Source organism: Sebastes umbrosus, chromosome 16 (genome assembly GCF_015220745.1).
Source record: "Sebastes umbrosus isolate fSebUmb1 chromosome 16, fSebUmb1.pri, whole genome shotgun sequence".
Classification (NCBI taxonomy): domain Eukaryota; kingdom Metazoa; phylum Chordata; class Actinopteri; order Perciformes; family Sebastidae; genus Sebastes; species Sebastes umbrosus.
This window is the reverse complement of record NC_051284.1, coordinates 24,426,644-25,574,194: the sequence shown is the minus strand read 5'-3', so window position 1 is coordinate 25,574,194 and position 1,147,551 is coordinate 24,426,644. Positions and strand designations below refer to the sequence as shown.

Genomic DNA, 1,147,551 nt, shown 5'->3' with positions numbered 1-1,147,551 from the left:
GCATCATCATATAGAGGAGCATCATCATATAGAGCATCATCATATAGAGCATCGTCATACAGAGCATCATCATATAGCGGAGCAGTGTAAAATCACTTCAGTGGAAGTGGTCAGCAACAAAATAAAACTCACCTAAAGCGTCGTTGTCACTGTTTGCAACAGTCACCAAGTGTGCCTTGGTCGAAGTTAACTGTAATGTCACCTGTTTGATGAGGAAAGCTGGCAGAAGGAGAGAACTGGGTGACGCGTCATCAGTTACACTGAGCATGTCTTAAAGCCTGTGGCGGCACAGGCTGAGCAGAGTTATTAAAAGAAATTCCTGAATCCGGATCATGATCCGGATCGCCACCAAAATCTAATGGATCATTCATTGTGCCACACCCCACCCCTCCAAAACATTTCATTCAAATTCATCGTGGACTTTTGGAGTTGTCCTCCAAACGGACAAACCAACAAACAAACCAACAAATCAACAAACCAACAAACAAACAAACAAACCAACAAACCAACAAACCAACAAACAAACCAACAAACCAACAAACAAACCAACAAACCAACAAACAAACCAACAAACAAACCAACAAACCAACAAACAAACCAACAAACAAACCAACAAACCAACAAACCAACAAACAAACCAACAAACCAACAAACAAACCAACAAACCAACGCCGGTGAAAACATAACCTCCTTCCTAGGCCTTCGGCCTTGGCGGAGGTAACTATCTCACTGTATATCACACACTATTCTCATTATGAGAATTTAGATGTGTAAAGATTCAATACAAGACCCATAAACCTACAAAGATTCACAGTTTTGATTTTATATATTAGACAATGTCATGTCACAAATATATTTATATTTCATATATAGTAAAATAATAAGTATAGAGAGAGGACACACCTCTTTCCACTCCTCAGCTATAAATACAACAATCCAGTGTTCAAACAGGTTTTCCGGGCGAGAACGTTTTTGTACTGAAAAACATCCACCATGCAGATGCAAAGTACTTTCTGATGACTGTGTGATGAAGACTTGTTCTACCCAGATCTGACCTGATTCTACCCAGTTTGGGTCTGATTCTACCTAGATCCAGTCTGATTCTACCTAGATCTGGTCTTATTCTATCCAGATCTGGTCTTATTCTACCTAAATCTGGTTTTATTCTACCCAGATTTGGTCTTATTCTACCCAGATCTGGTTTTATTCTACCTAAATCTGGTCTTATTCTACCCAGATCTGGTCTTATTCTAGCTAAATCTGGTCTTATTCTACCCAGATCTGGTCTTATTCTACCCAGATGTGGTCTTATTCTACCTAAATCTGGTCTTATTCTACCCAGATCTGGTCTTATTCTACCCAGATCTGGTCTTATTCTACCCAGATGTGGTCTTATTCTACCTAAATCTGGTCTTATTCTACCCAGATCTGGTCTTATTCTACCCAGATGTGGTCTTATTCTACCTAAATCTGGTCTTATACTACCCAGATCTGGTCTTATTCTACCTAAATCTGGTCTTATTCTACCCAGATCTGGTCTTATTCTACCCAGATCTGGTCTTATTCTACCTAAAACTGGTCTTATTCTACCCAGATCTGGTGTTATTCTACCCAGATCTGGTCTTATTCTACCTAAATCTGGTTTTATTCTACCCAGATCTGGTCTTATTCTACCTAAATCTGGTTTTATTCTACCCAGATCTGGTTTTATTCTACCTAAATCTGGTCTTATTCTATCTAAATCTGGTTTTACCCATATCTGGTCTTATTCTACCTAAATGTGATTTTATTCTACCTACAGCTGGTCTTATTCTACCTAGATCTGGTTTTATACATCTGGTCTTATTCTACCTAAATCTGGTCTTATTCTACCTATATCTGGTCTTATTCTACCTAAATCTGGTTTTATTCTACCTAAATCTGGTCTTATTCTACCCAGATCTGGTCTTATTCTACCTACATCTGGTCTTATCTACTATTATTCATATGAATTGTATTGCACTTATGTGACCTGTCAGCTGAGTATGTCCTGTTTTGTTCTTTGTAGCTTTGAACCGGTTTGACACTGTATGAAATGTTAGTTTCAGTTGAACATTCACAACACCGGTGAGGAGAGCTCTGCTGGATTCGCCCTCTGTTCCAGACTAAAATCAAGGAAAAGGGATAATTTTGTTGCTGCAGAGAGGAACTACTTTCACCCGTAGCAGAAATGAAGTTGATTGGGTTAATTCTGTACTCTGTCTACGCCTCAGTGCCTACCTTTATCTACCTGTTCCCCGGGATAATGAAATTAATCGTATTTTCTCACATCGGTAAGTAATGTGTGTTTCCACTCATTATAAAACAATACTTCCATATATGTATAATGTCATAAAAAATAGCTGTTTGCGAGGACAACATAATGCTTCAGCAACCAGGTGGGTTATACACAGTGTTGGGATTACTTTGTGAAAGAGATATGATGTTCTTATTCTAATATCTAGGCACAAACACACAGTGTGTTAAACTGAAATAGCACTGCAGATCTGGTCTTATTCTACCTAAATCTGGTCTTATTACCTCCGCCAAGGCCAAAGGCCTAGGAAGGAGGTTATGTTTTCACCGGCGTTGGTTTGTTGGTTTGTCCGTTTGGAGGATAACTCCGAAAATCTGCAATGGATTTGAATTTTTGGAGGCAATCCATTAGATTTTGGTGGCGATCCAGATCATGATCCATCTTCGGGAATTTTTTTTAATAACTCTGCATAGCCTGTACATTAACACCACAGGCTTTAAGACATGCACAGTGTAACTGATGACACGTTCATGATTCATCACCCTGCTCTCTCCTTCTGCCAACTTTCCTCATCAATCACGGTGACATTACTGGGCAGAGACGTACATAAAACCTGCCTTGACGGAGGTCTGTGCTCTCCGAGTGCACTTCTAGTTAAACCTAAATCTGGTCTTATTCTACCTAAATCTGGTCTTATTCTACCTAAATCTGGTGTTATTCTACCCAGATCTGGTCTTATTCTACCTAAATCTGGTCTTATTCTACCTAAATCTGGTCTTATTCTACCCAGATCTGGTCTTATTACCTCCGCCAAGGCCGAAGGCCTAGGAAGGAGGTTATGTTTTCACCGGCGTTGGTTTGTTGATTTGTTGATTGGTTGGTTTATTGGTTTGTTTGTTTGTCCGTTTGGAGGATAACTCCAAAAGTCTGCAACGGATTTGAATGACATTTTTTGGAGGCAATCCATTAGATTTTGGTGGCGATTCGGATCATGATCTGGCTTTGGGAATTTTTTTTAAGAACTCCGCTCAGCCTGTGCATTAACACCACAGGCTTTAAGACATGCGCAGTATAACTGATGACGCGATCATGATTCATCACCCTGCTCTCTCCTTCTGCCAGCTTTCCTCAACAATCACGGTGACATTACAGGGTAGCGACGTACATAAAACCTGCCTTGGCGGAGGCCTGCGCTCTCCGACTTCACTTCTAGTTATACCTAAATCTGGTCTTATTCTACCAGATCTGGTCTTATTCTACCTAAATCTGGTCTTATCCAACCTAAATTTGGTCTTATTCTACCCAGATCTGGTCTTATTCTATTATTCTTCTATTTTATGCATTGTAGTGCACGTATGTGACTTGTCAGCTGGTTGTGTTCTGTTACGTTGTTTGTAGTTTTTGAACCGGTTTGACACTGTATGAAATGTGGATCAGCAGCAGCAGATGACATAATAAATTGGCGCCAGCGGCCATCTTGGATTTGGCCCATTGGTAAAAAATCCAGGAATTTCTGGGAGGGACCTGGGGGCTATATTTTTTAATAAAGCTCCATAGAAGTCAAATCAATCAAAATATCTTATCCAGAAAATGAAATTGAGGTTCCAGACCCGACTATATTCAATACGAAACAATCTGATGTGATACGATATAAATGTGATATGTTACAATAAAATAATACAAAGCAATCTGATGTGATACGATATGATATGACAAAATACGACTTGAACTCAAACTGACCTTCTGCGCTCTCTCCTTCTGCAGAGTTGGCTCCATCCAATGTGGATCTTAGCAAACCTCAAAACTTGCTGAACTACACATCCAACTTCTACTTCAACGTAGAGGAGGGCGTCTCAGTGGGTGTCTGGTAGGTCATTTGTGGCTTCCTGTTTTGTCCTTTGAAGTGCATCAGTACTTGAAAATACCCCGTGCATATCCGGTACAGGTGGCTCTTGAGTGAATAGGACCATAATCTACTCATTTATCTGCACAAGTAAAACAAGAAAAACGTCAGTATGTCTGAAAACACAAGCGTATTTGTTTGTCTCTCTCCTCCCTCGCTCTCTAATATCTTTGTGTCTCTTAGGCATACACTCCCTGCCAGCCAATGGGAGGACGCCAAGGGGAAAAGCCCTGAGTGGTACCGGAGCACTCTGGGAGACGGCAGTCCTGTTATTCTCTATCTCCACGGCCAAAGAGAGACCAGGTGGGACGAGAGCAGCGGGATAGAGACCCTTGAGTGATGGAGTCTAGTGGGTATCACGTGACAGCTCGGGCCCCTGGGTTTATCCACAGTGAACACAATGCAGTAAATGAGCCACTGGTTTGTTTGTATTCATTGCTCTCATATCTTTTCTGCAGGGCCTTAGACTACAGAGTGGACCTGGTGAAGGTACGCTTTCTGTTTTAAAGCATTTTCAGTTTTGACTTCCAGCTTTAGATCAAATTTCCATTTTTGTGTGTTGCAGGTTTTAAGCGCTGCAGGGTACCATGTCATATCTTTTGACTACAGAGGTAAGATGCTTATTGTTGCTCCTCAGGTGTTTCCATTGATATTTCTGCTAAATAATATGTTGTTTTTGGGGGGGACAATGACCGGCTCCCTGTACAGTATCCCTTACTTTTCAAATAGTTCATTCAGATCTAAAACAGAGCACATATCATGTTATTGCTGTATTGTCCTGTCAGTCTATCTACAGTCATGATTTTGAAGCTTTGTGTGTCTATGTTCTAATGAGGTTTTGGAGACTCCACTGGGAGCCCCACTGAAGCCGGACTGACCAGGGACTCCGTCTCCCTGTACCACTGGGTCAAGAATCACAGCAGAGGTCTCGTCTGTGTGTGGGGACACTCACTCGGCGCCGCGTCAGTAGCTCTTCAGTAACATCCACTGTCCATGACACCAACAGACACAACAGGAAAGATCAGAAACGTGTTAACACATACCTGTTTTTGTTCTCTTGTAGGGTGGCAACCAACACTGTAGTGAAGTTACAGGAACAAGGTGGGTTACTGCATTAACATATAAACCCACACAGGTGAGTTTAATCAGTCTGGCTGATTAGATCTCAGGTGTGTGTGGACGTTCTGCAGCCAGAATAACTCAAAAACCTGCGTTGGTGACTAAATATATATATATTTTTTTATTGAACTCTTTCAACAATACAATTTACATAGAGCAAGAAAATGGAGATTTTACATCATAGCTTAAAAATGATCAATATATGACATGGACAACATGAGACAGAAAAGAGAAAAAATAAAATAAAATAACAAAATAAAATAAAAACATAGAATAAGTAAGAATAAGCGACATGATGACATTTGGTACAAAGGGAGTTGACTAGATATTTTTAATTTATACAGTTCTTGTTAAAGCTGAAGTAGGCGAGATTGGAGCAAATATGATTAAGAAAAGCTATTTTTATAAAACGGTCGCTATATCGTGACAGTAGTACATGAAACAGGTAGCCTGAAAAAAATCATGTGCCTCTGTTTCCTCGAGTGCTCCTAACGGCATCTGCAAGATTCCACATACCGGAGAAAAACAAGCAGTAAGAGCTGATCTGAGGTTCGTGTCCATGAGAGCAGGCTGTCAATCTCTCGCAAACTCTGATCAAACGGTCAAACTAGGCAGCGCTGATCAAATATGAATCAATATTATGTTACGTTAATGTCTATTTCTCTCCTCAAATGTTTTCAGAATCATCTTCTAGTGTACTGTTTAGCTGTAAAATGAGAAAGTTTGTGTCGCGGTAGCCATTGTGAATTCTCTTGAAGGAACGCCAAACTACCGGTCACATGACCCGAGCACAGCCAATAGGAACGCTTTCTCTCTGAAATGACCTGTGACTGATTGGTAGATTTTCTAAAGCCTGAAAACAGAGCCATGAGGAGATGCAGAAATCGAGTTATCTCTCAGAACACTTGAATTACAATAAGCTGAAAGGTTATTATGGACTTTTTGCCCAATGATGCCAAAAATATACTGCCTACTGCCACTTTAATATTTTCTTTACATAATAATTTTTCGTATATTTGCGATGTCAAAATAGCTTTTTTTGTTTGTTATGACCTTGGAGACAGAGTTTGTCACAACAAGGCTCTCAAGGCCATGACAAATAGGGAGAGACACCGTGGTAACGATTAAATCAATTAATTTATTTAACAAAAGTAAAGTAAATTATGCAGAACAAAAAGGATCAAAAGGTATGGAGTGTGAATATCAGTAGTATCAGTAGTGTGAGATGTGCATGGAGAGTGTAAATGGTGTGTTGTAAAATGTATAAAACAAGCAAAGAATAACCAAGGAGAACCTAAGGCCGCCACATGCCCAGGGACGGTGTCTGCGGGGAAAGAGAGAAAGAGAGAGAGAAAGAGAGAGAGAGAGAGAGAGAGAGAGAGAGAGAGAGAGAATGAGTCATGAGCCTCATGACTCTACAGGGGTTCCCACAGAGTCAAACAGATGTTGCAATTCAACACAAAATAAGTGGAAATTTGCGGTTGTTTGAAGCACTTTAGCTTTATGTAGAGTATATGGTATTTACCGACAAGACACAAAAGCTTAATATAATAATAATAATCATTATTATTATTATAAACTGAACATCTTGAACTGTACACTGCATTTCATGTGCATGTACATTATTCTACAATACAGTATATTACACCTAGAAATTTTGACTTTACAAGCCTTTGAATTCAAATTGAATACCTCATCTATCCATCTATGTTTTGTTTATTTTATAATCTGTTTATAATAATTTTTTGTTATTGTCTTTAATCCACCAGGGTCTGCTGTTGATGCTTTAGTCCTTCATGCTCCATTCACATCTTTCAAAGAAGTCATATTCACTAGTTCCTTCGCTAAGGTGAGTTGTCTGTCTGCAGCCCCTCAGCGTGTTTACCAACCCATGAAAACTCAGTTGTCACAAAAGAATGTGCAAATACTAAGACGTGGTTGTTGTTTCTTTTACTGCTAGAGGAGGAAATGTTTGTGGGGAAAATAATTTACCGATACCAGTATCGTGTATCGGGTATCGGGTATCGGGTCCGATACTGTGCTCATGTACACATACTCGAACTCGCAAAACGGCTCCGATACCACTTTACGACAGCGTAACGTTAACCTCTTGTCAGCGTCTTTCGCGCTCACGCTCCGGGCTGGTGGTGCGCCCGACCCCGCGAGGGCCGGGATCCCATCTCAGGCGGCGCGCGCCGTGCTTCACTTTCACTGCGCCACGGGATTTTGCTTGCGCCCTCTGACTTGCGCGTGCGTTAGACTCTTTGATCCATGTTTCAAGACGAGTCGAGTGGGTTGCAGACATCGCCGCAGACCCCTAGCGCCTTTTACGTGGGCCGAGCTTGCCCGTGCCAGACTCCCCAGCCTGCCGCATGACGCTCACACCCTCCAGCTGGCTGTTAACGAGGGTCTTTTGGCACAGAGAGGTACTGGTATCGGTACTCGGTATCGATACTCGGCATCAGTACTCGGTATCGGCGAGTACCCAAATGTAAGTACTTGTACTCGGTCTGAAAAAAAGTGGTATCGGTGCATCCTTAGTTTCTACAGTAGTCCAGAACGGACAAACCAAACACTGACTCTAGAGTGCAACCCGGCCTCACGGGAAGGCATTTAAATACCACGACATTCCGCGTGTCATGAGGACGCATTTTAGCCTTTTTGTGTGTCATTTGTACGCCACGCAAACGTCCGCAGTTAGGTTTAGGCAAGAAAACCACTTAGTTAGGGTAAGGTAAAATGTCATGGTTGGGCTTAAAATAAGTACGCAAACAAAGTAAAACGCGTACGAACACAACTACAGAAAACACGTCACAAATGTCGTAAAACACAAAACCAGTCAACAGCGGTCTCGAACATGGGTCTCTCTTACCGCAGCATTTATACACAAATGCGTTAACATTGCAGTCAGTACAGGATACATGGCGTAAAAATGACACGCGGAAATCAAGAAAAACATTTATTGAACGCTAAAATGCCCTACGCATTAATGTAGTATTCATACACTTTTTTCTGCAAACGGGCTGCAACCTTTTTTACGTTACCTGAAGGCCACCGTAGTTCTGCGACACACTTGTGAAACTGTGGTAACGTGAGCCGCAGAGTGTGAGAGATTATGGTATGGATGTCTTCTGAGCGAGGCGTTACCACGGTTTTGCACTCTGCGGCTCACGTTACCGCAAAAAAGGAGGAGTGAGCGGAGGGGTACTCAGTTGGTTGCAGTCTGCAACTGCACTACTAGATACTGCCAAATCCTACACACTGTCCCTTTAAACCAAATTACTATTTCTATTCTGCAAATATCTGTATGTTATTATAGTACACAGGAAATTGCAAAAATTGTTTCTACTCACTTTTAACCCTGTGTTCTTCCAGTTTTACCAATACCTTCCAGGATTTGAGAAGTTGGTTTGTAGCATCTTGGATAAGATCAACGTTTCGTTCTCTAACGATAAAAAGTAAGTACACTTAAAAAAGAAGAAGCTGTGTGCACAATAATATAATTGTAATATCTTATTCAGCTAATGAAATGCATCCATATCTGACTGTGAATATGTATTTTATCCCAACAGTGTGAAGATCTTGACCTGCCCGACTCTTTTCATCCATTCAAAGGATGACGATACGGTCCCTTTTGAGATGGGTGTCAGGGTACGGTTGGTCTTTATGTGTGCTTCCTTTGACTGTTTAGATCATTTCCTCGTGGATAAAGCTGCTGCCATGTTGAAAATACTTTGCATTTTTGTCTCCAGCTGTTCAAGATAGCCCTCCAGGCTAAAAAAGACAATAACAGAAATGTTACGGTTGAAATGATCACCTACAGCGCCGATCTTGGATACCTACACAACCACATCTACAGAGATCCCAATCTGCCAAATGTGATCGGGTAAGTTTAGTCAAACCTGAAAGGAATTTGGGCAATTTGTAAACAACAACTGATGCTGACACAGGTGAATAGGGTAAAAAGTGTAACCAATAGATATCGCCATGAAAGTTGATTACTTACATGAAGGCAATTATTTTTTGTATTATGAGTTTTTGTTTAAATATGCAAAAGAGGCATTATCTAATGCTAACTGTTGGTGAATTTAGTAGAAATCTACAGATGCAAACAGACAAAGTAATAAAATAAGCACCTAAATGTGTATTTTGGACGTTTTCTTTCCACTAGTCTGAAAGAAAACATATTATGGAAGCAAAATAGCCCAAAATCTCAAAGTTGATCAGTGTATGAAAAACCATGTTTTTGACTGGTAGTGTCTCCCCTTAAGTAAAGTACAAGTACCTCAATATTGTACTTGAGTAAATGTACGTATTGCACCACTGGTTGCATTAACAGAGCTGTTATGATTTGCTTCATCATGTTCCCGTACATTTTGAACACACATGTTGTTTGAGGGAAGGTTACATTTCAACCACCTAGAGTGATACACTTCATAACGGCTATTAGAAGGATTTAACAAACATATTTTAACCCTTAAAGCCCTCTGGAGTTACACATAAGCACAACCTTTTCCAGCAAATCTCTGAATATCTTTATGCTTTGAAGTAGAAACATTACGTAGAAAAAGCCGTTCCCATGTAAGAATGCCTAAATGTGTATTTTGGATGTTTTCTTTCCACTAGTCTGAAAGAAGACATGTCATGGAAGCAAAATAGACCCAAAATCTTAAAATTGACCAGTGTATGAAAAACAATTTTTGCCTGGGGTGTTTCCCCTAAATGTGCCTTTCATTAAGTGTTTTTCCTGTAAACCTTGTCCATAAAAATCAGCAAACAGGAAATAAATGTAATATTCGATCTGTTTTGGTTGCAGGAAATTTCTACAAAACCTGACTACATCAGCTCTCCCTCCTCCACAGTAGTAAATAAGGCCCAGGTCGTGGAGGGCAGCAATGTCAAATATGTATGCTTATATGATTGGATCTCGCTCTCCACACTGACTCTTGGTTTACTGTGTTGGTGCTAAAAGATTGTAACAGACATTTTTTTTTTAAATGCCAGTGCTTTGACTCAAGTGCTTTGACAATAAAAAAAAGTGTTCAGAACATAAAAACGTGTGCAGATGTGATTTCTGAAACACCCACAGTTCTTGTTCAGTTCAGTGACTTGAAGGTTAAAGGAACATTAAATGATTTGTAAACATAAAGGCCGCCCTCGGTGGTGAAACAGCCTCACATTTTCTTCAATTTCCTCTATGATCAACAAATAAATGATGCATTGTTACAGATCAGATTGCTCAGAAGTAGGCCTATATGATGTACTTAAAAAGAGCTCCACGTCAGCTGTAACGTTAAAATCTTGCTTATATATTGCTAATATAATGCACCAATAATTATAATCCAGTAATACATGTAATATACATTATTACACAGCTTTGTTGAATACTCGATTCTGATTGATCAATCACTGCGTTCTACAGTCTGTTATTTCTTTATAACAGACCGTTGCTGTGTATAACAGACCGTTGCTATGTATAACAGACCGTTGCTATGGGCGCAGTTCGGATGTCGGACGCGGAATATTTTTGTGTCAAAATATTGATTTCTTAAGTAAGTCTGTGTCGCGTTGGGGTGCCGCATCGCCTAGTCTGGGTTTATTCCTCAATAATGACCGGCTCATGTACATTATCCCTTATATAATATAGCCTAAAACCATTAAAGGAACAGTGTGTAACATTTTGGGGGATCTATTAGCAGAAATGGAATATACATTTTTCATAACTAGGCTATGTTTTCATTAGCATATAATCACCTGAAACTAAGAATCAGCGGGTCCTCTTCATGGAGTCCGCCATGAGTGCAAAACCGTGGTACCGCCAGCCGCCGTCTGACTTCCGTTGCTCCTAAAGTAGTGTTATTATGGTAAGGATGAACGAGGCGAATGGCGTTACCACGGTTTTTGCACTTGGCTGCTCACGTTACCACAGTCTTGGAAAGGGAGGAGTGAGCGGAGCGGTACTCAGTTGGTTGCAATCTACAACCACACCACTAGATGCCGCCAAATCCTACACACTGTACCTTTAAGGGCCATTCTGGATTATGGAGTACTTTCATTTTTGATACTTAAAGTACATTTTTGATAATACTTCTATGCTTTTACTTAAGTAAACTTTTGAATGCATGACTTTTAATCGTAACATGTGGCATCACCAGAACTAGACTTTAATACCCACGATGCCTTGTAGTGCACTGTTGTTACTTGTAAGCTGGGCTTGTTCTGTTTAATTGCTTTTGAACCGGTTTGACACTGTATTAAATGTGAACCAATAGCAGCAGAGTAAATAGTTGGATTCAGTTGAATGATAACCTATCTATTTCCTGTATTTCACAACACTCTGCTGGATTCAAATCAAGGAAAAGGGAACATTTTGTTGCTGCAGAGAGGAAATACTTTCACAAGGAGCAGCAATGAAGATTGTTGTGTTAATTCTGATCGCTGTCTACGCCTCAGTGCCTGCCCTTCTCTACCTGTTCCCACCGATAATGATCTATATTGTATTTTCACACTACAGTAAGTAATGTGTGTTTCCACTCACTATAAGTCAATACTTCCATATATGTATAATGTCATAGAGAATAGCTGTTTGCTCGAACGACATAATGCTTCAGTAACCAGGTGTTGTGGTTACTTTGTGAAAGAGATGTGATGTTCTTATTCTTGGCAGAAACACACAGTGTGTGTTATGTTGTCAAGGTATGTGTTGTGGTTGCAGTGAAAATGATCTCATTGTATATTATTACGCACTATTCTCATTATAAAAATTGTACTAACTTAGATGTGTAAGGATTCAATACAAGACCCATAAACCTACAAAGATTCACAGTTTGATTTTATATAAACTCGGAAAAAAAAGTTTGGAAACTTGTGTTTGGTTGATTATTTCTCTGTTGTTACAATGCTAATTGGCATTGTATTTTACATCGTTGGAAAGCCTGTTTATTTACCTTCACAATGATATCCAACTTGTAAGGATCATGCATTTGTGGGATAAACAGCACAGCTGATTATGTGGGTAGCGCCCAAGTAAAATTTGCCAAAATTCTCTGCCGATTCTAAACGGTGTATTCTCCTGTTGGTGTTGACTCTTGTTTTGAGTTGTTTGGTGGATTGGATGATTGAACTCTCTATCAGTAACAAGGAACAAACAAGACATATTGGCAATTTTACACTTTATTCATTTAATACACCGTCAGGAGCCTCAGTAGCAGGTGGAAGATCCATACGCAACAATAACAGCCTGGCACCTCCTCTTCCTCATGCTGGTCACCAACCCGATCACATGTTGCTGTGGGATGGCGTTCCATTCCTCAACCATGATGCAACTTGGTTTTGCAAAACACCAGTTTCAACTTGCCCCACGAGCATTATCCACATTAGACAAACTTGGCATGCCGATGCTTGGAGCAGACACCAAATGATCACTTTAGTAAGGCGCAGCACCCAGAAGCCCCCGGCACGTCAGGCACCTGATTGTCAGCGCCTGGAGCTCAAAACAAGCGTCAATACCAACAGGAGAATACAGAGAATTTTGGCAGATTTTACTTTTACTACGCCCGTGCGATAGGACAAGTTGAAGGTGGTGTTTTTTCGCAAAACCAAGTTGCATTCTGGTTGAGGAATGGAACGCCATCCCACAGCAACGTGTGACCAGGTTGGTGTCGGTGACCAGCATTGGATTTGACCCTTTGATAAAAAAAAATCCAGGGATTTTGGGAGGGACCTGGGGGCTACATTTTTTATAAGGCTCCAGAGAATGAAATTGAGGTTCCAGACCCCGACTATATACGATACGAAACAATCTGATGTGATACAATATGATAGGATATGATAAAATACGACTTAAATGCAAAAGTCTAACTGACCTTGTGTGCTCTCTCCTGCTGCAGTGTTGTTTCCATTGGTTGTGGATCTTAGCAAACCTAAAGACGTGCTGAACTACACATCCAACTTCTACTTCGACGTAGAGGAGGGCATCAAATTGGGTGTCTGGTAGGTCACTTGTGGGTTTCTGTTTTGTCCTTTGAAGTGCATCAGTACTTGAGAATACCTCGAGCAGGTGCATATTTGGTACAGGTGGCTCTTGAGTGAATAGGACCACAAAGAAACGTCAGTATGTCTGAAAACACAAGCGTATCTTCCCTCGCTCTCTAATATCTTTGTGTCTCTCAGGCATACACTCCCTGCCAGCCAATGGGAGGAGGCTGAGGGGAAAAGCCGTCAGTGGTACCGGGACGCTCTGGGAGACGGCAGTCCTGTTATTCTCTATCTCCACGGCCAAAAACAGACCAGGTGGGGTGAAAGCGGCGGGATAGGGACCCTTGAACTGCTCCTGATGGAGTCTAGTGGGTATCACGTGACTGCTCGGGCCCCTGGGTTTATCCACAGTGAACACAATGCAGTAAATGAGTCTGAAAGCCACCTGTTTGTTTGTATTCATTGCTCTCATTTCAATTCTGCAGGGCCTTAGACTACAGAGTGGAGCTGGTGAAGGTACGCTTTCTGTTTTAAAGCATTTTCAGTTTTGACTTCCAGCTTTAAATTTAAATTTTTTGTGTGTTGCAGGTTTTAAGTGCTGCAGGGTACCATGTCATATCTTTTGACTACAGAGGTAAGATGCTTATTGTTGCTCCTCAGGTGTTTCCCTTCATGTTTCTACTAAATAATATGTTGTTTTTGCGGTCCTGGATTTGTCCTAATTTAATAAGGATTACTCATAAACATGACTGACATGATTCAGCAGTCCTCTGTAGAAAACAACACATTACTTTTGTGACATCAGCTGGTTAAATGCAATCATTTTTTCATATTCTCTATATCTGTGATTGGTGCTGACAGTGTTTTGTTTTTTTGTTTTTTTTTCAACTTTAGTCAACTTTTGTTGTTTTAAAATGTGCTTTATAAATAAATTTGGATTGGATCTTTTCCTTTCCTAACATTTTATTTGTCGTATAATTTATTTTATTTAAATAAAATAAATTACACAATATCCCATTTTTATTAATTTTGTATTAGTTTTTTATATATTATATATTTTTTATTTTTATACTGTAAAATATACTTACCGAAAATCTGAACATGTTTATGAATCTACTGTATTGAACTTTTTAAATTAAGTATATATATAAAAACCCTAGTTTAATCTCTATAATCTAAATCTAAATATTATATACATAAAATGATGATGAATTAAAATAATACCCCCCTTTTACATTTTTAAAGATACTGATTTTAAAAATATTTGACTATGATTGAAAAATTAAAACTCAAAAATTCTAAATTGGCAAAAACTATTAGATTGTTTAGAAATTTCAAATGTATTGTAATTGTTCAACAGACCGATTGTTTTTTGTTTGTTTGGGTATTTTTGTTGTTGTTTTTATTAATCTTTTCCTTTCTTTACATTATATTTTTTTGTATAATTTATTATATTTAAATAAAATAAATTATATTTAATTTTATTTATTTCATTTTATTTGTAATTTAATTTATTTTATTTTATTTTATTTAAATAACATTTATTTTTTTAATTATTTTTATACTTATCATTATTACTATTAAACATTCAGCAGTGAGGGAGTAAAGCTAATATGAACAACACAAAAGAGTTAAAGTTGAATAGTTTCTTCAGGTCTAAAACAGAGCACATATCATGTTATTGCTGTATTGTCCTGTCAGTCTATCTACAGTCATGATTTTGAAGCTTTGTGTGTCTATGTTCTAATGAGGTTTTGGAGACTCCACTGGGAGCCCCACTGAAGCTGGACTGACCAGGGACTCCGTCTCCCTGTACCACTGGGTCAAGAATCACAGCAGAGGTCTCGTCTGTGTGTGGGGACACTCGCTCGGCACCGCGTCAGTAGCTCTTCAGTAACATCCACTGTCCATGACACCAACAGACACAACAGGAAAGATCAGATATGTGTTAACACATACCTGTTTTTGTTCTCTTGTAGGGTGGCAACCAACACTGTAGTGAAGTTACAGGAACAAGGTGAGATACTGCATTAACATATAAACCCACACAGGTGAGTTTAATCAGTCTAGCTGATTAGATCTCAGGTGTGTGTGGGCGTGTGCGTACTAGAGACGGTTTGATTGACATCTCTCTTCTTCTGTTAGTTTGATGCCAGAATAACTCAAAACACCTGAAAATGACTTACTGCCAGAGATGAAAAATCAAACCTCACCACGTTTCGTCTTTATATTACTATTTAATGGTGCCTTTTTTAAACTTTTTTGTCATAACATATTTAAATTGTACTTGTTTTAATATTTTTTATATGAGTTTCTATATATTTTGCACATCTGGTTACTTACATAAAATTCATCCGCTTTATATGATCTTATTTCTCTCATCCACGTCTTAATTACCTATATGAACGATTTCTGTGTATGTATGGGCTCAGTGCTGCTTGATATACAGTATGTGCTCTCATTTTTGTATGTCATACAAATTTGTTTATTGTTTTTTTGTGGTTTCTGACTTTTTATTTTTATCCTGTCAACTAATTAATTAATCTGGAAAGCACTTTGTGCTTAAACTGGAAAAGTGCTATATAAATAAAATTATGTTCATGATTATTGTGATTAGGATTATAATTATAATTGTTTTATTCACAATAATAGTAATAATCATAATTACTGTTATTATTATTATAAACTGAAAATCTTGACCTGTACACTGCATTTCATGTGTACATTATTCTACAATACAGTATATTACACCTAGAAGTCAATAAATATTGACTTTACAAGCCTTGAAATTCAAATTGAATACCTCATCCATCCATCTATATGTTTTGTTTATTATATAATCTGTTTATAATAATTGTTGTTACTGTCTTTAATCCACCAGGGTCTGCTGTTGATGCTTTAGTCCTTCATGCTCCGTTCACATCTATGAAAGAAATCATAAGTTACTCCACGTTCACTAAGGTGAGTTGTCTGTCTGCTGCCTCTCAGGGTGTTTACCAACCCATGAAAACACAAAATGTGCAAATACTAAGATTATTGTTGTTTCTTTGTGTGTGTGCGACCCGGTCTCACGGGAAGGCATTTAAATACCACAACATTACATGAACATTCTGCGTGTCATGAGGATGCATTTTAGCCTTTTTGTGTGTCATTTGTACGCCATGCAAACGTCTGCAGTTAGGTTTAGGCAAGAAAACCTATTGGTTAGGTTAAGGGAAAACGTCACTTTTAGGCTTTAAAAATAAGTACATAAACTAAGCAAAACACATACGGAAACAAGTGCAGAAAACACGTCACAAATGTCACAAAACACCAGTCAACAACGGTCTCGAAAAATGCGCCTCTCTTACCGTTAACATTGCAGACAGTACAGGATATGGAGGACCACAAGAGTCACGTAAATAGTAATAAAGCAGTTAATTGATAAATAACTAATTGTACAATAAAAATAGGCATTAATAAATGTTATTAAATGATGTACTTATTGACTGGTTTATGGTGTTTTTGTAAATCCCTTTTTAATTTGAACTATTTATTGATGGATTAATATTTCATTTGTAAATTCTTTTCATAATTCTTCTTTTTATTGCCCATTAAAATGTCAAATAATGAAATACTTTGTAATTTTGTCCATATATTCATAGATTAATAAATGAATGAAACACATTTATTAATGCCTATTTTTATTGTACAATTAGTAATTAATCAATGAAATGCTCTATTACTGTTTACGTGACTCTTGTGGTTCTCCATAACAGGATAAATGGTGTACAAATGACACACATAAATCAAGAAAGGCATATTTATTGCACGCTGAAGGCCTTGCGCATTATTGTAGCATTTATACATCTTGCAGAGTGAAAAACCGTGGTACCGCAAGCCGCCGTCTGACTTCCGTTGCTCCTAAAGTAGTGTTATTATGGTAAGGATGGCCTCTGAGCGAGGTGAACGGCGCTACCACGGTTTTGCACTCGGCGACTCACATTACCAGTCTTGGGAAGGGAGGAGTGAGCGGAGGGGTACTCAGTTGGTTGCATTCTGCAACCACACCACTAGATGCCACCAAATCCTACACACTGTACCTTTAAACCAAATGACTATTTCAATTCTGCAAGTATCTGTATGTTATTACAGTACACAGGAAATTACAAAATACTATTTCTCCTCACTTTGTACCCTGTGTTCTTCCAGTTTTACAATTTCCTCCCAGGGTTTCATGACTTGCTTTGTAACATCTTGGATAACGTCAACGTTGTGCTTGCCAACGATAAAAAGTGAGTACACTTAAAAAACAAGAAGCTATGTGCACAATAATATGATTGTAATATGTTATTCAGCTAATGAAACGCATCCATATCTGACTGTGAATATGTATTTCATCCCAACAGTGTGAAGATCTTGACCTGCCCGACTCTTTTCATCCATTCAAAGGATGACGATACGGTCCCTTTTGAGATGGGTGTCAGGGTACGGTTGGTCTTTATGTGTGCTTTCTTTGACTGTTTAGATCATTTCCTCGTGGATAAAGCTGCTGCCATGTTGAAAATACTTTGCATTTTTGTCTCCAGCTGTTCAAGATAGCCCTCCAGGCTAAAAAATACAACAACAGAGATGCTCCGGTTGAAATGATCACCTACAGCGCCGATCTTGGATACCTACACAACCACATCTATAGAGATCCCAATCTGCCAAATGTGATCGGGTAAGTTTAGTCAAACCTGACATGAGTTTGGGCAAAACACAAGTGTAAACAACAACTGATGTTTGTCTGACACCCCAAGGTTAATAGGGTAAAAATGTAACAAATGTGTGATAATTTTGTCTTATTAAATTTGTGCTAATTTTCATAAATTTCCAGAACAGAAATCTGAACATTGGATAAAGTCAGGCTCAATTTTTTTGTTTCATTTTGTTGACATATTAGAGTCAAAGGTTTTTTCTCCGAGAATGTTAGATATCTTTTTTTTATCAATACATAAATCAGAAAATAATGTCAACAGCCATAAAAAAAATATTTTTTTAGGAAAAAAAATCTTCTATAAATCTGGCTATGAATGATATATGAAAAAACCCCTCTGTAAAAACCTGCAGAATATAGATAGGAATGAAACTTTGGTGGATGTAAGAGCTACTGAAGTGGAGATTTTGAGAAATCAGCCTTTAAAGATATGGATTGTAAAATTTCATACATTTTGAAGACACTACAAGTGAATGGGGTAAAAATATTTAACTAATAGATATCACCATGAAACTTCCCCGGTTGATGACTTACATTAAGGCAATTATTTTTTGCATGAGGAGTTTTCTGAAATTTGATGTTTAAATATGCATGTTAACTTTTGGTGAATTTAGTAGAAATCTACAGATGCAAACAGTCAAAGTAGTAAAATAAAAACATAAATGTATATTTTGGATGTTTTCTTTCCTCTAGTCTGAAAGAAGATATTATGGAAGCGAAATAGAACCAAAATCTTAAAATTGACCAGTGAATGAAAAACAATGTTTGCCTGGGGTGTTTCCCCTAAATGTGTCTTTCATTAAGTGATTTTCCTTTAAACCTTGTCCATAAAGCTCAGCAAACAACAGGAAATAAATGTAATATTCTGTTTTGGTTGCAGGAAATTCCTACAAAACCTGAGAGAGTAGATCAGCTCTCCCTCCTCCACAGAAGTAAATAAGGCCCAATGGATTCCAACATACAGGTTTATTTTTGTGACAAAATGTGTGTGTTCTAAAACATTTGATTTCTATTTCATTATTTTCCTCTCACCAGTAACGTTTTATTTTTAATTTCATTATTTGTAGCTTTCAATAGCCAAGTAATACTGATACGGACGCAAATAAATCTATGTTTCATTCTGCCTGGAGTACAGACAGGCGTCGTCACTCAGTACACGCAGCATAAAGTCACAGGAATGTTATTAAAAACTCAGTTTAGTCAGCTGCTCTGTTACTGACATCCTACTGAATTCCTGAAATGTCAAATATGAACAAATGATTTGGCTCTCGTTCTCCACACTGACTCTTGGTTTACTGTATCGGTGCTAAAAAGATTGTAACAGACATTATTTTTTAAATGCAAGTGCTTTGACAATAAAAAGTGTTCAGAACATAAAAACGTGTGCAGATGTGATTTCTGAAACACCCACAGTTCTTGTTCAGTTCAGTGACTTGAAGGTTAAAGGAACATTAAATGATTTGTAAACATAAAGGCTGCCCTCGGTGGTGAAACAGCCTCACATTTTCTTCAGAGCTCTGGCCGTCTCCTCGAAGGCCTCTCTGGGCTCACTGGGAGGAGGGATCTTCAGGTCGGTCGGCTCGACGCCCCACACCTCGGTGGCGTACTGGGTGATGGTTCGGTCGCTGGAGAACTTCCCCGTGGCGGCGATGTTTCTGATCACCATCTTCGTCCACTCCGTCGGATTCTTTTAGAAAAGAATAAAACATTTTTATTACAGGTTTTAAAAATACTGTGGTGTTTCTGCTTCTGTAGGTTTGTTGTCTTTGTGCTTGACAATTTTATACATGTTACTCGTTCTTTTGACAATTTCAAATTTTATGCTGCCTTTTGTAAAGTTATTTGTAATAACTGTTTTTTTTTTTTTTAAATGCTATTATACTACTATAGAAGAAAAACAAAACAAAAAAGTAAAGGTAAAACAGAAGAACAAAAACACAGTTAAAGAACACAAAGAACACAAAGGAAAAGAAAAGAAAACAACAACAAAATCAGTGAAAGAAAACATAAAAGGAAAAAGAAAACAAAGTAAAAGAAAGCAAAAGAAAATGAAAAGAACACAAAGCAAAACAAAACAAAAAAGAAAAGAAATGGGAAACAACAACTTAAAATCAGTAAAAGAACGTAAAAGAACATATCAGTAAATTAAAAGAAAACAAAAAAGATAAGGAAGTGAACAGAGTGAAAGACAGTAAAAGGGTGTTCATCAAGTGTTTTCAAATACAACTCGCTCAATGGGCCCGGACAACGAAGCCAGTTTGACTTAGTCTGGCTCTCTTTGGGTTACAAAACCTTGTTACAGCTATAATCGTCATTATGTAGCTATTTAGTGTCATAAATCTCTCCATTTGTTAGAAGATCTGTGAGAAAACCAAAGTGACACACGTAAATCCATGAACAAAAAGAAGATTAAAATGATACTACTGACCTAAACAGATATTGCTCTTTATAACTTGTAACCTTATTGTGAGCTCAGTACTTATGTCCGTGTCAGGATCCTGTAGGAATGATGAGTCAGTTTTTTCTGATCGGTCAGTAGTTGGTTGATCAGATCCTGAAGTTAAGTGAGGTTACCATGGTGATCTATCCCAGCTGAAAATGAGCCAGCTTCGTGATACCTAAAAAACTGAGTTAAGCCCAATGACAGCTGTCTAGCTGTCTGTTAGATGTTACCTCGTAGAGCTTGCTGACTTTCGCCTGGCATTTAATGTAGTCCTCAAAGTCTGCAAACACTTTGAACCTGAGGAGAGACAGAGGAGGATAAATACATCAAGTCTGACAACCTGAACTCTACAAAACAAATCTAAAAGTTTCACATCCATCATTAGAAGCAAAACTAACAAAGAATGATTGTTGACATGACATTATCAGTGACCTTTGCTTCTCATATAAAAATGTTTTGGAGGAGTAGTTAATTAACTTTAAGTAAGTTAAACTGGACGGGAAAGTAAAGAATGCATCTGTGTGTTGCTCACCGGTCATGTTTAAAGAGCATGTTGGTGACGTCTTTGAAAAGATCTGGATTTTTAGGGCTGAAAAATCCACTGGTGATCTGGTCCATCACTTGTTTCAGCTCTGGGATCTTCTTGTAGTACGACATGGCATCATATCTAAAAAAAAAAAAAAAGACACACGTTAATATACAACATAAAAAGAGCTATAAAATACCAAATATAAACAACAAAACAGGCTCCTTTACCCCGTTTTGTCCATTTCAGCCACGTCCTCCACCCTCATGCCGAAGATGAACAGGTTCTCCTCTCCGGCCTCCTCAGCCATCTCCACATTGGCTCCGTCCATGGTGCCGATGGTCAGAGCTCCGTTCAGCATGAACTTCATGTTACCGGTTCCTGACGCTTCGGTGCCGGCGGTGGAGATCTGCTCCGACAGATCTGTGGCAGGTATCACTAGAGAGGGAGAGCACATCATTTTTGGTGCACCATCCTTACATTTGAGGAAGTTGCTCTCCCCATAATGGATAATATTTTCACATGAAACCAAAGAAAGTAGTCTGAACGCTACCTTTCTCTGCTAGAGAGACCCTGTAGTTCTCCAGGTAGATGACCTTCAGCTTGTTTCCCACCATGGGGTCGTTATTCACCACGTCAGCCACTGAAGTGATGAGCCTGATGATCATCTTCGCCATGTGATACCCAGGAGCAGCCTGCAGAGGGTGACAGGAGACGTACTTACTGTAAAACTAAAATATCACTCCACCTGTCGGCCTGTTTATTGAACTTCATGTCTGCTGTGCCACGTCTGCTGTGTCACGTCTGCTGTGTCACGTCTGCTGTGTCTGAACTGGTACCTTTCCCCCGATGATCACTGTTCGCGGTACAAAAGGTGCAGTGGGGTTCATTCTGATGCCTTGGGAAACAAAACCGGACACAAACCCATTAAAAGTGATGCAGTTTTAACAAAAACAATAAAAATACAGACATATGAACACATTACAGTTACCATTTCTCAGGTCTCTGCATTGACAACAAACAAGTGAGGGGATTGTTTTGAACATACTACAGTATGACGTCTCAGCAAATCATTCAGTGGGTTAGTACAAAACACAAAGAAGTTGCATTTTGCTTCCATGCTGCACAAAACACATTATATACATGTTGTTTTTAGTCACACTGACAGCTGTTGTTGTCTGTTGGGCTGCAGTTTGCCATGTTATGATTTGAGCATATTTCTTTATGCTAAATGCAGTACATCTGAAGGTTTCTGGACAATATGTGTCATTACTTTGTGTTGTTAATTGATTTCCAATCATAAATATATACATGCACTTGCATAAAACAAACATATTTGTCCACTCCCATGTTGATAAGAGTATTAAATACTTGACAAATCTCCCTTTAAGATACATTTTGAACAGATATGCGATTAACTTTATGCGATTTAAATAGCCATTTTTTAAGTATGTATATAGAAATATTTGCTGGGAATATTCCCAAGTAAGGTAAAGGTAAGTCAGCATGAAAGTAAATTGCATGTTGCACAAAACAGAACTGCTGATGAAAGAGATTTCCTGTTTATCACAGTCTGATGATTGCATGGAAAATTACCCCACTGTTGATTGAAAAGGCAGATGCATCTCACTCTTAGTGTTTGTTTTAACTGGCTAGGGGCACTCTGTGTGCTCAGTAACACATCAGGACATGTCAGATTATATCATGTAACTCTCACAGAGAGCTGTGTTGGCTTGTGAAACCTTCTCAGGAACGCAGTAATGAGTCATTTAACGTACGGTTGTACATGACGATGATGTGCAGGCAGTTGAGGAGCTGCCGCTTGTACTCGTGGATTCTCTTCACGTGGACGTCAAACATGGAGGATGGGTTGATTTTCACCCTGTACTCTTTCTCCAGGTACTGGGAGAATTTCACCTTGTTGTCCTGTGAGAAAAATCAGAAATACATGACTAAGGATTTATTCAGTGAGGTGAAGTTGAATCACAGGTGCGGCATGTCCTGACACGTACGGACATTAAAGCTGCAAAATGCACAAATATAACAGATTGTAATGTCTTTGTCTGCAAAGACGTGCAGAGATGATAAACAACTACATGATGGTTTTTACCACACACAGGCACCAACATGTTGAAATGTGTGGACTCATGGTGTAACAGGACAAAGCCTCCACTGTGTATGTATGGCAACATCATGCAATCATTAATGTAACATAAAAACAGGAACCTCTTTGCAATGACAGTGAAACTACTTTCATGTCAGACAAAGCTTCTAAATCTATTGATACACAGTAAAATAGAGGTTGATAGTAGCTTCAAAATGTACTTCAGTACTTGAGTAAATGTACCTGTTTCACTTTAGAGATGTCACCGATGAGCAAAGCATCGTCAACAAAATCATTCAGCTTCTGTAGCTGGCTGAGGTCTTTCACATAATCCTCCCCGATGACCTGAAAGAGACGTTAAAGGTCACAGTAAAATGTGGGCAAAACAACCTGACAGTGTTTACTACACTACACACTCCACCTCATATACAGTATATCTAGAAAGGTGACTGGAACACGGGCTGTAAAAGACTCGGGAGAGAAAGCTACGCCAAGATTCGATCACACGACAGCTGGGGAATATATTATAGAGGATTCTCTACGACATCTCTTGGCAGCCGATCATTTATTTACAGCTCAGACAGACCTCAGCGATGAGATCAGCCAGTCCGGGGTTGCACAGCAACAGCCAGCGTCTGGGAGTGATGCCGTTGGTTTTGTTCTGAAACTTCTCCGGTTCTAGCTCATAGAAATCACGGAATCTGTGGGAGAACAATGGGAAACGTTCTTGAAGGGAGAACTTAATTTGGTTTATCATGGACAAAATAATGGAAACATCTGAATAGTGCATATATTAAAAGGAGCAAACCAGCATGTTTGCCATAAACCATAAAATCATGTGATGTTTAGATTTTTGCAGACCTTTGTAATACACGTTTAAATTTTTTTTTTTTTACAAAAATAGACAACTGTGATGTAAATCACTGGTTGCCAACCTGAGGGTCCCGACCCCTACTAGGGGTCACCAAAGCTTCACAAGGGGTTGAGCAGCCTTCTTGACTTCAAGTGTTGTAAAATTGAATATGCAGCTGGCCTATATCTCAGCATTTCATTCATTTCTGTGAAGAAAACTGAATGAAATTTTTATTTTTAAATATTGGATTATTAAATTGGATTATTATTTAAGATATAAATATGATAAGGGCACGGTGTAGACCGGAACAAAAGCCATATTCACAGACTCTCCCCTCTCTTCCTGAACAGCCTTGTTCTGTATTAAAAAAGTACGCAGATAACACAGCTAAAGAGCTAATAATTACCAAGCATCAGGGAGAAGAAAACTCTGAATTTGTCAAAAAAATAAGCATATTAAGTACATATGATTGTTAAAAATGAAAAAGAAAATACATAATACATAGAGAATTGTTTTAAAAGTTCCTAAAAATAACAGGAAAACTCATCTCTGATGCTCATTTTACACAAACGTCCTGCAGTTATTGCGTTCACTATTTGGGTTAATTGTACAGTTTATCAATTGCTCTGTACTGCTATTGTTATGCATTGAATATAATATGAAATATCCATAAAATATGGCACTTTGTCAGGGGTCGTCAGATTACTCAATGATAGAAAAGGAGTCCCTTAAGGAAAAAGGTTGGAAAAACTATATGTGATTTGTAGTAAATGCACTAAAACATGCAAAAACACTGGTGTTGTCCTTCACCATTATAACAAAGATGGTTGACTCATCAGATAAACATTCATTTCTCAAAGTTCAGGAAAGTTTTTAGCTGTTTGTTCTGTAACTTTGCGTCTTGGTTACCTAACAACGTCCTGCCTTTCAAGCTCCCATCATCCGGTTATTGTTCAGAGTGTGTCACAGAGGAGATGATTCAATCCTGTGGTTTTCTATGAGCCCATACTCATGTGGTGTTTAGCAACTATTGTTTTATTGGTCGGCCTGTCTGAGCTACCTTTGTTTCTTTCTGTGGGTGCAGTTTGCCTCTGTTTCTTTGTCATTTATAAAAATGTTTGTCACTTTTTCAAGACCAATAGAGCTGTAGCTTTGTCTCTGTAGCTACAGTGTTTTGCTTCACTGGCTTACACGTCAGTCTTGATGATGTTGGAGTGTATCTCAGCGACTCCGTTGACAGCGTGAGATCCCACGATGCACAGGTGCGCCATGTTCACCCTCTTGCACCCGTCCTCTTCAATCAGAGACATTTTCCTCAGTTTTTCCATGTCTTTTGGATAGAGAGCTGCGATCTTCTGCAGCAACGAAACAGACACACCTTTAGGATATCAGATTCATGTGATACGTCACAGGTGTGTTCAGTCAATAAAACACAACCGTTCTCTTTTTGCAGTGTCTGAGCCACAGTATACGTACTTCCAGGTGGACCTGGTTGATGTGGTAGATGATCTGCAGGTGTCTGGGCAGCAGCGTCTCCAGCAGCTCTACAGGCCAGCGCTCCAGAGCCTCGGGGAGGACCGTGTGGTTGGTGTAGGCGAAGGTGCGCCTAGTGAGGTCCCACGCCTGCAGAGGAGGATTTTTCTCTGTTTAAACATCACACCTGAGCTTTGCAACTACTTACAACCTAATCTAAGTCTACTACTTTCTTGATAGTGTCCTTGCTTTCCTCCATATCGATGCTATCTTACATCGTAAAAGTTGCATCAACAAACTACTTCTGCCTGACTTTCCCTATTGCACATGAACATTATGCAACACAGGAATGTCTGTTTAATTTGTCACGCTCTGTGGTTTTAACCTCCTTTGTGTTACCTGCTATGATTTCTTAATCTAATCCTGTTGCACTTGAGTCATTCTAAGTAAGAAAAACGGTTGAAATCACATCTGACTCTCACTCACCGTGTCCCAGTCGAGTTTCTCAATGTCCACAAAGATCCTCATCAGCTCCGGGATGGCCATGGACGGATGAGTGTCATTCAACTGGATGGCGACCTGGAAAACACGACATTCTGTACTGACACCTTCTTATTGATTTAACCTCCTATAACTGAATAACAGGAGATTAAAGACGCTGCTGTGAAACACTGAAAGGAAAAACACAATACCTTTGAATTAAAGACACAACTTGCATAAGATTTGCCACACCTTTGCACACAATCTCAATATTATATCTGCAGGGTTTCTCACTTGGCAGAGATTTTCTCACTTGGTGCTATGAAACAAAATGCCTGCTGTTAATGTAGCACATTTTGTTTTCAGGCCAATAACACATTTGACAAAGCAATGACACTACATTTCTTGGTAATGCATTATCTCTGCTTTATTTTACTCTTAATTGAAAACACAATTTCCTTGTTTGAGTAAGTTACAGGTCTTCAATCAGGCTTGTGCTACAAATTTGTAACTGATCGCCTCTGGTCAATAACTGGGGCTAAAAAAAAAAAAAGTAACATAACTCATTTCCATTAGTCACTCTCTTCTTGAGGTTCTCTGCTCCTTTGTCTTTTGCATTCATCAATAAATAACTGATGATTTTGAAGCTTACTTTGTCTGGGAAGCTGTCGAAGGAGATTCGGCCAGCAGTGCCCGTCTTAGTGGTCTTGAAGCGGCGGATGATGTCTTGGAGTGTGGCCGCCACAACAAAGTACTCCTGCTTGAGACGAAGCTCTTTTCCTTCAAAGAACTACAACATATAAAGACCACAGAGACACTTAAGGCCTTGGCTTTAAGACAGTATAGACATTTTTTAGAGGAAATTATGCATATCTTGTCGAAGAAGATGATCTTGTGATGCAAAATCAGTAGTAGTATTTTGCATATTGCTGCATAGACACATCAATATGTGCTTAATGACAAAATATTGAACTCACATTGTCATTGGGGTAGAGAACACGGGAGATGTTCTCCGCCTGATTTCTGTCCAGAACAGCCTGGATGTAATCTCCAACATTAACTACAGACAGGTGAAGTGCATTTTAGTTAATATATATATATATGTTACATATTATAATGTTATCTAAAGTCAAAGATTAAACTCTGCAGGAGAAGAAACCACAACATTTGAGCTATATTGCAACACAGACATGTTTATGCAAGTTGCCAGTGTTGCAGCAGTTTCCTTATGTCTTGCAAAGTGTTTCTGTTGAAAACTAAAAAGGGAAATGCACAGACTGTTTTGCAAAAGTGGGTTTTATATTAGAAATAGTCAAAGTTGCCTTCAGCACTCACAGTCTTTCAAGTTAAAGTCGTTGGGGGCGCGAGCGGACCACAGTCTCATGGTGTTTACGGTGTTGTTCATGTAGCCGGGGATGGGTGTGTCGTAGGGCATCGCCAAAACCACCTGGTATGAATAAAAGTGAAAACACTGAGTCAGCAGGAAGACACAGCTTCAGAATAAAAGCCTGTAATCCTACCCAGGGGCAGGTTTAGAGATGCTTGAATGGGGTAAAAAAAAAAAAAAAGAGTAAAAAAGTGTTAAGCCTCACATGTAAAGCCCTGGTGCTTGGTAATAATAAACTAATAAACTACTTTAAAAACATGCACATGAAATAATATCAATAAATAGCCTAAAGCCATGGACAGAGTATGAGACAACGGGCCCCTGGACAAAGACATGTAAAATAAGGTCATTTTGCATCTCTTTGTAGCGATTTTATGTCTCTCTGTAGTTGTTTTTCGTCTCTTTGAAGTTGTTTTTCGTCTCTTATTAGTTGTTTTATGTCTATTTGTTGATGTTTTATGTCTCTTTGTAGTTGTTTTGCATCTCTTTGTAGTCGTTTTATGTCTCTTTGTAGTTGTTTTGTGTCTCTGTAATCATTTTATGTCTCTTTGTCATCATTTTGAGTCTCTTTGTCGTTGTTTCACATCTCTTTGTAGTTGTTTTGTGTCTCTTTGTAGTCATATTATTGACTTTTCATCAATAATTGTTAGTCACTTCATACAGAGGCTCTGCTCCAGGGGCCCCTGGGCCTGTACCTGGTAGGCCTGTTCAGTGATCCATCCATGATACTAACTACCTATCAACTTCTGACTGAAGGAGGGAGGGCACCCCTCTGTCGCCACCCCCGATCTTACCCATCAGTGCCTGCTGTAATCTGAACACATCTTCAGTACCTGAGTGTCGACCCATTTGGAGCCCTCTCTCGTCTCCTCTACTCGTCCGTAGAAGTGAACTGGCAACATGTACTCTGGACGTGCTTTCTCCCACGGGTTTCCATGCCTCAGCCAGTCATCTGCCTCCTCCACCTACAACAGGTCAGACAGAGTAAAGATAAAAAAGCTTTAAATATGAGATAAAACGTTGTAGCAGGAGAGAAAGAAGAGTCATAGAGCAACACACTGACCTCTTTATACAGCAGATTGAGGTAAAAAAAAAAAAAAAAAGGATTTCCTGTCTGATTAATCAAGTTATTTTAATGTTATATCAAGCCCAACAGGTCCATAATAAGATTAGATTCTGTAGAATAAAATGCACCAAATTTCACTGCATTTACTGTCCACTAGTAGCAGGGAATATAAGTTCATCCACCCCAGTGAGAAAACACTGAGCTTAACTCCAGTTCAGTGTTCAGAAGTACATGTTTACACTGAGGCTTTGAACAGCAAATAACCAGGAGAATTCAAAAGGGCAAAGGTCTTTAGTTTGAGGATCTCTTATCACTAGACACTCAATATGTATTTTGTTTTTCATCTAAAACCAACCAACACCAGCTTCTGTCTGGAGCTTGCACCACTTCAATGTCTCTAAAGAGGGACAGACATCAAGTTAACTTCCTGTTAATGATTAGCTTGTGATGTATTGTGGCCTAATCATTTCTACTTTGGCCTTGCTCCACTTTGACTCCTAACAGCATGAATATGTGCCAACAACAGAATCCTGAATTTCAAAGTAAAAGATAAGAAATCTATGAACTCTAAAGAGAGACACGGGTGCGTTTGTAGGGAAATATCTAGTCCTTTTATAAGATGAAAGGCAGCTGGTTAACAGCTGAAATTAGCAGAAAATAACTTTCAGCTGCAGTTACCTGCCAGCCGTCTCGTATCTTCTGGTTAAAGATTCCATATTCGTATCGAATGCCATAACCGTACGCTGCAAGACCCAAGGTGGCCATCGAATCCAAGAAACATGCTGTGTGCAGAAAAAAACCCCTTCATAATTAGACATAAAATCAAAATACAAACTCCATAAAGCTGAATTGAGACACAACATGACAGTTCATGGTGTAATGTTCATTTACACATTCAGTTTCAACATTTCTGTGGCTGCAAGTTGCTTCAAACACTCAACACGCACACAGAGGTATTTCATGGACAACTGCCAAAATAGCCTAGAAATTATAACGGAGTACTGCTGCCCTAAAGATAAAACGTTTGCATGCAAAACATAATTGATCTTTGATTCATTTAGTGTCAGCATAAAAGCAGTATGATGCCTTCTTTTCTGTTTTCTCCATTTTTCCTGTAACTTTGACTTGTTTTAAAGGAGAGGGAATATAATAAACCCCTTTCTCTCTGTGTCAAACATCTGCAGTTTTTTTTACCTGCCAGTCTGCCCAGACCTCCGTTCCCCAGACCTGCATCCTCCTCCATCTCCTCCAGCTCCTCCATATCCAGGCCGAGCTACAGCAGAGGCGAAACATAAAAGCCTACTGTTTACATTTTTAGGAGAAAGCAAGATATGATCAAAACGAGCACAGTGATTATGTGTGTTCAGTGTTTGTTGTTGTTGTTGTTGCCTCTATTTCCTGTAAACTTGTGTCTGACCTGGTAGATGGCCTCATCGCAGGCGTTCTGCAGCCCCAGGTTGATCATCGTGTTCTGGAGCGTCCTGCCCATGTAGAACTCCAGAGACAGATAATACACCCTCTGGACATATGAAGAAAAAAAAACATGTTTCTTTGCACAGACTTCATCTTTTCAGACACTTTATAGATCAAAGATTACCTACAAATTAATATTTGTGTTTGCTTGTGGCTTTATGGTGCAGAAAATGAAGTGTAGAGCTGAGCAGCAAATGAATGAAACTGGAACAAGCTGACATTTTCCTAGCGGTGTAGACATGAAGCAATGACCTAAAAACACTGCACCTCTTGAAAATATGGAAAGTTTTATGTAACAGAAAAACATTGCATAAGCCTACTTCCTATTACGACTTGCTCTTTAGAATAAATTTATGGCTTTCTTCCAAAACAAACACAAACCATGTCGGGAGAAAATATTTGAAATGCAGTGAACAGATGTTCTTTGTACTTTAAGATAGAACATGTGTTATAAGGAAGTTCACATGTCATCTACATGTGAAATACATTCTTTGCAATGTAGGTTTCAGGATTTCAAGCGTCTCAAATACATTAAAAACTTATTTGAGATGACTATTATCTGCATTTAGAGATACTTTGTAATGTTTTGCAGTTGAATCCTACTCTAAAGTACATGTGGAATGTATATTTACAGTATGAGAAGTCTGAGAAACTCTTTACCTTTGGGTCTGCTTCATAGTAAAACTGCTGTGTTCTGATCCATCTCCCCACCAGGTGATCCCTCACAGTGTGAGCCAAGGCAAAGTAATAATCCCTGGGTGTTGCAATGTTTCTGTCTTTCACCAGGGTGAAGTGCAGGTGACGGTTGAAGCCCTTTTTCAGCTCGGCGACACTCTCCACTCCCACAATCCCCCTGATGCTGATCTGCTTGCGCTTGTCCTGGTCGGTGAGAGGTGTCGCCATGCTGGGTAGGCAGGTCTGTCCTGTGTGTTACTGTAAAGCTGTGCTGGGTGGAAGTGAAGTTGAAAGGGAAGATGGCAGGTTTTCATGCAGCAGTCTCCTCCTTTTTCTGCTTTCATTGGTGACTGCAGGGGGAGGGTGTTTCCCCCGGCCGGCCCTCGCTGAGCTGAGCTGCAGGAGAAGGTGCACAGAGAGACCACAGATAAGGACTGAAAGTTTTGTGCAGGTTAAGCTGGCACAAATCTCTATGATTCATAGTTCCAAGTCATATTTTATTGTAAGTTCATTCAAACTAATTATAGTTGCATAAAGAAACACTGTTATTCTTAAACTAAAAATTACTTTTTGTTTGTCCTCTAATTCATATTTTTCTCCCTTTTTCAGCATAAATAGAGATATTATTTATTTTGTACTTAATAACAAATATGTAATATAAAATACTTGTTTGCATAAGCATTCACTCCCTTCAATAAAACACACCTATATCAAGCCCCTCCCACCTTGGTTACTGTTGCTAGGCGTGTCAAGCTTTTGCACGCAGCATATCAACATACCGTTTTAAAGGAAATAATAGCAGATTTCTGCAATAATAGTTCTGAAATATCAGAGAGAAGTAGACAGAAAGGAATACAATATGCATTTGAGAGCTACATTCACAATATAGATTAATTTGTCGACAGAGTACTGTGAATGAATAGGCCGTTAAAATCAAGGGAAAAGCTCACCTGTCCAAATTAAAGCCTCAGACAACCTTTGTTTTTAAGCTCACGTTAAGTTAACCCATTTGTGTCCGCAACTGAAATTTTGTATTTCCTTTAAACGTCCCATATCGTGCTCATTTTCAGGTTCATACTTGTATTTTGTGTTTCTACTAGAACATGTTTACATGCTGTAATGTTAAAAAAAACAACTTTATTTTCTCTCCGTTTTAGCGCATTTTGACAGAATTGCAACAGAATTGCGTTGCTAGGCAACAGCTTGGGTCCATGTGTACTTCCTGTCACCTGATGACATTCACATACACTGCAACAAGAAATAAGCTGGAACACATTTAGAATATTTACGTTTAAAATTGTGTAAAGGGTCTAAATATTGTATATTTGTGACATCATGAATGGGCAGAAATCCTAACAGCTTGTTTCAAATGCAGAGTTTCTGAATACGGGCTGTGTGTATTTCCCTTTGGATTGAGTGTTTCGATATTTTCACAGTATTTATATAGGACTTAGGCCTGTTTTATAATTAAAAAAAACCCCATAAAAATCTCACTTTTTTTTATAATATGGGACCTTTAATAGAAGTGTTCTCTGGACTTGCCTCAGCACAAATGTGAAGAAATTTCCCAAATCAGTCAAAGCTTTTCTTATCATATTATCTATAGTCTTTGGGCACATGGGACTAATGTTTTTGCAATATACTCCATTGTATTTTAGGATAAAACAGTAGTCCCTGTGCCCAAAGACTAGATATAGTATGAAAATGTCTGTATCTCAGGAACTACAAGGTGCACAATCAAGTATTTGGTATCTATGAACTCATAACAATGTTGTTATATAGTTGAATATCAGAGATATGCACACATATGCAGTTTAAAGAAAATATTTCATATGGAAAACATTTGATAAACACAATGATAGAATTTTTCCTAATTTTTCAAAAATCCTTACTTTGATTATTAATAAAAGTGTGTTTTTTTTGTGTGTGATCTAAATCAAATTTAATCATCAATCATTATTATCTAATATTAAACTAAATTATCCCACTTTTCGATTTGTTTAAAGCACGTCAGGATATTCAACTGTTTTTTGTTGAACTACGATGGATTAATTTGTGAGTGAGGTCTTCCACACTGTGTATTCAACACCCGGCATCGCTCCTCTTTCATTTTCGGCTTTGGAAAAGCGAAGAAATACAACATTTCTCTCTAAACTTTCAGGATATCTGCTGTCAGACATGCTAGTTCCGGTTCCATACACACCTGCGCCTAGTTACGGTTGCTAAGGTATGATTGGACAGTGGCCTGTTCTAGGGCGGGGCTTAGCGAGGGGTCAATTAAAAGCCATGTAAGATAAGATAAGATTAGATAAGATAAGATAAGATAAGATATTCCTTTATTAGTTCCGCAGTGGGGAAATTTGCAGTGCACAGCAGCAAAGGGGATAGTGCAAAAAACAAGATGCATCAGCTAACACAGTAAAAAAAAAGAGCTAAACAAAGTGTAACAAAATATGAACCATTTAAATAGAAGGAAGTATAAAAATAGGAGCAGTATATACAGTTTTGACAATAAACAGACTATTAACAAAGTTGCACAAGTGGAAAATGATATTGCACAGTGAGAATGAAATGAAATTCCACCTGAAAATATCAGGTTATTGTCAGTTTTTGGTGTGTAAGTGGTCTACTGGGAGCAGTGCTGGTTGTGGAGTCTGACAGCTGCAGGAAGGAAGGACCTGCGACAGCGCTCCTTCACACACTTTGGGTGGAGCAGCCTGTCGCTGAAGGAGCTCTGGTGTGCTGCATGGAGTGGGAGTCATTCTCCATCATGGATGACAGCTTAGCCATCATCCTCCTCTCTCCCACCACCTCCACTGTGTCGAGAGGGCATCCCAGGACAGAGCTGGCCTTCCTGATCACTCTGTCTATTCTCTACCTGTCCGCAGCCGAGATGCTGCTGCCCCAGCAGACCACTCCATAAAAAATGTCTGATGCCACCACAGTGTCATAAAAGGTCTTCAGTAGTGCCCCCTGCACTCCAAAAGACCTCAGTCTCCTGAGCAGCTAGAGTCTGCTCTGGCCTTTCCTGTAAAGTGCAGTTGAGTTATCAGTCCAGTCAAGTTTATTGTTCAATTAGTAAAATAGAGATCACCTGCGTGTGGAAAAGCCACGTTAAATCTACTTTGAGTCACTGTTATAAGACAGTAAAACACAGAAAAGACAGAACATTAGACCTTGTTGACACCTATTTATTGAATATTCACACATACAAAAAAAACACAGAGGCTCATATTACACTTCGGATCATCATAATAATAATAGCAGTAATATGGTAATGATAGACATATAATCATAGTAATCATACTGTGTTAAAATCATAACGATAATAACAATGTTCATTTTATATTCATAAAACTCTCCGTAGACATATTTCAGCATCACTGTAAATAATAATATCGAGTGATGACATTCCACCTCGGATCAAACAGGGCAAAAAAAAGAATCACTTTGGAGTTAAAATGAGGTTATTAATGCAGGTAAACACACACTCACACACACACACACACTCACATGTATGTACATTTGGATATATAACACCCAGTGTCGCCCAGCGACTGTGTGTAAGTTTTTAATAATTCACAAAAGTTTAATGGATTTTAAATCATCCCCGGGTCTAAGTTTAATATTATTAAAGTGTATTTGGCTGGTTTAGAAATAATAAATGTTACAATCACACACTTTTTAAAACATCACCACCCTCATATGTTCAGTAGAGAAACACACATTTATGGTATTTATCAATCAAATATACAACTTATTCAAATAGAAAATGCTCCATGAGAAGATAATTTGTGTTGAAAAGTAACAGACGTGTGTGTCATCTCCTACTGAACATGTGGAGAATCCCTTTAATGAACTGTTTTGCTAAAATTAAAGCCATTTTGTTTCCTGGAATCTGAGGTTGTGTAATGTCGTGATAAAGGCTGCACTTGTCTCGGTACGAGGCAAAGGAAGCCGTCGCTGCTCAGTGACCCTCAGCTGAACGGGGCTGCTTTTGTACTTTTATTATTATAATTACGGCCGGACAAAAGGCTTACCTTGAAAACCCACCAATTAAATGTTGCATGAATCAAAAGCTTGAATCCAGCCTTTGCAGCAAAGGCCGTGCAACTTGCTGAACGCTGCAGTAGTCTGGCTTATCAGCACACATGCACATGTCATACTGAACATTATATATAGTTTACTGTGCAGCCATATATCAGTTTTAGATGATTTACAATCAATATTAATCCAGGGAAAGAGAAAATAAAAATCACAGAGAGGATCTATAAAGTTAAGAACCTGAACCTCAATACTGTGGTTATTATATCCATAACAAACATGGTTATTGTTGCCCTTTTAGCCGATAGAAAAGATACGTAGCAGCAGGTGAAGTCAGGCATCACAGATGTTACAGTTGACTCTGCTGAAGCAATGAATCTAGTTTGTAGCAAAGTTTCATAATAAATCTGGTTGGTATTGAAGAGGGGAAAAGGCACACCCATGAAACTCAAAACACAGGATAGCACCTTATGTGTATGCTAGACATGTATGGTACGTCTCAGGGAGACGATGCACTGGGAAACGTATTTGGGCAACTTGGAGGGCAACAGTTCCCTCAAATCGACCTCAACATTTTGAATTCAGTTACTTTTTTTAGCCCTGCTAGTGGCAACATGTCTCCAGGGACAGCCATGTTAGTTGGTTGGTCCACCATTCTGGTCCAGACTGAAATATCTCAACAACTATCGGATGGATTCCTAAAACATTTTTGACAGACACTCATGGTTCCCAGAGGATGAATCCTAATGACTTCGGGGTTCCTCTGACTTTTCCTCTAGCGCCACCAGCAGCTCAAAGTTGTCACTCATCCAGTGAAATCTGGTGAAATATCTCAACAACTATTGGGTGGATTCCTATGACATTTGGTACGGACATTCATGGTCCCCAGAGGATGAATACTATAGACTTTTCTTAATCCTCTGACCGTCAAAGTTGTCACTTACCCTGTGAAATCTGATGAAGTATCTCAAAAACTATAAGATGGATTCCTAAGACATTTTTGACAGACTTTCATAGTTCCCAGAGGATGAATCCTAATGACTTTGGGGTTCCTCTTACTTTTCCTCTAGCGCCACCAGCAGCTCAAAGTTGTCACTTATTCTGTGAAATCTGGTGAAATATCTCAAAAACTATTGGATGGATTCCTAAGACATTTTGTACGGACATTCATGGTCCCCAGAGGATGAGTCTTAATGACTTTGCGGATCCTGTGACTTTTCCTCTAGCGCCACCAGCAGGTCAAAGATGTCACTTATCCTGTGAAATATCTCAACATCTACCAGTTGGATTGACACAAACTTTAGCACAGACATTAATGGTCCCCAGAGGATGAATCCTAATCCCTTTTGTGATCCTCTGACTTTTCCTCTTGCGCCACCATGAGGGGTCACATTAGTGGTTTTGAGTGAAATATCTCAACAACTATTGGATGGATTCCTAAGACATTTTGTACAGACATTCATGGTCCCCAGAGGATGAATCTTAATGACTGACGATACTCTGACTTTTCTTCTAGCGCCACCATGAGGGTCACATTTGTGGTTTTGAGCAAAATATCTCAACAACGGTGGGTTGGATTGCCACGACATTTGGTATACACATTCATATCCCCCGCAGGTTGGATTGTACCAGTTTTGGGGATAAATTTAAATTACTTTCAATACTATGATTAACTATCAAAAACCTGCAAAACTAAAGACACACCCATCAGCCTCAGCTGTACTTTGTGTACAGCGCAAATTGGTAAATGTTAGCATGCTAACACGCTAAACTAAAATGGTGAACATGGTAAACATTATACCTGCTAAACATCAGCATTTAAACGTTAGCATTTAGCTCAAAGCACGGAGCTGCTTGCATGGCTTAGTTGTTGCCTGTTGAGGAGGCTGTTGCCCAAATGTGAGGCCACAACAACATCCCAGTACATAGTCACCTTTCCTGTTGTTTTAATAGGACATAAACTGGTTTGAGAACAAACTCCAAACTACATTTTTAAAGCGACAAAAAAAAAAAAAAGATTCAGTTTCTTTGCTTCTGTAATAACTATACATCAAATAAAGGAACAATGATGAATTCTCATTGAAAAAACTCTGAACATCAATAACTTATTTAGCTATACACCTCTTTGCAATAGATCTTTGCAATAACAATATTACAAAACTACCAGGATTTAGTCACCTACAGTAAAAAAAGCCAGAATGAAGCGAAGCTGCTGTAGCACCTTATTCAAAGAGCTTCACAGTCATCATCTTTAACCCATTTACAACACACTTCAATGCACGGAATCGCCCACTTTTATGGTACGTTACACCAAAACCCATCCATCCTGTTTTTAGAGCTGCACCGCAGAGAAAGGCTGCATGTTTTTTTTGTTTTTTTACAGACGATACAGAAGGATCACACGAGCTAAGCCACTAAGAAAAGCGTCTCATGTATACGGATGAGGATACAACAGTGACGCGGCTGAGAGTCGGACTATTGCTCTCTTCCAGGGATCATTGCAGCTGCAGACCAGTCTCGACCCGTCCACCCCCACCTCACATACATTCACACACATAAACACATGAAACACGACCTCTCATGCTCCCCCGGGTGGTTTAAATGTGTCAGGATGTTCATGATTGTTGGCAGGAAAAGAAACATACAGGATATTGTGTAGAATAAGAATAAAGAATAAGATATATTGAGCTGTATGTTGATGGTATGACGGGGGCTACTTTTTCTAAGTCGACTCATTTACAAAACAAACTCCCACCTTTAAAGGAACAGTTCAATATATAAGGAAACATGCTTATTTGCTTTCTTGCCGAGAGTTAGATAAGACCACTTTCATGGCTGTATGCTAAATAGCACTAGCTGAGTCAACGTTACTTGTGCTAAGTTTGGGTTAATTTGTATTTTTAAAGTGGGGTTGTATGTATACTTTCGTGTTCTACGATGTAAAATGATTATTTATGTGAATGGAGTCTGGTGGCTTTGAAGAGAGCTATATAACGGCTTCAGTTCCCCGTCGGAAAGGGCTGTCTGACGGCGATGACCACCTAAAAAAACATCAATATCAGTTCAAGTGTACAATATATTTAGAATATTTTCTCACCGCTTTACATTGGAACACCACTGGGAAGCTACAGAGTGATATAAAAACCTAAAAATAATAATAAGTGAGCTTTAGAAGTGTTCGTAAACATATTTCTGAACTTTCGACAGAGCAAGGCTAGCTGTTTCCCCCCGTTTCCAGTCTTTATGCTAAGCTAAGCTAACCGACTGCTGCAGGTAGCTTCATATTTAGTGTGCAGACATGAGAGTGGTAATCGAGTGGAAAGCAAGTAAGCTTATTTTCCAAAATTTCAGACTATTCCTTTAAGCAGATGTTATGATCATTGCACATTATTCCAAGTCCATCCGCTTGAGTATATTTTTCAAAAGGATTAAACCCTCTTCAACTGTAACACGTCAAAATACAAGGTTGCAAAGCACGATCCAGTTTTGTCCTGCAGATGGTCCAAGTGTCCAAGGTTTAGGCATGATAAAGGCATGGCTCAGCGCTGGATGGGGCCTCTTACAGAGTCAGGGGGTCAGTCGGTCTTGGGGACAGGAGGAGGTGGGGCGGTGGGGGGGTGGATCATAGTTATTGACTGGCAGGATGAACCCTGGGAAATCCTGGAGAGGTTCTCCCCAGCCAGTCGGTGTGTGAGTCTTTAGCACACTGAGTCGTTGGGATCCGCATCCCCGGTGGTGTAGAAATCAGGGATGGGTAGACCAGTGTGCAGTGTGATCTGAAGAAAAACACATTTACATACAAATATATGGGTTACTGAATCATGGCAAAGAGGTTTGATTCATTTTCCTGCCTGCAGGTGGAGCTGTTGAACTATTTCCTCAGTGAGTGAAGTGTTTTGTCTTGGAGGCGCTTTGCTTTCATCACCCAGAGACGGCATTAAAAATGAGAAAACTGGCTGAGAGCAATAAGAAATTCAAAGCTACGAACTGTTGTTGAGTCTTTGAAGCTTCCTCTTTCAAGGTTTAATCCTCTGAGCCCATATTTGTAAAACTTGGAAAAGCAGTTTTAATGAATAATAATTGTACTCTTATGATACTTTGTTGATCTACAAGTAAAAACCTCTGTTTTGGCCTGCAGCACTGCTCGGGGAGGGACAGCCAGGGACGGATATAAAACAGCTCCTCCTGGAGCTGAGCCAAATGTGTTTAATTCGTACAAACACCAAAGTGTGAAAAAGACTATTTGCTGTTATGTGCAGGACTCTTTCTTGGCTGAGAACAGTAACTTCCTGGAGTCTCCGCTGTTTGCCTGTTAACTGGTCCTGGCCAAGAAATAGTTGGCTGCTCCCCCACACATTGTTTTCACACCAGTTTTTGCACCTCTGGACAGAGCTAGGCTAGCTGTTTCCCTTTGTTTCCAGTCTTTATCCTAACCCACTGAGCAAAGACACGTCCAAAAGACATCAATTTAACGTCTCTGTCGACGTCCGAGGACGTCCACTGAGGAGCCAGAATGAAAGTTATTGCGACGTCTTTTTTAAACGTCTTTTTAACGTTCAACTATTGATGTCAACCTGAGTTGCATGTCCGCAGACGTCCAAAAGGGGTCCTAGTCAGACGTCTAGATATTGAACCCATTTTACACGTCCGCAGACGTCCAAAAAGGCCCCTAACCAGATGTTCAAATATTGAACCCAACTTGCACGTCCACCAGACGTACAAAAGTGGGTCTGGACAGACATGATCTAGCTAAGCTAACAGGCTGAAGCTTCATATTTACATAAGAGACATGAGAGTAGTCTCAATCTTAATAAGAAAACTATTCATTTAAAGCTACTTGAGGGAAAAGAAAAGCAGAAATCGGTATGTCAAGGGATTCATTTTCCAATCTTTCTACAGAGTGCTCCAGGGATGACGTATTTTTGTAAACCAACCAGGAAGTTGGCATCGCACAGGTTCCCTCGAAAAAAACCCAATGGGATTTTTCCATTGGGTTTTGGACTATTGCAGAAAATAAACTCTGTGGCAAACTTAAGTTTATGATACTTACACGTTTTGTTCAGCAAGATAATCTCCACTAATGAACACAACTTTTATGATTTTTGAAGTGTGAATGCAATCAGCAGAAGTAAAAAGCTACCATTAGGCTATAAACAAACTACACCACGGTTGCATGAACGTGAGTATACACAACGAGGCTGTGAAGGCGGACGAGTCGGCGTGATGACGTTTAGTAGTCTCATTTAGCCACATGTTAGCAACTGTCTTTCAGTTCATGTATATACAATATGATTGTGTACCTGGACATTTCGGTTGAGGCTGATGGCGGGGTAATAGACGCCCTCCAAGGCTTCAAAAGCCACCGGACCCTGCTGCTCATCGTTGATGAGGAAGATGAGGATCCCGCGTGAGAAGTCCAGTAGAATTCCTATTGTAGCTCCTTTACTGATGCCGCCGTCCGTCCTGCACCATCACACACAGAGAAGAAGGTATGACAGATAATCTGGTACCTGCAGAATATGTGTCCTCCCATCCTGTAACTGTACTGAGTAGTACATTTACTCAAGTACTGTGCTTAGTTACAATTTTGTACCTTTACTCGAGTATTTTCATTTTCAGCTTCTTTATACTTCTACTTCACTACATTTCAGAGGCAAATGTTGTGGTTTTTACTCCACTACATTTACTTGCATCAGTGCTGGACAGTTATCACGTGTTTCTTTACCTGTTAGTGTGCGAGTTGTTGTGCATGAACCAGGAGCGGTTGTTGTCCACGTACATGGCCCACGCCTTGTCGTCCTTCCCCAGCATCACATCCTTCAGCACGTCGCCCCGAGCGATGCCGAAGGCCGGGTCCGGGTGGTTGTCATAGCGATCGACGGTCATTTCCCAGTAATGAACGCCGCGGGAGAAAGCGGAGTTACCCATGACCACCCTGTCGTCGTAGCTGTTGCACGACACCGTCAGGTTGTCGTTGGAGAGGACGATGTCCTGGTGAGCGGACGCCGGGTCAAAGGTGAACCAGGCGACTGCGCACACACACACACACACACACACACACACACACATGGGGAGAGTTACACACATTGTTGTTTAGCATCACTGACTGCAACACCTGATGATGATGATGACTTCACAGGTGACATGAATCTAGAGGCTGGAGACTAGATGAGGTGAACTGGAATGAAAGGAATAATAATCATATGAAAGAAGATGAGAGGAAGAAGATTCACTATCACTATTAGGATTAATAATTCTTATACTCTACAACTTAACTTAACTTAACTTAATTTATAACTTAATCCTAATAATCTTAATATTTATAATAATATCACACCTGGGTCAGACAGTCTGCACATGATAATTGGCGTTTGTTTTCACCAGCTTGCAACACTGCAAGCAGGTTAAATCAAATGCTAATAACGTTGCAAACTGTTTGACTACGGTATTAACAAAGCTCTATACTCTATACAGAGTAATATGGGAGTTTAACAGATGGGATGTTTGTGCTTTATATGGGCTCCACTGGACTTGTCCACCATCTTTCATTGGTGTCACTATGTGCAGTAAAGTTTCATTACATCGCTTTATTTCCCAAAGGAAATAAAACAAAGACATTTATTAGAAGCATGTAGTGAACGTTTAATAAGTGAAGCCCACAGAGCAGCAAACTGCCCACCTGCTGGTCTGAGAGTGAAGCACTGATGACACAGGCAATGGCAACGAGGGGGACAGAGTGGTGAGAGCCGTCCATACCTGTGCCTATAGACTGAATATCACATGGAGGGAGTCCAGCTGAAATGTGAAATGAAGGGAGGGGAGTAGAGGAAGAGCGGGAGAAAGAAAGGAGGAGGAGGAGGAGAGCGTAGCGAAGCGGTGAAGCAGACAGTGTAGAGGGGTCGGGAGGGGTGGAGGAGAAAGCAGGTTTGATCAGGGGAGCTGGTTCAACCAAAACACCACAGAGGAGATCCAAAAAACAGAAGTTCCTAGAAGCAAATCAGGTGAGACTTATAAGAACAAGCATGAAAACAAAGAGAAAGACAATTCTTCTCTCCATGCGGGAAATAAAACTGAGAAAATCGAATCCCAGTCCGGTCCGGGATGTCAGATCTCTGCAAAAACACTGAGTGGTTAGATCACTTTGTGCAGCAGCTGAGTGCTCTGTCTAGCAGGTAGGGAGGCCGTCTGGGCCTTTCACGTCCACTGATGGATGACAAGCGTCCCTGTGTGCAGAGCAGCATTTAACTAATGGGAAAGCGAGTGCACATAGGTGGATTATACAGCTGCTACTGGATGTACCTGGTTTAAAAGCTCAAACACACCCTCAAACAGAATCCACATCCTGCTGCTGCTTTTGGGTTAAAACCTTGGAAGTGATGTTTTGGAGGCTTTTACTGTTATTATTTTTGTGTTACGTGACAGATAAAAGAGGATGGGGATATTGAAATCCCTTTGAAGTCCATAATTAAAAACTCAAACTGCATAGTTTTAAATCTGAAATAAAAAGAAAAGGAAGTGGCCAAGTAACTTCCCCTAAATTTCTAAGACGTTTCTGAAGATGCAAGGCTTCAGTCTGGCAGCAACACTTTATTATTCTTAAGATCTTCATGAGTTCAGTCAAGATTTCTTTGCTGTTAATGAACGCCTCACTCCCAAAAGAAGAAGGAAACTGAGCCGGGACTCCAGTCTGTGATCTCATGATGTGACAATAACTATGAAACTATATTATTACCGTTATTAGATAAAATACCTGCCAGCTGTGTGCTAGAGCGCAACATCACGGCCAGTCAGATTGGATTCATCATGATAGAAATGTAACTTTTTGAAGATCTGATCATGCAAAAATATATATGTGTGTCAAACATATTTGGGCACCAACAAAGAGTTACAACACCTGGGAAACAGGGATGCAGTAACAAACATGTGGCAGGCATTTGGAGAAGCAAAAGTGCTGAAAAATAAGAAACAGTGAGTGACAAACTGATTTCAGAGTTGGCAGTAGAGATGTATATCTAGTCACGTCCGTCTGTTAACTTCGGAACAACAGCAGAGAAGCCAAATCAGTGAACATTTTTCATCTTTTTCTGGATCTTATAACTTCATATTTTGTGGTTTATCCGTATCCTTGTTTGAAGTATAATCTCGTTTGCTTCCTTTCTACAAGCAGTTCTTAATTTCACTTGCATTATTCTTTCTGTTCAACAGTCAGCTGGTCTTCAGCTGCTTACACTCCTGCCCCCTTTTTCCCTGTTATGAACTTATGGACACTTTGAAGATGTCAAAACTGCAGCAACACTTGTAATATAAAGATATCCATCTTTTTAAATGTTCTTATTCCTGACCCTGATGAAGACCGCAAGCTGAAATGCGTTGTTCTGACTATAAAGTTGTTTTTATTTTTTAGTTTTTGTTTTGTTTAAGTGTTGCTGCAATTTTGACCTCTTCAGACTTGTTCCCTTCTCCATACACCTTGGAAGTAGATGAAGTTGTGCCAGCAGCACTTCAGACTAGATATCGATTTTTTGTCAATGTATTGTCAATAACATTTAAAGAGAACGTATTTTCTCCAGGATTACGTTTGTTTTTGATTTATCACAAACATGTTTCTGATCGTAGTCCACGTAAGGAGGAGGTTGGGGTAAGTGGGTGAGTAAACACATGACTTCCACCCAGGAGACCACTTTCCGTGTCCAAACCATTATGTTTTACTAAACCTAAACGAGTAGTTTGTTGTATTTTGGTTTTGTTTTGTTTCAATTTAAAACTATAACCAGTTTAAAACTGCAACCATAATCTGGGATAAAATATATTTCCCTTGAAATGTAATTGAGAATGCAGTTTAGTTGTATGGGAACATCATTTTTGTAGGAGAGAGGGTTAGATATTTAGGAGGTCAAAAAATCAGATAATGATATACAGTATTAGCCAATAGTATTTTAAACATCAGGAGATAATCTGATGCTGACTCCCACAACAATGGCACAGCCTTCAGGAACAATTTGGGTTTAGCATCTTGCCCAAGAACACTTGTATATGCAGACTAGAGGAGCCACAGTAGGAAGCCATGTGTCAACAGGATTACAGTAAAGTACTATACGAAATCAAAGTTCACTGATTTTTCCTTCTTTGTCCACAATTCATATAATTAGATTAAAACTTCCTCTTCCTACCAGGAGTGGGGTTCGAACCCACGAGGACTATGTCCATTGGATCTTAAGTCCAACGCCTTAACCACTCGGCCATCCTGGTACATGCTGACCCCCTTGTACAAACTGTAAGCGAATTTAGCATTGACGGCTAAAACAACATTATTTGTGTTCTGTGTGAAACCAAAAGTCAACATTGACTTATTTTAATTAACTGAAATGACGTAGCAAATGTACTTATTTTAAGCCAAACCATTATGTTTTTACTAAACCTAACCATGTAGTTTTGTTGTGTTTTTGTTTTGTTTCAATTTACGTTAATAACATTTAAAAATGCGTCCATAATCCGGGAGAAAATATGTTTCCCTCGAAATGAAATTGAGAATGGAGCTGTATTTTAAAAATCTAATCACTAAAAAATAGCCGGTAGTATTTTTAACATAAACAACTACTCTTGATACGGACCCCTTAGATATGTTTTTTAAAGAATTATGACCAAGATACATACTAAGGGTGATATTTTACAGTGTAAAAATAAACTTGTCAGTGCCCTCTGGTGGACAAACTATGTAATAGTGACACTGTTTCTATTTATCATCTCAAACCTAGTGAACCATTTCTTGGTACTTATCGGCAGATATATTCGCCTAGCTCTATTTCAGACCTGCTGCTTTGAAAAGTGTAGATAAATACTGTTGATAAAGTTTGCTTTATTAATAAATACTGCCAGTGAAGAAGCACTAATACGTCGGCTCTATTGGCAACACAGACTTGAGTCTCGGCTCTTTCTGGATTCTAACTTTGTGGAAACTGACAATTTTATTCCAAATACTGACTGAACGATCCAAGATCAGAGGAATAAAAGTGAATTCTGTTTTGAGAGTGTATTTTCCCTTAAAGACATACAGTCATGTTAGTAGTAGGAGGAGGAGGAGATAATGCTTAACGTACTCTCAGAGGTCTGCATGATCAGCGTCTTGCTGTACTGGCCCACTCCACTGGCATTAAAGGCCTTCACTCTGGACTTGTATGTGCTGTTGAAGTGGAGCCCGTCCACCGTGCAGATGGTCTCCGTCCCCACGTACACTTCCTGTAAAGAGACACAGTGCTTCCTGTTAAGCTGGCAGATACATCGAGTGCGTAATAATGACACAGAGAGTCCTGCTTCTTCTTTAACCCGCACCGCTCTGCCTCTGAAGGAGCGTCCCGTTTGGATTTTTTTTGGCGGTGAGCGTAATAAGCGAGAGTGTGAGTTTGTACAAATGAACGTGGGCGAGGCAGCCCACACCGGAGTATAAATAGACATGGGGACACACAACTTGCCAAGCTCAGTGTGGCGCTGCGTTGGCGAGCCTCAATGAGTCAGAGGAGGAAGAGAAAACTTCCCTCGCAATTTGAAAAGTAAATAGTTGTTTGGCGAAACGTAGCACCAGATACAGGTATGACATCAAATCTGAGTTAAAGAGATGCACAGACTGGATGGCTGAAACACACAAAAACAAATATAAAGATACAAAATGTACTCTGAGGATATTCTACATGTATTTCTGCTATTAAAACTCTATAAATTCAGTTAAAGCTCTGCTCAAATGTCTCCAAGCTAAATGGACTCTGAATCTTCCGAACACTCAAAGCCCTTTACACTAAATAGCAACATTTACCCCATTCATAGTGCCATACTGCTCATCAGGAGATAATCTAATGGTCCTTTACACACTCCAATGGCAGGGCAATCTGGGGTTCAGTATCATGCCCATGGGCACTTGGACATCCAGACCGGAGGAGTTGGAGTCAGTATTAAGTGCTTAATACAGAGTCAAAGTTTCCAGAGTTACTTGTTTATTCTTCAACTCATGATTAGGTTGAAACTACCTCTTTCTACCAGGAATGGGGTTCGAACCCACGAGGACAGTCTCCACTGGATCTTAAGTCCAACGCCTTCACCACTCGGCCATCCTGGTACATAACTACTGGGTCTCAAAAGTGAAGCCAATGTGAAAGTGCCTTAAACTTGCATTCTTTCTAACCGCCAGCAGGGGGCGACTCCTCTGGTTGCAAAAAGAAGTCTGATTGTATAGAAGTCTATGAGAAAATGAGCCTACTTCTCACTTGATTTATTACCTCAGGAAACATTGTAGACATGAGTTTATGGTCTCAATCGCTAGTTTCAAGTCTTCTTCAATACAGCATGATGTTCATTTAGTAAATAATGGTTCCATTTAGAGTCAGATAGACCATAAAGCAGGGGATGCTTTAGGGGCGCGGCTTTCACAGTGTGTTTTCAGTTCGTGAAAGTTAATTGTAAGTTTTGGTCGCCTAAAAATGTCTTTTTCAGCGTTCGGTTGTACTTAGCTCCACCCTCTCGTGTCACTTCTGGTTGCAAAAAAACAGTATGGCGACAGCAAAAATGACGAACTTGAGGCTTCAAAACGGCAGTCCACAAACCAACGATTGACATCACGGTGATTACGTCCACTTCTTATATACAGTCTATGATTAAAACTTTCTTCCAGGAGTGGGGTTCAAACCCAGAGGACTATATCCAGTGGATCTTAAGTCCAACGCCTTAACCACTCAGAAAGCCCTGAAACACACCTAAATCTAAATTTAGCCCCCATATTTCAATCTCCACCTCCTCTCAAACTGCTGTCATCTACTCATAGCTCCTAAACATGTCCATCAGATTCCTCTAAACAGCTGGTGCAGCATACTTAAAGTGGGTTGATTTGACTCTATTTGCACACACACCCAACAGTAGTAACCAGATCCTCCCACTCAAAGACCCCAAAACACAAGATAGTAATCTGAATATTGGACTTTTGGGCTCGTGGTGTACTCAGTGGGCTGCATATTCTGTTTATATAACTGTCTTATTGATTTCTACACTTTTTAGAGCTGCAAATAGATCAACTTTAGTGCTCAGTGAGGAGGCTGAAATGTTTCTAAGACTCTTCTACAGTCAGAGCATCAGCTAAATACTCTCCTGTGTAATGTGAATGGTCCAGCAGCTGCTTGTAGAGGCATCCTGTGTTTTAATTTAGAAAAAGCAGCCACTGACCTTCAGTCAGTTTGCTCTCATCTCTGAAGCCAGCTGTCTGTTTGTATGAGCCTTCATCCTTCTGTCTTAATCACAACTGTTGCATCAGAGGGTGATCATTTACATCCAATCTGCCAACAGATTTACCAACTGCATCCGCTAACTGCTAATTCGTGGGTAGTCAACGCCAAATACTGTTACAGCTGGTGGGTATATATCTGCATGTATCAGGATGGCCGAGTAGTTAAGGCGTTGGACTTAAGATCCAATGGACGTAGTCCTCGTGGGTTCGAACCCCACTCCTAGTAGAAAGAGGAAGTTTTAACCCAATTGTGAGTTGTGGAAAAATGAACAAGGAATGGGGAATTTTGACTCTGCATATACTGACTACTGTCATGCTGAGTGTGTGTCTGGCTTCCATAGTCTCTATAATAGAAGTGGACATAGTCTCCGTGATGTCACCCATTGGTTTTGCCGTTTTAAATAAGATATTTTTAGCAACCAAAATGTTACAATTAACTTTCATGAACTGAAAACACACTGTGAAAGGGTTAAAGTTGTAGGACAAAAACATAGACAACTCCCAGACTGGACAACGCCGTGGTAGTGACCTGTCTATCACAAGGTAGCTATGCCCTAAAGCATCCCCTGCTTTATGGTCTATTTGACTCTAAATGGGACCATTATTTACTAAATGAACATCATGCTGTATTGAAGAAGACTTGAAACTAGCGATTGAAACCATAAACTCATGTTTACAATGTTTACTGAGGTAATAAATCAAGTGAGAAGTAGGCTCATTTTCTCATAGACTTCTATACAATCAGACTTCTTTTTGCAACCAGAGGAGTCGCCCCCTGCTGGCTGTTAGAGAGAATGAAAGTTTAAGGCTCTTCAGCATTGGCTTCACTTTTCAGACCCGGAGTAGCCCACTGGTGGGTTCATAGGGCCGTCTAGGGCTCAGGAGTTGAGCGGGTTGGCCACTAATCTGGATGAATAAATTATCTAAAATAAAATGATGGCCTCTCAGGTTATCTAAACTACTTGGCGGGGAGTTTAACATCACAACAAAGTGGAAAGATCTCCCAGGTTGATTGTTATGAGAGGCAACATGCTGGCTGTACTGTATGGAGCAACTTGCGCTTTACAGGTTCAGAGGTCGGACACAGATATCCTCTCCTTTGAACCGAAGGTATTGTTCAGGGGGTTTAAGTTGCCATTATAACAAAGCAGGGGCCTCAATGTATGGAGACCAGGGGAGGCTCTTAGCTGGATGGATTACATGGTGAACGTCTGGGAGGGTCTGAGCACAGCTTTGATCCCAGATCACACTTCCTGTGGGATCATCCCAGCTGGCAGCTGCATTACAGACCCTTTCTCCTGACGTTGTGTCATTCAATGCCTCGCTACAGTGTGTCACGTGACCTGCTCTCATATCACTCAGAGCTGTGTACGGTACGAGAGAGCAATCGAGGGATTTCAGCGACAAAGCGTTGCTTTCAGATTCCCCTGGCTGAGCTGGTGTCCTCCCTGGCACCAAATGAAGGAGTCTTTGTTGCGAGAGAGACGGGTGGTGTTCTGTTAAGGTGAATTATTACTCTAACTGGTCCTGTTTTTCACTTTTTGGCTTGTAATCTAAATGTAAATCCAACAGAGATCCTCCTGTTTTTACAAGTAAGAGTTTGTTTTCTATTAAAGTCGACAGATAAATCCTAACGGACGGAGACAAAAGAGTACCTGCGGAGGGGTAACCTACCCTGAACAGCCCCATGTTTCCATCGTCAAGCTCCAGGATGTATCCGTCCACGGCGATGGTGGAGAGCGGTGGCTGTTTCCATGACAACGTGGCGCTGTTGTTCTGAGTGCAGCATTCCTCCAGCTGGAGCATGGGAGCAGCTGGGACTGAGGAGGGGAAAACACAGGTTACAGATTACAGCCCACATGCACGAACACACACACACTGGATATGACTCTGCGGTGCACGAAGACCTGTTCAATATTTATCATTTATAAATTCAATAATGAACATATGAATCTATAATCAAATGCTTCAGAATCACACATATAAACAAACTTCTTTAACTTTCTGAGTATTTTACAGAATATTGTAGCAAACACCTACGCTGTGTCAGAGATATCATACTGTGTAAAGCAGGTACCAAACACAAATATCTCAGCACACATCCACTAAATACCCCAACAAAAACAGCTTCTGAATATATTTTCATGTTTACTTGTAAAATAATTTGTGATTTTAAAAGATAAAGAGGTCATATGCAAAAACAAGCTGTCTCTAAATTGACACTGCAAACTCAAGGGACTGTCAAAAAAACAACAACATTAGTGTCCATAATACATTTTAGAAGGATACTACAAACAGAAATATTATGAGTAAAATCTTCATAACAGAAATTAGTCTGGCTACAGATTAGCTCCTTCACAGGCCGGTACAGTGTGTGTTTTTTTTCCACTAGTACCAAGTACCACTATACTGTAGTCGGATAGAAGCCATTATTGGGTTAACTTATCCATCTGAACTGACATGCAGAGAGGAGGAGGCACAGCCGCCTCTCCAAGAAGCCAGTGGAAACCTCTACGTGTCAACATAAACTCAGCATGACAATAGTACTATACTTCAAATGGAATTTAAATTATTTTTCTCTCCCCATAATCAGGTTAAAACTTCCTTTTCCTACCAGGAGTGGGGTTTGAACCCACGAGGGCTACGTCCATTGGATCTTAAATCCAACGCCTTAACCACTCCGCCATCCTGGTGAATACACATTACTTGCAACACAATTTGAATAATACATAGTCAGATGGATAAAGGCTCATAGACCGACAGCTGGCTTCAGAGACTAGAGCAAACTGACTGAAGGTCAATGGCTGCCTTTCCTAAATCACTGCCGATAGTCCATGGCTGACTATCACCAGCTGATCTTCCGAACCTCCGGTGAGTGCATATTGGCCGAGTGTGATTTGAGACAACACTACCCTGTCGAAATTCACACATTACGCAAGTAAGTACATAGTGTGCACAGTGTACTACATGGAAGTGTATGAACGGAAGTATCCCAATTGAGACACAGCAATTATTACAAAGTAAAAAGTAGCAGTGCCTGCTCTCCTCTATCAGTCCCTCTTTTAGCCCACTCTTATATAAATCCCTCAGCTGTATCCATTATCTCCTCTCTTTTTACCTTTCATCTGGACAAAGTCCAGCTGGTGGATGGTCTGCAGGAGGGGTCCGCTGTCCAGAGTGAGGTCGAAGTCGCTGGTCATCCTGGGGGTGAGCGTTCCCTTCCCCCACTGGCCCTCCGTCATGTGGACCCTCCGGATCAAAGCGTCAGAGATCTGAGGACAACAAATGAATTACACTATTAAAACTCTCACTGTTACCTACCAATAACAAATACTGTTGTGTGTTCACAGATGTATGTCTATGTTTGCAGCATCCTCTACTTAAACAACATTTACATTTTGTATTTTAATTTGTGTAGTTTCAGTTCAGATGTGGAACAAAGCCACCAAAAAACTTGAACAGGGAAATAAAGGCAGGTCAGCTGAAGATGCAAAGATGTGAAATATGTTTGCAGGGAGGAAAACAATTCAACATATAAAAAGAATAATATGTAGTTGGGTTCAAAAGGAGCTGTTTTTACAAAGAAAGCCAATTCTCTTAAATGCCTTTTCTGAGAAAACTTCCAAGGAAATTATCTAGAAATTATTGTTTAATCCGTTAAAGAAAATGTTAACATAAACACCAAACTTGTATTTCCCCAATAAACATTTCACCATAATGGGTAAAAATCATTTTGGACCATGCTGAAAAGATGGTAAATAACTTCAATTTCATTCTAAAAGGTCTCCTCACACAGTCAACACTTCTATCAAGCACATACATTTATAACCTGTGATACTGTGTTTGCTCATCATCTCATCAGATTCAGCTCTTCAGTCACAAAAACAAAACACTGAAGGGTTTTTAGCCATAACACTGTTGAACTTAAATCAAAGATGTCAAACTATGTTTGATTTTAACAAGGTGAAATTGCTCAGCAAAGGCAGTGAAAACATCTCCTGGCAACAAACAAACAAAATCAGTTTTGATTGTAATTATTTTTCACCTTGAAGTAACATCAACTTTATCTAAAATGACTGCGTCTGAGTCATATTCTCAGCTAGTAATTTACTGCTTTTTAGGAGGAATTTCTCTTTTTGAAATATAAGTTTGAAATGTCACTAAAGTTACCGAAACAAGTAGCAAAATTGGAAAAAATTGCAGCTTTAAAAGCATAAAGTTCAAAATAGATTGTCACCACTTTACATCAAGTTTTCTGGGAGTTTGTTTCAGAAATGTGACGCTTTAAATTGTGTGAATGTTTCTTCTTGGTGTTTAGTTTTGACTGTGAGCACAGTAAGTCCGTCTGGATGGTTCATTAAGAAGCAGCACATCAGAAATGTGTTTTGGCCCTAAACCATTTAGTGATTTATAAACCAGTAAAATAAACATAATAGATAACAGTAGAATTTTAAAGTCAGTTCAGTAGCCAGGTTTCCATCCAAATGTATCGCTTCATTTTTACAGAATTTCGAGAACATACAAAAGAAAATGCGAACAATGCTTGTTTGCATCCACTACCGTTATGTGATTATTGGGAGTTGGTTCATTGAGATAAGCAGTAGGAAAACCATTGCACTCTGTCACATTTTGTTTTATTTATAGACCAACTTTTCCACCTCAGCCAAGCGTAAAAACGTTTTGCAATATTTCAATATTTCCACTCAGGTTTTTTTCAAATTGAAAAGGCGCATCTAAGATGTTGAACAGAAGAGGCCCGAGAATGGAGCCTTGGGGACTATACAAAACTGCATTCATTTTCTTGATTTCTTTTCAAATCTTTGACATTATCTTACTTCTTCAGGACATAAAATTATTCAAATATAACAATAGCAAGGGAACTCATCTTTGGTTGAGCTGGTCACGACTCGTAGACGTATGCAAACAGTGATGAGGGGTCGTAAGTAAACATTGCTTCGTTTTAAGGGGTCACGAGCCAAAAATGTTGGGAACTGGTGCTCTAGGAAACATTTTGCATTTTGCTCCACTTCATTAATGTAACTTGGGACATGAAAACAGAGACTTGTTGTGCATCTTACCTGCAGGAATCCACTGGGGTCATTCTCCTTGATGACCTCCAGGCAGTACTCCATCAGCCCCGTGGTCTGACGCAGCTTCACCGTACAGTGGGAGATCTGATCCCGGACCACCTGGGAAAAGAGGAGTAAAAAGAAAAAAGAGGGATGACGGAAGAGAAAAGAAGCAACAGCCACGAGGGAATCAAGTTTTGCATGTTTAATACAACAACAACAACAAACATACAGAGGATAATCATATGTTAATCATCACCCTTTTCATGTAATCACTCTGGAGTGGAACATGAATAAAATACACAAAGAGGGTTTAATAAAGTGTGCGAGTGCTGTGGAGTGTAAATAGGGACGAAAAGAAGAGGAAAGACTGGAGATGCATTGAAATTAAATAAGCAGAAGGTGGCAGAAATGTGGATAAATGAGGGAAGAAGAGAGGCAAAGGGAGAGTAGAGGAGAGGAAGATGGATGCAGAGAGCTTAAGACAAGAAAATATGGCGACATTGAAAGGAAGAAGGACAGGGAAAGAGAAGAGGGAGGAGGATGGATGGAGGACACAGATTAAACAAGGCCGTTAATGGACGAAGAGCAGCAGGAATACCAATAATGAGATTAGCAGCACGATTGTCAAAGTGATTGATTGACTAATTTTTCTCCTCCTGAGACTCGCACACAGATTGAGGGAGGAAGAGGAGGCTGAAGGGACGTCGGCGAGCGATCCTGTTATTGACGTTAACGGAAGGAAAGTGACATTTTGTTCTCACACGTGTGAACGGTCGTCAGCATCACCGGTTACATCAGAGATGAGAAGAGACTGCAGGAAATATTTTTCTGACTTTCGGAGCAGCTAGAAAACATGTAGACGTTTTTGAATAGATTTCTACCTCAGAAAACACAGAAAAATCAGTCCTTTAATCAGTTTTCATTGCACCCCTCCTCATATTCATAATTTATCCTTCCCATATCATGATCTGAATACAAAGGAACACTTTTAAATCAATAAGATAAACCCTCCTTATCACACATACAACAAGTTCATTGATTTGATGTGATATCTGATAGACCTGGGAGATTCCCTCTCCGCCGCTGACACTACTGATGTCCACCGAGCCTCCTCGCAACACTGTGAAATAAACGGAGGTGCTGGACCGAGGGTTGCTAGGTAACAGAAACTTCGCCGTTGCTATCTGAGGGGCTCCAAGGCTGAACGGAGAGGAAAATCCTTTCTGCAGACCGACAGTATACATGAAGATGATTTACTGATGACTGCAGTCACAGCACATCAATATGCAAATATTGTACCACTGACACATGACAAACGGTCAAGACTTTCATATTATTCAGTGTACAGTATGTAGCGTTAGTGAAAGCTTTAAAGGAACAGCGTGTAACATTTAGGGGAATTTATTGGCAGAAATGGAATATAATATTAATAAGTATGTTTTCTTTCGTGTATAATCACCTGAAAATAAGAATTGTGTTTTTGTTACCTTAGAATGAGCCGTTTATATCTACATAAGAAGCGGGTTCTCTTCACGGAGCCGGCCGCCATGTGTCTACAGTAGCCCAGAACGGACAAACAAGCTCTAGATACGGCCATTCGTGTTTTCACTTTTTTGCGTCGGCCACTGTAGTTCTCCTACACGCTCGGCACCACACAGGAGACGTTTCAGTGGGTGTAATCTGCAACCTCACTGCTAGATGCTGTCCTAGTGTTGTCAAAAATATCGTAATACATATCGATACTGAATATTTGAAACGGTTTCAATACTCATTTTCTGCGGTATCAGCTGCGCTTTCTGCTCTCTCTTCTCTCCGACAGTGAGTTGACGCACACACACACACATACTGCTATTTATTTTTTATTAAAAATGTTTATGCCCTTGATGTTGTGTCAATGTTTCCCCGTGGTGTCGAAAATAGTATTGAATATCCATATTTTTCAAGGTGTCGTATAGAAGTTAGAAATTCCAGCATCGTGACAACACTACTACACACTGCACCTTTAACATAGCCCCCTTTTCAAGGCTGTAATCAGAGCATTCAAAAAGATGTCCTCTGAATCTCATCATATATTATAATATATTCATTTTTTTCTTGGGAAACCATTAACAGCAGCAATAACCAGATCTGAATGGCATTTTTTTGACTGCTACAGTAAAATAAATACCTGACAAATCAATGTACTTTACAACTTTTGACACAAAAATCTAATATTTTTATAAAGCAGTCCTGCATACTGTATTATACTGTATTAAAGGCATAGCTATTTCAACATCCAGCTAAGTTTCTACTGGTTGACAAATCTCTATTTTCTCCTATGCTGTATGTCGTCATATCACCCTTCCCTTACATGAAGCAAAGCGTGAAAGTTTTCTATTGATTGTGGTCAAAATGACAGCATCATCTTCAGGCTCAGATCGGTGTTTTAATCTCTTAATATCCACTTTTAACATCCAGGAAAATTGTGTTATAATCACTTTGTTTTTTCAGTGTATTGTTAAGAGCACCGCACCATGCATGTTTGGTTTGCTTCATTCAAACCTCAGAAAACTTAAAACTTCTGCTCCCAATCTGGTTTGTTTGGGCAGCTGAAAACAATTTGAAGTGACCGCAGGCGCCTTCGAACAAACTGCACGGAGACACTTGAAAATACAGATTTTTAGCTCTGAACCACTAAAGACCATCTCGTCTCCTCCTCTTCAGCTGTTTTCTTATCTGCTGCAAACACCAGGGAAGGTAAATGTATCTGCAAATAAGTCAATCATGTTTAGCTGAAGTCACAGAGTCTGGATATGTTGTTTTGACCTCCTTCACTCTGACAGAATATCTGCAGTAAGATGCTGCAGAAATGACTGAATGTTTGCAGACAGTGAGAACTGAAATGAACCAAATAGAAAAATGCAACTTCTCCTCCAAGGTTCAGACCAAATTAAACAAATTACAGGTCTGACTGCACTCTAAGAGGATTAAATATTAACTGCAAATAGAATATTTTTCAAGTAAATAAATATGAACAGAGACGCAGCTAATCATATTCTAATTATTCCCCGTTTTAGTGCAGTAATCAATCAGCCAGAGGAGCACCGTGGTTAACCTCTCTTGCCATACAATGAGGAGAGCGCTGATGATTCGGTCTATATTTCTCTGGCTGGGGGCCAAAACCCTCCCTGCTGTGTCAAGCCTGGAACATCCACACCCCTGCAGTGGCCTGGCAGCGCTCCAGGAAGAGTTTCTCACTGCTGTCGCCGCCTGTTTAACAATCAGAGTCGCTGTCACTCCTCCGCACGCAGCTGGAATCACAATCTCTTAATTCATACAGGACAATACATGTGGGGGAATTTTGCTAGACAACTTTTATCGTGCTCCTTCCTTTTCCGTTTTCTCTCGCAGACTCGACACTCGTTGCCTACTGAACAGCTTCTCTCAGCATTCCCGTCATCTTCCCCGAAATCTGCTGTAAATCAGCTTCAGATAGAAAAAGCTGCCGCCGGCAACACCGCTCTGCCGGCTGATCAGCGGATAATCAGCGTAAGGAAGATTCATTCACCTGAATCTAACACAAAACGAAGGGACAGCAGCAGCTTGATGTGGGAGGAAATTAAGCATCCAGAAAGAGAAGAGATGTGGGAGGAATGAATTAAGAGAGAGAGAGGGGGGTGAGTGCAGGACAGTGTGGAGGGCATATCGGGCTGTGTAAAGTGGGCCACAGTTTCTGCAGCAGCAGAGATGAACGGGGCTCACGGAGGGGGGGAAACAAACTCTGTCCTCTCGTGACATATGTGGCTGCCATGGTGATTAAACACATCTTCACACAGAGTCACAGCAGCTCGACAGCGCTGCTAAAACAATCCCAAACAATGAGAGGGCAGAATTAATGCAAACTGATGCTCAGAGCGCTGAAAACATACTTTACATTACGGTTATTATCATGTTTGGAACAGCAGCTCTTCATCCAATCTATTGCTCATTAAAACATGTTACTACTCTTGTTCAGTGGGCAACTCCAGGGTCTGAAAAATGCATTAAACTCGCCAATGAAGCCAATGAAGCCAATGCTGAAGTGCCTTAAACTTGCATTCTTTCTAATAGCCAGCAGGGGGCGACTCCTCTGGTTGCAAAAAGAAGTCTGATTGTATAGAAGTCTATGAGAAAATGAGCCTACTTCTCACTTGATTTATTACCTCAGTAAACATTGTAAACATGAGTTTATGGTTTCAATCGCTAGTTTCAAGTCTTCTTCAATACAGCATGATGTTCATTTAGTAATTTATGGTCCCATTTAGAGTCACATAGACCATAAAGCAGGGGATGCTTTATGGCGTGGCTACCTTGTGATTGACAGGTCGCTACCACGGCTGAGAGTTGTCCGTGTTTTCATCTTACAACTTTAACCCTTTCACAGTGTGTTTTCAGTTCATGAAAGTTAATTACAACTTTTTGGAAGCCTAAAAATGTCTTATTCAGCATTCGGTTGTACTTAGCTCCACCCTCTCATGTCACTCCTGGTTGCAAATAACCAAGATGGCGACGGCCAAAATGCTGAACACGATGCTTCAAAACTGTAGACCACAAACTAATGGATGACATCATGGTTATAAAAGGAGCTGCTAACATAACCTGACAACAGATTTTTAAATGAATTTTTTTTTTTTTAAATCTACAGTAACTGGATTTTTTTGGCCACTTGGGGGCAGTGGAAACAAGCTGTAAACACAATGACATATTATCAACACAATAAAGTTGATATGGCAAAATTGTTAGCAAAACAGCGGTTTATTTACGCGTCCAGCAGATACTGAGCAACATTAGCTTTCATTTGGAGTCGTGTCTCTGTCCACTTAATAAATGTAAATCCAATTTTAGCTCCGTTTTTGGTCTCCACCAGCTCATGAGGGAAATATCTGTCTCTTTAGCTGCAAAATGCTCCACCATGTTCACCATCTAGTGTCTAACTGTGTGTCTGTTTACCATTTAATGCTCAGCAGGTAGTGTTCAGTGTGTTTTTAGAGCTTTTTCACTGAAAACAACACTATGAGAGCGAGTGAACCAAAATAAAAACCAAAATAATAAATCAAACTTGTGCACCGACACTAACTACAACCAAACAAGGCAGGATATTATCCAGTATCTCATCCGCTGCACATATTGTACTGCGAGCGAGTCTGCAGGACCGGCTGCTTTGCTGCCTCCTTGTGTTATAAATTACCTCCTTCTATCTGTTTCTGTTGTAATTATTAGGCCACTGCGGCACTTTTGGCCTTGTGAGATGCTGTGGCTGCAGTCTCCTAACCTAACCTGTCCCTCTACAGCAGCAGCAGCAGCACAGCCTGCTGTAGTCAGTCAGGACCCTGGCAGGAAATACATGACAGGCTGACATTATGGAAGTGCATGAAGATGATTTAATGATACTGACAGGGAGAGGGAAGTGAAGGAGAAGGGAAAGGGATGGAGGCAGAAGAGGAGAGGATGAAAGGAGGTTGAGGAAAGGGGGAATAGTAAGATGAGAGGAGGAAGACAAAAAGAAGTACAAGAGGGATTGTGATGGGAAACGTTAAATCAAACTGTTACAAGATGAAAGGAAGATGAATAAAGGGATTAAAATCACTTCCTGTATGTTCCACGCTGCAGTGACGGTCAGAGAAAGTGACAAGCGACACTTTCACCGACACTCAGCTGTCAGCGAGGATGGAGGCTGTTCCTGCTCGCCATTAATGTGTCTCTTACTCTCACGGACGCACAGAAAATGCAACGGAAAGATGAGCTTCACTTCCTTGATGCAAACACAACAAGACACTCAATGATAAAAAGGAGTATAGGGGTCAAAATGACAGATATGTCAGGGCTATTTTCATTATTGACTGATCTGTCAATTGTTTTTCCAATTCATTTTTTTAATCGTTTATTCCATAAAATGTCAGAAAACGTTTATTTAGTGTGACCAAAACCCCAATACAGTCAATTTAAAATAATATAATTGAAAAAAATAAGCAAATTTGCACATTTTAGCAGCTGGAACTAAAGATTGTTTTGCATTATTAACTCAAAAATAAAAAGCTAAAATGATTTGAGCTGAACATTTTTTTATATTTTGGGTTTTTTAACTGTTCGTTTTGAAAAAACAGGACGTTTGAAGACGTCGCCTTGGACTCCAGGACACTGGGATGGACACTGTTTATTATTTTATGGTATTTTTTGGACTAAATGATTAACTATTAATCGATGATGTAGTTGCAGCCTTAAAAAAGTTTTCTGCGGATGGACAGAAAGTTGATTCCTCGACCGAGTACTTTACAAAGAAAGCACAAAGATACTGATGAATAATCCCCCGATACTGAACTCAGCAGCAGTCTTAATATTTCATGTTCATTGTCTCTGCTGCAGATCCCACTGCAGCCATAAAAACTGTTGTTCACAGCGAGAGAATTAATCATTTGATATTTGCCTCCAGTGTTTTTTTTATATTTCCTGAGTTCATCTCTGTACAGTCCAAACTGTTCCCCATGTTTGAGTGCTTGAGAGAGGAGGAGCAGGGATACCCCGGAGCAACACAGCTTAGTCAGATGACGAGGAGTCAACAGGGAGGTCAACAAATGACTACAGTGGAAATAAAAATAGCCTCATTGCAGCTGTGCTCATTAAACAACCCGGGCTGGGTGTCCAGAGGACGAAGCATCCGGTGGCAGAAGACGCAGATTGTCTTAGTTTCTGATTCACTTTGTGTTTCTCTAATCAGCCCTCGGAAGAATTCCTCATCAGCTCACTGCTGACTCCGTGAGCTCGGATCTCCCAGATGAAATACAGTGAAAGGGACTGACAGCGGTTTGATCATATTTAATAATTCTCCTCATTAAAGCGCTACACTGGTTCTTAGCTTAGCCTGGCTCTGTCCAAAGGTAACAAAATCTGCCTACCAACATCTCTAAAGCTCACTACTTATTAACATTTCATTATCTTGTTTGTGTAATCAATACAAAAAACAGGAGGAGTCTCGCCACTGTGAGGTTGCTAGCCAACCAATAGAGACTCCAGGAAGTCACTTGGAGGCATTTGAGGTGAGCTCCTGTTCATTCCTATGAGAGTTTCTCAGTGCTGCATGAAGCCAAAATGGCTCGACTGCTGAGTTATAAAGTACCCGGATCTTGTGGCGATCTCCCGCATCCATTGGACCCATAGAGCAGGCGCAGTAGCGTTTCCTTTAACCCCGCCTCCCAGCCCGCGGTCCAGCCCAAGGGAAAGATGCTGGGACACAGGTTTTGAGCTATTGGGCGCTGTGTAGATGGAGCTGCGGTCGTGCGTTGCTGTTGGCTCGATTTCGGCAAGTGCAAACTGCACATGTGTTGTACCCCAATAATATGATGCCATGATGAAGCGTGACATCTCCTCTTTTCACCCTCCTCGCTCCAGCATCGGTCTCATTCAAATGAACGGGGGCATGAAAATAACTCTGGATTCAGCTATTAGTGCATTTTACAACTTTTAGGACCTAATAATTTTAAAAAAGGGCTATTCAAGTGTTCGTACTGGGGAAAAAAAATATCCGCTGGTTTACAGACGTCTCTTTCCCAATGTAAGTCTATGGGAAAAGTATTTCTGGGCCAAATGGCATCACGTGACGGACATGGAAGTTGAATTTCCACAGTTTGGCCACTACGAAAATTAGCTTCAAAGCATGGCACTCTTCCTGGGGGCTTGGTCTGGCCAAGAAATAACAACTTGTTGTTTTCCATTTCACCAAGCTAACGTGTTATTTAGTGGGTTTTAGAGGCTAGCTGTTTCCCTCTGCTTCCAGTCTTGATGCTAAGCTAAGCGTCTCCTGGCTGTAGCTTCATAGGACATGATGAGATGTATCAATCTTCTGAACTAATGCTTTGTAAGAAGGCTAATAAGTAAGTGTATTACCCCAAACATCCAAACATCAAACTACTCCCTCAAAGACTCTTATGTTGGTGCATTCAAGTGCTTGTGGAAAGCTCAGACATCTGAGACTTCAGAGTCTGATCAAACTTTATAATGGAAGAACTCCTCCTGAACAAACAGTCCCTCCTCTTTGTGGCAAAGTTTTATCAAGAAGCCTGTAAAAAGTTCACTGTGATGGATTATTAATCAAACAAGCTTTATGTCTTTGTAAGTTGATTTCCATATCTTACTGACATTAAAGTGAGAGAAATGTCTGTCTGTCTGAAAGGAGGAAAATCAGTCAAAAACATATTTGGAAAATTTCTGCAAGTAAAAGATAAAGTCAAGTCGGCTACGAACAGGGCTGTAGTAGTTACAAATGAGGACAGCGAGGTCGTGTCCTCAATATTATGTCTTTACATTCGACTGTTGCACACAAATATAACACATTTGCACATTTTTATCTGTTCAAAATGAACCTTAAAGGGAGATTTGTCAAGTATTTAATACTCTTATCAACATGGGAGTGGACAAATATGCTGCTTTATGCAAATGTATGTATATATTTATTATTGGAAATCAATTAACAACACAAAATAATGACAAATATTGTCCAGAAACCCTCACAGGTACTGCATTTAGCATAACAAATATATGCTCAAATCATAACATGGCAAACTGCAGCCCAACAGGCAACAACAGCTGTCAGTGTGTCAGTGTGCTGACTTGACTATGACTTGCCCCAAACTGCATGTGATTATCGTAAAGTGGGCATGTCTGTAAAGGGGAGACTCGTGGGTACCCATAGAACCCATTTACATTCACATTTCTTGAGGTCAGAGGTCAAGGGACCCCTTTAAACATGGTCATGCCAGTTTTTCCTGCCAAAATTTAGCGTAACTTTGCACGTTATTTATCCTCCTTCGCGACAAGCTAGTATGACATAGTTGGTATCAATGGATTTGTTAGGTTTTATAGTTTCATATGATACCAGTATCTTCACTCTAGCTTAGAACCTAGAAATCACAAGTTATGTTAATGCGTAAAAAAAAAATGAGTGGCATCAAAACTAATTTGCGTTAATGCTTTATCAGAAAAAATATTTCAATTTTATTGTTTTTCTACAAGAGATTGTTCAAATATAAAAAGAGATTAAGTATCAGGTCCCCCAGAAAAGCTTCTTGGTGGTTTGCCTTGGCTATAATAAATTCCAAAGCACCACTGTATGTACTGGATGTTTGAGTGAAGGAGCTTTTGTAACTCGCTCAGTGTGACAAACTGCAGTAAAACCACCTTCCTCCTCTGCCGTCTCTCTGAACAAACACGAGGGTCAGTCCTCCTGAAGCGCAGCACAAAAAGGAACCTGACTCATGTTATTAAGGACTACTTCTCTCGCCTCCACAGCTTCAAACAACAAGCGCAACACGTCCCAGTCACCATGGCGACCGGGCATTGCCATCAGGATCGGCGGAGAGCAGCAGGAAGCTCTGTAGGAGATGCCAAGTCAGCGGCAGCAGTTTAAATTGTTGTTAATTGAATTTATGTGTTTATGGTTTCCCCTCATAAAAGGAGCTCAGTGTGACTGAATCAGCAGGATTAATCAGGACACTTCATTAGTTTCTTTAATTGGACACGTATAAAATGCAGAGCTGGCATTTTGTTTTATGCAACAATCTGTGTTTTATATTAATAAATCCTATGTGAGATGCTGGAGAATACACAAAGGGATGCATTAACACCAGGAGACATAAATGTGTCTCATTCAATTAGCAGGATGACTTCCGCCACCGAGCCACATGGTAATGAAGCAGAAAGCGTCCCATTGACCGGCCGTGTCAAAGGGGCTCCAATTACTGGAGGTTCTCTCCAGAAAACGTCCTCCCATCCCCCTTTTACTCCGCCTGATATCTACCTCAGATGATCCACGCTGCCCTCCAGTAGCAGATGAGAAACACAGAACATGTGAAACCGAGAGTTTCTTGCATCACCGGCTCTGTGGGAAACTCCTATGATGGCGGCAGTGTCCCCGAGCGAGCGAGTGAGTGAGTGAGCAGCACAGTAAAAAGAATATCAGATCTGTCGTGGAGAAATGTGTCTTTCTGCCATTAACATTCAGTGAACGACACATGGAGGCGCCGATCTGCTGGCTGACAGGAGGGATCACATCTGCGCTGAGATACATTAACATTCCTCCCTCTTGGAGGTGTGAACCAATAACACACATTAAACATCCATTACTTAACAGCCAATCAATCATTAGCGGAGCAGATTTTGCATTTTAAGCGTGCACAATGGAGCCAGAAACTACTGAAGGCCCTGCAACTCTGCAGTTTCTGAACCTGCAGTTCCAGTCCAGCCAGCAACACCAATAAAAGCAGCAACAGTTTAGAGCTGCAGCTGTTAACATGTCGTAGCGTGTTACATCTGCAGGCAAAAAATAAGTAATGGCTGCTGTAATTTTGACATTTGTGACACTGCAGGTGATGAGTGTAACAGTTTGCAGTGTTTGTAGCTGCTGTGAGAGTGACAGGTTTTATATATACAGGTTTGGTTGACTGGAGCATATTTGCAGCGTAAGACTCACTACTCGGAGTGTCATGAGTCGTGTTTCCATTCAATTGTCAGGCGAATTTTAAGCAAACTTTAAATGAAATGCAAATTAGGAGCGTTTCCAGCAACTGGTTTGGAGCAAATAAACTTGGATACAGCGTAGTTTGGTCAGAAGTTGGCGCTACAGGCTACGCATGGCTGTAATCCACCAGTTAACAGAGTAGAAGAAGTAGAGGTCGCGAACTGGAAACAAAACAAGTCGGCTTGGTCATACGTCTAACCATCTACGAGAGAATAACGGAGAGAGATCTTCAGGAACTTGTTTCAATTGGGCAAGTTGTTCTTTCTTGTCAGCTAGTATTGGCCATGTTTCATGTTGACCGGGGACTAAAACAAGCATTCACACATTGTGGGAATATCCGAAAAGACGCCGACAGCAGAAACAGCTGATCAGTCATGTGAGTTAAATGTTCAATATGTCAGAATTTATTCGGCAAAGGCGTTTCCATATCCCATGAAGCGCATCAACTCTTTTTCGACAAAGACAGAAGCTACCTCAAGCTACCTTGCATTAAAGCCCAATTCAGAAATGTTTAAAAAGAAAAATCAAAGATAAATTCTGCTACAAAACCTCTCAAAAGTCATCATGTAAACCTCAAAAACACGCAAAGAGGGACAGGTCCTCCTTGGAGAGAATTATACGAGCATGAAATGAAAATGAGTTTTTCAGTTTGTGAGTGATTTATGAGCTCCTTCCATAAAATGCCTCACATCTAAATATTTCATATATGGAGAAAATGTGTGTGAGTGTACAGTATGAGTGTGTTCACATGTTGCCGTTCACAAGCTGCGCTTCTCAAACCACCTACATGTGTGAAACCTTGATTCTACAGAGCGTCCAAGCGTGAAATTGGATGCTGTACAGCACAAATGTATCTCTCCCTCCTCCTCCTCTTCCTCCTCCTGTCCTGTTGACTCCATCTCTCTGTTATGTCGCCCGTTCAACGTGTTGAAGATGGTGTAAAGACTTTATGTCTCTGAAATCAGTGGAATCGAGTTTATGCGAAATCTAAAAAAATGTGCATTTGTAGGTTGTTTAATTCTGTGTTGATGAATGTTAAACCTGCAATGAGCTGCAGAAACAGCTTAAATAATTTACATTTGATAATAATACATTTGACACTACAGCCAACCATTAACATTTAGATTAATTTCCGTCCTTCCAGCCAGCAATTGCTTTCAGTTCAGTAGAGCCTGTATGGAAGTGATTTCCTTACCAATCGAGAAGCCACCAGTTCACACCATTTGGTTAAAAACCTTGCCTGAAATACCTAATTCATCACAAATACTGTTGCATTTATTTGTGTCAAGTCGTGTTATGGACTGTTCCACTTCTCAAACAGGAAGCGTTTAATGCAAAAACAGAAATATTCACGTTACACTTGTGCATATTTTTCACCGTCTGGGTCAGATTTTGCAACAATATGCTGCATGAACACACCACCTCATGTATTATTGAGATGTCTATTTTGTTTGTCTGCTCACGCTCACTCACCTTCAGCTTGTGTTCGTGCTCTTTGTTGACTCGAGAAAGCAGCTGGGCTTTGCGTCGGTTCAGGGCGTCGATGAGGGCGTCGCACTGCGCCACCAAACAGGCCTCAAACTCCACTCCGTTCTCCTGCAACACAACAGACAAAGGCTGAAAGGAATAACGCATCGTAAAAAAAATAAATAAAAATAAACAGTAGAAACTTACAATTGAAAATATACAATATACAAAACGATGATCTTATCCAATTTAATAGCAGGATGAACACTGAAATAAGACTCATAGTACTCGCAGGGCTGGGCGATATGGCGAAAATCTTCTATCCAGATACAGGTCATTTCATATCTCAATAACGATATATATCACGATATAGTATGATTTCTGGTAATTCAATAAATAAATAATCTATATGAAATAATCACATTTTAAAGCCTATTTTTTTGTGTAATTAAATACTTGACAAATAAAAAGTATTTTCTCATTTAATTAAGAACTTTAGTGCAAAATGAACATAAATGTTTGAAGTGAAATTATAGAAAAAAATACATAAATATTTCCAGCTATACACTGACTATGTTTACATGCATGGACACACATACAGAGTAATCAGATTAAGAAAACACTTTGATTTAACTACGCAGGAGTATTCTCATAAACTGAATTCTCTTCTGAATTTGAGCTAGTATGTGCTTGTTATTATAAATTTAGGCAACGTAATTGTCGTTTATTGTGTTGTAATTGTGATTTATCATGATATCTTGATATATGATTTCATCCCGATATGATTTTGTTGAAAGATGATAAATTATAATATAAGGGATAATGTTTATTTCATTGTTGTGAAATAAACCTCAACAGGACGATGCAGCACCCTGACGCGATGCAAAGGTGTCTTGCATCGCCCTGAAGGGGTTTATTTCACAACAATCACCGGCTAGCTGTACATTATCCCGCTTATTACACGGCTACTTTCTTAATAAATCAATAATTTGACAGAAAAACTGTCCGCCAGAGTCCGACATCAGAGCTGCGCCCATAGCAACGGTCTGTTATACATAGCAACGGCCTGCTATAAAGAAATAGTTGACCAAAAAATATCCGAAACAAGTATTCAACAAAGTCGTGTAATAAACTGTATTATTGCTCAGCCCTGAGTACTCGTCATGTTTCCTTTGAGAAGAGTTCTTTTAAAAATGCATCTTCATTCACACGTCTCCTCCAGTAGGTCGCCATCGTACGAGGTGGGTGGATAAAATCATCATGAAGCATCAGCACCATGAGATGACTGACTACAATTACGCCTAGAAGAATTTGTTTTCACACATCCCAAATTTCCACTCCTCCTCCTTCGCCTCCTCTTCTATCCAGCATCTCCCACCTTGATGGGTCTCCCTGGAGCGCCATCTGACTGTGTGACGATAATCAACGGGGGCATCTAATCCCACCTTCCTCCTCTAATCGACCTCTTAAGCCGACCACAGCTTTGTCTCCACCGCACACACAGCGGGAGGCCGTCGAGCATGTAAATCTATTCCTGGTCAATATATTGTGCTTACACTAAATACTGTACATGTGATAGCAGACATGTGAGACATGTCAAATCAATATCCTTGCTCACACATATAAAAGAAGTGAAAGCTACAGCAGAGAAATGCTCTGCTGCTGTTACTATGGTGATGCTTCAGTTTCATTGAATGTAGCTGCCTTTATTGATTACAGTGTTCTTTATATGTATCCTGACAGTCTGTGTCCACATATGAAATCATTTTCACCATTAACATATCTTAGTACACGCTGCATGCTAAAACATCCATTACTTAATTGACTCTAACTTAATGTTTAATGGTTTAAAATGCACATTAAAAAGAGGACTTTAACCTGAAATCGATTGTAAAGTCAGATTTTAACGAAACAGTTGAACTGTGAGTGTTGCTGTTTTTGTCCTACTATAAATAGGGTCATTTCCCACCTGTCATATGCAGCATTATGGCTGGACAATGCCAGGGATTACAAGATGTTAACAGTGGGCAGTCTGGGATCACAGATGGGGATGAGAGACGTGTTACAAACTGCCAAGACAAGAGGATGCAGCGGGTAAAGCAGCAGCATGTCTGTAATGTGATTGTGTGTATTTAAGTACCTGGATGTGCTGCACCATGTTTCTGAGCTGAACCAGGAACTCTTTGGCCTCAGTGGCTCGGTCTGACAGGCCGGTGAGAGCCTGAGACAGCTGACCCTGAGGAGAGAAAGCACAGAGAGAGGACATTAGAGATGCAGCAGCAGCAGCAGCGCTGCAGTTTTATGGGTTTGTACTGCATTCGAATAACAATAAATCAACACTCCATTATATAGAGATGCTATAAGTGCTGAGTCATCAGGACCAAAAATATAAAACATCATCAGTGGGACAAGTCTCCAATTTAAGGATTCACTCAAGCACAGACGTTTTGGGCAGACGCCCTTCTGCAGACTGCAAACTGGCAACATCGTCACACCAGGCAATGGCGAAGAGCGGCTCGTCGCAATCATTTAATTCTTCTGCAGTCAGGAGGCGTGTTCATGTGTAATTCTTTGTAACATAGGTCAACATTTCACAGGAGTCACAGGATCTGTTTACTGATTGTCTGCGGGTCCTCTCTGGCCGCACTTCACCGGTAAAAGTTAAACTTTTCCCAACTTTTAGCTTGGCAGCATGTCGGTCGCAGCTCGCTGAGCTTGGACATTGCATGGCAGCTCGCCGCACTTCGCCGCTGCTCTGTTGTGAATTCGGCGTTACACTCAGCTATGTGACATACTGCAACGTTATAGCCAACAGGAAGTGCCACACTCCAAAAATCCACTCTTTTGATGTTTTTCTCTTCTTATAAATTTACAAAAAATTGTTTTACTCATCTTGCGCTCAGGGGCATTTACAAATATTTCATCTAACATAAAGTAATTCTATGCTTGGGGCAATTCTGCCAACCTCTTTAATCATATAAAACCTTATGGTAACATATAGAGCTGAAATGATAGGTAAATTAATCGATTAGCAACTCATTTTGTTAATCTAAAGTCCCTTTTGATGCAATAATGTCAAACACTCTTTAATGAGGATTTGCAGCTTTTCTTTGTTTTATTTGATAGTAAACTGAATAACTTTGGGATTTGGACAGCTGGTTGGACAACACCAGTTTGAAACTAGCCATTTCTCACACAATTTCTAGACCAAACAATTAATCAATCAATCAAGAAAATAATCGTCAAGTTAACTGATAATGATAACAATCATTGCAGCCGTAGTAACATGCCTTATCACAGCCAACTCCAAAGGCTCAAACATATTTTGTAGAATATTAAATTTGACTTTTTAACTCTAATCCCCACATCTTGTTTTTTGCAGGAACATCAAACCATGTAAGAAAAATATATCTAATAGGAAGATTGACAGGAAAGACACATGGCGGGAGCCCAGCATGACATTCCAAGCAGCTGAAGTTATTTCAGATGCAGATTCCCAGGCCAGTGTGGCCTGTTCAGTTCAAAGTATCAGTCACATAAACAGCCTGTTTGCAGCCGACATGCTGTGAAAATCTTCTAACTCTGAATTTGTCAGTTTTTAAGTTTTGGATGAACTCAATTTACAAACAAAGCTGCTTTTCATCGCTGCTGAGAAACTGACATTTTGAAGAGTCAAAGTTTTCACCCGGGAGACAAAATGAGCTGTCAGCTTTATTCTCACACACAAAAATGACATTTTCAAAACTAAGATGATTTATGTCTAATAAAGCACTTAACTGTTGGGCATGGTCTTATTATTGGATTATAGTCCCTGGTCATGCGGAGCAGAGCTCTGTACATGTGACGGGAAATACCGCTGCTTTGGATGTGTGCGATGACACACAAACGCTCCTGTTTGGATAGTGGGGAAAAGAGACCATGTATGTGAGGCGAGGTTGTGTGAACAAGGAGGTGACGGAGCGAGAGGACGCGGCCTGACCCTGTGGGAACCTCGTTTGGTTGAGTGAACAACCGTCAACTTGGGGAGCGTATTGTGTTCTGGGAGGAACAGAGGGTATCGGGCAAAAAGGAAAAAAAAAATCACTTCAACTCCGGAAGAGAGCAATAAAACCTGGAACTAGCTGATACAGTGGAAAACACTGTGAAAACATCTCTGTGTCAACGCAGCTCCTGGTCTCTGACGTTGGCCGGTCAAATGGGAATCTGTCTGCGGGGGCCAACACCTGACCTTTGACCCCAGCGTTTGGGAAACCATGACAGCTGCCGCTAACATGAGTCAACTGCTGCACCGAGGGGACAGCTGAGCAAAGACTGAAATGTAAACTTTCCTGTAAGAAACTTCCTCTTTGTTAACTTGGGACTCTTAGTTCAACGTCCCAGGAGACCTGCATCAATGAAAAGATATAAACTTTATGTTTTCTCCCATGTTAGTTAGTTTGTTTGTCACAAGGACATCTCAAAAACCTATGGACAGACTTTTGAGGACAAATAGGCCTTAGCTTATTAAATGTAAAATAATAAACGTGTCACACACGCACAAATTCGCCTGAAAGTTCACCAAAGTTGACTTGTATTTCAAATGCAAAGATGCAAATTTGCTTTTGTTTTTTCGCCCCTTCGCTCGCATTGAATGGAAGTGAATGTTGATTTTGCCCATGTGTGACTGACCGTGCCCTAGGCTACTCCGGGTCAGCCTCATTTTCTGAGGTGATACTACTCCTGAGTCTCTGAAATCCAGCTCCATCTCACTTCATCGTTTTAAGATCCTGCCAATCACAGTCAAGTCATCCAAAACGCTCCCTCTGACTCTGGTGGTTTCATCACACATCAGCCAGGTCACTCACACCTGCCCTTTCAGCTTGTCCTAAATCAGAGTTCATTTTCTCTTTCAGCTTTCTCATTTTCCTCCCTGTGATGCAGCGATGGACGTTGAGGGAGCTCCTGCCTTCGCCTCGCCCAGTTAACAGTCAGCGTGCGTTCAGTGACAGAGCAGATGAAATGAAAAGCACTTGATTGTCTGGAGGCGTTTTTCCGCAGTGTCTGTTCGAGAGCCTGCAGAGCTCGGCCCTCAAAACCGGGTCAAAACGTGCCGTGAAAACAGAGGCTGTTTTATTTCTGCACCGCTTACGGCTACTTCCTGCTCGGTGAAGACAACAGTGCCATGGCCGGCAGGTCGGCATATGGACGGACAGACTTTAGCGACAAATGGTTGCAGAGCAGTATGGGACTGACACCAAAGCTTCACAGTTTGAGATCTGACAGGCGCTTCTTTTCTCACATGTCATATATCATACTTGTTTTCAGCGCTTCCATAGATGTTTATCATGTTCTGTCCCAGTCATTAATCCCATATGAAAACATAACCAATGCACCATGCGTCTAAATTCAACACTGATTTGTCTGTATATGAGTAAATCAATCAAAGTGTTGTTGTCAAGGCTGTTACTGATCATTACACTAACGGTTAGCTGTCATGCTGAAGAGAAAGTCGGTCTTTTCCAAAGAGCTGCAGGAGGCTCCTTCCTTCCAAACTGCTATGTTCTGGACACACTGCAAGAGAACATTTTCAGCCCCTCAGGGTGGAAATTTCAATAAAAAAAGATCATATTAAGACAGCCAGATAGCAATATACAATAGCTGGCAGAGAATGTGTCACAGTCTGCCATTTAGCCGGTAGCCTGTGCTTGTGCACACTGACAAATGCCGTGTGATTGTGGTCTTAAAAGATATCTGACAATCAATAAATATGTTATATTACACCAATGCAACCCTTACGTTTTGGGTTTACTAGTGTTGTTATACAGTTTTCAAATAAACTATAAAGATTTTGGGAGACAAAACTACTACTACGACGTCTCTACTGACAAACTGTCCATGGTGTTGAAAGGTCACTTGGTAGGTGAAATAAGCGCTGAAATAAATTGTCCCCCATTCTGATGAAACGCCTCTGGTGCATGCATAAGCGCATACATATGCGCATGCATGAACGTGCAGTACATTTAAGGGTCCTGGTGAAGGGGTTTAAAAATATGGCTACCCTAGACACCAACCTCCAAGCTCTTAGGCCCTACGTACTATCGCTTTATTTGCTTTGCTTGTTACTGCTGTAGGGAGTAAGATAGTTAGCTGGGCATGCTAACGTTTGCAGCTTACTTTAGAGCAGATAAACATTTTGTTTATTACATAACTGACTCTTTTGCTCTTATGTTTTATGTACTGGAAAGGCTAAAAACCATCCAAACTCTTAGTGACCAGTCAATTGTGTTCAACATGAAGAGATTTCCATTTCTAGAATGATTGATGAGAACTATTAAGAGTTGGAGAACAGCTCTCCACTCACATTAACGCAACACAAATTCAAACTTGTTCAGTGACAGAAATAAAAGCATCATGCAACATTAGAGAAATAGATGCTGAAATGTTTGCAATGAGCTATGAAGGATTTGTTGAGGTGGTGTTGGTTGGTGGTGGGGTTTAGGATGTCCCTGCTATTTGGGAGCGCTAATCATCTCAGTAATTAAGCCGAGTGGGAACACGTGCATGAATAATTCACAAGCGGCTCCAGGGCCATTCGGCGTGTTTCATTTTCTCGCCGCGGCCGAGCGAACTAGCCAATCTGTCACAGGAAAACGCGGATGTCAGAGAGGCGTCAGAGCCAATTTGGATTAAAGCCCCCACTAGGAAGTGGGAAGTGCAAGGAAAGAGGGAGGTAGGTGTAATGTCACTGCTAAGCTCTTAAAGCCGCAGCAGAGGAAAAGCATTACTCTTCAAGCCAATTAAAATACACATATATGCATAAAACGTTTCCACGGTAAAGATAGAATTTGAGTTCCCATAACCTACTTTCAAAAAGCTGCGTTACCTCTCGGAGAAATATTTGAAGTGTCCTGCTCTTTCTCAGAGCTTCAGGGTTAAGTACTCTCTCTGGTGCTCTGTAAACAGTCTCTTCAGCCTAATTTAATCCTGTGTGTCTTTTGGTTACACACTGTAAACAGGCATAAATAGAGGGTGAGGTCAACTTGTGGTGACAGAAAACACCAAACAAACTTCCACTTCGATGAAAGAAAGTGAAAATGGATGTGATTTTGCACAGCTCGATTACTGATTGTGTTTCCCCCTACAGTTATCAGTAACCAGAGACTCCAACATGAAAGGTTGCTGTTGTTTACACGCACTGCCGCAGCCCTCAGAGAATACAGCTTGAAATATTAAGCAGGCGACTTCATGATATTTACCGTCTCGGGAGCCTTTCTGTTGTTAAAAATTAAGCTCTTACATCTTCCAAACACGCTGGAAGAGTTAAGATTTGACCAGATTGTGATACTCCTCCGTGTTTAACAAGATCCCGTACGACACCCATCTTCCACGAGCAGATCCTAAGTGGCTGGTGCATTATTCATCGCTTATATCTGCCGTCATCAATAATGCAGAGGAAGTCGTTAACTATCCACACACAAAAAAAGCCATGAAACTCAGTGAAAAAAAAAGTTGCCATTGCTTTCCCTCTGAGTCCTTATTTGACGGACACCTGGGACAGCACAGCAGTAAATGGGGCAGAAGTGATCTATTCTTGTCAGCGCTGGATTTATCTGGCGAGGGCGGCGTCTTCTGCAGATGATCAAGTCGCCTATATATGATAATCTTGTTTGAATGTGTCATCAAGTACAGAAAATGAGGAGCGTATGCTGTTAAAACTGTGGAAGAGGAAGATGTTTTAAAGGTCCTGTCAGGTCATTCAGTCAGGTATCAGACACTCTTCTTTAACTATACCACATTTAAAACCTAAACAAGTGTTTTTGTTTAATTCACAACATTAAACGTTTAAGTGTTTACTGCAATAAAAAATGACACCGAGTGGTCACTAAGCATGTGTTTACTGGGACGGAAAGAGGTCTGACAAAGCGTCAGTATGTGACGGGATGAGAATGCGTCGGCCAGATAAATGTCCAATCAAACCACCAATCAGCTATGAAAGCAATAATGACAAGTTGCCTCAATTTAAGGAATGAATGACCAACGTGGACACCTTTTTGGTCATTATGTTCAGAATCCATTTTCATGCTTACACCACGGTCACTTTTATGAAAACAAAACAAGAAAGCTGAAAGAAATGGTGTTTCTTTACTACTGTATATATTTGGTTAACCATCATTTACTGTAACTGTGTCAGTATTGTTGCCATGGTTACTTGCAGTCTAATATAAAAGAGGGGGAGTTGAGGACAGATTAGATAAGAACAATGTTACAGGTGTCCCAATATAGCCTTTTACTAGACAGCTTTCAGCTAATCAGAAACAGGAGTTTTCTGTTGCCATGGTGCATCAGGCTACTTCTTTAACTGTCTACCTGACCTCTATAAACAAGTTCTGTATTCAAATGTAGAATATGTAGGCGGCGGGACAAGATTTTGGCATCGGAGGTGCTCTGGTTTCCGTTTGTAGTCCGAGTAGTATCACTTTTGAGTGGGCTTTGGTTGAATGCAGGTAAGCAGTCCGTGTGGGCGTCTATCGTCCGAAGATGATTTAGCTTTTTATCGGTTTAAAATGAGACTGTAAACTGGCTCCAAGCGATACAAGCCGGTCGTACACGTCGTCTCTCAACTCCAGTCTTGCATCTCAAGTTGCTAATCGGACTGTAAACAATAAGCAGCGCACGGAAGAGGATGTCTTGGCCCGGATCTCCGCTGGCTTCACCTGAATCCCAAGAAATAAAGCCCTTTACCCCCAGAGGCTTATCCATCTTCAGACCGATAGCAGATGGGCTCCGAGATTGCTGTCCACCTGAACCTCTGAGATCCGACATCATGGATCACAGAAGCTCTTTTCAAGTCTGTCGATTTTGTGCCATCCTGGATTTTGACCTTACCCACCAACATTTAACTCAATAAGATAAAGCTCTGTTCATATTCTGCTCTGTAAAGTCTTGTTTGTGTTTGAGTCACGACGCTGATAACAGACTGAGGATAATTACATCAGTTCCTCTTCTAAGTTTGTAACCTTATCATCCAAATCAAAACAATGTCTCTGATGATGGTTATGCTGATGATAATTATGGCGCTGGCGCTGATGAGAAGAGGGTCACTGCAGGCTGTAACCTGTCCTCATCATCTGCTGCACACATTTCAGGTTGAGAGCTCACTTTCTTATGTAACTGATGTCCTCATTTAATGTGGGCTGACTGTGTTAGGGCAGCCAGATGTGACGGAGCATAATTACTCATTCTGTTTTAAAAATCTGATAACTTTCTTTTGGTTTGGACTCATTTATGCAGAGAGAAAAAAAAAACTTTCTTTCTTTCCAAGTCGGGCCACAAAGGGAAACTGGCACATTGGAGTTTTGAGGCATTTATCTCTTTCCAGTTCCCCGCCTGGAGCAAGCTGAAATATTCAGCCGGTCCGTGTTCCCGCCCAGAGAAGTTATATAAAAATATGTCAAAACAAAAATACCATCAGTGCATAAGCCAATGTTTTTTGTGTGGAGCCAAGATGACAAGATGACCCAGACTGGACATGAAATATTCTGTAGAGTATCTTCAAACTCGATGAGACATCCAGCGTCGCCCTGCCTCTCCTTCCTGCTCGGCATCTGTTTCACTTCCTCTCTTTGGGCATTCTGGGTCATTCTAATTTTCCTCTCCTTTATCTCCCTCTTTCATTAACATTTACACAGCTAATCTCTTTACATGGCAGCTCGAGGGGTAAATATCACCGCCTGTAATGGAGCAGCGTCAACCTAAACGGCTTTGACGCCCCGTTGTGAAATTTCATTCTCTATAGACCTCTGTCCCGCCTTTGTCCTCATTTGTCTCATCCCCATATCAGTGAATCACAGCCTGCTATCATGAACAATCGAGCAATCGTGTTTTTTATCTGCACAGAATCACTTTTAGCAAAGACGACGTACTTAAGTCCTCGTTGTCACCACATGCCGCTGACTGACTCGTCATAAACAATGTAGGACTTCTTCACTCACAAGAAAAAACACTAAACACAACAGTCAAGATGTGCTGTCTCTGAGTACAGTTGGGTGATATGGCCAAAAATCTGTAACCTGACACGCCAGATACTTTGTTACACAGAACCATCTGAGCAGCCGTCATTGGAAACTGTTTTGAAAAGGGCAGGCACTTAAAAAAATACTTGGCAGGTGATTGGATGAACCATCTGTCAATCAAACTGTTGCCAGCGCCAGTCAGGAGAAGAGCGAAAACATCTTTTCCATCGAGAAAAGCCTTTAGTGTTGTTCTTTGTTCTTCTTTCAATGAAGAAATACTCTCCAGTTTTGATAAAACTGATGCTGTTACAGCTACACTAACTTCTTCAAGAGCCTCCGTTGTTGTTTCGAAGGAACATTCGCCTCTCTGTGTCGCCACACACACCTAAACCACACCCGAAGTTGCCAGTAGCTCCTCACAGGATGCTGATTGGTCCGTGATCTGTGAAATGTATTTTTTAACTATCAACAGGACTCACTCACCACCACAAGTCTGCATCATATAATCTGTTGAAAGATCATGTTTTAAATACTGTATATTAAAGCAGCATTAATTAAAATCATTCGCCACTTGGGGACAAGCTGTAAACACAACATTGACACCTATCAGTCCAATATTCACTCTCCTTATAGCTCTGGTCTGGTCTTCACCAGTTTCCGAGGTAAATATCTGGCTCTTTAGCTGCTAAATGCACCTCAATGTTCACCAGCTGGTCGCTAACTGCAGTCGGTTTATCAAAGCTGTTTCGCTAGAGACACGGCAGAATCAGTTAACGTATTAATGCTGCACTCTGCTTTGGTTCTGTTTGAAGTTGCAGAAGCCTGTGTTTGAAGCATGTGACTGGATGACATATGTTTTGATGTTACATGAGCAAAATAACTTTGGTCAGAGACTTCTAATCTCAGTATTTGCAAATGATAAGTTAAATCGGCAGCTGTACTGCATCTCCGAATATTCATGTTTCTAATGAATTCTACCAATTTCTGTGAAAAAGATTTGTTCACACTCGTAGTTGCCATGCAGTCATTTATGTTAGAGCCGTCATACTGTACTTTGCATCTGGACTAATGGTTGCACGGTACATTAAACCAATAAAGTTCATTAATCCTCTGTATGGAACAGTTGCATGCTGGTCTTTGTCTGGAAGTCCTGCGTGTTGAGCAGCAGCACAGCGGGACCGACTGAGGGTACAATGGATCCAGACTGACAGCCAGCCTCATTACTATTAGCAGACAGGAGTTAAACCAGGAGAGAAGGACGGGGATCCCGCCGCTAGTGTCTGACTCTTCAAGGCTTTTCCCTTCCTGCTCCCGCTGAGCTCGGGCAGAGCTGCAGGTCGCTCATCCAGACACGAATCAACCGCCGCCGACAAACATCGGCCTCAAGATTGAGACGAGTCTTTTAATATTCGTCCCAGTACCTGCTCTGTCTGTCCTCATTAGCCGGCTTTCTGGGGCATCCTGGATGAGAGCATCCGTCTGTGTTGACTTTGTGTGCAGGCCGTCTGTTTATGTCAGGAGGCTCAGGATCAAACGCGTGGTGACATTAAAGGGGAACACATGTGCACGCTGGAAGTGAAATATTCCTGAAATCACTTGTGAATTCCTGAAATTACTCACTTCTCCGACCTCTTTCTGCAGAGCTCAAAGGGACGTCTGTGTTCAAATCTCCTCTGATTTATCTCTCCTGTGGCAACAGGGTAAATTGCTAATTTTCTGCTACAATCTGCTGCTTATTTTCTGCACACCGACGCATCTTCTTGTGCTTAAGCTTCTGTGTGATTAATCACCTTTAATTGCCACTAAACACACTGAGGCGACAGAGCTTGACCTAGATTGCATTCGGGGTCCCGCGCGACCCCTTGTGACACCCGTGAAGAGCCGAGGACCACTCACCATGTAGAGATTTAACACTCTGACGATGCCCCTTTACTGTTTTTAATGTGATTTACAGAGATTAACGCAGACATCCTGTCACCACATAAAACCCTCTGACACAAATCTGAAGAGGCAGACCAGAGATGGGGGATGTAGCTCTTAAATTTCTACTCCTCTTTCGTGACTGGAATTGACTTTGGAGACATGAAATTGATTACCATCGTGGTTTAGACACGGTCACGCAGTCCAAAAGGGAGGCGTTAAGAGATAAAACACGGTGGGTTTTTATAGCCCGTGAGACAAGCGGAGAAGTTAAGAGGACGTCTGAGAAAGGAAAGTGGGAGTAATGATCTGCAGCCACGTTCATTTAGACACACATGTACTGTAGAAGGAGGAGGGGAAAGGATGTAAAGCATCTGGGATGGATTCCTCGTGGGGTCCGGTATCTTGGAGACCTCTGCTGCTCTGCACAACATCAAGAGGGATTTGGTTGCCATGGCGGCAGGTGGTTCAACTCCGTCTCCATAAAGAGAGAAATGTTTCACAAAGATAGAGAGAGCACAGTTTGTCCCAACGTACTGAGACGACATCGACGGCGACGATGATGATGATGGCGCAGATTAGAAACCTTGAAGAAAAACCCCAGTTGGAAAATAGAAGAGATCTTATTAAATGATACAAGCGAGCGTGTTTTCTGCTCTGAAATGTAAATGCTGCAGGAGTGGATTCAAGATTTTGTCGAGAAGTAACAAGGTTCAAGTTTCTTAGTGTTGTTCTTCATGCATCAACATTAGACGGTGATGCTGACAACATGCAGCAGCCCAGTCACAAGATCAGACAACCAACGGCTTTGATCAGTTTTAAAGGGAAAAAACCAAGACGCTAATGTGTGTTTATGTATGTATGTATGTATGTATGTATGTATGTATGTATGTATGTATGTATGTATTTGTTCTGGTTTTATGAGTTTTTTATGAGGTGTTATGAAAGAACGTGTATTTGAATACTGCCTGGTTTTGCATCCGGCCAAAGCCAAACCTTAAAGCTGCACTACCCGTTATATAAAGTTGATCAAATGACTAATGAAAGGTGTCGCTCATAGTGATGAACCCAGAGAGAATCATCACCCAACTCTTCAGTTACTCTCAGCTCCTAAGAGCGTTTTAGCACCTTTCAGCTCATTGTTTTGGTTTTATGGCCCGCAACTTTACTGTTTTGATTCACTCTCACTGCTCTCATCAACTTCCAGCAGGCAGCTGTTTCTGTTTCTAGCATAAAAGCTCTATAAACCCACTGTACACTACCAATACAACAAGCTATTTGAAAATGTCTCCTTGGTTCTTTGAAATTGGGATTTCTTTTTACTATTTTCTGACATTTTCTGACTCAAACAATGTAGGTGCAGCCTTACTTAAGACAATACAAGCTTATATTTCAGGTAATTTCCTGTAAACCAGAGTTGAACTCAGGGTTGGGCGATATGGCCTGAATCTTCTATCCTGATTTAATAAAAAAAAAAAAAAAAAAAAAAAAAAGCTTTGTTGAATACTCAATTCTGATTGATCAATTACGGCGTTCTACGGTCTGTTATTTCTTAATAGTAGACTGTTATTTATGTATAACAGACCGTTGCTATGGATGGAGTTCTGATCTTGGACTCTGAGGACCATTTTTGTGTAAAATTATTGATTTCTTAAGTAAGTAGCCGTGTAATAAGCAAGATAATGTACAGCTAGCGGGTCATTGTTGTGAAATAAACCCCTTCAGGGCGATGCAACACCCCTCTTCATACTCTATATGAAATAACCACGTGGTAAAGCCTATTTTTGTATACTCCTGTGTGAATTAAATACTGAGTATTTACCCAAGTAATTAAGAACTTTAGTGCAAAATGATCCAATTTTCTGAGAAATTGTAGTTAGTATGTGCTTGTTATTATCAATTTAGACTATATAATTGTGCATCATAATATCTTGATATGTGATTTTATCATGATTCCATTGTAAGACAATAAATGATCATATTGAATGATTACCCAGCCCTAATTGAACACCCAATAACGTATGAGAAAATCTGGAGAATGACCAATCAGATTTCAGAGGAAGCCAGTGCCACCACCTCCTTGACTTTCTACACTATATGTGCATTATGCATAAGGACAAGTGACTCATGAGCATCTACAGTGTATCTGCAGGATATGGAAAATGTTTTTTCCCCTGATGAATTATGCGAGGAACACCCCGAAGCTCTGAAAGATGCCCATCCTCGACGCTGCCAGCTCCCAACTCTCAGCCATCTGTTACAGTTCTGCAGGCGGCAGCAGCTTCAGATAACAGGTCACAAATAAGCAGGTGCCATCATAGAAGCCAAAAAACAGGGCGACATGCTGCATTCTGGCACCAATATCACATCGATTGGTTTCTAAAAAATGCCAATTTGCCAGTTTGGATCCAAGAAAGATGAAGCAGAAAAGGTCGGCAACTTCTAAAGCGATGGCAATTTGATGTGAGTGAAATGATCAACCCCCCTCTGATTTTTCCATCAATTTTGCAATTGCCTCATACATCTGAGGTGACACACCATCTCCACCACCATCTAGAGGAGATGATTGCACTGGAGGTCTGTTAAATGGAGACATACAAGACCAATTCTGACTGTAAATAACGAGGACAGCTTATCTACACCTGTAGCCGGGCAAACTGGTGTGTGTGTGTGTGTGTGAGTTTCTTGTGCACAAAAACTCAATGCATTTTGTGGTTTTCTAATGGAAACCAGGCAACACCATCACTACACATCACCCTCCCTGTGTGTGGGGGGTGTACGAGTGAGTACTGAAAGAGCATCTATATCAAGCTCTACATCCTCCCTCAACACTGGAAGCTGAGAGTGTGGAGGTGAGGGTTGTTGCAGCTGCAGAGGCGCAGATAAACTCAGCTCTGCAGCCCTCTGAAATGCCTCCCTGCCCACAACAACACAGCTTCCAAAATAGCCACACTGAAGGCCTGCTGCATCTGTGCCTCACTGCTGGCTCTGATTAAAGCGTAGCTCCAATATTAGCCGTGCCTAATGATCTCTGGGGCGCCTGTTGAGCTGTCAGAGCACAGAGGGGAGTGGAACATATATATAGAGAGTGAAGGAATGTGCTGTATGGAAGCTCAGGAGACAAATGGTCATGAGCTGAAATCATGCCAGAATCACTTAAGCTCATCATTTCAAAGAGAAGTGCAGATGTGATAGAAGCAGTTTTCCTGTTTGTTAAAGGAAGGCCTGCTCCTGGTTGTCCACTCGTGAACTGAATTTCAAATAGAGTCGCCTCCTGACAGCTTTGCGCACCAAAGACAGCAGAGTTCCCAGTTTGGAGACGTGCAGCATTTCATGAAATGTGAGCTGGAGGATTGTCAGTCAGAGTTGGAAATTCATCTACTGCCTATATTGTGCATTGTAAAGCATTCATTTAAATCCAATGTGGCAGAATAAACATCCCCACAGCTCTGTCTGTACGCCTACTGGATGCGAAGGGGAACTGACAAGATGTAGCGCAAATCATCTTCAGAATCGTGTTTAGCATCAGAATCGTGTTTATTGCCAGACGTTAAGAGGTATACACTAGGAATTTGCTTTGGATTTGTTGGTGCAAGTTAAACAGTATAATAACAAAAGAATAGATAAAAACGTTAGAATAAAATAAGAATAGAAAAAATTGACTTTCTACCAATATACAATATACAAAATAAGCTATAAACAAAAATAAACATGATATAATGTTTAATATATACATATATATAGATATAATACAATGAAGACGATAAATGATAATTTATCGTCTTCATTGTGGTTATTTCATACAGACTATGAAGAGGGGTCTTGTATCGGACCGTAGAATGCCGTAATTGACCAATCAGAATCGAGTATTCAACAAAGCTTTGTTTTTTTTATAATTTCTTTTATTAAATCAGGATAGAAAATTTTGGACATAACGCCCAACCCTGAGTTCAACTCAGGTTTACTGGAAATTACCTGAAATATTAGATTGTGTTGTCTTAAAGGGACTGTTTGTAACTTTTTACACGTATAAATCTACCGGGTCGGGATCCCATGCGCGCGCGCGCATATGCGAACGCGCGTGTGGCCCGTGTCTCTCCTCCGCTGCCTGCTTGCCTTCACTCACACACCGCGCGTGTTCTCGCTGTCTCGCTCCACCTCTACACGTGCATGCGCGCTCACTCCACACTGCAGAAGAGTTAGTTTAGCTCTGAGAATATCTAGTAAATGTACAGTGAAAGTTTGTGCAGTGTCTTGTGAAGTGACGGGGCTCCGCAGCGAGTAACGTTACCGTCTCCGACCGAGTGCTGGTGTCTCCCTGCGGGCGCAGTCGGGAGACGATAACGTTTCTCTTCCTGCTTCAGCCCCGGCACCGACCCGCTTTTCCTGCTTCAGCCTCCGGGGCTGAAACAGGAAAAGCCAACACTAGGATCAGCATTGATTCATGGAGAGACCTTCATCTGGTCAGCTAACATTACTGCCAAACAGGTGCAATATAGAGTGATATTGTGGTTTTAGCGATTCTGTTTTGAGCGATGCTAGTTCATGTCTATTTAGCGCGAGCCCGCCACAGGTGTCGCTGTTACCAAGCATTTCTGAAAGTTACAAACAGTCCCTTTAAGTAAGGCTGCACCTACATTGTTTGAATCAGAAAATGTCAGAAAATAGTAAAAAAAAAATTAGCACAATTTCCAAGAACCAAGGAGACATTTTCAAATAGCTTCTTGTATGCAAATCAGGTATCAGAGAGAGAGAGAGAGGGAGACTTGTTGCTGCAGCTCAGAGGATGATGAATCATTGTGAATAAAACACACATATATACAGAGAAAAGACGCACTGTAAGGTAAAAACAGATAATAAACATTTCACAGCTTCATATATGTATTTTAAGCACGTACCTTGTGCAGTTTCCACATCGCGCCCAGAGCTTTGACTTCGTGTGTGCCGTGCTTGCCTTCCTCTAAACACTGATAGCACACTGGCATCTTACACTGCACACAGTACATGCTCAGGTTCTCCAGCTCGTGCTCCGTGCAGGTGGAGATCTTGCGCGGACTGGCTCGCCGACTGATCCGGCCCTGAGCAGGCGGCACCAGGCGGTGCTTGGCCAGAGGACCGCGGGGAGGATGGCACCGGAGGCGGCAGGGCTCGCAGTAAAACACGTCGCACTGCTCGCACATCACCGTGGCCTCCTTGGTGGGACTCTTCTCGCACAGCTGGCACTTTAAGGCGGCCGCTTTGCTCTGCTGGTACCGGTCCACGACGCCCTCCAGGACCCGGTTCTTGGGGAACCCGCGGAGCCCCCGGTCGTCCAGGATGAGACTGCGGTGACACTGCGGGCAGGTGATGCACGAGTTGCGGGGGATTGGAGGCAGAGAGCCGGGCTGCTGTGGAGGAGGTTGGGGTGCAGATGGAGGGAAAACTCGCACCCCGTTTGGTGATTTTTGGCAAGGAGTAGTAGGTCCACTCATAAACCCTCCATAGGATCCGTATCCACTGTCTGCCTCACTGTACAAACTCATTTTATCCAGATCCAGGTAGTCATAGTCAGAGACGCCGGATCCGGACGCTCTGCTGCTGTGTGGAGACTCAGCATCTGGAGTCTGGACCAGGATATTCCGAGCGCAAGCCTGGCAGATGTTGTGTGAGCACGGCAGGATGATGGGCTCCCGGAAAAAAGAGCCACACACTGGGCATTTTAACTCTTCCTCCATCTCATCCATGACTGCTGCTGCAGAGAGGTGAGAGGTTCCTCAGTATGGTGAGAAAACAACAACAAGCAGGAGAAAGTTAAACAGCAGAGGAGTCTGTGCTGATCAGGCTGCTGCTGCTCTGCTGGTGCGTCCTATACTGCGATTATTACTGCAAGTGCAACCTTGGACCAGAGGAAAAGACATCAGCACCGAGGAGACACACTCTGCACCAATAGGAAACCAGCATCACCTCAAACTGTGCTGCTATTGGATAAGCAGTGGATTCCACACAACCATTGGAGGAGTCGACTGTCAGTGTGGAGACAGAGGAGCTTTACAAGGAGATATGACAACAGATACTTTAGTGTCTGTAGATATTATACTGAACCTAATTGTTTAGGGGATTATAAGGAAAACAATGCAAAATCATCCTTTCAATTCAATACAGAGCAATAGGAAACCAGCTTCAGCTCAGACTGGGTTACTATTGGATAAGCAGTGGAAGCCAAACAACCATTGGATCAGTTGTGTTGGCTTTTTTAAAGTTTTTTTTTTTTTTTAAGTTTTCTTTCTTTCATTCTTTCTTTCTTTCTTTCTTTCTTTCTTTCTTTGATTCTTTATTTATTTATTCTTTGCTTATATATATATATTTATTTTTTCTTTCTTTAATTTATTTTTCTCTCGTACTACTGGCTTTTTTAAAGTTTTTTTTTAAAGTTTTCTTTATTTATTTATTTGTTTTTTTATTTTTTTATTTTTTTATTTGCTTATATATATATATACGTATATATATATATATATTTTTTTTTTTCTTTCTTTAATTTATTTTTGCAACCTTGACCAGAGGAAAAGACCTCACAGCACCGAGGAGACACACTCTCCACCAATAGGAAACCAGCATCAGCTCAGACTGGGCTGCTATTGGATAAGTAGAGGATTCCACACAACCATTGGAGGAGTCAACTGTCAGTGTGGAGAGACAGAGGCTCCTTTAATGGGCTTTACGGCCAGATATGACAACAGATATTACATTGTAAAAAAAAAAAAAACATTTTTACAGTTTGTTTCAAGAAATTTTTACATTTTTTGTCTGTATTTCAAAATGACAGAAAGAAAAATGTAAAAATGTCATGTTTCATTTGTGATTTATATGTAAATGGTCTTAGATTTACAGTATTTTTTGTAATCACAATCGTAATTATCTTTATTTAAGCTTTTCTTGATCATTTTTTAAGATAATTATTCTGTTTTTTAGAGGTTTATGACTCTATTTCAACAATTAATTTATGTTAGAAGAAAAAGATTTCATGGAATTCAAAAAATATTTCTTGTAAAAATACAGATTTTTTTGCAAAACTTCTGACTTAATGTAAATTTGGGCTTTTGCAGCGTAAAAATACATGTTTCATTTGTGATTTATATGTAAATGGTCTTAGATTTACGGTGTATGACTATTCTAACAATAAATATATGTTAAAAGTAAAATATTTCTTTTAAAATTACAGTAATAAAGGCTAATTATATAAAGATAATTACTTTTTTTTTTTTACAGTTTATTTATGTTAATTAACGGAGAGTATTTTTCCGTTTTTTAACAGACATTTTCTGGCGCCTCTGCTGCCGGAAAAGTTCCGTTATTTTACACTTAGTTTTTTCACAGTGTATAGTGTCTGTAGACATTACTGAACTTAATTGTTTAGGGGATTATAAGGAAAACAATGCAAAATCATCCTTTCAATTCAATACAGACCAATAGGAAACCAGCATCAGCTCAGACTGGGCTGCTATTGGATAAGCAGTGGATTCCAAGGAACCATTGGAGGAGTCAACTGTCAGTGTGGAGACAGAGAGATATGTTAATGAGCTTACCAGCCAGATATGACAACAGATACTATAGTGTCTGTAGACATTACTGAACCTAATTGTTTAGGGGATTATATGGGAAACAATGCCAGATCATCCTTTCAATATAGAGCAATTAATAAAATGTGATCATGCAGACAACCAAAGACTAAAAGACAAGAAGTATTGTTTTAGAAGATGCTCTCTTAAGCTGATTATAGTCCATTTACTTAAGAAAGAGCAGCAATATGTAGCCTAAATATATTCACGCTCACATGCACGAACATGCACTAAAAGCATGCGCGGCCAGCCCGACTATGTCAACAAAGCACAGAGGGAGAGTGACTTCATTCTCTGCTCAGGTAGACATTACTCCTAATAGTTGTTTCCTGCTATATTAATGCTCTGAATATCGAATTTAGCACCTTTAAAGTAAAATGAAATACTAAAAGGTAAGATATCAATCCTCAAAACTGTACTTCGTTACTTTCCACATCTGATTTTCTGACTGACAGAAACAGGGCAGACTATCTAGAGATTTCTTAAGCCGGGATCTGCATAATAAAAACCCACGCAGCTTTGCATAGCGGCTGCACAGTAGAAACTTGCCGGATTTGGGATGTTTGTTATTTGAAAAGCTTCTCCTCTCAGCTGCTGAGGGAGCAAAGATCACTCCTGGAGGAGATTGAGAACATGGAAACTGACACCTTGTGAGATAAGATAAAGCAGCAGCTCTCAAAAGAGGTTTTTCTCTTTCCGTATCCGTGAGCCTCTCCGTTTCTATGGCCAAATACCTCCATCATCTCTGAGACGTCCATGGCAACGTGAGCCTCCAGCGAGGCCGTTGATAGGGAAATTAAATGAAATAATCCCATTTTACGGAACGGTTTCTCAGACCCACAGAGGGCAACGTGAGGCCACTCAGTGTGATTACATTTGCATATTTTGTAAAGGAGTTTGAGAATGAGAGGAGCGTTAATATGGGCGTCTTTGTCTAATAAAGATAATCGCTCAGGAATGCGTCCAGTGCATCAGATTGTAGGCCGGCTGATAAACATATCAAAGTGGAAATGTGAATAATCTCATTGAGTAATAATAATGCTGATTCAAAGCAAATGTACTGAAGGAAATCAAAATGTCACATGGATTTATTGTGTAAACACATATTCCACCATCACTTGACATAATAATCATCTATAAACTCAAACTGTGGTCCTTATTTTTCACTTCTGTAACACTATTAAAGCATTAGGTGTTTAATTTCTATCAGAGCCTTCTGTGCTGATAATGCTTCAGCTCATAATTCTTTAAGATTTGGGAAAATATACAACAAATGGCAAGTTTATCCATGTAAATATTCCCCTGGATTTAACCAAATACAGTGTTGATCCAAACCAAATGTTTGTAACAAGACCATCAGCTATTTTTGGATGCATGCTTGCTGACGCCTCCAGCATGATGACATTGTTCTCTGTGTAATCTCCTCAGTTCGGGGCCACACTGCATCTTCCTGTTTGCCGCCTTTGAGTAGAAAAGTGGCCAATTCTTCTGAATCTATTTCATCTTTTTTGCGTCGGAGCCAACTCGCTCCTGCTGCCAGGACAGACGCACCAGACGGCTCTGAGAGAAAAGCTTCGCAGATTTCTTTTTACTTTTCGGTGATCACATCCAAGAATGCTCTTAAAGTCTGTGATTAAGTTGTTTTTGGTGACCTCGGGTGCACCAACACAGCGGAGGCGTCATGACGACAAATGTAAAATAGCTGCTGATTAACTGGCTGGTGACAAAGCAACAGTATCAGCAGACGCACAAAGTCCAATTAAAGGGACATTTTTGCCAACTTAACTGACTATACTTTTAAGATTGACTTGTATATTGTTTTATATTATGTCACATAGCGCAGTTTGTAACGATAATGGTGCATTTTGAAGTACTTGTACGGTGCTACCTTCTATTTCTACTCCACTAGGCTACATTTTGGAGGCAAATATTGTACTTTTTACTCCACTACATTTATTTGACGTATTTTGTTACTAGTTACTTTGCAGATTTAGATTATTAATACAAAATATAAATGAATAATACATTATGATACTTTATCATAGATAAAACTGGCAACAGACAGCAAGTGGTATTACTGTTGTCGCTGTTGCAAAGACAACCGGATCGGATATTACAGAATACAGTTTTAGTGATGCTCATTTTTGAAGGTTTTTCTTTTGGGGTAGTGGTGGCCTAAAGGTTAGAGACATGAGCTGGAGACCAGAAGTGAGCTGGAGACCGGAAGGTCGCCGGTTCAATCCCATGGACCGGCAGGATTAATCTTGGTGGGGAAAGTGAGGTGCCCTTGCGCAAAGCCCTTAACCCCAACCGCTCCAGTGGAGCTTCTCAGTGGCCAGCAGATCAGACTGTGGTTGTACTGGGCAGCTTCCAGGTGTGAATGTGTAACTGTGTGAATGTAATCAAACTTCTGAGGCGTCTGCAGTGTTTGCCGCGTAATCACATGTTTCATGTGGTGAGCTTTCTACATGCACCACAAACCATCTCTGCAGAAGTATAAATTAGGTATAAACGTTGTATGTATACACTTATTACTGTAAATCTGCAGACATGTCAGCTTTTGAAAAGCTCATGAATGCATCACAACACCTTCGATACCTGGATCTACACACCAGAGGGAAAATAAATCCCCATTGTTAGTTAAAGCAGTATTCAACCCACAGTTCAATCATCCTGCCCGGAGCTCACGTAGTTTATTGGAGTCCTCCCCTCCATCGATAAGGGATAAAGTCTCCTTTGTGTGTTGCTCTGAGTCTATTAACTCTTCTCAACACAGACTCCCTCTGCAGCCTCAAGACGACTCAAGAGTAAAGAAGTACACAGACTGCTGGAGCTTTACGGCACACGGCTCAGACTAGATGGGAATCTCTATGGGACGCAGCGGAGATATTCAAGATAAGAATAGAAATCTTTTGTTACTGAGCTCTGGCTTGAGAAAAGTTGTGGTTTTGTAACTCTTTAAAGGATGAAGTTACTGTAATTTTGGAGAATGGATGTTTACACTGGGTCCACAATTACACAGTGAAGGAAACATACTTTCTGAACAGGTTTTGACGTTTCTTTTGTTTTGAGTTAAAGGGGACATACAGTATCATGCTCATTTTCAGGTTTATACTTGTATTTTGGGTTTCTACTAGAACATGTTAACTGTCTGTCTGGATATACCTGTATTCACCCTCTGGCTGAAACGCTCCGTTTTAGCGCCTGTCTCTGTAAGACCCCCTCCTGAAAAAGTGTTTGTCGGTCGGTAGGCACTCCAGATACCCAAATGTATGAGCACAAACACTGAAAGGTGTTGTCCCCTTTAAAGATAAAGAAGTAGAATTGAAATTGCTTTATTCTCCGATTGTTGTAAATGAGAACTGTCAGCAGCATCCTGGTATATTTGTAGTTTTGCAGAAAATGTCAAATGTCATTCTCACCTTCTGCAATGTCTGTGCATGGTAACTATGGTAAGTTTAAAGATTGTGGTTATGGCAAGTCCTCCAAATGAAATGACTAAATACGGTGTTCGTTCATGTCTTACAGAACAACACATAGAGGTGTTTTTTGAGCTGATATCAACAGCACAACATCATTTGCCTGTTACAAAATCACTGACGAAAAATAAATCAGTTTTACGATGTGACAACACTATGGTTATAGTTTGGTTAGGTTTAGGGAAAGATCATGGTTCGGGTTAAAATAAGTACGTAGTTAAGGTTAGGTTAGACCTTTGTCATCATAATAACACGTGATTAAGGTTTGGGAACGACGTGGTAAAAACAACGTTGACTGTTGGTGAGAAACGGGAAACGAACAGCGGTCTCTTGTGATGAAGTCCAATGTTTTGTTGACCCATCCATCCACCCCGACCTCCTCCCAACGTGGACGTTGTTGCTTTATATCTACGTCACCAGCCTTCCTCCTTTGCTCCTGTCACAATTACTACGACCTCAAGTGTTCTTTGTCACTTGGATGTAAACATATGTCTTTGATGCTGTCGCTCTTCTTGGGAGGACAGCCTCCAAATGAAATATGATTGAGGTTAGGGCGAGGAAACTAAAACACTTGGTTAAGGTTTGAGAAAGATCACACGCAAATAGTAATTGCAGTTCTGTGGGACTTGCTACACACCCATCTACCATCCCGACCTACACAACTTTACTTTTTGTCTCTAGGGCACACTAGTTCCTGCGTTGACATTAAATGTTGGCACTGGAGATAAATTGTGACATGCAGAATCGTCCACTATGGACATAATCTCCCCAGAGATATTGGGCTATGTATAAAGTGCATTTGCAGATGACAGAGTTCATGGCTTTATCTAACCTTCAGAAAGTACTGAATCAAAGTTATGAAGGGGCTGCTTAAACATCACTTTGCACATTCACCTCCGGTAACCTTTCCTTATGCAACAGTTCTCACATTATCACCATCTGCTATTGTGGCTCTCTGTAGCAGAACGAGCAACTTGGCGGACAAAAGCCCAAAGTCACTGTGCTGACTTCCTGACATCCAGAGCACTGCAGCATCTTCAACAACCTCACATGAACTCATGTTTATGGATTCAGCGCCATCTGTGCCCTTCACAGTGACCTGAAAAATGCATTTTTTTTTTCCTGATGCAATATTTGTAAATTAAGCCTTCAGGGAGAAATTGGGAATGATGCCTCGTAGTTATGAATATTATTTCTAAACTTAATATGCTTCAGAATTAATGACAGTAATCACAACGTTGAGGTGTTTTTTCTGAGGTTATTAAAGTGTAATTTTATATATATATCCTGAAGAAGAAGTGGGAGGGTAAGGACAGAGGGCTTACAAACATGGCCTTAAGGAAAAACTATAGACAGTATATAAGAAGTGGACGTAGTCACCGTGACGTCCCCCATCTGGTTGTGGACTGCCGTTTTGAAGCCTCAAGTTCAACATTTTGGCCGTCGCCATCTTGGTATTTTGCAACCAGAAGTGACACGAGAGTGTGGATCTAAGTACAACCAAATGCTGAATAAGATATTTTTAGGCAACCAAAGAGGTTATAATTAACTTTCATGAACTGAAAACACACTGTGAAAGGGTTAAAGTTCTAAAACGAAAACACGGGCAACTCCGTGGTAGCAGCCTGTCAATCACAAGGTAGCCACGCCCTAAAGCATACCCTGCTTTATGGTCTATTGGACTCTAAATGGGAACATAATTTATTAAATGAGAAGACTTGAAACTAGCGATTTAGACCATAAACTCATGTTGTGTAAGTAGGCTCATTTTCTCATAGACTTCTATACAATCAGACTTCTTTTATCAAGCAGAGGAGTCGCCCCCTGCTGGCTGTTAGAAAGAATGCAAGTTTAAGGCACTTCAGCCACGGCTTCATTTCTCAGACCCGGAGGTTGCCCACCGGCAAAAACACAAAGTTACACAGTTAACATGGGCGTTTTGCATTAAGCCACATGTCTGACCTTAATTCAAGGAGAATATAGACACATTTTACAGCTTATTTGTTAAGAATACTTGGCAAATATCAGCAAGTGGAGTCGCAATTTCACTTTGTAGAGAAGATTATTCAGAAGACTTTGATCCAAATAAAAAAAGACAAGTTCTTTTGGAGAATGCACAAAACAAATTTGTAATGCTTCCCGCCAAGACATGCAGAATTACTGACATCAGGGAATGATTGATCCAGTGAAAGAAAAATAGCATTTTGCCTGTTTTTTCATCTTCTTGCATGCTGAGTTTAAGCATTGCAGTTTTGTTCGGGGAATCAGCACGAGAGGAATGCCATAATGATGTGTTTCCACTGCCACTGATTTGGATTGGCTCGTTGCCTCTCAGTGCCATGTTGTCAGTGAAGACACAACGGAAACTGAAACTGTAACTGAAATACATTTAAGTGCTCCATTGTGTGCTGGGTGCTTCTTTCTCTCTGCAAAGCCTTTAGAGGGGCCAGCGTCACAGCTATTGTGAATTTCCACAAAACAAGCAATCGACAATGCGCTGCTGCATCTCTAATGGAGAACAACATTCACAAAAAGTGCAATAGTCATTTTGCTGAATGCGTGGGCTGCATGAAGAGACATGTGAGCAGGGAAAGGCCTCCACGTGCAGCACCGCGTCCAGCCTCTGCAGGGAATCTGTGCTGCAATTAATAGCCTAATGATTTTTTATTCTAAGCAGGATGGGGATTTGCTACTAAAACCCAGCTCTCCTGTTGCACGTGGACTCACACAACGCTCTCCTAACCCAAAGAAGCCCGAGGATTTGACACAGAATGTAGATTATTGATTATTTCCAAAGTGCAATCAGTCAAATTTAGTTGTTTCTGAGCTACTGTGGGCTAAAGCATACAAATTATGTGACATAGTTTGAAAGTAGCTGAGCCACGATTAAATCAATGTGTCTGTACGGATCATTTATTTGAATAATATAGCTGTGCAGTTCAGCAAGGCTTCAGTGTAGAGTCTTTTTATTGACCAGCTTCACCTCTCCCTTCTCCTCCAAGGACTTTACTCTGACTAAATACTCTCAATAACCCAGAAATGTCAAGAAAATTAAGAGTTATGGTGTTGGGAAAATGTTGGATTCCCAGACTAATTGTTTCCCTCTTCTATTCCCAGTTGCAATGTGCTTCACAAGCCTCCATCCTTACATTCATTCCCTCTCCCAACCCCCACCCGGCATCCAGCACATCCAGCAGGGACTCCCCGCTAATGGAGTCAGCTCTTGTTACTGCAGGCTTTGTTACTGGCCCGAGGACTCCTCTGTTTACCTCCCATTTAGTGAAAACAGAACAGGTGCAGAAAAATGGAGCACAAGAATATAAAAAAAAATGTATGTATGATGTTACAGCCAATGCTAGTGTTTATTCTTCATGAGGACAAAGATGCCAGGTAACTAGAGGAGGTACAGTATGCTGCTTTTACAGAAAAAAATACATTCTGGTCCAATGAAAGTTTGATGGCGACATCCATCAGTGGACATAAAGCATGGGAAGCCCATTTGGGAGTTGTGAAGAACGGAGGAACAGCCCTCAAACTGCCTAAAGCTGAGAGATTTAAACCCATTAAACATCTTTATCAAATATGAAGAGTCATTTACAGCAGCCGGTGAAATATGACTCCCCTTTGTCTCCATAAAACCTCAGAACTCATAAACTAGTGATGTTATTTCAACTCTCAGAGTGATGGAGGAAGCAGTTATACTGTTTAGGAAAAGTTATTGAACATATAATGTAATATAAAGTCCAAACTGTGCTGTATTACCTACAGTAGCAATCTGAGTTACTAGATTTTACTTTTAAAGACACATTTTGGTATTTTTCTCAGGAGGAAAACTTTGTTGCAAAAGTGGGACTTGTTTCGACCAGTGGGCATTAACCTCAAGGACTGAAAAGTGAAGCCAATGCTGAAGTGCCTTAAACTTGCATTCTTTGTAACAGCCAGCAGGGGGCGACTCCTCTGGTTGCAAAAAGAAGTCTGATTGTATAGAAGTCTATGAGAAAATGAGCCTACTTCTCACTTGATTTATTGCCTCAGTAAACATTGTAAACATGAGTTTATGGTCTCAATCGCTAGTTTCAAGTCTTCTTCAATACAGCATGATGTTCATTTAGTAAATTATGGTCCCATTTAGAGTCAAATAGACCATAAAGCAGGGGATGCTTTAGGGCGTGGCTACCTTGTGATTTACAGGTCGCTACCACGGCGTTGTCCGGTCTGGGAGTTGTCCATGTTTTCGTCTTACAACTTTAACCCTTTCACAGTGTGTTTTCAGTTCATGAAAGTTAATTGTAACATTTTTGGTCGCCTAAACATGTCTTACTCAGTGTTCAGTTGTACTTAGCTCCATTGGCTCCATTTGGCGATGGCCAAAATGCCGAACTCGAGGCTTCAAAACATCAGTCCATAAACCAATGGGTGACGTAACGGTGACTACGTCCACTTCTTATATACAGTCTCTGGTTTCGATATCCGAGATGTAATACTGCAACAAATTCATGGCTCCAAACAACATAGCCATGCTGGAGACTTCGTTCTATCGCCCCAAAATTAACCTGAAGAAAGACCAATAAGGCCGGCTGGTCCAAATGGTCAGTTTATACAAAAAACCACCATGATTACCCCCTCTACAAAGCAGATAAGCAGATAAAGCATGCTTTTCAGGACAGGGGAACTGTCATCAATACGTATCTGAAGGTTTTGACTACTGGGACTTTTAGTGAAAATAGAAAATAGATACACATGTTCCATTATTAATTTATTTGCCTGCTCTATCCTCCCTTTTCTTTGTTTCTTTGTTTCTCCCATCTTCCTTCTCTTTCCTTCAATCCCTCCCCCAGTCACACCCAGGTGTAAATCTCTCCTTTCTGCCATTAAGAGTTGACCTCCCACAGGCACTCGTTGAGGACAGAGAGGTTGGCTTGGTGACCATTGATCCACCGGTTAGCTCATTGATGCCTCCCCCCATCTCAGCATCAGCAGCCCCCCTGGGGAGCAATAAGAGGCTCGGTGGTGAACACCAGCTCCGACAGTAAAGGACATTAGAAAGCCAACAGTCAAGTCTGGGCATTGGCATTGCTGGATAAATCACGGTGACGGGTCGTGATTGAATGGTTGTATTTATGTTTTCTTGGAAAGCAGTGTGTCTTATGGGAAGCATAAATCATTTGTTTTATGTAAATGCACACACAAAAATCACTTTTAGTGTTTCATGGGTATTTTTGTGTTCTTGATGATCACATTTTGAGCTTTATACTCATTTCATTCATTCATTATCATGTCGCTTGCTGCTGACATGAACAGTTTTTCCAGGACTCGGTCTAAACGATATAACATGAGCGATGACCAAGGTTGAAAAATACTGGAGTGTTCCTTTAACACACTGAGCTACACAGGCCAAGTATCCCCAAGTTTGATTTACCCTACACAAGGTGCTATTTACGGCCTCTTTGAGAGGCAAAGTGTTCAAAAATAGAAGCTCAAATAGGCCAAAGGAAGCTGAGTTTGTTGTAAAACCTCTCTGTTAATGCACTTCAAACTACAACACAGACCATCACTGAAAGCTTTAAAATGTCACCGTACAGTAGGTCTCCCCTCATCTAATATTAGACCCCTCATACTGTACTACAGGGAGACACTGAAGAACAAGAACAACAGGTTTATATAGAGTATACCTCTAATAGCTGTGGATGTGAGTTTTTTTTTTAGTGGAAGTTGATTACTCTCATTCTCACTCAAACAGCTGTTTTATGACTAAGCTTCTTGTCCTTATTGAGACAGAAAAGTGTAAAGGAACAGTTAATTTGCTTACTTACGTAGATCTGTATATAAATTCCTAAATAATCAGGCTGGTCTCATACACCGTTCGTAGCTATACCTACCAAAAGTAATGCACTGTAATTCATGTATGTCCCACAAAATTTGTGTGTAATTAACGTAATCGTGAACCAGGAAATATAAACACCACATAGGGAGGAGATCAGGGTGGATGAATGGGTCAAAAAAATGGGTCAGAAAATACCAGACTTTCGCCCAGGAGACCGGTGTTCATATCTCATGTGAAACCAGAAGTCAACGCTGATTTATGCATCACATAACTCATATACTTAAGTTACGCCACTTCCGGAGTTATTTTAAGCCAAACCATGATCTTTTGCTAAACCTAAATAAGTTGTGTTATTGCCTAAACCTAACCAAGTTGTTTCCTATGAAGGCGGAAGTTTATTTTGAAAAGACTGTATGCATGAAATGAGCTGAAATTGACACGTGTTGCTTGACATTCATAGGAAATAAAAAGGAATAACTTTTTCGTAAGATATCATACGAACTGTTGCAAGAGAATATGTTGAGATAGTATATACCTGTATATGTGCATTGATAGGCTACTTTCATCTGTTCTTTTCTTCATACTGTAACAGCAGCTCTAACTTTCTATCTGTAGCTCAGTACAACTAATGGGGGGACAAATCCACCATCCTTATTCAAGAGCATCACAAAGCACAGCGATTCGGCAAAAGCTACCCCGACAACACAGTCCATCATGGCTTTAAGTTGATATTTTAAACATTAACAGTTGAGCTTTGTGTGTGTCTGTGATGAACTGGGATTGCAACAGATTGCAGCAAAGAGGGAAAAAAGGAAAAAACGACAGACTGCAGCAGCTTCATGTTGGCTTTCATGTTGGCTTTCATTCAACCATTTGGTGCTTTTTGTTGTACTGAATACGGATTATAGATTTTTCTCTGGTATATTGCATTGAAGTGCAGACTGCAGGGTGATGAAGCTGCATGTCCACCAGTTTGAAGAAAGGAATATCCATCTTTCTTGTGTTGTGATAATAATATTAAAGCTCCAAGGCTGAGAAATAGTCGAAAATTGGTTAGAAAACTACAACGATACCAACAATCTTCAACACCAATGTTGCTCTTGCTCCAAAGTTGTACATTGTTAAGCACACCAGAGTATAATTAATGTTTTTCATCCAAGAAAATGGCATTTCAGGCTGTCTGAGAAAGAAAAAGCTGCATGCAGTGATGCACCAGCGAGTTTTCCAGCATGTAGGGCAGTTTATATGACACTGTATCATGTTTTATCCACTGGAAGAGCAACCTTGAGGGCATTGCATCATGTTTTCTTGCACACGTAGCCACCGTAGAGTATCATATTGTATCAACAACAACGGCATCAGCAAGCATTCATCTACAGAGGGAACTTAGGCTGAATTTTTTTTATTTCAAACTTGATCGCCCCGGGCCATTAATTAACTTCAAATTTGCATCTAAATCATCATCATAAAAGGTACAAATTAAGGTGTAGACACAGGTTATGTTATTTTGTACATTTTAAGGAGGTTTAACACTTTGATCCATTTTAATTAGATTCTAAAGTTTTACATTTTAAGGAAATGTTTCTATTAAAATGTACCAATTTTAACTGAGAGCATGCAGATGAACCACTAAGGCGTTCTCCTCTATCACCTGCAGAGTCAGTTGAACAGCCTGTAGAATGAAACACTGCCGATAATGTAAAGGGATAACAAAAGCAAACAAAAAGCCTGTCAAGCCAGCTGGCTTGCTAAACTAACTAGCTCAACCCACCTCTGTTCTCTCCTCGATGGTCAATGCTGGGAATTCGGAAATTTGCAAGTTGAAATCGGTTGAACGATGAGCGACTTTGGTGATAGCAGCGTTGGAAATTTTTAGTTTTTGTTGTTTGGAGGAGATACATGAATCCACAGACACATTCATCACACACACCTGAGTGACGTACCTCAGCCGGGGTTTTAATCCGTGTCTCGGCGGTTGGTTATCAGCGTCCTTCACCATTGGATCATCTCCTCCGCCGATCAGCACAAAGAACCAAAGAGAGGGAGAAGATCAGACTGAAGCTGCAGAAACTTCACCTTCATCAACCTGCAAAGAAACAAAGTTATAGATTTCAGAACGAAACAGATTCACGCTGACAAACTGACAAAGTCTAATTGTTTTTAATGCAAGACTCAGTTTACCTCTCACAGTCTCTACAGTCTCAAGGTTGTTCACTCAAAACCCACCTGGACTGTTTGTGTTTTCCTTCTGTCAACCCTCAGAGGACTGTCTAATAAAGGTGAGATCATAGATTAAACTCAGTGTCATGTCTGACTTATTCCATTTATAATGAAGGTGAAAGTTTTGAGGTTGCTTTAATATTATTTAGTACATGTTAATGGATTGTTCTCCCTTAAAAAATCCTTAAACCATGCAGATAATCCATTAAAATACACTGAATAGGAACGATAGGATTGTCTAAAAAGCCAGAAAAACTTAAGTCCTTGAGGGTTTTTATTAAAACCTTTATATATCATAATCCATTCATTTATCCATTAATTAACCTCACATTTGCATATTAATTGAACAATTAAGGTTGATTAAGGAACAAATAAAACAGATACAAAGTCAGAGTGTATGAGACTCAGTTCACTGCAGACTCCTGACAGCTCAGCTGGTAAAGAAAGAGCTTTACAGTCTAAAGGTTATGGGTTCAAATCCCTCCTGGACTCTTTGTGTTTTCCTTCTGTCCATAAACATGTCTCTTATTGTGAAAAGCCTGCCTTAAATGAGCCTCACAAACTGAACCAAGATCAGTCTGTTTCATGGAGACATTCAGAGCCGATCAGAGCCTGAATTCATCAAAACGTCTCCGAGGAGGAAATCAGTCCAAACTGAAGAAAAGTTCTCTGAGAGAAAAGTGTTTGATTCTTCTCATGGGACGAAGAGTAAAAAACACTTCATCAGCTTTCCTAACAAGTGAAGTGACTCATATCTCAGCTGAAATATATCAGAGCTGCAGAGGAGTTTAACCTGTCAACGATTGATGACATTAAACTTATTCAAAGATCTTTTGGACAAAAGAATATTATTCATTTATCCATAAACACAACTTTGGGGTGAAGCTCTGAATTTGACTGAAGAACTAATGGAACGTTTGTCCTTAAACAATGAAGATAATCCTTTAAAAACCCTTAATGGGAAAGATAGGATTAGCTCAAATTAAAAGCCAGAAAAAAACATTTTGAGGGTTTAAATTTTTTTTTTTTAAACCAAGTGTAGAAAGTTTTCCCGCATATAGAGCAACCTAGAGGGCACTTTATCATGTTTCCTTACACATTGGGCCACCATAGAGGGCACTTTATCATATTTTACCTACCATAAGGGCATTCAAGAGGGCACTTTTGCGGCATGCGATACATGAAGTATATTCTGTCAAAAGCGTACAAATGGTGGAACTACTCACATCTGGAAACCGTAAAGAAACAGTGGATAGTGTTAGAAAAGAAGCTCTGGTGCCTCAGAAAATGACAACAGTGACAAAACAAATCTTGGAAAGAACGTATTTACAAGGTGTTGTGAAGTTTCCATATAAATGCAAATAAGTATGAAGTTATTCCTTGATTGGTATCTGTACGCTGCATCCTGCTGTTAGTACAGAACGGGGCAGTACTTTAATTTCTTAAACACTGCCTATCTATCTAAACAGTAGAAGATATAATATAGTGAGTATGGAGAATGGGGTTGGGATGCACTGACAGTCCCGTCTGTTTTGGTTCCCATAAATTATTCCTGAATCTTTTGATACGGGCTCATGGTTAATTTGGAGGCTGGTTGGCTCATTTTGAACATTAAAGTCTTTATTTTTGGGGGATTTTCTGAAAAGTCTGTCAAGAAAAATAAATGTGCATTTTTCTTCCAGAAAGCAAGTGTCTGAAAAAAGTGGGTGGACATGTTTCAGACAGAAGAAGAGGAGCTCCTAACCGCTGCACTACAGACTATCTTTGATCATTCAATGGGGCATCTTTATGAATTACTTCATGTAAATGCATTTGGCATCTTGACTACAGGATTAACGCTCACTATACAGAGAGGTACGTTATAAAAAGAGAAACCTTTTACGTCACATCCGAATGAGGTGTTTGTTTCATATTTATTTTTGTAAAGGAATAGGATCTACTCATGTTTGCTCCAGGCAGGAAGCTCGTTACATAAAATGTATATTTTAAGGGCTTTTGATGAGTGTGTGTCTTAGTGGGCGTCTGTCTGTGAATGATACGCCACTGTGTGCATCCCACCTCTTGCTATTCAGGCCGTTTCCTCACACTTTTCTGTCCTGTCCTCCCACTGCTTCCGACAATCCTCGCTGCCTCTCAGACACCAGTAAAGGCCTGCGTGAACATCATTTGTCAGTGAGTCATGAACGATTTTACTTACATGGGCATTGGGCACTCTGAGCAACGAGGAAATCCACCTTATGTAAGCGTCTCGTTCTGGTTATGGATGAATTGGAGCAGGATTGATGGTATTTTAGCAGCACAGGCCTGCAGGGAAAACAAACAGCGTAAGTTGTTACATCTGTGTTTGCCCAACAGTGAGAGCATAGAGATCTCACAGCAGTATTTCAGATCCTTTACTGAGTAAAAGCAGCAATAACACAATGTAAAAATTAGGGCTGTCAAAGTTAACGTGATAATAATCAGTAATTCTAAAGCTAGAGTGAAGATACCGTCATCATATAAAACTAGAAAACCTAATGAATCCATTGGTACCAAACATCTCATACTACTAGGAGGCTAAATAACGCTCCAAACTTACACAAAGTTTTGGCGAGGAAAAACTGGCATGGCTATTTTTCAAAGGGGCCCCTTGACCTCTGACCTCAAGATATGTGAATGAAAATAGGTTCTATGGGTACCCACGAGTCTTCCCTTTACAGACATGCCCCCTTTATGATAATCACATGCAGTTTGGGGCGAGTCATAGTCAAGTCAGCACACTGACACACTGACTGCTGGGCTGCAGTTTGCCATGTTATGATTTGAGCATATTTTTTATGCTAAATGCAGTACCTGTGAGGGTTTCTGCACAATATTTGTCATTGTTTTATGTTGTTAATTGATTTCCATTAATAAATATACACATACATTTGTATAAAACAAACATATTTGTCCACTCCCATGTTGATAAGAGTATTAAACACTTGACAAATCGCCCTTTAAGGTACATTTTGAACAGATGCAATCGCGATTAACTATGGACTATCATGCAATCATTCACAATTAAATATTTTAATCGATTGACAGCCCTAAAAATGAAGTCAATACAGTATGAGTCCTGCCTTCAAAATTAAGTAAAAGTAGTGGAGTAAAAACGACTTTATTTCCCTCTGAAATGTAGCAGAATTATAGTAGCATAAAATGGAAATGCTAAATTACTTGAATAAATGTATTTATTTACTTTCCACCAGTGATTACTCCTGAAATATGAATTTTGAAGTCTCTGGAAGATATCATCCACAAATTCATTTTTGCTCCAGGAAAGCAGAGAGTGTGCTAAAGATCCAGATATAAATGTCTGACCAATCAAATAACCTGACAGACTGTAGGAGCAGCAGTGTAGTTAAATCAATAGACATTTAGAGGCCAGTCGAAAGCAGCCTTTATGCCGCTGTACACACACATTACAACAATCCTTCACAGACACAAAGCAGCATCTTTTTTTAAACCTAATTTTGAAGGAGACTGAGTTCGTCAGCTCATTTATGCCTCGACAGATGAAACAGTCTTCTATGTGTTTCAGATCTCGCCATTAAAGATGCCATTAGCTGCAAATGAGATACCAGAAGATGCCATTTGTTTCGCTGTTTATTAATGTGTCACACATGTTCAACACCTCGCGCCTTCACCTTCAGATCTGCACAGGGGAGTGCCGGCGTTAATGGGAGCATGTGTGCACGTTAATGGCCTCCTCAGGCTTTTAGCGTTAACGTTTTTAAACTGAAGTTCGGGTGAAGGCAGGGAGCTGTAGAGTTTCTGCTTTTAAATTAGATTGGATGAATGTTCGGGTACATTGTGAGCCAAGATGAGGGGTTATTTGGTGTTTTGTTGCATGTCTCCTCAGGGGAGAATATTCAGATAAAAACAGCCTTTTACTAAAATATGAGTCTGTGAAGTGGAGGAGAGGAGAATCAACTGAACCACAGAACATTCAAAACAAAACCTACTGTGTATGCTCTGATGTGCAGCCAGAAAGAAGTGGAGAGTGGTGTGTTTTTATGGGGTTTCTTGTTCTGTGCAGTTCTTTGAGAGAATCACAATGTTTTCTCAAGAAGAATAAATAACAAAACTGAGAGTGTACCGCTACGCTGGCAGTTCTGTAACGCCAGAAACACATCAAGCAGCAGCCAAGAGCGGCCTGCAGCCATGCAATGTCTATGGAAAGATGCGGTAGCCGCTCCGAGCTCAGCGAGCTGCTGCCGCTTGATTCTGTGGCGAAGTGCGGCCAAACTAAAAATTAAGGATAGAGAGCACCCACAGCCAATCAGTCAACAGTAAAGATTCCTGTGACTCCTGTGACACGTTGACCTATGTTACAAAGAATCTGTTCCCGTCCGAAACACACGAACACGCCTCCCGGCCACAGAGAGATGTGATTATTGCTGTCACTGCTTGGTGAGCTAACATTAGTATGTTAACATGCTCGCAGCAAGGCTTATTGAATGAGACTAGGACACGGTCTTGAGCTATGAGGTGCGACACATGCGTAGTGTAACTGGAGCTGAGGTCGTGCGTTGCTATTGGCTCGATTTCGGTGAGTGCAGACCAGATTTTACTGCGCATGTGTTGTACCACAATGACGCAATGATGATGCGTGACATCTCCGCATTTCACCCTCCTTGGGTCACAGTGGGAACACTAACATGCTGAGGTAATATTTACCAGGATCACCATTTTAGTTGGCATGCTTACATTTGCTAATTAACACTAAAGAAAGTGATGGGAATGTCAGGTATTTTGGTCATAAATCAAAGTATATGTGTCGCTAGAGAAAAGGTTAAGGGATCACCAAATTGATTACAGTTCATCCTGAGGGGAACATGAATGTCGGTGCCAAATTTCACGACAATCCATCCAATAGTTTTTGAGATATTTCAGTCTGGACCAAAGTGGTTGACCAACTAACTGACACTGCCGTCCCTTGATCCACTAGCATGGTTAAAAAGTTCTGCAGTTTCTACACGGCTCATCTAACGCGGACGTAAACACCCCTTCAAATTAAAGCCGAGAGTCTGCACTTGTTTCCTTCTAAAATTAATGTGCAGGCGTAGAGAGCCAGCACAATAAAATGTGTCAGAGTTGATTGCATGGGGATGCTCTGACAGCTTCTATAGCACAGTGGGGGTTTCTCATCCTGTATGCACGCGCTTAATAATATAAACTTACTGTGTGGGTGGTGAACACCCGCTTGCTTGTATTCTTACAAATGTCAATGCTATCTCTAATATTGGCTGTTTTTGACGAGCGCTACATGCAGTATGTGTTGATTTTTCCTTAAAGCTGCAGAGTTTGTTGGTCCTCCTAACCTGTTTATCATAACGAGCTGAGCCATTTCTTGGCTGCATTTTTGGGTTCTTCTCCATCTGGGAATTGAAAACGTTGAACAATAGGATGAACTGTGTAGGATGAGTAGAATAAAGTCTTTTGTTCCAAATGAATCCAGGCCTTCTTCCACACGTGCAAATCCAATTAGAGGGACCAGAGGAGTTGGCTTTCCCCTGCTGCTGCCTGACACATTTACAGAGCCTCATAAAGAGGCATCCCAGGCAGCACACTATTAACCACGAACGCTCCTGAACTAATCGACAGCATGCAAAACCCCAGTGAACCTGTCCCTGCTGCTTTGCAAAAAAACCAAACCGAATATGCAAACAAATGCTCTTGTGTGTTTTTCGTTAAATGAACAGACACCACTGCAGATTTTCTTTATATTTAGCACACAGTGAAATAAAACAAACACAAGCAGAGCAACAAATGCAGTCGTTCTCATTTGAATATCACTGACCTTGTTTCCTCCCCCGCTGGACATGTCTGTAAAGTGTTTTCCAGCACTGCATGGGCTCTGTGTCCTCTGACTGTAACAGAAACATAATTGCAGGAGACATTAAGGAGTTTTTAATTAAAAAGTCTGCAAAATGGAACGAACTGGGAAATATTCTCAAGTTTATCTGGCATCAAGTAAAGCGAAGCATCACAGATGACTCAAGCGGTCAAACATAATGGAATAAAAGTTCATTCAGGCTAAAGAACCCTTGGCAAATTAATTTTGAGGCACTGACACATTTAATTACTTTTGAAGCAGTAATTCATGCCCTTCACATCCTTAGTGGAAGTCATAAAGTGTAGGAAACATGATGAGTCAAGGTGTCGGACTGTAAGCTGAGCTCAGCGGTACTCCCCGGCCCAGTGACCCACTGTCCGACTGATCCAGTTTCAACCGCACCTCCTCCTCTTATGTCACTCAATGCATCACCCCTCCCTCTCCTTTCCTTCTACGCCACCACACTGCGACATTACTTCCCATAAACCTCAGAGCACTGCAGTGACAAGCTGGGAGAATCACTTTTTTTGCAGAGCCTCACTGCACTCAGACGCACACCTAAAGCTCAAAGCACAAAACCACTATTTATATGATGAGTAATGAAATGGTTGACCATATAGGTAAAATGCACACACAAAGGGGGCTAGAACCAGCGGGCAACTCCGCGGTCGAAGAAGTGAAGTCAATGCTGAAGTGCCTTAAACTTGCATTCTTTCTAACAGCCAGCAGGGGGCGACTCCTCTGGTTGCTAAAAGAAGTCTGATTGTATAGAAGTCTATGAGAAAATGAGCCTACTTCTCACTTGATTTATTACCTCAGTAAACATTGTAAACATGAGTTTATGGTCTCAAACGCTAGTTTCAAGTCTTCTTCAATACAGTGTGATGTTCATTTAGTAAATGATGGTCCCATTTGGAGTCAAATAGACCATAAAGCACAAACCAATGGGTTACATCACGGTGACTACATGCACTTCTTATATACAGTGTTGAAAATACAAAAACACACATGCAAACAGCTTAAAGGAGATTGTGAGAGAACGCGTCATAAGCCAACCATTACATGTAACTTGCATTTTCCATCATGAGACAGATGCATCTAATACTATTGAGGAGGATTAAACTAAACCGATTAAGGAAATCAAATTCAACACTGACCTATGCTCAGTGGCAGCGACCTACAGTCCAGTGAAGGCTTTCTCACTGTCTTACTGGTAATCTCACTGTAGCCAAAATGATGTTAGAGTGTTGGTAAAACATTATTATCTTCCCCTGTAGGTGATGGATTCCTTCATCCGCATCTCTACCTGGGTGGCTGGCAGTGTAATATCATTTTATTTCACATATTGCACTGGAGCGTTTGTACAATTTGTACGGTTCTTTAGCTCCTGAATTTATGGTCGTACATCACATTTAGGAACAGTTTCCTTACGGTGCAGGATTGGGTTGCACCAGCTATTCGTAAATCCATCCTTAAGTTTGCGTGTCAAGTTCTTATACTATTACGGTTCAAACAATTGATTTACTAAATTGGATTGCACCATTAAAACTTTTCTAGTAAAGACTTTAGGGTTGAAAACACTTTGGGAATCCTCATCCATTTTTTAAGACCTTTCTCAGCTGGTAAAATGTGATTCACCGTTACAAATCAAACAGTTAAAATTAAACATTTATACATTTGGTGCATTTGAGACCATCTTTTAGGGGTTGGCATTGATGAATTCTGCATTTTGCTTCTTTTGAGCAAAGATTGTTTTTCAGAGTTTGGTAATTAGTTGTGTCTATCTAAGTGCCTATCTGAGGAGCGTAATTAATGCATACCATCAGGAAACAAACCATTTATCATCCTGTGTGCAACACTTCCAAACGTAGCATATGGGTTGAATCCAACATGGTCCCCTCAGGTGACTCAGACAAGAAAACAAATGACAACTCAGTGGCACCTTTAAGAGGGCTGAGGGAGGAGAGAGCCTCATTAATCAGTGGCCAGAGGGTTCAATAGCTTGACACCGTGACACTTCTGCAGGCTGCCGAGCTGAACACTGCAGATACTGTTTGTACCGACTTCACAAATGAGAAAAGGCATTATGTTGCAGAATCTCTAATGTGGTTTGGGGATGCAGAGTGATTTATAGTTTTTATGAGACGAGGCGGAGGTGTTGCTTCGGTTACGGAGGCAATTACTGTAGTTTGGATTTCACACTGGAGACAGAACTCATAACAGTGTAATGTAAAAGGGGAGAATATTGGTAGAAAGCAATAAAATACTGAACATTTCTGTTCAGATCAACGTTTTACATCCTTACACCCAGCTCCCATTTCACACATGGCTCACTATAACGGCACTGTGCATAATAATGAGAGGAGATGAATGACTGATAGCTAACATTTAGCTAACTATTTCAACTGTTTATCCATCACATTTAGCTAAATATTACAGCTGTTTCATCCATTACTTTTAACTAACTATTTCAAATGTTTATTCATTACTTTTAGCTAACATTTAGCTAAATATTACAGCTGTTTTATCCATGACTTTTAGCTAAGTTTGGGGAAATAAATAAGGGGTGAAATGCAAAGGGAAAATCATGCATTAATAAATAAATACATTTAAAAATAAATATAAAATAAATAAATAAAAACCTATAAATAAAAAAATAAAGAAATGAATAAAAAAATAAAAAATAAAAGCTAGTATAAATTAATTAATTAAAAATACTAAAAAATAAATATATATAAATAAATAAAAGGGAAAATTAAACAGAAGAGTAATTTAATAAGGGAATTAATACAAAGATAAATAACATGACATTTTAACAATTGATTAATGGCTACATTTATTTTTAATATTATTTTTCTACATTTAATGACATTTATTTATTTATTGAGTCACTATTACACCTGTTTATTCATTACTTTTAGCAAACTTTTAGCTAAATATTTCAACTGTTCACCTATTACTTTTAGATAACATTTAGCTAACTATTACACCTGTTTATCCATTACTTTTAGCTAACTATTACACCTGTTTATCCATTACTTTTAGCTAACTATTACAACTGTATATATATTACTTTTAGCTAACTATTTCAACTGTTTATCCATTACTATTAGCTCATTTTTAACTACCTGTATTTTAACTGTTTATCCATAACTTTATTGAACTCTTGTACCTTGTATATTTTTATGCTGTTTACCTTTTCAGTTATTTTCTCCAATACTTGGTGCTGCTGTTGCATTCGCCATTTTTTCTGCTCTGTGAAGTGTCTTATTTCACCCATAATGCATTGCACGACAGTCAGTTAGTCACTCATAGGTTAGCTTTATGCAACAGGTAAATTTAAGTGTCTAGCAAGTCTGACTTAAAGGTCCCATATTATAAAAAAGTGAGACTTTCATGTTTTTTTTATTATAAAGCAGGTTTAAGTCCTATATAAATACTGTGAAAGTATCGAAACACTCAATCCACAAGGAAATACACACAGCCCGTATTCAGAAACTCTGCATTTGAAACAAGCTGTCAGGATTTCTGCCCATTCGTGATGTCACGAATATACAATATTTAGACCCTTGACATAATTTTTAACGTAAACATTCTAAATGTGTCCCAGTTTATTTCCTGGTTGCAGTGTATGTGAATGACATCAGCTGACAGGAAGTACACATGGACCCAAGCTGTTGCCTAGCAATGCAATTCTGTTGCAATTCCGTCAAAATGTGCTAAAACGGAGTGTTTCAGACAGAGGGTAAATACAGGCATATTCAGGCAGACAGTATGAGGAAAATAAAGTTTTTTTTTAAAATTACAGCATGTAAACATGTTCTAGTAGAAACACAAAATACAAGTATGAACCTGAAAATGAGCATAATATGGGACCTTTAAAGTTATATTTAATAATAATTATATTTTTTATGGTTTGAGATTTTCAGGACCTTTTAAACACTTTAAAATAAAAAAGAATTTCGAAGCAGAAATGAACCTCAAGGAAAACAGCTTCCCAAACACAATCTTGCTTGTGAAGTTTTAAAAAAAAGTGGTAAGCAGAGTCTAGGTTTTCCTGCTTTAATTGAAACTGTCCCTGAGAATTAGACTTCAGATTAATCAACGCCTAAAAATGTATTAACACATGGTTACTCTTACCAGACATATTGTCACATAATTAATATCAAATTTAGTTATCCATCATACACTGAATGGTGTTATTATGATGCTGTGTGTTACAGAAACAGCTGGAGTTTAACCACGCTGCCTGAAGCTTGTAATGTGTGAGCAGTTGGCAGTGAATCTCTCTGGAGAGTCTGAACCACAGGAAGTCCTCGTTGTGAGAATGAGTAAGATGTATGAGAGGACACAGGGCAAAAACATATGAAATCTCACAGGTAATGAGGACCGCTCCGGTGGCTCCAGATGCTGATGGTGATCCTGGAACAGCTGGTATTTAGCTGTAATTGCCACGCTAGGCTTTCTACTCTCAGGTATGTCTGGTGTTGTTCGTCGCTCCACTGGGAAACATCTTGTCTGCGTCACTCAGTTTCCTCCCTTGATTCTGCTGACACAACACCATTTTAAAGAGAAAACAAGAACAAACACACTCAGACTCTTCCTAGTGCACTCATTGGATCAAGTGAGGAGATCTGATCACAATGTGCTTCATGCTGTCATCTTGATATTACTGATGACCCACAGAGAGCAATGCAACAATGATTATCTGGTTCCAGAAACACATGCAGAACTTAATCTGAAAACTGAATTCATGCTGTTCACTGTTTACAGGCCATACAAACCTGAGTGCTGATTCTCTCACTAACACAGATTCAATCAGATAAAAGACTGAGATATGCAATTCTCCAGCCAAGCTGACCCCCACCCGAGCCCCAGTACCCCCACAGGGCCATGGAAGGTGGCTGGAGGTCCCAACTTGTTGTTTTTTCTTCTATTATGATTATTATTATACATATTTATTATCGGCTATTACCGGCAGGCGCTACAGGTCCATCAGAGCTCGCACCACCAGACAAACAAACAGTTTCTTTCCCTGGACCATAAGAACTCTAAACTCTGTCAAACAGTAAATACCTCATACTTGTGCAATAATTATTTTTTATTAGTGAAATAGCTACACTCTTTATACACAGTTTTTTAATTGCACTGATCTGGAGAAGCACTCCAAACATATGTGTATCATGTGGGGAACGAATGGGTACTGTGAATGTTGTTAATGTTATGTGTAAAATGGAGGAATGAATGTGTATTGTAGCTGTCTGTTGTTTTTATTTATCTATTTTTGAACTGCATTGAGCTGGAGAAGCCTCCAAATTCCGTTGTACCATGTACAGTGACAATAAAACTTTCCATTCTATTCTATTCTATCATTATTTTTACTATTATGTATTTTTTTTATTAGTAGCATTTGCTCAGGCTTCCCTCTCTCTTCTCGATCAGTTTCAAATATACATGCACTTATACACACGTGTGCCCTACCACCTTTAGAAACACAGACTGGTTTGCATATTTATAACAATAATAATATTGTCATACTTATTTATTTATTGTTTTGTTTTTGTTTGTTATGCTTTGTTTTGTATTCATTTCATCTATATTCCTGTTTGTGTCTATTACTATGTATTGTGTATATATTGTGTCCCTGTTTTGTGTATTGCCCTTTGCACAAATGAAAAAAAAAAGAGATGTGCAAGTTAATCTTAAAGGTGCATTATTCAATTTTGGGCCACTAAGGGGAACAAGCTGACTGACAAACAGCTCTGACATATTATCACCTTTTAAAGATGTTATGGCTAACATGCTATAGTTACCTGATAACACATCCAGTAAATACAGAGCAACATTAAGGCCAGGGTATGGCCAAAAGAGTTCAAGCGTTTATAGCTGTGCGAAACTACCACTCGAAGGTAGGAAAGGTAGAAAGCTGTGATTACTGAGAGAGGCAAGATGTGTGATTAGTTGTTATATAACAGCACACATTTTTATACACTTTCCTGGAAGACATTTATAGACTCTTTCACAGTTGTAAACACTCCAAATGTGTCCCAGTTTATTTCCTGTTGCAGTGCAAGAAATATATAATAATTATTATTTATTCCTGGTTGCAGTGTATGTGAATAACATCAGCTGACAGGAAGTATGGACTGTTGCCTAGCAATGCAATTCTGTTGAAAAGCTCTATGGTGTTGCACTCGTTTGTACAGACGAAAAGTAAGAATGAAATGAAAAGAGAGCTGATGAAAGAAAATTCAAACATACTTTCTCACCTCCACATACACAGTCTCCGTGTTAAGTGCTGGTTTCAGAAAGTTAGAAAAGTTGTCGGACACAGCCTCCCCTATTTTGAATTTAGAAAAGTGTGGTGGAAGGGAGTTTCGGGTGTTGTTTGACCATCAAACAAGCATAAACTAAATATTCACTCTTTTTTTTAGCTCTGCTTTTGGTCTCCACCAATTGCAGCAAACATATCTGGCTCTTTAGCTGTTAGATGTTCTACTTTTTTCACCAGCACGTCTCTAACTTTTGTCTGTCAGCTATTTGGTGTAGGAGCGTGTAGTGGGTTTATCAGTTTATTTGACAACCGCCTGCTGTTGGTGGAAACGAGGTTGATGAGAGCATCTTATCACTTGGGTACCAAAAAAATTGACAAAAAGAACAGGAAACGTGAGAGGGAAAGACTGAGATAAAGAGAGACGGGCATTAGCATTAAATTTCTATACTTTACATCACTATGTGTGTCTGAGGGAGAGAAGTGGAAAACCCAGAGAAACCAAGAGTAAAGTGTTGTGTTGTGCAGCCACTGTTTGAGAGGCTCCTCTGTGATTGGAGTGCATGCTCTACCTCCTCACTCCCACGCTGTGCCACTTCTCTCTCATCACTTGGAATTACCATCAGCTGTCACGTGGATGCTAACAGTCTCTGAGAGCTGTATGACAATATGATGGCCTTCACATTCATGCAGAGATACAGCTGCAGGCCTTCTGTAAGTGAGAGCGTTGGGTCTCTGAGCTGTGGTGAGGCAAGTAACCTTGAAAATATTGAAAAAGAAAATATATGTAAGAGTGGAAAAATTCATGGCTGCCAGTAAAAAAAGCAAGCATTTGAACCTGCTGGTGCTGCACAGAGTGAGTGTGCAGAAGTGCTGCAAAAATGGGTCTAACAAAAATGGAGCTTTTTAGCATCTTTCAGCTCATTGTTTTGGATTTACGGTCTGCAACTTAACTATTTTGGTTCAATTTCTGCTTTAATCAACCTTGTTTGCATCAAGAGGCAGCTGTTTTCAGTCAAAAACCTTTGATAATCCAATTGTACACTACCTGTCCAGCACCAGACAGCAATCCAGTCAAAGTTAGCGACTTGCAGGTGAACATAGTGGAGCATTTAGCAGCTAAATTAGAGTAGGTGGAGACCAAAACAGAGCTAAAAGGGGAGTGAGAAATTAGACTGAAACAAGACCCCAAATGAATGCTAATGTTGCTATCTGCTGAGTGTGTAAATAGGGAAAAATTGGCCAAAAAAGAACAATGAATGCTGCCCTAGCAAGGTAAAAATCTAATTTTCAAGGCACTAATAGTGTTGCAAATTATCTCCACCTACAGTATATACATGTGCACATCATCCTTGCAAGAGAGCTGAATCATTTGTTTAGCATATAAAGTATCAATAATTCAACATCCATGTGTTTCCCACAGAGAATAGGTCACATCGGCTGCTTGTACTCTTCTGCAGCTCATACAAATACAACCACCCACACACACATTCATGATTTGCATTTTAGTGTACAGACTGTACAAATGTAGAACTTTGATTTTTCATTATGGCGTTTGAAGTTAACAGATATTTGTGGAAACCACTTGGGAGAGACCCATATGTGTGCCTGCTTTAAAGGCGAATCAATGCTACTGCTTTAAAGAGCATAAAAACACTGTTGTACTGCTCTGTTCTGGCTTCAGTTTAATCAGTGGAGTCACAACAGGTGTGTTGGCAAAAACCTCTAATGGAAAACACCTGCTGAGGCATCGATGAGGTGCAACAATATCTTCTACTATTCTCTACTTGTGCTGCTGCAGGGACCATTGCTATACTTCTACAATAATCACCCTGATGGATTTTTATTTTGCAGTAATTACTGATATGATCTCAATTATGGCTGCACACCGAAGCAGAACTCATATGGACTCATAAAGTGGACTTATTCCATTGGATTCATTTCTTGGACTTATTTTGGTGAACATCTTGTGTTGGATTTGTTACATTAGTATTGGACCAACTGTAGTGTAATCTTATTTTTATACTGCAATTCCATTGTTATATTTTCTACTAGAAGGGATCTTTCTTTCCTAAAGTTTCTACCATTTCCTTCTTTTGTGCTACGAGTTTTGTCTTCTGAGAGAGATTTAGCTGGATTAGGAACTGTTTTTGTTTACATTTTATGTGATATTGGACTACACAAATAAACTTGACTTCATTTGACACTGAATATTATATATTTGAGATGATCATATTGCAAGTTGAGGTTCAAAGTTCATTCAGTCTTGACCTTGGAAACTGCTGTTGACAGAAATGGACCTCAAAGTCAAATTTAGGGGCTGTTCAGGATTTGGTTTCACCAGCTATTGTAAATCCATTTAGTCCTTCCTAAACTTACTAACTAGCTAAGCTGGTTTCAGTCTAGTAATTTTCTGCATTTGGTTTGGTATCCTTTCAAATAAATAAATAAATGAATGAATAAATAGATAAATAAATAAATGAATGAATAAATAGATAAATAAATAAATGAATGAATGAATAAATAGATAAATAAATGAATGAATGAATGAATGAACAGATAAATCAATAATTGAATGAATGAATAAATAGATAAATGAATGAATAAATGAATGAATGAATGAATAAATAGATAAATGAATGAATGAATAGATAAATAAATGAATGAATAAATAAATACGACTTTAGGAATGTGTAAATTGGTTGCAACAAAACGTGTAGTTCAGCACAATCAACAGCAATAAACTGTGAACAGTAAATCACTGTAGCTTAATGAGCTGCAACTGAACTTCCAAAAATAACAAAAGCAAAATATTAAGCATACCTGACAATCCTCTATAAATGTGGTTATGATTTTTGCTTTATTTATAAGTGCATACTTGGAGATTTGCAGTATATGTGATTATGCTAACCTAATGTTATAAGTATAATGCTTGTAATTTGAGGAGTATTGTGTTTTGATTTTTGATTAAGTGTCAGGTCAGATTTGTTGACCATATTCCACTCCGATATCTCTTGTACTAGCAGTTTCAACAAATTTCTATACAATAACTACTTTGTGTTGGAAATCTGATTAATTCAGTGATGCAAAGATCTCCGCTTCGTAAACACTTGGGTTATAAGGAGGCTAAGTTTGAACTGAAGCACAGCTGGTGCATCCGGCTCCTGGAGTGTCCTATTATATCACATGCTATCTTCATCAGCACGTAGACTTTGCTAGTTGACATGGAGTTGTACCAGTTGTTCATGTTGAAATTACTTTTTTTTCCTGAGCACATTAGAATTTCATTGGAAACAGCAGCTTACAAATCAATGTCACCTCAAGGTTCATATATATGATGGGTTAAGCAATGTATAAACTCATGCTCAAAGAATATTCAAACAGAAAGATATTGTCTGTAACTAGCATCTGCAGGCTGCACTGTAGCAGAGCAGTAACCATGGCAACAATCAGCCTCTGGCCAGCCATCAACAGCTTAATCAGCAGCAAATTAAATGTAAAATTAGAAAAATCTTCCACAGCAGAGTGCTTGTTTGATGTTGGGAGCAACTTCTTATCGCATCAGATAAACTCTTCCCAGTGTTAGAGGTATGAAAATCTGATGAAAAGTCAAGGTATTACTAATGTAAAGTTCATGCAGGACTGTGAATGTCTGTGCCAAATGTCACGGCAATTCATTCAGTTATTGTCAAGATATTTTTCTTTTGTGGTGGACCGACTGATTGACCGAACACCATGGCTAAAATGGCTAGAAAAAAAGAGAAACTGCCACCGTGTCCCTGCTTCCAGACCAGCAGCAGCCTGAGCCCAGTAATAGGGTTTGAAAGAACAACACAAAACAGCACTACACCTCCCCGATCTGCCACTTATTTTCCTCACTGCCACATTAAGTTGAAGGAGGAGAGCAGATGACTGCTGAGCAGGAAGGAGATTCATTTTGCGCTGTAAGTGGAGCAGAGCTGATGGCTGGAGAAAGGGGGCGATGGTAGGGGCACAAAAGGATGTCATCTGCAGGGTATTTTTAGAGTGTGAGGTGCACTGATAACTGGCTGCCATTGCAATCTGCCTGCAGGTTCCCAGCAATAATAACTGCTCTCATTCTGCAGATTCACTCAGAGTGAAACCTTCTCATGCAGAGAAACACAGGCAGGATGATTGACACTCTCACTCTCTTATACAGACACACACTGACACCAAAAATATGGAAGTTCATAAGTGACAAAGCTAAGTGAGCACAAAAAAATCTAATTCACACTGTCAGTCTGCAGGTCAAGGTCTGAGAGTGAACGACAGATTTGTAGGTACAGAATATGTTTTGGGAGCAAAATGTTGTCCCGGTCTGTGCTCCGATTGAAATCTACTCTCAGTATGTTCTATAAAAAATACCCGAGACCTCCCACTGGAGAAGCAAATTGGGGTTTTCAGTCAATTTATATTCCAGCCATCAGTTATGATCTTTGGATAGCGACCAAAAGAAAGACATTGTGGATTTAAGTAATCAAAGTATGTTTTCTTTAGCAGGGTGTCTGGGATCACCCTCAAGGACAGGTTGAAGCAATACAGAGGTGAAGTCCCGCCTCTTCCGGTGGACCACCGTGGGATCTTATTTCGGAAAAAATATGAACTGTAGTCAACAGCGAGAGTCAAATATTTTTGATCGTACGTCTTTGGGACTTCTAATAAAACAAGGGTTAAAAAAATCTGTCTCTGGTTGAACTGGTTACAACTGGTAGACATTTGCAACCAATGAGAGGGGTTGCAAGTAGAAATTGTTTTGTTTTAAGGGATTACAAGTCAGAAAGAATGGGAACCATTGGGTTAAAGGACAGGTTATGATTCACATACCGTGTTATGAAGGTTGACAGAGTTATTGACAACCGTAATCAGTCTTCAATTCTAGCCATGAAGTGATCCCTTCCCAACAAGACTTCACTGTTAAACATGGAGGACAAAATCCACAGTCCTCGTTCTATAAAAAAAAAATGTATTCCAAAGTTAATATGAGTCTTCAACAGGCTCAACTCAGACTGCTGTACTCAGATAGAAATGTAAAACATGTGAACATGTCCATTGAGGAACTTATTTATCTTGAAAAAGCAGCAGAAATGTAACAGGAAATGGATAGTGATGGATGTACATATATAGGTTTTAGCAGATTCTAAGTGCTTTAGAATATGAGAGGACTTTGCAAACTATTTTGAACTAACAGGACATTTTCTTGACAGTTTAAGTTTTTTAGACAAATGAAAATGCTGAAGGAAAAAAAACTGAGAATATAGCTTGACATTACTTAGAAGTATTAACAGGATTGCACTTCACCTCCGGGTCAAATCAAATGGATTTCACTCTGCGCTCAGTGGGGTTTTTGCATGTGCAGATACAAAATGCAAAACTCTTTGATCGTGCAGCTTTGAAGATACTGAGCAAAGGAGACAGTTCCTCTTGGATCAAAACATTGATTACTATCAGAATTCATCAGGAGCATAAACTTATTAATGTGCACTTTGAAAATCTTGACTTACAGATTGAATAATGCTCAATTTTGATTTGTTTATTCAAGCAAAAATTGCAAACATTCTCCGGTTACAGATTCTCAAGTGAAGATTTACAGCCTTTCTCTGTTTTATAGCATTGTGAACTGAATGTGTTTGTGTTTTGGACTGTTGATCGGACAAAACAAGACATTTGAAGATGCTCAGAGTTTGTAATGGGCATTTTTCACTATATTTTTTAAACATTTTAGTTGCAGCCATATCTCACATACAATATACATATACAGTATACAATTTCACTACAGCATACTAGGTGAATATATGCAGTCTTTAATCCATAATGGCGTTTTACAGCAGCTCACTGCTCCTTAGGACGGGTTATATATAAAGGTCAAATTTCATGTATGTACCTGTATGTATATGATGAATCTAACAATGTTTAAAGTTTTAAAGAATGTAACTAAGTAAATTGACTTGAAGTACAATTTTGAGGTACTTGTACTTTACTTGAGTATTTCCATTTTATTGCTACTTTATACTTCTACCCTGCAACATTTATTTGATAGCTTTAGCTACTAGATTTAGATTATTAATAAAAAAAATATAAATCAACTAATAAATAATGATCTGTTATTATAGGTTAAGCTTCCAAGCAGTATATGAAGTAATTAAAATTAGCCTCACCTTTACCAGCTGCAACATTTAAGTGATGAACAAATTAATGCATCAATAATTATAATACAATAACATAATATACATTATATTATTAATATTTTGATGCTGATACTTTTGTAATAAAGTATTTCTACAATGTAGTAGTGCTACTCTTACTTAAGTAAAAGACGGTCTGCGGGACAGATAATAAAGCACACAGTGCACTTTCATAGACTAAACTACTGGAGTTACTCTGCACTATACTCATTTTTAACAGTCTCTTCTGCACTTTATTCACTTTTTTAATAGTCCGGTATCACAGCTGTTACCCTGCACTGTATTCAGTTTTAACATTTTTCTTCATCTCCTTGTATTTTTATATCTGGTATATTTTTTTGTACTTTGCACTGCTAACTTTGTTACAGCCTTTTTACTAACATGTGTTGCACTATCGAACTGTGATGCTGGAAACTTGAATTTCCCTCGGGATCAATAAAGTTACTATCTATCTATCTATCTATCTATCTATCTATCTATCTATCTATCTGTCTATAATACATTAATTTACATGCATTCTCTCACATGCAACAGTTAAACCTCCTTTCTGGGCTATTTTAGAGACCATAGCTCCACCTGCTGGTTAAAACGTTTACAACAAATGAGAATGAAATAAAGTAACATTACTGTACTTCATATTTTAAGACATGACAAGCCCCTTTTCTTTACTTCATAGAGTGTATAAAATGAGCTTTACTTCACAACATTAAACAGGATAAAACAGTCCAAATGAATGTGGACTTCTGTCATTATCTAGTTAATTGCAAACCTTTAGCCATCTTTAAGTTAACATTTGTTTCTCTAACGTTGCTTTCTTTGCTACTTTACACCAAAACAATCTAATAACTGCTCATTTTAGCTATATATTCTAAAGATAACTTCAGACTTTCATACTAATAATAAACTCCCCACCTGACTGTGACGTCATGGCGCACACCGGAAGTGAGCTGCATCAGATCCAACATGGCGTGTTTGCTAGCCAGTAGCAGCACAGCTTCAGCTATGTCTTCTACTAAACACCGCTCCTGGATCTGCTGCTTGTTTCTGTTGGTGGCGTGTTTAACGTCGCTGCCGGCGTCGTCTGCAAAGCGGGACAGCCTCAGAGAAGTCACCGACGGGTCGTGGGAGGAGATCCTGTCCGGAGAATGGATGATTGAATTGTGAGTGACATGCTAACGGCTAAGCTAACAGCTAAGCTAGTTAGCTTGTCAGTTAGCATTAGTTAGCTATTTTGATCTCATATAAACACATTATTTCAGGTGTCCGTTCAGATTTAAACCTACCTGCTCTGTTTTATCATATTATTATTATTTTTATCTGCCTCCATTTAGTCCTGACAAGTTAAAGCTAAAGTGTCTAGCTAAGCTAATAGCTGCTATCTTTAGCTAGCCAGCTAACCAGCTTAACCTCAGAGATTCAAGATTCAAGATTCAAGATACAAGATTCAAGATACAAGATACAAGATGTTTATTGTTTATATTACAGGTACAATCATGTGAAAATGCTTTTTGCTGGGAAGCTCCATTAAAAATAATAAGTTATATTACAATTATAAAAGGAAATACTTTGTACAAGGGCATATTAAGAATATATACAGACATATTAAGGACATATACATTAAGAACATATACATTAAGAACATATAAAGGACATATTAAGGACATATACATTAAGAATATATACAGACATATTAAGGACATATACATTAAGGACATATACATTAAGAACATATAAAGGACATATTAAGGACATATACATTAAGAATATATACAGACATATTAAGGACATATACATTAAGAACATATACATTAAGAACATATAAAGGACATATTAAGGACATATACATTAAGAATATATACAGACATATTAAGGACATATACATTAAGGACATATACATTAAGAATATATACAGACATATTAAGGACATATACATTAAGAACATATACATTAAGAATATATACAGACATATTAAGGACATATACATTAAGAACATATACATTAAGAATATATACAGACATATTAAGGACATATACATTAAGAACATATACATTAAGAACATATACATTAAGAATATATACAGACATATTAAGGACATATACATTAAGAACATATAAAGGACATATACAGGCATATTAAGAACATATACAGGCATATTAAGAATATATACAGGCATATTAAGAACATATACAGGCATATTAAGAACATATAAAGGCATATTAAGAACATATACAGGCATATTAAGGACATATAAAGGCATATTAAGAACATATACAGGCATATTAAGGACATATAAAGGCATATTAAGAATATATACAGGCATATTAAGAACATATACAGGCATATTAAGAACATATAAAGGCATATTAAGAACATATACAGGCATATTAAGGACATATAAAGGCATATTAAGAATATATACAGGCATATTAAGAACATATACAGGCATATTAAGAACATATAAAGGCATATTAAGAACATATACAGGCATATTAAGGACATATAAAGGTATATTAAGAATATATACAGGCATATTAAGGACATATACAGGCATATTAAGAACATATAAATGCATATTAAGAACATATACATATCAGGAAGTCTGAATGTACATATATAATAAATACTTTGTAAAAGGGCATATGAAGAACATATACATTAAGAACATATACAGGTATATTAAGAACATGTCATCAGACTTTTAAATAGATAATTCATAGGACACCGTCTCACACAAACATATATTTTATACTGTATATACTTTATATGTTCTTAATGTATATTCAAGATTCAAGATTAAACTGTTCCTCAGTCTGCTGGTGAGACTTGAGAGAGTCAGAGTTGTGTGCTTGCCAGTTTGCTAATACAGTACACATGTTGTACTCTGTGTTATCTACACGTCGATGTAAGTGATTGTGCAGGTTTATCTGAGGCTTTACTTGTGTAACTTGATATCCCCCCCTTCCAGCTACGCACCCTGGTGTCCAGCATGCCAGCAGCTCCAGGCGGCGTGGAAGGAGTTCGCTGACTGGGGGGAGGACATGGGGGTCAACATAGCCAAGGTGGACGTGACAGAACAACCCGGTAGGCTTTTAATGATCTTTGCCAGCTGGCAGCTCCACTGTGTGACTCCTACATGCATAGAAAAACAGAGCTGCTTGCCAAGTCAGTACACCATGTACATATTGCACTGAACTGCAGGACAAAATAGCTACATACTGTAGCTCTGCAGGAAACTCCATGTTGAAACTTTCAGAGAAGTGTTGATTCAGTTCTGCATATTTTAGCTATATATTTCTGCAAAGGTGAGACCTTGCTTTTTGCAATGTAATTGAACATACAACTGTTTATTATAGGAGGTGTTTCTAATATTCTGTCCACCCAGTTTCTATTGATGATGAGCGTAGACTGAATATTAGAAACACCTCTCAGTATACTTAACTACAGCCTCCAAAATGACCTTAAAGTTGAGTCAACGCCTCTCTAAAACAGTCAACAAAAAACCTTCATTATAACCTTCATGAAGGTGGAATTTATTGTAAAGCTTTGGACTTAATAAACTGGCAACTGAGTGTTATTTTGCAGTGTTTGCTAAAGATACACCAGCAATTTAGATATTTACGTACTACTTAATATTACAGCTATTAAGGAAGTTACAAAGAGTAGGCTGTATGGATAAAATCCTCTATCACAGTAAATGTAATGTAGTAATGTTATATTGATATACAGTATATTACGATACATTAAGCTTTCTGTCAAAGTTCTCCATCACACAGATGCTACACTCTTGATAATATGGTAAAATCTCAACAAATATATAATGTTATACTGTACATATAATGTCAGTTTTGGTCAGGTGTTAGAGGTCATTTCATGACTTTTGAAGGCAACTTATTGAGGTACAAAGACGCCAGATAGTTGGTACCAGATTTGTAGATGTATGAGTTTCAGTCACTACATAATTATGTGATTTGAAAAGTTGAATTGTCATAAATTCCTGACAGCATGCAGCTTATCTATAGGAAAACTGCACTAGTAAAAATGAACAGTGGTCACATGCAGACTCTCAAAATACTGACTGAAAGACACAACAAAATGTATAAAATGTAAGTATTCATGTTAGCCGTTGATGCAGTGGAGCTGCTTTCAAACATTAATTCAGCTCGTCTGCCAAGTCTGAAATTCCTTTCAGTTTAGTTCTGAGTCAAACTGTCCTTCCTGCTCATTGACTGGACTCTGTCTCTTCTCTCTTTGTAAGGTCTGAGTGGGCGATTCATCATCACTTCACTTCCTACCATTTACCAGTAAGTTCTTAGTTATTCTGTGGTTTTATGGCTTCCTCTTGTGCTGTGTGTAATGCGGATGTGCACCATCTTGAGAGATATAATCTAGTGGGTTTATTAAGTTTTGCTACTCATGTACTTGTAGCTCCCCAAGTCTCTGCTCCTCTTCTAGTATGCCACATTAACATTTTGAAAAAACTAGATCTTGTTGTCGTTTAGATAATTTGGTTATTCATAATCATCAGTAAGGGGGAAAAAAACTTCTCAGTTGTTAGCATAGATACAGGAGGTTAACCCCAACTGTGGCATATTTCAGAAATGCATACAGTATTTATGCAAATGAGACACTTTATCAAATATATTTCAGTCAATGGGTGCAACTAATCTGTATGGATTCATCTATCTATAATTTATTCTGATTAACCATATAATCTATAACAAGAAATGGTAAAAAAAATAATGATCACACATTGTTTTTTACAAACTAAAAAGAATCTAATTAATGATCACATTAATAACGTTGTATAAAACAGCAGATCCTCCCTTTTGAGGAGGCGGAACCAGTGAAGGATTTGCATTTTTGCTTGATAAATTAATTGAGTGGTTAATCCATCCATCTATTATCTGTAACTGCTTATCCTGTTCAGGGTGGTGGGGGGGCTGGAGCCGATGCCAGCTGACATTGGGCGAAGGCGGGGTACACCCTGGACAGGTCGCCAGACAATCACAGGACACATAAATACAGACTAAATGGTTGATCGAAAATTTAGCAGATTTTGTAGATTTAGCACCAAATAGTTTCAGCACTCTTTCGATCTTCACTGTCAACCAAATGTAACATGTTGTTTTGGGTGATTTAGGGACACTGTTGTGAGGAGGCCCTGCTGCTTTCCCTTCATTTTGTTGTTTGAAAAGCTTCCTCACCGTAGTTTGCTTGATGGAAAGGGAGGAGAGGGGGGGAGTGCTGGGGTGTGCACATCCTCAAACCGTGCGTAAACATCATTAAGCCTGTCAGAGAGATTAGTGCCCCTTTTTGTAGTTTGTCATCTCTTTCAGGTTTTAAGGGTCAAAACTCTGCACTGTTCCTAAAATGTTTTGTATCTGCGATTGTGTCTCAGCTGTAAAGATGGCGTCTTCAGGAAGTACCAGGGAGCTCGCACTAAAGACGACTTCCTCAGCTTTGTCGATGAGCAGAAATGGAGATCAGTCGAGCCGATATCCTCTTGGTTCGGGCCGTCTTCAGTTCTGTGAGTATTTACAGCTTCAAACGATCATCATGATGATGATAAAGAGTGATGATGAGGTTACAAAGGGCTGATTTTCCATTTCTCTACAAACATTATGATATATGTTATACCAAAAAAAGCTTGTGGTTATCGCAAAATGTATTTCGATTGATATCAGCCAGCCCTCAGGATGCACAGAGCGATAACATAAAAACTGTAATTACTCATCATAGAGACAGTCCAGTGCTTTGTATCACAGTTGTCCCTGTTTTTGAAATAACAGAAAACAACATCATGTCCCCTGTTGGTTCTATTCTTAGTGTCTCTTCTGTTGGTTTAAAATCAGAATCACAAACACCCACTCCCGTCTCCTACTTGTTATTTTCAGGTTGAGGCTTTGTAGTGATGTTACAATTCAACAAATCCGTGTTAAATAACATGCTGTCGTTTTCCTCCCTTCTTTTGGCAGAATGAATTCAATGTCTGCTTTGTTCAAGCTCTCCATGTTTATCCGGGTAAGTGAGGATTTCACTCTTTGGTCGTGCTGACTGTCAACATGTAGGTTGTTATATTTAGGAAGGTGTTTATTTCATTTTCCACAATCCATTCAAAGAAGAATGTGCTGCTCACTGTGAAATTGCGTGAGGGACTCAGGCTGGCTTTTACTGTACGTGCTGAACACAAATCCGGTTTTACAGGATACGGGGCTGCTGCTGGCACGCGAAACATGAAATTGACCTCACATGTAGCGCAGAAAGACAATACATATTGTAGACTAAACTTACAGGAAACATAAAGCTGTTGAAATAAATCATCCTCCCCAGTGAGTCAGGTTTTTAATTTTGGCAAAGCTCAATACTAATCTGGCCTCTTCTGGTAGATAACTTGTTATTTCCATTGTTATACACTCAAAACGAAATTCAGAGCATTTCTATTGCCTCCACACGGCTCTCAATATGGCGACAGCTGAGCCGGCAGCTCACATCTAACGGTGCTAACAGTAGAGATGGGTCGATTTTCAGTTTTGCCGGTTCGGTCCAGTGTACAAGCTTACACCGTTTTGATTTTATGCCAACTGGCTGAACTGGCATTTGTCATTATGACACGTTCTGGAAAATTAAAAAGCAGCCTACATCAGCAACCTGTGCCGACGGTGTCATGGCGCTAAATCCAGCTTATATTGTATTGTAATAAGCAATATGACGACGTGATTAACATAATATTATAATATTATGTTGGCTATCTGTGGCCATAAGCCCATGCAAATCTATGAAAACACACCATAAGTACAGGATATAGATTCATTTTTTGTTTTTGTTTTTAGCAAGCATTACTCAAAACAGGAGGAAATTATTGGGGACTATTATCAGCTGCGGATTAGTACCAGTTTGGTGCTCTAGTGAGTATTTCTGGCAGCTGGACGGTGTATGTGAGATTGAGTCCTCGACCGAAGAAATTCTTGGTCAACCAACACTCGTACGATTTTGCCGACTAATGGATTAGTTGATTTAATCGACAGATCTGTAAAACTGAGTTTCTCCACAAAGAATCACACAAACACTTTAAATCTTGTGTTTACCAGAGATGTGCTCAGAAGTTTCTTGGAAATAAGTCATTAAGCATAAAAAAAGCATTAGTCGACTAATCGAGTAAGAGGAGGCAGCCCTCGTGTCAATGTTCATCAAAATGAACGAACAACCCGGTAGCTTATTGATGTACTTTGTACTATAGTTTAGGTATTATTGGCTGTCCATTTACAGCCTCAAGTAAAACAGTTTTTGTGTTTTCCAGCGTTGTCATAACTACATGACGGAGCAGCTGGGGATTCCTGTCTGGGGGTCTTATGTTATCTTTGGCTTGGCCACGCTGTTCTCTGGCCTTGCACTGGGACTGGTGAGTACTTGTGCAGCACTTAGTCAGCATTTTTAACAACAGTGAAACTATATTAAACGCTCTTATAGTACAGAGTTCATTAAGTACAAACACATTGCATTTCCGGTGATTTAATGGTTATTGTTGTCTTGTCTTTGCAGTTACTGGTGTTCATCGCAGATTTTGCCTTCCCCTCACGACGCTTTTCCTCTTCGGATTACTACCACAGTGAGTTTCAGATGAGAATATACTAAACACTTCTTTAATATACATTCATTTTATATATATATAAGTGACAGAAACGGAGCACAGATTTACTAATGTCAGGTTTTGTTTATTGGTCACTGACTGTTCTAAATGTTATTCTGCAGAGAAACAGTCAATGGATCAGGCGAGGTTACTCCAGCATCAAGAGGAGGAGCATGAAGCTGACGGCGAGGAAGACGACGACGAAGACGAAGAAGAGGAGGATGAGGTCTGGAGGCGGAGGAGGAGAGGGTCCCCTGAGGGCCGCCCAGAACCTAAGGGACAGAGTTTCTCTGATGAAGCTCTGAGGAAGAGGGTGGTGGGCAACCGTGAGGAAGATGAGGACGAGGAAGACACCTAAAGAGTCACATGGTTCCTTTTGAGAAGAGCGTCATGGAATCGGCAGAGCCGGAGGAGCTTTGGTCCCGAGCAGCAGTGTTTACAAACGGGAGCCCTTAAATCAACCCTCAACCTCCTTCCTCCTCCTCATCCTCCTCTTCCTCCTCCTCTGGGCCCCCAGAAACACCTCGCTTCTTTTCTTCTCCCTCCCTCGTTTTTTACCGGGAGCGCTTTGGACTCTCTCTCTCCGCCTGAGCAGCAGGCTCCACCTGGAAGAAGCAGAAACACTCCTGACACCTGTTTCCACTTGAGGCGACAAATCGCCCGGCTGAGGTTTTAGGTATGAAGTGCAGTAGAGCTGGATTTTTGCAATGTTGTTTATGCTATGCATCGTTTTTTAAAGATACAGTATGTATGTTTATTATATGTTTATCTCAGAATTATAATACCAGGCTTGTGTTTGAGGTTTATTTTGTTAAATTTTATTACAACTCAGCTAATGTTATACATACGGTTATTTTATGTTTCGTATATATATTTTACAAACCCTGATGGTTCAACCCAACGTAACAGTGTTCACACGCTAGGGGTGTCACGATTTCGATTCTAAATCGGAAATCGATCGAAATGAGCTTACGATTCGACCATCGAAATTAAAAGCAGGATCAGGGATTCTCCCGGTGTTTTTTATTTTTCTCTCTGCCCTTGCTGACTTGCGTGCGTCCGAAGGAAAAAAATACGGCAGAGCGTATCTAACCGGTAGCCTGCAGCGACACCATGGCCGATGACGGAGAAACAACAGAACTGGAAAATTCACCGGTGTGGAGACATTTTGCCTTCCCCGTGAGTTACGTAAACAACAAACATGTCGTTGACAGAAAAACTACAGTTTGGAGGCTGCAGAAGATTTAGACACCGCTGCAACCAAAGATCATCGCTCATCGAACTGTTTGCGCTATCTCCACTTAAAATCGATTGTGTGTCTACATTACTCTGTACGGTAAAGCGGGATTTATGCTCGCCATAGTGTAAATCATGTAGGCGCTGACCGGGACATCATGGTGCATTCAGGTGTGCCTCATAAACTCTGTCATCCAGTGGATCTTCTTTTTGTCGGAAATGTAAATGATAGTTGTCAGGGCATAAAACCATCTGTTGATCTTTACGAATCAAGACTCCATAATCTAACAACGGCATGTTTAAATCGAAAGGAATCGTGACCTTAAAATCGAAAGTCAAATCACATCGTGGATTTGAAGAATCGTGACACTCCCTATCGCACATCATTCCTCATTTCAGTGTACAATGGAGGAAAGAGTGAAAAGGAATGGCCCCAAAATGTTAGTCCTAATCCTTGAGATTTCACCCGTGGTTACCGTGGTAACAGCAAGCTCACTTCTTGCTCCATTACTACCTGCAATACTTGTGGTGAAAAATAACGGTTGTCTTGTTTGGTCGGCGCATTTTTCTTTAACAATAGTCGTCAGTGCTAACCTCGACAAACGCATCACGTTTCCTGTGACTCCTTCACAATAAAACCACTCTGTGTTTCTCCAGTTGAATGCTTTTAATGTCAAGCAGCAGGAGGAAATGTATTGGAGCAACTTAATACAGCTCTGATACTATGTTAGGAGAATAAACAGTGAGGCTGATATTAATGAAGGCTATTTAAATTCAACACGGGACTGGCGGACTCCGCCACAAACGATGAAAACAACCACATAGAGAGGTTATGATTGAATGTGAATACATTGAATGGCTATTGCAGAAAGAATGCTGCCCATAAATGATATTAAAAACAGGGGTTTGATTTCATGAAATGTTAAGGATTACACCTTTAAATCTCATCCCAGTTGTTTCCCGTCAGGTCGTGTAACGTGTGCATCCTCCCGGTACAGCAATCACACCAAAACGTGTTTTAAAAAGGAACAATACTCACTATAAATAAACGGCCTGGTGAATATCGTTCTGTAGATACTCTATGACCCAATTATGTACCATACAATCAAGATGTTTTATTTTATTTTGTGTTACTAATGTTTAGTGGTGATTCTCTAATTATTAAAAGGCGTTTACTTAAAGAACCCAGGTGTGTTGTCGACCTGTCAGCAGGTCTATAGAACAGTATTTGCATGCTGTAATACAATTAAAGAGAGGAACAAATTATGGATGCCCTTTTATAAATTGTTAAATATGCTGCTCTGCTTTGTGGAGCAGTGAGAGGACCATAATGAAGCTCTCTGAAATCTTGTTTTAACCACTTTTAATTGGACTTTTTTTAGGCTCAAAATGTCAAATTTAAACCTGAACTTATGAGGTTAATTTATCTAAACGAGTGCTATTTTGTGTACAAAACTTGAACACTCAAATATTAACGTCACTCTCAGCTCAGCCTGTACTCATTTCAGTCTTGTAAAGCAAAAAGGGGAAGTGTGTATGTATGTGTGTGTGTGTGTGTGTGTGTGTGTGTGTGTGTGTGTGTGTGTGTGTGTGTGTGTGTGTGTGTGTGTGTGTGTGTGTGTGTGTGTGTGTGTGTGTGTGTGTGTGTGTGTGTGTGTGTGTGTGTGTGTGTGTGTGTGTGTGTGTGTGTGTGTGTGTACGAACAGTGTTTTTAATACATATTTCACTCTGTTGTTTTGATTAGGCTTATAATGAGATTTGGATCTATTTTTATGTTGCTTTTTATTCCAAAAAAGCTGATTACTCATTTCGATGACTGTTGAAACAGGTTGTTATTTTTTACCACTATTATTATTATTATTATTATTAACGGCTTGTAGCATTCACACTTTACTCTGAGCCGGCTGTGCTCCTTTTATTGTTTGAACATTTCTTTTGAATAAAGGGTTAACTCTGGAAAACAGTCTCACTGTTTTGTTGCTTCCAATAGTTAACTGGCACAACTATGAACCTCCAGTATTTATATTCATCAGTGATGAACAAAGGGAATAGAGGAGCTGCTCACAGCTGGAAAACATTTAAATAGTAGACGGTGCCGAGACTGAGCTCCAGGAACATCCTGAAAAACAAACAAGTATCAAATATTTGGAGAAACACTTGCCAAAGTATGAAGGTTAGTACATACTGTACCAGTGGAGGGAGAAGTATTCACATGAATTACAATACAAATACCAATACAACAATGTAGGAATACTCCAGTACAAGGAAAAGTCCTGCTTTCCTCTTAGGTTTTAAGATTTTTTACCAATTTGCTGTTGCAGGATTTATTATTTTAATAATAAATAACAATTCAGGAAATGTATATATGTAATTTATATATCATTTATGTTGCCTCACACATAAAACACTGGTATCAGGACTGAAAAAGTTGTTTAAGTATCAAAAGTTAAAGTACTGCCTCTGCAGAAAAACAGCCCCTATGACGTATATATTATTATGTTATCAGCAGCATTAGCTGCTGAAGTGGAGATAGTTTTAACTACTTTATATACAGTTGGGTAGTTTAGTCCAGTGGTTCCCAACCTGGGGGTCAGGCCCCTCCAAAGGTCACAAAATAAATCTGAGGGGTCGTCAGATGACTAAAGGGGCAGGAAAGAAGAAAAAACAAAGTTCCTCTGCACAAATATGTATTCATTGTCTCAAAGTTATTTAAAATAAACTTTCTGAGAGGTTTAAAAGGGAAACTCACATCTGAAACATGACACGAGGACCCAGCTAGACAAGGTTACAAGACAAAAAGGTTGGGAGACACTGGTTTAATCTTTAACAATGCATTGTGTTATATAGTTTATTGTATTGCATCTTAATCTGAAAAGTAACTAGTAACTATAAATAAATGAAGTGAAAAGTACAATATTTCCTTCTGAAATGTAGAGGAGTAGAAGTATAACGCAGCACCAAATAAAACTACTGCAGTAAAGTAAACATACCTACTACTTTCCACCCCTTCATATATTATAATGTACACCTCATAGCGTTTGCATTATACAGTACATCAGAATCAGAGATGGTTTATTGCCAAGTAGGTTTGCACATACAATGAATTTGACTGTGGTTTGGTGCATAACAATTAAACACAGTGCAAAAGTCTAACGAAATAATATAAAAAATAAGAAAATTTAGAATATGAAAAAATATAAGAATACGTAAAAATATATCTGTTACTGTGCCCAGCTTGAGTGTGTATCACATCCTGTGCTGCTGCCAGAGAAAGTAAATCAGAATCAGAATCGGAAAGACTTTATTGATCCATAATGTTACAAAATAAACACAATATATGTACAGAAATATAAGTAAGTACTAACATTAAAAATAAGAAAATGAGAATATAAGAAATATGTACAAATATTTGCATTAAGATGTGCAATATATAACAAATAACCACAGTGCAAATAAGTAAATACAAAATGCTGAGAAGTGGGATCTATTAAGTGTTGAATATAAAAGCCAGAATGGTATAAATAAGACGTAAATAAGAATATTTCTTCTTCTTAATTAAGTCGTAAGCAGGTTGAATGATGTGTACAATGTTAGTATGATAATTCAGATTTTTTACAGTCTAATTGTTGAAAAACAATTCCTAAAAAACATAAAATAAATGGAAATATATTATAATGATCTCCGGTCTGTGCCAGCAGGTGTCACTCTTGCACTCATTTTAGTTTATGTTCAAACTAATAAAGCAAGAAGTTTATTTGTGTTGCACCTTTCAACAAGGCAATTTAAAATGCTTTACATAAAGGACATAAGAAGAGGAACATCAGGCAATATAAAAGACATTTAAACAGGGAAATAAAAAAAGAAGATTAGAAAAGAATAAAACAGTTACAGTGCAGGACTACCAGTATATCACAGCACTACACTTTAGGGAGCAGGTGACAGGAAATGAACAGTGGCACTTAATGTGTGTTGCAGCTGATGTAAAGCTGCAGCTCATTTGTTCTCCCGCTGCATCCCATTTCCTAAAGTGAAGGAGTTTCCTCCACCCTGGTGGGGTGGTGTTCCTCCCCCTGGATTAAGATGATAGCCGGTCTCCAGAGTGGATCTCTAATCAGTCACTGCAGCTTTAGTGGCCTTCTGCTCTTAACCTCTGTGAGGGTGGAGGAGGTGGAAGGTGTTGGAGGGATTCCCTCTGCTGTACTGACCCGCTGCAGGCCCTTCTTGTTTCACTGCACTGAGATTGTACTGTAGTGTAGTATGTGTGCACATGCCTAACACTGAGCAGATGCTTGATAAAAACTGCCTGGCTTTGATTTATCGGGCATACGCAGATTCTTGTGCACTGGATGGGCAGTCGGCTGTTTTAATGTTCTGCAATGTAAAGTGAAGGCAGATGGTACCGCTGCTGCTGCTTTAGTGGGTTCTGTTCTTGTTCATTTAGCTCGCCCCGCTCCATGTGGTTTTCCATCGTCCTTGTTTTCACTTTCGCAGGAAAGTTTTTAGATGTTTGCAGCAATGGAGGAGGAATGCTGAAATAACACAATTAAGTAGAGAAGAAGTTGATTTTCGTTAGCCGTGCTAATATATAGCTTCAATCGATTCACCACTGAAATATCTCAAGTTTGAAGAAACACCATCTGCATGTAGACGGTGCAGCTTGGACACATCATCAGTGATGAACCCAGGGTCATCGGGTGTTTCGGGTCTTGGATCATCAGACACCCTCACCTGGGCGACCCAAACGGGGATGATCAGTCCCCAGCTTGTGTCCAAACGGCACGGTACGCCATGGATCACCCCTCCTGATCCACAACCACCTTGAAGCTTTTTCTGCAGCTTCAGTGATGTTCCTGGTGGCTTTTCTTTCTTGCAACCCTCTGATGCCCGGTGTAGAGACTGCCCTGGAAATCCCCATGCACAACAACTATTTGATGGATTGCCATAAAACTTTGTTCAGACATTCATGGTTACCAAAAGATGAATCCTACAGGCTTTGGTATTCCCCTGACTTTTCCCATCTGGAGTGTAAGCCTTTTTTTTCTTTTGCTGTTTTTGGTCCGCCTGGTCTCTTTTTGTAAAAATGACTCTAGAATCTCAACACTGTAATGCACAATCATGACATACACATCTTTTTTTTCAGGACACTGCAGTGATGTCACATGAATGTATAAATGATTTAAATTACCATAAAGACAAGAGAAATTTTATCTCACAGAAATGTATTCAAACCGCACAGAGGAACACAATAACACACAATAAGGAACAAGGTTTTGGAAAAATGTTCTCCCAAGTCTTGGGAATCAGGTGGAAAAAATGATCATTCTAACCAACACACATCAAAAGATATTTACATGTTTCACAGAGAAGTCCTGGCGTTTTTCTGTCCGTTTTTCTTTCCTCATGGGGTTAACTCTAGCGCCACCATGAGGTTGACGTTGGTGGTTTAGTGCAAAATATCTTGACAAGACTTGAATAGATTGCCATGAAATCTGCTGCAGATTATCAAGGTATCCATGGGATGAATTGTAATGACTTTGTGTGAGCATGTTAGCATGCTAACATTATCAACAACACATTGCCATCCCAACTCGTCACATACTGACGCTTTGTCAGACCCCTCTGCGTCACTTTTCAGTTGCAGTAAACACGTGGTTAATGTCGAGAATTAAACGAAAACACTTGTTTGGATTAGGCAAAAAAAACACTTAGTTAGGTTTAGGAAAAAACAACATGATTGGGTTTAAAATGAATATGTTTTTAAAGTGAAAATGTGACGTGATGTTGTGAACACGGGACACAAACAATCAGCTGATTATGAAGGGGAAATTAAACTTGATCCTGCTCTGTGTGTCTCTTTCGCTCTTTAAACTACGTCACCGCAATACTTTGTCAGAGCGTTTACTGTTGCTGCAGATGGGTTTACATTGTACTTAATGGAAAGCCCAGTGCGTAACATACCAGTGCTACAGGGTGTCTTATGCGGCGGTATTGAACGCTGACGGCCGTGGTAAAGCGTCTGTATTTGATGCCCTGGGAATGAGAACTGGCTGAAATCACCACAGTGCCTCAGTGCAGCCTCACAGAGCTGCTAGCACGGCTGTAGATCTCACCCAAGAGATGTCTTTTCAATGATTAAATTTGGTTGAGAATGAAAGTTGAAAAGGTCGTTTCTATGACTTAAATACAACCTGCATTAAATTCACTTACAAAAAGAGAAACCTTCATTAAGAAAAACATGAGTCCATTGTTAAAGTTCCCACCACTATAAACCCAGCTGTTTATATAAACTATAAATGTTTTTTTGCTGCTGCAGATCCGTCTGAAGCCAACTGGCACTCGATGCTGCTGAGTGGAGAGCTGGATTTCATTATTTACCTTCACTCACCATCCTGTCTGTGTCCACATCAATCATGTGATGTCACTCTGACTCTTAAAATGGAAAAATCAAGCTACACGCTGAAAATGTACTATTTATAATCAGCCAGTTTGTTGGGATCAGAGAAAGTGAGATTGATGGCACTTGTAGGTCAAATGTATGTTAATTATAAAGCAACTGTTTTTATCCTTTTTTTAAAAAAAAAAAACTTTAACACTCATTACAAACTCATGCTGTGCAGCTTAATGTTGTTTAAACCCACATAATTTTATATTTAATCCTAGTTTTCAAAGTTACAAAATATGTCTGGCAGATTTTGGGAATTTTTTTCATAAAATGATGAACAAGATATCTAGAACATTTTTTGTTTGATGGAATGATGCAGCCATAAAAATGTGCATAAGGAGTAAGTGGCATGAAATGGAAATACTCAAGTAAAGTAGAAGTACCTCTTAAAGGGACAGTGTGTAGGATTTGGTGGCATCTAGTGGTGTGGTTGCAGATTGCAACCAGCTGAGTACCCCTCCGCTCACTCCTCCCTTTCCTAGACTGCGGTGACATGAGCCTCCGAATACAAAACCGTGGTAACGCCGTTCACCTCGCTCAGAGGCCATCCTTACCATAATAACACTACTTCAGGAGCAACGGAAGTCAGAGGGCGGCTGGCGGTACCACGGTTTCACAAGCTGTCGGAGAACTACGGTGGCCTTCAGGTATCGTAAAGACGTCGTATCTCTCTCTAGAGCCAGTGTTTGGTTTGTCCGTTCTGGGCTACTGTAGAAACATGGAGCAACATAGTGGACTTTGTGAAGAGGACCCGCTCCCTATGTACATATGAACGACTCATCCCAAGCTAACAAAAACACAACAATTCTTAGTTTCACACTGATGAAAACATAGTTATGAATATTATATTCTATTTCTGCTAATAGATACCCTGAAATGTTACACACTGTTCCTTTAAAACGGCACCAAAGTACAGTACTTGAGTAAATGATTATCGTCTACTGTGTTGTGGTGGAGAAATAACCTGAGAGTTTCTTTATCTGCTGTCATGACTTCAACCTGAGTCACGTTTTCCACCTCAGTGGTGAGCAGCTGACTTTCCCACACTCCTCTAGGCTGTTTCCACAATCCAAAATTCATCTGATTCACAGCGTAAATCAATTTAATTTCCATGTTGGCGACTACATATTTGGTTGACTCTCATAATAGTAATGGGAACGCACTCCACCAAGATGATGAATTATATCAACTTTATTGGCAAAGCGCCTTTTTCTGCCTGAAAGTTTCATTATATGAGCACCAAGCTCCTCTTCAGCATGCAGGACGAGGCCGAGGCATTTTTGGATAGAGGTCTTTTTTTGGGGGGGTGGTGTTTAAACCCCCGGGCCAGTGGCCAGGAGGGTTTTTACTCAAACCACAAAAATCCATGAGAAAAACAAGGCAGTGTTATATGATCCTGCCTCGCTGCTCGCTGAGCTACTGGACGCCAGCGAGGTGCGAGTGTGAGCGTTCAACAAGGCAGCACTTGTTCTCTGAGCTGCTGTGTCCCCTCAGTGTCCTCCGTGTGGTTAGACCATTAAAACCTACCGAGGAGATGAAGAGATTGAGATCCTCTGTTTGGGCTTGTAATGATGATTTATTCATCAATCTGAGGGAGATAATCAGGACACTGAGACAATGGGGTTTGTTCTTCATGTCTGGCTGCCTTCTTTCTAAAACGTTCCTTCTCATGTATAAAACTCAGGACATTCAGCAGATCAGAACAGTTTGGAGCGTTATTTAACCTCCTTCGCGACAAGCTAGTATGACATAGTTGAACTTGGTACCAATGGATTCCTCAGGTTTTCTAGTTTCATATGATATCAGTGTCTCCACTCAAGCTTTAAATGCTTTAAATAGCTTTAATGTAACGAAATTAGTGGCGTTAAAACGAATCTGCGTTAACGTGCTATTATCACGTTAACTCTGACAGCCCTAGTTCGAACTATTCGAATATCTAGCGTCCATCCATCCGTTGGGCGCACAGCTGATAGATACCTGGTTTGTTTGAGTGTCATAATGTAATGTTTGAAGTTATGACACAGTGTCTCTCTCTCTGCAGCCAAGTTCTCTGCCACATTACTGTTGTTGTTGAATTAGCATATTCATTGACAGCCCTAAACTCAACTGAGGAGAATTTTGCATACACCGCAAGTGAATAAAATCATGTTCATCACCCTGTTTGTATATCATCTGTTACTAATTTAAACATTCAACTTTTATAGTTTGTTCAGGATTTGTCAAAAATATTGTAAACCATCGTTTGACCAAGACCAATTATTCTGCTTAGTTTGAAAAAATAAAAAAATAAAACATGCCTATTACAAGCAAAAAGTCTAAATTTAGGTAAATGTTGCTATGCATTTTCTTATTTTTTACCTAATTTATGTGAAAGTATGTACATGACATGGGGTGAATGTGAAATTCTTGCAAAATATTTTAATTTTGTGCAGATTTCATGATATAAATAGAAGAGCAAATGCAGGAGAAAGTGTTTACATTCAAAATAAATTAAATAAAAATGTTTTTAAACATTATTCAGCACAAATATATATTTCTCCAAACTATTTTTAATATTATTATATATTTTTTTATTTATATATTCATCCTTTTTATCATAATTTTTTTAATAAAATATTTTTGATATCTTTTTTTCTTTTTCCTTCCTTTTTTTTGGACAAATTAAACAATTAATCAATCAAACAAATATTGCATGCCCTCCCATTGGAAATGCTTAGCAGAATAGTTGAGTCACGTTCAAGATGATGCAAAATAAACTGTATTTTCTATATATATATTTTTTCCCTCAACAAATTATAAACCTTTGAATTCACCTTTTTTTAAACTTTCATGACTAATTTGCTAGTCTGGAGCGTTGGCGCCATACTGCCACTATAATACCTCTCTATGTTCAGCCCTCACGTGTCCATTGTACCATTCCACATCCATCAGACACTGTGACTGTTTAGTGACTAATTGTTTCTCCACTATGATTACAGTCAAACAAAATGATTTTTGTTTCTTCTACAAACAGCTCCCTCTGTGCTCACCCGTATATTTACATCTATGATCTGTGTGTCACTTCCTCGCAGGTCAGATAATTACATGGTGGCTCCAACAGAAATAAAGAATGAACACAGAGGTTTGTTGTTGTGCCTCCCCTCCCGTCTGCAGCAGGTATATATTCAGTCATGCCAGAGAGAAAGCCCGGCCTTCTTGCCTTCGCCTGGATGCAAACGTCTTTCATTCTCTGTATGCAGGAGATACTAAAATAGCAGCACACGCTCTCTGAAGTATAAACACAGGAAAACATACTGGCTGGGTTTGCAGTGTGGCGGCCAGTTCAGGATGAAGCAGAGAGAGATCCCAGCAGGGCAACGCAGAAAATACACACTGAGGTCCATTTGAAGAATAATAAATGTAATTGACTCACAGATTTTTTGACTCATGCAAGAAGGAAACTCCACGAAACAGCTGCTACTAAAAGGGTTTCCTCTGCTTACCCTCTAAAAGATATTAAAAAAGGGCCTTCACAGCTTGTTTAATCATGATCTGCTCATAAATAAAACCTAATAAATACATTCGTCATCGTCAGAGATACATCACGTTTATAAAACTTTATGTAAAATGGATGAATGTCAATGTGAATCTAAGTGCAGAGGTGTTGATGCTCTCCTTCCCTTACAAAAAAAAAGTGTACTTCAAGCTTATTTTATGAATTAACTTATAATTCAAGTATATTCCCACGTATACTTTATGTAATAAGTATACTAATATCAATGTAGTAGTATTATATTTGTAAGTGTACTATTTCCATACTTCTTGGGACTAAATTGGTCCACTTTTTAGTTTATAAAAGTATACTTTTATAAATTACAATATGAGCTATACTACAAGTGAACTCATACAGTAGGTATGTTAGTTTACCAGTTACTCTTTTTAGCTTATGAAGGTACACTTTAAAGTATATCCTCAGTAAAAATACTAGATTAATAGTCTTTTACTGCAAGTATACTTGCAATTTTCTTTAGGTGAATTTATAGTACTTAGCCAAATATACTTATACTTTTCTGTATGCTTTTGCCAAGTATACTTAAGTATAATTATGTTAAGTTTAACTCTGATTAGTACACAAAAAGTAATCTGAAAGCATACTCTCTTATTTTAAGTTTAAAAGTTGTATACTATACTAATAGCGCACTTGAATAAACTTATTCTTTGTTAAGGGTTTATGTGCTTTGTGGTTTGCGTCGGTGTAAAGACAGTAATCCTCTGGTCAGGAGAAGGTCGATGTTTACTCAAATCTCATAACTTTAAACTGAACTCGGCCGTTTCCATGGATGAGACCGTTTGTTTTGGAGTGCGTCACCTGATGCGAAACACACATCTGGTCCTCTTGGCTCATCTGAAAAGTCCCTAAAGTAACACATGAAACACACCCAGCAGCGTGAACATTATCACAGGTCAGCAGAAAGAGTGAAATCTGGCCGTGAGTTTGGGACATTTGCGTTCCAGTTTTGCACATATTAAATCTCTTCACAGGAAACGGACGAAAGGAAATGGAAAGGGAGCCTAAAATGTGACGAGTAATAACTTTATGCTGTAAATGAATACTCTGGTGCATCCGTAGTGTGTCTGCCTGCTGTGAGCTCCAGTGATGGGAGAAGTACTCAGATCCTTTACTGAAGTAAAAGTGTCAATATAACATTGTAAAAATACTTAATTACAAGTAAAAGTCCTGCATTCACAATATGTACTTACTTTAATGTATAGTAAGGTGTTGTGAGATGATTAATGGGATAGGAAAGAAGAAAAAACTAAACTCTGATACACAAATATATTTTAATTTTTTTGTACTCTTTACTTTTGTTGTGAAATTTTAGATAATTTGGGGCTCTAAAAGTTATTTAAATGAGATTAAAAGGCGTCACAATCCAGTGATTTAATCTTCTTTACTAATATATTATATTTTATAAACTCATTGTATCTTATATTTTGTAAGTATATTACAATATACAAGTAGTATATTTGTAAGTTCACTACTTCATTACTTCTTGGGACTAAATTGGCCTACTTAATAGTTTATAAAAGTATACTTAATTTAGAGGCTGATCATATATTTTGTAAGTAAAATAAGAATTAATCTGCAAAGTAATTAGTTACTATAGCTCTCAGATAAATGTAGTGGAGTAGAAGTATTATGTGGTATAAAATGGAAGGTAAAGTACCTCAAAAGTGTACTTAAGTACAGTACTTAGTTACTTTCCAACACTGGTGAGTTTGTCTCAAGTATTCAGAGCTGATTTAGAGACTGACACTGTCGTATTTTGACAGAAGCTCCATGTCCGACCCATAAAGCTGATATCTGATGCTCTTGAAGAACATCAGCTCACTACAAACAGCCAGATAAGAGGCGAGTCAGAGCCTGGAGCAACACTGTGAAGGTTAAGTCTCTGCTGTAGGTCAGGGTTAATGTGTTAGGCTGTCTAAAGCAGCTCATCTTATGGTAAAATCAAAACAAACATACTGCACTGCTGCAGAAACAAAATGTCACAGTATGGATATGTTTAATTTATGAGCACCAGTGAGAAACCTACACTGACTGGAGAAGCATACCTTGTCGTGTTCTCACTTAATACTGCAGTTACATAATCACAGGATGGTGATGGCGATGGCCCAGAGCGCTTTGTGTAATCGGCGTGCGTGTGGTGGTATTATGGCTGCACAGTCAGATGTTGCATCAAAGCGTTTCCTCTAACCAGTAGTGACAGGTTGTTTTGGCCTTTAGCCGGTAGCATTATGTTTACCTCTGTGTCTGAGGGCGACTGGTGAACAGCGTCTCCGCTGGAAACATGAATCAAAGCGACTCAACACAGAAGTCTGAGATCTTTATCAACTTTTTAAACCTTTTACAAGGAAAATACACCAAAAAACACACAACTTCATTATAGAAAAAGATTGACAAGAAAGTCTACCTCCCCCAACAAAGAACCTCCAACCATCGCTGATGTTGTGATGTGTAAAAGAGCTTAAAAAGTATTAGGTACACTAATTTAAAGGAGCAGTGTGTAACATTTATGTCATGTTATCACTGCCTGTAGTCTAGGGTTTCCTTTTGTTTCCTATGTTTCCCTGTCCTTTTGTCTCTTGTGTGTTTTCCCCTGGTTTGTCTAGTTTGTCAGTGTGTTGAGGGGTGTGGCCTTCCTCCTCCTCCTCCTCCTCCTCCTCTGGGCGGGCTCGGCTGGAGCAGCTGAGAACAATCTACCAATCATCACACCTGCAGTATATATACCCCGGTTTTCCTGCTACTCATCGCCAGATCGTTCCGTCACCCACAGTGGTATTTACCTAAATCAGGCTTCCTAGTATTTTTGCTCTTGTTTTTGCTGTTGCTCTCGGTTTTGGGATTGTTTGGACTTACCTCGTTTTGCTCTGTGCTCAGGTCTATTCATCTGCCAGCTGTGGCTGCTACCTACCTGCCTGCTCACTCCTGCACTCTACTCCTGGATCAACCTGGAACCTTGTTTTTGTTAAAATAAATATATTTTTGTTCACTCTTTAAAGACTCTCGTGGTGTGCTGCTTTTGAGTCCACGTTTTGGGAACTAGAACATAACAATTTAGGCGGATCTATTAGCAGAAATGGAATATAATATTAATTTGTTCTGTCAAAGTTAAAGCAATAATAATGCAAATTAATTTTAACACCACTCATTTCTCTAACGCATTAACACAACTTGCGATTTTTAGGTTGTATATGAAACTAGAAAAACCTAAGAAAATAATTTGTATGCTATTTTCAATGGGTCTCCCTTTAAGGTACATTTTGAACAGTTTAAATTTTCAAACACTGGCTCTAGATATGGCCATTTGGGTTTTTGCGTTGGCCCTCGTAGTTCTCCTACTCGCTTTGCACACAGGAGAGGTTTCAGTTGGGTGCAATCTGTAACCTCACTGCTAGATGCCGCAAAATCGTACACACTGCACCTTTAAGGCACAAAGACTTCACTGCCAGGATCTTTCGGTGCGTCCAAACTGGCAACCTTCCAGGTATCAAACCTCCTCTATGACCTGCTGCTGCAACAAATATCAATCAGGTCGGTGCGGAGACCATTTGTCTAACGATCCATGTCTCTTTAGATGATGAGTAAAACAACATCTCCACCATGTAGAACAACCAAAACCTCTGATCCCAACCTCATCAAGGTGGCCTCGACACTTCCCCTAACCCTCCACAACACACTTCCTGGCACAGTTTCTGCCCTGCAGCGACTACTTCCTGTTTATGTTTGAGACAAAGTGTCAGGAAAAGGGCTCGAGGCGCAGAGCAGGATTGTGACTCTGGTGTTTCTCTGCAGCTGTTGGAGGAGGAGGAGGAGGAGGACGGACTATTTCTGCTCAGCTCTGACATCCTTGCACAGAGAAGATGCCTCCATCACCATGAGGTAATTACAAGGTTTATACTGTATATGACAGGGGAACAATTACTGAACTTGGTCAGCAGCAGTCGCTGCGTCTCAAAGGCCTTTTAATTGCAGGACTCTGCTGTTTGTCAACATGTATTTTTAGGGGAAGGCTCAGGAGTAATAGAGGGCTTCATGTGACTCTATAGGATGTTTAAAAATCCATAACTTGTGCATCAGAAGACACTTCTGCTTGTGTCCTCTTCTGTCGCTTTACAGTGATGATCTAGCAGATAGTCAGCAGATCTGAGGTCACACAATGTAATTAACCGTTGAGGCGCTCATGCATAAAGAGTCCTTCGCTGAACCAGAGACACTTGATGTTGGGTCACTTGACAGCGACACAAGCTGCTGTCATCTGTCAAAGAGCAGAATAACTCACAGTGTAACTCACCAGCGCTCATTCACACTCAGGTCATGAATGCGTAGTATGATTTTTAAAAAGGGGTAAATAATTTCCTGGGCATCGTAGATTTGGTCAAACGTTACTCAAACAGGAGTACATTTGTTGGGAACTATTTTCAGTTGGGGATGAATACACGTATGGTGCTCTGTGGTATTTACAGCAGCAGGAAGGTGTACTGTATGTGTGATCAACTCAAAATAAACTGCAGACAAACCAAACACTGGCTCTAGAGAGAGACATTCACGTTACCTGAAGGACACCGTAGTTCTCTGATATGCTTGTGAAACTGTGGTAATGTGAGCCGCAGAATACAAAATCGAGGTGGTTTTGCACTCGGCGGCTCACGTTACCACAGTCTTGGAAAGGGAGGAGTGAGTGGAGTGGTACTCAGGTGGTTGCAATCTGCAACCACACCATTAGATGCCACCAAATCCTACACACTGTCCCTTTAATCTTTTCACGTTTATTGTTTTATGTTGTTTATAATATACCTGAATGCCTTTTTGTTTCTAATTCTAATTTCAGCTTGTTTTTATTATTTGTCAATGTTTTTTTTCTCTCCTTTTTGTCAGCGAGATACTTTCATATGTGCTGAAGTAATTTTTTGTTTAGTGTTAAGTATCAGCTGCACAGGAGTCCTGATGAGTCTGAGCAGGACACTGTGAGACTACACAGGATGAAATATGATTACATGTTTAATAATATTATGTTAATATGTCCACCGGCCGACAAACTGAGACGGTCTGACTCTGAAGGGAGGTCGGAGACCACAGAAGATGAAAAGGACAACAGGAATCAGTCGTCCCTGACCAGGACGGAGGACAGATTTTATGACCTGCTGATTATAATTCAGAAGACGAACACAAGCTTTAACTCACCTCAGTAATGAACTCATCAGAGGCGGCGCTCGTGTTTCATGTTTCTGATCTCTGCTGTGGTCAGCTGATGAATATTAAAATGAACTCATTCTGTCTTTTGACATGTTCATTACTTTCCACCCATCAAGTATGGATTGAGCCCCGCGCGAACACGAGAATACATCACGCCGTCCTCTTTAAATCTTTCCAGTCGTGTTTGTCCCCTGAAGGACGCCGCCGACGTCTCCCAGTTTAATAAGTCGGTACATGTTTCAAACCGGCCGGTGTTTCACAGACTGATGTCCTCTGATATTAATGTTCAGGTGTCAGTCAGCGAGCGATTCAGTGATGTTCAGAAAGTTATGACAAGCAGTATTCAGATATACTTATGTAAAAGTACTAGTACAACACCGCAAAAATACTCGGTTACAAGTAAAATTCCTGCATTTTAATCCTACTTAAGTACAAAAGTATCATCAGTAAAATGTACTTAAAGTATCAAGAGTAAAACTACTTGTTATGCAGTAAATGTTCAGTCCAGAGGTTCACAATCTACGGGTCGGGGCCCCCCCAGAGGTCACAAGATAAATCTGAAAGGTCATGAGATGATGTAGGAGAGAGGACTTTTCTCTAATCTTTAATTTTTAGTGAAATGAGGGATCATTTGAACAATGGATCATTATTAAAATGGGAAATGTCTCTTTGGTTGAACTGCTACGACTCATAGCAACGTATCCTCATACAACGGTTCGTATGATATCTTACGAAAAGCTTTTCCTCGTTTTTCGTGCGTTTTCCTGCGAATGTCCAGCAACACTTGATGCACGTGTTCATTTCTGCTCCAGTCTTTTCAAAATAAACTTCCGTCTTCACAGGAAACAACTTGGTTAAGTTTAGGCAACAAAACTACTTAGTTAGGTTTAGGAAAGGATCGTGGTTTGGGATAAAATAACACCAGAAATGGCGAAACTTATGTACAGAGTTTACATGATAAATGAATCAGCGATGATTTCTTGTTTCACACGGGGTACTAACACCGGTCTCCTGGGCGAAAGTCTGGTGTCTTTTTACCCACCCATCACAGCATTTGAGATTCTTTATACCTCCTGTTTCACGATTACGTGGATTACATATGAATTTTGTGGGATATATACAAATTACAGTGCATTACTTTTCATAGATATAGCTACGAACGGTGTATGTCAAATGTAACTAATAATTCCAGCTGTCATATAAAAGTAGTGGATTAATAAGAACATGTAGTGGAGTAGTAATGTAGTGGAGTAGAAGGTTTAAAGTAACATAAAATTGAAACACTCAAATACAAGTACCTCAAAGTTGTACTTCAGTATAGTACTTGAGTTACTTGGTTCCTTTCCACCACTGATGACAAGTGAATGTGCCACTCCAGGAAGATAATTCAGCCGTACATTATGGATTATATAACACTATAGGAGACAGGCTGTGCTTATAGCAGAGAGATGGAAGTACACCGTGTGACTGCAGTGGAAAAGTTTTATTTAAAGGTTTGCAAAAAATAAGTCAGATGTTATAATATATAGAGGCTTCCTGGATGAATTTTGCAGCAACTGATCAAAGTGCTCACATGACTCTCCTACTGTACGAACGTCTCTGTTTACTTTTCTAGTTGTTTGTCTATACGTGCATGTCTCGTAGTCAACTCAATGATTTATGATGTTTAGTTAAACAGCTTCTAAATGTTCACACGCCCATCAGCTGCCCTCATCTCTCACCACAGCTACTGTTGTTCTCTCCCTTTATTTATTTTAGTCTTATTTCATCACCACCACATTTTCCTCTTTAATCTTCTACACTGGTGCAAAGTGCAAATAAAGACTCAACCCCAAACCACTGTACACTCATTTGTAGATGATGTAAGTGCACGCTTTTCACCAGATTTAACCCTGCACCATTTGATTGTTTCTCTCACTTGCAGTTAGTGCAAAAAGCTGTAAACACTGGTATATTATCACCTTATATAGTTCATATGATGAACCTGTTAGCTTTTAGCCCTGTTTTTGGTCTCCACCTACTCCTGAATGAAATATCTGACTCTTTAGCTGCTAAATGATCCACTATGTTGACCAGTTCGGTGCTGAGCAGGTTGTGTACAGCAGGTTTTTACAGCTTTTTCCCACTGAAAACAGCCGCCTGTTTGAGTGCTATCAACTGTTTCTGCAGAGACCTTTTTCTCTCTCTGTTGTCATTCATGAACTGCAGCCTCGCTGCTTCAAAGCTCTTTGCTCACACAGATTATGAAATGTGACACCAACACGTTGTCTGGGCTGCAGGCTCCGTTGACACTGATTCAACCGTGCAGCACATCAAACGGGTCCAGTGTTGTCGTCCTGTGAAGTTCACACACAGACTCTCCTCTTCAACTTCCAGCCGCCGTTCTGATAATAAAACAACGTCAGTCAGAGGAGGATAAAGCTCTGCTGTGATGCCTGATGACGTCTGAGCTGATTTATAAGGTGTTTTAAAAGATCCTGTGTGTTATGTAAAACTTACACCTTCATTCATTTACTCTCACTTACATTTTATTTATGGATACACAGTTACCTTTATTCCAAAAACTGTTCCAGACAGACGTTAAACTGTACAGGGAAATATGTAACAGCAGCTTAAAGGGCCAGTTTGTAGCATTTTGGGGGATCTAAATAAAATATAATATTCATAACTATGTTTTCATTAGTGTATAATCACATGAAACTAAGAATCGTTGTGTTTTCGTTAGCTTAGAATGAGCCCTTCATATCTACATAGGGAGCAGGTCCTCTTCACGGAGTCCACCATGTTTCTACAGTATCTCAGAACTTAAACTTAAAACCACTGTAGTTCTCTGATGTGGTACCGCCAGCCACCGTCTGACTCCTGTTGCTCCTAAAGTAGTGTTATTATGGTAAAGATGGCCTCTGAGCCAGGCGAATGTTGTTACCATGGTCTTGCACTAGGTGGCTCACGTTACCGCAGTCTTGGGCCCCGTTCAGACCTGGTATTAACATGCGTCCTCAGTGAACGGATCACAAGTGGACTGTACAGGTGCGAACTCAAGACGCATTGAGATCCGATCTTTCACACCACATTCAGAGGTGGTCTGGGCTTCATATGGCCACAATCATTTAGCAATGTGTACCCAAATGTGTCCTGGGTACATTAAGGACCGCCTTCTTCACTGACATCTCGCTTGGATCCTCGGGATGTCATTGTGCTCCTCATGTGAATAGACAGGCAGATGCGAGCCTCGCAGCATTGAAACAGCCTCTGTGCTCTACTGTATTCTGTCGGTACAACTGTATTTTATTAAAATATATCTTATCTATAGGCTACATATCTACAGACTATCAGACGAGGCATGCAAAGTGCATTATTATCATACTGATGGTGATGTGTCGGTGTTTTTGTTCCAGTGCCCTGCACGGATCTGACATCTGCCCGCATATAGAGCGGGGAAGTTAGATCCGATCACAAGTGGCCACTCAAGACGCATGTGGAGACGCTCTAATGCCAGGTGTGAACAGACGTACTTAAAGGTGTCCACTTGTGATCGGATCACTCAGGATGCATGTTAATGCCAGGTCTGATGAGGGCCTTTGAAAGGGAGGAGTGAGCGGAGGGGTACTCAGTTGGTTGCAATCTGCAACCACACCTCTAGATGTTGCCAGATCCTACACACTGTACCTTTATAATAAAAGTTGTTTCAGTGTTTTTGCCGTGCTAGTGGCGTTTGTTCTATAGATGGAAATGTCGGTTGGTCAGTCCACCACTTTGGTCCAGATTGAAATATCTCAACAACTATTGGATGGATTAATGACATTTGTACACACATTCATGTTCCCCTCAAGATGAATTATGTCTTTGGTGATACCTTAACTTTCCATAGCGCCATCATCAAGTCAAATTTGTCCAATAATTTGGTTTATGACCATATATCTGCAAAACATTCCCATCAGCCTCAGCTCTTCTTTGTGGTTAGTGCTAATTAGCTAATGCTAGCTAACATGCTGAACTAAGATGGTGAACATGGTAAACATTACACCTGCTAAACATCTGCATTGTCATTGTGAGCATGTTGACATGTTGATGTTAGTATTTAGCTCAACTGTGCAGCAGTGCAGCCTCACAGAGCTGCTAGTAGCACGGCTGCAGACTGTTAGTCTTGTCTGTTTGTGATGCGAGGTGATGAAAGCTTGAATCAACTCATCTCTATCCGGGTTAGGTTCAGATCTGAGTCGCTGTGCGCTGAAAATAATTCACATCCATTTTGAACTGAAAGAGAAAACTACATGCAGATGTTGAGGAGGTGGTTTTTACAGCTGCTGAACACCAAACACATGTGGAGAAACCTCACTGATTTGATTTTCACTCACATGAAAGACAAATCAAGCATCTTCCCGTTCTCTACCGGAGGCGCTTGCAGATGCACTTAAGGAGGATTGATGCCCCCCCATCCTCTCCTGAAAAGACTAAAGGGAATTTCACAGGTGCCCAAATTCCTGAACTCCCAGGGGGCAACTCCGAACCGTCTGGACCGTGACATTCCTCCTGCAGCATGTGGAAGATTCATTTCTCCTGACTAAAGGGCCTCCTGGCCTCTGATACCACAATCGACTCCACAGCAGCCGCTGAGGGTCAGTCAGGAGGTGAGAGGTCGAGAGGTCGCGAGGGTTCGCACCACGATGATTGCTGCTCGTCTCCTCCAAGAATTCTCTTCCTGTCTGATGGAAAAAGAGCCACTCAGGGACTTTTACACTGAATGTGTTGTTGCTACTGTTCTGACTTTGTTTATTTATTAGATATTTCTTGTCATAATGAAATGTATTGTCGGCTTTATGTTTCATATGAATTTTGAAGCTGTAAAAGGTTTATTTATATTCATAATGTTAGTGAATCGTGAAGTTAAACACACCTGTAGGTCTTTGTTTTCTAAACTAAGCCACATACAGAATCAATGCTGACTTTAAAACATGGTCTGACAAAATAATCTTGACTCAAGGTCCACTGACTAGCTTTTTTCTAGAGCTTTCAACTTCAGCTGTCAACCAAATCTGCTCCGTTTCAGTCATGTTTTCTGCACGAAACAGACGAGTTTGTTTTTAAGACACCTGCTCTCCTGTATTGACAACTAGAATTAAAATATTGCACATTGTGGAGTAAAATCAGGGCTATAAAGTGAACAGACATTCATTTTTCACAAAACAAACAAAAGTAGAAATGATGCTGTGGACTACAAATTTATGTAAAAAGTATGTTATACTATATTTTACTTAATATTAATTTGATTTACACATATAGATAACATTTTTACGGCCTTTTTACACATCAAGGTATCCAGATGAATACTAAAAGTGGCAATAAATACATTTACATTTGGTTTTGGGCTTGAAAACTCCCTGGTACTACTGTAGATGATACTTCCAAAAAATAATTATGAATTATATATATTTGTATTTATTTATTTTTTTGTACCCTTTAGTCTCCTTACCTAGTTTAATTTGAGGTTTATATAAGATTTTGTGGAATGTATTACAGTTGTTTACTTTACTTTATCTAACTTTTGTAGAGATCTACTTTGGATTATGCTTTCATTTTGTTTTTGGGATGAATGTATTTATTGTAATCCTCTAAACATGGTATCCTCCCTATTTAACCTTCTAAATTACATGTGGATTTGGTCCATTTTTGTAGTTTCTGGATATAATTGTAAGCTGTATGAACTTCAATTGAAGACAACACTGTCAGATGCTACACACTGCTCCTTTAATATTAATTATATTTCCACATATAGATCATATTTTTTTCATTTCAGGGTATCTAGATGAATACTAAAGGTGGCAATAAATAGATTTATGTGTGGTTTTGGGCTTTAAAACTCTGTGATATGATACTTCCAGGATAGAAGAGTAATTCCAAAAATTAATTATGAATTATATATATTTGTATTTATTTAGTTTTTCGTGCTCTATCTTGATTGTAAAGCGTATATTTTGTAAAATGTAACCGCCTTACCTAGTTTAGTTTGAAATCCATGTGCAACATATTACAGTATTTTACTTTACTTTATCTTTAATTTAACTTTTGTTGAGGTCTACTTTGGATTATAGTTTTTTCTTATGGTAGCCTCCATATTTAGCCTTCTAAATTACATGTGAATTTGATCTAATTCTGTAGTTTCTGGATATAATTGTATGCTGTAACTGCAACTTTGAAGACATCAGACTATGTAATGCAACACTAAAGAGAATAATGTGTGTGGAGCTTGTGATCACATGATTTTAGTGCTCTACATCACACCTGCAACTTGTTCTCCTGATTACCTGATGAAGCAAATTGTGATGCTTGACCTTCCACTGCAGTTTTAAGTTGGTCCAGAGGTGAGTTATTTTTTTCGTAAATCCTTTGTAACCATTACCTCATCTGTATTATTTATATGGTGAATCACTGTGTATATAAAGTAGTGGCTACTGTGAGAGATTCAAATGAAAACAAGTGAATAAATCAAACTCAGAGAACATCATGTGAAGACATCCATCAAACTATCCCAGCCTGAATCTCTGAGAAACATCTGTCCTGCCGTCTGTTTATTGTTCTCTTTCTACATACCTGCAATTTAACTGCCGCAGTCACAATATTACTTTCTTAAAACTTAAATTTGAGCTCTTCACGCCACAAAAATCTGGCCTTTTTTTCATCTTTTGGGTCATCGTGTTTGAGCGTTTAGAGCAGATTGCATTGCAGAGATTTCACGCTCTATATGGAGACACATTCCTGCGTGTCAGCTTGGATCCAGCCCTCTGAATGCAGGACAGGCCGTAACCTGCTCACGGCTCCCCTGACATCCTGCTGCCGCCCTCACAGCACGGTAACCCAATCACCCTCCTATGCTCTTTGTCTTTTTACTAGTAGCACTAAACTGACCTTGTTCCACACACAAAAAATCAATTATGAAATGCATGAATTCTTCTTTTGAGCCTATACCTGTTATCTTTTATCTAGTTCTGCATCTTTTTTTAGTCTTTTTTGCTTGTAAGAAGTATTTAAAGAAGCTTTAATTGGCAAAATCCCAAACTGAGTATCTTACAAAAGAGACATACCTCAGATTACTTTGCAGGTTTGTCAGGGCGCCTGTGTTTGATGAGGCGGCGGCTGCATTCACTCCTTCAGTAAAAGTCACCTGCAGGTCCAGACACGCTGAGCCAATATTCAGGTTAAACACAACGCTCGCTGCATTTGAAAGATGCACTTCGACAATAGCAGAGTGTTTGCATGACAAATATCGGTCATATAGAATGTATGTCACTGAGCATTTGCTCTATTTGAAGCTCTCACGTTTTTGCACGAGTATTTACACGCTTGTGTTCAGTATACATTGATGTTAAGCATAGCCTGCAGTCAGCCGTCGTACCACAGGAATGTTCTTCCAAGTCAACAAACAGTTTTGTTTTTGGAGGAGTGTATTTATGCTTCACTGACAGCCATGAAGCTCAGACTGTTCTCATTCACAGGGCGTCAAATACCGGCGCACATGACACCCTTTAGCACCAGTATGAGACGCACCAGGCGTTCCATTAACTACAATGTAAACCCATCTATGTAAACGCTCCGAGAAAGTGTGCAGTGTGGTGAGAGAATAGAGACACACACAGGGCAGGCGGGAGGCGGTGGATGGGTCCAACAACACAAGGCTTTCATCCAGGAGACATTCAGTTTAATTTTAACTCTACAAACGTAGTAGTTTTAAGCCTAATTATAGTGTTTTTGTTGCTTAATCCTAAAGTGACACCAAGGTTAACTATAGTGGTTTTGATGCCAAAAATAAAGTGACGCATGACACCATGGGGCGTGACAAAGCGACCGTATGTGCCAACCCGTTCTCACTCCCAACTCGTCAAAAAACACCATTTGGTAAGCGCCCCTCGGCATCGGAAACCGACGCACGGGGGCATCCCTAAGCGACAGTATGTGACGAACCGACTCCAATTAACTCCAATGTAAACCCACCCGCTGCGTTACTCATGGGAGGGGTCAAACAAACACAAGACTTTCAAACAAGGCCTATAGAAAGGAGGCTGGGTCACGCGTCATCAATGCGTCATATCTTTGGGGGTATAACACGTGCAGTAAAATCTGGTCTGCACTCGAAATTGAGCCAATTGCAACGCACGACCGCAGCTTCAGTTACACTGCGCATGTGTTATACCCCATACCCCAAGATCCATGTCCGACGGTGACCCAGCCTCCTTTCCATAGGCCTTGCTTTCAACAAGGAAACCAGTGTTCGCGGTTGTGTCTAGAAGGGAGCTTGCAAATTGCAAAATCTGATCTGAGATCTGCAAAAACTCTTGCAAAACTCGCTGCCCGATGACCTTACCTAAAATATTCAAGATCAATGCCTAACCTTAACAATCTCGCAAAAGTTTTCACAGTTTGCTGGTTCTCTTCTAGCCACTACCGGTGTTCGTGTCTAAAAAGTGAAACTAAAAGTGACGCTGACTTATTTTGTCACTTCGCGTGACTCGTTATCATCAGTTCTGTGAGTCGCTAGCCAGTGAAGCTAACGTCAACCACGACCGTTTCCTAACCCTACCTAAGTGTGCTGCCTAAACCTAATTTCCTGTGAAACAGAAGTTTATTTTGAAAGGACACGATGCATGTGACGATGCCGAGGGGCACTGACCAAGCGTCGGTATTTGATTAAGTTGGGACTGAGAATGTTTTGCCACGCTCCTTCCTATCCGGAGTAATTTGGGCATCAATCCAACAGAGATTCTTATCTCATCGGACAAAACAAAACAGGACGTCTATTTGTAAAACATCCCATCTGTAGTAAGAATGTTATTCAGAAAACAGCGTAAACATCATTCTGAGACTAAAAATAAAAGGGAAATCTTCCTTTTCTGACCACTTAGACCGATTTGTTTTTCCCAATGTCATATGTTTATGTGCAGTTTCCCTACATCCCCACATTTAATGACATGTGGGAAATTCCCACTCTTGCATCTCCTCAGAAAGAGTGCAAATTGAAACACATCATCTACTTTAACTGCCAGCTATTTTGAGAGAAGGAATCTGGTTCTCTCTGCGGGCGAAGCAGAAAACTATCAAAGCCTCGGCATGGACGACAGATGCATGAGATGTTTGGGGGCGCCAAACGACGCTTGTTATTTTTGTTGTTCTGCGGTGCGTGCCAGCGCGGTGGAACGATAATAGAGGGTTATGGTAAGATTTCCACGCCAATCAGAGCTTTATCAGAGCACAGTGGGATTTGTACGAGGCTAATTATTTGGCATCATATTTGTATTTTGGCCCTTTAGCTCATGGCTGCTGACAGACATATTGGCTGTGGCGGGGAACAAACTCGTGACCCCTCTTGATGTGGGCCGATGTACAGTATCAGCCCTGCCGCAGCTATATGAATGAACTTGAGAGTTGTTATTGGTGGTCTGTCTCTTAACGACGAGGGGAGAACATGACGAGGACAAATGGAGGACAGGGAGGAAACCGAGGGAGGATCGCATTCCTTTAAGCTCGGCTTATTAGGACTCTCTATTTGACACGAGATACACCATCTGAAGCTGATTTACACACTAACCGTAACCACACTTTTTCCTTCCTTTTCTTTGGTGTCAAACTTCTAACAAATTTCACACTTCCTGGAAACTCTTCAGGCTGCTCGATTGTCACATGTCATCCAGAAGTCTCTCTCTGCTTGGAAAACTCTGTACATTATAAACAAAGTCAGTTAAAGTCTGTTGAGTGAAAACAAGCCTTCACTTTGCTGAACGGCGGCCAGTGCAGCTATACGTAGATGGAAATTACTGGATGAAGTATTTTTGTTGGCCACCCTGGAAGTTAGCATCACTCTGGTTCCCTCGACAAAAAGCCAATGGGATTTTTCCATAGGATTTTGGATTAATGCAGAAAATAGGCTCTGTGGCAAACACACGTTTATGATACTTACACGTTTTGTTTGGCAAGATAATTTTCACAAATCTTCTTCCAAATCAAATCTACCGTTAGGGGTCGCCACAGCGGAGCATCTGTTTACGGATGCCCTTCCTGACGCAACCACCGCCCATTCACAGGGCTGTAGAATCCAGAGGAAACCCACGCGAACATGGGAAGAGCATACAAACTCCACACAGAAAGGTGCTTCCCAGATCGGGGATCGAACCCCAGACCTTCTTGCTGTGAGGCGACAGTGCTGTAAACAATCTACACCACGGTCGCTGGAGCGTGAGTATCAACTCAACGAGGCTGTAACAGCATGATGACGGTTAATGCCCCCTGTAGTACGTAAAAGCTTAAAAATTCACGAACAAAACGTGAACATTTCTTAAGCTTGTGTTAACCACAGACCTTATTTCAGGCATCTAACTATATACAGTTATAGATATACAGTTAACACAAATTCATTTTCACGCCACTAATTTCTTTAAGGCATTAACACAACTTGCGGTTTTTAGATTGTAGCGCGCTCAGTTTTAAAGCTAGAGTGAAGATACTGGCATCATATGAAACTACAAAACCTAAGAAATCCATCGGTACCAACCATGTCATACTAGCTTGTTGTGAATGAGGCTAAATATCACTCCAATGTAACACAAAATTTTGGCGAGGAAAAACTGTCATGACCATTTTCAAAGGGGTCCCTTGACCTCTGACCTCAAGATATGTGAATGAAAATGGGTTCTATGGGTACCCACGAGTCTCCCCTTTACAGACATGCCCACTTTATGATAATCACATGCAGTTTGATTTATGATTTGATCACATTGTTTATGCTAAATGCAGTACCTGTGAGGGTTTCTGGACAATATTTGTCATTGTTTTGTGTTGTTAATTGATTTACAATAACAAATGTATACATAGATTTTCATAAAGCAGCATTTTTGCTCACTCCCATGTTGATAAGAGTATTAAAAACTTGACAAATCTGCCTTTAAGGTACATTTTGAAGAGATTAAAAAAAATGTAATATCATGCGATTAATCATTTAAGCAATAATGTGAAAGTCAGAAACTTGGAAAATCTATCCCATCCATCCTGTATGATGTGAGTGTGGCATAAATCTAATAAACAGGGAAAAAAAATACTTAACGTAGACCAGAAACTCCAAGAGAGCAGAGCGTAGATTGTGTAAGTGATTGCTGCAGAGCCACATGTATGAGTCACAGGGTTTGGCCTTTACTAAGAACTGATTCTTCATCATCTACTGTACCATGACAAAGCTATAGTTTTTTTTTTTACTGTAACTCAGATGGAATTTTGTACCACAAGCACAAATGAACAGCTTCATTTTGAGCCTAATAGATAGTCTGTGGGTTTGGAGGCTGAGGTTTGACCCGCGGAAAGTGCTGCGTATGTAGCTAACATCAGCATGTGAGTATGCTGCTCTCCAACCCACCGGGTTGTGTAACGGCAGCCTCGGAGCTGCGGCTCCAAGTCTCAATTTGGAGGGAATGGAAGCGGTTTCCTCCCAAAGAGCGAGGGTGGATCCAGTCAAGCCCGTACGAACTGGATGTTCGCTTTATTTCAAAAGGGGAAAATATTTGCATCATCTAATAACGCAAGCCTGAAACCATAATGCTTGTCAGATGAACAAATGATGCAGCGGAATGTGAAAATCTGTTGTTTTCAGTGAAAATATACACGGGCCATGGAGACTAATCCCACAAGGTTGTTGCCTCTCCAAACTTCCCCAGCCCAAGTTTTGAGTTACAACAAAAGCATGTTTCTCCTGCCAAGACAGCCATCGAGGTTTTCATCTCACAATTTATGAACTGTCATTAGTGCCTCAGGTTCACAGTCTCACCAAATATCAAGGGCCTTGTTGGCTCCTTTAGAAAATATACCATTCTTCTACCAACACTGTCTCCCAGAAACTACATTTATATATGACTAGAAAACTGTTACTGCCTGGATTAGATTCACTAGCAAGTTTTTTTTCAAATCCATAACGTGTAAATGCAAACCCACAATCCTCCCCTAACCTAACCCAGTACTCTGAGTTGACTAAACATGAACATAAAAACGTAAATGATGCTTCCACAAGCAGATATTGTATGGTAAAATAAATTAAATATGTTGTCAGTGGACGTTTGCAGGTACTGTTGTACATTGCAAACATTATGCCTGCTGCACACAATGACTGCATACTATAAGAAGTGGACGTAGTCACTGTGGCCATTGGTTTGTGGACTGCCGTTTTGAAGCCTCCCACTGAGCAAAGACACGTCCAAAAGACATCAATTTAACGTCTCTGTCAACCGTCCAAAAGACGTCTACTGAGGAGCCAGAATGAAAGTTTTTGCGACGTCTTTTTTTAAACTTCTTTTTAACATTCAACTACTGATGCCAACCTGAGTTGCACGTCCACAGACGTCCGTTTCTCATAGACTTCTATACAATCAGACTTCTTTTTGCAACCAGAGGAGTCGCCCCCTGCTGGCTATTAGAAAGAATGCAAGTTTAAGGCACTTCAGCATTGGCGTCACTTGTTGACACTGAGCATGTTATCATTTAGCTCAATGCAGTGCCTCACAGAGCTGCTAGCATGGCTGTAGATCTTGTTCCTTTTATGCTTTCACGTTGGACCTGGAATGTAATCTGAGTTTGTCATCCAGCAAATATTCCGCTCCGAGTCAAGAAAATATTCGAGACCACAGCTCAGGCCACTTAAAGGCTAAATCAACTCTAGTTACGCACTTCTACTTAAGTAACAGACCTCGTAGTCACCACGTCACATCAAAGACGCCACTTCAGTCGCTCATAGCGTTAATATTCTCTAAATGAAACGCATACATGGCAGAATAAAGGGGGCCTCAGGGTAGGAATAGTTGCTCCTGTGAGGCACAGGAAGAGACCTATTTTGCTAAGGCCTAAAGCTGGAGCTGGTTTGCCTCGGTGACGCTGGGGATCAGCCCAACCCAGAGCGGGATCACAGCGCGGGAGGAACATCTGGATCTGTTTAGGCACAGTGTTTATTCCACGCGTCGTTCCAGGGGCTGTTTGTAATGCGTTCCTGTGTCTGTAGAGTCAGCGAGGTCCCAAAAGACGGGAGTTCAGCCATGAGATAGCATCGCAGGATTGTCCCTGAGCCTGGGTTGAGATGGATTTAATCTTCCTTGACCGTTGGATACGATCCTGTTCCCTTCTACTCTCACTCTGCACTTTCTTCTATTGTCTTGTTAGCTGTTTTTAGCGTAAACGCAGGTGGTTTAGTTCTGCATTTAGACCGGGAATTTCCTCATTCAGCCAAGCAATCAGCACCACTCGCGGAAAACACTACCATTTAAAAGCAGGCTTTTGTTTTAGGAGGAGAAAATTGCACCGTTAAAGCCCTGAAATAGAAAGTGGAGGGTTATGACACATCCGTTGCTCAAAGCCTATTTTCTGTTGCTCCGAAAAAATAAAGTCACAGAGCTGTACAGAGAGCTGCACAGAGAGCTGTAACTGAAATGTGCATAGAGAAAAACAGCATCATCCCCAATGCTATTACCACCATCTCCACCACCATGACCATTTCCAACTCCACCTCCAGACCTAACCATACTCCCAGTCCCCCTTTGCCTTCAGCTCCACTCGGCACTCCCAGTCTACCAGTTTCCTGGCCCGGTTTATCACGAGTACCACACTGATCTCCCCGGACAATCAGCAGGAAGTGGATGACCTCAGCCGGCTTCAGATCAGGCATTGTGACCTGCGGGGCTGATTATCAGGAGCAGCACGGATACAATGAGGTTGTAAACATATCTACAGGCGAGGACTGTTTACAGAACCCTGTGGCCTCCAGATCTGGTGCCTGACTGGCTGAAGAAAAAAACAAAAAACAGGCAGACCTCGACTAGTGTTGCCAGAAGCCAACAAACAATATGCTCTTCACCACATACTGAGTTGTTGTGATTGGAAGGAACCACTACAGACAACAGTAGCTACGCTGGTTAATTCTCTATGGGGTTGTAATTTTCTAATAACCTTCTAGGAAGTACAGGACATTATAATCTGATAGCCTGCTTATTTTAGGGAAACAAGATTGTGTGTAAACTTCCAATTAATTAATTCCAATTTGGGGTTTCTTTCATTGTTGTGAGAGAAACCCCGACAGGGCGATGCCGCACACCGACGCAAAGCTCTCTCATCACATGTTTTTCAGACATCAAAGACTCTCATTAATACTCACTGGTAGAAAGAAGGAGTCTGTCAGCCAGTAAGAGTCAGTTTTCAGTCGGAACCGACGGACTAATGTGGTTGTGAGGAGGGAGGAGTCAGTCTACAGGTGACTTTGAAGCCGACTGGCTGTCTGTTGAGTTCAGGGTTTGATCACTGAAGTATTATATTGATGGAGGGAGGAGGGAGATCACACACTACAGCCGGAGGTGAAGTTGCTCCCAGAGAGGAAACAGGGTACCAGTTAATCATTACCCAATGGGCTTAAAGATTAGAAACCACAACATTGTTTTGTGTTTCCATAAATAATGGTGACGAGAGTGATGAATCACAAATAAATATCATGGTGTCCTCCCATCTAATGACAAGGTGCTTTGTAAGTTACCTCAGGTGTTTAGTCACTTCTGGATAAATTCATCAAGGAAAAGTGAAAAAAAATGTTTTTAAAAAAATACCAAAAATGCCACCGAAGTGATTTACTTTTGGACAAGGAGAATAAATAGTAAAATATAATAAAATTATATAAAATTAAACATTGTCACACACAGGTTAAGTGCAAAAATAGATACTTTTTTAGCAAATTTTTTCCAGGATCAGTAGCCTAAAGATGACAATGACAAATAATGCTAACGCTGATGCCAATGGTCTATAATTAGCTCTACTAATAATGATTTCATTAACCGATATTACTTACTGGACCTTCAAGAAGGAGTTTGAGAGTTTTCAGTCATGATTTACATTTAATTTTCAAAAACAATTAAAAAACAAAACAAACAAACATCCTTATGGATACGTTTGAACTCTTCTCTCATCACTTAGTAGTGTTATTCACTGATAATTAGGGCTGTCAATCGTTTAAAATATTCAATCGCGATTAATTGCAGTTGATGATAAAACTGAGGCCGCTACAACCAAATATTTGAAAATTATCGCTCACTAAAAAATAAATTAAATATAATAGGCAGTAGGTACACTTCAAAATTTTAAAATGTTATATATCAAATAAATAAATAAATAAATAAATAAATAAATAAATATTTTAAAATTCTAATTTTAAAATATAAAAAATAAAATAAAATATGTACGTTTCTATTTACTATTCTCTATAGTTTGAAACAAGAATGCTACTGCAGCTGCTGCTAATTAACACTAATTAAGCCATTAACACTGAGCTCATCTCTCCTACTGGCTCATAATGAAACAAGATTCTTTATGAAACCTGGCCGAGCGGTTTGTTCCACGTCATTAACATGAAAAAAAGACTTTGAAGCAGACATCCTGATAGAGACAACAGGTACAGTTCACACAAGGTGGGTGGCGCTCCCACGGGTTACTGTTCGCCTTAATGAGCCCATTACTGGATGACAGAGAAACAGGCCGACCTGCAGGGGATTAATAGCTCACAAAACCCTCTTTGTTGATGTTTGCATCCCACCATCAACCATCCTGCCACATACTGTAAAGCACATTTACAACGGAGGGCAAAACCTGTAAAAAATAAGCCTGTAAAATGAAATAAACAGCTACCAGGACTGTAATCACAGCCTGCCACACATGTATACTGGGCTCTGTAGTGTGTGGGAGCAGTTAAAGATGCTTGTAGCATGATTGATCAGCAAGAACAAGCCAGGTTAACATCCTCATCACCGGCTTAATCATCAACTTCATACGCAGGAATCACTGATGCAAGTTAAGTGGAAATGTGTTATCTTCTCATGTCTTGTCATGTTGATGATAAGTCAGACTAAGGACACTCAAAGCTGCGTCACTGGGACAAAAAAACACGGCGAGCCAATCAGAAGCCGAGAACTCGGTGATAAACACCTGACGAGCCCGCAGCGCTGACTCAACGCCAGGATGCTGTTTAATCACGTACGGGGAATGTACCCTCAGGTGTGCTTTTCTATTTTGAAACGGGGAGCTTCCGTCAGTGATTTGCTTCATCACAACTCAGTTGTGTGCCGGGGTTGTCCAAGAGTCATTTTAATGGGGAGAGATGAGGATTTACAACTGTAATCAAATTCATTTTGTGGCTCTCAGAAGGTCGTAATGTCTTGAGATTAGTGCTCTCAAAAAGCAATCTAGCTTCTTGATTTACAAATCAAAATGGTTTTTTTCTTGAGTAGTTGATTGTGTTTTCACCTCTGCTCTGTGTGGACAAGCTTTGTTCAAACTCACAGGACTTTATTTTATATTCTTGTCAAGTTTCCATAGTCTGTAACCTGACCAAATATATCTGACTTAAGGCCTTTGCACACCAGGTCCGTATCTTTTATGTGCGTTTTTTTTTAATCCATCATCCGATAAAAATCATTACGCAGAATCATCAAAACAGAAATCTTCCACACTGAGTCTGACGCGTTTTATTATTCTCATGCAAAAATAATACAAGACAAAACTGACTTAATTACGTGTGTGCAATGGGTAGCGCTAGACCCAAACGGGTCTAATTAATAAATGACATTAGCAAGAAGCTATCATTTAGCTGCCTAGAGCTCAATCACTACTGTCTAATCTTTCCTACATCCTTTGTTTTGTGACCATCCGCGATTCCAAGCTGTTCTTCAATCACCTGCCACAATCTATCTTTAAATTCTGCATCTCTGTATTCATTTATTTCTTTATCGTAAAAGTGCTTTGTGTTGGGAGATGACGTGAATGTGGATAATGACGTTGCATGGATGGTGGTCAAACAATCCTCTTTTGATGGATGCGAAGAAACGCAGAAAGTCGAGTTCTGAAAACTTTAATGACGGACGAAAGTTTTGGAGACAGTGTGTAAACATTGAAAGATTGACAAAAATCTATTTTGAAATTGTCAAAAACATGGACTTGATGTACAAAGGCCTTTAATCCCAGGAAAATGTTGCACAGAATGATGCTCAAACATTAGAAATATGTTTATTTGTCCCAATGATGCAGCCACAATTCAAATAATTGTCTACATATTCAGTTGTTATAGCTTAGATAAAGCACAGGAAGAACACATAGTGAATATACTATACATGTAACATGTCAATATACTCTGGAAAATGTTTTTTTTCTCTTTAAAGCTGCTATAATCAGTTGTGTTTATTAACAATGGATGAAATGACAACATGTGTTTGAAAGGGATCGTTCATAGTGATGAATCCACAGAGAATTATTGAACAACTCCCACGCATGTTTTTGTTTCCGTAGGTATTGTACTTAGTATACGTACTTAGTTTAAGGTTAACCATGCCGGTTTTCCAGCCATGACATTTTTCCTAAACCTAACTAAGTGGTTTTGTTGGTATGCTATTTGTGCCTTCATACACGTGTGTAATATTGACGCCCGGCGAGACAAAACGTGACACGCTATCCTACGGTGGACAGACGTGTCTCTTACATGCTTTGGTGTGATGCTGGGTCGGAATAATAGGAGGTTTCTAAAAATCCCCCGTGGATAAATGCTTAATTTCCACCTATTTGTTAAATGAATATGTAACTTATCCTATGAAAAGCCTGCAAGACAGTTTCCTTCCCCGGCAGTTAATGGAAAGTTGGAGCTAATCTGCAGGACGACAATATGTCTTCCTGATGGATTTGAAAACATAAGCAGTTTGTGGTTGATGTACGGCGTGTTGTGGATGTTGTTTAGATAGAGAGACAAGCAGCTGCTGTGCTGGGCGAGCCTCCTGCTGGCTCCGCTGAGGGAGGCAGAGTCACAGCGTGAGTCACTCGTTTCATTCACTCTGAGAATCATAACTCTTCGCTTCGCTCATTACGTCTGACGAGCAGCCAGGAAACTTCCACTCATCAGTTTCTTAATCGCGCTCGGTTGTCATGAGCGTCTCCTCTCTCGTCTTCTGAAGTCTGTTGCTCATTTGTGTGAAGCACAAAAACATCTGAGATCAAGCGGATCGATGCGGAGGTCTTCAGATGTGACGGGACATCGAGTTTCTTTCAAACGGGCCTTTTGGGAAACTTGAGTAAACGGGGTAGAAATGAGGGTAAGATCTCATGCAATGGCATGGAAAATGAAGTCCGGATTTATTTCTGAGGCTCTTTAAACAAACATCAAAAAGTGTTTTACAAAGAACAAAAGCTGCAAATGAAGATCAAAACCGACGATAAAACCACAAGACAGAAGAGGCGCATTACAAACTCTCTACCCAGAAAGTGTGTGTGGGACTCTAAATGGATGAAAAGGCAATCTTTTCCAATCATTAGCTCCAGTTTTCTTTGTACTAATAGAGGCATCCGGTGATGGAAATGCAGATTAAACAGGGGGTTTCTATTTGTGAGGGTAATGACAGGTGAAATTGCGGAGGACAACATCATCCCACGCAGTCCATCTGGAACAAAGAAAACTGTTCCGTTCCCCTTCCTGTGTCTCCTCAGCGACTCCTCCATTTTGTTTTTCCAAAAGCCTAAAGAGGCTTCTGAAAGCTGACTATGAATAATTTAAAAAGCGATTTCCTGATTCTAGTAATTTCATTGTTTGATGACATTTACCGTATATCATATGAACTCAATTATCCGCCCACAACTGAACCGTATAAAATAAATAGAGGGACCGAAGCAGGATGATGAATGGTTTTATTTGCTCAGAAATGTCAAGCCGACAGAAACAGAGAATCACTGTGGAAGAAAAAAGTTATGCAGAAGATGAAGTTAGTCAGAAAATATCAAAGAATGCAGCTCTAAAATATTCCGCTCAAACAGACGAAGCTGTTGAACCGCTCAGACAAGAATAACTTAACTCTGCAATCTCGCAATTAGCAAGTGTTTGGCTGAACACTGGAGCTTCAGTCTAACTCGTTGCATACAAAGTGCCTGTTTATGCTCCATTCTGTTCCTACTAAAATCCCCTTTTCATTGTTCGGTCTCATAATATGTGCATTAGCTGACAATAGCGGAGAAGCCATTAGTTTCTCTAATTAAAATAACAACTAATTATAGCGAGAGTGGACAAATGCTGAGGTACAGACCGGTCTCTCTCTCGTGTCAGTTTTCATCCGAGAATGATTTTTTAGACATCTGGTGAAACCTAAATGTTACGGCATGTCATCTGTTTAAAAGAAAAGGTCGGTGTTCCCAAACAAAGGTTTAGTCCATCTTTGAAAACCCTTCTTACCCTAACCCTATGGCACTCAACCCAAAGCCCATTTGTTCATGCTGAAGATGTAAATCTATAAAGACGAGTCATAAATATGTAGTTTAATTAAAAAAAAAAAAAAAGGCAAAGTAGTGTCCTAAAATAGATTGTTTGTGGTTTTTAGAAAAGGTTCCTCAAATACTACTAATATTGCATTTGTTCAGGATTATTTTCAGCTGCGGATTAATACACACCAGTGTAGTGCCTGTTCGTGGCGTGCCGCATAATGTTAACACTGTCTGATATGATATCTAAGCGCCTTTCAAAACTAACAAGCATAAATAAAAACCAGCACCACTGATAATGGTGTTAGTCATGCTCAGATGACTCGTGTGCCGGCGTTGCGAAACACTTTGGGGGGTAATTTGAGCACATAACGTCCCACTTAAGTAAGTGAAACCTCACCTGAAGGGTAAGAACGGGCTTTAAACTGTGTGAGACACACGATCAAAGCGGAGTTGCTTTGGCCACGCTTGTGTTTCATTGCTTCAGTCAATCTTGAGATTACTGTCTGCTTTCAAGGCAGCAAGTGAAGCTGTTAACTCTGTCTGAACTCTCTTCGTAGTTGTGTTGAATTATAACGGAGAGAGTGAGAGAGACAATAACAGGGTGAGCTCTTTGCTCTTTGCTCTTTTCACAATACAGTTTATCTAACAGCATCTTGGGCCGTGGGATGGACAGGATGCCACCGCAGAGGGCCAATCACGAGGAGATGCTGGGACGTCTCACCCGTCCCAGTGGGAGATGATGTAATCAGATGGTGATGTAATTGGCGGGCAGCGGGGGGGCTCACAGTGTAAACTCCCTGCTGGCAGATATGAATGACCCTGCACTCTGTCCATGTCACGTCTCCATACAATTACTGACTGTAACAAACCATCAAGTCTTTACCTCACTAAGCGTTCTTGTGGATGACCTGCTGTCTGAAACAAGCAGTGGTTGTCCATCACAGTCATGTGTCCTCGGGGCAAGACAATACTTAGTTATTCACCCGGTGACACTTACTACACATAACACTCCCAGTGAAATCCACGAAATGTTCCATGGAAGAGATTTTAATTCTTTAATAGATAGACCTAGTTTTGACTTGTCACATGACAGTAACGTACAGCTGTATTACATTAACAGTGGCCCCATTCCAGGGGTGTCACAGAGCTTTATTTACTGCAATAATATAAAACCCAATGGAAAAATCTCATTGGCTTTTAGTCGAGGGAACCAAGATGATGCTAACTTGCTGGTTGGCCAACAAAAATATGTCATCCCTGGAGTACTCTATTTCTATGTATTTAATGTTGAGTTTTGTGTATTTAAAGGGACTGTTTGTAAGAATCAGAAATTGCTTGTCAACGAAAGTCAGCATCATGTCGCACGGGCTCATGCTTGTGCTCGCTCTACATTGACATGAACGAGCATCGCTCAAAACAGTGAGACGACACACGTCAGCTAAAACCACAATATCACTCTATATTTCAGCTGCTTGGCAGTAATGTTAGCCGACCAGACGAAGGTCTCTCCATGAATCAATGCTGATCCTAGTGTTGGCTTTTCATGCTTCAGCCTCCCGACCGCGGCCGGAGGGAACAGGGGAGACACCAGAGTTTTGGTCAGAGACGATAACGTTTCTCGCTGCAGAGTCCCGTCACTTCACAAGACACTGGAAACCTCTGTTGGTCTGGAGGAGCTGCAGCATTTATTTCTGCACAAACTTCCACTGTACATTCACTAGATATTCTCAGAGCTAAACTAACTCTTCTGCAGTGTGTAGTGTGTGCGCATGCACGTGAGAGGTGGAGCGAAAGAGTGAATGAGAACAAGCGCAGTGTGTGAGTTAAGGCAAGCAGGCAGAAGAGCAGAAGAGCAGAGGAGCAGAGTACAGCAGAGACTCCGGCCCTGGAGACCAAGGCTACGGTCTCCCCCGCGTCCTCCGACCGCGGCCAACACTGTTTTGCAAGACGGGCTTTACTAGATATAACTTTGTGGTTTTGGTGCTTCTGTGTAGTTTGTGTTGGAGTCTGAGTCTGAACAGCATAGCCACACGCGAGTGCGCATGGGACACCGACCCGCAATGATTTATACATGTAAGAAGTTACAAACAGTCCCTTTAAAGTAGGGATGGGCAGTCAAAACTAGCTTTATTTAATTTTTTTCCTTTTCTTAAGTCTGACATATCGGGGCCCCTTAAACACAAAAAGAACGATGATTTTTCAAAACAGTCCCTACTCACAACTACATCAGCCTACCGTACAAAATAACATAAATAACTTAAGCAGAATCATGTTTACTTAAATTATTTACTTAATTTACTAAATTTAATTTCATGCTAAATTACATAAACAGAAAACAATGCCTGCCTGGAGGGAAGGAAATCAATCTGAAAGTGTAATTAGTTGTTAATTAAAGAGAAACCAGCAGGATAATGTGCTGGTTGGTTGTACTCATTCACCTCAGTGGTATAAAGCTGTTCCTTTTGTTGTCCTGTTTTATGCCCTACACAGTGTTCCTCACATTATTGCTGTTACATGGAAAAAAATTGTACAAACCTTTAAACCTTTGAGCGCGCAGCAGGACCAATGTGCCTCTCTCGCAACAACCCCGAGGGCCTTGAAACATTTCATCCAGGCGGCTATTTTTAGCTTCTCTCTTGACAGTGTGGGACGCATTCAGAGGGATGCATAAGATGCAAACATTGAGCCTTTGTGTGAGCGCATGATGCCCAGAACAGGACGGTCCCTTCACTCAATACGGCCACTGTTAGCCTCTGCTGTCATTTTTACAGTTAAATACCACAAAATGCCCAATAAATCTAGTGCAAAACATGTTTACACTTTAATTCACATGGCGTTATGGGTGAAGTGCAGACGTTATATGTCATTTACAGTAACTTACTGTACTTATTATGTATTAATACCAATAAAGGTAAGGAAAATTTGAGAAAAAGAGCCTACTTCTCACTTGATTTATTACCTAAGTAAACATTGTAAACATGAGTTTATGGTCTCAATCGATAGTTTCAAGTCTTCTTCAATACAGCATGATGTTCATTTAGTAAATTATGGTCCCATTTAGAGTCGAATAGACCATAAAGCAGGGGATGCTTTAGGGCGTGGCTACCTTGTGATTGACAGGTCGCTACCACGGCGTTGTCCGGTCTGGGAGCTGTCCGTGTTTTCGTCTTACAACTTTAACCCTTTCACAGTGTGTTTTCAGTTCATGAAAGTTATTTATAACCTTTTTGTTAGCCTAAAAACGTCTTATTCAGTTGTGCTTAGCTCCACCCTCTCGTGTCACTTCAGGTTGCAAAACACCAAGATGGTGATGGCCAAAATGCCGACCTCGAGGCTTCATAACTGCAGTCCACAAACCAACGGGTGACGTCATAGTGACCACGTCCACTTCTTATATACAGTCTAAGGTCGCAACCATACAAGATGCAGTCACGAAACTTTACAGATGTGGAGTTGAGATCAAAATGAAGGTCAAGTTTGAACATGGCCGTGATCCGACCGTCCAAAAAAGGGGAGCGGTCCTGGCTGCTATCAGAGTGTAGGCTAACGTTAGCAGCTCTATCCTGCTCTTTATTGGATTAAGGGGAATTTACACTCCAAAAACCCCAGCCAAAGTTACCCATTAAGTTTGCCAAAAAAAACACCAGTTCTAGTCCTCATTCTCAAAGCCCTTTGTCTTTGTTGGGAAAACAGAAAGAAAAGAAAAACATACTGTTTGAATATAGGAACAAAAATGTAAGATAAAAAGTAAAATGTCAGAACAACAAAAGTCTGATTATAAATCTTTTTGTGATACTTATAATACCACAACTAACTTTCATACCTTCTACATGAATAATCATCTGGATGCTAACTGATCAAATCTGTTCTGTGTCATTTCACCAGGCAAAATCACAGATCGCCACCTAGAAATGAGAAGTCTGCTTTTGTCTACGTCTGTCTGAAATCAAAGACTATTAAGAGTTTCAATGGTAAATCTGCCACCGTTATCACTGTAAACCGCACAGACATAGGAACAGTAACAGTGCTTATAGCGAACGGTCAGTTGAGGACTTTAAAAGTGCTGATATGCACTACTAGACTATACTAACATACTGTACTGTTCAGGCAATACAGACTATAATAAAAAGTTCATACAGAGTAGTGTATCCAGTATTTCTAAGAATAGCACTGAGTCGGAGGATTAAAAGCACAAATATTTCCACTAAGGTGTCACATAAACCTGACAAGTAGAGCTGTTCTATAAATATAGCGTGGTGGTGGTATTAACATTAGGACTTAAGAGTTGTCTCTTATCAGTAATTGTGCTGATTCATTGTCTAATCCTTGAAAACTTCACACAACCACCCACCGAACTCGTCTCAGTGAATTTAATCCAGCTGGCTCTGCCGCTATCTCCGCCTGTTGAGACACAACACACACACACATGTGGGAGGACAGCGAGTCCGTCTATATCGGAGTGTTTGTGTATGTGTGTGTCTGTGTGTGTGTCTGTGTGTCGTATCTCTGACAGTAGAGAAGCTTTCCCAGCCTTGACGACATGCGTCAACAGGATTTATAATCCTCCGTGCAGACACTCCGAGCATCGTAATCTCTCTTCGTTCTAGCAACAAAAATGACGCCTCGTGTAGGAATCCAAGGTCAAACAGCACCTGTGGGGTCAGACTTCTCACTCGGGACTTATGTTTGCACTCGTTGGCCTGTTTCGGTTTCGCCTGGCAGAGAGAAGTGACGTTTTAAGTTTCTGGACTTTGCACGATGTGCCCGAAACCCAAACACCTCTCCGGTGAGGGTAAATATTTGCCTTTACCATTTTCCTTTTCCTCTACACAACACAGCGTTCTCTCTATACCCTCTTTGTCTGTTTACCAAAGCAACACATCCTCTATTTCATCCTGTTTTGTCCTGTAGCGTATATTGTGTTATACTAAAGCATTTAGGATACAGTCAAGGACTCTGATTTAGACTCAGCACAGATAATAAAAGCTGTGCTGCTCAAGGAGGTTGTGCCCTCAGAGACACTTGGCATCTCCTGTCGCTGTAACCCAGCCGTGACCCTGCTCGCTCTGCGTAAGTGAGTTATGATACGAAGACGACATGACAGGATTTAAGCTTCTCTTTTGATATTGTGCATATCATGTCAGCTTTGCTACCGCTGCAGAAAACAACAGGACAGATGGAAGCAAGAGGAGACAGAAAGAGACAGATTCACACCACTGCTGGAAGTGTCGGATCTGATCTGATGGTTGTAGTGTAATGTGAACAGAAAAATGAACACACGTGTGTCATCTTAACTCTGTATTTTGACCCGGAAAACATAAAGAAATCTTTGAATAAATAGAGAACCACTTAGATTTTACCACTAAAAGCAAAACGTCAGAGATGTCTTCAGGATTATAGTCAATAAAAATGTCTTTGGCTGTTTTCATAATCTGAAATATGAGCAAATTAAGCTTCAGATTACACATATTTCACACTACAAACTACTGCACTTATTATTATATAGCAACCACAGAGATTTGTCACCTGACTCTGCAGTTCCCCTCTGCTCTTAAGAACATTTTAGCGTCTTTTAGCATCGTATTTGATGAATTGGGAGTAAGAACATTAACGTCAACCAGGACCGTTTCCTAACCCTAACTAAGTGGTAGTGTTGCCTAAACCTATCTTCATGTGAAAACAGAAGTTTATTTTGAAAGGACACTATGCATGTAACAAGCGTAGATTGACACGCCGTCCCTGGTCCGTCCAAAAGTAACGCAAGAGGGGTACCCATGTGTCGGTTTCCGATGCCGAGGGGCACTGACCAAATGGTGGTATTTGACGAGTTGTGAGTGAGGATGTGTTGGCTAAAACGGAGCGTTTCAGACAGCGGGTGAATACAGGTATATTCAGACAGACAATATGAGGAAAATAATTATTTTTTTGGATATTAAAGCATGTAAACACGTTCTAGTAGAAACCCCAAATATGTCCCCTTCAAGGTGTATATTTCAGTGAGGTCTTTCTGTCAGGATCACCACTCTTACTTTGCACTCAACCCCCAACTCACATATTCAGAGAATGTTTTTATTGCAGTCGTAACAGGAGGGGGGGGGGGGTTACGCTTCAGTATCCTGCAGTGCCATACTGAACTACCCATGTTCAGCATGCAAGCACTATTTTCAGAACATTAACCTGCATGCGTTGACATTTATTCTTTGGGATGATACATCAGCTGGTACAACATTTGTGTTGCAGATACTGAGAGTTAACAATGGGAGCAAACATACATGCACATTCCATGCAGCGGGGGTGGAGAGGAGATGAAGGAGGTGGAGGGGGGGTTGTTTTGTTGTCTTTCCACGGCCTCCGGCTCTGTGACCTCTACGGCCGGGAAGGATCAGTGATTACAATCAACACTAATCCCTGATACACACCAACAACAGATATTCTAATCCCCGCTGTGACAATCCACCCCTAAAATCTGATGCGAGATGTTGGACAAGGTGATTTATGACTCAGGAACAAGCGGTGACCTGTGTGGGGACAGACAATGACCCGCTGACTGCTGATTTAACCAAAAGGTAAACATCTTAATTCATGTTAATGGACTCCGGATGTGCTGCTCAGTTGAGGAAGTAACAATAAACTCTCGTCTTTCAGAGTGCTGCTAATCGCCCGTGTCCTGGGTAGCGGTAGCTGATGGACTTGGGGGAGGAAAAAGCGTTTTGGAGGAAAACTCACTGTGTTGCTGATGCTAATGGAACATAGACTAGCTAAAAGAAGCTGTCTCTTTTCTGTATAACTCACCTTTACTGGCAAATACCAGTACTGATTATGATGGACGGAACCTGCCAAAATCAAAAATCAATCAATCAATAAATAAATGACTCGATAAATAAATAAAGAAAGAAAGACAGAAAGAAAGAAAGAAATATGTCATTAAATGTAGCAAAAATAATATTCAAAATAAATGTAGCTATTAATTAATTGATCAAATGTGACATAAGTTGATTTTTCTGAATTTATTTATCTTTGTATTAATCAATAAATAAATGCAAAAATACATAAATGTAAAAATGAATCAAAATAAATACATATAAATTACATATAAATAAATAAAAGGGGAAATTAAACAGAAAAGTAAATTAATAAGGGAATTAATACAAAAATACATAAATAAAAGAAGCAAATTAAAACAGAAATATCAATTTATGTCACATTTTATCAATTAATTAATGGCTACATTTATTTTGGATTTTATTTTTGCTACATTTAATGACATATTTGTTTATTTATTTATTTAATTATTTATTTATCTATTTATTTATTTATTTATTTATCGATTCATTTTTTTTTTTTTTTCAATAAACTCTCGTCTTTCAGGGTGCAGCTAATCGCCCGTATCTCGGGTAGCGGTAGCTGACTAGAGGGGAGAAAGCGTTTTGGAGGTGTCCTCCTGTGTTTGTGAACATCAGTCACAAAGTAACTGCTTGCTCAGGAGCTTTTCACTGACACACTTTAACCTTGACTGCCAGACAACACAATATTAATGTATGGTAGTTATTAATAACACAAGTCACGGCCTGAACACCAGCCCAAGGTGCTGAGATCTCATAGTTCAGCTCTGTGCTATTTTTATGCCTCTATTCAATACATATTTACAATAACTACACGCTGCAATATCGACATGGGAGAAATGTATTGCCAACCCAAGCATTAGCCGTAAAGGACAAATCCTCTGTCGACCTCAGCTTGAATTTGGCCAGAGGACAGCCGGCCATCCATCCGTTCCTTCTCACTAACCTTGCTCAAAGGCACAAAGACCAGCTGTGACTGACCGGCATCGAGTCACACTGACTCTCTGGCTGTGGCCAATCACAGCAACTAGCACTGACAGACGGAGAGAATCAATAATAGTTTACGATTGTTATAAAAAGGTCCATTAGCCATCTATCTCAGTAGTTCAATACCCTCCTGTCCTGATCTCTTAGTGGTCAGAGAGGCCACACATGGGTAAAGCACATATAAATTTTGCATCATGCAGTTCTCTGAATTGCATTCAATACCTGCAATTAATAATTTAGCACATGTACCCGTCAACGATCTTTATGATGCCCGGTGCTACGGGCAGTTCCAGTCAACGTTTGATTGTTTGAAAGTGAGATCAGAGAACGTGACACCTACTCCGAAACTAGAATTAGCGCCTCGCGGTTGTATGTCTCCGCCAACAAGTCAAGTTGCAGTTTCGATCATATCTGTCCAAAATTTCGTCATTTGTTAAATTAGACATTTGTGTGAGATTGCTATAAATAGCCTATGAATTCATGGCCCAAAACGTGTTTTGTGAGGTCACAGTGACCTTTGACCTTTGACCATCAAATTCGAATCAGTTCATCCTTGAGTCCAAGTGGACGTTTGTGCCAAATTTGAAGAAATTTCCTCCAGGTTCAGTTCCTGAGATATCGTGTTCACGAGAATGGGTGACTGTCGCTGGCGTGGAGGCATAAAAATGAACTGTGGTGCAAAATAAAGGCAAGTGGTACAAAAGGTTGTCAAATAAACTTTTAAAAGTTTAAGTGAGCATCTTAAGACCTTAGTTGACAAAATGATTCTACTACAGACTGGAGTTGCGTCCAAAATTCCATACTCAGATGCTATTTAGTACGTTAAAACAGTATACGAGATATTTTAGTATGTCCAAAACCTTAGTATGAAACAAATAATACATGAATTGCATACAATACATGTAGTGCATAGTATGCAATCTTGGACGCTGCCTGGATCTTTTCAGAAACATTGGATGAATAATCTGTAAAAAATGGAAATTTGACTATTAATACAATTTGAGTTTTTGACCAAAAGTAGCATTATTGAGCACTATTTTTGAGAATGGATCTCAGTTTTGCACGGGGGCGACAAGATATAAACATTTGTGCTGATCTGAACAGCACTGAAAGGGTGGTGGCGGTAACCGTGGTAACACGCAAACAGCAATATGCCCACAAAGACTGAGAAGAAGAAGACTGCTAGCTAGAAAAGATGGCTGTATATGGTGCAATATTTTTTTTTAATTGTCTTTTTAAATGTTTTATGAGGATGGAAATACACTCAAAGCGTTTGTTAGACTTCAAAGATACATGCAATTGTCTCTGGGAAATGTAGTGCGAGAACACCACAGTTTGACTTGTCAGTAAATATGTCTCCAGAATTGATTATGCCCTGTTGTTGAAATGTGCTATACAAATAAAGCTGCCTTGCCTTGCTTTGCCTTGCTTTGCCTTGCCTTGCCTTGCCTTGCCTTGCCTTGCCTTGCCTTGCCTTGCCTTGCCTTGCCTTGCCTTGCCTTGCCTATAGTCCCTAAATGAAGAGCAGGTATAGTAGTGGTAGTGATCTTCTATATGAGGAATGCTGACAGAGAGCCCGGTGGCAGTGTGAATGCACGGGGCCGAGGCCAGGTATGACAGCTGGTGCTTGGATCTGTCCCGTATCGACTCACAGCTCCTAGCTCGACCCCGTGTTGCTACATTAGCCACGTGGATGGCATTTCAAAACAAAACAACATGCCTCTGCATGACATATTGTATACTGTATGGCTCATATTACTTCAGGGCACACAGCACATAGGGAGACGAGCATTCAGATGATTCTCTGTGATGACAGTCTGTAAAAGTAAAACGTGGCAGTGATACGAGTGCAAGGTAGGAAAGAGTACTTGAAAATGACACAAGCATGTGTCTCTCTTTCGTATCAGTGGGTTGGATGCTAACAAAATAATGGTTGTTTTATCCTGATGTGTTTAGATTGTATCATCCGGTAGAGTGGTAGTAGATGTCTGATCATCCGACTGCTTGAGTTTCTTGCCCCATCAGACTTCATTTTAGCGTTGTGTTAACAGGTTTTACTGTAGCATTTTATCTGGCAAGTGCAATATTATCATGACCAATAGAAATGATGGCAAAAGCTACGAACATTTTGTAGACTAAAAGATCGGTCGATTGATCAATTGATCGAGAGAATAATCGTCAGACTACGGTAATCGATAACGAAAACCATCGTTAGTTGCAACCCTATTTATTTACTTATTTATTTATTCAATTTATTTATTCAATTTATTTTTTATATAATTTGTATGTATTTATTTTATTCATCATTATTGTTATTATTATCTTTATTTATCTATAATTTTTCCCCCAATTATCTACTATTACTATCATTATTATTATTTATCTTATTCCTCTTTCTGTATGTATTTGTGTGACCCTAGATGAGAGGATGTGGGAGTCGGAGGGTGAAGGGGGGAGGGATAACAGATTGTGTATCTACATGTCAAGCTGTCAAGATGACTATATTTTGTATAATGGAAAAAATACCAATAAATAGAAGTCTAAAAAATAAAGACTTTTTTTTTTCTTTTTAATTAAGATAATAAACTCTTTGGCCTCCAATACTGAAGCTATTCCAAGATACTGTATCAATGTATCTATAAATAAAATATTATGTCTTTTAAGCAGTATTGAAGGGATGTTTTTACAGACGATGTCCCAAGCCAGTGATGCCGACGTAATGCTACATTCTACATCTGAGCTGCATATGCTATTGCGGTATAGGCTTACATAAGCACAGTGAATGAAGCCAGTGTAGTATTACCATTGTGTATTCTTTTCACTGTACCATCTGGTAACTCGCACTCCTCTACCCCCCCATCCATTACTCTCTCACTTTCTTCCTTTGTTTATATTTCTCTCTCTCTCTCTCTCTCTCTCTCTCTCTCTCTCTTTCTCTCTCTCTGTGCATTGAGAAGCGAGCTGGTGACGGTGCAGATGTGAGTATGACTTGAACGCTCCAGCGGCGAATGCTTGGCCCTTTTGTGTCAGCAAATACAGCAGCAATTGTTTCAGTAAAACAATGAAAAAAAAAATACAAGTTCTGTTGGTGAATCACATTTTATCAACAATGAGAACAAACAATGCTCAAATCTAGAGGGAAATGGGGGAAAAATATTAAGGAGCTACTGACATTTGCCATCAAAAGCTGCACCACAACAGTTTTGAGTGTTTAATAATGAGACAATAGAGCAAGCTGTCTAATCTCTGCTCCATTATTTCTGCTTACTGTGCCACTTCTGGTGCCACAGAGAAATTAATGGATGCTCAGACAGAATCTGAAGAGGGCTTTGGCACAATAACTCAGATCAATGCCTTCATCTATCTGTCTGCCTGCAGGGATCTTCTTCACTACTGTTCTTCAGCGAACTTTACAGCGCACCAGGGCTTCAGGATTACGGCTGCACTTTCCTTACAATATTGCAAGATGTGGAAGTTCAGTCTAAAAACTTTCAAGTGGTCTGTTTCATATGCTCTCCGGTAGAATTACTGTGCTCTGGAGTGCACCTTGTGAGCTTCCTAACACTTAGTAATCTATCCTCCGAGCAGATACCCCTCCCTTATTTCCCTGATATTTCCCTGAGGGGCGACAATATTGAATCAAGGATCTCATGCAACTGACCAGCCATCTGCCTTATTGCCTCAGAGTGGACCTCCACTCAAACCCATTCAACAAAAAGTACATAAAATAAACATGATATCATGCAGATAGTGTGTTTGATCTGGCACTCAAACGCAGGAAGCTTCCACCTCTCCTGACCCAACATTGCTCAGTGAGATCGGTATGTATTATTGCACAACAGAGCACCAAAATGACCACAATTAGACAACATCTGCTGCGATTTGACTGAACGCACGGCTTCTTAGATTTCATGTCCAAGGAGTTTCAAAAAACACATGTTTGTTGTCAGCATTCTTTTGAAGGCAAAGAAAATGAAAGGGTCATCGAGTTCAGTTCAAATGTGCATAATTGTTGTAGTGTGCAGACAAAATAAAGTTTCCAGTAAATCTGAGGAATGCATTACTTCTTCTTAGAACACCACAACACCTTCCAAATGCAATAATTGTGACCACACTACAATAAAGTTCAGACTAAATAGATGGCAGCGTAAAGGTTGCAACAACATCACTCCTGCAGAGAGGTTCCAACATCTTGTGAAAACCTGAAACCAGAAGGCTTGCATAGCAGCATATCATCGCCTTTGGTTTTGCAATGAGATGTTCAAAAAACATACATGAGTGCAATGTTTGGATGTCCACATACTTTTGGCCTTATAGTTTTACACACAAACTGAACCCTTATGTGCTTGCTCATCTGTACATTTCTTTACAGTGTTCCATAGAATATCTTCTCTCTGGTTGTGTACAGCTTTTGTACATAGGGATACAACAACACTGATAATGGATCTGATATTGAGTCAATACTCAAATAGCTGGGGATCGGGTATCGTGACAATTGATCCAATCTGTTCAATTCACTTCTTTGTTTATATACTATATACATTATATACTGGAATTTTAGTTTTTTACCAATTTGTTGCTGCATAAAAAAGGTTTACACTTGAATTGAAATTCCTGTTAATTTAGATGATTTTTTTTACTGTTTTACGGTCTGTTATTTCTTTATAACAGACCGTTGCTATGTAAAACAGCCGTTGCTATGGACGCCGTTCTGATGTTGGACTCTGGCGGACCATTTTTGTGTCGAATTATTGATTTCTTAAGTAAGTAGCCATGTAATAAGTGGGATTATGTACAGCTAGCCGGTGATTTTTGTGCAAGACCCCAACGCGAAGCATCGCCTTGTCTAGGGTTTGTTTTACAACAATGACCGGCTCGCTGTACATTATCATTTATTTATTTGTTCAATTTTGTTTTACGAAGTTAGCAAAGCCTAATATTGTTTTATGCATAAAAGAATGATCTCAGTCACTTCCACACAGTGAGGCATACAGCTTAATAATAAAAGACTGGTATCAGATTGGTACTCGGTATCGGCCGATACTCAAAACCCAGGTATCGCTATCGGGACTGAAAAAGCTGGATCGGTGCATCCCGGTGCATTTGTAAATGGTTACAATAAATGTTTTTAATCACTTCTGTGTTTTATCATTCAGTGTAACAGTGCAGCAAAATAGGAAAAAGTGTTGTGTTGTTATGTTGCTTTGGGGGGATGGAGTCGCTGCATGTGTCACATTAATCTAAGAGAAGGGCTGATGGCAAGGACTCTCCGTGATGACTGAAGCCTGACGAGGGGAGGGGGCCACTCATCTTCCCCTGGGGAAACACAAACACAGAGGGAGTTATTTCAATTAGTCCGATACTGCCTCAACCAAAAGCCCAACCTGCTCCCCGCTGCACCTCCACCACCGGCCAGAGACAGCTAATCAAATCAAGACCAGGGTGATGCAAACTAAAAAGACTGGAAGCACTCTGCGGTTTGAAAAGGGAAGGAAGAGGGGGGATGTAAGCCGTACAACATGTCAGATGTGTCACGTTTGGAGTGACATTCGTTACAGCGGTTATGGATTGTGTTTAGAGGACAAGGACTCTTTATATGAGCAGTCCACAAGGAGAGAGAGGGCAGAACCAAAATTATGAATGAAACTGTTTTAAATATGTTGCGTAACTGAAGAGGTGCTGCCACCTCACACATTGTGCCACTCCCAATCATCCACCAAATTTACATTTTGACTCTTTTCGCAGCTTCAAACACGACAGTAACCTGATCACTTTGCTGTCTGATCCAGGGATTGTGGTCTGCAGGTTTCTTTTTGAAGATAATGGTCTCTTGGTAGCTTTGTTGTCCACAGGTCCCTTTCTGATGTCACTTCAAAGCTGTGTGCAATCTGGGCCAGAGGGGGTTTAGCCTGGCTTGACCAGGCACACTTCCACGCCCCTTTTCATGTTTGCCACTCCATTTCTCTCCCTGACAAGCAGGTTTGAGCAGAATCTGGGCCCCCGAGCACTAATTACAGGTCACCATGTCAACTAAAGAGGGGCGCTCCTCACTTTTAAACCTATGGCTGACATCATGAAGGGGGAGGACAGGCGTTTAGGAGAAACATAAGGGTCCAGTATACAAGGAATTTATCCTAATAAACATGGAGATGAAGCACATTTATTATCAAGGCACAGCTGGTGTCCATTCAGCCTTACATTTTTCCTACTTATGTAACGGTGGCGGTGCTTTAATATCATAGCATCCTCTTGGCTTCCCACATTCCTAGTTTCCCCACTTGCTGGCTCAGATTTGAATTAGGAAGCACAAAACAGTCTGCAAAAGAGTTCTTCTGTATTTATAACATATTCTGCTTGTTTATTATATTTTATTGTAAAACAAAAATTGTAACTTGCACTTTGGTAATGTATATAGTATGTTATTGTTATTCTAGGTCATCAATTATAGCATTGATGGTGTAATGCGCTACAAAACTGTTAACAAACTGTTAATATCTTATCATTTAAAATAACTGATATATTTCACATATTTTTCATGTATTTTCCATATTTTTTATTGTACACTTTTTCTATTTATGATTCTTGACCTTTGTAGTATTTGCTTTTTATTATGTTTATTGTTATGCACCAAGATACCAAGACAAATTCCTTGTATGTGAAAATGTACTTGGCAATAGCCTGATTCTGATTCTGAAATAAGATGCTTTTTATTAAAAAATTTTTTATTATTATTTATTTATTTTTATTCAATAACATCAATATTACAAATCAAGAATGGGACAATGACAACAATTCTGACAATGTAATCATCACTTTTATAACATATCTAACAGAAACAGTAAAGATGATGTGCATATTATTGTGAATGTTCTACCCCTCAATTGACGCTATTTAACATAATTTAATTTAACTGTCTTTTGATTTAAAGTCAATTTGACTTTGATCCAACAAAACTCACTTACCCCCTTACAATATTTATATACAGGCAGTTACAATTTGACTTCTCATTAAGTTGAAAGTCATCTTATGCTATACTGCATTATGATAATTTAATGTCCAATGATATCATATAATTGGGTATTTTATAATGGGAGTCCTTCCTTTATCCTTGTGAAAAGATTTATTACAGAGGTTTGTTTTACTGCATTTTTTCATAATGGTCCTGGTCCAAAAAAGGGCTTATAATAGAAACCCAGCTTGCAGAGTGTTAAAATAAACTGCCACTACATCACAAAACTTTCTTTTCTGAGCGCGCTTTTAATACATACGCATCCGGGCGACGCCGTTACTATTTCTCTCTGCAGACTTCCAGAATTAATGCGGCAGAGTTCTAGTGATGTGTCAGTCACAAACGATCCGGTTCAAAGAGCCGGCTCTTTTAAAGGGACTGTTTGTAAGAATCAGAAATGCTTGTTAACAGCGACACTTGTGGCCGTTAAGTCAACGAAAGTCAGCGTCAGGCTCGCGCTTGCTCGCTCTAAATAGACATGAACGAGCATTGCTCAAAACAGTGAGGCGACACACGTCAGCTAAAACCACAATATCACTCTATATTTCTCCTGCCTGGCAGTAATGTTAGCTGACCAGACGAAGGTCTCTTCATGAATCAATGCTGATCCTAGTGTTTGCTTTTCCTGCTTCAGCCTCCGCGGCTGAAGCAGGAAGCTTCAGCCTGCTTCAGCCTCCGCGGCTGAAGCAGGAAGAGAAACGTTATTGTCTCCAGACTGCGCACGCAGGGAGACACCGGCACCCGGTCGGACACCATAACGTTTTTCGCTGCAGAGCCCCGTCACTTCACAAGAAACGGGAAACCTCTGTTGGTTTGGAGGAGCTGCAGCATTTATTTCTGCACAAACGTCCACTGTACATTCACTAGATATTCTCAGAGCTAAACTAACTCTTCTACAGTGTGGAGTGAGCACGCATGCACATCTAGAGGTGGAGCGAGACAGCGAGACAGCGAGACAGCGAGAGCGCGTGGTGTGATAGTGATGGCAAGCAGGCAGAGGAGGAGAGAGACTACAGCCACACGCGAGCGTGCATATGCGAGCGCGCATGGGTCCCGACCCGGTAGATTTATACGCTTAAAAAGTTACAAACAGATATATGTACACACATACTAATCATAGGTCAAAACTGCTCTAAATTTGTCTGAATTATAAAAGGCAGAAGTGGTAAAAACGAAGAGCCGTTTGGGAGCTGAAAGAGCCGGCTCTTCTTGGTGAGCTGAGTCAAATGATCTGGCTCACTAAAAAAAGCCGTAATTCCCATCACTAGTCGGGAGGAATGGAATGAGAGGCAGCCGTGGGCGATACCAAGTGAACATTCCATTAGGGGGGTGGTGTGCAAGGCAATTCTCGAGATTAGCGGGCATAAACACACACACTAATATCATGAAGTGTATTACTGAGTACATTTTGAGTTTATAAAATAATATGTTTTGCTTGTGACTGTTTGTGACAGCGTCGTTGCTCCAAAATCTTCATCTTCATCCCGGTCCCCCCCCCCTTTCCCGCTTCCACCCACCACCACATGTATTCCTATCTACTTGTTAGGGCTCCAGCAGGGACAGAATGAGGCTCCAGTCGAAGAGGGCGGCAACAACAGAGCGGCTCTTCAACCGAAACTTAACTTAAGTCTTTCCAAACTGTGGATTTCTTTTCCTTTCTGTTTTTTGTAAGAACGCCAAATTAACCAGCTCGGATTAACACACTTTTTTTTAAAGGAATAACTTGTTTTCTCATTAAAAAGGTGAGTTTTGCTTCACTTGGTATAATGCTTTTTATGCCGTTTTTAAATGTTAACGGTTTTAACGGTTAGTTTTGCAGTAGCAGTGACGTCATTTCAGCTGCTCTAACCCATTTAAATGTTAAATATGAAGTGGCTTTTATGGTTATTTTATGTGTGTATCAGTTTAAAGGAGTATTTTTGGATTGTTTAAAGCTGTTGCAAAGCAAAGTTGGGAAGTTGCTTCACCAACAGTGATGCTGCCAGGATATTATACAGGGAATGTTGCCTCTATGAGTAACTAACATTAACCATTTGTTTCTATTAGTTGAGGCATTTTGTCTTTACTTGATATGACACAAACATGTTTAACGTTTAAAGTGGGATAGTTGATTAACTTTAAATTGTTTACCCTGTTTTTATCGTGTACTAACTTCATCACTAACTTTGTCCGAAAACCATCATCAGGCTCCACAACCAAAGCTGACCCCCATATGAGAACTATGAGGACTTTAAGAACTTTAAACATGCACTATCCACAACCATCTTAGACTCTAACCACTGGCGCACTTTACACGTACTTTACACTATACATCCTATATACACGTACTTTACACTATACATCCTATATACACTTAGTTTACACTATACATCCTATATACACGTACTTTACACTATACATCCTATATACACTTAGTTTACACTATACATCCTATATACACGTACTTTACACTATACATCCTATATACACTTGCTTTATACTGTACATCCTATATACACGTACTTTACACTATACATCCTATAAACACTTACTTAACACTATACATCCTATATACACTTATTTTACACTATACATCCTATATACCACTTACTTTACACTATACATCCTATATACACTTGCTTTATACTGTACATCCTATATACACGTACTTTACACTATACATCCTATATACACTTACTTTACACTATACATCCTATATACACTTGCTTTATACTGTACATCCTATAAACACTTACTTAACACTATACATCCTATATACACTTATTTTACACTATACATCCTATATACCACTTACTTTACACCATACATCCTATAAACTTACTTTACACTATACATCCTATATACCACTTACTTTACACTATACATCCTATAAACACTTACTTTACACTATACATCCTATATACCACTTACTTTACACTATACATCCTATATACACTTACTTTACACTATACATCCTATATACACTTACTTTACACTATACATTCTATATACCACTTACTTTACACTATACGTCCTATATACACTTACTTTACACTATACATCCTATATACACTTACTTTACACTATACATCCTATATACCACTTTATAGACTGCATATATGTACATATTACATTTATTTATTGTACATACAACATTTATTTATTGACTGTATCTTTTATATCTCTATTATTGTTTTTATAATTTTTGTATAGCTTTACCTCTCCTGTGTTTCACTCTGTTTGCTGATGTTGCTGCTTTGACACCTGAATTTCCCTCCAGGGATTAATAAAGGTTCATCTTATCTTATCTTAAAACCAACCTGGTGACCTCATGGTAAAAGCGAAGGTGAAGTTAGTATCATTGTAAAGGTAAAATAGGGGATTCTTTGTAACACAAATTCCTCCCTTGTTATTGTTGTGTAATTACCATGCCAGCAATGCCCCCCACACACATCCACAACGTCACCTTCAACACTACTGCAAAGTGGATGGCACAAAAAGATGTGTACTCTATGCTAACCAATCCTGTTTGGAGCTGCAAATCCCCCCTTTCTTTTCTTCTCTTCTGGACAAACAAGCAAAGTTGTTTTCTTAGTACTCAGGAATGTCAACAATTTCCCACCCTGTTTAATATTACACCAGAGAGCAATCAGGGAAAAAAGGGAATGGGAACCCTCATGTTGTCCTACAAAGTTTTAGCTTATTTTAGGCTGTGGACATTGTTTGGGTCTACCACTCTTCTATAGATTTGGTGATGCTGTGTAGTATCATAATAATTTTACTCTCAAGGCAAATTACTCTGTATCCAGTGAGGTCAGAGGTCAGATGTTGCTCAAGGACACTTCAGTAGAGAGGATGCTTTGCTATCTTGTGTCCTGCGGTTGCTTGTTTTAACTACCTTGTCACTCATAGGTCCTTTGCCAAGTCATAAAGAGGTGGTTAATGTAATATAATAAATGTTGCACACTGCATAGACAGCCCAGTCGCACAGCAGTTTGTGAAATAGTCATGAAATTGAATGTATTGATTAATGTACAGACACAAATTTCATTTTTTTTTTTTCGTGATGGTCAGCACAAAATCAATTCATATGTAATCCACATAATTGTGAACCAGGAAGTATAAAGAGCGGCGAAAAAAACACAAGACTTTCACCCAGGAGACCAGTGTTCGTGACCCGTGTGAAACCAGAAGACAAAGTCGATTTATTTGTCACGTAACTTCCACTTAAGGTTCAGCATTCCCGGAGATATTCTAACCCAAACGACAATGTTTTCCTAAGCATAACTAAGTAGTTTTGTTGCCTAAACCTAACCAAGTTGATCTATTCCTAAACCTAACTAAGTCGTTTTATTTTGAAAAGAGTGGAGCGGAAATTGACACGTGTGTCGTGTTTCTGGACATTCGTAGAAAAAAAGCTTGAAAAATATGTTGTTGAAAATTGTGCTGAGTGTTACGAAAAAAAATGGATATTTGTGTCTGTGTACACGAATCAAATAGATCAAATTTCGTGACTATTTCACAAACTGCCGTGAGACTGTGTTGGCATAAATGGTGCACAATGATGTTTGTTGCAATGTACTAATGAAATCATAATCAGTCAGTCAGGGGATCCCCTGTGAGGATTGTTAACACTTGAAACTCATCCAGTACACATGGTAGGCTAATCAGCTACCTTGTGTGGCCCATTCCCCAGCATGCAGTGTGTTACATGCCGGCCAGGTCTCTGCTCCAGCTGTGGGGGGGGGGAACGGAAGAAAAACAACTCATATTTTTGTGATTGCGACGCTGTCTTGGCTCTGTGTTGAAACAACGTGAATGGGAGAGAGATGGTGCAGGTGTTGTCTGGACAGGAAGAGCGCTGCCGGATTAGGAATCAAAAAGGAAACGTGTGAACAAAGATGGTTGGTGTGTGTGTGTCGGTGACTCATTCAGATGAATGTGTGTTGGAATGTGTGATGGCGATGGGATAGCCCATAATTGCACAAGGCAATCCCCCCTTACACATAGAACGTTATGTGAGTAACGGCTATGTTTTAGTATCTTGTTCTGGTGCTTTTAACCTTCATTTTATTGTACTTTTACTCACGAAACCACATATAACAGTCCTTCTTCCATACATATTTCAGTGAGTGCTGGGTCTGTTGTTTTTCTGAACTTATCAGTGATTTCCTCCGTATTAAACTCAGCATCAAAAGCTCAACTGAATCCGTAGCCTCGGGGCTGGCTTTCTCTGATGCTAAAACTACGCCGTGAATACAAAAACTGTTAGTACCTGAGCTGAAGAAGAAAGCATCTGTGGTGCGCTGCTATACATAGGTAACTGAAGATAACCTGTTATACGCTTTTTAAATAATCGTCTCCTCACTATGCAAATTCTCCCAGGAAAGCCTGATACACCGTGCACTAGGAGGGGATTTTTATACCGTTTCAGAAGCTTGTTTATAAAATGCTCTCTCCTGAATTTATCGTTCAATCTGCCTTTGGCCTTGTTGCTAGAAGATAAGGTGTAAGAGGAACCATATTTTGAGGATCGGGACAATGTAACTGAGGAATTGGGGGTGGATGAGATTACTGTTATTGCCATAAACAAGGAGAAACTCTATCTCTTACCGTCGGATTGCATGTGTTATCTCCACTGCACCTACTGTATGTGGGTGTGTACGCAGTCGGATATCCTGCTTGGTGTAAGTTATACAGGTGCCCTGGGCTCTCCACTCATATCACTATCTAGTCCATGAAGCTGCTTTCGGATGCAAACCTTCAGGAAAATCAGCTTTTATAGAGTTAAGGAAAAACAGGTAGATTTCCAGAGAGGTGGCCATGTGTTTTTAAAGATTAGTCTGTTTTTATGAGTGGAATTATGTCCATTTCAGTCCTGAAAATGCTCTAAAGAAAACCATCAGTGTTGCATGCTTTTTCTGCAACTTCAATGATTTTGCATGACTCCACAAATCCATGTTTCAAGTTCACCAAAGGGGACAGAAGAAAGAAAATGGGTCAGTTCTTCCTGCATTTGTCTCCCTTTCTCGCTTTTCCTTGGATTGTGTTTTTTCCCCCTCTGCTTACTTGGCCTTCTGAGTGAAGCTTGAGTCCTTTCAAGGAAGTGGACCAGAGAGATTTAACCTGCCAGCATCCCCGTGAGGATATTATCGGCTTATCTCACACGCTTCTTACTTCAGCTCTCACTATTTCCTGTAAGATATTTAGTTGATTTTGGTAGGATTGGTCACAGTAACTCCAGATACATGAGTTTAGGAATAGCTCCTCGCAGCATATTTATTAGGGCTGGGACGAAACACCTAACTCCTGATTCAATACTATCGCGATACTTGCCGATTTGATATGTATTGCGATTCTACAAGTACTGTGATACGATGTTATGATTTATTGTGATTTTTGTTAACTGTTAACAGTAGACCATGGGAAAAAGTTGAATCATGCACTTCTAGGGACTTTTACTTTGGAAAATATCTAAATTAATACAGTAAGAATGTTTGATTTTCAGTATGTATGTAGTCTCTTTCTACATCCATGGTCAGCTCTATCGGGGCCGTTTGAATGCATTTAGCATAAATGTCAGTATATGGATGCTCTACAGTTGTAGCGCCGGCCGATTTGAACACGAAGATGAGAGTGACGGCTGGCTTGACTGCACATTACAGTTACTTTACTGTATGTGTAGTGTTTACCACTTTGGATTTAACATGTAAGGGTGCAGGTCGTATCCATGCAGACCCTCCACCATTTTCTGCTTTGTCATTTCGGCTCGCTGGGGCCGGCTACTGTTTGTTTTGGTTGACGGATATGGAACGGATATGACGCCACGTTACTCAGACTACAACAATTAAAACAGTAACTTCCTTATACCTCCGCATAGACTCAAATGAAGCAAATATATCGATTCTGGCATTTAAAAAATCGCGATACATAGGTGAATCGATTTTTTTCACACCCGTACTCAGTAGCATAGTTGTAATTCCATTTGTAAGTCTTGTTTGGGTTTTGGCGTAGGGTGAACACTCATGCCAAATTATGGACTTATATTATCTTTACTTTGTCTTTGCATTGAGGTCATCTTTAGGCTGTCGGCTAAAGGAAATGCTTTCCATATCATGAAATGCAGCAGTTAACTTTCTGAAACGTTTTACCTGAAAGGAAAAGACATACCACGTTTCAGTCTTGTGACTCTCCTCAGGTGTGACAGTGTAAACGATAGTGGACAATCCTGTTACTAAAGCCCCACACAGGAAACACATCAGATCACCTGCAACAGTCCTTTTCATTCTGTCAAAACGGAAGAAACAAAACAACAGGGTTTGGTTGGGGTTTGCTATAATTGCAGCTCATTGTTTCACCCTCTCCTTTAAGGCCGCCCGCTCTATTTCCAGCATACGTAATGGTCGGGTTGACGTCTCCGCGGTGCGTTGCACTGCGATTGCTAGTTGTGTGGAGTTACTCATGCTCGGTCCAAGCCTGAATGCTGGGCGGGGAGGGAAGGGAGCGACTGCTGACTCTGTTCTAACATGTCTGGCAGTGCCGGCGGTTTGAGATGTGTGTGTGCATGTGTGCTCACACCACATGGACGCCAGATGTTATGAATGTTGAAATCATTTTTCCATAGGTAACCGAGCTTAAGTTGTTCTTCACTGAGTTCATCGAGTTTTGCTACTTGAGCTCTCGGTTACATATTTGTGTCATATTTCACCGGATTGTTCCATACATATTAAAGGAGGTGATTATTTAAAAAAGGGTTAGAGGAAAAAGTTGATTCACATAAAAATCAGGATTCTCATCTTATGCAATTCTTTATTGATTCAAAAATTGTTGACAGATTGAAAGAAAAGCAGAGCTGTGCACACACAAGAGTCATTTAGTGGTTTTGTCTTCAAACAAGCCAAGTGTTTGGGAACAATTCGGATGAATAACTGAATCATTTTGTGAAGTATTTCATAAATACTTTGTATGACATCATTCATTGAGTGCTGAACTCGTCACCACTTTACAAAACATCCAGCCAACTGTGATCAGACATAGAAAATAACTCGATCCAAACTGTTTCATATCAGAAGACTTATAACTGTAGAGCATCATGGATAACATTTAGCCAACGGTGATCAGTATTGCCATATAGGGCTGGTCAATATGACACTATATATCTCCAAAACGATATAAAAATGTCTATTGTATGTATTTTTCTATATCGTTTTAATCGAGATATAGGCTAGGTCTATATTTATTTATTTGTTCTCTATAAATTCAATTAAAACTGTTATGTTCATTTTGCACTCAAGTTCTTAAAATGAGAAAATACTCAGTACTTTTCATTTGTCAAGTATTTAATTCACACAGGAGTATACAAAAACATGCTTTATGTATTCATGTATTTATTTATTGAATTACTAGAAAGCATGCTATAAAAACATGCTAAATTGTGATATGTATCGTTAGTGAGATATGAAATTAGCTATATCAAGATAGAAGATTTTGATCATATCACCCAACCCTATCGCCATACAGACTGGAGACTGTAACTTACTTCTAAATAACTTTTTGTAGTAAGAAAAAACTGCGTACTCCAACTATTCTCAGATTTTTTTTCGGTTTGCAGGAAGGTATCTCATCAAAACCAGTTAGCTTAACTGCTTGTTATGTTTCATATTGCAATTCATCAGACTAAAGACAGGAGTGAATGGTTTCACACTGGAGTAAGAGCCTGAAAATAGTGCCCTCTTTTCTACTTATTGGGCCGAGAATTCTGAATTGGATTGTGCCACCAAGTATCTAAATCCAATCATGAGATTCCCAAAGATTCCCAACCCTAATTTTAACTTTTATCCGTCCATAAAGCCTTTGCCAAGAATGAGCAGTGATATGTCTCCACATCACATCTCTTTGCACTGATAGCTGGTGCCACAAGTCTTAAACAAACAGCTCAACTAGGACAGTTGAGAAGCTGGTGTGTTGGCATTTCGATTGTTATCATTACTGAAGGCAGCCATTGTGTAAGACTTTCACTGTCGCTTTCAGAATAATTTCTCCATCAGGAAGGAGAATGATTCATCAAGCAGCAAGGCGCTCCAGTTTCTTAATCCCGAGTAATTCCTGGACAAAGGATGTTTGAAAGTCAAAAGCTAGATGATGTGAGATAGACTCTCCAGTGAATTCAGATAATGTATGGTAAATATTGCAGCCACATTTACTGTGTGAGTTGTGGTTCAGCCTGAGGCCACCCACCATCCAATTCCTCGACTTTTCTTTGTGAATTATGTAACAGCGGCATTACAGTGGCGTACTGTGTACAGGCCTGACCTTCAGAGGTTAATGAGCGTGACATTTGATGAAGGGCGACATGCAGGCGTTTAATTCCTCAGATGTTGGATTTGTATGAGCAAACATATAGATTGCAATCAGCGTGAAAGAATATTATACTTGCAGGGTCTGAGTTGTGTATAATTACCATAATTCAGCTTGTAATAAGTCGTTAAAATCTGGTTAAGTTCTCAGAGTATTAGTTTGAATCTGAGCCAGACACAGATTGTTTATCCTCCCTGTTAGACATATATCTGTTAGATGATCTTATGGGCAAGGGATCATGGGAATCAAGGTCATAAATAGTGCAGTGTGTTTTCCCTCTGCCTCTCAGATTAGGCTTAAAGGCTAAAAACACACACACACACACCCACAGCATCCAGGTATTTATGGGGGAGCAGCTAAACATGCCTCCAGGCTCTATTAATATCAGCAAGTCACAGTCTGTTTACACCGTCTGTCGGCAGCAGAGAAAGTCAAATGTAAGACAACATTATCAGAGTCAGAACAGTTTTATTTGCCAAGTATAATACACATGAGCATGTTTCCGGTACATAATGTCGGCCACTTCCCGACATGACAAGCCAGCCAGAATCCAAAATAGATGTTTAGTTGTTTGGTTTGGGTGGTCAAGCATGTCGCCCGACTAGCGTGCTTTTTCCTGTTTATTTTGTAACACTCAGCTCCTCCTTTTAGTGTACCAGTAGGTTAAACCGAGAAGAGGAGGGAAGTCTTGCTGTGAAGGCTAATGCCATCTTGTGACCAGTGTGATTTAGAGCCACTCGTCAGCTCAGCAACATTTCTCATCAGCTGAATAAACAGATCTCTTGGCAGCGAACTGACGGGGGAAAAAAAAAATCCCATTCAGTTCCAGTCGTTGGCACTATTTATAAAAGTCGTACCCTCTGAAAGGCAGTCCTTTTAAATATTTCAACAGGGCAGTTTGTGTCAGCATCTGCAGCTCATGAAACCGGCTTCCTCCCGTGTGATTGGTTGCATAAAATTAGGATTTGCTTTGTCTTTTTGCTGCATACACCCAGCCCATCGTAAAGTCTTTTATTAGATCCTACATGAGTATTCATTCTGTGAGTAGAGTACCATAACTTTGTTTTGTTTTGTGGTATTCTTTATTTCTGTCAGATGGAAGTTTTACATGCTTTTAGCTGTTGTTTAGAAGTCTGGGGGATATTTTAGTTGCCGTTGGCTGGCATTAGGTTTCCCTACTGAACCAAACGGTTGCAGTAACCTATTTGTAGTGTTCTTTAAAAGATCCAAATATAAGTATTGTTTGGTTTGTTTTTAGTAAGGTCTATTTCAACGATTATTTTCAATATCACTTAATCTGTTGGTTATTTTCTTGATTAATCAATTCATCGATTTCTCTGAAAATTGCAAAATGTCTATTTTTGTCCGACCAACAACCCAAAGATATTCAGTTTACTCTCATATGACAACAAAAAGCACTTTGAGAAGCTGGACTCAGCTTGATTAACAGATTAAATGCAGATTAATTTTTCTGTTGATCAACTAATCGGTTCAGCTTTAAACACAACACAACAGGTGAACCAAAGTGCTATATAGTGCACAGAGAAATAGAACAAAAGAAAGGAGACAAATAAATATGAAAATGATTATTGTATTTAGACTTTGCAGCTATTATTTTCTTTCTGCTGAATATTTTCAGTCTATAAAATGTGACAATGAAAAGTAGCTGCAACTGGCAATTATTTTCATGATCAATTAATCTGTCAATTATTTTCTTAATTAATCGATTAGTTGTTTGGTTTATAAAATTGCCAAGATGACGTCCTCAAGTGTCTTGTTTTGTCCACAACTTAAGGATATTCAGTTTACTGTCATAGAGGAGTAAAGAAACCAGAAAATGTTCACATTTAAGAAGCTGGAATCAGAGAATTTTCAATGTTTCTTCTTAAGAAATGACTCAAACCGATTAATAGATTATTGAAATAGTTGGCGATTGATTTAATAGTTGACAATTAATCAATTGATTGTTGCAGCTCTAATGAAAAGTGCCCATCACAATTTCTTTAAGGTCCAAGGTGCCAGATGTCTTGTTTTATCTGACTAACAGTCCAAAACCGTAAGATATTTGGTTTACTGTCACATAAGATGAAGATTTGCAATAGAGAAGCTTGAATTAAGTAATGTTTGGCATTTTTGCTTGAAAAATGGCATAAACAACTTATCGATTATCAAAATAGTTGCAGATTATTCTTCTGTTAATCGACTAATCGACTTTATCTGAATGGTCCGTGTAGTTGTCAAAGCAGGTGAAGCCAAACAACAACAGTTTGTGAAAGTGTCCAGCTCCAGATGAGGGATTACAGCGCACGTGTGCTGCTCCAGGTTTTAGGATGCTGTCAGAGGATGCCGTTTGTGGGCACATGGAGACGGTGGCGGTGCGGCTCGTTGTGTGCATCAGGAATCAAAGGCCGCCATTGTTGGAATGAGAAGCAGATGTTAGTGAGGAATTCTCCTGACTGCAGCAGTTTTTCCTTTTTTCATGCCTAAGCTTTGAGCGCTGCCTCTCTCCATCTCTCTCCCTCCTGCTTTCTCTCTCTCTCTCTCTATCTGCTGTATATATCTAACTCTTCTTTTCCTCTCTTAGCTTTGACATATGCTACACCTGAAGCTATTCTTAAACCAGCGAGGTGACAGCCTCCTTCAGTTCCTTCGGCTCCAAGCAGAGGAAGTTTTTCTTTTGACTCCACCGTCCAACAGTTGGACATGGAGACTCTCCACCCCCTCTGATGTCAGTGGAGGAGGGAAAGAATGAGGTGTAGTTGTGACAGAGGCCCTTTCTCTGTATCCCAATGTGGGATTTGGTGACTCTGAGGTTTGCCACGTTGACAAAATCACTGTTTGAAAGAGCAGGAGGAAGCTCCGTTGGCTGCTCATTGTGTGTGTGTGGCTTTAGCTGGACTTTAGTGTTGCATCACGCTTAGCGCGGCAGCAAAAGGGGGGATGGAAAGCAGCAGTAATTTCATTATCCAGCACTCTCTTCCCCTCAGTGTGTAAGACAATCCACCCTTTAATTTCACAGTGGACATACCCTCTGTGGTGATGTCTCATGTTTAGACCAGACATGACACAATAGGCTTTTAAACCCATCAATAATGACTATACTCCGTTATGTCTGAGTTACCCCCGTCTCCACAAGAGACCAACATAAGCATCCGCTTTCACCGTTAGCATTCAACAATGTAATAAACGAGTCGTAAGTGGGATGTGTCTGTGGAAGTCAGGACTCATATTTCTGGCTGAAAATGCAATATGAGATGACTTCAACTGAGCCCACTTCAAGGGCCATTAACTTTTCTACGGGGAGATTAAACTGAATGTGTGAATGTTTCCTTCCTTGTACACAGATTTACAAACGCTGGCAAAAACAACACCCAGAACAAATTGTTCTCAAAATGCACATTAACAGCTTCAGGCAATTTCTGAAAATGCCGGAACTATAAGAAAAATGACTTTTATTATCTTCTTTCTTTCTACAGTCCTCTTTTTAAACAACAGAACTTTGTTGCACAGCCATCGTTTGATAAGAAGTGTGACAGACACAGTTTTATTAGTTTGCTTCGTTCCTCCTGCTCTCCATTATCACTTATCTAGTGTTTATATATAGCCAATATAGAAGACAACATTGAGCAAGTTTAAAGGAATTGTTTAAAGGAAATACACCTTTTGATTTTCATGTCAAAAGTTAGATGAGAAGATTTATACTAGCCTCTAGGCTTGGGCGGTATCTGTTTTGTCATACCTTCCTGACATATATTGTATACCCTATACCAGGGTATACGATATATGACTGTATATGACGGCCCACCTTAAGAGCCTGAGCTGAAGTTGTGGCTAATTTCGGGGCTAACCCCTTTCACTTTAATCAGCAGCAGGTGGCAAGCAAGCCACAACTGTACACAAACTGCACTGCTACGTTCACAGCCATAATGTTACTGATAACGTCATACTCACTCGCTCCCTCTCTCTCTCTGTGTCTCAACCGCACACTCACTTGTGTTGCGCTGTAAACAGCGGGTACCAACGTTACCAACACATCAGTGGGCTGAACGGAGATGATATGTGGGGTGGTGGTGGTGGCAGACTGGTAGTTGAATTAAATGATGTGGCCATAAACTGTAGTTTGAAAAAAACTAAACCCAAACACTCAGTCGTCATCTTTCTGAGCTCAGCTGCCTGTTATGCCATAGAGACTGACCTCTGATGAGTCATACTGCGCACTAAAATACAGCCTCGCAGAAAGAGAAACGTCTGCATTTATGACGGTATTAAAAATCATACCGATGGGTTTTCTAAATACCCTGGTATTCTGTAATACTGCCCAAGCCTAAAACAAATAGTCTTGCTATGTCCAAAGGTAACGCTTGTTTAATTTGTAAAAAAAACAGTTGCAGTTTTATGAGGCGTTGGGGAATGTGCTGGACAGTTTCTTAGTAGATAAAGTCAACTATTTCCAGACTGGTGCCGTAGTCAGTAGGCAGTAGTCCCCCACTCGAATGTAAGAATGTAAACACTATGGAAGTATGACTAAAGCATGATACGGCCTGATCACATATAATACAGACGTCTAGTGTTGCAGTGGTGCTATCATCAGCAGGTGAAATCCAACGCTAAACTATGCTGTAAATAAAAAATCAGGTCTAAACCAGCTTTATTTGGGACATGGTCTAATTTTCCCGATATTCTTTATTGTTTTACTGTGTCACCATCAAAAACTAGGTATTTTCTGCCAATATTATATCTGTCGTAGCTTACTGGCATCACTCTCGATCTCTGGAGGGGAAGCGAGTGATGGAGGGAAGTAATCCAATTAGATGGATCTCCCTTCTAATTAACCCCGCTGCCGTCACACAGCTGTTCTGTAGTAGCACCTGACATATGGTCGTGGCAAGAGAGCAGGAACACACCCGTGTGTGTGTGTGTGTGTGTGTGTGTGTATATTTGTGCATCTGATGTATTTTTGTCTACATTATGAGTTTGTATGTGTGTGTGTGTGCAGTGATGTGTTTAGTCAAGGTCAGCAGCAGCGCGGGGAGCCGTCCCAGTCATGGCTCATCAGCAGACTTTGCTGAGTAGCTGGTTGGCCGCCACACTGCACATCCAATGACCAGCGTTAATGAGAACTGATGCTGTATGTCAACAGTATGTGTATTTATGGCCGCGCTGCCCTCAATGCTCCCTGTCTCTGCTGCAACAAAGCAGTGTTATATGTCGACAGCGGGCCTTATTGAATGGGTACTTGGTCCGAAAAGCACTTTCTGACTTTGCAGCAGGGACCCAAGCCCACAATTAAAGCTGCTGTTTATTGGTATCAGTAATTCTGGTGTTGTTTCACTGCTGCTTGCTTTGTTAAAGTAACAATTTAGTGGTTTGAAGGCAGGTTTTTCACTTTTATATTTATTATCCTAGCTTGTAAAGGAAGAACAAACAGTGTGTGACTTAAATCCAAACTTTGAGTAGCTTGAGGAGACTGTGTATTGGCAAGAATCTGGCGATGCGATACAGGGGTAACGATGCAATATATTGCGATACTGTAAGCAAGGTGATATAATGTGATTTTAAAAAAAATCTAATTTAAGTAAAACTGTCATAGTATAAAGAACACACCAGAAATACACCCGTTTAGAATAGGCAAAAATAACCTATTTTTATTGCATGCAAAAAACTGCATGGTTTTTGCCCAAAACTACATGGAATTATCATAAAGTGGACATGTCTGTAAAGGGGAGACTCGTGGGTACCCATAGAAACCATTTTCATTCACATATCTTGAGGTAAGAGGTCAAGGGACCCCTTTGAAGAAACATTTTTCCTCGCCAAAATTTAGCGCAATTTTGGAGCGTTATTTAGCCTCCTTCGCAACAAGTTAGTATGACATGGTTGGTACCAATGGATTCCTTAGGTTTTGTAGTTTCATATGACTCCGCAGTGAAACCTGAATTTTAGTAATTGGATGTTGCTATGGTGCTTTGCAAAAACTGACTTGAACTCTTCAACTGTTCTGTGTTGTGAATAATCCTTTAATTATCTGATTGCATCTTTTCAAATGCTAATTGTTTTTCACTCCGTAATGTGGTCCGTCCTATCTAGTTTAAATGACAACATGGCTTCAAGGTGAGTGACTGTCAACAGGAAGAAGTGATAATCTAGACTGATTGTTCCTTTACATTCTTTTGTCTGGTCCGAGACTTTTCACACCCTCTGAAGGGATCACACGTCCTCAGGCTCATTTCTTGCTGTGAGCCCACAGGACAACTGTTAATGTCGGAGGTGTGTGAGAGAGAGAGAGAAAGTTGTATAGTTGGTAGAGAACATGGAAACACATTACTGTCATAAAATAAAAGCAGAAGTGTGAATATTTAACCTGACTTGGTCTCAGGTGCAGGATAAAGTCAAAATGCAAACACAAAAATTCAGTGTGCAGATATTCTTTCACATCCTGTAACACTTTGCTGTTGCCCTTGTATAATAAAAGTTCCTATTTTTAGTGAAAAAGTAAGCATTTCTTTCAAAACAATACCAACCCAAAAGAGAGAATACAGTTGGTAAAGGGAAATTTTAAATACTTGCATTTCCCAAACACAAAGCTACAGTCTGACTCTTGCCAGCAGACGGTGAAAAATTCAAATCAAACAGCCAAAAGCGTGTCAACAGAACTGAATGAGTTGACAAAAGCAATGCCAGGAGGAAAATGTGGAGCTGTTTGGTTTACAGAGCCAACAAAGTCACACCCAGTCGACATCTAAACCCCTGTGCGTTTTTTTAATAGCTCAAGTCAAGCATGGTAATACATCGCTTTTTGCTGCAGTGTTGTCTTTCTGGTTTGTTAAAGTCACCTAAAGTTAAGATTTTTTTGAGTCCATTTTGGAGTATGAATCACTCAGTCTGTGTGTTTTCTTCATGCCATCGTTACATTTCATCAGTTCCTCTCCAGACAGATGTTCACATGTTCCTCGGAAGTCACTGACATTCCCCTGAAATGATGTCACATATTCATGGACACAAACGGGAATGCTGTCCTTTTTTCTCTGCCTGTCTTTTATTTCTGACTCTCTTAATGGGAACCTGCTCATCTGCAAATTTGCTATTTAATATGCTAATTCAGATCTTCAAACAAACTCACACTCAAACATCTACATATCCTTTATGTTGTCTGATGTGTCTCCACAGTGGCTGACTGCAGCTCGGGTCCCCATGCTCTGCCCCGTGAGTTCTGCTTGGCCTGCTGAGCCCATAGGTGCTGCTGGTGTGTCTTTACTGGGCTGCAGCTGAAGCAGGGATACAGTGACTGGTGGTGTCGGTGCCTGCGGTGGTGGAGGCGGGTCGTCAGCGGGCCTAGAGCCCCGGTAGCAGGCGGAGGTGCCTGTCCTGTCCGGGCCACACGAAGATGAACAAACTGCACTTCCACAACAACAAAGCCATGCAGGACCGCCGCTGTGTCTGTGTCTTTTTGCCCAATGATGACACGCTCAATGTCATAGTCAATGTGAGTAAACAATATTTTTTCATCTATAGCAATGCCGCTCTCAGTTTATAAAAGAATACTTACTGTTGACTACAATGTTGATAAGAGTATTAAATACTTGACAAATCTCCCTTTAAGGAACATTTTGAACAGATAATTCATTTTTTATTGAATTAAATATGTATATATATTAAATATTTTAATCGATTGACAACCCTAGAAAGTAGGAGATTTTATTTTCTAGTTGAATCTTACGTCAAGATATTAAAAAAGAAACACTTTCCCATGTTTTCTCAGAATGAACAGTTAAAGGGATAGTTCACCATTTTAGGAATTTCTTTTTTTGCTGAGAGTTAGATGAGTAGATCGATACCACTCTCATATCTGTCGGTTAAATATGAAGCTTAGCTTAGCATAAAGACTGGAAATGAGAGAACACCTCATCTGGATCTGTCTGAAGACAGCAGCACATAACCCCCTTGAAACCACAACAAGATATAACATGTTAATTAGTGAGCTTTGGAGTTGTTGATAGGTGGATTTTTACCTTTGAATAGAGCCAGGCTAGCAGTTTCCCCCTGTTTCCAGTCTTTATGCTAAACTAATCTAACTGGCTGCTAGCTTCATATTTATCAAACAGATATGGTATCGATCATCTAACTCTGTGCAAGAAAGTGAAAAAGCTTGTCAAACTATTTCTTTAAGAGCATACACTGAGAGGGTTTTAATTTCATAACACATTGTGGTTAATATTTCTTGGCAGCTGTCAGCTGCTACTTACGAAACACAGTTTTTTTGTGGTGCAGAAGCCTCAGGAATTTATTTAATCTCCGTACATTAACAGCTGTTTTATTTATTTTCATTCTATAACAACTGCTCAATATTTGATTTTTCATCGATGGCCAAAAACAAGGTTCGAAGACAGGTTTGAACATGAGATACATACCAGACATTAGTGGTGGGGTAGCTTACTGTATGTGTGAGTGTTTATGTTTGTGTTGTTAATGTAATGGCTAACAGATGATGTTACAAAGCTAAAAACAAACCTCCTCTTTTCTCCTCCTCAGGTGAAGACCTTGTGCCAGGAACTGTTGGTCCAGGTGTGTGACCTCCTGAGGCTGAAGGACTGTCACCTGTTTGGACTCAGCGTTATTCAGAGTAAGACTTCTCATTTCAGGGAATCATTTGAGGGAAACAAACAACTGCTTCCTACCTCTGTACGTGCAGTTCCATATGTTGTTTTGTGGTATGCTGTACACAGTTTATCTATTTTTTAACTTGTTTACCCGTCAACTGAACAGACCAGCCTTTGTTTTCTGCCACTTCACATCTCCATTTATAAACTAGTGGAGACTGATGATTCAGTTCTGTGGACAAAGCCTCATTTTTATTTTAAAGTATTTAAATTACATGGTTACATCATGCACATTGTGAAGTGAATGCAATCACAAAGAGTCAGAGAGCCTCATAAAAACAGTAACTAGGCGGTTGCTCTCTTCAGACCCATAACTTGGCAGAGTAACAGGAATCTACCCTAAACGTAGCATCTCTCACCTACATGTCATGGCGGTCTCCCAGGAACCAGGGCCTCCTCGCCCTGACTGGCTCCCATTGTGCAGCGAGACTAAAGTTGTTTTTATGGTGACGGCACGGTGAGGGTCGTACGTACGGAATGAGTCACTGCGTCTGCACTGTGGCGAGGCAGACAGCGGGTGACAGTTGTAGGCGGCTGCAAAGGGAGAGTAAATTGCAAAGGCAGTGTTTTCAGACAGCTGGCCTCAAGATGAGCCAATGACGGCCCAGCGGGTCAGTTGAGCAGGAGCCAATGGGTCTGATTGTGGGACATTCCTGAAGTGCTTGTCTGAACAGCGTGAAATCCCCAAGGCAAACAGAGGCCACCCACTCCCTGTGTGTCACCCACTGTCCCCCCTACCAGAGCGTCCACAGCCGGGCTGTCACACATGACACGGGTTCAAACACAGCTTTGTTTGGAGGATTTACCTCACATGAAAAAACAATATATCCGACATTGATGAGTGCAAGAAAGAATAGTTAAAGTGTTCTTTTCTGTGACAGTTTAGCTGAGACAGTCTGAATATAGTGAGCCTGCTGAGAGCTGCTAATGCCCTACGTAGTTTAAATGGCTAGTGGAAGCAGCGTGGAGCTGAAAAGATTCGTCGGTTAGTCGGACAACAGAAAATGAATGCAGCTATTTTTAAAACCAACTAATCGTTTAAGTTTCAAGCCTCTCAAATATTAATATTTGCATTATTTTACCCCCAAAATAAGCAAGTTGAAGATGTCATATTAGACTTTGGGAAGTTGTGTTATATTGTTTTTTTTGGTATCTGTAGACTAGGGTTTGGCAATATGTTAACATTTTCCAACCGGTCAGCGTCAGCCCTGATATATTCGTGCAGATGTGCGTGTGTGTGAAGTGGCACGACATGCAACCGAGACTCCTCGCCGCTGCTGTAGTTTCAGCTGGGAGATCAGCTGTTCCAGCAGTAGATCATCATAAAACATACTCCATTCAAACTTGGCAGAAACAAATGTTCAGTTCCCTTAAATCTTAAAAAGCATATACTGTATCACCACTGACCCCTGGTCTACTTACATTACTGGAGATGTACAACCACAAATAGTTCTCAATGAAAACCTTTCATATTGAGGTTTGTAAATAAACATGAGTCGGTTGAGTTTTCAAATGTCACATTTGGATTCTTTAAGCAGCACAAACAAAATATCATTGACCTCAATTGTATCACGATGGCGACAGAAGTCTGCAGTGGAGATCTGTAACTGTTCCCAAATAAAACCAAAACTATCTTCATGGGAAGATATCACTCAATTTAAATTTTTTTTTTAAATGAACATGTCGAAAACAAGGCGTGGATCAGAATATTCAGGACATCATACTCAGAATTTAAGCTTGAGTCATAATTCTCGTCGTCTAGACTTCATTATTGTTTACAAATGTGATGAAGTAGAAATATGTGTTGATATTCTGCCAGAGAGGCTCTGCTCCTTTCAACAAGTTTTCATTGTATAGAAACTCAGAGTTGTCACATCAGCAAGCCCGCAGCTCATGAAAGGCGTCACTTCAGGAGCAGATTAATGCCTGACAGTGAGGTGAAGAAATGAGAAGGAACACCAGAGGCTCTGAGTACAAAGGGAAGTGCAGAGGCTGTCTGATGTGACGGCTCTGAGGCTTGAGTCTTTGAACAGGGCGCATTCAGGGGGGATTTCTCCGTGCCTACACACACATGAAGGCACCTATCCATCCACATGTACACACACACACACACACAGATATGACACGTAGTATGAATGCTAAACCTGTGTCTCTCCTCCTCCGGCAGATAATGAACACATCTATATGGAACTGGATCAGAAGTTATCCAAATACTGTCCCAAAGAATGGAAGAGAGAAGCCAGCAAGGTGAGAGATGATGTGCTGGGACTTTAAGTCGAAAGTTTAACAGTGAGCAGAGGACGTTAAGTCTCTAGTTTAAAGCTGCACTAGGCAAGATTGAGTTTGTAAAAGTACCAGCCTAAGTCACTAAACAGGATTTAATAGATCCTCTACCTGGGAGTCACAGGATTTATTCAAATAAACTTCAGCGTCAGGTGGATGTGCTTTTCTGCTCACTGGAAGTGGAAATATAAACTCTCTATTATAGATAGCCGGTGTATTTACATATGTGACTGCATTACGTCACCTGGAAACCTCACTGTAAGGACATGACTCCAGGAAGTCACTGCAACCGGCTGTTGTTCACCAGGAAATCGTTACATTCTCCCTAAAACCACACATTTTTGTTTGTTTATGCTTTAGGCAAATACTAACTAGTCGGCTTTAGAGGTGTTGGAAGGCATATTTCTGAATTCGACCTATTTTTTGAACTAGCCAGGCTAACTGTTTCCAGCTACTTCCAGTCTTTATGCTAAGCTAGGCTAATTGCCTCAGGGCTCCAGCTCTATACTTAACGCATAGACATCAGAGTTGTATTAATCTCCTCATCCAATTTAAGCATAAAATGTTTTATCATTACATTAATGTCCCATAATGAAATTATTGGCCTGTTTTACTGTTTTCTATAAACATAACTGATGTAAACTAACGTTGAACAGAATCAGAAAGCACAATTAACTTAAAATTAACTATATTTGTTATTGATAAACCTGTTATCTTAACTTGTAGAGCAGTCATTTGTATTTATGTTTATCTTTTACAAGCAGAAGAAAATCAAAGAGACTGATATTTACACTCCTTTTAACTTTGGTATTCTTGGATATAAACTGATGCCAGATCAGCCTCGCTGGTAAACACTAGTGTCCAGCTTGAGACACAGTCATGCAGAGTTTCCTAGCTGCTGATATAAATATGTTAAATTCTTCCTGTTTTAGAAAATAAACAAAGATTTCCACTTCTTTCTTCTCCAGGGCATCGACCAGTTTGGGCCTCCGATGATCATTCACTTCAGAGCTCAGTATTACGTTGAGAACGGGAGATTGATCAGGCAAGTAAAGCCCCTCAACTGACACAATTAAACAGCTGTACAACCTGCTCTAACATCACTCAGTTTAACACCAGTTAACCTATAATCCGGTTAATTTATCTGCCCCGCAGTGACCGAGCAGCCAGGTACTACTACTACTGGCACTTGAGGAAACAGGTGCTGCTCTCACAGTGTATCCAACGGGAGGAGGCCTACTTCCTCCTGGCAGCCTTCGCCCTGCAGGCTGACCTTGGCAACTTCAAACGTAACAAGCACTTTGGGAAGTACTTTGAACCTGAAGCCTACTTCCCCCCATGGGTGAGTATGTCCAACAAGTACCGTATGTGGGCTCAGCCCTCGCACGTAGAACTTATCTGAGTAGAAGAGATGATTTATGATGACTGACCACGTTCCTGTACCTTCCTCCTCACACCAAACCACATCCGTCTCTTCCCTGTCCTTCTGCACCAGATCACATCTTGTAGTAATATCACAAACAAAACTGGACATATTTTCTCTTTATATATAGCTAATAGCTAGCACATGAATATCTAGGCCTTTTAGGGCTGCAACTAACAATTATTTTTCGATTAATCTGACATTTCTTTCACAATTAATCAATTACGTGTTCTGTCTATAAAATGTCAGCTCATTAGGAAAATGCCCATCACAATTCCCCAGAGTTTTTAAATGTCTTGCTCTTCTTACCAACAGTCCAAAACAAAAGATATTCTATTTATAATGATATTAAACGGAGAAATGCAGCCAATCCTCACTCTGGAGAAGCTGGAACAAGCTAACTTTGGGAATTCTTTGGCAGGAAACGTGGGGCTAGAGAGAGGGGTCTGATATGCAACAGAGGTCCCCAGTTATGTGGCTGTCGTATGACATTTTAATTGCTTTCTGGTGCAAGGCTGCGGCATACACAAGAAGCTTAAAAGTAGTGTTAAGTGTGAGGTTAATAAAGTAAACACATTGCCGTATTAGACGGGTAAATCCATCTGTGGAAAGTCTGTCTGGTACTCCAGTGAGTCACAGTGAATGTCCTTCTGACATCAGTGACTTAAATAGGTCTCAGCTGAAAAAGGCCAAAAATAAACTGCTGTATCACTGACTGAGAGGCTGAAATGTACAGTAACGGTGTGTTTCAGGCTGTGTGTGTGTGTGTTTGGTGTCCTGGTCTGCAGTGTTTACAGTGTGTGTGTCTGTAGACACCTTCCATTAATCACGCTGACCAAACACTTTAGCGACAGCATATGGGATAATGGGAACTGGGACACAAAGTTTATTTTTGTCCCTGGAAGTGGCACACGCTTTTGTTGTTTTTTAATCTTGAGAAATGCTGGCTGACATGGCTATTCCCTCCCCCCCACCGCCACCACCACAATCATCCACCTCTCTGGCTGCTACTGCCACGCCCGTCTGATTGCCCTTCACTTCCTGTAATTAGCCTCCTGCCTCCTTATCGCCACTTGAAACCAGCGGCGACAGGAAATTGTTTGATGATGAGCGCTACCCTACAGTAAATCTCCCACAGATTTAGGTGCTTAGAAAGCTTTCTTACAAAATCTTCAAAAGCCACATGCAAAGCTTAGCGAGCGGGTTTCCGGTCGGTGCCTCTGGCTCTCGTCGAGTCTCTCCAGGTTGACATCTGTTTGCCCCGCGGCAGGAAGCTTCATTACCCTCACTGGCAACCTGCGCTGCCAATCTGCTGTAATGTGTCTGCACAACTTCAGGGCAGCCAAGCCTGACACTTCCCCTCTTCCTCTTCCTCTCCCCGCTCAGGTGATAGCCAAGCGCGGCCGCGAGTACATCCTGAGGCATATCCCCAACATGCACAAAGACCAGTTTGCTCTCACAGCTTCGGAGGCGCACCTCAAGTACATTAAGGAGTGCGCCCAGCTTGATGACGTCACTGTCCACTACTACAGACTCTACAAGGTGAGAGATGGAGGATCAGATGTGCAGCAGCTACAGTCTCTTGTACTGTCTTTTCCAACACAGATGACATTATTGTTTCTGTCCAAGACGATTATTCTCTAAATGCAGATATCAACGCTGCAGTACAAATTCTGTTGCTTTGCTTGTTTTGTATTTCACTAAAGGAGCATTTGATGCATTGACAGCTCATTAGATCTCAGGTTATTCTACAATATCAGATTTGACTCAGTCTTTGCCTGATGCATATTTGATCTCTTTCAACAGGACAAGAAGGAAGTAGAGGCTTCTCTTACTTTGGGACTGACTTTACGTGGCATCCAAATATTTCAGGTAAAGCAGGTTTCTTTTCTTTTTTTTTTGAGACACTGATTCCTGATTAGACTTTACTGTTTTGCTGTTTGTTTCCTGCTTCATGTATTCCCAATTTGAAAATAAGAGCACTGCAAACGTCTTATATCTCATCAAGTGATTTTTGTCCGTTGTATTGAGTCCTAGAAGGTTTATTTTTCGTAAAATGTGACAAAGAATTGGTCCGATTATTTCAAGATTCTTTATTGTCACGACCATAGCACACACTCAACATATATGGAAGCGACAAATCATTCTCCCCAACAACGTATACAACAGACGAGACACACCATTAAAAGAAGTCACTAAAGAAATAGCTAAAAGAGAGAAGAGTAATCACAGATAATAGAAATACAATAAATATATATTTTTTTATTTTGTATATTTTTTTATTTAAACTACTTTTAAGAATTTTCTAGAAGTAAGTCTCTGTTTTTGTCTGTTTTATATTGTAAACATTGTTATTAAACAAAATATAGTAAATTGAATATCATCATATATTTAAAAAATCGCTCTGGGCTGTTTTGCACTATTTTCTAACATGTTATAGCTATAAATAAACAAGTATAAAGAAAATCTTACTGCACTGACACATTTCTTACTTGTTTTAAACAACAAATCAAGACTTTCAGAGCTGAATAACGGACAAAAGTTACTTCTAAATAGGGTGGTTTTTCACAGTGTGGTGCAGCACGCTCTGTTGAATTTTTAATCAGCTGAAACGTACCACCTGTAATGATTGACTTGATGTGTCTGTGCTTCTGTGTTGAAGAATGTCGGCTCTGTGAGGCAGCTGTTGTACGACTTCCCCTGGACCAACGTGGGAAAACTGGTGTTTGTGGTGAGTCATTCAACGTTTTTCACCACATTTTTCTCAGGTACAGTTTGTTTGTTTTATTCACTCCAGCGATGACGACACCCAAGCATCTTACGGCAATGTTTTTGAAAGCCTAGCTCTTGCTCAGGGTCGTGGAAATTTTTACGCAAGGCTTCTTTTCTCCACACTGCTGTTTTATCTTAGCCCTGCAAGTCCTCTGGAACTAATCAGGGATTTAGGATGACTTTCCTTGCATCTGCACACACACACACACACACACACACACACACACACACACAGGCAGACACTGTATACATATTTTCATGTAATCAGCAGCAGTATTTTCTCTCATATGATATACATTTTTATCAATGATCACTGGTGTCCCTGTGCCCTTTAATGGAAATCTTGTTAAATCTCCTCATCTGTGCTCTGAGTCAGCCTGTCGTTAAGCTGAGCGCAGCAGTCGGTTAATTTGCTTCCATAGGGTTTCTGTTATCGCAGGAGGGCAGAGAAGCTTACTATATATCTGTTTCACTCTGACGGCTTCACGTTTACTGCCAGGCAGCTATTAATCACAATCCAGAGGGGTCATTATTGCTTAGTTATCACTGCTGTTGCACCAAAAACAGCCCTTGCAACTCTAATTTTGGCTACTTCTTTTATTTTTATACAATTGAAGGGACTTTACAAGCAGGTTTCATGACTGTAAGGCCCCTGAGAGACATTTTTTGTCGTCCCAGAGGGTTTTGTGGCGAGCGTCAGCCTAATTTTGGTGCAAACAACCGTCGCATCTGCCACACAGTTCACGGTAAAGACATCCTGTTTTCCTCATTCTTGTTTTTTCGGTGGTTTCCTCGCGTCTGCCGTCTGCAGCGTCGTGAGAGTGAACCGCAGTGGTTTCACTGTGGACGTGAAGGGCCTCTCGTGGGCCCGTCCCACCCTTCTCCTGAATAACAGGCTTTCTCCTCCACCCCACCCACGAGTCACGTCATCCAACACCGCTGCCACCACGGCTGCAGCTACGGGCCGAGCGAGCCAGAGCGCGGAGCAGGGCGGAGGGACGAGCGGGTCAATAAACACCAGATGTTGCGATGGTTTCGGGGGGATTTTGTATTCAGGATATTTGGCCGGGATGACTTTAGCTCGTCTTTGTGTCAAGGTTTACAAGAAGGATGGGGCACATTTTCTGTTCGGTGTGTTTCTGATGCAATAAGAGAAAACAAAGTTGCATGTATGCTCCTCTTGAGCCCGTGAGAGTTTCATTTACTCCCCCTGGAAATGAAGTAATCACCCTCGTGTCCCGTGATGTTTGATCTGGGCCTCTGCCTCGACCTCGCCAGTGGCCTCTCTGGTCACTGGTCTTTTTGATGGATTGTTGGATAAAAACGGCCCTGTGGGTGATGCGGGGAGTGTTCGATGTGTGTGGCCTGTTAGGGAGGGCTCGCTGGAAGGGGGGAAAAGTTGTCCAGCTGTCCTGAGCGGAGTTTAGATGGACTGACCATGTGTACTGCATGAAACAAGAAACTTTTCTAAGTGGCGTCCGAACACCTTTTAATAACCATCTGCCACTTGACACCAGTCTGCTGCTGAGTGGATTTGGTCTAGAATAGAGTTACCACCAGCAGGGAAGCCGTTAAATCAACATGTTTGGATTTTAAATGATCTTTAACTATTTTAACCAGAAGAGCCTGATAAATGCAGTTTGTTTATGACTTGCGTACGTCTATGCAAGACTGTTGTATGACTGGAGAATTAGTTGTGTGAGGATTACATATACTCTGCTTTGATAATACAGCTCTATTTCAATAACGTTTGGGTTTAATTTCTAGGGCTCCTCCCTCTTAGTCGACGAGTCGACTAATCATAGTCGTTTTTGTCTGAGTCGACTAATATTTCTTTAGATGACTAGTCATTTTTTATGCATTTTTATGCTGAATGACTTATTTCTAAGAAACTTAAAGTGGTACTTTTGTGTGATTCTTTGTGGAGAAACTCAGTTTTACAGATCTGTCGATTAAATTAACTAATCAATTAGTCAACAAAATGAGTGTTAAGTCAACTAAGTATTTCTTTGGTCGAGGACAGCTCTATTAAGTTCCTTCAATGATGGAATTTGGCTGATATGAGGCGTCCATGTTTGGTTGGTTATCATATTGTTTGATAAACTATAACAGAGCTTTTCAATAACTATGACTTGGATGTTTAGATTTACAAGGCAGATAATTACAGTAATTGCGATTTGAGATGAACGCAGCAGAAAGCGACAGTTAACTGACTCCCTCAAATCATGATCCATAAAAATATTCTCTTTCTTAATTTTGCACTCAATAAAACATATTTTGATGGTACTGAGGCTCATCAACATCATTTTTATACACCTGGAACACTGACATTCTCCTCTATCCTTTATATATACATGTTTTTATGTCTAAAACAGGCAAAATAATTTAAAAAATGCCTAAAACCTACATAGAAATGTCCTCAAACATGCAAAGTACCACTCGCAGGGCTGATAATGCCGCTGGACTCCTGCACATGTAGGCAGTAGCAGCATTATAACATGCAGAATGTATCTGCACAACAGCTGGTAGCATAGACATCAAGGTCAGCTACGCCTGTAATTTGTTATCCATGTTGAATTAATCACTGGTAGTCGCACGGTAGTCGCATGGTAATAACGGCAGATGTTTGTTTTTTTTCTGGAAAAGTGTCACGTGATAGGGGCGTGAGGAATCAGGGAAAGACACGTTGTGACTGATAAGACCCAATCAAGAAGCAAACGTGGGTTTCTGCGCCATCGTTTCTGCCCGTAAGGACTAAAATGCAACCCCGGAGTTTTCAAACTAAAACGGCGTCAGCAGCATTTTCAAACGTCTCCGTTTTAGGGGCACAAAAACGCTGGAGTAGTGTGGACGCTAAGTGTAAGTGTAGCAAAAGTTATCCACATAAAAACGTATTAGTGTGGATGTGGCCAAAGACAAATTCTCAAGTTCATTTTCCCACCCAGAGTTTTCCTGCTGGTCCAGGGATTTGAGCAGGAAATCTTTCAACCTCAAGGATACCTCTGCCCAGAGAAAATGATCTTTTATAGGGAAATCACTGTCAATGAGCAAATGTCAGTTGGTTTTTATGAACTCATTTCCCGATAGTACAAAGCCGAATACCCATGTGCTTCCCTACCTATGCACAGGCTTTAAACGTACTTGGATGAAGCTGGTTTCTTTGAAAGCGTCTGGTTAACTAAAAGGAAAGCTCAGTCTTGTGGTCAGAAATATGCAGCTCTTTGCATTTTCCAGGGCTTTAAACCCACCCGTCGCCTTTGAAAGTCCAAACCCTAGCAGAAATGTTTATAGGTCTGTATTGAAAACAACCCCGCTGACACTAAAGACAGCTGTTGTTGGGTCCGGCCTTTGCCAGAAAGCGCGGGAGAAAGCACAAAACCACCATTTTAGTTTTTCCGTCCATTCCGCCAACATGTCCTCTCCCTGGAAAATCCTCAAAAATGCTCAGTTTCAGAGTCTGTAGGAAGAAATGAGGAGCAGATACATGGACTGATTGTTGCATTGTGTTTGGCTGCAGAATAGTTTTCATGAACAGACCTCGGCCCTCCTCCGAGGTTTGCCTTCTGGCCTTTCTAGCACTCAATCATCATTTAAAATCCACATTCCTTTTTCTTAATCTTATATTATTAACTGCTATAAATCACAGTGTCCTATAATCAATGTTTTTCTCCTCTCACTTTCTCAGGGGAAGAAGTTTGAAATCCTTCCTGACGGTCTGCCGTCGGCCCGTAAACTCATGTACTACACAGGTTGTCCGTTACGCTCTCGTCACCTCCTGCAGCTGCTCAGCAACAGCCACCGGCTCTACATGAACCTGCAGCCTGTTCTCAAACAAGTCCGCCGGCTGGAGGAAAACGAAGGTATTTTCCAGCAAGTTCATATCGGGCTTTCATTTCATATCCTTGTGTGTCAAAACATAATAACATAAACGTTGTAAACCTCAAGATTTTGGTTTAATACTACATCAAAAACTCCTTGAGCAGCTACTTTGTCAGAAAAACCACAGAGGAGGGACCAGTAACCCTCTGTGAAATGTCAAATTGTCATTTTTGCACTTTTGTACTGATTGAACAAAAGAGACATAATGTGATAATAAGTAATAATGAGTTTTGGAGATGCTGTTAAGCATATTTTGTCACCTTTGGACAGAGCCAGGCTAGCTGTTTCCACCTGTTTCCAGTCTTTATGCTAGTAGTATCCTCTCATCTAAAGATCCGCCAGAAAAACAAATAATTTCCCAAAATGTTTAACTTTAGCTTTAGGGGGTTTCAAGTTTTTGCACATGGAAGTAACATTTTGAACTATTTCCAATCTGTTATAAATACTAAAACGTGTCTTTAATCGTGGGATTCTCAGAGAAGAAGCAGTACAGGGAGTCGTACATCAGCGACGCTCTCGAACTGGACATGGACCACCTGGACAAACGTTCCCGGGCCAGCGGCAGCAGCGCAGGGAGCATGTCTCATCACAAACGCCTGTCCCGCCACTCCACGACCAGCCACGGCAGCTCACACACCTCCGGCATCGAGACGGACAGCTTCAGGGCCCCGGGTCAGGCCCCGCACAGGCCCCTACGGACCTGCAGCTCGTCCACAACCAGCCACGGGAGCTCGCACACCTCCGGCATCGAGAGCAGCGGCAAGGAGCGCATACTAGATGATGACGGTGAGAGTGGGGAGTTGATGTTGAGTTGATCAGCAATGATACACAATGAGGAAAAAAATAGAATAAGAACTTTACAACACGAGTTGTAACAATTGAGACAACATTTGTTCCTTCAGAGATCGAGATGCTCGTGGACGACCCCAAAGACTACGAGGAGCTTCATGAGATGGCTCTGGACCAGGAGCTGTGTATCCACATCACTGAGGACATGTTGACCATGTCGCCCGATCAGACAAACGGATACTCAGGTACAGGTGCTGTCTCACTGTCTTTACTCCTCTACTTTTACCTCTTTACACTTTAGACTTTGAGTTAAGACTCCCCCAGGGTGAACTGTAATGTATGCAGAAGGTAAATAGTGATTTATTCTTAGTTTTCGAGGGAAGCTGTTGTTTCATTCTGTTGTTTCTTTCTGTAGCTAAATGTTGTCATCTGTTCTCCACAGGACTGATAGTCAAAGACGTCAGCTCCTCCACTTCCAGCTCCTCTGAGACCGTCGTCAAGATGAGAGGACAGAGCATCGAGTCTCTACCACAGGTAATACACATTTCATTCATGGGATTTACAGTAACGTGCACTTTTATTAGCACAATACACAACACATGGCAACATCCAAAGACACCCAGTAATGCTTGGAGAAATGCATTTAAGGAAAATCCACCCTGAAGTGAATTAACTGTGGGAAAACAATGTTATTTTGGATCCTATTTTGCCATTTGGTCTCAGTTTATTTTTCTTATTTATTGTAACGATCCATCGATCTGGATCGATACATAGTTTCAATGATCATCAATGCAGAGTGAAAACATCGATACATATCATCATCTTTAAGATACGCCTTTATTTTGAAATTCTTAACTGATAAAAAATAAAAAACATTTACACTTAAACATGAGATTATGTTTTTTATTCTTTTTATTAAAACGAATGTTTTTCATTTAAATGTCTGAAAGAGCCCAGTTATAAAATTGTCAAATCATAATTTAGTTGCTTTGAGTTGATATAAATGTAACTGTGTTAAATATACATGACTATGATATCGTCTCCTATCGATCGCAGGCCTCTGAATTGAATTGAATCAAATCAAAAACGTATTGTGACAGACTTTTGATATCAGCAAATACCGTATTGATATAATATCTTATCGTGATGAAAGTTGTGATTTACACCCCTACGAGTAACAAGTGGGATGGTCCGCCTTGTTTCATGACTGAAAAGAAGACTATTAGTTCTACATTGTAGTAGTCACAACATGTTGTTACATTTTCAAGGAGGCACACGTCAGCTACATGACTTAACTACACTGTAACACCTTAATGCAGAACTATAAATCAAGCTTAAAGCAGAAGGTATAATAGAGGAGGGAAAGTTAATAACAGTATGATTACAAAGTGAAGAGTTTTAATGTTTTTGATGGCTGACTTTTCCTTTAACTCTGTAGCCTGCAGCTTTTTTCATTATATCTGATTTGTTGTTTTCCACCCGCAGACGTCAGCGTGCAGGAAGCCTCAGTCCTCCACCGACCGACACAGCCAGTCTCTGGACGACGTCCGGCTCTACCAGAAGGACTGCCTGCAGTGGGCGGAGCTCTGCCAGGACACCGCTCACAGCTACACGTTCGGCTGCGCCCAGGAGCTGAGCGACGGCGACGGCGGCAGCGGCGGCTATCAAGGCCTCGCCGATCAGCGCGCCGGCATGCTCGGCGAGCAGCACCCGTTTCCCATCAAGAGAACCAACAAGTACTTCTCCCTGGATCTGACCAGCGACGAGGTCCCCGAGTTCGTGGTGTGACAGAGGCGGAAACGAGTTGACCTTTTTGCTCCAACGTGGAGATGTTTCAGCCCTCAGGGAACGAGACGAGAGAGGCGGTTTCTAGGATGAGTACAACGAGTCGGCTGTCCCTTCACTTATCAGACGATTAACACAAAATAAACACGGAGGCTAAAAAGGGAACTTAAAGAACGGACACCGGGTTCAAGAGAAACCTGCATCTTTAAAACGTAACCTGAGCTGCTCCCCTGTGTGAAAGGAAACAAAAGGGATCGTGTCATCTTCTTTTAAATAACATTTTTATTCAAATGTGTCTCCTCCAAACTGGTTTCAAGAACCACACGTTGTGTTTGCCTGCTTCCTAAACTCATAAACAGTGTGTGTGTGTGTATGTGTGTGTGTGTGTGTGTGTGTGTGCGTGTCGGCTTACAGCAGACAGACTCATGCACAGACATGAACAGCATATCAAAGATTTTTCTCTGGAGGAAACAAAGGACAAAATCACTCTGAGCTACGAACCAAAGACAAGAAATGGAAATAAAGTTTTTCTCAGTGTGCAGCCATGATAAAAACACGGTGGGAGGGATGATGAACCCATAATCCTTTGAGAGGACGCTTGGTTTCTTCTTCTACGCCACTTCATTTGACCTCAACAGGAAGTGCAGTGTGCCAACTCCCCCCCCCCTCTCAGACTGGACTCGTGTGAACACACACCCGATGTGCCTTCATCACACTATGCAGGTGTCAAACCATCGCCTTGACAATCACACGCCCTCACCTTACTCATTTTTAAAGACCCAAGCCATCAGAATTCAAAGCTCAAGCTTCAGCATCTTAAATGTTAAAAAAAAGACACAAACTGTTTCATGTCCTGTGAACTCTGACTGAGTTTCCCGGGAGGAATGAGGTCGAGTAAGTTCCTACAAGTCCTGACTTGCGTCGAGTTTGCCGCCACAAAAGCTTCCCTGTAATCTAGACTCAAAATGGAGCCGGGTTGGCCTTCGGCCAAAACAAACCGTACATTTTGATGCAAACATGTACGTCTTCCTTTCTGCTTAGTTGTCTCCTTTTTCATTTCATCATTTTTAAACTGGAATTTGTTACATTTTTTTTATTTTTCATCCTCTCGTTTTGCCTGAAATCTCTTTACATGTTGTATTTTTGTATGAATTGTCCAGACTTGTGTATGTTGAACAGTTAATCTGCGTGCGGTTTATAATGTCAGTCAGTATTACAAGCAAATGTATGTGACAGTATTAAGAGCAGGTGATGTTCGTGGAGCTGAACAAGAAAGACTGGTTCAATCCGTTTTAATCTCACAGTAAGATTCAAGAGAACTGAAGCCGGTTGTAGCTGACGGGATCTGTTATTTCAGGACAGGAAGTTGTTGCAGGTTAAAACCAACAACAAGGTGTTTCTACTCATAAATCATGCAGCTCAAATCAAAGTGTCACAGTTACAGCTTTGGCGGATTTAAATCAATAATATCATGTTTGTTTTTTAAAGATACAACCATAACATTTTTAGCTTCTCTGTGGTGAAAACACTACTCTTCTACTCTTGTTTGAATTAGGAGCACCATAAAGCTGCCTTCACATGATAAGAAATTGGCTGTTCACTCACCACGAGATCGGGCGCAGAGCCTTGCAGAGGCTATATGTCACCAAAAAGAGCGCAAGGAACGCCATTCACTGTTTCTAGGCAACAACAACAGTTGCAGCTGTTCTCATTGGTTGCGGTTTTTAAAGGTCAGCATCAACCATGTTCAAAGTTGAAATAATTTAAACATTGAGCGCAGCAAATTCTAGCGGTGCGCCGCGCCAAGGGTCTCCCCATAGGAAAACAATGGCACAGCCAGCACAGAGCGATTTTACTGCTGATCATGTGAAAGCAGCTTAAACTTTATCATGACCACAAAAAATGAACTAGTTTTACAACTTTCCAAGAGGTTAAAATGATTTTTTAAGTCACTGGTTCCCAACCTGGGGTTCCGACCCCCATAAGTGGTTGCCAAAACTTTCCGGGGGGTGGTGGGCCTTCGTGATTTTAAGGGGTGTAAGACAACTTTTATATATTCCATTCATTTCTGTGAAGAAAACTAAATGAAATTGTTATTTTAAAAGTTTGGATTATTATTTAAGATGTAAACAGGTGAAGAACTGAACACAAGTTATATCCACAGAGCCTTCCCTCTCTGCTTAACAGCCTCGTCCTGAATTAGAAATGTACGCAGTTAAAACAACCAAAGACCTAATAGAGGAGAAAAACACTGAATTTGTCAAAAAATAAGCCTATTAAGTGTGTATGATTATTAAAAATAAAAAAAAACATAATACAGACAGAATTGTATTAATAGATCCTTAAAAATTCATATATGATGCAATATTCACAGGAAATAATCTGCTCAAAATTCATCCAAATGGTTCGTTTTACACAAACTTCAGGCAGTTACTGCGTTCACTATTTGGGTTAATCGTACAGTTTATCAGTTGTTCTGTACTGTTATTGTAATGCATTGAATATAATATGAAATATCCATGAAATATGTCACTTAGTCGGGGGTCGTCAGTTTACTCAATGAGAGAAAAGGGCTCCTTTAAGGAAAAAGGTTGGGAACCAATGCTTTAAGTTATTGAGAAACACTAATTGAAAAAGACTGGATTCTGCTGATGTGTGATATTAAAGGAATAGTTCATCATTTTGGGAAATACATGTATTACTCCTTCTAGCCGAGAGTTAGACGAGAAGCTCGATACCACTCTCATAAACATGAAGCTACAGCCAGAAGACGATTATCTTAGATTATCTTAGCTTGGCATAAAGACTGTAAACAGGGAGAAACACCCAGCCCGGCTTTAGCTGAAGGTAACAAAATCCACCTAATTACCACCTGATAGCTTTGGTTTTTGTACGGATCAAACATAGATATAATGTGTTAATTAGTGAGCTTTAGAGGTGCTGGTAGGAGGATTTTGTTACCTTTGGACCGAGCCAGGCTAGCTGTTTCCCCCTGTTTCCAGTCTTTATGCTAAGCTAAGCTAACGGACTGCCGGTGGTAGTTTCATATTTACAGGTATCAATCTTCTCATCTAACTCTTTGCAAGAAAATGTAAAATTTTTCCTTTAAATGTCTAGTGTTCACTGTGTTACATGTCTTCTGCAGACGGGACGCTATGATTTTAATATTTAAATGTTTTATTTGTTTGGCTGACGTCTTGAGCTGAGCCGAGGCTCACAGAGTTGTTTTACAAGAAGTCTGTCAAACAATGACGTGTTTAAACATACAGTCAAACTCGTGGCTAAGCCGAGCTGTAGGATGTGAAACTCCTACAAGACTTATTTTAGATCACTGTTGTTATTTTCATCCCAGTTCAGCTTTAATTAACCCCGTGTGTATTCAAACCCACAGTTCTCACAAACTGGCAATACGGCATCTGAACAACGTTTTAAAAAAACACATTTACATAACAAATACACTAATTTGATAATGCTATGTAATTAAAAACAACTTCTATATTTCTTACAGTTTTTTTTTTCTTTCACTGTTTTAAACTTATAATTATTTCTACTCATTAATGGAAAATGTCTAAAGTCATATTTTGATGGACAATGATGTTTCTTATATTAAAACAGTATGTGTTAAGGTACATAGCCATACAGTCATAACCCATGTCCTTAAAGTCTTCATAATGTGTTCTAACTCCCTTTTTTCTGACTTCAATATATGGTCATACTTACACTGAGTAAGAGTCTGTATGTCTGTGTCCATAATCCTTTCTGTGAAAGGATCTCCCTTCAGGAAAAAATGTTTTTTTTTTGTCACCCTGTAGTTAAAAAAAGAGATTTGTTATTATGAAGTCTGGTCCGTGCCTTCTTGGTACTAATGCCCTCAATATCCAATAAAAAGGTACATTTATTTGCCAAAGTTCTGCTGTTCTGTGTTGATTTCTAAGTTGTGCTAAGTTGCAGTTTATTTGCTTTTTGTTATTATAACAATATAATATATAAATACAAAAGGACATTGATTTTCCATTCTGTTTATTTGTGGCCTTTAATGTACTCAGGAAAGTTTTCTCTCCAATAACAAATATAAAATCTGAATCAGAAACACTTTATTGATTCCCAGGGGGACAGTTTACAATTACTCTTATATAAACATAAAAAAATGTAAGAAAATAAAAATAAAGGAGTAAGTAACATTTAAATGATGTATATAATGCTACAATATTGCACTTAATGCTACAGTATAAACACAATATATGTTAAGAAATATAAGTAATACAATAAAAAAATAAGAAATGAGAATATAGTAAACATGAAATATGTACAGGTATTTGCATTAAGACATACAATGTAGAACATACAACCACAGTGCAAATAAGTAAATACAAAATGCTTATAAGTAAATACAAAATGCTGAGAAGTTGGTTCTATTAGGTGTGTTAAATATAAATGCAAGAATGGTATAAATTGAATATATATAAATGTACAGTATAAATACAGCATTATTGACAGAGTATTGCACCGTTAAAAAACATATTCTGTATTTTGCACACAAAATATTTACTAAAACTACTCTTAGAATATAATAGATGTGGTTATTAGATACGAATATTTCTATGTTGGTCCTTGTTGGAGGTACTGTATCACATCCCCAAAATGTTTCATTAGTGTGTGCTGCCCTCTGGTGTTCACACATGTGAGCATCAGTTTGGCCTGAAGGGGGCGGTATTGTTTCACACATGAGACACCAGCAGGGCTCTTCTTGTCCTGTTGTCCTTTTGACTCTGTACCACCTGTAGACTTTAGATTTGATGCATCAGCTCAAACAGACAATTGTATTATGTCGTCAACAACAACAACAACAAAAAAACAGAAAATGAGTCAGATAAATAGACTTTTTTTTTTTCTGTAATAAATTAATGGGAATAACATCAGGTGTACAGAATAAAAAATAAAAATATATTTTTGAAAAATAAATACAAAGAAAAGAAAAGAAATAATTAAATTAGATTAAATTAATTTAAATTAAATTAAATTAAATTAAATTGAATTAAATTAAAATCAAATTAAAATAAATTATAATAAATAAAGTCCACATTGACAGTAATGATAATTATTGGATAAATCCCAAACTACAGATAAAATAGATTAACTTTACCATGTACGAATAGACAATTTAATTGTTAGTGCTGTTAACATAAATCAAACTTTATGATGTCATACAATTTAGCTGATCGAGAGAAATACATTTCATATGCCATAAATCCATTAGTCTGCCAAAATACACTACATCCAAATGAAATGAAAACATATACTACAAAAAATATAAAATACAGCACAGTCGGTCGGTCAAAATAAGATAAGAGGGGCTGCCAGGTATAGTAAATTATATACATAATATACATGTTTTTAACTTATATCCTGAGTGAATGTGGTATTTGGACAATAAAGTACACATTTCAACTGTGGGAGCTTTTATTTAAGCATGGATTAACTGCATTTATATTAATTATAACAGCATAATATTGGATGGCTACAACAGCTTAATGCTGATGAAACATAAGTGATCTGTTTTCCTAGCTGGTCTTGTTGTCCCTCAGGTGAAGTAAAGTTCATCCGTTAAATTTACCTCATAAATCTAGGTGACACTATTGACCTAGCATTGACTCGTGAACAGCATGTGTTGTATTTGTTCCTGTTTCCTCCTCTAGCAGAGTGACGGTAACATCAGGCCCATTGTGCCTCTCAAACTGAGATAAGGATTATTAATTTTGCTTTTATTTCATCCAGGGTTTTTTTTACCTGCTACCAGGGGGCTGTTAGGCAAAAAAAAAAAAACATCTGTCTGGAGCCACAAAACATTTGTGTATTGTGATGAAGGTAACACAGTTTATAGTCTAAGTATATAGAATATAAGTCTAATGCAGTGAGGGCTAAAGTGCAAATGTACTACAGAGTATTAGGGCCACATTGAGGGGAAAAAATCAGAGATTACCAGAATGAAGTCAGAATATTTCGAGAAAAAAGTAATAACTTTACGAGAATAAAGTCATAACTTTACGAGACAAAAAGTTGTAATATTACGAGAATAAAGTCATAATTTTAGAGAAAAAACACGTAAAATTACTACTTTATAATATTATGACTTTATTCCCATAATAATACAACTTTTTTACTTGTTAACCTATGTCTATATTCTCGTAATATTATGTCTTTATTCTCGAATAATGTGGCCCTAATACTCCGTAGTACCGTCGTACCATAGACCTACAACAATGATAAATAAAAATGAAAAAAAAAAACAGTAAGACCCACTGTACCTATCTTTTGCTTTTCTTTTAGAGTTTTGTGAATATATATTTAAAGTAAAAAATATTAAAATAAATTTATGTTTAGTTTTATGTGTTTTCTGTCACGTATTTGCCTCATTTATTAGGTACAGGTAAAGTGTGGTCGCATTAAATGATGATCTCATGGGTTGGTGGCTCTCTGTGGTCACAGATTTCTGTGGTAACAAGCTATCTTTTGCTTTTCTTTTAGAGTTTTGTGAATATATATTTAAAGTAAAAAATATTAAAATACTTTTTTGTTTAGTTTTATTTGTTTTCTGTCATGTATTTGCCTCATTTATTAGGTACAGGTAAAGTGGAGTCACATTTTCTGTGATGGTGACGTCATGTGTTGCTGGCTCTCTGCGTCACAGGTTTCTATGGTAACAGATTTCAATCTAGCACCGGTCTCCATTAGAAGTACACCAGCTTGTAATCAATTAACATCTCTTGAGTTTTAGACACCTTTGGCCATTTATGTTGGGAAGAAAACAGGTAAGCAAACTTTGTGTTAATATTGACTTTTTCCTGTCTGTTTACCAAAACAAAAAGTATGAACATAGAAGTATAATTATGAGTGGAAAATGAGAAATAACTACAAGACAACGGCGATAAACAAACAAACGGCTGTAACTGCAATTAACTACTTAGAAAGTTAAGAAGTTATACTTTAGTTTTACACCATTAAATTAACTGAAAACATTACACGATAATTTATATTAACCTATTAGCTAGTTAGTAGTTTAATAGAAAGTTAGTGTCCGAAACAGGAAACAGTTTTGGCTTAAATTTAGCTGGTAACATAGCAACGGCTAACCGTAGCTAAAGCTAACTGGCTTAACAGTAACAGAATAGAACCAACTGACATCTCAGCTTCTGACTCAAGTGGAATTAATATGATTTGCGGTAAAGATATCTTTAAATAGAATTAATAATAAACTCATCTGCAATTTAATATTGTATTATAGTATTGTTTATTTATGTTATTGATTTCAATAGAAATAGTAATGCAGTAGGAGACTGACATAGTCACAGCTGTGTATAAACTGTATATTGTGGAAGAGGTAACGTTACTCAGAACCTTTACTTAAGTAGAAGTAGTAATAACACAGTGTAACAAGTAAAGTCCTGCATTCAAAATCTTACTTAAAGGGACTGTTTGTAGCTTCTTACACATATAAATCACCCGGGTCGGTGTCCCATGTACGCTCGCATGTGACTACGCTGTTCAGACTCAGACTCCAACACAAACTACACGGAAGCACCAAAACCTCAAACTTATATCTAGTGAAGCCCGTCTTGCAAAACAGTGTTGGACGCGGTCGGAGGACGCGGGGGAGACCGTAGCTTTGGTCTACAGGGCCGGAGTCTCTGCGGTACTCTGCTCCTCTGCCTGCTTGCCTTCACTCAGCTCGCTCCACCTCACGTTCATGCGCGCACACTACACACTGCCGAAGAGTTAGTTTAGCTCTGAGAATATCTAGTGAATGTACAGTGGAAGTTTGTGCAGAAATAACTGCTGCAGCTCCTCAAGACCAACAGAGGTTTTCCGTGTCTTATGAAGCTACGGGGCTCCGCAGCCAGAAACGTTATCGTCTCTGACCGGGTGCAGATGTCTCCCTCCGGCCGCGGTCGCGAGGCTGAAGCAGGAAAAGCCAACACTAGGATCAACATTGATTCATGGAGAGACCTCCGTCTGGTCAGCTAACATTACTGCCAGGCAGGTGAAATATAGAGTGATATTGTGGTTTTAGCTGACGTGTGTCGCCTCACTGTTTTGAGCGATGCTCGTTTTTTATGTAGAGCGAGCACAAGCGCGAGCCCGACGCTGACTTTCGTTGACTTAACGGCCACAGGTGTCGCTGTTAACAAGCATTTCTGATTCTTACAAACAGTCCCTTTTAAGGTACATTTTGAACAGATAAAAAATGTGTGATTAATTTGCGATTAATCATGACTAACTATGGACAGTCATGCGATTAATCGCGATTCAGTATTTTAATCGATTGACAGCCCTAATATAATATATTATATTTTATACTAAATCATATAAACAAAGAGACAAAAAACACATGTCCAGGCAGAAAACAGGAATCACTAGAGAGAGAGTGATGATGTACAGTTTAAGAGAAAACATGGATGCTTTCCTCAGCGAGCTCCACCTCCTTCCTCCGACACAGATAACGTGTCTCCCTCTCTCTCTCCCTCCTCCGAGCTCCACAGCTGTACAGGAAATCAGTCATCCACCATCCACTGCTGTCGCCATGGCAACACAGAGGGGGGAAATCCATTCTCTTTCTCCGTCACCTCCCCCTTTTCTCCCCTCTCCTCTCCTTTCTTTTGTCTTGTTGAATAAGGTGTGCAGACCGTGTTCATGCATTGTTTTTAAATATAAAACAAGTGTGCCGTCCTTAATGAGGATTTGTTCCATCAGCACCTATTTTTATTTTTACCCTCCTCATCTTATATTCTTCTTTCTAGAGGTTTCCTTCCATGCATCTTATCTCCTCATCTATGAGCGTGTGTGTGTGTGTGTGTGTGTGTGTGTGTATGGGCGATCATTTGAGCTGATTGTTTGAGAGTATTAGGTGACAGTGTGTCTCCAGCAGCAGTGGTGACCTCTCCGTAAATCCCATGGGGCATTGGAGCGGCTCTGCTTGGCTCGGGCCAGCAGCTGCCTGGAGGAGCCAGATGGTCGCAAATCAGAAATGAAATCCAGACCCCCCCCCCTCCCGCCAGTCGTGATAACCCCACCCCTCGTGCACACAAACACAAACACATACACACTCGTATAAACACTGCTCTTACAGGATCATTCGAGCATCCTTCATCCTCCTCTTCCTCACCCAAAATCACGATTGATATGTGATAACCTTGTTAAATATGGTCATATTTTAATTTAAAATTAAGGATTACATTCTCTTTTAGGTTAAGAAAAACACATTGTCAGTTTCTCCTACTTCCTGAAAAGCTGACATGTATTTCAGCTCCACCCTTTTACTATTTATCGCACTAGAAAAGGCAATTTTAGTGATATCAAGTCTGCAAGTCATCACATCTGCCTGTGTCCTCTTAGAGGTGGATTAACAGCACTTAATAAACTAGCCTATTAACCAAAACAGCTGCACTGACACCACAAGGTTCAGAGATGATCCCAGAGCCGATAATAAAACAGTAATCAGATTACAAATAAACAAATCTCTGGATTTATCTCTTCTCCAGTGATGGAGGGAGGGAGGGGTCTCACTGTTACTGTCTCTGCTGATGCTCAACGAGCCCATAACATACTGTAGCTCCCAACCATGGGTACTTGTACCTCAAGGGGTATTTCTGCAGCTGGCAGGAAGTACATGAAAAGTTGCATGCATGAAAACATGTTGGCAAGTGAGCAGGGAAGTTGAAATAGCTAAAAGTAATGGATAAACAGTTTAGTTAGCTTAAAGGTTTTCTATATGATATCCAGAACATTAATATAGCAGCAAAGAACTATTTGCTATGTAAAGACATAGAGGAGTAATGTCTACCTCAGCAGCGAATTAAGTCGCTCTCTGGCTAACTGGCTAGCTCACGGCCGTCGCTCTGCACTGCACTCATACGGCGGTTACAGCTGATAACGCCGCCCCAATCGACGGCGCTGTCGAGGAAGCGTAGCACCCACCCTCTGGTTCCCCCCCAGGTTAAAGGCCCAGACTCACCACCCCGACATCAAAGAACTAGCGGTGATGAAGCCCACCAGTTGCGTCACGCCGCCTTTGTCATGGCCAAAAAGCTGCACTCAAACACAGCGCAAAGACTACAGCCGACGGCCAACCATCTCGTACGTTCTGCACCTGTGTGACATGAAATAACTCTCCACACCAGCAGGCGCCGGTAGTCTGTATTCGTCATCCAAAAAGGGAAACGGGAAGACCGAGGATGGCGGATATACAAGCCGTTGTTATGATACGTACATGAAACAAAGCTGACCATTTTCACACCACTCTCCCTCACCACTTAGCTTCATTCCAGATGGCCATGTCGTTGTGAAAATATCGGTGTGTTGGAATGATCAGATGATATGAAGATGAAAAATGAGAAGAGCCTTCTGTGTTTTTCCTCTTGACTTTACTCGTTGGCTTGCTTTCCTCACGTTCGTTTCTCTTCTCTTGCACTCATTCGTTTAAGCTGAACAGTCAATCAGTGTGGATTTCTGTCACAGACGGCCGTCGATTCAACATGCTGAATCGGCCAAAAAACTCCAACACGGGCAGACTAGAGCCGACGGACGCTCACCGACGGCCCCAAACTGTCCAACGGTTTGGTGTGTCAGGGCCTTAACACTGTTAATACTGTTAGCAGTGTTGCCATTGTTTTCACTGTTAGCGATGTTAGCACCGTTAACTGCGAGCCGCCGGCTCAACCGTCGCCATGTTGAGAACCGGGGTGGCAATAGAAATGCTCCCAATATCTCATTTAGCACCTTTAAAGTCATAACAAATAGATGAAATATTAAAAGTGATGGATAAATGGTTGAAACGTCCAGCTTCTCCAAGTAGTATGAATGCAAACTTGACCAAGCAACCTAAACATTGATGATTAAATTGTATTTAAAGAAGTATATATACAAAATATCCCCTTCTATATAATTACTAGTGTTAAATAACATCCAGTTCATAATCCATTCATAAGAACACATTTGGAACATGACAGACGGTGGTGAACTTGAGCTCATCTCAAAGCCCTGTTGGGGGATGTCAGGCTCTAAATGTTGGAAACCACTGGCTTAGGGGACCCAGGAAGGGCTATCACGGATCACTGTGGTATCCTGGTGACAGAGGCTTCCTGTGTTCGCCTCCACAGGAACCATGACTCACTTATTCTCCATCTTCCTCCTCCTCCTCCTCCTCCTTTCTCCGTCTCTCCTTGGATGTGTACTGTTACTGTAAGTTTCACGGAGAATAACATCTGCCTGAATGAAGCTGAGGAAAATGTGATTCATAGAAAACGTGACGTTCAGTTCAGACAGTAGGGCGAAGATGAGTAACAGTAGCTGAGTTTACCTTCAGGCAAAGCACGCACATGCATGGAAGCAGATGTACAGTGTGCTCTTACAAACACAAATATGTGCAAACATGCATGCAGTTAGAAATATACAAACTAGGAAGCTTTTAAATATTTTATAGTCCTCTTAATTTTTATAAGATGTAAAAACAATACACAGTGACATACAATCATGCTGATGGCTGACATCTTTTGGAGAATTTCCAAATCCTGTCGAGGGTGCTAGGGTTCTGTAAAAGGTTGAAATCTTCAAAATTTGTAAGTGTGCAAGACTTAAAACCTCTCAGTGATGGGCTTTTAAATTTAACATGTTCCTGTAGCACCACTTATCAGCGAATTTTGCAGGAATTCTTAGTGTAGATGTGTGAATTTGGTTGCAATGTTCAAGAGTTACATCAGTTTATGACAAAAACTGTATGGCATATTACAATATTGAAACTTTTTTCAGGCTTATAGAAGTATTTTATATACAAATTTTGGTGAAGATTGGAAGAAATTTGGAGGATTATTAAAAGTCTACAGCTATACTAGGGACTCTGTGAACCTGTACTTAAGCTAGGCATACACTGTACGATTTTAGCTCGTGTCTGGCCTGAATTTTGAGCCACACGACTCATTTTAGATTTGCACCGAATTTCAGCTCCGCCGATGTCATTTGTCGTGCAATGCACAGGGCGGACCGAGGACTGATTAACTCCTCCCGATCAGCCATCGGACAGTCGGATGAATTTCTGACATGTCAGAAATTTTGGTCGGCAGGCTCTCTCACAGTTGAAGCAGAGCCACGGGCCGATTCCATTTGCCTTTTTTCCATGTACGCCGGCGCCTCATTTTTGTTATCATTGTGACCCGTGCAGACCTCTGCTAGCAAACAAACTTGACCTGCCTCGGAGCTTACAAACAACTCTTTATTGACAACTGTCAACAGCCAAAACGGCCCTCAGGGGTTGACGGGACCGTACAATATGAGCACTGAGGTCGTAGCAGACGATAGGACCGTACAGTGTGAGCACATAAATCGTGAGCTTTTTCTTTAAATTGCAAACTCGTACAGTAGGAGTAGGAATTACACAACAACATTTCTAAAACCGTACAGTGTATGCCCAGCTTCAGGCATAGCAGTCGTTTGAGCCAATGCTAACTTTAGTATGCGAATATAGTCATGATAAAAATCTTAACATGCTGATGTTTAGCAGGTATAATGTTAACCATGTTCACCATTTTAATTTATTATCATGCTACCAATTGCTAATTAGAACGAAACACTACAGCTGAGGATGACGGTACAAGTATCTTGTCATAAACAAAACTATTGGACAAATTAAAATTTTGACCTGATGTTGGCGCAGGATGAAAAGTCAGAGTATAACCAAGGTTTTTCAGTTCATCCTGAGGGGAACATGAATGTCTGTACCAAAATTCCAGGCAATCTATTGAGTAGTTTTTGGGATATTTCACAAAAAACAAGACACGTAAACATTCACACAAACATATGGAACAAAGATCTTGTTGATCTCACCTTAATTTAGAGTATCCAGAAGATCCAGTATGTAAATTTTCCAACGTGAAAGAGCAACGCTGTTTGTTTATGCGTGTTGGTGCACAGTGGCAGGGACAGTCTTTCTTTTTTTGTTTTAATCTTTGATGGTTTCACTGTAATAAACAAGTGGTTTAAAGATTAAAAGCATCAACTCTGGCAGCGTACATGTCGTGTGTGGATGTTGTTGTTGTTGTTGTTGAGGGTTGACTCAGGTTTTATTTACATGCAATGCCTGGAAACAAACACAATAGCCAAAAAACTTAAATGTGAGTTAAGAGGAGGGAAAACAAGTAGCTGAAATGTATGCAGGGACCAGTGTGGATATTCTTCAACACGGAAATCCAGCTAGTCCAGCCTGTCAGCTGTCCTGGTATGCATTTGTTTACTGTAGGTGTTTAGAGAGACAGTCAATGCTTTTCCTGTGGACCTTTGGGAGACAGAGGGAGTTGGTCCTGATAGCAGAAAAGAGAAGCAGGGAGGAGGAGGAGGGTAGTTTCTTGCAGCCTGAGCATTTGGCTGAAGGGTGGAGACTCAGAGCAGCAGTGAGGAGGGAGGCAGGGAGGATCTCAGCTGGAGCAGAGAGAGAGAGAGAGAGGGAGAGAGAGGCATACAGAGAGAGGAGTGTGTGTGGATGTACTCGCCTGCCTCGCTGACTGACTTGACTGTGTGTGTGTTTGACAGAAAGAGGGGAGGACGCGTGGATACTACTCCACAGGACTGGATGTGTTTGGCGTCACGGAACGAGACCACACATACAACAAAAAAAGGTAGGATTTTTTTACATTTTTTGTGGGGTGGGGACTATTTATTTTCTCTGTTTTGATGGCATCTGGGTTACTCGCATCCAAAACAGGGTGTGTTCCAGAGGAGGAGGGGGGTTTTTCATATCCACGCTGTCGTTTTGTCAGCGCTCAAGGGGCGAGATTGATGCTGCTGGCTGGCTTTACATCATGGAATCCCCTCCTCCCTCTAATATCTCTAAAAACCTCCTTGCTGTCAGGTGAGCTGCTGCTTTTATATCCCCCCATCTTGCACCTCCGTTCATACATGTGTGAGGGGAATAAGAGAATGGACTCCCTTCTCTTCTTCCTCCCTCCTTCTTCTCCCCTCAGGATTGGGCAGATCTTATAATTTGGAGCCAGAGGAATTAAGGGCATCTGTTTCAGGGGCATATTTGCACAAGAAGAGGGGATGAAAAAGAGAGCTGTGCAAAAGGGGATGCGAATGACAGAGGTGGCAGAAAACCAGAGAGGAATCCCACAAGCCTCCTGTGTGGTTTTCCGTCCATTCTCAACTCGCTCGCCCTCCATACCGTGAGGAGAAAGCAGTCGACCACACACAAGCTCCATGTAGCGGTTGTATCAGGCAGATGGCCGGGAGAGGAGGAGGTGGATGAGGATGAGGAGAAGGGGGGGTTTGGTGTTTTTATGTTGCTCACAGACAGATACAGTCGCTGACAGCGGCATGCATTCACAGGAAAACCAAGAAAACGAACACAGACGTACTGTTTTTTCCCACTCTTAGCTTCGTCACACGATGGCATCGTCATGTACTACTCCCATCCAATCATGTGTGTTGCGTATCCAGGCCTGTTACAAACGCACACAGCGAGTCAGAATTACGCAAGAGCTCAACGTCCGGGCGTCTCGTACTGTATCTCGAGGGCAAGCAGCTCCAAGGCCACAGATTGTTTCACACACATCGATGTTGAGGCTAGAAGAGCAGCTTACAAAGTATCCAACAATAAACAAGAAACATCAAAAACCTTGAGAGTTGACGGAGCACAATGGATAGTGTTACAGCTAGAAAGCAGAGAGGGAGTAAGGGAGGAACGAATGAGCCATCCACGCCTTATTGACCAATTTGACCTCTCCTTTCCCATCACTGCCTTCTCCCTGAAACATCCTTCCAACCCCAGGCTGAGCTTCCTAAAAGCATCATTCTTGCTAAAGTCATCTCTATATGAACCTGCCTTTTCATACTTTAAAACTACTTGTTTCTCAGAGATGTACGAGGTTTCAGAGGGAAGGTAACATGCGGTAGGAAGGATATTGTCACACTGAAGGCTTCGACCTTTGTCCTCGCTGCACTTGTTTACTTCTCACAGTGTTGATTTTGGGTTTTAAGCGTATTCAGCCGTGCTGTGGTCTGTCTGGATAGAAGCATCCAGAGCTGTTTTTAGGGGAAAGCCCAAGTCAAGTCTCAAATATTGTCTAACCAAGCCCCAAATCCTTGAAAGAAAGTCCAAGTCAAGTCTCAAGTTTCCAGTCAAGTCTCTATTTCTGTGACTTAGGTTGGACTAAGTCTGACTGAGCCGTTTTCAAGTCTTTTGGGGAAAGTACAAGTCCTCAAGTCCTTGTCCAACCAAGTCCCAAGTAAAGTTTCTAGTCCTTGAAGTCTTTAGGGAGTCAAGTCTCACAGCTGTCATGTCCAAGTGAAGTTCAGAGTCGTAATTTTTGTGGGATTTAAGTCTGACTCAAGTCCAAGTCTCCTGAACTGTTTTTAATTATTTTGAGGCAGGTCCTAGTCGAGTCTCAAGTCTTGTCCAGCCAAGTCTAAAGTCAGGTTTCAAGTCCCTGATGGCAAAACACGAGACTTGAATAGTAATAGTTTTGCTTTCAAGTCAAGTCTTTAGGGAATCAAGACTGAAGCAATTTAAATATTACAGCAGTCAAGTCAAGTCTTGAGACCAAATCTTTTGTTAGGTTGGACTCAAGTCTCAAGCCTGCCAGAGCAGTTTTTAAGTCTTTTGGGTCAAGTACAAGGCAACCTTCAAGTCTTGTCCAACCAAGTGTCAACTAAAGTTTCTAGTCCTTGAAGGCAACACATTCAAGTCTCACAGCTGTCATTCCCAAGTGAAGCTCCAAGTCCTCATTTTTTGTGTGACGTAATTATTTTGAGGCAGTGGCGTGTCCAGCCAAGTCTAAAGTCAGGTTTCAAGTCCCCAATGGCAAAACTGGGGATTTGAATGTTTTTGCTTTCAAGTCAAGTTAAGTCTTTTGTGAGTCAAGTCTTATAATATTCTGCCAAGTCCTCATTTTTGTTACTTAAGTCTGACTTGACTCAATATCTCAAGTCTACCAGAGCTGTATTTTAAGCCTCTTGCCATGAGTCTTGTTCAAACAAGTCTCAAGTCCTTGGGGGAAAAGCACAAGACTTTGTTGTTGTTTTTGTGTTTAAGGCTCAAGTTAAGTCAAGCCTTTAGGGAGTCTTGTCTCAAGAAAGACAAGTCTCACAGCAGTCAAGTCCAAGTGAAGTTTCAAGTCCTCATTTCTTTGTTACTTAAGTTTGAGTCAAGTCCCAAATCTTGTCCAACCAAGTCTTAAGTCAAGCCGCAGGTTCCTGACGTCAAAACATGACATTTTAATGTTTTTGCTTTCAAGTTCCAAGTCGTCTTTAGGAGTCAAGTATCACAACTGTACAAGTCCAAGTCAAGTTCCAAGTGCTCATATTTAAGACTTGAGTCTGACTCAATTCCAAGTCTCAAGACTACCAGTGCTGCTTTTATGTTTTTTTGCAAGAAGTTCAAATCTCAGGGCCTTGAGGGCAAAACACGAGACTTGAATGTTTTTGCTTTCAAGTCTGCAGTTCTCACAGCACTCAAGTCCAAGTCCTCTTTTTTGACGTCCTCTTTGACTCTGACATCTTTAGGGAGTCAAGTCTTCCAGCAGTCAAGTCTCAAGTCAGCATTTTTGTGACATATGTCTGACTCAAGTCCAACTCTCAAGTCTTCAGCTTTGGAAGCATCAGCTACAAATGGACGTTTCTGACAGCTTGGATGAAATCCCTTTCATGAACAAACCTACAGTTGTGGAAACGGTCGGAGCAGCACACTCAAACTCTCAGCAGAATCTAAACAGGCCCGGATGTTTGTAATATTGTTAACAGCCCAGGAGTCTGGCCGTGTTATTCTTGGCACGCTGATTGATTCCAGAGGAAAAGTATGTTTATGCCTCCTCACTCAAGGCAAATGCAAAAATCCTGCTGATACCTTACAGTATAAGCACAGAGAAAAGAGCTTTAATGCACACAACACTTGGTAAAACCATACTTTTGTGAAAAACAGGGCAGCATGTTAACCTTTTAAATCTGGCGGCCACTTCCAAATATGATTTCCAGAGTGGAAAAAGAAGCTCCACATTTCCTGCCAAAGTGTCCAGGGGAATTTAAAACAGACCTCTCACTCACAGCCAAAATTTCACCAGCATTATTTGGCAGGTGACTGGTGCTAATTTTCCACCCTGGTCACACAAAAATGTGGATTGTTTTGTATGCTTCTAAAGTATGTAGCTGTTCCTGTGACAGCAGTGTCAGGCATTGTTTCTACCCCACTAACCACACTGCTGTTACATAACACGCATATCAAAGGTTTTAAATGCGAGTCTTTAAACATTTGAGGAAAAGAAAACCACTTGGTCACTGCTTTAATCTAACAAAGGAGAAACATGCCGGGCCTTGATCGTTTGATTTAATAAACATAATAGACCACATTTGTGCTCCCTGGAGCAATAAGCCGCCTCCCTGCTGCCTCCTTGACTCCCAGGGGATGCATCATTTCCTGGGCCACTGCCTTCACCCCTCCCCCCTTCTGGGACCTAGATTAACCCTCAACACACACACATACAGTATATATATACACACACACCACCATATCTAAGATGGCAGGATGGGCAGGGCATGCTGGGGGTGGCACAGATGTCCGGACTAATCGAATATTCACGGGTGGTGGTGGTCTGACCGAGAGGCGGCGGCACGAGGAGGGAGAGGGGAAGAGAGTTAGGGTTAGTGTACGATTTAATAGAGACTAATACATAGAGAATTAAACGTTTCGTGTCAAGAACATATGAATGTGATGTGTCATGGTCCTACACAACTATTATATGTCATATTTAGAAAGATGCTGGGTAATTCTCAAGAGAGATTTTTGTATTTGTGTTTTTTTCTTTCCTCTTCTCACTGGTTTGAAGTGGACGGGCTCTGTTGGAAAAACCAGCCTGATTTGGCTGAATCGTCATTCCATTTCACCTCATTCATTCAGCCTGACATCCTGTTCATGTTAGCCCATTCCTCCCCGTTGGGAGACGAGGTTATTTTGGTTTGTTTTGTCGTGACCAGTCAGTAGCGAGTGACAAATCTGTCTCACTGATGTCATTTTCAGTCGACACAGAAGCTGTAGCTTTAGCTGTTGATAGAAGTGACAAAGAACATACCGTATGTTAATAAGAAGCTAAAGACAATTGGTCATTCCATTGCAACATCAGCGCCCAGCAGCAAAGCTACACTTCCGCCATTTTGGACTGAAAGCAACTACAAGACGCCAGTAAAACGTCTGCCAACAAAGTGCTGTACAAAAGTAAAACAATTTTTTTTTTTTATTCTGTTATCATTTAATGTCTACCGAAATGGCCTATGTTGAATAAAAATATTTTAAATATGCATACTATTATAACTATTTACTTATTTATTGGCATTTTCAGTGCAAAATGGCGGCAGTGCTACCGCAGCGTCATCTAGCGGCTGTTGTCAAAAAAAGTTTTGTCTCTTTGCTTCTAAACTCTTTGGGAAAAAACTGATGTCACGTATTTTTCATGCACCTGTGTAAGTTTTCAGAATCTGATGACAGAAAACCATCCGTTTATAACTAAAGATGTTTTTTTTTTCTAATTTAAACTTTAATTCTTGCACATATGCATATGTTGAACAATATGCAATATTATGGAGAAATATTTTGAGAATTGAAATGAGCTTTAAAGTGTCCAATAACTATAATAATGGCATACAGTATACTGTACATAGGGTTAGCATTTTTAAAAAATCATGAATGAAACAAAACCACAAGCCTCCTTCCCACACACAGTATTGATCCAAACCACTGAGGTGCTGTTATAGTAAAAAAAACATAACTCTCAAGGTATTCAATGCATCATAATTAGATTAACATGCTGTAAATACTAAATGTAAGGCGATGATAAGATTTTCCTCTGCTGCATGTACGCACTACAATACGTTAAGTTTATTCCAGGGACAAGTTGCCAAGAGATTTATCTAAAGAAGAAATACAAATTGTTATAGTAGCAATTAAGTTTGATGCAAACAAAATATAAAAAATACAGTTAATTGTGGACAGACTTCAAAAACAGGACTCAACAACAACAACAACAACAACAACAAAATTACTTTAAAAGACATAGATGCAGATCTAAAAATCATTTAAAAAAATAAGAAGATGATGAAGAAACTATGGAGGACTGAACCTGCTAAAATAAAAAAATAAATGAATAAATAAATGACTCGATAAATAATAAATATGATGATTCATTTATTTTTGTATTTATTTTGTATTTATTTTTTAAATGTATTTACTTATCAATTTATGTCACATTTTATTAATTGATTAATGGCTACATTTATTTTCAATATTTTTGCTCCCTTTAATGACACATTTATTAATTTATTTTTGATTTTGGCAGGTTTCGTCCCCCACAGAAATATCTACTTCTTCTGTTACTATCATACTATTACTATTATTTCTATATTACTATTAGTATTAATAATACAGCATAAAACAAAGTCAGTGTTACACAGATATCAGCTCTAGCAGTAGTTGTCATAGAAGTAGCGTTATTGTTTTAAATACAGTACAATACAGTACTATTCTGGGACTGTTCAGTTCGATATTAATGGCTGTTAGAGGCTGTTGTGATGTGAGCCTGGAGGTCAGCTGCAGGTCTCTAACAGAAATAGTGAGGGAGAAGGACGCTCAGCTGTCACAGGAGGACGTCATCTCCCCAGACAATCATTGGTTGTCAGCTCTGCTCTCTGTGTCCCGTCTCTTTATCTTTGTGTACAGAGGGAGGGGTGTCCTTTCTCCTATTCAAGGGCAGGGATCCGTGCTATATTACATCTAATAGTCAATATCCATCTTGACTGTGTTCATTAATAACTCCGGAGGTCAGTTTTATGTTACTCCTCCTTTGCTGCGGTCGCTGTAAAAGCCACTCTGGAAGAAGATATTACCGTCACATCTCGGCCTCTTTTGTCTTCCTGATAAACTTTATTCCTATTTATTTATACTCATTCTGTGAAACCTCTCCCATCAATTCATGACTCTGTTTGTTTAGCTGAATGTGCCCTTCACTGCGTCCTGTTTCACGGTGACATCGCAGCCTGTACCTCATTGTCCTATGACACACTGAGGATGGTACAGTCACTCAGTCACACTGTGATGACTGAACTTTCTGCATGTGAGTACTTTTGCATGCTAATGCACCACTGCGTTCTTGTCTTTTTAAGAAATAATTATTATCATTTGTATTTTTGTTTTTTAAATCTGCAGTTGTGTTTTATTTTTGTAGTAAAACACACAAAAAGGAAATGACTCAGTCAGCACAGAACTGTATTGTGTCGGATTTTACAGTTACAAAATTGGAGTCAGGAGTTTTTTTTTGTGTGATAAACAAAGTAGCATCCCAGTTTTTCCTTAAGCATGACATAAGCATCAGCCTTATTTAAAGGTACAGTGTGTAGGATTTGGCGGCATCTAGTGGTGTGGTTGCAGATCGTGCCCAACTGAGTACACCTCCGCTCACTCCTCTCTTTCCAAGACTGCGGTAACGTAAGCGGCCGAGTGCAAAACCGTGGTAACGCCGTTCACCTCGCTCAGAGGCCATCCTTACCATAATAACACTACTTTAGTAGCAATGGAAGTCAGACAGCAGCTGGCGGTACCACGGTTTTGCCAAAGAGTATAGAAGCAAAGAGACGAAACTCTGGTATTTTTTTGCCACTGCCGCCATCTTGGACTGAAAATGCTTACTATATTAAAAATATTTTTATCGTTCAACACAGGCCATTTCAACAGAATATGACAATAGAATAGAAATAATCTTGTTTTAAACTTGTACGGCAGTTTTTAAGCGGACGTTTTACTGCCGTACGGCCGACGCTTTCAATCCAAAACAGCGGAAGTGTAGCTTTGCTGCTGCAATGGAAGAAACAATTGACTTTCAATATACGTTCTTTGGATTTTTCACTCAGTGACTCACGTTATCGCAGTTTCACAAGTGTGTCGGAGAACTACGGTGGCCATCAGGTAACATAAAAACATTAAAGGCTCTCTCTAGAGCCAGTGTTTGGTTTGTCCGTTCTGGGCTACTGTAGAAACATGGCGGACTATGTGAAGAGGACCCGCTCCCTATGTAGATATGAAGGGCTCATTCTAAGCTAACGAAAACACAACGATTCTTAGTTTCAGGTGATTATACACTAATGAAAATACAGTTATGAATATTATATTCCATTGCTGCTAATAGACCCTCGAAATGTTACACACTGTTCCTTTAAAGGGTCATTTCACCCAAATAACAAGAAAACATCTTTGCACTTTATTAGAAGATTTTTGAGCGGTACTTTGCCACCGTTGTCATTGAAAACTTGACATGCATAGCAACAGTAACTGTGGGGGGGCGGGGTTTGTCGGCCCTCAAAACTTAGCCTGCGTTATCTCTGAGCAGGGGTCCCATCCTGCCTCCTCGCGTCCCTGCAGACCCTCGCAGGTTAATCACTGGCTCTCCAGGGTCCAGATGGCTGAGCTAGGGACAGATTTTTAATTACCACGCTCTGATTTCACACCCTGGGCATGACAGAGGACAGAACACTCCCTGCCTGGCCGCCTTAATTTACCTCTTTGGATGGTGTAAAAAAAAAATATGACGATAAGGTGTGCGCTGCAGAAAGAGAAAGAGGGAGAAAGGGGGGCAGGAGAACTGAACTGAGAGTCAGCGTGTGTGGGAGTGCGTGAGAGATCATCACTCTCGACAGGCCAGGAATTATATTTTCCTCACCAGGATGTTTCCTGCGGCGCTTAATCACCCTTTATGTCAGCGACACCCGGAGTCGCGCATCAGCTATAATCACATCTGTGGAGGGCCTCGTCACGAACATAGACCCCCCGAAAACCCGGAGGAAGGGGTTCAAAACAGCGCCAAATGGCAGGGGAAGGATGGCGGAGGGGGTCAGATTGATCCAGTGGCGTTAGCAGCAGGACGGAGCGTGTAGGGGGTGTTTCAGCTCCATCATTGAACACCTGTCTGCCACAGAGGGAGGGATGGGAAGCAGAAGGCTAGAACACAGGAGAGAAATGGATCACCAGCTGGTCCCATGATGCACCTTTTCTGTCTTTTTCCCCCTACTGTGCAGTTCAGTTCAAGATGCTTTACTGGCATAAAAGTAGAGAACAATACTGCCAAAGCATTAAGATAAGTTGTATCATGAATATGATGACATAAACAGTTCACAGGGAAATCAAATTCAGCAACGTTTTTTAAGAACAGTCGGCTCTCTTGCCCTTTTTGCAGCGTACAGTAAACTGATCTAAGAGTGAAGAGAAAAACAAAAAGTAGACAGTGAAAGATGTTAAAGTGCAGTCAGGACTTTGAATTTGATATAACACTTTGACACTTTGCTGCTGCCTCAGTACACAACTTTTCAAATATCACAGTACTTTGTTTTAAAGCTCCATCTTCTTGGATCAACTGCAATAATCAAAAATATACATCATAATGTCCTTAACCTACAAATACAACCCGGTCTCACTCCCACCTCGCCAAATAATACCGCCGATTGGAATAATCAGATGAGATGAAGATGAAAAATAAGAAGTTTTTTCTCTTGACTTTACTCGTTGGCTTGCTTTCCTCACGTCAGTTTCTCTTCTCGTGCACTGATTCGTTTAAGCTGAACCGCAAATCAGAGTGATTTCTCTCACCAACGAGCTCCGCCGCCGATTGCCAAAAAAACTCTGACACGGGTAGACTAGAGCCGACGGTGCGGGACACACTGCAAAAACTAGGCCGACGGATGCTAACAGACAGCCCCAAACTAGTTTCAAGATTGTATTAATAGATTTGTATATTGTATAGAAATGATTAAAACCAGTGGGTGCCTGGAACGGTAGACAAAATACACCCACGTTTGTAAAACACAGCAGCATGGCTTGCAAAATTGTTAGCTTTAATGTAAAGTGATTTATAGTAAATAGCTGAAACATACAAAAACACTGGTATGGTTCTTTTAACTGCAGCACACAAACTGTGGAAACACAACCACTCCAATATTATAAAGCCTTTAAACTTTACTTTCCTAACCAGCAGCACACAAACAGCAGATGATTGTATACTTTTCCTGGGAAATTCCCAAGATGTAAATGTGACTCTGATGAGTGATGAGCAGGATGCTCTGAGCAAATAACCTTTCATCACACAGTCACAAGTTACGGCTCATGTGACTCTGAAAGGTAAATGTCAACAATGGCGATTAGTTGTTTAAACTGTGTTTTGCATATAAGACTCCTGAAACGCCTGCAGCACCTTTCTGGTTAAACTTCACGCAGTCACGCAAAATGTGAGCAGATGCTTTAATTTTTTTTCCATTTGGCTCATGAAACATTATATACTGCGTACTGACAACATGATTGATGAAGGAAATCTTCTCATGTTAGTTTCTCTGGCAAAAGTCAACTTTTTCAGCCCAAGACCGAACGCAGGGTATGAAGCCTCAATATGATTATAGCACTGACCGTTGTGTGCCCTAAGCATCATTTATTTAAAAACTGTCAGGTACCAAATGCTGCAACAAACATCTGGTCTAATATACTTATTTTTTTTATCAGATAGTTCCTGATTTAAATCAAACTTTTGCCAATAATAAACTATTTAGGCATGCAACGTTCTTGCATGGTTGTTTGTTTTTTAGACAACATTTGAGAACTTTGGCATCTTTTGTAAAATTTAAAAACATGTAGAAAAGAACGTTGCTTTTGTCTTGTGAAGCAGCCCAGCAGATAGTTAAAGAATCTCTGTGCTGATAAAAGTGATTATACAGCTTGCATAGCACAGAGTAGCAGCGTAGATTAATGGCTCCAGTGAATCAGGAGAGGTGACAGTACAGTACAGTAAGATCTCCTGCTCTTCTTTGGCTTGTTTTTTAAACTCTAAGCAGTTTCGACGTTGCTAAAATACTCTGGCTCAGGGGTTTCGGCTGCTGTTGGCGAGGTTTTTGTTAATGGATGCCTTACTGTAATGTTGCGTTCCGCCGTGATTTACGACGGGTGGAATTCCCTTCCCTCTGCAGATCTGCTCAAGCACTGTAATTGGCCCATTTATCAGAAGCAGCAGAAAACTGAGCTGCAGAGTCACAGATGCATTAAGAGTGGATCTGTTGGACCAAACAGGGGCAGATAGTGAGGAAGAGGAGGAGAGGTGGATGGGTCAGCACCAACAGAAACTAAAGGTTAAATAAAATAATTTGACATTTTGGGAAATACACTCATTTGCTTGAGAGTCAGATGAGAAGATCGACCTCACTCCAATGTTTGAGAGTGGTATCGATCTTCTCATCTAACTCAAGAAAATGAATTAAGGTGCGAAAGTCAAACTATTCCTTTAAAAGCAGAACTGAGGAAGATAAGGCCTTTTTTCGTTCTAATCATAACCATCAATAACTGATCTTAAAGTCACTATTCCTGACGCTGGTGGACTGATTTTATTAACATCAGACGGAGGTAGGCTCAATGATGTTTCACTCTCATCTCCTTGTGTAGTTTGTTGTGGTGTTTCTCCTCAGTAGAGTTTGTAAGAGCGAGCTGTGACATTCTGACACACAGCGATCAGAGGACACAAGACTCGGCGTAATTTATCAGGAATGCAGGGTCGGAAATGTGCAGTACTCCTTCAGCCTCTGATACTCATTCTTCTCTTCAACCTCTCTTTATCTCTTCTTTTTTTTTGTCTATTTGCAGAGAGTTGGGCGGACGCAAAGTGCTGACTGAAGTGCAGGCAGACACCAGGGCAGAGTGCGGAGGAGTAAGCAGACAAGGTAAGTCAAGACAAGCAAGAGGAGGAGGCATTGTAGGCGATGTTCACAGCAGCCAGTTTCATAATATTACAGCATGAGTACTGCTTTCTACAACGTTGTGGACAGCCTGAGTCCATCTGAATGTATTATTTATCAGTGCCTGTCGGGATGTCACTGTTATCAGCATGTGAACACCATGTGCAACATCTCAGGATGGTATTTTAGGCAGCTGACCGATAGGAAGGAAGGAAGGAAGCACAAGAGGGTTCATGATATACAAATGAGCCGAGTAGAAGCAAGTGGACTTATATCATAAAACAGAACACACTAAAAAAAACAAGATAGAAACAATCTTCTCTCTTTATTGTTCATTAAACCCTGTCAGTTTAAGGCAGCAGCTGTTCCTCTGGGAGTCGACACATGCATGGCCATCCTCCACATGCCACCGTCTCCTCACCCCTCCCTCTCAAGATATGAAAATGTCAGGGTGGCATTTTCGCTCGCTCCACTGACAATAAGCAGGAAAATGACTTTGTAGACACAGCGACAGCTCTGCTAAATAGTTTATGACGTCTTTTATGTTCAGCTTTTTTTAAACAGCCAAGTCAAAATACAAGTGAACCTAAACACAAAATGAATGTAGGTGTTATTCAGATGCAACACATTTCTTAAAATCATTTTCAACATTATACCTGCTAAATAAATTGCATTTCACCAAAAGTGTTTTATGTGCCCAAGTACTGGGCCAACTCAACACAATCAAAATTGGGCGTTTCTTTCCTTTGTCCTCCAGCCCCTCAATTTGCTTTTATGGTATTTATTTAGAACATCATCTCAAACTAGGCTTTTGTGTCACAGTGTCTGATTATTTTCTGTAAAGAACAGAGCCCTACTTTTATCTTAGACATCCCAGAAAGCTTAAAGAGTGACATCTCTCCCTATCAATAGTCTGGCGATATACGCTGGCCTGTTTTGACGTCTCCCCCGAGTGTTGAAACAATATTATGGCCTCGATACGAAAGACACCAAAGACTAATTTCTACTTGTCAATCACACCTCTGTAGTAAGTCTCTGACCTATTTTTATTTTGGTGATGGACAAAAGTTGTGTGCAAGAGTCCCCAGATATTTGTACATAATACTGACTTAATTTCTCTTAAAAATACATAATTCTTTATTAACCTGACATTTAATACGAAATATACTGGACAACTCTGTCTGTGGTTGCAGGAAAGTTGACACGTGGCTTCCACAGAGAGACACCAGATTTTAGACCCAGGAGTCCATTGATGTAAAGGTCCAGACTCCCACAGGACTGGAACAGATTATTTAATACTTCTTTCTATGCCCCAAATGTCTTCAAATTTTAATAAAATGACCAAATAATATTAGTAAAATGAACAAAAATATTATTAAATTGTCTGAAAACATTTTGAAAAATATTAGTAAAATGTCCAAAAATGTTCCAAAAAGTATTAGTAAAATGTCCACAAAACGTTCCAAAAAATATTAGTAAAATGTCAGAAAAATATTAGTAAAATGTCCAAAAACATTCCAAAAAATATTAGTAAAATGTCAGAAAAATATTAGTAAAATGTCCAAAAATGTTCCAAAAAGTTTCAGTAAAATGTCAGAAAGATATTAGTAAAATGTCCAAAAATGTTCCAACAAATATTATTAAAATGTCAGAAAAATATTAGTGAAATGTCCAAAAAAGTTCCAAAAAATATTGGTAAAATGTCAGAAAAATATTAGTAAAATGTCTGGAAACATTTTGAAAATATTAGTATTATTAGTAAAATGTCCACCAAAAAAACCCCATATATGTATATATATATTCTATGTAATGTTTGGGCTTGCCACTTACTTTTCTAGTCAAACTACATTAACCGTTTTCCTTCAGTTACTGACACCAATAACAATGTAATATGTTTTTTTTTGGACTCCCATCAGAGTTTAAATTAAAACACTACGACCTTAAAAGGGGAAGCAGTTCTCAGAGTGAGAACATCCAGGATCCGTCAGCTGCAGCGACTATAAAACATAATGTTTACGTTCCACTGTTAATACTGTGCAGACGACTGCAGGTTGTGCTCATAAATCCTCTTCAGATTGTCGTTGGGTCGAGACTTTCCAGCCCGGTTCGTAGGAAATGTCTCAGTCCTGAAAACGTGTGAATTAAGTAAATACTGTAGATTTTCACTCAAACTTGTATTTTAAAACTATTTCCAGTGACTCTTAAACTGACAAGGAATAATATACAAGTCTATTAACTTTCAAACACTCCACATCTATATTCCCTTCTTATTATATTCCCTTGGATGAAAACTCTTACTGTTACGCTCTGCTGCTTTATCAACAGTCCTGAAACGTTTAGTTTATTAATTAATTAGTTGATTGACAGAAAAAAAATTAACAGCTATTTTGATGATTGTTCTTTAAGAGTATATTATATTATATACTTAAATAACCTAATCATTGCACTAAGTTAGCAAACGAAATACAGTTTAGCATCTAACTAGGTAGTGCAAACAGTGACAAATAATGTGGAGATCTCACCTCCAGCTCTGAGAGCAAGAGATCTTGCCACTTTTATATAATTTTCTGATATTTTATAGAGTACAAAATCAAAATATGAATCACATTTAATTAACTGTAGTATGTATCAAGCTGCTATTCTGGTAGGTTGCATCACTGCATCTGGAAAGTAAAGATACTAAATAAAACAGAAGGGGGAAAAGACGATCAAAAACCAGATATATTATCACATTAAGTCCGATTACAGGCACTCCAGCAAGCAGTCAAACACTAATAAATCTAATTATCATGTGAAACAACTGTAACCGGTGACCCTGCGCTGGTTTTTTATTGATGATCAGGTCAGCGGGGTTCAGGTCGGTGTGACAACAGCAGTTCATCGTTCCTGATGAGCAAGTGTGCCATCGTGGACCATCAATATTCATGCTGAGCTCCAGCACCTCGCTGAGATCAGTCTTGACCCCACACTGAGTCATACCACAGTGCATACAGACGGAGGACGGAGGGGGAGATTGATCACACACCAAGGAGGACGCTGTTTTAGAGCGCCCACAGCTTGATCCATTTAATCAAAGAGGTTATAAAAGACACAGGAGCATCTTAGGACACTGTGTACCGATACCGACAGGTGACAAACTAAAGGAAACACCTGAATACATCGGTAAAGAGGTGCAGACCGGTCACGAGGAACTACTAAACAGTTTGATGAGGAGGAAGACGATTATTAACAACAAGTATTAGCATCAAAATATACTTAAACTATCAAAAGTGCTAATTTCAAAATGATACCTATATGGTATATTATATTATTGAATTATGATTATTGATGCATTAATATGTACATCACTTTAATGTTGCAGCTGGTAAAGCTACTTTATATACTGGGTAGGGTAGTTTAAGTAGTAGTGCATGAGGAGGTGTCCATAATCAGGAATTAATGGACAACGTGGCGGCCAGAACTGTCTGACGCGCACTCCATTAACGCAAGTCCATTAATTCCTGATTATGGACACCTCGAAGGGCATTATCCTGTTTATACCATGGTCCCTTGCCAAAGAAAAAAAAGAATTAAGACCATTAATTAGGGCTGTCAAAGTTAACGCAATAATAACGTGTTAATGCCACAAATTTCTTAAACACATCAATGCAACTTGCAATTTTTAGGTTTTAGTGGGCTCAGTTTTAAAGCCAGAGTGAAAATACTTTCATATGAAACTAGAAAACCTAAGGAATTTAAACCATGTCATACTAGCTTGTCGGGAAGGAGGCTAAATAACGTGCAAAGTTACGCAAAATTTTGGCGAGGAAAAACTGTCATGGCCATTTTCAAAGGTGGTCCCTTGACCTCTGACCTCAAGATATGTGAATGAAAATGGGTTCTATGGGTACCCACGAGTCTCCCCTTTACAGACATGCCCACTTTATGATAATCACATGCAGTTTGGGGCAAGTCATAGTCAAGTCAGCACACTGACACACTGATTACCCACCCCATTTACCCACTACCATGTTGATAACAATATTAAATACTTGACAAATCTCCCTTTAAGGTAAATTTTGACAGATACAAAATTTGATTAATTTGCAATTAACTATGGACAATCATGCAATTAATCGCGATTAAATATTTTAATCAATTGACAGCCCCATCATTACATAAGATATTAAAAACAAATGAGAGGCCAAGAGTTGAATAGCGAATGGGATGTGAGATGATCACTTCTGTGATAGAAAGTATCAGTAAGTTCAGAGGGGCAGATTAATTTACTTCTTGCTTCAGCTGGTGTGTTACAGTCGCCACCCTGTGGTGTTCAGAGGACGAGGCACTGAAGGACTAACATGACACTCAGTCTTGCAAATGAAATATTCAGATTTTCTTGTAGCCATTAATATAGAACGGTGAATAAAAAAAGATATATTTAGTCTATATTAAGCTGGTGGCGGGCCAAAAAAAGAATATTAATAATAATAATTTTTTAGTTAATTATATTTTGTATTAATTATCTAAATCTGCAATGTAGGTAAAGTTTTAAAAGCAACATAGTGAAGTGAAAAGTTCAATATTTCCCTCTGAAATGCAGTAGAGGTATAAAGTAGCAAAAAATAGAAATACTCAAGTAAAGTACAAGTACCATAAAATTGTACTTAAGTACCGTGTTTGAGTAAATATACTTACTTTCCACCACAATAAAACAGTCTGTTTTACAATAACAGAAATGCAAGTAAAGCGTTGCTGACGCTTTGTAATATCTGCTGCCTGCGAGGTGACCTGTCTCACCTCGGATTCAATTTATCGATGTATTGTCCTTCCCATGATGCAGCGGGAGGACGCTGTGTCCCCGTGTGACACGCTGACTAAGAAGTGTTGAAAAGTTTGAGTCAGCTTTAAGAAAACCACCGTTACCAGTACAAACATCTGAAACCAGTAATGTTAGTTATCTGTTTATCTATTTTAAATAATGGTGCTGGACAAAGACTCTCGTCCCAACATCCCCTCCTCCTCCTCACTGTCATGGGCTGCCTAGCAACTGACACCATAAATAATATGCCTGTGTCTGTGATATGTGTGTGTGTGTGTGTGTGATATGTGTGTGTGTGTGTGTGTGTGTGTGATAATCAACGGGTTATCTGTAACTAGCCCTCCTCTTAGCATGTCTGCTATGTTATAGTGCCGGTCTTCCTCGGTGGCACACTGTGGCTGAACTGAACTACGATGTTCACGATGTTTGAATCTCTTTCTCTTCTTCGCAGGCAGAGCACACGAGACCTGACTGACTGCGCCCATGGCGAGCAATAACACGGCCAGCATCGCACAAGCCAGGAAGCTGGTGGAGCAGCTGAAGATGGAGGCCAACATCGACAGGATAAAGGTGAGCAGACGCGTAAGTTTAGTTTAGCTTAGTTTAGTGTGCAGATTGGAAACGTTGAGTGAGAGAGCGAGAGAGAGAGAGAGACGGGTTCTCCAGGTTTCCTCCCAGAGTGACAGACAGGTAGGCGACCTGTCATGGGTGTATCCCGCCTACAGATAATGAATGGTTGTCTGCCCTGTGATATACAGGTTGACTTGTCATGGGTGTACCCCGCCTACAGATAATGAATGGACTTGGTTCAATATCCTGACAGGTGTATGGGCATTCAGAAGGACATATCAGGACATTAAGAAGATAATCTGAGGGTTTCTGGACAATATTTGTCATTGTTTTGTCCTGTCAAATGATTTCCAATAATAAATATATACATACATTTGCATAAAGCAGCCTATTTGCCCACTCCCATGTTGATAAGAATATTAAAATACTTGACAAATCTCCCTTTAAGGTACATTTCCAACAGATAAAAAATGTGCGATTCATTTGCGATTAATCACGATTAAATATTTTTAATCGACTGACAGTGCAAAAGCGAATATTTCCCAAAATGTCTAACCACTTCTTTAACTTCATCTTTGTATACTGACATGTTGTGTCTGTTTAATTCCAGGTGTCAAAAGCAGCGGCAGACTTGATGTCCTACTGCGAAGCCCACGCCAAAGAGGACCCGCTGTTATCGCCGGTGCCAGCGTCAGAGAACCCGTTCAGGGAGAAGAAGTTCTTCTGCGCCATCCTGTAAACTCGGCACGGCCCTTCAGCTGTCTGCTCAGTGTGGGACTTTGAACGTGAACGTTCAGAATACGTAGAAATCTTCTAGTAGGAGGGCACGGCGATTATTGCCCCCCCTTCCCCTTGTTCTCGAACGGCACCTTAAAGAGTGCGAAAATTAAAACCCACAGAGTTTACATGTAACTATTAAAGGGGTTGTGATTGTGATTTTTTGAGGCGTGTTGCAGCATGTTGAAGGGGTCTGTGCTTTTAGATGACACAAAAAGGATGATGATGATGAGTGTGATGATAACCCAGAGACGTGACGGACAACCTACCAAGTCTTCAGGTTGTAATGTGTACAAAACAAAAAAAAATAGATAAAATGAGAATAAAAATATTTTGTGGTTCTTTTTGGGACTTCCAAATGTTCTGTTAAATGGTTAGTGGGTGGGTCGAGTGACGTAGGATCGCAGACTAAAATACGTCTACCGCTAGACGCCACCTGATTATTGGAATGTTTTTTAAGTTGTTTATGTTTACCTATCACCTAGATATCTTTCTATAACTGTACGTGAAACAGCTCTGTTTTTTGTTTTTACACCAACAGGTTAGTGAAAGCTTTTTTAATGGGATGTTTGAAACATTCGACTCTGTGATCCTGTCTGAAAATCAAGTCTCTGTGTATCGACATCTATCTGGCAAATGTGATGCTCCTTCAGATACAAAACCCTCTTTCTACTGTTTGTATAAAATGACTAGCAAGTAAACTGTGCTGTGCTGTGAGTTCTGGATGTTTGTGTTTGTATCATTAACTATTATTGCATGAAATGGACAAACGGTCTTCTCTATTTCCTTTCATGTGGAGATTGTATGAAACAGGGGCGGCCTCCATCTGGAAGTGCCAAAACATATTAAAAACAAGAATGATTCAATACGGACTCAACAAGGACATCTCTCACATATAAATCATACTGGTGACAAGTTTAAGTATTGCATTGCAAGCTGAAAAATAACATCGAGATACTAATTTAAACTGCAGAAGGCATCTTGGACTGATTTGGTGAAGATTGGTTTCGATATTTCAAATATTTATATGCAAACTAAAAAACGATTTAACCTCTAAAATGTTTTTATGGTTGCAACCTTACCACAAATGGAAGTATAACCAAAGAGTATAGAAGCAAAGAGGCCAAACTCTGGTGCTAGATGGCTCTGCACTAGCGCTGCCACTGCAGCAGTGCTACTGCCAGCCATGCAGCCATTGGATGAAAAGTTACCCTGCATGTTTAAGTGGGCTTGTCATATAGATTGTAGCTGAAATGGGAGGAGTATTGTCTGTCATCACTATGGTTTTCTTCCTGACTGATCCCCCAGTTAGACAGGTTATGCAATCGCTGGTCCTGTCTTATCTTGACAATTTTTCAGTAGTTTGTTCAAGTGCGACTGAAAGGGATAAAGCTGTACATCTAGCTCTTCACTGTTCATCCAGGGTGAGTGTCCAGGGCATGGATGATGTTCTCTCTTGGCTACAAGTTGAGGATAGTATAAGTATAATCTCCTTGTCTTTTTTGTAACATTTGGACTCTGACCAGACCTAAAAGCCTTTACAAGAAAAGGTGTGTTTTTAGATTTGTTTAGTTTTGAATCAAACTTTTACTACGGCATTTGCTCAGTGTTGTGGTAAGGACTCAGAAGTGTGGGACAGCCACATTTAGATGAAAAAAAATTATATAAATTATTTTTTAAAATTCTAATATGGTGTAAAGTAATATGTTTATGAAACAATTCTATTTGAAATAATATATAAATATAATTAAATCACATTAGTTTGTAATTCTGTAATTATTTTTAATTTCAAGGTTGGTAATAATGTATATATTCATCAAGCATTGCACTGCAAATTTTAACATAAATCCAAAAATGTCATTGCTGGGACCCCTAATATGTTTGTGTTGCATTTTTATGTGTGGACCTCAGGAAGAATAATTATTACCCCGGTAGCAGCAACTTTGGGGATCCAAAAGTGACAAATAAATAAAATTTAAAAAAACGCCATAAACAACAAGAAAAAAAGTTCTGTCAGAAGGGGGATTCGAACCCCCGCCTCCAGGGGAGACTGCGACCTGAACGCAGCGCCTTAGACCGCTCGGCCATCCTGACATGCATAATATTGTGCTCGCGGACCTACTTATAACAGTCATTGCAGATATTTATAACGTCATTGTTATTGAAATAGTTGATATAATTAGCTTACAACAGCCTTAGATAATTAGACAAGGAATGCACGTATTTCGCTTTTTTTTTTTTATTGAAATTTGTGAAGTTTAAAAAAGATTGAAATACCTGACGAGTGCTGTTAAAATGAATAAAATGAGATATTCAACGTGTTAATGTAATGTAATGTAATGTTATGTAAAGTTCCCACGTGGCTCAATGTGAACTTTAAGTCGAGCAGAAGTTGCAGATTTCCATCGATGAGAATCGACTAGTTGGAGATGAGATTGGTGCATGGCAAAGAAATTAGTTCGTTAACATTAGCTAGCTTTTCAGAACTGATTAGTAACGACAGCTGGTCTCCACTCCTGGTGAAAGATTAGCTAAAGATTAACTGACCAGCGGAAGTGTATCTCTGGAAGGACGTGGATTGGAACTTGTTACGGTCACGTGTACTAGTGATGGGAATTCCGTCTCTTTTTAGTGAGTCAGATCATTTGGCTCAGCTCACCAAGAAGAGCCGGTTCTTTCGGCTCCCAAACGGCTCTTCATTTTACCACTTCTGCCTTTTTATAATTCAGCCAAATTTAGCCTTGGCTGTTTTGACCTATGATTAGTATGTGTTCACATATATCAATTAAATTATTCAATATAATTATACTAAACCTTATAATTTACATCATAATTTTACATGCTGCTTCGTTTCCGACTGTCACTCATCTTGTCTGCTATTAGCTCACCACACTCCTCTCTCTCTTTCTCTCCTCCTATCCCTCCTGACCATTAGTGCACCGCGCACACCCGCCCCTCCCTGCTTGATGGTATGATCCTTGTCTGTCATCACCTGATTGGTTGAGCGAACGTCATTAACACAACATTCAGTCAAAGTCATGGAACGTGTCCACAGGCTCCGTGCTTTCCACGCTCCCCATTCATTGTTTTTGTAAGCAGCCGCGCAATGCATTCTGGTAGCGTGGCGTCGCGATTCGAGAAACGGAGCGTCACGACGCCCGCTCCTCATTTGCATAAAGTTGAGGGCTCGTCTACTTTATGCAAATCAGGGGCGTCCGACGCGACTCGCCGCCTCTCAAAACTCCAGAGAATCTTTTAAAATAAACGTTGTTGATCCAAAATAAAGACAGATTCAACAACTGCATGGCTTATTTCTCGCCTCAAATGTTTTCAGAAACACATTTCAGCGACTATTTTCGTGAAATAAGAGAAGAAAGTTTCCAAACGAGCCTCCATACTGTTTCTGGTTTGAAAGCTGGGAGCAGCAGCCAACGGCGGGAAAGCGTTGGTCCAATCAGGTGGGGAGAGCCTGTGTCTAGTGACAGCCCATCAAGCGTCCAATGTTTGAAAGCGACACATCCCCTCGCGATACAAAACGCCCCTGTGGACACGTACCATCAGTCACAGTCAGTGCATGGAGTGCCCGTGGTGCGGAGAAGATCGTCCTGTCATTCTACCTTGAATTAATTAAAGAAAAAAAGAAAAAAAAACAAAAACGTCTCTCGGAGGGCAGCCGGCTCTTATCGTTCACTTAAAAGAGCCGGCTCAAAGAATCGACTCGTTCGCGACCTACACATCACTATATAGGGTAGCATCGTCATAACGGTTAGTGTGCATTAGAGTAGCATCGGCTTGGCAGGTAGCGGGACGTCCTGTCCTCTCAACGGGGAACTGTGAGTCATTTTGCGGTTTAGTTTGCAGGAACAACGGGGGCATTAATGTGGCTGTGTTCAGTAGTAGACGGGCAGTCAGTTATAAGACAGCAGCTAACGGTAGGATCGCTGCTATATTCATAAACACGCTGCTATATTCATATACACGCTGCTATATTCATAAACACGCTGCTATATTCATAAACACGCTGCTATATTAATAAACACGCTGCTATATTAATAAACACGCTGCTATATTAATAAACACGCTGCTATATTAATAAACACGCTGCTATATTCATAAACACGCTGCTAGAGCTACAGAATCACAGCAAACAACATCTCATTACATAGACAATCAAATACAGAAGATACACTTTGTTATCCTTTTAGAAAACATTAAACTTCAATATCAATCAAATCACAAATCCTCTAGAATTCATAATAATAATAATAATACATTTATTTATATAGCACTTCTCAAAACAGATGTTACAAAGTGCTTCACAAGACAATAAAAGCAGATAAATAAAGTAAAAGATATGGTAGCTGCTAAAACAGAACAGAACATGTCAATAATAATAGAAATGTTAAAATGGTAGGACAAGTTGATAAAACAAATATACAGTATATATACATAAATGTGTATAAATGTACACATAAGATAAGATAAGATATACTTTTATTGTCCCCGTGGGGAAATTTGTCCTGGACTCCATCCACCTGCAGTTACAGACACTAAACTAAAACAGCATCAACAACAATGTGTTCATCACTTTTATATTGCTACTGGTAAAGGTGGAGCTCATTTTAATGACTTTATATACTGTTGAATTTATAATAATACATCATCATTTATTAGTCATTATATTTTGGGTTAATAACTAAAGATATTAAATAAATATAATGCAATAAAAAGTACAGTATTTCCCTCTGAGGTGTAGTGGAGTGGAAAATAGAAATACTCAGGTAAGGTACAATTGCATAAATATTGTACTTTAAGTACAGTACTTGAGTAAATGCACTTAATTACTTTCTACCACTGGATTTTCCCTTATTCATGCAAATAAATTGGAATTCTTAATAATCATAAATCCTTTTCTGAATGACCTTAAATTATATATTTATTCACCCTGTGCTTTTAATTTAATTACAAGAAAATAGTGTATTAAAATATATTTCTCATTCTCTGCCAGGGGGGGGATTTCTACTCTACACCCAGGTTTACATTTTATTTCTTACACCATCACACACACAATATTCAATTCTGGTTCCTGAAATGTGTTGACAATATTTAAAAAAATAAATATATTTATAAATCTTATATAAAATGGACCAAATCACAAAACAGTAATCAAGCTGTGCCTGTGACAGAACATGTCTAATGACATCTGATGGCATACTTTTCAAACTCTCCTTATCGCTGACACACTCCCTCTTTGCTCACAGTGTTATCAGTTTGTTTAGACTATAATTCAAGGTTTTACCCAGCAGTTTTGTCTCTTGTAGGCTAATTGTTCAATAGGTATTGTTCAGCTGAATAGACCTGAGTGTGTACTGTTGACTGTCATGTTGTTACTGTTGTATGTATTATTGTCTGACGTGTACTGCGCTGTGGAGAGGAATTTCCCCTTATAGACAATAAAGTCTAAAGTCTATATTTTACTCCTTATTTAGGATGTTATTCAGCTCTCCTGTTGATGCATATATCAGTTAGTTAGCAAGTCAGTTGGTGTAAATTTGACAGCTTCTGTTAGTTAGTCTCTAAGTTTCTTGATACATTAGCTGACGTTAAACTACATGCTCTTGTCTTAGTCTTCTAATCTTTCTGTAAATCTAGGTGGAGTCTGATGCGGCCTGCAGAGTGTATTTTGACATCAGGCCTGTGTCTTATTATGTTGAAATATGTATTGTTATTATTGTCAATCCCCTGGTCCTCTGGTCTAGCCAGTGTGCTAGACAAATAGCTTTTGTATTTAATGTTTACTTTCTGCACTTTCTCACGGTCTCTTAAAATAAATCTGCCAATTTACCTTGTAATGTTAATTTTGTCTTTTTATAGTTTATATTTTTACTTCTTATTTTAGTTTATATACATCTTATTATGTACTCTATTTATCTGTACTTATTCAGTCATTTTACTGCACAAAAAAAACTAATTTTCCCAGCTGTATTAACTTTATGGTGCTTAGAAATACCCTGAACGTTTTTTTTTCTACTGCAGTGGCAACTGAAAATCAGTAGCTGTGTAAAGTGATGAGAGAGAAAGAGGCAACAGTATGCACAAAACATTTGTCTATCAATTCTATGTAAGGGATAATGTACACGACCTGGATCGTTCTGAAGGGGTTTATTTCACAACAGTCACCCGCTAGCTGTGCATTATCCTGCTCATTACACGGCTACTTACTGAAGAAATCAATAATTTACTCAAAAATGGCCCTCCAGAGTCCAACATCAGAACTGCGCCCATAGCAACGGTCTGTTATACATAGCAACGGTCTGTTACACATAGCAACGGTCTGTTATACATAGCAACGGTCTGTTATACATAGCAACGGTCTGCAATAAAGAAATAACAGACCGTAAAACGCTGTGATTGACCAATCAGAATCGAGTATTCAACAAAGACCTTTAATGCGTTCACAAATTGCGTCCTCCGACCGCGGCCAACACTGTTTAACAGACGGGCTTCACTAGATATAACTTTGCGGTTTTGGTGCTTCTGTGTAGTTTGTGTTGGAGTCTGAGTCTGAACAGCGTAGCCACGCGCGAGCGCGCATGGGACACCGACCCAGATTCATTTTATACGTGTAAGAAGTTACAAACAGTGTAAAGGTACAGTGTGTAGGATATGTCAGCATCTAGTGGTGAGGTTGCAGATTGCGTCTATATCTACATAGGAAGCGGGTGCTCTTCAGAGTCATGTTACACCGCCATGTTTCTACAGTGGCACACACACACTCTACACCAGGGGTGCCCGATACGTCGATCGCGATCTACCGGTCGATTGCAAAGGTAGTGTGGGTAGATCGCATGGCATTAAAAAAAAAAAAAAAAAAAAATTTCATCGTCAGCCAACAAATTGCAACACTGTTTCACCTGAACTCATCTGGAGTGGAGGATGAGATTTTGACACTACAAGCTGACATTCAGCTTCAGTCCAGGGCTCATGGACAGTTCTGGAACTTACTCACAGAGGAAAAGTACCTCAACATGAGGAAATGTGCTACCTCCTTGACTGCATTATTCGGCTCCACTTATTTATGCGAGTCAGCCTTTTCCCACATGAAGATTATTAAGTCCAAATACCGTTCCACCTTGACTGATGATCATTTGGAAGTGTGCTTGAGGCTGGCTATCAGCAGCTACTGTCCGGACTATGCATCCCTGGCTGATTCCATTCAGTGCAAGTCATCAGAGTAAGGTAATGACAAAAAATGTACAGAGTTATATTGTACAATATGGGTTCATGCAGTTATGCAAGGTACACCAACATATATTGTACATATAAAGAATACTCAATATATTTATAAATAAATATATGTTTTGCATTTTTATAGTAGGTAGATCATTTTGACTTGGTCATTTTATAAGTAGCTCGCATGCTGAAAAAGTGTGTGCACCCCTGCTCTACACACTCTGGCTCTAGAGAGGGCCATTCAAGTTTTCTCGTAGCTCCCCAACACGCCTGGCACACAGGAGAAGCTTCAGTTGGTTGCAATCTCCTCACCTCACCGCTAGATAGCGCCAGATCCTACACACTGGACCTTTTAAAACACATTTTCATCAGGGATCTGTCACGTGTTCAGAGTATCAAGTAACATTGTCTTTCTTTCCTTCCTCCTCTCAGTTTGACCAGCATGGCCTCTGCTCCTCCACACAATTTCTCCTGGGTGGATCCAGATAAACTGGCGGGACTGGCGCTGCCCAGGATGGCATCTGAATACCAGTACCTGCTGGACAACGGGATCAAACACCTGGTTTGCCTGTGTGAGAGAAAACCGCCGTACTATGACTCGTGCCCTGAGTTACAGCTGCACCACATCAAGATAGTGGACTTCACTCCTCCTTCACCCAGTCAGATTGACAGATTCCTCTCTATCGTGGAAGAGGCCAACTCCAAGGGGGAGGTAAGATCTCAGTCACATACTTGATAGATTTGCCTGATGTATGGTTATGGTTATAAAGGATTCTCCAGGGTTGAGTCTAGTGTTGCAGACTCACAAGACACAAGCACTGAAAGCTAAAACGTTTGGCATCAGGTTGACGTGACTTTGACAAAACTCCTGGAACAGTGGAAAGGAAAAACTGTCTTCCACAACCTTGCTGCTCCTCCGAAGTGCATGAATCAAAAAGCATTGGATTACATACTATACATTCATTTTTTAAATCCTCTGCACTGATGTTTGTACTAAAGCTTCATCTGTTGTTTGGAGTGATCTGATTTTCTTCTTCCAGCAGTCAGACAGAGTTATTTTATCAATTAAATGATTCATTATTTGTTCTATAAAATGTCAGAAAATATTGAAAAATACTAGATGATGCCTTCAAATTGCTTGCTCTCTCTGATAAAAAGTCTAAAACACAATCATTTTCAGTTTCACATCACATGAGACGAAGAAACATTTTGTTTTGCAAGTAGAGCTTGTAAATTCCTGTCTGATAGCAGCATCTAATGCGGGATGGGTGTGCTGTGTTACGAAGGATTGAGCTAAATACACATTGCATTGTTCCCCTTCAGGGTGTGGGAGTTCACTGCATGCACGGTCACGGGAGAACAGGGACCATGCTGGCCTGCTACCTGGTGAAGACGAGGAGGATATCGGGGATCGACGCCATCAAGGAGATCCGCGACCTGCGACGAGGCTCCATCGAAACTCAGGAACAAGAGAAAGCTGTGGTTCAGTTCTATCAGCGCACAAAGTAGCTTTCACAGCAGGAATAAAGGAACTGTTCCGCTTCTGTTAGGAAGCCGAAGCAGCAGTGGGTTTTTGTTTACAGTTAATAAGCATAAAATAAGTGTTAGAAGTGCCTCAATTATATTGTTAAATGAACGCTTTATTATCTGTGAATAGGAAGATACAAGAATTAATGTTTATACAGGTGATAAATCAAAAAACTGAACCACAGTATGTCCCTGGGACACTAAGACAAACATCTCTACAGTAAATAATATATTTAAAACCTCACACTGTCTTTTTACATGGTGCTGTATACTGTCATTTTGCTTAGCACACGATTACTTTCGTTTCTACAGACACGCTCCTCCTCTGAGGTTTCTGTCAACAAGGCTTTAACCGTCATTTATGCACTGGACGCCAGAGAAAAGAGACGCTGACGCTCCTTGAACGTGAGCTTCTCAGGAGCTGACGCCCTTCTGATTTTCTCTTCCTGGTTTCTGTGAAGAAAAAATTATATTAGCAGGAATACTTGAATTCTATTGATCGCTTATGAAGACACAAATAGTAGCCTGTGCTGTTTTGAAATATATTTCAAACACTTTTTTTGGAAGAATTAAACTCTTATAATACCTCACTGTTTTTTTTAAAAATAGACTAAATTAAGAGGCTTGTTGTGATAGTACACAACTGTGCACAGACATTTCTGTTATTAAACCTATATGAGTAGTAATGCTGCATAAATAGAATATCAATGTTTTACAGCCAAAAAGCTCAAACTCACTCTTTTGATGCCATGTTGTTCAAGTCTTGACTCCATCCAGTCGCTCTTTGATCTGCCAAAAACACGGAAATTTTGCACTGTACATAAAATATCTGACCAACTCTTATGAATAAATGAAGCTATTACTATTACCTGTCTTTGCCTTTGTCTCTGCCTGCTTTTCCAACTCTTTCAGTTCAGTGTTGACGTTCCCAGAGGAGCTCCTCTTGTTCTAAAGATGAGGACAAAATAAATAATTAAACAGGTTATTGTGGCTTTTTAAATATCAGCTATTATTATTATTATTATTCAAATGTATCTATAGTGAACACAGAAGTATTTCTTCTTTGATAAAAGTTATTAAGACTACAATTTTAACATTTTATATTTCTCTCTTAATTTCAGGCAGATAAACACTGATCTTATAAAGTCGGTGTCAAGCTTCACCTGTGTTCTTTCCTCCAGCTGCTGTATCGTCACCATCATGTCCAAATCTTCCTCATCATCCTCCTCTTCATCCTCTCCTCTCTGCTGAATCTCGTGCAGCCTCTTCTGAAACTGCCACTCCAGGCTGATCCGTCGCAGCCGGTCGTTCTCCTCCGCCGTGCGCCTCGCTTTGCCCTGGAGCTCCTGCACCTCCTGCTGCAGGAGCTCCACCGCACGGAGCCTCTGCTGCTCCTCCAGCTTCTCCTGGGCCTCCCTCCTCCACGGGTCACACCGCTCCTGAGGGTCTGTCGGCTTTGTGGGACTCTGCTTCTGCTGAGTGGGAGGCTCTTGGAAGGAGACGTGTTTTGTTGGAGTGATGCTCACTTGGGGTTTTGCAGCTTGATCCCTGCGTGTGGTGGAGAGGTGAAGTGAGGGGTGAAGTGAGGGGTGAAGTGAGGGGTGAAGTGAGAGGTGAAGTGAGGGGTGAAGTGAGGGGTGAAGTGAGGGGTGAAGTGAGGGGTGAAGTGAGGGCTGAGGTAGCTTCTTGGTGGCAGTAATGGGACATGCATAAATATGATCAGCTCTGTTTTTATGTCCATTCACTTTAAGGGTTTGGCTCATCCTCACTGCCAGCAGAGATGAGCTCTGGAAGGTGGAGAGTGGAGGGTTTGTGTTCACTGCTCTGGTTACAGGGATGTCGATGCGTATCGGCTGGTTGGAAGGCGTCGGTGTTGGATGTTGTGAGAAAGGAGTTCTCCAGACACCGGCGCCGCTTGTACGGCTGCCCTGCTGTTGTTTTGTAGGAGAACAATGATCTGAGAGGAGGATGTCATGAGTAGAAACACTCGAGCGAATTGGGAAGGATGAATAGTGGCTCATGGTTTGCTTGGCACGCTGCTCCTTCTGCTCCCACAAGTTCTGCCTTTTGTCCAGCAGGAGGCCTCCACCGTCCACACACAGGTTCTCCTGAGACAGAGCCTGGCGCTAGAAAGATAAATATAGAGATTTTTGTACCATTTACCTTCTTGTATTTATTATTTTATGAGCAATCAATGGTGGAAGAATCTATTAATTCAGTAAAAATAACAGTACAACAATGAAAAAGTACTTACAAGTAAAAGTCCTGCATTTAAAATCTTACCGAAGTAAAAGTACACAGTTTTACCAGCAAAGTACTACAGTTAGATAGTTTAATCCAGTGGTTCCCAACATGGGGGTCAGGCTCCTCCAAAAGGTCACAAGATAAATCTGAGGGGTCATCAGATGATTAATGGGACAGGAACGAAGTATTCATATTTTGGATTTTTTTCTGATCTTTGCTTTTTTTTTAAATAAATAAAAATAAAATAAATCTGGATTATTTTGGTTTGTTCAAAATTGGATGATTTGAACAGTTTTTGTAATAAAACCATCTGAAATGTTTGGATAGAATTGCTAGTAGGGAAGAAGGGTCAACCTTTTGTAAGGGGTCACAAGCCAAAGATGTTGGGAAGCACTGTATTAATCTTTAACAATGTATTTAATGATTTTATGTTTTTTATGTGAATTCTTCATCTGAAATTTAACTATATCTCTCAGATAAACGTATTGGAGTAAATAGTAAAATATTTCCCTCAGACATGTAGTGAAGTTGAAGTATAAAGTAGCATCAAATGAGAATATGACAGTAAAGTACATATATACCTCTAAAAAGTACACCGCTTGAGTAAATGTTCTTAGTTACTTTCCACCAATATGTCGTCTTTTCCTTGGCTTAGTAAATAGTAAATAATATAATATGGTACCAGAGGGACATTAAGACTTACCATGAAGGTCCTCTTACTGGAGTTGTGTCCATCTAAAGGCCTCACAGACACTTTGAATGTCTGCTGTGGTCGACTGCGTTCAGATGCGTTCTTGTCCTGGGATTTAGGGGTCGGAAGTGTCAAGTATTCCCTGTGAAATGTCTGAAAACAGACATACAAAAAGGTCATTTTGTGACACAAATTGAGTTAAAAACAATACATTCTTGTTTGGGTATTTAGCTAACACTAGTATAGTGACTGAATGTTTTATAAATGGAATTAAATGGAGACTCACATCAGCACAGAGGTTGACGCTGGAGACAGCAGCTATGTTGTTCCCTCTCACGACCGGGTCTACAGGTTCATCTCCATCCTCGGGGGAGAAATCTGCTGAAATAAGGAGAATATAAATACACTGGAGTTGTACTTATGACTCACCCTCAAGCATTGGACATATTTAAGGTATTTACTGTACGAGTGCAGCAGTGATTAAAACACAAGTGCACCCACAGGTCATGTTGGGGTTGGAGCGAAAGAGTTGTCTGTTTCTCTGCATCATCTGCTCTTTAGTCCTTCTGCTGCCTCCGTGGAGCTGCTCTGAGGGACCAGGATCCACAACGCTGTACAGCATGAGCGCTTTACCGTTGGGCTTATCGCCTGGTGAAGCAAGAAAAGGTCTAAATTAAGTCATGAAGAGCAGAAAGTAAAAAAAAAAACAATAGTTTTTATTGTGTATTTATTTACCTGTAGTCCTTTCTGGGGTCGGTTCACTCAGCAGAGCCCCCAGGCCGTGGTAGCTCGCTCCAAACTTTGCAACCTGTAAGGTCACAACGGGGCCGGTTTGCATCATAATAGCTGCTGCCCTAAATCAATAGAAGAATATTATAGTATATTTCAGACTGTGTAGCCCTTCATACTTTTTATTACAATATCTGGGACTTGATCAGAGAATAAAATAAGAACTCTTTCATGTTGAATGAGTTTTTAAAGTCAAGACTACGCTGCTGTCACCTGTTTTGAATTTGAAATCTGTTCCATGGGGAAAAATACTTCATATTGGTTCAGTATGTGCATATCTAGATAATATTGTCCCACCAAACACATGGTTAAATATGTCATTACTTTTATTTCATGACATTTTCTGGAACAAAAACGAATAAAAGGAAAAAGTCTACTACATGCATGCTAGCTGCTCTGTGAGGGTGAATTTAGGCACACTTATTATTATTTTTTTTAATTTTCTATAGATATCACGATAATATAGTTATCTGTTTGATTAGCATTATTTATTTATTTTTTACATTTTTCTGTAGATATCGCAATAATATTGTTTTCCGTCTGAAAGCATTATTTATTTATTTATTTAAAATTTTCTATAGATATGATAAAATTGGTTAATGAATGTGTGTGCAAAATCTTATGGTAATCCATCTAATAGTTGTTGAGATATTTCAGTCTAAACCAAAGTGGTGGAATGATTGACCAACAGACAGATGATGCCATTCCTAGAGTCACGCTGCTCACGTGTTTAAACACATAAACTTTTACTAGCCAGTTGTATAACAGGCCGTTATGTAGCTACCTTTCCTGGCTGAGGCCGACCAGACTTTGACCGTCTACACTCAGCAGCTGATCCCCAGCTGTCAACCTGCCATTCTGCACAAAGTAGAGATTTTATGCATTATTTCAATCTTTCCTTGAAAAATCACATTATTCTGCACATCTCAAGTGAAGTTGAATAATAAAAGCGTTGGATCTCACCATTTCAGCCGGTCCTCCCTTGACAATAGATTTGATATAAATCCCAAGGTTTCCTCGCCCTGCTCCCTGTGGCAAAACAAGAGAGAGGACACTCATGAGATGAGACTTGTGCTGTCTAAGTTAACGTGATAATAACGCATTAACGCAAATATGTTTTAACGCCATTCATTTCTTTAAGGCATTAACACAATCTGTCTTTCGGAAGTTGTGTTGGACTCAAAAGATGCTGGCATCATATAAACTAGAAACTAGAAAACCTAAAGAATCCATTGGTACCTACTGTGTCATACTAGCTTGGATGCTAAATAACGCTCCAAACTTGCGCTAGATTTTGACAAGGAAAAACATGGTAATTTTTAAAGGGGTCCCTTGACCTCTGACCTCAAGATATGTGAATGAAAATGGGTTCTATGGGTACCCACAAGTCTACCCTTTACATGCAGTTTGGGACAAGTCATAGTCAAGTCAGCACACTGACATACTGACAGCTGTTGAGTTTGCCATGTTATGATTTGAGCATATTTTTTATGCTAAACGCAGTACCTGTGAGGGTTTCTGGACAATATTTGTTATTGTTTTGTGTTGTTAATTGATTTCCAATAATAAATATATACATACATTTGCATAAAGCAGCATATTTGTCCACCCCCATGTTGATAAGAATATTAGATACTTGACAAATCTCCCTTTAAGGTACATTTTGAACAGATAAAAAATGTGCAATTAATTTGCAATTAATCACGATTAAATATTAGCCCTAGTTGAGACATTAAGCAGATAGTTTGGGTGTTTTAATAGTTCCGATTTTTTTGGCAGAATTGTCACCTTAGCAGCCACAATGCTGACCCCCATCCCACTGTTCAGAGGTTTGTTCAGTGTGATCGTCACCATCTCTGGCTCTCTGTGTGCTTCCTATTAAAAAAAACATAAATAAATCACATGTCTGCTCCATAAATTCTTTATTCTATGTTAAAATTCAATTATATTTCAACACATCATCATGTATTTTTGCTTACCAAGTATGTGCTTTCTGCAGAGGAAGTTGGTTCACTGAAGTGCACGGTCCAGTCACCTTTAGAGTTCGGCTGGGATGTTAAAGAGCAGAGACCTGGAGGAGAAACAACCCATTGTATGTGTGTTTATCTTAGATACAAGACATCCCTTCTATTCTACAGTATTTTTCACGTTTTGCAAATATGACAGAAACACAAACCTTTCCGGCAAATTGGCTCAAAAAACTCCCTAAACCCTGGAGGGATTCCTCTCACGGTGTCACAGGAGTATCCTCCCTCCGGCAGCAGGAAGGGCAGGTGTAGGTCGAGACTCTCCTCCAGCTGGATGTCCCGTCCTTCGCTCCGAGTCAGGTTATCTGCCGAGGCCTCCGCCGCCGCCACTACAGCATCGATCAAATCCTGCAGCGAGGAGGATGACAAGTGGATCAGACAGCGGAAATATTTCAGGAAAAGGTCGTTCCTAGCGTATGGATTGGCATTTGTCATTCTGTGACAAGGCTTCAGGGAAGAGACATCCAATCTGTCTGCTGTGACCCTCAGCAAAATACTGAAGACCTTCATGCAGAGGATGCTGACCTCCCTGGAGAGGTAGAAAAGTACAACATTAAAGTAATGTTGAACTAATATTGTCCTGGTGATTGACTGAAGCAGAAGTTCCAGTAGAAACTGTTAATCGTCATTGGTGTAAAGTAAGCAAGGACTTTTACTCAAGGACTGTACAGGTACAGTTTTGAGGTACTTTTACTGTACTCGACTATTTTCACTTGATGCTACTTTATACTCCTATTTCACTACATTTCAGAGGGAAATACTGTACTTTTCATTCATGTACTTTAACTGAGTTATTAACTTTGCATATTAACATTTAACATACGAAACCTACAATCATCTTATAGAATATAATGTATTGTTATAGCCGAAACTACCCAACAGTATGTAATGTAGTTAAAAGCTCCACCAGTTAACTTTATTAAAGTCCTGTTTACATAGAAATGCATCTGCAATTATCTAATAATATAATTATAATAATAATAATGCTGCATAATGAGAACTTTGGATACTTTAAATACAATTTGTTGATCATTTACATAAGCCTACATTTAGACTTGTTATTGAGTATTTCTAAATTGTATTGACTTAAAGGTCCCATATCGTGCTCATTTCCAGGTTCATGCTTATATTCTGTGTTTCTACTAGAACATGTTTACATGCTGTAATGTTAAAAAAAAACTTTATTTTCCTCATACTGTCTGCCTGACAATGCCTGTATTTACCCTCTGTCTGAAACGCTCAGTTTTAGCGCATTTTGAATTGCGACGGAATTGAAACAGAATTGCGTTGCTAGGCAACAGCTTGGGTCCATGTGTATTTCCTGTCAGCTGATGTCATTCACATACACTGCAACCAGGAATAAACTGGGACACATTTAGAATGTTTACGTTTAAAATTGTGTCAAGGGTCTAAATATTGTATATTCGTGACATCACAAATGGGCAGAAATACTGACGGCTTGTTTCAAATGCAGAGTTTCTGAATACGGGCTGTGTGTATTTCCCTGTGCTTTCAAAGTATTTATATAGGACTTAAGCCTGCTTTATAATTTAAAAAAAAGTTTTTTAAAACATGGGACCTTTAAGAAAAAATTCTAAATACTTCCTGTCATCACTGGAAGTAGCAATTTACTTTGTTGTGGCGGTAGTAGTAGTAGTAGTAGCAAAGAATGTATTTTGCCAAGAAGTGAAAGTCAATTGTTCGTTCCATCGCACCATCAGCGCCCAGCAGCAAAGCTACACTCCCGCCATTTTGGACTGAAAGTGACTACCGGACGCCAGTGAAACATCCGCCGTACAAAGTAAAACTAAATTATTTCTATTCTGTTGTCATATTCTACCGAAATGGTCCGCGTTGAACTTGTATATTAAACTAATAATGAATAAAATATTTTAAATATATACATATAATATGAGTTTTCAGTGCAAAATGGTGGCAATGGGGGTTCATCATCTTGTTGCTTCTATACTCTTTGGTAGCAGTATAATTCCAATAGTAGCAGCAGTTACCTGTAGCAGGTGTTGTGGCAGCAGTTCTCTGGTAAAGTCAAGTTTAATAGCTTATATTAGCTATATTAATATGTTTAGGGGTTCAACTCAGCTAGTAGCTAGCAGTAGTTGTAGCAGTAATACTAGCTAACTGCAGTAATACTCGTATATGTTAGTTTATATACTGTATATTTACATAGATAATACCCCTCCCACTGCTGCTGCCAATGCTAACGGCTCTCTACTGTTTCTGTTAGCCGTTGGTTAGCTAACTATGCTAACTATGCTACAGCAACTGCTGCAGATGTTTCCTTCAGTTTGGGAGTTTCCTGTCCTGATGTTGACAACCTGTGACCGGTCGCAATACTTCAGCAAACTAAGTAAGTGTGCTGCTTGTTGCTGATATTATTTAATTAATGTGAGTTGATGTTTTAGGTATGTTCAGTTGGTGGTTTGGATAAGCTAGCTAACGCTATGAGGCTGCTAACGGTTGCTAACGGCTGCTAATGGTTACTAACGGCTGCTAACGGTTACTAACGGCTGCTAACGGTTGCTAACGGCTGCTAATGGTTACTAACGGTTGCTAACAGTTACTAACGGTTACTAACGGCTGCTAACGGCTGCTAATGGTTACTAACGGCTGCTAACAGTTACTAACGGTTACTAAGGGCTGCTAGCTAACACTCTCCCGCTCTCTTGTGGTTGATAATGTTATTTTTCTGTTGGACCTTTGCTGGCTGCTTTATGCTTTAATGCTGCTATTCACACATAGTATTTGCGTTGGAGTCAGATGTGAATCATTTTCTTGTTGTGAGTGAGCTCATTTTGTTTGGTTGCTAGGCGTATAGGGCTTAGTTTGACCATATTTTTATTTATTTATTCATTTATTTATTTATTTAATTTTTTATTTTTTTCAATCTTTTACTTACCTCCAATGTAAAGGACATGGAAATGGCTTGCTTAGATGCGGCAGTGGCTGGGACTAGACACTCCTATCATACTAGATAATAGGAGAAATAGATAGGGAAAATGCCAACTGTAGCTCTTAGGTATTTGACTTGGAATACTAATGGCATTAACGAACTGTCAAAACGTAAAAAGGTACTTAACTGCCTGAAAAATCATAAAATAGATGTAGCTCTGTTACAGGAGACCCACTTAACGGATGCTGAACATGCCAAACTGACCAGTCAATGACAGGGGCAGATCTTTTATTCATCCTTCACATCCCAATCTAGGGGGTTTGTCACTTTAATAGGTAAAAATGTCCCTTTACATGTGGTTAACGTTGAGAAAGACAAACAGGGCAGATATTTGATAATTAAAGGCATTACATTACATTACATACTTAATATTTATGGCCCAAACTATGACTGCCCACAATTCTTCCAAAGTTTGTTTTAAATAGTATGCCATGTTATATTATTATCTTTAGCATGAACTAGCCTCATGCAACTCATATAAAGTCACATAACTAACGTTAGCATCTGTTTGTCTAACAGTCGTTCATAAAGGTTTTTTAACACTGCAAAACATACCACTGTTTTGAAGTTATTACCCAGAGACTCTTCCAACTAGCTAGCTGTTAACTGCATACAAATAGTATTCATTTTTGATTGTATTTATTTGTTTAATTTAATGTTTTTTAAAGGTCCCATATTATAAAAAAGTGAGATTTTCATGTTTTTTTATGATAAAGCCGGCTTAAGTCCTATATAAATACTGTGAAAGTATTGAAACACTCAATTCACAAGGAAATACACACAGTCCGTATTCAGAAACTCTGTATTTGAAACAAGCTGTCAGGATTTCTGTCCATTTGTGATGTCACAATTATACAATATTTAGACCCGTTACACAATTTTAAATTTAAACATTCTAAATGTGTCCCAGTTTATTCCTGGTTGCAGTGTATATGTGAATGTCGTCAACTGACAGGAAGTACACATGGACCCAAGCTGTTGCCTAGCAACGCAATTATGTTGCAATTCCGTCAAAATGCGCTAAAACTGAGCGTTTCAGACAGAGGGTGAATACAGGTATATTCAGGCTGACAGTATGAGGAAAATAAAGTTTTTTTTAACATTACAGCATGTAAACATGTTCTAGTAGAAACACAAAATACAAGTATGAACCTGAAAATTAGCATAATATGGGACCTTTAACCAAGTTGCAACTGTATTTCCTAACCCTAAACAAAGATGGGAGCTGGGAATGAAATAGCTATCTCCTTGCTTGTTTTGTACCACTCAAGAGAAATACAAAATGCATTATTGTGTGTGAAAATATGAAAAGAATGAATATAGGAGTCTCTAATGTAAGTTACATGAGAGGCACAAACTGAGGCTAATTTATCATGTGCACAATGGTGCTTTTATGCTGTTTGTATTCATCATGGTGGCATGTGATGTTTGTTTGAGTATAAATGCTGTGGGCTGAATTGTGGCATATTTCCTACTAGATTGCTGCAGTTGTTTTGGATGATAAACCCGGGCTCTACTAGAGGGCAGTATTGTATGTGACTGTTGTCTTGCACACAGCCCATTCACAAAATTATTTCTTTTCATTTCTTAATTTATGTATTATTGGCAAAATGGGAAACTCAACATGGCTTTTGTCACACAGTATAGGTAGTCACACACCTCATATTCAGGAAAATATTTCACTCAAAGGCAATGGGTTTATGTGACAACTTGCTTTACTATTCTTCATATATTATTCATTATCATATTCATCATTGTTAATTATTAATATAATTAAATCTATACTGCTGAGCTCCTGTTCTGTGCCTGCTGCTACTACTTTACAAACCTTAAGCCTATATCTATTCGACCGGCTATTCCTCTGGATATTAAACAACCCTTGCAAGGATTTGTCGCAAAAAGCAGCATCATAGTTGTTGCTTCAAACAGGGAAAACATGAGAGGCATGAGAGGATTGAAAAACAGACGAAAAACTACTCACAGTAGGGATGTGAGGCTCATTGTTTGCATAGAGGTAGCCGGATAGCAACGTCTGCAGCTGCAGTGAGTTCAACTTGAAACAGGTATTCTGGATGGCCTTCACGTCTTTCATTGAATACTTGCTCATGGTCAGGAGCGTGGTTGCCTAGAAACAGCCAGGCAATGCTATTTTAACAGCTTGTAGAAATGTGTGCTCTGACATGGAAATAAAAGCTGAGATAAAAGCTGCAAAGCATAAACAAGATCAGAAATGAATGTGCATATTGGTGGTAGAAGACACCGATTCCATATTTCATTTTTCAGCTTTATTTTTCACTAATATTCATGTAGTGCAGGGAGGGACCGACCTGGATGATGTGTCCGAGGTGGCAGTCAGCAGCCAGCTCCAGGCCCTGCCTCTCCGCCCAAGCTTCGATGGCCGTGAGCCTCTGGCGGAGAGCAGCGCCCCAGTAGTGGGAGCGCAGGCCTGGAGAGTTGGCCCCTGGGCTCATCAGATGATTGAAGAGCCAGATGCTGATGAAGTGGAAGAGTTGGGAAAAGAGCTGGATGGTTAGGGCAGGGTTGACCCGGCAGCGGCGTAAAAGAGACATGGCGTTCATCAAGGTGTTCAGCACCATCTCTGCAAACAGGCAAGATAAAAGTTTATAGTAGTTGAACGGGGAGTTCTTCCAAGAGATAATTGTTACTGTGGTATTTATGAATAAACAAACATTTACCTATACCAGCTGGCAGTGCACCGTGTTGCTCAGGATCAATCAAAAAAGTTGGCAAGTGCTTCCTTAACTCATTCTGTAGACACTGTAGCAGACAACTAATAAAAAACACACATAAAAACAAAAACTATTTATTTGAACTAAAAAATATTTTCTGGTTTCTTTACTCCTCTATGACAGTAAACTGAATATCTTTGAGTTGTGGATAAAACAAGACATTTGAGATTTTATAGAACAAACAACTAAAATAAATAAATAAATATTCAACAGATTAATCAACAATGAAAATAATCGTTAGTTGCAGCCCTATATAACATACATCCGCACCAGTATTTTCTGTCTGGATGCCTTTAGCTAATAAGCTGCATATTTCTATTCATAAACACATAACAAGGATCCCATAAATATGCCTTAAACATGTTTGGCATTTCTATACTGCAAGTTCTGTTGTTTCACATCTTTTGCCAATATGCACAATACTGGGTGACGTATTTGGACGATATTTGGCAGATAATTCATTGTCTACAGACAATATTTCCAGACAAAGTAGGAAGAAAAGTGCATGTTGACATAACACAGTGTTAGAAGTTCTTGTGTATACTGTATGGTTGGAATTTGTGAGATCAGGGTCGCTATTGCAGTTGGAAAGAATCTATTTTTAAAGCAGTTTGTTTTGGTGGCTAGAGACTTGTCGTGTCTTCAACGTGAAATTTACACCAGGCAGCGGCGAAGTGTAGCTCGCCACAATAATTAGTGTTTTCTGCGGCTGGAATGCATGTTCATGTGTTTAATGTGGGAAGACATTCTTTGTAACATAGGTCAACATGTCACAGGAGTCACAGGATATGTTTACTGATTGGCTGCGGGCGCTCTCTGGCGGGAGCGGCCACCTCAGCTTTCCATAGACATTGCTTGGCAGCGTTCCACAGGCCGCACTTTGCCACTGCCCTGGTGTGAATTCAGCATAAGAGGGCAAAGGCTTGAATAGGTAGATAGCTGGCTAAGCAGGCTCACTTATGATTTTAGCTGCACATTTTTTGATGACATGTTTTCAATACTGTGACTCCGATTGGATTTAAATGATCTGAATCTCTGTGGTCAGGTCTTGTCGTCTGTACCTGTAAGCTTTGTGCACCAGGTGGGACAGATCCAGCTGACTTTGCTGTGTGAGCGAGCTGAGGTCCTTGTCATGCTTGAGGAAGTTCAGCAGCTCAGAGGAGTTGGCCATCCAGAAGGCGAGAGCACCGGCGATGGCCTGCTGCATCTGCAAGGCAAATATAGCAGCAGTGTCATGTAAGCTCACAGAACATCTGGCAGATGTGACTTTTAGGTGTTTTTTTTTGGCATGATGTTTGCTTATAAATTACATCTTTTATTGTGCAATTATAAGAGAAGACAGAGGTTTCTTGTACTTGCCTGGATGACCTTCCCTGTCATGGCCACCATTTTGTTTGCGATCGAAGTTACACTTTGTGTCTTCCCCGAGGGTGGAGAGCCTCGCTTGTGTTGGCGTCGCAGAGCAAAGCGTCCCACGGCATAGAGGATGTATGCGGGGGAGAGCTTGAAATGAACTGTGGAGCTGTTGGTGTAATTTATGACTGCAGATAGGAAGGCTTCCTCGGCTGAAATGTAAAAGACACCAGCAGGGGGCAGGAGGACATTATGACAAGTATTGAAATAACACGGTGGAAGAAAACCTTTCTTGTTTCATACTCACAGTTATCACAGAATTGAATTCCAATTGGTAATACATGTTGATCAGAAAAATCCAGATTTTCTGTGTGCTTTCCTCCTGCATTTTAGCAAAGAGAAATCTTTTTGTTTATATAATATAGTCCTTATTGATTGTAAGTTAAATATGCCTGAACTGAATGAATGGAAAGTACATGGTCTTATGAGACTGCACTGTCCATTTATCATTTCTATTTTTATTTTCAGATTACATACCCGGGGCAGCCTGCCTCTGTGGGTGGCTCTTTTTTGTCTCATGGTTAGACACACAAATGCTGTTGTTGTTCAGTAGCTTTTCAGTTGACCTGGATATTTGTTTAAAAGTGTGGATGTTATTCTTCTGACCGTTGGGCAGGCCTGAAGCAAGCAGTTTGGAAAATAAAAAATGTGATGGTGAACAATGAAACATTTTACCCCTTCTCATCCTCTGAAACCTTGTCAGTTGCTTTAGTTTTGTTCTTTTTCTCTTTTCTTGACAGCGTCCTTTTGAAGCTTTGGATCACGCCTCCTTTTTCCTTCTCATGACAGTTTTCCTTTATTGTTCAACACACATAAAAAAAAGAACATAGATGTGAGATTATGTGAAGAGAGAGTGAAACTGCAGACTGAATTAATGGTTTGATGGGTACCTCCAAACTCTTCTTGTCTTTCTTGAGCACAAAACGTCCTTCTCTGTTGTCTGCGTTCCAGTTTAATTGGACAACCAAAGGTCTCTCATCCAGATCCAGTTTACGTTCTTATTCAACATACAAAACACAGAAAATTGGTCAGATTGTATTCTTAAATGTCTGCAATTTGTGAAACCCAAAGTGTTTCCCTACTTTACTGTATGTGTAGTAGGGTCGGGGAAAAAAACTATGAATCATGTTTTTTTACGATTTTGAAATTGAACAAACAATATACAGTATTTTGAGTCGAATGATTACCTTTACTGGCGTGGATCTCATACAGGGAATAAGTAGTAGTCAGCATTTTCATGTCAGGCCTGAACTTCTCTGAAAGCGTTTCAACGACCTCGCGAGTTGAAGAGTTGCTGCAAACACGCAGGCACTTTGTGGCCACGTTTCCTCCGACATGATTCTCAAAGTAGAAGCGCATCACACCATGAAAGTCCAAGTTCTGCCAGAAAACCGGTTTAGTTTTTAACTGTGTCCACTGTTTTCTGTTCCTTTAATTTGAACAATTTTCTACCTTTCATAAAGTGTGGTGAAACCATATTGTTGAATAGGCTTTGAGAATGAAAAAGCCAATCTTCACTTTTTATAAAATGCTGCTCTGGGTTTAGGAATTTAAAAAGCTTTCGAGATGTCCCTGAAAAACCTTCCCAAGTGCTGTCAGACTCTAAAATGATACCAGGTAATATGAATTATAATCAGTTAAACCTTACTCCACTTGCCCTTCTTGTATTAAACCAAACAATCAACCAACCATTCATTGAGCTTTAAATCTCACCATAAAAACAGGAATGCAGTCGATACCATTCGAGAAAATCAGCGTTATGAGATTTGTAGTTGTTAGGACTTAATAAAAAGTAACATATCACAACAATATGGGCTGTAAATCAGATCAGAGTGGTTGAGAAGATGTAAATTGCACCAAACACTAACACTGATCAACACTGTTAACTATCCTATTTGTGTTCGGATTAGTAGTAGTATTTCTATTACGGTAGTTTTTCTGTTACTTCTCTCAGTTTCACAATTACAACTCCATGCTGTCCACCCTGCTGAGAGTTGATTTAGGGCTGCAGCTAACCATTATTTTTGTCATCGATTCATTATTGGCTAATCGCTGCAGCTCTAGACTTCTGTGTTTACATGTGATCGGGATGTTGCCCTGTAATTCGGGGATGTGGTGTACCCATAGACTGGAAAGAGAGGTAAAGTCCCGCCCCTTCCTGTGGACCCCATGGGACCTTATTTTGGAAATATTATGTATGTATGTCAACAGCGAGAGATACATCTTTTTTTGATCCTGTTTGAATTGCGCCATTAATCACACATGATATTTGTCAATTTAAAACATAATTCTGCAAGTCAAGAAAGTTGCAGTTTGTCGTAGGTTTGTTGTAGTATCATTTAGTTGTTTTTTTTAAACCGCTCAGTGAACTACATCTCTCGTCTCGCACAGTATACGTCACCAACACTAGCTAGCGAGCTAACTTCCCTATGTTCCACGCACAAATGAAACGTTATCTTACCTGACATGTTTTATCCAGCGACTCCTGGTCTTTATATCAGCCGGAAAGAGAAAGAACGATCAGACCCGTTGCTGGTGTGAGTACATCCCAGTACCAAACACAGAGGCAAAATAGCTTCAGAGAGAAAGACGTCACTTACGCGACTTTTAGGTGTATCGTCTTTCTAATTACGTATTTTCACAGTCTGATACTTCAACAGTTTTACGACTTTCTTGACTTGCAAAATTATGTTTTTAATTGACAAAACATCATATGTGTGATTCATGGCGCAATTCAAACGGATTCAAAGAAATATTTGTCTCTCGCCGTTGACTACCGTCCATATTTTTTCCAAAATAAGGTCCCATGGTGGTCCACCGGAAGGGGAGAGACTTTGCCTCTCTATTGGATACTCAAGGATGGACACAGTGAATGAGGATCAATTACACACCAGACAGTAAAAGATCAGTTAAAGGAATCACAAGAGACACTTCAATGCTTCAGCTGCTGTGAGCCATATATTCAAATCCACCTCTTTAGCTACATTTATATGAGCTGAAAGTATATGAATCTAATAGGTGCTTTATTGTAGATATATATAAGATATGAGATTAGTATTAGGAGTAAAAGTATAGAATCTCACAAAATGGAAATACACAAGTAGTATCCCATTACCTCAAAACTACTGCATACTAAAGTACAGTACATAAACTATAGTTAAATGTACTTGGATGGGTGTATATGTGTGTTATAAATACAACTTTACATCTAAAGGTACATCTAAAACTGTGGCATTGTGAGAATAAAAGTTAATACAACCTTAAACAGAGAGTTTAAATGGTGTACATGAACCCTGTCTGATATCTGCAGGCGACTCACCTCATCAGGTTGATTAATTTCAAACAAGTCCAGTCTGTTGTTGTTCCACTGTCTGATGGCTTTGGCTAATTTCTCTCGTTCTTCCTCCTCCGGCATTTTCCACCAATTAACCTCAAAGTTTCTGTCTGACTGGCTGCTGTCTCCAGAAAACGACAGGGAGGAATAGCCTGTGACAGAAAAGTCCTGGGTATTGTATCTATTAGGACGCCACCCCTTCTTCAGTCTATTCCCCGTTAGTTATAAACTCATTGTACTGTGCAGTGAGTTCTTAAAACCTAATTGCGTACTTCATCCCCACATCCACATCCCCTCTCCAAGCCCCCACACCCCTCTGCCCTCATTTAAGGGGTCACTGCATCTTCGTTATGTGAGGCAAACAGTTTCCTCATCATAATCCGTCCCAAATGATTCCCATCTCTATTTCCAAATTGAATCTGTCATTTTCTTTTTAATCATCTTCATATCATTTCCATGAGCAAAAAGTGCATGTTTTTCTTTCTCACGAGGGTTTACTGGTGCAACTTTTTACCTGTATTTATAACTATTATAGTGTATTTTTACCCTGCTGCAGAAGTCATCATGTGATGCTGACAATCACCATGAGAGATTTCCATCCTCCTTTTTGCAGATAATTTTACGCTTGAGGGAATCCTACTTCTCATGCATACCAGTGATTTTCAACACAATTTATGGTTACATGTCTTCCCATTCAGTCATTCATTGACTATGTATGTAGGGCAGCTTTTGTTGGCTGCTGTGAAGCTTTCTGGGTAAACCTACAATGGAACAAAAGCCTTAACAAAAACCAACCCTCAATTAGATATACAGTATATCATTTAAAAAACTGAACAATCAAGGGTATTGTTGTCTGGATGTTGGGAAATGCAGAGAAGACGCCTTTTATTGGGAGAAACGTGATAGTTTTTGCCGTGATGATCCATACGAGAAACAGGTACAATCAGCATAATTCTTTTTATTTGCATTTATTAAATAGAAAAAGTGCATAACTCTGTCAAGGTTACATAATCTTCCACATTTATAAAAGAAAAACAGTTTAGAAATTTTTATAAAAGAAACAGTTTTTTAAACAAATTTTATAACAGAATCGGAATCTGCATTAAATTGACTGATGTGGCCATGATTTCTGGAGGATGAATATACCTCTCTGGTACCACTGAGTTATATGACCATTTGAATTTAACAGGCTGCTGTAGTGCCGCCTACTATAGAGAACATCCTTCCAAAGTTTACTGGGTTGTTCCAAGTTGATATGTGCATGTCATTTAAGTTTTGGAAACAAGTGCATGGTGTGTAGTAGTAGTTGATGTCAGATAAGACTAGGGCTGTCCCGAATACCATTTTTTGGGCTTCGAACAGTGATACCCGTCTGAGAATGTGTGGAATTATTCCTTATTTCATGGGCTATTTTGGGATTTATACATAATTATTACATACAAAAATCTTCCTCAATACGTTTGGACGTCTCTGCCCCGTCTGTGACTCTCAGCCCTAAACCCATTTATTCCTACTGAAGACTTTTAAAAAATAAAGCTGGCTAAAAATGAGAAACCGCCATAACTGAATGTTTTGTACACTTTTCTCAGCTAATGATAGTGATCCTTAGGATCAGCTCAGGACATCTCTACTTGTTAGTAGGATCGGTACATTGTTGGTTTTAATCTTTTCATGGGATTTGTTGATTTATTAGAAAATATGTAGAAAATAATGCTACTAATAATAATAACGGTCCAGATGGTCTTCAAGGCTTCAATCATAAAATAAAGCCCTCTGCTTCCTTTGACTTGTCTTTCCCCCTGTCAGAAAACACAAATACAGAAAACACATTAAATTAAAGCATGAACCTGTCTAATGCACCTGCCTAATTGTAAATCTAGATTTACAAGCAGATTCACAGATTGTCACCTATTCTTGTACCTTTCCTGCCATCTTACCCGCTCTAGACACCTTCTTCCTTCTTCCTTTATAGATGTTTTACAAACAAAATCTTAAAGGTTTAAAAAATAATTTTGTAATCTCTAACAAATATATATTGTAGTATATCAAATGTTATAATGTGTGCAACAATACACTGGTAACAAATACTTTACTAATGTAATCATAATGCAATTTGTATCATCTCTTATCAGCTATGATACCATATATAGTTTATAAACCAATATATCTAATACTGTAATTTTAATTATTTACCTTCCCAGATTCTCCACATCCTCGATGGTCTCTGGCAGGGCGACTCCGCTCATCTCAGGCAACCTCGTCACCAATATGCTGTACAGCACCGACATCACACCTGGAACAAACGTAAGTCACTTTTTACTATGAGACGGAAAAAGATATCTTAAATTACTAAGTTTGAATTTCCCTATGTATCGTAGGTCTAGGAAGACTGAAATTTACCGTAAAGTAAAAGAGGCAGCTCCTGCCAGATACTGGCCAGTCTGTAGAGCAGAAACGGGGCCACAATTGCTCCGAAGTCACTGGCTGATGAGCACACTGACACACCCAAATTTCTGTGAGAAATTAAAAAGCAAATCAAGCCACAATCAAGTAAGACATTCAGAGATTCTATTCCTTTTGTTTGTTTTTAACTGGCAGATATATACAGTATATTGTATGCATCTTTTCAGACATCTGTAGCTCCATATTTCCCTTCCTTCTTGCTTTACATTCATGCTACAATGGCGCAAAGTAATGCTGCCTTTTTCTTTTTGTCAATATTGTTGAGGACGTGGTCGTCTTGTTATATTAAACTTTATTGGAATTGTCAATGGAAAAAGTCGATCGGGCGTCCGAGTTAACGTTCATCGTCGTGATTCTTACAGTGTGACTGTGGAAGTTGTATGTTTTGGCCGTGCAGAAAGACCTGATTATAACGAGTTGTGTGAATTTGTCTTGAATTCTCTACTTGGTGTTCTGATGTGCACATAAAAAACAAGTTATATCTACCAAAACTCATTGGATTCGCACCTCAGAGGTGTTGGATACATCTCTGCGTTTGCAAAGTTCACGGTCTCAATTCCAATGGCGACAGCAAGCCTCCCGATGATCGCAATCGACTTTTTCAACACGGCAAAATCTGTAGGGACGACGGACAAGAGAAAACGCAGGATGGAAATGGGATCCAAGTATGAAGCAACCAGGAACTTTTTACCTATCATTGTTAAGAAATCATCACAATCCATTTAAAATTTTTCACCTGATGCCACATGCACCGTCAGCTATACGTACCAGAGGAGACGAAGGGGACTACGAGGCAGGCGATGCCGCCGGTGAAGTTGGTGATGGCCATGAGGGAGCGTCGACCGACTCTGTCGACCAGCAGGTAGAAGATGAGGCCGGTGGGAAGTTCCACCGCAGCAGAAATAAAGAAATCCAAGTAGAGGTTGTTGCCTGTGATCCCCAGCCGCAAGACCAGGCCTTGAAACACAACGGTACTCGTAAACCTGGATGAGAGGAATACCGAGTAAAATGTATTTTTGAAATTACTAGCACATCCAGGAATGTGGTATTTTATAGTATCATGTAGAAGGAAGAAACTTATCAAACAGACTTACCAGGCATAAGTTAAAATGAGTGTGTTTTTTCTTATGCTTGGTGTCCTAAACAAATCCATTACTGATACAGGATTCACTTCTTTCTTTTCCTCCAAAAGAATTATCTGAAAAATATTGTATTGAACGGTTAATGAAATTTCCATATTTACATTTGCATTGACAAAAGCAAAGGTGAACAAAGATGTACGCAGGATATAATGTCATACCTCTGGAAGATTATGGGGTAAAGATCTCCCGTTGCATTTTGCAATGTCCGCGGCAACTCTCATGGCCTCTGTCGTTCTTTTTTGTGAGAACAGCCAACGTGGAGATTCAGGAACAAGCCTTTTAAAAACCAACACACGTCTGTTGGTTTCAATATCAACATCAGAGCTACCCGCGTATAAATAAAACTGGCATATATGAGGAAAATGTATGTATACCAGAGGTAAAAGATAAACAGGATGCAGGGCAGACTCATGATCAGCTGCAGAGTCCTCCAGGAGGACAGGAAGTAAGCCAGACCTGGCAGCATGACCATGCCGATGGAGTAGAAAGTCCGATTCACCATGGACACAAATTTTCTGTTGTTTGATCCAAAGAACTCTATCACTATAGCAAAAAAAGATGATATGTTTTAGCAGATAGACTAACCTCTTTCACATGTATTTGTCAAAACACAGATGAATGACAGACGCTGGTTATAAAATATTAGTATCAGGCATTAACTTACATTAATAGATAGATTAACATATGTGACCCTGCAGTTGTCATACTGACATACTGACAGCTGTTGTTGCCTGTTGGGCTGGAGTTTGCCATGTTATGATGTGAGCATATTTTTTATGCTAAATGCAGTACCTGTGAGGGTTTCTGGACAATATTTGTCATTGTTTTGCGTTGTTAATTGATTTCCGATAATAAATATATACATACATTTGCATAAAGCAAGCATATTTACCCACTCCCATGTTGATAAGAGTGTTAAATACTTGACAAATCTCCCTTTAAGGTACATTTTGAACAGATAAAAAATGTGTGATTATTTTGCGATTAATCGTGATTAACTATTGACCAACATGCGATTAATCAATTAAAATATTTAATTGTGACTAATCGCATGATAGTCCATAGTGAATTGCAGCTAGCTTTAAAACTGAGCCCGCTACAACCTAAAAATCGCCAGTTGCGTTAATGCATTAAAGAAATTAGTGGGGTTAAAACAAATTTGCACTATTATCACATTAACTTTGACAGCCCTAATACATTTGAATTTAAAGCATTTTCAGTTTTCCAGTTTCTCAACATACCAAGTACATAGATGGCCACCCATGCTCCCTTTCCGCAAAACCCTTGTAGAAATCGAAAGGCGAGCAGCAGCGGGTACCACGGCGACAGCATTACCCCGATACCTGAGATACCAAGGCCAACCATCGATACAATGAAGCATGGCTTTCTACCAAACCTGTTAAAACACCAAGTAGTATTATTATTATTTGAAAAAATTAAAAACTCAAATGCTGGCATGTGGAAATTGTGAGAGGAGAACAGTTGCAACTAAACAGTGCATAACAAACCTGTCGGCGATGTAGCCAGTGACAAAAGCTCCAATAAAATACCCACAAGCCAGGAAAACTTGATTCAGATCAGCGAGCCAGGATTTCTCACAGACCAACGAGAACTAAGAGGAAAGAAATGTTGGAGAAATTTCATCAAAAACGAAATCTAATCTTAATTCATAAAAATAGTAAAAGTATTGACAATATAAGATGATGTGCAGCCTCTTATTTCATATTTCTAACACTGTTTATGTTAGTAAGTATAAAGGATATATATCTACCTCAGAAACAATAGTGCTGTGGCTTTTATCAAACTCCCATCTGCCATCACAAGGCGCCAACTCGGTTGCATTAAGAGTCAGCAGCCAGTCAAGTTCGCTGCATTTGTTTTGCATTTTGCTCCAGTCCACTGCAAACCTCATGCAGCGGCTGTAGGATCCTGACTGTTCAGAGTGGGGAGTCGTGACTTCCCGCACCTCGACTTCTGTCCAGCCACATTCCTCCCGGAGGAGCTCAGATCCAGGACTCCGACACCAGTGATCCGGAGTGTGCCCTAAGAAAACAACCCCGACAAGCACAAAAGCAAAAAGTACCAACGGAAATGAACCAAGTGTAACAATCTTCTTCTGGAAAGGCCCAGAGTCTCCTATGTGCTCGATGAGGTTGTCTACATTTGCCATCTCTGCTGATTATCTGATTATCTGAAATAAGATGCTGGGTCTGTTAAAGCAGCTTCACTGAGGATGTCCAAGAAGTGACGCATCTTTAAAGAGACGAGCGGGGCACGAGTGATGATCAAAGTCCTTCTTTCTGTCTCACTTCTTGAGTTTACTGATCATCTTTTCGAGGAACTGAGAAAGCTTATTATGACAACCTGTGCCTGGGACTTATTGATCCTATTTACACAACTCCAGGGGCCCCTTTACTGCCTTTGTACCCACGTGACCCCAATTCCTATCAGGGACAGAAATTCACTTTCCCTTCAGAAGGTAGTTTTGCCCCTCATTTGGATCTTTTCCTATATTTTTTTCCAATATATATTTTAAACTAATGCACCTTACAAAAACTCATTTAGTATTAGCTTTTTCTTTCCTTCTTATGGATGGTAATGTTGATGGTTTGGTCAGTCGGTCAGTCCGCCACTTTGGTCCAGACTGAAATATCTCTATAACTATTGGATGGATTGCCATGAAATTTTGTACAGACATCCATGATACCCAGAGGATGAATCCTAGTGACTTTGTGAACCCCTGACTTTATCCCTAGCGCCATCGGAAGGTTGTCACTTTTGTTTTTTTAGTGAAATAGCTTGACAACTATTTGATGAATTGTCATGACATTTGGTACAGACATTCATGTTCTCCTCAGGATCAATTGTAATAGCTTTGATGATCCTGACTTTTTCAGTCGCTCTTTCATCAGTTCATTTGAATTGGTACAGCACTTTGGTTTATGTCTAAATACCTGCAAAACTAGTGACATTTTCATCATCCTCAGTTGTACTTTGTGTTTTGTGCTAATTAGCAGTTTGCACTGTGCCAGACTGCATTTAAAAAAATAGCTTTTTAAATTCGACATTGCTTGTCAGCAACCGGTTATAAAGTAACTTAGGAGGCAATTGTCGTTGTTTGCTCTGATAAATTTGGCATGCAGTTAACACACCAGTCATAATTTTGTTTTAATGAAAACTCAACTCCTGGCATTTGCTCCTGGTGTTCTTCACCACTGTTTATGATGAAGGAAATAACCGGATGTAACAGGCCAACCATTAAAAGTGACGTATTTTCCTGTTAAATAAGTGCTGCTGATTGGAAAAGTAACTGATAAGTATTTTAGGAAAATTTTAAAAAAGTGTTAAATTCGAGAACAGAGTGGTGTAATTGTGTCTGGCCCATCCGTCAACCAAAGTAAACATTAACCAAAAATGCAGCTTGTACTTTAATCCAAGTTACTGAGTTCTTCTTATATATATAAGCTAATAATATACTTTTCCCATGATATAACTGGTTAAACAACCTTTCTGTTATGTGGCTTGTTTCGTGTATGTGTCAGTGCACGTGCACCCATACACAGAATATAGATTACATATATTTGATGGTTTCTTTAGTCTTCTACAATTGTAAGCTGAATATCTTTGGGTTTTAGACTGTTGGTAGGACAAAATAACATTTACTTTGGACTTACTTATAGACAGAACAGATTAATTGATTAATCAAGATAATAGTTTGCAGATAATTTGATGATGAAAATAACTGTTAATTGCAGACCTATATTAGTGCAGTCTTTGTGTCCACTGCAATATTCATTTTGTCACATTAATGTGTGCTGTCGGGATTAAGATGAAAAGATCACGGTGGACAAAATAATAGGAACACCTGCAAAGATAATTCAGTACAACAGCAGCACAAACTACAATCTCGACACCTTTATGAGCTATACAAAGATTTTTTGCTGGGTTTTTCCATTAGATCACATTAAATTGTTGGGCGTTCCTGTTATTTTGTCCTCCCCTTTTATATGTGGCAGTGAAAGGTAGAACATAAGAGGACGCTTGATGCTTATATTTTATACCACACTGGTCTATGTTCATGTTTTTAATTCGATTTGTATTACAAAGTGAGCTTGGTTATTAACGCAGTAACATTTCATTGGATGTATTCATCATATCATATATTTGTTATCAACAAGTTAAAACCTTTTGATATGCCACAATATTTATCCGTTTACAGCTTAGCCTATAGCAATCACTCTTATTCTAATCTGGTACAAGAAGTTCATCAACTGAAAACCTGTGTGGTGCATGAAGGAGTTCACTGTGCAGATAAAATGTCCTCCGCTGAGGGTCTGTCTATGGGACTCTGACAGCAGTGAGAGAACAGCACCCTCCCATGTTCGTCCAAAAGAAAGTCTCCTCCCAGCTGAAAAATACACAGGAAACAAAATCAACAAAGAACTATATATAAACTAAGGGGCTGTCATTCGATTAAAATATTGAATCGCAATTAATCCCACGATTGTCTATAGTTAATCACGATTAGTTGCACATTTTTTACTAGTTCAAAATGTACCTTAAAGGGAGATTTGTCAAGTATTTAATACTCTTATCAACATGGGAGTGGGCAAATATGCTGCTTTATGCAAACGTATGTATATATTTAGTATTGGAAATCAATTAACAACACAAAACAATGACAACTATTGTCCAGAAACCCTCACAGGTACTGCATTCAACATAAAAAATATGCTCAAATCATAATACGACAAACTGCAGCCCAACAGGAAACAACAGCTGTCAGTGTGTCAGTGTGCTGACTTGACTATGACTTGCCCCAAACTGCATGTGATGATCATAAAGTGGGCATGTCTGTAAAGGGGAGACTCATGGGTACCCATAGAACCCATTTACATTCACATATCTTGAGGTCAGAGGTCAAGGGACCCCTTTGAAAATGGCCATGGCAGTTTTTCCTCGCCAAAATTTAGTTCAAGTTTGGAGCGTTATTTAGCCTCCTTCGCGACAAGCTAGTACGACATAGTTGGCACCAATGGATTCCTTAGGTTTTTTTGTTTCATATGATGCCAGTATCATCACTCTAAACTGAATCCGTTACGACCTAAATATCGCAAATTGCGTTAAGGAAATTAGTGGCGTTATTAGCGTGTTAACTTTGACAGCTCTAAAATAAACCTTAATAAACTTTCTGTGGAGATGTTAAAACTAAAATGGTCATGGGAGAAAATATGTATAACATCGAACAAATAAAAGCGTTTCCTTTTATGCTTCACTTCCACATATTTACACACATGTAAACATGCTCTGCCCATTTTTATTGTATTTTCATTGGTTAAATGAGAAGTTTCACTGGAGAATAAAGGACTTTAGATGCCTTGCACGAGGGCACATCAAGTTCTGCTGCTGCTGCCTCAAATGTCTTTGTTTGTACTTGAAGCTGCGAGCGTTATTTTACCTGAAACATGTCGTCTTGAATCGATGGAAGCCCTCTTGGAAACTCCATGTTGTCCACCACGTATTCAGCATAGAGCAGCATGTTACTGAAGTTCAGTACTTTCTTCAGAGACGCTCCCAGGCCGAACGCAGTGTACATCTGCAGCACCCAACAGAGTTAACCGCTAGCTTACCATCATGAAATGTGTATTCTGTATTATCGTGACGTGGCGTTGACCTCTGACCTTTCTCTCAGGGTCCAACAGCATGTCGAACTGACAGCTAGTCTGCTGCAGCCAGTGTGAAGCTCCCTCCTGACAGCCAAATGAAACCACCACCACTTCAATTGAGTGTGCATCAAAAGACCTCTGAAAAATAATGTTGTATACAGAGACAAAGTTAAATGTTATATATGACAGATTGTAGATACATACACCTTAAATGGTCATACCTGGGAGAGAACATACAAGATTTTAAAGGAGAATTACATCCAGAGGCAGCTGGATGTAATTCAGTTGAAAGCTTATTTTATAGATTGAGGTGGCGTCTGACTGTAGTTAACCTGCGGATTAATTAACAAGCTTTTTGGCAGGAACAGGACTGGACGCTTTCCAGTTTTTGCTCTCTGATTATAAGAAATACATAACAGAACATGCTTCACTGACAGAGACATTACATTTCCTTAAAAATCTATCTCATGATACTGAATTTTGCAGTTGGCTTTTGTTGTCTGAACAGGTGAAAAACAAAAGTTCTGTAGTAAACGTGAACTTTCCAGAGCCTCGTGTTTACCTGATTCTTCTCCAGATCTTTAAGGTGGAGACGGCAGAGTAGACAGGAGAACTGACGGATTAACACCAGCAGGATCTTTTTACCTTTCCCAAGATATTTCTCTAATATTAGTGTTCTGCAAAACACACAGAAAACACTTAAATGCACCACAAGCCACACCAACACAAAGGGGTTTGGCAGATGATGTCATTTATAACAGTGTTTAGTTTAATTTCAATCAATGAATCAAACTTACTCTCCTGTTCTGGCATCGATGAGAGATGTATCTGGTGAAATACATTTTGACTGATAGTCCTTGTCCAGTATTTCAGCACTCAGTTGTAACTCATCATCCAGACGCTGCAGAAAGGCATCCCACTGCACCTGTGTTACATCCGCCACAGTCGGTAAAAACCGATTCCCGAAAAAATCAGTTCCCTGATGAGAATATTTTTGAAAGTATTTGTTATGTCTGTTACTCACTTCTAGTTGCTGAAAGTCCTGCACGGCGTCCCGTAAAGCAGCACAGCTGGAGGAGTCACACAACAAACGTTTTTACTGTTGTTTCAGTTTATAGGGACTGTAAGTTATATTATGAATGAATGGACAGGGATTTTTATTGTTGCACAATCAGCAGATTTTTACTACGTCAGGGTGTCGGTTACAGCAGGTTTGATGGCCTCTCTATGAGTCTAAATCTGCTCTATATAGAGTAAAATATCACAAAATATATTTAAAAGACATCAAAATAAAAGTTTAAGCTGTGTATTTTGATGACTAAGTGATTTCCTCACTTGTGCCAAGAAATTTTGTTTGGAAATTTAGTGAACAGATGCTCAGAGATGAAGGGACTTTTCTTCATTAAGAAGAAAATATATATTTGTGTTCCTACTAGGGCTGCAATCAATAATTATTTTCATTATTGATTATTCTGCTGATTGTTTTTTTCAATTAATTGATGAATCATTTGCTCTACGTAATGCCAGAAAGTGCCAGAAAACAAAATTATTTATTTATTATCACATAAAACAACAGCAAATTATCCCAATTAAGAAGTTGGAACTAGGGGACATTTGGTATTTCTGCTTGAAACGTGATTTGGAAAAAAATTGACCATCAAAATAGTTGCAGAATCATTTTCTGTAATCGATTAACTGCTCTTACTGAGTGTTTTTTCTCCAGAGGTCCTCTGCATCATTTTTCCTTTTAACAGACAAACTGTGAAATTAGAAAAAAATAGAAGTAAACAACTCATCTCTGAATCTGTGCTGCTCTAGTGGAGCTCTATTTACTTTTTTATTTTAATAGAAATGGTATTTTATAGGCTGTTCATAAACAGAGTGTACGGCTCATAACCTTCTGTACAAAGCTGCAGCAGCTTCAATCAGACCCAGCAGTGACTGTGTTTGCTCTATGCGGATTTTCTGCCTGATGAATTCCTGGAGAGAGCCTGTGTGAGATAAAGTAAATGAAGTTAATGTTTGTTTGGGTTCATTCTTTACATCTAATGATTGGCAGGCCTCCTGCTTTCCCCCCCACACTCATGGTACGACCGTAAATCGCCTGCCAACTGCAGAACACGCTGTCTGCACGTCTATTTTTATGTGCACTTGTCCGTCCTCACAAAATGCTGCCTACCTTCCCTGCTCTCCTTCTCGGCGAGGTCCAGCAGAGCTTTTCCTTCTTCAACAAAAGCCGTGAGAGCTTTCACTGCGGTCGCGTCTGCTCTTTCAGACATTTTCTTTGTTTGTTTTGTAATAGTTTCATAAGATATGCAGCTTCTTATCAGAGTGAAACAATCTCTGCTTTCTCTCGAAGTCCACTCTGGCTAAATGAGACAACAAACGTTTTTCTGTTTGAGCTCATTTTAAAGGGCCACTCCACTGATTTTACACGTGAAGATCAGTTTAATAGTACTAGTACTGCTTGTGAGAATGGTTATATAATGTCTTCTGTGGCTCTGGAAGGAGCTTTGTCAGGTCTAAGAAAGTTACTCAGGTGACAACACATTTATTCAAGTTTGAAAGCTAGGAATAGTCTAACAAGAAGAAGCTATTGGATGTATTATGGGAAATGTAGGAATATATGATCCAGTCTGTTTGCTTCAATTTTGACCTCTTTGTTTTAATCTTCTGCCTGTGAGTCCCCCATCTTTTTGCAAATGCAATATTAAATTGCTAAAGTGCCCCTAAATGTCTTCTAGCTTGTTTTAGCTTCACAAATTGTGGAAATGGCAGAGGTGTTTTCACTTATGTTGCGGGTAAAATAACTCCAACCTCAACCAGAATTGTGAATAAAGGTGCAAAGTTTCCCCATATTCTCTATTCACTATTTTCTTTAAAGATATTCTCAATGTTATTTAACATAGAAACACGGGATTCTTGTGAATCATGTCCATCAGCTTGTCATGGTTGGGGTGGCTATAAATACTACAATAAGAGTGGCTGTGGCTCAGAGGCAGAGCGGGTCGCCCACCAATCGGAAGGTCGGCGTTTCAACATGTCAAAGTGTCCTTGAGCGAGATACTTAACCCCACATTGCTCCCGAATGCTGTGCCATCTGTGTGTGAATGAGTATTTAGATCAGATCCTGATGGGCAGGTTGGCACCTTGCATGGCGGCCTCTGCCATCAGTGTATGAATGTGTGTGTGGATGGGTGAATGATGAAATGTAGTGTAAAGCACTTTGAATGCAAGTCCATTTAGCATTTACAATACCCATGAGCCTCGGCCGCTGTTTCTGTGGAGAAGAAGTCAAGTCAGATGCACAAATTTCAAAATTCTTCGTTGCTGTATCCGAAACTACATACTACTGACAAATGCAGTATGCAGTATGTACTGTATACTGCGTTTGTCAGTAGTATATAGTATGGAACGTAAATCGATTTATTTTGTAGTATGCTAGGCAGGGTTTCGCAGGTTTTCGATTTTGGAAAGCGGAAGTACAGTAAACAGCACGGACAATAGCAGACCTCCGCTACTTTACATTACACAAATGACCGAAAGTGACCTTTCGAGGGCTTTGCATTGTGGGATACAGTGGGCGAGGTAGACTGGTCCGATGCATACTGGAGATTTTTTCCGAATCAGTACGACATCCGGGTATTTTTGGATACCTGCATACTACATGCATACTACATTCTACATGCTACATTTTGGCCAAATCAGTACGTACTACTAGTATAGTATGCGGTTTCGGATACAGCCACAGCGTAGTGTCTGAATTATTCTAAAATTGAACAGATTTTGGGCTTAAGTGGTTGTTTATTGTCATCTTGCTGGACTGTGGCTAACACAGCAGCAAACCCTAGGAAGTTTGTGCGTGAACACACCACCCTCTTCCTGTGCTGTATGGCTCATACTGAGCGGCGAGTGGCGAGATCACTGGACATAAATGCTGGCTGCTGGCCAAACAGCCAACTACTCATTTAAGTCAATCCGGCTACTTTATTATATTCATTTTTTATTCTAATAAAATAGTTTTGATTGACAGCTTGCTACTCCATATCCTATTTATTCAAGCATATAGCGCAGTCCTTCGTCACATGGTTATATGATATTGCACTGTCACACCATACATGTGTTTGCATCCCTGGTTGTAGATCATTTATTACATCATGTCTTTATGAACACAGTCTTGTACTTTTTAGATTTTTTTATTAAAGAATCAGGTATGTTCTAACACAGTTGTTAATCTTTCGTATTGATGATCAATCACGACAATCTGCAATCTGCAACTTTCTTTACGTTTTGATCTGTGAGTTAGAAAAGCCATGAAACTTCTTAGTTGTAGTTGGCCTGTTGCAGCTACTAAAATGAACCTTGTCTTAAATCTTTGACACATCAGGATCAGACACTGAACACAGAGCCAGCATTTTTCTTTTTATTGCTGTGAATCTCACATGAGCCAGATTTCTTTTCCACATTAGTTGCAGCATTAATCAACCGACTCCATTTCCAAATCTCTCTGTTCTTGGCATCCGTCGTCCTCGACTTCCTGGAGGTGATCGCCATCGCTCTCCTCTATGTGGTTCTCCTCTGGCTCCTCTTCAGAGTGTCCTTGTGATTGGCTAACGTCTGTTTCTGTGGGTATAACATGAGAGATTGTGAAAGAGCTGACAATCTCGTTCAGGCGGCTCTGCTCAGACTTCAGTTTAGCCAGTTCCTTGGACAGTGGGGTTTCGGGTGCTGGTGTCTCGACGGGGGCAGTGGAGGCGGGAGCTGCAGCATTCTGGACAGGGTCGTCCTCTTTAGGGACTTGAGGGGTCTCCAGCTCCTCAGGGCTCTCCTTCTGTGTTGGTTCAGTAGTGCTGATGTCTGGTTGACTTCCAGCTCCCTGCACCTTCTCAGAAAGACTCTTCCTCTCCTCTTGCAAAGCCCTGCACAGATTCTCAAGCTTCTGGTTCTTGATGTTGATGAGCTCAAACTCCTTTTCCTTGATTGCTTTCTGTAAAATACATGCAAAATTGTTGTAAATAGAGTTGTTACAATACCAGTATCGGAAAATGTGTCAGATACTGCACCTATCTGATACCATAATTTATGAACCCAGAAAAAAATCAACTTGTTTAACCGGAAATTTCTTCTTCACCGCTCCAAAACAGTAGCCTTCACTGTGCTGTCACGCTCGATGTATCATGGCTGCCACTGGCAACTACTGTTTCAGAGCAGCGAAGAAGAACTGATTGCAGGTAGTTTGTAATGTGACGATAGCGAACTCATGGTTAATCGCAACTTAATCACACAATTTGTATTTGTTCAAAATAAACCTTAAAGGGAAATTTGTCAAGTATTTAATACTCTTATCAATATGGGGGTGGGTAAAAATGCTTCCTTTATGCAAATGTATGTATATATTTATTATTGGAAATCAATTAACAACACAAAACAATGACAACTATTGTCCAGAAACCCTCACAGGTACTGCATTTAGCATAAAGAAATATGCTCAAATCATAACATGGCAAACTGCAGCCCAACAGGCAACAACAGCTGTCAGTGTGTTAGTGTGCTGACTTGACTATGACTTGCCCCAAACTGGATGTGATTATCATAAAGTGGGCATGTCTGTAAAGGGGAGACTCATGGGTACCCATAGAACCCATTTTCATTCACATATCTTGAGGTCAGAGGTCAAGAGTTTTTCCTCGCCAAAATTTAGCGTAGGTTTGGAGCGTTATTTAGCATCCAAGCTAATATGAGATGGTTGGTACCAATGGATTCCTTAGGTTTTCTAGTTTCATATGATGCCAGCATCTTCACTCTAGCTGTAAAACTGAGCCCGCTACAATCCGATAGCGTTAATGTGTTAAAGAAATTAGTGGTGCTAAAACAAATTTGCGTTAACGTGTTATTATCGCGTTAACTTTGACAGCCCTAGTCTCATCTAATGAGTGCCCTGTCTCTTGTTTTGCCACACGGAGCAGGGCGAGGAAACCTTGGGATTTATATCAAATCTATTGTCAAGGGAGGACCGGCTGAAATGGTGAGATCCAGTGCATTTTTGATTCAGCTTTAACGTGAGATGTGCAGAATAACTTGATTTAAATTATACAAGGAAAGATTAAAATAATGGAAAAAATCCATTCTTTGTGCAGAATGGCAGGTTGACAGCTGGGGATCAGCTGCTGAGTGTAGATGGTCAAAATCTGGCAGTCAAGAGAGGTAGCTACATAACGGCCTGTTATACAACTGGCTAGTAAAAGTTTATGTGTTTAAACACGTGAGCAGCGTGACTTTAGGAATGGCATCATCTGTCTGTTGGTCAGTCATTATTATCACGTTAACACTGACAGCCCTAAGAACTATGTTTTTTTTATCACGCTCGGATCGGTACTCGGTACACAGTAGGAATCGGTATTGAAACATCTCGAGTTGTAAAAGTGGGGAAATCTTTTGTCTTTTCTAGTAAAAACTAAATCCTTGTATTGAGCTATAAATGAGTGAAGAAAAATGTTTCTTACATCTGACACCATGTCAAGGAGACTCTTGTTGCAGCTATCAAAGCGAGTCTTCCATGACTGGCACTCTTTATCCAGCTTTTTCATTCTCTTGGTCATCTACACCACAAAAAAAACATCACGTTACACAGTACACAATCAAAGCCACTTCCAAAAATAGCTGCCACAATAGAGTGTAGGATTATACAGTTTGTCAGATGTAGTGTTAGCGTAAATCTCATGGGAGCTTTTCTCTCTTATTCCTGTTTTTATCATGTTTTTATTCCCAGATAAACAAAATAATATAACCAATATCATGAAGCCGACTTCAAATGTTCTGCTCTCACTTTGTCCATGTCCTGTTTGAAGCCGGTGTAGACACTGTTACTCTTTGATACCGTGCCCTGGAATTCATCAAACTTCTTGGAGTACATATCGAGCTGAGGAGAAATGGTGAGAAAAACATTATGCGTGCTTCTAGAGAGGTAGAAAAACAAGTCCATTTTCGCTCACGACGCCCCGTTACTGTACCTGGATCTTCGTATCGCTCTCTTGCTCCTTCATGACCTTCAATTTCATTTTATACGCTGCCGCCTGTTTTAGCAGCTGTGGAATATTAAAATGGTTGATGAAAATGAGCATTAGGGTTATTAGAATTGCAAATATGTTATTAAAAATCCTTGGAGCACTCGACAAATCTGATAAACAAAACGTACAAGCTCTTTTTCCAGCTTGTGCTTCTCCTCTGTCTCGTGCAGGATCATGTTGGCCTGCGTGAGTTTGGTTTCCAGCAGCTTTTCTTTCAGGTCTCTGTGTTTGAAAACCTTTTCCAGGTTCTGGAAGACAGTCAGGTGGATTTATGAGAGAAAGCTGTTTCATTTCTTGCTCCTTTTGGCTACATAAAACCAAAAAAATACGGTAACTAATAAATGTAAGACCTGTGAAATGTGCAAATAATTCATGTGTTTCGAAACAGACACGGAGGCCCAGATGTGTGAGGTTTTAGATAAGGGCTGTTTGCATGTAGATCAAACTTAGTGTTTCTCTGTTTTGAAGCCATGTGTGCTCAGTGTGTGTCAGGATCCATACCGCCTCTCGCTGGTCGTACTGTGAAATCAGCCCCTTCAGTTTCTCTGCCAGATCGCTGTTCTCCTGGCATAGCTTGGTGTTGCGGTTGCTGTGTTCCTCGATTTGGGCCTGAATCTCGCTCAGCGTCCCCTGGAAATGGGTGGTGATCTCTTTCCTCTTCAGGTCGTCCTCTCTGCACCTCTGCAGGGTCTCTTCCTGAATTTCAGCGACGGATGTTTAAGCTCAAAACAATCTTGTATACGATATATTTGCAATTAGCACAGTGACATAGAGCTAGCGGCATCTTTAGCTTGTCCTCTGATTGTATACAATTCCCAGGTGTCCATGCAACAGTGAAATAGCTGTGGTTATACCCACTGTTTCTTTCCCACCAACAACTGAACTAAAAATCTAAAGTCTTGTAACTATGCAGGACACACATAATGTAAGTGTGACGTTATTAGAGCCGCAACAAATTATCATTTTCTTCATCGATTAATCTGCCGAAAACCTAAAGATGTTCAGTTTACTGTCACATTAGACAAAGAAAAGCAGGAAACCCTCACAGTTAAAAAGCTATAATCTTGGGCTGTCAATCGATTCAAATATTTAATCGGAATCAATCGCAAATTAATCACACATTTTTTATCAGTTCAAAATGTATCTTAAAGGGAGATTTGTCAAGTATTTAATACTCTTATCAACATGGGAGTGGGCAAATATTCTTTGTTTATGCAAATGTATGTATATATTTATTATTGGAAATCAATTAACAACACAAATAATGACAGATATTTTCCAGAAACCTTCACAGGTACTGCATTTAGCATAAAAAATATGCTCAAATCATAACATGGCAAACAGGCAACAACAGCTGTCAGTGTGTCTGTAAAGGGGAGACTCGTGGGTCAATTTAAATTTCACAGTATGTTTTTCTAACACACATTAAATTTGCATCATGCGTAAAGCTTAGAGGGAAACATCTGCTCCCTTACATGCAATGTAAATCAATTTCTTGTGAATTATATAATTTAAAGCAGCTGTATTCAATATCTTTGTAAAACTGTTGGATCACCACTAGAGTTAGAAATGAAATTGTCTAGTTTGAACAACACTTGGTTTCACAACGTGAGTTCAAGAGGTCAAATCCTGAACTTTGACATAACGGTTGATCTTTGGTGCCAGCTGATGTCACCTCCTGTAGAGCGCAACATATGGTTACAACACCCGGCAGCGAAAATCAACTAACAACAACAATTTCAGTAGCTCAGATTAGATACCGTGCTTGTAAGAGATTTTGGTGTTTAGTTATTCTTAACCCTTTCAGATCATTTAGGCCATATTGTGCAACTATTTAAAAAAAAAAAATCTTTGTATTTTTAGATTAAAATCCAATCATCTTTTCTTCCTGTAAAACAAAATATGAAGTGTGTTTACGTAAGCTAGTACCAACCAATTCCGACCAATAATATCTTATCATCCATCAATCAATGGGCAACTTTTAACGAAGGGAGGTGTGTGCGTGCTGTAGCTCCACATCGCGCTACATGCTAAGCCAGCCCTCTTTTGAGCGGTCCTATCAAATGCGAACACCGCTCAAATATTCCGTTTAACTTGGGAATACGTCAAAGTACCTTGGGACTTTAAATAATACTTCCACTACTACATGAAGAGCAGACATGAGAGGAGCTGAAGTACCTTTAAGGTCTTGTTGTGCCTCTGCAGCTCTCGGCAGAGCCCCTCCAGTTTGCTGCGAGCCAGCACGGCCCGGCTGTGCTCGCTCTGCAGCTGGTCCTTCTCCTTCATCACCTGGAGCAGCTTCTTCTGCAGCACCTTCAGCTGCTTCTGGTCGCTCCGATGCTCCTCCAACTGCAGAAATACACAGGAAAAATCCACCAAATGCCAACAAGGGTGAAGATACCACTTTGTATATTCTCTCTCCCCAGTTTTCTATAATCATCCACTCACCAGCTCGGCATGCTTCTTGATGATGGCTTCCAGTTTCTGTTCTGGAGTGTGGAGTTTGTTCAAACTTTGCATCAGCAGCATGGCTTCCTTCCCTGAACAGCCACAAAGAATTTGATTACCAAAGGGTGGAAGGTGAAACAGATTCATCACTAAGTGATGTGTAAATCTAGTTATTCGTCAGAGAAAATATACCGAAATTATTTTGGAATCCAGACGTCTGTCGCCAACTATAAAAGGCATGAGGAAATACTATTTTACCTGCTCGTCTGTCGCAGATGGATGCACTTACACACATTACAGCTCTACTTACACGCCTATCAGTTTCAGTGCAACTTGCTGACCGAGCTGAATGAAACCCACCTCAGCAAAAATCAATAAAACATTTTGAGGAGAAAAAAAACTCCAACCCACCTAGGTTTTTGAGCATCTTCTTCTCCAGTTTCTGGTCCTTGCGGGTGTCTGCCTCTTTGACGGCCGTGACCTCCTCGGCGTCCTCTGGCTCAGCGGGATTCTCGTCAGCCTGGTAGGTGCTAATGATGTCCTCCAGCTGCTGGGCCAGGTCCTCTGTCAGGTCAATGTGCCGACCCTCGGCTAGCGACGCCTCGGGACCCGTGGGTGCAGGACAAGCCTCCATTATTCTGAGCTATACTGAGAGGGAAGCAGTTATGAATACGACCGCGTCTGACCAACCAGTGTCTATCAAATCAAAGTGGTTGATAATGTGTCTTGGTTACTTCTTCCTTGCTTTATGAAGGCTAGTTTTGAATGATACTTTATCAACTTCTGTTTAACTGAAAGATAGATTTGCTCATTGCAGGCTATATGAAAAGCTTTGCATTCGGCCTTTTTCACAGCAGACATTTTGACTTCTCATAACAGGAAAAACATGTGTTACTAAATACATTAACAGTGGCTCTGTTGTGTTTAAGTGTCCAAGTAAGTGACAGCTTGCACAAGACCAGGACCGTGGAACAGAATAATTTATTTTATTATTTACACCTGTGCTTTTCCTCCTGTAACCATAAAGAAGACCTAAAAATCAAAACTGATAAACCGGCCATCTGATTTTGCAGATTAGAGCTGCAGCGATTAATCAATTAGTCAAGACAATTAATTGGTAACTATTTTGACTGAATTATTACAAAATCAATTATTTGTTTTAATCATTTTTCAAGCAGAAATGCTAAACATTTGCTGATTCCAGCTTCTCAAATGTGAAGATTTACTGTTTTTTTTCCTTCATATATGGCAGTAAACTGAATATCTCTGGGTTTCGGACTGTTGGCCGGACAAATCAGGGCATTTGAAGACGTCACGTTGGACTGTGGGATTGTATTATTTCATAATTTTTTTAATTTTTTAGACAAAATGATTAATCGAGAAAGTAATCAGTAGATTATTAAAGGTGCGCTATACGATATCCAGAGCATTATGGTGCCTTCAAATGGGGTCTTGTTTACCGTGTTCATGAGAAGAGTCCATATGAATGTCCCCTCTTGTGGTATTCACAACGTTGTAAGTGGAACGTTTCTGAAAGCTCCGAGTTCACGAGTTGTGACGTGTTTGTTGACATTGTAAGAAATGGCGGAGGTAAAAGTAAATTTTTCGGTGCATAATAAGTTAATATATTTTCATATTAGTCATATGTTTTTCTTCGTAATTTTATAATATGTCAGAGGAAAATGCTGATATTCCCAACGGCCTCATCTTTTTCCTCTGTCATTATGCCTTTGCATTTCCTGCATTATGTTACCCACTTGCTAGCTTGCTAAACATCTAGCTCCTCTGTGGCTTCTAGACACCGACAGTGACGCTAATATTGTCGTTGCTTAGCAGCGGTGTTCCCACGACTTAACCACTTGAATGCCAAACATATTGTGTACACGACTTCTCATGTTTTAAACACGAGCTCACGAGTTTAATTTGAAGGCACCATGTACAGTATATAGCATCTGTGTGTGTTGTAATCTGAGCTTCTCCTTGCTTTGTTGACAAAGCTGGGCCGGTCGGCCGTGCGTGTGTGCTTTCAGTGCGTGTTCATGCATGTGAGCGTTCCCCACTGGCTATGTCACGACCGCTGCTCTGCACTGCTCTAGAACAGCGCTTGCAGCTGATAACGGCGCTGTTGCGGAAGTATAGCACCCACCCTCCAGTTCCCCCCCGATTAACACTTTTAGCTCTGTCAGCGGAGTGGCCATTGTTAGCACCGTTAGCTGTGAGCCGCCAGCTCAGCCGTCGCCATGTTGAGAGCCATATGGAGGCAATAAAAATGCTCCCAATCTTGCATTTAGCACCTTTAATATTTTTGAGATACAGTAATGAAATCCATAATGAAAATAATTGTTTAATCACCATCTCCCTCAGCAGGTACCAACATGGTGCCTTTTAGCAAGGCACATAAAAACAGCTGTATATTCTGTGCTGAAGGAGCTCAGTGAGAAACATTAGATGCATTTTTAAAAAACAATTGTAGCTGCTGCAGACATACAGTATTTGGTCTTGACAGCATATTATGCTTTACTGTTTAAGACAGGCACATTTAAAAAAAATGTTGCCTGTTTTGTGATTCAACTCCAGTCAGTTAAAGCGATCTCAAAGCTTATTATTGTACCGCAGTGATTGTGCCTGTCTTACAGGCTCACAGCCAGAGCCTGTTTACGTGCATAAAATTAGTGCAGCCTTCACACTGCTTTCACAAGCAGAGCACATGGCACCTGTTCCAGACCCCACAGGCTATTTTAGGAACTTCTTAATATGGGCAAGTTATTTATTTATTTCCAATCCACTCTTATTGATGTCAATGTCAGTGGTTGTGCGTACAAAAGCTGCATTCTCCAACCATGAAAAATATCTGTATTACATAAGTGACCTCATCTATATTCAATGTGTTTAAAGGAGGCAGATGTCCAAATGAAAATTCAGCTTGAAATAAATTGATTTGTTTGCAGTCCAAAGAAATAATAGCGGTGGTGCACAATCAGAGAATTTATACAAATATTAAGTAGAAAATGTTCTTAAAATGAATCTCTTTCCATTCTGTTAGCAAATGTCACAGGCAAGTCTCCTTCTCATTTTCAGCAAAGCTTCAGAAAGCGTCAAAGTCAAACAATTATTAGTATCCTTAAGATCAAGAAGAGGTTTGGAAACCACCTCAAGCACAGAATTTAAGGTTATTTTTATGCAGTTTTAAGTGTAAATGTCCCTGAAGAAGCAGGGTAGCGAGCAAACAGGGTCTTACCAGGAGCAAGGGCCAGAGAGGGAAAAGGAAGAGTGTCGAGGGGCTTGGGACAGGCTGCCACCACAGATACAACAGCTGTGATAAGACCACCTCAAAATAAACCAGAGGAGCAGAGCTCACTCTGAGCAGAGAGAGGGAGGACAGAGGTAATGAATGTCTCTGTCTCTGTCTAGGACACCCCACTTACAAAGTCCTCTGATTGTAATCCAAGCTGGGCTTGACATGCAGTCACTGTGTGTATGAATACAATCGAAATCCTCATTTAAAGGTTTTCTGTTAAGATCTCCAGCAGCCATTTTACGCCTCTGCTGCTTTAAACCTTCGCAACTTTATTTTAAGCTGCGATGCTGTTAACAGCCATATAATTATTCTAACAAATGGGCCTGACAGGCATAGTCACTGAGCAGGAGAGGGAAAAAAATGAACTGTCTCTCTGATTGGCCAGAATTAGAACAGACCTCCTCCCAAACCGAGCATAATGCGCTCCAACATCACAGTCTTTTCCTCACATATTAATATATGCTTCACACATGCAGTAGAGTGCAGTACACGCACTGTATCTGCTGCTGATACGGTGTTTTTTGACGCAACCTGAAAGTGGTTGAATATTATCCACAAGGTGAGAACTATTTTTGGAAGCATTCATTTATTTCTCTCGTTCCATGTTATGACTGCAGTAATCATTTTTCACCAGAGGATGTCACTGGTAGGAGTGTCCAATTTTTCACTCTGGAGAGTTTTTTTTTTTTTTTTTTTTTTTGCCTCCACACTCCTACGCCTCGAGATAAAATGTGAATGATTTCATCTGATTCTTTGTGTGCTCTAGTTTAAACAGGAAAGGTATGGGAGCCATTTTGAGTAATAAAAAAAAAGAAAAAGAAATAAGCTGCAACACACATCCTTGGGTTAGAAGTATATTCTTTTAAAACAATTTTGAATTTAATCTGAAAAAGTAGAGCACCAAAACAATAAAGTCCCCATAGCATAAAAGAGGCACTCCGTCCTGACTAACCAGTTTTTGATGCAAATAGCTAAACAACGGATTGGCTACTGAGGCTTTTTTTTTTCCTCAAAAGATCTTAGCTGAGAGGTAAAATGATTTGTCCTCTGTGTGTTTTACAGGGAATTTCATAGACATGAGAGGCACAAAGCAGTTCAGTAAATATGAATACACAATAAAAACAAAACACAAACACAATCTGAATACATACTGTATGCCAAAGCAAATAGAAAGGCTTCACTTTCCCTTCACATTTTATGAGCATTCTGCACCGTTAAATCACGACAAATAAAATCACATGAAATCAAAGCTACATACATCTTCAGAAAAGGGAAACAAAAAAATTAAAGCAGTGCACCTTTTTAAATTCTTTTATGTAAACATGAGTGAACAAAGTGTTTTCTGATTTTGAAAATCTCAAACTGGTAACATAACCACTTGAAGATGTGAATACACTTTCTTTCTTTTTTTTTTTTAAAAGATGAGACACACGGTGTTAGCAATCAACACTGTGCTATTTTCGCCCTCATTAAACCGCCAACTGCAGATTTTTTACCTCTTAAAGAGATATAAACAATCCACATAAAAAGTTTTCAGAATTCAACACTGCAAAAATAGTTTAAATCATAAAAATACACGTATATGTACAGAGAAAGAAGTAATGCATTTGGTGAATGATTACTTACATTTTGAGCTGAAGCACAGTAATAGTCAACCAACTCACGCTGTTAACATCATTACTTTAGTATTACTTACAGTAAAGTGATATTGATTTATCCAGTTACACTTGAAATGCAAGAAAACATACTATCGACTGATCATCATAGCCCCTTGGATTTGTGTGCAACATGTTTCACAAAATGAGAAACGTGAAAAAACGACTGGAATGTTTCAAAAAACCACAAGAGAACATAACATGTTTTACTCCCTTATTTTCACTGACCACGTCAGCTAAACATCAAAGATGAAAGGATGAAAGTGCATTGTCAAAACTCATAAAATGCTTATGGTCATCTGTATAAGAGAGAGAGAGAGAGAGAAAAAACGCTGTTTAATCAAAGCAAATACATGAGATCAAAAGCAATGCCAGCGTGGCTCACTGCATAACTGCATCACTGCTGCATAAGTACAGATATACCATATAAATAGTAGTCAAATATTTACCAGTATCAATAAGTGCTCACGTTCTAATATATAAATACATCTTACAGTATTCATTATTACATATTAACTTCCTCTATTTTTGTGCAATAGCAAATCCCATGCATTTTTACCAAGATAAAAACCACAACATTTAGAAAAATGCAACATAAGAAACATTTTTTTTTAAGATTGTTTCACATAAGTCAAGCTGCATCCGTCTGTCAGCAGAACTGACGGAACAAGAAAGAAAAAGCTTTTCTTTGCGCAAACTCTCTTGACAGCGCCGACACTTCTGAATACCTCGACGATTTTTCCTTATTCCGCAACAACCTTCTCATAACGAAATGATGAAAAAGCAAAATAAAGGCACAGACCCTTGCCGCTTGATTAGAAGCATCAAACTGCACAAGAAGCGTCTACTTAAAATTTGGTCAGACTGTTTCATAACACACGTACTTTTCCCCTTATAAATAGTCTTTATTTACTGCACTACTGCATCACACCTTGATATGATTACATTAAACAACAGTCTATTTTCAAAGTACACATACAGTAAAATACACTGTTTGTATGCATCTAAGAAGGAGTATATGTTAAGGACATTTGTACAGAATCCATAAATATAATTTATGTGCAATTGTACGCAAACTACTATGTCAAACAAAGGCATATTAGCATAATATCTTTCCATATTGCACCTGCACCCAATAATGATTCTCCACCTTGCGTGGCATCCTGCTGCTCGTCCAATCATTTCAAAGAGTCTTTGAAGAGAAGAGCACACCAGACAGGGTGGGTTTCTTCTTCACTTTGCTGTCTGGAGTATGTGCACAACCCGAGGAAGTGTTATTATATTGCCTCTAATTGGATAAAGATGAGGTTATGTGCCTAAAGGGCCGAGGACGGCAAGGTGAAGCAGGAGGGGGCGTCTGTTCCTGGGTCAAATCAAGGAGACAGAAAAAAGGTTTCAGTGAGGGTCCTCTGTGGTAATCTTCAACGAGGCGATGGCTTTCAAGCAGGTCTGGACGCTCTCCTCCTGTCTGCTGTCCGTGACGCCGAGGTCGTCGCTTTTCTCCTGAGCGGCCTCATGGGAGGACATCTGGTTCTGGCCTCTGACGTCCTCTCCTCCAGACTCGGGCCCGTGGACAGATCCCTCCCTGCTGCTGCAACGCTGGCCCTCGCTGCTCTGGGGGCTCGGCGCCGAGGAGGGGGTGACATCAGTGCTGGAGGAAGGCGGGGAGTGTAACATCTGGAGCCCTCCGACAGGAACGACGGGGAGCAAACTGTGGGCCTGCTGCTGGGAGTGAAGAGGGAGGTGGCTGAGGATGTTCTGGTGATGAGAACTGGCAGCACCAGGCAGACTGGAAGCCAAGCTACTCCTTTGATCCTGAAACGACACATTGGCAGCGTTAGGGGCAGTTTCAGCGTTGCCAGGAGGATCATTTCTCATGTGAAAATATATTACAGTTAGCAGAAATGTGAGAAATACAGCATTAAGTAAACTTCAGACAGCACTTGGAGAACACATACGCTCACAACCGCTGCACAATCCATTAAACGATGAGGCTTGTGGTGTTCAATATTTCTGTTATTGTCAACAAATCCAATGAAAAGACCAAAACCAACAATGCACTAGTCAGTTTCTTACTTCACAACTTCCCTTCCCTGTCTGTGGCACTCAGCTCCAAGATCAATCCTTCCTACTGAAGACGTAACTCTTAAAGAACAGGTCATGAATATATACTGTGAATTTGTGGCTAAATTGTTCCACAGATATTCAGTGGTCATGTCTATAATGTTAAATCCAGCGGTACATGTCCACCAGGTCCGGCGAAGGCTCTAGGGGACACGCTGCTCTACTCAACTGGCCGTTCAAGCGGTGACTTACTCTATCATGAAATGCACCTGATTGGTCCCTGGTTTTCTGCTCGCCGTTTCAAACAAGAAACAATAACTTTCTGTTATTATGTCTAAACAATTCACCAAAATTAACTTCTGAAATAGAACTACGCTGTATCTGTTCATGATAATGAAGGAACATGTCACCCAGTGCAACAGTTAGCTCATTGATGTGTTAATTAATCGTTTTTGGACAACAATGGACCTCTAAAGCACAGAAGAATAAGATATATACATGCTATGATTAATTCATTCTTGGTTTTGGTATTTTTATAGGATTTGTTGACAATAAGAATATCATCAGACTTTTTTAATAAATAAGAATGTTTTAATCTGGATCCACATGTGCATCAAAATAAACCTAGTGATAGACAATTATAGGATGTCATTTTTTAAGTTAGGTAAGTGTGGCAGTTCATAAGACCTATCTTCAAGTGTTCAGAAATCCTTTAAAAATTCAGAATCTGTACCAAAACATTATCACTGGTTCCTTTGCCCATGGCCAAACTTTCCACCAAATATCATCCAAATCTAAAACCCTATATGGCAGAGCTGTAGTTGGATACTTCATGATACATACCATCTCCATTTCAAAGGTTCCTTGTTGAGCCATCTCCATCTTTGCCTGGTGTCTGGTTTTATCACAGCTGCCTTTGTGTTGGTGCGAGCCTCTTCGTGGTGAGACCGCCCTCAGCACGACTCTCTGCCGGCCTCTGACGGAGGATTCTCGCTGTCCGGCCAGTTCTGTTCCAGGAGACATGGGTCGTTCAATTGAGACCGGAGAGAGGTGCTGAATGGATGTGAAGCCGGGCGAGCTAGGCCTCAGCGGGGAGGTGTCCCATCTGGGAGTGGAGCGACCTCGCGGAGAGAGTTCTCGCCTCGGGGACGGGTAACGCAGACGTGAAGGGGAGGGCTCCCTGATGGGAGACTCCCAACCAGGAGAGAGCAGACAGGAAGAGTAGGGGTCAAATAGGAAGCTGGCCTGGTCTGGAGACAGCATAGTCAGAGAGTCTTCATCCATGGACTTCTCTCTCTGGTCTGATACATAGACGGGTCGATGGTCCGAGCCCGTCCGCCTGCCAGAGGATTGTTGGTGGACGTCGGCGCTGGGCAGAGAGGTGAGGGAATAGCCGTGGATGGTGGCGGTGGCTGTGACTGACAGAGAAGTAACTCCACATGGCTGAGGACTCGTGCTTCTTGAACGCAACTTCGGAGTGGAGTCACCCTCGTATTCATCGTCCTCCTCATCGTCTTCGTCGATTTCGTCAATGTCTTCGTCCATGCCGTCAGAGTCCTCCGCGTCTGAGAACTGGTGTTTGGATGTGACCACCACCTCTGTCTTGGACTCTTGTTGGCCGTCGTCCACTTTAAGAGAAAGACACATCACTTTAGTTGGATTTATTCTGCTACAGTTCATGCATGTGCATGAATATTATATATGTCGGTATCTTACCATGTTCCTGTATCTCCGTGTCATCCATCGTCACAGACACTCCCAGTTCAAGACATTTCTTCATGTGTGCCTTTGACTTCATATGTTTAGTCAGATTACCTGTAAAAGATAATAATAAATAGGTAGTCCTCAACCAACGAAATTCTTAGTCAAAGAATTACACAAATGCACCACTTTAAATCTTGTTTACCAGAGATTTGCTCATAAGTTTCTTACAAATAAATCATTCAGCATGAAAAAAAGCATAAAAAATGACTAATAGGCTAAAGAAATCATAATCGAATAAGACCAAAACGACCGATAAGGCGACTAATCAATTAAGCGGGGGCAGCCCTATTCATAAGCAAGTTACCATTTCTCACTGAAAAATCGCTGCATTTATTCTTGAAGGAGCCGATTTTAACCCAGATTTTATTTTATATTCCCACACCTAAAGTTGTTTTTCTTACTACAAGAGGACACTGATCAGTTTTAAGAGAATCCAGCTCAGAAAAATCACCCAGAAATAAAAAAAGAGAAGGGAAAAATGAGGAGACAACTGCTGATTTTGCACCATACAATAGTGGCTTTAAATAGCAGCAGAAACTACAGAGGGTTTACTGCTGCTGCAAATGTTTTTTTCTTTTTTTTGTCAAAATCTGATATGCACACATATTTTTGTATTTCTTTTAGCGATATTCACATTTTTTTAATCTCAATAAACACTGATAGACTTCCATTTGTTTTAAACAAAAATTGTAAATAGTGAGTCTTTTATATCATCTATAAAAACAGTATTTTCATGCCCCCGCGTCAGCGACAGTCATGGCCATTATGTTTTCGGGTTGTCCATCTGTCCGTCCGTCTGTACGTACATCTGTACGTCCTTCCGGTCCATTCTTGTGAACGTGATATCTAAGGAACGCCTGGATGGAATTTCTTCAAATTTGGCACAAATGTCCAAATGGACTCAGCCGATTAGCTGATGTGCTGATTAGAATTTGGTGGTCAAAGGTCACTGTAACTTCACACCTTTTGGCCATAACCCCAGAATTCATATGCTAATTATTCACAATTTCACTGAAATGTCTAATAAGATAAAATGATGAAGTGATGACATTTTGAACAGACATTGATGTAAACTGCAACTTGACTGGTTGGCGCAGGCATACAAACACAATGCGGTAATTTTAGTTTTATTCTAGTCTATAAGTGTAGTCTATAATCAGATAAACAAACATTAAAGAATGCTCACCTTTAGTTTTAAAAGCAAAGTTGCAGACTCTGCAGATGTAGGGTCTCACGTCTGTGTGGGTCCTGATGTGTTTTTTCAGCATGCTCGGCTTCTTGCAGCGAATGCCACACTCCTCACAAATGTATTTCCCCCGGCCTCGACCTCGGACGTACACATAGTCTTCATTGGACTTGTATCTAAAAGACAGAAACCGTATTCTAATGAACAAAATACATAAAACAGTCCTGAATAGGTAAAGACAGCACAGACGGACAGATAGCGTATGCACTAGCATCCTAATATAGCTGCTGTATTTGCTGTCAGCAGAACTGACAAGTGTTATGATAACTAATATCTTGACTGACCCTCCCTCGAAGATCTTAATGCGTGTTGGCAGTGTTTGGGTTGTGGAAGCCTCCCTCTCTTTCCACTCCTCCTTGGCAGTTTTCACTCTGCAGCTGACGTCTTTCACCTTCTTCCCGTAGGTGATGTCCACCTCTTTGGGCTCCGGTTTCCTCTGCAGCTGAATCAGATGAACAAACATTTTGTTAACATCCATTTTAAGTGGACGCCGTATCGACAGCGTAACGCGATGCTTCCAATATTGTATGTCACACATGGCATTACACAGCATGTTTTGCAAACATGAATTATGCTGCTGCTACTAGTGCTGGGGAGAAACAGTACAGATAACTCCAATGTAGTTGATTTTCATGTTTTTATTTTATGAATGCGTCATTATATATCAGTCTTATCCGCCTAAATCTAGTGCAACAGAGAAAAACTTCCCTTTGCCAAGACGCACGATACTTGAATATAATTTTGGTTTCTGGTATTTTCACTGCCAAGACATGTTTTTTAGCAAACGGTAAATGCAGAGTAAGTGATGAATCAAAGCTTATAACATCATAACTAGCAGCAGGCAAATGATTTCCACAAACTTGCCAATAGTGGCTGAACCTTCTGCCAAAAGATTTGAAGTGTGCAGTTTGCCAAATTCTGGGTAATAAGCTCCTCTTAAACTTTCTACATTTCAAACACTTACCACTTGCTGACATGACGGGCTACCAAAGTAGAAAACTGCCTATAAGTCTATAAGTCTTTACTTAATGTTATAGTTATACTAATCCAGAACAAATAGTTTTTGGATGCTTTAGACAGTCATATGCTTTTGAAACAATGGGGTCATTTTCCTCACCTGTTCCATGGTCTGCCTCCAGAGGATGAGGGATGACACCAGTTTCCCTGTGCCAGGCTGACACATGGCTGCCACGGTGTATATGACCTTGTCTCCCCTCTGTTTGGATCGCAGCAGAGCCAGAGCAGCGCTTGTACTTAGCTCAAGAGGGTTCGGGTTGTGGGAACTCACACACCAGGTGGCGTAAACGGAGGAGAAAGGGGCGTTGCCGTGAGAGCAGCTCGGCTTGGTGTAGTTGAGATAACACCAGCTCACTCCCGTCGTCGTGCGAAGACTTGGAAACTGAGATAACACTCGTGAATGCTCGGTGTCTGAGATCAGGATGTCTTGACTGGTAACCAGCTGTGCCGCCATATCCATCTGCACCCGTTTCTCCATGGCAACTTCTTTCACTTCACCGCCTGATATCACGGAGTAGGGAGGTGAGCCGCTTTCCAGGGAGCTACTTTCCATAGCTGAGTCAACGCCATGGTCCGTGACCTCTGTCACTTTTTGTTGAAGTGTGATAAATGTACTCATATGTGAGTCATCCTGAGCGTGAGGTGTGGATGCACCCTGCATCTTCGACCTGTGCCCCTTCTCTTCGCTCAAATTACATTTCCCCAACTCCACAGCACTCAGCTCCTCTACTATCTGCCCAAACATTCGTTCCTCTTTCACACGTTTTTGCTGCTTGACCTCCATGAAGAGGTCCAGGCTGCTGGCAGGGGATAGCATTCGTTTGTTAGTGCCACCACTGGAGGCGTTAGTGGTTGAGATAGTTCTGGAGGTCAGAGAGAGGGGGATGCCTGTCTTGAGCTTAGCTGATGACAAATCAAGGGCTTCAACATTGAGGGTGTGCATCGACGGTGGTCTGGTATAAGCTGATACATTATGAGCATCAAGATTTCCAGACAAACGTGAAATCTGAATCTGAGAGGTGGACGTAGTGGAGCTAACACTGTCATACTGATTGTCAAAAATCTGTGATACTGAAGTGTATGTGATACTGCCGTAGGATGGCACATGAGTCTGTATTCTTACGGGAACTAAAAGGCTCGGATGGGACAGCTGGGGAAATGTATTCCCGGTGGAGAATATTGGCAAAGTCTGAGGCAGAGCAGCAACTGCTGTGAATGGAGGGGAGGTGCTGCTGAGGTACTGCGGGAACACTTGTGATGGGACTTGTGTTACCTCAGCGTCCATATTCAATGACTCCTGCCTCACCAAGTTTCCCCTCCTTCTCTCCTTCACAGCCGAGTGGCCGGCACCGATGTCCACGTGTCTAACTTTGGATGTTGGAGAAAGGCTGCCATAGTCAAATGATATGCTGCGTACCTCCGGGAACTCCTTGCGCAAGTTACATGGCGCCTGCTCTGAGGAGGAGCGTCTCATTTCATGTTGTTGACGCTGGTTGAGCACAGAGAGGGAGTGCCCACTCCCTGGCACTGCTAAGAGCTCAAGCGGTTTGCCAAATTCATCCTGCCTGGCTGGAGAGACCGACTTCAAACTCTCCTCCCTGTCAAAGGAGAAGGTGGAGCTATAAGATAAGTTGCTGTCTTGGCTCGGGCTGCGGGAGAGACTGGTGCAGGCCGACTCGAAACTAGATTCACCGGAGGAGTGCTCGATATCAGCTAAGCGTAGCCTTTTCTTCTTTGGAGGGAGCTTTTCTGGAGGGAATTGTGCTAAAGTTTCACTCCTTTGAGGCCACTGAAACTCCTCCACGTGCTTCTCTGGCTCCTTCACCTGCACCTCCGGAGCTTTTTCTGGACTGTCAGGCTCTACTGTGACCCTGATTTCTGGGACTTGTATGTTGGGCTGCCGCACAAGTTTGGGGCCCATTTGAAATGATTGCCTTAGCATACTATCACTCCTTTCCAACTCATATGATTCACTCGCCTCCATAGCTTGAAATGAAGAAATACTATCTGTTCTCTGCCCATGATACTTGTATGATTCTGACTGCTCAGAGTGAGGCCTGGTTATGGAGTTTGTGTGCTGGATAACAGAAATTACATTCCCTAAAGTTTTCCGACCTGACATTTCAGGGCTCACTGATATGTCCATGTCACACCTGTCCATCTGCATACTTGAATGTCCTTTTGATAATGCCATAATGCCCACAGCAGCTTGTTTTAAATCATAGTCTTTACTTGAGTCAAACATTTCTTCACACTGTTCATGATGGCCCTCGTATTGACCTGGCAAATCTTCCTCTTCCCTCTTCTCTTTCCGACGCTTCCGTGTTGCCAGCTCCATAGCGTGTCTCTGATGGCTCATATTAGATGCCAGAGATGGGTAATTTTCCATTTCCAATCCTGAGGGTGATATGCCACTCTCGCTCATCTTTCCGTGGCTGTCTGCGTCTGCGTGGCCATCGTGTGCGGAGAGTTCGAAAGCAGCTTGCCGCCTGAGTCTCCTCATGCCCCCGGTGCTTGTTCTCTCGTCAAAAGAGTGGCTGCCTCTGAGGGCTTGAGGCATAGTCAGACACACTGCTGAGGACGTCGGCATTGAGTTGCTTCTCATCAGAGTCCCCAAATCAGAGCCGTCGTCTAACTCCGGTTCTTTTACTTCTTCCCTTGAGAATGACTTTGTGTTTATTTTGATTGACTCAACAGTGTCTTTTTCTTGGGTGAAAACACGGGACACACCTTTCTCCGAGTGTCTCCCCGTATGTTCACTTGAGTCTGCCACAAAAGCTGCCGTCTGTTTAGGGCTCGGCCTGTAACACTTCCCGAACATAATTTCTTGATAGGACTTTGCGTTGGTGTTTGGAGAACCGGTTTGATGCTCGGTACTCTCGGAGCGCGAGAAGTAGCCGGAGTCCGTGCTGCCCTTGCTGGACTGACTCGGGAGGGACAGATTGTGTTCCGAGTCGCTGCTTCTTTTTTCTGACAGCCGAAGTGCGAGTCTCTGTTTGATCGTGCAAGATTGAATTGCACGGCTAGCCTCGGCAGAAGCGGGAGGTGCATTGATTTCTTGGGGCTGGGATGAACCATCCTGAGCTTCCATCGACGTGGCTCCCTTTTTCTGAGCAATGAGATTTAGTACTTTTACAGCAGTGTTATCTGATCCCTCCACTGGAGAGTCCAGCAGCAGCAGCGGGTCGTTAAGAGTGTCCTCATCCGTGTCCGTGCTTTGCTCAGCATCAGAGAATAACTCTCCTTCCCCTTCAAAAGACCCCTGGTCCGTGTTGGCATTGTAAGAACCAAGTTCTGAGAGTGGCACTGTTCCAGCTTTGACCGAGTGAGCGTGGGACTTTCTGTGTTTGTATAAATTACTCTTGGTTTTGAAGGAGAATCCGCAGGGGACACACGGATAGGGCCGTTCCCCGGTGTGTGAGCGAATATGTTTCTTAAGCACGCTGGGTTTGGCACATGCCCTTCCACAGTAATCGCAAACATACTTCCCGGGCTTCTGTGGTTTCTGCTCCACCTTACACACCGCCTCTGACAGCTGATCCATCCCTGAATGGGAACACTGGACGTCAGGTGAACTGGTGGACTTCCTGTGCGATGCAGGGCCAGGGGACTGTGCAGAAACTAAGTGGCCTACAGATTTCTGTCTGCCAACGGGAAACACCTCATAGTCTTGATGGCTTGTGGACTGACTTTGGGAGTCTTCTAATTGCAGTGATTTCCCTGAGTCAGACATTTCTTTGAAACCACATGTGTCTCCTCTCTGGCCTTCTTGTAGTTGTTGGTGCCACCCCTTGCCTTCCACTTCGACTGAGGGGCATTTTTTCTGTGCAACAACATTTCTGTCCTGACCCTCAGTGGAGCTTTTCACCCCTGCAGTAGTTTCAAGTGACTCCATGAATCCAATGTCACTTTCTTTGGGATCGATTTTCAAGGACACTATCTGTTATGTAACTGTAGTGATATTAACATACGTGTGAATTGATTGCAGGGAAGGGTCACCTGAAAGAAATCAGACAGAAATTACAATTAGACAAATATGGATGTATGACAAACAAACACCTAAACTAAAACCACATAAAGATGCACAAGAGGGCTGTCAAGTTAGATAACTCTGTTAGAGTTCAAACCCCCTCCTTGAGAGTGAGAGCGAGGCTGTTTCACAAAAGTGCTTCCAATAAAATTGGAGTGTAAAATTCATAATGAGCTCCTTCACAGCAGGAATGGAAAAACATTATTTTCTCTTTAACAGCCTGTAAAAAGCCTCATGTCAACCCTGGCAGACGCCCCTGTGAACGTGGGTGTAGGTATTTATTAAGGCACATGCTTTTACTGTAGTATGAGTGCCATGAATGGTTATGTATGTGTATGTGAATCTTCATCACAGCAGCATCTCCTTACAACAATCTCAAAATCAACTCCTTTTCCTTAATGTGAAAACTCACTTTTATTAATATATGTTAGGTGTTGTAAGATTAGCTGTGAAATATCCGCAATATCTCACCCAGGTACTTTCTTCATCCTATATCCCAGATTTAACTTTTCAATTTTAATTTATTTTTGTTTTTGTCAACATTGTAGGCTATTACAAATAGGGCTGCCCCCTCTTAGTCGATTATTCGACTAATCGGTTGTTTGGTCTTAGTTGACAAAGATTTCTTTAGTGGGTTTTTTTATGCTTTTTTCATGCTGAATGACTTATTTCCAAGAAATTAATGAGCACATCTCTGGTAAACGCAAGATTTAAAATGGTGCATTTGTGTGATTCTTTGTGGAGAAACTCAGTTTTGTTGATTAAAACTACTACTCGATGAGCTGACTATTGGTGCCTTCAAATGGGGTTGTGTTAGGCGCGCCCTGGTAGCTCACTTGGAAGAGCCAGCGCCCCCATGTACCAATGCTGAGTCCTTACCGCAGTGGCCCAGGGTTCGAATCCGACCGTGACCCTTTTGTTGTAGGTGAACTCCTCTCTCTCCCCCTTTCATATCTATCACTGTCACCATCAAATAAAGGCAAAAAGCCCCAAAAATAATCTAAACCCTCCCCCCCCTTTTGTGGTATTCACAACCTCGTAAGTGGAACGTTTCTCAAAGCGAGTTGTGACGTGTTTGTTGACGTTGTCAGAAATGGCGGAGGCCATAGAAATAATTTTCCGGTGCATAATAAATTAATATATTGTAATTTTAGTCGTATATTTTTCTTTTTAATTTTATAATATGTCAGAGGAAAATGTTGATATTCCAAACGGCCTCATCTTTCTCCTCTGTCATTACTGCATTATGTTACCCACTTGCTAGCTTGCTAAATCGTTAGCCTCGGTGGCTTCTAGATGCCGACAGTAACACTAATATTGCCGTTGCTTAGCAGCGGTGTTCTCACGACTTAACCACTTGAGCATCAAGTATATATTGTGTACACGACTTCCTATGTTGTAAAGACGAGCTCACGAGTTTCAGTTGAAAGCACCAAAAATTGTATGAGTGTAACTAAGAAATTCTTTGGTCAAGGACAGCCCAAATTACAAATGCCAAAAAAAGTGAAAAAGATCTACCCAAATGAAATACTTAAAACTCTGCAGAAGATGAGGGAATGTCAGAAAAAAGTGTGTGTCAATGCATGCCAACACACACAGGTGACACTGTTACTGTATCATGGTCAATGAAGTGTGATGAGTGCACCTGCACCTCTTTTGATGCCATTTCTACATAAAATACCAATATATTCTGCCTAATTCTTTAATCTAGTGCCGGGATCACATCCAAACACCTTCAGGCTCCTCGTCTCTCGTGGGATTAAAACCCTTTAACCCGTCTGTGCCACTAGTGTCATCCGCTGCACGGGACCACATACCGTCCTGCACATAAACACGCCGGACTCCCAGCAAGAAAGCTCATCATTCCCGCGGTTAAAGTGAATTGCTCTTGCCGCTACACTTTGGTTTCATACCACGGGGATGGGTCTCTGAGGGCACGTCATTTCCATCTTCTCAGTATCAAATGCTGTGTCCTCCCTAACGAGGTTATGTAAGATTATCTGGTTCAAACCCTCTGAGTTCCCCTTAATTAGGACATCCTCCGACTCTCACTCTCTTTCCTCTCGCTCCCTCTCTTTCTTTGTTAGCGCACCACACACTCCTCAGGCATTAACCAGAGGATACGAATCCAAGGTGACTCGAGAGATGCCAAGAGATGCTTGGAAGCAGCTGTAATCTGTAATAATCTCCCCTTTGTGTTTTTGCAAATAGCCCCTTCGTCTCTTTATGGTTCAGTAGCTCTGCTGTCGGACAGATTTGAGGGCTTCTTCTAGAGCAGGATAGAGAGAAAAGATAATGAAGGATGGTGAGGGCTGCCTCAGATTGGAGCGATCCATGTTTCAACAGGGAGGTAAACTAAGTGGGGTGCCTGGGGGTAACAAAAATTCAGAGGCCTGGTAGGGAGCTCCCCTTCAAGGTCGGTCTGACCTCATTGCTTAGTTTTCCATCCTCGGTGAGCTCCGAGTGGAGGGAAGGGGAATATGGGTGCAGAGTGACAGCGAGATAAGACCCTCAGAAACAATGCATACCTTTAAACTAAGCGCGATAGAGAGGCAACGGAGCCGACATATTCAGACTCTCATTGACAAGTCTCTCAACAGATTCAGACTTTGTATAAAGACTGTACCAGCAGCCTTTTCTCTGCAAATTTCTCTCGCTCCCGGCAACAAGCACTAACCTATACGAAAATATATGACACAGCAGCAATGACGTGCAACAACAGGAGGCAGGTGGGTGGCAGTAGGTGTGTTTCAGGACGACTGTGGGCTGACTGTGGTACAGTATGTCTGCATGGATGGAGAAATGACTTTACGGAGGGATTTATTTGAACAGCAGACATTCGTGGGGCACATCCCTTACCGCTTTCCACACACGAGAGAGCACAATGAGCAAACAAACGCTGGCTACGGAGAGCACCGTTATGCCGCTGCATTACATCATTAGAGGCTAAGTTGGCCATTAAAGGGAACAGGCATGAAGCCTCACGCTGACAACAAATCCATAAATATCATAAGGAGATGACCGGCTTCAGAGACGCTGCATGGTAAAACCCTCTAACAGCAACATAGCATGCAGAATCAATCAACAGCTCTCACTGTGATCAGAATGACATAAAGCACACGGTCTCATGGGAAAAAAATCCTGGGCTCATACAGCAGCTGACATTCAGATATCAAATATAATCCTCATACAAACCTGACATTTGAATAGTCCCCTGTCCCATATCGACAGTCACATGTGACATTCCTCATGCTGCATAGTCCGTTTCTCCATTCTCCTCATGTCGGCGCAACAATAATGAAATAAATTAGCAAGGTAAAGTCCCATCAGTCATGAAGCTGCTGGCTGACTGGGTGTACATTAGAAGATCTATTGATGCGAGCTAGTCACCAGAGAAAATACCCAACCGTGACGTGCGGACCCAGGCACAAAAATAGCAAAGGGGCCCTGGGAGGGATTACACAACAGCCCACGTTTAAGGACGCTTTTCCTCTCTCTCACTGTGTTTCAAAGCACAGCGGCAGCTGCCTCACACTACACACAAAGTGGGGAGTCAGATATCATGATGCAAAGAGCTAAACATCACCTTTCTTACAATCCATTCATCCCCAGATTTATTTGAGCCTGATATTGTGTGATCTGGATGAATTCATTCAGGTACACACATTATGATCTATATGCATCACTTGGACACTATGTGAATATAAGCAGGGCAGAAGATACATGTAAAAAGTGCTTTGAAAGACACTAATCACATGGTGCAGCCGCCCTGAATGTACATTTCTTACAGCGTGATGCTATTCAGTTTGTATATAGAGAGGAACTCAATGAAAAGACAGCGTGTGGCTGGCTGCGAGGATGCTGCAAAAATTAGACATGTTCTCCGATTCCTGAGACACCCACAGCCTGTTCAGAGCCAGTTCTCTCCCATCACGACAGGATTCGCTTTGTGAATGGAGAGAGTCGTGATGAGGGTGTCATTAACACGGCAAAAAAACTAGGACAATACTGCAGATTATGTGCAGCTGCAAACCTCATCCTGTGAATCAGATGTATGAGTTCAGTGTGACATGGTGCCATTACAGCCTCTACATTAACTCAGTAAATACTTCCTCGTTACATGACTTTAACAAACATTAAATGCTACTAAGATACTATTTTTATAAGCCCAAAGCCATCGTATTGTTATTTTTCTGTATTGTTTAGTAATATTTGCATTTACAACTGAAAACTCTCCTCAAGTAAATGCATATTATATTTAAAATTTAGATTAATTACATCATTACGATAGGAATGAAATGGAAGATGTTTGTGTGGTCTCAATTTTACCTCTAATTTATTTTACTATACATGGCAGCTTTTCGCATTTAAGTTAAATTGTTAAGTTGTTTATTTTGTTTTCTATTATACTGCCTTACATGTACTTATCTGATTTCTTTTTCCTACAGTACAAAGCCTCTGATGCTTCCTGATCAACAAGTTATTTCACACATTTCTGTGGACAGCACTCAAAGAAAAAATGACAACAACTAAGTACATTTACTCGAATACTGTGCTTCAGTACAATTTACAAAGTATTGTTTAAATCTTTTCATTTTGTGGTACTTTGTATTTGTACTCTACACTACATTTCATAGAGAAATATTGTAGTTGTTACTCCACTTCATTTATTTGACAGCTAAAGTTGCAGTTACTTTTAAGGTATTTTACAGGCAGTACAAACTGTATAATTAGCTCACAAAATATGATGCATTGTTTAAAGGTACGGTGTGTAGGATTTGGCGACATCTAGTGGTGTGGTTGCAGATTGCAACCAACTGTGTACCCACCGCTCACTCCTCCCTTTCTAAGACTGCTGTAACTGCACTCTTCACGGAGCAGGCCGCCATGTTTCTACAGTAGCCCAGAAAGGACAAACCACTGTGTTAACGTTTCCTGACTTGGCCTGAGTCTATAACGTTACTCGCTGCTGAGTTAATCCCCATCACTCCACTCAGCCGTCGGGAAACAAGACACGGGAAACCTCTGTTGGTCTTGAGGAGGTGCAGCTTTTATTTCTGCACAAACTGCAACTTCCACTGTACATTCACTTGATATTCTCAAAGCTAACTTATGGTACATGTCCACAGGGGTGGTTTTTATCGCGAGGGATCGCCTCGCTTCCCAGCATTGGACGCTTTGATGGGCTGCCACTATGCAGAAGGCACCTGATTGGACGATCACACTCCCTCATGGGCTGCTGCTACCAGCGTTCAAACCAGAAACAACGTGGTGGCTCGTTTGGAAACTTTCTTCTCTTATTTCACGAAAATAGTTCAACGAAATTTGTTTCTGAAAACATTTTATGCGATAAATAAGCCATGCAGTTGCTGAATCTGTCTTTATTTTGGATCGACTACGATCAGTTTAAAAGTTTCTTGGGAGTTACCAGAGGTGGCGAGTCGCGTCGGACGCCCATGTTTTGCATAAAGTAGCCTAGACCTCAACTTTATGCAAATGAGGAGCGGGCGACGTGACGGTCCGTCTCTCGAATCGTACCGCCACGCTACCAAAATGCATTGCACGGCAGCTTACATAGACAATTAATGGAAAGCGTGGAAAGGATGGAGGCTGTGGACACATACCTTAACTCTGTCTGCTGCTTCAATAGATCACTTGTTTGCTCACAACATCGCTCTCTCTCTCTTGCTTCACCACTCACTTCCCACGTACACACACTCTACGCACTGGCTCTGCAACCTCACCACTAGATGTCGCCAGATGTTTACACACTGTACCTTTAAATACTGTTATTTAGTGCAATTTTGAGGTACTTCTAATTTGCTTGAGAATTTGCATTTTGTATTATGTTGTACTTCATCTCTACGACATTTCAGAGAGAAATATTGTACTTTTTTTTTTTACTCCACCACATGTATTTGACTTGTGCAGTTACTTTGCAGATAAAGATTTTAAATACAAAACATGTGATCTTAGATTAAACTACTAAACTACTAACAGTCTGCCTGAGCACCACCTGAGCACCACCTGGACAACACATGACAAACCACTGAATTTGAAGTGATGCTTGGACACCTGCCAAAATCTATTTCTATCATAATGTGTTTATAAGCTGCTCTGAATACGACAGGCCGAGTCTTTCCCCTGATTTTAATAGATTTATGATCCCTCCACCTCAGTCATTTGTGTGAAACTTTTGGCCTTTCAACACAATATAATTTACACAACTATAAATACTTCACCCGCTGTGACCATCCTCCTCAGTTTCACTCTGTGCCACTGGGTGAGAACAACTGGGTGCCTCTATGAATAGGAGTCCTTGGCTTTGGGCTACAGCTAAGGCATATTTAACAGAGGTCTTTCTCTGAACTTAAAGCTTACACAGCAGAACAAAAGCCTTTAAACTTATAGTTGAACTTCACCTCTGAGTTCAAAATGGCATCCTGCAGAGCAAAAAACTGTAATTTCACAGTGCACGTCCTTTTAGAAAAACTGCAACTCCCTGTGTGCCCAAAAAGCAGTGAATGCAGAGAGACTGTGTATTGACGGAGTCCGTCCACAGTATGGAATTGCAGAGAGCTATTATTAGCCTCTAACAAGCCCAAGATGAAGTTGAAGCTAACTAACTGCAGTGCAGCTGAGATCCATTATGCTGTATTCAGTATCTAGAGGAGCGGCACTAAAATGGCTGATACTCAATGTGCAGTGAAGGTCAAGTCGCCCATCTCTATAAATATAATGGTCTGTCCCCCAGGATGTTCCACACTGCTGGCATTTCCACCATCTAAAGCGACACCGCGGCTCAAATCTGCCACAAATTTGCATGTGATTGAATGCCACAGAGGCATCCGACTACTAGCAGGCCTCTAATGATATTAGTGGTAAAACAGATGGGAGGAGGGGGGAGACAGAGGGGACAACACACACACAGAGGGGGGAGGAGGTGTTTATGAATGGAAGGAATGAGGTTTTCCTCCCCGCTGGCTGTAGTGGCTGTCATGTGGCTGACTGAGATATCACTTACAGGGGACACTGAACACTGCAGGTTGAACAAACAGCTCATACAAACACCAGTAAATACGATATATAAAAACATAAATCCTGCAACTTCTCACTTGGTGCATCGTTAATTCATTCAGAAAAACAAAAAAAACTTACCATCGTTTCATTTATCCGTCAGCTCTCTCAAACCAGGCGTACTTTATGCCATTATCACAGCAGTACCTGAAAATAATCTTGACATGATTGTGTGTTTCCATGGCAACCATGCCAACGTCTGTAGCCAGTTTTTTTTTTCCCTCCCCGGTTCCTGTCTACATATATAATTACCACCACAGATTACAGCACCAAGACTGCAGAAATGAGCTTCAGCCACACAGCACGTCAATATGTGATCACACAGGTTATACTTCTGGTGCTGATAGGCATTCAAATAGAGCTACTAACTGTGTAAATCAGCTTCAAATCATAAAGAAATAAAAGACAAATATTCGCTGGGTTTTTAATATAAAATGCCTTCATTTAAGTCATATGCATTTATCACAATATGACAAAAATTAGCAAAAATTAAATGTGAAATTGATGTTCAATGCACTGTTTAACTCCTACAATATTTATATCATACTATACTAGAATATACTAGAGCTGAAAGGGTTAGTCGCTCAGTAACTATTTTTTTCCCGGCTCCTGTCTACATATATAATTACCACCACAGATTGCAGCACCATTACTGCAGAAATGAGCTTCAGCCACACAGCACGTCAATATGTGATCATACAGGTTATACTTGTGCTGATAGGCATTAAAATAAAGCTACTAACTGTGTAAATTAGCTTGGAATCATATATAAATAAAAAGGCAAATATTCGCTGGGTCTTTAATATAAAATGCCCTTATTTAAGTCATATGCATTTATCACAATATGACAAAAATGTGCAAAATTAAATGTGAAATTTATGTTCAATGCACTGTTTAACTCCTACAATATGTATTATACTATACTAGAATATACTAGAGCTGAAAGGGTTAGTCGCTTCGTAACTGTTTTTTCCCGGATCCTGTCGGATTATTTTTTGTTATCTTATTTACATTGTTATTGATCTTACGTGTTATTATCTAAGTCTAACATGATTATATTTTATTATTATAATAAAACTACTCCATTTGGAGTAAAAATTATACAATTCAGTTGTTTTTTTATTGATTTTATACTGTGCACAATGGTAGACTCTGGTGATGCACGGGGTAAATGTCATGGCCAAGGCTCCACTGTGTGCACATGACCTCCTGTAGTGGATATCAGTAGTATTTTATAGCCAGATTCCCTTTCAAGAGGCCAAATGGAGAGGCTGCTTGGTCCTATCTTTACTAAAACCTCTGTAGAATGTATGTGCTTTGTGTTATTTATTCACAGTTGTAATCAAGGAGTTGCTGAATGAATTCAGTGGCATCATTACTATAATGGTGTTATCCACTGTCTAATCTAGAAAACATGTTAGGCGAGGATAAAAATATAAATTTTTCCTTGGGTTCATCACCATTCACTCCGACATTGTCACAGTCACAATGTTACTGACACTGGGGATGAACTCTCTGAGGTCTTACCTATCCATAGAGACCAAGATCATGCATACAGACCTGGTAGTTGTGGAGCTATTCTTGATTCATTTTGGGTATATCTGTCTAGTTGAACCACACCTTCCAGCACCCTACAAGGGCTTAAGAGCTTAATATAAAATGTCTTCATCAAGGTCATATGGATATAACAATATGACAAAGGTTTGCAAAATAAAATGTGAAATTGATGTTCAATGCACTGTTTAACTCCTACAGTATTTATTATACTATACTAGAATATACTAGAGCTAAAAGGATTAGTCGCTTAGTAACTATTAGTAACTTTACGTCACCTTGTGCTGTCTCTTGTTGTAAACTTGTGTTTCTAACAGCTGTTTTATTGATTGTTTGTACTGTTTTATTGTTTTTAATTAATTTGTATGCATGTAAAACACTTTGTGAATCATGTTTTATGAAAGGTGCTTTACTAAATAAACTTATCATTATTATTATTATGATATTACTGTTTGATAATCGATCGATTGATTAATGATTTAAGTCATTTTTTAAGCAAAAATCCACTCGTTCCAGCTTCTCAAATATGATTATTTGCTGTTCTTTTAACAGTAAACTTTGGAAATTTGGACCAATGGCCTGACAAAACTAATTTTATAGATGATTAATCCAAACAACGAATCCTTTATTCAAGAAAATAAAATGCAAATTTATCGATTATGATAATAAACTAAAGATATTTGAGATTTTTGGGAGTCTTGATCACACAAAACAAACAATTTAAAAATGTCAACTTCAACTTTTGGAAGTTAATATTTTTGACATTTATTGGTGCAAACGATTAATTTATTTTTATTTTTATAGCGTCAAATCATAACAGAAGTTATCATATATGTTATACTCTGTGATTAATCAATTAATCAAGAAAATACTCAACAAATTAATCTTTAATACAAATAATCATTAGCTGCAGCCCTACATTATTAAGAAAAAAATATAAATTTAGTTAGTTTTCGTTTGTTAATTTAATTACAATTTCCTTAAAAAAAAAAAAAAGGGAATTTAATATAAATCTGTCATGATGTGATCAAATCTTCATGTTAGTATTCCTTCATATGTCAAAGCTTCATATGTTATATGTCAGTGATATTTTAGCTTTAAGCTCATTTTCATGAACATGGACAACATTTTTCACTTAAATGTGTCAGCCCTTCTGTATGCAGCCTTCAATCAACTCTACATGTGTCCTCTCATGATTTGCATCCTCACATCTCTCTGTTGTTGTTGTTGTTGTTGTTGTGTAGGGGATCAGCTGTGATGTGCAGGTCCCAGGCTGGGGAAAGCCTGCTGCTGAAGGGGGAAATGCACGGACGTGAGAACCCCTTACGAACCCCCCATCTGCACGTCATGGAACATTTGCAGAACAGGGACCTCCCACCTTAAAGGCGTGCAGCAGAGAGCAGACACAACACAGAGAAACCTGCCCTGCACCGGACTCACCATCTTAGGTGACAAATGCACCTCTTTTCTATTGTGATCGGCGGCGGAGGATGCGAGTAATTACACCTTTAAAAACACACACACAGTATGAGCAGCTGGAAACAAGAGGCTTACCGGTCACTGTGCAACATGCAGATCACTTCAGTTCACTCACATTGTTCTGATGCATGACAGGGAACCTGGTTTTCCTGGGTCGTCTGTGCACAGCAGGGTGTAGAGAGAGACGTTTTGCGCCGTCAGCTCGCTTAAAATGTCATACAAGGCCGAGGTGTCGTTACAGATGTGAGCAGCAGGGGGCGCCAACAGGACGCAGTGAGAATTGAGGTAATCCAGGAGAGCAGAAGATTACACAGTACAATCAAAAGTTATATGATTTAGTTTAACCCTCCTGTTGCCTATGGTCAAAAATAATGACCACTACTTTCGTTGCATTATGGGTACTTTATTCAAAATTATAGCACCTGTGGTGTTCCCAAGTCAATTTTGACCCAGTGGTGCAATGTGTCACACTGTCATCAAACTTTTTTTTTTATATTATAATATTTGTAATATTCTAACTAAACTTTAACATATACCGATCTGTGATAATCCATCAAAATTATTCCTCCAATTTTGAGTATAGTCCAAATAATTCATAATTTCTGCATTTTTTCCTAAAAAATGAGGTTTAATTTCATATAAATTAGGTTTATTGAGCATGAATTCTAAAAAAAAGTGTAAAACTTGTGGTAATGAGTTGGAATGAAGTTGGCCAAAAAGGTGTCATACAGAATTGGGTGATAATTTATAATGTATGCTTTAAAAACAGTCAAACCAGACAAAAGTTGCATGGTGACAACAGGGTGGTTAAGGATATTCTTTTTTTTTATTTTATTTTTATTTGGAAAAGACATTAGTGTATACCAAACTTTACAGATAGTTATACCTAACTCTTTTCCTGTTTCAATATACATGTACAGTGTATATGCATATGCACGAAAAGAGGCATGCGGATGCCACAGTACTTGTGAGTCAACTCAGTCTTCTGGAGAACTGTTGGTTCTCCAACCTCACTTTCTGAAGTACGTGGCCGTGTAAACTGTTCCACAAGTACAGATTTAACACATATACACATATACACATTGATATTCAGTTGCTTACTCACGCGTATACGGCCTACATGCCCATACATACTTCTCCATCAAACTATCAGCAGTTGCATTTAGCTTTCTTACATATGCCTATCTCACAGGATATTCTCTTTTTTAACATGCAAATATTAGATTATATTAAAAAAAACATGGTGCTTGAAGACTTCATTTATTTTATTCAAACATTCCTTCACATATAAAACATTCACCGCCACATTGACCAGAGCTGCAGACTGCATGGAAATCACAGTAGGCTTAACAAATAATCACAAAATTGTGATAAAAAATCATAAGTAGAGACACATTTTTCACATGTTTTATGTCAGAGGTCACATATTGAATAAGGCATTATGTCAAACTAAAAATTACTTTTATATCCCAAAGTTAAGAAACTCTAGCTAGACAGTGGTGGAAGAAGTACTCAGATATTTTACTTAAGTAAAAATAGTAATAACACAGTTTTAAAATACTCTGTTACAAGTAAAAGTCTTTAAGTAAAAGCACAAGTATTAGCATACAACATATATTTAAAGTACCAAAAGTACTCATTATGTAGAATTGCCCATTTCATAATAATAATGTACATTGTAGTGGTCACCACATCTTTATATGAGCTTGTTAAGAACTTTGTGATGTATGTCTGTGAAAGCGCTATATAAATACATTTGACTTACTTATTATATTTTTGGATTATAATTAGTAATGAATTAATTTGTTCATCACTTTAATGTTGCAGCTGGTACAAATGGGGCTAATTTCAACTACTTTATAAACTGCTGGGTAGTTTAACCTATAATAATAATAATAAATCATAATGTATTAGTTGATTTATATTTTGTATTCATAATCTGAATCTGCAAAGTAACTAAAGATATCAAATAAATATAGTGGAGTAAAAAGTACAATATTGGCTACCAAAATATAGTGAAGGAGAAATTAAAGTATATGAAAAATACAGTACATCAAATTTAAATACTTAAGTAAAGTACCTCAGTACATTCCACCACTGGAGCTAGAACATAAGACTTAAATCATAAAAGTTACCTGGATCAAAAACAATGATCATGTATTCATGAAAAGTACTTCAAAAAGACAATTTTTATGTGCAACTCAGACAGTTAGGGCTGACCCAAATGCTTCAAAGCTTCGACCGTTGACATCGTATTCGACTTCCAAATCACTATTCGAATGCTTAGTATTTATTTTATGTATATATAAGCATGTAATAATAATTTAGAAATCTCAGAATAGCCCATGAAATAGGGAATAATCCCCCAACATTATTAATTATTATTTGTTTAAACTCCGACAGATATCGCCGTTTGTTGTGTGTAGAGGTGCGTGTGTGTACAGTAGTGCGGTAGCGGTGCTGTCCCAGGCACTGAAACGGAGGAGATAGAGACAGATAGACAGAAAAACATGTCAGTCTGCCACTGCGGTGCTCCGCAAAGCTTCAAATACTTTTGAATATTTATCACCGAAGCTTTGAAGCCAAAAAAAAAATTGTATTCGGGACAGCCCTGCAGAAAGTGATTCAGTGATTTAAACATCTAAAATAAAACGCTGGGTCCTTCTCTCGGCCTGCAGCTCTGTCAGTTCCTCTTCAGTTGATCTGGTTTCCCTTTAAGCGGCACCTGTCAGCTTCAGTGTCCAGGCCCACTGGCAGGGCATCTGGCTGAAGGACAACTGAGGCAGGAGGACCCTCAGCCCGCCGGGCTTCACCGGCTCCCACTGCACAGACCCGTGACCCAGAAGCACCACCTTTTTTATTTTAGAACAAAAGAAACACAGGAACAAACGTTGACATGTTGACAGAAAGAGAGGGAGCTGCTCTGTGAATGAGTCAGCCTCATTTCCCAGGATGCAGTGCGGTTATTGGACATTCCACCAGTTAGACCGATATATATTGAGCCTTTAATTAAATACTGGCCAGTCATTTCTGTCTCTGCTAATATGATGGAGGTTCTTCTCTGACCACAGCTACACTACAGTCTGTAAAACCAGCTGTACATTTCTTTAGAGCTATTAATCAATAAGTTGTGAACTATAAAATTAATCGGCAACTATTTTGATAATCGATTTAAGTCATTTTCTTAGAAGAAAAAAAAGAAGTCTAAATTCCAGCTTCTTAATTGTGAATATTTTCTGGTTGCTTTACTCCTTGGTGGACAAAGTATGTAATGAAGGTTTCTAGATCAGTGGTTCTCAACCTGGGAGTCGGGCCCTCCGAGAGGGTCGCAAGATAATTTACCAGGGTCGCCAGATGATTGTAGTAAAAAAACATTAAAACAACATATTTTAGACCGGGGAATGGTATGGACCAGTGACGTCATTTTGATCTCAAACATACCTTTGACATTTCTGTGCTCCTGTTTCTTGTTACTTAGCAGTCAAATCAAATATGCTGACACTTGTATGTATTTTCAATAAGCTAATAGGTTGACTGAAGCTCTAGTCTTACCTGAGTCTTTCCTTGTGTGACGACAGGTTCATTCAGAATCACAGATCCATTATTGGGCCACTGCAATAAAGTGGCAAAGATGCTCTTTTCCTGTGGTCTGAAAGTGTACCTGTCAACATAAACATGTAAGTATTATCAATAATACAGGCTTCTGTAAGAGGTTAAAACATATCATGAACAATATCTGATTTAATTACACCTTAGTTTGTTTGACTTAGAGGAGGACAAACCAACCAACACAATGAATACCTTTATCATCATCAATAAAATCACATACTATTTAATCACTCACTTAGTTAGTTAAGCAATGCAATGAACTTTTGGCAAAATAAACTGAAGAAATACGCAATAATGAGCTGACACAAAAAAATCCTCCTTTCACATTCTGAGTTTTTGAGATTTTTTATGTCTAAATATTAAGAACAAAAAGGAAAAAAAATATCTATAATATAAATTTCCTTAAAAAAAGCTTGGTTGGTTGCTGCAGACCATACAGATTATATACAAATACACCTACATTTATAAGGGACTTACCAGATGTTGGGAGTGACGGCGTCCTTCTGAACCCGCCATGCTGTTGTGTTGTAGATGGACTCTCCGTTGACCTTCAGCCACTGACCCACCTGCCTCAGACGCTCCTCAAAGAGGGGAGCGATCCTTCCATCGTGTGTCGGGCCGACGTTCATCAGCAGGTTTCCCCCACAGGACACAGTCTCCACCAACGTCTGAAACACCAGGTCGGACTCTATAGAAAAGACTTTCCTGCACTAAGATTTCTTCACAGCTAGAGGGCGTTGTTGCTCCAGAGCAAATAGGACTAAAAACTATTTTCTTTGTCAATTAATCATTTAAGCCATTTTAACCAAAAATGTCCAAAATTCACAGGTTACAGCTTATATAAATATAAATGTAAATATTTGCTGATTTTCTTTCTTTAAATCATAGGTTACGTGATAAAACAGTTTACAGGCAAATGAGATATTGAAGTCTCACCGATACAAGCTGCTCGATGGTGAGGTAATCTCTGAGAGGAGCGTTGCGTCTGTAACCCCAGGACTTTGTGTCGACGGTCATGCAGTTTTCCCACTTGTGGTTGAGCAGGTGTCCTGGCTGGTAGCGATCAGCACAGGTGTAATATCCTCCGTGCTTGCAGATGCAGTCCTTGCCCCAGCGGTCATTCGTCACCACCGTGTCTCGTACAGGACTGTGAAGAAAAACACGTTAATATCACGCTGGCTGCGTAAATGATAAATCTGATAGAAAACACACACACTGTATAAAGTAATAACTACCTGTCATTATAGAGCCAGGCTAAGAAACCTGTGCTGTTCCAGTATTTGTCAGGTGCGTTTCCGTCCCCATCAGACCACAGCACCTCTGGTTTGTACTTGGTAATGAGCTCATAAAGCTCAGGCAGAGATTTTGTGGTTGGAAAGTAGTTTGTAGTGAAGGCATTGGCAGCGTCCAGTTCAAAGAGCGGATTAAACCACTCAAAGAGAGAGTGATACAGCCCCAAACGCAGGTCACTGTTGGCACGGAGGGCACTCGCCATTTCATCTACCAAATCTCTTTTTGGTCCAACGTCCACTGCGTTCCAGTTCCACGAGTTTTTTGAGCCCCATAGTGTGAAACCTGAAACATATATAGATAAATCAATGCATCTCCTGCACGGCTGAAATAATGCAGCATGGCACTGATATAATGTCCTTGTTTTAGCACTTTGTGACAGTAAAGTAACTTAAAATAAGAAAATAAATACAGAGAGGTGGGGTGTCAATGGTGTCCTGTACCTTCATGGTGTTTTGTGGTCAGGACGATGTACTTTGCCCCCGACGAGGCAAAGATGTCCGTCCACTCTTTGGCATCAAAGAACTCAGCAGTGAACTGCGATGCAAAGTCTTGATATTTGAATTCTGGAGGATAATTTCTCTGCATGAAGTCAACATACGGCTTTAGTTTTTGATGCTGCCAGTACCACCTGGAACAGGAAACAAACACAAAACAGACATAACATTAACTACATTTTGACCACTGACAGGTGAAGTGAATAACATTGGTTATCTCGTTACAATGGCACCTGGCAGTGGGTGAGATATATTAGACAGCAAGTGAATATTTTGTCCTTGAAGTTGATGTACATACCTCGGTGTATGTATGCCTACAGTATGCTTGTAGGTATGTATACCTACTATACCTTGTAGGTATGTATACCTACAAGAATACCGTGCATACACACATACCTACAAACGTACACCCTCATACATTTCTAAGTTATTCTCTCTAGTATTGTTGCAGGTCCAGTTTTAGCAAGTTTATAGGCCTACTGCAGGTACAAAGTAGGTCCAAACTAATTTTTTTTTTTTTTTTTTTTAAAGTACATTTTTAAAGATATCTGAGAAGCTATGCATAGCACTTCCTTTGTAAACAACTGTAAATCAAACTGGTGAATTGCAGTAGGTGCTGTTCTTACATATAGACCTTGTCAAACTTGACAACATTTGTATTTCCTGATGCATTGTTTGTTGATGCAGCAGCTAACAGGAAGTAAACTTGGGCGTTTTAAGTATCTGGCGATACAATACATATACAGGGGTTACGATTCAATATATTGCGATACTGTAAGCAAGGCGATATATTGGGATTTTTAAAAACAAATTTTAGGCAAATTGTGATGGTATAAAGAACACATCATCATGTGCATAAAATCTGAGTAAAAATAGTTAACTTTATGCAATCAGAACAATGGGATCTGCATTTGCATTTATCACAGTCAATGTAACATCCAACCTCATAGCACTGCTTTGAGAGGACACATAACTTTGCAGATAAAGAACTGACTGAGTTCATCTTTACATGTAAACTATTAATTAAACATCGATAACAGTACACAGCTCAAACTTGTGATATTTTGTTGATAGTCTCTTTATTGTCAACACTGTATATATTGTTCCTATTTTTAATATTTCCCCTTGTTTATATTTTCCTTCTATTTAAATTGTTTATAGTTTGTTGTAGGACTCTTATCTTAAACTGGTCAAGCTGGTTACCAGCTACCAGCTCAAGCTGGATTTTCCAGTTGGGATGACTTCACAGAGGTAAGGAAATTAACTTTTTTTGTGGCAGGTTGATTCCAAAATCGACCAGCCACTCAATAGACTGCCATTGTTTGTTTGTTTTTGGCTGGTGAGTGAAGCAAATCTAGCAGCCAGTTGCATATTTTACCAGCATTTGTCTGGTGGCTGGTGCTAACCTCCAACCCTGCAGTAACAGACCTTATCATGTTCAAAAACTGTCCCTAAACGCCCCTAAAGTTGAAGCCAGGTCATTAAAATGTTAATTGCAAAGAAAACAAAAACTCACCAGAACCACTCGCTGCCGAAGCTCGGCACAGAGAAGACCCCCCAGTGGATGAAGATGCCAAACTTGGCCTGATCGTACCAGTCTGGCAGAGGTCTGGAGTCGATGGAGTCCCAGGTCGGCTCGTATTTACCTCTGCAGGTGCCGATAAACAGCATCGATAGCAGGAAAGAAACCATTAAAAAACCTCCCATTTCAGGTCAAAAATCACCCAGTGTGACACAATGATGCGGAGGGACGAGGACCGTGACTATCACATGATAAAGAACAGTAACATAATACAGGAACAAGAAGAGGAACTAAAATAAAGCTACACCTCCTTTAAACCACTCGGGATGTTTGATCTGTTCACCGCCTGTTGGAGCGCCGGTGACGTTCAGCCAATCGGATGGAATGGAACGCCGTCCCTCAGGGCAACGCTGCGTTCTACACCATGCGCTCCTACTAGTCTACGCATGCGCGGTCCGTCTCGCTTTGCGGAAGAGGGCATTGTTTTGGTTTTGAACGCTACTAGCTCCACATGCATGGCTACGTTGACTGTCACTGTCATATCTCTTCTGGGGATTTTGACAAGGTATGCTCCCACTTAAAAGGACACAATTATATATTATATCTGAAATATCTTATTATTATTATTTGCTAACTTTTCCTCTTTTTGTTGTCAGGACATAGATGAGGTGGTGGACAATTCAAAAAAGGTGAGTCTTGTCCACTAAGAAGCATTTCACTTCATGCTGGTAGCCATCAGGCTCCACAACCAAGGCTGACTCCCATATGACAACTATTAGGACTTTAAGAACTTTAAACACGCACTATATCTGCAACCACCTTGGACTCTAACCACTGGCGCACTTTACACTATATACCACTTTATAGACTGCACATATGTACATATTACATTTATTTATTGTACATACTACATTTATTTATTGACGGACTGAACACACTATGTTCACCCATTCACTCTGTATCTTTTCTATCTCTATTATTGTTTTTATTATTTTTGTATACCTTGACCTCTTCTGTGTTTCACTCTGTTTGCTGATGTTTGCTGATGTTGCGGCTTTGACACCTGAATTTCCCTGCGGGGATTAATAAAGGTTCATCTTATCTTATTTTATCTTATTTAGAGTACTTATTGGGTGTGTTTTATGTTTTGCTTTATTCTTTCCAAGGCTGGATTGTTAGCACTGTTAGCCGTGGCTGAGCATGCTGGGGAATTTGACAAGATTATTGAGTTGTCACAGAGGTAACTATTATGACTTTATTATGATTAGAATGACATGATTTGAGTTTCACTTGTCTCTTTGTACTGACTTTTTCACCTTTCCCTAGGTTTCCAGGTTTTATATTTCCCTGCCTAGGAGTCCACCCTGTTCAAGAAGTTTCCCCAGAGCAACAGAGAGGGGCTTCTCTCCAGGTAGGCTCGAGTTCATTACAAAAAAACATCATATTTTTTCAATCACCTGTAGTAGTATCGAGCCAGGCAGATAGTGTTGGTTTTGAGAACTTTCTTTGAGTTTTCTGCTACAATCCAGATATTATGACTCCATATTCTTCATATACGTGTGCACTTTATTGACCTCACTAATATAGCAAAGCAATAAAGGATGTTTTTTTATGTCTTTTCTTTAGGATCTAGATGCTGCTCTACCCATAATAGAGAAATACAAAGACCACCTTGTGGCCATTGGGGAGGTAATAATACAGTAACTCTGATGTGACTTTGGAGATGACTTTGTTAGCATTCTTTTGCATTCATGCTAAAACTTTTTTTCCCCATCTGTTATTTTAGGTTGGTTTGGATTTTACACCCAGATATGTCAGCGGTGAGACTGACAAAGAGATCCAAAGGCAGGTCCTCATTCGTCAGGCACAGATAGCCAAGGAACTGGATCTCCCTCTGTGAGTCACACTGTAGTATTGTACAGTAGATTATTATTATCTCAACTGGTAAAATTTTAATTTCAGCTTCACAAGGTAGTGTATGTACATCCCAACATTATATCAGGTGCATAGGTGAAAACGCAAAAACAATATAAAGAAAAAGGTGCCACACACTGATTATATCTGATTGTATCTTACTTTATTGTTATTCTATCAGGCATCTGTACTAGAAATAGTACTTTTTATTTTATACACTTGTTGTAATTTTGAGCAATCTCTGGCACAATAATTTCCTTCGGGATTAATGAAGATCTATCTCATCTTATCTTATCTTATTAGATGCTCCCACAAAAAACATTTATTGAGTATAATTACGACATTTTGACATTACGTCTTTATCAGGTTATGATGAAAAACGTAATGCACCCACTCTGTCATCATTCAAAAAGGCCCTCAAAACCCACCTCTTCAGACTTTTTCTGTCTGCATTAAAGCGTTTACTGCATGTTTTTTTTGTTGTTTTTTTTATCTACAGCATGTAAAGCGTCTTTGAGAGCTTTGGAAAACGCTATATAAATCTAATGTATTATTATTATTAAACAGCAGCTTGTGGCGTTCCCTGCTTCTTTAAAAGATTCAAAAGAATCTCAGTATGTGCAAATAAATGAAAGACAATCCGTCCCTTAACCAACACACTTCCATGATATTTTTATGTGTTTTATTTCTAGAAATGTTCATTCACGGTCTGCAGGAAGACCCACCATACAGCTCCTGAAGGAGCAAGGTAAACCTTGAAGTTTAGATTCTCTAATGTTAACTTATAGTAGCAGAGCATTTGAGAAGTAAACTGCAATTCCTCTGAAATTTCACTAGGTGTCAAAAAAGCCCTGCTTCATGCTTTTGATGGGAAACCGTCTGTTGCTATGGAGGGAGTGAAGGCTGGATATTTCTTTTCTATTCCACCATCAATCATACGCAGTGAACAGGTACAACAGAGCACCTGATCATGTACAATTTACTCTGTATTATAACCCAACCTGTTCAAAATGTTCCCTTCAGTTACACTAACACATATACTCTGACACATACATATTAATATTTGTCATTTATGTGTGTAAATAGACAAGAAAACATGTATTTTATAGACATGGTTGTAAATTGTATATATTTATCCTTTTTATATGTGAGCATTTACATTTTACACAACTAAACTACTGACACGGTCTCTTCAGACAGCACTGACATGTTTACTTGGTTGACTTTATCACACTGAATGTTAATGATTAATGATGTTTTTTTTGTGTATTTTCCACCAAGAAGCAGAAACTCGTGAAACAGTTGCCGTTAGAGAACATCTGTCTAGAAACAGATTCACCTGCTCTCGGTCCAGAAAAGCAGGTAAAGTATTTTTTGCTTTGCATGTTTTTATGTTTTTAGGAGGATATTTGCAATATATAGCTTATCTTTTACATAAATATTTGTGACACATACAAATGAAATCTGCTTTGTTTGTACCTTGACCTTTATTCACCCACTCATGTTGTATCCTTCTTGTTCTGCGTCCTTTAATGTAGGTGAGAAATGAGCCCAAAAACATCTGCATCTCTGCCGAGTACATCAGTAAGATTAAAGGAGTGTCGCTGCAGGAGGTGATGGAGGTGACGACACAGAACGCTCTCCGACTCTTCCCAAAGATAAAGTCTGCCATCAGACCTTGACAAAGCCATAAAAGTTTATTTCATCAGCCTAGAATATCTTGAATTATATTTAATGCCCAAGTGATTTAATGTGGAAGTCTGATTGAAGATGCCCAAAAGTGTAAATTAATAAAAAACATATAGTCAGACAAGGTGTAAATCAGTCTTAAGCTAAAACACCTTTATGTGAACTTTATAACTGTACTTGAGTGCTGAAAGCCATTTATTTATCTCATTTATTCTTAAATAAAGGGAAATAAGATAACAATTTAACACACAAGTTTGATATTTTTCATGTGCGTGATACATCTGAAACATCCAACATTTCATAAACACCTTGTCATGCAACAACAACAACAGCTGACGTCCATCATGGCCGCTAAACATTCATGTCATTGTAAAGAGAATAATCGCGACATGCCACTCTGTTATTTTGTTGTATTTCCCATCAATAGATCTAAACAGAGCAGTGATATCATTAAGTTATTAATTTCTCTGCTCACTTGTGCTATTTATTTCAATGTTGCTGCTCTTTCTCTATAATTAAAGGGTGATTCATCATTCATTCAACATCGGCTGCTATAACCAGACTTTAATGGTCCTGAATCAGTGGTGGTTCACAGCTGTATGGGGTATTGCTGCCTGCAAGTACTACTCATACAATCTCACTTTGTAGCTCTGAATTTCACCTTACTCTGCTGCTAACACACTTTTTAATTAGTTTTAATAGAAAGGTTTAATGTCATATACTGATCTAAATGCTGATTTAGGTTTGTTTCCAATCTGACATTAGTTAAATTCTGGGTGGAAATGCAGATATCTTGTCAACTCCCACCATCAAAGACATTGACAGAGCCCCACGTATCAACTGCTGGCAAGTACTGTTTTAAATATATCTGTAACAGCTCTCAAAAAGCGCTGTGAAGTAAAAGCAGTAAGTCGTGCTTAATGTAATGGTTTTCTTAATTATTTATCCAAGTGTTCATCTTTCTCAATCCTTAAGGGTCCCACATTTCCACAATAAAATGTGTAAGATAACTTTGTTCCAATTTCACAGATTATCTTAATTACATGTTACGAAAATAAATTCAAACAATATAGATAGTTTCATTTTTAAACAATTTAACATAATTATAATAAGAAGTTAAACTTTTTTTTTTTTTTTTACATTATTAGGTTTACTTAATGTCCTGATGAAGGTCCTTGTTGACCGAAACGTTGACTAATAAAGCAGAGAAAAGTGTGTACGGGAGCAAGTCAATTTTTTGAAAAACTTTATTAGGTTTCCCATGTATATGTTTAAACAATTTACTGAAATAAATGCAATGCATTGGAAACAACAATTAAACAGTTAAGTCTGCATTTAAAGTTGTTGGTCTCCATATGACTTTACATTTATAAATAAATCAAAGTTATTTTTTATTTTTAAACTTATTTTATTTATTTATGCATATTATATATATATATATATATTTATCTATATTGTATATATTTATTTATACATATTATATACATTTATATATGTATATTATATATTTATATACAGTATATAGTTTTGTTACATGCATTTCTGAACAGAAGTCTTATTTATTTATATTATTTTATTATATATATATATATATTATCTATATATATATTATATATATTGTATATGTATATATTTATTTATACATATTATATTCATTTATATATGTATATTATATATATTTATATACAGTATATAGTTTTGTTACATGCATTTCTCAACAGAAGTCTTATTTATTTATATTGTTTTATTATATATATATATTATCTATATATATATTATATATATTGTATATGTATATATTTATTTATACATATTATATTCATTTATATATGTATATTATATATATTTATATACAGTATATAGTTTTGTTACATGCATTTCTCAACAGAAGTCTTATTTATTTATATTATATTATTTTATTATATATATATATATATAAGTCAAAGTTACAATACTATATATATACATATAGTATTGTAACTTTGACTTTTACTTGGGTCATTGCGCTCCAAACATGAAAAAATCCTGATTTTTGTGGTATCCCGTGAACGCAGCATGTGTGTAGTTCAGGGTCCGCCCTCAGCAGTCACACCCTCCCTGAGCAGCGACTGACAGTTCGTCCATCCAGTGCGGCGGTTTGTTGATATCTGCAGCTCGCGGCTGGACTTTACTCTCATTGGCTCTCATTGTTTGTTAAACTTCTCCTCGAGGAACATGAGCGTGTCCTTCAGCGTGTCGCGCGCCTTTCTGCCTCTGAGTTTGAGGTGTTGATGTGAAAGTGTGTCAACTAGTCAAATCAAGGTGAACTGAGTCTCCTGCTGCAGCTGCACGATGATGACAGGACTTCTGTTGTAGACTAAAGTTGGTGAGTTAAAGTTCAACTTCCTTATTTGTCACTTTTATTCATTGTGAGATTAATTGCAATGAGAATATTATTAAAAAGACCAGGATGTTCCAGTGCAAGTGAAATGTTTGTGTCTGCAGGCATAAATCATTTTTAAACTGTATTAAGAAGTCTCATGTACAAATTTATATACTAAATCACTCTTAGAATGACATCATCTTGCGGTTGTCTAACATAAGATTTAGCACTACATGGTACCAATCACAGCTGTGGAGGCACTGGTATAGTTATTTATATGTAAGGCATTGATGTATGCATATATTAATATTTATATTTTTAATAATATCTTTTAATCATTACTTTTTATAGTGCTTCCTGTATTGTAATGTGTTGTTGTTTTTTTCCTTTTTTCTTATCTGGACCTTGAGTATACAATGAAGTTTGAATTGAATTGAATTTAACTTATTGTTTAATGTGTTATATTTGTTTTAAAACTTTTCAGTGTGCATGTTTTTTGTCTTTCTGCTCTCTTATCACACAGCCAGCCAAGTTAATATTGCACTTTTATCAGTATTTGATTAGTTTTGTCAAGCATGCTGTACATATGGAGTCATTCTTATATAACTATATCCGTAATTAATTTATATTTCTGTATGACACAGATTAAAGGTAATAATTATAGTTAGAATAATTATAAATAATAATAATTATAGTTAGAATAATTTAGGAAAATGTAATTAGAGTATATGTATGGCTCAATAAGGAAGCTGGTTAATAATTAATAATTGACTTATGGAGAAGGGGTGGGATTAAATAAGTTTATACTTCTTTTCACTCCTTTTCGAATATGTAAATGAAGGCATCAAGTGTTGACAATTTATTTATCTTATGCTTTTCATTGTATGTAAATACTACTTGTTTTTACTGTCCACTTGTTGGTATGATCATTCTTTTTCTTTATTTTTTATATTTTATTTTTTTTTGTATTCTACATGTTCATAAAAAATTTTGATATGAAAATGAAATTCTTTATTCTACAAGCATGGAGACATAAACTGATGAGCTCTTCACTCTTCCCTCTAAGCAAACCTGTTACAGAGACCCTGTTCTTCATGACTTCTGCAGGTCTTTAACAACCATGACAGGTGACACGGTGGTCTGGAGGGGTCTGACCTGGATGAAGCAGGCGGCCAGCAGAGCCACACCAGGCGGCCTGCACGGCACCGGGAACCAGAGGCTGGGAAACTTCTTCCATCATGCTGCCGGATCAGCGAGGGTGAGCATGTCAGCTGTGATTTGTTTGGCAGTTTCACAAACATGCAACCCAGATTCCTCCTGAGTCAGTCTCTGCACCCCATGACCTCATCAGCAACACCAATATAGTGAGAAGGGCTGAGAGGCAGATGATGCCAGAATAGAAGACACAGTTGAGAAATGGGATTATGGGAAAAAAAACATCTAAAAAATGACAAGTGTGCAGAGTTTTCAACATCATTTTGCATGTATTTTTGCTCTGACCCCTTAAAATGTCAACTTGTGACCCCCCGTCACAGCTTGCATACTGTAGGTCCACCAACTAATGATTTTCCTCTTGAATCGTTTCTGATTCATTTAATTTTAATAATTAATAAAGGCCTGAAGACGTGAAACTCTCATATTCACCAAAAAGTAAAATAAAATGTTTATGATACTTACACGTTTTGTTCAGCAAGAAAATTTCAGCAAGAAAATCTCCATAAATGAACACCACTTTTATGATTTTTGAAGTGTGAAAGCAGTCAGCAGAAGTAAAAAGCTAACGTTAGGCTATAAACTAACTACACTTCGGTCGCATGAGGTTGAGTATAAACAACAAGGCTGTAAAGACGGACGAGTCAGCGTAATGACGTTTAGTAGTCTCATTTAGACACTTGTTTGCAACATAAAGGCTGCCAAATTTACAAGTGAGGTATTTAATTATGTATTTTATGTCGTAGAACAAAACATTAAAATCTCTTCAGCTTGTGTTAACCACAGACCTTATTTCAGGCATCTCACTAAAAACCCATTGACTTCCAGACGAGGGAACCAGAAGTGCTAAAATGCAGCACTCTATTCCTTCCTACTATATCCTTTAACACCTACTCATGTGAATCATGTTTTGTCTTGCAGGAGACGTTCAACAAGCAGCAAGAGGTCTGCGTCCACAGAGCCACAGCAGCAGCACAGCTTCACAGATATTCCACTATGGGAGCTTGTTTCAGTACCTGTTTCATTGGAAGTGTAAACGGCGGACAGGCGACCTGCGGTGGAGGAACTAACACTAAACGTCTGAAGTACCACAGAGACTGGTCCCGCCAACTGTTCTCTGGACATACCAGGTTATTTAACCAGGACAACTCAACGGTGGGCCGTCTGACACAAGAGGACGTCGATAAAGCAGGAAACACCAAGAAAACAGACGTCAAGCAGCATAAACAAGTGGTATCCACTTTAACACCTTTTATAAATCAGTGTTTGAATAATATGAATCAATACACCTTATTTCAGCATTGCACAGGATAATTTATTCTTCTTTTGTGCTTTGAGTTTAGTTCTTTTCTTGTGTTTCAGCTCAGTGACAGAGCCAGAGAGAGGAAGGTGCCCGTCACACGGATAGGAAGGCTGGTGAATTTTGGAGGTAAGTGTGTTAACTGGTTTACTGGTCATGTTACAAAAGAAAAGTGACGTTAACGTAGTTGTTGTTGTTACCATAAAGGTTTCAGGTAGAGTTGCTCCAGTGACGGGGCTCTGTCTGGGCCGCTGCCAGGTGCTGGGAAAGTGTGATCCTGTATGTGAAGCAGAACACATGTTCAAGAAATAAACAAAACACCGACATGTTGCTTTACCGGCATGGATATCAACGTGTAGGATTTTTAATTTGCTACATTTTTATATATTTTTCACTGACCATTTTTAGTGGTGCTTATATTTATTTATTTTTTAAATTCAATTTTAAAGGTGCCCTGTGGAGTGAACAAACTAACTTTATGTTTACATTCAGTGTTTCTCACCAAAAACACACTGTGTGTATGGTTTAAAAACATGTTGAAATAATTTCCTTCCTTGTAAAACATTTGCAAAGCAAATTGTTTTGGAACTCTTAGAAAACAGCATTGTTTACATCCATGTTTACTTCCTCTTCTCTGTCGTTGTTGGTGCATGGTCTCGTCTAGAAGGTAACCCGCAGATTGTGAAATCTGATCTGAGATCTGCAAAAACTTCAACTTTTGAAGGATACTATCGACCCTAGCTTTAAATGTTCAGTTTCGGTATTCTGTATGTTAGAGCTGAAGCGATTAGTCAACAATTTCATTAATTTTTTTAAGCAAAAATGCCAAAAAATGAATTGGTTTCACCTTCTCAAATGTTATTATTTCGGTTTTTCTGACATTTTATAGACTAAATGATTCATTGAGAAAATAGGCAGCAGATTGATAAACAATAAAAATCATTAGTTGGAGCCTGTTTGTGTGTGACCCAGCACTAAAGTTAGTTTCTGAACTAACTTAATGTTGAGCTCACTTGGTTTTTAAATGACTGAATTTGTAGCATTTATTAGCTCAAGACAATTTTAGTAATGTTAAATGGACTCTGGTATTTTCTTAGCTAACTTCCAACTAATTTTGACACGAGTTGTGCAAGCAAGTTGTGCAAATGACACTGGCAGCTTTGGCACTTCCTCCAGAGCAGCAAGGGGCTCATGTGAGACTAGCAACACTTATGTGATTGGTATGAAGTGCTACTAATGTCTATTTTTATTCTCTGTTCACTAGTTTTACAAGTAGAGTTGTTGTTTAGTTTTATTTCTTTTACAGTGAAGTGAATGTCAAAGTTTAATTTTGGATTTAGTTGAGAGGGTTTGCATTGATGACCTCGGCCACCAATTTTCAGGAGCTGAAGTCAGACTGTGGCCAGAGTCCTGTCTGAGAATCCAGCTAATATAAAGCATGTTGTCATCCAAGGGCAGCACAGTTAGTAATAGTAGTATCAGTTGTTTCTTGGCTTTAAATGGTAGCTGAACTCTCAAAGACTGAGTGTTGCCCTGAGAAATCAGACTCTGGTTACTGATTGCTGTTATCACGTCCATTATGTTGCTGCTGTTATCAGATGCAGAGTAGGACATTGGTAAAGGCAACACTGTGGGCCTTCATAAAAAATAATTGCTAACAGATTGATATCATCGTCTTCCAAACAGTTCCTGTCAATTCAAAGAAAAAGTTTGTGAAACATATTTTATATTTATTTCTTTTTGCAGGTCTGGCGGTTGGACTCGGCATCGGAGCGATCGCTGAAGTGGCCAAGAAGAGTTTAAAACCTCAACAGCAAGGTGATAAGAGGGAGATATAACTGCATGTGATTATCATAAAGTGGGCATGTCTGTAAAGGAGAGACTCGTGAGTACCCATAAAACCCATTTTCATTCACATATCCGGAGGTCAGAGGTCAAGGGACCCCTTTGAAAATGGCCATGCCAGTTTTTCCTCGCCAAAATTTAGCGCAGGATTGGAGCGTTATTTAGCCTCCTTTGCAACAATCTAGTATGACATGATTGGTACCAATGGATTCCTAGGTTTTTTAGTTTAATATGTTACCAATATCTTCACTCTCAAAACTGAGCCCGCTACAACCTCCGAAATATTGATTAATGTGTATGCATGTTTTTTTTTTTAGGTGATAAAAAATCTGTTCTGAACTCGAGTGCGTTCCTCTCCGAAGCCAACGCTCAAAGAATCGTGCGGACACTCTGCAAAGTCCGAGGTGCAGCTCTGAAACTTGGACAGATGCTCAGTATTCAAGGTGAGATGTTATCTAAAGTCACATATATACAGAAATAGATCATCAGTGACTCAGTACAAACTGATACACACACACACACTGCTACGGTATGTTATGGACAGTAAATCTATCAGTGTGTACGTAAAGGTTCAGCTTTCAGCAGAGGCCAAACACAGAGCGTAAACTAGTGCTCCAGCTTCCCAGCAAGACCAAGAGGGAAATGTCATCACCTAAAATAAGCGTCGGGTTAGCTGAACACAATAAGTGCCATTCCAGTCGAGTTATTGTAGGCGGCCGAGGCTCAACTGACACTTTGAACAGTGTGTTTACACTACAGTGTTGTTGTGCTCTTAGATATCCACGGCCCCAGTTTGTGCCTCTCATGTATTATCAATAGAGCCGAGTCACTAGGGGTGGAAAAAATTACAGTTTTATTATTATCGGGTATTTTTATCAATGTGAAAGTTGGGTTTCAGTTATGTATGTAGACAGTATGTAGACAGTGGTTTACATTATAGTTGGTTTGTGGTACTAAGAGCATCCCCATGGGAAATCTTGTTTAATTAATTGTTATTTTATTATTCTTTTATGCATTAATTTTTAATATTAATAATACATTTTAGTTGTAAAGTGCTTTTCTCGACCCATAGTGCCAGACAGAGAAATGCAAAAAAAACACTGGGCATAAAAGCGCCCTATATTGCAGGTAGAGACAGTCATACAGACAGAAACATTAAGCATAAAGGTAGGTGTAGTTAAGAACATGTTTCAAAAGATGTGTTTAAGAAGTGTCTTAATACTAAGGAGACTGGGTGGGTGCATTCCTGAGCTCTTCAGGCAGAGCGTTCCACAGTTGGGGAACGCTGCAGCAGAGGGCTTTGGTTTGTGGTTGACTATAGTCATTTAATAATTCTTGTGTCATATTTCACCGTAGTTTCTGCATGTGATGTCCTGAGTTTTAATGCTTCCACTACTGCGACAGCCGTGGCCGGAGGCTTTATGTTTTCGGGTTGGGTCAGGAATGCCTGGAGGGAATTTCTTCAGATTTGGCACAAACGTCCGTCAAAGGATGAACTGATTTAGATTTTGATGGTCAAAGGTCACTGTGACCTCACAAAACACATTTTTGGCCATAACTCAAGAATTCATATTCTAATTAGGACAGTTTCGGTGTTTAATAGGACAAAATGATAAAGTGATTATATTTTGGACAGATACTTTACTATGACATTTTTATGACATAATATACTATGTCATTTTTTATCACCTATACTATTAATGTTTTGTGACATTTTATGGCATAATATACTATGACTTTTTAATCACAAACTATACTATGACATATTTATGGCAATAAAAAATGTCATTAAAATATCATAGTATGGTATGTCATCAAATATGAAAATGTCATAGTATAGTAGGTCAGTATGTAATAAAAAGATATACTTTAGTATGCCATAAAAAAATGTCACAGTATATTATGTCATCAAAAATATAAAAAGTATGTCATAAAAATGTGACATGGTATGTTATAAACAATGTAGTATGCCATAAACATGTCATGGTATAGTATGTCATTAAAAAGGTCCATATACAATATATGTCATAACAAATGTCATAGTATATTATGTCGTAAAACATGTCATAAATGTAACAGCATAGTATGTTATAAAAATTGCATAGTATAGTAGGCTTTGTCATAAAATATGTCATGAAAAAGTCATAGTATAGTATGTCATAAAAATGTTATATAAAAATAGGTTTTAAACAATGTAATCGTAATAGTTATTTTTCTCTCCTCTCAGATGACGCCTTTATTAACCCCCAGTTGGCTAAAATCTTCGAGCGTGTTCGACAGAGTGCAGACTTCATGCCTCCTAAACAGATGATGGTACAGTATGAAGCAGTAGTAAACAACACAAACTCATTAATCTCTGGTTCATAGATGAGACGGTTTCTCTTCTGTCTGCAGAAAGCCATCAGCAGTGACTTCGGCCCAAACTGGAGAGACAAGCTGGAATACTTTGAGGAGAAGCCATTTGCAGCGGCGTCTATCGGTCAGGTGCATTTAGCGAGACTGAAGGACGGCAGAGAGGTCGCCATGAAGATTCAGGTGAGAGGAGAGTTTACACAGAGATAAAACACAGAAGCAAACTATTACAAAATACAGTAAATCACACAATGAAATCTGTTCTTTCAGTACCCCGGAGTTGCCAAGAGTATCGACAGTGACGTGAATAATATCATGACTGTTCTGAGTTTAAGCAACGCGCTGCCTGAAGGTAACATTGTTGGAGAGCTTTTAATCATTTCTATGATAACGGCTGCTATTGTCTGATGTTGGAAACCTTCGCTATTGTCAATATACTTCACCACACAAGCAGTTTGAATGTCACGATTTTCAACTTTCTTAACATTTCCAGGTCTGTTTCCTGAGCACCTCGTTGAGGTCATGAGCCGTGAGCTGGCGCTGGAGTGTGATTACATAAGAGAGGCCAAATGTGCCAAAAAATTCCAGTAAGTTGTTCACACTTGTTCTTTCTACACACACAGACTTTGGGATTCATTTCACAGTGTATTGGCAATCATTATGATTTATTGGTGCCTTCAAATGAAGCTTGTGAGCTTATGTTTCCAACATGGGAAGTCATGTAATAGAGCTGTCCGAATAACATTTGAGACGAGAAATAGGCATTAACATAACATTATATTGATTCATATTTGATCAGCGCTGCCTGTTTGACCGTTTGGTTGGAGTTTGCAAGTGATTGACAGCTGCTCAGAGACGGCAACTGGACGGCAGACTCCAGCTCGGCTCTGACTGCTTGTTTTTCTCCGGTCTGTGAAATCTTGCAAATGTCGTTAGGAGCACCGGAGGACACAGAGGCACATGATTTTTTTTTCAGGTTACCTGTTTCATGTACTACCGTCAGGATATAGCAACCGTTTTATAAAAATAAAAATAATATTTGCTCCAATCTCGCCTACTTCAGCTTTAAAGAAATTAGTGGCGTTAAAAAGAAATTGCGTTACTATCGCGTTAACTTTGATAGCCCTAATCTGTGTAAAAAAACAAACAGTACATCACATAAAATAATAATAATAATAATTAATATTTATCCTAAAGTGATATCGATCTTATCTAATTCTCAAAAGAAAGAAAGCGAATAAGCATATGTTCTTTTAGGAGTAAAGTTTATACTTCAGCTGTCAGGTTGATAATGGCTCTGTTCTCCTGAGCACCAGGATAGTCCTTTGCTGTTGACATTGTTATCACAGTTTTGGGGGTCGGGTTCAGGTGTCTTTTTAACATGCTGTTTGTGTGTCAGAGAGCTGCTGAAAGATCACCCGTACTTCTATGTGCCCGATGTGATTGACGAGCTGAGCAGCCCGCACGTCCTCACCACAGCGCTGGTGCCCGGTTTCCCTCTGGACCAGGCCACCGACCTCTCACAGGAGCTCAGGAATGAGGTACGACCGCCGTGACCTCCGCACAGCTTACAGTACAGTTAACACCTGCACACTGCCAAGACGGCGACAGCTTTGGAAGAGTTCAAGGTGATGTGCCGAACACAGACACGTCCCAGCTTTTAAAACCCCACAGTCATGTCAGCACAGTTCATAATAATAAAGTACTATATAAATGGAGCACTATTTTCTTTGCTTCTGCTAGATTTGCGAGCAGATCTTGAGCTTGTGCCTGAGAGAGCTCTTTGAGTTCAGATACATGCAGACTGATCCAAACTGGTCCAACTTCTTCTTTGATCCACAAGCTCACAAGGTCAGTTTGTCTCAACCCTGTAATTTAATACGCACACTTTTAGTACATTTGATATTTCCTCTTCTTCACTATAAAGTCTGTTTCGTGGTTTCAGGTTGCACTGTTGGATTTTGGAGCTACGCGGGGATTTGATAAGAGTTTCACTGACTCCTACATTGAGGTGAGAAGCTGTAGAAATGTATCTGTAGAGTTCTTGTGTTATTATGACACATTTTGTCATTGTTACGACATACCAAATTGTTATTTCTTGTAATAACAACTTGGGCTGTCAAAGTTAACGCGATAATAATGCGATAATACTGTTTTGCACATCAATGGTTTGAAATGACTCAAATCCTTAATAGAGACTCATAACATGCTTTATTGTTATGCAGGCAAACATTTCATTGTATCAGGACTCATTTATTTATTTTTTTAAATCAGTTTTTCACTTTCATTTGTCTCATCAGATTATTAATGCAGCTGCAAATAACAACAGAGAAGGTGTCCTTCAGAAATCCAGAGACATGAGGTTCCTCACAGGATACGAGTCAAAGGTAATAAACACAAACATCTTCACTATAAACCACAACAGTGTTTAATCAGTGTGATAGTTAGTTAATTTCCAGTAAAAAAAAACACAGAAACCTTCAGCAGAAACGTCACCTCTCTAAACCCAGAGGTGGAAGAAGTACTCTGATCTTTTACTTAGTAAAAGTAACAATACAACAATGTGAAAATACTGTTTCAAAACCCTGCATTGGAAATTCTACTTGAGTAGAAGTGTCATAAGTATTGCCAAGTAAAAATACTGCAAAATGACCCCTTTCAATAGTGTTAAATTATGGAGCCTTCAAGGTCCCCAAAGATGCTAGTTTTTTTTAATCTTATGCACACAAGATAATAATTTGTACACAGGAGTTATTATCGTGTGCAACAAGATATATTTTTTTTCCTGGGACTTCAGGGGCTCTCCTGTTGGTTTTGTTGCTGGGCGATTTTCAACTTTATCATTCTTTTAAGTACATGATGACCTGGTGTAAATTCCAGCCTGAGTGGGACTGATCAGCACCATGCTGTAACTGTAAACACCTGAGGGTATATGTGGGGCCTTTAATCCATAACAACACATCATATTTAATATGTTGATCATATGTTTTGTATGTAAAATCAAAGTAACTATAGCAGTTAAATAAATGTAATGGAGTAGAAGTATAAAGTAGCATAAATTGGATTTAAATGTAATAAGTTACATTTAGACAGTGTAGGTGTGGTAAACCTGAAATCAGGGACAGGTAGCAACATGCTTTTAATGGCACACGTTCGGACAAAGAGGAGGAATTAACCTGCTGTCATCTGTTTGAATGAAAAACCTGAACTGTATACTGACATTTTTTTATGACATTCAATACTATGACGTATTTATGCCTTTTTTTGGCATACTATACAATAACTTTTTTGAGTTTTTGCAACATACTATGACTATATTATGACTTTTCTTTTACATGCTATACTACGACTTTTTGACTTTTTTTGACATACTATACTATGACTTTTTTAATGTTCTTGGGTTTTCCGTCCGTCCGTATGTCTCATTTTTGTGAATGTGATATCTCAGGAGCACTTTCAGGGAATTTTGGCACAAATGTCATGGTCATTTTTTGGCTTTTTCTATGACATTTCGTAACATTAGACAAGTGGCATTGTCTTTTATGACCATTATCGTCCTCTACTGGTGACTATGAGGAATTGCAACAACAGTGAGAACTTTGTTGTAGTTCCTCTTCTGGTGTCACCTTGAATTACAAACCATAAAGAAATACAATAGAAATGTTAAATGGAGAGGTGAATTTATCATCTATCATGCTGACTACAATTACAATCAAACAAACGACGTATAACAATTCAATCAGTGAGCTTTAGCGGTGCTGGCAGGCAGATTTTGTTAAGTTTGGACAGAGCCAGGCTAACAGCTTGGCCCTGTTTAAAGTCTTTGTTCTAAGCTAACTGACTTCTGGCGATCCATGTTTAACTGACAGACATGAGAGTGATATCAATTTAACTCTCTGCCAGAAATGTAGATCTTTTGCTTTAAAGCCTGTTGACTATCTGCTGTTTCCTGTAATAAGGCAATGGAGAACGCCCATGTGGATGCAGTGATGATCCTCGGGGAGGCCTTCTCCTCTAAGGAGCCCTTTGACTTTGGATCTCAGAGCACCACCGAGCGTATCCACAGCCTCATCCCCGTTATGCTGAGGGAGCGGCTCACGCCGCCTCCCGAGGAGACGTACTCCCTCCACCGCAAGATGGGCGGCTCCTTCCTCATCTGCTCCAAACTCAAAGCCAAAATAGCCTGCAAGAACATGTTCCAGGATGCCTACGACAACTACTGGAGAGACGGAAGCCCCGAGTCGACTAACTAGCTTTATGACTGGTTTTCCAAAACTTTTTTAGTCTTCTTTGTGTTATGTTGAACAATTAAACTCACACATTCTTACCTGAAGTGCAACCTGGGCCAGATAATGTCCAGTAGTTTTGTGTTTTTACTCATCAGGTTAAGTGATACGAGTTCATATAATACATGAAAAAATCTGAATAATGTTGCCTATTAAGAACATTTTCATATCTGCACGCTTCATATTCCGTCGCTCATTTTGACCACAGCTCCATCGAGACTAACACGAACATTGCTTTTCAAGGTAATTTCTACATATTGTTTGAATGAATTTGTTGTGTACAACCTAATAATTATGTGTCTGTATGATGTATCTGATCAGGACTGTCATTTGAAATAAATATACTCATGTTGCAAAAATAAATCAGTCAAAGATTAGTACATTTCTCAGGTCATGAACCAGCACTTGAGGCATCAGTCTCCACAGTCGTGTTACAGTCCCGGTGCCGTCAGCAGTCGTCCTGTTAACGCTCCACTTGGATTGTGACGCTGGAGAAACTAAACTCAGAGCGCAGGCGCTTTGTTGCCTTCATGAGGACGATCTGTGCATCAGCTTCTCCTTCTGAGGACACAAGTACGGGCATCATTTTCTTAAAGTTCTGGTTTACAATAATCTTGAACATGTATCATAACTTTACACTAAAGCCTTGGCCTGTTCTGATATTTACTCAACACAGATTGTTATCATTTTTTTCATGATGTACTATATTTTTAAATGTTTTTAAGTCATATAGTATGTCATAAAAAAAAAATGTCATAGAAAGTTTTTTTTTTTTTTTTTTAAAAGTCATAGTTTGTCATAAAAAAAATCAAAAAATGTCATAGTATGTCACAGAAAACAAAAAAAACAAAAAAAAGTCATAGGTATGTCATAAGAAAGTTTTTTGTTTTTTTTAGTTATATTTTTTTTAGTCATATAGTTTTTTAAGAACGTTTTTTTTTTTTTAGTCATACTATATAGTATGTCATAAAAAGTTTTTTTTTTTTCTTTTTTTTTAAAGTCATATAGTTTGTCATAAAAAAAGTCATACTATATAGTATGTCATAAAAAAGTTTTTTTTTTTTTTTAGTCATTGTCATAAAAAAAATCAAAAAATGTCATAGTATGTCTCAAAAAAGTAAAAAAAAAAAAAAAAAAGTCAGGTGTCATAAGAAAGTTTTTTTTTTTTTTTTTAAAGTCATATTTTTTTTAAAGTCATATAGTTTTTTAAGAAAGTTTTTTTTTTTTTTTTTTTTAGTCATACTATATAGTATGTCATAAAATTTTTTTTTTTTTTTTTTTAAAGTCATAGTTTGTCAAAAAAAAATCAAAAAATTTCATAGTATGTCAAAAAAGTAAAAAAAAAAAAAAAAAAATCATAGGTGTCATAAAAAAGTTTTTTTTTTTTTAGTCATATTTTTTTTAGTCATATAGTTTTTTAAGAAAGTTTTTTTTTTTTTTTTTTTTTTTTTTTTAGTCATACTATATAGTATGTCATAAAAAGTTTTTTTTTTTAAAGTCATAGTTTGTCATAAAAAAAGTCATACTATATAGTATGTCATAAAAAAGTTTTTCTTTTTTTTTAGTAAAAAAAATCTAAAGATTTCATATCACAAAAAAGTTAAAAAAAAAAAAAATCATAGGTGTCATAAGAAAGTTTTTTTTTTGTCATATTTTTTTTTAAAGTCATATAGTTTTTTAAGAAAGTTTTTTTTTTTTTTTTTTTTTAGTCATACTATATAGTATGTCATAAAAAGTTTTTTTTTTTTCTTTTTTTTTAAAGTCATATAGTTTGTCATAAAAAAAGTCATACTACATAGTATGTCATAAAAAAGTTTTTTTTTTTTTTTTAGTCATTGTCATAAAAAAAATCAAAAAATGTCATAGTATGTCACAAAAAAGTAAAAAATAAAAAAAAAAAGTCAGGTGTCATAAGAAAGTTTTTTTTTTTTTTTTTAAAGTCATATTTTTTTTAAAGTCATATAGTTTTTTAAGAACGTTTTTTTTTTTTTTTTTTTTTAGTCATACTATATAGTATGTCATAAAAAGTTTTTTTTTTTTTTTTAAAGTCATAGTTCGTCAAAAAAAAATCTAAAAATTTCATAGTATGTCAAAAAAGTAAAAAAAAAAAAAAAAAAATCATAGCTGTCATAAGAAAGTTTTTTTTTTAAAGTCATATTTTTTTTAAAGTCATATAGTTTTTTAAGAAAGTTTTTTTTTTTTTTTTTTTTTTTTAGTCATACTATATAGTATGTCATAAAAAGTTTTTTTTTTTAAAGTCATAGTTTGTCATAAAAAAAGTCATACTATATAGTATGTCATAAAAAAGTTTTTCTTTTTTTTTAGTAAAAAAAATCTAAAGATTTCATATCACAAAAAAGTTAAAAAAAAAAAAAAATCATAGGTGTTAAGAAAGTTTTTTTTGTCATATTTTTTTTTAAAGTCATAGTTTTTTAAGAAAGTTTTTTTTTTTTTTTTTTTTTAGTCATACTATATAGCATGTCATAAAAAGTTTTTTTTTTTCTTTTTTTTTAAAGTCATATAGTTTGTCATAAAAAAAGTCATACTATATAGTATGTCATAAAAAAGTTTTTTTTTTTTTTTAGTCATTGTCATAAAAAAAATCAAAAAATGTCATAGTATGTCACAAAAAAGTAAAAAAAAAAAAAAAAATTCAGGTGTCATAAGAAAGTTTTTTTTTTTTTTTAAAGTCATATTTTTTTTAAAGTCATATAGTTTTTTAAGAAAGTTTTTTTTTTTTTTTTTTTTTAGTCATACTATATAGTATGTCATAAAAAGTTTTTTTTTTTTTTTAAAGTCAGTTTGTCAAAAAAAAATCTAAAACTTTCATAGTATGTCAAAAAAGTAAAAAAAAAAAAAAAAAAAATCATAGCTGTCATAAGAAAGTTTTTTTTTTTTTTAGTCATTTTTTTTAGTCATATAGTTTTTTAAGAAAGTTTTTTTTTTTAGTCATACTATATAGTATGTCATAAAAAGTTTTTTTTTTTTTTTTAAAGTCATAGTTTGTCAAAAAAAAATCAAAAAATTTCATAGTATGTCAAAAAAGTAAAAAAAAAAAAAAAAAATCATAGGTGTCATAAAAAATTTTTTTTTTTTTTTAGTCATATTTTTTTTAGTCATATAGTTTTTTAAGAAAGTTTTTTTTTTTTTTTTTTTTTTTTTTAGTCATACTATATAGTATGTCATAAAAAGTTTTTTTTTTTAAAGTCATAGTTTGTCATAAAAAAAGTCATACTATATAGTATGTCATAAAAAAGTTTTTTTTTTTTTAGTCATTGTCATAAAAAAAATCAAAAAATGTCATAGTATGTCACAAAAAAGTAAAAAAAAAAAAAAAAAGTCAGGTGTCATAAGAAAGCTTTTTTTTTTTTTTAAAGTCATATTTTTTTTAAAGTCATATAGTTTTTTAAGAAAGTTTTTTTTTTTTTTTTTTTTTTTAGTCATACTATATAGTATGTCAAAAAGTTTTTTTTTTTTTTAAAGTCATAGTTTGTCAAAAAAAAATCTAAAAATTTCATAGTATGTCAAAAAAGTAAAAAAAAAAAAAAAAAAAATCATAGCTGTCATAAGAAAGTTTTTTTTTTAAAGTCATATTTTTTTTAAAGTCATATAGTTTTTTAAGAAAGTTTTTTTTTTTTTTTTTTTTTTAGTCATACTATATAGTATGTCATAAAAATTTTTTTTTTTTTTTTTTAAAGTCATAGTTTGTCAAAAAAAAATCAAAAAATTTCATAGTATGTCAAAAAAGTAAAAAAAAAAAAAAAAAAATCATAGGTGTCATAAAAAAGTTTTTTTTTTTTTTTAGTCATATTTTTTTTAGTCATATAGTTTTTTAAGAAAGTTTTTTTTTTTTTTTTTTTTTTTTTTTAGTCATACTATATAGTATGTCATAAAAAGTTTTTTTTTTTAAAGTCATAGTTTGTCATAAAAAAAGTCATACTATATAGTATGTCATAAAAAAGTTTTTTTTTTTTTTTAGTCATTGTCATAAAAAAAATCAAAAAATGTCATAGTATGTCACAAAAAAGTAAAAAAAAAAAAAAAAAAGTCAGGTGTCATAAGAAAGTTTTTTTTTTTTTTTAAAGTCATATTTTTTTTAAAGTCATATAGTTTTTTAAGAAAGTTTTTTTTTTTTTTTTTTTTTAGTCATACTATATAGTATGTCAAAAAGTTTTTGTTTTTTTTAAAGTCATAGTTTGTCAAAAAAAATCAAAAAATTTCATAGTATGTCAAAAAAGTAAAAAAAAAAAAAAAAAAATCATAGGTGTCATAAAAAAGTTTTTTTTTTTTAGTCATATTTTTTTTAGTCATATAGTTTTTTAAGAAAGTTTTTTTTTTTTTTTTTTTTTTTTTTTAGTCATACTATATAGTATGTCATAAAAAGTTGTTTTTTTTAAAGTCATAGTTTGTCATAAAAAAAGTCATACTATATAGTATGTCATAAAAAAGTTTTTCTTTTTTTTTAGTAAAAAAAATCTAAAGATTTCATATCACAAAAAAGTTAAAAAAAAAAAAAATCATAGGTGTCATAAGAAAGTTTTTTTTTGTCATATTTTTTTTTAAAGTCATAGTTTTTTAAGAAAGTTTTTTTTTTTTTTTTTTTAGTCATACTATATAGTATGTCATAAAAAGTTTTTTTTTTTCTTTTTTTTTAAAGTCATATAGTTTGTCATAAAAAAAGTCATACTACATAGTATGTCATAAAAAAGTTTTTTTTTTTTTTAGTCATTGTCATAAAAAAAATCAAAAAATGTCATAGTATGTCACAAAAAAGTAAAAAAAAAAAAAAAAAGTCAGGTGTCATAAGAAAGTTTTTTTTTTTTTTTTTAAAGTCATATTTTTTTTAAAGTCATATAGTTTTTTAAGAAAGTTTTTTTTTTTTTTTTTTTTAGTCATACTATATAGTATGTCATAAAAAGTTTTTTTTTTTCTTTTTTTTTAAAGTCATATAGTTTGTCATAAAAAAAGTCATACTATATAGTATGTCATAAAAAAGTTTTTTTTTTTTTTAGTCATTGTCATAAAAAAAATCAAAAAATGTCATAGTATGTCACAAAAAAGTAAAAAAAAAAAAAAAAATTCAGGTGTCATAAGAAAGTTTTTTTTTTTTTTTAAAGTAATATTTTTTTTAAAGTCATATAGTTTTTTAAGAAAGTTTTTTTTTTTTTTTTTTTTTAGTCATACTATATAGTATGTCATAAAAAGTTTTTTTTTTTTTTAAAGTCAGTTTGTCAAAAAAAAATCTAAAACTTTCATAGTATGTCAAAAAAGTAAAAAAAAAAAAAAAAAAAATCATAGCTGTCATAAGAAAGTTTTTTTTTTTTTTAGTCATTTTTTTTAGTCATATAGTTTTTTAAGAAAGTTTTTTTTTTTTAGTCATACTATATAGTATGTCATAAAAAGTTTTTTTTTTTTTTTAAAGTCATAGTTTGTCAAAAAAAAAGTCATACTATATAGTATGTCATAAAAAAGTTTTTTTTTTTTTTAGTCATTGTCATAAAAAAAATCAAAAAATGTCATAGTATGTCACAAAAAAGTAAAAAAAAAAAAAAAAAAGTCAGGTGTCATAAGAAAGCTTTTTTTTTTTTTTAAAGTCATATTTTTTTTAAAGTCATATAGTTTTTTAAGAAAGTTTTTTTTTTTTTTTTTTTTTTTTTAGTCATACTATATAGTATGTCAAAAAGTTTTTTTTTTTTTAAAGTCATAGTTTGTCAAAAAAAAATCTAAAAATTTCATAGTATGTCAAAAAAGTAAAAAAAAAAAAAAAAAAAATCATAGCTGTCATAAGAAAGTTTTTTTTTTAAAGTCATATTTTTTTTAAAGTCATATAGTTTTTTAAGAAAGTTTTTTTTTTTTTTTAGTCATACTATATAGTATGTCATAAAAATTTTTTTTTTTTTTTTTAAAGTCATAGTTTGTCAAAAAAAAATCAAAAAATTTCATAGTATGTCAAAAAAGTAAAAAAAAAAAAAAAAAAATCATAGGTGTCATAAAAAAGTTTTTTTTTTTTTTAGTCATATTTTTTTAGTCATATAGTTTTTTAAGAAAGTTTTTTTTTTTTTTTTTTTTTTTAGTCATACTATATAGTATGTCATAAAAAGTTTTTTTTTTTTTTAAAGTCATAGTTTGTCAAAAAAAAATCAAAAAATTTCATAGTATGTCAAAAAAGTAAAAAAAAAAAAAAAAAAATCATAGGTGTCATAAAAAAGTTTTTTTTTTTTTTAGTCATATTTTTTTTAGTCATATAGTTTTTTAAGAAAGTTTTTTTTTTTTTTTTTTTTTTTAGTCATACTATATAGTATGTCATAAAAAGTTTTTTTTTTTAAAGTCATAGTTTGTCATAAAAAAAGTCATACTATATAGTATGTCATAAAAAGTTTTTTTTTTAAAGTCATAGTTTGTCATAAAAAAAGTCATACTATATAGTATGTCATAAAAAAGTTTTTCTTTTTTTTTAGTAAAAAAAATCTAAAGATTTCATATCACAAAAAAGTTAAAAAAAAAAAAATCATAGGTGTTAAGAAAGTTTTTTTTGTCATATTTTTTTTTAAAGTCATATAGTTTTTTAAGAAAGTTTTTTTTTTTTTTTTTTTTAGTCATACTATATAGTATGTCATAAAAAGTTTTTTTTTTTTTTAAAGTCATATTTTTTTTAAAGTCATATAGTTTTTTAAGAAAGTTTTTTTTTTTTTTTTTTTTAGTCATACTATATAGTATGTCATAAAAAGTTTTTTTTTTTTTTTTAAAGTCATAGTTTGTCAAAAAAAAATCAAAAAATTTCATAGTATGTCAAAAAAGTAAAAAAAAAAAAAAAAAAATCATAGGTGTCATAAAAAAGTTTTTTTTTTTTTTAGTCATATTTTTTTTAGTCATATAGTTTTTTAAGAAAGTTTTTTTTTTTTTTTTTTTTTTTTTTAGTCATACTATATAGTATGTCATAAAAAGTTTTTTTTTTTTAAAGTCATAGTTTGTCATAAAAAAAGTCATACTATATAGTATGTCATAAAAAAGTTTTTTTTTTTTTTTAGTCATTGTCATAAAAAAAATCAAAAAATGTCATATTATGTCACAAAAAAGTAAAAAAAAAAAAAAAAAAGTCAGGTGTCATAAGAAAGTTTTTTTTTTTTTTTAAAGTCATATTTTTTTTAAAGTCATATAGTTTTTTAAGAAAGTTTTTTTTTTTTTTTTTTTTTAGTCATACTATATAGTATGTCATAAAAAGTTTTTTTTTTTTTTTTAAAGTCATAGTTTGTCAAAAAAAAATCTAAAAATTTCATAGTATGTCAAAAAAGTAAAAAAAAAAAAAAAAAAAAATCATAGCTGTCATAAGAAAGTTTTTTTTTTTTTAGTCATATTTTTTTTAGTCATATAGTTTTTTAAGAAAGTTTTTTTTTTTTTTTTTTTTTTTTTAGTCATACTATATATTATGTCATAAAAAGTTTTTTTTTTTTTAGTAAAAAAAAATCTAAAAATTTCATATCACAAAAAAGTTAAAAAAAAAAAAAAATCATAGGTCATAGTTTTTTTTTGTCATATTTTTTTTAGTCAGTTTTTTAAGAAAGTTTTTTTTTTTTTTTTTAAGTCATAGTTTGTCATAAAAAAAGTCAAAAAATGTCATAGTATGTCACAAAAAAGTCAAAAAAAAAAAGTCATAGGTATGTCATAAAGTTTTTTTTTTTTTAGTCATATTTTTTTTAAAGTCATAGTTTTTTAAGAAAGTTTTTTTTTTTTTTTTTTTCAGTCATACTATATAGTATGTCATAAAAAAGTTTTTTTTTTTTTTTTTTTTTTAAAGTCATATAGTTTGTCATAGTATGTCACAAAAAAGTAAAAAAAAAAAAATAAAGTCATAGGTATGTCATAAAGTTTTGTTTTTTTTTAGTCATACTATATAGTATGTCATAAAAAAGTTTTTTATTTTTTTATTTTTTTAAGTCATAGTTTGTCATAAAAAAATCAAAAAAAATCATAGTATGTCACAAAAAAGTAAAAAGAAAAAGAAAATAGGTGTCATAAGAAAGTTTTTTTTTTTAGTCATATTTTTTTGTCATATAGTTTTTTAAGAAAGTTTTTTTTTTTTTTTTTTTTTTTTTTAGTCATAGTTTGTCATAAAAAAAGTCATACTATATAGTATGTCATAAAAAAGTTTTTTTTTTTTTTTTAGTCAAAAAAAATCTATAAATTTCATATTATGTCACAAAAAAGTAAAAAAAAAAAAAAAAAAAAAAATCATAGGTGTCATAAGAAAGTTTTTTTTTTTTTAGTCATACTATATAGTATGTCATAAAAAGTTTTTGTTTTTTGTTTTTTTAAAGTCATATAGTTTGTCATAAAAAAGTCATACTATATAGTATGTCATAAAAAAGTTTTTTTGTTTTTTTTAAAGTCATTGTCATAAAAAAAATCAAAAAATGTCATCGTATGTCACAAAAAGGTAAAAAAAAAAAAAAAAAAAAAGTCATAGGTATGTCATAAAGTTTTTTTTTTTTTTAAAGTCATATTTTTTTTAAAGTCATAGTTTTTTAAGAAATTTTTTTTTTTTTTTTTTTTTTTAGTCATAGTTTATAGTATAGTATGTCATAAAAAAGTTTTTTTTTTAAAGTCATATAGTTTGTCATAAAAAAAATCAAAAAATGTCATAGTATGTCACAAAAAAGTTTAAAAAAAAAAGTCATAGGTATAGTATGTCATAAAAATTTCAAAGTATAGTGTGTCGTAAAGTGCGCTCTTAAAGGAGCACCAGAGAAAAAAAATCTACATTTTAAAGAGAAAAAAATATGCCTTCATCAAATTGTGTGTCAAAACACCCGGAGAAAGATTTGTATTTTTAACCTAAGCTAAGAACAGAACAAATTAGCCACATTAGACAATTACCATAGAATTTACAAAAATCTTCAATTGAGTTATCAGATTCATCAAATTATTTTCTCTTTTGGCAGAAGATAATTTGTCTGTATATTAGCCAATATGTGTTGTGTGATAATAGTCTACAAAAGGTATGAAACTTCAGGAGCATCTACTTGACTAATTAATTTGCTGCTGTGCACCACGTCCCCGACACCCAGACTGTGTGTGGCAGAGATTATAGTATTGATTTTACCTGTGACCACGTGGACAGAAAGTAAAGAGTGAGTCATGTTGAGGCTCCACGTGTGCAGTCTGTGAACAGCCACAACTCCTCTCACTGACAGCAGCACGTCTCTCACAGCGCTGACGTTAACGTCCTGAGGAGTTCCTGCAGAAAACAAAGACCACACTCAGTAGTACATAAACTATAATCATTAAAATGATGATGTCACCACAGGTAGAGGAAAGCGTGTTTACCCTCCATCAGGATTCTGAAAACATCCTTTGTGACTGGAAGTGTTGTTACAAGAACCAGAACCGAGAACAGGAACGTGCAAATCGGATCTGCTACTTTATATTCGGGCTGAGTAATAACACACAAATCTGATTAGAAACAACGAACTGTCTGCATCAGTAGCATCAGTATGTTGACATTGTCATTATGAGCATGTTTGCAGAGTGTTTTGGGCGACACTGACCCAGAAATGGATGATGGTGGCAGCCAGCAGGACTCCAACACTCTGCACCAGATCTCCCACCACGTGGATAAACGCCGCCTTCACGCTGGCGTTGCCGTGGCCGTGACCGTGATGGTGTTTGTCCCTCTGCAGTTGGCTGGTGGTAAACGTGTGACTGTGGCCGTGTGAGGCTCCAGACTGATGGAGGATCAGGACCATCCTAAAGTAAAACAAAGTCAAAACTACTTTTAGAAGCGCGTCTGATCACTGCTGACCGGACATGATGGTGATAGTGAGCTCCTCATACTCACAGGACGTTGACCCCCACAGCACATCCTGAGGTGATGAGCATGATCTGACTGTCAATGTCGTAGTCTCCATCAGTGATCCTCTGAACGGCTGATATCACCAGCACCGCTGTCACGGCCCAGATAGACACGACAGACAGCAACATGCCAAGAATCTCTGTTTAACACAACACAACAACTGAGTCAGACAAGACAAGATATTTACTGTAAAAAAAGAGGTTTAAATGCTGTTTCAACTCCTTCTCCACACTAAGGAAATACCAACTACTACTACATTTTTGTTGTCCTAGTCCAATTTAAATTACTGAATCTAAAAACGCTTGAATCAGCACATAAAATACACTGTAAGAGTAGAAAGTTAACTCCCCTGGGTTGGGTCTAAAGCCCCCAAACTCCCAGAAATATTCAGACGACATGACGTCAGGGACCTTTATTGTTGCTACAGTCTCGTTTATACTTGATGTACAGATATAAGATTGATATCAATCTCCTCATCTCACTCTCTGAAAGAGGTGAATTCACCAAAATATCAAACTATTCCTTTAAAAAGAATGATTCCAACACAGTTATTTGGATCCGGACCTGCTCGATGCCACCCGAAGGTCATGGTGTGTGTCTGAGGCCTGGAGGAGATGGACAGAGAGAAGATGCTGATCACGATGCTGCCAAAGTCAGTCAGAAGATGAGCTGCGTCTGTCATGATGGCCAGACTGTGAGCAGCGTATCCACCTGCACAGAAGAAGAAGAAGGTTTGTGTGAACTGAAAGGAGACGGTTGTGTTCCAGGTTAGGACATCTCTTGGATGTGTTTTAGTTTTTTAAGAGAAATACTAAACATGACATTTTATAATGCAAAAATAAACTTGTCAGTGCTCTCAGGTGGACAAACTGTCATCATGACTGTTTCTAGATTACCAAAAAAACTACTTTAGCATGTCTGAACTGACATTTCTTATTACTTATCGGCCGACATATATGATTATTGCAATGCACTTTATTCTGGTATCAGCAGGCGGAACATCCTAAGACTGCAGGTGACAGAAAACGCTGCTGCCAGGCTTTTAAAACACGTACTAAGAGAAGCGACCACATCACACAACAGCCACAGGTGTCACTGTTAACAAGCATTTCTGATTCTTACCCCTTAGCCCCTTTAAGACTCACTTTTATATTATGGCTTTTGCACTGTTGTAACTATTTATATGATTTTATCTTGTTTAAATCTTAAGTCCTGGATGTTAATTACTTTTATCATGCTTTTATTGTAAAGCACTTTGTAACCTTGATTTGAAAGGTGCTATATAAATAAGTTATTACAATTATAAAGTGGTACAGATACAGATATCTCTAGATAGAATAAGCTGATTGTAGGAGCCATTTTGTTCATTATGTGTTTGTATATGAAGTGTCCACTTGTGGTAATTCCTCTTTTGGACAGCAGGTGGAGTATGGAGCACTAACAGGTGTAATCACAGAACAGGTGTGTTGTTGTTGCATCATGTGTAGCATCCTATTGAGCCCTATTTGGTTGTTTGCATGCTAGTTATTAATTTATATAAGCAGGTTTCTTGTTTTTGGTCAAGTCAAACCACTATACAAGTCAAAAACTTTGAACAGACATCAGCTTTGCAAGGAGGCAGAAGAGAAGCAGACCAGATCCAGCTTCCTGCACTCGATGGCTTCCTGAGGTATGTTATCAACTTCATTAACCCTCTGAGACCCACAATAGACCCGTTTGTGTCTTTTTTTATGAGGGTACAGGGGGTCTTTAGGGGGAGATAGCAGCTCAACAGTAGATGTCACATAGAAGTGGTGTACATCATCTGGAAGCATGAACCTGAAGATTAATTTGAGATGCAGCTCAGCACTGTGTGTCAAGTTGTTCTAGTAATTAATCAGAAATAAACATTAATTAATTAATTAATTAAAATAAATTATAAAAGCGTATAAGGGTTTAGAACATTATGATGGCCATTCTCATGCTCTTATGTTTCATTTTTGGGTTGATACCATTTATAACACAGATTTGGTGCTAAATTTCCCACTCGAGAATTTATTAAAATGATCAATAATCCCTCCAAAATACCCCATGAAGACACCAAGACCTTGAGGAACACCATAGAAAAAGCCATTCTGTGATTTGGTCAAAAAGTTTTTAAATTTCTGCAAGAATTGCATTTTTCTGCGATTAGATGGCGAGCACTTCTGTTCTGGAAACTGTTCAGAAACCCCCTTATTGTCAATATATCTAGTAAAGCCATCCATCCTCTGAATGCTCTAGGTCTCCAGTTTGTGGCTGTAAAGTTTCATGAGGCTGTGATTATCCTAGAGGTCACCACAGGTCATTTTATACAGTGAGGTCAAGTTTCTATGGGGACTAATATCACACATGAATACAGTTGAGCTCATTGGATCCACAAGACTCTCAGTTTTACAGTGATACCCAATTTATGTAATTCCAAGACTTTATGGACCCCAGTATGCAGAAATATTTAAATACACCATTTTAGAATAGGAGATAATAATACTGCATTCATAAAACTGCATGTTTTTGCCCCAAACTGCATATGATTATCATAAAGTGGGCATGTCTGTAAAGGGGAGACTCGTGGGTACCCATAGAACCCATTTTAATTCACGTATCTTGAGGCCAGAGGTCACATTTATTATTTACAAAAAATAAAGTGTAATTCAGAATACATTCAGTCATAAAGTATCTGACGCATTAGTTGCAGGTTGAAATCAGTTGCGACGATGCTTTATTTCCATCTTACCGATCACCTCTCCGGTCATGAAGACGAGGCTGACGGCGCAGGCCATAAAAAGCTTCCTTCTGGCTGAACGTCTCGCGTCACTTTCAGCCGGCGACATCGAGTCTGTTTCCTGGCAGAGCAAGTCGGGCTGCCAGAGGCCGTCCACGCTAGACTCTGATGCAGAGTCTGAACATCTGTCCTCTGGAGAACTCGTCCTGAGAGAGGACACAAAAACTTAAGCCCATAGCCCTGAAGGTGGTGCTTTTTAGATGCGTTGGAAAGTTATCGCAGATCTTTTGATCACAACTTTTAGTTTATTTCTGGACAACTTTATTGTTAAAATACTTCGTAATAAGACAGTTTGGACAATATACAGTTGGTTTACAGATTCTGAAAGACTTCAGGTTTTCAAAACACTATGGCATGCATATCTTCTATAAATCCTTCCATCGCAACTTTTTTTGCAACTATACGCCACAGGGTACGACCCATTTCGACCCGGTACCGGGTACGTCTGGCTTAAGAGGTTAAGATAGTTTGAGAGATTCAATAAATTAAATCTGTGCTGACATTGAGCTTATATGAGAGGATAAAAACATACCATCTAAGAGGCTCCAGATGAGTCTCAATCAGATGTTGTTTCTCTGAATCCGTTGTTAACTCCATATCGTCAGAGACTCCCTTTAACTAACGTTAAAGTGAAGCTTGACAACTTGCCACCTGCTGCAACACGTGTTATCTCACAGAGGTGGAGCACAACAGGAGCCAATGGCAGCTGACGGAGCTCAGAGGTGCTGGTCATCAACAGAACACAAGACAACGTTATAACATTTCCAGCATCACCAAAGTTTATTCGATCAGAAAAAACATTTAATTTACAGAAACAAACATTTTGGAAAGTTGAAAGAATTGAAAAAAAAACTGGGAATGTTTAGATGATACAACAAAAATGTTTAATTTCCTTTTTAGCGTTTGATCAAAAAAATTCAAAGCTAAAAAAAAAAATCCCACTAATATGTATTCAGGCACTTTTGTGGAGTTTTTTGTCAAGTATACAAAACTGACTTTTACACACATTTCTGGGATTGTTTAAACTTTATATAAACACATAGTCGGACTGCGAAAGTCAGCCGAGAAAAACAGATCAAATGCTAAAAACGATGCACATATTCTACCCAACATTCCTACACCCAGCAGGTAAAAACATATATATAATATAAACATGAAGTAAGATGACATAATTTAAGGCGTTTTCTTAATATACACTCAATTAGTCATAAAACTTCCAATCAAAAATATACATCTGAATTTACATAAAAACAGGATTCCTGTATTGAGCAGAATTTCACGGCACATACAGGCAATTAATCCCCTCACACCCCCCACAGAGAGATCATTGTCTTTAGAAGAAGGCCTCGACACAGCTGAGATTATTCATCTAGAACATTTTGGCAATAAATGAAATCAGAAGGTCGTCGAGTGAAGTTGGTTTCGGCGTCAAGTGTAGGAAGAGTTTTTCGGAAAATATCAGACAATTAGTGGGAGCTTTATCAGTACCTTGAGAAGTATTACACCCCCCTGTTTTTAATTGAGGTCACCTTATGTGCAGGTACAGCAAACGAACAGTACTATGAGTATGTCTTAAAGAACTGGTTCAATATATTGGGAAATACAGTTATTCATTTTCTTTGAGGTGTTGCACCAAATGCACACCAGAGCAGCGGTGAAGTGCGGCCTGCGGCGAGCTGCCATGCAATGTCTATGGAAAGCTGCGGCGGTCGCTCTGGAGCTCAGCGAGCTGCAGTCGTTTGATTCTGCGGCTAAGCGCGGCCAAACTAAAAGTTAAACTTTTAGCGGCGAAGTGCGGCCAGAGAGGGCCCGCAGCCAATCAGTAACAGTTACAAAGAATTCGTAAACACGCCTCCCGGCTGCAGAAAAATGCATTTATTGCGGAGAGGCGCACTTTGCTGCTGCCCGGTGTGAATTTGGCGTTAGATGAGAAGATTAATACCGCTGTCATGACTGTGTGTTATGTCAGTATGGAGCTGGATCCAGGAGACACTTATCTTAGCATAAAGACTGGAAACAAGGAGGAACAGCTAGCCTGACTGTCCAAAGGGACAAAACCTGCTTCTAAAAACCTCTAAACTAACGACAAACAACGTGTTAAATAGTGAGATTTAATCTAGCTGTGGTTTAAAGGGGAGTTATGTGCAAGAACTATTTCTTAACAAATAACAGTGACTACATTTATATACACAAAATATTCAGTTTTTTGTTCTTATTCCATAAAAGACAGTATTCCTACTAAGCTGTTTACATGGCTAATGAAAATGAATATTCCACTAATATTCCCATTTACAAGCAGCCGTGAATACTCTGATTAACGTAACCGTGCGAACACAGCCTCCCTCTTTCGTTCCTTCAACCACCTTCTTGAGAAGGTCGGCGTTGCGATATTAGCGTCTTTCATAATGTTTAGAAGTAGGTGTGTTTCTCCTTCCGACCAGAAATGTGGGCTTTTCTTTTGGGCTTGCATCTCTGCAAACTGTCGGCTAGTTGGTTTGTGTAAAACGCGCACAGAGCTGGCCGTAAACAGGCAAGAGACCGTGTGTCACAAACTGACATAAAACCCCCCAATTGAGACGCGTATGAGCGAATGAGCTGTCCAAAGAATGCTCCTAAAACCTGAATAATTTCGGCATATCCCACACGTCATTATCAGAAAATACTCCATTCGGAATAAGGCCTAATTCAGAATATCTAAACGGAGTATGCCTTTTACACGACCTGTATCAAATTCACAATATTGTCATATTCTGAATAAGAGTAGAATATTAATGTGCATGTAAACATAGTCAATGTATCCATCCACCATGTACTTCTTCGCAGGGAGAAACTTAACAGTAATGACAGAAAGTTAGCATTAGAGGTAGATTTTTGAACAAGGCTAGCTTTTCCCTCTGCTTCCAGTCTTTATGCTAAGCTAGGCTAATAACCCCCAAGGTCCAGCTCCATAGTTAAAGCCACGTTTGTTTCAGGTCAGAGTTATTCATAATGACCAGATTCACACTTGTAAATGCTGTTTAAGATTTATATCCAATTTAGTGCTTAACAACATGGAATTTCCTGAAAATGAAACAAATATGGACTCCTTACATCACCGAGTCTTCTGTTCAAACCCAACTTTATGAATATGGTTCTATATAGTCAATTCACAGATGTTTTAAAGACGGCCAACTCTGCAATCATACAACAGTCTTGAGAGTCAAAAGTCTAAATCTCCTCTAACTTTCAGAAGAGAAGTGAATAAGTGTGTCTCCCAACATGTTGAATTATTCCTGTATTGCCTATCTGCTTCACTTTGTTGATGCTCACTGAGCTATTTACAGGCTGTCAGACAAACACACAACAGTAGACACAAGTTGACGTCCAAACATTATACATACACTGTTTGGTTTAGTCACAATACGCTGTACATCATCTCAGGAAGCCCTTTATTTACTTTCTACAATATGTATCTATGTGCAGTATGACTGAACACCTCGTAACTCTCCGAGTGGTTGGCTTCTAAATACCGGGAACCGGCCTGTTGCGTTGCTTTAAAAAAACATTTCTGACCCTTGGGACCAAAATGTTCTCAGACCGTCGTGGCACCGTCACGATTTTAAACATGAACTTGAGATATTAAAGTGCACATGAAAAAACAAATTATTTCAGAGCTTTGATCTGCATGGCTTTGTAATTTTGTCACTGCAGTCCAGATACTACCCAATATTTTAAAATTAAATATAAATAGGAGACTGGATCAAAGACAAACCCACTGGCACATTAAAAAAAAAAGAAAAATATGGCACAATTGAATCGCTGCTTCATTTAAACAAAAGCGCCTCTGAGATTAATACATTTTCAGCCACATTCAAAGCCATAATTTATACTCATCGGCTTTCAAAAAGATCAATGCAGCCGCTGATGACGACGTGGTTTCATCAGGACTCCGCTCGGCTGGTTCACGAGGTGCCGTTGGTCGCACGAGGTTCAATCACGATCGGTACATTTTCACCTGGAGGTGTGAAAAACAGGGTTAATTTTTAAGTTTCTATACCTTTATATATATTTTTTTTTCAACAAAAGCAGCAAAACAGAGCAGTTTGTTTCAAATGGAAGAAAAAATAAATTAAAAATGAGAAAACATAGACCACATTAAAAGGCTGCTTACATGTTGATGCAGTAATACTAATCCAATAATAAGTAATATTACACTCTGACATTCTACCGTCTAATGAGCTCTTTTACTTTTGATAGTGTAAGAACATCTTGCTCCTAATACTTCTATGCAAGTAAACTTCTACTTGAGTGTTACAGTTATTGATTATTATTAGGGCTGTCAATTGATTCAAATATTTAATCGCGATTAATCACACGATTGTCCACAGTTAATTGTGATTAATCTCAAATTAATCGCACATTTTTTATCTGCTCAAAATGCACCTTAAAAGGGAGATTTGTCAAGTATTTAATACTCTTATCAAAATGGAAGTGGACAAATATGCTGCTTTATGCAAATGTATGTATATATTTATTATTGGAAATCAATTAACAACACAAAACAATGACAACTATTGTCCAGAAACAATACACAGGTACTGCATTTAGCATAACAAATATGCTCAAATCATAACATGGCAAACTGCAGCCCAACAGGCAACAACAGCTGTCAGTGTGTCAGTGTGCTGACTTGACTATGACTTGCCCCAAACTGCATGTGATTATCATAAAGTGGGCATGTCTGTAAAGGGGAGACTCGTGGGTACCCATAGAACCCATTTTCATTCACATATCTTGAGGTCAGAGGTCAAGGGACCCCTTTGAAAATGGCCATGCCAGTTTTTCCTCACCAAAATTTAGCCTAAGTTTGGAGCGTTATTTAACCTTCTTCACGACAAGTTCGTCTGACATGGTTGGTACCAATGGATTTTTTAGGTTAGCTTTAAAACTGAGCCTGCTACAACCTAAAAATCGCAAGTTGCGTTAATGCGTTAAAAGAAATTTGTGCGTTAACTTTGACAGCCCTAATTATTATATTTCTACTTTAACTTAGTAAATGATTTCAACACGTCTTCCAGCACTGCCATCGGATGTAGGATTTATAATAGTGAACAAACCTTTCCTACAGAATACGATGTAAAGAACTGTGTCATACTAGGACAAGTACATAGTACATAATACTTTACATTAGTTAATAGATTATACAGCATTGAGGAGCAGGCAAATGGGGCAAATGTTAAAACAAAACAGGAATAAGCAGCACAAGAAGCCTTTAAAGCAATACAATTGTTTTTAGTAGCTTCCATAAAGTGCAGTCACTCGAGATCAGTGGTTCTCAAACTTTTGGGCTAATGAACCTGAAAACACGTTTTTGATTCGATTTTTATAATTGACAATTTCTAATTTATAATTACTCAAAGACTCACAATTACTTCTATATTTGAGAAAATCTGAAAAGTAGGGATGATAACACGTGTAAATAAATGATTGTGTGGCTCCTCTGAAATGATCTTAACCCACAGATTGAGAACCACTGCTCTTGATATTTTGCATTTTAGCCCACCGGGTTTACCCACTGTGCTCCACATCGATAACATTAACAGTGATACATGTATGCAAGCAATGTCATTATTAATAAGCAACAGATGACATAAAAATAACAGCTTAATAACTGCATCCTGCAGCACTTGTGGGAGGAAATGTTAGTATGTGACCTGGCAAACACACCACCTACGACCACGCTTAGAGGTGTTAGAAGCTGCCAAAACAGATGAAACGCTGCTTCATGTCTCTGCCAGATTAGTGAAGCAACACAGAGCAGCTGAGGACAGGTGGACTTTACCTGGAGACGTGTTGACTGTATCTGAAGTGTCAGCAGCGCTGGGCTGAATAACTATGACAGGGTCTCCTGCTGTGAAACAAAATGCAACACTGAGCAAACCCGCGCTTCTTCCCGACAACTGTCCGTTGCACCAGCTATACGTAAATTCTCTCAAAGAAGTCCACACTAAACGATACGTTGAAACTAGTTAGTTTGACACTAATTAAAGCTGTGTCGATGTTTGGTTGCACCACGGAGACGTAGCCGGAGATATACTTGCTTTTAACTACGCGTTTGCGTGCGCATGATGGCTGCCTCGCATATCCTGCGTCCGTTTGGAGCGTTGGTTATGCACGTCCTCAGAAATTAACATGACCACAAGATGCAATACATGCACATGATCCTCTTTCCAGTAACTATTTCCATTACTTGTCACAAGAGACATTTAATTTAAGCAACAGATCAAAATGTATTAATAAAATGCAAACTGATGATTTTGTTTGTTACATTTGAATGAATATTTCAACAAAGCAAGTATTCACTATAAACCAAATATTTTTAATGTATGATCAAGTCAGATTATTACTTGATTATGTATCATGAGATTTTCATTTTGCCTATCCTCGATTTCTCCAGGAAATACTAAGTGAAATACTTTAAGTGAAAATAAAGCTCTTAGTTTCAGTTTAACTTACTCTTACATGCAATTTGGTGCAACAGACAGCAACTACACGTTGCACTGTTTTTTTTACGTCAGCGGCTGGAAGATAATCCCTTTTGAGATGAAGTGAATCCAAAAGAACAAAGTCCCTCACCTGCGTCCTGTTCTCTCATCTCTTCCTCGAGGACATCAGGGTCCACATAGGCAAAGTTCTCTGGGTCTTCTGACGATTTGCACTTCCCACAGCAGAAACAGCAGCAGCAGAAACAGCAGCAGCAGGTAAAGAGACTGCAGCACGCCACAAGGCCCTGACCACAAAGGAAAAGAGAATAAGTGTCAGACACTTTCATTCAGACATCTGCTACATTTTCACTTTTTCCACATGAAGGCTTCTGAAACCACACTGCCTCTCACCTTGAACCAGCACTTTGACATGAGGAAGTAGTATTTGACGCTCTCGTCCCCGAACTGCTCGGCCACGTAGAGTCCCATGGAGCCATACTCGTCGTAGATCTTCCGTTTGTTCTCGTCACTGAGGATGGAGTTGGCATTGTTGATCTCCTTGAATTTGTCAGCGGCTTCTGGGTTGTCTGGGTTCTTATCGGGGTGATGCCTCAACGCCAGTTTCCTGGAAATAAACATATTGTCAGTTGAATATTGCAAATAAAGTTGATAAGAAACAGACATTTGAAAGTCCATGAACACACCTGTATGCCTTCTTTATATCTTCTGGAGTTGCTCCTTTCTCCAGGCCCAGGGTTTTGTACAGGCTGTCTCCTGCTGTTGACATCTTACGCTGAGGTCTGTTTGGGTCCTCCATGTTTCAGGATTTGGCAGCTGTGACATAAAAAACACAAATATGATATAAAGAGTTACAATATAATATCCTACATAAAATCACTGTATATTTATAGTAAGTATAAAACAGGAATTTCATCAAATTGTCCCAATTGTAACTCATGTAGGCTGCATTGCTTGTAGGAATGCAACAACAATTCAGCTATTCTGCAGGGTGATGACTATGCACAAACACCAGTACAGCAAAGGTCAACAGGTATCAGCAAATTCACTTTTATGTCTGCTTGTAAAACTCCCTGACTTTTATAATAATATGAGGAAGTGATTTAATCGCTTATAATACTGGCAAGGAACGCAATCATGATGACGCGGGTCATGATGACCATCCTTCTACTTTCATGTGGAAGTCTTTGATCTCCGAGGTTGTGACTCTAAAAATATTACGGCACTATAACGATGGAAAGACACATATTATGCAGAAATTGAAGACACAATTGGAAACCCTGGGAGTTAAATATAATCTGGATTGAAGTGGGTAATAACTGTGGAACATTAAGGGAGATTTCTAGGTTTTTGTAAGAGCAACATGAAAGTAAAAGTGAAACATTAGGGAGCTTTTTAAAAACCTGTTTTGATCAAAACACCCATGCTTGTGTTTTATCTCTAATTGCTGTATCATCTGTGTAAACAACATACTTCCTATAAATACACATTTGTTTGTTACTTCAGTCTGACACTGGGCATGAATCAGATCCTGTTACAGGGAATGAAATAAGCATCTGCCACCTGCCAAATACAGGGGAAATGTTGGCAGTGGCAGGTACAAATTTCAGGTCACCTGCAGACAGGTTCTCCTTATATTAAGAAATATTATATTTAAAAAGCAATTGCTAAATTTAATATAGTTAGGGATTAAGGTTACATGATATATTCCATAATGCATTATATGGTCTGGTACCACTGACTCAGTGTTTAAAGTGTTCTACCTACTGTAGATTTCAGAAGTGGCAGAGAAAAAAAACTGAGTGGCCGGTAGAAATGTTCAGTGACCTGCCACAGTGGCAGGAGAGGAACAAGCTTAATTTCAGACCCTGCCTGTTTTGTATACAATATTTATCATTTAATTTCACCATAGTGTGTCTCTTATTATGTTAAGTGCTGAGTCTTATCTTTTTATTTCTTATCAGAATCGTGTTTATTGCCAGGTGAGAATAAAACAATTTAAATTGAACCAATATACAATAAATAATATAAGCTATAAACATGATATAAAACAGAATGGATTATATGATCTTTTATGGACCAGTCCTGTTTGTTGTTTTGCTTCTTTAGAAAAAATGATTAAAATTCAGTAAAGAAAAAAGAAAAAAATAACAATAAAAAAGCCTACAATGAAGTCACTTTACTCACTGATGAAAAAACAAAAACACTTCAAACAGACAACTAAACTACCTTTAATAGCAAAAAATAATAATAATAATAATAATAAAATTTAAAAAATAACAATAAATAATAATAACATTTAAAAAAATTACTATAAAAAAGCCTACAATTAAGTCACTTTACTCACATATGGAAAAACAAAAACACTTCAGATAGACAACTAAACTACCTTTTAATAGCAATAATAAAATAATAATACAATTTTAAAAATTACAATAAAAAAAGCCTACAATGAAGTCACTTTACTCACTGTTGAAAAAAACAAAAACACTTCAAACAGACAACTAAACTACCTTTATAGCAAAAAAAATAAAATAATAATAATAATAAAATTAAAAAAATAACAATAAATAATAATAAAATTTAAAAAATAACAATAAATAATAATAACATTTTAAAAAATTACAATAAAAAAAGCCTACAATGAAGTCACTTTACTCACTGTTGAAAAAAACAAAAACACTTCAAACAGACAACTAAACTACCTTTATAGCAAAAAAAATAATAATAATAATAAAATTAAAAAAATAACAATAAATAATAATAAAATTTAAAAAATAACAATAAATAATAATAACATTTTAAAAAATTACTATAAAAAAGCCTACAATGAAGTCACTTTACTCACTGATGGAAAAACAAAAACACTTCAGATAGACAACTAAACTACCTTTTAATAGCAATAATAAAATAATAATAATAATAATAATACAATTTCAAATAATAATAATAATAATATTTTAAAAATTACAATAAAAAAAGCCTACAATTAAGTCACTTTACTCACTGTTGAAAAAAACAAAAACACTTCAAACAGACAACTAAACTACCTTTAATAGCAATAATAAAATGTGAAAAATAACAATAAATAATAATAATAATAAAATGTAAAAAATAATAAAAAAGCCTACAATTAAGTCACTTTACTCACTGATGAAAAAACAAAAACATTTCAAACAGACAACTAAACTACCTTTAATAGCAATAATAAAATGTGAAAAATAACAATAAATAATAATAATAATAAAATGTAAAAAATTACAATAAAAAAAGCCTACAATGAAGTCACTTTACTCACTGATGGAAAAACAAAAACACTTCAGACAGACAACTAAACCACCTTTAATAGCTCATTAGCTCAGTGAGGAAGTAAATAAACCACAATAAACATGAAGTAAAGCATGCTGGGAGTCCAGACAGCCCATAATACTGATTATATAACTATTAGCTCGTTACATAAGGACTTAATTACAGGCTAAACTCAGATAATTCACTGTGTTTACTCTAAATGCTGCTGCTGGGTGAAGTCATGACTAACTGCTAACAGACTGAGCTAAACTTTAGCTTTACGGTGGAAGTAACGCGTCAAACCTGACCTCCTGGATGAATCGATATCGATGTTTGTGGTCGAATCATAGAGTCCAAGGTGTGTCCGTCGATCGTGTGAAAGTTTGGTCCATGAAGTGAAGCTGGTACCGGGTTTCCTCCGTTAAAACGTTTCTCCTCATGACCCACCGGAGAAAGACTGCAGCGGCGAAGCGAAGCAGGAAGCTCCAGACCGGAAGCCGGAAAGGAGTCTGGTGACGTCACTTTGCTGCGGCTGCGCGGCTGCGGTTCAAATATTCAGGATGTAGTTTTATTAATAAATAATTTATTTTTATTATATATTATTATATATATTTATTTTATATTATTATGATAAAATAGAATAGAGTAGAAAGATTTATTGTCATTGTATTAAATACAACAAGATTCACAGTTGCCACTTCTGGTCAGTGCTTTAAAACAAATACTTGACAAGACTAAACGAGGCAGATAAAACATATAACAGGTAAAACACACACAGTTATAAAGCAAAATAAAACAGGTAAAGTAGATTTAATTAATAAATATAAACAGAAGTGTTACACTAGAAGTATAAAATATAAAAATAGATGTAATGTAAACAGGGGTAATTGCACTTGTAAAATAGGTAGGGTATAGATGTAATAAATAAATAAATGTAAACAAAGGTAGTTGCACTTGAGGTGTATATTTTACAGACGATATTGCTCAGACAAATGTTAGACAAATTATATATTATTATATTTATTTATTTTATTATTTATTTATTTATTTTATAATTTAGTTTTCCCGTTTTTTTGTGTATGCACCACTGAATGTTAATATATACCATTATAATAAATAAATAAATAAATAATTTGAAAATAAATAAATACGCATAGAAATGACAACAAAAAAGCCTACACATTTATTTGACAACTGAGGCTTTCATTTATTTATTTATTTATTTGTGCAGCAGTGTTGGTCTCTTTAACCTCCAACATGAACACAATACTGATAATAAACATTTAGTAGTGATTAACTGTGACACTACAGAAGAAATGTAAAAAAAAAATGTAACAAAAATAATAATTTTTGGATTGTTTGTGAAGTTTCTCAGACATCCAAGTCATGATATCCAAGGAAGGGTTAAATCAGCAGCAACTTGACTTTGGTTTAGGTTACCAACAAGTGCACAGGCTCAAGAAAAGGAGCGAAAACACCTGAAAAGTGCACTTAAAACTTGTGGATATCCTAACCGGACCTTGGTGAAAACAGCCACAAAATTTAGAAAGAACACCAGTACCACGGGTGATGAAGAAAAGGAGGACAGACGCAACAACATTGTCATCCCCTACGTGTCTGGAGTGTCTAAGAAACTCAGGAGGATTTTCAACAAAGCATTCCTGTGTCTTTCAAGCCCAGCAACACCCTCAGACAGAAACTGGTCCACCCTAAAGACCACACACCCAAACACAAGCAAAGCAACCTTGTGTATGCAGTCCAATGCAGTGAGGAATGCACAGATTTGTACATTGGTGAAACCAAACAACCACTAAACAGACGGATGGCTCAACACAGACGGGCCAACTCCTCAGGTTTAGACTCAGCAGTCTATCTACACCTGAAGGACACTCTTTCGATGACCATAATGTGCATATTTTGGACAGGGAGGAAAGATGGTTTGAAAGAGGAGTGAAAGAAGCCATCTGTGCTAAAGAAGAGAAGCCATCACTCAATAGAGGAGGAGGCCTAAGGCATTACCTGTCGTCCACCTACGATGCTGTCCTGGCATCCCTGCCCAGGAGATTAAACAACCATTCACACTTGACCTCACCCAACAGCCATTCACATTAGGTATCAGTTGACTCCAACAACCCTTGATTACGGTCGTCACACCTCGGAGCACCATTGTACTGAGTGGTTTCTATATTCCTGCTAACGACCACACAGAGTTTAAATTCATGGGTTTCCCTACCATTCAGTCAGTTTTCAGTCAAGTTTTTTTTAAGTTTTCTTTCTTTGTTTGTTTATTTTTCTTTATTTATCTATTTATTTTTTCTTTCTTTAATTTATTTTTCCCTCCATTTTGTTTTATCCATACTTCATTTAATTTTTTGTTATGAGGAAAAGGAAGAAAGGAAAAGGGAAAAAAAAAGAAAACTCATCTGGCCGGGCCATGACGCCTCAAAACCAACTGGGCTCCTCCTCCATCTCCTCTCTCCTCCCTCCAACGATCTCCTATTGATAGAAAAGGGCAGAAGCCCTGAGCTATCTAACAGGCTCACGAATTTACGAGTATGACTAAAGAAGAGTATGACTAAAGAAGCTTTTCGGATGAGAAGTGAAACGTCTTCAAGAACCTAAACCAAAGTCCAGTTGCTGCTGATTAACCCTTCCTTGAATCTTTGGATTGGATATCGGTGGACAAGGCATATTTAAAATCATGATCAACATTTGTGTTAGCAAATATTTTTCAAATATCACTGTGTTGTAAGATTCACTGACATGAATCAAATTAACTTCAGAGCAGTTACATTTCTGTTAATATTACTGCATCTGTTCGTCACTGAGTTTCCTGATTCTGTGGAATCACATTAACGACGATCTTCCCCGTGTTCTTGTTGGCCTCCATGAGCCTGTGAGCGTCTGCGATGTCCTCCAGGTTGAATGTCCTGTCGATCACCGGCCTCATGGAGGCAGCCTGGTCTGAGAAACACGGCAACACTCTGCGTGAGAAAGCCTTCACCAGGTCTGCTTTGTACTGTGAACAGAAAATGCAAAGCAGGAATCAGTTACAGACATGTAAATACGAGACGTGTGTCAGCAGTGTTGACATGAGTCAGCACGTTCACAAGCGGAGATGAAGACACACGACTGGTGTGTGTCATTTCTGTGTGAATTCTCACCTGAAGGCTGCGAGAGCGGAGGAGGCTGCACAGCAGGTGGCCTCGCTTGGAGAGCAGTTTTCCCAGCAGATCTCCCTCCACCCCCCGGCCTCCCATGGTGCCGTACAGCACCCATCTGCCATCGGTGGCTAAACAGCTCACATTTTGCTCCCAGTTAGACCCACCGATGCAGTCGAGGATGACGTTGGCTCCCTTGCCTGTGAGATTACAGTAGTTAGTGATACAACTGAATTGTGCAGGACTCAGATATTTAATCTGCAGTTCTGGATTTGACCCTAACCTCAGCACAGTGAACCATCTATACATCTACACAAGTCACCTCCTGTAAAGTCATGAACTCCCTGTGCGAAGCCCTCCTCTTTGTAGTTAAACCCAGCTGCTGCTCCCAGACTCTCGGCCATCTTCAGTTTTTCATGGCTCCCTGCAGTAACGACAGGCACGGCACCAAACAGACGAACCAGCTGAACGGCAGCTGTTCCGACTCCGCTGGCTCCAGCGTGAGCAAGCACTACCTCACCCTCCTTCACCTGAGCTGGAGGCAAAGAGGACAGATGGAAACAAGAATTTAATATTTACCCCCCTTGTTAATTATACAGAGAGTGAACAGGCAGGGTTAGGTTGTATAAAATTAAGTGGAAACTTATAGAAAATAACCATCTTCACATTTATTTGTTTGGATAAACTTGTAATTTCTGTTAATTTTTGCACCAGCTTTAACTTGTTTAGAGGACCACATGAGTAGTAGTAGGAATGCCAACTTACAACTTAAGTTATTTAAATTATTATGATATAGTGTTAAACCCCTTAAATTTATATAAGGGGGTTTAATAAGAAGATATAATAGTAAGGGCTGTCCTCAACCAAAGAAATTCTTAGTCGACCATCACTCATACGATTTTGTCAACTAATCGTTTAGTTGATTTAAGTTTTTAAGAGTTTCTCCACAAAGAATCACACAAAAGCACCACTTTAAATCTTGTTTTGCCAGAGATGTGCTCATAAGTTTATTAGAAATAAATGACTAATTGACCAAAGAAATCTTAGTCAACTAAGACCAAAACGACCGATTAGTCGACTAATCAGCTAAGAGTGGGCAGCCCGATTAACAGTAGTACTATGATTTCTTTAATTTAAGAGAAATTATTTAAAAAAAATACTAAGTTCTTTATATATAAAATAATGAAAAAGAAAGACATTTAGACTACAAGGAATAAAATGAGATGGCATAACAAACACGGTCGCTGTACCGATGGAAACCAGCAGCTGAAACGCTGTGAGCCAGGCCTCTGGGATCGCTGCCGCCTGCCACAGAGTGAGATTAGAGGGAACGGGCATGAGAAGCTCCTCGGGCACCGAAACATATTCTGCATATCCTCCTCCAGAGAGCAAGGCCATGACCCGATCATCTGGCCTCCAGCCTCCTTTAACTCCCACGCCCAGAGTGTCCACGGTACCAGCCACCTCCAGGCCGATGATGTCACTCTCACCTGGGGGAGGCGGGTACAGCCCTCGCCTCTGTGGGAAACAGAAAAAACATTATTGCACTATAACCTGTGATTGTTTCAGAATCACACAAGTCACATTAAATACACATTTAGCAGGCCAATAGATATGCATAGCAACGAGATTATAGTGCACTTATGCTTTGTAGGAATCGTATTATACCTGCAGTAAGTCCGCCCTGTTGAGGGCAGTTGCATGAACTTTAATCAGGACTTCTCCACCTTTAGGCTGAGGTCGAGGGACGGTCCGCAGCAGCAAATTCTCTGGTCCTCCTGGTACATCAACACACACTGCACGCATCATCTTGGCAAAGCTAGAGCAACACTTGTGCCAGGCCCGTAAAAGGAAAATATATAGAAAAATATGTTTAAATTCTTTATACAAACAATTTTATTTCAGCTGTTTTTAACACTCACTGTCTGGTTGGTGTTTCCAAGTAGAATTCTTCCAGTGTGCCGGATGTGATGCATTTATAGTCTCAGCAGTGGCAACTGTGATTTAATTGAAAAATAAATAAATAAATAGCAGCAACAGCAACCACATTTGAACAGATCAAGAGCACCAGTTCTTACAGGAACTAAATTATATCTTCATTTATAATAATATACTAAGTGATCGCTGGAAAATGGAGGGATGGATTGACAAATGGCCCATAATTAATCTGTTTATAAATTATATTAATGTCCCACTGTGGATCTTATTCTCTGTGATTCATTTCTACTGTAAATATGATAATTTCAACGCCTCTACATGTTTATATACCACATAATGTATAAATACAAACATGCTTTAGTGCCTTTTTCTTTGTCTTCACAACAACAAGAGCTAAGATTAAATGAATCTATTCTAGTCGTGACTACAAAGTCTTGTAAGCAGCTGTTGTTGTTTTTAAGTGAAACTTTTGTGCTGTGAGCACCAGAGTCTTGCTTATGTCATCACGGTTAGCGGTTAGAGGGCCAAGAGAGAGAGATTATCATCTAGGAATTGAGAAATGAGACAAGTTTTCATGGAGAAAAAAAATTTGCTCTTGTTTTTCTCACTCAACAAGATTCTAATCTTAGTTTGTTGACTTTGAACAGGCACCTCAGGACTTTACAGTTGATCAGACGTAAAGCCCATTGTGTTAAAAACGTCCTGAATTAAAACAGAGACTTTGTTTTGTTGTGAATGAATCCAACAGTCCGGCTACATGCTGCTGGACATTGTGGTGTTGGCTCAGGAGGTACAGTAGGTCGTCAACCGTCCACCAAACGGAAGGTCGTGGTTCGATCACCGGCTCCTCCAGTCCACATATTGAAGTGTCCTTGGGCAAGATACTGAGCCCCAAATTGCTACCGAAGGCTGTGCCATCGGTGTTTGAATGAGTATTTAGATTAGATCCTGATGGGCTGGTTGGTACCTTGCCTCTGCCATCAGTGTATGAATATGTGTGTGAATGCTGACATGTAGTGTAAACGCTTTGAGTGGTCGAAAGATTAGAAAGGAGCAAGTCCATTCACCATTTCTCTAGAATCAGTTGAACCGATATGGCATGCTTCATGGATATAAGATCATGCATCTGGCTGGCTATGTGGTGACTCAAGGGAAAATTAGGCGTTTCGGTGAAAATTAAGCAATTTCTGAAAATCCCCATGGAGTGCAACTGATCTCATTAATTCAGAAAAACAGAGCAGATTTTTTTTTTCCATGAAAACCTTTCTCTGAATTCTGAGATCATATCTTGATAATTCAGAAAAACAGGGCAAATACTTTTTATTTATATTTATTTACTATATTATAAGTTATTTTATTCTTAAATGAATGCATTACGCTTCAGTACTAAACTGCGTGAGCACATAGAACTAAACTTATCTGCATAGATAAATACAGTCAGAAAAATATAAAAAATAATAATATTATATTACTATTATTTCATAACATTTAAAGTGTGTGATCATTTATTATTTGTATTTAATTCATGTATTATATCATTATTATTTTATTACATTATTATTATTATTATTATTATTAGTAGTAGTAGTATATTCAATTAATGTTGTTTTCAATTATGTAATTTTTGTCGTTAATAATTTCCAATGCATATCTTTAAAACCAATACAAAAAAATGCATTTAAAGCATGATGAATTATGGGCCATTTGGCTTTCCATATCAGTGTTGAGCAAAAACATGTACCCTAGCCCAGGGAGCATGACTGTGTAGTATGGTGTAGTGAACATGGGTGTGAATAATAACAAAACTATTTAGGAGAAGCAGAAAAAGGGAAGAAGAACAGAGAAAAGGAAGCAGTTTTAATAGTACAGTTGTTCAGTACTCATATAACGGAGGGTCCGTGAACTTCCACGATCACGTAACAGTAGTGACCCGTTACGCAACGCGCATGCGCAGTAGAGTCAAAACATTCCAGCTGTTCTATTCATAAATCCATGGTTAAGACTAAAGTATAAAGTTTCTAAATTGATGCAACAGATTGATTAGGTTGTATTAAAGATTTAGAATAAGTAAATGTAGTTTATCATTTAGGATAGCAGCTGATTTGACAGTGAATTGATCTGCTACCTTTAAATTAATGATAAATCATTCAAATCATGAACTTACCAGACAGAGATGTTAACAGTTCATCAACTCTGAGATGACTCTGTGAGTTTTGGGGAAGTTTAGTTGAGCCATCGTCCAGACTGGACTCCAGCTTGGCGCGGGAGGGATCAAACCAGCAGAGGGGCTGGCTCTATATGACCAGGCACATTGTTAAAGGGATACTACTGACCAAGAAAAGATGATTTTAATAATGCTTAGGGCCAATAATATGATTAAATGTGACTGTTAAATACAAATCAAATGAAGGGATTCCTCCTCCGTCAGATCCTGGCAGTGTGGAGAACAGAGCTGCAACTAATTAACATTTCAGATTACCAATTATTTTCTCCATTAATCCTTTGGTTCAGTTCAATGTAAGCAAATAGTATAATAATAATAAATTCATATCACACTTTTCGAAACAAAAGTTACAAAGTGCTTTGCAAGTCAAATAAAAGCAATATAAAAGAAACAAAAGTAAAAAAACAATAAAATAACTATTAATATTTTTTAGTTTATTTCTTTGTGTTTTTTTGTGAATGTGTCTGTTTTTTGTTTTGTGGTTTTCAGTATGTCTTGTCTCAATTATAGGCTTTTGTATTGTTTCATTTTATTATGTTGAAAATTAAAAAAAAATATTGAAATAAAATAACTATTAAAACAGAGCAGCGCAAAAAAAGATCAATATAGTAGTGACATAGTAAAGTGGTAAAACAAGGTGATAAAATACAAATATGTATAGATATAAACGCATACTAACACATAGATACGTGCGCAGATTTTGTATTTAAGTTAACATTTCGTGACCTCAGCATTGCTAAAATCCTAAAAATGTATTATTAAAACCCTGAACAGTGAAAGAACACGTGAGAAAGTAGTAGCATTGTTCACAAAGTACTACAGCTGCATGTTCCTTGCACGAAAGGAGTCATTGTTATTGTGTAACTTGCATAAGACTCGTGACTGAACTCATGAGGGATCTTGAAATTGAATCTCTTTAAAGGAATGTGACAGTACACAATGACCAACAATCCCATCCACTTTACTTCAAATATAATAGACTATTATGTTACAAACGCTGAGACAGCCATAGCAGCAAACACACCTGTAGAACACGGCGCTCTAGGGGACAGAAATCAGGTAAGAAAACACACCTTTGCTTTAATTTAAACAGAAGATGTGACTGAATTGAACGATTTAAAAATACATATTTCTCCCTCTAGCCCTCTCTTGTAAATAATGGATGAAAGCTTAAGAAGACCTGGTGTGCTGCAGAGAGATCTGAGAGTGTTGAACCAAAAGGAGGAGAGGGATCTGCAGCATAAACTCAACATGTTGGACAGACAGTACAGGTACACTCGCAAGATGCTTCACCAGAGAAGAGACTCGCTGATAAACGAACAGAGACGAGTCGTGATGGTGAAAGTGGTCGAGCCCAAAGCGACAGTCAACATCGCCATGAAAGAAATTGGAGAACACACAAATGCAGAGACGCAGTCAAGAGGTATTCAAACATCCGGTGGCAGGAGATCGTACTCCAGCACATCCCCATATCACAACAAAGGAGGTGAGCTGGTGGAGCAGAGTCGGTCCATATCGGCACCACCATCACCGTCAGTCAAACCCGTCGGCACAGTGAGACGCAGAGGAAACATCCAGAGCAGCATGTCTCTCATGCAGATGAAAAACATCGCAACTATTGACGCAATATCAGAAAAGGAGCTGGCCAGGCAACAGCGGGAAGCCCGAGAGGAAATGGAGCGGCTGAGACAGTTTCAGAGGGAGACGTTACACAAGAGTGTGGCAGCGTTTATAGAAAAACTCAAGGACAAAAGCAACGTGGAGATACATGTGAAACCTCCGTAGAGGAACTCCACAAAGTTTAGACTCAACTCAACATTTGCAACAGCAAGGAAGAAAAGGTTCAACTAGCAGTGATTTATTATAAACAATGAGAATGTACATCTAATATAGAAAAGTTTCATTATATTTCTGAACATATTACACAATATTCCCCATCTTCCTCATGGTTATCAAAGCTTTGTGCACAGGAGTCTCCATGAGGAGGCTGCAGTTCTTCTTCCACTCTGGAGACTCGGGAAGCTCCTCATCTGCAAAAAACAAACAAAATCATATTAGAACATGAAGTACTTATTGTTTCTACAACTAACAGAGATCCCTTGTGTTATGGATTATATTGGTCCAGATCAATAACTGTCTGTTTGAGTTGGGAAACTTCTGGAGTATAAAACTCCTACCGTCACATTCAATGTGGACTCGTGTGGGGAGACATCTGGTGTGGTCAGAGTAATCGAGTGAGCAGAGAACAGCCGTCTTCTCTCCGGGCAACGTGAACATCAGCACCAGTAACGAACACAACACATTACTCTCCATCACTTCCACAGACTTATGGAGCTCCTGTAAACAAGCAGGAGGACAAAGTTAGTGTGTTATTCTGCCAGAACAGATGACAAAACTACCATAATTATAGTTCCTCTTCCTATGAGTGATTATTAACGCCTTAAATATTATGTGAAGAACATTTTAATTTCTCGCTCTTCTTTTCATCTGTGAATCTTTGCATAAATGTGCAAAAATTACTGTTTCATTTGAGAGGATTTGATTGGATTCATATATTGGTGTTGGCTTATCATATATATATTAATATCATCACAGTATGTTGTTAGTTACAAAAACAAACTGTAGCATCTAAATGTTTTATAGGCTGCTTTTTTTATGAATATTTGACCTTTATTTTCTTAATTCAAGTTTAATAAATTTGTTTTTATTTATAGTTGTTAACAATAATATTTCAGGTTATTTCATTAATTTAATTCAAATGTTGCTGTTTAACAAAACAACAATTTTGGTGTACTGCAGGGCTGCAACTAGCGATTATTTTCATTATAGATTGATCTGTTGATTAATCTTTTGGTTCATAAAACGTCAGACGATGGTACAAAATGACCATCACAATCAGAGCCCAAGTTGACATATCTAATAAAAAAAATAAAAACCAAAGTTATTAAGATTACTGTCACAGATGACTAAGAGACGTCACTGGTTCTTCATTTGGAAAAATTTAACCAGTGAAGTTTTGGTATTTTTGCTTAAAAACTACTTAAACTATTAGTCGATAATCTCTGCCAAAAAATATTATGTTACAGTATGTGCACATATAAGGAAATATATCAGCTGATTATAAGCTTTGCACACCTACTATTATTTATTTACCGAGTTGATCTCTGTTAATGTCATTTTATGCAAGTCTTTCATGGGTGTACGTTTTTTTTAAGTTGTTTGTGAGCCCCTAACCTGTAGACAATTTTCTATCATTATGTGATAGACAATAAAGTTTTTGAATCTTTAATATTAATATCTGATGTTTCTTTAATACTTAAGTATGTATAATGTTATCACCAAAATCCATAATGGGTTAGGCCCCTTTTATTATTGTAACAAACTTGTTTAACAAAATGTTGTCGACTCTCCAGGCCCGTGCAGAAACACGCCTCGGTCTACTTGTTTTATATTCGAGGGTGAGGAGTCACTTGACTGACTCTCTGAGACATTTTATGAGATGTTATTTAACACACACACAAAAAAGCAAAGTGTGGCACCTTAACAAGCTTCAACTGCTGCTTGCGACCGGCGAAGGCGTTGAGATGTTGGCTGAGGGGATCCAGAAGAGTCCTTATGTTTGTCTGCATGTTGCTCTGCTCAGCCAGGCTGTTTAAAGGAATGAACGGGGGAACGTTATGACGGCTGATCCTCAGCGTGGGCTTCAGGTCCATCTCCAGGTTGTAGGTCTCTAAGTAGATGCCCTCGTAGGCCGTCGCCACGGACACGCACACTCCTTTACCTTGACGGGTCTTTATGATGTCGTACCCACCTGAATGGCATCAAGAGGGAGGATTAAGACGTATTGTAAACATCTCACTGACAAATATATAATAACTGGGTGAATGACATGAGAAGAGTACCAATGATGTGATGAGCATGCAGGAGGTCTTTCAGTTGTGTGTGTCTGGCCATCAGTCGCAGTAGTTGTGAGTTCTCAGAGTCTTCATCCATTTCCTCCTCCTCCTCCTTTTCTTCTTCATGTGTACACTGTTTGTTCATAGATGCCCTCAGTTTCTGGAGACTCTGTGGCAGGACGGTGTAACCAGCACCAACAAATCAGACGACAACAAAACAAAAGAAGTGCAGCAGCATTATGAATAAAGTCAGTGGTGGAAGAAGTATTCAGATACTAATACCACACTTAAAATACTACTTAAAATACATACTAGGGCTGGGCAATATGACGATATATATTGTCTAAACAATATAAAAATGTCTGTCGTATATATATATTTTGTATCGTTTCTATCGTGGTATAGGCTACTGTACACGCACCTCTACGCACAACAAACAGCGATATCTGTCTGAGAATAACTAATAATTATTAGTGCTGAATATGAATAATGAATAATATTGTGGGATTATTTCTTATTCCATGGGGCATTTGGGGATTTATACATTATTATTACATACTTATATATAAAATTTAAATAAATAAATAAACAAAGCATTCTAATAGTGATTTTGAGGTTGAATACCATGGCAACGGTCGGGGCTTCGAAGCATTTGGGTCAGCCCTACCAATATTTATTTATTTTTCCCCAAAAAAATAAGGACATAATACTGATTCTAAGAGTAATGTAACATACACAGTACTTTTGGTTGCATGTACAAACAAAAACTGTCAGACAAATAGTAGTAGTAGTGTGGTGAAAAATACAATATTTCCCTCTCAGATGTATTAGAATATAAATATAAATTTGTATAAAATGGAAATACTCTGTACAAGTACCTCAAATTTGTCATCAAGTAACAGTACTTGAGTAAAAGTATCCACCACTGGTGAAGATGAAGGTAGGGCTGTTGTAGAGTTTTAACTGGCTGTTAATAAGTGTTATTTTATATATTTTATTCTATGTAAACTGTGTAAACTCAGCATCAAACATGTCACCTTGTGTGTCTCTATCTCTGCCTTCAGTTGGTCTCTCTGGGTCATCAGTGCTTCAGCTTTAGCCTTCAGCTCCTTCACTCGACTCGGCTGCTGAGGTTGAGCTTTACGGCTTCTTGCCTGAACTTCCAGCAGACTCAGATGACTCAAAACACCTGCAGAGGAAGAAATACTCTGATTGGATTTAACTCTCAAACAACAGAAAAGAAAAGTGGTTGATATCAGATAGAATAGAATAGAAAGCTTTATTGTCATCGTATTAAATACAACGAGATTCACAGTTGCCACTTCTGGTCAGTGCTTTAAAACAAATACTTGACAAGACTAAACGAGGCAGATAAAACATATAACAGGTCAAACACACAGTTATAAAGCAAATAAAACAGGTAAAGTAGATGTAGTAAATAAATATAAACACAAGTGTTACAGTAGTCCAGGGGTCAGCAACCTTTACTATTGAAAAAAAAAAATCTTTCTGAGGCAGCAAAACATTTGAGCATTGTGATGAAGGTAACACAGTTTATAGTTTAAGTATATAGTATATAAGTCTAATGCAGTGAGGGCCAAAGAGACAATGTACGACGGAGTATTAGGGCCACATTGAGGGAAAAAACATCTGAGATTTACAGAATAAAGTCATAACTTTCCAACAAAAAAGTCATAATATTAAGAGAATAAAGTCATACCTTTTTAACAAAAAAGTCATAATATTACGAGAATAAAGTAATAACTTTATGAGAAAAAACATTGTAATATTACGAGAATAAAGTCATAACTTTCCAACAAAAAAGTCGTAATATTATGAGAATAAAGTCATAACTTTATAACAAAAAAGTCGTAATATTAAGAGAATAAAGTAATAACTTTATAACAAAAAAAGTCGTAATATTAAGAGAATAAAGTAATAACTTTATGAGAAAAAACATTGTAATATTACGAGAATAAAGTCATAATTTTCCAACAAAAAAGTCGTAATATTAAGAGAATAAAGTAATAACTTTATAACAAAAAAAGTCGTAATATTAAGAGAATAAAGTAATAACTTTATGAGAAAAAACATTGTAATATTACGAGAATAAAGTCATAATTTTCCAACAAAAAAGTCGTAATATTATGAGAATAAAGTCATAACTTTATAACAAAAAAGTCCTAATATTAAGAGAATAAAGTCATAACTTTATAACAAAAAAGTCCTAATATTAAGAGAATAAAGTCATAACTTTATAACAAAAAAGTCCTAATATTAAGAGAATAAAGTAATAACTTTATGAGAAAAAACATTGTAATATTACGAGAATAAAGTCATAACTTTATGAGAAAAAACATTGTAATATTACGAGAATAAAGTCATAATTTTCCAGCAAAAAAGTCGTAATATTAAGAGAATAAAGTAATAACTTTATAACAAAAAAGTAATAATATTAAGAGAATAAAGTCATAATTTTCCAACAAAAAAGTCGTAATATTAAGAGAATAAAGTCATAACTTTATAACAAAAAAGTCCTAATATTAAGAGAATAAAGTAATAACTTTATGAGAAAAAACATTGTAATATTACGAGAATAAAGTAATAACTTTATGAGAATTTTTTTTTAATATTACGAGAATAAAGTCATAATTTTCCAACAAAAAAGTCATAATATTACAAGAAAAAAGTAATAACTTTATGAGAAACAACATTGTAATATTATGAGAATAAAGTCATAAATTTAAGAGAAAAAAAAGAAAACAACTCATAAAATTACTACTTTATAATATTGACTTTATTCTCATGAACTTTTGTCTTTATTCTCGAAATCTCACATTTATTTTATTTTCCTCAAAGTGGCCCTAATACTCCGTCGTACCGTCGTACCAGAGACCTACAACAATGATAAATAGACATGTAAATGTAAACAGAGGTAGTCGCACTGAGGTGTGCATTGCATCAAGGACATATTGCACAGACAGATGTATTGTATGAGATAGCTAGTTAGCTAGGAGGAGTTTGTTGTGATGCTCAGAAAGCTCAAGCTTAGTTTATCAGATAGCTAGCTAGCTGTACCGGTAAACTAACTTTGCACCAGTCTGAGTTACCTTTCGTAGCCGCTGCCTCCATAATCCTTCTTTAATCTGTGTTTAATAACGTACTGAAGCTGCTGAGATGTAAACATGCACTCCAAGCTGCGGATGTTTTTGATTATGGCGCCTTCTACGTCATCACCCCGCCCCCAGCCTTAACCCCGGAAGAGAAATCAAAACTGTGTGGATGATCACATGGAGCAGAGCATGGACTGAGAGATTAGCAAGCTGGTAGGTTAATGTAACACTTTATGATCCATAAAAAAATAGATTTAATCAACGTGAGTTAATCGTTTAGATAATGAACGTGTGTTATTGTCTGCAGTTGTTTGTTTTTAGCCGTAAAGAAGTTGTTTTTAACTAACGTAGTGCTCTTCAATGTGTCAATGAGAACAGCATGGTGACAGAAGTGAGCTTCAGCAAGATTACAACAGTGCTGCTGTGTAAAGGTGAGTCTGTCTCATGTTACTTCATGTCTTCATACCTTTCTCTTTTTTTTTTTTTTTTTTTAAAGTTATTTTTTTGGGGGCATTTTTCCATTTTTATTGAGGACAGTGGATAGAGTCTTGAAAGGGGGGAGAGAGAGAGAGAGTGGATGCCGCGTTCAGGACCAAGCCTTAATACATGGACGCCTGCTCTACCAACTGAGCTAACCCAGGCATCCGTCTTCATACCTTTCTCACTGCACTACATTTTCAGACGTGATATTATTTTAACCAACTAAACTTTTTTTTTTCTTCCTGTTTATGAATATTAAGATAAGATAAGATAAGATATTACTTTATTAGTCCCACATTGGGGACATTTGCAGTGTACAGCAGCAAAGGGGATAGTGCAAAAAACAAGATGCATCAGCTAACACAGTAAAAAAGAGCTAAACAAAGTGTAACAAAATGTGAACCATTTAAATAGAAGGGAGTATAAAAATAGGAGATATCAGGTTATTGTCAGTAACTCATATTCAGTCTAGTTAAGCAGCTGTTGTCAGATATTTGAGGGTCACTGAGTGCAGTAGCTCTATTTTCCAGCCAATTGAATCAGCACCATTAGTTATGTACAACTAATATAGCTAAAGTTACAGCAGCAATATATTAAATAAAAGTCACTTTAATTCATATTACCTGAATTAATCCTTACTTTATAGAGACCTTATTGTACTTCGTGCTGCCTCCTCTTGTTTATTTTGGTTTGAGCTGAACTGACAACTCAATTAACCAGTTATTGTTTTGACAGAAAACTAATCAGCAACTATTTTTAATTATCATTTGTGGTGTTGTTGTTATTTAAGTAGCTGGTTCCAGCCTCTCAAATGAGAGGATTTGCTGGTTTTATCTGTTTTTATATCACTAATAAACTGAGTATCTTGGGGTTTTGTGGCTGTTTATTCATACAAAAGAGATTTGAGGACGGCAAATTTGGCTCTGGGAAATTGGAAAGTGCATTTTTCACTATTTTCTGACATTTAAAAGACCACAGTTGATGTACTGAGAATGATAAGAAATTAACTGACGGTGAAAATAATCGTTAGTTGCTGCCCCAGCTTGCAGGGATGTGATAATAAACTGAAACTAAGGAATACTTTCATTATCGTTTAGTCTGCTGATTATTTTCTCGATGAATCATATTAAAAATATCTATTTAAAATAGTTAAAACTTCTGATCAAATTTCCTTGAGTCGGAAGTGACGTCTTTAAAAAGCTTGTTTAGTTCAACTAAAAGTCCAAAAGCCAAACATATTCAGTTCATTCTCACATAAGACGAAGAAAAAGCAGCAAATCCTCACATTTAAGAAGCTGGAAACCAAAACTCAAGTAATGTGATTGTGATGGAATAATTGATATACAAGTTATCTTTGGAAGGAAGAGGTCCGGAGCTGATGATGTCTTACAAAAGAAGGTTTATTGAAGCTTGATCAAGGAGAATTGTCAGGTCTCCACAATAGATGCTCTCTGCGTGAAGGCCTCACAACTCTGCCCTTCCTCCCCGGTGCTCAGTGTCTTGTTTTGACATACTCCGTTCCTCTGGCATCTCTGACCCTGGTTGCCCTAGCGACTGGCTCTATGGTCTCCACTACAGGCACAGCTGTACAGATAACGGTGGCTCCTCTAGACAGGACTCCAACCCAAGAATGTCAACAGAGGAACACTCTGACAAACACTCTGACCTTTCTACCAATAAGAGAGGAATTGATGGAAAATTCCATCACAGTGATTAACAAAATAGTTGTACATTTTTGTCAATTCAACTATTTGTTTCAGCTCTAATTATTTGTGTCCTCGTGGATTTATAATGTGATTAAAGAAAACATTTCTATATGGGCACAAAGACAAAGAACAATAACTGCATAATGTGAGTAAAAACAATTTCAAATAAATCTTTCCATGGCAGTAATAGTGGAAACTTTTGAAATTGTACTCCCATTTGTGGCTTTTGACCTTGAATACCCTCAGAGATTGGTTGTTGTCTGTCTTTGTGGTGCAGTTATACACAAAGGCAGTAGATGGCAGAGTAGCAGAGCACCTCCCCCTCTGAACCGCCCATCTCCAAACTGGTATTCAGTATTTTTTTATTCAGCACAAGCGGGGGAAAGTTGACACAGAGGTTGTGTGACCTCGCTTTGTGTACAGACTGGAGCTTGTCTCGTATAACGACGCTCTTCTGCTGCAAACAGTTCAGTTTATGTGACTGCAGAGGCGGCGGTGATTTCACCTGTTTATTTTAGGAAAAGAAATGTGTAAAAACAGCTCAGGGGAATCCAGGGCATGAGGAAAGTACGTGGGTGTGGAGGTTTAGTTCTTTGCCTGACGGGCAAACTTGATTTATGATAAAATAAAATAAAAAGTTGGAGTTATACAGCAGGCTGCAACATGCCAGCACAGCTTACTCTCTCACACACACAGATATCAAATCAGTGTTTTCAATTTCCTTTCTTCAAGGCTCCTGGGCGTTACTGACTGATGGGTGTGGACAGAGACGTTTCCCATCCATCTGAATGTGCATCTGCAGGAGAACTGAGACTTAAAGACAATCAACATGGACCCGTCCAACGAGAAGCACTTTACGGCTGTAGACTATGTCATATTTGCGGTGTTGCTCGCCGCCTCTATAGGCATCGGGCTGTACCACGCTCTATCAGGTGGCCGTCAGCGCACCACACAGGAGTTCCTGATGGCGGACCGGAGCATGAGCTGTATTCCTATCTCGCTGTCGCTCATCGCCTCATTCCAGTCTGCCGTGGCGATCATAGGCGTACCTGCAGAAATCTACGCTCACGGTACTCAGTACTGGTTCATCGGCTGTGCCTACATCCTGGGCCTCCTCATTCCTGCTCATGTTTTCATTCCTGTGTTATACAGACTGCGGCTCTCCAGCGCTTATCAGGTATAACAGAGCAGGTTTATTGAAGTACTTTATGAGTTCATATTTATGGAGCGTGTTCTTGATGACCTACACTTCTCATGTTGTTTTGTTTCATAGTATCTTGAAATGCGCTTCAGCAAAGCAGTGCGTGTCTGTGGAACTTTGGCCTTCATCTTTCAGACAGTGAGTACAACACTTCACATAATAAAGTGGGGATGCACCAATCACACTTTTTTTCTCCCAATAACATGTCCAATACCTCGACTCAGGGTATCTGCAGATACCGAGCACCGATCTGATACCAGTGCTCTCTTTTTCCCCAAATTTTAAATCTGTGTATCTCACTGCATGGAACTAACTGGGATAATTTTTATGGAACGTAACATGAGACCAGGGATTGCCACGGTGCTAAAAGCTTAAGTTGGTGGCCAGCTGTGACCAAAATGTGACTTATTTCAGTCAAACACAGAAGTTTGACATTGACAAAGAAACTATATTTAATGTGGATCACTCATATCTAACTAATACCCACTCAGCATAAAGCAATTATTAATTAAAGACTGTAAATGGGGGAAACAGCCAGCCTGCCTCTGTCCAAAGGTAACAAAATCCACTTACCAGCACCTCCTAAAGTTCTTTACTTTGTCTTGTTTGTTTGTTTAATAAGTACAAAAACCAAAGTGTAAAAAATTACCCCATTTTCACCTGGCATTAAAATGTGTTTTGGGTGATCGGATTGCAATCAGACAGTGTTTGACAGGGATGCATTGTGGCCACATTGAACACAAATGTAAATGCAATGTAAATGTAAATTTGTCCTTTACTCTGCTACAGGTTGTCTATATGGGTGTTTGTATTTATACTCCTGCCTTTGCACTGAATGCAGGTAAGAAAAGTTCATGTGTTTCACTCTGACTCGTTTTGAATAGATGACACCTGTGGTTCAATGTTTTCCTGTTTTCTTTCAGTTACTGGATTTGAATTATGGGGCACGGTGCTGGCCACTGGACTAGTGTGCACATTGTACACAACAATAGTGAGTTGTTCAAGGTCATTTTCATGCAGTATAACATGACTTTCCAACATTTGAATGTTTCCAACTCTTCCTTTTTGGTGTTTTGTTATCGTAACAGGCCTAGCTTGTGAGGTGTCATGTCTCTCTTGGCAGCCCAGGAGTGACTTTATCTCTCTCTCCAAAAAGATGTTGTATAATTCATCTGAGAAAAGTGGCAATCTTACCAAAAAGGCTCATGAATCACTTGTAGAAGAGTCTATATTTTAGAGATATCATGGATTAATATGAAGGATTACCGAGACAGATATCAGGTATTTGAATAAAGAATTAATTTATTTCCCATGTGTCTCGTCTGCTCCTGACAGGGTGGTTTGAAGGCCGTCATCTGGACAGACGTCTTCCAGACGGTTGTTATGTTTGCGGGGCAGCTGGCTGTCATCGTGGTGGGAGTTCAGCGGACGGGAGGAGTGTCTGAAGTCTGGAGGAAAGTCCAGGAAGGAAACCGCATCTCTGCTCTCGAGTGAGTCCATACTGTAGTTTGCAGTTATGCAGCATCGGGAATGGACGAAGAAATCTGTGCACAAATTCATCGTGGTTTATTTAATTCTTTAAGTGGAAATCAGCCAATATCAATAATTGACTGATTTCACAGAAAAGCTGTTTTTCTTTTGGTTTCATGTAGATTATAGTCCGTTAGGTTACGTATGGAAACCTCTAGGACAGAAAGTATTAAAATTCAAACTTGACTGAATTTTAATGTAGTATTGAGAAATGCATGTGACAAATTCATTCATTTGAGTTATGCTCAACTTGTAAAACAGATCTTTTCAGTTCAAGGACATACAGTAATAGTACATCAACAACCAAGTGGCTGCAGGTTTTTATTGCAAACACTCCAGATACAACAGCAGCTAATTTCTCTACAGTCCACTTGTTTCTTTGCATAAATGTGGAGATAAATTCCTGTACACGCATGTTATTTATTACACATTGGTAAATCTGTTTCAGCGTATGTTTGTTCTAAAGTATTAAATTATTGTCTGTATTTTCTCTCCGGTGTTCAGCCTAAACCCAGATCCTACAGAGAGACACACCTTCTGGACTCTGGCGGTTGGCGGCGTCTTCCTCATGCTGTCGCTGTACGGAGTGAACCAGGCTCAGGTCCAAAGATATCTCAGCGCCCGCACTGAGAAAGAGGCGGTCAGGTACACACACCGTAGATTTTCACAGTTTTGTTTTCACTTTTATGCCAACGTGTTGAACTTTGACTGAAAATACATTCACATGTGAAAGAAAATAGTCTTTTAATACTTGTGCTAGCTCTCAGAATAGAATAGTAAATTAGAATGAAAGGTAGTCCTTTATATTATGTTAATTGACAAGTGATCTCTGGGAAGTTCAATGCAAACCAACACGGTAGTGAGTGTTTAGCCAAAAAAAAAGAAGAAAAGTCACAAAGATGACGTAAGAAATGACCACTTTTACTGCGCTCCTTCCTCCGTCTCTGCAGGTCTTGCTACATGGTTTTTCCCTCCCTGCAGTTGTCTCTGGCTCTCAGCTGTGTGATGGGACTGGTCATGTTCGCACGTTACTGTGGAGAGGATCACTCTGAGAAGCTGGGCACCACTTCAAGGGATGCGGTGAGTTTCAGTGTGTCATCGACCGATATCGTCTGCTTCATGTTTTGGGAACCGGGGATATGATTTTTTCTTTTCCTGCTTTTTCTGCTTCCTTGATCTCCAGAGATTAGTGCGAAGGATGAAAGTTAAGTTCATGCAGAGTTATGTAAAAACCCTCCAGGGCTCATAGATTCAACAGCAACACTACTGCAGCATGAGTATTTACATATTTTATAGGAAGTCCTTCTAACATATTAGGATCATTATGTAAATGTGCTGTCGAGACAGTACGTTGTCAGATTTGCATTTCCTTTCTGAATAAAGTTTAGCAAAACAAACTGTTTAAGGTTTTTTATTTTACAATGTGTTTTCCACAGATGGTGATATACTTTGTGATGGATATGCTGCAAGGTCTTCCTGGACTACCTGGACTGTTTGTTGCGTGTTTGTTCAGTGCAGCTCTCAGGTTGGTACAGGACTTTCTACATTGTCTGTCTATTTTTTGTTTTTTTAATTAAACCTGACATTAACCCTGTCAGTCCCAGCAGAACGCTGGCATCCACAAGTGAGGCTTGCACATGAACAGATAGCGATCAATAGCTCTGACCCTTCTGAGTAAAATCAGCTCTCACACTTCTTAGATGTTGTTATGGTCATACAAACAACATGTGCGCATCAAAGTGTATCCCTTTCACCATAACTGCGGAAGAGGCTGTATAGAGTTCAATAACACCGGCAACTATTCAGGTGATCAAGATGAAGCCATAGAGGTCAGTGAGTCAATTGCCTTGACTTAGAGCTGGGCGATAAATAGATTTGATCACTTAATTAGAATTCATGGTTTAAAACAATGTTTAAAAATGAAAATCTATTTTCACTTTAACATGTGTAATTACGGTACGGAACTGCCGCCGCTTCCCTGAGCTCCCATAGTTCATAGTAAACGCGCGAGTTCTCTTCAGACACGGATAAAATATCAACACGGCAGCATGCGCTAATAAAAATGAGGAGCATTTTCTCCTCAGCAACCTCGAGCAAACATCTTCCGCTGTAAAATTTGACGTTGTAACATGCACAATAACATATGTTTAATCTTGTGTACGAAAGTGTTTTTTCTTCAGGGACACAATAAATTTCTTTCAAGAGGCATCTTTTATCTATTTTTGAAAAAGTGAAGTTTGGTGAAAGTTAAAAATCGTAAATCAGATGTGATGTGAACAAATCTGAGATTTTAATTTTAGGCCATATTGTCCAGCCCTACCTTGACTAAATGTTTGTTGTTGCAATTATAAATTAACATAACTGGAAAATATATAGTTATGAGGCTGTTCTGTGCCAAAAACCTCCTAGATTTGACTAATTACTGTTCATTACAAATTCCGATTTCTAATAGATTCTACTTGTGTATACACCGTGCTAAAACCAATGCAGTCTAATACAACAGCTGCACAGACGACATCCTCCAAAATGATCACACTGTTGAATCAACACCTCTCTGAAAAAGATTTGATTAAAGACTGAACATTATAACCTTCATGAAGATGGGATTTATTGCAGGTCTGTTGTCTACAACTGAGCGTATAATCCATTATTAATCTTGAATGCAGTTATTCACATCAAATGTTTCAGTCCTGGTTATCCTGAAAAAGAAAATGTGCAATGCATCCATATTTGAAGCTTATGAGAAGGTTTTTATTCAAATCATCCCCTCTGTTACTACGGGTGTAAAAAACCTTATTAATACAGTTACATTAAAATATAATGCATCATTTATTTTCTCGTCTTTGACATTAACTCAAATGCTGTGATGATTTAGTATTTGGATTTAGAATGAGTTCAGAAGATGAATAATTAACAGTACATTTCATTGTATTATAAAGATGGCAGTAATGTACAGTATATGTTTTGCTCTTCCTGTGCAGCACCATCTCTTCTGCTTTTAACTCTTTGGCCACTGTGACAATGGAAGACCTCATCAAACCACATTTCCCCGCCATGACGGAGGCCAGAGCAACCCTGCTGTCCAAAGCTTTAGGTTCGCTCTCTGACGCTCATCAGTGCACGATACAGAGCTGCATCATAATGACGCATTTAATCTAAAGTTTCACCTTGTGTCTCCTCTATAAGCTATGTCCTACGGGCTGCTGTGTCTGGCCATGGCCTATCTCACTCACCTCATGGATGATTCAGTTCTACTGGTACGCTCACAGGTGTATGATCAAATTATAACAAACATTTCTCACTAAATATGCTCTAACTGTTACTGTGATTGAACTCCAGGTGGCTTTGAAGATCTTCGGGATGATCGGTGGTCCTATTCTTGGTGTGTTTTGTCTCGGGATGTTCTTCCCGTGGGCCAACTCTGCTGTAAGTTGAACCTGATCATTGAGATCTGTCGTGTAGTCAGTCATGAGACAATACACAGTGTAGCTGCTTATTTTGATCAAAATTATCATGGTTTAAAACACCCTCAGATTTATTTTGGACCTTGTGTGGGATCCCGACCCCCACATTGGAGACCACTCCTTACAGTCTTTATGCGTCCGTGCCGGCGATAGCAGTGGCCGGAGGCATTATGTTTTTGATTTATCCTTGCGCCCGTCCCATTCTCGTAAACACAATATCTCACGTATTAACACAAGAAAAACGCACGATTTTGGCCATAACTCATGAATTCATATGTTAATTACGACAATTTCACACGAATGTCTAATAGGATAAAATGATGAAGTGATGACATTTCGGACAGACATGGATGAAAACTGCAACTTTTCTGGTTGGCGGTAGTTGTAGTTTCATTAGAAAAAGTAATCCAATAAGAATCATTCCCTTAATAAATTGTCCTTTTATTCCTTAAATATCCTAAAATCAGTCAAGCTGTGTTTTATCTGACATCGTGCTGCTCTTTGTCTACTGAAAGAGTGGCAGAATGTAACAGCTGCTGACCCTCATAGCAGGATGTTGTGATTAAGGCGGTCATTGTGACAATATAAACCTCTGAAACTTCATTTTGTTAGATGGTTAAAATCAATCATCATCCTACCTGTATCTGTGTTAAGTTGTCCTGTTGTTACCAGGGAGCGTTGGCAGGTCTGGGAACCGGTCTAAGTTTGGCTTTCTGGGTCGGCATCGGGAGCATCGTCACTCGTAGATCCGGCACGAGACCACTGCCGCCCAAGTGCAGCGCCGTCCTGCTGTCAGACAACACGACTGCTGCCATTCACACTGTACTCAGCAACATCACCCTGAGGTACACAAACAGCATGTTTTTTTGTTTTTACTGTGGTCATTTCACCAGTTAATCATCTCTCTGTGTTCTTCAGCCGACCGTCTGGACTGAAGAGATTTTATTCACTGTCCTACATGTGGTACAGCGCATTCAGCTGCTTCACAGTCATTCTCATAGGCCTGATCATCAGCTTCCTCACAGGTGGGCGACTTCTCACATGTTCTCTATAATTTATCAATTTTAGTCTTAACTTTAAAATGTTTAAATATATCTTCTTTTTTTTTCTTTTTAGGCCCTATGAAAGAAGAAGATGTGACACCAGGCACAATCTATCCCTTGCTAGGGAAACTGCTTTGTTTTCTACCTGAACATCTCAAAAAGAAGCTCTGCTGCGTGACTTCTCTGGGACAAACGGTCAGTAAAATGATAATAGTAATAATGATAATAACTTTATTTATAGAGCACTTTTCATACAAGACGTGCAGCTCAAAGTGCTTTACAAAATAAAATAAAAATACAACACATTAAGACAAGGGCAGAATAAAATGAGACAATAAAAGGATAGTAGATGCTAAAATACATTAGGGAAATTAAAAACAGAGGCCATTAAGAATAATAAAAATGAGCGGATTAATAAAAAGTTGTTCTAGTTATAAATAACTGTGCTGCCTATTTTTCTTGAGCGTATAATTGTTTTTATTTAAAAATCTAGCAGTAGAAGATCTGAGAGCTCGTAAAGGCTTATAAAACGACAAGAGAGTCTGCAGATGAAGCCCTCTCAGATAACATTATTCCTGCCATGAAATTAAACTAACTATTGCAACAAAACAGCACAATGAAAAAAATGTATAATAAGACTGTAACTGGCTACACACTATAATTTAAAGCCTGATAATGAGCTCAGTTTTGAGCTGAGAGGAGGATCTTAGAGATGAGATGACATATTATGCTCATTTTCAGGTTCATACATGTATTTTGGGTTTCTACTATAATTTGTTTACATTCTTCAATGTTCAAAATACACATTATTTTCCTCATACTGTCGGTCTGAATATACCTGTATTCACTCTCTGTCTGAAACACTCCGTTTTAGCGCCTGTCTCTTTAAGACCTCCTCCTGAAAAAGCCCAGTCTGCTCTGATTGGTTTAGGAGAAAAATATGGTGCATCTTTGCAAAGGTTGTTTTCGACCAGTTCTCAAGGTACTTACAAACTACTTATAAAAAACTGACTGGGATGTCTTATTTCACAGTTTGTGGGTTGGTAAAAACTCCAGATACCCAAATGTATGAGCAGGAGCAGTGAGAAAGAGAGTTTTTCATGATAGATAGATAGATAGATAGATAGATATATAAATAGTAACTTTATTAATCCCGAGGGAAATTCAAGTTTCCAGCATCACAGTTCCATAGTGCAAAAGTGCAAAAACATGTTAGTAAAAAGGCAGTAAAAAAGTTAGTAGTGCAAAGTACTAAGAACAAAAAAATATACCAGATATAAAAATACAAGATGAAGAAATTTTTTTTTTAAACTGAATATAGTGCAGAGTAACAGCTGTCATACAGGACTATTAAAAAAATGAATATAGTGCAGAAGAGACTGTTAAAAGTGAGTATAGTGCATTATTATCTGTTGTACAGTTTGATGGCTCGGGGGACAAAGGATTTCCTGAGTCTGTCTGTGGAGCACTTGGGGAGCAGCAGCCTGCCGCTAAACAAGCTCTGTTTGGTGATGGCGGCGTGCAGAGGATGGCTGGCGTTGATATGTCCCCTTTAACTGTTTTAGCCATGCTTGCATTGGTCGGTCGGTCCACCACTTTCGTCCAGACTGAAATAAAAAATATAGAAATTGTAAAGACATTAATGGACCTACCTGCGCACACTCTGCCCGTGCACTCATTGCGCATCACCGGAGTCTTCCACAAGCTGCCAGCTTGACAGCTGTGAGTACTAACAATAGCCATGTTTGTTGTTTACGTTCATTATGATTATGTTTACATCTGTAATGATAATTTTGGGGGAGTGGCTTTGGAGGGAGGCCTGAAGAGAAGGCCTGAAGAGACGGGCTGTCAGTGTTGCCGACTTTCTCTCTAGATTTAGCGTCTTTTGGAGATAGTGCTGCTACTTTCATTGGGCTGGGTTGTTCGGTTGCATGATTAATAAAATCTAGTGTACTCTTGCTAGTGTCTCAACATTACTGACCCGAGCTTTATGTTTGGTGATCCCTGACTTTGCCTTAATTTCCATCATCAGGTCAAAATTTTATTTGCACAAATACTTTGATGACATTCCCATCAGCCTCAGCTGTACTTTATGTTTAGTGTTAATTAGCATATGCTGGCTTTCTGACATGCTAAACTATAGTGAACATGATAAACATTATATCTGCTAAATACCAGCATGTTAGCGGTGTCCTTGTGAGCATTTAGCTCTAAGTACAGCCTCACGGAGCTGCTTCATCTTCAGAGACTTGTAGTGTTTAAAATTCGAGTTATGAGTAGTTGTTGATATCAGCGAATTAATCTGTACTTCTATATTAACCTTTTTAATGATCTTTTTAATTATTCGTATAGGTCTCAGCACAACCAAGGTCTCCACAACACAAAGAAATCAGTGGATCTGAAATCCGACAAGAGGACAGAGCGTCACAGGAAGAGACGGACAAGTTTCTTCCTGAGGCTCAAACACCTTCGGTGGAGTGTGAAACAACCGTGTGATATCACAGTTTCATGGCTGGCTCAAGTGTTTAACACAAAGCGCTTTGACTAAAAAAAAATAAACATGTATTTTTTAGTTCTTATCTTGTTGCCTTTGCTTTGCGATGGAGGAAGTAATTTGAATTTGCACTGTTAAACGCTACAACGAGGTCAAAGCTAGACGATGTCCAATCCTTGAGTGCAGCTGTTTTACAGTCTGATTTATATGCACTATTTGTCAACTTCAGGTGATTGATCATTGATTCACGTTCAGAAGCTTCCTTGCATGTGTACATGTTTAAAAAAAACTGCACTAAATTTTACGTTTTATGAGAATTATTTGAAGTCCTGTGAACTAAAAACGTTTTATACCATTATTGATTATATACTTGACTATTGTTTAGCACAACTGCAGCTGTATGATTGATCCTGTGTGAGATGATGGTGCCTCATTTTTTATGAATGTATGATGTTATTGTACAGGTCTGCATTACATTAAAATGTGTTTTTAATATTCTTCCCCACTGATGTTTGTACATGAGGCGGGCAAACATTAGAAACACTTTTCAATATAATGCAGTCAAGTTCAACACCACTGCAAATTACAACTTCAATAATAAACATATAGCTAAATGAATACCAGTGTAGCAGTATTATTAACAGTATTATCTATTTAAAAGGTAGAATTTATAGCTGAGCTGTTGTGTTGGACTGCATTAGATTTTTTTTTTTTTTTAGTTTTTAATGTTTTGCATGTGTGCGTCTACTATTACCTACTGGCATAATGTTTATTTAAATTTGAATAACGAGGAATTCTCTTGGAGGGACATGGCCAAAATGGCAGGGTCGAGTAGTTAATACAGAGTCACATAAATTAATATACAGCATTTATTTGAAGCACAATAACATAACCTGACATAAGACATATGCTGATTTTAAAAAAAATAAAAATTACATGTTGTACAGACAGTTTTTCTAAAACCGTGATCAGTGAGGAAACTCAGACAGATAACTGTTAAATCTGGTACATATTTAATATTAATTATATGATCTTTAATATGGTCAGACCCAGGTTGTGCATATGTAATATAAGATTTATATTAAATCACATATGTGAGTACAATGTTACATACAATGAGTAACACATAATACTGTACTCCCAGTGTGATTTGATTGGGTCAAAAAGTAAAGTTTACTATTTTTATTTTATAAAACAAATATATCTATAATATCTGAGCATCTCATTAATAACATTTGATGAGGTTTCATCTAATACAGTGTTTATAATTTTGGACTTCTACCTGCCACATATTGAATAAATAGAGCTGTTCCTCATAAATAAAATTTGAGTGAACATTTGTTTTCACCCTGTATTAGAAACAAAGAAGGTCTTTGCTGTGAGGATCATTTGTATACACAAAATATCCAAATGTGTTCAGAACAAGGGGGAGTCCTGCTATACAAAGCTTCTCTATACTCTGCTTACATCAAAGTCCTAAACACGAGGGTTGTAAATAATTCTAGCTAACCAAATAGAAGGCTAAATAAAAGGCTTTAGTTACATGCCATATAATATATTTGTTTGTTTTTTTGCCTCTGCTGCATGTGGTTTTGCATGTGCCATAAGTTTCTGTGAAATGTCAGCTGCCCCCACTGCACCTATACAAGCATCTATGCACACGCTTTAACATTCAGATAAATATCAGAACTATGTATTACTAAAATAGAAACTCCAATCAATCAATAAAAGACACTATTAGTTGTAGCATGTAACAAATACTTTTAATACAAATTAAATTGAAAGCCTTAAAGACACCTCATTAAAAACAAAAACTGATGGGTAATCCCCTCATTTAAATATTTTTAAATAAAAGTATTTCCTCCAGGAAATTCGTGGCAGTGATGAGGTGTGTAGGTGTGTAGGGTTACAATATTGCATTACATTTTGAGAGAACATAAAACTTACCTCTAACCTGTAGTTAGGTCTAGATCAGGGTTCAGCAACCTGCGGCTCCGGAGCCACATGCGGCTCTTTAGCCCCTCTTCAGTGGCTCCCTGTGGATTTTTAAAAATGGAAATGAACAACTGTTTTTTGTTTACATTTTAATTTTTATTTATCATTGTTGTAGGTCTATGGTACGACGGTACAACAGAGTATTAGGGCCACATTGAGGAAAAAAAAAAAATCTGAGATTTCTAGAATAAAGTCATAATATTATGAGCATAAAGTCAGAAGTTTACGAGAAAAAAAGTCGTAGTATTATGAGAATAAAGTCATAGTATTATAAAGTAGTAATTTTACATGTTATTTTCTTTTTTCCTCATAAACTTATGACTATATTCTCGTAAACTTATTACTTTTTTTTCGTAATATTATGACTTTATCCTCGTAATATTATGACTTTTTTCTCGTAAACGTATGACTTTATTCTGGTAATCTCAGATGTTTTTTCCCTCAATGTGGCCCTAATACTCCGTAGTACATTTGCATTCGGGCCCTCACTGCATTAGACTTATATACTACATAGTTAGGCTATAAACTGTGTTACCTTCATCACAATGCTCAAATGTTTTGCTGCTCCAGACAGATTTTTTGAGTAAAATGGCTCTTTTGACAGTAAAGGTTGCTGACCCCTGGCCTCGATAAACTCAATTTGCAGCATGCATCAAACATGCAGGACCCAAACATTCATCCTTATTTCTGCAGAGCCTTGAAAACTACCGTGTTTCATATTTTGAGTATATGAAGAGAAATATTGGCTGCAAGTGTCACTGGACATAATAATAATAAAAACAAGAGTTTACAGCCATGCTAGCAGCTCTGTGAGGCTGTACTTTGGCAGAGTGGTGCTTTGAGCTCAATACTAACGTCTGCGTGCTAACATGCTCACAATGACTGGGCTAACATGCTCACAGTGCCTATGGCAGGGGTCAGCAACCTTTACTATCAAAAGAGCCATTTTAGGCAAAGAAAGCAGCAAAACATTTGAGCATTGTGATGAAGGTAACACAGTTTATAATTTAAGTATATAGTATATAAGTCTATTGCAGTGAGGGCCAAAGTGCAAATGTACTACAGAGTATTAGGGCCACAATGAGGGAAAAAATCTGAGATTTCCAGAATAAAGTCATAATATTACGAGAACAAAGTCGGAACATTACAAGAATAAAGTCATAACTTTACGAGAAAAAATTAAATATCACGTAAAAATGACTATTATGACTTTATTCTCATAATATTACGACTTTTTTTCACATAAACCTATGACTTTATTCTCATAAACTTCTGACTTTATTCTCATTATATTACGATTTTTTTTTCGTAAACTTCTGACTTTATTCTCGAAATCTCAGATTAGTTTTTTTCCTCAATGTAGCCCTAATACTCTGTCGTACCGTCGTATCATAGACCTATAACAATGATAAATAAAAATGAAAATGTAAATAAAAAACAGTTATTCATTTCCATTTTTAAAAATCCACAGGGAGCCACTGGAGAGCGGCTAAAGAGCTGCATGTGGCGCCACATGCAGTCAGGGGATCACCAAAGTCAGGGGATCACCAAAGTTATTATGATTCATCCTCTGGGAACTGTGAATGTTTGTACCAAATGTCATGGCAATACCTCCAATAATTACACTGACATTTCCACTCAAAACCAAAAATGTCAACGTCATGGTGGCACCAGAGATGTTTTGAAAGTCAAATTAGATGCACATAACGGCCTCTTTTATTTTGCATATGTACCTGCAATAAACACTGACAAGTGTGATGATGATGTACTGTAGTCAGCTGGAAACTTCCTTGTAAGCAGCTCCATCAGTGTGCTGCTGTCATTTGTGGACACAGACAGGTTCTTCTAACATCGTGAGACGCTGCTGTGATGGTTCACTGATACAAACCAACGAAAACAGGTTAGCTGATCTTTCTATATTGAATATCTTTCATTCATAATATGCATTTCATATTTTTCTACAAAACACATGTGTTATGTGTCATACTAGCTGTTACAATGAAACATACAGTACAATGCTGTGTTTTTGTAAGTTTTGGTAATGTGCTCTAAATCTCTTTGAATGCATATTCCTTTTTGTGAATTGAATTCAATGCAATCAAGAAATTCATAACAGTATATATGTATTATTATTATTATTATTATTATTATTATTATTATTATTATTATTATGCCAATAGTGTGGTTTATGGGGTAATTCTGCTCTTCATTTTACTTTTTTTATTATTTTATTTATTTATGTTTTAATTTTATTCTTTATTTTCTTTGGAAAAAAAATTTGTTTTTCTGAGGGGGGTATAAAAATGGACGATGTGCACACTTCTGTATTTGGTATTTCACACTGTGGATTGCAAAGTTATGTTGTTGATGAAAAAGGGAAAACAATTAATTAAACCATAACAGAACAATTTAGTTGTTTAACTGAACGTTTTTTGTTAATTTGGAAATGGAAAAATACAGTAACTACAATTTTTTTCAAGGTGCACAAATTTGTGTAAACCTGCTCACAGTCAAAATCAATAGAAAAACATGGTGACACTTCATTTTCAGAAGTTTTTCTTTATCCAAATCGAGGTTTTAAGGTTGGAGGGTGTCGTATGCTCTCCAGATTGTAAAGCCCTTTAAAGCAAATTTGTGATTTTGAACAACATACACAAAACTTGACTTTAATTTAATGTTTTATTTTTTATTTATAAACTTAGATAACCAGTCTCCATATACCTTAAATGTTTTTTCTTTTTGAAAAATAATCTTTTATACTATACCCAACAACGGTGACTTTGGAGAGTTTTGCCACTGTCCTGTAAGCCTGTAAGAAAATGTGTGAGATAAACTGGTAACTATAAAAGCCACAGTTTAATCTTCTCCCTCCGTCTGACATGAATATATGTAAAGTGTGTAGCTTTAACTGTTTTAACTGCTTCCAGACACACAAATCTACACATATCATGAGACAAAACAGGTGATAGGGATTAAAAACTCCTTTTTCATTTCTTGGTCTTCATGTAAAAAAAAAAGAGGGAGATGTCGGAGTTGTAGTGTGAAACAGTCGGCGTATTATATCATCAGTCAATCACCAGACTTCTGTTTACCAAGGGCCAATGCAAATGACTTCTTGTGTTATTGATTATTTGCAGGATGTGGACCTTTATAGTTCTTTATATCCTGGGACTAAACATCTGTCAGGTACGTCAGTATCATAAGATTACACATTAGATCTTGAAATTCTAAATTGCAATATTAAATTGCATTAAATTTAATGATTTTCTTTTGACTTTTACAGGCTACTGGACAAGGTAAAATTATTTTTATTTTGAGTTTCAAAATGAGTTTTTTTTTCTTTTTTTTAAATTTAAACTTAATTTTGTTTTATCCCCTTTTACATCAAAATATTTTGACATAGGTTGACAGTTTCCTTCACAAGGGGTTACAATACTTTTCAACATTTCAACATGAATGCATGTATAAAAACAAACTATATAATAATATACAGGTCACTGAATATAACCAACGTGAATAACACAAGCATATAAAAATAAAAATAAACATGGGTTACATATAGGCTCACCTTAAATAGGTACACATATTCAGTCCAGTATACATACTGTAGGAAAATATCCACATTATTTATCAAAAAAATCTAAGATAAAATGTCCTGTTTATTTTGTCTCACTTTAAAGAAGACACATTAGAGGACTCCAGCGCAGAGTTTCTCAATCTTTTTTCAGCCAAGGACCCCTTACAAGATAGAGAATATACCAGGGACCCCTTCATGTATGTAGGAATAATTAGGTCGTAGCCTATTATTTACACTTCTCTTAGTTATGAGAAAGAACAACACAAGAGAAATGTATTTTGTAATGTAATTGTATGAATACTTCTTGTCAACCCATAACGGTTTTCCAGATAACAGATAAGGTGTATGTGATATTTTGAAACATATTGTATTTAGGTTGATGTCAGTCTGTTTGCATGTTTCAGGCAATTCAACACAAATGTATTATGTCAAACTGACAATAGAGGAAAGTGTAATCGCAAACATAACTAAGAAACTGACGCCTTTTGTGAGTAACACCACCCTGACAGTTGACAACCTTCAAAAGACAACAAGTAAACATTTTTCTAATATTTTAAATACTGAATATTCTACATTTAATTAGAATAAAAAGAATGAATCCCCAGGTTAAACTATTGTGCTTTTTTTCCTAATCAGAGTGTCAGAGCATCCCGGACGGCACAGAGTGTCGCTGCCAGCCCGGCTTCATCTGGAGCGATAAAGTTTGTCAGAAATCTAGTCAGAAATGTTGTGGCGACGGGACATGCGTCTTCGCCGGCAACTCGGCTCACATGTGTGTTTCAAGCAAAACAGGTATTTGGTTAATTCTAACTGTGTTTGTGCATATGTGTGTGTGTATTTGTGTGTATAAAGCATGCATCTTTTTTTTTCACAGTTACTATCAGTGGAGTCATTATTATGAAAGGACCGGAGCATCTCAATTGTCTGGAAAAAAAAACCACTAAGCAATTTAAGGACTGTAATAACAATTTGTTACAAGAGGTAATGACTAATGTTTATTAATAAACAGTACATTACGTAATTAATTACCTTTATCAGATCAGGACTAATTAATTTAGGTATTGTCATTTGCTAATAGCATACTGATGTGTAAATGAGTCGTTCCCTTGCAGATGAAAAAAGTGTACAGCACTTTGACAGGATTTGACATCTTAACAATAACCAAATACAGGTACTTGCTTTGTTTACCAAATAAAATTATTTCTGTTATATTTCTGTTTTCAATATGTGAGTGAAATCTGTACTTTGTTTTCACTGAAGGCTTGGAAGCGTCATCGCATATTTTGAAATAACCATTGCTGACAACATCAGACACCAAGACTTGTTTGAAAGAACGAAATGCCTGAGCAGAACTCTGTCGGGATCACTTGACCTGGAGAGCTCAGGTAATTATGTCTAACGGAGGGCGGGATGCATCTGTTAGGATTCATTTAAAAACAGTGGGCAACCTCCGAGTCTGAGAGGTGAAGCCAGTGCCTTAAACTTGCATTCTCTCTAACAGCCAGCAGGGGGCGACTCCTCTGGTTGCAAAAAGAAGTCTGATTGTATAGAAGTCTATGAGACTTCTCGCTTGATTTATTACCTCAGTAAACATTGAGAGCGCAGTGTGACGGCGCTGTGAATGACAGAAAGTAATGTTATTTTCTGATTGTTTCAAAGCGGTTACGTTCTAAAGCACAAATAAATGACCCTCAAACACTCAACAGGTAATTTACTGCGGAGACAGACGCTCTTAGTTTACTTTTCTTCCTCCGTATTTCATTCATTATATCCAAGGAACATCAGTAAATACTATGCAGCAGTAAATGTCATCGCAGCGACATAAAACTTCATGTTTTTAAACGTGTTTTTTATATGAAACGGGCAGACACAGAGTGGGTTGTTTACCTCTGTGACCACCAGCAGCCCTCGTCGCATGTCATGTTGCTTTTGCATACCTCAGTGGACTGATTTGCCTGATCTTCATAGGTCTTTAGACTGTGGTGGAAACGCAGACAACAATTGGTTGCAAAATAGTTGCGGTTACGTGAGACATAGCTGAGACGGAGCCGTGCAGACAGCTGCTGCACAGATTAAAATGAGAGCGCATGTGTAGAGTAAAAACAATCTTTGTGTCTGTAATAAGGTAAAATATCTTGGACATTTCATTACTGAAGACATGACAGATGATGATGATATTTATAGGCAATGCCACAAGATGTACGCACAAGCAAACATTCTCTCACGGAAGTTTAGTATGTGTGCAGATAGAGTGAAGATGTCTCTGTTCAGAGCATATTGTACACCACTGTATACAGCCCATTTGTGGTCAAACTATAAGAAAGCGAGCTTACAGAGACTTCAGGTTGCATATAATGATGCAATGAGAATATTACTAAAAAGACCAGGATGTTCCAGTGCAAGTGAAATGTTTGTGTCTGCAGGCATAACTACTTTTCAAACAGTCTTAAGAAATCTCATGTACAAATTTATATGCCGGCTAAATCACTCTGAGAATGACATAGTCTTGCGGTTGTCTAACATAAGATTCAGCACTACACGGTACCAATCACAGCTGTGGAGGCACTGGTATGGTTCTTTATATGTAAGGCATTGATGTATGTATATATTTATATTAATATTAATATTTTTTAATATCTTTTAATCATGACTTTTTATAGTGCTTCCTGTATTTTTATGTATTATATGTAATGTATTCTTGTTGTTTTTTCTTTTTTCTTATCTGGACCTTGAGTCTGCAAAAAAGTTTGAATTGAATTCTGACACCTTCCAGTCTGGACATACACGGGGTGGACGGGAATTGATGATATTTTTTTTTTACTGTGTTGCAATATAGGGGCATTTGCGGGGATACAGTGATTCACGACCTTAAAAAGAAAGTGGGACAGGGCCGTAAAATGGGAGGGCGTATGACACATTGGCCCCCTTACTTTCGGTGCCCATACTCACCGACAGACACACATCATACCTTCTGGATGTAGATTGTCCTTGGCTTCTATACTGATTCGACTCTTATTTTCCGCAGGTGTTGTCCGTATTAAAATGCCGCCTAGAAGCCCCGTGTGTCACTACGACCAGCCCATCATCAGCTGCATATTACAGCAGGACCTGGGAACACAACCAGTGTGGCGGCTGAAAAAAGACAACACCAAATATGAGATATTTAATGGCACAGAGTCAGAGGTGACATCAGCAACATTGGAGACCAACGTCACACTTAAAAACGTATCAGAACTCTGGGCAGGTATGTTTGTTTCAGCCACTGCATTACTATTAAAGTACTGAGTATGATTTTGAGGTACTCAGTGTTGGGAAGGTTACTTTAGAAATGTAATAGATTACAGATTTACTCTGTTAAAACTGTTATAAGTAATGTAAATATTTTAATTACTTCAATAAAGCTGAAAAGGTCCCAAAAACATTGTCTTAAACCAGGCAGTGTAAACCTCACAACAGTACTCAATGCTGAAAACATCTATTAAAATCTCTGGTAACACTTCATTTTACAGGTCCGCAAATTTCATGGTAATTAGGTGATAATTCACAAGTAGCCTCTTTGAAATTTCTTTGGAATTACTGCCAAATTACCCCAATGTTTACCTCAAAATTAAAAAAAAAAAGTGTGTGGAAATGACTTTATTATAAACATTATTTAATAATTAAGATTGTAACAGAGCGCCAGCATGAATGTTGTATTACATACATTTAAATAAGCTTTTTACTGAAAGAATATTCGGACGTAACCCCTCTGTATTCACCAATCTAATTACATATTTTTTTTCTCAGTAAATGTAACTGATTACAATTACATTTATTTTGTAATTGAATTACTCTGTTACATGTAACTAGTTACTCCCCAACACTGCTTGTACTTCACTTAAAGGACCAGTCTGTAACATTTAAGCGGATCTATTGGCGGTGTGAATGCTGGATGCTGAAGAGCTGACGCTATACGCTGAATTGCTGGCTTAAATGTTATAGGAGTTGGTGGACACCAAAACAGAGCTAAAAAGGAGATTTGGGGATTTACATTCATCAGGTGGACAGAAACACTGATGCTAATGTTGCTCAGTATCTGATGGATATGTAAAATAATTTGCTAACCACTACCATATCAACTTAAAAAGCTGTGCTTGTTTGTCTTATCCTGTTTGTTTTCTTAGGAGAGTACACATGTGCTTATCTTCAAAAGTTCGAGTTAAACACCATATCTCACAAAGCCAGCGCTGTATTGAACGTATCCGTCCTGCCAAACATTGACATCACCACGGAACCAGCATTTCCACTCTGCGGAAAAAGCACAGATACACCGAAAGTAAGAGTCAAATGTGAGATCGACAGCAGCAATGAAAAGTATAATGTGACATGGAGTCACAAAAAAATCTTTGCGGGTACGTACATTTTCTTGTGTCCATCTTCTTTGTCCATTCATTTCACTGAATCCTTGTGCAAACTGACATGCGTATGTGATCCCTGCAGGTCCTTTTGATGATCCTGAAGATGTTTATGCAGCTAATGCACTTGTTAACTGTAATGATTCCACGGTTACACCGCTACTAACATGCACTTTTAAGAACAGGTGCAATGAAGAGAGAACTGCGTCAACGTCTGTCAATGTCATCTATGGTATGTTTCAGTGTTAGTTAAAACAACGACTTTGTCCGACATCACCTCCATATTTGCTGGCAATATATTACATTTTTGTCATTTTAATTGAGTGTCCAAATTGTGAATGTTATGCGTGTTATTGCCCTCAAATAAGCCCACAATGTAATGAAAAATATAGTGAGCATAGCACCTACAATACTTTTAGCTAAAAGTCCCACAACAATGCTTCGACTTTGATAGCTATGTAAATTACAGCACCTTATTATGTAGGGCCAACCCGTTCTCACTCCCAACCCGTAGAATACCGGCGCTTGGTCAGTGGCCCTCTGTGTCTGATACCGACATACTGAGGCACCCTTTAGCGCATGGGTCGGCAACCCTTTACTATGAAAAGAGCCATTTTAATGTAATATAACGAATATAAAGTCATAACTTTACAGGAAAAAAAGCCGTAATATAATGAGAATAAAGACATAACTTTACGAGAAACAAAGTCGTAATATAACGAGAATAAAGTCATAACTTTATGAGAAAAAGGCGTAATATAACGAGAATAAAGTCATAACTTTACGAGAAAAAAAGGTCGTAATATAACAAGAATAAAGTCATAACTTTACGAGAAAAAAGTCGTTATATAATGAGAATAAAGTCATAACTTTACGAGAAAAAAAGTCGTAATATTATGAGAAAAAAGTCATAATATTACGAGAAAAAAAAGTCATAACTATATGAGAAAAAAAGTCGTAATATTACGAGAATAAAGTCATAACTTTACGAGAAAAAAATTAAATAACATGTAAAATTACTACTTTATAATATTATGACTTTATTCTCGTAATCTCAGATTTATTTTTTTTCCTCAATGTGGCCGTAATACTCCGTCGTACCGTCATACCGTCCTACCGTCGTACCATAGACCTACAACAATGATAAATAAAAATGAAAATGTAAACAAAAAACAGTTATTCATGTCCATTTTTAAAAGTCCACAGGGAGCCACTGGAGAGGAGCTAAAGAGACGCATGTGGCCCCGGAGCCTCAGGTTGCTGACCCCTGCTTTAGCGTCTGTATGAGATGCACCGGGCTTTCAACTAACTCCAACGTAAACTCATCCACGTCATTATTAGGCGGTCAGAGCAACTGATGTAGTATGAAGAGCGAGAAAGTCAGCGCAGGATGGGTGGGTGGGACGGTTTAGTATTTGACGCCCTGAGAATGAGAACGAGCTGGAGCGTAGGGCCACTGACCAAGCGTTAGTATTTGATAAGGATCCCTGTTTCATGACCCTTCAAAGCAAAGCGATGTCGACTGGCACCTAAATGTCACTAGTTGCAAATGTCTGAGTTATGAGCAGTTCAACCAAAAAGTAATCTGTGATAAAATTATCCCAAATCAAGGTTTCAATTTCCAGCTTTTTGCAGAGCTTCCGACCGTGCTCCAACATAATTTCAGACTTTGTAAAAATATTAGTTGTTCTGGTTAACACATGTAACAAATGATGAATCAAGACTTAACTTTTCTTCTTCAAAACAGAAAATGAGCAGTCCTGTGCAGCTGAAGGTGTTTGGAAAGAGACCAAAGCTGGATTCACTGCAGTGTTAAAATGCACGAACGGTGTTGGAAAAAGACGAAGGAAGTGCAATCGTGGGTAAGACTGTGACTAATTATTATTTTTATTAGCAAATCATCTGCTGATTATTTTTCTGATTAATCTATTAATTGTTAGGTCTAAAAAATGCCCATCACAATTGTTTGCTTAGTCCATATCCAAAGATATTCAGTTCACTACCACAGAAGACTAAAAGAAATTGAACAAATATTCAATTTGAGGACCTGAAACCAATACATTTTATGCATTTTTTGCTTAAAAATGACTTATATGATTAACTGATTATCATATTCATTCATTTTAAGTTAATTGACTAACGGATGCATCATTTCAGCCCAACAGAGGCGACATGGGAACAAGAGGTTTCAGCGTGTGTGAACCAGGAAGTGAACCGTGCGCTGCAAAGTGCAAATGTAAGCCTAACTTTAATAACTGAAAAACATAAAGCGAGATCTCCATCATTTTATAGAAAAGTGACTCATACTAAACATATTAGCAGAATCTGAAGCAGCAAATAAAAATAACCTGATATTCAAAGCTATAATCTGTGGGCAGAAATACATGTTACAATATGAAAGTTTTACAGAAAGGATTATTTAGTTTGTATACATCAAATAGTTGGCCTCAGCTTTTTGGAGATGAAATCCTGTGGTGGTAGTTGATGTTTACATTTTGACCCAAATATTCATCACCCATAATTCATCACTGTTGTTACAGATTGTTGACATCGGACTTGGCTCACTAAATGAAAATGCTAAAGGTGTATTTTCCCTCCTTGAGAATGTCACTAATAACTCACAGACTATCAACACTTTCTCCAACATGAACGCATCTGTTCAAGTACTCCTCAGTTTGAGTCAAAAGCTAAACAGCATAAATGACAACCCAACAACGAATGTAAGTATTACAGAATCTTTGATTGTCTTTATTGAATATTATTATTATTATTATTATTAGGTTTCCGATATGGAGGCAAAAAGGGAATTACTTAATATTTTATTTAATGTTGTAACCCATAAAGAGACTGTTTGTAACTTTCTAAGCGTATAAATGTAGCGGGTCGGTACATATGCGCGCTCGCATATGCGCGCTCGCATATGCGCGCTCGCGTGCTGCCGCTGTCTCGTCTCTTCTGTCTGCTCGCCTTCACTCAAACAGCGCGCGCGTTCTCGCGTACTCGCTCCACCTCTAGACGTGAACGCGCGCTCACTCCACACTGCAGAAGAGTTAGTTTAGCTCTGAGAATATCTAGTGAATGTACAGTGGACGTTTGTGCAGAAATAAATGCTGCAGCTCCTCCAGACCAACAGAGGTTTCCCGTGTCTTGGGAAGTAACGGGGCTCCGCAGAGAGAAACGTTGCCGTCTCGTTACCGACCGGTTGCCGGTGTCTTCCTGCTCTCTCCGGCTGCGGGCGGAGGGAGACAAGTTTCTCGCTGGGGAGCCCCGCTGCTGAAGCCTGCGCTGAGGCAGGAGAAGCAAACACAGTATCAGCATTGATTCATGGAGAGACCTTCGTCTGGTCAGCTAACATTACTGCCAAGCAGCTGAAATATAGAGTGATATTGTGCTTTTAGCTGACGTGTGTCGCCTCACTGTTTTGAGCGATGCTCGTTCATGTCCATTTAGAGCGAGCACAAGCACGAGCCTGACGCTGACTTTCGTTGATTTCACGGCCACAGGTGTCGCTGTTAAGAAGCATTTCTGAAAGTTACAAATAGTCCCTTTAACATTTTCATTAACTCAAACCATGTTTTAGGTATTAATTATCGTTGGAATTAGGGCTGTCAAAGTTAATGCGATAATTATGCACAAATTCATTTTAATGCCTCTAATTTCATTAACGCATTAAGCAATTTGCGTTTTTGCGATGTCATACTGGCTTGTCGCAAAGGAGGTTAAATAACGGTCCAAACTTGCACAAAATTTTGGCGAGGAAAAACTGGCATGGCGATATTGAAAGGCCTCTCACCTCAAGATATGTGAATAAAGATTTGGCATATATATATATTATATACAGTATATATCATATCATATATCATACAACGGCTTGTATATCCGCCGTCCTCAGTCTTCCGGTTTCCCTTTTTGAATGACGAATACAGACTACCGACACCTTCTGGTGTGGAGAGTTATTTCCTCTCACGCAGGCGCAGAACGTACGTGCTAACTGGCTGTCGGCTGTAGTCTTTGCGGTGTGTTCGAGTGCAACTTGTCGGCCAAGACAAAGGGGACGTGAGGTGACGCAACAATCGGCCTTCGTTGGCGCTAGTTCTTTGATGTCGGCTTGGTGTGTCCGTGCCTCTAAACCTCACTTGCTGTTACCGCCAACCACGGGTGTCATTAAATCAACTAATCATTTTGTGGCAATATTTAGTATAAATACAGTCAAATACACATATTTACCATGTATCCATGTAACCGTACTTATTCTTTTTCATAATTAATACAACCAGGAGAAAGGATTTTTTTCTAACTTTGAGCCGACGTGTTGTACTGCAATTAAAACAATCTTCTTTGTTTTCAGGATTTTCTGGAGTCATCCAGCAATTTGCTGGAAAGTTCTCTTAACGAATCATGGACAACAGCTGACGAAGGCAATATTTCATTGGCTGAGCGATATCTGGATGCTGTTGAGAACTTGATTCAAGTGACAAACGTAACACGTGCCCCTAAAAAGAGAAATATAGAGGTAGCCGCATCCAGTTGCACGCAGAGGTCATGTGTTAACAAGGTGTTCGATGCCACCGTCGTTCTTTCTACCGCAAAGCAAACCGGCACTGTAAAAACAGCTGGGTTTAAAGAGCTGGAGAAGTATTTACCCTGCAAAAATGACAAGTACATGCCCAACAGCATCATTGTGTCAACAACTACTGAAAATAAACAACTGGGTTCAGTTGAGGTTGAAATCAGCTTTGCGTTGCTGAGGCCGAGGCCGAGCAACGTTCGCATACAGTGTGTCTATTGGGACAACAACACCAGGGGTTGGTCCCAAGAAGGATGCAAATGGAAGGGTGTTTCTAATGAGGGACGTTGCACTTGCAGCCATTTGTCCACATTTGCCATTCTGATGTCAAGGTATCCAGAGGACATCCCCGGGCTCGAAGAGGTGACCTACGTCGGACTGTCTGTATCAGTCCTGTCCCTCATTATCAGCCTCGTGATAGAAATGGCCATCTGGAGTACTGTAGTGAAGACAAATACTTCATATTTACGCCATACTGCCCACATAAACATTTCTCTATGTTTGCTGGTTGCAGATTGTTGTTTTTTAGCATCTTCTGACCCAAAGTATATATCAGAAATGTGGTGTAGGATCCTTGTGGTGTTGAAGCATTTCTGCTACCTGTCCATGTTCTTTTGGATGTTTTCTCTGAGCAGCATGCTTCTTCATCAAGCAATGTTTGTGTTCCACAATGTGAGCAAGAAAACCTACCTGAAGCTCTCATTAGTCCTGGGCTATGTGTTTCCATTGCTGGTTGTTGTTAGCACGTTCCTTAGCTATAAGGGCGGTGCTGAAGGCGTGTACTTCTCCCGTGACACCTGCTGGCTGCTTTATACAGGACTCATGAAAGGGTCCATCCACACATTCGTCATACCAGTCGGTATAATCGTCTTCTTCAACACGTTCGCCATGCTGATGGTAATCATTAAGCTTTTGGATATGAAGACAGAAAAATCTATGGAAAAGGAAAAACAGGCTGCCGTAACTGTCGTGAGGACAGTTATTCTTCTGACTCCAATCTTCGGTGTGACTTGGGCTTTTGGGTTTGCGGTGATGCTTATTGACCTCACATCTGGACCCATAGCCATCGCAGTCAACTATGTCTTCACCCTGCTGAACGCATTCCAGGTGTGGTCAATATGATCTTCAAGTAAGCATCTGGACCAGTAAAAGTGTTTCTTGCTCAGTAACCTTTTGTCATTTCATTTGCAGGGTTTGTTCATTTTGTTAACCACCTGCCTGGGGGACAAACAAGTAAGATAGTTTTAATTCTTTCAGAGAAATCACCAACCTAAATCATAATGTTTGTTGCATTTCTGGATCAACTATGTTGTATACTGTATGACTTTGGTGGTAGGCCAGCAGAAAATATTTTGAATATTTAAAGGGGGTTAATTTTTGTACTTTTCAAACTGGATGCTATTTCACCATTGTTTTTTGTCCAAGTGACTAATCGGGACAACAATTTCTGAAATCGGTTCGTTATTGAACAATAACGCTGCAGCTGCGAAATTAGCTTGATACGGTCTGTTTGTTATTGTGTCCAAGTCCCACTCAAGGAGAAGTCTCGTTGTGAAATCTGAATATCCGTATGCTCAAATAAATCTAATTAAAAGACCTCATCCACATTGTGGTAATCATCTAAATATTCAGCCATGCCATTGAAAATCTTTTAGATAACACTAATCTACACAACAAACTCTGCCCGGCTGGCACTCGTGTTTCCACGGATGTATTCCACTATTCCACCGTTGTCTTCCAGCAACACGTCACCTCGCCAGATTTCACAACGAGACTTCTTCTTGAGCGAGACTCTTTTTATGATGTCAGACACTTATAATAACAATGAGAGCCTGTCAGTGGCAAAAACAAACACTTTTAGTGGACGTAAATGACTGTGCCAGCTTGCCCCAATAGGATTACATTACAAAATGTGAGCAGCTGCCATCTACAGCGCTCTCCCTCAATGCTGGACCGATTTCAGGATTTGTTGCCCCTATTAGTCACTTAGACGCAAAAACATGGGAAATAAAGTTCCGGCTGCAATTATATCAACCAAACTTCAGTACCTTCAATAGACCAGAATTCAATGCAGCCACGGTAGACATAGATGAGGCTATTTCCCCAAATGTCAAACTATTCCTTTAAATATACATACACTCCATGATTTTGTTATAGGGTGCAAAATGGTTAACATTTGTTATCGTGTTGAATTTTTAAACATCAACAAATATCTGGGAAGAAATTTTAGCATTTGGGTCTCTACACCAAATCAAGGAGTGTATCCAAACTACAACACAGTCAGAAGTTAGCCTATTTTTTTACTTTTTAAATAAGTTAAATGTGTAATTAGAAATGTACGGAAGCCCTGAAAGGCAAGTGAGAATTTTCTTTTTCTGATGAACCATTTTCTGAGTCGATCGAAATTATTTTCTCTCCTGTGTTTTAGGCTGATTTTCTAAGTTAATTTTTTGCCTCTTAGGGAAAACAGGTGGAAGAATAATTTTTTTACCTATTTCACAGACAAAAATCTAGAAATATTATCCTTGCAAAAAAATGTTTTCCACCTGTTCTTAAGTCATGAACACAGGAGAGAGAATAATTTAGATCAGACTTAGAAAATGGATCACCAGAAAAAAAAAAAAACATTCTCACTTGCCTGTCAGGGCTTACGTAGAAATGCTACAAACCACAAACAAGGTAGTATAGCACCATTAATGATGTTTTAATCCGATTTTCACAGACCCGTGATGCACTGGGGAATCGTCTAAAGAAAATCGTAAGTGTGCTACGACTCAGTTTACTCGTCTAAAATACCAGAATGACTACTGTTTTTTTTTAACACATCCTTCTCCTCTGCTCTCCAGGCTCAGGCATCGACTACTGACAGCACCGTCAAGTTGGAGTCAACTAGTAAGATGTGAAAATCATGTAAAATATGTGCCCTTTCACATCAAAACAAACTACATTTTACACATAAAACCACAGATGATTTATTACCTGTGATACAAGTTAAAGTCCACTGTACACTGTTGTAATGTTTTAGTAGATATCTGTGTTTCTGACAGCAAATATTCCCAACATGTATTCTTTGTTTGTTGCAATAAATTAAACTACATATTAATGTCATATGTGGTTTGAGCAATACTGTATTTGTTTTTCATTTGTACTGAAGCACTGAAATACCACAGAAACACTGTCAATTTAAAGGCTATGAGGATGTCACTCTTGCACACTCTTTGTTGCGTAAAGGAGAGTTAAGCCTACGTCTGAATGTTGCTCTTAGATTTCGCGTTTTCTTCATTTTCCTTGCCTTGCTCTGCCCACTCCTCGTCTGTGTCATCCACTGAAATCCCTTTTAGGGCTGCCATCTTGCGGTACGCTTGGCCCTCAATTTCTGCTCTGCAACACACAAAAACAGGGCATCGTCATCAGGTGTAATTACTTAAAGTATGACACAAGTGTGAAAATTAGGGATGTATGATTCAGAGAATGAAATAAGAATTGGAAACTTAATTTTATACTTTTTAAGGAATCGGACGCAGTCATGGTGTCCATATATTTCGGCTATCCGTGCTGGTTTGTCTCCACAGCAGTCCTCCTTGTCTATAGGGGCATGGAGGGAGTGCAGCAGCCGCAGCACAGCCAGCCGGCCGGACTCTGCAGCGCTGTGGGCAGGAGTCCATCCATGCTCCGTCCTCAGACACGGCCTGGCTCCATGCTCAATGAGGATCCTGACCGTTTCTGTATGTCCTGTGGAAAACGCATCAGTGTGATCTGACACGTGCATTTAAAGGGACTGTTTGTAAGAATCAGAAATTGCTTGTTAACAGCGACATCTGTGACCGTTAAGTCAACGAAAGTCAGCGTCCTGTTGCTCGGGCTCGCGCTCGCTCTACATAGACATGAACGAGCATCGGTCATAACAGTGAGGCGACACATGTCAGCTAAAACCACAATATCACTCTATATTTCACCTGCTTGGCAGTAATGTTATCTGACCAGACGAAGGTCTCTCCGTGAATCAATGCTGAACCTAGTGTTGGCTTTTCCTACCTCAGCCTCCCGACCGCAGCCGGAGGGAACAAGGGAAACACCGGAGTTTTGGTCGGAGACGATAACGTTTCTCGCTGCAGAGCCCCGTCACTTCACAAGACACGGGAAACCTCTGCGCATATGCGCGAGCGCGCAGTGGACACTGACTCGGGTGATTTATACGTGTAAGAAGTTACAAACAGTCCCTTTAAGAATTGATGATTTTTTTTATATAGTTGGTTAAAAACAACGTATCTACTGTGGTAAAGGCCAATTCTTACTATGATAATAAGATGGAAGAAATAGAAGCAACAGAAAAAACAATAAATTCATTAATGCAAAAAAAAGGGCACTACACAGCAATGGTGCAGGGTGTAGGATTTGGAGGCATCTAGCGGTGAGGTTGCAGATTGCAACCGACTGAAACTTCTCCCGTGTACCAAGCGTGTAGAAGAACTACGCAAATCTGATATGTGATTAATTGTCGATGTAATAAGTAATTTCTCAAGCAAAAACATCAAACATTCCCCGTTCCAGTTTCTCCAATGTGACAAATTTCATGCTTTTTTTTGTTTGATGTTATTGCAAATTAAATATCTTTGGGGTTTAACCTGCTGGTTATAGACAAAACAAAACATCTGATGAAGACATTTTGGACTGATTTTCAAATTTTTATAAATTGAACAATTAATTGAAACAATATCTATTGAATAAGGAAAATAATTATATTTTTATATCATATTATATATTACATTGTTAATAATGATGACTTTAAGTTTATTGAATTTAAAATTTTCAACAACACAAAGCCACGTCATAGAAAGACCAACAATACAATCCCTAAACAAGGCCAGACAGAAGAAAGAAAAAAAATAAAATAGGTGAGGGTTGACTAATACAAGGTGAATAAAAGCAAATAGACAATAACAAAATAAACAATAAATAAAGGTAAATCAAAATAACAGCATTAACATAACAAGTTAAGTAAATTTAGTTGACAGGTATTTTAATTAATAGGCTACCTAATGGCTATTATATCTATTGTATTCTGATGCTGTATGGTAGAAAACAGTTTAGTTTAAACATAAAAAAAACTATATTATTATTATCATACTATATATATATATATATATATATAAGCATATCTTTCAGTCCCAACATGTATATGTGGATATTTAATTTGCTTAAAAAAAGAAAAAACTGCATGGCCTTTAAATCTGGCGACCTAGCCTTTAAGTAAATGTAAGATAAAGTCCCAAAAGGAGGAAAAGAGAGACAAGCAGTAGGTATTTGAATGGTGACAGGTGTAAAACTAATGATATTTGACCTGTAGGAGTATCAGGAGAAAGGACCCGGTACATTTCCACTGAACCACTGATCTACCTTGAGCTGCTGCCCAGTGTAGAGGTGTCTTTTGGCTCCAGTCCATGTCTCTCTGATTGGGATTGCATTCATTTCTCCTCAGAATCTCCTCAACTTGGTCGTAATCCCCTGATGCTGCTGCCTGGTGCAACTCTGTCATTTCGTTGCTGTGGTTGCCTAGCAACAGTTGATCAACACAGAGCTAACCTGAGCCTGTAAATGGTAAATGCTGCCACCTGCTGTAGATGGAGAGTGAAACCAGGGTGTGTCTCTTTTAAGTACACTGAAGTGAGAGAACTTAATGTGTATAATATAGTATATAATATGCAGTGGCGCCCCCAGAATTTTTTCATAAGGGTGGCACCAAAATACCAATATAGAGTGATATTGCGGTTTTAGCTGACGTGTGTCGCCTCACTGTTTTGAACGATGCTCGTTCATGTCTATGTAGAGCGAGCACAAGCGCGAGCCCAACGCTGACTTTTGTTGACTTAACGGCCACAGGTGTCGCTGTTAACAAGACTTCTGATTCTTACAAACAGTCCCTTTAATATAGCAGCAAACACTTATTTCTACAGATATAGTGGAACAGAGAATGAAGTCAATCTCCCTCTGTGTGTGTTGTAATCGGAGTTTCTCTGTGCTTTGTTGACATAACCGGGCAGGCCATGCTGGCCTTTTGGCGCATGTCTTTGCATGTGAGCGTGCCCCACTGGCTAGCTCACAGCTAATGTTACTAATCATCTGATGTGCATGGACCAATACAGTTAACATAGCACAGTTATGTGTAATTAAGATTCTTATACCTGTAAACGGATGCATTCTTTATGGGGGAATATTAGAAATATTGGTGCATGAAACCAATATCTCAAAACAAACAACTACCCTCCCCTCGATAGCTGTGATCCCCTAGCAAAGATCACCCACAGTCTTAGAATTGGCAAGAGGTTTGGTAGTCTATATCAATGGTGGAAATGTTATAAAAATGTATTTAATGTCCAACTTTAAACGCCTCTCTTTGTAGTGTCTTTTGTCTCTATGGAACCCTGTTTAATGTTGGCTGAGCTGGGGAGGGGTCTGAAAGTTTGTTTGTTTTGGGACACTTGTTACTGCATGGATTTCTTGATGAAAACACCAGAACTGAAGATTAAAGCCCCAGTATCATAATGGATTTGCAAATTTGTTGATCACTTTCAACATAATTAAACTGTGTGACTGTAAAACTCAACATATTTAAGGCCGAAGAGCAAGAAGACTGGCCTTTTGATAGATTTGTATAGCTAACAGCCTGTAAAACAGCCTGTTCAAATAATCCATTTTAAAAATTCACACCCCTTATTCATCCATGCAAGATCTATATGTTTATTGGCACAAATTAAGCACATGGCAAACTTCCTTTCACTTAGTTTGTAAAATAAAATTTCTAACAAGACAAACATGTATTTTTAGTTAAAGTCAAGGCTGCTCCGTCACGACTGGGTTTCATCTAGGTCCAGAGCTGAAACAAACAAACAAACACAAAGATTAGATCACATATCGGAAACATTAAACCAAAAGTGCTTTCACGTTTTTTCAATTGGAAAACGCCCAATCAGCTGTTAGCAAAAAGCAGTGATGTAGGTTACCAAAGTAAGCTAATCATGAAACTAATCAGTAAGGTTATGAATCATGTGAACGCTAGTACTAGCTGAGTCAATGTTAGCTTGTTAAGTTTGGAAATAACTGAAAGGGTTAGTTTGGATTTTTTGATGTGGGGTTGTACGTATACTCCCGTGTTCTGTGAGGTAAAATTATTTTTGTGAATGGAGTCTGGTGGCTTTGAAGAGAGCGATATAACGGCTGTCTTCAAAGCCACCAGACCAGACTCCATTCACAAAAACAGTAATTTTACCTTGCAGAGCATGTGAGTTGCTGATCTACCGCTGCATTGATTGGTTAGTTAGTTAGTTTGTGTTATTGTGTGACATTCAGATCCACACTAACGTGGTGCCCACACAGCAGTACATTGCTTCGCTTCCCTGCTGGTACTCCTGTCTGCTTAAGGGCTTGGGGAAAATAGCATTTTGATACAAAATTTTAATACATAAGGAACACCACTGGGAAGTTACAGAATGATATAAAAACCTAAAGGACCCACCCTTGAAATACCCCTTGTAGAGGACAAATTGGATGAGAAAAACAAGTCCTACCATTCATTCAACGTCTTTTTGATGACGTTAAACCTCAACACTCCTCATCGTCCTGGGTCACTAAAGATGAAAGATCATATGACATTAAACAAGTGAATATGACAGTCATTAAAGAACTAATAAATATAAATTAGCAACAAGGTTCTAAGGTTTCAAAAAGTGACAGCAAGTATAGTCTACTAACCTGATCCACTGTCCACTCCTTTCCAGTATTTCTCCATCAGTGTATTCACAACCGCTCCCTCATGTTCAACCTCCACTGCATATTGAGGAACTGCAGCCTCTGTATGGTCTTCCATGTTGAACACTGTCACTCTGAGTGGTTTATTAACCAGAAGATTGAAGAAATCATCATAAACTTCATCAATCCAGGAGCCCCTGGACTTATCAAATCCATTCAAAGAGCACAAAAAGGCCAGAGGAGCCTTCTCCAGCAGACTCGGAGGCAGTGATCTCACATTCTTGATGTCAACATCAGACTCATTTCCATAGTCAATAAACAAGACATTCAATGCATCGTCAACTCTGCTAATTATTTGAGCTCGATACCACTGGTTGTCACTGGAAAACAGAGCAAGGCATGGACTGCCAGCACCAAGAGTCTCTGGGAACATCGTGTCTTGTTGGGTCTGTCCTGCTTCCTGAGCAAGCCTCGACACTTTGCTTATCTCCTCTGTGTTGGCGTACTGACACCAGAAGAAATGGGGTTCCACAATAGAAGAAGCGTATACCTCCTCCTTTTTGTTTTCAGAGAGGTTTGGCTTCTTGTACTTGCAGGTATTCACATTTCCGTTGGAAATACTAAGGTGTGTCATGCTGGACTCAGTTTGACTATCTTGGAGGAAAGTTTCTGTTTCAGGGTGTTCTATCGAAACACGCTCTTTGGCAATTGGTTTCCAGTATTTCTGCATTTCTGCATTTACAACTGCTCCCTCACACTCAATTTCCACTGCATACTGAGGAACCACAATCTCTGAATGGTCTTCCATATTGAACACAGTCACTGTGAGTGGTTTATCGACCAAGAGATTGTAGAAGGCATCGTAAACTTCATCATCCCAGGAGCCCCTGGATTCATCAAATCCATTCAAAGAGCACAAAAAAGCCAGAGGAGCCTTCTCCAGCAGACTCGGAGGCAGTGATCTCACATTCTTGATGTCAACATCAGACTCATTTCCATAGTCAATAAACAAGACATTCAATGCATCGTCAACTCTGCTAATTATTTGAGCTCGATACCACTGGTTGTCACTGGAAAACAGAGCAAGGCATGGACTGCCAGGACCAAGAGTCTCTGGGAACATCATGTCCTGTTCATTCAGACCTGCTTCCTGAGCAAGCCTTGTAACTTTGCTGAGCTCCTCTGTGTTGGCGTACTGACACCAGAAGAAATGGGGTTGCGCAATAGAAGAAGCATATACGTCCTCCTTTTTGTTTTCGGAGAGGTTTGGCTTCTTGTACATGCAAGTATTCGCATTTCCTTTGGAAACAGTGAGGTGTGTCATGTTGGACTCAGTTTGACCATCTTGGAGGAAAGTTTCTGTTTCAGGGTATTCTATGGAAACACGTTCTTTGGCAACTTGTTTCCAGTACTTCTGCATTGCTGCATTTACAACCGCTCCCTCACACTCAATTTCTACCGTATATTGAGGAACCACAATCTCTGAATGGTCTTCCATGTTGAACACAGTCACTCTGAGTGGTTTATCAATGAGAAGATTGTAGAAGTCATCATGAACTTCATCATCCCAGGAGCCCCTGGACTTATCAAATCCATTCAAAGAGCACAAAAAGGCCAGAGGTGCCTTCTCCAGCAGACTCTGAGGCAGTGATCTCACATTCTTGATGTCAACATCAGACTCATTTCCATAGTCGATAAACATGACATTGAATGCATTGTCATCTCTGCTAATTACTTGAGCCCGATACCACTGGTTGTCACTGGAAAACAGAGCAAGGCATGGACTGCCAGGACCAAGAGTCTCTGGGAACATCATGTCCTGTTCAGTCTGTCCTGCTTCCTGAGCAAGCCTCGACACTTTGCTGAGTTCCTCTGCATTGGCGTACTGACACCAGAAGAAATATGGTCCAACAATGCAGGATGCATATACCTGTTCCGTCTTGTTTTGAGAAATGTTTGGCCACTTGTACATGCAGACGTTCACATTTCCCTCAGGGCTAGAAGGAAGTGAAAGGTGTGTAATTTCTGAGTCAATGTGGCCACCTTCTATTTCTTTGTCCATAATAATGACGTCCGAAGTTGGTTTTCTTTCTTCATCCAAAGTCGTTTCAATCTCTGGTGCAGAGACAGTCACCCTTTGTTGGGTCATCTTTGATACTGCCTCTCTGACTTTCACATTTACATTCAGAGGTCCATCAAATAGTTCAACAATTAGCTTCCCTTTTTCCCCTTTTGCTACCACTGAAATGGTGAAACTTTGGCCAATAGCACTATCTGCAAACCACTTGTTCACTCCCTCTGGCACTTCTGCAGGGACATCAAACAATCCAAGTGGAACAGCCTGCACAGGAACAGACCTGGCTGTACTTGCTTCAGTAGGAAAAGGGCAAATCTCAGATTCATTCACTTCAACGGTATGACCAAAGTCCACAAAGTGCACTTTAAGTTTTGGAGACATTTCTTCTACTTGACCTCTGTACCACTGACTATCTGTGTACCGAGCAAAGCAAATGCTATCACGTCCAAGTGGGTGATCTGTGCACTGTGGCTGGCCAGTTAGTTGTTTAACATTTTCCATGACTTTGTCAAACAAATGGACATTCCTGTCCAGTTGGCAGTAGAATTGATTGACATTCTCTGCGTAGGTTACCCACACTTTTTCTTTTCCATCCACATCAATATTGTGTGTGGAGTAATTGTATGCATCTGATGGGACCTGTGGAGGAATTTCAACAAGATCTTCAGCAGCCTGTGCACATTCCTGAATCAGAAGCTTGCATGTACTGTTGGATGGTGTTTCAATATCTACCACATTAAGCAGCAGACCTTCTTCATCAGATGTTATATCCTCTATAGTGCATTTCAACTCAATGTTTGACGAAGCACCCAAATCCACAAACTTTTGAAACTCTGCAGCATCGGTGGAATTCTTCTGATTGTCAAAGCAACACTGAAAAGCCTGGGCATTTAGCCGTAAGAAAGCTGGATCAATGGGGCGCACATCTCGCAGAGGGACCGTTCCAGTTTGACCATAGTCTATAAATCTCACATCTACAACAGGGGAGTGGTGACTTGCCACGATCCTTGCTCTATACCACATGTCATTGTCTGGATTACGGGCGACACAGATGGACTCAACAAGTGGCTGAGGGTGGGCAGATGCATAGTGGTTTTGCAGGTCTTCCATCAGGAGTCTAAGAGAGTCACCATTTTCCGTTGTTTGACACCAGAACCTCTCTAGACTTTCAATGAAAGAGACTTTTACATTGACAGTACTTCCTACTGTAAACATATCATCATCACAAGCATTTTGCACCTCAAAGAGGAAATTTGTTGAAAGATGCCCATTGATCTGTACTGGAGTGTCTGGATGTTCTGAACTCTCTTTGATAGGAGTATCATCAGCTCCAGAAGTGGGTACATCATCTGTCCTGCCATTGACTGCTAGGTTCTCGGTGCACGACAAAGTGTCCTCTAGCGAACCATCACTATTTACAATGACTTTGTTCTGTAAGTCAATGCAATGTTCGCCTCTGGTTGAACTGACAAATGAGGAGAGAAGGAGTTCATTCTGGACATTTGAATCTTGTTCAGTCTTGGAGGGTGAAAGAGGTCCTTCTTTCTCTGTAAAATAATTGTTTATGCATGAACCATTATCTGCATAGAGAATGACATGATAGACATCTTGAGGTATATCGTAGTCGTTAAACTTCGCCACCATTGTCTGGTTCAGGAGCAGTGATTTCAAGTAATCAGTCTGGTCTGTTGTCCACCCTGTGCCGTTATCTTTTACATCTTCAAGAGAACAGGGATACGTGACAACTGGCATTCTCAGAAATTTTCCATGCAGAGGTCTGATGTCTCCAATCGGGACAAAATCACTTTTTCCTTCATCCACATGAAAGACTTCTACAGCACCATCGCTAGTCATGTTTTGCTTTAGTAATGAGCGATGCCATCTGCCGTCCATCCCTCTAGCAGCACATGGATACCCGCAGGTCAAAGGTTGTGTGTCTCCTAAATCTGAGCTCCCTTCATAGTGCTGCTGGATCTGTTCTGATAATATCTTAACTGCCTTGGAAAAAATGTGGACTTGGCAAAAAATGTTATACGGATTAGTTACCTCTGTCACATGAACAGTTTCAAAAGAATCAATTAACAGTTCTGGGTAAAAGAATTGGTCATGCTTCTCCAGTTGGCAACTACCATTCAGATTCTGTTCCTGCGTTATGCGTTCGGCCTCAAGACATTTCTGCACAAGGCTTTTAAACTCGTCTACTGGCATCTCCTTTGCCACTCCAGTCTCACACATGTGCTTGGAAACAGATGGTATGTCAAGGAGAATGGTCCTGTCTGGCATCAGCACGTATTGAACCAGTCCCTTAATCTTTTTGCCAGGCAGAGACACCAAAAACTTGGTAGCACTTTCATCCTCAAGGGAGAGGACATTTGCGAGTATGCACGATTCAGTTTCAGGAGGAAGGAGAAAACTGTCACTCTGGCCCCATGCTAAAGCTTCACTTGAGGCGATATGGGGCTGTCCCTGATCAATTAGAAAAACATTGCAAGTTTCACTTTGACTCGATACAATCCGAGCTCTGTGCCAGGTGTCACTGATACAAACCAGACAGAGATCGCCTGGTTTTCCTTCTGATCCACAAAACTTCCTTTTAGGAATCTGAATTTCCTCTCTCATCTGCTCATAGATATGCTTCCTTCCATCATCCATGTTGACCCATAATTCCACAAGACCACTATCGGGGTTTCTGTTTACCCTTGTGATGACAACAGGTATTTCTGATCCTGGCGTTGGAAGGCCGGGAATTGAACACATTGTGAAGTTCAGAGGTCAAATACACCTGCAAAAGAGAAACAAATTAAATGCATCAATGTTGAAGAAAAACAAGCATTTTTAACCATTATTACAAAGGACTTCATTTTAAGAATTTCCAGGACAGTTCAGTAACCATCTGTGCACTTAGTCTGCTTGAATGGTCATATAACTGCTTCATGTCAACATGGCTGCTACACAATATTTGATAATGTCACTAAAGATGTACTAATGTCCAAATCCAACAAAAGATAGTAGATGGAAGTGACATATCTCCTCATAAAACCACCTACAAACACATGTGAGAACTGTCAGTTTTAGCTAAGTGTACCTAATAAACTGGCAACTGAGTGTTGGTTGGCACTAGAACTTCAAACAGACAGTATGCAATTAAAACAGTAACAAAAAAGCCAGGGGTACAGAACGCTAGACAAAATTATTATTATTTTGTATAATAAATTAAAATTATATATATAAAAAAAATTAAATTATAATAAATCAAAATTAAATTAGAATAAATTAAAATTAAATTGTAATAAATTATAATATTTTTTTAATAATAAATTGTCTTAATTAGGGATGCACCGATACTGGATCGGATATCGGGCCGATACAGACTGAAATAGCTGGATTTGATATCAATATACTATATACATTATATACTGGAATTTTAATTCTTCTTCAAGTTTTGACAAAGTAGTTGCTGATTAAAAACATTTACACTTAAATTGTAATTTCTGTTAATTTAGCTTGTTTTACATATAGTTGTAAAACAAGCTTTATTGTTGCTAAAGTTACATTTATGAATAAATATTTTGCCAGGACTATCATCAAATTTATTATAAAAGAGTCTGGCTACGCTGTTCAGACTCCGACTCCAACACGAACTACACGGAAGCACCAAAACCGCAAAGTTATATCTAGTAAAGCCCGTCTTGCAAAACAGTGTTGGCCGCGGTCGGAGGACGCGGGGGAGACCGTAGATTTGGTCTCCAAGGCCGGAGTCTCTGCTCCTCTGCCTGCTTGCCTTCACTCACACACCGCGCTCGTTCTCGCTATTTCGCTCCACTCTCACGTGCATGCGCGCACACTACACACTGCAGAAGAGTTAGTTTAGCTCTGAGAATATCTAGTGAATGTACAGTGGACGTTTGTGCAGAAATAAATGCTGCAGCTCCTCCAGACCAACAGAGGTTTCCCGTGTCTTGTGAAGTGACGGGGCTCCGCAGCGAGAAACGTTATCGTCTCCGACCAAAACTCCGGTGTCGCCCTCCGGCCGCAGTCGGGAGGCTGACGCAGGAAAAGCCAACACTAGGATCAACATTGATTCGTGGAGAGACTTTCGTCTGGTCAGCTAACATTACTGCCAAGCAGGTGAAATATAGAGCGATATTGTGGTTTTAGCTGACGTGTGTCGCCTCACTGTTTTGAGCGATGCTCGTTCATGTCTATGTAGCGCGAGCACAAGCGCGAGCACAAGCGCGAGCCCGACGCTGACTTTCCTTGAGTTAACCCACAGGTGTCGCTGTTAACAAGCATTTCTGATTCTTACAAACAGTCCCTTTAAGTTGCTGATGAAACTTGTTTGACACACATGAGAAAGTAGTGTAGAGATTAACATTGGTATTATTTTGTTCGAGGAGCTAGAATTTTGATTATTTGAAAAATGGCTGTACATGGTATATCATGGATACTTGCATATTTTAATACTGTTGGCACTGTGAGCACACTAGCATTTCTATTTGTGTAATGTGTATGCAATATTGGTGTTTGTGTGTTGTTGCTGGTTTTTGCTTTATTTGTATGGCAGAGCAAGTGATGTAGTTGTTTGTTAATACAAGTTAATGTTTAAATGCAAGATTTCAGCCAGTTTGACTCTGCATTAGGAGCTTTTTTCACAATCAAACTCTGTTGTGAAAATTAAACCACTTAAAATCCGTTGTAAACTTAAGAATCTACTTATTTTACACCACAATTCACTTAAATAATCCTAAAAAAAAAATAAGACAGCACATGCCTGTGATTCAATATTGGCTCTAATCACTCAGTGCAGTTCAGCAAATGCAGAACCTCGTTTAAAATCTGTGGTATTTAATGAAACATAACATCCCACCATCCACACACATGATTCACGTCTCTTTTCAAGGTGTTTTACAGTCCTACATCTTCTTCTTAATCATTCGGCTCTGATTAATTTCCAGTTACTTTTACCAACTTGTTACATCAAGCAGATTTCTCTCACCGTGTTTTGCTGCTGCAGCGACTCATCCTGAATGATGGATTCAGTGTGAAGAGGACTTGTGGGCGGGCACTCACGTGTGTTTATAAAGGCTTCACATTCACATGGCTGATTAATAATGCCTCAATAAAATATATGCATGCAAAAGACATGCACGATATCAAAATGCATGCATGCAAAAGACATGCACGTTATCAAAATGCATGCATGCAAAAGACATGCACGATATAAAAATGCATGCATGCAAAAGACATGCACGATATAAAAATGCATACATGCAAAAGATATGCACGATATCAAAATGCATGCATGCAAAAGACATGCACGATATCAAGCAGATCGTTTGTAATAGTTTAAATGTGTTTGTATTCGTAAAACTCAAAATTCGGCATAATTAAAGTCTACATTTTTCATTTAAAAAACGTGAGATTTTTTTTTTTATATATATATACTTTATTTTTTCCTTTTTTCAAGGCTGTTTTCATATATGCAATCCACTGTTTGTAATTACAACAGTCTATAAACCAACTTTTAAGTAGATGAGCTTACAGACAAACCCATCAAGTACACTAGTGAAAACAACCTCAACATTCAAAACCAAAACAAAACCAAGAAAAGAAATAACAATAATAACAATAATGACAAAAAGAAAGAGTACAGTTAAAAAACAACAACAACAAAGCAAAAAAACAACAACAAAAAACAACAACAACACACATAACAAAAAAAAAAAAAAAAAAAAAAAAAAATACAAGAGTAATAATAAATGAAATCAACAAATGTGTGTTAACCCAAAAAACGTGAGTTTTGTAGTTCTGTAGGTAAACACAGGTAGAGCTCCAGAGAGCCAATCACACAACAGCTGTCTGTTCCGTGTTTGGAAGTGAAGCGACACCCACAAACTGTCACAACTGCACTCCAGTTTCGACCAGGAAGTCTTTTAAAAACCTGCTGTACTGTGTCTCCTCAGGTTGTTTTTGCAGGCTGCACACTGATACACAATGGTAGGCGACGTTTATAACATGCTTGTCATATTTTGTATGTTTGTGATCCAAAAAAAAAGAAGAAGCTAAAGTTTAACTGCAGTTTGGAAGTGTTTTTAAATTCACCTGTTGCTGTCTTGTGGCTGTATATTAGTCTTGTAAAAACAAGTGTTTCTTGAGTGCTGCTGAGTCTAGATGAATTTGAATAGATATCTCATAACTTAACTGACTGAGAATAATGATTTAGAGCTCTATCTAATCTATATGCACATACAAAACCTTTTGAAATAGGTTAATTAAGACCTAACACATTTTAATATCAGAATGAATCAGTTAGAAAACATTTGAAAACTCAAAATTTGCATTAAAAGCTTATCTGCAGAGTTGTTTCTGCTGCTGCAGCTGCTGCTGCTGAGACTGCTGCTTTCAGGCTGTTGCTTCCTGCCTTGAAGACAAAAAAGGCTCACATCTTTTTTTTTGTAACATGCTTATTCTTTAAAACCAGTTTTTGTAATTGCGTTGTTTATAAGTTGTTCAGTACATGTTCAAATATCACCCTGTGGTCAGTCTGACGTCACATTTTCACACTTCTAAAAATAGTTTCAAAAGTTTCACTTACAAAAGGAGGAGCTTGAATAACTTGTTTAGAGTATTGAGTGATGGACATGATTTATGACTGACAAAATTTGTCAAAAATAAGTAGGACAATCTTGTGGGTATTTGCAGTCTGTATCCTCAGGAAGTCCACTGCCAGGCATGGAAACCTCAGAGTTTTTGTTGTAATTTTCCTCAGTTTAACACATAAGACATCACAAACTTAAAACCAGTGGTGGACGAAGGATATCAGTTTTTTACTTATTTAAAAGTAGCCATACCACAGAGTAAAAATAATATATTACTATTATAATAAGTAAAAGTCCTCATTTTGCAAAATGGCTCATTTCAGAATAATATATATAAAGTCATACTAATGTAACAGCTGGTAAAGTTGGAGGAAATTTCAGCCATTTTATATACTGCTGAGGTAGATTTATCTCTAACAGTATATCACAATTTATTAGTTTATTAAAGGGGCTCTATGTAAGAATCATAAATTGCTTGTTAGCAGTGACTCTTGTGGCCGTTAAGTCAACGACAGTCAACGTCCTGTTGCTCACGCTTGTGCTCTCACTGCGTAGACGCGAGCATCGGTCAAAACAGTGAGGCGACAGAACGTGATTGACAGCTAAAACCGCAATATCACTATATACTATATTTCACATGCTTGGCAGTAATGTTAGCTTATCTGTCCAATAGTAATTTTGACAGATCAGGGTTCGTTTTGAAAACCCAAAACTAACCGTATGTCCCTTCATGAATTGAAGGCCCGGCTGATGTTGATCCGAGTTTTGCCCCCGACGTCGGTCACATTCCTGTTTTGCAAGACGAGCTTCACTACATATAACTTTGTTGTTGTTTTTTTTGTGCTTCCGTGGAGTTTGTGGTGGAGTCTGAGTTGTGGTGGGGGCTGGTTGTTTGTTGGCGTTAGCAGGTAGTTGCACACTGTTAGCACTGTAGCAGAGCTGAAGAGAGTAAAGGCACTTGCAAGCGCACATGACGTCACATCCGTTGGATTTTCCTGCAATAATGGGCCCGGGTTCTTCACATTAAAAGCAGTCTACAGGCTGATAGAGGAAACCCAGAAAGTCATGGAAGGTCTCATTTTTTAAGTTAGGTTACAACCTGTTCACACATTGGCAATAAAAAACAATTAAAAAACATTTATACGTGTAAAAACGTACATATAGTCCCTTTAATATTTTGTATTATTAATCTGAGTCTGTAAAGTAACTATAGCTGTCAAATAAATGTAATGCATTAAAAAGTAGTGCAACATTTTCTCTAAAATGTAGTGGAGTAAAATGTAAAGTAGCATAAAATGGAAATACTCAAGTAAACTACAAGTACCTGTACTTAGTTACTTTCCATTAGAGCTGCAACGATTGATCAATTAATCGATTAGTTGTCAACTATTAAATTAATTGCCAACTATTTTGATTAATCAGTTAATTTTTTAAAGAAAAAAAGTAAAAATTCTCTGATTCCAGTTTCTTAAATGTGAATATTTTCTGGTTTCTTTACTCCTCTATGACAGTAAACTGAATATCTTTGAGTTGTGGACAAAACAAGACATTTGAGGACGTCATCTTGGGCTTTGGGAAACACTGATCGACACTTTTCTGTCATTTTATAGACCAAATCTCAATAATCGAGAAAATAATCAACAGATTAATCGATGATAATAATTGCTAGTTGCATCCCACCTTTGCACCGCTGCTTAGAAGTTACAACACCACACAACTCAAATGTCTGCACAGCCCTACAAAACAAATACATACTATATTTTCAAAGTGAAACCAGGCTTTAAACTGACGATGTGGCCTAAGGAGTCGGAGTGTGTCTTATCGTAAAGATCTTATATTAGTGGCTTCCTGTTATTTCTATTTCTAGTGACATGTTTCAAGATGAGTAAGAGGAAGGGCAAAGTAAACGGTGATGTGACAGCTGTCAAGAGCCGCAGAGTGACAGCTGATACGAACCATCGGAGATCATCATCCTCCAGTAGCTTCACTCCCTCTGCCACCGTGAGTTCCCCCCTCCCACCCATGAAGCACCAATCCTTTGTTTTCACTTCTCACCAGCTCATTAACGGTCCTTTACTGTTTTCTGCCTGTATTCACAGGGAGATATCGGCCTCATTGAGAGCATCACTCTGAAGAATTTCATGTGTCACCATTTGCTCGGTCCGTTCCAGTTTGGGCCCAATGTGAACTTCATCGTCGGCAACAACGGAAGTAAGAACCTGATTTCTAAACGTCATGTGATCTGCTGTGTGTTTAACACATCCCAACCCGGTCAGTGTGACACATCCACAGTGTGTACTCCCTTTCAACCAAGGATAAAGATAATCCATTTTAGTTGGTTAGACAAACAGGACTGTAGCTGTATCTGTCGTGTATTCAAACAAGGGTCATGGTCTCTTGCCTCTGATACCAGCTTCTTAATTTGAATATGTTCTGGTTTCTTTACTCCTTCTATGACAGTAAACTGAATATCTTTGAGTTGTGGACAAAACAAGACACGTCATCTTGGGCTTTGGGAAACACTGATCGACATTTTTTCACCATTTTCAAAAATTTTATAGACCAAACAACTGATCGATTAATCGAGAAAATAATGGACAGATTATTCAACTATGAAAATAATTGCTGCAGCCCTACATAAAACAACACAACACACAAAAGTCCATCAATGTGAGGTGATAAATAGAATCAGTATGATAAATACAATAAATACTGAACAAGGCAATCATTAGTGGTGACACTTTTGTGCTGACTTTTTGCCAAATCTTGAGGCTGGTTTTAAAGACTGCAAAGCTTCCTGAGTCTCTAATCGTTTCAGCTCTAATCCCACCTAATCAGGGTTGTCCCCTCTTAGTAGATCGATAGAATAGTCAGTGTGTGAATAAAATGTTTTTAGTCAATTTGTTGTTTTTATGGTCTTTCTATGGGGACATATCTGCAGCACTGCAGTAATATCCACAGATATGCTTTGTTTTTTAATAGACATTTAAAGGTGCTTCTGCATAAATGTGGGAAAATAACACTGAAAAGTCAACTAAAGAATCTTAACATTTAGGGAAATTAATCATTTAATTTGTTTATTCTTGACGACCTTGCCATGATGATTTCTGTGGACAGGTGAATGTATATTCATTGCATTTATTTGCAGTAAATACTTAGTTCTGCCTGTGAGCGAGTGCTGTCTGTGGTTTGTTTGCCATGCAGTACTTTAATCCCTTCTCTTTGTGTCCAATTTAATTCTCAGGTGGAAAAAGTGCCATCCTGACTGCGTTGATGGTAGGCCTCGGTGGAAAGGCCACTGTCACTAACAGAGGAGTGTCTCTGAAGGATTTTGTGAAGACCAGTGAGAAGTAAGTCAGAGTACATACCAGAGTATCCTTATCCTTATCCTATCGTTGGAAATGCTGTACTTTGCTCCTAGAATACCACCACAGTGCAATCTGCTTTCTAGTACTGCAGATATAACAGTAAAGCTGAGAAACAGAGGACCAGATGCTTTTAAAAAGGACGTCTACGGCGACTGCATCTCCATCGAGCACCGCATCTCTAGTGATGGAAGTCGGACCTGCAGGCTGAAGAGCAAATCAGGTGACTTCTCCTGAGTTACAGATGACGTCCACGTCTCACACCTTCTCTAAATGTCAGATAAACCAGACACACTTGGGAGTGAAGACAAAGCACTTCAATCAGACCTCCATCCCTCCGAGCTGTATACATTCTTTAATCTCCGTCAGGAATTTTCCTCTATAAAGTCGCATGCGTGCTATTTATATGCGTGGCACTGTTTCACTGTTTTGTATCATCTGTCCAAATGTGAATGTAAATGTGAAGCGTATTTATATTCACACTGGGACTGATGTTTTTCACAAGTTATAAATGTCACTGAGTTATTTTGTAAGTAACTGGAAGTTGAACTGCACTTGTCAGTCTTTTTCAATGACAAATGCCATTAGCCAGTTCCCAGTGCTATTTAATGACATAAATACGTCAGTGAGCGCTTGAGCAACTCTTCAACGGTGACTCAGCGACAATGTAGCTGTCCACGCTGGCTGTTTTGTTGCTTTTGTCGCTCGTAGTGTGAACAAAGCTTAAGAAGTGTGTTTAAACAACAACCACATGATCTTTATGGGGTAGATGTTGGTTGTATCAGATGTGATCATGCTTCACACTTCTATTGTCCTCCTTTTTTCATTTATAATGATTATTTTCCCTATCAATTCATCTGCGGATTATTTCCTTGATTAATCTATTGCTAGTTTTGTCTATAAAATGTCAGAAAACAGTGAAAAGTACCTGTTTCAATTTCCCACAGTTCAAGATGATTTATTCAAAAAACCTGTTTAATGCTCAAACCAACTCAGTATCACGCCATCATGCCCAAAGCGTGTAATAGACCTGCTTGTCCAGGATAGGATAGGAGGATAGCGTGTCGTGTCACATTTTGCTTCGCCGAGGCGTGAATGTTACACACGTGTATGAAGGTGCAGTAACCTACCAGCAGGGGGCAACAAAACCACTTAGTGAGGTTTAGGAAAAACGTCATGGTTGGGCTTAAAATAAGTATGTAAACTAAGGAAAATATGTACAGAAACAACGTCACATAAGTACGGAAAACAGCCAAAATGGATAAGAAGTCAAAAGTGCTCAGAAACACCAAAATTTTAACATCTACAGTCTCATGACAAAATGAGCAAACTCCATATGCTGATAAAGACAGTTGAAAGCTTAAGTGAGTTGACCTTCAGCTGAGATTCATTCATTCATTCATTCATTCATTCATTCATTCATTCATAATCCGTAACCACTGATCCCATTCAGGGTCGCGGGGGGCTGGAGCCGATCCCAGCTGATTGGGCGAATGCGGGGTACACCCTGGACAGGTCGCCAGACTTTCACAGGGCTGATACATAGAGACAGACGACCATTCACACTCACATTCACACCTACAGGCAATTAGATTGTCAATATACAATGAGGCAATATAAAAACTAAAGTAATAGTTCCCGTCCTCCTCCCCTTCCGCCAGCCATTAACAGTCTTTCTCACTTTTTATTCTACGTCACTAGCTCTGAGTGTAGCATATTTAAGCAGATATGTTTACATTGCAGTCAGTACAGACTACATGGTGTATAAATGACACGCCAAAAGCAAGAACGGCGTTCTTATTGCACGATAAATACCTTGCGAATTATCGTGTCATTCATACGCCTTTTTCGCGCGACTGGGCTGAACGAACAGTCTAAAACCCAAAGAGATTCATTATGTTACATTCATTTAGACGTTTTTATCCAAAGTGACTTACAATAGGTGCATTCAACCATGAGCATACAACAAGTACATCAACTTCAGCAAATAAGCTGAACTGCTTCAAGTGCTTCAGATTCAGTTTACTGTTATAAAATGACTAAGAAACACATTAAATCCTGACATTTGAGAAGCTGGAACCAGAAAACATTTGCAGCATTTTAATTGACGAAACGATTAAATGATGATAAAAACAATAGTTATACGACTGATCGTTGCTGCACTACAGTAGTAATGTTGTGCCAATGAGTGTTATGCAACTTGTATTGTCTTCTACATCAGAGGTTTGAAACATATTAATTGTCTTCTATCTTGTATTTTAGGACAACTTATCTCAAACAAGAAGGAGGAGCTGACCGCCATTCTGGACCACTTTAACATCCAGGTACTAACACTGTGCTCTACAGCTCTTTTTATTTTAAAACAGATGTATTTTACATATTTTTTATTGTAAATTCCTATTTCATATTTATGATTCTTGACTTTTGCAGTGCTTGTTTTTCTTTTCTCTTACTCTGTTTTGTTGTGACTGTTATGCAACAAAATTCCTCCTTGGGATGAAAAACCGGTTTCTGATTTTGGAAGAAGTTTTTTTTTTTTTGTTCTGCTACTTTTTAACTTCCAGTGAAGGCACTAACTTGAATTTCTGACCTTTGTGTGTTCCAGTTGGATAACCCGGTGTCCATTCTCAACCAAGAGATGAGTAAACAGTTCCTGCATTCAAAAAGTGAATCGGACAAGTATAAGGTGCAGCACCGCCATGTTATTTATGAGCTTCTAATCTTAAGATTACATCTGTATTGAGAGAAGGTAACATGATCATATAATATGTGTATTTCCACATGTTTAAATTAATATTTTTGGCCTCTTTTCTGCTTTTGTAGTTCTTCATGAAAGCAACTCTGCTGGAACAGATGAAGAGGGATTACATCCACATCAAGCACACTAAAACAATTACACGACAGCAGGTTGAGAGACAAGAGGAGGTACCGTATTTATCATTTATCACATCAGGGGCCGTATTACAGAGACCTCTTAACTTGCAGATCCTATCTTAAAAGTTTCGTAACCATGGTAATTAGGGTAAGGAGCTGATTTAGAAAAACAGCCACTACAGATGAGCAGTTCCTAAGTCAATGTTCCTATCCTTACTTAAAGGTCCCATATTATAAATAAGTGAGATTTTCATGTTTTTTTTTATTATAAAGCAGGCTTAAATCCTATATAAATACTGTGAAAGTATCGAAACGCTCTATCCACAGGGAAATACACACAGCCCGTATTCGAAAACTCTGCATTCGAAACAAGCTGTCAGGATATTTGTCCATTTGTGATGTCACAAATATACAATATTTAGACCATTACAAAGTTTAAAACGTAAACAATCTAAATGTGTCACAGTTTATTCCTGGTTGCAGTGTATGTGATTAATATCTACTGACAAGAAGTACATATGGACCCAAGCTGTTGCCTAGCAACACAATTGTGTTGCAATTCCATCGCAATTCCGTCGAAATGTGCTAAAACGTAGCGTTTCAGACAAAGGGTAAATACAGGCATATTCAGGCTGACAGTATGAGGAAAATACATTTTTTTTTTAACTTTACAGCATGTAAACATGTTCTGGTAGAAACACAAAATACAAGTATGAACCTGAAATTGAGCATAATATGGGACCTTTAAGATAGGAAACGTTTATTACACAAGCATCATAACTTCCCAAAATCTTAAATAAACTGTCTTAACTTTAGGATAACCGTTAAGCTGTCCTAACTTTCATTTTTCCACCACTTTTCTTCTGCTCTTTAGATATAAGAGCTGCCTTCCCCTTCGTATCACTTGTCAGTGTACTTATTTTCTTTTTGAAAGCATCAAATGCCAGATAAAGCGGGCACTGTGTCTGCTATCTTAACTCACTCTCTTTCTTTTATCTAATGAGTTAGCGTTGTTGTAAATTTCCCAAAAAGAATCTTTGGATTTCTCTACAGATGTTACCAACACATCTAACTCATCTGTCTTAAAGTTGCGTGCCTGCTGTTGTTTTTGCTCCACTTTTGTGTATGTTTCAATGAGACAAACGTTGGTTACAAAGTTGTTTAGCTTGGTGAGATGAGAAAAGTAGTGTTGCTTGAAGTTAGTGTTATATAGATCAATTTTTTTGCCTGCTGATAAGTTTGTGTATGAATAATTTGTACAGTATATTCGTTTTGCCCAAAGAAAATCTGATCATACAAGATCTCGTACATTTTTTTGTACTCAGTCTCTCAAGGACCTGAAGCAAGAGTTTCTGCAGAAGAAAGCGAGGTATGAAAAGATGCCGTCCTTCAGTGAGATGAAGGTGGTTTTGGAGAATCTGAAGAAAGCAATGGCTTGGTGTTTGGTAAGAGTTCATCACTGTGTAAAACAAACCTTAATAACTTAAATGAGTTTCGTCTACTTTTTTTAATATCATTTATTACAAATTCTGAAGAGTGTAGAAAGTATGAAAAGAAAGAAGAACCTAAATGAAAGGATATGTTGCCTGATGTTTTTGGGCTCCTAATTTTCAGTGAGATGCATGTGGTCTTTGTTTTTTATCATTCTCAGGTCAGAGAGAAGGAGCAGTTTGTGCAGCAGTTAAACGAGGACGTTGAAAAGGAAGCGAATAATCACAAACATCAGGACAACCTTCAGCTCTGTCAGGTGAGTCATAAGTGTTTCCATTCTGTTGAATTTATACAAATCCGTTTATAAAGCTCTTCTTCAAAATGTCACCGCCATATAAACCGTATACATGTTTACAGGAGATGGCCTCCATTGAAAAAAACAACTTCCAACTTGGACATAATTGATTTTTAGACATTGCCTTTAAAGATACATTGCTATTTTTCTTCTTTCACAGTCTAAGGTCATACAAGTAGAAAAGAAGCTTCAGTGCATCAAATGCAGAGTTGACAGCGTGAGTCAGGAACAAGGTTCTCTATCGGAGGACAATCTGAAGTTGAAAGAACAAGTGAAGGTCATCAGCAAAGCTCACAAGGAACAGGAGGTACTGATTGGGAAATATGGTACGCTAATATATCATCTATATTGGTTAAAGTGTCATAATCTTTCCCCATAGCTTGTTTTTTTCCGGGCTCTGAACAAACTCAGACAGTCAGAGACGGAGCAAAACCTCCTTCAGGAGAAAATCAACAAGGCAAGAACAAGGTAGGGGAGAAGAAAGGTTAATATGGCATCTTCACCTTCATACAAATGCATGAATTCAGTTGAAATTATATATTCTTTCTTACTGTATTTTAGTGTTAACCTGAACAATGATGGAGAGACAGAATACACAAAACATCAAAAGAAAATATTGAGTCTGAAAGAGCAGCTTGCAGAGCTCGAGAAAAAGTGCTCACAGCTGAATCAGGAGATCAAGAACAAACACCAGGCACTTTTCACAGGAAAGGAAGAACGGGACAAGCTGAGGTAGAGATGATATTTGCTTTGTTGCAGAATTTGAGTGAGATCCCAGTTTATCTGCAGTCCAGTGAAATGTCCCGATCTGTTTCATATTGACTAGATTGGAGGAGAGAAACATTCAGGTTATGTACGAGTCCAAACTGAGGAAGAAGAATCAGGTCCTCGCCAGTCGATCAAACAAACTGAAGCGGTTTGGAGATCAGGTGCCCGACCTGCTGGGCGCGATCGCTGAGGCGTACGCTACAGGACGCTTTCTCAAGAGACCTGTTGGTCCAATAGGTGACTTTCTTTTTCCTGTTTTGTTGCCTTGACTTCCTTTCTGCATTATAAAAGAGATTAGTTAGTATTTACTGTAAAGGAATAGTTTGGCATTTTGGAAAATATGCTTATTTTCTTTCTTGCTGAGAGTCAGATGAAAAGATCAATATCACTCTTGCATCTGTCTTTATTAAGCAGGAGCCATCAGAATGCTCTTAGCTTGGCATAGCATAAATAAACTTTATTTATATAGCGCCTTTCATAAAGGGTGAGTAGTTCAAAGTGCTTTACAACAAAGAAAAGAAAAATAAATAAAAGAGACAGGTTAAAACTTGCAAATACTGCAAGATAAAACCTAGCAATAAAACAAAGGAAGGCATAAAACATAAAATATAAGAATTAAAATAACAATATAGAATAAAAGAGAAGAATAAAACAAAGGAAGGAGGAAACTAACTCAGTTAAATTGTGCATATTGTGGTTGACTGCCTGTGTTTGCTCTCAGGGGCGTGCATCAGTCTGAAGGATCCCTTGCTGGCGGTAGCCGTGGAGTGCTGTCTGCGGAGCTTCATGAAGGCTTTCTGCTGTGACAACTACAAGGACGAGACAGTCCTCCAGGAGCTCATGTGTCGCTATTATCCAAAAGGCAACAGGCCGCAGATCATCGTCAGCCCTTTCTCTGAGAAACTTTACAACATTCATGGACGGTCAGCAGCAGCACTTCAAATTATTTATCTTTTTTTTTCGAACACATTTTAAAGCTACATATTGTTTTCCTTCTCTGCTCTGTATTGTAGGAAAGCACATCATCCAGAATATCCGTCTGTGCTGGACATCATCACAGCGTCGAGCCCGTCCATCATCAACTGCCTGATTGATATGAGAGGGATAGAATCAATCCTCATAATCAAAGTCAGTGTGATGCTGAATGTTCCACGTAGAGTTGTTTTAGGATTGATGAAGTATCTGACCTGTGTTTTGTGTTTTATCAAAGGAAAAAGACAGAGCGAGGAGGGTCATGCAGCAAGGCCGACCTCCTAAAAACTGCCGTGAAGCGTTCACTGCTGAAGGAGATCAGGTGTACCCAAACCGTTATTACACCTCCGACTTCAACATGGCCAAATATCTCGGTGGGGATCTCGAGACTGAAATAAGGTAACTGAGCTATTTTTATGTCAGTTTATATGCAAAAAAACATAAGCTGTGAAAAAATGATGATTAAAAAGAAAAGAGAAAAATTCCATAAATACATATTTAATGATAGTTTGAGGAAAGGAAAAACACAACCTGAAACACAAGTTTAAAACAGCTGCTGGAAGTGAATCATGCTGTCATGTGCACAGTTAAAACAAGTTTCCCTGTACAATGAAATGCTTCCTTGTGTTCCCCTCTGAGTGCCATTTACAAGGAAACACAAAGTATAAGAAATAAGTATAAGAAAATAGATGCAGAAAGAAAGGACACATTTACTCAGGTACTTGAGTCTTTCCATTTTATGCAACTTTATACTTTTTACTTGTAGTGGAGTATTTTCACAGTGGGGTTTTACTTTTACTTAAGGAGGTAATCCTTTAAGAATTGTGTGCATATTTACTTTTTTTGTGTGTTTACAAAGGAGGAAAACTGTATTACAGCATTTTTTTTCCATGAATGCCTCCACAGACACTCAGTACATAATTCTGCAAATATATAACTATTGCAATACTTTCATCAGTGGGCCATAAACTCAATCACCATTGTGTTGCCTCCTTTGGCAATAGATAGTGACTCAACGGACATTTATTTTAATGAAAATCTTTGAGATGACTACTTTAAGTAAAGGCTGTGAATACTTCTTCATCATTGACTACAGAAAAAGGAGCAGATGAGACAGGAAATGAAATACATAAAAAAAAAAACCCACTTCATCTGAAAACACCTTGAACTCGGTGAATATTACAAGTTGAATAGATTTAACGACAAAAGATCTGAAGGTGGATTCTGATAGAAAACGAGGCTGTTTTTTAAACTATTGAGCTTTCCCTCAAATTTGAAACAGTTTTTTTTTAAGGGAATAGTTCGACATTCAGGGAAACACATTTAATTTGCTTTCTTGCTGTGAGTTAGATGAGAAGTTTGATACCACTCCCTATCGGAGACTGGTGTTGATCTTCTCATCTAAACTCTCTGCAAGAAAGATTTCCAAAAAATAACAAACTATTCCCTTAAAGTAGGAAACCCTGTGTGATATTATCGACATTATCTTACTAAATTTCCCTTTCCCAAGGCTGCAATAATGCCATTTGGTGCTTATACTGAGTGAAATACTCTCTTTATATACAGTAGCTTTACTCTTATATCACATGGGAATATGTTCTTCTTGGCTGCCCTTTGTAGAGTTTATGAGTTTTCAAAAGAGGTGTATTCATTGTGACTGTTGTTTTCTCAAATGTGCTATATTTACGACTGTGTGGAGTTGTGATTTGAGATAAAAAATCGATGCTTCCTGTCATAGTATGTTGGAGTCAGACCTGGAGAATCACCAGGCTCAGCTGTCCAGGTTTCAGCTCCACGTGACCTCTGTGACCGAGGACATCGTGAGCATGGAGAGCAGGCTGAACAGCACCATCATGACCCTGAAGAAGACTCTGGTCAGTTTTGTCAGCCAGTCTTTGTGAGAGAAATGATGCTGTGTGTGATTTAAAGATCAAAGAAGTAAGTTAAATTGGAAATAATTTCAGTTTACTTTGATGTTTTTCAATGCAGGTCTCTGTGAATCAAGTCAAGGCAACAATAGCTGAGCTGGAGAATGCTGGCGAGGAGCACATCGACGACATCAGCTCCTTGGTGATCACTTAGTTTTTATTTTTACCCCTTTGAAAACAGACACAAATCTCACCACAGACTATGTAAATCTAATGTCTTAATATGCGTCTTGCAGGAAGAAGTTTCCCAAGAGAACCGACAGAAGATCGAGGCAGAAACGCAGACTGTTCATGAGGCAAGGACGGAGCTCGACAAGCATCGTAAAGCAGCTGAGGACATCGAGTCAAAGTACTCTTCTGTTAGAGAACGGATTGATCAGCTTTCTGAGGATACAGAGCTGTTAAAGGTGCATTAGAGCTTTGTTGTATTGATTTGTCTAGGGGCTAAAAATAGTTTCAGAAATCAAAAGATGCAGTTGTGGCAGGCTTGTTTCTGTAGTTTTGATGTTACTTCTCTCCTCTGATTTCACATATTTTTGAGCTGTGGATTGTTTGAATGTAAAGACTTTTTATTTGATACTATTATTCTTCTCGAGGATTCAAGTGTTTGTCAAACTGTCCTCAAAAAGTATTGATAGTGAGATTGATTATTTTTGTTTGTTGACCCAAAGGAGGAGCAGCTGAAGTTGGAGGCCGAGTGCGCAAAACATGAACGAACCCTCACGATTTTAGAAAACAAACTGGAGGCTCATGAAGACAACATCCAAGCTATGAAAAGTGACCTCGCCCTAAGAGAAGAAGAGTTACAGGTAACAAGAGCTGCACCTAATTTGTTCAACAGATTACATTTAGCTGTTTTTCATGCATTTATTGGAGGCTTTTCTAGCTACAGAATGTTCCCAGTCTTTAGCTGTACTAAGCCGTACAGATCAGCTAGTAAACTCAACCAAAGAGATGATTCACTGCCTCCAGAGTGATTCAGAGTTGTCAGACTGACATCAGACCTCACATGTGATGACAGGAATATGTGGTCAAAGCCACAGAGATCAGTCCCGAGCGGCAGCAGGTGGTCGGCAGCACCAAGAGCATCGACACCGAAATCACTCGGCTGAAGAAGAAAATCAAGGTGTTCGAGAGCAACCACGGCGATTGCGAGCAGGTGATCAGGTGAGACGTCACAGGCTTTCTATAAACATTTGTGTTAACGTCAAAGTGAGAACAGAATTATTTTAGCTGTTTTTACTGCTGGAGGCCGATGCCGTATTGCTGGGCCCGTCGGAGGGAAGGGAGTGAAGGGAGGCACAAGAGAACCAGAACCAGGACTGCAGACTGTGCAAATGAGAGGTTTTCTAAAGGGAGTCTGGTGCTCGGTAACACTACTGCTTTTGTCCACAGGGACCGCCAAAATCAACACAAAATTATAGTTTCTTGTAGGACTTTTACTTGCAATGGAGTATTGTTATAGTGTGTAAATTTTACTTCTACTTAAGTAAAGGTTCTGAATATTACCTGATTATTTCTCCACTCATAACCACAGCATACGTGATATTTCCAGCTAAGCTAATCAGCTATCTTACTGCAGATCCTTTACTGTGTCTAGCAAGACTTTTTAGTTATATTTTAGTTAGAAGAAGAGTTCAAGGAGTCTTCTAGCTTCTTTCTGTCTGTCAGAGATTTCCTACTTTATACTTCAATCCCGATCTGCCCGTCGGCCATCACTAAATCATCTTCTGGCCTCGTTTTACACACGACAAGTGAAGGCTGGAATCATAAAAATTTAGGCTATGTCATTTTCTGCCCTCATTAGGGAGTACGCTGAGGCCCTCGCTCTCTACAGAGAGAAAACCAACCAAGTGAGAGATCTGCGGAGGTTCATCGATCAGCTCGAAAACATCATGTCAGACAGGCAGAACAGATACAAGATAATGCGTAGGTAAATAACGGTCTACTAAGTTTGAAAAACAATCAAGAAATACATGATTTGAGTTGGCAGTGGAAAGTCCTGCTTCTGTCTTATTCTTTCCTTTTCTTCTTCCTAAAGGTCTCTCTCTGTCAGATGCAAGTTATACTTCAATAACTTTATGATAAAGCTGAGCTGCTGCGGCTCTATGATCTTTGATCACAACAACGAGACACTCTCAATCTCGGTAAGTCTGTTTTATATGTTTTTTTCTTCTTAGAAAGGTTGTTCCTGTTTGTTTGTTTGTTTGATGGTTGTTGTGTTATGTTTTGTTTAATAATGGAAATAGAATTAATGAGATATTTAATTTAATTAAATCACATCCTATTGAAGAAAAAAGATGGTGTTTATCGCCAAAGACTTGAAGGTAACGACGGCCTAAACACCGTTTAATTTTAAATTTAAATGGGGTATCTGGTAACCATGGCAACATCCCTGGTTCAAGTCCACAGATCACCCTTCTTCTCTCTCCCGTCATTTCCTGTCTCCTCTCATAAATGCCCAAAAAACTTCTTGAACAAAAAAAACTGGAACCTGCAACATGCACTATACCTGTTTATTACGTTTCCAGGTTGTCCGTCTGTACGGTCCATTCTTGTGAACACGATATCTCAGGAACGCCTTGAGCGAATTTCTTTAAATTTGTCACCAACATCCACTTGGATTCAAGGATGACCTGATACAATTTTAGTGGTCACAGGTCAAAGGTCAAGGTCACCGTGACCTCACAAAACACGTTTTTGGTCATAACTCAATAATTGATATCCTAATTATGACAATTTCACATCAATGTCCAGTGCCAGTTCAAGGCATAGGGCATATTGGTGGTCACCCAGGGTGCCACCTTCTGGTTGTTCTGGCTGGTCGCCCTCTAAAAAATGGCGGTGGACATCCTTCCTCATTTTTTGCATTGAGGTAGCAAATGAACAAAGAAAAAAATACACTTTTCACCCCTGTAACTCTCTTTCTGACTCGGTTTCATCTGCTCGGCCGCACTTATTTTTTAATAAAAGTGTAAATTGTAGTGAAACTGACTAAACACTTTTAAGACAATATCAGGGACTAATTGTTTAAGAAAAATCGTAATTTTTGTCTTAAAAAATTTTGATGTCTGAAGAGTGTTGCGGTTTACGGGGCTAGGGTTCTGGGGGGTTGAACCTGCAAATGTCTAATAGGATCAAATGATGAAGTGGTGACATTTTGGACAAACATGGATGTGAACTGCAACTTGACTGGTTGACGGACACATACAACAGTGGGGCGGTAATTCTAGTTTATTTTAATTTATGAAAAAAACACTCAATACAAGTAATACACAAACCTGTTCTGGCACACGTGAAGGTGAAGCCTCCGGGCAGGGAGGATGATGGTGTGAGTGACATGAGGTCGCTGTCTGGTGGCGAACGCTCCTTCTCCACCGTTTGCTTCATGCTCTCCCTGTGGGAGATCACCGAATCGCCCTTCAGATGCCTCGATGAGTTCGACGTCTACATGGTGAGCACACAGAAATATCAGAAACTCATTTTGTATTAAAAGATTAATGTAAGTTTGGCTTTCATTCACTTTGATTAACTCTTTTTTAGGATATGCACAATCGCAGAATCTCTCTGGATCTCCTCCTGGAGTTGTCAGAGCGGCAGCGCCTTCGACAGTTCATCTTCGTCACTCCCCTCACCACCAGGTGCCGCTCTTCTTAATGTTTCTCTCTGTTTACATGCTGTCCTTTCTATAACCTGAACCTTTACATTACGCATAACTGACTTTTAAATCTTTGTTTCCTGCATGGCAGCTAAAGCATGCCATCAGATCAATTATATATATTTTTAATTGTGGCTAATTAAATAACAAATTGTAATAAATAATTGCGATTATTCATTCAGAATTTAAACAAAAACAAGGGGAAAAGTAAAAGTAATAGACTGATTAGTAATTTAGTCAGTTTCTAATTCAATTTTCTGTCTTTAACTTGTGTATTTTTTACTGATTTATGAAATCATTTAAGAAACTCTTTTAAAGTTTACCGTTTGTTACTGATCAATATATCTTTCTATCATTATAAATTATAAATGATTTATAAATTATCATAATTATAATTATTAGTGCTTTACCAGTGGGCAACCTCTGGGTCTGAAAAGTGATGCCGAGGCTGAAGTGCCTTAAACTTGCATTCTATCTAATAGCCAGCAGGGGGCGACTCCTCTGGTTGCAAAAAGAAGTCTGATTGTATAGAAGTCTATGAGAAAATGAGCCTACTTCTCACTTGATTTATTACCTCAGTAAACATTGTAAACATGAGTTTATGGTCTCAATCACTAGTTTCAGGTCTTCTTCAATACAGCATGATGTTCATTTAGTAAATTATGGTCTCATTTAGAGTCAAATAGACCATAAAGCAGGGGACGCTTTAGGGTGTGGCTACCTTGTGATTGACAGGTCGCTACCACGGCGCTGTCCGGCCTGGGTGTTGTCCGTGTTTTCGTCTTACAACTTTAACCCTTTCAGAGTGTTTTCAGTTCATGAAAGTTAATTGTAACATTTTGGTCGCCTAAAAATGTCTTATTCAGCGTTCGGTTGTACTTAGCTCCACTCTCTTGTGTCACTTCTGGTTCCAAAAAAAAAAGATGGCAACGGCCAAAATGCTGAGCTTGAGTCTTCAAAACCTTTGTCCACAAATCAATGGGTGACGTCACAGAGACTGCGTCCACTTCTTATACACAGACTGTGTGCTTTACCAATAGATTTAATTGCATATTTTAAATATTAATTTAATAAATAATTGAAATAATAATGTTTCTATTATCACAGTGCTACGCTGCAGCTGCTGTATTCTTCTACATACTTTGGCATTTCCTGTTGTTCGTCTTTTTCGCTGTGTGTCAGTAATGTTTGATGACTGATCAAATGTTGGTGGTTTGTGTCTTTCAGCAATCTGCCCAAAACCAGCCTCATCAAAATCCACCATCTTCAGGATCCGGAAAGAGTTCTTAGTGAAACGACGGATGAAGATGTTTGAACTGAGCTCTTCTGAGTGACCGAAACATAAAAAGTGACAGAAACAAGGATGAGTGTTTATGTGCCTAGTCGCTGTATATTACAGTATTGCTGTATGTGATTGGGAGTTTTGTCCTTTCACATTTGTTTGTTGGCTTGGATGAATTCATGAATGTGTTGTGAAACCTAATAATTGTGTTTTTACAGTATATGTTGCCAGGACACAGAGGTATGTTAGTTTGTCAGATTATCTTTTGTTGGTGTCTTTGGGTGTAAAAAGCATTACTGCATCTATGGGCCGCTAGCAAGACCCATATTCTTCATATTACAATTTCTAATATTTATCATCCGCTTTAAACATTTTGGGCATCACAATCATAGATACGTAGATACCGCATTGGCAGCTTCAGCCCGTTGCTGGGATACGTCAGCGTCGCCGCCATATTGGGGAGGTCAGGATCGGCCTGTAAACACATACAAGTGAACGGGGGAGTTGCCGTTTTTCTGGATAAAACTTCTCAACCGATTTCATGAGGATTTATGATCTACGAGGAGTATAAAAAGAAAGTTTTGTCTCCAGTTACTTAAAATCTCGATACTAGGCTATAGTCCCTGCTAAAGGCTCAAAAGAGTGTGTTCACTTGTATGTGTTTACAGGCCAGTCCTGACCTCTCCAATATGGCGGCGACGTTGACATACGATTCAAAGGCTAGTTTGGCATCGACGTATATATATATCTACGATCTCAATAACATTTTAGTTATAAGTGGAAGTGAGGAGGATTGTATTTATCTCATAAGTAGCCTCTGCTTACTATAACTGGGAAGCCACTGGTCTGATTCCCACCTAAGCACTCTTAAGAAAGAAAACAAATCTCTCCTGAGTCAATCAACTAATCATGAGTTCTCAACTAAATAATGTAGCAGTAGTGAATAATGCAGATGTTCAAAACAACACAGAAGTTTGTGTGTTGTTTGTCAAAAGTCGTGCACTGTACGATGTTTAAGATTATAGTGTTATATAATTTGCTGTTTGTGAACAGCAGGTTAGATTAAACGTGATTAACGAAAATACAACAAAACTACTTAGTTAGGTTTAGTAAAAAAAAAACATCATGGTTTGGCTTAAAATGACTACGACATTGAAACAAAACAAAACCAAAATGTAAAAAATACTTAGCTAGGTTTAGGCAACGAAACTACTGGGTTAGGTTTAGTAAAAAAAAAAGGCATTACGGTTTGGCTTTAAATTACGTAAAAACAAAACGAAAACGCAAGAAATGACTACGTTTCACACGAGACACAAACAACGATCTCCTGGGGGAAAAGTCTGCGGCCGTCAGCAGACTTTCATAGATATTTGTGATACGTTAAAGACAAACGTAATCCACAAAAAAATACTTGTCCTTCCAAGCGTAGTTGAGAAATTAATTTAGTTTTATGGGAACGTAATTTTCTGAAAATACTGTCGCCAGTATTCCGATTATATGATGATGTGTTTGGATCACTGGACTTAATTTTAGGGTTGTAGTAATATAGCAAATAGTTGACATGATTATATGTTAATTATTATATGTAAGTAATGATATTATATTTTGAAAGTAGATAATATGAATGCACTTGTGTTTTTTAAAAAAAGGACAGTATCTTTTAAAAATGTTACACTGAAAGTGTTTTACAGTTTGATATTTTTGTTTAGTTTTACCTCAGGAGTCTGGTACAAGAGAGGGGGACTCAGGACTCTACACAACCTGTCAGTGTTAATACTTTTACAAGTTTGATCATATTTGGGCTCTGTTATATAAACATGTACACTCTTTCTCTCCAGTTCTCACCCTTGTTAAAACCGCTCATCTAGCAGTCAACTGCTTTGAAGAATCATATTCACTGTTACAATAAATGTTGGTCATACTTGTCATACATACATGACTATCCATTCATGTGTTCCATCCATTCATCCACATCAACACATATATTCAACACATTCTTAAAGGTCCCATATCATGCTCATTTTCAGGTTCATACTTGTATTTTGGGTTTCTACTAGAACATGTTTAAATGTTTTAATGTTGAAAAAATACATTATTTTTCTCACACTGTCTGTCTGAATATACATGTATTTACTTTCTGTCTGAAATGCTCCGTTTTAGCGCCTATCTCTTTAAGAAACCCTCCTGAAAAAGCCCAGTCTGCTCTGATTGGCTTGAGAGAAGAATATGGTGCATCTTTGCAAAAGTAGCTCTCAAGCTGTTGGCGATATATTCTAATGAGCCTGCATGTGACATAGGAAGGGGAGCCAAATCTGATTGGCTGTTTGAATCACGTGTTTTCTGATCTAGACAGCCCACAAAAAAACTGACTGGGTTACCTTATGTCACAGTTTGTGGGTTGGTAGACACTCCAGTTACCCAAATGTATGAGCACAAGCACTGAGAAAGTGAGTTTTTCTATGATATGTGTGGCTCTGTTCAGACCTGGTATTAACATGCATCCTCAGAGATCGGATCACAAGTGGACAGCTTTAAGTACAGGTGTGAACGCACCCAAGACGCATTGAGATCCGATCATTCAGACCACATTAAGACAGGCAGACGTGAGTGCTTGTCTGCCTCGCTGCATGGAAACGGTCTCCATGCTCTTCTGTATTCTTTCGGTACAAATGTATTTTATTAAAGTATATCTTATTTATAGGCTACATATCTACAGACTATCAGACGAGGCACACAGATTGCATTATTATCATACTGTCGGAGATTTATTGGTGTGTTTGTTCCGATGCTTTGCACAGAGCTGACACCCACTCGCTCTCTCTCATCCCCGGCTCTCTGAAGCTCTGTACCCCGCTGTTGCCTGGCAAAGGCAGCGGTGCTGGTGGCACGGAGATTCCCGGGGACCACCGGTACAATAACCTTATATTTTGATGTCAATAAAATGTACCCAGATTTGCTATTATGTAGGTTATTACTACTGACATTCATGTAGTATTACGTCACAAACATCTGCTGTATTAGCCGTGTGTTTACTGCATGTTTATTTGCATATAGAGCGGGGAAGTGAGATCCGATCCCAAGTGGCTGGAGACGCATTCTAATGCCAGGTGTGAACAGACTTACTTAAAGCTATCCACTTGTGTTCAGATTACTCAGGACGCATGTTAATGCCAGATCTGAACAGGACCTCTGTCCCCTTTTAAAGTCTGCAGCAGTGTGGTCTTCATTTCCAAATTAATTACACCTTTACACCGTGTCTTTTGAAAAAGCCTTGGTGATGGTTTATTCATTTTAATCACTACAGAATTAATTTTGGGTGCAACACATGCCACATGTATAAAAGAATACAGTCACTTGTATTATGATTTTTCCATAGTTGATATAAACATTTACGAGACAAAGAATCTGACATAGTGACCAGACTGAAATGTATAAATAATGTAGACTTTAATAATGTGCAGGTTGGTTTCAGTTATGTTATAGACCGAACAGTGAAAAGCTTCTGCAACCTCCACCACTGTGAGTGGACTACAAGCAGACACTCAGTCCGTGCTTGCATAGCCTAGAAATGGGGAAGCAAAACTGTTGAAAGAGACTTTCCGCAATAACTTTAACCCACATCCATCGCCATCAAGTCGCCGTCTAGCACTGAAACGCTCTTTCAAAAGCTTTATCAAGCGCCTCTCTTGAGGGTCCTGCATCTTTAATGATTGTTGCAAACGGAATAGAAGATGAGACCTTTCAATAAAAAGTTTCTCTTTTACAAAAAAGTTTTATACGTAGGAATGCAGTGTGTCTAGTAAACATATAAGAGGCCTTTTTTTCCTCCCTTTTTTTTTTTGCTGCATTGGAAGTGGAGCCCCTCTCGCAAGGTCCCCAGCCCACAGAGCGAGCTCCCAGCAGTAAGGTCAAACGCCGAGACTGTTCTCATTTTGCAGTGCTCTTCCTTTCTGTAAACATATTGATATGTACTGAGTTACTTAAGTCTAAATCATATAAGCAGCCTGAAAAAGTAGCCAATTTTGGATCATCGTGGGGAATAATGAGTACTGCGCCTAATGACAGCTGTAATTTTGGCCTTTCCTCTCTAGATTAAGCGGCAGCAGTACGATTAAATAATAAAGGAAAGCTGCTCCAATATCTTTCTGCTCATCCCAGAAGCAAAACATAATGTTTATGTGAAAGCTCTCCCGCGGAGATTAGCCCACAACTGCAATCCAAATATCTTTAAAAGAAAACTCAAGTGTCACACATACACGTGTACCAAATGGAGGGAAGCATGCTCCCACATTACTGGAGGTGAACTAACGGTCTGATGAGTCACATACTGTACATCCCATGCAACAATACTAAATGAATTCCATTAGGGTTTCTCTTTTATAACCACCTAAAGATGCAAAAGGTAAGAGATTATATTTTTTTTGACACGTAATATATGCATGCAAAGAACCTACTCTTCTTGGTTCCATCGTGTGAAAACATCTGGAACAGACAGGAGCCTCTCTAGTCTCCAAGAGCTCAACAAGTCTGGATAGTAGAGACAGTTACAATTATCATAGGAGTTATTGTTTTGTTACTATTATGTAAAGCGTACAGTAGTAGCAGCAGTGAACACTGGGGATCCTAAATACTGCAGGAACATAATTTAATGCAGTGCTCCACTGATATACAAGCTAAGGCTGAATGGGAATGTATAGGGTTACTGTGCACAAATCACATTGGCATGTTTTGAAATAGAAATGTATGATATCTTATAGCTATATTCAAAATTATTCAGCATTTGACATTCTCATGCATACAACCACAAGAAGCGAGTCCATTGAAAAATAGTCCAAGCATTGTTTTTTTTTTTTCCTGTGGAAATGGCAGAGAACCTAATGAGACATTAAAACATGTGCTGCTGTCCAGAGTGTGTGGATTACAGACGGGGAGAGGAGCGAGCAAGTGGGGGGCTCACTTCTGCATGTCACACTGCAGCAGCAGCACGATGGACGGGTCGCTCTTCGCCGCCTCCTTGAACTCCTCCAACGAGATCTGGTCGTCGTTGTTCTTATCCATTTTGCCGAAGATCTTGTCCACCCTCTGCTGTGGTGTCAAACCGTCCTCGTTCATCTTCATCATGATCACAGTGCCCACCATTTTGTAGATGGCCTGTGGGTGAGGGAGGCGCAGTGAGAAATTAGCAGAGGATTGGTTCTTATGTAATCCGGTGGAGCCTACATGTGTGCATTTGTTCATCAGCGATTCCCAACCAGGGGTACTTGGATCATGGGGCGTACTTTTGCAGTTGAGAAAGCTCAACTAATTAAAGGAACGGTGTGTAGCGCTGAGGGGGATCTATTGGCAGAAATGGAATATAGTATTCATAACTATGTTTTCTTTAGTGTATAATCACCTGAAAATAAGAATTGTTGTGTTTCGTTACCTTAGAATGAGCTGTTTAGAAGCAAATAGACGAAACTCCGGTGTTTTTTGACAACAGCAGCTTTGGACCGAAAACATAGGCCATTTCGGTAGATCATAACAATAGAATAGAAATAATTTAGTTTTACTTTTGTACGGCACTTTTTAGGTTTTACTGGTGTCCGATAGTCCAAAACGGCAGAAGCGTAGCTTTGTTACTGGGCGCCGATGTTGCAATGGAACAATTGACTTTCACTTCTTGGCAATATACATTCTTTGATTTATATCTCCATAGGGAGCAGGTCCTCTTCACGCAGCTGTCCGCCATGTTCTTACATTAGTCCAGAACAGACAAACCAAACACTGGCTCTAGATAGGACCATTCACGTTTTCATGTTGGCCACCATAGTTCTCCTACATGCAGTTTCAGTTGGTTGCAGTCCACAACCTCACCACTAGATGCAGCCAAATCCAACACACTGCACCTTTAACTAAACCAAACAACAACAACAAACAAACAACAACAAACTAAAACATAGAAGTTGTGATTTATTTAGAAAATATATTTGAATTTTTTCCACATATGTGCGTTAAGGAAAATAGGATTACAAATTGTTGCTGTATATTTAGCTGCCAACCTGAGACAGTTGTAACACATCAACACTGTGTGTTGCTATTAAGAGTGCATGAAAACTAGGTAGCAAGCAGAAAAGTTGAAATAGTGAGCTAAAGGTAACAAATAAACTGCTGAAATAGCTAAATGTAAAGGATAAATGGTTGAAACGTCCAGCTTTTGCCACTCAAAGTGGTAACAGTATGAATGGTAGGCTCAACCAAACCACTTAAAAGTGCTAAATTCCAAATTCAGAGCATTAATGCTCTGAATTGAAACAACTATTTGCTATGTAAAGATATAGTGGAGTAATGGCGTCTTGAGCAGAGAATGAAGCCTGATTGTATAAAGTCTATGAGAACATGATCTTACTTCTCACTTGATTTATTACCTCAGTAAATATTATAAACATGATACATGAGCATGATGTTCATTTAGTAAATTATGGTCCCGTTTAGAGTCAAATAGACCATAAAGCAGGGGATGCTTTAGGGCGTGGCTACTTTGTGATTGACAGGTGATTACCACGGCGTTCTGCGTTTTAATCTTACAACTTTAACTCTTTCACAGTGTGTTTTCATTTCATGAAAGTTAATTGTAACATTTTGGTTGCCTAAAAATGTCTTATTCAGCGTTCGGTTGTACTTAGCTCCACCCTCTCATGTCACTTCTGGTTGCATAAAACCAAGATGTCGATGGCCAAAAATGCCAAACTCTGCGAAAACTTGCAAAACGTGAAAAAACTCTTGCGAGACTGACTGCCTGATGACCCATCCTTACCTTAACTATTCATGGTCAATGCATAACCTTAACCATCTCACAAGAGTTTCCCAAATTGTGGGTTACCTTCTAGACATGGCCCCAAAAAAACAAGATGACGACGGCCAAAATGCCAAACTCGAGGCTTCAAAACTGTCGTCCACAAACCAATGAGAGATGTCACAGTGACTACGTCCACTTCTTATATACAGTCTATGCTCCCGACCCACAACATCGTCGCGGAAGCATAGCACCCAGTTCCCCCTCAGGTTAACACTGTTAGCTCTGTCGACACTGTTATCGTTGTTTGAACTGTACGTGCTGTTAACACCGTTAGCAGCTCAGCCATCGCCATGTTGAGAACTGTGTGGAGGCAATCCCTCAATCATATTTATGCTCTGACTTTCAAATTTAGCACATATAACATTGATAATTCAATCGTTTGAAAAAAATATTGTAACAGTAACCACTTTTATATAATTAATAGTGTTAAATAACATCTAATCCAGTCATAAGAACGTATTTAGAACATGACGGATGGTGCCAATGAAGGGATACTTTATCTAAGAGGGAGTAGAGGTTGAGAAGCACGGATGCAGATGCACACACCACATTTATCACTACAAGAATTGTCAATATACTCCTATATCACTGTGACATATCAAATTTACTATACTGATTGTGCTTCCAGAAATGGAACAATGTAATTCAATACCACTGCATATCTGTCGTTATGAAACTGCCTCTGCACTCAAGGCATTGCAGGTGTGCAGGGGACTGATAACAACCAAAAAAAAGCCAGTCCCCTGATGAGCGAGGAGCTTAATGACTCGATAATCCCTTACCTCGATTATCTCCAGCATCTCCACTCTGGTGATTTTGCCGTCACCATCCAGGTCATACATGTTGAAGGCCCAGTTGAGTTTCTGCTCAAAGCTGCCGCGGGATGTGATGGACAGAGCGCAGATGAACTCTCGGAAATCAATGGTCCCGTCTCCGTTTTTATCAAAGGTCCTGAAGGCGTGCTGTGCAAATTTTGATGCATCGCCGTAAGGGAAGAACTGCAAAATGTGGGAGAGATGTGTGCGTTCAATAATTCAACCAGGGCTTTAAAAAGACTTACTAGGGCATAATTACATGTTGAGATGATAAAAGAAGAAAGGCGGCGGTTCACACAAACCTTGACATAAAGCTGCTGGAACTCGTCCAGATTCAGCCTGCCAGTGGGGCAGTCTTTCAGGAAGCCTTTGTACCACTGCTTCAGCTCGTGTTCATTAAACTCCGTGTTCTTCACCAGATCCTCCATCACCTCGGGAGTCAGCTTGCTGTTCTGCTTTCCCATGATTCCTGTGGTGCAAGAACACGTGAATAATGCATTTATTTATGCCTGAGCGATGGCAGTATGCACATCTCCAGCGTTTATATTTTCACTTCAAACACGAGTACAGAGTAAATGTGTGTGTGTTTTTTGGGAGGGGGGGGTTGGAGTAGGCAGCAAATATTTCCCTGGTGCTCTTGTTCTATTTCCGTCCCCCCCTCTCAGCCTGCCTGTGCCGGTCTGTGGCCCGGGTTTAGCACTGACCTGGATCATCTCTGTCAGAGCCGATCCAGTTCATTAAATGTTCGATCGTTGCTATCAAGTTTCCACTGCAAACACTGTCCTATAACCTAACAATGACAACAAAGCCTAGTTGTAAGAGGGGGCACTGCTGCAGCAAATCCACAGACCTGAGCGAGGACGGGAAGCACACAGCTGTAATCTGGATCAGGCGTGACTATATGATTGAGTCGTCTGTATATAATATAGTGTTTAAACCACACAAATCAGCCTGGATTATCCACACTATAGTGAAGTAGCAATCATGACAACTTGAGCAAACCACACCAGAGCAGCCTGATTCATTAATTATTGACTCATGATGTGGCAAATGACATAAAAAGTGGCCAAGAATGCGTCAATCCTTCGATACATAATTTAACAAATGAAACAGCAGAATTATATTTGCATAACAGAGCACAGGCCATTGTGGGAACCACCACCACCACTTGAGACCAACATATGGTTCACACATCTCTGCAGCAGCAGCAGCAGCAGCAGGCTGGATGGACAGCTCCTCCAGCAGACAGACAGCACTGCATTGGCTCAGGCCTTCCACAACAAACAGCCAAAAAATCAGTGCAAAAAACCACAGCCTTTTAATGTGCACCAGCATGCATGTCATGTAACCAATCCTGACCAGCACGGTTGGTTATTACAGGAGCAGATCTTTGGTTTAATGTGTGAGATGCTCTACAGTGAATGACCTTGAGGACAAACATTTTTTTTTTTGCAGTTTCGCAGAGCTGAGAGAAAAAACAGCTCGCCATCATCATCATGCAACTGCGGCGTTTTTTTTTTTTTAGAGAGACACATAACGCACAAGGCCACAGGTATATGAATGACTTTCTGCACTAAAACAGAGATGCTGTTTTATTTCACGCCTTGTGCAATGACATCCGAGTTAATGCTATTAAAGCTAACCGCCTCCTGTGAGCAGAGAGATGGAGAGAGGAGCAGAGAGATGGAGAGAGGAGGAGAGAGATGGAGAGACGCTGCTGCAGCTGCATTCCGATGGAAACGACGCAGTGAATGTTTTCAGATCCTGCTCCTATAATGACATCTTTACATGCGCATTGGTGCAAAAAAAAGACATGCAAAAATGTCATACAGACCTATTTATAAAACACAAAGCAGCTCTCCACTCGGTGCCACCAAAAAAGGCGCGTAAAAGCCAATTAATTGCACAAATCTTGATGATCTTAATTCTCCCAGGCTGTCTTATTTCCAGGCAAGACGCAGTGGCTTTATGTTTTTAAGGGATGCGCAGGTGCATCCCTCTCTCTCTCTCTCTTTCTCTCTGTGTGCTCATTCATTCAAAACACACGGAAAAAAAATATGAACACAAATTTTCATTCACCGACCGAATGGAAACATCTAACACATGACACATCTGCAGGCGATCACTCCTTACCTGATTATGGAGCCTATATTTGGTGAATCTCTACCGGAATAAAATCTGCTCTGGCTCTTCTTCTGCAAAACCCCTTTTCCGATTGGAAACGTTTTTGCAACAAAAAAAGGGGGATTATTTTCGACACTGCTCGCCTTCTTTAAATGAAAAACACACCCAGCTAATGAAAATTTCTGGATGATTTTTTTCTCCCGACGTTATTCCAGATGAGGCGCAGCAGGGACCGATCCCACGCCAGTCTGGTGATGGTGATGCGACTTACAGGAGCGCGGCGTCACCCAGTGTGCATCATCACAGCCTCTGAGCAGAAGTTCACTGTTCACTCTGATGCTCGTCGCCTTCGGCTTCAGCTGGATCCTGTCACGTTAAAAACCGGATCTCTCATCGTGATGAGGATGATCAGCAGGAAATTTCATCAGGAAATTAAAAAATAAAATAAAAAATGTTTTGGCCCCTGATGAAATCAGGAATTATATTCATTAAGGAAAGTGAAATGTTTTAGTTGTATTGTCAATAAACGTGGCTTATAAGAAGAAGAATGGAATTTAATTACAGTACTAGAAGTACTGAGAAGTGAAGCCAATGCTGAAGTGCCTTAAATAGCCAGCAGGGGGCGACTCCTCTGGTTGCACAAAGAAGTCTGATTGTATAGAAGTCTATGGGAAAATGAGCCTACTTCTCACTTGATTTATTTCCTCAGTAAACATTGTAAACATGAGTTTATGGTCTCAATCGCTAGTTTCAAGTCTTCTTCAATACAGCATGATATTCATTTAGTAAATTATGGTCACATTTAGAGTCAAATAGACCATAAAGCAGGGGATGCTTTAGGGCGTGGCTACCTTGTGATTGACAGGTCGCTACCACGGCGTTGTCCGGTCAGGGAGTTGTCCATGACAACTGTAAATACGAAAGAATGTAAATGCGCTTATTTCCTTAAATGTGAAACTATTATATTAACAGCTTCATTTTTTTTCTGTCGATGTTGGACTTAAGCCGCCCACACATGATCAGCGGTCAAATAGCTCTGTGCTGGTTGTGCCATTGTTTTCCTATAGGGAGAGCCGTGACGCACGACTAGGCGGAAGCGCTACCCTTGGTGTGGCGCAACGCTCGAAAAATGCCACAGAAAGCTGCGCCCTTTTTTCAACTCTGACCTTGGTTGTCACTGACCTTTCAAAGCGCAAACAATGATAACAGCTGCAACTGTTATGTTGCCAAGAAACAGTGAACAGCATTCCTTGTTCTCTTTTTGATGTCATAATACTTCGCTACGCTTTGCCTTTGCAAGTCTCTGTGCCCGACCTCAGGGTGAGCAAAGAGCACATTTCTTATAATGTAAAGGCAGCTTCAGCTATGTTGCATACTCCTAAACTAATTTATGTTACACAGCAGACCTGGGTTCAGGTCATATTGTAGGATAAGTAGATTGATAGTGTAGATAGGATGCTCAATCACAGCAGCTCATTTTTTCCCTGTGGCTCCCAAGCTCATTGATCCAGACATGACTAAAATCATACCATATACCATTCATTTGACTCAATCCTGGTGATGATACAAGCACATGCCCAGAAAATTTGTGAATTTTACCAGAATTATATGGTCTAATGTGGGATGACTGGACAGCCAATTAGACTGTTGTCAGGCTATTACATTTTTTAAATTATCAGTGGCTATAAGTCCCATAGATGTGGCTCAGTAGGGGCCGACTACACCCACTAGTAGGTTTTATCATCTATTCACATGGTAGATCACGAAATAAGGTATAAAAGAAGACGACAGCGACCTCTAGCGACCGTAGTAAATATTACTGGAGCAGAAGAGGAAGTCAGGCGCTCTAGTATAGACAGTGTGAAACTCCATAAAGGGTGGAGGACGGGGAAGATTGATTGGACACAAAACACAGCTTTGTTTTCACCCTGGAGACCGGCGTTTGCATCCCGTGTGAAACCAACAATGTGTAGCTGTCTTTGTGTTTGTAGTTATCTTAACCCAAAACACAATGTTTTCTGCCTACACCTAAAGAAGTTCTAGTTTTATTGCCTACACATAAAGAAGATGTAGTTTTATTGCCTACACCTAAAGAAGTTGTAGTTTTGTTGCCTAAACCTAATGAAGTTGTAGTTTTGTTGCCTACACATAAAGAAGATGTCGTTTTTTTCCCCTAAACCTAAAGAAGTCGTAGTTTTGTTGCCTAAACCTTAAGACGCCTTTTTGTTTGTGTTCAAAACAATGTTTCATTCGGTTTTACAACATGTTAGAACGTGTTGCTTTCAAGTTTCTCGTTCACTGTTACAACGTAGTAGGCGTAGTAGGCCCCTATTGACCCACATCTATGGTGCTTATAGCGACTGATAACGCCTATTTAATAGCCTGATGACAGTTGTGAAACAGTGAAGAAGGGAATCTGTTCCTGATTTATGGGGATAAGGTCCCCTGGAGGACAGATATAGGTCACCTTTGTTAAATCATGTGTGTTGAAGCACAGATGAGTCTCCCAGCCAAAATAATTCTCAGACGTGTGGACCCACATCCAAATCTGGAATCCATTTAAATTTAGGTATAAAAACAAGAGATAACCTCCATCACAGCTGCATCCTATCGAGCAGAATACAGACACTAAAACGATGGAAATAAAAAGTCGACCTCGCACGCAAATCTCTGATTACTTGATTTCTTAATTTAATGCTCACATACAGTACAGTATACACATAAGATTTCATTTACATCTCACAAACACAAAAGCAAACAGTTAAATACATAGATAACTTTAGCACCAGCATAGAGCACTGATCCACTCAGCGTCCTCTAAAACTCTTATTCGTAGTGATTTTCAAAATAAAACACCTCAGCTTGATCTCACTAGGCATGGCTTACATGGAATATCTTTACAGCAGCATTCACTTACAAAGGTTAATTGATTAAAAAAGGATGCATACTGTACACCAAAGGTGGTATACAAAAGCAATACTATATTATATACCCATTTACATGGCCGTTTTCTCAGTGTAACATTTAAGTGTGTTTTGACAGCTTCTGTATCAACACTGATGTTTAATAAAAACATAGAAACATATGAATTTTAAAAAAAACGTATGCGTATACATGAAGAGCCTATGGAGATAATTGGCATGTAACAATCTTGCATATTGAAACATAAATATATCACGTTCACAATGCTCTCATTTTTCTTTATATATTACTAACAAGAGAGCTACTGTCTTTCTATGTAGGCTATGTTTTGTTTAGGTTACAGTGTTTTTTTTAATATTAAAATTATAGTAAAAAAAGAAATCCAATGGGAACATTACTTTTTTGTTACACAGTAATGTGAAAAAATAGTATCAAAATGATTTTCTATATCTCTCAATCGAAAAAGCAATGTAGTAATTAATGCACCGTTTCAGTTATAGATATGTTTTCAGTTTGGTAAACATGAGATCCTAAAGTGAGATTTGACAAAGTGAGAGTTTTTTAAGGTATAAAGTGTTTTCTGTTATACATTTCTTGTCAGATTATGAATATATATTTATAATGAAATCTGCATGCAGCAGACAGATGTGCTGCTCAGGGAAGGTTTGTGACACAAACACTTGGCCTTCTTTTACTGATTACATTATGTTAACACATGTATGAAGGATGCGTTCCACAATCTCACAGTTTTTTAGTTCAAAATCTGTGCCAAAAGTAGAGAAAGTCAATAAGTATGTGGGTGAATTTGTGATTATCACTACATGACATCATGGAAATCTTCAGCAAAATGTACCGAGAGGGTCCGACTGTGGGACTCATGTCTGGGGACCCCGGGTCTGCAAGCCAATGGGAAGAGAGAAGGGTTTCACATATGGGATGTGTCACTTCCTTTAGCGGTCTATTTCCCGCCTTTGTCTTACCAGATTAGAACAATCAGAGTTTCTCTGCTCAAGACTTTAAAGCTCCTAGAGTTTTTTTTTATAAATTGTTTTATGATAGTATTATCAGTAGCCATGTTTCCATTCAATTGTCAAGCAAACTTTAAGCAAACTTTTGAAATGTGGCAAAAAAAGAGAAGCGAATTAGGAGCATTTCCATCAACTGGTGTGGAGCAAATAAACTTGGCTAAAGTGTAATTTGGTCAGAAGTTGGCGCTATAGGCTACGCATGGCTGTAATCCACCAGTAAACAGAGTAGAAGAAGTAGAGGTTGCGAACCGGAAAACAAAACAAGTCGGCTTGGCCATCTAACCATCTACGATAAAAAAATGGAAAGAGGTCTTCAGGAATTTGGTTCAATTGGGCAAGTTTGAATTGTTCTTCCGTGTCAGCTAGTATTGGCCATGTTTCATGTTGTCCACAGACGAAAACAAGCATTCGCACTTTATGGGAATATCCGAGAAGACGCCAACAGCGGAAACAACTGATCAGTCATGTGTGTTAAATATTTGCTGCGTAAGAATTTATAATCGGAAAAAGGCGTGCAGCTTGCCTCGGCTTTACAGAGCTTTATTGTCTGGCGGTAATTTTATTGTTTTGGTTCACTCCCATTGCTCTCATTGCATAATTTTTGGCTGCAGCTGTTTTAGGAGAAAAAGCTCTAAAAAACCCACTGTACACTTCCTGCTTAGCACCAAACAGCAGAACGACACAGTTAGTGAATAGCTGGTGAACATGGCGGAGCATTTAGCAACTGAAGAGCCCGATTTTTATTTTAAAGAGAGTTAATATTGGATTTACATTATTGTTGCATTAAATCGAAGAACGCTTGCGGTGATCGACTGCGAGCAAACTCATACAAATAGTCATGTTTTTCTAGATCTGGGTACAAAAAGGATCGAATGCAGGTATCGTTTGACTGGAGAAGTTTCGATACTACTTGGCACTGGGTTATTTGGCAATACCTTAAAAGGTATAGAGAACCGATACCCAAGCCTACGTATAGGCCTGGCATATTTTACACAGAAGTTACCCTCTCTTTCTGAGCAAAAAGTAGTTGAATTAACCGTAAAAGTTGCAGCCCATTTGCTTTTATACTTTTAAGGCAGAAAAGGAAGTGATGCATCTCACGCCTGGGTACCTTACTCTCTTCCCTTTGGCTCACAGACATAGAGACTGTTCTCAAATGCATTGTTGGATTTAAAGAGGGGGAAATTATATCATAGAAGGTTTTCAGAACTTAGTCTGCTTTAGTTTGTCGATGTGGTAGCAAAGCTTCAAGGCCGGCCCCAGCTTCAGTCCGAGGTACTTCATGATCATGTCGCTCTTTAGGAGTAACAAAGCGTTTCCATCGATCTCCTGAGAGAAGCAGGAAGAAGACGTTTGTGTCAGATCAGCAGGAAATGAGGCGACCAGACAAAGTGATCAGCAGTGAAACATGTCAGCCTGGAAATGGAGAACGAACTTACATGTTTCCTAAAGACGTCTGAATGGGGGCCGAGAGCCTGCGGGTCGGCATCCCTGATGAACCAGACAACATCGTCTACAGACCAGGTGGATGGGTCCTTATTGGGTGGAGGCTTGGACTCCTGGGGCTCTGAAGATGCATTATAACCTCCTGGACGAACAAAGGAAAGAAAGGAGCTTTACTTTCAGAGAAATAAACATCAAAGGAAACTTTGTTTTGACTTTCCGTGACTCCTCACCTGTCCGGTTGCTCTCTGGGAACGTGTTTGGGCTGGTTGACGACTGCCTGCACATGCTCATGGAGGCCGTGCCGTTGGAGAACTGCTGTGACGAACGAAACCCATAGGAGGACTTTGGCGTGTAGGACGAGCTTATGGAGCTGAAAGCAGAATCGCCGGGGTCCAAGGAGTAGCGTTTGCCGTCGGACTGGTCTAAATGGTAGTCCTCGGCCATAGATGTTTCAGCTGAAGACGAGATAAGAGTCAGAATTAGCTCAATGAATTTGTTGGTATCAGCTTAGTAGCTTCTGTTAGACAGATTTAGAAGTACCATCTGACGGGTAGGAGCCACCACTGTGCTGGGTAATGGGCTGATCGCTGAAGAGGTTTTCACAGTGCAAGCTGCGACAGAGCTTCTTCAGAAAACGGAGCACATAGTCGATGCTGTTCACCACGGGGAGGCTGAGAAGATGCTGCTTCCCATCAAATGTGGCTGGAGGGGCAAAACAGGGGAACCACTTGAAACAACATCACGCACAAATTAGGTCATTAAACCTTTACTAATGCATTGTTTCTACTCAATGCCACCTCAGGTAAAGTGATGAAAACAAAAAGATACTGAACAAATTGAAAGCAACACCTGATGGAGGTCTTTGTACAACACCTGATATTTTTTCTCCCCCGTAGCCTTGCGTTAGGAGAGTGAAAACTGTTTTCTGCTGGAAGGCGCTGTCGATGCAGCCTTGGACGGCCTGCTGAAGCACCACGGAGGGCCGGTCGGGTCCGAAGTGATCGGGGAGCTGCTGGATCTTCTTCCTGTCAAGGTTGGGGCCCGTGTTGGCCTGCTTGTTGATGTAGATACAGACTGATGCAGGGGGGAAACACAGGTGGAGTTTTGAGAAGAGATACCTACATTATCTTACTTATAAGTGTCTTTTAAGCAAATCAGGACTGGATTGTAGGGTCAAAAAGGGTATCAATGCTTCTTACACAGGGTTTAGAGTGTTTTACGTCCTACCTGTAAGCACCTGGGGCGTGGCAGAGTGGGGGATGGTGGCGGCATCCTGAGGAATAGAGCTCATATCGGGCTCAGGGGTGCTGCTAGGTGGAGAGATAGCCAACGGTGTCATCACCATCCTGGGTTTGAGCTGCAGAAGAAGAAGAAGTTGCATTTCTATGTTTATTTCAGGCATATCATTTATTTACTAAATCATGCATGGAGGGGGATGGTGGGGATTCAGGTTACTAAATCTATATAAAGCTGTTGTTTTTATGCTACAGATGATGGCTTTTACCCGTATTTAAATGTAAAAACAGACATATTTCCCTTTTTGACATGCAAATATCTCCATAACATTTGACTACAGCAGAACAAAGCCTCACAGATGTTAAGTCTCTCTCTGTTACACTGGGGTCCCACAAAATGTGAAGGGCATGGAGCCGGTGTGTCTGTGTCTTTCTGTGTACACATGCATTTTTAAACACACTGCATCCACACAGCTCATCCCCCGGTTAACCCCCTCATGTGGCTGACCTTGAAGCCGGGCTTTCTCCCCCTCTTCTTTGGCACTTTGAGTGGAGGGAGCGACTCGGGGTAACGATTTGGAAAATCCATCTTGGCGACATTGCGGAGCGGGGGTCTCCCTCTCTTCCTGCCCGGTATCTTCCCCGACTGGCTGGGGATGAAGGAGGGAGCCACTGCAGCTGATTGCATTTCACTGTCTGATTTCTGTGCCGTTGCTGCAGGTACACTCATTTGGAGCTGGAGACAAAGGAAGCAACCATTGAGCTCAAGCTATAGAAACAGCAAAGAAACATGCACTGTGCTTGCACACTAATCCTCCTCCCCAGCAACTACACATTAGAGAGCAGCATTAGCATCATTTTAGAGGAGGCAGAGTGGTTTGGCGAGGGTGAACAACAGCAACATCCACACACTAAAGAGACTGCAGGATACTTAGCTGAGCAATGCGGTGAGAGGAGCAGCATTTAGCAGAGCATCATAATAAGCAAACAACACAAAAGGCAGCCATGCATGAGCTGTGGAGGAAACAGCACCTCCATCCTGCACTGATAACACACTAATAAAGGAGGAGGGGGGTGTCTATTACCTGCTGTCTTCTATTGTGAAAGCCCAAGAGCCAAGCCCTTTTGTTTTAAATCCCAGGAGCCTAAAGGTGACTATAAAGCTAAATCCCTAACAATGAAGGGAAAGCCATCTTGCTCTTGCTGTATGTGGCTTTTTCCTCGTCCCCTTTTTGGTTAACACACTACTGCTGCCTCTGCCGCCACCGCTGCTGCTGCTCGGCACACAGGCTGCAGACATCTCATTAGACTAATGCATTCAGCAGTGGCAGAGGGAGGGGGAAATTGACTTCACCATGGCTACCCAGCTATGAATTACCATTACGATGACAGCTTCCACCCTAATCTTTTAAAAAAAAAGGAGAAGCAGCAAGGAAACAAACATGTGGCACATCTCCCATGCAGCAGGAAGGAACCGATTGTGTTTCATACCTCTGAAATGTCTCTTATTTTAAGCAGATTTGGCAAAATGGACACAGTATGTAAACAAACAATAAAGCGGTCAGCAGGAACTCACCATCCAGAACAGATGTGGAGTGTCCCTACGCTCCGTGCTGGGTTTCCTATATATTTCCTGAGCACGGATGTCAAAGCAAGGCGGTCTCCAGTGTAATACTGTATATATAGTATGTGTGTGTGTGTGTGTGTGTGTGTACAACAGAGACAGACAGACAGAGAGTGACAGTGTGCATGTGCGTGTGCGTGTGTGTGTGTGTGCATTAAAGAGAGATGGAGAGAGAGAGGGAGAAGGGCTCCTCTGTTGTCATGGCAACAAGCCTGTAAGCCCCTGTAACACCCTGTCGGTTGTCTGCCATGTTTTTTTGTCTGCTCAGTGCTGTGGAGGTATAATTAGACTGAGGACAGAGTTTCTGCTCTTTTAATTTTAATGAGAATATTCAAATGCTATTTTTCCTCTATTTCTGCGGCGGGTTTCTCAGTTGTAAAATATCATTGTGCGGCTTTTAATTTATATTAAGGAATGATATTATTTAGAGCTTAGACGGTTAATCGATAATTCAATGTAAGAAAAATAATCGGCAATTGTTTTGATAATCAAATGATCATTTCAGTCATATTTTTTAAGCATAAATGTCAAATATTTGCTTCTCAAATGTGAAGAGCTGATGTTTTTCTTTGTCATACATGATAATAAATAAATATGTATTTGGGTTTTGGAGGCATTTGAGGACATGAACCTTGAGCTATTTTACAGGCAAAATGATAAATCAAGAAAATACTCTGCAGATTAATCAATAATGAAAAACATCTTTCATTAGTTGCAGCCCTTAGATATATTATTCAAACTGCAGTATCCGATATTACAACAGATAATAATATTAAAGCTGAAACTATTAGTCAATTCATTATTTTAATTGACATAACATGCATCAGCAGCAATGTTTAAGTCATCTTTTTAAGCATAAATAACAAAATATTTGCACCTCAAATGTGAGGATTAAAGGATTTTCTTTGTCATATATGATAATAAACTGAATGTATTTGGGTTTTGGACTGTTGGTAGAACAAAACAAGTCATTTGAAGACATAAATCTTGAGCTGTGGGAAATTATTACAGGCATTTATCCATATTTTTATATTTATATACTATGCAATTAATCAAGAAAATAATTGTCAGATTAATCGATAATGATTATGATAAACATATTCTCTTGTTTCAACCTCTAAAATATGATAGTGTGCTGCTTTTCTTTGTTTTCCATCATTGTAAATTGAATACATCTATTTAAAATACATAGCGTTGGGATTTGGGGCATTTTTATGGGCATTGTTTTTTACTGTTTTCTGACATTTTAAAGACTAAAATAACAGTCAGATTAATCAATTATAACAATAATCATCAACTGCAGCCCTAAATATTATATCATAAAAACCATAATAATGTTTGCTTATCTATTAATGAATATATGCCCTAAATATTTTAATCACCGCCTTTTTGATATGATCTTGAATATTCTTGTGTTAGTGAGTGGGAGGGCTCAGCAGTATTTTCATTTCAGTGATTTGCATAATATTTGCAGCTTCTCTGCAATCCCTGTTTCTGCCACATGAAACACAACAATAGGTCATTTTAGGTATTTCATGACTCGGACGCAGGTGTATATGTTCTAAATTTAGCCTAAATTAACACCGTGGGACACTCATCTTCCATTTTCAGTAGATGCTACTACACTAGTGGGTATAGTCATACATCTATATAATGGCAAATCAGTTGTAGTGTAGTGTATTATGCATGCTTGGAAATAAGACTGCAACTAATGATTATTTTCATCATTAATTAATGTATCAATCATTTTTTCATTTAGCATAAAAAAATTCCAAAATTCCAAAACAGTCTAAAACCCAAAGATATTCAGTTTACAATCATATACAACTGAGACAAGCAGCAAATCCTCACATTTAATAAAGTAGTTCCAGAGAATAGTTTTCATATTTGCTTGATAATTGACTCAAAATTGTGCAGAATGATTTTCTGTAGATCAACTAATGATTAATTGGCTTTTTGTTTTAGGTCTATGGGATAAAATACAAAAGAATAGGGTGAAAGAAATACAGTAAAATAAATAAACCGCCTCTGAAAAAATGCTGTTCTCAACAAATATCGGATTGATTCCTTTAAAATGAGGCTTAAATGTTGCCACTGCTTTTGATAAAAAAAAAAATCTTTCATATCATGAACTGCAATTTTTATTCTTATAATGAATCTGTTTTATTCAAGTTTAACTTATTTAGCATCTATTTAATTTTACTCTTTTAAAATCAAGATGATTAATAAATAAAATAAAATAAATAGGAAAAAAAAGGAAAATAGAAAGGGGAAAAAGGTATATATATATATATATAAAAAGAAAGGGGAAAAAGATAAATATATATATATTTTATTACTATTTTGTAACTTAATTATTTCCTTGTTTTTCTTTATATATTATATATATATATATATATATATATATATATTATATATATATATATATATATATATATATATATTATATAATTGTATTTTCTTGTTTTTCTTTATAAAGAAAAACAAGAAAATAATTAAGTTATAAAATAGTTATAAATCAACAAAAATAAATAAATAGTAATAAAAAACTAAATATGTTCCCAAATGAAGAATGGCTTTGTTGTTGACAGTCTTGCTCTGAATTTATCAGCACATTTGCAACCTTTCACTATGATAGAATAGAATAGAATAGAAAGCTTTACTGTCATCGTATTAAATACAACGAGATTTACAGTTGCCACTTCTGGTCAGTGCTTTAAAACAAATACTTGACAAAACTAAACGAGGCAGATAAAACATATAACAGGTAAAACACACAGATATAAATCAAATAAAAACAGGTAAAGTAGATGTAATAAATACAATGTAAACAGAAGTGTTACACTAGAAGTATAAAATATAAAATAGATGTAATGTAAACAGAGGTAATTGCACTTGTAAAATAGGTAGGGTAGATGTAATAAATAAAATGTAAACAGAAGTGTTACAATAGAGGTATAAAATATTTAAAAAAATACTATCATAAAATATAAATAAATATGTAAAATTATAAAATAGTATAATGCTGTATTAGTGTGATATCATAATAATTATTATTATAATAAATGTGAAGCCTCGCCCCCTGCTGGCTGACAGCGGTACACACTTCTGTTTGTTTTGTTGTTTGTTAATAAAGTTACGTTGAAGGAATTTGGAGCCAAGATGGCGTCATGCAGCATACCGCTGTCAGTGAAGATGTCACCCTCAGCTTTACTGGGCTTTAGGTGTCTTTTAACTCAACAATATTCATCCAAAAAGCTGCTCAAATGTTTGACAGAGGTCTGCAGAAGAGGTGAGACCAGTTTTTGGTGAGTTTGTGTTGATAATGATGGAGTTAGAAGAGTTTATCCAGGTGGAGTAAAGAAGCTACTGGAAACTCCACCTAGCTGCTTTTAATTAACATTTACTCTCTTAAAGTTAACCTAATGTTACTGTAAATATCTGACCTTCTGTACAAACTTACCTTGTTATTCTCACTGCTTTTATCAGCTGTCAAACTAGCTGCCACAAATGTAAACAAATGGAGCCAGCTATCTAATCAGTGTTGTTGTTATAATGTGAATGAAGGTTACTCAGTGGGAGCCCAGCAGCAGCAGCAGCAGCAGCAGCAGCAGCAGCAGCAGCAGCAGCAGCAGCAGCAGCAGCAGGCTGTGGTGGAGGACAGCGGTGTAAGTCCCGCCGGGTTCCGCGGTCCTCTGGATCACTACACCGGGCTGATCAGAGATGGGACACTGCGGGAGGATGAGCACCAGAGAGCGGTGATGCAGACTCTGGATCAGCTCCACAAAACAATCAGAGGATACAGCAACACACCCACATCCTTCTTCTCCAAGGTACAGAGAAGTCACTGATGTTTACATCCTTTTATCATATATATATATATATTTTTAATTTTATTATTTATTTATTTATATATTTTTTATTTATATATATATATATTTATTATATATATATGTATTATATATATATATATATATATATATATATATATATAATTTTAATATATATATAATTTTTTAATATATATATATATATATTTATATTTTTATATATATATATATATATTTATATTTTATATTTATATTTTTATATATATATTTATATTTATATTTATATTTATGTCCTTTAATGAGATAAAAAATAAACAGTTTACTGCTGCCACTTCTATTATACCTTGTTTATATATCTGTCTGTCTATATATCATCCTGTTTATACTTGCACACTATCACACTACACACACATCTGTGTTTTACTGCCTGTAAATAGGCCGTTAAAGCAGGGGTCAGCAACCTGCGGCTCTTTAGCCCCTCTCCAGTGGCTCCCTGTGGATTTTTAAAAATGTAAATGAATAACTGTTTTTTGTTTACATTTTCATTTTTATTTATCATTGTTGTAGGTCTATGGTACGACAGAGTGTTAGGGCCACATTAAGGAAAAATAAATAAGTCTGAGATTTCGAGAATAAAGTCATAATATTATGAGAATAAAGTCATAACTTTACGAGAAAAAAAGTCGTGGTATTACGAGAATAAAGTATATGACTCCTGCACCAGTTTAAGTATTTGACTTTATTAATTAAAGAAAATTAAGTGTTGTATTCTTTTATGCTGTGGAGATTTATTTAATTGGAGATAATTTTGTAACACCAGAACCTCTCTGCTGATATTTTGTCTTTCAGTTTTTCACAAAACCGAAGGCTCCAAAAGGTTACTACATCTACGGTGATGTTGGTAAGAGAGATGGGACACAGAGTTCCAGTTATAAATTAAATTTCTCTGACATTGAGTGTTAGAAAATAAATCCTTAACTCACATGCTCTTTATTGTTTCAGGCACAGGAAAAACTATGGTGATGGACATGTTTTATTCATACGTTGAGACTGAAAAGAAAAAGAGGGTTCATTTCCACGGCTTCATGTTGGACGTGCATAAAAGTGAGTTCTCTTCTTGTTTGTACTAAGGGTGTTAATAATGTTCATAGTTATATTGTTTTTGACTTTCTTTGCTCCAAACAGCCACTAGGGGGCAAATAGTTCTTCAAGCTTTCAAGCTACAAATGTATGTATGAATGAATAAGTTCAAAGTGGAGGAGGTGTCCTGCATCCAGAAAGTGGATTGTGTTCTCTCAGCTGCAAAAGGCTGTTTGGTGCAATGGGAAGAAAAACTACATTAGCAGAAGCTTTTTTTTTTTTTAAATCCCCCCAGGATATACCTTTATCTCCACATTGTCAGTTAAAGGCAGGGTCGGTATCCTTGAGAAACTAGCAAGAGTACACTTTTTTTAAATGTTCAAACCGGAAAACCCAGCCCAGTGTGGCCAACTCTTTAACAATGAAAGTCAGCAACACTGACAGTCTGTCCCTTCAGGCCTCCCCCTAAAGCCACTCCCACACAATTATCATTATGAATGTAAACAATGAACATGGCTATTGTTGGTACTCACAACTGTCAACCTAGCAGCTTGTGGAAAACTCCGGTGATGTTCAATGAGTGCACGGGCAGAGTGCTTGCAGGCAGGTAGACAGGCAGATAGCCCGTCCAATCATTACATTCAGGCTGAATGAAATGATTGAACAGATTTATTATAGTCCTGCGACAGCCACAGATACTGGATTGTTTCCTTTTTTTGTCAGAGCATTTGACTTATTTATTGCGGTTGAGATGTAATGAAAATTTCAACTAATAAAACAAAAAAGTTTCCAAAAACTTTACCAACCCTGCCTTTAACCAGATTTACATAAACATTTGTCTTGTTTTTGTCTTTCTAAGCATTTGGTGATGGCCTTTTGTTCTTATGAGGAGAGAAAAATATCAACCCACACCCTGTTGCATTTCTTCATTCTTGTCACCGTTGAGCAGCTTTTCAAACTCTTCCTTTTAAGCCAAATGTTTTGTAATTCCAGCAGGCATCAACAGCCTGGTGTATTTTACCAACAGCTTTAAGTGTATTTCACATACGATCTAAGTTACCAAGAAGAAAAGCACGCCTCCATAAAGTCCTCTGCACTGTCAGCATTTTATCCTGAGAGGATCTACATTTTTGCTGTTGCATTTTACTGTGCAGTATAATGCTTTAATTTCTATACTGGTGTAGAACAATGCAGCGCTGTGGTTGCTGAACTGAGCTTATATTTCCGGTTTCAGCCACCACATTTCAGTTTTGGTACATCTTAAAGCACTGCTTACGTGTTGTTATATATATATATATACATATGCATGCTGCTGACGAAGCACTTTAAATGGGTCCAATAAAGGTCTTGAGTATTATCCTCTTATAAAGTTGGATGCAACTATAAAAATATATAGCAAACAGCTCTCACTCTATATTGTTATTGTATTGAAAAGATATAAGATATATTTAGCTCAGCTGTTTGTACTGTAGTATTCATTTGTACTTAAACTTAATCCTACAAAGCCAAGACTAATTCTTGCTCTCTTTATTTTGGTCTTTAGGGATCCATCGGCTGAAACAGAGCATGCCAAAGAGGAAAGCAGGGAAAATGGCCAAATCCTACGACCCCATTGCTCCAGTTGCTGAGGAGATCAGTGAGGAGGCTTGTCTTCTCTGCTTTGATGAGTTCCAGGTAATTCTCTTTTCAATGTTTCTGCACACCACAGTAGAGAGACATTTATGGTAGTATTTTTTGTGCATGTATCATTTAACCTAAACAGTGTTGTTCTGATGCTTTACCCAGAGTTTATTTATTTGTAACATTCAGGTGACTGATATTGCTGATGCCATGATCCTCAAGCAGCTCTTTGAGAATCTGTTCCTGCACGGTGTCGTCGTTGTGGCAACTTCTAATCGTCCCCCTGTAGGTGAGTAACAACATATCCTGAACATTTTTTTTCTGTCCGAATGCCTTCAGAAACTTTTCTCGCTGCTTGACTTTGTCACAACTGATCTCAATGTTTCATGCCGTTGATCTACATCCAATAACTCATGGTGTCAAAGCAGGATTTTGGTTTTTAAAGTCAGTATGTCAATACCACTTTTCTGTGGTATCTCAGACTGCTTTCACACCTAAGCTGTTGGGTTCAGTTAAAACAAACTCAGGTCAGTTTGCCAAGTTAGTACGGTTCATTCGGGCTGGTGTGAAAGCTGTCAAACAATCCCTGGTGTGGAACAAACAACCAAACCGAGACCGCTTGAAAAGGTGTGCCTCGGTCCTCATCCAAGGGGACTCTGGTGCGGCTCCTTTGTGGTGTGAAAGCAAATGAACCAACTTCAGGATTTTACAATAGCAGACATGGGATTTTAGCATGAATTTAAAAGCAAAACTACAAACAAATCCATCTGCTGATAGGGAAATCTGATTAAAAAAAATTGTGAAAGCAACTCATGACCCACTCTTTCCTCCTCAGACTTGTATAAAAACGGGCTGCAGAGAGTCAACTTTGTGCCGTTTATTGCTGTGCTGCAGGTAAGAAAGGAGACATATATTAGATTTCTTCTTTTTATTTTAAATGCACCTGTTGTTAATTGTTTGTCTCTCACATGCAGAAATATTGCCAAACTCTCCGACTGGATTCTGGGATAGATTACCGCCGAAGGAACAGACCGTCTGCTGGAAAACTCTACTTCCTGTAAGAAATCCACAAAACATTCAGTCATTGCCAGCTATATTTTGATCTGTTGTTTGCATGTTTTGTGTTTTTAATGTTACATTTCCTGCAGCTCCAGTGAGCCTGATGTAGAAGCGACACTAGACAAGATGTTTGATGAGCTGGCATTCAAGCAAAATGACAGTAAGTGGACATTTGACTTAATTCTGCAGCTGATATGTAGTGTGGTTATCATTCAGTCTTTCATATCCCTCTGTGTACTTACTTACATACTGTTTATCTCCACAGTAACACGACCAAGAGTTATGAATGTTCACAACAGGAAAGTCCGTCTGAACAAAGCATGTGGGACCATTGCAGACTGCATGTTTGAGGAGCTGTGTGACAGAGTAAGTCTCTCTGACCTTTTATGTTTTTGAAATACATATTGTGTGATGGAAACAATGACATAATTGTGGCAAAACTCTGTATGTGGATCAGTCTTGACTTCTTTTGACATCTGTCAGTGGATAAAAAATAAGTTGTTTGTCACTTTTTTTGCTTGGTTTTGAATTCTTTAAACACAAATCATGTTTTTGCATCATATTGTTGTTGGTGAACAATGACACTTAATTGTCTGCATGTTATTGTTGTATTGAATGTCCATTATTAAAAACTAACTTGCATGTGAACATGAGGATATCTAAGCAGCGCTCATAATGCACAAACCATTTTGGTTTTCCCAGGAATTTCAGATTGATGGTGAAAACTGTATAGGGTTTGCATTATAGCTGGATTTCTACATACTGTTGACACAATCCAGCTGTAATGCCATTATAAATTCATTATAAAATCTGATGTCGCCTTAAAAAGTCCTTGTACTGTGAGCTTCAGAGTCAAAAGTCCACACAGTATGACAGTATCACTAGCTGTATACTGAAGCTAAATCATGATAATAATGAAGGAAATATTAAAGCAGCTCATTTTTACTGCTACACTGTTACATAAAACAGAAAAATCCAGTTTTATGGTGTATCACTTTATACAGTTTTACCTGTATTCAGCCTCAGGTGTCTTTTTGAAACACTGGGAACTCAACCAGAACTTAAAACAAAGTTAAACAGGTTTGAGCAGTTCTTGGTTGTGTTGAGTGATTTTAAATGATTGACTCACAATTTGGCTCTGTGGCGGCTGAAGCAATCCAAAGAAGCATTTTCAGACAAAGTGTAGTTTTATTAAAAACCAGGAAATGGAAATTGCACAGCAACTTAAACCAGGGTAACATGCTTTTTTTTTTTTTTTTTTTTAGGGCTGAACGATTTTGAAAAAGTATTTAATAAGAGGGAATGATTATTTTTGCATAATTATTCTCATTTTCACTCAAAAACATATTGAAATGATTATGGTGTGATTTTTGTGGGGATCTTAATAAATACAAGCAATATTATTGTGACATTCAGTGTTTGAATGAAAATGTTTCAGCCTCTAGGAGCCAGCGACTACCTGGAGATATCCAGGCTGTTTGACACCGTCTTTATTCGACACATTCCTCTGCTGACGCTGAACAAGAAAACTCAAGCCAGGCGGCTCATAACGCTCGTGGACGCCCTCTACGACCACAAGGTACACTGCCGTTATTTACATACGCACTTGACCTTCACTGAAACACCAAACTTGACCTATTTGTTTGGGACTTTTATATTCATTTGATCTTGTTTCAGGTGCGGGTGGTGATTCTTGCAGATCATCCACTGGATGATATTTTTGTACACAACGGTGATCACGGTCACGACGAGAGCCACATTCTGATGGACGACCTGGGGCTGAAAAGGGTGAGAGCGCCGACTCTGTTTTCACAGTTGAACCAGTTTTTCATGTTGGGTGTGGACGTTCACTCGTAAAGTAGATGATTAAGCTGGCTGAGGCTGTCGGCTGTCACTGAATGGAGATTAAAACACAGCTGAAAGTTAGTCAGTGAAAAATCATATTAACCAGTACTTCTTAAGTTAAGTCTTAAACTGAGTCTTAACTTATTTTAAATCAAGTAGTAAGCCGTCCTCTAAGTGTATTACTTTTATAATAGAAATCAGTATCAGTCATTTTTAAACTGCGTCTAGATTTGGATTAGCATTAGAGGATACACAGTGATGAACAATCATGGGATACGTGGGCCAGGTTATTTAAAGTGAGCTCCTAAAAAATGAGAAATGTTCCAAAATACCCCGTCTGTCAATGTTAATGAATCCATGGATTAACAGATTTTCCTTTACACCAAATTTCAGCGAAATCTCTGGGATATGCTGCTAGATCTGCAACAATTAATCAATTAATTAGTTATCAACAATTAAATTAATCGTAAACTATTTTGATAGTCGATTAATTTGTTTGAGTATTTTTTAATTTTTAATTTTTAATTTATTTCTCGTTGTGAAATCTGGAAACGTCCCTGGCCGAGGGGTTAACACTCAGACTAGGGCTGCAGCTAACAATTATTTTCATAGTAGATTAATCTGTTGATTATTTTCTTGATTAATCGCTTAGTTGTTTGGTCTATAAAATGTCAGAAAATGGTGAAAAATGGTATTTCCCAAAGCCCAAGATGACGTCCTCAAATGTCTTGTTTTGTCCACAACTCAAAGATATTCAGTTTACTGTCATAGAGGAGTAAAGAAACCAGAAAATATTCACATTTAAGAAGCTGCAATCAGAGAATTTTGCCTTTTTTTTTTTTTCAATTACTCAAACTGATTAGTTGATTATCAAAATAGTTGGCGATTAATTTAATTGTTGACAACTAATCTATTAATCGTTTAATCGTTGCAGCTCTAACGCAGACCATGAACTGCAACGTCCCCCATTCAAGTCCACCAAGGGACATTTGCTGCATCTTTCTCTCCCTTGTTTCCTTTTTTCTTTCTAAAGGCATAAAACGTTTCTTTAGGATCAGAATATAAAATTGACTGAACATCAGATAAAACATATAAAATGTGTGGGTGCATCAAAACCTAAGAAAGGAAAAGATCTGTGTAAATGTAAAGATAAAGGATAAAGACTTGGTGTAATAACTGCAACATGTGAGTTTTCTTTCTGAATTGTCCGTTTAATTAATGCCCTTATTTTGGACTTTGCATCCTGAGTTTGACTAAACTATTTAATGTTTAATTTAATCTGCTGTTGTTTAACAGGATGAAGCCAGCAGTCTGTCCATCTTCAGTGGAGAAGAGGAAATGTTTGCCTTCCAGAGGACGGTGTCTCGCCTCACAGAGATGCAGACAGAGGAGTACTGGTTGGAAGGGGACAGAAGCGCCAAATCACAAGTGTAACATTAAGAAAAGTGGACCATGTTACACAGCATCCATTTACTCCATAAACTTTACTCCTCTCTGCCAAAAACAGCCCGGAATGAACACTACTCCTACTCGTCTTATCCAGCACAAACCCGGCGGGAAATGTCGTACAGAGAATATTTATTAAAATCTTAAGACCATTTATTGTGACATTGCACTTTACGGATCATTTTTAATATAAACTGTAGGGTGTCATATTGCTTTTAGCTCCGTATCATATAGCGGTCCAACTGTATTTACTTTTATAAATGTGTGGGAAAAAGCTGGACGGCTTTTGGAAATGGATTCCCGGAGGACTATTATGAAGATTTAAGGGACATTTTAATCTTCTGTCTTTATGCATCTCAATGAGTTTGTTTATGGTTCTAATGCAAACATAAATACAGTGGCAGCAGATTGATTCAGAGATTTAAAGCTGCGTGTTTATTTCTGATGATTTATGCGGATGGTGCTTGTGAAATGTTTATCTCAGAACATTTCACTGAACAATAACATTTGACTCCATTTATCAGTATTTTCATTTGGTGGATTATAAACAAAACATGTATCACAGGAAGTGTTTTTGTTTATATATTACTTCCAGGGCGCTATATTGTTATGTATCCATCTTCATAAATGAAACAAACAACGGCTCAAGTTGGTTTGCCCTTTTTATATGAATCATTTCTTTATTTAAACACTCAGTAACACACACCGTCGTACAAAAACAAAGGAGCAGTGTGGGAAGTGAAAGTGAGAAAAATCGCCAAAGTTAATCTCCTGTACAAAAACAAAAGTGTTATTAGGACAGACAGTTGGTGGTATTTAATTTAGAGGGATCTGTGTTATTTTGCGCAGAAACTAAATCTTAAGACATTTTTAAAGCTGTTACATGTTGGAGGATTTAACTGCCTTCAACTGTCTGCTGTGTCAGTGAGGTTAACAGCTACAGTACATTGTACTCTGTTTGGTCTAGTCAATTTTATTAATTTTGCCAAAATACTAAATGAAATCATTATTGTAAATTTAACTTTATATTATTTGGGAAAAACAATCAAATTCAAAGATTTTAGTTAATTTTCAGTAAATTCTTATTTATTATTACTTTTGTCAGTTTCAAGTTATTTCAGTGACCATTGTGGGTTTTTCTTTCTTTAACGGAAGGGTTCCAACAATTTTGTCCACGTGTGTATATGTGTATATATGTATATATATACATATATATATATATATATGTGTGTATATATATATGTATATATGTATATATATACTGTATATGTGTGTATATATATGTATATATATACTGTATATGTGTGTATATATATACTGTATATGTGTGTATATATATGTATATATATACTGTATATGTGTGTATATATATACTGTATATGTGTGTGTATATATATGTATATATATACTGTATATGTGTGTGTATATATATACTGTATATGTGTGTATATATATGTATATATACTGTATATGTGTGTATATATATACTGTATATGTGTGTATATATATATATATATATATATATATATATATATATAAAATATTATATTTTATTGTTTCTTATTTTAGTTTATTTAGTTTTACTTTATTTTCCTTTTTCATTGTTGCTTTTTTGTTGTTTTTTTAAATGTTAGTATTTGGGAGTATTAGAGACTTTAATGTGCACACACAGTGAGAGAGAGTGATTAAATATTTTAAGATATAAAGATATTTTTTTATATTTTATATATATATTATAGATTTACAGTATATGAATATATACTATAGATTTGTATATAAATTATGTATGTACAGTATATATATTATATGTTTATTTATTTATATATATATATATTAAAGGTGAATAGAATTTTATTTTCAGTTACAATTCCAATAGAAATTTATTTCACCTATTGTATTTTATTGTTTCTTGTTTTGTTTTACTTTATTTTCTTTTTTAATTGTTGCTTTTTTTTGCATGTATTTTTAAATGTTATTATTTAGGAGTATTGGAGACTCCTCTGGTCGTATTAATGTGCACACACACACACACGGTGATGTCAGTGGCCTGCAGACATCTCCATACTGTCACTTTAATTCCAGAGCCGTCCAGAGGAGGGGGGGCAGGACCAGCACCAGGATCAGGATCAGGATCAGGATCAGGATCGTGAGGGTTTTTTCCTTCTCGGACTCTGCAGCTGCAGTAGATTGAATGAAGTGTGTTTTTGCAGGCTGCTGCTGTTCCACACGGAGGACTACAACATGCCAGAGAGGAACAGCCTGAATGCATCATCACATTATTATTATGTGGCTTTTTTAAGCTCTTGTTGAGCTCTTGTTGAGAGGGCGGAGGATCTGAGCCTCGACACATTTCTCCAGTTAGGTGCGGGGCCTTGAGAGAGCAGATCTCCTCCTTGATGCTATCTGGACAGCAGCAGCAGCAGCTCCTCTCTGCACAGCCGACTGGCAGCAGCTCTCTGCACGGATGATAAAGAACTTGGAAGGGAAAGGAAATGGTCAAGATGGCAGCAGCTGATGTGGAGGCATTAGATGTATAGTAGTAATTCTCATTTCTCTCTCTCTCTCTTTGGCATGCACGTCGCAGGATCTCAGCGCAGGACGCTTGTGCAGGAATTGGATTCCTCCAAACCAACAATCTTTAATTGCCAAATTGCAATGCATGTTGTCCAGCAGGGTGTGGGCTGTGCACGAGAAAAGGCAATGTTTTGTTAATGCTGGTCAGCCTCTGCGGATAGACAGACGCCTTTGCATTGCAGGAGGAGGAGGACAGATAAACGGACACGTGTTTGGGGGCTGCAGGATTTGGACTATTTTGCATACCAGTGCATGCATATAATAAGTAAATATATATATATGAAAAGCTGCACACACTTATTGATGGAATGGAGTGATTTTATAAGCCTTTGTGCAGCAGCAGCAGCAGAAACCGAGATATTGTTTTTAACATGGCTGCTGAAGAACCGCGCGACGACTCCCCCTTAAACGTGGAGATAGATCCGGATTTCGAGCCCCAGAAGCGGCCGCGCTCCTGCACTTGGCCGCTGCCTCGTCCGGAGTCTGGTGCGGACAAACCGCCCGCAAATGACACTGACGTAATCCCCGAAGAAGAGGATGACAGCGATGCACAGAAAGAAGCCAACAGTGTTGTTAAATCTCGTGTGCCAAGCAGCAGTAGTGGTTCCTCCAGCTCCACCTCCCAGCCTGTGGAGGTCCAGCGCGGCCCCTGCAAGGAGGAGGCCGGAGATGGCTCTCCTTCCTCGGCGCAGACCCCCTCCGCGGCTACGGGTGGTTCTTCTGCGTCCCAGCAGCTGAGGAAGTCGTCCGCCCGCAGGAACGCCTGGGGCAACTACTCCTATGCAGACCTCATCACACAAGCCATCGAGAGCTCTCCAGAGAACAGGCTGACCTTGTCCCAAATCTACGACTGGATGGTGAGGTCTGTGCCATATTTCAAGGACAAAGGCGACAGCAACAGCTCTGCTGGCTGGAAGGTGAGCATGGTGACATGCTGCTGGTGCTGTCATCATAACATCATAACAAAGACCAGATGGTGGTGGTCATGTAAAGACACACACAAGGCACACAGATAATAATGTAGAGATGGAGGAGGGTGCAAAACACAGGTTATCTGCAGATACCACCATATATAGGATGATTTTAAGTTTATTATAAGGCATATTTGGGTGTGAATAATTCAAGTCAAGTAAAATTTATTTCTATAGCACATTTAAAACAACATGAGCAGACCAAAGTGCTTTACAGACATAGGCAGAATAAAAACAAGTCAACAGTGCAGGCAGCAAAATCCATGAGTAAAAGACTGTTATAATGAGCATTATAAAAAAAAGGCCAATTAGTAATCACAATTCAAGTACATTCAAAAGCCAAAGAAAAGAGGTGGGTCTTGAGCTGTGCTTTGAAAGACTCTGTAGAGGGAGCAGATCTAATAATTAACAGGGAATTGAGAAATGTGGGTTTTTTCCTGACAAACACATGGTGTAAAATGACCCAAGTTGCATGTCAAAAACATAAGGACATAGTTTAGGGATGCACCAATCCAGCTTTTTCAGTCCCAATAGTGATACCTGGGCTTTGGGTTTCAGCTGATACCGAGTACTGATCCAATACCAGTGTTTAATTGATAAGCTGTATGCTTCACTGTGTGGAAGTCACTGGGATCATTCTTTTATACATAAAGCAATATCAGACCTGACTCAAACACCTCTTTCCAAATTTACTGAATTATTTATTATTAAAATATATTATTTTTTTATATTACAAGTGTAAACCTTTTTTTTATATTACAAGTGTAAACCTTTTTAAAGCAGCAACAAACTGGTCAAAACTTAAACATGAATTAAAATTGCAAACACTACCATACATAGGATGATTTTAAGTTTATTATAAGGCATATTTGGGTGTAAATAATCAACAGGGAATTGAGAAAGGTGTGTTTTTCCTGACAAACACATGGTGTAAAATGACCCAAGTTGCTGTCAAAATATATAAGGGTACAGTTTAGGGATGCACCAATCTAGCTTTTTCAGTCCCAATAGAGATACCTGGGCTTTTGGGCATCGACCGAGTACTGATCCAATACCAGTGTTTCAATAATAAGCTGTATGCCTCACTGTGGGAAAGTCGCTGGGATCATTCTTTTATGTTTAAGGCAAAAGCAGACCTGACTCAAACATCTCTTTCCAAATTTACTGGATTATTTATTATTAAAATAAATAAATCGTACACCAACAACTTGAAAAATCTTCAAAATTTCAAGTGTAAACCTTTTTAAAGCAGCAACAAATTGGTCAAAACTTAAACAGGAATTAAAATCCCATTATATAGTATGTAAACAGAGACTTGAATTTAATAGATCGGCCCCATTGTCACCGATCCAGCTACTGTATTTGAGTCAGCATCGACCTATTGATGCACACACTAGTACAGTTGTACTAGTGTGTGCATCAAACTACACACATTATTAGTTCTACACCAACAAAATCAGAGCACACTTATACAGTAAAAACAAGGTAGTGGTGGTGTGAAAGTCACTGGGATCATTCTTTTATATATATATATAAGGCAAAATCAGACCTGACTCAAACATATCTTTCCAAATTTACTGAATTGTTATTTATTATTAGAATAATAAATCGTACTCCAACAGCTGGGCAAAAAAAACTTTAAAGTTAAGAGGAATTACAAGTGTAAACCTTTTTTTATGGAGCAGCAAATTGGTCAAAACTTAAACAGGAATTAAAATTCCAATATACTGTATAATGTATATAGTATATCAACATTGAATTTAATAGATCGGACCCATTGTCACTCATATCCGATCCAGCTATTTGAGACTGTATCAGCCTGATATCCGATCCAGTATCAGTATTGATGCATCCCTACGGTTGTAATTAGGGGTGTAAGAAAATATACACATGAGCAGGGTCTGAAATTAAGTTTATTCCTCACCTTTCACTGTGGCAGGTCACTGAACATTTCTACCAGTCAATTATTTTTTCTGCCATTTTTTAAATCTATTTACAACACTTTAGAAGTGTAAACACTGGGTCAGTAGTACCAGACAGTAGAAATATGCAAAATATCATGTAACCTTACTGTTATTAACTTAGGAGTTGATTTTTGAAAATGATGTTTCTTAATATAAAGAAATCTATCAGCCATGGTGGCAGGTGACCTGAATTTTTTACCTGCCTCAGCCAACGTTTACCCTGTATTTTGTAGGTGCTAATTTAATTCCCTGCACATGAGTATCGCGACATTATGTTGTGCGATACTGTATGGATTTAATTAACCTCTTAAAAATCCGACGGTCTTACGGTCTCAACGATCTTTCCAAGGTTGTAACGGGCTCTGTTTTAAAGCTAGAGTGAAGTTACTGGCATCATATGAAACTAGAAAACACCATCGGTACCAAGCATGTCATACTAGCTCGTCGCGAAGGAGGCTAAATAACGCTCCAAAGTTCCGTTAAATTTTGGCGAGGAAAACCTGGCTTACAGTATCGCAATATATTGAACACCCGTATCATGATACGTATCGTATCGCCAGATTCTTGCAAATACACAGCCCTAGTTGTAATAGTGTGTGCATCAAACCACACAATCAGAGCACACACTAATACAGTAAAAACAAGGTGGTGACGGTGTGAAAGTCGAGACTCAAAACAGGCAATGCAAAGTTGATTTCACTTTCAGACGCGCTGCAGCACAAGGGGCTTCTTACAAGCTCCAGCGGGGCCTGCTTCTGTTTGATTTTAAGGATTAGTTCGGCCTGGAAAACCAATTCATCTGTCATGGAATCAAGTCTGATGAAAGCTTTGAGCTTTGCAGGATTTAGATTGGGGGGTAGAAAAACTCTGGAAATAGGTTTGTAATCCCGCACAACTGTAGGATGTGGGGTGCAGGCTGATTTCCAGGGAGTTTCTCCATGAAGGAATCACAGTATTGTGCTTTAAAGCGCATCATGGCCATGTGACATGTTGATGGGAATCAGAGATTGGAATATAAGCAGTGTGTTGATGCTAATAACTGATTAATCTGCACTGAATCAGCTGGTTAGTTGATGCTTCAGATTAGTGGCGGTCAGTTTTCATTCATGTTTTGGATGCATCCAGGCTTATAAAGGAAAGGGTTAATGTTGGGGTTTCAGAAGAAGTGCTGACATCAGCATTTCCTAGGAGATGCTTTGTAGCTGTGACATTCAGCAATCAGCCCTAAAGGGTGGTCATCTGCGCGAGGCACTGTGTGCAGAAATGTCCTCAGCATGTTGAGGGTTGTAAAACCAGACACTTCAATGACGACCTTTGTGTGCAGCTCCAACACGAGGTTAAATCTCTCTCTCTGTTGTGCATCCAAACAAAATATACAGATGACCAGCCAGCGGCTCGACCCCCGCTGTGTGCCACACTGTCTTTTTTCACGTGGCCCGGGCACAAGAATCAATCAGCTGACTATAAATTATGTAGGTCAATGTGTAGCAGTGTGAGAGAAGCTCAGTGTTTCTCTTTGGATCTGGCTCTGGCTGAACTGGCATTGCTCCAGTCCCCGCTCAGAACGAGGCTTTTGCTCAAAGGGTGCTGCAGAGCTGCTATGACTGCGTGGGGGAGGGGCGGCTGCTCTTTGTGATTTATCTTTTTAAAACGCTGTGTGGCTCCTACTGTATCTACCTGTGTGCAGCGTTGAGAAAATGTAACGCGTCTCTGGAGCTTTAAAGATACAATAACAACCACTAGATCGTTCTTTTAAGGAGCAGGCTGGTAGCTTTAGCTGCTGCATGTCACACAGACTGGTTTACTATCCAGAATACAACAGGAATGTTGTGTTTTACACGTATAGTCCAGGATTACTGTTTATCTTATACCACAGCACACCTTAACTACCTGTAAACAGGACGTAGACACAATAAAAGCATCACCTGTGCAGCATAACATATTCAAATTCAACCCCTCTGTAATGAATAACTGCCTTTTGTGCAACATTTTTTTTGTTGCATCAAAGAGGAGAATTGAATTCTTTGGGCATTTTTGAGGTCGTAGATGTGTTTTATATTGTACTGTACTGTGTCATATTGCAGAGTGTAACTGCTATTTCGTCCACCTGCTGTAATATAATACAGTCCAATACAGCAGCACTACAATTTACGGCCTCATAAATGACCACAGAGTTGAATCAAAACCTCTCTGACAGGCTCAACACGCATCGAAATACACAAAGGTTTATTTATTTATTGCAGGGCTGTTGTATTAGATTTCATTAGACTGAACAGGACAGGTGCTGTGATTGTGTCAACTCCCTGCGCTGCTGATGTCTGAGTTTTAAAAGATAAAGTCTGTACATTTCAGCGTTTACAAACGTAACGCTGTTCAGGGCCAGTTGACAAATGTGATATTAGATATCATGTGTGGCAGTTGTTAAGAAAAACCTCCATAAACATACTAGTTAGAACTTGTCACTACTCAAATCCTGCTGAATGTAGGGATGCATCACTCCAGTCTGCTGGATCCACTATTTTCATTATCAGAATTAGATTTATTTGCCAAGTACATGTGCACATCTCTCTCTCAATATACTTACACAGAAATATAAATAACAGCTAGGGACAAGGACAACAAAGCTGGATAAATAAAGGTAAAGGATAGACATAATTTATGTACACAAGTATGTGAAAAAAAAAAAATATATAAATATATATATATATATATATATATATATATATATATATATATATATATAAATAAAAGCACCAATGACCAACAATAAAATAAGAAATAAAATGTCTACATTATCAATTAATCACACCATTATTGTTTCAATTAACCAATTAACTGTTTAGTCTATAAAATGTTGGAAAATACGGAAAAATGTCAATCCAAAGTCCAAGTCAAAGGTGACCAGCAGTCCAAAACCCCAATTTACCCTCCCCTCCCCCCAAAAAAAGCAGTAAATATTCACATTTGAAAAGTTATAACTGGTAGGACTGTCCTCGACCCAAAATTTTTTTAGTCGATTAACAAATTTTATACAATTTTTTGCTGACTAATTGATTAGTTGATTTAATCGAGAGATCTGAGTTTCTCCACAAAGAATCCCACAAAAGCATCACTTTAAATCTTGTGTTTACCAGAAAATAAGAAATAAGTCATTCAGCATGAAAAAAAGCATAAAGAATTACTAATCGACGAAAGAAATCTTAGTCGATTAAGACCAAAACAACTGATTAGTCAACTAAACGACTAAGAGGAGGCAGCACTAATAACTAGGGATTTAATTTTTTTCTTGAAAACGACTAAAACAATGAACTAGTTACTAAGATAATTGCCATTATTCTGTTGAACAACTAACCAATTTATCAGCTATTTGTTTTGTCTCTTAATTGGCAGACACCCTGAGTTTGGGTATGTTTTAGGAATCTCTATTGGGAAAGAAAAAGCCAAAAATAAGATATTCTCATGGTTTCAATCCATATATGTTCTCTGACAAAACATATTTGTCTCTGATGTTTCTAGAGAGTCAACAAAAAGACAAAATACAGTTCAGCGGACTATAGAGTTAAAGTATTGGGCTGACCATAAAGAGGCTAAAGCATGCATGGGTCTTTTATTCTGAAGGGCACCTGAGCAAACACTAACACAGGTAAAAGCTTGAGGGGAAATTCGGCGACAAAGTAAATCAGAAAATGTTAAAAGCTTGGATCTGTTGAGGAGGGACTGACTGGGGAGATAAATGTATTTATAGCGCACATTTAAAAACAACAAATGTTGGCCAAATTGCTTTACAGAGAAGCTGAAATTACTATTAGATTATTAATATGAAAGTGGTTTTAATGCATTTCTTGGTGCACAAACTCAGTGCAACCCTTCATACTTGTTAAAGGATAATTCTGGTTTATTTCACCTCGGCGTATTTCCCATAAATGTGTCTCTTTCCCATAAATGCAGTTAGCTGTAATGTCCCTTCCAGATGGCTACTTTCTGTGTTTAATTTTGGTCAAACTCAGAGACAACTGTTTGAAATGACTCATGTAAAAATCATGTTTATTTGGAAAGCCGTATGAGGCTCACACAGCTTCCCCTAATATTCGTTGTTACAACAGAGTGGAAAGTTGGAACAAGCCACAATAGACACATTCACTGGAAATAATAAATAAACCGGAATTTTGTTTTAATGCCAAATCCAAAACTTGACGATTGGCAAAATGGTATTAAAAGCGCACATGTTCTTAAGTATAACTATTGTTAACCATATTAATGATGGTGAAATCATCATAACAAAGACCATTCTGTGGACTTTTAAGACACACAGCTACCAATAATATAGAGATGGAGGAGGCGGGTGCAATCACAGGTTATTTATAGATGCCACCATATGTAGGATGACTTTAAGGTTTATTATAAGGCATATTTGGGTGTAAAATATTCAGCAAGGAATTGGTAAATGTGTGGCTGCCTGACAAGCACATAGGCTAGTGTAAAATGACCCAAGGTGCTGTCAAAATATAAGGTTACACTTGTAATAGTGTGTGCATCAAATTACACACGCTATTAGTATATATTAATAACAGTGAAATCATGACCTTGTGTTGTCCTCTATAGCTGCCTTTAGTCACAATAGCATTGGTGTTAGTGGAATCAGTCTGTTTGGGCTTAGAGGTGTGTCCTCAGCATGCAAATGGTGTTAAAAAGTGCATCCTTGCAGCAGCAGTTTGGGTTTTCCTAAATTGTTAATTTATCCTTGTTGTTTTATGGACATTTATGCAGATTTTCAGCCAAATTAAAAAAGCGAAACCTCTCGAGAAAGATTCTTCCGTGAGGCTCATTTATTGATCAGCCTTTGGGGAAAGACTAAACTCTAAAAACATCCATATTTTATCCAGTCACAGGTGCAGGCGAAGAAAACGAAAACAAAGTCTGGTGCACTCTTCGTTGCTCCCTCGTTGCACCCTCGGTGTGTTTTATTAACACCTGCACTGTTGTGACATTTGGAGCGCTCTCTTCATCTTCTTGGCACTCTTCATCAAACAATCGGAGATTTATCTACTTTTAATTATCAACTCAGCCTTCTGGTTATAAACCCAGCAACTAATGGAAGTGGACACATTTCAGCTGATGAGGAAATGTAGATTTACATGAAGTGAGATCAGTTAAAGGTCAGGTTAAAGGTAAAATCTGAGGATATTCTATATATATTTATACAAAACTGAATAAACTATGTGAGTGCAACAGATAGCACTAGTCCAAAACGGGGCTAATGAATGAATGACATATACAAGAAGCTATCATTTAGATGCCGAGAGCACATCACTACTGTCTAATCTTTTCTACATCCTTTGTTTTGTGATAATCACCTGCCAGAATCTATCTTTAAATTCCCCATCTCTGTATTCTTTTATTTCTTTATTGTGAAGTGCTTTGTGCTGGGAGATGAAGTGAATGTTTATCAGATGCACGGACGGTGGCTCTGAGTGGTCAAACAACCCTTTTTTGCTTTTTTCAGAAATGTGAAAAAACACAGAAAATTTAACATGTTTTGAAAACTTGAATGACGGATGAAAGTTTTTAAACGTGCAACAATTTCGAACGAACGATACGGACTTGGTGTGCAGAGCCTTAACTCTCGTCAAAGCACATTTCCCAAAATATCGAACTATTTCTTTTAACGTTTACATCTTCAGTAGGAACAAATGTTCTTGTGTCTGAGTGCCACAGTGTAGGGAAGTTGGAAAGTATTGAGAAATGGATTAATGCACTGTTGGTGTTTTTTGTTTTCATGGGATATGTTGACCGGAAGAAAAATAGAGAAACACACCAGCCTTATCTTTAAAGTCAGCACTTTTGAGCGATCAGCATAAAGCCACCAACCTTTCCAGCTAACTTATGGTGTGTGGAAATAAGAAAGAAAAGTGCAAAGAGGTAGCTGAAGTTTTATTTCTGAGAGTCACATGTGCTTTGTTGTTGTAATTGATGAAAGTGTTTGCCAGTTAGCCCTAATCCTTTAATTGGCTTGAAGCGAGAGCTTTGCTGGAAGTTTGATGTCAGCGGGTCATTGACTCACTGCATTCAGAGGAAAAACTGAGGCCGACGCTCGTTTGTGATCTCTCAGTCATCACAAAGCTGGAGAGAAACTTTCCTCACAGCTGCCTTTTATAGGATCCATATGGTAAAGGTCATGGGCGGCCTCGTGTAGCTGCAGTTTGTGTGCGTTGAGCTTCTTTAGTGTTTGATTAGTTTAATCTTCTGAGAGATGGATTTAAATAGGACCTCGGTTTACTCAAGTTAATTCAAGCTTAAGAGAATTATGCTGGTCCCTCTCCCAGTGAACTTGGCCTTTGGGCTGCAGAGATTTCTTCCTCTGTTACTGTGCTGTGACTCGGTGCGAGCCGGGCGTCAGCGGGCTCCAGCTGTTTAATTTTGTACATGGTTGGGAACATCTCCGGGGAAATCCTCTAGACCTTTCTGAGCAACCAGAAATAGGTCAGTGTGAGGTGCAAAGAAGAAGTGTTTCTTAGAAAAGCAGCTTTGTTCACAGTACTTGGTTGAGATAGTTCAGTATCAAAAACCTTGAATTATCTGTTGTGGGAGGCTCACAGTATTTATTTCTACCCCTGGTGCAGTGGTTACCAGTGTGAGTGTGAGCCCTCAAAATAAAGTAGTGTCTTCTACACAACGGTTATGAGCAGTTTAACCAAAGAGTAATTTTCCTTCTCCTTTCATTTGAAGGATTTTTAGAGTCCGGAAGAGTTGAAAATATGCAGTATTTCACATGAAAAAACAAAAGAAAGAGAAAAATCCCCCAAAAATAAACACTTGATTTTGTGTCTCAAAAATATCTGACAACCCCTCAAATTTTTCTTGAGACCCCCAAATAATTTCTTACCATTTCTGATCACAAACTACATACATCTACAGACTGACAGCTCCACAGAAAGGCCAGTTATGTCTCTTTATTACACCCTGGCTGTCACATGTAGTTGTGAGCATATACCGTTTCTTTCAGATGCACTCACTCTCTGTTTTACCTCCAAATAAAATGTAGAGAATGTGGCTAAACTGTTGGCTTGTTCAAAAACTGATCATTCAGCTGCCTCCTTGGATTTGTGTTGTGGCGATGTATAATTACATATCAGAATCAGCTTTATTGATCAAGTATGTTTAGGCACATAATGAATTTGACTCTGGTTTCAATTATCTCTCATTAGCTCTACAGGACGAACAAGCATTAAACATGCATTTAATTGTTTTAATTTGTTTTCGTTGCAGAATTCCATCCGACACAATCTGTCCCTCCATAGTCGCTTTGTGAAAGTCCAGAATGAAGGAACAGGGAAAAGCTCGTGGTGGATGGTCAACCCAGAAGGTGGGAAAGGAGGCAAAGCTCCCCGACGACGAGCCGTATCCATGGACAACAGCAAGTACATCAAAGGAGCCCGAGGACGCGCCACCAAGAAGAAAGCTTCGCTGCAGGCAGCTCAAGAAGGCAGCTCAGAGAGCTCCTCCAGCCTCTCCAAGTGGACAGGAAGTCCCACCTCCCGCAGCAGTGACGAGCTGGACGCCTGGACAGACTTCCGCTCCCGGACCAATTCCAACGCCAGCACGCTCAGCGGTCGTCTGTCCCCGATCCTGGCTAACCTGGAGCTGGACGAGGTGCCCGACGACGACTCGCCTCTCTCCCCGATGCTGTACTCCAGCCCCAGCAGCATGTCCCCGTCCACCGGGCCCACGGGCCTCTCCGACCTGGCGGGTACCATGAACCTCAACGACGGGCTCTCTGACAACCTGATGGACGACCTTTTAGACAATATCAGCCTGACAGCATCCCAGCAGCCTCCTCCTGGAGAGGAAGACAACGGAGCCGACGATCAGGGGAGCTCAGTGTTTACCTTCAGCTGCTCAGGAAGTAGTCTGGGTAGCCCCTCTGGCAGCTACGGGCCGAACCCTCTGTTTAGCCCGCCGTCCATCACGAGCCTGCGCCAGTCGCCCATGCAGACCATCCAGGAGAACAAGCAGACCACCTTCTCCTGCATCTCGCACTTCAGCGACCACCAAACCCTGCAGGATCTGCTCAGCCTGGACTCCCACGGCCACAGCAACGTCATGCTCACCCAGTCCGACCCGCTGATGTCGCAGGCCAGCACCGCCATCGCCCTGCAGAACTCCCGCCGAAACGCCATGCTGCTCCGCAAAGACCACTTGTTGGTGAACCAGACCAGTGCAGGCGAGGCCCAAAGCGCCTCAGTGCCTGGTTGGCAAGCTGGCTTGTCGACCTCTGACAAAGACGCCGGCCACCCCGACGCCAAGCAGCCGCTCCTGAAGTCTCCCAGTAAGAACGCCTCTATGCAGCTCGGCTCTGGCTTGTCCGGCCAGGACCGCTTTCCCGCCGATCTGGACCTCGACGTGTTCAACGGCAGTCTTGAGTGCGACATGGACTCCATCATCCGCAACGAACTGATGGACGCAGACTGCCTGGACCTCAGCTTCGACTCTCGCCTCTCCTCTGCCCAGAACGCCAACAGGAATTCAGGAAGCTTCTCCAGCTCCAAACAGACCTCTCCGCACAGCTGGGTGCCAAGCTGAGAAGCTCCATCAGAGCTCAGCATGGGTATAAAAACAAAGTTGGGGAAATGTAAATTGGGGTTCATTGTGTCCTGCGTTGTGCAACTAGAGGGAAGAAAGTACGTAAAAGTGTATCATGTAGTATTTTTTCCATTATTTTTAATGTGAGGCATTAAGTTCGGTACTGTTTTTCAAGTGTCTGAGACACACAATGGTGTCTTCACAAAGGAGGAAAAAAATTCTTTAAAAAGATCAATGCCTGGGCGGTGTGAACAACAGTATCGACTGGAAGTACAGAACATTTTGTTAAAGCTATATGAAAAGCATCAACTCGTGTTAGTCTCAGGGAATCACTCATGCAGTATCACTAAGTGATACACAAAACTGAATTATGTTTTTCACCCTGCTTTCTCTCCTCTTTCACACCCTTTCATACCTAAACCAACGTTTTTGCCAAACCAGCTGTCAGCCTGTTGTGAGTGACAGCCTGTTTACAGAAAAAAGCTGCAGAGAATGTTACATTATTACGTTCCAGTGGAGGATACTTGACAAGCTTTTTTTTATTTTAAAGTTTCTTTGAGAGACTAAATGGACTAAAAGATTTAATGAAAAGCTTTTTTCCCCCCTTCCCATTGATGCACAGAGTCACGCACCAAATATCAATCTGTAGAGGTTAATATGTTATCAAGATGTGAACTGATCTACATTGTGTGGTTTTTGTATGTAATGTTTTATTTTTACTTAGCGGATTTTACCCTGTGATTTTAGTGACATTACTGTGAATTCTGTTCCTTCTAAAGAGGTGCATAACTGAAGTCTTGATAATATGGTGTTTCTGCTGCAGATCCCTTTTCACCATCTTCCCCCCTCCTCCTCTTCCTCTTACTGCAATATTGGAAGTACTGCTCAGTACACAGAGTTTAGGACCGTGTATAGCAAGAAACATGATTTAGCTCTAGTTACCATTAGTAAACACGTAGGACTATTTGGATTAAAGTAACCACACTTAGAGACTCCACAGCACTCAACTACAATATTTTGGTGTTTGTTAATTTGAAGGAGTTCTTGGTGCTATAAATAAGAAGATAGCAGGGAGTGGCTGCAGATGGAGCAGCATTAGTAGCCTCCCCTATGTTATCAGCACTATAGCAGGTGCTGGGGTCAAATAGTGTTTCCAACCCTGTGAGAGGTCGTGTAGTAACGTAGAGCCATTTTTGCCATTTGAGAAACCACAGTATTTTAAATATTGCCAAAATATTTCTGCATTTAACTAAGTGGAAATAAGAGGATATACAGTGTATAAAATAGTAGGAACCAGTGCTATAAGGGCAAAAAAACAAACACATCAGCACAGTTTTTGTAGGAACGGCAGGATGAACTTTTTTTAGTTTACATTTTTATCAGCTGGAAACTGTCAATTTTCACTGAATTTGTCTTGTCAAATGAAATTTTATTTATTTTCTTTTCCACATGTGCATATTTTGGTGCTTTTCCATATGACGTGTGGTCGAGCTGTGTAAAAGCACTTTTCTTTGAATGGTCTAGTCAACATTTTGATCACCTCAGTCGGGTATTGATCAGGACCGACAACGAACGGCAAATGGTGCCTGAAATGGTGTCCCCCTTTAAATCTAAATGTGACACCCTGTTGAATTGAACTGACAATAATGTCACAGAAATATTGAGTCCTATTTGCTTATTTTTTTTTATTTTTACAAAAATATATTTTGCACATTTGTGCTTCCAAATATCATTTTTGTAGCTTCACATGGATGACTTGAAGCTTCAATTTTTTTTCTACATTAATCTTGAGTAACTCTCACTGCCAATATTCAAACTCCATTTCTTCCTATTGCTCCTACAAAACAAAAAGAAGACATCAAGTTGACATTGCCAGTTGTAATTCCTATCTTGGCTGTATCAGAGATGGTGCATGTAAATAAAGCTTAAAGAACCACTGAAAATCTGGGGTTTGTTTCATCTACCTTTTGTTTTATTTCTGTCTCTAGAGGAATTGCACAGCTGCAGACTTGACTCTGCAGGCACCGAGGAGGCGATTTGCTATTGGGTAATCACATCATGAGCTAAGAACCAATCACACACTGTATCCAAGAGGAATGGACCCACTGAGATTAAGTCATGGGTTTTGAATGCATGATTGCTGAGGTAGGTGCTGCTCAACAACTGGTGCATGATTGTATATTTACATGCTGTATTGTAGATTACAAATTACTGTTAAAGTGGTAAGTATTTAAAAAGCCCAACAGCATTTGATAATCTAACAAAAGCACTGCAGTGTAATGTTAGAGCCCTCTACAGATCAAAAGCACTCACTGAGCCCAGATGAAGGACAGGAAATGGGTGAGGAAGCCCTTCAGCATGGATGTTTGTCTCCATGGATACACCACAACAAGTCAGCATGAGAAGGCAGAGATTTGGCAGAACTTAAAGAAGTGTTTTTTATGTTTTTTATGTTTGGATTTCCCAGCTCCTAAACGTGTTGATCCTGAGCCATGTGTGACGTGTACAGAGTTTCCTCCTCTGTCAAAGTGGAGCAGATGGAGGCAGATCTGTCGCGTCAACTCTCAGCACTCAGGGCGGAAATTGAGGAGAATGGATTTCCTCGAGGAGCAGTGACCTCCAGATGTTACAGGTGTGGAATCTTGGATGATGCTGGTGATTACTGTATGTGTCAGATAACAGTTGCAAGCTTGTTTTGAACTGGCTAGATTGCCAGGTAGGTGGAACTTAAAGCTCCCCTACACTCAAAAATGCAATTTGCTTATTAGTTGGATGTTTGACCTTCACTGTGCAGAATGATGTATGTGCAGAGTTTTACACTAGAAGGATGTTTTTAAATTCATCTGCTGAAAGAGGAACATTTCTGTGCTCACCATAAATTTGAGTTTTAGACGTAAAGGATTAATTTGTGACATCACAACTAGTGTGGAAGCCAATCGTGGTCCAGCAGGCAATTTACACAAGTGTGATGTCCTTGTTTTTGTGGAAAACTGTGTGCTGTAGACTCTTAAGTTTTGTTAAATGAAGTATTTTAAACATAACATACAAAACAAAATCCACTGTGGCCACGACAAGGGTAAGTTAAAGTTAAAACATGATCACAAGTCCAGTAAAATCAGCTAACCGCTAACATTAAGATAAGATAAGATATAACTTTATTAATCCAGAAGCAAATTCTTGTGCCAGAGATTGCTAAAAAAATACAAAACAATTACAACAAGTTCAAGTGTATAAAATTCAAGTGTATAAAATAAAAAAGTACTATTTCTAGCACCAGTGCCTAATAATAATAATAGAATAACAATTAAGTAAGATACATTTAGTAAAATGATAATAAAAAAGGTAAAGTAATCTAACAAACAGAAAAATAAGTAATATTGCACATGTTGGACATTAATATTGCACATGAGAATGTAAAAAGTAGTATTGCACATGATATTGATATTATATCTGTACTAGGTGTCCAGTGTTTTCAGCTGTCCTTCCTGCAGAAGGGGGAGGAGTTATAATTATAATATATAATATATAATAATAATAATAATAATATAATTAGCTACCATTAGCTAACATTAGCTACCATTAGCTACTGGTAGCAGACAGAAGGCTGTACAGTAGCAGAACACCCAAGTGTGTTGAATTGAGCAACGATGCATTTTATTGCTGATTAATTCAACTTTTAATTTGTTTGAGGATTTCATTATGTCAGAAAAGCTACGAACGCTCTATTTTTTATTTTTATATATATATATGTATGTAGCAATGACTTGCTTTGTTCAGGTTTTGTTCAGTTTCCTTTAAACTTATTTTTTTGTTATTAATGTTCTTGTTATTTCAGAATGATTTCATATTAATAGAAGCAAGAACAGAAAGGAAAAACCTCCCTTTGCTGTGTTTGTCAAAAATCCCTAATCCAGCATCTCACTTGTAAATATCTTTGTCTTATGTGATAGTAAACTCAATATTTATAGGTTTGGGTTTTGGAAAACTAATTTGGAGACTGCAACCTTACTATTTCAATTCAATTATAATAGAATGATTTTCTTTTGTCCTTAAATCACCAATATTGAGTGAGATTGGCTCATTGCCCTCCTCATATTTTCTCCCTTTACACTCGTGCAGTAGCAGAAAATGAACTGCAAGGAGGATGAGCCACCAGAAGAAATTTCTCCTGTCATATTGAGTCTTGATGTGCTATTTTTTTAAGTGATTAGATTGATTTCTTTTTCTTAATTTAATTTGTTTTCTTTGTTTCAGCTCTGTTACACCTCCAAAAGAGATTTCCTTCTTCCATGTGGAGAGGGAACATGCACTGAGGAGAGGGCTTCAGGTGAGACTGAAAATTCATCTTTTTATCTCTTTCAAGGACAGTCTGAGGGCTACAGAAAGAAAATTTTTAGGTCGTCAGAAACTGTACAGCCTCTTGTTGATATGTATGGTAACTCATTAGTCTTTCCTGGGCTCCATCTCCTCCTGGTTGCAGGTGGCTGAAGCTTTGCCGGTTCAGTCTCCGGCTGACATCATGCAGAGAGAGCTGGATAGTTGCTTGAGTTTAGAGTACACTCCTGACAGTCTGCCTCCACTACTGCACCAGGTGAGGACACTACAAACACTCCAGAAAAATAAAGATCATTAAAAGAAGTGTTAATATGCATCATAACCTTTATTTAACTAGGAGGTCACATTGAGATTAAAACCTCTTTTACAAATGAGACCTAGCAGAGACAGGGTCAGATAACAGCATCCGACACATAAAAAGACAACATTGAATCACGACAGCAACAATAGGTACGACAGAATACATTACATTATTATACAGTGCATTAACAGTGCAGCATGTTGGTCATGTGTTTGCTATTTAATTGAAACAACTGCAGCTAGCAGTGACCACTTCCTTTATTCTGTTTAAAATCATTTAAAGAGATAAGGGTCTCAATATGCAGTAGAAAAGAATGGATATGAAATTCCTTCTTGTATATTTCTCCACAGTTCTACACCGACAGATCATATCACCTGGCTCAGATCAAATATCTGCTCATGCTGAGATGGAGGAGATTCTGCCGCCACACCAGCGTCATTGAGAAGCTTTATCCTCATTACAAGGTGACAACCTAAGTCTCAATTTGCCGGCACTTCAAAAATAGCACCTCAAGAGTCATTATGACAGGAGATTTTCTTCTGGTGGCTCATCCTCCTTACAGTTCATTTTCTGCTACTGCAGGAGTGTTAAGGGTGAAAATATGAGGAGGGCAGTGAGCCAATCTCACTCAATATTGGTGATTTAAGAAAAAGAAAAGAAGATCCTTCTATTATAATTGAATTGAAATAGTAAGGTTGCAGTCTCCGAATTAGTTTTCCAAAACCCAAACCCATAAATATTGAGTTTACTATCACATAAGACAAAGAAAAGCAGCAAATATTTACAAGTGAGATGCTGGAATTAGGGTTTTTTGACAAACACAGCAAAGGGAGGTTTTTCTTTTCTGTTCTTGCTTCTATGAATATGAAATCATTCTGGAATAACAAGAGCATTAATTGCAAAAAAATAAGCTTAAAGGAAATATGTAAACATACCAAAAGCACATGAAAAAGATTTTTTTAAGTAATTGTTTGCAGGAGAATGCCCTTCTCTTTCTTTCTCGTCTTGCTAAGAATGATTGAAGAGAAAAAAACAACCATAAAGGAACACTGATGGCTTCCTGATTAATGTTTGAAAAATTATAATATTTTATTGCCTTCACACAAATTTCCCAGCTGATCCATCTTCAGCACATCACATCCGACTTGTTGTCCCTCAGGATCAGGTGTCATGTTTGACGAGTGAGTACGAGGACGCCGTTCAGAGGGCTCGCAGACTGTCGGCGAGCAGAGAGAAGGTCCTGACCGGCCAAGGAAGCCCCGCCAACATGCTCACTCAGGACGATGTGGTCATTTATCTGCGGTGGCTGGTCTGCCATCTGCACTCTGTTCAGACCATTCACAACTTCCTCAGGGTAAAAATCCATCTGTTTCTGTTATCCAAAGCTTTTGATGTTTTATTTTACAATGTTGATTTCCTTGTTTGAATAAATTGTCATGTACAAATGATATAACTAACCAAGTTAAAAAAATACTTATTTAACAGGTGCTGCACTACATACCAGCTTGTGAAAGAAAAGATAAAGAACCACAACCAAAGGTTCATGAGGAAACTTCTCATGTTGACGGTGAGAGTCAAACCAGCAGTGTCCTTCTAATTTACACAGAGACTAGATTCAATTCCACTGTCATCAAATATATAACAATATTTAACAGTCACAACATACTGAACTTGGGTAGGATGCTCCAGCGGCGTGGAGCATAAAAGCTAAAGTCAGTTTCACCAATTTTCGTGGAGATAGATGGATAACCAGACGGCCTGTTCCAGATGACCTGAAGGGTCTAGCCGGTTCATAGCACAGGGGAGCCAGACCATGTAGGGCCTTAAAGGGATAGTTTGGGTGTTTTGAAGTGGGGTTGTATGAGGTACTTATCCAAAGTTGGTGTATTACCTACAGTAGACGGCGGTCGGCACGCCCTCAGCTTGGAGAAACAGACAGAAGGTACTGCACAGAAGCAAACAATGTACAGCTGTGGACGGGGCCGGCAGCAAAACATATTTTAGATACTTAAAAGAAAGACCCACCTAAAAAAAATCTGTTTAAATATACGCTATATTTAGAATATTTCCGTTGGTTTTAACAGGTATATCAGGACTGGCTGGTAACGTTCCCCTGCACACTGTTAACCTGGAGGAGTTTCTACCTGAGCTGCAGTCTTTGATCGCTCATTTCCACCTGTCCTATGACACTCGTAAACTCAGGACCACTGCAGACGAGATGGAGTTATTCAGCATGGTAATGTTCTCCAATGCAATGGACAACTGATACAACAATATTTATGAAAGGGCATCATTTAAGATATAATGTTGGTTATCAGCAACATGTCAATCTGAATCTGTCTCACCAGGTGTGGAGGGAGTTCAGAACGATTTTCAGACAACAAGAGGAAATGAAAACGTTTCCTCAGTACGACGGTTCAGAGGTCAAAGAGAGCCAGTGGGGGAGGAAGAGTGCGAGGCTGGCTCTTGGGAAAGAGGCCAACTGGATCCCCTTCATTCAGGTGAGAGTAAAAAAATTAAATAGTGATAATAATCTCTCAGTTTTTCTGGGCAGCCAGATGGTTTGGGGTTCGTCAGGGAGTAACAGAGTTTAAACTTTTTAATCCAACCCCCTTTCGAGTACTTTCTCCGTCAATCTTTATGTGTTTCAGGTTGTAAAAATATTACTTTGTGTGTGTGTTTTTATGCATTTAAGGAAAGTAGATGCTGACTGTTTGGATTCTGTCCTGTAGGTGAAACCCAAACCAGATCCGTGGCAGCAGAAGCTCGTCACAAAGCTGAAGGAAAAGAAATCTATTGATGAGCTGCTGAAGATGCACAGCAGATTTCTTCAGGTAACAGCGACATCAGCTCTGAATCAATGTCTCTATATAATTACACATACAGTTATCATGTATATAGTAGATTATCAAGAGCCTGTACAGTCATTTTTTAGTCCTTTTTATCTCTAGAAATACTAGATATCTAGATCACTTGGTGCCCCACATGTTTTCTATAACACATACAACCTACATTTGTATCATGAAGTTTAACTTGTGTATCAGGAGTTGAGTTGTCTTTTCTGTGCTTCTCATCAGGTCCCTGATCTGCTCCATGTGGCTGCGGCTATTAAAGAACACGCCGCTCATGTTGCTGACTTACAATCAGCTCCGACCTCATCGGTCTCACAAAGCACTAAGACAAAACGACAAAAGATCTCCGAGATCTGGACGAGTATTTACAGCGCTGCCTCTCTCACCCAGGCATGTATCATCCACTTTTCTGCTTAAAGAGATGGGGAAAAAGCCCTCTCTTGGAAGACATTTTAATTTTTTTTATTTAAATTAAAAATTTTTAAAAGCAACATTTTTCTTTTTAGGAAACACATGATCAGTCGACCAGATCTAGAGGCAGAGTAAGCTACGATAAGCAGAGTTTAAAGAGTCAAACCTCAAGCGCAACAATTGAAAGGTGTGTATTACTTGAGCAGAGAACATTGCTACGTTATGAGTTTGTTTGATAATTAATTTATTGTTTTTAATCACTAAAAATACTAAAAAAATGTGAAGCTCATCATTCTATCTTTCTAATTGTTTTGGGTTAGTTTCTAGGTCTTTATTTGACCTCTTGATAAATTCATGAAAGTCCTGACATCAGCTACTTTTCACTCACCTTGGATGCAAAAATCACAGGAATATTCAGATTTCTTGTGCCTTTGTTCCCCCTTTTAAAACACAGCTGCTCCTTCGAGGACAGCCTGCAGCTCCTGGGTCTGGATGATAGTTTAGAGGAAGCAACCTCAGATCCCATCGTAACCAGAGGAGCTTACCTGTCTCTGATTCACCTGCGTCATCTCAAACTCAGACAGCTCCAGGTGAGGCAAACGGCATCACGTTATGATGTAGCTTAGATGTTACTGGATGTTATAGGTACGTTTATCTTAACTTCCCCCGTCCACAGCGTATCTCTCTTGGGTTGTTGAACTACCTGCGCTCCGTGGAGAGGACTTTGACCTTTGACCTGGCAGGTCTGCAGCTGGAGGAAGGAGAGCTGTGCAGCACAGCGGAGGAAACAGGCTGGATGAACGCAGCCAGAGGAGGAAGAGGGGAGGCAGGAGGTCTCGGCTCGCACCAGTACAGCCACAACACTCCTGTTGACTGTAAGGTAAGAACATGTGAAAGTATACAGCAGCTGATAACTGAAAACGTGTTTGACTGGTAAATCTATCTACTATGCATTTATGGAAACAGCAATACAATTTAACAGTTTCCAGCTTCTTAGTTTCAACCTCCAAAGCTTCTCTAAAAAGTGCAGAAATGGTCATCTGTTTATGATCTTTCCTGTTTGCATGTATACAGTATGTGACTTCTTCTTATCACAGGTCCATTGCTCAGAGTTCATGGAGTTTGCAGAGGTGGAGAACCTTCATGATTTCTACAGCGCAGAGGAGCGGTTTGTCCACACTCAAGACCAGAAGGGGTTTTACATTGTGTACGACGCTGCTCTGAAGGACCTGGAGGAGCTGGAGGACGAGCTTCTTCTAGTCGGCTCACGCTTCATCCAGAGAGACACGATTAAGAAAATGGGAAATGATGAGAGAGCCGCCACCTCGACAGCAGACATCCACACCCGGGCCGGGACAGATGTGGATCGTGTTGCAGTGCTGCTCGACTTGTGGACATGTGAGACAGAGTTTTTGGAGAGCAAAGTTCAGGTACAGTGATTAAGATCAAGACTATGGACGTGTTCATTGGCTTTTCACATCTCTTTGTTGGCTGTCTTCTCATTTACTTAGTTGCTTCGTATGATCAGTCACTGAATGTACAGTATTTCTACACCTTTTAAAGCACTTTTAGTACATTTGATTGAATTTTATAGGACCAATTTTGAGATGAAATAATTTTAATGAATGAGTTTTGATGTTTTTCTTCATATTTCTCAACTGGAAATATGTATTTGTCTGTTAAATTTCTCATTTTTATGAGTCAGGTTCATAGATCAACAAGCTGTTTTGGTTTGTCCTCGTTCTCCAGCTCTTGAACTGTTACTTCGAGGCCTACCAGCACGCAGCAGGGACTGAGGAGAGGTTTGCATTGGCTGAAGTCATTACTGATATCATGCACAGTAGACCACAACTGGACCTGAACCAGGATTACTTTGTTCAGACCTACAGAGCTGAGATCAGCTGCCTGCGAAGCCACCAGCAGCTAATCAGAGACATTTTGGACACTCAGGTGAAAACGCAAAGTCTGTAAAGGATTATGTTAATATGTGAATATGCAGAATACAAACGTATTGAATTAGAAATGCAACAGTTAGTAAATTGAACGAAATTTAATCAGCAACTATTTTGATAATCAATTAATAGCTTCAGTCAAATATTTGCTGGTTCCAGCTTCTCAAATATTCTGATTTGCACATATCTTCGTCATACATTATCGTCAATGAAATCTTGTTTGGTTTTGAACTGTTAGTCAAACAATACAAGCAATTTAAAGATTTCATTTTGGACTCTGGGAAGTTGTGATGGACATTTTTCAAACCAATCTCAATGTGTAAATTTCTTCTTTGATACTAATACACCTTATTAAGTTTTGTCTTGCCTACTGGTGTCATCTTTAGCTTGCATGTTATGACAGATTGTGTTGTTCGTCTCATCAGATTGAAAAACAGCGGCAGTACCTCCAACGCATCTGGAGGGACGACCGCAAAGGCTCCGTTCATGACTTTGGCCTTCCACCAAAATACATTCCCAAACATCTGGTCTCACTTGGAGGCAGCAGGCAAGTAGATACAGAAGTCTAAATGTATTTGGTATCTTTCTTTATCTATATTTTGTTGTCTTAATACCTCCATGTTTCCCGTCTTGTGTTTGCAGCCCTGCACTGATGAACACATTCCTCCTGGAGGTTCATCCGTCTCTCTGTCTGGCTTCTGCAGTCTATCACAGCTTAGTTCAGGCTCACTCAGAGCTCTGTCAGCTGCACCGAGCCACGAGCATCACTGAGACGCTCGTGCTGCGACAGAAGCTCCTGCAGCAGGCCCTGCAGAGCTGGAACCACCTGGCTTCACCCGGAGCCTCCTACAGCTCTCAGATACAGAAGGATGTAGGTTCTTCTTTTTATTGAGAATCTATTTAAATAAATTTACAAACAATAATGAAGCAAATAACTTACTTTTCTCCTCTGTCAGTTGTTCTCAGATGTGTTTTTTGAGGACCCGATTTTGGTCCAGAAGGTTGGGCTGTCGTTAGTAAGATCTGCGGAGATGAAGGACATGACGCAGGGAAGAGAGAAACAGTTGTATGCTGTGGAAACTTTCTCCAAGCTGCTGGAGCTCGTCACCATCCGCCATCGTTTGCTGGAGTCAGCCTCAGAGACCGCACATCTGGCACAGTTAAGATAACACACTTACACCAGGGGAAAAGGGGACTTTCAAAGTGATACGCGCATTTGTTTTTACATTCTCAGTATAAAATTCTGAATAAAAATCTTATCTCGCTGCCAAGAGAGGCATCAATAATACTGAGATACAGACGAGCAACAACAGAGAGCACAAAATAAACCACAAATCAGAATTTGACAGAAATACGATTATAGAATCATAACTTTCTATAACAATCAGATAAAATATCATATCATAGAGGAGTAAAGAAACCATAAATATTCACATTTAAGAAGCTGGAAACAGAGAATTTCTTTTCTTAAAAAAATTACTCAAACCGACAACTAATCGATTCATCGTTGCAGCTCTAGTCCAGTTCAGTGTCACGTCAGACTGTAACATTCAGTAATTCTTCACAGGTTGTACAGAAACGTGGCGTCAGAGCTCGGCTTCGATGAGTTCCATCTTTATCTGAGGCCGGTTCAGTTTGAGGTCGCTGAGCAGAAAGACAAAGCCGAGCAGAGGCCTGTTTTTATCACAGCGATATTGGAAGATGACAGCTCTGTAGACAGGTAAATAACTACACTGTGGCTGATCATCCAGAAGCTGTACCTGCAACGTGTTCTTTACTAATATGAAGCAGATGTTAGGATGTGTCTTGCAGGCGGACATGCATGCCCTGCCTCTCCACATGTGCTCAATTATTTCTGCTTTTCTACAAGAGCAGTGAAGTATGTTTGAAAGGGAATTAAAGTGCGCTGTCTGCTGCAGGTTCACCCCGTCCCACCTGCCTCTGAGCATCCAGGAACTGGACGAGAACCAGACCGGGAGGTTTAGCTTCAGCTCAGAGGAGGCAGTTATTCATGTAAGTTCAGATCAAATGATGGAGTTTATTAGCCAATGAAGAAATCAAGCTATTATTGACCGAATGTATTCCTTTTCTTATCTCTTCACAGCTTATGAACAAACGGAGCATAGAAAACCTTGAGGTGACTCTGGCTTGTCAGGTTACACAGAAGAACGCTTTGATAAGTGCTGTGAAGCTGGTTTGTCTTTGTCACTGGGCAGAGAGTGTGACGTCTTCAGCTCAGGTTTGTATTTGTTCAGTGATGGGAAATAACTAAGTACATTTACCTAAGTACAAGTACTTCTAATTCACTACATTTCAGAGGGGAATATTGTACTTTTTACTCCACTACATTTATCTGACAGACAGTTACTCTTCAGATTAAGATTGAAGGGCAGCTTCCGTGCCGGTACTCCTGTCTGCTTCTCCAAACCGGGAGCATAACCCTCGTTTTTTATATTCTTTCCTGTCAACATTAATCATCACAGGACCCCTCAGATTCATCTTGTGACCCTGTGAGGGGGCCTGACCCCTAGGTTGGGAACCAATGGACTTTATACCAAACTGACTTTTCCTTGTAATGGAGTATTTTTACATTTATGTATTGCTACTTTTACTTAAGTAAAGGATCTGAATACTCCTTCCACCACTGGTATTGTTCACACATAAATAAACTGCTGTTCAAATATTTTAGTTTGTTTTCCAATTTATTCTCAGAGTGAAATCGCTCATCATTCTGATAAAGATGTGAAATTGGACTCCAAACCTGGAAGCAACACCAACAACCTGCAGGAAAAATCAAACTCTCCACCCTCCAAAGGCTCAGCAAGAACTCCCACCACTGACAAGGAGAGGTAATTGTCCCCACTTGAAGAACAAATTAATCTGGCGACGATTAACAGCGCTTTAGTGCTGGCTCTTTAATAAACAGTCTTGTTTGTTACTCCAGGCTGATGGAAGCTTTCGTGTCCATCCAGCTGGAAAAAGTGGGTCTGCGTGACGAGATGCTGAATTCATTTGTGAAGAAGAAACAGGCCGTGGGGGGTCTTATAAAAACCGCAGTGAGTTGCACACAGTCACTGAGCAGGATGATAAGTGATTGGCTGCCCGTGAAGTAAAATTAATTTCTCTCACACCGCAGGAGGAAGCAGCAAAGATCAAAAGGAGCCTCATAATCGACTTTCTCAAGAAGTATGTCCATGAAAATCATTCCTTTAGATACAAGACAGGACAGGTTTTTCTCTATAAGTCACTCTAGATAAGAGCATGTTGGAGGTAAATCTGTGTGTTTCTCCTCAGATTCAGCACACAGATATCTCAGTATTGTGTGAGAGCACAGATTGTGGCATATTACCACAGTCTAACCTTCCTTTTGGACGACATCCCCTCCATCCGTCAGTCCCACTTCATGATTGGAAAAGCAAACGAGCCTAAAGTCATTTTGGATTCAGGAGTTAACCTTTGCCCCGACCCCAGGTACAACCAGCTTGAATTTTATGTATCATTGATTTACAAAATAGAAGAATAACTGTGTACGTCTTTCTGTTTACGTACACTAACAATACATTTATGTTTTCAAGGTTTCTGAGAGACTTATCACACCTTTCTCTCCAAATAGGACCTTTCAGTGTCGGCCCCAGCAGTTGTTGTCTGCAGACGGTAAAACTCTCCTCAACTTGTGGTACATCCCCCACTTCTCTGAAGTGCTTCACGTGTTCAAAAATGTTTCGGTGAGATGCTTAAACTCATAGTTGAGACTATTAATACAGCAGCACAACACATGATGAATTTAGCTGCTTTCACTTTCACGCTTTTCTCAAGACCATGAATAAGTTTGAATGCAGAGATGTGTTTGTTTGTAGTATTTTAGTGCTTGCTTTTGTCCTCCTGGGTCACATGTTATAAACCACACAAATGTCTTTTATTTTCTTCTCAATAATTTGCTCTGAATTTAACAGGTGTGTGTCGCAGCTCTCCATCACACTCTGCAGATAGTTTCAGCTCTTCATGACATCATTTATTACCTGGTTAGTTTCTCCAGATTGGGAAACACAGAAAACTCTGGTAACTGCAGAAGAGGACAGGAAGCACCGGGTTCACTTGCAGCTGACTGGGGCGGCGCTGAAGGCATCGGTAGGTGGATCTTGTAAACAAAGCATCACATCTGCCCATTTGTAAATATTAGTACTAATAGTAAACATTTTTTTGCATATTCTTAATACTGGGACCCTTTGTGTTGTACAGGAGCAGAGCTGCTGGAGATCCAGCGTCAGGTCGACCGTCTGTCTGATCCCAGCAGCCCAGAGTCGGTCGGCCGTCTGCTGCAGCTGCGCAGGCAGGTCGTCCTCCTGCAGTTTGACACCGCTGTGAGACACCTCATCAGGTCAGTGAGGAGTATACACACTTCATCATGGAGTTGAGCCATGTTTCATCTCTCTCTCTGCCCTCACTGACTTTCTATCACACATTATTTAAAAGCACTTGTGAATAGGGCTGTCCTCGACCAAAGAAATTCTTAGTCGACTGACACTCATACGATTTTGACGAGAAATAGATTAGTTGATTTAATCGACAGATCTGTTAAACTGAGTTTCTCCACAAAGAATCACACAAAAGCACCACTTTAAATTTTGTGTTTACCAGAGATGTGCTCGTAAGTTTCTTGGAAATAAGTCATTCAGCATGAAAAAAGCATAAAAAATGATTAATTAACTAAAAAAATCTTAGGTGACTAAAACCAAAACGACTGATTAGTTGACTAATCGACTAAGAGAGACTTCTGCAATTGCTGATCCATTTTCATATTTTGCTTTCTTGTTGGTGGTTTGTTTTGTTATGCTAGCATGTCAACTGTCTCCCTTTGGCTGTGCTACTTATGGACTTTTGGAGCATTAATGGATTTGCGATTTTCCACAGTAATCATTCACAAAAAGATGTGTCTCTCTTCCAGGCCATAAAAAAAATTCAAAAGGAGTCCAAATTTAGCTTCATATCATCCCATTTCCTTCTTGCTCAGGGCAACCTAAAGTTTCCCAATTGAACTTTATACAAAACCTGGTAGTAACAAAGTAGTAATGAACATTATTATTAAATCGTTGGTTGATGTTTGGTCAGTTTTTAACACCTGATATTACATGGAATGTAATACTGTTTGGGTGCCCTGGTGGCTTAGGGGTTAAGGCGCAGACCATGAAACACAACTTCACATTTCTTGTCTTCTCTTTACTATTCTAATAAAGGACAAATATTAAATGGTCAGACTTTTCCCTTTCTGTCATGTTTCAGGGAGGTGTTCCTCTCCTCTGGTGATGTTGCTTCTTACCAGAGTGTGAGTGACAACATGGCGACCGCCCTCCCCCCGATGAGCGACAGTATCCAGACTAATGTGTTCAGTCTCACGCTGCCTGTGCCTCCACCTCTAGAGACTCGAGGCTGTCAGGTTAGTTTATAATATCATATCAGTATAAAGTATGAATACTACATGTCAAAATGAGGGGAAATCTATTTTATTATATTTGCCTCATGATGTTTCCTCTGCAGGCACAGAAGATGTTTCCATGGAGAAGTTTCATAGCCTGTCATGGATTGTTCCCTCTAGATGTTTGGGACGTCCCTCCCATCGAATACTGCATGCAGGTTAATATGTTTATTCTCTTAATAGTGTGACCTAAGGATGTCAATGTAAAGTTTCTTCATTGAGCTCATTGCTGTGACATTTGAGGAAAATATTCTGAGTCCCCAGATGATACCTAATGACATCCTTTACCACTATTATCAGGACAAAACATGTACAAAACAAATATTAAATTCTAGCACACAGATTGCTTTGAAATAAACACACAATCACTCTCCCTAGATGATGATGAAGAACGCTTACCATTAGCGAAACTTATGCCCCTCAGGACAAATTGCCAATGTTGTACACAAGATATCTCATTATCTAACAGAATGGTTGTTATGAAGCTCGCTGAGCACATTACCCTTTTTATATTTTATATATATATATATATATATATATATATATATATATCTTTTATATATTTTTGTGTTTTTCATTACGCTTTTGGGTTGTCATCCGTCTGTCCGTTCCATTCTTGTGAGCGCGATATCTCAGGAACACCTGGAGGGAATTTCTTCAAATTTGGCACAAACGTTCACTTGGACTTAAAGATGATGAACTGATCAGAATTTGGTGGTCAAAGGTCACTGTGACCTCAAAAACACGTTTTTGCGATAGCTCAATAATTTTAATTCTAATTATGACAATTTCACACAAATGTCTAACAGGATAAAATGATGAAGTGATGACATTTTGGACAGACATGGATGTAAGCTGGTTTTACCTTTACTTTGCTTTTTACCTTACTCTATTTTTGGATTCTCAAATTGATTTAACTTCAAATGTTATCTGAAACATTGAGCTGCATCTATTGGAAGGTGACTTAGAGAGATTAAAAACACCTCGTATTAATTGTATGTCTTTATGGAGAGATAAACAAACAAGGTCTACTAAAGATAATAATACAGATGAGTTGTGTTTGTCTGCAGCTGTGTCTGAGTGGTCTGAGTGATCGCAGCAGACTGCAGGCCAATGCAGCAATCCTTGGCGTGTCGCTGCTAATAGAGGACGTCCTGAACGGTGGAAGAGAGGCAGAGCCTGTTTGTCTCCATGGCAACAAGGATGACCTTCTGCACGATGGAGAGCCTGATGAAGTAAAATACTGTTTTATTAGTTGCAAATTCATGATTAGGCAGGCAAACGAGACAAGCTTTAATTATCTGTAAATGCAAACTGTAAATAATTACTTTAATGTATCTACAAGGCTGCTTATGGCTATAAACCCGCACAGTTATTATTATTGTAGGTCACATTATGTAACCATGTTTTGTCTTTGTTTTAGAAAGCTGTAGAAGAAACGAAGAAGACTTGTGTGACTGTTCCTCTTCAGGATCCAGTCAGAGTCCAGTCTGTGCTGAAAGGTTTCCTCCTGCTGACGAAGCAGCTTCAGGTGTTCAAGGAGAGCTGGGCTCGAAGACGTTTTGGTGCTGAAACGTTCAGGACGCCCAGTTTGTATCAGCAGTTTGTGAAACTCTACAGGTACTGTGAGAAGGATTTTATTTGATTCAGACAGCTGTATGTAGGTTTGCTTAGCCTTTGTTGATAAATATCAGAGCACTACCACCTGGTAAGAGGCTCCGGGGTAGACCCAGAACATGCTGGAGAGATTATATATCTCGTCTGGCCTGGGAACGCCTCGGGGTCCCCCAGGAAGAGCATGCAAAAGTTGCTGGGGAGAGAGATGTCTGGAATAACCTGCTCAACTTGTTGCCCCCGCGACCAGGCCTGGTACCCAAAACAGTAATTGTTTTAAATACACTATTTAATCCCATATTTAAATTTGTTGTACTTCTTTTACAGAGCTGAAATCTTTTACCCCAGTATGAGAGCTCTGGCTCAACAAATGGGTAAGGAGCGGGACTATGAGGTCTTAATATCTGGCAGCCAGTCTCTCCTGCCCCCCCCTGGAGCTTCAGAGGTTGATGTGAAAGCCTGGCAGGTACAGTACAACTACTTAACTACATAAAATATTCTCTTGTGTATTCTTAATAAAACCTCATGACCTTGTAAAATACACTGTCATCCACTCAGCTTCACAAACTGCTGGAGAGCACCGAGTGTGATATGATCAGAGCGGTGCAGAGGAAGATTAACAGAGAGTTGACGCTGGTGGTTTCAGAGCGAACTCGACAGGACACAGGCCTCCCTACAGGTATCCAAAAAACACTAAATCTACCTTTAAGCACTGCATTAATATAAAACAAAAAATAATAGAATTGGTGTTACAATAATGACTTTCTGTGTGTGGTCAGAGCTGTGGAAGAAAGCCCCACTGAAGTACAGTTTGTCCCCCGAGCGGCCGCAGATTGTGGAAACTTTCATCCAGCAGCTGATGGAGGGAGCTGAAGAGGCCAACGGACAGGTACACTGTAGGCCAAATGATGCACAATAACTACGCTATGTCTTACTGCAAATAACATGCTGCAACTGTATTCTCTTACATAGAATTTTTTTTATCTTTTATAAACTAAAGTACTTAAAAATGTCCTTATTTTTTCACAATTTCTTATCTTTACACCTCCAATATGGTAATGTAAACAAAGTATTTCTGATAAAAAATAATCTCTTGGATTCAATCTCTAATTACAGTTTTAGTGAGGTAACTAGAAATTGTACTCTGTATTCCTATACTCTTACATTTGCCTTCCAGTTTTGTTACGTTCACTGTACAGAAGTTTCTACACTGAGTAATAAGACTCCTGAGTGTTTCTTTCCTTCAGCTGACGGTCTCTCAGGATCACCTCCAGCAGTGTCTCACTCACCTCGGCTGTTCTCTGACGGAGCGAGAGCGTCGCAGCTTTCTGCTTTACTCGCAGTTTTATGAACAAATCCTGCAGCAGCAGACTCAGCTCCTGTATCAGAGAGAACAGGTACATGTGGGGATTATCACCCCATCATACAACAAAATGTATTTTATTGTCTGCTTATGGAGACATAATTTATTTACATTTTTGCGTATGTGAAATAACTTTCATTAAATTGACGACTCACTGAATCATGACTGTATTATTCTGTAATAAGGTGTATGATTCTCTTCTATTTTTAACCTCAGGATTTAAAGAATCTTGAGGACTCTCAAACAAGCAACTCTCACAAAGAGGTAACTACTGTCATTACAAAATGTGGCTCATATCGTACTATCACAATAATGTGAGATAAAGTGACTTAAATCCTTAAATCTGAGGTTTATACTGAACTCTGGGGATTTGTGCTGAGCTGATTTGTGCTCACACATAAGCCACGATGGTAGCAGGGCTCAAGGAATGCAATGCTGGTCAGTTAGTGCAGAGGGAAATAAATAATAATAACTAGTGTCTGTATCTCACTAATTGATTACCTTGAAATATTGCACAGTATTTGGACAATGCCTTGTCATTATGAAAACATATTGAGTCTTACTGTAATTGGCATTTCCCCTCGTCTAACACTTCATGACAGAAAACCTTTAAAACTCGCTGTATCACCGAATTCCCGTCTGCCTCAGCTGTAACTTGAAATCAAGGCAAACAAGTGCCTTCCTAAAAATAAACAATGTTATTGTTCCACAGGTGGATGTCGTATGTCGTGGGATGATGTTGGAGATGTCAGCGCTGCAGGCAAGAGTTGCTCACCTGGAAGAAGAGAAGAGAACTGTGGAGGAGCAACTCGGTCTCAAATTCAAAGAACGCTACGACCCTTTGGTCCGACACCTCTTCTCTACCTGCATCCAGCTAAAGGTGAGGAATTTGATCTGTAACATTTTACCCAAAACAAAAGTGTAATATCTGCAGCAATGAAGGACATATCATATCATCTCTGAGTGTTGCTGGTTTTACAGTGCATGTGGCTCAATTAGTTAAAACTCATTCTATTAAAAGTATTTTTTTACATTGTAAATACTGTAATCCATACTTTTTAAAAACGTTCCTACATGTAGGACTATGTTTTAAAACGGTGACGTTCTAAAAGTAAATTTGCTGTATTAAATATCAGCTGTTTGTGGCTGCATTTGTCCAATTCCCAGGTTTCATCTTAATTTTAATCTGATTCATTCCTTGAGCTGGATAAAAGTTGTATTTGTCCTCATTGTATCTCAGGCCCAGCTTGACGAGTACCACCATCAGATGGAGCAGGATGTGAGTGAGATGGTGAGCAGAATAAGACAGGAGGGAGTGGACCGGATCATCAAACTCAAGAAGAAGTACGGCTGCACCAAAGACAATGATGGACTCCCACAGTTAAAGGTACCGTAAGACAGACAGTGCAAGAATCTGGACTTACAAAAGGAAACGGGGGTTTGGCTTTGCATGTATAATGTACAGTAGCTTATCAATTTTGTTGAGGAAAACAAAAATACAGCATTTTTCATGCAAGAATTGAATGTTTACGTTCATTGATTGAATTTATTTGATGATTAAAAATACAGAATAACTCCCTAGGTAGCTTATGTGTTAAAACTGTCAACCTTTTCCCCTTGAAACGTGTTCAAAACAATTTTAAAATTCCTGCTCATGACCATTTTAAACACACCAGTGTGCCTTACCTGTCTTGTTAGAAAGAAGACGTCCATGAGTTGAGCCTGGAGAACAGCCGGCTGACTGCTCTGCTCTGTAAACAGAAGGCTCTGAGCTGCTGGAGGCAGGCGGTCGACCAGGAGAAACTCCACCGACAGCTGCTTCAAACTCAGCAGGTCAGCAGGAATATTCAATACTCACAAATCAAATTCATCCCCCCGCAGGAGGACAACAGTGTGTTGAGTTAAAGAGAACTCCAGGAATCAAAAGCTTGTGTTTGCTGCCTGTGTTGTGTCCTTTCAGTACACACTCTTAACAAGTTAATTTTGACTCATTTTATTGTTGTAATATCTGATGATGTCAAAAGCATAATTGAATACATATAGTAATATAGTTAAATAAGCTTAATTGATTAACGTAAGCTTCAGGTTTCCCCTTAACCTTTGCAATCAGTTGAGAAAGTAAATTCATTTTCCTCTCATTTATCTTTTACTGGATATTTTCTATTTTCAACTTTGTTCAGTTGTACCACACTTAGGTCAATTATGTAATTCACATTTTATGCCTCAATTTTTTTTATTTTCATTGTTGCTTATATGTCATATGCATACTATACAATTAATCTTTCATGATATTTTTAAGGGATGCTACACTATGACTTGATTTTTCTTTTTTTACTTGGCATATTATACTATGATTTTTTTAAATGACATTTTTATGACATAATATACTACAACTTTTGACATTTTTTATGGTATACTCTGACTGTTTTTTTTCTTATTTATTTAATTAACTGATTGGAAGTGAATGAAAATAAAATATCTTATTTTTCTTAAAATACATCATATTTTTTATATATTTATTTATGCATTAAATTATACTTTTGACTCATCAGATGGCTTCTTTGCAATATTTGTCACTCCATACTCCCCCCTTCTGAATTTATAATTTTTTTTAAACATCTTTATTTCATTGTGTCTGAACTTTTTGTGTTTATCCTACTGCCATATATTTAACATAAAACTTTTTCAACATTTTTCATTCTGTCCAGAGGGAGGTTAGCTGTCGCAGCGAGGCCCTCAGAGTGAAGATGACATCAGAGGAGGAGGTGGTAATCCTGCAGGAGGAGCTGCAGGTCGTGAGGACGGTGTTGATCCGCTGTCAGGCCGAGTGCAGCAGCACCAAGAAGCTGCTCAGTAGGAAGGTACGTAAAGTCTCATTCACACCTCACTGCTGCTCAAACATGAACATCAACTGTAGAGCAAAACCTACACACAGATTTCTAGAATCTAAGTTTAAAAAATGTAGGTAAAACAACAATTCATTGAAAACCACAATGTTTCTTACAACTGAATTATCTACTTATTCACTATTCATTAAGCTTATTGTGGAGGAAAGTATGTGTCTTCAAATGATTCTGACTTTAAAGGTACTATATCTCTCTCTCTCTTACGTCTTGACGGAGTTTTTCATTTAACATTAACAGAAAATAATCACATTTAATAATCATTGAATCATCAAAATTGTTTGTAACAGCTGTAGTAAGCCTAAATAACAAAGTCTAATTGTAAATGACAGTAGATTTGCTGTATATGAAAGATTTTAGTACTGTAGGTAACTACCACATTATGGTGTGAGGTCTTCATCTGGGTTCCCTCTCATTAAACATTTTTCTCCTATAGATTCGTATAGAACTCTACAGTGAAATGAGCAAAGACATTTTAAATTGTCAAACGCTGAGAGGCAAAGAAACTATGAAGCTTGGATGTTTTTTAACTAAATACCCACTGATACACAGACTGAGGAGCTCCAGGTGGTCAGGCATCAGTCTGCACGGGAGGCCCGCAGCAGGCAGGAGCTGGACAGCTATCGAGTGCAGAGCCTGGAACAAATGCGAGCCGACATGGAAGACCGTGAGACACAGCTCAGGGGGCTCAGCGAGCAGCTGGACAGAGGCAGCAGGATGAACCAGTTACACCGACAACGCAGTGCCAAAGAGATCAGACAGGTCTGTAAATTATCTTCATTTGACCAATGTGTGTGTGTTGGTGCACAGATAATTACAGACTGCACAGAGGAGTGTTTTTCTCGAAGTTGTCCTGTGAAAACCCTTGTACTGTAACTCTAAAACTGTTTCATGAGATCAACAAAAAAAAGGCCTTTGTCACCTTGGTGACGATGCACTTTTCAGATAATCCAATGGGTTTTTATTGGTTTGTTCATCTTAAGAAGTAAGAGAATTTCTCAACGCAGTTTATCTGAAACATTTTTCGATCACCAACATTTCCTCACTGAACAGCAATGATATGCAAAAAATGATAAAGAAAAAAAGAGACCTAAATACTGAAGAACCAAATTTTAATCAAAACACATGAAAAACAATCAATTACTTCAAACATTAAAACACAGAGGCAGAGAAGATGCTCTTTAGTTTGGCGCCTTGTGAAAAAAAAATTCCAAGACAGCCAAACAAAATTTTTCCGGACAAAAACTTTTATGACTTATTTAAATAATATTTAAATTGCCTTTAATGATTAAACAGAAATTTCCATTGCAAGTGAAAAAAAACTAAGACAAAGAGTTTACAGCGGATGTACGTAGGTACAGTGGTGCTATGAGTTTAATAGCTAACATGCTGATGTTTAGGTATAATGTTTACCATCTTAATTTATCTTGTTAACATGCTAATATTTGCAAATTAGCACTAAACACAAAGAAGCAGAAGCTGATGGAAATTGCAGGTATTTGGTCATAAACTAAAGTATTAGAGATATTTCAATTTTGACCTGATGATGACGCTAGATGAAAAGACAAGGGATCACCAAAGATATTACATATTCATCCTGAGGGGGGCATGAATGTCTGTACCAAATTTCAAGGCTATCCATCCAAAAGTTAATGAGACATTACTCTCAACAAACATTTCATTCTGGACCAAAGTGGTAAACAAACCAACTTGTCAAATAATAAAATGTATACCTCTAACTTCATGTTTTCTGTTGCACCTGTTGTTGTGTGGATCTAGGTGAGGGGCCAGCTACAACAGGAGCTCGGCCTCAAACAAGAAGCCTTCCAGCGAGTGGATATACTGCAGGACCAGGTGAACGACATGGAAGCAGCATTCTCCAGATGCACCTCTACAACAGGTACACATGAACTGAGATAGACTATATGATAGAGCCTCCTTGTGCCTCTCGATGCTAGCCAGTTTCTCAGATTAACTGTGTTTCATTAGAGTTATTCCAATTGCTTCAAATTATTTGACCTAACATTTCACTCCCAATTCTATCACAGGGCAAAGCAGGACTTATTACATGCTGTCAGTGAGCAGACTGAGCACTAGAAGTCCCTCAGCAGTTACTGTACTGACCACAATATTTTAGTCTTACTTTCATCTCAGAACGGTGAAGTGATAATCTGCAAAAAATCATCTCTTGTGAGATATACCTTGATTTGTAGCTGCTCATGCGGTTCAGGAGTCAAATTAAGACCATCATGCCATCCAGAAACTCATAACTTTTTGTGATGACATTTCAAATTCCATTATATATTGTATTTTCACCCTGCAGCGTGGAGCAGTAAAGCTCAGTTTCTGTTATTTGTCGGTCTCAGGTCTACGCAGGGCCAGTCAGCAGCAGCAGTCTGCCTTGCAGCTCAGCAGCCTCACAAACTACACCACACTTCAGGACTTTGTTACAGAGCCACGACACCAGAGAGCAGAAACAGCCAGGAGCCGCTCTTACACAAGAATGGACAGACGTAAAGCAGTGAGTGAACCTGAGAATCACAGTGTATTTTAAAAAATGTAACTAAATTTTGAACTCCTAAGTACTGTAGTTAAGTGTGGGGAAGAGGGCATGCTCAAAATATAAAAAAGTCATAGTATAGTATGTCATAAAAAAATGCAATAATAAAGTCATAGTATAGTAGGTTGAAAAAAAGTCATAGTATAGCATGTCTGGAAAAAAAAGAAAAAGTCAGTATAGCATATTGAAAAAGTTCATGAAAAAAAGTAGCTTGTGTCGAAAAAAAAGGCATAGTATAGTACGTAAAAGAAAAGTCATAGAATAGTATGTCGAAAAAAAGTCAGTGTAGTACGTTGAAAAAATGAAAAAAAGTCATAGTATGGTATGTTGAAAATTGAAAAAAAAATGATAGTATAGTATGTAAAAAAAAAGTCATAGTATAGTATGTTGAAAAAAAGAAAAGAAAGTCATAGTAGTATGTTGAAAAAAAATTATAGCATAGTATGTCGAAAAAAATGTATAGTATAGTATGTCGAAAAAAAAGTCATAGTATAGTATGTCGAAAAAAAAAGTCATAGTATAGTTTGTCGAAAAAAAAGTCATATTATAGTATGTTGAAAAAATTAAAAAGTCATAGTATGGTATGTTGAAAAAATTAAAAAAAAAATCATACTATAGTTTTTCGAAAAAATGAAAAGAAAGTCATAGTATAGTATGTTGAAAAAAAAGTCATAGTATAGTATGTTGAAAAAATTAAAAAAAAGTCATAGTATGGTATGTTGAAAAAATGAAAAAGTCATAGTATAGTATGTTGAAAAAAAAGTCATAGTATAGTACGTAGAAAAAATGAAAAAAAAGACAGTATAGTATGTCGAAAAAGTGAAAAAAAAGTAATAGTATGGTATGTTGAAAAAATGAAAAAAAAAGTCATAGTATAGTATGTCGAATAAAAAATCATAGTATAGTACGTCGAAAAAAAGTCATAGTATAGTTTGTAGAAAAAGTGAAAAAAAGTCATAGTATAGTTTGTAGAAAAAGTGAAAAAAAGTCATAGTATAGTTTTTTCGAAAAAATGAAAAAAAAGTCATAGTATAGCTTTTTTGAAAAAAAGAAAAAAAAGTCATAGTATAGTTTTTTCGAAAAAATGAAAAAAAAGTCATAGTATAGCTTTTTCGAAAAAAAGAAAAAAAAGTCATAGTATAGTTTTTTCGAAAAAATGAAAAAAAAGTCATAGTATAGCTTTTTCGAAAAAAAGAAAAAAAAGTCATAGTATAGTTTTTTCGAAAAAATGAAAAAAAGTCAGTATGGATTTTTCGAAAAAATGAAAAAAAAGTCATAGTATGGTTTTTTCGAAAAAATGAAAAAAAAGTCATAGTATAGTTTGTAAAAAAAGTGAAAAAAAGTCATAGTATGGTTTTCTCGAAAAAATTAAAAAAAGTCATAGTATAGTTTGTAAAAAAAGTGAAAAAAAAGTCAGTATAGTTTTTTCGAAAAAATAAAAAAAAGTCATATTATGGTTTTCTCAAAAAAATGAAAAAAAAGTCATAGTATAGTTTGTAGAAAAAGTGAAAAAAAGTCATAGTATGGTTTTTTCGAAAAAATGAAAAAAAAATGAATAGTATGGTTTTTTTCGAAAAAATGAAAAAAAAGTCATAGTATGTTTTTTTCGAAAAAATGAAAAAAAAAGTCATAGTATGGTTTTTTCGAAAAAATGAAAAAAAAGTCATAGTATGGTTTTTTCGAAAAAATGAAAAAAAAATTAATAGTATGGTTTTTTTCGAAAAAATTAAAAAAAGTCATAGTATGGTTTTCTCGAAAAAAAAGTCATAGTATAGTTTGTAGAAAAAGTGAAAAAAAGTCATAGTATAGTTTTTTCGAAAAAATGAAAAAAAAGTCATAGTATAGCTTTTTCGAAAAAAAGAAAAAAAAGTCATAGTATAGTTTTTTCGAAAAAATGAAAAAAAGTCAGTATGGATTTTTCGAAAAAATGAAAAAAAAGTCATAGTATGGTTTTTTCGAAAAAATGAAAAAAAAGTCATAGTATAGTTTGTAAAAAAAGTGAAAAAAAAGTCATAGTATAGTTTTTTCGAAAAAATAAAAAAAAGTCATAGTATGGTTTTCTCAAAAAAATGAAAAAAAAGTCATAGTATAGTTTGTAGAAAAAGTGAAAAAAAGTCATAGTATGGTTTTTTCGAAAAAATTAAAAAAAAATGAATAGTATGGTTTTTTTCGAAAAAATTAAAAAAAAGTCATAGTATGTTTTTTTTGAAAAAATGAAAAAAAAAGTCATAGTATAGTTTGTAGAAAAAGTGAAAAAAAAGTCATAGTATAGTTTTTTTTCGAAAAAAAGAAAAAAAAAGTCATAGTATAGTTTTTTCGAAAAAATGAAAAAAAAGTCATAGTATGGTTTTTTCGAAAAAATGAAAAAAAAGTCATAGTATGGTTTTTTCGAAAAAATGAAAAAAAAATTAATAGTATGGTTTTTTTCGAAAAAATTAAAAAAAGTCATAGTATGGTTTTCTCGAAAAAAAAGTCATAGTATAGTTTGTAGAAAAAGTGAAAAAAAGTCATAGTATAGTTTTTTCGAAAAAATGAAAAAAAGTCAGTATGGATTTTTCGAAAAAATGAAAAAAAAGTCATAGTATGGTTTTTTCGAAAAAAATGAAAAAAAAGTCATAGTATGGTTTTTTCGAAAAAATGAAAAAAAAGTCATAGTATAGTTTGTAAAAAAAGTGAAAAAAAGTCATAGTATAGTTTTTTCGAAAAAATAAAAAAAAGTCATAGTATGGTTTTCTCGAAAAAATTAAAAAAAGTCATAGTATAGTTTGTAAAAAAAGTGAAAAAAAAGTCATAGTATAGTTTTTTCGAAAAAATAAAAAAAAGTCATAGTATGGTTTTTTCGAAAAAATGAAAAAAAAATGAATAGTATGGTTTTTTTCGAAAAAATGAAAATAAAGTCATAGTATGTTTTTTTTGAAAAAATGAAAAAAAAAGTCATAGTATAGGTTGTAGAAAAAGTGAAAAAAAAGTCATAGTATAGTTTTTTTTCGAAAAAAAGAAAAAAACAGTCATAGTATAGTTTTTTCGAAAAAATGAAAAAAAAGTCATAGTATGGTTTTTTCGAAAAAATGAAAAAAAAGTCATAGTATGGTTTTTTCGAAAAAATGAAAAAAAAATTAATAGTATGGTTTTTTTCGAAAAAATTAAAAAAAGTCATAGTATGGTTTTCTCGAAAAAAAAGAAAAAAAGTCATAGTATAGTTTGTAGAAAAAGTGAAAAAAAAGTCATAGTATAGTTTTTTTCGAAAAAATGAAAAAAAGTCATAGTATGGTTTTTTCGAAAAAATGAAAAAAAAGTCAGTATGGTTTTTTCGAAAAAATGAAAAAAAAAGTCATAGTATGTTTTTTTTCGAAAAAATGAAAAAAAAGTCATAGTATGGTTTTTTCGAAAAAATGGAAAAAAAAGTCATAGTATAGTTTGTAAAAAAAATGAAAAAAAAGTCATAGTATGGTTTTTTTCGAAAAAATGAAAAAAAAGTCATAGTATGGTTTTTTCGAAAAAATGAAAAAAAAGTCATAGTATGGTTTTCTCGAAAAAATTAAAAAAAGTCATAGTATAGTTTATAAAAAAAGTGAAAAAAAAGTCATAGTATAGTTTTTTCGAAAAAATAAAAAAAAGTCATAGTATGGTTTTCTCAAAAAAATTAAAAAAAGTGAAAAAAAATGAAAAAAAAGTCATAGTATGGTTTTTTCGAAAAAATTAAAAAAAAATTAATATTTTTTTTTTTTTACGAAAAAATTAAAAAAAGTATAGTATGGTTTTCTCGAAAAAAAAAGAAAAAAAGTCATAGTATAGTTTGTAGAAAAAGTGAAAAAAAAGTCATAGTATAGTTTTTTTCGAAAAAATGAAAAAAAGTCATAGTATGGTTTTTTCGAAAAAATGAAAAAAAAGTCAGTATGGTTTTTTCAAAAAAATGAAAAAAAAAGTCATAGTATGTTTTTTGTAAAAAAAGTGAAAAAAAAGTCATAGTATAGTTTTTTCGAAAAAATGAAAAAAAGTCATAGTATGGTTTTCTCAAAAAAATGAAAAAAAAGTCATAGTATAGTTTGTAGAAAAAGTGAAAAAAAAGTCATAGTATGGTTTTTTCGAAAAAATAAAAAAAAGTCATAGTATGGTTTTCTCAAAAAAATTAAAAAAAGTGAAAAAAAGTGAAAAAAAAGTCAGTATGGTTTTTTCGAAAAAATGAAAAAAAAATGAATAGTATGGTTTTTTTTGAAAAAATGAAAAAAAAGTCATAGTATGTTTTTTTTGAAAAAATGAAAAAAAAAGTCATAGTATAGGTTGTAGAAAAAGTGAAAAAAAAGTCATAGTATAGTTTTTTTTCGAAAAAAAGAAAAAAAAGTCATAGTATAGTTTTTTCGAAAAAATGAAAAAAAAGTCATAGTATGGTTTTTTCGAAAAAATGAAAAAAAAGTCATAGTATGGTTTTTTCGAAAAAATGAAAAAAAAATTAATAGTATGGTTTTTTTCGAAAAAATGAAAAAAAGTCATAGTATGGTTTTCTCGAAAAAAAAGAAAAAAAGTCATAGTATAGTTTGTAGAAAAAGTGAAAAAAAAGTCATAGTATAGTTTTTTTCGAAAAAATGAAAAAAAGTCATAGTATGGTTTTTTCGAAAAAATGAAAAAAAAGTCAGTATGGTTTTTTCGAAAAAATGAAAAAAAAAGTCATAGTATGTTTTTTTCGAAAAAATGAAAAAAAAGTCATAGTATGGTTTTTTCGAAAAAATGAAAAAAAAGTCATAGTATGGTTTTCTCGAAAAAATTAAAAAAAGTCATAGTATAGTTTGTAAAAAAAGTGAAAAAAAAGTCATAGTATAGTTTTTTTCGAAAAAATAAAAAAAAGTCATTGTATGGTTTTCTCAAAAAAATTAAAAAAAGTGAAAAAAAGTGAAAAAAAAGTCATAGTATGGTTTTTTCGAAAAAATGAAAAAAAATGAATAGTATGGTTTTTTTCGAAAAAATGAAAAAAAAGTCATAGTATGTTTTTTTTGAAAAAATGAAAAAAAAAGTCATAGTATAGGTTGTAGAAAAAGTGAAAAAAAAGTCATAGTATAGTTTTTTTTCGAAAAAAAGAAAAAAAAAGTCATAGTATAGTTTTTTCGAAAAAATGAAAAAAAAGTCATAGTATGGTTTGTAAAAAAAGTGAAAAAAAGTCATAGTATGGTTTTCTCGAAAAAATTAAAAAAAGTCATAGTATAGTTTGTAAAAAAAATGAAAAAAAAGTCATAGTATGTTTTTTTCGAAAAAATGAAAAAAAAGTCATAGTATGGTTTTTTCGAAAAAATGAAAAAAAAGTCATAGTATGGTTTTCTCGAAAAAATTAAAAAAAGTCATAGTATAGTTTGTAAAAAAAAGTGAAAAAAAAGTCATAGTATAGTTTTTTCGAAAAAATGAAAAAAAAGTCATAGTATGGTTTTTTCGAAAAAATGAAAAAAAAGTCATAGTATGGTTTTTTCGAAAAAATGAAAAAAAGTCATAGTATGGTTTTTTCGAAAAAATGAAAAAAAAGTCAGTATGTTTTTTTCGAAAAAATGAAAAAAAAGTCATAGTATGGTTTTTTCGAAAAAATGAAAAAAAAGTCATAGTATAGTTTGTAAAAAAAATGAAAAAAAAGTCATAGTATGGTTTTTTCGAAAAAATGAAAAAAAGTCATAGTATGGTTTTTTTCGAAAAAATGAAAAAAAAGTCAGTATGGTTTTTTCGAAAAAATGAAAAAAAAAGTCATAGTATGTTTTTTTCGAAAAAATGAAAAAAAAGTCATAGTATGGTTTTTTCGAAAAAATGGAAAAAAAAGTCATAGTATAGTTTGTAAAAAAAATGAAAAAAAAGTCATAGTATGGTTTTTTCGAAAAAATGAAAAAAAAGTCATAGTATGGTTTTTTCGAAAAAATGAAAAAAAAGTCATAGTATGGTTTTCTCGAAAAAATTAAAAAAAGTCATAGTATAGTTTGTAAAAAAAGTGAAAAAAAAGTCATAGTATAGTTTTTTCGAAAAAATAAAAAAAAGTCATAGTATGGTTTTCTCAAAAAAAATTAAAAAAAGTGAAAAAAAATGAAAAAAAAGTCATAGTATGGTTTTTTCGAAAAAATTAAAAAAAAATTAATAGTGTGGTTTTTTTCGAAAAAATTAAAAAAAGTCATAGTATGGTTTTCTCGAAAAAAAAGAAAAAAAGTCATAGTATAGTTTGTAGAAAAAGTGAAAAAAAAGTCATAGTATAGTTTTTTTCGAAAAAATGAAAAAAAGTCATAGTATGGTTTTTTCGAAAAAATGAAAAAAAAGTCAGTATGGTTTTTTCAAAAAAATGAAAAAAAAAGTCATAGTATGTTTTTTGTAAAAAAAGTGAAAAAAAAGTCATAGTATAGTTTTTTCGAAAAAATGAAAAAAAGTCATAGTATGGTTTTCTCAAAAAAATGAAAAAAAAGTCATAGTATAGTTTGTAGAAAAAGTGAAAAAAAAGTCATAGTATGGTTTTTTCGAAAAAATAAAAAAAAGTCATAGTATGGTTTTCTCAAAAAAATTAAAAAAATTTGAAAAAAAGTGAAAAAAAAGTCAGTATGGTTTTTTCGAAAAAATGAAAAAAAATGAATAGTATGGTTTTTTTTGAAAAAATGAAAAAAAAGTCATAGTATGTTTTTTTTGAAAAAATGAAAAAAAAAGTCATAGTATAGGTTGTAGAAAAAGTGAAAAAAAAGTCATAGTATAGTTTTTTTTCGAAAAAAAGAAAAAAAAGTCATAGTATAGTTTTTTCGAAAAAATGAAAAAAAAGTCATAGTATGGTTTTTTCGAAAAAATGAAAAAAAAGTCATAGTATGGTTTTTTCGAAAAAATGAAAAAAAAATTAATAGTATGTTTTTTTTCGAAAAAATGAAAAAAAGTAATAGTATGGTTTTCTAGAAAAAAAAGAAAAAAAGTCATAGTATAGTTTGTAGAAAAAGTGAAAAAAAAGTCATAGTATAGTTTTTTTCGAAAAAATGAAAAAAAGTCATAGTATGGTTTTTTTCGAAAAAAATGAAAAAAAAGTCAGTATGGTTTTTTCGAAAAAATGAAAAAAAAAAGTCATAGTATGTTTTTTTTCGAAAAAATGAAAAAAAAGTCATAGTATGGTTTTTTCGAAAAAATGAAAAAAAAGTCATAGTATGGTTTTCTCGAAAAAATTAAAAAAAGTCATAGTATAGTTTGTAAAAAAAGTGAAAAAAAAGTCATAGTATAGTTTTTTCGAAAAAATAAAAAAAAGTCATTGTATGGTTTTCTCAAAAAAATTAAAAAAAGTGAAAAAAAGTGAAAAAAAAGTCATAGTATGGTTTTTTCGAAAAAATGAAAAAAAATGAATAGTATGGTTTTTTTCGAAAAAATGAAAAAAAAGTCATAGTATGTTTTTTTTTGAAAAAATGAAAAAAAAAGTCATAGTATAGGTTGTAGAAAAAGTGAAAAAAAGTCATAGTATAGTTTTTTTTCGAAAAAAAGAAAAAAAAAGTCATAGTATAGTTTTTTCGAAAAAATGAAAAAAAAGTCATAGTATGGTTTGTAAAAAAAGTGAAAAAAAGTCATAGTATGGTTTTCTCGAAAAAATTAAAAAAAGTCATAGTATAGTTTGTAAAAAAAATGAAAAAAAAGTCATAGTATGGTTTTTTCGAAAAAATGAAAAAAAAGTCATAGTATGGTTTTTTCGAAAAAATGAAAAAAAAGTCATAGTATGGTTTTCTCGAAAAAATTAAAAAAAGTCATAGTATAGTTTGTAAAAAAAGTGAAAAAAAAGTCATAGTATAGTTTTTTCGAAAAAATGAAAAAAAAGTCATAGTATGGTTTTTTCGAAAAAATGAAAAAAAAGTCATAGTATGGTTTTTTCGAAAAAATGAAAAAAAGTCATAGTATGGTTTTTTCGAAAAAATGAAAAAAAAGTCAGTATGTTTTTTTCGAAAAAATGAAAAAAAAGTCATAGTATGGTTTTTTCGAAAAAATGAAAAAAAAGTCATAGTATAGTTTGTAAAAAAAATGAAAAAAAAGTCATAGTATGGTTTTTTTCGAAAAAATGAAAAAAAGTCATAGTATGGTTTTTTCGAAAAAATGAAAAAAAAGTCAGTATGGTTTTTTCGAAAAAATGAAAAAAAAAGTCATAGTATGTTTTTTTCGAAAAAATGAAAAAAAAGTCATAGTATGGTTTTTTCGAAAAAATGGAAAAAAAAGTCATAGTATAGTTTGTAAAAAAAATGAAAAAAAAGTCATAGTATGGTTTTTTCGAAAAAATGAAAAAAAAGTCATAGTATGGTTTTTTCGAAAAAATGAAAAAAAAGTCATAGTATGGTTTTCTCGAAAAAATTAAAAAAAGTCATAGTATAGTTTGTAAAAAAAGTGAAAAAAAAGTCATAGTTTTGTTTTTTTCGAAAAAATAAAAAAAAGTCATAGTATGGTTTTCTCAAAAAAATTAAAAAAAGTGAAAAAAAATGAAAAAAAAGTCATAGTATGGTTTTTTTCGAAAAAATTAAAAAAAAATTAATAGTGTGGTTTTTTTCGAAAAAATTAAAAAAAGTCATAGTATGGTTTTCTCGAAAAAAAAGAAAAAAAGTCATAGTATAGTTTGTAGAAAAAGTGAAAAAAAAGTCATAGTATAGTTTTTTTTCGAAAAAATGAAAAAAAGTCATAGTATGGTTTTTTCGAAAAAATGAAAAAAAAGTCAGTATGGTTTTTTCAAAAAAATGAAAAAAAAAGTCATAGTATGTTTTTTGTAAAAAAAGTGAAAAAAAAGTCATAGTATAGTTTTTTCGAAAAAATGAAAAAAAGTCATAGTATGGTTTTCTCAAAAAAATGAAAAAAAAGTCATAGTATAGTTTGTAGAAAAAGTGAAAAAAAAGTCATAGTATGGTTTTTTTCGAAAAAATAAAAAAAAGTCATAGTATGGTTTTCTCAAAAAAATTAAAAAAAGTGAAAAAAAGTGAAAAAAAAGTCAGTATGGTTTTTTCGAAAAAATGAAAAAAAATGAATAGTATGGTTTTTTTTGAAAAAATGAAAAAAAAAGTCATAGTATGTTTTTTTTGAAAAAATGAAAAAAAAAGTCATAGTATAGGTTGTAGAAAAAGTGAAAAAAAAGTCATAGTATAGTTTTTTTTCGAAAAAAATAAAAAAAAGTCATAGTATATTTTTTTCGAAAAAATGAAAAAAAAGTCATAGTATGGTTTTTTCGAAAAAATGAAAAAAAAGTCATAGTATGGTTTTTTCGAAAAAATGAAAAAAAAATTAATAGTATGGTTTTTTTCGAAAAAATGAAAAAAAGTCATAGTATGGTTTTCTCGAAAAAAAAGAAAAAAAGTCATAGTATAGTTTGTAGAAAAAGTGAAAAAAAAGTCATAGTATAGTTTTTTTCGAAAAAATGAAAAAAAGTCATAGTATGGTTTTTTCGAAAAAATGAAAAAAAAGTCAGTATGGTTTTTTCGAAAAAATTAAAAAAAAAGTCATAGTATGTTTTTTTCGAAAAAATGAAAAAAAAGTCATAGTATGGTTTTTTCGAAAAAATGAAAAAAAAGTCATAGTATGGTTTTCTCGAAAAAATTAAAAAAAGTCATAGTATAGTTTGTAAAAAAAGTGAAAAAAAAGTCATAGTATAGTTTTTTCGAAAAAATAAAAAAAAGTCATTGTATGGTTTTCTCAAAAAAATTAAAAAAAGTGAAAAAAAGTGAAAAAAAAGTCATAGTATGGTTTTTTTCGAAAAAATGAAAAAAAATGAATAGTATGGTTTTTTTCGAAAAAATGAAAAAAAAGTCATAGTATGTTTTTTTTGAAAAAATGAAAAAAAAAGTCATAGTATAGGTTGTAGAAAAAGTGAAAAAAAAGTCATAGTATAGTTTTTTTTCGAAAAAAAGAAAAAAAAAGTCATAGTATAGTTTTTTTCGAAAAAATGAAAAAAAAGTCATAGTATGGTTTGTAAAAAAAGTGAAAAAAAGTCATAGTATGGTTTTCTCGAAAAAATTAAAAAAAGTCATAGTATAGTTTGTAAAAAAAATGAAAAAAAAGTCATAGTATGGTTTTTTCGAAAAAATGAAAAAAAAGTCATAGTATGGTTTTTTCGAAAAAATGAAAAAAAAGTCATAGTATGGTTTTCTCGAAAAAATTAAAAAAAGTCATAGTATAGTTTGTAAAAAAAGTGAAAAAAAAGTCATAGTATAGTTTTTTCGAAAAAATGAAAAAAAAGTCATAGTATGGTTTTTTCGAAAAAATGAAAAAAAAGTCATAGTATGGTTTTTTCGAAAAAATGAAAAAAAAATTAATAGTATGTTTTTTTTCGAAAAAATGAAAAAAAGTCATAGTATGGTTTTCTCGAAAAAAAAGAAAAAAAGTCATAGTATAGTTTGTAGAAAAAGTGAAAAAAAAGTCATAGTATAGTTTTTTTCGAAAAAATGAAAAAAAGTCATAGTATGGTTTTTTCGAAAAAATGAAAAAAAAGTCAGTATGGTTTTTTCGAAAAAATGAAAAAAAAAGTCATAGTATGTTTTTTTCGAAAAAATGAAAAAAAAGTCATAGTATGGTTTTTTTCGAAAAAATTAAAAAAAAGTCATAGTATAGTTTGTAAAAAAAATGAAAAAAAAGTCATAGTATGGTTTTTTCGAAAAAATGAAAAAAAAGTCATAGTATGGTTTTTTCGAAAAAATGAAAAAAAAAGTCATAGTATGGTTTTCTCGAAAAAATTAAAAAAAGTCATAGTATAGTTTGTAAAAAAAGTGAAAAAAAAGTCATAGTATAGTTTTTTCGAAAAAATAAAAAAAAGTCATAGTATGGTTTTCTCAAAAAAATTAAAAAAAGTGAAAAAAAGTGAAAAAAAAGTCATAGTATGGTTTTTTCGAAAAAATGAAAAAAAATGAATAGTATGGTTTTTTTCGAAAAAATGAAAAAAAAGTCATAGTATGTTTTTTTTGAAAAAATGAAAAAAAAAGTCATAGTATAGTTTGTAGAAAAAGTGAAAAAAAAGTCGTAGTATAGTTTTTTTTCGAAAAAAAGAAAAAAAAGTCATAGTATAGTTTTTTCGAAAAAATGAAAAAAAAGTCATAATATGGTTTTTTCGAAAAAATTAAAAAAAAATTAATAGTGTGGTTTTTTTCGAAAAAATTAAAAAAAGTCATAGTATGGTTTTCTCGAAAAAAAAGAAAAAAAGTCATAGTATAGTTTGTAGAAAAAGTGAAAAAAAAGTCATAGTATAGTTTTTTTCGAAAAAATGAAAAAAAGTCATAGTATGGTTTTTTCGAAAAAATGAAAAAAAAGTCAGTATGGTTTTTTCGAAAAAATGAAAAAAAAAGTCATAGTATGTTTTTTGTAAAAAAAGTGAAAAAAAAGTCATAGTATAGTTTTTTCGAAAAAATGAAAAAAAGTCATAGTATGGTTTTCTCAAAAAAATGAAAAAAAAGTCATAGTATAGTTTGTAGAAAAAGTGAAAAAAAAGTCATAGTATGGTTTTTTCGAAAAAATGAAAAAAAAGTCATAGTATGTTTTTTTTTAAAAAATGAAAAAAAAAGTCATAGTATGTTTTTTTCGAAAAAATGAAAAAAAAGTCATAGTATAGTTTTTTCGAAAAAATGAAAAAAAAAGTCATAGTATAGTTTGTAGAAAAAGTGAAAAAAAAGTCATAGTATAGTTTTTTTTCGAAAAAAAGAAAAAAAAAGTCATAGTATAGTTTTTTCGAAAAAATGAAAAAAAAGTCATAGTATGGTTTTTTCGAAAAAATGAAAAAAAAGTCATAGTATGGTTTTTTCGAAAAAATGAAAAAAAAATTAATAGTATGGTTTTTTTCGAAAAAATTAAAAAAAGTCATAGTATGGTTTTCTTGAAAAAAAAGTCATAGTATAGTTTGTAGAAAAAGTGAAAAAAAGTCATAGTATAGTTTTTTCGAAAAAATGAAAAAAAAGTCATAGTATAGCTTTTTCGAAAAAAAGAAAAAAAAGTCATAGTATAGTTTTTTCGAAAAAATGAAAAAAAGTCAGTATGGATTTTTCGAAAAAATGAAAAAAAAGTCATAGTATGGTTTTTTCGAAAAAATGAAAAAAAAGTCATAGTATAGTTTGTAAAAAAAGTGAAAAAAAAGTCATAGTATGGTTTTCTCAAAAAAATGAAAAAAAAGTCATAGTATAGTTTGTAGAAAAAGTGAAAAAAAGTCATAGTATGGTTTTTTCGAAAAAATGAAAAAAAAAATGAATAGTATGGTTTTTTTCGAAAAAATGAAAAAAAAGTCATAGTATGTTTTTTTTGAAAAAATGAAAAAAAAAGTCATAGTATAGTTTGTAGAAAAAGTGAAAAAAAAGTCAGTATAGTTTTTTTTCGAAAAAAAGAAAAAAAAAGTCATAGTATAGTTTTTTCGAAAAAATGAAAAAAAAGTCAGTATGGTTTTTTCGAAAAAATGAAAAAAAAGTCATAGTATGGTTTTTTCGAAAAAATGAAAAAAAAGTCATAGTATAGCTTTTTCGAAAAAAAGAAAAAAAAGTCATAGTATAGTTTTTTCGAAAAAATGAAAAAAAGTCAGTATGGATTTTTCGAAAAAATGAAAAAAAAGTCATAGTATGGTTTTTTCGAAAAAATGAAAAAAAAGTCATAGTATAGTTTGTAAAAAAAGTGAAAAAAAAGTCATAGTATAGTTTTTTCGAAAAAATAAAAAAAAGTCATAGTATGGTTTTCTCAAAAAAATGAAAAAAAAGTCATAGTATAGTTTGTAGAAAAAGTGAAAAAAAGTCATAGTATGGTTTTTTCGAAAAAATGAAAAAAAAATGAATAGTATGGTTTTTTTCGAAAAAATGAAAAAAAAGTCATAGTATGTTTTTTTTGAAAAAATGAAAAAAAAAGTCATAGTATAGTTTGTAGAAAAAGTGAAAAAAAAGTCAGTATAGTTTTTTTTCGAAAAAAAGAAAAAAAAAGTCATAGTATAGTTTTTTCGAAAAAATGAAAAAAAAGTCAGTATGGTTTTTTCGAAAAAATGAAAAAAAAGTCATAGTATGGTTTTTTCGAAAAAATGAAAAAAAAATTAATAGTATGGTTTTTTTCGAAAAAATTAAAAAAAGTCATAGTATGGTTTTCTCGAAAAAAAAGTCATAGTATAGTTTGTAGAAAAAGTGAAAAAAAGTCATAGTATAGTTTTTTCGAAAAAATGAAAAAAAGTCAGTATGGATTTTTCGAAAAAATGAAAAAAAAGTCATAGTATGGTTTTTTCGAAAAAAATGAAAAAAAAGTCATAGTATGGTTTTTTCGAAAAAATGAAAAAAAAGTCATAGTATAGTTTGTAAAAAAAGTGAAAAAAAGTCATAGTATAGTTTTTTCGAAAAAATAAAAAAAGTCATAGTATGGTTTTCTCGAAAAAATTAAAAAAAGTCATAGTATAGTTTGTAAAAAAAGTGAAAAAAGTCATAGTATAGTTTTTTCGAAAAAATAAAAAAAAGTCATAGTATGGTTTTTTCGAAAAAATGAAAAAAAAATGAATAGTATGGTTTTTTTTCGAAAAAATGAAAAAAAAGTCATAGTATGTTTTTTTTGAAAAAATTAAAAAAAAAGTCATAGTATAGGTTGTAGAAAAAGTGAAAAAAAAGTCATAGTATAGTTTTTTTTCGAAAAAAAGAAAAAAAAAGTCATAGTATAGTTTTTTCGAAAAAATGAAAAAAAAGTCATAGTATGGTTTTTTCGAAAAAATGAAAAAAAAGTCATAGTATGGTTTTTTCGAAAAAATGAAAAAAAAATTAATAGTATGGTTTTTTTCGAAAAAATGAAAAGAAGTCATAGTATGGTTTTCTCGAAAAAAAAGAAAAAAAGTCATAGTATAGTTTGTAGAAAAAGTGAAAAAAAAGTCATAGTATAGTTTTTTTCGAAAAAATGAAAAAAAGTCATAGTATGGTTTTTTTCGAAAAAATGAAAAAAAAGTCAGTATGGTTTTTTCGAAAAAATGAAAAAAAAAGTCATAGTATGTTTTTTTCGAAAAAATGAAAAAAAAGTCATAGTATGGTTTTTTCGAAAAAATGAAAAAAAAGTCATAGTATGGTTTTTTCGAAAAAATGAAAAAAAAGTCATAGTATAGTTTGTAAAAAAAATGAAAAAAAAGTCATAGTATGGTTTTTTCGAAAAAATGAAAAAAAAGTCATAGTAGAGTTTTTTCGAAAAAATAAAAAAAAGTCAGTATGGTTTTCTCGAAAAAATTAAAAAAAAGTCATAGTATAGTTTGTAGAAAAGGTGAAAAAAGCCATAGTATAGTTTTTTCGAAAAAATGAAAAAAAGCCATAGTATAGCTTTTTCGAAAAAATAAAAAAACAAGTACACATCCCAAAATGTTAAACTTTTAAAAACATATAAACATCTACAATTTCACGACAACTGTGTAAGATCATGTGACATGATCCTAAACTCCAGAACGGCTCCAAAACAGATCTTGTTAAGATTTTGTCAACTACAGTTCCAAACATCAGGAATGAACTTTAAAGCTCAACAAATACTAATGATGATCAAAAATAGCTTGTGTGAAAATATACAACGCAAATTTGTTTCAATTTACTTGCAATTTTTAGGCTTTCGCGGGCATCATATGAAACTAGAAAACCTAAAGAATCTATTGGTACCAACCATGTCATACTAGCTTGTTGAGAAGGTTAAATAACGCTCCACACTTACCCTAAATTTTGGTGAGAAAAAAATTTCAAAGGTGGTCCATTGACCTCTGACCTCAAGATATGTGAATGAAAATGGATTCTATGGGTACCCACAAGTCTCCCCTTTAATGCCCACTTTATGACAATCACATGCAGTTTGGGGCAAGTCATAGTCAAGTCGACACAGACAGCTGTTGTTGATTTGATGCACATGACTTGAGCATATTTTTATGCTAAATGCAGTACCTGTGAGGTTTCTGGACAATATTTGTCATTGTTTTGTGTTCTTAATAAATATATACTGTACATATGTTTGCATAAAGCAGCATATTTGTCCACTCCCATGTTGATAAGAGTATTAAATACTTGACAAATCTCCCTTTGAGGTACATTTTGAACAGATCATTTTTGATTAATCGCTATTAAATAATTGAATTGATTGACAGCTCAACATAAAACGCTTGGATAAATCAGTCTTTGTTGTTCTTTCAGGATCCGTCTCGACTGCATGTCCGGACTGCTGAGACGTCGTTACCTGACCTTTGAGATACAGCCCCGGGTAGGAACACCAACTTTTTTAGCAGCTGTTTTTCTCTTCTAAATGTTGATACACTATTGAATCTCAGGAGTAACTGTGTGTGAACCGAGACATAATAATCATCATTTGTTGTTCAACAAGGCATTTTTATTATCCAGAACATCATGTAGCACCATTATACTCTATGAATCTGATCAAGAAATATTGATATTTATTTCTACAAATTGCATATATTTCGTTTTACTGCTGTGTATTGTTGGTCTTAGATTAATTAATGTACCGTAGCAGCGTTATCAGTCTGCATTTGGCCCCCACTCAGCTCTCCTGCGGCAGCCCGGTGGTGTACAGGTAGGAGACGGTCCCTGCCTGGATCTGAAACGTTTGTCCCTGGATGTGGTGGCTGGAGATCTGCTCACTGGTCTGGCTGATGGAGATGGGCTGGCTGCTCTGGCTGCTGATGTGAATGGCCTGCTGGCCGTGTTGCTCCCTGCTCACCTGCCCCTGCGACGTGTCCTGAGTGACAGCCAGCTGCTGGATCGGCTGGTGCATCACCTGCAGCTGCTGGACGGGTCGCTGTGCGATGTGAAGGGGCTGCGGTGGACCGTGGTGGGCCTGTAGGTGCTCCATCGCCTCTTTACTCAGAGTGATGACGTGCATCTGCTCAGGCTGGTGCGTCATCTGGCCTTCCAGCATACTGATAGTCTGAATGTGAGGGCTCTGGTCCACCACGCTGCCCTGAGTGACCAGCGCCACATTCTGCACGTTTCCTGCCGACTGGGTGAGGAGGGTGAGCCTGGAGTGGGCCGAGTCCGTCGTCTCCCCCTCTGCGGTGATGATGCTGATCTCCTGGTTCTGACCCGGCACAAAGTTAATGTTGTCCACGTCTCCCGTCACCACCAGCTGGATCTCCTGTTCAGAGCTGGAGGGCAGCTGGTACTGCTGCAGCTGCAGGATGTTACGCACCTCCTCTGGTGGTGCCGCTACCGCTGCATCTGATGAGGCGTCTGTTGTCGCAGCCATTTCCTTGTTGTGGGATTTGGTGTGTGTTTTCAGATTGTCCAGGCGGGTAAATGAGAGGCTGCAGGAGGAGCAGGTGAAGGGTTTCTTCCCTGAGTGAGAGGCGACATGTCGTCGTCTCGCGCTGGGGTCCGAGAAGGATTTGTTGCAGATGCCGCAGTCGTATGGCTTCTCTCCTCTGAAAAAAAGACATTTTGATCAGGTGTTTTGAATTGGGCTTGTATGTGGTACATAGTCATATTATCTACAGTAGATGACGGTCGGCACGACCCCAGTTTAGAGAAGCAGAACGGAGTTACTGCACGGAAGCAAAGCAATGTACTGCTGTGGACGGGGACGGCAGCAAAACGTATTTTAGCCACCTAAAAAAAATCAATATCAGTTTAAATGAATGATATATTCAGAATATTTTCACTGCTTTACCTTGCTGTCAGACAGCCCTTTCTGACGGGGAATAGAAGATATTGTATCCATCTATGCTCTCACCAAAGCCACCAGACTCCATTGAAAAAAACTGTAATTTTACCCGGCAGAACACTGAAGTTGCTGGTGTAGCGCTGCCTCGATCAGTTAATTTGTTTGTGTTATTGAGTAACTTTGGTGAATCTGAACTAACAAAAGTAACACAAACAACCTAACAGCTCAAGGCAGAGGTAGACCAGCAACTCCCGTGTTCTGCGAGGTAAAATTACAGTTTTTTTCAATGGAGTCTGGTGGCTTTGGCGAAAGCATGTTTCACCTTCAGTTCCCCTGTCTGACGGCAAGATACAGCAGTGAAAATATTCTAAATATAGTGTACACTTAAACTGATATTTCTTTTTGGTGGCTAAAATACATTTTGCTGCTGGCCCCGTCAACAGAAGTACATTGCTTTGCTTCCGTGCGTTAACTCCTGTCTGCTATTCCAAGCTTTGGGTAAAACACTGACTATGGATAAGTTCCTCATGAAAAAAAACTAACTATCCCTTTAATGCTCCTTTAATCAATATTTTATAATAAAAATAGATCATAGAAATATTTGTATGAAGGGGGTTGCTCATAAAGATTGACTGCTTTAATTACTTTTCAGTTGAATATTTACATAAAAAAAAACATCTGATAAGCTCATAAAATGCAACACATTGTTAAAGATTAAACTATTTTTATGTTTGTGACCTTTTACAAAAAAGTGTTGAGTTGTACCTCGTCACGTTTCAGATGTCTTTTGATACTTTAATTATATTTTTCTGATAATTCGTATTTTTACACTGTTGTATTGGTGCTTTTACTTAACAGATCTGAATACTTTGTCCTCCTATGTTGATCTTTGTTTAATCTATGAATCAATTAAAGCTGTTAAATGGAAACTTGTGTTGTATTTATTAACTCACCTGTGAATCCTGATGTGAGTCTGCAGCGTGCTCTTGGCTGTAAAACACTTCCCGCAAATCTCACAGGTGAAGGGCTTCTCACCTGTAAGGACATTAATAATGTCATTAAGTGCTTCCACATAATACAGATTCACAGTAATGTCAATAGCTTGTCTGACTTTACCTGTATGAGTCCTCAGGTGCTTCTTCAGCTGAGCCGTGTCCATAAACTTGTGTTGACAGTGAGCACATTCTGGTAATGATTTGCCTTTAATTAAGAAAAAAGAACAAGGAATACATTATCAATCATTTAGAGTGATTATATTAAAATGAACCTGCTGCTGTTGAAGTGATTCTCACCTGTATGAACTCTGTAATGGCTCTTAAGTTGCCTCCTCTGAGTGAAGGTCTTTCCACATTTATCACAGGTAAAGGATTTGTCTCCTAAGGATGCAGGTAAAGAGAAATAATTTATAGTAGAGAACAAGACACTATAGACTTGATTGATTAATGGGAATACTTTTTAACAATTTGATTTCTAAAAATGCAGTTTTCTGATTCAATGTATGACCAAATATAGTTCACTAATCTTTCCAGAATTTCATTTTGTAATCATCAGAAAATAATATACAGTACACAGTAACTTGATCAGATACCTTCATGGAGGTTCATGTGCTCTTGTAGAGCGTGTTTGGTGGAGAGCGCTTTGGAGCAGACGGTACAGACAAACGGCTTTTCTCCGGTGTGCATGCGCTGGTGAACCAGCAGCGTGTGCTTCTGGGTAAAGGCCTTTCCACAAACCAGGCACCGAAAGGGCTTCTCTCCTGCAGAAACAATGACAAAGGTCTAAGTGTGGTATCACCTACAGAGTAGCAACATTGAGGTTAATTTGATCAGTGTTGAGAGACAGATGCTCCAACTCCACACTTTTCCCTTTTCCTGATATAATCAAACATCTGTGATGTGATTAAATCTGTAACACATAAGTCCAAATAAATGTTTGCAGTTGGAAGCATCTTTCTTATGACCAGCTCTGGTTTATTTGGAAGTATGAAGTAAGTATGAAAATAAGACCAAATTTGTAATAGACCGAAATGATCCTTTAGGAGGGTGATCAGGGGTTCTCAAAGTTTTGATGAATAAGTGCATATTTAGGGAGCCAGCATATGATTGAGGGCAGCACAGGAAAAGTACACACACACTATTAATGACATATATATATATATATATGTATATATTATATGTATTATATATTTTATGACATAATATACTATGATGGGTTTTTTTTAAACTGTTTTTATGGCATACTATGACTTTTCATTTTTTTCAACATTCTCTCCTTACTGATTTTTTTTCGACATACTATACTTTGACTTTTTAATAAATTTTTCAACCTGCTATACTATGACTTTTTAAATAATTTTTTCGACCTACTGTACTATGAATTGTTTTTCGACATACTATATTATGACTGTTTTGAATATTTTTTTTCAACATACTATACTTTGACTTTTTAATTCATTTTTCGACCTACTATACTATGAATTTTTTTTCGACCTACTATACTATGACTTTTTAATTAATTATTTTGACATACTTTACTATGAATTTTTTTTCGACAATGCTATACTATGACTTAATTCATTTTTTCGACCTACTATACTATGAATTTCTTTTCGACATACTATGACTGTTTTAAATTATGTTTTACAACATACTATGAATTTTTATGACTATTTTGACATACTGTACTATGTCTTTTAGGATTTTTTTCAACATACTATACTATGATTTTTTTATGACTTTTTTCGACATATGACTTATTTATGACTTTTCTCGAGATACTATAACATGATTTTTTATGGCATACTATACTTTTGATGACATTTTATAGCATACTATACTGTGACTTTATTTTTATAACTTTTTTAATGACATTATGTTGTGACATATACTGTATATTATGACTTTTTTGTTTTACATTTTTATGACATACTTTACTAAGATTTTTTAAAAACTTTTCATGGCATACTATACTATGACTTTTTTATTTTTTTTTTTACTTTTTTATGACATTTTTTATGGAATACTATACTTTAGGACTTTTCCAATTCCTTTTTTTTTTTTTTTTTTTTTTTACTTTTTTACTGACTTTTTATGATATACTATACTATACTATGATTTAAAAAAAAAAAAAAAATGTTATGGCATACTATACTATGTTTTTATACTATGTTTTTATGGCATACCATACAATGACTTTTAAAAACTGTTTTATGACATACTGTACTATGACATTTTTTTACAACAAACTATACTATGACTTTTTTTTTTTTTTTTTTTACATTTTTATGGCATACTATACTATAACTTTTTTAAAATCATAACTCAAAAGGCAGCTTACCTGTATGAGTCCTCTGATGAATCTTTAAGAAGAGGTGGTTTTTGAACACTTTGCCACAGTCCTCACATCGGGCCTCAGTGTCGGGGTATTTCCTCTTCCTGCCTCTCTTCCCAGGCTCTTCACTACCTGCTGTGTCGCTGTCCACCCTGTAGCTCTTGTATTTCACCGGTGGCCTGATTTTGCGTTTGCTCTTCCTTGCGTTGGCTCCTGAGTTACATTCTGCATCGTCTTTAGTTTGTGACTCCATCACTACACAGTCCATATTTGCAGCCAGTCCCTCCTCTGAGCTCTCACAAGGAGCACTTCTCCCCTCCAGCTCTGTTACAAGCACATTCTTCTTTGGCCGTCCTCTTTTGCGTTTCGACCGATCCGGCACCTCTGCGATATCTGCCTTTACCTCCCCATCTCTAATCGCTGCAGTAGAGTGTGTGAGTTCTGTGAGCACCTTGACCAGGTCGCTGACCTCCATAAGACGAGCCGTGGCCAGAATCTGCTCTGTGGCGCTCTCCTCCACAGACACCTGGGCGCTGTAGATGAAATCCAGCACTGCTGCAAACATCTTAGCTGCCATACCATCCAGCCGGTAGGTCGACTGACTGACCCGATCTTCTGCCGTGAACATGAGGGAGAAGTACTCGCTGCTTGCTGCCAGCAGGGCTTTGTGCGCCTTGAAGTGCACGTCTTCCACAACAAGAGTGATGTCGCACAGGAGGTCCCTTTTCCTCAGCTTGTCAAATCTGCTCAGGATGCTCTGCTTATGTGAATCTGAATGAAGGTCAACGAGTGATGAGGTCCTGTCTGTTGCTTTCTGAGACATCTTCTCCTCAAATGATCACGCCTGTTCCTGCAGGGAATGAAAAGAAATTCTCTATTAAAACAAGTTTACAGTGCACAAGACTGAGAGAAACAAACAAACAGGTACAATACACTCTTTTTTTCTCCACAAGTGTGCATTTCAATTTACAACTTTTACTACCTAATTGACTACCTTTTTTCAAGATACTACACTATGACTTTTTTTATTACTTTTTTTTCGACATGCTATACTATGATTTTTTTAAACTTTTTTCGACATACTACACTATGACATTTTTATAATTTTTTTTGACATACTATAGTATGACTTATTTTTTCGACACTATACTATGACTTTTTTATGACATACTTACATTAAAAAAATTATATAAAATAAATAAAAAATAAATTATAAAAATAAATAAAAGGGAAAATTAAACAGAAGAGTAAATTATTACAAAGAAATAAATAAAGAAGCAAATTAAAACTGGAATATCAATTTGTAACATTTGATCTATTAATTAATGATCCATAGAAAGCAAGTGTAGTCTATGAAGGCAATGTCTTCAAATTGCCTTCCTGAACAGTCCAAAACACAAATTAATAATATCAAGTCAGAAAAGGAATTCACACATTTTTATTGAAAAGCTGGAAACAGTGTTTGGCTTTTGTTTAACTCACAGAAACATAAACGATTAAATGATTAGCGAAATTGTTTGCTGATCGATAAATTAAGCTTGCAACCATACTGTGTTATTTACATGACTATACCTTTCACTACATGGATTTTTATGAAATTTTATACAATGACTTTTTATTACTTTTTTTCAACATACTATACTATGATTTTTCTTTACTTTTTTCGGCATACTATACAACTACTTTTTATGACATTTTCTTAGATTTTGGACATACTATACTATGACTTTTTTATGACATACTTACATTAAAAAAATTATATAAAATAAATAAAAAATAAATAATAAAAAGAAATAAAAGGGAAAATTAAACAGCAGAGTAATATTATACTATGACTATTTATGACTTTTTTAATGAATTTTACCGACATGATATACTATGACTTTTTGATTTTTTTGGACATACTATACTATGACTTTTTTTGATTTTTTCGAAAAAACTATACTATGACTTTTTTTTCACTTTTTTTACAAACTACTATGACTTTTTTTCATTTTTTCGAAAAAACTATACTATGACTTTTTTTTCACTTTTTCTACAAACTATACTATGACTTTTTTTTCATTTTTTCGAAAAAACTATACTATGACTTTTTTTCATTTTTTCGAAAAAACTACTATGACTTTTTTTAATTTTTTCGAAAAAACTATACTATGACTTTTTTTTAATTTTTTCGAAAAAACTATACTATGACTTTTTTTCATTTTTTCGAAAAAACTATACTATGACTTTTTTTTAATTTTTTCGAAAAAACTATACTATGACTTTTTTTCATTTTTTCGAAAAAACTACTGACTTTTTTTCATTTTTTCGAAAAAACTATACTATGACTTTTTTTTCACTTTTTCTACAAACTATACTATGACTTTTTTTTAATTTTTTCGAAAAAACTATACTATGACTTTTTTTTAATTTTTTCGAAAAAACTATACTATGACTTTTTTTTCATTTTTTCGAAAAAACCATACTATGACTTTTTTTCATTTTTTCGAAAAAACTACTATGACTTTTTTTTCTTTTTTTCGACACACTATACTATGACTTTTTTATGACATACTTACATTAAAAAAATTATATAAAATAAATAAAAGGGAAAATTAAACAGAAGAGTAAATTATTACAAAGAAATAAATAAAGAAGCAAATTAAAACTGAACTATCAATATGTCACATTTGATCAATTAATTAATGATCCATAGAAAGCAAGTGTAGTCTATGAAGGCAATGTCTTCAAATTGCTTTTCTGAACAGTCCAAAACACAAATTAATAGTTTAAAAGTTAGAAAAGGAATTCACACATTTTTATTTAAAAGCTGGAAACAGTGTTTGGCTTTAGTTTAACTCAGAGAAATATATAAACGATTAAATGATTAGTGCAATTGTTTGCTGATCGATAAGTTAAGCTTGCAACCATACAACTGTGTTATTTACATGACTATACCTTTAACAACATGATGCATGGCTTTCAACAAAGTGTTTTGCACGGTCTACCACATTCATTCAAAGTTTACCTGCAGATGTTTGGTCTCATAACTCTGATAAACTCTGATAAACTCTGATAAACTCTGATAAACTCTGATAAACTCTGATAAACTCTGCAGCTCTGAGAGCAACCTGAAGGTTAGCAGCAAGCTAACTTCCATAGCTGCTAGCAAAGAAACAGGCCAAAAGCTAACAGAGATAGTAAAGTGAGCGGCTTAAATAACGTGTTAAGATAACAACGCTTCACTAATGTTTCTGTTTGTGACGAGATCCAACTATCTTTTAGCACACGAACAGCGTGGTAACTCATGTAGTAGTAGTGAGCTTTAAGGACCTTACCTTCTACTGTGTGTCAACAGTGAATGTGAATGAGTTATCGCGAGATGTGTGATTTCAGACGAGATTTTAGTCACAGTTGATATACTAGTGATGGGAATTCCGGCTCTTTTTAGTGAATCAGATCATTTGGCTCAGCTCACCAAGAAGAGCCGGCTCTTTCAGCTCCCAAACGGCTCTTCGTTTTTACCACTTCTGCCTTTTATAATTCAGCCAAATTTAGCGCTGTTTTGACCTATGATTAGTATGTGTGCACATATATCACTTAAATTATTCAATATAATTATACCCAACCTTATAATTTCCAGAATACCGTAATTTTACATGCTGCTTTGTTTCCAACTGTCACTCATCTTGTCTGCTATTCGCGCATGTTGCGACCTAGAAATATTTTATAATTTACGTTTTATTGACCTGGAATAGATGTTCTCTAAGAGGAATATACTCTAATCTCCCTTTACTGACACTACGCCACTATCTGATTTATGTCATTACCGAGAAGTCAGTTCAGAGTGATGTGATGTCATCAGTCAGCGCAATGTTATTATCGCGAGGTCATAGTTCTTCAGAGTGTTATGATGTCATCAGTCAGCGCAGTAGAGATGAGCGAACGTGCTTGTTGTTTACGTATGTGTGCGAGCAGTTCTGATTGCTTCGTGTAAAGATAACTTCAACAGAACTGGGAAGAATAAAAGTTGCCGAAAGGAGGACGGAGTCATGTTTCTTTAAGGGTGCAACACGCAACACACTCCTCTCTCTCTTTCTCTCCCTCCTGCTCTTTACCTGTAGACCGTCAGCGCGCCGCCCCTCCCCGCCCCTCCCTGCTTGATGGTATGATCCTTGTCTGTCATCACCTGATTGGTCGCACGGACGTCATTAACACAACATTCAGTCATAGTCAGTGCATGGAGTGCCCGTGGCGCGGAGAAGATCGTCCTATCATTCTGCCTTGAATTAATTAAAGAAAAAAAAAAAAAAACGTCTCTCGGACGGGAGCCGGCTCTTATCGTTCACTTAAAAGAACCGGCTCTTATCGTTCACTTAAAAGAGCCGGCTCTTTAAACTGACTCGTTCGTGACCGACACATCACTGAAGTTGATCTACACGGCATACGCAGTAAACTGGTGCAAATTGACACCTGTTTTATAGATCTACTGGTATGTTTACCTCGATCAACCGGCATGTAATGAGCTATATTCGTTCAGTACGTTAACACACAGCTAGTTATCTGTGCAAACGGAACATTTTTTGAACAGTGGAGTTTTGTTTATGTAAATAAAGGTTGTTATTGCTGAGGAGACTTTCTGCAGGACCTGCACGCCCTTTACAGTAAAGGCAGAAGAAAAACATATTTACTGACCTGTCTTCTGTGCAGGGGAAGCAGGAGATCCTGGTTACCATTACAGGCAGGTGGATTTGTGTTTCACATTGACTGCTTTTTTTTTATTTTAATGTAAGACACTTTGTGCACTGGTCCCAGTAGACCACTTACACACCACAGAACTGACAATAACCTGATATTTTCAGGTGGAATTTCATTCGTTCTTTCTCACTGTGCAATATCAGTTTCCACTTGTGCAATTTTGTTAATAGTCTGTTTATTGTCAATACTGTATATACTGCTCCTATTTTTATACTTCCTTCTATTTAAATGGTTCATTTTTTGTTATATTTTGTTTAGCTCTTTTTTACTGTGTTAGCTGATGCTTCTTGTTTTTTGCACTATCCCCTTTGCTGCTGTACACTGCAAATTTCCCCACTGTGGGACTAATAAAGGAATATCTTATCTTATCTCTTATCTTTGTGAGCTGCAATGTTCTCAAATAATAATCTTAAAAAATATCAGACCTTATTTATCCCAAAGGGAAATGTATGTGCCACAGTTGCAATACAAAACAGGAAGAATGCATAAGTAAAAGTCTTAATACCACACTGTGAAAACACTCCACTACAAGTCAAATACCTGCATTGAAAATCTTACTTAAGTAGAATTATGTAATTATTATCATCAAAATGTAGGCTACTTAGTAAAAGTGCTCATTCTGCAGTTAAATGACTATTACATCATGTTTTTAGATTAATCTTACTGCTGAATTAATGTGTGTGTTGCATTTTACTGCTGTAGATGTTTAAGGTTGTGCTTATTTTAAATCCTTTCTATACTGTTGGGTAGTTTAATTTACAGCATAATATAAGGTCATCATATGTTTGTTGTCAACTTTTCATGAGCTAAGAAAAATAGTCTACTATATAGTAGGAGAGTTTTCTCAACCCACAAAAGAGACACACCCTTCAGTTTGTCACAGCAATCAAAAATAAATGTCTCTGAATGGAAATACTCGAGTAAAGTACATTGTATTTGTACTTAAGTGCAATACTTGAGTAAATATACTTATTTACATTCCACCACTGGAATCTAAAACCAGTTGTTAGGAGTTGAGTCGTGATGATAAAAACTTGGATGTAGTTCACTTGAAACTGACTGCTGTCAGGCTGTCACTTTAAAATGATTTGTAGTATTTACATTCTTTATGCTACTGTAGAATAAAAGTACTGTATAGAGGGGAATATGGTACTTTTCACACCACTATTTTTATTTGACAGCTGAAGTTATTAGTGCAGATTAAGATATTATAAATGATCATTTTATAAAACATGATGCAACAGAATATTTTTTTTTAAATATGTAATAAGTGTTTCTTTACACATTCATGTATCAGGATGAAGAATTTAATATTGTAATATATACAAATATAAAGGCCATTCTGCTGCAAAATGAGCATAACTAAAGCACTGCTACTGTAAAATAAAAGGAAAAAGTACTGTAAAATATGGTACTTTTCACCCCTATGTTTATTTGTATATATATATTTATTTATTTCAGCTTAAGTTATTAATACAGATTAAGATATTACAAATTATCGTTTTATAAAATATGAAGCATTGGTACAAATTAAACTGTCCAAAAGAATATAAAAATTAGCTCCACCACCAGCTACAGCATTAAAATGTTTCTTTACAGGTTTAAGCATCAGTTAGAAGAATTTAATAATGTAATATATAATAATTCAAAGGCCATTCTGCTGCAAAATGAGAACTTTTACTTTGAATACTTTTTATTTTTACATTTTAAATGCTTGATTTTACTTGTGATAAAATATTTTTACATTTTTGTATGGCTAGTTCTACTTATGTGATATGAATATACAGTGAGGAAGAAGAGAAAATAATAATAAAAAAAATCCGGTAATGCTGTTTTTATGCTTGTTGAATAGAAACATCAACAAAATGACCCAATTTTACATCAAATAAAAGTCCACAAAACTTCAAACCGCACAAGATTAAAAAATGCTGGACCAATCTGCAGCACGGAAAGCCTCCAGTGGCTGTGTGGGGCCCAGTTTACCATGTGTGTTATGTAATGCCTTATTACAGTGAAGCAAGGCTTTGTGTTAATGATCTTTGGAGTGGACAATCCATTTAAGGTGGAGGCTAGTAGTTGTGGATTAACTTCCAGTTATAAAGGTTGTCTTGCAGCAATAAAGCAGCATTTGACACAGTTCTCTTCCTTCAGTTTACCTCCAGTTTGAGGCGCAGACCTGTCCAGGATGAAAGGTGTCCGGGTTGTGGTGGTGGGAGCGGGTGTGATCGGCTTCTCTACGGCTGTCTGCATCGCCGAGGCTCTTCCTCTTTGCTCCGTCACTCTGTTGGCTGATAAGTTCAGTCCAGACACCACCAGCGATGGAGCTGCTGGGATCCTGTTTGCTGCAAAGTTTCCAGGTATGCAATAATCTCTCTCAAATGTGCAATATTTTAAAATGTTATGCAGTCAAAAATCATTTGTTATGCATATACATTCACCATCTATATATAAGACTAAAGTATACTGCATGTGTACATATAAAGGGATATGTACACATGCAGTATACTTTAGTCTTGCATGTTGAACTGACAGCTTTTATTCTATTTCTTTATCAGATATTCCCTTGGAAAGGCAAAAACACTGGTTCAAGAACAGCTTTGATCACCTGCTGGCCATTACTCAATCCCAACACTCACCGGATGCTGGAGTCATGCTGAGCTCTGGGTAACTATTGTTCTATAGCTCTATAAAAAGTAGATGATACTCACTATTAAAGTAGATCTCTTTGCAGCCAGTGATTTTTGTTTGATTCTCTTTCAGCTGGCAGATTTTCAAGGACGTTCCAGCCGATAAGACGCCCTTCTGGTCAGAGTTGGTGATCGGATTTCGATTTATGACTGATGGTGAATTGAAAAGGTTTCCTGATTACAAGTTTGGCCATGCGTTCACCACCATAAAATGTGAATGTTCCAGCTACCTGCCGTGGCTCGAGAAGAGGTTTGTCCTCTGTTAGATCATTATTATTTTTCCTCAAAGTTTTAACTTCCAACAAACTCAAAACATTTACAGGTAATTGCAGTTCAATTTATGTTTTGACTCTTTATAACAGCATAAACTCTTGTTTTGTAAAGGTTCAGAAAAGCCGGAGGTCAAGTGGAGCAGAGGAAGGTCAACAGTCTCCAGGAACTAAGCAACAGCTATGATATCATCGTCAACTGCTCTGGTCTGGGCTCCAAAACACTGGTGGGTGACGACAAAGTGTACCCAATCAGAGGCCAGGTCCTCAAGATGGAGGCCCCCTGGCTGCAGCACTTCATCAGAGTTTCAGACGGAAAGACCTACATCTTCCCCGGCATACACGGCGTCACCGTAGGCGGCACGAGGCAGGAGGGGGACTGGCGACTACAAGTGGACGAAGGCGACACGAAGAGCATCCTGGAGCGCTGCGGCGCCCTGGAGCCGTCGCTCAGCAAAGCCAAAGTCCTCAGCGAGTGGGTCGGTCTGAGGCCGAGCAGGAGGAATCCAAGGGTGGAGAGGGAGGTGGTGCAGCTGCAGGGTCGCAGGGTTCCCGTGGTCCACAACTACGGCCACGGAGGCTGGGGGGTCACCCTCGCCTGGGGCACCGCCCTGGACGCACTGGGGCTGGTCAGGAAGTGCCTCGATGAAATGCCGCCGCTGGCTAAACTGTGAACTACGTCTACCACTAAATCCTGATGTTACTGTGTGCCGACAACACTCACCTTTAAATAATAACACACACGGACAGTGAGATTTAAATCATTGATCTTAAATCTGAAGAATTTGCAGTAGATTATACATTTTAAACCTGGAGATAAATAAGTTATGTAAAAATAATACACTTTGGTGAACGATTGTTTGGATGTACTGGGCTCTTTAAATTTCTACTACAGCTGCCTTTGAGTACAGAGATCTACTGTCAGAGAGATGATCAAACATACCAACATTTATTAATGTCAAAGTAGAACAGTGAATAACAGCCTTATTGACGTTTTTACAATTTATATATAAAAGACACATTTATTACTTGAAATTAATGAACAGGAAATTACTGTACATGATTTACTGATTTACTGTCAAACACTTGCTGGGTGGAATGCAATTGTTCAACCGCTAAACCTCTAACTTTCTGTCAACACTGTGCCAATTATACCTCTGTGTCTTAGAACTGCTGATAGTTTACTGAGTCAACTACATGGTGATATCTAGTATTTTCCAGAGCCTCATTAATTGCCATCACTACTTGCAGTTAGTGCATATAATATACAATTTAAAACTGTTTGAAAATGTTGAGTTACAGTAAATTAAGCAATGAATAATTTATTAATAAAGACTTTGTTTGATGCAATGTAAATGGCCACTCACTGTCTCCCGGCGATGCCGTTTGTGTAACTGTTGGACTCTCCTTTACAAACTGGATTCAGCTGAATGGAGAGCATCTGAAATAGAGACAGGGGTATTCCATATCGACCATACTGTGACCAGACTTAATGAGGTGTAAATATTAGGGCTGTCAAAGTTAAAGCAATAATAACACTTTAATTGTGATTAATCATGGACAATCATGCAATTAATTGCAATTAAACATAACTCAACATTGTCTAAACTTTAGGTACGTTACCTTGGGGAGGATTAATTCTACTAGATTGTTTGTTCTAAATAAGAGTTTTGAAAGAAACTGTAGGGAACTTTATGGTGGGTGTAATCCACCTGAACCCATTAAAAACATTTTATAGCTGTTGTATTATACTTTATGATTACTGTGGAAAGATGTACTAAAGATACAGCTCTCCACTTGCACTTTTACCTCAGATGAACAAGTTTTATGTTACACTACAAATCCATGGTTACATTTTCAGAAACCATTGGTTATTTGAAAAACAAACAAAAAACATCTGCATTTCAAACATCTGGAAAAAACAGCAACATGGTTTAAAGTAGGGCTGCACACTTAATCAAATATTAATCACGATTCTGGCTTCCCTAAATTAAATAAACATGATCGACTGCAAGATTGACGTTTAAAATGCTCCGCTCATAGAAAACTCTGCTGCATCACAAATGAATCACTTCCTAAACTAACAGCCAGCCACCAGGGGGCGATCCAGATGTTTTGGCTTCACTTTTGGGGAGCTGTCATACCGCTGTCCATGTGCATCCTACAGCCGCAGCCTGTGAGAAAGTTTCCTGAATGTTGCGGCTGCAGTCCAGAGTAGAAGAGTAATACTGCATGTAGGAGATGCAGTGTGAATAAGGACCAGTCTTATTTTGATGCAAAGATTTGATCTCCATATTGATAAAAAAATAATCGTGATTATCATTTTGACCATAATCGTGCTTCCCTAGTTTTTAGATCCGTAAAGTGACAGTTCATTGTTCTTTTGAGGCCAAAACTTTGTCAGAAATTGGCTCCATTTTGAGATCAACATGCTGCACCGGGAGTCTTTCTTCTGTCAGAGAACCCAGATTAACTGAGTTTGTGGACCTCTTCTTATTTCTTTTCATTATCAGCCGGCGGGCTTCAGAACTGGCTGAAACTGAGCGACTCGTCTTATCCTCTGACGAGATGTGGTTTGTGTGGTTGTACATGCAGGCAGTCTCTGTTAGTACCGGCTCTGGGTTGGGTGAGGAAGGTGTAGTTAAAGGATGACTGGACCTTTCTGCTGGGACTGTCGGTGGCAGTCGGAGGAGGTGTGGGATTTTTGTTGTTTCTGCTTGTTTAGGGGCAAGATGGGAAGACGGAAACATGAGCTCACAATGTTTTTGAGGATTTACTGTTTGCCGTCTGCTCTTCTCTGTCTTGACAATGGGGGTCAGATTCCAGTTTTTAGGCTTGATGGGTTTTCTCTCCTTCTCTTTGTGGAGGACAGTCAGGGAGAAGCTCCTCCTCAGCAGATCCGGTGCTGGGTTTCTCCTTAGCTCCATGCAGCTCAGGCTCCGAGCAATGGCTCCACTGACACGATGACCTTTTGCTGGGCTTAGGAGGCTTAAGCTGCTCTTCGGGGGTCTTAGTGGTGTTAAGACACAGGGCAGGCATGCTGGTTTACTTTGGAGAGAAGTCTTACTAGGGCCAGTGGAGGTCAGGGTCTGGGGGAGGACGGGGTACTCTGGGGACGGGAGGTGGCTCGACTCAAAACCGGAGGAGGACCTGCTCATGGATGAAGATGTCTTTTTGTCCCTTCCTGAAATAAACAAGTGAAGTGTGTGCAGATCATGCCGGTGTCATCAGTGTGAAATGTATATGACTTTAACTGAACAGCAGCAGAGGGCTCACAGTGTTGGAAAAGAGAGGCTATAGAGTGCTGCAGGAATGAGTCCTAAAACCTGGAAATGAGTTAGCAGTATAGCACTTCTGGTTTTCTCGTCTGGAAGTCGATGGATTTTTAAATAGATGCCTGAAATAAGATCTGTGGTTAACACAAGCTTAAGAGATTTTAACGTTTTGTTCTACGATATAAAATATAAAGATATTGAACAATCCCATTGGCTTTTTGTCGAGGGAACCAGGGTGATGCTGACTTCCTGGTTGGCCTACAAAAATACGTCATCCCTGCAGCACTCTATTGTGAAAAGGATGCCCAAGAAAAGAACAAAACAAAATCAAAATGTGTGCTAAAAATGAATGATGAACGAAAGAAAAAGAAGCAAGCAGTCAGGTCTGGTAAAGCATGGAGCAATTTATTCCTCACGCTCAACCATGACAGAAGCACACTTCAGAAAATGCTGAGACTTCAGACCGGCCACACTTCTGTCAGAAGTGTTAAAATTAGAGTTTAACTTTGACTTTTAACTGTGTTAAACCATTTTAAAGGTTGTCCTAAGTCTGCATTTTAGTGCATTTACATTTATACAAAATGCCATATTTTAACAATTACACTATTTAGTAAATATTTTAATTCTTCTGCATTATGCAGCTTTCAGGCACATGATAAAATATTGTGCAACATATATTTCACTGGACTAAAAAAATATACACACAAACAGCAAAATCTTGAGAGAAATACACTGTACAAGTGCGGCTGATCTGACGTATAGTTTTCACACCACATGACCTTTTGACATTCACAAGAACCCTCATTTACAGTAAGCACAACTCTTCGCATTTTGACCATTTTTTTTTTAAGCCAAACCAAATAACCACAATAAGAGTGATATAGCTATGAATAAAGCAAGCATTAACAGTAAATATGTACTGCAATTACTGAGAATTTGTTTTTTTTTTACTATGTAAGTCTTGTCACACGTCGGTTCAACAGTCACCATTTTTAGCAATCGCAAAAACCACCACACAACTCACAACTGCAGATCTATTTGTGAGTAGACCTACAAGCTGCTCCACATTTAGATTGTTCAAAGGTGTGAAAAAATGTCATTAGGTCACTGCTCAGTTTAACATGATGGCCTTTCTAGTCCCATAGTAACAGAGAACCTTGTGTTATCCCCTTTTGAATATGATATTGTGAATGTTATGCTTGTAAAGAAAGGCATGTAAAGTCAGTTCTCAAAAAGCCCTTAACAGACAAAAAAAGTGACTGCAAAACAGTTCAATGATGCAGAAACAGAAGAATGACTTGAAGAAGAAGATGCTTGGAGCACCAGAAGTAAAATGTGACGATAGCAGAGTCTTTCCAGAAGAGCATGAAAACTGAAGAGTGCTCGAGCATCAAGAAGGACTGGAGACCACCACCAGAGTCTTTTCTAGTGAAGGATGAAGAAGGCAGAAGAGGAGGAGGAGGAAGGCAGTGTTCACAGGCGACTCAGGCTGTCATTACCGTTCTCCAGGTTCTCGTTGCTCTCGTAGCAGCCGGAGTCCCGGGGCGAGTCTCCTGTGAGGCCACGGCGGTCCAGGAGCAGCTTCTCCTGTGAGCCTCCAGACTGACCTCCTCGCTCTGGGTCGCTGCTTCCTGCAATGCACAATGCCACCAACAGGGGGCACACAGTCACCTCTTATGATCTCAACAGCTGGGGAACTTTGCATGTGTTGTGTTCATGGGTTGCTTTTGAAGACAACACAGACAGACATATTAATAGCCTTTTTCCATACACATGTGCTGGCCTGGCTTGACTGGTTTGACTCTGCACGTCAGCCCAGCATGGCAGGTATTTGCATCTCCATTACAACAGAGCTACCTGCTCTATGGTGTGTTTAACCTCAGACTAATGGTCAAACAGGAGCAGCTGTAAAACGGTGGATAAACACATTTCATTTCCTATAATCTTCACAATAAAAATCCCCTGCTATTTTTGCTGCTTCCACTCTTCCTTCCTGCAGTATTAGTAAACTTGTTTTTATTCAAGAATAACAAAGCTCTCTCATTTAATTTCCTGTAAATTCTTCACAATAAAACCCCCCGTTATTTTGTTATTTGACCACGACTTCTATGCAGCTGAAAGCGAAACAGTAAAATAAAGCAGATATCTGAAAGTACAAACAGGGTCGCAGGAGAGAAAGTAAACTTCAAACCACAGAGATTCGGTTAGAAGCGACACAAGCTGAACACAGACTTTTAAATACGTCTTTCTCTCTGGTCTCCTGCACAGACATGAAATGACTCTCGCAAAACATGCTTGTTTGAGGAGAAGGGGGAGTCGTCTCATGTTGGCACAACTCGGCGCACTAAAACGCAAATCTGCGTGGCATGGTTTGACCCGGTGCGGCCAAAAGTGCCAATGGAAAAGCCCTATAAGAGACTTTAAAACTGTGGACTCGAAATAACTTAAAGAAGACATCCCAACTGTGACATTATTCATGATAGTAAAGGAAGGAGTTTCAAAATGTATGACAAACTTACAGTACGTCAATCAGAACACCTGCACTGACAGAAATATCACAGACATATAAACGATATTTAGTCATATATATAGTAATCTAATGTGGCCACCGTTGCAGGATTGTCTGTAATCCATCCTTTTCCTTAAAGGTACAGTGTGTAGTATTTGGTGACATCTAGTTGTGTGGTTACAGATTGTAACCAACTGAGTACCCCCACGTCCTCCCATTCCAAAACTGCGGTAACAAGATCTGATGAGTGCAAAACCGTGGTAACGCCGTTCACCTAGCTCAGAGGCCATCCAGACCATAACAACACTATTTTAGGAGCAACAGAAGTCAGACGGCGGCTATCGGTACCACGATTTTAAACTCTGCGGCTCGTAAATTACCGCAATTTCACAAGCGTGCCGGAGAATTATTAAATTTGGGAAATGTGTCTCTAGATGTTTGACTTGTTATTTAACAATATTCAATGGTTTAGAGTCTTGTGTAGTGCTCAGGTGAGCTATAACACCCTGCTGACTACCTGACTCACCATCGTACTCCTGCAGCAACTCCACAGCGGTGAGCAGCACCGCTCTGTGCTGGGGGTCTCTGATGTTCAGCTCGTCCAGGTCCTCCTCCTCCAGCAACTTGAACGTGTCCAGATCCTCATAGCCGTTAAAAAGGAAGGTGGGAAGATGCTCCTGCGGAGAGGTGAGGATGCACGATGCACAAACAGATCAATAAACATCTATGGAAAGAATTAATTTAACCAAGTCCTTTGACCTGCAGATTGTTACAAGTTTCCAAACTTGTAATTCAAAGATTCAGCATTCAGTATTTTCTGCTAATTTTTCAAACTGCAAATGTTGTTAAATTTTTACTTTATTTTTAAAGGAATAGTCTGAAATTGTGGGACAAACACTTTTGTGGGTGGGCTGGGCGCCGATATTTTCTGTTGACTGTCACATCACCTACTTGAGTTATTCCAGTGCAATTATTTTTGTTTAATAAACATAATAAACGTATCTAGACGTATGTATTTCTTTGAACGAGTCACAGTAAAGAGCCTACTCGGCCTCTTAACAGCTTTAGATTGATAGTAGTCGCTACAGTAAGATTATTACTTTGAGGTTGATGCGATCAAGGAGCTCCTCTACAGAGGTGGGTTTGGGTTGCCGGGCCTTCCTCCTCCTGCGTGTCTTTTTGGGCTTCACCTCCTCTTCATTCAGGACATCCACATAAATAAACTTGAAGGTGCCGACTTTACCGTTGAGCATCCCCATCCACGTGCCCATCGGAGGCTTACTAATGACATCGATGACGTCTCCACTCTGCAAGACAAGACCAGTAGAGCTTGAGTTTCTGAGAAGATATCAGCTCATCTCTATATGTTGATGCTTGATAATAACGTGGTTATACCTTCAGTTTGAGGGAGTCTGTGTCGTAGGGACTGGGGGTGAAGTCAGTATGAACGAGAGCGCGTCCACAGAAGGGTCCGCGGTAAGGCAGCTCATCCTCCTCCCCGTCCTCAGACTTCACACTCTCTCTGTTGCTGTTGGAGGAGTCGGTGGTGCCCACAGTCTGACCACCTACACAAACCACAATAAGACAAATGAGGCACTTCAAGATCACAAGACTGCACCGGTCTGTTAGTATTCGAAAAATATTTTTTACATGTTTTAATCTGACTGAAGTGCCAGATGTTACACAGCTATTCACATGGACCAACACAATGAGACCAGGAAGTTTAGACTATCTCAAAAGCCATTTAATGTCCTTGAAACACTTTTCTGATAAACACCACACATCTGGTGTTCCAAGGTCAAGTTAAAACAAATACTGGGGATTATTTGTATTACACCCAGATCTGGCACATACAGTATATACTATAAACATGCAGACTTACTCATGGAGCTTTGTCCACTGAGGGAACTCCTCAGGCTTTCCACAGAACCTCCTGGCTTCAGTTTGGGTTTCTCCAAAGAGTCTGAGTCTGTATGAGGCGAGTGAGGGCAGCTGGATATACGATCTGGGCTTGACTAGGACACAGAGAAGAAGAAAAAAATGATTACCTATGCTTCACTACCTAGTAACACTGATAGATGCTGCTTTACTGTAATGTATTATACTGACCGTGCATACCTGTTCAGAGAGAGAACAGTGGTATCTCTTGGATATGTGTTTCCTCATAGTGTCTCTCACAGACTTGACTTTTTTGCCCAGTGAAATACGAGATGTTGATGGGGATTTAATGGGATCTCTCACACCATCTCCGTCTTTATTCTAATACATGAACATATGCAAAAAGCAGAAAAAAGGCAAATAAACAAACTGTTTTTATTTATTCAGTGTATGGGAAATTCGGGAAGAATGACAGTTACGTACGGTGTTATCGTTGTTAGAGATGACCGCGTGCAGTGAGCGGTTGGTCAGGTCAAATCCTCCAAAGCTACAAGCTCTCTGTGAAAAATAAACAAAACAAAACAGGACTTTCATTAGTAGAGATGTAAGTGGAGTTGGGGGTTTCCTTGCTGAGTAGTTTTTTTTTGTTTATTTATTTTTGCACAATTTAAGAATACACAAATGTAACAAATGATATACAGTGCAGGAAGAGGCAGAAAACCCACTAGGCTTATTTGAAGCCTCCACATATATAATGTTAAAATTTCACAATATTATAGAGAACACAATATTAACATACAGAAAATACTATGACTACATAATATTGATTATTTAGAGCATGCATCCAGCCAACTGTTACAGCTGCTAGTTCTGTCCATCACTTATGCTATAATTTAAATCATTTTAAAAGATGCAACATGGGGCGATATAAGCTCCTGCAGCTGGTCAGATCACCACAGATCCCATGATGGGCAAATACATACTGTACATTTTCTCTGAACCACTGACCGATTTGTGGAACTTAAAGGGATAGTTTGGGTGTTTTGAAGTGGGGTTGAGGTTGGCTAAAATATGTTTTGCTGCTGCCCCGTCCACAGCAGTACATTGCTTTGGTCCCGTGCGGTAACTCTTGTCTGTTTCTCCAAACTGGGGGCGTGCCAACTGTCATCTACTACTCATACAACCCCACTTCAAAACACCCAAACTATCCCTTTAACAGGGCTACATTTACATTAAACGGGCATCAGTGCAGGTGCTGGAACATGCATGCAGTTTTGCATATTGCTTGATACATATCAGTTTGGTTTGGATAGATGTTGACAACTGCAGGGCATTTGTTATTTGGTAAGTGGTGCATTTTTAAAGCTACTGTGCTGAATTAAGATATTCTACAATCTCAACAATCTCTCAACAAAGGTTGAGGTTGACTATATACTCACCCCATGGTGACTGAGCGGGCTGAGGATCCGGTGACGGAGCTCTCCATCGGTCACTGAGCGAGCGATTTTGGCTTCCTCATCATTGCAACCCTCCATTTCAGAAAAGGAAGAGCCACTGCCTTCACCTGCCTCCCTCACCTCCCCCGCTACACTAGTCTCCTGATGAATAGGGCTCCCACTGGACTTGCTAAAGACCTGGAAGATCTTCTGGCTGCTGCAGGTGTCCAGGCTGCTGGAGGAGGGCGAGGTGGTCAGGCTGTCAGAGTCCCTGTCGTAGGTGAGCTGTTCCCGCAGAGCTGAAGCCAGCGAGTCTACGGGGCAAACGGTAAGCTTCTTCTGCACACCTGAGTACAGGGAGGTGCTGGCATCTCCGAAAGGAAGACCATCAATCATTAAGCTCTCTGGAGGGGAAAAAGAAGATACAAATAAAATAGAGTGTCAACAGATCAAAGTAAAATATAATGAAATCCTCAAGTTTTAGATTTGTCTACAAATAAGACTGGACTTATATTAAATTTCGATGCATTAACTTGATTTTTCTTTTTTTTTTGTTCTTGCTGTTCTTCTTATAAAAGGTGAAAATTATCTTAGAGCTTTCAGCAATCATTGAACCGATGTAAAAGCTGCCAATCCAACTAAAACACTGTATTGTCCCCAGTTTTAATGTTTGTTTTTATGTTGTATTGCATGGTCCCATAGTCTACAAGTTGTTTCAGAGGTTTTCCCAGCATGCCAATTGTCAAATGTGCTGGAAAAACATGTTGGGGAGAAAAGAGCAATAACGTATTCTTCAAAACCTATATTCACACAGACTACACAACCAGTGAAAACACACGGTAAATATTGTTATTGCAGCATATATTCTTAGTCAAACCGTAATTACATTGAGCACAATTACTGATATTGTCTTGAGACTCTGCGTCACATTCAGCATTGTGGTGTTCCACTTCCTCTTAATAGTATGTTCTTACTGTGAACACCTGCTTGTTTTTACATCTTGGCTGCATGTACAGAAACAGACTCATAGACTTTTCTACTTCTGCAAGTCCTCTGACACTTTTCATCACATAGTAGGACAGTGAGAACCTGGTAGACAATTCAAGAGTTTCTAAAAAGACTCAAAAACTATGATGGCTGCCACACCCACTTGGGCTTTATATGAGATAAAGTGTGATAGTGGTTTTAGTACCCTCTGCTCCGGGCCTCTTCAACTCGTCAATTCTGATCAGCTTCTTCTTCACCTTCCGGGTTGAGTTGACCAGTTTATGGAGCCTCCTGAACGTCACAGATTCCTCTTGTTCATTGTCCGACAGGTCACAAGGCTGAGAGGAGAGACCAGCAAGAATTTTATTTACAGAAATGTTGCAGTTACGGTAAAATAACACAATAGGTCTGTACACAGTGGCTTGTACACAGTAGTTGTAAGTCCAACTATTTTGGATATTAAAGAAGATATTACTTGACACTAGGGCTGTCAATCGAATACAATATTTAATCGCTATTAATCGCATGATTGCCCATAGATTATCACAATTAATCGCAAATTAATCACACATTATTATCTGTTCAAAATGTTCCTTAAAGGAAGATTTGTCAAGTATTTAATATTCTCATTAACATGGGAGTGGGCAAATATGCTTGCTATGCAAATGTATGTATATAGTTATTATTGGAAATCAATTAACAACACAAAACAATGACAAATATTGTCCAGAAACCCTCACAGGTACTGCATTTAGCATAAAGATATGCACAAATCATAACATGGCAAACTGCAGCCCAACAGGCAACAACAGCTGTCAGTGTGTCAGTGTGCTGACTTGACTATGACTTGCCCTAAACTGCATGTGATTATCATAAAGTGGGTACCCATAGAACCCATTTTCATTCACATATCTTGAGGTCAGAGGTCAAGTGACCCCTTTGAAATGGCCATGCCAGTTGTTCCTCACCAAAATATAGCACAAGTTTGGAGCATTATTTAGTCTCCTTCATGACAAGCTAGTACGACATAGTTGGTACCATTGTATTCCTTAGGTTATTTAGTTTCATATGATGGCAGGATCTTCACTCTAGCTTTAAAACTGAGCCCGCTCCAACCTATAAATCGCAAGTTGCGTTAATGCATTAAAGAAATTAGAGGCGTTAAAACGAATTTGCGTTAATATTTTGTCATCTTTGACAGCCCTACTTGACACTTTCACTGTCTTTATACTCAGATGTGGTACCTGAGCTCACACATTTCAAGGTATATTTTAAGAATTGTTCTCTACTTGTAGTAACTTGTATGAAATTAAAAAGGTACGAAGCTGTGTACATGCAGATGCTACCTGCTGGACCTTCTGTAGAAATGACTCGTGGCTGAGTATAAATATGTGGTAGGAAACCACAGTGAAGACTGAAGCCCGTGTAAACAGCTGTCCCATATGCTCTGCGTCACAACACCCTAGGCTTTCTATTCGTGGGAAAGCTAGCTTCTTGGAAATCACCTTAACCATCAAACCGAAAAAGTCAGTGGTACATTTGAAGACACAGATGTTGAGGTTTTTATCTGCTGACCAAAACACGATCGGTATGCATGTACATCCCAGAATAGACGTCAAAAGACAAAATGAAAGCACATTTAAAATATGCAACAAAAATTCAATGCAAGTAGAGATGATCTTTAGTTAACAAAGCAACAACAGGGGAGGGGGCGACAGACGTGCAACCACCACACAGAAAGAGAAAGTGAGAGGAGAACACACACAGCAAAGAGAAATAGTCAGGCCATCCAGATGAATCTGAAAAATGTGCCCTGAACCTGAGCCCCCTAATCACCCCACCCATGCATAAAAGAGCTGTGGCCTGCATAACAGGGCCCTGTGCTGAATCCAGCCGCTCACTGCAGCACAATAGGGGGTTAGCGCTTTGACGGTGATGAATAGAAGTCCGCCCAGTGCCCTGCAGTTGGGAGAGGGCCCTGAGCTGAAGGGCTTTAGAGGGGCCCCGGTTCATCGCCGGGACAGGGACACAGGGAAAGAGAGAGGCGCTGTCAACAGCTCAGCAGCCTTGGCACTAGTAGATCGGAGGCCCTCACGCACAACACGCTGCCTGAAGTTGTGATTCAGCAGTAAAAAGCGACTAAGATGCCCTCAGACTGGGAGCTTAGATACTTACGTTGCAGCTGAATGACTCATTTGTGGTGGGACTGGAGGGATCGGTCAACTCTGGGGGATCGGACCTGCACGTCTGTCTGTTTTGTACTTCAAACTCCTTCAGCTGCAGAAAAACATCACCCTGTTAGTACATGATGCAGAGCTGATGTGTTATTTATCCTTGAACAGCTGACACACACAAAGGGATTCTTTTCTTTATGGAGTTAAAACCATGTTTTGACTATTCAATTTCAATTCAATGTATTTTTATATAGCGTCAAATCATAACAGAAGTTATCTCAAGACGCTTTTCACATAGAGCAGGTTTAGACTGTACTCTATAATTTAGAAATCCCCCATGAGATCCACCATGAGCATGCACTCGGTGCGACAGTGGCAAGAAAAATCTCCCCTTTAACAGGTAGAAACCTTTGGCAGAACCAGGCTCTGGGTGGGCGGATATCTGCCTCGAAGGTATTTCTTTCACAAAGCTGAAAATGCTGTTAACTTTCTCAGGCAACAAACAATTGCCTAGATAGATCATTTCCAGCTTTTTGTAATGCACGGATTTTGCAACTTAATATACCTATTCAAGCATTTCCTGAAAATAATGTGGTTTTTGAATTACCTCAATTCAAATAATATGTATTTAGTGTTAAAAGTTCAAGTGGGTCTAAAAGTTTTGGTCCAACTGGATACAGTTTGATCAGTAGCAACATTTCCTTTTCCACAGCAGACTCTTAAAGTTGAGCAAAAGGAGAAAAACACAGCAGCTATAACTTTCACATGTTGGTAAAGTGGAGAAATTTGGGATTCATAACATCGTACCCGTGCCAGGGCTTCCTCTATAGAGATCATATTCTCCTTCACCATCATCATCAGCTGGATACGCTCTTCGTCACTCATGGTGATTTCACTGGCCACAAAACCGACGTCATCACCTGTTGAGTAAATAGTAGAGATGTCAGCAGCAGACAGGACTAAATACGATAGGTATTTTATTAACATAAATCCTGAATGTCACATAACAGAAGGATGTGCATATGTGGATGAGTAATCCTAATACAAACATATATCATTTCCTTTTTTGTGTTATTGACTTAACATACCTTTTGAAATCTGACGCAACACTCCCTTCTGTGACTTTCGAAAACTCTGCCAAAAAGACTTGCTCTTTCTCTTTCCATCCCATTTTCCTACACAGGACAATGATTCAGTTTAATTTAATGCAGAGAAAAACGAATCTTAAACAGCATCACCACAAAATTAAACAGAAATATCCAAATTGTATCCAGCAACTGCACTGAAGTAACAAACAAAGTATTAGGTTAGGCCCTAAATTACAATATTCTCTTAATATAAAGGCAATTTTTAGTTAAATAGATTCACTCCACATTGTCATTACTACTATCAAAGAAGAAATATACTGGACTAAAAACACCTACAACAACTAATACACACTAAACATTTTTCAAAAGTATCTTTTCTGTGTAAAAATACTGTGAAAATCTACATCAATCTGAATGTACATACAATGAAGCATTAACAAAATGATGCATGTACTGTAATTAGGGTTCATATCAAATTTCAACTTACCTCCTGATCCATCATCAGAGCTAGATCTGTGCACAGGAAACCTAAAAATCAAACAAAAACATTTACTTCATGTGAAGAGTTCAAATGTGGAGGAGTAAAAGCCCTGAAACAGAGCTGTACCTGTTTTCCAAAGTTATTTTCTTCATTTTCCCGGCTATCCCACCATCTCCCTTAACATGTCTTTCTATCCTCTCCACTTGCGTCAGATTAAAAAAAAAAAAAAAAAGAAATCACAAAAGCGCACTGTCCCTCATGACACTAGCATCTTAGTGAAGGGAAATCAAAGCAGTCAAAACAGATGAAAAAGACTGGCTGCTCTTGGCTGATGAACAGAGGTCAGTGCTCTACGGCCATCGCAGGAACAATAGATCCTTTTTCATGTCCAGTCAGGGTTTTGCAGCAGCAGCAGCGCTAACGTGGCCTCTGCATTCCCTGCACACTTTCACCCTCCCTCTTTCTCTCACTCTGTCTGTCTGTCTCTCACTCTTCATCTCTCTGGGCGATTTGTTGTCCATAACTGTCTCTCTCTCTCTCACAGTCTCTCTCTCAGTTGACACTTGTTGCTGGTGTTGGGTCAGTGTACGTGTCTGCAGATCAGGGGCCTCATTAGAGAAACTTCCTAAGTCTGAAATCCCATCTTATCTCATTTTAGGATGACATTTCGGATTTTTGGTGTTACAGAAACATGTTTCCTAACTGCATTTAGGAAAAAATCCTATCTTATCTTAGGATAAGAATTTAACTATTACAGAACCGTCCCAATTTAGGGATCTCCAAAGTTAAGATCCTAAATCAGGCTGGCATAAACCCTGTCCTAAATTCAAAACAACTGCCTAAAATAGCAGCAGCACTGTTGTTAGGTCTGTATGGCAATGACAACGAAGATGGGGAACAACACAAACACCGAAATATAATGATTGAAAGGCTATTCAAACTGTATGATGACTCTTTACAGTAAATTTCTCGGACCATGTATTAATGGGTATATATCAACTGCCAAAACGACACATTTTGAACGTGATCGACATGCTGCATCCTCTCCTCCAACGACACGATCAGTGCCTTCAACTCCTCGTAACTCAAATCCAACATCCGTCTTTTTTTTCTCAATGACAGCACGCTAGCGAGACAGTGACAAGTGACAGCAATTGATATTATGGCTCGTCCATCTCGAGTAGCCTACCGGTACATTCTAATAAAAGATTAGCCGAGTGCCGATTGAATTAACAAATGTACAGTTATAGTTAGGATTTCTTAAGTTAAGATAAGATAGGAGGTCTGATATAGGATAGGACACAGCCATGAGTTTAAGAATTGCTTCTATAACAGAAAAGATCATCTTTGAAACTTAAGTTATGATGTGACAAAGCAGTTAGTTAGTTAGTTATTTTTCTGTAATGAGGCCCCAGACCTGTACTTTTTGTTTTGTAAATGGTGGTTAAATGAAGTGTTAGCGGTTTCTCTCTGACCACGGCTACAAAAAATGTCTGTATAACTCACGGTGAAATATAAATTCTTGCCCATGTTTGGTTAAATAACTGTATTGTATCCTAATTCTTCTAAAAGTTCTTCTAAAAGACATTTATTCGATTTTTCGTGACACTGAAAATATGTGGTTTGTCACCTTGTCCCCTATAAGAGTGTAAAAATATCTCTATTGGTTGTCAAAAACCCACACTGGTTTCATTTTCTTCAAAGGAACATGAAACAGATCAAAGTACAATTCATTACACACAGTTAACGAGGCAAGCAGCACACCATGATAATCAAAATCTATTCAGAGCTGTAGAGCGAGACATTCAGCACCGTTTTCCCTCGTCCAAATCCTACAGTAAAAAGTATGTGGGAGACAATAAATATTTGGATATTTTGGCATGAAAATCATTGATAGCTTGAAATGAAATGTAATATTGTAGCTGTTAGTCACAGTAACAATCGTGAAGGGCTTCACATGCTCCTGTTTACCACAGTAGATAATGACATTAAGAACAAGAACACTTTCCTATAAAAAAAACCCTCTTGATTTAAAGTGGGGTCATAAGGAAATAGGCAGAAAAGACTAATTAAAACTTATAAGATATTGATTAAAAAATGATTGCTTAAAAAATTTAGATTAAAAAATAATAGTGTTAGTCATTAAAATGTGTTAGTGAGTCATCAACTTCCTCCAGCATTATTATGTACTTGTCCCACTAGGGGGCAGTGTCAGTTTCCTGTGAATCTGTCCAGCTTCACAATAATACAGGCCTGTTTCTTACTATAAATAAATCCTAAAAATATGTGGATATTGCTCAATTTTAACAAGCTTAATCAAATCAATCTGTCGCTTTATCATTCGTCATCACCACTTAATCAGCTTTCCAATGACAAAATATGACTAATCATTTTAAATCCCTCAAAAGAAACAATGGAGGGAAGGAAGGAAGTTTATAGGTGACACAGAAATGCTTCATAAATGTGACTGGAGGGCAGCAGGAAACGGAGGAAAAGCTTGTGTCAATCCACAGGGTGAGACCACAGAGAGATAATACAGGAGGAGTGATCACAGTTCAGTGATATGACTTTATATATTAAATGATAATAGTCTATAAAGCCACAAACATTACATATTATCTGGAATAATAGCAATATTTATTATTATCTATTAAAATATTTACTGGTGCTAATAATCATCCTTTGAATCACGTGTCTTGTTCTTACTGGTGCTTCACCCCCGATCGTCCCCTAGTGAAGGATGCCCCGAGCCTTTCTGGTGCCTGAATATACGTTAAAATACTAGTTGTGAAACTTTCTTTTAAAAAATAAGATATTATTGGGATTTTTTACCTTCTCTCAGTCTCTGGAGTGGACATGGTGCTGCTGAGTCCAAGAGATTCCTTAAGGAGATAAAAAAAAAGTGTCAATTTAAATACATACAGTACAGAGGCAATGCTTCAATTTATTGAACTGTTTTTAAAGGTAAAATTGTGAGTTATAGTTTTATTTTTTAAGCAACATGATGGCATTTTCCTTCAAAGGTAAGCAGAAAAAGTATGGAGCAGACAAAGTAGCTTATACAGACGGAACCTACTGTAATGAAGGGGTAACAAAAGAGGAATTTCAGCTGTTCATTTATTTGTAATTTGTTGCACTTAAAATACAAATCTTGTTATTTGGTGGCAACAAAACCCAAACTTACCGCTAGTCACATTTTAATATCTATTTTAGGAACTATCCCCTAACATTCAAAGACATTCTCAAGGCCAGCTCTTTCCATCACAGTCAGTTAAATGTTACTTTTTGGTCTAATACTTTTTCTTTTTCTCAGGATAATCATGACAAGGCAGCTCCACGGCCTCTTATCAGCCGGTCTGCTGACGCACACGGGAGGAAGTAGCCTTCTCGTGGGGTCTGACACACTCAGAGCTGGACACTCACCTGGATCTGCGAGCGGAGCTGCACTGATGTGGCCACTGAGTCAACTGTTCCCTGAAACACACAGGCAGGAGGAAGCGGAGGAGTAAATTATAGTGTCATCATAACACAGGAATAGAAATAATATTCAGCTGACTGAATCGGCTTTCCGACATTATGGAATAACACCGGTAAACAGTTATGTGTCACGGGTTATGATTGCTGCACTACCAACAGGTGTTTGAACATATCAAAATTTAATAAGCTATTCAAATTTAACTTTAATTACAACGTTAATAAATGTGACAAAAAAGCAGATTTTCATCTGTACTCCAGAGGCAGATTATAGGATAGCTAAGGTTAAAAGAAAATTGCCAAAACACAACTAGAAAACAAGATTAATCCTCAAATGTCTTGTTTTGTCCACAACTCAAAGATATTCAGTTTACTGTCATAGAGGAGTAAAGAATTTTAAATTTAAATTTCTAAAACTGATTAATTGATTATCAAAATAGTTGGTTAATTTAATAGTTGACAACTAATCGATTAATCGCAGCTTTAGTAGTTACTGTTGTCTTTCTGCTAAACTGGTGTCAATTTTCTCATCTAACTCTCGGCAAGGAAGTGATAAATTAGCAGAAAAAAAAAATGTCCTGCTAAGATATTAGACTTTTTTGATGAGCCATTTTGATAAGAAAAGGACTGATAAGATTGTTCACCATCTCTTCGTCTTGCACTACTTTGCGTTTCCGTAGCTCCTCCATCCTTTCACACACGTCGCTGAGGGGGGTGCCGTAATACTGAGAATACTCCTGAGCCAGGTCACCAAGGTTCCCCACCGAGCCATCCTGAAGGAGATAAAGAGGCATTCAAACACTCACACAGATATGACCACAGACCAGAAGAGGAAAACGGCACCCCGCAGAGGTTGAGCAAGATGCCAAACAGCAGGCAAACACTGTAAACACTGACCACTGTCATGATTAAACCCATTGTTTCAAGCTTTAGTACGGTCACCAGCAAGACAAACAGACAGGAAACACTGAGATAAAGCACCAGGAGTGTAAAAGTATCAGAGACATCCAGCTGTGATATTGCCCCTGTCTTCACCAGCTTGTTGTCTTCCTGCCCAGCGACCCCTTCCACCTCCTCAGCCCTCCTCAGACCTGACCTCTTGACCAGAGGAAGCACCGTGTGACGCAGCTACGACTCTCACTCAGCTCAACTCAGTCATCAGGAGTCGACTCAAGAGGCCACAGTTCACTCGACCATAAATCAACAAGTAGAGTCACTCAGTCAGATGAGTCTTTGTCCTGACACAGAGCAAAGCCTCCTGGATGGATGTAAGCCCTTTTAGTTTCCTACGATTGTGCTACCTGGAATGATGTGCCTTTTGCCATGTAGGAAGAATAAATCATTCAGAGAAATTTCGCTGAGTTTTATGACCTCTTGACCTCTGAGACGACAATCAACACATGGGGCTGGTTTCCTTCTCAGGGGATTAACCCTAGTTTTAGACATTTTAAAACCAGATAACTCAAACTGTCAAACACATTTGGTCTATTTCACTGAAGACCAATACAAGTACTTATTGACAGGAGCAACCCACTCACTAACTTTGCTGATCAAATTTTGCTGACTGTCTAAATAAAGTGCAGAAGCCTGAAACCCCACACCTCCAAGTGTCATATTCATGATTTTCATCAGCAAAAGACATTTTGGAGGAAACAAAATCTGCCTGGAAAATGTTGCACACTCTGGCTCCATATGCATTTCTCTTTTATTCAGATGACGTTTCAGCTCTCAGGATGGATTTTGCTTTATTCAAGATACTTTTATGGTTATTGTAGGCATACAATGAAATTAGGTTTTGGTAAGTTTCAGTGAACAGCGGCAATAGAACAAGATAAAAACAAGACAATAAGATAATACACGTAATAAAAGATAATAAATACTAAAAAGGCATTGCACAGCGAGTTAGATGAGTAAGTGATAAAGTGCTGGGATGCTGTTATATCAGCATAACAGACAAAGTGTTCATAGTCTAAGGGTGGGAATAATCAGAGTCCCAATGATACGATATAATCACGATAATTAAGTCACAATACGATCTTATTGCGATATTAAACATTTTGCGATATGCTGAGTATTGCGATAATATATATATATATTGCGATTTATTACCTTTTTCAACTGCAGATTATGCAGTTTTCATTCAGATATCTTGAGGTCGCCAAAATTTAGCTTAACTTTGAGCGTTATTTAGCGTTCTTCCCAACAAGCTAACATGACATGGTTAGTACCAATGGATTAGCAGCCAGGCCCGCTGTTGGATTGTTAAGAGGTTAATAGTTTATATAATAAAAGATCAATACTTGACGTCTGTGGATCGATACATTAATTCCATGAAAAAATATCACAATACTATGGTGTATCGATTTTTTCCCCCTAACTCTATCATATTCATATCCAAAATGTTCAGGATTTCAGCTGATGTTTTATGTTCAGACCAAATACTTTCTTCTTTAAAAAACAAAACAATATCTGTGATGATTAGAGTATGGTTATGCTGCTGTGCGAATTAATAAAAACTTCCATCATACAGTTAGTGCAGAGTAGTGAGACAGCTTTAGGCATTCATGACTTGTACAAATAACTAAAGATAATACGACTACTAAAATATAAAGAGACAACATGTAAGAAGATATGTCCTCATTACGCCTAGTCATGAGTTAAAGACTGGACAGATGACTACAAGCTGTGTCTGATGATAATAACCATCCACTGTGTCCATAAACTGTTTCACGCATGATTATTACAATTATTATTATGCTTCACTCAGGCCATAGCCTGAAGGTATGCAAATGCGGCCGCTGAATACAGTCCTCTGCAGTGAAAAGTAATACTGTGGGCTCACTTGTCTCGTGGCACGACAGACTGTGAGTGGTTCAACTGTCCAGAAAAGAGGGCCATTCATTTGGTAAATGACATGCCCCCGGGTTGAAAATGGCCTGAAAATCTGGCTGCTTTTCATACAGTCAAGAGACGAAGCCGAGGCTGACTGAGAAGCTCTGCACTGTGCCTGGCTGCAGTCGCTCTTCTGCCTCAGACTGCCGCTGATCCACATAAACAGCCCATTGTGACACAGCCACATGATATTGCTGTGAGTGCTTATTAGACACGCTGCATGTATACATCCCCGTTACAGATGAATGTAAACTAATAAACAACATGAGTTTCATTCTCATTCCGACAATTCTTTAGAAAATGGGGAGTTTAGGGAAAATATTCCAGTGTGCTTTATATTTCCCTCTGTCTCCTAATTAATGGTCTCCAGGCCAAAACTGCAGCATGAGACATCAACCACAGAGGCTTGAAAAGGAGAGTGCGGTGTCGCATTTCTCAGGCGCTGAGCATCTCATAGGCAGACAAAAGATCCACGTGCCCCCGGGGCCCAGAGTGTCTAATGAGTGTTTTTACAGTTCCTCTGTCTTGTCTCACCCTTTTAGGCAACCAGACCTGGGTCACAAAGTATCAGCAAATCATTAGTATCACTCTATCCTGCTCTGAGCCAGAGATGTTGAAGGACAAAGTCAGAACCAAGAGCATTCAAATAAGAACATAAAACATAATTTTCTATGACTGACAACTTCTCTGATAATAAATATCCTAAAAGTTAAGTTAAGTAAACTCCATTTTGACATATAGTAGGTTTGTTAGAAACTGTATTCCACTGAATACAACATCTTTTGCCAAACAGGGCATAATAAAACCAAATTTACTGAAAAGTGTATGTTTGCATCCCATTTGACGTACTTATTTCAAAAAGATGTACCCCATGTTAAACAAATAACTCTAGAAATCCTTATCAAACACATGTATTAGGTACAGCCTTGTCATTCCTCTGCCAATCAATCCAACCACTTAATTTTAATCAAATGTCACAATACGATTTTACTTTAGTCATGTTGTAAACGTCACTCACTACAATCGACTATTGTAGATGTCGAAAACAGTGTATTGAGGGATGTTTCAAAAGATCACAGAGAACAAGTTCTGACTTGTTTAAGCTTTTTCTATTAAATGAAAGTCTGACTCAAAAAGCAAACAACCGAACAAGGAAAGATGCACACACTACACTTACAAGGCAAAGCTATATAAATTTTAATTTTCCCCAATGAATCTACAGGAAACTACCAGCTCTAACCATACAGTAGGACCACATTCCAGTGCAAACATAAAAATACACTCACCACAAACAGGCATCTGGCTGCCAACAGTAGCTACCCAGCACTAGCTGCTCCTCAGTCCCACCACACTGCTGTAAGTGAAAGGCACCGTTTAGAAAGTTAACTCAGTTCAGCGAGTGGAGGACAATACATCCTGAAGTGAAGGGGAGGGGTGTCCGGCACGCATAAATCAGAGGGAGTTTGGTGGGGGGAGTTGCAACCACAGATGACGCTGGTGCTGCTGGGTGGGGCGCTCTGCTCTCCAGCTGCGGCCCACAGGGACCGGCTGACTCACATGTTCAAATAAACCACTACCTCTTAGTGTGTGAGAGTGTGCCTACATGTTTATGTCTGCAGTGGAGTTACAGGGATGTGTCACACTTTATGGGCTTTATAAGAAATGTTGAAAATTGGTCAGATATGTCTCCCTCTGCTGATATGGAGGTTTCTCTCTGACCATAGTCTTATAGAAGTCTATAAACCGTTTTATGTCTTTGCACATTTTATTTAATTGTAAACATGTAAAATTGTGTTTTTATGAAAATTTAAAGAAGTACACTGTGGAGTTTTATTGCAAACAACCAAAAGGTGAGATTACATTTAGTGTTTCTCACAAAACTGCATTGTATACATCCATGAGTAATGCATTTCCTTCCTTCCTCCCTTCCTTCTATCCATCTAGGAAATACCAGAAATATAAAAGTCAATACTAATACCAGTGAAATTCCACGATTCTCGAAACCCAATTCGATACCATGGTGATAAAACAAAAACAAAACAATAAATCCCATGTACTTCAACATACACTCCTTTATTACCGTTTGCAGGTTTTTGCGAATTTATTATTAATCCCTGATGATCCACCTCAAGTTTCTTGCCCAAAACACATCATGATAACCATTTTTACTCATTTTGAATGCATCATAATGCAACTCAATGCAATGGCTAGCTTACAGCCATCTGCTACCTTTGTGGGACGCTTATTCTTCATGAGTTATCGCCACCAACTGTCGATCACTGGAACAGTTACGGCAGCAAAGAAAAATGTGTGTTGCCTTGCCCCCATGCTTGAGCTCATGTGTGTCCTCGTGTGCTTGCACGACACAAAGAAAACGGGGACCAACTTGTAAAAAACACTGTTCCATAGAGCTACTACTGGTTAAACACTCTACAAGGTACCTTTAAAGTTTCCTTACCATTGAATACTTGTAGCGGGTCATCCTGCTTTATAGAATGATAAATGGTTAATGGACTTGCACTTACAGTATATATATCACCTTTCTAGTCTTCCGACCATTGAATACTTGTGGAGGGTCATTCTGCTTTATAGAATTGTAAATGGTTAATGGACTTGCACTTACAGTATATATCACCTTTCTAGTCTTCCGACCACTCAAAGCTTTTACACTACATGTCAGCATTCACACACGCATTCATACACTGATGGCAGAGGCTGCCATGCAAGGTGCCAACCTCATTCACACACAACGATGGGATTGAACCGCCAACCTTCTGATTGGTGGACGACCTGCTCTACCTCTGAGCCGCAGCCATCCCATGTCATTAGTTTGCCATTTAAAATAGTGTTTTATTCCCAAATGCACTTTCAGAGGCGTCTAACATCTATTGGGAACAACAGTGCACCGCTATTCTAAAATATTTACATCAGCTCTTCATAATTTGTCCCTCAAGTTGATCTATGGGTCTTTATCAATGAGTGATTGACTGAATGAATGGAAAAGGAGAACATGACTTCAATGTATAAATGTATATATGCACATATAAACATAGGCATACAAAAGAGCATCCTGGCAGAAGTAGGCTAAAGTAAATATTAAACACTGGCAACAAGCTAAATTACACTTTAACTGACATGAAAGGCTTACTCCCTCCCATCTTTCTTGTCCCCAATGTCGACATAAAAATATAATATAATATTGCAAACAAGCAGGTCCATGGTACATGATCCAAACAAACATGTCTAAATGTTAATAAGGCTTTAGGTACCTTACAATCCTTTTGAACACTAGCAGTCTGTACACCAGCAGGTGGCAGCAAATATTAACTTTACCTCAACATCTTTCAGTTACTTACTGATGTGCCATTCATAGAGAGCTGAGGGTAATGATAGTGAGTTGAACCCATTAAAGTGTAAACTAAATATTTCCTTTCAACCTAAACAAAGTGTAGTGATGTCAAAATGTTCTAAACTACTAACCTACGTATTAGCGTCAACTTGGAACTGAGTCTTGCTGTAGAAGTGTAAGTAGACCCAGAAGAAGCATGGTGTGATTTTCCTCCTCTGCTCACTGTAGTAGTGAGTCTACATAGCAACAAAAGCATGTCATATCCTTAAGGCATTGAGTGTTAGGGTGGTGACCTCATTTGCATGTAGTATTAGTCAGTGTGATTATGCATGGAGAAATAACCCTCAGCATCTTTGTCTATTCGTGACCCTTCTGCCTCTAATCTTCATCTTTAGTAACTGACCACTGACTCCAGAGCAGTGAGCAGCAGCAGCAGGCGGTAACAATACCAGTGTCAGATCTGCTGCAGGAGGCTGGAGATTATGCTGAGCTGCAGATGGATGGTGGAGATGGTGGAGGGCTACGTTCTGCGCACTTTGCCAAAGGGCCAAGGCGGCTCATGCCAGAAAGGGGAATTTTCCGCCTGGCTACGCAGCGGCGGGCTGCTCGTCACCTTGGAGCACAAGGGGAGCTGTAGATAGACGCCGCTCCTCCCTGACAGCCAGCTCCTTTCATATCAACATCAAGTCTCCTGATTTTGTCCGTACCGTCGACCTGGAACGCCTGAGCACTCATCTTAGCTTTGATCCCTGGGGAGATCACTCTGTGCTCAATAGACTGAGAGACACAATTCATGTGTCTGTGGAAAGACAAGCGCATATGATTAGGACCTGGCCTCTATCATATCACATGGAAAATTTGTGATGGCAATGACACAAACTCGGACTTTAAGTCCAGATCTGAGGCAAAACATATCACGACACCAATCTTTGAAGTTGAAGTTGGAGTTTAAACATTTATATTATCAAAACTTTTCACATGCTCTACCCTTCAGACTAGAGTAGAATGAAACCAGCCTCAGCTCATTTTCTCTATAAAAACAAAAAACGGGTACATTGGAAAACAATAAAAAACAGAGCGCAAAGCGTCATACTCTGACTGAAAAACACGCCCACTCGAGGGGAAAACAATCAGCGCCACAATATGCAACCAAGGGCTGAAACACTCACAAAATGCCTGTAGCTAGCTAATGCCAGCATGCCAGAGGATTATTTTAGAACCCTATGTCTACCAGGGGAGATGGATGATGAATAAGATGATGAATTTAGCAGTTAGTAAGATAATGTTAGCTATGTGTTAGCAAGCTACTGTAGATAGCTAAGGCACTTGCAAACATAATACTGCAATGCTCTCTGATGTATCCACATTCCACTATAACACAAGTTGCATACTGTCAAAATGCTTTAGCTTAAATTACAGAAGTATAGTTAGGCTAAAACTGACATTTGGACAAAATGCTTGCTGAACATGTTGGCATACTGAGGATCCCATACTGTCAGGATCCCACAGTTTTCCCATACTTCCAGCTGATGCCTCACTTTTATCTTTTTAAAAGGCTCAGGTTTTCAGTTTGCCAGCTTATTAAAAACTTAGCTCTGGGTTCTTAATCCTCTTGGTAGTGCACCACGCCGCAGCTTTTAGGCATTTTTCTGTTGTTCGCTAGCATACGGAATTGACAATGAGGCACCTTCACGTAATACAAAGTCAATGGAGAGCGATGACTTGCTTTACCCTCCGGTGTGGGCAGGACTTTATTGCGCTCTGTCTCTATTGTGGGTTGAGTGTTAAGAGACCCAAAAATATTAAAACTAGGGTTGTCCTCGACTGAAGAAATTCTTAGTCGACTCACCTATGATTTTGTCGACTAATCGATTAGTCATTCACAGATCTGTGAAACAGAGTTTCTCCACAAAGAATCACACAAAAGCACCACTTTAAATCGTGTGTTTACCAGAAATGTGCTCATAGATTTCTTAGAAATAAGTCATTCAGCATGAAAAAAGAATGAAAAACGACTAATTGACTAAAGAAATCTTAGTCGACTAAGATCAAAATGACCGATTAGTCGACTAATTTAATAAGAGGGAGCAGCCCTAATTAAAACAGTGACTGTGAGAAATTGCAGAAAGCGTTCTATGGGTGAAAATACTGTTTATTTTATGTTTTAGAAAATAAAAAGTAAGTTTTTAGATTGATAACATTTTTGATATTCTCTAATGGATTCTGAAATGTTTTTATAAGATGAAGTGCTAAAGAAATGTCTTAACCCATGCAGGTCTAAGTACTGTAATCCTTTGATCTAAACACAGAAATCAGCTAAATAAAGTAACAAGAGTTTCATGTGCCAGCTGTGATCCGTAAAATAGATCTATGAAATGTGTGTATGAGAATAACTGCTGTTCCAGGGCACCCAAGGGCCCAGTCCAGATTGACAGCCCCTGGGCCCCCTGAAGAGAAAAAGAGGATCAGTGGGAGAGCTTAACCATTCATGTCTGAGTGGTAAGTGGGCTTTGACAAGTCCCAAATGAAGGGTTGATGGGAAGGGTTGCACTGTGACATGCACGCTGTCAGTCACAGATACACACAGTGCATATAAAGCACCTGGTCTTGTTTGAACTGCATTAGCAAGGTCTGCAGTACACAGCTCTGCTCCCACTTCTCACCCCGTCAGTCACTGAGCAAATATCTCTCACCGCTGACAGAGACAAAAGACCGGCTTCACTGCAGAGATTTCTCATGCTCTTATTCTGACAGAAACGGCCACAAATGGGGTTTTCACACTGAAAAAGGATTAGTTGCCCATGATATATTTGTAATGTGATATTTCCAAAAAGCAAATTCAAAACTACATTATTGTCTTCTGGTGTGCAGCAATAAATACAGATTGATGCTGCTAAGGAAAACCAGCCAGAGGTCCAGATTAAAAGAGGATGTGAGTGAAACTCCAAAGAAGATTAAGAGGGCAGACAGGAGGCACAGGACAAACCTTTTGTCTGCAGCACTAAATCTGGCAAATCTGATCAGGATATGAAACATTAGCTGAATGATGGAGGAAACTATGGTCTCCAAAAATCCCTCAGCTATAAAATGCAGCACAACTCACATTTAGAAATATGTATAAAATATTATTGCAAAAGCATCCTGTGGATTGTTCAGGTTACTAGCTTGTTTTGAGGCAGCTTCTGGATTGTCCCTGATCCTTGGAGCATGTTTAATTCAGCTGAGCAGAGATCAAATAGAGAATCATCCCCTTTAAAATTCAGTTAAATTACATGCATGGAAATTCAGTTTGTGTTAAATCCCCTCTGGATGGCGGTGTGTTTTTTTTGTAGTGAGGGCAGCCTGTCGATTGTTCCCATTCCTTAGAGCATGTTTAATTCAGTGGTGCTGAAAACAAATACGGAGACCTCCCTTTAAAATTCACACCTAGAAAGACCTCAGTTGTAAAAGGCTCTGTGAATGGTTCTGGGTTCGTAGTGAAGCAGCCTGTGGATTGTCCCTATTCCTTGGACCATGTTTAATTCAGAGGTGCTGAAATCATTTCATCCGCCCCTCACCCCTGTGCTTTGAGTAATTACCCTTGTGTGACTGCGCCGTGATCCCCTTGAGACACGACTGCCGACTCGCACCGTCTCCGGCTACATTATCAGTGCGGCAGCTCACCTCTCACAAGACCGCAACATCCACTGATCCTCCTGTGAGACGCAACGTAGGACTCAAGGGCGGCTGTCAGTCATGCAACGTAAGATCCTGGGGCCCCAGGATGAGGTAATTCTACATGGTGTGAAAAACAAGTGAATTGGTCCAATCAGGAAAGAAAATACCCTCTGGACGTTTGTCCTTTGAAACCATGAGAAAAACATGCTGAGGAGACATTGGCTTGAAAAACAGCACGGCACGTTGCACAGCAATAAGTTAGACGAAGAAAAGAGAAAGACTTGACCTCTCATGTGGTGTCTCATGAATAGGTTTCTCATGAATAGGTTTCAAGCAGAGTGCGCTGTTTACTGGTGTTAGTATTTAATTCAGACAACAGACTGGATCTTAACTAGAGCTGTCCCGAATAACATTTTTTGGGCTTCGAAGCTTCGGTGAGAAATATTCGAAGGTTTTCGAAGGTTTTCGAAGCTTTGCAGCGCAGTGCGGCAGGCTGACATGTTCTTCTGTCTGTCTGTCACCATCCCCCCCCCGTTTCATTTCCCGGGACAGTGCTGCAGCCGCACTACTGTACACACACGCACTTCTACGCACAACAAATAGTGATATCCGTCTGAAAGCAACTAATAATAATTAATGTTAAATATGAATAATGAATAATGTTGTGGGATTATTCCTTATCCTTTCATTTTACATACTTATATATATATATAAAAAATGAAGCATTCAAATACTGATTTGGAGGTCGATTACCATGGCAATGGTTGAAGCTTTGTTGTTCCACAGACACTGACAGACATTTGAACTACACACCGCACAACCAAAACTGCTATCCTACTATGGGAATTACTGAGATCTTAATAAGACATGTCTGACAAACCTTTTCCCTCTGTGTCTAGTCAGAGCCAGCTTCTCTGCCAGACTTGCCAGTTGGCTCTCCCCTCTGGGATATGTTTCTGTGATAGAACAGCATCTTAACACTGCGATGATGTACTTCAAACATTCTGAAGACCGTGCTCACTGTTTGCACATGACAACCGCAGACATCCCAACAGGGCTGGTGACAACATCTCCTGTCCAACTCAATTTGCCTCCTCCTCCTCAGATGTTCCTTCTCCTCCTCTGTCATTCCAAGGACATCCAGCTTACAGCCACTACATCCATTAATGGATGCTAACCGCGGCTAGCCAGGCATGCTCTGACATCATAAGAATTGCATGAGGATCTATAATGAACCTGAATAAAAAATAGTTCAACATCCAAGAGAGGTCTTGCTTTCAGTGTTTGACATCACTTCTATGACAGATGAGATTCTTGATTTGCTCATCGTAGTGGAGCTATTAAACCTTGATTTCTTAAGGCTCAAATATTCTTCCTTGTACTCCATATACTAGCTAACAGTACTGAAAGGCTGATATGTAATTCATTCTACGGCAACTTCATATATTTTCTTGCTTTTTTTTTCATTCTAAAATAGAGCTGCAGAGATTAATCGATAAGTTGTCAACTATTAAATTAATCACCAACTATTTTGATAATCGATTAATCGGTTTAAGTATTTTTTTAAGAAAAAAAAAGTCTAAATTCTCTGATTCCAGCTTCTTAAATGTGAATATTTTCCTGTTTCTTTACTCCTCCTATGACAGTAAACGGAATATATTTGAGTTGTGGACAAAACAAGACATTTGAGGACGTCGTCTTGGGCTTTGGGAGACACAGATTGACATTTTTCACTATTTTCTGCCATAGTATAGACCGAACAACTAATCGATTAATTGAGACAATAATCAACAGATTAATAAACAGTGAAAATGATTGTTCGTTGCTGCCCTACTCTACAATTAATGTCGCTGGGAAAAAGATAATTTCTTTAAAACAAAAGCTTCAAAAGTCAATAACACTGACATGGTGATTAAATATGCATAATCACTCATTGGAATTGATCTCTTGCTCGATATTTGGCTCTTTCTTGAGACTGACATCTGGCCGAGTGTTTTAACATGTTTCAATCAATGTGCCTCATTAAAGATTCATGACAATTAAAAAATGTTCACACTTGTACTTAATGTGACCGATGCATAAGCATGAGATGATATGAAGTAAAATTTAGTACTCCTTTTTTACCGTTTTACTTAGAGGGGGTTTCATTAGAATTTGGCATCAAATAAAGGCCCAAATAGCCTTTATGTTTATTGTGGTATCTTATTGGATATTCTCAGTCATCACTGCACAAATGCCTTTATGGAATAAGATAACTGTGAAAACTGAACTATTTCTTTTTCTGAGGTGCGTTTAGAAGATCTGAGTGGCCATGTTGTAAAAAATATCATACAAACTTTAATAATGCAGATTGCTTAAACTGTATTAAGTCATGCATAAGCACTCAGGAATGAAATATTCAATGATTAAATTCATGCATTATAAAGCATCTCCCTGCAGTGGGCTATAAAATTCCCACAATACATACTGTGGCTTCAAATGCAATTCAGTTTAATTGATACAATGAATGGGTCTTCCCCCCCATGACTAATATACAAACTAATGAAAAGTGCTCCAATTTTCAGGATCAATATCATGGACACAATAAAAGAGGGATTAAAAGAACAAATAGAAGAATGCACCGTGGTGTTCTTACATTGGCTTACTAACCAAACACTGATGACCATGAGAACTTTATCAAATAATCTAACTTCAGACATGAATACTGCTGAGATTTGATTATTTTGTTGGATCTATTTAATTTCAGTTACGTCACTGTGGAGCTGGTGAGTTCTGATCGAAAGCTCATCTAAATCTGGCCCTCACCCTCTCAGAGGAATGTCAAGCTTCGATGGCACATAGATCGTTTTCTTGATTGAAAATCTCAACCTCTCAGTCCAGCCTTTTCTCATCACATGGTACCTCTTTCTTTATTCACCACCTCCTCGCTGCCTCTGTCTTTTGCTCTCCTTATTCACAACCCTTAGCTTTATTTTAATCTCTTTTGTCCCACTTTCCTCTCCTTTATTTGTCTTTATCCCTCTCCCTTTAGGCTTAACGTCTGTGCTCCATTATTTCTCCAGTATTGTCACCCAGTCTGCCTTCCACTTCGGACTACAGTCGGATGCCTCCATTTGCTTGATGAAGCATGAGAAGAGGCATTATACTGTATTATGTCATAAATAATATTCTTAAAGGTTCTAAATTATGACAACGCATTTGGATATTGAATGTGGATGATAAAAATAGATGATTCATATACAGGCGTACTGTGATTTAGTAAAAGCATTTCCTACTCCAGAGATGAACTAAAGGCCATGACAAGTTGAGGAAGAGATGAGATAAGAAAGTAATGAGGAGAAAGTGGTGAGTCCAGAATGATGAGCTATACTTCCTACTGCAACAATGGGCAAGTTGGAAATGGAATAAAATAAATGTAAATAATACTACAGCAGAACAACCAAAGTCCCGTCTAGGGCTTTTATTGAATCATTTGTTAGAAAGTATCCTGAAAAGTACAACTGGACTGCATTCTGAATCTAAAATATTAATATTCTTTAGAAATTGCATATTATTCATGAAAAAACACTAATCATACCCTAGTGAAAATGCTGTGAGGAATATACTCAAACCACTTATCAGGTAGTTCATCAAAATTCCCAAAACTAGTTTCTACATTTAAAACCTATTATGTGGAACTAATGAAAATGTTCTAGATAATAGAACTACGCTAACCGCTGTCAAATAGTCAATCTGGTAAAAAAAAGTTTTGTAGCCAGTAAAAATATCATCACTCACAGTAATTTTTCTGGTGAAATATTTTGCTTGCCATCTTACAAACAGCTTGTAGACAAAAGGCTTGTTTGAATGCAGACTCAGTCGTGGCTGCTCAGCTGCATTTGGCAGTATAATTATGTGTGGAGAGATCTAAATGACCCTGGTGGTTGAGTCAGTTTGTTTACTTCTGAAATTGGCCATGCATGATCTGCATGATACTGCTGTCATACGCCACACAGAGATAGAAATAGCTCACATATGACAATTTATTATCTAATATATTCATCATTGACATACAGTTGTGACATGGCATGTCATATTCTGGCATACACTCTAGCCATGTGAATAAATTCATTTGATTGAATGCAGTAAGAATAATGGTGCCTTCAAATGCAACTCGTGAGCTCGTGTTTACAACATTGGAAGCCGTGTACACAGTATGTTTGGCGTTCAAGTGAAGAACACCGCTGCTTAGCAACAACGATATTAACATTGCTGTCGGCATCAAGAAGCCACAGAGGCTAACAATTTAGCAAGCTAGCAAGTGGGTAACACAATGCAGGAAATGCAAAGGCATGACAGTGGAAAAAGATGAGGCAGTCGGGAATATCAACATTTCCTCAGACATATTATAAAATTACAAAGAAATACAATAAACGATTAAAATTACAATATATTAACTTATTATGCACTGAAAAATGAACACCCACGGCCTCCGCCATTTCTGACAACGCCAACAAACATGTCACAAGTCGTGAACTCAAAGCTTTCAGAAACTTTCCACCTACGAGGTCATGAATAGCACAAGAGGGGCGTTCATATGGACTCTTCTCGTGAACATGGTAAATACGAACCCATTTGAAGACATCATAAAATAACTTGCGATTAATGGTATCAAACCAATGTACGTGGGGAGTAAGCATCAATATATTTAAAAATGAGAAACAAATAAATGTTGTTTTTGTTTATTTGTCTTACTATGTAAACATAAAGCTAATAAAACCCTAAAGGAAGGTTTGGTTACAGCAGGGGTCATGGGGAAAATGTGTATTTGCTCTGTCCATCCTGCAGGCCTAGCAGATACAATACCAGACAGTCAGACAGCTTCCTGTCATTCCTCACAAAAATGCACTTTCTGCATTTCTTTGCAGCTTCCCTCACAGCTACGACCAGAACACTCCCATCCTCTTTTTTATGTTCCTTTTGTATAAACAGGTAGATAGATGATATAAAACTACAGCCAGCAGAGGTATGTAGAGCTTGTTTGTCAGACACAAAACATTTTCCATGTGCACTTACTGTGCATATTACTGTCGTGTTTTTTTATGACAAATAACAAGTCTGGGTTTTTTATTAACATGGAGCCAGGCTGAGCTCATTTTATTTCCTTTTCCTTCCTTCCAGTTATTCATCCATTTAATTTGACTTAACCAGCTGAGGGGTGCAGTATGTGGAAAGGCTGGATAATTATTGATTTGACTCAAGCCAAAGAAGGAAGGGAAGCTAAAAAAAAAACAGACTAAAAACAACTCGGTAGCTCCAGCTGACACTGACTCTGGAGCTTTTACAGGTGTGAGTGAGCAGCTGTTTCTCTAGGCAGCCCACATCTCTTTACACAAATCAGTTATGGAATTAGGGTTTGAACTTTTTTTTTTGGTATTGTTGAAAGCCATCCATCCATCCATTAGCTATACACGTCTATCCCAGCTGAATGTGTGAATGGCATAATCAAGATTAATCACATGATTGTTCATAGCTAATCCCGAATTAATCACAAAATTTGTATCTGTTCAAATTGTACCTTAAGGGGAGATTTGTCAAGTATTTAATACTCTTATCAACATGGGAGTGGACAAATATGCTTGCTTTATGCAAATGTATGTATATATTTACTGTTGGAAATCAATTAACAGTCAGTCAGTGTGCTAACTTGACTATGACTTGCCCCAAACTGCATAGGGTTATCATAAAGTGGGCATGTCTGTAAAGCAGAGACTCGTGGGTACCCATAGATCCCATTTTCATTCAGATATCTTGAGGTGAGAGGATAAAGGACCCCTTTGAAAATGGCCAAATCGCAAATTGCATTAATGCATTAAAGAAATTAGTGGTGTTAAAACAAATTTGCGTTAATGCGTTAACTTTGACAGCCCTAAACAGATATAATAAAATCTATTATTTTCAATGTACAGTTGTTATTGTGGTAGACAATGACATATGATGTATTGGTCAGAAAACAAAGGCAAGCTTAAAATAGACCGTAATGCACTCTGCTGTTTTCAGAGAGAGGATACAGAGAGAAACCATGCTTCCAGGTACAAAAACAACAAAGACATCAAAGATTTGGCAAATGGTCAAACACGGCACGTTTCTATGGAGCTCAGAGTGAATTTCCACGGCTGTTTGAAATCTGGCAATCATGTATGACACTGACACAGATGCCAGATTTGCCAGCGATGCTGAAAATAACCCTCTATTTCCCAGTGCACGTTGTCCACGGGGAATCATTAGCTCATACAGTGAAGGTGAGTCCCATTTGTGGCCGTTCAGATGTTAACATCAAGGTTACATAGTGTGTCACTGATTTTATCAGTTGAACTGACAGTGATCGTCTCAAAGGGAACTCAGATTCTGAGTCACTGTGCTGCAGATAAGATGATTTAAGATGGAGGCCAAGCTGCCATCGCTAGAACAGCAGTTTAAGTGTAATTACATATTGATGGACACAATGAAAGTCAAACCTAATCACAATCATAGAGTTGTATGAAATTTGTAAGGGGACATCCACTGGAACAGTTTTCACTAGTGGCAATGGTCCAAACACTTTCCTTTGGGATAATCTGGGTAAAGGGGGCAAAATTAGGATCCGGTCTGATAATCACAAAATGGAAAATATTTGGAAAAACAACTAGGATTGATGCATTATTTCCGCTTGGGTGTTTTGAGGCATGCTAGTGAGTAAAAAGGAAAATAAATGCCTAAACATAAGCACTGCAAACACTGTTTAAATCCATCATATCAAGTCAGTCTAGTAATACATTTAAAATCTAGTTTTTCTTGAAGGAAATGAAAGCAATTTCTTCTCTAAAATACACTCAGTTGCCAGTTTATTAGGTACACCTAGCTAAAAGTAATGCAGTCTAATACAACAGTCCTGCAATGATTCCTACATGAACGTTCATTAAGGTTAAAATGGTCAGAGTTTGTTGAAACTGTTTTATAGGTGTTGATTCAGTTGAACAGCCAAATGATGTTTGTCTTTCAGAGATATCAGTCTTTCAAAGATATACATCAAACAGATGATTTTCACATGTACATAATGCCAGTATTATTGTTAATATCTTTTACATGTATTTCACATTAGATTTGAATATTGATTTAATTTGTATTAATAACATTGTGGTGTCTTGGGATGTTATAATATCAAAACATTAAATAGATGTAAGACAATGCATACACCTCCCACATAAGATCTGATTCAACTTTTTATGGACACACTGTGGAATGGTGTTATCCACAGTAAGCTGCTGCAAGAGAGCATCTACATACTGTAAATCATATATGAGGTTAATTTTAAGTGCAGGAGGGTTGCTCTGTCTTCTCCAAAGAACAAAGGGGTTCAGATTAAAGATCAAAACATTTTATCAAGCATAATAAAAACGTTTTATGTGATATCCAGTATGTAAAACTTATATGGGGACAAGCCATAAATATGTCATTTTACAGAGCTAATGAGATAATAGATGAACATAGTCACGTTTCTCGTGTAGACTTTATTGGCCACCATGGAGGCAATTATGTGATAATGTCTAATAGGCCTCAGAGAACGCTGTGTGAATAATGGATACAGAGCATCAGATGTGGACATAACCTTGACATGGATATTAAGACAAGAAAATCTGTCTATGGCACACTGTACACACTTAAGATACTACCTAAAAGACACTAATAAACCCCCACTTGGAAAACTGGAATGAACTTCTGTGTAACTTCAAGGAAATTATTATTTTTGGACAACTGAGCCTTCTCAACCATGTCCACAAGCACCAACTAAAAGGACATCAACATCTCCCAAAAACATTCTGCCCAAGACCCCTAACCAGTGAAGACATAAAATAACAACTTCTTTATTGAAAAAAGGCTTTCTACTGTATAACAATACTTACTGTGGGAAGCTACAATAAAGCCAAGCAATGAGGAGCCAAGCCAAAAAGCGAAGCGGTTATCTTTTACTTCACAGATTTACATCCATGGTTGAACTTCTGTGGGTCTGTTTGTGCATCATGTCATCCATGTAAAATGTATTTCACTTTGAATCAATTTTTCTGCAAGTATGACTCTAGAGAGAAAATTTAAAAAGCCGAGAGCTAAATGTCAGCGGCTCTGACCTCTCCCTTGTTTACTTCACTGTTTCTTTATGACTTTTAAGACTGAAATTTTAAAGTTCAAGTCATCCAAGTTTTAACGAGGTGACCGAGTGATAAGGATCCACAGTCAGCTGAGTAATATATTCAGACACTTAAGCGCATTAGATTGAAAAATGAAAGCATGTCTGAGTGATAAATATTCAACAGAGTGGATTTGAGCCACAAATAGAAACAGCCTGCCTGCAGGCTGACACCAGTTCCTGTGGCACAAACAAGACTTCTTCCAGGAATCACTGCAAACTCATGTCATGCAATGCATCTGAGGAATCACAAACAATCTAACAATGACAACTGTGAGGCATCAATCTATATATTAAGCTTAGATGCATGCTGTTAAAACCAAAAATCAAAAACTTAGCTTGATACTTTTATCTGATTGTACAGTGTGACATATTTCTTCTGGGTTTCCCAATTAAAATTACACTACAAACATTTGCTGCAGTCAAAGAGTGGATTGTAAGAGAGTCTGTCTGTGACATATTCTGCAGATATCTAGACATTGAAACTGTAGTAATGTTGCTGGTATGATGTCAACATACTGTCAACATATAACTTTCACTGGCTGTTGCTGCTGTGAACCGCGCGGTTCGCGGTAAAAATAGGTGAGAGCTCAGAGGCGCAGCTGACATGCAGCCGAGCCACGCTTGAGCCGCACTGCCCACGTGGGCAGTGCGGCTGCTCTAACCTGTTAACATGGACGACAAAATAAAAAACAACAGGTTCCTCAGCCGCCACGCGCTGCTGAAGTTCCTGTGAGGCCCTGCATTGTTGACACTTTCCTCCAAGAGCATGACCCCTTCCCGGCTGTGCGGATACACCCCATCCATCTGCTGCACCAAAGAGATTAAAACAAATACTAAATATTTGCCAACAATACTTGACCAAGGTCCAACTGCCCCAAGCTGATGTTGTTAAATTAAATTGTGTTGTGTACTTCTCTGTAGATTCTCACTCAGCTATTGTTGGATGTTGGATGTTCTCCAAATCAAAGTGACATTTATCTACCATGGACAGGGCAATATGTTCACCTCCAAACCATGCCACCATACACAACCTTTTCACTGAACTTAAAATCTAAATGCCAACAAAAGCTTGGCATGGTTCATAACAGTGACATATAACTATGTGACATTTAAGAAACTGTCTGCAAGACGTAAACTGTCTACTTGGATAATAGTCAAGAAGAGGTATGAGGCAAGCTGAAAATCCAGACCCTAATGAGTCAGATCTCTCCATTTCCAAATATATTATTTTAATATTCATTAGATGCGTGACTGGAGGCACAACAATTCTCACTAGTGAATCACTGACTAGAAGCCACCAGACATGGGGCCAAAGGTCCTGGTGCGGTGGTACGTTGGCCTCATTGTGCCATATGGATTTCTTTTTAGCTTTTTTCGCTGCACTAATCCCAGGGAAATAATGCCAGCAGACATGCCAACGTCTGAAACCTACTAGTGCAAAGGTGAACCCCAGGCCTCAGTATCTACCACAGCTGTCATGTCTGGGTGGATGACTGTTGGAGCCTGCAGCAGAATGGGCAGCAAGAAAGACCAGGGTTATTCATGAATGCAATGGGTAATGGGCCTCACGTCAGTCTGCCATAAGGTACCCAGCCAACACTCACCCACCCCACCCACAGGGTGTCATTGAGCTAATGACTGTCTACCCAAAATGCACTGCTCCAACAGCGGTTGAGTAGTAGTAGTAGTAGTGGTGGTAGTAGAGCAATGCAATGCAGTTTATGATTTGTATTTTTGATTGTTGACTGTATTTTAGCATAACATGTGAGTAGACTACAGTATATCAAGCATTACTGACCCAAATAGCTGCATGATACCAAATTACTTCTCACAGGGTTTATTTAAATCCTTCTGTGCCTTTGCATAAATAAGAGGTTAGGAAGAGGTCAGCATGGATTTAAAATGGTTTGATAGTATTGGTTTTGTCATCACACATAAAGGGTTTTTCTCTCAGAGGAAGGCGTTTTCACAATGAAAACAGTTCACAGCGAGGTCTGTGGATTATCCTGCGTAACTGGCACATTGTTTTTGGAATGACACGTCGCTGTAAGTTTCTCAAAATATTCGCCATGCTTTCAATACCACATAAAAAGTTCTACACCTTCATTGTATTGGGATGGCAGCAAGAGCTTCACATATTCTGAGCAGAGATCTAACGGGTGGGAAAAATAAGTCGCATTTCTGTGATCAAATCAGCAGACGCTACATGGAAACAAGATTAATGGATTATATTCACCGGGAGTATAAAACATGTTACCTTTGTCCTGTGTATAGATTAGAAAGAAAATACCACTAAATTGTGAGGGAAATGGTTGCTGGAAAAAATTAAATAAATAATTCCTGACAATGACTGATGCATTTGACTTCAGGACATCTCTGACTACACACATGCTGAAAGTCAAACATTTAACTGTATCTATTTAGAGATTTTCCAAAGTAAAATACCCTAGAAGTGTATGATTCAACTTTTTCACATATCGAATTGCCATACTTGCCCTAAGATCTAACACCCTTGGCAAGTGAACTGACACTCTTTTCATAAATAAATGGCACTTCAACATCTGTCTTTTGATGGCGTCATGATTTAATAGAGTAACTTGAAGTGATCTGCCATTATCATGCTCTCTGCACATTGTTTCATGATGCTACACTGCCATGGTGATGCACCTTGTGCCCTACGCACTGGCGCATAAAGCAAGCCAGACGACATATATGGATAGAAAATGCCTTGTCCCCTGATTCTATATGACATTATCAGATCACACATCAAGGTCAGTCCATCCATCACATATTCTCTGTGACATATGACTGCGCACACATTTCCTAATGGACACAATATTTCTGACCAAAATAGGCACAGAATTAAACTAGAAAGGTGCACTCAGAGTGCAGATCTCCGCCATGTATATCTGGTGGGTGTCCAGCATGTATGCATGACAGTAGTGGAACGAAGGCGAGACAACATGCAGGTTATATTATTATATTTATTTTGTTAGCCCTATAGGAAAAAGTCATACTAAAAGATACAGGGTTAACAACAGGATCAACAGGATTGATTTTAGGATAATCCAGATTATATCCGTTAACTGCTGTTTTCTTATAGAGACGCTCCGATCACGTTTTTTGCCGCCGATACAACTGGGATGAACAAAGTTATATACAATGTAAATAAAATTTATTTTCTTTATTTTCTCGACAAAAGCATAGAGGAAACGGACAAAAGCCTTCAGACCCAAACTGCAGCAGTGCCCTGTATAAAAAGATGATAATCAATATTTCACAACAGGCATTACTTTTTTTATGCGTGGCCTCACAGAGTGCAACAATTTTGTTTGCCCTGGTTCTCTCAGTTGATAACAAAACATCTGACCTAATGGTTTCAGAAACATGCTTTTACAACACTATCACTTTCCCTCGGCTTCTCAGTGTTCACCTTAGGGATACTTCACCGTAGTACAGTACACATGAACTATTGCACCAAAGCTCTCCGCTCATTGCCATCTACTTTCCCAGGAGGCACGGCCTGCTCCTCCAAAGCTTTTTTAGAGAACAGGCTTCTTCACTGTTACTGAGGCAGGAAAAACATGACTATCCATTATTCAGAGAGTTGCCACATGTTTTCAGATAAGATGTAAAGGATATGCAGCTTGAAAGCACTTTGATGAGACTGATGAGAAGCAAGAGAAAGACGATTCAAAACTGTCTTCAAACCTTGAATGGGGGTCCCACTATGGTCAAACAATGGGGCTCAATAGTATCAATAATCAAGTAAAATTTATGATAAATGATGTTGAAATAGAAAGAGTGTATGAAAATAAATTCCCGGGTGAGATAATTGATCATAAATTATGTTGGAATTACTATCACTTTATCAATGCACTTGGCATGACATAAGCATGAACCAATTCTAAACAACAATATTTTTATTTGTCTGATTAAATTCTGATCTCAGACATGGGAACTTGCCTACTTTGCTTACAAAAATATGACTGAAAACAATGACAGCAAACTACTTACTGTCTTCAAAACAGCAGAGAGCACAGCCGTGTCTTTGGAGTGCCAATACAAGGATCAGAGACAAGCTGGACGCTAAATTTAGACAGTTATTTTAAGATTCACTTGCCACTAACAACTATGCACAAGTGATTCATAATGTAACTATTCTTCCATTTACTACTAAGTTTACTACTCACTAACAACATTTGCAAAAAAGCTTTGTCCTCATTTTTGGATGCTTTCAACTAGCTGCGTAGCCCTGCTGTGAAGGTACTAACTTGAGGAAAAAGCATGTTATTAAAATAGCGTGTCAGCGTATTACACTTAAACAGATCCTATGGTTTTAAAATTTGCAACACAGAAAAGCAATGTATTTTTGATGAGGGGCAGCAGAGGTGAGACATTACACACTGGCAATGTAATCTGAACATGTCATGTGTGGCAGCACTTTTCTGTTACAGTCATCTGAGCATTAACCTCGATGTAACTAGGTAGGTGCTCTCAGCCACAGCTGCCCCAGTTAAAAATAAACCATAACATTTAGATTCATCCAATTAAAAATGTGTAAGTGCAGCGGCCCCTTGCAGCAAGTGAGGAGTACGCAACATATGTTGTAGTTTCACAGGTTTGAAATATGGACTCAATTGAACCTGAGATGGTCTGAGTGGTCTGTATGATATATTTAATGGTCTCTGAAAGGTGCGACTAAGGCAGTCCATGATTCAGCCCATGAACATTAATGCAGTCAGTCTAGTGGATATCACTTGCATTTCTTACTTAAAGAATATTACTGGGTTGTTAGAGGGGTTTTGCAGGCTCAGGTTTCCAACAGAGGTCTATACAGAGAGGAGGGTTGGATACAAGATGTGTAATACAAAGAGACCATTGCTCTACTCAAATTTACATTATTTCTATAGAATCCATATAGCATCAGGATTTAGCACAGTCTATCAATATACAAAAATGGCTGCAAAAACATTCAATAATTTAAATATTCTGAACACTTATAGTATGTCTTCTTTTTTCTCACTTTTAAACTATTTAAAAAAAAAATTCAACACAATAAAACTAATTAAAACATTTAATTTGCCAGTGACAATTATCTAGCAGCCACAACATTTCCTATAGGCTATCCAGCACCTTTCACCTTTCATGAAAACAGTTAATATAAGCTTATAATAATCCAGTGAGACTGAAAAAAGGAGGCTGATATGAACCAGAGGCAAAACAAACAGAAACGCGCTGCAGCTGCTTCATTTAACTTGGGTTTCTTGGAGTGAAGACGTTATGTATGCAGACAGGGTGACATCAAGCACATTAAATATTCTCAGGAAATCAAAGGCATGATAATGGGGATGAATTTAGAAATTGCATCCTCTTTAATTTCTCATGGCAGTGAATACGAGAAAAGACATATTTTATGTAAATGGATCACCAGGGACGCAGCTCAGCTTACAGTTTGTTGTGGTTGAATCTATGCAATAGTGTCATTTGAATTGTCATATGAAATTTATAAGGGGGGAGGGTCTAAGCTGCTGTGGAGACGAAGAGGAGTGGGTGGAAAGTGGGTCATAATCTGAAGATACAGTATTCACTGACTGCACTGCAGAAGTGTGACCTTTGGCTTTTTTCCTATATAACTGCCAGAGCCTCCCTGAAAGGTCAGCTACAATGCTGTTTTTATTTTACCATAAGAAAGCTCACTTGCCTGGACAGACCTGATCCAACCAATACTACACAGCTGGATGGAGACCGAGCAACGAACCCCTGTACTGCAGACTGCCAGTGGATGGAAGCAGCAGCAAAGCAGCAGCAATCTCTGTGGGGAAGCCGCTACAGCAAAAAGGCACTGGACAAACAGGGAAACTAGAACTGATGTGTGACTGCTCCTGACACTGTATAGCCTACAAGGTGTCTTCCCACCGTCCTCTGCACAGTAGGATTTACACTAAAAAGGCCAAAACGCAGTTCTCGATTTGCGAATTTTATTGAAATGTCACTTCCGTGACTCTGTTCTCAATGGGAGAACCAGCAAAGATACAACCCCCCACCTCTACAAATACTTCTACATTACTGCTCAACAGTAATCCATTTATGATGTAAAAATAAAACAAAATAATATATATATAACACGAAATTTCCTTCATTTAAAAATGTCTGCATAAACAAGACAGGCAAATACAAGACAGTAAAAGCATGTCTGCAAAAAACGTTTTAAGACGTGAGAATCATAAACCGCTGATTGTGTCTCGCTAAGCTCTTAAGGCTGTGGGAGCAAAGGCATCGACAGAAGACACCCAATCATATTCAGTCTTTAGCCTTTTCCTTCGCTACTGATGCTCTTTAATGTGATTTGTTCTAGGTTTTTATTTTATTCATTTATCAATTGGTACCTATATATCTCAGTTTACAAAAGCACATGCAGGGAGTATAAAAAAGATAAACCCTGACTTGGATGGATAGATGTCATGTCATGGCACACAGCACAAGATGCAACAGTGGCGTATATGTTAGTCTAATCCCTTGGACCTTAAGGGCCAAATCACTAATGGGCTAAAACGTCAAACAGATGGATTGGAAGCCAGAGATTTACTGTAAGCAACTAAAGTCAAAACACGGAAGTATCACATTGACCATGTCCAAAATACTTGCACGACATGTACTGTAGCATGAGAATAAAGAAACTCAGCGCTTGATAATAAACTCAATGCATCCGCTAAATATGCATTCAATGCAATTAAAAAAGCTCTTTATTTGTTTCCAGGGGCAATTTACAGAGGCACGTACTGTAGAGTAGTACGGTTACACAATATAGGAAACAATGTTAAAATACATAAAAATGCAAGGATAAGCTTTATACATTGTGATAATAATGATAATGACGTGAGAATAATAATGTTACTGTAAAATAAGCTGTACATAATGTGATAATAATGACATGAAATGATAATATTAGTACAAATATAACTGTACACATTATGATAATAATAATGATGGTATGAGAATGATAATCCTTGTTCAATAAAAGTACAATGCAGTGTATATGTATATGGGTATTTACTGTATATTCAACCAGCATTTGACCACATTCGTAAGGGTGCTGTCACATGCACCCTCTCTCTTGATGTCTCTCTACAGTATGTCTCTTTTTTTAAGACTAGTCAGGTAGTAAATACATTTTAATAATTTCATTTTAAGTTGGATTAATTTGATAACAATGCCTGTGCACCAAAGCAAAGTTTGATCTGCATTCAAAGCGGTTACGGAAGAGGGTTGTGAAAGCAGTTTATAAAATATGCTGACCTACTAAGACTGACCATTGGTCTGTCAATACAATCCTACACAGGGCTTCAGTGAGAAGATGCACTGGCTGTGTGTGTGCAAACAAACACATGAGTAAGACCACATCTTTTCTAGACCTGCAAAGCCCAGTGATATCTTCTGTTTTCCTGACATGGTATCGTCAGTGGGTACGGTGTGAAATTAATTTGTTGCTGACTGGGTTGGCCTTTAACCAGTCAGGGATCAGATAAACCAGATGTGGGGCTTACTTAATATATATATGAAACTTCTTGTTGTCATCATCATCATATAAACCGCTTCCCATAGTTCGCTGGTTGGTGTAGTCTCTACTGTAAAGCTTAACTCTTCCCCCAAATGAGTCAGAAGGAAAAAACATCCTGTTTGATTTATGAATGTCTCAAAGAGAGATGCTGCACAGAATTCAACATTAAAATTGAATGGAAAGTAGAGAGTTGTGACAGAAAATGTTTTGACTTGATCTTCTTCAAAGCAAATCTGCATGCCTATCTGGTTGGGAGGTCTGTCAGATAAAACTGAGATTGTGGAGATGATAACAGAATAAAGCACAAAACACAAATGATAAAGTTTTAAAAGTGTGTCACAAGTAATCTTAAAGGATGTGACAGTTGCTAACAAAACTAAAAGCTACTTCTGTTTCTGACTTTGACCAGGGATTAGTTTAAGCACCAGACAACCTGAGAGATGTAGTGGGCTCACAACTGTCAGACAGACATGACTCAGGAAACAGTGTTTTGGTGTTACGGGATGTTAAGTGCTTAGCTGAAGTGAGAGGCGACTGCCAAACATCTGTAGATATTTCACAGGTCTACATGTGTACCGTGTGAAGTTCTCCTTTTTCTTTTCATTCTTTTGCATTTTGAATGAGCTGCTTGCAACTTCTAGTGTTTTGTGTGGGGGAGATGGAAAAAAAGAAAATACCGTTCCTTTAATTTGTTCATCTATACATCACATGCAAAGTCTCGGATAGTGGTAATCGATTTATAAATGAGTGAGTGATGTGTCTGACTATTAAAACTTAGACCAAATGTCTTGGAAGGGCAGCTACATTTGTAATTTCTGACCTTACACTCCTCTGATCAAAGGCAGTATGCCAAGTGTTGAATGGAAAGCTCTTAATTACGAGGCAAAATCAATACTGTGTTGTACAAAATTGATGCTCTCTTCCGGGGCAGTATAGTGGTGTGGTAGAGTTAATTCAAAATTCAATAGCTCAACAGCTGCACACTGAAAGACAGCACTGCACTGGAGATGAGCACAATTAACACCAAAATACAGTATAATAATAATGATCCAGTTTCATTCACTGTCTTCCTACGGTATTGATCATGCAGAATGGACCAATACCACATCCTTTTCATAAGGCCTTTGCTTAATGCATTGAATTACAGTGAGTCACATTATTAATACGTGCCATGTAGAATTAGCGCTAATGTACTGAGAGAGTCTGAGCATGTAAACAAGTTACAATACACACATGACCTATATTTGAAAAGAAATACAGGACTTATAGATTTCAATATCTCTAATGATGAATGGAAAAAGCTGAATCCATTTTATTGTCACATGAAAATGTGTTCCAATGTCATGATGGATCAGTGTAGTTATCCTGAGGGCATCTAGACAGTTTAGTTGGGCTTAGGTTGGTCTCCGTCTCTCGTGTTGGTTTAATGAATCTTGACAATATCTCTTACATTTCCATTTCAACTTTTTTACAATGAAAAATTAAAACAGTGTAGATGAATTACTATATATAAATGAATTGGCTTTTATGAAATAAAAAGCAGTTTAGTGTAACTAAAACCCTTTGGTCTTAAACAAATAGGAATTACATAAAACCTTTACAATGCACCAATATATTGCATCCAATCATGCAAAATGCAAAACCAGTCGCATAAATAAATAACAAAAGCAACACATAACTGCATTAGAGTAATGGTGCCTCTCTTTGAAAGAGAATCTACCTCTAGCAGCTGAAGTTCCTCTGCTTGACTGACTGAAAATACTTGCTAACCCTGCTGAAATGGCCCATCTTGCACATGCAGTAAAAATAGCCCAGCAGAGAGCATGGTTAGACCCTTGTAATGGAACGTGATCAGGGTCATTGTAGTGTGGCTCAAAGACCTCCAAGAGCCTGGTGGTGACGCAACACTCAGAGGGAGAAGGGTTAGAGCCAAGGAGACACTCAGAAACATATTTATACACACAAATCAATGCCAGGAGGTTAAAGGCAAAGCTGCTGCTTGGAAGCATAGAAAAGGCTCCAAAGCAGCTTTAAGACCATCATATGATAGATGGGTCCACAAATGCATCAACAAAGGAAAACCGTTGGACCGACTTACAAGACTAACTTTAATAAACAAATGATATGTGCAATTTAAATTCCACTGCTTTACTACAGACTTAATGTAGTGTAGTTGTGGTTGTGGAGTGCATGACATGCCAATATAATGCTGTTAACAGAAGGACGATATTCGCGAGTCTCTGGGAAACTATATTTTAACTAGGGCTGGGCAATATGACAATATATATCTCCAAAACGATATGAAATCGTATATATTTTTCTATATCGTTTCTATCACGACATAAGCTAGGCCTATATTTATTTATTTCTATAATTTCACTTAAAAGTTATGTTAATTTTTCACACAAGTTCTTAAAATGAGGAAAATACTCTTTAATTTGTGAAGTATTTAATTCATTCACACAAGAGTATACAAAAATAGGCTTTACCATGTGGTTATTTCATATTGACTATTTACCGGAAAACATGCTATATTGTGACATATATCATTATCGAGATATTAAATGACCTACATGTATATTATGACAGAGGTTTTTGGCCTCAGTGCTTGTTCTAATACAAACTTGAATCAAACTTCCTCTCTCAATTCAACTGCGTCTTGCGTGTGTCTGCCACAAAGCAAAAGACTACCGCACAGTGATTTATATTCAGAGAGCGCCACACAGTTTCAAAGACCTACTTAGCATTGTAATACAATAGCTGAAGCAATAGAGAGGTAAAGGCTGTTTCAATAGCTAGGGGTGCTTCAGGGAAATGTTTACACAAAACACTACTACGCTACAATACTTTACACTCAAAGAAAAACAGAAAAAGAAAAGCCTCCGTTCTTGAGCTTGAATATTGTTAAGTTCAAAATAAGCATGAAACTGGTGTGTTGCTAGACATAAAGTATGTGATGCACTTCTCTTGGTTTCTTTGGGCAAAGCCCCTCCAGATGCTCTTCTGAATTATTTCTACTTGAAGGCAACACGAGGACAGAGGGCCATTTGAAATGAAAATTAACTGGATAGAAGAATAAACACAGAACAATGAGCTACTAGCTTCTCCAGGCCACTGACACTGGACAACTCTAATCTTAAATTCACAAATATAGGTCAGTGATTATGCTCTGCTTAACACAAGGGTTTACATTATACATTGCAAAGTATTCCCTGTGTGGACAACATATACATCTCTGATATCACTGAGCACTGTGAGCAGTGATGTAATGCGGAGTGGCTGAATATGTGCTGGTACAATGATAACTGTCCTTGTACAGTCCTGTTTTGTTGAGGAGACGAACAGACTTCTGCATGAGTAACAAGCCGGACAGGAATTTATCAATCTCAAACTATAAGTGACAAGCATGTTCATGGCATGTTAAGCTTTTGAGTGCTCTGCGCAATACTATTCAACCCCCCCTCGGCATCATCAGTGCAATAATCCAGCAATATTCCTATAATGGTCCAGCGGTTTGCCGTAATATAAACTGACATAACATGAATAAAGTCCATAAGTAGGCATTCCCTACAGTCCATTACATGATAGGAGAGAGGATGTTGGTAATGGATAGATCACACTGTAACACAACCAAATGAGAATATATTCTCAAAGCCTAACATACATTACAACGTGTTATAACCAGTGCTGTTTGTATACAACCAGCGTTCCCACTAGATCATAAAGCTATAAGGCAAAATGACTGTGAGTTGAGTGGAAATCACTCAACTCATAATCCTAACACTACACCAAGATTAGGAGACACCAACTGACCTACTTTACCTCATATTGTTATATTTGGCAAAAGCACCTGGTGAACAACATCTATCTTGCCCCCTGATCTGCGCAGGGTAGCAGGGGACTGGAGTCTATCCCCGCTCATATTGGGCGACAAGCAGGATACACACATGACACGTAACCAGTCTATTCAACACAGGGCTGACCGACATAGACAGACAATGATTCACACACAAACCTATGAGCAATTTAGAGTTTCCAATTCACCAAACCGGCTTGTCCTTGGACTGTGGGAAGAAACTGGAGCACCCAAAGAGAGACTGGAGTAGGGAAAACATGCAAACTCCACATAGAAAAAAGTCCCAGCTGACCTAAAACCAAGGAATTTGTTGCTGTGACTTTTAAAAGCATGAAGCACTGAAGAAAAACTGATCGATGTTATCAACCTTTAAACAAAAAAAACACTTCTCTCATTTATTTACAGGTCCTCCTCCACACAATGTTGCACCAGTCTGCATAGTTAAATCTGTGCTGGTGTTTTAAACCAACTTTGTTCAACAAAAAAAGTCCTTTTCAGCCTGCATTTTATAGTGACAAAGGCAGGGACAGCTGTCAGCTGCTGCAGAGCTTGTATTTGGCCAGAATCTATTCAGACCGGCTTTTCTTCGGTCAAAAGGGGCCTGCTGGTTTTGCTTGTCCTCCGATCCTATGGCAGAGCAACACAGGGAAATCTTCTGAACAACTAAGATTTGTTCCCCATTCTGAGGATGTTTTCTTCAGGCCGGGCACTGCAATGAGGCCTTCTGGGTATTTGAAGCCTTTTGTTAAGAGAGTTATAAAAGGAATCCTTCCCAACAGGCTCTGTGTGTGATGGACAATATAAAGTATGCCTTGCTGTCAAATGACAAAGCTAATCATTTGATTCACGTCTACAAAGCTTGTTAATCATCTTGATGGGCTCTTGCTGAAGTTAACAACTACATTTTAAATCTACAGTACATACTAGGCTTGCCGCGGTGGTCAGTGTTTCCAGTGTTATATGGTGGTCGGGCATACACCAATTACATTACTTGCCCACCGCCCCCACCGTCATTTTGCTTTTGTTTTATAGAAATAAAAGCCATTAAGCTCATTTTGGCGTATCAGCAGCGTGTTATTCAATTCAGTTCAATTCAATTTATTTTTATATAGCGTCAAATCATAACAGAAGTTATCTCGAGACGCTTTATTGATACATAGTCGGACAACGGACACTACAAACTGAAAGTGAAAGTGTCTGCTCCATACAGAGTCTCACCACAGAGAGGCAGGAGTCAAATTTTACACATGGGACGAGAGAGAGTTGACAGACAAGACGATGGCGGAGGATTTGGTGTCAAAGCGAAAAAGCACTTATTTGGCAATACTTCAGATTTAAACCCAATGCTACAAGCGAACCATAACATTAATGAGGCAATCGCTGTGCGGAGGACGGAGCGTTAACAGCCGGAATGTATAAATCAGGTTGGTCAACATGCACCTGCTATGCATTTTACAGTATTACATTATTTATGTGTGCAAATGTGTGCATTTTGAAGCAAACAAGTGAAGCACTGTACCATAGTACAATTTTGCATAGTCAGTCATTTTTGCAAATATGAATGTGAATGCATTTTGTATAATGATTTGAAATCTACCTTCAACAAAATTCAGGTTATTCCTATAACATGCTATATTTTCACTCTCCAGACTCACACCTAGAGGTCTGAATCAAGAGTATGAGATCAAACATTTTCTCTAAAACAAATAATGGTGGTTGTACTGTGATGGCTCTTCCTACATATGCAGTTCCATTTATATATTCCGACACATATTCGTAAAACTGAAAAAATGTTACACAACAGGTGTGTCTTTTTTCCAATTATTGTACATGTATGAAATATTTCTTCTTTACTTTTTCCTCTTCCTTAATGTAATGTAATATGTTTGAGAGTAAGTGATGGATTTTCTGATATATGTGATGATGAATATGACATAATGTTTATAAATAACATGTTTTCTATTTAGAAGTATGATATTTAGAAGTATAGCTTTTGTATTAATGTTTTTATGCACTTTATCAAATTGTGAATTGTTTGGGGATGTCATCATAGAGCTTGTTTGCCTATTGGTGTGCTTTATGTATAAATATTGGTGAGGTTTCCACTTTTTCAATTACTTTGACCTGACAAAGATCCAAGCAGGATTGAAACGTAGTCAATAAAAATATTGTGGCATGGAGTAGTGTGCAGGCGTTACCTTTGTCTATTCCTACAACATGACCAGGTCAATCTAGGTTTGTGTGAACAAAAAACACTAGATTCTAAATGACAAATCTTACGCTGAAACCTCATCTGGCTGTGCAATGTTGGGTTCTACCTTTGGGAGAGACAAGTTCAAGGTTCTTGGGAATTATTGTTATAGGCTGGATTTTGCTTTTCCATGTTGCCCTTGTTAGACATCTTTTTTTGTGGAAATTAATACACTTTCAGTGACACTGTGGTGCCAGTGTTTAGGTCATTTAAAGCTCAACCAGCTTTTATCTAATTACTTATTTTTCTCATTCTAAGTCACTAATAGGTCCTGCGGGCGTGTGTGAACTAGTCATGCGTGCAGAATAGTCAGAAAAACACATTGCTCATTGATTGCACTACCAAACCCAGACTGAGAGGCAGAGGCATTGTGGGATTACAGATACAAACCACTGCAGATCCTGAAGACAGCAGACAGAATAGGGCCTGAGGACACACCATACTATTGATATAACCTAGATTAATCACAAACAAGGCCAATGTGAGTAACACAAGTGTAAAAAAGTGATGGTATTGCAACTGGCACAATAGGGTAATATAGAGTGTATAGTGTTTTGGATTTTTAAAATTTCCTCATTCTTTTGGCAAAGGCCATTGGCAGTGTTTTCCATTCATTTGTATGATATGAAAACCAAACTTGTGGAAATACGTATAGCTGGATTTGTTACACTGTGTGTGCTAATACAACACAGACTTTCAAATCAATCTCCACTTACATCTTCGTTACACTTTATGGTATTTTGGCCAATAAGAACAGACAAGGACAACAATTAATTGTACTATGAATTACCAAAATCCCAGACAATATCTAATTGCAAATCTCAACACTATTCTTATTATATTCTTATTGTATTCTTATTATACTGATTTTTGGTCCAGCTCTGCACAAATTTAAGCAAAGAAGTATAGCTGGCAGAGCCAGACTTAGCCTGAAGCTGCTGTAAGCAAGTCCTGGTGAGAAACTGGGCTGTACTGGCCTACATACATTCTGCAACTGTTTATTGGACTAAATCTGATGAACCTGAAAGGCCAACTTTTTTTTTACCCGGTTGTTTTAAATCAACTCTTCATGGATATGGTGTTCCAAATTAAACTGATATTCACAATACAGTTAATGAAGTGGATGATCATGCATGTCTTCATAATGTAAGTCCTGAGGAGGATCAACTGGGCCAAATTTAATGAGCCAAAAAGGTTGGCCTATTTCCTACTGAAATGTAGCAGGATGATATAATACTCCAATGCTAACCACACAGTCAAGGCTGGAGAACCAAATTCAAACAAATCATTTGTTACTGACGGTCATTTGAATTTCGTAGCGGCTCCATCCGAGCATAAGCGTAGCTACTATCCCATTCACTACTGTAAAATCTGAGTAAGTAACATATTTCATAGGTTTTGCCTTGTGAATGATCTCTAAACCACAGCATGACTGTGCTGACTCCAGTGCTGATGATGCTTTTAAGACTAAAGAATGAAATAAACTTTTCTAGAGTGAATCAAACCGTGCCACTATTGGCTGTAACCTACAAAAAGGTTGAGTGCCTTTGCACTTAGTAGTTTACAGCCTCTGAATCTTTCATGAAGTAGCTGCGAAACTGGCCAGAACCATTCAGTACTGTTGGTACAGTACAGTGCAACTATTTTACAAGGTAATGGCACCACAGAGAGGTAAAATAAACTTTTCCAATTAGATTGTCGTTATTAGAATAAATGAGAATGCAGCAAACACTGCACACTTTTCCACGTGGGTACAAAAGACTGCACAATAGGAAGGCATATGTAAAGTCCCTCTAATAAAGCAGACTTAATATACTCTATAATTTGTTATGACACAAAGATCAGCTCAATCAACCTGGAAAGCTGCACCTGGCTCTCCAGTCTCTCCGACCACATTCAGTCATTGTTGACGAGCAGCGTTGTTAAGTTTGTATCTGCTGAGGAAAGACAAAACCAAGACGAGTATAAATGTCCATTAAAAGAATTCCTCTCTTGACTAAGCTGAGAACAAAAACTGTGCCTTAGGTCTGAAAGTGTAAAGATATTCTGCTGCGGTCTCCAACAGTGCTGCTTAGCAGGGATCCATTCTGACCGTCTGTTACTATGCAGCTGAAACAGATTCACCAGTGTGCCATGTACTGTATTGTCTAGTGGTAAACATCAGTTTACTGTGATACAATTAAATCCAGAATCCATCAATCACAACTTCCACTGACGGCGACAGATTGTTGAAAATAAGCCAAATGTGCCGCTCAGCTTTTCATCTGGCTGGCCTCAGACCATTCACTGAGTGTTTTATAAACTGAACGGATTTGGTCGAGGCCAAAGGATAACTATCCTCGGCAATACATTAACTAATAACAGTCTCTGCAGTCCACACAAACAGTTGTCTGAACAGAGCAGATCCCCAGGAATAAAATGGCATGCTGTAAGTAAACGTGACATCTGTCATCAACGCCGACTGATCCATTGTCCCACTGACCTCTGCCCTCACAGTTCATTGCTGTGAAATAACTGTAAAGCATAAGGCTTATGTTTTGCACCACCATGGCTACTGTTACCAGCTGTGCCTCTCATTCATACACACACACACACACACACACTCAGACACACATAAACATTAATGCGACGAGCTACCATGCAACACAAAGGTCTAACTATCAGGAGCAATTGATGCTTAGTGTCTTGCTCAAGGACACATCAAACCGCCAACTTTACGACTAACAGACAATCTGTTTCATCGCCTCAGCCTCTGGTTTTGATGTCAGTGAAAGTGCAACGGCTTCTTTCTTGACTCACTTTGGCATCAACCTTTAAAAATCACACAGTACTGGGCAAAATGTAGAGAAGCAGAGATACTGTACTAATTACTCAACTCAACAGTAGCCTCAATAAACCAGAATGCAAGCAGCCACATGGCATCTCATGTTTTGAGTAAAGCATAGAAACAAGGTAGTAATTATAATATATATTGGGGGGGGACAAATATGTTTTCCTGCTGTCCTCATCCATAGCACTGTTTTGCTTTGCTCCCGTGTCCGTACTCCTGTCTGTTTCTCCAAGCTGGTGGCACGCCGACCGGCATCTACTGTAAGTAATGCACCTACTATGGATAAGTACATCATACACTCCTATTCAAAATCCCCCAAACTATCCCTTTAAGTAAAGTTCTGAACCCACAGTTGAATGCAACAAGTTCATTCCCATTCTCTGCAAGTTGAATGGCAATCTGTGAATAACATGTAGGCCTAAAACTTCAAAACAACTGTTTCAATGCAGTGAATGTCATAAACTAATGAAACTATTGTATTTAAGATGGATTGTGTACATAAAACGTAGTGAATGCTCTTATCCAAACCACCATACTTTTGCTAGAATTTTAATGAGCAGTGAAGATCTGTATATACAAATCTTGTTCCACTCAGCACCCACTCACTCTGCAAAAAACATGCCAATCAATTGATTATGGGTCCTTAAATCTTTACAAGATAAAGTTAGTAATTAGATGAACTTGTGAATGTGAATCTCAGTAGACCTTTGCCAGAGAAACCAAAGCATCCTTGGAGCAATAAAGAAGAATCACTGGACGTCAGCACCATCAAAGAAATTGGTCACACTCTTCATCACAAACATAACAAAGTAAGCGTATTAAATTCCATGAGACAGCGCTTGAAGAGACAGCATTTAGGATCAACACATTATAAAAAAACAGAAGTAAAAGTGTCCTACCTTATGGGTGTAAGGCGCTTCTCCAAGGTTGATTCCATCTTTTGCAAGTTTATCCCTTAGCAGTACTTTGAGCTTCAGTTTGGGATAAGTCACAAAGTCATTACAATCTGTGAATCGCAGGTTGTGGTTTCCAGGACAGGAGGCCTTGTGTATTCCTGTGGTCTGTGACCTCAAAGTCCTTTTTAAGTGCGCAGAGTGGTTGCAAGTAGAAGGATCCAGAGGCTCCAAGGTGAAATAGTACCCAGGTGCTTTCCTTTCATCCTCATCTTTTAGCCTGTACACTGCTGTGAGCAGCCGGTGTCTGTGGTACTGAATCTGGACACCTATGGCGTCGAGGTCTGGCTCCCCAATCTGTTTACAAACTTCCAAGTCGTCATACCCATTGTCGATGAATGACTCCACATACTGGGCCAAATCAAGCTTTGACAGCCACTCCAGAACAAGGTTTGGCCCTAGGCTCATCTTTAAAACAGGCTATAATCCGGCCTATCTTAAGTGCACATCATCCTCTCCATTCAAGGGGTTTTGTGTAGAGGAAATCCACAACTCTGGTCCATGTAAAGTCCAAAAGTCCAATTCTCCAACTTAGACACATCTATTAGCTGTGGTCAGAGCAATAGAAAACACTGTGGGTGCATAACTGGAGACAGCAGGGTGGCTTTACAGTTAGAAACACCTTTAACTGTCAGAAGCCCTTTAACATTTCCTGATAAAGTTCTCTTGAACAAAAAGACAGGTTCAGGCTCTCTAGTTGACCTTTGACATCTCTTGTAGGCGTGTAAATCAGCATATGTGAAATCCCCTACATGAAGAAGCTAGGATTGTTTAAAGGGACTGTTTGTAACTTCTTAAACGTATAAATCACTCGGGTCGGTGTCCCATGCGAGCTTGTGTGTGGCTACGCTGTTCAGACTCAGACTCCAACACAAACTACACGGAAGCACCAAAAACGCAAAGTTCTATCTAGTGAAGCCCGTCTTGCAAAACAGTGTTGGCCGCGGTGGAAGGACGCGGGGGAGACCGTAGCTTTGGTCTCCAGGGCCGGAGTCTCTGCTCCTCTGCTCCTCTGCCTGCTTGGCTTCACTCAGCTCGCTCCACCTCACATGCATGCGCGTGCACACTACACACTGCAGAAGACTTCGTAGCTCTGAGAATATCTAGTAAATGTACAGTGGACGTTTGTGCAGAAGTAAATGCTGCAGCTCCTCCAGACCAACAGAGGTTTTCCGTGTCTTGTGAAGTGACGGGGCTCCGCAGCGAGAAACGTTATCGTCTCCGACCGGGTGCTGGTGTCTCGGGACACCGGTCGGGAGGCTGAAGCAGGAAAAGCCAACACTAGGGTCAGCAGTGATTCATGGAGAGACCTTCGTCTGGTCGGCTAACATTACTGCCAAGCAGGTGAAATATAGAGTGATATTGTGGTTTTAGCTGACGTGTGTCGCCTCACTGTTTTGAGCGATGCTCGTCCATGTCTATGTAGAGCGAGCACAAGCGCAAGCCCGACGCTGACTTTCGTTGACTTAATGGCCACAGGTGTCGCTGTTAACAAGCATTTCTGATTCTTACAAACAGTCCCTTTAAGTTGCTGATGAAGTTCTCTTGAAAAAAAAAAAAGACAGGTTCAGGCTCTTTAGTTGACCTTTGACATCTCTTGCAGGCGTGTAAATCAGCATGTATACATGAAGAAACTAGGATTGTTTAAGCTACAAGAGTCCCAAAAGACAGATTTAACTTCTTTAACACGTTAGATAGGTTAGATAGTTGAGCACTTAACTTAGTTTTTTTTCAATTTAAATCAATATCCTCCTCACAAACAGTAACCATACACTTCCACTTGTCTTTTTTGATATATTTACTGTATTGTTATTGTTGTTATTATATATATCTTGTCCTAATAGTTTTGTTATCACTTGCTTCTTCCTGCACTGTATATTATTCATGTATTTTTTTGTTATGTTGTATATTCTTAAATTGTGCTAAACAAACAAATAAACAAACTTAACTAGTAAATAAACAGTTTTATCTATCTAACTTACTGTCTGTCGTCGACGGAAACGTTAAAGTTAGCAGGTGAAAAAAGCCTTTAACCTTTAAGTTGACCACATTTCTGTGAGGTTATCCTGATAAAGATGAGAAGAAGTCAGTTTGCCTCCATCCTCTTTGTCTCAGTCATCCCAACGGTTCGTCCGGAGCAAACATTCAACGGTTGACGCTGAAGAAAGAGCGATATATAACTACTAAAACTATAAAACATGAATAGTTATCTGTACCTGTTCAGAGAGCACTAGTTGAGGCTGACTTTGTGCTGCTTAGCTTGCTCTGTATTCAACTTTGCTGTCGCTCCGCTCCGTCCGCCGGTTCAGGCAGAGTGAGAGAGAGGTCTGAGGAAGATGATGCTCAGCTTCAGTTACTGAAGTAGTTCTTTTTGCCCCGCTGGACGACGGGAGTTCAACCGAGCACTGGCGCCACCTGCAGGGGATTCTGGGAAATGTAGGACTTTACGTGAATGAGATGAAATGAAATGAAATGAAATGAAATGAAATGAAAGTAAAATGAAATGAAATAAAATGAAATAAAATGAAATAAAATTAAATTAAATCAAATTAAATTAAATTAAATTAAATTAAATTAAATTCAATTCAATTCAATGATATGATATGATATGATATGATATGATATGAAATGAAATGAAATGAAATTAAATAACATTAACTTAAATGAAATGAAATGAAATAAAATGAAATAAAATAAAATAAAATAAAATAAAATAAAATAAAATGAAATTAAATAAAATGAAATACAATAGAATAAAATAAAATAAAATAAAAATAAATTAAATTAAATCAAATTAACTTTACTTAACTTAACTTAACTTAACTTAAATTAAATGAAATCAAATAAAAAATTAAAAATATTTATCATTATTTATGTTCATTTATTTGATTTTATTTATTTAAATATTTATTTATTTATTTTTTACTATGATTATTTTATTTTATTTGTATATTTGTGTGTACTTATTTATTTATTTATATTTATTTTTGTACACTTGTTCTTTTTTTTTGGAGTGCCCTCGGGGTACTGTCATGGGTGGGGGGTGGGTGGGATATCTATCAGTCCAAACATGTTTGTGCAGTGGATTGTCAGAGTCGTATTAACAAAACTCAGAAATAAACAAAATAAATGAATAAAATAAAAAAATACGTACAAAAAAATAAAAAATACATTTAAAAAAAACAAAACGAAATTAAACCACTGATAAAAATACATGAAAATTTAATAAAAATAACAAAAAAAAATGTACCTGTATTATTTTGGGGGGGATTTTTACACACTGTATATACACACAGTATCTGCCTTTTGCAGCACTTCAATGGTGCTTAAAGGTCCCATATCGTGCTCATTTTCAGGTCCATACTTGTATTTTGTGTTTCTAGAACATGTTTACATGCTGTAATGTTTAAAAAAAACTTTATTTTCTTCATACTGTCTGCCTAAATATACCTGTATTTACCCTTATGGCACCCTTTTAGTGCATTTCAACGGAATTGCAACAGAATTGCGTTGCTAGGCAACAGTTTGGGTCCATGTTTACTTCCTGTCAGCTGATGTTATTTACATACACTGCAACAGGAAATAAACTGTGACACATTTAGAATGTTTACGTTTAAAACCGTGTGATGATCTAAATATTGTATATTTGTGACATCACAAATGGACAGAAATCCTAACGGCTTGTTTCAAACGCAAAATTTCTGAATACGGGCTGTGTGTATTTCTCCGTATATTGAGCGTTTTGATAGTTTAACAGTATTTATATAGCACTAGAAAATCATGAAAATCTCACTTTTTACAATATGGGACCTTTAAATTGTGTGAGATACTCAAACCCAAGATGCCATCATGTCTGGCAATGTCTTTAAATCAAATAGTAATAAAAATACTAATAAAATATTATGCATATTTTCAAAAATAATTTCCCCCAAAGTTCATCTTGACATAGATATTTGGATTTTTAAAACTGTTGGATCTGTACTATAATTTAACATTAAGTTATGTGGGTTTGAACAGTCCTTACCAGTAGTTGCACAACAAAACTACATAAGATACAGGAAAGAAAAAGTGCCCAAATATTGGCACTAAAATAACATGGACTGACACCGATATCGCTTTTTTACAGCTTATGGTATACCAGTGTATAGGTGCATCTTTGATAAAAAAAACATGTCAAAAGAAAACACTAGAAAAATACCATAACATTACAAGCTACAATACAGGATGAAGACACCACATGAATAATCATTTTTAGAGAAAATGTTCCATAATTTGAAGTTTGTCTGCAGAGAAATTGTCTGAAAATGTTGTACTACAATGACAACAAAAATAATTTGTGTCACTTTGTTCAGATGCATGGTCTCTTCACTCTAACAGTTAAATTCTAATTGTGCGCAAAATTTGCAATGTGTGCAATAAAATCTATAGTGGATGCTGACACCCCTGTCCTGTGGAGGGACACATCATTTCCATATAAGAATCAGTCATTTCTAAATGAAGTCAGTGAGTAAACAGGACAACATGAAACAGAAAACACAAGACAAAACATGTTATGATTGGTTTTACATTTATTTTCCATTGCACAATAATATCTATATATACTGTATCTACAGTCTAAATTGTTTGTGGCAGCAGATTAAGTCAGACATCCATGTGAAATTTATTTTAATAAAACTGTACAAAAATTGCCTACTATGAGAAAATACTGCAACTCCACAGATATTCATCCCAGAAGACAGACAGATGGATGGATGGAAGTATGGCGACTGAGAAACCCTTGAGCTCTCCTGCACGCTGCTGTGAGCCTAGCAGCTTCCATTTCTACGGTGCAGGGAGAGCAAGAGTTTCCATGAAGCAAACAGTAACATAAACGGATGTACCAATAAAATAAATATAATCTCCCACATTTATACAATTGGCATGATCAAATGAAAATGGGACACCTTCAGATGTGTGATGAGAACTTCAGTTTTGTTCAACATGGTGGTAAATACAAATGCCAGAACAGACAATCTCTAAGAGGGATAATACATGGTTGTTTCAAGTTTGTAAACACTTAATATCATGCATCCTTCAATGTGCAATAAGAGACCATTTAGACCATATATGTTGCAAACTGAAGCACTTTAAAGTCGAGGCCACACTTTGTAGAAAGACTCAGCTGCCCACCAAGAGGAGATGACCCTCCTGCAGTAGCAAAGCTTGAATCCGAGATGAGCATGTTCAATATATAACCAGAAAATGTTTATTGTCGTGTCTGGATGGTGGATAATTATGCACAACCATAATTTGGACATTAATGTGAGTTATTCTATCTCAAAAAATTACATTAAAGGTATTCATTTTTAATAGATTATTGAAATTAAAAGTATATATATATTTGTTTTCAAATATATAAATATATCATAGTATCATTAACCTGACATTGAAAACAAATCTGAGAGTGAAGCAATCAGCATAATTGGCAAATGACATAGATAAGCATAGGTACTGTCATGTTTTGGTCCTTTCAAACATAAGAAAATGGGACACAAAATAATAAACACATTAAAAACCATACTAACAAAATTATTTAAGTACAAAAAAATAGTGCAAAAACCCACATAACTGCTCTTTCAGATGGGTTTATCTCAGCAGTACACAGTAGATTAAAATCAGCCAGCTAAAAGTGAAGGGTTTTATTCCAAAATGCTGTAAATCCATCTTGGATAAAACATTTTTGGTGTGTTTGATAGCTCAACACCTCCTTAATATACATGATTTAATACGCTAAAATCTAAGAAACAGTGACAGCTTTACTTCATGCCTGCAACCATTTTTCCATGAGTCAAGTGTTACACGATGTCATTTTGGAATTAAACTCTTCAAATTCACTTTGCGTGTCTTGTGAACACATGTACAGCAGTTTGGGTGATGAGGGTAGCATGCCCGTAAGAAGAAGCTAAAGCCAACCTACTCCCGTCATCCAATGTATCCAGACTGACTCTCACCATTTGGGGAAAAAATCAAGACAACTCTGTGAAATTAAGCAACTCTTTGGTGTCGGAAAAGAACATGGCCGCAAGCGCACAGTATGTCACGTTGCCTGAACCTGCACTGTCAGATTTGTGTCCAGCTGTCCCCGTTATTTACAACATTTGGCAGCAATCTGGACCGACGAAGTCTCTCTCTCTCTTTTCAAAATAAAAGACCCAACAGATAATGCTCCTACATTGACACAAATAGCAGCATATCCTTGCACCTCATGAAAAAGAAATCTAATTTACAATAGAATTCTAGTTAACCACATTGAAAAACACTGTCAAGCAAAAACAAAAACCTCAAAAGACCTATTGTAATACACTGTATCTATGTAATATTATAAATATTGGCGCCCATACACATATTCCTGAATATATGTATGTTCACAAACACACACGCACACACACACAGACATACACATAGGTAGAGGTTAGAATATATGCGTCATGAGGCAAAGGCAGAAGAGAAACAGTTTTGAATGGTTCAGAGAGAGATGACCAATGGCACTGCGTGTAACACTCGGTGGTGCTTGGTCACTTCTACTGGCAGCTATGAATACAAAGACAGCATTACCGTTGTGCTGTAAGAGACACATGCTTTTTTCCCTACACATTGAGACAAAAATGACAGAAAAAAAGAAATCTGAATAATCATGTATAGATAGAATCTTTATCACAAAAAAATTAAAATTGTAACCAAAATATACATTTATGCTAATCATATTAAGGACAATCTTTGTCTTGCCCTTCATCTTTCTCAAACGCGACTTCGCTACAGCCCCCCATAAGAATAGAAGACCTTCAGGGGGTTTTCCAGTGTATCAACTCTTCATTTTTCCGATAGATTAATGTAAACTCTTCATCAAGGGTAAACATGTTCAGCATTTTTTTTTGCGCATTTAATTGACCACAGGAACAAAAAATTAAATTTAATGCCCAACATAAAAACTTCTTTTACTTCCTACTGTTCCAATAAATAATCTAATTTAAATTAAAAACCAAAGTGACTCTCAGAAAATGCGTCTTTCTCACCTAAAACAACCTGGTTGGAAAATGCAGTAAAAGGGAATGGTGGGTGATGAACTAGTTTACTACCAGCCCTTATTGAGTGAGAGGCAACAGATTCATCATCTCCCCGTTTAGTTTTTACGGTTCTAAGTGCTTGAAAGGCCCTTTCTGGACAGACTCACACGAAGACAAACTCCAAAAATAATTTAAACCAGACAAAACAAACAGACACAAGTCCTTCATTGATCCAATCATTCCTATAGAAACTTCATTGACTTGATTAGATTTGAAGGACAAATCAGACTTTTCTCCTCATTTAAGTCCACTGTGTTTGGTAGACATCATAAAGGGCAGAGAAAGGAAAAAAGAACAATCAGGCCACCACAAGTACATGTTTTGCAGAATTGTCTTTCCTCTTTCAGAACAAATCAGCAGAGTGTGTAGATATATTTATATATATATGAGATATATATGAGTGCATGACTGATGGATATGAAAGGTCACCTCTCCTGTTCTGCGGACAGATGTTATGTGAACATCATCGCTCTCTGGTGAAATGGAAAGAGAGATTCCTAAGAGCTTCTCTTCTTCCATTTCTTTCCATTCTCATTATGGCCAGTGTCTACTCCGCGCCATTCCTCCGGTGACTGAGGTAATGCAGAGTGTATGATATTGTGCTGAGAATAAAAGCATGAGTCTGTTGAGCAGAAGCCCCCGTGGAGAGAAATAGAGAAGAGAAGAAGAGGGACCTGCAGCTCCTCAGAGATACTGGTGTGCGTGATTACAGAGTCTGAAGCTCCACACGCTGCCATCAGAGCTGGTACCACTTCTTATCTTTGTACTTCAGCATCGTCTGAGGGGAGAAAAGAGCAAAAACGAGAGTCAGAAATAAGTTAAGTTAACCTGAAAACAATGTTTCAAGTGCCTGAAGAAACGACAAGTGCGTACATCATGAGCATGTTTGGAAAAGGAATCTGCGCTGGCCAACATGGCGGCCGTTCTGTCCTCCAGCTCGCCCAGTTTCTGCCCTCTCTCGTCCAGAGCTATCCGGGCGCGAGCCAGATCTCCCACTACCCCAGACGCTGCACACTTCATGCCCTCCATGCCCCCTGTGCCGGGGATGTGCTGGGCCAGGCTACGGGAGGCCTTACCAGCACCTGTTTCACCAACTACCAAAGACAAAAAGAGAAATCAATTTAAAGTGGGAACAAATTCTGACATTCATCTTCCCATGTTTAAAGCAAAATCAATTAAGGAAATTATCCGGTAACGGAAAAGTTGATACGGCCTACTCACAGAGGTCCTCCCGGTCCAGAGACTGAGCTCCTCCCCCAAACAGGCCTTTGAAGAACCCTCTGTTAGGAGCCTCTGGTGTCTCCACCGGGGTAAATAACTCACTGAGCATCTCCTGAGGAACACACAAACATCAGCACATGTCTATTCCAATCTATATTCCTTATGACTATAATCAAAACCGTTTTATTAGAATCAAAAATGAATATAATAAAGTTGATGGCTGGACTTGAAATGAGTAATCAGTTGTTTGTCCTTGTTTTTTCTAAGCGTCCCGGTGCAATAGCATGTGAGCCTAGAGGGCTAAAATACAATGGCAAAAGGGCAAAGTGAACCGTACTCACCACCTCCCGAGGAGGTCTGAGTACGGTTCATTTCATTTGGAGTGTTCACATACGCGCAAAAAATGCTGACTAATCGCTCTGAATTTGTTGGGAGTGCTGAAAGGGACCAAGTAGAATTATTGCATCTAACAATGGACATATGAGTGAGTATAAGTCATGCACTAATGAAGAGTAATAAAGTGATTTGAATTGAATTGAATTGAATTGAATTGAATTGTATTGTATCTGACCTGCCGGTTGTCACAGGTCTCCTGGCTGTAGGTGATCCTCTGGATCTCGGTGGGGGAGGTGAGGTACAGGGCCTGACCCAGGTTGGAGAAGCAGAACGTTCTGGCTATCCGCATATCTGTCAGCGGCAGGTAGTTCACATCCAGCAGAGGCCGTAGACTGGGTAAACTGGGATCATACAAAGACATTATTTCAGACCACATTGGAACTTTTGTTATATAAATGTAGTTAATGTTATTTCATCAGGTATTTTGAAAGCAGATTCTCATACCACTAGAAGCTACCAGGAGTCATACCTCAAAGTCATGATGTGCCCGTTAGCACAGAAACAGGCGATGCAGTTCGTTCCGGCCATCTGCACAACATCAGCCCTCAGCACGAAGGACGTCTCTGTGATGTTGTGTTTGTAGATGCGGGTCTGGGAGGGCATGGCCACCACCTTGGCCTGTTTCTCCGAACACAGCACAGCAAACTGGGAGTCTTGACCCTCTTGTGACGTGGGAGGGGAGGCCGGCCTGCGCCTCCGGCTCTTCTCCTTCTCCTCATCTGAGGCGTTTGGGTCGTACCATGGCTCGTAGGAAGGGGGCAGCAGAGTTCCAGTGGAGTCCAACAGGGCCATCGTCAAAATGCCTCCTTTGAGTGTGACCATAGTGCCTGAAGAGTGAGTGTTACAGAGGTGTTGTTTTCATTTAGATTAGAGACGGCGTTCAAATTACCACAGAATATCAAGCACATTGCTACAATCCTTAATTCAAGGTCAACCAAGAGGACAGCAGAGCGAAGGGAAGTTGGATATTTTCATTTGGAACATCTGGAAAAATAACTGTGATGGGAAATAAACAAAGCTACTTCCACCACCCAACATTCAAAGTTTCTTTCTGTCTTGTGCTCTTTTTTAATGCATTTGTATTTGCTTTTTTTATATATAAAACTTTGAGTTTAAAGAAAAGGTCTTCGGTGCAAAAAAATGATCCTAAAACTGGCATGACCTTTCACTTTTTGGAGTACAAAAATACTGGTTTGGTCATTTTTAACCCTGTTTTTAGTAAATGTCTGACTTCAATATTTAATCATACGATGCTGCTATGTTGAAAATATGATTTGAATTCATTCGTTTTTAGTGTAAACTTTCAGGTTTTAGGTGAAATGCCCCACATGTGTACCCATGTGGACTCCATGTGACACCCACTAATATTGTACTGAGCTTTTAAATTATGCTTAAAAAGTGACATATGCTGCTCTACAGAACAACACACTGTCTGTGGGGTTTCAATACTGTGTGTTTGCTAATGAATATACACTGATTGACTCAATACTAACTTCTGGAAGTAAATCTTTTGGCCCAAACACTGTTTGTGGAAAGAAAACTGCTTACACACAGTGTTTTCAAGTCTCCCCCACCACTTCCTTCCTAAAGTTAAACTAATCACAGTGTAGGAAACCACCAAGACATTTCAACTATGAAGGTCAGAAAGGCTCCTTCTGATGTTTAAAAAGTAATGGAAAAAGCACTATTATATAATTACTGTTACCTACATTTTACTGTATTATATGCTCACCACCTGTTATTGGGTAACTTTAGTTAGTTCAGATTCACCAAAGTCACACAATAACACAAACAAACTAACCGATCGAGGCAGCGGTAGACCAGCAACCTCCGTGTTCTGCAAGGTAAAATTACAGTTTTTTTTCAATGGAGTCAGGTTGCTTTGGCGGCTTCAGTTCCCCGTCGGAAAGGGCTGACTGACGGCAAGATAAAGCAGTAACAATATTCTAAATATAGCGTACACTTAAACTGCTATTGATTTTTTTAGGTGAGCCTTTCTTTTAGGTGGCTAAAATATGTTTTGCTGTCGGCCCCGTCCACAACAGTACATTGCTTTGCTTCAGTGCTGGAACTAACTCATGTCTGCTTCTCCAAACTGCGTGCCGACCGTCATCTACTGTAGGTAATACACTTATTATGGATAAGCTCCTCATACAACCCCACTTCAAAACAAACTATCCCTTTAGTTCAGTTCAGCTTCTTACCACAGGAGGAGATGCCGACTGGTTGCTGCAGCCTCTGGTCCCCGCCGGGCGGCAGGCTGAGGGCCACCATCATTACCGTGCCCTGGGTGGTTCCCACCAGCAGACAGGGGCTGACCACGCTGTCGTTCTTCCTGGGGAAACTCTCGCAGAAGTGAAAGGAGGAGATGGCCTCTCGGGATTCTCTGTCTATGCTGGTTACACTTGAACTACGTGAGCGGGTGAATGAGTTATCCTTGGCATCTGGACAGCAGGAGTGAGCACAAAAACCAGAGAATGAGGAAATGATTTGTGTCAAATTAAAAGTTTATAGAGGACTTCTCCATGCAAACAGGAGAATTAGAGATGTTAATGGCATAAAATCCACTGGAAACCCAGTTAATATGTTAGTGCAATATTCTGTGTTTGGCGGATATCATATTCATGTCTTTATAGAAGAGACCCAGTACAGACTAGTGTTCACCAAAAAGCTTTTTGACATTGAGATGCTCTTGCACAGTTTAAACCCAAGGATGCGTTTTCTTTAAATGCTTCCTCAGTGTACTTTTTTTTGCATTTAAATTGACAACAACAACATTCTCAAAGTGAAAAAGATATGCATGTAGTACTAGAGGGACTGGCATTAAAGGACCAAGAATTATCCATGCCTCATTACTGTGCTGACAGCAGCTGAAACACAAGCTTGTACCCTCTTTATAAAAAGCTAATGAGGGATCCCAACAGAAACACAAAAAGATGTGTGACACAGAGAGGAAGGCTAAACACACCGCCCCGTCATGTGTGCTCTTCACAAGGAAAAACTGTAAACAAGAAAAGCAGGATTTTTAACACCGAGTGCAGACAAGTCAGTGAAGTTTCCTCAAAAAGAACGAATTGGGAGAAGATTAGTGTCATGTTAACCAATTCAGAACAAAAGCCCCAGCAGTGGTGGGGGTTAGTACCAGTTATCCCACTTCAGCCCAAGTCAGACCATGGCTGGTCCACTCACAGCGGTAGTAGGGGGCTGATTTAGCTCTACAGATGTCCCCCTTCTGGGTCATCATGGCCGCCGCCTTGCCTTCGTTCAGACAACAAAAGCGCTCCTTACATGTGACAGAGCGCCATCGTTGGGGCCTCTGCTCTGCTCACAGTGCAAACAGAGACAAGAGTGTTTGTCTCAACTCACAGTAGAACATCCCAAGAGTTTCACATTTACACCAATAAAAAGTACTCTCACATAAGTATTATACAGCTGTGGACTTAATACAAAGAAAGAAGGAAAACCTGTAGGAAAATGTAAAAGGTTCTTAGAAGCTAAAATTCAGTAGCTTACCCTGGTCTGGCTTTTCGCTAGACGAGCTAATTTTCCGTGACATCTTGGCTGTAACAGAAACAAATACTCATATTGTATGAGGAAAGATTGACGGCTAAAAATGGAAATGTTCTTTAAAAAAATCAAAGGTAGTTTTTAAATAAATTACAATTGTAGATTCTGTAATTATCATTTCAGCAATCTGTCACATTGTTTTTACTGTGCAAATCAGTGCAAAATCGAAAATTATGATTTTGAGTCATTCTTAAGAGTGGTCATACACTGGAGGACAACTGTTGAGGACATACATAAAGTACATACAGAGGCCTGTCACGATGATTACGTTACCTAACCCGTTTTATGTATATACTGAGCAAAATAAATCTGATTCTGACATTTCAATTCCAATGTCTGAAGATTCTTAAGAATTAAAAGTTCATCGCTCTTTTACAGGGTATACTTGCATTATTATGCTATTATATTATCATTATATCAGTGGAATAAAATGGTCTTAAAATGACAATAACATTGTTTATTGCAATTATTTCTGGGACAATATATCGTCCAACAAAAGTAGTTATGGTGTCAGGCCTACTAGATAGAGTACATTATGCTCTTACTATTAAACATGTGCAACAATACTGCACTGCTTTAAGAGGAATATTCTCATTCCAATAACATTTCAATTGATTTAAGTTGGTGCTTTTAACTTTGTTGCTGGAGTGTTGCCAATATGAAGTCTAAAAGTTGCCTGTTGCAGTCTATAACCACCCTTAGAGAAACCCTGAGAATACAAATGAGGCTGAGAGGCATCGCAGACAACCAAAGGGCCTGCAATGTCAAACAAAGCAAGAGGCAGTCAAGAAATAAGGTAATTGCAATTCAGTGAACATAGTTATGCAAAGAGAGTAGGAGGAGGAAAAATCAGCGGGGAGCCAAACAGTTAACACTGAGCTGAAGCCCTGGAATCAGAAACACACACACACAAACACAGTAAGTGTCTACAATTGAAGGTGAATAATTCACTTAAACATTTAAGTGACAAGGTTAGACATTAGTACTGTAAAGAACAAGGCATGAAGCAGATTTTCTATGCTTTTTGAATTAGTAAAAAATTGCCAATTTGGCATAATATTTTCAGTCCAGAGTAGCAACAGCCTGCAGCATTTTGACAAAAATCTGCATAGAAAATCTGACGCCTGAAATTCAAAAGACGTCCTGTCATCATGCATTTAATAAAGAATCCTGATTCATTTCAGAAATCAACTATGAAAACCCCCAAACCGTATGATTAGTACAAATACATTTCTTGAATGCACTTCTCTCTTTCATTGGCACAAAAAGATGCACGTAGGATTAAGGCACAGTGTGGTTAGGACGCTGTCATTCACAGAGAAAGAGTGAGTAATCAGAGAGAATACATCTGGATGATACAGTACCAAAGTCATTGGCAACCGTCTTGGAAAAGCGTCTGCTTTTGAACTTCACTGGAAATAAGGTTCAAAAAGACAAATCAGATAACTGCAGCCATTTTTAAATGCTTAAATTTAACGGGACATGCAGCTTTTAACAATACAGTACCCCTCTCTATGAACTTCTGCTTTCGATCATCATCTGAATTACAAGGTGAGGTAGATCCTACATGACAAATGTCAGCATTTGAAAAAGATAATAAAAGCATGTGTTTTGTTTTTGTATGAAGCAGACAGACTTGAGGGATGCTTACCTGAAGTAGGAGATTTGCAGCGGTCCTCTGAGGTGTTGGACCCGTCGTTGGATTCACAGGTTGCTGTGGGAGCCACAAAGGTTGTAATTAAACAAGGCAGAATTAGTCCTCTTGGGCTACTCTCAGCAACGCTTACTAAAGCTATGCCAATTCCTGCAGTATATACGGTGAAAATAATAAAAGGGTCACCTATTTGAGCAAAGGCAGGGACAGCTACCCATACAGTGTAAGCCACACAAATCTAGTACAAATCTGTTGACTCAGGGTGTCAGTGTTGTTTATTCTGGTAAAATACGTGGTAGGGTTTAAATATACACTACCTGACTTTGTTAAAGTGCCCTCAAGTTTCAAAATTTCCTCCTAGCTCACTGCTGGTGTTTTTAAAAAGTGAGCTTTGGGACTTTGGGGGTGCTTTATCAAAATCAGGGAGTGTATCTATATGAGAAAGAGGGAAAGCTTAGAGGAGAAATATGATACTGTCGGGGAGGGAGAAGAAATTCAGACACAACATAACTTACTGAAGTGGGATGGACGTAGTTTTTTCATAGACTCAGAATACAAGTTAGAAAGTCTGGACATGCAAGACGTCACAGTTGGAATGTCTTTACCAAAATCACAGAAAGAGACCAACAGTAAAAACAGTGAAACAGAAAAGAAAGAGTCTCAGAGGCTTGTTGCTGGATTTTCTAATCAAAATTAAACAGTAAAAATATAGTATATATTAAAAATCTATCTATCAGATAACATTCTTGCAGTGTGCATACATGAAAGGTACTTAATGCGAGATTGGAGCATTTCTATTGCCTCCACACGGCTCTCATAATGACGACAACTTAGCTGGTGGCTCGCAGCTAACGGGGCCAACAATGAAGACTACGACAACACTGCTGACAAAGATAACAGTGTTAACCTGGGGAGGTGGGGGGGAACCGGAAAATGGGTGCTACTCGTCCGCAACGGCGCTGTCGGTCTGGACGGCATTATCAGCTGTAACCTCATGCACTAAAAGGATGCATGACCGGCCCAGCTATGTCAACAAACCACAGAGAAGCTCGGATTGAATCACACACAGAGGGAGAGTGACTTCCCTCTCTGCTCAGGTAGACATTACTCCTCTATATCTTTACAAAGAAAATAGTTGTTTGCTGCTATATAAATGCTCTGGATAATCATATAGAGCACCTTTAAAATTTGCTTTTCACGGCAGAGAACCCATATAAATGAGTCTTGAATCTAGCAGCAGGCCACTGAGATTGAAAAGAATGATTTCAAACAGTGAAAGACAAAAACACAGTTAAAGACATGACAGAAACAGCGAGGGTATAACAAGCAAATAAATATGAATTATGTATCGTTTTATCATATTAAGATGAATCAAAAGGAAATGCTACTGCAGCACTGATAGAGCATTCTCTGTCTTTGTTCTGTCCAACTGAACAGATGGAGAATCTGTCAGGGATGCCCCCTGTTGAGGGACAGGAGCTACTGCAGGGGGCGGTGCTCATGGTGCGAAGTTGAGGCTGCTGCCAAGTGTCAGCCCTGCTGCCTCACTAACCCCACCTCTAACATCCAGAGACGCTCAGTTAACTGTTTAGATTGCTTTAGCAACACAAAGAAACACAAGGTAAGAAACAAATAAATAAAGCATTTAGTAAAGGTTAGGAATGTTAGTCAGGGCTGCCCTAGCTATGGAGAGTGACCAACAGAAAACAACGACACGCAGACATTGTTGGAGTGCAGCTCACCTCCAGAGGGCTGCCGTGCTTTGCGTGGGGAGTGAGGCTGCCTCTGGTAGGGGTCAGATGGGCTGTACAGCTCCGAGGTGCCCATGTTGAGGAGCAGAGTTTTCTGGAGGTAGTCGACCACAGCCAGACCGTTACTGTTTCCAAACACCACACTGAAACACAGGAGGGGATGAGAGACACAGTGGAGTTAGGATCAAGAAGCTATTTCTGCTCTTAAAAGGTACAGTGTGTACGATTTCTAGGTATCTAGTGGTGTGGTTGCAGATTGAAACCAGTGTGCATCTCCGCAGTCCGAGAAGTGAAGCCAATGCTGAAGTGCCTTAAACTTGCATTCTTTTTAACAGCCAGCAGGGGGCGACTCCTCTGGTTGCAAAAAGAAGTCTGATTGTATAGAAGTCTAATGGAAATGAGCCTACTTCTCACTTGATTTATTACTTCAGTAAACATTGTAAACATGAGTTTATAGTCTCAATCGCTAGTTTCAAGTCTTCTTTAATACAGCATGATGTTCATTTAGTAAATGATGGTCCCATTTAGAGTCAAATAAACCATAAAGCAGGGGATGCTTTAAGGCATGGCTACCTTGTGATTGACAGTGGCCTTCAGGTAATGTAACCTAACAACGTGAAAGGCTCTCTCTAGAGCCAGTGTTTGGTTTGTCTGTTCTGGGCTACTGTAGAAACATGGCGGACACCGTGAAGAGGAGCCGCTCCCTATGTAGATATAAACGGCTCATTCTAAGCTAACGAAAACACAACAATTCTTAGTTTAGGGTTACTGCCTTCTGCACAAATACAGCCACTGGACAGAGATAACCACCCACTGTTTCGTGTAGGCCTAGAATAATGTGATTTCATGTCAAAATGTTAAGTGTGCTCGCCGCATAGACTTACAGGCCATAGGAGGAGTTGATAGCCAGGCTGGTGATCGGCTGAGGAGGCTCCCCGCTAACCCACACCAGCTGGATCACCAGCTCCACCTGGTAACCCGGAGACTGCTTCAGCGGGGAGCTCCGCACCCTGCATCAAACACACAGCAGGATGAGACAGCAGGCTGCACTTTACACTGCAATGAATTATCACCCTTTGGGTAAGCCACACTGACAACATCATAATTTTTTATTATTGTTAGTCCCCCTTCAACCCTTTTACTGTCAGAACATTTTCATCATTTTTTAAATATTTTTATAAAAAGGATTATTTCCCCCTGGTGTACTGATGTGGAAATGTTAAAGTGAAAGATTGAGCAGTTGGCTGGAAGGAGCGAATGGATGACAACATCATTTACTTAAATTGGTCTGTTCAGTGACAACCTGCTTCACCCAATTCAACCTTTTAGCAAAACAAGAACAAGAAAACGTAATTGTCCGTACTGGAGGCATGGTATGTTGTCCCGGGGTCCGTCAGAGGAGTTGCTGCCTGTGGAGGGCTGAGTGGGGGGCTCAGTCTCCTGAGGGCTGGAGGAAGCTCCCGGGGTGGGCAGGGTGGGGGTCTGCTCCCCTCCTGGATCAGGGGAGTCCCCGCCGTTGAACTCACAATGCATCCGCACCTCCAAAAGCTAAACACAAGAGATGAAACAAAACTATAATTCTGCTCATTTCTGATGACACTTTGCCACGGACAATGGTTGTTTACCCACCTGCACAACTTCAGTGGTGATTTCTTGTTTGCTGAAGCGATAGATGATAACGTGGGCAGACACCCCGGCCACACAGAGCATCCTGCTCTCGGGGCACCAGGACAAGGTCTGGATGGCAAACGGGTCTTCCTCTACTATTTCTGTGTTTGCCTTATCCTCCTTACCGCGAGCCCTCTCAAAAACCTTGGCAGTCTTCAGCTTGTACAGCACTTGAAGCATTACTTTGAGAAGAGTAGAAACAAGAAGTCAGAAAGATGTGATGATATATCGCCTTCAGTTAGTGTACTAGTCACAGTAGTTCCAGGCAGCAATACATGCACACTGGTGGTGTCACCTGGATTAGTTCACTGCTGTGTATACACATGCTTAATAGCAAGCTGCTTCAAAGCTTACTAGGGTCATGGTAATAGTAAGCTTGATCAATTGCATCTGATAGATAGATAGCGACCACTTAAAGCTGCAATCATGTCCACAAGGAAAGAATGACTAAAGTTAAAGAGGCAGGTTAAAAAATATATCAAATACAACTTAGAAAGATTAAGACAAAATAGATACTTTCTCTCCTCAATTGCTCCCAAAATATTGATGCATAAAATGATTCCTGGTCCCTACAAATAAATTTAATAGAACAAATTAAACTACTCACATGCAGAAGCATCCCAAAATTTGATCGATCCATCAGCATGTCTGAAAACATTGAACAAATACAAAAGCATATGAGATAATTTCTTCATGTCTGCATGTGAATCAAAGTAACAAATCAATTAGTTCATTCATTAATAATTAGTAACTGACCCAGTGATTATGATCTCTGGATAACTCTGAGTGCCTTGGCCCCAGTTTCCTCCACTAATGGGCCATTCCTGTGAAAACGACAAAACGTATGTTACATTTAGTTGGAGTTTTGCAGGCTTCTTTCAGTTGTGTTACTACTTTAATAGCATATATACATCTACAAAAATCAATTCCACTGTCCGATGCATTTTAAACACAGATTACACAGAGGAGTAATTTACCTTCTTGCTGTAACCTTGTCTCTTTTGCCGACTGCCGACAGAGTAAAGTGCAGGAATAAGTTCAGCAGGGCAGTCGACAAAGTACTCACAGCAGGTCACTGGTGACTCATGGATAGTCAGAGGATATGGATTCTCAAATATCGGGTACCTGTCAAGACAACATGCCATTAGGTTAGATCTGAAAACTAATCTAATCTTTATAGTATCTGCACTTGTCTTTCAACTTGAGATGAAACTTCCTTGCTGCCAATCAATGCTGTTGAATACTCTGACTGACAGTCCAACCACTTTAAATGCCCCTTCCTGTTCCTTTATTTAAGGCTGAAAGGTTTGACTCACACATTTCTGACTGAAATAATTAGCAACGTCTCTTGTATACTGTGTGTTAATATAATGTGCTTGATCTACAATACCCATATTCTTTGGTGCATACTAAAAATAGTCTAAACTATATTTAGAAAGCAGAATAATTACCCAATCTGTCCGAGGTCTATTAACACTAAATCCTTCTCGAGGAGGACCAACACGGCATAAGGCTCCTGAAAGTCTGGCAAAAGAACCAAAACAGCACAAAATGAACAGTGACGTCATTTCAGGGAGCAGATACAGACTCTGATAAACAAAACCTGTCCAGTGGAGTGGAGATCTGCAGCTCACCGTTTGGATATGGAGTTTCACACAGCGTTAGGAAGTCTACGATGGGGTAGTCCATCTCCAGGACGGCAGTGCTCTTTCCATGCATCACAGTCAGACAGGCTCTCCTCCCCACTGTGTCGTAAGACAGACCTCCAGACAGGACCATGAATGGGTCCCTGAGTACAGGACAAACACACACACACAAACATTTTAATTGCTTATTCAATACATTTTTAGTTTGTTGTGAAAAGCTACGAAGTCCAATCAGTGGGAAATGGGTGAAGAGGGACACCAGCGTTTTACTGTTGCGCTTTCTCTATGAGGATGGGTATTACCCGGTATTAAACGGGCCTCGGGGCTACATTATTAAAGACCGTAGTATTGACAAGCTCTGATATTACCGGTTCTTTTATCTGTACATTTTTATGTTTTTTTAATGTAATATATTATCACGTTGCGGCGTCTCCTCTGCTCGCTGTGTCAGGGCTGAGCTCCTCCAACTACGCTGGTTACTGTAAGAGCAATAAAACCTTTGTAAAAAAAGCCAATACTTTATCAATACACCTGTTTAACTAGGGCTGTGTATTGGCAAGAATCTGGCGGTACGATACATATCATGATACAGGAGAGACGATTCAATATATTGCAATACTTTAAGCAAGGCGATATATTGTGATTTTTTAAAAATCTAATCTAATCTGCGTTTGCATTTATCACAGTCCCTGTAACATACAACATCATAGCACTAGAGCTGCAACAACTAATTGATTAGTTGTCAACTATTAAATTGTTTACCAACTATTTTGATAATCAATTAATCGGTTTGAGTTTCCTGTGAGATATTATTGAGTTTATATAGCGCCTTTGCAGTTGATGCTCTAGAAACAACATGAAGTTATATTTAAAATAGAAATAAATTCTAATCCTGTTGTGAATGTATTCCTTGTTTAAATAATATATTAAAAAAGCAATTGTTTAGCAATGAAAAAGACCTCGATAAGAGTATCGATCAAATCCTAACGATACCCGTCCCTATTTCTCTGGAGATGCTTTGCCCCCATTTCAAGAGCATTCATGATGGGAGGAGCCTACTTTTTAATTATAATGACAACTATATTAATCCCTGTCCTGAGAGAAAAAGGGAAAATTAGATCAGCTTCAGTGAAATATAAAAATTTTTATGACATGTTTTATAGGAACGTTTTGTCTTTTTACTTTGTGACCTTGACGTAACAAGCTTGTTCTCTTCAGGTAATGATAATTGTGTTTAATAGCGACCACAACGTAGTTAACGTGTGACCTCAACGGAACAACAAATCATTTTTCATGATCAGAAATCATTTATTTAATGATCACAACAAAACAAAGCCGGTGAGAACAGAAGAATAATTAGACAGGGCCTTTCCAGCTTTCCACCCAGTTTCCACCAGCAACATGACTGGTCTGTTATGATAGAATAACAGGAAAGGCCACTTTCAGTACAGGATACGGATTGAAACCAGTGTCGGTTAAGACACAGGATGGGTGGGGATCTGCTACCATCACACTTACCCAGCCCTCGTTGTTTTGTACTCCACCTTCAGGATAGGCTTGCATGGTTCTGGCTTTTTTCCATCCTTAGGCTGCTTTCCTAGTGGAGGTCAAATGGCACAAATGCATTGAAGGTTAATGTGCAGAAGTTACAGTACATATAATGTACATAAGATCCTGTGCCAAATCTGTCACACCTCTAAGATTGGAGGGACTTTGAGCTACAATATGTGCTTTTAAAGACATAGGTGGCTTCTATTCAATAGGTCTGTGCGTGCGTTATATGTAAACAATACAACTGTGTGTATACAACAGTTCGTACCATGTGGTGTGATGATCTGTGCAAACTTGGCTGGGGCTCGTATATTCCATGTGGTCAGAGTGCCATCGGAGTGGCTGCAAACAAACTGTTTACCCTCATGGTGCCAGGCTACCGAGTGGATCGCCTGAAAGACACAGACACACAGCGGCTCACATCGTTAAGAGTGTGATATAAAGTACATGCACATTTTACAGCTGTGTAACGGTAAATTAGAAGATTTGTAGCAGCAACATATTCAAAGGATAAGGCTGCTTTTCTTATTGTCAACAAATCCCATGATAAGATCAAAACCAACAGTAGCCTGTCTCAAAAACATTCCGGCTCAGCCCCACGCCCATCCGTTCCTAGTGGAGACATAACTCTTTGAAAATGGATCACGAATATATCCTTTCATCTTTTATTAAAAAAAGGTAAATGATTTCCTAAAACGGCTGGTAGCAGGTATGTTTGGCAGCAGGGCGGTGTACTGTACGTGGGATCGGCTCAAAATAAACTACAGTGCGTGTGTTAATCAAATAAAGGAATGTGTCACTCATTGCAACGCGTGGCTCATTGACCTAGTTTTAATAGTTTTTGGACGACAATGGGGCTCTACGGCACAGAGGAATAAGATATATCAGGCAGTTTGTAGGATCCGTTCATTGTTGGTTTTGGTCTTTTCATGGGATTTGATTCATGGGATGACAACAATATAAAATATCATCAGACTTATCTTTTAGTGCTAAGATGGTAGCATTTTGATGCTTTAAGAAAATGCTTCTTGAGACACAAAAGGAACTTCATTTAAATATTAGCACAATAATCTAGAATTTTTTTTTATTTTACTTTATTTGATCAACAGCCGATGTGATCCTAATTCTAGTCTATATAGTACATGAATGACAAACCCAGATTTTCCTTCTTTATGTAAAACTCAATCGACAACAATAGTCACTCAGTATATGGAGGCTGCTGAGACGACATCTCCCAACAAGCAGCTATTTCAGGTTTCATGAGAAAACACTGTTCAGTCACATGTGATGGAAGTGATAGATTATGCAAATCCTAACAAGACCAAACATGTTGCTGGGAAAACAGTGTGAGAAAACCATGAACAAGAAAGTAATGCCTTACCTCATCATAATTGTAGCGGCAGTCAGCTTTTTTGGACTTCAAATCCCACAACACCACGACACCACACTCAAATCCAATCAGAAGCTGAGAGAAAGAGAAGTAAAACACGGCTCAGCTGATTACTGTGAAACCACACTCGGCTTAATAACTACATATAACTCAGCCTGGAGTGAACACCACTGTACCATCACTGTCTGGGAAGTTCCTCTTTAACTATACTCAGAATTTCTCAATCATTTCCTCTGAATTTTTCTTGAAAGAAGTATATAATTTGGTACTAGCTATAGAGAAAATAGTCAGATTCCTAAGACACAGTTAGTACCAACTCATTAATGACTTACTGTGTATATGAGAAAAACCTATTCTAGCTGTAATATTGTGTAGAGTTTACATGCAGTAGTTGATTTCCAGAGGAATTTACTTGAAAGAACTGTTTAAATCTTAATAACTCCAGCTGATTCAAGTGAGATCCATTGAAACCCAAGTAAATATGAATTAAATTAATTAACAGTATTTTCCATATTTGTAGAATTGTATACTTGCCTGTGTTGTACCAACTGAACAGTCTCCATTTTTCCTTCCTTATTATTTTCCATATATACATTCTTAAGACGTTTCATCAACATATATGTTCATTTCTAGGAGGTTATTAGGAAATTATGGGGTGTTAAATTAAAGTGTTACCCAAAACACTGACAATACAAGAACTTAAAAACACCCTTAAACCATTATTATTTTTAGATTATTTTTTATGGCATTTGCACCTTTATTGGATAGTTTATATTAATATAGAGGCAGTGTCCATTATTAAACCATTATTGATTAATAAATACTTAGTGATATTAAATACAGAAGCTCAAATAAATGAAATAAAAACTAAAACATATCTTTCAAAAACATTAAAATAAGCAACATTCACCTGTTGCATTCAATCAAAGAGGAATTTATGGGTATTTGACAAATTAGCTAATAATAACATTATTATTATTATTATTAATATAGTAATAATAATTACTTTTCCTAACAAGAGATATAGCTCAAAGTGCTTTACAAAAAAAATGTAAATACAACACATTCACAAAAGGGCAGCTAGAGAATAAAATTAGACAATAAAAAGACAGTAGATGATAAAATACATACATAAGTGAAATCAAAAAGCAGAGACCGTTAAGAATAAAAATGGAGAGAATTAGTAAGAAGAAGAAGAAGAGGAATGACATTAATTATAAGCCAAAATTAAATAAATTGGTTTTCAGCTGTCGTTTAAAAATGTTCACAGCTAGTATTTAATGAAAACACTAGTACAGCATGGCATGCATATGGTCATGGCGACATCCCTCACTGAGAAGACTATTATTGAGGCCGCTGTATCTCTCAGTATCTCCACCTCCTCTGCCATGATTTTGTGTGTAACATTGTGGAAGGTTTCTGTGAACAATTACTCTCGAAAGAAACCTTTTCTCTTTGATTTTGACACCAAAACCTGATGTTTACCATTGACATTTTAATTAGCTGGAAATGTTCTGCTATCATTCTCCATTGTAGCTGCACAAGCCGTATTGACGTTGTGTCGTCTGCACTGGAGCAGTTATCCACACGAAAAAAAAGAAAAGAACACCACCAGAAAACAAAGAAATGGTGCAGTTTTGTTTTAGGTTTTAGGGTAGAAATGTATCTCTGTTAAACAGGCTGTGTGGTCGTCAACTATCTGTTACCTTTCCTTCATCCATGGGGTTATCACTGATGTGCACCACAGGCCCTGGGTGTGACTTGGTGGATCTGTGCAAGTTTTAGAAGACACAGAGAGAGAGTGTAAATTCAAGAATATAAATCAATCAATCATTATGCAAGCACAACTAAATTGAAGTTGCTTCAGCCTCAAATGGTGTATTGTAATAAAAGATTTCATGGTACCATCTTTATAATAACCATCATTTATGAACGGTAAATTTATATTAATTAAAATCTAGTTAATAGTTATTTTACAGTTAATAAATCATGAAATTATAATCAATAATATTCAGTAATTATTAAGAATGCTATAATTTATGATATTTTAACACTTTATTTTTGCAGACATTATGACATTTTATGTAAAATATATATAAATATTTGTTAATGGTTATTAATTGATTTGTAAATTGTCTATAAACATTATTTGGATGGTTATTATAAAGTTGCAACCAATGATTATAATACCTTGTCAAATGTTTAATAATTACTTTGTAAAGCATCTATAAACATTATTTAGATAGATAGTTAATACTTTTTCAATGGTTAATAATTGGTTTCTGGTCCATCTATCTATTTAATGTTTATAGATGTTTAACAAACAATTTCTTAAAAGTTTAAAAATAATTTGGTCACTAACAAATACTTACTATAGTATATAAATGTTATAATGTGTGCAACAATGAACTGTTTCTGTCTCCTGTCTCAGCTATGACACAATATATGATTTATAAACTAATTATTTCATATTAGACAAACTATTGATAAAATAACAGAAATTATAGCATTACTAATAAATAGTAAACAGTATTAATTATCATTTCATTGTTAACAGTAAAATAACTATTAACTAAGTTTAATTAACTACCAATTTACCATTTATAAGTGATGGTTATTATAAAGTGTTACGGACTTGACACATATTTACATGAAAATAAGGCACTAATGAGAAAAAAGATCATACATTTCAGCGATAAAAAGTACAGAATGGAAGCAAAAGAAGTACAAAAAATATAAGAAATATGAAGTATAATACAATACTGATAAAATGCAAGTGTGCAAAACATCAGCAGCAGCAGCAAAAGTCCAGTAAAGTTGCAGTATGACAGATAATGAGCGATGTGTGTATTGAGTGTTGAATGAGATATTTGCATTCTGTAAAATGTGTCTGATAAATGATGTCTGAAACCTGATGTCTAGCTTTTAGAGGGAGAGAAAGATCGGGAAGCAATTAGGGAAGACGTGCAAAAAGGGAAAGAAAAGAATAAAAGTCAGAATCTTTGGTTGTCCACAAAGAAAAAGAGCAAGAATATAAGATGAAAATGTGCACCAGAGAGAGAGACATGACATATGAGAGGGAGAGAGAGGGAAAGCAGGGTCACATGAGGGTCTATGAGAGATTATAGTGTGTGGAGACAGCATCACCGTGGCAACAGAGCAAGGGGCATGGAGGAAGTGAAGGTCTGGCCTAAAGAAAGTGTTGCTGCCTCTGAATGTGGTCTGGCTCCACTGGCTAATGATCTCATTGCTGCTGATGAGTCGATACAGTCAGAGATGTAGCAGTGAATAAAAGGATGGACTGGAATATGAACTCCGGTCTGTAATCACCACACGATGCACCATCAATAGAAAGGACTGTTTAAATATATAATGAGCATCATATATTTATGTATACATGTTTTACAGTCTTAAGAATAATTATTTAAATGTAATTTCTCCCACATAGATTTGAACTGACTGAAAGGATAGGTAATCACCATTTTAAAGAAACAATAAAGTGGGCTCACTTCCCACGACAACACTAAATATGCTCATTAAAGGGATAGTTTAGATGTTTTGAAGTGGGGTTGTATGAGGTACTTATCCATAGTCAATGTATTACCTACAGTATCCGAACTATCCCTTTAAGAACACAGTCCAAAAGACTCAACAAGCTATGCAGCACAAAGTGCGTTGAAAAACACGTCTATCAGAGACCAGACAACTCTTCTACAAGGAAACAACTAAATATTATTTTTTAAATTTCACACTAGAATTTCACAAGAGCTCTTTTCTTTAAATCCCTTTCACAGTCACACAGACAAAAATCATTTTCCCTCTCCGCTGTCTGTTTCGGAGACATTTATCTGAGCTGATGGCATACTTTGCCGTTTTAGATCTGGGAGTCGAAAGTGTCAGAACACCAATTTATCTGATTTCACCAGCAGCCTCTCACACACACACACACACGCATACACACACCTTTATACTCTATTTCCAATTTTAGCTGCCAGTCACCGTTTCAAATTAATTTTTTTTAGCTCACTGGTGGGTGCGCTAGAAAAATTACCTGGAGAGAGCAACATCAACGGGCTAAAGTGGTTAGTTTTTTCTTGAAAATAATGTCACACTGTTCATTGTCAGTGATATTTCATGCACAGAATCAGGCACTGCAACCCTATTACTGTATAACCAAGACATTTAAAAGTTATTACTCAATGTGTTGGGTAACACTGATCAAAATCGACTTCTACCTGCATGTGGCCCCCCGCCAAGTTACATCTGAACCCTGCAGGAAATGCAGTACAACATTTACCGATGCACAGGATGTGATGTAAAATTCATTTGATCCTTAAAGTGGGTGTTAACACGGGAGAGTGGGTGACACAGGATAGGTCACCGGAGTCAACAAGTGGGCACTTCCTATCACAGATGTTCTGTTAAATCAGGCAGCAAACACCTCCAGAAGTCTCAACAGAAAGTTCTGGCATGGCACAATCACCACCTCCATGCCGCCCTCACACTGATCAGAGCTACAGTATTCTCAGCTTACAGGACACGCTGTATCTGCAAGCACATTCCTCTGCATTTCATTTGAGTTTCCTGGTTGAGTGTCAACTTGCACAAGTGCACAAAGAAGATATGCAAATGGGCAGAAAGTGAAGGAGGAAAAGAAAGACAGTTGTGCAACACAGACTCACAGTTCGATGGCTTTGTTCCACATGATGACGTAGCCTGAGAGAGTGAAGGACTCCACGTTGACGATGTGGATGTTTCCTCTTTCTGTGCCGATGTAAAGCCATTTGCTCTGGAAGGGCAGGTGGCAGTATGTGATTCTGCAAGAGGAGATCAGGATCCATCACTACCAGGCTTTTCATTATCTCATGACTCAATCCAACCAAAGAGTCACCCTTGTCCCTAATCATGCTGCTCCAACTGGAAGGAGTAGCGAGTGACTAAGATTTAATTACAAAGGCCGTGCTCTGTGTCACACTAATGAAGCCAGACTATATATAGATCAGTGGGGAGGAATGGTGGAGTAAACACTGCTGCCTTTTCTCAACTGGTAGGAAGAAACATTCAGTCATGAACTACAGTTTACAGTGTCAAAAGGACCGGGCAGATGTTAACGGTTTAGTGTGTTTGATTGTTTATCTGTCCACACATCATAAGTGATCTCTCAGGTTATATTTCATGGGATTTTTACTAAACTTGGATGATAAATGTATTCTTGCCATGTCTTCCTACATTAAAAATTATGATAAACCTAAAGTTAGCAAAGAATTAAAGCTGCATTAATTGATTTTGTTGACCACATGTTGGCGAATGACACGAGCAACATAAGAATTCAATTGTAGTCGCATTTACGGCCACCTGATGAATTTAGGTCCAATATTCACTAGCCTTTTAGCTCTGTTTTGGTCTCTACCAACTCCTGAAAAAGGGGCAGCTAGTTGCTAACTCTGTGTGCTGTTTGATGCTGGATAGGTAGCAGACAGTAAGTTTATATTAGTATTTTATTAGTCTGTATACTGACATTTATTTACCCTTGTTTTCTTATTTGACTGTTTGATTGTTTTCTTATTATAAATTCTTTATTGTTTTCTTTTTGAAAAGCTCTTAGCCTAATTGTTCATTTTGGGTAGATGAATGGCACATAAATAAAATGTATTATTAACATAATATACAGTATATTACTATTTTGTGCTGAAAACAGCTGCCTGCTGCTCCTGGAAACACAAGCAGAATTTATGGGCCAGAAAACAAAAACAATGAGCTAAAAGGGTCTAAAACGTTCTGACGAGCTGATGGCAACTGCAGAGTAATAATTCTCTAGTAAGTAACGCTTTTCACTTTGCACTAGCGCTGTCCTCGGCTAAAGAAATTCTTAGTCGACTAACACTAGTACGATTTTGTTGACTGATCGAGTAGTTGATTTAATCGATAGAGCTGGGAAACTGCACCGCTTTAAATCTTTTGTTTACCAGAGATGTGCTCATAAGTTTCTTAGAAATAAGTAACTCAGCTTGAAAAAAAACATAAATGACTAATCGACAAAAGAAATCTTAGTCAACTAAGACCAAAATGACTGATCAGTCGACTAATCGGCTAAGAGGAGGCAGCCCATTTTCATTTTATTTGATTCATTGTTAATATAAAAAAATATTGATTAGTTCTGCTTTAAAGTTGGAACTTTTAAACTTTGAAAAGAAAATGGCGTACAAATGATGGTCGATGGATAGATGAATAGAAAAACGTTCACAGTCAGCCACAGATAATTAATTCTCATCAGTTAGAAGGCACTAGTATTTTATCTTGACCTCATGAATTCACTTTGGCTGTTTGGTGAAAGAGGACCTATTATGCTGCTGTGCTTTACCCCTTTCCTTTAGTGTGTCATATACTGTAGTGTTTTTGTGCATGTAAAAGGTCTACAGTGTTACAAAGCCCAAAGTCTACGACAAAGGGAGTTACTCTCCCCCACAGAAACACTGCTCCTGAACTGCCTGAAACGCCTTGATTGAAGTCCCGCCTTTTCTTCCATAATGAATGGTGATGTCACCAAGTGACACATTTGCATAATACCGCTTCGCAGCTAGTATGAGAAGAGTAAAGTGTTTTTTGAACATTAAAGCATGTAAACATGTTCTAGTAGAAACCCATAACACAAGTATGAACCTGGAAATAAGCATAAAAGGTCCTCTTTAAAGAGGAAAAAAATAACCACAATGAATGCATCAACACAGATGCATTATTTTTCGAGACCTGACAGCAACGACACTGCTAAGCTAATTATACACAGAGAAGCATGTGGCCAGCTGTGAAGACGGTTTCCAAATTGTGTTCACGCTTCACAGAGTGACAGAGGCAGCGTCACTGCACACAGAGGAGCAGGAAGAAGAAGAAGAGTTACTGTACCTCTCCCTGCTGAACTTGAGAGAATGCAGGATTGCAGGGATTTTTTGCCTCAGGTTCCACAGATGGATGCTGTCATCAGCTAAGGCACTCACCAGCGCCCCCTGTGGGGAGGGTCACAAACAGGGGGGTTGTTAGAATGCAAAAAAACCCTCTTGAATTTTGGTAAAGGCTGTTTTATATGGTTGTATCATGAGTGCACAACTATGAGGGCATTATAGAGGCAAAACTAGCATTACTGTTTAATCAGTGTGTTCACTAAAAGCACAATTTACACAACTAGAGGGGATTCATGGCCTACAAATACAGCTTGTGTTAACCACAGACCTTATTTCAGGCATCTAACTAAAAACCCATTAAAAAAAACCATTGCCTTCCAGACGAGGGACCCAGAAGTGTTAAAATGCTAACTCATCTCTGGGTTTTAGGACTCATTCCTGCAGCACTTTATGGTGCCTGCTAGTAAGAACATGGATAGACAGATGCAGGAGACAGTGGACAGACTTGTAGTGAAGGGGTGAGGAGGAGAAGGCGGAGAGAAAACCAAACAAGGATGTTTCCTTGGAACAGGTAATGACAACAAACCTCGTTGATCAGGAACTGGAGCTGGATGACAGCCGCGCCGCTCTCATGTTGACAGTAGCACTCCACTCCCGCACGGCCAAAGCTAAAAGTCAAATCAGTCAAGGAAAACTGGACAGCTGAATTATTTGCCGAAGTGTGAGAAAAACCCTGGTAGATTAACTGATACAGTAACGCTGAACAGTGTGAATAAGTACGTAACGATAACTTTTTAAAATCATTTCCAGCCTACTGCAGGTGGTTTTCTTATCAAAAATAATTTCATTTTTATAACTTAATGTAAGTTGGCATTTGCATTCTAAAACTGGCAGGAACATGAAACATATAAAACTAGTGAGTTATAAATAAAACCAGTGGGCTCCGTCTGCCTTATTTATCCACATGCGTCAGCCAGTGTGACGGCAGCATGATTAACTTAACTTTCACCTCTCTCTATTGGACTGAGAGAATCCCCGACTGCTAAATCTGTCCATTCAAAAACAGCCGTGCCGCCCATTCAGGCAACAGTAGATGTCTGTGGTTGAACTAAAAGCATACTTTCCAACCCTCCAGATTTTCCCTGTTTTTCGTTGCCCTCTCCCGGTTTTCTCCCGGGCTCACAATTCTCCCGCACTTCTCCCTATTTATGGCAACCTTTTTTTTCCTTTTCATTATCTTAACATGTTCCTGGCACTGACTGTACAGTGTGTATAAGCTCTACTGTTTCCAGCCGGACGACAATAGAGCTACACCAAATGTCTTTTCCCGGGAGAGGAGAGCTGCTCCGGACACCGCAGCGCGGTTTGAGCTGTGCTTGCCACAAATCACAGCATCACAGCAAAGCCGTCGTGGCGCAAGCTGTCGTGGCGCAAGCCATCGGAAATAACGGGTTTCAGAGCGCAGTGGTGTCGTTGTTGCATTGTGTCTGAAAGGGCCTTCAGTGAGTGAGAGAAGGAGAGAGAAATGGAAAGTACTGAGAGAAAGAAATACTCAAGCAGGGGCTAAAATGAATTAATGAATGAATGAAAACTGATGAATATTAGCCTAGTTTATATCAGAGATTCACACAAATTCACGCCAGAGGGGCGAATTATAAAATGTTCTTTCTTGAGAATTAAAAGTAAAATTAAAAGTAGGCCTATTTAACAAAAGATGCTGTTGCAGTGTACTTATTATTTTGTTATTTTCATTCTTTAAAAGTCACCAGAATGCCGGAAACAAAGTCTCTGAAACTCAAAACCCCTGCTTTGGTTTAGAAATCCTCCCTATTTTTGAGGGGTCAAGGTTGGCAAGTAAAGAGGAACCCAAATAACTGCATCATGTATGGCAGTGGTTCCCAACCTCAGGTCCAGGCGCCAAAGATCATAGGATCCAGGATTTGTCTTCTCTGAGACTGGCAAAATTAGATTTGCTCCTGTATAACTAAAATCATAACACACTTAACTGGATAATTTATACAAGTCTGTATACTATACCATATAACTATTGAAAAAGATATATTTGTTTTGCTGCTTAGTAGTAAAATCTAACGTTATATTCTATTTTAATCCGTATTAGTTGGCATTTAGCCTTTCAAAAACCGCTTGACGCACAAAAAATTAGGCCCGCACCTGTATTAATGTTTCGGTCTAGCAGCGATCTAACAACACCATAAATCACATGTATTTATCCACAATAACAATATTGCTATTATAGTAAATGAATTAAGTTGTTACAAAAAAAAAGAACACATTATGTATCTGTATTCACTTTGGCAAATCCGTCAAGACGTCATCATTTTTGTTGACAAAACTGAGTTAAAGAAAGTTGATTTAATTAAAAAAGACTAACTAACTCTAACTCATTTAATACACTGAATCACTTTATTTAAACTGAGGATTTTGAGGAGGATGATTTATAATTTTTTTTACGCTGATGACGTCGGAAGGGGGTGGGTATAATAGGTTGGGAACCACTGATGTAAAGGGAGACTGTGGCCACAGTGGAGCACCACCAGGTAAGCTCCAGGACTGTAATGTATCCCACAAAAACCTCCAAATACGTTCACAAACAGCACAGAAATGAGGAGCATAATGAGGAAAAGCTTGTCTAATTCAACCTGCCTGTAATCACTTTCACAGACGCGTAGTATCTGCACACCAGTATAAGATCTAATCATAGAGAGAATCTCTAGACAGACGCCACAAAGACAAGAAGGTGCATCGTCTCTCACACTCTGATCATGCTGGAGAAAAAGCTCCACAGTTGTGTTCACTATCAGAGTCCTTTTTGAGCTGACACAGCATAGTATGTCTGAACAGGATTAACCAAGCTGTGATCAAACAATCCCTCAGTGCCTTAAACAAACTAAGGTGGGGTTTGCAGGAGACCGTTTCAGGACAGGCTCAACAGTGGGCATCACTTCTGCAGAACGATGGAGGCAAACACAGACTTTCAGACTTTTAAGCCGGCGCCAGTCGAAGTCTGTTGGCAACTGAACTCCCATTCACCCGTGACCTTTCCGTCCAGTTTTAGCTCCTGGCCCCGCAAGTTCTGTACAACATTTGTCAGAATTATTAATGGATATCATGTCTCCACAGGTCCACAATGGAGGAGGAAGAGTCAGAGTCTGTTTCGCAGCCTCTGGTCATGCATAAATAAGAACAGAGCTGTAGTCTAAAGAGCAAAAATGTTAATATCCAACACTGTAGTGTATTCATGTTGCTAACATCAAGTAGAATCAATTCAACAGCCTTATAACTGTTAACACAAGGTGCTGTTCCTGTTTATTTTCTATGTGTGTTCACGAGGGCTGTCAAAGTTAACGCAAATTTGTTTTAACACCACTAATTTCCTTAACGCATTAACGCAATTCGATCTTTCAGAGGTTGTAGTTTTAAAGCTAGAGTGAAGATACTGTTATCATATGAAACTAGAAAAACCTAAGGAATCCATTGGTATATTTGTCATTTTTTGTGTTGTTAATTGATTTCCAATAATAAATATACATACATCTGCATAAAGCTGCATATTTGTCCACTCCCATGTTGATAAGTGTATTAAATACTTGACAAATCTCCCTTTAAGGGACATTCTGAACAGATAAAAAATGTGTGATTAATCGCGATTGACTATGGATAATCATGCGATTAAATATTTTAATCGATTGACAGCCCTCATGTTAAATCATCAGTGTATGTAAATGTACAGGTGTCTAGAGTCTGAACTGATTCTGAAGCGATGTAGGTTAATGGTGCTGCTGAGCCAAGTTACTTTCTAGGCTAGCAGGAAATTACTCAGATTTTTATCACTGTGGTTAGTAAGTAGAGCATTCTGCTGGTATTTCCTGTTACACTTCAAGATCAAAACCTTTACTATGATCAAGTAAGTAGGCCACAGGTACAAAATATGTAGTCTGTCAACTGAGACCGTTTACACTACACTACTTTATTTCATTAGTAGAACATGTGCTTCTAGGATTGTGCAAAAACAGGAAGCTGAGTCACACTAGTCAACGGTGACTTTGCATGTAACAAAATATCTTGTTGTGAGGGAAATGAAATGTTCCAATAAAAGTTCCTTGTCATCTTTGGCTCATGTGATTAGATTCAACTGTTTTGTAGTATTTTCAAATTAAAGTATCAGAGTGTTTATTTGCACCAAGGTGAGAATAGTCAGCAATAGGCAGCTGTTCAGCTATTTAGACCCTGTAATAGTAATAGTAGTAACATAAGTAGGGATAATGTACAGCGAGCCTTCAGGGCGATGCATTTATTTCACAACAACAACCTAGCTAGCTATTCATTATCCCACTTATTACACGGCTACTAACTTAAGAAATCAATGATTTGACACAAAAACAGTCTGCCAGAGTCCGACATCAGAACTGCGTCCATAGCAATGGTCTGTTATATATAGCAACGTAATACATTCCATGTGTCACTTGCAATATTTATTATCCATTTATATTACTATTTACTTCACTAAACCTTTTCTCAACTTTGATATCATATCAGAAATAGATACTGAACATGTTGCTCTCTCAGCCTTCTTGTAACTGCGAGTTTAAGACATCACACACTAAAGTCACACCACTTGAGCAACTTGAACTTCCCCATTCGGTAAACCAACATGGTTCACCACAGCATTTCAACATTTCAGCATCAGCGGGTTTTCTTGTAAGAGTCAAATGATAATCAGCAGGACAGGAAGTTTATCTTAATCATGCTAGCTGACGAATGAAAGAAAGAAGCAGCTCTTTGAAGCCTTTTGAGGTTAAAGCATCATTTGAGCCGAAAGAAGAGGAAGCTAAGCTGATCGTTTTAACAGTGTTTCTGTAACAGAAGCTCATCGAAACAAACTTCTGACTTTTCGCATGACCTGTCAGCTGCTACAGTATACTGAACTAGAAATGCAATGTAATCCATTTTGCACAAACTTGAACTTTCCCTTTTAAAAAAGTTCAAAACATTTTCTGCCACCGCTGGCTTCCGTTCTATGTGGGTCAAATTAATTTTAATTGCTGTTTGTTTACTTTCCAGCAACAAACACGGAGTCGGTCTGTGTTTCGTAGTGGCCTATATTTAAGAGCACATATATTAGGAGGAGCAGGAGACTGTCTACAGTAACACACTGATTAAAACACTGTAGTAGAGACAGATCTTGTAAAAGCAGACATTTATTGCTTGTAGACACCTCATTGAGCTTATGTCTACTGAGCTGTGGCAGCGTTTCCAAACTCCGGGGGCAATGAGGTGGATCGATACAGCCTGTCTTTTGATAAATGGACCTATTGCCTGAATGACAGTAATCCCATCGGCTCCACCTCGCACATTAGGACAACATGGAAGCAGTGTGTGTTCTGTGGGAGTTACCTTGTAAACACACAATGCTCTCTTAATCTGGAGAGTGGATAAAGAAGACGAGGATGCAGGCACTTCTAATGAACATCTGAATAAAGCAGATGGGCCTCGCATGCAAGATATGAGCCTGTGTTTATACAGGAATAGGCCAACCCTGAAGACATATAGTAAACAGCATAACCTGGATATGACCAGACTATCACATGCAGTGTTAAATAGTCTGTAATTCAGAGGCGGTTTTGTTGCCGTGATTTATGGAAGGTGCTTGGTTAGCTGTAAAAACTAGGGCTGTCAAAGTTAATGTGATAATAACACGTTAAAGCAAATTCGTTTTAACGCTACTAATTTCTTTAATGCATTAACGCAACTTACGATTATTAGGTTATAGCGAACTCAGTTTTAAAGCTAGAATGAAGCATCACATGAAACTAGAAAACCTAAGGAATCCATCGGTACCAGCCATGTCATACTAGCTTGTCGCAGGAGGTAAATAACACTCCCAACTTACACAAAATTTTGGAGGGGAGAAACTGGCATGGCCATTTTCAAAGGGGTCCCTTGACCTCTGACTCAAGATTTGTGAATGAAAATGGGTTCTATGTGTACCCACGAGTCTCCCCTTTACAGACATGACCACTTTATGATAATCACATGCAGTTTGGGGAAAGTCATAGTCAAGTCAGCACACTGACACACTGACAGCTGTTGTTTCCTGTTGGGCTGCAGTTTGCCATGTTATGATTGGAGTATATTGGTTTATGCTAAATGCAGTACCTGTGAGGGTTTCTGGACAATATTTGTAATTGTTTTGTGTTGTTAATTGATTTCCAATAATAAATATATACATATATTTGCATAAAAAATGAGCGATTAAATATTTTAATCGATTGATAGCGCTGGTGTTTACACACAAATAGACCAACCCTGAAGACATGTTGTAAACAGCATAACCTGGATATCACCAGACTATCACATGCAGTGTTAAATAGTCGGTAATCCAGGGGCGGTTTTGTTGCCATGACTCATGGAAGTTGCTTGGTTAGCTGTAAAAACTAATTTTTATCCTTGAATGCAAACAAACACAAAACTGACTCCCCGACTGCCCGAGGGGCCACACAGCACTGTAGCAGCTTGATTGTGTGTGTGTTGTGCGAGTCCAGTGATGTTTACAGCACATATGAAGTGGCATCCTGGCACAGACTGGGCAGCACAGTTGATGAGGTTGGCTCCTCGGCATATGGCGGAGGAGCTGTTCATGCTACTGCAGAGATACCACTAATGAGCCTGGGTGCTCCAAGAGAAGGAGGCTGCTGGCTGCACAGAAACACATCCCAGCTAGTGGAGCCCTTCACCTCCCTCTGTGCAGTGTGGATTTTTTTATTTTTGTTGATGACAGGAGGTAAAGACGGGTCACTTACTGTACGAATTCCCCAGACTTTGAGGAATGCTGAAAGGCGACTTGGTCATATGACATTTGTGGAAAGGATGACAGGAAGTTAGACGTGTTTACATGTTTGTGCGAGTGTTTGTGTGTGCACGAGGGAGTGAAAGATGTTGAAAAATCATCCAAGCTTTACTTTCCTTGTGTGGCTCTCGTCATTGAAGGGAAAAAAAAGGATACAGCCTCAAAGCTCCTTTCTGAGTCCCAACGGCCAAGATCTTCTGCACAGGGTCAAAAGCCATTGAGGATGGTTGATATGGGAAGCCATGACGCACAGTCTGCAGGAAAGAGCAGAATTTATATGAGACCTCCAGTCAGCTAATCAATCATCTGCTACACAGTCAAGCTGGCTTTACTGGAGAAAAAAACAAACATTTCCATAATCTCCCAGAAATGTAATCCATCAATGTGGAAAATTAGTCTCATTATCAAAATAAATTAGATAAAGCATAAACATTAGTGCAAATGGGGACTGGAATATTTATTCTGATATCCGCTTGATATGTGTGCAGGCTCAATCCTGTAAAACATCAGTAATAAATTCATTTCATCCATCCTGAGGCTCACATTTTCAGCCTCGGAGTGCACTTCGTTGCCAGGATTTTGCAGTCAGTCCCCCCCCCAAGCAGCCACCAAAATGTTATCATCATCAGGCATCTATAACTCAATTGTTTCGGGTTGGAAACCTTGCCCAGCCATCCATAAGCTGTGTGCAGCTTGCAGCAGTGTTATGTAACAGGTAACGCCGTGGCCTGCTAACCTGGGGACCTGACCTGTTCGGCTCCCAGCTGGGGCAGGAGCTGGTGGGCCGGCTCTCCAAGATGCAAAAACTTTCCAGCCAGACCCAACGGGCTGGATTATTAAACTGTGCGTGATTAAAAATGAGATATGGGAAATCATGTGTGTTGACCAGTGAGGCTGGGATTTAAAGGATAGGTTCACATTTTTAAAAGTCTGTTTAAAAACAAGTCTACACTGAAAGAGTTGGTTGCTGTATTGATCCTACACTGGCCCTCAGGAGATGTAAGTGATAGAAAGACAAATGGACAGTCCTGTTCAGTGTAAAAACTAGGTCTGTCAAAGTTAACGCGATAACGTTTTAACGCAAAATTGTTTTAATGCCATTAATTTCTTTAACGCATTAACGCAACTTGCAATTTCTAGGTTGTAGCGGCTCAGTTTTAAAGCTATGAAACTTCAAAACCTAAGGAATCCATTGGTATCAACCATGTCATACTAGCTTGATGCAAAGGAGGTTAAATGATGCTCCAAACTTGCCCTTATTTTGGCGAGGAAAAACTGGCATGGCCATTTTCAAAGGAGTCCCTTGACCTCTGAGCTCAAGATAATGTGAATGAAAATGGGTTCTATGGGCAACCACGAGTCTCCCCTTTACAGACATGCTCACTTTATGATAATCACATACAGTTTTGGGGCAGTACCTGTGAGGGTTTCTGGACAATATTTGTTATTGTTTTGTATTGTTAATTGAGTTCCAATAATAAATATATAGATACATTTGCAAAAAGCAAGCATATTGGCCCACTCCCTTGTTGATAAGAGTATTACATACTTGACAAATCTCTCTTTAAGGTACATTTTGAACTGATAAAAATGTGCAATTAATTGCCCTAGTAAAAATACATGCAAAAGTTCAGCTGAACTAACAGACAAATCAAGTAGGTATCTACCAAAGTTACTGTCATTTTTGGCACTAAGTCCCTCTTCCTTCAGCAAGCAACCATTGTCCAAGAGAAACACAAAGGAAATGTTACTCTAAAAAGACTGTGAAATTGAAAGATATCCACTTAATTTGTCACACTCAGACTGAGCTCTTATTATCTTGAGCTGAACTAAAGTCATTTTTACACAGGACTGTGTGGATTTTGTCCTCCATCTCTTACATGTAATCATCTTATGAAGGGGATCTCTGTGCAGCCAGTGGGGACAAGACAGGAGGAGTTATTACAGTATAGCCATTCAAATGTCCATAAGGGCATGTGAATGTTGTATTAAGATAGATTTAAAAGACCTATTCTTTAACTCAAAATGGTCCCTTCTCTGTCAAACTGCAGACTAGGCTAGCTAGTTAACTTAAAACAGTGACTTGAGGCGATGATTCAGTGCAATGCAAACAGCCATGACAGACAGCCTGGATACAGCCAAGCAAAGGCACTCAATAATTAACATATAACGTCTAACTTGTACTTTAATATCTTAAGATTTAATTTTTGAGAGAAAGTTCAGCTGAACTAACAGACAAATCAAGTAGGTATCTACCAAAGTTACTGTCTTTTTTAGCACCAAGTCCCTCTTCCTTCAGCAAGCAACCATTGTCCGAGAGAAACACACAAAGGAAATGTTACACTAAAAAGACTGTGAAATTGAAAGATTTCCACTTAATTTGTCACACTCAGACTGAGCTCTTATTATCTTGAGCTGAACTAAAGTCATTTTTACACAGAAGAAGAAGGAGGAACTGTGTGCATTTTGTCCTCCATCTCTTAATCATTTTATATGAAGGGGATCTCTTTTGCAGCCAGTGGGGACATGACAGGAGGAGTTATTACAGTATAGCCATTCAATGTCCATAATAAGGGCATGTGAATGTTGTATTAAGATAGATTTAAAAGACCTAGCCCTCTCGTCTGGTGCTTTTTTGTATGTATATTGTTGCATTTTTTGTGCTTTACATTTGTCTGTGCAATATATCCTTGATACATATACACCTCAAGTGCAACTACCTTTGTTTACATCTTATTTATTACATCTATACCCTACCTATTTTACAAGTGCAATTACCTCTGTTTACATTACAACTATTTTCATATTTTATACTTCTAGTGTAACACATCTATTTATATTTATTAATTACATCTACTTTACCTGTTTTATTTGCTTTATAACTGTGTGTGTTTTACCTGTTATATGTTTTATCTGCCTCGTTTAGTCTCAAGTATTTGTTTTAAAGCACTGACCAGAAGTGGCAACTGTGAATCTCGTTGTATTTAATACAATGACAATAAAGCTTTCTATTCTATTCTATTCTTTAACTCAAAATGGTCCCTTCTCTGTCAAGACTAGGTTGAAGCTAGCTAACTTAAAACAGTGACTTGAGGCGACGATTCAGTGCAATGCAAACAGCCATTATGACAGACAGCCTGGATACAGCCAAGCAAAGGCACTCAATAATTAACATATAACGTCTCCACAGTTATAACTTGTACTTTAATATCTTAACATTTAATTTTTTGAGGCTGTATATGCTGGTACAATGGTGTAATTGTCCCAATGAACAGTGCTGATAAGAGAAGAAAACAACGCCAGTGTTTTGGTGTCACGCCGCTTGTCATCTGACTGACTAACTGTCAGTGTCAGTTAAAAACGTTAGTTGGCCGATATTAACGGACAAACCCACCTGACGGTTAGTGTCCGTTAAAGCCGTTATTGAGCCGTTATTAACGTACAAACCCACCTTGCAAAGCTGGAAATGCTCCGACTGGAGAGTCTCATGGATAACATCGTTCTCCCTGCTGGGAGTACCCGGCTGGGCAGCAGCGGAGGAGGAAGAAGAAGCCGCTGTCAAGCCGTCCAGCACCTTTCTAATGTTAAACTTCTTCATTTTACTCCGGTTCGTTGGGACGCGACGGTTGGACGGTTTGAGAAAAAAACGGCTCAACGGCTGAAGCTCGAGCTAGGTGAGAGGCTAGCTGTTAGCTCTGTTAGCCTAAATAACGCACAGTTAATATCTTTCTGTATAACATCTCACATGTTACGGGTTAAGGTGTTGCTGCCAGCCGCACTCACACCAAAAAACACCCGCATTGATTTAGCGGAGGAGTCCTTTCCTTTCCCGATATCTTGTGTGTTAATCCGCCATTTGTGTGTTGGCGTTATTCGATCGGGATCAATCGTTTCTCCCTCCCCGGTCAGGGCTCAGCGGGCTCAGCGGGTAGCAGCGCTGAGTGCTACGGAAACGCAGTGAACTGCAGCGGGGACTGTGAGTCTGCGCTCTGCTCTGCTGCTGTGGTACCCGGATGTTGGGTTGCCACCGGTGTTACGGTGGTTTTTGTGACCTGTCAGATTCTGTGACCTCGATATAGGATAGCTAGCACAAACGGTTGTATTCTATATATTTTTGATAGCCGTTAACACAATTTTATGACTTCACAGGCTACATATTTTGATATAAATCGTTACCTTGTTACCCAAACATGAGGCTGCCAGTGGAGTACAGGAGGGAAATATTAAAACTATTTATCAAAATTGGCTGTCAAAATATGCTAATAAATAAAAAAACATGGCTGCCAAAATGGTAATAAAATGAGTGCCTATATATATATATATATATATATATATATTTTTATACAATATTTACAGACAGACTAACAATATTATATAATAATATTAATAATTAAATTAGAATATGAAATGTTTAGTCAGAATTTCAAAGAAAGAGACAAATGACATTTCATTTATTTCACTTATCTAACAAAGAAAACAAATAAAATAAAAGATGAGACGAGTGCCTCTATTTTTAAGCAGCTTTACAGGTGTAGTTGTGTATTTTTATGGATAATTCACCCTAACCTCAGTATAAATTACATAAAATAAATTAAAATAATAACAATAATAATAATAATAATAATAAATAAATTAAATAACTAATCTACACAATGCCAGTCTCATGGAAAGTGCAACTAGCCTACATGAAAACCATGCCTTTTTTTTTCTTTTTTTTACTTTAAGATACACCCTAAATTCCCATTTTTTTCTCAAAATCCACAAAATTGTTGTACCTAAGAACAAAAATAAAAAAATTTAGTTAGGGAACCTAAAGTTCACATTTTCAGTGTGTTTTTATGGCCCCCTGCTGGCTGATGGGCCCTAATGCCTTGAGACTGAGAAAGAAAGAGAAGCTGTGCCTTGTGACAGCTATCATAAAAAATAAATACAAAAAAATAATCAAATAATAATGCAGGGGAAGTGAGAAAAACATGCCTTAGATGTTTGGAACCACTGAAGTTAAATCTTCTTGTGTAATCCTCTTCACTCACCTTCCCCCCCCAGAAATTTGATATCCTTTTGTAAACGGTGTTAAAGTTCCCAGTTCAGGATCCAATCTATTGTGTGTGCATGGAAAATAGGCCGTATTTCCTCATTCCTCTTGTCCCCCAAGGAGGAGAAACCAGGTTATCTTATTTCCACAGAGAATCAGAAAACTAGAAAATCTGGTTATATGAACACCAGAAAACCTTGTTAAATTATCACCTTTATGATCTGTCATTTAAGAGACCCATAATTGGCTGACATTTAATTTCCTGATTTTTTTTTACTGAATGGAACATTGTCAGGTATTAAGTAGCACTCCTTAAATAATACATCTGAAAGAGGCATGTGAGAGAGATGGAAGATAGTGTAATGTTAGGTGGTTATTCCCAACAGTGTTTTATAATGAAGTAAACATGTCTTTTAGATTATTAAACATGATTTACTCTGTGAGAGTTTTTGTGCCACATAGATTGAAGATTGGAATAAACAAACACAGGATTTCTTTTATTTTTTGGTTCTTATATTTTTTAAATCCTGAATTTCCATTCTGTAACTATTAATTCAGTCTGTGTTTTTACTGTTTACTTATTTATTATATCTTTATTGTTTACTTACTATTACATATTGTTTTTGTTTTTTACTGATGCTTCTTGTTTGCTCTGAGTTAATAAACTACAATTTGATGTAATTTATTTTTATTTTTAAATAAATCTTGCTCAGATATTATAAGTAAAAATCCTGATATTGGACTGTCTCGGGCCAGAAATATACTGGAAATAACAGGAATTATATTCCTGGCATTGTGGGAAAGGCTTTGAAATAGCACTTAGGCAATCGTACAAAGAGATCAAAAAAATATATTTTAGCGGGTACATCAATACTGATAATGTGTAGGGCAAAACATTTTTAGTGGCTGGTCAATTTTTCTTTAGGGTGTACTTGAGTACAATTTTTAAATACGTCTACTTTACTTCAGTACTTTAATTTCATGCTATGCTATACGTCTATACTAATTTCTCAGGATCATATTGTACTTTTTACTCCACTACATTTAACAGCTTTATTTATAGGATACAATATTATATACACAACTCAAAACTATAGTTACCTCCACCTCAATCAGCTCCCGTGATAAAATGCTATGATGCTATGTTAATATACAATAATAATATTTTACACTCTGGATGGAGCCGGTCTGCATGATGGGTACCATCTTTGACTTAAATAAATCTTTGAATGCAGGATTTTTACTTGTAACTGAGTATTTTTACATAGTGGTACTACTACTTTTGCTTAAAACAATAATCTGAGTACTTCTTCCACCACTGTTAGTAAACATAGTTGAGGATTTAAGATGTATCATAATGCATGCATAGAGATTTTTCATTTTCCATATGCTTCATATTTCCTCACACAGTTGCACCCTAAAGCTTTCCTTACAGTCTTTGCACATGCATGTTTTGTACATTAGATGGCGTAGTCTACCAACATTATACCATCCATCGATCTGACAGTGTTTTGCTGTGGTGGAGGGCTCCTCTTAGAGCCAAAATTCAGCACCATGGACAGCAACATATGGATTCCTGCCCCTGATTGGTCGCCTTAGTGGTACTGGATATCATCTGTTTTTAATATAAAGATTTATTCACATTCTGGCATTTTTGCATACACTCAGAGGAGTGACATTAAAGAGTCGGTTTAACATACAGGATGTCAGTGCAGTAAAATACCAGCCTGTTTTCCACAGTCAGTGAATAGTTAATTAACATTGGCCATCATAAAATGGGTCACTCCAGACACAATGAGAGGCTGACAGAGGCACAGCAGGGATACAAACACTTCATCAACCTATTCACAAGTTTGACTAAATTAAAATTTTCATGCCGTCATGAATATATGAAGGAAACTGCCAGCGAAAATGCTCACTGGAGGGCAGATAAAAATGGGCCAATATCAATAATGCACAAGTAATGGGATCCGATGCAGAGAGTGGGACTCCTGTTCACACTGTCATATTCATAAACAAAGAGCTTTTGTGTCCGATGTGAAACAGTATTGGGGCCAGCATCCCTGTTTGACTCCTGAATTTAGGTCTCTAGTATCTGGGACGTAAATCCATAATTAGCAGTTGTGTTTTACTTCTTCCCCTCGCTTTCCCTCGGGCACCATTGACACACTAGGTAACCTTCCTTCCTGGCTTTTATGTTGCAACTCACTTGATCAGCAAAGTGTGTAAGTGTCGGTGTAATAAAGCAGCATGGGGTTTTATCAACACGTAGACTATTCCAAGGTTAAATAAAAACATGCACGACATACCTGCACAGAGCCTGAATTGGACAAAAGCTACTGTGTTTAGGTAACCGGCGGCAGGATGTGGAACAGTTCCCTAGATGCACAGCAAGGACACTGAAAAGTAAAACTACAGGACAGCAAAGAACAGATTGGTGTGCAAAAATAACCCAAGTGAGGCTAAAGGACAAGGTTTCACTCTCCCCAAATATCTACAAAACAATGCACTGAATCAAATCACTGACTTCTCAAGTAAATCATTGCATTAGAAGCATCCAGTTGCTTTCAGAGTGACGATTTATTTGACGACGACTCACAAAAAGGAGATGAATCTCCTTGAAATTGATCCGCTTAAAAATTTAAGGGACGCTGCTTCATTAAAAAAAGACTTCCCTAACAAAACAATGTGATTAAAGACAAGTCCAATGAGCTGATGGATAAACTGACCCCACACCACTCTTCTTCAGGGTGGAGTTGTTCTGCTCTGGAAAAACAAGTACACTACCTCACCAAATATATGTGGACAGAGGTGTCTACTTTTGGCAAAACAGTGCATCACACAGACAAATTAATCCTATAAACATTGATTTAAAACACATATGCCTTTATGTGTTTTATGCTTTTTTTCTGTTTGTTTTTATTTTCCTAAAAGAAGCACTTTGGGCTGCATTTTATGTATAAAATGTCCTATCTGATTAAAATCTATTATTATTATAATTATTATAAGACTTTGGCGGGCTCCACCATTGTTGCACCAACTCAATAAATAAACTGTATAGCACCTTGTTACTTTACAGATTAAGATTGCACATACAAAACCTATGATGATTTTATAAAATATGATGCATTGTTATGGATTAAACTACCCATAATGAGTACATTTTGCATAATTGCAGTTTTATTTAACTTAAATCGTTTTGTATGTTTATGTTGTTACTTTTACTTAATGTGGCAATCTTGAAGATTTTCATTTACATAAATGTCTGTTAAATCACTATCTATAGCCAGATGAGGTAACACAATGGTGGTTGAGCCTACAATATGGTCCGCTGATGAAAGTATTGCAATATTTATATATCTGTAGTATTATGAACCGGGTGTCTGTGGTGACCATAGATATATAAAACCAGAAAAAACGGCAAAACTGATTGTAATTGCCTGCTTATAGGCTATAATATGAATCTATTTAGGATTTCTACATAAAAAAATATTTCTTAATGTAGCATTCAGAATACCAAAGAACTTAACTTACATATTAAGTTCAGGCAAAATTGAAAAAAATAAAATTATTGTCTGCAATATAAATGCACAATTATGAGCTGATTGAAAGCATTTTTCTCTTGGAGCTGTAATAATCAAATATCTACCAAAATATTAGGTGTTTTTTTTTGGTTCATTTTAGGCAGAGTTGTCCTACACTCATTACTTTGAATAAAAAACAGTATTGGTATATTGGTAGAAAAATATAAGGATTATAAGGACAACACAAGCCTCCTTCACCGTAGGTTCCAATTACAGCAAGTTTAAAAGTGGAACCAGGTAAGATAGCCGCCATATGGCTCCATCCTGGAATGGCAAGTCATTAAAACACGTCACATCTGCTGTTTATTTGTCTATGGTGGTGACATTCCTGGAAAAAAATGCTGTATTAGAGTTTTTCTCTGTTGTACACACACAAAATTGAACTATGGACACAATTCTGAACACTTGAACCTCATATATATATATAAATATAATTCTATTTCTATGCTCATGTATCAACAAAAAGACACTGAGCACAATTTCATTGTTTTCACTCAAATAGAAATTCTAAATCAACCAGGACTGAAATCTTAAGGATTGCCACTTTAAGTGAAGGACGTGAGTTATTCTTCCACTACTTGTGGTCAATAATATAAAAATTAGTATCAGGATTCATTGCTGAGAATGTATTTCTGTCTCTGTTTCTCTCTGCATCAACAAATCTAGAAGGTATATCAGTCTGAAAATTCAGTCATGTCATATTTGACTTCCTATTATAGTAAAAAATATATATGTGTTGTCAATCTGTGATTAGATAAAGCATAAAATGCTCTGCTCCCTCCAGCTCTCTGGGCGGTATGTAGCATGTTTCCTCCCTCCGCTCTCTAAAACCAGGTCATGCTGATAGCTTTTCTCTGCTATTGGCCATATCAAGCTCATGCACGGGTCTTAGCTCATCTCACTGGGAAGTGATTAACAGATAATTATATGCATGGGTTGCATAACAGATAACTCGGAGCTCAGATTGAATAGGTTAATGAGGAATGTTTAACAGCTTCACACAGAAATGTTTTTTTTCTCTCTCTCTTTTGCTGTTTTTTTGTAGTCTTTTGTGCCACCGTTTCACAGTTTCTGACCTCTCATTATAGTAGGTCAATCAGCAGGAAGTCTTAGTGTGACTTTTCCCAGCAGGATGTGTGTCATGCCGATCTCTTTATTTGCCTGATTGTATCAGTGGATTATCACAGAAATGAGCTCAGTCGTCTCCAGAGGTGTTTATGAGGCAGCCCACACATTATTGAGAAGCCTGGCAGGGCAGAAATAAGCATTTAAAGTTAATGACTATATGTTACACATGCTGAAATAGCTTCTATGCTGTGGATTCATGCCTTGGTATCAAACACAGGTCTTGTTGAGAGTGTTTAACGGGTAGCTGCCGTTGTTTGGCTCGTTGCCTCAGAGCCGTGGTCCCCAGCAGCACAATGCCTGGCTCTGACTCTCCTCGGGAGCCTGGTTCACTTTGATCCCGTCCCAGCGGTGCTCTTCGTTGGACAGGCCAGTGTCGCAGAGCATCATTTGTTTGACAAGGAGAGCACCTGCCTCATCAATATTTATATTGTCCTATAAACGGTGAAGGGGGAATGAATATGATTTAGAACATTGTGTATGCATCCGTTGAGTTAAGTGTTTGGCTCGCTGTTCGAACCTTGGCTTGCAAGTTGTTACTGCGTGTTAATATTTGAACGCGCTTTATGAGCTATAGAGCTGCAGTGTTAAAGTTCACACATGCAGTGTAGTGAAACCTCATGCATTTCTAATTGTGAGCCACAAGAAGCTTTACACAGCCTCAGCAATGAAAAATACAATTTGTCAAATGCTAAAACTGTGAAACAAGCAAATAGATACATAAATAATTCAATAGGTCAGTCAATGTGTGAGTATGAAGTCAATATTATTAAACTGAGCCCTTTTACCAAGTGACAAAATACAGTCTAGTTGTTCTAAATAGCCAAAGAATAGTGTGACTTCATGCATATTTACAGATGTCTACTGTAGAATGAATCCACTGTGAGAATATGTAATTTCTGCAGAATAGCAGATCCTGTGGCCACAAGTAACAATCAGCAAAATCTGTCTCTATCCACTGAAAACGATGTTTCTTCAAATAAGATAAAGTGAAAAATCAAGTGTTCCTTCCTCGTTCATTAAAACCTTTAAACCATTAAAACCCCCATTGATTTATCTGATAAATGCATCGTAACAAAGATGAAATAGTGGTTATTTTGCTTAGCTTACTTCTCTTAACATAGTGTAACAGTAGCACAGGAAGAGAAGTGACTCAGTAGTGTGAGTTAAATGTCAGTAATATCTACCTAAAGCTTGCTTACATAAGCTGTCACAAGCTACTGGTCATACCAGAAAAAGTAAGAGGCAAAACCTCTGAGAGGAGTGCGTATTATTGCTTATGAATTTAACTTTTTGTTTGTAAAAGAAAGAATGTGTAATTTCATCTTTTTAAATTACATAGTCTCACTCTAAATCATTAAGAATAATGAAAGGAAATCATGCAAAATATTTCATACAATAGACTTATAAAGTTGTACCTAATGAAACATATCTATTCTAATTAATTTATTGTATTTGATTTATTTCACTGTTTATTTGTCACTTTTATACGGGTTGTCTTTAGGTGTTACATTGTAGGTCTGCTTTTTGTAGGACCAAGTGTTACTCATCTTACTGTTATTAAATACAGTAATGAAGCTTTTAAAATTAGATTTTGATTGAGTACTGTAATAATACAGGACCTGCCTTAGTTAATTTTATGCTTAAGTGGTGCAAATTCTCATCAAATTACCAAAAGCTAAGTAGTACGTTGTGAATCTGGGGTTTTTATGGGGCTCTGATGGGTATGGAGTCATGGAGCAGTGTCGCATGTTGCTGGGTCTATGTTAAAATCTATTTACTAAAGTCATCCTGACAAAAAAAAAGGGAATATTTGGCACCTCCTATCCTGTTTAGGCTTACCTCAGCCAATAATGCCTGTGAGAAATGTCTGCATATCCCTGGCAGCCACTGTGCACAGATTTTCTCCTCCCATAGTAACTGAAATACAACACACACCTTTGCAGAGGTCTCAAACCAGCCCATGAAGCTGTTGGCTTTACAGAAGCTGTCCAGGGAGGACACCAAGTCTCTGTCCCTTCCTGTCATGTCACATTTGTTGGCCAGCAGGACGGCAGGGACCGGACATCCGCTGTCGAGACAGACTTTGCTGTCCAGGTCCTGCTTCCACTCTGAGGCGGCCTCCAAGGTGGATCTGTTTGTAATGTCAAAGACCACTACTGCTCCCATCGCCTCTTTGTAGAACACCCTGGTCATCTTCTTAAACCTCTCCTGGCCTTGAGGGAAGAGGAAATAAATCAGTGTGATTTATGCACAACAGCTTGTGCTCAAATCTGACTCCAGGAGTGAAGATTAATTCATTTTTCACAGATAGGCTTAGTTTTATTTGGCAAAAAGCTTACAGTTTTTTAATTTAAAGTTGGCCCAGACACAGGCCACAGGCAGTAATGCTACTGTTTGTTTATCATGTGTGATTTGAGTTATCAGATTGGACTGTAGCCTAAATGTTATGTAACAAATGAGCGACTAACAATAATCATTTTCTGAAATAAAATGGTATGTTTCCATGGACACTGGTATAGGATTAAAATTAGATCTGAGATAACTTTGTGTAAAAAGGCTGCAAGTTTTCAGTCACTGAAAAACGTTTGAAGGTAATTTATAGACTGGCTGGCCGCTATTGTTTATACTGTGCCTAAAAATGCCTTTGTTCTTTCAGATTTATTATCTATTTTGAATAGTTGTTTGAAACTATCATAAAAACTGTGGAAATGTATTTTGTTTTGATTATTTACAGTAGTTTATATGGATTAAATAGTTCTCTGCTCTCTCAGCTGTCAGTCTACTACTAATATGTATATTGACATCAATATAATAGATGTAAATGTGTGTTTTAAAGGTAACATAACACATGAATACATGAATTCCAACAGTGAAATGCTGTGATTGCAGCTGATGCTACTCTGCTAAATTAATTTAACATTAGCTGGGTTTTTATTCTCCATTTTAATTGGGTTTAGCTACTACCTCATTTAATGATGTGGAATAAAAAATGCATTTACCAAGATATCAGTTTATCAAAATGGTTTAAAAAACATATGAGTAAAACAGGTAAAACAGATGGTAGAAAGTAAAATTTCTATATTATTTCTATATTATTTGGCTTTGTAGGGCAAACAACTGCAACAGAGACTTCACAATCCTGATTGACACTCACCTCCAATATCCCAAAGCTGCAGTCTCACCACTGTCTTGGCATCCCATTCAATAGTCTTTAGAGAAAAGTCAACTCCAATAGATGCTTTATATGTTTCATTAAAGCGTTTATTAACATAACGCAAGATAATGCTGCTTTTCCCAACGCCTACATCCCCAATGACTAAAACTTTAAACAGCTTGTCTGTACAAATTGACACTGAACTTCTTCCCATGTTGTGGTCGACCTGCATAGATAGAGACATGTATAAAGAACTCCTAAACCATCGCAAAACTAGGCCTACTTCTCCAGTTTTCCAAATATGATCCCATAAATATATTGCAAAGGTTTTCTCAACCCTACTCCTTCCCTTTACGACTACTTCTTAGTGTTCCTGTTTTGACTTTCTTCCTTCCAACCAAAGCCATAAACCTTTGACCTTTGATTTAAAACAGTTATTGGAGTAGGCAAGGCCAAGACCACAGAGCCAGCTAATGTCTCACCATGAAAAACAGGTGACAAAGGCATAAAAAATGTTTAATTGACTCCAATGAAACAAGTGTCGTTGCTCTACAGTATATATATTTGTTTAAAATGGCAGACTTCATTTATACTGTGTATATATCAGGCTGCAGATAGCTTATTCAGAATATTACTAATGGTAACAGTAGCACTTTATCACATTATACGGTTTGGATAGGCTCTTAATATTTAGGAAATTGATTGGTGTACACAACCAATCACACAATAGATGCATACACAGCTAATGACTGCTTTCTAATAGCCTACTGTAATGCATATAGATAGCATCCGAATATCAAAATATGATACACAATTCATACATTCACAAAACATGTCCTTTATCTTATACATGAATCTATACAGTTATGAATTCAGATGTCTAATTATAAAAGATACAAATTTGAAACTAATTGACCATAGAAATGAGATAAATGTACAAAAGAAAAAAAAAATCGTAATGAAAATGTGGCACTTGAAAGTGTCCTCTGCTACATTCGTGACACAGTCAGTGCACTTTCTTGGCAGTACTGTATCGATGAAAAGATTCACAGATAATTGCTTGTTTTTTTTTACAATAAGAAATCACGTTGACATGTCGACTTTTAAATTTCCTCAAAGGAGAACATTTTTATTCTGCTCTCCCAGCTTAGAGCAAAAAGTTTGACATTTTGGGAAAATGCGCTTAGTTGCTTTATTGCCGAGAATTCTCATGTCTGTACACTAAATATGAAACTTCCACCAGTAGGGGCCACGTTTGGAGGGGTAAAGGTTAAAGTGCCGTTCCCTGGCTGTTCACTGCAAGTGTCAAAAGAACTGCTGAACTAACACAAAACACTACACAGTGAATCATATTCTAAAGATGAAATGTAGTAGATATAGCATACAGTCAGACACAAAGGTAGGCTAATGTTATGGGGTTTATTTTGCAAGATACCGGTAGATCAATTATGTAGTATTAGCTGATGTTTTGTCCGAGTGATTGTGTAGTTGGCATTTGGCTTGTAGATCTGAAAGTCATATACCCACTCGTTTGTAAATCGGACATCGGCCTCCAAAGATTTACATATTTTGAACTGCTGACGGGTGTTCACTAACGCCAGAACACATCAGTGACTGTAATAGGTAGCAAGCTGTCAAGGTCCTCCTAATTCTTAAGGATCAATATCATTAACTAACTTAAATTCAAGTTCAAGTTTAGTTTATTGATCACATACACATTGACATGGCAGTGAGATTCTTTGTTCCTGTTTGTTACTCTCTCATCCCTGTATAATAGACAATCGATCAATCAATCAATTGAATAACAATAATAAAGTAAAATCATTATAAACATTATAAATATAGCAGCAACAATAGCAAATTGTTCGAGATTTTGTAATATATCGCCCGTTTGCCTCTGTCAGCTTCTCTTCATATGGATATTTGTTTTTCACACGTACTTATACGGTATACTGTACATTTCTAATGATGAATGATTGACAGATAACAGATGAATAGACCGGTGATAAATATTAACAGCTACTGTAACGCGGTACACTACCCTCCAAAAATGGCGGCACCGCCCCAGAATGCTTTGCGAGGGCCATTTCCTGTATGCAATTAGCACAGCTTAGCATAAAGACTGGAAACAGGGGGAAACAGCTAGTCTCGTTCTGTCTAAAGGTCTGCCTACCTCTAAAACTCACTAATTAACACCTTAGATCTTGTTTGTTTAATTCGTACAAAAAGTGTCAAACTTATAATGAACTGTTATGTTTGCACAGAGCCAGGCTAGCGGTTTCCCTCTTCCAGTCTTTATGCTAAACTAAACTAATGGCAGCCAGCTGTGGCTTTAGCGGACAGATGTTACGGTGGAATTGAATCGTCTCACCGAATTCTCTTCAAGAAAGCAATTAAGTGTAATTTCCAAAATGTCGAACTATTCCTTTAAACCTCTCCATTTCTTCCATTCCTGATAAAGCACAAAACACACAATGTGTAACACAAAACATATTCTCTTAAAATATTGTTGACAAATCAGATTGTTTTGCATCACATAGAAACTATATTCACCAATAAGTCGCCCTGTTTAAAAACAGCAAACTCATCCGCTTGTTATGTCGCCTATATTTCTCAAATAAATCTATTTATATTATGTGCATTCATACAGTAATCTTAGTTGTTTGTCTTGTAAGCACGAAATCTATTTTGTCCTACAAGCTCATGTTAGCATATAAATATGTTTGTTATAGGGAAATTCTTTCACTATTGTAGACAACATCTAAAAGAATTTTAAAATGTGGCGTCTTGTTGTTCACCATTATCATGTAACAGCTATCAATTATAGTGAAAATGAATGAGTTCTTCCTTATATCTCATCATCACAAGTCATTATAAACTTTAAATATAGTACAACTGGTAATATTTAGTGTGCACCCTCACAGAGTGGAGGAGCTTTGCTTGAAGTCTCTGAGGATGACGGAGGCATATGTCACATTTGTAGGACTACACAACATCGACTCGGACACCGGTGAATTGGGAAAGGGGCTCACTGGAGGAGGGGCGCAATCTCGGAAAGGGGACGGAGGCATCAGAGCCAGAGTGTCCTCCAGGGCTAATTTGGCCTCAACCAAGTCCTCCTCGTCGTGAATCTGGGCGTTATTGTACATGTAGCCGTGGAGAAGGCCAAACTGCTCACTCTCCATCTCCTCCTCTAAAGGGGACGTGTGCTCCTCATCGAACGGGTCCATGTGGAGAGGCAGGACCGGGTCCTGCTGGATGAGGTGGGCCTGGTGGTATACGGGCATGCCGCCGCTCACGGCCTCAGGCATGCTGATCATATCATTGAGCTCAGGGATGTCACTATTGAATGTACGGACCACCACCATCTCCTGCAGGTGGTTCATGATGATGTGTTGAGGGATAACGCAGTTTGGCTGTGGATGCTGAGGTGGATAGAGCTCCACCTCCTCCACGACTTTTATCAGCCCACAGGCAGGAATCTGCCCGTGGGGTATCATGGGGGGAGTGATGGGGGGATTGTATCTGATAGGGTCACCCTCGTCCTCCTCGGCCACATTGTACAAGGTCTTAGTGCTGAGGTCTGAGAAGTCCAGCCCTCTGCTTTGGTAGGTATTAGTTAAGGGTTTGATGACAGCCATCTGATTGGAACCTGCTTCCTGTCTCTTCACATGCACTGACAGTCTGTGCCACGTGTGATCCCCTTTTGGAGGATGTCTTGCACCTGGTTCAGACCATGACACAGACTTTCCATTAGAACTATGAACAAAATAAAGATGGCTGTTACTTCACAGGAACCCACAAAAGTGGAGACAAAACAAGCATTTTTGGGTTCATGTAAGAAAGAATTATCTACATGTCCAAAAAATATTTATTAAAAAATATATCATGTTGTATGTAATATTTTAGGGTATCTGCAGGTTTTGAAAAATCGACCCATAATGGGAAAGTGTTGATTTTAGCAAAGACTTAAATTAACTTTTTAATAAAGAGGACCTTTTATGCTTATTTTCAGGTGTATACATGTATTTGGGGTTTCTACTAGAACATGTTCACATGCTTTAATGTTAAAATAAAAACACTTTATTTTTCTCATTCCAGCTGTACTGTAGCGCCTCTTTTCACCCTCGGTCTGAAACGCTTTGTTTGAGTTTTTGCCCCCCCTCCCGAAAAGTCCAGTCTGCTCTGATTGGCCAGCTGGCCCACTCTGTTGTGATTGGTCAACAGAACCAAACTCTTCAGCTCTAACTAGCTTTTTTGTTTGAGGATGTGCCAAACTAGCTGCTAGACAGGTATTATGCAAATGTGTTACTTGGTGACATCATCACATTACGGAAGAAAAGGCAGGACTTCAAGTAAGGTGTTTCAGGCGATTCAGGAGCAGTGTTTCTGTGGGGGAAAGTAACTCCCTTTGGTTCGGACTTTGGGCTTTGTAACTTTGCAGAACTTTTACATGCACAAAAAAACTATGTAACAAACTAAAGGAAAGGGACAAAAGCGTAATAGGTCTCCTTTAATCATATTTAATCTAATTAATCTATTCTATCCCGCTTATCTGGGACCAGGTTGAATTATTTAATTAATTATATCATTAGGGATTATTGATATATATTGCTGTAAAGTACTAAAAAAGGAGGATATAAAAAATATTTTTGTTCCAGCCTACTTTCAAGCTTTGGCTGGTATGACTGTAAAAACAGGCATTACATTGAATTTATGTGATAAAGACATTTAATTTGGTAAACCCTGCAGAAACCCTGTAATCTGTATGTGTGGTCCCACTTGTCATCCCTTAGCACACAGAGATGCTTGTTTTAATTTTACCATCAGTTCAAAGGTTAAAATGGCTGTGTGAATTGAGCACTGACCTATATCCGTCACACTTTACAACAGGTGTCCCTATGAAAGTAAATACAGTAAAACATCAGGTTCCCTTTGAGAGGGAATTACAGTAAAACCAGCATCCCTGAGGTGCCTCAGGAGCAGGACTCTCAGACGCAATTACTGAACCTACCTGCCGTTTCCAGTGTTCTTCTTCCTCTTGAACATGTTGAGCAGGCTGTTGCTTCGGCAGGCAATTTTGCCATCGCCGACGTGCATGCGAATGGCATCAGAGGTGGTGAACGCGCTGCGCACGTTTCGCTCAGGTTTGGCAATGATGATGTACATCTTTGGGCTGAACATACAGCCCAACGCTACAGTCACACTGAGGCTCACAGAGAAAGACGTGGTGATGATCTTGTAGTTGCTGCCAAAGTAGATCGGCACAAACGCCAGCCATATTATACACGTGGTGTACATGGTGAAGGCAATGTATTTGGCTTCGTTGAAATTTGCCGGGACGTTGCGCGTCTTGAAGGCGTAATAAGTGCAGCTCATGATGAGCAAGCCGTTGTAGCCCAGAGGGGCCACAACACCCACGTTGCTAGTGTTGCAGATGAGGAAGACTTCTCTGATGCTGGGGTAGGATTTGATGGGTTCAGGAGGCTCCATGACGATGAGGGTAATCTCCAAGGTGAGCTGGGCACCGATCAGGATGGAGGCAATGACCAGTTGAGCCCAAGCGCTCATGAACCTCGGTTTCCTAGTGCAAATCTTCTTCTTGCTGCCCGCCAGAATACGGGCGATGCGGTTGGTTTTGGTCACCAGGGCGGAGTAGCACATGGCGGCTGAGAGTCCGACAAGCAGCCTCTGGAGGTAGCAGGAGGCCACGGTGGGACGGGCGATGAGGGTGAAAGGACACAGATAGCCTAGGAAGATCCCCGCGAGGATTATGTAGCAGAGCTCCCGGCTTGAGGACTTGACCACAGGCGTGTCACGATACAAGACAAAGATGAAGGCAACAAAAGACGTGACCAGGATGCCCAGGCAGGAGAAAACCACCTGGATAATGGACTCTGGATTGCTCCACTCTAGGTAGCGTAGGGGAATCTGCTCACAGCCTGAAAAGGATAAAAACATGACAATATAAACACAGCTAAAATACACTAAAAGCACCTCATAAAACTTTAATCATTTCAGCATCAGCTCGGTGGTTTCAATTCTGATCATCTAGAGAAAGAATCATCTAAATAAAAAGTAATTTTGAGAAGAATTAAATGAAAAGTTTAAGGCTTTATTGTAGGGACACATTCAAAATTAATCAAATACATTTTAGCCTGAGAAAATACAGTAAGTCTCAAAGTAGGTTTTTAGCTCAACTATAAATAAACCCCTTTCTACTCAGCCATGGCCGGGCTGGGCTGCAGCCAGCAGAGGAGGGGGCCAATGCAGCAGGACAAAGTAAATCACTGCGTCTTTCATGGGTCCAAATAAGACCTCCTTTCTGCTTCATGTTGAGAGCACACTTTCAATATCTAATTTATGTTGTTTTATTTATTTATTATCTAACGGCAGGAGGATTAGGGTTGGAAAACGGCACAAGAATAATTTTTTATGTCATCCCTGTGCTCCACATTTTCTCGTTTATGTGTGTACCCTAAAGGTCTTGGTGGTAAAAAATAAAAAAATAAACAGCATGGAGGCAGGATGATCCTATTAAGAAAGTGTCTTGTCTTTGAACAGCACAGAAGGCCATTGAAAGTGGGCCAGAAGAGTGGCAAGTGAAGTAGGGCTGCTGTCGGATGAAATGGTGAAGATGATGAATGGCTCTCAGGTGTCATGGGAAAGCAATGAAAATAGGACAGGTTTGGGAAATAGTGCTGCAAAATTTTTTAGCAGGACAAACTGTGCAGAGTACAGGTGAGGCGGGAGGAGGGGAGTAAAAGCTCGGAGGAACTTAACTTTCTACAGAGCCACTAATAAGAATCTCCTCTTGTCTCTGAAAGCATCAATCATGCAACAGGAGCTCAGCCTGTGGCCACCGAAGTAACCTAAATTCATCTAAATTTAAATGTAAAGAATTGCAGAACAGCAAACGCTTCTGTTCTAATCAGATGAGGCGTATACTGGCTCGGAGGAATTCTGCAAAGAAATTATATTTTGGTTATTAAACGCAACAGTTCGACATTTTTGGAAAATGCGTTTATTCAGAAACTTGAAATCACTCTCGTATCTGTACGGTAAATATGAAGCTACAGCCCATTAGCTTAGCTTAGCATAAAGACAGGAAACGTGGAAACAGCTAGCCTGGCTCCGTCCAACACCTCGAAAGTTCACTAATCAACATGTTAAATCTCATCTTGTTTAATTTGTGCAAAAACTAAACAAAAAAAATGGATTTTGCGGGGGGTTATGTGCCGAACTATTTCTTGGCTGGTGACCAGAGACTAATTGAAGTCTTGTCATCATTGTACGGTTGCCTGGCAACCAGTGGAGACTCCAAAGAGGTTGCACATAACTCCCTATAAAACAACACATTCTCACTCCAAACTCGTCAAATACCGCCGCTTGGTCAGTGCCCCTCGTGTCAGGGACGGTGTGTCAATATACGCCCATTACATACATAGTGTCCTTTCAAAATAAACTTCCGTGTTCACAGGAAGTTAGGTTTAGGCAACACAACCACTTAGTTAGGGTTAGGAAAGGGTCGTGGTTGACATTATCTTCACTGAATAACAACTGATGTGACAAAATAAGTCAACGTTACTTCTAGTTTCACACGGGCTACGAACAGCAGGCTCCTGTCCTGTATTTGTTTGGCTCATCCAGCACCCCTACCACCCGCCCTAAGTGGACTGTCACGCTCTTAATACTACATCACTTGCTTTGACGCAGTGGGTGGGTTTACATTGGAGTTAGATGAAAGCCCGGTGCGTTGCATACAGTCGCTAAAGGGCGCCACCGTGCGTTAGTCTCCGATGCCGGGGTGCACTGACCAAGCGACGGTATTTGACGAGTTGGGAGACCAGGTTATATAAAACCACAAATTGTTGTTTTTACCGTGTGTTGTTTCCAGTCTTTGTGCTAAGCTATGCCAGCTGGCTGCTGGCTGTAGCCTTATATTTAACAAACAGATATGAAAGTGGTATCAATCTTCTCATCTAACTCTCTGAGGAAAAAAAGACATATAAGCATATTTTCCAAAATCAATTAAACTATTCCTCTAAAAGAAAACTAGTTAAGTCCTCTACCAGCCCTTGTACAGTACAGTGTTCCAAGCAGGCGAGAGTTTAAAGCAGAAGGTAAATGGAAAGTAATGAATACAAGCCTACCTTCCAGTTCTTCGTCTGGCCACCAGCCCAGCTCACAGGCCTTACATGTGAACTCGTCCTGGACGAACTCGTTGTCCTTACAGTCGGTACAGATCCAGCAGCAGCTCACTTCTCCCTTCCTGATCACCTGGTCGACAAAAAAACATGTGTAGAAATGTAAACTTTCCTATATGTACAGTACCTATCTCTACCCAGGGTTTGTTTCAGTGTAGAAGGGAGTCCCACTGTCTGTAAATATTTGTTTTTAACACAGTAAAACTAAAGATAGATCAGTTTTAAACCATTCATAATAACTTCCTTTGACTAGTTAGATCATTTGACCATTTCTATTTCTAGAAAAGGGCTGCAGATGAACCAAAATCCATTAATGAACATCTCATTAATACTTACAGCTGCAGACTTGATGATTAAAACCCTTTATTAATGACAACATGTATAATGTATTATCAGTTATTAATGGATTTCCAACATTTATAATTTAATTATTACCAAACATAGACTGTATAAGAAGTGGATGTAGTCACCATGACGTCAATCATTGGTTTGTGGACTGCTGTTTTGAAGCCTTGAGTAGAGCATTTTGTCCGTCGCCATCTTGGTTATTTGCAACCAGAAGTGACATGAGAGAGTTGAGCTAAATACGACCGACATTTTTAGACAACCAAAAGGTTGTAATTAACTTTGATGAACTGAAAACACACTGTGAAAGGGTTAAAGTTCTAACACGAAAACACGGACAACTCCCAGCGACCTGTCAATCACAAGGTAGCCACGCCCTAAAGCATCCCCTGCTTTATGGTCTGTTTGACTCTAAATGGGACCATCATTTACTAAATGAACATCATGCTGTATTGAAGAAGACTTGAAACATCTCAGACCGCGGAGGTAGCCCACTGTTACTATATAGAAAAAAATTGTTTGTTCATAGCCTGGCAACCCCAAATGTGTTCTTATTAATGGCTTAATACTGATCTATAAAGCATTAAATGATTAAATGATGTATTACTCATTAATAAAGCTATTTGTTAAAACAAGAATTGTGGTCCTCATGCTTAAAGCGCAGTGACTTCAATGCAAAGACTGAACTACAAAGAGGTTCAGAGGTAACATGTGTGTAGTGACAGTATGTCCTAAAGGATTTGTCCCTCACCTTGATCTCTCCTTTGGAGCACGGCTCGCTGCAGACGGAGCGGACCATGTCACTGCGGTTCATCTGCATCATTTCATCATCCAGACTGAGTAAGCCCTCGTGCCAGGAGCCAATGTTGATGTAGTCATAAACACCCGGTTCCACATGCTGGAAGTTCATAATCTCGTACCTGATAGCGCATATAAAGCCATGAGTTAGAGGAGGACACAACTTAACAAGGTTTAACTGATGCTGAATCAATTCTTAAAGGGGAAATAATACGAGCTTTACTGCCACTTATCACAAAAACAGCATATTGTATCAGCAGGGGGCCTGTCAGCTTCTTGATCGATACTAGTGACTCAGGGATTATTTCGCCAGGTGCTGATATGTCTTTCATCTCGTACTCTCTGGTTTGCAATAAAAAACCCCACTGCAATTTCAGTAGCTCACTGATGAAAGGAGCTGGAAACAAGCGACTGAAACTATTTGCTATGTATGTTCCGAACAGATTCTGTCATTTCAGCAGGATTATTAATGGGAGTTTTTAGTGCAGGTGTCATTGAAGTGGCCAGACAATTGCTTTTCTCATTACAGCAGGGCCATTACTCTGCATATGTAAATGCTCCCTGATATGACTAACTGAGAGCAACCTTCAAAATGACATAATAAAAGAAATATATAGTCAGCAGACATTAATAATGTGAACATGTAGCCCTAATTGTTCTCTATAATAACTTTGTGCACATCATATACACACTGACAGGAGTAAATTCAACATCATCTGCCCTTGAAAGGTTATTTGGGATGCTGTATAATAAATGTGGGGTGCTGACTGTGTATTCATATTTGACTTATTTATTGTAAATCATTTTGGAAAAGCAAATATCAGTTTTAGTGTTTCAATTCACCGACAAATTAATCTGTTTCCTTCAACAATAAATTATTGGTAATTAAATTTACACTCATGACAAAATAAACAAAATGTACAAAATAATATACTAGATTTAAAGCACACAATATGATGTTTATTATTATTATATTTTGTTATCTATTTTTCATTGTAGTCTGAATAGTTCTTGATTATTCAAATGAAATACAGGCAATTTTCATAACTCATACATTATTCTGAAATGGGCTATTCTGCAAAATGAGCACTTTTACTTTTGGAATTTAAGTATATTTTGATGCTAATAATTTTGTACTTTTACTTCAAGGCACAGTGTGTAGGATTTGGCGGCATCTAGTGGTGTGGTTGCAGATTGCAACCAACCAAGTACCCGTCCGTTCATCCTCCCTTTCCAAGACTGCGGTAACGTGAGCCACTACGGTGGCCTTAAGGCAATGTAAAAACGCGAAAGTCTCTCTCTAGAGCGTGGGTTCTCGACCTTCTGTATCCTGAGTCCCACTTCTGATTGTTAAAAACATTTCCGAGGACCACCTTCCCATATAAATTACAAACTGGGCTCCAACAACATTTTTGTTCGTTTCAAAAAACACTTAACTTTGCGTCACTGCATCCAAGACATATATGTCTGTAAAGGGGAGACTCGTGGGTACCCACTGAACCCATTTTCATTCAGATATCTTGAGGTCAGGGGTCAAGAGACCCGTCTGAAAATGGCCATGCCAGTTTTTCCTCGCAAAAATTCAGTGTATAATTTTGAGCTTTATTTAGCCTTCTTCCCAACAAGATGGCAAGACATGGTCGGGACCAATGGATTCTTTAGGTTTTTTAGTTTCCTATAATACCGGTAGCTTTAAAACTGAGCCCGCTACAACCTCTGAAAGACAGAACAGCGGCCATCGGATTTTGAAATGGTTAATGTAACCATTTAGCAGGTCCTCCACGGCCCACTAGGTGGTCCTCTGAGGCCCACCAGTGGGCCCTGGCCCAGTGGTTGAGAATAGCTGCTCTAGAGCCAGTGTTTGGTTTGTCCGTTCTGGGCTACTGTAGAAACATGGCGGAGCAACATGGTGGACTCCATGAAGAGGACCTGCTCCCTATGTAGATATGAAGGACTCATTCTAAGCTAACAAAAACACAACGATTCTTAGTTTCAGGTGATTATACGCTAAAGAAAACATAGTTATAATTATATTACATTTCTGCAAATAGATCCCCTGAAATGTTAGACACGGTTCCTTTAAGTAAAAGTTTAACAGAGTATTTCTACAGTGTGGTATTGCTACTTTTCCTGTAGTAAACAATCTGAGTACGTCTTCCACTACGGAGTATTTCTAGATGAATGTAAGGGAAGTGTGTTTTACCTCCCAGGTGAGTCGCCGTTCTCGTCGAAATATATGTCCTTTCCAGAAACACCAGTGAAGGATGCCTTGAGAAGAAAGTCCAGTAAGTGGCTGCCATCAATGGGCTTCATGTTGTCACAGAGCCCCACGTGCCCGGGGCAGAGGACAGTGTGCATGTCGTGCAGCCCGTGGGCCATGGCGTAGATGGCATTGATGACGAAGCCCATCTTGCTGTCTTGAACGTAGTTGTCCTCCAGACTTTCATAACCTGTCCATACATGAGAGAACGGTGAGGACTCATCTTTAAAGGGAAAACCTTAACAGAGGTGCTTCATTGCTGCAAGCGGTAGCATGTTATGATGTCAGAATAATTTCTACATTTCAGGTGTGCTGTTCTGTACAGGTGTATCTAGCGTGATGTAACATATTACAAAGGAGTGATAGGGTGCTCACAGATGCATTCTTGTAATTATTTCTCTGAATACAGGCAGCATAGCTACACGTCTCTTTGCCTCAGTGGGAGACTGCTTTAAAAGGACTGGAAGCCTCAGAAAATGGCTTCAAAGAAACCTTGTTACCATGGCAAGACTACTCATTTCTGCATTCATGAGTCAGGATTCAATTAGAGTTGGTCTAAAATACTGTGCCACTGAGATCGTGTCTCCTCAAGCACAGAAAATAAACCAACTATTCTCAAGTGTTTATGTCTTCTGTTCGTATTGTTTTTTTCCTCAGACAAACACGATGAGTGAACGAGACAAACAGTGTGTGATGTTCAAACACACCCTATCAGTTCAGTGTAATGCAAAGCTAGAAGCAGAGTAAGCAGATCTTTTAAGTTGCTTTGTGTTAAAGTAAGATGACAACTTAGTGTTATTACAAAGAGCTGCACCATGCATTTGTTATATTTTGGTAAAACAGAACAGGTACGTTTGTTTGACAGCTCCTGGAGTTGAAGATGATCATTTTTTTTCCTTTGGCACCTGGTCGGACAGGAACATCTATCTAAATCTTTCTTTCTCTAAATAATTGCTCCCGAACCCCTCGTACAATCATCAATTTAGTATAATTCACACATGCACATTTAAGCATTGTTAACAAAAGGATCAAGCTGGTAAAGCATATTTTCACATCAGCACTCTATGCTAGTAAATTACCACAGTCTATGAATTTTAATCTAACAAAGTGAAACGTGGTCTGGACCGAAAACGATGATGCTCTGGTTCACTTCACCCGGTCTGTCACCTGAATCTGCTCCAAAAATCCCTGTTTCATATTTTATGCAAAGAAAGTAGAGAGTGATGTCGCGACTGATAATGTAATATCTGACGGAAAATGATACAGCTTGTAACTGAATGTTCCCCTAGAAGGGAGTATGTAACATTAGGTGGCCATTATGAGTAGTATGGTTTAATACATTTTATTGATAATGCAATAATACTTTAATATTAGGGCCGTATATTGGCAATAATCGTACGATACGTATGATGATACAGGGATTACAATTCAATATACTGCAATACTGTGAGCAAGACAATATTGCGATTTTTTAAAAATCAAATTTTAGGGAAACTGTCAGTAGCATAAACACAACAACATATGCAGAAAATTTGATTAAAATAAGTTTAAATTTTTACGCAATCAGAACAGTTGGATCTGCGTTTGCATTTATCACAGTTCCTGTAACATCCAACATCATAGCACTAATTAGAGAGGAGACATCTCATAGCAAATTAAATAAAATATTGACTGAGTTGCATATAAACTTTTAATTCAATACTTTATAGTTTTTGAGAATCGATAAAGTATCACAAAACATAATATCGTAATACTTGATATTTTCTTACACCCCTATTTAATACGAAACCAAAATGCGTAATGGTAATGAATTTCACAGCTCTTTATGTTATTCAGCAACATGTCGGGTTGAATTACTTTTTGTTAGCACTTCTAGAAGTTATTGGGGGATAATAATTGGAAATGAAAAGAGATGATAATATTGTCAGGTTTCTTTGTTTGCAGAACATCTAAAAATAAAATATTTTACCCTCATCATTATTTTCTCATTATCTATTTTTCTTATGAGTTGAGGCAGATGTTTCTCGTCTCTTTGTTCTTGTGTTTTTCTTAAATTTTGTATATTGTATTTTATTTTCAAGTAATAAATATAATGCATTCGGTCAGTGTTGTTGTCATGTGGTGTGTGTTTTAATGTATTAATGAACTGGAGCAAAGACAATTTTCCTCCTGTGTGGACGATAAAGTTATATTCTCTTCTGTTGTAGTGTTTGTCTATCACAATGTTTTAGTTGCTGCAGATCCAGGTGCAGATTTAAAAATCAAAGGACTGTGAGGCTTGGCAGAGACATTCACTCTCTTTTCTAGTTACATAATTTGTCATTTACATTGTCAGTTGCTACATTTGTCCTTTTCCTTAAACTCTCTGTGCAACGACAGGATTCACTAGACAAATCAACATTTAGCCGTGTGATACACGAGGCTGACGGGCTTTATGAGCATCATCCATTGTGTTAAATCAAGTAATGATCGTTAAAAAAAAAGGACTGCTGGGAAACCGACTGCCTGCGCAAACAAACACATAAACAGTAAATTCAGTTGGGTAGCAGCTGGGTGAGCGTCCAATGGGAACTGCTGGTGATGACCTAGTTTAACAGCTCCTTGGCTTTGACGCTCGCCTCACACAGCTTTGTGAGCTTCAGTCATGATGCAATGATGTCACGATGTCAGCATGCAAGCAGAGGGCCTACTGCTGCACGTCGGGATTAGTCGGCTGCAAGACAACTGAACCTTCAATGTCCAAGTAGGAATACAAATGACTCTGAAACAAAGAGTTAGCTAATGCGATGTGGCTTCAATAGGTCTGTGGCTACATGCAACTCAAGCCAGATCAGCCAGTTACCATCTCACTCAAATGTTATTGGGCTGTTTTGTACGACTTAAGGCCACAAAGGGTGAGAGAGCAGATCAATTGTTGGGCTCTCACTGCAGTATACGGAAAAACATCCCAATAGCTTCATATATTAGAGGTTAACTGAGATTAATAGAACATTTAGAGAGGAATAAGACTACTTAAACGATCACTAATGTGATTAAACCTTAATATCAGTCAACCTCTATGTATATTGCCAAAGTGAGGAGCTTTATGGTTCCATTCAGAGGGATTCACTCACCGTCTTGGAGTTCTACATCAAAAAAATAAATAAAAATATCAATAATAAAATGAAAACAATAGAAGTGACAGGACAGCAAACAATAACTCTATCTCCACTTAAATAAATGCTCTAATAACTGCTATTAAAATGTGATGCTTTGTAGGAATGAATAAAAGCTTGAGGTATGTGCATAATAAAGAAGAGAGGCTCTATTCTAGTAAATAATGTGCAAAGGCTGCAAAAGGAATGAAAGATTAAAACAACTGCACGAAGTGAGGTGCAATGGCAAAAATAAATTCATTTGAAGAACCTTGAGAGATGTATAAAAGTATAAAGTGTTTTTTTTTGCTGCATGCATCATTTTATATTTACGTTTATCAATATGATGAATTTGAAAGAATTGTAATGGAGCTGCAACAATTAATCAATTAGTTGTCAACTATTAAATCAATCGCCAACTATTCTAATAGTTGATTAATCAGTTTGAGTAATTTTTAAGAAAAAAAAAAAGTCAAAATTCTCTGATTTCAGCTTCTTAAAAGTGAACATTGGACAAAACAAGACATTTGAGGACGTCATCTTGGGCTATGGGAAAGACTGATCGACATTTTTTAGACCAAATTGACATTTTATAGACCAAACAACTAATCGATTAATCGAGAAAATAATCATCAGATTAATCGACAATGAAAATAATTGTTAGTTGCAGCCCTAAATTTAAAAAAAAAAAAGATTTTAGAAATACTGGATTAAACAGCAGCAATAATCTTATCAGCCTGGTAAATTAAGATTGAAAACGTAAATATATATTCAATAGATATATTTGTAAAAGGAATATGTGAGAGCAAAATGTGTTTTGGAAACATGCTTGTTGAGCATTGTTTCAAGAAACTTAAGCTAATGCATTTATTTTGTTCCTTTGTAAAAGAAAAGGATTTAATTTACCTAGATCATCATCCTCTGTAAAGCCACGTGTCACAGAAATGAACAATATGAAAGAAATATGTGTTATTGGACTCAGAGAGAATTCAACCCTCTGGCAGTCTAATTCATAATTAAAGAAAGTGTTCCAGTTTACGGAGGCCTTTTGGCGTCGTCCTCCGGGCATTGCACACATCAGAACAGTTCAAAAAGACAAGCTGATGTGCACGCTGGCGTAAAAATGTAAACCAGAAGAAACTGCAGGAAACATCATAATTGCCTGACGAAGTGTTTAGCTACCTGAGCAGTTTCGTGCATAATTCAGGTTCTCCAGTGGGTGTCCGGGAAGGCGGCACTGGAAGCGGTACTGCCAGAACTCGGGGAACCACGGGTTGCGGGTGTTGGTGCTGAGCTTGAGCTTCAGGAAGTAGTCGTCGAAGGAGGAGACCTCGTCAGACTTCAGCTTCACAGTGAGGCCGCCCACAGCCTCCTGTTCGTATCCCTCCACCACCTCGACCCGGTCGGCCCAGCCGTCACTGCAGAGAGGAGCACACTGCTAATAGTGCTGCTGGAAATACATTAATATTATATTTGAGGCACAGAGCTAAACATCTGTATTTCTGGAAAAAATATAGCTGATGACCTTTAAAAAAAAAACAGAAGGTCCCTAATAGATGGAAATGATATATTGTGGTTGCTTCCGAAATTCCATACTAACATGCTATTCAGTACACTAAAACAGTATGTGAGATGTTTTAGTATGTCTGAAACCTTAATATGTACGCAAATTGCATACTATCACCTGTGAAATATTACAGTATGCAACGCTGGACACTACAGTGGCATAAATATCCCACAATGCAAATACGGTAGTGATGGCAATATTCATAACAGACGTTGACGGACAGCTCTGTAACGTCAATAACGCTTCAGTTTAAGTGTAAGTGTAAGATTTCACTTTGCTAGGTGTTATATATTTTTAGACTTTGATTCTCACAAATCGTCGTTTTGGTGACATGAGGTTGGTATGGGTTACCATGGTAACACATTTCCATCCAGCAAGGAGGCTCTCAGGAAGTGACGACGTAAATTACTGCTCAGAGCGTCCTAAAAGATACATACTACTGTTTATTCACACTTAATTATGTTGAACAATAGTACACATATTAGGTATGTAGTGCATGGAAATACCTTCAGAATATAGGTAAGGGTTGTGCAACACATTCTCATCGCAACTCGTCATAGACTGACGCTTTGTCAGACCCCTATGCATCACTTTTTGGTCGCAGGAAACACATTCTTAATGTTGTGAATTAAACAAAAACACTTGCTTAGGTATAGGCAAGAAAACTTCTTAGTTAGGTTTAGGAAAAAAAAACAACATGGTTGGGCTTAAAGTTACTACCTTTGTACATTGAAAATGTGACTTGACATTGTGATCACGGGACATGAACGAACAGCTGGTTGTGAAGTGAAATTGAAACGTAACGCACGGGATGCAAACAGCGGTCTCCTGGATGAAAGCCTTGTATTTGTTGGACCCATCCACCTCTCCTTCCGCCCTCCATGCGTGTCTCTTTCACTCTTTAAACTATGTCACCACAGCACTTTCCCTGTGCATTTACTGTTCCCGTGGATGGGTTTACATTGTAGTTAATGGAAAGCCCGGTGTGTCTCCTACCGGCGCTCAAGGGTGCCTTACAGCGGTATCAAACGCCAACGACCGTGACAAAGCCTCTGTATTTGACGCCCTGGAAATGAGAGTGGGCTGTGTTGTGAATGACTTTCTGTGGTTTTCAGAGGTCACTGGGTATTTATTTTTCTGTAAAATAGATGTTTAGCTCCATGACACGAATATAATGTTAATACATGAGAGGCACAAACTGGGGTCTTGCATCTGAAGGATTACATGCTGCAAGATTTAGGTTTAAAAAGGATTTTCAAAACCAGTTAAAAAGACAGAAAAAATAGCACAGAACTGCATAGTTGTTAAGATTTTAACAATTCCTGAAAAGTGAAGTTTTGAGAAACAAGAAACCAAACCCAGCTCTAACAGCTATTAGCAACTTGAGATATGAGCAACTTATGATCCTTACCGTTAACCTTGTTTATATTTTTGGTATTGTTTATATTTTGGATTCTTTTTATTGATGTTTTTATTTGCACTCTTTCCTACTTTGTACTGCTGCACAACAATTTCCCTCTGGATAAATAAAGGTCTATCTTCATGTTCTTTGAAGTCAAATAATATGAAATCCTTTTGCTTTAAACATATTCTAAAAAATGAAAAACAAACAGTAGTCTGCATCTGGTAGAAGGGTAAACTGTTGTTTTAGGATGCTGTTGAAGCTCCAGAAGTCTGTGACGGTGTCATTCATGTTTGAAGCTACATGCAGCCTCACTAACAAGCCTCTCACTGAATCCTGCAGAAACCTCCTCCCTTTTGTTGCTCTGACTCTGTTTCCCTTTCAGCCTTTCAGCCTTCCCGCTGAGGGGCGTGGAGTGCTCACTGTACTTGCCGAAAGAAAAAAAAAAAAAAAAGTCTCCAAGTCCACAGACACAATCACAAGTCCGGTGAGAATTCACAGATTAGTACTGTAGCAGCACAATCTGCCCTCGAGAGAAACGAGCTCCCACAGACTCTCTCTCTCTGCGATGGTCATAGTTATGTATTTATAGTTTAAATGCTCGCCTATTTGAAAATCAATCCTGCATTGAATCCTCTCACAAAAGAACCTGCTGATGAGACAAATGCTTTTGTTTGACATCAATAAAAAACCCTTCATTCATTTGAGTTGCAAATGCAGCTTGAGTATTTCTCAGCAGTGTGGGGTGAAATCTGTGATGCATATATTTGATACTGTACTAGCATGAGTGAGAAATGAAGGAGCCGAACAGGCGATATGAGGGGATTTTAAATAGCATCGTTCCAAAGATGATTTGGCACCAAAACGACCCCCTAGAATGCAGCAACACACTGAATATAATAAAACAATACAAATCATTTTTCTGGCCACAAAACGCAAATCCTCGTGCAGACTCACAATATTATTATAAGCTATGACAACTGGAACATATGAACACAAAAACTACAATGACTTCAAAGCAAATGCCAGTCCGGTTATACTAATAAAAGCTTGACAACAAGAATAAATTAAATTACATGTAAAAGGTTGTAAAACCTGCAATGAGATCTTATTTATTTACTTTGCGAATGAATGAATCATTTGCAGCTAGTTTCAAGATAGTAGCACAACTCTATGGAACATTGTGGTTTAGATTGAATATCTCAACAACTACTGGATGAATTTCCATTACATTTTGCACACAGAGACATAAACGGTCCCCAGTCGATAATGATGATATATTTGGTGATCCCTTGACTTTTCATGTAATAACTTACAGATTCATTCATGAACAACAAGAGTACTGAATAAAAAATAAAAAAATTGCAAAATATCTGGCAATCAAACGTGACTTTGGTGTACACAAACATGGGGGACGACGGGCAGGAAGAATTAGCAATGTTAGTTTTTGTACTACTTTGTACTAAAAATTCACAAAGGATGGACGGATGAAGTCATGGAGACATGTTAAATAAATACTTGTGTTGTTGCCACAAATCAACAAGTTTGTCCTCCATTTCTGAAGTCCGTCTTACTACTTTATGCTTTGTGTTTTGCATTAGCTCATGTATTAGTCACGGCTGTCATGACAGCGGCGGTTGTCCTTCCGCTTCAGTCAGTTTGGTTCCCAATTGGCTCTCGTTCTTCCACACTTGACTGCATCATCAGCTGTCCTCAGGGTTCCCCACACACAACAGGATATCCGATCAGAAATATTTTACATGTTTAATATTAACGATTTGAGATTGTGCGGCTAGGATGGACTTCCGAGCTGATTGGGGAACGTAAAAAACACTCTTAACATACCTCACACCAGAGGAATATCTGGAAAGATAATCTTTAGAACAATCAAAAAATTGGGGCTTTGCTGACGATTGTTGGGACGGGGGTATCGGGCCCGGCATTGCATTGTCACAGTGAGTAGGTTAGCATACTGACAATGTTAACATTTAGCTTAAAGCAACACTGTGAATAGGTGCAGCCTCGCAGAGCTGCTAGCAGATTCTTTGTGTTGTTTCTAAATAAATTTGTGATTTGAATTCGAAATTCAGAGCATACAGTATCTATTGCCTCTACATGGCTCTCAACATGTTGACGGCTGAGCTGGCAGCTCACAGCTAAAGGTGCTAATAGTGCAAACAATGGCGAAAGTGCGGACAGGGATAACAGTGTTAACCTGGGGGTAAACCGGAGGGTGGGCACTACACTTCCGCGTATGAGAGCAGTGCAGAGTGGGCCGTGAGCTAGCCAATGGGTCACGCTCACATGCACTAAAAGGCACGCTCAGGCGCCTCGCAATATCAAGAAAGCACAGAGAAACTCGCATTACAACACACACAGAAGGAGAGCGGCTTCATTCTCTGCTCAGGTAGACATTACTATCTTTACATAGCAAATAGTTGTTTGATGCTATATTTATGCTGTGAATATCAAAGGCATAGTTATCTCAAATGCTTGACAGGCCTTTCCACCCTGCAAAGACATAAATAAATCCGAGGCAAAATAATGAATATTTGTATTCAAGACAGAATCATTCTAAGATGTTGAATATTGCACAAATGGCACTCCATCCACATTACAAATATATCTGTTACAAGCCTTCAAAAACCAACATTTGGCAAAATAACTGAAGCCAATATCACGTTTAGCTTGGCTGGCACTTCAAGAATGAACTGACAATGGCCGTCCAGTGTGACAGTATCAACAGTACCTGGCCATCTGCTTCTCAGCATCACACTCCCTCCAGTCCAACACCCCGAATGCCAAAAACCTACAGCTCTGACGTCAACACACGCCCGTTCTCTACAGATTTATAACACAAATCACACATTGAATGAATCATTTCATTTGGGGGAAGGAGGCATTGTCGTATGATATTACTGAAACTACTAGCAGAGGGAATTCATGTCAACTGTTTTATAAAACAAAAAAGAAGATATTTTTAAAGCAAAACAGATTAGGAGTCAAATCTTTGTCAAGCACAGGATCATAAAACTGATATATTCTTTTATCATTTCACTTGAGAGTCGATCAAATGAGTTGTCTGTTGTCTGAGATGTGTGGGATCTGTTTTTCTTTCATCCTGCACACAGCAGAAGATGGATGGCTGATGACCAGCACCTCGGGCATTTTCAATTGGCCCATTGCACAGGGCTGCATGTGTTCACTTACTGCATTGCTCTAAAAAAACATTTTCCTTTTTCAGTAGTCTCCTTGACCCAGAAAAAAAAAACACACACACACACACTGCTCCAACAAAGTAACGCCCTCCTTATCTTCCGTGGAGACTTTAGCAGCCGTGCAAATTCAAGTGGAAGGGGTGAGAACAAGTTTAAACTCCCTTTTTTCATAAGTGCCTTTCATCATTTGGGTTGAGGAGGAGGGTTTTGACTCGTTCTCGTCCACCTTTGTGCATAAAGTAGCCACAAATTAATGAGCCGTTCTCAGTAAATTAACCATAGCCAGCTTTTATGGTAGCCCCGTTTCAGGTGCTGCGACTCTTCCTAACAGGACTGGAGGTGAGCTGAGACTCCACAAAGACTGAATGTCTGGTAGAAGTGCTGATATGAGCTTTGATGTTCACGACTCCTCATTCCCCAGCTTATGCTGGAGGTGCTGTCCCATATTAGCCCATCCTGCCTGTGATCTGACAGGGAGAGGAGAGCTCGCTGCGTGGATGCATTATTCATTACTCAGCCTGACTCAAAGCATCTTCTGCTTTCAGAGGAACTCTACTCCCAGAAGGAAAAGAAGAATATTTTGGTTCCATATGAACTTTGTGTATCCCATCCATCCTGAACAGAGAGAAATATTATAACATCCGTATTATACTCACAGGATTATGGCATCATCTTTCTGGAAAATGCACTATTTCACTTTTTAATTACCGCTATTTTGAAAGGCCAAAATATTCTATCCATTTCATATCTCGATGACGATATATATCACAATACAGCATGTTTTCTGGTAATTCAATAAATAAATAGTCTATGAAATTACCACATGGTGAAGCCTATTTGTGTATACTCCTGTGTGAATTAAATAAATGACAAATGAAAAGTATTTTCTTATTTAATTAAGAACTTAAGTGAAAAATGAACATAACAATTTCAAGCGAAATTATAGATAGAAAATAAATAAATATTTCCAGTTATACACTGACTATGTTTACATGCATGCACACAAATACAGAGTAATCAGATTAAGAAACTGAATTTGATCAGATTTTCAGAGAAATTTGAGTTAGTATGTACTTGTTATTATTAATTTAGAAAAGGTAATTGTGTATCACGATATATGAGTTCATCACAATATGATTCCATTGAAAGACGATAAATTATCATATTGAATTATCGCCCAGCCCTAGTTTTAATATTTTTAAATTATTATTATTAGTGTTATTATTATTATATATCTTATTTCTCTATTATGCAATTTGTAAATCACTTTGAACTGCCACTGCATATGAAATGTACTGTATATAAATAAATTACCCCATTATATTCCCTTAATGTATATAATGTTCATCATAGAATTAAACAATATACTAAACTAAACTACACTAAATGGACCTTGAAGTAAAATTGTTTTGTCAACTTTTGTTTCCAAGGTCAAACATTTACTTTTAATCTAAACTTTAAAGCCATTCGAGTGCTCCGAAAAATGAAAATCTAAACTCTGTCTGCTGAGGAAGATCATGTGATATGTCTGGAAGCTCCAAAACAGCTACTAAATGGACCCTGTGGTAAGATTGTCTCGTCAACTACATTTGTCTTCATTAAGGTCATGTCAATAAATGAGGCACAAATAGCTGAAGTTATGAGAAAAAAGTGATAATTTTGAGTTAACGTTAAACAATAATTATTCACTTACACTATGAATGCAAGCTACAGAACAGCTCCTAAATGGACCTTCCAAAGTCCAAAATATATTTTTCTTGTACAAAACAAGCAAGGACAGATGTCTTTGTTCTTGTTGAGTCACAACAATCTGTTTTTTATCAAGCAGGGGACAAAATCTCATCTAGATGGTTAGAAGAGTCTTTAAGAATTCTGGAAATACCTTTAAAACAGCAGTAAATGTTGTTAAACCCTCTTCTGGGGTTTTCAGAGGTCACTGGTGTTTCTTTTTCTGTTTCGCTATGTGACTCGAATGTAAAGTTAATACCTGAGAGGCACAAACTACAGGGGTCTTGCAGCTGAAGGATTACATGCTCATGTATTGGCTGAGAGGTCTGCAAGATTTTGGTTAAACAAGGATTTTCTAAACCAGTTAAATAGATGCACGCTTTATATTTGCACTCTTTCCTGCTTTGTTCTGCAACTGATGCACAACACATTCCCTCTGGATGAATAAAGTTCTCTCATCTTTTCTTATTTGAAGTCAAATAATATGAAATCCTTTTTTGCCGCAAACAAATTCTGAAAATTGTGTAACGAGTCACAAACAGTAGTCTCTATCTGGCAAAAGGGAAACTGTTGTTTTAGGATGCTGTTGAAGCTCCAGAAGTCTGTGACGGTGTCGTGTTTGAAGCTTCATGCAACCTCACTAACAAGTCTCACACTGAATCCTGCAGAAACCTCTGGCTTTCTTTCCCTTTTAGCCTTCCCGCTGAGGGGCGTGGAGTGCTCACTGCTTGCCGAAAGAAGGAAAAAAGAAAGTGCACAGACAAAATCACAAGTCAGGTGAGAGTTTCTTGCTTAAACTTTCAATTGGCCTGATCATTATTGTGTTGACTGAGTTACAATTTCCTTAAAACCTCTTAAACCTGAGCAGTTCCGCACATCACAACAAATACCAGTAAGGACACGTCAAACATGTGGCAACATGTTCATCCTGAATTATACCCACATAACGGGGGGAAGGAGCTCTGCTAAAAGCTCATGATAACAATCTTTACCAAAACAAAACTCAATTCCAACACCAAGCAACTAAACGACACAGCAAAAACATGCTCACATGCATGCACGCATTGTGGTGCTAGGGATTTTGCTACTTCATGCTACCTGCACAAATGATGTCATTATGAAAGCCAAGATTCCAACTCTACGACCAAAACTCACTGAACCAGCAGACGAAGAAGACAAACAATATACGTCACTTTATACCTTTGCTATTTTGTGATCAAAAGTTGTGTTCGAGGGCGTATCAACTATAAATCTAGTGGATGATTTGTGTTACTGCACTCATGATAAAGGCATCGGCCTTCAATACAGTTATGAGCTGCTCAAATAGACCAATGGGTTTCTTTGAATGGGAACATGTGTAGAGGTCTAATTGTTTGATTTTTCAAAACAAAGCCAAAAACAGTTGTATTTAGATTGAATTAATACCTATAGTGACAGGTAAATGAAATTAAATGAGTTTAACAGTTAACTGAGAACATTTCAAATGGCACAGATGATACCCAAATGGCCAATTTGAACATGCCACCATAAAACAATATAAAAACCCTCTGTGTAAACTTTAAACAACAGCAGCACTAAGAGAAAGAATCCCTTTCATCATCCTGAAAAAAGTCTTGTTTGAAGGCGTGTGTACGTTTCATCCAAAGAAACAAGACAAACAAACCTGAAAACCCCCGTGGGAAAACAATCTCTAACAAACCTGAAAACAGCATATTTCAGCTCCACATTAGCTTTGTTTATACCATCCACAGCATAGCTGAATATTATAAAAGGAGAATGAATGTCTGCATTTCCCTCAGAATCATTTTCCTGGAAAATAATGAATATAATGTACAATTATACAAGACAATTTTACGCTTCAGAAGAGCTACTAAATGGACCTCGTCAGCTGCTATTTCCAAGGTCAAGAATGAACTTTCAATGTCACTAAATGGATGAAAAGTCCTTAAAAGTGCTCAGAAAAACAACAACTGAGTGACCTCCGTCTACTGAGATACATGATATGACTGAAAGCTCTAGAACGGCTACTAAATGTACCTAGATTGTTGAGATTGACAGCTACAATTATCTTCGTTATGGACACAAATGTCATTAATCCATCATGTATCACACAAAGCTGTTTCTGTTTCTTATTTTAACTCATTTGTCCTGATTGTTGTTGTGTTGACTGAGTTTCATGGCCATTAAAATCTTCTAACACTGTAAAACTTAAAAGAAAGAAAAAAGAAAACTGACAGACAAAACAAAAACTCCCGTGGGGGGAAACGATTGCTAACAAACCTTCCAATTAGGAGGAACTCTCCTGCTACTCCGAGCCGTCTCATGGCCATGAGCAGCCCTCGGACCGTCATGCCTTCACAGAAGCAGACAACCACTCTGGCTTTAGGCAGACGCTCACGCAGCTTCCTCAGCAGCCTGTCAAAGTGCCTCTCCCCGGCGTTGCTGTAGATCTTGTCAGAGTGGGCGACGCAGAGGCCGTCCTGAGAGGCGAGCTCTTTGAACACCTCCATCCCACTCTCCCCGTAGTTACCTGAGAAACACAAGAGGAGCTGTTAGGTGAGAATCAATGGGTTGTTGATTCACAGGTTCACTCTGTATTCAGAAAAAAATCATATTATTCAGGGACGGTTTACTGAGACAAAACATCTCTTCCTTTAGCATTCAAGTGTCCTGATGCATCCCCAGACTTCTTTTAATGGAACCAAGAGCAGAAGAACTAGAGCAAACTGGGTTACGGTGACCTCAACAGGAGTATGAGGACGAGGGGAACACTTTTAGGTCACACCATTAATAATAAACCTCGAGAGTGAGTTTAAAAAGCTTCAGTATTTAGGCTGAAATCTGTCTGACATATATAGCATTCATCAATTTTATTGCCAAAATAATGCACAGATCTTCATCACAGTAAATAAACAAGGCTTGCCAGGCTTTGATTGCATTTTTTATCAGCTTATCACAAACTTGTCTCAAATTCCCTCAGTGGAAATACACATGAGATCACAACAGCTGGTATATGCATCTCACATCTCTTGCTCAACACTGTGGGTGGAATCTAATTATTTTAATCTACGTTATAATTTATATGCTTTTATATGCTTATAAAATGCAGTTTTCAGAAAATCAAATGTTAATGTCATGTAAGATTTTATGTAAAATAATGCAAAAGTGTGGATTTTCAAGCGAGACATAAAGACGAGGGGGAAAAATGGCCTTTTGTAAGTCCACCTGGACTGATAATTAAATACAAAACAGGAAAACATAATTTTATGCAAATCAAATGCAGGTTGCACCTAGGGCTGGAACTAGCGATTATTTTCATTATCAATTAATCTGGTCATTGTTTCCTTAATTAATTGATTCATCGTTTTTGTCTATTAGTGTTCTCTCAGACAGCGAGTTGACACCCACCACTATTTGTCTTTTAATAAAAATCTAAACTTTCTATGTCGTCCATGTTGTGTCAATTTTTCCTCGTGGTATCAGAAAATTGTATTAAATATCGATATTTTTCAAGGTATTGTATCAAAGATAGAAATTCCAGTATCATGACAACACTAATGTCTATACAATGTCAGAAAATGCTGAAATATGTCCATCAAAATATCCCAAAACTCAAGGTAACATTATAAATTGCTTGCTATTGTCTGACCAACAGTCCAAAACCCAAATATTTTAAGCTTACTTTGTATAAAAACAGAGAAAAAAAAGCAAATCCTCACATATGAGAGGCTGAAAACAGAGAATGTTTGTCATTTTTGCGTGAAAAATTACTCAAGCAGTTAATTGGTTATCAAAATAGTTGCCAATTAATTTTCTGGCAATCAAATAATCTATTAATTGTTTTAGTTCTAGTTGCAACAGCAGCTGATTCCTGCAGTAAGACTCCTGTTGGCAAAACTGAAAAAAAGTCTTTTGTGTCTTAGTAATATGCAATTGGTGTTCATGGACTTGATGCATAAAAAGGAACTCTACTTTCTCCACAAAAGAGCACAGAGGACACCATTTTCTCTTTCCTCCTCTGAGATCGATCTTCTATTTATACTAATATCATAGATGAGCCTCACAAAAGAAGAGAGCACAACTGTCTGCAGCCCCCTGCTGTTAGAACAGCAGTTTACAAACGTCATTCACAAGACAAAATACAATATTGCACCAAAACACAATACAGATTAAATCGGTAACTGAGCCAGCGGAGATGGTTATGAGCTCCTGCCTCTGTGCTACCATGAGCTCCTCAGATGAACCTTCTATCTTCTGTCTACTTGTTTTTAATTTCCTGTTTGCCTTGCTGTTGCCTCAACAAGACAGAAAAACAACAAGAAGATATAACTTTTGATTCATTAATAGGGTTGATAATCTTGAGAAACTAGCAAGACAACGCTAGATTTGACCTGAAAAACCCAGCCCAGTGTTGCCAACTCTCTTCCAATGAAAGTAGCTAACGTTTGCAGCACTAGCTCGCTCCAAAAGTCGCTAAATCTTAACGTTACTGGAAAACACTGACAGTCCGTCACTTCAGGCCTCCATTCAAAGCCACTCCCCCACAATTACCATTATGAACATAAATATATATCATAATGAACCGAATACTGATTCTACTGTGCTGTGATTGGCTGCTACTGATTACTACTGTGTTGTGACTGGCAGATTGCTTTCCTAGACTGTGACAAGAGTGTAGACAGAAGATGGTCAAGTGTGTGGATGAAGGATGAAGCGATGAAGTTGTTAAACTTCACTGGTTACAGAAATTGAGCACATGGGAGAAGTTTGCCTCTGCCAGAAATCTCCTTAGGTTTAGGCAACAAATCTACTTTGGTTAGGTTCATGGTTTGGGTTCAAATATACCCTTTCTGGCAGAAAGCCCTGAAGGCAAACTTCTCCTGTGTGCAAAATAAACGGGGCAACGAGTGCTAGCCATTCACAGCAAAACTTGCAAAAAGCTCTTGCTGCCTCGCTAACCCTTTCCTAACCTTAACCATTTGAGACCAATGCCTAACCTTAACCATTCACGGTCAAAGCCCAACCTTAACCATTTGAGGTCAACGCCTAACCTTAACTATTACAGGTCAATGCCTAACCTAAACCATTCAATGTCGATGCCTAAGCTTAACCATTAAAGGTCAATGCCTAACTTTAACCATTCAATGTCAACGCTTAACCTTAACCATTCGAGGTCAACGCCTAACCTTAACCATTCGAGGTCAACGCCTAACCTTAACCATTCAAGGTCAACGCTTAACCTTAACCATTCGAGGTCAACGCCTAACCTTAACCATTCGAGGTCAATGCCGAGAATTTCGCAACTTGGGTGTTACCTTCTAGACATAACCCAGGCAGGCAGGAAGACAGGCGGTGGAAAATATAACAAAAGATGTTTTTGAAGAACGCTACCGACGCTAGCTTTAAAGGGAAACTCCACTGTTTTTACATATTGTGTTTAGTTTACTTGTCAGGAGGAGTATTACTCAGCATGTGAAAACATTTGTATAAAGTCGTCTGTGGTTCTGGAGGAAGCCTGCGTTACAAACTGGATGTGTGGGGTGGCAGGGAGGGTCTAATGAAAGAGGCTGTTGAGTTGCATCATGGGAAAAGTAGGATCCATTATTGGAGCTTAACCCACAGTAGGGACTAAAAGTTAGGTTATTTCTGTTATTGCTGCTTCAATTTTGACAACTCTTTTTTTAATCGGTCTCTTGTGAGTCTCCCAGCTTTCTGTAAGTGCAATACTAAACACTAGAGTAAGAGAAATGTGTCTTACCCTCTGTGTGCACTGCAGACACATAGGTCCAGTTGTACCGTTTGACGATGTCCAGGAGGGCCCTGGCCTGAAGAGTGTCTGAGGGCACAACCCTGAGGAAGTACTTAAATAAAGTCTTGTCACTAAGGTCGATACTGGTTGCAGAGTAGGCGATCTGCGGGATGTTGAACAGCTGCAGAAGGTTTTGAACTTGAATAGCGACCGAGCTGGAGCCGGGCCCGATGACCCCGGCGATGGGCTTCTTGGTTGGCGGAGGCTGACTGGAGGGCACCCCCTCGATGCACCACCTGGAGCCGTCCCTGTCGTCCCGGATGGAGATGAGAGAGTCTCGTATGAACTCGATGCTCTGCTCCAGAGCCACCGAGGAATGCCAGCAGGAGTCCCTGATCTCGCAGCCTAGGGTGATGTTGGGTAACAGGTACGGGTCTGAGTTAATCCGATCCAAGGCGTGGAACATGGCCTCCACTCTTTGGATGCCGTACTGCTCACGGACTTCTCCACATTTCCTCTCTGCCACCTTCTCAGCTGACGGCTGGTGGTGAACAGAGAAGAGGGCACCGATTATAACATCCCCGTCCATCCTGGCCACCAGGCGAGAGGCAGAGCTGGGCACCACTGACCTCTCATACTTGCCTTTGGACAACACATACGCCTCAAACAGCAGAACGGGCAAGTACAGAATGCTTATGAATGTCAGGTAAATCATATTCCGCATTGTGCCACAGGTGCTGAACGCAGAATCATGTCCACTTGGCCATAATGGAGGTCCATCAATCCACGTTTGGATAAAATGGAAATTAAATCAGCTGCTTCTCCTTCAGCGTTGTCACCCTGTGTGAGAGACATGGAGCAATAATTCCTGTTTTCACACATGTAATATAGAGCTGCAACGTTTAGATGATTAAAGGAGTTGATCAACAAAATCAACCAGCAACTATTTTGATAATCAATTAATCATTTGAATCATTATTTAAGAATGCATATAAAATATTCTCTCGTTCCAGTTTCTCAAATTGGAGATTCTTTTTACTATCCTTTGACATTTTACTTGCAACACGATTAATCGATAATAAAAATAATGAATTATCTTTTTTATTAACTGAATATTTCACAATAACCCTTTCAATCAAACAGAAAGTGTGACAGAATAGGGACAACAATGTAAAGAAAAATAATAATAATAATAATAATAATAGTAATACAGGTGATAATGACAATAGTAATAATCCACTAAACCAACAGCCGCAAAACTATAACTTAAATCAAATACTAGTTTCGGTAATAAAAATATCAGACAAACACAATTAAATAATTCACTGGAAACTATATAATAAAAGAAATACAAAAATAATAAAAATAATAATAAAATATAATAGTAAAAATGGTAATAACAATACAAATGAATAGAAAACATTTTAATAAATAATAATAAAGAAAAAATAAATAAGGAAAAATAAATGAAAGAAAAAAAGGAAAAGATTTTTTTTTTATAAAAAGCAATGTGACTTGTCTAACTGTTGTTTCATTGGGCCAACACATAAATCTAGAAATACATTAATACCTCCCTCAATCTTCTATCACAAATCATGCAAAAATGTCTGAAAACAGACATAAAAGCTGCATCAAAAACATGCAAAAAGGCAGAGTTATTGGAGTCCTGTTGCAATAAAGTATGCAATTATCACACCTAAAAGATTTGATATCATCAGTGATCATATATGACAAGCTTTAAAGACAATAAATGATAAATCTAAGAGATAAAAAGTTATCTCTCTATGATAGATGAACATTTAGAGTTTCAGCACCACGGACAGCTGCCTGCATCTCCCAGCTCATCTATTTCAACCTGCGACTGTTTTCTTCAACTTTTCCGCCTGAAGGCATCCCATAAAACACAGCTATGCTCTATTTGAGTCCTCTATTTCACCGTCTGACAGCTGCAGCTCTTCAGTCTGCAGCTCTATAGCTGGTGTCATTTACAGGACAACATTTCCAACATCGTCACCTGCACCCATGCACACAAGCATCCCAATTAAAGGGTGCAGCCTAATTAACAGAGCAGACATAAGAAAACGCTGCTAAGACTGTCTGTGTCTGCAAAGCACATCATATCTGGCATGACTTTACCTACCTGCACCAGGCAGTTCAGGACATAGCAGGTCTGTGTCTCCTCTGAAGCAGCCAGACTGGACTCTTCTGTCGAGAAAACACTGTGGGACTGACTCTCTCTCTCCCTCTTCCTCTCTTCCTCTCTCTTCCTCTCTCTCTGTACTGAGCATGAGGTGCCCCCTTCTCCTCATCTTCCTCACTGCATCTCTAAAGCGGGTCACACTCACTGCAGTGCCCCTGATTTGTCCTGATAATTCCTACACGTCAGGAGGATGTTTCACATAATATAACACTGATTAATGGCATTTTTTGTGCAAGTGCATGGGGGGAAAAGGGAGCTATTTGAGGAGAGATGATAACCTGAACTGTACTAAATCTATGTGAGGTGGAAGGTTATTTAATCTCCTCGTTAAAAGTATAAAGAGACAAGTCAAACTTCATGTAATTAGTGCTCCTGCGTCGTGCATGTCAGTGACAGATGTGATGCGCTTGCAGTTCGTCGCTGCAGAGATCACACTGCTGCCACCGTGTGGCTGATAGCGAGTACTGCATCTGCAACAGGATTTTAAAATACAACTTTATTTAGCAATAGAAATCAATAATGTTCTTAGGTCACAAATTAAGATGTAATAACAATAAAGCTCACAAAGTAGCTGCTGAAGATATATCTTACATCGTATTAAAAATTACTATTGAAAAAACAAATAAATAAAAGCTAATTGGAGAAATAATAAAAAAGTAGAGATGAGTAGGTGAATTGAAATTGAATTGAAATGTATACATATTTTGCATCTTTTACTATTGTGGGACAAAAACTTTGAAAAACAATAAAATATCTTGACAAAAAAGTATTTTTTAACACAATTTTAATCTTCTTTTGCAAACCGTTTATTAGAGAAAAAGATAATTAAAATCAGAATCTTTTTATTTAATCAAAAGTACTAAACGTAGGTTGAAAACAAAACAAAATGTGCCCAGAAAAATACAGAAATTTATTTTAGTTTTGTATGTTGTTTTTTTTTAAATTCTATTCTTTCCTTTTATTATTATTATTATTATTATTATTATTATTATTAATATTATTATTATTATTATTACTATTATTATTATTATTATTATTTATTTATTTTCTTAATTTTATTTCAATTTTGAATGTTGAAGCTGTTTTCTCTAGTTTACTTAATGAGTTTGTCTATAAGAACAACTACTTGTTATTAGGGACTGTAAATTGCATATATGAAAATAACCTCGAAAAAGGGAAAAAATATAGTATAAAATTATTTTTTTTAAATTAAAAAATTACAGAATTTTTTAATTTGTAGAGTAGACATTTATTACTTATATTTACTCGTTATTACTCATATCAAAATAGTATACAAATAAAAGTAGTGATCAAATCAGCAGCAGCAGTTGAAGCCGGAAGTTGCCTTCGCTGCCCAAAACACATCCCTCCGCTCTGACATCACTTCCGGTATTTAAACATGGCGGACAGCAACATTAGAGTCGGTGGATGAAGTGTTTTGGTGTTTTGGTGTGTTTTGGTTCGTGTTAGCCTGATTATCTGGAGCTGCTGGGACCTGAAACCACTTCTGATGCAGCGATAGGAACCAGATCCGTTTGTGGGAGGCTATAAAAGTAAACGTGCTTGTTTTTATTTGGCTTGTTTGCAGTGAAGCGATGATAAAAAACCCGCAGCCACACAGACTCACAGACTCACAGCGTTTTCACTGTGCAACAGGGTTTATATAGTGAAGCTCTGCTTTCTTTAGACAAAAACACTTTCACCTAAAAGGAAAATGCACATTTTAAAACAGTAATTTGTTAGTAAATATGTAAATTATCTGATATATCTATTAGCAAGCTAGCAATGTGAGTTAATGTGAGCTTTGTTTACTGATAAACAAGCAGGATACTCTGCAGTTAGGTGAGATGTGAAGTGAGAGAAGTTAGCTGTTAATGTTCCTCCTTTAGCCACCTTATAGCCTACCTGGCTGGCTACTGTTGAAGTGGTTTGATTGCATACCTGCCACTCCCACTGGCAGCTTAATACTACACCTGAACCTGAACTAGCCTCTGATACACAAGATGATAAAGTCCCAGTGGTGGACACAGGCTGAAAGCTCAGTTAAATGAGGGTAAATAGCAACTATCTTATCTGGTTTTGATCAATCTAACAGTATTTGTATTAGTGGTCCCCAACATGGGGGTCTTGGCCCTCCAAAAGGTCCCCAGATAAAATCTAAGAGGTCATATGATTACAAGAAACAATGCTGTTGCACTAATGTTTATTTTTTTCTGACTTTTCTCAAATGTTAACCATTGTCTTGTGAATTACTGAATACATTTAAGTCCAATGAATGAATGAATGAATGAAAGACTTTATTTCAAACATATAATAAATAAAAACAGATACAAAATAATAACAAGAGTTATAGTGTCCGAAAAGGAGTAGGTAGAAGAAAAACGTATATTTCCCCACCCCTTTCTCACTTCTCCTCTATTAACTCATATATCATAGAATGATAATATAATATAATATGAAAACTATCCCAGATTTATTTACATCCCAAGCTGAATATATGAACAGCATCCCAAATTTATTTACAACCCACAAATACATCCGGAGTTAAAAAGTATATAACCAACCTTTAACACAACCCTTATCACAACTCTTCCTCAACCATATACCTCCCAAAAATATCTTTCTTGTATAGCTTTTTAAATTGATTTATATTTGTGCTCCCTTTCAACCCATCACCCAACCCATTCCACAAATCCACCCCACAGACTGAAATACACAGTCTTCTTTGAAAGATAACTATTTAATTGAACTACTAACAACTAATTTCTACATATTGAAAGTGCCTGTAGAAAAAAAATAGGGATACACTGATACGATACCGGATCAGATATCGGGTCGATACTGACTCAAATAGCTGGATCGGGTATCTGTGGCAATGGGTCCGATATAATCAATTCAGTTCTATGTTTATATACTATACTATACTGGGATTTTAATTCATGTTTACATTTTGACCAATTTGTTGCAGCTACATTAAAAAGGTTTACACTTGGATTGTAATTAATCAAAAAAATCCTGTTAATTTTAAAGATTTTTTACCAATTTGCTGGAGTACAATTTATTATTTTAATAAATAACAATTCATTATATATATATATATATATTTGTTATATTTTGTTTTACAAACTTAGGAAGGTTTTGCACTTATCAATGTTATCAATAGCGTCTTTAAGATATTATAAGCGGTCATCAGTTTGGTGTTAAAAGGAGCTCACTTTGTCTACCAAATATAAATATGTGTCATACAGTATGCTGCTGATGTAGTAATAAATACATTTCAAGTAAAATGACTTTTGTTATTAACACTTAATTTGCTTTCTGTGTAGAGTGTAACCATGAGTAGCCGAAGAAAGAGGGCCCCTCCTGTGAGGGTGGACGAAGACGCCAAGAAGAAGTTGGAATGGAACATGCTGGACGATCGCAAGAACGAGGAGATCCAAGAGGATGACCAGACACCGATCTGCTCCATCCTTCCTGTTGACCCTCCTCCCAGCAGTTCCTTTCTCTCAGCCACTGAGGACGTCCTGGAGGCCGCCTGTACCAGCTCCGTCCGCTTTACAGAGGAGCTTCCCGGTACGTCGTCAGACAGCACCTCTGCCTCGGCCTCCCTCAACCTCACCGTGCTGCCAGCTCTGAAGCTGGGCAACATCTGGAAGGCGCTCATTGGGGAGTTCAGCGTTCGGGCGGCTAGGATCCCATCCGACTGTGAACAGAGAGCGTTCGTGCTCCACAAGATGGGTGAGCAGCTCTGCCTCAGTTACAGCAGCTGTGATGAGAGCTCAGGGCTGCAGTGGAGGCCTGATGAGGACACCTGCACGGCAGAGTGCAGCCTCAGTGTGATCCCGCTGGAGGACCTCGACTGGATGCAGAAGAGGGCGGTGGTGCAGCTCTGCCACCAGGAAAAAGAGGGCTCAGTCAAGGTATGAAAGGATCTCAGAGAGGATGGAGTGAAAAATATATATATTACTAATTATGTCCGTTTCTTCATCATCAGGTAGCCAGATAAACTGTGTTTATGGTGATACTGTATGTGTGTGAAAGATGTTGAGACATTTCCTCCACCAGCTGTTGTTTGTCTGCATCTGGCAGGTGGGGATTTACTTGCTGGAAGCTGGGCTCGGGAAGCCCGAGTTCCTCAGCGAGGGAAACGCTCGGATGAAGAAAGCAAATCAACTAATGCAGAAGTTGATGGAGTATTTCTACGATTTCATTATCCCCGGTAAGAGTCTGGTCCTAATGTCTAATGCATCCTGTGTGATCCAAGTTCTCAAAATAAAATCCTTGACTTCTCTGCTGTATTTTCCATGTTAGAAGTTGTAGTGAACGAGGAGGAGGAATGTGACACCGACCTGGAGAGGCAAAATGTGGAGGAGCTCTATGATTACGTCAGACATCTGCACCAGAGAGACAGCCAGGAGGTGACCTATGACGTCCAGCACAAAGCTTTGATTCCTGTTCTCAGACCCTACCAGAGCCAGGCCGTCAACTGGATGGTGCAGAGAGAAAAATATAGGAACTCTTCACCGAAAGGTATGCTCACTTCTTGTCTGGTACAACTGCTGCAGTCTCATGAGATGTAAAACTTTGAAATTTAGGATGAGGCTGAAGGGGGCTGTTCTAGTGGTTTTGCACTTAACTACAAATCATGCACATACGTTACTGCCAACCTTTTTCCAAAGTGTAACATACATTTTTAGACTCTTTTCCCTGAAATTGGAACCTGGAAATTGGATTTGGTAGCACCTCTTGAGCACTGCTGAAATTTAGGTTCAGGAACTCGCCCGCAAAGCGGGAAGAGTTCAGTGGAAACAAAAGCCAAGTTAAGTTCCTGAGGTGGAAAAGGCCTACGTTAGGACGATGATAGCTACGTCAATATTTCCTTTTTCTTTGCAGAACAAATTCTACATTTCCTCTGGCGGGAGTTGATCACTTTGTGCGGCAAGAAGTTGTTCTACAACCCCTTTACCGGCTGGTAAGAACTTGAATGTTAACAGGTCAGTTCTCTTAAATCATAAGAAACATATTTCTATCTTACCACTAGTACTATCTGCCCCGGCAAAATGTTTCAGTTTTATGTGCTGAGAATTGAACACATCTTATTTTATATGTATATATTCACTTCTTTGAGCAGCACAAATTAAATCCCATTCATCTCCATTGTGTTGGGTCAGCAGCAGTAGTGTCATGAACTGGTATCTCAAAACCTCAGCACATAAAACCAAAACATATCTGCATGGATAGATACCACTAGAGGTAACTGGGGAAATATGTCTTTTTGAATTTAGCTGAACTGACCCTTTAATTTGCTATTTTAATGTCCTTACCTCTGTTTTGCTTTAGCTTCAAGGATTACTTTTTAAGTGATAGATGAAAGTATTTTTCAGCATTTTTTTATTTTATTTTTTTGCAGCCTAATCCGAGAGTTTCCCCTGGCGGGCGTGGAGTGGCCCGGTGGGATCTTGGCTGATGAAATGGGGCTGGGAAAGACGGTGGAGGTTCTGGCTCTCATCCTGTTTCACACCCGACAGGGTCTGGAGCACGAGGCCCTCACCCTGCCTGTGGTGAGGATCAGCAGGCAGCTATAGTTACGAATGCAGAATTTCACTTTTTTCTTCCCCTCATTTTTCTCTCTCTGTACCTTCACCCTATTACTGCCATGAAGGATTTTTTTCTACTGTTTTATTTATTTTAATGTGCTCTGTGAAGACGGCATCAGCTACTTTGTCAAAGTGTTAAATTGTTTATCTCTTTTGGTCTTGCAGGGAAGAGCCGTAAATTATTTCGTACCTCCTCGTCCCCTAGAGAGGGAGAAAGTTATCCGCTGCAAGTCTGAAGCTCAGCCTAAAATAAAAATATCCTACCCAAGTATGTCACTCACCGTCTTCTCAGTCATCACAGCTTTTAATGCACTTTGAGTTAGATATTTTTTACACTAATCTGGTTATTTGTGTGCAGCCGTGCGTGTCATGCTCCTCACCGCAATCAAGGAGATGAGATCCGGCAAAGGAGCATCCGTCAACGCCATCTTCACCTACATTCGCGCCACTTATGGTTATGACCTCCTAAAAAACCGCAACCACATGAAGAAGACGATGGTGAAGCTGATTGACGAAGGCCTGGTCAACCGGGTCAAAGGTCGTGGCTTGGCCGGGTCATTTAAACTGGGAAAGAACTACAAAGAAACAAAGAAGACATCAGCAGGAGCATCCAAGTCTGTAAGAATAAAGAGATTAGATTCTGAATGTTTTATGCTGCAAATATTACTTGGTTGTATTATTGAACTTTTGTCTCATATCTTTTTTTGGTAGAACTCCAAAAACACAGAGAGCTCGCCCAGGAAAATGTTTCAGAGACGAGCAAAAGAGAAAGCAGAAGCAGCTCTGCAAAACTCTCTTCTTACAGAAGATCAGAGAGATCAGTACTCCCCTGGATCGGACTGTCTGGCACCGGAGGAGACGGAAACAAAGACGGGATGGGATGAAAGTCTGAACAAGAAAGCAGATCAGTCAGATGACATGCTGGATACGTCTACCACAGTCTTACAGATGTCTCAGGATAAAAGTGATTTGCAGGATGTACCCAGAATGGATGATCTACTTGAAGAGAGGGGTGAAGCTCCTCAGCTTGAACCAGAGGAGACAGAAACCCCCACCAGAGAGTCTGTTGTCCCCTTCAACACCCCGGACTACCGCTTCGAGTGCATCTGTGGTGAGTTGGGCATCGTCGACTACAAGGCTCGTGTCCAGTGTTTGAACTGCCAACTGTGGCAACACGCAGACTGTGTGAACTACAAAGAAGAGAGCCTTGAAACGACACCTTTCTACTGCCCTCACTGCCTGGTCGCCATGAAGCCCGTCTCCACCGGCGCCACCCTCATCATCTCCCCGAGCTCCATATGCCACCAGTGGGTGGAGGAGATCAACCGGCACATCAGGTCCTCCTCGCTGCGAGTGCTGGTGAGGATATGGATGGGTATACGAGTCTTTTGGTATAGGGCTGGACAATTAATCAATTTTATCGAAATTGCAATACGGCGTAATATTTTGACTTGACTTTTATTCTTCGTTAATGCATGTACTCACTTCTCTCCTCTTAGCTCTCACACTTTAACCTGCATTCTCTTTCACTTCCACAAAAATGTTCAGCTTAAAGAACTAATTAATATGTCTTCTTTACCTCAGGTTTATCAGGGTGTGAAGAAGCACGGGTTCATCCAGCCACACATGCTCGCCGAGCAGGATGTGGTCATCACCACGTACGACGTGCTGCGGTCGGAGCTCAACTACGTCGACATTCCCCACAGCAACAGCAAGGACGGACGCCGCTTTCGCAACCAGAAGCGCTACATGGCCATACCCAGTCCTTTGGTGGCTGTGGAGTGGTGGCGCATCTGTCTGGACGAGGCTCAGATGGTTGAATGTCCCACTGCCAAGGTGAGAGGAAGGAAATCCCGAAATCAGGTCTTGTGGTTTGGTAGTTATCTTAGAGGATAATGGGTAGTTTTTGTGTTTATAACCTTATTTCTGTATTAGAAAACCATATTGATTCTGACCTCAGCATTGTGAATGTGTAGCTAAAATCTTATTTATTCATAGGTTGTGTGTGAGATGTCAGACTATGTGTTTAATACAATGTTTTAATTTAGTATGTATTTTATTTTACCATCAGGCTGCAGAGATGGCTCTACGTCTCGCATCTGTCAACCGCTGGTGTGTCAGTGGCACTCCTGTCCAGAGAGGCTTAGAAGGTAAAACCAGAAAAAATCATTACATAGAAGAAAATATCCAAATCACCAAAGCAGGCCTTGAGTAAGAGGCTACGTGATTTGTCTCTTAAGACTCTGAACAATGTTTAAAAATCATCAAAACCTGATTTAGACAACAAAATTAATTTCTAAACTGATGATGTTTTCTGTGCAGATCTGTACGGCCTTGTACTTTTCCTGGGAGTTGACCCTTACTGGGTGAAACACTGGTGGGACCAGCTGCTTTATCGCCCTTATCGCCGTGGAAACACCGAGCCGCTGTACATTGTAATTGCTCAATTATTGTGGCGTTCAGCTAAAAAAGACGTCATTGATCAGGTAGGACAACAAAAATTCTGCATTTTTGTGACCAAAATTTAAACTATAAATTACTTTGAATTGATTTTACTGATTTAAAGAACAATTTCAATAATGAAAAGACATAATGTTGCATTTCAGAAATTGTAGTTCAACTGTGTTTAATGACCTGCTCCGTGTTGTGTTTCCAGATCCAGATTCCCCCTCAGACGGAGGAGGTTCACTGGCTAGACTTCTCCCCCGTCGAGGGTCACTTTTACCACCGTCAGCACGAGGTCTGCTCCCAGGACGCTCTGGTCAAACTCAGGAAGATCTCCGACTGGAGCCTGAAACTTGGCAGCTTGGACCGCCGCACCGTCCACACCATCCTGTGTCCGCTGCTGAGGCTGCGTCAGGCCTGCTGCCATCCGCAGGCCGTGAGGGGGGAGTTCCTGCCTCTGCAGAAAAGGTAGATGACACTTTGCATTATGTGTTCAAGGCGAAAGGAGAGCTCTTTATCTGAAGGCAGCTGCAACGGTTAATTACCAATCTAGCTAGACTAAATCACAGCATTAGTAACGGTAATAGACCGCAGCAACCTTTTTGTCAGCTATACAATGTGTATTTGTGTTTATTTAAAGTTGATCCATTTGCGTTGGAGGGTTTATTGAGTGTGTTTGTGTCCCCTCCTTCCCAGCACCATGACGATGGAGGAGCTCCTGAAGTCCCTGCAGAAGAAATGTCGAGTGGAGTGTGAAGAAGCTCACAGACAATTGGTGTGTGCACTCAACGGCCTGGCTGGAATCCACATCATCAGAGGTATAGAACCCAACCTCTGTACTTGTGCTCCCACTGCTCCCAGTTTCCCATGGGAATCAGTTCAAACACAACACAAGCCATGATCTCATCTTTGTGTGTCGAGACGTTTTGTTGCAGCATGTGCATAATGTGGCTGGAGTAGCGCGTCTCATAAGCTCCACATGTGACGGGACATGTTGAGTGTCGCTAATAATCACCGTCTCCTTTGCAACCTGCAGATGAGTTTGTAGAGGCGACAGAGATGTATAGAGAAGTGCTTCGTTCATCAGAGGAGCACAAAGGCCGCCTGAAAACAGATTCATTACAGGTATACGTTCACATCCCATTCATCACGTCTGTGATTTACATATGAAGGGGTTCATTTCTCACAAGAGACAAGAGTCTTTAAGGTTTTGATTCTACAGACATTCATGATGCACATTAGATTTTTATTTCTAACCACTGTGGATAGTTTATAAACTGTGAGTTTATATTAAAATGTCTGATGATTTGTGTCTTTTTTGTGGTAAATCAGAGACTTCATGCTACCCACAATGTGATGGAACTGCTGAGCGCAAAGCATCCTGGGATACCTCCCACGCTGAGAGATCACCGACTAAGTGAGGAGGTAATTCATAAATATTTCACTCAGGCAGAACACATTTATTTCACATTTATAGTTTTCGTATCCGCATTATTTTGGTTTTTAATAATCATTTTGTTTCTATTCCTCTCCGTGTCTCTGCAGGCAGAGCAGCTGCGACAGCACTACATGACCAAATACGACTCGGAGGTAGCGGACGCCCATCAGGCTCTGCAGCCGGTGCTACAGAACCTCAAGGAGCTGAAACGCAAAGTGAGAACTCCTTTATCTCTACACTGAGGCAAACCGTGCCTCATATTATAACAGATAATCTGACAAATGAATGTACGCTACTATGTATACTACTATGTTGTGTGTGGGATCAGCCATAAACCTACATTTAAACCTGACTTAGTGGGGTTCAGGGAAACTTAAGAAAATCCGTTTGTGTCCCCTGAAAATGTACTAAGTCAGGTTTGTTTCACACCATAGTAATTAGTAAAATAGTTTCCTTGTCCTAACGGGAGCAAATGCTGTTTTATGATGATGTTTTATATTGTTTAGGTTGGGTATTTTTTCTTCCCTACCGTACCTGCAAGACTTTAGATGCATTAGCTCTACCGTGAGTTTAGTTTCTAATTTACTGAATGAGATTTAATTGCTGGAAAGACTTTTGTTAAAAGTTTGAGTCTACAGCAAGGTTTATATTTATATTTGGACACACTGAAATCAGATTGATCTGAATTTGGAGTAATGTTGTAATTAAGACAGAACCAAAAATGTCTTTTCTTCATGTGATTAACTTTCTTTCTGAAGGTCAAGCTGAACACTCCTTGGTGGTTGGAAGTTATCCAGAGGGCGATCCGCAGCTCCTACGACGACGACCTGGTGTCCCGCATCAAGAACGAGCTGACGTCCAGCTACAAACAACAAGCCAACAAGCTCAGCATGGCAGACAAGTAAACTGTTTTTTTATTTAAAAATAAGATGATAATTAAACAGTTATCCTTGCACTAATGTGATAAAAGCTAAATGGTGTATCCTGCAGGTTCCGTGATGGTTGTGGTCTGCAGTTCCTTCTCACCACACAAATGGAGGATTTGATGAAATCCCAGAAGACTGTACGAGAGGCGGTGAAGAGCCTCGAAGGCCCGGCTTCAAAGAAAGTGATCGATGAGGTCACCATTTGTCACCTCAGGCCGATGAGACTGCCACTCAATAAGTAAGACGTCAGCAGTTTTAGCTTTGTTTCAGTAATATGGTGTAACATGAAACTCTGCTTTTTAAATGCTGACAGTGCCTGTTGTTTTAATTATAACTAATATTTCTTTCTAGTTGTGTTTTTTGCAAAGCGGATGTACTTTTCATCGATTATGAGTCCAAGCTGTTTTCTCACACGTAAGTAGAGCAATATTTCAGACTTATCTGTCAAATTGCATGCAAACTTTACTCGTTGATTAATGAGGAAAATTACCCCGACAGGGTGAAGGGTCAGACGGCCATCTTCGAAGAGATGATTGAAGACGAGGAGGGGCTGATGGACGACCGTCTCCCCACCACCAGCCGAGGTCTGTGGGCAGCCAGTGAGACGGAGCGCTCTCTGAAAGCCATCCTGTCTTTTTCCAAAGTTAAACGCATGGATCCGGAGCTGGTGGAGGAGGGCAACACCTTCATGGAGCTGTTTGAGAACTGGAAGAAAGAGTACAAGGTTTGTACACACACTTAATTCATTTTCATTAATAACAAACTACTTTACGCTGTTAGAGTATGCGCTAGAAAAGTGAGTTTGGAAAGCCAGAAATCTCAACAGCTGGTGTATTAATCATTGTAAGATTGGTATTTATCAACAATCACCCCCCAGCAGAGTTTCATGGTCATATTGTTGGCTGTAAATAATATACACAATGCCCCTTTTAAATGCCAATATTAAAGAGAGAAAGAAGAGTGGAGTGACAGCTACCTCTGTGCCTTCTCAGGTGCTGCATGAGTACTGGATGGTGCTGAGGAACCACGTGTCGGCCATCGATGAGCTGGGGATGGCCACCGAGAGACTACGCGTGCGTCTGCCAGACGAACCGAAGCCCAAACTGCTGCACATCATCGAGCCGCATGAGGTGAGTCAAGGACAATGAAACATCTTATTATTATTAATATTATTCATTATAACAACTGGTAACAACCAAACTACAGCCCACGGGCCAACTGCGGCCCATTGCCTGGGAATTTTTTTAAATAAAACTAGAATATAGCTTGATACAGGATGTGCAAGTCTGTTCCTACCAGTTGAGTTCTGTTTTGGATAATTTGGATGATTGTTTCACACTGAACTACAGTGTAATTTATGTAATGAATGCGCTGACTGATCACCTTAAAGTTTACTTTCTTTATCATTTTGCCACTAATACGAGCATGAAGGTAATACGGCTGGGTTGGTCCTAATTAATAAACTGTTCATGGAGGAATTAAAGTCTTCCTCTGACCCGGTATTGAGCACCATTGTTTTTTGTTGGTGAATGTTTCCAAGGATGTAATATTGTGCCGTAACTATTTTTATTGCATTCCTGACCTCTGCCCTCGGTTGTTTTGCTTCCAGGTGGAGCAGAACAGAGTGAAGCTTCTGAACGACCAGGCGGTGGCCAAGTCTCAACTCCAAAAGAAGCTCGGCCAGTACCTGTATCTCACTAATTTGGAGAAGGTAATTTACATTTCATAGTAACTACAAAGTGTAGATATTCTTTCCCAGCTCATTCAGAGACTTTTATCTCAAACTGTGGGGTAGGATCTCACTCTAAATAACATGAATTATTTTGCCCCAGTCCCAGGACAAATCTACTGGAGGGCTGAACCCAGAGCCGTGTCCCATCTGTGCTCGGCCGCTGGGACAGGAGGTGAGCATTGTTTAGTGGTGAGCTATAAGCTATATTTCTGACCTACAAAGCCCTCAGGGGCGCATACGGAAATCGGCAGAACAAGCTCTTCTCGCAGCTCTAGGTTTGCTTCCAAGGGTGACCGCTACTTCTTTTAAACGTCAGCTAAAAACAAACTTTTCATTATATGGTTTGATTTTATGACTGTGTCTCTTCTCCAGTGGGCAGTGCTGATCTGCGGTCACTGCTTCTGCAACGAGTGCATCGCTATCATCGTGGAGCAGTACAGCATGGGCTCGAGGCGGCGGGCCATCAAGTGTGCCATCTGTAGGCAGACCACGTCCCACACAGAGATCTCCTACGTGTTCACCACCCAGTCGTCCAGTCAGGACCAGGACATACCGGTCAAGGTCAGTCTGCAACACCAGTTATGGCTAAATCCAGATTGTCCAAAGGTTGTTAGATGTATTTTGTTGCCCACCTCAATGATTGAGATGATATTTATGACCATAACTAGCACTTATTATGGGATTGTACTTTGATTCATGCTTTGTAATGTATGTAATTGTAATTTAACACAGCTTTGGTTGACACTATATTCTAACTTTGCTCCTCCTGTGTTTGTCAGGGAAGCCACTCGACCAAAGTGGAGGCCGTAGTGAGAACGCTGAAGAAGATTCAAGTGAGCGACCCCGGGGCCAAGTGTCTCGTCTTCTCCACGGTAACTGTAAACTCCCCGCTCTGTAAGCTGCTGATTTATTTTGATGATATGGAGTTTGGATCTGACCCAGAGTGTTTCTTTGTCTCTCCTGCCTGCACAGTGGCTGTGTGTCCTGGACATCATCGCTAAGGCCTTGTTTGACAACAACATGGAGTTCTCTCAGATCAACGGGATTCACAAATTCCAGGTTTGAATTTTCACTGTAACTATTTCTAAATATGCTTCTTAACACACAGTTGTGCTAACCTCACAGTTGCTTTTCCCTGCAATATGCGACACAACTACACCAGGTGGGGTTTAACACTCAGGGAAAATTCACCTGTCACAGAAAACTTCTCCAAACACATTTTCACACACTTTCTAAGTCGACGCTGATGTCTGTCTTCCGCCGATATAGCAGTTCTCCAATTTTCCGCTACACCCAAACACATCATTCCTACGGCTTTATATTTAGGTTAAATTGATTTTTTGACCTACAAACATACCCATATGATAAGAAAACAACCCTAATCCTATAATAGTGGAAATCCAATGTCCAGCTCACCAACAATATCTTATCTTTTTGCCCAAGGCCATCTCTTCTGAACATTCGATTGGAAATACATTCCAAAGTTTGTGAGATACCTGCCGACAGACAGACAGATGCAGACAGACTGACCTTAGCTTAGAACAACTCTTTTTAACATACGGCGAGTGAGCAAACTCTGGCGAATAGCACAAAAAATTGTCCAGATATACTATGAGCACTGATGTGTAAAAAGTTAAAAAAAAAACTCCTATCACCAATATTTATTTTATTTTTTTAAATTGTTGATCAAAGTGTTTTCTTTTTATTTCAATCTAAGAATTTATCCAGAGTTTGGATGGATTGCCCTGCGTTAAAAAACAGTGTTGGCTACGTTGTGGCATGTTGTGATCTTAATTTAGATTCAGAGGTTCTTCTGTAGTAAAATTTGGGGGGTAAACACTGAATACTTTTAGCTTCAGCTGAAAAAATTAAAAAGATATTGAATACTGTCACAAAATGTCTCAGGAGACTCTGTGTTGATTAAAATAAAGGCTGTCACGCTATCAGATTTTCACTACACAATTATCGTGGCCAAAAGAATTCACCATAACAATATTATCGCGAAATCTATAGACAATTTGAAAAATAAAATATAATAATGCCATCAGTCAAATTCATCTTTAACTTTGTTTATTGTGCGTTTTTTCTCTTTTTTGGCAAATTAAATACACTTGAAGTACGAGTGTAGGGAGGTGGAGAGAGAGTCTATAACCATAACTGTGTATATAAAATTATTTAAGAGGCGCTGTATATCACGGTTCTCGTCAATACCCGTATATCTCGACACCTCTATTAAATCCCAAATTAATAACCCTTAGATCTTCTTTTTAGATAACTGTTTTGAAACTTATAAGAAATCCCACACTTCTTGAACTCAAATAAGTACATGCCAGGAATCACATGACCGTAACTATTGCACTGGCTTCACTTTCACAGGAGAATCTGTGCTCCTTCAAATACGAAGAAAAGATCAACATCCTCCTCCTCCCTCTCCACACCGGCTCCAACGGTCTGAACATCATCGAAGCGACTCACGTGTTGCTGGTGGAGCCGATCCTCAACCCCGCTCACGAGCTCCAGGCCATCGGCAGAGTTCACCGGATCGGCCAAACCAAGTAAGACGCCGGGAGTCGAGTCTGTCAGAGGACGATAAATTCCAGATTAAAATATATAGATGTGTTGATGTTTCGACCTGCATTCAATGAAATTTTGTTTGATAGCTACCGTCGTGTTTGTGTGTTTTGGAGGTTTTATGGCTTCAATCATGGCTGTTATCTGTACAGTATTTACTTTAGTATTACACTTAATGACGTGCCTCCACTATTTTGTACATTCTGTGTTAATTTCAGTTGTTTTCTCTCTGTCCACCAGGCCAACGTTTGTTCACAGATTCCTCATCAAATCCACCATAGAAGAGAGAATGCAGGCAATGATGAAGACGGCAGACAAAAGGTAAGAATCGTAACAGAATATAGTCAATCGTACTTTCGACACGTTTGTATTTAAAGTAGGGCTGTCGATCAATTAAATAGTAAATCGCAATTAAACACACATTTTTTATCTGTTCAAAATGTACCATAAAGGGAGATTTGTCAAGTATTTAATACTCTTATCAACATGGGAGTGGACAAATATGCTGCTTTATGCAAATGTATTTATATATTCATTATTGGAAATCAATTAACTACACATAGCAATGACACATATTGTCCAGAAACCCTCACAGGTACTGCATTTAGCATAAAAAATATGCTCAAATCATAACATGGCAAACTGCAGCCCAACAGGCAACAACAGCTGTCAGTGTGTCAGTGTGCTGACTTGACTATGACTTGCCCCAAACTGCATGTGATCATCATAAAGTGGGCATGTCTGTAAAGGGGAGACTCGTGGGTACCAATAGAACCCATTTTTATTCACATATCTTGAGGTCAGAGGTCAAGGGACCCCTTTGAGAATGTCCATGACAGGTTTTCCTCGCCAAAATTTAGTATCACTTTGAGCGTTATTTAGCCTCCTTCCCGACAAGCTAGTATGACATGGTTGGTACCAATGGATTCCTTAGGCTTTCTAGTTTCATATGATGCCAGTATCTTAAATTAGATGCGTTAAATCGAATTTGCGTTAACACGTTATTATCACGTTCACTTTGACAGCCCTAATTTAAAACCCATAAATTCAGAGGCAAGCGTTGACATTCAAGGGTTGGACAGTTCTGATTAAAGCTTTTTTAAATTCTAGTCACACCAGCACAACCATGAAGCACTCGGAGGCTGCCGTGCTGACGGTAGCCGACCTGGCCGATCTGTTCACTGAAGACACAGAACATCTGGAGTGAACCTCAACACCTGGACACACAGCGCTCACTCTTTACACGGCGGTGATAGAAGTTCTCTGATTTTTGCACATTCAACTTTTTTATATGAACATGCTAATGTTATCAAATACATTCCCGATAATGATATTTTATCAGATCACTGACGGCAGACTACGACATGTCTCTTAACTGTATTGAAATGTTCAATCTCTTTGGAGTATTTGTGCTCACTTGTTGTCATAGTTGTAACTTAATGATTCAATAACTGCTGTCCAAGTACATGTTTGATGGTCACATTTGACTACACTGAACTGTATTGTTGCTTGTTTTAATCTAATATTAAGTACATGCATTTATATACAACTTCACTGTCTGTTAGGTCGAAAATGGAGGAATTTTAAATGCTGCAGTCACATCAGTGATTGAGGTATTCTCACTACTATCAGGAAATAAACGTCTGACAGGACGTCAACCGGTTATGACCAGCTCTTGTTGTCCGGTGCTTTTATTATCTTGTTATTATCTCTGTGTAGTAAAAGTGAAAGCAGGAAGGAAGCCATTGACCTTAACTCACTTTCACTCCTTTACAATTGAAGTGAGAGATTATAGCAGTATTTTCTTCTGCCAGACAATCTTCTTAAAGCTATTTGTCTGTTAAAAACAATGCCAGACAATTCGGCCCAACACTTACGGTTGTCTTATTTGCAAGACAAAAAGATTCAGTGTCTTGGAAACTAATCTTGTAAATTAAACTCATAAAAGTCAGAAAGTGTGAGACGTTTTCTGCCTCATTATCTGCCACATTATCTTATTTTGTTCTTTACAAATTGTCTGACAAATATAACAGATTTGTGGCTGTTTTATTACATTTCTCCTGTCTTTTTTAATGTGATGAAAATAGTGTTTCCTTTCTTGTGTTTGCTTGTATTTTACGGTGTCTTCCACCACACACGTACACTCACAGCTCTTTGGCATCGTCGCTGAATTGCCCTTGACTCGTAATGACTTTTCTTTTCGCCTGACTGACTGGGATTCCCGCACCAGTAAAGATTTTAAAATGTCCAGACAAAGGATGTAGACAACAAAGAGAGCCGGCCCTGTACTGTTGCTCCTCTTTACATGGTTACCAGACTTGTTGTTGCTCCCTGTAGTAAGAAACAGTTGTAAGATGTTTACTGAGAGGACATGGCAGCAGTAGGCGGTAACATACGTGTTACCTTGGACTCCCCTCAGTTCCCCCTATTCATGTGCGGAATCTCATTGTTGGCGGGGACATCATTCAAGCTGGTGTTTTAAGGCCGGAGGGAGGCTCCCAGTTCATTAGAGCTGTGTATCGAGGGTTGGAGTAGGAGAGGGGTACTACGTCTTGTGGTGACAGGACAGCGAGCGGTGGTGAATAGTCCCAAGAAGATTCACAGAGAGGGCCAAAAAGGTAGCGGAGTGGCTGAGCTAAGAGAAAACCAGAGGGAGAGTCGTTGGAAGATGGCACCTGCCAGTTTGGTTTTTGCCTGGTTACTGTTCACCATGAGGATGGTCACCTCGGCAGAGTTTCTGCAGCCTGAGGAGGAGGAGGGTGAGCTCACACCTCACATCATACACCCGGGAACCAAATGTCAAGGGTCAAACTAACTGCTTTTTTAAGGGAAAACGTAGTCCTTCAAGAAGTCGTTAGAGAGCCATTTCTCATATTGACGGTTATTGGTTTAACATCGGCTTCTCTGACTTTGACATGTTCTTTCAAAAAGGGACGATTTAGTGCTTCAAGTCAAGTAAGAACCTCTTTTTATAAAATGGTGTTTCTATTCACAATACCGGTAGTGTAATTTAGAAGTGGTGAAAGAAGTATTCAGATCCTTTACTTAGGTAAAAGTAGCAATACAATCGTAAGTATCGAGTATAAAAGTACTCATTATGCAGCAAAATGACCCTCCGTCTGACTTACATTACATTATTGGATCATTATTATTGATGCATTAATGTTTAAGCAGCATTTTAATGTTATAGCTGGTCGAGATGATGCTAATTTTAACTACTATGTATACTCTTTGTGTAGTTCAATCTATTAAATACATCATACTTTAAGACTATGTATATATTGTTTGTATGTAAAGTCTTATTTTGAAAAGTTACTTTAGCTGTCAGATAAATTTAGTGGAGAAAAAAGTACAATATTTCCCTCTGAAAAGTAGTAGAGTAGAAGTATAAAGTAGCAGAAAATGAAAATACTACAGTACTTGAGTAAATCTACTTAGTTACATTCCACCACTGACAGACTCTTAAAATTATAACAACTCCACAGAGGAGAAAGCTGTGCACTGCAAGAAATCTCCATCTTATCAAGTCTATAACATAGTCTTAAAATATGTATTTTGTAAGTGCAAAACATTCTGTAATGAATTTTTGTAATACTTTTCTACAAGTGAGTGTCTTAATCAAGGAGGGGGAAGGCATTTTTCTGCACTAGAATCAAGACAAATGCAACTTGATTATGGAAAATATTTGAAAAAAGTGAAACAATCTTCACTCTTCCTCCACTTGCAGATTTTCTTTTTGAAAATAAGACTTTAAGACAAAAAGGACTTAATAATAAGGAGAGTTTACACCCTGACTCTAGATATCGGAGGCTGGACTTTGTGTATAAAAAAAAGAGATTGTCTATTAGATTATGTGGTGATACACAAAGTGAGTATAAATATCTACTCTTGGAATCTAGGAGAGAAAACATCTCTTCACATTATCTTAAAGAAATGTTTTTGTGTGGATTTAATCTGTTTTAATCTTGTTTCTATTAGAGCTCAATGAAACTGTCATTTGTACCAACGACCATATGGAGGTCGTTATTCCCAGTGCTTTCTTCCTCAACAAACTGCCTCCAGTTTATGTAAGTGAACTCAAAAGTATTTACCCTCCACTTTCACTGATATCCTAAATTATTTGCTGAGCGATTTTGCATAATAATTGATTGATTTTTTTGTATTGTTTGTTTTTTGTTTAGGTTTGGGATTTGCATCTAAATGATCCGGATTGCCGCGGCGTCGAGGTCGGAGACGACTACGTTTTCAGCATAAAGACGAACCTCTCTGACTGTGGAACAATAATGGTATCACCTTCAATCATTTACTCAACATTTTAACTTCTCAGTCAGACCATGTCTGCAGGAGTCAAAGAGTCTTAACTAATCAAACGTTGCACGTGAACTCAGACATTTAGAACAACCTTTAACAAAAGATGAAGACAAACTACACTTGGTATCTCCATTATTGACACCATAAGATCCCCATCATAGTAAATTACCTATTTTACGATGTCTACGGTTGTTGTGGGAACCGGGATCTTTTACTGTAAAAAAAAGGAGCCACTTATTGCACTTTACATAACAGTAAAAAATAACTTGAATAAGACCAGACACTTTTTTTTCTGCTGTGACGTAAACGTGGACTGTGAGGCTCTGTGTTCACTTTGGAATTAGCTCATAGCAAGTATAATAAGATGGACAGAGAAAGGCACATAGTCAGACAGAAAGGGGTGAAGAGAAAAGAAGGGGGTGGTGCGTTTATGTCAAGAAAGAAGGGCGGCGTTGTTCCTTTTCCCTACAACAGCGCAGGACCTTATTCAAAGCAGCGAGGGGACCCTGAATGGCCTCGCCGTTCTAAATTATCAGGATTTACATGGAAATGATGATTATTTGTTGATGTTCACTGAATAGGATGGCCGTAAATCACTAGCCAGCTAGCCTCCTGATTATTTTAACCCAGCCACTCTCGTGGATTCAAACTTTGGCAAAGTGTAAATCCCTACTTCAGCACACGAGTGTCCTTGAAATCGCTTGCTTGGAATGCATGGCGTTTTTTTTTCTTGTAAAGCAAGCAAAAGGTTAACGCGGCTTTCAGCGGGGAGGAAATCTCCCAGCGCTCCACCTCAGCAGTTTTACAAGGTTTTTTCGCAGAGCGGCTGGAGGAAAAGTAAAGCCTGCTCTGGATTAGATGGCTGTTGCTAAAGCAGAAGAATGCCGTAGCTGTCAATCTCGCTTTCACCTTGAACTTTTTAAACCCGCCGTCAGACAAGAAAATGACTGAATTGTTGGGTTTAAAGGTCAGACACTTTTTTATTGAAACATGACAGTGTCCTCGCTCTTGTTTCAGTAGATAGTAGCCGGAGCCTTCAGGTTACTCAAGTGCAGTTGCCAGTTGTGGCGTAATGAAGACTTGTTGCTCGCTGTATAGAGAGACCTGTCAGTGGTGCTCATAGTGGGGGGTTGTGTGTTTACCAAGAGGTAGTAAAAGATGTCTCCGATGTGAGAGCTCAAGGCGGCGACCACAGAAGCCACCCTCCGTCTGCTCTCAGCAGGAGCCCAGACAAACCTCGGACACAACCTTTTCACCCGTCCACATTTTACGGTTTCACCTACGTCAGCTATTGAACAGCATCACTCACATTTACAGTGTGTGGACGGACGGATGATAACCGTAGAAGTTATAGCTTGGGAAAGAGGTTACTGTACATAAAGGGACCTCAATGGCTCCTGTTTTAATGTGATTCTCACAACCAGGAAATGCTGCAGCTATGTACATCAGCCATATTCACACCTACAGTCAAAGTCAAAGCGTTTGTTGTCATGTGCAACAGTTAAAACAAGTTTCCCTGTACAATTAAATTCTTCCTTTGCTTCCTGCTCCCGAGTGACGTTTACAAGGAAACACAAAGTATAAGAAATAAACAGAAGAAAATATATACAGAAAGAAAGGACACTATGTACAATATACAATAATAGAAAAATAGAACAGTATCTGTATAACTGTCTTCAACAGTATCCATACTACCTTGCTTACAGTTGAAAATAATTTATTTATTATATATTATTTATTATATATATATATAATATTAATAATACCATTATATAATAATGATATTATTAATATATATTTATTATTATTATTATTATTATTATTACTATTATTATTAATATAAATAATTTATTTTATTAATTTCTATTTATGAGTTTATGGGTTTACATTGTAGTAAACTGAATATTCTTGGACTGTAAGTTAGACAAAACAAGACTGTTTTATGATGTTTTATAGACCAAAAGATTAATTGATTAATCAAGAAAATAATCGGCAGATTAATTAATAATGGAAATAATTTCATTGATGATACCGTATGCTAATAGGTAAAGCAGTGATGATACAGTACATGCTTTGACTTCCTTATATATATAGCTATGCCGTTTTCTACGCTATGATGATGATGATAGAACGTTTGAAACTTGACTTAGACTTAGAAAAAATTGTTTGTGAGCATCTCAGCCACGAGGTAGATGAGTGCAGGTCAGGGTTAGTGGGTCACCAGGATTGCTGAGCTGCCGGAGGTTTTTCATTGACCAAATTAAATGAAATATAAGAAGAGACCCCCTCTTGATATCAGGTACCTGCTCTCTTCAAGCTCCCTTTCACTGCAGATTGCCGCAGTGGTTCTCACACAGAATAGCATCGTGGATATCTCTTCTTGTATTGGCAAAATATAAAACATTTGCACTTAAATGCAATTAAAATGTCTCTTACTTGATTATCATTTTCTCTCCTCAGACCTCAGATGAAACACACATCATGTTCATAAACACGATACACAACAACGACTCAGACGTTATAACGAGAAACTATATCAACATCACATTTGTCTGCCGCTACCCCATCAACTACCTGGTCCAACAGCCCAATGGTGAAAACATGATCAGAGTGGACGTCAGGTAAGTGTTTATTTTTAATTTAATCTATTTAAAGTTATTTGTTTTTTGTTTTTTTATATATAGCTCCTTTAATTGTCTGCTCTCTACAGAACCATCACTCTGAACACAGAGGATGGGAACTTCTCGGTGTCCATGTTACTGTACAAAGATGACGCCTTTGAGGACAGATGGACCACCGTGCCGTCACTGACGCTGGATGACAACATCTTTGTCAAAGTTTTCATGGTAATTTTTATGTGCAGAAAGAAATTACTAGACAAAAAAAAGAGGATGACTGCCAACATCAAAAGGAACCAGAATTACAATTTAACACATTTAAATAAGTGTTTTAAAAGAAGCTCAACCACACTAAATAGTGAATTTCACTATTTGACCTCTGCTGTCAAAGTTAACGCGATAACGCATTAACACAAATCGGTTTAATGCCACTAATTTCTTTAAGGCATCTTGCGATTTTTAGGTTGTAGCGGGCTCAGTTTTAAAGCTAGAGTGAAGTTACTGGTATCATATGAAACTAGAAAACCTTCCTACCTTCTAATAATAAATACATACATTTGCATAAATCACGCATATTTGCCCACTCCCATGTTGATAAGAGTATTAAATACTTGACAAATCTCCCTTTAAGGTACATTTTGAACAGATAACAAATGTGTGATTAATTTGCAATTAATTTTGATTAAATATTTTATTGATTGATCGATTGACAGCCCTAGTTTTTATGCTGTTTTGTTTTTAAAAAATGGCATTACAAATGTACAAGGGGAAAATATATGTCAATGGTCTTAATTAAACTTTGACTAAATATGTAGTTCCTGCATTTGGCTTGTAGGGCAGAGCTGGTGAAGAGTTGTCTCAAAGGTAACGTTAGACTTTTAAGCACATCATATCAATTTTCACCTTGAGTGACAAAAAAAGTTTTTTTATACTACACAGTATTAAAGTTATATTCAACTTAATAGCTACACCTTACAATTGGCATGATGATTGTGTACAATTTAGTTATGTAAAGAAATATTTTGTGTTTTGGATGCCATCTATGAAAAGGGAAAACTGGGAGTAAAATATAATACTAAGAGTCCAGAGACTGTGTATGCTGAGCTTTGAAAAACACATTAAAGCCTCTGAAGTATGCTTACTATTGACAGCTATTTTTGGAGTAGCTTAAGCTCGTTGTTACACGACGTTAAGCAATATGTTGTGCGACCGACAACACTCGACCCGAGACCAGATAGTAATTTGAGTGCTGCCGTGTTGTTACAACCTCTTGGTACAGACTACAGCTGTTGTTTACTTACTATGAATCATCAATTTGTGGCCTAGTATGGAGAAGTAATAACCGTGTGTAAAGAATGACTCAACACCTGTGTGTCCCACAGATACCGGCTCACCTGATGCTGCGTATGGAGAGATGCTGGGCGACGCCAACCAGCGATCCGTACAGCAATATTCAGTACACCTTCATCCGTGACAGGTAAACCTAGGAACAGTTTAAACAAAGGAGATTTTTTTTTATTATTTAATATGAGCAAATAAGAAAAGCTATACATTGGCAAAGTCTCTTTTCAAAAGTCTGAATGAAAGATAGCTTTATAGATGTTACGTTGAAACCTGATTATGGCACGTGTGCTATTTCTACACTGTGTCCAAACAGCTCTAAGCCCTCTTAAAGGAGCTGCTGTTGAAATCTGAAATAAGAGAATTTGTTGCTCAGAGAGCTGGCCAGACACTCAGAGCCGGGTCATGTGACTCCCGTCTGAGAGGCCACGTGCGTTTCAGTTGAACAGCTGTGCATGTCCTTGACAACCAGGCAGTATTTGGTACCATTAGCAACAGCAGGGCAATGAAATGTACAATGATTTCAAAATGCCAAAGGGGAAAAGAAAATCTGTCTCCCACTGTTGAATCACTGAGATAGTATTTACATTATTTCTAAGCTTTGTGTGTTCCTTGTGTCTATTTTTAAAGTACAGTATTTCACCCTCACTGCCACCGGGCCTCCCTGACTTCTTTTGTCTCCCTTCCCGTATAGCTGCCCGGTGTTGTCAAACGAACAGACCCTGAGCGTCCTGAAGAACGGCCAGGGCCCGGAGGCCACGTTCAGGATACAAATGTTCAAGTTTGTCGGCAGCTCGTACACCAACGTCTTCCTCCACTGCAACGTCCAGATCTGCCACAACACCCCGGGGCTCTGCCAGCCTGTGAGTGAGCTCGTGCAACACCCATTCCTCAAACTGGTAGTCAGAGGCCAGTTCAGACAAGTAGCCCCACTATATGAGCAGCCTTAATATAGACCCATCGGCCTAGAATTGTTTTTCAGCCGTTTGAGCTCGTAGTTAAGCTGTCCCGATTTGAAATGTGCACTGCTTGACCCTGAGACTTGTATGAGGGGGTGGAAGTAACAAAAATCAACTTGGAGGTGATGAATATGCATGTGAATTGAAAATGGAGCCATAAAAACGTGATAAATTATCAAGTGATTTGATTAAATTAATTATGAATTAAAACAGCTATGATATGATGAAAACAGAGACATGTTTCATCATTTTCCGCATTTTACATTTATCATTCATAACATATAATTGCCATTTATCATTTAAGGAAAGTGGCCTCAAGGGTGGAAGTAACATAAAATAATTAAAGAAAAAGGAAGTGATGAAAATTCGTATGAATTAACCCCCTGAGGCCGGCGGGATCGTTGACTTTAATGTCTTTCAGAGGCTCCAGTAGGTTCAGTTTTAGGGTTAGAGTGAAGCTATCATATGAAACTAGAAAACCTGGAATCCATTGGTACCAACTATGGCATGCTACCATGTCGGGAAGGAGGCTAAATAACGCTCCAAAGTCGGGCAACATTTTAGCAAGGGAAAACTGGCATAGCCATTTTCAAAGGGGTCCCTTGACCTCTGACCTCACGACATTTAGCGTTTACAGAACGCAATTTTTGTTATTTACGCCCAAAATGTCAATCAAAAACCACGCCAACTGACTACAGAGCAGGCTAATGTCTGCACAAATTCAACACATTATCACTCTATTTTTAAATTCACATAGATTTTCATCAGTTCCCTTTTCTTCAATTATTTTTCGTTACTTCCACCCTTGAGGCTACTTTCTTTAAATGATAAATGGCAATTTTGTGTTGTGAATGATGAATGTAAAAAGGGAAAAATGATTAAACATGTCTCTGTTTATCATATCACAACTGTTTTAGTCAAATCGGCTATAAATTAATCAAATCACTTGATAATTTATCACTCCATTTTTCATTTAACATGCATTTTTATCAATTTTTGTTACTTCCACCCCTCATACACTTGTAGTATCTGTGTTTCATTCATGTTTTACTCATGTATTTGCCAAACAGAACTGTTCCAGTGAAGGTGAAGATGAACTAATCAGGATACGGAGAGACATCCCTCTGTCCCATACTGTGTCTTATGGACCAATCAGACGACTACTAAACGACAGTGAAAAGCCCGATCTGAGTAGGTTTATTTCTGTAACTTACATATGGATCTTTAGCGTTTAAATCTTCAAAGACATTCTACATAAGTGCATACAATTCATATGCAAAGTGTGCTTCCCACCTGCTTCCTTTTTTATGTAGATGCAGGCGGAGTCCCTCATGTGGAGACCTTTGTCCTCGGGGGGCTGCTGGTCGTCTTGGTGCTGATCACAGGAGTGTTTGGGAGGCTGTGGCTTCGCTCCAGACGGTTCTACCCGGCGCGGGAGGCTCAGCTCACCCTGTCCAACATTCACCACATCTCAGAGGTGGCCTCGTGAATCAGGGGATCAGGGACCTTTTTGAGCAAAGAAATGGACACATAAATATGTACAAATACAAACACACATGTACAGGTGTGATTTATGATAATAATGAAGGCTTTGCATATGTTTCTCTTTATAGAATGAATTTCTTTAATTGTAAGAAATCAGCTTAATAAAAGGTCTCCCTCAAGTGTTGTCTCCTATTAAAAGACCAAAACCAACTGTTTGCTAGTCTGTCTCTCAATACTTTTCAACTTCCAGACCCTGTCTGTGGCCCTCCAAGCCCATTTCTTCTAACTTAGGTCACTAATAATTTTTTGGGAAAATTATTTTTATTCCTTTTTTTCCAAACATAGCATAACAAACATAATAAAACATAACACCGGTGCCATAATACAAAAAAAATAATTATATCTTACATTTAACATTTAATATGTACATACATATATACACACATGCACATCACTTCCCACTCCCACACAGACAGGTCCAGCCTTCTTCCCACCCATAGAAGTAAAGTTACAGAAAAAAATAACATAAAAATATTTTTTTAAATAATTTAATAAGTTAGTTAGAATTAAAAGTAACAAGTACTACAAAAGTATGTTTCATGGTGGTAAGATAGAAACCTTAAATAAATAAATTAATCAATTAATTAATTAATTAATTAAATAACTGGTCACTAATAATTTTTAATAAAGAGTAAATAATTCCCTATAACAGCTGGGCACTGTAGTTTCTAAGCAAATGTTTCTCAGGTTAAACAGCAGTAAATAATGAATTTGCCGGGAACTATTTCAGCTTTGTTTAATTACACATTACTGAATATTTACAGCACCAGAACAAAATAAGCTACACTGCCCATGTGTGTGGCTCTTATGTGTGTTTTTAATAGTTTTTGGACAGTAATAAGAGGTCTGTGGCACAGACCATATAAGGCTTTGACTGCACAGCCAAGTTAGTAGGACCAGTTCATGCATTCATTATTAACAGTATTAGCACTTCATTACCACTATTTTATCCTTTATACATGTATAAGTCATTTGCATTGCCTGGCAAAGAGTCTGCATCCACAAATAACAGTAGAGACATTTAATGAGTGATAAATGTAAAACTGTCCTCAGGGTATTTCCCCACTCTGTCTATTTCAGTGCCCCTCTCATAGCTCTGCTTGGTCTGCGTCTGTAATAGTGATGTGCCGGTAGCGAACGAGCCGGTTCAAAGAGCCGGCTCTTTTAAGTAAACGATAAGAGCCGGCTCCCGTTTTTTTTTTTTTTTTTACTTTAATTAATTCAAGGCAGAATGATAGGATGAATCTTCTCCGCACCACGGGCACTCCATGCACTGACTGTGACTGAATGTTGTGTTAATGAAGTCCGTGCGACCAATCAGGTGATGATAGACAAGGATCATATCATCAAGCAGGGAGGGGCGGAGGGGCGGAGGTGCGCTGTGCATTGGCGGTCTACAGGTTCAGAGCAGGAGGGAGAGGAGGAGAGATAGAGCGAGGAGTGCGGTGCGGTGCGTTGGGGATACTGTGCTTTGCGTTGCAGTGCTTTGCGGAGCGTTGCGTTGCGTTGCGTTGCGTTGCGTTGCGTTGCGGTGCGGTACGGTACGGTGCGGTGAGGTGCGGTGCAGTGCGGTGCGCGAATAGCAGACAAGATGAGTGACAGTTGGAAACGAAGCAGCATGTAAAATTAAAGTATTCTGGAAATTATAAGGTTTAGTATAATTATATTGAATAATTTAAGTGATATATGTGCACAATTACTAATCATAGGTCAAAACAGCGCTAAATTTGTCTGAATCATAAAAGTGGTAAAATGAAGAGCTGTTTGAGAGCCGGCTCTTTTTGGTGAGCTGAGCCAAATGATCTGGCTCACTAAAAAGAACCATAATTCCCATCACTAGTCTGTAAACCTGATGACATGTCCATTTACGTGATGACGTAGCACCCCTGCGTCCCACACTAGCTGGCTGGCAGAGATCAACACAAACGCCGACTGACTCTCAGAGCAGAGGAGGACTCAGAACCAGCCGCAGCCAGTTCACAGCACAGCAAGATTTACACACTTTAATACTGTGAGATGTGTATCTAGCTGTAGTTTACAAGTTGTTGATGCCGCAGGCGCTGATATAAGTAAAGAAGTATTGATAAAATACATCTGGAGAACTCGGGTAAGCAGTTTATTGAAGCTAACTAACTAGCTAACTAGCTAACTGAGTATGCTAACGAAGTTTAGCTGCTGATGCTAACAGCCATGTTGTTTATGTTCTTTTGTTTCACTTAACAAAAGTTTTCTGACTTATCAACTCACACGTTTTCCTACAGAGTTATCATGAAAACAATGCATTATAGTTTAACAGACTATAATATATTAATGCTGTTCAGATTATAATGTTTATTAGAGCCGGTTGTTTGTGTTTTTAGCTGTTTTGCTAACTTGCGTAATTCAACTAGCTGTTGCTCTCCACGGCTGCAAAGACTTTAAACAATAGTCCTCTTGTGTGGCTTTGCGGTTTTAGACTTTGTGGGTATTTAAATTATTGTTTGGTGTCGTTTTATCCTGCAAATCCCTTCACACAAGTGAGCAAATAAGCCTAGAGGCTAATGATTCAGAGGTATTTACCTCGTGGGTTTGTTGCAACTGGCAAGCAAAGCAGTTTGCATAATGTGTTGAAACTCAGCAAACTTGCAAATGAAGGGGGGAGTTCTCAGAGCTTTAAAGGTGTGAGGGGGGTCCTGAAGTCCTGGAAAAACCGGTGTCACCATGAAACCCAAGAGGGGTGTTGTGGTGAAAGGTTTCTGAACAGCCTAAAGATTTAGTCAACATGTAAAGAGAGAGAGAACATGTGCCAGACTATGTTACAGAATAGTTTGGGACCTCGTGGGCGGCTTTAATGTTCGTGGGATAATGTAACACCAGCATGCTCTGTTCCAACTAGTGTTTACCTAAAAACATTGTAACATGGCCTGTATGTATTAGGTTTCTTAAGACTTGTGAAATAAATATTTCCCTTGACTTTGTTTCAGGGTTGACCCCTTCACCCCTGCCAGCACCAGTTGGGCAAGGAGCAATACAGTAAAAGAAATGGAGAGCCTGCACTCCCACTGCCTTAAATGCATCAACAGAAGATGCATGGTGAGACCAGAGACGGGTGTCTGCTGCAACCTCATCTGCTGTCCTCTTGTCTGTGGGGCAGTTTTTCACTCGTGCAAACTAGATGAACACCGTCTACTGTGTCCATACGAGCGTCTGCCATGCCTTAACAGCGGATTTGGCTGCCCGTTCACTATCGCGAGGATCAGGATGGCAAAACACCTTGAGACGTGCCCGGCAAGTATAGTTTGTTGTACTATGGAGTGGAATCGCTGGCCTGTGAGCTATGCTGATCGCAAGTCCTATGAAAACTTGAGCAAAGACTTTGATGAGGTGGAGCAGCTAGACATGGCTTTGGCTCTGCAGGATCAGAGGATGTTGCTGGAGTCCCTGAAGGTCACGACCACCGTGTCAAAGAATGGAGATAAGGGAACAGATGAAAGTGACAAAATGGCCACAGCGTCAAGTCTACCGGAGACAGTGTTAGGTAATGTAACAGTGGAAATGGAACAGGAGCCCTATAGTGGGTTGTATAGAGCCTCAATGGAGACAAGCAGAAGTTTAGCAGCGGCCTTGGACATCCTCACTAATTCCAAGGATATTGAAGTAATTGTAGGAAATTTAAATGGGGAAAAGACTGATAAGAATGGAGTACTCCACAATGGAGAAAATGGTGATAGTGGTAATGTTTATGTCGCGGAGGGTGTGAAGAATGTTGACATGCATGAGAGCGACTCTGATTCAGAGTGTGAGCTCGGAGCAGTAGGTGGAGTGGATTGCGCAGTCGGGACGGATGGAGAAGAAGACGATGGGATTAGCTGGGTAGAAGAAAATGATTTTGTAGAGTTGTTTTTTGAAGAGAAGGAAGACACTATCGAGGAGCCAATAAATGATTCCAACCTCATCTGGCCAGAGATGCCTCCGAATTACATGCCTGTTGAAGCACTGGAACCTCCTGTGCTTGAACAAGCACCAGTTCCACGTCCAATGCCATTCCTGCTCTCTGATCACGTGAGAAACAACTTCTTACAACACTTACCTACTGAACTCAGGTATAGGTGTTTGGAGCGTAAACTACAGAATGTTGAAGTGCTTAGAGGAATAAGTATGTTTACATTTAATGGACGTCGGGCTCTGCTGTCAGACCCTTACTTGTTTCGAGCAAAGATGGAGGACAAGTCAGTGGACACGTCTGACTTGGAAGTAGCAGAGGACCCAATGGGCCTCCACGGTATCGATCTCATCACTGCAGCTTTGCTTTTCTGCCTCGGCGACTCTCCGGGAGGCAGAGGAATCTCAGACAGCAGGTTTGTCGATGGCTACCACATTGACTTTGGTACTCAGACATTCTCCTTCCCTTCAGCCATTCTTGCAACCAACACCATGGTGGGAGATATCGGTTCGGCCTCAGCCTGCGATCACGCCAGCCCACAGCTCTCCAATCCAAGCCCCTTCCACACTCTTAGGCTGGACCTGGTGCTCGAATGTGTGGCTCGATACCAAACAAAGCAGCGCTCCATGTTCACGTTTGTGTGCGGGCAGTTGTTTCGGCGGGACGAGTTCTCGTCTCATTTCAAAAACGTCCACGGGGATATTCACGCCGGACTCAATGGCTGGATGGAGCAACGCTGCCCCTTGGCCTACTACGGCTGCACCTACTCCCAAAGACGATTCTGTCCGTCCGTACAGGGCTTCAGAATCATCCACGACAGGCACCTCGGTTCGTTTGGGGTTAAGCCTGGTTTGCCCTTAAAAAACGGGGTGCACCTTCCAAGAAAAAGCTGCCGCTTTGGCTCTCGGTGCGATCAGTTCAGCAATCTTCCATTCGAAGTGTTGCAACATGTAGCAAGCTTCCTGGACAGCTTCAGCTTGTGCCAACTGTCCAGAGTGTCCCGCACTATGAGGGATGTCTGTGCTAGTCTGCTCCAGATGCGTGGCATGGTCGTCCTGCTGTGGGAGAAGATACGGCGCGCTGATGGGTCTCCTTCATGGCAGATCACAGACAAGGTTAGTCAATATTTACTATTTTAAAAAACGTATTTTCTTTGTGGAACTATGGTACAACTGTCCACGGTCTCAGCATGAGAAGTAATTAATCGTTTCTCCATTGTTTGTCATTCAGGTGTGGCGATTCAGCACAGCGTTTGGTACAGTGAATGAGTGGAAGTTTGCCAACATCGCCAGCATGGCCGACCACCTCAAGAAGTGCAAGTTCAACACGATCACTCGTCGGGAAGAGGCGATCCCTCTGCCGTGCATGTGTTTCACCAGAGAGCTCACGAAAGAGGGAAGGTGTTTACGCTCAGTTCTCAAACCAGTAGCATAAGTGATTTTGAAAGATGAAATCATCTTCTGGACTGTTCTGAGACCACTAAAACTCAAATACACGTGTATTTTCCTTCAGTGTTTACAGACAGTAGTCTCTTCCAACCTCAAAAAGATAAGAACTCCCGGTTGAGCTTTATAAACTGTTGGTTGCTCTTTGCTTCACTGTGGAAATAATCTACACTCCCCTAAATAAGACAAAGCCAGTAGCGGGCCGATTTATACTCCAGCGGAGGCTGATGTTCTGCAATCACAGATCGGGATTTCAAATTAAATTGCTCGCCTTGTATGGATTTATTAATACCAGTGTACTGAAGTTGTACCCTTATCTACTCTGACAAAGTGTAAATAACCAGATGTTTTGATGTAGAATTTTTTTATTTTTATATCAAAAGTCAGTACTGTGCTACAGTGGAGGTAAGAGTACAGCCTTAACTTATGATACACTTGATTTTCTATTCATGAGGTTGTTCAGAACATCTCAGTGAGATTTCTCTGCTGCTTCCAGCTGGAACAGTTTACTGGTATCTAGCACGGTTTTATATCTTATCCTGATACCTAGAGTGACCACGTGTGTACTGCTTAGAGCTCATCATGGCTTTAATTCTACATTTTCAGACTGACCAAACATCTGTGGTAGCAGTGCACAATGTATGCCACTTAGCAGGATTGTCTTCACTGTGGGTGTTGATTTTTGTTCACCAGCATTAGCATGTCACCATCATCATGTTTGGTGTTTAAAGCTACATCCACAACAATACATTTTTGTTTTAAAACGCATACCTTTTGCTACGTTTATGCCTAGCATCCACACTACACCAGCATTTGAGCCCCTAAAATGTAGACATTTAAAAACACTACTGACCCCATTTTAGTTTTGAAACTCCAGATTTGCATTTTAGTCTGAACAGACCAAAACAGAGACCTTTGAAAACGATGACGCAGACACCCACGTTCGCTTCTTGATTGGGTCTTATCAGTCATGACGTATCCTTCCCTGATTCGTCATGTAAGTGTATGTTCATGTGATATGCGTTTTCAGGCGTGGTAGTATGGATGGAGATTAATTCTGAATCGGCCCTAAAACGCTTGTCTGGACGGAGATTGTTTTTGTTTTAAAGCGGCGTTTTAAAACAAACATATTAGTGTGGATGTAGCCTAAATGTAGTGTGGTTTGCCACGTTATAGCAGTAACAAAGGTGGTCCATGTTTCTTTTCTCTCATCTCACCTCTGGCTAACGGGCTGGCATGTTAGTCAGGGGAGAGACGAAGCAACACTATCCAGCAGCCAAAAGGCAGTACATTTTCAGCCGTGGTTTGTCTGTTCTACCAGCTACGTTTAACCAGCAGTTTTGTAGGTTGTTTTATACAAAAATCAAAATGTAGCAAGTAAAATGATGAATGTACTCAGTGAATATAAGAATCCATCAGTGACTGTGGTCAACTTGCCTCCCTCAGTGTCAGACCTCATAAAACCCTGCAGGCCAGGTGTTAAGATATATAACGGGCACACGCTTCCCTCCAGTAATCACTAATTATCTTCATATTCATTATTTATCACGGTTGTATGTTTTTGTCACTACTTGTGTTCAAATGTTGTTGGCGTCTCAGGGTTGTAGCATGAAGCTTTGTCGCCCAGTAGATTGTGTGTGTGGTCAACAAGACTAGCTGAGAACGACATAACGACGTGTCAGCTACTTGATTATTGTGGGGTATTAGAGGAACTGACTGGTGTACCGCTCAGTATTATAATAACATAACAGTGTGTGTTGCAGTGCTGGACTAACAAATTACATGTTTGTCATCCATCAGCGTTGTGTTTATAACCGAGTAACTGAAGCTGTCAGCAGAAATGCTGCTTGAAAGCTCTTTAGAAGTGATCAGACTTGTTGAACACCTCTTAAATTATATTTTCAATTTGGAATTAAGAAACACGGTTCAATAACACATTCACATGACAAAATCAAATGATTTGAAATTGGTCGAAACCGTCACAGAAAAGTAACTGATTACTGCTAAGAGAAGATGTGTATTCCTTTGAGGAATTTGTGTGATTTTGTTGTTTTTATATTGAAGTTTGATGTAAAGCCCAAGCGATGACGGAACTAAGCTGTCTTTTTACTCTAATAAGTCCCAATCCATGTTTGGTTTATATCTTATTTTTTTGTACTGGTACTTTTATTTTGAAACAAAAAAAGCCTCTGTAATGTCTAGATTTGTATTTGAATTATTGATTTGCACATGAAGGCATGTACTGTAAAATTTGATTTACAATGCTGTGGGGTTATCTTTGCTGAAGTAGCGGGAATTTGACTCCCTCATGTTTTGCATGTGAGTTTGATGTATTTTGGAAAATGTATCGGTTCAACTGCAAACTCATATATACTGATTATTTCTCAGGCACAATGCATCGGTTTTTAGTACATTTTCGTATTAACTGTTACGTTTTTTTTTTAACTTCCCTCATTCTTCAGGTTTAGTGGATGAAGTTGAATGGATGACCTGAACGTTAAATCAGTCTTTTGCTCTATTAAAGTTTATACAACATTAAGACAAAATGTATTTCATCTGCAGCACTCCTCTGTTTTTGTTTTGTAATGCTGTCTTTCCAGGCACCTGGAGTGTATCAACACTTTCATCAGCATTTTAAGTTTTGTTTTCACTCCTGCTGAAGTGTGTTTTTCACCACAATATGCCAGCTTCATTTGTTTGACTTTTGGAGCATTTTAATAAAGAGACTCTCAGTTTTTAAATGTTGCTTGATTTATTTTATTTTACCTTTTAATGCAACCGTATTCCCTTCAAGGCCCAATGTTACACTGTTCCTGAACAACAGAGATCAGCTGCTTCACTGTGCTTTGTTTTAACAAAACTCACTAATAGGATTACATCTGACAAAAGTGTTAACAGAGTAGAACTTGTAGAATTGTATGCACATCCAAGACCAGAAATTAATTGAAGGAAAAAATTGAGTATTTGCACACTGGATTAAAGCTCTCAACTTTTATTGGACTGAAAAAAGGCAATGATTAAACCCTACTGTCTTCAACAGGCTAATTGGTCAATATGAGAAAATGTGAGGTATCCATAGCATCAAAACAGATTAAATTCTGTTAATGAAAATATTCAACAACACGTAACAATAAGACCATCAGGATGAGTAAAAAAAAAAAGTTGCAAAAATTATTTTAAAAAAGGGTTGAAGATGAAGTTTTAGAAACTTTAATCCAGTGTACATATCCATGTTTCCCTAAAATTAATTTGCAGCTAGATGGCGATAGATCTACACAATTTCACCATAACATGAAAAATTATGTTAGTGCACACCCTCCACTGTAATGAATCAGCATGTGACTTAGTTTTGTCTCATTTTAATGTAAATACACGGTAAATATTATAAAGGCTAAAGCAGTTTTTTAAGCAGAACCTACAGATATAATCTCATTTAATTGAGTAACACAGAAAAATAACATTTACAGTTACATGACTAATAGCGTTTTTAGACGAAATAAGTTAACATTTTGCTATAATGGTTCTTACATGGGGGTTAAAGTGTTTCCAATCAATTCAATTCAATTCAATTGAAATTACAGGCCCCTTTTCCTCTTGTTTAGACCATCACAGCTGATGTAAACAAACATTTTACTGCCTTAGAAAATCGATAATGTAATTTTGCTGCTTTCTTAGACCTGTCAACACAGGAGGGGAGCCATTTTTTTGTGGCTGGGCTGCAGTTTTGTTTACATTTGGCCCAGATTATACATTCAAATATTGATTTAACAGCAGAGATATGCTACCTGGTGAGGTGTGCTGCCTATATTTACCCAAAAAATCCTCATTACAAAGGGAAACAGATGTCATAACCTTACCTGAATGCGGTTAGTAGTGTAGTAGTATATCTGGCGTTGGTCTCTGAACCTCCTCTGCTGATTGTCTGCAGGTGTGCGTTACGTAGGCTACTTAATTAGCAATGACGTCACAACTTTTAGAGTCACAAAGGAGCCTGAAACTACTGTGAGCTAATGTGCTATCTGTCAAGACAGCGATATGTAAATAAAACACTGATATGTAGAATTATTTTCATTTTCGTTTTTCATTTCATTTCAACATTTATTTCGAACATGTAGAATACAAAACAAATAAAATAAAAAATAAAGAAAAAGAGAATGATCATACCAACAAGTGGACAGTCAGAAACATGTAGTATTTACATACAATGAAAAGCATAAGAAAAATAAATTGTCAAACACTTGATGCCTTGATTTACATATTCGAAAAGGAGTGAGAAGAAGTATAGATTTATTTAATCCCACCCCTTCTCCATAAATCAATTATTAATTATTAACCAGCTTCCTTATTGAGCCATATATATACTCTAATTAGATTTTCTAGAATTTTTCTAACTATAATTATTATTATTTATAATTATTCTAACTATAATTATTACCTTTAATCTGTGTCATACAGAAATATAAATATACATTTGGTATCAATTTATATTTTGATAAGGATAATTATATCAGTAATTAATTTATATTTCTGTATGACACAGATTAAAGGTAATAATTATAGTTAGAATAATTATAAATAATAATAATTATAGTTAGACAAATTTAGGAAAATTTAATTAGAGTATAAGTATGGCTCAATAAGTAATTATGTTACGTCTGCGGTGCCAAATTAGAGTTTAAACAAAACCAGTGGAAACAACTTTGTGTCAACACAAACACTCAAAGAGTATAGAACAAGCAAAGAGAAAAAACTCTGGTGCCTTTTGACAACGGCGGCTAGTTGGCGCTGCAGTAGCGCTGCCGCCATTTTGGACCTAAAACGCCAATGAGTGACCCCCTTTCCAAAAAGAAGATTATTGAAGTGTACTATTAGTATACTTCTTTTAATCTTAAAATGAGAGAGTATACATTCAGTTTACTTTTTATGTACTTATCAGAGATATACTTAACAAAAGTATACATATGTATACTTTGCTCATACAGACAAGTATACAGAAAAGTCTAAGTACACTTGGTTCATAATGACAAGTATACAGACATGTCTGAGTATACTTGGCTTATAGGCCTATTTGTACTTAATATTTTGATCGAGATATACTTAAGAAAAGTATTCTTGCCTTATAGGTCTATAAAAATGTATACTTGCCTTATAGATCTCCTATTAAAGTGAGTGGGATGTATAAAGAGACATCTATTAGACATTAAATATGAATATAAATAATTTTGTTTTACTTTTATACGGCACTTTGTAGGCGGACGTTTAACTGGCGTCTGGTAGTCACCTTCAGTCCAAAATGGCGGAAGCGTAGCTCTGCTGCTGGGGCTGGGCGCTGATGTTGCAATGGAACCAACAATTGACTTTCACTTCTTATCAATATACGTTGTTTGATGACAGTAAGAAGTACTTTGGTAGTGTCTGGAAGGGAGTCCGCAAACTGCAAAATCTGATCTATGATCTGCAAAAACTTGAGACCCGCTGCCCGACGACCTTTCCTAACCTTAACTATTTGAGGTCCATTGGTGCCTTCAAATGAAACTCGTGAGCTCGTGTTTACAACATTGGAAGTTGTGTAGACAATATGCTTGGCTTCCAAGTGGTTAAGTCGTAAGAACACTGCTGCTAAGCAACAGCAATATTAATGTTACTGTCGGCATTTAGAAGCCACAGAGGAGCTAACAATTTAGCAAGCGAGCAAGTGGGTAACATAATGCTGTAAATGTAAAGGCATTAAGACAGAGGAAAAAGATGGGGCAGTTGGGAATATCAACATTTTCCTCAGGCATATTATAAAATTACGAGGATAAACAACAGTATTTTCACTTATGTACTGAAAAAATTACTGACGTCAACCAAAAACTCAGAGCTTTCAGAACCTTTCCACTTATGAGGTTAAGGGGACGTGCATATATACTCTTCTCATAAACGCAACCTCATTTGATGGCACCGTATGCCTAACCTTAACAATCTCGCAAGTGCCTCAGGTTGCTGGCTCCCTTCTCACCACTACCGGAAGGTAACAAGTCACATTTCCCAGGAATTCCTCATATTTCAGTTAATCTTCTTCTCAATTTATGATTAGGTTAAAACTTCCAATATTTACCAGGAGTGGGGTTCGAACCCACGAGGACTACGTCCATTGGATCTTAAGTCCAACGCCTTAACCACTCGGCCATCCTGGTTCCACACCATGTAATGTATCACAACAACACAAGGACAGCGATGTCAGACCGACAGGTGATGTCTACCTGAGTAAATGTATGATGTCAGAGTGCAAAGTCACGCTATGCCAGTAAATGGCCACCACAAACCACACAGTGCTGCTGAGGAAGTGCAATCATTACAGCCCCGAAACCATTTCAACACAGAGCAGAGGAGCAGAAACACCCACCGGTGTCTCAGTACATGAACAGTATGAAGAAAGATGATGGTCTCTCAGTCTAACTGGTGGTAACTGGGAATCCCCCAGTGCCTGATGGACTGCCACACACACAGGAAAACAAATGTTATTTTTAAATTTTACTATCATGACATTCAAACAATGAGATAGGCCTTCTGTGCAAACAGAGAGTACTCTGACCTGATTAGTTTCTCATTCTCTATTGACCACCTGAGCAAATAGCCATGTACACATTGATTCTGGCGTCCTTTTATATGGAACAATCTGAGAAAACCTGATGCACATCTGATTGACTTTGACCGTGTGATAGTGGCATAAACAGAGGAGCAACAGGGCTGAAAGATGACAGTTTAATCTCTGAAAAGTGGAGGCAATACAAAGATAGTTTTCTGTCATGTGAAGCAACACATCTTGAGAAACACATGCAGCCTATAAGCTGGTGATAACTATACATGGGGGTGGGCCGACATGTCGTTGCACAATCCACACAAATCTATCTCGCCTCCCCGGCTAACCACAATCAGAGGCCGTGTCGTGTGCAGTTTGTTTCTCAAGGCTTGTTAAGCAATTGCTGCAAAATCATTTTCCACTTGTGCAATTTTGTTAATAGTCTGTTTATTGTCAATACTGTATATACTGCACCTATTTTTACACTTCCTTCTATTTAAATGGTTCATTATTTGCTAAGCTCTTTTTTTACTGTGTTAGCTGATGCATCTTGTTTTTTGCACTATCCCCTCTTCTGCTGTACACTGCACATTTCCCCGCTGCGGGATTAATAAAGGAATATCTTATCTTATCTTAATAAGAAATACACCTCTTCAAAGTTTACAGTTTCCAGAAAACTAGCCAATATATATTTATTTACATTGCTTAAATATCTCATATAACATTACAAAGCTGAATTTTGAAGGACAAAGCTGCAAGTTTTTTTTTAACAGTTATCATGCAAACGCTGTTCTCAGTAACTATCAGGAAATATAACACCCGTATCTCACTATGTACATTTGCATATGGGCGTGTGGTTTCTCGGACCAGCTCGAACTACACTAGATGTGTGAAATTTGGACTCTGCTACTGCTTAAAAATGAAGCTTCATTTGAGCTAAATAAATACACAAACTAAAGCGATATATATTACACGGCATCTTTGCATAGGAAGCTGATTTGAATCCAATAGAAATAACACTGATGCTGTCTCATTAGCAGCAAGGGCAGCAGCAACAAAAGAGTTTCTTGCATGGATTGTTTTTCTTGTATTTCACAGCCTTCTTGATCTGAACCGTAGCCTTGACGATATAGTCCTGAGTCGCGCCCACATTTGCTTCTATATTGTCCAGCATGAAGCCCTGCTCCTCCACCAGCAGGGCCATCTGGGAGAAGAGGTCATGGATGTCCCGGATGCGGCCCTCCAGCTCCAGCAGCTCCTTGTGCCGGGTCTCGATCTCATTGAGGGCCGATCTGGCAGTCCTCCCCTCCAGGAGGAGATTATCCGAGAAGACGTTCCACTTGCCCGTCTCGATCATCTCGTCAATCTGCTCCCTGCTCACCTCCTTGCCCATGATCTCTGCCTGCCTCTGGATGCGGGTCTTGCAGTTCTCCCTCTGGACCATCTCGGCCTCGTTGTACTCGGACATGGCGTCGTGGAAGGCGTTGGTTAGAGAGATAAACTGTGAACGCACCATGCGAGACAAAGCAGATGTCGGCCCGTGCTCCTCCTCCAGCTCTTTGCTCAACTTCCCCAGCTTCCCCAGCCGATTGTAAATGGCCTCCCCTCTGGCCTTGATGTCTCGCCCGAGAGCGTTGGAGTCCCGCTTGATGCTGCTGATCCTCCGGACGGATGTGAGGAACCTGGTGTTCTGCTTCCCGAGACGCTTCACGTCCAGTTTGAGAAGCAGCATCTCCTTCCTCATCGCCTGGGCGTCCCTGTAGATGCCGTCCATCACGTCCTCGCCCTCAAACACAATGGCCTGTTGCTCCAGGTCCTCATCCTCGGTGGTGGGGTTGTGGTTCTCCTCCACGGCGGGCTTGAAGGTCTGCAGCTCACTTATTCGGTCCCTCATCTCACCTGCAAGAGGAGTCAGGAGCCTTTACTGACCTCTGACCTCTAAAGAGTTTTGAGACAAATAGACATTTTGGCTGGTGGAGAGTTAGATGAGAAGATTGATACCACTCTCATGTCTATCTGTTAAATATAAATCAGCCAGCAGCCAGTTAGCTTAACTTATTTTAGCAAAAAGACTGGAAACAGGGTGAAACAGCTAACGTGGCTCTGTCCAAAAGGTAACTAAAAATCCACCTACCAGCACCACTAAAGCTAATAATTTAACACATTATAAAAAATATTATTAAATATCATTATAATATAAATATTAACGAGTAAAAATAACAAGTCATCATTGGATTATTTCTTGGCTCTGAGCAGTTGCCAGGCAACCAGTGGAGACTCCAGGAAGTTAGTGGTCCCGACTAAGAAACGGTCCAGCACAAAACCCCTCTAAAACAGCAATTTATCAAAATGTCCAAGAATTAATACAAATTTATGTATCAAATTATTATTATTTTATAACTTCTGTCCTACCTCATCTCATGACCCCTTAGATTTAATTTGTGACCCGTTGGAGGGCCTCAACCCCTAGGTTGGGAACCACTGGACTAAATTAACTGTAGTTAAAACCAGTTTCACCTCGAGCAGCTACAACAGTAAAATACTGTTCACAAAATGATGCATCAATATTAACAATATACTAATGTAAAATACAATAACAGCAGAATAACTGCAGATTGAGTGCTTATATTTTTTTATTTATTATAAAATGTATAATACTGTACTTTACCAATATATTTATATGCAGGACTTTTACTTGTAATAGAGTATTTTTAAAGTGTTGTACTGGTAATTTTACCTAAATAAAATCTGCATACCACTTGTTTTATCCTATTTAATTATAACAATAATAAATAAAAATGCAACCCCCCTTCTCATGTCATTTTACATTTAGAGAAAATCTAAGTTACAACAAGAGAAAATCGATCTTATATAGGTAAATATGGACACATTTATATCATATTTTTCCTGTTGAGGATGAGCTGCATCAACATATTATGAGAAATTAATTTATTTTTATATTGTAATTCCTATGTTTTATTATTTTACATTTTAAATATAGTGTTGTGTGTAGTGTTTTTCAAAGACAGAATACTCTGTGCACTATAAAGAGTTATGTTTTGTGCATGTTGGGACATTTTTATTATTTACTATTTTTATTTATTTTAAAACAGCATGTTTAGGACTTCAGCAAACTTGTTTTATCATATTGATTAATAAGTATATTATTTTTTATATTTATTATTTTTATTTTAAAACAGCATGTTTAAGACTTCAGCAAACTCTTTTATCCTATTGATTAATTAGTATATTATTTTTAATATTTACTATTTTTATTTATTCTTATTTTAAAACAGCATGTTTAGGACTTCAGCAAACTTTTTTTTATCATATTAATTAATTAGTATTTTAGAGGTATTTTGTGAAACAGAGAGTATCTTTGTAAAGTAAAGTCCTGAGGAGGAAACAGATTACAGGTTACTTCCTCAGCTGTGACGCTTTCAGAGCAGTAAATTACAGCCTCGACTCTAAAGACTCAGTTATTATTAACTATCGACACAAACTGATACTTTAATGTGATGTACATAATGTTAAAAACAATGTTTTACAAAAGGAAACATTAACAAACCTTAAAGCATCATTAACAAGAACAAGTGAAAGACAACAATAACAAGCTGTTATAGAAACACGCCTATAGGTCTGTAGAGAGTTATGATTATATTTTAGTGCATAATATCTCAACAGAATAGGTTCACCTACCTCTCTGTGATGTGATGCTATATCCTCCGAAGGTCCTACTCTATTAAAGTCACCAAAGCAGAAGAAGCGACCACGGAAACACTCATTTCCTCTTTTTTCTCTCCGTTATATGTTTAAATTTCAACATAGAGGAGTAGAGGAGTCAACCATCAGTCACAGAGACACAGAGACAACAGGCTGCAGCAGGTAGTGAAGTAACCGAGGCTGAACGCGGAAGATCACTGATCACGCCTTCTTCTTCCTCCCTCACTGTATTAACACACATCTCTGGTTTGAGTCCAGGAAGGAGGAGATCCATCATCACACTCATCTTATTATGGTCCATTACTGAATATAAAAATGATGTTGAGCGTTTAATAAGGATCTTAAAATATTTTTTATACTTGTGAGAAGTTGAGAGACACAAACTAGACCTTATATCCTAACATAAATAAAAAAAAAAAACATATACAAAATTGTATCATAACAAAGTCCATTGTAGCTGTAAGTAAAAGTAGCAAAAACAGACTGTGAAGTCCTGCATTAAAAATATTACTTAAAGGTCCCATATTGTAAAAAGTGAGATTTTCAGGTCTTTTATATTATAAAGCAGGTATAAGTGCTATATAAATAATAATGTTAAACTATCAAAACACTCAATATACGGAGAAATACACACAGCCCGTATTCAGAAATTGTGCGTTTGAAACAAGCCGTTATGATTTCTGTCCATTTGTGATGTCACAAATATACAATATTTAGACCATTACAGGGTTTTAAACGTAAACATTCTAAATGTGTCCCAGTTTATTTCCTGGTTGTAGTGTTGCAGTGTATGTGAATAACACCATCTGACAGGAAGTAAACATGGACCGAAGCTGTTGCCTAGCAACGCAATTCCATTGCAATTCCGTTGCAATGCACTAAAACGGAGCGTTTCAGACAGAGGGTGAATACAGATATATTCAGGCAGACAGTACGAGGAAAATAATGTGTTTTTTTTAACATTAAAGCATGTAATCATGTTCTTCTAGTAGAAACACAAAATACAAGTATGAACCTGAAAATGAGCACGATATGGGACCTTTAAGTACAAGTATGTATGTAGCCTAAGTATCATCAGCAAAATGTACTCAAAGTATCAAATGTAAAAGTGCTGATAATTTTGAAAAATGACCCACGTGAGAGTTTTACTATTATATATTATATAATTGGGTTATTTTTTACTGATGCATTTCTTAAATTTTATTTTATTTAATCTATAGTTATCCAGGATAGTCCCATTGAGATTTAAAATCTCTTTTCTGAGACATAAAAGTTTTTACACATAAAAGCACAAATAACACTACGGCTGCAATTAACACGATTATTTTCATTGTCGATTAATCTGTGGATTATTTTCTTGATTAATCGATTAGTCGTTTGGTATAAATATATAAAATAAAATCTCAGAAAATGTTGAAAAATGTCGATCAGTGTTTCCCAAAGCCCAAGATGACGTCCTCCAATGTCTTGTTTTGTCCACAATTTAAGGATATTTCATTTAGTGTCATAGAAGAGTAAAGAAACCAGGAAATATTCACATTTAAGAAGCTGTAATCAGAGGATTTTGACTTTTTTTTCTTAAAAAATTATTCAAACTGATTAATCAATTATCAAAATAGATGGCAGTTAATTTAACTAACGATTAATCGATTAACCGTTGCAGCTCTTAATAACAGAATTTCACATAAAAACACAAAAAACTTAAAAACAACATAAAGAATTCACATAAGAGAGACAATAACAGACTTAAAACAAACAGCAAATTGCATCAACTGATGAATTAGCAGTGTCATTCAGTTACAGGAGATGCACATTCAGTGTTCAAATACTCCTAAATCCTGTCTTTAAAATCTTGCATGCTTATAAAATGATCTAGTTTAAGCAGCATTTTACTGGTGGAGCTGATTGGAATTATTTTACATTCTGTCGGGTAGTTTAATATATAACAATGCACCATATTTTACAAGTTCATCATGTATTTTGTATGTAAAATCTTAAAAGTAAGCTGTCAAATAATTGTAAAAAGTACAATATATTCCCTCTGAATTGTGGTGGAGAAGAAGTATAAAGTAGCATGAAAAGAAACACTCAAGTAGGCTTACAGTCCATTATGCAAATTTGTACATAAATATAGAACTTGAGTGAATATACTCAGTTATATTCCACCACTGGCTTTTACTCATACGCCACATGACCTTCATCAGCAGATGGAGCCTCAGTTGTCATGGAATTATTATTAATTCAGCGCTTTAAGGACGTCTTTTCCATGATGGCTCAAATATTTAAAGTTCAGTCTTGACCCTGGCTGAGAAACAGCAGTTGACAAAATCTTTGTTATATGATCGAAAGCTTTATGCTAATATAGCTTTATGCCTGACGTTTTAGATTCCCTATAGACCTAGATTATAGAGCTATTTGTTGATATGGACGTTTGCTAAGTGACAGAGGTGGGCCCAAGTCACTGTTTTGCAAGTCACAAGTAAAAGTCTCAAGTCTTTGCACTCAAGTTCCAAGTCCTAAACAAGTCATAATGTGCTCTTCACCAAATGTAATGCCATTTGCGTCTCCGTCTGTAATTTTCGACCCACACATTTTGCATACTGCAACTCATTTTTTGTTGACCGCTGTGTAGTTTTTGTACGCAAACAAAATTATATTTGGTATCATTTTTTTTCCAATTGGTGCTCAGTAACGTAACGTTAGTTCTTCATGGTTCTCTTCTGCAACTTGACTGAATGCTGTCTGGTTGGTTCAAACATTTAAGTGTCGACTTGCTGGGAATGAATAGCATTTGTTAGTATGTTAGTTGATCCAGGAAATAAACTGACACTTTTTAGAGAACATACTTTTCAATCTTTTGTCTTAGGGGGAAGGTATCAAGTATTTTCAAGAGAAAAGGCTCAAGTCAAAGTGAAGTCACGAGTCATTGGTGTCAATGTTTAAGTCTAGTCGCAAGTTGTTGTTTTTTATCTTATCGAGTCTAAAGTCATCAAATTTGTGACTCAAGTCTGACTCGAGTCCAGGTCATGTGACTCGACTCCACACTTCTCCTAATTGAGCCATATTAAGTTGATTCTATTGTTTGATAGCAACTCACATGACATGTCTAACTTCAGTCTAAATGGACCTTGTGATGAGATTGTCAATATCAAAACACTTTTTTTAAGGAACTAATGACTGATATTATTGTCTTAAAGAGGACCTATTATGTTGTTGTTCTTTTTCCCTTTCCTTTAGTGTGTTATATAGTTTTTTTGTGCATGTAAAAGGTCTGCAAAGTTATAAAGCCAAAGGGAGTTACTCTCCCCCACAGAAACACTGCTCCTGAACTGCCTGAAACACCTCGTTGAAGTCCTGCCTTTTCTTCCGTAACTTGGTGATGTCACCAAGTAACACATTGGCATAATACCTGCCTATAATACCTGCTATCCTGCTAGTTTGGCACTCCCTCAAACAAGGCTAGTTAGAGTGGAGCTGGAGCGGAGTCTGAAGAGTTTGGTTCGGTTGACCAATCATAACAGAGCGGGTTCAGCTGACTAATTAGAGCAGACCGGGCTTTTCGGGGGGGAGCTCAAACAGAGCGTTTCAGAGAGGATGAAAAGTAAAGCGTGTTTTGAACATTAAAGCATGTAAACACGTTCTAGTAGAAACCCCAAATACAAGTATGCACCTAAAATAAGGATAATAGGTCCTCTTTAATGGGTTGTTCTTTTAGTTTGTAGTGCAGCTTTTACCTCATGGACCAGTGGACCGGATCCAAAACCACTGGCCCTCCTCAGACTAACTGTTATAACATGGAAAGCAGCTACAACACAGCTTCTTGAAGGGGTTGTTTTTATCAGAAGAAGTTGCTCTGTCCAGCTTGACCACGGCCTCCTGAATGATCACTTCAGTACTTTGAACGTTCCTCTGGATGTTTTCGACGGCCACCCCCTGCTCCTCTATGAGCACAGCCACGTCCAGAAACAGCTCCTGGATCCCCTCGATCCTCTTCTCCAGCTCCTGCAGCTCCCTGTGTCGGCACTCGAGCTGCAGGTAAGCCGAGCGAGCCGTTTTGCCCTCCACCTGGACGCTGCTGAACACGTTCAGCTCCCCGCTCTCCATCATCTCCTCCAGCTCTTTCTCGCCGACCTCCCTGCCCACCACCTCCATCTGCCTCTGGATCTGTCGTTTACAGGCCTCCCTGTGACTCATCTCTGTGTCGTTGTAGCTGAACATCACCTCCCGCAGAGCCCTGCTGAGACACTGGCACTGTGTTTGAGCGATGCGTGCTGTGGGGTCAGAGCTGCCACGCTGGTCCTCCAGCTCCCCACTGAGAGCATTCATCTTGTGTAGACGGTGCAGCACAGACTCTCCCCGGCGTTTAATATCCGCCCCGACTGCATTGGAGTCCCGCTTTGTTGCTATAGGGCATGAGGTCTTGTATAAGGCCTGGTAGTTGACATCTTTCAGCTCACTGATGTCATTCTGGATCTGCTGGATCTCCAGACGGATCTGCTGGGCCTCCTGCAGGACGCCATCCAGGTCCTGGTCTGATGCTGCTGCCGCCTCCTGCTCTAAATTGTCCAACTCCACCATGGAGAAACCCTCAGAGTCAGGCTGCACCTGTTGGAGGAGCTCCAGCCGGTCTCTCATATCTGAAAGAAACAAAAGACGACAAGAGAAAAGATAACACATTAACGCAATCGATCTTTCGGAGGTTATCGGGTTTTAAAGCTAGAGTGAAGATACTGGCATCATATGAAACTAGAAAACCCAATGAATCCATTGGTACCAACCATGTTACTATACTATACAACCATACTGGCTTGTCGGGAAGGAGCCTTGATAACGCTCAAAACTTGCACTAAATTTTGGCGAGGAAAAAACGTCATGTCCATTTTCAAAGGGGTCCCTTGGCCTCTGACCTCAAGATATGTGAATGAAAATGGGTTCTATGGGTACCCACGAGTCTCCCCTTTACAGACATGCCCACTTTATGATAATCACATGCAGTTTGAGGCAAGTCATAGTCAAGTCAGCACACTGACGCACTGACAGCTGTTGTTGCCTGTTGGGCTGCAGTTTGCCATGTTATGATTTGAGCATATTTTTTATGCTAAATGCAGTACCTGTGAGGGTTTCTGGACAATATTTATCATTGTTTTGTGTTGTTAATTGATTTCCAGTAATAAATATATACATACATTTGCATAGCAAGCATATTTGCCCACTCCAATGTTGATAAGAGTATTAAATATTTGACAAATCTCCTTTTAAGGTGCATTTTGATAAAAAAAAAAAGTGTGATTAATTGCTTGACAGCCCTAAAAGAAATACAAACTAAAACACAGATTGGTTACAACAAACAAGCTTGCACTTGTTCTTGTGTTAAATATTTCCTGAGCATGACTGAAGACGTCTAACAGGCCTGGACTCAGATCGCACATACCGATCAAACACTTTTGTAATCAATATGTGAAACAGCTGTGTGAGTGTTTTCTTCCTCTTTCAGTGTAATCTTAGATGAATGCACTTGATCTGCCAGGACATTTAATCTCCCTGCAGGACTCACCCAACAAGTTTTCAAGAAGAAAAGTATTTCAGCACGTATGTAATCTGCTCTTAAGTAAGTGGAGCTACTTTTAAGTGGAATACAACAAAAACAGCAGAGGACGCAGAATCCGTAATCCTGAACAGGCCGATAAAAAGCAGCCACGAACCAGTTGATTTAGACAATAGAAAACGCATGTGAGACCTGACCGAGGCTGTAGCAGGTTCAGTTCTAGAGCTAGAGTAAAGTTACAGATATCATACGAAACTAGACAATCTATTGGTACCAACCATGTCATACTAGCTTGTCAGGAAGGAGGTTAAATAATGATCCAAAGTTAGGATGAATTTTGGCGAGGAAAAACTGTCATGGCCATTTTCAAAGGGGTCCCTTGACCTCTGACCTCAAGATGTGTGAATGAGAATGTGCAAAAACCATGCAGTTTTTTTGAATATAGTGTACATGTGTTATTTTCCTCACTGTATAAAATGAGCTGTGGTGACCTGTAGGATAATCACAGCCTTATTAAACTTTACAACCACAAACTAGAGACCTAGAGCATTCAGAGGATGGATGGCTTTCCTATAGGTAGACTGACAATAAGGGGGTTTCTGAGCAGTTTACACAAGCGCTCGTCATCCAATCACCAAATAAAGCAATTCTTGCAGAAATCTCCAAATGTCTAAAGTTTTGGTAACCAACTCACAGCATGGATTTTTCTATGGTGTTCCTCAAGGTCTAAGTGTCTTAATGTGGTATTTTGGCGGGATTATTGATCATTTTTATCAATTCTTGAATGGTAAAAATAAGGTTAAATTTAGCACCAAATCTGTGTAACAAATGGTATCAACCAAAAACTTGCTGCAACTTTTGAGACATAATAAATCATGGGGATGACCATCATTTACTTTAATCATAATGTTCTAAACCCTTATACACTTTCACTATTTATTTTAATTAATTAATTCATGTTTATTTCAGATTTATGACTAGAACAACTTGACACACAGTGCATCTCAAATTAATCTTCAGGTTCCCAGCTTTCAGATGATGTACACCACTTCTATGTGACGTCTACTGTTGACCTGCTATCTCCCCCTAAAGACCCCCTGTACCCCCCTAAAAAAGACAGAAACAGGTCTATTGTGAGTCTTAGAGGGTTAAAGCTAGAATAAAGGACAAAGTATTGCTAATGTTAAAAATGTTAAAGCTCAGATGCATTGCTGAAAACCTGGAAGTTAAACTGTAAAACTGGCAGAGTTGTAAGCCTGGTTTGTTGATTTTTACAACAGATTAATGTACGTTTTTTATTATTTTCAACACTTTTCTACAAGAGCAGGTGTAAGGAGGCCTAAATTTCAGGTTTTCTTGCCTTTACCTGTATTTTCAGTTCAGATTTTCTATAAAACCATCTCAGGCAAGCCTAACAGATATGGAATAAGTGAACCCATAATGAGAGAATTAACCTACCTTACTCGTATGTCAGTTTATCTGTGGATGGTTTGCAGTCTCTTCTCCGTCTGTACCACAAGCCGATCATAGAAATGGTAGTTCAGTCCAACGGTCAGCGTGACGACTGTTAACAGAGAGAATGATTTTAGAAACCATCATCACTTCTACACCTGTTTAAAAGGAAATGTTTTTTAGAAACAACACTTTCTGCATTCCTGTTGTGTCACATGGAGGCATGCAGTGACGTAAGGCGAAACCAAGTCTCTCGAGGATTCATAATAAAGATGACGACTGATATGTTTTGTGTTTACATTGTCATATAATCTCAGGACATCTGTCACCTAAGTGCACTTTTGTTTTTGATAGATTGTTTTCACGTCTAACAACACGTTAGGCGATGAAGGGTTGTGAAAAGAGACAAATGTGAAGCTCAGGAAAGAAAATAAAAGCACATAATGTGAGATAACATCAAGGACAGCAGGAGAAATATAAAGAGGAAGTAGTTCAGATAAGTTATCTCCCAGAGGGGTGGGACTGAAGTGTTCATATGTGATAATGAAGTCTTGTAATCTGCTTGTTACAATAATCAAACAACCTTTCGGTTTCATGAAATGTAGTCTCACCAAGGACTTGTGAAACCACCAACTGTCAGGTGACTGTAAGTCACTCAGCCAGAAAAAGAAGTATATTTAAGGAAAATGTATTTTCAGTTGATGCGTAGGAAGCTGTGCAATAGTTATTTCCACAGCCAGCGGTAGGTTGTATATGTGATTAGTAATTTCCACCGGCCTCCGTGAGTTTGAGTCACACTGGCTTTGGGGGTTTTAGCAGAGTTGATGTGTCACTCAACTGTAGATGCACACACTTCCATCTGACACTTGATTCTAGAGGAAAAAACAACAGCATGAATGAGACTGAAATATCCCCTCAAAACCCACATTATAACACAATGTGAAATGAAGTCTTTCTGTTTCATTTCTTCCCCCTCTTGTTGGAATCGCCTCAGTTTCACACAGTTTACCTGGTTACTACTTTCGAAGGGAAAACAAACTTTTACATATATATATATTTGTCATTTCCTTCTCAATCCATAACACTAAACTAAGTTAAAGTTCTTTGTTAAATCACTAAATCAGACGATGCTTTCATAGCTCTACTTTAAAACTGAGTATTTGTTTTGTCCAGCAGATGTCAGTGGTATATCAGAACTGTCTGTTACATGCAGTTCATTAACTTTCCTAAAGGGAGATGATCATCCCAACAGCTTTACTCTATGCATTAGTTCACCTCAACAAAGCCTCTGAGTTAGAAGGTTAATCAGGTCTCATCACCTGGCTGGTAATTAATTAAGGTATAACTATTTGGTTGTGTTTCCACTAGGGCTGTCAATCGATTAAAATATTTAATTGCGATTAACCGCATGATTATCCGTAGTTAGTCGCGATTAATCACAAATTAATCACAAATTTTTTAACCGTTCAAAATGTACCTTAAAGGGAGATTTATCAAGTATTTAATACTCTTATCAACATGGGAGTTGGCAAATATGCTGCTTTATGCAAATGTATGTATATATTTATTATTGGAAATCAATTAACAACACAAAACAATAACAAATACTGTCCAGAAACCCTCACAGGTACTGCATTTAGCATAAAATAATATGCTCAAATCATAACATGGCAAACTGCAGCCCAACAGGCAACAACAGCTGTCAGTGTGTCAGTGTGCTAACTTGACTATGACTTTCCCCAAACTGCATGTGATTATCATAAAGTGGGCATGTCTGTGAAGGGGAGACTCGTGGGTTCATTCACATATCTTGAGGTCAGAGGTCAAGAGACCCCTTTGAAAATGGCCATGACAGTTTTTCCTCACCAAAGTTTAGCATAAGTTTGGAGCCTTATTTAACCTCCTTCACGACCTTAAAACTGAGCCCGCTACAACATAAAAATCTGAAGTTGCGTTAATGCGTTACATACATTAATTCACATTTTTCTGAACCTTTTTTCTATCTATAATACAAAGACAATGATCTACTAAAACAAATAAATAACGCTGTTCTAAACCAGGAAAAAAAAATCCCAGAAGGTGAATTTCTTTTAAACATCAAACAAACTTTCATTAATTTTGAGATTTTATTTTTTGCAAACTTTTTCCATTAGAGGTACAGTGTGTAGGATCTGGCGGCATCTAGTGGTGTGGTTGCAGATTGCCATCAACTCGGTACCCTTCCACTCACTCATCCCTTTCCTTAGACTGCGGTATTGTGAGCCGCCGAGTGCAAAACCATGGTAACGCCGTTCATCCTTACCATAATAACACTACTTTAGGAGCAACGGAAGTCAGACGGCTGCTGACGGTACCACGGTTTTGCACTCTGCAGCTCACGTTATCGCAGCTTCACGAGCGTGTCGGAGAACTACGGTGGCCTTCAGATAACGTAAAAACATGAATGTCTCTCTCTAGAGCCAGTGTTTGGTTTGTCCGTTCTGGACTACTGTAGAAACATGGCGGAGCAACATGGGGGACTCCGTGGCGAGGACCCGCTCCCTATGTAGATATGAAGGGCTCATTCTAAGCTAATGAAAACACTAGTTTCAGGTGATTATACACTAATTAAAACATAGTTATGAATATTATAATCCATTTCTGCTAATAGATCCCTCGAAATGTTACATACTGTTCCTTTAAAGCATTCCTAGACATTTGATTTACAGCACCAAACACAACCCAAAAAACATCACAAGCTTTAAGTTCACGTTTAAATCTGGTTATCTCTTTTCAGTCAGCTGGTTCTGATTTGAGCAGCATGTTATTTATCAATAAACTGAGCTGCTGCATGACTTTCAGATGTAGAATCGCCCATTCAGAGTCAGGAAGTGAACATGTCATGAGGTGAAATCTAACTTGTATCGGAGGTTCAGGACATCCAGACTGAGCTACAGCAACACTGGGAAACTTTATTAAGGATTGTAAATCTGCTAAACATGAGGACATCCCTCCCCCGTGTCACTATGCCAGCTTTCTTTGCAGATTCTTTTTTTGGATGTGAATAGTTTAACCAGTTTATTCTGCCATTCTATGTGTGTCAACAAAATTAAGATCAGTGTTGCCCTAAAGTGGGTCAGAAGAGCAATATCTCCTCTTCACACGCATTTTCCCACATGATCCAATTATGACTCCTCTTCTCTCTTTCTTGACCGTCTTGAAACATTACTCTAAATATTTTTAGAATAATTATAAATTAAACTGTATATAAAGGGAAATATATATATCAACTGATCTATCTTGTTGGTGTTACTTTTAAGAATGAAGGTAATTAAATGTTTCCATAGCTGTCGTCTCTGATTTTAAGATCTCTGTAAGATAGCATGCTTAATCTAATTTGTAAGACTTTCTTGGTTCTTTTTCTCTTAAAACAATTAGATTTTGTTCAAGCATAACATAGAGAACCAAAACAAACAACAAAACAAACTCTGCTGACCTTTATGTTTTCTATTCCAACTTAAAGTGCAGCTCAAGAAATATTAGCTGTGCATAAAAAAATGCCTCATTAATCAGATTTGAATTTCAGTTGCGCGCTTACATTCGTTTTACGGTATTATATTGCCTCAGGCCTCAGGAGTTGGGTTACTGTAATCAGTGGAGAAAAACATCAGCTGTTTCCAGTTACCCAAAGTTGTGACTCTAATTATTTCAACTTATTGGCTTCAGACGGCGGTTCCGATAACAGCACCCTTGTCTCAAAAGCATCTGACCGGATTAACATCAATGTCTGTCATGAGTTTGTGGATGTTTCTCCTATCTGAGATTTCCCAAGATCTCACTTTGTTCAGCTAACTGTAAGGTGACACAACAGTTCTTGTTTTATAAGATAAACCTGTCCTGGGAAGTAAATAAAGAAGCCACTGCTGCATATATACTCACCGGCCACTTTATTAGGTACAAGGTGTACCGGGTGGTCTTCTGCTGCTGTAGCCCATCTGCTTCACGGTTCGACGTGTTGTGCGTTCAGAGATGGTATTCTGCATACTTTGGTTGTAACGAGTGGTTATTTGAGTTACTGTTGCCTTTCTGTCATCTCGAACCACTCTGCCCATTCTCCTCTGACCTCTGACATCAACAAGGCATTTTCGTCCACACAACTGCCGCTCACTGGATATTTTCTCTTTTTCGGACCATTCTCTGTAAACCCTAGAGATGGTTTTGCGTGAAAATCCCAGTAGATCAGCAGTTTTTTAAATACTCAGACCAGCCCGTCTGGCACCAACAACCATGCCACGTTCAAAGTCACTTAAATCCCCTTTCTTCCTCATTCTGATTCTCGGTTTGAACTTCAGCAAGTCATCTTCACCACCTCTAGATGCCTAAATGCATTGAGTTACTGCCATGTGATTGGCTGATTAGCTATTTGTGTTAACAAGCAATTGAACAGGTGTGCCTAATAAAGTAGCCGGTGAGTGTATACTGCAGTACAGGGGGACTGTTGTGGCTGTTACACAGGATATTTAAGTGTATCTGGGTATAAAGTCATATTACTTTGAGCTGTTACACCTTTAAAAACTCAATATATTGTCTGGAAAGAAACTATCTCTTCTCTAAAAGGAGAAAATAACATCTGCTCTGATTAAATGATCAGAAAGACAAAGAGATGTTAGTTTTTAAAATTATATTATTAGTAAAATTATTAGATAGTTTTCTGTCTTTTCTGGTGGTAAACTAAAGAAAACTTAAAATGAGTTCTCTGTGGGCTATATGGTCTTTGCTTTATTGTCTTTGCTCTAAGAGTGTCTGGGAACCAAAAGTCAATTGGAAGACATGATTAGAGTTTATCTCAAGAGTTTATCTGGGATAATGCAGATTAAATGATAACGAAGCAGACTACTTACGAAGAGCGTGGCTGTGCTGAGGTCATGCTGGTATGGCCTTCCTGCCAGTAAAATATGGACCACGGAACCTGCCAAAACTAAATAAATAAATGAATAAATGAATAAATGAATAAATGAATAAATGAATGAATAAATAAATAAATACATTTTATTTATGTATGTATATATATATATCATTTTTTTAATTAATTTATTTATGTATTTATTTTTTATTAGATTTAAATGTATTTATTTATTTCTGCATCTATTTCTTTTTGCATCTATTTAATATTCATTTTAAAATGTACGTATTTATTTATTGATGCACAATTTTCATATAAATAAATAGTATTATTAATGAACAGGAAAACACTTTTAAAGGGTTTATGAACTTGTTTTTTCTCCAAAAAAAAATATGTTTGACAAAATGAAATTTGGACACACATACGGACATGGAGACGGATGACAAATTAAAATAAAAACATGACAATGATGAGTCTGAAAATGATGTGAATCATGCTACAGTGTGGCCTTCCCATTCACTACATACTTACCCAACTGAAAACCAACGTGCCATTATGGACCAACACTCTGTTTAGTAATGCTTTAAATTGTTAACCATCTTTATCACAAAATACTGAATTTGTTTCAATACATTATATACATTATAATTAGAAAGTACATGTGAACAACATGTGATGCCAGAGGTTACATTTGAAGAGCCTGAAAAATCCCTTCAGCATGACTTACAGCAGGAGCAACATACACATGACACCTTATCTCGTTCCAGGCTTAAAGCATGTGTTCCATGTGAAACCAAATCAACTATATAATTTGTCACCTGTCTCTATGTTCCAATGAGTCCCAACATCTGCGTCCTACAATTACATGTAAAAATATATAAAGTTAACTCAAGTAAGATATTTTAGAACATTACTGAAAAGTGTCTCCTTCATTTCCACAGGTAATAATAATAATAAATCATGGTACAACCACTGGAAATCACATTGTTCTTCTGGTATGTTGTGATAAATATGTGCATCATGAACTATGCACCTTGTTCACGGTGATGACAACTGATGTCCCAGCCACAGTTACATAAACACGTTAATCCGAGAGGTGATGACTCATTCCCATGACACTGACTGACCAAGATACGGCAGGATCAACAAGTTCTCCATGTCATGAGTTGACATGTCAGACCTCATAATCACATTTACTTTGCTCATTTGTCAGACTAAATTCGAAGCTCCAACTTCCCCCAAAAAAGTCCAAAAGCAAATCAAGTTCAAGCTACACTGGCGTGGAGATGTTTTAGAAAGTGATTTAAACACAATATGTGCACAAAAAGAGAATAAGAGGTTAACCTAATATACAGTATATTCATGTGTCTTCATTATGTGGTTATTTTTGGACTTTTAATCACATCAACTGAAAAGTCTGGATGCAATTTTCCCAGTCAGGCAACAGTTCATGATAATGTAGCAGCACAACTGCTTAGACAGTTTTAGATTTTATTATTTTATTTGTTATATAATGTATTGAATCATATTTGAGAATTTTTTTGTAAATCATAGAGATTTACAATTTACAGCAATAGTAAATAGAGTATCAGTTGAGATGTAGTGACTGTGAAGGCCACACTGAAGCATGACTCACATCATTTTCAAACTCATCATTGTCATGTTTTTTTAATTTGTCACCCGTCTCTATGTCCTTATGTGTGTCCAAACATCATTTTGTTGGAGAGAAAATAAGTTCATAAACCCTTTAAAATCTGTTATTTCCTGTGTTTTACAGTTCATTAATATTGTCCATTTGACTATTTATTTATATGAAAATCATGCATAAATAAATAAATGCATAAATTTAAAATTAAATATAAAATGAATAAAAAAATGTATAAAAAAATAAATGCAAACATAAATAAATACATTTAAAAATGAATACATAATAAATAAAAGGGAAAATTAAACAGAAGAGTAAATAAATAAGGGAATTAATACAAAGATAAATAAATAACAACGGCAATTAAAACAGAAATATCAATTTATGTCACATTTCATCGATTAATTAATGGCTACATTTATTTTTAGTATTATTTAAATAATAAAAAAATAAAAAATAAAAACAATATATGCAAAATATATAAAATATATATGCAAAAATAAAAAAATATATATGCAAAAATAAATAAATATATGCAAAAATAATTAAATACATTTAAAAATGTTTACACATATAAAAAAGGTACAAGTTGATATTAAATGAAAAACAAATATGATGGATAGGTGCAAAAAAAAAAACTCAGAGGGACTTGATCAGGGCACTCTCCAGTGCAATCGATTATAAAAAAGAGAATAAAATATTAAAAAGGGTGGTAAAGAGAGAGAGAAGAAAAAAGAACAATAAAAAAAATCAGATTATGTACTAGAAGACATCCATATATGCAGATAGACAAAGTGAAGATTCACATTATTATATCATCAATAAAAACAAATTATTAGTCAGCAATTTACAAAAGGAGAACATTAATACCTTTAAAACTTCATACTTAGTAAACCACAGTGATGGAGCATATGTGAGCACTGAGGTGTCGGTGTATACAGTATATGGGTGCAGGTCTATAGGTGCTTGTTGCTCGGACGTTTTGCTTCAGTCATCTGAGGACGAGCTGTGTTTCTCTGCAGGCTTTTTTTTTTTTTTTGATGCATTGGGAGGCGTGCCGAGCCGAGCCGGGCCGGACCAGGCTCGGCTCATAGGCTTCATGTGATCCTGCAGGGAGGTGTTTGACTATAAAAAAAAGGACTTTTTTCAACATCCCGGCTGCATTTGCGAGCTGAGCTGAGCTGACCGCCTCTCACGGAGCTACAGTACCGGGTTGCAGTGTTGTTTTTTCTCGGTGCACATTTTGGGGATATTTCCATCACCAGTGGTTCCGGACAGTGACGCGCTGCGGTTCCGATCATCATGGGAGACGCTCAGTCTGCGCAACGGGACGATGAGAAGGATGCTGAGGCTGAGGAGGAGAGCGGAACAGTGGAGGATGCTCCGACTCTACAGCACAACATCCAAGACAAGGTATCAGCTTATTATTCACCACCACTGATCCACTGTGTTGACATACTGCAGATAACTCCTCTACTGCACCACGTGGACACACAAACTTATCTCTACTGATGTTTCCTTCTTATCTGCGCAGTAAGGATGTTCACTCACTGCAGCTATTTGGTATAAAGCCTCTTATATATATCCAAAAACATGTCATGGTGTGTCATGAAAATGCTGAGGCTGGAATTTCTTGTTGATGTCAGGACAGTGCTGCTTGCCAACAAATCCATTAACCCCAAGATAAAAAAAAAAAAAAGTCATTGTCAAATTTGGATGAATGGCATTAAGCACATAAAGCTCACAGGGACAGAATGAACTACCAGTTTCCTTCTAGTAAAACATAAAAGTTGTTGAAAATGTGTGCTACTTGTCTTCTTTTTGGTTCAAAGCAACTGTCCCCTTGTGTTATTGACTATATAGGCTTTGGTAGTTTGAGGCTAATGATAGGAGCTGTTTGGCCTTCTGCTGTTTTCACTGTTTCATTGATGCAGCAAAGGTTTGCATTTAGATGAAAGGAAACAGTGTGGAGGAATAATGACCTTTCATTCCTCAGAGGAACCTGAGTAAAAGCACAGGGGAGAGATGGAATTTCCCCGTTGCTGCACTCAGCAGAAGGCAACATCGATTACTTGTGTACAACACGATCACTTGGTCGTGCTGAGCAGGAAGTCAATTAGAAAGCACTGTACTGTGAGAATGAAAATAGCTATTAATGTCTTATGAGTGATAATCATGAGATTGTGTTGATTTAATGGCACCTTTAACCTGTGACTTGGGTGATTCACATGTTTGGATGGAGTAAGGGGCTAAGTATGCAGCTGTTTTAGACTTAAAGCTGCAGTCGCTAACTTTGAGCAAATATGATAAAAAGTTATTTTTATAAAATGGTCACTATTTCCTGACAGTAATGCATGAGACAGATTATCTGTGAAAATGTTCCTCTGTGTCCTCTGGTGCTCTTAATGGGATTTGCAAGATTTCTCTACAGCAGCTGTCAATCCCTGCTCACGAAACTCACAACTAGAGGCCTATTCCTCACCTCAAATGTTTTAAGAAACATCTTGTAGTGTACTGTTTAGCTGTAAAATGAGAAAGTTTGTGACCCGGCCACCATGTTGAAAACAGTCAAGGCAAAACCAAGCACTGGCTGGAGCAAACTTTCTCATTTTAAAGCGAAACAGTACACTACAAGATGTTTCTGAAAACATTTGAGGTGATAAATAGACCTTTTAGTAACATAATCTTGATTCATATTTGATCAGCGCTACCCAGTTTCGTGAGCAGTGACAGATGCTTTAAAGACTGATCGGCTCTTTTTGGTTGTTTTTTCTTTGGGCGTGGTGAAATCTTGCAAATTAAATTAGGAGCACTAAGAAGAGGCAGAGGATTATCTGTCTCATGTGCTACTGTCAGTATTATAAAAATAACTATCATATTTGCTCAAAGTTACCAACTGCAGCTTTAAGTACAATAATCTGACTTTTTCTTTTCCAAATAAATTGCAAAAATACTTGACTAGCTATATTCTTTGTTGGTACTCTTGTTTGCAAAGCCATTTAAAGTCACCAAGTTTGGTTGTATTTCCTAAAATTAAACTGCTTTATGCTCTAACTAAGGTCCATTTAGGGGCAGTCAATCATTTTGGTTCAGGGTGACTGAAAACGAAGCACTGAAAATTAGCTCACAGTCATCCATAATCATATTATCGGCTTTGATCGTTTGGCATACAGCCCAGGACTTGGGCAAAACATGTCAAACTTTCACTGGAATTGTATCAATGTCCAACAAAGCCTTAGCCGGTATTAGCCGTTGCCATGCGACCCAAACAGCTATTTGTATAGTTGTTTAAGTATTTTGTTTCTCAACACTAGTTGAAGAACACGTTTCTTGTTCCCTTTCCCCTGCTCAGACTTCTCCCAACTAATCTGTCTCAACACAACAGTGACTGGAACTGAATTTATATTCTTAACTTATACAGTATATACACACATATACATACTATATACACAAACAAGCTGATTTCATGATTTCCATTTACGAGCTGATGACGGAGGTAGCTAATGAGTGAGCCATCTCGCTTCTTTCTTCGCAATACCGATCAGGCAAGATGTACGGATTGGGTAGCGAGTGACACGTGTTGTTGTTCCTGTGTAGCGTAAATGAGCTGATAATGATGACTTGATATCGGATCAGTGCATAGACTCACGTACTCGCTGAAACCTGATCCAGCATTTTAGGGTGTACCCAAAGCATTTCTGATACTGGTATCTGTGTCAGACCAACTCTACTTGTTTGTATACAAAACAGGACTTTGGAGCCTCAGTTAATCTACGACTGAAATAGCTTGTTTCATGGAAGTACACATTCTGATGGATTTGTTTTGTTTTCCCCCAGCTATGAGCAAACAAGCAAATGATTGTTGATGCAATACATTTTAAATGAAACCAGTGCGTGTGAAATTACTATTACAAAAACGTTTAAAACTGACTGCTAAAGGTACATTGTACATTCTAAGTTTTGTGCTTTGTTTCAGTCTCTTAAAAACAATGGGCAGCTCTCTGAGATCAATGGAAAAGCAGACAGCTCTGTAACAGAACTTTATGGTCTCTGTGAGGAGGAGTTCGCTGCAGAGGGTAAGTACTCTATTACTATTACTGTTTATTGACGGACAATGTCAGCATAATTTCAACAGATGCATAACTTGTTGGATATCGGCTGATAGAGTTTAATCTCTGTCATCAGTCTTTTACAGTTCTTGCAATACAAGTGTTTTAATATTTCATTTATTTCCTGGTTTAGCCATCCTCTCACCAGACGAAGATGTTTCAGAAACAGAAAAGCCACTTAAAGAAGGAGAAACACCATTAGAAAATGTTGAAATTAATGAAAAGGAATCACCTAATGAAGCTGATGCTAATGAAGATGTACCCCTGGAAACGAAGGAAATGGATGCAAAGCAGAATGACATCAATGAAAGTTTTAGGAGATTTTTCAGTAATATTGGTTTCAAATTGACAGTAAAGAGGGGGTCAGGTGACATAGCAACAGATGTGCCGGATGAGACCAGCAAGGAAGAACCAAATGGACCAGAGGACGCTGAGGATACCGCAAAGGAAACCACAAGTATGAATGCTGAGCAGAATACTGCACTGGAGACGTATGATAATGATTCAACAACATGTCCTACCCTGACAGACGGTACATCGGAGGACGTTCTAGAAAATGCAGAGGAGAAAACAACAGAAACCAAAGAGGAGGTTGAATCTGATAATGCAGATGCATCAACAATTTCACCTGTAGAAGAAGATGCACAGCAGGATGCCACAACTGAAGAACAGCCACACTCCACATCTCCATCTAGTCCTGAAGAAGAAGAGGTCGTATCTCCAATTAAAAGATTTTTTACAACTGGAATCTTTTCTGGACTACGGAAGAAAAAGAAGCCGGCAGAAGATGAGACACCTGACAAAGAACTGGAAGACATGGGGGAAAAGGAGGCCTTAAAGACGACAGAACAAACTGTACAAGACCAACAACAGGATAAAGAGGATATTAGTCTAGGTGTTGAGGCAGCTGCAGTTGAGACAGAACATAGAGAAATTGTACTTAAAGAGGAGATCCTAACTGCAGCTACCATTATTGGTGCATCTACCATTATTGTCACTGAGCCTGAAATTCAAGAAATTCAGATTCTGAGTTCTCAAGAGAAGGACAAAGTTCAAGCAAGTCCTCTGAAAAGGCTGCTGTCAGGGTCTAGTTTAAAGAAACTATCCAAAAAGCAAAGAAGCAGGAAATCAAGTGATGCAAAGCCGTCTGATTCTGGAGAACATGTTGCAGATCAGTTCCTATCATCTACCGAGTCAGCTGAGAATCTGAAAGAAGAAGGTTGTGCACAACCTTCTGCTGAGGCAGCAGGAGAGGAGGATGGTGCATGGGCTTCTTTCAAAAAACTTATGACTCCGAAAAAGCGCATCAAGAGATCCTCCTTGAGTAATGAAGGGACACAGATCCCTGGTTCAGTAGAAGAACCAAAGCCAAGTGAAGGAGGGCAAATATCAGATCACAGCACAGAGGAAGGCAAAAAACGAAAAGACTCATCTGTTTCATGGGATTCGGTTTTGTGTGGATCCGGAAGGAAAAGAAGCCGAAAAACGTCAGACTCCGAGGACGAACCACCTAAAATTGATAACCATATAAACAAGCAAGACGTTGGATCTAAACATGGTGCAGAATCGGCCCAAGAAAGTTCTAATGAGGTTGATGAAATTTTAGCCTATTCCCCCAAACAAGCAGGAAGTCCTTCAGAGAGTGATGGAGGGTCAACATGGAAATCATTGAAAAGACTTGTCACCCCGAAAAGGAAAGCCAAGGATGAAGATGAAAGCAAAGACAATGTACAATCTGATAGTGATGCTACTCCAGATGAGTCCTCCTTTTCAATTAAGAAACTCCTACCAGGACGAAAAAAGAGGAAGTCTGCCGAAAAGCAAGACCAAGTATCTTCAGATGAGGCGGATAAGGACGCAGCTTCAGGGGATGAAGACTCTGACACCCCAGCTGTGGTTCCATTGTCTGAGTTTGATACAGTTGAGACAGAGGTTCACATACAAACACAGGCAGATGTAGAAAGTCATATACCCAAGGAAGCAGACTCTAAACTCCAGCAAGACCTCCTTGATCAGATGGCTGAACCAGTCCTACCTTGTGACAGTCTGCAAACTGAAGCAAAGAAAGACCAAGAGAATGATGATGCTTTAGAAAACAAAGCATCTACAACCCCTGATAAAAAAGAAGAACACGATGATTCTGATACAGAATCACTCAGTAAACCACAACTCAGTGATATCCCAGAGGAGGCCACTCCAGCTTCAGCCACTGAGGAGGCAGCTAGAGATGACACTATAGCAGAGGACCTGGTAGAGATCACATCTGAGGCCTTTACTGCACCAGAGCCTTTAGACAATACTCTGGCAGATGAAACTGAGATGATCTCTGCAGTTTCCCAGTTATCTTCAGAGTCTTCAAAAACATCTGGCAACACAACACCAGTTCCAGCAGATTATGTTGTTATGGAAACAGATGAGCTTCTGCATCAGGTTGTTGAAAACATCTCCATAAGTCCAAAGGCAGTTCCAGTTTGTTCAGATGAGCTAAGATCTGAAAGAATAGTTGTTTCTCGCTCGCATCAAATACTGGAAACATTTGTAAAGGAAGAGGCAACAATTCTGGAAATACACAGAGGATTAGATGCAACTGACATTAACACAGTTCTAAATGTTGAAGAACTGGATGCAATTAATGAACTTGCAGCTACCACCCAAACAGAGAGCACATCTGAAGTCAATGACTCTGTTTCCACAGAGATTGTATCGGAAGTAGCTACTGAGGAGTTTGACACTGCTGAAATTGCTGTAGATGAAGTACATGATGTTGACGTTACACATCCAGAAGAAAGCCTAAACGAATTGGAAAGTATTGATGATTATCTGGTGGAAAGCCTATCTGAGGTAAATGCGGCTGTGTCTACAGATTTATTACCTAAAGGTGACGAAATTGTCCCAGATGAAGGTTCTCTAGTTGAGGCACATCAAAATGAAACAGATCCCCCAAAAATGGACTCTCAAGAAGCAGACTCAGCTGCAACAGTAGCAGATGAAACTAAGGATGGGTCTACGGAGCAGGAAGTCAAATCTCTGACAGAAAAGGAAGATCAGATGATGCACAATATCACTGATCAGATTCAAGCTGAGGATAAAGATCAACCACTAGTAGAAGTGGAGAAGTTGCAAGAATTAGCAGCTGTACAAGCCGCCGCATTAGATTCAGAGGAGGGAAGGGTTCAATCGCTTGGAGAGGACATAATACCAGAGGACATACCAGCAGTCGAAACAGTTGCATATAAACTCAAAGAGGAAATAGTGCCACTGGCTGAAGTCAATGTTGAGCCAGAACAGGAGGATGAACTAGATGCTGCCAAACCTGAACATGTTCAAGGACCAGAAGCATCAGAAGCTGTGCAAGCATCCACATTCGATTCAGAGGAGGGCCGTGTTCAATCACCAAATGAGGAAGTGAAATCAGAGGATATTCTACTAGTACAAACAGTTGATGATGAATCCAAACAGACAGCAGAGCGTCTCACTGAAATCAGTGTCAAGCCAGAAAACAAGGAACTACCAGCGAATGCTATTAAAACTGTTCAAGAACCAGAAGTATTAGAGTCCGTTCAAGCACCAACATCAGATTCATTGGAGGGCAGTGTTCAATCACCAAAAGAGGAAGAAAAATCTGAGGACACTCCACCAGCAGAAACTGTTACAGATGAACCCAAAGAGGAGACAATACCTCTCACTGGAGCCAATTTTGAGCCAGTGGATACTTCCAAAGAACCAGAAGTATTAGAAACTGTTCAAGCACCAACATTAGATTCAGAGGAGGGCAGTGTTCAATCACTTGAAAAAGAGGTAATATCAGAGGATGTTCCAGAAGCACAAACTGTTACAGACGAACCCAAAGATGAGACAATGCATCCCATTGAAGTCAATCTTGAGCCAGTGGATGCTTCCAAAACTGAACATGTTCAAGAACCAGAAGCATTACAAGCTGTTCAAGGACCAGAAGTATTACAAGCTGTTCAAGCATCAACATCAGATTCATCGGAGAGCAGTGTTCAACTGCTTGAAAAGGAGGCAATATCAGAGGATGTTCCAGAAGCAGAAACTGTTACAGATGAACCCAAAAAGACAGCAGAGCATTTCACTGAAGTCAGTATCGAGCCAGAAAACAAAGAACTACCAGCGAATGCGATCAAAACTGTTCAAGAACCAGAGGTATTAGAGTCTGTTCAAGCACCAACATCAGATTCATCGGATGGCAGTGTTCAATCGCTTGAAAAAGAGGTAATATCAGAGGATGCTCCAGACGCAAAAACTGTTACAGACGAACCCAAAGATGAGACAATGCCTCCCATTGAAGTCAATCTTGAGCCAGTGGATGCTTCCAAAACTGAACATGTTCAAGAACCAGAAGTATTACAAGCTGTTCAAGGACCAGAAGTATTACAAGCTGTTCAAGCATCAACATTAGATTCAGAGGAGGGCAGTGTTCAATCACTTGAAAAAGAGGTAATATCAGAAAATGTTCCAGAAGCAAAAACTGTTACAGATGAACCCAAAAAGACAGCAGAGCATTTCACTGAAGTCAGTGTCGAGCCAGAAAACAAAGAACTGCCAGCGAATGCGATCAAAACTGTTCAAGAACCAGAGGTATTAGAGTCTGTTCAAGCACCAACATCAGATTCATCGGATGGCAGTGTTCAATCGCTTGAAAAAGAGGTAATATCAGAGGATGCTCCAGACGCAAAAACTGTTACAGACGAACCCAAAGATGAGACAATGCCTCCCATTGAAGTCAATCTTGAGCCAGTGGATGCTTCCAAAACTGAACACGTTCAAGAACCAGAAGTATTACAAGCTGTTCAAGGACCAGAAGTATTACAAGCTGTTCAAGCATCAACATTAGATTCAGAGGAGGGCAGTGTTCAATCACTTGAAAAAGAGGTAATATCAGAAAATGTTCCAGAAGCAAAAACTGTTACAGATGAACCCAAAAAGACAGCAGAGCATTTCACTGAAGTCAGTGTCGAGCCAGAAAACAAAGAACTGCCAGCGAATGCGATCAAAACTGTTCAAGAACCAGAGGTATTAGAGTCTGTTCAAGCACCAACATCAGATTCATCGGATGGCAGTGTTCAATCGCTTGAAAAAGAGGTAATATCAGAGGATGTTCCAGAAGCAAAAACTGTTACAGACGAACCCAAAGATGAGACAATGACTCCCATTGAAGTCAATCTTGAGCCAGTGGATGCTTCCAAAACTGAACATGTTCAAGAACCAGAAGTATTACAAGCTGTTCAAGGACCAGAAGTATTACAAGCTGTTCAAGCATCAACATTAGATTCAGAGGAGGGCAGTGTTCAATCACTTGAAAAAGAGGTAATATCAGAGGATGTTCCAGAAGCAGAAACTGTTACAGATGAACCCAAAAAGACAGCAGAGCATCTCGCTGAAGTCAGTGTTGAGCCAGAAAACAAAGAACTGCCAACGAATGCTATCAAAACTGTTCAAGAACCAGAAGTATTAGAGTCTGTTCAAGCACCAACATTAGATTCAGAGGAGGGCAGTGTTCAATTGCTTGAAAAAGAGGTAATATCAGAGGATGTTCCAGAAGCAAAAACTGTTACAGACGAACCCAAAGATGAGACAATGCCTCCCGTTGTAGTCAATATTGAGCCAGTGGATGCTTCCAAAACTGAACATGTTCAAGAACCAGAAGTATTACAAGCTGTTCAAGGACCAGAAGTATTACAAGCTGTTCAAGGACCAGAAGTATTACAAGCTGTTCAAGCATCAACATCAGATTCATCGGAGGGCGGTGTTCAATCACTTGAAAAGGAGGCAATATCAGAGAACGTTCCAGAAGCAGAAACTGTTACAGATGTACCCAAAGAGGAAACAATACCTCTGAATGAAGCCAAACTTGAGCCAGTGGATGCATCCAAAACTGAATGTGTTCAAGAACCACAAGTATTACAGTCTGTTCAAGCACCAACATTAGATTCAGTGGAGGGCAGTGTTCAATCGCTTGAAAAAGAGGTAATATCAGAGCATGTTCCAGAAGCAGAAACCGTTACAGATGAACCCAAAGAGGAAACAACACCTCTCACTGGAGCCAATCTTGAGCCAGTGGATGCTTCCCAAACTGAACATGTTCAAGAACCAGAAAACAAAGAACTACCAGCGAATGCTGTCAAAACTGTTCAAGAACCAAAAATATTAGAGTCTATTCAAGCACCAACATCAGATTCAGCGGAAGGCAGTGTTCAATCACCAAAAGAGGAAGTCAAATCTGAGGACACTCAACCGGCAGAAATCATTACAGATGAACCCAAAGAGGAGACGATACCTCTCACTGGAGCCAATCTTGAGCCAGTGGATACTTCCAAAGAGCCAGAAGTATTAGAAACTGTTCAAGCACCCACATTAGAGTCAGAGGAGGGCAGTGTTCAATCACTTGAAAAAGAGGTAATATCAGAGGATGTTCCAGAAGCACAAACTATTGCCGATGAACCCAAAGAGGAGATGACACCTCCCATTAAAGTTAATTTTGAGCCAGAAGAAGCTACCAAAACTGAACATGTTAAAGAACCAGAAGTATTAGAAGCTGTACAAGCAGCCACAGTAGATTCAGAGGTGGGTAGCCTTCAATCACTTGAAAAGGAAGTCATATCAGAGGATATTCCAGCAGTGGAAAAAGTTACAGATGAGCCCAAACAGGAAACTGAAGTTGATCCAGAAGAAAAACTACCAGTAGAAGCTGCCAATGTTGGACACGTTCAAGAACCAGAAGTATTAGAAGCTGCACAAGCAGCCACAGTAGATTCAGAGGTGGGCAGCCTTCAATCACTTGAAAAGGAAGTCATATCAGAGGATATTCCAGCAGTGGAAAAAGTTACAGATGAACCCAAACAGGAAACTGAAGTTGATCCAGAAGAAAAACTACCAGTAAAAGCTACCAAAACTGAACATCAAGAACCAGAAGCATTACCATCTGACGTAAAAGATATTGTAATGGAAACCAAAACTGATGAAGAGACATCGATGTCTGTGAATGTAGTCACAGAAAGTATTGAGGGAGGTAGTGCTCAGGAACTTGTAAAGCAAATATTGTCAGAAGACGTTCCTAAACCAGATGTTGACAATGTCGTTGCTTCAGTTACAGATGGACTTGAGAGTGAAGTTGTGGCACAACTGGATCCCTCTTTAGAGATAGCAGAGGATCAGAAAACAGAGAGTATCCCACAAGATGTTAGGGTTGAGCAGGAAGACCGCATACCTGAAGTCGTAGAGGAGTTACAAATATTAACAACGGTTTGTGTATCCTCTGTTAATGAGGAAGCAAGTAATGTTCAGGTCCTAGAAAAGACTGTATTTACTGGAGAAACCCCAGCACCTTGTGTAGACAATGCTGCAGTTACAAAAGGACCCGAACGTGAAGTGCATCTAAGTGCAGTGCAAGTCAGTGTTGAGGCACAAAAAGAGAGTGAACTTCCGGGCACTGAGGTAAAGACTGCTGCAGTTGAGCATGCTATAGTGACGCAAGTAGTCATATGTAATGTCAAAGATCTCTCAGCTGCAATATCTGATGTTTTGATAAAGAAAACATCACCCAGTACCGAACCCTGGATCGATAGAGTGGCAAGTGAGCTAGTGGTCATAGAGGAAGTCGAGACTGCCAAACCATTAGTGAAAGATGATGTGTCTGAGACAGCAAAGGAAGGCAGCGTGGTTATGATGATGCATGTGCCATCAGTAGAGTTTGAGGACAATCACAGAATTCAATTGCAGGTGGTTGCTGACGATATAAAATCAGCTGAGACAATTGTGGACACATTGCTAGAGGTAGGGGTAACAGAAGCCAAAGAAGTCATAGATGTTTGTAATGAAACGGTTAAAAAGGTAGCCAATCTCTCCGCAACTCCAGAGATTGAAGAGGAATTAATTAATGAGGAAAACAAGGTGACCGTTCAAGAAGTTATTCAAAATGTAAAGGAAAACTTACCAGAGACGGTACCTGAATCAGTGGTTGTCAACTTGGAACAAGAAGGTATAAAACAGCCAGATGCCGTGACAGAAGTGAGTGAGATGGTTGAAAGTGAATCAAAAGTAGTGGAGGATCAAAAAACGATGGAGGAGAGTATTGCAACACTCAGGGAAAGACAAGATGAAGCGCCTACTGTCATCAGTGAGGTCTCTTCAACTCAACAGCGAGTGTCTGAGGATCTCATGCAAACACCTGATAGGCCAGGAAGTTTAGATGTCTCTATCCAAGATCAAAAAGACGATTTGGAGGAAACTGAACGGGATAAACCAGAAGCAGGTATCGCAGTAGGAGAGGTAAAATCAAATCAAATAATTCATGAAGGAGCACGAATTATCCAAAGTCCGATTGTACCACCTAGTAACACTGAATTAGTCGCCCCCCAAAATACTGGGATAATCTCGTCAACAGGTAATGTTGAGTCCCTTTCAAGTCTTTCCATTCCACAGTTTGGGCAAGCAAATGCACTAGCTTCCCCACCAATAACAACAGAGATATTTGAACCTGTGAAAAAGACAGACGTGTCCGAGGTTGAAGTTCAGGCAGTGGAGGTAGTAAAACCCGTAAAGCCAACCAAACAGATAGAGCTAACGGAGATCGCTGTTCAGGCCACAGAAACCACAGAACCAGCGCAAAACTTCAATTCAACGGAAAGAGCCGTGATTATGGCTCAACCTGTACTGCTGGATATCAACATCCAAGCGATGGAGACAGTAGAACCAGTAGAACAAATCAACTCAACAGAGAGAGTAACCTCCAGTGTCCAGGCAACAGAAACAATACAACCAGTAAGGCAAACAGAGAAAAGAGAAGTGATTTTGAGTCCGCCAGTTCTCTCTGAGGATTGTGACCAAGAAACAAAAGCAGAAGAGCCTGTTAAACGAAAAGAGGAGGACAAGGATGTATGGATGGATGCTGAGGAAGACATTTATACTCAAGAGAAAACAGAGATGTCCCTTCTCGAGGTGGAGGAATCTGTTGAACCTCAGACAGAAAGCGAGCAAAAGGAAAAGGCAGGACAAGAGGTTGAAATGGCTCCTAAATCCAAGAATGAGGAAGAAGAAAGTCAACAGGAAATGTACAAAACAGCAAGAACAAGTGAAATTGATAGTGACGGGGAAGATTTTGCTGTTGCACTTGAGCATCCTGAAATGGAAACTGTGAGTGTCATGACAATGGAGTGCAATTAATTTCACTCAACTTCAGTGTCACTAAACGGTGAGCCTCTTCCTTTACTCTTGTTTTTTTTGCAAGATTTGTACCATTGAAGCTGCAGTCAGTAACTTTAAGCAAATATGATAAAAAGTTATTTTTATAAAACAGTCACTATATCCTGACAGTAGTGCATGAGACAGATAATCTGTGAAAAAAATCATCTTCATCTGCCTCTTCCTCGTGCTCCTACTGGCATTTACAAGTTTCCACTGCATCCGAACCAAAACAACCAATCAGAGCTGAGCTTACTCTACAGCAACTGCCAATCACTGCTTTCGAAACTTGCAACTGAAATCTTGCAAATGCCATTAGGAGCACCGGAGGACACAGAGGAACATGATTTTTTTCACAGTTTATCTATTTCATGCAGGATATAGGATATCGTGACTGTTCTATAAAACTATATATATTTATTATCATATTTTCTTAAAGTGAGTGCACTGAATGCAGCTTTAATCAACTTGTTGAAAGCATGCATCACATTCAATGAAATATCCAAATTTGTTAATATCTTTTTTTTACATTTTTTTTCTTCCCCGGTTGGACAATCCAAAAGGAAGTCACTCAAGTTTGTAAGAAGTTTTCAAAATGCCATGAAAGAGTAGCACGGACAGTGGTGGAAGAGAAGACACTACAGGAAACAGCATTTTGCTGCATTTATTTGACATTATATTTAACCAATATTTACTGGTGAAACTTGTCTAGATTTGTTAGATTATTTCATTATTATTATTATTATTATAAAGTGTGTGATTAATGAGAGAACTGGCAAGAGAAAATCATCAACTGGAAAAGTGCTAGGCTTGGCTCAGGGGGCATGCAGTGTGAACTACATCTATTATGCAATGGCGTCTTTCAATAAATCTAAGTTGTTTGCTCTATAGTGCAATTTTTCGGGTCATGTCAGGTCTTTTTAATTATTAATCATGTTTTTGCAAAGATCTATCTCAATTTTATTTTAGATGAATGTATATGTCTAAGAGAAAAGACATTTTTATGCATCAAATACATTTGTGTAAGCATTAAAAACCATTAATTCATAATGTGTGTGACCCAGGCACAGGACAAATGTTAATTTCTTTTGACAGAAAAAGAATGCTATTAGTATATATAGATATTTCACAGCCTTTACTATGTATGTGTTCATAAAATGTTTTGTCTTTCAGCTTTGGTTTAATCATCCCACTTAAATACATGTTCCAATGGGATCTATGCGGGTAAAGACAAAAGGCAGAAGTGATCATACTACTTTAACTGTATAGTAGTCTTGTACATAATGACTGTTTTAATGCTTAGCATCATGCAGCAGAAATGTGCTCATTTTGAATCTACAAGAATTTCTACTGCGACTAGTTTTATGATAAGAGCATGATGGGAGCATGGCGCATCTTTGTTTTTAAAAAAGTAATAATTTACAGAGTTTATTTGATTTGAAGTTAAATTTATCTTCATATACATATTTATCATTAATTCAATTATAATCAGCAAAGCCTTAAACAAAGATGGCAGCTTTACTCGTCCCATTTTATTTCCCAGCTGATGTGTGTGGGCCTCAGTGATCTAAAGGTGATGACGGGCTGTTGTGTCAGCTGTTTGTCTCCACATATACCGACATTTATGAAACAATTCTTGCTGATCTGTGATGCAAATGCAAATCATAAACCTAAGTTACATGTGTTTATATGTTTTACATATATATTTACCAGTGTTTTATGAATATTATTTTATTTGAATAAATTCATACCTGGATATTTGAAGTACTTCTTGTATTGCACATTCTTCTTGAAACCTGTGGTGATCATGAGTCAGCTTTAGACATTCTACTGAGCTAATAAATACTCATTACATTTGTTTTACATGCAAACACTGAAAGATAACTGGCCAACATGTAAAACAACATTTAAAACACTTTATTGCATATCTTATAACAGCACTCACATTTGGAGTTATTGAAATTGATAAATTTGAATATATTACCGCATCTTGTTTTCTTTTTTTTTTTTACTGTTAGTGTTTCAGTCACAAGAATAATGTCACATGTTGAGGTGAGAGTCTGCCCTCCTTTAAAAAACAGCATCTTTCATACTGAATATGATTCATAGACTTTTGAACATTATGTAAAAATGAAATGAACATTGTTAAACACATAAATTCAGCAAACAAAACTAAAGACAACAGTACTGTGTGGTCAGCTGATCCCAAAAGTTAAATAGTCCCACGGATGCACTTTGTTTTCAGCCATGATCTTCAGCAAAACAGTAAAAACAAAAAGTATTGTGTGTTGTTGAAATGTGAATACTATGCAACATAATCAGTAAGACATTCAAAAAGATTTCAGGTCCGCTTCATGATTTCAGTTGCTTCCAGAAAACATCGTCACATATCACAGAGTACCGTTTGAATAGAGCAGCATTCTTCCTCTGTAGCTCCCAGAGTCCTTTATACATTTGTGTTGGTGTGTTGGAGGAGCAGTTCAGAAGATCATTTTTCCAAGTTCAAACATAACCTACAAGAAAAACAAGCAACAGTAATATTATCTAACTTAAAATGGCTGTATTCTTACCTGAAGAGAGGCAATGAATAATAAAATCAAACAAATGTTATGTTAATGAATTATATTATCTTAGCATTAATTAAATAACTCAAGCAGACTACCCAATGTCCAACAGTGAAATGTTTGCAAGGTGTAGATGCCAGGTTTAATGTGATGAATAAAGGTTAAAATGTTCTTACCTCAATAGCAATGAGGATGATGATCATCCACTCCAACCTCAAGCTGTGCTTCTCACTCAGGTGGCTCCTCATCAGATCTACTAACTGTGTACAATGTTCCAGCTTCTCGTTCACAACCTAAACACACAGAAAATGTTTCTATCTTAGATAAAAAAAAACTAAAAAAACAAAGCATGTGCCTCTTACCACAAGTGTCAGAGTGAGTCTCTATATTACAACTATGGTGCCACGTTATTTTTTTGGAGCAGCTTTATTTACATTGACTCTGCGGTTGATGCTGAGGTACTGGCAAGTCTTATCGTAGAGTTTTTCCAGGTTTTCTCGGTCCCAGTAGAAATCAGGTGTCATGAGGAGGTCAGACCTCAGGTTTATACAGTGTCTGTCAGAGGAGGAAGTAAATACACAGGTTTTAAAGAGAGTTTGAAAATACAACAGCAGACCAACAATAGTTCTTGCAATTGCAAATACCTGGTAGAATTACTTAAAGGGTGGGTCCATTACTATTATTATTATTATTATTATTTAGTTTTTTATATCATTCTGTAGCCTCCCAGTGGTGTTCCTTATGTATTCAAATATGAAAATTCATATTTTGGTCAAAGTATGTATGTTTTAGCATCAAAATGCTATTTTCCCAAGCCCTTCTAAAAACCTTTTCCTACGTGACCTGACGTAGATTTCTGCAAGATGACGCTGCTACAATATAAACATCTTCATGGTCAGTGTATTACATACAGTAACATAGATGGCTGTTGGCATCCTCCCAGTTTGGAGAAGCAGACAGGAGTACCGGCACAGAAACTAAGCAATGTACTGCTGTGTGGACGCCACGTTAGCTTGAATACAAAAGTCACACAGTAACACAATCTAGCCAACTGATCGATGCGGCGGTAGTCCAGCACCTCCCATCTTCTGCGAGGTAAAATGACTGTTTTTGTGAATGGAGTCTGGTCTGGCTTTGAAGATAGCGATTGAGTGATAAAAACTGACTTAATGAGTGGCAATAACAACAAAATACATTGATGTCAACAAATTTCTGTTACTGATAACTTGACAAACACAAACTGAATTTACAAACCAATCTGAGGTTCAAAGCTGAAACTACTAGAAAGTCTTGGCTTGCTGTAAAACCTCGAAAACAAAAAAGGAAGGTTGCAGTACCCTCTGGATGAACTGCTATTTAAAGAAAACTTAAATTACCTTAACGTGAAAAGCTCGCCTATCTTCTTCATAACCTCTGCGGAGGACAACTTAACTCGATTGCCAGACTTCAGCGTCTGAGGAACAAAATAGATTAGGACATTAGCATTAAGGGGGAGCACTGCTGAATGGTCGACCTTACACACAAACAAACAACCATTACAGATAATCAATTATTCAGAATTTCTTTCTGCCTGCTGTTAAGTGTCCACTGTACCTCTGGAATTGATTGAATTGACTCTACAAAGCTGTCTAAAGCCACCTCCCATATCGCCAGCTTCACTGGAAAAGAAAGCACGAGGTTACACTCAGGGGAGAGTACAGTGCTACCACATAATGCAAATCCTTGTGATTAACAGTTGAAGTGCAAGTTCTCACCTGACAAACATAGTGCATTTGAAAATGCAAATTTCTCCAGAACAGCTTCATGTTGATCCATCGCGTCACTCAGAATAAAGTTGCCGCGCTCAAGCTTCGTGTTTCCCCTGAAGGAGAAAGATTTACATTTGACAAACTACAGAAAGTCTGAAAGAACAAATACACAAAAACAACAAGAGAGAAGATCAACATACTCTCCAACGGTGTAGTTAATCTCCTCATTTTCCCAGTGGACTAATGCTACCTCATAAGGCTGGATCTCATGATGTTCCAATATTCTCATCACCCTTTTCATCTGTAAAGACAGAAAAAAGCTCACGGTCGAAGACGTATGCTACAGTAGAGAAGTAAGCAAGAATTACAGTTAATAAAATGTTATACTTGGTAAAATATATAGTTTGTTTACCATTTTCTCTTCAACATTCCAGAAAACAACAGAGCCTTCCCTGAAATTTCAGATAGGGAAAGACAGTCAGTGATTTGCCAAAAAATTAAATAAAAAGTTAACAAAACACAACTACAACTAGGTACAACAACTACAGCTGGGTAGCTTTTAATTTTTTTCAACACCAATGCCAATACTATACACAAGTTTTATTAATAATAGTAATTGCAATTTCTTTCAATAGAAACATATTTTTTCTACAATTCTTCTCTATCAAAACACACCAAACTATCAGTGCATCAACAAGACCTTTGCATAAATAAAACACTTTCTAAACTTAGAAACGTTACGATTTAGATCAGGAAATACTTGATCAAAGAAGAATTAAGTAATTTAAAATAGTTTTTGGATTGATTCTAGAGACACATTTCTTCTCTGTACTCAAGTAGTATTGAGATTCGATACTGAGCCATGTCTATAACCAATTAAAATTGCTGCATATCAAGTAATCCTTTTAAATAATTCAAGTCAAATCATAAAACAAAGTACTTTGAAAACAGACTACCTGAAGAAGAACATTAGTGCATCGTCATCTGGTTTTGCAGCCACGTCTGTGCTGATCCCCAGCACGTTTGAGGCATCTGAAATTAAAACATGATTGTCATAAAATGTTCCATAGAATTCCAAGAAGCTTATATCTCATTTAATTCCCTGGAAAGTTGTAATCCTTGAATCATTTTTGAATCATACCTCTTGGTAAATCTATCTCATGGAAGCCGTGGCTTATCAAGTCGTGGCAAAGTGTTGGCAAATGATACTGATCTGCTGTTGCATAGGCAATACACAGCATCATATCCTACAGAGAAACACAGTCGAATTAATCACTAAGACAAAAACATGACATGTATCAGCACTGAAAAAGATCCATTCATCCATTCATCAGACGACTGGCTGAATCACCTTGTCAACATTCACGGAAGGCTGGTTGGTTCTGGAGGGTTGTTTTGTTCTTGGTCCTTTAGGAATCCTTTTCCCAGGCACCACTGCTGGTTTTAAAACTGGATTTAACACCGACTTCACAAGGTCAGGTGAATAAAAACGCTTCTGTCCACTTCCACATGTCATCAGCATCCCAGGGTCAGTTAACAAAGTGCTGCTGAGACTTTTAAATCCACCTAAAGCAGGCAGAACATGACTTATAGGCTTCTGCTGTTGGTGAAGAGTGTTTAAATGATAGGTCCTTGATAAGATCCTTGTGGAAGAGCAGTCTGAGTGAGTCCTGGGTTTGGATTCATACCGGTGTGGTTGGACGGACTGGGAGAGACAAGCCGAGGCCCAGATGCAGACTGGTTTCCTCTCTACAGGCCGCTGGGCTCCCAATCTGGACCACAACGTCCGGAGAAGCATCTTACCAGCTGCAGACAGCTGTACAGGTGAGCTGCAACACAGAAAACAGCTGGTGGTGAACCTTCAGGAGATGCATCATATAATAATAACTTAACAAAGCAAGCATTAGCTACAGAATTCTGTAAACAAACCTGCATCTATTAGCAAATGTAGATATATGCACTTAAATATGTAGCTTTAGTGTAATTGCTTTTCCCCATGTTGTCCATGTATCTGTTTTTATGTTTTTTTTAATTTTGTTCCCACTCACAATATTGTTTTGGTTAAGATTGCCCAGAAGTCTTTATAGATATTTAAATCAATATCCTCCTCACAAACACTAACCATACACTTCCACACAACACACTCACTTGTCTTTTTTGATATATTTACTGTATTGTTATTATATATATATATATACATATATATATATATATGTATATATATATATATGTATATATATCTTGTCCTAATTGTTTGTTATCACTATTATGTAGTCATATTATTTCTTTATATTAATCTTGTCTCTAGGTGGAGGCTTCAGATGAGCCCAGTGTTTTTTTTGTTGCCTCTTCCTGCACTGTATATTATTCATTTATTTGTTTATTATGTTATATAGTCTTAAATTGTGCAAAACAAATAAACAGAAACCAGTTAAATCCAATGTTTACATAGAAAATAAGAGCCAAAACAAACAAGACTGACCTTGACTACATTAGCTAGCTCTCAATACCCTCACTAGTAGTCTGGTAACGATTTACACATGTTAAATAAACTGTGTAAATAATACATAAACAAACAAATACTGCTCTGAACCTGGAGCTAACTTTAATGAGCTGTTAACGTGCTCGCTACTGTTGCTAACGTTACTACTGTTGCTAACGTTACTGCTGTTGCTAAGGTTACTAATCGTCTGTTATCTTACCGGTAGATGAATAAGAAGCGTTTCAACAGGAGTCGACTAGAAAAACATGATTCAACGCGTCAGAAAACGTCGGTTATGTTAATATAACTGTGAGTACAGCTACATTGCAGCTCTATTGCAGGTTGTATGACAGACCGAGGAGGCGTGTTTGCTGCATGTGTTTTCTGTTTGCTAATAAAGTTTTGTTGCTGTTCACTTCCTGTTTGATGTGACGCAATGACGTAATGCGTTTATGACGTTGTGCGTTTTTGCCCCGAACTATGACTGGCAGGTTGTGCTTTGCACATGTAATGATAAATATTGAGTTAATTGTTGGAGATATAATATTTATTTATGTTGATTATTTGTTAATTGATTGTTTACTTCTCATTTTATTTGTTATTCTTGTTTTGTTTTTTATTTGTTCGAAATAAATAATGAATTAAAAATAAAGTGAAACTAAATGGTTGTCACTGTCCACTTATTTTAAACATGAATCCCAATTAGTGCATGAGGGTATATGAAATTAACTGGAGGGAACTGTGGGATGTTAGTCTCTCCTTTCCTTTGGTTAAGGATGCTCCAGTGTATCCTATGCTAAAGGAGATAATAAAGGAAGCAATGAAGCTCCTTTCGACTCTCAGTAAGTGCTTAAACTTTAAAGCTGATCAGCTTTAGACTGGTAAGTTTAAATATCTGGATTTATTAGGACTATGCTAGTCTTACTGCTGTTCATTTTCTGAAAGCTTTTAAGATCAATTATTTGAAATGTAGTCTATAAATGCTGACAAGTTGAGTCCAAATGCAATTTGATTAAAAAGACCCTCTTTTTAAAGCTATATAAATGGTATTAGCATTCAATAATATTGCAAATTGCCCCACTGTGGGACTAGTAAAGTCTCCCAACATGCCATACAGTCTACAAGTAATCCCTGTATTGTGAATAATGAATACTGAAGGTGTAAACAAGTTAGAGTCGAGGAAGGGCTATCTGAAAGTCTCAGGTAGGGGCAAAAAAACCCAAATACATATTGACCTTTACATACAACTTCATCAGCTTCTTGCTTTTGGATTTTAAATGTTATTTCATGCATTTGCTTGACCTGGTAACTGTTTTATAAGCTATGAATTACATTTAATTTGCATCCAAAGATGCATTTTTGTGTAAGTGATAAAGTCTCCAGATGTCAGATGTTCACAGCCACAGCACCCCCTGTGGTGGAGCCTGGTACAGCCTGTGTTTGGTGTTGCCAGGAGACTTCTTAAAAACAGAGACAAGTCTCTACTGTATTCACTTCTCCTGCAACCCTTCTAATTATGGAAAATATGGAAAACTCTGATGAGGTATGCTAACACACCAGAAGATAATTTCACTTCTCTTTATGGTACATATTTGTTATTAGGCATGAACTAAATTGCACTTAATGTTGGCAGTTTCTCAACCAGTTTTTTTTTATTTAGTTTGCATTCAAATAGTCATAAATATAAAAATGTCTCCTTAAAACTCTTTAATGCCTTTTTTATATTATAAGGTGGACCAGTCTCATGAGAGGGAGAGGCTGAAGATGAGAATAGCTGTTTTGGACGAGAGTGTGAAGTCCTGTGAGGTGGATTGTAAAGCCAGCAGAGAGACGGTGCTGAGGCTGGTGGCAGAGCTGGACCGAGAGAGGAGGAAGGCTGCCAGCAGTGCAGCAGCTCTCGATTCACTCAAAGGGGTACTTACACAGCTTTTAAATTCTCCATACTGAAGTTCATAGTACAATTAGTTGACAGTGCACACATGAGAAAATTCTGTCCAGGCACCAAAAGAAAAGTCTCCAAAATGTTTTCATTTTGGGGATTTTTCTTATTTTATTTATTAAAGTGTTGCAGTGATATTTAGATAGAAGTTTTAGCTGTCTCCACACACCAGGGAATACATTGTGGTGAGTAAATAGTGAATATTTTATTAATTTTAGGGCTGTCAATCGATTAAAATATTTAAACACGATTTATCACATGATTGTCCAAAGTTAATCGTGATTTATCAAAAATGAATCGCACATTTTTTATCTGTTCAAAATGTACCTTAAAGGGAGATTTGTTAAGTATTTAATACTCTTATCAACATGGGAGTGGACAAATATGCTGCTTTATGCAAATGTATGTATATATTTATTATTGGAAATCAATTAACAACACAAAACAATGACAGATATTATCCAGAAACCCTCACAGGTACTGCATTTAGCATACAAATATGCTCAAATCATAACATGGCAAACTGAAGCCCAACAGGCAACAACAGCTGTCAGTGTGTCAGTGTGCTGACTTGACTATGACTTGCCCCAAACTGCATGTGATTATCATAAAGTGGGCATGTCTGTAAAGGGGAGACTCGTGGGTACCCATAGAAGCCATTTACATTCACACATCATGAGGTCAGAGGTCAAGGGACCCCTTTGAAAATGGCCATGCCAGTTTTTCCTTGCCAAAAATGTGCGTAAGTTTAGAGCATTATTTAGCCTCCTTGCAATAGTCTAGTATGATAGTTGGTACCAATGGATTCCTAGGTTTTCTAGTTTCATGTGATGCCACTATCTTCACTAGCTAGCATTTATTTTGTTGGTTTAAAACTAGTCAAATTGAGTATATCAATTTAAATTAAACTGGAATCAGCCTTTAAAATACCCCCCCAAACCAAAATACCCTCAAAAATACAGAGGTCATGGTCTTGGTGTCTTAGCTACAGCCCTGCAGTTCTGTACTAAAACCATTAAGAACCGTATGACATGGTCTTGTCAAACATCTGACAACATTGTGTGGAGTGACTCTTTGTGGTGTTTTCACCTCTTTCAGGAGCTGGACGGCCTGGTGGTGGGAAGGAGGAGTGTTGAGATGGAGAGGGGAACCCTGATGGAGAGGCTTGAGGCCAGCAAGAGAGTCATAGACGCAGCGAGGCGAGAGTCCCAGTGTTTGGAGAAACAGGTGGAGGAGCTGGAAAGAAAACTACAGTCAAGCCAAGGAGAGACCCAGACTGCTGAGGAGAAACTACAGATGTTCCTGAAAAAGGTGGCAGGCCTGCTGCAGGGGAAGTCTGAGGATATCATCCTGATCACAGAGAAAGAGGTTTTACACAAACTGGATAACTTCTGCAATAAGGTGAGGAAGCAGAGTAAGGGTTTCTGGCACAAGGTGAAAAGGAAATTAGTCTTAAAAGGTCAAACCTGTAGTATTGCTACTTTTACTTAAGTAAATGATCGGAGTACTTCTTCCACCATTGGAACATACACACTTTTTTAAAAAGGTTAACATTTTCAGTGACTATTAGTATTATTTCTGATGCATTCACATGTAATTTAAATATTGTAGCCGGTTGTGGTAGACCTAATTTTACAATTTTTATATATTGGCCGGTTTAATTTATATATTATAACATGTATTTTATATATTTATTATAGGTTTAAGTATTTGTCTGCAAGGTAACTAGTAACTGCATTTGTCAGATACATGGAGTGGGGTAAAAAGTATAAAGTAGCATGACATTAACATACATACTTTCCAACACTGGTCTCCACTTTTACCGTTACATTAAATCTTGGGTGTCTCAAAGAGGCACTCCTACTCTGAGATAAATACCAGCATCCTTACTCCATGTTTTTGGAGGCAGTCTTTGTCAGAGATGGAGGCCAGGCTGTGTCACGTCTCCGAGGAGCTGAGCGAGCAGACGGAGCTCCAGCTCAGTGCCCTGCAGAGGGCTCAGCTTGCAGAGCAGCAAGTCCAGGACCTGAGGGAGAGACTGCAGGGTCTGGAGACGGAGCTGCTGGCAGCAGATATGCATCGTGACGGGCTGAGACACAGCAAACAGCATGTGAGTAAAGTCAGGAGAAAAAGATGTTACAGTTACAGGTCAATGAGAGAAGCATCCATCAGTCCTGTGACATCCATACAGTATTACTTAAGTGTTGTTTTTTAACAGTATGAAGAGTTCCTGGAACAGGTGTCAGAGATGATGAAGGTTGACAGTATTGCTGTGGATCTGGGCTTTGACATGAGGCTGAAACTTATTCTGTCACGTGCAGAGCAGCTTGTTAAACAAGAAACAACTGCTTTAGTGGAGAGCAAAAGTCTGACCTACAGTCTACAGAGAAAGGTAGGCTAAACACAAATACCTACTGGTGTCATTAATGTATTTTCTTTAGATATTACAAAGGGCTTTAAACAACCAATCACAAGCTTCTACAATTGTGCAAAGTGGTATTTGTTTATGAAAATCCCATTTTTTATTTTAGTAGTGATGAAAACTTCTTCTCTAAATGCACAAATGCAAAAGTTATGTGTTGGCATGACCAGCAATACACCTGTAATCATAATATTCCTTCTGTTTCCAACAGTTTAGGTCTCAGAAGGACCAACTAGAGAGCAAAGGACTCCACATCCAGCTCCTGAGGAAGAAGGTGTCAGAGATGGAGGAGGAGAAGAGGAGCCGATCAGCGTTGGGTGTTGAGAGAGATGATGCTCATCTGGAGGCCAGGAGGCTGCAGAGAAAACTGGAGCGTCTCCAAGGAGAGCTGAAGGTCACCAAGCTGTCCAACACTGAGCTCAAGGCCCAGCTGTCCCACACCAATGAGCTCAAGGTAGAGGGGAGACGGGTTAGCGCCCAAACAGTGAAATCCAGAGGCATTTTCACAGCATAATCTATCATGTATGTGTGTTTATATCTGTGTATGTGAGGGTGAGACGAGGGGGTAATACTTTGTAACTATGCACCAAATATGTAAAGCAGGTTGGTTCTGAAAACGTGTATATATTTTAAGGGGAGACACTACAGGTGAATAGGGTAAATATTTAACTAATATACTGTTTATCACCAGTTGATTACCTACATTAAGATAATTATTTTTTGTATTACAATTCTTCATAAATTATGTTTAAATATGCAAATGAGGCATTTTTTTAGTAGATGTGTGCCATTTTTTTAGGAATAAAATCTTATATAAATCAGGCTATGAGTGATATATGAACAAATCCCTCTGGACAATCCTTCAGAATATAGATAGGAATGAAACTGGAAAGTTTGGTGGATGTAAGTGCAACTGAAGTGGAGATTTCTGGCTCAGAGTATGAGAGAAAACTCATTTTGAGAAAACGGCCTTTAAAGATATGGATTGTAAAATTCCATACATTTTGAAGACACTACAGGTTAAATGGTAAAACAAATTAACTTATAGATATCACCATGAAACTTCCACAGTTGATTACTCACATTAAGACAATTATTTTTTGTATTACAAGTTTTCTGAAATGTTATGTTTCAATCTGCAAAAGAGGCATTATCTAATACTAACTTTTGAAGAATTTAAGAGAAATCTACAGACGCAAATAGACATAGTAAAATAAACACCTTAATGTGTATTCTGGATGTTTTCTTTGCACTAGTCTGAAAGAAAACATGTTAAGGAAGCAAAATAACCCAAAATCTAAACAATATTTTTGCCTGTAGTGTCTCACCTTACGTATCAGAGTATTCAAGAGCAATAAAGCCGTTGAATAACAGTTCACTGAACACCTCTGTCTGGCGTGCCAAGCTGAAAGTGATGGATCAGAGTCAGACCATGCAGGAGCAGAAAAAGAGGCTGGATCAGCTGGTGGAGGGGAAGACCAAGGTGGAGAAGAAGCTGAACACGGTGAGCTCAGACCTGCAGAGCCAAGAGAAGAAGACCAGAGAGGATCAGCAGCAACTCAACACCCTCAGACAGAGCCTGACTCAGCTGTCTGACAGTGAGAGAGAGGTGAGGGGAACGATGCATGTGAAAGGTTTGACTGGTGTGGTGACATTTACAATGAAATTACGGATTATGCCTTTAAAATCAAACTCAATATTATTTTATCTCTGTTGTTTAGTTGGTGGATTTCCGGATGGTTATTTCCCAGATGTTGGGTCTGGACGCCGCAGCCCTGGCTCTGCCAAATTACGAAATCATCAAATCACTGGAGACCCTTCTTCACACTCATCATCACCATCACCACCTTCATCATCATGTTGACATGCCCTGGCACTGTCCTACTCACCAGAGGCCTCATCTCCCCCAAATCCAGCACCTTCCTGACACCTCCTCCTTTGACCTCTCTACCTCCAGGTCTGCAGTTCCTCTTCACGAAGCCTAGATTTATACATTATACTGAAACCAAACTGCACTTAAAATGTATTATTGTGGTCTAAAAAGTATATGAAAATAAACCTTAAACAGAATCAAGTAATGTATCAAACACCACTTGTGTTTTCAGGAAAATCTCAGTATAAATATGATTCACAATAGAAATATTAGAAATGTAAAATCACAATAAAAGACAAATATCAACATGAGGATTTGGCATTCATTGTTTTTGATGGTCAGCATATACATACATTTCTCATATTAACTTTTTTTTACCATTATATACACATGTTAAATAAGCCTGGACTGTTATACATTTGATACTGAACTGACGGTCATACAAAATATACAATAGTTCTATATGTTATAATTCTCAATCATAAAGTCGTATTTTTATATTTTGTTTAAAAAATAAAACAGCAAAATGTATAAAGACCATGGGCGACAGATGATTGAAGGTTAAACTCTTGAAATGTGTCTGGCTTTGATATTAAAACATGTCTTGGCTTAAAAGAATCGTACATGAGTCAATGCAATTCAAGTTAAAAAATGGACACAGTGAAGGATGTAAGTAAATAAAAAGCAAAGATCAGAGCTGCATGCCAAAGTACAGGTAAAAAAATAATTGCAATGTAAGATATATTAAATGTCTTTACAAATTTTTGAGTTACAAGCAGATTCACAGGCTATATTTCAGCATTTAACTTTGGTGCCATCCACTGACGGATCTCTTCAGAGAAATACAACATGTATGTGCCACTGAGTTGATCTTCAGTTCATTCATCCATCAGTGTCCACTGTGTCTTCACTTTTGTTCCACCAAAGATGCTCCTTAATCGACACAGCATTACACAGAGTAACATAGTGAGATGCTTGATCCTACGTGCTACACACGAAGATATTAAATGGCAGCTGTTTTTTTCTGCAGTACAAATGGATGATCAGTTTTCTGCTCCCAACATGATCGACCAGTTAAAGGATATCAACGTGATTCCAATTCATACTGATGCATGATTACTGAAATGAAACAGCCAGCCTACACTGGAGGCGGTCCGTTTTTGTAGCTGAGCATCGGGTAGAAGGAATGAGCAAAGTTGTTGGATTGAGCACAGTAGTCCTCCTCGGTCAGTGGCAGCAGGAAGGCAAAGACCACCAACAGGAGCAGGAAGAGCTGGAAAGGCAGCGCCACGCAGAGGACGCGCCACAGAAACGAGGACCTGCGAGCCGTGTCCGGATCAGAAGGGGAGGAAGCGGATCCAGCGTCGCTGCGAGACCTGCTCACACACACACATTCACAACAGCACAGACTGATGTTTAGTCACAAACATCGATCAATAACAACAAACAAAATCCTGCTGTTTTGTCATCTGAATCCCTAATTTCAGACCTGTGTACAAGAATAAACTCAGCAAAATAACTAATTAAATGAGTCTAATTCAATAAATAAACTTCACTTGAGCTGCTCTGTAATCTAATATCCTTCTCTTCATACGCTTCATTGTTTAGGTGTTTTCAATCCAAATAAGATCTCAGTTCAGCGACAGAGGAACTGCGTGACAGTGCTTATGAGCACCATGCTGTGTTTTGAAAAGACAACACGGTTCAAAGCAACGTTGGGACAGTGTGATCTACATGCTGACTGAGACTGGGTGGATAAACACAGCTACAAAGACAAAGTCACAAAAAGCATACATACTGTACAATCCTGCACCAAACATTTAATACATTTAATATGTGAGCTTGCATTCCTTTGCAAAGGATGTTAGGATAAAAAGACAAAAGGCATGCTGCAAGTATCAGCTGAAGTATCAGATATATTTTTTAAAAGGAGTTTTTTTGAAAGTCCTGTTGAAAAATGCAAAGCATGCCGAGGCAAGAAGAGCAATAGCAATTAGAAACAGCCTCTTTGTCAAAGTAGTTTAGCTGAGCTTTTTAAAAAGGAATAGTTTGGGAAATACGTTAATTTGCTTTCTTGCTGAGACGATTGATACCACTCTCAAATCTGTGTGTTAAATAGGAAGCTAGAGCCCAGCCAGTTGCATAAACTTAGTTTAAGACTAGTCTTGGCCTTAGATTGTGTGGTTAGATTAGTCTGATTAAGCCTGTCTGTTGTAAATATTAACACTGACTTAATGCGAGAAAGGAAAGTTAGCCAAGACGTAAAACTAGGTCTATTTTTATGCAACTGGCTTAGCTTAGCATCAGGAATGGGAGCAGGGAGAAACAGCTAGTATGAAACAGCTGCTTCTAGCTCTAACAAAGACAACTCCCAGCAAGAAAATAAATAAGCGTATTTCCCAAAGTGTCATACTATGTAATTTGATCATTTACAGTCACCATCACCCTCAGTAAAACTGTCTTCTTTTAGCCTCAAAGGTTAGAAGCCACGGTCAGTTAAAGGGAATTATTGTAAAGTAGCTTACTCACATCTACCTACTGTGAAAAAAACAAGTGATTTATTTCTTTAAATTAAGAGAAAACAGGCCTGCAGTACTCTCTAAATGAATTTCATCAAGGTGATCCCTGACTCCAGGAATGCATGGACATTAATGATGTATGATTTAACACTCAGGTTGTCCTACGTTGTTACCAAAAGTGCCCCTTACCACTTCACAAATGGAGACCTGAGACTCACAGATGACAGACTGAGGGGGGGAAGATGGCGGATAGTCGGTGAGATAGCAGCAGTAGCAGCAGAAGAAGAAGAAATGTCACACACACGAGAGAGAGAGAGCGAGAGAGAAAGAGAAACTGCAGCCTTTGCATTGTTCATTGCAGACATTTACTGGCTCGGCAATTTGAGAAAAAGGGTGTGTGTGTGCTCAGTAACAGCGAGGGAGTGTTAGCTATAGAGAAATATTTGTGTTATACGTAAGAAATGCCCTCTGGTTAGCGATATTAAGCAGCCGAGGACATTGGCGGAGAAGAGGCCTTGCACCATCCCTTGTGAAACTCTTTTACCAAGGATTTGTGGGCTGCATTGCACCTCGTCACCGAGCCTACACAGAGCGTCTAGACTTGCAGAAGATGATGGAATTCACTATCATGAGCTGCTAATCTGGTATTAAAAACTGAAATTGGGATTTTTATCCTCTGAAAACACAGCTGTTGTCGGGGAGGATTAGAAAGAATGAATCGGCCTCCAAGTGCATCATGGGCTGATGAGTTCCATTATCTTCTGGGTGTGCTAGAAACCAACAGAAAGGTACCTGTGGTGAGGACTGCTCACAGAGGGTCCAGGCTGTGACAGACTACTTTTGCCCCGTTGCTGTTTGCAATGAACAGGGGGGGGGGAGGTAAAAGAAAGAAAGTATGTTTCAGTCCAGGCAAATCAAGACAAAGCTACCGATGAAAAGAAATCCCAAAATGAGAGAAGAGCAGCAACAAAATCATGTGTGAAGGTAGATTTTGTAACCCGTGATAACAAGGAATCTGGCTTTTTCAAAGTGCACGACTACTTTGAAGTGCTTCGGCTCGTGAGTGCAACAAACTTGATTGCAAATAAGAAGCTACAACTTATGCAATGTGATGGATTTCTTTGATAACAGTGACATATAGTAACATACACATACTATAAGCAGCGACATGCTTATTTGGACTGATATTTAGATACATAATGAATCAATACTGATGCAAAAAGTATTGCTTTCTCATTCCTTTGTAAAAACAAAATATGATGGCATGCTTTCTACATCATAAAACCACAGTTTCTATGCTTCTTTTGTATATTTAGCAGTTTCATGGTAGCCAGTATTCCTGAAAATAACACTACAGGTATCAGACTAGAGTGAGAAGAAATTAGAGGAAAGTCTATTGGGAGAAAAAGTTTTGTAGGACAGACGTTTTTTTAGTGTGGAAATACTGGAAGAGAAGAAGTGACAGCTAAGGGAGAACTGGAAAAAGTCATCCAAGAAGAAGAAGGAGGAAATAAAGTTAGAAAGAAAGGATTCCCCAGTTGTGTTGCAGGATTTTGCTCTGGGAATACACAACATGCAAGAAGAGTAAAAGGCTGGGAAAAAAGTTCAGAGGGAAGGGGTGTAGAGCAGGTTGTGGAGGTGTAGAAAGGTGTGAGGAGAGATCTTGGGATGACAGGGGTGAATATGGCCTTCAACGGGGCATTTGGGGCACAAGTGCACTGTCTCAGAGGGGAAACCGAACACCAGGCTTCTCATAGAGCGGCATGTGCATGTAGATGTATACGTTACCGATCGCCGTCGACTTGGTGTGCTCCTTCCTGATAAAGGACTGAGGGAACCGGACGTGTCCAGATCATCAGCAGATGACCAAGATGACAGATCCTGAAACGTTTACACAAAGAGAGAGAAAGCAAGAGAGACACATGAAATATCAGGCAGGTAGCGGCCTGTGGACCAAACCTGGCCCTTCAACAAAAATATTTTGCTAAACCTAAAACACTGCACAGGTATATACAGAAGTAGGTGAAGATCTACCTGTTGACTGCTTGTGATGTCCAGGATCTTGGCCAGCTCTCTGAGGTCTCGGGTCACTTCCTTTAGCAGCAGTTTGAGGCGGTTCCCAATGACGTGAACCTTCTCCTTGGCTTCCAGGCAGTCGCTGCCCTGAGAGTTGACCAGCAACTGGAGGGACATGTCTTGTAGCGAGGCGACTTTGAGCTGGGAGTCCAGCAGCTCCTGGCGAATTTGCTGTGGGGGGATTGTGAATTTGAGACATGCATTCTAAACCAGCAGGACAACTGGGATTATTCATACAGTCCTGTATTTCAAATAGATGTTACAGTACTTTGATTGCCTTTGCCTGGGCAGTGTTAGGTCAAAATATACAGTTTTTTAGAGCTGCCAGCATTTCATCTGGAATGACTTATTTCTAAGAAACTCAAGATTTAACGTGGTGCTTTTGGGTGATCTGTCGATTAAATCAACTAATCAATTAGTCGACAAAATCATACGAGTGTTAATCGACTCAGAATTTCTTTCTTTGATTCATGATCCAATGAATGATTTAAAAAAGTAGCCCCTATTATGTCATAATCATTTTACAGCTTTGAATGCAATAATTTGTAATATACACAAAGATATCAGTAATTAAGACTAATAACATATTCAATATCAATTACTGTCCACTACAAGGTAACTGGTAACAGGACAGAACAGATACTGTTTGTGTGTGATGAGTAGCCACAGAGGTTTTTATGTGGGAGTTAAAATATGACCCAAAATCTCACTAACCATTCTTATATTTCTATAGATAATATTTATGCACTGTAGATAGATTATAGTTCTGTACCGTAAGTGTTTTATGATGCTCGAGGAGAGTGTCACTGTCCTGGATGGGGTCAATGGGAACCACCTCGTTCCTCCTGCGGTCGATGTTTTCCAACCAGAGCAGCAGACCATGGCTCATCTCATGGAAGTCCTGTTAGTCAGATGTGGATCAGAAAAGTAGAGATTGCATACATGATTACAGCTCTATGAAACATGCTCACATTAACATTCAGAACATTCTGAGGGTCTAATGATGATGTCTGCCACCTACTTGACATTGCATGAGAGCTTCCTGTAATGAAGACCTCCACTCCTCCAGTGAGCTGCCCAGTTTGTCCCAGTGGTTGTTCATGTCTTTCAGTTTGGCCTGCAGCTCTCGGGACTCCTCTGAGTCCGACTGCACAAACTCAGCGCTGCACAGGTTGATGGACAGCACGATGGCCTTGCGTTTGTCATACGCCTTCTGCAGCTCCTGTAGGCAAACATGTTGGAAATAATAAGTGTTGAGGGTGTGAAAAGGGTTTGATAATCAATTTCTGAGGACTATGCCCATGTTACTGTACACTTTATTGCAAAAAACAACAACATTTCTGATTGTTTACAGCATAATTTCAGCATTCTTACAATGTTTAATTATTATATTTTTGCTTTAACAGACAAAAAAGAATGAAAAACTGTCACATACAAAAGTATATATATTAAAAAAAAAGAAAAAATAATTTAAAAGTTAAAAAAAACGGCAAAGGTATTACCAAAGAGAAATCAATAATACCTTGAGCTTTTTGATGCGCTGCTCTATGGTCTGGATGTCCGTGCAGAGGTCCAGCCTCCGCTGCTGCTCCAGCTCTTCCTCCGTCTCTCCGAGCCAAGTCCAGACTTTGTTCAGGTCAGAGTTCAGCTGCTGCCACTGCTGCTGGTTCTGCTTTGTGCGCATCTCTTTGCTGAGGTCCTGAGCCTGCAGGAGCTCCCAGCGCTCAATCACTCCTAGATTGCAGAGTGTAAGAGGAAAAAAAGATTTAATATGTAAGCTGAATTCACCAGAGTTGTATCCCACTGGATAAAAGCTCTGCAACAACGTTTCCTTTCATATAAATGAATTCAACTGTATGGTAATGTAGGATATATGCATGAAGGATAGGGTGGGGTGTAGTTTCACCTGATGTCTGGGACTCTGAGCTACTGGGATCTGCTAGCCCAGACACCGCATCTTCCTCCTCCTTCAGCTCAAAGCCCATCCTCTTCACCGTGTCAATACTGCCCCGACACTCACCGAGCAGCCGCATCTACAGAATGGATTCATGTTAGGTTACATGATACTATTTTGTATAGTCGATTAGTGTAAGCAGAATATATTACATTTTTCAGGATAGGACATACAGTTCAACTTTATGACAAAGACTTTGTAAACTAGATAATCAAGTAAGTCCTATTTTATACCAATGTGTTGGTTGTTAGATTGCATATAAATAGACAAACCAGAATTAATTATCACTTCATATACAGTTTGGTACAAAAAAAAAGATTTATGAAGTGTTTTTTAGCTGAAAGAGTAACACATACATATCCCATATATGAGGCATCATCAGTGCTTGTGGGTGTGCGACTGCGGCTGTCTGTTTGTTGCAGGTGGAAACGGCTGGCATCCAGAGGGTGAATATGGGAGTCTGTAGAAGCGACCTCTCCTGTAGACACAACATCAACCGGTCATTTTTTGCAGATTATGGTCAAATATTGTATCATAATGGTTATTTAAAATATGCTTATAACCCAAGAGGAATTAAGGCCCCGTTCACACAAAGAAACACAAGACGTCGAGAGCAAAGAATGAGGTGAAGAAAGTAGACAGGAATGTAGATTGGCTTCCTGAACAGTGATCCACCTCACACACTCAACGCAGTGCTTTCCTGTCCTGCTCACATCAGGAGTCACATGCTTCATTTTGAGCTCAAAAGCATTGTTCTTATGCGATGTGCCTCTGTGTGAACGGAGCCTGTGAAAAGTTTACTTAAAACAAATCTGCAATCCCTTCAGCAAGAAGTTCAGACTTGTTCATTGTGACAATAAAACAACATGCTTTTCTGTAACACAAAAAGAAGATGAAATAATCTGAAGAGGTTAGCTACACAGCACACCGCAAGTCAAACAAAAGTAAGAAAGCCGGTTAGAAACAAGGGTTAGGCTGAATTCCATTTCAGTTCTGCTGAATTAGAAACCGAAGCAGAACCAGTGAATTGAAGAAAATGGAATTGACCCTATCCCCCCAGTGTTAGGAAGTGTTGCTATTGGTTACGGTGTGTGCCCAAAGTGTGTATAATAGAGGAAATCAACACAAATCAAAGTTAAAGCCGGGGAAAAGGCTATAAGTGTGGGGTCAATCACTCAGTGTGTAGCTGTTATTTCTGGCCCCAAAACACATGCTGGGGTCTGCTGTTGCCTACCAGTGGAGGACCTCAGTGTTTGTTCTGTAAGTTTAACATAGACCTCTGGGCTCTCTGGGATCACTACATCTGGAAGAAACATTATACAGTACACACATTCATCAGTGGGCATTACACTGTTTGACTCCATCAACTGATTAACCTGCTATTCATCTGCTAGTTTTAAACTTCGTTGATGCACCAGTTTACCAGTTATCAGTCACAGGAAAATACACTGTGTTGACACATACAATATGTTGTGTTACAAATCTTACCCATCCAGCATCTACAGTATAATAAACCATGTCAAGCAAATACTTCTTGGTCCATGGCTTAAACTACTGTATGGCTAAAACCCAAAATAGTTAGCTGAGAAAAATGTGTTTTAGGCTAAGGAGCAACACAGCATTATTCATTATTCATATTCAACATTAAATATTGTTAGTTATTCTCAGACAGATATTGCTATTTGTTGTGTGTAGAGGTGCGTGTGTGTACAGTAGTGCGGCAGCGGCACTGTCCCGAAGCTTCGAATAGCTTTGAATATTTCTCACCGAAGCTTCGACGCCCAAAAAATGGTATTCGGGATAGCCCTAATTTTAGAGCATATAGGATATCATCTGGAATTTGATGCTACATGTGATTCTTCTAAGATATTCTTTTTCTACCAGTTATCTCCGGTTATATAGACCATTTTACAGTTGTAAACGTAAACATTTTTAATGTGTTTCCTGTTGCAGTGTATGTGAATGGCATAAGCTGACAGGGAAGGAAAACATGGACCCAAGCTGTTGCCTAGCAACGCAATTCCGTTGAAACGTCTACACTCTTGCTAACATTTAGTTCCTGTAGGCAAACTCTTAGTTTCCCCCTCCTCATGGAGAGCCGAGGTCACTGAACAACACCACCTCATGACTGTCTGGCATTTAGTGTCTTGCTCAAGTTCCCTTCAGCTGAACTAATGCAAGGGGTCGCCAGATGATGAATTAATCAGTGAAGAAGAAAGATATTCTTCTGATACACATATTTGTATTAACTTTTTCTGACTTCTATCTGATTTTTGCTTTTTATCTTGCAAGATACTTGATAGTTTTGATCTCTTATGGCTCCAGTTATTCACATTTATTGAAGTGAAACCACCAGAGGGGAAAATCCTCTTTCGTGGAACTGATTAAAATTCGATTCAAAGACTTGTGCAAGGGGGTGGAAACTAGGTAAAAAGTCAAAAAGGTTGGGAACCACTGGATTAAAGAGATGCTCTCGCCCTCTCACTTAAAACATTCTCTGTTTTCTGCATCTCAAAAATAGCCACCAAGATCTTAAAAGTATCAGTTATCACTTTAAGCAGAATACTGTGTGTGTTTGGTAACTAACCTGACAAGGCTGAGGCAGGCCGCTGGAGGAAGTCTCCCTCCTCGCTCTGCTGCTCCCTCAGGGCCCTGCTGGCGCTCTCCAGCCCGCGGCTCAGGTCGTAGTCGTGGTCCCACTCCAGGGGAATGGAGTCCACGCTGGCCGGGGTGTCCCTGCCCGAGCGCTCGGTCCGGAGCTGGGCTGCCAGGGAGGCTGAGCGGCCGGAGGAGGGCAGAGGTGACAGGAAGCCATCCCCCAAACGCTCGCCCCACGGTAGGCTGGACAAATCACAGGGCTCATCCAGCTCCAGCTCGCGGTCTGAGAATGACACTTCGGTATCATCGTCTGCAAGCTGAGGAAAAAGCATACACATAATATATACAGTTTTAAGTGCTGATTTAGACCCTATTTGGTGCCTGGAATCAAGCCACAATAGATGCTGAAATCATGGATTAATCAAAATATAAAATCTTTGCTATGCTCTTAATCTGAGGTCTTACAGGAAGCCGGATGAGCTTTTTGTAGTAGCGCTCCACTCGCCCAAACACTTCCTGGCAGTAGCGCTGCAGCTCTTCCAGCTCCTCCTCGATGACAGCAGCATCCAGAGGCTCGCTCTTCTCTATCAGCGCCTCTCCCAGGTGGAAGATGTGCTCGATCTTGGCTGTAGTGAGGGAGATCTCCTGTTGGAACGACTGTGGGAGCGGAGGAGGAAGAGTTCAGATAAACAAGTCCTCAGTAATTCTGTTTTTCACGCTAAACAAAAGAGTCTTTCACAGTCTGCTTTAGAACTAAAACAATAGCGTGCAAGACGATCTCCAGTGCAAATATCTTCAGGAAGTCTAAAGCCGGGTTTCCACCAAGAAGTTCCTGGTAATTTTAGTCCCGGGACTACTTTTCAAGGAACTAAAAGGCTCTTTCAGCCCACTGATGTCTGCGTTTTCATTGCGGTCTAAAGACCTACGAAGATTAGGCAAATTAGGAAGTGAATCATAATTGTGCTTTAGAAGGTAACCACTGTGAAATAATTAGAAAATAACCTTTTCTCTCAATCACAGCACCATCGCACATCATTTATCTCTTTTACCACTCTCCCTCTAAGCTCGCTCGCAAGATCTCTCTCTCTCTTTTTCTCTCTGTCTTAATGAGTCGGAAAGCCGACAGCAAAGCCTAACGTTACTTTTAATGTTATTAAACAAAGAGAAATGCTCTCCCCTCATCCTAAAACGGCCTAAATTGATACCAAAGTACTTCCTTTTTTTATGAATGAAGCGGTACACAAGTTGAAGCAGCGGCACTGTGTGTGGTTGACCAATCAGCGACGGTCATCCCTGCAAACCCCACCCCGAAAGTTCCTGTACTACCTCCGACCAGGAGGTCGAAACGCAATGAGTTTCTCAAAAGGTTTTTAGTTCCAGGGGAAAGTTCCTGTGGTCGAAACGGGGCTTATAGCTACAATAAATCTAAAACTACATACACATACCCGGTAGTCAATATAAATTAAAGAAATCTATAAGTATGCTTTGCAAATACTTTTCCGACCAAGTTGGTCTGGACCGTTGTGACAAACCTACCCTGAGTTGTTTGATCTTGGCCTGGATGTCACACTCAGAGAAGTGTTCGATGTTGGTCAGCTGAAGGTCCATCTCTGTCAGCCACACCAAGATGCCGTCTCTGGCCGTCTCAAACTCCTCTCTCTGACTAATAAAGTGCTGCACATTTGAAATAGAGACGCTGCTGTTAGAATGATCTACATTATAATGTACAGTATGTATCTATATATTAGTATATATTAAGCTTCATTAGTCATTGATTTAACATATAGTCAAACAGGCAGAACACACAAAAAATCATGAATGTAATAACACATGTACCTTTAGCCTGCGGAGGATGGATGCCACCCTCTTCTGCAGGTTGTCCCATCGCTGATTGGCGTCGTGAGCCATCTCCCTCAGACGACAGGAAGAGTCAGTGCGGTTTTCTCTGGCCAGGCGGCGATATTGCTTATTGATTAACTCCAGCTGGGTTAGGCTTTCATGGACTTGCCTCTGGAAGGCCTACACAAACACAGAATTATATTAATATGGTACTAATCAACAGCACCATCCTACTGGGTCAAGAAAAAAAAAGTTATTAATAGTTTACAAAGAATGCTTTTGCAATACCTCAAATTTCTTAAGTTCCTCCTTGGCTACAGTGTACAGAACACCAGAGGAGTTGGGCAGAGCAGCAGTCTTCTCTGAAGTGGCCAGCCACTCCTCAAATCGTGCAAAGTCATCCAGGAATTTTTGCCATAAACGCCACGTCTCCTCAATCCTAACAGAGGGAAAACATAATATTTATATACAATAATAATAATGACCTGTTTTCCATCCATGCTCTCCGTTTGTTTTCATCTTACTTGAGTCTCCTCTCCATAGACAAGGCACAGATGCTCCTCCAGCGGCGGTCAAGGCTACGAGTCGCCTGCTGGATGGAGTCGCACTCTGCATCAGTGGCGCAGGCGTCACAGTCGTGTAGAAGCACTTCACACAGATTCAATACAGACGCCACTCCTGTACTGTGCTTCTCTATGTCACGCTGAAGCTCCTGGGTGGTGAGAAAAGAGAAATAATAAGAGAGTGATACACAGGGAGGGAGAAAGATGGAAATAATGTAACATAAAATAATAACAACTTTCAATTAGTTGATTTAAGAGTTGACAAAAGAGTTCTTGATTTACCTGCTGCAGATCGAGCTTCCTCTGAATCTCCTGGAAGTCACAGGAGTCGTAGGCGATGGGTTTGGACAGCTCGGTCTCGATGTGGGCGAGCCAGGAGCGAAGGGTGCTCATATTCTTATCCAGCTGCTGCACGGCCACCAGAGTTTCTCTCAACTTCTTCACTCTATTAATATAATTCATTCAGCTCTGTCAGTACAACGAAATACTTGAGCATTTAAGCTCCTCAGGTGTGAGTGTGTGTGTCTTTTCACCTGGCTCCGATGAGATCCAGGAGGTGCTGCCAGCGGTCGCTGACTTTGTTGAGTTTTTGTTCGATTTCAACTGCTTTGCTCTTGTGACTGGCTCTGGCCAGGCGCTCTCCCAGCTGGTTCAAGTGCAGCTTGTTATCCTCAGCCACAGTGATCTCCTCCTGGTAGTCCTGAGACACAGTGCAACACAAACAGCGTATAAAGGCAATTCAAAAACTTTAAATCCTGTACTTAAAGGGCCAGTGTGTAGGATCTGGCACTGCAACACTGGGTGAAGTGCACCCAATTATTTAAAGAGGGCATAAAGAAAATAAGGAGAGAAAGCAGATATCAACTTGGTGATAAGTAGCTTGGCACTATCTGCATTTCTTAAAACAATTAACTGCATATTTCTGTTTACCTTGCGGAGCTTCTCGATCATCTCCTCGATGCTGATGTCTCCATTTTGGGAGACTTTGCTCTCCATGTTGGTGAGCCACTCGCAGAGCTCCTTGTACTTCTCGTTGAACACCGTCCACTCATTCAGCTTCTCGCTCACCTGCTGCCGGCGCAGTGACAGCTGCAGACGCACAGCGATATGTATTCAGTTAAAGTGCATCACTGTGCAAAGTGCATAATAACAACCAATCAAAGCATGTTAAACTGTAACTAAAAAGCATTCATGTCAAAAAGTCTCAAACGGAAGCAGTGTTAGAGAGATCGCTGCACCGTGACTGATTCATTTGCATCAAGCAGTGAGTGTGTGCTTCTGTGTGTTTCCTGTGTGCGTATTTCAGCTACTCTACACAGGATGCAACTCTGAAAAAAGTTATGACCTTGAGGTTTAACTTTGCACATCAAAGCAACTGCTCTAGACAGGAAAGTTCCTTTTTGAGTTACACTTTAAGAATCTGAGGAACAGTGCATACTGCATTCATACGTTAAAAGCTCCTTTTGAGCATTGCAAGTCATTGTGAGAAAAAGACAAAGAGGAAATGCCTTTTTTTCTAACACTTTACAACATTTTATCTTCTTGTTTTTGAGCAATAGTATTGAGCAACACTATGGACTGAAAGTCTGCGTGAACACTCTTCTTCAGTAAGATTCAGTTGCATTTCTAAAACTCATAAGTCATACAAATATTCTGCCTTTTATCCATATGATGGTGAGCTCAGCTGTATTTAATGTTGGCAAACTGACACTGTTCAGACTAAAGTGTTCAGTCTTATGATTTAGTTTGACACCAGCACCACCGTTTGGTAACTCAAGGAACTGCAGAAACAAGACCAGAATATCAGATAGTGACACCTACGTGTGGTTAATACTATATTATACAGGGCGCACACCACAAACTATGAAGTACTTGTCCATAGTTTTATTTGAATAATGCTTCAGTAGCTGATCAGATACACAGTATATTTTATATTCAGAAAATCAGCTGTTTGGTGCACTGTACCTGATGGCAGATTTCGTCCCATTGTCGATGCAGCAGCTCAACTCGCTCCTGCAGCACAGACAGGTCCTCAGGACTGATGTAGCAGGACAGGGACTCTCGCAGCACCGTCAGATGGGCCAGATCACCAGACCAGCCGTCAAATGTGTTCTCCAGGTCCTGTTATTCAAACAAAAGCAACAGTATTAAAACATTCATTTTGTAAATCTTGCAGACAGAGAACTTTTAACACCACCTCGTGTCCTCAACAACAATGTCAATTCAATTTATTTCAAAGTCAGCTCAACGGATGAGGCAACTTATTCAAATACCTCTACACTGATTATACACTTTTTAGGTCAAGGTCCCCAAAGCAGTGTTGAATTTCAGCCTTGTGTTAAGTTTTCTTTCTGAAAAAAATGTCCACTTAATGAAGAAGTTGTTACCTTGCAGCGCATCTGCTCAGCTTGCAGATCTTCGTGGTGATCAGGTAGAGTCTGAGAGAGCTTCCGTTTGAAGGCTCTGAGTTTTTCCAGTGATCCACCAATACCTCTCTCACACCTCTCCCAGTCCTGCACATGACATAAACGATGTTTTCAACTGCATCAGTACTATATAACGTATAGTTAAACTGAAAAATAATAGTTATTTCTCTATTAATTTCTCTATTATGTCTTCATCTAAGCCACAAGTAAAAGTTTGTTGTGTCTCTTGGTGGAGGTAAAGTATACAAACTTGCACCTACGATGCAGAAACCTTTATATTATCTCTTCAATGCCCCCTGAGGTTCCTTTTACTCCATCAGCTGTGCTGGTAATTTGTACGGTTTACCTTTAACAAGGTGGCAAGCCCTTTCTTCTGTTCGTCCAAGCAGATGCTGGCATGTTTCCATCTCTCCTGGATATCAGTAAGCTCTGCCTGCAGGGCCACCTCCGCCCGGCTATCAGCCGACAGGAGCAGTTGTCTGCCAGCCTCCACCGTCAGGATGTAGCTGCCTTGCTGACGCTGCAGCACCTTCTCCCTCAGCTGAACCAGAAAGCACAATCACACAGACCTGTCAATTCCTGCCCAACCAACATATATATAAATAGTTCTTACAGTACAGTTCCCTCTTTTAGAGTATCATATCGGCGGGGTTTATCACATCAAGAAAAATGAAACGCTATTGATTTTTTAAGCCCCTTTGGCACCAAATCTGCCTCAGTCCCTGCTGTAGCTATAACTCAATTCAGTTTATTCTCTCTTCATTGATCAAGATGTTGATCTTAGAGGATTTTTGCCAGGATCCACTGCATAATACTTCTTAGTCACCCTGACAAAGATTAATGGGTGGACTAAACACTTTCTGTCCAGCACCATCTAGATAAATCTGAGATGTGAACTCTGTGTACCTGGACAGCATCCAGCATGGAGCGGGCCTGTTGCAGAGGCACTGTAGTCCCTGTCTGAAGGGCTTCTGCAGGGTGGGACACCTCCACCAGCCATTTGCGCAGCTTCTCCACCATTTCTCTGTAACGTTGCCACTGGCGGATCAGACCGTCAATGATGCCCCGCCTCTGCTGAGCACGTCGCACTACGCCCTGCCACTGGTTACTCAGGAGAGTCAGCTTCAGGTTGAACTCATCTCTGCAGGAGAGGGAAGTCGTATGATTGTAAAAGGAGGACTTTTAACAGATTGTTTTGTGATAAACAAAGAGCAATGGATTTACTAGGTCTGGCAATCTTCTACTCAGAGTAATATTATATAAAATATTAAACAGATTAGAAACATATTGGGCTCCTTACCTGTCGTCCACCTGACCCTGCTCTAACATCCTCTGTCCATCACTGATAATAGAGTGGAGGATCTGTTGCCGGCTGAACATCTCGGCTTGGAATAACTGGAAGACAACATATTGATAATTAATGATTAATAATTAAAAAGGCAGCTGTTTCAGGTTATTTTACTTCAAAAGGGACTCTAACCTCATGAGCCTTTTGCTGCTCCATCAAACTCTGGTAGTTCCCAGATATTTCCACTGCCAGATTCTCTTCTGTTTGGACCAAGAACTCCATCCAGGCTTCACACTTCTCCAGGAAGGTCTGCTGCTGCAGCAGGAAGGACTGCAGTTTGCTGCAAGGAGCATACAAAATACATCATTTTGATGTTTACCCATTACATCATCTCAGTCACATAGGACAGTGACCTTTACTGAACATCTGTGGTGTTTTGATGTTATTTGTGCCAGTCCTTCATTTATTCAGTAGTTTTAACTTCTATAGTGTCTTGAAACTGTGCTGGGATGGACACTTTTAATTTCAGAAATGGATATCAGCCTGGGAAAGGCTTGCATGTTTTTTCTTTTACCTTTTACCATTTGTTTTATGTGTCATACCTGAATCTCTCAGTGGTCTGTGCTGAGGCTGTTGACCAGCTCCTGTTGAGGTTCTGCATGCGTTTGATCTCTGAATCGTTGAGAGGGAGCCGGTAACCGAGCTCATTAAGACGCTCCAGTTCAGGAGCCATACTGCTGAATTTCAGCATGAGCCTCTGTAGAGGACAAGAGAGAAATGGTGAATTTCTCAATTACAGGACAATCAGTAAACTAACTGACAAAAAGAAAATAAGAAAAAAACCTTGAGCTCGTCCATGCGGTCCTGGATGACTGTCGGGTCGGCTGAGCCGTTGGGATCTTGCACCCTCAGAGCCTCCTCAGCTTCAACTATCCAGCAGCCCAGTGAATCCAGCTGGTCATTAAAGGTTTCATAGTCTTGAACTCCAGTCTGGTGTGAAAGAGAAATGTCAGCAACCCATGAGTATAATATTCATGATTCTGACTGGATGAATTATGGACAACATTTGAGCCAGAACTAGTCACAAAGCCTTTTCTCTACCTGCAGTGTGGTGAGCTGTCTGGTGAGGGCCTGTTCCACAGCAGCCAGCCGCTGGGTGAGAGAGAGGTGATCTGACTGAATGGCAGATGCTGCTGATGTGTCCACCTGCTGTTTCAGCTGATATCCCAGTTGCTGGAGAACCTGCAGGGAGGCCTGCACTGGAGCTTGGGACCGGAGCGCCTCCTGAGACAAAGCAACCATAAGATTTATAGTAGAGTATCTTTTGCATTCAAAACAAAAAAATACATCCTAGATGGGAAAAAAGAACATGCATCAATTGGGAGGAAATTTAAACTTTCACTTGAGGAAAATAAACAATAATCTGCTTAACTCTTCTACGCAATCATGTTGCAGCAACAAAGAAACATCATTTCACTACATGTGGCAAAAATGGCTTTCTTAATAAAACACTCAGTCATATACTGAACAGTAAAAGATGTAAAATGAGTCAACAGTGGCCCAGCTGTGGCCTCACTCACGCTGCATTCTTGGATCCAGTCGGACACTTCCTCGTCAGCGATGTCCTTGCTGCAGGCGAGTTTGAGCAGCCGGTCTGCCTTCTCGTCCTGCAGCTGGATGCTGCTGCAGCTCTGCTCGTAGAGCTCCTTGTAGCGCTGCCACAGCTGAAGCAGAGCTTTGCTGCTTCTCAGACGCTCCGCAATCTCCTCCAGTAAGCCGGTCCATCTGGGTGCAAATATGACACGGATCAATGTAAGGGATAACAGATGCCTTGACAGCTAAAATACCATTTTACTTTTTTTATTTCATTTTAAGATCACCTTGCGTTGACGTCCTTCAGGGCGTTGTTGAGAGAATCTGACACTGAAGGGTGACACTCCCTCAGCAGCTGGTGGGTCACAGCACCAAACTTTCTCAGGCTGCTCTCCTGTTTCTCCAGCTCCTCTTGCAAATCCTTCACAGGTGGCAGACAAATACAGTGCTTTAATTCACCATCAAGGATAAACTAGCAAGGACAGACCACATTTAGAAACATTCCCCCGATGAAAAATATAAATGTCATCTGTCAACTGACATAAATCCTCCTAACATACCTGCAGACTTTGCACCTGCAGCTGAACAGCCTCCAGGGAGCCCGTGAGGAGGCGGAAACGAGATACAGAGTACCTTCCCTCCATCAGGTAGCCATTGATCTCTTCTGAGGCCCGTTTGTATAGACTCCACTGATCCAACACTGACTTCAGGCTGATTTTAAGTTGCCCTATCTGTTAAATGGTGAATTAAAAACACACACAGTGACAGTCAGTAAATTGTAAAGACCAGGCCAGAGCAGAATACAACAAAGAAGATGTAGTTGAAAGAGAACAAGGGAGCTTACCAAGTGGTCCAGGTTAGCCCAGGTGTGATTGACACCCTGGAGTGTCTCCATGACGATAGCACAGGCCTCATCGGTCTTGTTCTGGACGAGGGCACAGCCCTGCTCCTCCACCCGCTCTAGTTCTTTCTCTTTTTCCTTCACCAACTCTTCCATTTCCTAAAGGTTTTCACACAATAAAAAATCATGGACTCAAAAAGGGGTGTGATAATAACAGCATGCAGGGTTATAACATATTTAGATAAATCAGTGTTAGCACAGTAGGAGAAGCCTACCTGGCAGTCTTTGAGAGCATTCTGCACAGATGTTAAATCCTCTATCCGATTTCTCCTCTTCAACCGTTCTTCCTGAGTTGCCATCCAGGACTTCAGGGCCTGAACGCTGCTCTCATACTCCAACCACATCTCCAAAAGGCTCTCCAAGAACTGGATCTGCAAGTATTTTATACAAATTAAACTGTAACATCCTGACTACACTAATAAATCACAGTATCAGTGCCTATGGCCTCACCCTCTCATTGATGCGGCCCTGTAGGATCTGCCAGCGTCTGTTCATGGCTCCCAGTCGCTCAGCAAAGTCGGTCTTATCGCTGCGCTTGCTCTCCACATCCTGACCACCGATCTGCAGCACCGACTGGTTGACGAAGTCCACAGTCAGCTGCTTACAGCTTAGGTCCACTCTGAAGCCCTGAATTGGAGGAAACAAATGAAGATTCGCAATTTAAATGGCCGTCACAGATTCATAATAACTAGAATCATACATTACATCATCCGTCTTTTGTACTTTTTTAAAAGAAATACTAAAAGATGTAATATCGATTGTACATGTTTAAACATCTAAACTTTGGACATACAAATACGCTCTAAATTAGTTTGATTTGATGCTAGAGAAATATGAATACATTTTTAAACCCTAAAAAATACAAACAAACTTTTCACAACCTTGAAATGCATAAAATACTGAAAATGTATGCAGCTGTCAGATCATACACTTGGTAAACAAGTCAAAAGTGCCTTAAATCTAAAAAAAAAAAATCTGTATGAAGTCCACTACCTTGTATTTTTGCAAGTAGTCCTGAATCACATTTGACCCGACTGCACTCTTGAGGTTTTCTTCATTCTCCTCGATGACATTCTCCATCAGCGATATCCAGTTGAACAGCTCCGAAATGGCATGACGGGAGGCCAACTTCTCCATTTGGATCTGAGAAAAAAAAAATTAAAACCCATTGGACCAGCATGTTAAACATCCGGGAAGAGAAAAACGAACATGCTGCCAGTTTCAGGGAACTCCTGCATACGAGTGAAGCATCAGAAAGGAGTAATCCTATTTGCTCTGGAGCTTCTAAGCCTGTACAGTCGGGCTGAATGTGACGATACCTGATGCAGCTTCTCCTGGACTACTGGGATGCGTGTGAGCAGCTCAGTCCACTGACTGTCGATGCGCGCCAGGTCAGACCGCAGCACCACCGTGTCCACTTTCTTCAGACGCAGCAGCTGGTTGCCCTCGGTTACCACTGAGCTCTTCAGGCTGGACTTGCCTTCAACTTCCTTTGAAAACTCCTGAGACAGACGAGACAGGAATCAACGGCTAGTATGCAATCAAAGGTATACTTTAGGATGAAGTACTACTACTATTAAACAGAGGTGGAATGTAACTAAGTACATTTACTTAAGTACTGTACTACAGTACAATTTGTAGATACTTTACTTGAGTATTTACATTATATGTTAATTTATATTTCTACTCCACTACATCTCAGAGGTAAATGTACTTTTCATTCCACTACATTTATCTGATAACTTAAGTTACTTTACAGTAAGTAAAGTATAACAAATAATACATGATGATGTGTTATTACAGGTTAAACTACCCAGCAGTATATAAAGTAATTAAAATTAGCTCCACCTTTACCAGCTGCAACATTAAAATGATGAACACATTGATGCATCAATAATTATAATACAATAACATAACATATATATCGCTGTACTGGGCCATACTGAATAATGAGCACTTTTACTTTTGGTACTTTTAAGTATATTTTGATGCTGATACTTATGTTGAGTAAGATTTTGAATGCAGTACTTGTAACAATATTTGTACATTGTGGTATTACCACTTTTACTTATGTAAAAAGTCTGAGTACTTTTTCCACCACTGCTACTAATACTATTACATATATAGGAAATATAATTTACATTAATAATTATACTTTTTTCAAAAATGGCATTATTTCACTGTAAAGTGATGCTCTTATATACCAAGCATATGCTGTAAAAATTGAATATAGTTCAAAGTATATTATGTAAATTGTATATATATACACGTACTGTAGTGTATATCAACTACTGTATATTTAACTGAACAAAATGTTGGCAAAGACAGACACACAACCTCAGCTCGACACAGCCTTAATGCATGTTAAATCTAGTAGTATCCATGTGTCTTTATAGCTTCATATGTAGTACGATTGCTCATTTGTGAGCACCGTTGCGTCATAGCAACAAGGTCCTGTATAAATCTGTATAAATGTGTCTACTAGTTGTAGCACTGCTGCTGGTGAAGAGTCTGAATCTCCCGATCAATACAGGTACAAAATGCAAAAGAAAACTAATAAAACTGTGGCCTCACCAGGAAAGCAGAGAGATGGTCTCTGACAGTTTCCAGCTCTTGAGGGACTAAAACCGCCTGCGTATTCCAAAACTCCAGACGCTCCAGAGCCGACTGCAGCCATTCGCTAAGCTCTGCACACTCCCTCTGATACCTAGAGGAAAAAAACACAGTTCACTCATACAACAATGTCATGCAATGATTGATTGAGTTCAGAAATCACATATACAGTCTTTGCTTTGCTAAGCTCCCCATCATAAAGACCATTCTTAAAGATGATGTTTTTATATTTGATGCCTAAATGTAAAGGTCTGATTCTGGTGTGTTTCTGACCTGGTCCAGTGTTTCAGAATGGCCTCCAGGCGCTGTAGTTCCTTGTTGACCTTGCTGGTGTTGCTGAGCCAGTGTTCCCCCAGCAGAGCCAGTTGGTTCTCCAGTGCGGGACAACACACTGACAGCAGTAGATGTTTGCCCTCATCCAGTACCTGGTGTAGCTTGTGCTGGTACTCCGTCAGTCTCCCTTTTAGACCCTTTACAGGGAATGGAAGAGGGGCAGGTAAACAACAAAAGAGAGTGAGTGAGTGAATTAATATAAGTAAAGCAAATCTTCCCAGTGTTTTAACAAATCTATACCAAGAATACTTCCTGTCCTTCCTACATTCGCGTCAGTATCATAACAAAACATGAGGCTTATGGAGGCTATTTAGGATCATTATGCCATATCTTAAAATCTGCATTGATGTCACATTGTACCTGATACAATGAGATTCTGTCCATGAGCCGTTCTTCAGTCTCTTCTACCAGGCCAACAGTAGGAATATTTCCTTCAACAGCCTCCAGTTGACGGTTCAGACTTTGGTAATCCTGCACCAAGCGGCACCAAGTCTGAAAAAAAGACATAACATAATTTCAGAAAATTAAGCATTTCTTATGATCTTATGATTATATCAGTCTGCTTTCAAAGGAAAAATAACAGTTAGCACAAATAGTATTCCCTCTCTCACCTCCAGGATACACTCCAGCTCAACTCCTTTACTGTGTGCCTGTTTGAGGACGCTCTGAGCTTCAGCCAGCATCTCCTCCAGAGCCTGACTCTCTTTGGGAAGCATCAGAGCGCTGATTTTTCTGAAGTACGTTTCTGTTAAAATCATATGGGACTCCAGACCCTGGAAGAACTCCTAGAAAACACAATCAGACACACACAAACACACCATTGAGCAATTACTTTACTCCCAGCAGTGTGTCTCCAGCATTACTATTTGTGTTACATAAATATTCCTTAAGCCTTTCTATCTTAACAGAGCTCCAGGTTGACCAAACCTTATGTTTGTCCAGGTGATTCTGGACTTCCTCCACAGAGCTGGCGATGATCCTCTGATCGGCAGCCATCTTGTCTTTAGCTGTGTCCACCAGGTCCATCAGGTCCTGCAGAGCGCGCTCGTACTGCTCCTTCAGAGCTATGTTCTGGTTCAGCCCGCTACGCCGGGAACCCACCGTCATCACCAGCTCCTCATAGGAATCCTGAAAACACACAGGAAGAATATGAATAAGTAAAACTGAGCAGCTTTTACTGCAGTTTTCAGACTGAACAACTTTCAGTGAGAGCTGTCAGTGATGTACGTTACCTGGAGTTTTAGTATTTTGTTTGTTGATATCTGATCCGCCTGTAGAGCTGCTCCTCTGCTTTTGAGCTCAGTTATCCTCTGTTCAAAGTCTTTCAGGCTCTCCTCTGCACTGGCAATAACCTAACAGAAATGACACAATCAGTTTTTCTTCTCTGCGAGCTATGATGGAAGACAAGCGGTGTGTGCACATGAGTCTGTGTGCATGCATGACTATGCTAAAGCTTGCATTACCTCCAGTTGTTTTGAGGCTGGTCTATCCATGGCTCCAGCTAAGGCCTGCAGGATCTGGCACTTGGTCTCAATTAAAGCAGTTTGGAGAAGTTGCAACTCAGTCTGTAATAGACAAAAGATAATTTATAGAACATTCATATTAAGGTTTATGAAGTTATGATATATATAATACTATACATACAGTATATGGCTATACAGACATTTTATAGATATGTTTCCAAATCTGCAGAGATGAACTTCAGCCACAACAAAGATGCTGGTCATAACCAGATGTATTGGTACAGACAGTGTCCAGGGGAGACCATGAACCTCATAGTCGTCTACAGTTTTTGGTGGACAGCCAGACACTACAGGGTAGGGGGGTGGGGGGGTCCCGTGTTTTGTGATTAAGTTCAATAAAAACGTGATGTGTCGAATAGAAAGAAACATTACCTAAATGCTCTGCAAATCTGTCCATATTAGTTTTGGTTTTACATTCATCAAGAAAAATAAAACATGAAAGTTCCTTGAAAAGCAACAAATGCTAAACATCAAGCAGACCTGGTAGGCTGTGAGCTCATGTGCTCTGGTCCTCATGTGGTCGCAGCGTTGCCCCAGAGCACAACCCAGAGCTCCTAATCTCTCTTTCAGGCAGTCGAGGTTGTCCTCTAGCAGCGATCGCTCCTCTTGTCTCAACCCTGAAGAGCCAGCGAGCAGTGCCTGGCTGTGCTTCACCTCCTCTGTGACATGCCTCACGTCGTTCTCTAAGGTCTGGAGGAAAAATCAGAAACAGATTGTAAAGAGTATTTCCACAGAGTAGATAAATTGTAACTTATTAAACCTCAGTCACATATGTACCAGGAATCAACTTCTTGTAGAGATTTAGTATTTTCAACTGAACTTTAGGATGAAAACGTAGTAATTTAATTCCTAAGTCATGAGGCTCATATGATTTGCTATTTAAAACCTTCTGCAATAATTAAAGAAGCTGAACAAATACGCCTGATTGTACCTCCTGCTTCTGTAGCTGTGTCTCTGCGTTTTCAGCCAGCAGCACTGAGCCAGAGAAGACGTTGTTCTCCACACCATCCAGCCAGGAGGAGGTGGAAGACACAGCTGTGTAGAGCTGCTGTTCCATCTGCGCCACCTGTGCCTCACCGCCACCGGGCTATGAACACACAAGAAGGTTGCAAATTTTCATTAACACATGTTGAACTCCATATTTTAAAGTTGCAGTGTAATAGATATTAAATGTACAATAATACCTGAGTGGTCATGTCCTCTATTGTTTGTCTGAAGCTATCATACAGAGTATTCAGAGAGGATTTGTCAGCCTGTCTTTCTCCTTTAAACAGCGATCCAGCTGTGGTCACACGAGAAGCTCTGGAGTATACCTGCAAAAAGTCAACAACGGTCCCCGGCTTTAAAACTTGATAACAACAAGAAGAATGTCAATACCTTTACGTCTACTACTTTATGCTAACAATAGCAACACAACAGGGTTTGTACCGGCTGTCTGTGGTCCTGCTCCAGAGTTTTCTGCAGGAGCTGTAGTTTAGTTTTGAGCTCTAGTCTCAGGCTCTCCCATTTCTGCTTCATCTGCTCTCGAGCAGCCTGAGATTCCCTCTCAACCAAAGCTGCTGGTGAAAATGGCTCTGTTGTACTGCACGGGGACAAAAACATGAATTAATTAATGCTCCATTTATAATCAGGCACAGGAATCATTACATACGTTACTATTTGATTTGAGTTATATCTGTATATATGTATGGTATAATAGTGTGTAGAATACCTGACACTGCTGGGCGAGGCCTGCTGGATGAGGATCTCCTCTCCTCTGCTCGCCACTGACTGAAGCAGCTTTTTCTGTTCTGCGAGCTGCTCCTCCAGCTCCTAAAAAGCAAACATGTAAAACAGTTAGATTGGACTTTGTATTATTTAATTTGTTAACTTAATTTAATAGCTTTAACACAGCTTCTGAAACACTGTAGTGGTGTTACAATGGTACCAAAGAATTTTTATTTTATTCTATAAAGATGGTATTATTATTGGTATTATTTAGTATAATATATATATATATATATATATATATATAAAATAGTATAATAATAACAATAGATCTTTCCAATGCAAGTGTGCAAGATTTCAATTTTAGTATCAGTAACCTGGAGCTGCCCACTGCATTGCCAAGAAGACTGAGTACTAAAATGAACTTTATGACATGTCTGTTTTATTTTGCTGCCCTTGTGAAGCACTTTGTAATGTGGGTTTTGGTCTATAAATAAAGATTATTATTATTATTTCCATTAAAATAAGGAAACAAAGTATGTGAAAATGTACCCTCTGTCTCTCCAGACTGTCCTGGTGTTGTTGGGAACGCGTAGTCCGGGCCTGGGCCAGCCAGTCCTGCACACTGGGACTCTGAGAGAGGCTGGAGTCTGACTCACTGTCCTCCTGCTCCTGTAGAGAGCCCTGCAGGACCAGACAATGCATTATAAAATATTTAAGAAACACACATCAACAAGGAAGCAGGATCATCAAACGCAGTAATTCAATTTCTATTTAGCATATTCTGTATTTTCTCTTCGGCCCAGATGTCAAGCAAACAGTGGACTCCTGCAGAAGTCCAGGTCAGTCCTCTCCCACTCATGTTAACCTGTCATTTACCTGTGTCCATCTCAACAAATGCCTGCACAGGCAGCCTGCGTTTTGGTTTGCTTGGAAAAGGTCCAAGACCACCTCTTGCAAGAGGTCTTGGACCGGTTGTTTTGGTCCACACCAGAGTACGATTAACGATTTTACAACCGCCCAAACAAAATGCACCAGAGTTCTATTACAGCAGGCTAAATGTTGGCTTGTGAAAGTGCCATAAAAAAGTTCTTAATGATGCAGTTAGAAGGAAAACTTCACATGTCATTTTGGAAAATGTTTTTACATTGTGAGCAGGGTACCCACAGAGGGGACTGAGCCTGATATCATGTGGTCGGTGTCACATGTATATCAGCATTGAAAGCAAGTCGCCACCTCACCTGGATGTTAGCCTGCTTGTCTTGTAGCATCCTCTGCAGTTCCAGCAGGCTGCCCTTCAACATGCGTAACTTCCCGGCCAGCTGCTCAGCTTCCTCTTTGGTCTCCGTCCGTCCCTCCAGCAGCAGGTTCTCACTGTGCATGGACAGCTCCGACAGGGCCAGCACCTTCTCTTCGATCTCCAGCAGCATGTTCTGCAGCAGCATGAGGAGAGAGGCCAGCTCAAACATGATATCTCAGCCCCCACAGCAGCTCCCCTCTATACACAACGGACCCTCCAGGGTCTGACTGAACCCCCCTACACCAGCAGCTTTCCCCAGCCACAGGACAGGGACAGCTCTCCCTCTGCTCTCATCCTTGGCCACCCTGTCCGGCCTCGCCTCCTGTGCAACATATTACCACTAATCCTTCACGCTCCATGCTCTCTAGCATACGTGCTCACGCGCAAATTCAAAAGCAACTCTCGTGTGCAGAACACCATCATAAGTCCAGACCGGTCAGCGATGCTCATCAGTGAATGCTGTCCCAAAGTTTGAAGATGCATTTGTTTTCTAATAGCATTGCCACTACTCTGCTATCCATAGCTTCAGCAGGTCTTTCTAAGGCAGAGAGTACCTCTCCCTCCCTCCTCGTTCTCTAGGATTCACCTACTTGGATATTCTAGCAGCTTTGCCACCAACACCAATCCGGGCAGCGGAATCTATTAATCGTCTGAAAGCCACAACCTCGGACTAGTCTGGCCTATGCTTCTAACAGGCCTCTGTCAAACAGAGACATCTGCATAATCTGCTTAAGACTAGTGCTACAGTCGCTTAGGAGCCCAGCCATCTGAATGCCCCCCTAATGCTCTAATGCTCTTGTTTACCCACTGAAAGGTTCCTGTCCCTATGGGATGATCCATACGTGAGAAAGGAAACTAAATATTGATAATATAGCATAAAACGGATGTAAATAATCCACTAGCAAATCTGCATTAGTGTGCTGACCAGACACAATGACTAGAAAACAGTCCTCCAGGACACAGTACTGCCATCCCTGACAATTTGCAATGACATATACATTATTAAGCAACCTCATATTCATAAATTAATTCCAATTAGCATGTTTGCATCCATTGCTGTGAATGAACAGCAGGGGGAGCTCTTACCTGACATTCAGCAAGCTGATCCTCCATATCTTCCTCCTCTAGAGGTTTAGGTTCCAGGATGAAGGTTACAGCGCTGCGCATCCTGGTCAACCACAGGTCAAGTTCATCTGCCTGGCTGTGATAGAGCTGTATGGCCTGTTCCTGCTGTTGACCCTCCAGACGGTCACTAATGCGCTCCTGGGGGCAGAGAATATCACATTTTACATTTCACGTCAATTTGTTAATTTAGTAATACAGAAATAAAAAAAAAAAACACTTATTTTCTCTGGCTTTCGATGTGTTTCAGATATGTCAACATTTCTCAATTTCTGCACTTTTTCCTTTTTACTGTGTAAAGCAGTTTGGTTGTTTTTAAACCTTGCTATATAAATAAACTGACTTGATTTGACTATTAGTAGTAATGCACTTTCACAATCTTCACAAATATTACCTCGAGTATCTGCTGTTTCCCTGAGGCCTTCATGTGGATGGTGGCCATCCTCTCAGCTAGCACAGCGAGGGAGGAGTGCATGGCCAGCTGGTCGGCCATGTCTGAGTCCACAGCATCGGTGGCCAGATCTTCTGTGAGGTTCGTCTGCAGCCGGTCGATTTCCTCCTGCGCACTCTGGATCTCTTCTACCAGACCCTGGAGGAAACAACATTGTTAAAGGTGATGCATGCTGCATATTTACTGACTTTATTTTGATTGTTTATGTTAATCAAAGGAATTATTATCTTTTTGATATATGTAGATACTCTGACTGGATACCAGGCCTATTCAATTACTTTTTTAGAAGGGTCAGATTTAAAAAACAGTGAAGTGCCGAGGGGCCGGACATTTACATTTCCTATCTGATCTGCAAAGCGAGGAATTTAAATGTGAAAACAACACACCTTTTTAATTTTAGTAGATTATTGTTTTAATAAACACAAAGTTGCATTTAACATTTTTTTTTTCAGTTTGACGCGCCTAAATTCCAAGATTGGGGTAAAACCTTTTAACACAATAAGTATTTCTGTGCTTAACAAGACATAACTAATGAATGGGCTAGTTAGCCTAGTTAGCCTCCTATAATAATTGAACAATATAAACATCCATACATTTTGAATGTTAAAAAGTTATTTAAATAAAAAATAGTGTGAGTCGTAATGTTGATGAACGGGAATAAACTCTTATTGGAATAAATGATTGGCCGCCAATTGAATAGGCCTGCTGTATGCTATACAATACAATACAAATTTGGATATTAGAAACAGGGCCGTAATTCCCTTTTCAATCCAGCTAACTTCAACAAACTAAATTAGTAGTGATGTACAGTTGAGACAAAGGGTTAATGCAAAACAAGGTGACAAGAGTGGCCCAAAATGTATTTTACATAGACCTGCATCATTAAGCTCTCTTTCAATCAAAACTTTTCAAAACCTTTATTGTACTGTTATGACTCACCTCGTGCGCCCTAATATGGCTATCTGGGCTTCTATCTGCCTCCAAAGGCTCACTCAGTTTGGCCTCCAGAGCCTCCATTTTCGAGGAGATGGACTGGAGTGAACCCTGGTAATGCTGCTGCTTTTCCAGAGCTTCATACAGAGACCTCTGCTTCTCGCTGATCTGTTGAAACACCAATTGGACAATGTAAAAGTGCTAAAAACATGATAACAGTCACTGAGATCAACCAGCTACCAAGCTGACGTCTTGTGTCATTCACATACCACGTTCTTTAACGTCTCCCATGAGCGCTGCAGGTCATCTAAGTTGGCCACAGACTCAAACGTCGGGTCATATAATTCTTGGATTGGAGCTCTTGTGAGTGTTCCTCTTCCCATCTAAAAAAAAAACATTCAAACAACGCCATCAGCAGTTAAGAGAAATTAGTAATGAAACTGATGGCAACCAGATAAAAATACTTCTATAAAGCCTCTAATTCATGGTTAGTCATGATGAGCTTGCGGGTGCAGGCAGAGAATAGATATGGATTATTACTCCTCTTGGTTTGTTTTTGTCTTCTTCATATATTAATTGAGAGTGATTAGTTTAATTAGAGAATTAACAGAAAAGATTACATACATACAAATTAGAGAAAGATTATTCCTTCAATAAGTATGTGCAATTTTGCTGTAAGACCAGAATGACTGAATATAAATCTATGAAGAGGAAGAGGGAAGGCAGATACCTTTGTTATAGTGGCTTCAGTGTGAGTGATGGGAGAAGGAGAGCGACAGACAGGAGGAGAAGAAACCTCACTGTTAGTGCCCTCCTCCCCAGACTCCTCAGTTACAGGAGACAGGAGGGTGTGACAGCGGCCAGCCGTCATCTGACACGCCATGCAAGAAACATTAACAGAAGAGCAGACGTGCGAGGTGGATTGGGAAGATTAATTATATGCAATGTGTTTTTTTTGCACTTTTCAAAAACACATATTTTATAATAAAAGCAGGCAAAGAGGTTTCATTAGTGAGATTAAAGGAATAAAACTCTTTAAGCTTAAGCCAGAAATAGCAGAATGAGTTTATTAAGTAGGAAATGCCATCACCAACAAAGCAAACAGCACCACTATGTTATGTGGTATATTATGTTCTCTTACCATGACGGCTTGTGCTGAAGATTTCTTGGATTTCTCCCCATCGATCTCCTGCAGCCCCTCAGGCAGTCCCTCCACATCACTCACTGTCAGCAGCATGGTGGCGTGCTTGGCTTTCACTGCCAGCATCTTACATTTAGAGTTTAGTGAGGCGATCTGCTCCTGGTAACCTTTGATCTTCTGGGCCAGTTCCTATTCAAAAATAAAAAAAATTATATTATTATTCTTTTTTATATTATTATTATTTTCACCGCTTTACCTTGCCGTGAGACAGCTATAAAGTCTATGTTTCCGACGGGGAACTGAAGCCACTATCTATACTCTCACCAAAGTAACAAGGCTCCATTGAATAAAACAATCATTTAACTCACAAAACACGGGAGTTGTTGGTCTACTGCTGCCTCGATCGGTTAGTTTGTTTGTTAGTTTTCCATCGGAAAGGGCTGTCTGACGGCAATATTCTAAATATAACGTACAGTTAAACTTAAAAATTAAATAATACACTTATTTTTTGTAAAACTTTTTTTTCTGTACACTTAAACTAAATAATAAAATAATACAAAATAAAATAAATTTAATTGAACTGATATTGATTTTTTAGGTGAGTCTTTCTATTAGGTGGCTAAAATACGTTTTGCTGCCGGCCCCGTTCACAGCAGTGCATTGCTTTGCTTCTGTGCGGTAACTCCTGTCTGCTTCCCCAAGCTGCAGGCGTGCCGATCGTCATCTACTGTAGGTAATACACTAACTATGGATAAGTACCTCATACAACCCCACTTCAAAACACCTGAACTATCCCTTTAAGTTCTTGTTTATGTGGGTTTCCTCTAATTTGATAAACACATGCAAGCATGTCACACTATACTTGTTATGCCTCTATTACACTGATGATCTCCTTCCTTCCTGTTCAGGAAAGGAGGGTTAAGTGAGTGAATGAATGTTTTGTACTTCATGGTGAAGGATCTGAGCCTGCAGCTCCTGGATGTTGTTTGTGGGGATCGGTCGGTCCTGAATGACACGGTGTGCTTCCTCTATCAGCCCCTGTAGGTCTCTCACTTCCTGTTCATACTGCTCGTACTGCACCACTGCCTCCTAGATGAAAAAATTAATTTGCGTGAGTAGACTTGACAGTACACTTCTCAAAATATGAAGAGAACAATATGAATCCTTCGGTTCAAGTAAAATCATCTTTAAGTGAGTTTACGTGGCTGCCAGCCGTGCCTTTCTACAGATACCCTGCATTGCATATTATGTCAGAATGCAGGACAATATGACTTTACTGTGCTGCAGCAACAGTGCCCCCTACTGTACCTGTAGGATGTTGCATTGCTGAATGGCGACGTGCTGCAGCTGACTGGCCTCTTGCTGCAGACGCAGCGCGGTGCGACAGATGGCAAGGTTAGGCATCACCTCCTCTGGGACCCGCAGTGCACTCTGACACAGCTGCACCGCCTGCACCTGCTGCTTGAAGCTCTCCATATCTGCCAACAGACGCTGCAGAAACAGGGAAAGTTTACATTGTGTGAAACTGTGAACAAGCTATAATGTGCAAAAAACGCATCCAAGGTGCTCTATGACAAAATTACAGGCCATATTATGGATTATTTTAATTAGTGGTGTGGTTACCTGTCTCTGAGCCAGCTGTTCTTTGAGGCTCTGGCGTGCCAACTCTGGCGAGGTCAGCGTGGCCTGGACCTGCTCCAGTGCAACATGTAGGGCCTTAACTTCATACTCCAGCGCTTCCATACTCTGAGGACATATAATACATGAGTCAATTATACAGTCCACTTATCACTATGAGCTACGAGTATTAAGAGATAAGATAAGATAATCCTTTATTAGTCCCACAGCGGGGAGTGTTACAGCAGCAAAGGGGACAGTGCAAACAACAAGAGGAATCCGTAAAAAAAATATATATATACCGGCAATAAAAAGGTAATCATTAAAAAACAAAATATAAAATAAAAAATCTAAATTAAAATAAAATTAAAATATATATATTTTTTTAATACAAATACAAATAAAAACAGGAAGAGAAGACAATTTGTAAAAGTGACAAACAAGTAATAGATAAGAATTTTTTTTTTTTTGCTCTGTACCTTATCTGCATCCTCCAAGCTCTGCAGTCGTGTCTTAATGCATTGCTGAAGCTCCTCAGTGTGTCGACTGAGTTCACACACCTGCTGGCTCAGAGACTCCACCTGTAGCACCTCAGACAGAAGCTCCACTTTCTCTGCCATCGACTCCAGGTCTCCATGGAGCTCCCGAGACTCACGAAGGACAGCCTAAAGCGCAGGGCAATAAGGCAGCGAATGAAAGGCATGTATGCTAAGCTCAAACCATGTCCATCCATTTACTTCTTTCCTTTTCTAAATAACATAGAGGAGGGTTGAGAGGCTAATAACACTTCATAAAAAGCCAAAACGTCTGTAGTTGAATATCACAATAGAACCCGTGAGGATGCCTGTCTGGAAACTCAACTCACCTGGTACATTCGTATCTGCTCCTGTAGATGAACAGAGGAGTTCCAGATGATGTTTGCCCTCACCAGACTTTTGGCTTTCTCCGACCACCTCACAATGAAGTCCAGCATCTCGTTATACTCATCTAAGTAGCAGACAGCCTGAGGAGACAAGATAAGAGAGAGGCCATTAAAGCACAACACAAATGAATAAAGTATAACATTTGCATTTGTAAAGGAGGATCTGACAAACCTTTTTGAGCCAGTTGTTCCTGCAGTCTGCCAGCCGTGTTGTGTGGTGATGCATCTCTGATAGCTTGCTGATGGCGTCACCGAGCTGTTTGGCCAGCAGGGGGTTTCTGCGACCAAACTCTTGTACGGCCGCATCCAGTTCTGAGAGGGTGCGACCACAACTGTCCAAGTCCTCAGCGAGGCTCTGAGAAAAGAAACATGTATGATTTTATAGCCTGACAACATCTCGTAGTCTCGTAACAACACATTCAGAGTAAGCTCAAATAAGGCAACCCACCTTGACCTCTTCTTTGGCGTGATCAACATCAGGAGATTTTTCCTTGAATTTTGCTGAGATTGCTTTGAGTTTCTCAGAGATGCCGTGGATTCTAGAGCTGAAGTCCTCTTTTATTTCTCTGGTTCTCTGAATTTCTCTCTCTTTAGAAAGAACCTAGAACATATTAAGACATGTCAACAAATGCCACATGACTACTTAACACACTGTAGGTGTTCCCTTGTGGAATTGACATATGCTAACAATTTAGAGAATACTAAATCTAAAGAGGGCCATCAATGTCTTATTTACGTGGAACATTTTTAAATGATACAGTACCTGATCCTCAATGGCACCCAAAGCAAGAGAGACCTCAGCCAGCTGCATGGAGATCTCAGAGGGCAGGATAGTGTAGAGGTCCAGGTACTTGCTCTGTTGCTGCTCTGCTAATTTGTCCACATTCTGACGATAATTGATCACTTCTCCATGTACAACCTATACGCAACAAATGGAGCACCCATGTAAATTTTCTCAGAAATAATAATAGAAAGGACGACTGGAAGATCAGAAAGATGATATTTCTGTTTTTAGATATGATATATACCTCAAGCTCCTGCAGCAGAGAATCAATGTCTGGTGTGGGATTGAGAAGAAGCTCCCTGGTCTCCTGAATCCAGGCTTTTACAACGCTGAGTTCCTTCTCCACTTCCTCTCTGTCCCTCAGTTCCTGAGCTGCTTGAGCCCGCTTGGTCCTGGACTGAGTCAGGAGGCTGGAGGCAAAGACAAAATGACTCTACTGAAATTCTGAATGTCAGAATATAGTTAATTTAATATAAAATTAATCTAAATATTTTAACAATTTGCTTTAATTTGAATCAAACTATTTCTTTAAAAACATCTCCATTAAAATTATACCACTGATTAAATTGTCATCTTAATAACCATGCAGGTGTGTCTTATCTCTACCTTTCCATTTGGTCTTGAACAGCTCTGATCTCCTTCAGACTGGGCAGCTCATCCTGTTCAGTTGTCGGTGAGGGTACTTCCACGTCGTGCAGCAGGCTGAGAGCATACTGGCGCAGCAGTGTGAGGGAGGAGAGCTCTCTCTCAAGGTCTTGGCTCAGCACGTCATGCTGATCCAACAGGGACTGCAGGGTGGCTTTGGAAGCCTTCTCCACGGCACTGTCAGGGAAACGGCTCTGCAGCTCATCAGAGACTGCTCTCACCTTCACCATCTGTACAAAATTATGAAAGATCAGCTGCTAGTAAAAGACTTTATTTTTTTATTATGAAATACATATTTTTTCTCCAGCTTCTGACTGTGTACCTTCTCTCTAAAAGTTCTCCAATCCTGTGCCGTGTCCTCGAGGACTCTCTCTCGTCCTCGAGCCACGCTTCGTAGTCGCGTCCAGCGCTGCCACACGGTGGTCATGGAGCGACTGATGGTGGCCTTGCTGGCATCGCTCCCCACCAGCTCCAGCTGGGCTGCTTGCTCCTCTAAACCACTCAGCTTCTCTTGGAAGCCATTCACCAGTGAGACGAGGGACTGGAAAACGAAGAGACAATTAATAAACTAAGTGCACAGGATTCACAAATTGTTTTTGTATGGAAAATGCCTGTTTTGACCTCTCATACCCGGTGATTGCATAGCTTATCTTCGGCCTCTTGGTTTGTGGCTGCCTTTGCAGTGGAAAATTCAGTCAGCTTCTTTTCAGCCTCATTCATGAGCTCAATGACAGTCTGCCGTGCCTCCTGGTAGGACTTCCACTGAGCCACACAGCTAAGAAAAACAAAATTGGATATAATGCCATATTAACAAACTTTCTGTATCGTCACAGTGTGTTACACCATCACTCTTGTTCTCACTACCTTTGAAGGACATCCTGGTGACACTGGAGCTGATCTCGGACCTCCACACCTCTCTGCTTGGCCGACTCCACGCTCAAACGGAGCTGCTCTTTAGCTGTGGGGTTGACCTGGTTCTCCAGCTGAGGCAGCAGAGTCTGCAGCTCCTCCAGGTGGATGAGGAACTCCTGCTCCGTGGCCATGATGTCGCCCTGCTGCCGGAGACACTCCTCGTAGTTCTCCACGTCCACGCCCAGGCTGGCCTGCTGCAGGAAAGACACAGCATCCTCCAGCCATTCACAGGCCGACTGCATCCTGAAGTGGTACTTCTGGCACGACCCCAGGGCTTCCTCCAGAGTAATCTTTACACAAAAGAAATGAAGAAAAAAAAAATATTTTTAATATTTAAGTATAGAAATAAAGATTCTGTTGTGTTTTGTTTGTTTTTTCCATTATTATAATATTTTTATTGTAATTATTAAAAAAGAAAAAAATATTTTTTCTGTATGTATTTATACTGTATTTGTGTGTGTATTTATTTATTTACTTTATTTTATTTAATGTTTCCTTTTATTATAGGTTAGGTTTATTTTCATTATCACAATTTTACTTGAATATATATTTAAGTTAATGTATCATTATTATGTTTATAATTACCCTTTTTTTCTACAAGTACATTTGCGTATATCTGTACGCTTATGTGTATTTTTCTTTTATTTAAAATGAATCTTTTCATGCACAAATGAAAATGTTTATGTACCTAACACAAAATACAGATTTATTTCTCCCCCCCTTATTATTCAATTTTTATAGTATTTATTTTAAAACATTTTTCATTATTATTTTCTATATGTATTTATACTGTATGTGTGTATTTATAATTTATTTTTTCATGCACAAGGGGAAATGTTTATGTACCTAACATATTGCAACTTGAGCATCATTCACTTTTCAATAAAACGAAAACAAAAAAGGAAAAGATTTTGCCATGAATGCAATTATTTTGATTCTCCACACCATTTGACAAATCAAATACTGTACTGTATATACATAGGCATTAAGGCAACTATAACAAACAGCACTACAGATAAATCATTTCACTAAAATGAATGTATGATTACCATGTGTGATAGAATATTGAATGTAATATTGTCCCACCTGTTTGGAGCTCAGTGCTTTCTGAACGTCTGCCTGCAGCTTTGCCATCTCTTCCAGGCTCGTATCTACGTGGGCTGGGACGAGCTCATTGGCGCTGATATACTCCTGTTTCTCTCTGCTACTAAGAGCAGCCACTATTCTCAGTCTCGACTGTACTTCCTCCTGCATGATTTGCTGCTTTCTGATCTCCTCTTGCACCTTCTCCACCCTCACATCAACAATCACAGCACAGCCCAGGTCGTCCCTGACCTGCTGCAGCCAGTCCAGGGTCCTTTTCATCTCCGTCTCAAAGTCTTTACTTTGGACAAACCTGTTCTCACACTCTTCAATCAAATCCCCTACTGCGGCCTGCAAAGACCGCAACTCGTCTTGCCACAGCACCACTTGCTCCTTGGAGGCATCTTGGGCTGCTTGCTCCACGCGGGGCGCAAGAGTGTCCATCTGCTCCATGAGCCTTGACAAGTGAGAGTTGGCGCTCTGGAGACTCCCCGCCAGAGTGTGGTAGTTCTTCAGCCTCTCCTCCGCCGACTGCGTCTCTGCATTCACTTTCACCAGCTGCTCTTTTGTGGCCTTTAACTCAGAGTCAACCTGCATCGCCATCGCTTTTTGGTCCTCAAACGACTCCAGGGTTTCATCCAGATGCTCCACTTTCTGTTCAACCAACCTCTTCAGGCCGTTGTACAAGCTCACAAGTTGGGTCATTTCCTCTGGGCGCCACGGTTGACCAGTGCTACGAAATCCCTCTTTCTTCTGGTTCAGTTCGCTCACAGCTAGACCGAGGTTGCTCAGGTCTACCTGGATTGTTTTGTAATCACTCTGCAAGCTGACAACCTCTTCTGTTTGCAGCCCTACAGGCTGTGTGCCCAGATTATTGAACTGTTCCTCCAGCTCTTTCAGGGCTTTATGGGTGACATCTATGAAAGAGGTGTACTCGTTCCTCGTGAGAATGGCCTGCTGGATTTTCTCCTGCTTTTCTTTGGCTAGTGCTAATATGCTATTATATTGCTGGGGGAGTGTGTTGAGTTTTTCATCCAAATAGCAGTGATCTACTTCATTCAGGCTGGGCAATATTTCCTGGCCAGCTCTTTGTACAATTAGGAGAAGATTCTCATAGTCAATTGCCTGCTCGACTATGTGTTGATACTTCAGTAGCTGCGCTTGCAGTTCAGCATCTCCAACCATCAGATTGATTTCTGGGAAGGTGACAATATCAGCTTGTTTTATCCATAGGCATATTTTCTCTAAATCAGTCTTAAAATACTTTCTAGAAACAAGTACTTTCTCAAGCTCCTGAAGTTTCTGGCCACATCTGTGTAACGTTTTGTCAAAGATGTTTTGTAACTCCTGCAGCTTAGTGAGAATCTCGTTCCTTTCCTCCTCGCTGGCGTCCCTCATCAGGTCCCTCCCCTGAGACCACAGGGAGGTCAGCTCGCTCTGATAGGCTTTCAGGCTGCTTTGGATGTTCCTACATGTTCTGACCTGCTTGGCCAGGTCATCAGGTAACAGAGCAATGTACTCCTCAGCCTGAGCCTTCTTCTCATTCTGCTGGACCCAGGAAATAGACTGACCCACAGCCATCAGGAACTGTGTTCTCTCTGTGAACGCTTTGCTGAGGTGTTTCCTTCGCTGCACAACCTTCACGCTCAGATTTTCCACCTCATATTGAGTGTCGACAATAAGCTGTTGGAGCCGTTGCCGTTCGCTGAGGCCCAGCCGGGCCAGCACCCTGTCGGAGTCGGCCATGGCCTGTCCCAGCAGGAGCTGCTTTGCTTCCAGCTCGCTGCAGATGCTCAGGTGGTCAAACAGGAAGCTCTGAGCCAGCTCTGGAGGAGGACTCATTTTCATGGCCTCAGACAGGGCAGGCTGCTGCTCCTCTGCCCAGTCCCGAGCCTCTCTCAGACGGGCCTCCACTTGGCCCATATCTTCCAGGGTCATCACCGAGTCCTGGATTTTCTTCTCAATTAGGTTTTGCATCTGAGACCATCGCTGCTCAAAGTGGCTGATCTGCTCTTTTACCAGCTCCTTGTCATCCAAGTTCAAATGTTGGATGACTTTTTGCTTCTGTTCCTTGAGGTCCTCCAGAGTGCCTTTTTGTTCTTCCAGAGTTACTGCGAGCTTCCGTAACGCCTCCAAATGCTGAGAGGAACTTTCAGCATCCGTTCTGTAACACAACAAAAAATAGGAAGGAATTACACAAGTGTTGTGTGGAAGATATGACAATGACTACATTTACATGCACACTAGTATTCCACTAAAGCTATGACAAAGAAATTGACAATAAACAGCCTAAAACAAAACGTATTGGCTTTCATCCTGTCAGGAGATTAATAAAATCATAACACAGCAGTATGTGATGATTAATTTTGATGTATACTTGATGTACAAACACACCTGGCCAGATTGTCCCACTCTTTGGACACCTGCTCAAACAGCGCCTCCACTGCAGTGATGCAGTCATGGTATTCTTTAGACCTCTGCAGGTCCTCCTCTCTCTGGCTCTGCAGCTTGTTGGCCTGGTGACAGAGCTCCAGCCAGGAGTGGCCCAGACGGTCAAGCTCTGCATGTTCTGGAGAGTCCTTGCCACAAGTCAATCTGCTCACAGTCTCTGTCATCTTGGTCAGCATACTCTGCTTAGACTGCAGCTGCTGGCTGCATTCCTGTGAGGACAAGCAATATACTGGATGTTAAACCTAAATACATCCAAACAGTAAGCAGAGCTCTTTTTAATCCTACATACACCAAGCCAAAATGTAGGACATTACATAATAATAACAACAAAATCACCAACATAATCATGTTTATAAAAAAGCACATGTAGACATACAGTATATCTTAATCTTAATAAGCATGAAAAAGAAGTTTAATGAGGAGGATGATTAAGATTCCCTTTGTGTGCCTTGTCGAGGGATCAATGGCTCTGATCCTGTTCCCTACCTTGGCTTGTGACAGCATGTTTTGAGCTATCTTCGTCTCCAGCTCTGCGGGCCTTCTGGAGAGGCTGAGGAGCTGCTGCTCCATGTCCTGGAACAGGCCGGTCAGATCCTGCTTCTGTTCCTTGATCTCCCTCCAGCCCTCCGAGAGCTCCTGTGCACTGGACATCCTCTCCTCTATCTGCAAAAACATATTTATACCTTCCTACAGTCAATATTCGCAGATTTGTATATTATGAAATAGCCCACTTTCTATACCACTGATCATATATTTTCACTATAATCACACAAAAGCACCACTTTAAATCTTGTGTTTCTCAGAGATGTGCTCATAAGTGTCTTGAAAATAAGTAATTTAGCATGAAAAAAGCGTAAAAAACGATTATTCAACTAAACAAATCTTAGTCGACTAAGACCAAAACGACCAATTAGTCAACTAATCGACCAAGAGGGGGCAGCCCTGTGCATATTTATATACACAGAACAGTTGCAATGACACTGCATTTCACACTGCTTGTAAATTATTGACTGAACGATGAATGAATATTTGAAGGGTAATATGTACTGGCCATAGTATGTCTTATATCCAGCACTCATTGGACTGTGTGCCAGCATACAGTATTTCATGAAACTTTGTAATGTGTCAACATAGCACCAAAAAAATGTCCTGTTTTCTTTTTCATTTAATTACAATCAGTGTTTATGAGTCGGTAATATGATGCAAAAATCATCCTCGATTCATAAAACTTGTCTTTTATGTTGTACAATGATGAAGAAGGAAGTAACAATTACTGACCAAGAGTTTGACCTGCTGGACCTGAGCTGCTGTCACTCTCACAGCATCATCCGACAGGTCACACACAGAACACACCAGGTCCAGGTAGGTGCTGGCCTGCTCCTGAAGGGCCCTGTAGTGCTTCACCTGTGTGTGCAAAAGTAATTCATTATAATAAATTATAGAACTTATCACCATCATCGCTTTCCAAGAGTAGGCAACATTGCACTGTGCCAGCTACCTGCTTCAGTGCTTCCTGCAGACCAGATGGTCCCTGGTCATTGAGCTCTTCCTGCACAGTGGAGAGCCACGTTTGGCTCTGCTGGAGAGTGTCCTGATGATTAACGTGTTTCTGCAGCTCCCGGTCCAGACTCTGGTACACCTGTTGAACAAGGTGAGGTAAGACCGGCTTAACTAACTTTATAGCAGAAAATGTTTTCTGAAAATGATCAAATGGAGAGGTTTCTCTATCTCTTTGAAGTATTATATTCCTCACCCGTTGGGCCGTGCTGCAAATAGCAGAGTAGCTATCTCTGGCTCCCTGTTGGTGAGCCTGGACTTGTTGACTGATCTTAGCTTGAACTTGGTCCGTACAGCTGGCTACGAGACCTTCTCCTTTCTGCTTCAAGCTGGTGAGACGCTCTTCAAAACTGGCAATCTCCTCCATTATTGCCTGAAAAAGAACAGTAAGGCGTTTCAAAATACAGATTACAAAGTAATCCATGTTATAATGTAAACTGCACACCTAATATTACAGTATAAAAGTGATTGTTTTTTTGTAGGTCACCTTGTGTCGGGCAAGTTGCTGAGTGGCCATCTCCATACCGCTGGTCTGCATGGAGTCTGAGGTGACCAGTCTACTAGACATCTGTAAGAGCCACTTCTCAACCTCTTGCAATTCACTGTTGTAATCCTCATGCTCCTTCACCCACTCTACAAGGTTCTGGACCTGAGTCTGAAACACAACACAGAGCCAATCTCAGAGATTCATGCAGCCTTATGACATGTAATCATTAAATAAAAAAAGCCTGTCTCCTTTTACACACTACAAGAAACATCAACACTGAATAAAATCTGTGGTTCTGGACTTAATTCAGATTTCTCATGTGAGCCACCATATGACATGTGGAGCCCATACCTTAGCTGCTATGCAGAGATCTTGGTAGTCGGCCTGCAGCTTTTTCATGTTGTCACTTATAGTGGGGTCGTGGACTGTGTCGAGCAGGGCCTCTCCTTTCTCAAAGACACATTTCACCGCCGATTCATGAGACTGCACTGTCTGCTGGATGGTCTGCATAATGAAAAGAGAGCAAAATATTGCAGATAAAAATCATTTTGTTTATTTTTTAACTGTATTTCCATGAGAAAGAAAAGACTAAATTACCTTGTACTTCGCTAGCTGAGCCTTCTTCTGGTAGAGTTCAGCTTTAGGCTCCACACTTGATGCCAAAAGGTTCTTGGTCTCCATCACCCACTGGGCCTGGGACTTGTATTTATCCATGAAGTCTTTAGAGAGTGAGATACATTTCTCCAGGGAGCTGTGCTCTGTTCGCAGAGCTTCCATCAGCTCCTTTAGTTGGAAGAGGCGGCTGTCCACCTCCTCCTTCAGCTGCTCAGCGTCAGGCTCCTCCAAGAACGCCATGGCTCGCTCTGTCTTCTCCCTCATTGTCTTCAGGTAAGAGTGACCCTGCTCCATGTCTCCCTGGAGAGCCTGGATGGTACAGGAGATGAAGGTGTTATTCAGTTTTAATAAGGTTTTTGAGTCTGACAGTAATGCTGGCATTTACACTGATAATATACAAGAGTCAGCAGGCTAGAGTAGTTGTGTACACTTGTGTTGGAGGTGAAATGCTGTGAATGGTCTTCACAGAGCAGTCGATAATAAACAGAAGGCATGTGCTCCATGTTAGAGAGTGTACCTCTAGTTTTTTCATCTTTCTCTCCATAGCAAAGCGGTCCACTACATCAACGCTGATAGCCACAGTGTTGAAGTTATTCTGAGCGGCACTGAGCCAGTCTGAGAAGGTGTTGAAGACACACTGTGCCTCTTCAATGCAAGACACCTCCTCCTGGAGGTGTTTGATCGTCTCCTGCAATATAAAGGAAGACGAAACAACAACGTTAACACTTAGCTTAGCAAAACTGATGACATCTTTACAATTATCTGTCAACAACAAAGATTTTAAACAGGATTTCTGGGTGGTTTACCGGTTAAAGAGACCATTTCAAAGGTCTCAACCAATGCATATCTATTAACAAGCATGTATTGAAGTATATATGTATGTGTATTATATTTAGGTATATATAACATTCACAACTATGTATTACTGTGATACTGTGTGCTGTGTTCAAAAAGATGTTACCAGTAAATGCAGAAGCAGGACGTGGTAGCGGGCTGTGATCTGGGTGGCTCTGGAGCTGATCCGGCTGCTAATATGGGTTTCATCCAGAACCTGCTGAGCCAAGAGACTGAGGCCCTCCATCTCCTCTTGATAAACCAGCACTTCCTCCTGCCAGCTCTGACCAAACAAGGACCATTACAGATGTCTGATCAATAATCATTAGACTGAAATCCTAAAAACAACATTGCTTCCAATGCAAATTAACTTGTTAGAAGACTCTTCTTTTCATTCTGATGGGACTGAAATGACCTGAGCTGATTTAAAATGCAGTATTGTCACAGCAACTGAATTGAAAACAATATGCAGATTTGTACAACAGTGCAAAACATTCAGCTTCTGTGCATGTGACACTGACCTTTATTAGCTGGAGCTGAGCGTCTTTGGTGGCGCGGTCAGACCGCCGGTTGCTGCGTAGTTGTGCTTTGGTCTCCATGCCCTTTAGCCAGCTGTCAAGGCGCTGAAACTTCTGCTCCATCTGCCGGAGTTTGGCCAGAGCGCTGTTGAGCTGAGCCCGGGTTTCGGCCAGCCTGCCCTGGTACAACCTCCACTCCTGCTGCAGGGTCTCCAGGGCTCGGTCTTCGATCTGAGGCAGGCCCCAGGGAATGACCAGCTCTCGACTGACCAGCAGGGTGTTGAGAAGAGCCTGGCCCTCTGTGCAGTGCAGCTGCAGTTCCTGTAGTTACACAGATGTGGTTGAGCACTCTCAGCTCGCTAAACTTTTAGACAATAATATTAGGGGTGAATAGAACTTTTCAGACCTGTAGTTTTTGCAGAGTCTCCTCCAGCATATCAACATCACCCTCCAGTTGTGTGTAGCAGCCAAGCTTCTCTTGTTCTTGTTCCAGCCAGTCCTCAAACGCTTGGAGGCCCCGCTGATACTCCTGGTGGGCTTTCACCAGCTCCTCTGCTTTGCCTACCGCCCTCTGAGGACACAATGAAGATAAAGATTCAGAGCCATGAGAGCTAATTGATTCTAACTTTTATTTGACAACATCTTTGTTGATATGTGGTCTTTGTTTTGAAATTTTTACACTCACACTCAAACTGTTTTCAGGAGTGTGATGCTATTTTCCTTTAGAAAGCCCATTCTAAACTAACGAAAACACAACGATTCTTAGTTTCAGCTGATTATACACTAATGAAAACATGAATATTATATTCCATTTCTGCTAATAGATCCCCCAAAATGTCACGCACTGTTCCTTTAAAATAAGATTCACTGTTTGACACTGTGCCCGTTCTGCTTTCATTACCATGGCATTGTCTTTGATGGTGTTATAGCGCTCTTGCAGATCTTGGAGCTCCAGTTGAGTGACATAGTTCTCAGCAATACTGGCGCTCTTTGCAGTGATGGTGTCCAGCAGGGTGCTGTGGCTGAGCACTTCCTCATGCAGCAACTGAAACAGCAGATATACACAATAAATCAACTGAGCATTTTTCAAGTTTATACCTGTTGCAGTTAAATGGCTCATTTGATTAAAAACGCTGCACTGCTCACTTTGACGACTTGTAAAATCTAACTAAATAATTTATACACCTTAATAGAATGCAGTATGTGTGAGAAGATTGCAGTACCTTGGCTTTGCTCAGATTAGCAGTTTTGTCTCTCATCTCTGGGCACAGTTTATCAGTGGGGTCAAGACTCTCCTCCACACGCTCCACCCATGCCACAAACTGGCGTACATCCTCCTGGTAACTGGTCCACTGAGACAGGGAACCCTCCAGCTGACTGTCGGTTTTAAAAGAGTACAACAAAGTCAGATAGTGGTGTAGTAGTTGTAGCAATAGCAGCAATACAAGACTTGGCAAAAATAGTAGCAGGAGCACAGAGCCGCTGTGTGGTGGAGAACTAACCTTTTGCATTGGATGGAAGCGGAGAGCAGAGCATCCCAGGAATCCTTCAGGTCCTGTATTTGATTTTGGAGGACAGGCACTCCCTCAGCTGAGGTGTTTCTCTGAACTGACTCTCCTCTCGTGATCAGCATCTTCAGCTGGATCTCCTTCTCCTGCCGAGCAGTCAGCAAGGCCTGGGGCAACAATAACACATTTAACACACTCCTATAATGGGTATTCACAGTGTTAACTCTAATTCTGGAAACCACCTGTGAATTTTTATACCTCTAGCTTGATCATCCTGCTGTCGAGAACATTTTTGTCAGCGGTGGGGACGCAGTAAGTCTGCAACATGTGGCTGGTGTCAGCCACCCAGTTCTGCAGCTCTTTCAGTCCTTGGGAGAAAAGCTGGTGCTCAGTGGCTATTCGATCAATCCGTGATGTCTTCTCCTGCAGATCCACATAACACGACACAACCAGGAAATTACCACTCAAGGTTTTAGAAATTGAATCCACAGCAGGCTCAACCTGATAATTGCACATGCAGAGTCTTTGATGACTAATAAATATTTAGTACAAAAAGACATAAAGGAAATTATAGTAGATTTATAGTAACAAAAGAAAGAAATTAGTGTTTAATCATGGTGAGTTAGTACCTTCACTGTTTATCACTGTAAAATAATGTTAAAGGGATAGCTTGGGTGTTTTGAAATGGGGTTGTATGAGGTACTTATCCATAGTCAGTGTATTAACTACAGTAGATGACGGTCAGCATGCCCCCAGTTTGGAGAAACAGACAGGAGTACTAGCACAGGAGCAATACAATGTGCTGCTGTGGACGGGGGCAGCAGCAAAACATATCACATATCAAAACATAGCCACCTAAAAGAAAGGCCCACCTAAAGAAATCTATCAGTTTAAGTATACACTATATTTAGAATATTTTGACCGCTTTACCTCGCTGTCAGACAGCCTTTTTCTTCTCCTTTCCGATGAGGAACAGAGGCCGTTGTATCCATCTATGCTCTCACCAAAGCCACCAGACTCCATTGAACAAAACTGTAATTTTACCTCGCAAGACATAGGAGTAGCAGCGACCCCCGTGTTCTGCGAGAACCATTTTCAATGGAGTCTGGTGGCTTTGGCGAAAGCATGGGTAACGGCTTCAGTTCCCCATCGGAAACCTAGAATATATAGCTGTCTGACGGTAAGGTAAACTGGTGAAAATATTCTAAATATAATGTTCACTTTAACTGATAAACTTTCTTTTATGTGTCTAAAATACGTTTTGCTGTCAGCCCCGTACACAGCACTGCTTTGGTTCTGTGTGGTAGCTCCTGTCTGTTTCTCCAAACTGGGGGCATGCTGACCGTCATCTACTATAGGTAATACACATGGATAAGTACCTCATACAAATCCATTTCAAAACACCCGAGCTATCCCTTTAAGCCAGAGCTCGATCCAGTCTAGTGCCTCTGTCTCCTCTCCAGCTCTACCCCCCCCAACAAAAGCCCCAGTGCACAAGCAGATTGGTAGGCATTACTGTACCTTGGTCAGGTTGGTTAAAGCTAGGTACTGAGCAGAGAGCTGCGAGACACGGTGCACAAAACCCTTGCCGGCCGCGTGTTCATCCCACAGCAGCTGGGCCTTCTCTTTCAGCTTGTTCAGCTGAATCTTGTGAGAGGCTAACTCCTCAAGCACAGACTGGAAGAGCACAAGCAGGTTATCAAAGAGGCATGCGAGCTGACACACAGGTATAAGAAATTCAGACACAGACTGAGGGGTTAGAGATGGCAACATTGCAAAAAGAAAAGAGAATGAGACATTTGGCGGATGTAACTGTTGGTAAAGCTCCTGGTGGTCATGACGCGCAATCAAAGCCTCTGGAAATAGCTGGTTTTACACAATTAATACATTCTAAAAGCAATTATTTTATAAATGAAGCAAGTATTATTTCACATGATAGACGCTGTTAAGAGGACATGTGAGAGTAGCAAAGCAGAAAGATGGAAGTAATCCAAAAAGTAAGCAACTGGCAGTTAGTACAAGCTGTTGGCAATGCTTCCTAAAATCATAATAGCAATGCTAAAACACTGCAATAGAGCTGGAATGGTGAGTTTCTGCAAATGACAGGAATAGTCATGTTGGCACTCAAAGCGCTGAGTGGTTGCTGCACTTGAACATGAGAGGTCTTGAACATGAGGGGTGTTCCACGCTCAGCGGACATTAGTACCTGCAGCTTGTTTAGCTCCAGTTTCTTGGCTGTGAGATCATGAAGCCTCGTGCAGCTCTCGTGAACGGCCAGCTCCGTGGCATTCAGGCACTCCTGAAGAGGCTCGGCACTCGCCTCGAAATCTTTCATCTGGGACAAGACGTTCTGAAACACACAAGACGGATATGAAGAGACTATTGAGATGTTTCCTTGACTTAAAATAAACGGTTCCCGATTGGTGAGAGGGGACATTTAGGTGCTTACTTGTAGATTTGTCTCTCTGTTGTGCAGGTTGGTCATCATGTTTTTCCAGTCCTCTCTGGCAGTGTTCATTTTAGCTCGAACTGCATCAACTTTGTCTTTAGCTGCGGTGCTACAGACGAGCTCACCGTTCACAACCACAGCATTGAGCTTTGACTGACCTTGATCTCTATCACTTAGAAACTCCTGAGGAGAGAAGCAGAGATGAGATGATTAACTCCAGCGTGTGATGAAACTCTTAATCTTACAGTTCATTCGGGACACAAATGTCAAGGTAGACATTTATTGCAGCAGTATGCATTTTAGTTTGGTAGTGTGGCTCTGCTCATGTGATGCTCTCGAACAAATTGGGTTTGACATACCGTTCCTAAGCTCTCAACTAGAGCTGCAACGATTAATTGATTAGTTGTCAACTATTGAATTAATCGACAACTATTTTGATAATTGATTAATTGGTTTGAGTAATTTTAAGAAAAGCAGTGTAGCAGTGAGGATGAAATGTTTATATAGATCACCTATTGTGAGAGAGGTCGTGGATATATTTGACTGTATGGAACATGTGACTGTGAATTACTTCTGTGCCGCCCTGAACTACTGTGAGGCTCCATTTTAGTTACAGTTATATTCTGTAATGAAAACACACCGACAAGTTAATTAAAATCCCACTGTGATCGTACCATCAGTGTTAATCAAACCTGTAATTATGGCAGCGTAAGTGACTGAATGTTTCATGGCATTTGACTTTGAGTGCCGTACCTGAATCTTCTGCAGGCTAGAGGAGGCCTCGTTGAGATTTTGAGGTACGTCAAAGCACTTGGCCGTGTTGATCTTGGCGTTGACCAACCATTGCTGGAACTCTCTGAAGGATGAGCGGAAGCCTTGTTCCAGCAGCTTCTCTTTGCTCTGGCACTCCCGGGACGATTGGAGACTCAGACTAGAAACAAGTTGTGTATCATTGTTAATCAATTTAGATATCTTGATCTATCTCTAGAGTTCTTTGGTCTCAGGTTTGTTGGTTTGACCATCGGTTGTTGAGGCATTCAATCTTACAGTGTGACAAACCACGACAAACTACAACAGATTCTGTGTAATTCTAAGGAAGGTTGTATGTAAATGCTAAATGTAGCTACAGTTTTCCTTTAAGAATCAAGACTATTGTGCATTATATTTACACCTTTCTCACCTGTTGTATTCCTTAATGAGAGCAGACACTCTCTCAGATTGAGTGCCCATGTCTCTGGAGAATCGGCACAGATCATTGAGTTGAGTCTTCAGGCTATCGGACATTGGCTCAGCTTTGACGAGTTCCTCCAAAGTGTCCTGGGTGGAAAACAAATAACAAAAAATTCATTAGCATTTAATATGAATTAGTCATCTACTACTCTCATTGCTTGTTTCCAATTATTTGGCGGCTTATTGTTGGAACTAAACCTACCTTTGCTATCTGCCAGCCTTTAACAGCGTCCTCTCCTTCATTTTGTCTCTCTGCTTGAACCAACCGCAGACGCCAGTCTTTCAGCTGGCGGTTGAAGTCGTGCAGGTCCTGCTCCAGCTGTGTTGACCGGCTGCTGAACTCTTGTTCAGAGCTGGCTATCTGGGAGAGGGCCGTCTCCAGACTGGCCCGTGTCTGCAGCGCTCCACGTTCCCACTGGTCCCATGACGACAAGAGGGCTGCTTCCTCCCGCTCCATAGCCTCATAGCCCCCTGAGCCGGTGTGATCTCTGGACACCGCCCCACATCTTTGAACCCGGTTCAGCCTCTCTCTGCCTCGCTGCTTAGAGTCAAGCAACTCCTGGAAAGGGCAAAAGGAATCACAATTGTCATCTCTGTCAGACCCTGGCGTAAATATGCAGCACTCTGGAAGACAAACATCTCCAAGCTGGATGTGACCAGGAGCCACATGGAGATTTTTTTTCTAAAATAAAACATTTTAAGATCCTCACCTGCACCTTGGAGAGCTTCCTTTTAATGGAGATTGAGTCTCCTGACAGGTCTGACCAGCGCTGGAGTTCCTCTTTAGCTGAAATCAGCCAGTCATTGAAGTCTCTCACAGCATCGAAGTACTGTTCATGCTCAGACACGATGCTTTGCATGGACTGCACTTTACCCTGTGTGGAAGAAAAATACAAAGTTAACACCAACTACCAGATATGGGTAAGGTTTTGTCTAAATATGAATGTGCCAGATAGTATTTTGCACGTAATTTATTGTATGTTTCAGACTAATTCCGTGCCAGGGAAAGTGGGATGGCAGTTTGAAGCCTTGAAAATTTGTGTGTCCAATCACTATTAATTACTATAATCTCTATTTAACCTATGCCTGTATTTATATCACCTTGACAACGGCTGAGATATCAGCAAAGTGTGCATTGAGCTCGGCCCTCGACTCCGGTCCAAAAGTCTGGTCGCCAGTTTTTTCATGCATCTCCACCGCCTTGTCTGTTAGGCGAGACAGCGCTGCTGCATGAGCGTCCACATCAGCCTGGATGGCCCTGAGGCGCTCGAGCAAAGTGGACTTCTCTTTGAGGCCTGGCTGCTGAGGCAGAGTCATCCCCAACTCCTGCTCCACTGACTCCATCCACTGCTGCAGCTGGCTCTTACTCTCCTGAAAGCTGCTCCACTGGGCCACTGTCCACTCCAGACGACTGTGGACAATAATAACGTTTTACAAAAAATGAAGAAGTGTTTTATCCTTGATTATGACCTATGGTTCTACTGCTCTCCCAGGGTGCAGAAGATGACACATTTTCCTACCTGTGGCAACTCATGGAAGTCATCAACATGTTGGCCCAGGCATCCTTCAGGTTCTGTAGCTGTGAACAAATGGCCTCCTGCCCCTCCATTCTGTTGTGCTTCAGGACCTGTTCTCCTTTTCCTACGGTCATGTTGAGCTTCACCTCACCTTCACCCTTCATTAGCAGGATATCCTGCATGTATAAAAGAAAAACAGCAAGAAAGAGCTATGGGCAAGATCATTTTAATGTTTCAAAATATGTCCAGATAACACTGTAATCCAAAGAACAATATCTTTGGATCGGGGCATTATTCACTGACCTGTACAAGACCTAGTCTTTTTTCCAGAGTCTCTTTATTGCCGACTGTGCTGTTGAGTGACGCCAGGCGCTCCTGGACTCCGTTAAGCCACGTCCAGGTAGTCTGCAGCGTCTCTTCAAAGGCCTGCTGCTCCTGTAAAGTGAGCTGGCAGCTGCGCAGCCTCTCTCTCACACGCCTCAGTAAGGCCTGGTGCTGTGACTGTAGTTGAGCTGACACTCTTGTCTCACTACCATCACCTCGCCCGCCTTCATTCAGTGCCTGTCCCTCCTGACCGAGGCGTTCAAATGAATCCCTGTATGGAAGGGAATAAAATGTAAATCAGGGATCCTTTTAGGGAGCTTTGGAGACAATGAAAAAACATGAAATGTCTGTTTTCTTTTCTTTCTTTCACAGACTTGAATCAGATTCAGCACCTTTCTTTGAGCACTTCCTGCTGATATTCCTCCACTTGCTCGAGCAAGGCCTTTTCAGGACCGCGCTGCTTCGCTTCAAGCAGATCTGTGGTCATCCTCTTTTCCATGTGCTCCAACCACCACCTGAGCTTCTTCAGGCGACCCTCAAACCTACAAGGAATTTACAATGCAATGCTAAATAAATGGTTGGCTTACAAAGTGCTGTATGGAAAACTGGTGATTGTGTGAGTCTCGTACCCTTTCATGAGCGACGCACTGTCTTCCAGGATCTGTTGGTTCTGTCTGCACTGCTCCACAAAGCTGTCCCAGTCCTGCTGGATGGAGGAAAGGTGCTGCTGGACTTGCCCAGCGCTGGCTTTGGGAAGATGGAGTAGGAGCTTCTCTCCTTCCTCACAGACCTGAGTTAGACGTACCTCTCCCTCCTCCACACGATCCATGGCGCCCTGACAGATAACCCACAGCACTTTTAGCTTTGTGTTTATAACTCCTAGCATGTAGGATGCTTTTGAATGAGGATTATTCTTTCATTTCACCAGTTGTAGATAAGAGCACAATCCAAATTCTACTCTAATCCCCATCAAAGACTATAATTTAGTGAACAGCTATTTCAGTTTTACCTTTAGTTTCTGTAGTTTGCGTTCCACAATTTGAGTGTCTCCAGATCTGTCAGAACACTCTTTCACTATCTCCCTCTGTTCTGAAAGCCAACGATGGAACTCCTGAACTAGATCTGAGGAGGCAGAGGGAGAAAGGGAATTCATATCTGGTGTAGATTCAAACAGAATCAAGTTTTTTCTTGCTAAAACAGAAAGAATTTTACACTCAGAGGCCACTATATGAGGCAGGGCTTCTCATTCAAAAGCAAGAAATTAAAAGGAGGCAACAGAAAGTACCTGGTCACAGAAACAGGACATAGTGCAATAGTGTTATGTATCGTTTAACTTGTGAATTCAACACATTGGAACCTTAGTATTACAATAGTGAGGCATGTAAGTGACCACTGAGGCCCTGTTCAGACCTGGCATAAACATGCATCCTGGGTGATCCCAGATGTGAATGCACTCAAGATGCATTGAGGACGCATTCAGATCCGATCGCTCAGACCACATTCAGAGGTGGTCTGGGCCACATTCTTTTCGCAGTGTGTACACAAATGTGTCCTGGTCCACATTAAGGTCCGTCTACTCAACTGACGTGGGTGTGTGTTTGTGTGTGTTATTCACCAAGAGAGGTGATCCCCAACGGCTTGTGAGATGATGGAACACTGTTTCCCCTATATTAATTCTGCCAAGGCCCTGCTAAAACTTTACACGATCGTTAATATCCTCTGCTCTCATGTTTCAACGAGAGCGGGGCGCGGGAGATAGGTGAAGTGAAGATTATGTTGCCGATAATCATTGTCGTTTAGTATTCAGTTAACACACAAGTCATAATTTTGCTTTAATGAAAGCTCAACTCCTGATCTATGTGTTTACTTGCATATAGAGCGGGGAAGTGAGATCCGATCACAAGTGGTCACTAGAGATTTATGTGGAGACGCATGCTAATACCAGGAGTGAACTGACGTACTTAAAGCTGTCCACTTGTGATCGGATCACCCAAGATGCATGTTAATGCCAGATCTGAACAGGGCCTGAGTAACACTACTCATTTTATTCAGATTAGTTTTTAGATTTCTTACCGTTGAACTGCTGCTGAAGACAGTTCTGCAGCGATGCCAGCGTCCTGGCAGACAGCTGGTTCACAGACTCATAAGTCTTGATGAGGTCAGTGAGAGCTGAACCCAAACCAGCCAGCTCCTCAGAGGGATATTTTCTACACAGGGTGTTGAGGCTCTCCCTCGTTGAGTCAATACTGCCCTGCTGATTCTGCAGCTCTTTCTGAAGGTCCTTTAAAACATGTTTAAAAAAGTAGTTTAGTTTTTTATTCTACTATTACATTTTCTGTCCTCTAAAAGAAAAGAAGGGTTGCCTATCTGTAACACCAACAATGTCATTGTTATTTAGGCTTCACCTTCACTCTGCAGATGTCCTCAGGATCCGATCCAGTGGGAGAAGAAACGAGGGAATCCTCCATGCTTTTTAGCCACGCAGACATCTGTGAGATGTAGTCTTCCAGCTGATTCCTTTGAGAAGTGAAGTCCATGAGGTTTCCCCTGGCCTGCTCATGGAGCTTCTGAACAGTGCTGATCTTTTTACGAAGGTCACTCTCCAGCGCCTGATTCAAGAAGAATACAAATTTGTAGGTGACACACATGCACATGAAGAGGATGACCTGCACGGTCAAAGGTTAATATCTGTTTGTCAATTAGTGCAAATGTAGAAGAACAAAACAAACGAGATTTGAATCATCTTTCGAACCTGTAATTTAGCAGGGGTCTCTTGACTTTGACTGCACTTCTTCAGTTCTGATACTTTGCTCTGCAGGGTTTGAAGTTTCTGCTCCTTCTCGCCCATTTCCGCCTGTGGATGTATGAAAACCATATGCATTACACCCCCTCGTTTCTTTGGTAATCTGTGAGACACTACACCCTGTAGTTGTGGTTGCACAGTGTGTTTATGTCTTAAAGTATTTTTTGATTTACCATTTGCATTGTCCTAATGTGGAAAACCATACTTATCAGGTATCAAAGTAGGTAAAACTAATTATGAACTATAATTAGAAATCTTACCTGTAACATGGAGAGCCTTGCCGACACCTTCTGACTGTCATTGAGGTTGTTCAGGCTCTCGTTTAGTTCAATCACACAGCTGCTTGTCCAGCTCTCGGTGTCCTCGCTGATTTTACGCACATCCTCCCACAGTATCAAACTCTGGTTCAGCCGATAAATGTTGTCATCTATCTTCTCAGACACCTGAGAAGTGGATTAAATCACAAACGTCACACTTACTCTCTGTAGTGTGTCTGGCACTGAGCTTTTATGTTTTATATATTAGGTTGCACTGCTCATGCAACATAATATAGATCACAAAGATCTACATTGCAATTATGTTTTGTTTATTAGTGTTTCTAGGCCAATTCATGTATATAAATTACACTTGGTTTATTCTGAGATGTGGCACACCTAATCTTTTCTGGCTGAGAACTGTCCGACAAAACATCTATTTGCAAAAACATTCACGTGTCTTTCCCTTCTGTCCACACAGGACAACACTATGTGGAGTAAACAGAAGTGTGGTCTTTTGTACTTCTGAAGAAACCCAATGGTTTATCACATTTGGTGTGAGGAAACGTAGCAAAAACCATGTCGGTAAAAGTTTTAACTGATAGTTGCTAAAGGATCAGGCTGCCGATATTTCATATTTTACTTCTTGTCATCAAATCCCATTAAAAACAAAACCAGCAATGAATTGATCCTAAGAACAAGTATTGCCTGTGCAATGTACTTCCATTGTTGACTAAAAGCTATTAAAAGCACAACAATGAATGATGCAACGAATTGACACAGCAACTTTCTGAAGTCAGACTTACATCCAGCCACTGGTCAACCAGGGTCTCCATGTCCTTCTTCATCATCTGAGCGTTACACTCAGGGATCTTCTTCAGTTCAATCACCAGTTGTTTTCCTTTACTGGAAAACTGGTCCAGTTCATGTTGCTTGCTAGCCATCTCAATCTTCACCGTCTCGTGCTACAAATAAAGACAACAAACCTTTTAAGCATTCTGATGACCAATGATAAAGTCAAAAAACAGAACTAAGATACTCTTTTTTGCAAAATTGTGAGATGTTAATTTGACCTCACCTTGGTTAGTGACCTTCTGGTTTCCTCATGGTCCTTCAACACGGAGCTTATCTCAACCAGAGGTTCGGTGCTCTCAATAATGCTGCTGATGGAGGTTTTCAGGATTTGATATTCTCTCATAAGCTCAACAAGGACATTGCACTGCTCCTGTCTGTCAAAGAGGGAGAGAGAGAGAGAAGGGTATTATCCATTCAGGATTATGCAAATTAACTGTAAAGATAACACGCAATAAATATACAATAAACTGAATAACAGAAAATTGTTGGAAAGTAATGAAGAACAGGCTGAAAATTCTGTTTTTCACCCATTTAGCAGCTAAAAGGTTCACATCCCAGAAGTGATGTAATGTAAAGTGCAACACACTTGAAACAATCAACCACAGAGGTCAGTGTAACAATGTTTTTTTCTGCCAAAACAAGAGTGTGTTTCATAATCCTTTAATTAGTGTATGTGAGAACAAAGTACTACTCCAGAGAGTTCAAATCTCTAAAAAATTGATTTTTGACTCATTTGCATCTGCAACACTGGCAAAGAAAAAAGAAAAGAAAAGGACTAAGCATCAACTCTTTCTCCCAGTAAGATCTGTTTTTGGAGTGTTTCATCTCAGTAGTGATCCGCTATTGTTTTCAGTATTGTCTTTAGCTTTTACCCTGCACTTTTTGATAATGCAATATTTCCCTCTTTCATTCCTTCAGTACCTCTCTGTGATGAGCCTCTTGGTGTCCTCCCATGTGGTCTCCAGCAGACTGATTTCCCTCAGTACCTCCCCGGCCAACTCTGCGTCTCTCTGGGCCAGCTGGTTGCCTTTGTCCCTCAGCCACTGCTCCTCATGCTGGTGTGACTGGAGCTCATCCTCCAGCTGATTAAAGAACCTCAGCCTGACAAACAGACGGATAATATATATGCACAAAAAGTTAATAACTTCACTAACTCAACCTTTGAATTATAGCATTGACCTAATATAAATACTGATCTGATAGCATTCATATTACCTCTGCTGTAGCGCGTGCAGGCTGGGCTCTTTGAAGCTCTGGTGGTCGCCCTTTTCTTCAATGTCCTCCACAGCTTTGAGCAGCTGTTCTTTACGCTGCCTAAATGAGGTCCACAGAGACCCCAGGGCCTCCGCTTCACTCTGCTTGGTACCCAGCAGGTTCCTCACTGCATCCAGCTCAGCACTGAGTGCGTCAGCCAGCATGCGGCATGACTTACGAGAGCCTTCGTCAGCACCGATGTGGAGATGGCTTTTGCAGAGGCTGCTGTCCAGATTGACAGCTAGAGTCTCGAGCTGGCTGATGTCTGGGACGATAGTGGATAGCTCCTGCTGCAGCTCCTCTACTCGTCCGCGGTCCCAGCTCCCGGCACTCTCCACGGTCTGCTTCAGACCCCGCAACACCCCTGCAGCCACACCATAGGTCTGCAGAAAAGCCTCGAGTCTTTCAAGGCACTCTAACTGGAGCTCAGCTATGTGTTGGGCCTCCAGGTAGGGCTGAAGACAGCTGTCTGCTCGGCTGCGGAGGAGCTGTGCATCACTGGGCTCGCAGAACTGACACAGCTTCTCAGTCTGCTGCTCCAAGCTCTGTCTCACACTGGACTGCTTCTGTAAGGCCACCTGGGTCTCCTGTAAGAGGCAATCGATAAAGGATCAGTCGTTGCTATAAGTGGCTCTGGAAGGAGTAACACCCTGCATGCACAAACAGGATGACTCTGTGTGGTTCTTACCTTTACTTGTGTGGTTGTAGACTGCAGGTTGCTGATGTTGATTTGAGACGCTGAGTGCAGATTTGAGAGCATGGTCTCACTCCACTGGGAGAATTTGAGCAGGGCCTGGTCAAACTGCTCCACCAGCGAGAGGTGGCTCTGGAGATCTTTGATTCTGGGGGACAAAATATATATATAATATATAAAAATTATACTATATACTTTTCATTCAATCAAATATTTAACACTAAAGGTTCCATCACTGTTACACTACATTTAACTGTAAATCATTAATATGTGGTGTATTGTGCGTACATAATATCTGTAATTAACATGTTCCATATTGAATATGGTGTCAAAGAAAATCCAAAACAAAGACAAAACTAGAGCTGCAGCGATTCGACAGAAAAATAATTGGCAACTATTTTGATAATCTATTAATCGTTAAAGTATTTTTTCATGCAAAAATGACAGAAGCGCTGTTTTCAGCCTCTCAAATATGGAGATTTCCTGCTTTTCTCTGTTTTATATCATATTTAATGGAATATCTTTGGGCTTTTAGACTAACAAAACAAGACATTTAAAGATATTAGAGATTAGTTGCAGCCCTAGACAAAACATAGCCAGACTGTTTGATTGAGCAGACATAAGCATTTACCACTGATCTTTTGAACAAGTACTACTTTTACTGTATTTGTAACTGCTGAAATAGTTCAACATGATATTGTATAATTTAAACACACAAATACAAAACATTCCGCACAAAAACAACCATCACCTGAGCTGTGTTTTATCAGTATTCAGATGTCTCCATCCATCCAGGTATCAAAAAATATTTGAAAACATTACCTAATCCACATTCAGCAAGTTACATAGAATATAAGAGCACATCTGTGTTATTCAGGATGCTGAAATACACACTAAAATCAACTGGTACTCTATATACAGTATCTTTGACATTGCTGAGTCATATAAGATTTTGCAGCTCCACCTGGGATAAATATTTCTATTTCTGGACATGGATTTGGTAATGTTTTCTATTAAATATGCTGCTCCTGATACATTGATGATTTCAAACTTCACCTCTTTGAAAGTGTGAAAACACTGATTTGTTTGTGAAACCGGAGTAATCAAAGCTAGACTGACTAAGCTGAACTTGTTTCATCAGACTGGTCCCTGGAACAACGTGTGTGACCTGGAAAGAAAATGTCAATAAAGAAAAAAAATATATTTTGTGTTAGATTATTTTACCTTTGAGGGAGATTTTCATTTTGAACATGTAATCTCCTCTGCAGGTTCTCCAGCTCGTCTTGCAGGTGCTTCACTCGCTCCTCTGGTGCAGTCGGACACAAAGACGTCCCCAAAGATACCAACTCAGCATGAGCAGGCTCGAGGGACTGGACCTCAGAGTGCAACGCCTGCAAGGGAAATATACTGTCACTAAAAATATGTTCTCTTTTAAAGTTAGTGTTGTATAAATATGTATGTGTACCACTTATATATCTGTGCATTAGGGGTGAAAATCTTTTGGTATCCCACTATTCAATTCAAAATCTATTCTTGATGAAAAACTCAATGAAAAATTCTTTCAATTTTAGCATTTAAAGATACGGTCATTTGCTAATTATTTTAGGGTTAAGACTTGGTTTTAGATGTCTTTTGGAGAACTATGGGAGTTGTGTGTGTTCTGTATTGTACCTGCAAATCTTGTATCTCTGTGCGGAGCTTTGCTTTATCAGCTGACAGATACTGACTCTCTGGTTTCGATGCACATTCACTTCTCTCCAAGCAGGAAACAAAGTTTGAACGTTGTTTCTCAAACCTGAAACACATTAACAGAAAGCAAGATTTATTTTTCAGTTTACACTGTTGGCTGTACTTTACTGCAAGTGGAGTGTTTATGTTACCCAACAACAACTGGATAAGACAGTGATCCAATTTATCCATTAACATTGCTTTTATTCACATCAAAACCCTACATATGTTAAATGAATCTGTTCAATAACTCTTACTTTTGCCAAAGAGACAGCAGGTTTTCCAAAGTGCTCTGTTTGTCCTTTCCCTCCTGTACGTTTTGGTCATAGCGGTTGTTCAGCTCCGTCACCGTCCGCTCTGCTTGCTCTTTGTCACTGAGTCTCCGGGCTCCAGCTGACAGGGACAGCAAGGTTCCCTTCAGCTTCTCCTGATTCTGACAGACATCCTGAAGAACAAAAACACAAGTCAGTGACCCACAGAGCATTAGCTGGGAGCTGGAAGACGGCTGGCTCTGTATGAAGCTTTCAAAGTTTTTTAAATTACAGGAGCAAAGTATACAAAACCAAATGTATAGCATTTTTTATAAAAGATTTAGTAAAAACAACTAAACACCATGTGGTTTTGAAGAGCTTTGTAGGTTTCTGATGAGGAGGTGCAGGATTTGATAGGATGCTCCAGGTCTGTGTGTACTTCACTGAGAGATGCTTGAACCTAGGAGAGAAACAAGATAAAAAATAACTGTGTGCTATTCTGTATACTGTCACGATATTAAAAAAAGCCAGTAAGTATCAATAATAAGCCTATTTACCTCATCAAGGCTATTTTTGAACTTCTGCTGGTGAGAGGAACTTTCCTCCAGCTGTCCATCGAGCTGCTGTACGCTCTCCTTCAGCTCCTCCCAGTACCGGCCGATTTGGGTGAGACGGGCTTTGATGCGAGCCGCCTCCCCTGAAGATACGAACTGGGCGAGCGCCTGAGAATCTGCCTCCAGTCGACAAGGAAGCTCAGCTCGCTCCTGGAGCTCTGCACCGACAGCCTGGACATGCAGGGACGGATGAGAATCAATAACAACAAACAAGACTTTTTATAATTGTCCAGTGGAGGTGAAACTCTGTGGATTTTTTGGGGCATTGGGGAGAGGTGTTTTTTGCCTTCTATTATCAAAAATATGAATTAAATTTCATAAACCATGAATATATAATATTTACAATACATTATATTTTAAAAGCAACAACCCAAATAGTTCAAAAAGCAATTTAAAAAAAAACCTCAAGATATAGTTAAAAAGAAATTAAAGAAAATCCCAAAATTAAACCAATACTGAATTAGAAAAACCCAAAACAATAGCTTAAATAAACCAAAATGTATAAAACGAACCCATCAAGCAAATAAACAAAAACCCTTGCTGTGAAGCAAAACTAAAATAATATTAACAGTACTTAGGTTGGTTGCTTTCTCAAACAGTTGACATTTAAATCACTACCAAAACAAATTAAACATATTCTTGGTGTTTCTTGATGTTTCACAGAATAAAGCAAATAATAATCAGAGCTATCAAAAATGTCTGAGTGCTTTTATACAGGTTTAATAAAGAGTTACACCTCCTGCATCCTAAAAGCAAATGTGTGTCTCACTGGCACATTGTGACAGCTTGAAACAACTGAAACTACTAAATAATACACAAACCAGAGACTTCATGAACAGTTCCTCCTTTCTATTTGTGTTGAAGACGGACTGGTGTGGGTGTCAAAAACAGAGACGGTGTGTCAGCGCTTGGGCAAAGAAGGCCTGCGTTGTTGCTTTCTAACACCAAAGTCTCTTTAAGACAGCCTTTCTGACTGGCTAAGATTACTGTTAGGGTGTGTTGTAAGAGGGCTGTAGCTTCATAATACACAATACTGTACCTTAACGGTGTTGATCTGTTGCTGAAGAGGCGAAGCAGAAGATTTCAGTACGTCCAGCTGCTTTTCCTTGTCGGATATCCACAAGGAAAAGGTTTCAAACCCGGCTCCAAACTGATCCCACTGACTTTTCATTTCTTCAAGAGTCTTGACGCTGGAACACAAGTAGAGTATCAAATATAAATTGGCTATGTAATAATTGCAAATAAATCTTGGCAAGCGTGTGAGGTACAGAGTACCAGATAATTGGGTTTACTACATCTGGGTCCTTGAGATGTCAGGTAATTTATCACACAAATACATTCTCCACTGACTTTCAAATCAGCCTGTATTGTTATGTAAATTTGTATTGTGTTGTATTACCCTTTGTGACAAACTGCTCATCTGGTAAAGTATCATATTAAGCTAAAAGCCTAATGTAATTGGAAACACTATTTGAAGACTACTAAAACATTATCAAGAATGAAATCCATCATCTTACTCTTTCTTGAGCCCAGCCTCAACTTTGTCCACTTGCTCGCTGAGGGAACGAGCTTGTTGTAAGAGCAGAGTCTTGTTCTTTGGACCAAGCTGGATTTCTGTTGCTCTCTTCATCAACGTGTTCATATGGGAGGCCTCGGCTTCACACTGCTTCAACAACACCTGTTTACAAAACAATTAAGAATATTGGTAATATTTAGCTAATATACTTCCAGTCGTAAAAATGTGAAGAATAAACCACAGAAACAAACTTGACTTACTCTGGCTTGGTCAAGCTCGACAGACAGGCTCTCTGGACTGCTGAAGTTCAGGTCTCTCTCCATCGTTGAGCGCGCTTTATTGACAAACTCGTGCACGGCCTCCTGCTGGCTGTCAAACTCCTGCCATGCTGCCAGTGTGACCTGAGGACGACAATGCCCCAAATCATTTATATCAAAGCAAATCAACTTTATATATAGCGCTTCTTTATCTATAAAACACAACACAGCCAATTCAAAAGGGGATAACATGCAATGTCTGTCAAATGCAATGCTGTTTATTGGACCTTCCTACTATCACTTTCCCTTCAATGTAGTTTAAAAGTTACAACAGGAACATAATTACTTTCTAATGGCAGTAATCCCAGATCAAGATCACCACCAAAAGAACACATGACATCATTAAGTAGAGCTGCAACAATTAATTGAATAGTTGTCAACTACTCAATTAATTGCCACCTATTTTGATAATCAATTAATCAGTTTTAGTAATTTTTTAAAGAAAAAAAAAAGTTAAAATTCTCTGATTCCAGCTTCTTAAATGTGAATATTTTCTGGTTTCTTTACTCCTCTATGACAGTAAACTGAATATCTTTGAGTTGTGGACAAAACAAGACATTTGAGGACGTCATCTTGGGCTTTGGGAAACACTGATCTGACATTTTTCACCATTTTCTGACATTTTATAGACCAAACAACTAATCGATTAATCGAGAAAATAATTGACGGATTAATCGACAATGAAAATAATAGTTAGTTGCAGCCCAATCATTAAGTATGCAGATGACACCACCAAGTTTGGCTTATCAGCAAGGGTGATGGCTAGGGCTTCAAAAAAATCTTACTCGACTAACACTCATACGATTTTGTCAACTAATTGATTAGTTGATTTAATCGACAGATCTGTTAAAACTGAGTTTCTCCACAAAGAATCACACAAAAGCACCACTTTAAATCTTGTCTTTACCAGAAATGTGCTCATAAGTTTCTTAGAAATAAGTCATTCAGCATGAAAAAACATAAAAAACGACTAATCAACTAAAGAAATCTTAGTCGACTAAGACCAAAACAACCAATGAGACGTCGCCTAATCAACTAAGAGGGGGCAGACTTAGTGATGAGTCAGCATATTGACAGAGGTATCACAGTGAATATTCTGCTAGCACCTCGCCCCAGTGGTGCCGCAGAGTCAGAAACATCAGATATATTGCTCTGCACCGTGCCCATAATATTTTACTTGGATCCCCAGTGCATTCTCCCGCACACACACACACGCACACGCACGCACACACACACACACACACACACACACAAGCCAAACAAAGTTTCCATTTCAAGTCTCCCACCTCCATCCTGTCTACGATCTATAAAAGCAGCATCAAGAGTGAGATGAGTGACTCACCGCATCACTATCCTCCAAAAAGACTGTCAAGCCTCAGAAGGCAAGTCCTTCCAGCAAAAACATCAATCAGACCTCTCAACCCTTCATTTAGGACAATTTTCCTCAAATGCTGCATCACCAAAGCCGACTGCATTAACAGGAATCCCTCTCCTCCTTTACATGGCCAAGCTCTTTACTTCTAGAAGTGAAATAAACCGTGTTTCGGCTAAAGTCTGAACCAATTCTTACACTTTACTGAAATAACATTAAGGGGCAGAGGCACAATATCACACAGCACAAGCCACGTATTTAGTGATTGAAGCAATTCTTCATGCCATCATTTAATAACTAAATTGATCACAAGATGAGATGTGTCAGGATTCAGCTCGGAGGCTGACAGTTATTGATCACATCGTACATTCATTTCACAATAATTAATCGGAGCAAAAAGTAAAGACCCTTTCTGTTCATGATATTTTGCAAAGAAAGACTGCAGCAAAATCATCCCTCATTCAAATGTGTTGTTGCAGGTAATTATTATTCATTACAGCAGTGCTGATTTAATACACCGTGAAATGTTATTCACTAACAGTGTCCTTGAATCATTGCCTGAAGCTGAGACCAGCTCAACTTTATTTGTATCGCTTCACACTCATCACACAGCGACAAGTGTCGGGCGTCAGTTTGTAGCTTTGTGTCACTGGCTTCCATTGAAAATGACTTGTAGCCTGTTGCTGTGTCGCTCGTAGTGGGAACACAGCATTAGTAACATTGCTCACCTCGAGGCTTTGCTCCTGTGAGTCCATAGTCTGCTCCATTTTGCAGAGCGTGTTCTCTAAACTCTGCAGGTCCTGCTGAAGCGTCTCTCCCAAACCCTCCTCAGCCTGGAGCTGCTGTCCTCTGGTGATCAGCTGCTGGACGTCCTTTCTCTTCATCTTTAAGCGTTTTAACAGTTGCTGTGGGAAGGAAGACACATTCAAAGTGTTAATCTATTGAAATTAATTTAAAGTTAACCCTATAAGCAAATCCGGCCTTCTTAACAGTGTAAGTAGAGTACCTGGTGAACGAGAAGTAGCTGCTGAGCTTCTCTCACAGTGGGACAGTCCAGTATTCTGGTGACCTCGGCCTGAGCTTCTTTCTGTCCCTGGACGAGGTCATCCAAAGTAGTTTGCACCTCTTCCCTGAACTGCACACAGTCTCCCACAGCCAGCACCATCTTCTCAGCCTGGAGGATATAACAGAGAAAAATACAGTATGAGACCAAACGTGATGAATTGATGCAGCGGTATGTATACTGAACAAAAATATAAACACAACGCCTTTGTTTTCACTCCAATTTTTTCACAAGTTGAAATGAAAGATCAAACTGTAGATTCCCAGAAGGGATATGATCGGAAAGCTGCACCTACCTCGAAGAGAGAAGCAAGAAGACCCTTAAAATCAGTAGACAGCTTGCTCAGGGTGCTTCCTTGCCTCTGGGCTTCGCTGTCAGCACTGATCTCAATAAGTACGGCCATACGAGCTTTCAGCCAGCCAAGATTCCCCTCCTGTAGCTCTGCATCATTCCTCAGCTCCTGTAACACAACAGAAGAGTGTGATACAGCCCATCATGTGTTCATAAGAGTCATCTGACGCAAACTGTTTTTACAGTCTCAGCCTCTCACCAGTGACACTGACGAGCCAGCTGCACATCACTAGTGACACATCACAAAGGAGGTGAGGAAGGGACTGTCAGTGGATATCTGGGTTGTGGAGTGTACTGTGTGGAATAACTCACCGTGATGGTAGCCTTCACCTGGCCATATTTTCTCGGGTCATTGGCTCGGTTTCTCAGCAGCCTCAGTTGACTTTCTTTAGATATCAGCCAGCAGGAGAGTTCAGCGTACCTGTTTCACACCGTGACGGGAGAATTTCACGTCAAACTCAGGAATAATTGCTTGTGAAAGAAAAAAGAGGCAAATTGTTTTCGGTCATGGCCCTTCATCAGGCATCAAATTCAAAATGTGAACCAGCTCATCTTTAAACTAAAGCCTCAGGCTGTAACAACGGATCAAAAAGGAGAGCCTTAAAAAGAAAATACATTTTGAAAATACACAATGAACTGTAAAGCTCCAGAGGCCCTTCTACAATTCACTTTATGAATGATTTGCATGTAAACAATAGTGCATTAGGAACAGTGTGTACATGTGCGTAAAATGTATCTTTCTATGATTAATGTGTGTTTTTATGACTCTAAAGGCATCATCACAACCCCTTATTTTTTTTGTTTCTTTCTCCATTATTTTATTTTATTTGGTATTAGTTTGTTTGTTTGTTTTTATTAATTTTGTTTATTTTATGTATTTAAACATTTATATGAATTCATTTTTATTATTATTATTATTATTATTATTATCATTTTATTAAGTTACTTACAGTAATGTTAATGTGTTTACTATTTTATCAAGCTCAGGACTGTAACAAAATGATGATGATGTTCAAATGAATGAGAAAAAATAATAAAAGTTCTTCTCTAGATCTCTAGATCCGTAGAATACCAATGAAAATAAAAGTATTTGTACAAACCACGACCGCAATATTCTATCTCAAATAAACTCAGTGCTGCCGATGTGCAGGATTTCAAATGTTTCTATCAGATGATTTTATTTTCCTACTCCTTTGTGTTTAAAAAATCTTTGCCTTTTCAGTAACGCTTGACAAACTTTGTTTTTTGAGATCTGTCAAACCATATGTGCATCGCAAACCTCAACTCTCTCTCCTCATCATTCCAGTGAATGAAAGAGTTTAAACATGATTACTTTGAGTATGTAATGAATGCAGGACAGGATGCCTGGTGAATCAACAACACATTCTTCTATTGTTGCGACAGCACGACAACAGTCAAAATGTTGAATCCTATGTTGGACTAAAGCTCAGTCCCTATGCTGTATGTATGTACGTTATAACCATTGCAACCCCCTGACCAAAATAAGTAGTTATTGCACCTTGCGTTGTACTCCTTCCATTTATCTGGGTGCAGCATTAGCTTCTGATGGGTGTTCTCGATTTCCTCTCGGGCCTCAGAGAAGTCTTTTCTCGCTGTGTCCAGGGTCTGGTGGACCGGGTCACCCTCCGGGAGCTTCTGACAAAGTTCCTCCATCAGCTGCAGCCTTTTCTCACAGATGGACTGGGGGCCCTTTTCTCTGAAGAAGGCCTAAAGTAAAACAAAAACACATTTATTTACTTGTGTTACTCCTGCAATCAAAAAGCCAGCGTGCAAAATTTAAATGTATGAGAATGTAAAACAACAAAACACTGCTGATTGAGGACAGTATTTGTGTGACAATGGAAGAGCCTCAGTTCTTCTAGATCTTCCCACGCTTCCCACAGCACTGAATTTGCATTGAATTATTTCACACTGAGTTAATCGATACATGAATCTCAGCCAGCCGGCCAGCCCCTCTGTGCTCACCCTGTGCTCCTTGACGAGCCTCTCGCTGCCCATGCTAGCCAGGTGGCGGTTCTCCCTGGTCACCTCCGCCTGGCACTCCTGCAGCAGCACCATCAGCTTGCTCCTCTCCACCTCCACTTTAAGATGCAGGAGGTGAAAGGGGGCGTCTGTCTGAATGTCCTGTGAAATGAGAAACATGATAATTACGAGGCCAGATTCAGAGCAATTCGTGCAGTTTCAGTTTTTTCAAGCTACTTTTTGACTAACAATGAAAATGATATCAAGGACATTTTATAATATTAATATATATATATATATATATATATATTGAAAAAAAATCAAACTGATGTTCAAAGCAAGTAAAATCATTAATCTGGACGACAGAAATTTGCAGAACATATCATCACAATATGCTGACAACATAATATACATATCTTTACACTTCATACTGTCAACTTTTGCACTATCCTTGGACAATTTTGCACATTTCTGCACAAAACTACCACTTGCATGTTATTTAAGTTATATTGTACATATTTTATAGTATTTTTTCATTCATTTTTTTCATTGTAATTCTCTTCTATAGAGCTTTCATTTAAATTCAGATAATTGTATATATTTTTTATTTTATTGTATTATTTTTTCGTATTTTCATTGTAATTTACTACTGTTCTATATTTATGTTTCTTGATTTTTGTATTTACTTTTATTTTTAATTTAATTTGTGTTTATGTTATGCACCAATAAACCAAAGCAAATTTATTGTTCCTGAAACCTACTTGGAAATAAACCAGATTCTGATAATAAATAATAAAAGATATACTACTGAATTATCACCCAGCCCTGTATAACTGGTATGAAAACATGTTGGTGGAAGATTTATAATATTAATATATTTGAGGTCATCTAAAATAATTAAAACTACATTAAAAAAGAAAGATCCTTGCACTTGAAAAATGACACTATTCAAGTCAAGTCACTCACCTTCCAGTGTTTGTGCAGCTTCCTGACTGTTTCCTGCAGAGACTGCTGCTCCTGCTCTGGCAAAATATCTGTCAGCTCATCACAAGCCTTGAGGAACGCATTCAAGACCCGCTGGTCCAGCTGACCAAAGAACTCCTGCAAAAAAATAAAGACCTCATCATGAGTCACACTCATTTATCATTTTTTCTGTTGCATTGTTCCATGCTGTGCCAGGACTGACTTTGGCATTTAAATAGACATAACTTACACTATATGTACAGCTACGTATGGAAGGGTGAATCTTGCACAAGGCCTGTTTTCTTACCGTGTGTTTCTTGAGCAGCTCCTCTGGGTTGCCTCTTTCTGTCAGACAGCTCTGTGCCATTTTAAGAACCTTCTCTAGCTCTAGCCGTGACTCATCGAACCTCTTCATGAGGCTGCTGTTTGCCTCCACATGCTTCCGCCACTCTGTGGATTCCTTAATCATGCCCTTTACACACAGACAAGTCATTTAATTAAATACTAAAACAGTTCTAAGAGCTGAATATGAATTAAAATATGCCGTGATGTTTACTGTACCTGTGAGGAGGACTGCAGGTCTGCTACTCTTTTCTGCAGAAGGCTCATGTCCATGTACTGGAGGTTGTTACTGTTGTTCATTGTTTTCTGGATGGTCTGATGGTTTCTCTCGATCGCTGTCAAACACTTCTTACAGCTCTGAGTGAAGGTCACCAGCTCCTGCAGTATTCAATGGCAAGCAGAGTGTTAGTCATTTATTCATATCTTGAAGCTGTGCTTCTCACCCTGGTGACAAATCAAAAATGCTTGGTATTGGGTATGTTATGCAAACAGGGAATCCTGTATTAGTTACCTGGCATTTCTGTTTAAAGTCTACTGGTCCCTCAGAGTCGGCCGTGTTGGTGATATGACTGGCCTTCTCCAGAGCCTGGTAGAAGCCTGTGATGTTCTTCTCCATTTCCTCCAGTGGAGGTAATAGAGACTGGGACTCCCTCAGCAGAGGTAAACCTCTCTCCCTCACCTGATTAGAAAAAAAGCATGTTGATTAAAGTGAATCACAGGTGACTGAAGTGGGGTTTTTTTACATCTTAAATCAATTACAAATGCAATAGCAACCCATTTTTTCAGAGGCTTTAACATCATGCCAGCAATTAACTCTGTTTTACATACCATCATTTGCATAGAACTTGAAATTTGGCAGCCCTATATTTCATTATCAGGTGCCAATAATAATCCTTATTTATTCAAGCTTTTGTTCATTATTGGTTTATATAGGATAACTTATTTTGGTTAATATTCTGGTAAATTAATTTGGTTAAGGTTTGGGTAAGATTTGGTCGTGCTTTTGCTTAATTTTATGTAAAATAAAACAACACCCTAGTTGAGTCCACATCTTCCTAAGGTATGTTGCATACATATCCAATTGTCTGTTTATATAAATAAGTATAGATCCCTCAGTATATCAGGATGAAATACTAAATACTGGCAAAACAATAAGCTATTAGCACCCTCAATACAAACTGGGCACCAGTATCAGCCTTGAAAACCCCACAACAGTTTTACTATAATGAACACATGCATATAAACACACAGATAAAAAAAGAAAGAAGATAAGCTAAACCAGTAGATTACATACTGTATAATGACATGCACACACCTTGCTCAGCTGCTCTTTGATGGAGGCCATCACAGCTGTCATCTGTGAAACTTCCTCCTGTGGAGTGTCTTTGGTCAACAGCTGAGCAGTACGGCTCGCTGCCTTACAGGCGGCTTCCATAGCCGGCACTTTGAGCTTGATTTCCTACAGTACGTTGGGATATAGAGTATTATGATGTTTCATTGTATAGAAGAGAGATGAAAATGAGTCTAAGAATGAGCGAATCAGCTGCTTACCTCAACATCTTGAACAAAGGCTCTGACGTTCAGGAAGGATACTTGGACAGGAGCAGTCATCTTCTCATTGGTTGCATCCATGAACATTTTCAAGGTATTAATCCCATCATGGTAGTCTTGTCTCAACTTATCTACTTCGTCTGCTCTTGCATACTGCCAATGAAACAGAGGAAGACAGTGAGTGGATAATTTTTTTGGAAGCTTAAGCTGATGTGACAGTTCACGGTGCAGTTGTTCAAAGGGCATTTACATGTTTGACTTTGACAAACAGCTCCCTCCATCTCCCGTTCAGAAGGAGAAGCTGCTGCTTCAGATCTCGTGAGACCGTGTCATCGCAGGTCTCGATGAGAAAGTTCCCAGCGTCGTTCATGTCCATGTGCTGCTGCATCCAGTGGGAGAGGTTTCTGAAGAAATCCTAAAAGGAAGAAGGAAAACAGACTCAAATGTTTTGTGACCATTTAAAAACCCAGTCCTAAATATAAGCTGTATATGACAAATAATACTGTTCATCATTACAAGTATCTGTGATTATACTTACACGTTTGGCATTCTCAGACTGATTGAGCATCTGCTCCCCGTCCTCCAGCCAGGCCTGCAGGGACGCCACTGTGCTGCTGTACTTCTCCCAGTTAGAGATCACCTCCTCCAGCATGCTGCGAACGCTCCGCACCTCCAAAGCCAAGTTCCTCCACTGAGCCGTGGCATCACTGAGGAATTTACTCACCCCTTCTGCTTCCTCAACTGAAAGGAAAATATGGAACTAGTTCAGTTTAGTGAAAACCAATATGGGCATCAACTGTACTGGTATAAAAAGCAACATTTGATTATGTCTACTGATCATTTGGTTGATGCTACAGGCTGTTAGCTCAGAAAGATCATGCTAAAATAGCATTCCAACTAGTGCAATTATTGTTGTTTTTTCATGCATAAAGCAGTATATTATGATTTTTCAGTTCTGGGGATTGAAAGTATGTTAGAAAAGAATAGTGCAGCCCCACATTTCCAGAAAGAAGCGGCTCAGGAGACAGGCAAAGTTAAGGTTTCAAAGATTGTCAGGCTGTATTTGGACTTACCTCTGTTACAGGTCTTAGACCCTGTAACATGAAATCAATAATAAGACTGCTTACAATGAGCCCAAGCAAATGTATATATATTTATATATACGCATACATTATATATACATAACAAGCAAATTGATAATAAAACAGAAAAGAGTCTTACTTGAACTGTCAGACTTTACATAAACCTCTGCAGCTTGCTTGAGGCCTGTGTAGATGATCTCATATTGTTCAAAGAACCTGTGGCCTTCTACAAAAGTCTGGAATAGAAAATACAAATTAAATAGTCTGGTAGACACAGTGACATTCAAATACTGCAACACCATTAATCTCCACTTACAAGGTATGTTTGCAACAGGAGTTCAACTGAGTCCCGTCTGCCGTATTTAATTATCCAGGACTTGAGCTTTGACTCAGCCAACATAAGAAATGCCATCAGTCGATACTTCATTTCCCAGAATTCCAGTTTAATCAAGTGAGCGTGTGATGATGTGGACACAAAATTGAACCTGCAAAATGGAAACAGATGTTCAATAATCATTACATTTTTGCCTTTGATTTTACAGGAGGCATAAAGGACCAAACACAGAAAATGTTTTTTAAGGGCTGCCCCCTCTTAATGGATCGTTTTGGTCTTAGTCGACTAAGATTTCTTTAGTCGATTAGTCGTTTTTTTTATGCTTCATGTTGAATGACTTATTTCCAAGAAACTTGTGAGCACATCTCTGGTAAACACAAGATTTAAAGTGGTGCTTTTGTGTGATTCTTTATGGAGTATAAGAATTTCTTTGGTCAAGGACAGCCCTACTTTATCAAAAACAGAACTAGTAAACATCAAGTTGATGTTGATTTTCAATTAAACACAATTTTTAGAATAAACTTCACATCAAATTAATTTACAGGACAATATGTAATTATAATTATTCTGCTAAAAGTCTTACCGTTCAGCCATATCTTGGAGCTGCTCAGGTGGAACAGGTACCCCATTCACTGATCTGTCCCTGTGGATCTGCTGGAAGGTTTGTCTGTGCGATTCCAAGTTTTTCAACACCTCCTGCAAAATGTAATCACATATAATCACGTCCATGTTGACGTTCCTGTGTGCGGTACCTGTATAAAACTATTTGGATACCTATCATGGCAATAGCATGGTACAGTATATATCCGAACACATTGAAACTCAAAGATCTGCTGTGTTACCTTATGCTGCTCTAGTTTTCTGTGCAGAACGTTTGCTGTCTCCTCGTGAGCATGTTGGATGGGAATGTCCTCTCTCAGAGCCATCTCTGCCCTGTGCAGCCAGGCTCCAATCACTCCGAGAGGACCAGGCAAGGACTTGTCCAGATGGATGTGCCAGTCCAGCAGCTGCAATTGACATCCATTAAAAAAAACACTTTACTAAAGCAAGATCCCACCATAGAGGAGGCTACGCTGATCAAAACATTTCCACATGTTCACAAGCAGTCAGGCTACAAAAGAGTGTTCTGCCAGTCTAAACGAGCTGTGGATGTCCAGAGGAGCAGGCCACCCGATGAACAAAACCTCCTCTGTTCCCGTCTCCTCCCCTCTGAACAAACTCTTATTCAAACGCTTCCATCCCACTGAACTTTCACTGGCAGCCAGTGAAGAGAGGAACCCTCTCATGATATCTTCACTACACAAATAAAAGCATAATGACAAATAACAATCAGACAATCTATTATTTAGTCTCAGGTTCTGTTTAATTTGGGTATGATTGATTATCATAATTAAGTCTGCTTTCTTTGTGGCTTGGATATAAATAATTTATGCTGTAAATGTAGAAGCATGCAGTACAATTACCCTGGCAGACACACGGTCCCACGCCTGTTTGACCAGAGCTTGGTCCACGGACAGCTTTCCGTCTCTGTGGACAGGCTGCAGCAGCGGATCTGTCTGCTTTTTCTTCATTTCATACTGTACACGGAAGCTCTTAAATGCCTGCGATACAAAAAGGATAAAATTAGAATGGTGAGAGATGATAAATGTCTTTGTCAAAGCAGAGTGTTATGTAACAATGCACTTTGTCTTTCCAGGCCTGACTCACCTGATATTTGTCGGTGAGGTTTCCCTCTGCACCCTGGGCCCGCAGCACATCTCTCTCCAGCTGATCTAAAAACACCTTCAGCTCCCTCAGCATCTTCCGCTCCTCTCTCTGTCACAATCAGGCAACATGCAGCTTAGAGTCACACGAACAAACTCATTTTAATCCTTTTTTTTTTATCAAAACAGCATGCCGATATGTTGAGAAACTCACACCAAACTGACATTCCAGAAACACCTCTCTATGTCTCCAACCTCTATGTTTTAGCACAGATTAGTCATGGTCATGGTAGAAGGAAAGGGGTAGGGATCTTCTTTAAATCTTTGTTAATTCAGTGAAACATACCTCAAGCATTTGCTCTATATCTTGGGGACCAAACTATCCAGGAAAGCAGCAAGGCACACAAAGAGATGCAAACACACCACACAATACATTAGAATAGCAAGGAGGGGAAAAAAAGGAGGCAAAGTGGATGGGAAATGGGATGAGGGCGAGGTTGGAAAACACTCCACACAGAGAGCATGCAGCACTATGACCTCAACGCTCACCTGGAGTACCGGCACTGACAGTGCAAAAGTTGGAATTGAGCCAAGAAGCAGCTTAATGTGCACAAAACAAATAAGTAGATGGAGAAATTAAATGAGTGTGATGAAAAAACAAAAAAGTGATGATTATATTGCTGCTGTGTTCATGCTATGATTATTTAGATTCATGAGATAAAATGACAAGTATGTAGAATTGCAGGCACAGGCTGACAACAACAAGTTAAAGCATGTTTTCATCAAGCATACACTGTACTGTTGTTATGACCTCAGCCTGTGGTCATTCTCTATGAAGGATGATGCACTAGGCAATTGAGGGGAAATGTGGATGCCAACAACTTAAAGGGTAACTTCGCTATTTTTCAACCCTATTTTCTCATGTTTTTGTGTCTAAGTGACAACACATTTTGAAATTGGTCCAGTATTGAGGGAGAACGTTACAGCCGCCAGCCACTAAACAGGCTGTAATGTAATCCTTCGTTTCAGAACGAGACTTCTTAGAGCGAGACACATAATAACAAACAGACCGGATCAAGTGAAAGGTAAAGGAAAATGTTTTATTTCGACACGTATAATAACAATCCGAGCCCGTCAGTGGCAAGCACCTTTAGTGGACGTAAATTGACGGTGCCAGGTTGCCCCAAGCAATTACATTACTGCTCGTTTAGCAGCTGACCGACTGCAGCATTTTCTGTCAATGCTGGACTAATTTAAAATGTAGTCACTTAGACACAAAAACATGGGAAAATAGGGTTCAGGTTAAAAGATAATGTTAATAAGGTTAATATTTTATTCTCTTTTTATAATTGATTAAGGTATGCACTGTAGAGTGCCCTGAGCAAGACCCTCTGAGGTTTTTTTTTGCACCTCTTTATCACATTTGTTGTTGTTTTTGTAACTTTTTTAGATGTGTAAACAAATAAAATCTAAATTTAAAATACCAAAGTTACCCTTTAATGATTAAAATAATAGCACATGGAGTTAAATATCTATTCTACAGTATTTAGTAGTAACACAATATTTGTCCCCAGATATTCCCCCTATGTATCACTGCCTTACATGCACTTGTATAATATCAAACGTTTTAAATAAAGTACCTCATCCTGCTGTCCATCAGTCTCAGAGTGGTGCGGGTTTGGGTAGTGCTTGAGGAACTGAGCCACATATACCATGATGGATTTCTCATCTGGCTTGTCTACGTCCACATCTACAGAGCAACACAAACATGATATGATGCACCGGATAAAACTTCATACTGAAAAATTAGTTAAATAATAAAGGGCAGATATGACAGGGCTATTACATTTGGTATTAAGTCGATTAAAAAAAAAAAGCATTTTGCAACCTCAGGAGGATAAATCTCTTCAGGCCTGACAGCTAATTATACACGTCTACTTTCATCTCCATCTTTGACCTGATGTTTCTAGAAATCAGGGTCAAGCTCCCGTAAAAAGCAGAGACGCTTTGGTGCAGCTCTTTGTGCAATAAAGCATCACGACTGCCAGTGGAGACAGGACTGCAGAGCCACTGCAGACTGCTTCGCTTCCACAGAGTAAAACTCAGAGCCACAAGTAAACAGGGCATTTTAATCCTCTGGAGGGTTTCACTGATCCTTTCAGCACACATGTTGGATTGACAGAGTAACACATTTCACTAATCTAATTAATACTGTATATTTGCTGTTTCTATGTCTAGAACATAGGCAAACTTCAAATTAACTATTTAACACTTTATTCAATACTATCTGTCTGGAACATTTAATGTACACAGCAGTAAAGGTCAAAGGCACCTTCTGGATCCAGCAAGCGGGGAATACCCAGCTCGTTTTCTGCAAGTGCAAAGGCTTCCTCCAAATTTTCCCTGTTGCTCCTCCTCCTCACCAACTCCATGTCCACCAGGTCTGGCCTGATGGCGTGCACCACCGACTGGAATGCAACTCCATCACGCCAGCTGGCACCAAAGTCCTTCACCTCAATTCCATGATACCTGAAAAACACATCCACGAGCATTTTTGTTTTGCAAATTCCTATGAAAAAACACCTTACAGTATATAGAAAATGGATCTCCACCGACATCTATTAACATATTGTAACATCTGGCCAAAAGGGGGATTTGAAAGTGACATACTTGGCTGCTGTGCACTGCACCCATCTGAGCAACGCCTTCTTGGCATTGCCCTGAAACTTGTTAACCACCTTTCGCTTCATGGGAGGGCTTCCTGCTTCAGAGCTGGTTAGACTCTCCACAGAGGAGTTGCTGTTGGACAGGGCCTGGAGGGCTGGCAGGTTGCTGGTTAACTCCTCAATCTGAATGAAGAACGAGAACAATGGGGAAAGGAAGAGGTTGCATTGTGACCATAGCAACATGAAAAGAAAATGGAAGTATTTCTTGGCATCCATCTGAATCAACATTTTCTGATATAATCCATCCAGTGACGTCTGCTTTGTGCATACATTACTCTATTGAAAGACAAAGATCCACATTGGATCTAAAAAACATTTGGTCCCCCAGAAAACCTTAATAAATACAATAGTGCTATACCTGATATATGTATCATGTGCGAAAAGGAAAAAGGTACACTTTTCCACTGTCTTTGGCAGTGTACGTAAATAAAAAATGATCTTGGAAGTCGTGACAGCCACGGTCAGTGAAAAATACCTCTAGACCCAAAGCTTGTCATATTTGAAATAGGTCTGAAGAGTTATTGCGCTATCATGAAAAAAGGTCTGTGGGCCAAGTATGAGTAAATGGATTTCTGAATTATCTACGACTCTGCCCTTAGAAAAAAATTAAATATGCTATCAGGGGTAATTAATCACTCTTTCACAACATCTGGGGTCCCTTCATATGTTATTTAGAGAAGGAAGACTTCGCCCATATGATGTTAGCACCTGGGGATGGACTGTAATGAGTGGCCTTCAGCAACGTCCAAATCGATTTTTTATTTTAAATATACATTAATATAAGATGTACTGAAGTGTATCACCCTATGCACACAGACACAATTATTTATCACAATCTTCAATTGCTGTACTTGAGATTTTGTTCAAGTGTCCTGCTTTTTTGTCCGTTTGTGTATGGATATATACATATACTGGTATTTGTGTATATATGCAGCCTAGTCTCTTAAAAATTATGTTCCGATACAACGAAGCTGCATCGTGAATTATGTTTCAAGGGAAACTTATTTTGTCGTGGGGAGGTCGGGGGTCGTGGATGGGTCAACAAATACCGGACTTTCAACAAAGAGACCGGTGTTTGTGTCCTGTGTGAAACTAAATGTTAACGTTCACTTATTTTAATCATGATGTTTTTTACTAAACCTAACTAAGTGGTTTTATTGCATAACCCTAACGAAGTAGTTTTGTTGCATTTTTCGATTTGTTTTGTTTCAATGTATAATGGTAACCACGTGTTTAAAACTGTTTAAAAGTGCGTCCATAATCCGGGGGGAAAATACATTTCCCTCTAAATGTAATTGAGAATGTTTAGTTGTATGGGAATGTAATTTTGTAGGAGACAGGGTTGATATATGTCTGTGTTAAGTTGTTGAAAAAAAAACATTTGGTCCAGGGTGAAGTAAAGTGCAGTGTTTATCCGAAGGGCATCATCTGACCTTGGAGTGAGCACAGTTATTAAACTCTCAGATGGAGTTTTACCTGGAAGTAGAGGATAACGGTCCATATCAACCCAAGAACAATTGATGGCCGTCCATCTGCGATGTCAGTGGCATGAATGTTAACGAGTTTGATCTGAAACAAAAAACAAGCAGAGGATTATTCAGGAAAATAAGTCTGGAAGTGAGTTGTTTTTTTGTTTTTTTTCATTTCCACCCACATAAGCCCCCAGGAGTTTCATATTGTCCAAAAAAGAATATTGCAAGCTTTTTTTTTTTTTTGCTCAGAGTCATCAAAGTCAGGTTTTTGATGCAGGTAAGCACTGTAATATAGCCAAACCAGGAAGGCAGAAACAGCCACAGTGAAAAGTGAACCAGAGGAAAAACAGAAAAGAGAAGACAACTGTGTTCAACTTGGCATTAAAGGAAAAGCAGAGGTACCACAGCACTGCAAAACTTGCATTAGAGAAGTGCCACAATCTGCCATGTTTACATCTCTACATTTGAGCAGCAGATAATTATAGACAACCATTGTTCCAGTCAAAATGCATCAAAATGCATGTCAGTAGAAAAGCGTAACGACTACATTTATTGAAACAGAAATGGCTGTATCCAAGCATTGCTCAGTACACATCGTGCATCAAAAGAAAAGAATGCATACAGTAATGTGATCACACAGGGCGTTTTAATGGCGACTGACCGGAGATCCTCGATACACAGACTGAAGGCACACATGATGGGAGAGAGATCACAACAATGTAAGTCTCCGTCCTCAGGGAACCCAGATGAAAGTGGAACACAGGCTTCATAGAGCCAAGGGATTTAGAGATGGGTTATGTAATCAAGAAGTCCTATTTCTATCTGCTGCTTCTCTGAACATAGTGCATGTTGTACAGACCTTATGTGCACTAACAAATACCTAATCAACAGCTTTTTCTCACGAGTTCTTAATCATACCCTGGGGCTCTTTAAAACATGCCACTGTTTTTCTCTAGTATCATATTTAGTCGTGGAAATAAATTACTTAAAAACTGCTGATGTGACTGAATTCTTACCTTCCTGCCTTCGAGGAATTTGAGCGCTGTGCCGATGTTGGAAACCCAGTGGATCCTCTTCAGCTGGCGGCCTTGCTCACGGGGCTTAAAACAGAGAGGACAGAGGGTGAAAATCAAGCAAGCTGAGAGGATATCTTCATTCAACCATTTGCTGCTTTGAAATAAGGTAAGAAATGAACTGCAGGTGGTCATTTTGTCTACTTTACTACATAACTACTTGCACAGTAATAGTGAAAGTGGCCTGGGAGTATTAGCGGGGGTTTTTCTAACATAAATTAACTGGTGAGTGCCAAAGCTGCTTTAAGAGAAAAAGAATAATCCTGCGCTCTAAAACACGAGTGAGAAACAGCTTCAATAAGATCGGTGTCTGTGATTTTATTTGGCTGATAAAACCCAGCAGGGGTCAAATCCTGAAAGCAGTAATTGAAAGCATCAGGCAGTGTTCTCCGTGACATGCTACTGACTCATTTGCCAAGTAACAGCTTTACCGATGACATGGCAGTTTGTCTCAAGACAGGTCTGATTACTAAATCCCTATCAAGAGTCTGGGCCAGTGTGTATATCTGTGTGTGTGGGCTTGTATTGCTATCTTTGTGAGGACCGATTTCAGTTTCAAACCATCGTTATGAGGACATTTGTGCATCGTGAGGACATTTTGGCACACCCTCACTACCTCAAAGGGGTTGTTTGAGCGTTAAGACTTGTTTTTAAGGTTAAGTATAGGTTAAGCTAAGGATTGGGTTATTAGGGGCTAGGGAACGCATTATGTCACTGAGGTTTCTCACAAGTATGCAATGACAAATGTGTGTGTGTCTGTGTGTCAGGGTGATAGAGAGAGGGAGAAACAGACACCGGTGAGCCAACAGCTTCTCACAGTGTGAAGGCTCATATCTAAAATATGGCCCTGCAATTTCTAACCTAAACCTTAATCATTGTGACTCAGCAATTAATGTAAGTAATGTAGTCAATTTGTATGTTAATTTCTTGTTTTAAACCATTAAATAAATGGGTCTACGAGGCGTTGTATAATGTAGGGAATCACACATACATGTACAAGTTGACCTGTGAATGTAAAGGTGAAAAGGCGTGCCTTGATTTACATATTCATTATTTCAAGTGGATATCATGCAGGGTGGCTCGTCCCCTTTAGTAAATGCACATGAGAGTAAATCACCTTGCGTTAAAAACAATTTAAGCATCTCAAAGCTAAGAGTCAGACCCAACATGTCTATGCAATTCATGTTTAAATCCAATGCAAAAACAAGTACAACTTACTAGTCGTTGTCCAGACAGAACCTCCAAAAGAGCCAAAAGCTTCACCCCATCTTTGATGTCCTCGAAAAGGTCGTTAACCTCTAGTGGTGGTTTGTACTGGAGGAGAGAAAACACAGCTTTAACAGCACAGAAACTACTCAGTACAACAAATCGCTGTAATTAGAAATGAACCAGTCTTGAGAACCAATGCATTTAATTTATAGAACCAGTAATGTTGCATTTGAATTCTATATAGTGTGAAGGGATATTAGTATTCTAATCCATTAGCAGGGATGAATGCTTCTTGTGAGAAACAGGCTTGTTAGCAACAACCACAGAGCCTTCCTGCAGCTGAAAAGATGGTGCCTTTTCCTCAGCAGTGGCTTGGTGCCCAGTCCTGAGGCGATGCTACTCTGTTAACCCTCATTGGACCGTCTCCTGATATCATGTCCACACATTTACAGAGCTGTACAAGATGCATGACAGCGTTACAACCTACTGTGTTACACATGCATTACTGTAAACGTAAATGAAACAGATGTGTATTTACACAGCAGAGAGACGCTTTAATTAGAAGGAAAGCTCACCATGAGAATTGTTTATTTGGCACCATATACAGGCCATTTCACAACTCTACATATTCCATGACGGGATGCAGTTGGCTGCCTATTTGGGGCAAAGCAGTGTGAAGAGGCAAGCGTCTGTCCTGTTATTCTGTACATGTATGCTTCTCTTCTTCGCTGTCACAAAAGTACTTTAGAGGATGTGTCATGTTTGGTGCCGAAATCTCTATTCAAATTACTGCCGCCCCTTCTTAGTCGATTAGTCAACATCTCATCGGTCGTTTTGGTCTTAGTCTACTAAGATTTCTTTAGTCGATTAGTCGTTTTTTATGCTTTTTTCATGCTGATCGACTTATTTCCAGGAGCACATCTCTGGGAAACACAAGAGTTAAAGTGGTGCTTTTGTGTGATTACAGATCTGTCGATTAAATCAACTAATCGATTAGTCGACAAAATCAAATGAGTGTTAGTTGACTAAGAATTTCTTTGGTCGAAGACTGTCCTACTTCAATATCAGTTGCTTGAGAACAATACTGGTTCAAATATGCACTGTTCAATTTACACTGCAACTTAAGGTCCATTAGTATTGTATGACTGCACTAGGGCTGCAACTAACGATTATTTTCATTGTTGATTAATCTGTTTATCTTTTCTTAAAAAATTACTGAAATGATTAATTTATTATCAAAAAAGTTGCTGATTAATTTAATAGTTGACAACTAATTGTTTAATTGTTGCAGCTCTAGACTGCACATACAGTTATGTGTTCAGAGAGAGTCAATTAAATATACTATTTGACTATAAGAATATACAACTATTCTACTAGTCAGATTTTTTCTGCTGATATGCACAATCACACAAAAATAGCTTCTGTCATTTGGACATCAATGCCACCCTGGAAAATCAATTAACTGAGCAACAAAGTCACATGAGACCTCCTAACAGTGGAAAATCTGTGAAAATCACTGGAAAGATGCTGAGTAATACAATATGATAGGAAATGGAAACAAAGGCTGAAGGGAAAGTGTGACAACTGGAGGAAGTTCAAACTTAGATAAAACACACTTTCACCCAGAAACAGGAGATTCCATTCAGACCAATATTCATCATTTATTCACACACACAAAACTATTGCAATAAACCTTTTGTGCACTGACAAGAAAATTCACGTCTACTGTAAACTTTCCTGTTAAATAAACCAGCAGCTGTCCGCAGTGTAAATATGACTGTCTGAGAGCTCTTCATGATGTAGCTTATGCTACATTAGACCTATTGGTATGCACACTGAGTAAGCTTGAGTGCAGTGCATGAATAATGAAGAATAGACCAACAGAGCGTCTCTGCGTTGGCACACCACATAACTGAGATTCTTCTAAAGTTTTAGAGGCCGCGCTTTGAACTAATGTGGGCCGATCAGGCTCAACAAAAGACCCTCTAAACTAAATCCCTTGGCAGGTTGCACACTTAAACCTTTTAGTGGCGTCGGACTAGTTGAACACTTTGCTGTGTCATCAGTTATCACAAAAACATCACTCAGTGCTTACTCTGTAGTATAGTTAATAATTTATTTACGGTCTCAGTGTGGCACAACACAGTATTTAAGCTTAAAATTAAGGGTGTAACGATACATCGATCTGGATTAATGTATCGATTCAGGGATCAATGATCCAATATCATCGATGCAAAGTGAAAACATCGATACATATCATCCTCTTTAAGATACCACTTTATTTTTAAATTCCCATGGCACGACATCTGTCACCATTTCTATGCAAGCGCACCTCCTTCCTACAAAATGTCAAATCAATTGTGTCAAATGTCAGTTGTCAAATCATATTTTGGTTGCTCTTTGTGAGGTGATTGTTTTAAATGGGCATATAATATCAACTCATATCGATCGCAGGCCCCTGAATTGAATCAAATCAAAATCGTAGCAGACTTTGTGATATCAGCAAATGTCCTATCATCGTCTAAAGAATCAATATCATATTGAAATGAAAATTGTGGTTCACACCCCTACTTAAAATGTATTATTGTTGTCATTTACATGCATGAACCTTAGAAGCAGACGACTGCCTACAGGGAACTGTCCTCTCCCTCTTGCTCTCCATCTGCACACCGCATCACTATCCCTGCCAACCCTGTCCACAAATACACACACTCACATGAATAACAAAACACCCACGCACATACCTACACACCTCACACACAGCGGACCGACACAAACACCTAATACACAACAAACCCACACACCGGTTTCTGAATAATTCCGTTAACACCTCCCATATGTCCACATAAACACACTCCACTAGTGGCACAGAAGCCCGTCCAAGTATAAACACCCCGGTGAGCGTCTTTAAAGCAGAACTGCACTGTGAAGATGCCTCTGAGCTCCGTTATGTCTGTGTCATCTCTCCAGCAAAGCAACAAGCAGCGTGACCTTTTCACTGGTTCTCCTCTCAGGAAAACAGAACAGGAGAATCATCAGTATACTGTACGGTGACGTGCTCTCTCCCCATCATTAGATCCAGCAATTATAAACACATGATTTGATCTTAAATGCTTAAGAAACAAGGTAAATGATGTCATTATTTACAGTTAACTGGATAAACTCCATTAGCTTGTGCAGTGTTATTAGGGGCCATTACTGTTGCATGGCAGAGCTCGTCTTGCAGTCAGTTTGCTCCACAGGCGTGACGGGTCAGTAGCCTGAAATACCACAGACCAAAGAGAAGCTACATGATCATGATGAGCAGTAAAACATCATGAGCCTCTCTGATGAAAAAGGTCAACATAGCACAGCTTCCGACTTGATGTAAACTGCTTTGACAATTTGTTTTGCATGAGCCTGATGAGCTTGTTAAATCCTGCAACCTCTATGTAAGCAGCCAAGAGCAGAGCATGGATGGATATTCACACTTACCTTTGCTAGATGAGAGTTGATCCATTTTGTGAATGTTCTCTTCTGCACTGCCTCTTGCTCATCTGGAAATTAAAAGGCACAGAGGGCATGTCAATACACGGTAGCTACATGCTGTTGAGGCTAAAGCCCTGTACGTGATACTAGAGGAGCTGGTGATAACGGTAGAGGACACACAGCCAAATGGGGACAATACATACATTAAGACTTGATGATCAGAGATGACAGATTTGCTCTTGCAAAGAAGTGGCTGTTAATTTATTCTAGACATGCATATGGTTGGGTTTATAGCTACCGCAGAATTGTAAAATGCATAAAATATGAATCCCTAACTAGAACTTTTGTCACTTATAGCCTTTGTAGGACTCCCCCAGCCCAAATCCTACTGTATCACCTCATACTACATCATTTTACACTGCTTCTGGGATGCCGACTCATACCATTACAGCAACCCTGCACCAAACATGTTACGAAGTATGACTTCTGCAATGGTTAGATGTGTGCAATGTGAACAACACAAGCTAATCGATGCTCCAGAGGAGTGCTCTCAAAAAGAGGTCATACAGGGAGATCAGAGAGTGAGTGGGGAGTAAATTTCTGCCAACACATCCAATGAGCCCCTTCTGTGTTCAGTAATAACATGCGTGATTGTTTTGGTCTCTCCCGGCCTCCTTTGTGGTCTATTAATATATTCAGTCCCAATGCTTCATGCATTATGCAGCACATATAACAAAACAACTGATTTCTTTGCCATAGTGGTGCTGGTGCTGGTGCTGGTGCTGCTGCTGCTTCGAGGACTGATTTCTAACACCCTGTCACGCATGCCGGTATAGGCTAGTGCTGCACACTGCTCAGAGTGGCCATTTTTAAACATCCACCCTTAGAGATATAGACAGTGGTCACGTGTTTAAGGAAGCAATGCGAACACTATACAGGGAGCAAAGACATTGAGTTAACCCACAGGCAAATGCTTCATCACTGATGCACAGGGGATGCCCACTGAAGCATAGCACACACATACAGATACACACACAGACACACACAGCTGTGTTTGTGCAGCATGACACTGTAACTAGTTCATGTAGCACCTACACACCATCAGCATCTGTTATTTGTCCAGTTCTATCCCAGATTAGCTACGTATGTGCACACAGATGAAGGGTGCTGCTGCCCTACTTACCACGTAGATACTGAAAAAATCCAGTGACCAGATTTAAAGAAGTCTTTCTGACAGATATGTCCTTATAGTGAGCCATTCTACACCCCACTCTCCGGCTCTCTCCTTTTGCCTTTCATGAGTTCCAGGGTGCATATATGTATGTGTGAAAATAACATCCACAGTGGGAAAAAAAAGCTGGCACAGCTGTCCTCTCCCTTGTCTTTCCAGCAGGAAGCAAAACAGATCTGGCTGCCTGGTTTCCCCGGTGAAAGCTAAAGAGCTGCTGGAGGCTGTGATGAAAGCGTCCCCTCCTCCCTGACACTCTCGCACACACACACACACACGCACACACCAGACACACACGCACACACAGATGGCAGAGGAGAAAACTCTAGCGGATCGGGTCATTTACAATCCCATCCCTCCATCTTCCTGTGTTTTTCCCCTCCAGAGGAGCCATGCCTGCGAGGATGTGCACAGCCCCCGCTGCACTGCCTCCGTGTACCATCGTACCATCTGAGGCTGGAGAGAGATCAGCTAGAAGCATGGCTCCACCAATCAGCATGCGGGAGGCGGTGATGTCACAGCCCTGGCTGCATTATCCTGATTTATGCGTGCCTGTATGCGTGTGTATGGGCCTGTGTTTGCTTATAAGATTTGCACTAATCTTCTATGAGAGTGACACAGTTAAAAAGCATTACAATGTCCAAAGAAATGATTAAACAAATGTCAAATTTAACTTTAAAATTTAGTTTTTTGGGCTTTAAAATCATATGAAGTCCCTGTAGACCTATTGGTTAAATAGAACTAAATGAAAAGACTGCTGCACAAAGCTCACCATGGTGTAACTAATCTAAATAATTGATGCTGAGGCTGGTGAATGACATCCACCACCTGCTCTCTCTCTCAATGTCAATGCTATTGTGACGACAAAGCAGACACACCCACCCCGGGATTCCCACTGCACACACGGTACCATGTAAAAGCTCTAAAGCATATCCTTTTTATGTCCTTTAAGACCCAGCTGAACCACTTCAGCTTTGACCAGTGGGTTTTTCTATTGGGACTACTACTCCACTCCTCTGAATGTAACACACAATAGTGAATAAGTATAGTACTTGATAGAAGAAAAATCCCTTTATTCTTTCATGACCACCGGCACACTAAAAGCTTCTCTGATATGCTAAAAATAGACCTGAGCTTGTGATTCTATTATTACTGCTCTATAGACTGCTGGTGGAACTGGCCCAGAAAAGCTATTTGGGTGAAAATGGATTTTTTAATTTATTTTTTGCCCCTTTTATGTCAAAACAAAAAAAGATTAAAAAAGTAAAAGTAGCACTATTTAAATTATGTTGACAGCTGTGTACACGGAGAACAATGAGCTTGTAGAGATACTACAATTAATGCACAATGTCATTTATGAGTAGCTAATCCCAAACAAAAAAAGGTTAAATTGTAATCAAACAATTTTCATATTTTAGAGCATTTTTTTTAACCTCAACATATTTTTAGGGTTTCAGTAGTTGTGAAATGACCAAATGAGCTGCAACGATTAATCGATTAATTGTCAACTATTAAATTGATTGCCAACTTTGTGATAATCAATTAATTGGTTTGACAAATTTTTTAAGAAAAAAAAAGTCTAAATTCTCTGTTTCCAGCTTCTTAAATGTGAATATTTTCTGGTTTCTTTAGTCCTCTATGACAGTAAACTGAATATCTTTGAGTTGAGGACAAAACAAGACATTTGAGGACGTCATCTTGGGCTTTGGGAAACATTTTCGACATTTTTCACCATTTTCTGACATTTTATAGACCAAAAAATGAATTGATTAATCAAGAAAATAATCAACAGATTAATTGACAATGAAAATAATCGTTAGTTGCAGCACTAAAAATGACCAAAAATCACAAGAGTCTACTCTATTGACACATATTTTACATGTTCATCTAAATGTAACTTTTCATAACAGTCCTAAAAATAGTGCTGATGTCCCACAAGCAGAACAGTGGGTGGTAAAAGGTTACTGTAAAACATTTTTTTTGCTTTTCTATTCAGAATAGTGAGTTGACTGATAACCTTTTAACTAAAGGTTTCACTTTTGCTATTCTAAACGCCCAAAGCCAGATAGGTCCAGCCCAGGAAAAATCCTCGGCTGCAAAGGAAGTGATGTCATCACAAGTGCCAACACCTACGTTTTGGTCCTGATACAGAAACAATGTGTTTTTTTTTTATACCTTACTTTGAGATGTATAAATCTGTTTTTCTACAAAACTATTTTTCATTTAACAAAATAAGCCAAATATCTCAAATGTTGTCTACACACAAGCGGATGTACTCTGCCTTAATAAAATAAATAATAATACATTTTAGAGCTGCAACGATTAATCGATTAATCGGTTAATCGGTTAGTTGTCAACTATTAAATTAACGGCAACTATTTTGATAAGCAATTAATCGGTTTGAGTAAATTTCTAAGACAAAAAAGTCAAAATTCTCTGATTCCAGCTTCTTAAATGTGAATATGTTTTGTTTTTTTTTACTCCTCTATGACAGTAAACTGAACATTTTATGGACTAAACAACTAATCGATTAGTCGAGAAAATAATCAATAGATTAATTGACAATGAAAATAATTGTTAGTTGCAGCCCTAAATCGATCTGATTAAAAAATAAGCAAACAAGATTACGAATCTGACTAACCATTAAAGGCCAACTCTTGAACAGTTTTTGATACTCTACTATCTGTAGTATACTAGTGTTCCTGATATTCCAGCTGCTCAGTCTCAGATCTAACTCGCTATTAAGGAGCTGTAATAACACGTACGTACAGTATGTTGGTCAGGTCTGGATCTCTGACAAGCATGAAATCCTTATGTAAAGCAGCTCCCCATCACTGAGTCATTATGTCTTAGTCAACTGATTTAATTAAGCCTGATGTAGTACTAGTAGCTAAGTGGCAATTAAAAGAGGATAGCCCCAGCAACAAACACCAGCAAAGCATCAAACCACTAAAGCATCTGCAATCCACATGAGTAATGGAGTACTTAAGGTGATCTTAGGACAGATGATAACTTTGGCAATACTGTACTGTAGGTGCTTGGCTTCATTGGCCTGCGTTGGTCACCTGGGAGCACTGTAAAAGCCCACTCACGCTGTTGTTGTTCCATTTAGTGGTGAGGCTGCCTTACTTTAGCTCCGACAGGCCAACAACAATCAGGCAGGACAAGAAATGATCCTGACACTGAAGATTTACTTACAGTATGAATAGTTTCCTGGTCTTCAAAACAACATGACAACACTGTAATCTAATATTCAAATTATAGTTTGTTTTAAACCACTAACTTCTGCAATAATTAGTATTCAAAACAGCGAGAGGCAGCTTGGCTTAGTGTCGAGTGGGAATTGGGCTCTCTGCTCATGAGATCATATCAGTGTGATGGCTGTCTGTCCCTGGCAGCTGCTACTGACACTGTAGAGTAGAAGCATCTCTTACAGCTGACAACATGCACGCTTGTCTTTCTCTTACTCCAACCGTGATGTGAACTACTCCACCCCCTCGGTGAATACAGATTTAAAACAATGGGTGTGCTCTACCGCAATGTTTTAGCTTGTGACCTTATACAACGAAGCTGCAGTCTTGTGTTGTACTGGCTGCATGTGCAGAGTAGGGAGGCGTTTTGGATGATTGACAGACGGGCAGCTTTTTTGATGATTGATTCAATCGTTTCAGTCATTTTTCAAGCAAAAACGCCAAACATTCACTGGTTTATCGAGGATTCCCTGTGTCTCATTTTAAACTGAATATCTTTTGGTTTTGGACAGTTGGTCAGGCAAAACAAAACATTTAAAGATGTCAACTTAGGTCCGGAGGAATTGTGATGACCATTTTATCACTAGTTTTTTGACATTCTGTAGACTAAACAAGTAATCCAATAACGGCCAATGTGTAACATTTCGGGGGATCTATTAGCAGAAATGGAATATAATATTCATAACTATGTTTTCTTTAGTGCATAATCACCTGAAATTAAGAATTGTTGTGTTTTCGTTAGCTTAGAATGAGTTCACCATGTTGCTCCGTCATGTTTCTACAGTAGAACAGAACTAAGCCGGCAGGAAGAGCGCCAGGCTTTGAAGCAGATTTTCGTAGTGGCCAAATGGTGGAATTACAACTTCCGTGTCCGTCATGTGATGCCATTAGGCCGAAAAATACTTTTTCCATCGACTTACATTGGGAAAGAGACGTCTGCAACTCTGCGGCAATTCTTTTTTGAGGTAAATCAACTTCCCAGTATTAACACTTGAATAGCCCTTATTTAAATCATTAGGTCCTAAAAGTTGTAAACTTCACTAATAGCCAAATCCAGAGTTATTTCCCTTCCTCCGTTCATGTTAATGAGCCCCAGACCGAGGGCTGGGAGGCGGGGTTAAAGGAAACGCTACTGCGCCTGCTCTATGGCCCCAATGGATGCGGGAGATCCATTATGGTATGGATGGCCTCTGAGTGAGGCGAACGGCATTACCACGGTTTTGCACTCCTTGGTAAGGGAGAAGTGAGTGGAGGGGTATTCAGTTGGTTGCAATCTGAAACCACACCACTAGATGCCACCAAATCCTACACACTGTACCTTTAAGTGAGAAAATAATTGCTTGTTGCAGCATGTTTTTCCCTTTCATGTTGTGTCACTTGGATACTTATCGCAGGAAGCAAAGAGGCAAAAAACTACATAACATTTCATATTTGAAATCAGAAAAAAATATGGAAAAGTAACCATGTAAAGAATCATTTACATTAATAGGCTTTTATCAGTCAGTATATGATCAGGGAAGGGATTCACCATGCTATGAGACGTCACCGCAAACCTTTCACCAGCTGGTTTCTTCATATCCTGTTTGACACACGGTCTCAACAAGAGTGAAACCCACAAGACACCCAGACATAATGAGAGCAACGCGCTTGTCATTCACACTCCACCAGGCAACTAACAGACATCAATTGTACCATGAGGGCATTTAAGGCTGCAAGGTGTTGCTACACTATGGTGCTATGGCGCTGAAATCAAACAGACGAATGCTACGATAGCATGATGAAAGCAACAAGTTGAAGCAAGAGTTTTCTCTTAGGTTTCTTCACAAATAGGTTTTTAATACCCAATGTAGACTACTACAATCAACACTAGCTAGATGTATTAACAAGACTACAGATTTGCTGGTGTCAATAATTCATCCACCCAGATGGACTGTTGCTTGAGTCAAAGTGAGGCTGCAGTAACCCTCTCTGTAGGATGCCTTTAATGACAGGAAGCTGCGTTTGATTACCAATGAAAAAGACCAGGCTACTTTGCTGCCCGCCGTCTACAGAGCACCAACAGCCACTGGCACAGTAATATCTTCCAGATGTGACCTGACTGACACCAAAGACCACTTCCTGTCATGAAACAGGCAACGGTGGCTGGCACTTTGCATGGCAGATCACGCCATTTGTGCACTGTTCAGGTGAATTTCTGATTTTGTGCGATGGTCAGCGAGATAAATTTAGCAATTGCATCTCTTTGTGTTTCTATTATTATCTTGAAAATTGATTGAAATCTGATCCATTATTCCAGCAGCGGCTAAGAAGAAGTTTAGTTTGTTTAGTTAGCACTGACACTACACAGCATTAACAAAAGAAAATATCTACTTAGAGAGACTTAAACATCATCAACTTGTCTGAGTCAGTACGACAGTCTCAAAATGTGTGAAACAAATAGGCAGGTGCTCTTTGTCATGACACATTTCACCCTCATTGTGCTTAGAGAATAAATGTAGATTAGCTGTGAAACCAAGTCTCTCTAGAGCAGGAACTGTGGGCACAACCACAGACAAATGTTTCATAACAGTCGCTATGGTAACAAGCTATAACGTGTAAAATTTCCTGGTATACTGTACACCTAGAAATATATCTAAACTGAGCGGAAGTGGATGCCAGAATAGATGAGACTTGTGTAGTGATGGTAGTGGCCTAATGCCCTTGTAACGGAAGGGGGGGACACCAACAAAAAGAGACTCCCGCTATCGATCTATTCTCCTACCAAGGGCAGAAAGGGTGTCAGATTTTAGTCTCGTTCGGTGCATTGTCTGTGCATTCATGAAGCCACAGTTGTTGTGACTCAGTATCCCATGTCAAGCCTCAGATCAGATTAAATGTTCCTGATGATTCCTCAAAGAGAAAGAATACAATTAAGGAGTTAATTTTTAACCCAAGACTTGGATAAAAAACATCAAATTATAGGCAAAAATTTGCCTATTGCTTGAAAGAATTGTGTCCAAAAACCATTACGCTCTTTTAACTGGCGACAAGATGACTTGATACTACTTGAAAAATTATATGAAAATGATTTCCTCTCATGCAACAAATTCCGCTTACTCATCACTACAGAAAATCTGATTTAAAGATAAACAGATGAGCAGAGAGCTCTGATCTATGTGTCGAGATCAGGAGTTTCACAATATTCACTTAAAACAAATCCTGTTACTTCTCAATTACCCTATCTAGGCCGCCAAACAACGTGGTATGTCTTTTTGTAGTTTGATCACAAGATATCACAAAAATCCAAAGGAATTTTCTTATTATAACAAATAAGATTACGTGCTATTGGAAAAACTAAAACTGGTGACAAAATACATCATGTGCACAGGCAATCAAATTACCCAAACGTTTTCTATTTTGCTTTCAACGGTTCAAGAACAGGCCAGTTGCACAATGTAGGACTGTGACTTATAATTTTTTTAAAGTATTAAATAAAAAACATACTTAACATTGCAATTTTTGTGTATTTTATAACTCTAAGTCTTTACCAGCAACGCAGAATGCAGAGAGACAAAAAAATAAGAACAAACAGAGAACAGACAGACCCTTAACTGAAAGGATATCCCAGTATAATAATCCTAGTAGTTTAATTTTAATATGTTTTGTAACTGTTTGCCTAAATGCTTCTATGTGAGTAAATGAATGTGTGGGTGTGTGTGAGCATGTGTGTGTGTGTGTGTGTGTGTGTGAGCATCCTGCCTTGCAGAAGCTGGCCAACTTCAGATGGGCACGCAGCCCAGGCTTTGAATCAGCACAATATCTTTGTGCAGCAGCAGCGCAGGAGGAGAGAGTGTTTTGTCCTAAAGCCAGCTGAGCAGAAGAAATGACACTTACCCTGCAGTTTTTGCATCACATTAGCGATGTCCACAGACGACCGTCCGAAGTGCCTTGGAGAGGCCATGGCGTCTCGCCGCAGCTGTATGACAAGGTGGGTCACTGATGCTGCTGATGGCAGAAGATCTTTCACAACTGTCCTGAGTGGTACATCCCCTCTGCTCCTCCCTCGCTCTCCTTCTCTCTCTCTCTCTCCTTCTCTCTCTCTCTCTCTTTCTAGTTTCACTGCAGGACCAGGTCCAATTGAATCTCAGGTTTCATGCAGGGACAGCAGGTTTACGATCCAATAGATGTACCTCTTCCATTCATCGCCTGCAAAAGAGAAGTGGTTAAGAGTTTCAATTGTGGCCACACCTACTGTCAAGCTGTCATTTCACTATGCTGCTTTTGCACTATGCTAACTTCTCAAAAGGTTTATAGGCCTCCTTTTGGGACCAACTAAACTTATTTTTTTGTTCATAAGTACATGTTGAATGACCACACAGCTATTAGTTACTTCACAGTTTACCTCATTCATTGAAATACTACCACCATCTGCATGTTTTAATTCATATTTTCATGCTTCTATTCTAGTTTTCATTGTTTTTGATGTTGTTGTTTTTACCTCTTGGTTACAATGTTGTGTTTTATTATGAAACTATGATTTATTACCCTCAATATGGTTTGCATATGCTTGTAGAGAGTTTATATTCCTATCTACGATGCCAAATAATGTAGTATGTCTTTTTGTAGTTTTGTCACAAAATATCTTAAGAAATAATCAATATGCCACCTGTGACAAAATGTACAGTACATGGTGACAAAAGAGGCCGTTCAATGAGTCAAGAAGACATTTTGACATGTTACAGTAGGAAAGGCACAGGTGCAATTAATGAAATAAATTAATAATGTCTGACTTCCATTAATCTGCTTCAGGTTCATTGTCCTGGTACACAGTCATTTCTTAAAACAGAGGCATCTTTAATGTTATATTGAACACCTGTGCTGGAGAACAGGCAAATTACACTATTTGTCACCTTTCCTGTATAAATAAAAAGGTGCCAGTCAATCAATTAATTGCTTACATGACAAGTAAGATTCAAAAGCAAGTATATGCTGACTCATGCAAGGCTAACTATGTCACTAGTTCTCAAGAAGTGCCAGTGAGAAATTTACAGGAAGACACAAATATAAATAGTCATTCAGCTACACAAAGATAGCAAAGATAAGCAAACATAAACCACAAAGCTATCATTAACAGGCTAGTAACTGGACAACAAACATTATATTATATACAAGTTAACTATACACTTAGTTAACTATATAAAAAGTTGCTAAAATAAAGAGTGAAACTGTTTCTTCTTGGCAAACTGCCCACTTATAACCTCACTAGCACTTTGAGGCTGATAAAAAAAAGGAAGTTAGCTAAATTTTGAGTGAGAAAATGTATGAATTAAGCTAGCTCAAAGAAGTTAACACTATAAAAATGTGCTAAAATAAAGAGTGAAACTATTTCTTTTTGGCAAACTGCCCAGACACACAAAGATAGCAAAGATAAGCCAACATAAACCACAAAAAAGCTATCATTAACAGGCTAGTAACTGGACAACAACCATATATTATATACAAGTAAAATAGTTAGTGACTACTACTAGTGTAGTTAACTATATAAAAATGTGCTAAAATAAAGAGTGAAACTGTTTCTTCTTGGCAAACTGCCCACTTATAACCTCACTAGCACTTTGAGGCTAATAAAAAAAAGGAAGTTAGCTAAATTGTGAGTGAGAAAATGTATGAATTAAGATAGCTCAAAGAAGTTAGCTAGCTACATGTAGGCACAAACCAAACTGTTTCATTATGTTACATGTAAGCCTGCTGTTGCACATATTATATTATTATTTTTAACACTTAATTAGACATTATGGCACAAAGTTGTGCACCTGTTTAGCTGTTTGAATGGTGTATTAGCGCCACGAGAGGAAGTTACCAGCTAAAACACCACAAACTCAACTTACAATAGGCTTAAAACCGTCACAATAATAACAGTTAACGCTTCAGTAAACATTAACCTAACAACCAACAGGCAAACACTATTAATGAAACACAAAATCATGTCATCTTACCACTTTCAGGACTGCAGAGGAGGAGAGCATGATGACTTTACAGAGGAAGTGACTGCGTGTGTGTGTTGCCTTGTTGCCATGGGTAACAGTGGAAATGAAACATTGTGGCAAGTGAAGTGAAGTTTGTAACCACAAGAAGAAGAAAAAGGAGAAGGAGAGCGACACATTGCTGCTGCTGTTGGCAGCAAACTGCACAAACTGGAGGAGGAGGAGGAGGAAATGTGTGGTTCAGTTCCTGCCCTCCTAATTTTTAGGGACAAAAGAGGTCATTCTTTGAGTGAAGAGAGGAATTCTGGGCATCCCCTCCTCTCTCTCTCTGTCCATCCCCCTCTCCTCTCCCAAAGTTTGTTTATGACACTCCACAGTGACCTTTGTAGCATAATAGACTGTGATATGAATATCATTACAATATTGCTGTAGTTATAAATGTTTGAGCAAAAGGTCAGGGGTTTCTCACTTTCTAGGAAGCTATTAGCAAAAGAAAGTCACACACAAAAAAGAAAATAGTTCTAAGATTATTCCCTATTCTGAGTATGAAGAAAAAATTCAGGATATGTATTGCATAGCTCTTATTTAATTTTTTTATTTTTATCTAGCTGTTAAATTAATCAGGAAGACCTCTCCAATGTAAAGGGATAGGGACTGCAGACCATCTGGATCACAATCAATCTGTTCAAGGTCTCATATCGTGCTCATTTTCAGGTTCATACTGGTATTTTGTGTTTCTACTAGAACATGTTTAAATAAGATAAGATATTCCGTTATTAGTCCCGCAGTGGGGAAATTTGCAGTGTACAGCAGCAAAGGGGATAGTGCAAAAAATAAGATGCATCAGCTAACACAGTAAAAAAAAAGAGCTAAACAAAGTGTAACAAAATATGAACCATTTAAATAGAAGGAAATATAAAATTAGGAGCAGCATATACAGTATTGACAATAAACAGACTACTAACAAAATTGCAGAAGTGGAAAATGATATTGCACAGTGAGAATGAATGAAGGAATGAATGAATGAATGAAATTCCATGACCCTGATCCTCTGTGTTCAGCAAATAGAAGAAGATACAAAGCAAACTCTTCCCTCCACTTATTTCAGGAGAACACTGACTGGACATATTCAATATGAGCAATTTGTAATATTGGAATAAAAAAGCATGAATTCAGTGCAAGCAACAGAAGCATCAACTCACTCCAGACCGGTGACTGCAGGGAGTTGACTATGTTTGTACTCAGCCAGCTGGTGGCTCTCTCCTCATAGTCAAGATTGTGTAATTAATAATAAAAAAAAAAAAAACATAATGTACCAGTGCAGAATATGTTTAAAGTTGTATAAAACTATAAAGTTTTACTGAAAACTACTTAGACTTCCTTGCTAATTTCAAACAAAACTTTCAGTTTGTCACAGCTGGTGTGAGCAAGGCAACAGGGGAAGGACCCAAATGCAGATATACTGTATAGCCCAGAAAATAAATTAAGATTTTCAGTTTTTTTATTGAAGAAATCAGCTTATAAACAGGTGCCAGTAGGCAGGCAGGCGCAGATACATGAAGCCAGAAACCAGAGGCATGAAACAACAATGTGACATAGCAATTTTGACATTGTGACTGTGAAGTGCTCAAAGCTGCAGTTCCCCAAATCAATCATCATTGTTAGTACTTTAGCGCCACCTGCTGGACATATTTGAGAATTTCCCTTTTATAAAACATTCTCTCTGGCCTTTTCCTTGATAATATTGTTTGAGTAATTAGAAGAAATCCTAGAAAAGTGCTTATACCTAATAAAGGCCCTACTTTAATGTTGTCTTTAAAAAAAATGTAGCCTCTAAATCTGTAGAATAGAAAAGGAACAGTTGTAGCTGTCTCTATTGTTGCTGAGCTGCAGAAGGCCGGTTTGTGTTCATGTCAGCCTGAAGACTCTGAGGTCAGGAGAGAAGCGGGAACACTGCAACAATTGAAGGAAATCCCTGTAGAGGCTGACAGCTTGATAGCCTGCAGACTCTAGTGGATGATTAGATTTTCAAGCTTATCCAGAACCTTGTCAAGACACTTGGAAACACAAGAATTTGTACGTCAGAAGTAAGATTGTAAAGTCCTATCAAGCAAAAGTGACAGCATAGGAAACATGACTTAAGCCAATAAAGCCATTGTTGAAATGTACACTGTTAGACTTTTTATTGTATTGCTCCCGTTGTCTTTCAGGCCCTGAGAAGCCAGCTACCAAATTCAAATGGTTGTATTTTCTCAGAGATTGATCCCAGAGACTGCGTGGCCTCGAACAAGCCCAGATCATCATATGCCCTCTGGCATCTAGAGAAGAAGTTTGTTCTTTTGAAGAACCAAGGTGATGAGGGTGTGAGAGTCTACTGGTCTTACACCCTCTGTAAAAGTTGTTGGAAATGGAAAGTAATACCCAAATTGCAGATTTTCAAATGGGTTTATTTTCTCAGAAAATGGCTAAAATGGCCTGAAAGTTGCACCAAACATCCCATTTCAAAACCTGAACCTGCACCTGAAGCGCTGACTCTGTAGACCTTCTGGGGAGCTATCTTCTTTCAGGAGCACCCTACGGAGGTGGAACCAAGTCAAACTTAAAGAGCAGCCTCTATTATGGAACATATTTAAATTTCACAATGATAAGTCATTTAAAAGTCTTTTTACACGGCTTAGCCAACAACACAGTCCAAGACTGGATCTTAAAGGGGACATATGATGCTCATTTTCAGGTTCATAATGGTATTTTGGGGCTTGTATGTTTACATGCTTTAATGTTCAAAAAACACTTTATTTTTCTCATGCTGTCTGTCTGAATATACCTGTATTTACCCTCTGTCTGAAGTGCTCCGTTTTAGCGTCTGTCTCTTTAAAGGTGCAGTTTGTAGGATTTGGGGGCATCTAGCGGTGAGGTTGCAGATTGCAACTAGTTGACACTTCTCCTGATCTGGTTTGTCCGTTTTGGGCTACTGTAGAAACATTGCAGCCGGCTCTGTGAAGAAGACCAACTCAATATGTAAATATAGCCAGCTCATTCTAAGGTAACAAAAACACAAGGATTGTTATTTTGAGGTGATTATGCACTAAAGAAAACATACTTTTTAATATTATATTCTATTTCTGCCAAGAGATCCCCCTAAATGTTACACACTGTTCATTTAAAGTTAATTCTGATTTGTCGTAATATATTTAAAATGTAATGAATTATTGCAACCACTGAATTGGTGTATTAACAGTAAGTTACTGCATTTTTGTTTTTAAATACAGTAAGTAAATGACATATAACATCTGCAGTATACCCATAATGCTATGCAAATTACAATACGTAACTGTAAAGTTGTTTTATGGCAGGTTTACTGGGAATTTTGTGGTATTTCACTGTAAAAATGAAACCAAAGGCTAACAGTGTATTGATCCCCAGGAAATGATGCAAAAGGAAACAGCCCTGTTTCCCACTGTTGTGTCCCACACAGATAAGCAATGCACTTGCTAATTTTAAAGCCAGAAAGGGAAGGAAGCATGACAGCAAAGTTTCCTCCATACCAAACACTGTAGAGAGGGGGGGGAAAGCAAAAAGCCTGTCTTGGAAAAAGCTCAGTGTTCGTCTGTCTGCTCGGAGTCCGTGTGGAATCTAAAACACCAACTTATGGTGAAATTATGGCAAATAATGAAACACATCCCTTGTTGCAGATACTAAAATCATTTAATCAAGGTAAGTCTATTTGTTTCTTTTGAAGATCTAGGTATTATTTCCCAAAGCTACTCATAGGAGTAGCATGTTGTATTGTAAAATGCAGATGTGATAGTTCTTCAGTTGATACAAAAAGTTTTATTTTCACATAAAAATCTATCTTTCTATGGCCTACTGAAACGCACAGTTAAAACAGTTTACATGCACCACATATTTGGAACAAATTTCCAGAAAACAACGTTCAGTTCTTTTAAATCGCAGCTTAAAATCTAAAATCTGCTGCCACGGCCTTTTATTAAGTTAAATTTAGGGCTATTTATCATATCTTTGTTTGCACTGTAACATGTTTTATCATCTATTTAATCTAATTATTTGAAAATCCTGTTTATATATGTCTTGTTTTTCTTGTATGCCTTATGTTAATGCCTGCTAATGTGTTATATAAAATATTTTGAATTGCCTTGTTGGGGAAAAGTGCACATAAACTTGCCTTGAACAACTCTTCGTGAGAAGACAGGAAGCTTTTACCATTTCCAGTACTGTGTGACATCATTTCAGGACAAATGTGACAATCAAATGATAAAAAGTGGAGTTATTTTTTCAGTTTGTGCTCCAACACAATGATACTTCCTAGACAGTGAACCCACATGCAGGTATGATGTAAGATTTTATATAACATTGTCTCCAGAAATAGCAAATCAATAAAAAGAACAAAATTTCCTGAAAAAAATCTGGCACATACAGTATGAGAAGTACTTTATTCAGCTGATGCAACTGCTGCTTGTCTATGCTAATAAGATTTTATTTCTAACTTGAAACTGAAACGTCCATCTGGGGAAATAATCCTCCCCATTTTTAGAGCGATGCATCCTGCTTCACATTCTACTAAACATCCCCCGCAGTATTTCCCCTTTTCTGACACTCTGCATTGATTTCTTTTCCTTTCCAGGCGATATGATCTTAGCCTTCTGTTTATCTGTGCTTGTGGGCCTGCTGTTGGGTGCTCTGGTCTACGTTCTGCTGACCTGGGCCTCCCGGCGCAAGGCCACCGCCATGATCACCAGGCGCTCCAAAAAAAAGAGATCTGGCACTTCACAAACAGCCAATAGCAACCAGCTGGGCCTTTACAGGAGCACTTTTCTGAACGTCTACAGACAGCCCTCTCTGGAGCCAGTGGGCCCTCTGGGGAGTAAGCCCGGCGTGGAGTCCTCCACCTTTCGCCCAGTGGCCAAGAGAAGCAGGGCCGGCCTGGAGATGGGAGAGGACACTCTGATGCCTGATGCTGATGACACAGCGGCTTCGTCGGATTCAGCATCCCTTGTGCCAAACAAGAGACACTCCTTTTGGTTGGGCAACAACGGACTTAAAGGATTCTTGCCCTCACAGACTCCCCCTCCTGCATACGACAGTGTCATCCACGCCTTTGAGGAGACCTGCACTTGAATCTGTCTGCATAAATACAAGAGAAACTGAAAAAGGAGAACTTTCTGGGATTACACAGGACTTTCTGACTGTACTCTGCTCTTCAGACCATTTCTGACACTTTTCAGTCTAAAACAATAAGATGCTTCTACAACCGTCACGTCTCAGTATATTATATTATGCAACTAACGATGATTTCCATAGTCAATTAGTTTGTGTGTTATGTTCCTGGAAACTGGAACTCAATGGTGGGCCACGGGCCAAAAGACTACACCTATTTGTATTGTTTAGATGCGATCCCAAGTTACCTTAATTGAATATCCTTTTAGCTTTTACATAGTTAACCCCTTAAAACCCACCTGCTGATTGCAATTGGGCTCATTTCCAGTTATATCCAATTCATGCAATTCTAAGAATATTTAGGAACCTCAGTACGCAGAAATATTCAAATTCACCATTTTTAGTATAGGCGAAAATAACACATTTTTACTACATTCAAAAAACTGCATGGTTTTTGCTCCAAACGGCTTGTGATTATCATGAAGTGGGTATGTCTGTAAAGGGGAGAGTCGTGGGTACACAAATAACCCATTTTTATTCACATATTTTGAGGTCAGAGGTCAAGGGACCCATTTTAAAATGGTCATGCCAGTTTTTCCACACCAAAATTTTGCCTAACGTTGGAGCGTTATTTAGCCTCAATCCTTACACGCTTACATGACATGGTTGGTAGGTTTTCTAGTTTCATATGATACCCGTACCTTCACTTTAGCTTTAAAACTGAGTCCGCTACAGACTTCCCGACAAGCTAGCTTGACATGGTTGGTACCAATGGATTCCTTAGGTTTTCTTTTTTCATATGATAGTATCTCCAATATCTTCACTCTAAAATAATCGCTAGAAACATCAGGCGGGCCAAATCAAACCTTATGGCAGGCCAACTTTGGGGGCCCCACTTTGGGCAGCCCTACTCTATAGAATGTCACAGAATAATGAAAAAGGACCATCACAGATCCCAGAGCCCAAAGTAACTTCTTCAAATGTCTTATTTTATCCAAAATAAAAATATATATATTTAATTTACAATTATATAAAATAGAGACAAATGCTAACACTGGAGAAGATGTAATAAGCAAATGTTTTGCTTGAAAAATGACTCAAATGATCAGTCAATTAATTGACTAATGCAGAACATTTCATGACCCTTGACGTAGTGAAGAGAGTCTGAGGTATTTTATCACATGAAGATGAGGTAAACACTGTGTGCTAGATTATCTAATATATCACAATAAAGATTTAATGATGATTTGATTCCAGTGCTTGTGCTTTTTGTGCATAAATGGAAATCAGTTTATTTTTTAAAATGACTGAATCTAGTGTCACCATAGGTTACTTGTGAAATAGAGGAAAGTTATTAAAGGTCCCATATTGTAAAAAGTAAGATTTTCATGTCTTTTATATTATAAAGCAGGTTTAAGTGCTTTATAAATACTGTGAAAGTATTGAAGCGCTCAATATACGGAGAAATACACACAGCCCGTATTCAGAAATTGAGCGTTTGAAACAAGCCGTTAGGATTTCTGTCCATTTGTGATGTCACAAATATACAATATTTAGACCATTACACGGTTTTAAACGTAAACATTCTAAATGTGTCCCAGTTTATTTCCTGGTTGCAGTGTATGTTAATGACATCAGCTGACAGGAAGTAGACATGGACCCAAACTGCCAGGCAATGCAATTCTGTTGCATTTCCGTTACAATTCCGTTGAAATGCACTAAAACGGAGCATTTTCATACAGAGGGTAAATACAGATATATTTAAGCAGAGAGTATGAGCAATATAAAGGTTTTTTTGAACATTACAGCATGTAAACATGTTCTAGTAGAAACACAAAGTACAAGTATGAACCTAAAAATGAGCATAATATGGGACCTATAATTAATAAAACTAAGGCAGGAAGGACAGTCAGTTAGCAGCACATCCATCACATCAAGGTCTTGTGTCAAGAATGTCACTTCAAATTGCATTACAAAGATGGGGTGCGCCTTGTGCGGTTGCCATTATGGAAGAAAACCCCCTTTTTGAGGCGCAGCAATAAGTCTAGTATTGATTATAGTATTATGTGGACCAGACTCCATATCAGAATCTATTGAAATTTAATTAAACTGTGAACATTTATCTTAAATTAATCTTAGACAGGATTATTATGTGTGTTGGTGCTTTTGTTATGACTAGATGTGAAATTCGGCGTCTATTTTACGTGCTACCTGCCTCATGGCAACCCGTTTTAAAGCCACAACCCCAAAGTGCGCCAGTGGAGCAGCGACCTGGCAACACGACCGCACTGCCTCTGGATTAACGTTGTTCCAGCGGTGTCAGGTACAGTGCGTACAACTGCATTATGTCTGTCATTATAAGCCTCTTTGATTGTATTTTATTTCCCACTGTGGCTGGTACGTTTGTCTCTCCAGCATCGACTCATTCAGACTGACTGACTGCTGCATGCGGCTCCAAGACGCCTTTCAATGAGGAATTCAATTGATGTGATGTGTAATGTAGTGAGAGACCTTTACAGAGGAGATGATGGGGCTTTTTACTTCGACTTTTAGTGGATGCTGTGAATCAATTCTGCAAAGCAAGAGGCAAATTGTGTTTTTTTTTACTATTATTTGATTGAAATTTTACTATTTTATTCTTATTGTGTGCATTAGAAATAAATAAATGGTGTTTTTTTATGTAGAAATTATAATATAGGAGTTGACATCATTGCTTGGTGGTGTGGTGTTTGACGTAAAATAGCGGACAGTATCAGTACCCATGGAGACTGCGAGTGCCCTGATCTCCAATGCAGTGTTGCTGTTGCATAGAGACTGAGAGAGAAAGATGTGAATTTCAAGGTTGATGCACTGAATGATAACGTGGCTATTTTAAGCAAAGAGCCACCTCTCTATCTGTCTGTGTATCTCTCTTTTAGATTACCTTACTTGTTAAATAATTTTTTTTTTGTATTATTTCTCATTATAACAGGATTACACAACTCAGGAAGACATGGGATGGGCCACTAAACATCAAAGAGGACTCATTTCATTTAATGGGCAACTCTGAAGTGCCAGAGAGCTGTCTGATTTAAATTAGTGCAGAGCTGGACAACATCTGGCTGGATGATGCATTTTACTTCCCCATAGGTTTTATTGTAAGCACCAGGAGGAGCAGAGCAGAGCAGCCATCACCCCTTCAGTGCATCACCTGAATGGAAATATGGACACCGTCAATGGAGGGATTTTAACTCAACATGTCCAGGAACTATGAGGTATGTTGAACTGCTTTCATATCAGAATTTCCAAGGTTATTATTCAGCCATTTTATGAGATATTATCACATATTATGCAATCTACTCGCAAGTGAGCCAGTCAGTGTAAACTCATTCTGTGCAGCCAAACATTATTCTTGATTTTAAATCATAGAGGAGATCCCAAAGTGTTCAGAGATACCAAATAAGTCAGACTAATATTTGTGAAATGTGTATACACGTGATGCGCAAGACATGAATGCTATGTTTTTTTACTCATGTAAATATAATGTAGCTTCAACTAAGAGATGAAACAAGAAGATAGATAATAGACAATACTGTCAGACATTGAAATAAGATGAGTTTAACAAGAAATAAAATGGGAAATTTATCTCTTTCTACTTCAAAACATTTTCTTTTTAGTCCAGTGTCAGTAGATTGGACAAGATTGGAAATTGGAAACACAGTCTGAGCTATAAATAACATCAAATGAACAGACAGCAGTGGGTGAAACAGTATTTCAACAGGCACTAAAAACAGGAAAAATCTGCCTTAAAGGTGCAGTGTGTAGGATTTGACGGCATCTAGCGGTGAGGTTAAAGATTGCAACCAACTGAAACTTTTCCCATGTGCGAAGCGTGTAGGAGAACTACGGTAGCCGATGCAAAAAGCGAAAATGTGAATGTCCCTATCTAGAGTAATGGTTTGGTTTGTCCGTTGTACCATAAAAACATGGTGGCCGGCTCCATGAAGAGGTCCCGCTCCGAAATCTTTATACACTAAAGAAAACATACGTAAGGGATAATGTACAGCGAGCCGGTCATTGTTGTGAAATAAACCCAGACACGGTGATGCACTTGCATCGCCCTGAAGGGGTTTATTTCACAACAATGACCGGCTTGCTGTACATTATCCCGCTTATTACATGGCTACTTACTTAAGAAATCAGTAATATGACACCAAAAAGGTCCACCGGAGTCTGAGTTCAGAACTGTGCCCATAGCAACGGCCTGTTATACATAGCAACGGTCTGCTATAAAGAAATAACAGACCGAAGAACGCTGTGATTGACCAATCAGAATCGAGTATTCAACAAAGTTGTGTAATAGTTATATTCCATCTCTGCCAATAGATCTCCCTAAAGTACACACTGTTCCTTTAAAATAGACTTTACAGGATGTTTATATAATAGTTTTGTGAATCTGTACAAATAGAGGACAGACTGTAGTGATGATGTCATCTAGAGATGAATCCTGGAGCCGCTCCACAGACAGTGAATAATAGAACAACAGCTACAACACTTTGAGCAGCAGCCATGGTGATTTTACTGGTATAAGGGCACATTTAGTGATTCACTGTAGCAAACTCTCTTCACTCAAAGGATGGAGTATCTCAAACATTGTTTCAGTCACTAATCAGATGCCTGTGAACTCGCTCAGTAAGGTATCTGATTACATGTACTGTAGGTATTGCCTATAAGTTATTGGTGGATGCAACTTTTCACCTCTTAGGCAGCATAATTTTAATGTTAAACCCAACCTTCCTGCTCTTCACATCAGATTACTCATCCATCTTGATGATCCCTGTCTTGGTAACCAGAAACAGCTCACCACGAGGTCCATTTAGCGGCTGTTCTGGACCTTTCGATCGTATCACAGTTTGCCCAGTTGACATGGAATTGTAGATATTGAAATTGTTCTGAGCACGTTAAGGACTTCTCATCTGTGTTGGCTTAAAAATTGTGATTAAAAGTTCATTCTTGAGCTTGGAGATGTGTAATTGACAGTATAATCTCACCACAAGGTCCTGGCTTTTGATCGTATCTTCCTCAGCAGATGGAGTTACTACAAGGTCCAAAGAAGTGAGACTGTTTCCAAGGTCAAGATTTAACTTTCAATCCCATCTATTTAATGTTCTCTATTTAACCTTCTCGTAAAGCTTTTTCCCATAGGGCTGCGCCCTCAATTAGTCAACTAATTGGTTGTTTTGGTCTTGGTCGACTTACTACGGTCGCAAGAGGTCACTGTCGTGTTCTTTTACATCTTCTTAATCAGTGATCTACCATGTGAAAAGATGATAAAACCTAATACTGGGTGTAGTAGGCCCCTAGTGACCCATCTATGGTGCTTACAGCGACTGATAAGGCCCATTTAATGGCTCGATAACAGAGAGGAGGAGGGCGGGGAAGGCCAGGCAACTGCAGATCAGATGAGGAAAGTAGTGTGTAGATGGGTGGGGCAGTCAGGTGATGGGTAAAGTCTGAGGACATCTGATGGATGGAGACTGGCAATGAAGGTGCCTGGGGAATAGTGGATGTGGCTGCTCTTGCTGAGCATTTCCACAGCCAGCAGTGCACATCCCAAAATGTCCTGAACTTCCAGTAATCTTAGTACACAAGATTGAGACAAACTGATAACGTACATTGAATCTAGTTTTATAATAAGGCCCAAAAAGTTCTATCTTTAAACGTGCCTCTTCCTCTGCTTCACCCCCCCAGCCTGGTCACTCAGTAGGGATGTTGGCTGCCGTGGAACATGGTCCCATCCTCTGCAGCGACTCCAACATCCTCTGCCTCTCGTGGAAAGGCCGGGTCCCCAAGAGTGAAAAGGACAAGCCTGTGTGCCGTAGGCGGTACTACGAAGAGGGCTGGCTTGCCACGGGGAACGGAAGAGGAGTTGTTGGGGTGACGTTTACATCGAGTCACTGCAGGAGGGACCGAAGCACGCCTCAGAGAATCAACTTTAATCTGCGAGGACACAACAGCGAGGTCTGGTCTTGACTTATCGTCATCACTGTCTTTTTTTTGCAATACGTTTTTAACACTTTGAAAGACTATTTTAACAAAACTGACATGTATGTTTATCTAACCCATCCTTACAGAATCCCCTGTCCTGATCTTAACATCAATGTGTATTGTCTTTGACGATAAGACCAAATGTCTCCATGAGGAAATTTAATTGTGCTAAGATATTTGCATATAAATAACCATAAGGCAAATAGAGGTAAAATAGAAATGCAGCCAACAATTACAACTCTTAAATGTATATAGAAAAGTAGAAAAATAATAGAAAGTATGTAATAATCTAGAACTAAATAGCACATGAACATAAGAAGACCAAAAATATTCATACAATATTAAAATGTAGTATAGAAAATATTAGACATATGCCATAAAAAATGTTTATTGAGTTCCGTTGTATGGGATATAAATCAGATGAGAAAAAGATATGTAAAAGAAAATTACTAATTTCAGAGCATGTAGATGTAATAAGTTTTGTAAAATAAATTTTTTAGCTCATCAAATACATCCAATATAGAGATTCAGATAACATCAGCATTATGTCTGTATTTTCCCCGACTTTCCTTCCAGCTGCAGCTGGACTTTGAGGTCACATTCAGCCTAAAAAGCCTTTTTTTAGCATTGTTCTCACCCTCTATATTAATCATGAATGTTCCTCTGTGCAGAAAGCCAAAAAAGACAGTGTTTTGGGGCTTTTTGCAGGTTGTCTTGGTGCGCTGGAATGAACCCTTTCAGAAGCTGGCCACCTGCGATATGGAGGGAGGGATTTTTGTGTGGATCCAGTATGAAGGAAGATGGTCGGTAGAGTTAGTGAACGACCGAGGAGCCCAGGTAGAACAACTCTTTTCTTCTGGTCACATTCACATATGATGTAATGCACTTGATGACACAAAAAACTACCTCATAAAAGACTCAGACTTGTGTATTTTGATGACAGTGTCCTGTATACATACACAAATATAATTTCTTCCCTCCAGGTGAGTGACTTCACTTGGTCACATGATGGCACTCAAGCCCTCATCGCGTACCGGGATGGCTTTGTGTTGGTTGGCTCGGTCAGCGGACAAAGACACTGGTCCTCCGAGATCAACCTGGAGAGTCAAATCACCTGTGGCATCTGGACGCCTGATGATCAACAGGTACACGTTATCTGGTTGAAGTTATATCAATGATTTTTTAATATATTTTAATCTTTACGTTCGTTGTAAAATATAAAAAAATATATCTTTAAAGGTGCTATTAATAACATTGATAACATTCAGCCACTAGATGTCACATTCTCCCTCCCTGTTTCATTGCATTTACTTCACAACAAGTTGTTGCCAGGCACTTATCATCAATCTCAGACGTTTATCAGTTTTTTCCACACTAACTAACGACCCAGAGATACTACGTGATACCAACGTCATTATACTATTGGATCACAAGTCTTGTTAGAAGTGGGAGCCAACCATCAGATATCTTCCACAGAGATAAACAAAACATTCTTTTTGGACCCGCCAAATTTTTTTTAAATGATTAAGTCACAATAAAAAAACATACTTTTATGCCTTTCTAAAGGCTCTGTGGATGTTTTTTTGTTTTTTTTAAATGCGTCTGCATAAAAATGTTATCAATAAGACCTTTAAAAAGAACAATTACGTGTGGGATGAGATGATTTCAGCTTTGAATGCCTCAAATACAAGATGAAACAACTTATATAATAGGCTTTTTTTTGCAGCACTCTCCGGCCTTGTACTTGATGCTCCAGAGCATTTTCATCATGACCATCTATTCAAGTTTAATGTACAATGCCCCCTCAGGTCTTGTTTGGCACAGCAGACGGTCAGGTGATAGTGATGGACTGTCACGGACGAATGCTCGCCCACGTCCTGCTGCACGAGTCTGATGGGATCGTGAGCATGTCCTGGAACTGCCCCGATTTCCTGGTTGAGGACAGCACAGAGAGCGACACAGACTCTGATGACAATGTTCTGCCTTTAGGTACAAACACATCCCACCACCCACTTCTCATATGACAACTTGTTACCTCGTGTTGGCTGCGGAAAGCTAATGTTCTTACTTTTCTTTGTTCTTCCAAGTGCGGAGAGTGAAGCCATTGTTGACAGTCACCTTCTTATCGGGAGATATCAGTTTAATGAACAACTATGACGATCTCTCTCCTTCTGTAATTCGCTCAGGGCTGAAAGGTATAAAAATCCATGTTTCACTGTGACATTTACAAACATGCCTATAAATCGTGTTGATCATATGACCCCCAAGGTTTTTGTGCTCCTTCACTCCACAGATGTTGAGGCCCAGTGGTGCTCCCAGGGAGACCTCCTGGCTGTGGCCGGCATGGAGAGACACGGGCTTCCTGTCGACTCGTCCTGCTCGTCCATCATGAGGAACGCCCTGGTTAAGTTTTATAATGTCCAAGGAGAGCACATCTACACTTTGGAAACACCGGCACAGGTTAGTCCTGCATACAATGAGGGATATAGTAGATGTCTAGGTAAGTCAAGTAGATATTGCTACAGTAAAACCTACGAAGTAAGGTGCAGAATTGGTGCTGAATATATATAGTAAGCCTATTCAGTTGGCGGCCCTAGGGTCAAATCCGGCCCTTCGATCATTTATAAATATGAAAAAAATATTTTTTTATTTATTCCTGTTCATCAATATTGCAACTCATGATATTGACTCTGTTACGGACTGCGTTTTTATTAAATAACCTGCTAACATTCAACCTGCTAACAAGTTTATGGATGTTTACATTGTTTGATTATCAAGATAATCATTTTATTAGTAGGCTAATTAGTCCATTCATTAGTTATGTCTTGTTAAGCACAGAAATACTTACTGTATTTTGTTGAAAGGTTTTGACCCAGGCTGTTTAAGCAGAGAAGCAGAGGGAATTTAGGAGAGTCAAACTGAATAAAGGAAGATTTTAAATGCAACATTGTGCTTATTAAAACAATAATCTACTAATATTAAAAAATATATATTGTTTTCGCGTTTAAATTCCTAGCTTTGCAGATCAGACATAGGAAATGTAAATGTCCGGCACCTTGGCACCTCACTGTCTTTCAAATCTGGACCTTCTAAAAAAAAGTAATTGAATAGGCCTGATATATAATATGAGCTATGCACTATTGTTATTTTAAGGGTCTGAAGTGCTAAAAAACAGACAGGCCTGGAAAGATTAGCAGGTGAATCAGTAATATAAGAGATGTGATGAATAGATGCAATAAAACTGACTACTGTAGGAATTCTTTTATTGTGAACCTTGTTTTTCAGAGACCCATCACCACCATCTGTTGGGGTCACAGAGACTCTCGTCTGTTCCTTGCATGTGGACCAGCACTTTATGTGGTGCGTGTGGAACACAGGGTGGCCAGCCTCCAACTTCTATGCCAGCAGGGCATCGCCAGCGCCCTGCGAGAGGAGAAAGACGTGGGGAAACTGAACATGCCCTCGATTCTCTGCTCTTACGTCACCACTGCTTTTATACCCACCATCAAGGTGCGTTGATCCCTGATTCATAAGTACTGTACAGTAACAGTCATAGACAGCTTCTTACCGACTTTGTTGATAATGCAAAACTGCTGACTGTTTTCATTTGAGTGTCCAGAAATCCTACAGCCCTTTCCTCTCTTTGTTCTAGCCCCCAATCCCTGACCCCAACAACATCCGGGACTTTGTCAGCTATCCCACAGCTGGGAACGAGAGGCTCCACTGCACCATGAAGCGAGCTGAGGACAGCCCCGAGACAGGCGGGCCCTGCTACACGCTCTACCTAGAGTATTTAGGAGGACTGGTGCCCATTCTCAAAGGAAGGCGCATCAGTAAACTCCGGCCCGAGTTTGTCATTATGGATCCAAAAATGGACAACAAAACAGGTGGGCTTACACCTTACAGGGGCTTGTACAGTGAAAAGTGTCCACAGTGCGGTCTGTACATTATCCTGAGTTTTAATCACAAACGAAACATTACCTACACCTATATTGGAGTGATGGCACAAGTTTCAGAGGCTTATATCTCAAGACCACAGCTCCTAAAAGCTAAAACTATGTGTGGCTAGCACTAGAGGTGGTTGAGAATTATTATTATTAATTTTTTTACAATTTTTTACCTCGAAATTTGACTAATTAACATGGACTATCTTGTTTGTTTAATCTGTAGACAAACAGATATTTTATAAATATTACAAGTCATGGTTTTATATGGCATTCTGCCATTAGTTCTGCTGGAACAATTTCTTGGCCAGTGACTTTCTGGTGTTGTCATGACAACAAGAGAGGAATTTCAATATATAAATACTCATACATATAAAATAGTTTGGGCATATATTTGACAGACAGCACACAGGAGTATATATGTATTTTTTTTTTTTATTTCAGTGTGTATTTAACAGAGCCAGGCTAGCTGTTTCCTCCCCCCCATCTAACTATAGGCAAGAAAGAGACTTAGCATATTTCCAAAATGTTCTTTAAAAGAGGTGAAATTAATTATGAACTTTTAAAATACTGATGAATGAAGCAAAACATACTTAAGAGAAAACCAGTACACTTGAGACACTCCTAATGGTAGCAGACCTAACCAAAAGGTCAAAGGTCAAATCTTGTTCTGTGTCATCTTGAAATGAAATCTGAAGCTGGGTCATATTTATTTAAACTTGTGCTCCATTTTAAAATAACTGCAGTGTGCTCATCATTCACCTTGAGTAAGAACAAACACAGACTACTGCTCTTCTCTGATGTAACATGGTCTGAGGCTTGATACAGGAATAGCCCGTACCATGACCTGGCTGCACTACGGTCACATTTAACCTGAGATCCCACCAAACATTTACTTGATTTTAATTATGTTCTTCCGCAGCGGTAGTTTAAAGTTAATATGTATGAGAACATCTTCTGTTCTGTGTTTGTTTTTCCAGAGGAGGTGTGTGTGAATCCCATGATCTCATACACTGACAGCTGTAACTGCTCCGACTCCAGTGACATTGAGTTGAGCGATGAGTGGGTCGGGAAGAAGTCACCAAAGTTATCCCGAGGAAACAGGTCAGGAATTACATAAATTAACTCTTTTATTTACACAGGCCTGAGCCACAGAGTGCTTGCAGATGTTTTAATAGCATTTGTTTTCACCGTGCTGGCTGACTTCATGACTGTATTATTAAATCGAAAAATGTCATATTTCAAAGGAAAAGATAATTGAAGAATGTACACTCTTTGTCTCAAAGGTTGAACATGGAATCGAGAAAATCTCCCAAACTTTCACGCTCCAATCAGGAAGGCCAACGGTCGCCACGGTTACCAACAAAGAAACCTCCGATTCGGTCTCCCAGTCTGACACGTCGAGAGTTTTCTATGGACGGGATCACAGAGGTATGAATCTGCATCATCCGCTAATGATACTGTAATACCTGCATTAGTATTATAAGTAATAATTATTTTCCCACCTAAAATATTTCTCTATTTGTTACTTTAAAATACATACTGTTTCTCTCTCTTACTACCTGATATATATTCATTTCTTCTGCTTCAAAGCACAACTACCTTGCTCAGGTCACATCCAACATTTGGGGGACGAAATTCAAAATTGTCGGACTTGCTTCTTTTCTCCCCGCCAATCTTGGTGCAGGTAAATATCACAAAAGCCACACATACTGTACATATCACGGTAACCATTCTGTTGAATTTTACAGTCACTGTGACTTTCTTCTATGTTTCAGTCATCTATAAGACGAGTTTGCTTCATCTGCAACCGAGACAGATGACGATCTACCTTCCAGAAGTGCGAAAGATTTCTCATGACTTTATGAGCCTGCCTGTGTTCAACCCCAATGTGTTCAGTGAGGACGAGGATGACTTACCAGGTGTGAATGAATATTAAGCATTTATTTTCAATGCATCTGACTTTATTTTTTATATGTCGCTTACACATTTCTCCTTTGTGTTTTTATAAAGTGATGGGGCCGTCTGGAGTGGCAGGAGAAAATCCTTCATGCACAGTCAACATTCCCATTGCTCCCATCCACAGCCCAGCTCAGGCGATGTCTCCAACTCAGAGTATCGGCCTGGTTCAGTCTCTTCTGGCCAATCAGAACATTCAGCTCGATGTCCTGACCAACCCCACAGCCACTGCAGCAGCTGCAGCTGCAGCGGCAGCAGCTTCTGCCCCTGCTACGGATCACGGGCAGGATGCAGTTCCAACGCCGTACCCAGTGCCGTCTAGATACTCAAACCCTGGTCAAGTGATCTTCAACGGGCTGGAGATGGGTCCTCTTCTTCCTGGTACTCTTCCTCCCCCACCTCCACCTCACCATCTCCCACCACAGCCTCACCCGCAGCGCTCTCACTCGCAGCAGCCTCGCCAGCTGCCGTCCAAACAGTCGCAACAAATGCAGACGCAGCAGCAGAAAATGCATCATCATCAACAACAGCAGCAGCAGCCGCAGCAGCAGCAACACCACCATCAGACCCAAACACAGCAGCAGCAACAATTACAGCAGCACCACCAATTACAGCAGCACCAACAGCAACAATTACAGCAGCAGCAATTACAACAGCAACAGCTGCAGCAGCAACATCAGCAGCTACAGCAGCAACAGCAACAGCTGCAGCAACTGCAGACGCTGCATCAACAGCAGCAGCAACAACACCAGGTTCAGCAACAACAGATACAACAAAATCCGACGCACCAACAACTTCACCACCAACAACAAATCCAGCTGCAGCAGCAACAGATGCAGCAGCAGCACGAACAGATGCAGCAGCAGCAGCAGCAGATGCAGGCGCAGCAGCAGCAGATCCGACAGCAGATCCAGGAGATGAGGCAGCAGCAGCAGCAGCTCCAGCAGCAGCACCAGCAGATCCAGCAACAGCATCAACAGATGCAGAGGCAGCATCAGCAGATGCAGCAGCAGCTGAAGATGCAGATGACGCTGCCCCCTCCTCCGTCTGGCTATCCGACCATTTCATTGCACCAGATTCATCTTCTGCCTCCTCCTCCTACCGGCGAGCCTGGGTTCAGGGGGGAGCACAGTCACACTCTTAAGCCAAGTCTGCCGCGGACTTTACCTCCCTTCATTGACATGGATGGATCTTTGGAGGTTCAGCTGAGGAAGGTGAATCCTCCTCCTCCATACCCGGGCACTGTGGTGTCTGTAGCGACGGCTACAGCCGTTGCCATGCCTCAAACTCTTGTCACAAACTGTGACAGCCCAAGTGTCCTGGCGCCAGACCCCTGCCTCAAGAAGGATGAGTTTTTGCTTCACCCTCTCACTTTGCAGTACCCAACACCTCTGGGGTATGAAAGGATCACGACCTTTGACAGCAGTGGCAACGTGGAGGAGGTCTGTCGGCCACGCAGGCGCCTTGTTCGCAACCAAAATGCGTACACTGTCCACGGCATCGGAGGCTCGGCCACGCTCAAAGTCACCTCCTCTGAGAATAAAAAAATTCAACTTCCCTACAGCTCAGCAACATTGAGTCGTCTCTCTGTCCCTCGATACTCAATACCAAGTGGAGACCCTCCTCCTTACCCTGATCCAGCCAATCAAGTAACTGCGACACTTCCTCCTCCCCAGAGGACTGATAGCAGTCTGATTCACGCCACTCTCCGCCGTGACCGCAGGGACGTGGGACTTAAAGTGCCACAGATGATGGAGAGCTCGAGAACCCTCCCCACCAAGGCGAAAATGAACAGTGCACTAGCACTAACCTACCAGCAGAGGGTGCCCACTGCATTGTACACATGCACACAGTGCAGCAGCAACAGCAGCAGCACCAGCGTCAGTGTCAGTGGTGGTGGTGGTGGAACTATGAGCAGTGGCATCGCAGGTGGCACGGTGGTGAGGCAGGACTTCCCACCGGGTAAGGGAGCACATCACAGCACCATTATCGTGCACTCTAAAAGCACCTCACCCATGACCTCTCAGTCATCATACAGTCTGCTGAGTGCTGTTGATAACAGCAGGGACAGAACGGTGTATGTGAACTCGGCCTTTACTGAAGATGAGACTTTAAATCAACAGTGCCACCTCGAAAAGTCTGTACGCCAGCTGACTCTCGGCGATGTCAGTTTGACGGTTAAACGCCCTCCGCCTTACCAGTGGGACACCTCCACCACAGAGGAGTTCTGGCTCACTCCAGAACAAACAATGTTAGGTCCTCCACCAGCTCCTCATAAACCGCCTCCGCTCATCATTGGTCAGGCTCAGCACTTGGACATGTCTCGGCTACCGTTTGTTCTCACCACTAAACCTCCAACCAGTCAGACCACGAGCACGCTTACTTTCCCGTCAGGTTACCAGATATCTCTCTCGCCTTTTCCTCCGGGTGTGGGTCACGGTGGTCCTCCGCTCCAGACCTTACAGAACCCTCCGTCACACTCTCCGAATGAAGTGGTTGGTTCGGTCCCTTTTTCTCAGCAGGAACCCAACTTGGTGTTGCCACCAGGCTATCCTCCGAGTCTCGCTAACTTGGCCTGCTGCCCTCTCCCTCCGATGTATCCAGGAGCCAGCTCATGCGCCGGGCTTCAGCTGCACCCTGTCAACCTTCACCCCTGGAACCCTTACCCCTGCCCGCCTCCCATGCAAGACCCTCCAGCACCTCCCCTCCCCACCAAAACTCATCAGATCTTAGAGAAGCCCATTCTCTCCCCACCTCCTCCTACTGGGCCACCCCCGCCACCACCTCTCCCACCTCCTCCTCCACCTACTGAGCTACCACCATCCAAAATCTCCACAGAGGATCTAGCAGAGTCTGCGAACAACTTCCTAGAGCCATCATCCCTGAATGAAAGCCCCGTGCCGCAGGAGTCGGATCGCTTCAACAAGAAGAGCCGCAAAAGGCTGGACAGCAGAGCCGAGGAAGCCAACATGTCCTCTGTCTCTGAGGGCAAATCTAGAAAAGACGGGCGTGCGCTCTCTGACTTCAACACTCTCATTTCCAGCCCGAGGCTTGGCAGCAGAGAGAAGAAGAAGCCCAAGGGTCAGAGAGAGCAGCTCAATAAAACCAAGAAGATGAGCCGGACCACCAATGAGTTCCAGGATAGCTCAGAAAGCGAGCCAGAGCTGTTTATTAGCGGCGATGAGCTCATGAACCAGAACCAGAGCAGTAAGAAGAGCTGGAAGAACAAGCGCAGCATGCGTATGGCGAGCGAGCTGGAGGAGATAAAGTGCCGCAAAGCAAATGAGAGAGAGGACCGTAGTTTGGGAAGCCAAGGATTTGTCTATGTTATGGCCAATAAACAACCGTTGTGGAACGAAGCCACCCAGGTCTACCAGCTGGATTTTGGAGGACGAGTCACCCAAGAGTCAGCAAAGAATTTTCAAATTGAACTGGATGGTAGACAGGTAACGAGATAAGAAACCCTACAGAATGTAGAGCTGATCAGTCAATTGTAGGGCTGCCCCCTCTTAGTCGATTAGTCGACTTATCGTTTGTTTTGGTCTCAGTCGACTAAGATTTCTTTAGTCGATTGGTCGTTTTTTCTGCTTTTTTCATGCACTTTTTTCAATGACTTATTTATAAGAAACGTATAAGCACATATCTGGTAAAGATTTAAAGTGGTGCTTTTGTGTGATTCTTTGTGGAGAAACTCAGTTTCACAGATCTGTCGATTAAATCAACTAATCGATTAGTCGACAAAATTGGATGAGTGTTAGTAGACTGCGAATTTCTTTGGTCAAGAACGGTTCTAGTCAATTGCACTTTTAGTTGATTGACAGAAATGTTTTAAACATAAATGCCAAATGTTAATTGGTTTCAGCTTTTCAAATATGCTTTTCTTTTTCTTATTTGAAAATAATCTGATTATTATTGAGTTTTGGACTGTTTGGTTAGACAAAACAAGCAATTTAATTACCTCGCATTTGCTCTGGAATTTTTTTTGTTGCATTTTTTCAGTATTTTCTAACATCCTAGAAAACACAAGAAAATCACTGGCTGTTTAAAGAGGACCTATTATGCTTTTGTGCTTTTTCCCTTTCCTTTAGTGTGTAATGTAGTTTTTTGTGCATGTAAAAGATCTGCAAAGTTACAAAGCCAAAGGGAGTTACTCTCCCCCACCGTAACCCTGCTCCTGAACTGCCTGAAACACCTTGATTGAAGTCCTGCCTTTTCTTCCATAACGTGGTGATGTCACCAAGTAACACAGTTGCACAATACCTGCTTAGTGGCTAGTTTGGCACACCTTCAAACAAAGCTAGAGCTGGAGCTGAGTGAAGAGTTTGACCAATCACAACATGGGCCAGTATGAGAAAAATAAAGCGTTTTTTGAACATTAAAGCATGTAAACATGTTCTAGTAGAAACCCAAAATATAAGTATGCACCTGAAAATTTACATAACAGATCCTCTTTAATCATTAATGCCAATAATCATTAGTTGAAGCCGTAGATGAATCAATAAAAAAACAATTGTTGATGTAGGTTAACTCAAAGCTTTCTGAAATCTCTTCCTCTTTTCTGTCTTTCTTAGGTGATGCAGTTTGGGCGAATTGATGGAAATGGCTATATCTTGGATTTCCAGTATCCTTTTTCAGCAGTGCAGGCATTTGCTGTTGCCTTGGCCAACGTGACTCAGAGGCTGAAGTGAAAAAGGTTTTGTGTTGTTGTCGACTGATTCAAAAGAAAGCCACAATGGTTGGTCTAGCAACCCGATGTGTGCTGCTAACGCTGGGAAAATGTCAGTGTTGTGGTGGTTCTTTTTAATATACGAGTTGGTCTTGCACATGCAGACGATTTACAATCAGTCTGTTGAAGGCAACGTCGGTCTAGGTCAGTGGTCACGGAGAATACACTCCATCACTTCTAGTTCATATGTCGAATGTACTCCAGCTGATTTTATTTATTATTCAAATGTTATTTAGTGAAGTAAAAAATGTCAACCTTCCCTGGATGAACAAAAGGTTAAGTGATGTTGGAATGGATTTTAAAAGCAGTGTGGAGGTTTAGTACCACGTGTGGTGCCAAAGACATCTTTAGACATCCTCCCTCTCTTAAAATGATGGCTAATTCAATGTATTTCAAATTAATAAATATTTTATTTATGTTTGTGATGTTAATAGAAAATATACGCAGCAAATTTGTTAGGCATTCAAAATTGCAAATACATTTTTCACGAAGCCATACCATATCTGCACTATTTTAAGTCAGTTTTAAGTAATTAAGTAAATAAATTATACGCTTTTATTATGAATATCAAACTGATTGTTATTGTTTTTTTCCGATACCTTTATTTGTATATTTATTCATCCCATTTGTTCAAGGCAGTGATTTGATTTTTAGTCTGTTTTGTTTGCTAAAAGTCTACATTATGTTCAAATTGCTGAACATGCAATAGAAGAATATATTGATTCTGCAACTGCAACGTGAAGAGTTGACCACAGTTTATCATAGTTTGTATATTTTCTATTCATGATACTTCTATGAAGTGGTGCAATGAACATAGTAAACCATATTCTTTTGGCCACAATACTGTACATTCAGTCAGAGCCGTTATGATCTGACAATGTACTCTTCATTTTTTTTTTCATGTGTAAATTTTCATGTTACTTTTCATTTCCAAACCTCCCCTCTACAATTGTGAGTGATATTTCAATAGCCTAATAAGTTTATTTGTGCCAAATAGTCCAATGCAATTTGGCTGAAAGTACAGTAAGTTAGTGGCGAAGATGGTTTAAAATCTCCACAAACAAAAATGTGAGTAAAAACCGAGATCCTCTCTGAGAATCTCAGACGTGGTTGGCTCTGTGTTGTTTTCATTGGGTGTTTATGACGCTGCTACATCAGTAGTTTGCCTCGTTGGAAACCAGTGCTGCTTTAGATAGATAGAGCTTGTGTGCAATAACGCTACCTACATAGAACTGATGTTGTACTTGCAAAAGAAAATACAATGCTGCTTGCACTGTGTATTTAGTAAATGACTTAACATCATTATATGCTTAGACAATTGTGCTTTTATGTTGCTAAGTTTAGTAATTTTGTACTTCACCTTTTGCTTTAACATGGTACCAAGAGTTTTTTGATGTTACACAAAAAAGAACGAGAACAATACAATTGCAAAGGTATTAAATACAACATATTCATAAGTTGTTAATGTTAGTAGGAGTGAGAGTCATGTAGATTTGGTGCTAATGTATAAAGAAAAACAAATGTGAAAATGTCTGGACATTTGTCATTTGCTAAAAGAAGGTTATTTTAAAGTATATGAGGAAAGTATTTTGAGAGAGGCTACAGAGAGTTTTCATTTTAGAGCTTTTCATTTAATGCTGCTTCAGAGACTTCAGCGACAGTGTGTGTCAGTTATCAGCAATACTGCCTAATGAATAGTTGGTTGCCTGATTTTTTTTTTCTCTCTTATTTTGTGAAGGAAACAAATATGATGTGACCATAGGTTTACATGGACCTATAGGCTGGCCAAAATGTAAAATACAATAAAAATACATTGTTCCAAATGTTTTTGTTGTTATGTTTCATTTACAGTTTAACTCTTTCACTCTCTGATCAGAACTGTAGTTCTGCAAAAAAAGAAAAAAAAGTGGCAAATTGATTGTGATTTATTATTTATTAAGTATTACATAATTTAGGAATCTTTATGCATAAATTGTAGAAAATATCTCTAATATTTATAATAATTTTCTTTTCTTTGTTTTGTTTAATTATATAAAATTAAATGCAAATTTAGTCATATCTATAAATCATATTGTAATATATATTTAATTTTATATTAATATTATTTTCTTTCATTACATATTAATATTATTTAGCTATCGTGGTGGTCTAGAGTCGTGATTTCTTTTTTTGGTAACACATGTAATAACTAAATGATTATTGTTATTTCATAAAAAATCCTGTACCAATTTATAATGGTAATTATGTAAAAACAAAAAAATACAGAACAAACATACATTTATTCAAACAATTAAATAAACAAACCCACACATTAAAATACATAGTAAATCATAGAACTAGTGTACCTTTTCTTTCATTTACAAATGTATTAATTTATCTATTTAGATAACATATGTAATAACTAAATGATTATTGTTATTATATAAAAACTCCTGCACCTGCAACATACATTAATTCAAGCGATTGAATAAACAAACCCACAAATTAAATTACTAGTAAGTAAATCATAAAACTAGTGTAACTCGCCCATATAAATTTTTTTTTTTTTTTTTTTAAAAAGGCAGTGTCACTATTATAATATGAAATAAACAAATATTTATTTATAAAAATAAAAATATTTAGATAAATAAATAAATATTTAAAGATAAATATGTAGCACAGAAAAAAGAAAACAAGCACGCAACTTCCGGTGACTACAGCGAGCCACCGGAAGTTGCGTATCGGAGCTTTTATTTTGAAAGGAACGTGTGTTTTCTGTGTCACTTGACGTTGAAGTTAACCTCGTTGAGGAAATACTCTGAGAAACACTCACCTCTGACTCCAGACTGTGGTTTATTATCGCTGAACAGACAGCCAGGGAGCCGGTTGACTGCCTGCTGTGCGTTTCCTCTGTGTGTCGTTATGTCACCTTCTTCATTTCTCTTCTGAATAAACTGGAAACGAAACTCTGAAAGATTAAAAATGGACACGCAAGTTGATCTTCAGGCTTCAGGTTTGTGACTTTAATAACAGCAGTGAATTAACCACTGACTGCTGTTTTAATGTGATTAATCCCATCATTAATGTCATGCTCTTTACATTCAACATGGTTAAATAATCTCTATTTCTGTTACTTGTACTGATTTCTGACAGTTAACAGCTCTCCAGATGAACCAGCAGATCCTCCTCCTCCTCCTCCTCCTCCTCCGAGGATGACCAGACAGCAGACTCTCACCTTAATATCTATGGCATCTGTCAACTTCAGCTCAATGATCTGCTACTCCATATTAGGCCCATTTTTCCCCAATGAGGTAAGACAAAAGAAGCCCACATGAAAGTGTACAAAATGACATTAAAGTACAAGATTTTAGGGGTTTAGGTACCACTTAAGGAACCCTTTCAAGGTCCCATATCATGCTCATTTTCAGGTTCATACTTGTATTTTGTGTTTCTACTAGAACAAGTTTACATGCTTTACTGTTAAACAAAACATTTTCCTCATATTGTCTGCCTGAATAAGCCTGTATTCACCCTCTGTCCAAAATGCTCCGTTTTAAAGGTCCCATATTGTAAAAACTGAGATGTTCAGGTCTTTTACATTATAAAGCAAGTCTAAGTACTATATAAATACTGTTTAACTATCAAAACGCTGCCCGTATTCAGAAGTTGTGCGTTTGAAACAAGCCGTTAGGATTTCTGTCCATTTGTGATGTCACAAATATACAATATTTAGACCATTACATGGTTTTAAACGTAAATATTCTAAATGTGTCCCAGTTTATTCCTGGTTGCAGTGTATGTGAATGACATCAGCTGACAGGACGTACACATGGACCCAAACTGTTGCCCAGCAACGTAATTACGTTGCAATTCCATTGAAATAGATAGATAGATAGATAGATAGATAGATAGATAGATAGTAACTTTATTGATCCCGAGGGAAATTCAAGTTTCCAGCATCACAGTTCCATAGTGCAAAACATGTTAGTAAAAAGGCAGTAAAAAAGTTAGTAGTGCACTAAAACGGAGCGTTTCAGACAGAGGGTGAATACAGACATATTAAAGCAGACAGTATGAGGAAAATTAAGTTTTTTTTTTTTTTTTATTATATTACAGCATGTTAACATGTTCTAGTAGAAACACAAAATACAAGTATGAACCTGAAAATGAGCAGGATATGGGACCTTTAAATAAAGGGTTAATTCAGGGACTTTCCTGCTGCAGCCTCACTTGGTCTGGTATGACCAAGGTGGCTAATGTTACAAAATTTAAATAGATATTTGCCTACATTACTGAGTCAGTTTTCAAACATACAGTACTGACTCTTGCACTAAGTTTTTATCATTTTACATCATTACATAGATATAGATAAAATACTGAGAGAGTGCATACTTTCAATCCTGGTAATATGCATCTGCACAGGCCAATAAATTAGTCATTTTACTAACAGAAAATGTTAAAGGTCCCATATCATGCTCATTTTCAGGTTCATACTTGTATCTTGTGTTTCTACTGGAACATGTTTACATGCTTTACTGTTAAAAAATGTTCCTCATATTGTCTGCCTGAATATGCCTTTATTCACCCTCTGTCTGAAACACTCCGTTTTAATGCATTACAATGGAACTGCAACGGAATTGCGTTGCTAGGCAACAGCATGGGTCCATGTTTACTTCCTGTCAGCTGATGTCATTCACATACACAGCAACAGGAAATAAACTGGGACACATTTAGAAAGTTTAGGTTTAAATTTAAAACTGTGAAATGATCTAAATATATTGTAGATTTGTGACATCACAAATGTACAGAAAGTCTGACAGATTGTTTCAAAGGCACAGTTTCTGAATACGGGCTGTTTGTATTACTCTGTGGATTGAGCGTTTTGATACTTTCACAGTATTTATATAGCACTTAGACCTGCTTTATAATAAAAATAAAAGAAAATCAAATTTTGTTTTCTACAATATGGGACCTTTAAAATACACATTGTTGACTTTGTTGACAATGTTTTGAGATAGCTGCGAACAAATGACACTGAAATACAGGACACAACCTTTTGGGATGTTGTGGTGACTCATGATACGATACAGTCATATTTGTATTTTGAGACAAACTAGAAAGAGAAGTTCATTCATAGTTCATTTGATGCTAGAAACTGATGCTTTTCGTTGACTGGAGAAGTGTCAGCATTTGAAAGCGAGGTCATGGCCTCATTCATGTAGGTGAGGCAGCCATCATCAATTCCCTTTAACATGTCAGTACTAGTGTCTTCTGGGTGAATGCATGAGTAATCATGTGCCTGATAGACCTCTCTCCCTGAAGGCCAGTTAATGACTGGCTCTGTTATACTCATTTGGTTCAGGTAAGGTCAATATAGATGTAATAACTGTTAAGCAAAGGTTAGGGCACATGGAGTAAAAAATATGATAAGGAATTTATTAATCATTTGAGGGATTAATTCATAGGAACAGCTCTGTGATAACTGCATTAATTTGTTTTCTCAATACATCTTCCATTTATTGACTATTTGTGTTATTCACTTTACATTACATGTCCTTGTTTATGTTGTGTAGATGGTGTGAAATAACCGTTTCTCCTCAGACCAATAAACACATTACATGCATGTTTCTACACAGGCAGTAAAGAAGGGAGCCAGTCAAACTGTCATTGGTCTCATATTCGGCTGCTACGCTGTCTGCAATCTAATTGGCTCGTTGATAATGGGGAAATATGTAAGTATATGGCTCTAGTTCTTATCAGCATGTGAAGTGTAATTTGCTGCCCAGGTGTATTTACTCTCTGTTTGTTGTGTATCAGATTGTCCAGATTGGTGCAAAGTTCATGCTTGTTATGGGGCTTTTTGTGTCTTCAGGCTGCACCATTATGTTTGGGTAAGTGTTTGTTTTGTGTCAATAATGATGATATTAGCCACAGAAACATATTACGCACAGTTGCTCATATATTAAAGTAACCGTAACATATTTTTGTAAGTTTGAAAGCACTCAGAGAGCAACTCTAATACTGAAATAGAATCACAATAGAGATTGGCACTAAAACCCTGATATGCTCACTTAACAGAAGTTTATCTGTGCTCAGCTTTATATTTGAGGTGTTTGGCTGCAGATTAATGAAGGCTGGAAATATTCTGTAGTCTTTTATTGTCAACAAATCTAATGAAAAGAGGACAAAGACCACCAAATGTGTATTAATATGCAGATAAAAATAGTTCCAACAAATGCAAAAATGTCTTCTTTTTGAGTAGCGCTTGCTAAAACCTTATTACGCTGGGAAGCGCAGGGAGCAGGGGAAGGAACTAAACGCAGGTTACTGACTCAGAAGTAAGATGAATAGAGGATTTATTGGAAGGGTTGCGGGGGAAAAGGAGGTGGAATGAGCTGTGAGGTAGGTGGGTGGTGAGGAATGGCTAGAGCAGGATGGAAGAATGAGGGAGAATGACGCGGGCAGGAGCTGAGGTGGCAGATGAGTAAGTTGTAAAACAGGTAGGCAGGCAGGTAAATGGTCCTGGGGTGCAGGTAAAGACATAGCTATTAACCCAGGAAATAACACAAGAAAACAATCAGAAGGAAATGGAGAGCAGACTGACGCATTAACTACCACAGTAGCTGAAGCAATGATCCTGGCCAGGAGTGGTTGACAGGCCGGCGTAGATATACTGCAGGCTGATGAGACTGATGACAAGCAGGCGTGCAGATTGGGAGGGATTATTGGCTGATTGTTGACAGGTGTGTGTGATGAGCAGAGCCGAGAGAATCAGTAGGACCATGCCCACACACAGACACTGACAGGGAGGGGCTTGAAACACAGGGGAGAGGGATACAAAAGAAACACTTGGGCTGCAGTCGAAACATTTTTGTTTGGGAAGGTTCCTAACGCAGTGAAATGACCTTGAAGTATCTAGGTAGCAGCCATGATAAGAGCTGTATGAATTCTCTATAAATGCTAAAGAAAGGTGCTTCAGTGCTTCCTTTATTATCTCCTTTAGCATAGGATACACTGGACAATCCTTTACATAAGGAAAGGAGAGAATAACATCCCACAATTCCTTGCAGCCACAACTTTTAAAGCGACGCACCATTCTGCCGTTCATGAAAACAAACGCTTTGGAAATCCGCCGGAGCACGGCTAAGGATGTGACAAACCTACAGCGCCCATTTGTTTTAGGAAATATTTATCCTTTTTAAAAAGGTGAAACAACACACTTGTGACCAATTTTTTACAGATTTACATCTTCCATAGGAATGAATGGAATTGGCGCTGAGAGCCACAGACAGGGCGGGGAAGTTGGAAAGTATTGAGACACACACTAATGCAGACATTGTTGGTCTTTTCATGGGATTTGTTGACAATAAGAAAAATATAGAATGGTGAGACCAGATAGCTGAGTGGTTAGGGCACACACCTCATGGGCAGCGAGCCCAAGTTTGATTCCTAGCTGGCTGGACCATTTGCTTCACAACATTCCCCTACTCTCTTTCCCCACATTTCCTGTCTCTCTCCACTATCGCTACCAAATAAAGGCATAAAATGCCCCAAAAAATTTTTTTAAAGAAAAATATAGAAAAACACCAGCCTCACCTTTTAAGATAATTATGAAAAAATATAACTGCAAGGTCACAAAATATCATATAGCACAGTATAGTATTGACATACATGTGTCTTTGTGAATGTATTGTTATTCTCCATTTTATTATAATGTGGATAAATGAAGATTTGTGATTTCATTAGGTGTAAAAACTATGATTCTTAGTTGTAATGTCTTCAGTCAGACTATTTAAGACCAAACTAAAAGCCCATTCAGTCATTGTGTTTCAATGTTTCTATTTAGATTCCTGTCTGACATTAATTGATTGTTTTTTTGCTTTCTTTTCTCGCAGGTTACTCAACCGGGTTCCTGCAGGACCCCCCTTCATAATCCTGTGCTTTGTAGTGAGGTCCATAGACGCTTTAGGCTTCGCCGGAGCAATGACCTCGTCTTTTGCCCTGACAGCAAAAATATTCCCAAACAATGTGGCAACTGTTTTGGTGAGTGCAGACAACCCTTGTTGGTCTGGTATGTTGTTTAGACATTAAGATCCCGAGAAAAACAAAAACAGCATTATGGTTCGGGTTGTTTTGTATCTCCCAGTGTCATGGAAAATAATAAACATCCTCTGGTATGTGTAGTAATAGTCGTAAAGCTGAGGAAATGCTCAGATGCTGTGCTTGCATAATTTTAAATTGCTGCCATTCTCTCCGTTTAGGGCAGTTTGGAGATTTTCACAGGACTCGGTCTCATTCTGGGGCCACCGGTCGGAGGCTGGTTCTACCAGTCGTTTGGATATGAAGTCCCTTTTATGCTTCTTGGATGTTTCCTGTTGATTATGGTTCCTTTCAACATATACATCCTGCCAAACATAGGTAGTAGTTTGAAATTTCAACATATTATTTGTTCATTTTCAGTCATTTTAAAGGAACAGTGTGTAACATTTAAGGGGATCTATCGGCAGAAATGGAATATAATATTAATAAGTATGTTTTCATTAGTGTATAATCACCTGAAAATAAGAATCGAAGATGTTTATATCGACATACAGAGCAGGTCGCTCCCTCATGGAGATGACCACCATGTTTCTACAGTAGCCTAGAAAGGACAAACCACTGTGTTAACTTTTCCTGCTTGGACCGGAGTCGATAACGTTACTCTTTCTGGAGTTAACCCCCCGTCACTCCACTCAGCCGCCGAGAAACAAGACATGGGAAACATCTGTTGGTAATAAGAAGCTGCAGCATTTATTTCTGCACAAACTGCAACTTCCACTGTGCATTCACTTGATATTCTCAGAGTTGAACTAAGGCTGCATTCAGACCAGATCAGGCGTTGCGGCGAAAACGCAGGTTATCCCATTCCTTTTGAAAGGGGGTAGTGTGTTTGAGTTGCGGCAGCCACAGGGGTTAGCGAAAAAAACAGTAGAAACAGAGTCAACTATTGGAGCAACGCAACATGACGTCATGCTTTGGTGGCCAATGACGTAGCCGGCGATCCAGAGCTGTACAACCCAGCCACGAGGGAACAAAAGATGTTAATTGTCGCAGTTAATTTTTTTGAACATTAAAGTGACTGTCAACTCTGCGACGAAACGCCACAACGCCTGATCTGGTCTGAATGCAGCCTATCTCTGTCTTCTGCTCCACTAGATCACTTGTTTGCTCACACACATTCGCCGCCACTCTCTCTCTCTTTTGCTTCACCACTCACTTCCCACGTACACACACACTCTACGCACTGGCTGTGCTATTCTCCAAATGACCTACGCTACTCTTACAACAACTGGCTCTAGAGAGGTCCATTCGCGTTTTCACGTCAGCCACCGTAGTTCTTCTGCATGCTTGGCGCACGGGAGAGGTTTCAATCTGCAATCTCACCGCTAGATGTTGCCAGATGTTACACACTGTACCTTTAATAAAGTAATATTTTGCTTTCTCAGATTGTAACCGTTATTCTGTGCTTCTAGAGTCAGACCCCTCGAAGGATTCATTCTTTCGACTTCTCTCCAAAGTGAAAATCGTCCTGATCTGCTATGTGATATTCACTCTTAGCTCAGGTCTGGGCTTCTTGGATGCCACGTTGTCCCTGTTTGCTATGGAGAGGGTAATTTCCTTTCTTCTGATAACGTCAACTTACTGTAGAAAGAAAGATTATTGAGCTTCATGTGAGTTTTTCCACCTCTCTGTTGGATCTAGTTTGGCCTCACATCCGGCTACGTGGGACTCATCATGCTTGGTTTGTCGTTACCATACTGCCTGGCGTCACCGCTGATGGGCTATATCACTGATAAATATCCTGTGAGTATTAAAGCAAACCTGGTTTACTCTCTCAGAATTTTAAGTTTGTCATTTTGAACTAAATCCCTCATGTGTGTGTTGGTGTGTATCAGTCCATCAGGCCTTGGTTCATGGTGATAGGAGGCACCGCCACAGCGATTGCCTTCTGCATGCTCGGCCCCGTCCCGTTCCTTCACATCCCGAGGTGAGCATGTGGTGAAGATAGAAAGAAACAGAGACCCTCTACTTTAAAAGAATAGCCCACATTTTTGGAAATATGCATATTCTATTCTATTTATTATTATCTGTCCATTTAAAGGGATAGTTCGGGTGTTTTGAAGTGGGGTTGTATGAGGTATTTATCCATAGTCAGTGTATTACCTACAGTAGATGATGGTCGGTACGCCACTAGCTTTGAGAAACAGACAGGAGTTACCGACACCGGAGCAAAGCAATGTCCTGCTGTGGACGGGGACGGCAGAAAAGCTTATTTTAGCCGACTAAAAGAAAGGCTCACCTAAAAAAATAGATATCAGTTTAAGTGTATGCTATATGTAGAATATTTTCACAGCTCTATCTTGCCGTCAGACTGCCCTCTCCTTCTCCTTTCCAATGGGGAACTGATCTGAAAGTGAAACATATCTATGCTCTCTCCAAAGCCAGCAGGCTCAGATGACAAAAACTGTATGTTTCAGTTCAGTTCCCCATCGGAAAGGAGAAGGAGAGGGCTGTCTGACGGCAAGATAAAGCTCTAAATATAGCTTGATGGATATAGATTTTACATTAACATTTACATAGAATACATGTTTCTGCCGTCTCCGTCCACAATACTGCATTGCTTTGCTCCGGTGTCGGTACTCCAGTCTGTTTCTCCAAACTGGGGGTGTCGACCGTCATCTACTGTAGGCAAAACACTTACTATGGATAATTATCTCATACAACCCCACTTGAAAACACCAAAACTATGCCTTTAGTATGGACTAGCCTGCTAGCCAACTAGCCTGGCTCGAGCAAATTGATATCTTGTGCTTTTCAGTGTATTTAGAGCTCTTATCGAGAACATTAACAGAATAAAACACACTTGAGTCTTTAATTGAGCTAATCTAATGTACTATATTTCTGTTTTTATCACTGGTCCATTCTAGTGAACGTGATACTTCAGGAATGTCTTGAGCGAATTTCTTCAAATTTGGCACAAAACATCCACTTGGACTCAAGGATGACCTGATTTGATTTTGGTGGTCAAAGGTCACTGTTACGTCACGTCTGTACCATTCTACCGATATCTCAGGAACGCCTCGAGTGAATTTCGTCAAATTTGATTTGAATTTGGTGTTCAAAGGTCAAAGGTCAAGGTCACTGTGACCTCACAAAACACGTTTTTGGCGATAACTCAAGAATTCATATGCTAATTATTAAAAATTTCACACAAAAGTCTAATAGGATAAAATGATGACATTTTGGACAGACATGGATGTAAACTGAAACTTGACGGTAATTCTAGTTACATATATAAAAGATTTGAGTTCTTCCTCCACGACTAGCAGTACTCAGTAAGTAATGTGTTACTTCAAAACTATCTGTACTAACTTTATATATTCATTCTGTTTTTGTGCGTGTGTGTTTGTATGTGTAGTCATCTGTGGTTGCTGATCCTCATGCTTGGTGTAATTGGGTTTTCTCTTGGCATGACTGCAATCCCCACGTTCCCTGAGATCATCACATGTGCATAGTGAGTGGCTTCATATGTTGTGCTACTACATTCATGACCTGTAGTTGTTATGTAAGGGATAATGTTCAGCGAGCAGGTCATTGTTCTGAAATAAACCCAGACAGGGTGATGCGGCACATGCGGTCTTGCATCACCCTGAAGGGGTTTATTTCACAACAATGACCTGCTCACTGTAAATTATCCCGCTTATTACACGGCTACTTTCTTAAGAAATCAATTATTTGACACAAAAACGGTCTGCCAGAGTCCGATATCAGAACTGTGCCCATAGCAACGGTCTGTTATACATAGCAACGGTCTGCTATAAAGAAATACCAGACAGCTGAATGCCATGATTGACAAATCCGAATCGAGTATTCAACAAAGTCGTGTAATAAATATATATAATGCAAGGGGAAACACATACTCCACATTCTTTTCTTCTTTGTAGTGAACAAGGATTTGAAGAGGGGCTGAGCACTCTTGGAATGGTGTCTGGACTGTTTGGGGCATTTTGGTCCATCGGGTAAGTCCTTCTGGTTTTCACCGATATCCAAAAACCATTTGCTTTTCAGCAGCCGTAAAATGACAGCAGATATGAAATCAATTGTCTCGCTGGTTGGTACTGATTTCCTGCCCTTTGATTTTTTTTTTAAAAGGATGTTTTATGGCCCGACAGTGGGCGGCCTTATCACGCAACATCTGAGCTTCGAGTGGGCAGCTGCAGTCCAAGGCGGCTTGGCGTTGTTGGGTGTAAGTATCAGTCTGTGCAGTGTTCAGGTCCATCATGATCCATGTGAGGAAAGGAAGCAGACACATGAAGCAGTGGAAATTGCTGCTCATTTGCAGGCATATTAGCATTATTATTGTTGATTTGAAAGATCCCAGTTCACAGTTTATGACCATATCATCAGAAATAAATGATTAGTTACTCGTGCACTCAGCTTTATGTCAGGCTCAACGGTCACACGGCTGATTTTCAAGCCTGTAAAATGTCGTCAGTGTGACAGAGACAGCATGAGACTGTGAAAGTTGCCGCTTTACTTGCACGGCATTTATTTAAGGATGGAGAAAGAAGCGTGTGATTGTCTTTTCTTAGCAGTTACACGCATGAAACTCAATGAACGCTCTGTCCTCAGGCCTTTCTCCTCGCTGTGTATTACCTGTGTAATCCCCCACAACGACAACAAAGGTAACTTCAAATGCTGATAATCAGATTTATGTGATATATTTAGATACCTCATATATACTGTATACTACACTTTCCAAGAACATGCTGGGTGTAACGCTCACTTTTATGTTTCAATTGAAGCGTTCGAGAAGATAGTCAACGAACAGATGAAAGCACTCCTCTCCTGACTGAATGAAGCCGTCAGCAACACGTGAAAGGACGCCATACTGAACAAAACTACATCTTAATGTGTCAGCTGCTTGTAATTCTTTCTACTTAAGTCATGGAAATATTTTCCCGTAGCCTAAACAACAGCCTAAAAACAAAGCGGTACAACTGTATTGAGAATTTAAATAGATTGTTTCATATTGTACATGATGCTGAATGAATGTAACATGATTGTAGTCAACCACTGGAATGTGCAGATCACAAACTAAATGTGCCTTTTGTTCTGAAGCTCTGCTGTATTAATGATCTTAGTTTTCTTACATCACATGACCTGGATTTCAGGTTGAAGTAACACAAGTCAAGAGCTGCTATATAATTCAATATAACAGGGAGTATTGTGTCACCATCTCACTGCAGTTGGTGATTTTATATACCTTCTTTTCTGACCGTCCAAGATTTTTGCACTGATATGAATAAAAACTGTAAATATGTAAATGAAAAACACTCAGCTGTGTGTTCATTCACTCTATCCTTTCACACCATGTCTGTGCACGCCATGCAAGTAGCATGATTTAAAGTTAAGCTGACATCATGCATTGCATAGCCTGCTTATATTTTATTTGACGGACAAAACATCATAGTTACCCAGCTGTCCACTGAAACATTAGCTGTATTGTAAAATAATTTCCAAGTGTGTCACACATACACAAAAAATCTATATCTTCTTGCTATTAGAATCTTGAATGAAAATACATTTACATATCCAAAAGTTATAAGATATAAAATCATTATCATCATCATGCTAATGAACTCCACACATTCATTTATAGGTGACTCCACTTGACTGGCTCAAGTAATTCTCTAAAATAATAGCAAAAAACTGAATATTTAGTGCCCTATTTGAATCATTTCACAGGCACGTTCCAAAAATGTAAGGCATGCATAATCAAAAAAGCCCTTAAGCATATTTATTTAAACATTTTAGATATCAAAAATGTGACTTTACATATGATTTATAGAAAGAGAAATTAATTATCTGGATTTTTATATACTGTAGCTGTGAAGAAGTGGCGTATACAAACATGATTAATCTCTTACAGGCTAAGAAAATAAAACTACAATATTACAATCATTTGGTTTCTACATCAGTAAAAATGTACATAATAGTCAATTTCAAGCTTGCGTCAATAAATATGTAAAACTTACAAGAATTCCTAGAATTGCACAATTCTTGATACGAAGACATTTTTTTCAAGAACAAATATTTACAATTCATTGATCGATCTGTATTCATTAGAATACAGAACATACTGACTGTTCAAATATAAAACGGTAAAAATACAACACACCTGCAAAGTTATTGTGACTGCATAAAACGTATTTTATATTTTAAAAAAAGAATAAAGGTGAAAGCCCTCGAGTTGAAAACAACGATGTGTCCGTGAGTTTATGTATCAGGCTCGAAGGCACCATTAGTCCGACCCGTCGGCCTCTTAGGGAGAGGTCTGTCTGCTGATCTGCCTCTCCTCCTGCTGCTCGTCAAAGCCGGAGCATCTGCATCTGAAAATGTGGCCTGAGATGAAGGTGCAAGGACTCCTAGCTTCTTCACCTTCTTTTTCCTTCTAGTTCTGCGGGAAAATCATCATTCACAATCAGTATTCATTATTTCTAAAAACCATAATATAACATGTCAGTTATAAACCTTTGTTGTCTTGCGTGGAGCCTCATGCAGTGTTCAGTAACCATGACCCCGTGAAGCTACTCACCTGGCATCCATCAACTCAGGTTCAGTGTCAGAAAGAGTCGGCTCAGAAAGAAACCGAAGTTCCCCAGAAGAACTAATTGCAGCAGATACCTTGGAAAAGTAAGGAAGGAAGGAGAAGAGATAAAATGACAGGAAAAGCCATCGTCCCATACAGATACTGAAAAAGAGATCATCATGCATTCTTTTATGCACCAAAAACTTAAAATTTAAGTGATACTTCTCCCAAAATCCCAAAGATTTTTAAAGGAATACTTCACCTGCAAAATGATCATTTGTATATCGATTACTCACCCCGTGTTACCTTGAATTCTTATTCACTTCACAGTGAATAAAGAATACGAAAGCAAGCATTTACATGTCTTTATGAATGATATGACACTTTGTCATGAAAACTTCTACATCCTTATTATTTGCAGGTGTTGGGTGGCAATAATCAACACAAAACCCCCAAAATAATGGGAGAAAAAGACAAAACAAGAGTCTACAGCCATGCTAAAAGCTCTGTGAGGCTGTACTTTTGGCACGGTGGTACTGTAGTGGTGAATTATGAACAAGGGTGTTTGATGGTCAAAAGAAAGATTGAGGTGGAGTATCACTTTACCAAGCAGAAACACAGACACCACAGACACAAGAGAGAGAAGACCTGCATATGAAGTGAAAGAAATGTACACCCAGGCACACCCTGTTTCACCTTCATTACTGATGAAAAAAAGATCAGATTCAAATCCAGGACAGACGCCTCTGTATTATTCTGTCTCTTACCCTGGTTGGTGTTGACCTCTCAACCGTCCCCTCAGACATGGCTGCGTGAGTCGCCTCATCACTGAAATCTCCTACAATATAAAATAAATCAGCATCTTGCATCACATCTGGAAGTTTCATATTCATGATCCACTAGGTGTCTATCACAATAAATTATAATTCACTCACTCTGATCTGCTACATAAGCAGCGAGAAAATATCCCTGCTGCCCATTGGCCAGACGCCCAAACCACCAGTTGTCATTGTCTTTGTACAGCACTTGGATGACATCACCACGGCGTGTGGTCAGCTCATCAGACCGATTAGCTCTGTAGTCGTGGAGCGAGACAACCTAGAAGAGGAACACAGAGGTGGACGTGTTGAATATGTGAGGGGAAAGGTTGCATTCGACTGAGCTCGCAGCTACAGGGGATACTTACTACTTGTTGAACAGGGTCAGATTCTGTTTCGACGTGGATGCCTGAAGAGATGTGGTCAGGAAGGCTCTGATGGAGAAAAACAACATCAATTTTTTATACATTTTAATGCGGAAAAGTTCCATATTAAACCTTTAACAGCCTTACCGTCTGTAGCCGGAAAGATGAAGCTCCTTTTAGACGCTGGCCGACTGGACTGAACCCGCCTGAAAGTACAAGAAAAACAAAACAAAGGCAGGCATAAATATTTAATCTTAGACTGTAACACAATCCAGTGAGTTTACAGAGATCACTTACGGACACAAGTGAAAATCACAAGCGGTCCATCTTTGTCTCTGTGTACGGTGTACATACTTCAGGAGACTCTAAACCACAACGCTAGAAGCGCTACTCTTTACTCTGTGCAGCTATAATCTTGGAAAATATTTGACCTTGCATTTCACAGAGCGGCAGTAAAGTCACTCACTGGTTAAAGACAAATAACAGTGTGATTAACTGAACAAGCCACTCACGGTGTTGGGTGCTCAGAGCTGCCTGGGGGATAAGCTGCTCCGCCAGAGAGCCAGAGAACTGCAGCTGGGAGTGCGGCGACAGGCGAGATGGAGGTGGCAACGAAGCATTTAATCCCGTCTGCAAAGGAAAAACTGGACTTTCTAGCAATTTGATAATTTAAAAATAGCAGTAACTTAATAACGGCTTTCTATTTCATGTAAACCTGCTTAGGCCTCCTAATGCAAGTTAATGTCAAGATTAAATTTAGACTTTAAAAGTTTCATGTGACTTAAAGTACGACAATGGCAGCCAGCAGGATTACCTGGATACGGCCTAGTAGAAATGCAACACACTTCTCTAACGCTGTGCTAATCAAGATTTGAGTTAAAAATACACAGTCTATTACTTTATAGACATATTTATGTGGTGTGTTTCCTTTCTCAGCACTTGAGAGGAAACGACAGAGATCACAAAATCAATGTTGGCATAAAGGGCTCTCCAGGTTACATCACCATAAATGACCTCAATAAAGACCAAGTATACAAAGGTGTGTTTACAAAGACTCACCGTGCCAGAATCTATTGTGAAGCTCCTCCCTGTGTGAGTAATGCTCATTTTGTCTGCAAACCAAACACACAAAACCAGAATATAATTATAATAATACAGAGACAGCACTGTTGCAAAAACAAGGTTAATCAAGATGTAATGCAGTTAAACAGTAAAAATCTCAAACACATACAGTACCTTGCTCATACATGTATCCAGAAGTTGAAGACCTCGGATGTGGTTCCTAAAATGATTTTAAAAAAGTGAGTTTTGGTGTATATTGAATTTCTATATTTCTATATACACTTATTTCAATGTAGTAGAGGATGAGTATTTACAAGTACTGAATCCAGTTGCTCCTTAACAGACTGCATTTTCAATGCAAGTCTTGTTGCTTGGGCGAACTGATCCATGGTTGAAGCAACAGATGTGTCCTGTAACGCTTGCGGGTCCGGTGTGTTTCTGAAGGTTCTGGTGTCTGCAGACGCTGATCTGCTCGTAGCTTTTATATTGTGCACCTCCAGCTGGGAAACTGTGTGACACAGCATGACATAGGTTGTATTTTAATCCTTGTATGTATCAACTGAATCAAATAGCTCAGCTGACTGGAATAACATTCAGATCTGAAAAGGAGGTGAGCGAAGTTGATGAGAGATTCAAGTTTTCACAAACCTTTGCCATCGTAGCGGTACACGCGGACAGGCTGGCTCTGACCGAAGGCACTGAAAGCGATCATGTTCTCGTGAGGGTGGAAGGCCACGCCGTGGAGAGCAGAGCGGTAACAAAGCTCAGAGTAGACAGCAACTTGGTCACCTGAGAAGACATAACGGCTGACAGCTGGAGCCACTGTGCAGAATACTTTTAAAGCTGACAGACAATAAACATGATAATCTCACCTGTGTCTGTATTCCAGACATAAGCCATCCCATCCTCGCTGCCAGAGAAGATGAAGGTCCCACAGGGCGTGAAAGTGCTATAGATCCTCTCTCTGTAGTTTGTGGCTCCGGTGTACTTCTTTAAAGCCAGGCTGAAAGGGGCAGATACATTGTTGAAGAGATGGATAATGTCATAAAGTCGTAAAAAAAACTTTTTTTTTGCACTGGGTGACTGAAGAGGCTCTATAGCAAACCGCAAAACCAACAGCGACACTCAAAAAGCAGAACAGAGGTCACTGTTTCCTGTAATTAATTAGGTTATGTCTTATCTTATTTACATTCTCAAGTCCATCATCCTCAGGACGCTGTCCTTGGCGTGGATGAGCAGGCACCGCCCGTTTGGATGCAGCTGCAGCATGTTGATGGGGACGCCGCTGAGGTCGCTCTCGTCTATTTTCTGCAAAGACAAAACATGCAGAGTTTCTATTTCTTAATTTCGCTTCTATAGGCTATTTTCACAGCATCCATTTTGACATGTCATTGCTGGGTGAACACAGGTGTAATTCATAACGTTAATTATGGTTCTGGTATTGTGCATGCTGGCTCACTGGAATGGCTGTGACACACTAAAAAAGAAAGAATGGGACCATAATTAATTTGATCTATTACACCTGTGTTCACCCTGCTATGACATGCCTATTGCACAAGCAGACCACCATCTGACAAATCTAAAGTATCCTGTATGATTTGTACATGTAGATCAAACATGACAAATATCATCTATCATCTGTACCTTCTCTATGCACCAGCGATGACATAGCTGACGCCGCTTGCTGTCGTTTACTGTAGTTTTCCACACGAGGATGAGGCCTCTGTTGTCTGCAGAGAACATTCTCCTTCCTATTTACAACAAATACAACAAAAGGAGCATCAGCTATGAGAAAACACAAGTTTAACATTCTTCATTTATATTACAGAAGAAGCCAAGCCTCACATGTCATAAACAGAGCATCCCCTCCCAACTCTGTTTTTCAAAGCTCTGTTTTATGTAACATTCTTCATAAACACAATAACATTCACATGAGGGGAATACTTCTTTAAGAGACGGCATTCATTCTTATCTTGTGCAGGGTAGCGGTTGGCTGTGGGCCTATCCCAGCATGCACTAAGTGAGAGGTACACAACATGGACAGGTTGCCAGTTTACGATGGGGTTTACACATAACATTGAAAACACAATACCTTCAAAGTCAAAACAAACGGAGTTGATGAAACCGTCGTGACCCTCAAACTCCTGCAGCAGCTGGCCGTTCACGTCATCGACGTCGAGCCTCCACACTCGTAGCAGAGCGTCGTAGCCCCCCGTCACCACCATGTTCTGGGCTGTGGGGTGGTACTGAGCACAGTATACGAAGCATGGATGAGGGAGCACCTTCTTGGCCGTTCCCTGGAGCCTCTCCACGTTCCACTCCCTGACGGAGGAGAGCAAGAAAAATTTAATAATGCAAAACACTCATTTGTGCAAAGAAAGTATGTTCTTTAAATAATACTTGTGATTCACCACTGCAGCCCAAAACCTGCTGTGTCACTGGCAACATGAAGACATAGTGAGCCACTTACTGTGAAGGGTACTTACTCCCCCTGGAGGTGCTACGCCAAACAGCTATTACAGCGATTCAGTCACCAGCAGTGACTCCTCACCAACTCTGTCCTTCACACCTGATCAGTTTCATTTATTTTCTCATTTTACAAGCGTAAACTTACTTGACAGTTCCATCAGAGGAGGCCGACAAAAGGCTGCGATCGTCTCTGGACCAGCAGAGATCATAGACTATTTTGAGATGGCCACTGAAGGCAGCCAGAACCTGGCCAGAGGGAATCTCATACACTGAAACAGAAAATGAATGGATTCTTTTTAATTTTTTGTATATGCTTGGAAGTTGTAGAGTCCTGAGATCATCTCCCCAGAGCTGTTCATGTATAACCAGCGAGTTAATTAGCTGGAGATTTCTGCTGAGGAGTGAAGAGCAGCAGGGAAGAGATGTTGCTTACCTATCACAGGGAAAGCATCTCTGTCAGCACAAGCAGCAGCCAGCATCGTCCCGGTATGAGAGAAGAGCACTGTGAAGCAGCCCATATGACCACCATGGAATGAGTGCAAGGACTTGTTAGGAATCCGACAGACCTTTAACAGAGAGACTCGGGTAAGGTTTGTGTAGTCAACCACGTTTCAAGAAGAGGGTCACATTTTTTTCTGTGTTAAAACAACACCGACATGCTCATATGTTGGCGTCAGCTGAACTTTACATCATCGTTATTTTACATAGAACAACGACTGTGGATTTGTTCTCTCGTCTCTTACATTGGCATTGCATGAGGAAGAGATCACTTCACAGACATAATGGACAAGAGGAATGATCACAGTAGGACTGTAACTAACGATTATTTTCATTGTTGATTAATCTGTTGATAATTTTTCTCTATTAATCGATTAGTTGTTTGGTCAGAAATTATTCACATATAAGAAGCTGGAATCAGAGAATTAAAAAAAAAAAATCTTAAAAATTACTCAAACCGATTAATCGATTATCAAAATAGTTGGTGATTAATTTAATAGTTGACATCTAATCGATTTATTGTTGCAGCTCTAGATTCCCAGTGACCAGAAACAGCTTGAATGTAAACATGTGAGTGTGAATCCATTCTGTGCTGATGCAGTGAACCCTATCATCCCCACATATACTGTATCATGATGCATTGCATCAAAAACAATCCACAGAAATGATTTGTAATTCTACTGAACAGGGAATATTATACTAAAGAAAATAACCAACTTGTCAGAATGCGTTGCTAAAACTGTTACAATTTATATTTTGCAAAGACTTCTTTTAAATTTTCCTAATTCCACCAACCTGTCCAGGCAGCCTGTTCCATCTCAAGGCTGGTGGTTTGTTGTCTAGAGGCTGAGTCAGGCTCCTCTTGGTGACCTCATTCTGCAGCTCACTGTAGGAGGTGCTGCCCCTCTCCTCCTGCAGCGCCATCATGGACCGAATACCGGGGTCCACCTGCACAACAAAAACCATCTCAGCTACAACATATCACTGAATCCACTTTACACCAGAAGATCTGAAACATTATCTATCACTAAGACTTAACAAACAACCATTTACATATCTACATACCTATAATAGAAATGTAAGACAGAAGTATTAATTATAAAGATAAAAAAAGAAATAATAGCAGCTATAAAGCAACAGCTAACTTACATGTTCAGGGAGTTTAATGCCTTTCACCGTAACATAAAGGGTGGATCCATATTTGTTTCGGAGGAGCTTCCACCACTCGACCACCTCAATTGTTTTAGGTTGTCTCTTTGCCCGAGCTGGAGGGCAGAAGAGCTGGAGGCGAAGTTTACTGTCGATATTCAGGACACCATTCGTGCCTACGAGCTAAATGGAAATTGTGAAATAGTTATTAAAAAGAACAATTAAAAACAAAACCATTCTAAATGACCAGGGTTAATTATAGCACCTTGAGGAATGCCCATGCAATCTTTCTGAATCCTCGCTCGCGCTTGTCAACGTCAACGTTGGCTCTCGCTTCTTCCATGGTTATGAAGTCCAGGATCTTTACGAAATAAAAATAATTATTAACAACAGCTAAATTGAAACTGGCCAGATACGTCTAAATGAAGTGTCTCTTACTTCAAAGAAGAGTACAACTCTGGGGCTTTCACTGTTTTGTTGAACAAAGTAACCAAAGCGTTCGTTGAAGATGATCTGTTCCTGCCACTCAGGGATGATCGATTTGTTCTTCTTGAAGTCAAAAGGTTGAGTCATGATGGGGAGGATGTGGTCGACGTTCTCTTGCTCATAAAACGAGGAGACTGGCCGATGGCTGTGAAGAACAAGACATTTCATGTTCAAGCAAATACATTATGTTAAAATACTGAAAGTGAAGCCATACAGTTAAGGGGTTTGCAGAATATTATGTTCATTCAAAGGTTTAACCACCCTCTACTTTGGGATCTTAGGATGCCTAGATTGAACTAAAACCCAAATAACTATGGTCCAAATGTTACAAGTTACAGTTACAATGAAAGAATGTACTTGGCAATAGAAACACAATTGTTACCAAACCAATACTGATGTGAAAACACAATTAAACACTGAACTGAACTGCAGTAATGTAGGTGTCTGAGAGTGTCCATTCTCACCAGTCTTCTTTCTTCACGTACTGTCCAGTGTTTTCATCGACAACATGTATCTTCACCATGGGGTGTGAGATCAGCAGGTCCGACTTGAGGCGATCCGTTCTGTGGACGTACACTCCCAGAACAAGGCTGTCATCAAATGTTCGTTTCGATGGTACTTCTGCCTCAGTTTCACTCTCTTCATTGACAACTGAAAAATTAAAAAGCATGAAATTTATCAAAAAATGTAGAAGACTTTTTAATGGAACCTTTTAAAGAGGACCAATTATACTCATTTTCAGATGCATACTTGTATTTTGGGTTCCTACTACAACATGTTTAGATGCTTTAATGTTCAAAAAACACTATTTTTCTCAAACCAGCTGTGCTGCAGCACCTCTTTTCACTCTCTGTTTGAAGTGCTCTGTTTGAGCTCCAGCAGGCCCAATGTTGTGATTGTTTAACCAAACCATCTCTTTGGTCTCCACTCCAGCTCTGCTCTAACCAGCTTTGTTTCAGTTTGTGCCAAACTAGCCGCAAATGTGTTACTTTGTGACATCACCACGTTACAGAAGAAAAGGCGGGACTTTTCGCAATGCGTTTTAAGCAGTTCAGGAGCAGTGTTTCTGTGGGGGAGAGTAACTCCCTTTGGCGTGGACTTTGGGCTTTGTAACTTTGCAGACACAAAAAACTATATAACAATCTAAAGGAAAGGGAAAAATCACAAAAGCATAATAGGTCCTCTTTAAATTATTTTCTCATAATAATGAGACTGACAATTAACATCCAGTTAGTTACCATGTTTTTTCTTCTTCTTTTTCTTCTTTCCCTTGGATTCTGTTTCGTTGTCCACATCAGCATCCTGGTCGGTATTTTCATCTTCATCCCTAGTGGACCAAAAAGTATCAAATCTTACTTCAATATGCTGCTTAAAGCAGTGGCCTTATTACTAAATGTAAAAAAAACAAAAACAAATCTATATCATACTAGTAGATATACACACCTTTCTTCCGACTGTGTGATTACAGATTTCAACTTTTTCTTTTTCTTCTTTCCAACATCATTATTCAGCAAAACGTTTTGGGAGACAACACTCTCTTCCCCAGTCTTGGCGCTTGTCTTCTTTAAAGTCCTCTCCTCCTCCTGTGCAATCTGCTGCTGGTATTGATGCAGCAGTTTGTCCTCTGCATCCTCCACCCGACTCTCTGCCTTGTCCTCTGTATCTCCTTTGCCTTTCCCCTTCTTACTTTTTCGCTTTGACTCCTTTGCACCACCTACATCGTCTGGCTCCAAAGCAATCTCAGATTTGGAAGCATCAGCATCCTTCTGGATGTAGCTTGTGGTATCCTCAGGTACAGGGAGGGAAGGAAGCTCCCTCTTGCTTTTCCTCTTGCCTTTTGTTGTTTGAGTCTCCTCTTGGTTCCTACTGTTGTTGATATTAACCTTTTCCACTGTTTCTCGCTCTCTTCGTTTATTCTTGGTGTAGCGAGGGCTGCCCTGTTCGGGGTCATATGTGTTCTGGAGGATGGTCTCATTATCTTCTGTGTCCTTCTCAAGGTTGAGGTTCTTTTTTAGATTCTGAAGCTAAAAGAAAAAGGGGGAAGGGAGAGGAAAGAAATGTCAATATATATACAGTATGTATGTAAATCTTCTTTCCTTTAATAAGATGACAAACATTTCAATTGGTTTGCATTATTTTGCAGTGTATTTTGGAGGAAGGAGATTAAGTAAACAAACCATGTGAAAGTGAAACTTTTAGAGCACATACCACAATAGTCTCCTGAGTTTCAGTGTTTTTCTTTTTCAACGTTTTCTTCTCTGATCCAGAGTATTTCTTGAAGACTTCGTTGAATCTTTCTCGGGTCTTTGCCCGGTCTTCACTCTCACCTGTAAAAAGGTTACACTATCATTAAAGTGGCCCTGGGCTGGCTACACTGACATCAGTTAATACTATGTGATCAAAGCAGAGTGTGTTACTGTGGTGAAGGGTAAATTTACTACTAGCACTACTTACTACTCAACTTCAATGCAATTTTGAGATACTTGTGCTTAAGTAATTCCATTTCATTTCTCTACACCACCACATTTCAGATTTAAATAGTGTTTTTTACTTCACTACATCTATTTACATACATACAAAACACAATCAACAAATAAAAAATGATGCATTTTTATGGATTTAACTACCCAACAGTGTGTAAAATAGTTTAAATTAGCCCTAGCTCAATAAGATAAGATAAGATATTCCTTTATCAGTCCCGCAGTGGGGAAATTTGCAGAGTACAGCAGCAAAGGCGATAGTGCAAAAAACAAGAAGCATCAGCTAACACAGTAAAAAAAAGAGCTAAACAAAGTGTAACAAAATATGAACCATTTAAATAGAAGGAAGTATAAAAATAGGAGCAGTATATACAGCATTGACAATAAATAGACTATTAACAAAATTGCACGAGTGGAAAATGATATTGCACAGTGAAAATGAAGTGAAACTCCACCTTTAAATATTGCACAGTATGAATTACACTCAACTGTATTTTTTGTATCTGTATTGTGAATCAACTGCAACATAAAAATGCTTACACTTGCATAAATACTAATAATCCACTTATATGACATACTGTATATATAATAATATAAGACTCTGAAAGGAGGTATTCTGCATTATAACAACTTCTACTTTTGATCAAGTTAACTTCTATACAACTTGTACTGCAGGACTGGGCTTTTGTACACTGTGGTACAGTTTTACTACTTTTACTCAGCTAAGTAATGGAGTATTTCTTCTACCACAGGTGTGTTGAGAGGACAGCAGCAGGTAAACTCACCTACAGGCATCCTCAGGCACCGTGATGTCTCTCATCATTCTGAGTGCAAAAGGAGTAATCCATGGAGGAAGGCTTTCATCCTATAAATACATAACGGGGATAATGTTAACCTGTTAACCACACACACACACTGTCTGCTGGATCAGCCTGCGGTGGTTTGTTAACGAGCACAATTAGTTTAGCAATTTGGATGAAAACAGTGGAACAAACTCACATCGTGTTTTCAGTTTTATCTGCTTAGTTGTTCCTAGGAAAAGAAACCTTTAAGAGATGCTAACAGCTAACGTTAGCTTGCTACATGCTAACGTTAGCTAGCACAAGTGGCATTGTTATCGTACTTATATCGTACACGTATCTTACTACAGTGGGATTTAGCTTCTTCAACAAACAGTTTGAGCCTCAATATAAACATAAATGTGTTTAAAGAGCTGGTTATGAGTTAGTTAAGGCGTGTATTCACCCTGCAGTGATTGAGCTCTCCTCCAACTTCAACCAACAACGACGCTGAGACGGTTACCAAGTCAACCGAGGGGGCGGAGCCTGACGGACATGTTTGTGACGTAGACACAACAACAACAACAACAAATTCACCAATGGCTGAGCAAATACAAATATATATAATAATAAATAATTAAAATTACTACTACTAATAATAATAATAATAATTATAATTATAATAATAATTATAATTATTATTATTATCATTGTATATTATTATTAATAAAAAAATAAAATAAAAAAAAAATATGGCTGAGCAATTAAAAAAAAGTAATAAATAAATAAAATTGCTACTACTACTACTAATAATAATAATAATAATAATTATTATTATTATTATTATTATTATTATTATTATATTATTAATTAAAACATAATAATAAATCAAAAAATAAAATATGGCTGAGCAATAACATAACATATCATTAAAAAAAACGTTCCATTATTAAAATATTTTCCATCATATTTACGTGAGGCAGCTGCAAATAAAGATTTTTAAACATTATTTCACTTATTTTATTTTGTTTTACAATTAGAACATAAAAACTCCCCCAAAGAGTGAGACAATACAAAATATATACAGTTATACACTGCAGTTATACATAATATAGAGGAGGCTGTAACCCATACCAACAAAGAAAGAGCAAAGATAAATATATTAATAGAATACAAATACAAAAACAGATAAATATATAATCAAGCTAATATGTGAGTAAAGATTTTACAAAAAACAGAGAAACACATGAGATATGGGTTTAAAAGGCATTACTGATAATAAACCACCTTACTTTTAATTTAGGATTTTGCTTCTGAATAAATTGTGTAGAGGGTCTGATCAATGAAATGATTAAAAAAAAGAATACTTTATTGTAATTATAGTGCACATACAGTCATTAATATAGACAAACAATGTCAGAGCCTGACATTTTTTTAGTTAAAATGGTTTTAATTTACAGTTTGATTTCATTTTCAAATCGTATGTATAAGGGTTTAGAGTGTCTAAATTTGGATTTATGAATATGAAATTTTGCTAAAATCATGATCACGATTATTATATATATTTCTTTTCTTTTCTTTTTTTAAACTATAGTTATTGTAGAAACCAAACAGTACATTATGCCAGTCACATTTTTGGGTGTCTAGACATTGCCAATAGATTGTACAATAATAAAAAACTGTAATTTACCTTACAGTCACGTGACTTTCCAGTGGGCGTGTCTATGTGCAGGTTGTGTGAGTGACACAGACAGACAGGCAGGTGAGGCAGGTAGGTACCTCTTTTCTGCTGAAGATGTGGTCATGGCTTCTGGCTTTTGTGAAAATTGCTCCCGACTGCTCAAAGAATTCATCGTTCATTTGAGGAAAGTTTGCAGAGAGTTTGAGCAGAAAATAAGGGAGGTTTTCAGGGAACTTTGTCAGTGCACCTGCTTCAGGAAGAATACACCTGAGAGGAGTTTCCTCGTGAGGAGAAGGACGCGAGAGGTGCTCTCTTTACACCTGCTGTATGGTAGGAACAAGCTGTTCACTTTCTTTGTTGTAGAAAGCATTGTGGTGGAGGGCAAACACACCTGTACAGACTTTATCTGACAAAGTCTACCCAGTTGATATAGATCTGTCATTTAAATTTAGAAGAGTAGACACACCCTTACAAAAAAATAAGTTTATTCAAGTATGCTATTAGTATATACTTCGTTTAAATTTAAAATAAGATAGTATGCTTTTAGATTACTTTTTATATCAGAGATAAACTTATACTTAAATTATACTTAAGTATACTTGGCTTATACCGACAAGTATACAGAAAAGTCTAAGTGTACATGGCAAGTAAACAGAAAAGTATACTTGGCTTATACTGAAAAGTATACAGAAAAGTATATTTTGCAAAGTACAATATGTTCACTTAAGGAAACTTACAAGTATACTTGCAGTAACAACGATTAAAACTATAGTTTACTGAGAGTATACTTTAAAGTGTACTTTCATAAACTAAAGTATACAAGTATAACTAGTAAACTAACAGTATACCTATACGTTCACTTGAAGCATACTTCATATTATAGTTGCAGTACAAAATACAACTTGGATGTAAACTAGTTGTGTACTCAAAGTTTACTACTCTTACATTTAAAGTTACATTTAAAGTACTTAAAAGTATACTTTTATAAACTAGAAAGTGGGCCAATTTAGTCCCAAGAAGTGTTGAAATAGTACACTTACAAGTATACTGCTAGTACATTGATATTAGTATACTTAGTACATAAAGAATACTTGGGAATATACAGTACTTGAACGATACTTAAGTTTACTTCATAAAATAAACTTGGAAGTTTACTTCTTCTTTGTAAGGGCAGTTACATCAACAGTGCATTTGTAAGTTGATCAAATAAATTCTGTGTTTCATGATTGTTAATCTGTTTCTTCTCTCAGATGATGAACCACTAAATCAGGAAAGTCTACAGACACTGAGCAGACTTGCAACCTCAGAAAACACTGATCTACAAATGACTGCAGCCGTGTATTATTTACACCTCAGTCATCACTGTGAGTAAAGAAATCAAACTGATTTTTATGTTGCTTGACTATCTTTATTCTTGCAATGACTTGCAGATCAGTGGCGCACAGAAAGAGACTATTGTTTTCACTCCAGGTTTCTCATATCACTCACTGTACAGAGATAAGCTCTCTAACGGGTAGGACTGGTATCATGCAAATTCCCAACTGTATTTTTATCCACAGTTGGAAGATAATTCTCAGCATGTGTGGGCTTTAGTGTCATTATGGAGACATAATACATAAATTTAATTTTGAAATCTTACAGTATGATATCAAACTGGTAACTCCAGAAGCGATGACTCATATAAAGTATTACCTGTAGTTCTTTTTTGTCAGATCCTTGTATTGATAAGTTAAGTACAGGTTGTTCCAGTAGTATGCAAAAGCATGACCACATTATATCTTGCATTAACGTGGCAGTTGACAGATTGCTGTTTACTTGGTTGAGGTTGATAGAACACAGGTGGGACATCTCATTTAGTACTTGAATTTAATATATTTTTTTATCGAAGGACTGGTTAATACATTACCCTCCGTTTTTGTTTTTATTTTTTTTAACAAGGTTCCCCTCACCCACCTTCTCCGAACACACCTTGGCAGCTGATCACAATACTACATTTCACAAGTACAAGTGCACATTTTCACAGCCATACTTCTTCATTCCTCCAAGGCACAAACCCACACATATCTATAACGTGTTACACTCAGTTACAATACATTAGCCATTCTTCATTCAGTGGGTAGTTCCTTAAGATTCTCGAAGTATGACAATAAAGGTTCCCATTTCAAGCAGAACTTTTTCACAGATCCCCTCGGGGTAAATTTGATCTTTTCTAGCTTTAAAAAAAAACATTTTGTTCAGGATTTGAATTTAAAACCCACCACCAGTGTTTATAACTAACATCTGGCTTATAATGAGACTGAAAGCTAATTAAGATTGTGTTTAACTTGTAGATCATTCTTGGTTATTCTAGAAATACTTTGGGCGTCAAGAAATAAAATTCTGCCTCTTCAACCACAATGATTTGTGTCTCTTTCAGTGAAATCGCCCTTACCAGACGCCTTCATGGAGCCCGTCATGACCTTACTTTTATCAACTGACCTAGATGTGCAAAAGACTACCTCTCTCTCCTTGGTCAATCTGTTAGTCAAGAATAATGGTAAGAAATAACAATCACACGTTATTTAAATTATTGTCTTTTGCTGATTCATAATCCTTAAAACTATCCTCTTTATTTTAGTAGTTCTAAAATGAATGCATCACAGCTTCCACCTGAAATCACATATGTTTATGTGGATCAGATGGTCATAATAATTACTGCCCATGCAATCTGATTTCAGTGTGCAAAGAGTTGGTGATTGAAATGGGGATGCTGGTGCCGATACTGGAGTTGTTCCAGTCTGGTGATGCCGCCGCTCAGTGTCACTCGTGTGCCTGCGTTGCCTTGCTGGCCTCCTCAGGTTTGTACAAGTCAAGTCTTTAAATTGATTAATAGTTCTCACATCTGTCTAAACGGTAAATGATTTGCATTTGGTGAAAGGATAGATAGAAATCATAAAAAATAGAATGCCTCACTGCAACGTCAGCTTTCCAGTCAAATGTTATCATGATGTATGACTGCAGAGACACAACATACCACTGTACTTCTATCTAGATCAGCTGATCATAATGTGTGGAGGTTTTTCTTTCTTCTCATATAGAATCAAACCTGGAAGCCATCATGGTGGATGGAGTCATGCCACTGTTAGCGTTAGCAAAATCCTACGAGCCACCGGTGCAACAGAACGCCACCTGGGCTCTGTTGCACCTCACCCAGTCAGGTGGGATAAATCTTAATGTTCACATATTTTTCATAAAACCAAAAGCTGCTGTGTTCATGTGTTTTCCAGTTTTCTTTTGCTTAATTATATAAGACTTTTTTCTTCTTTTTCCAGATTGGTCAATGAGGATCTTGTGTCAAGCAGGAGCCATTCCTATCCTGGTTCTTCTGCTGCAGTCCTCAGATTCACAGGTTCAGTTTAACAGCTGCAGCGCTCTGTGCAACATCGCCGCCGTCCAGGAGCATCACCCAAAGCTGTTCAGCTTCGGGGGGCATTTTTTGTTAAAGTCTCTTTTGACTCTCGTGTCTTCCTCTGTGCAAAAGGTAAATGTGAACTTTAGTGGCTGAGTTTGAAGAGAAATCGGCAACAATGTTCAATAAAAATATTTATTTCTTTTTCAGAATTCAACCCAAGCATGTAGATGCCTACAAACTCTCTCAAAGAACGGTAATTATAAACAATAAAGACAGAGATTGATTCCATACACAAAGCAGATGCTGTTTGTCATTTTGTTTTGTGTGTGTAGTTCTGATCCAGGAGCAGCTGATGGAGCTCGACTGTGTGCTGCCTCTGAAGGCGGCGCTGCTGAAAACCTCTTCTCCTGTGTGGATAGAATCAGCCATAACACTACTGTCTGCGCTGTCGGCACACCCACCAAACAATGTACGGTTTCCTACACAGCAGCATCATAATAATGAGGAAGTTGGTAACTATTGGTGGTGTGTCATAGCTGTGAAGTGGTTGAAAATGATTGATTAATCTATTGGGACATTCCTTTCCATTTCCTTGAACTAGTAATCTATAAAGAAATGATATGAGGCAACTGTTTACATTCCAATATCGATGATATTTCCGTGGTTTGATTCCAGGACATCCTGGTGAGTGAAGGACTGTTGGAGGAAATCGGTCAGCTGCTTCATCATCACACATCCAGCTCTGTCATTGTCACACATAGCTGCAAGATAATCACCGACCTGTGTAGCTCCAATATGGGTCAGCAGGTACGCCGAGGCTACAATTCATCATTTCATGTCACCTGTTTGTCATGAATACATGATTTATTTGTGCACGGTCGTGTTTAACCCTGTCATCGTTATCTAGGCTGTGATGGAAAGTCAGTGTTTATCAGGACTCCTCGGGGTCCTTCTGTCTCCGTCCCTGTCAGATGAGACTCTGCTACATGTGACATCTTGCTTACATAACCTCATGACCTGGGGTGAGTGGTGAATTAGAGTTTGTCTGAATTTTTGCTGTGGAACAAATGGCATGATAGGATCCCTCTTTTTTTTAAGAATAGTTTTATTGCAGTCAATCTTATTTTTCCATTTTTCTTACAATAACAACTTTATAGTGGTGTAAAATAACGTACAATTAAAGTTATTTGGGGAATTGTATACACATCAATGGGCAAGGTGGTCAAAAAGAGAAAAAATAAATGTATAAAACAACTAAGTAGACATATATACAGCTACCACTATTACAGGATGTCACTCGTAGACCCAGAATGGCAGTAAGGGGGAGATCAATCTTTTATATGAATAATTTGCCTAATCTTTCACAATTTGTCACCATGTCAGATCCACGTCAGTCTAATGTGTCGGTGACAATAACATCAGAGCAAGTTTCAAGACTTGTGAAGTTGTCGGGACAAATACAAAATCCCCAGCTGTCCTACAACAGTGCGGCCATCATCAACAAACTAGAAATGACTGGTAAGTGCAAGTATTACTTACTGATAGAAAACATTAAATAATATATCATTAACTATAAATTAGTTATATTCTGTGTGTTTTCATACTATTCACCGAAAGGGGAGGTGGTCCAGTTGCTGAGACCTCACTACATCACCATGTCGGAGTACCTGTTGGTGTTTCTCAAAAAGAAAGATGTTAAGTTGCAGCAGCTTGGCATAGTTACAGTATTCAACCTCAAGAAAGGTTTGTATTTTTTTTATTAGTAGGATTATTATTCCTATTACTATTATTATTATTTTAATATGGGGATTATCTTATTATACTCGATTTTGTTTGTCTGTTTGTTTCCTTAACAAAAAAAGATCAAAAAATGTTTTCCGGTTTTTCTAATAAACAAAGTGGGGAAAAAAAGAAAGGTTTGTGTTTGTTGTACCCCTACCTATTAAGCAACTGAGGGTTAGTCTTGCAAAATTCTATTAATTGTTGCCCTTTTTTTGTTTCGGTGTTTGTCTGTGCTTTTTTAATCTTGCTCTGTGAAGCACTTTGGGTGGTACTGTATATAAATAAAGTTGAGTTGCTTTGTGCCGTGTTCGTCTGCAGATGGAGACTTTTCCTCTCTGTTGGCTAACAGCGAGCTGGAGGCTCAGCTCTGGAAGGTGCATGCGCAGACGGAAGAAACCAGACGGCTGCTGCAAATGATTCAGCCCCTCTCTCCATCCTCTGTTAACCCTTGACTATCTCAGCACAAACACTGAGAGATGTGCTCAGTGTTTACATTCATGCACTGTTTAGACAAGCAGCATTTTTATATTGTGTTTTAATATTTTATTTCATTGATTTTATGTTTACAGTCAACACATTAAGTGAGAAACAAGGCAGTGATGCGGCATAGTATCAACTTTAATGAAATATGGCATATATTTCAACATTTTAACAGGTTAACAAGTGATAGTTATAAGCAGTACTTAAACTACAAGATCAAATATTGATGATCAGATACATTTGCTTTTATATGCTTTCATTATAATAAACTCGCTTAATCTCTACGCCTCATACTTTGCTTTGTAAAATGATACATGATATATCAAACAAAGCAACTGTCAACAGTGCAATGAATGCTTTGTGCATTATATTCTCTAAAACAACACTCACAAAACTAAAGCAAAGTCTTTGGAAACTAAGTTCCTTAGCAGCTTTGAAATATGTGATTGCTATACGTCACAAAATCAAAAGGTAAGATGGGGATTCGGGGAGAGGGAAGTTAACTTTCGACAACAACTCTTGTGTTCTCAGCGCAAAACAGCCACTCGAGCTATTCTAATCCCACAGTGACAAAACTGAGGAAGGAAAAGTGCTTACATTGCAAGAAATATCAGGAATAAGCAAAAAGCATATGGCTGACATACGTTGTGATTGTTAGAATGGCTATTCCTATTATTTCACAGAGGCAGCAACACTCCCAGCAAACTACCATTACCACTGTCTACATCTACTGGTGTTTGGATAGTCGTTATTAGTTCAGATACCTGCTGTACTGAAGAAAGCAATAAATAACTTGCCCAATATTTGTGCCGCTGGTTACACACAGAAAAGTGACCAAAATGCTGACGTCCTCAGTGCGAGGCAAGGCTGTAATCTTACATGCTCTTTCAAGGTGCCGAAGGGCAGCAAAATGGCTGTACTGCAGTAACTCCTGTCTGTGTTTCACAGAGAAATCACAGCTTTCAAACAAAGTCTTTGACCGTCTGCCCGCTTCGCAGCTGCTCAGATGACCTCTGAAGAATGCACAAATAGGGAGATAAAAAAAACAAGATATTAAATCAAATGTTTCAGAGCAGCTTAAGAGAGAACATTTATGATGTCTTTTTAGACTTTTCATTAAGGGATACTGCATATACAGGAAAAGGGGAGGCTGACAGCACACTGATGAAGACATTTTGTGCTTTGAATACAGTCAGGTATTGCGTGACGAAGACCTTGCAGGACGAAATGTTGCATTAATAATAACTTGGGTCAAGAGAACTTGGGAAGTGGGTGGCTGGGCAAATTGGATTTTTTAAAAAATTTACAAACTTAAACTGCCTATGTCTGATGACAATTTATTTTCCTATTAGTACACAAATTTAATGGATAGATTTAACGAATAATAATCTGATTGGCTAATACTCGTTGCCTTCTTCGCCTAATTTGTTAAGTTTATTGCTGAAGAACCAGATCAAGAAGTTTTCAAGAAGGAGTTTTCATAACGATGGAAGCCTTCTCGTATAGTGATCTCATACATAATTACAATGTCCTGATTATGGACAACGTGATATTACAATGTCCTGATATGACATATCATATATGGATGGAATAAAATTTAAAAAGGTAGCCGACCCCTGGTCTATACAGTTTCCAGGCTGATGCACAAGACCCTGCCTGGACAGCTCGCAGTTCAAGATGAATGAATGGTCCTAATTGTGTGGTCTGTAAACACTGCTATGCCTCTTTAAAGATGATTGCGAACAAACATGATGGATGATGGAACATGTCAGCAAGGCCCTGTTGGGTGATCCGATCACAATTGGACAGCTTTAAGTATGTTAGCGAATAAGCTTCTAGGACCACAGGGTGCCTGACTTCTAAAAGGTCACTAGCCAGAGCCAAAATCGATCAGAATCTGGCTGGTGGTTGGTGTTAAGTGTTCTCTGTGTCTCACCTGCTCGTTGGTGGGTCTGGATCTCCTCCAGGCCTGTGAGAGTCCTGAGGGACCTACGTTCTTTGAAGGCCACAACAGGTACCATGTCTTCCTCGTTGTTCAGCCCCAGCTGTGAGGTCTTCGTCCCCACCAGCAGCTTGACGGCGTCTTCTGTAGTGCCGTTGTGCACAGGCTCTGTGTTTTCCTTTGGTCGGGCTTCATTTGGCAAAATCCTCACTGGTGCAGATTTCTGCATTAAAAAAAGGGAGAAAAAGCTTTTAGAAGTTGAGCTGGTTAGTTATTAGTGAATGCTGGATGTGCGTCACACTGTAGGAGCCCAGGGGCAATGTACTTTTACCGTAAACCGTAACTCTCACCGTATCAGGAGAATCTGTCCTTCTGGTTCTCCGCATGATCTCCTCCAGTCGCTGGAAAAGAAAACACTTTTTATGAAACCGTCACAGTAGGCTCTGTGCAACCAATCAGTCTCTTAATAAGTCAGCGCTTTTCATGAACACAGTCGAGACATTGTTGTGTACAGAATTTACATTTTTAGATGACAGATGAGATTATTTAGACACACTGTCTATCTTGTCACCTTTTTTCTGACTTGGCGTGCTGCCTCCTCTTTCTGAGCGACGATTTCTCGCTCTTGTTTGATCTGCTCTGCTTTTGCCATCTCTTTGGCTTGTTCCTCCTCTCTCTATAGAAACAGGCAAAACAGTGATTATCAATTCAAAATAAAAGAGTAAAAAAAACACAAAAAACATCCACAAGGATACCTCTCTGCAAATTCCCACCTGTGTTTGCTTTTCCCACCTGTTTCTGCAGAAGGGCGGCTTCCATCATAGCCTGAGCTCTCTCTTCCTCAGCTTTCCTCTGCTCCTCTTCCTCCCTCCTCATCTTCTCCTCTATGAGACGCTGAGCTTCGGCCTGCTGTCGCGCTCGTTCCTCTGCCCTCTTGCGCTCCAGTTCCTCACGACTCCGCCTGGACATGTCATAAATTGTAATATAACAGTCTTAATATCCTGCTACTGCAGTGTTTCTGTCTCGTAGGTGGACATGCTTGTTACCGTTCGGCCTCCTCTCTTTGCAGACGCTCCTGCTCCTCTCTCTCCCGTTGTAGTCGGGCCTCTCTTCTCTTTTCAGCCAGGAGACGTGAGGCCTCCACTCGGTCTGTGGTCCCGGCTGAAGGTCTACTCATGACTTCAGGAGGCTGAGGAGCTGGATGAGGTGGCGCTTCTGAAGAGAGATAATATCAACTTCAATACAAATTAAATGCCACTTTAAATACTGCACTTTTTTAAAAGCATTTCTCTATCTTACCTCCATGTCCTGCTGTTGTGGTTACAGCTGCCGTCTCTTTGTGGGGCAGGTCCGAACATGGAGCCTCTGGTGGATTTTCATCCCTCATTATCTCACTCTGACCTTCAGCTGATGTCCTGACAGGCCTCGAGTTACCAGGAGAGAGGGCAGAAGTACAAATGGTAACATCTTCCTCGGGGACCGATGGGAGCTCGATCTGCAGCGGGGTTGAGTGTCTGCTGATTGTTCTTCGGGGGGTCCTTTAAGATCCAGCAGAAGAGAGCAGATGTCCCAATTTGTTTCAGTGGTTCCATACCTTTTCCCCTCAAGGGATTTATTTTCTATCACTGAGTAAACTGACGACCCCTGACTAAGTGACACATTTTATGGATATTTCATATTATATTCAATGCATAACAATAACAGTACAGAACAACTGATGAACTGAACAATTAACCCAAATAGTGAACGCAATAATTGCAGGAAGTTTATGTAAAACGAGCGATTTGGATGAATTTTGCAGATTATTTCCTGTGAATATTGCATCATAGATAGGCTTTCCTGTTATTTTTAGGAACCTTTAATACAATTCTCTGTCTGAATTGTGTATTTTAAATTTTTTAACAGTCATACATACTTAATAGGCTTCTTTTTTGACAAATTCAGCGTTTTCTTCTCTCTGACGCTTGGCCATTGTTCTATCAGCTCTTTGATTGTTTTAACTGCGTACTTTTCTAATGCAGGACGAGGCTGTTTAGCAGAGAGGGAAGGGTCCGTGAATCTAACTATCCTATTTATATCTTAAATAATAATCCAAACTTTAAAAATAACAATTTCAATTAGTTTTCTTCACAGAAATGAATGAAATGCTGAGATATAGGCCAACTGTAAATTTTTTAAAAAGGTTGTTTTACACCCCTTAAAATCAAGATCCCCAGGTTGTTTTTGGTCACAAACATTTCACCTACCGTTCAGGTGAGGGGGAGGTTGTTCTGCTTTGTTTAACTTTGGCTGATTTCACACTGGTTTTGACGGCAGGTGATCTAGTATTTGAGTTCTTCTTATTAGCGTCTTGCTGTCTCGCTGTTTTGATCTAAATCAAAAAGAAGAAAAAGATTATCAGAATTCATTTCTGACATAATGTTTCTCCTCTTTCAATCCAAAAATCTAAATAAGTAAAGACTGAAAAAAGAGACAGCTGGGTGATCCTAAAAATATGCAAGACCAAAGGAGCAGATAGAATTACCTGTGCCAGATTGACGCTTCTCTGCTGTCTGTTGTTGGGACTCGGGGAGGCAGATGGCCTGGGGTGGACTGGACCAGACTGGCGCTGGGGTTTGGGAGGGGTGGTGGTGGTGGTGGTGGTGGTGTTGGTGTTGGTGGAATTCATGGAGTGGAATGAAACTGCACGGCGACAAATATGGACAACTGAGCCAGTGATTTGTGCCATAATTATTGTGGGAAATTGGAGGAAATATGTACAAATGGTGGAAACAGTGATGGAATTGTGAATCAGTGCGTAAACAGAGGGGAAAATGAGCAGTTGGTTAGTTATAGTAGTATCATACAAATGCACTACATAAAATTAGTATTGCCATATTATTAAAGCAGCTGTTATCATGGGGGAGAGTACCTTCTTCTCCTGACTGACAAGCAGCACTCTTGCTCCTGGCCAGATAAGAGCATGTGGGGGTAAGCAGGCGACTGACCAAGTTCTTCTCCCATGTTGTCAGTGGCAAGCGACGTGGAACTAGCGTATTGATCAGTTTTAAGTGCAGCAAAAACAAAAAGATAAGGCACTCCGAGAATTGTTGTGTTACACAGAGAACAGATACTGTTAAGTATGGTGTTATGAGTTTAAAAAGATGTTAAAAGAGAGGAAAAATAGAAAGTAAATTCGTCTCTACTCACCGTTCTTGGTGAGCTTCCTTCCTCTTGAGTTTTGGCCGAGGCTGTTTTGGGCCCTTTGGCTCTTTTCCACCGTCCTACGCACTGCAGATTCATATCGCTCCTTGATTCAGGAAAACAAGCTTCAGTTGTTGGTGTGACTCAACCCCGAGCTAGGGCAAGCATCGGCCTCACTAAAAATAAATGTTTTTTATATCCACCATCAAAACTCACTTTCTCCTCCTTCAGTCTCTGCTTGCGCTTCTCCTCCACGGCAGAGCGCTTCATCTCCTCTTTGAGTCTCTGGTCCTGGAGTTTCTTCTTGCGCTCCTTCAGTTGTTGTTCATAGTATTGCCTGGCGCGCTGCTCCCGCTCCACCCTGCCCTGCTCCCGAGAGACTGAGGGAAAAAAAAGAGTGAACCAGTATAAATAGATAACTCATTAATGTATGTTAAATATTATTAGAAATTGAGGACAACGCATTAACAGTGTCACATACCAAGTAACTTCTGGTGCTCCTCTCTTCTTTCCCGTGCTGCTTTCAGCCTCTCATCAATATTTGCTCCATTGGCCACTAGAAAATAAGACTTTGTAGTCACTGGTTTGATGCCATAAATTACATAAATATAAGTTATATTGAACATTAAAACCAAAATCTAGACAGTCTGCAAAAGGAAGTCATGCTGAAAGCCATTATCCAGTATCCTAATAATATGACAGCTGCTGTCTTTTGATTACTTCCATGAAATTATATCACTAGATGATTACCTCAGGCTCACACATTTTGATGCTTTTCCGGTGTAATACTGTTTTGATATACATTACTAGAGATGTTCTGATACCATTTTTTCCTTCCCGATACCGATTCCAATACCTGAACTTGCGGTATCATATGATACAGAGAACCGAGCTGATACCAGCGCGATAAAAAATATATAGTTATTATTAATATTTAACTACCTGTTTACTACTGACCATATGTGATTTGATGAATTGATTTCTGGTTAAACAAGTTGATTTTTTTCTGGGTTAATAGATTTTGGTATCGGATCGGTGGTAAGACTGCCGTACTCGCCGATAACCGGTCCCGAAATTTGGGCAATATTGGATGCTATTCCGATACTGGTATCGGTATCGGAACAACTCTATATATTATATATTAAAGGCAACATCCTGTACCTTGTGATTTAATCATTAAAACCAAAATCTAGACTGTTGGTAAAAAAGAATAACCTCTAACAACCTCATGATATGACAGCGGCCTGATAAAATGGTGAATGTGTGTGCTGTATCAGACCTGCAGCGGCCCGTGGAGTGGCTGTGTTGCAGATTTGGGCAGCCTTGTTGACAGAACAGGCTGTTTTCTTTGCCTGTAGATTTGGTTTGATCTGACCACCATTGTCTAAAAGTGAGGAAAAAACGGCAGGTAAAAAAGAAGCAATACCTCTGACATCTTGCAGGTTTTATTAATAAAACCTAATCTGACACTCAATATTCCTTTGATATTTTGGATTTTCTGTAAATCTGTAAATGCATCTTTTAGCACAACAGATGATATGAAAGGGGCAGTTAGATATTACAAAATGAGCTTGAATAATTGGTCCCAAATAGTGGCTGTTGTGGACTGGGATGCCCTTAGGGTCAGCTGCAAATGAAAGAGCCATTATGAACTGCCTGCGTGGAAAAGGCGAAGAGAACATGCTAGCACCTGATCAATCCCCATGGAGAGGAAACAAACAACGAAAGGCGACACACAAGACTGATGACCAATATCTTTAAAGGGGGGGAAACAATCACATGTATTCCTTTAGGGTTAAACAATATCAGGGATGCTATGTGTGTATTATGTCCACAGATATCATCTGATTTCCTCATGTTTATGGTAACCATGCTCCATTACAGACTGATTTCTCAAAGCAAATATATGTATCCTATTCATGCGTCATCAATATGATCATATGATGCTGTGTTTGTGATTCACAGTCATTCTGGCTTTGCTTCAATGAAAGGTTTGTTTTGATCAGATACCATACAAATCCTTTGTAAATAAAAAGCACAGATAAAAGCTACTAACCTCCTGTTCTTTCAGATCCATTCCTCTTCTTCAGGCTCTCGATGGTACGTGTAGAAAGTGGTCCCTGCGATGGAGGGACGTCACTGTGTTTCTTCTGCACAGCCATGCTTGGTTTTGAGCCTGGCATACCAATGCTCTCACTCTAAAACCCCCTCCTTTCTCTCCTCCTCCTCTTTTAAATTTCTATTTCAAGATGCCTTCGGGTCCTTCGCTTTCCAAGTACGCCGTGCAGATAACTGCCCTCTGCGTCAGCTGCTTGTTCATCAGTGCCTTTTAAACCAATAGAGAGAAAAGCATGAAAACAAAGCATCCAGTTATCCCCCCTGTCCAATGGGTTAGAGATAAATTAAAAGGTTATCCACAAATTTTATCCTGTCTCCTTTAAGGCTGTGGAAGTCTGGAGAGATCCTCAGTGAGGCTTGTCTATTTAAAGGCTACACCCCCTTTTAAAGATCTCACCCCTTGTGAGCTGCTCTGCTTTACTTTCACATAATATAGCTGTGTCACTTTAAGTCCCCCACCACACTGCCTTCCTGCTTGCTGGATGGATGGATGTGGCCAAAGGGATGCAGCGTTTCCTGGAGACAGAAAAAAAAATGGAAGCTGCTTCATGAATAATTACCATGACAACGGTGCTGTAATATTCAGTGACATACATGGCTTGGACATTAACTCGCTCTGATGGAGTCAGTGCTCTCAATAGACGAGGCACAAATGTGATTTTTTTTTTTTTTTACCCATGATTCCTCCCTGATGAATGAAATGGTAAGACCACTAGATGGAGGTCTTTCTTTCTGGAGAACAAGCTGAAGTCAGCCTTGCCTTTAAATGGCTTCAGCTCCATTCATATAAGTAAAACCTTTTCGACAAATTTTATGTTTTATTCAGAGCCAAATGAGCAAAACCCAATCAAATTCAAAAAAGGAATCCTCTCTTTAAGAACAGCCAAATCCATTTTCAACAAAAGAATCAGTCAAGTTGAGAAATATTTCAACAACTATTGGATGGATTTCCAAGCTTTGTCTGAGGGGAAGCCCACAGTCTCCGGCTTTGAAAACCCCTGATTAGTCAGGTTTTATCACAAAGTATAAGCACATGCAGGGGCAAAGATGTGTGACAATTCATTGAACCACATGTTTAATATCAGGCATGGACTCACACACTTAATTCAATACTTAATTATACTTTTCTTAAGTATATCTCAATCAAAAGATTACGTACAAGTAGGTCTATAAGCCAAGTATACTTAGACTTTTTCTGTCTACTTGTCAGTATAAGCCAACTTTTCTGTGTACTTGTCAGTATAAGCCAAGTATACTTAGACTTTTTCTGTATACTTGTCAGTATAAGCCAACTTTTCTTAGACTTTTCTGTATACTTGTCAGTAAAAGCCAAGTATACTTAGACTTTTCTGTATACTTGTCAGTATGAGCCAAGTAGACTTTTCTGTATACTTGTCAGTATGAGCCAAGTAGACTTTTCTGTATACTTGTCAGTATGAGCCAAGTAGACTTTTCTGTATACTTGTCAGTATGAGCCAAGTAGACTTTTCTGTATACTTGGCAGTATGTGCCAAGTATACTTATGTGTACTTATGTTAAGTATATCTCTGATAAGTACATAAAAAGTAAACTGAACGTATACTCTCTTATTTTAAGTTTAAAAAAAGTATACTAATAGCACACTTGAATAAACGTCTGTTTGGTAAGGGATTGATTGAACTGTCACATGCTGCTTAAAATGATTCAGTCCTTTAAACCAAACTGAACATTAAAAAGATCTTGTGTTATCTTTCCTTGAGGCATTGCTTATAAAACACCATGCTCATGATAACCAGAGCGAAAGGTGTGAAACGTGGTTAAATGTGTAAACATGTTTTGTTGTTATTCTTTTAGTTGCCAAGAAATAAAGAGGATGGTTATTAACTACTGCAAAATATGGGGACACATTACATAAAATAACTGTCTGAATAACTTATTGATAAACCACTGATAACCACTTCTGACCTTTTTGGGGGGCAAAGGTTCATCTTGAGTCATCCTGTCTGGTCTGCGGTGATGCTGCCTGTAAAATTAAATAAGATGTCATTAATTAAAAAAGCAAACAACCCGTATGACATTAACATTTCTATAAATGAGATAAGTTAGCTTGTTATCGTTAGCCACAAAAAGACAGTTTGTAGCTAGTAATCTGCTAGTAACATCAAAGAGTGTATATTTCCAAGAGGTGAAAGTCAATTGTTTCGTTCCATTGCAACATCAGCGCCAAGCAGTGAAGCTTCCCTTTCGCCATTTTGGACTGAAAGCGACTACAGGAAGCCACTAAAAAGTAAAAAATAATAATAATAATAATAATTTCTGTTCTATTGTCATATTGAACCGAAATGGCCTGTGTTAAACAAAACTTTCAAACTCTCATTTATTCTGGTCCTGTAAATTTACATGTGAATTGTGGTAAGATGTCAATAATTTTATACTTGTTAACATTTTCTCAGATTTTGCACTGTACTATAGAAATATTATATTTGGTTGCTATAATTACAGTGACAAAGACAGTAATGCATTTTTTCTTATTAATTTAATTTTAATTCTCGCAAAGTTCCACATTCACAAGTGTAAATTTACCAAAAAAGAAGCCTAATTTCTTTGTATTTATGAAAGAAATGGATCTTTATCTGTCAACAATTTCTTCCTCACAAAACAAAAAAAGCAATGAAAACAATGAATGTATGCAGGTGAAATTATTGTCATACTCTCGCGTGGTTTTATGTTGGTTTTGTTTCATTTCTGTTGTCCTTTTATGTTTGGCACAGCTCTTTGTTTATGTTTTCGCTATGCTTCTTCTGTGTTTAATGTTTTCTGCTGTTACTATGTATACTGCCATTTTGAAATTAAAAAAAATAAATAAATAAATAAAATAAATAAATAAATAAATAAATAAACAAAAACATAAGCGAGTGCAAAATGACGGCGGCGGCTATTGTCAAAAACACCTGAGATTTATCTCTTTGCGTTTATACTCTTTGGTACTGTTACTGTAACTGCCATGCGCGTGCGTGGAACTGCTAACTGTTGAAAGCTCAGCAACCGTCAACTGAAATGAATACCATTAGCTAATTAAGCTGAGCTAAGCTAAGCTACATAACGTAAGGTGTATCTTGGTAAACATTAACGCAATTTTAAAGAGTAAGTCGTTTTCAAAGACTATCAACAAAAGTATAAACAGTTTCTTTATAAGTCTGGGCATTATAAATATGTAGTGTTAACCAGAGAAGTTACTTTAGTATTAGCAGTCACAGCTAGCATTTTAGCCGCCTGTAGTGCTAGCTAACTTAGCTTAGAGCTTATATGGGGAACACTGCAAAAACTGGAGGCCAGTTAGAGATAAACAGGTGAAATAAGTTTATTTAAACTGTCTTCCAGGAACATGAGCTCTTTGGCCACCAGGTGGTGCTTCCATTCATTACTGTGGCCACATCAGGTATCCCATATACAGTAAGTATGGTATATATTATCTAGAGTATGTGTCTAGACAGACTGTGTTTTGGCTATAGGCTGACCTAACTATGCTCATCATGAAGGCATTGGATGTTGTTGATGTAGGTTACAGCTGTCTTAGGGAGGCTTGTGATGTAGCATTGGAGAAAATGTATGCACACAGTTTGTTCCAAATTAGGCTGAACATTTTTGTCCATTTAAGTAACATAGGATGCAATGGTGTGTTGACAATAAATAAATGTAATATGTACATATGTGCAGTCTATAAAGTGGTACACTATACATCCTATATACCACTTTATAGACTGCACATATGTACATATTACATTTATTTTTTGACGGACTGTACACACTATGTTCACCCATTCACTCTGTATCTTTTATCTATTTATTGTTTTTATATTTTTTGTATACCTTTACCTCCCCTGTGTTTCACTCTGTTTGCTGATGTTTGCTGATGTTGCTGCTTTGACACCTGAATTTCTCTCGGGGGATTAATAAAGGTTCATCTTATCTTATCTTATCTTATCTTATAGAAGATATTACAGACTATAGAATAAACAAATCAATCATTCATATTTTGAGTAATTCATTTTAAGAAAGCTCCTGAGGTCACTTGAGGTCAGGTCCTACGTGCTTGCCGCCTTGTACAATACCCCCGCTTGACACCAACAATAACAATCCTCTTTGGCTGTGTTTCACTGATGAAGCTGGCCAAACTCCCCCAACCGAGAGTTCGAGAGAAAAGTGTCATAAGGATACGCGACACCGCTGTCAGGTGGTGTGCCCACAGAGTCACTGGAGCACAAACAAGATGGTGATAACCGGTCTACAACCAACAGCCAAAAAAGGCCTTTGGACACTGGACCTACATGGGATAAGATTGCATGGTTGGTATCAAGTCATTCTGTGGTTCACCCTAGACGACATTGTCAAAGGTGTCAATTTAAGGGCTTGGTTGCCTGCTCATGCATATTCATTAGTGTCACCTAAATATTCATCCAAAATATAAATAAAAACTCTCTTTTTTTTATTGCATAGATATTAGATGTTTGTGTTTTTAAGCTGATATGTTGCTCCAGAGACAGCTCATCTCTACTAACAGATTCTCTGATAAAGTATGGTTGCCTATAATTGTTTTTTAATCAAGTTTTTCTTCTTTATCAGACTAGAAAAGTCAACCATGGCACGGTTTGGTGGCTCAACTTCAAAGTGTTTAAAGTTGCGTCTGATGACAACATCCATCAGAGAAGGAGGTTAGTATATGAGACTACAGGGGCAACCAGTAACTTTGCACGATTGCTGACATGGTTACCGGCCATCCTGGAGGAACTAGGATCTCCTCAACCCCTCGTAGCCGATATTGAATCATGTAATTAAGGGCAGAATCCCTCAACGGAGAGGTCAGGTTGGTGTCACTGAGAGTATCACACACTTCCAGTTGAGCGGGCAGGAAAAGGATGCATCCTTTATAGTTCTAGGTAAAGACAAGGAAAGTGGTTGCATAAAGTTAAGCATGATGTTTTGTTTGATACAGATCTACTAAATATTGGTTTATATATGTACCCTTGAACGTAGAATGCTAAAAGTTCCTTAAGTTGGTAAAACATAAAGATATTTTCCCAATTTGAAAATAATGCTAACATGTTTCCCTGTTATTCCCTCTAAGCTAAATCTATTTCTTTTGTTGTGAATAGTGATACCTTCACATAATGAGGATGCCACATGCAACCCTGACTGGAGCGCTTAAATAATTTAGAGCCTAATTTCATCGGATACCAGCAACATTAGACTTTGACGTATGGCTTACAGACTGGCTGTATGTGTAATTGATGAGATGATGAGTTGTACTTCAGCATTCAGTGGAAGTTGCATTGAATAGAAGTTGCTAAAGCATGCCTCAACTTAGCCAAATAGTGCAACATAATCAGTGCTTTTAACACTTCATACCATGTTTTCCTTTTTTGATCCTTATTTATTCAAGTAAATAGCCTTTTGCAAAAATGTATCAACAGCACTTTTGTGACTCAAAATTGAGGTCAGTTTTTAAACCTTAAGGCCCAAAGATGAAAGTATTTGAAATGCAAGACACTGCAAATAGGACTTGATGACATTTGGTGATTCCATGACAAAAGACAGTGTGTCCGCACCAAGACCCAGTTTGATGCAGCACCCTATTAAAGATTAAATAGGAGCAGTCTTCCAACTAGGCTGGGCTGACATTTTGTTTACTTCCATGAAATTATATCACTAGTGACATGGCGATATATTGATTACCTCATGCGCACACATTTTGAAACTTTTCCAGTGAAATACTGTTTTGATAAACATTACAATACATATTACACACATATATATTCTATATTACAATTACAATGAGCAGTGCCAAACTCTTTTGAACAAATCAAGGACTTTAATTTGTGTTTCTCTTCACTTTGTAGCATGCTCGATACTTTAATACTTCTGAAAATTACAAAAGTTAACATCCTGTACGTTGTGACTATTCATTATTTAGTTAGGATGAAGCTATTTGAGCTCCATTGTGCAGAATTACTATACAATAACAATTTATCAGTTGGATTAATTCGATGGCCTTTTGCCCTGTATGTAAAAGTTGCTGGTCGGCTTTTCAACGACCATCTTAAAGGAGTATTTACGATTCAAGACAAAATATGTTTCATATTTTCTTTTGTTTTGTGCACAGCCTGTGTTGATTGGCAGACTCTGCTCACAGTGACGTCTCTCAGCAGTCCCTAGTTATAGTTACCAGTCTCGGGTTCAACACTCATGCACTATTCATTGGCGTATCACATCACTCCTGCCCAACTTCAGACTTGGACAAACCCAATTCTTTTCTGTACAACTCTACTTTGAAGCTGTATTCCTTACTGCTGTGTAAATGTCTAAAATGTTTCTGTAGTTTTGCTTCCATTTCAGAGGGAAAAAAGAAGTTGCTGTTTCCCTTGCAAGAAACCTCTTGGAGCTACTCAAAGGAGGGAGACGAGCATTTTTTTCTTGTATGGTATGTATTATAACATTATATTATTTCATCTGTGACGTTGTGTTAAGCAAAGATCAGATGTAACAAGCAGAGCTTTGGAATTTAGGCCTGTGTTTTGCAGCATACTTGAAAGAATTTCTTTGAGGAAGAACTCTCTGATGACTATTTGTTCTGTTCAAATGTTGAGTAGATTTTTGTCATTTGGATAACACAGAAATAGTCAGAACTTTCCATTCTAGATATTTAATTGCATGCTTTTTGGTTCTTCTAAACGTCTGCAACACGCAGCTCATAAGGGTATTTCATTATTTCACTCAGCTCTTGGTTTTGACTAAGTTTCAAGCATTAGGACGTGTTTAAAATGCAAGGTGCATGGTTTTGATATGTTCCTCTTTGTTTTCTGTTTTTGAATAGTACACACAAATCTGAAAACATTTAGGGAAAAAAGCGTCAGCCTGTCATGAGAGCTTTTGTGTACTTTTAAAAATGCCAATCTTGGAAATAGTTAACACTTGATCACGTCAAAACAATAATGAACTTTTTGGATTAACACCATGCACCTGTGGAAAGGGCACTTTGCTGATTAATTACAGCTGATTAATTATTTTAAGTGTATTATTTTTCACAATGCGTGTGAAATGTATCCTCTTTAATTGATGTATTAAGGTCAGCTGATTTGAATAATTGAAAACCCCTTTTGAAGGCTAATCCAGGGTGTGGTGGCACACAGACACCCCTTTTAAAATGATAGTATACAGGCTGTACTTTAGTAGAAATATATGTCTTAAGTCTTGTTTTGGTTTTGAATACATGTGCTTTCAATGTTTTAAATGCTTTTAATAATTTAGGCATTTTCCAGTTGCTCTTAGAGGTTTTTTTTTAAAGCAATTAGTTGTTGGCCTCCTTCTGTCTGCAAGATGTTGGTCATGGTATAGTCTGTTGTGGCTGTTCAGACAGAGGGAGGTTTGCAGAACGTGCATAGAAAATTAGATTAACATGCATAAAAAAATAATTAACTTCTTTGTTTTTTAATGAATGGAAAGTAGTTGAAAATTCAGATGTTTAAGTTATTGCATAAAGAAAGTCTATACCAATGTTTTCTTCATAAGAGTGCAAACTGATTATCTATGAAATAGTGAATCACTTTAAATTTCTTTCACAGAGCACACAAAGAATTGTTTTGAGCCATGAAGCGCAGTAAGCACCGTGGACACAAGGAGGACAGAAACGGAGGTATCAGTAACTAAGTAATGACAGAAGATTAGGTCAAATAAGATCCTGGAAATCCTGGCTGATATTACAAACTCCTGTTGGCATACAGCCCACTTCGGCCCACTAGAGAACATTCTGTCAAACCAAAGTACCAATGATTTTCTCTACATTTGTTCTTGTTGTGAAAAATACAAATGCAGCAGTTACTTGACTTTCCATATTTTGATCTTGTTGAGCTGTAAAAGCCTTTGTATCTTTTTAGGCCTTTATAAACCAACCCTGCAGTAGACTAAAATGCATTCTGCATTACTGCAAGTATTACATCTTCTTTCATGTATGGCCCTCATCACTTGACACTGACTTTCATAAAAAGCTCCCCAGGATGAATTCTAGAATAAAACACATGTTTGAGCAGGACACTGCATGGTGCAACAACAAGTTGTCCTTATCGTGTGTCTTTCATACGATCTCCAGATGAGCCAGCTATTCTGGAAACAGAGGACCTGGATCGTCAGGGCATGTTCATGGGAGGAGGCCAAGACCCCGACACCATCTCACTGGCCTCCGTCACAGCCGTCACCACCAATGTATCAAATAAGAGGCAAGCACTGTTCTGTTGTGCTGTATTTTAAACATCTCTTTTGCTATTGGTAATCATGTGAAACCCACTAATGTCTGACACCTCATTATCTTACAGATCAAAACCAGACATAAAGATGGAGCCCAGTTCTGGAAGACCAGTAGATTACCAAGTAAGAGAAATCTTACCCATCACTTTACTGGCCCAGTTTAATTTTGTATGTGCTGATGAACTACTGACCAGTCATTATTGTACTTGCACAGGCATGGCTAATCTTAATTTTTTTTTGTCTGACACAATAAGTACATATTCAGTAGGGTTGGAAATCACCAGAGGCCACACGATACGATATTATGACAATACTTAAGTCACAATATAATCTTATTGCGATTTTAAACATTTTGCAAAATGCTGAGTATTGCGCTCAGATATATTGCGATTTATTACCTTTTTTCAACTGCAAATTATGCTGTTTGTCAACATCTGTTTTATCTAAGATGGAGTTTTGACTCTGTTCATCTCAGTTTTCATTCGCATATCTTGAGGTGAGAGGTCAAAGGACCCCTTTGAAAATGGCCATGCCAGTTTTTCCTCTCCAAATTTAGTGTAAATTTGGAGCGTTATTTAACTTCCCGACAAGCTAACATAACATGACCAATGGATTCCTTAGGTTTTCTAGTTTCATCTTTAGCTTGAAGAATGAGCCTGCAACAATCTCTGAAAGACAGAAAAGCGACGGGATTGTTAAGAGGTTAATAGTTTATATAATAAATGATACTTGACGTCCGTGTAGCCATACAATATTGCCACGCAAAAAATATCATGATACTTCCCCCACCCCTAATAATCAGTCACTTAAAAAATCAGTCAGTCACTCTGTCAATAACTTGATCATTTAATTTCAGATCAGTGTGACAGTGGTTGAAGCCAGGCAGCTGATTGGCCTGAACATGGATCCGATGGTCTGTGTGGAGATCGGTGAAGATAAAAAGTACACCTCAATGAAGGAATCGACCAATTGCCCATACTACAATGAAGTGAGTCAGCCATCACAACATATTCTATCTATATTAATTTCAGTTTGGGAAAAAGCTTACCATGTATCTAAATACAGAGTCGAAACTAACAATATCATCGTTGTTTTCTCTTTCCAGTATTTTGTGTTCGACTTCCACGTCCCTCCAGACGTTATGTTTGACAAAATCCTGAAGTTGTCTGTAAGTTCATAACAGTGTGTAACATAAAATCGATTCATATTATGCCACAAGACAAGTGTATTTAATTTTACAATGTTTACTTCCCTGAACCAACCCTTAGGTGATTCACTCCAAAAACCTCCTGCGTAGTGGAACACTGGTTGGATCATTTAAACTGGATGTCGGCACAATCTACTTCCAGCCTGGTAAAGAGTCAATGAAAATCAGCTCTTGTTATTATGAATTGATGATGCTGGTGTTTCTGTTAATTTCTTTTGTCTTGCAGAGCATCAGTTTTACCACAAGTGGGCTTTGTTGTCTGACCCTGATGACATCTCAGCGGGTTGTAAAGGCTACATCAAGTGTGATATTGCAGTTGTGGCCAAAGGAGACACCATAAAGACTCCACACAAGGCCAATGATCAAGATGAAGATGACATAGAGGGGTAACTAGATTTTTATCGTGCATAATTCTTTATTCTAAAAATATTCACTGTCAAGGAGTCTCGTTTGTTATCTTATGTCATCGTGTCCCATTTCTGTTTCAGCAATCTCTTAATACCGGAGGGGGTGCCTGCAGAACGGCAGTGGGCTCGTTATTACTTGAAGATCTACAGAGCCGAGGGACTCCCCAGAATGAACACCAGCATCATGGCCAACGTCAAAAAGGCCTTCATTGGAGAAAACAAGGACCTGGTGGATCCTTATGTCCAAGTACTGTTTGCTGGGCAGAAAGTGAGTAGTAGTAAGGTTCCCAAACATTCATTGCCTTCATCTGTTTCATCTCAGCCAGGTCAAAATATAGATTTAAGTTTACATGTGGTTTTAATGTGTGATTACAGGGGAAGACATCAGTTCAAAAGAGCTGCTACGAGCCTATCTGGAACGAGCAAATTATTTTCACTGAGATGTTTCCACCACTGTGCAAACGCATCAAGATGCAGATCCGCGACTCGGATAAAGTGAATGATGTTGCTATAGGAACACACTTCCTGGACCTACGGAAGATCTCCAATGATGGGGACAAAGGTGATGTACCATTTGCTCTAGAGTTGCGACGAATAATCGATTAGTTAATTAATTAACTATTTCGATAATCAATTTATCAGTTTTTTTAAAGAAACATTTTTAAAATTCTCTGATTCCAGCTTCTTAAATGTGATTTTTTTCTGGTTTCTTTACTCCTTTATGACAGTAAACCCAATATCCTTGAGTTGTGGACAAAACAAGACATTTGAGGACGTTTTTCCATTTTATAGACCAAACAACTAATCGATTAATTAAGAAAATAATCAACAGATTAATCAACAATGAAAATAATCGTTAGTTGCAGCTCTAATTTTCTCTTTTAAAAATGTTTCCTATAAATTCTCCCTCCTGAATTTCTGTAATATTTTGGCTTTTACAATACAAGGAAGCTTCCTCCAGGTTAATTATCTCATTTAATTGCAGAAGATTTGGTTTGAATGTGGGATCAGTTTGAGCAACTTTTACACAGTTGTAAACAATAAGCATGCAGTTGTTGTTTTTTTACCTTGCAATCAGATCCACTCAGTGCTGTTAGGTATTCTATCCATAATTTGCTAATTATTAGATACAAATTGTATTTATTCTTTATCCTTCAGGCTTCCTTCCAACGCTGGGACCTGCCTGGGTTAACATGTACGGCTCCACTCGTACCTACTCCCTGATGGACGAGTACCAGGAGTTAAACGAGGGCCTCGGAGAGGGCGTGTCCTTCAGGGCCCGTCTGCTCATCAGCCTGGGCGTGGAGATCCTGGACCCCTCCTCTCCTGACATTACCAGCTCCACAGATGTGCAGCTGGAGGGAGTACCCAACATCTCAGAGGTGGGTCCCTGCTTGGATGGGCAGCCATGCAGAGGAAGCCAATTGTTTCTCCTGCTGCCGGGGCATTGTGCTGCGGTTGTTGTGAATTATTAACTGTCTTTTTTTAGCCCACCTGTTGCATTATTAACACGCTGTTTGCATTAATGGGGCTTCTTTTTGTTGGTGGACAATGTAAGTCACACAGCAAATTCAACTGAGCACAGTGGGGATCGTAACCCCCGAGTCCTCTGGGATTCAGTTCTCGCTGTACGACAGCTTGTATTACAGGGTTGTCAGGACCACTACGTTAATTTATATGTCATCAAAGTGCGACAGCTGGCACAATTTTGTGAATCCAAGAGTGTTGTTTAGTTTCTAACTTTTATTTGATTAAGAAAAAGTGAAGAAATGAGAAGGTTTACCCACATTCTCACACTTGTTTGTCTATTTCACAGACCGCTACTGGGAAGGTTGAAGAATTTTTCCTCTTTGGGTCTTTCTTGGAGGCCACAATGATTGACAGAAAGATTGGTGATAAGCCCATCAGCTTTGAGGTCACCATAGGTATTTTCCATTGCCTACTCTTTTGTGTCAATGTCTCTCACTGTCCCATTTTGAGTCTCAAATTCAATCTTTGAACACTTACAGTAAGCTCATTTTCAGTGTAATCTTTGAGCAGAATTATAAAGCCAAAAATGTCCCTAGTGAGGAACAAGGGTTAACTTTCATTATGTAAGAGGAGTTCCAACATGGGAAAGTTGCATGAAGCAGTTTATTACCATTAGTTATTAACATTATAGTGTTGTTGCTGTAGATCATATGAAATCAAACCATTTTGGAGACCAAGTATTATCTTCAGGAGTTGAAGGTGCAGCACATTTGAGGGTGTGACTACTAACGTAGGTGCTGTGTGCCAGGTTACTATGGAAACGAGATTGATGGGGTTGGCAGGCCAAAATCGAGGGGGAAGAAGGGTGGAGGAGACGGTGACGAAGAGGAAACTGAACTGATCCACAACTCCAGCGAGGAGGAGATGGATGATGACGGGACCCTGACCTCAGTGGCGACTACACCTCCCATGAAACCTGTCATCACTGACCGGTCAGAGCAAAAACATGACAACAAACCACTGTAGTTCAGAAAGAGATTCATGAATATATCCTACTAAAAAAACAAAAACTGATACCTAAGCTGTTTCTTGTATTGTGATTTTAAGTTTAAAGTAGTTAAGATAATCCTAATACTTATTTTACAATACAGAATATTACTAGACCAGAATTATTCATCGCCTTATGAAATGGAAAACTTGACATATTAGATTCACTTCACTTTGTTATAAGCACCTAAAAAATTTAAAAGCAGGATTTTTTATTTACTTTATTATTTATAAATATATTAAAATCATTAGAAAAATTGAAAAGAGGCAATTTTCAAAATACTTGCTAATTACTTTTCTGTCAATCGACTGATTAATTGCCTAATCGTTAGAGCTGTACAGTACTTGTATAAACTGTTAGGTTGTTTCATTAAAAAAACAAAACATATTATATAAGCTCTTTGTATGTTTTGTGTGCAAAAATCTTAATCTGAAAAGTAACTAAATCTGTCAAATACATGTAGTGGAATAAAGAGTACAATATTTATAGATGTAGTGGAGTAGAAGTAGAAAATAGCATGAAAAGAATAGGCTCAGGTAAAGTACAAGTACCTCAAATATATACTTAAGTACAGTACTTGAGTAAATGCACTTAGATACATTTCACCACTGCAGCCGGGGGATTTATTTTTTCCATTTTGATGAAATGAATGCCTTATTTGTCTCCTCAGAAACTACTTCCACCTGCCGTATTTTGAGAGGAAGCCGTGTATCTACATCAAGAGCTGGTGGCAGGACCAGAGAAGGAGACTGTACAATGCCAACATCATAGACAACATTGCAGATAAACTGGCAAGTCATGCACTTTACCAATAAGTAGATGAGCATAGTATTAAAAAAAGTTAGAACATAGTATTAATTTGTGTTTTGGCAGTTGAATACAGCTTCTGATTTTTTGCTGAATGAGCCTAAACATCTGTTGTTCCTACAGGAGGATGGACTGAATGACGTGCAAGAGATCATCAAGACAGAGAAGACGTATCCTGAACGCAGACTGAGAGGCGTCCTTGAGGAACTCAGCCAGGGCTGCAAGTCTGTAGTCACAAACCTAAAACTAGCCACTTTGAACATTAACTGTAATAGATTAATATAGACTTTGACACTGATTGAACTCCTCTTTTTCCAGTCAGTTTCTTTCGCTGGCAAACAAGGACCAGAATCAGTCTGGCAGAACCAAACTTGACAGGGAGAGACTGAAGCTGTGCATGTCAGAAGTGGTATGTCAACTAAAAAGGAGCTATGTTTTTTCTTCTACTTGTTGATTGTTAATATTTGCACTTGTCTTGCTAAATGCTGGGCTGTTTTCTGGGTTCAGGAGAGCATCGGCCAGCAAGCTAAAGCCATGAGGTCGCAGGTGAAGAAAAGCACCGTGAGAGATAAAATCAAGCTGGCTCAGAACTTCCTCACAAGGCTGCGCTTCCTGGCTGATGAAGTGAGATCCACAACATTATGTTCACCATTTACAAATGGTTTTGTGTGTTGTACATGCTTGTTTCATTATGGTCATTTCATGTTTGATGTTACTGCAGCCTCAACACAGCGTTCCTGATGTTTTCATATGGATGATAAGTAATGGGAAACGTATTGCTTACGCACGCGTTCCCTCCAAAGACATCCTTTATTCCAGCACAGAGGAGGAGACCGGAAAGGACTGTGGCAAAGTCAAGACAATCTTTCTGAGGGTGAGTTTACACTAAATATCATAAGATAATCAGTCAATCTGTTATGTATTTTTTGATGTTTTCAAATTTCTGCAGTTTTGCCATGATTTAATAATTTTGTTTTTTCCCTCATATACTAAAGATCCCTGGTAAGAAAGGTTTTGGGCCTGCTGGCTGGACAGTCCAGTCCAAGATAGAGATTTATCTGTGGCTGGGTCTGACTAAACAGCGCAAAGACTACCTGAACGGCCTGCCCAATGGATTTGAGGAAAACAAGTTGTCCAAAGGACCTGGCATGCCATGCTCACCTCCCATCAGCCTCACTTACATGAGTAAGTAGACCACTTACACACCAAAAACTGACAATAACCTGATATTTTCAGGTGGAATTTTATTTCATTCTCACTGTGCAATATCATTTTCCACTTGTGCAATTTTGTTAATAGTCTGTTTATTGTCAATACTGTATATACTGCTCCTATACTGGATCCTTGACAAAAAAAAAAAAAAAAAAATTCTTCTGAGTTTTTTCTTTTAAATTTGTGACTTTAATCTCAGAGATATCTTTTTGTCTTTTTCTCTCAAATTTATGACTTTATAATCTCAGAGGATATTCAAGTTTTTTTCTTGTAAATTTACCACTTTAATCTCAGAGAATATCCAAGTTTTTTCTTATTAATATATGACTTTAATCTCGTAAATTCTGAGTTTTTCAGAATATTACTCCCACAGCTCCATAATTTTTTTTTTCGTACAATGTCCCTAATACGCCGGCGTAGATATCTACCATTCAAAATATCTGACAAATTATTTAACAATATGTTAAATTGTCAATTGACAAAATAATGATATTTTATTCTCCATGTTTTAGAGATATAGAATTATCAAATTTAATTTATGAATTAATTAATTGATTTATGAGTGTCTTTATCTGTCTCCAGTGAAACAGATCTTCCAGCTGCGGGTCCACATGTACCAAGCTCGCAGCCTGTTTGCTGCTGACAGCACAGGTCTGTCTGATCCCTTTGCAAGAGTCTTCTTCTCAACACAAAGCCAGGTCACTGAGGTGAGAAGAAGTCAGCTGTCAGCCTAAGATTTGATTTATTGAACACCACATCCTGTATCTTTATCAAATCTTTTCTCTCCAGGTGCTGGCTGAGACTCTGTGCCCGACATGGGACCAGCTGCTGGTCTTTGAGAACGTGGAGTTGTTTGGAGAGGCCACTGAACTGAGAGACGACCCTCCTATTATCGTCATTGAAATCTATGATCAAGACACAGTGGTAAGGGTTGTTCTGAAATAGAGACGCCTCTCTTTTTCCATTTGTATTAATTAATGTGAGCAAACAGTCTGCCTTCGCACAGCTTGAATTACCAGATAGCAATAGTCTTACCATTCTCCTCCATTCTAATCATCCGAATAATTTAAGAGTCTGTCTGTCTTTCGCTTGAAATGTGAGACTAAACACCTAATGAGTCTAAGCCAGTGTGTGATATGCCCTCTGTAATGTGTTTTTTGTCAATAGCAACCTGATATGAGTTATATTTGAAAGAATGCTTTTGCTGACTGATGATTCTATATTTGCTCCTGCCAATAACACCATTGTTTTGGATGACCCTTTGGATAAGTAGAGTGTGGATTCTGATGGCTTGATGTACTGTAGAACACTGTAATGTGTGCAGAGTAGATTGCATTGAAAGGCATGCAAGAGGAGTAAGATATGTCCCATAAGGACGGAGGAACTTATACCTGTTGCATTCCTTTAACTGACATTTTGTGCTTTTTGTATGTGGCCAACAGAGAATTTGGACTCTTCTTAACCACTAACTGCAAGATAGATTCAATACTTTTGAAACATAAAGTAATAATTTAATGATCTTCTGACATTACATGAATAGTCTGTTTTGCAGTTCACTGGTTATTTTAGGTATGCTGCTTTTGTTCATTTTTTCTTTTGGGCTCTTTTATCTTCAATGGTTTTTTATCTAGTCTGCCGAGAAACATGTGCATCTCCAAGCCATGTTTCTTCCCGCTGATAGGACAAATCAAATAATTCATGATTACACCATAAAGCCATTGTAATATGAACACCGATGGACTGGAGATGGTAGGCTAAAAAGACCATTCTTTCAAATATTCAAACCACAGTGTTTCGTGGTGTGGATAGTTAAGGTTTAATTTACTGTTATGCTTCCAGGGTAAAGCGGACTTCATGGGCAGAACATTTGCCAAGCCTGTGGTCAAGATGGCGGACGAGCACTACGGTCCCCCACGCTTCCCTCCTCAACTGGAGTACTATCAGATCTACCGCGGGAACTGCACCGCCGGAGAAATGCTGGCAGCTTTTGAACTGCTGCAGGTTAGACTGTACTGGATAAGACGAGACAAGACTTTACAAGACTCAAGTTGTCAGATCATATTGAAAAAAAACATGATTTATAATCCTTGTTTCGTCTGTTAGATTGGCCCCAATGGGAAAGCTGACCTGCCTCCAATAGACGGTCCCACAGATTTTGAGCGCGGCCCAATCCTGCCTGTACCACTTGGGATCAGACCAGTGCTCAGCAAATACAGGATTGAGGTGAAGACTTCATTTTAGCTTTAACTTAACCTGTGATATATTTATTAACAGAAAAGGAAAGTACAAAAACTGAACCTCTCTGTCTCTCAGGTTTTGTTCTGGGGCTTGAGGGACTTGAAGAGGGTGAATCTGGCCCAGGTGGATCGGCCTCGTGTGGACATTGAATGTGCCGGAAAGGGAGTACAGTCAGCCCTCATCCCCAATTACAAGAAAAACCCCAACTTCAGCACCCTTGTCAAGTGGTTTGAAGTGGTATTTTGAACTTTTAAATTACTTTTTTGAATCACCTTTTATTAAATTAAAGACACATTTACATTCCATGCACATTGGAAAAGAAGCATTGAGGAGTATTCAAAAACTAATTCCTGTAAAATTATTCTCGTCAAGCAAACTAATTCTGGATTTTGTGTGTCAGGATCTGCCTGAGAATGAGTTGCTTCACCCGCCGCTGAACATCCGAGTGGTGGACTGCAGGGCTTTTGGCCGCTACACTCTGGTTGGCTCCAACGCTGTCACCAGTCTGCGGAAGTTCATTTACAGGGCAACAGACAAGCAGGCCAACAACTGGACCAATACAGGTACAAACTAAAACATTTTCTTTACATTATCGTTACTTAGGAACAACATGCAGAAATCAAAATTGAAAAGAAAAAGTACAGTATGTGTTATAAATGACGTTTATATAGACAAACACATTCACACTCTCTGTTTATCTTTCAGAGGAAATAATTGTTGTCAACTTGGAACCTGAGCCTGGTTATAAGAAGATGGACACTGTGGTCAAACTAGACTCTGTGAGTTTAATTTATGTAACCTTTATTCAAAGAATTAGATCCAGTTTGAATAATAATTCTACATGAAACACATGGTTAAAGCACACAGCATTTGCACACTATAAAAGCCAACAAAAGTAACATTATTTGACATTATGCAATCTGGTTTTCTTCCAAGGGCTCTGATGCTGTGGTCAAAGTTGAGGTAAGCAAAATGCTTTACATTTAATTAATCAAAAATGAAAGATTTTATGTTGCAAGAAATCCCAAAGCTTTACTGACAGCGTGTTTAACGCATCTTGTATAAAAAGGATGATGACAAGGATGGAAAGGGGAAAAAGAAGAAGAGGAAGAAGGGTGATGACATTGAAGAGGAGGAACTTGACGAGAGCATGTTGGACTGGTGGTCCAAATATTTTGCCTCCATTGAAACTTTGACAGAGGTGAGTAACAGAAAAAACAGCACAGCCATGTTGAGTCTTCTTTTGCTTTACTGACTGCAGTAGGCGGCTGAAATGAAATGCTCTTACTTAAAAATAACTTTGAGAAATGTCCTTGTTCTGCTCCTAAAGACTCTCAAGGCTCAAGAAGCTGCTCTTTCAGATTCAGAGGACAAAGACGACATGGACATTGCAGATGGTGGAGGTAAAACCAGATAAAACGGCAAACAAGACACACACAAGACCAGTGTTTGGTTTAAGCCAAACATTTGAGCTTTATATGATCCAGCATGCTTTCGTTTACTTCTTTGTCAGCCCTAAACCAAGTAGTAGCTACAAGTACTCCTCGTCTTAATGTGGTGGAGTAGTTGTGATGTTTTAAGTAAGGTCCTAAAACTTCCTGGCAGAATGCACCACCCATCTGACACAGAACCACAGTATAGGTCATAATCGTTTTGAATTTTCAATTAGTTTTTATTTTATTTTAGTTTTGACTTTTTGCTTTCATTTGGTGAGTTTTCAGAGTGTGTTTGCTAGTTTTAGTTTAGTTTAAATTTTTCAGAAAGGTTTAGTTTTAGTTTTTATTTTAGTTTTTGTTTTATAATAGTTTTAGTTTACTTTTGTTAGGGCCAGCTATAATGTCTCAGAAGTATGTACCTATTTTCATACAACTACATGACTGGAGAACTGTGAAGGAATGGCCATGATGTTTAATATTTAATCTTTACTCTACTTTAGTGAAGCGATTGCGGCATAGGGTCACCTCTTGGAATGTCAAGTCTGCTCGATATCTGTGGTTCAATGTCACGAGAGTTGACGGAAATTCTTGCCGTCTCCTTTTCTTGGTTTTGATATATTTTAGCTTAAAAAAAATAAACGTTCATTTTTATTTTATTTTATATCATTTATTTAATTTTTTTAACCAGGAAATATTGTTTCAGTTTAGTTTTAGTTTTGCTTAAAGGATATTATTAAAAATATTTTTCAAAAACTTATTTTCATTTTAGTTTCATTTTAGTTTAAGTATAATACCCCTGGTACTTATTACACTTTGACCGTTCAGATTGTGTTTATGCATGTTCATCTTTTATGTGCTCATTAACTCTGGTTGTTGTTTTCCTCTACAGTGCAGTAGTGAACCTCGTAGTGAACCTCGTAGCCAGAGAATGCCTCCATGTAGAAGCTGACATGAATCCAAATTTCCATACGTGGGACAACCGCTTTTTTTCTCTCCCATATGTGCATATTAGCCGTATATGCTTGCCATGAAAGTTGTCAATGAAAAATTACAGTGAATCAAAAAACACATGATGACATGATGAGCATTTATTTAGGGATACATTTGAAACAGGTTTGATTCTGTGCTGTGCCAAACAGGCTGCACAGAATCAACTATTTATAATGTGACAAAATATATTATGCGTGCAAATGCAATATACACTATATTATATGGTGCATATACTTTGAAATGATTTGACTGTAGATGATAATGACAAGAACCAGTCAAGTCTTTAATGAGCTTTACAGAGACGACAGAGCTTCTGGAGGACCCTGTCACACCACCAAGTATCCCCACTGAACTGTATATTATCAGTAGTATACAGCTCAATGACGTGCTTGTTGTGTACAGTAACAGCTGGTTTTGGCAACTTTCATGTGGAATTCATGTCTTGAGTGCTCTGCTCCTCCACCTCCCTACCTCACCCTGCTCCCCCTCTTCACTCCGTCCTCACCGCTAACCTGTACTCAGAAATCAAACCTGATGACTCTCCTGTGAAAGGCACCAAGAAAGGAAAAGGAAAGAAGAAGAAGCCGGGATTCGATCCGTTCGAGAAGAAAAAGCAAAAGCTGGATGAGCTGAAGGTACTGGACTCAGCACCTACACCTGTTGTGTGTACTTGTTGGTTTTACAAGTTGGGATGGGTATAAAATGGGAAAAAAGTGCCACATTCTTAGAAAAAAAAAGATAATTCAAAGCGAAATTTATGTTTTGATAAATGTGTGTTCTCTAACAAGGTGTACCCGAAGGAACTGGAAGGTGAGTTTGACAATTTTGAAGACTGGCTCCACACCTTTAACCTGTTCAGGGGAAAAGGTGGCGATGATGACGACCAAAACGTGACGGATGAGGACAGAATTGTTGGAAAATTCAAAGTAAGAACAATTACATTCTTTAGTTACATCAATTGTCTGTATAAACCTTTGATATTTATTGAAAACAAGCTTGTCGTAGATTGCTCTTTTGTTTAGCTATCATAAGACAGTTGCAGACAGTACAGATTGCATTACATGTTATGGAACAATTTTATTTTTCCCAATATTTTTCGCAATATAACCATGAATTTGTTTTTAACTGTGTCCCTTTAGGGCTCTATGTGCATGTACAAAGTGTCAGATGACATGACTAGAGACATGAGCTTCGACTCCAACATGGGAATGTTCCAGAACATTCCTCACAACGATCCCATTAACATCCTCGTCCGCATCTACGTTATCAGGGTAGGCTATGCGTTCTCCACTTAAAGGATATAAGGATTTATTATTGTAATTATATCGTACACAATACAATGTATAAACAGATATTCAAAATATTCAAATTAGAATCGAATATAAACAATAAAATAGAACAAACTATATAAATATAGCACTAAAGAAATAAATAAAAAGGAAAAGCTAATTATATTTACACGGAATATATACAGTTGTGCAGTATGGAAAAGTATGGAATTTGATTTTAGTAATATCCAGGATAAGTATTGAAAAAATAAAAGAGAGAATGAAAAAAACATTTTTGTTTTCAGACTTATGCCCCTGTTCTGTTTTCTAGAATATAAAATTCAGTCTTTCTAAAAATAAATGGATCATCTTGATTGATCTTTTATAGTTCTTACTGTTACTATAGGGGTTACAGATAAACAGTTAATTCAATTTACATGACAAAAACTGAATAATATTGCACTGTTTTAACATTGCAGCTTGAATATAATGCTGTGCATTGAACTTGTCTGGGTTTGGTGTTAACTGATTTGTATGAGCTACTGAGCTACAGTCTTCTGGCAATGATTTGACAACATAACAGCATAGTTTTCACAGTTGGATTTTAAAGTTATTAATTTACATAATAAACATCTAGCTGTTTGTACTCAGATGTCAAAAATCATTTTAATAAGCATACCATTGTAGATATCTCAGGAGACGCTCAGATTGTCCATTTCCCTCTTAAATGATCCATTTGTTTTGTTAGGCAACTGATCTACATCCAGCTGACATTAATGGGAAAGCTGATCCGTACATTGCAATCAAACTGGGAAAGACGGAGATCAAAGACAAAGAGAACTACATCTCAAAACAGCTCAACCCTTTGTTTGGCAAGTAAGTAGAAAAGCTTTATTTCTAATAAAAGTGTCATTACTTACTGTTGATCTGACAAAGTTAGGACTATAAACCTGACAAATGCTGAATTTCTCATCTCATCAGATCCTTTGACGTGGAGGCCACATTCCCAATGGATTCCACGCTCTCTGTGTCAATTTATGACTGGGACCTGGTGGGAACCGACGATCTGATTGGAGAAACTAAACTCGACCTTGAGAACCGTTTCTACAGCAAACACAGAGCCACGTGTGGTATTACAAGTAACTACGCCATGTAAGAATCAAAGCCCGAGCTCCCTGGAGCAGTGTGTGGTAGATTGTGGAAAAATAGTGGTTAATTATTTAATACAGGAGAGGTGAAGCATCAGGATGACTCAGATAATAGAATAACACATGAAATTGTCTTTAAATACTTCAAATTTCAAATAGTTCTATATGGTAAAACACACATATCATGTGTTTTTTTTCTTGAATATACTGTCCTAACCAGTGGTGGAGGAAGTATTCAGGTCCTTTACTTAAGTAAAAGTACTAATACACTATACAAATACTCACAGTGTGGTACATTGGAAATGTTACTTAGTAAGAGTATGTAAGTATAATTAGGAAAACATACTTGAATTATTAATAGTAAAAGTACTCTTTGCAGAAAAATGTCCCCTGTTACTGTTATATTATTATGTATTATATCATTAGATTATCATTATCTATGCTTTAATGTAAAAGCAGGATTTTTACAAATTATTAAAAAATAAATTAAGATTATTAGAAAATTAAAAAGAAAAGCAGTTTAAAAGATTATCAAAATAGTTGCCAATTCATTTTTTGTCAATCAACTAATTGATTAATTGACTTACCGTTTAAGCTGCACATGTATAAACTGTTAGGTAGTTTAATTTAAAATAAAACATATTTTATAAGCTCTTCATACTTGCTTTTTATGTGCTTTTTAAAAATCTTAATCTGAAAAGTAACTAAATCTGTCAAATGTATGTAGTAATGAGTAAAAAAATACAATATTTCCCTGTGAGATGTAATGAAGTAGAAGTAGAAAAGCAGCATGAAAAGAAAAAACTCAAGTAAAATAGAAGTACCTGAAATGTATACTTCAGTACAGTACTTGAGTAAATGTACCACCACTAGTCCTGACCTATTTCATGAGCAAGGTATGTTTATATTACACATTGTAGGGTTATCATAAGTTTATATGACACATTGTTTATCATGTAACTGTAACTGCTTTTGCTCTTTTCTGTAGCCATGGTTACAATGTGTGGCGGGACCCAATGAAACCAACACAAATCCTGGCTAAGCTGTGTAAGGACGGCAAACTGGACGGGCCTCACTACGGCCCTGCAGGAAGAGTGAAGGTGGAGAACCGCGTCTTCATGGCACAGACTGAGATAGAGGATGAAAACGGTATATGTTCATTTCACTCATTAAACTAATTACCTACCTTTATCATGATTTTACTTTGTTCGAAATTACACCGGAGCAGCAGCTACTTGCCTAAAATACAAAAGTGGGATTTTTAAATCAGTATTAAACTACCAATTGATGATGTTTGTCAGGTTTGAAGAAGCAGACGGATGACCATCTGGCTCTGACCGTGTTGAAGCACTGGGAGGAAATCCCAAAGACCGGCTGCAAACTCGTCCCAGAACATGTGGAAACCAGACCGCTGCTCCACCCCGATAAACCAGGAATTGAACAAGTATACCATTCAGTATACAGTATACTGGCTCTACTCCAGCCAACTACACCTTCTAATCAAATCAATGTATACTATAACTTTTTATTTGCATACTTTAAGACCTTAATACCTTGTGTTCAATTGCTTTTAGGGGAGAATTGAGATGTGGGTGGATATGTTCCCTAAGGATATGACTGCACCCGGCCCTGCTCTTGATATTTCACCAAGGAAACCAAAGAAGTATGTCCACTACATACATTTTTAGGCAAACGGTGCTGATAAAATCCAACAGCCAGAGGCTCCTTGAAAAATGTTAAGGTTTAATCAAGGAAAGCTTTTCGTCGTTGTTACTGATCAGCATTTCATTGTAAATCCTGTAATTTGTGCTTGTGTCCAGGTTTGAACTGAGGGTGATCGTCTGGAACACAGATGAGGTCGTTCTAGAGGATGATGACATCTTCACTGGCGAGAAATCGAGTGACATATTTGTGCGAGGGTAATTATAAGCTCTATATGTTTTATTTTTTGTCTTATTGCTAATTTATCCCTGCCTTTACATTTTTGGGCAAAACTAGACTAAGGCATAATACATTGAAACACAAATTATCTGGAAAAACAATGTTCAAGATTGTGAATCTAAGCTACAACCTTTTCCTGTAACAGCTGGTTGAAGGGGCAGCAGGAGGACAAGCAGGACACAGACGTCCACTACCACTCCATCACTGGGGAGGGCAACTTCAACTGGCGCTTTGTCTACCCCTTCGACTATCTCATGGCTGAAGAGAAGATCGTCATCTCAAAAAAGGAGTCCATGTTCGCCTGGGATGAGACTGAATACAAGATCCCAGCTCGTCTTAATCTGCAAGTGTGGGACGCCGACCATTTCTCTGCAGATGACTTCTTAGGTGCAGTGGACAATCATTTTATGATAACATTTGGCTTCATGAATCACTGTTAAAAAACAGTTGCTGTTTTGGGGTAACTTGAGAGCTTCGTTGACCAAATACTACTTTTGAATCAAGCTTTCTTGTATTTAACTGAGTTAAAAAAAATTCTCTTTATAGGTGCGATTGAACTGGACCTGAACCGTTTCCCACGTGGTGCGAAGACTCCCAAGCAGTGCACCCTTGAGATGGTGACAAATGAAGGAGAGATGCCCACAGTCTCCATCTTCAAACAGAAGAGGATCAAAGGCTGGTGGCCATTTGTGGCCAGAAATGAAGACGACGAGTTTGAACTCACGGTAGGTCAAAATGTTAAACCTCAAATAAGACATTAGCTGAATGAGTTGGACAATAGCTTAAAACCTCCTTGTGACTTATACCCCTTTCCAACTGGACCAAAGAGCCACTAACATCTGGCTTTTGTCTTCAGTGGGAAAGGTTACATCGGCGTTCATTCCCGGGACAAATAAGTCTTCAGTAGTCACGGATATTCATCGGCTTCAGCTCCAATCAGCAGTGTCGGAAACATGACATCCGTGTGGACATGCTAATTTTCGCCCATTTTCTGGCGCGATGCTTTGTGAAGCACAAACGTTGCACATTGAAGTGAATATATAATAAATAAAATCAACAGGAATTTGGACAATTATTATAATTTATTAACGTATAAAACATACAATTAATATGCTGTCCTGAAAGCCACCAGACTCCAGTCAGACAACAGTCGTTTTACCTCGCTCATCATCGTAAAACAAAGTTCATTCAAACTCAACAGAAACAAAAATAAAACTCATCAAAACCATTTTCGTTAGTCTTTCCACTATTCCAACAATCACCAACTCTGGTTTGGTCGAAATAAACCCCTAATTCACCGAGTTAGATGTGAAAAGAAACAGCCGTTATATGCTCTCCTGAAAGCCACCAGACTCCATTGACAGAAACAGTAATTTTACCTCTGTGATCATCGAAATACACTTCATTCAAACTCAACAGTGATAAAATAGAACTCATCAAAATCGTCTTTGTTAGTCTTTCTACTGTTCCAACAATCACCAACTCTGGTTTGAGAGTTTGAAAGAGAGACTGAATAAGTAACAGATGTAAAAAAAGAAGTAACCACAGTAACATTTTCACTGTTTACTGACCCTGTTTTCCGACAAGTTCGTGACGCCAGAAAAAAAACAGAAAGGAATACTCGTCTACTGGCAATGGGAAAGGAGTCTAGCATCTATTTTTAGCGTGTTTTTCTATATTTATAAAACCTGCATATACAAGCGTTTGGTGGAAAAAGGGGTATGAGAGTGTCTTTGTTGTGTTTTTAGGGAAAAGTGGAAGCAGAGCTGCACCTCCTGACAGGAGAGGAAGCAGAGAGAAGCCCAGTTGGTGAAGGACGCAACGAACCAGAGCCGCTGGAGAAACCCAAGTATGAAGGATGTTCTGTTATCACCACACTATCCACATGTTTAATACTGACCACTATTTTGATCTGTGTTTCTCAATGACATTGTTCAGTTCATTCTATGGCTTTGCTGCCTTTCACCCTCACCATAAACACACAGACACACAGAATACATATTGTACAGCTTAACTAAAAACTCCAAACGGTGGTCTAATGCAAAACTAACTAAATAAACAAACTAAAATCATAATAAATACATGAATAAATAAAAACATAAATCATTCATAAACAAAAGAAACGTGAATTCTCAAAGATAAAACAAGCATAAACTCATTTTTAAACAATTATTAAATGACATAATAAAACAATTTCCCGAAATGAGGAAAGACATTTTTATGAATTTACTTCAACCAAGTTCTGGACTTATACCTTCAGTAGGATCTTCTTTCTTTACATGGTAAGTTGCTGTTTCGTCATATCTTTTGTATATTTTTACCTAGAATCATCTTTAAGTTCTCAGAATACTGTAAATCATTTTTCTGTCTTTTGCTTTGTCCTAGTTTCATGTCAGCTATATTTACATTTATTTATATATACATTTAAATTTATCTTAGAAAGAGAGCAACAATAATAGTCCATAAAGCTTAAAGTCTATATATTACTGAGCATCTGTGTTTTTGTCCTTCCAGCCGTCCAGACACCAGCCTTCTGTGGTTCCTCACTCCCTTCAAGGCCTTAAAACACTTGGTCTGCCATCAGTACAAGTGGCTGGCCATCAAGATTGTCACAGCTCTGCTGCTGCTGGCCATGCTGGCTATTTTCCTCTACAGCATGCCTGGTTACATGGTCAAGAAAATGCTGGGAGTCTGAGATGTTGCTCAGACATCTCTGCAGAAGGTTCCAGTAGTTTCACTAACCGTATGGCTTCTAACTCTCTCTTTTCCTACTTTTGGCTGTCCATCTTGTATTGTCTCCCAGCTATCAGGGGACAAAAGTAGATTATTTAAGATACTCGGGCAAATTTGCAAAAGGGTTTCGCAACTAATGCGGCCGCTAAACCAGCACAAATTAGACAAAAGATATAAAATATATGCTAGTCAATCTACTCTAGTCAATCCACATTTCAACATATTTGATTTCCTACAGATAAAGGTGTTTATATGAAGTAAAAGATTTGAAGTAGATTTTCTAATTTTAGGTATAATATTCACATCATTTGCTCCTAAAAAGGATTTGTGCGGTCCAAAATCACAGTATGCAGCGCTTTGAAGACAAACTATTACTGGGGGAAGTTAGAACTTCATCCAGGATCAAATTCAGAGTGTATTTTACTTGATCGAGAGGTAATGAAAGAACACTGTAAGCAACAACTGAAAGCAGCCGAAGCTTGGAACCAAATCTCCATGAAAACAAGCGATTTAATCATCGTCATAGTGATGCTTACTGTATATGAAATTAAACATCATTTTCTATTGTGGGGAGTTGGATTTGTTACTTTTGAATTGAGTTATTTTAAGTGATTTTTGTCAATATCCTGGTTCGGTTTGCAATTTGACAGTCTTAAAAAAAGTCTTAAAAGGTTCCGATTTTTCAAGTCTAACTTAATACAATACTCACGAGTCCATATGCACATTGAAAGAGTTATTGGTCACTGTAATCATTCCTCTTCTCCGTACTGTGGCTGTGAAATGATGCCCTTGTAACACAACTCCAATGATAGAGATGTGGGACAAACGCTGCAGTCCTCGGTCTGTGCAAAAATGCTTTTCAATGTTTAACCAAAGTTAACATGAGGCTTCATCAGTCTGAGTAGCCAAATCAAGTGGGTGTCTTCCAAAGTTTGTATTTTTAGTGTGAAATTCACTCTTTTTGTTTTGCTTTCATGCTGAGCTGTGGTGGATGGATAGGAACACACAGAGGGAGATTTGTACTAAAAAGACTTGGACTTTGGAAAACATCTACTTGGTTTGTCTTAACCATGGCCTCATATTAGCTTCAGCTGAACGTATGAATGCATTTTTTCATGAAATGAGGACAGGATTTTGTCCTCTCTTTCTCACAGTAGAGTCACAATGAAGTGATTACTTCAGTGGACTTGGAAGAGAACTGATTGGCTACAGTGACCTTTACATAAAGTCTATAATGACAGGGCTCAAACACATCACTGCTGTCAAATGTTTTCTGCCGATCCAACTTCCACACCAAAAGGAATATCATCCCTGGTGTGGAGGTAAACAGATCTTCCCTCAGGTTATATCAGAGCTTTGTAGGAACCTCCTTCTGTGTACATTATTTGAGATTGATTGTCTTTGGCATTCTGTAATTGTTTTCACGTTTCTGTTTTTCCACCAGCCGCCCAGATATCGCCCTCCTCTGGTTCCTCATCCCTTTCAAAGCTGCAAAACACCTGATCTGTGACCAGTACAGGTGGCTGACGATCAAGATTGTCACTGTTCTCCTGCTGCTGGCCATCTTGGGTCTTTTCCTCTACAACATGCCTGGTTACATGGTGAAGAAAATGATGGGGGTCTGAGTTCAAACCAGCAGATCATAACTGTTTCAGAGGGGGTGCATTCAGTAATGATAAGAATTGTTTTGTGTTTTTTTTTTGCAATTTACCTTTTAACAAAATAGAGTGCATCCATCATTAGTTATTAATGTAGTCTAATGTGTACAAATACAACATATGCTATGGTTGGTTTGGTAACTGCAGGTTTTTTTTGTTTTGTTTCTTTTCATTAGTCACATTAAATTCATGACATGTCCATTGCTCCCTTATGAATTGGCTTGTGTTGGAGTTCAGATTTTCTTGCTTGAACAATGTTTTGTCATGTCCTGTTTATGTGTCTGTGTATGATATTTCAAATTGTGCATAAATTGACCTCTGAACACCTACATTTTCTGGTAGTCCTGTCATTTGTATATACAGTATGTGCCCTTGTTTGTGTGGTATGTATGTGTGAATGTATTCAGAAGTGCGTACCTCAATAATGCTGCAAAATCCTACACACTGCACCTTTAAAAGGAACGTTCACCTCATTTATCACACCATTACTACACTACTATACGACTATTATGGCCCTTGATTACATTATTTCATCATAACCTAGTGAAATCAATATTACTGTATTAGATGTTCTAAAAAACATAAATTTTAGCTAACTACTGCAATAAGGAGATTACTTGAAATCAGTAGCCTTCGAATGTGGTTGAGAGGAAGTGATTATTACCTCAAGTTGTATCAGTCTGCATACATACATTGTATTTGGAACCAATGGATTTTTTAATTTAGATTGTCAAATTTCTAACACACTGTCTCTGTGCTCCACCAGCCGTCCAGACATCGCCCTCCTCTGGTTCCTCATCCCTTTCAAAGCTGCGAAACACCTGATCTGTGACCAGTACAGGTGGCTGACCATCAAGATCGTCACTGCTCTCCTGTTCCTGGCCATCTTGGCTCTTTTCCTCTACAACATGCCTGGTTACATGGTGAAGAAAATGTTGGGGGCCTGAGATATCTGCTGGCTTTTACTATTTCACACAAAGACATCATTTGTAAGTTGCCCTTGTGTTCATGAAAAGTTTTTTTGCCATTTGACAAAAGACACCATCAAGTAGATTATAAGCAGAATGGCTATAGTACGCAATAAGGCAAGTTTATCCTCATATTGACATGTAATCGCTAAAATCCATTACTGCAATGTAGTGGTGCAGATTTGTTACTATTTCAGAATTATGATTAGTTTTATTTGCCTTAAAATATCATTATTATTATTGTTGTTGATGTTCTTGTGGTTGTTGTGGTTGCTGCTGTTGCAAGGTAAGGCTGTCATCTTTGTGCTGATTTATTGTGAACTCAACAGTGTGTGGTATTTGTCTGACTTTTGAATTTGTGAATAAAGAACTACAAACGTTTCTAATCTTAACACAATCTGTATGGTCATCTGTTCACATACATGGCTGTTAAAGGGACTGTTTGTAAGAATCAGAAATGCTTGTTAACAGCGACACGTGTGGCCGTTAAGTCAACGAAAGTCAGCGTCGGGCTCGCGCTTGTGCTCGCTCTAAATAGACATGAACGAGCATCACTCAAAACAGTGAGGCGACACGTCAGCTAAAAGCACAATATCACTCTATATTTCAGCTGCTTGGCAGTAATGTTAGCCGACCAGACGAAGGTCTCCATGAATCACTGCTGATCTTAGTGTTGGTTTTTCCTGCTTCAGCCTTCCGACCGCGGCCGGAGGGAACAGGGAGACACCGGCACCCGGTCAGAGACGATAACGTTTTTCGCTGCGGAACCCCGTCACTTCACAAGACACGGAAAACCTCTGTTGGTCTGAAGGAGCTGCAGCAGTTATTTCTGCACAAACGTCCATTGTACATTTACTAGATATTCTCAGAGCTACGAAGTCTTCTGCAGGTTGTAGTGTGTGCGCATGCACGTGAGGTGGAGCGAGCTGAGTGAAGGCAAACAAGCAGGCAGAGGAGCAGAGACTCCGGCCCTGGAGACCAAAGCTGCGGTCTCCCCGCGTTCTCCGACCGCGGCCAAAACTGTTTAACAGACAGGCTTCACTTGATATAACTTTGCGGTTTTGGTGCTTCCGTGTAGTTTGTGTTGGAGTCTGAGTATGAACCGCGTAGCCACACGCGAGCGCACATGGGACACCGACCTGGATTGATTTACACGTGTAAGAAGTTACAAACAGTCCCTTTAAACACATGAAGTTTCCTTCCAAAGTTATTTATTGACAATTTTAAAAAATATCAGTCTTCTTAAGTGACTAAACAATATAATTTTTAAAGAATTTGTAATGAAATTTTAAAGAAATATAAGAAAATACTACTTTTATGCAAGCAAAGTTGTACCTGGCGAGCCTGGGATTCGAACCTCCTCCAGCGAATATCAACATCTACTGTGATTGGTTAATATCCATTTTCTGTCCATTTTGCTTGCGATGTGATTGGCTATCCGCTGCTAAAAATGGATGACGTCAAAGGAATGCCCGCATGTGATTGGTCAAAACGAGCTAACGGCTCTCCTGAAAATTGCTTGTCAACTCATCATCTAAATCTGCCAGCCTCCACCATGGATTTACATTATTAATGACAGGACGTAGAGTTAGTTTGACAGGTTTACAAGTTTAGTTTCTGGAACTGGAAAACTTTTAGCATGATAATATGCTAACACTGGAACTGGAAATACACAGTTTTCTCAACGGCTAGTTAACATTTGAGGTCCTACTGGTATCCCTCCGCGGTTGATTGGTAGCTGGAAATGTAACGGTGAGTTTAAATTTAATCATTTGAGCTATTAATCCCCCTCCAAAATCACTACAGGCCTTTTAACTCACCAATTATTCAACTGCTACTAAATTAAAACCTCTCTGGCTGCTATTTCACGTGTGTATTACATCCTATTATAGTGTAACCAGAGACGGTTCTTTGGTGTAACTTTCACTGGCCAAGCAACAGCCAAGCAGCTAGCTATTAGTGATGGGAATTTAGGCTCTTTTTAGTGATCCAGATCATTTGGCTCAGCTCACCAAGATGAGCCGGCTCTTTCGGCTCCCAAACGGCTCTTGGTTTTATCTTTCCTGCCTTTTATAATTCAGCCAAATTTAGCGCTGTTTTGATTTTTGATTAGTATGTTTGCGCATATATCACTTAAATTATTCAATATAATTATGCTAAACCTTATAATTTCCCGAATACCATAATTTTACATGCTGCTTTTTCCGACTGTCACTCTTCTTGTCTGCTAATCGCGCACCGCACTCCTCTCTCTCTTTCTCTCCTCATCTCCCTCCTGCTCTGTCCCGCACCCCGCCCCCCCCCTGCTTGATGGTATCCTTGTCCGTCATCAACTGATTGGTCGCACGGACGTCATTAACACAACATTCAGTCACAGTCAGTTCATGGAGTGCCCGTGGTGCGGAGAAGATCACCCTGTCATTCTGCCTTGTATTAATTAAAAAAAACAAAAAAACGACTCTTATCGTTCACTTAAAAGAGCCAGTTCTTTGAACCGGCTCGTTCGCGACGACACATCACTACAAGCAACTAGCTAGTAGTCCAAGAAGCAGCAGCTCCAACACATACATGATGCTTTGCTGCCATCTGCTGGATTAAATACAGCTGGTTAATTCCCTCATAATGATTTGATATTCAACCAGCTCAATCTTATTATACATTTTACAGACATCTATCATCAGAATTATGCCTTTTCAATGGCGGTGATGCGCCCGTTGGACCGTTGACTGGCAGTTGACGTTGACTTATACGTTGGAGCAGAACAACAGCACAGCAAAGACGTTATTTATAAGCTTGATATTGTTGTATAAACTCAGTGAAACACTGTATAGATGTTATTTTTGGTCGAAGGTTCTCCTTAAACACGTTTTCATTGTAAGTAACTTTAAACTTTTAACGAGTTATCCCAACAGTTTCTTCCTACTGTATAAAAAAGTAGTGCGCTTACGCGGAAGGATAGTTCCCCTCAATGTACACGTTGCTTGCTACCCCGTTACCATAGAAATATAAATTGAATAGAATATAATTGAATTGGCAAATGGCAAGATGGTTTGACAATAATGGATGTTAAAATATAATATTTGAAAAACGAGTAGAAAGAAAAGGTATTGGAGGATGCGGGCATCGATCCCGCTACTTCTCGCATGCTAAGCGAGCGCTCTACCATTTGAGCTAATCCCCCATACAAAGACATACAGTCGTAGACTTTCAATTTAAACTACATTGTAGAAGCAAGTTAACAGCAAGTTAGTTTAGGTGTCTGCACAACACTTACTGTCGCTGTTTCGGTTACGGTTACACAGATGCGCTTCCAATATTGTAAAGAAGTGATTATGATGAGTTGAATATTTGACTGTAACGGTACTGGTATCAGAAGGTGGAAAGGTGGGACGCGAACCCACGACTCCGCAGTGTTACCCTGCACATTAAAACTCTGCCCTGCACACCAAAAGAGATGTCAGGCTCATAGTCTTCCTACTTTTTGTATCTCTTATCAATGTTACTAGTTTGTCATAGATTTACATAGGTTTTAGTGTGGACCTCATACAGTATAATTTCATTTAAAGGTCCCATATCATGCTCAATTTTCACTTGTATTTTGTGTTTCTACTAGAAGATGTTTACATGCTATAATGTTAAAAAAACACTTTATTTTCCCCATACTGTCTGCCTGAATATGCCTGTATTTACCCTCTGTCTGAAACGCTCCGTTTTAGCGCATTTTGACAGAATTGCAACAGAATTGCAACAGAATTACGTTGCTAGGCAACAGCTTGGGTCCATGTGTACTTCCTGTCAGCTGATGACATTCACACACACTGAAACCAGGAATAAACTGGGACACATTTAGAATGTTTATGTTTAAAATTGTGTCAAGTGTCTAAATATTGTATATTCGTGACATCACGAATGTGCAGAAATCCTGACAGCTTGTTTCAGTATTTCCCTGTGGATTGAGTGTTTCGATACTTTCACAGTATTTATATAGGATTTATACCGGCTTAATAATAAAAAAACATGAAAATCGCATTTTTTTTTTTTATAATATGGGACCTTTAAAGCTAAACTTATGGAGGACCACAAGAATCACGGAAATAGTAATAAAGCATTTAATTGATCAATAACTAATTGTAAAATAAAAATAGGCATTAATAAATTGGTTTACAAATGTATTTATTAATCTATGAACATATGGACTAAATTACTCATTATTTGACAATTTAATGGGATTATAAAAATAATTTAAAATGAATTATCACACAGCGTTGTATAACAGACCGTTGCTATGTACGCAGTTCTGATGTCGGACTCTGGCGGACTGTTTTTTTGTCAAATTATTTATTTCTTAAGTAAGTAGCTGTGTAATAAGCGGGATAATGTACAGCTAGCGGGTCATTGTTTGTGAAAGAAACCCCTTCAGGTCCAGGTTCATCTCCTGTCGGGGTTTCTTTCACAACAATGACCGGCTCGCTGCACATTATCCCTTACATAGTAATCCATCAATATAGTGCTCCAAGGATGACGTATTGTTGTAGGCCAACCAAAAAGTTAGCATCGCACTGGGTTGCCTCGACAAAAAGCCAATGGGATTTTGTATATTTTGTAGAGTTCATTCTTTATTCATAAGTGAACATGGCCCATGTGAGCTTGCATTACAGATTCACTCTCACTCAAAATAAACCATCACCACCACTTATTTCACAACTGTTTATTTATTCAAAACTCAAAAGATGAGTGTTCTGTAGATGTTTACATGGTCGATGAATGCAGAGCAGACGACAGCCAGTTTGCAAGTAAAAAAAGCTGGGGAAGGATAAGGAGACTTCCTTGGTTGAACTGGATGCTTATGATGACCAGTCAACTGGTCACAGGTTTCTTAATACTGACTTTTTTTTCCCAAACTACAACTCATTTACCCTGGGCGACCCTTAACAGCAAATTAAAAGTGTAAATGATTAGCAGGAAAAACATGACAAAACCTGTCATGTGTATATGTATCTGTATTAATTCAGTGTCAGGCTCCTTTATATTTTAGAATAAAACCTTAGAACTGCTACAATCTATAACCATGTTGTCAGTCTGCAGGCGGCTTTCCACCTCTAAATTTCAAACTCATAGGCTTATGTCGGCCTATAAGATACGACGGCAATTAACCAGGATCGTGCGACATCGGACAAAATCTCCACACAAAATACATATACAAAATATCACTCATTCACAGTCAATGTGTAACATTCTCATGCTCAGATATGTTGCTGATCACTAATGAATAATCGCAGAGCACTGATCATACGCCTTGAGTCATTATTACACCAAAGAATTTCCTTCAGCGTTTACTACATGCCATGAACCACCATAACGGAGACTAAAAGCTTGATGCTGACTCAAGCACAACTGAAATAACACACATGGCCTCAGCTTTCAATTCATGTACAGTAGGTTTTGCACCAATTTTTGCTACAGAAAGTTAAATCTAAATTAAATATAAGTTAAATAAATAAGAAATTGTTATTAAAAAGTCACTTTTGTTACAGTTTTAGTAGCTCTGGGAGTGTCTCGATGGCACATCGGAGCAGCGTTGTTCCGTGCTCTAATAGAAGTATCACAGCGCACCAAAGGCAAATAAATAACTCCATAAAGAGCAAAGACCTTGTTCTCTCAGAAATCACAACGTCGGCAATATTTACAGACTTAAAATTCACTGTTTTTTGACTATAACAACCTCCATGCCAGGCTTGGCTCGTTTTCTGCGTTACTCATGCTGAAATAACTGGGATATGTTGTACATTACTGTTATTGTTACTGTGTAAGTGGAGGCAGGGAGGAGGAGGAGCAGCAGATGACGATGATGATGATGCAGAGTAGTTGTGTATAGTGTGTAGACGGCCAGAGGGTGGATGGGGGGAGGTTAAGAACAGATATACATATGAGAAAGAAAAGAAAAGACAGAGAGAGAGAGAGAGAGAGAGAGAGAGCAGGGATAATGGTGAGTATTTATAGAGAGCGTGCAGAGAGAGTAGAAAATAAATGAGGGCAGAAAGAAAAGGAAAGGGAAGATGGAGATGTTAGGGGCAGAGGGGAATGAAGGGCTCAGTATTCATCCTGGTCCAGGTGAGCTTGTTCCTCAAGCTCTTCGTCCTCCGGAGGTGCAAAGCCATCCTGACAAACAGGGCAAAAAAAAAGTTATTATTCAGGTTTTCTGCTTTATTGTATTTGCTGTTAACCATAGAAATGTCCTGATCAAAAACGACATACAAACAAATAAACAATGTCCTAGCTTCTGTAACTCATTACAAACTCTCATTGAGCATTTGATTTATCAGTCAGTCTGGAAACATAAATGTGTTCCTGGGGTTTACTGTCCATACTGAGACAAACTGGCATCTACTAACAGCACTCTCTGTTACAAACTGAAACCTTCAAAGCAACAATTCATTTGTTTGCATACAAAAAAACTAAAGTTACCATAAAAATTTACCAGCACACAAATGTGGGTGCTTCTGTCATCATGACTTGGTTTCGTCTATATATATGATATCCACCAACACTGTAGTTTTTTTCAGCTTTTTTGCTGTAATCTCTGCTGTCTAAAAACTTGGACACTGTTCAGTCCTTTCTGTCCTGATCAAGCCCCTAAGGAACAGAGCTGGGCTGTGAAGCGATTTGTATGCGCCCAGTAAGCAACTTTCATTGAATTGAATGGGCCCCGTTCTCTTTAATACATCCATGGTCCTGCTGTTATTACAGACCACAGACTTAATAGATGGACGACACTTCTGCACTTCCTCCCACTGTACAAAAGTGAAGCCAAAATATCCTGGATGCTAGGTATGGGAGCTGTCATCTTGACATTTTGATGTCATTAGGAGCCGGAGTCGGCGCAGTAGAGCACACACCCGCCCGAGCCAATCACAAGCCGAGCACAGCCACAGCCCCACTGTAATCGGTTATGGAAAGTTAAAGTTACATCTCCTCTCTCTTACAATTCCCAAGCCTCTGGCTCCGTAACTACTTCAGTCAGAGCAGCTGTCAATCATGACATCTCACCCCCTTTTCATAGCATCAAATAACTAATTAAACCTAACTTATTAGAAAAATTAACACTTGAACATACATCAGTGTGATAAGAACTACCTAAAATGACAGAAATAACTTTGGGAAAAATTTATTTGACGTGTACTTTGACATGTTAGTTTGGCCATGTCCCATCCACTAACATGGATTGGGCAGGATTTATGACCTATACTGCAGCCAACCACCAGGGTCCAGATGTTTTGGCTTCACTTTTGAGGAGCTGGCATGTCGTCCATCTTTAGATACAGTCTATGTTACAGACATGTCTGAACTTGCCCCTCTCCCTTGACTCACCATGGACTTGTCTCATCTGTCAAGCCATGACATTTAACCCGTGATTCTCTAGGACTTAGCTCTTGTTTATGGTGTTTAAAAACAGAAATATTGAAGAAATTATGATATTAAATGGTTGTTTTTTTAAATTACCAATCTAATCTGAATATATGAAGTGAGCCACGTGACATACTGTTGAATATGGTTATAATCCAAGGCTGGATTTTATTAATTCACTTTATTAGAAATGTCAATGAGGTTTTGAATGAGGTTTACTTACTTCTGGAACAGAAATTTCCTAAGACTGAAATTCCATCTTATCTCAGTTAAGGATGACATTTTGGATTATCTTAGAATAGGAATTTAGCTGTTACAGAACCATCCTAATTTAGGGATTTCCCAAGTTAGGAATCCTAAATTAGCAAGGCATAGACCCTGTTCTAAACTCAAAATAATATGAATTTTCCTGTCTTTGAAACTTCAGTTAAGATAGGATATTTTTCTGTAATGACGCCTCAGAACTTGGAATTTGAGGTTTCTCTCTGTCTCTCTATAGTAACTCAATCTGAGTAAAGCACATGCAGATTGAAATGGTGCAGTGCAGACAGCATTTGGTGCTGATAAAGGACAGATACCTCTGTGGCGTAGAGAATGTTGATTATACTGCTGAGGACAGAGTTGTTTTCACTCTCGTGTTCCTGGCAGATCAGCTCAATGTCCCGTAGTTTGCTGAAGTAGAAGTCTCTCTCCTTCTCAAGTCCGTCCACAGTCAACTTCAGCTCCATCAACTAAGAAAGGAAAGAAAAACAAATATAAGAAGGCAGCAAATCCAAAAAATAAGGCTCACAACCGGTTCAAGGGGAGACACCCAGGGTGAATAGGGTAAAAGACGTAACCAATAGATAGATATCACCATGAAACGTTCCCAGTTGATTACTTATGTTAAGACAATTATATTTTGCATTACATGTTTTCTGAAAATGTTTGTTTAAATATGCAAATGAGGCATTATATTATCAAATATGTGAAGCCAGGTTCAATATTCTTGTTTCATGTTGTCAACATATTAGAGTCAGAGGTTTCTACAGAGGGGATTTGGATATCTCTTTTTATCACTCCGTAAATCAGAAAATACTGTCAACAGCCATAAAGAAAATCAATTTTAAGAATAAAATGTTCTATAAATCAGGCTATGAATGACATATGAACAAAACCCTCTGTTAAAACCTTCAGAGTATAGATAGGAATGAAACTGGAAAGTTTGATGAATGTAAGTGCTACTAAAGTGGAGATTTGTCTGAGAAAAAAACTAATTTTGAGAAAACGGCCTTTAAAGATATGTATTGTAAAATTCCATACACTTTTTAAGACACTACAAGTGAATAGGGTAAAAAAAATTTAACTAATAGATATATCACCATAAAACTTCCTCAATTCATTACTTATATTAAGACAACTGTTTTTTTCTATTACAAGTTTTCTAAAATTTCATGTTTAAATATGCAAAGAGGCATTATCTAATGCTAACTTTTGGTGAATTTAGAAGAAATCTACAGACGCAAACAGACAAAATGTCGTTAAATAAACACCTAAATGTGTATTTTGGATGTTTTCTTTCCACTTGTCTGAAAGAAAACATGTCATGTAAGCAAAATTGCCCAAAATCTCAAAATTGACCAGTGTATGAAAAAACAATGTTTTTGCCTGGGGTGTCTCACCTTAAATGGCACTATTCTAAAATATATTTAAACATTACAGGAAAATTAGCTTGAACTTCAACATCGCTAGCATTAAAAGCAATATGCTTTTTTCATAGCGGACATTTTGACTTGTCATTAATGGAAAGCACGGGTGTTGTTAACATTTTCACCGGTGCTTTTCCTACTCTAACATGTCAAAATGTCTTCTATGAAAAAGTTATTGCTATTAATGCAATAAATCTACTTTCAGCAGGTGTAAATCTATAGACATGACACTGAAAAGGGGTGAGACAGATGACATCATGGTTTGAGAGTACTCGTGTTGTCTACCTGTTGATTGAGCTCCATGATCTCAGCATCACCGCCCCCGTTTCTAGACAAAGATGGGTTCTTCCTCATCGCTGGAGTGTTATGTTGGACCCGCTGTGGTGCTGGTATGATTTTGGGAACTGTTGGAGATGTCCTCTGTGGTCCTGGAATGGTCAGAGATGATCAGAGATGTTTATCATTTGAATTAAAATACACTTACTGCATTTATGTGCTTGCTTTGTAGCAGTTGTTGCGATGGATATAGCACATTATAGAGAGCTGAATGCTATCAGCTTATAGCATAATGTTGTGCCTTTGATATGCCATTTTTGTGAAAGGATTTCAAATTGATATAAAAGACACATTTGGATTGCCAGATTTTAAAAAGCCAAATTATAAATAAAAAAATCAATATTTTAAAAAGATTGAATGACACATATATTTGAGTCAAAATCTATAAAATAGAAAAACCCTGCATCCTGCATCCTGCTAAACCTCTATAAGTGCTTCAGCAGAGGTGTTAAACTCAAAGTCAAAACATGCCAACACGCATTAATCACAGTTTTGAAAATAAATGCCCATTTACAACCACACTGCTGCTTACCAGTGATAAAGTCACAAAACAGGCTTATGACACGCTACAAATTAGATTGTTCGCCATGATTTCCAAGCGAAAAGCTTTCACAGAGACATAGCAAGGCTGCTCAGGCTGACGTTATTCTTGTTAGTAAAACGAGACAAACATTCTAGTTTATCTGTCCAGCTTTCAGAGAGAGAGATGGAGCTGCAGCAGTGTTGCATCAACTGCGTGATGCAGGACACTGGAGAAAATGAATATTTCTGTTGGTCTTCTGGCACCGCCGGTCACGATCAATCCGAATTGGGAAGTTACAATTGGTAGTTGCATGTTGTGGATTTTCAACCCATCCCACTAGTTACTGAGGTGATTGCTACAATCCCACCAGTGACTCAGTCGTACCTACTGGGTGTCATGTTGCTTGTGAATGCTGGGCAGTGAGATGGATCTAGGAAGACAGCGGTCAGTCTGTGAATCGTGCTGCTCACACCACTTGCTTGCAGGGAGCGCTTTTGAGCCATCCAAAGCTCAGCAAGACCGTGCAGCAGAGGCAAAACTGTTTGGTTTACCTGGGTTTCTCTTTGGTTTGTGGATAAAGTGATCACCTGGGTTGGGGGCGGGGGCCACGTCCTGCCCCTGTCTGGAGATTAAAGGGTCGTACTCCTTCCCGTCATAGTTGGCGTCGAAGAACTTCTTGAACCACTGCACGAATTCAAAGTTGTCCTGGAACTTCCCTTTTACGAGCTTTTCTACAGGGATTATCTGGAGGATGGAAACAGGACATGCTTGAATAGCTCCATGTAATATAACACACACCTTTTAAATACGATGAAAAATATAGTTATAACATGATAAAAGTGTTCTGACTTTGTCAACACTCATCCTTTTAAAAGCTGCCTGAAGAACTTTGAAGTTGTGTATAGATTCATGCTCCAGCTTGGCTTGAAATTTGACCTTCTTCAGAAGGATGCAACCTGGAAACAACATGTCCATGAACTGGCAATAAGCCGCTCCTGGAAGGAAAACACAAAAGACACAACAGTTAGAGTTTCTTGTCTTTATTTGTCGAGTAAGTATTTGATTATAACGTTAGACTTACCTGAACATAGCTGTTCGATCTTAGTGTAGGTGAGGTGCAAAGAGTCGTTGACCCATGCCAGCATGTCATGTCTGCTGAGGTTGTCAATGGACACAGATGTGGCGTACACATTCACTGCCATACCCTACCTGAAACAAACAACATGAGAACAGAGAAATACACATTCAGTTGGTTTTGTCTGGTAACTGAATCTCAAAAACTTTTGGCTGAAAGTTATTTAATCACAATATTTCGAACCAAATACTTCATCTGTCTTTGATTGACTCCTGCATGTTAATAGATTTTACACATATTGCTCTATCATATCCATCTTCCAAGATATCCCACTCTCTACTAAACCAAGCTGCCAACCACATCCTCCACTGAGCATGATATTTGAGAAATGAAATGTCAATATCATGTTAATAATACATATGATAATATCATGTAAATAATCCAGTGCCTCTTAAATTATTTTCTATATACAGTTCTGGTTACAGACTCTCTCTCCACCTCCTACACTCACAGTTTGAGTGTAATCAATTTGCCAAAAAAGAGACAAAATGCACAATAACAAAGTTAAAGATGAATTTGACTGATAACATTTAAAAAAAAAAATGTTTTTATAGACATTGCAATAATATCGTTACCGTGAATTCTCTTGGACAGAATAATCATGTAGTGAAAATCTGATATTGTGACAGCCCTAGCTGCAACTAACAACTATTTCCATTATTGATTAATCTGCTGATTAATACTGAAAAATGTCTGGTACAATTCCATAGAGTTTCCTAAATGTCTTCAAATTAGTACGGCTGTCCCATCTTAATCGATCAGTCGACTTATAAGACGTTTTTTTTTTTATTTTTATTTTTTTTACTTATTTCCAAGAAACTTATGAACACATTTCTGGTAAACACAAGATTTAAAGTGGTGGTTTTGTCTGATTCTTTGTGGAGGAACTCAGTTTTACAGATCTGTCGATTAAATCAACTAACTGATTAGTCAACAAAATTGTACGAGTGTTAGTCGACTAAGAATTTCTTTGGTCGAGGACCGCCATGGCTGCAACTAACAACTATTTTCATTATTGATTAATCTGCTGAATACTTTCCTGATTCAAGACAGAAAACAGCAGATCCTCACAGAGAAGCTGGAACAAGGGAACGTTTGGTGTTTTTACTTAAACATATGACTTAAATAATTAATGATAATCAAAATAGTTGCTGAATAATTTTCTATCGTTACTTGTTGAATAGTTTCAGCTTTATACTTAACCTACTTTACTGGACTCATTTCAATGAACCCATTTCTTGATCTATAATTGTCCCGGATTTCTGATGTGGGATGTCCTACAGTAGTATTAGACCCTACTATAATCTGTATAAAGTGTTCAGTGGAGGAGAGGGGGGGGGTCTCTCTTTGGGGGTTAAACCACTCTTTCATTATGTCCAAAGGTTTCATGAGGTAGTTTTTCCTTATACTGGGTAAACCCACTGACACTGGTGATACATGCCACTAGATGTTTTGACTGTAAACACAGTGCATGAGAAGCATCTTTACAGTTTCAGTTTTAATCTACAGATGTGTTGTGAGCATAATCCTCCCTAGATTAAACAGAAAATATCCTGATGTTTGTGAGCAGCTTTACACATCTGGCAGCATGCAGCCTTCTCTGTGCTCACTTTGCTCGCCTGCTAAAACCTTCCAGTGGTGTCGCGTCAGAAACGGGCCTGTATAACACCTTGACATCCCCTGCTGCAGTAAAAATGCAAACCAGTCCTAAACTGTTTGTAAATGATTATTATAAGGGTCATAAATATCACTTCTGTGTCTGCAGGTGACAACCAGAGAGAGAAATCGTGTCAGTAAATTACAAAAACACCACTGTAGCTGCAGAGTAAAGCAGTGTTTTCTGGTGATATCACTAATAATATTGTGAATGCACCTTCAGCTTCAGCAGCGTGCAGCTTCTCCCATGGGGGCTTGGCTAGCTTACAATTACATGATTATAAACTACAACAATAAAAGCGTTTATAGGACAAAGCTCCATTAAGAGGCGCATACCTTGCAGCAGGGGTGTTATTTCTAATAAATATGGAGTATTGTATCGTGCAAAATCAATCTATTCTATCCAAAAAAGCTGCTGGGCCTTTATGAGAGAAAGAAAAGCTCCCATAATGACTGCAGCAAAATGCTGGGTGCAAAAACAGAAGAACAGAAGAAATGGGGCGGTGGGTCTGACATTTGCAGCCGGAGCTGAGAACAATAAATGTGGATGTTTGCTGGCTGCCTCTCGGTTAAAAAACACCCGCAACGCTGGAGCTGCTCTGCTCTCCTCTCCAAGCGGCCCCCTCTACAGGCCTCACAGAACAACTCCTCCACTCTGTCTATAATAATATCCTCGCTGCATGGGAATAAAACACCCGCTCACCCGCAAAACACGCACACACAGAGGAAGAAACAAAAGAGAGAGCGAGTCAATTCTTTGGTGCGTTGATACTCACAGTATTCCGGAGTGTGTGTGTGTGTGTGTGTTGTTATCACGCTGGCAGCAGTATTCCTTCTGTCAATGCCCGTAGCTGTCGTCGTTGTCAGCAGACCCAGCGCGGTGCAGCAGTGCTCGGTGCTTGGTAACGGGAACGGGCCGCCCTGTCTGGGGCTGCAACAATCCAGTTCCTACTGCGCATGCGCCTGACTCCATGCTGTTAAAGGTTTTATTATAAATAGGACTTTGGCCTGTTACAGCTAAGAGAGACACATGATGTGTGTCAGGGTGGGTTTTTAGAGGCCCTGTGCTGGTGACTGAGGTTTTACTGAGGTCAGGCTATAAAAAAAAAATGCTTTAATGTTTTATCTGCTGCTGGATAAAAGATGTCTGTAGTGGAAGAAGATCCTAATACAACAGTTTGGACTAAAACGAACCATTATTTTCATGATCAATTAATCTGTAGATTGACTGATGTGCTGCCATCATAGATAGATAGATAGAAAGATAGATAAATAGATAGATAGATAGATAGATAGATAGTAACTTTATTGATCCAGAGGGAAATTCAATTTTCCAGCATCACAGTTCCATAGTGCAAAACATGTAAGTAAAAAGGCAGTAAAAAAGTTAGTATTGCAAAGTACAAATTACAAAAAAATATACCAGATATAAAAATACAAGGAGATGAAGAAAACTGTTAAAACTGAATATAGTAGCATGTGTAATATTTATTCACAACCGATACACATCACTCCATATCTGTCATACTGCTATGACTTTGCTGGACTCTTGCTGCTGATGTTTTGCACACTAGTTAGTTGTATTTTATTCAGGGTTGGAAATTAGCACCAGCCACCAGCCAAATGCTGGTAAAATATGCAAGTGGCTGGTAGATTTGCCTCACTCACCAGCCAAAAAAACAATGGTAATATGGATTGGCATTGTCAAGTGGACAAAAAAGTTAATTTCCAAAACTGATTTTATTGTTATTGTATTATACTTCACATTGATTATGTTTTTGTACTTATACTGCTTAGATTCTGTACGCTTTATCGCTGATATATTTATATTTATTTATAAATGCCTTATTTATTCCTTGTTAATAATATGTGTCGTAAAGTATTTTAATATAAAGCACCATTTGAGGCTGAGGCAACTGCAATTTTCGTTGTGCTTGCATAATGACAATTAAGTTCTTGATTGATTGATTGCGGTTATTTCCTTAATCAGTTAATTGTTTGGTCTATAATGTTTTAAAAAATAGCAAAAAGCCATCCATTCAGCCCAATTTCTTGAAGCCTAAAGAGATGTTTCCAGATGTCTTGTTTTGTCCAACCAACAGTTTAAATGTGAGATGATTACTGTAAATGGGAAAGAAGAAAAAAGAAGGCACTGCTATACAGATTTGTATAGATTTTTGTATTCACCTTTTTGGTGATATCTTGAAGAGATTTACATCTGCGGCCCTCACATAGTTATTTACATTAAATGTCTACATGTGAGGTTGTATAGAAGGAAGATCAGTTATCTGTGAAACTGCTAACAACTCATAGACGTGAAATGAGGGAGCCAAACAAGACACTGCTTTTTTGTTAGAGGTCAAAAGCCCAAAATGTTTGAAACCAAAGTTACTTTAGCTGTCAAATAAATGTAGTGGAGTAAAAAGTATAATGTTTCTCTCTGAAATGTAGTGAATTAGAAGTATAAAGTAGCATAAAACTAAAGTTTTAAAATGCAGTACTTGAGTAAATGTTACTTTCCACCGCAGGTCAGCAATCAGACACAGGATTCCCTTTGAGATTTCATTGTGGTTTATTTGCACTCAAATCATGTGATAAAGAGCTGCAAGAAGAAACAAGAGATAAAAGGAAGTCAATGTGAGGACACATTGATCAGCACCAGTGTACATGTGGGAGGAGGAAGACACAACGAGATTCACTGGAGCTTCTAAAAGTGAAATCTGAAAAAACAAACAATGCTGTAGAACTTTTACTGTATAGTGTGATAATCTTCTGAACAGAACTAAACATGATTAAAATCTTGTGTGCATCCCTGCTGACACTGCAGGTTTGACAAAAACACAACAAAAACAATTACTGAGACAATTATTCACAAGACAAACTAAAAACAAACAATAAAAATACAGTAGTAGTATCAGTGCTTTTCTGTAGTTGCTAAAACAAGCATGCCTTCCAGTTATGATGCTGAGCTTTCTGTGGTGTGAAGGCATTTGATCCCCTGAAGAAAATTATTGACATAACATATCTGCTGTTAAACTTCAACTCTGTGAATGCTTCTCTATATGCGTCACAGTGGCGTGTTACATCGGAAGTGTCAGTCAGAGGAACCTTTTCAACCCGGCCGTTTCAGACCAGTAAAAAGTGCTCGCTCTAAAAGAAACGACAGAGTTCAACATGTCATGATCTGTGCTGGCGGCAGTGTGGGACTATGTGTTTGTGGCTGTCAGTGTTCTCAGGTGAGAAAAAGGCAGTTTGGGTGAGACTTTTTGCTCTCTGTGGAAAATGGATACGATCACAAATAATGCTGCGTAACATGAGCAACATCAGTGCTTCTTATTACAGTTTCTAACTCTGCTACCATGCACAGTACACACAGCATAGGTTCATTCACATTTGGTGGGGGGTGGAACAGAAGTCTATTCTGCTATAAGGCTGTAAACATGATCTGAAATGCTAATCTGACAACGATGAACTACTGAACAAAGACCTCATTCTAACACAGTAGCATCGACGGAAAACCGTACAAATAATGCCATATAAATAATAAATAAACAAAACGCATATAAAAGGTTAGCTTGCATTATGATATTTTTCATCAATTGGTCAACTCTATTTTTAATAACTGACATATTAATGTCATGCCGACACCTTTGTAATAATTTATTACATTTCATTCACCATGGCTCGCAGTAAAAAGACATTTGTGATATTTGTGACATTAAATCATGTAAAAAGGCATCTAAATAGGACATGATACAAGTGCAAAATCGTATTTTACAGTGAGGTAACACAATCGCATCATAAAAACCATGACTCACCTTCATATTCCTAAAACTATTAGTAAGATATTTCCCCTAAAAGTGATCCAACAACCAAAGTAATCCATTGGCAACTCATCCTTTATTTTGCTGCTTATATTTGGTTTACTTTTGACTGAAATTTGGTAGCTATAACCAGTTAGCTATAGTTTTCCTTGATCCATATTCCAATATTATTACGGCAAATGTAACTGTGCTGAGTTCAAAATAAAAACATGACTCTGTTACCCCACACATATTCTAAGCTTCCAGAAAGAAAAACAAGTCATCTGGCTTGGCCATATGTTTCCCTCGGGTGTCATTCTTCCGCTTCACGTAAGGGCCGTCTCATTGGTTACCAGATCCCGCTGGATCTCCCTCCAGGAGGAGCGAGGATCCGGGCCGAGGATCTCTTTGGAATGTTGTCATCGATCTGGGCACCTGGAGGAGCAGGGAACGGGATCATGAGCATGGGTTCAGCAGTATTTATGTGCAGCTCAATCGTGTTTTCTCATCCCGACTCGTCACATACCGCCACTTTATCACGCCCCTTTATTTTCGGCATCAAAACCACTTTAGTTACCCTCGTTACTATAGTTAGGTTAAGGAAAGAACAACATGGTTGGGCTTAAAACTATTACGTTTGTAAAGTGAAAAAACGTGACGCACGGGACAAAAACAGCGGTCTCCTGGATGAAAGCCCTATTTTTGTTGGACCCATCCACCTCTCCATCCGCCTGTTCGGTGTGTGTCTTGTCACTCTTTAAACTACGTCACCACACTCCCGGTTTACTTACGGAAACACACCGCGTGTTTCATACCGGCGCTAACGGGTCCCTTGTGCGGCGGTGTCGAAAGTTGTTGGCCGTGACAAAGCCTCGGTATTTGACGCCATGGGAATGAGAACGGGCTGGGTATTGTAAAGGGTTCTCCAAACAGCTTGTAAGTTCCATCCTGATTTAAGCAATGCAGTATACTTCAAAAGATGCTAAAAATCATTTATTATTAATGGAAAGTATATGAGTGTAAAGTATATATTTATGGTATAGAATCTGACCCTCTGTTGGTTTTACTCAAAGACAGAAAACTATGTCAACTTCCAATGCAAAACGAATCCCCAGGGAACCAACATATTGTACATTTGATGCCAAAAAATAATACTCCTCATTGGCCTAGATGTGTAGGGGGGCTTCCCTGGTGGCCTAGGTGTTCAGGTGCTGGTGAGCTATGGTGAGCTTTGTCAGAGGTTGAAGTCTGATGATAAAGCAAAAGTTTTATCCCACGGCTTAACACTGACTCTGTGGCGCAATGGTAGCGCGTCTGACTCCAGATCAGAAGGTTGCGTGTTCAAATCACGTCAGGGTCAAAAGGAAACTAAAGTGGGAAACTTGAGAAGGAATCAAATGAAGGAAATAAGGGTTAAGAGGTTAAGGCACTGACCATAAATAAGTCGAGTCTGACCACAGACCTTTATTGAAAATCAATCCTATCTCCTGTCATTTCTTCTTCATAACATCCTACTCTTCTTATCTCATCAATCTGTTTATGCTTTTAATTTGTGCATATTTTCAATCAAACTGAAGATAAACGGCTTCGGATTTATTATTTGGGTCATTGTCATTGTTTTCTTGTACAACAGCTGAGGGCTGGGAGTGTGGGTGGGTGGTAGAGGGTTAGCGAGCTGTCTGTATCTGTGTATTTACAGTTGTGTGTCTGTGTATGTGATGTTTTGTAGGGCTGCAGCTAATGGTTATTTAATTGTCGATTAATCTGTTGATTATTTTCTTGATTAATCGATTGTTTGGTCTATGAAATGTCAGAAAATGGGGAAAAATGTCGATCAGTGTTTCCCAAAGCCCAAGATGACGTCCTCAAATGTCTTGTTTTGTCCACAACGCAAAGATATTCAGTTTACTGTCATAGAGGAGTGAAAACCAGAAAATATTAACATTTAAGAAGCTGAAATCAGAGAATTTTGACATTTTTTCGTGAAGATTTTCGTGCTTTTTTTGTCTGTATGTGTTTTATAGCTTTGTATTTGTGTCTATAGGACTCTTTCAAAAATTAGATGCTACATCTCAAGGGGCAATACTTTCAATAAATTCAAATTTCCTGTCCGCTCTCTCTAATTAAGACATAAAAATACTTTCAAATATGTACAAGGCAACTCCTAGGTCTGAATATGTATAAATGTGAAGTGTATAAATACTGAAAAAGAGGATGTGTAAGCCTTTTATAGACCTTGGTTTGGCAAAGCAATTCATAACATTCTTTTTTTAAAAGTGCTATGAAAAAAAACAGAAGCCCTGTCCCTCCAAATGTCTTTAAATATGGCGCCCTCATCAGGCCAAGTAGTGTATGTTTTAAAGGTTGGAAAATCAGTGACAAAATACAGCATCTCCAAGTTTCACCAAAAGTACTCCAGTTACCAGTGTATGAAAGAATACAGCCTCTTACACTCGTAGTAACATCATATGAAAGAAAAATCAAAATGTTTCTTGATATCTGACTTGATCTGTTGTTTCTTACCAGACAGGCTGAAGCTGGACCCTTGGAGGTCCCTCACGCCTCCGTGCCGGGTGCAGGGGCGCGTCGGAGTGTCCAGATCTGAAACCCCAAAGTCCCTCTTTCCTAAGTTGAGCACCGGAACAACTTCCCCTGTGTAGGGCTCCCGTTCAACTGGTTTCACAGCCTGGCTCTGGTAGGTCAACACACATACACACATATATATATTACACATACAGGTTAATGAACATGTGAATGCAACTTGTTTGAAATAGTTTTATACTGACTGGTAAACGTGAGGAAAACTAGTAAAGTAGAAGTAGTAATAATATGAGTAACAACAGGGGTGAGCAGAGTACTAGAAAATCCTTCTCAAGTAGAGGTACTGTTACTTCATAGTAATATTACTCAAGTAGAATTAAGATTAGTTGTGTTGAGAACTTCTTATGTGAAAGACCAAAAGTAGCTCTTTTGACAACCAAGATAGCAGCTTAGCTGGAAAACAGTAAGATTCATCATACTGTATATTCAATATCAACAACGGTGAGCTTTGTCAGAGGTTAAAGTCTGATGACAAAAAAATATTTTATCCTATTATTTAACACCAACTCTGTGGCGCAATGGCAGCGCGTCTGACTCCAGATCAGAAGGTTGTGTGTTCAAATCACGGCAGGGTCAAAGGGAAATGAAAGTGGGAAACTATTCTCAAGAAGTAGTTTAAGAGTAGTATGACCTTTATTGAATGTCAACCCTATCGCCCCTCATTTCTTCTTCTTCATAACACCTTTATTTTATCATCTTAAATCAACCTGTTTATGCTTTTAATTTGTGCAAACTCTCAATTAAAGTGAAGACATACTGCTTCAATTGATCTTTATTTTATCCCACTGCTTCACACTGACTCTGTGGCGCAATGGTAGCGCGTCTGACTCCAGATCAGAAGGTTGCGTGTTCAAATCACGTCAGGGTCAAAACTTATTATTTGTTCATAAAAAGAAATTAATACAATGCGTACGACCACTTGATGAGAACAGGGCCATGGATGGGGGAATATAATACACAAGCGTCCAGTTTACTTTTCTAGAACTTGTGGACTGACACACATGCATTGTGGAATTCTTTCATTTGCTGCTCATCAGAGTCTAATTATTCTACTGACAGTTAGGACAAATTAAGGAAGAGAGTGAAGAGAAAAGAAGAAGGGCAGAAGAAAGTAAGGAAGAACAAAGAAAGACATTAGGAGGGAAATAAGATAGGAACAAAGGACGAAAGGAATGGAAAAAACTAAGAAGGAAATGAAAAATGGAAAAAAGGAAACTAAAGAAGTAAAAAAGGAAACTAAAGAGAGAAACTTAAGAAGGAATCAAAAGAAGGAAATAAGAAAAGAAGGAAAGAAGGCAGGAAAGAAAGAAAGAGAAAGAACGAAGGAAAAAGAGAACGAGGGAAAGAAAGGAGGAACAAAGGAAGAAATGGAAAAAACAAGAAGGAAGCAAGGAAACAAAAAATGGAAAAGGGAAACCAAAGGAGTAAACAAGGAAACTAAAGAGGTAAACTTAAGAAGTAATCAAAATAAAGAAATAAGAAAAACAGGAATGAATGAAAGAAAGAAGGAAAGAAGAGAGAGAAACAAAGGAAGAAAGGAATGGGAAACAAGGAAACTAAAGAGGGAAACTTAAGAAGGGAAAAAGAAAAGAAGAAATAAGAAAGGAAGGAAGGAAGGAAGAAGCAAAGAAGGAAAGAAAAGCTACCTTTTCCCTCTGAACCATCTTCTTGTAGAGGTAATCTGGGAAGGTCCTCAGAGGGCAGAACTTCCCAGAGCCCTCAGCACATGTAAACATCCCATTCTCATAGACCATACGGCCACGGCTGATGGTGACCAGGGGAACGCCATGACAACGGAGACCTTCGTACAGGTTTACATCTCCTCCCTGGACCTGGGTCTCCACTGAAATGGTCCTGCAGACAGAGATGGAAAAGAAAAAAACATGACCCAGTTAAATCAGACAAATCAGCTTGAAGGATTGGAGATAAAAGCTGCAGCGAGGCGAGCCGGTCGATGAATGGATGGATCGAGTTTCATACTTGGATCCCTCGGGGTCCCAGACCACCACATCAGCATCTGCTCCCGCGATGATCCTTCCTTTCCTCGGGTAGAGGTTGTAGATCTTGGCTGCGTTTGAGCTTGTGACTGCTACGAAGCGATTCTCATCCATCTTCCCTCCAATCTGTGAATTATAACAAAGACACACACATCTGGCTGAATCGACTGATGCTCCAAAAGCAGAAGCAGATGTTGTTGTTTTTTGCCTCTACTGTCTGTATTTTATTTTGTTTTTAAAGTTCAAATCGATAACCACCAAAATAAAACAGATGTCCTATTTGTGGAAGTTCTCTGGCAGCCCGACGGGAACAAAAGAGCTACACATACCACTCCTTTCTCCCAGATGACGCTCATGCGATCCTGAATGCCAGGAAGCCCGTGGGGGATCTTTGTGAAGTCATCCTTACCCATGGCTCTCTGGTGGATGGTGAATGGACGGTGGTCGGATCCCACCACATTCAGAGTGTCACTGAGAGAGATGGAAGGTCACTTATATTACTGCAGCGGTGGAAGAAACCAGAAACACTGACATCATTATTACATTTAATATGAGATTTTATAGTGCTATCCTCACTTTCCCAGCAGACTCATTAGGAAACTGGGAGTGTTGGGGTCCAGGCGGAGAGGAGGCACGGTAACGTGGGCAGCAGCATGGGCCCAGTCCTGATGGTAGTACTGCATACCGCTGAGCACAGCGTGGGCCGTGGTCGTTTCACCGTGGACAACCTTACCTGTGGTTAGACAGTACAATAGGGATGCAAACTGGATCAAATGATAGTGAAAGAGTGTTGTAAGAAGAGGAGCAGAGATTAAGCAAGCAAGAGATTAAAAGATTAAGCAGGCAAAACAAGACTTGTTTCACTCTAAAACACTCTGGGAAAACATACCAGTGACTATTGAAAAATCTTTTTTTTTTGTCCAGAAAATTACTATTTCAAACATTTACTTCTCCTAACACTTTAAATTTAACAGAGAAACTGGAATGCAGAAGAAAAATATGAGGACTTGGATGGAAATTGATGGGATGGGACTTCATTTCACAGGAGGCACCATTGCCCCTTTAGTATTGAACACAAACAGGAGAAATAAAGAGGAATATTAAAGAATAGTGTGCGGGAGGGAAAATAATCAGTGTCTGTGAGTAGTCATTATGGATCGATTATTTTTGCAATTCCAAAATATGTGGGCATGGTCTACCACTGATGCGCCACACTCCCCACAGCTGGAGTACTGGGTCCCAGTTCATTTAGATTTCTTGTTATTATAAAGAACCAAATCCGATTGTTTTTTTTCAATTATAATTCTCTTTGATGGAGCTACCCTTGTATAATTTAGAAAATTACAATTTCAAAAGTACATCTCCTGTAATTTAATAAAGGCTATTATTTGCTTCCCAACAGAAAATAGGCCTTACCCTGCATCTTGGCTGTAGCTACAACATCTCCTGCAGACATACTCGACACATTGACGAGATAGATCGGGCAGTGGGCCTAACAGAAAACACACACACAAGGTACAGCATGTAATATAGAGAAACTGATCTCGTCTTTTCACCATTATATATTCATTTATTTGTGCTGGATCTCACTCACCCTGTTGGCAATGGTAATTGCCCTGTGGGTCGCCTCTGCTTCCAACTGTAAAGAAATAGAAGACTGTGAGGAATCATAGTGAGACACTAAGATAGAGATTGGATTTATTTAATCACAGAAATAATATTAATACTCTTGACAAGAGTCTGGATATAATAAAAGTAGTGCTGATTATAATACCTCTTCAGGCCTGCTAATTTCAATCCCCTCTGGGCCACTGATGCCCAGGTCCAATGCTTCTTTTGCACCCTGGGAAAAGGCAACAGGATGTCATGAATTATGTTTACAACAAATGAGTTCATTAACACAAGCATTTATGCAGCATTTAATTTGTGCATACTATAATAGATATAATAGACAGAATGATGAATGATTCCCCCTCACCTCTGCCACCAGTTCCCCATTTTCAGCATGGACTCTGGCTATAGCTCCGATGTCCTTACAGTGCTGCAGAGCCTGGAAGAGCTCGCTGTCCCTCAGCATGAACGTGTCCTTATAGGCCATGAACATCTGAAAGGAGTTCACTCCGTTCTCCCTCACCAGCTTTTCCATCTCAGCTCGCACCTGTAAGAAGGGAAAGTGCAAATGAGATCTAGAATCTTTCAGCAACTGGTGTACCTCTATTTTGTGTCCTCCTTGTTATTTGGTGGTATATTCCTTTTATTCTTGTGGATAAGTAGAGTCTAAAAATGTCTCTACCAGCCTCAATTAACCAGAATGCAACACAGCCGCAAGTATGATACAACTTTCACTTTGTCCTGGCAATAAATAAACCTTCTTGTTTAGGTTTTGTTCTCACTCATCTCCATGTCTTCACCTTCACATATAAAGAGCTGAAAGTAACATCTAGACATGTCTAGTCTTTGGAGGCTGTCGAAAAGCATTCTGGGAATTGTAGGAAGTCCCTAGCAGAGGTACAGCAGAATTAAGAATAATTACAGGCTGCTCATTGCTAACAGTTTAAGACTTCCATAAAAAGAAATGAGTCTGAAAATACTGATCATGTGGGGAGAGAGAGGCACAGTGTTGGCATACCTTGGGTCCCCACCAAGTAACTCCCACATGCAGAGCATAGTCACAGCAGGCTTTGGCGTCCGCCGAGCTGCGGCACGTCTCGTAGGCTTCCACCAAAGACTCATTCTTCTCTGGCAGAATGTGACTGATCACCATTGTTGTACCGCCAGCTAGTGCAGCCTAGAAGAGATGCAAACAGCTCAAAAGTTACTTAAACTGTAGGATGTAATTCTGTGATTATTATGATGTTGTATTGTTTACACATCTTTCAGTGTGTTTCTATGCGTCTGCGCCACAACAGCCGTGTCCTCTCCTGAAGAGGGTTTCAGTGTTGTGAGTCTAGTCCAATTTTTTATTGATACTTGAACTTGTATAAGTTCACTCCTCTTCCTTTCCTCTTCCTGGATCACAACCAGGAGAGGGGGCCTCCTGTTCCTCTGGTAGCCACGAGCTCATTGGTTTTATGGATATTGAGCTAGGTGACTATCGTTGCACCATGTGATGAAGCTCTCTATCAGTCCTCTGTACTGTAAAAATAGTCTCTAAGTGAAGACAGCAGGTTTCTCACTGGAAATGATTCACTGGAATCATACGTCAATATAGTGATATCTTCCACTTCACCAAAAACTACACTTAATATTTTTTATTAAATTCCTTTAAAGTCTTCACTACATATATTATATGAGTCTGGACCATAGACTGTATATGGATGGAACTACCTAAAATGACAGAAACCATCTTTGGGAAAATGTATTTGACATGTATTTTGACTTTTTAGTTTGGCCCATGTCCCGTCCGCTAACATGGAGGAGGAGGGATTTACGACCTATACTGCAGCCAGCCACCAGGAGGCCATCAAGATGTTTTGGCTTCACTTTTGGGGAGCTGTCATGACATCCACCTTTATATACAGTCTACAGTCTGGACAGACATGGATGTAAACTGCAACTTGACTGGTTGGCGGAGGCACACAACCACGAGGCAGTAATTCTAATTTATCAACTGCCATCAAAGACTAAAATGAACTGAGGTTAACTGAGATGATCATTAAACTGAGGCATTAAGTGACATGAAGCAGAAGATATTGATTTATTAAGCCCGTAAATACTGACGGTACTGTAATCTCCTGATCAACACAGCTCCTGCTCTAAGCATAAAAGTAGCCTCAATTGCCATTAATGCAGATTTTTATGGTTATTTGCTGATGACTGCTGAGGGCAATATAAATCCCTCAGTAGTTAAAGCACAGGATTGACTGGCCCTCACGGTATAATCAAAGTAATAACTGTATAATTTCTCTAAGGCATCAGCACTTCTTAGTAATTATTCTGCAAAAACAGATTGAGATGTTTTAAACCCACACTACAGTAAATTTTAATAACCTCAACTAGTGAAGACAGAGTGTGTTTTGTGTATAAGTGCACGCTTCACAGAGCATCTGTCAGCTGACCCTAGAGAGTGGAGTGCTATGCAGTGGGAGGGGGGACGAGGGGGGCGTAGGTCTGAGAACCATTGTCTCCAAGCACAATGGCGTGAGTGAAAAGGCTTTGCAGCAGTCTTTGCAGCAGCCCCCCGGTATCCATGGAAACAGATACTGATCTGCATTTGTCTTCGGACTTATTTTGGAGCGCGGCGGCGGAGCAGGCAGGGAGGGGCGAGGAGGGAGACGGTGAGAGGAATGAGGAGAATAGTGTCTGTCACCAGCGTCTACCAGTCACGGTCTGTCTATCCAGTTACTAAAACAAGTTAAACCCTCCGTCATGTCTCATACTCCATCATCTCAAAGTGCTACAGACCGATGAGTCATCATGTTGCCCTGAAGCAGAGTGGGGTATCCCAGTCATCAGCCGCCATGATGACTTCATTCCACACTTTCTGGCAGCCTCGCCAACAGCAAATCATCTTTGTGTGATGTTGGTGAAACACAGACTCTTCAACCTTGTGACACCTCCAGAACAAACAATCAATAGCAGATTTATAGATATAAAACTGCCCTACTTGGCAGTTTTATATCTATAAATCTGCTATTGATTGTCTGTGAAATGTCAGAAATTTGGGAAAGATGCCAATCACAAGTCTCGTCTGGTTTGCACTTTAGCTCGCAGCTTGTTCTTATATTTAAAGGCTTCTTCTCTATTTTATGTGCATGTTTTAAGCGATTATCCTGCTTCTGGCCACTTTTTATCTGGTTCATGGTTACCATTTTGCAAATTTGTGAAATCTGGCTCTCCGAGGAGCATTTTACTGATCTGAGTCCAAGGTGTTTTGTCCAACCAACAGTCTAAAACTCAAAGATATTCAGTTTACAATCATAGAAGAGTAAAATAGCCAGCAAGTCTTCACTTTAGAGAAGCTGACACCAGAGAGGTTTTGCTATTTTTCCTTTTTAAGTGATCTTTCTGTCCATTTACTAATTGACTAATCAACTAATAGTTGGGGCTCTACCTCCACGACTGATGGCTTGGCTGCAAGAACATCCAAAATATGTAACTACTAAATAACTGACCATACTTCTGTTCAAACTGTCATCTTCATCTACCTAATTTAAATAACTTTTAACATGCTGTCATCATTCTATTTTAATTGTTTATATTAAATATTATTTTATTATTGCAGCTTTAGTGTTTACATTATGTTCTAATTTCATCATTTTACTTTGACACCAAGACTAGTTGTGTCTAACATAACCAACATATTTGAAAGCTGTCTCATCTTATCAGAACCAAGCTAAAGAAACATCTCTGACATCTCGGCTAAAATTAGCATCAGTGAAGAACTTTCATTAATCTCTATCTGATAGAGAAAACAGCACATATTGTGATCAAAAGCAGTATTAAAGTTAGGGGGATATCCAAAAGAGTCAAGTGAAATTTAGCACAAAGGCTAGAAATAGAAAACCAAAAGCTTAATGTGCAGAAACACGGTTCTTATTTCATGCTTTGACTGAAAAACAAGCTGTGACATTAAGTGTTGCTTTTGCTCTGTTCTACAATTAGGACGATGCCAGTTGCCCTACTTCCAAACCAAACCCTCCTCTCTTCTGCTTTCTTGCCATTCCCAGCAGGACGTTACCTTGGTGCCGCTGTAGAAGTCGTCCGCCGTGGTGGCGTTCATGAAGCTCTCCTCCAGGTGGACGCTGGTGTCGATGCCTCCGGGGAGGACCAGCTTTCCCGTGGCGTCGATCACTTTGGCTCCACCTGGGATCATCATCTCCTTCCCCACCTGCATGATGATGCCGTTCTCGATGTAGACGTCGGCCTCCTGGGTGCAGTCGTCGTTCACCACCTTGCCGCCCTTTATCAGGATCCGCACCATCGCTGCACTGGAAGACATGGCTATAGCTCTGTAAGGAAGAGAGAGAGAGAAAAAGATGATTTTAAACCCTGTTTCTGTCAGGTATTGTGAGCAGCTGCTAAAACCTTAAAAGTAAAAGAAAAGTTACAGCTAAAGCAAGTTTTTCTTTAAGTTTTTACAGTACCTCATCCTGAGACCGTGTAGTGAGTCTAGCAGAGACAAGAATGAGTGATGCTGCCCTGTGACCAGTCAGTCAGGCTGTGACTGACATCAGCTACGAGACTGAGCAGGCTGTGTCAGTCACCGACAGTGACGTAGTGGTGAATAGAAAGAAGCTGAGTCCAGTTGTGGATCACAATAAGGCAGACAAGGGTCAATAAGCCCATTATTTTGAAAAGACTAAAGCAAAGCTACTAATAATGATGTTAACTCACTGACAAGCTATACAGAAAGATTCATAGTTTCTGAAAAATATGAACTGAGAAAGTTGAGGTGCATTCCCTTCCACTACATCAATCTACTACAATAGCTCTACTCTACCCCAGTGCTTCCCAACCTGGGGTTCAGTACCCCCAGAAGGGGTCGCCAGATGAATTTCAGGGGTCGCCAAATTATTACAAGGGTAGGAAATTATAATAAAAACAAATTCTTCTATAGGAAATTTGGTTTATTTTTTCTGGACTTTTCTCGACTCTTTTCTATTTTCTTGTGAAATACTGGACTCAGTTTTACCTCTTCAGCATCTTAAGTGCTTCTAATGAAATAATCTGAGTAGGTAAAACCAGAGGTGAGACCAAGTCCTTGTCTTGCAAGTCACAAGTGAGTCTCAAGTCTTTGCACTCAAGCCCTGAGTCAAGACAGGCAAGTCCCAAGTCATAATGCGCTCTTCACCAGGAGTCCAAGTCGATTTGCAAGTCTTTTTGATTTTGTCAAGTCGAGTCTAAAGGCCCAGACAAACCAACCCGATATCAAACAACTAGCGGCGACGAAGGCCGACCGTGGAGTTGCCTCGTGTCGCCTTTGTCTTGGCCAAAAAGTTGCACTCGAACACACCTCAAAGACTACAGCCAACGGCCAACTACCACGTACGTTCTGTGTGAGATGAAATAACTCTCCACACCAGCAGATGGCGGTAGTCTGTCTTCATCATTTAAAAAGTGGGATTGCGGATATACAAGCCGTTGTTATGATACCTACGTGAAACAAAGCAGCGTTTGCCGACCACTTTCACACAACTCTCACTCACCACTTAGCCTTGTTCCAGATGGCCATGTCGTTGTGAAAATATCCGTGTGTTGGAATGATCAGAATGAGATAAATATGAAAAACGAAAAGAGCCCTCTGTATGCGTCCTCTCGTTGGCTTGCTTTCCTCACTTCCGTTTCTCTTCTCGTGCACTGATTTGTTTAAGCTCAACAGCCAATCAGAGTGATTTCTCTCACCGACGGGCGCCGCCGCAGATTCAACATGCTGAATCAGCCGAAAAACCCCCGACACGGGCAGACTAGAGCCGACAGTGCAGGACACACTGCAAAAACTAGGCTGACAGACGCTCACCGACGGCCCAAAACTGTCCGATGGCCGACTGTTGGCTTGGTGTCTCAGGGCCTTTAAGTCATAACATTTCTGACTTGAGTCCAAGTCATGTGAGGTGTGTCGTGTTCACACCTCTGGTAAAATCACTTCTTGAATTAAACTGCTCACAACTCATAGACAAAGCAAATTTTGATTAAAAAACAACCTGTGATGAGGGGTCACAGGTAGATGTGACTTACTAAGGGATCACACCCAGGGCTGTAGCTACCACTACAAACAAGTCTTGTCCTCAAAATCTTTTCTGGGAATTTGGTTTTTTTTTAGCAAATTGGTTTACATTTTACCATTAAAAGCATACACATGGTGGGTATGTTGTAGATTGATTCCAGTATTTTTTGACTCAGTAAATTTAAATTGGACGACTTTTAGACCCCAAAAAAGGAATAACTTATCCAGAATTTTATTCCTGGCAACGTGAAGAGTTGAAACAGCACTTACACCTTAATGTTGTTGCATTTGCAGAATTGAATTTATCAATATTTATTTATTTATTTTTAATATTATTGTAATAATAATATTTTTAATTCTTGTTAGTGTGATGTCCAGATTTTGTGAGGGTGTGTTGGGGTCTCATGACTTCATGACAATTCTGGCTACATCCCCTGGTCACAACCACAAAGGTTACCTTACTCTACCATGCTCCACTTTATAATCTATTCTAAAACAACACAAAAATAACAGGAAAAATAATACAAAAATGAATCTTCCTCATATCAGTTCTTGGGTAAACTGGGTGTGATCATTGTCAGTGATTAATCTACTCACCAATAACAAAGAAACAATCTCCAAGATTTGCCTCCTCCTCCCTTCCCTCTTACACCACTGTAGTAATGATGTGATGTATTGTGTGTGTGTATGTGAGAGTGTGCCCATCCTGCGTGCTTGCGTGCGTGCAGGATGCGTACGTATGAGGGTGCGGCAACTTTACTGCATGGCATGGACTCCTCCAGTTCACACATCCACATCTGATGCTTGATAATAATATAGAGGACGAGTTATTAATAATAATAATAACAAGCCACAAGTTAGAAGGCGAAATATGCAATATGTTCCCTCAAAGCCTGCAGCAGCTACAGGCTATAATAAAGTTATTATTATATTATTATTATAGGGCCTATTGCTCAGTTAGCACTATGCAAGTTGACACCGGTTTGTCAATATAAACAGGTGAGTTACATGTTTTAAGACGTGCACAATAACAAATATGAATCGATTACAGATTCAATATGCAACTAAAGTATGAAGTGTTTTAAATGTTCACTTTGGAGTAAAACTATAGGCCCTGGTACTATATTTATCAAATGTATTTATAGTTATTGCATTTGTCTATTAAATCTATTGAATCCGTGCTATAAATCAAATAAAATTATATGTCAATTCAAACAGAATACATGCAAGTAAATGTAATTCGACTGCAAAAAGCATGATCTCAGTGGGATGATGACACTTCCACTTGTGCGACTTGACACAAAGAAACCGGTCTCCATCCGGCTGCACAGCGTTTCAGTAGCGACCTAGAAACAGTCCCTCCTCTCTCCTCTCTCCTCCACATCCAAGACACGCTGGCTATCTATCTAGTGGCTTCACACTATATCTATATATTTATAAATGTATAACACACACAGCCCTGCTGCTGCCAGGTTAAGAGGTGTAGTTGTACTTCAGGGTGTGTGTGTGTAGCTCCTGGGAGGGTGGCATGAACAGCAGGCAGTGCAGACTCCCGGACAGACGTGTAGGCAGCCGGAGGGCATGGAGACAAAGTGTCCAGGCTGCAGGAGACACCTAGTGTGAATAAAGGAGGTGGTGATGGTGGAGCACATACCTCCTCTCTCTCTGGGCCTCCTGCTGCTGCTGCTGCTGCTGCTGCTCCTCTCTGCTCTCTGCTACTTTCTTACAGGAACACAACCCGTGGATGGCACTTCCCAAGGAGATACACACACCAGATGGATGCCTTCCTGGCCGGTCCGGGACCAGCAGACCGCGGCATCATCACCACCAAGTCAGCGAGGATATGCAAGTAAGACTTCCTGTTATGGCTTTCAAAATAAAATCCAATTTTTGTTCCTGTTTGACAAAACTACCCTGATAATCAGGCTGAAATGCAATTTAGTTTGACTTCATTCACTCTATTTTAATCACTGTAGAGCTGCAACAATTAATTGATTAATCATAATAATAATACGTATATTTTTTTAGTATATAATCACCTGATGATAAGAATCATTCTGTTTTCAGTACCTTAGAATGAGCCGTTTATATCTACATAGGGAGCGGGTCCTCTCCACGGAGTCCGCCATGTTTCTACAGTAGCCCAGAAAGGACAAACCAAACTCTGTTAACTTTTCCTTCTTGGGCCAGGGTCGATAACGTTACTTACTCCTGTCACCACCGCTCTCTCTCTCTTGCTTCACTAATCACTTCCAATGTGCACACACTCTACGCACTGGCTTTGCTCCAAATGACCTATGCTACTCTTAAACATCTGGCTCTACAGAGGGGGCCATTCACGTTGGCCACTGTAGCTCTCCAACACGCTTGGCACCCGGGGAGAGGCTTGAGTTGGTTGCAATCTCCTTCACCTCACTGCTAAAAACCGCTAGATCCTACACACTGAACATTTAAATGTGAATATATTTGGTGTCTCTACTCGTCTATATTTTACTCTAGTAAAAAAGTACAATATTTCCCTCTGAGATGTAGTGGATTAGAAGTAGAAAGTGGCAAGAAAAGACTCAAGTAAAGTATAAATAATTAAAATGTATACTTAAGCACAGTACTTGAGTAAGTGCACTTATTTAGCCTACATTCCATCACTGGTTAAGATATATGCAAATTTAAGTACTGTTGAAATGTATCATTTCAAAATAATTTCAAATAAGCAAAAAAAAAAATTAATGTAAATAATTTGGCCAAATTTTATATTAGCCTATCAAATACAAAGTGGCTTGATTATTATTATTTTTGTTGAAGAATGAGAGCATTGCATTAGCATTGGTGATCTTAAAGTGTTTGACTACAAGTACATACTTGGCCTCTTTCTGGACACATTTCCATGCTCTTATTTTGTAGGTTAATCGTTAGTCTTCCGGTACCGCTCCATCATTTGTGTGTTTAACTTGATGCAGTTCGCAGCATCAAGCCGCGAGACGGTGTGACGCTCCAATCAGCAGCGCTGAGTGACGCCTCGGTCGCCTAAGCAACCAATTACTTTGGGCGTAGGGCGTGTCCACTGTGAGGAGGGCTGTACCACTATCAGAGGAAGGGGGGGTGACACAAAGATTACAATAGGGTGAGGCTGCATAATAGAGTATTATCATGTCTTATCATCACTATTATTATAGATTTGGTGGCTTAAATGTCTCTATGAGCTTTAACTGGACATATTAATATTAAACATATTAATACACTGTAAACAATTGCTGTTAATTTACAGCAGGATTTCAACAGTATTAACCTGTTATTGCTAAAAAAAAACAGTGCTTTACTGTTAATACAAAAGAAAACCTGTTAAATTACGCTTATAGGCCGTTTTTTAACTGAACTATAATGCATTCTTAAGCAGCACTTTACTGCTGATCAACTGTCTAAAGTATCATCAGTAACAGTTTCATGCAGTATTTTTTTAATTTTGGGACCTGATCTGCACATGTGAGGCTTGTACATTGTGCATGATTGTAAAATCAGTGAATTGGCTCTGTTCTTCACTCACATGTTGTTAAAAATAATGTTTATTAAAAAGTATGTAAAAAATACAACCTAAATAGTGCATTAAAACAAATCAGTAAGATAATGTAAAAGAAAGGTGAAAAAAACAGGTATATAATGTATCTTTAAATAGTAAATTAAGTTTAAAATACTGTGAAATTAATAAAAAAAAACAGTTCAAACTGTATTTTTCATTAACAGTACAAAGCTGTAAATTTCAGCGAGAGTATAATAATGTTAATTTTACAGTAACATAAAGGCAACCCTGCTGCCAGTTCTTTACTGTTATTTTACTGGGAAATTCTTATCAGTGTAGTCTTTCTTATATCTTATCTAACACGACCTGGGTTTGATCTGCAACAATGATAATAGAAGATAAATCATATATTTATGAGCATATGGCATTAGTAGGAAAATGTAAGTGCATGCCCATAAACTGTGAGTGATTGATGGCTGAATGAAAAGCTGTAGAGTGGTTCAGGTCTGATCAGAAAGGAGCTGCAGGGCAACACCCAGATTTAGAGCACGGGGAGGTGGTGAAGAAGACCCAGGTGTCAAGATGCTGAGCAACTAATCCCCTGCTGGAGGGCATGATGGCATGGAAACTGGAGCTGAATATCAATAACCACATCTCCTCCTCTAGCAGCCCCCTGACAATTAAGCAGCTAAAACAGAGTAATGAGAATATTAATTATGGTTGGAATTGTCCAACATCCAAAATATTAGCATCATAATGGGGCCGTGTGTCGATGGAAGATCATTTCTGCCATTATCAAGTGGTTTTCTCCTCATAATTCTGACTTTATTGTATCATTTTAAGATAATTTCCCATGATAACAATTTCTTTTGATTATGACTCATAAATATGACAATTATTATGCAGCTATCTCATACTTAAGTAGAAAAGAGCCATCCTTAATGTTATTAGTAATCCCCTGTGCTTTTCCTACTATGACAAGTCAAAATGTAATAGTAGGAAAGGTCTATTACGTACACATAATGTTTGTTTGTAACAATTATTATTATTATTATTATTATTAATAATTCATGTTTTTCTATCATAATGATATGATAGAAAATTGAATCAGAATTATGAAGTGGTATCACATAATTATATTATATAATTATTGTCATATTTATGTGAAACTAAGTCTATCTACTATTTTGAGATAATAAGTCATAAATATGAGAAAAAAATACTAATAATAAAATGGCCTTTTTTACTTGTCATAGTAGGAAAAGCACACTTTATTAATAACATTAATGATGGCTCTCTTTTATTCAAGTGTGTGTGTCAAGTAAGCTATTAATTTAGCTGCAGTATACTCACAACAGTCGGTACGCATACTCAATTTTAATGATGTTGAAACAGCTCCAGGAATACTGATGTGGTATCGTTGTAAATTTTAATTGGCAGTGTCATTATACAGTCGCAGTTTGACAGACTTCTGACAGAAGTGTTTCCTGTTAGTATAAAACTGTTTCATCTGTTGATTTCCAGTGTGACAGTGAGCCAGCATGCACAATACCATAACCTTTAAACTGATGCAGCTAAATGGAATTCAGCCATCATTAATAAATGTATTATTCACAGCTGGGCTTTTACTACTGTGACATGTCAAAATTACTATTGAATTAGCTAAAATATGGTAATTTAATTCATTCAAAGCACCTGTGAGCGTAGTATATACAGTACACGGATTCACCATTAATGGACTAATTGTACAATTAAAGGCCCTGAAAACATTTATTTTTCTAATCTCAGCTTGTTGAGCAATGGTGTCCTAAATGAGCCCACTATTATTCGTAAACCGCTTGGTATTTTTCACAAAAGATTTTCTGTATTATGTGCTCCTCTCACTGGCTTGACGTGGGCAGGACGTCATGTATTTCTGTACAACAATCAGAAATTTTAATCAAAATTTGATGTTTTTGTTGTTGTTGTTTTTTCCCCAAAAAACTTTAACTTTGATTGTGGAACATTTAAAGGAACATTGTGTAACATTTAGGGGGATCTATTAGCAGAAATGGAATATAATATTCATAACTATGTTTTATGTAGTGTATAATCGCCTGAAACTAAGAATTATTGTGTTTTCGTTAGTTTAGAATGAGCCCTTCATATCTACATAGGAACCGGGTCCTCTTCACGGAGTCCACTATGTTGCTAAGCCATGTTTCTACAGTAGCCCAGAACAGACAAACCAAACACTGACTCTAGAGAGCCTTTCATGTTTTTACCTTACCTGAAGGCTACCATACGCTTGTGAAACTGTGGTAATGAGATCCGCAGAGTGCAAAACCGTGGTACCGCCAGCCACCGTCTGACTTAGGTTGCTCCTAAAGTAGTGTTATTATGGTAAGGATGGCCTCTGAGCGAGGCGAAAGGCTTTACCACGGTTTTACACTTGGCGGCTCACGTTACAGCAGCAAATATGGGAGGAGTGAGCGAAGCGGTGTTCAGTTGGTTGCAATTTGCAACCGCACCACTAGATGCCGCCAAATCCTACACACTGTACCTTTAATAATTAATATTTAATATTACAGAGAACTATTTGAAATATTGGAAACCACATTTTCAGGGGCTTAAATTCAAACGTCAGGTGCGTTTAATCAAATATGAATAAAAACAGACAGGAGGTGGCAGATTTTTGCACAAAAACAATACATTTATTCAAGTGTTCTCCAGCACAAGTACATACGGAGCCTCTATCTTCTCTCTGGACACTAAACTTAAGTATTGGAGGGGTGGAGGTGGGGGGGTCGAAGTGGAGAATGACTGCTACATTTGCTGTACGAACTGGTCTTGAGGAAAAGCGTATAGGCCATTAACAGTTATGACAGAAAGAAAGCCACACAGTGTCAACAGTATCACCGAATATAGAATTATTGACCTGCCTTGAACAGTAAAACTCAAATGTTGTTTCTGATAAAAAAACAAAAAACAAAACATCAATTCAAAACAACATTTTTGAAAACAGACATGGAGAATATTACGGCATGGAATGTAGGATTAAGAAGCAATGCGTATTAAGCATACATTATGCTACAGTAAAAGTTATTACCGTTTTTTTTTTCTCACACAATTTTCCCACAGATAAGCACCAACTACAGCAATCTCTAGTCTAAAACAATATAGGAAACCTTTCATTATTTGTTATCCTTATTTTTTTCAAGTACAAAGTTAAAATGCCTTTGTTAATATATTTATATGAGTGAAATAATAGTTCTTTTCCGGTACTACAAGGAACTTAAAAACAGTCATTGTCAAGACATAATTTCTCTTCCAATCAAATATATTTTTCTTGTTTAGATAAAATGTTTAGCACCATCAGAAACACCGACAATCCCTCTTTTTAAAGTCTTACAAAAGAAAACAGAAGCAAAAAAACACCACCATGTAGGGCTGTGCAGTGAAGTTGAGACCGTTCATCTTAAAGCTGTCCATAGGCCACTATTAAGATCACATGACATTAAATCTGGATGCACTTGACACAAACAAATCAGTACGATAAAGTAGTCGACTTGGAGTCTCCCTACAACTAATGCTCAAAGCAAGTTTTGAATCAAATTTGTCACTTGATTTTTCATTTTTAACCTATTTTTTTCCTAATTTGATGATATATATTAGCAAAGAATTATATTTGTACATCTCATACGTAATAAAAAAAAAAAGATAAAAACAAATTGAAAACAGCAACCCGAAAACTCTATGTACAAAATGTACAAACATGAGGGGACGTTAAGTATTATAGGAGGAGGGGGGGAAATAACATCTGGTTAAAGTATCACAAAGCACAAGCGCTCATATTGAGCTATGTGTGCATGGACAAAAATGATGTCAATAAGGTCACTTAAGAAATTAATTACATTAAGAAATTAAATTTCAAATTTAGAATCTTAAATATGATATAGATAAGCGATAGCATCTGTTTTTATTTTACCCTCTTTACTCTTTGAGTGCCGACGTCTTCGTCAAACACTGTGTCAGTTTTATGTTTTGACAAACCGCAGCCTAAATCCTCCATATTTATCTTTTAGAGGTTACAATCAAGAGAATTTAGTTTGTGAATGTAATCCAAATTTGGATCAGCACTTAAATTTGTCAACATGACGACTACGATTTATCAGGGAAATGGCAACTGTCCTTCACAAGGGACAAAATATTATACAAAGCGCATGACATAGTTCCCTAACTCTGTCTTTACAATCTTAATAGAAATAGACATTCTTTGAATCTGGGTAGCAACATACTGTATCGCTGCTTTAAAACAGGGACCAATATGGACGATGGATGAAGGGGAAAAGGAGTTACAAATGTCAATCCATCTACTGTACACTGAGTCAAATAACATGGGTTTCACATATCAAAATCCATTCTTTCACTTCTATTGGCACAGCCCTACTGTATACAAAAAGTATTACACGAGGGTAGATCAGTTCACATCATAAAACAAAATTCACAAGAACCAATATTTTTTTTTAAAATATCAAGAAAAAAAAGAAAGTATACATATAAAAGTGCTTTATAATGTTGATAAAACAGCACAGAATTGCTATAAAAAGGTAGAAGAACTTTGTGAAGCCGCACCATATTGTTTTGAGGATTTTGCACCTGACAGTTTTTCAGTTTAGAGAGAGGTGGAAGTTGATGAGGAGTTACCCGGCCTGGCCACCCTCCCTCCCTCCAGCGACCACACTACTAACAGTTGTACAGTAATATCATTGGTCATGATGAAACTAGATAAAAAAAAATAGTTTCACAGACGTTGATCTTTTTTTTTTTTTTTTGAATGACAGAAAACATCATTGCCCATGTGGCTAGCTTCACTTTCTGTTTGTGCAGATTGTGGCAAGGCTGAGCGATTAAATGAGCACCAGTACAAACTGTATAAAAGCTGTAAAATGCAGAATATGTTCTATTTTGCAGTCTGTCACTTAACTTTGAAAGTGAACAAAACGACACAGAACAGAATTGTTTTTATCAACATCAAACACACGTGTTTTCCAGCAACAGGTTAAAGAGCTCCGTATTGTCTAAAGTTGTAGTGCCACATGGGCTGTGATGTTTCTCATCATCTAGGAGCACCATGGTATTGTAACCATATTACAGTAGTACCTTTATTACGTTCAGTTGTGTATAGAAACTGTAAACAAAGAGGTATATGTGATCTGGTGTTTTGGATTCTTAGAGACACAGCTCTCCTGACACTGAAGAAAACCGCCTTTCTCATCACATCTCTGTGAGGCTCAGTAGCTGGAAGCATGGCCGCACTGCACGCTGGGACTCTCGCAGCCCCTGGACGTACAGTACGCTCACACAGCAGAAACATTTCACATATCTCGAAAACCATTTCTCTCGGGTCTTTCCCATCGCATCGCCGTCTCTTTTAAAATACATGTTTAGCACTTTTCTGTCTCAGTGTCTTGAGAAGAAAGCATAGTCTCAAGTATAGCTTGCACAAACAAATCAACAATACTTGATAACACTGCTAAAAGGTAAAATGACATATCAAAATTAAATAAGAATAAGAATTACAATTCAAATACAAGAAATAATGTGAAATCTACGTCAATGTGTCGCTTGCAAATTATACAAGAGTATAATTTGAGGATCAAGGCTCTTGTTTTCTATGTCACAACGTACAGTTGTAGTTCCTAAATGGTTCAGAGCGAGTTTTCTTGCTGCTCAAACGCAGGCAAAGTAATCTTTGAGTGGTGCAAACAGGTGGCGGATGACCGGGACGCTCCATGATCTGCCCAGGAGCCTTTGTCTTGCCAGTCGGCTCATGTTGGACACGTCCGTATAGTGGACTGGGAAGCCAAAGATCCTGACAGAGAAACCAGCCAGACACAAAGCAACCAGCAGGACGGACAGAATAGGGGCAGACATAGGGAGATAATATTGAGATTTTGATCGCTGAAAGAGCTGTGACGAGTAGTTTGAAGGACAATCTTAGTGTTTACATACCTCTCCATCTCAGTGCACCAGAGTATGTCCTCCTTCTCGTTCATGTAGACGGGGAAGTGCTGGTCCTTGCCCTGCTTGATGGAATTAGACCTGGTGGTTATGGTCCTCACTTTGCCAAACTGACAGAGAAAAAAGGGAACAACAGAAATATTATTCCATGAGTCTAACTAGCTCTATCTTTTTCATTGTTTTGCCTCGTTCATTACTGCATAACAGATCAGATCAATTGATAAACATGAGGATTCTGTCTGTTTGTGTTCTCAGTCTTGAAACTGTAACCTCTTGCTGCCACTGGGAGCCGCCCATGTGCAGAGTTGCTTACTTCTGCTGAGAGCAATTACAATAAATGTCATGTGTTTTTTCTTCTATTAGTTTATGTTTTGCTGTGGTTTTCTGATTAAATTACAGCTCTGACAAACTGGTTTCCTTGCTTTTGAAAGGATGAGATGACAGAGAAAATGTATCTTACTGCCATCAGGTTTTTGAATGCACTTATTATAAGTTGCTTTAGACAAAAGCCTCTACCAAATCAGTGTAATGTAAGGAATGTTAAAATGCATGCACTTCTGCTGTGATATATTTGTTCCATCAAAGTATTACACAAGTACCTTAGCTGTTCTGCCGTGTTCTAAACAGTCCTGGAGGTCCACCCTGTCATTGTACATAGCACTCAAAGGCCTGAAAAAGAGAAAGAACAGGAGCCAACATTTATATTAAGACTTATTTTATACATCTGATGCTTGGCAAAGTAACTGCTTGCTGATTGTGATCTGGGAAGACCATTGTCATTGTCTTTTCACATCAATTTTATATATTCAAACTCACATACATCTTATGGAATCAGATGGGTCTCAATATTAAGTAATGCACACAGAAGGTTTCATAAATGTGTTTTGTGATTTATCAGCACTCCCGCCCCCATGCAGGACACCATCTCAGCACTGGAGAGCTCCTTCAGCGACAGGCTGCTTCACCCAAAGTGTGTGAAGGAGCGCTATCGCAGGTCCTTCCTTCCTGCAGCTGTCAGACTCCACAACCAGCACTGCTCCCGATAGACCACTTACCACTTACACTTACACACCAAATACTGACAATAACTGCACTATACTGTATAATGACTGTGCAATATCATTACTACTCAGTTGTAATTCATACTGTGCAATATTTTCAGGTGGAATTTCATTTCATTCTCACTGTGCAATATCATTTTCCACTTGTGCAATTTTTTAATAGTCTGTTTATTGTCAATACTGTACTGTATATACTGCTCCTATTTTTATACTTCTTTCTATTGAAATGGTTCACATTTTGTTACACTTTGTTTAGCTCTTTTTTTTTACTGTGTTAGCTGATACATCTTGTTTTTTGCACTATCCCCTTTGCTGCTGTACACTGCAAATTTCCCCACTGCGGGACTTATGTGAAATTTATGTGAATTGTGGAAAGATATCAATAATTTTATACTTGTTAACATTTTCTCCGATTTTGCACTGTACTATAGAAATATTATATTTGGTTGCTATGATTACAGTGACAAAGACAGTAATGCATTTTTTCTTATTAATTTGATTTTAATTCTTGCGAAGTTCCACATTCACAAGTGTAAATTTACCAAAAAAAAGCCTAACTTCTTTGTATTTATGAAAGAAATGGATCTTTATCTGTCAACAATTTCTTCCTCAAAGCAACAAAAAATGCAATGAAAACAATGAATGTTTGCAATATCTTTAAAGTTTTTAAGTGAAATTATTGTCATATCTTGCGTGGTTTTTATTTTTTTTAATTTTATGTTGGTTTTGTTTAATTTCTGTTGTCCTATGTTTATGTTTTCGCTATTCTTCTCCTGTATGTAAATGTTTTTAATGTTTTCCCGCTGTTACGATGTATAGTGTCATTTAAAAAAAAAAAAAAAAAATCAAAAGGGAATTATCTGCAGCCAATCAGATGTCTCCTTCCATTTCAGCCAATCACCTTAAAGCTAGACTCGAGGCGACGGTAGCGTCACATCCTGTTACACCTGCGCACTCAATTAAGAGTTAATTAGAGTCAATCAGCAGCTGGGACATGGCGACTGGTAACAACCCTCCAAGTGAAGGTGAAAACATAACATGTTAACTTATCACAAGTGATGAAAATTACTCGTTTTGCTAAATTGCGACGTTAATTTAGTTAGAGACTTATTTGAAACCTGTTAAGTCGGTTTGGCTAGCCAGCTAACTGTGTTGTTACATGAGCTAATGAGCTTTCTGCTTAGTCAATTGAGGTAACGTTAACATCCTGGAATGAATCAGTGAGTGGAGGAAGTATTCAGATTATTTAAGCTACTTAAGTAAAAGTACTAATACCACACTGTGAAATACTCCACTATACAAGTAAAAGTCCTGCATTCAAAACCTTACTTAAGTAAAAGTATGTCAACATGTAGGCTACTAAACGTTTTGAAAGTAAAAGTACTCATTGTACAGTAAAATGTTCCCTGTCAGTGTTTTACTATTATATATATATGATGTGTCTGGATTAATATTACTGCATTTTACTGCTATAGATGTTTAAGGTTGTGCAAACTCCTTTATTTACTGTTAGGTATTTTAATAATAATAATAATAATAATTTGTGCAATTTTGTTAATAGTCTGTTTATTGTCAATACTGTATATACTGCTCCTATTTTTATACTTCCTTCTATTTAAATGGTTCATATTTTGTTACACTTTGTTTAGCTCTTTTTTTACTGTGTTAGCTGATGCATCTTGTTTTTTGCACTATCCCCTTTGCTGCTGTACACTGCACATTTCCCCACTGCGGTACTAATATAGTAATATCTTATCTCATACAGTAATGCATCATATTCTATAAGATAATATCATGTACTGTGAGAGCCACCGATCTCTAAAAAGTCGACTTTTCATGATCTCAGAAAAACAGCCCTGTTTTCAGCTTTGTGACGATGCATTTTCCACCTGATCCAAGAGGGTTTTTAAATAGTTTATTCAGTTTAAAAAGTAGGAGATTTTCCTCAACACATAAAGGAACACTTCATCCTACAGTTTATTACAAATCATTCAAATTCACCAAATCTGGAGATACGTGGTTTTCACTGGACAGGAAGGGTATGATTAATTGTAATCTGTAATCTGTAGGTAACTAAAGCTGACAGAAAAATGTAGTGGAGTAGAAGTATAAAGTAGCATAAAATGGAGATACTCAAGTAATGCACAAGTACCTCCAATTCAGTACTTGAGTAAATGTACTTGGTTACATTCCACCACTGGAATGAAGTCAACGTTAGTGAAAATGAAATGACTGTTTGACATGTTTGACAGGGGCTTTCGTCTCAAGCCGAGGCAGCAGAACGGACTTTTGTGCAGCAGATGGTTAGGGGGCTGTCCCCGTCCCCAACCGCATCTCTTGAAGTGAGCGGAGAGCACAGCAGTTAGGGCTGGAGCCCGCCAGCGTCATCACTACGGTGCCTCCCAATACCAATACTAGTTCGAGGCAAGCCACGTGCAGGTAATGCATTTAATTTACTTTAGGATTTAACATTTTATTCCTACATTTGGTAGTACAACAATATTAGTCCTGTAGATGTAAGAACATCTGATATTTGAGATAGCCCTCAATTTCACAAAGTGAAGTTGACGTCAAACGCAAGGGTTTTTAAACAATACAATTCTTTTAAATACATTTATTTAAACCAAGAAATATTTGTGTATCTCTGAAATACATTTATGAACCTTATTTTTTTATACAGTATGTGGATTTTGTTTACATGTATATACCGTACAATATCTTTGTGTGCATCGAAAAATATTTTTGTGGAGAGAGTCATTTATAATATACATCACGAGGTACATTTGTGACTCATCTGATTCCATATGTAGTGGTCATTTTCTGCCATTTTTAAACAGGAGAATATTTGTACTGAATATTTGTAAATGTCTCCTAAACTATCCACCAAAATCTGTTTCAGAATAGACCGGAATCATGCTTCATTTTATATCTCCAACAACTAGTTTCAATATCTGTAAACAAGATTCAGGATTATGGAGAGGTGGCAGCTCATCTCATCATCTAAAGTTGGTCAGTTACATATCCTGATACTAAAGCCATTTCTTACCTTAGTCAATATATGACTGGCATAGTGACTGTCTTAATAATTGTGGTAATTGTTAAAAGCTTGGTCTATGTTACACAGCAACTCTGTAAATGTCCCTTGTTCAAAGGGTTTATTCTCCCCATTGTGTATGACACAGGCTGCTGCTTCCCTCACCATTCACACACCAACCTGTTCATGCCAGGAAGGTTACCCCAGAAGTAGCGGGCGCGGTGGGCAGCGGACACTTCCTTGGCATCGATCATCACCGGGTTGCACTGAAATCAAAGTAAAGCAGAGGAGAAGGTAAGATGCTGTTTTACATACAGTATATTACAGTACAGTTAAGTACAGTTACCATTTAATAGCACAGTATTACTGGTATTGGAGGAAAAAAACATTGTATAATTTTGATTTACTAAAATCAAGTGGAGAATATTTTAGCTGACTAGGTCATCACATGACAAAACGCAATATGTAGAGCAAAAGGCAAGTACACTGGACATATTGGTCTAATTAGTGCCACAAGGGGGCATTCATAAACCATCAATTCTTGCGTCACTGGTGTCACATCATACTGTATCTAGAAGTTCTGACTAGTTATGGCCATGGAGGATTAGATAAATCTTTAGCGGACAGAGAGAAGCTGACCTCTAAAAAGCGAGATATGTCCCTCTTATCGCTGACACCCATGGCAACCACGTTTTCAAAGAGCCAGAAGAAAGGCCGGTTTTCCCCCTCCTTCGGCCGAGCCTCGTGGAGCAGCCTGTAAAACTCAAAGAACAGGCGTCCGGTGCCCTCTGTGGGACAGAAACAGTCATTGAACAGTGTTGTTGGTAGAATAAAGGGCAAATACTGATGATACTTTGGTGATTTGTCTATTCAGATAATCAACTTGTTGGCATTTAACAGGATCTTGATCCAAAACAACTTCACAAATAAAGTCATAACAATGAAGAGTGAACCTACCAAAAAGACCTTTCCTAGCAGGATTGACTATAGAGAGGTCATTGCATGGGCTTCCTCCAATAACTAGGTCAAAAGGACCCCACTCCTGTATCTGTATACAGATTAGATACAGAGTCAGAAACACAGAGATAAAGACAAGAGACAGTATAGATAAGGATAAGTTGTAAGATAAAGTGATCCAGCATTTCACTCCAACAAATACTGTTGAAAAAAATAACCATTTCAGTTCCACTTGTAGAGTCTGGTGGTCTTTATCGTGTTCTAGTCTTCTCCTGTATCACTTTATGCACTTTGGTAATGGGGCAAGGTGGCAACATTTTTGTTTTTCTCTTGAAAGTATTGGCCAGGAATGATGTAATATGATGTCAGTGAACTGTGCAGTATATCTGGCATGTTAGGGAACCTTGATAGTCAGGCATAAGGGAGACTACAAATGTTCTATTTGGGAGGGTTAAGCCGCCCACACATGATCAGTGGTAAAATCGCTCTGCGCTGGCTGTGCCATTGTTTTCCTATGGGGAGAGCGGTGCCGCCCGACAAGGTGCAAGCGCTACCCTTGGCATGGCGCACTGCTCAAAATTGCCACCAATCGCTGCGCTCAAAGCTCAAATTATTTCAACTTTGACCTCAATTGCCGCTGAACAACTGCAACTTTTGTTGTTTCTTAGAAACAGTGAATGGTGTTCCTTATCATGTGAAGGCAGCTTTAGGGTCAAACTCTCTCTGGTTCTCCTAGTGTTGGATAAGGAGACCCACTGCTGGGTCTCATGCAAGAACATTTTTGTATTCTTATGCTAAACTTCTTTTACATTTTTCAGTGAGTTTTTCTCATTCGCCAAACATCAAACTCTCTTAAGTGCACAAACTTGTCATAAATCGCTTGTTTCAGTCTGCTGAGTGCCAGAGTGAGGAGGTGCACGTTTGTGAAATTTGATCATTAGCACCCCTGACCTGCTATTTAAGGCTACATGTTCCTCTCTGTTTGTGGGCAAGATTCATTCACAAAAATGTTATTTCACACCGCGGAGCTTTAAGTCCTACCGTCAGAAATCCGCAAACAAATTTAGCTGTATCAGTATAGCATGAGGTTTGATGCTAAATAACGTCTTTCTAAAGCAAAGCGGTCCGTGCAAACATCTGTACATTATTATCAGAATTTATAGCAGGGAGAACATATAACGTCCTCATTGGGGGTTCCTGCATGTATGTTGGAGCCTTATTTTGTTTGTAGTTTTTACATTAAAGCCATTTCTAATATAGTTTTAACGACACAAGAGCTTCTTAAGTCATGGACACACGTTAGGACTCTAAGGACTTTGGGCGTTGTCACTGATCAGATCAAGCTGGACAGAGTCTGTTTCAGTGTGTGTCGGTTGGATGTTGACAGTCAGGAGATAAATGATACAGTGTGTGTTGTTGAAAAAGTCGAATACTTTGTCCTCTGATTCAGACGCTGCCCATTGTTCTCTCATTATGATGTTTTAAACATGTTTCACAACCTGTATCTCACTAGAGTTTACAGTCCGTATTGCTTTCATGTCTCCATTCACCATCTCGTTCAAATATTGCATTTTTCGTCTATCTGTTTCCCTTCTTCTACACAGATTCTCTTTTTGATGAATGTGTGTTTCTGTTTTGGTACGGGAACATGAAAGAATTCATGTTATTGCAGGATTTCTGTGGTTGCTTAGCAAGACATCTGTAATCATAGCTAACTATCACTCATTGTGTTGTCCCTGTATTTACTCAGTCGTTCAACATGTGATCATTTCCCACATTTAAGACTAAAAAAATATCTGTGCATGCATAAAACAGTAGTAGTTAGGCAAAAAAAACTCAAAGAAGAAAATCAAACTCACGTGTTTGCGTGTGACGTTCCTCACATCGCCAACATACATGATGCGACCCTGATGCCTGACGATACCTACAGTGATGGAGTCTTCGCACACTTCAGAAGCTACATAGCGATCCACTTGGATGCCAAGTTCTTTCAGCACCAATAGACCTGCAAAGTACGGGGGTCAAAGGTCAGACAGAACATAGAAAACTGAGGACACCAAAACCAATGAACTGTGAGCGATAAATAGCAAAAACTGTTGTGTAGTTTTGATTTAAAAACAAATCATATGCTGAGTAGTACTGAAAATGACTTGAAATTTAAGAGTATATATCATGACACATATAAGTCAACTAAAAGGATGACTTTCATTTTACTGAGACCAAAATGATTGTGTTGCATTTAAAAAAGGAAAGGGGGCATTTGGTGTAAATCAATACAAACGGAACATTTCATACAGACTTTGGCTACGTTCACATTGCAGGTCTTAATGCTCAATTCCGATGTTTTTTGCCCAGATCTGATCTTTCTGCCTCGACTGTTCACATTTATGTTTGAAGTAACCCATATCTGACGTCAGTGTGAACAGATCTCTGCCCTGAAATGCCTCACATGCAACCAATAATGTCACACACAAAGGGGACTGCTGTCCGACGGCCCATTGGTTTGAAAATACACACTGGAGTTGTTGGAGTCCAGTGACTGCCAGACTCTGTTAACATATTGCTCAATATAACAGATGTGGGTTCCCCGATACACAGATGAGACTCCTAAATCATTACATATGACTTTGTATGACTACTAAAGAAAGACTTTTCATTTTGGCTGATATTTAACTTTAACAGCTCTTCTGTGAACTAAGTTAAATAAACTAAAGACATCCCGAAGACATCCCGAAACACCGCCAGTCTGCACGTCCACATAATTTTGTAAAACATGAGGAATTTATCACATGAACTGAGTGAATTGTGAAAAACATCCACTCCAAACCTTCATTAACATGTTGTTAAATTTAATGGAGCCGAGCTTACCGGTAAACATCTACTCCTTCTAAAAGATAATTTATGATTTCTTACGACTCATAAACAGACACTAACTCATTCTGTGAACATGATTCAGCATAATTCTGTATTTAATTCAGCTGCATGCAAAGTGAATAAATGTGATGTTTCCCAGATGAATTTCGTCTGCCTTAACGACGCAGTTTACGAATTTTTAGAACTGCTGATTTATTAAAACAGAGTTCTACTGAGTGAAACATGACGGCGAATTTAGCAGAACTCAGTAGAAAAAGTATTTTTTTGTCAGGTAACAAACATTATCAGTGTCTGATAAGAGAGGCTCTTCTTCTGTAGTTTTAATGTATGCCCGTTCTCACAGCGGTCGCATTGCGAGTGATCGGATATGTATCGGATTTGGGACCACATACATAAGTGGCCCAGATCTGATTGGATAAAATCAGATTTCTGTGTCCCCACTGCTGAAAAATTCCGATCTGTGTCACATGATGGCAAGAAAATCTGATTTGGGCCACATTTGCTTGTAATGTGAACTTAGCCTTTGATTAGAGAGAGGGGACTCAGTTCTTGTCTCACCTGTTGCTATGCCGTCAAATAGCGACAGGACACGAACGGGCTTCCTCATCTCCGTCATGACTGGGGGGTAAACCTTTGGTGAATCCTGAAATACAACAGAGAGGGAAGGAGAGAGGGGGGAAGAAAATGAGACACACAGGGAAAAAGACTCCTCGTCTCAGTGAGACAGTTAGTGGGATTTATAGCCTTAAAAGTCCATTACTCACAAAATCTTGGTCATGATTATTTGCAAAGAAGTGCTGGAGACGACAGGGCCAGTCAGTACGACGCCCCAGTAAACCAAACGCGTCCTTCTGACCACACATGTAGCAGTTCCACGGGTCCTCTTTAATGGCTGCGTGGGCCGCTCCTTGACCGACAAGGAGGTCGACACACTCCACACAGAAACACCTGGACACGGGCCAAGAGGTCAATCAGTACAAGTGATGATATATCTACATAGTATCTAGTAGAAGATAGTGTTCAGTTTTGTTGTCCAAAAACACATTAGTGAGCCACACCGTTGCATCGGGTGACATGTTCCTTCATTACAATAAACAATTATTTGAGTCAATCCCACAAACACAATCCTGCTGCTGTAAATTCTATGCAAGTTTCCAACAAATGCAAAAGTTACTCCTGTCTTAGTAATGCTTGCATAAAAAACAGTTCCCCGCTGTTTTAGGAAATTATTAAGCTTTTTAAAAACAAAACTATATAGTGGAACCTCCAGTCCACATGTCGAAGTGTCCTTGGGCAAGATACTTTACCCCAAATTGCTCCTGGAGGCTGTGCCATCGGTGTGTGAATGAGTATTTAGATCAGATCCTGATGGGCAGGTTGGCTCCTTACATGGCAGCCTCTGCCATCAGTGTATGAATGTGTGTGTGAATGTTGGCATGTAGTGTAAAGCACTTTGAGTGGTCGGAAGAATAGAAAGGCGCTATATAAATGCAAGTCCTTTTACCATTCACCAAGTTATCAGTAGGGCTTGGGGCTGAGCGCCACAGACGGGGAAGTGAAGTGTAAAATGTATTGAGGATTGGTTTAAAGCTTTGTTGGTTTCTGTCTTTTCATGGGTTGACGATTACGAAAACATAGAGTATCATAAGCCTTTAAAATAAGGTTAATAATAAATGATTGACCGCTCTCTCCTCCCAAAATTAGTAAATCAATCAGAGATCAGAAACAGGCAGGCAAGTGCAGCATTAGTCTTCGTTTTACATCATCGAGTTTTGAGAGGCGAAGAGTTATCATCCAAACGTCATCCAAATGCAACGCACAGCGGACCATTGTTTGCTGATTTGTCCAACATGTGACTGACAAGGCTCAAACTGTTCTCAGTGGTATTTTTCTAGACTTAAATCTCGTAGTCTGTGTGAGGATACTGCATCAGACTTTACAGTTAACAGTGGTCTATTCAACGGACATACGACCACACTTTAAATAATATTTGTGATCTTGTAATAGTGTCTACTCCTATAACCCTGAATGTGAAAATATACTTGTGTCAGTCCTTTCATATAAATCAGTAAGTCCATTTCCATCCAGCTATATTTATGCGCATTTTTAAAAAAATGGAGTGGCAATGCCAGAAATTTGTTTGAGGTTTGTCAGGCGCTCTTCTTTTAATTACATCATCTCGTTGCAGCCTCTTCTTCTGCAGCAGTTTAATGTCATCTGACTGGATAATTACCGCCATAAACACATAAATTTATCTCGATCCATTCAACTCCTAATATTTGCATAGCAGTAATGGATGGAAACGTGCATCAATTTGCATTTTCTTTAGCTGATTTTCTGGAAATTCAGTTAACAAGACACTTTAGATACTATGACACTGCCAACCACGACACACACATAAAGCATATTGCTTCTTTGTGCAAAATGATTTACATCTACACTGTTGATGAAGACATTGTGGCTTTTGTGGTTTCTATCACCACCTGCCACCTTCATTACCAGGGTTGCCCCCTCTTTGGTCGTTTTGGTCTTAGTCGACTAAGATTTATTTTATCTATAAGTCATATTTAATGCTTTTTCATGCTGAGTAACTTATTAACAAGAAACGTATCAGCACATCTTTGGTAAACACAAGATTTAAAGTGGTGCTTTTGTGTGATTCTTTGTGGAGAATCTCAGTTTTACAGATTTGTTGCTTAAATCAACTCATCAATTAGTCGTCAAAATCGTATGAGTGTCAGTCGACTAAGAATTTCTTTGGTCAAGGACAGCCTCATACATGACACAGTAAATCCCAGTAGAAATCTCACCGACAGCAGTTGTGGTTTCCGCACATGAGCACCTCTCGTCCTCCGCAGCAGATAGTGCAGTACGACTGGTAGCCGTCGTCGTCATATTGATACGCACATTCTAGGAAGCAGTTCTGTGAAAAGGAGAAAAAACAGCAAGCAGTTTGAGATATTTAAAACCCAAACTTTCCTGGGGGTCAGATCAGTCGCTGCTTGAAATATGCTCAGTTTATTATTAGCTTTGAAAGGAGCAGTGAATTTTTACGACACAGTAGTTGGAGTTGAGTCCCAGACTTTTAATGACCTCTATCACAGCTTACCTTACAGCTCTGGCACATTCCCCCAGCAAACAGCGGGTGCTCAAGGCTAACGTTCAGACTTCCACAGGAGATACAGATGTCTGGAGAGAGAAGTGCAGTATGTCAGTATTTAACAGAGGGAGATCAGAGCGGTGTGAACTTCACACTTCAATGAAATCATTTGAACAGCTGTGACAGAGGTGAAGATCTAATGAGCTTAGCTGGTACATTCGGAGAGATGTCACAAGAGAGCCACTAAAGCATGGAAATATTATTTCTACATCTTGAATCTTTTATAGTTTTATTAACACTGACGCATACATTTCTGCTGCTTTGCTTGTCAACAACAAGGGTAATTGCAATACGTCTAGGTGTTCATCCCCCTAGAGACCCCCCCTGGTGCTGCTACAAGCTAGAGGGCACATCACTTACCCTCTATGCTGCGGCACTTTTGTCTCACTTCATGAACAAGCCGCTCTGAAAATACAACACGAGACACCAGATGAGAAATGTAGGTTAAGAAAATCAACACTCGACAATGAATTTGTGAGGTCAACGGTTCGAAATTTCTCTCCTTTCAACCTCCAATTTTAGTTTAGTTATTTTAGTTTATTTATTCACATACTTTACATTAAAAGAAAAAAATAACATAACTACAACTATCATCATGCAACCATCGGTGTAAATATGAATCGATTAATTGTTGCAGCTCTAAATCAAAAACATGTTTGTGCATAAATATATACAGTAAATCATTTCAATGTAAAAGAAGTTGGAAATCAGAATTCTTTTTTACGAGCTTTTAAAAAGGAACTGAAATTGGACTTTAATGTTCCTGAGAATACAGAATGCAGCTGATGACTATTTCTGTTTTGGTGTTTGTGAAAGGTACTAAATGCATTAAATTACAAAAAAAAAACGATTTAATAGCCACGTATAAACTGCACATTTGCAGTGCTCCCTGTACTCTACACAAAATTAAATTGAAAGAAATATCTACTGTAAATGTCACATTTTTTTCAGCAAATATAATATTATATGTCAATTTACAGACATTAGTCGCATTATTTATGTAAATTAGTAACCACAAAGGCCCCAAAATTGACCCCTGTGGTACACCAAATTCTAGGCAGAGCTAATATCGTAAAAGTAAATGTTAAAGAATACATTTTTGGGTCCAGTTTGGTATTAAATCCATCATGGCTACTTGTTTTTCATATAGGTAATATTGAGCATTATCACCCCTAGCAGTACAAGTAAAAGGTACATTAAAGGTACTTTCGTTGACTTAACGGCCACAGGTGTCGCTGTTAACAAGCATTTCTGATTCTTACAAACAGTCCCTTTAATATATGAGGTGATGTCCATGTTGTTATGCAACACTAACTTATAGAGAGAGCATTGATTTGATTAATTATAAATCAATAAGTAAGTAAACTGTATCTGTAGCATCAGAGCTACAAGGTGCACATAGAATGCAATAACATGAATGGTCTAACAGAGAGAAATAAAAGAGCAATGTAAAACCATTGTACTAATAATAGCAATAGCTTTTCTAAAATTAGGCTACACCGATACTGGCGTCTGTTATATCTGTATTGTTATAATCAATAAAGCGTGTTTGGGAATAAACTCAAACAAACATCTATTTATAGTCTTTGGAACAGCCTGAGTCTTTTTGCCTCGTCACATCACTCACTTCCACCTTAAACCTGCCACTGTAATGGGCCTCGTGTCTACACACTACTTCTCCAGCCACTTACTCTGCTGCGTGAGTCCACCCCATGGGGAGGAATATAGAGTTCATGACTCCTATTTAACCTAATAAATGAGGCACCTTACCTCGTGTCCTCTCATCAATGATGTCCTTGACCTTGGGTTTCTCTGCTGTGCTTTTGCGAGGCTTTTTGGCTGGAGGAGGCGTGTAGGCTGCTGCTTCAGGCTCCACCCACATCTCAGGGTAAACCTCTTTGTATGGGTTACGCTCCTCTGGGGGTGCACAGCATGTCAAATAATTAATATCACTGGCCACATTATGAATTATTCAATCACGTGCCTAATTAGAGAAATAAGAGAATTAAGACTCCCAGTTGCTGACAACAAACAAATTCAACAATTCAAGTTTCCTAATATTGACTTCCTGTTACCTTCCGGTGGCTCTAAAGCCTTGGGTCCAGTGGGCTGAAATCCGGTCATAGCCCAGTCAATCATCTGCTTGTTCAGCATTTCCACTGATTTGGAGGTTTCTGTCTCGTCACTGTCGGGACAGGCCTTGAAGGCTTTGCCTGCCCGGCTGCTAGCCGCCTGCCAACACATAAAAATCATTTATGACTGAAGCTCTTCCTCAATATACGTACAGAAATAATCATCTAATGATTCAGTGTGGGCAATGTTTATTCCTCATGTAAGCATTTCTTTTGAAATTACATTTACTGTCTGCCTGTGCTGATTACAATGAATTTCAATACCATTTTTATGGTTTTATGGTTTTACGGTCAGTGCACGTAAGGCCTCTGGCTACAGATGCTCAGGAAAGACTTAAAGGAATGGTTCCACATATTGGAAAATACATCATATGATTTATTGCAGAGAATTAAATAAGAAGAAAAAGTTCCAGTACTAATTCCAAGCTAGCTGCTTGCCCCTATGCTAAGCTCAGCTAATTGTCTGTTGGGTAGACATATCAATCTTTTCGTCTAACTCTGCAGGAAAGTGCATAAGTGCATTTCCCAAAATGTCAAACTATTCTTTTAAAGACGTGAAAACAAATGTACGGTGCTATCACCCAAATGGCCTGCATAAGTCTATCTATGTAACTGTATTACTGCAGCTAACTAAAAAATTGCATTGCATTGCATTGCAACTGCATTCTGGTGAATTTTAAAGAGTGAAAATAACAAAATAATAAGTACGTATGTTAAATACTTTTAATTTTACTTTTAATTGTCAGGAAAGAATACAGAATAATTTGCCCCCCTGGCGTGAATCTCTGGCATAAACTAATAACCCACGGCACATGCATGTCAGGAAATTACATTTGATGTAGCTGTATTGTTGTACGGGTGGAAACAGTAAACTTTTAGAGTCATAGGACTTATACACACTGTACGTTAGAGACGGAAATGGAAATTAATTTATAATAAACTGATGGTTTAATGTAGGATTAGGATATTGGCCTAAAGTGGTATATATACATTTTTTTACTTGAAATCTTGAGGGCAATTTCTGCCCCTTGATTACGGTTTTTAGGAGCATTCTGAGATTTCTTGGGGCATTTTTGCCCTAACCCCCTTCATTTATATAATGTCTGAACCAATGAGCTCAGTTTAATAGGCAGGCAATAGTGAACCAGGCTGTTAAAGATCATTTAAACTGATAGTAAGATTTTGAAACCCATTGCTCTTTTACTCACCTGTAGCACCTCATAGATGGCTTTCTTGTACATGGGCTGCTTGTTATAAGTTGGTTGGTGAAAGGCATTACTGAAGGAACTTAAAGGCATGAGTTTCTCTACACAAACCTGTAAAAATACACAGAAAACTTATGTAATTGTTTACTTCACATGTTAGAAAAATGGTGTTGTTGAGATAAAAAGTAATCTGGAGATTGAAGACTTTTATGTTTATACTGGAAAAGAGCAACTAGTTGAGCAAATGGAACAAAAAAAAGCTCATTATAAAGTGTGTGGTTGTCACTATAAACGAAAGGCTGTTTTGCCTAATTTCTGGTGAAAAAAAATAAAATAATCACCTGACAGCAATATTAACGTTGGCTCTGAACACTCACCACTGAGAATTTTCCGTCTCCAAACCACATGACCCATCTGGTTCCCTCAGCGGCTCTGCTCCGTCCCGTCATCCACCAGGATACAATGCGGCCTGGCCACCACGAGAACCCTCGAAGCTTTCCCCAAACCAGCTCGCCAATGCCAAAACCACGCTCGTCCTGTAGCCAAAATAAAGGACAAATCATCCGCTCTGTATTAACTTCTGGGCGTAATGGTGAAACTGTTTTTAAACACTGTCTGTTTCAGTTTGTTTTTCTTTGGGAGGGTAAAGTCAAGTCAATATTATTTATATATTCAATATCACAAATTTGCAACAAGGGGGTTTTACAATCTGTACAGAATACGGCCGCTTCGATCCTTAGACCCTCGATTCAGATAAGGAAAAAGTCCCCAAAAACACTTTAACAGGGAAAAATAATAAAAGAAACCTCAGGAAGAGCAACATCCCTCTCTCAGGATATAAATGTCAATCACGTTGACAAAATTATAGATGGATTGTAAACGTATATGAAGAATATGGATCAGGGAGGACGTCGAGCAACTTCCTGGTGCCACTAAACAGATATTTTGGGCAAGCGGGCAATCCTTTTGAGCCCTGAATTATGTGAGAATAGTTTTATAAACAGTTGTATAAAACCTGTACAAATTTGGGAAATTTACTCAAGTGACGTTCCTCTTTATATATTCAGAAAAAAAATGAACACTATATGATAGTATGTATATATTTAGTATATGGCCAAAACTATATAATGCTGCCATTGACTGAAATATACAAACCTACCATGAAACACAAACAACATAATGTTTAATAATGTCATTTTATACACATTTCGTTAAGGCTGACACCGCTGTGAAACACATGAAGTGAATAAATTCCCAAATTACTCGACACCTTGGCCTTAAACTAAATCCGTTTTCTCTGCTGTAAAATCCTGTTAGTCTACAGCCGGACATTAATCAGTGTGAATCATTGTTATCTTACCTCATACTCAGGCTCAGTGTCTGCAGGTTTGGGGGACGTCTTGTCTCCACCTCCGATGGCGACGGGCTCAGGGGTTGTGGCCACAGTTGGGGAAGCGGGGTCAGTAGGCTGCTGCTGCTGCTGCTGCTGAGGCGGCTGCTGATGCTGTTGTTGTTGTTGTGGCAGCGACGGCTGTGATTGCTGTTGATACTGAGGCTGTGATTGAGTGTGCGACTGAGGCTGAGGCTGCTGAGGCTGCTGCTGCTGCTGCTGCTGCTGCTGCTGCTGCTGCTTTGAAGGCGATGGGTGTTTGATTATTGAGACCTCTTCTTTCTGGGTCTCTGTTTCACTCTCCTCGTGATCCTTCATCGCGTTCATCACTGACATCAGTTGGGACTTTTTCTCTGCCTGAAACACAGCCCAGTGATAGCAGCGATGAGGACAGGTCTTTTCAGATGATGTGCCCAGTGTTTAAGGGATATTTAACTTTTCTAAATATAAACAATTTTATATTTATATAAAAAAAAATACTCTTCCAATTTAACAAAAAATTCTCAAATCCAAGTGTTAATACAAATAGCTGTATAATAACTTTGCACAAAGATGTAGTGTACAGTCAAATATAAAAGAAATGATGATTTAAATAACTAAAAATGTCTAGCCTCTGCTTACACATCTACAATTAGTGCAGTTGGGGAAAATTCTCTCCCACTAATTATCAAAAAGACCTTTTGAAAGTGATAAAACTTGACAGAAAATGTTCTGAAAGGAATAGAAAGAATAAGGCAATAACAAAAGGCAGGCCTAATAAACTCAAAACCCAAACAACAACCTCATAAAACCCTAACAAAACTCTAATTGTAGGCCACAATGTCCAGCTAACCATTTCTCCCTGGTTAACACAAACCTTTGTGGAGAAGAGAAGGGTGAAATGGACGAAATGAATCAGGAAATAAGTCGAGGAAGAAAGAAAGTAGTATCAAGCATTAAGTGCAATCTTTGAGTACTTGACGTTGTTCAGGTGCTATGCACACAATATTTTACTCAAAGGTATTGAGGTATGTTCTACAAGTGACGCTAAATAAACACGACATAACAGGTAAAATCAACTTTTTCTGTAAAACCAAAACAATGAGCTGAAACACGTTAAAACGTGTCATAGAGCTGAGGGGAACCGCAGAGACGGGTAAGAATTCTCTATATTTATTAATGCAGCTTTATGTAGAAATGCATGCTATATGATCATATAATATATGTAATGAATTCTACCTGTACCATGGCCATGCAGGACTCTCTAAAATTGTATGACTACAAACATAGAAAAATCAAAGCACTTCCATCACTGCTCATCAGATTTTAAGTTGGGATGACCTAATACAATATGTGAACTTGTGCTTGGTATACAAAATCATCCATGACCTCTATCAACAGAAGAACCGTTACTAATCGTGTCCCTGGGGGGTCTAAAAGAGGAGATTGCACTATTCTGTTGCAAAAAAGTGCCTTTAGTCAGTCAGAGGTAATTCAGAGCAGACAACTAAATACTTATAGATCTTTTGCTGCTGTTGTCTATATGTCCTGCTTGTATGCAATGTCGTTTTATATGTATACATGTTACTCCTGCTTCCAACCTTTAAACTGCCTGTTTTATGTGTCTGTCCTGATGTATTTTAGGAAGCCTTTTAAACTGCATGCCCGGTTTCATGTTTATGTCCTGATGTATTTTAGGAAGCCTTTTAAACAGTGCGCTCTGTTTTTGTTTCTGTTTTTGATGTATTTTAGGAAGTCTTTTTTAACAGCGCATTTCCACCTGATCCGGTGATAGAGGGTGTCTCAACGCTTTCCATTTATTTGGGGTGGGGTGGGAATGTTGCGGCAAGTTGGAGGGGGTCTATATTTGCATAAAGTTGAAAAATCTCAACTTTATGCAATTGAGCCTGCCCGGCGCGACGCGTCCGGCTTTCGAAACTTGGACCAAGCTGTCAAACTAGGGGATATAGTTCTAAAATGAAATGAGATTCAGCAGTGGCATAGCCTATTTGTGCCTATTAGCCTGTTTTGAGAAATAGATTTTGGTGGATTGTTTAGACAAAATAACAAAAAGTTTATGAGCAGGTTGTTATGTTCCTTCCTGTTTGAAACCAGGGACCAATCGCATGCATTCCACGATAGGGTACGTCAACGCTAGAACAGACAGTTGAGTGGAACAGCGCGTCCCCTAGCGTCCTCGCCGGACCTGGTAGACATGTAGCGTAACACCTTGGCCAGGGACTACAGAAGAAACATTTAATTTGGGCTAATTATGGCATTTTTTATACCATGTGTATTTATTAATTTGCATTATACCTTCTCAAGTAAAATAAACTTTAAAGATACAGTATAAATAGAGGCAGACAGCATTTGTAGTTATTCAGTTGTGCAAGTTGTGCACTCTGCAGTGTAAGTGCAGAATCCTGATTGTGGGAGCCTGACAGCCTTTGTAAACATGGCTTTATCTGCGACTGTAAGGCCCATTCATCTACAGCACAGTATACAGTAACTCTATAGTGTCCAGAGCTGCCGCGGAGAGTTCACTGGGTTTGTGGTACCTGACACTGAACCGCTAGGTCGATCAGAGAGGACGAGACGCAGCCGGGACTTAAGCCTCTCACAGTAAATCCCCAACAGCTGCACTCATTCTGATGTCTCTCTCTCTCTCTCTCAAATACACACACACGGTAGGACTCGCATGGACACGCATGTTAACTTTCTTCTCCTCCTTTTCTTCAAAACACGCACACACTCACAGAATATACAGTATATCTGCAGTCCCATATGTAAACACGTGTTAGTCATACTATAGGCTCCACGTGAGAGCAGCGCTGCACAGCTGTGCTTACTTTCCTTCTCAGGTTCTCAGGTCTCACACACACACATTGTAAATGTCCAGAGGTGGACTGGCTGTGTGGGAAGAGGAGGAAAAAGGCAAGAAGGGGAAAGACTGAGAGAGAGTACAGCACAGTCCTCCGTCCTCTCTCCCAGTGTGACTCGTAAACAATAGCGCCTTTAAGGGGAGGTGGTGCTTAGACGGCATGGGGAGGGGTTTCGGCGCAGAAGAGTAGAAACATGTGCTCTTCAATCAAGAGGCTCTGCTGTGGTTTATAAATATCTGTACTGTAGTGCTGGATGGATGGTTCAAAGCCCTTGGCCATATGTGTTAGGCTCCTTGGCTCCAGCGCAAGCACATTGGAGTTAGTGTTCGACAGCCTGCTTGGATGTGTGGTTCCAGATGGTAAACGGACAAAAACTAACAAATGTCAATTAAACTGCTAAATGTGTTTGTGGAGAAACAATCTGTAATCATGTTGGCAACTAAGGAGGGCAGTTGCTGGAAGAAATGGGCTGATGGAGAAAGTGAGATTTTATGAATTTACTCCAGACTGAGCTACTTCATCTCTGGTGACCAGTTATCACAAGTATACTGTGAGATCTGTAAATGGCAATAAAGCGGCTGCGCTACTGTTACTGCGCTCATTTTGGTGTGTTTAGGGTCAGACTGTCTCCAGGGTTCCTTCTCCTCGGAGCCAATGAGAAAATGACGCTGGAAATGCCAGTGGGGGGAGGAGAGAAAGTACAGTGGCTATAAGAACCAGATATTTGTCTCTGGACTTCTTCCCAGTTGTAAATGCCCCCCTTTTGGGGGCCTCACAGTGTGTGTGCAGCTCCACCAGCAAGACAGGCCCTCCGAGTCTAAAGGGGAAAATAGTAAAGGAGGTAGCAGAGACACAATGCTGTCTTTATCATTTACACACGCCTGCCCGTCACTGACAGCTCAGAAATACCACCACTTATATCCGCTGTCACGCCGCGCTGAAGACAAATACCAAAAATGACAGCAGACCTACAGAGCACATGTGTTTAAACTACCTCACAGTGAACACATCTACACTTTTTCCCCTTTAGGAAAAACTATATGAATACAATGGAAAACCAAACGTAAGTTACCGTACTGACGTAAGTTACCGTACTGACGTAAGCGTGGATTTTGTTATGGATAGAGTGAAAGCAGACGCTCTACAGGCCTCTGGCAGAGTGTGGAGACATGTTGGGTGCACAATAAGGGATAATCTGACTTAGAGGTCTGTGCAGCATGATACCCCGAGGGCTCAAGGGGTGACAGAGTGCACTGAGAGGCAGAAAAAAAGAGAAGATATTGGTCTCTGGGGAGTGCAGATGATACTTTAGTATCCAATCTTGGCTGTGCTTGTTAACAAAAAGGTCACGTTTACAGCGTAGCATCAGTTATTTATAAGACAACAACTGCCTATTATAAAGCTGTCAACATTACGAGGGAAATGTTCTTAGTCTCAAGAGTCAAAAGTGCAGTTGTTGAGATGAAACACCGTGATGCATAAGCCCTGAAAACTCACATGTAATACAGGGACGAAGACAACAAGCATCAAACAAATCAGACATTAGAGAAAAATGTTAAAGTAGCATTTCAGGTGCCATTGAATCAAAACAAACCAGCATTCTGCAGACTCTGATTAAAGGTAAAAGTTAGATGAACTAAACTGTCACTGAACATTACTTCCTCACACAACGTGACAGCGAGCCTTTGAAGTGACACAAAAGAGTTTGACCTTTGAATGCAGTAGTCTCTCATGCGCAACAGGCAGGAGAAGCGCAGCGGGGACTGTTTTGTGTAATTGTTTGATGGATTATACAGTGACATATGTCTTCAGCGCAAAGACCTAAGCTTATCTGCTGAGCGGGAACAAATGGTAAAAAACTTCTTTAAGTCACGACAGGTGTAGGTAACTCAAGATGCCAGGAATGCTGCAAAAGCTGATCCTAAACCTTGAAAAAATACAGTCTGAAAACGCACAAGTGTCAGGTTGTGTTGTGCAGCGATGTGGCCACTGCATTCATTAGCCTGATTTTAGTACAGATCCCTACAAAGGCTGTGTATTTCATGAGTGGCCTTGGGGGGTCACACCCAAATAGGCCATCTGGTTCTCATTGTATTGCGTCCTTTTAAGAGATAATTAGGAATATTACAGAGTCAGCCATGAATACATAAACAGAATTCCCCATGAATCCACAAGTGGAGTTGTTAAAAAAGCTCCCTGAGGAGGCTGCTCGGCTTCCTCCAAAAGCCCTTTAAAATCTTTTCAAGTTGTCAAATAACTCTTCTTATTGTAAATCCGTGACCTGAGTCAAACAGAACAAAGTACACAATGACAGGAAGGAAAGAGATTTGAGGCCTACACAACAACTTCACCTTTTTCCCAGTTAAATGTTATGTAACGTGAAATCACGGTGGCTCACAAAACAGCAGCATTCTTGAGGTAAATATATCTGACCTAAAAAAGAAAATGATGCCACTCTGACATTTCTAGGCGCTGCTATGAAACAGGAAATAGTTTCAGCACGTATTCCCCCCACGGGAAAAAACTTTTTTCATACAAGCAACTTTTTCCCAAACACGGCTAAAGCTCACTCTTCCTCTTTTTAAAGAGACGGTTTCCCTTTAAGCCGTGCAGAGCAGATGGTCCACGACAACTCTCGTGGAAAATACCTGAAGTCAGCATATTCCCCCCTCGCTGTAAGCAGGCTAATCAGACATGCACACTATCCCTCCATGTTATCAAACAAACAATGCAGTGCACATACCCATACACACCAGCGCGCAACCCTCATAATCCAGTGTGGGGCTTGAGTTTTTTTCACCCCCACTCTCAGGGTAGAAGAGATCGCTTAAAAAAAGAAAGCATGAACATTTCTTTGTCTGGGAATTCAGGGTCAGGTGATTGCCGACAGGAATTCTGGTTGGCTAGAGAGGACTTGCAAAATGTTGGCAGCGAGCCAAGAGGCTGTCTTGCAAGCAGGGCTGGAAATTTGCTGCAAACCTCATCTTCACCCTCATATCCATAGCACAGAGTTCATTTCCATAGCTGGGGGAGGGGTCAGGAGAAGAATGGGGGAGGGAAACAGAGGGAGAGACGGAGAAGTCCACTGTAACACAAGGCACATGAAAAAAAAAAAGAGAGAGATCCTGGAGAAGTGCAAGACGGCAGTAACCCTTTCAGCCACCATGTCCTCCCTGCTGCAGAAACATGCAAAAGCTCTGTGTCAAGAGCAGAACTAAAACTAAAAGCTATGCATCATATTACTCCACAGGAAAGAGCTTTGATGCCAAAACAAATAAGTCTTTGTGCAAATTATATCAAAGCTTGCATTACGCCACATGAAAAAAAGGGGAAAAACAGGCATACATAGAATTTGCATCTTGCAAATCCCCTTAAACCTCAGCTTTGTAGAGCTACTTGTTCAAGAAAATCCACCTCTGTTTGGTGAACGTGAACTGCCTACTTGCCTCGTATTTTACGACATTTCACTTGTGGGACCCCGGCATGTCCTGCTAATTTGGCAATATTTCCTCCCTGGAGACGTTTTTATGGCCGCTCTCCGAGCCCTCTCCAGAGTGGAGCGGAGGGGGGCGGGGAGGCAGAAGAAATGGAAGACCCCATGTTGATACTACGGAGACTCCTCATTATGTAACAGATGAAGTTGCACTCCATCACATTACTACCAGGAGTCATATTTTATATGACTAAGTAATGGGCAATGTCGGGAACTTATTCATATTTATAGGATTTAACATCATGCTGCATTAGGAGCTTCTGTTAAAGGAACAGTGTGTAACATTTTGGGGGATCTATTAGTAGAAATTAAATATAATATTCGTAACTATGTTTTCTTCAGTGTATAATCACCTGAAGCTAAGAATTGTTGTGTTTTCATTAGCTTAGAGTGAGCCCTTCATATCTACATAGGGAGCGGGTCCTCTTCACGGAGTCCGCCATCTTGCACCGCCATGTTTTTACAGTAGCCCAGGACGGACAAACCAAACACTGGCTCTAGCAAGTCTTTCACGTTATTACACCGTAGTTCTCCAACACGCTTGTGAAACTGCGGTAACGTGAGCCGCAGAGTGCAAAACCGTGGTACCGCCAGATGCCGTCTGACTTCCGTTGCTCCTAATGCCTAGTTCACACTACATGACTTTAGCCCTGATTTTCTGCTCGCCAACAGTTTTTTGGAGCTCCCCGACAAAAGCCGAAGATCAGAGGCAAATCGGCGTTGACTCCCCACTCGCACATCGGCACTCGAGCATCATGTGTGAACTGCTGAAAGACGTGAGCCAAGAGGCTCACCGACACTCACTAATGCAGGCAGACACATTCCAGATATCGAGCAGGCTAAATATCTGGACCTGTCAGGGACTCCGGCCACGAGCTACAGTCAATGAGAGCAAAGGACACGGGTTGAGGGAAAACCTAGGGGAGGAGGGGTCGCCTGTAACAATAGGAACTTACTGTATCTGTTACATTTGTAACACGGAGCAAAGCTGTTGTTGCTCCTAGATGAATAAATAGTCAAAAAGAGTGTGGAACTAAACATGTGCCAACAACAACATCAGCAATGTGTCTCGCGCTTGAAGCCACTTATTGTGTATTTCTTGCGTGTTTTCGTGACAAAACATAGTTTGGAGATGTCATCTGGGATTCCTCCTGGTGAAAGATCTTGTAGTGTCACCGGTCAGGCATGTAGTGTGAAAACCACAATGACTTCAAGACTCCCGATTACAAGACAGAAAGTCATGTAGTGTGAGCTTAGCTTAAAGTAACGCTATTATGGTAAGGATGGCATGACGGTTTTGCACTCGGCGGCTCACGTTAACGCAGTCTTGTAAAGGGAGGAGTGAGCGGAGGGGTACTCAGTTGGTTTTAATCTGCAACCACACTCCTAAATGCTGCCGAATTCTACACACTGTACATTTAATGGTCCAAAAAGAAATCAGAGCTTGGATAAGTTACCACATTTGCTGAGAAGTGCTGTGTGATCATTCTGAATGCAGTAAAAAATACCAGTTTGTTGACAAAGCAAGGTCCATAATTTGGTAGCTTCACATCAAATCACAAGATCATCATGAGTAGATGGAGTTTACTCAGTTGTCATAGAGACATTTCAATTTCTCTGAATATCTAAAGGACTTCTAGTGTTCTTGACCTTGGAAAGTTGACAAAACAAAGTTCAGTAACTGAAATAGAACTTGTGATGAGATTGTTCTGTCAACTACTGTTTCCGAGGTCGAGAATTAACTTTTTATTATTGCTCAACATTGGTTACTATGCTACTTCCCATCAAAGAAATAGTCTCAATGAAATTGGGAGGAAAAAAAGCAGTCAGAATGGTGCAAATCTACATTTACAGCGACATTTTCATCCGGGAACCATGAATCAGGTTGAGGCATTTTTCTCTGCTACAATAGACAAGAACAAAGTCAGGAAATGCAGGAGCTAACTGAGCCAAAGGCCCTGGAAATCCACTGAAATAAATGGTACCTTCATGAGATATCAAATGACCCATCAAATACACTTGGCCGTTAATGCACCACAAGCCCTATCTTTGGCACCTTTAGTCCACACCTGACCCTGTAATCTACAGTGGCTGGGGTACTCACCTCCGTCTTCCACTTGGCCAGCCACTCCTCTCTGGTCCTCTTGCTAATGTAATAAGGGTCACCAGCCTGGAAGGTTATTCTGGGCATGGGCCTCTGACGAAGGCTGATCTCCCAACCAACTCCCCTCCTGCCTCGACCTCCCTGTTTAAGGTGTTAAAAAACAAAAAAGTTAGCTACTTGTTTTTGATTTTTCTCTCATAAGGAAGCATCCAGATTTGTTGTAAATCTGTGCTTCTGATCTGTCAAATGAGACAGACTCTGGGTGATTAATTTGTGTTTGAGGCAATGGGGTTGTCTGATTTCTAAAAAGAGGAAGACACATGTTGGTGTGCCGTATGGTGCCATCAGCTTGTGATTGGTCAGGCAGCAAGAAGTGATGCCACAGTGTCTAATCACAACTCCCTGGCAACAGTCTCAAGGTCACCAGCACCAACTGATACAACAAGCTCCCAAGTGTATTTGATATTTCAAATCTATACACCATTAGGTACCATTTCTTTCACAAGTCCAAAGGCAAGAGAACTACTCAGTTTTTCTGGACCTTGAAGATGAGCGACTATGCAAAGCTTCTAGTCTAGCAATGGAGCAGATACAGTTTACTATAAGTGCAAGCTCTTTGTGGGAGAGTAAGTGGGAAAAAAGTTTAACGATACACAGAAACAAGCTTGAAGGAATAGTTTGATATTTTATGAAATACGCTTGTTCACTTTTCTTGCTGAGAGTTAGATGAGAAGAGGTGCTGGTAGGAGGTTTTTGGGCCTTTCTCAAACCGGACCCTCCCCACTCCCACTCTGTGACGGAGTGAACTGTGTTTGTAGTCACACTCACAGATGAATGAAGCACCCTTCTTTAAGGAGGTGTAGGGTATAAATACAGCGGCAAGCTTTGAGACGAACTTCCCTCTCTCCGACGGAAACTGTTGTACCGTTTCGTAACCATGGTTTCTTATCAAGCGAAGGGTATGTGCAAAGGTCCCCTGTATAAAGAATATACAGAGAAACTAAAAGTAAAAATAATTAAATTACTCCCATGCTTCTGTGGGGGCATTTTGTTTCTTTTTTTGTAAACATCTTCTCGTTTTTAAAACTGATGCTTATGAGCTACTTGGTCCTTGTAAATATACAACACTTTATAATCAAATGAACACGTTTACCGTTTTCTAGACTAGACATTTAATTCTAAATACAATGTAACTTTAAGTTGTTAACGTCTGTGCGACAACATTGAATGTCTATTTAGTTTGAACAGTTTATGTTTGTACGGATAGTCGCACAAAACTACATTTGTACGGAGCGTGTTTCATGACAAACACAAAACGCCGTTGCACGTGGCCAGTAAGTCGGCATCGATGGAGGCTCACTATTGGAGGGTTATATAACTCACTTCCGCTCCCTACTAATTGGTTTGGGATGACACTTAATATGGCGGACCCTCCATGTGAATGCGCAAACAGAGTGGAAGTGGGTAGGGAGAAGGTGTAGGGGACATTTTGAGAAAGGCTCTTTGTCAGAGCCAGGCTAGCTGTTTCCCCCTCCAGTTTCCAGTTTTATGCGAAGCTAAGCCAACAGGCTCCAGGTTCATATCTAACGGACAGATATGAGAGTGGCATCAATCTTCTCATCTAACTCTTGGCCAGAAAGCAAATAAGCGTATTTCCCAAATTGTCGAACCGTTCCTTTAAAGGGGGATTATGTCCTGGACTATCTTTGGATAAAGCCAGGCTAGTCGTTCTCCCCTGTTTCCAGTCTTTATGCTAAGCTAAGTTAACTGTCTAAATTCTTCTCATCTAACTCTTGGCATAAAAACAAATAAGCATATATCCCAAAATGTGAAACAATTCCTGCCCAGCTATAACCATGCAAAACAACATGTAAACCTCCCCTCATGAAGCATACAACCTGTCCTACAGTCAAGAGTAAGTCATAAGACACAAGACGAAAATAGCTGTGACAACTCTGGATGCATTGATGTATTTATAACATACCAGTATGTTGGAGTCAGGTGGAGAATCCAGTTATAGTCAGTAGTTCTGCTACAAAAACTGTCCCTTTTCAAGTTAAGAACAGCACTTTTGCTTCTGTTCAAGCTGCACCGCCACCATCTATCATGCTGGCAAGCAGAGGATTCACAGTTTGTGACAGGAAAGGTGATTCACCCCTAAAAGAAAGCTACAGCCCTGGCAAGTGTGAAAGACACCTTTGAGAGTCAGAGAAAAAAGACAGAACAGAGCAGAAATCTTACCTCGGTCTTGACTGCATCACGCCTGTCCTCCTCCTTGTGCTCCACATCTAGAGAGAAGACAGCGACACAATGGATGGCCTGAATCATTTATAGGAGAGTGGAAATTGACCACATCGGTTATCCTTGCATCTGTATTAGACTGAAGTGGCCTCGCATTCATCAATAAACCACATGATACATTTAGTAACCCAAAATTGTTCAGCTCGCCCTCTACATCATACCATTAACTGCATGTTTGATCAAATCCAAGTCAAATTAATAAAACTCCTGAGAGATATTGGCTCGAGGAAACTCCTTCAGCGCGCTCAGAGTGTTAAATCGTGTGTGATCGCGGGAGCTTGTGCGTTCAGGTACCATGTGAGGGTTTGATGCAACCCAGAGGATTTGGAGTGGCTGCTCAGGTTATGATGAGTGTGGAGTCGGGCCAGGTTTACTTTGGCAAATGTCACACTTCTGACCTTATATCCCCCTTCATGAGAAACACAGCTGGTTGCTATTAGCATTGCCCCTCCCTCGCCGCCGACACAGAGCCGTAAAGGCAACAACGTACTGATTCACTTGACTGTGACTCTGGGACCGTATATAATCTCCAAAGCCTCAACAGGATCAAGACATGAGGCTCTAATGTGCAATTATGGGACATTAAAGGAGCAGCGTGTAGCATTTAGGGGGAAATATTGGCAGAAATGGAATGTAATATTAAAAAGTATGTTTTCTTTAGTGTATAATCACCTGAAAATAAAAATTGTTGTGTTTTCATTACCTTAGAATGAGCCGTTTATATCTACATAGGGAGAACGGACAAACCAAACACTGGCTCTAGATAGGGCCAGATAGATGTTTTTTACTAAAATGTTTCATACAACTAGCAAACTCCTTTAAGGAACCTTCGTAGTTTGTGTGCTTAACGTTAGCGAGTGTTGGTGTGCGGTACAGCCAGAGAGAAAGAGGCAAAGAGAGGGAGCTTGTGTATGTGTGACCGACTGATGTCGGCGAGTATGAAGATAACAGTAAAGCAGTGAGCGTAGCAGTGCAGTGTATGTACGGTTTAGGCTGTCGGTGAAGAAATGCTACAACTCCTCAAGACACAAGCCAAGTTCCCGTGTTTGCCACAGTCTGTTTACTGAGGGGGGTTAGCCACAACTTTGGCTCAGGCTCGCTTAAGGTGGGCTGTTAAAGGTGGACCAGCGCTATTCTCATTATGACAAGCCGCTCCTCCGAATTTTGCTCAGCACCATCCCCCACCACCGTCACCGCTGGTCCTAACAGCTTTTCTGGCGGAAACCCTGCCTCACACTGCACCTTTAAGTGCAATATCATGGACATAATGTTGATCATTCTGTATTATAGTGTATGTAATCTTACACTACCTATACTTTTGATACTGTACATATATATCTGTATGCATCCTAGACTGGTCCCTCCCATTAACCTGTTCATATTTTTATGATCCATACTGATTTTGTATAGATTGTATATATTTTTGATTTGCACCTTATTGTTATCTTAGACTTTTATATTGCACTCTTTATATTTTCACTCTTCCCACTTTGTATGGCAACTGCTGCACAGCAGTTTCCCTCGGGATAAATAAAGTTATATCTTATCTATTCTTGCTGCAGTTGAGTTATGTACAACTGGAGGGTGGAGAAATATAGAAGCTGGTATTTCTCCTAAAAAAAAGGGCTGACAAGATAATCTCACATTTAGTAGCTGTTTTGGCAGATGGAGTTAACCCAGGTGTCATGGAAATATATGTTCAGATTTACAATTTTTCAGAGCACTTTAACATGTTACAACATGGACGAGTAGTCCCTAATACAACCATGACACCTGGGCTAACGCAATCTGCTGATAAAGATCATGTGATAAGATTGAAAGCCCCACAACAGCTGCTAAATGGACCTTGAGGTGACATTGTTTGTTCTATACTCCTAGGAAATGATTGAATAATTACCCATACAACATCATTTGTACAAAACTTGTAAAATGTATTGTAATGTTATGGGTTTAACTACCCAACAGCATAAAAAGTAGTTAAAATTAGCTTCACCATGACCAGTTATAGCATTAAAATGCTTCATACATGTTAATAATAATAATAATAATCTAGTAGTATATTTCTGCAGTCCCTAATCGATTCAGCTCTAATCAAAGTCAAGTCAAACATTATTTGTAAAGCACATTTAAAAACAACTGCAGTTGACCAAAGTGCTGATAATAAGTACTTTTACTTGTGACACTTCAATACATTCAGCCACTTGTACTTAAAAAGGATTACGTCAGTGAAATATTCCATTCAGAACTTTAACAAATAATGGAGTATTTTTAAATTGCAGTATTCCTACTTTTAAGTAAAGGATCTAAATACTTCTTCAAACACTGATGTATTGTAAGGATTCAGAACTCTTGAATACTATCTGCAGTTTCTTAGAAAGACAAATATTTTCCACAGGAAAGAAATTGCCCATACATACTGTAGAGAGGAAGTTGCTAAACCAGAAGCGAGAGGTGCAGCGGCGGGGTAAAGATCGACAAAAATAGCACGGAAAATACTTGTTGAAATGTGCAGTGAAACCGCAGTCTAATAAAAATGTCTTAAACACAATAAAAGCTCCAGTTGGGATTTCCCATTAACTTGGCGTTAGATTTAAGATGTGGAGGTTCACATCAACAACAAAGGGCATGTTATTCATTGTTTAACAGCGTTGTTTTCCTGTGTTTAGCAGAGCAGTGAGGGGTTAGCCAGGGAGCATGGATAGCACCCAACTGAAACACTAAGACAGCAGAGTCAGGATTCATGATTCATGAAAAGAGTTTCACCCGCGGCAGCAGCAGAAAAATAGACAAGGAAGCCAAAATTAGCACCTCCTGTATTACTATCACAATGTTTAATTTCAGTGTAAGCAAGTGTTTGTAAAAGTCTCTGGTGATGTGACACCAGTGGATTAGATACACATCATTCAAGCAGCTGTGGCTTAAATTAGCACGATGGCACCGCCTGAGTAAACACGACTATCTGCTGAGTCGAAGCCTGAACACTATCATAACACTTGAGCCCTGAGAGGCTACGGACAACTTTTGATGGCATGTTTTCTGAACAACCAACACCGGCTTGTCGGTGGAGTACCCTACAGACCTGTCCAAACAATAGTCCGCTCTCTTAGCAGCCTCTTCAAGTTGGTTCCATGTGTAGCTGCTCCTCCCTCCACCCCTTGCTCTTTTTTTTTTCCATCCCTCTCTCCTGGTCTCCTGGTCCTCATCGGGAATAAGTGACTATATAACAAATCGGTGAGGCGGCGCGGACTGCCAAGGTCATTGGGTTTGTGAGGGGAGCTGGCTAATGTTGCCCACAGAGAGTATACTTTGCCAGTTTGAGCGGGTTCCAGCTCTCGTATTGCTGGAGCTCAGTTCCACTCCAGCCGGAGCTCAAATCCTTCCTGTGCCCTCCAGATGGATAACAGAAACCCTGTTTAGGGGACTATCGATCCACCACAGTGACCCCCCACCAAGGACTCGCCTCTCTGAGATGAAACACTCCCCATATTCAAACTTGTTTAGTAACGGGATTAATATCTCCTTGCGTGTATATTGTTCCTGTTTAGTGCATTTAAGGTAAATCAGGACATCATGCAGCATCAAACTCTGAGCAGTACTGTGGGTTTGCTGATGTGATCTAAATTTCAAACATTGCACGTGGTACCTCCTGCTGCTTTTTCTGCTCCAGTCTGCTCCCTTAATGCTTTGCACCAAGCCTGCTGCTCACTAACCTGCAATCTGTGCAGTATGCCTTTTACTTTCTTAATCCTTTAGATTATTTTGATCCTACAAATGTTGTTTCAACGTCTCATAGGCATTAAATATTACTCACAAACTGATGCCAAACAGCAAATTTGTGTGTGCGGCTTGCAAACAGCAAACTATCTATCCTGCACTATGTTCACACATGGCAACGTGATGGCCGCTGCCCGCCCGCAGCTTTGAAAGAAAAAAAAAAAGCATTTCACTGACATCTGTTGCAGGTCTTGAGGGACCTGCAGACCCCCGCACAGACCTCTAATCTAGTCTTTTCTTTGGTTTTGTGGCTAAAACTGTGAATACTGACAACTTAGTTCCTCTGTCTGTTTTTCCAAGCAGTCTGCTCTTTGTTTGCTTCCGTTTAAAATGTAAAAAGACACTTCCTGTGTGTCTATAAATGTTACTGACATTTTAAACCAGCCTATTGTACAAACTGGGTGACATGTTAGGAGTTATTTTATGAGTGTCACTGTGTTTAGAGATGCTAGTTCAGTTAGAGAGATGAGGATACTAGAAGTTTGACAGTCAGTATGATGGTGATTTGTGTGAGAGTATCTGAGAGTTGAGGGAATGTTTCCCACTTCCCACTTCCCATAATGCAACTGAATGCCATATTTGCGTTAGATCCTCTCTACTTGTTCAATTCAATTTATTTTTATATAGCGTCAAATCATAACAGAAGTTATCTCGAGACGCTTTTTATATAGAGCAGGTCTAGACCGTACTCGATACTTGTTATTTTCTCAGACTTGACAAAGCCAGAGCCTTTAGAAATGTTTTCACAGGCTGACTAGTACTGTAATGATCCTCATATGTTAAATAGGCGGAGTGCCCCTTTAACAGCTTTGGTGATCTGTCCCCTAAAAACTAAAACATCATCCAGTCACGTTCTCCTGCCTCATCTTGCTTTAATTCTACATCTTCACTTAAAACAAAGCCCGGTGCAACATGAAGAGTGTTGACGCTTCAACAGTTTAGCATATTTAAAACGGGATGTTTACGCGGATCATATAAAACAGACTTGTCGTCATTAAAGAACCCTGATGGTAGTTATCAAACATTTGTGATGAATCATCTTGGTAAAAGTGTGAAATTTAGATTTGTGTTATGCCCTCCGTGTTCAACACTGTATCGTACTAAAGCTGAGCAGCATCAGAGGCAAACAGATTAGGGAGCAGAGTTACAGACCTTGTTAGGAAAACCAGTTTTTAGCCATTTATACCAAAAAGCTAACAGGGTTATCCCAGATTTCTGCTTCAAAGTGAAGTAACAGATCCTGGACGCCCAGATCAGGTGAATACAGAGTGCAGACTGAGTTTGTAAAGAGTTCCGGGCACAACGCCATCCACCTGGCAGGGCCCCCGACGGGGAGGCGGCCACAACAGAGACCTGCCAGCTCCCAACAGAGGCTCGTTGCCAGGAGACGACTCGCTCCTCCCCTGGCTTTATTTACTGCACTCCTCATCAAGGTCATAGCCGGTGTCTCTGAGGCCGAGAGAGGAGCAAGAGAGACACGTGGCTGAGAGACAGAGAGATAGGACTAAAAACCAGAGAGTGGAGGGGCGGCTAAGTGATATGGTTAATCTCCATCTCAGACTAAAAACTACCTGTCAGCACCTCTCACTCCCAATAATAGTGCCCCGCTGAATTATATCATCTTTATATGCTGATGTTATCTGTTGCTGCACCGTTGACGCTGGTGCAGATTCAGTTCTGTAGGACCAAAACCCAATTAAAAGTTATGCATTATAGTTAAATTGTGTACAGTTTGCTTTTAAAATGCTTATTTTAAGAAAATAAATAATAATAATAATTTTCATTTCATTAGTCATTTAATCTTTAACGGTGCTCTATACAATAACCAGAGCAATAATATAGCATCAAACAACTATTTGCTATGTAAAGATATAGAGGAGTAATGTCTACCTGAGCAGAGAATGAAGTCACTCTCTCTCTGTGTGTGTTGTAATCCTCACGTGCCTTTTTAGTGCATGTTTGTGCTGCCGCTCTGCACTCCTCTCATACGGCCGTTAACAGCTGATAACGCCGTCCCGACGGCGCCGTTGCAGAAGCGTAGCACCCACCCTCTGGTTTCACTGTTAGCGCTGTTAGCACTGTTAGCTACGAGCCGTGCGGAGGCAATAGAAATGCTCCCTATCTTGCATTTAGCAAAGTCATGCTTTCATTCATGTTGTCTTATTGACAACATTTTTTTTTTTTTTTTTTTTTTTTTTTTTAAAAGTTATTTTTTTGGGGGCATTTTCCATTTTTATGACAGGACAGTGGATAGAGTCTTGAAAGGGGGGAGAGAGAGAGTGGATGCGGAAAGGGCCACAGGCCGGATTCGAACCCGGGCCGCCGCGGTCAGGACCAAGCCTTAATACATGGACGCCCGCTCTACCAACTGAGCTAACCCAGGCGCCCTTATTGACAAAATTCACATAATTAATTAAAAACATTGTGAGAAATTCCCACCACAGCTTCCTCAAGCCCTGGGGTGACATTTTCAGTTGCAGTTGCAGACTAATTTTCTGTTATCAGACTAATCAATGAATCAGCTGGTTGTTTCAGTGCAACAAATGATTAATTACTACTTCAATAGTTTTGGGTAAAGTTACAATCAAAAGGCATACTGTGCACAGAATCATTTTTCTTTGGTGTTTTTGTTCAATTTGAATCAATTGTAATCTATTACTCAGAGTATTCATATTGTAATTGCTGTTGTAATGTGGTGTGTGTGTGTTTTTAAGTTTTTATTCTATTCTATTCAAATGACACATTGTGATTAAGTGAAACAATATTTCCACCTTCAGACGTGGGGGGTCCACTTTCCTTTTTGCTGCAACATTTCAAAGATCATCTATTTAGTATTTCTCTCTCTCTCTCTCTCTCTCTCTTCCATTGCAGCAGCCTGTTTCTCCATCATAAATCTTATTTTGGTCACATGGTCTTTGCACAAATGCGTGTTGAAAGCATTTGGTCCGCCACACCGAGTCATTCAAAAGAAGTGAAATATGGCATTCATAACATTCAGTATAATAAGTATTAGATGAATATCAATAGTATAAACATTATGATTCTGATTTATACTGCAGCCCTAATATTTACTGGTGCCTTTCCTTCCTTGCAGCAGCATGAATGCAACACTTTTAGCCTCAGTGTTACTAATCCTGGCGGTGACAGTCTGACATCCATTTACAGTTCATTACTCAACATCTTGTACTAGCCACATGCACGTGACTTTCCCTGCTGGATCAAAAGATAGCCGAGCCAAACGAGCCGAAAGCCAAAAACTCACATTTCGTTGGGCGCTCCAGTTTCCGCCTCCCTCGTTTCTTGCACGGCGTCGTCAGGCTGTCGTCCTTGTCTTTCTCCGAGTCCTGGTCTTCCCGGCTGGACAGGAATCCGTTCTCTGGGGACGGACTCAGGCTCTGACCCTGGGAGCTGTCCTCTGCCCGGCAAAAGGGAGGGTCTCTGGGGATCCCGTTCTCCACTTCCCTCTTCTCCTGTTTGGGGAAGCAGGCGTCGGACGTCCTGTCTCTGTGCCCGCCCACGTCTCCATTGTGGACCTGTGCCATGGACGGCCTACCCACTCCGGTGTAGCTGTTGCCCACGCCCACAATGCCTTTGAGAGAGCCACAGCTTTCGACCTGCAGGCGGGGGGGAAGAGGAGGTCGAAATGTTAACATCCTGGCAATCTATCAGCTTCAGAGATTGTTATTGCTCGAGCAGTATGTTACAATTTGATGTTCTGGAGGTGTACAACAGTGTTGAGCCTGTCAGCGGCTACACCACATCACTGGATATACTGTAGCTGGCTGTGCAATAAACAAAACCTCTCAGGAAATACAACAAATCATCCGGCACGCTTGAGAAAAGGTCATCGCAGTGAGCAACAATAAAACAGCTGACACTATCAGAGTGAGGATAAGCAGTCTGTGTTGGATAAACGGGCTATTTGACACAAAATATGAATTAAAGCATTCATCCATTTCATATTAGATCAGCTTAATTTCATCCCTTAGACTGCCTCAGCTCTATCAGGACAGAATCAAACACGTAGCTCAACTTCTACACTTATTAGCCAGTGAATTATGGCATTTCCTATTCAGCTCTGTTAAACTTGAGTTGTAAACTTCAAAGCGGTGCCAGTAAATCTGCTGTACAGCTATTAACTTGCAAGTGAGGGAGGGATTACATTAAAGTTCATCAGGTACACGACTGAGCTTCCTATAGTGGCGCATTCACGATTACAGCAGCACGGAAATATGTCAAGAATGTTGGCTGTTTGACAACAAAGAAGTTTTTCTCTCCGTCCAGTTTGTAACGCCCAGTTAAACTATTTCATTCTGTGCAGAGGAGTGCATTCAAAGAGCGCTGACCTGTCTAAAGCTGCAGTTTAAGTTACAGAGACAGACACCTTGCCTTACCTAAAAAAAGCAGCAGCTGTCTTGGAAGACCTTGAAAAGATTCATTTCAACTACACGAGTTTGAAGAAATGTGATAGTGTCTCTGTTCCTGCCTAAAAATAGCCATAAAAACACACTTTCTCAGACAATCCCATTACTGGGTTACTGGGAGCAGAAAGTAGAGCATGTCTTGTGAGATCAGACTGTCAACACTGATGAGAGCAGCGCCGAAGCTTTCATCTCCTGTAGATGTAGGTACAGCGGTTTGCATTTAAGGCAGGCGACAGCAACGCCTCAGGAGGCATCTGTCTTTCAGCAGACGATATTTAACACACACAAGATCACTCAACATGCCGTGCTAGAAGCCAAAGGGTCAAATGTAATCTCGTTCTTGCTGATTGATTAAGAAAACACAATGTAAAAGTAGCTTTAGTGTGACCCAGAGACACATAAAACATCTGTGAAATGAATGCAATGCAAATTATGCGATGCAGAGATGTAAAATAAACTTCAATGAAAGTCGTAGTGTGTTGAGAAACAAAGCTACATCAAGCCAAAGTTGTTTTTTCAGCATTCCTCGCAGGCCGCAGAACTCTAAATGACTTCATCATTGTAGCAGTTGAGAACAAATTAACTGTAAATGTTAAACAGTTGCACTCACTCAAACAGCGGCGCTCCACTAAATCTGTTTGACGCGATGAATGAAAACAACAAATCCACAAGCTCAGGCATTATTAATATTCTCACTCAATTCATAACTGGAAAAAGAGGCTGTGGTGTGTGTGAGTTTAGGCAAACAGACAAAAACAGAAAATCAAACACACACACACACACACACACACAAACAGTGCACACCACTGTCGCTGAAAGAATTATGCCACAGATTAGTGACCCAGTGAACTACACGTGACCCCTACCAGAGGTCAAAGGTCACAGTGAGTAAATCAGACAGCTCAGACAGGCGGACAGAGGTCAAAATAAAACACTGGCTACCTAATCCAACTTACTGCTGCAGCATTACAACTCACACATAGTAAGTTTAACGCATAATAACATTAATAAGCCGTTAAAGCTCCACTAATTAATATTTTCACATTATCAATGGATCAAATAACTGTGTGTAACGTGAACGGCATCACTTGTATTGACAAACCCACAGATAATTATCATCCAACAGTTGTTGTTTTGGTTTTACAGCCACATCGGCGTCATTTCAGGCCGCATCAATTTGCCAAACAAGCTCTGATAAACCCACTGTACACTACCTGCTCAGTACCAAACAAAGTTAGCGAGTAGCTGGTGAACATAATGGAGCATTTAGCAGCTAAAGAGCCAGATATTTCCCTCAGGAGTTGGTAAAGACCCAAAGGATTGCTAAAACGAGTGTTCTCAATTCTTAAAATTGCAAGCCTTTATCCTTATTTGTGAGACTGCTGGCGAGTTACTATAGTATGTGATGAAATTACACATTATCATATGAATTTCACGCTATTTGGTTATACTGTAATTAAAAGGTTGGGATGATTCAAATTTTACAAGTGAGAAAAATGGCATCATATTAAGAGAGAAGCAGATGCACTGAAAAACAAACTAAAAGCCATTTCTCTTTCTCACCAGTGTGATGCTAAAATGCAGTGTAGGAATGCGGAATATCCGCATGCACATTTTTTCGCATTGACAACTATGCACATCGGGTCCGGTGTGAATTATCTGCATTGCCGTGTTCCATTTTCACAACGAGTTTCCCCCTGAATAATAACACCAGCTGACATTTGATAATTAGCACAAAGACAAAAAAATGCAACATTCAATCCATATCAGAGTGTATTCAGGATTCAAACTGAAGAAATGCCCTATAGACAGCATATCAAGGTTTCAAGTACATTTTTACTCATTCAGAGAAGAAGAATAACAACAACGAAACACCTAAATGTCTGGATTGTCAGGCAGATGTGGTCAATCCCCCACAGCTGTGAAAACAATCGCTAAGACGCCCTGAGTATAGCTTTTCTCTATCTGTTACTGGTAGCACCGCTCAGCTGCTTCTAATACACACACCGGCATATCCCTCCCTACCATACAATATCTGTAAATCTGTTTTGTTGAATCACACTGTGAGAATTAATTAACAGGATTTTAAAGCACAGATTTATGCAAATGATAACATCTCAGGGAAAAAAATACCCAGATACATGTAGACCCAAGAGTCATCATTAAATCAGGGTTTTTAACCGCAGAAGACATCAACAAACAGATTACAAATGGCGTTGGTGTAGTGAAACAAGGTGGAGACGTTTGGTGTGATGTTTATGCATGAGTACAGTAAGTAGTACATGTGGTATCTGTGGTAAGCTGAAACAACACCTTTGTTTTATCAATATTTTTTTAATTCTTTCAACAAAAACATGGCATTTTTGCATAAATTTGCCGTGTTTCAGCAAGATTGTTTACTATTTAAAGCCTCTAAATTAGCATTTAGACCATCATGTCGCAAACTAGTGTCATACGGCAAATATGTTTATAGTTGTTCCAAAAGGCCTCACTTGATGGTGGTGGTGAAAGGTCTGCTGTCATAGAGATGGGGGAGACGAGATGGGGGAGACGTGATAATCGTTCCAGTCAAGATAACACCGTATACTTTTGGACAGTGTCTCCACAAAGGCAGTCACTATTGCGCTCATTTTGAAGAAGAATGAAAAAAGAGAGCTTGACAGAGCCTGCACGCTGACTAACACTATATACTGACTAACACCTGGCCTGTCGCTGCATGAAGTGGGTGTGAATGTCCGATTGTAGGTTATGAAGTTACAAATGCAGCCTCTGTAACTACTATGTCGGAAAGTGGGGGAGGGGCAGCCTGTTTCCAGACCTTTAAATGACCTCCAACAGCTCCAGTTTGTTATGTAACTCATGTAGTATACAGTAAAAAAAAAATATATATATATATATATATATATATTTCTATCTCTTTGTCTGTTGAAGGATACTACACAGTTATCCTCCAACCAAAGTGCTCATCGGATGGTCAAACAGCCTCTCCCATGTCTGACAATTTCTGTAATCTGACATTCACACCCACTTCATGCAGTGATAGGCCAGCTGTGATCGAGGTTTGAACTTCTTTCCAGTGGACAAGTGAGAAGTGAAGCCAATGCAGAAATGCCTTAAACTTGCATTCTTTCTAACAGCCAGCAGGGGGCGACTCCTCTGGTTGCAAAAAGAAGTCTGATCGTATAGAAGTCTATGAGAAAATGAGCCTACTTCTCACTTGATTTATTACCTCAGTAAACATTGTAAACATGAGTTTATGGTCTCAATCACTAGTTTCAACTCTTCTTCAATACAGCATGATGTTCATTTAGTACATGACGATCCCATTTAGAGTCAAATAGACCATAAAGTAGGGGATGCTTTAAGGCGTGGCTACCTTGTGATTGACGGGTTGCTACCACGGCGTTGTCCGGTCTGGGAGTTGTCCGTGTTTTTGTCTACAACTTTAACCCTTTCATAGTGTGTTTTCAGTTCCTGAAAGTTAATTATAACCTTTTTGGTCGTCTAAAAATGTCTCATACAGCGTTCGCTTGTACTTAGCTTCACCCTCTTGTGTCACTTCTGGTTGCAAAAGATCAACATGGCGACGGCCAGAATGCCGAACTCGAGGCTTTAAAATGGCAGTTTACAAACCAATGGGTGACAACGTCCACTTCTTATATACAGTCTATGCTTCTCTCTCAAGCTGTCTTTTTTCATTTCTGTCAACATGATGAAGGCCTTCCAGCCAAGATTGTCAAAAAATGTGTGCATTTATCCCCATATTTAAAAGATTAATCACGTCTCGCCCTTCTCCCTGACAGCAGGATTTTCACCTCACGAGCGTGAATATTTGGAACAGCTGCCTTAAGATGTGACTGGACGTGGGGTTTTTTTGTCTTTCATTTGACATGAATGAAACGTATGAAGTAGGTCTTATCGAGCCTAACCCCAGCCTTAACCCTGTTGGACCAGCATGGGACACTAAAACTAAGACCCTGGCTAGAGGAATTCTTTAAGGGTTAGAAATTCCTTAAGGGCATTAACTCACTCTTTGATAGCAGGACAACATTGGAATTATTTGACAAAAAGCACTACTGGACAAACTTGCTGTGCTCAAGACTAGTGTAGCTGATATCTAATCTTGACTTTGAGCAATATTTAGCCAATATATTGGAAAACAGATCACTGTAAAACAAGTAAGCAAGATCAAAACTCACTGGAAACTGCTTGCGCTTTCTTCCAGGCTTGCCAACTTTACAAGAGGCACTACTTTTAGCCGACTTCTCCTCGGTCTTCAGGTCCATGTCCAATATTGTGCTTTCACCCTGTCAACAAAAAAAAAACACATCATGATGTAGACTTATTCTATTTGTACGGCACCTTTCAAAACAGGGTTACAAAGTGCTTCACCAATAATTAAAAATAACAAGAAACACATCAAACAAAATTACAAAAAGACAAGTTTATAAAAATTAGTTTTTAGTAGCGATTTCAAAGAAATCAACGAGGTTGCAAAATTTTAGTTTTAAGTCTAGACTCAAACTGTCTAGGGGACAGTCTGAGATTGCGTGCAGGAATATAAGGGCATAAAAGTTCACAGATGTATGCTGGGGCTCGACCATGAAGGGCTTTTAAAAGTAATGAGTAAAACCTTAAAATGAATCCAGAAGTTAACTGGAAGCCAATGCAGGGAGGCTAAAATGAGGGTTATGTGTTTGATCCAGTTAACAGTCTGGCTGCAGCATTTTGTAGACTTTGAACATGCTTTGTTGTTTAGGCAGGTAAAGAGTGAAGTACAGTTATCAATTCTTGAGAAAATAAACACATGAATAACTTTCTCCAAGTCAGAGAATGATAGAAATGATCTAAAGTTGATAGAAACAGGACGGAACTACCTTCTTGATATGATGATCAAAAGTTAAATTGGAATCAAAGATAACGCCTTAATTTCGAGCATTATGCTTTACAGAAGTCAACTCAGTATACTGTAATAATTGGAAAGTCAAATTTACAAATCGGAAATGTCAAATTTACATTTCAGGCCTTGATACACATACGTATCTTTCCAGGTAATGAAAGACTGTATTTGAATATACAGTAAGCTAAGTGGTGGTTTCACCTCAGCCAAAGATGCACCAGTAGTGATACTAGATCTGCAGGACACACACAAAACTGCACCACACTGAAACACTTGAACATTTGGCGGGGGTCCTTGAGTGTCTTTGGCTGAGTGGACAATGAGACAGATAGAAATTGAATGGCACGTTCCTTTGAACTGGGCTGAAGTGAAAGCTCCACGGACGCAGCGCTGACCTTCCACAGACAATCCCCTCTTGACACCGTTACAAAGACGTCGACCGGCCCCCACCTAACCCTGCTGCAATTTCCCTTTGATTAATAAAAGTGTCTTCCCCCCGTGAACAAAGCCCCATGTCCGCCACCACCAAGTACCCCTGGGGTTGATGGGAGAAAAGATGATCCTAATGTAGATGCTTTGAGTTTCAATATTGACTGAATAGGACCACCAGCACCAGGTCTGAATGCAAATGAGATTGCAAGGCCATTCCTGACAGCTGCGGTGGGGGGCGGAGGGCTGGGTCCTTATTAAATTCCTTCAGTGTTGAATGTGAGATTCCCTCAAAGATAAATGAGCTCTCCGCACTGTAAGGCATTCTGCTGCTGAGTCCCTCTGCTGACTTGTCAAGTACTTTTATTATAACCTCAGTCATTTAGGCATGGGATAACATGACAGAAGAGTACTATAAGATGACTTTGTCTTTGCATAATGGATGGTGTTAAATACAGCAGCACAATTCACTGACTTAATTACAGAAGAAAAGTAGAGGAGACCAGGAACAGGTGCAACACCTTTAATTCCTCCAATAAGAAGCAAACTACAGTGACAACACTCTACACTCTTCCTGCTTTAGAACATTATCTCAAAACTACCTGGAAACAAGTTGAAATGTATAACTACATTTGAGTGTAAGACTTAAGGCCTTTACATACCGGGGGCATGTTTTTTTTGTATGATTAATTTGCACGTCAGTATATTTTTTCTAACTGTTGTTTTGTGAGTATTTTCGCACAGTTCCTGAATATTAGTTGGCGAAAAAGCAATGTAATTTTCCCCCCGGAATGAGGTAGATTTTCTGAGCATTTGCACTGCAAATAAAGACCAATCATGTTGTACGGAACCGGTTGAGTTGTGCCTATATTTTTGAAACAATAACATGGAGGCTCCGTAGTCCGAACCAGGACGGCAAACTTTATTACTCCTTTCAACCACGGCAATGGTATCGCAGACCAGATCCACTCCTTTCGTTCTTAACTTTCACAATAAAAGCCTTAGACATATAATATTTGCTGGCGAGTATTTCGCGTTTTCGTGTAGTCATGCCTTTATGTTGCATCTTATCATGATACAAAATCACTGTGCTATCCAGGCTACAGACCAATCACTGGTGTATTTTAGACATGAATCCATTAGGTTTGGACAATATATTACAATTTTCCAACCGGCCATTATCAGCCCAACAACTGGCGATTGCTGATATATTCGCGTATGTGTGCTGGGAGATCAGCTGTTCTAGCGGCGTAGCATCGTAAAACACACTTCATTCATACTTGAAACCAAATAAAACTCACCAAAACAGTCTTGGTTAGTCTTTCCAACAATCACTAACTCTGGTTTGGTCGAAATGAAGCCTTATCACACCAAGTTAGATTTGAAAATATGCCGACTACACGTTGTTGTTCCCCCGCTGTATCCCTCTCTGCCTAGCAGAGCGGCTCTCGTTCTTCGGAGGCGGAACATTAAATTAGCAAACTAAAATGACAAACATTGGCCAAATAATTCCTTCATCAGCAGCAGCATATAGAGTTTGCACAGTTGTCGTGGAATTGTAGATGTTCATTTTGCCTTTTTTTCTGAGCACTTTAAGGACTTATCTTGTCCATTTTAGATTTTAAGCCTTTGGCAAACTCCATCTGCTCATGAAGATCATGTGATATGATCAAAAGCTACTAAATGGGGCTTGAGGTGAGATTTTTTTCCCCCAGTTGCTCTTTCCAAGGTCAAGAATGAACCTCATATTTTAAGCCAGCATGGATGAAAAGTCTGTAAATTGCTCAGGAAAATGTGAGATTACGGTGTCGCACTGAAATATGTGATCCGTCAGAATCTGTGATGCTAGAGGGTCTACTATATAAAAAAATCACTGATTAAATATTGCAACCCGATATCATGGCAAAGTGAGTAATAGATCCCCCTGTCCAGCACAGGATAGTGTGTCAATGTCACATTTAGCCTCGCCGAGACGTGAATATTACACACGTGTATATAGTTGCAGTAGCCTACCAGCAGGGGGTAAAAAAACACTCTTAGGTTTAGGCAACAAAACCACTTAGTTAGGTCATGGTTGGCCTTAAAATAACGAAGTTAAATACGTACAGAAACAACGTAATGTCAGTATGGAAAACACGTCACTAACGTAACTTACAAAACAACCCCAGGATCTCGATCACCAGTCTCCTGGTTGAAAATCCTGTGTGTTGTAATCTGAGTATGTGGTGTACAAATGACACCTAAAGCAAGAACGGCAGAACTCATTTTGCCTTGCGCATAATCATGTCATTCACACGCCTCATTCGACAGGTTGGAGTAACATATCACTGCTATCAAAATGTGTCACTCTATCTAAATATTATGAGGTTAGCATCTGTAACTGCTATCCAAATATGTAATCTAAAATATCTAAATACTGTAGCATTTGGGAAAGAAGACAGGAAGCTACTTGTTTGTAATGTAACATGCAAGAAGTCATATACTGTATATCTACCACAGTCCATGTGGATTTGGCACTTGTGTGTGTATGACATAATAAATAACATAACTACCTAACTAACTAGAGACGACACAACTAACAGCGACGAAAAATAAAGCTTTTGACATGGCAAAAATACCTGCTCAGGTCACACAATCTGACGGGTCACAGTATACGTTATAACACCACCAGGGACCTTTGTGACATCTCATCACCTTCTCTTTCTGCTCTTTTTTCCATCAACTGTCCAGTGGAGGCAAAAATACCAATAAAATATGCTTTAAAACTGGACTCGAGCTCGCACTGACTCTTATAGACTCTACTTCTTAAATAATTTAAAAGATGGAGGACTTTAATAAACACAGGCAGGCAGGAATTTCAAAGGTCAGGCCGTGTTACGTCCTGAGAGTTGTTGCTGCTAAAATGGAATAAATCCATCAACCATTAGTGTCTCAGGGTGATAGACTGATTTGCATAAAGAGATAGATGTGATCAGAGTAACTGATGCTGTGATTAATGGGCAAAGGGTTATAATTGATAAATAATGCTGGAAAAGCCATCATAAAATATTCATCAGTGAATTTCTGGATAAATATGCTGAGGTTACCGCCGAGCCTTTAAAAGGTTGTTTCAAATGTAGATATCGATGCTTTTTGTGAGAGCATGTGTTTTGCAGATGGTGCCGGTTCATTGTGTGATTACTAATAGAGAGCCTGGTGCTTTGGTTTTTTTCCTTACAGGGCGGCAGAATTTGCATAGATAATAGCACGTTTTGAATGCAGCCTGGTGTGCAGGCTCATTTGGGAACCACTTACATGGATGACACAATTCAGTGGTGCTTGGCTATCTCTGCAGGAGCAGCCTACATGCACCACGCCGCCGTTCATCCAATTCCCAACCCGAGAGCTCAGAGTGGAAATAACACGCCATTTTCACACACAGCTTCACCCTAATATTTTCTGAAAAAACAACAACAGAAAAGCCTGAAATATGATTTGTTGTTGCCTCGAGTGAACCCTACTCATTGTCAATATCTCTGCACTATTTCCGTCTGGGTAGCCGGTTATTTAAGGCAATGTCTGTTGCCAGGCAACAGGACTAAGGGCAGTACTGTGTAATGGGAACGTAGAGGAAGAGGACAGATCCCCCCCAGTAAAAAAAAAAAGAAAAGCGGTAGAGCCATTCCAGCTCCAGCTCAACCTACACCAGCCAACGCCCACGTCACCAACCACCATTACAACAGCGAATGTCACATAATACAGCTGCATCTCGCCACAGCCTCCTCAGTGATGCTGCCATCGCTGCCTCCGTGGAGCACCAGTGATGCTGCAGTTACGCACAGACTGACTGCAATAATGAGTCTGTCTCCATCATGAAAGGTGACACGGCACTACACATGCTGTTGGATTCTTCAGTAGAAATCGGACTATGTCTTCGATAAACGGGAGGAATTGATGCGACTCCAGTTAGTCTTTAGATTGCACAGATCAATACGGCATTAGCTTGACAGTGAGTTGAATGATTAAATCCATTCATAAAATTGGGAAAGGCTTTAATGGGCTTTGACCTGAAATGACTGTACAAACCACCATCAATGTAACATCAAGGTAATAACACTAACACACACACTCATGCATGCATATACTTTTTTTTTTTTTTAGGAAAAACAAAAGACACACTGTACCACAGCATTGCTGCATAAAACTAATCTCCTTTTAAATCTGGTGAGTTTGAGGGCTTTCAAAAAAAATTGCATTTTACAATGATGCACACTCAAATCTAATATTAATCATCAGCTTAGCTCAAGTCATTCAAAAAGCCAAAACATGACCGAGTGAACTCTTTGACCCCACTAGCTATAAAGTTGAGAAATCCCGAGTCATTCAGCAACACGCCAAGCTTCAGAGGAGTCCCATAAATACCTGACGTGAGATACCCGAGGCACACTTTAATATACATTTCACACGTGTTTCTCTCTTACCATTCTGTTTCCAGGTGAATCACCGTAGTCTGAGCTTTTCAATGCAGTGGTGTTGGTGACAGTGTTGGACGGCATCGTCGAGAGGCTTATATGGGGGGGGACTTATGGGGGTGATAATGGGGCGATGATGTAGGTGATGAGGTGAAAATAAACTCAAAGGAACAACAAAAAAAGAAATGAGAGATGATCCCTCTTCTCTCCGCTCTCCTGCAAGATAAAGAAAAGGACAACTTGTACATTAGTTTATAGCATTAGTGGGATGCTCTCACTCACTTTCATGATGCAGCACATTTTGTGCACATTTCCTCAAACCACTAAATTTGTATTTTTCTGTCATAAACAGCCTCCTATGTGGGCATCAGCTTTCCTTTTGTTGAGTGCACGTCATGTGTATAGGAAGCTCTCAGGCTTCTATAGGATACTGTATAGCTACTATCGCCTATAGGGCCTTTTTACACCACATGGGTGTACAGTAGTCGACATTAAATGGCTGCTGATGTGCGCCCCATAATCTGAATAACGCTGCAAAAATATATCCAGTATTATTATATTGTGTTTTTTTTAATTAATAATATTTAATTTTAAAAGTTAAAGTTACTCTCAGCCATGTGCACACAGCAGAGCCACAGTTGCACTCGTGGAAATGTGCATAAAAAAGCCTCTATATGTATATTCATATAAACTAGGATGGGTTTAATTTCCTCTTAGGGGTGAAGTCAAGATTGATGACAGCCGGTTGTGATTAATCTAAAATGTCTAACAGGCTGAATAGATTAATTGCAAGCAACAACCAGAACGTTTTATCTTTTTAAAAAATAATTTATTATAGGGCCACACATGCAGGCGTTTAATGTCACCACCGCATTTCCACGCACATCCACGCACAAGCAGGCCAACACGCTCACATGCATTTATCATTCTGTCTATGCGTTCCGATTGCAAAGTTATAGACGTCTTTACAGCAGAGTGAAGTCTGCAATATGACCCAGGGGGTTGTGGCTCTTTTTACAGGCCACAACTATATAAATCCCCGTTATATTTTATTTATTATTTTTATTCTAATGAGGCCAGTGTTTGCAGGAGCCGCGGATCCGTGCAGTAAATTCGGTCAAGTTCAAATGCACATCCCGATGTCCAATCAGCACATCTGCAAAAATGCAACATTTAAAGCTATTTCCCCATTTCCATCGAGCGCCTTCCGCTCTCAGTCTCACGTTTTTTTTTGTGCACATGAAGGTTACCCTTCCTGCACGGTTATAGCAGTGCCGGGTTAAACGGATTTAAATGCGTGAATCGCTGCTGTGTGTTTCGTTACCCGATTTTTCCCAAGTCCCAGGCCTGACCCTTTTTGTCTCTCGCTTTGCTCCCGGAGCCTCCTTCCTCTTCTCTCCCCGTCCTCCACCTCCTCCAGCCGGCCAGCTCTCCTCCAGATGCACCGCTCTCTCTGCAGGGGCCTGCAGACCGTCTGCCGGCTGCCACCGGGTCCTAGAGACTGCCGGTTCACCACAGTGTGCAGAGAGAGGGGAGGAGGAGAAGAGGGGTGAAGAAGGTCTGAGAGACTAATATATCCTCCTGAGACCCAGCCCATTGACATGTGTCCTCTGTAGTGGACATTTTGTCCACATGCATATCCTTTTACTCTTTTAACTTACTCTATCAACCCCTGGTGTATTGTAAAGAGGACATCATGGGCTTTCCAGTGATATGGCATGTGTTTTTTTTTAATCAAGTTGAAGTGTATTCTTGGTTTAATATCACTCTACAGCCATAGTCCTTTCACACTGAAATGGTCCTGTGGTCCACTACAGTGGACATGCTGTAAAATAAAAAATAAAATTAATAAAGCCTAAATTGTAAGATTTTCTTTTAACACTAAATAGGAAGGAAATCACACAAAAAAAGTAATTGGAAATTTTACTCGGTTCCCAGGAGGATATATTATGGGCCCCCCAAATCCTTAAAGGGACTGTTAGTAACTTCTTACGTGTATAAATCAATCCGGGTTGGTGTCCCATGCGCGCTCGCGTGTGGCTACGCTGTTCAGACAAGACTCCAACACAAACTACACAGAAGCACCAAAGTTCTATCTAGTGAAGCCCGTCTTGCAAAACAGTGTTGGCCGCGGTTGGAGGACGCGGGGGAGACCGTAGCTTTGGTCTCCAGGGCCGGAGTCTCTGCTCCTCTGCTCCTCTCCTTGCCTGCCTTCACTCAGCTCGCTCCACCTCACGTGCATGCGTGCACACTACACACTGCAGAAGACTTCGTAGCTCTGAGAATATGTAGTAAATGTAAAGTGGACGTTTGTGCAGAAATAAATGCTGCAGCTCCTCCAGACCAGCAGCGGTTTCCCGTGTCTTTTGAAGTGACGGGCCTCCGCAGCGAGAAACGTTATCGTCTCTGAACAAAATTCCGGTGTCTCCTCTGTTCCCTCCGACCGCGGTCGGGAGGCTGAGGCAGGAAAAGCCAACACTAGGATCAGCAGGGATTCATGGTGAGACCTTCGTCTGGTCAGCTAACATTACTGCCAAGCAGGTGAAATATAGAGTGATATTGTGGTTTTAGCTGACGTGTGTCGCCTCACTGTTTTGAGCGATGCTGTAGCGACAGCTGTAGTCTTTGCAGTGTGTTTGGGTGCAACTTGTCAGCCAAAACGAAGGCAACATGTGGCGACGCAACAGGCGGCCTTCGTCGCCGCTAGTTCTCTGATGTCGGGTTGGTGTGTCCCCGGCTTTAGGCCACTAGGCCAGTCATTTTCAAAGAGTGGGATGGAGATTTTATTAGGGTCGCCAAATAAATTGGAATTTCTTCCTTAGCCTTTTATTTAACATCTATATCTGCAATACACCTTCGAGCCACATGATGGAGCCTGAATGTTTGTATTGTTCTGATAATTATAGCGTACTTATAATCTAATATGTAAGGCTAGTGTACACTGTTTGTTTTACTGATTAGAAGAAAAAACGAGAGCCTGTTAACTCCACCTAAATGCATTTATTTGGTCTCATTTATAAAGTATGTAACATGTGTATATGGTTCCAAAAACACATGCATAAAGCAAAGTTGAGATTTTTAACGTATATCTCTTCGTAATGGCTGGTTTAGCTATCCAAGATGATATGAGGTGATGCAGAAATGGCAGTAAAATAGTCAGGAACTCTTCTCACAATTTATAAATAAGGCCTGTTGGGAACTGGGTCATGATGGTTTGTCATTTTTAAAAAAGTGGGTCACCAGAAAAAAAGGATATACTGCACTAGACCACAGGTATGCCTCAACATTTTTAGGGTTAAACATTAGTGCCCAATTGAAGCACTTCCACGCTTAATGTTTAAACTCATGTTACACCTGAGAGACGTTCCAGTTACCCAGTAGCCCCCCCAAGTACAACTCCGGCCCCTCTGATGTGACCTCAGGGCTGAAATAAACACAAGAACCTTTTCTTATATTCACCACTTCCCCTTAGAGATTTGGTGTATGTCGATTTTATTGCTAAGGTGCCAATGTAGAGGCCAAGCACCGCCAGCCCCGGCCTGTTTGGAGCATGGGACTATAGGGAATATGTGTTTGACTCCCTCTTCATGGCAACAGTCCATGTCACCTATGTGAAAATTTAAGGGGGAGCTGCCATGATATTGTCATATTACATTTAAAGATATCACCAGTGGCATTTGAAATGTGGTGTACATTAAAACTATAGGTAACTTTTATGTTTCAAAATGATCTTTGTGTGGTGCATATGCAAATGTATTCATTAATATACAATTAACTACAATAAGAATAACTGAAAGGCAAATAAATGTGTTTAGTGCAGCTTTAATCTCTGCATAAAATATACAAGTACAACACACACAAAGTAATTTTATGTAAATGTTGACAAAATGAACACAGGAACCTGAGGAGACTTCCCCATTTTTAATTTGCTGCGTTTATGGGCCCCCTGGTGGCTGTGGGGCCCTAAGCAGCCATGTAATTAGCTGCTGCCTCAGGCCAGCTTTGAGGCCTAGTGAAGCGAAACATGTGCTTCCTGCAGTTATTGTTCTCATAATACTACATTGCATATTTACTTCTTGACACTTGAATGTAACGTTTCTTCTTCTACACATCCTCACACTACAGTACAAGCTTACTGTGTAAGTACTCCGTTTATTTACTTTTGTGTAGGCTCAGATGTTCGAGTACATGCAGTACAGTGTGGTAAAGTGTTTTATGTATATGTGGTTGCATTTGCATACTCTGCAAATTCCATTGCGCAAACCTCAACTATTACACCACATTGTTTCCTATCTATGTAACGGTTACATTTATACATTTTGACATATTTTTGTCAGTCAAATTAGTTTATTTTTCATATATTTCTCTGTTGTTCTGTGTACTCTTTGGCTGCTGTGACACCTGAGATTCTGTTCAGGGATAAAATACATTGTCTTCTTATCCTGTCTCGGCTTGAATTGACCGCTTTCACAGCAGACATTTGGACATACAGGTGTAACTAATAATAACGTTGTTTATTGCTGCATTGCGTTGCATGAAATGCTGGAACGGAACCATCATTAATGTTATTAACAACACCTGTGCCGTCCCTGCTATAATGAGTAAAAATGTCTGCTGTGTTTGATAAATCGGATTAATTTAGGAACGGGAAAGAAACAGAGTGCCTTTGATGCTATCATTCAAAAATATATTAAAAAGTAAAACAAAATGTAAAGTACAAGATGATGCTGCTCATCAAGCAAAACAATGAAGTTACTGTCAGTCTAGCAGGACATTCTTGTGTCTTTTGAGTGTAAAAACTGTGGCAGTTTGGTTAAAGTTAGCCTGATTTTTTCATTTGCATAACAAAAACTAATAAGGAACATGCATGACGACACAATTCATGTCTTTAATCGTGTTACAGTATTTGAGTCAAATTCAACTTAGCTCCATTTACTGCTAGTTTCTTGAGTATTGTTATCGGTTTATAAAAATGCAATACAGCTTCTGAAAGAGGTATGATGACAGAAGACGGTTGGGACTACTACTAAAATGGCAATTATGCAGCTGTTGAAAACCATATAAAAGTGAGGGATGCAAACATCCCCATTTTTGCACAATTTTCCTGTGTAACAACATAATGACACTGTACTAATAGGAAAATGTCATGTGCCTTTTAAGTATATTAAAGCATTTTACACATTTCTTAGTAACAAACATGCTCAACAAACAGTACTGGACCTTCTGAAGTAGATAATCAAACCAGTTACATTCCTGGGTGCACTGAGCTAATCATTTATTTGGCCTTAAATCCCGTCCCGTTAAAACGTCCCCCTGGACTCAAGGATGAACTGATTTATATTTTGGTGGTCAAAGGTCAAGGTCAATGTGACCTCACAAAACACATTTTTGGCCATAACTCAAGAATTCCTATGCTAATTATGACATTTTCACACAAATGTCTAATAACATAAAATGATGAAGTGTCGACATTTTGGACAGACTGGTTGGCAGAGGCATACAACCGTGATGCGGTAATTCTAGTTTTGTAATATTTTGAAATAATAGTATTAAAATAGTATTAGTAAAAAATAATAAAAGTTATACATTTTGAATATTTGTTCTCCCCTCATTTGAGGCGCCTGTATGGATGGTTGACGCCCCTAGCATTGGCCTATCCCGCTCAAGCCTATCTATCAGAGCTATCTATCTATCCATTTATCCATCCTTACATCCTCTCGGTTCTGCTTAAATCTCTATATCAGAACGGATGTAAGAGCATGCAGCTCATCTCTTGCAGTCTCATAGATTTTATCCTCTGAGCAGGATCTTTATCTAGCTCCACATCTTCATTTCATTTCCTAGAGTGCAGCCAGAACAAGATATCAAATCTCTTATCACATTCATTCCATTAACCCTATAGCAGCCGACCGCTGCAACAAACACTTACAACCTAACGGTGCAATTAAAAAGCAGGCTTAGTATATATGCACAAAACAGCTATGAAGTGTACAGGGAGGAAGGACTATTAACCCATACAGAGCTATCTATCTATCCATTTACCTATCCATCCATCCATCCATCCCGTACGCGCCCACTAGTCGGAGACACAGTGAGGTGAATGTAACAGATGCAGGAGGGTTAAAGGCTCACTGAAGAGCTCCCTCTGAGGCAGATTGAGCTCTTTAGGGGCGATGATAGAGAGAGGAAATGTGTGTGCAGCAGGCGGATGTGGTTCACTGATCTGGAAGCAGCGGCGTCTCCTCTTTCAATGGCTCTGAGTGGTTCATCTGAGGACAGCAGCCTCAGCAGCAGCAAGAGGATGCCACATGACCTACAGATAGGACTATGTGTGCTACCAGCTGACGGAAACTCTGTTTGATAGGGGGTTTAGTTAGGAGGATGCTGATAGATCAAAGTGTCTCGACCTCATCTCACCTGAATAGTTTTTGTCTTTCTCAGTGCCTGAAGCAACAGAAAAAAAGGCCAATTTTTGATTTAGGTTTCTAGGTGAAGCAGGAAAGAGGATTTCTTTTAGTCTGATCTCTTGGGAGGAAGTGTTGCCGCAACTGAAATTTTGAATTTCCTTTGGTGGAAGTGTTATCTGGGCTTGCCTAAGCACAAATCTGAAGAAACATAGAAACCATTTGGCTGAAAAGTGAGTTTTTCTACTGTTTTTTGCAATATACTCCATTATATTTTAGGAAAAAAACTTAGTCCCATATGCCCAAATACTAGATATAGTATGATAAGAAAATGTCTGTATCTCAGAAACTATAAGGAGCACAATCAAGTATTTGGTTTCTGTATTGAATATCAAAGATATGCACACATATGCACTGTAAAAAAATATTTCATGTAGATAACATTTGATAAAAAAACAATGTTAGCATGTTTTCCTCATATTTCAAAAATCCTGACTTTTACTATTGATAAAAGTGTGATTTTTCATGTGATCTAAAAATGTCCAGAATTTAAAACTTTAGACCAATCAGAACAAATGTTGTCATTTTTCCTACTAAATATAGTTTTTCGGGTTAAAACGGGTTAAAAGAAGCTGATAAAGAGGAAGCTTGTGACAGACAGGTTGGGCAAAAACAACAAAGAAATTCAGCTCTTTCTAGCCCACTATAACTATTTTATACACAATTCTGTAGTTTAGTAGGTGATAACTCCAGCTGTCATGTAATAGGTCAAAAGTGCAAAAAGTTGTGAAATAGAAGTTAAGAAAAGAAAAATATCAAGTATAAGTACCTCTAACACAGTGAATGATAGACATGACCAGTCAAAGCCATATTTTAAATCTTTTTAATATATCTCACATTTGATTTATTTACAAAAGACAGTGGCTTTGTGACATAAAACTATGTTTTGTAAAATCAACATGAGAAACAAATGTGTACCAGAAGCGTAACCGTACAGAACACAGACATAGATAAATAACATCAGGGGAGCGTCGGCGTCGAGGTCGTCCTCTTTGCACATTGTCTCTCTGCAAACAATAAAAGGATCACAATGGATGCACCTCGGTATGACCGGCTGTGTTTTATTGGTGTTACCCCGAGTTCTTCTGACGGGGTGTCTGACAGTATTGCCTCCACACTGGCTATAATGACATCAGTGAGTCTATCAGGAGATCTGGAATGTGTGTTCTGTCTTTATTAAATGTTTTTTTCCAGCGGTGGAAACCGTTAACATCTCCAGGCATTCAAGTGAATAAACTATGGGCAACAACAACATACTAACGCAGATATACTTTGATATATACCTGTAATTTGTATGACACACACAAATGTCTGCAAACAGTTTGGCACAAATGTAAAGGCTGAGCATGAGTTTCCCCCAGAACACGTTAAATAAATAAATAAAATCTCTACAAAGTCACAGACATAAAGGCTGATAGATCATCTTATTTGCTGAATGGTTACTTTATACAGCACTTTACAGAACAGCTACAGGCACAAACTGAAAGAATGAAAACGAACGTTTTTGAATTCAAATGCAGAATGACGGGGAAGACAGTAACTTTTTAAGTTTTGATCATTTCTGGACTTTTTCCACTGAATAGACTAAACCTTTCAACAGCGGCGGTCACAGAATTTTAAACAACGGTACTTCAGTTTTTACATCTTCTTCGTATTAATTTATATTTGGGCATAAGTGTGCACATGATTCTCCATTTTGACAAACTCATTACATTGACTGTACTCCACTAATACTAAACAATAATGATAACATACAGAGAACTGAATAAAAACATCACATTTAAAATGTCGATAACAGAGGAGCCTCTTTTTGTTCTTCTTCTTGACACAGTGTAACAGGTTGTTGAAACCTTATACTTAGCTTATAGGAGAGGCTCACTGTACACATCTCAAAACAAAAAACATCATGCTTTTCAGTCCGATTATTCTTCCTTTGAGAGCTTATCACTCTAAAACTGCTCCCACATCTTTATCACATTGACTAAAAACCAAACATTGCTCATTTTTCTGAGATGAATGGCAACCCTGAAGGACAAAAAACATTGAACTAGAAGACAAAAATGTAAAGATGGAAATGAACATCCTCTCTGGTTGACAGCTACCTCTGTAATCGCTTCGCTTTTCCGTGAAAGACACAAATTCACACAGACAAACTATATCCAACATGCTTCACCAAATAGCACTTCAGAAAAACATCTCTCCTTCTACTGATCCACTTTCTTTACCCAGCATTTCATCACTTGCTGTTGTTTTCCTCTAGTTATTTATTAAAGAGTTTCATTCCAAAATGAGACTAATCGACTGGTGAAATGAGAATAAACTGAACTACTTTAGGACAACTAAACCTTACGACAGGGATCACAAGTTTTATCTGTGAATAACAGCGGGGGTGTATTTTAGAATGAAACCCTCCATTTTTAATCATCGTTGACCTTTAACCTCTCAGTCTGTGGTCAATGACGTCTATCAGTTAAAGGACATTACCACCATGTTTTAACTAGCAGTCCCTGAGCACCTACTTTCATTGCACATAAACATTTTCAATATTCCTTTATTAACTTAATAAAGCTATCAAAGCACTTGCTTCCTACGACCTTACATCCTCACATACTGTACAAGTGTTCATTGTCTAACTAAAACTCAGTGCCTAATTCATTACTATTTAAACATCCTGAGGTGCTTCCCTACACTTGAAACAATAAATACTTAAGCTGCCAGCTAGTCAGGTGTGTTCAGTGAAGTTTTCACAGGGAGGAAACGACGAGACTCGGCTCATTGTTGTGTTTGTAGTACAGTAGCCCCTCGGTTTTTTTTTTTAGTTTTAATCGCGCAGCCCTCTTGTTTGTAAGGGTGGCTCACTGAGAGCGCAGTAGCAGCAGTACAGTACGTGACTCAGTGAGTGTGTTTACATGCACACTGTATTCTGGATACCAGCTATTATTCCTGGTTAAGGTCTGAATGAGAATAACTTGTTAATGTGTGTCTTCATACTGTAATAACAGATATCCCTGCACACATTCATAGAAAGAATATTATCATGGAAACACAAGTGTCTCCTGACGATAGCTGCAACTCATTTCTTTAATGATTAAGGGAATAGTTCAACATTTTGTGAGAAAGTGTATTTACTGTCAAGAGTTAGATGAGAACATCAATACCACTCTTATGTCTGGGAGTAAATATGAAACTGCAGCCATCAGCCGATTAGCTTAGCTTAGCATAGAGACTGGAAACGGAGAAAGAGCTAGCCTGGCTATATCTCATTTGTTTAATCTGTCTAAAAACAAAGCGTAAAAATAACAAGTTGTGGTTTTGCCTGTCAACCGCACTTTAACGACAAGACTCAAGTCAAGAAATAGTCCAGTATTTAACATCCTGTAAAAGTACAACTTGTTGTTTTTACACTTTGGTTTTTGTACAGATTAAACAAACCAGATATAAAACGTTAAAGGAACAGTGTGTAGCAATAAGTGGGCTCTATTGGCAGAACGGACAAACCAAACACTGGCTCTAGATAAGGCTATTTGCATTATTGCGTCAGCCACTGTAGTTCTCCTACACGCTTGGCATATGGGAGAAGTTTCACTTGGTTGCAATATGCAACACCACCGCTAGATGTCGCCAAATCCTACACACTGCACCTTTATTTAGTGAGCTTTAGAGGTGGAGGTAGGTGGATTTTGTTACCTCTGGTCAGAGCAAAGCTGGCTGTTTTCCCCGTTTCCAGTCTTTATGCTAAGCTACGATATATGGCTGCTGGTGGAAGCTTCATATTCTTCATCATATTTATTTACAGATATCATCTAGCTCTTGGTAAGAAATCAAACAAGCCCAGCTCAGTGAATTCCTGGAGTCTCTGCTGGTTATCTGGCACCCTGACGGTGACGGCAAGGCTCAAAGAAGTCACTTTTTATACATTTCGGCAGAGCCAGGCTAGCTGTTTCCCCCGTTTCCAGTCTTTATGCTAAGCTAACATAACCCTTTTCTGGCTCCAGAAAGTGAATGGTATCGATCTCATCCAACTGTCAGCAAATAGGGGAATAAGTGTATTTCCCAAAATGTCAAACTATTATTAATTGAAAGTGGAGCATATCCAGAATTCTGCTTTTACAAACTTTAAACTTTTTTTTTTTTTAAATAACAAACTCCAGAATATGGTCGTGAAAGTTAACACACTCAGCGTGAATTCTGAGGCAAGACACTTCTGACGCCCCAGCTGTCATCATAAACCCACAGAGAGCTGGCATAGCATGGTACAGTACCTAAATCCAGACATGAGTGCAACTTCATGCAAAAATGATAAAAAAAAACAAAAAAAAAACAAAACAAATACTAATTATACAAAAGCAATAACAGGGAACATGTTGTCACCTTCATGTCGGGGCGTCCCCCTTTGTGTTTACAGTATTTTATATACAGAATGAACTGCTGCAATGGAACAGTTGGGGGAGAAAGCACAGCAAGCCATTCCTTAGCAGTCATGAGGGAAATCATTAATTAATTACAGCAGGTTTTGTTTACAGGACAACATACACACTCGCTAATTAGACACATCTTGCTACCTGCAAGGTGTGAAGAGACGTTTTTTTCACATAGTGAAATCCTGTTAGATTACAGCATGCATTACTCTACGTGCTAATGCCAGGGGTTGTTGTTGTTGTTGTTACTGATTCTTCCCAGTTGATGACTGTATGTCCTTACAGGGTGGAATGGTGTTGTCCTCAGTGCTTCTGTACTCTCAATGTGCCTGGATACACAAGCAGGAGATACAATTTAGTGCTGCTGACAGCCTGCAAAGTCTGAATTAGTTTGTAAAAACAAAAAGTAGAAATGACTGTGTGGCAATGTGCCATCGTGCTTTACTTCTTTGGATGGCGGGTTGTAGCAGACGCTCATTATAAAGAGCCAAACAAGTATTTTATTGGCTGATAAAGGTGCAGCCAACTCTTCCAATCCAACAAGTGCTGTCATAATTAGCACCCACTACTTTTCGTCCAAAAAAATGTACTTCAGGCAACTTGTTCCTATAAAATTATTATGTACGGAAGCCAAGAACGGCCGTGATTGCAATAATTTTATTTCATCCCATCAATCTTGAGATCCTGAGTTAATTATCCCCTTATCTCAGGATGTCAGAGTCATTTTCTCATGATGGTGGGTTAATTATCTTGTTATCTTGAGAAAACAAGCTGTTGTTTGTCAAGATACAACAACAGCAGGTTGTTTTCTCGTGATGACGGGTTAATTATCTCAATATATCGACATAACGGTATGTTTTTTTGAGGCGATGGGATAATTAACACATTAAAATTGCCTTTAATTTACTTTTGAAAACAAGGTAATTATATTAACGAGAGAAAACAACCTGCTGTTGTTGTATCTTGGGAATCAACAGCTCGATAAGTCACCCAACATCACGAGAAAGCAATTGTCATATCTCGAAATAACAGTAGAAGTAACTTGTGCTCTCAAGAATGAAATCAAGTTATTACAACCACGGCTTCTGCGCTACGTTATATATGCAATACATATAATATAATGCATATAATATTAATATAATTCCTACTTTTTGTTGTTCATTCTGCTTCAGCTGAAAAGAAGGAAGGAAATACTGCATGTTTATTTTTTTGCCAATCTTTATGATCAACACAAATAATTCTGTTTTTGAGTGGCATACTCTCTAAATAGTATGACTAAATAGTATGACTGGCTCTGAGAGATTAAAGTAGGAAACTATTAGCATGTATTTAGACTTACCTCTGTCCCCACCGTTCCTCATGTTGGTCTCCTCTTCCACTACTACGTCATCAACTTTAAAAATAAAACCGGAGATTTTAGTGACAGTTTTTGGTCACAACGGAATAACTTAGAAATATATAGAGGGAAACGTATCAGAATCAGGTGTGAGAATGACACATATGCAGAGAAAGATATCTCAGTCAGTAATGTTAAATTCCACGAAACAAAACCATCTTAAATGGAACATGATTCAGATGATAAAACTAGACTCAGACCATGAAACATGTAGTGTAGACTAACCTGAGTGGAGCTCTTTCACCAGTGACGACATGGTGTTTGTGATTGAGTCAGCAGCAACTAATAGATCATTCCGAAGATTTCTAGGTACACCTAGAAAAACAGAGACATTTTCAAATCAACGCACACGCAGTTTCTAGTCTTGGTAATCATGTGAAAGTGTAAATAGGCAAAGGCAGCTGAAGTTCATATCCTGGTGGTAGAATCACTGCATTATCATGGGAAATATTATTTGACGGTTTGGATAAAAAAAAGTCAAACAAACAACACAGGACTCTCAGGAGACCGGTGTTCATGTCCCAAAGTGTGTTGTTGAGCTATTTCCGTTAGTGACGTGCTTTTAAATGACGTTTGTAACATTTTTTTAGTGACTTTTGTGACATGTTTTTTATCTATGTTTGTGATGTGTTTTCTGTACTTCTGTTACGTTGTTTCCGTACATATTTTACTTAGTTTACACGCTTATTTTAAGCCTAACCATGATGTTTTCCTACACTTAACTGAGTGGTTTTGTGGTCGTTACTGTAGTTTGATGCAGGGCGAAAAAACACGTGAAAAGAGGCATACAAATGCGTTCTCATGACACGCGGAATGTCTTTGTAATGTTGTGCTATTTATACACCTTCCCATGAGATCAAGTTGTTGTTTTGGATGCACACTCACCCTGAGCAAAGGCCTCAAGCACGTCCCCTCCCACGCCTGCCAGGCAATCCTGTGGTGTGTGAGTTGGGGTGGAACCAGCCGAGGTGGAGCGTATGGGCATGGGCATGGAGCAGCCCGCACCGTGACTGGGGGAGGAATGAGGGGAGCCTCCAGACTGGGACTGCAACATAAAAACACCCGTGATATTGATAGTGTCATCAGCAAAATATGTGACCTTTAGAATTTGGCATTTCACTACACTGTATGTGATAGATCAACATTTCGGGAAATACCCTTATTTGCTTTCTTGCCGAGCGTAAGACCACATGACCACATTTTGTCGTTTTTACACTCCTGTTTTTGTACAGATTAAACAAAGAGATGTAACATTAAAATCAGTGAGCTTAGGTACTGGTATGCAGATTTTGTTACCTTTGGACAGACCCAGGCTAGCTGTTTCCCCCCATTTCCAGTCTTTATGCTAAGCTATGCTAACCAACGTAGCTTTATATTTACCGTACAGACATGAGAGTGGTCTCTCTTGGCAAGAAATCATATTTCCCAAAATGTCCAACTATTCCTTCAAACCCAAGTTTAGTTATCCCGTAATACATAGGGACAAAATGCCTATTTTCATGACTGAATTATTGTGAGACTAAAAAGTCTCACAATAATTTGGGGAAGTTGGTCTTGAAACATGAGTATGAGTTGCGTCAGAAAGTATATTCTATATCACCAAAAGAATGAGAAATACACATTATTTTTTTGACCTTGACAGGTGCAAAAAAGACGAGCTGAGGAATGTTATCGGGCGTCTTTTTGCTGGTGCATAGTGAGCAGATAGCATGGCATATTTGGTTATTTTCACGACATACTGGACAGTCTTCCATCTGTAAGCTTTTAGTAAATCTGGGCTTTTGATTAATCTCCACATCAACAAAGCCAACTCCGGAACAACCGCATTTCAATGGAAGACGCCATATTGCAATCACAGCTTTGCAGCTTTGGGAAGAGGTGACCTTTTTGCTTCTAAAGGTGACTTTGATTAAAACAAGCACAGACACAGATGTGACCAAAAGAACTTAATCCGTGTAGGGAGAACAAACAAAAACAATGGTTTAAAGGCCAGAAAACCTTGTGGAAACCCTATACTGGCTGACTATACCCTGTGTGTCTATAGTGCACCTTTACTGCATCGAGGGGGTAACGAGAAGCATGTGTGGGTGAACGGCTGGGCCTGTGCTGAGACCAGAGATGTATCTCTCAGAGAAAGGATCACTGTGTGTCTCTGGGACTGGTGCAGGCCCAGGTCGATGGCTCGCAGCCAGGCAGCAGATGGCCGGCCAGACTGCAGTCACATTAGAAGGGAGGTTGTTAGTGCCGATGAAAGAAACAGGTCCCTGACATTTGGGCTAACGAAAAACACAGTTCTCTCAACTTGTTTGGACCAAGGACCTGGGAAAACCTGGTTTTAAAGATGTCGCAGTCTGTAGTTTTAACTCCCCGATGGTGCTAACAAGGAAGCGGTGGAGTAGCCGGGATAAGAGGACTAGATCAGTGTAACCCAGTTAGATAGTGGAATCCTATTATCTTCCCTAACAGCCTTCTTAAAATCTATAATAAAAAACTTCCTTCAATCACATCTGTGTGAAGGAGGGGAGTATAGTAGCATTAAACTAAGTGCTGAGACTAGAGCCAGGTATTTTAGCCTTGCAAACTGAATTAAGGGCAACTTACAGCCTGCTTCTGCTCCTCATCCTATCAGCCAGCAAAGGTAAGCAGTGAGAGAGAGCAAGAAGAGTGAGAGCAACAGAATTAAAGCAGCAGAAGAAGTAGAAGAAGAAAGGGATTTCTGCATGCACCGTACGGCTATTCGACATAACTTAAGATCACCGCTATGTCTCGGTTTTAAAGAATCAAACATGCCAACATCTCATTTAAATCAAACATGCCACCAAAGCTTTAAAACCGAATCATGTAAACTAAATGTACAAAACCTGTAAAATGATAATTTAGGACAATGGCAAAGTATATATGCATCATCCTACGGTAGGATATTAATAGTGATTCAGAGGCCTTTTCATCACACCTAATTCATCTAGGAGCAGGTGATCGTCTTACCTTTAGCAGCCTCATGAGTCCCTCCAGCTGCACCATCAGCTCCCGTCTGCTCTCCTGCAGGGCCGACATGCGCCTCTCCAGCTCGTCCTTCCTGTGTCTGCAGCAGAAGGAAGGACAGAGATTGAGGATACATTAAAACACAGGGGAGGAAGTGCTACTTGGAGCTGACGGTAATGAAACACAATGCGCACATAGATGTAATACTTTACTTTAACAACGTAGCATGCCTTGATATTTTTGGGGAATCAATTTCCATTTTTTGTGAGCAGTTTGGGGAAGCACGTCTGTAAATTATATCACAAATACACCCCAGATACCTGTACAGATGTGTGTGAGGAGGTTCAGATTTGCTTTAGGGTCCAATAAGTCAAGGATCAGTTGCAGACACAAAGTATGTAGAGTCATAAATCGCATACTATTGTATGCACTACATACCCAATATGTGTATCGTTCAACATACTTTTGTGCAAATAAACAGAAGTATGTGTCTGAAAGCCTCCTTGCCGATTGGAGACGTGTAACCATGGTAACCCGTGCCAACATCATGCGACCGAAGCGACGGTTTGTGAGAATCAAAGTCTGAATTAATTTAAAAACTATATTACGCCTAGCAAAGTGAAATCTTACACTTACAGTTAAATTGAAGCGTTATTGACGTTACAGAGCTGTTCGTCAACGTCTGTCATCACCACCACATTGCATTGTGGGATATTTATGCAGGCGTGGTGTCCAGCGTTTGCATACTGTAATATTTCACCAGAAACAGTTTGCAATTTGTGTATTATTGGTTTCATACTAAGGTTTCGGACATTCTAAAAATCTCACATACTGTTTTAGCGTACTAAACAGCATGTTAGTATGGAATTTCGGACACAACAATGGTATTTGCATCACATCACTACACTGCATTTCTCTAGTATTTATACCACGTCACTGTTACAAATACCTTTAATTGTCATGGAGGCATATCTGGCCCATCTTTCCCATTGTGAGTTTTATTTTACATTATCACTTATTTTTTAGCAAGACTGCATTATTGGAGCATAAAAATGTGTTTCACCCCACATTTAACACTCACAGGCTGCACCTACTGTAGCTGCACTACTGGTCAACAAAAATATTTGTGACCAACAGAAGTCTTATTTTATTTACTGTGGTGCACCTGACCTCTTTATGAACTAAAAATGTTGCCCTGGATCACTGACTGCTTCAAGAGAGATGTAAAATTGAATATTTATTCATTCACTGTGATCTCATCTGCAAGGAGAAAGCTGCGAATCCCAGCAGTTTCACTCGCTCTAAACACGCAGAGCAGTATGACTTGAATATCTGGCCATGTCTTTTAGGTGAGGATTCTGGCTTATTATCACCCTCTGGTGTTCACAATGACTAACTGCATTTTTGCAAAACCTTCAAAGAGCCGTAGCAATCATCTGTCTGTTTGGAGTCGACCTCTCAAAGACTCACTAACAGCTGCCGACTGTAAACACCTCTGCTCTGTTCTGTATCTCCGAGCTGAATAAAGGAAACATCAGAGCCGTCCAGCCAGCCTCCAAACACAGTGCACAGTCTGTGCTGAAATATGACTACTTGATAATGTCTTGGTATAAAACGTGAATCACAAACAGGCTCAGTGAGTTGAAAAATGTCTTTAGACATGTTTGAATTATAGTGGGAGGAATAATAAGTGGAATAAATGTATCCTCCGGTGATATAAACCAATTATTTTATAGTTTTTATGTTTTAAAATTGGATTCTTGTACATACCTCCATCCTCTAACATGCCAAAGAGTGAGACAGCATAATTCAAATTCATCTCTAGTTCTGCTATGACTGACCGCTGATTCATTATTCAGGCCAGGCCAGACAAACAAGGAGTCATTCAGGGCAATAAGTTCTGTAACGCGTCCTCTCAGGGTGAGTCTCTTCCAAGAACTGAACCCAAGGGGTCTCGTTGTCCTGCCAGCATGACAAATGCCGACGCTGCTGCCGGTGAAGCTAATTCACAAACACCCTCCTGAATTAGCAGGACATTATTTCTACTTGAAGAATGAGTCCAGCCTACATTAATGCAACAGCCCTGGTGTGGTTTTATTACTAGATCTGCTTAATATATGGCTCCTTCTCCCTGTTGTTGGGAGGAAGATGCTCTGGTATGAGGTGTGGTGGTGGTGGTGTTAGCGGGGAGGATACCTGAGGAGCCGTAGTTCAGTCAGAAGAGTGGGGTTCTGCTGGGCTTTTTCTGGGGTCGGCTGAGAGGCCTGCTCGTGCTCCAGACGCAGCCGCTGGATCTCTTGGAGGATCTCCCTGAATGAGTCAATCAATCAGTTCACTAAACAGCAGCAGTGGTGGAAGAAATACTGAGATTCTTTACGCAAGTTAAAGCAGAAATACAACAATGTAAAAATAGTCCGTCACAATTAAAAATCCTGCATTCAAAATTTGACTTAAAGTAAAAGTATAGAAGTATTATCAGCAAAATGTACTTACAGTAACAAAAGTAAAAGTACTACTCATGCAGAATGTCTGCTTTCATAGTGTTTTACTATATATATGTTGTATTAATGGTGTAGCTGGTTGAGGTAGAGCAAATGTTAAAGGGATAGTCCGACATTTTGGGAAATAAGCATATTTTAAAGAGTTGTGATTTTACTGCCAAGATTGTTGTTAGTAGTTTTGGTGACAACACACGTCAGTGGGGCTGTAAAGTGCGTTGCTCCGCCGCTAAGCTGGCGAGGCAAATGGAATTGCGCAACGTCATGAGATCACGCGAGAATTGCGATATCACATATTCCATCTTGTCAGGCTTCAAGTTATGCGTTTGTGTCTGGCTCGCCAGACCATGGACCAATCAGCGTCCTGTAAGGCTACTGCCAGCTACGGGCGTGGCTTATGTGTGTAAGAGGCAACACGGAGAGGCGACACGTTCGTTCTAAACAACGATGGCGGCTCCTGAAGAGGTTAGCGTAGCTATAACAGCGAGAGTCTTTCTTCATTGAAAGAAGAGCAAAGAACGGCACTGAAGACTTTTCTCAACGGAAAATATGTTTTTGCTCTTTTCCTGACTGGCTTCGGGAAGAGTTTGATTGACAGATGGTTCATCCAATCACCTGTAAAAGTATTTTTTTGAACGTGCCTGCCGTTTTCCAAACAGTTTCCAATGACGGCTTCTAAGATGGTTCTGTGAAACTAACCATCTGGCTGTTCAGGTTAGCGGAGATAGTCAGAGAGCCAAATCGGCGTCTGTTAAGGCCAGTTTCCACAAATAGGTTTATACGGAAGTTGGCCCGCTACAACAGTCGCAATGGCAAAAATCTGAATCTGCAAAGTAACTAGTAATTATAGAACATAGTGGACAAGAAGTATAAAATGGGATCAAAATATTCAAATAATACTCAAGTAAATAGCAAGGACCTAAAACTATATTTAAGTGCAGTACTTAAGTCAAATAAACTAATAATAATAATACTTACTTTACACCACAACCAGCCAACCGATCAGTAAAACAAAACTGATTTGTTTCCAATGAATAACTGATGTTTAAATGATAAATTGTACCTGTTTTTGTTCTCCAGCTCTGCAATCAGCTGTCTCTGTTGCTTATTGGCATCGAAGTTGAAACCCAGATCTGTTGGAGGACATTGTTGCTGAAAAACAAAATTAGCATAGCATGGCATTAGTAACGGTAGGAAGACAAAATTCAAACACCAACAGCCACCTTCTGACCACAGTGAGCAGTAATGACTCTCTGCTGGAGGCTTATTATGTTTCTGCATAAACAGGGACCTGTTTCGGATCACCAACGCTTTCCTTTATCCCTCCATATAAAGGGATGCAAAGTACTAATCCAAATAAACCCAAAGTAACCCTACAGGGACATTTTATGTTAACTTGTCTCCCAAAATGTTGATGTAGACAAGCTTCTACCTTATGTCTTTTTATCAAAAACCCTGATGATGCTTATTTAGGCATGGATATTTATCGTTTTCAAGGACTTTAAAGTTATAATCCTCAAGATTTTTATGAAATCAAACCACATTGTTGATTCTTTAATAGATAATAATCTATTCACATTCTGTATTATCTCTCTATACGATAGTTTTTATTGGTAGTGGCGGAGTCTGCCATTCCCACGCTGGATTCACATTGACTACATACGTGTCAGGGATTCAGAGTAAAAATGCAGGTAATCCAGAACAATTTTATCTAATTTATCTTAATTGTTAGTGTTCACTCTCTTTATATCATATCAGAGCTGTATTAAGTTACTGTATTTCCTACAGCTGTTGCTTTGTATTAAAAGGCGGGTCCATCTGCGTTCTTTTCTGTTTTTTTTAAATGGAAACGCCCTCTCAGTCCTTAGCAATAAGTAGTGACGTAGGTAAGTAAGCTAATCAATAAGGTTATGAATAATGTGAATGCTACACTAGCTGAGTCAAAGTTAGCTGGGCTAAGTTTGGAAATAACTGAAAGGGTTAGTTTGGAATTTTTTGAAGTGGGGTTGTTTATATACTCCCACGTTCTGCGAGGTAAAATTATTATTTTGTGAATGCAGTCTGGTGGCTTTGAAGAGAGTGATATAACGACTGTCTGACGGCGAAGTGAAGCGGCTGTGGACAGGAGCAACAGAAAAACGCATTTTAGCAACCTGAAATCAGTTTAAGTATACTCTATATTTAGTACATATATTTCCACCGCGTTACCTCGGCGTCAGACAGCCTTTTCCGATGGGGAACTGAAGCCGTTATGTCGCTGTCTTTAAAGCCACTAAACCAGACTCCATTCATAAAAACAGTGATTTTATCTTGCAGAACACCGGAGCCTACCGCTACATCGATTGGTGAATTTGTTTGTTATTGTGTGACTTTCGGATCCGAATTAACGTGGCGTCCACACAGCAGTACATTGCTAAGCTTCTGTGGTGGTATTCTTGTCTGCTTCTCCAAACTGGGAGCACGCCGACTGCCATCTAATTTACTACAAGGATGTATACAGTATATACTGTATATGTAGAAGCGTCATCATGCAGAAACCTACGTCAGGTCACGTGGGAAAACGTTTTTATTAGGGCTTGGGAAATGTTCATATTTGAATACATAAGGAACACCACTGGGAAGCTACAGAATGATATAAAAACTAAAAAAAAATTAATAATAATAATAGTAATGGACCTGCCCTTTAAAAGCCATCAACTGGTGAAACACTGGGCAGCTTTTATTGTGAAGAAGTCACAGGAAACGTATTGTATTTGTCACCGTGCTTAGCGCTGACCATGATCACCAAAAATGTGTCTACAGTACAAAACAAGATTTTGACAGCGGATGATTTTTATTTTCAAGTAAAACCGCTGGTAGATAAGAGCACGTATAGTATAACACAGTCTGACTTTAAAGTACGAGTAGTCTTATACATTTAAGTTCTCCAGCCACAATGAAGCCCCTAACAATGACTTGTCAAAGCATTAGATGTGAAGTGCGGGGTCGACTGAAGCCCACCACGGGCCGTTCTGTGAGACACTCACTGTGGAGTTGCCCGCCTCGGCTGCCAGGCGAGCAGCGTAGCGAGCGATGAGGCGGTGCTCTTCATCTAGCCGGCTGGGACTCTCCAAGACACTGCCCAGAGTCATAGACAGAGAAATAAATCACACGCACACACAGACACACTGACTCTAATATGACAAGCTCTTATGTAAGAAGAAGGGGAAAGTTTGTAGAGTCAAAGTGATTATGTAAAACTTTATAATTGAGGTGACCTGAATGTGTGACTCCAATGTTGATAGAGGGATAATTGGTCGTAACAATGAACTGAGATGGATAAGAGAGATGCCAAATGCATTTGTGACTGTGCCAGTGCCCGTTCTGACCATTTCATCAGTGGCTGGAAATGTCAAATAAGGCATGAGACTTTAAATGATCATGGGCGTGGCATATGGCGTGGACAGATGACGGGACATATGCCGTCCCTTCTCGGCAGGCAGTCTGCAATGAAGAGTGAAGGAGAGCTGAAATGGTGCTGAGCTCCATCTAACTCTGACTGGAGAGTGAGCGATGATTAAGACCATTAAACCCAATCTGGCTTCAAACCCGCTGCTGCATCAACAACCACACAGTACCTGCAGCTTTGACTACCCCGGCTCTAAACACACTGAAAAACAGCCTTTTAATCCACATTTATATTAAAATCTTATCTTTCCCAAAGCAGATAGAAAAAGCTGCCGGAGTGATGAGATCATTTTAGCTGCTCCAGCTCCTACCTCGCTTGTTTTAAGGGTTTTCTTAGCTCTTTGATGATATCAGTGAAAATACGGCGGATCATTCGACTTGTTTCAAGATAATGTCACCTGACTTAAAAAAACACTCAGTTGGTGTGCACTAGACTGTCAAGAAATGTCTGTAAAATGGGACATTTTCTAAATAATTTACTCTCATCCTCAGGCTAAAGCACAGACAGAGTTTCTTGTAAAATTAAAGTAATACATTAAAGCGCGTCAGGGAGCTGCTCGGTTGGCTCAGGAAGCGCCGTGACCTAAAGAGGTCTGTTGGAGCTGGAATGCGTGTCTGGATCTTTGGGCGATCAGTATAGAAGCTGCTCCACCGGGGAGTTTCCTGGCACCACCTGATGGTCTGTGCCAGGTTTTGGACAAAGATGCATGAACCGCCTTCAAGCCCTCCTGAGCTGGCCTCTTTCCCAGATACCTTTATTTTTGTCTCACATTTGAAGATACCAGCTTTTTTTTTCTTTTTACTCAAACACAATATCTCAGACACAACTGGTCCTATTTTGGAGATTAAATACTGTGCTCTGATTGGCCTGATGGTACCACAACTAACGGCCAGGACACACAGGATGCATGAGCAGCGCACGTGCGTCACGGAACCTCTTGCTTTTTATTTCAGCGCCCAAGTTAGAGAAGCCACAAAGCCTGCGTGATTCGAGGTCTCGCCTATTTTTACCGTGTGCTGTGCAGTTCACAGCAAAAATAGACAGTGAAAATGATCTTTTGACTGTATATTGACATCATACCAGCAACATTACGACAGTTTCAATGTCTGTATCTGTAGAATATGTCACAGAATCAACACTTCCTGTTTTCATTTCAAAATAAAAGCCCTTTTTTCTGTGGACAGAATCCCTTCATTTGTTAACACAAGGCTTTTATTCTGAAATATTTACAGGACAATGTTGTGGAAAATGCAGAGGCACTATAAATGAATAGAGTACCGGCTGTTAATGGTGAATTATAACTATTATTACCTTACCTTACCTTTTTTCTGTCTAAAATAAATAAAATAAAAATATTGTTTTTAATTAAAATCAGCTGTCAGAATTTTTTTAAATGGTAATAAAATATTTTAGTTTAATTACAATATAATTCCACTGGAAATCAATACATGACAATATTGAATTATTGCAAAGCCTGACTAGCTCCATTTGAGGTATTGATGTAAAGTACGGAGGGCCAGAGTTAGTTTACTCACCAGGTTGGATTAAATGTTTTAATCCAAACGTTTATGTTAAGCATATGTTGCTCATTAAATCTTCTAGGAGTTCATCCATAATGACACCAACTGATAGAAACACAAACCGCTGTGTTCCTGGTCAATCCTCAGTTAACTCTGAATTAAAACTCATCAAGCTCAAGACAGCATTTTCTTTTTTTTAATTTTATCTTCTGCCGCCGTGGTTCTGCATGACTAACAGGTAATAAATTGCGGTTCGCCCTTGGAGGACGAGCTGGTGGTGAGCGATTGTCTGAGGGAGAGAGAGAGAGAGCGTGGTGGGAGGGAGCAGATGCCATGTCAGCAGAGCAGACAGTATCACAGAACAGACTGTGAAGGAGGCTGGATGCTCAACACCCACCATTTCTCAAACAGAGTGCATTCAGTTTCAACTCTGCACTGACAACAACACAATCATGAATGTGTTTTGTGTTTTGCTGTGAATCTAAACAAACAAGGACAGCCCCGGTGCTGCTTCTCAGTTTGTGGCTCTTGAACTGAGGCAGAGCCACAAGGAGCTTTGCATTATTCAGCAGCAGCATCTTTGACTCATAGGCCCTTCATGTGAAAGCGGGCAGGCCGGCGCCTGGTAATTATAATAATAGATTAATATTTACAAACCAAATGTGACACAGTGAGAGGCTGGTAGGAACTAGCCTTCTGTTCTCTGCAACCAAACCTAAGTGAAGCCTGCTCCTTCCCTCCTCGTTCAACACCTTATCTACCGGTATCCACGCCGACTCACAACACAGCCTATTTTGGAAGCGTCACGGTGGCTTAATGCGCAATTTCTGCCCTAAATATGGCAGCTTTGTAGTTGTTAAGGCAACAGCATCCTCGGTACATGACATCTTCCCAAAGCAGCTCTGATTCACAGAGCAAAATGTCAAGACAAAGGTTATCAGGCTTCTTCATTACTGCCACAGTGGAACAAACCTCAGGAGAGCGTCGCCTCGCTCTCGTACATGCTGGACACGTGATGTCTTCCGCTGACCTCCACGGGTCTGGATGCAAGGCATCGTTTACCACCTCGGGTGTCCCTATCTTGTCAGCTTCCTTCAAACCCGCTCTAATCTTGATACCGTCAGCCCTCAGAGACAAGACTGCACTGCACAAAATTCATCTCTGCAAGAAACTTAATCTAGTATTGATTGTTAGCATCTCATTTTTCTAAACACAGATAGGAAATCTTCCAGATAATTACACTTGTAATATAACAGAGAGAAGAAAGGGGATATTGGCATGACCTCACCCCTTTAATTCACATTTTAAAAGGGACATATCATGAAAAACTCACTTTTTCAGTGTTTGTGCTCATACATTTGGGTATCTGGAGTGCCTACCAACCCACAAACGTGAAATAAGACAACCCAGTCAGTTTTTGTGGGCTGTCTAGATCAGAAAACGTGATTCTCCTTCCTATGTAACATGCAGGCTCATTAGAATATAGAGTGCAGGTGCAGGGATGACGTATTTTTGTAGGCTAACCCGGAAATTACACACAACGAGGCTGTAAAGGCGGACGTATCTGCGTGATGACGTTTTACAGTCTCATTTAACCACTTGTTAGTAACCGCCTTTTTAAGACACATAAAAGCTTCAGAATTCACGTCAGGGATATTTACTGATGTATTTATATCATAGAAGAAAGCATTAAAATTTCTTCAGCATGTATTAACCACAGGCCATATTTTGGGCTAACCCTCCCAGGTACTGCATTTAGCATAAAAAATAGGCTCAAATCATATCATGGCAAACTCAAACTCAACTGGCAACAACAGCTGTCAGTGTGTCAGTGTGCTGATTTGACTATGACTTGACCGCAACTGCATGTGATTATCATAAAGTGGGCATGTCTGTAAAGGGGAGACTCGTGAGTACCCATAGAACCCATTTTCATTCACATATCTTGAGGTCAGAGGTCAAGGGACCCCTTTGAAAATGGCCATGACAGTTTTTCCTCACCAAAATTTAGCGTAAGTTTGGAGCGTTATTTAACCTCCTTCTCGGCAAGCTAGTATGACAATAGATTCCTTAGGTTTTCTAGTTTCATATGATACCAGTATCTTCACCCTAGCTTTAAAACTGAGCCCGCTACAACTTCCGAAATCACAAATTGCATTAATGCGTTAAAGAAATTAGTAGCATGAAAATGAATTTAACGCGTTATCGCTTTAACTTTGACAGCCCTAGTAAAAACCTATTCAAAAAACCCATTGACTTCGAGACAAGAAAACCGAAAGTGCAAAAATGTTAACTCATTTCCGGGTTTTAGGACTCATTTCTGCAGCACTTGTATCACCCACAGCTTGAGAACTACCTTTGCAAAGGTGTACCATATTTTTCTCACAAGCCAACCAGAGCAGACTGGACTTTTTCAGGAGGGGGTCTTAAAGACACAGGAGCTAAAACAGAGTGTTTCAGACAGAGAGTGAATAAAGGGTATATTTAGACAGACGGTATGAGAACAATAATGTGTTTTTTGAACATTAAAGCATGTAAACATGTTCTAGTAGAAACCCCAAAATACAATTATGAACCTGATAATGAGCATGATATGTCCCCTTTAAGGTTCAGTCTTGCGGTGATGGACATTTTTTGCAGTGTGCATGCTGCCCTTCAGCTGACTGGGTCCTTGGTAGTACTGTACTGTCTGATATCCCGGCCCAGAAGACCACAAGTAGAAAAACAACATCCACAGACTTCATTCAAGCTGTTTGTTAATTTTCAACCAAAGGATTTCAGTCAAACACCTGATCTTAAACAGGGCTGATGTGCACACCTCTATTCTTTCTGTACACCAGACGGCGACGTCTCGCCCCTCCTAATGTGCCGTGGGAAGTCCTGAGTCCCTGAGCAGTCTCATCTTGCAAACATAAATTGCCGGGAAGATGTGAGAGAGAGATACTGTACTCAAAGCGAAAATGCACCCAGCACCGACTTGCAGGACAGAGTACAGATACATTAAAGCCGCCTCAAAGTGCTCCGCATTATCATTCATAACCACAATAGTTCATTACCACTGTGAGTAAATAATAATAGAGCTGGCCTTTAACTGAAATGAGAGGACAATTAGGCTGCTTTCACGGGGCTCTCTTCTGCTCGTCTGCTTACACGACGAGGCTCCAATTCTATCATAATCTATTTGTCAAATCAACCCTTTAAGTAGGAGTGCTCACATATTCTTCATGACAGCGTAACAAATTTTTCCTCTAAAAATACACTCACAAGGGCATGCTGCTCGGATGCAAAAATGTGTGTCAAGTGTGAGGGAACAAATAACATCTGTAGTCAGATTTTCCGCGCTGTTCTTGCTGTTTCCACTGATGAGAGGGAATCTGTCACCTATTCTGAGCACAGAGGGGATTCTGTGGGATTAAAAGCATTTTATTTTTTGCATGTGTGGAACTTAAAGTGACATATTGTCATCGTTAAAGAAGCTAATTCTGTGGAGTAGTATCTTCAAAAAGACATTGTGCCTGGAGGTGCTTACCTTTTGGTAGGAGTAGGTGTCCCAGAGGACATGAGCATTGTGTCGTTCATGTTGTTGGCCACTGGTTTCGGCTGACTAAAAGACAAGATTAGAGGTCTTTAATGCTACGCTGCAGAGGCCTGTGGTGCTTGTCACCAGGGAATGGGGTAGAGGGCATTTGCATTTTATTAGTAATCATGAATCAGCGATCCTGACTTCAATTTAATCCAACTGTACAAATGGGGATAAGAGGGGAGACAGGAGAGGGGTCATTATAAACTACTGAGCTTGGTGCACAAAATAGGCAACATGTTGTACCCGAGTTAACTTAAAATTGAAGCCAAATAATTGACTTTTCCCGGGAAATGTTTTTAGGGCTATTAGCTTCAACCTAATTAACATGAGCACGAGCAACAACAGCAGACAAGGAAACTAATTAAACTGGAAGTCTGTGAAAAAGCAGGAAAGGTGACATTGCGGGAGGTAATTTGTGAGGGTAAACAAAGCGATGGGGTCCATCTGGCGGCTGAAACGGCGGCCCCCGTGAGCTCATCGGAGCCCGAAACCCTCGGACCACAGAGTCTCATTAACGGATCAAAATATCGCTCTGCACATCTCAGGTGCTCTCTGCTTCACACTTCACCCGCCGCCACAGAAAATAACACTGGATTTCCATTTCTCTGTAGTTGTGTCTCCTCAATCTGCTCGTAGTAGTAGTTGTCAGTGTTGACTGTTTTTATTTAAAGCACTCATTATCACATAAAAGGCACTGAACAGTATGGTGTCCTGTTATGCTTATTTGTCCAATCAGCATTTATGGCCAAAATCAAACTATTTATACCCACATTGTGCAGAATACTGATATCAGCACAAGACACTGAGAGCGTTTGTCTGCTACGGCACCACAAAGTGCCTCAGCAGCACACATAGTCTTCCTTTCTGTTTTATTATTGTGCAACTAAAAATAACAGTAAGCACAATTTCTGGATCACTAATTGTATTCAAATAATTTGTTCTTAAACCAAAGTACATATTCCCTGCATTAATGTGGATGCTCGTGGGGGTTTAGCGCGGTCTTTTTAAAGAAACGTTGCAATTATTTATTGGTTCGTACATTTAAATTTCCCTCAGGTCTAGCCCAACAGATTCAAAAGACAACCACGGACAGTCCTACATTAGTAATTTATATATTATATTATAACACAATCCTGCTTATTCTTGTTTCAAGCAAAGAAAAAGCAACTATCACTACTCCAACCTGCACATGCTGCCTTCTAGTCTCCTTCACAGACACACTGTGTGCACAAATACTCCAAAGTTAACCTCTCATTTAACGCTCATTATATCATATTACAATAATCCACCCTGGAGGTGCAGACAGGAGAGGAGACAAGGGGCATCACACTTACCTCTGTGAGGAGAGAAAGCACCTGCACGGCTGGCAAAATACATCCAACTGCTGCTGTTGCCAGATGCCTAATCTGCCCTCAACTGAGCAAGCGAGCATCTCAATGTACTACACTGCTGCTGTCTCCAAGGAAACTCGGCGGTCACATGACTTCATGACGACGTGGTTTTCTCTCTCTCTCTCTCTCTCTCTCTCTCCTCTCTGAAGCTCTCTGCTCTGACTCTGTCTTTTCACCTCTCTCTAACACATGAATACACACTGGATATTAGGGAAATGCTGTTTGCTCAAAAATTGCAACTTCTAAAAAAAGCACAAATCTCCTTCTGGAGGAAACAAACTGGCCTCTGCAGTCAACACTATAATTGCATTTTACATTTCTTGACTCTTCCTCTTACCTTCAGCGGAGTTACATAAGTCAAAGCTCTTCACAGCTTTCCTTCTATAAATAATCATCAGACCTTTTCCAATATAACTCCTGTGGAACTGTACAAAGAAGCGCTCCTTCTTACGTAAAAGTATTTCCTTTTTCCTCTAAGATTTGGATTCATTCTAGCAGGCGTCCTAACTCATTCACATCAGCGTCTGCTCTGCAGCCCCGTGGTACGCTGGCTGAAGAAATGCTGATTAAAGACACACAGTCCAGTAATCCAGCCGGTGCCTCAGAGGTCAAATGGGAGAGAGTTGACACAACATTTAGGCACTATAGAGATCAAAGTCTGCAATGCGCTAAGCCTCGTGCTACCTGCGTGCAGCGAATGACAATGTGCCACCCCTTTCCTTGCACTTGGCAGGGGTACAGGGGAGCTTCATACGCACATATTCACCTTATTCCTGACAAACAACGGATGCACGTCTGCCTTCAATCGCCCTCCGCCGGCTAAAAATAATACCCAAACATGAAGCATCCTCTCCTGCTTGGCAAAGATGCTCCTATTTCCCCGGTGCATCGGCCATAAAAACCCAAATGGATCACGCTCACAGAAAAGTGAATTATATGCCTGTTCTCTCTATTTTAATGACATAGATGGAATAAAAAAAAGATGTTTAAAACAGAGGAAGGCATTTTAAAAATGTAAAAGGATTTCTGGAGATAATATAGAGAGTGGAAAATTGCTAAATATTAAATATGGTACTGAGAATTTGACACTTTAATGTGTGTTCCACATTAATGCAAAGTACGGTAAGATGCCTATTTTCGACTCTTAAACTATTTTGGTGCTTAAAGTCTTCTGGCAGAGGCGGCACTAAGTCTGAAGGTGGGAAGCCGTATCATAGATTTAAAGTTTCTGAGACAGACGGTGCATCCCAAACCTATAACTCCTCTCCAAAACACAAAATCCGCAAGAATCTCGCTGACAGTTTGAGTGGAGGGAAAAAAAATTCACAGCTCAGCTTGCTGTTAGTCTTGGCTTTCAGATGCCAGTAAATATTTCAAAAACAGCATCAGAATAGATAGAGTTTGTCTGGAGAGGAGGAGAGGGGTTTGGACAACTGGGAGACTCGTGTCCGTTCAGTTTGGGAGTTTTGATCGAGTCTGACGCTCTACCCTGATTCTGCCATTGTTACTCACTCACAACCGCTTCGCCAGCCTCACACAAACACACACACACCTGAGAGACCACGCTGATGGATGTCACAACATGAAATAACACCACCTCACAGACAACATTCATCAGGATCAGCAACTAGCTGCACTACAGTTTTAAAATACCAACAGCACATTTTCTCTCTGTCAATAAAATGAAGTCAATTCAGAATAAAATTGGAGGCTTGGCAGTTTTCCTGTGACTAATTATCGGAGGGATCCAGTTTGAGGGAGGATTTCTGTAGCCAGCAGGGGGATCATCATGGGAATGTAGGCGGACAATTACTGTATTCACCCATAATTTCTCTGAAATCGACCGTTAACAAGTGAAAATTATTCCATTAGTGCCAGCTCTTCCTTTATGGCTCACGGCTACAGAGAGTGCAGAAGTAAGATTTACAATTGGTATGTTGGATTTAAAGGAATAGTTCAACTTTTTGTGGATTGTGTTCATTTGCCCAGAGTTACATGAGACCGCTCTCAGGTCTATCAGTTAGATATGAAGCTACTGCCAGCAGCCAGTTAGCTTAGCATAAAGACTGGAAACCAAGGGAAACCCAACCCGATAAATAGCGCAATATTACACAGACATTCTGCGTGTCATGAGAACACGTTTTAGGCTTTTCACGTGTCATTTGTTTGCCACGCAACAAAATTACGGTAACATTCGCAGTTAGGTTTAGGAAAAACATGATGGTTGGGCTTAAAATAAGTACGTAAACTAATTAAAATACATAAGGAAACAACGTAACATAAGTACGGAAAACACGTGACAAACGTCACTAACATAACTTACAAAACAACACAGTGGTCTCTTGGTTAAAAGTTGTGTATTTGTTATACCCATCCACCTCCCCACCCGCCCACCATAGGCAGTCTTTCTCACTTTTTATTCTACGTCACTAACTCCGAGCGTAGCATATTTACGTGGATGCGTATACATTGCAGTCAGTACACGCCGTGCAAATGACACGCCAAAAGCAAGAAAGGCGATCCTATTGCACGCTAAATACCCTGCGCATTATCGTGGCATTCATACACCTTTTCATGCAAACAGGCTGTGAAGCTAGCCTGGTTCTGTCCGAAGGTAACAATATCCAACTGCTAGCACCTCTAAAAGTGTGTTAAGACAGCGCGGTTGCATCGTCACGTAAAAACATAATTTGAGGTATTAGGGGAGTTATGTGCAGTGACTTCCTGGAGTCTCCACAATTAACATGTTAATTAGTGAGCTTTAGAGTTGCTGATAGGTGGATTTTGTTACTTTAGGGCGTAGACTGTATATAAGAAGTGAACGTAGTCACCATGACGTCACCCATTGGTTTGTGGACTGCCGTTTTGAAGCATTGAGTTCTGCATTTTGGTCCACCAGAGGGTGGAGCTAAATACAACCGAACGCTGAATAAGACATTTTTAGGCGACAAAAATCTTACAATTAACTTTCATGAACTGAAAACACACTGTGAAAGGGTTTAAGTTATAAGAAAAAAACATGGACAACTCCCAGACCGGACAACGCCGTGGTAGCGACCTGTCAATCACAAAGTAGCCACACCCTAAAGCATACCCTGCTTCATGGTCTATTTGACTCTAAATGGGAACATAATTTACTAAATGAACATCATGCTGTTTTGAAGAAGACTTGAAACTAGTGATGGAGACCATAAACTCATGTTTACAATGTTTACTGAGGTAATAAATCAAGTGAGAAGTAGGGTCATTTTCTCATAGACTTCTATACAATCAGACTTCTTTTTGCAACCACAGGAGTCGCCCCCTGCTGGCTGTTAGAAAGAATGCAGGTTTAAGGCACTTCTGCATTGGCTTCACTTTTCAAGCTAAGTTAGCTGTTTCTCCCTGTTTCCAGTCTTTATGCTCAATCTCAGATTATGTGCCATATTCCGAACTAATAAAGAAAAACATCTGGATAATTTCCCCCCATGTATGCACAAAATATACTCTTTGCATTTTCTTTGACTTAACAATAAAATCTGTTCTGCAGTTCGAAAGCATGCACAGTTAAATATGGAAGTATTAAATCTGAGCCAAAATTGAGAATAGCAGTCACCGATGAATACATGTTTTTGAATGGTTGTCAGGTTTAGAAAACATCTTTTCATGGCTCGGTTGATGAGAGGCGTTACTTCATCACCACACACAAATAAAAACATAAAAGCTTCTGGAACCAAAAATAGATATTTTTCATCAAAGACGCCGGGGACTTTGACAATACAATAGAGACAGAGACACATACAGACGTCTCGGGGGTCAACAGTCACATCCATTATCCTAAAAGTCAGTGAACACACACAAACACACACACATACAGTGCCACAAACCTTAAAATACCATCTGCGAGAGCATGAGAATGCACTTTGTCCATTACAGTCTTAAAGGAGAACATAACGACAAGAAGTTCCTGGAAGTTCTACCCCAAAACTTCCATTTTAGAGATAACACAGATGCATAGGCCTATATGTATACATACGTATTTGACTTGTGTCAAATAACCAATGGTGGAAGAAGTATTCAGACAACTCTAGCAAAAGTACCAGCAGTACAACAATCTAAAAATACTAAAGTACAAGCAAAAGGTCTGCATTCAAATTTGTACTGAAGTATAGAAGTATTATCAGCAAGTAGCCGACTACAATGGCCCCTGTGAGTGGTGCAGTATATTGTTATTTAGAGGCAACAGGTCAGGAAAAAAGTGTGATTTCAGTGGTAGCCTACTGAGTAGCTTAGAAATTAATATAATTCTGGATTGCTGCTGTTGTTTGTCATTACAGTATTTTACAATTTAGGGTCAGTGGCTGTATATAATATTTTTAAAATGGTGTTTTTATTGGCTTGGCTCGAGCGTGTGTGGTCACAATGTCACAATGTCAAAGGGCCCAAAGTCGTTGGCAATGAAAGCAGATGGCACAAATGTGATGCCACTTGTAGCTGATCGTCTGTTGCCCCGCTACAATCTGATTGTCTGTTTGAACAAAATCTGTCTTCATTTTTGGTCTTTTCTCTAATCTTTGCTTTTTGTGAAATATTGAATAATTTCACATACAGTATTTGGAGTTATTTAAATGAAACCTTCTCAGAAGTTTAAAGGATAAATGTCTCTTTGACGGAGCTCCTATAGACATCTGAAATGTGACGAGGTGCCCTAAGTATACTGCTTTTTGTACGGGGACACAAGACGAAAAGGTTGGGAACCACCGTTTTTTATTGTTCAATCTTTATCAGAAAAGTAACAAGTAACTATTTCTGATTTAGTGGAGTAAAAAGTACAACATTTCCTTGTAGAGGAGTAGTATAACATATATAAAATATGCTATAAAATGGAAAAACTCAAAATTGTTCCTTCTGTACATACAATATTTGAGTAGTTGTACGTATAGTAGTCACTTTCCACCACTGCAAATGACTAATATATCTTTTTTTAGACTCAAAAATACTCAAAGAGGACCCTTCAGTTCATGGAAAAATGATTCTGAGGAAAACAATAACAACAAAAGGCCTCCCTGCAAAACAAAATTGAATATAACCAATAGCTCCAACTGAGCAGGACTCAATATTCTCGGTGCCTCCATCATTTGAAATAATCAACATCATAAAAAATAAATAAAAGACACGGATTACTGCTTGATGAGGGCCCTGCACATAATCCAAACTAGTTTCAGCTGCAAATTTTATTTGAATCAATATTAATCTACTTGTGTGATGTAATTTCATGCTACTCAGCCTTTACTGTGCGGGCTAATCCAATCGCCTCGTTGGAGGGAAACATGCAGGTCGACAGTTGATTCTCCACATTGTGATGAATTGTAAATTTATGCAAATGTGAACTTCATCTTAAATGCATAAGTTTGGGCACAATGCAGAAAAATTCCCCCACCAGTGGGCAGAGCCGGATTCAGAGATGATGGTATCTTATCACGCAGTAAAACAGGGAATCATGTTGATGTGTTTACGTTGAGTCTATTATTCCAGGCATTCACCGAGCTGGCTTCTCCCCCCATGATGGAGCTCACTATCAATTACTCACTGACACTCGCCAGAAGCAAAACTATATACAGACAGCTTAGATTTATGGTCGTGACTGGAATAAGAATGTGAGGATTTTGTTATGAAATGTGCCATGAGAAATGTGGAAAGTAAGTTTTCTGTGATCCTATTAATGCCATGAACAAGCAAAATCATAAATCACTTTCTAAATCTCAAACATTATTTGATTTTGCGGAGGCCAAAAGCATCAGATGATGAGAAAAAAGTATGGAGTGACCTTAGCGACGTGAACTTCTGCGGATGTATCTCAGTGGCGGAATTGATTATGGAAATCGTACAATTTTTCAACTGAAATGTAAATGAGTGTGCAGGGTTTAAGACAGCGGCAGAATATAATGCATTTCCTATAATGACTTCCAGGAGCCTCAAAGCCCGGAGTGTGAGATTTATACCATCGTCCCCGTTTCATTGCCAACAGACTGATGAGGACGACCGCGCTGTTAACGGCGGCAGCGGCTGAACCTGAGTTGTATATCACCGTCTCCACCTTAGCAAATAATCATGGGCTTGACAACTTAGCGAGATGGCACTCTATCAGTCATGTGGTGATGGCGAAATGGAAAGATGGAGGCAGTTACATGACGAGAACATACTATAGATCATGAGCATACTGGGCCTCGCTGTGCGGTTAATCAACAAATCAGTTGGGTTCCCCCTCATTAATGACACAACTAGTGGTAACAAATGCTCTGTGGAATGGCACTTACACAGTATGGGTGAGTTCCTGCGGTCTCTCAGCCTGCTCGGGGAACACAGGATGTGGCGGCTCTCCGATGGGGACGCAGCCTAGAGATTTACTGATGGCGTGGCTCAGCTTTTTGGCTGGAGATTTCTGTGAGGAGCGAAAGGACAAACAAAGTATCTGTAACTTTGTGTGTGTGCGTTGTGTCATCGTGTTGTAGAAACAGTTTTCAGCTGCTTCAGAAGTAATTTACATAACTAGGTCAACAGTTTGTGTACTGTGCCAAAAGTGTGGATCAGCAGTAGTTTGTGCATATTTAGTAAGTGCTACTTCACATGCAGTTTCGGTGGCTGCCCTACGGGCCCAAAACTGCAACGCCATGAGTCCCTTCTTCTGCGTTCATGTCAAGTTATTATTATATGGACAACTGAAGACAGGTGTGTGATTGCAGAGTTTGTGTATTGGTTAAAAAAACTGAAAAAATACTGTGCAATACAGTGAACTTTTTATTGAGCGCCAAGTTGGCTATATTTCCCAATTCATAATTACAACTTGGAAATTGATGTGAATGTTACTTACAAGTCAGAAATTGGCAGTTACAGGTACGGTATCTCGGATGTGACATAAATGTGGTATAAGCATACTATACTGTACCATTATTGATAAAGCAGTTTTTGATATATGATACTGTAACTATACTTTTGTATATATATTTTTAGCCTGAGTCACTGATAACCAATGTCAGTGTCTTCAAATCTGACCAACTAGCGATTATTTTCATTGTCTATTAATCTGTTGATTATTTTCTCAATTAACTGATTAGTTGTTTGGTCTACAAAATGTTGATCAGTGTTTCCCAAAGCCCAAGATGACGTCCTCAAATGTCTTGTTTTGTCCACAACTCAAAGATATTCAGTTTACTGTCATAGAGTAAAGAAACCAGAAAATATTCACATTTAAGAAGCTGAAATCAGAGAAATTTAGACCTTTTTTTTCCTTAAAAAAAATACTCAATCCAATTAATAGATTATCAAAATAGTTGCAGATTAATTTAATAGTTGACAACTAATCGGTTAATCGTTGCAGCTCTGGTTGTCGTGCAAAAAAAGGACAAAACTCTCCAGAATTTCATTCTTGGTAGGGTAGAAAGTCTCTGAAAAGTTTTGTTATTTAACACCCCAGTGAAAAACAAACTAAAACACAAACTAATTAATACATTTTAGGTGAGATGGGATACCAGTTCCTTAAGGCAGGATGATCAGTGTAGCATGCGCCATCATTTAGGGGGAAAAAACAGCAACTGTTTAATAGAAATCACATTAGTTTACTTGTAATGAAATGTGTTAAAGGAATAAAATTGCCTTGCCTTTATATAGTGCAATTTACCCTTATAATACGGACACACAAAAAAAAGGTGCCGTTGGAGAGTACGTATAGAGCACTATCAGACACAACAATGGTCTTGCTCCTTTATGAGCACCCATTGTTTTGTGTCACAACAAAGTCAGCTAATCAGAATTGTGGTGGATGGAAACCAAATAAAATGTGTTGAACATCGTCCCAGATGTATTTCATAGACATATTTTATACCAATTTGTCACAAAAGTAGGAAATAATCCAGAGCAGATTCATCCACCTTCATGATAAACATCATAAATGTTTTATCTTCATATTTCTGACTGTGTTTTGTGTTTCATGCTCTCAGGCATGTTATTCAAGTCCTGATTCATTCTCTTCTGTGCAAAAGCCGAGTGGGAGATGGGAATTGGATTTGGGATCTAGCGCCTATGACTTCCCATGTTTCGATTTATAACATAATGATGAAGCTTTGGGGGGATGCTGCTACACGGCAAATTCAATCAATACAACTTCATTTTCCAAAATGAGTAACACGCCCCATAAAATCCCTCTTGAATGGCTCTGACAGGACAGGAAATGTAGGGAGACGGACGAATAGTCTGCTGCCATGTTGTAAAATCATTCCGCTCTCTCACAGAGGTATTGACTTTGGGATTATTTTGAAAAGGGAACAATGTGATGTAAAATTGAGAGCGATCGGGGCTTTGCCTTACCCAGGATGAGTGCTCCTTCATCTGGTGCTGGTTGCTATGGGGACCATTGGCATGGCCACGCCAGAAGCAGCTCTGGCAGAGCTGGTAGCCATGGCACTGTTGGCACCGGTACCGGAAACCCATCATGCTCTCGCTCCGGCAATATGAACATTCCACCGGATGGAAGACTGAGCGGTAAAAAAACAAAAAAGATATTGATCTTCTGTCAGAGAAGCAGAGACGTCTTTATTTACACAGTTACTAACAAAACCTCTGCATACAGTTACTCTTAAGACGGTGGTTCCCAACCTGTTTTCGTCTGAAAGTGATGGAAAGTAACTAAGTACATTTACTCTAGAACTGTCAGACATAAATTTACTTGAGTACAGTAAAGTAGCATAAATCTGAAATACTCAAGCACATCAAAATTGTACTTAAAGGGCCAGTGTGTAGCATTTTGGGGGGGTCTATTGGCAGAAATGGAATATTATATTACGTATGTTTTCTTTAGTGTATAATCCCAGAACGGACAAACAAACACTGGCTCTAGACAGGGCCATTCACATTTTCACATTTTCACGTCTGTCAACGTAGTTCTCCGATACGCTTGGGACACGGGAGGAGTTTCAGTTGGTTGCAGTCTGCAACCTCACCACTAGATCCCGCCAAATCCCACACACTTCACCTTTAAGTACAGTCCTTGAGTAAATGCACTTAGTTACTTTCCGTCACTGAATCAGAGTATCTAGTTGGGGCTCCTGGTCATGTTTCAGATTTTCTATGAGTTGTTAGCAGTTCTGTCAGAGATTTAGTCAAATTAAATGAGTAACTTTGATGTTTAAATGTCGAAATTCCAATGAGGATGTACAGTGTGAATATAAATAGCTTGAGATCTCACCATTTTCAACATTAGCAAGTCGGTGCATGAGCGGAAGCCACACGAGGCATTGAGGGGGAGGATCTGCCATCAACACATCCAAAAACGTGTTCAGCATAATCTTCTTCTGGATACAAACACACACAAACATGCATTAAACAAGACGTGTAAATTATTAGAGATTTAAAAGAAGAAGAAAGAGGAGAAGATGGGGTGCGGGAATAAACTCCTCATACCTGCTGAGGGAAGCACGTCCGCACCGAATGCTCCGTGTAGCCAAACGAAGGGCCCTCAAACACGGCTGTGGGGAGTTTCAGCACCTCCCGGAGAAACTGATCGAACTTTGCAAACATCATGACTCCACTTGAGTCAGAGATCTGTGAGAAAATATCTGAGAGACAGAAAATGTCAGATTTAAATAAGGTTCAAAACAGGCTGTGTGTGAATGTGTTGATCCACAGTCTGTATACTCAGCAAAGAGTCAAGATATGAACAGTTAAAACAAATTAATTCCGCAGTCATGCTCCAACAGTGCCCCTGTGTGTTTAATGTGAGCAACTGCATGAAGGTAGCCATGACATCAGATTTCATCAAATCAAGCTAATTAAAAATGCAGCTCATTCACATACATATCTTCTGACATGTTGTGTGTTTAAGGTGCTTAGAAATGTACTTACAGCGTAGTTTGTCCACAATTTTCCCTCCACACATTGTTGACAGCATGGCTTTCATTGAGAAAACTGTCAGCTTCCCATGGCTTTCACTGCAAGTAGATGGAAAGGTGAATTTATAAGCAGTAAATTTAAATTCTGACTGGTTTTGGCTGCCGATTAGACTGTTGTCAGGCTATTAAATAGGCGTTATCAGTCGCTATAACGACCATAGATGTGGGTCAATAGGGGCCTACTACACCCAATATTAGGTTTTGTCATCTATTCACATGGTAGATCACCGAAATGAGGTATAAAAGATCACTACAGCGACCTCTAGTAATTATGACAGGAGCAGAAGTGGTGCCGTCATACAGACAGCATGGGGGTGGTGGCTAAATGCAGTACCTGTGAGGGTTTTTGGACAATATTTGTCATTGTTTTGTGTTGTTAATTCATTTCCAATAATGAATATATACATACATTTGCATAAAGCAAGCATATTTGTATTAAATACTTGACAAATCTCCCTTTAAGGTACATTTTGAAAAGATAAAAAACGTGTGTTAATTTGCGATTAAACATTTGAATCGATTGACAGCCCTAATAATAAAAGATTGATACTTGACGTCCGTGTATCTATAATATTGCCACACAAAATATTGCGATACTATTCTGTATCGGTATGTTCCCCCACCCCTAAAACATATCTGTGCACTTTTGTGGTTACGTCTAATACTGTGTAAACTAAGCCTTAAACCACAGATTGACATGTTATATTAAGGTAATTATTAGGTCGCCTCAAGACCCCTTAACATCTTTTCAATTTGCCAAGAGAGACCAGCTCTTTGATTTCAGATTAATTTAGCTGTGACTTCCGAGCAGAGGTAACACGGTACATGAAAGCACTTCTGCTTAATTCGGTTTGGACCTCAGGGACAGATAGCGAAACTGCTTCCTGTGATCGCAGACTGTCATTTCCACAAAGTTTCCCAGAGATACGGCAGCATGAATAATAACGGAGCGGGACCAGAGTGGCCTTACAGATAAAAGTAAACCAATTGAATGGGTCGATGAATGGACGGGGCGAGCAGCCAATCAATTTGAGCACACAAGGTACAATAATGAGAGAGCTTTACAGTCAATAATAAACCTCTGTACAGTGCAGAATATACAGTAAAACACCACTAGGAATACTTCAGCGGATTCAGCTTTTTTTCAGGCAGAAAGCAGGCAGATGTGTATTTATTCCACCATTTGTCAGCTTATCGGCCGATTTCGGATGCCTAAAATCTGGCTGGATGGATAGTTTGTAAAATGAAGTCAGAGCCAGAGCTACCATTGAAAAGTCACGTGCTGTGTATTTATTCTGGGAATTTGGGGAAGTTTCCATTTCTTCCACCAGAATTTAATTCCTGGCAGTGTGGAGAGGGCTCTAAACCAGCATTTAGACAATGCTTTATATCCTAGATCTGTAATTCCCTAACAATTTCCAAGTCCCAAAGTTTCCTGGATAGAAAGAACTATGTAATTTGGGACCAGTTATTGGGAAAACTGAGAATGTTCTGCAACAATTATTTTATTCAGAGTAGGGCTGCAGTTTCTCCATGAAGAATCACACAATAGCACCACTTTAAATCTTGTTTTTACCAGAAATGGGCTCACAAGTTTCTTGGAAATAAGTCATTCAGCATGAAAAAATAATAAAAAAATGACTAATCGACTAAAGAAATCTTAGTCGACTGAGACCAAAACAACCGATTAGTTGACTAATCGACTAAGAGGAGGAGGGCAGCCCTAAAAACATCAGAAATAGTGAAAAATGCCCATCACAATTGAGTCTAAGGTGACGCCTTAAGATGTTTCTTTTTTTTCTGACCAACAGTCCAAAACCCAAAGATATGTAATGTCCTATACTATACTATACTATACTATACAAGAGCAGAGCAGTAAATCCTCACACTGACGAAGCTAGAACCACTGATTTTTTTTTTTTTTTTTTGCTTGCCAAATGACTTAAACATTTTAATTAATTAGTTGAAAGAAATTCCCTTGAACTGCTTAGTTTGAATAATAATAGACGTTCTTTGTAGTATTATAAAGGTTACCACTTTGCTTCGATAGGCCACAAAAATGACTCAACCATGAATCAGCTGACTGTCAACAGGACTTTTTATCAACAGACTAAGTAGCAGCAAGGTAATTATTATTATTATTTATTAAAAGTTCAACACACTACCTATAATTGATGTTAGTTGTCTAGTTGTTTGTCAAGTGCAAAATGATGAAATTGCATTGGCTTAGCAGATTTTTTCATGTAAAAAATTAAAGCGAGACATTATAACTCTTCTGAAGAGCAGCCACTGTGGCCAAAAGTGGAGAATACTGTTAAAAAATCCACCATAAGCTACTATAAGATAGTCATACCAAACCCTGTGAGGCTTTAGTAGCTTGAACATATGTGTGTTTTACCTGCCGGGTCAAGATTTGTCTGAGGGTGGCGGCCAGATATTTTAACATTCAACCTCCGGTTTGATGTGGCCTCTGCATCAACGCTACACAAACAATGATCACCACCTACAGAGTGTAGCGGCTCCTCTGCACTGACCACCGTACCTGTCATAGGTGGCCACCATGAAGTTAAGCAGCAGCCCGATGGACTGCTCCACATTGATCTGGTGGGTGGTGGGCAGCCGCTTGTTGAGCTGGTAGTAGATGGAAGACAGGATGGTCTCCAGCCGCGACACATTGATCTCAGCGTTGTGGTCCAACGTGTTGAGGCCGTTGTCACGAAACGCTTCGATCATGTTCCAGACATCCACCAGATGAACTGTGAGGGGGAGAACAGACAGACCGTGATCAGACTGTGACTGCATTCATGTTGGAACAAACATTTCTATTGTGTCGGTGTCATAACAGTTGAAATGAGAGGAGAATCTTCATGCTCTTACGGTTGCATCTCTTCTGCACAAACCGGAGTTTGCAGGCCGTCCTGTAAGTCGACAGTCTGATTACATCAAAGTTTTGAGCTCCTGCAAAACAAAAGCATAAAGAAAATCTAAAAAAAAAAGCAGATATCCAATGCCTGCAGTTTAATGAAATAAAATAAGCCTTTCCAAACACAATCAGGCTTACAGGAGGTACATTTAAACACTGCCCGTGTCTTTGTGTGGGAGGAATTACACTGTACGTGTGAGGGACCACACATCTCCTGCGCAACTTGGAGCCAGTCAAAGAATTACATGACTATGAATAGTGAAAAGAGATTTCTCTGTCGCCTCCACTCACTCATTTCCATGAAGAGCTGCCTCTTCTCCACCATGGCCTTGCCCCGTTTACTGCCTTCCTCGATCATTCTGTGGCACATCACACAGCAGAGCATGCAACGCTTACTGTTCAGACGGCAGCACGTTAGTAACACAGAATCAATCAGAAACCATGCAAGATAAGATGATTAATATATATATTATTAGTGCAATTAAAGAAAATGTTTCAGACTTATGATTCTGACTTCTAATTTTAAAAAGACTAAACATAAATGATTGCATAAAGCTCATAAATTAACATCTTTTAAATACAGAAGATCTGGTCTTTATGTGTGTATTAGTGTGCCTGTTACGTGGTCAGCTAAAATGTACACGTGAGCTCCTGAACGTTGGTGTACCAGAAGGATGCCATAAGTTCTTTCATCTTCATTATTCACCCTGTACATCAAGGACTGTGTTAGTCATCACTGCAGCTATTCCCTATAGAGTATATGGCTTTGGTTGGCTTTTTAAGAGATGATGAAACCAGTTATAGGAATGAAATTAACAGTGTTTTTTTGAGTGGTACACCAAAACGTTTGTTGTTTTTCGAAGGACTCTGAAAAGCTAGCCTAATAATCAGACTAAACTGTCAGCTTGTTTCACTAAATTCACTATTTGAACCGCTGGAAATATTAGAGATGTGGGATCCAGAGCAGAGTGTTGTTCAGGTAACTAAGGAAATGTAATGTTGACTAGAATGTGACTTTTATTCAAAGGAACAGTTCAACATCTTGGGAAATACACTTATTCGCTTTATCGCCAAGAGTTAGACGAGAAGATTGATACCACTCTCAGGTCATGTATGCTGAATATGAAGCTACAGCCAGCAGTCTGATTGCTTAGCTTAGCATAAAGACTAGAAACAGGGGGAAACATCTACCCTGGCTCGATTCAATGGTAACATATCCGCCTACCAGCAACTCTAAAGTTCGCTAAATAACATGTTATATCTCAATTTATATCTAAACATTTAAAAACATCAACTTGTGGGTTTTGTAAGAGTTTATGTGCTTTCCTTTAAAGTGAGTTGTCAATCTGTATTCAGCCTTAAAATCAACCGCACAAAGATGATAAAAATGAATCTTTCCCACAAAGACTTTAATCTCCAGCATCAGATGCTGTTACGGAGGAACAAAAAGGACACTCATCTCTTTTCACACCAAAGACTCGTCATCCATTGAACTATTTCAACTTTAACTTCTGTTCTGACGTCTGTTACAACTTCAGTGTTGACTCTGTTGAGTGTTTTCAAAGAGGATTCATTGCTCGTGTCTGTTTTTTTGTTTCAACATAGTGCTCATACTTGTGGAAGACAAATTCTCTTTGAAACAATACAGGTTTCCTTATTTCATTTATTCACTCATTCAAGTGTCATCAGGGCTTTTAATGTTGAAGTCATTTCATCAGGTGACAGGACGTTTTAATTTGAAACAGATATCTTCAATTGCTCTTTCACAGTTATATGACTCTGTGTTCTTATTAAAGTAGTATCAATATATTAGTGGCATAAATTTGTGGTATAATATATTGGAAAATAGTATTATTTGTTTTTAGACCATACAGGACAGATACACTATGTCTTACTTAAGATGTAGCTTAAGATTTCAATATTTACCTGTCGCTGGCTGAACGTCAAACAAAGTGAAGCCCTTAACGTCGACCCTGTGAAGAGAAGCCATATTGGAAGAGTTAGCGTGGGTGTCTTTCGACTTGATGTCACCATTACTATGAGAGATAAGCTATCCCTCGCTGACAAAATGTAGTTGACTCTTGAATAAGTAATTAACACCTCCCGTCTCTCCCTCCTTCAAGGACTTCATTAACTCTCAATTTGTGCTTTTGTCTCCCCTCCCTCTCTTCCTGTAGAGATATCGGTGAGCTGGCCTGGGAACACTCCAGCGCCCGTGGTCTGTGCAAATGATAATTCTCCATGACATCCTGCTCAGCAGCGACTGCCTCCTGTGGGCTAATGACACCGACAGAGAGCTGCAAAGGAAGCACTTAATGATGAGGGACACAGAGCACATTACAGCTGGCCAATGAGTGAGGAGCGCCGGGTGACCCGAAGAGCCTCGGACCAGGCGCCCCAGACATGCCTGGATCACATGCATGTTCGCTGACCAGCAGAGCGAGAGGAAACCACCTACCCTCAGGACGTCTACACACAGGCAGGATTTCTCTCTTATTATTTTTTGCATTGCTTGTTTCTTCTCACGGTGATCTCTACTGTTATGACAGAGCCTCTTTCCAGTCACTAACTTACTACTGTGGCGTGTGTTGAGTGGTTTTTATTGCTGCTTACAGGCACCAGCAAGGCTCTCTTTAAAGGAGCCCGTCCACTGAAATGCAGTCGAGCATTATTTCATTTTTATTTAAAACAATGAATATTATAATCAGGGTTACAACTAATGTTTACTTTAAAGACCAGTGTGTAGCATTTCAGGGGATCTATTAGCAGAAATAGAATATGATATTCATAATTATGTTTTTATTAGTGTATAATCACCTGAAACTAAGAATCGTTGTGTTTTCGTTAGCTTAGAATGAGTCGTTTATCTACATAGGGAGCGGGTCGTCTTCACGGAGTCCGCCATGTTGCTCTGTCATGTTTCTACAGTAGCCCAGAACGGACAAACCAAACACTGGCTCTAGAGAGAGCGTTTCACGTTTCTACATTACTGAAGGCCACCGTAATTCTCCGACATGCTTGTGAAACTGCGGTAACGTGAGCCGCAGAGTACAAAACCTTGGTACTGCCACCTGGCATCTGACATCCGTTGCTCCTAAAGTAGTGTTATTATGGTAAGGATGACCTCTGAGCGAGGCGAACGGTGTTACCGCGGTTTTGCAACTGGGCGGCTCACGTTGCTGCAATCTTGGAAAGGTAGGAGTGAGCGGAGGGGTACTCAGTTGGTTGTAATCTGCAACCACATCATTAAATGCCACCAAATCCTACACACTGTACCTTTAAGTCTATGAAGAGTTAAAGGTGCTAAATGTGATATCCAGAGCATTAATATGGCATCAAACAACTATTTGCTCTGTAAAGATATAGAGGAGTAATGTGTACCTGAGCGACGAATGAAGTCGCTCTCCCTCTGTGTGCTTTGTTGACAAAGCCGGGCCGGCCGTGCACGCTTTAAATGCATGTTAGTGCATGTGAGCGTGCCCCACTGGCTAGCTCACGGCCGCCTCTCTGCACTGCCCTCATACGGCAGTTACAGCTGATAACGCCGATAACAGAAGTGTAGCACCCACCCTCCGGTTCCCCCTCAGGTTAACACTGTTAACCTTTAGCACCTTTAAGCCTAAAAATAAAAATAAGCCCATCTATAGAGCTGCAACGATTAACCGATTAATTTACTATATAATTCTCTATATCAACAGAAAACTAATCAGCAACTATTCTGATAATCAAATAATCATTTTGGTCATTTTTTAAGCAAAAATAGCAAAACATTGCCCGTTACAGCTTCACAATTGTAAAAATTGAATGCTTTTCTGTGTCATACATGATAGTAAATTGAATATTTGTATGTTTTGGAGTGTTATTAGGACAAAACAAGACATTTGAAGACGTCACCTTGGGCTTTAGGAAGTTATAAGGGGCATTTATTACTATTTTCTGACATTTTATGGACAAAACAAGTCATTGATTAATCGACAAAATAATCTGAAAATTAATCAGTAGTGAAAATAGCCATTAGTTGCAGCCACACAATTCCTCGGAGCTCAAGGTGACATCTTTAAGTGTCTTGTTTTTTCCAAACCCCCAAAAAATATTGACTTGACGATGATGCAAGAAAGAGAGAAAAGCAGAAAATCCTCACTTCTGAGAAGCTGAAACCAGAGAATGTTTATCATGTTTGCTCAAATAATGACTGAAATGATTATTAATTCCTTATTAGTGCGACTGACTGATATGTCTGAATTCAAAGACAGCAATAAAACCACTTTGTGCTAAATTAAACAGCAATGTTATACCGCTCTGAAACAATCATACTCGGCTCTTTGCAGCTCAGTCAAATCATGATGATAACTCAGGTTCACTTTGGCCATGATGGCACTTGAAAACACTTGGTCAGCCTAATTACATATTAAATGGCACACACACTGTATTTCCAGGGTTAATATGTCAGAGGAGCACTGCTGTAGTTTGGGATGGGGGGGGGTGGTGGAAAGGGAAGAAAACATTAGCGATGCAGTGGGAGACCCAACAGACACATGTCAGCAAAAATAACACAATGCTTCATTGTAAATATTCAGCCTATGAAGTAACTGCAGAAATTCATGAGTAGGCAACTCAGCAGGCCTTTGGCATTGGCAAGGCAATGTTTGGGGGGAAAAATGTGAGCGGTACATGGCAGCAAAATGAATGCAGGAGTTGATCATTTCATGTTAGATAAGGAAACAGAGATTAATAATTCATAGACGAGGATGAATTCACAAAGCAGAGCACATTCAGAGGTGAATTCATGGGATTGCATTCACTCATTTGCACATAAAATCATAATAATATGATGTCAGCCTCCTTTGTGATACAGTAAGAGACTGTGTGGTTATCATTATAGGCCAATAAAGGTGCATTTTTCTACTGTAACCGCACCTTCAGCTGCTTGGAGGTAATGACAACATCCTTTGAGGCGAGTCAACAGAAGGAGACTGGCTTACTGCAGTATACCTCCCTTCCTCTGATATCATCCACTTTCTCATTTCTCCCACTGAGCCATCATCCTGCAACACTTCTTCTAATAATTCACTCCTCAGAGCTCACACGCAGCCATATTGATGATTTTAACTGCCTATTTACCTTATATTCCCGCAATGGGAACGGTGTGTCGTGATGCTCATAAAAAAAAATGTTGGGGGGGGTGATAACAAACAATGGCAATCCTGCATCTTTTTTTATTCTCACTGGTGAGAATTAGATTAGCAGAGAGCAGAGAGAGCTGGCCTTTACCGGAGGAAAATCACGCAGGTTGCGTTTAGAGCATCATCATCCTCCTCCTCCTCCTCATCCTCGGCAGCATTAGATGGGGAGGATAAAGTGGTCCAGGGTGAATAAGGAGGATATTTCACAGCAGCATCTCTCACCTTTGATGATGAATCCACGCGTTACAGCTGTCCACGCGATGAGAGACGACTCGGACGATCCATCATCATCATATTTCAGCCTCCTCTTCTCTCCTCTCGTCTCCAGCGTCTCAGTCGACTTCAGTGTCGGTAACTGCGGTTTGTAGCCGCACAGAGAGCTGTAGAAGCGGCATCATCAGCGACCCAGCGGCAGAGGACGGCAGAGCAGAGCAGAGAGAGAGGCTCGGAGATGCCCATGCGCAAACACCTACTACACTTTACGCATGTGCGCACGCACGCTGGTTAAAGGCGCACTACTACTATTATTGCTGCTGCTGTTACTCTGAATTATGATCCTCAGCATCAGAGAGAGACAGTGGCGGCTGGTGGGCATTTTTCTTGGTGGGGCTGTGCCACATCCAATCAATTTCAGCAAACATCCAGATATGATTTAATGCAAAAAAAAAAAGTGAAGGTATCAAAAACACATAATTAACAATTATTTTATTCCAACAGGAAGAGTAAATAATGCTTTGAAAAACACAACAGTATACAATGTACTCAGTGGTGGAATGTAACTAAGTACTTAAATACAATTTTGAGGTACTTCTGCTTTACTTGAGTATTTCCATGTTCTGCTACTTTCTACTTCTACTCAACTACATCTCAGAGGGAAATATTATACTTTTTACTCCACTACATTCATCTGACAACTTTAGTTACTTTACAGATTCAGATTATTAATACAAAATATAATCACATTACAATCAAATTACACATATTACTGGGTGCATTCCATATTTAAAACACAAATATTGACAATTTGTATAACTTTTATTATTATTATTATTATTATTATTATTAGTAGTAGTAGTAGTAGTAGTGTTTTTTTGTGTGTTACTCAGGGAGGGTGGCGCCCTAGCGCCCTTTATTGGGCGGCCGCCACTATAGAGAGAGGAGATGAAACAAGAACACAGATTAGATATAATTTAAACGGATTCTCCAGTGATTTTATATTCCAATTTCATACAGATTGGGGGATTTAAAAGAGACAGATTTAAAAAAAAAAAAAAAAAGAATGAATAAAATCAAAGCAGCATAGACATTATATATCCTGATTTTATGAGTCAAGCTCCAAAAACACTTGATCCTACATTTCCCATAATGCATAGCACTAGCGTCTGTGTGGGAATTTTCCCCCATTCTCTATTCAAATTTTCCTGTATCTTAAAGGTCCCATATTGTATAAAGTGAGATTTTCATAGAATAGAATAGAAAGCTTTATTGTCATTGTATTAAATACAACGAGATTTACAGTTTGCCACTTCTGATCAGTGCTTTAAAACAAATACTTGATAAGACTAAACGAGGCAGATAAAACATATAACAGGTAAACATACACAGTTATAAAGCAAATAAAACAGGTAAAGTAGATGTAATAAATAAATATAAACAGAAGTGTTACACTAAAAGTATAAAATATAAAAATAAATGTAATGTAAACAGAGGTAATTGCACTTGTAAAATAGGTAGAGTAGATGTAATAAATAAAATGTAAACAAAGCTGCATATGAGGTGTGTATTGCATCAAGGATATATTGCACAGATAAATGTATTCACATTCAGTGTATTAATATTGCACAGATTTATTGTTTGTTCAGTGTCCGTATGGTCCAGGGAAAGAAACTGTTCGCGAGTCTGGAGGTGCGGGCTTTCATTGACCTGTGGCGCCTGCCAGAGGGCAGCAGGTCAAACAGGTGATGAGCTGGGTGGGAGGAGTCCCTGATAATAGTTGTGGACCTACTGAGGCAGCGGGAGCTGGAGATCTCTTCCAGGGAGGAAACAAGAACACAGATTACATTTATTTTAAAGGGATTCTGCAGGGCTTTTATATTCCACTTTCAGACAGTTTGGGGATTCAAAAGACACTGATTTAAAAAAAAAAAGGATGAATAAAATCAAAGCAGCATAGTCAATAGATATCCTGACTTTATGAGTTAAGCTCCAAGAACACTTGATCTCACATATCCCATAATGCAACACACTAGCATCTGAGAGTTTTCCCCCATTCTGTATAAAATGTTTCTGTATCTTAAAGGAGTCATATCCATGGATGTATTAAAAGAACTGGATACAGCGTTGGAGGTGGGACCCCGGTCATTCCTATGAGAGTTGCTCATTGGCGCATGAATCCTAAATGGCTCGACTTCCGTCTGGAAAAGTACCCGGATCTTGGCGGAGTAGCGTACAAGATGACTGGCGGAGTAGCGTCCGCTCGGTCACATGACTTGGTCACGGGGTCCCAACGTCACGCCGTCGTCACGGCTTGCACTCCAGCCTCGGTCTGGGTCTCACTCACATGAACGGAGGAAGGGAAATAACTCTGAATTCAGCTATTAGTACATTTTACAACTTTAAAAACTTATTTTTTTTAAATAAGGGCTATTAGAGTGTCGGCTTTATCAGTCAATTAATTGATAAGTCGCACAACCAAAAAATTACTAAATTTTCATTCAAACATAAACACTCTCTGGTTTCAGCTTCTCAAAAGTGAGGATTTTCTGCGTTTCTCTTTTTCTTATATCATCAATAAAAGTTTTGAGGGATGGGTAGTTGGTCAGAAAAAACAAGTCACCTTAAAGGAACAGTGTGTATCATTTAAGGGGATCTATTGGCAGAAATTATATTAATAAGTATTCTTTCTTTAGTGTATAACCATCTGAAAATAATAATGAGACGTTTTTATCCAGAGAGGGTCTTCTTCACGAAGCCGGCCGCCATGTTTCTACGGTAGCCCAGCACGGACAAACCAAACACTGTCACTAGAGAGGGCCATTCGCGTTGGTCACGTCGGTCACCGTAGTTCTCCTACACGCTTGGCACACAGGACATGTTTCAGTTGGTTGCAATCTACAACCTCACCGCTAGATGCTGTGATGACTTTGCGATGCAGTTACAAACAAAACACGGTGCCATAGTTGCTAAATTCATCAAAAATGTACCCAGAATCCAACAGTAAATGAGTTTTCTCAACAGTGACGATTAGCAGTGCACTTATATAAATTCAAATTGAAAATGCACCTTTGATATATAAATTTAATTGAAAATGCACCTTGGATGTCATTAAATTCTCCCCCAAAGTTTCTATTATATGTTTTTATGCTTGTGCCTTTGACTTTTTACCAAAGAAACAGATATTTTCTAACTCAGTGGTTTATTTTTATTAATTAATTTTATGTGATTCTTTGTGGAAAAACTCAGTTTTACAGATCTGTTGATTAAATCAACTAATTGATTAGACGTCAAAATCGTATTAGTCGATTAAGAATTTCTTTGGTCGAGGACAGCCCTAGTTTTTGTAGTTTCGTGCTCATTGTGTTTATTTCGAGTAAACTGAACGTCAGGTGGCCCTTACGACCCTCTGTGTGAAACAAGCACCAGTAAACACACACAAAATGCTTTTCTTTTCATTATTTATTCATAATAGTCTATAACTTCTGATAAAATACACTTTGTTTACAAGTGCTGATTACTATATTACATTCACCCGGAGTTTAAATGGAGACAGAATGACACAGACATATTAAACAAATTCACTTGGTGATAAACTCGACATTTCAAAACGGTGGTGATTGCCCGTGACACTTTCCGGCCAATTCTATAGAAACCGCTCCTCTGAATGCACACACACACAACAGGTAACTTCAATGACAGCGGGGACGGCTGCCCGACTCACGTTTCAGTCATTATTAACAAAGATTTCAGCTGCCTTTTGGGTTGATTGATTGTTTTTGTTAATTGTTTTTGCCGTGCAATCCAGTCCCCAACTCCACATGAGTAAATACAACATCCTAACACCACATTCAACCAAATAAGACCTAAATATTTATGGGGGATAAATTAAAATTGTGTTAACATAATCAAATACTGGTACACCAGTTTTAGTGAAATGACTATATGCTTCAATATGTGGAAACCTCTCCTAATTCTATCCCTACGATCTTAAAACCAATTTTCCACAAGACATAACCCCCCAATTTAATAACAAATACATTTAAAATGGACTTTGATTAATCCACTGACCTAAAAATGGTACTTTTAAAAACATATCTTTTTGTTTCCATTAGGTTAATGACACAAATGTAGACAGCTAAAAGGGTACACACATAAAGACAACATCTCTATGGAAAAATATAGACCAACAGATCCATTAACAAAAGCTGGGCCATACAGAATATTACTGATACCTGGGCAATTTGAGTTATTATAAAAGTCAAGTTATTCTCCGTCCAGTCTAAACAAAATTATAAGAAAAAACGGACAGCCAATATATTATTATAGTAAATACCCTGTTGATTTTCAAAAACAATTAGCAAATAGATTTTTTTTTATATTAAAATATATTAATTAAAATATATTACTTTATGATTACTATATTACTTTCTTTAAAAGGTGACTTTGGCATATTACCTTGGAAATAATTGCTATAAAACAGGCCTATTTTGCACCTCCAGGAGATTTCAAAATAAAGTTGATGCGTCTTAATTTGAACACCCGAAAAACCTGCCGAGGCAACGCTTCACACTGGCCCTGTTTGCATGTTAATATGTGGTAAATAAGCATTTATACTGTGTTAACGTCATCATAATGCAGCAGTGTACACACCACAAACGTGCTGGTTCATCCTTGTACATCACACACATATTATTGTACAATATATAAACATATTTTGTGCATACGATACTTCATACCACATTAAAATGGTGAGAAACGCTCTCAATTCTCTGGAAAAAAAAGGCCATTTTAAAGTGAAGTGTTACAGCCGCTTGTTAATCGGTGTCATATTGTACCTCCAAATAATTTTGTAAAACTGAAGCATGCTATGATGAAGCATTTAGCGTTTTAGCATAACGTACTGCTCTTCTCCATATTCTTTCCACAGTAAAAATATTTTGTAAATAACAGGATATACGCAAGCAATGTGTGCTGCACGAATAAAATAAAATACATTTCTACATCTAGGCATATACTGTAAATAAGCAAATATTTACAGTGGAAAAACAAAATTGTCTTCATTTTCTCCCCTTGCCTTGAGTGTTTTTTTTACTGTTTGCCACTGCTGATCTATCTATACAGACATACAAGCGTCAGAAAACCCACCTCACTGGAGACAATATCTACAAACTGGCTTTTTTTGGGGAGAAAATGAAGGTTCACACAGTAGGAAGTGACTCTAGACCTTTAACCTGGAATGGGAAAGATCTCAATTTGCCAAAAGGAACATATAGGCATTTTTATATATATATAAATGATTCTTCTTTTTCCCCTATGTTTGAATGTAAGTGCTATACACAGCTCTATATCCAGGTGGTTTTCAAGTGCTTCGCCTTGTAACTGTTAGTCAAAAACCGATGTGATGTGCAATCCTCACGAGCTGATTTTATGGCATCATTCACAACTCCATTCATATTCTCTTTCTAAAACTATTTCTAGTTCTTAAATCTGAGTGTGTTCAGTAATAAATGTACATTTTTATATATATAAAATAGTTACTGTGAGTTGCACTTCCCTGCCATGCGTGCATAAATGCCAGGAGGTACTCTACAACCAATGATTATCATTAGCGCCCTTTTTTTTGCCTTTAAACCATAACTGATTAGGCCCATTAATAAAAAGTGTCAGTATTAAACACAACAGTCATTATGTTCTACAAAAATAGCAACATTCATTTTTCCATCCTTTTTTTTTTTTTTTAAAACTACACATATATATAATATATATTTAAAAAAATATATCACACTAATCCTAGCCGAGTGCAAACATTGCCAGATTTTATATTTGTCACACGTCTGACAGACTACTGATTTGATTGAAAACTGATTGACATTTCTAGCAAAAAAATTGCACAAAACAACTTTCCATAGATGTTGGTGAAACAAAAGACCATCCAGTGTAAATCCGTGCCGTTACAACAGCGACCGCATGCTGGTTGTTTTGTCTGGAGTGCGGCTAACGCGCTTCACCCCGGCAGTGATTCTGTACTGATTCTGAATGACCTGCTTCTGCTTCGTGTCTTCAATACAAATCAAACCACGATATCTTCTAATTATTATTAATTTCATATCATCGCACGACTAAACAAGACACGCACAGTTTCGAGGGGCCGATGCAGTCATCATGGCAGAAGGCACCGCATCCTTTGCACATGATCATCGCCTTCAGTCTGCAGTAGCATTTAGACTGGACGTCCTCTATGTTGGAGCCCTCCATGAACGACTGCTCGGGTGAGGGCTCGCCCTGGTTGCCGTGGTCTAACGAGTGACCGGCAGGTATGGTGGTGACAGTCACCGAGAAAGACATGACGCCGCCGCTGTCGGCCTCCGATGAGCCCGTGGAAGAGCCGATGCCGGCAGCGCCGTGGTTCAAAGTGTGAGGTACAGACATGCTGATAGTGCCACCGTAGCACGACGCTGCCACGACTTCCTGATTATCGAGCGTTCTCTGGGTTTGAAAGGCAGACTGCCGCTGGTGACTCGGGTCCACTTGGGTAAGATATGGCTCGGAGTTTCCTTGGTTACTATTGCAGAGTTCGAGGTGCCTTCGGTGTGACTGAGAGAAAGGGCTGGTGTCTTTGGCTGTCGCGCTGGTGCTGTTGTTATCTGCACTATCCTCTGATCCAGGCTCAGTCTTTACATGAATGCCGGCTGTTTCATCAGACTTGGTTATTGAGTATCCATGCTGCTCTGTTTTAACCCCAGAAACAGGAAAGAAACATTTCCTGGCAGGTTCTTCTTCCTTGGCCACCTCTTCTCCTTCTGTGCTTTCCCTTTTTAAGCTGGACACAGACGTGTTCGGGATGACAGACTGCTGCAGTCTCTTGCCTTCTGGTCCTCGGCCGTATGTGGACACATTGAGCAGGTAATGTCCCGTCATGGCGGGCCTGGGCATCCTCTTCCGACCCAGAAATCCTACCGAAATCCTGGATTGGTCTTGACGCTCTTCTGCGTGCACCAGCTGATGGACTTTGTACGGAGGGTGCTGAGGCCCCATACCACCATAAGGCTGGCTCTGCTGGCCTTTCCTCTGCATTAGAGCCTGCAGGATCTGCTCCTGAGTCTCCTTATCAGGAAGTTCCCTGTGGTGTCTCGTGTATTCTGAGAAAACTCCCACTCGTCCTGCTGTAATGAACTGGTGGGACACCTGCTTATCAGCCCTGTGCTCAGCAGAGTGTGGTGGCTTCCCCTTACTACCAGAGGGTACGTTTGACATCTTCACTTCCACCTTGGATAGCGGTTTTGGGAGGATCTGCTCCAGCGGGACCTCTTTGTCCTGCAGAAGCTGAGTGACCAACGGGTTATTTGCAGGGATACAGGAGCTGGTCTTGGTTGGTGATGTGTTTTCCTGTCCCTTGAGAGCGTGCACAGATGATGGAGTGGGTTGCATTTGAATGCTATCGGGTCCTGCACTGACGGTACCAGCAGAGTGACCTTTGTGGTTTTCGTCAGTTTTGCTCGAGTAAGACGTTTGAGACCGGTTTGGGCTTAGCTGGCCAAAAGAGTCCAGTGGGCGAGAAGGAGGTGTACTGGTCTGACTGCTGCTGCTGGAGGATGGTAACTTGGTTGACGCCTGTGGGGACGTTGGGCTCGGGCTGGGCGATGGCTGTGTCCGCTCAGCACTGCCTCCGCCCGGCCCCGGGCCTGGCACCGCTCCCTTCGATGCAGATGATACCGCGGCAGCCGCCACTCGCTGGGCTCGGGCAAGCTGGGCTTTAGCTTTGATGTCAGCCAAAGTGCGAGCACCAGTACGGCCCGGGCTGCTGAGCGGGGTCGGTAGTGGAGTCCTGGGAGAGATTTGGCTAGGTGACAAAGGAACGGGAAGAATTCGTGACACTGGGATCTGCAAAGTGAAAAAAAGGAGATGTTAGAAAATTATTTCAAGTTATGCATATATAAGTACATTAAAAACATACATAATAAAAATAAAAGTTTCGTCACAACATAGCTAAATAAACTACTTCTATGTCACGTTATCACCTCCTCACAGTCAGGGTGTCACGCTTTCGATACTAAATTGAAAATCGATCAAAATTATTTCGACCTTCGTAGTCAAAAGCAGGATAGGTGATTCTCCCAGTATTTTTTTTTCCCTCTCCACCCCGGCCTACTTGCGAGCGTCCGAAGAAGAAAAGAAAAACACTTCAAAGACGACAAAGCGTATCTTACTGGTAGCCTGCAGCTGCACTTTGAGACGCTATGACAACAGCCGGAGTCGGAGATGACGGCGAAACATCAGAACTGTAAAATCCTCCAGCTTCCCTGAAGTCACCGGTGTGGCAACATTTTGCCTTCCCAGTGAATTATGTAAATAACGAACGTGTTGATGACAGAAAAACTACAGGTTATAAGCTGCCGAAGATTTAGAGACTGCAGAAACCAACGAAAAACAGCACTCAACTAATTGAACTTTCTCCACTTAAAATGAATTGCGTGTCTACATCGTTTTGTATGGTTAAGCGGCGTTTATACTTATCGTAGTGTAAAGCATGTGTGCGGCGACAGAGACTTCATGGTACATTCAGGTGTGCCTCGTAAACTCTGAGAAACTCAAGCTGTTGTTGTAAAGTTCCCTCCTGCCTTCTATTACATACTGTATATTAAATTAATTATTTAAATTTGACTATGGCCTTAGTGTGGTAAAAAACTCCATAGTCTAACAATGGCATAGCCGTCAGTGCATCGGGAATTTGGAAAATCGTGACACTCCTACCTCACAGCTACAAAACCTTGTGGAAGTAGCTAATTTAGGGATTTATTGGGGAAGCAGAGACTGTTTGGAACACACTGAGCATAAAGATCAACAGCAGAGAAAATCAGGATTGAATCATTTTGATCATTTTTGATTTTCACTGCTGTGAATCCAAGCTGACTCCCTTTGCAAAGAAGAAAGCTACAAACTTGTCAGAGCCACCTTACAAGTCTGCAAGTGGTGATTTTTTTTGTAAACTCAGAGAGACAGATAGATCAGAGGAGACTTTTCCGTTCACAGAAATTTTTCCTACCTTGAGTGGTGGAACCCTCTGACTTGTTGCCGAAGTCGGTGTAGCTGGGCTGGATATGGATGACGCTGGTGGAGATACAGAGGAGACTGAGGACACTGAGGAAACTGAGGACATGCGGGGCCTTTTCTCTGGTGTCAATTCATCCCCAACCTCACTGAGAGATTTTCTTTTCAGCGGCTCTGAGGGCCCACTGGGCTCAGAGATGACCTCTTCGCTCTCCTCAGCAGGCTTAACCACAGACACCGGCTGATCCTCTTTTAACTCTGAACTAGCCTGTGGTGGATGGCTCTTCACAGGCGACTGGGGGAGTTCAGCTTTCTCCTCCTTCACTTCCTCTTTATGCTCCTTGTCAGGCAGTGTCCCTGCCGCGGCCCGTTCAGTCTGCCTCTCAACCTCTGGTGTTTTCACCTCTGGTGTTTTCACCGCAGGTGTCGGCACAGACTGTGCTGCTGCGTTCAACTTACGATCCTCAGCGTACTGTGAGCGGCGAGTCTTCATGGGCTCTGTGGTGGCGACCGTCTCTCTCTGAGCAGCCTTCGTGTCTTTCACAGCGGCGGCAGTAGCAGCAGCAGCATCAGTCTGGCTGCTGTCCTTGGTGCCCTTGGGATCCACTGGTGCTTGAGCGGCAGGTCCTGTCTGATGAGAGGGAGACCGGGGCCGGGCAGACTCCTGATTCACATCAGCCTTTGTCAGCTCTTTGGATTCCTCAAAGCTCAAACCAGAACTATACAGAGAGAGAGAAGAGGGAGGCAGAAAGACAGACAAAAAATACATCCATAAATCAAGTGATTTCTTTCTGACAGCAACACAGATTTTTCAGCTTTTAAAGGAATTGTTAGGAATACTAGTTTTGTTTACTTTTAACTTAAAAAAAAAATTAAATCTGATTTGAATTAACACAAAGTGTATTTTTAATGAATAAAACATATCCTACGCCTGTGTGGAATGAGAGGCCTAATACTATGTTCACACTATGAGCAACAAAAGCAACAAAACATCCAGCATGGCCAGCTACATTTTTGGCGAATTGCCATCGAAGTGTGGCTCAAGCGCTTGTTGACGTATTATGTCCTTAAATAGCACTGGGAACTGACTAACGGCATTGTTTTAGATGGAACGCAACAGGGTGAAACAAAAACATATGATCAGTTGACGCTTCACTGCATCATTGGAGCGCTGGAAAAGTTGTCACCAGCTCAATTTTCTTTGTAACGCGTCACGCCCATCAGGCAACGACAAGTGTCGGGCATCAGTTTGTAGCTTCATGTCACCGGCTTCCATTGACAATGACTTGTAGCCTGTTGCTGTCTCGCTCGTAGTGTGAACACATTAGTATGAAGTATGAGAGGCGAGTATATTGAAATTGAAAATCATCTGTTCAGTCTTTTGCACATCATCCAGTTAGACCGCTTCGGTTGGCATTTTGATCAATCAATGAGCCTCCAAATTAGATCAAATTTAAGCAACTAACAGGTCGATTCAATTTGATTTAGCCTCGTCTTGAAGCAATATGATGTTGTTGGATACAAAGCAATTCAATACAATATGATGAATACTGTCAAACACTGTAATTCTACTAAAAATGTAGTTACATGTTCCTGAGAAGAAATCTAACTCCTGTAATGTGAGTGGGAGATGAGGGTGGAGTTTGGATCCTATGTGGAATCTCATTCAACTCTAAATAATCCTTTCAAACACGCCACCACTTAATAACAATGCATGTCTGAAATTAGATATTCAATCATGTTAATGACATGAGGGAAAAAAGCCTTAGGAGTAAAAGTAAGACTCCCATTCTACTGTTTTGTAGGTCCTATGGGTAGAGGGCTTTCCATTTGAAAGGATCTGTCTTTTGGTGTTTGGAAAATATGAAAAAAATATGCCTTCCAACTTCTCTAAAGCTGGATCGGATTAATGAATTGATAAATAATATATCATAGAGGAGAACTTACTTTTCACCGTAATAGTTTTCAAAGAAGGCTTCCTTCCAGAGCTCCACTCTCTTTTCCTTCTCAATTTCTTGGCGCATTCGTAGCTGCAACTCAGGAGTGAATTCTCCTGTGAAGAAAAAAGTTACATAATAAAAATAAGAAAAGTTACACTTGTTATGTGTTGAGTTCTCCAACCAAGAACTCAACCTTGGTGACATAATTGTTATTTAAATATGAACTGAATGCAGATATTAGCAGTGGGAAACAGTCGCACTGACCCTCAGCCAGTCTCTCCTTCCAAGACTGAGCTGCTGATGTGAAGAACTCATTGTTCAAGGCAGAACTAGTGACCTTCAGAAGGCCGTCCATGCAGGCCTGGGGAGAGGAGGCACAATGTTATGACTAACATCATCACAATCACCATCACTGCATCAGTACATCCACTCATCGGCTTCCCATATGTGATGTTCAGCTAAACATGTGCAGAGATGTTTTCTATTCTACTATTTTGTGAGATAGTTTAACACATTATACGAGTATTGACAGGAAAGATGGGAAATTACATGCAACAATATTACACTCTCTACATTTAGTACTAGATAATGCAACAAAAGCATAAAAAGTATGTATAATCTTAGAGCCACCTGCCGGTCAACTTCAGGCAGAAGTTTGAGCAGCCTCTGTTGGCAGTCTGTGGGCAGGACAGAGAAGGTGTGCTTGTTGATGATCGCCCGCAAGTTGGTGTTAACCAAAATGGAGTCTGGTGTTTCCACATCTATTTTACACTTGGTACGTTTCAGCTGCCCTGCAATACAAAACAGGAAACAGATGTAAGCCAAGACAGATCCAGCAATGCAGATTTTGCAACTGACATCTTGAGTAATTTACTCTCTCTTGTGGTCGTGTAATTTGTTTTACTTCTTAATATTTCTGTTCCGCTAATGTGGGATCATTTCACTTGTTCCTTCTTGGAAGGATGCGGTTAACTCCATCGAAGTCCAAGCAAGCAGGCAGAAACAAGTTTGCACCCAATTGTGAGATGTGATGAAAACACCAAAACCAACAATGCATATGTCTGTGTCTAAATACTTTGCGACTTTACGACGAGCCAGAGTAGAGGGAGTATATAAGAAGAGGGTTAAGCAACACCTCTGGAATTTAGTATGGGATGTGTGAAGTCAGTACTCAAACAGGAGTAAAGAGGAATATGCTATACTAGGCTTTGGCAACACAGGCAATACTGGATAGTAGTAAACGATTGTCAGTTTTAATCTTTTCATGGGATTTGTTATCACCAGACCTTTCCTTTAACATTTCCAAACCTCTCGATTAACTTGATGTCTGACTTACCTGCACTGAGGCGGCCTGACCTCGGAGAAACCTTCCTAGGGACAATTGGGTGGCATAAGTCTGTTTGGATAGAGGGAAAAGAGAGGAAAGAAAAGCTTTGAAAAATAACAAGCCACAGATCTAACTGTTTCCACACTGATGCTGCCAATTATATGAGTCATGTTTAGATGGTGATAATACAATGCCTTTTGTTGTGTAGTTATGAAAAGCTGTAATAACACGACAATACCTCAGAACTGCATCAATATCAGTCATTTATCGTCTAAACTCTGTGTTATAATATCATGAAATGAACATTAGTGAAATATCCAAAGTGAGTACTACTAATTTCATTTTATATTGTATTTGACAATATAATAGCTGCTACCTACCAGCCTTTGTAGTAATGTTGTCAGCCATATCTTTGATGGTTTTCAGAAGCAGTCTGGGACTGGAGGTGGTTGGCATGCCCCCCTGTCTGCGCTGGTTTCTCTGCTGCTGCTGCTTCAAGGCCTGAATACGAGCAAAATAAGAAAGGAACAAATAGGCAGCGGTATGAGGAAAAAAAAGAGAGTGTGAATGTGTGTAACCCTCCGTTTCCTTGCAACGACTCCCCCAGGGCCACTTGCCTGGTTAAATAACAGCTAAATAGCAGCGCAGCAATGAAACATAGGTTGCATAACACAAGCGTAAATCAACTCTGCGTTGTAAATCTGTCGAGAAGTCTGATCACCTCACAAACACATTGTCAACAGATTAAAGAAGCAATGCAAGACAGTCCACTGATTGAAACCGAAACAGGAAAATACACAATAAGTCTCTCCAGCTCTAATACTTTACTTAAATCGCCATCTTCTCATGTTGCCTACGCCCAATAAATGAACACAAATTGGTCTTATAGAGCTGAAAATTCCACACCAGCACAGATGGAGTGAATTACAAATCAAGTGAAATCTAATTAAATGGAACAAAAGCACAAAGCAGCCAATAGGAAAATGTTGAACAGGGTGGATTATGAGGACATTAATACTGTAAAACCAGCTATAGGCATTTTTCCCTGCCGCCTCATTGTTTTTAAATAATCAGCACAAGATGTTCCACAGGCAGGGCATGGAAGGATAGTTGGCGCCTGCTGACACGCCAACATGGGCTATGTACATGTTTACTGAGGACGTGTCAGCGAAAAAGTTTAGATAAATGTGGTGACATCTACAGAAAAGTGTGAGTGCGTATTAGACATGGTTTAGAGTTGAGAGATTCAGATCAGTGCTGTTTTTTAATTTATTTTTTTAGTTGTTGAAGCCTCCACCTAATTAATGTTAAAGTTAGGGCTGTTAAAGTTAACGCGATAATTCCTTTAACGCATTAACCCAATTGATCTTAGTAAAGAGAACACCTAAAAACCTGAAGAATCCATTGGTACCGTGTCATACTTGTGAAGGAGGTTAAATAACGCTCAAAATTGGGCTAAATTTTGGCGAAGAAAAACTGTCATGGCGATTTTCAAAGGGGTCCCTTGACCGCTGACCTCAAGATATGTGAATGAAAATGGGTTCCAAGGGTACCCACGAGTCTCCCCTTTACAGACAGGCTCACATGAGTTTGCCATGTTATGATTTGAGCATATTTTTTATGCTAAATGCAGTACCTGTGAGAGTTTCTGGACAATATTTGTCATTGTTTTGTGTTGTTAATTGATTTCCAATAATAAATATATTCATACATTTGCATAGAGCAAGCATATTTGCCCACTCCCATGTTGATAAGAGTATTAAATACTTGACAATTCTCCCTTTAAGGTACATTTTGAACAGATAAAAAATGGGCGATTAATCTGTGATTAATCACGATTAAATATTTCAATCGATTGACAGCCCTAATTAAAATTTTACAATGTTATATAGAACACAAGATTAATATACAGAAAATAATATGACTACATAATAGTAATGACAAACTATTAGAACAAGATATATATATAACAACAATAATAACAATAAATATATATTTTTTTAAAAAACAGTACTAGTCTCCTTTAAAAACTCTGCACCTGGTATATAAATGCAAGAAAAACTACATGAAAACATTACTAACCTAAACAAGAATGTATTTATGTGTTGCAGCGTTGGGTGGCAGGGATTTATATGGGTGTATGTGAGGACGAGGGTGTGGCAGGAACTTGTTTACTAACTGAGACGTGTTTGCCCATATATATATTATTTACTCCACTAAGTAGCTGTTATTAACACAATTAAAAAGTAGAGAATAATGAACCCATCAGTACCTGTTTCAAAGCTTTCTTGCTGTGTTTCTGCGAGGGAGAGATGAGTTTACTGGTGGGGACGGAAGGCGACGAGCACCGAGGCTGCGGAGAGGACGGCTGCGACTGCAGTTTGGAGGGAACTACGAAATACAAAAGCACAAAACAGATGTTACTAAATACACTTCCTGAGGGTGGTGCACAGACTTTATCACATCATGCTTTTGTTTTGATGAAACTGAAACCAACACTGTGCACAAAGAAGCAGATTGCATTACGTTGCTAAAATATCATATTACTAAAAAAGGGCTGAACACCTCAATAGGAAGATTGTTCACAACAACCTCTATGTTTTATATTTCTAATATAACACCTTTTCTACATACTGTAGCAGCTCCACTTGTTTCTTTTCCAGTGCCACTTAATTTGCATTTGACTTTGTGGCTCCTTGCATTGATTAGTTCAAAAATAAAAACATTATCCGAGTCCTCCCACTCAGATATAAGCCAAGGTTATTTGCTTGGCAGTTTCTAACTTGTGCATAATGAGGAAGTGGTCACGGGTCATGCTGAGAAAATACAGTTTCCTGTTTTAACAGTCACTTAAAATATTCAAGTGGCAGAGAGAAATAATGAGAGTCAGAGAGAGCACAGCCCGAGGAAAACAAAATAATTGCTACTTGAGGAAAAGCTCATTCTCCGAAGTTGCTCTGCAATCCGGTGCAATCAGGTGTGCGGTTCATGATATAGCAATAATATGACCCCACAAAAACTGCTATGATGTGACCGTCGTGTGCAGCCTGCAGCTCATCTTCTGACAATAAACAGACGTCATTATGGACACAGAGTGTTTGCTTAAAAGATAAAACCCACCTTTTGCTATAATCATTTTTGATGCTCAGTGTATTCCAGGAGTTATTTAGTGAGGAGACGGTGTAATTTATGTTTCCTCTTCTACTGCTACTTCAGCTGGTTTCCTGTGTTTCTGCACTTTTAACAGCGGCTGGTAAGGGGCGTTAACTCTGAGCTCGGTAACCAACCAGCAACAATTAGCTAATGAGCAGAGCTACGGTCCTTACTCATTGCGTTATTACTGCTGTTGGTGGAGTATCTTTCTCTTCCATCATTCTACCTGAATGATTGCTGAACAGCAGTGACAATTATGCAACAAGAAAGAAGCCTATTTACTCTTTAATACTTTAAACAGAGAAGACCATTTCTGCCAACAGATCACCCTACACTGTTCCTTTAAAGAAGTAACTTAAGGGATGCAGTGATGTACAAACGGTTAACAATAATCCTGCATGCGGTGCACAGTACCTCTTCGCATCCACCTTCCTCTCCTGCCCTCTCCTGCGATGGAACTGCCGTTGTTTTCTGTGCTTTGGGAGTCGGAGAGATTGTCACTGCTCTCCTCAGAGTCCTCCTCAGACAGCTCCTTCACCACATCTGAGATGTCCTTCTACATAAAAACATAGAGTACATAGAGTAGATTACCTTTATGTTATAGATGTAGAAAAAGAAGAGTCAAGCAGTAATTCAAAAACATCTTGTGGAGTACACACGCATGTCATACTCATAGAATTCAACCAAAGCATTCATAATTTAAGTGTAAGAGTATAAAACGTTTATCTTAAATTATGCTAACCAAGATTTATGTGGCCCAATCCCCCATTTTTGGCCTTACAGAGCACAGTTGTGAAAGCTGCTTTGTGTCTAACTAACCTTTAATGTGTAGACCCCCATTCTGCCTGGAACTTTGTAGAAGATCCCCTCCTCGCCACGAGAGTTTGTGTGCAGCATTGCGTTCAGACATGCCAGCGGCGAGGTTCCACTGGATCACGAAAGAAAAAAACAAACGCAAATTACACATCTGTTCCCCAATAAATCAGACAGCTGGGGAGAAAGCCGCAAGAGGGGTAATGGCTGGTCTGATATCTGGGGAGAAACCGCTATCATGCGTCAACAGGACATGTATGAGTTCAGGTCAGATTCACATCAGTGTAGCTGTGGGCAAATTACTGAATGTTTTATACAGAATCAGTTGCATAAAACTGCTTCAAGACTAATCTAATCATTGTAAGAACCTGATATTCTCAGATTAAACTGGTCTGGCATAACTATGACTGTTGCATAAAAATCTGCTCTAGTTAAGTCAAAACATTTTCAAAGCAAACTTGAGTTAATTAGGAGTGCACAATAATGCCTCAGCAAGTCATGCAAGAGAGGTATCCAGACGTACATAGTGAAGCAAAAACTCAAATTTGTCAACTTACATTTGTGTTATTTTACACAAAGTATATTACTTAAAGTACATTAAGCAAAATGTTTACAAATAAAAGGCATTGAGATTGAGAAAAATGCAGCATCTGTTATTCATTTAGAAAATTACACTAGTTTGGCTTCCAGATATTGCCAGCCACATCATTTATTTCATTATCTTTACACACCACTAAATACTTTGGATAATGTAACTGTTGAACTTTTGAGTCTATAGAGTAAAAACATCACCATCATCCATGCTTTGCTTTGCTTTGTTAGAACGTCGTCATTTTTATGCAACAGGTTATGGCTATAGCAAGTCTAGGTAATATATGAGTGTGAGTCTAACACTGTCTTTATGCCGCTGAACCTACAGTAGGGCATGTTATTGTTAATAACATGCAAAAGGTAAAACCAAACAAAGTGGCATTGCAGTGAGTTTGTTAAGATAAGGGATGGGGGGGGCTAGCTGTTTCTTACCTTCTGGATGAGAACAGTGACAATGAAACAAAAAGAAACGAAACAGTCATTAATTGAGTAAAATAATTGTTACTGTGTAACCAAGAAAAAGGGAAGTACATGATATGAGCAATCAATAACAAAGGGAGAAGGCGGTTTGCTCTCATGAAAATGTCTCATCTCTGAAGGGTATGTGCTATAGTAAAGATGCCAGGACAATATTTACCTTATTTCCTTAAGCCGTTCTCTTTGGATCACCTGCAAGATCTCTTTATGGCTCATGGGCGTGTTGGGGTACTTCTCCAAAACCTACAATAATAAAATATCATTATCAAAACAATGTAGAGTTGTTCTGAAACCAGTATCGATCGGGTATCAGCGAGTACGCCAGTCTATGCACTGATCCTATACCATCATTTATTAACACGGTAAAAAAATTTATTGTTTATTGTACCAGAAATCAATTCTTCTTCTTTGTTCCAGTTTTCCAAAGGGCTAAACCTGAGCATGGCCATACAACAAAGATAGTAATCATATCCCGTCCATACATGTTCATAGTAAACAGCTGTTACAGAATAATAAGAATAAGAACTATATTATTCTTCAGTTCATCAGGAAGGAAAAAATGGTATCAGAACATCTCTTAAAAATGTAGAGCTGCAACAATTAATCGATTAGTTGTCAACTATTAAATTAAACTCCAACTATTCTGATGATTGATTAATCGGTTTGAGTATTTTTTTTAAGAAAAAATTCAAAAATTCTCTGATTCCAGCTTCTTAAATGTGAATATTTTCTGGTTGCTTTACTCCTCTATGACAGTAAACTGAATATCTTTGAGAAAACAAGACATTTGAGGACGTCATCTTAGGCTTTGGGAAACACTGATCGACATTTTTCACCATTTTCTGACATTTTGTAGACCAAACTAATCGATTAATCAAGAAAATAATCAACAGATTATTCGACAGTGAAAATAATCATTAGTTGCAGCCCTACAGTTGAGTTATTCAAGTGAGAGTGGTCGTCATAAAACTTGATGAAGCTGAAGCCAGATATTTCACATACTGAAGCTTTCTAACAAGTTTCCACAAAGCATCAGTAGTTCCCTTGACTGTGTAAGTCAGTGATTCTCAAAGTGGGGTCCGGGGACATTTATTTTCCTCATACTGTCTGCCTGAATATGCCTGTATTTACCCTCTGTCTGAAACGCTCCGTTTTAGTGCATTTCAATGGAATTGCAACGGAATTGCGTTGCTAGGCAACAGTTTGGGTCCATGTTTACTCGTCAACTGATGATATTTACATACACTGCAACAGGAAATAAACTGGGACACATTTAGAATGTTTATGTTTAAAACCATGTAATGGTCTAAATATGTATATTTGTGACATCACAAATGGACAGAAATCCAAACGGCTTGTTTCAAACGCACAATTTCTGAATACGGGCTATGTGTATTTCTCCGTATATTGAGCGTTTTGATAATTTAACAGTATTTATATAGCACTTAAACCTGTTTTATAATGTAAAAGACATGAAAATCTCACTTTTTACAATAAGGGACCTTTAAAACACAGATAGTTCTCCCCTGTAAGGAGTCCCTGGCTGCCCAAAAGTTTGATAACCCCTGGTGTAAGTGATGCTCAGAATAATCAACACCACAAACATTGTGGCTTTTGCCTTTAATAGATTTAGTTATTCTGCTATGATGTTGCTCCACTCTCTGGAGGACCAAAATACTTAGTTAACTACTAAGTTATAATTCCCACATACTGAATTGCTGGGGCACTGTCTTCCTACAGGAAACACTACCATGTTATAACATGAACAAGGAATGCAGCAAGATACAGAAACTTTCACTCCATCATAAAAACAAAAAAACATCTGGTGAGCAAACAATGTTGTTTTTATTTTGCTCCCACCTTGTACATTCTTATAATGCTATCAACTTGAGTCCAAATGCAATATGAATAAAATCACCTTCTGTTTGAAAAGGTATATAAGTGGTATTAACACTCAATAACATTGAGTGTTCCTATAGGAAACACTACCGTGTTATAACATGAACAGGGAATGCAGCCAAACATGTCAACAAAAACATCTCACAGTACAGAAACTTTCACTCCATCATAAAAACAAAAAGAACACATCTGGTGTTGAGCAAACAATGTTGTTGTTATTCTGCTCCCACCTTGAACATTCTTGTTACTGTTAACTGTTGGTGCATCCCAGTAGCATCTCAGTAAAACAGGACTTTTATGGGTGTTTAGAAACTAACATTATATCAATTAACTACCTATATAGTTACTGCAAATAACTGTAATGCCTCACTGAACACTGGATGTCCTCACAAACAATAACTTTCATTATGAACTAGTTGCTGCTGGGAGTTCTGATATGTTGTAGCAGCATCAATTCACTACTGTATTCTGATATATCCCCACACGTTTCACATGCAATAGAACAACTTAGTGACATATTGTGGAGTTGTAACAACGTAGAGGAATGAGTTTAGCACCAGACACTACAGTTATACAGGTGATTTATTTGCAAACAAACTTGTTGAGGAACTCTCTTTGAGAATTGATTTCGAAATACTGCTGCTGGTTTACAAAGCACTGAATGGTTTAGGGGCCAAAATACATTTCTGATCTTCTGCTATGTTATGAACCATCCAGACCTCTCAGGTTCATCTGGATCAGGTCTGCTTAGTGTCCCCAGAGTCAGAACTAAACATGCAGAACATGCAGGCCTTTATGTAAGAAAGAAACTCAGAATGAAACACATTAAACCTAGGTTTCACTTTCATATACTTGGATTTGTGCAAATAAAAATTTCCAAGAATGAGAAGTTATAGATTATATATGAGAGTTATTCACCAGAAAGTCATCTTTGTTATTGTCCATGACAAGTCCATAAACAATGTCCTTTTGAGAGAAGTTTCCCAGATGAGAAACCTTTGGGAAAAGCCAGTCAGATAATGATCTTATATACTGCACTAGAGCTGTTACTCTTGTGTGTTATTATTCTATTTTAGCTTCTATCCTAGCTTTTATTTTTAGCTTGTTTTTATTTTCTAATCTTTAATGTTTTTATAACTGTTTTAATTATGTCTTAATGTTCTTTTGCACTTTGTTGCAATTTTCTTGAATGTTTATGTAAAGCACAACATGCAAAGTCTTTTCTCAGAGCTTATGAAGAACTGAACATATATGATGACGACCCCCTAGAGCTACTATGGAAAAGTGCAGTCTTATAATTATTTATTTATTTATGCATTTCTTTTTTTGTTCCAACTCTTAGTTCTTTTAAATCAAAGCTTAAAACTTTCCTGTTTGCTGCTGCTGCCTTTTATTAAACCAGATAATGATCTTATATACTGCACTAGAGCTTTTACTCTTGTGTGTTATATTCTAATTTAGCTTCTATCCTATAGCTTTTTATTTTTTGCTTTTTTTCATTTTCTAATCTTTAATGTTTTTTTTTTTAAACTTAGTTTTTATTGCATTTTCAGCAACTTATACAATCATCATCACATTCTTTACCACTGTATTTTCATTTTACAGCTGTCTCTTTAAAACTTAAAACAAGGGGGAGAGAGAAAACACAAAAAAACAAAACAAGACTTCATCTTAAACTGTAATTTCAATTGAATTCAGAGAAAAGGGGAGGACACATACTTAAACAATCCAAAGAATAAAAATAAAATAAAATAAAATAAAAAAATTAATTAATTAAAATAAAATCTTTAATGTCTTTATAACTGTTTTAATTATGTATTAATGTTCTTTTGCACTTTGTCGCAATTTTCTTGAATGTTCAAAGTCTCTTCTCAGAGCTTATGAAGAACTGAACATATATGATGATGACCCCCTAGAGCTACTATGGAAAAGTGCAGTCTTATTATTATTTATTTATTTATTTATGCATTTCTTTTTTTGTTCCAACTCTTAGTTCTTTTAAATCAAAGCTTAAAACTTTCCTGTTTGCTGCTGCTGCCTTTTATTAAACCAGATAATGATCTTATATACTGCACTGGAGCTTTTACTCTTGTGTGTTATATTCTATTTTAGCTTCTATCCTATAGCTTTTATTTTTTAGCTTTTTTTCATTTTCTAATCTTTAATGTTTTTTTTTTAACTTAGTTTTTATTGCATTTTCAGCAACTTATACAATCATCATCACATTCTTTACCACTGTATTTTCATTTTACAGCTGTCTCTTTAAAACTTAAAACAAGGGGAGAGCGAAAACACAAAAAAACAAAACAAGACTTCATCTTAAACTGTAATTTCAATTGAATTCAGAGAAAAGGGGAGGACACATACTTAAACAATCCAAAGAATAAAAATAAAATAAAATAAAAAAATAATTAATTAATTAAAATAAAATCTTTAATGTCTTTATAACTGTTTTAATTATGTCTTAATGTTCTTTTGCACAGTGGATGTCCTCACAAACAATAACTTTCATCATGAACTAGTTGCTGCTGAGGAGTGTTGATATGTTGCAGCATGCTAGCTAAGACTAGCTACCTAGCATGCTAGCAACACTCATTCCTGTATTCTCATACATCCCAACACATTATATAGATAATATAACAACTTCATGACACACTGTGGAGTTGTGGCAACGTAGAGTAATGAGATTAGCACCAGACACTAACGTTAAACATGTGATTTATTTTGCAAAACAAACTTGTTGACGAGCTTAGCATGATAGCTAGCATGCTAACCTGAGCTAGCTTAGCTTAGCTTAGCATGCTGATTAACTCGACTTCCAAGTCGTGCAAACATGTCACCCTCTCTGTGCAGAGACACAACACACTGGAGGGGTTTTTGCAGAGATGTTTGGGTGCAAACACAGCTGACTACACCATGCTGAAGGAAGTGACAGCTAGTGACAGCGACAACACAGGCCTCATGTCCAACCAGCAGGTCATGAACTCATCAACACAGTTTGTACAAAGTGGAGGAGCTCTTCAAGGGAAAAGCAAACCACAACAAAACGACAGATATAAACATGTTGAGTACCGTTTTAGCGGCTTCCGCCCACGTCCTCCCCTTCTTCTTCTTCTTCTGCTGCTGTCTCTCCCTCATTGTGCTGCTGAGTGTCTTCTAGCAGAGTTTAGTGTTCAATGTTGTTCCAGTTGAAATGTTGCTTTAGTTAAGATCCACTCCGTCTGCCATGTTGGACTTACTGTAAAGAGAGTCATGTGACTCCCTGAAGGAAACGTCATCTTTTACTGTATGAAGCTGTCAATGCAAAGTCTGCATGTTTACCCTCTAACCCATAGGCAAGGCAGCTTTATTTGTAGAGCACATTTCAGCAACAGGGCAATTCAAAGTGCTTTACATCAACATTCAAGAACATTGGAACAAAGTGCAAAAGAACATTAAGACATAATTAAAACAGTTATAAAGACATATATATTTTAATTAATTAATTAATTAATTTTTTTATTTTATTTTATTTTACTTTATTTTTATTCTTTGGATTGTTTAAGTATGTGTCCTCCCCTTTTCTCTGAATTCAATTGAAATTACAGTTTAAGATGAAGTCTTGTTTTGTTTTTTTGTGTTTTCGCTCTCCCCCTTGTTTTAAGTTTTAAAGAGACAGCTGTAAAATGAAAATACAGTGGTAAAGAATGTGATGATTGTATAAGTTGCTGAAACTGAAATAAAAACTAAGTTAAAAAAAAACATTAAAGATTAGAAAATGAAAAAAAGCTAAAAAATAAAAGCTATAGGATAGAAGCTAAATTAGAATATAACACACAAGAGTAAAAGCAATAGTGCAGTATATAAGATCATTATCTGGTTTAATAAAAGGCAGCAGCAGCAAACAGGAAAGTTTTAAGCTTTGATTTAAAAGAACTAAGAGTTGGAACAAAAAAAGAAATGCATAAATAAATAAATAAATAAATAATAATAAGACTGCACTTTTCCATAGTAGCTCTAGGGGGTCATCATCATATACGTTCAGTTCTTCATAAGCTCTGAGAAGAGACTTTGCATGTTGTGCTTTACATAAACATTCAAGAACATTGGAACAAAGTGCAAAAGAACATTAAGACATAATTAAAACAGTTATAAAGACATTAAAGATTTTATTTTAATTAATTATTTTTTTTATTTTATTTTATTTTTATTCTTTGGATTGTTTAAGTATGTGTCCTCCCCTTTTCTCTGAATTCATAAAAAAATACAGTTTAAGATGAAGTCTTGTTTTGTTTTTTGTGTTTTCTCTCTCCCCCTTGTTTTAAGTTTTAAAGAGACAGCTGTAAAATGAAAATACAGTGGTAAAGAATGTGATGATGATTGTATAAGTTGCTGAAACTGCAATAAAAACTAAGTTAAAAAAACCCATTTAAGATTAGAAAATGAAAAAAAGATTAAAAAAAATAAAAGCTATAGGATAGAAGCTAAAATAGAATATAACACACAAGAGTAAAAGCTATAGTGCAGTATATAAGATCATTATCTGGTTTAATAAAAGGCAGCAGCAGCAAACAGGAAAGTTTTAAGCTTTGATTTAAAAGAACTAAGAGTTGGAACAAAAAAAGAAATGCATAAATAAATAAATAAATAATAATAAGACTGCACTTTTCCATAGTAGCTCTAGGGGGTCATCATCATATATGTTCAGTTCTTCATAAGCTCTGAGAAAAGACTTTGCATGTTGTGCTTTACATAAACATTCAAGAACATTGGAACAAAGTGCAAAAGAACATTAAGACATAATTAAAACAGTTATAAAGACATTAAAGATTTTATTTTAATTAATTATTTTTTTTATTTTATTTTATTTTTATTCTTTGGATTGTTTAAGTATGTGTCCTCCCCTTTTCTCTGAATTCATAAAAAAATACAGTTTAAGATGAAGTCTTGTTTTGTTTTTTGTGTTTTCTCTCTCCCCCTTGTTTTAAGTTTTAAAGAGACAGCTGTAAAATGAAAATACAGTGGTAAAGAATGTGATGATGATTGTGTAAGTTGCTGAAACTGAAATAAAAACTAAGTTAAAAAAACCCATTAAAGATTAGAAAATGAAAAAGAGCTAAAAAATAAAAGCTATAGGATAGAAGCTAAAATAGAATATAACACACAAGAGTAAAAGCTCTAGTGCAGTATATAAGATCATTATCTGGTTTAATAAAAGGCAGCAGCAGCAAACAGGAAAGTTTTAAGCTTTGATTTAAAAGAACTAAGAGTTGGAACAAAAAAAGAAATGCATAAATAAATAAATAAATAATAATAAGACTGCACTTTTCCATAGTAGCTCTAGGGGGTCGTCATTATATATGTTCAGTTCTTCATAAGCTCTGAGAAGAGACTTTGCATGTTGTGCTTTACATAAACATTCAAGAAAATTGCAACAAAGTGCAAAAGAACATTAAGACATAATTAAAACAGTTATATAAACATTAAAGATTTTATTTTAATTAATTAATTTTTTTATTTTATTTTATTTGACTTTATTTTTATTCTTTGGATTGTTTAAGTATGTGTCCTCCCCTTTTCTCTGAATTCAATTGAAATTACAGTTTAAGATGAAGTCTTGTTTTGTTTTTTTTGTGTTTTCGCTCTCCCCCTTGTTTTAAGTTTTAAAGAGACAGTTGTAAAATGAAAATACAGTGGTAAAGAATGTGATGATGATTGTATAAGTTGCTGAAACTGCAATAAAAACTAAATTAAAAAAAAAAACATTAAAGATTAGAAAATGAAAAAAAGCTAAAAAATAAAAGCTATAGGATAGAAGCTAAAATAGAATATAACACACAAGAGTAAAATCTCCAGTGCAGTATATAAGATCATTATCGGGTTTAATAAAAGGCAGCAGCAGCAAACAGGAAAGTTTTAAGCTTTGATTTAAAAGAACTAAGAGTTGGAACAAAAAAAGAAATGCATAAATAAATAAATAAATAATAAGAAGACTGCACTTTTCCATAGTAGCTCTAGGGGGTCATCATCATATACGTTCAGTTCTTCATAAGCTCTGAGAAGAGACTTTGCATGTTGTGCTTTACATAAACATTCAAGAAAATTGTGACAAAGTGCAAAAGAACATTAAGACAAAATTAAAACATTTATAAAAAACATTAAAGATTAGAAAATAAAAACAAGCTAAAAATAAAAGCTAGGATAGAAGCTAAAATAGAATAATAACACACAAGAGTAAAAGCTCTAGTGCAGTATATAAGATCATTATCTGGTTTAATAAAAGGAAGCAGCAGCAAACAGGAAAGTTTTAAGCTTTGATTTAAAAGAACTCAGAGTTGGAGTTGGTCCTGCAGGTTTCTGGGAGCTTGTTCCAAATATTTGGTGCATAAAAACTGAACGCTGCTTCAGGGTCTGAAATTAACTTTTTTCACTGCTTGCCACTGTGACAGACAAGTATTTATTTTTTGTCTGCCACTCAGAAATTTTATCTGCCACGTTTGAAATCTCTGCACTAAATGAAGGAATAACATTTTTAGATTTGATGTCATTCAATGTTCAATATAGTTTACATAAAAAAAAATTATATACATGGTAAATTACAGTGTTCAAATTACATCATAGCTTCTGGGGGAGCCCTATTTTTTGAGCATGGGAGGGTACTGTACAAAGTACTGTACTTTGTTATTGTCATCTGTAGTGGGTTATTTGCATAAAAACACACAATTCAAATGATTGTGATTATTTAAATATTTGCTTTGATTAAAAAACATCTTGGTAAGTTGTTATGAAGTTAAACAGGTCATAATTCCATCTCAATTATCTATTTTATATTGATGTGAGAACATCTCCTACAAACAACTGGATTTATTCAAGTTTCTCGCCAAAAACTTTTTTCCGAGATTACATTTGAGCACATCATGATAACGTTGTAATTTACCTTCACCCAATGGTCATTTTGCTGAGCAGACTGTGAACGCCTCATAATAATAACTCAATGGCACCTCCGTTAACGTTAGTAGCTCCGTTATTTATCCAAGCAGGACTGTGCTGCCCACCTGCGGCTAACGGGTAACGTTACTAACTTTCCTCCTCCACCCGCGGGGTGCGGGTGCTACTTTCAGACCCTGCCCTCATATATATATTTATAAACTGCAATTATGGCCAGGATCACAGGAAGACAGCAACATAACCGCAGCTCTTGGTTCAAGATCACCTCAGTGTTTTATTTTTCATGTGTTAAGCAAATGCACGATTTCACAACTATGAAAAAATAAGGCAGCTAATCAAGAGAGCATTGCAGGCTTTCTTCACATTTTTTGGCTCACAATTACATTAGCTATAAATTGAAGCAACAATTCATCAAGCATACAGGTTAAACCAAGGTGGCCCCCCAGTGGTTGGGGCTCTCAGTTTTCTCCATCACCCTCCACTGTTTTGGCAAATAACAGATGCATTTCCAAAAAAAATAATTAAAATTGTGTCAAATTAAAGGGACTGTTTGTATGAATCAGAAATGATTGTTAACAGTGACACCTGTGGCCGTTAAGTCAACGAAAGTCAGAGTCGGGCTCACGCTTGTGCTCGCTCTAAATAGACATGAACGAGCAATATCACTCTATATTTCAGCTGCTTGGCAGTAATGCTAGCTGACCAGACGAAGGTCTCTCCATGAATCAATGCTGATCCTAGTGTTGGCTTTCCTGCCTCAGCCTCCCGACCGCGGTCGGAGGGAACAGGGGAGACACCGGCACCCGGTCGGAGACGATAACATTTCTCGCTGCGGAGCCCCGTCACTTCACAAGACACGGAAAACCTCTGTTGGTCTGGAGGAGCTGCAGCATTTATTTCTGCACAAACGTCCACTATACATTCACTAGATATTCTCAGAGCTACGAAGTCTTCTGCAGTGTGTAGTGTGTGCGCATGCACGTGAGATGGAGCGAGCTAAATGAAGGCAAGCAGGCAGGCAGAGGAGCAGAGTACAGCAGAGACTCCGGCCCTGGAGACCAAAGCTACGGTCTCCTCCGTGTCCTCCGACCGCGGCCAACACTGTTTAACAGACGGGCTTCACTAGATAGAACTTTGCGGTTTTGGTGCTTCCGTGTAGATTGTGTTGGAGTCTTGTCTGAACAGCGTAGCCACACACAAGCGCGCATGGGACACCGACCCGGGTGATTTATACGTGTAAGAAGTTACAAACAGTCCCTTTAAAAATAAGAACTGTAAATACCCTCCAAACAATTCACTATATGTCTGGTTTCAGATGTTTGACTGTGCTATCCATTGAGACTATGCTAAGCCAAGAGAAACTACATAGTTTTTAGGCTACTGTCTTCCCGATTAAGTTAAATACATGCTTACTAAAGTGATTCTTTCTAAAAAAAAAAAAAGATGTGAAATTAATTTAAAATCAAGGCAAAATATTTCTTCCCATGTCTCCTCCTCGTCCTTTGTGCCACCTTAAACTAAGGCCAGCCCTGTGTACCGTTGTGTTGACACATATCAGGGGCTTGTCTGATCTGATGGAAGATAGGCAGCAGAAGACGGTCTTCGTCTCTGAGATGCTGATGTCAGAGTGGTGGATGATGAGGATGATGCCATGGATGCTGCTTGCGGTGCCTGATACCTGTAGACCATTAAAAAAAAAAAAGAAAATGATTAATTTATCATTTAAGATGCATTATATTTATTGTCCCACATCATAAAATAACCAAATGTATCTACAGGATTTAATGGGGTTGATCAATAGTAATATATCGGTATGTATTTAATCAAGTGCTGAGGCTTTTTAAAGAGGCATATACCAGTGGATTTGCATGTAAAATCTGGTATTTGTATGTAAAGTACATTTGGTATGTAGTTAAAGGGGAAAAAAACATGCAAAGACATGTGTATAGTGCTTTAAAACTCAGTTTCTGTGATTGTGATATATACATAAAGACAGTGCCCCTTCAACTAACACCACGTATACATGCTTATAACTGTATTTCAGAAACTAGGATTGACCAAACATTGTAGTGATGATGATTAAAGGTGCTAAATACAGGATTGAGAGCATTTCTATCACCTCTCAACGGCTCTCAACATGGCGATGGTGAGCTAACGGTGCTAACAGCGTTAATAGTGTAAACAACGGCAAAAGTGCTGACAGAGATAAGTGTTAACCTGAGGGGGAACCGGAGGGTGGATGCTACGCTTCCGTGGCGACGCCTTTATGAGCTATAACCGCTATATGAGAGTAGTGCAGAGCGGAGGCTGTGAGCTAACTAGCACGAACATGCACTAAAAGTACGTGCGGCCGGCCTGGCTATGTCAACAAAACAAGTAGAAGCTCTGATTACAAAACACGCAGAGGTAGAGAGACTTTATTGTCTGCTCAGGTAGACGTTACTCCTCTATATCTTTACATAGCACATAGTGGTTTGCTGCTATATTATTGCTATGGATATCGAATTTAGCGCCTTTAAAAATTCATGTCTTCTTCACATAACTTTGCTACAGCCATGTTCAGTCTTATCCTGTATTAACGCTCCTAAAAATAAGGGGAACTTTCAGCATCTGTAATCATGTCTTCCTCTCTCTCCGTCTCTGTTCTCTCACCAGGATTGGGATTTCCTGACCCGAGACGATGCAGCGCTCCTCTCTCTGATGGGAACAGTTACCAGAAAATCCCCCAGCAGCCTGGGAGTAAAGGCTCTCTCCAGATGAGCGCCGTTAAGGTTCAAGGTGAACATGGTCGGTGGAGACATGTCTAACTCCAACAGCATTATGTTCTCAGCCTGTAAGGACACATACAAGTCAAGTTTTAGTTAGAGTATAATATTAGAATTACATATGCAAATGCAAGTTGGCCTATAATTAAGTACAATTACTGCATGTGAATCACTATAATACAGGTAGGTAATTTAATTCCCCCGCCCCCAACCTTTATTTATTCCAAAAGACTGCATCCCTTGCTATTATTTCCCTTGCTATTATTTTTACAGTATTTTTTTTTATTTGCAATATTATATTGATAGTTCACTATCATAAGTTGCAAGCTGTGAATGGTCTCCATGGCTACCACAACCATCTTCACATCCTCCAGCTTCCAAGAAGGAGGCTGTGAACGTGGAAACAGGGTGCCTAAGAGACCACGATTTCACATCTCTGCCTCTGCTGTACTTTTTTTTGCCAACTGTCCGAGCACTGACCTGGTATCTAGATGGGGCCCCAGTTGCCGTGGAAACAGCCATCTGTGCATATTGGCTGATTGGCCTCTTGTATCCCACAGCTGAGAGAGGCCTTCTCTTGACCTGAGTGGGTGCACTGGGATAAAGACAAGGGAAGAGACGGATTTAGATTCAGTTTAATGCACATAACGGTTAAGACGCTTCTGGACCCCTAAGTGCCCCATATACGGTCGGCTGATCACAAAAATCCCCCGTTATCCCCTGTGTTATCTTCCATTCAGCTTTCCAACTGTCTCAGGAAAGAAAAATACCAAGGGGGTCTGGTCTTCTTTACATGAAGACATCTGTTTGGATATTGCACGTAAGGTCAGATTGCTTTACAGCCATTTAAAAAACGTCTGACTTTGGTGACTCCCAGTGGATGAACCAAAATAGACACTGTGGCTGACAGTAATGCAAAAACTTGAGCTATTAGAATAATTTGAAAGATGCTCTAATCACAATTATACAGAAGTAAACTCTGTTGTATAAGCAATCTATGACTTTTATTGAAGGAGGTCATTTGTATTTAATTTTTTTTCTTTTGCCATGCCCACTTTCCTTCAGCCTGCCTGATCTATTTATACTTCTGTTACTGATTTCCTACATTTCCCATAAAGTTTACCGGCAGCCCTGCAAATGCATTCAGGTGTAATATATGAAGGTCAAAATAGAAATAGCAGAGTTAAAGTTTTACCAGCTTTAAAGAAGCAATAAAAAACAACACAATATGCCTTACAGCTGCATTGCATCATGGTTTTATTTAGGTAATTGATGCTGCAGAAACTGGTATCTCTGCTGCTTCACCCAGCAGGTCAGTTTTATGCTCTATATGATTCATTTACAATTTGATTTGGAGGATTTTTCTTCCTTTACTGGACCACTTACGGTACATTACGTCAGCGATGTGTAATTAGATCACTGACCTCTCTGATGGGATGACCGGCTGGAGTCTCCACTGATCCTCCTCCCTGTCGAAGTGCAGCCTGTGCATGATCTTGTTCTTTTCTTCTGGAGGTATGAAGTTCTCAATCAAGAGATATCTGCAACGTGAAATACAAGGGTGTGTCAGCTGAGCTCACAGGAAGCACTCCATTAAAACAACAACAGAATCAAATAAAATACTTTAACTACTTCCCAGAGCATAAAACACACTATAAGAATACATGTAATAAACAGTTTTCCTTCATTTCTTTTAAAAAAAAAATGTTTATGCCTGGAAAATGATACGGTACACATGAATAAAAAAACATCCTATAATACAGTAGCACATATTTCTTGACAATGTCATCCCTCTGCCCATTAAACATACTCACTTAACAAGCAACACAAAACCTTTATATCCCTGTCTAGTTACAGTTTACATTCTGTCTGATCCCTCTCTGATTGAACAATATCATATCTAATATATCTAATTTAAAACAAAATGCTCTGACATGCCATTGATTTGTCTCTTGATCATAACAATATTTAGATATAGAGTAGGTATAGTCTGAAAAGTCAAAGGCATGTGAATTGTGTTGTTTGCTCCTTTTTTAATCAGATCATAAACTGTTCAAATAAAGTAGCATAGTTTTAACTGTATAGCAAAACAAATAACAATTTAGAGAATTCATCCAAATGAATATTTCTAATATCAGATATATTATAAACCACAATTCTGCAAATACAGTACAAGACCGCTTTTACTGCTTTTAATTAATGCTCAAAGTTTTTTGTAAAAAAATATTTTATAACAATATGCTAATGCCACCTTATCATGATTAAATAATACCTTTAGTTAACTCTTCATTCTAAATAGCACAACACAAAATCTGCTTTCTTTGTCTTTGCATGCCTGGGAAAGATGTAATAAAATAGAATAAGCTTATTTGCAAAATGTCAAACTATTACTTTAAGTGTGAAATCAGTTTTTTCTTGCCAAAAGCTCAATTGTTGCACAAATTGTTGTGCAAATACATTTCGAAGTCTTTGGGAGTTGAACTTCATTAAGATAATTAAAGGAATAAAATGAAGTATTTGTTGCATCTTCCTGTTTTATAATTATATGATGACGGTGATGAGAAAAAACAAGACGACAGATATAATGACATTGCATACAGTACAGGAGCACATTCACTAATGTGGCTACTCACTTGTACTTGAGTTCTCTGGTGAGTTCAGTCTGTGTCTGTTCAAGCTCCTGTCTGGTTATCACGTGTTCATCAATGACATCTCTCGTCTCCGCCCTCACCAGCTGCAGTTTGGCATACAACTGTACCGAAGAGGAACAAATAAATTAATAATACGGCTGGGCGATATGGCTAAAATCTTCTATCCCAATACAGGTCATTTCATATCTTGATAAAATAATATATATATCACAATATAGCATGTTTTCTGGTAATTCAATAATTAAATAGTCTTTATGAAATAACAACATGGTAAAGCCTATTTTTGTATGCTCCTTTGTGAATTAAATACTTACAAATGAAAAGTATTTTCTCATTTTAAGAAATTAAGTTCAAAATGAACAAAATAGTTTCAAGTGAAATTATAGAGAAAAATAATTAAATATTGGCCTAGCCTATATGGTGATAGAAACCATATAGAAAAGTATAGATGATAGACATTTTCATATTGTTTTGAGGATATATATCGTCATATTGCCCAGCCCTAATTACCATATTACTGGTGCCACTAAAGCTGTAAGATGTTTATATAAAACACACACTAAGGGCCTAAATCAGAATGCAAATGTGTATGTATGTATGTATATATATAAGAAGACAAGTGGAAAAATCTACCAACAAGAAAAGAGAAATTTAGTTATTCTTAAACACCAATAAAATATGATATCAGTCCAGATAAGCCTGGATTCACCAGTGTCACCTCTGCTGGTGACGTCTCCCTTCAAACTGATTAAATGAAATAGCTTCTGTGAAGCGGGTGAGTCATCTTACCCTCTTCAGCTTTTTAGTCTTATGTTCCACCTCCTGCTGCAGGGAGGAGAACGTCTCTCTCATCTCCAAGGTCTCCTCGTCCTGCAACATCATCTGCTGCTGCATCTCTCGCTCTCGTCTTATCTGAAAATCACACATTCAGCTCTCGTAAAAGATCAATGCAAACAGTACACCTTTAAAAAAATCCTCACAATCATATTTCTATTAGAATGAATGGTAACACAAAAGTAAAGGAGAATAAAAAAAACATCAAAAAGCATTATATTATTATTGTTTTATACCTGTACTGCAATTTCTTGCCTCTTCAGCTCCAGCATCTTTTGCTGCTCATTGGTGTGATCAATTATAGTCTTTCCTCCCACTAACAGTTTGCTCTCCATCGCCTGTGAACAAAGACATACAATGAATTATTTATGTTAATTTCTTTTGTTCTACCAGTGTCTCATTTATCACACACTGTGCTTTATTAGTACCTTATATTTCTCAATGATCTTCTCCACAGCATCTTGATCCCACTGCATGTCCACTAAACTTTTCCTGTTTTCATTCAGGTGCTTTAACTTCTCGCCGTTCCCCAGGCAGCTCAGAGCTTTGGGGATGTCACCTCCATCTTTCACATGATGTCTCACCTCTGGTTCATCCTCAAAAGCCTTCCACACATCCGCATCCCTCTCTCTGAACATCTCCTCGTCCACACCAGCCATGCTTTTACTCAGTCTTTTGCTGTTCCTCCTCCTCCTCCTCTCCTTCGCCAGCATCCCTCGCTCCTCCAGTTGGGCTTTCAAGCGTGCAATCTCCTCCTGGAACTCCCTCAGCAGGGCATCTTTGGGATCCTCGTTAATCCGAGGTTTGTTCTTTATGTTCTTGGCCCGGCTGGCGTACCTCAGCGTGGCCAGGGATTCATCAAAGTTCTTGTGCGACGGCCCCACTGTTGCTATCATGACTGTCTTTGCGTTGCCCCCCAGTGAGTCCTGGAGCAAGCGGGTCAGTTTGGAGTCTCTGTACGGGACGTGGGTGCTCTTCCCGTCCACTAAAGCCGAGATGACATTCCCCAGCGCTGACAGGGACAGGTTGATCTTGGCTGCTTCCTTTAATCGCTTCCCTTTCGCACCTGTCTTTTTCTGGCGCTCGCTGCCAGCCAGGTCAACCATGTTGAGCTTCCCAACTCGGATGTGGTCCTCGCCATCTGGCCCTGCCTCACTGCACTCCACGGTTATGAGAAAAATGGCATGGGACCGAGAGCTGCGTTCGTTCATGTTGGTGAACCCCACAGACCTGGACTGGTTGCCTATGTTCATCACATGCTCAATCTCAGTGGCGTTCTTCGTGACCACTGAGGACAGATCTCTCACATAAACACCAAAATCAGGGTTCTCCTTAAGCTCCAGCTTTTTGTTGTTGTCTTTGCACAGCAGATCTCTGATTTCCTCCTGGTAGATCTCAAGATACGATGACCTCACCAGGTATTTCTGGTTCTGAGTCCTGGATATTTGGGTGAAAATGTGCTGGAATGAATTTGGTATGACCCCTCTCATGTCTGGGTCGTTTGACACCCCTTGCATGGTGTGTGTCTTACCTGTCCCAGTCTGTCCATATGCAAATATGGTCCCATTAAAGCCCTGGAGTACAGACTCCACCAGAGGTCTCACAGCATCGTCATAGATGTCTCTCTGCTTTGACTCCCAGCCGTACACTGAATCAAAGGTGAATACTTTCATTGGCTCATCAGGTGGTGCTTTTGGTTTCCTCAGGGTGATCTGCCCCAGTCTGTCATCAATCTGCAGGATGTTTTCACAGTCTGGTGTCTCCTCTCTCCTGCTGAACGGCCGACAGCGAACCACCACCCTCACAGACTCGCATATTTTGCTTTTAGACATCTTTTTTAGTCAGAAATAAAAACGATAAAAAGCCATTTTCCTCTTCTAGGGCGCGGTCCTCTCTTTCTCCTTGCAGGTGCAGCAGCAGCTTCACTTTCCTTTCCTACCTCATGTGAGCAGCTTCCTTCATCCTCATCTCCATCATCTCCGCCCTCATCCCTCCGAATAGAAGCGATGTGTCACAAGATGTTAGAGGATGCTGAGGAGAAACAGGCCGGCCCAGCCCACACAGCTTCCCTGCTGTACACACCCTGCTCTGCGGACAATAGACACCACACATGTGACCTGCGCGACCAATCTGATTGGAGCAAAATCTCCTCCTGGTTCACAGCGATGCTCTCATTCTGTAACCGAGATTAATTACCCTCCAACCAGCACCTGGATATGGAGGACCAAGAGAGTCACGGAAATAATAAAATAAAATATTTAATTGATTAATAACTAATTGTACAATAAAGAAATGTATGTATGTATTAAAGCTGAAGTAGGCGAGATTGGAACAAATATGATTAAAAAAAGTTATTTTTATAAAGCGGTCGCTATATCGTGACAGTAGTGCATGAAACATGTAACGTGAACGTTACTCTATGTTCTCCGGTGCTCCTAACGCAGTGGCGGCTGGTGGAAATTTTTCTAGGTAGGGCTGTACCACATCCAATCAATTTCAGCAAACATCCCGGTATGATATAATGCAAAAAAAAGTGAAGGTATCAAAAACACATTACTACTTTGAAGTTAAATAATTAACAATTATTTTATTCCAACAGGAAGAGTAAAATAAAATAAAAATAAAATAAATAATGCTTTGAAAACACAACAGTATAACATGTTCTCAGTGGTGGAATGTAACTAAGTACTTAAGTACAATTTTGAGGTACTTCTACTTTACTTGAGTATTTCCTTGTTCTGCTACTTTCTACTTCTACTCAACTACATCTCAGAGGGAAATATTAGACTTTTTACTCCACTACATTCATCTGACAACTTTAGTTACTTTACAGATTCAGATTATTAATACAAAATATAATCACATTATAATCAAATTACACATATTACTGGGTGCACTCCATATTTAAAACACACAAATATTGACAATTTGTATAATTTGTATTATTATTATTATTATTAGTAGTAGTAGTAGTAATGTTTTATTAGTGTGTGATTCAGGGAGGGCGGCGCCCTAGCACCCTCTATTGGCCGGCTGCCACTGATAACTAATTGTACAATAAAAAATAGGCATTAATACTTGTTTATAAATGTATGTATTAAAGCTGAAGTAGGCGAGATTGGAGCAAATATGATTCAAAAAAGTTATTTTTATAAAACGGTCGCTATATCGTGACAGTAGTGCATGAAAAGGGTAACCTGAAAAAAATCATGTGCCTCTGTGTCCTCCGGTGCTCCTAACAGCATCTGCAAGATTTCACAGACCGGAGGAAAACAAGCAGTAAGAGCTGATTTTAAGGCCCGCTGTCCAGCTGCTGTCTATGCGAGCCGGCTGTCAATCACTCGCGAAGTCCGATAAAACGGTCAAACTAGGCAGCGCTGATCAAATATGAATCAATGTTATGTTACGTTAATGCCTATTTCTTTCCTCAAATGTTTCCAGAATCATCTTGTAGTTCACTGTTTAGCTGTAAAATGAGAAAGTTTGTGACGCCGCCACCATTGTGAAATCTGGTGAAGGGATGCCAAGTACCGGTCACATGACTGGAGCACAGCCAATAGGAACGCACTCTCAATGTAATGACCTGTGATTGGTCAAAGTCTCCCATCACAAAAACAAAGCCATGAGGAGGTGCAGAAGTCTATTTTCTCAGAACATTTGAATTTATCAATTCATTAATGTATTTTTAACAAAAAAATGTTTTTAAATGCCTATTTTTATTGTACAATTATTCATTAATTAATTAAATGCCTTATTACTATTTCTGTGACTCTTGTGGTCCTCCATACCTGAATGCACCTTGAAGAGAAAAAAGCAGGTTTGATTCAATAACAATTTTATTTAGGCTTCACATTTACAACTTTGTTCAAACCAGGCCAGAACATCCTTAATGTACAAAAAAGAAAGCCAGTCACTGAACCATACGGGTAGACATTCATTAATAATGAAGAATTAATTTGCCGGTTGGAAAATATTTGAATTTTATTGCCTCCACAGTCTCTTTACATCTACAATGTGTGAATACTTAACCTCCATCTGCCCTTCAATCTATACATCCTCATCAAGTAAATCAATAATGTTAAAGTACAAAAAAAACAAACATCCAATTTTGCTGACATTACACCCACTTTATTAGGTGCACCAGCTTAAATTAGTAATATGACAGTCCTGTAATAAATCTTATTTTCATTAAGGTTATAATGTTAGGTGTTGGTTGGGGTTTAGGACTGCTGTATTACACTGCATTAGTTTTAGCTAGGTGTACCTAATAAACTGGCAACATTGAGTGTATTTTCAGTATCTTTGCCCCCACTTGTGATATAAATGTTAGGCACATTCTAGTGGCAGATTGGAGGTCTATTGAAAGCTACTGGCACACACGGCGAGTCGGTCACTTGTGAAATTTCTTGCTGGAATCCTTCGCGTGATCCAGAAGGAGCTGGCACGGCGTGAAGTGATTCCCGTAGACGGATTCATAGAGCCTCATCTTCTCCACCAGCTTGTCAGCGCCAAAGCTGTCCACGAAACGGAAAGGTCCTGGAAGTAGTAAGATACTATGTTAGAAATGTTGTCACAGGAGGATACATGTTAAATAAATAATAGGGATGTTTGCTCTAGGATTGTTTTCATTTCTCTATGAACACCAGAGGGGTGTTTCATAAAGCCAGATTACTAGTTAAACCGGGCTTATTTCAGTAAATCAACAAGTCTGGAAATGTATTCTTCCAGACTAGCCTGGTTTGGGTCAGGTTGGTTTTCAGGCTTAGCTTCACTTCAGGCTAGACTGAGTTACTGACCTATAAATAACACTACATTAACAGCTAAATTGGTCCCTATTTCATCCTAAAATGCTTTGTCACTACAATTCCTGGGCTTTCAAATTCACTAGAACTAAAGGACACCCTTTATGCTCTTTTCATTGACAGAGGAAGCAGCCTCGGAGCACAAGCGGCTCAGATGACCATGACTAAGGTTGAACCCTGACCTCCGAGACAGGGGGGGAATCCCAGCCCAAACACGGCGCCGATGTCTCCCTCCAAAGGGCTGTTCAAGATGCCCTCCTGCAGACACATCACGGCTTCGTTGACGAACCGGGAAATGAGCCTGTACTGCACATCAGAGTCTGAAGAACTGTAGAAACAGTCACAAGTAAGAACAGAGTAAACTTGTTAAAATCAGTCTTATGTAATATAATATCAGGGCTCGAGGTCTTCTTTTGTCTTGTAAAGTAACAAATGGAACAATTTGTCCAAATCAACAGCACGTACTTATACTTGCAATGATAAGACGAGGTGCATAGTGTGTCTTAAATCACTGCATTGCTACCTCTGCAATTGTCCAGTGTCAACTTACACAGCAGGGTTTGGTGTCAGCTTGAATTTCTCAAGGATATCTCCGATTTCTGGGTTCACTTCTTTGGTCTTGAGTCCTGGCGTGTAGACGTAGCAACCCTTTCCTGATTTGCGGCCTTGAGAAAAAACAAAAAAGCAAGGATTAATACATATTTAATACATGTACACGTATATCAAACTGAAGGACTTTATCCAACTAAAACTGGGCACAATCCTTCAATGTGACCACCCGTACCCTTGAATCCCATGTCCACCATGGTCTTCAGAACCTCCACATTTCCACCACCAAAGCGGGAGCCGAAAGCTTTGCCGAGGTCCTCGGCCACGTGGGTGGCGACGTCGATACCGACTTCATCAGCCAGTGCGGCTGCACCGATGGGGAACCCAAAGCCTGTGGTGAGTGCATCCAACTTCTTGGGGTCAACTCCTTCCTGTATGTGCAAATAGATCAATTATTAATATGTATGACAACTATCCCGGAATAATTAATATGCTTTGCTCAAGTAAGACAACTCTGTCCATCTTAGGTCCTAAATCCTACCGTACACAAAAACAGTGTTCTCAGCTGCATTTTCAACTGTAGTAATACTACTAACCTGAAGTACTCGTACTACTTCAGACAACATGGGAGCCAGACACCTTGTCGTATAGAACCCCGGTCCATCCTGCAAAGAAATAAATGTAATATTTTATTGAAGTGCAATAATGTTAAAATTATTCACATGAATCATCATTACTTCTACCACTTTACAACGTGTTGGTCATTTGTTGTAATTTTAAAAGTTTAAAAAAAGATTGATTGGTTCGTGACTACACAGGGAAAGAAGGAACAAACATAACGCTAAACTCACCCCGACAACTATGATGACTTTGCCCTGCTTCAGGCCGACGGCCACAGCCGAGGCTGTAGTGTCCTTTGACGTCTGATCGGTAGTTATAATCTCCAGGAGCTGCATCTTGTCCACTGGAGAGAAGTAGTGCATCCCAATAACCTGAGGATACACAGAAAATATTCAGCAACTGTTTTCTTTAATTTAGAAGTACTTTTAAACTCCCAGGTCCATACCTTGTCTGGTCTCTTGCTGGCAGCAGCGATATCCTTGATGGGCAGAGCAGACGTGTTGCTGGCAAATATGCAGTGAGGGGAAACCACCTGCAGACAAACGTTTATGTTAATACCATGTACTAATATTTACAACTAAGTGAGTAAATCATTTTTTGTAACAAAGGCCTATTAAGCCTCTTTTCAGTCACACTTACAGCCTCCACCTCCTTCAGGACTGCATGCTTGATGTTAATGTCTTCAAACACAGCTTCAATAACCATGTCGGCCTTTTCAAAGCCGCTGTAATCCAGCTGGCCGGTCAAGTTGGACAGTATGGAGTCTCTCTGAAATGACGTGATGTTCTTCTTTTTGGTCTTGTCATTGAGCCTTGTTTAAAATAAGACGCACATTTTAGATCACAGCATATTTGTGCTACAAAATTTACTTTCAAATATCATATTTCATAGCTGATTTGAAAGGTTATTCTGTCGTTAGACTGGAACTATATCTACACAAATTTACAGTCAGGATGTGAATTAAATACTTGAAGGAATACTTCACCCCCAAAATGATAATCTGTACATCAATTACTTACCCTGTGTTATCTTGAATTCTTAAAGAAAATTGTTTTTCTTGCATGCCTCCATGGTGAACAAAGTATGCAAAAACTGAGAAGTCTTGATAAATTGAAGTAAATTGAGATTACGTTTAATAACAGCAAAACTATATCAAAACATCCGTTTACAAACTCTCACACAACTCGTTCAGTATGATCCAAGTCTCATTTATCCAGTCGTATGCTAACTATTTCCCAAACACATGCATCTTTGCTAAAACCTTACTATTTAAAACACTTCCGGTGTGTTTGCATGTGTAAACGGATGTTTTGATATAGTTTTGCTGCAAGACTTTTCTCCGTTTTTGGATTCTTCGTTCGCCGTGGAGGCATGCAAGAAAAACAAAGTTTTCTTCAAGAAGAAAACGGGGTGAAAAATTGATATACAAATGGTCATTTTGTAGGTCAAGTATTCCTTTAACCTGCTGTTAAAAAAACATCCTCAATGACCAAAACAACTGATAACCCACCCTTTGTAAACCTGCTGTTCTCCCCTGGCCAGTCCAGGCAGAGCGGTGTCCTTCAGGATCGTGTGCACACCTTTGTCCACAGTCACCTGGGCGATACCTGCTCCCATCAGACCTGCTCCCAAGATGGCAAGGGTCCTGGTGGTACACAACAAAAACAGACAATTTATCTACCAATAGAGAATAGTAGATGATAGAAAGACTCTTATACTTCTTTTAAACCAAAGCTTAGCCTCAGGATAGTCTGCTGTTTGCCATGTAAATGTGTCAACAAGAGTGTCAGATGTGGCTTTGTCATTAGTTCCTCTGTATTTTACCATGACCAAACAACAGGGCTCCTGCAGCTTGAGGCAAGTTAGATTTACAGTTTTTCTCATTCGCTTTGGCTCAATTCTTGAATGAGAATTGTTTTTTTATCAAAACAATAACTTAAAATCTCTGAACAATAAAGTGTGTTGTTCACAACAGATTCTAATTTCTCATTCATTCAAGCAAATTGCACGTGTCTTGGCACATGTGCAAAAGAGTCAGTACAATAACTACTTGCACATGTCTTGCTGATCAAAACTGATCAGTTGATTCTCAGTGAAACTGTCTTCACAACTTCTAAACATTACTTTATTGTTTGAGCCACCACATGCAAAATTATCCATTCAATTATCAAAATCTGTCAAGACATACATGTATATTCAATAAATATCTATGACAAGGTGTTGCGTACTTTGAAGAGGTAAAATTTGATGATTTTTGCTTTACTTATTTTTGGCATGGATGTCATTTTGTGGCAAATTTTCTGCTCTCCGTAAATGATGACACAAACCAAAAAATATTCACATTTAAGAAGCTGGAATTAGAGAATTTTTCCTTTTTTTCCCTCTTAAAACAATTACTCAAATCGATTATCAAAATAGTTTAATTTAATAATTAATTAATTATACTTGATTAATTTAATAGTTGACAACTAATTGATTGCAGCTCTAAATATGAGTGTTGTTGGCTCCGCTGTCCTGATCTGCGTGACGTTAATGTGAGAGGCATTCAGTAAATTATTTAAAAAAATAGATGTTGTCATTTATTTTTGAGATTTTAAATTTGAATGTCAAAAAAAAGTTAAATAAAATCATGCTTCCCATGTCTTAGCATTTTAAGACTTTTCAATGATTGAGTTAAGACATTTTAATACCTTATTTTTAGATTAATTAATTTGATGCCTTCAAGACTTTTAAGGATCTATAATAACCCTGCAACAAACTGGTCTGAAGGTTGAACATGTGTTAATTGTCTCACATCACAAACACAAGCTCAGTATGTGAAGGTGATAAGAACTTACTTTACGTCTTTTTGAGGAACTCCAAAGCGGTTCTTCTTGCACACAACCTGACCTTGGTAGAGACCAATCAGGGCTGCTGATTCTGAGGTTTTCGCCAAATGACCAAAGTTCTGTGACAAACATGAAAATTGGTGATATTCACTTACACAATGTAATACTGTAAATACTGAATTTGCCAATGATGTGAGCCAACAACCCTTCCTTACCTGAGACTCAGATAAGTATCCAGCGACGGGGCCTTGTTCTATTCCAGTCTTCGCACACTGAGAAGGGGAAAAATTTCAAGTCATGTTAAATAAATATGAGACCAACTTTCTAAAAATATTCTACGAGGATTAACAAAGCAGGGAAAGCAAATTAGACAGAGTCTACACCAAGATTTTCCAAACCAATTATTAAAAAATACAGTCGCATGCTGGTTTACTCCAAAAGGTCAATATTTTTCAGATTTTAAAAAAATAGTTGTCGAGAGTTATTGCTTAGAAAAAGTTTTTACTTACTTCGATTATTTTCAGGGGTGCTGGATAAAGTCCCTTGCTCTGCTTCATAACTTTACTCTGGACAGTTTTGTAAATCTGATTCCGCACAAACTCAAAGCTCATAACGTAGTCTTGAATTTCTGTGGAGAAAGAACATTAACGCTTTAATGTGGTATTTTTATATTCATGAACTTAAATGACTACAAAGAATCAAAATGCTCAATAAATGCAGCACGACTTACTCTCCATCTTGCCTTTCGCTTTGCTGAGAGGGATCTTCTTATTGGCGATCCCTCTGGCATAGTCAATAGCAACTTCCTCAAGGTAGTCTATTGTTCTTTCCTCTGGACTCTTCAGTCCAGGTCCTATACACGAGCGGGACAAGATACATTTTGACAATTAATTCTAACCTTAAAATCAACTGATGCACAGTATCATACAGTGTTACATTGAGAATTACTGACTAGAGATTACAATTTCTACAGGTGGTAATACTTTAAAACTACCCATTTGAAGCAGTTCAATGATATTTAATTATATGCGAGTCAAGATAGCTTACCTAGGGGGTCTATAAGTTGGTTGACCAGCCCCATCTTCTTGGCTTTATCAGCTCGGATATTTCTTCCTGTCAGCATCATGTCAAAGGCATTGGGTAGACCAACCTGCAGGTAATAAAAGAAAACATATGTGAAGTGATTTATCATCAATATTGAGTGTGTTGTGCTGCGTACAGTGCCTATAATATTTCGTCATGTGATGGACAGAGGTAAGTCATAATCCTGTGTTTTGGAAGACAGGGTTGTTGAATACTAGACATGATGGGCAGGGGGAAATAATCTGTTTGCAGGATCTCCGCGGTGCGCGTAAACATCTTAAACCAATTGTGAGCGTTAACCAGATTATTTTGCTTTACAGCCTAGCCATTTCAGGTCTGGTCCTGACACAAGATACTATTATAGGACACTTTCTGTGTTGTTTTTGTACTTAAATAATTCAAACAGGAAATTTAGGGAATATGAATCCAGTACTAACCATTTTGGGGAGTCTCTGAGTACCGCCAGCTCCCGGTAGAAGCCCCAGCATCACTTCAGGAGTACCAAGAACTGTTTTCTTGCTCTTTGTTGCAATTCTGTACTGGCAGGCGATGGCAAACTGAAATGCAAAAGAAGCCCATTAGATAAGACATTATTATCAATCATCCTAGTCAAATATAGTCAAACATATAGTTGGTTGCTGAAATACGTTTTGTTTACCTCCAAGCCTCCTCCTAAGCAGGAGCCGTTGATGGCGGCAACAACGGGTTTGGGAGATTTTTCAATCCGGTCGAACATCTTCTGCCCTGCCTGAGAAAGTGCGGTGACCTCTTCTACACTGTTGCAGCCCTGGATCATACTGTAACAGATGTGACGTATATCAAAAGAAAATCCAAGGCATGGCAATTTTGACAATTCATTCAAATATAATAAAAGATCATAATTTAGACGATCCATAATATAAATTAGTTTTGTGTTTCAGCAACAACGTTTTAATTTAAGACAAGTCGTAAGTAGACAAAGAGATGCGATTCACATAGTAACCGGTTAATTATAATGTACAAGAAATAACCAAATAAGTCACACAATTACAGGACTAAAGCGCCACACACATTCAAAAATTAAAGAGGACCTATTATGATTATTTCCAGGTGCATACTTGTATTTTGGGTTTCTACTAGCACATGTTTACATGCTTTAATGTTCAAAAAACACTTTACTCTTCTCATACCGGCTGTGCTGCAGCACCTCTTTTCACCCTGTGTCTGAAACGCTCCGTTTGAGCTCCTGCACGCTCATATGACATATCCTGTTCTGCAGGCTTCCTGGAAGCTGTATGCGGCTGTAATAATGGACATATTGACTGTAATTCATCACTTTTATTATCTTATAATACACCCATGCGCTGTATGCTGTAAGCCTGTATCGTGGTAGATGTATTAACGTCTTTGCCTAACTAGCCACTAGGCAGGTATTATACAAATGTGTTACATCACCACGTTATGGAAGAAAAGCCAGGACTTCAAGCAAGGCGTTTCAGGCAGATCAGGAGCAGTGTTTCTGTGAAGGATAGTAACTCCCTTTTGGCTCTATAACTTTGTAGACCTTTTACATGAAACTATACACAAAAGCATAATAGGTCCTCTTTAATATGCAGTTTGACTAATGAGATGTATCTTACTTAATATCAGCTCCTGCGATGAAGCATCCCGGCTTTGAGGAGATGAGGACAGCACTTTTGACAGCATCATTTGCCCACACTTCCTCCATCACTTCTTCCATCTCCTTTTGCATTTGGATTGACAGCGTGTTGACCTGGAGGGAGAAATTACCATAATAGGTTCACATTACACCCGCAATAATTCAGAAGTGAAAACAGGTCACATTAATTTTTTTTTTTTTAAAAGGAGCTCACACCTTGGAGTTTGGGTCGTTCATCCGTATGACAGCAACATCGTCCTTGACTTCATAGTTCACATGGGTTCGGGCTAAAAATAGAAAGGGAAGATAATGTTCAGTGAGGAAATAATTGTGTCACCTATTTTTACACATATTCTATATAAATGTGAATTTTTGAATTACCTAGCATTGCAGGAGCCACTGAGAAGGTGCGACAAGTACCACCTGTAAAAAAGGGAAAAGACAGTAAGCCATGTCATGTGTGTAACAGACTTTACACCTCATTCAACCTGCTGTACATGGCTTAGCTGCTTCACCCTTATGTCTATATTATAAACCTTATATTATATAAACCCTAAACACAAGCTGTCCTCGTAAAACACACACATGGCATGTCTAATGAGACTTTTAGATAGTGTTGCCATGACCTCAGACAGTCTCAGCCATGCTGTGTAACCCAGTGGAGGAATGACCCTTCACCTACATTCTCCACCTGCCATTCAGACAGACAGACAGTAGCCATCACAGTGGCCAATCACTGGCTTCATATCTCTTTATTAAAACTGTCTTAACAGGAACATCTTAAGAGTCTAAAGTCTGATTTAAAACCTTTAATGTTGAATCAGCTAACTGAATGGGCTAACATTAGCTCGCACTTAAGTTAGTTTACACTTAAAGTTTGCTCACTAAAACAAAAAAAAGTTCCACTTTCAATGAATATTCTGGTTAAACTTCAATTGAGATATATTATATGTTAGCTGAATAAACGAAAAGATCATGTTTGAAGCACCAACACACATTTCTGTATAGCATTCTCCGAAGCTAACAAGCTAATTATCCATCTAGGTCACATTAATCATGTTATTTTCAGTATCTTTATCCATTCTTTAATGTTTAAACACTAAATGTATTGAGTCTCTACCTGTGAAGAGAGCGTATCTCCTTGATGTGAACCTGGAAAGAACACCTAGGGCTCGTACACCAGCCATGTTGGGAGCGGAGGTCAGTGGAGTAAAGTGAAGCTCGCTAGCTTGCTGTCAAAGTGCCTGAGAGGGAAGTAAAGAATAGGCCACTTCCTGATTAGTCAGATCAGAATCTGATTGGCTGTCAGTGAAAATACCCGCATCCCATTGGCTGACTCTGAGGAGCTCGCAGCTCATTGGTCGTTCAAGGACTACAAAACTCATCTGATTCTTCCCAGGCCTGAATTCGACCATCTGAACGCAGACGAGGGGAAAGTATTTGTTTTAAATCCACTTTATCATTCAATTTTTTTTATTTTTTTTTCAATATTTAACCCTACTGTTGTCCTCGGGTCAAATTTGACCCGTTTTCAAACTTCATTATATCATAAATATGGATTTCTTTCATCTAATTGCCCCAAAATAACATGGATGGTTGCCTACTCAAAACAATATTCTGACTAAAAGTTTACATATACCAGTATGTGATAATACATCAACATTATGTTCCTCTGATAATAACTTTAGTCAAAATAATTCTGCTTCTTTTTTACTTAAGAATTAGGTATAATTTCACGGAAATTAGGTTTATTAACCTTAATTTCCTCCCAAAAAGTGTAAAACTTAATAATTAGGAATGAAGTTGGCCAAAAAGGTGTAACACAGAACTGGGTGATAGTTTATACAGTATTCTTTATAAAAAGTCAAACCAGACCGGGTTAATTTTGACCCGGGAAGACAAAAGTTGCATGGTCGATGGGAAGACAACAAATATGAAAAAATGTTGTCATTACAAATGTGTGCAAACCTGCAATGTAAAAATAATAATTATCACACTAAATGAAAGCAATAGCAGATAATAATGCACGCAGTGCACTTTCATAGACTAAGCTACTGGAGTTACCCTGCAATATATTCATTTTTAACAATCTCTTCTGCACTATATTCACTTTTTTAACAGTCGTGTATCACAGCTGTTACCCTGCACTATATTCACTTTTTTAATAGTCCTGTATCACAGCTGTTACCCTGCACTATATTCACTTTTAACAGTTTTTCTTCATCTCCTTGTATTTTTATATCTGGTATATTTTTTTGTACTTTGTACTTTGCACTACTAACTTTTTTACTGCCTTTTTACTAACATGTTTTGCACTACGGAACTGTGATGCTGGAAACTTGAATTTCCCTCAGGATCAATAAAGTTACTATATCTATCTATCTATCTATCTATCTATCTATCTATTTATCTATCAATAGCAGCATGCTGCCACAAGGGGGAGGCAGAAATCAGTTTGAGAGACTCTTAAACTTTACACAGAGTAAAATTAACTGTAGCTACAAAATTTTGGAAAGATGTTTGTTGTATAATTTAACTTTCACATATCTGACAATCACCCTAGCTATCCTTCAGGGCAAACACTTTGTACACTTTGAAAAGTTTATATCCTTTATATGGAATCTTACATTAAGACCATCTCATTACAAAACAAAAGAATGCTGTGATGACGTGAAATTTATCATCAATGTGTAATTTTGATTATCTTATTTAATATGTTATTATATTTATTCAATTTTTTCCTTTTCCCATAATTATGTGTTTATCTCTGGGTGTGTTGGACTGTCTCTTTCTTAATGATTATGTTACTTTATTATTATTATTATTATTACTGTTAATAATATAATAATAATAATTTATTTGACAGGGACAATACATGTAGGCATTGTTACATTTAAATAAAGTGCAACCGGTGCAATGTATGTAGGACTTCTAGCTATAGCTATTTGCAGACCATGTCCCTAGTTAGGCTTTTAAGAAATAAAAATGCATAATACAACTTCATACACAAAATCACATAATACAACGTCATTGCTGTATGTTATGTTACTGAACATTTTACAATAAAGCACATGGAAAAAAAAGTTTAAGTACTTTGTATATACAGTATGTTGTTAGGTTTGTACAAAATTAGTCTTCAGCTTTAGTAGTGCAAGATGTTTCTCACAACTATAGATATTAATTCTGTACAGTATGTTTCTGCAACTACACAGTTTCGAATCAAGGCAGTTTCCTTTACATACAAAATCACACAAAAATGCAAATACTAGGAGACTGACTGCACAACATTTTCAATAATTGAAAGATCATTATATCACAAAATCATACTACAAAATTAACCAAACTCAAGTCATTTGGACATTTTCACGATTCAAATATATATGAGTTGTTGGTGACATTTCCCATTTTTAAAATTCTGTTTGAGCCCCAAAGAATTTATCCAATTTTTTGCAAAAAACAGAAAATCATAAGAAAAGTCTGAAAACTGTGAAAGTTCCTTCCCATATCCTGTATTGATCACAGCACAAAGGTGACACCCTGTGTACAAATTGATGAACTACATTACATTGACCTCTCTTTGGGAAATGGCTCCTACACACATTCAGGGTGCATTGAAGCTGATTTATGAGTGTTAATGAAATTTACTCCAGTTTTTTTATGATAGACAGGAATAACTATAGACTGATGATAAAGCTCCAGTCCTATTATCCATGCAACCATTCATCACCAGCAGTGCTTTGCATTATTTTGCATTTTTTTTATATAGCAGGTCAAAGCTTATAAAACACATCTCACTGTTGCCTGAAACGAAAACTGAAAATGAAAAAGCAAAAAAAAAAACATAGAAAAATAACCAAATCCACTTCAACTCATGATTTAATCATGACCTTAATCTCATGTTTTAACCTCATGACACAGGAACTGATAATTTTCCTGATAAGTTGTTTCTTAACAAATAATTTACTGCGTCTTACCGCTATCTACCTTTCAGGTGGAGGAAGTACTGAGCTCCTTTAAGAGTAACAAGTGTTATATTAGTGTTATAGTATCTGATTATTATTACTGTTACAGTACTGTGTAATGCATCTGTAATAACGCATCATATTTTATAAGACAATCATACATTTTCAAATATATGTTGTGGAGTAAAAAGTACCTTTAAGATGTACTGGAGTAGAATAACAAAGTAATGTAAAATGTAGTACACAAGTAACGCATAACTTACTTGAAATTGTACTTAAACACAGTACATTTACGCAATTACTGTACTTAAGTACAATTTTGTAATACTTGTACGTTACTTGAGTATTTCTATTTTTATAGTTGTACTCCACTACATTTTGGAAGCAAATGTACTTTTTACTCCACTACATTTATTTGATAGCTTTTGCAGATTTAAATTTTCAATACAAAACATAAAATCAAGCAATAAGTTATGACCTTTACCAGCTACAACATATACACATTAATGCAGAGGTCTGCAACCTACGGCTCCCGAGCCACATGCGGCTCTTTAGCTCCTCTCCAGTGGCTCCTTGTGGATTTATAAAAAGGGAAATGAATAACTGTTTTTTGTTTACATTTTCATTTTTATTTATCATCATTGTAGGTCTATGGTACGACTTTATTCTCTTAATATTACGCCTTTATTTCTCGTAAAGTTATGACTTTATTCTCGCAATATTATGCCTTTTTTCTTGGAAAGTTATGACTTTATTCTCGAAATCTCAGATTTCTTTCTCTCAATGTGGCCCTAATACTCCGTAGTACATTTGCACTTGGGCCCTCACTGCATTAGATTTATATACTATATACTTAAGACTATAAACTGTGTTACCTTCATCACAATGCTCAAATGTTTTGTGGCTCCAGACAGATTTTTTTTTTTTTTTTTTGCCTAAAATGGCTCTTGTGATAGTAAAGGTTGCTGACCCCTGCATTAATGCATCAGTAATGTATAGGCTATATTATTCTGAAAAACGGTCATTCTGTATATTTTTACACAGTAGTATTGCTACTTGTACTTATGTTGAAAGATATGAGCAGCCTACTTCTTCCACCACTGACTATTTCTATCTTGGAAGAATCTTTTTAATACACAATTTGATTGCACTTCAATTTTTTTTCACTTCTGACCTTTGACATGATCGTGTCCGAGGGACAAGTGAAGGCATCACCAGTCTTTTGAAGGGAGGCGGGATCATGTGTCGCTAACCCCAAAACTGACCAATCAGAGCTCAGATCCCCACATAGCAACGCCAATCAGCGACGAGGGACTGTCTGGTTGCGAAGGTAGTGGTAGTTAGTGATGGGAATTCCGGCTCTTTTTAGTGAGCCAGATCATTTGGCTCAGCTCACCAAGAAGAGACGGCTCTTTCAGCTCCCAAACGGTTCTTCGTTTTACCACTTCTGCCTTTTTATAATTCAGCCAAATTTAGCGCTGTTTTGACCTATGATATTGGCACATATATCACTTAAATTATTCAATATAATTATACTAAACCTCATAATTTCCAGAATATCATAATTTGACATGCTGCTTCGTTTCCGACTGTCACTCATCTTGTCTGCTATTCGCGCACCGCACTCCTCTCTCTCTTTCTCTCCTCCTCTCCCTCCTGACCATCAGCACGCCATGCAACCCCGTCCCTCCCTGCTTGATGCAATGATCCTTGTCTGTTCATCACCTGATTAGTGGCACAGACGTCATTAACACAACATTCAGTCACAGTCATGGTAGGAGTCCACAACCTCCGTGCTTTCCACGCTCCCAGTTCATTGTGGCGTCGCGATTAGAGAAACGGAGCGTCACAACGCCCACTCCTCATTTGCATAAAGTTGAGGGCTCGTCTACTTTATGCAAATCACGGGCGTCCGACGTGACTCGCCGCCTCTCGAAACCTCCCGAGAAATCTTTTAAACTAAACGTTTTCGATCCAAAATAAAGCCAGATTCAGCAACTGCATGGCTTATTTCTCGCCTCAAATGTTTTCAGAAACACATTTCGGTGAACTATTTTCTTGAAATAAGAGAAGAAAGTTTCCATACGAGCCAAGTGTCCGGTTTGAAAGCTGGGAGCAGCAGCCAACGGAGGGAAAGCGTTCGTCTAATCAAGTGGGGACAGCCTTGTGTCTAGTGACACGCCCACCAAGCGTCCAATGTTGGGAAGCGTTGCGTCCCCTCGCGATAAAAAACGCCCCTGTGGACACATACCATTACGATCATCATCCAGGCAAAGTTCCGCGACCAAACGATGAAATTCACCGTGCTGTTTGTGGGCCTGGAGGATAGGGTGGACCCAGAATCTCCAGCGGCGGCGGAGTTGGTACCTCTGGTACCGCAAAAAAAGCAGGGCAATTGCGAAGATCAGTTTCCTTCTTCTGTTCATGGCAGATGACAGTTGGCTATGATCCGCTGTCCCTCCAAAACTTGAAATAAAGCCGGGAAAACGTCACCGCCCAGTATTGGTCAATCATCCATCAATCATCTATCGTGTCACCACCTACTGGAACGCCCACCAAGCGTCCAATGTTGGGAAGCGTCGCGTCCCCTCGCGGTAAAAACGCCCCTGTGGACACGTACCATCAGTGCATGGAGTGCCCGTGGTGCGGAGAAGATCGTCCTATCATTCTGCCTTGAATTAATTAAAGAAAAACGAAAAAAAAAAAGAGCCGGCTCTTATCGTTCACTTAAAAGAGCCGGCTCTTATCGTTCACTTAAAAGAGCCGGCTCTTATCGTTCACTTAAAAGAGCCGGCTCTTTGAACCTGCTCGTTCTTGACGACCCATCACTAGTGGTAGTGGTGGTGTAGCTGGAAGAAGCAAGTGTTTCCTTCTGGGGCTTTGCTTGCTGCTTTGCTTCTAGTAGCAACAATCTGCCCATTTATCTGCTTAAGTTTGGAGACGTTTTAACTCTCTTGTTTTATAATTAATACCCCTGCATGTTAATGTTGTAAACTAGCTTTTCGAGGTGTCTGAAAAGCATCTTTTTTTAACATAAATTTGGGACACGATGCCATCCCCGATGGAGGGATCTTCCAGAGAAGGTGACCTCTTTACTGTGAAACATGAGCTGAAAAATGGTAAGTTAGCTGCTAGCTTCACTTTTAAAGCAGTCAATTTGTCATTTGACATTTATATTATATATTTTAGGAGAAACGTGTCAGGGGAAATGTTAAAAACGTTAGCTAGCTAGCTTGGAAGAAGAGCCAGCTGTCAATGGGCTACCAACAAGCAGCTAACTGCTAGCTCCTTATTACTCGAGAGCTATCTCTAACGTTACCTAACCATTTTACCAACGTTATCTAACAGATAACTACTTAATAACCGTGGTCAACAACCCAGGTAATAACATTACCTTAAGCTAGTTGTGAACTAGGCTAAATCAGAGCATCGACACAGCAAGTTGATGCTGCTGTTAACGCCTTAACTTCACCTTTATTCACGTTGTAAATGATTTTTAGGTATTGCCTGGTTCTGTTAGCCAACTTCTGCTTATTCCAACAGAGCAGACAGCTGTCAAGTCTCAAAGAGTAAAGCTTGGTTTCATTCTGCACATTATATACAGGACATCAAACATCTACAGTCACATCAGGCACTTTAATAATGAGTATACAGGTACATGTGCTTTGTTGAAATGATTTTACTGAATGGTATAGTGCCAAGGGAAGTAGTGTTGATATGCACAAAGCAGCCTCTCATAACATGTCTCCAAATGAATCAAACAGGAAGTTATATATACAGTTTCCTAAATAGTGTTATTAGAGTTGCAAGTCTACTGATTCAATGTGTTAACTTAACACTATTCAGCATCATCCTCAAGGTAAACCTGGGACTGTTGTGCTTTGTTCAAATGATCTTACTGAATGGTATAGTGCAAAGGGAAGTTGATATGCACAAGCAGCATCTCATAACTCTCCAAATGAATCAAACAGGAAGTTATATATATAGTTTCCTAAATAGTGTTATTAGAGTGACAAGTCTCAAAGAGTAAAACATTAGATTGGTTTCATTCTGCACATTATATACAGGGCATCAACATCTACAGTCACATTAGGCACTGTAATAATAGGTAGACAGGTACATTTAGTCTTGTTAACTTAATTCAGCATCATCCTCAATTCATTCTGCACATTACATAGGGCAGGGGGGTGTATATGAATGAATGAATTACTTTATTTTCGAACATAAAAATAAAAAAAAACATACAAAATAATAACAAACAAAACAAGAGTAATAGTGTCTGAAAAGGAGTAGGTAGAAGTAAAACTTATATATTCCCTACCCCTTTCTCACTTCTCCTCTAATAACTCATATATCATAGAATTATAATATAATACATAAACTATCCCAGATTTATTTACATCCCAAATTAAATATATGAACAGCATCCCAAGTTTATTTACAACCCACATATCCATCCGGAGTTTAAAAGTAGATATAAACCAACCCTTAACACAACTCTTAACACAACTCTTCCTCAACCATATACCTCCCAAAAATATCTTTTTTGTATAGCTTTTTAAAGTGATTTATATTTGTGCTCCGCTTCAACACATCACCTAACCCATTCCACAATCAACATCAACATCTGCAGTCACATGAGGGACTGTAATAATAGTAGACAGGTACATTTAGCCTTTACACTATTCAGCATCATCCTCAACTTGTGACTGCTATGCTTTGTTGAAATGATTTTACTGAATGGTATAGTGCAAAGTGAAGTTGATATGCACAAAGCAGCATCTCATAACATGTCTCCAAATGAACAGGAAGTTATATATACAGCTTTCTAAATAGTGTTATTAGAGTGGCAAGTCTCACACATTAGCTTGGTTTCATTCTGCACATTATACAGGGCAGGGGGGCGTACATCAAACATCTACAGTCACATTAGGCACTGTAATAATGGTAGACGGGTACATTTAGCCTTTACACTATTCAGCATCATCCTCAAGGTAAACCTGTGACTGCTGTGCTTTGTTGAAATGATCTTACTGAATGGTATAGTGCAAAGGGATATAGTGTTGATATGCACAAAGCAGCATCTCGTAACATCTCCAAAATGAACAGGAAGTTATATATATATATATATAGTTTCCTAAATAGTGTTATTAGCGTGGCAAGTCTACTGATTCCACTGCAGACGGCTGCTGAATGAAGTTTGACAGTGCTTCAGCTGCAACTGGTTTATAATGACACAGTGCTGCCGTTCAGGCTACAACATGATTATGCTGCACCCCCCATTTTACTGCCCTGCCCTAAATATGCAGTCAGTCTAGTTGACAGTTATTTTCACACAGCATTTTTAGCCCGCTGTATCAACTTAGCCCAGCTTTGGATACCTACTAAGTCCATTCATTTGTCTTAATCTTCCTGCTATATATCAATGATATTTGTATGGAAAAGTGTAAAAAAAAAAATATATATATATATATATATATATATATGCTACAGGGGACAGGATTGGTATGGTGTGACTAATTTTAGTCATAGTTGTGTTGATGCTTTGATAGGGATTCAATACCAGATCGAATATCGGGCCAATACTGACTCAAATAACCGGATCGGATATCGGTGACAATGGGGCCGATCTTTTTGATTCCATGTTTTATATACAATATACATTATAGATTTGAATTTTAATTCCTGTTTAAGTTTTCACCAATTTGCTGCTACATTAAAAGGGTTTAAACTTGAATTGTAATTCCTGTTAATTTTGAAGATTTGTACGATTCATTATTTTAATAATAAATAACAATTCAGTAAATTTTATCTATGTATTATTTGTTACATTTTGTTTTACAAAGTTAAGAAAGCAATGTTTAAGTCAAACCTGATGTTGCCTTTCACATAAATGAACGATCCCAGTCACTTCCACACAGTGAGGCATACAGCTTATTAATTAAACACTGGTATCGGATCGGTACTCGGTATCGGCCGATACCCAAAGCCCAGGTATCGCTATCAAAATCTGGACAGAAAAAATTAGATCGGTGCATCGCTATAAAAAGAAAGAATATCCACTTTTCTGGATGAACGGTTTGTTGAAATTTAGTCGGGTTTTTAAGTTTGATTACTCAGGAAGCCAACCAAAATACACTATTCAAGCTTTTTATTCTCCTGTAGACTAAAGAGGCGCCTCTTGTCTAACAGTAAGGAAATCCTCTGTCAGTCTATTAATAAACACCGAAATCAAACTTGGCCTTGGCGGATGAGCTTGACAAGGGTGTTATGCAACCTGAACCCCTGACCTCACATTTGAAGGACAGCGTTGTTGTTTTGAAATGATACAGTACTATGCACCATCGAAGTGTCAAATAGTTGCAGCATTTCTTCTCGTGCGTAACGGGAGAAGCAGTGGAAAAAGATGAAATCAGCCGCTTTAATTGCTCAGTAGCCTATTTTCACAGTGTGAGACAGAAGGAATGTGTTCACTACAATGGACATGCATGTCTAAGAGCGTGCTATGCTCAGTCATCTGTACTGGGAGACCATGATTTAGAAAGACACGAGGAGTCACTGACAGTGTGTGCTGAAGATCTCTGATTGAAGATAATGACCTTTTTTTTGCTGGTTAATGTGGCAAGTTTGCCTTCAGTTGCATGGAAGATTATCTCATATTATTTACATGAAGGTAGTTTACTGATTATGCATCTATTCTGTCGCACATTTTTACAATTCAACAAAATCACCTATACAACATGCCCAGTCTGCTGCTGTCGGCTATGCATTCATTTAACCACCACCCAGACTTTCCTAACTTGTCCTGTGTTTTAAATCGCTGATCCTCCAGTTTAAAGCAACCTTTTAGCGTTGCAGAGTTTGACTTCATTCGCCTCATGGCTGAGAGTCTCTTTGTATCAAAAAGAAATGCAAGAATACATTATTTATAACATGGGCACCAGTTACAAAACAAAAAGTACAGTACAGGACTGTAAGGTGATGTAATGTGCCTTCTGGTGTCCAGCTTTTGGCAACGACGGCTTAAAACAGCTGATCAGGTTCAAATGTACAGCTTGGCTGCATCAACGCCACGGTATCCAACAGACAATGAGAGTGTCTGAAGAGGCTGGTAATTTTATCGCTGAAATATCAGCTCTTTAGCTTTCTGGTTAACTATTAGCTTCTTTTCTAGGGCTGTCCTCAAACAGAGAAACTCTTAACCGACTTAACAGAGATTTGCTCATAAGTTTCTTGGAAACAAGTCATTCAGCATGAAAAAAACATAAGAAAAATGACTAATTGACTAAAGAAATCTTAGTCGACTCAGACCAAAACGACAGATTAGTCGACTAATAATTGACTAAGAGCCCTAATCTTTTCACCTTTTTATAATTTAGTAGCAGAAACAGCTATACTGTAAAAAGGACCAGGATTAAATGTGGACTAAAGACATTTCTTTAATGAACCAGATCCTTCACTTTTGTACTCCAATCTGCATTCACAACTTATACCTATTCATATCTTTAATGTCTTGGTTTTAGTACTTATTATTTCGGCATTATTACTGAATGGCTCTCAGTTTGTGCCTATTCATAACGTGGCATCAATCACAGTAGGTGGGAGATTTATAATGCAAATGCAAATAGCAATTGCAGTCGCAAACAGCAGGGCTTTCAGTGTAGTGAATATAAACATACATTTTCCTGTGTTCCAGATTAAGCTTCAGATCGGTGGAAAAATACCTAATATGGAAAATATTCTTTGTTATTCTTTACTAGCTACTCATTGATAGTGAGTGTTTTTGTACAGATGTTAAAATATATAAATGATCCTTATGGGATTACATCTACTGATCTCCTGTAACATACTGTAACATGGTGTTTGTTATTTATTTTTCTTTAGTATTTTATCATTCAAGCCACATTTGTTTTGTTATATGAATTGAGTGGTTTATCTGATTCTCTTTTTATTTCTGCTCTGACTTCAGCCAACCTGACGGGCCATGTAGAGAGGGTGGGCATTGAAAACTTTGAGCTATTAAAGGTGCTGGGCACAGGAGGTGAGTGAAACGTTTAATTTGTATTGACCAAAATGTGACATTTAGATGATAGTTACACCAGTCATTTCTTTGTTCTGCACTGAACTTTGCCCCCTGTCTTTGTTTATTTTAACCACCAGCATATGGCAAGGTGTTCCTGGTGAGGAAAGTGAGTGGTCATGATGCAGGGAAGCTGTACGCCATGAAGGTTTTGAAGAAGGCCACTATTGTACAAAAGGCAAAGACGGCCGAACACACACGGTCGGAGCGGCAAGTGCTGGAGCACATCCGCCAGTCTCCATTCCTCGTCACACTTCACTATGCCTTCCAGACGGACACCAAGCTGCACCTCATTCTCGGTTAGGATGATTTGTTTTTTTATAGGAAACTGCCTTCTGTGTTATGTTTATACAAGAAAAATATAAAGTTAATGATTGTCTTTAACCCCGTGAACGATTTCAACGGCTGAATGATTTAGTATAAACTGAAATTCCCTGAAGAAAAACTAACCCACTTATAGTACTTTGGATGAAACATGACATGCATGATATCTTTTATTACAGATTATGTAAATGGTGGGGAGCTCTTCACACATTTGGTGCAAAGGGTGCGATTTAAGGAGCAAGAAGTTGCCTTGTACAGTGGAGAGATTGTGTTGGCACTAGAACATCTACACAAGGTAACCCCCAGATTCAACACAACCAAGGTCTCTTACCTGCTCTAGAAGTTATCTATTGATGCTTCCATGCTGAGTGTTTTACTTGACATTTTCTTGTTGCAGCTTGGGATTGTCTACCGGGACCTGAAACTTGAGAATATTCTGCTGGATTCAAGTGGTCATATAGTTCTCACAGACTTTGGCCTCAGTAAAGAATTCGATCAGGTACAGTATATCTTGACAATACGTGTTAAAACCTCTCAACCCTTAACCCCTTACCATTCCACCCTCTTTTTTTGAGGGGTAGGGGTTGGGGGATAGGGGATGTTCAGGGGTAGATAAAAAGTCAGCAGTATATGTCACATAGAAGTGGTGTACGTCATCTGAAAGCTGGCAAGATTAATTTGAGATGTAGCTCAGCAAGTTGTTCTGGTCATTAATCAGAAATAAAAATAAATTAATAAATTAAATCAAATTGTGAAAGTGTATAAGAGCGAAGAACATGATGATGGACGTATATGATGGCCATCCCCATGCTCACTTATGGCTCATGAATTGTAGTAGCAATTTTTGGGTTGATACCATTTGGTACACAGGTTTAGTGCTAAATTTAACCATTTTTTACCACTCGAGAATTGATAAAAATTATCAATAATCCCTCCAAAATATCACATTAAGACACCAAGACCTTAAGAAACGTTATAGAAAAAGCCATGCTGTGATTTGGTATCCAAATTTTTGACATTTGGAGATTTCTGCAAGAATTGCATTTTTCAGTGATTGGATGGCGAGCACTTGTGTTCTGGAAACTGCTCAGAAACCCCCTTATTGTCAATCTAGTGGATGCAACGTTTGAAGAGGCTGTGATTATATAACGCAGCCTATATATTATAGAGGTCACAAAAGGTAATTTTATACAGTGAGGTCAAGTTGGTCTCACTACAATGAAATGGTTCCTATGGGGACTAACATCATCACACATGAATACAGTTGGGCTCATTGGATCCATAAGAGTCTCAGTTTTACCGTGATACGCAATTTATGTAATTCCTATGCAGAAATATTGAAATAGACTGTTTTTTCCTCGCCAAAATTTAGCGTAAATCCGTAACATTATGGAGCGTTTTTGCCAACAAGCTAGTATGACATGTTTGGTACCGATGGATTCCTTAGGTTTTCTAGTTTCATATGCTGCCAGTATTATATATATGTAATATCTTCACTCTGGCTTGAAAGCTCAGCCCGAACAGAGTTTTTGAGTGTTAAACTCCTAATAAATAATGAATTAAAAAAAGGACTAATTGTTGCTCATTTAGTCATGAATATTAAATATTCCCTGTAGCGTTTTCTTGAAAACAAACAAAAGTTCTGTTTGTATTCAGTGTTTCTCACTAAAACATGTTTGTATCCTTGAGGTCCAACAAACGTGATGAATGCATGTCTTCCTCATAAAACACTGGCAAAGCTTTTCGTGTATATTAAATACTTAAGATTTGAAATCTGCCCACCTGCAGGCACAAAGAAAACTGTGTTATATTTGGATTCTAAAATGTGTCTATTGATTTGTGTGTTTGTTAAAACAGGTGGAAAGGGCGTTTTCTGTCTGTGGCACCATTGAATATATGGCTCCAGAAATTGTGGAAGGAGGAGAGTCTGGACATGACAAGGTAATTTGTAGTTTAATGTTTTATGCTGTCGTCTGTTTGATCAAATCAAGCAGCCCAGACTCTCTCTGTATTCTTGAATGTGTTCGCTCTCCAGTGAGATTTTTTCGAGTTAGGCCAAAGTCACGGGTGGTTGCTTTCATGCATTCCAGGCGGTGGACTGGTGGAGCCTCGGCGTGTTGATGTACGAGCTTTTGACTGGCGGATCACCCTTCACCGTTGATGGAGATGAGAACTCGCACACGGACATCGCCAAGTATGGATTCTCCCTGATCATCAGCCACAATTTTAAGCTAGCTTTCCCTTATAATCCCTCTACAACACTGACCATATCTGTCTCACTCATCACAGGAGGATTTCAAAAAAGGATCCTCCGTTCCCCAAAGACATGGGACCTCTGGCCAAAGACGTCATCCAGCGACTCCTCATCAAAGACCCAAAGAAGAGACTGGGCTCAGGTCCTAATGGAGGAGAGAATGTAAAGAAACACGCGTTCTACCAGGTGGATCTCTTTGTTTGTCTTGAATATTTCACAATATTTAGAAAAACTAAATGGCAGGGTGGGCTGTTCCTCAACATAATGGAGCAGCTTTGAGTGAGTAGGAGTGTTTGTATAAGCTGCGTTAATAAGGATGGGGATGAACGACAGTGTTTTTCTTTTTCTAAACTCCCTTTAGAAAATAAACTGGGAGGACTTGGCAGCTAAGAAGGTGCCTGCCCCGTTCAAGCCGGTGATTCGGGACGAGCTGGACGTCAGCAACTTTGCAGAGGAGTTCACAGAGATGGACCCCACCTACTCTCCTGCAGCGCTGCCGCAGAACTGTGACCGCATCTTCCAGGTGGGAGAGCGTTAAGGGTTTTGTTAGACAACCAGACTATTTTTTGGTTGTGACTCATTGTTTTGTTGTTTACATACAGAAGTGGAGCATTCCTTTGTGCTCCTTGCAGGTCATTGCACAGGACAACATTTTTCTATTTGCTTTTACGCTCCTGTTTGTCTGGGCTTTGGTTGCAGGCAGTGTGAAATGTTGACACGGATGAAAAATTGCATTATACATTATCCACTTTTTGTCTGCGACTATATTTGACATACTCCACAGCAATTGAAGTAATCAAGTGAAGTTGTGAATGTCCTCAAAAGGTTGCTGTAAGTCAACATGAGTCTGTCTGTGTGCACTGGTATTCAAATTGACTAAAGAGTCTTTTATTGAAGTAATTGCTGCCATATGCAGCTCTTATTGAAGTAACAGATGTGAATGACTATTTTTGATGTAGCTTTGAACCATAATATGGCCCACAACTCTGTGCCAGCTGATGGCTGTCTGATGTATTGCATGAAATTTCAACTCTGATTGCCTTCTGGATCCTTGAGCTCGGTAGATCAATAGATCCATTAACGGGCTTCTCTCATGGAATAAAAGGTTACACTTTGAGAGCATCACCACGTCTGTCTCGGTTACGCCTTCAGTCTTTGATTGCCAACTTCATCTTGGCTTTTTTCGCTCTCAGCTGCCATTCACACAGTCTGAAATTTTGTGGTCTTTATAATTTGCAAGCCTAGCAATCTCTGAGATAACGACAGCAATCCCAATTTTAAACCGTGCACTTGCTCCCCCACGGTGCCTCACAAAACAAAATTAAAATTGCATTAAGAGCGCCAAGATGTAATTTCACAGCAGAGCAATCAAATATTCAAGCCCGGCAATTTGGGGCATCTCATTCATTCACCACCCATCCTTCCGTCCATCCATGGCTGTCACTACGTACCACACAGCTGTGTGTGTGTGTCGGTGAAAAAGGGAGAGAGAGATTAATGCCAGCTCAAAGCTCTGGGCTCCCCACAGCTGGAATTATGCAGGCAGCGCTCCACAATGACAGGTCTAACAATAGGAACAGCTGGACAGCCGCTGTCACTCACAAATTAACAGAATAGGGTTTATTGTGGAGCTGACAGGCTGGTTTGACAGAGAAACAGTTGAAGGAAAATGCACAACAATTTTAGAAGTTTCATAAGTTTTACAGTAAATATGGAAATTAGGGCTGTCAATCAATTATAATATTTCATCGCAAATTAATCACATTATTTATCTGTTCAAAATGTACCTTAAAGGGAGATTTGTCAACATGGGAGTGGACATATATGTTTGCTTTTTGCAAATGTATCTATATATTTATTATTGTAAATCAATTAACAACACAAAAAAGGACAAATATTGTCCAGAAAACCCCCCCAGGTACTGGGGGGGTTTTCTCCCTCACAGGTACTGCACCCTCACAGGTACTGCATTTAGCATAAAAAATATGCTCAAATCATAACATGGCAAACTGCAGCCCAACAGGCAACAACAGCTGTCAGTGTGTCAGTGTGCTGACTTGACTATGACTTGCCTCAAACTGCATGTGATTATCATAAAGTGGGCATGTCTGTAAAGGGGAGACTCGCGGGTACCCATAGAACCCATTTTCATTTGCATTATCTTGAGGTCAGAGGTCAAGGGACCCCTTTGAAAATGCCAGTTTTTCCTCACCAAAATTTAGGGTAAGTTTGGAGCATTATTTAGCCTCCTTCGCGATAAGCTAATATGACATGGTTGTTACCAATGGATTCTTTAGTTTTTTTCTAGTTTCATATGATACCAGTATCTTCACTCGCTTTAAAACTGAGTCGCTACAACCTAAAAATCGCAAATTGCGATAACGTGTTTTTATCGTGTTAGCTTTGACAGCCCTAATGGAAATATATAAAACCCATTAAGTGTCTATAAATGTCTGTAATATATGAAATAAGGTATAATCAGGAGAGTTTTAGTGCTGCAGGCTATTTCTGAGGTTGTAAACTGCAGCAGTGGATGTTTCCTTTCCCTCCGTCCTTATAGACCAACCCTCACTTTGAAATGTAAACACCTAGAGTTCATGTGTGTCTGTGTGCAGGGCTACTCTTTCATGGCCCCCTCCATCCTGTTCAAGAGGAATGTGGTGATGGACGACCCTGTCCAGCTGTGTGGGGGCTCTGAGAGGCCGGGCTCTGAGAGGCCGGGCTCTGCTGCGGTGGCCCGCAGCGCCATGATGAAGGTAAGACGGATGGACGTGGATCCCCCTGCACAAACACACTTAAACTAATGGCTGCTGTCACAGACAGATGAGATGTTTTCCCTCCTCTCCACTAGAACTTTTTTTTCCTACTGTACTTGTTTTACTCACTCACACTCAGATTGCAGGCATGAGTCTGTTTATTTAATGATGTTTGTTCAGGAATGCACTTGTGTATCTGTTCAACATAATGCTTTTTGAGGAGGTAGCGGTGCGTTGCCTTTTGTGGGCTCATTGGGTTTCACGCTTTCTCATCAACATCCTGGTTACCTGCTGCAAACATGGCTGTTTTCAAAATATATTTTATATTGGTTGTTGATTTGTTATATTACTGATAAGGATTATAATTAATCATGTTAATGCTTTTCAGTCTAATCCAAAAAGCTTTTAGCAAATGTTTGATTAATCAACAAAATGCTTGAATATTAAATTGCTTTTTCATAAAAAGAAAATCAGCATTTTGGCTTGCTTGTGAGCTTGGTCATTTCCTACTACTCTTTTAGTGCTTACACACTTTAGAAATGGGAAGTTTCAGCCGAGCAGTCAGGCAACAATCTGCTCCAAATGTGCCCACTATTCCAATAAAGCCTCAGCTCACGGCTCTACAGGTTTTTATGCCATTTTCAGTCACTAACAGGAAGCTAGTTAACAGTTTCTTGTCTTGTCTTGTAGTGATCTTCAATATCTTAACACAGATCTGGATAATGTAGATTTTTCACCGTTTGGCTGCTATGAACATTTGCCACTTCCACGTTTCACAACAACAACAACAACATTGCATAACAAGAGAAGTTTACTGGGTTCCTCCTAAAATGGTTTCCATGGACTGCTGCAGATCACTGTGTGGTGATGAACATTTTATGAACACAAAAACAACAACAAGTTTGAAGTTTATAATCACATAGAATAAGCAATATTTAGGGGAAAAAAACAAAGACGCAGCGGCCAAAGGACTTCAGGAGAATGTTGTCAGTGGTTATTGAATTAGGTTGCATGTTTAATATAAATACTGTATATAAGACCTCTAGATTAGACTTTGAGAAGACATAAAAGAAGATATTTATTCCTCACATTCATGACTTGTGTCAATCAGCGTATCCCAAAGCCCAAGATGACGTCCTCAAATGTCTTGTTTTGTCCACAACCCAAAGATATTCAGTTAACTGTCATAGAGGAGGAAAGAAACCAGAAAATATTCACATTTAAGAAGCTGGAATCAGAGAATTTTGACTTTTTTTTTTTTTCTTAAAAAATTACTCAAACCAATGAATCGCTTAACAATATAGTTGACAATTAATGAATAGTTGACAACTATTCAATTAATAGCTGCAGCTCAAGCATGATGTGTGTAATGTAAGTAGCAGTAGTTACAGTATTCTCTATAAGAAAGAAAAGCAGCCGTAGAGCTGCGATCATATAAATTAATCAAATAAATTAATTTGATCACTTGAAAAGCAGGAGTGCACAAAATCATAACTTATTGTAATCAACATAAATTAAATTCAAGTATTAAGTGCTTCAATATAAAAATAATTTAATACATTTTACTTACCCACCTTTTTATTGAAGACCTATTAACATTGAGGTAATTTGCAATTATTGGACACTGTGGTGATGCCTCTTCGTCACAATGTATATTTGACTTGTTTTGGTCCACTGTTGTCCCTCTGCAGGACTCTCCTTTTTATATGAGCTATGAGATGGACCTTAAGGACAGCGCTTTAGGAGAGGGCAGCTTCTCCATCTGCAGACGGTGCACGCACAAGAAGACTGGACAGAAATACGCCGTCAAGATTGTCAGCAAGAGGTACAAACTCACATCCTGCTCGCTCACATGTGTTTGTCAACCCAGATGTTTTTGTCTGTGTGATGTTTATAGTTTCACTGGATGAATCAGTCGTCCGCCCTCCTCCTCTCGCTGGCAGAACTTGGACTCTTATCAGCCAACTCTAAACAAAATCGTATATATATTTTAGTATGTTATATTAAACCGATGAATGCAAAACAATATCGGAATTTGACTCAATTACATAATTTCCCAGATTTTATTTGCCCTATTACTCTGTTAAAGGACGTGCCAGACGTGGGTTAAATAAATGTAAATACATCGCTGCTCTCAAACCTGGTTGTTTTTGCTGGAAACTGCTACAGCAACAACAAGCTTTGATCATTTGTGCTGACTGCAGTCCTACACTACACTCCTACACTCCTCCACTGACAGTGTGGCACCAAATATTATGGCTCTAATAAGAACAAACACATGTTCCTTCTTCTGACTGGGCATTAGTTGGAATTTGTCTGTGAAAATGGGTCCTATGGATACCCTTTACAGACATGCCCACTTTATGATAATCACATGCAGTTTGGGGCAAGTCATAGTCAAGTCAGCACACTGACACACTGACAGCTGTTGTTGCCTGTTGGGCTGCAGTTTGCCATGTTATGATTTGAGCATATTTTTATGCTAAATGCAGTACCTGTGAGGGTTTCTGCACAATATTTATCATTGTTTTGTGTTAATTGATTTCCAATAATAAATATATACATATATTTGCATAAAGCAAACATATTTGTCCACTCCCATGTTGATAAGAGTATTACATACTTGACAAATCTCCCTTTAAGGAACATTTTGAACAGATAAAAAATTTGCAATTAATTTGCGATTAATCGCGATTAAATATTTTAATCGATTGACAGGCCTAGCTAATATGTAATGAAAAGGCACTACTGTATAAATCAATAAAAAATGTCAATTAAAAACCTGTTAAATGATACAAAAACTGCTCCATTTCTCACTCTGTGTATATGTGTATTTATGTTGTATTTCGTGACGGTAATCTGACTTCCTGCGTGTGTTTGCTGTAGGATGGAGGCACAGACTCAGCGGGAAATAGCAGCCCTGAAGCTCTGCGATGGTCACCCTAACATTGTCAAGCTACATGAAATTTACCACGACCAGGTAAGGTTAATCGCGGCGGATACATTTGCGACCATAAATTCTGTTTTCCATGTTCTCTCTGTGGAGCCTGCGGGGACTGCAGCCTTATTAAGTCCTGGAACTGGAACAAGGCAGATTAATGGGGATGCTGGAAGCCCTCGAGGTCTTCCTTTATCTCTTCACGTATTGTCCCATAAACATCTCTCCGTGTGCTCGATATTTCACACCAAACGTATTTTTAAACTGCAGCTGCGCAAAACATCCATTTCATACCGCTGAATAGAAACAACCTAGATTTACTCGTGTTGCTAATCGAGCCGCACACTCGAACCAAACTAAGTGTGCATGTGCTCCAACGGTAGCTTACCTCGGTTATTGGGAAGGTGTGTCCGTGTGGCTGACTGTGTACAGGTTCATTAGCCCCGGTCCTTCAAGCCCAGGAGCACCACTTTAGTCCTGATGAGCTCAGTGGGGTTATTACTGTACCTCAGAGGCCTGTGACCCAGATCAAAGCGGCGCTGCCTCGCCTCGCCTCAACCGAGTCCTGCCTTTGTTCCCCAGACCCGGCGCTAATGAGAAACTCTACCCCGCCGCCCAGACGCATTATTCCCTTCCCACTTTGTTTGGCCCCTTTCACTTTTACTCAATACCATTATGGTTTGATCTCAACACCATGGGATCAAGGATGGCCTGTTTTTGCTCTATTTATTATGCAACAGTAAAATTCTCGTCCACCGTTTCACACGTTAAAAATACAACGTGCCGTTCCAGCTGTGATGAAAATACATTAAAAAACAAACGTTTCAATATTTGTTTAATTGCAAAACCTACAGGAATGTTTGCACCTGCAGTACTAATTCAGAGCATGTCAAATAATAAAGGTTGGAATTGGGTGTAACCAGGGTTTACGAACATATAGAACAACTACTGGACAAATGTTTTAAATAGCCATATAATAGATTTTACATAACTTGAAAATAAGTTAAATGAAGAAGCGGTCTAAAATATAAAATAGTGAGCCGGTTGGTTCGATTTCTATGTTTGTCAAATTCAAAATAGTGTTGTGTGGCTCGTAGTGCTAGTTTGAAGCTTCATTCATAACGTTGACATTCCAATTATTGTTATTAATACCATACCGAAACATTGTGTGTCTCTCTCCAACACGCCCATAGCGAGCGTGGTGGCGTTCCTCGTCTCTGTAATTGTCTCAGTCCAAAGTTCAAAAGTCCAAATTTATTGAAAAGAGATAGATGTAATCATTTCCAAAATGTTTTTATCTAACGAAATATTCTGTTTCAATCCATATTTGTTGGCGTTTAGCCTTTCAGAAACAAAATTTTTCACTGCGGTCAAAAAACGTCATTAAATATGATGACAGACATTCAACGCTTCATTCGAAAACCTCAATAGAAGCTTTAATTGTAAAAAAAATACTGCGTATGAAGAACAGCTTTTTTTTTTTTTTTTAGTGCACACACAGAACGGACAGCTAGTGGACCGTGGGAAGATATTTGCTGAATTTGACAAAAGTGTATTGGATTTCTTAAAATCGCAGAGGAGGCATGTAAACTTTTGTATAATATTAGTTTATAATTTATCTTGGCAACATATCTTATAAGTCACATAATATTAGGATATTTAATATGCTATCAATTAATTAATTAATTAATTTGGCATATTTCCCAATGGATAATTTGAGAAACTACACGATATACCGACAAAAAAAACGTCATATGCCGGCTAACGTAAACCCTGAGTTTCACAGAGGTTGGTGATGAGAAGTGTAAATATATTCTGTGTTTGTCTGTAGCTCCACACGTACCTGGTTCTGGAGCTGCTCGGTGGAGGGGAGCTGCTGGAGAGGATCCGCAGGAAGCAACACTTCAGCGAAACCGAGGCCAGCCGCATCATGCGAAAACTGGTGTCGGCCGCCAGTCACATGCACGACGTGGGAGTAGTGCACAGGGACCTTAAACCGGAGGTATTGGACACACATGCACAAAACTTTTCTCTGTTCTCTGAGCACAGTCTTTGTGATGACATACTGGATCACAAGCTTTTAAAACAGAACTACTGTGTTTTTCTGAACTTGTTATGATCTGTCGTGTTGTCATTCTGACTCTGCAATCTTCCATAAAACAAGAGTAAAATTGTTTGACCCTAACGTGGGTCAAAAGTACCTGGTCAGACAAGTCTTGATAGTAAGCTCTTGAGTGGACCTGTTTTGCTGAGCAGTAGAGAAATGATTGCTGTCCGTGTCTCCGATTGCTTCGTAGAACCTGCTCTTCACAGACGAGAGTGAGAACTCCGAGATAAAAATCATAGACTTTGGCTTTGCTCGCCTCAAACCACCAGACAATCAGCTCCTGAAGACTCCCTGCTTCACCCTGCAGTACGCTGCACCAGAGATACTCAAGTACGACGGCTACGATGAGTCCTGTGACCTCTGGAGTCTGGGGGTCATTCTGGTGAGTGGGTGTGGGACGACAGAGCCATGCTCAGGTTAAAACAAAATATGAACTGATGGAGAATCATTCATTATTCAACTCCACATTATCCTGAGGGGACAGAAACATATCAGCAGCCTGTTATCTTAGCACTTCTAGCACAAGTAGTTTATTTTACAGCAGTACATACTCAATATGTGTGCTATCGTTCAACATACTTTGGTATGAATAAACAGTAGTATGTATCTTTTCGGACGCACTGAGCAGTAATTTACGTAGTCACTTCCTGAGAGCCTCTTTGCCGGTTGAAGATGTGTAACCACGGTAACCTCATGTGACCAAAACGACAATTTGTGAGAATCAAAGTCTTGACTCTGAAACAATTTAAAAACTATTTTACGCCTAGCAAAGTGAAATCTTATACTTAGCTGTCCATCTGTTATGAACGTTGTTGTCACTACCGCATTGCATTGTGGGGTTGTTATGCCGCCGTAGTGTCCAGCGTTGCATACTGTAATATTTCACCGGATATAGTGTGCAATTTGCGTACTATTGGTTTCATACTAAGGTTTCGGACATACTAAAAAAATCTCACATACTGTTTTAGCGTACTAGATGGCATGTAAGTCTGGAATTTCGTACGCAGCCATTTTTAACTTTAAGAAAACTTATGTCAGGGTTAAAAAAAAAAAATACAACATCCAACTCAGTGCTGAAACAAGTGACCAATGGATCTGTTAGTTAACCAATTCAAAATCAAATTAATTAGTGGCAGCATTGATGTTGGTCTGCTTGACAAACGGATCCACATCTGCAAATATTTATGCAGAAAGAATAGGATTTAACTTTTAAATCCCAGAGTGTATGAGTATTTTATACTTTATAATACACATAAAATAATTTATAATTCAAGCACAGAATGTTATACATTATGCTAAATAGTGTTTGATATGATCAGGTTAAAAGTTACAGAGGATACTTAAAATGAAGCTTTCAGTTTGATGTTTTGATGCTGCTCAGTCAGGAATAAGTTTAAACAACAGATCATTGATTAACAAGTATAGGACTACTTCAGACCATCACGTTACACAATGCTCCAGGAAACTGACCTGATTAAATAAATCCACAGCTCAGATCTCCACTTTAAAGTTGTTTTTCATCATAATGTTAATTGAAGCAGCATTTCTAAAAAACAAATTAATTTTTAAATGAGCTCCATACAGTGATGACTCGTTGACATTATCCAGTTTGTGGATGAAACATTTGCTGTAGGCCGTTCTGATTAAGCAATCAGATGTTATTTTTGACTGATTTTGGCTGTAGTTTAGGCTTTCAGTGTGTGTGTGTATATGTATGTGTGTGTGTGTGTGTGTGTGTTTGTGTGTAGGGGCACATGCATGTATGCATGTGTATGCATGTTTAATCTTATTAGCATGATATTCATCTCCCTCTCTTGTTCAGCGCTACAACCTTCAGCATCCTGTGGTGAGCTGACACAGTTTAACGCTCACCACGGAATGAAGAGAAACCAGCCCGGCTCTCAGAGCTGGTTAAAGCTGTGCTAATATGAGACGTTGCTTCCAGACGGCAGCGGAAATGTCATCCTAATTCAACCTTTTTCTGTGTAGAGGAGGAAGATTAAAAGGAGAGGTAGAGAAGAGAAGGAGAGGGTACACAGAGGGGGAGGATTTCTATACTTGGCCAGTCATCTGTACAGAGTCTGGGCTCTCTGTGCAAGTTGTTGTTTCACACCGACGCCCCCTGGGGGGTTTTGGGAGTAGTATGCCTCATGGAGCTTTGATGAAATGGCTACTGACAAGCTGTGTGCACAATGCCCTGGAAGCAAAGTGAGCAGACAGAGACGGGGAGGGAGAGAGAGGGAGAGATCAGGACAGATTTTCCACTGCCAAAAGGGCTGTTCCCAACTCCTGTCATTCTAATGAGAAATCTGAGGGCAGACGGAAGCAGGCCAAGGTGAGCGTATCCTGTTCATTCAGCTGAGCACAGAGCGCTCTTCTGTTTAGTGCTGGTTCAACCACGGTCAACAACACGCGGCATAAACAGTCGTGATCGGTCAAGAGCTCTTTTAAAGCGTGTTGTTATTTGAACAGCAGTTTTTACACTAATGCCCAGCTACTTTCCCGGCTCAGCTTAGGCGACATGATTTACAACATCACACACATTGGCCGCCACTCTCTCTCTCTCTTGCTTCACCACTCACTTCCCACATACTCCAAATGACCCACGCTACTCTTACAAGAACTTGCTCTAGAGAGGGCCATTTGCGTTTTCCCTTTGGCCACCGTAGTTCTCCTACACGCTTGGCGCGCAGGAGAAGTATCTGCAACCTCATCACAAGATGTCACTAAACCCAACACACTGTTCCTTAAGGCCTGGAAACGGTATTCCTGGTGTTTTGACAGCAGATTGTGTGGTTCTCCTCTGTTCGCAGTACACCATGCTGTCTGGCCAGGTGCCTTTTCAGTGTCAGGAGAAGAGCCTGACCCACACCAGTGCTGAGGAAATTATGAAGAAAATCAAACAGGGAGACTTCTCTTTTGAAGGCGAGGCCTGGAGAAACGTGTCCCAGCAGGCCAAGGACCTGATACAAGGTGAGGATGGAGCTGCCGGCTTGTTCTTAAACCTAGTGTCTTAAACTGGGCTAGAAGTTTATTTTCAGATGTTATGTCACCTTGAATCTGTGGTTTAGAGCACATTTTAATGTATTAGTGACAAATATTTACTATTTGTAGAGGAAATTGTTTCACTATAGTGTGTATGATATGTAAATCGGCTTAAATACTGTAATTTGTCATGCCTTCTCCCGCATTTAAACCATACAACCATATAAAGTGCAGGTATACGTGCATGTTTTTTCACTAATCATAATTGAAAATACAGGCCTCTTTTACTCCAATTTCAGATGTGAACTGATGTGAATTACTCTCTCCAGTATTAGAAAACATTACAAACTTAGATTTAGTTGTTGTATATAGAGTTAGTGTCTGTTTTAAAAGACCTGACGGACAGTTTTGGAGTGAAACGTGTCCAAAAATATTGGATATTTTGAGTTTTGTTAGCAGGACTATACCCATTTGTTAACATTTGGATCACTGGTTGATGAACTTTTAACCCACAAAGTAGCTCACAGTGACTGAGCTACCTGAAGAGGAAATCACTTCCTCTTTGTGGCTCACCTCCTAACCTCCTCACGTATTTAGAGCGTTGAAGGAAATTATCCGTGTCTTGTTCCTGCAGAGCTGCTGACGGTGGACCCAAACAAGAGGATTAAGATGTGCGGCCTACGTTACAACGCCTGGCTCCAGGACGACAGCCAGCTGTCCTCCAACCCACTCATGACCCCGGACATACTGGGCTCCTCCACTGCCTCCGTCCACACTTACGTCAAAGCTACCTTTCATGTAAGAAATGACCAGCGGTGCATAGTTGTTTTTTTTATAGGTCAGGATCTTTTGGCTTTCTGTTGTCAAATTTGGGCTGTATTGAATAATTGCTTCCAACCTGCTGCTGCTCATGAACTGTACAGAAGCCACTCTTAAACACACACCAATAGAGTGCTGCAGGAATGAGTCCTAAACCTGGAAATAAGTCAACATTTTAGCACTTCCGGTTCCTTCATCTGGAAGTCAATTTTTTCAAGTGGCTAAATGAGACTACTAAACGTCATCATGCCAACTTGTCCGCCTTTACAGCCTCGTTGCGTATACTCGTGTTCATGCGACTGTGGTGTAGTTCGTTTATAGCCTAACGTTGGCCTTATTACTTCTGTTCCGGTGGTTGCATTTACACTTCAAAAATCATAAAAGTGGTGTTGCTGAACCAGAAAGTGTAAATATCATAAACGTGTGTTTGCCACAGATTATTTTCTGCAATAATCCAATTGAAAAATCCCATTGGCTTTTTGTCGAGGGAACCCATGGTGATTCTAACTTCCTGGTTGGCCTACAAAAATACGTCATCCCTGCATCACTCTATTGACCTGAAGATGGAAATTAACATTATTTTAAGAGTATTATGAGGTTAATTCTCTAAAGTTAAATAGGCAATTTTCACAATTTACTGTGAAATTTAGATGAAACGGTTTAAAAGAGAAAAAATTGGCGGATAAATCGACACTGTAAATATTTAATAGTTGCAGCCTAGTTGAGCAGATGTTGTGGTTCTGTATTTCATGCATGAAAAATGTATTTTCATTGGTAAAAACACATTTGATAACGCAACATTTTTGGTCCAAAAATGTGCAGACTAGATTTGGAAAATGCAGGGATGCACCAATCTGATATACTGGATCAGTGTTAGCACTGATGCTGACCCAGTTTAAGCACCGGTAAAGGATTAGTGCTCAATAACAGCAGATAACCTGAGTCGAGGAATCTGAATCAGTACCAGGAGAGAGAGAGCAGGATCAGTACATCCCTTGAAAAAGGAATAATTCAGAGAAAGCTTAATAACTCGCTCACCAATCCCCTTTTTTTTTTGTCCCAGGCATTTAACAAATGTAAGCGGGAAGGTTTCCGCCTGCAGACGGTGGACAAGGCGCCGCTAGCCAAGAGGAGGAAGATGAAAAAGACGAGTACCAGCACAGAGACCCGCAGCAGTTCCAGTGAGAGCACCCATTCCTCGACCTCCTCCTCCCAGTCTCAGACTGAGAAGACTTTCCCAGAGGGCATCGCTAAGCCGCAGCCCTCCAACAGCACGCCGCTCACCACGCCCGTGGCCCTGGGAACGGACTCTGAGCACCAACCAGCGCACCCAGCCTTTCACTTCTCAGAAGGACAGTGAGACAGCGAGAGGAAAACGGGAGATTCAGACAGTTTTGTGACCTGCAGGATGGCTCGGACCTCTTTCTCTCTTGTCCCTGGCAGCTCTCTGCCTCTGGCTCAATTGCATGGACGTCCGCACGTCTCCAAAAACCAAGCATGCAGCAGGAGCAGCAACCGTCACCTCAATATCAATCAATCATCACTAGCAATAGCCTATCCCTTTTCTTTCTCTCTCACGTTCACACACAGACTGTGTCAATCAGGGACTGGACCAGAAAGAAGTCTTCACCAGTGTCCAAAATGAAAAGGGCTGCCCTACTGCCCCAGGTCCAGACAGACAATGGAGAGACGTCTTCAGTCTCGTCATGAAATCTCTCTCTGTCCGCTATATTTACCTGTCTTTGTCCAATGCCTCCAGAGGTTTTAAAGGGAAAGTCGTAGTGTTTACACCATGGATGCTTTGTATTTTTCTGTCAAAGGGAGAGAAGAGATGCAGCGCAACGTAACGTCGGCCCACTTCTCTTTTCTGGGAAGTCTCTGCAAGATGGAGCAGGGTGTTTATATGTGAATTTTACAGACTGAGATTTATTTATGATAAGCTATATTGTTAACTTATTTATGGTTCAGACTGATCTGAAGAGAAATAATGGATAAAGTTGAAAAAAAAACAAGACATTTTATGTATGTGTGTGTTTTATCAGCTGAAAAAGACTGTTTCCATGTAGTCAGATGGTTGTTCATTCATCTTTGTAATCATCAATGCTTCAAGTAGGTCATTGGGACACAGTTATGTAGACATTGTAAGACTATTATAGGCAAGAAGAGATTAACACCATTAGCCACTGGTTAATGGTTGTCATATTTATGTAACCAAAGTCTTTTGGACTTTATTTATGGAGGGATTGAACTGCAGCTGTGTCCAGTGGTTAAAAAAACAAAAAACGATTTCCTTGTTTATAAGGATTAAAGAAGCAAAAGCGTAAACATCTTTTTATAGGAACAACCAAATGTGGATATGTTCAGCCAAATCTGTGGTTTTATTGTTGTATGGGGAGTACTGCTGCCTGAGGGGATGTGACCCTACAAGAAGAGCTATATTTAGACGTATTTTTGCCTCCGCTGTGGGAGTGTGACTACTTCAAGACTCGGCATCACTGCTGTTCCACATGGTCTGATCCTCACGTCAGTATTTAGCAAAGCAGTGGATTTGCCTTGTGTGGTATAGGACTTAATTGTCTCATTATCACTACAACCAATTGGATTGAGCAGAATATCCCAAACGGAAAACTCTGATCAGCTTAGTGCGAGGCGCATGCGTCAAGGAAGTGGCTTCAAGTGGCTTCTTTTTCACATGAAAAAAGATCAAATTATTTGAAAACGGAAAGATTTATGTGCCAAAAATTGCAATTAAATCAGGTAATGGAAAGTCTGAGTTAAGGGTGGTGATACATTAGGACATTGTAATGCAATATAGTGCAAAAAGTTGCCCCTTGTGTCACCGCCCAAAGTCTTAAAACTACTGCAAAACATCTACCCTTTATGAAAACGGCAAGTCCCCGAGGACAGACCTCAAACAAACTCTTTTTTATTTTTGACGCCATCCCTTTGCTCTGTTTACCATGTTGTACTGCATGACTGAAATGGTGATCTTTGCACTGTGTGACAGCTCTCACTTTGAGGCAGATATCTGGTTAGTATTAAGTCCCCAGTGCATGATGTAAACTGAAACATCAACCTCTTCTTTTTCTTTGTTTTTATGGGCAGATTCTCACTTGATTTAATGTGAGTTTGTTTACTTGCACATTTTGAATATGCCCGATTTAATTCGGGACTTTTACTGTTTGAGGTGTTTGGATGTGAACACCGAAACCCCTTTTTACAATAGCCTGAATATTGTAATGTCCCAATGTTACAATAGGAGAGTTAGGCGAGTAAACGCCGCGCTCTGTTAATTGTTTTTTGCAAGTATGTGTTAGTCTGTTTCCATGGTAATAGTTGAAATACTGTATTCTGTTGATATGTACAGGGGTATTTGTGTTCGGTATGTGAAGCTGCCTAGAAACAGTTTCTCCTGCTCAATCAGGATACAAATTCTTAGTCGGACTACTGTGTGCATTTAAACACACTCCCTCATCTTCTTCCATTTTAATGCACTCTGAATCTGAACCAAAGCATTAACTTCAAGGTAGCTGCTCTAAGCTGCATGAGATATTTCCTTTCATGCAAATATGCAAAGAAATGCTTCATAAATATCACGGTTTCTGTTTGTTTTTTGTCCAGATGTTTTTTTAGCTATGATAATTTTGTAACTGTGTGTTTCTTTAGATATTCTCTATAGGGTCTAAAATATCCACATCCAGCACATTATCATGCTTAAAACTATGCATCTCTTTTCGCTGTTGCTTTTACCATTTCAAAAAGACCTCGCCAAATGGGTCCAAACATAATGCTTAAAAGGGCGCAACACTCTGCACATCCATACTGTACTTTTACCCTCATAGTATCAGCCACAATAGAAATAGCAAAGTAGAACCCGTCGGCCGTATGAAAAGCTTGAATCCTTGGAGCTGAACACTACAAAAGCTCTTGTCTAACTTAGTTCGCATGAGTTCCCCGTTGCTGCCTCATTAAGCCTCTTTTCTTTTGTTTGGGTGTATTAATAGCTCAAGTGGAGGAAGAGGAAAAGTGTCCTATATTAAGCTCCCCTCTGGGAGCCAGGCTCTATTAGCTGATGTGCTGCAGTGCTGTTTGTTCCAAAGAAAATACCGTACTCCACACACAGCCTCTGTGGGACCCAGCTCTCTGCTCTTTGTAGGGAAAATAACAGAGTATAACAGGAAAGGGTTGGTTTAGTACCGACGTCTCTCGAGGGCACATTTTTAAAACTAGGTTTCCCCCCTTTGATGAACAACTTGTTCAGTGTGCCACCACGAGGAAGAGACGAGGGAGGGAAGCCAGTTTTGGTTTGACGTCCTGTTGTCTTTGATGCATTTTTGTTTATTTGGTTCCCTGGAAATTGAATCCTTTTTTCTGTGTACAGTGCTTCCTCTTTTTTTTTTGCTTGTAAGCCCGACAAGATAAATCCTTTGTAGCTTTTTGCAACATTAATCAGAGCGGCTGGTAGTTTGAACTGATTTTGTATAAACCTGTGAGTGCTGTGGTGCGTTTTTAGAGTCAAAGCTTTGGATTTGGGATATTCCTGCTTCTGTGCTTCTGTATGTGCTTAAGAGACAGATTTGGGTGCCAAAGCTGAAAGTGTCATCTTGCACTGAAAGCACGGCTTCTCCATTTGGTGCTTTTGTGCATGTTTTGTCTGTGAAAGTGCTAATTTTTTTAGACAGATGCTGCTGGCTCTTGTTTTGGTCAGCTTTTATTATGGGATCTTATGGAGCTGTCCGCGGTGCTGAAGTGACCAAACCTCTGGTGGTGCTGCAAAACACAACTGGCTTTCTTTCCACAATAACCTGTAATAATGTGATCCTTCAAAGCAGTGATTCCCAACCAGGAGTACTCTGTGAAGTTGCCAGGGGGTAGCTGGGTAATGCTAAGAACTAGAAATTATTGCTAATGAGGAAAATAAACACACAAATTGGATTACAAACTGGTATGAGGCTGATGTTAAAGGAAAACCACACTAATTTTGTATAAAGCCTTTTATGGCAAAATCTGATTAATTTGATTCAAGTGATGTCACTCTGACACGTCGACTTCGGTTAGGGCTGAAAACTACAAGTTTGAAATTTAAATTAGAAAGAAGTGATCTTACCAGACCAGAAACGGTATTCAATTTTGTATAATTAATAGTGTTAAATAACTTCTAGGTTTGTATACACTTAAATATTAGAATATTAAATACTAGGGCTGTCCTCGACCAAAGAAAGGCTTAGTCGACTACCGCTCATACGATTTAATCAACCAGTTCAAGGTTCCTTATTTGTCATATGTCAATTCCAGCAAAGCAAATCTTTGGTCTCAGGTTCCTTCAATAATGCTCTTAAAATATGTATCTATAAAAGGGGAAATCACACAAGTTAATGTAAAAGCAAAAATTATCATATAAGGCATAAAATAGTGCATTTAAAATAAATGTAAAGTAGTAATGTAGATGTAAATTTGTAATTTAGTTGATGACAGTATTTCAGATGGGAAAACTGAATGTAAACAATAGATCTGTGAAACTGAGTTTCTCTACAAAGAAACGCACAAAAGCACCACTTTGTGCTCATAACTTTCTTAGAAATAATTTATTATGCATTAAAAAGCATAAAAAGAACCAATCGACTAAAGAAATCTTAGTTGACTAAGACCAAAACAACCAATTAGTCGACTAAGAGTGGGCATCCCAATTAAATATATATATATATTGTGGGTAATTTCAGACAAAAAAAGGTTGGGAACCACTGCTTCAAAGGGTCAGTTCAGTCAAATGATAAAAAACAAACAGTTAACAGTTTTCATAGGAACGTTTTCTGTGGCAGAAAGTAGTCTCAATGAAAAAAGTCCCCTTTATGGTGTGGAGTATCCAAAGTAACTGGGACATTGTTTCTGCAAATAGAAATTCCAGTTTTTAAATGTAATTTTTCCATGCTGGGAGCATCACAAACGCTGATATCACCCAACCCGGCACACAAAAACCAAAACTAGATACCACTTGTAAGAAAATACTGTATTTTTTTGGGGGGTAATTTTGGTGAACTGACCCTTTAAAGATCCATATTGGGGTTATTATTTTTCTCCTACTCTTTCCAGAGAGGTCAAAACACATGGTCAGCTATACAGCAACATTTAGACTTGAACATGTTTTTTCTTAATTATTGTTATTTATTTATTAGGTTTACTCAGCTCAGTGTTGTTCTATTGTTGTCAGAGATTAATGCTACATGAGAACGTTTCAGTGTTTTGTATTGATGAGGGAAACATTGATGCTTTTGCATTCAGTTGTCATGCCAACCTGCCACTTTAAACATCATCATCCTCTTCGTCACCAACATGCATGTGCTACCGCTTGACTCCTGTCAATATTCTCATTGATTCTTGTCATATCCTGGTCATATTGTTACTGAAGCGTGTCAAAAAGTACTGTAGCAGTGATTCCCTTTGAGATTGGTCGATATTAAACTGTTTCAAAACACGCAATCAAGCTTTAAAGGCAAAACTTTGCACTTGTATGTTATTTTTTATCATGCGATTGATTTTTTTTTTTGTAGAAAAAAAAAAGAAAAAATGTCCTCTTTGATTTTGTGCAGGTTCAGATGTTCAACTTATCCATCCGTGTGTCTGTGTTGAACATTTCTGAGACGATACTATAATATAAACCTCAACACCGAATAGTACTTTTACTGCAAGGATACACCATGTGCATACCTGCTTCTTTAGGGCACTGTGAACATCATCATTCAGGTCTTTAGGCACACCGTTGATATTCTGAGAATTTGCTTCAATAAATGCTTTACTTAGTGGCTGAATACATCTGTACATTTAATAACCTGACGAGTCTTTTAATAGACATTTTGGCTTCATTGTATTTTCAAGTGTATTACTGAAGATATTTTGTGATACCAGGATCTGTGTGTACGAGTTGTCAGAAAGACAATAAATGTGCGATTTCCTGTTCATTTATTGATCTTGACTAGTAATTAGGTCTTTTTATATTTAAAAAAAAAAAAAAAGGCATGTGTGGAGACGTGGGAACTCTGTTTCAGCGAGCGGCCTCAAGATGGCAGTGTTTAATAAAGTGCCACGCGGAGAACAGTTTCCTGTGCAGCATGAACTCCATTCAGCCTTTAAGATTTATTCATAGATGAGTAAAATATAAGATTGTGTTAAATATGCTTCAAAACTAAAGTATGATTTTTCATGTTGTCTAGCAGGACTAGAGATTAATGTCTATGTACCAGGTCGATTAAATGCATATTTATAACCAAATTAAGATTTGTGTCTTTAAAAAGTGAACTGTAAGTACTGTAAATGTCCAGTTCTATTATTTTTGTGCTCTGATTAAAATAGTTATATGAAGTGGACCTGACTAAAGGTTTCCAGTCTCTTTTAAAACTCATATTTAATATTGTATGATAAATATACTAGTGTGAGACTTCAGAGGAAAATCAGAATGAACTCTGGTAATTATGGGTCATAAGGGAATTATTGATCATGTGTAAAGTATTGATAAATGAGCATTGGTTGTGTTTGCAGTGTCATGTCTGTGAAGAAATGTTTATTTTAGAAGTTAAGGGCTTTAGGGTCTTTGAATCCTTCCAGAAAATATGAAACTGTTTGTCACATGTTGCAATAAAAAAAAAAGAAATATAACATATCATCTCCACTAGGGCTGTAACTAATTATTATTTTCATTATCAATTATTAATTGATTAATTTCTGGAATCACAATTTCTCAAAGCCAAAACTGACTTATTCATATTGCTTGTTTTTGCATTTTACCATTATAGAAAACAAAGAAAACCAGCAGGTATTCACATGTAAGAAGTTAAAACCAGTTTTATTTTGCTCAAATTAAATAACAAAAAGATGAAATGATTATTAAAGTAGTTGCTGATTACTTTTCTTTCAATCCACTAATCGATTAATGGACTTTTAATAGTTGCATCTCTTTTCTCCACGGAGTATAAAGCTACAAGTTATCTTCTTCTCTGTTGTGTACTACCACAAACTGACAGGAGATGACGCTCTTCGGCTCTCAATCAGCTGGACTGCTCTTGTCAAACCTGCTCTTTGGAAAAAGTTACATATCAATAAGGGAGTTTTTTGGTGTTGAGCAGGTGAACACACAGGAGGGAAACTCCTGTTTTTTTAGGTGTCAAAAATCAATATACTCCCAAACCAAACCAGTAGTTTGTCATCAGAGAGGGTCTGCATCAATGCATCGAAAAGGTCAAAGGTCACCTGTGTGCACAGCAAAAAAATATCCTGTCTGAAAATACGCAAAATCAGTGCCTGAAATAGGCCGGTACTCACCAATACTGAGTACTTCACTTCTGATTTTAGTACCCCCTACTTCTTACTGTGTACCATCCCCTCCAGGTGAGTCTAGGTGTGCACCCCTAAACACCTGCATAACTGTGTCTCTACAGTGTATAAACACATAGTTTAATGCTGAGAAAACAGCGCTGAAAATACCTTTGGTATTCCCTCTTATTATACAATTTAAACTGTAGGTCAACAGATATATTATAAGCTTTTTGTCTTTTCTTGTAGCTTATTTGCAATATTACATTTGTGTACAATTTGATAGCTACATAAAAAGTGTTTATTTACCAAATATACATTTATGTATAAACTGTGGAAATGTATGCCTAATTTAGGTAATGAAATGCATACAAAAAAACATTTGTAGTAAGATATATTACCAAGATATACGTATAAATACAAATATATTCAAGATACATGCAATGATCATGTCATGCAACTGCTGAATTAGGGCATCTTTTTTGGTTCAATTCAGGCACTGCACAAAATATAGAAGTTATCTATTAAATTAATTGAAACTTACTGAATTGTTTTCCTTTGTTGTTTTTTAGGTCAATGAGAGCTGAAATGCTTTAAAGACATCACTCTGTGTTTTATTTCTGCTTTTTCTATCATAAAATCGAATGTCACTTCAAGACAAGTCAGCCAAGTGTACCGCGGCCTCTGCATGACACCATCAGCTTGATACAGAACTTCTTCACAAGATTTAAAAAGGAAAGCAGCTTTTTTTTTATGCGTGGCTTTCAGTCCACTTATTGTAGTTTCACCCCGCTTGCTACAACAGTATATGCAACATAACAGATGGTGCACTCACAGAGCACTTTCGCCTTGCTAATTTTTGCAGTGCGGATGTCAATATGGACGTTCAGCAGGAGAAACTCATTACACAGTGTGTCCTCTGTGTGTGTGTGTGCATGATATCTATTTTCTTTGAAATCTCTCTGCACTAAAATACGATCCATTACTAAACAATGTGTTGTATACTGTGGTCAAGTATTCAGATGGAAGATCTGCACTCTAAAATCCATCACTGAGTTTTTTTTTTGAGGGAGACTATGGACTAATACATCAAGAAAGACAAAATACACCCAGAAAGACCAACATTTTAAAAGCCTAAGATGTGGTCGGTGGATTTCTTTTTCTTTTTTTGTGCCTAAATACATGGTCTAATAATTGAATATTACTTATAATGGCGGAGTGATTCCTGAAGCAGTTTTGTAATGTAGACCAAAAGACATTTTGAAAAAGATTTTTCAAGCAATAGTGGTAGAATCGAGACAATGTGAACCTTTGTTTGTTGTGCTATGGAGCATAATTCTGCCTATTTATGCAAAATCCTTTTTTGTTCACCTTCAAAGCGCTCCATAAACAACCTGAACCAATTTTACTTTTGTTCTCATTCATGCCCACATACATTGTTGTCAACTATATTTCCAAAACACTCATCCTCATCTGTTTTTGGTGTGCAGAGAAGAAAGTAGGTTATTTGTCATTATTGCAATTAAAAAGTGTGACATGGAGGAGAAACCTTTGAAATAACCTCTAACAAAACATATTTATATAAGTTATAACAACCAAAAATTACTGATTGCTTCAGTCAAATCAACAATTGAAGTTCACCATAGACAGATAGATCTAAAAGGTGTTGTTGGGGGTGGAGCAGGGATGAAAAGTAACAAATTACTCTCGTTACTGTCACAAAATCGTATTTTTGCGAACTTGTATTATATAATATATAATATACTAGTATTTTTTTTAAATCAGTAATTTTATTTGTTCTTTATTTGTACATTTCAAACGGAAACAAGGAAGCTGCAGTTGTGTCAAAGATTCCATAAGCAGGGATGAAACTCCGGTGTTTTTTTCACCTTTGGAAATGCGTATTATACTTATAATATTATTTTTTTGTTGAACACAGGCCATTTCAGTAGTGACATTAAATATGACATTAGAATAGAAATCAGTTTGTTTTACTTTAATACGCCACTTATTAGACAGACGTTTTACTAGAGTCTGGTAGTCATTTTCAGTCCAAAATGGCGGAAGCGTAGCTTTGCTGCTGGGCGCTGATGTTGCAATAGAACGAACAATTGACTTTCACTTCTTGGCAATAAACGATGTTCGGTGTGTGTCTTCGGCCGCAGGAGGGCAGAGCAACGTCTAATACAATTTGTTAAAGATGGTTTCTACGAGAATAAAGTCATAACTTTACGAGAACAAATTTTGTAATATTACGAGAATAAAATCATAACTTTACGAGAAAAAAAGACTTAATATTACGAGAATTAAGTCATGACTTTACGAGAAAAAAAAGAAAATAACACGGAAAATTACTACTTTATAATATTATGACTTTATTCTCATAATACTACGACTTTTGTTTTTCGTAAATTTGTGACTTTATTCTCAAAATATTATGACTTTTTTTTCTTGTAAATTTCTGACTTTATTTTCATAATATTATGACTATTCTCATAATACTACGACTTTTTTTTCTCGTTAACTTATGACTTTATTTTCATAATATTATGACTTTATTCTCGTAATATTATGACTTTTTTTCTCGTAAACTTCTGACTTTATTTTCATAAAGTTATGACTTTATTCTCATAATATTACGACTTTTTTTTTCTCGTAAACCTTTGACTTTATTCTCTAAATCTCAGATTTCTTTTTTTTCCTCAATATGGCCCTAATACTCCGTCGTACCGTCGTACCATAGACCTACAACAATGATAAATAAAAAAAATGAAAATATAAACAAAAAAAGGCTAGCAAGCTGCGGCCGTACTCGGCTCGTGATTGGCTCAGGCGGCTTCTGTGGGCGGGACCTCAATCAGAGCCGTTGGTCCAGCTCTCTACTGCGCAGACTCCGACTCCTAATGACGTCAAACTGTGAAGATGGCAGCTCAAGTATTTCGGGATGTTTTCATCATATTTTGTTTTTTACTTTTGTACACTGGGAGGAAGTGGAGACGCGTCGTCCATCTATATAATACACAGTTTATGCTCAGGTAAAAAAAGGTTGCATCTACATTAATTAATCACTGATTTAATGCTAAATGAGCCGCTAATGACTCAAATCAAACACACCTGCTAGCTACGTCATGGCTAACATGCTAAATGCTAAACTAGACTGGTTATACTGGAACCAGAGAGGCTGATTGGACTGGTTATACTGGGACCAGAGAGGCTGATTGGACTGGTTATACTGGGACCAGAGAGGCTGATTGGACTGGTTATACTGGGACCAGAGAGGCAGAGTGGACTGGTTATACTGGGACCAGAGATGCTGAGTGGACTGGTTATACTGGGACCAGAGAGGCTGAGTGGACTGGTTATACTGGGACCAGAGAGGCAGAGTGGACTGGTTATACTGGGACCAGAGAGGCTGAGTGGACTGGTTATACTGGGACCAGAGATGCAGAGTGGACTGGTTATACTGGGACCAGAGATGCTGAGTGGACTGGTTATACTGGGACCAGAGAGGCTGAGTGGACTGGTTATACTGGGACCAGAGATGCTGAGTGGACTGGTTATACTGGGACCAGAGAGGCTGAGTTGACTGGTTATGCTGGGTCCAGAGAAGCTGAGGTGAGTACAACAACACACTCATTGAAGAATGTAACTCAAAAACTGTGCAGCTCTCTTTTTGTTTTAATATCTGTGTTTGTGGCTGTAGCTGCATTGAAGTTTATATTGCCCTTACATCTCTGTGTTGGCTGCCTTGCTGATGTTTTATTTTGCTGTTGACGTGTTTAATTTATGTGGCTTAATAATGCTTGCATCTGCTGTCGTGTCAATAACTGGTTTCGTTAATTGTTAGTAATTTTTTGTGTAATTGTCTGAGTTTTGTCCTCTTTTCTGGTTCGTTCTTGTAAAATAAGATGGAGGTGATCAGCTAGTTGTTCCACTAGTGTACACGTTGACATGCTAATACACTTTATTTTGCAGCCTAAAGGTGTTGTTTATAGGTCATTATATTTATTTGAGAAGATTTTTAAACAAGTAATTTTACTTTTAGCCTACTTGAGTAAAATATTCTAGCACTTCTTCCTGGGTTGGAGTCATGGGTCTCTGCAGGTCCTCCACGCCAAAACCATTTCTTTATGGACCCCGCTTTGTCCATCGTCATGTTGAAACAAGAAAAAGTTACCAAAAGTTACCCAAACTGTTGCCATGAAAACTAATATATGTAACCTTTGAAAGGAAATGATGCACTCTTCATTTTACAAGTAAAAATTTAATTTAATTATTCAATATAATTGACCCTTCCGAAGTCCCGCCCTTTTCGCATTGTGCTCCAATAACAGTTGAGCAAGCTTGGAACCCGGCAGAATCTCGGTCAACTTTCCCCTTTCCTGTTGGGTCATACGTGTACTTAGAAAACGTTATGCTACATCTGTTTAAAGGTAACATTACTATGTAAGTCACATTATATTGGTGTGACAACCTTCATGGACACATTACATTGTATACAGTCACCGTTACTACGAGGAACTTTCATTTTGTGTTGATAAAAGCGGTAGTGTGTCCGAGCACCAGAGTCCCTTTAGAAAATCTCTCATTTTACTGCAGTAGTAGGGTCTGACAGTCTGCCCCACGCTGTCCTGGTTCTGGTTATCCTTTGCCTTCCTTCCCACAACTGGGCCAAGCAATCCTGGGCCTCAAGTAGCGCGGTGTTGGTGGGGACCGGCGTGCAGCAAGCTCTGCTCCTGGCCGGAGGAGGAGCCACTGCTGGCGGGCACAGAGCTTTCCACTTTCTGCCGGAGCAACAGTAACTAAGGGGGGCGGGACTTAGGATCGGTCAATTCACTCAGGGGTTTTGCTGCTACAGCCTTATGGTCTGGTATGACCATTAGCTTATGTGGCTAATGTTAATTAATATCAGCAAACTTCAGGTATTACTGAGTCAGCTGCTGACTTTTGTCTTTTGTTTTGCATTCATCCTTATACTTTAACTGCCACTTCTGGCCACAGTTGCTGGTGTGAGGCCAAAGTTACATAGGTTCATTTTAAGAGGACCTAAGGCTATCTGTCTGAGGCTCTAGGTGGCGAGGCACAGTATGTAGATACGTAGTTTTGATGTTTGCAGTTGTGGAGAAGAGTTTCATTTTGGGGCAGGGCTGAGTTGAGTTTTTGCCCTGGTGAGTTGAGTTCCAGAGAGACAGGACAACATTAAACACAGCAAACTACTAAAACAGTCATACAAATGAAATGTATGAACATACACAAAGTACCACAAATATAGATACGCTGAAACCAATAATAAAGGCTACGTTGAAGTGCTAAATGTTTAGAATTCAGATGTCAAATAACCTAAACACATTAAAACACACAAAATACCAAGAATTCCATAAGCTGAAAACAAGTTGTCCTCACCGTTGTCTATACCTCCTCACAGAGGACGTTTTTCTCAGATGGGGGAGCTGAGAGATGAATACGTAATGGGACAGGACATGATGGAGGAGTTTGAGCCCTGAGCTGGGTTTGGATGTGTGTGTGGTGGTCTAGTTTAGCTCTACTTGATGGGACTGACTCTCGACACCCCACCAGTCCTGTGCAGATGTTTTTAAACCAGGTCTCATCGTGATTTTTGGCTCGCTGGTTAAGATTAGGGCTGGGGCTAATAGTTTATGGTAAGCCAGCAGGAAGTGAATGTAAGCTAATGCAATGTTCTCTCAAGTACGGTGAAACCAATGAGTGTGTGTGTGCTTGCTTGTGTGTTTCGGAGGGTGGGGTTTAGGACTGTAGAGGGGTGAAGTGCCTCCGATCCTTGGGAGTGGAACGCATTTCCTTTTGTTGCCCTCCAATTTTTGACTGGTTTGCCCCAGCACATGAGCATGATGGGGCTGTTTCTATTATCCAGCTTCCCAGACCCCCCCCTCCATCCATCCATCCTGCCCTGTTCCCAAAGCGATTGGCATTCCTGGGGGCCACCAGTGAAGCAGCTTTAGAGGGAAGGCCCGCTGGCTCCTGGGTGGCCTCTTGTGCACGGGCTCCAAGGGGAGGAGACAATGTCTTATTAATTGACTGGGCGTCTTGGGCAGAGTGCAGGAATTTGCAGAAGGGGGAGACGGAGAAGTGGGGATGAGGGATGAGCTGGGAGGGACGGAGGGGCGGGACGACCCGGCAGGATTCACAGTCCACCATCGGAGATTCATTGACCTCTCGGTCTCAGATTTATTTCTGTTTGATTTACATTGCTGCTGGGAAGGCGAGAGTTGTGGTGATGTGGAGATCTAGTTGTAAAGATCTTTTTTTATTACTTTTAAATTATTATTAACAGTTTCACATTTTGGCTGTAATTGAAACACTGATTCGAAAAGTCACACAGCCCAATTTCATTTCAGAACATTGTTACTGGTCCAAATGTTTCTTGATTTCCATTTACAGTTACTCTGATTACACTAATACGTTAACTGTATAGATTCAAGCACTATTCGGCCAGTTTTAGTTGATAAAAAGACAAATATATATTTACAGTTAGTGCTGTGACCAGTTTTGACAGTTGTTGGAAAGTAGCTAAGTACATTTACTCAAGTTTAGAGATACTTCTACTTTACTTGTGCGTATTAATTTCATTCTACTTTGTACTTCAACTCCACATTTTAGAGGGAAACATATTACATACAAAACATATTTCATTAAATATGATGCATTGTTATAGATTAAATTGCCCAAAAGTGTATAAAACAGTTAAAAATAGTTCCACCTTGACCAACTACAACATTAGAGTATTGCTTATTTTTTTATGTATAAATGATGATATCAAACAATTTAATAAGATAACACTGACAGGGGCCATATTATTTTGATTGCCCAAAAGTGTTTAAAGCAGTTAAAAGTAGTTCTAGAAATGGATCTGGTCTGCGCCGCCTTTGTCAAGGTTGATAATAAAGTTTGCCGCCTGGTTCAGACTACAGACCCTCCATGTTGTTGTTCCATAAATATAGGAGCAACTCAACGGGTTCTGCACAGCGCGATTGGTTGATGCCTTTATTCGCGGTGTGAAAGCTCAGAAAATCGTCCTTGTTCCATAGAAAAATTACGTTGCTTTTTCACCGCATACTATTCATGTTTATTTAGTAACATTTTATGAAAAAACAGAGCAGATCTTATCTTTTCTAGCTTCAAAAGTTGTAGTATATCTCTGATCCAATATTTAAAGGAGGGAGGGGTAGCCTGCTTCCAATTGATTCTTGCAGTATTTTTATACTGTACTATCGCTACTTTTACTTACGTAAATGATCTGATCTATTACCACCTCTGCACACTGATTAACTATATTCAATAAAAGTGAAAACTTTGTTTTTGGCGTGAGTTCCATTTGCGTTCAAGCTTATCTAACCAGTTTTGAAATAGTTTAATAAATCCGAGGACAGCAGAATAGTCACTTCTCATTATTAAATCATAAAAATGTGATTTGATTTTCACCCTGCAGTCATCAGTGGATGCTTACTGAGTCGACTCACACTCATTCTGCAGGTTAAACATCATGGTGGGAAGTCAGCCGTCCCTCCACAGCCGACTCCTGCTGGTTTTGTGCAAGTCTGATGGAGTGGGACAAGACCGGGAGGGCTGGGGGTGGGTGGGTGGGACGGGTGTACCATCTCCCCATGTGGTCCCCCCCCCAGGTGTCCTCACCCTAATCCTGTTACATGTATCCCCCATTAGCACTAATGGAGCGGCCATTGTCCCCCCGTTGTGTGCTGTTGTGCCCTCGGCCCAGTCACCTTGAGTCAGTAAACTCAGCCCTGTCATGTTTGGACTGCTTCCCACACACTGGGGTCTCCATGACGACGGTGGACACCACCCCACACACACACACCTCGTCCCACCCACTGACACACAGCGCTCAGAGTGCTGGGATGCCAGAGAAAGTGGTGGGGGACTCTCACATGACTCTCATGTTATCAAAATTCATATAACTTACATCAGTGTGTCAGGTGTACGTTTTTTTAAAGAAATCCCTCTGTCTTTATTTTTCTGCTTGTTTTTCTCTGTCTTCTCTGTCACTTTTATCTTCCCGTAAAACACTTTGTTTGTTAAAATTTTCTTGCTAATCATTGAAAAACGTACCTGGACTGAGCAAAAGTGAAATGACTATAGTTCAGAGTTGATCTTTTAAATCAGAATCAGAAATACTTTATCGATCCACGGGTGGAAATTGGGACGTTACAGCTGCTCTTATATAAAAGCATAAAATAAAAAATAGAAATAAAGGAGTATGTAACATGCAAATTATGTACATAATGCTACAATATATAACACAATATATGTAGGGAATATAAATAATGATAAAAATATGAATACGAAATTTGAAATATAAGAAATGTGTACAAATATGTGCATCAACCACATTCATACAATATCCAACAGTATATCTCCAATTAAAGGGTCTGTTTCCCAAATCACTAAATGAAAAACACACATTTTCCACCTGTGATATGTGTGTAGGGCAGCACAAGTTTAAAAAAATATCTAATTGCAATTATTTTTGACTGATATTGCAATTGCGATATGAGAGCGATTGATCATTTTTACATCATTATTCTCATTTTCATTGAAAAATGTATTGAACTGATTATAGTGTGATTTCTGCAGGGATCTGTACCAAACAAAGATGTTTTCTTCAGTCTGTAGAATATCATGTGTTGGCCAGAATATCTCTGCAGCACCACAATATTTAATTTCCCTTTGACAAATATTGTGATTTTAACAAATACAGCGATTTGACAATTGCAGTAGTCCATATTGCGATTTTGATAAAATGTTTATTAATTGTGTAGCCCTATATATGTATGTGTGAGGGAGAATGAAAGAGGGAAAGAGCAGAGGCTGCAAAAGGACCAGAGCAGGCGGGTGTGTATTGGGCCATCTCGTTTGGTGCATTTTCAGGTGACCCGGCCCCCGCGCTGCATCCATCATACAGAGACTGATTGAGCTGACCTTCAGGCCTGCCCTGCCGACCCCCGGGCTTCCTGTTCTTTGTCAGCCTCTCACAATACCGCTGGTATCACACAGACAGGGGAGGTCTGAGAACCGACCGAGGGAGTCCACCCAGGCCGAGGCGGGTGGGGAGAGGTGGAGGGGAGCAGGGCTAGAGAGGGTCTTCGGGGAGGGAGCTGAGGACCCCCCTTTTCAATTTCACTTCAGTCTTTCCAAATGAGAGAAAAGGCAGAGAGTGGTGTCCTCTGTCACCCTGCCACACAGGGACCTTTAAAAAGCAGCCTCAGTGGTTTCTCAAGTGAGGTGTCTTCTCAAGAGACAAAAAAAGAGGAAAAGAATGAGTAGGCGAAGAATTTAATTGTGGTCCTGTGTGAGGGACTGGCAGTGGGAGGATGGCCACTCTAGCATTTGTAAAGGCCCAGCCATTTTACTTGTGCTTCCTCTGTGCGTCTCTTTGGCCCCGTGAAATCTGAGGTGGGCTCTAGAAGAGAAGCTACACCACTGATCTTTCTCAGGTAACTCTCACTGACAGCGGTGGAAGAAGTAAACTGATGCTTTACTTGAGTAACTAAAAATGTTCCGTTTCAAGTTAAAGTCCTGCATTCAAAATCCTACTTAAAGGAATACTTCACCTCCAAAACGACCATTTGTATATCAATTACTCACCGTGTGTTACCTTGAATTCTTGAAGAAAACTTTGTTTTTCTAGCATGCCTCCACAGTGAACGGAGAATACAAAAACGGAGAAAAGTCTTGAGCTAAATGGAGGCCAAGTTTAATCACAGCAAAATGATATCAAAACACTGGTTTACAAACTCTCACAAACCTCATGCAGTATAATCCAAGTCTCATCTATCCATTCGTATGCTGACTACTTCCCAAGCACATGCATCATCGCTAAAACCTTACTATTTAAAACACTTCCGCATGAACAGTCTCACGCTTGCGCAGGCGCGCTACTCCGAAGTGTTTTAAATAGTAGTGTTTTATTTAAGATGCATGTGCTTGGGAAGTAGTGAGCATAGGACTGGATAAATGAGACTTGGATTATACTGCATGAGGTTTGTGAGAGTTTGTAAACAAATGTTTTGATGTAGTTTTGCTGTTGTTAAACGCGGCCTCCATTTACTTCAATTCATCAAGACTTTTCTCAGTTTTTGTATTCTTCATTCACCGTGGAGGCATGCGAGAAAAACAACGTTTTCTCAGAGAATTCAAGGTAACACACGGTGAGTAATTGATATACAAACAATCATTTTTGTGTTGAAGTATTCCTTCAATAAAAAGTGTTGAAGTATTATCGGCAAAATGTTAAATGTAAAAGTACTTGTTTGGCTGAAAAAAATGGCCCCAGTGTATATATCTTAAAATATGACTGGAAGGGATTGTTAAGAGGGGAAACTCAAAGATATCTGAAAAGTGACAAAGAGCCCCAAAAAGATTCTGCTTCTTTTGTAAGTGGTCACAAGGCAAAGAGGTTGAGAACTAGGGGTGTAACGATCCATCGATCTGAATCGATAGATTGATTTAATAATCAATGATCCAATATCATCGATGCAAAGTGAAAACATTCGATACATGAACAACAGGAGGTCTATTTTAATTTGTATTAAAAAGAATAGATTGTTTTTCATTTAAATGTCTGGAAGAGCCCACTAATAAAATTGTCAAATCATATTTTAGTTGCTTTTTGTGAGTTGATATAAATGGAACTGATTGTGTTAAATATATATGAAATATGATGTCTCATATCGATCGCAGGACCCTGAAGTGAATCAAATCGAAGTTGTATCGTGACTGACTTTTTGTGATATCAGAAAATATGGTATCATTGTCCAAAGAATTAACTTAATATCGTATCATGATGAAACTTGGATTTACACCCCTACTGAGAACCACTAGTTTGTATTTCATAAACTTTAAATTTCTATCTGCAAAGTAACTTGTAGCCATAATTGTACCTCAAAACTGTACTCGGTTCAGTACTTGAGTAAATGTACTTGTTGACATTCCACCACTGCTGATTGAGAGCACATAAACAAGAGCAAAGATAAAGCATAACATTCATGTTGAATTATCTCTCATGTAAACTTTCATAGCCTTTCTCACAACGCTGCCTTTGTCTCGCTGCTCTGTGATTTCTGTACGCCTGCTTATGCATTCATGTGCATGTGTGTGTTTGAGTTCTCACTCCATGTGGATGCATGCAGCTTTGTCTGAAGTGCTCACCGGTTACCATGACAATACTTCTTTGCGGGGGTTTGGAACAATCACCTACCTGTGTTGCCTCCCAGCAGAAGTGATATTAATAAGATTTGTCCTTGGGTACCAACATACGTGTGCCCTGTGTGAAGGTTTAATACATTGTGTTAATCGATCCTGGTTTTATACAGCTGCATTCAGCACATGGCCAAAGTAAATGCATCTCCCCTCTTTTCAACACAATGTGTACCGAGTCCTTGCAGCATTGGATTTTTATGAATAGAAATCAATAATCCTGCATTGATTTACCTTCCCATGAACCTAACAAAAAGCTTAGTATATGTCCATCTGCCAGCAAACTTATGTGCGTTGCCTTTAATGATCAACCCATCCACCTGAAACAAAACTGCCACAATGTGAAAGATGGAGAAAAACATCATTTAAAATGTTTACGACGAGCACTTTCTCATGAAATATCTCAAAAACTATAAATGCTAAAGAGATCAAACTTGGTACACAGGGTTCCTGGAATTTAGCCCTCACACTATAAAAAAATACATTAAAAACACCATCAATAGCGCCCCACTGTGGCCAGAAATGTCGATTTTGGCTAATAGCTCATGAACCGTGAGGCGTAGCAGAAAAAAAAAATGTTTCTGTGATTTCCAAGACTATGAATGTGTTTTAGGAACTGGATACCGAAACTCAAAGATGCCGTCCACTCACTTGAAATGAAGATTGCTCGTCCAGCGCATGAGCCAAAAAAGCCGTCCAACTTAAAGGCCCAGACATACCAAACTGGGTTATCTTTTAAATAATTACGAAGCAACCCTTAAAGTGAGATCGATACCAATAGTGTACTTCATTCAATCCCCATCATGTGAATGGAAGCTGTATGCGTGTTCCACTGGCTAGCTAATTGCTGCTGCACTGCCCAGCGCTCATACAGCAGTTACCGCTGATAATGCCGTCCCCCGACCCACGACTGCGGCACTGCGTTGTAGCGAAACCGTAACAGCCACCCTCCGGTTCCCACCCTCCCACGCTAAGTGTTAGCTCTGTCAGCACTTGTAGAAGTTCTTAGCGCTTAGCTGCTAGCCATCGGCTCAGACACCTCTGTGTTCAGAGAACTGTATTGTTTGCAGTTGCCGCGGTAGTAAAAGAAAAAAACACAATTTAAATTTCATATGTGCATGTGGCCACTGGTCACTAATGAATTCATCAAGTATGATATTAAGGGGGGTGGGGGGATCTGCAACGGCGCCATCGGTTGTTATCAGCTGTAACCGCCGTAGGAGAGCAGTGCAGAGTGGTCGTGAGCTAGCCAGTGGGGCAACCTCAAATGCACGAACATGCACTAAAAGCACGCATGGCCGGCCCGGCGATGTCAACAAAGCACAGTAGTTTTTCACAGAAGCTCTGATTACTACACACACAGACGGAGAGTGGCTTCATTCTCTGCTCAGGTAGACATTACTCCTCTATATCTTTGCATAGCAAATAGTTGTTTGCTGCTATATTAATGCTCTGGATGTCATAGAGAGCACCTTTTAAATACATCTTTTTGTCCAAAGCTGCCGTCAACAGCGCTGTCTCCGTGTCCCACTGTCAGCTGCTCCTCGTCCCACGGCGTCCTAGCACCAGTTGGCCAGCTGATCCGCTCTCTCCCAGCACAGACTGCCGGCCTGTGGCTCAACACACTGAAGCTCCACTTCTTCTTTTTCTTCCATTTCATTTGCAATGCTAATGCACAGGAGACAGCTGTCATCTTGCAGCGACCATGATCAATCCAAAGCCGGGGGGGGAAGGAGGAGGAAAAAAAGATAAATAAAACTGCTGGGTAAATAGGTCGGCCTATTATCTTCTGGCCTTGCTTGGGTGCCGGTCCTTGAGAGCATGAATTTCAATGAAAGTCTCTTTCACCGGGGGGAAAGAAGAAAGGGAATAAAATATGGAAAGATGCCTACAAAAACAAATGAGAGCAGAGAATTAAAAGTGGAATGAAGGAAAGCAAAAAAGTTTGTTTTTAGCTGCCTTGTTGAAAGTACTCTGTATCAAGCAACGGAGGCCTTCATGAAGAGTAGGGTCCTTCGTCTTCAGCGTCTATATGTGTGTGAGTGCTCTTCATTTAGGATATAGATGCCTCTCTTCTTGAGAACACATATATCTGATTACTCAGGTTGGTTCCCTATTTCCTGGAAGCATGTCGGGCAAGCATTGTTAATAACAACAATGTTCAATTGTGCATCGTAGTTTTTCCTGGAAGTAATTGATATGCTCTTTTTGCAATAAGCCATTCATTTTGAATTCAGGGTTTTCTGCCTGAGTGCTCCAGCTTGTGTCTGAGCCACAAAGTCAAGAGATGGAGACGTTTTTGTATCATTTCACATGTGATACAGCAAAACATGCTCAAAGATTATCATTGTGTTGCGATATAAATATAGTTGGTGGAAAGTATTTTTTCTTTACTTGAGTATACTTTACTTTAGATAAATAGATAGATTCGTCCCCATGGGGAAATTGGTTTGCAGTACAATCACAGGGCAATTCATAAAAAAAACAAACACACAATCACAGAAGACCTACTCGTACCTATACTTCTCACATTGCAACAAGCGCCAACAACAACAAATTATACACATGTACACACACTGGCTGTGCAGTTAATCAAATTTCAATCAAATACAATTCAGCTCTAATATAAAAAAAGATGAAATTAGCTCCACTTCAACCAATATTAAAGTTAATGCATCTGTATTAATAAATCGATACTATGATATACAGTATATAATATTGTAACACAGACAGGGTTATTTTGCATGATAAGTAGTTTTACTTTTGATAAGTATATTTGGCTGACAACTATTTTTCCTTTTTTTTTTCCAAAACAAAAAGACAACAACAAATGACAATATGACTTTGAAATTAGTTTACACAAAAAGAAATAAGGAAAAAAAAAAAAAAAAAAAAAAATTAAATCTAAATATATATATAAATAAATAATGATTATAGTAAAATAGCTTTGTATACACAAACCAAACTAAATTAATGGTAAAGAAATTGTGGTTTAAGTTGTAGGCAATGAAGACTCATAATAACAAGGGTATAAATCTAACTGGTAATGATTCTTACATCCCATAAGGGGAATAAAGAACAGTTTAGACAATTTAAGAAGCAGTGGGCAGCTGGATGTTCTCCCTAATGTAAACCAGAAAAGGGATCCATAGTTAAAACTTCATTTTACAATAAATCATGAACCCATTGTGTAAAGCTAGGAGTAAAGGTGTCTAGCCTAATGGAATTTATAATGCAGGATTTTTACTCTTTAATGTAGTATTTGTACACTGTGGTGAATACTAATTCCACCATGGCAGATAAGGAACAACCGATCACAACATCTAAATAGTGGATTAATTACTTGTCGTAGGACAGAAGCAGCTACACTAGAGCTGTAAAATCAGACAGCACTCTGTAATTTATGAACCATATGATGACAATGGAGGTCAGTGAAGACACAAGAAGCTGTTACGTTCCCTTCGCTGCCTTCACTTTCTCCGCTAATAATGTTTGCATAAGCTGGATTGAGGGAAATGAGGTGGAAAACTCAGAGCGTGTGTGTGTGAGGGAGGTGGGGTGGATCTATTTCGGTGTGGTGGGTGGGTTTGCTGTGAGGGGGGAATCAATTGATTCCTGTTGTTAAGGAGGAGCGACAATGTTTCATCTTAAGATGTCATCTCTCTCTCTATCTCGCTCTCTTTCTCATTCCCAACCCACACACACACACACACACACACACACACACACACACCCCAGCCTGTTGATGTCAGAGGCAGCAGCAGTAATCCCTGTGCTAGGCCGCCCAGATCATTATAGACTCTGATCTGCAGTCCCTGAAAGAGGGAATTAGCTGGGAACACAATCCCAGCGACCTCTGTGACACGGGGACAAAGCCTCAGCTGCCGGGGGTCCACATCCCTAAACAAGCCCATATGGCTCAGACAAAACTGTTACAATGGCCGCCACAATGGGAACACGGTGGGAGGGTCTGCCGGCCTGCCTCTGTGTGCGAGTGTCCCCGCAAGATCTGACAGTTTGTACACTAATATGTTGATCTTAGTCAAACGGGCAACATGGGGTGTAAGTCTTCTCCTCCAAGTAGTCCACAGTCTTGGTGCTTTTTCCCAGTTTTGACACATGGAAGTACGTAAAAAGTGTGGTTCCCAGTTGTGTCCCCAATCCAGGTTTCTCCCGTGCTGTTTTCTGCAGTAGCATCAGAGAGGATTTGAGGATGTGTGTGTGCTCCTCCTATACAGCCTGTTTCCTATATGTAAGTCTTTCCTCTGCCCTCTTCCTATGAGCTGATGGGTTTCCTAAGAGCCCCCCTGGTGGGTTCATGCTGAGCAGCTCTTTGTGTTTTGGGCGATTGGAAGAGACCCCCTGCTTTTACAATACACACAAGAGCTCTCTCACTGTCTGTCTCTTACACACACACACACACACACACTTTCTCAGGCGGTCCGAACACCTGTTCTCTTTGTACGTTTTGTGCACGCAAACACATAAATCTTTATATTTTGGTACGGATCCGCAAAACTTCACTTAACACCCCACACACTCTAAGATGAGCTAAAACTTTCTTTATCCAGACGGAAATTGTTATGCAGCAGTTGCCGTGCAACGTAGGAAAGAGTACAAACATAAAGAGTGCATAAAATATCAATAAACAGATATCCACAAAATCCAAGTACTTTTGTTGCATATTTTGTAGGGGTGTCAAAGATAACGTGTTAACCGCAAATTTGTTTTAATCCCACTAATTTCTTTAACACATTAACGCAATTTTAGATTTTTAGATTGTAGCAGGCTCAGTTTTAAAGCAAGAGTTTTTTCATATGAAACTGGAATACCTAAGGAATCCATTGGTACCAACCGTGTCATACTGGCTTTTCGCCAAGGAGGCTAAACTTGCGCTACATTTTGGCGAGGAACAACTGTCATGGCCATTTTCAAAGGGGTCCCTTGACCTCTGACCTCAATATATGTGAATGAAAATGGGTTCTATGGGTACCCACGAGTCTCCCCTTTACAGACATGCCCACTTTATGATAATCACATGCAGTTTGGGGCAAGTCATAGTCAAGTCAACACACTGACACACTGACAGCTGTTGTTGCCTGTTGGGCTGCAGTTTGCCATGTTATGATTAGAACCTATTTTTTATGCTAAATGCAGTACCTGTGAGGGTTTCTGGACGATATTTGTCATTGTTCTGTGTTGTTAATTGATTTCTCATATTAAATATATACATACATTTGCATAAAGCGAGCATATTTGCCCACTCCCATGTTGATAAGAGTATTAAATACTTACTGATACAAATCTCCCTTTAATGTACATTGTGAACAGATACAAAAAATGTGCAATTAATTTGTGATTAATCGCGATTCAACATTTTAATTGATTGACAGCCCTAAAACATATATATGCTGTGGTTGGTTAAGGTTCTTCATGTGTTTCTGCTCAAATGTGAAATTTGTTCTCCTTTTTTCTGTTTTCTGAAGCTTTAGTGGAGGCATATAAAGCATAATGGGCTCTTACAGTCTTTCATTGCTCGACAGTAGTTGTAGTAGCTGTCAAAACGATGAGCCTTGCTCTCTTTTTGGATGTTTTGCACTTTCACAAAGGCAACAGTGATGGGAAATTGTCACTTCTTTTAATCTATTCAGGAATTTAAGTGTGAATTCATTTCATGCCTGAACTCGTCTGATATTTATTTGCAACTATCTGAGAGTCGGTGCAATAACAAGGAAGGTCATTATTAATAGTGCATCACATGCTGTATCTTGATTTCTTTTAACAATGCGTGCAATTCACCGACAGAAAGTGGCGAGTACTCAGTGCTGCTAAATGGTTATAAGGCTCCTGTTGTCACCTATCAGGCCGAGTTGTTTCTCTAATGGTACTTGCTGATGTGAAGTGGGTTTTAGAGCGGCCCGCTTTTTGCTCATACGGCACCCTTCATCAGATATTTAAAACACTGAGAACGATTACAAAAAGATTTATTGAGCTGCTTTTCAAGGTGAGAATATGAACGCTGAGCCACGATGAGCCTCCACATGACTTTCTCTCCCGGCGCGTGTCCTTTTTCACCGGTATTAACGTTTGGCATGATCCTCGACGAGTCAATAGTGTTACAGCAGAGGTGCATTTTCTCTGGGGGCCATATTCTCTCTTTCTCTTTTCTCTCCACTCTCTTCTCCACTCTTCACCCTCTCCAATTAGGGGAGCTCCAGCTGTGCACCAGTCAGGATCAGAGGCTCCTTCTATTAGCCAAATCCATTTGTGTAGCGATTGAATCACTCCCCAATCTTCTCTTTCGGCCCCCCGGCCCCCCACAACCCCAAATACACAGACACATCCATACACCCAGGCTTTCAGTACACACACACACACACACACACACACACACTCACATCAGCCTTTCTGACAGCTCCACAAACCCCAAATAGAAATAAAACATAGAAATATATCCATCCAAACCAACTGGGAAAGCGGCCTTGGGCTGCAACTAAGGATTATTTTCATGGATAAATCTGTTGATTATTTTCTCGATTAATCGATTAGTTGTTTGGTCTATAAAATGTCCGAAAATGGTGAAAAATGACGATCGGTGTTTCCCAAAGCCCGAGATGACGTCCTCAAATGTCTTGTTTTTTCCACAACTCAAAGATATTCAGTTTACTGTCATAGAGGAGGAAAGAAACAAGAAAATATTAACATTTAAGAAGCTGCAATCAGAGAATTTAGACTTTTTTTTCCTTAAAAAATGACTCAAACCCATTAATCAATTATCAAAATAGTTGCAGATTAATTTAATAATTCAACAACTAATCGATTAATCAATTAATCGTTGCAACTCTAGTTCCCATACAACTAAACTGCATTCTCAATTACGTTTCAAGGTAAACATATATTCTCCTGGATTACGGTTGGATTAACGTTGTTAATTGAAACAAAACAAATAACACAACAAAACTAATTTGTTTGGTTTAGGCAACAAAAATAAGTGAACGTTGACTTTTAGTTATTTTGTGGATATCCGTTTATTGATTTGTTATATTTTTTGGACTCTTTCCTTCTTTGTACTGCAGCTGCTGCACAACAAAAAAAAACGATTAATCGATTATCAAAATAATTGTCAATTAATTTAATAGTTGACAACTTATCGATTAATCGTTGCAGCTCTATTTCCCATACAACTACTACTACAACAGCATTCTCAGCTACGTTTCAAGGTAAACATATTTTCTCACGGATTACGGTCACTTGTAATTAACGTTTAATTTAATAGTTAATCGATTAATTGTTGCATTGTTGCAATCATTTTATTGCTATTTCTTCATATACCCTAACTTTTTTGGTAACAGTTTATTTTGTGGCTCAATAATATCCAAATAATTTGATAATCATTTCCTTTTTAAAATGTAATTTGTTACTAATTGTAGGGAAAAGGAATTGCCTTGAAAGAACTGCTCCATATTTGTTGAATTTTATGAAATGTTTTGCATTGTTATATGTTTACTGTGCACTAAAAGATTCTCTAGGTTAATCAATTAGTTGTGATTAATTAATTGGTAGTGTACCAATTATAGGATGTGACTATTTAATTAGTACCAAGTAGGGCTGACCCGCACGCTTTGAAGCTTCGACCGTTGCCATGGTAATCAACCTCTAAATCACTATTCAAATGCTTTGTTTTTTGTTTATATATATATATATATATATAAGTATGTAATAATAATGTGTAAATCCCCAAATTGCCCATTTAATAAGGAATAATCCCACATTATTCATTATTCATTATCTCAGACGGATATCGCTGTTTGTTGTGTGTAGAGGTGCGTGTGTTTACAATAGTGTGGCAGCGGCACTGTGCCGAAGCTTCGAATACCTCGTGAAACGGTTCTTCCCAGAAAGCTTGAGAGGAAATAATTATGGACTTGTAAAATTCATAAATTATCATTTAAATGAAATAAAATTTCATGTAATATGTAATGTCATGTAATTCATTTGATATTTTTTAAGTTACAATAAACTTGAAAGAAGCACCTCAATATATAGCCAAAGAAATCCAGGCTGCGTTCCAAATCACATACTTTTTCTTTTTACTTTTAGTACATACTGCAGCTGACCTTACAATATACATACTGTTGCATGCAGTATGCATAAAATTGGGACATACTACTTCGTCATAACATTGCGCCTTGAACTTTGACCCTCTTGCTCATATATTTTCGCTGTGCAGAGGATTGTGGGTCAGAGCAGACAGAAAATCATACTGGCTTGCATACTGCAAAATGGGACCGAATGTAGTAGGACATCCTGGTATTTTTGGCATACTGCATTTGACATACTGTGTATTGGGACATACTGGATATTTTTCCGGCATACTAAATAGTTTGGTAATATGGGTATTGGAACGCACAGCACGATTCTCTCTTTTTCCTTATCTTAGCTATACTCAAACTAAGTTATCCTTAAACTGAATCCCAGTTGAAGTCTTACTTGTCCTTGATAGATTTACCAATTTACTCCAGAAGGTGGCACAATTGTGTAGGAGCTGGTCCCAGGCCAGGCATTCATCAGGCTGCCATTGGCGCAATGTAAAAATGCCTGTCAGCGAGGTCTTGTTCCTTTAGACATAAAAAACACTGACAGTATCTCCATCTTTTTTCACTGTATGTTAAGAGACCTCTTGACCCTCTGCCCTGCCTATATATTGTTGGGTGAAAAGAAAGCCTCAGATGAAGAGTATGTGGCCCTTCCAACAGAGTCATATAATTCAAACTCACCAAGGTCAAGTCTTTTGTAAATCCTCTCCTCAATCAAGTGTACTTTCCTGTCTTCCGCTCGCACTCTCTTTTTTATTTCCACCCCACATTCAGTCCTTGTCTCACACACAGACACACACACACACACACGTACTTGCTTGTTCTTTCTTTCCCGCCGTCCTTCTTGGCACTCTTGAGTGACAGCGCTTGGTCCTGGTTACATATATAAAAAAGCCTTCAGAGTGGCACAGCACTGAATGTTAGAGATGATTCCCCCCCAACAACTTTAATGGCTGTCAATTATAGCAGCAGTAATAAAAGCTCCATAAGAGACAACTAGGAACGGTCTCAGTGTTTCCGGAGTCTTCTACAGCCGCGCTGTATTTATAGGATATTCAATAATTATCAAGATGTTTCAAGAACAGAGCGACCTGGTCAAATGTATCACATTACAGCTTGTAATTCTTCTCTAATTTGAATAAAAGATCAATTTCCTCATTGAATTTCAGCTTTACTCTTTCACTTGAGGAGGTCTTTTATGGGCTAAATTTTAAATTCAGCTTTTTATTGTTGCATTTTGAATGAAATGTGATAAAAATGGCTTTAAATCACAGTTCAGCAGGTCCTGCTTTGACAGGATGTGCAGATTATTCATGACTAGGGCTCGTCAATATGACAATATATATCGTCAAAACGATAAAAAAAGGTCTATCGTATATATTTCTCTTTATTGTTTTTATTATGATATAGGCTAGGCCTTTATTTATTATCTTATTATCTCTACAATTTCACTTAAAACTGTTCTGTGAATTTTGCACTCAAGTTCTTAAAATGAGAAAATCAGTACTTTTCATTTGTCAAGTATTTAATTCATTCAGGAGTATTAAAAATAGGCTTTATCATGTGGTTATTTCATGTAGACTAATTATTTATTGAATTACCAGAAAACATGCTATATCGTGATGTATATCGTTATCGAGATATGAAATGTATATGTCATGATAGAGTATTTTAGCCATATTGCCCAGCCCTTTGACCTCCACCGAGGAGGATATACACTTTTGGTTAGTGTGTTATATTTTTGTTATATCTCAAGAAATGTAGTCAGGCCATTTTATCATGAAATAGTACACTTGATTTAAAAGTCGCTAAAACTTTACAAACCATAATGCTTAAATAATGCTTGTGTCACATCACTACTGTGTGCGAGTAGTAGTGGAGCGAGCTCAGGAGGTAGAGAGGGTCGTCCTTTAACCACAAGGTTGGTGTTTCGATCCTACTGTCTGTACTGGCATGTTGCTCTCCGGACGCTTCACAGAAGCTCACTGCTCTTAAGATTCGTAGGATGGTTTAAATGCAGAGGTCAAATTTCATGTATGTTCCTGTATGTATGTGATGATACTAATAAAGGTTAAGTTAGTTAACACTTAATGGATCATCAGTTAATGATTAGAGACCGATTCACATAGAAGTATGGAGCTGTTAATCAAACTGTAGTCAGACGCAAAAATATCTGCATGTTGCTTTAATACCCAACGGTCAGCAGAAACCATTTCATTAAACTTCATTAAACTGTTACCACTTTATTATTAATCCAATATAACTGTTCTGCCATAAAGTCTACATTTATGATGCCTTTATTTCTGTATATATGTTCAGCCGGTTCTCATTCCCAGGGCGTCAAATACCAACACTTTGTCACGCCCCTTAGCATGTGATAGCGACTAGTGTAGTCAAAAATATCGCAATATCGATACATATCAATACTGAATATTTGAAACGGTTTCAATACTCACTTTCCATACACGGGTACCAGCTGCACAAACAAACACAGGGCTTTTCATCCCGGAGACCGCTGTTTGTGTCCCAACTTTCACTTTACAAACAGTAATTTTTAGCCAAACCATGATGTTTTTTCCTACACCTAACTAAGTGTTTTTTGTTGCCTAAACCTAAGCAAGTGTTTTTGTTTGAATTCACAACGTTAACCACGTATTTACTGAGACCGTAGTGGGGCGTCATAGTTGGACGCGCTGGGCTACCCAGTGTGTTAAAAAAGTGACGCCAAGGGGTCCTGACGAAGCATCAGTATGTGACGAGTTGGGATGAGAATGTGTTGATATGTTCAGTTTTTTCAGGCAAACTCAAGCCCAACATGCAACAACAACTGTCAGTGTGCTGACTTGAATATGACTTGCCCCAAACTGCATGTGATTATCATTAAGTGGGCATGTCTGTAAAGGGGAGACTCGTGGGTACCCATAGAACCCATTTTCATTCACATATCTTGAGGTCAAAGGTCAAGGGACCCCTTTGAAAATGGTCATGCCAGTTTTTCCTCGCCAAAATTTAGTGTGACATTGGAGTGCTATTCAGCCTCCTTTGCAACAAGCTAGTTTGACATGGTTGGTACCAATGGATTTCTTAGGTTTCCTGGTTTCATATGATGCCAGTATCTTCACTCTAATTATACAAAATTGAGCCATCTACAACCTAAAAATTGGTGGCGTTAAAATGAATTTGCGTTAACGCGTTATCACGTTAACTTTGACAGCCCTAATTTACACATTTACAACAGTGCCACTATAAAATTGAACATTATGAGCTTCATAAAGATGTTTTATGGCAGGGCTGTTGTATTGGAGTGCATTAGATTGTACAGCTGTACCTAATAAAGTGGCCACTGAGTGTATGCTTAAACATGTCTGTCCATTCTGGCACCTGCTAGGTGTATTTGGTTTTAGTGCACCGTTTCTCTCTCCTGTGCTTCACAGCTTCATCTTTCTATGAGAAAAGGTGCTGTTATGCTTTCACAGAGGCTGATCTCTGAAGGTTTGAAGTGCCCCTTTTCTCTATGTAACTGCATTCCAACTAATTTGGTGGCATATAAACGTTGGTGGTATCCTTGCAAAATGATTTTTCTCTTTTCAAAACCCACTAGAAAGAAAACATTTGGAGGTTGAGGCATTAAATGTATTCATGGGGGAGCACACCTGATCCTCCTACCACTGATGTATTTTCCTGCCTGTTCGTCGGCCCACTTCATCGCCCCAGAAGTTCAAGCCTGAGCAATGCCTCTGGTGCTCTTGATGACATGAGTTTAAGAAAAAGAGCTGTGGCTAAAAGGCTTGGCAAGGTGTTCTGCATGGGCATCCGAGTGTGTTTGTTTGAGGGGGTACACTTGACCTCCTCCCTCTCGAGGAGCGATGGAGGAGACAGTGGAGGGCTTCTCAAGGCTGTCAGTCAGACTTTTTCCTCTCGTGGTGCTGCTGCTGCTGCACGGCTCACAGCTCCACGCGTATAAAACAGTGAATAAATTGACATGTTGAGTATTTGATTTTACATCTTTGTTTCAGTGCAGGGCTGCACTTCTGGACTTTTGTGCTTGAACAGAATTTTATCTGTGAATTATCTGTGGTTTTCTTTTTGCCTTATAGCATATGTGGTGGCTACAAAGTAGGGCTGCAGCTAACGATCATTTTCATTGTCAATTAATCTGTTTTCTTGATGAATCGATTAGTTGTTTGGTCTATAAAATTTCATAAAATGGTGAAAAATGTTGATCATTGTTTCCTAAAGCCCAAGATGACGTCCTCAAATGTCTTGTTTTTTCCACAACCAAAAGATATTAAGTTTAGTGTCATAGAGGAGTAAAGAAACTATTTCAAATAATAAATAAAAAATAATAAATACAAATATTCACATTTACTGTGAGAAGCTGGAATCAGAGAATTTAGACTTTTTTTTCTTTAAAAAAAATTCTTAAAATTGCTTAAACCAATTAATCGATTATCAAAATAGTTGCCGATCAATTCAATAGTTGACAACTAATTGATTAATCATTGCATCTCTACTTAAAAGTGCTGTGAAATATGTACATTTTTGATTAAAAAAACATCTCTACACAAATATAAATATAAATATAGATAAGGGATGAGATAGGGAACAGAACATGTGAATATTTTGAAAAATTTCTTTCAACTTATAATTGATTTGATTTGTTTATCTGTTTTTATTTTATAGTTGTTTCTTTATTATTCTATTTCACATTCTTTGTACATTTTTTATTATACTTAATTTAAGTATCGTTAAGTGTCATGCAAAATAAGAGGATCATAATATTTATTATCATGAACATAAAAACAAAAATAAACTGTATTTGTATTTTTCTTGAATGGGAATATTGTCACTAAGACACTGTTCTTCTCAGTGAAGATCTGTGTGGCATCCTTGACCTTTGACCTTTCTATGTAGTCATAGAAAGCTAGTGTCAAGGTTTTTGAAATGTACTATCTCAACCAAGTAACCCATATACAGCCTGTAGATCGCCCTTAAATACAACAAAATACTAAATATCTCTCTTTTTTGGCCCCAAGAAAGAATAAATGTGTATTTTTAATAGCGTCATAGCTTTGAATTATATACTTCTACCTGTATTCTACTTGTATTCAGTGAGGCTAGGCTGCAACTAACGATCATTTTCATTGTTGATTAATCTGTCGGTTATTTTCTCGATTAATCGATCAGTTGTTTGGTCTATAAAATGTGAGAGAATGGTGAAAACTGTCGATTAGCGTTTCCGAAAGCCGAAGATGACGTCCTCAAATGTCTTGTTTTGTCCACAACTCAAAGATATTCAGTTTACTATCATAGAGGAGGAAAGAAACCAGAAAATATTCACATTTAAGACGCTGGAATCAGAGAATTTTTTCTAATTGATTAATCTTTGCAGCTTTAAAAGCCTTAATGCAGCATAAAAAATGAAAATAAACATTTAATTTTTCACCTGCTTCACTAAAAATCAGACCAAAATGTCAGATAAATCAAAGGTCACATGTTGTCCAAATACTGTATATCCTTCTGCAAAAACCTCTAAGAAAGAAAAACTATCTACCAACATCTTAGAACTTTGAATTACGCTCCTAACTTGGTTTTGTTTTCATCGTCTCTCATCACTCTCAAGATGATAGTGCTGATTGTGATTTGTATTTTGAAAGCTGGGGCGGGAAAGCGTGTGGGTGTTCAGGGGGTGTAGGTGTTTGCAGCAGGAAAAAGACAATACAATTAAATGATTAATGCACAGCGGGGCCACTGACAATTAAAACTATTATAGAAATTAAAATGGCATTATGTCACAGTGGAAAGCTGATGATACCCGTGCCGTCTTTTAAAAGCAATTTTCATAATTCCAATAATTGAAATTACGGCATATTCATCCATTTACTGGGTGAGGAGGGCTAAGAGCGGCTACTAATGAAATGCAATCATTAGCATCCAAACAAAGTAATTGGGTAGTCTTTTATCCTGGGAGATAGGTGATAAGGCACAATCACCCCCGTCACCCCCCTCCATCAAAATGCAAAAGCAAGTAATTAAAGCACAGACAAAGATGAGACCAGCGCTGCTGCTGTGCTGTACACCTCTGAAAACAGCACTGATTGCCTTGATTAGAGACCTTACTGTATCCTCTGATTTTGTTTATGGATACTCTGACATTCTTGGGGAATAGAAGGGGTTGGGGGTAGATGGGTGTGAATTATGAATTTGTTTTGGAGATGGCTGGAAGGATGTGAAATTCTCTGAAAATGTTATATACACTGCACTCCACGGTGCTACCTGAGGGTCCCCATTTCCGCTTGAAATCACAACTAAACCCACATTTAGCTCAGTTAGGTATTAGCTCCTTGTACATACTTAGGTTAATGGAAAATAGTGCTGCCTGTGTGTGACAATTACCAACCTGCTCCAGAGGACAGAGCGGCAAGAAAGGGGAGGATGGGTGAAGGTGGAGAGGTGAGCCGGAGAAGAAGAGAGAGATTGAAGTGAGAGGAAGATGGGCACATGAAGAGTCTTGAGAAAAAGAGCTCCTTCTCACTCGTCTCTCTAGTGGGGACGCCATTCTCTCTCCCTTTTCTTGGCTACCTCCTCTGTGGCGTCCGGGGCGCTTCTTCCTGGTATGTCAGCCCCTCCTCCTCCACAAGACCGCCATCCTTGGAGAGCGTCATTAGGCCCTCCTGGAGGGGAGTCAAGAATATAATGCGAGAGGGGCCACCTTCTAAAAAAGAGCCCAGTGGAACCTTTTCTACTTGTGCCTTCCCCTCATTAACACTCTCCTCTGCTCTGCGCCCGCCTTCAAACTTCAATCTCACCTCTTCCTCTGCTTCTGTGTTCATCTCCAGCGTAAGGTAGCTTGTGTATCTACCCCCCTGATGGCCGGGGAGGGAGCTCATTTCTTGCTGGTGGGGCAGAGATTTGTCATAGCCACCTCCTCCCACGCCCTCGCCTCGTACCTCCACCTCCTCTGAGATGGACTGATGAGAGGATAACAAAAGGACCTGGAGGGGAAAGAAACTCTTCTTCTTATAGCCTTGGCCCTGAAGCCCACCATTCCATTTTGCAGCCTGTGAAAGTAGGGCTTTTCATCTCAAAAGATCAACACATTTCTCTCCTGCAGGCACCTACACCATTTCTCTCTCCCATTTTCTGCCTCTCCCCTCTTTCTATACACCTCTCTCTTTCTTACTCCTTGGCAAATGGGAAAACTGTCCTTGGTTGGATTCTGTTTTTCAAAGGATTCAATTCTCCTTTGTACACACTTGATCTGACCCTGTGACAGGCATTAAGTGTGTCTTCTGCCTGATACAGAGGGCTCGTGCTCTGTGTGCTGATGGACACAGCCCATTATCACACACAAGTGCGAGCGCACACACACTCTCACACAAAAAGCATACTAGTTCGCATGTCCATGCATGCAGCCGCACATGCACACAAGCATAGACTCAATTGTACATGCATGCAAGCCACATGCTCGTGAACTGATGTGCAGAGAATGACAGCGAAGACTGTTTGTGATTGAGCTTTGAGAACATAAGATATGTGCTGCTGAGTACAAACTAATGGCTTTGAAAGGAGTTGAAGAGGTCACAGGAGAGAAACGTTCAGAACCGAAGATACCTGAATCGTGAAGAGAGGCGAGAGAGTGGTGATTAGATATTAAAGACAAGACACACACAAGCTCAAAGCAAAGATCTCTGGGTCATTTAAGGGCAGCAACCAGAGCTACAGGTAGGTACTCGCATGTCTTGGACTTGAGTCAGCTGTGATGGCTTCAGACTAGGCTTAATTTTAAACTTGAAAAATAATGACCTGTGACTTTACTTGGAATTGAAAATTATAATTTAAAAGACCTGTTATCCTCCTCAAAGTGGACACATTTTAGCTGCAACATATTCCAAGACAGAGCAGGTAAAACTACTGTACCAAACTTGGGCTTAAAATGAATATGTTTGTACAGTGAAAATGTGACTTGACGTTGTGAACACGGGACACATCCATTGGATTATCCCGGAAAAACGTTCCGCATTCTTCACATTAACCGTGTGAGCAATGAATTTACTAACTAATTAACTAAATGTCCACTTGCTAATCACTTATTTTGTAAGTAGGCTAAGTTTGAACTTACAAGGAGCTGCATCAACCGGCTACTGGCACAAAGAGTTTAGTATCAAGGGCCTTTACAAACCGGGGCCGTTTTTTTTCGTGCAAATTGAATTTGCACGCCACGATATTTTTTTTCAAACTGTAGTTTTTGTCATGAGTACTTTCACACAGAATGCAAATATTACACCGTGAAGAAACAATGTAATTTTTTTCCATAGCAAGGTCAAATTTTCGCACCACAAATAAAGGCATCAACCTATCACGTTGTGCCGAACAGATATTCAAAATGTACACTACAGTGTACAACAATACAGAGGCTTTGTGGTCCAAACCAAGACGGCAAACTTTATTATTGACAAAGACAATTTCGCTAAAACAAAACTCAATAAAATAACTTACAGTAGTTTAGGCTGTAAAACAATTTACCTCAGACAGACTGCCAGACGCTGCTCTGGGTCTCTCTCTGGGTGCTCTCCTGGTAGTTGGTCCTCTGCCTGCACGAATCTATTGAATCTGTTGTTGAAAAGGTGTTGAAACTGTCGCAAATTTGCATCGCTGCCGGTATGAATAGTTTTGACGCGTAATATTCGCAGGCGAGTATTTTGCATTTTCGCATTGTTTATTCATCACACTCCCGGTGTTTCAAGGCCTTTACACCTGTGACTTTCAAACCAATGAGTACATCCCACATTTTGTCTGATTTGAAAGGTGTTTCTCATTCCCAAGCTGCTGATCGGAGGCCAGCTGACCACTAACCTGTAAAGAAAGAGAACAAACTCAGAGCAGCTCCATGTAAGCAGAACTGTAGTCAGCTAGTGCAATGAAAGGATAAGCTATGTACAATATAACAGGCAGCCTTGGTATCCATCTCATATAGATGTATTCAAAAAAGGTAAATTGCAGCCTTCATGGTAAAGCCTTTAGGGTACTTTTCTTCTTTTGCTTATAGCTGCTGTTGTTAAAAGCAAATATAACATAAGCATATGTATATACATTATGTACGTCGTTTAAAAGCAGGAAAAATACAAATCATACTAAACAAGTGCCAGAAGTTTCCATTTTGAGGATTACAATTAACTAAAAGAGATTATGAAACTGGCCGCTGTCTGCTCTGATTTCAGTCCTCAGGGAAAAGAAACACTGATCTCCATCACTTATTCCAGTCTTTATTCTCTGCTCCACCTGTCTTTCTCAATGCTCTTTAATTTTCTGTGATTTCCCCCTTGTTGCTGTGTCTCACAGCTGATACAAAAACCCACCGAGTCTTGAAAAGGCAAAAAATGAGAAAAGAGGCTGAGAAAAAGAGAAAGGCAACGGCGGAAGAATGCGTTTGATTAGCGCAAGTTTGCTGTTCATGGCAGACTGTCTGAGAGCCGTGGAGCCATTGTGTTCCTCGTGCATGTGTGAATGTTGCAACGAACAGAGAGGCTAAAAAAAGACAGACATGGGAAACATGCACACTGACATTTCTTAATCAAATATGGCAATCAGGGGGCCAACCAACAGCATACCATTTGCAATCCCTTTTAATTCATAATCAAAAGCTGAGCAAATGAGGGAGAAATTGAGAAAGACTGAGAGACGGGGAGGGGGGAGAGCGAGAGAGAGGAATGAGGGAGAGAGACATACAGGTCATTACATCTCTTTTTACTGGCCCGATGAGAGCAATGTAGAATTAATCAGAGGCCATTAGGCTGTATTTACTTACCACTGCAGGGGCTCGGGTCTCTCTCTCCATCTTTCTCTGGATACAAACCCTGATATGATCCTACTCTGCCCAGACCCTATAACAGAAGATGGAGCAGGGCTAAGAATAAGGGTATAACGAGAATGATCCCGCATACAAGTGTGTGCGTGGGAGCATGCACGTGAGCTTGTGTCTGTAATCCTGGATGTTGCATCAGGTGGGTGTTGTATGCACCGAGGACCCGAGTGCTACATAGAAGAGAGGAGAGGAGCTGGAGAGATGCTCTTAAATCAGAGTGTGTAATCCCCAGTGGAGTCAGCCCAAGGCCTCTGATGTTGACTCACAACTCAGCCTGTCACACATCTCTCTCTCCTAATGCACCGCTGCCATTACTCACCCAGGTCCTGCCGGTGCCAAAATCTTTATAATACTGGGCCTGGGTCCCCAAAAGCAACTTGGCACTAAGTTTCATTTAAGTGTCATTTAAAAAAAAAAAAAAAATGGAGATATAAATCTTTCTAAAAAGGCATGCTTTAGAAGCTGTAACTAATGACTTTTAATAGGTAACATGTTTTTAACGCTTTATAGATTAGTAAAAGAGCCAGGAATAACGTTTGGTTGCTGGTATTCAGAGGTAGAAGAAGTACACAGATCTTTTACTTAATTTAAAGTGGCAGCAGAAATACTCTAAAGTAAAAGTCCTGCTTCCAATATTTTACTTAAAGGTGCTCTATACGATATCTAGAGGATTGATATAGAATCCAAAAATTATTTGCAATGTAAAGATATAGAGGATTAATGTCTACCTGAGCAGAGAATGAAGTCACTCTCCCTCTGTGTGTGTTATAATCTGAGCTTCTCTGTGCTTTGCAGGCATAGCCGGGCCGGCCTGTGCCCCACTGGCTAGCTCACAGCTGCCGCTCTGCACTGTGCTCATATGGCGATTACAGCTGATAACCCTGTCCCGACCGGCGTTGCCATTGCGGAAGCGTAGCACCCACCCTCCGGTTCGCCCTCAGGTTAACGCTGTTAGCTCTGTCAGCACTGTTGCCTTTGCTTTCACTGTTAGCGCTGTTAGCACCGTTAGCTGCGAGCAGCTGGCTCAGTTGTTGCCATGTTGAGAGCCGTGTGGAGACAATAGAAATGCTCCCAATCTCGCATTTAGTACCTTTTAAGTAAAAGTATTAGCATCTGAATGTACTTTGAATTAACCATATACACTAGGCACGGGCGGTACTGTTTTTCATACCTTCATACCTTCCTTAGTCACTGGCAAATATCCAAAACTGTACACATACTGCATTGCTAGGTCCACAGCTATAACGTTGCTGATAACATACTTGCTCGCCCCCTCTCTCTGTCTCTCCCTTTCTCTCTCTGTCTTTCGACCGCACACCTGCTAAGAGCTACAGTAGAAACCCGTCTTGTGTCGTCACCCCAAAAAACACATGAACTTTGTAGTAAACAAACACAACGTGCGTGTTTGTGTCTCCACCACACTGGTGGTGCATGCTGTGCACTACAGTGCATCACATTGTTACAGCATCATAGAAAGTGCAGCGTCTGTATTTATGATGGTATTGAAAATCCTACCGACTGGATTTCTAAATACCCTGGTATACCGTAATACCGTAGTACCGTAATACCACCCAA

General features: G+C 39.2%; 62 protein-coding genes, 9 long non-coding RNA genes and 9 other non-coding genes across 168 annotated transcripts in view; 39 read left to right on the top strand and 41 right to left on the bottom strand.

Moving 5' to 3' along the window:
* Positions 1-10,340, top strand: part of LOC119504097 (lysophosphatidylserine lipase ABHD12-like) — a 13,089-nt gene extending 2,749 nt beyond the window's left edge. For 2 of the 3 annotated variants that reach the window (XM_037796152.1, XM_037796153.1), the window contains exons 2-13: positions 2,048-2,312; positions 4,040-4,142; positions 4,362-4,481; positions 4,637-4,667; positions 4,744-4,789; positions 5,014-5,140; positions 5,242-5,279; positions 7,067-7,146; positions 8,673-8,755; positions 8,870-8,948; positions 9,050-9,183; positions 10,114-10,340. In XM_037796152.1, the coding sequence (XP_037652080.1) occupies positions 2,210-2,312; positions 4,040-4,142; positions 4,362-4,481; positions 4,637-4,667; positions 4,744-4,789; positions 5,014-5,140; positions 5,242-5,279; positions 7,067-7,146; positions 8,673-8,755; positions 8,870-8,948; positions 9,050-9,183; positions 10,114-10,162 (993 nt within the window). In that variant the 5' untranslated portion in view covers positions 2,048-2,209 and the 3' untranslated portion in view covers positions 10,163-10,340. The remainder of the gene's footprint in view (positions 1-2,047; positions 2,313-4,039; positions 4,143-4,361; positions 4,482-4,636; positions 4,668-4,743; positions 4,790-5,013; positions 5,141-5,241; positions 5,280-7,066; positions 7,147-8,672; positions 8,756-8,869; positions 8,949-9,049; positions 9,184-10,113) is intronic. The other variant, XM_037796154.1, reaches the window with a different exon arrangement.
* On the bottom strand, positions 10,328-30,860 carry pygl (phosphorylase, glycogen, liver). 2 transcript variants are annotated; one of them, XM_037796143.1, is made up of 21 exons: positions 30,478-30,860; positions 29,762-29,863; positions 29,539-29,617; positions 29,023-29,126; positions 28,112-28,243; positions 27,227-27,338; positions 26,869-26,951; positions 26,544-26,681; positions 25,898-25,990; positions 25,415-25,561; positions 25,130-25,293; positions 23,672-23,786; positions 23,329-23,430; positions 22,760-22,907; positions 21,821-21,879; positions 21,535-21,676; positions 21,212-21,419; positions 20,988-21,122; positions 20,686-20,752; positions 19,510-19,699; positions 10,328-10,470 (listed from the first exon to the last, which is right to left on the bottom strand). In XM_037796143.1, exons 1-20 carry the CDS (start codon positions 30,718-30,720, stop codon positions 19,511-19,513), a joined length of 2,562 nt encoding a protein of 853 aa, XP_037652071.1. In that variant the 5' UTR covers positions 30,721-30,860; the 3' UTR covers positions 10,328-10,470; position 19,510. The 2 variants fall into 2 exon arrangements, with proteins under 2 accessions (XP_037652071.1, XP_037652069.1); XM_037796141.1 differs by lacking the exon at positions 10,328-10,470 and having other exon boundaries at positions 18,960-19,699; positions 30,478-30,859.
* Positions 11,208-19,363, top strand: LOC119504098 (lysophosphatidylserine lipase ABHD12-like). The gene is made up of 12 exons (XM_037796155.1): positions 11,208-11,810; positions 13,187-13,289; positions 13,470-13,589; positions 13,760-13,790; positions 13,863-13,908; positions 15,026-15,152; positions 15,254-15,291; positions 16,156-16,235; positions 17,466-17,548; positions 17,663-17,741; positions 17,843-17,976; positions 18,893-19,363. The coding sequence occupies exons 1-12, from the start codon at positions 11,708-11,710 to the stop codon at positions 18,918-18,920; spliced, it is 972 nt and encodes a 323-aa protein (XP_037652083.1). The 5' UTR covers positions 11,208-11,707; the 3' UTR covers positions 18,921-19,363.
* A 2,807-nt stretch (positions 30,861-33,667) lies between the features above and the next one.
* trim9 (tripartite motif containing 9) lies at positions 33,668-81,649 on the bottom strand. Of its 8 annotated transcripts, none has more exons than XM_037796144.1 (11): positions 80,679-81,649; positions 66,009-66,104; positions 63,875-64,018; positions 51,880-51,990; positions 49,920-50,073; positions 48,476-48,621; positions 44,634-44,772; positions 41,293-41,331; positions 40,262-40,565; positions 39,837-40,005; positions 33,668-38,312 (listed from the first exon to the last, which is right to left on the bottom strand). In XM_037796144.1, exons 1-11 carry the CDS (start codon positions 81,501-81,503, stop codon positions 38,235-38,237), a joined length of 2,205 nt encoding a protein of 734 aa, XP_037652072.1. In that variant the 5' UTR covers positions 81,504-81,649; the 3' UTR covers positions 33,668-38,234. The 8 variants fall into 8 exon arrangements, with proteins under 8 accessions (XP_037652072.1, XP_037652073.1, XP_037652074.1 ...); XM_037796145.1 differs by having other exon boundaries at positions 39,837-39,999; XM_037796146.1 differs by having other exon boundaries at positions 63,875-63,997.
* trnal-uaa lies at positions 43,704-43,785 on the bottom strand. The gene has a single exon. It is a non-coding gene; the product is annotated as a tRNA-Leu (tRNA).
* trnal-uaa lies at positions 45,562-45,643 on the bottom strand. The gene has a single exon. It is a non-coding gene; the product is annotated as a tRNA-Leu (tRNA).
* Positions 46,946-47,027, top strand: trnal-uaa. Its single transcript has one exon. It is a non-coding gene; the product is annotated as a tRNA-Leu (tRNA).
* Positions 48,035-50,019, top strand: LOC119504099. Its single transcript, XR_005210512.1, has 3 exons — positions 48,035-48,305; positions 48,418-48,641; positions 49,937-50,019. It is a non-coding gene; the product is annotated as an uncharacterized LOC119504099 (long non-coding RNA).
* On the bottom strand, positions 49,413-49,494 carry trnal-uaa. The gene has a single exon. It is a non-coding gene; the product is annotated as a tRNA-Leu (tRNA).
* A 32,504-nt stretch (positions 81,650-114,153) lies between the features above and the next one.
* tmx1 (thioredoxin-related transmembrane protein 1) lies at positions 114,154-124,056 on the top strand. Its single transcript, XM_037746428.1, has 8 exons — positions 114,154-114,392; positions 116,198-116,313; positions 117,488-117,533; positions 118,631-118,759; positions 119,208-119,253; positions 120,530-120,631; positions 120,772-120,838; positions 120,982-124,056. The coding sequence occupies exons 1-8, from the start codon at positions 114,196-114,198 to the stop codon at positions 121,215-121,217; spliced, it is 939 nt and encodes a 312-aa protein (XP_037602356.1). The 5' UTR covers positions 114,154-114,195; the 3' UTR covers positions 121,218-124,056.
* Positions 124,057-134,802: 10,746 nt separating this feature from the next.
* On the top strand, positions 134,803-135,074 carry LOC119474403. The gene is made up of 2 exons (XR_005203569.1): positions 134,803-134,856; positions 134,959-135,074. It is a non-coding gene; the product is annotated as an uncharacterized LOC119474403 (long non-coding RNA).
* A 37,877-nt stretch (positions 135,075-172,951) lies between these two features.
* frmd6 (FERM domain containing 6) lies at positions 172,952-204,623 on the top strand. Of its 2 annotated transcripts, none has more exons than XM_037746386.1 (14): positions 172,952-173,141; positions 187,903-188,218; positions 189,265-189,355; positions 191,560-191,639; positions 192,644-192,720; positions 192,831-193,017; positions 194,485-194,640; positions 194,905-194,970; positions 195,761-195,829; positions 199,556-199,730; positions 200,227-200,535; positions 200,652-200,789; positions 200,981-201,072; positions 202,024-204,623. In XM_037746386.1, exons 2-14 carry the CDS (start codon positions 188,120-188,122, stop codon positions 202,324-202,326), a joined length of 1,842 nt encoding a protein of 613 aa, XP_037602314.1. In that variant the 5' UTR covers positions 172,952-173,141; positions 187,903-188,119; the 3' UTR covers positions 202,327-204,623. The 2 variants fall into 2 exon arrangements, with proteins under 2 accessions (XP_037602314.1, XP_037602315.1); XM_037746387.1 differs by having other exon boundaries at positions 172,953-173,141; positions 200,652-200,783.
* Positions 204,624-209,002: 4,379 nt separating this feature from the next.
* Positions 209,003-234,120, top strand: LOC119474506 (guanine nucleotide-binding protein G(I)/G(S)/G(O) subunit gamma-2). 2 transcript variants are annotated; one of them, XM_037746545.1, is made up of 5 exons: positions 209,003-209,132; positions 215,899-215,983; positions 227,013-227,091; positions 232,359-232,477; positions 233,088-234,120. In XM_037746545.1, the coding sequence occupies exons 4-5, from the start codon at positions 232,391-232,393 to the stop codon at positions 233,214-233,216; spliced, it is 216 nt and encodes a 71-aa protein (XP_037602473.1). In that variant the 5' UTR covers positions 209,003-209,132; positions 215,899-215,983; positions 227,013-227,091; positions 232,359-232,390; the 3' UTR covers positions 233,217-234,120. The 2 variants fall into 2 exon arrangements, with proteins under 2 accessions (XP_037602473.1, XP_037602472.1); XM_037746544.1 differs by lacking the exon at positions 209,003-209,132 and having other exon boundaries at positions 215,772-215,984; positions 227,015-227,091.
* Positions 234,121-235,265: 1,145 nt separating this feature from the next.
* Positions 235,266-235,348, bottom strand: trnal-cag. The gene has a single exon. It is a non-coding gene; the product is annotated as a tRNA-Leu (tRNA).
* A 1,617-nt stretch (positions 235,349-236,965) lies between these two features.
* dusp23b (dual specificity phosphatase 23b) lies at positions 236,966-242,882 on the top strand. 2 transcript variants are annotated; one of them, XM_037746541.1, is made up of 3 exons: positions 236,966-237,087; positions 240,929-241,199; positions 241,811-242,882. In XM_037746541.1, the coding sequence occupies exons 2-3, from the start codon at positions 240,930-240,932 to the stop codon at positions 241,994-241,996; spliced, it is 456 nt and encodes a 151-aa protein (XP_037602469.1). In that variant the 5' UTR covers positions 236,966-237,087; position 240,929; the 3' UTR covers positions 241,997-242,882. The 2 variants fall into 2 exon arrangements, with proteins under 2 accessions (XP_037602469.1, XP_037602471.1); XM_037746543.1 differs by having other exon boundaries at positions 237,013-237,087; positions 240,920-241,199.
* Positions 242,736-258,545, bottom strand: LOC119474507 (afadin). The gene is made up of 24 exons (XM_037746546.1): positions 258,219-258,545; positions 256,087-256,279; positions 255,790-255,896; positions 255,575-255,693; positions 255,377-255,465; positions 255,147-255,221; positions 254,846-255,051; positions 254,548-254,693; positions 253,433-253,527; positions 253,064-253,335; positions 252,718-252,861; positions 247,915-248,113; positions 247,718-247,809; positions 247,527-247,613; positions 246,702-246,767; positions 246,523-246,596; positions 245,685-245,803; positions 245,451-245,597; positions 245,236-245,327; positions 244,962-245,102; positions 243,680-244,140; positions 243,178-243,580; positions 242,884-242,962; positions 242,736-242,803 (listed from the first exon to the last, which is right to left on the bottom strand). The coding sequence occupies exons 1-24, from the start codon at positions 258,312-258,314 to the stop codon at positions 242,748-242,750; spliced, it is 3,558 nt and encodes a 1,185-aa protein (XP_037602474.1). The 5' UTR covers positions 258,315-258,545; the 3' UTR covers positions 242,736-242,747.
* A 1,444-nt stretch (positions 258,546-259,989) lies between these two features.
* On the bottom strand, positions 259,990-265,236 carry oct2 (organic cation transporter 2). The gene is made up of 11 exons (XM_037746495.1): positions 263,610-265,236; positions 263,347-263,450; positions 263,080-263,234; positions 262,213-262,381; positions 261,997-262,114; positions 261,791-261,894; positions 261,465-261,679; positions 261,204-261,312; positions 260,634-260,746; positions 260,427-260,526; positions 259,990-260,032 (listed from the first exon to the last, which is right to left on the bottom strand). Exons 1-11 carry the CDS (start codon positions 264,006-264,008, stop codon positions 259,990-259,992), a joined length of 1,629 nt encoding a protein of 542 aa, XP_037602423.1. The 5' UTR covers positions 264,009-265,236.
* A 638-nt stretch (positions 265,237-265,874) lies between these two features.
* Positions 265,875-270,171, bottom strand: LOC119474503 (prostamide/prostaglandin F synthase-like). Of its 2 annotated transcripts, XM_037746537.1 has the most exons (9): positions 269,684-270,171; positions 269,402-269,495; positions 269,210-269,263; positions 268,529-268,574; positions 268,302-268,429; positions 268,067-268,181; positions 267,520-267,642; positions 267,297-267,434; positions 265,875-266,246 (listed from the first exon to the last, which is right to left on the bottom strand). In XM_037746537.1, the coding sequence occupies exons 1-9, from the start codon at positions 269,781-269,783 to the stop codon at positions 266,139-266,141; spliced, it is 906 nt and encodes a 301-aa protein (XP_037602465.1). In that variant the 5' UTR covers positions 269,784-270,171; the 3' UTR covers positions 265,875-266,138. The 2 variants fall into 2 exon arrangements, with proteins under 2 accessions (XP_037602465.1, XP_037602466.1); XM_037746538.1 differs by lacking the exon at positions 269,210-269,263 and having other exon boundaries at positions 269,684-270,170.
* A 1,734-nt stretch (positions 270,172-271,905) lies between these two features.
* txlnbb (taxilin beta b) lies at positions 271,906-280,413 on the bottom strand. Of its 2 annotated transcripts, none has more exons than XM_037746534.1 (10): positions 280,258-280,413; positions 277,431-277,667; positions 277,020-277,111; positions 276,750-276,920; positions 275,073-275,267; positions 274,700-274,819; positions 274,515-274,589; positions 274,331-274,423; positions 274,008-274,103; positions 271,906-272,491 (listed from the first exon to the last, which is right to left on the bottom strand). In XM_037746534.1, exons 2-10 carry the CDS (start codon positions 277,651-277,653, stop codon positions 271,982-271,984), a joined length of 1,575 nt encoding a protein of 524 aa, XP_037602462.1. In that variant the 5' UTR covers positions 277,654-277,667; positions 280,258-280,413; the 3' UTR covers positions 271,906-271,981. The 2 variants fall into 2 exon arrangements, with proteins under 2 accessions (XP_037602462.1, XP_037602463.1); XM_037746535.1 differs by having other exon boundaries at positions 271,982-272,491; positions 277,431-277,662; positions 280,258-280,405.
* LOC119474508 lies at positions 273,458-306,482 on the top strand. Of its 2 annotated transcripts, XR_005203574.1 has the most exons (5): positions 273,469-273,529; positions 273,642-273,708; positions 301,969-302,172; positions 305,782-305,880; positions 306,344-306,482. It is a non-coding gene; the product is annotated as an uncharacterized LOC119474508 (long non-coding RNA). The 2 variants fall into 2 exon arrangements; XR_005203573.1 differs by lacking the exon at positions 273,642-273,708 and having other exon boundaries at positions 273,458-273,529.
* hivep2b (HIVEP zinc finger 2b) lies at positions 281,159-295,518 on the bottom strand. 2 transcript variants are annotated; one of them, XM_037746531.1, is made up of 7 exons: positions 295,289-295,518; positions 288,164-292,062; positions 287,331-287,488; positions 286,987-287,162; positions 285,753-285,851; positions 284,880-285,664; positions 283,368-283,787 (listed from the first exon to the last, which is right to left on the bottom strand). In XM_037746531.1, exons 2-7 carry the CDS (start codon positions 291,956-291,958, stop codon positions 283,368-283,370), a joined length of 5,433 nt encoding a protein of 1,810 aa, XP_037602459.1. In that variant the 5' UTR covers positions 291,959-292,062; positions 295,289-295,518. The 2 variants fall into 2 exon arrangements, with proteins under 2 accessions (XP_037602460.1, XP_037602459.1); XM_037746532.1 differs by lacking the exon at positions 295,289-295,518 and having other exon boundaries at positions 281,159-283,787; positions 288,164-291,958.
* Positions 304,779-309,448, bottom strand: fuca2 (alpha-L-fucosidase 2). Its single transcript, XM_037746536.1, has 7 exons — positions 309,116-309,448; positions 307,546-307,733; positions 307,048-307,387; positions 306,749-306,959; positions 306,290-306,480; positions 305,756-305,864; positions 304,779-305,055 (listed from the first exon to the last, which is right to left on the bottom strand). The coding sequence occupies exons 1-7, from the start codon at positions 309,304-309,306 to the stop codon at positions 304,918-304,920; spliced, it is 1,368 nt and encodes a 455-aa protein (XP_037602464.1). The 5' UTR covers positions 309,307-309,448; the 3' UTR covers positions 304,779-304,917.
* On the bottom strand, positions 308,119-308,348 carry LOC119474509. Its single transcript, XR_005203575.1, has 2 exons — positions 308,295-308,348; positions 308,119-308,242 (listed from the first exon to the last, which is right to left on the bottom strand). It is a non-coding gene; the product is annotated as an uncharacterized LOC119474509 (long non-coding RNA).
* Positions 309,449-309,459: 11 nt separating the features above from the next.
* Positions 309,460-312,969, top strand: LOC119474504 (putative deoxyribonuclease TATDN3). Of its 2 annotated transcripts, none has more exons than XM_037746540.1 (10): positions 309,460-309,686; positions 309,778-309,810; positions 310,288-310,361; positions 310,448-310,532; positions 310,748-310,810; positions 310,908-311,017; positions 311,728-311,783; positions 311,873-311,985; positions 312,320-312,397; positions 312,574-312,969. In XM_037746540.1, the coding sequence occupies exons 1-10, from the start codon at positions 309,633-309,635 to the stop codon at positions 312,715-312,717; spliced, it is 810 nt and encodes a 269-aa protein (XP_037602468.1). In that variant the 5' UTR covers positions 309,460-309,632; the 3' UTR covers positions 312,718-312,969. The 2 variants fall into 2 exon arrangements, with proteins under 2 accessions (XP_037602468.1, XP_037602467.1); XM_037746539.1 differs by having other exon boundaries at positions 312,317-312,397.
* Positions 312,970-314,821: 1,852 nt separating this feature from the next.
* Positions 314,822-326,444, top strand: coq8ab (coenzyme Q8A, genome duplicate b). Its single transcript, XM_037796168.1, has 15 exons — positions 314,822-315,089; positions 316,194-316,344; positions 317,220-317,531; positions 317,661-317,727; positions 319,345-319,416; positions 319,761-319,886; positions 321,671-321,756; positions 321,838-321,978; positions 322,066-322,147; positions 322,289-322,382; positions 323,195-323,336; positions 323,539-323,646; positions 323,741-323,806; positions 324,096-324,182; positions 325,755-326,444. The coding sequence occupies exons 2-15, from the start codon at positions 316,207-316,209 to the stop codon at positions 326,046-326,048; spliced, it is 1,815 nt and encodes a 604-aa protein (XP_037652096.1). The 5' UTR covers positions 314,822-315,089; positions 316,194-316,206; the 3' UTR covers positions 326,049-326,444.
* On the bottom strand, positions 326,109-339,395 carry LOC119504106 (zinc transporter 2-like). Its single transcript, XM_037796171.1, has 8 exons — positions 339,267-339,395; positions 338,687-338,880; positions 336,496-336,642; positions 335,917-336,070; positions 335,627-335,825; positions 335,406-335,511; positions 335,182-335,316; positions 326,109-326,642 (listed from the first exon to the last, which is right to left on the bottom strand). Exons 1-8 carry the CDS (start codon positions 339,329-339,331, stop codon positions 326,545-326,547), a joined length of 1,098 nt encoding a protein of 365 aa, XP_037652099.1. The 5' UTR covers positions 339,332-339,395; the 3' UTR covers positions 326,109-326,544.
* A 95-nt stretch (positions 339,396-339,490) lies between these two features.
* Positions 339,491-349,005, bottom strand: dnajc5gb (DnaJ (Hsp40) homolog, subfamily C, member 5 gamma b). 3 transcript variants are annotated; one of them, XM_037796173.1, is made up of 6 exons: positions 348,813-349,005; positions 345,903-346,032; positions 345,610-345,823; positions 345,350-345,503; positions 344,556-344,624; positions 339,491-342,728 (listed from the first exon to the last, which is right to left on the bottom strand). In XM_037796173.1, exons 2-6 carry the CDS (start codon positions 346,013-346,015, stop codon positions 342,676-342,678), a joined length of 603 nt encoding a protein of 200 aa, XP_037652101.1. In that variant the 5' UTR covers positions 346,016-346,032; positions 348,813-349,005; the 3' UTR covers positions 339,491-342,675. The 3 variants fall into 3 exon arrangements, with proteins under 3 accessions (XP_037652101.1, XP_037652103.1, XP_037652104.1); XM_037796175.1 differs by having other exon boundaries at positions 344,556-344,621; XM_037796176.1 differs by lacking the exon at positions 344,556-344,624 and having other exon boundaries at positions 348,813-349,004.
* Positions 349,006-350,814: 1,809 nt separating this feature from the next.
* On the bottom strand, positions 350,815-355,903 carry tp53i3 (tumor protein p53 inducible protein 3). Of its 2 annotated transcripts, XM_037796170.1 has the most exons (8): positions 354,364-355,093; positions 354,255-354,296; positions 353,588-353,662; positions 353,334-353,507; positions 352,916-353,183; positions 351,988-352,200; positions 351,669-351,865; positions 350,815-351,523 (listed from the first exon to the last, which is right to left on the bottom strand). In XM_037796170.1, the coding sequence occupies exons 3-8, from the start codon at positions 353,639-353,641 to the stop codon at positions 351,326-351,328; spliced, it is 1,104 nt and encodes a 367-aa protein (XP_037652098.1). In that variant the 5' UTR covers positions 353,642-353,662; positions 354,255-354,296; positions 354,364-355,093; the 3' UTR covers positions 350,815-351,325. The 2 variants fall into 2 exon arrangements, with proteins under 2 accessions (XP_037652098.1, XP_037652097.1); XM_037796169.1 differs by lacking the exons at positions 354,255-354,296; positions 354,364-355,093 and adding an exon at positions 355,768-355,903.
* Positions 355,904-356,769: 866 nt separating this feature from the next.
* Positions 356,770-362,977, bottom strand: cenpo (centromere protein O). The gene is made up of 6 exons (XM_037796172.1): positions 362,834-362,977; positions 360,761-360,912; positions 359,730-359,892; positions 359,367-359,638; positions 358,005-358,164; positions 356,770-357,857 (listed from the first exon to the last, which is right to left on the bottom strand). Exons 1-6 carry the CDS (start codon positions 362,853-362,855, stop codon positions 357,748-357,750), a joined length of 879 nt encoding a protein of 292 aa, XP_037652100.1. The 5' UTR covers positions 362,856-362,977; the 3' UTR covers positions 356,770-357,747.
* Positions 362,978-362,990: 13 nt separating this feature from the next.
* slc5a6b (solute carrier family 5 member 6) lies at positions 362,991-375,043 on the top strand. Of its 4 annotated transcripts, XM_037796162.1 has the most exons (17): positions 362,991-363,049; positions 363,229-363,267; positions 365,755-366,199; positions 366,296-366,361; positions 367,013-367,064; positions 367,147-367,214; positions 367,559-367,713; positions 368,258-368,398; positions 368,704-368,833; positions 369,190-369,278; positions 370,735-370,847; positions 370,940-371,010; positions 371,093-371,179; positions 371,890-372,062; positions 372,136-372,242; positions 372,334-372,455; positions 374,613-375,043. In XM_037796162.1, the coding sequence occupies exons 3-17, from the start codon at positions 365,852-365,854 to the stop codon at positions 374,754-374,756; spliced, it is 1,866 nt and encodes a 621-aa protein (XP_037652090.1). In that variant the 5' UTR covers positions 362,991-363,049; positions 363,229-363,267; positions 365,755-365,851; the 3' UTR covers positions 374,757-375,043. The 4 variants fall into 4 exon arrangements, with proteins under 4 accessions (XP_037652090.1, XP_037652091.1, XP_037652095.1 ...); XM_037796163.1 differs by lacking the exon at positions 363,229-363,267 and having other exon boundaries at positions 362,992-363,049; XM_037796167.1 differs by lacking the exons at positions 362,991-363,049; positions 363,229-363,267 and adding an exon at positions 363,079-363,099.
* Positions 375,044-378,388: 3,345 nt separating this feature from the next.
* On the top strand, positions 378,389-392,344 carry adgrf3a (adhesion G protein-coupled receptor F3a). The gene is made up of 18 exons (XM_037796203.1): positions 378,389-378,649; positions 379,887-379,935; positions 380,033-380,045; positions 380,731-380,859; positions 380,963-381,118; positions 381,201-381,307; positions 381,439-381,497; positions 381,587-381,711; positions 383,352-383,570; positions 384,490-384,717; positions 384,806-384,952; positions 386,468-386,582; positions 386,878-386,956; positions 387,261-387,440; positions 389,069-390,394; positions 390,479-390,520; positions 392,010-392,045; positions 392,134-392,344. Exons 2-18 carry the CDS (start codon positions 379,888-379,890, stop codon positions 392,188-392,190), a joined length of 3,066 nt encoding a protein of 1,021 aa, XP_037652131.1. The 5' UTR covers positions 378,389-378,649; position 379,887; the 3' UTR covers positions 392,191-392,344.
* Positions 392,345-392,469: 125 nt separating this feature from the next.
* Positions 392,470-394,841, bottom strand: LOC119504126 (ankyrin repeat domain-containing protein 66). The gene is made up of 3 exons (XM_037796204.1): positions 394,685-394,841; positions 392,791-393,019; positions 392,470-392,668 (listed from the first exon to the last, which is right to left on the bottom strand). Exons 1-3 carry the CDS (start codon positions 394,821-394,823, stop codon positions 392,530-392,532), a joined length of 507 nt encoding a protein of 168 aa, XP_037652132.1. The 5' UTR covers positions 394,824-394,841; the 3' UTR covers positions 392,470-392,529.
* A 1,164-nt stretch (positions 394,842-396,005) lies between these two features.
* On the bottom strand, positions 396,006-404,191 carry LOC119475032 (tudor domain-containing 6-like). Its single transcript, XM_037747475.1, has 4 exons — positions 404,107-404,191; positions 397,037-401,892; positions 396,853-396,912; positions 396,006-396,161 (listed from the first exon to the last, which is right to left on the bottom strand). The coding sequence occupies exons 2-3, from the start codon at positions 401,865-401,867 to the stop codon at positions 396,887-396,889; spliced, it is 4,857 nt and encodes a 1,618-aa protein (XP_037603403.1). The 5' UTR covers positions 401,868-401,892; positions 404,107-404,191; the 3' UTR covers positions 396,006-396,161; positions 396,853-396,886.
* Positions 404,192-404,990: 799 nt separating this feature from the next.
* smc6 (structural maintenance of chromosomes 6) lies at positions 404,991-424,274 on the top strand. Of its 2 annotated transcripts, XM_037746418.1 has the most exons (27): positions 404,991-405,107; positions 407,577-407,710; positions 407,809-407,920; positions 408,954-409,059; positions 409,161-409,297; positions 411,337-411,398; positions 411,680-411,760; positions 411,898-411,999; positions 413,274-413,393; positions 413,600-413,695; positions 413,895-414,041; positions 414,114-414,202; positions 414,296-414,466; positions 414,561-414,739; positions 415,224-415,425; positions 415,516-415,630; positions 415,713-415,873; positions 417,213-417,348; positions 417,464-417,544; positions 417,639-417,809; positions 418,074-418,211; positions 418,424-418,569; positions 419,210-419,335; positions 419,444-419,549; positions 420,704-420,856; positions 420,946-421,043; positions 422,288-424,274. In XM_037746418.1, the coding sequence occupies exons 2-27, from the start codon at positions 407,591-407,593 to the stop codon at positions 422,373-422,375; spliced, it is 3,243 nt and encodes a 1,080-aa protein (XP_037602346.1). In that variant the 5' UTR covers positions 404,991-405,107; positions 407,577-407,590; the 3' UTR covers positions 422,376-424,274. The 2 variants fall into 2 exon arrangements, 1 of the variants encoding a protein (XP_037602346.1); XR_005203566.1 differs by lacking the exons at positions 420,946-421,043; positions 422,288-424,274 and having other exon boundaries at positions 419,210-419,331; positions 420,704-420,842.
* Positions 424,275-425,598: 1,324 nt separating this feature from the next.
* vsnl1b (visinin-like 1b) lies at positions 425,599-432,472 on the bottom strand. 2 transcript variants are annotated; one of them, XM_037746422.1, is made up of 4 exons: positions 432,129-432,472; positions 430,298-430,464; positions 429,963-430,178; positions 425,599-427,493 (listed from the first exon to the last, which is right to left on the bottom strand). In XM_037746422.1, the coding sequence occupies exons 2-4, from the start codon at positions 430,457-430,459 to the stop codon at positions 427,296-427,298; spliced, it is 576 nt and encodes a 191-aa protein (XP_037602350.1). In that variant the 5' UTR covers positions 430,460-430,464; positions 432,129-432,472; the 3' UTR covers positions 425,599-427,295. The 2 variants fall into 2 exon arrangements, with proteins under 2 accessions (XP_037602350.1, XP_037602351.1); XM_037746423.1 differs by lacking the exon at positions 432,129-432,472 and adding an exon at positions 431,830-431,982.
* Positions 432,473-434,786: 2,314 nt separating this feature from the next.
* Positions 434,787-440,459, bottom strand: LOC119474394 (sex comb on midleg-like protein 4). 3 transcript variants are annotated; one of them, XM_037746419.1, is made up of 8 exons: positions 440,327-440,459; positions 439,259-439,486; positions 438,743-438,872; positions 438,389-438,589; positions 438,056-438,217; positions 437,746-437,970; positions 437,509-437,657; positions 434,787-437,398 (listed from the first exon to the last, which is right to left on the bottom strand). In XM_037746419.1, exons 1-8 carry the CDS (start codon positions 440,327-440,329, stop codon positions 437,273-437,275), a joined length of 1,224 nt encoding a protein of 407 aa, XP_037602347.1. In that variant the 5' UTR covers positions 440,330-440,459; the 3' UTR covers positions 434,787-437,272. The 3 variants fall into 3 exon arrangements, with proteins under 3 accessions (XP_037602347.1, XP_037602348.1, XP_037602349.1); XM_037746420.1 differs by lacking the exon at positions 440,327-440,459 and adding an exon at positions 439,836-440,092; XM_037746421.1 differs by lacking the exon at positions 440,327-440,459 and having other exon boundaries at positions 439,259-439,815.
* Positions 440,460-443,516: 3,057 nt separating this feature from the next.
* Positions 443,517-451,918, top strand: afg1la (AFG1 like ATPase a). Of its 3 annotated transcripts, none has more exons than XM_037747465.1 (14): positions 443,521-443,666; positions 443,942-443,957; positions 444,003-444,207; positions 445,054-445,105; positions 445,207-445,308; positions 446,828-446,958; positions 447,094-447,193; positions 447,740-447,798; positions 447,879-447,961; positions 448,053-448,123; positions 448,229-448,329; positions 449,402-449,542; positions 449,641-449,751; positions 451,105-451,918. In XM_037747465.1, the coding sequence occupies exons 1-14, from the start codon at positions 443,537-443,539 to the stop codon at positions 451,240-451,242; spliced, it is 1,440 nt and encodes a 479-aa protein (XP_037603393.1). In that variant the 5' UTR covers positions 443,521-443,536; the 3' UTR covers positions 451,243-451,918. The 3 variants fall into 3 exon arrangements, with proteins under 3 accessions (XP_037603391.1, XP_037603393.1, XP_037603392.1); XM_037747464.1 differs by having other exon boundaries at positions 443,991-444,207; XM_037747463.1 differs by having other exon boundaries at positions 443,517-443,666; positions 443,942-444,207.
* A 1,277-nt stretch (positions 451,919-453,195) lies between these two features.
* foxo3a (forkhead box O3A) lies at positions 453,196-467,286 on the top strand. Its single transcript, XM_037746932.1, has 2 exons — positions 453,196-454,745; positions 464,030-467,286. The coding sequence occupies exons 1-2, from the start codon at positions 454,200-454,202 to the stop codon at positions 465,341-465,343; spliced, it is 1,860 nt and encodes a 619-aa protein (XP_037602860.1). The 5' UTR covers positions 453,196-454,199; the 3' UTR covers positions 465,344-467,286.
* An 84-nt stretch (positions 467,287-467,370) lies between these two features.
* Positions 467,371-473,248, top strand: LOC119474472 (putative uncharacterized protein C6orf183). The gene is made up of 10 exons (XM_037746494.1): positions 467,371-467,975; positions 469,598-469,670; positions 469,824-469,934; positions 470,330-470,443; positions 471,139-471,333; positions 471,465-471,546; positions 472,064-472,215; positions 472,328-472,480; positions 472,712-472,813; positions 473,057-473,248. Exons 1-10 carry the CDS (start codon positions 467,836-467,838, stop codon positions 473,246-473,248), a joined length of 1,314 nt encoding a protein of 437 aa, XP_037602422.1. The 5' UTR covers positions 467,371-467,835.
* Positions 473,249-473,343: 95 nt separating this feature from the next.
* On the top strand, positions 473,344-504,351 carry si:ch73-242m19.1 (coiled-coil domain-containing protein 162). The gene is made up of 35 exons (XM_037746493.1): positions 473,344-473,429; positions 473,697-473,832; positions 473,919-474,122; positions 474,340-474,672; positions 474,992-475,192; positions 475,620-475,741; positions 475,837-476,065; positions 476,151-476,353; positions 476,762-476,914; positions 477,114-477,207; positions 477,299-477,433; positions 477,907-478,043; positions 478,139-478,250; positions 478,331-478,380; positions 478,489-478,665; positions 478,808-478,919; positions 479,148-479,322; positions 479,434-479,572; positions 480,475-480,628; positions 480,730-480,825; positions 481,738-481,902; positions 482,091-482,287; positions 482,609-482,747; positions 482,840-482,960; positions 483,061-483,170; positions 483,529-483,678; positions 483,861-483,908; positions 484,357-484,524; positions 484,885-485,031; positions 485,343-485,477; positions 486,353-486,505; positions 487,100-487,309; positions 488,327-488,447; positions 488,914-489,068; positions 504,200-504,351. Exons 3-35 carry the CDS (start codon positions 474,039-474,041, stop codon positions 504,251-504,253), a joined length of 4,779 nt encoding a protein of 1,592 aa, XP_037602421.1. The 5' UTR covers positions 473,344-473,429; positions 473,697-473,832; positions 473,919-474,038; the 3' UTR covers positions 504,254-504,351.
* Positions 504,352-504,374: 23 nt separating this feature from the next.
* Positions 504,375-512,434, bottom strand: zbtb24 (zinc finger and BTB domain containing 24). 2 transcript variants are annotated; one of them, XM_037747295.1, is made up of 8 exons: positions 512,102-512,322; positions 512,020-512,071; positions 509,016-509,859; positions 507,268-507,435; positions 506,972-507,055; positions 506,796-506,879; positions 506,633-506,714; positions 504,375-505,440 (listed from the first exon to the last, which is right to left on the bottom strand). In XM_037747295.1, the coding sequence occupies exons 3-8, from the start codon at positions 509,830-509,832 to the stop codon at positions 504,561-504,563; spliced, it is 2,115 nt and encodes a 704-aa protein (XP_037603223.1). In that variant the 5' UTR covers positions 509,833-509,859; positions 512,020-512,071; positions 512,102-512,322; the 3' UTR covers positions 504,375-504,560. The 2 variants fall into 2 exon arrangements, with proteins under 2 accessions (XP_037603223.1, XP_037603224.1); XM_037747296.1 differs by lacking the exons at positions 512,020-512,071; positions 512,102-512,322 and adding an exon at positions 512,330-512,434.
* A 971-nt stretch (positions 512,435-513,405) lies between these two features.
* On the top strand, positions 513,406-518,055 carry ddo (D-aspartate oxidase). 2 transcript variants are annotated; one of them, XM_037746609.1, is made up of 5 exons: positions 513,406-513,483; positions 515,901-516,106; positions 516,305-516,413; positions 516,510-516,686; positions 516,821-518,055. In XM_037746609.1, the coding sequence occupies exons 2-5, from the start codon at positions 515,935-515,937 to the stop codon at positions 517,377-517,379; spliced, it is 1,017 nt and encodes a 338-aa protein (XP_037602537.1). In that variant the 5' UTR covers positions 513,406-513,483; positions 515,901-515,934; the 3' UTR covers positions 517,380-518,055. The 2 variants fall into 2 exon arrangements, with proteins under 2 accessions (XP_037602537.1, XP_037602539.1); XM_037746611.1 differs by lacking the exon at positions 513,406-513,483 and having other exon boundaries at positions 515,600-516,106.
* Positions 518,056-518,716: 661 nt separating this feature from the next.
* On the bottom strand, positions 518,717-571,918 carry LOC119474545 (SAM and SH3 domain-containing protein 1-like). Of its 5 annotated transcripts, XM_037746605.1 has the most exons (19): positions 571,545-571,918; positions 569,509-570,110; positions 534,652-534,780; positions 533,957-534,007; positions 533,366-533,415; positions 530,540-530,580; positions 530,053-530,139; positions 529,772-529,884; positions 528,966-529,067; positions 526,996-527,128; positions 525,807-526,207; positions 524,851-524,925; positions 524,599-524,748; positions 524,372-524,504; positions 523,885-524,054; positions 523,590-523,796; positions 523,016-523,166; positions 521,480-521,611; positions 518,717-519,889 (listed from the first exon to the last, which is right to left on the bottom strand). In XM_037746605.1, the coding sequence occupies exons 2-19, from the start codon at positions 569,968-569,970 to the stop codon at positions 519,078-519,080; spliced, it is 3,399 nt and encodes a 1,132-aa protein (XP_037602533.1). In that variant the 5' UTR covers positions 569,971-570,110; positions 571,545-571,918; the 3' UTR covers positions 518,717-519,077. The 5 variants fall into 5 exon arrangements, with proteins under 5 accessions (XP_037602533.1, XP_037602532.1, XP_037602534.1 ...); XM_037746604.1 differs by lacking the exon at positions 571,545-571,918 and having other exon boundaries at positions 569,509-570,436; XM_037746606.1 differs by lacking the exon at positions 571,545-571,918 and having other exon boundaries at positions 524,608-524,748; positions 569,509-570,436.
* Positions 571,919-574,112: 2,194 nt separating this feature from the next.
* stxbp5b (syntaxin binding protein 5b (tomosyn)) lies at positions 574,113-609,338 on the bottom strand. Of its 8 annotated transcripts, none has more exons than XM_037796796.1 (29): positions 608,725-609,338; positions 605,430-605,527; positions 598,992-599,073; positions 598,410-598,510; positions 596,192-596,326; positions 593,216-593,279; positions 591,501-591,584; positions 590,388-590,511; positions 590,087-590,165; positions 588,557-588,711; positions 588,374-588,446; positions 587,900-588,047; positions 587,679-587,746; positions 587,530-587,570; positions 586,884-587,104; positions 586,618-586,802; positions 586,139-586,264; positions 585,246-585,397; positions 584,019-584,102; positions 583,501-583,563; positions 583,356-583,412; positions 583,214-583,261; positions 581,796-581,843; positions 580,487-580,726; positions 578,752-579,109; positions 578,458-578,623; positions 577,887-577,998; positions 577,539-577,759; positions 574,113-577,443 (listed from the first exon to the last, which is right to left on the bottom strand). In XM_037796796.1, exons 1-29 carry the CDS (start codon positions 608,869-608,871, stop codon positions 577,402-577,404), a joined length of 3,522 nt encoding a protein of 1,173 aa, XP_037652724.1. In that variant the 5' UTR covers positions 608,872-609,338; the 3' UTR covers positions 574,113-577,401. The 8 variants fall into 8 exon arrangements, with proteins under 8 accessions (XP_037652724.1, XP_037652718.1, XP_037652720.1 ...); XM_037796790.1 differs by lacking the exon at positions 584,019-584,102 and adding an exon at positions 581,472-581,603 and having other exon boundaries at positions 608,725-609,337; XM_037796792.1 differs by lacking the exon at positions 584,019-584,102 and having other exon boundaries at positions 608,725-609,336.
* A 2,393-nt stretch (positions 609,339-611,731) lies between these two features.
* On the top strand, positions 611,732-619,926 carry LOC119504135. Its single transcript, XR_005210521.1, has 3 exons — positions 611,732-611,742; positions 615,367-615,377; positions 619,802-619,926. It is a non-coding gene; the product is annotated as an uncharacterized LOC119504135 (long non-coding RNA).
* Positions 615,089-619,869, bottom strand: rab32b (RAB32b, member RAS oncogene family). The gene is made up of 3 exons (XM_037796215.1): positions 618,175-619,869; positions 616,956-617,233; positions 615,089-615,452 (listed from the first exon to the last, which is right to left on the bottom strand). The coding sequence occupies exons 1-3, from the start codon at positions 618,416-618,418 to the stop codon at positions 615,288-615,290; spliced, it is 687 nt and encodes a 228-aa protein (XP_037652143.1). The 5' UTR covers positions 618,419-619,869; the 3' UTR covers positions 615,089-615,287.
* Positions 619,927-620,374: 448 nt separating the features above from the next.
* Positions 620,375-654,888, bottom strand: grm1b (glutamate receptor, metabotropic 1b). 2 transcript variants are annotated; one of them, XM_037796210.1, is made up of 11 exons: positions 654,760-654,888; positions 648,723-649,252; positions 646,592-647,422; positions 643,114-643,363; positions 634,101-634,336; positions 632,898-632,909; positions 629,728-629,974; positions 627,478-627,646; positions 626,328-626,454; positions 623,189-624,116; positions 620,375-621,933 (listed from the first exon to the last, which is right to left on the bottom strand). In XM_037796210.1, exons 3-11 carry the CDS (start codon positions 647,304-647,306, stop codon positions 621,093-621,095), a joined length of 3,525 nt encoding a protein of 1,174 aa, XP_037652138.1. In that variant the 5' UTR covers positions 647,307-647,422; positions 648,723-649,252; positions 654,760-654,888; the 3' UTR covers positions 620,375-621,092. The 2 variants fall into 2 exon arrangements, with proteins under 2 accessions (XP_037652138.1, XP_037652139.1); XM_037796211.1 differs by lacking the exon at positions 632,898-632,909.
* On the top strand, positions 650,015-665,164 carry shprh (SNF2 histone linker PHD RING helicase). Of its 2 annotated transcripts, XM_037796208.1 has the most exons (30): positions 650,015-650,335; positions 652,109-652,702; positions 652,872-653,001; positions 653,094-653,312; positions 653,676-653,754; positions 654,193-654,343; positions 654,545-654,647; positions 654,738-654,997; positions 655,091-655,738; positions 655,964-656,215; positions 656,451-656,529; positions 656,702-656,865; positions 657,036-657,292; positions 657,521-657,642; positions 657,861-657,949; positions 658,157-658,249; positions 658,370-658,477; positions 659,021-659,163; positions 659,253-659,426; positions 659,540-659,602; positions 659,687-659,912; positions 660,181-660,318; positions 660,798-660,899; positions 661,021-661,092; positions 661,293-661,481; positions 661,700-661,792; positions 661,893-661,979; positions 663,297-663,475; positions 663,732-663,812; positions 664,602-665,164. In XM_037796208.1, exons 2-30 carry the CDS (start codon positions 652,118-652,120, stop codon positions 664,696-664,698), a joined length of 4,983 nt encoding a protein of 1,660 aa, XP_037652136.1. In that variant the 5' UTR covers positions 650,015-650,335; positions 652,109-652,117; the 3' UTR covers positions 664,699-665,164. The 2 variants fall into 2 exon arrangements, with proteins under 2 accessions (XP_037652136.1, XP_037652137.1); XM_037796209.1 differs by lacking the exons at positions 650,015-650,335; positions 652,109-652,702; positions 652,872-653,001; positions 653,094-653,312 and having other exon boundaries at positions 653,677-653,776.
* On the bottom strand, positions 655,596-674,150 carry LOC119504134. 4 transcript variants are annotated; one of them, XR_005210518.1, is made up of 9 exons: positions 674,014-674,150; positions 671,815-671,903; positions 663,396-663,496; positions 660,165-660,294; positions 659,679-659,893; positions 657,014-657,281; positions 656,445-656,521; positions 655,959-656,207; positions 655,596-655,735 (listed from the first exon to the last, which is right to left on the bottom strand). It is a non-coding gene; the product is annotated as an uncharacterized LOC119504134 (long non-coding RNA). The 4 variants fall into 4 exon arrangements; XR_005210520.1 differs by having other exon boundaries at positions 660,165-660,291; XR_005210519.1 differs by lacking the exon at positions 660,165-660,294 and having other exon boundaries at positions 657,014-659,124.
* On the top strand, positions 665,315-674,416 carry si:dkeyp-110a12.4 (pancreatic secretory granule membrane major glycoprotein GP2). Its single transcript, XM_037796213.1, has 9 exons — positions 665,315-666,250; positions 667,470-667,558; positions 667,673-667,777; positions 670,263-670,423; positions 670,513-670,648; positions 671,803-671,897; positions 672,456-672,624; positions 673,791-673,911; positions 674,034-674,416. Exons 1-9 carry the CDS (start codon positions 666,160-666,162, stop codon positions 674,207-674,209), a joined length of 1,143 nt encoding a protein of 380 aa, XP_037652141.1. The 5' UTR covers positions 665,315-666,159; the 3' UTR covers positions 674,210-674,416.
* A 1,762-nt stretch (positions 674,417-676,178) lies between these two features.
* On the top strand, positions 676,179-682,373 carry fbxo30a (F-box protein 30a). The gene is made up of 3 exons (XM_037796212.1): positions 676,179-676,372; positions 677,229-679,302; positions 679,418-682,373. Exons 2-3 carry the CDS (start codon positions 677,287-677,289, stop codon positions 679,619-679,621), a joined length of 2,220 nt encoding a protein of 739 aa, XP_037652140.1. The 5' UTR covers positions 676,179-676,372; positions 677,229-677,286; the 3' UTR covers positions 679,622-682,373.
* Positions 682,374-685,729: 3,356 nt separating this feature from the next.
* On the bottom strand, positions 685,730-685,811 carry trnal-uaa. Its single transcript has one exon. It is a non-coding gene; the product is annotated as a tRNA-Leu (tRNA).
* A 324-nt stretch (positions 685,812-686,135) lies between these two features.
* On the bottom strand, positions 686,136-690,110 carry stx11a (syntaxin 11a). 2 transcript variants are annotated; one of them, XM_037747559.1, is made up of 2 exons: positions 689,897-690,110; positions 686,136-688,135 (listed from the first exon to the last, which is right to left on the bottom strand). In XM_037747559.1, exon 2 carries the CDS (start codon positions 688,089-688,091, stop codon positions 687,231-687,233), a length of 861 nt encoding a protein of 286 aa, XP_037603487.1. In that variant the 5' UTR covers positions 688,092-688,135; positions 689,897-690,110; the 3' UTR covers positions 686,136-687,230. The 2 variants fall into 2 exon arrangements, with proteins under 2 accessions (XP_037603487.1, XP_037603486.1); XM_037747558.1 differs by having other exon boundaries at positions 686,136-688,096; positions 689,897-690,108.
* Positions 690,111-691,590: 1,480 nt separating this feature from the next.
* LOC119504275 (syntaxin-11-like) lies at positions 691,591-701,212 on the bottom strand. Of its 2 annotated transcripts, XM_037796326.1 has the most exons (3): positions 701,161-701,212; positions 696,924-697,029; positions 691,591-694,557 (listed from the first exon to the last, which is right to left on the bottom strand). In XM_037796326.1, the coding sequence occupies exon 3, from the start codon at positions 694,553-694,555 to the stop codon at positions 693,701-693,703; it is 855 nt and encodes a 284-aa protein (XP_037652254.1). In that variant the 5' UTR covers positions 694,556-694,557; positions 696,924-697,029; positions 701,161-701,212; the 3' UTR covers positions 691,591-693,700. The 2 variants fall into 2 exon arrangements, with proteins under 2 accessions (XP_037652254.1, XP_037652253.1); XM_037796325.1 differs by lacking the exon at positions 701,161-701,212 and having other exon boundaries at positions 696,924-697,097.
* Positions 701,213-704,082: 2,870 nt separating this feature from the next.
* akap12a (A kinase (PRKA) anchor protein 12a) lies at positions 704,083-712,594 on the top strand. The gene is made up of 4 exons (XM_037746491.1): positions 704,083-704,857; positions 707,421-707,520; positions 707,687-712,350; positions 712,487-712,594. Exons 1-4 carry the CDS (start codon positions 704,747-704,749, stop codon positions 712,592-712,594), a joined length of 4,983 nt encoding a protein of 1,660 aa, XP_037602419.1. The 5' UTR covers positions 704,083-704,746.
* On the top strand, positions 712,347-718,521 carry LOC119474893 (titin-like). Of its 2 annotated transcripts, none has more exons than XM_037747231.1 (2): positions 712,347-716,764; positions 717,322-718,521. In XM_037747231.1, exon 1 carries the CDS (start codon positions 712,717-712,719, stop codon positions 716,734-716,736), a length of 4,020 nt encoding a protein of 1,339 aa, XP_037603159.1. In that variant the 5' UTR covers positions 712,347-712,716; the 3' UTR covers positions 716,737-716,764; positions 717,322-718,521. The 2 variants fall into 2 exon arrangements, with proteins under 2 accessions (XP_037603159.1, XP_037603158.1); XM_037747230.1 differs by having other exon boundaries at positions 717,318-718,521.
* Positions 718,522-718,650: 129 nt separating this feature from the next.
* Positions 718,651-723,965, bottom strand: rmnd1 (required for meiotic nuclear division 1 homolog). 2 transcript variants are annotated; one of them, XM_037747233.1, is made up of 12 exons: positions 723,769-723,965; positions 722,418-722,895; positions 722,208-722,313; positions 722,023-722,098; positions 721,479-721,518; positions 721,267-721,367; positions 721,073-721,179; positions 720,912-720,976; positions 720,695-720,771; positions 719,753-719,873; positions 719,495-719,611; positions 718,651-719,267 (listed from the first exon to the last, which is right to left on the bottom strand). In XM_037747233.1, exons 2-12 carry the CDS (start codon positions 722,862-722,864, stop codon positions 719,235-719,237), a joined length of 1,290 nt encoding a protein of 429 aa, XP_037603161.1. In that variant the 5' UTR covers positions 722,865-722,895; positions 723,769-723,965; the 3' UTR covers positions 718,651-719,234. The 2 variants fall into 2 exon arrangements, with proteins under 2 accessions (XP_037603161.1, XP_037603162.1); XM_037747234.1 differs by lacking the exon at positions 723,769-723,965 and having other exon boundaries at positions 722,418-722,632; positions 722,755-722,895.
* Positions 723,966-724,986: 1,021 nt separating this feature from the next.
* On the top strand, positions 724,987-730,093 carry ccdc170 (coiled-coil domain containing 170). Its single transcript, XM_037747232.1, has 8 exons — positions 724,987-725,091; positions 725,280-725,462; positions 726,586-726,888; positions 727,397-727,597; positions 727,706-727,879; positions 728,121-728,363; positions 729,315-729,518; positions 729,631-730,093. Exons 1-8 carry the CDS (start codon positions 725,065-725,067, stop codon positions 729,892-729,894), a joined length of 1,599 nt encoding a protein of 532 aa, XP_037603160.1. The 5' UTR covers positions 724,987-725,064; the 3' UTR covers positions 729,895-730,093.
* Positions 730,087-819,682, bottom strand: syne1b (spectrin repeat containing, nuclear envelope 1b). Of its 14 annotated transcripts, XM_037747215.1 has the most exons (147): positions 819,548-819,682; positions 817,446-817,757; positions 809,100-809,161; positions 805,635-805,730; positions 804,360-804,443; positions 803,348-803,440; positions 801,816-801,994; positions 801,478-801,674; positions 800,786-800,895; positions 799,695-799,745; positions 799,150-799,257; positions 798,906-799,043; positions 798,285-798,449; positions 798,026-798,138; positions 797,425-797,593; positions 797,248-797,344; positions 797,100-797,120; positions 796,565-796,767; positions 796,277-796,441; positions 796,027-796,179; positions 795,791-795,934; positions 794,987-795,154; positions 794,695-794,853; positions 794,441-794,605; positions 794,137-794,271; positions 793,174-793,332; positions 792,707-792,915; positions 791,500-791,608; positions 791,132-791,296; positions 790,780-790,947; positions 790,502-790,678; positions 788,345-788,485; positions 788,086-788,246; positions 787,608-787,758; positions 786,512-786,739; positions 786,316-786,414; positions 785,961-786,148; positions 785,647-785,770; positions 785,200-785,366; positions 783,970-784,123; positions 783,243-783,868; positions 782,949-783,128; positions 782,251-782,401; positions 781,979-782,137; positions 781,179-781,361; positions 780,868-780,969; positions 780,521-780,724; positions 780,189-780,396; positions 779,125-779,237; positions 778,745-778,950; positions 778,508-778,657; positions 778,095-778,386; positions 777,795-777,967; positions 777,376-777,685; positions 776,985-777,149; positions 776,477-776,833; positions 776,225-776,361; positions 775,798-775,975; positions 775,045-775,227; positions 774,802-774,945; positions 774,117-774,272; positions 772,854-773,018; positions 772,590-772,762; positions 772,311-772,464; positions 771,989-772,132; positions 771,494-771,658; positions 771,091-771,408; positions 770,697-770,852; positions 770,253-770,423; positions 769,718-770,044; positions 769,472-769,624; positions 769,121-769,288; positions 768,830-769,006; positions 768,575-768,715; positions 768,355-768,480; positions 767,563-767,739; positions 767,020-767,285; positions 764,629-766,789; positions 763,495-763,832; positions 763,261-763,405; positions 762,953-763,171; positions 762,592-762,860; positions 762,230-762,395; positions 761,965-762,120; positions 761,650-761,802; positions 761,374-761,556; positions 761,145-761,282; positions 760,759-760,944; positions 760,286-760,408; positions 759,971-760,153; positions 759,608-759,751; positions 758,663-758,851; positions 758,252-758,392; positions 757,791-757,904; positions 757,528-757,689; positions 756,532-756,726; positions 756,102-756,278; positions 754,957-755,148; positions 754,268-754,399; positions 753,720-753,820; positions 753,437-753,590; positions 753,193-753,321; positions 752,940-753,095; positions 752,489-752,698; positions 751,949-752,050; positions 751,718-751,837; positions 751,413-751,613; positions 751,097-751,270; positions 750,846-750,977; positions 750,426-750,622; positions 750,114-750,246; positions 748,859-749,041; positions 748,533-748,682; positions 747,990-748,166; positions 747,755-747,910; positions 747,483-747,638; positions 747,199-747,369; positions 746,926-747,059; positions 746,626-746,830; positions 746,147-746,329; positions 745,889-746,035; positions 745,648-745,802; positions 745,238-745,385; positions 745,058-745,152; positions 744,664-744,898; positions 744,104-744,298; positions 743,719-743,844; positions 743,297-743,452; positions 742,262-742,420; positions 741,865-742,031; positions 741,614-741,776; positions 741,293-741,480; positions 741,057-741,207; positions 740,766-740,948; positions 740,466-740,603; positions 739,395-739,586; positions 738,919-739,246; positions 737,566-737,634; positions 736,688-736,809; positions 736,284-736,410; positions 735,900-736,111; positions 735,399-735,599; positions 735,150-735,278; positions 734,336-734,548; positions 734,090-734,182; positions 733,094-733,152; positions 730,087-731,158 (listed from the first exon to the last, which is right to left on the bottom strand). In XM_037747215.1, exons 2-147 carry the CDS (start codon positions 817,510-817,512, stop codon positions 730,921-730,923), a joined length of 26,379 nt encoding a protein of 8,792 aa, XP_037603143.1. In that variant the 5' UTR covers positions 817,513-817,757; positions 819,548-819,682; the 3' UTR covers positions 730,087-730,920. The 14 variants fall into 14 exon arrangements, with proteins under 14 accessions (XP_037603143.1, XP_037603142.1, XP_037603145.1 ...); XM_037747214.1 differs by lacking the exons at positions 817,446-817,757; positions 819,548-819,682 and adding an exon at positions 810,277-810,755; XM_037747217.1 differs by lacking the exons at positions 799,695-799,745; positions 817,446-817,757; positions 819,548-819,682 and adding exons at positions 799,492-799,524; positions 810,277-810,755.
* Positions 819,683-823,065: 3,383 nt separating this feature from the next.
* Positions 823,066-825,212, top strand: myct1b (myc target 1b). Its single transcript, XM_037796323.1, has 2 exons — positions 823,066-823,249; positions 824,178-825,212. Exons 1-2 carry the CDS (start codon positions 823,195-823,197, stop codon positions 824,669-824,671), a joined length of 549 nt encoding a protein of 182 aa, XP_037652251.1. The 5' UTR covers positions 823,066-823,194; the 3' UTR covers positions 824,672-825,212.
* A 1,734-nt stretch (positions 825,213-826,946) lies between these two features.
* Positions 826,947-843,193, top strand: tulp4b (TUB like protein 4b). Of its 3 annotated transcripts, none has more exons than XM_037746929.1 (16): positions 826,947-827,033; positions 827,682-827,964; positions 830,441-830,710; positions 831,446-831,574; positions 831,721-831,882; positions 832,546-832,726; positions 832,825-832,932; positions 833,031-833,197; positions 834,023-834,247; positions 834,390-834,624; positions 835,662-835,785; positions 835,968-836,112; positions 836,293-836,368; positions 836,460-836,603; positions 836,695-840,086; positions 841,212-843,193. In XM_037746929.1, exons 2-16 carry the CDS (start codon positions 827,947-827,949, stop codon positions 841,326-841,328), a joined length of 5,493 nt encoding a protein of 1,830 aa, XP_037602857.1. In that variant the 5' UTR covers positions 826,947-827,033; positions 827,682-827,946; the 3' UTR covers positions 841,329-843,193. The 3 variants fall into 3 exon arrangements, with proteins under 3 accessions (XP_037602857.1, XP_037602855.1, XP_037602856.1); XM_037746927.1 differs by having other exon boundaries at positions 836,275-836,368; XM_037746928.1 differs by having other exon boundaries at positions 826,970-827,033; positions 827,840-827,964; positions 836,275-836,368.
* Positions 843,194-844,075: 882 nt separating this feature from the next.
* Positions 844,076-854,721, top strand: slc18b1 (solute carrier family 18 member B1). Of its 2 annotated transcripts, none has more exons than XM_037746748.1 (14): positions 844,076-844,358; positions 844,499-844,656; positions 846,982-847,077; positions 847,163-847,236; positions 849,241-849,388; positions 849,607-849,763; positions 850,858-850,994; positions 851,087-851,188; positions 851,281-851,372; positions 852,804-852,899; positions 853,330-853,404; positions 853,538-853,631; positions 854,018-854,070; positions 854,191-854,721. In XM_037746748.1, the coding sequence occupies exons 1-14, from the start codon at positions 844,328-844,330 to the stop codon at positions 854,243-854,245; spliced, it is 1,368 nt and encodes a 455-aa protein (XP_037602676.1). In that variant the 5' UTR covers positions 844,076-844,327; the 3' UTR covers positions 854,246-854,721. The 2 variants fall into 2 exon arrangements, with proteins under 2 accessions (XP_037602676.1, XP_037602675.1); XM_037746747.1 differs by having other exon boundaries at positions 849,607-849,766.
* Positions 854,722-855,160: 439 nt separating this feature from the next.
* ahi1 (Abelson helper integration site 1) lies at positions 855,161-866,628 on the bottom strand. 3 transcript variants are annotated; one of them, XM_037746744.1, is made up of 27 exons: positions 866,550-866,625; positions 866,090-866,169; positions 865,033-865,151; positions 864,268-864,848; positions 864,063-864,151; positions 863,289-863,475; positions 862,777-862,969; positions 862,604-862,699; positions 862,339-862,521; positions 861,985-862,137; positions 861,125-861,257; positions 860,837-860,960; positions 860,315-860,544; positions 859,867-859,973; positions 859,412-859,530; positions 859,095-859,225; positions 858,871-859,011; positions 858,537-858,730; positions 858,397-858,442; positions 858,220-858,272; positions 857,673-857,790; positions 857,308-857,366; positions 857,164-857,229; positions 856,913-857,075; positions 856,745-856,815; positions 855,984-856,072; positions 855,161-855,845 (listed from the first exon to the last, which is right to left on the bottom strand). In XM_037746744.1, exons 2-27 carry the CDS (start codon positions 866,097-866,099, stop codon positions 855,665-855,667), a joined length of 3,636 nt encoding a protein of 1,211 aa, XP_037602672.1. In that variant the 5' UTR covers positions 866,100-866,169; positions 866,550-866,625; the 3' UTR covers positions 855,161-855,664. The 3 variants fall into 3 exon arrangements, with proteins under 3 accessions (XP_037602672.1, XP_037602673.1, XP_037602674.1); XM_037746745.1 differs by lacking the exon at positions 866,550-866,625 and adding an exon at positions 866,304-866,486 and having other exon boundaries at positions 855,665-855,845; XM_037746746.1 differs by lacking the exon at positions 855,984-856,072 and having other exon boundaries at positions 855,704-855,845; positions 866,550-866,628.
* A 1,172-nt stretch (positions 866,629-867,800) lies between these two features.
* ankar (ankyrin and armadillo repeat containing) lies at positions 867,801-873,701 on the top strand. The gene is made up of 13 exons (XM_037747294.1): positions 867,801-868,094; positions 869,015-869,128; positions 870,181-870,300; positions 870,482-870,601; positions 870,842-870,961; positions 871,076-871,284; positions 871,363-871,408; positions 871,488-871,624; positions 871,831-871,962; positions 872,063-872,177; positions 872,539-872,673; positions 872,773-872,898; positions 873,256-873,701. Exons 1-13 carry the CDS (start codon positions 867,887-867,889, stop codon positions 873,387-873,389), a joined length of 1,716 nt encoding a protein of 571 aa, XP_037603222.1. The 5' UTR covers positions 867,801-867,886; the 3' UTR covers positions 873,390-873,701.
* Positions 873,538-881,106, bottom strand: map7a (microtubule-associated protein 7a). Of its 3 annotated transcripts, none has more exons than XM_037747292.1 (15): positions 880,599-881,105; positions 879,822-879,926; positions 879,024-879,098; positions 878,759-878,922; positions 878,549-878,648; positions 878,271-878,387; positions 877,884-878,041; positions 877,606-877,730; positions 876,659-876,897; positions 876,406-876,574; positions 876,152-876,320; positions 875,931-876,035; positions 875,710-875,760; positions 875,354-875,582; positions 873,538-874,430 (listed from the first exon to the last, which is right to left on the bottom strand). In XM_037747292.1, exons 1-15 carry the CDS (start codon positions 880,723-880,725, stop codon positions 874,420-874,422), a joined length of 1,944 nt encoding a protein of 647 aa, XP_037603220.1. In that variant the 5' UTR covers positions 880,726-881,105; the 3' UTR covers positions 873,538-874,419. The 3 variants fall into 3 exon arrangements, with proteins under 3 accessions (XP_037603220.1, XP_037603219.1, XP_037603221.1); XM_037747291.1 differs by having other exon boundaries at positions 877,884-878,065; positions 880,599-881,104; XM_037747293.1 differs by lacking the exon at positions 878,271-878,387 and having other exon boundaries at positions 880,599-881,106.
* A 7,496-nt stretch (positions 881,107-888,602) lies between these two features.
* Positions 888,603-907,012, top strand: LOC119474469 (otoferlin-like). Its single transcript, XM_037746490.1, has 41 exons — positions 888,603-888,642; positions 888,783-888,909; positions 889,006-889,060; positions 889,794-889,925; positions 890,043-890,105; positions 890,206-890,290; positions 890,371-890,530; positions 890,633-890,819; positions 890,927-891,113; positions 891,710-891,933; positions 892,368-892,476; positions 892,830-893,013; positions 893,740-893,860; positions 894,000-894,100; positions 894,195-894,285; positions 894,384-894,500; positions 894,598-894,750; positions 894,872-895,061; positions 895,671-895,795; positions 895,878-896,012; positions 896,928-897,089; positions 897,192-897,311; positions 897,402-897,563; positions 897,727-897,889; positions 898,032-898,105; positions 898,263-898,289; positions 898,396-898,527; positions 898,657-898,729; positions 900,275-900,387; positions 900,541-900,678; positions 900,892-901,023; positions 901,769-901,896; positions 902,002-902,172; positions 903,157-903,317; positions 903,470-903,612; positions 903,743-903,831; positions 903,989-904,087; positions 904,255-904,496; positions 904,656-904,834; positions 905,858-905,958; positions 906,624-907,012. The coding sequence occupies exons 1-41, from the start codon at positions 888,603-888,605 to the stop codon at positions 906,802-906,804; spliced, it is 5,376 nt and encodes a 1,791-aa protein (XP_037602418.1). The 3' UTR covers positions 906,805-907,012.
* A 3,953-nt stretch (positions 907,013-910,965) lies between these two features.
* LOC119474305 lies at positions 910,966-936,434 on the top strand. 2 transcript variants are annotated; one of them, XR_005203550.1, is made up of 3 exons: positions 910,966-911,220; positions 928,540-928,708; positions 936,281-936,434. It is a non-coding gene; the product is annotated as an uncharacterized LOC119474305 (long non-coding RNA). The 2 variants fall into 2 exon arrangements; XR_005203549.1 differs by having other exon boundaries at positions 910,968-911,220; positions 928,544-928,708.
* Positions 914,162-923,137, bottom strand: mapre3a (microtubule-associated protein, RP/EB family, member 3a). 2 transcript variants are annotated; one of them, XM_037746262.1, is made up of 7 exons: positions 922,987-923,137; positions 920,501-920,628; positions 920,269-920,414; positions 919,971-920,163; positions 918,846-918,988; positions 917,451-917,603; positions 914,162-915,627 (listed from the first exon to the last, which is right to left on the bottom strand). In XM_037746262.1, exons 2-7 carry the CDS (start codon positions 920,619-920,621, stop codon positions 915,559-915,561), a joined length of 825 nt encoding a protein of 274 aa, XP_037602190.1. In that variant the 5' UTR covers positions 920,622-920,628; positions 922,987-923,137; the 3' UTR covers positions 914,162-915,558. The 2 variants fall into 2 exon arrangements, with proteins under 2 accessions (XP_037602190.1, XP_037602191.1); XM_037746263.1 differs by having other exon boundaries at positions 920,007-920,163.
* Positions 924,764-940,069, bottom strand: dpysl5a (dihydropyrimidinase like 5a). Of its 2 annotated transcripts, none has more exons than XM_037746261.1 (13): positions 939,932-940,069; positions 936,292-936,562; positions 933,241-933,399; positions 932,590-932,769; positions 932,386-932,454; positions 932,206-932,250; positions 932,028-932,103; positions 931,188-931,344; positions 930,941-931,082; positions 930,595-930,737; positions 930,261-930,468; positions 928,537-928,705; positions 924,764-926,448 (listed from the first exon to the last, which is right to left on the bottom strand). In XM_037746261.1, exons 2-13 carry the CDS (start codon positions 936,550-936,552, stop codon positions 926,363-926,365), a joined length of 1,695 nt encoding a protein of 564 aa, XP_037602189.1. In that variant the 5' UTR covers positions 936,553-936,562; positions 939,932-940,069; the 3' UTR covers positions 924,764-926,362. The 2 variants fall into 2 exon arrangements, with proteins under 2 accessions (XP_037602189.1, XP_037602188.1); XM_037746260.1 differs by lacking the exon at positions 939,932-940,069 and adding an exon at positions 936,698-937,583.
* Positions 927,302-927,373, top strand: trnaw-cca. The gene has a single exon. It is a non-coding gene; the product is annotated as a tRNA-Trp (tRNA).
* Positions 929,119-929,190, top strand: trnaw-cca. The gene has a single exon. It is a non-coding gene; the product is annotated as a tRNA-Trp (tRNA).
* Positions 929,412-929,483, top strand: trnaw-cca. Its single transcript has one exon. It is a non-coding gene; the product is annotated as a tRNA-Trp (tRNA).
* LOC119474306 lies at positions 940,003-1,035,695 on the top strand. 2 transcript variants are annotated; one of them, XR_005203552.1, is made up of 5 exons: positions 940,003-940,126; positions 949,749-949,880; positions 951,108-951,294; positions 952,038-952,183; positions 1,035,070-1,035,695. It is a non-coding gene; the product is annotated as an uncharacterized LOC119474306 (long non-coding RNA). The 2 variants fall into 2 exon arrangements; XR_005203551.1 differs by lacking the exon at positions 940,003-940,126 and having other exon boundaries at positions 949,627-949,880; positions 1,035,070-1,035,694.
* LOC119474300 (DNA (cytosine-5)-methyltransferase 3A-like) lies at positions 944,463-993,810 on the bottom strand. Of its 5 annotated transcripts, none has more exons than XM_037746248.1 (23): positions 993,669-993,810; positions 992,354-992,560; positions 986,764-986,871; positions 981,403-981,754; positions 974,307-974,353; positions 972,066-972,206; positions 963,578-963,964; positions 962,595-962,753; positions 962,221-962,328; positions 960,956-961,112; positions 960,651-960,797; positions 959,241-959,285; positions 958,830-958,909; positions 958,531-958,643; positions 956,485-956,668; positions 956,279-956,363; positions 954,706-954,851; positions 952,847-952,937; positions 952,529-952,677; positions 952,055-952,155; positions 948,394-948,463; positions 947,786-947,904; positions 944,463-947,645 (listed from the first exon to the last, which is right to left on the bottom strand). In XM_037746248.1, exons 2-23 carry the CDS (start codon positions 992,426-992,428, stop codon positions 947,504-947,506), a joined length of 3,006 nt encoding a protein of 1,001 aa, XP_037602176.1. In that variant the 5' UTR covers positions 992,429-992,560; positions 993,669-993,810; the 3' UTR covers positions 944,463-947,503. The 5 variants fall into 5 exon arrangements, with proteins under 5 accessions (XP_037602176.1, XP_037602178.1, XP_037602177.1 ...); XM_037746250.1 differs by having other exon boundaries at positions 952,070-952,155; XM_037746249.1 differs by having other exon boundaries at positions 993,697-993,805.
* dtnbb (dystrobrevin, beta b) lies at positions 999,615-1,038,737 on the bottom strand. Of its 6 annotated transcripts, XM_037746255.1 has the most exons (21): positions 1,038,296-1,038,737; positions 1,034,817-1,034,863; positions 1,033,182-1,033,249; positions 1,032,845-1,032,925; positions 1,032,510-1,032,723; positions 1,029,921-1,030,006; positions 1,029,480-1,029,634; positions 1,029,265-1,029,370; positions 1,028,388-1,028,554; positions 1,026,341-1,026,465; positions 1,018,600-1,018,674; positions 1,013,129-1,013,219; positions 1,011,166-1,011,254; positions 1,009,801-1,009,914; positions 1,007,608-1,007,704; positions 1,007,224-1,007,244; positions 1,005,508-1,005,667; positions 1,004,848-1,004,937; positions 1,004,566-1,004,619; positions 1,004,375-1,004,398; positions 999,615-1,003,555 (listed from the first exon to the last, which is right to left on the bottom strand). In XM_037746255.1, the coding sequence occupies exons 3-20, from the start codon at positions 1,033,246-1,033,248 to the stop codon at positions 1,004,385-1,004,387; spliced, it is 1,806 nt and encodes a 601-aa protein (XP_037602183.1). In that variant the 5' UTR covers position 1,033,249; positions 1,034,817-1,034,863; positions 1,038,296-1,038,737; the 3' UTR covers positions 999,615-1,003,555; positions 1,004,375-1,004,384. The 6 variants fall into 6 exon arrangements, with proteins under 6 accessions (XP_037602183.1, XP_037602182.1, XP_037602181.1 ...); XM_037746254.1 differs by lacking the exon at positions 1,004,375-1,004,398 and having other exon boundaries at positions 1,029,265-1,029,367; XM_037746253.1 differs by lacking the exon at positions 1,004,375-1,004,398 and having other exon boundaries at positions 1,038,296-1,038,736.
* Positions 1,038,738-1,041,733: 2,996 nt separating this feature from the next.
* asxl2 (ASXL transcriptional regulator 2) lies at positions 1,041,734-1,060,819 on the bottom strand. 4 transcript variants are annotated; one of them, XM_037746243.1, is made up of 13 exons: positions 1,060,610-1,060,819; positions 1,055,799-1,055,881; positions 1,055,594-1,055,596; positions 1,054,577-1,054,685; positions 1,054,172-1,054,313; positions 1,052,877-1,052,995; positions 1,050,985-1,051,105; positions 1,050,614-1,050,673; positions 1,049,908-1,050,068; positions 1,049,542-1,049,638; positions 1,049,285-1,049,390; positions 1,047,333-1,048,056; positions 1,041,734-1,046,170 (listed from the first exon to the last, which is right to left on the bottom strand). In XM_037746243.1, the coding sequence occupies exons 1-13, from the start codon at positions 1,060,673-1,060,675 to the stop codon at positions 1,044,398-1,044,400; spliced, it is 3,564 nt and encodes a 1,187-aa protein (XP_037602171.1). In that variant the 5' UTR covers positions 1,060,676-1,060,819; the 3' UTR covers positions 1,041,734-1,044,397. The 4 variants fall into 4 exon arrangements, with proteins under 4 accessions (XP_037602171.1, XP_037602173.1, XP_037602174.1 ...); XM_037746245.1 differs by lacking the exon at positions 1,055,594-1,055,596 and having other exon boundaries at positions 1,052,877-1,052,999; positions 1,054,173-1,054,313; XM_037746246.1 differs by lacking the exon at positions 1,055,594-1,055,596 and having other exon boundaries at positions 1,060,610-1,060,818.
* A 4,790-nt stretch (positions 1,060,820-1,065,609) lies between these two features.
* LOC119504079 (kinesin-like protein KIF3B) lies at positions 1,065,610-1,072,937 on the bottom strand. Its single transcript, XM_037796118.1, has 8 exons — positions 1,071,143-1,072,937; positions 1,070,951-1,071,052; positions 1,070,670-1,070,792; positions 1,069,863-1,069,981; positions 1,068,654-1,068,770; positions 1,067,710-1,067,824; positions 1,067,117-1,067,295; positions 1,065,610-1,066,142 (listed from the first exon to the last, which is right to left on the bottom strand). Exons 1-8 carry the CDS (start codon positions 1,072,544-1,072,546, stop codon positions 1,066,019-1,066,021), a joined length of 2,283 nt encoding a protein of 760 aa, XP_037652046.1. The 5' UTR covers positions 1,072,547-1,072,937; the 3' UTR covers positions 1,065,610-1,066,018.
* Positions 1,072,938-1,074,532: 1,595 nt separating this feature from the next.
* hadhab (hydroxyacyl-CoA dehydrogenase trifunctional multienzyme complex subunit alpha b) lies at positions 1,074,533-1,083,503 on the bottom strand. The gene is made up of 20 exons (XM_037746685.1): positions 1,083,357-1,083,503; positions 1,082,618-1,082,659; positions 1,082,453-1,082,523; positions 1,082,217-1,082,350; positions 1,081,256-1,081,394; positions 1,081,035-1,081,154; positions 1,080,562-1,080,664; positions 1,080,245-1,080,367; positions 1,080,024-1,080,142; positions 1,079,730-1,079,786; positions 1,079,524-1,079,633; positions 1,078,197-1,078,331; positions 1,077,326-1,077,497; positions 1,077,132-1,077,218; positions 1,076,917-1,077,057; positions 1,076,662-1,076,730; positions 1,076,301-1,076,496; positions 1,076,067-1,076,181; positions 1,075,699-1,075,844; positions 1,074,533-1,075,250 (listed from the first exon to the last, which is right to left on the bottom strand). Exons 1-20 carry the CDS (start codon positions 1,083,421-1,083,423, stop codon positions 1,075,105-1,075,107), a joined length of 2,292 nt encoding a protein of 763 aa, XP_037602613.1. The 5' UTR covers positions 1,083,424-1,083,503; the 3' UTR covers positions 1,074,533-1,075,104.
* A 5,530-nt stretch (positions 1,083,504-1,089,033) lies between these two features.
* rps6ka5 (ribosomal protein S6 kinase, polypeptide 5) lies at positions 1,089,034-1,113,145 on the top strand. Its single transcript, XM_037746704.1, has 17 exons — positions 1,089,034-1,089,317; positions 1,094,168-1,094,239; positions 1,094,359-1,094,577; positions 1,094,782-1,094,897; positions 1,095,000-1,095,101; positions 1,096,460-1,096,543; positions 1,096,693-1,096,796; positions 1,096,892-1,097,042; positions 1,097,218-1,097,379; positions 1,099,472-1,099,612; positions 1,101,304-1,101,437; positions 1,102,499-1,102,592; positions 1,104,382-1,104,552; positions 1,104,848-1,105,039; positions 1,107,471-1,107,630; positions 1,108,277-1,108,440; positions 1,109,525-1,113,145. The coding sequence occupies exons 1-17, from the start codon at positions 1,089,248-1,089,250 to the stop codon at positions 1,109,819-1,109,821; spliced, it is 2,433 nt and encodes an 810-aa protein (XP_037602632.1). The 5' UTR covers positions 1,089,034-1,089,247; the 3' UTR covers positions 1,109,822-1,113,145.
* A 4,538-nt stretch (positions 1,113,146-1,117,683) lies between these two features.
* Positions 1,117,684-1,123,826, top strand: LOC119474887. Its single transcript, XR_005203681.1, has 3 exons — positions 1,117,684-1,117,694; positions 1,121,846-1,121,850; positions 1,123,689-1,123,826. It is a non-coding gene; the product is annotated as an uncharacterized LOC119474887 (long non-coding RNA).
* Positions 1,123,827-1,147,551: the final 23,725 nt, after the last annotated feature.

Excerpts from the sequence above, each read along its gene's own strand:
- LOC119504098 (XM_037796155.1), top strand. The coding sequence starts at position 11,708 with ATGAAGATTGTTGTGTTAATTCTGATCGCTGTCTACGCCTCAGTGCCT. Across the intron at positions 13,791-13,862 it reads ACAGAGTGGAGCTGGTGAAG|GTTTTAAGTGCTGCAGGGTA; the intron begins GTACGCTTTCTG and ends TGTGTGTTGCAG. Across the intron at positions 15,292-16,155 it reads AGTGAAGTTACAGGAACAAG|GGTCTGCTGTTGATGCTTTA; the intron begins GTGAGATACTGC and ends TTAATCCACCAG.
- pygl (XM_037796143.1), bottom strand. The coding sequence starts at position 30,720 with ATGGCGACACCTCTCACCGACCAGGACAAGCGCAAGCAGATCAGCATC. Across the intron at positions 29,618-29,761 it reads GCGATGAGGCCATCTACCAG|CTCGGCCTGGATATGGAGGA; the intron begins GTCAGACACAAG and ends CCTCTGCTGTAG. Across the intron at positions 21,880-22,759 it reads CATCATCGTCATGTACAACC|GCATCAGAATGAACCCCACT; the intron begins GTACGTTAAATG and ends TTGTTTCCCAAG.
- trim9 (XM_037796144.1), bottom strand. The coding sequence starts at position 81,503 with ATGGATGAGATGGAGGAAGAGTTAAAATGCCCAGTGTGTGGCTCTTTT. Across the intron at positions 51,991-63,874 it reads AGCACGAACACAAGCTGAAG|GTGGTCCGGGATCAGATCTC; the intron begins GTGAGTGAGCGT and ends CTCTTTTCCCAG. Across the intron at positions 40,566-41,292 it reads TATTCAGTCTATAGGCACAG|TCGCCTGGTTCACCTTTGAC; the intron begins GTATGGACGGCT and ends GTGTGTGCGCAG.
- tmx1 (XM_037746428.1), top strand. The coding sequence starts at position 114,196 with ATGGCGTGTTTGCTAGCCAGTAGCAGCACAGCTTCAGCTATGTCTTCT. Across the intron at positions 117,534-118,630 it reads TCACTTCCTACCATTTACCA|CTGTAAAGATGGCGTCTTCA; the intron begins GTAAGTTCTTAG and ends ATTGTGTCTCAG. Across the intron at positions 120,839-120,981 it reads CTCTTCGGATTACTACCACA|AGAAACAGTCAATGGATCAG; the intron begins GTGAGTTTCAGA and ends GTTATTCTGCAG.
- frmd6 (XM_037746386.1), top strand. The coding sequence starts at position 188,120 with ATGAACAAACTGCACTTCCACAACAACAAAGCCATGCAGGACCGCCGC. Across the intron at positions 199,731-200,226 it reads CCGGCTGGAGGAAAACGAAG|AGAAGAAGCAGTACAGGGAG; the intron begins GTATTTTCCAGC and ends TGGGATTCTCAG. Across the intron at positions 201,073-202,023 it reads GCATCGAGTCTCTACCACAG|ACGTCAGCGTGCAGGAAGCC; the intron begins GTAATACACATT and ends TTCCACCCGCAG.
- LOC119474506 (XM_037746545.1), top strand. The coding sequence starts at position 232,391 with ATGGCGAGCAATAACACGGCCAGCATCGCACAAGCCAGGAAGCTGGTG. Across the intron at positions 232,478-233,087 it reads CCAACATCGACAGGATAAAG|GTGTCAAAAGCAGCGGCAGA; the intron begins GTGAGCAGACGC and ends GTTTAATTCCAG.
- dusp23b (XM_037746541.1), top strand. The coding sequence starts at position 240,930 with ATGGCCTCTGCTCCTCCACACAATTTCTCCTGGGTGGATCCAGATAAA. Across the intron at positions 241,200-241,810 it reads AGGCCAACTCCAAGGGGGAG|GGTGTGGGAGTTCACTGCAT; the intron begins GTAAGATCTCAG and ends GTTCCCCTTCAG.
- LOC119474507 (XM_037746546.1), bottom strand. The coding sequence starts at position 258,314 with ATGCCGGAGGAGGAAGAACGAGAGAAATTAGCCAAAGCCATCAGACAG. Across the intron at positions 255,897-256,086 it reads TGAGATCCACGCCAGTAAAG|AACGTAAACTGGATCTGGAT; the intron begins GTAATCATTCGA and ends ATGTTGAATAAG. Across the intron at positions 245,103-245,235 it reads GCGTCAACCTCTGTGCTGAT|ACATTTCACAGGGAATACTT; the intron begins GTGAGTCTCCAT and ends GTCTGTTTTCAG.
- oct2 (XM_037746495.1), bottom strand. The coding sequence starts at position 264,008 with ATGGCAAATGTAGACAACCTCATCGAGCACATAGGAGACTCTGGGCCT. Across the intron at positions 260,747-261,203 it reads ATGTATCCAACACCTCTGAG|AAATTTGGGTGTGTCAGTGT; the intron begins GTGCGAATCCAA and ends AATTTCTCACAG. Across the intron at positions 260,527-260,633 it reads GCTGCCTCTTTTACTTTACG|GTGTGATGTCGGTGCTGTAC; the intron begins GTAAATTTCAGT and ends CGTTTGTTCCAG.
- LOC119474503 (XM_037746537.1), bottom strand. The coding sequence starts at position 269,783 with ATGTCTGAAAGAGCAGACGCGACCGCAGTGAAAGCTCTCACGGCTTTT. Across the intron at positions 269,496-269,683 it reads CGAGAAGGAGAGCAGGGAAG|GCTCTCTCCAGGAATTCATC; the intron begins GTAGGCAGCATT and ends TATCTCACACAG. Across the intron at positions 268,575-269,209 it reads CTCTGGAGAAAAAACACTCA|CTGTGCTGCTTTACGGGACG; the intron begins GTAAGAGCAGTT and ends TGACTCCTCCAG.
- txlnbb (XM_037746534.1), bottom strand. The coding sequence starts at position 277,653 with ATGGAGGCTTGTCCTGCACCCACGGGTCCCGAGGCGTCGCTAGCCGAG. Across the intron at positions 277,112-277,430 it reads GAAGATGCTCAAAAACCTAG|GGAAGGAAGCCATGCTGCTG; the intron begins GTGGGTTGGAGT and ends GTGGCTGTTCAG. Across the intron at positions 272,492-274,007 it reads TCCTTGACATGGTGTCAGAT|AAAGCAATCAAGGAAAAGGA; the intron begins GTAAGAAACATT and ends TGTATTTTACAG.
- hivep2b (XM_037746531.1), bottom strand. The coding sequence starts at position 291,958 with ATGGAGTCACTTGAAACTACTGCAGGGGTGAAAAGCTCCACTGAGGGT. Across the intron at positions 285,852-286,986 it reads CTTTGCTTTTAAAACTAAAG|GTAATCTGACTAAACATATG; the intron begins GTGAGCATTCTT and ends TATCTTTTACAG. Across the intron at positions 285,665-285,752 it reads CACGGAGATACAGGAACATG|TGGACGACGGCCAACAAGAG; the intron begins GTAAGATACCGA and ends TTTCTCTTAAAG.
- fuca2 (XM_037746536.1), bottom strand. The coding sequence starts at position 309,306 with ATGGGAGGTTTTTTAATGGTTTCTTTCCTGCTATCGATGCTGTTTATC. Across the intron at positions 307,734-309,115 it reads TTCGGCAGCGAGTGGTTCTG|GTGGTACTGGCAGCATCAAA; the intron begins GTGAGTTTTTGT and ends TTCCTGTTCCAG. Across the intron at positions 307,388-307,545 it reads GACCACAAAACACCATGAAG|GTTTCACACTATGGGGCTCA; the intron begins GTACAGGACACC and ends TATATGTTTCAG.
- LOC119474504 (XM_037746539.1), top strand. The coding sequence starts at position 309,633 with ATGCATGGCTACGTTGACTGTCACTGTCATATCTCTTCTGGGGATTTT. Across the intron at positions 310,362-310,447 it reads ATTATTGAGTTGTCACAGAG|GTTTCCAGGTTTTATATTTC; the intron begins GTAACTATTATG and ends ACCTTTCCCTAG. Across the intron at positions 311,784-311,872 it reads ACAGCTCCTGAAGGAGCAAG|GTGTCAAAAAAGCCCTGCTT; the intron begins GTAAACCTTGAA and ends AAATTTCACTAG.
- coq8ab (XM_037796168.1), top strand. The coding sequence starts at position 316,207 with ATGACAGGTGACACGGTGGTCTGGAGGGGTCTGACCTGGATGAAGCAG. Across the intron at positions 323,807-324,095 it reads TCACTGACTCCTACATTGAG|ATTATTAATGCAGCTGCAAA; the intron begins GTGAGAAGCTGT and ends TTGTCTCATCAG. Across the intron at positions 324,183-325,754 it reads TCACAGGATACGAGTCAAAG|GCAATGGAGAACGCCCATGT; the intron begins GTAATAAACACA and ends TCCTGTAATAAG.
- LOC119504106 (XM_037796171.1), bottom strand. The coding sequence starts at position 339,331 with ATGGAGTTAACAACGGATTCAGAGAAACAACATCTGATTGAGACTCAT. Across the intron at positions 335,512-335,626 it reads CCACCATCATCCATTTCTGG|CCCGAATATAAAGTAGCAGA; the intron begins GTCAGTGTCGCC and ends GTTATTACTCAG. Across the intron at positions 326,643-335,181 it reads TTCTGTCCACGTGGTCACAG|AAGGAGAAGCTGATGCACAG; the intron begins GTAAAATCAATA and ends TTGTGTCCTCAG.
- dnajc5gb (XM_037796173.1), bottom strand. The coding sequence starts at position 346,015 with ATGGAGGACCCAAACAGACCTCAGCGTAAGATGTCAACAGCAGGAGAC. Across the intron at positions 344,625-345,349 it reads GATGAGAGAACAGGACGCAG|CAGGAGACCCTGTCATAGTT; the intron begins GTGAGGGACTTT and ends TTTGTTTCACAG. Across the intron at positions 342,729-344,555 it reads TACAGTCAACACGTCTCCAG|GTGAAAATGTACCGATCGTG; the intron begins GTAAAGTCCACC and ends TCACACCTCCAG.
- tp53i3 (XM_037796169.1), bottom strand. The coding sequence starts at position 353,641 with ATGCATCACATCCGGCACACTGGAAGAATTCTACTTGGAAACACCAAC. Across the intron at positions 353,184-353,333 it reads ACAGGGCGGACTTACTGCAG|AGGCGAGGGCTGTACCCGCC; the intron begins GTATAATACGAT and ends TGTTTCCCACAG. Across the intron at positions 351,524-351,668 it reads TCCGCTCTCGCAGCCTTCAG|TACAAAGCAGACCTGGTGAA; the intron begins GTGAGAATTCAC and ends TTCTGTTCACAG.
- cenpo (XM_037796172.1), bottom strand. The coding sequence starts at position 362,855 with ATGGAGGCAGCGGCTACGAAAG. Across the intron at positions 359,639-359,729 it reads GCATGCTCATCACATCATTG|GTGGGTACGACATCATAAAG; the intron begins GTACTCTTCTCA and ends GATGCCATTCAG. Across the intron at positions 357,858-358,004 it reads AGTCCACATTGAATGTGACG|ATGAGGAGCTTCCCGAGTCT; the intron begins GTAGGAGTTTTA and ends TGTTTTTTGCAG.
- slc5a6b (XM_037796162.1), top strand. The coding sequence starts at position 365,852 with ATGGACCCGTCCAACGAGAAGCACTTTACGGCTGTAGACTATGTCATA. Across the intron at positions 366,200-366,295 it reads GGCTCTCCAGCGCTTATCAG|TATCTTGAAATGCGCTTCAG; the intron begins GTATAACAGAGC and ends TTTGTTTCATAG. Across the intron at positions 372,243-372,333 it reads GATCATCAGCTTCCTCACAG|GCCCTATGAAAGAAGAAGAT; the intron begins GTGGGCGACTTC and ends TTTTCTTTTTAG.
- adgrf3a (XM_037796203.1), top strand. The coding sequence starts at position 379,888 with ATGTGGACCTTTATAGTTCTTTATATCCTGGGACTAAACATCTGTCAG. Across the intron at positions 381,712-383,351 it reads ACTTGACCTGGAGAGCTCAG|GTGTTGTCCGTATTAAAATG; the intron begins GTAATTATGTCT and ends TATTTTCCGCAG. Across the intron at positions 390,521-392,009 it reads CCTGCCTGGGGGACAAACAA|ACCCGTGATGCACTGGGGAA; the intron begins GTAAGATAGTTT and ends CGATTTTCACAG.
- LOC119504126 (XM_037796204.1), bottom strand. The coding sequence starts at position 394,823 with ATGACAGAGTTGCACCAGGCAGCAGCATCAGGGGATTACGACCAAGTT. Across the intron at positions 393,020-394,684 it reads ACACTGGGCAGCAGCTCAAG|GACATACAGAAACGGTCAGG; the intron begins GTAGATCAGTGG and ends CGTTTTCCACAG. Across the intron at positions 392,669-392,790 it reads TGCGTCCGATTCCTTAAAAA|AGCAGAAATTGAGGGCCAAG; the intron begins GTATAAAATTAA and ends TGTGTGTTGCAG.
- LOC119475032 (XM_037747475.1), bottom strand. The coding sequence starts at position 401,867 with ATGTGTTCAATTCCCGGCCTTCCAACGCCAGGATCAGAAATACCTGTT. Across the intron at positions 396,913-397,036 it reads AGGAGTGGACAGTGGATCAG|TGACCCAGGACGATGAGGAG; the intron begins GTTAGTAGACTA and ends TTTCATCTTTAG.
- smc6 (XM_037746418.1), top strand. The coding sequence starts at position 407,591 with ATGAGTAAGAGGAAGGGCAAAGTAAACGGTGATGTGACAGCTGTCAAG. Across the intron at positions 409,060-409,160 it reads TTTGTGAAGACCAGTGAGAA|TACTGCAGATATAACAGTAA; the intron begins GTAAGTCAGAGT and ends TCTGCTTTCTAG. Across the intron at positions 418,212-418,423 it reads TAAGAGAAGAAGAGTTACAG|GAATATGTGGTCAAAGCCAC; the intron begins GTAACAAGAGCT and ends ATGTGATGACAG.
- vsnl1b (XM_037746422.1), bottom strand. The coding sequence starts at position 430,459 with ATGGGAAAGCAGAACAGCAAGCTGACTCCCGAGGTGATGGAGGATCTG. Across the intron at positions 430,179-430,297 it reads TCCAGCAGCTTTATGTCAAG|TTCTTCCCTTACGGCGATGC; the intron begins GTTTGTGTGAAC and ends CACATTTTGCAG. Across the intron at positions 427,494-429,962 it reads AGATGCTGGAGATAATCGAG|GCCATCTACAAAATGGTGGG; the intron begins GTAAGGGATTAT and ends CCTCACCCACAG.
- LOC119474394 (XM_037746419.1), bottom strand. Across the intron at positions 438,590-438,742 it reads CACGCCCCAGGTGCTTACAG|TCTGTATCTACATCAACAAG; the intron begins GTAGGACGTAAA and ends CCCCTGCATCAG. Across the intron at positions 437,658-437,745 it reads CCCAGAGAGCAACCGGACAG|GAGGTTATAATGCATCTTCA; the intron begins GTGAGGAGTCAC and ends TTGTTCGTCCAG.
- afg1la (XM_037747463.1), top strand. The coding sequence starts at position 443,537 with ATGGCGTCATGCAGCATACCGCTGTCAGTGAAGATGTCACCCTCAGCT. Across the intron at positions 447,962-448,052 it reads GCTGGAAAACTCTACTTCCT|CTCCAGTGAGCCTGATGTAG; the intron begins GTAAGAAATCCA and ends CATTTCCTGCAG. Across the intron at positions 448,330-449,401 it reads TTGAGGAGCTGTGTGACAGA|CCTCTAGGAGCCAGCGACTA; the intron begins GTAAGTCTCTCT and ends AAAATGTTTCAG.
- foxo3a (XM_037746932.1), top strand. The coding sequence starts at position 454,200 with ATGGCTGCTGAAGAACCGCGCGACGACTCCCCCTTAAACGTGGAGATA. Across the intron at positions 454,746-464,029 it reads ACAGCTCTGCTGGCTGGAAG|AATTCCATCCGACACAATCT; the intron begins GTGAGCATGGTG and ends TTTTCGTTGCAG.
- LOC119474472 (XM_037746494.1), top strand. The coding sequence starts at position 467,836 with ATGTGTGACGTGTACAGAGTTTCCTCCTCTGTCAAAGTGGAGCAGATG. Across the intron at positions 471,334-471,464 it reads CCATTCACAACTTCCTCAGG|GTGCTGCACTACATACCAGC; the intron begins GTAAAAATCCAT and ends CTTATTTAACAG. Across the intron at positions 472,216-472,327 it reads AGATGGAGTTATTCAGCATG|GTGTGGAGGGAGTTCAGAAC; the intron begins GTAATGTTCTCC and ends CTGTCTCACCAG.
- si:ch73-242m19.1 (XM_037746493.1), top strand. The coding sequence starts at position 474,039 with ATGAACGCAGCCAGAGGAGGAAGAGGGGAGGCAGGAGGTCTCGGCTCG. Across the intron at positions 474,123-474,339 it reads ACACTCCTGTTGACTGTAAG|GTCCATTGCTCAGAGTTCAT; the intron begins GTAAGAACATGT and ends TTCTTATCACAG. Across the intron at positions 478,920-479,147 it reads ACGTGTTCAAAAATGTTTCG|GTGTGTGTCGCAGCTCTCCA; the intron begins GTGAGATGCTTA and ends TGAATTTAACAG.
- zbtb24 (XM_037747296.1), bottom strand. The coding sequence starts at position 509,832 with ATGTCTCAGAAAGCAACAGACAGGACCTCATCACTCGTTGACCTTCAT. Across the intron at positions 507,056-507,267 it reads GCACATGAACCTCCATGAAG|GAGACAAATCCTTTACCTGT; the intron begins GTATCTGATCAA and ends CTGCATCCTTAG. Across the intron at positions 505,441-506,632 it reads ACTCACATCAGGATTCACAG|AGGAGAGAAGCCATACGACT; the intron begins GTGAGTTAATAA and ends TCTTTTTTTCAG.
- ddo (XM_037746609.1), top strand. The coding sequence starts at position 515,935 with ATGAAAGGTGTCCGGGTTGTGGTGGTGGGAGCGGGTGTGATCGGCTTC. Across the intron at positions 516,107-516,304 it reads GTTTGCTGCAAAGTTTCCAG|ATATTCCCTTGGAAAGGCAA; the intron begins GTATGCAATAAT and ends TTTCTTTATCAG. Across the intron at positions 516,687-516,820 it reads CTGCCGTGGCTCGAGAAGAG|GTTCAGAAAAGCCGGAGGTC; the intron begins GTTTGTCCTCTG and ends TGTTTTGTAAAG.
- LOC119474545 (XM_037746605.1), bottom strand. The coding sequence starts at position 569,970 with ATGAGCCTAGGGCCAAACCTTGTTCTGGAGTGGCTGTCAAAGCTTGAT. Across the intron at positions 524,749-524,850 it reads TCTCTAACAACGATAACACC|AATAAAGACGGAGATGGTGT; the intron begins GTACGTAACTGT and ends TTCATGTATTAG. Across the intron at positions 523,167-523,589 it reads TTGATCGCATCAACCTCAAA|GAGCATCTTCCCACCTTCCT; the intron begins GTAATAATCTTA and ends ACCTCTCCGCAG.
- stxbp5b (XM_037796790.1), bottom strand. The coding sequence starts at position 608,871 with ATGAAGAAGTTTAACATTAGAAAGGTGCTGGACGGCTTGACAGCGGCT. Across the intron at positions 590,512-591,500 it reads GCCGCTACAATTATGATGAG|GCGATCCACTCGGTAGCCTG; the intron begins GTAAGGCATTAC and ends TGTGTCTTTCAG. Across the intron at positions 583,413-583,500 it reads CTGCAAATCTCCTACTTCAG|GATCTACCTCACCTTGTAAT; the intron begins GTAAGCATCCCT and ends TTTGTCATGTAG.
- rab32b (XM_037796215.1), bottom strand. The coding sequence starts at position 618,418 with ATGTCTCTATCTATGCAGGTCGACCACAACATGGGAAGAAGTTCAGTG. Across the intron at positions 617,234-618,174 it reads GCAGCTTTGGGATATTGGAG|GCCAGGAGAGGTTTAAGAAG; the intron begins GTGAGTGTCAAT and ends TCTTCCCTCAAG. Across the intron at positions 615,453-616,955 it reads GGTTTGAGACCTCTGCAAAG|GACAATATAAATATTGATGA; the intron begins GTGTGTGTTGTA and ends CACCGTTTATAG.
- grm1b (XM_037796210.1), bottom strand. The coding sequence starts at position 647,306 with ATGCGGAATATGATTTACCTGACATTCATAAGCATTCTGTACTTGCCC. Across the intron at positions 626,455-627,477 it reads GCTCCAAAGGAGAGATCAAG|GTGATCAGGAAGGGAGAAGT; the intron begins GTGAGGGACAAA and ends TTTGTCGACCAG. Across the intron at positions 621,934-623,188 it reads AAGAACACTGGAAACGGCAG|TTCTAATGGAAAGTCTGTGT; the intron begins GTAGGTTCAGTA and ends TTTTGTTCATAG.
- shprh (XM_037796208.1), top strand. The coding sequence starts at position 652,118 with ATGAGTAGCCGAAGAAAGAGGGCCCCTCCTGTGAGGGTGGACGAAGAC. Across the intron at positions 661,482-661,699 it reads ACCAGGACATACCGGTCAAG|GGAAGCCACTCGACCAAAGT; the intron begins GTCAGTCTGCAA and ends TGTGTTTGTCAG. Across the intron at positions 663,476-663,731 it reads CACCGGATCGGCCAAACCAA|GCCAACGTTTGTTCACAGAT; the intron begins GTAAGACGCCGG and ends TCTGTCCACCAG.
- si:dkeyp-110a12.4 (XM_037796213.1), top strand. The coding sequence starts at position 666,160 with ATGGCACCTGCCAGTTTGGTTTTTGCCTGGTTACTGTTCACCATGAGG. Across the intron at positions 666,251-667,469 it reads GCAGCCTGAGGAGGAGGAGG|AGCTCAATGAAACTGTCATT; the intron begins GTGAGCTCACAC and ends TGTTTCTATTAG. Across the intron at positions 671,898-672,455 it reads TACACCTTCATCCGTGACAG|CTGCCCGGTGTTGTCAAACG; the intron begins GTAAACCTAGGA and ends CTTCCCGTATAG.
- fbxo30a (XM_037796212.1), top strand. The coding sequence starts at position 677,287 with ATGGAGAGCCTGCACTCCCACTGCCTTAAATGCATCAACAGAAGATGC. Across the intron at positions 679,303-679,417 it reads CATGGCAGATCACAGACAAG|GTGTGGCGATTCAGCACAGC; the intron begins GTTAGTCAATAT and ends TTTGTCATTCAG.
- stx11a (XM_037747559.1), bottom strand. The coding sequence starts at position 688,091 with ATGAGGGACCGAATAAGTGAGCTGCAGACCTTCAAGCCCGCCGTGGAG.
- LOC119504275 (XM_037796326.1), bottom strand. The coding sequence starts at position 694,555 with ATGAGAGACCGGCTGGAGCTCCTCCAACAGGTGCAGCCTGACTCTGAG.
- akap12a (XM_037746491.1), top strand. The coding sequence starts at position 704,747 with ATGGGAGACGCTCAGTCTGCGCAACGGGACGATGAGAAGGATGCTGAG. Across the intron at positions 704,858-707,420 it reads AGCACAACATCCAAGACAAG|TCTCTTAAAAACAATGGGCA; the intron begins GTATCAGCTTAT and ends GCTTTGTTTCAG. Across the intron at positions 712,351-712,486 it reads AACACGTTCAAGAACCAGAA|ATGAACCCAAAAAGACAGCA; the intron begins GTATTACAAGCT and ends AAACTGTTACAG.
- LOC119474893 (XM_037747231.1), top strand. The coding sequence starts at position 712,717 with ATGACTCCCATTGAAGTCAATCTTGAGCCAGTGGATGCTTCCAAAACT.
- rmnd1 (XM_037747233.1), bottom strand. The coding sequence starts at position 722,864 with ATGCTTCTCCGGACGTTGTGGTCCAGATTGGGAGCCCAGCGGCCTGTA. Across the intron at positions 719,612-719,752 it reads GCATCAACCGCAGAGTCAAT|GTTGTGAACGAGAAGCTGGA; the intron begins GTAAATAAAGCT and ends CTGTGTGTTTAG. Across the intron at positions 719,268-719,494 it reads TCATCCTCATTGCTATTGAG|GTTATGTTTGAACTTGGAAA; the intron begins GTAAGAACATTT and ends TTTTTCTTGTAG.
- ccdc170 (XM_037747232.1), top strand. The coding sequence starts at position 725,065 with ATGGAAAATATGGAAAACTCTGATGAG. Across the intron at positions 727,598-727,705 it reads TGAGACACAGCAAACAGCAT|TATGAAGAGTTCCTGGAACA; the intron begins GTGAGTAAAGTC and ends GTTTTTTAACAG. Across the intron at positions 728,364-729,314 it reads CCCACACCAATGAGCTCAAG|CTGAAAGTGATGGATCAGAG; the intron begins GTAGAGGGGAGA and ends TGGCGTGCCAAG.
- syne1b (XM_037747214.1), bottom strand. The coding sequence starts at position 810,352 with ATGGCTCACTATAAGGACATATCTGTCAGAAAGACTTCTTTAAATCTG. Across the intron at positions 794,854-794,986 it reads ACTTTAAACAGAAATGCCAG|GAGCTGGTGACCTTCACTCA; the intron begins GTAACTAATACA and ends TGAATACTGCAG. Across the intron at positions 794,606-794,694 it reads ACCTGCAGTCCTCCTCACAG|GGCATGATTAAGGAATCCAC; the intron begins GTACAGTAAACA and ends CTGTGTGTAAAG.
- myct1b (XM_037796323.1), top strand. The coding sequence starts at position 823,195 with ATGGCAAATAATGAAACACATCCCTTGTTGCAGATACTAAAATCATTT. Across the intron at positions 823,250-824,177 it reads ACTAAAATCATTTAATCAAG|GCGATATGATCTTAGCCTTC; the intron begins GTAAGTCTATTT and ends TTTCCTTTCCAG.
- tulp4b (XM_037746927.1), top strand. Across the intron at positions 831,575-831,720 it reads TGAACGACCGAGGAGCCCAG|GTGAGTGACTTCACTTGGTC; the intron begins GTAGAACAACTC and ends TCTTCCCTCCAG. Across the intron at positions 836,604-836,694 it reads GGACGAGGATGACTTACCAG|TGATGGGGCCGTCTGGAGTG; the intron begins GTGTGAATGAAT and ends GTTTTTATAAAG.
- slc18b1 (XM_037746747.1), top strand. The coding sequence starts at position 844,328 with ATGGACACGCAAGTTGATCTTCAGGCTTCAG. Across the intron at positions 844,359-844,498 it reads AGTTGATCTTCAGGCTTCAG|TTAACAGCTCTCCAGATGAA; the intron begins GTTTGTGACTTT and ends GATTTCTGACAG. Across the intron at positions 847,078-847,162 it reads CGTTGATAATGGGGAAATAT|ATTGTCCAGATTGGTGCAAA; the intron begins GTAAGTATATGG and ends GTTGTGTATCAG.
- ahi1 (XM_037746744.1), bottom strand. Across the intron at positions 861,258-861,984 it reads GGAACAGGCTGCCTGGACAG|GTCTGTCGGATTCCTAACAA; the intron begins GTTGGTGGAATT and ends TCTCTGTTAAAG. Across the intron at positions 860,961-861,124 it reads AGATGCTTTCCCTGTGATAG|TGTATGAGATTCCCTCTGGC; the intron begins GTAAGCAACATC and ends TTTCTGTTTCAG.
- ankar (XM_037747294.1), top strand. The coding sequence starts at position 867,887 with ATGGCTTCTGGCTTTTGTGAAAATTGCTCCCGACTGCTCAAAGAATTC. Across the intron at positions 869,129-870,180 it reads TTTACACCTCAGTCATCACT|TGAAATCGCCCTTACCAGAC; the intron begins GTGAGTAAAGAA and ends TGTCTCTTTCAG. Across the intron at positions 870,962-871,075 it reads GTTGCACCTCACCCAGTCAG|ATTGGTCAATGAGGATCTTG; the intron begins GTGGGATAAATC and ends TTCTTTTTCCAG.
- map7a (XM_037747291.1), bottom strand. The coding sequence starts at position 880,725 with ATGCCAGGCTCAAAACCAAGCATGGCTGTGCAGAAGAAACACAGTGAC. Across the intron at positions 878,388-878,548 it reads AAGGAAGCTCACCAAGAACG|TTCCACGTCGCTTGCCACTG; the intron begins GTGAGTAGAGAC and ends TCAATACGCTAG. Across the intron at positions 876,036-876,151 it reads CCGCCCTTCTGCAGAAACAG|AGAGAGGAGGAACAAGCCAA; the intron begins GTGGGAAAAGCA and ends CTGTTTCTATAG.
- LOC119474469 (XM_037746490.1), top strand. The coding sequence starts at position 888,603 with ATGCATTCTGCATTACTGCAAGTATTACATCTTCTTTCAT. Across the intron at positions 890,531-890,632 it reads GATGAAGATGACATAGAGGG|CAATCTCTTAATACCGGAGG; the intron begins GTAACTAGATTT and ends TTTCTGTTTCAG. Across the intron at positions 894,751-894,871 it reads TCAAGACAATCTTTCTGAGG|ATCCCTGGTAAGAAAGGTTT; the intron begins GTGAGTTTACAC and ends CATATACTAAAG.
- mapre3a (XM_037746262.1), bottom strand. The coding sequence starts at position 920,621 with ATGGCAGTGAATGTGTACGCCACATCTGTGTCCATTGACAACCTCAGC. Across the intron at positions 920,415-920,500 it reads GATCGAACAGCTATGTTCAG|GAGCGGCTTATTGCCAGTTC; the intron begins GTAAGTCTAACG and ends TTTTCCTTCCAG. Across the intron at positions 917,604-918,845 it reads TCATGGAGCTCAATCAACAG|TTGATGGAGCTGAAGTTGAC; the intron begins GTAGACAACACG and ends TTCCTTTCTTAG.
- dpysl5a (XM_037746260.1), bottom strand. Across the intron at positions 932,455-932,589 it reads ATGGGGAACTGGTGGCAGAG|GGTGCAAAAGAAGCATTGGA; the intron begins GTGAGGGGGAAT and ends GCCTTTTCCCAG. Across the intron at positions 932,251-932,385 it reads AAATTAGCAGGCCTGAAGAG|TTGGAAGCAGAGGCGACCCA; the intron begins GTATTATAATCA and ends ATTTCTTTACAG.
- LOC119474300 (XM_037746248.1), bottom strand. The coding sequence starts at position 992,428 with ATGCCGTCCAACACTGTCACCAACACCACTGCATTGAAAAGCTCAGAC. Across the intron at positions 948,464-952,054 it reads AACAGGTTGGTGTGTGAATG|GCCTTTGAGTGCTATGTACA; the intron begins GTGAGGGAAGCA and ends TCTCTTTTTCAG. Across the intron at positions 947,646-947,785 it reads TGGTGCACTGAGATGGAGAG|GATCTTTGGCTTCCCAGTCC; the intron begins GTATGTAAACAC and ends TTTCTCTGTCAG.
- dtnbb (XM_037746253.1), bottom strand. The coding sequence starts at position 1,033,248 with ATGATCGAGGAAGGCAGTAAACGGGGCAAGGCCATGGTGGAGAAGAGG. Across the intron at positions 1,030,007-1,032,509 it reads ATGGTGGCCACCTATGACAG|TGAAAGCCATGGGAAGCTGA; the intron begins GTACGGTGGTCA and ends ATCTACTTGCAG. Across the intron at positions 1,026,466-1,028,387 it reads TGAAGGAGCACTCATCCTGG|AAATCTCCAGCCAAAAAGCT; the intron begins GTAAGGCAAAGC and ends CGCTCCTCACAG.
- asxl2 (XM_037746243.1), bottom strand. The coding sequence starts at position 1,060,675 with ATGAGGGAGAGACAGCAGCAGAAGAAGAAGAAGAAGGGGAGGACGTGG. Across the intron at positions 1,050,069-1,050,613 it reads GTCAGGCCGCCTCAGTGCAG|GGCAGCTGAAACGTACCAAG; the intron begins GTAAGTCAGACA and ends TTTGTATTGCAG. Across the intron at positions 1,046,171-1,047,332 it reads AGAGGGTTCCACCACTCAAG|ATCCCAGTGTCACGAATTCT; the intron begins GTAGGAAAAATT and ends TTCACTTTGCAG.
- LOC119504079 (XM_037796118.1), bottom strand. The coding sequence starts at position 1,072,546 with ATGTCTAAAAGCAAAATATGCGAGTCTGTGAGGGTGGTGGTTCGCTGT. Across the intron at positions 1,071,053-1,071,142 it reads AGATCATTGAGAAATATAAG|GCGATGGAGAGCAAACTGTT; the intron begins GTACTAATAAAG and ends CTTTGTTCACAG. Across the intron at positions 1,068,771-1,069,862 it reads ACCAGAGAACTCAAGTACAA|ATATCTCTTGATTGAGAACT; the intron begins GTGAGTAGCCAC and ends TTCACGTTGCAG.
- hadhab (XM_037746685.1), bottom strand. The coding sequence starts at position 1,083,423 with ATGGCTGGTGTACGAGCCCTAGGTGTTCTTTCCAGGTTCACATCAAGG. Across the intron at positions 1,080,368-1,080,561 it reads CCAACTTATAGACCCCCTAG|GACCTGGACTGAAGAGTCCA; the intron begins GTAAGCTATCTT and ends GCTCGTGTATAG. Across the intron at positions 1,080,143-1,080,244 it reads AGCGAAAGGCAAGATGGAGA|AAATTCAAGACTACGTTATG; the intron begins GTAAGTCGTGCT and ends CTTTCTCCACAG.
- rps6ka5 (XM_037746704.1), top strand. The coding sequence starts at position 1,089,248 with ATGCCATCCCCGATGGAGGGATCTTCCAGAGAAGGTGACCTCTTTACT. Across the intron at positions 1,107,631-1,108,276 it reads GGCCAAGGACCTGATACAAG|AGCTGCTGACGGTGGACCCA; the intron begins GTGAGGATGGAG and ends TTGTTCCTGCAG. Across the intron at positions 1,108,441-1,109,524 it reads ACGTCAAAGCTACCTTTCAT|GCATTTAACAAATGTAAGCG; the intron begins GTAAGAAATGAC and ends TTTTTGTCCCAG.